The 1,153,433-nt window shown below is 43.9% G+C and overlaps 6 protein-coding genes, 2 long non-coding RNA genes and 1 pseudogene across 15 annotated transcripts; 6 read left to right on the forward strand and 3 right to left on the reverse strand.

The window, feature by feature from the left end:
- Positions 1–1,322: 1,322 nt before the first annotated feature.
- ARHGEF5 (Rho guanine nucleotide exchange factor 5) lies at positions 1,323–53,808 on the forward strand. Of its 6 annotated transcripts, none has more exons than XM_075901550.2 (17): positions 12,989–13,493; positions 23,244–23,348; positions 23,488–23,604; positions 27,496–31,660; positions 36,442–36,493; positions 36,883–36,947; positions 37,290–37,552; positions 38,844–39,004; positions 40,122–40,274; positions 43,474–43,603; positions 45,155–45,229; positions 48,600–48,689; positions 49,159–49,313; positions 50,050–50,211; positions 50,918–50,988; positions 51,431–51,535; positions 51,900–53,808. In XM_075901550.2, exons 3-17 carry the CDS (start codon positions 23,563–23,565, stop codon positions 52,052–52,054), a joined length of 5,844 nt encoding a protein of 1,947 aa, XP_075757665.2. In that variant the 5' UTR covers positions 12,989–13,493; positions 23,244–23,348; positions 23,488–23,562; the 3' UTR covers positions 52,055–53,808. The 6 variants fall into 6 exon arrangements, with proteins under 6 accessions (XP_089627554.1, XP_014431536.3, XP_075757665.2 ...); XM_075901546.2 differs by lacking the exon at positions 12,989–13,493 and adding an exon at positions 22,076–22,208; XM_014576050.4 differs by lacking the exons at positions 12,989–13,493; positions 23,488–23,604 and adding an exon at positions 1,796–1,829.
- A 4,116-nt stretch (positions 53,809–57,924) lies between these two features.
- On the forward strand, positions 57,925–73,669 carry NOBOX (NOBOX oogenesis homeobox). Its single transcript, XM_075901595.2, has 9 exons — positions 57,925–58,236; positions 59,818–60,654; positions 61,164–61,270; positions 62,074–62,192; positions 63,438–63,571; positions 68,058–68,328; positions 68,716–69,062; positions 71,840–72,193; positions 73,360–73,669. The coding sequence occupies exons 1-9, from the start codon at positions 58,203–58,205 to the stop codon at positions 73,383–73,385; spliced, it is 2,229 nt and encodes a 742-aa protein (XP_075757710.2). The 5' UTR covers positions 57,925–58,202; the 3' UTR covers positions 73,386–73,669.
- A 41,578-nt stretch (positions 73,670–115,247) lies between these two features.
- On the reverse strand, positions 115,248–157,919 carry CD9 (CD9 molecule). Its single transcript, NM_001286914.1, is given in 8 exon segments — positions 115,248–115,631; positions 117,276–117,359; positions 120,822–120,911; positions 122,358–122,450; positions 124,280–124,354; positions 127,303–127,400; positions 132,383–132,485; positions 157,721–157,919. Coding segments are annotated over 8 exon segments (675 nt in total). The 5' UTR covers positions 157,787–157,919; the 3' UTR covers positions 115,248–115,565.
- On the forward strand, positions 156,657–172,493 carry LOC142818901 (uncharacterized). 2 transcript variants are annotated; one of them, XR_012896596.2, is made up of 3 exons: positions 156,657–157,155; positions 168,624–168,799; positions 170,152–172,493. It is a non-coding gene; the product is annotated as an uncharacterized LOC142818901 (long non-coding RNA). The 2 variants fall into 2 exon arrangements; XR_012896595.2 differs by lacking the exon at positions 156,657–157,155 and adding an exon at positions 168,041–168,374 and having other exon boundaries at positions 170,152–172,492.
- A 46,406-nt stretch (positions 172,494–218,899) lies between these two features.
- Positions 218,900–467,443, forward strand: VWF (von Willebrand factor). The gene is made up of 52 exons (XM_006128153.5): positions 218,900–219,054; positions 222,208–222,262; positions 223,727–223,900; positions 229,824–229,926; positions 230,023–230,231; positions 245,652–245,776; positions 260,752–260,968; positions 265,062–265,184; positions 270,948–271,059; positions 272,783–272,829; positions 274,238–274,374; positions 277,856–277,994; positions 280,287–280,387; positions 285,128–285,323; positions 287,548–287,763; positions 293,150–293,390; positions 295,011–295,105; positions 296,790–296,950; positions 309,162–309,265; positions 323,753–323,891; positions 329,550–329,684; positions 334,628–334,774; positions 335,470–335,610; positions 338,271–338,390; positions 340,186–340,342; positions 341,634–341,792; positions 343,798–343,933; positions 349,941–351,298; positions 353,488–353,607; positions 354,788–354,937; positions 369,357–369,500; positions 370,422–370,586; positions 375,995–376,038; positions 384,916–385,093; positions 391,637–391,857; positions 393,641–393,833; positions 399,285–399,623; positions 411,924–412,129; positions 420,386–420,488; positions 420,593–420,667; positions 421,215–421,319; positions 422,987–423,192; positions 426,079–426,228; positions 433,321–433,431; positions 439,794–439,977; positions 440,918–440,958; positions 445,019–445,135; positions 451,220–451,318; positions 452,520–452,648; positions 456,084–456,123; positions 461,242–461,345; positions 465,781–467,443. The coding sequence occupies exons 2-52, from the start codon at positions 222,208–222,210 to the stop codon at positions 465,964–465,966; spliced, it is 8,457 nt and encodes a 2,818-aa protein (XP_006128215.3). The 5' UTR covers positions 218,900–219,054; the 3' UTR covers positions 465,967–467,443.
- Positions 467,444–477,577: 10,134 nt separating this feature from the next.
- ANO2 (anoctamin 2) lies at positions 477,578–769,935 on the forward strand. The gene is made up of 26 exons (XM_006128152.4): positions 477,578–477,700; positions 493,790–493,898; positions 495,869–496,050; positions 502,172–502,570; positions 549,454–549,552; positions 564,620–564,771; positions 567,079–567,133; positions 568,669–568,720; positions 578,174–578,229; positions 578,486–578,527; positions 589,187–589,251; positions 605,676–605,810; positions 611,288–611,448; positions 620,138–620,220; positions 636,221–636,304; positions 718,651–718,725; positions 721,359–721,560; positions 726,446–726,557; positions 727,994–728,051; positions 732,969–733,069; positions 744,270–744,418; positions 754,425–754,577; positions 754,685–754,737; positions 757,173–757,354; positions 766,041–766,146; positions 767,271–769,935. Exons 1-26 carry the CDS (start codon positions 477,578–477,580, stop codon positions 767,550–767,552), a joined length of 3,270 nt encoding a protein of 1,089 aa, XP_006128214.3. The 3' UTR covers positions 767,553–769,935.
- Positions 661,488–668,076, reverse strand: LOC149525635 (uncharacterized). The gene is made up of 2 exons (XR_016347411.1): positions 666,843–668,076; positions 661,488–663,997 (listed from the first exon to the last, which is right to left on the reverse strand). It is a non-coding gene; the product is annotated as an uncharacterized LOC149525635 (long non-coding RNA).
- Positions 769,936–830,012: 60,077 nt separating the features above from the next.
- NTF3 (neurotrophin 3) lies at positions 830,013–899,633 on the reverse strand. Of its 2 annotated transcripts, XM_025187275.3 has the most exons (3): positions 898,980–899,633; positions 898,360–898,511; positions 830,013–835,756 (listed from the first exon to the last, which is right to left on the reverse strand). In XM_025187275.3, the coding sequence occupies exon 3, from the start codon at positions 835,733–835,735 to the stop codon at positions 834,971–834,973; it is 765 nt and encodes a 254-aa protein (XP_025043060.1). In that variant the 5' UTR covers positions 835,736–835,756; positions 898,360–898,511; positions 898,980–899,633; the 3' UTR covers positions 830,013–834,970. The 2 variants fall into 2 exon arrangements, with proteins under 2 accessions (XP_025043060.1, XP_006128211.1); XM_006128149.4 differs by lacking the exon at positions 898,360–898,511 and having other exon boundaries at positions 830,014–835,756; positions 898,980–899,629.
- A 204,485-nt stretch (positions 899,634–1,104,118) lies between these two features.
- Positions 1,104,119–1,104,237, forward strand: LOC142826618 (5S ribosomal RNA; annotated as a pseudogene).
- The last annotated feature ends 49,196 nt before the right edge of the window (positions 1,104,238–1,153,433 follow it).

Raw genomic sequence — 1,153,433 nt, forward strand, 5'->3', positions numbered from 1 at the left:
CCAGCCAGTAAGGGACACATCTGTTGTTATTTGCTTCGACGTTTGTGGGCGGTGAAAGGGAATGCCCGCTGTAAGATTGGTCGGCTTGGTCCACCATTGCAGGGATTGTTGTACATGTGGTGGTATCACCACCACCTTGTGAACGCTGTCCCTCACTGGAGTATATACTGTAGCCAGCCAGTGTTGGAGGCAGCGAAAATGTAACCTTGCATTTTGAACAACAGTTGTTGAGGCAGCCATGTGTCCCAGTAGTTGTAACGACACTCTGACGGGAATCATCGGGGCATGTGTCAGCTACGCAAATTGCATATCTTATTCTGAAACATTTTGAAATATACCGCTATTCCTAAATGTCCCTTAACCTTCATGGAACGAGGGTTATAAGGATATCAGAATAGTGAGCCCATTATTTTGAAATCTGTTTTGAAATAATGGGCTGGTTCAAAAGATTTGGAATAACTATTTTGGGATACCTCTGGTATCCCGAAATAGTGCCACAGCCTAGACGTACCCTTACTGAAGCAATTTGACAGAATCAACACTAACTCGTTTAGTATTTCAGTGGGACTGAGTCTGCATTTTTCAATAAAAAAAAGTTTTGGTCAAAATATTTCACTCAAAATATTCACAAAATATTTCTAGCTGCAACCTGCCTAGAAGAAAGGGATCTAGCATTGGCATTTCCTCCACATCACACCCCAATGCACAGGGATATGGGGAAGGGTTCATGAGAAGATTACTCAGGACATTTAACTGACTCATGTTTATATGTGCCTCTGTGAGTGTGCTTGCTGTGGACTAGGAGTTTCAGAGGAACCGAAGACAGTTAGAGTTCCAAATCTCACTGAATCTCTATGGGTTTCAGGTGCCTAATGCCTTTCGACCCCACTGAAAACCCTAGGGATAGTCATTAAGTCCCCGCAGTTCCTTTGCAGAAGTGGGGCCCTGCTGCTTATTCATTTTATTTCTGTCACCTTGCAGCGTTGCCAACTCTCACAAAATGTGGTGTTTTCTCTTCAGGTCCAGCTGTTGTACGCAAGACTTGGCATAAGACTATGTGCTTTTGTATAAAAATAAAATTGCTAGCCCTCGTGTTTGTTGAGAAATGATGGAAAACATGACTTGAGTGAGCCTGTATGGCTCAGAAGCCAGAAAGCACAAATAAACCTCCTCCCTATATTTCTTTATTTAAAACAAAAAAAAAAAAACCCTCCTGATTTTTAAGACATTATTTTTTAGGGCCTGATTGTTGAATGGTTGTGGCTGGCAATATTAGATCCAATTACAATTTTAAGGTGAAACAAAAAGAAAAGCAAACCAGTTGTGATTCACCTTTACATTTCTAGAGGGCACTGGCCCAAACACTGGCATTGCCTCCGGAAAAAAATCCCAGATTCAGATATTTTAGTTTTTTAAAAGCATGGTGTATTTTTAATGGGCAAATTATCTAATGTTGTAATGTTCCTTCCGTCTCTCCTTTCTTCCCATCTCCCTGTATTAATTATTCTTTCACTTTTCCTTGTGCTCAGCTTTCTCTCTCTCTTTTCTCTTAACTTGGTCTGTGATTATGCATTCTGCATTTCCTTACTAGACTCTGCTCTGCAAAGGCCAATCAGCCTATAGCTCTCCTCGCTTCCTGTCTCTCCCAGCTAGAGTAGGTGTGCCCTACTCACCTGAAAAGTTAAACACAAATGAAATACCTTCAGCCTCGGGGAAGAGAGAAAATCTTAAACCTGATTCCAACTGCAGGAGCGACAGCAGGAACAGCTACCGGAGCTGGGCTCAGAGCAAAACACTGGCCCAAAAATCAAGGATGTGACACCCAGCAGGTAAGAGAACCAGATTCTGTCTCTCTTAGTAGTACTATGTTTGTGTGGGGAGGGGGAGAACTTTGCTTTATTGCCACATTCCAGGAGGAACAGGGAAGGGAGAGACATGAGGCCTTATATAGGAATTCCAGCTGAGCCATGTCAGAAGATTTAATCAAGAATGTAATGGTGGCTGACAGGCAATTTCACCAAAGAAGCCAGGGGAGAGGGAGGAAATCCGCCCACCATTTTAGGATATAGAGTGGAATCTCCAGGGAGTATTCCCTTCTAAGGGAAAATAACCAGGGGCCTGGTAATTAGGTGTATTTCCCTTCCTCACGCACAGTCATCAGGGAGCTACATTTAATTCTTAATGGGGATTTCTCTCTGCAGAGTCTGAATTTAGTCTTCACTGGAAACAGACCCCTTGGGGAGGTTGCACCCTGGGAGTTCTGGGGTCTGTCTTTGACAGATCTGCATCCTTAGGAATAGTAACAAGGGGGCTTGGTTCAAACCCTGAGGGGTGGAGCCCTGTGGGCAAAATAATCAGGGATTCTGTTCAGTGGTTAGAGTGCCCCTAACCAGAGGAAACAGGAAGCCTGGGTTTACTTTGTCCAAAGGGCAAATCTCCTTCTGTCCTCCCCCTTTCCTCCACCCCTCTCTCTCATCTTCCTGACAGTAACTAGAGCCTGAGGCCCACACCTACTCCTGGTTTCAATTCCCTCCCCAGAATTTAAAAGTGTTCTCCGAGGTGGGTAACCATGGTGCCTGCTCTCAGCCAGAGGAGGCCACTGAGGACAGTGACTGGGTGCTCTGGACTATCTGAACTCTGGACACTTTATTGTTTTCCTGCTCAGGTTATCTGCTGAGTCTTATGACTTTTATGGCACATTGGAGAAAGAAAGGAGTTTGCTGGAGTCAGGAGAGTGAGGTGCAGGGTGCCTAAATACTATTCTTCTCCTCTTGCTCTCCCAATAGTTTGGAAATCCCAGCCTCCAGTGCTTACCCCAGCAACCATGATGGTGATGAACAGAGGCAGTCATGAAAACCTACCTAAAAGCCTCAACACCCATATTTCTCATTGCACTGTCCCCAGCTCCCCCTAACAGCCACACTTCCTGTTGTGCTCGTGTCACAGATCCAGAGGTTGCTTGGGAGCTTGATTATATCTGGGAAAGAGGCTGCTGTGGATCCCCTAGAGAGCAGTGTCAGAAGGAAAGATTTAGAAGGAAAGATTTGTTGAGATGAACTGGTTGTGAGGAGGAGGCATTTGTGATTGTTCCAGGGGTTATACGTGAGATGCACATAGTCAGAGGAGGAGGCAGCCATGTGCAATTTCCTAAGGCTGGATTGGGTTAGAGAGGTTTCTGTGATGTGGTTTTTAACCATATTTTGGAGCTAGAGAGTGTCAGGAGAGATGGATCTTAAGACTTGTTAATTGGATAATCTATTAGGGTATGTCTACAACAGCAGTGTTATTGCAGAATAACTAGCATTTTTCTGAAATAACATAGTCCGCATCTATAATATAAGCAGTTATTTCGACATAATAGGACTTCTTACTCTGACTCCTGTAACCTTCATTGTATGAGGAGTAAGGGAAATTGAAGGAAGAGTGCTCTTTCTCAGACTTCCTGCGGTGTAGACAGCTCCAAAAGCAGAAATAAGCTATTTCAATTTAAGCTACGAATTAACATAGCTCTAGTTGTGTTGCTTATTTCGGCTTTAGCTCTGCCATGTAGACGTGCCTTTGGAGATGAAGTGGATGATGAGAAGATTTTTGACCCCATTCCTGGAGGGTGTATGCGAGCTGGACTGGTTCTGGGGAAACTATATGGCTATGTCTAGACTACAGAGTTTTCCGGAAAAACTCCATTGCATCCAGGGAATGCATCTGCTCTTCCAACATTTCTTGTGGAAGAGCAGATGTGCTCTTTCGGAAGTCCCGTTTTCCTCATTTCACAGTGAAGAAGGGCTCTTCCGAAAGAGGAGCCTTTTCCGAAATTTGGCCTAGTGTAGACGGGCCAAATTTCAGATAAGCCTTTCCTGAAAAAACAATCAGAAAAGGGTATGTAAATTGTGGAGCACAATTTGCGTACCTTTTTCTGAAAAAAAAACAAACCCACCGTCTAGACGTAGCCTATGCGTGAGCCATACTCCACTCAGAGAATTGGAACCAAGTAACATTTCAGGGAGGGCACACGTCACCCAGTCCATGAAGCTGAATATACATTTCAGGAGAAAAATACTCCTCATCCTTATGGATGGACAAGTCCTATTTTCTTAGATCCAGTCCATTACTTTGCTAATGTGGGATTGTCCCCTACAATGCATGTTAGTAGTCCACACAACAGTCTATTCATGTGTTCACTATCCCAAGCAATGGAGCTTCTGAACTTTCTTTGGGAAGCTATTTCAAAGCTTAATCAATCTTAATGACAGAAAGTTATTCCTGATATTCAGGCCTTTCCTAATTGCATCCCATTATTCTGAGTCACAGCCTCTTGCACTGCCCTAATAATTTCTCTCCTTCCTTAGGGTTCACTCTTTTCAAAGGCTTGAGGTGAATTCACATGGCAAAAAGTTTTCTACAAATCTGAAAATAAATAAAAACAAACTTTCTCCATTTGTGTTCATGCCCCTTTTGTGGTCCCCTTCCATGGTTATCCTAGTAAAGCTTGTTTTAAGAAATATTGTACAATATTTGCAAAAAGTAATTTTTGCAACCAGACACCTCATTCCAAGCGTTAGACCCTCTCATCAGGGAATGATGGAGTGCTGTCTCCCTGCACCAGGAGGTGAAGCCTTTCTTATGCAGCACAAAATTAATATATTCTGAGTTTCTGAGGCCAGAATGGTCCTCTAGTGTGACACCCTGTATTTCAATGAATCTCACCTAATCATTTAGATACCAAGCTCAACATTTCTGTTTGAACTTTCTGTTAGAAAGAACATCCAATCATGACTTAAAGACTTCAAATTGTGGGAAATGTAGCACATCCACAGATACATTGTTTGAATGGTTGATTACCCTTACTGTCACACATTTATGCCTTATTTATAGCTTGAATTTGTTTAGCTTCGGCTTCCAGCCATTGGATCTTGTTATGTTTTTTCTGCTGGGTTAAAGAGCCATCCACTATCAGAATTACACAGGCCATTTTTGCTATGATGCTGCATTGAAAACTCCTAGCTCTTGTCCTTTGTCCAATACATTGTCCATTATCATTCCCCAAATGTCATGACTTCTTACACTGTAGTAAATTAGAGCAGCCTCGAGTGATGCTGTAGTTTACAACTGGGGAGTGGACCCAAAATATGTAGTTGGGGCACAAATGTGTGTGGAAGTCACTTTGTCCCTCAATTTCCATTCTGAGGATGGGCAGAACATGGTTGGGAGGTAGCAGGATCTGAAAAATGGGTTTCTGGTCCCAGTATTCAGGGTTAGGAGGGTGTTGTTTAATGTCAGAGGAGGGAGCTCTGAAGTTGGGAGGAGGGATTGTGATATATGAGACTGACACTTACCATGCCAAGGTTTCTGGGTAACAACTGTTCTGCTCTGTGGATGCAGGGCTCTTGCTTGTTTCATGGATTGAGTTGTGTGGGTGCAGTTCTGGAATAACTTGTCTGAACTCGTCTTTTCCACTCACAGGAGCGTCTGGCTCTTCTGCTTGTGTGGCTGAATTAGTTCAGTGGTTTTCAAACATTTTTGGTGACCTCTTTTACACAGCAAGCTTCTGAGGTTGAGCCCTATTATCAATTTAAAAGGAGGATTAATTTAACTGATCGGGGGGTTGTTGCTGTCAGCCTCATGGAGCTGAGAGATAATGACCCCCATATCACCATGGGAGGATCTTCTAAATTAGTCTGTCAGTAAAGCACTTCTCCCTCCCCACCTAATTCACCAGTTGAGATTTAAATATTTGTATGCCAATACAACTCTAGGGGAATACTACAGGGGAGGAAGCAGCTGGATTGGCTTGGGGCCGCAGTGTCCATGACATCAGCGTTGGAGGATGCTTCTTTGCTCAGCCAGAACATGGGAGAATTAGCCTCAGCCAGGATGTATCCAGCACTGGAGCAGGTCAGGAGAAGAGGCCTTTGGAGTAGAGTTAGGGAACTGGAGAGGAATCATTTCCCAGGAAGAAGGGCAGCAGCCCCATTCCAGAAAGTTTAAGCTTGATGGGAATGTGTCATGGGAGGAGAGATTAGAGTCTGGCCACCAAAAGGCAGATGGGACCTGGTCCAAGTCAAAAAAGGAAATGTTCTGCCCATGTCTCCGAGGGCCCGGCTCACAGCTGTCTCCTGGCAGGGGTGCTAATTCTAAGACTCAAACATGCTAAGATAAAATAACATGAACTTCACAGGATGACCCAGGATGCAGGACCTGAGTCAAGGCATCTTGGATGTTGCTGTTGTTCATGGCTGCCACAAGATGGCAGGATAACCCTAACTCCAATAGCCACATTTACGTTTTCCATCAATAAGCAAATCAAATGTGCTCAAATCTGTAGCACCCTGGGCATGTACAAAAACATTCCATGTGCAGGTATCTGTAGATAACTGTGGATTTGCAGGGGTTGACACAGGGGGTGGGGCTTAGGCTTTGAGGTACCCCGCCCCCAACACCGCAGGCAGGTGGCAGGGCTGCCATGGTCCCTTTGTGGAGCTCCATGCTGGTCTGGCTGGGAGAGTGGGGTGGTGACCCGTGGAGCTGCCTGGTGGCTCCTCAGCCCCCAGCACAGGGCAGGTGGAGATGTGCCATGGTTCCCCACAGCTGCCTGCCCAGCTCTTAGCATGGCCAAACTGCAGCTCCAAGCTGCCCCCTTCCCCTGCCAGAGCTAGGTTGGGAAGAGTCGCACTGGCAGCTGTGGGGAGTCTGGGTCCCTCCCCCTGCCCTGGGCAGGAGGGCTGGGGGTGAGGGGATACTGAGTAGGGGGCTCAGGGAAGTACCGGGGCTGGTGGAGAGTAGGGATATAAGCGACTAATCAACTAGTCGACTAGTCATTCTCCCCGCTCTTGCTGCCTCTATCAGAAAGAGGCAGCAAGTGGGGGGGGGAGAGCAGGGCTGCAGCAGTGGCATTGCACCTTTGAAATCTACAAGAGCCCCAGTTCAAAGATTGAAATGCCAGGTGGAGGCCAGGCCAGCAGGGAGTCCCCCTCTGACTCCAGGCTCCATGCAGGCGCTTCCACTTTGAAGTGGACAAGAGACCTGAGCAGATACAAAAGTTTTATTCACATCCGTGCTGCTGTCTGCAAAAATGGTCCGTGCATATCTGCACCCACGTCTGTGGATGTGGCTATGCACAGAGATAAAGCAGAGATCCACGGATTTGCAGGGCTTTACAAATCTGCTTTGTTGATATAAAACTCAGATGTTTAGATACATATCAATATTGTAAAAGGGAGAAAACATTTAAAAGACACATCAAAATAATTTGAAAAACAGGAAAACACCAAGGCTCTGTCTACACTGCACCCCTTTTATGGAAAAGGGATGCAGATTAGACAAGTCAGAATTGCAAATGAAGCATGGGATTTAAATATCCCCCGCTTCATTTGTATAAACATGGCTGCCGCTTTTTTCCGGCTCGGGGCTTTGCCGGAGAAAAGCGCCAGTCTAGACCGGATCTTTCGGAAAATAAAGCCTTTTCCAAAAGATCCCTTATTCCTCTTAAAATCGGGAATAAGGGATCTTTCAGAAAAGGCTTTATTTTCCGAAAGATCCCGTCTAGACTGGCACTTTTCTCCGGCAAAGCCCCGAGCCGGAAAAAAGCAGCAGCCGTGTTTATACAAATGAAGTGGGGGATATTTAAATCCCCTGCTTCATTTGCAATTCCGACTTGTCTAATCTGCATCCCTTTTCCAGAAAAGGGGTGCAGTGTAGACACAGCCCAAGTGTGTAAGTGTGTGTGTGTGTGTGTGTGTGTGTGTGTATAATGCCTAGTAAAATTCAAGCCCACTATATACATAGATATTGCCATGCATACTTTGTTTTATTCACCTGCTTCTTTCTAGCTGAAACTATATTGTAAGCCCTTTGTGGAAGGCCCAGCCCTTTGCTCTATGTTTGCATGATGCCTAGGACAAAGAGGTTCTAACCCTGAGGGTACTAGTGGTATATAAATAATTAGTAATAATAAGTCTGTCCCTGTCCACTCCCACCATTCAGCCCCACTTCCCCTGTGCACATTCTATGTGAGGCCTATCTGTGCTTACCTGTTAGACAATGGAAGGAAAGGGAAAAATGAGGTGGCAGTTTTCAGATAGGAAACTACTGGAAGAAGGAGGGAGTGTGAGGATTCAGCTACAGGCTAAGAAAGGTAGGGGAAGAGGTGAAATGTGTTAGGAACATATATACTAGGGTTTGGGAAAAAAAAGAGGTCCCCCTTTTTTTGGAAGACAGGGGGACAGTAGTAGAAACCAATGCTTCCTCTAAGGTTTCCCATCTATGTGCACAATAAATGTTGTTATGTGCACCAAGGCATGTGTGGATGTGCACCAGCGAGCTGACTCTCTCTTGGGCTGCCACCCAAGCACTCAGCTTACAGGGAACACTGGTGGAGACTGCAGCAAAGCACAGATCCATTGGGAGTGTAGCTCATGCTTCAATTCAGGGCAAGGAGGTTCTGGGAAAAGGAATGGCTCAGAGGGCAGGTAGTCTAACCCTCCTAATGAGCCCCAGAGAGCTTCCTCAAGGCACAGGTGGTTCAGAGATGCCGTTTCATCCCGAAGCCATCCAGGACCAGGGGGGCAAGCTGAGGAGGAAGCTAGAAATGCTGAGTACAATCTGTGGAAGTCTGAGTCAACACTGCATTCAGCATCCTTGCCATTGGGTCCTCTCCAGGCACCTTGACATTAGCCAGTCTAGTCCCTCTATATGCCTAGACCAGGGTTTCCCAACCCATGGGTTGGGACCCAAATATGGGTCGCCATTACAATTCAAAAGGATCACCAAGTGTCTCCCCAGGTAGCTCTGCCCACCATTTTTGAATTGCCTTGGGTCACCAAGTGTTCCTGAATTGTCAAAATGGGTCTCCATCTGGAAGAGGTTGAGAACTGGTGGCCTAGAGGATTACCCTGTGGGATTTAAAACAGGACTATGTAGCACTTTAAAGACTAACCAGATGGTTTATTAGGTGATGAGCTTTCGTGGGCCAGACCCACTTCCTCAGATCAAATAGTGGAAGAAAATTGGCACAACCATATATACCAAAGGATACAATTTAAAAAAAATGAACACATGTGAAAAGGACAAATCAAATTTCAGAACAGAAGGGAGATGGGGGGGGGGGAGGTAAACGTCTGTGAGCTAATGATATTAGAGGTGATAATTGGGGAAGCTATCTTTGTAATGGGTAAGATAATTAATGTCTTTGTTTAAACTTAGGCATAAAGTGTCGAATTTAAGTATGAATGACAGTTCAGAGGATTTTCTTTCAAGTGTGGTCTGAAAAGATCTTTGAAGCAGGATGCAGGTAATCAAGTCATTGTTTCAGCTACACCAGACTAACACGGCTACGTTTCTATCCTGTGGGATTTAGACATTCTTAGAGATCCCCGTTTGATTCACCTTCTCCTTCCTTCTCCGCACAGCAAGCAGTGCTACTTCTTTCTACTTTTGTCCTCTACAGCTGCAAGGAATCAAGGACAAGAAATCTGGATACACTCTGGGACCATGAAATTGGCTTATCCAGGAACAACAAGCTAGACAAGCCAATTTCATCAGCATGACGTGTGCAGTACTCAGTCACAAGGGTGGGCCAGGGCCCGAAAAGGCAACCGTAGACCGTGATCATGTGAGTTGCCTGCTGGATATTTTCAGAATTAGTGAAAAATAGTTGTAGTCTGTTGAGCTCCATGCAAAACATCATGCACCTCTATGGTACTGCTCTGTACGCAATAAAAATGAGGCTGAGGCATGACGATAAGCACCAAACGTAAACAACAAGCAACAGAGTCCAGATTTGTGTGTGGCAGATTACGCAAAATGGGGAAAGTGGCTAGCACAAACGGCTGTGGACATGCATGCAGTACAAGCAGGCATTTGACAGAAGCATGTCATGCCCAGCACAACTAGCAAGCAATACAAAAGCAAATAATATTCCTAAGAATGCAACGGGGAGGAGGCAGGGAGCAAGTTCCCTGGTTTCCTTGAAACATTAAAGAGACATGAAACTGAAATGAATGAACAGAAAACAAATTGAAAACGGGCAGGATCCGACTACCGAACTATTGCAGCAAGTCCATGCAAAAAGACTCGTGGCCATTCAGTGCGAAAATCAAAAGCCAGGCATCTTATGGTGAGAGAAACACTACCGTGGCAAAGCATATTTGTTCAAACCTGCATATTGCAGGGTAATAATCATGAAGTTTCCACCAGGGTTTAAAAAATGGGTGTCTAAAGTGAAGCTCCTAAATCCATTCCTCAGCACCTAAATGAGTATGGCCTGACTGAACAATTGCAGTGTTGCCATAGCTTGTGATTTTCTCACCAGCCTCACAATATCTGGTATTCTTAAAGCCTCGCTTCCTACAGCTGAGTGTTATATGAGGATTCTCCGCCTTCTTTAAAAATATCTAGCTTTCATGGTTGCAGAGAAAAGCATGAATGTGGACAATCTAATGGTACCTAAAAGCTTCAAAGCAGAAAACCTAGAAAAAGAGCCCCTGATTTCATTTTCTAAAACCTCATGAATTTAAGATCATTTCATGCTTTTTTCCCCCTTTGGGCACTGACTTGTGTTTTTTGAACATGTGGGGCTGGCAATACTGCAATTGCATTTGAAAGCCATTTATTTAGGTGCCTCACAATGGACTTAGGAGCCTAACTTCAGGCATCCATTTTTTAAAAACTTGGTTTCAATAGGAGTCATTAAAAGAGGTAGATAACTTGTGTACAGAAGTGGTTGCAGAAGAGAATCAGTTAGGTGTTCAATGAGCTGGAATGGTATAAGCCTGAACATTACAACACACCGGCTTTTGACCTTTTTTTCATTTTCAGCCCCCTAAAAATTTTGAAAGGTGGTATAGCTCCATTTAGAAATCTTAAACATAGTCTGTGAACCTTCCAGAGACTGCAGACCACAGGCTGAAAACTACTGTTCTGTGGTATTGAAAATCTTTCACAGACTCCTTAGACATAGTCTGTGGAATCCTTCCCCCCCCCCCATCACCCCATCATCCAGAGACCACAGATTAAAACCACAGCTGTGATACATCAGAGCTATGTTCGGCACAGTGACCCACCAAAATACAACTGCCATGTAAAATCTTCTTAGCCCTGAGAAATAAAATAGCAGAGGAATGTGACTGTTTTGTTAAATAGTAGATTACTGATAAGTGCTCACTTTGAGCAACTAGGTTAATAGTTATGATACTGTGATTCAGTCGAAGATGGTATGGATTGATATAGTGTTTAATTTTTATAAAATCTTTATATGGCACCATACCTCTTACATAGTCGTTTACAAACACACATATGACAAATCTCTTATCTTACAGAGTCTGCAATATAAATAAGGCAAAACACACACCCACACACCAGGGTGTAGGACAGGAGCTCAAGAGAAGGAATAATTGATGAGGAGATGGGATTGATTGAAGGGTTTTGCCTACACTTATGATATTACACAACATTTATATAGTGCTTAATATGTTTGGAGCCCTGCCCACACACTTATGAATTAATCTTCACAAGACCCCATTTGAAAAGTGGGTAAATATTATCCCCAGTTTACAGAAGGCTTTCAGATAAAAAGTTGAAGTGATTTAGCTGAGGCCATAGAGGAAGTCAGTAGCAGAGCCACAATTAGAACTCAGAACCTCCAAACTTCTATCCTTATGCATGTTCCTCCCGAACACGCCATCTTGAAGACTTTCTTTGATTACAACTATTGGTGGTCAGCCACTGCGGTAGCTCCATCGTCATTCAACCCCCCAGAAAGCTCCCCATGTACCAAGTAAGGGATAATGTCAATGACTTTTTCCTCAACTTTGAGAGGGCCTGCCAGGGGTACAGCATTCCTCCAGATCAGTACATGAGAGAGTTAAGATCCCACCGCTGCCACCATGTCATGGCTCCTTCCCCACTCTGACACAATAAATGCAGAAGTGGGGGCCACCAACTATACCCCAAAGCCTTATCTACCAGGCTTTGGTATAAAATTTCCCCCAAAATCTTAAAAACCTAGATTTTGGGAATAAAACTTCCGCTGGCACCACCCAAATATTAATAACGAGATTAGGAGAAAGATCATTTGGGAAATCTCACCCCTATTATAAAAATCAGGACACACAGTAACCAATGCCAGATTAATAAAAAGAAAGGAGAAAACTTTTACTATTACAACAATATTCCTGTTGCAAGCATAAAGATCAGATGGAAAGGTAACAAAATATACTCATGGAGGAATTACACCATGGGCTAGAACTTAGTTATAAAGAAAAGCCAAAACATCTTTTAAACAGTGCCAGATCTCAGATCCCATACCCAACCCTTAAGACAATAAAGCCTAACGAAACTACCTAAACTTTACCCTACTTACAGAAAGTGAAGAATTGTTTTTTGGAGAGAGAGACATGCTTATCCTTCCCTGTAGCTGCAGAGGACTCACTCAGAGAGACAAAAGGAGAAAGGAAAAAAACCCAAATTCCTTTGTCCCAGTTTGAAAGTCCCACCTACATTCCTACTGGTCACTCTACCTGGCTAGGTGTAGTTAACTCCTTAATCCCCAGGCTGCTGGCTAACCCTCATAATCATGTATCAGAGGGGTAGCCGTGTTAGTCTGAATCTGCAAAAGCGACGAGGAGTCCTATGGCACCTTATAGACTAACTGAAGTGTAGGAGCATAAGCTTTCATGGGCAAAGACCCACTTCGTCAGATGCATGTGTCATAATCATGACAACACTACTGATTGTTTTTACACATGGTGAGCACCTTTCCAGGAAGTGTGGATCTGTCAAGACACGTTGACCAATTTGTTAAACAAACCAAAAGAGTAGGTCTTGTGCCCTCTTTGCTTGTTTTCCCCATGTTCACGTGTTTAGGCTGAATTCCTATTAGCATACTTTGCCTGCATGAAAATAGAATAACACTATTCCTTTAAAACCGCATGAATGAGGCGTCATCTCCGTGGTTGTAGCTCTGTGCGATTATGCAATGACATCTTTCCAGTGCCTGGCCATCCATGGGGTCTTGCTTGTTTCACAACTTTCCTTTGTTCATTTATGTTGGTTGCTTTTTTTATTTGTCATTTTCACTGCTCACTGCTGGATTCTGGAGCACCATGAGGAGCTGCGTGACCGTTCCTTCCTGAGTGTTCTCAATGGAGGATTTTTGTGAAGGACACTAAAGAGGAAGGCTCAAGAGATCTCAGCTCAAATTCTGACTCTGTCACCGACTGCCTGTGTGATCCAGGACAAGTGAGGCGACTTCTCTGCCTCAGTTCCCCACCTGTGAAATGGGATAATTTTTCCACACTTGGTCTGTTTCATCTAATGAGGCTGTAAGCGTTTCAGGGCGGACACTGCCTCTGACTATGTGTTAGTTCAGCATTTCACACAATTGAGGCTCTGATCTCAGTTGCGTACCACTGTAATACTGCTACTAATAATGTCAGGTGCAAAATGTGGACACTATCTCTGGAGTTGGAGAATCATTCTAATGGGCCTACGGTATATGGGTAAGTTCTGTAATGCTTAATTCAGATTCATTTTTGATCTTATTCAGCTCTAACATAGCCAACTGCATGCTCAGGTTTGGGTCTAGATTTGCTGACCTTGGTGCTCAATTAGCAGACTCCTGCTAGCCCAAGGATTAAGCCTCCTACTTGGCAGCAGAAGTAAAATAAGCACAGGACCCTGGGGAGAAGCCCAGCACACTCCCTACTGACTGCCAATGTATTCTCTCTAGAGATCTTTAACTCTTTTGGCTCGGCTTTAGGTTCACAGCTGGCTTTAGAACTCTGGTTCACAGCTTTAGAACTTTAGGTTGACAGCTGGCTTTAACCTCACTTTGTCTCCTCCCTATCTGTTGTGATGCAGGGCTAGATTTAGGAGAGGGTGATTCAGGGGACACTGGGCCCAGGATATTGTTTTTGTTGTTTTGCAAAAAAAAGGCAAAATACAATGTTTGCAGTAAAATGTTTCAAGTATTCCATAAATCAATTCATTTTTCACTAACCACCTAGAATGTGCTGGACCTTTGCAGAATCTCGTGGAACCTTCCAGACTTTCTGAGAATTACATTTTTGTTGAGCTTCCTAGAAAGTTGTCAGCCATGCCCTCAGGGGTATATAGGTTGAACCTCTCTCAACTGTGACTCCCTGGTCTGGCAACATCCGTGGTCCAGCAGGCTGCAGTGTTGCTGCAGTGAGGCCAGTGGCTGGGAATCCTGCCGCAGGAGTCTAGTTGAGCCGATGGTGGGGGGGCCGGAATGCCAGCGGATCTGGTGGAGCGGTGGTCTGCTATGGTAGAGCCAGGAGCCCCGGCAGTGGGGCCAATGCTGCTCTGGCAGGGCAGACAGGGTCAGGAACTCCAGTGGCTGAGCAGCAGTCTTCCCCCCAGGGGAGTGGGTGGGAGTCTCAGCGGTGGCTGGTGAGGCTGGTATTACCATGGCAGGGCCAGGAGAATGGGTGGGGGAGGGGTGGCAGTGGCTTGCCACAGCAAAGTTGAGTGCCCCAGCAGCAAGACTGTGGGCAGCCGTGGCCAGGCAGCAGGGCTGGTTGCATGTGAGGGGCCCACTGGGAAGCCAGCCCAGGAGTGGAGCTTGGTTGGGGGGCTGGAGGTAGGAGGGCAGAAATGACCAAGCTATGATGGATGTGATATAAAGGCCAATCAGTTCCGTTCATGAATGTTTTGAATGCGAGCTTCAGGACTGTTGGGGCCAGGGCTAGGACACTGGCGCTGATATGAAGGAAGGAACTGTGGCCCACAAGCAAGGATCCTTGCCCTGAACCTGAGAGCTTTCCTCATGCCTTGTCGCTGCCATTCCCTCAGCCTGGTTGTGCCACATGCTGCACCACCATCTTCAGCTTCTATATGTCTCCGTGGAGTTCTACAAAGGATATCCACCCTCCTTGCAGCATCGCCTCTCAGATGACAGCTCCTCCAGGGCAATGATAGAAATCTCCCCATGAAGTTGCTAAGTGACCCTCTCTGGGAGGCCATATTGACAGCGTAAGATCAGCGAGGTACCAAGTGACTCAGGTTTACAGTGCGCAGATAGAATCAGCGAAGCTGAGGCCGGATTCCCACCCAAGGTGCAAAGGTTGGCCAACCAGATCACTGACTTCAAACTTCTGGTCTCAGTTGTGGTTTGGCCTGATGCCCTGCTCCAAGTAAATATTGTCGGCAAGGCACGACAAACTCAGTTGATGGACATCACAATCATTACCACTTTGATGAGTGTGTTGATTTCACTATGATTTACAGAGACTATAGATTTGAAAATGCCCTCATTGCTGCTAAAGAAATGATGGAAAACTTAGAGTTGAGCCTGTCTACTGGAAAACGTATTCATTGGAAGAAGGGACAGTTTGTTACCAGGGCAAACATGAGGTGCTTGGTGACCCTGCTCAAGTGTCCATCAGGGAAAGGTATGTACAAATGAAGCTCCACGAAAAGGCCTGGGGGATTTTATGTGGCTACAGTAAGTTGCCAGCAGCCAGGAAAATACTCCATAACAAATTGCATGAACCGTCACTGGACACATGGGGAATGTTTGGACGTCGTGATAGCCCTGTATGTTGAATTGGACAACATCTGTCACATTTTGCAACATGAGAAGCACTCTTCATTCCAAGTTCTCTGATTCATTCATGAGGCAGACTTGCTGGACACTTTTCCTTATGTGGGGAGAGCTTGGAGGATTCTGTTCACACTGCCGGTCACAGTTGTGAGGGTGAATTTTTCAAAGCCGAAGCTCACTAAAACATATCTTCACCAAAGGATGGCTGATGAAAGGCTCACATTGCTTTTGCTATTTTATTGCTTGAAAGTGCCCTGGGTCTGTCTTTGAATCTGTATGATTCAGTGCTTCAGTTTGTGAGGGGAAAGGCAAGAAAAGTGACCTTTTGAATGAAAGGGCCTGCGAGAACATTCGACGGCTGTCACCTGCTGGAATTCTATTTCATAATAGCCCACCCACAGTTCAGTTTCTTGATGTTTGTACATTTCAGTTATTCTTAAAATTAATAAGTTTCTATAAGCTTAGAAAAAAATTATTTGCTTATATCTGATATGCATAAATAGAGAATTACTGATCCTAGTCTGCAAATTTATCATCTAGAGAGAGGGATAAATCATGCAATGCAAATTGTGTGTCAAATTCATACAATGAGCTAGAAATGCAATAAAAATAAGGTTTTCAGAAGTTTAATAAATGGAGCTGAAGATGCTCATTGAGCTGTGGCACCATTTGGTCTAGGACCAGCTCTGACTGTGAGGGAGGGGCTTTGCTCATTCTTTCTTTCATCTGGTCCCTGCCTCCCTTATAACTGTGAGAAGCGGACTCCTGTCCTCTCCTCGTCGCCTGGCTCCTACAAAAGATGGGCTGATTTTCTATCAGGAGGTGGGGTCTGTCTTCTCTCCTCTACACTACATAAGAGGGAGAATCTTCCTCTCTCCCCTTAGTGCTGCAAGAAAGAGGCTCTTCTCTATTTCTCCCTGCCCAATTTCTGTGATAGCCTCTCTCTCTCTCTGCTTTTTCCTCATTCGCTGCCTCTACACTGTGGAGGGAACCACCCCTGGCCCTAGCCTCTCTTCCCTCTCCCTCTCCCCGCCCACATAGGATAGTGGAATCTTTCCACTTTCTTCCTTCTTCTTCGGCCCCCTCCCTTATTTTGACCCTGGACCAAGTCTCCCTCTCTTTCCAAACTACTCAAAAATATACCAGTCTCAGTCCTCTGCTGCTGCAGCCTTTAACGCTTTGAGCTCAGTAAAGCAGTCCAGAGTCTGCCATGTCTCACTGATTTTTGCAGAGGAATTTGATGGGGGTTGACAGTAGTTGCTGCAGGAGCTGGATGTTCCAGGGTAGCTGACTGAATACATGGGGAAGTGGTTTTGCAGTTTCCTTGCTCTGTACATTGCTCCAGGCAGTGGCAGTGAAAATGAATCAAGGCTGGTAAATTTCACTCTGTTGGTGCTTGTAGTCTAAGGAAAGTTTGCAAGCCTGGCATGTGCTGTTGTTCACTCCTGGCAGCCGATCTGTTGAATCCTTTAAAGTCTCCTGCATCTTGTGTTGAAATTTATTTATAGACGATGTTGTAAGGCAGGCAAAGGAAACTATCTGCCACAAGCTCCAGTGTGAGTCATGATGACTGTTCAGAGACTTTAGCTGCCCCACACCCTGACTTCCAGCCAGCACAGTGAAGCAGTGAGCACCAGAGAGTTTAGGCCGATTGACCCTGCTTCTTCATTCTTTTCCTCCTTTGGGCACAGGAATGGGGAGGAGGGCACAGAGGTGGTTTTAAGCATGAGCTCCCATATTTTTGGCCAATCCCCTGGCATAAATTACAGCAGCCTCAAAGCTGCTTTATCTTATGCTCTGACTGCAAGAACCGTTCTGAGCCCTCTGTCAGCCAAACACAGCCAAAGCACAGAGCATTTTACCATGACATTCCTTCCCCCAACTCGCCTCCTATGTTGAGGGCTAAGAAGAGGGATGATATAGATCCATTTCATTGGCTCTGTGACTGTCCACTGAGAACCCCTTTTCTCTGCCTGGTTTATGGGGACATTACACCACTGGAAGCGGGGAAAGAGGCTGTAAGCCAATCAAAATTTGGGGCCTGTGTCTGTAAAGGTTGGCAAAGATAATATGGACTTTTTGAACAGCCGGTATCTCAAGGAGACAGTCCGGTTTCAAATCTGTTCACTCAGAGCTCCCCTACAATTAGCGAGTTAATCCATATTATAGGATATGTCCCTAGAAGGAGGATTCTTGGGTTTTCATTGGCTCTGGTTCCATCCTTTGATAATCGCAGAGTCCATGTGATACTCTTCTTCGTAAAAGACTGGCAGGGTTTATAGGCAGAAGAAACATTCTGTGAATAGCTCAACTCCTTTCAAAGTGGCTGATAATCGAACTATCAAGCTTCATATTTTCCAGCTGATCAAGACACTTAAAACATTAATTGATTAAGAGATCATAAGGAGTGGTGTTTCAATGACTATAACATATAATTAATGCTTCAGTTTTGTTGGTTCATTCCTTCCTGCTTTCTAGTTTGCATTTGCTTCATAGTCTGAAATGTTCCCTGTCACATCCAGAGAGACACATGGGAACTGGAGGGATTCATATGCAGAATTTACATACCAGTATGTTTACTTAGGCACCAGTGTCAAATTGAAATCTAATAATATACAGACCTGATCTTTGGACGTGCTGAGTGCCTTCTACGTGTATTGACGGCAATGGGACTTAAGGTTGCTGATCATCTTTGCAGGATTGGGCCAGAAGCAGATGGACCCAACAGGATGTCAGCAAGTATTTCATTTGAGCATGATGGATCAGATTGCTGAGGAGCATTGTTAGAATTGACTGTGATCACAAAATTAGTGTCTGCCAGCAATTGGTTACTAATATGTGCAGCACAGTGGGCCAAATTGAAATGATTTTGAGTTATAATGATTTAATTGTGTAATGTGGGCAAGAGACAAACAATTTAAAACTGCACAGGAGAGCTAGCCAGACAGTTACAGAATGGGAACAGAGAATGGAATGGTTGGTACAACCCTTTCTCAGCCAGCCTTCAAGAAATGCTTTTTAGAGAAGGAATCCTCTTTTCATAGAAAAGGGCTTGAATGTACAACGAGCTGATGGGCTAATAGCAGCACATTTGCTGCTGAAATGCACAATTAAAATACAGTTGCTTTCTGCAGTTAGAAAATATTTAAATATTGGCAAGTACTCACTGCCCAAATAAAGAAACCAAGAGGAAACCCCCACAGAAAACCAACATTACATACCTAAAGCCACAGAAATTATATTGGGACTGAACAGAAAGACACTAAAGCAGAAATATAGAAAAGACTACTGCTACTCCAAATGTAATTCCAGTATTACTGAAGAGTATCCCTGATGAAGAAAATCGATGCAAAATACACAACTCCAGCTACATGAATTGCATAGTTGGAGTCAACATACTATGCATCAATTTTCTGGGGCAGCTCCACAGCGGGAGGTCGATGGGAGAAACTCTTTTGCTGACTTCCCTTACTCCTTGCAGTCAATGAGGGAGGGGGACACCTCAGTGTTCGATTTAGAGGGTCTTTACTAGACCTGCTAAATCGAACCCTGGAAAATCAATCATTGGAGTGTCCATCCTCCAGTAAATGGAGACTGTGGCCTTGTCATGATTTTATTAGATGCCTCAGGCTATTTTCAGCTTTTCTTAAAGCCCCACTTCCTGGAGTCATATATCTGAGAGACTCGCAGCTTGCATTTAAGAAGTATACTTCCAGGCCTCCTGGTGGGGATGATTAGCTTGAAAGCATGAACCCTGAGGACTCAAAACACAGAAGGCAAAGAAAAAGAACATCCCCAAATTAAAACAAAAGAAAACATAATCTTTAAGCCAATCCCATGACTGGGAGGGGGAGGGGAACTAACTCATGTTTTTTAACACTTGGGGTTGGCAACACAAATCAGCATTACCAACTCTTTGCATTTTATCACAAGTCTCATGCTATTTGCTGTTTCTTTGAAAGCCCCAGACTCAAGCAAGGTGATTGCATGAGATGGTCAGCTTTTTTTTTTTTTTTTTTTTTAAAGTTGTGAGCTCTCTTAGTTGCAAGAGAAAAGCCTGAAATTTGTGAACTTTAAAAACTCAAAAACAAGAGGGCAAATAAACAGAATCATGTATTTAATATTTTTAAAGTTGTATTATTGTGGGGGTCTATCTCCTGATTTTTTGAACTCCTTGGGGTCGGCAGTACTGTTATCCCATGCCTTGCACAATTGACCCAATATTGAGGACAATTAAGCTGTGAGGAAAGAGGACAATCTTTATTCAGCTAACCATTAGCTGAGATATTGTTGACTATTGTTTGCCTTTATCTACACTTGCAGCTTAACTGTGCTCAGTACCACTGCAGCTGAAGTGATTGTTGACTTCTACACTTAGTAACAGGTCAGTGGTTCCATGCAGATGAAGCCAATGTTTAAAGTGTTTTTACTTTATTGGGGCAGTTTAATGGAATTTGTATCTATCACAATCCATAGTTGCTTTAGGTATAATCTATGCTTTATATTTACAAAACTAGACCCTTGCTATTCCACACTCCATTAACCTGCACAATTCTGTTTTTTGCTATGGCCCCTGCCTACCTTAGTGCCTTAGTGACAGAGATGCAACTGTGTTAGTCTGGTCTAGCTAAAACAAAAGACAGGACTATGCAGCACTTTAAAGATTAACAAGATGGTTTATTAGGTGATGGCCCATGAAAGTTCATCACCTAATAAACCATCTTGTTAGTCTTTAAGTGCTGCATAGTCCTGTCTTTTATTTCTACCTTAGTGCCAGTGTATCAGGATAGAAAATAGTTCTGCCACCAGGTGGAGAGACTTTCCCCCTTTATATGCTGACACCATGCCGTGGTTTGAGAGTGGAACTCAAAGGGGGCATATCAGGAGCATGAAGAAGAGGTGGGGAATGCCCATTACATACATCACTATGTGGTTTCTCATCTGTCACGGAACAACTTATAGGCAGCCCCTGGAAAAAAGAACTGGATCAGGTACAGCCGCTCCTGGCTAGGAGCTGCACTGGCAACTGACACAACCCAGGAAGGATGCAAAGTTGATTTAAAGGTCCTTTCATCCCCACCGTCCCAGAACTACATTGTCTTTGCTGTGTCTCCAGGAAGTGTAACATGTGGTCTTTACCCACTGCTCAGCAAAGATTCAATAGCAGATGCTGTAGTGGTGTCTCATTGTACCAAAATGTCATTTTTACAAAAATGCTACAGTACAAGCATGCAGTAGTAGCATCAGTTAAACAAAACCAAACTGGCCAGCTCCAGGAACAAAGTATAACTGTTGCTCTTTCAAATGAGTGAATCAGGGAATCTTTTAAAAAGGTCAGTACATCATATTGTGTCTGCTGTCCATTAGTGCAAATTAGTGAGGTGCTGCTGTAAGCTGAGCATCTTGGAATAATCTGTGCTTGCCTGCTATGGAAAGCCTGTCCTTTTCAATCAATCTACAGTAGCAAATAGGTCCACTTCCCTTTTCTGGGTGTTCCTTTCTAGGGGAGCAGATAATATCAGTTCCACAAGTCTACTGATTTTCCCAAACACGCATACACGCACTTATGGTTTTTGGGACAGTGCCAAATTTCCAGGCCGCTAAAGTAGAAAAGCCAGTAATATTAATAGCAAGTGTAGCTGGCCGTATGTTCTATTTCTGACCTGATGGGATGTTCAGTGTTTTATGTAAATATGCCAGAAGGACACAGATTTCTGGAAGAACTGCTTTGATTTCCAAATGCAAGACAGACACTCACCCCAAAGCAACCACTCTAGCAGGAATGTCTGTACACAGCCTAGTGAGATAAATGCGACTGATGACAGCACGTTCTGTCACAGAGCAGGTCCAGGGAGCAGGGTCATGGCTAGAAAAACTCCTGTCATCAGTTGCTCCCTTCCCTTTAGTGCTTCTAAAGATTGGTGGAAGGGCAGCCACCCATTCTCTTGGGAGAGCCGGATAGAGCAAAGTTAGCCAGCTTGACATAGGGAGGAGCAAGGGGGCAAATTGCGTAGCTTATTTCAATCTTGTTTCGAAATAAGGCGCTATTCTGAAATGTCCCTTATCCCTCATGCAATGAGGTTTACAGGGACATCAGAACAGTGAGCCAATTATATTTTGATATAACGGGCTTGCTCTTGTGATGCGGAATAGCTATTTTGAGATACCTCCTGTATCCCGAAATTGCTTCGCAGTGTAGAAGTAGCCTGGGAGAACAGGAGAGAAAATCAGGGCATGGGGGAAAGAAATGGTTGGTTGTAGAAGTTGAAAGGAAGACCCTGAGCCAGAAGGCCTGACTCCTCTAGAAGCACTCTGCCCTTAGCAAGAGGTAAATATGACAGGCTCAGAGATTCATTTTCTTACCAGAAGCAGACAAGTTACAAACAGTGGGCACAGCTCTTAGAGGGCCATTAAAACTAGCAGAGCTGCTTTAGAACCACTGGCACTAGTGAGCTGTGAAGGTGCTCATCCGTCTGTCTATCCCTCATGCTCCTCAGGACTCTGGGTGCTGCTAAGTGTCTGAGAGGAGCTGGAAACAGAGAATGGAATGTGCAGCAGTAAACACAAGGCCACACCCTGTACTAATGGACTCCTGGAACTGGCCTTAGTTTGAGAAGGGGGAGGGACTGGAGAGCAAATGGAGAGCGAGGTAGGTTCAAAAGCGAATAGGAGGGAGGTTTTTATGTCTTAGGTAGCTGCCCCCACAGCAAAGGAAGAGCAAGTAAACCAGCCATCTCTAGCCACAGTCTGTGTTAGCTCAGCTCCGATACGGAGACATTTTAAGGGTGGAGCAGGGCTCTCTCAGCCAGGTGGTGTGTTTCAACAGCCCGCGTGTGTGCGTGTGCAAGCTCGGCTCTGCCTCAGCACAGCTGCCAGGGCCCCGGGCAGGGAACTGGAACAGACAGGCAGCACTAGGTGTTCCATACACCGTGCTAATGTGTGTCTGTATTTGGAGGGAACGAATCTGAGAGCCTTTTGAATCCAGGTAAAGAGGGCAGAGAAAGCTAGAGCTTTTCTAATTTAAGGAGAGTGAGCATCTCAGGGATTGTCTATACCTGGGAATCATTCCTGAGTAACTGCACGAGAGACTCTTTTGCCAGAGTGCCCTGTTCCTGTTTTGTTAAAGGGCTCATCCATTGTTGAAAGTTGTTGCAGGTTAACTTGGGTTTCTTGGAGGTAAATTGCTGTGCATCCACACATAAGTTTGTTTTTAATAATCTACCTCTGCATTAATAAACCCACTTTGAAAGCAAGTTTACTGACATCCAGGGTGAGTTCTCCCCATAACCAAAGCAGGGGTGTGACAGATTTGGCAGACAAGCAGGGACAGATATGGCAGTTTCCTGCTACATCCTTGGGAGGCCTTACCGATTGTATATTACATTGTATATATAATTGAGGGTCAAGGGTAGTACGTAATTCCGTGGTGGGGGTGACCCACACCTCCTCCAGGAACTAATGAGAGAGGGACAGGCAAAGGGGGATTTGTGTATGTGTGGGGGGGGGGGGAGGGGAGGAGTGATTAGGAAAATTCTGTCAGTTGTAATACCTCCAGAGAGGTGCCATCTCACGAGACGCTCATGTAGTAGTTCCAGCTGAATTCTGCAGAGACTGATAGACAAAGAAAAGACTTTTGACTTAATAGTGGGAACTTACACTGATTTAGGGTTTCTTTCCAATCCAGCGAAGGGATGGGACCTTCTCTCCAAGGGTAACCCTAATCCTTCCTGGGAAGGGTCGAAAGGACTTTGGCCAGCTGAGACCACCTAAGACGGATTGGTGATTTCAGGTAAGCTTTTAGCATGTGCATAAGACCTTCTAATGATGTTTATGTTTTCTCGGTAATGCTTTCACCTTAATAAGAAATGTACTTGCTTATAAATTACTACACAGCCCTTTATAATTGCTGGCAATTATGCTGTTCATAGTCTCCAAAGAGAAAGCAAAGGGTGGATTCCAGAGTATTCCAGCAGTCTGATTAGCTGGGAATAACAAGGCACAGAATGGTGCCGCCCGGAAAAATCCTGATCAAGACGGAGAGAGATGTGAGTCTCTACCCATGTTCTATGCTTCTGCATAATCCTACGTAGCATAATCCTTTGCCCTCTGTGGAGAGAAGTGTGCCCAGGCCCAAGTGAGCAGAATGCCCAGGCCTACAAGTGGGTGTCAGAAAAAACTAAGGGGGGGATGCTCCTGGGACCAGAGCAGGGTGACAGATTTTCCTTAAAATGTATGGGGGGAATGACACCCCCCTTGACTAAGCCAAAAACCAGATTTGAGGAAGGTAATCTGACCCTTCGCACTTGTTTTTTTTGGGGGGAGGAGCAACCTCAGCCCATATTCCTGCCTCTTGGGACAGATGAAAGGTCCACAGCTCCCCACACAGCTCTTAGCTCCATTTCCAGCCTGGAACGTTCACTCCCAAGAAGCCAAGCAGAAAATATTAATCCAGACAGCCAGGATGTCTGAGCCACTCAGCCCAAAGGCAGAGACAGTGCAGATGCCACAACGCCGGGCAGGGATCCTCTTCCCTTCAGTAGTCTGTGGGGGATTTAAACACCTTTGTTCCTGGTGCTATCTGGGCACTACCAGGGAGCTGACATCCTCTGCAGGCCCCTGGGCAAGGTGGGTATGCCAGCTCTGTACTCCTAAAAGGGGTGGGGCTGAAGGCCAGCTCTCAGTGGTATCTGGAGCACATCACACCAGCCCCCAGGCAGCCCTCGGTGCTGCCCAGAGTGCAGTGCCCTTACCCCCAGCTCTTAGCACTGTCCAGGGTGTGTGGGGCAGCACTCTGGCAGTGATTTAAAGGTCCCAGGACTCTGGCTGCTGCTACTTCAGTCAGTGGTAGCGGCCGGAGTCTCAGGCCTCTAAGCCCCACACCCTCACCCCCGTCAGTGGGCCCGGGTACCATCATGTTTAGTTACCAACTCTCCACTCCTCTTTGAGCCAACACACTTCCCCTTGTGAGTGTGGGAAAGCCCTGACTGTATGGGAAGACAGAGGGATTTCCTTTGGCATCCCTACCACTCCCACCCCTTTGAAATTACCTTTTATTCTGTTCTGACCATTCCCTTTCCACAGTCACTCCGGTCTCACTTGCGCACACCAGTAATTCCAGTGATGGCCTTGCTACAGATGTCCAACATGAGTCTCGCTCTCCCTGCGCATCATTAGTCCTCCTGCTCTCTCCCTCTTTACACAGAGGGGGCCCAGTCCTGAACTCCCCCACGCACCCTTCCTTCTGGCACAATGAGTTCAGTTTTCTGATCTCGGATGCTAAAGAGTTTGGCAATATGCAGGGAGGGAGGGGTCATATATGTGCTTATCTGGTCTGGGGTCAGGGAGGAGGAAATCCCAGCTCCTTTCTGCTAGTAAGGTGAATTTTTCGGTGTTAGCTGCTAACTCCAGAGACAGACTTGGACACGTAGGTGAAGTAGGCTTTTACCTGAAGGGATATGGGGAGATTTTTGTAGCCAAGACTAGGAGGACTGCTCACTGGCTTTCTGGACAGTTTGACACCTGGGAGGCAGGTTGGGAAGGAGGGTGGTACAGGTTTGTTTGGGGAGGGACCTGAAAGGACTGAGATGGTTGGGCATTGCAGAGGGGAGCGTACTGTGGCTTCAGGGCTAAAATACAGGCTGTGGCACAATATCCAATACACCACGATGCATGCAACTGTTTGAAAGCATGTCCCTCTCCCATTGCTTTCAGTAAGGAAGAGGCTAGAATATTAGAGAAAACGTTCCAAGGGTAGCAGGCACATGGGAAACTGCTGAGGCTAGGAAGAGAAACCATCTTAGGGAGGGTAGGACCAGGACATGGCCCAGACAGGTAAAGGCAGCCAGGCCTGTATGCAGAGGGGGTGTGGGTGTGAAAGGTGTGAATGCAGCCCCCCATGGTCCCTCAAGGAAGCATGAAGAGTTTCTGTAAGGGCAGTGGGTCCATGCTTGGGCTCACTCCCCTTTATGCCCCCGCAGCATGGAGCCCCCACTGGCACTCCAGCCTCATGCTCCCTCCCCCCCTGCAAGGTTGGAGCCCCAGTGCTGGCTTCCCGCTTGGTGGGGGTGGGGTGAAAGCCCCAAGCCTTGCTGTGCAATTCAGCTTGCAGGGAAGAAGCACTTCCCCTTTCCCTCCTCCCTTGGCTGGGAGAACAGCAGCACACAAGTGCACTGCCTGGCAGCTTTTCCCACTGCTGCCATTGGTTGGAATCTGGCCAATGGGACCAGAGGAGGCCATGCCTGGGAATGGCATGGGATGTGAAGGCAAGTCAGGGCCCCCTCGCTCCTCATGTCTAGACTCCGCACTCTCAGCCTCCTCACATATTCCCTTCCCCCACTGAGACCTTGCACCCTCCTCCCCCAGGCCAGACACTTTACCTCAAGCCTGCTCCTGCCCCCTGGCCAGACACCTACCCCCAGCCCACTCCTGCATCCTCCCTCTGGCCCGACACCCTACCCCCAGTCTGCTCCTGTATCCTTTCTTGCTCTTACCCCCTCCCCCTGGTCAGACACCCTACTCTCAGCCTGCTCCTGCACTCCGTGCCCCACCCAGATTCTGTACCCCCAGTCCTCTCACTGGCAGCCCTGCCCCACACACTGAACCCCTCATTTTTGTCCCAACCCAAGAGCCTGGGGGATCCATAAAATCCACTAACCCTGGAACCCCAGAAGAGTAAATCTGGCCTATAGGAAGCCCTGAAACTCAGTCCTCCCTGTCCCTGTCCCTCCCCCAGTGAGGCTGGAGTGTCTCAGTTGGGGGCCATATCAGAGAAAGGGGGGGGGGTTGGGAGGGTGGTTGGTTTTTTTTGCTTCTCACTTGTGACCTGACCCAAAAAAGGTTCACCACCCCTGCCATAAATAAAGAAAACATGGGATTCTTTTGTGTTGGACAAATTAATATTTTACTTTATTTAAAATGAAGTTTGATAAACTAACATAAGAAAGTTAAAGTGCTTAATCTATTTAATAATTTATATTAACATTTCCTGTCTTACTAGTTAAATTAAACTGTTCTCTCTAGCTGCAGCACTAGCAAAATGGTTCGGGTGTAATTATGTGATCAACGGTGAGTTTCCATTAGCAACTGGTGGACCACAGAAAGGTTTTCAGTGAGCCAGGTGGGCCACAGGCCAAAAAGTTTGAGCGCCACTGTGTCAGGGGGATGGGAGAGTGCTGTGTTGCGGGGAATGGGTGAGCTGGTGGCAGCATGGTAGGGCTGGGGGGAATGGCGCCCCAAACCCAAGAGGAGCGGTCTGGGCCCAGTGCCGCTGGCTGGAAGCCCCACCCGCACTCACCTGGCATTAATCTTGCCGAGCAGGTAGAGCAGCAGTAGGCAGAGGCGGCTGAGGGAGCAGGGGGCCAGCGTGGCTGCGCTGCCTGCCATGATCCCAGAAGGTATTTCTATAAACCCTTTATGACTGTATAAATGTTTAGTGTGTTATAACAAAATCGTTTACCAGTCACTGTTTCCACTTGGGTATTTCATTAACTTCTCTTATGCACATTCATTGTATGACTATTTTGAACTCCTTTATCTTTCAAAAAATTGTGGTCCACATTAACAACCTATCCTCCCCCTCTCAAAATTCCTGTGTACGGGCATGGGCAGTAGACTAAATTCTTTCTTGTTTATCACGCATGAACCCCCTACTGAGGTCAGAAAGCTTCTCTGGTATAAGTGAGGCTGAATTAGACCCACTGTTTTTGACCAGCACTGTCCAGAATGTATGCCACCCAGTATGACACCAATTTGGTTTGTTACTTGAATCACATTACAAACTTGATTTGTCATCTACCATCACCCCGCACACTGTTGTTTCCTGACTCCCTCCCGCTCATTTTCATTCCCCCTCCCCAAACACATGAGCTTCTATCCTCCAATCAGATCATCATTTCCAACCTAGCCATAATATAAAATATGTGTGTTCTCATTTACAGGATGTCTCACTGATGGAATCTGAAGAAGCCAATGGAGTCGACCCCATTCCCCCAGCAACCAGCAGCCTTAGTAAGGGAAACCCTGACCTTTTACCAGCCAAAAGGGGACATCATGCCACCAGTGAATCTGTAGTGATGAGCACGGGGCTGCCTGGTTCTGCAGCAGGAGTACAGCTCTCCCTTGCCCAGGACCTTCTGAGGCATCTCTCTGTTGGGGAATCAGCAGAGATGTGTGGCAGATCTTCTAACCCTGTTCCAGCAGGCCCGGAACAAGAGGAGAAAGATTTAAGGCACCCAAGAAGATTCTCAGAGTGGGAGAAAGATCCTGCAGAGACACCTGTGCAAACAGAGACTTGGGATCGCTCCTCAAACTCTGATCAGGGAAGGTTAGCTCATCCTGAAAGCAGTCAGTATTCTTCCTCTCCCAACACAGACCCACAGGCACCAGACTCTGATGACAAAAACCTGCAGGTACAGTCTCCAGCCCTTCATATCATGTTTCCTCAGGATCAGAAACAATGCCTACCATGTCATGCTGCTGTCTCCCACATACAGCATGAGGAAACCTCAACAACAGACACTGTTCCCAGCCAGCGGGAACCAGGCATTAAACACTTCCTGGTGTGTAAACAAGTTTCAGAGGTTTATTGCAAGACTGAGACTTTGCACGATGACAGCGTTGGGGATTCCCCTTTGCAGGGGGTGGATGTAGCAAATGGGACCATCAGAGAGTTCCCGCCAAGGACTGAAGCAGTGGCAGGGGCTGACAAGGAGACAACTCCTAGGATGGATGCAGCAGGCAGGACGGATCCCATGCCTTCTGGAGATGGCGATGAAAAAGCAGGAGGCTTAGAGGGAGGAGGAGAGGATACAGACTCTCCTTCTTCACATCAGCCACCCTGTCCCTTATTGGATGACGGCCAAGGAAGTTCACAGCTGACCGGAAGAGATGTGAATGGAAAGATAGCCCCGCCATCCCACGAGAGAGGGAACAATGCCTTGGCCACCGACCAGAAAAAAGAGGTGGTTGCTGAACAAAGTCTGTCTGGTTTCATAAATCTCCATCTGGAGGAGGAGGAGAAAGAAGCAGACAATGGAAGAGCAGAAGGCAGCACTGAACCTCCAAGTGAGTCCGTGTTCCACATACAGAACGCTGCGAAAAATACAGAGGAGGAGGAAGAGCAGCACGAGCAGCTAGAAAGCAGGGAGGAGCCAGAAGAGGAGGAGCAGGCGGAACAAAAGCTGCTAGAGCTGGAACAGGAAGAGCCAGAATGGGAGAAGCTGCAGAAGAAAGTGAAATCAGTGCAGGAGGAGCCTGTAGGCAAGAGAGAGAATCCAAAAGAAAACAGGTGGGACCAGCTGGAACAAGAGCCGGGGAGAGAAGAGGTGGAGCTGGGGGCTCCACCAGCACTCAATCCGGCACCAGTTCTCTCCCAGGAAAACTGGCACCTCCATGATGTGGGGGAGAGCAGCTTCTCGGCTGAGGGAACAGGACCAGTCTCTCTGCCTCAGGAATCATCTTCCAAAGATCAGCACCCTGGCGAGGATATTCTGTCTGACAGAGGGTTGGAGACCTGCACAGGAGGAGTAAGTTTAAGAGCTCAGACACCTGCTGTGGCAACGTCTGAAAGTCAGACCCCAGTGGATCGGAGTCCCGGGATATCCTCCCTCCCTTGCCACGTGTCTGAGCATCGGGGGGAGACAGGGATTTCTAGCCCTTCCAGCTCCATAACGGGCAATGGCCAAGATAGTGGAGAAACCAGTCAGGATGACACAGGCAGTAGCGGTGAGGATAGCCATAGCGATGGAGATGGAAGCAGAGTTCAGAGCTTTGATGGAGGAGGAGCCATCTCTCCATTTTGCACGGAAGTAACCTCATCTGGTGCAGGGAGCTCAGACTCTTCTAGGACTCTGGACCCTTTTTCTGGTGCCAGGAACTTAGAATCTCTTGGTCACACTGATCCTCATCCTGTTGCAGAAAACTCAGCGTTTCCCGGTCATTACGATTCCACTCCAGCCTCACCATCAGAACTCAACTCGGCAGCCGCTGCAGCGGGCCCATCTCAAGAAGATGCTGTTGAAGGATCCCAAGTGAGCCCTGGGGGATGTACCGACTTGGACAAAGAACAGAGCTCTGTACAGGACATGTCCAGCCAGACTTCTTATCTGCAGGAGGCAACTTCTGGCGAAGGTTCCTTGGGGTCTACCAGCAAAGAAGGCGACCAGGATTCCCATGGGCTGCTTACACCTAGGAAGAGCCTTAATGAAGAGCCTAGTGCCCAGCCTTTCACCTCCCAGGCTTTCAGAAGTCCTTTTCCCAGGGAGAGCTTGTCCAAGGACAGAAATGAAGTAGAATCTACTCTTGCAGCTACAATGCACTTGGAGCCATCCCAAACACCAGACGTGGCTCCCACTCCCCCGAATTACCTGGAGAAACTCCAGAGGCCCCAAAAGCCCCGAATGAGAAGTTCTGTTTCTCAGGGAACAGAAATAGAAGCAAACGTGGCTCATGCAGCACAACAAAACCCGTTACTTGACCAGTCACATTTGAGCTTAGAAGTGGAAGCGCCAGGTACAGGGAGCGCCCATAATGCCGGACCTCAGCTCCCAGAAGAAAGTGAAGCCCTTGCCCTGGAGCAGCATGCACAGCCTTCTCTTCCTGAGCCTGAATCCAGCTCGCCCCTAGCCCCTGTGCTTGGCACTGAGATGCTCAATCACCCTGTGAGCCCAGCGCCCGGCACGGCCCTAGCCCCTGTGCCTGACGCCAACCAGCTCACCCAACCTACAGCTCTTGTACCCAGTTTGCCCCTGGCTCCCATGGCTGATGCTGACCAGCTCAATCTCCCTTCACCTTCTGTGCCCAGCTCGCCCCTGGCTTCTGTGTCTGATGCCGACCAGCTCATGCACCCTCCAGCTCCTGCGCCCAGCTCGTCTCTAGCCCCTGTCTCTGACACTGACCAGCTCATCCACCCTCCAGCTCCTGCGCCCAGCTCACCCCTGGCGCCTGTGCCTGACACCGACCAGCTCACCCACCCTCCGGCTCCTGCGCCCAGCTCTCCCCTGGTGCCTGTGCCTGACACCGACCAGCTCGCCCACCCTTCGGCTCCTGTGCCCAGCTCGCCCCTGGCACCTGTACCTGACACCGACCAGCTCGCCCACCCTCCGTCTCCTGTGCCGAATGCTGACTGTCTTCTCCAGTCTCTTTCCCTTGTGCCTGAGTCCAATCAGCCTGCAACCCCTGTATCTGATACTGACCAGCCTCTGCCTCCTTTGTCCAACGCCAACCCATCTCGAGAGTGTGTACTGGACTCTGGTCAGGTTCTGGCCACTGCTCCCACTCCCGGCTGCCCGGCTCAGGCTCCAGCCTGTGTGCACATTCTGCTCCCTGCCCCTGCTGTTGAAGATGGAGAAGAGAATCCCCTCCTAATGCAGATGACCCAAGAGGAAATGTCTGCTGTCCAGTGGGACCCTGTCATCTCGCTTACCCCAGATGTGGTAGACACCAGTGACTCAGGGGTCACTTCATTGGCCAAGAGCTCAGATTCTTCCATTTTGGACAATGAGGCACCTATAGGCCACAATGACTGCAACCCTGAAGTAACGGGTCAGTACTTGGCTACACACAGTAGAAAGTCTACACCTGATAGCTCCTGTCCCTCCCTGGGAGGGTGGGGAACATCCACAGACTCTCAGGGTAGAGATTCAACACAGCCACCCCCAGTATTAGCTTTCTCCAACCCAATCCACTTCCTGCAGGTCAGCCCTCCCTCACCACCAGCCATCAGAACACTGTTCCGACAGGAGGCTGTCTTCGAGGAAATGCAATGGGACCAGGCACAGGCAAGCCCCACCAGCGTGGATGTGAGGAACACAGTAACCCCTGCAATGGTGACAGAGACAGCAGAGGGCCCTACTATATACAAGCAAAGGATGAAAGGGCAGGAAGAACCACCTTACCTTGCGGCCCAGGTGAAAGAGGTGGTGGCCAGACATGCTCCCTTGGAGAAGTCATCAAGCTGTCCAGATAAAGTCATCAGGGTGGGCATGAAAGAGCAGGGACTCGGTTCAGGGAGTCAGGAAAACGTGATCAAACGCCGAGCAAAAAGCAAAGACTGGCACCGACAGGGCCTGAAGAAGACATCAGTGCTGTCAAGCAGCTTACAAGGTGAGACCCCTCTATTCCTTCTGGTGTGCCAGATACCAAATCTGAGCCTAAAACAAATGATGGAGGACTGGGAGAATTAAAACAGCTGTAGCCAGAGATCCCCTTCCAAAACTACCCACACATGGCTTTGCCAAAGCCTCTCTACCCTGCCCTGCAGCCTCCTTGCTATTCCTTTCCTGGGCTCTGCTAACACCCTCAGTCCCTTTGGAAATCACTAAAATTAAATCACCCCTTATCACTAAAATTGAGCTGAATTATTGGAGTTTCCATAGATAAAATATAATGTGAAGCAAAGCTATTTGTGTGCTTTGGACTACTCTACCCAGCAGCACACCCAGCTCCTATTTCATTAAATTAATTCCGCCTCAATTACCCGCCCAGCATCTCTTCTCACCACCATCCCAGCCGGCTCCTCCAGCTTCCCTTCTCTCCTGCCTTGCCTGCCCAGTGAACCCCTCCCTCACGTGTATGCCTACACAGCATTTTGGAACAAGCTTCCTAGTGCCAGTTAAACTGAAGCTCAGGCTCTGAAGTTTAAGGAAAAAAGGTGGGCTCTGGAGCTAGGTTCCCTGCAAGCTGCGTGCCCTTGTGGGCACACAGCCCTTCTCTGAGCCCTGCACAGAGGTTCAGAACTCCCTGTGCAGGCAGGGAGCTCAACTGATTGGCTAAGAAAAAGGGGGACGGGACACTCACCCTCTCAGAGCAGCAGCTGCTGCCTGCTATAAATGGAGAAGCTGGCTCCCGCTTTACTCCAGGGGTGGGAAAAAGATGATCTGAAGGCTGGATCTGGGCGCAAGGGCCTCAGCCAGCTCCCTGACTGCCCTGCATCTGCTTGGCACTCCGGAAACCCAGGTGCAGGGCCATGTCTTTGTTTCTGAATGCTGAGCAGGGCTGGCCTTACCATGAGGCAAACTGAGGCGGCTGCCTCAGGTGCCAGACTGTGGGGGGGGGGGGGGAGAGAAGAAGGGGGTGGTGCCACTAAGATCCAGAGTGTAGAAAATTGTGTCTGCTGCTGGTGCACATGTATTCTCTCTGCTCTAGATGCACAGAGATGGTGGAGTGCTGTGCTGGAGGAAGGAGGGCACAAGAGACATAACAGGCAGGCTGGAGAAAAGAGCATGGGGGCGTCATTTGAGCTCCCCGCCTCAGGTGCCAAAATGTTGTGGGCCGGCCCTGATGCTGAGAGCCTGGACGGAGGGGAGACAGGCTTCTCATGCTGTCCCTGCCCCCAGTAGCTCCCCTTGGCTGGTTTTGACCAATAGCAGCTGTCTGTTTGCAGGACAGGCAGCATGTGAAGTGCTCCTCCTCCAGCATCCCCTGGGCTTGCAGCATTCAGATCAGAGAAGTAAACATGGCCCCTGCAGCATGTACAGGGCCTGGAAGGCAGGGACCCTGGCTAAGGAACCTGCTGGGCTGCTGACTGGGAGCCAGGTAAGGTCTCCCAGCCAGAGCCTATCTCTGGCACCCCAGCCCCTCCCTTCCTCCCCCAATCCTTTGCCTCCTTTCTGCCCTCCTACCCCATGTAACCCAAACCTTCTGCACCCCTGCTCTAGCCCCTATGCACTTTCCCAGACACTGCCTCCCCTCCTACACCCTTCCTCAGATCACAACTACCCCTCAGACCTTGCACCCCAATCTGCTATCCCTGGTTACAGCCCAAAACCCTGCACTCCCCCCTGCCCCAGGACACAACCCTCTCCCAGACCCTGCATCATGTCCTCTCCCCAGTCTATTGACCCAGGTCACAATCCCCTATTGCACCCAAACTCCCTCCCAGATCCCACACCCCAATCCCTTACCCCAAGCTCCCTTCTGCACCCAACCTCCATCCCAGGGTATGTCTACAATACCCTCCTAGTTCAAACTAGGAGGGTAATGTAGGCATACCGCACTTGCAAATGAAGCCCAGGATTGTGCAAATGAAGCCACGAGGAGTAATGGTAGTTCGGACTAGGAAGCCTAGTCCGAACTACCTAGTTCGTGCCGCGTGTAGCCGCGTGGTACGGGGTTCGAACGAGCAGGGATTTAAAAATGGCGGTACCCAGTTTATGCAAATGAAGCCCAGGAAATTCAAATCCTGGGCTTCATTTGCAAGTGCGGTATGCCTACATTACCCCACTAGTTCGAACTAGCGGGGTAGTGTAGACATACCCCCAGACCCCTGCACCTCTGCCATTAATATAATGGAAGAGTGCGGCCCTTGACCACTTACCAAATTCTTGGAGTGGTCCCCATTAAAAGTTATTGCCCATCCCTGTGTTAATGACTTAAGATGAGAAAGAGAAAGATTCTTTTAACATAATTGTTTTGAGGGTTGCAGATATCTAAAACTCTAATCTTAATTATTTTTAAAAATCCTGTGTTACTAATTAATATGTGGTAAACTAATTTCCATAAAGGACAGATCTTTGCTATCTGGCAGGTTCTGGCTCTTATGAGTCAGAAGCAGCAAGTACCAGGTGTGATGCTAGCATTTTTGTAGAATGAAACCTTATTTGCAAAATCTTTGAAACATGCATCTGTCTGTTAGAAAGGATGATGATATATGTATTCCAAAGTAGCCGTGTCAGTCTGTAACTAAAAAAATTAAACAATTTAACAAAGAAATATAAATAGTATCATGGGCTTTCGTGGGCACAACCCACTTCTTCAGCCACAGGTAGTGTTAATTTTCTTTTTATTTGATTTCATATTAAATAAACATAAGCACAGCTCTTTGTTAATTATCCCTTGTTCAAATATATTTTCTTCCACACCTATGGACTATTTACAGCATATTTATATCTACAGTTTTTGTTTGTACTGATGGGTGCACATCCATACACTACCTCAATATTGGTGTTGCACAAGAAATTTCAACACACCCAAAAGAAAATTCAACCTGCCCAAGGACGGAAAATCTTAGCGGGAACACTGCTTTGGAGCCCAAGCTGCAATTATAAAGCTCTGTCTACACCAGGGGTGGGCAAAACATTTTTAAGTAGGCCAGCCACCCCAGAAGGGGCGGGGCCTAAACGGGAAAGGATGGGGCCTAAATGGGAAGGGGCGGGGCTACCCCAGACCATGATTGGGCTGGGGGTGGGGGAGCCTCTTTGCCCCCCCTTCCCACTAGGCACCCATGCCTTGGAAGAGGCTTGGCATGCTCCCCCACCCCCAGGCCAATCAGGATCTGGGGGCAGGGAAGCGCGGGAAGCCTCATCCCGGCCTGCGAGGAGCTTGTGGCACTTTGAAATGCCACAGCTCTTGCAGGGCCAGGCAAGAGTGAAGGAAGCTTCACACAGCTCCCCGCCCCCAAGCCCTGATTGACCTGGGGGTGGGAGAAGCCTCCTCCACTTTCTCCCCTTCCCCCCACCCTGTGAGCAGCGCTTCAAAACGCCACGTGCTTCTGGCAGGTCGGGCGGAGGCTTCATGCGCTTCCCCGCCCCCAGAACCTAATTGGCGGATCCAGCCCATGGAAGCCCTTTTTCCTACCCCTGGTCTACACAGCTATTTTTAGAGCACTAGCAGGGGCACTGTTAGCCTAAATCTGCCAGAGGGTTGCCAGGCAACTGGTTTTTTTTTTTTAACAAAAAGCCCAGTCGAAAAGGGATCTTGGCAGCTCCAGTCAGCACAACTGATCAGGCTGTTAAAAGTCTGGTCAGTGGCACAGAGGGGCTATGGCAGGCTCCTTGCCTGTTTTGGCTTCACGTATCTCAGAAACGGCCGGCAGATCCAATTCTCAGGTGGGGAGGCACTAGGCAACTCAACACGCTACCTGTCCCAAGCACCAGGTCTGCAGTCCCATTAGCCGGAAACCACAACCAAGGGGAGCTGCAGAGGCATTGCCTGTGGGTGAGAGCAGCCCCTGGAGCTGCCTAGTGCCCCTGCCAAGGAGTCACACTTGTTGGCTGTTTCTGGGGTACAGTGTGAAGCCAAGCTAACACCTCTGCATCGCTGACTGGGAGCTGCCAGAGATAAGCCTCCACCTGAACCCTGAGCCCAACCCCCACACCCTAGTTCTGAGACCTCCCAAACCTGGAGTCCTTTCCTGCACCCAAAACCCCTCATCCCTGCCCCCATCCCAGAGCCTGCACTCTCTCCCACAACCAAGCCCCAAGCCTGAGCCCCCCAAACCCATAGTCCTTTCCCATACCCCACATCCCCAGCCCCACTCGCCCAGGTCAGAGCCATCACCTCCTACCCCCCTCACCCGCTGCCCCAGCCTAGTGACAGTGAGTGAGGATGTGGGAGAGCAAGCCACCATGGGAGGGGAGGATGTAGTGAGAAGGGGGCAGGGAAGTTGTTTAGAGTTTTGGGGCCAGAACATCTTCAAGGAAAGGCTCAGATTTTCAGAAGTGACCAGTGACTTTGAGTCTCTCGGGTGGTGGGCGCCCACCTTGAGTCACTTTAAAGGGTCATCACTTCTATAAAATGCTGAGTCACCCACCACCTGAAAAATCAGGCAATCTCCCTGCATGTCAAATTGGGCACTCAAGTCATTGTCCTATCCTCTACCTATTTGGTGGATTAGAAATATATGTGTATGAAAGATAAGAACTGTTGTCTAAATGAGGGGTGTGAAGTGTTAAGTAAATGCCAAGCTGCAGCAGAAAAAAAAAAACCTACCAAAAAATCCCCTTAGGAGTGCACTGGTCCCAGTTCCAGAGTACTGCCTCTATATGCACAGGGTTTGGGATATGGTACCCTCACACTGAATCATGTCCTTAAAGGTAGCTACTTGGAATCTCTCTCACCTCCTGTCTCATTGGCAGCAAGCGGGATAACCTCTCTTGTCCTTTCAGAGGAGAGAACATTCAAGGACCAGCCAGTTAGCCCAGACACGGTTATATTCCGGTGAGTCTCCCATTTGCTTCTAATCCCTTCCACTTGAGATAAAGACACTCAAAACTTTCCAGTGATTCCTTAGAGACCCAAGAAACAGACTGAGAAAAGTGTTCTGAGAAAATGACATTTTATCTAAGCTTCATCCCAGGCTGCCCATGCAACAGGATCCCCTTCCTTGAGGGGCAAAGGGGGATTCATGACCCTTTACTTCTGATTTTTCATCCCTCTGACAATGGCCCTTTGTAGTAGAATAAGGAATGCAGACTCTGAATATGATGGAGAAAGAAATCACAGCTGTTCCAGATTAATTACCGAGCTCTGGATATGCTACATCCAGAGCAGCATTTTTTATTTTCCTTTATCCCCTTTCATCCCACACCTTCTCCCCTTCCACACAGGGAGAAGAAATCTGCAGCCAGCCTGGAGAACTTCAAGCGCCGACACTCCAAACTGATCAACTCCTGTAAGTACCTCCCACCTAAGTACTCTAGACAACCCCAGCCATTTCCTTTCCCCCATGGAGAGCTGAGAAGAAGGGATCTGCAGCCCCTTGAGAAAGTGAGGTTAAGCGGGAATGTCAGTGAGAGCAGAGAGCGAGGGCAATGCAGCCATCACCATTGTTAGAGATGTGCAGTGCTGTACTGGTGATGGGTGCCTTATAAACACCACAGACTGCAATGTGCCCATTTGTCTCAGACTGACAGTAATGGAGACAGTAATGGAGCCCTCTCCCCACACGGAGAACTCAGTAGGAAGGGGAGCCGCTGCTTTAGAAAGAGCATGAATTGTAGGCCTCTCTCCACAGCAAGGTTACTGTATCAGGAATACAGCGACGTGGCTCTGAACAAGGCAATCCAGAGCCAGAAGAGAGCTGACTCCTTGGCAGAGGACTTAGAACTGAGCTCTCCAAGCTCTCCGAGGTTAAGAAGGAAAGTGCAATCTCCACAGAACTCTTACCTGCAGCGTCTTTCGGTCTCGTCCAATGCATCCCTCTGGCAGGAGATCCCCATGATCAGAGGAAGCAGGATGCTGCTGAACATGTCCCGAGATGATCAGAAACTGCAGGAGGTAATGGATGGGTGCTATAGGCACACGGCTGGGGATTGGCTGGGTGGGACAGCTTAGACGGATGGACAAATCAGAAATGCATGATACTGAGATGCAGATGGGTGAATAGGAAGAGAAATGATCAGCAACGTGAATGTGTATCTAGGTTAAAAGGAAGCTTGGTACCTGTGGCTATGAGCTAACTACACCCCGCAGAGTACGGAAAAGGTGTACAAGGGTAAGGAGCAGGGTGATGGAACCCAGCAGTACATTATACAGGCAGTCCCCGGGTTACATGGATCCGACTTACATCGGATCCCTACTTACAAACGGGGTGAGGCAACCCCGCACTAGCTGCTTCCCCCCAGCAGACCAGGGAGCTGCGAAGCTAGCGTCCCATCCCCCCCAGCAGACCAGGGAGACGCGGAGCGGCTTTTCTCAGCAGACACCTCAGCTTGAGAATAAAGGACTGATGGAAGTGAGGTGTTGGAGAATAAAACTGAGCTCTGGAGATATGTTTGGCTAGAGTTTCCCCTACAATATGTACCAGTTCCAACTTACATACAAATTCAACTTAAGAACAAACCTACAGTCCCTATCTTGTACGTAACCCAGGGACTGCCTGTACAAAGACACATTTTGGAGGCATTAAGAAGCCTTATGAGCAAGGTACACTAGGACGAAGCGTTAGGGACATCAGCATGGAGGAGATCCCCTGGGTCCTGAAGTCCAGTCTTCTGTTATTGAAACAGACCAGGCATGGAAGAAGCGGGAGATTACTCTAGTCAAGACTATAACTGCTGTGGGGAAAATAATACCGGGATCAAAAGTTGGCCATTGAGAACAAGAGAGGCTGTGCAGGAACTGGAGGACACTGGGCAGGCAGATTCAGAGAAGTGGTATAGGAAGGAGAAGGGAAATCAGGAGAAACAAAGGTAGCAGGGGGATAAGAGAATCCAGGGAAGTAGGAGAAAATTAGGATGTGGAGGGAATTTGAGGATCTTGAAAGGGGATTAAGAGGTATAGCCAAGGAGATCAGACAACTCACGAGTAAGGCCACTCTCGAGGTCTTTCCATCCCAGGAAATATATAGATGAAGAAAGAACAGGCTGATGTCCCCAGCTGTTTCTGCCAGCCTCCCTCCCACCAGGCCTCCCTCCATTAGTGCAGTATGCATCTCTTTATACTGCCTGGTTAGAGAGAGCTTTTCTGGCACTGGACTCTTTATTGTCCTTCAGTAGCACCTCGTTTACATCCCTCATAGACATGCCTGCTATGCTGAGACTGTGTCCCTCCTTTTTCTCCTCTACAGGCCAAGTTTGAGTTGATTATGTCAGAGGCTTCATACTTGCGCAGTTTAAACGTGGCGGTGGATCACTTTCAGTGCTCATCAGAACTCCAGGTGCTCCTCACCAATCAGGAGCACAAGTGGCTTTTCTCTCGCCTGCAAGAAGTGCGTGATGTCAGTGCCTGGTGAGTCCTGGTCCTTCACTTCAGAGACCTCCAGCATCTGTGAAGTGCAGAGACAGCCCCGGGATGGAAAACAAAAATCGGACCAGTCAATAGACCTCTCACCCCTACTCTATGTGTCCATTCAGTCCTGGGGAACACCATTTCCTCAGAGGGACAGCTACCTTTCCTGGAACAAATCTCAGTCCTCCTCTGGGTGAGAGAGTAATTAAGAGACTTGTTCATTTAGTGTGGTACATGTAGAAGTTGTGTTGCATTTGTACACACAGATGACAGCAGGACACCGCCACCAACCAGAACACAGGCCCCACCTAAGCTGAACCGAAATAAACAAGAATGATCAGGAAGGAGACTTAAGCCCAAATCTAGCACCAAGCAGACATAACCCACTTTAAGAAAACTAGAGTCATATCTGGCAGATCCCAACCTGGCTCAATCCAGCAACAGCCATAAGCCTGAACCAGACCAGTGCCACCACATGCCAGACATTTTGATGTCCCTTTTATTATTTCAGAGCCTTTATTTTTCTCCTGTAAGGTTTGGCTGAAGTTATTGGTTCTTAGCCACTTTTTACATGTCTACTACAAAGCTGAGTTGTGTTTGTTTTAAACTCTCAGATCCTTACGACTGGGCCTTCAGCAACGGTAATCTAGATTTTATAAGAGCTGAAATCCCTTCTGCCTTAATTAGGGTGTATTTTGTAATTCCCCAGCTCTCTTTCACTCTAGAAAACAAACCCCCACCACCCAGATCTCTTCTGTCACCCAAAAGTGGAGAGAAACCTTGTGGTTAGTGTATGGGCCTTGTGCATAGCACAGCAAGGGAAGGAAAAGGGTGGCTGATAGAGACAAAAGGACCTTCTTGCTTTTCTTGTGCTCTCCCAGTCTGTCTGTACCCATCTACCGTCTCTTGTCTTATCCTCAAGAGTCTTAGCTTCTTGAGGTAGGGGCCATCTTTTTGTTCTATGTTAGTGGAAGGCCTAGCACGGTGGGATCCTGGCCTATGACTCTGGTAACTAAGGGCTATAGTAATACAAGTAACAAACACCACCATCACCGATCACTGCACATCACTAATGGAGTTTCTCTCTCTTTTCATGGTGACGTATGGGGCACTACAGCTTCCTCTTCGACTTGGAGGAGAAATTTGAGGAGAACATGTTCAACTTCAATGTGTGCGATGTGGCTCTGAGGCACGCTCCAGAATTCCGCCGGGTGTATCTTCCATATGTGACAAATCAGACCTACCAGGAGCAGATTTTCCAGAGGCTCATGTAAGAACGTTGTTTTGTTCCTGTCCCTCCTTGCTGCCCCTCATAGGTGCCCTTTATCAAGCAGGGAGAGCTGAGCAGTTGTAGGTTGCTCCCAGGTGGTCATGCACTGTCTACTGGGGGAGGGAGGACACAACAGTTGTCAAAGTCTTCAGTGTTACAGAAATAATCCTTTGCAGGAAGATGAATCAGCATCTGATTCTGCTAAGGTTGCTCCCAGGTGGTCATGCACTGTCTACTGGGGGAGGGAGGACACAACAGTTGTCAAAGTCTTCAGTGTTACAGAAATAATCCTTTGCAGGAAGATGAATCAGCATCTGATTCTGCTAAGTATCAGAGCCCCTTGCGGGACAAAGCAGAAACACCAACGTTACCACTGTGGAAGCAACCTACCCATTGAGGGGGGAATTGGAATGTGGCTATTCCCCCATCAGGAAAAGCCTCCCCATTCCAAAGGGCTCCATCTCACCAGGGGACTGCTTCTCTTGCCCAGCAAAAGAGGCAGTGAACAGGGAAGTGGCAAAGTGTGCAGACGATACATTATTCAAGATAGTGAAGTCCAAAGTTGACTGTGAAGCGTTACCCAGGATGTCACAAACTGGGAGACTGGACAACAAAATGGCAGATGCGACGAGGAGTCCTGTGGCACCTTATAGATTAACAGATTTATTGGAGCATAAGCTTAAGACCCACTTCGTCAGATGCATGTAGTGGAAATTCCAGAAGCAGGTATAAAAATACAGGCATAAGAAAAGAGTACCAATCAAGAGTAAGGCTAGAGATAACGAGGTCAATTCAGTCAGGGAGCATGAGGCCCACTTCTAGCAGCCGATCTGGAGGTGTGAACCCCAAGAGAGGAGAAACTGCTTTTGTATTTGGCTAGCCATTCACAGTCTTTGTTTAATCCTAAAGTGATGGTGTCAAATTTGCAGATGAACTGTAGTTCAGCAATTTCTCTTTGAAGATTTTTTGTTGAGAATGGCTACCTTTAAATCCGCTACTGTGTGTCCAGGGAGACTGAAGTGTTCTACAGGTTTTTGCATATTACCATTCCTGATCTCTGATTTGTGTCCATTTATTCTTTTACGTAGGGACTGTCCTGTTTGGCCGATGTATATAGCAGAGGGGCATTGCTGGCACATGATAGCGTATATTACTTTGGTAGATGTGCAGGTGAATGAACCCGTGATGGTGTGGCTGATCTGATTAAGTCCTATGATGGTGTCGCTGGTGTAGATACATGAGCAGGGTTGGCACCAAGGTTTGTTGGTTTCTGAGTTAGAGTTACTGTGGTGTGGTGTATAGTTGCTGGTGAGAATTTGCTTCAGGTTGGCGGGTTGTCTGTGCGCAAGGACTGGCCTGCCTCCCAAAACCTGTGAAAGTGAGGGATCATTGTCCAGGATGGGTTGTAGATCACTGATGATGCGTTGGAGAGGTTTTAGCTGATGACTGTAGGTGATGGCTAGTGGTTTATTTGTTGGGCTTGTCTTGCAGTAGGAGGCTTCTCGGTACACGTCTGACTCTGTTAATCTGTTTCCTGACTTCTTCGGGCAGGTATTGTAGTTTCAAGAATGCTTGGTGAAGAAAGCTTATGCTCCAATAAATCTGTTAGTCTGTAAGGTGCCATAGGACTCCTTGTCGCTTTTGCAGATTCAGACTAATACGGCCACCCCTCTGATACTTAAAATGGCAGATGACATTCAACATTGATAAGTGCAAAGTAATTCACAATAGAAAATATTATCCCAATGACACATGTATAATGGTGGGGTCTAAATTAGCTGCTACCACTCAAGAAAGATCTTGGAGTCACCATTGATAGTTCTCTGCAAACTTCAGCTCTGTGACCAGCAGCAGTCACAAAGGCTAACAATGTTGGGAACTATTAAGAAAGGAATAGAACATGAAACAATCTCATAAAACTACTGTATAAATATACTAGAAGATCTACCCGGCATTGCTTGGGTCTTTAATTCAATTCATTTTTTTTGTTTTTTCTTCATTTAAATCATTGCTCTGGGATGGATATGAGGGTTCGGTATGCAGGCTGCCCTCGGGAGAGAGGACTACTTCAGTCCTCTTTCACTGTAGCAATTTGGGGCCAGGTGAGAAGCACCTCTCCATGGCCACTGTAGATCCAGTGATCACAACCAGGAGAAGAGTGCACATCTCCAAGCTGGGGCAGGTCCAGGTTCGTCTGCCCCCATGATCCCCAGCTAGGGTGAGAAATGCAGCAAACTGTGGAACTCATTGCCATGGGATGCTATGATGGCCAAAAGTATAACTGGATTAAAAAAAGTAGTAGGTACATTTGCAGAGGATAGGTCCATAAGTGACTATTAGCCAAGATGGTCAGAAATGTGGCTATGGGGCAACCCATAGCCTCTCACCACCGGAAGCCAGGAGGCAAAGACAGTATGGGTCACTCCCTCATACTCTCTTCTATGCATTCCCCCCGGCACCTCTTGTTCTGGCCATTGTCAGAATTAGAATACTGGGCCTGTTGGACAACTGGTCTGACTCAGCATGACCATTCATCTCGGGAAGGAACTAGATCCATGTGGCACCACTGATGCTGAGTATCTAATCTCCCCTGTGGCGTGCCCTCCCAGGCCCCACACCTGCTCCACACCTACCCCCAAGGTTCCACCCACACCTTTCTTCCCATCCTTGCTCTGCTCCCATGCCACCCAGTTCTGCCCCCTCCCAGAGCAAGTGGTGTCTTCATTTCTCCCCCCTCCTCCCACAGCACCTCCTGATATAACAAAACATCTGATCTGTGGAAGTACAGGTAGCCAGAGGGAGGCACACAGATGGTCAGGGTCTACCGGTGGGAAGGAGGTGCTGGGGGAGGGGGAGGTTCTGGTAGGGAGCTGCTAGTGGGAGCACCCACCATTTTTTCTGGGTGGATGCACCAATCCAGGAGCACTCACGGTGTCAATACCTATGGCTTTCTCACTGCCACCCTGCTGAGAGGTCAGTTCCCAAAGGGCCAGCCTGCACACTGCCTCTTCCCCAGCAGAAGGGTTCAGATCGTTTCTCCTGCAGGGAAGGAGCTGCTTCCAAGGTACAAGCAGCTGGCTCTGCTACTTGATCAAGTCAGTCTCTGATCCTGCCTCTCCCCTTGTGGAAGGCGCCACTGCTCTGCTATTCTGTGCAACTCCTAGACATCCCTCTCTCTCTCTCTCTCTCTCGCTGGCAGGAATGGAAATACACGGTTCCAGCAAGTCCTGGAGAGACTGGAGAGTGACCCAGTGTGCCAGCGCCTCTCCCTCAAATCCTTCCTTATCCTCCCCTTCCAACGCATCACCCGACTCAAACTCCTCCTACAGGTAACAGCGCTGTGGCCACAGAACAATCCAGCTACAAGGTTAGCTCCTCCCCCACTGCACAAACACAGGTCACTGCCCAGGAAACCTGTCCAGGGGCAGATAGGGAAAGAAAAAAGAGCTGAGGGGAACAGGGGGGGAAGTTTGCCTGTTCAATGGCCTGCCTAGCATGGCTGTGATCATTTTTGACAGTTGCTCTGACACCAAAGCAGGCTATATTAGAAATGTTAGACCCTTCCCATCTAGAGTTTAGGAGTTCTTCATGCTCAGCCAAAGTTTTAAAAATACCTTTAGCTGCACTCAGAAGCAAACAGGAGCCAGTATACCATACAGAGTCCCAGTGTGGTGTTCAGCATGCCTACTCGTGGACAGACAAAAGACATCTTGGACAAATAAGAACCATATTTTTGTACCTAGGAAGTTTTGTGCCATGACTAGAGTTAATTTCCCCCTACAGAAGTTATTGTGTGTGATCAGAGCCAGTCTTAGGGGGTGAGCTGGGTGGTCGCTTGGGGCTGCCATTTTCAAGGGGCTGTCAGCAGAGCTGGTTTTTTTTTTTTGCTCAACAAATTTTCCCCAGCGGATTTTTGTTTGTCAAATTTTTGTCCAGTATTTTTTTAAAACCATCTGGCAATCACCTGGGGCCACCAATTGGTTAGGACTGGTCCTGCTTGTGATAGATAAGTCTAGTACTACACCTGCAAAGATGGGAGTAGCACATGTAACAGGAAGGGACCCCAGTTGTCAGCGTGCAGGATCGAATATGGGACCTCTGAAACTAAAAGTATGAGCCTCTACCACATGAGCTGAAAGCGGCATGGCTCTTAGCTTACTAAGGCTGCAGTGCAGACTCACCAATCTCTCTTTCAAAACTAAGAGCGGCCCTGTGGCACCATAGGCTATGTCTAGACTGCAGGCTTCTTTCGAAAGAGCCTCTTTCAAAAGATCGCGTCTAGACTGCAGGCGGATCTTTCGAAAGAGCAATCCGCTTTTTCGAAAGAGAGCACCCAGCGAGTCTGGATGCTCTCTTTCGAGGAAGCCCTATTTACATTGAAGAACGCCTTCTTTCGAAAGAGGAACTTTCGAAAGAAGGCGTTCTTCCTCGTGAAACGAGGTTTACCGCCATCGAAAGAAAAGCCGCGTTCTTTCGAAATTATTTCGAAAGAACGCGGCTTGAGTCTGGACGCAGGGGAAGTTTTTTCGGGAAAAGGCTACTTTTCCCGAAAAAACCCCTGAGTCTGGACACAGCCATAGAGACTAACCAAAGTATATAGAATCATGAGCTTTGGTGGGCAAAACCCACTTCATCAGATGCCTCTCTGTCTCTCTAAGTGGTCTCAGTGTCACTAGATAGGACAGAACACCACGCCCAGGAGGTGGGTGGGTTACACATTCAGATTCCTGTGTTCATTGGTTCTCCTGGCCCCCTGCCCATTGCTCATCCTGTTGTTTCCTTGTCCCTGCCTCCCCCATATCTACACGCCCTTTTCTTTTGTCCTTGGGGTCAATTCTCTTGGCCTCTGTTCTGAGACCCTGCTTGTGCTTGTTCTGCAGAACATATTGAAGAGGACCCCTCCTGAGTCTGATGAAGAAGTGCAGGCCACACAGGCTTATGATGCACTTGAGAAGGTAAGGGGCACTAGCCCACTCTCCACTAGCAGTGCCATAGCCAACACAGCTGTAGGTAGTGAACCCAATGGCTGCAGGGATTCCCAGCAGCATGGAACTTCTATCAGGGACAGACTGAAATGCTCACATGATCTTACTGCTCATCTGTACCACATGCTCCTCAGGGGTAAGCAGGGAGCCCAAGGGCAAGAACTAGCCAGAGACTGAGGCTAGCACAGTCCCTGCTGAAGTAATTTAAGCAAGGGGCTGCTGGACATGAATGATGACAGATAAGTTTCTTTAGTTTTTGTTCTGGGCTCTCTCTCCTATGTGCTGATTGGCTGTTCACTCCCTTTGTCTTTCATTTATCCCAGTGGATTTAAACAGAAACCTACATCGCAGTAACTGCACCTGTGGTCTAGCAAGGGCACCCTCTCTCGGGAGGAGAACCCAAAGCTCTCTCCCTCCTGACCAGAGTTTTCCCAGGATGCACAGGGCCCTGCCTGCACCAAAGTCTGACTTGCAGGAGAACATCTCAGTAGGCCTGATGCGAAAGCATTAGTTGTTAAATTCATGGGGGAGCTTTTTCTGAACTATAAGTTTCTCTTTTTGCAGCTTGTAGCTTTGATATCTCTGTTCCAAGAATAGGTAATCACCAGACAATGGGTTTCTTCCTATGGCACAGCTTCAAAGGGCTGGGTCCAGAGATGGGAATTTGCATTCACCTCCTCCCAAATACTTCCTAAGAAACCCTTTCAACTTTGCTTGTCCCAAAGGCTTTCTTGTCTGGCATATTGTCTAAAGCTTGGAAGCTTATAATGCTGGTCACATCTCCCCCCTAGAAAAGTTGCACACAATTCTACGACAAAAATGTAATGAATTCCAAAGATACTTCATTCAAAATAAGGGCTTTTCAAGGCTACTGCAGGAAACTCCTATATCTGTCTCATAGACACCCCAAAAATCATGGCATTAATGTACCACTCACACAATCAATCTGTATGTGGTTTCTCTTTTCCCGACCTTTTTTCTGTTTAGACTGAAGCTTCTGTGGGCAGGGCTGTCTGGTAATTCCTGTTCACACCATGCCTGGCACAAAAGGGTTCTGCTCCTGGTTGGTCACTATAGTAATAAACATGATAAACAGGGCAATAATTTGTGTTGGAGGGATCATGATGCCACCCTTGTCACTGCAGGTATTTGCCCCCCTGCCCCTCCTCAACTACTCAGATCAGTTTTGGTGCATGGCTTGCTATACAATCCCTCCCCTTCCCAAGTCTCATAGAAGTGAGTCTCCCACAGCACAGCATCTAGAGTACAGGAATTTGGGACAGCTGGGTGTGGGGAAGAACATCACGCTCTGGTGGTCACCAGTTGGTCAATTGTGATGGACTGGTCAATCCTGGAGAGCCTCCCAGTCGGTCATGAACTCTGGGGGTGGAGCAGGACTGCTGCTAAGGCAGGCTGCTGGCCGACTCTGGTGACATGCTGCTGGCCCATTCCCAGAAGCAGCCAGCATGGCCCTGAGGCCCCACAACTCCTTGTATGTGGAGGGGAGGTAGGGGACAGGAGACTCTGCACGCTGCTCCTGCCTGCAAGCACTGCCTCCTGCAGCTGCCATGGGCCGGGAACTGTGGCCCAAGGGATGGTGCCAGCAGAGAGGGACAGCACATGAAGCCACGTGCCCTCTGCCTCCCACTCCCCCAAGACCAAGGGGCCTGTTGGCCTCTTCTGGGAGCAGCATGGGGCCAAGGCAGACAGAGCTGGCCTTAGTCTCACTGTGCTGTCAACTGGGAGCCACCTGCAGTAAGTGCCACTCATTGGGAGGCCACACTCCAACCACAGCCCCCTCCCACAGCCAGCACCCTATATGCCCCTGTACCCCAAGCACCAGCCCTAAGCACTCCCCCAGAGCCAGCACCCCATACCCCCTCCTATAACCCACGCCCCTACCCCAGGTTCAGGCCAGAGCCCCCTACCACACTGCAAACCCCTCAGACCCAGCCCAGAGCCCTCACCCCCTGCCAAATCCCAACCCCCTGCCCCAGCCCAGTGAAAGTGAGAGTGTGTGGGGGACAGTGAGCAATGCGGGGGAGGGGGAGGTGTAGTGAATGGGGCAAGGCTTTGGGGAAGAGGTGGGGTAGATCTTGCTTGGGATGCTGTTAAAATTCAGAAAGTGATCGTCAGCACAAGAAGGTTGGAGACCACCGTCACACACCCTGGAGCAAAGTGGGTCGTAGATTGTACTTGAGCTAGTCTTGCCAGTTGGCATGTTGCTCCCTTCTGTAAATCCACATTGCTACGCACTGTTAGCGGCTGCTGGGTTTCAATCCCATTAGACATCTCTATACTGCTGAAGAGCATCTTCCTGAAGTGGGGAGAGGGACCACAATTTAGTGGAGGAGGAGCCAAGTCGGAACCATGGGGGTTGGTGGTTATGTATTATCTCATAACATTTCAGTTTTCTGTATGCCTGACATGTTGCCTGTAGGAAGTATTGCTCCCAGCTAATCAGTGACTTGACCAGACTTCCAAGAAATAATAGTATTTTGAAGCATTCACTACTTCCCACAGATCCCGGTATTATCCTAGCACCAAAGAGCCCTTCATGACAGGTGCTGTACAAAGACAGGGCTGACAGCTTGAAACATGTATGGTGCTAGAACTAAATATAAGCAGGAGACAAGAGATTGGAGTACAAAGAAACACTAGTGGTTCACATGATAGCCTGTGATCTTTATATGCCGGCAGCCTACCCCTTGTTGATTTTTTTTGTAGGCATCGCTAACAAAGGTGGGATTTGAACATGGATAGTGGGCAGACTAAACATTTGCAAAACTCAAGTCTGAAGGTGTTTGTTCGAAAATGTAACTAGTAGCCAACAGAGGCTGGTAGCCAGAGGCAGAAGCTGACCCTTTGAGACCGAATGATGGGTAGTAGCATGATGGAGGCTCAGGTGGAGAAAGGCCGTGAAAGGCTTTTCATGTAGAATACAAGTAGCTTAGGTCTGACATGACACAGAAGGGAGTGCCAGTGCAGCCAGGCAGAGCAAGGGGTGTCGTGGTCAAAACAACAGGCTAGGAGAGTGCTCCTTGCAGCAATATTTTTAACAGCTACAAACAGGACAGGCCTAGATTTGTCAAAACCAAACACAAGGAGGTTGCACTAATGGAGACATGAGGGGCAACACACCTTGCTCAGAGCAAAACTCTGTCAGGGACAATACCTTCCTCCTCCCTCCTCCCCCCCAGGGAGGAAAAGTTGTTTGGCTGAGAAAGCACAGCATCCGCACTTGGGAAAATAAGCTTCTGGGAGAAAGAGTTCTGAATTTTGTGCCACCTACATCTATTGTATCCACTCCCAACAACCTCTCTCTTCTTCCTCTCTGCAGCTCATAAAGGATTGCAATGAGAATGTCCAGCGCATGAAGAGCACTGAGGAGTTGATCTACTTAAGACAAAAGATTGATTTTGAGTGCAAGGTGAGAACTGACCCACTCTGATTTTTATTTTAGTTTTCCCTACTACCCTGGCCCCGCGCCACTCACCCATCACTACGCCCTCTGTCCACCCTCTCCACATGGATGACCTAATATAGATCACTCAGAAAACAGAGCTGCAGTGCAAGGTGAGACACTTGCCCCCTTGCTCAGTAACCTGACCCACTATCGTACATCTACTCAGCACCTCACTCCTGTACAAAGAAGGGAATGAAAGCTGATCTTGGGGTTTACTCCACTGAATTACGCCAGGGACAAGAAGAGGCAGGGGAAACATTTCCCTTGCCCTGGAGCTGGAAGAAGCAGACTCAGGTCATGACTTGCCACCAAAAAGGAGGGGAGATGAGAGCAATCTCATCTTATGTTTTCATCAGGGTTCCAGGTAAACTCCAGCTCCGATGCAGCAACTCCAGTGGCTTTTCTGATCATGGCGTTCTTCCCTCTCCTACAGATATTCCCACTGGTCTCACAATCAAGGCGGCTGGTGAAGTGTGGTGAGCTGATGGCACTGGATTTCAGCAGTTTAAGCGCCAAGTGGAAACTCAGCACCCGCCCCATCTACCTGCACCTCTTCAATGACCGCCTGCTCCTGTCCCGGCCCAGGGAGTGAGTCCCTCAGACTTCACCTCTCACAGATCTCCTTACTTTTGAATCCAGAAAGGGGTGGGAATGTTGGTGATACAGCATCTCTTCCCCATCACACAACAACCTTTATTGGGTAGATTACTCAATTGAGCAATCTTATATTACATGAAGAGCCTGCAAACTTTATTATGCAGTGCCTTCACTTCCAAACTCTTAATTACCACATTCTTATGTCATTCTACATATCTTGCTTCCCCTACTTCACAGCACAATTTAATTCAGTTTAGTTTTATTAAAGGCTACAGCATTTCTCCCCCAACCTGTTTTTGCTTAAGGACTTTATGGAGACCTGAGAGCCAATGGGAATATGGCATGACAAGAAGCTGAAACCAGAATAATTGAGGAAAAGCGATTCTTTGGTTCTGACTTTTTGTATTAGTTGTAAAATATATTTAACCAGATTCTGATGAAAACTTGGAAGGAAAAATTGCCTGAAAGATTGAAATACTCCTGCCCCATCCCTAGAGGGCTAAGAAAAATCCTGTTCCAATTCTCTGGTCATCCAAAGAGACCTCTAGCAAAAAAACCAGGGAAGATGAGACTTAACATATTTAAGGTAGAAACCCCTCCCCATGCCTGTTAAGTCTTCTTGACCTATCAAGGCAGCAAGAAAAGGCCCAAACCCAATGCTTTAACCTGAGTAAGTCACTTTTAAAGCTAACACAGTTTCTCTAATTCTCCCTCTCTTCCCCTTTAGGAATGGGCGCTTTGTTGTGTTTGATCATGCTGCATTTTCAGATGTGCGTGGGGAGAAGTGTGAGATGAAGCTGCATGGGACAAACAAAAACATTTTCCGCCTTTTTCTACTTAAGAACAACCAGGGGAAAAGAGTGGAATTCCTCTTCCGCACAGAGACACAGTAAGAGCCAGACATTATTCCCACTGACTCCTGACCCCACTTATAGACATGGTTGCAGTTGCCAAAACTCTCATCTAGGGATGTTAGAGGGATTAAATGGTTAGCTGATAATCATTAGCTCAATGGTTAACCTTCGCGGTTAAACTCTATGTCACCGCTGGGTGCCTGTGAGTCTAGAAGCCACTGGGGGCATTTAACCATGTAACTGACTGAAATCTAATCGGTTACACAGTTCGTGGGTTTTTTAATTTCTACATCTCTACCCTGTACCTCTCTCAGCTGCCTTGATTCCAAACACGCCCCGCTGCTTCTGTGATTCAGAAGACACTATTATAATGAAGTTGCACATCTCCCACCCCATTTTCCAACTATCTTACTCCCTGTCATCTTGACCGCCTTAATTCCATTCTCTGATCCATCTTTCTCCATCCTGTCCTGTACCCAATAACTCTTTCCCCACCCTCTTCTCAGTTACCCTATCAAACTAGCCAGGCAGATATCTCAAGCTCCTAACACCATGCCTGGGCTATTCACCCACAATATGTGGGAAATTTTGTTTTTCAACCCACTTCCCTTCCCTCCTCCACTTTGCCTCAGAGTCTCACTAACCCTTCTGTTTTCCTCAAGAGGTGGTGGCAGACACTTTTCTCCAATCCCTGGCTGCTCCACTCCTCTCTCCCAGCATCTGTATTTTGATGTTTTCTAGCAGTGAGAAGCTGCGGTGGATCTCCGCTCTTGCGCCACCACAAGGAGAACCAGATCTCTTGGAAAGCCCTGGTGAGACTGCTTAGGCATTGTAGGGATGGGTGGGAGGACTTGCCTTGGGGGCAGAGTTATGAACCAGTAAGGAGGGAGATACTAAGGTAACATGGCCCTTGGTAACAAGTGACTCCCAAGAGGAGCATTCATCCTCCCCTTCACTTATTTTACAATCATCAAACTTGACACTCTTACCCCCCTTCCACACCCCCCCCCCCCGTGATCTCCCAACGATGCCTTCAGTCTGTACCTTTCCCATCCCCTCCACAGCCTTACCCCTAACAGGAGCACACTTCCACCTCCCCACTTTTCAGGTACTAGGCTGCACCCTAATTATGTCTCCTTCGCCCCTCAGGTGTTGTGCCTGCCCCTCTCTTTCTTCCTCCCTGGGAGAGAACATGATACCTCATACTTGGCAATCCCTCTCCCACCTCACACTCTGCACCCTTCTCTCACTTAGACTCACCTCAGGTTCAGTGCATACGGACATACAAAGCTCGGGAGAATGATGAACTGGCCCTGGAGAAAGCAGATATCATCATGGTCATGCAGAACAGCAATGATGGTGAGTGGAATCAGTGGTGATCTTCCTGGGTGGGAGGAAGAGGTGAGAACTGAGCTGTATTAGGGTATCTTTTTGATGACAGGTTCATCAGGCTATATTACGGATGGAAGGGGGCTCTCTTCTCAGAGAGTATCTTGCCCTTGCATATGAGACTGGGATGAGAGACTCCCTTGCCTGCATTTTATCTGGAGTCTCACTAAACAAATAGACTATGTGGCCTCTGGGCTGCAAGGGGCTCTTCTTTTGGCTGGTGTTTCGTTCCTTCTTTTTCAGTTGGGATGGGGCTTTTTGGGGGGCTGGGATGAAAAGGAGAAATCTCAGTCAGTTTGTCCTATGCATTCTGTGTTTGCCTTCACCGCTGCAGGATGGATGGAAGGAGTGAAACTCTCAGATGGAGAGAGAGGTTGGTTTCCCTCTGAGCATGTGGAACTGATCTCCAGCAAACATGCACGCCAGATGAACCTAAAGGAGGAACAGCGTGTGAAGAATGCCAAACAGCAGGTCTTCTGCAAGAAATAGGACTCCACCGTGTTCCCTATAAGCTGTGTGCTTGGGTGGCCACCCAGGAGAGATTCAGATGCCAACCATTTGATTAGAAGAGCATCCACAGCTGGCAGCATGTATTTCTACTGGTGGTGCACAACCACCCATGCCTTGGTGCACATAACAAAATGTATTCTACACATGGATGGAAAAAATTAGAGGGAACATTGCTCTCCACTTCCTGTTGCACCCTGTACAATCTCTTTGGCACGGAGAAACCTGATTAAGAAACCTTCTTTCTACCGCATACTGGAAAAAACAACTCTGCAGAAATAAAAAGAAATGAGCACTTAGTACTGTCAGACAAAGTGCTGCTACTAAAGAAAGCAGGAACTCAGCAAGGAGTAAATATGTTTACTTCTACTGCCTCTGTAGTCATGGTGAGACCAAGGAAGAAAAAGAAGCTGCATATACTGCTTGCTTTGTAATAGTAGGGAGGGAACATAAATAGAGCAGAGGATTGAGAGTCAGGAGTGTTGGCAATCTCTTTGCCTGACTTTGTCACTGACAAGATGTGTGACTTTGGGCAAGTCACGTCAGAACTCTGCCTCAGTTTCCCCATCTGTAAAACGGGGATAATACTTATCTACCTCACGGAATGTTGTGAGGCTAAATTCACTTGCATTTGTAAAGCGCTTTGAGTTCTTGAGAAGGAAGGCACTAAAGATGTACAAAGCACACTGTAGTTAAGGTTGAGAAGAGCTTTCCATTACAAACTCTTCTTAGGGTTCTTTAAGTGGTCTTAATTTCCACATATTTCCATTTAGGATTATATATAATGGGCCAAATTTTCTGTCTATGTTATTGGGTACAATTCCATTGACTTCACAACCTTTCTGCATTTTTATACCAGCTGAGTTTATCCCAGAATCTCAGCACAACAACTGATTTTAGTTAGTATGAGAAAAATCCATTTGAGTTATGTGAGCACGAGCAAAGACATGTTTCCCTCTAAAATGTTTTTCAGATTTTTTTGGCAAAAGTTTTAAAAATGATCAGTGATTTTTAGGAGGTCAACCTGAGATACTTTGAAGGAGCCTGATATTCAGGAAGTTCTGTTCTCCTGCCTTTGGAAAACACAATCAATCATTAGTCACTTTTGTGTCACCATCATTAGTCACTTTTGAAGGTCTTAACCAAGGTTTTGTCTTACAGGTTGGCACAGGCCCCATACTTACATTTAAATGTTTAACACAGGAAAATGGAACCACACTGCATATACCTAATCTATTATAGCAGACATGATGCAACATTTTGCACAATTATAAATCATGAAGAAATCCATAGATTTTTTGGGGGGCAAAACATGTAACTGCAGATAGCTGAGGTTCCATTTCTGTGCTAAGTCATCAGGTGTTAAGTGTTTTATGTGCAGAATCTGTCCACTCGAGAAAATTGCTTCAACTGTAAAATACTTTTCCTTCTGTGTTAAAGGAAGGTTTTTGTCTGTAATTATGCTAAGACAATATCTAGGTTGAAAATTTAAACACACCCAAGTATGAAAGCAACACATTTAGCCTTCTTGCTTCTAATGTATTTGAAGAATTATTGACCCTTGTATCTCTGGATCTTTGTAATACATTTTTTGCCCTTTCGATTTACCATTTATATTGTATCTGGCCTAGTTTGTTCCAGCCTATTTATACCAGTCATTTGAGCTGGACTTACACTTAAAAAGTAAGTTTTTTTGACCTAATAAACTTATGCACTTCTCCAGTTAGGATATATAAGTGTACCTGTTCCGTTTCATCTAGTTTATCTATTCATAGAACCACAAGCTCTGATGCCTGTAATAGCTTCCAACATTTGAACATAACTCTCACCGCAAAAGACTAATTTTTCATATATGACTACCCTCAAGATTTCAGCTGGGAAAGACTTAGCTGTCTTCTCTGCATTGACAACTTTAATTATTTCTACAGCAGCCATGGCACAGAACATTACATGGTGAAGTTAAGACTGTCCCTGCAGTCTTCATATGAAATGCATCATCTGTCACCAATCATCCGTACACCTGGTGAGCTGGAAGCAGTGCCATTCTTACCCATATGCAGAATACTCAGCTGCATAGGGCACTTGAAAATCTGGGACACCACTGGGTTCACCCACCTACCTCTTTCTATCCCTGTTCTGTGGCTCTGCTTCCTCTAGAAGCTAATTAACTTGAGTGAAAAAACCTGCCAGAGCTATTAGCAGAACATTGAACCTATGAAAGAGCCCTTCAAGTGGTAATGAAACCATGTAACAGGCATTTTGCCAATCCCAGGTATATACTGTCAGCTTCTGAATTTACTGTATTAGTCTACAGCCCAGGGTCTCCAACTCAATTTACCTTAGGGCCAGTGCCAGTCCTCAGATCCTCCTAGCAGGCCAGCAGACACCCCATTCTGGCAGCGGTCTCTATGTTCCTCCCTTCTCTTCCTGTGTGCCCCACCTGCCCATCTCCTAGACCCAGCTGCTGCCCCCACGTGATTTAACCTCCTTTCCCCAGGAGCTCTCACTGCCACTGCAGCAGGGCTAGAGTAGCTTCTGGCTGCTAGCTTTGCACCCATTGCTGGCATGTTCCTCTGGCCCGGGGCGGCGTGTTCAGATGTAATGCAACAAACAGAACCTGGAACCTCTGGAGCTTAATGCACGAGCCTCTATGGCAGGCTGTCAAGCAGACTCATTGTTCTCTCTGGAAGTGATCTCAGGCGACTAGATGGGACAATACATCACACCCGGAAGATGTGTGGGTTACAGCGAGTAGGGATGTGAAGGACTAGTCAACCATCCAATATGCAAATGCTTATCAGATGGTCAACAGGATAGTCGACTAGTCGCTTCCCCCTCCTTGCTGCCTCTATCAGAAAGCAGCAGCACCACATGGTGCTTGGGACGCATTTCAAAGCAGCAATGCCGTGTAGAACCTGGGGTCAGTGGGGGAGTCCCCAGCTGATCCCCAACTCCACGGGGCACTGCCACTTTGAAATGCTGTGAGGAGCCTGACCTGGGCTCCTCATGGTGTTTCAAAGCAGCAGCACAACATGGATCCCAGAGTCTCCAGCTGACCCCGGGCTCCATGAGGCGCTTTCACCTTTGAAGTGTTAACAGCCCTAAAGCCATTGCTACACTTCAAAGGCGGAGGTGCCCTATCAACTAATGGAATAGTCAATTACAATTTAACATCTCTAACACCGAGCCATCCCATCCAGAGGATGGCTTGAGACAGCCACCCTGGGCCTTGCACTTTGGTTGGAGTGGTTGCCGTGGGGTCTCTCCCATTCTATGGATGGGACAGTCTAACATACTCAGGTTAGCCTGCAGAACCCTAGGTGGGCTGGGGCCAGCAGCAAGGGTTGGGCCCCCAACACTCACCACAGCAGCAGGAGCCATGGTGAAGCAGAGCAACCAGGCTGGTCTGAGAGATGGCAGATGAGCAGAGCAGAGGTTGCTGAGTCGCTCTGCTTCCTCACAGCTTCTGCAGCCACAGTGAGTGCATGGTTGGGGCAGTGACCCCTGCTGCTGCTCTACACCAGGCTCCCCAGCAATCTCAAAATCTGCATGCCTCAGGAGACCGGGCTTGAGGGAAGGTGTTTAATGGGGAGAGGTGGGATGGGGGTGGGCTTGTGGGAAGTGTACAGACACATATACCCCCAAGACTCATGTTCCGGTAGCTGCCCACAGACTACATTGTGGAACTGCTCAGGCCATACATGGCCCGCAGGCTGTGAGTTTGAGACCTCTGGTCTACAGAAGCTTAGTTTCAAATACGCTTTAAAAATATTTTGTTAATGTGTTGCTGAAGATTATAGAAATCACATCTCTAAAAAATTGTCCCCCAGGCTGCCATTGAACATAGGGGGCACCCCTTTAGTAGTACTAAATAGGGCTGCATAAATCCTAAGGACAGCCCTTCCTAGGAGGATGACCTATTGAGAGAGGATATCTACCATACTGATACTGAAAGACAAGGTGGTTATGATGTCCTACTAGCCATGCAAAAGACTGGCCCACAGACTGTACAGTGCCTCCTTAGAGGAGAATGAAAACTGATCCTAGGTCCACTTTTAACAGCTGAAATTTAATACTTGGAAAGAAGGTAAAGGTAACAACTCCAGATTGGAGGAAGTGACAGACTAAGAAAGGTAATCCTCAGCCACCCTCCTAAACTCCCATCATAGTCCAAATACAAGATTCCAAGCTTCATGCATACGTGGTACAAATGAAAACTGGTACAAACTCATGGTTCTCATGAGTTCATCTTCCTAAATCACCCTTATGGAGTGCACAATCTTTGAACGGTGATAAGTCTCTGGGGGTAACCGTGTTAATCTTTTACTCCTCATTATCTTCAAAAACAAAGACTAACAGATTTGCGTGGGTATTAGCTTTTGTGGTAAAATCCACTTTGCCTACATCTGATAAAGTGGGTTTTACCAGGAAAGCTTATGCCCAAATAAATGTTAGTCTTTCCTAGTTATAATCTTTGCATTACTCAAGTGAATAAGCCTGCATGAGAACTCTCATGTCAGAGAGGCAGTCTCAGATTCAGTGATGCAGTAAGGACACCACAGGTCTGTTTCTGAAGGGGGAACTTTGTAATAACATTGAGATTAGACCCATTATCCATCTAGAACACAACCTTAACAGTGATTAGTACTAGATACTTCAGAGGAAGTTACAAGAAATCCTGCAACAGGAAACTATCAAACAATCTTTCTATAGGGACAGTTCATGTATTACCTGTCGCAGGTAAACTGGCACAAACCTCTAAGCATAAGATTTACCCTATCTAAAAATAAATCTTAAAAAAATCACTATTGAAACCGATGTTCTCATTAACTATATAAATTGATTTTTTTTTTTGTTGGTAACCTGCTAAATTCTTAGTCTCAATTCTATTGTGGCATTGAGTTCTATAGGCTTACTGTGCACTGGATTAATACAGATAAAGAGTATTTCCTTTTATCTATACGTCCTTCCAATTGGACAAATGTTCCCTTGTTTTCCCTTGTTATTTTAGGAGAGACCGAGCACTTGTGTTTTTTGTTCCATTTCTACACCAATTGGTTTTATACATCTAAAATCAGCTGCAGAGTATTACAGCTTCTTTCCTAGCCATCTCTCAATGCACGAAAAAAAATAATCTGTAGAAAGTGGGACTGATAAGGCTTGCTGTATCATTCAGCCCAGTCTTTGTAACAGAAGCAATATCAGGGCCTCATCCAAAAGCAATGACGGACAGCAATAATTTGCTTCACCACTAAGGTTGCAATGAATGACCTGAACAGAAAGTGCAGGGTCACTGCCAGCGACTTCCCTATCATACAGAGACAGGAGCCCCAAAATACCACTGGGACAGATGGGCAAATAGGATCTATGAGAAGGCCCCAGCCCACTCTGTCTTTCCATTTCATTAGCAGAAATCAGAGACCTCTCTCACCAATGAGCCTACATCACCCCCCTCCCTCATCTAGTTGCTCAACTACATCATCTAGTTGCTCATCCATTTCTTTAAGTGCCAAGGGTGGGAAAGGCTCTAGACTTCCAGCAGCGTACAAGGCATCACAGATCTTTCCTCACCTTGCTGAGGACAAGCTCCTAGGTCTACAGATTGACACAGAGGTGCATTTTCATTGCTCCCCTCCTAGCCCCACCACCTCACTGCACCTTCAACCACCCAGTTCACCATCCCACCCAGCACACTGGGTTAGCCTGGCTAACTTGCCATGCCAATGGATTTCTCAGTCTCTCCCACCCTTCCCCTTTTCCTGGCCCCAAGCACTCTAGGCAGGTGCCAGAGGGCCCTGCTCTGTGCAGGGAAGACCAGCCATAGATGAGGTGAAGGGGTCACCGAAATTGCTGCGCCCCTGCGGGAAAGGCGTAAATCCAGCCTCCTCAGGGGCCAGGGAGGCAGCTCTCCCCTTGGCCCCCCACCTTGCCCCTTGCCTGGGGAGGCCTTTGAGGACCCGCTGCCTCGCTCCCTCAGCTTCTGGGCGGGTCCCAGCGGCCGCAGGTGAGTGTGATGAGCCTCCCAGCGCGGCGGCCCGAGGGGTTCACGCCCGCTGCTGCTGGACGCTAACACGGCGCCCCGCCACACGCCCGCGGGCTGGCTGGCGCCGAGGCGAAGCCCGCCCGGAGGATGGCGGGGGAGCAGCGCCAGCCCCAGGGCTCGGGTAAGCGCCGGGCGTCAAGGTGGAGCCGCGCGGGGCGCCGGGCTTAATGACTCCGGGGGAGGCGCCCGGCAATGGGCCTAATGAGCGCAGCCCCCGCGGGCTCTAACTAGCCCAGAACCTGCCCCGCTCCCAGCCCAGGCGGTAGCCAGTGCCCAGCGGGCCTGGAGCAAGCCCCGCTGCAGGGCAGCTCCCCAAGGGGCGGGTCAGGGCTGCTGGGAGGGGGCGAGTAATTGCTCATTAGCTTTCCTGCTCCTCAGCCATTGCCACGGCCCCAATAGCCCTGCCGGTCCCACTAGGCAGCACCCCCTTCGGCTCTGGCCTCCTCAGCTCAGCCCCAGGGGCAGGGAGGTGGGAAGGAGGTGCCAGCATTAGCACAGCCTGGCTCCCCCAAATGGTTGCTGTAAAGGACCACAGGAGTGCAGAACACTGTGGTGGTGGCGGCTTCCACCAGTGTTTCTCAGCCAGTGGTACCAGTACCCTCAGGGGTACTCCAGAGAAATCTGGGGGGTACGTCAACACAACTGACATTGGGAGAAAACTGAATTTTTGTTTTAAGTTTTACAGCACTTTATTATTTTTGTACTTTTTACACCCAAAAATTTCATCGCTCACCTGCCTACGATTAAGTTGTTTAAACAAATACGTTGCAATGGTAGAAAAAAATGGTGTGTCTGAAAACTGTAGGTACTGGGGGTACTCAGAATATTTTTTAAAAAGGGGTACTTTATTTTTAAAAGGTTGAGAAACACTGGCTTACAATCTCAGGGACAGTTGAGCGCTCTGGGACGTCCCCAGGAGCTTTGCCATTGACCTCTGTGGGTACAGGGCCTGGTCCTAGCTGGTTACTAGTAATGCCACTAAACTAAAGCTCAGCTCCACCAAGGCATTTAGGTTCCCAGCCTCCAGAGCTGTGTCCCTTATTATGACTGTATGAAACAGAAACACGCTACTGTTCTCTTGGATTTCTAAAGAGTCTGTTTTGCCACTCTCCATAAGCTTGTTGCCCCTTTGCTTTCCTTCTTTCTTTCTCAGGTTGGTCCCTACAGCCCTTATTCTGGCTGTTTACTAGTCCTAAACTCTGTGGTCAGGTTATTCAGAGGTGGTGCATGTATGTGGAGAAGGGCCAAAGGGTTACGTGCTCCTCCCAAGTGCCAGCCAGCATCCCACCCAGCAAGGCTGGCAGCTGAGGCTGGAAGCCAGCAGGCAACCGCACGTGGGGCTGGGAAAGGAAGCCCTGGAGATTAGGAGCTGTGCCCTGACCAGGATCCCACTTAACTGATCATTTAAGATTTTGAGCTCCCTTACTACTATCAGGGTCCATCTTTCTCACAAACCTTCCATTGTCAGTTAGCGCCCATATTGTCAATATGTCCCTGAAGTATATGTTTCCAGGCCCTTATAAAGAGCTGGTGATTGATTATCCTTCTCGTGATACACCTGAAAGTGAGATCCCCGCAGAGGGAAGAGCTTTCTCCCTGAAACATCTTCCCTCTTCCCATGAGCTTTCCTACCCAGGGACTGCCTACTCTTCAACTGGAACAGGTAATGGGAGTAGCATTACTGTGTGCATTTGCTTCCTAGTATGTGAGGAGGAACAAGAACAAGGAGGGGAAGAGTCCCCACTGAGCACTGAACACTTCATTACGGATATGGTGCATGGCCCAGGGAACACCTTGCTATCAACTTTCCACACCGTGATTATAAAAGATGAGTCGGGGAGTATCCTGGAAACAGAAGACAGCGCTGATCCCTTAAAAGAAGAAGAGGGAGATGGAAATTATTGCATGGTGCAAGTGGCAGGGTCACCCACCCTGCACCCACCAGCCCTAGACTGCCAGCCTGGGACCGTCCTGGAAACCAGGGATGGCACTGATCCTGTAGAGGAGGAAGATGGAGGTGGAAACCACTGCTTGGTGCATGTATCTGGGTCACCCACACTGCACCCACCAGCCCTGGACTGCCAACTCAACTATACCACAATGTGTGGGCCACTGCCAGCTTTCTTTGGCAACATGAACTCTGTGTCCCAAGTCCCAGCAACTGAGTTTACCCAGGAGATCCCGGATCAGACACAGGAACGAGTTGAGGGGTATTACCCTGACAGCACAGAAAAAGAGGTCAAGAAACAAAAAATCCGTGGCAGCAGTGGTATGTGCTCCCCAAAGACATCCAGTGTTGCCCCAGGGGATTTTTACAGCCTGGCTCAGCTCCAGGATATGAATCTGAATCTTGGCCATGCAACCCGCAGATCAGCCAGGTGTGCAGCAGCCAGCATTGCAGGTCGGCAGTCCTACAGGGTTTCATTGCAGGAAACTGGAGGTGGTCAGGGTGTGTCCAAGGAGAAAAAAATGCCACCAGAGAATCCAGAAGAACCTCTGCTGCCTGTAAGGAAAAAAACACGCACCTTCTATAGTGCAGGTAAGAATTCAAAGATACTGCGACCACTGGCAGATAATGCCGTCCCCATCCTACCCAGCTGGGGAAACAGTAGCTCACAGAGACACTTCCCCTGAGGCCTTTCCCCAGGGGCGGTGGCGGGGAGCATGCAGCCCCACGCGTGGGGGCAGCAGGTAAGTGCCTCAACCCCACCCCATCATGCCCAGTTCCTGCAGTGCCCTTCTTGTCCCAGCAAAATCTTTAATCTGGCATACCTTTGGAAACAGGACATGCTGGATTAAAGAGGTTCAGGTGTATCATGAGCAATGTAATTTGTTCTCATGCAGAAGATCTACGTTTAATGGGGTAATATATTTCTGTTTTGAAGATGTCGTTTTTATACCATTTTAAAAAAACTGTGAGTATTTTGAAAATCAAGTTTTCTCTCTTCCCCCTCCCCCTCCCCTGCCTCGGTTTCTTTCTTGCACTCTCTCCTACTGTCTGCATCATTCCTTCTCTTCTTCGCTCTTTCAACAACACCTCAATTCCAGAGCAGCTAGAGGAATTGGAGAGGATGTTCCAGGAAGACCATTACCCTGACAATGAAAAGAGGCGGGAGATTGCTGCTACTGTTGGTGTAACGCCACAGCGCATCATGGTGAGTGTCTTGTAGTTTTAGGCACCCATCAGAAGAGCAAGAGAAAATGTGCAATAGAGCCTGGAGGTATGTTGAGAGAGGAGAGAAATTCAGTCAGAAAAGAAGGGAGACTGTAGCTGCCAGTGATGTAAGGGGCAGGAAAATAACTCACAGGGAGAGATGGTAATGAAAGAAAATGGCAAGGGAGCCCGTGTTGATTTCACCCTCTCTTTTCCTGCTCCTTAATGCGTGCTCAGGTATTGCGAGTGGGAAGGGATGCAGATGACAGTAGGTCCCTAGCTCAGTCTCCTTGTCTTGGGCTGCTTGAAGAAGAATGGGGGTAAATGGATCCAGGGGGCTGATCTTCCTGCTGACATGTCCCCCTCTCCTGAGGGCGTTCAGGCAGGACAGGAGGTTGGGGAGGCTTTCTATAGATTTGTCTCTTCCTTTCTTCTCACTCGTCCTCAGGCCAGCCGATGGGGGAGGGGCTTTAAATTCCCATTGGAGCACCACAAGCAGCGCTGAGGGGGGAGGTGTGCCGAAGGATGGATGCTCTCAGCCCCACCCCTTTTGAGAGCACGGGGCCAGTCCTCCCCACATTGCCCAGGAGCCCACCAAGGCTGTTGGCTCCACTGCTCTCATTTGCCCCCTGGATGGGCCAGCCGGATGCTTGCAATGGCATCGGGTGCAGGGGAGGTGCTGATTTCTGTTTCCCAGGGTAGACTGTGGGCATGATCTCTCTTCATCTCTGTCTGTGTCCCAAAGGGCTTAGGAGGCAGGGATGCAGAGGGTCTCCTCACCAAGTGTTTCTCTCCCTTTATCAGGTCTGGTTTCAGAATCGCAGAGCAAAGTGGCGAAAAATGGAGAAACTGGCAGTGAAAGGGAACAAGAAATGCCCAGCATCATCAACTCTGTCAGTTCCTTCGGGAGCAAGCACTTGTGGGTAGGGACCTACCCCCCTCTTTTCTCTTTGTTACTAAATTCCTACCCTCTCCAGTGCCCCATTTAATTGGAACCAAGATCCATGTGGGTAGCTGTAGCTTCTGCATCATGCCAGCTGGCAGTGCTGTCCATTGGGAAGTGCAGGGTCTGGGACAACCCTACCCTTTGTTCCAGGCCCTGCCTCTGCCTTGCTCCACTCCACCTCTTCCCCAACTCTATACCTAATCTGCTTCTCCCTACCCCTACTTCGCCCTTTGCATCCCTTCCCCCAAACTCCCTCCCCCAAGCGATGCGGCCCAGGGAATTACCAGAGGAGGGGGGAAGCTGGCACCAGCAGCAAGAATGGTGCTTGCCCCTGCACTCACCACAGTGGTGGGAAAGGGAGCATCCAAGCCCCAGTCCTCTGGGCCGGCTTGAGCACAACTCCCCAGTGCATTGCTTAGGGGAGTGGCCCAGGTTGTGCAGAGTGGGAAGCAGAGCAGCCTACCTTGGAGATGGCAGCTCAGAGCAGGCTGCCAGGTTGCTCTACTCTCCATGGCTCTTGCCATCAGGGTGAGTGCAGAGGTGGGCCTGGCCCCTGCTGCTGATACCAGGCTCCAAGTAATCCCCCAGGCCACCCTCATGCAGGGCTGGGGCAGCCACCCCAAACCTCCCTATTGACAGGATGGCTCTTCCAGCTGGTGAGAGACTTGGGACCCCTCTCTCATATCAAAAGCTGACTTGAATTGGAAGTGGAGTTTAATGCATAATGCTACCCTGAGGTTGTGGTTTATTAGCCTGTATTTCCAAGGAGAGTGTTGGAATCTCCATTGCTTACAATAGGGAGGGGATGAGATCAAAGAGAGATTTAGTAGATTTTTTCCCCATCATTAACGCCTGTGAGCATGTTGGCCTAGGCCCCTCATGTACTTTATTCTCCTCATAATTTAAGTGCTGTTGGGTCCATGGGGAATATATGGACTCTCTCACCCACTCCTCTTTTCCTTGCAGAAAATGAGACTCATTGGAGAAGTAGAAGTTGGAGTCTTTAGAAGGAAGGGTTTATGTGCAGGAGTGAAATGGGTGTATGGAAAGACTTTCCAGGTAGAAGAGGCTCCTCCAAACAAGAGGGTGGAAGGGAACATCTTTCAGAGGTAGAGACAGGTAGAAGGAGAGTTTAAAAAGTGGGTATTTCCGCATCAGGGTTTGTCTTGCTGTGCCCTCTCTCCTTTTTTTTTCTGCTCATATCTTTTACTTCTTTCTCCAGGCCATCTCTCCTGCCTATGCCTCCTTTGCCTGACATCATTCATGAGCAGTCTGCCATGCTCAACATGGATGCCACCGTGGGAAACTATCCTAACATGCTCAGTGGGCATCCTGCATCATTCGTCTCCTCATCAGGTGAAAGCCATTCATGGTTGTATCTCAGTAAGAGTTTGCATTTCTGTGTGGAATTGCTTGGTGGGTTTTTTGCTGCCTCCAGGATTTTGAATGCAGCTTAAGGAAAGTCACAAAGGAAACTGTGAAATGGATTGAAAAATACACCCCTGCACATGCCCTCTGTGTAGTGTGGCTTCTCAGCATTGTAACTGGGGTCACAGTCTGCTAAAGTTATTACTATTCCTTACCCGGGTCTGACCTCTATAGGACCAGAAATGAGCAGCCTCACTTCCTTTAATCCCAGTTTTCTCGAGGTGAGATACTGGCAGCGGTAGTGGTGTTTCCCTGAATGACCATGTCAGGTTGGTGCTAATTGTTCATGCTACTGTGGAAGATATACACACCACCTGTAGGTGTAAACTATAGGATAGAGATAGGGATAGGGCCACCGCCTTGCCATTGTCCTACCCCATCCGTACCCCCTGTAGAGTTACTACTATTACTGTTGGCTTCAGACTTCACTGGGTCACTGTGCACTGACAGCCTAAGGACCAGGATTATGCTTGGGCCAGAGGGACAGAAATAGATGAGACTGAAGATCTTTATTTAAAATCAATGAGGAGTCCTGTGGCACCTTGAAGGCTAACAAATTTATTTGGGCATATGCTTTCCTAGACTGCAGCCCACTTCATCAGATGCATTAAATGGAAAATTTGGTTTGGCAGGGATACCCTCACATGCAAAGATGGGAGTGTTACATTACTATGTGGAGGACCAGTGCTCCACATGTGAGTGTACCCCTTCCAAACCAAATTTTCCATTTAATGCATCAGACGAAGTGGGCTGCAGTCCATGAAAACTTATGCCCAAATACATTTATTAGCAGGGGCGGCCCATCCATATAGGCGAACTAGGCGGTCACCTATGGCGCCAGGTTAATTGGGGTGCCATGGGGCATCAAATGGTGGCTCAATATCCTTGAGGAGTTTGGAGGTGGGGGCGCCAATTGCATGGTTTGCCTAGGGTGCCAGTTGCTGGCAGCTAGTCTAGAGCTGCTCCTGTTGGTTAGCCTTTAAGGTGCCACAGGACTCCTCATTGTGTTTGCTGAAACAGAGTAACATGGCTACCCCTCTGGTTCTCTGAAGAAGTGGCTCTGCCCCACGAAAGTTCATCACCTAATAAACCATCTTGTTAGTCTTTAAAGTGCTACATGACTGCTTTTTTTGTTTTACCTCTAGTTGTTATTTAACTTCTGTTGCAATATCATTGGAAGTCAGTAGGGTGTGATCTTGGACAAGCTTTCTACCTGAGATGCTGCTAGTCTTGGGAGAATCATAGAAAGCAAGAGAAAAGACTTGGAAGATTTTATATTTCATGTCTTAGGAGCCAGTACATCTCATGGAATCAGGATTTGTCTTTATGGCACATTTCTCAGTACCGGAGGCCTCCGACTTGTGAAGCGATCCATTCCTGGGGAAGTGTAGCAAGCTGGGGGCGTTGTAACACGAGCCCTCATCTATGATGGGAACTGTGCACCATCGTAAATGCAGGCCAAGGACGTACGTTGGGGGTTTCTGGCCCCTCTTACACATATGGTTGTAAGTGTGTGGAGTCAGAACTCGGGGTTGCATGTCAGGGGCCTCCTGTATTTACTTCAGATGATATTTTCTCCACTTCTTTAGGGAGAGTAAACCATACTAATAAATCTGATTTGTAGCAAGTGGTTTTCTGATATTTAGCCTAAATTGCCTTTTCATTAATTTCATATGCTTAGTTATAACCCTTTGTACCATTCTAACTGTTTATTCCACACCAAAATATTTTTGATTCATAAATACTCAATAAAAATGTATTTATAAGTTTACTCAGTTTTTGTAATCAAATATATAAGCTAAAAATAAAGTACTAAAATTAAATATATTGCAAATAGTATACTATAGTATTTGACGTCTGTCACTTAGATATGTCTGTGAGATGTAGTCCAGAAGTTAGGACTGTTTATGAGTAGATTCTACAAGCTTTATAACTGAAGTGTCTTTAAATCTATTAGTTGATTCCAATATTTGCACCTTTTGTTGCAGCTATACCAACATTGTCAAGGTATTTGAATAAACCATTGCTTCCCAGAATGATGCTGTACCATAACTGATGAGTCCTGCACTTGGTGAAATAAGCTCAAAGTGCTGGATGTTGCAAAAGTGGCCATTTACTGAAAGAAAACAAGCAAACAAAATATTCTGGAAGACCTGTAATTGTCTATGGATGAGCTCCAGGATCCATAGCGGTTCACAACATATTTCCAGTGGAGGAAACCTCTGCTCTAGTGTCTGAGTTGAGCCCAACCATTTCCCTTTCCACCTTCCATCCAACTATAGCAAGTTATCTAGCCTTCCTGAGTGCTTTTCCTCTCAGAAACCTGTATACCTGGACTGCACCCTTCCTTGACTATAGATTTCCCTCAAAGTGCAATACTCATAAAGAAACTTAAAATATATAAGGGCCTACCCAAATTCTTCATGTGCTGTTTGTGGCAAAAGAAAAGAGGAATTCCTGCCCATTCACTCTTTAGTGTTCTATTCTCAGGGATCCTAAAATCAAAGAATAAATACAGTAGAGTTCTACTTCCCTGCCCAAAACTGCATGCTCTGGAATTTGCTGTCTACCATCAGCATTGCATCCTCTGCGTGTACATTGAGCTCTCATCAAATTTGACTTTCACAGATACCTGTGCAAACCCAGTGACTTCAGTGGCATCTGCACACATCATGATTGGAATTGGATGTACATAGTGAAACAGACTCCAGTGTCCTCTCTCTTAGCTGTGTTAGTTCTGCAGGCCTCAGAGGAGCAAACAGCAGAGAAAAGTATTTTTGTCCACTAATGACAGCAAATATGAGCCTTAAAGCACCCAGGAAACCGATCTATTCAGTAAGAAGATGCCATTTTTCACAATGTCTTTTTCCAGGAAAGAACCACACTTTGACTGTACAGTGTTTTTAAATAAAGCGTCAACAGGGCTGAATCTTTGGTGAATGAGAATTAGAAAACTAAGTGGAAAGAAAAATAAATCATCTGTTTTTTACATCAGCTTTCTTCTCGAAGAAGACAACCTACCAACAAAATTGAAACAAGTTAAAGCTGTGGAGCCTCTTCTTGGCATCATTAGAAGATATAAAGAAAATGTTGGAAGAGATCAATAGAATAGGATGGAATCCAGAATAATGGGACTGAATGAAATGAGTGGCAAAGCCAATTAATTACAAGGGCAAAAGTGATTCTAAAGAATAGGCTCAGTGAAAGCAACACAGAGAAAGTAAAACAAACAAAAAAAATTCTTTCAGCAAGTGGTAAATTCCAGCAAAAGTAATCTAAACAACTAACTACCAACTTATGCCATTAGAGAATGCAATATGAACATATAATATTTGCCTCTCTGATACAGAGGATGGGTTGTATGCATGTATAATAGTGTACCTCATTATTGTCCTTGTGTGAGCAAAACAGGTACTTGGTTGTACAAGTAACAGATTATCGATATGTGTGTAAATACCTGTCTGTGGCAATTCTACAAGCAAATTAGGCATAGGCAATCGCAACATCCAGTTTTGCAATGGTCCTGGGCTTCTGGTAGTTTGAATATCAGGCCTTTGTTGTGATGGCCACCACAAAAAGAGAAGAAAAGTTCTAAAATGCACATTTGCCTACACCATTTAATTGGTTCCAGAACACAAAGATTTCATTTCTGATACTAAAGAGAGACTTTCCAAGTCTACAATGAGAGAGAACTGGCTGGGTCTGGAAAATTCTATAGGCACTATCAGAGATATTCTTAGGGCTCAGTCCTGAAACCCAAAGAGACAGCTCAGTGAAGGATTAAAGAACAGCAAGAAAACTGGTCGACATGGTGGGTTTTTAAGTTCTATAGTCCCCTCAGGGCAAGTAAGACTGTGTAAAGAGTTCTGCACTGCTCCAAAACTGGGCTATGTTAAAAGGCATAACTGAGCCCTAAGAATAAGAATTAATGTGTATTCTTGCAGCGGTGGAATGAAATGAAAAGCTGGAACTACAGAGAAAGTGGTAGAAATAACATTTATGTTTGGAGCCTTTTCCAAGCTGGCATTCTGGAATCTGTTTCCGATAGCACTGATAAGCAGCATGTTGGCCTGGACAAGGTTGCCAATAATGCTTAGAGAAAGAATTTCTGTCCCAGAAAACTCTTGTGTTTAGCATCACGCATTTTGTGTAAGTGAATGCTTAGTGCTAAGCCAGTGCTTAGCTCAGCCCCAAGAGCTAAACTGAACTATAAGGCAATAGTGCTTTTGTTTATTATCTCTGCCTTTCTACTGTCTGGCCTTTTTTCACTCCCACCATATTGTCCATCCCATGGGACTCCACACCTCTGGCTGGTGAGCCTGGCTCACTGCCCTACTTCTCACTGCTCTTCCACACTCCCTGCTTTCTCCATTTGGCCTGTTTATGACACAATCTCTTGCTTTTTTATTTACAGTCTCTTCGGTAACTGGAGCGGTGACGTGTTGTGAGGCAGGTCAGACAAAGGCACTATCCCAGGGCAGCTTTGGTCCCAACAGAATGGAGTGCTTCCCCGCAATGCCCAGCCCTCCGCCCATTCGCAGGACCAGCCTCCCTCTCAATATGACCTTCAACCCAAACAATCACATTGTTCCATTGATGCTGGACACTCCTAACAGTGAATGCAGCCCCTCCAGTCAGGACAGCATCTCCAGGGAAGTCCTCGCTTACAGCTTCCAGAGTCAAGGGTATGGGCAATGAGATGTTCTTCAAGAGAGAGATGGGGAAAGCAAACTTTAGAGGGGTTGGTCTGGGAAACCAAGAGCACTGGAGACTGCTAGAGGACAGAAATCTAGGAGTGGGGTGTTCATACTACGAGTAAGGGAAAGAGCATTCAGTTCTGTTGCAAGGTGGGGAAACTTGAGTATTAAAGATGCCACCCCATTGCCTCAACTTCACATCTGCTGACATGTCTTCCTCTGCTCTTGCTCTGTGCTTAGGAGTTGGGGAGGCAGAGTAGGTATCAGCTGGGAGTTGGGAGCCAGGGAGGATTTAACAGTTATTTTCAGCATATGTTGCTTTAATGGCTCTTTCCCTCCCAACCTGTGAACTGTTTCTTTCATTGCACTCCACAGTGTCAACTCTCCAACCTCCTGCAATTACCCTGAACAGCTGGAGCCCACTGCCAACCTAGAGACCCCATACTATCACTACAGTAACCAGCCTGGAACCTACCAGCTGCCCCAGTATCCCCAGCAGCACCAGCTCTCCCAGTTCCACCACCTTCCAGTTCCCCTGGCCAGCAATGTGCTGCCTAATGTCCGCCTCACACCTACCACTCCCAATGAATCCAATTCAGCTTTCTTCACCGTGGCTGGCAATAGTGGGGTTGTGACCTGTGGTGCAGCAGGTGCCTCACGAGGGTATTTACAGCACCACATAGGGGGACAGATCCTGTTACAGCAGCCTGCTGGGAGCTCAGGTGAGTACCCCCAAATCTTTTGGGATCCTATTCACTTCAGCCTCTCTGGGGCTACTGGATGATTTAATGAAGGCCAAAATGTGCAGCAATTCAACCAATAATCATCAAACCCCCTTACTCTGCCTTTCACTTTTTGGAATTCTCGGAATGACCCCAAATATTGTGAATTCATGGGACATGTATCTTGGAGTATAATGTATCTTGAAGAAAATACACTATTTGAAATAGATAGGGATAGATTAGTGCCACCGTGACATATAGTCAGGGTAGACTCATCAAGGAAAACAAGCTCCTAATCCTTTTGGGCCCCTTCTGAAGCCATCTTAAGAGTGTTTATGTCATTTAGGACATGGGGAATCAGGTGCTTAGAGGCAATTCTGTCTGGTGGTTAGTGCATGGAAAAAGGTTTGATCAGAGATATTCCCTTAGGGCTGTCACCTGGTGTGCTGATCTTGCCACTGACCCCCCCCCCCCCCCACCTGCACTCTGGGCTCCCCATCATCCTGTCTTGCTGTGCCAGAAGCTCTGGTCTCTCCAGCTAAAGCACACAGTTGGGGTAATAGCCCCGCCTTCTTCCTCCCCAAGCAAAGTAACACAGATGCTGAACCAGTTCAGCTCAGCTAGGCTCAGTTATAGGGCCTTGACAGCATCCAGGAACACAATTTTCAAAAAGGACCAAAATCCCAAAAAGTGTTTTTATTAAGTGTAAAAAGTAGGATTTAAGTGAATGCAAATGAAAAAACCAGACAGATGAGTTACTGAGTCAAAATAAACAAAACATGCCATTAAGACTAAAACACTAAGAAACTTGTTACATGTAAGTTCTCACCTTAAAAGTAGTTCAAATCATCTCTTTCACAAGTAGGCAGCCTCCTAGCTTGGGCCTAATCCTTCTGCCTGTTCCCACTGAGATGTTTCCAGCAGGCCTCTTGAGTGAGGAAGTCAGGGTCTCCTGGTATCTGGCCACTCCCTCTATTGTTTTGGTTTCCCATCTTTATACCCCCTTTGCCCAAGGCAGTTATTCTTTGTGCTCAGTTCAAACTTTTCTCATCTTGAGTGGAAAAATACAAGAATTTTATTTTTACCACTTAACTCACTGAAGGCACGGGAGGAACAGACTCTTGGACGAGAGTGCCATTTTTACATAGCGCTCTTCACATTTTAATCATTCTGCCCCTGAGTTTTGCCTCCTATCTAGTCTAGGTTGTATACACTTACTATGCTGCAAACTGGAGATGTAAGTGACTAGTCGACTATCGGATAAGCAAAAGCTTATTTGATAGTTGACTAGTCCCTCATCTAGTCACATCCCTCCCCCACCCTTGATGTTTCTATCAGAGGCAGCAAGAAGGGGAGCAGAAGCCAGTGCTGGGGTGAGTCAGCTTAAAAGCCAGTTCCCCCCAGCACCCTCTTGGAGAGGGGAAGAGGGGAGTAGCGGAGACCAGGCACAAGCTGGGAAGCAGCTGATTTCTGGCTCGAGCCCAGTTCCAAATGCTACAGCTCTGCTTTTAAAATGTGTTAAGAGCCTACTGGCTCTTAATACATTTAAAAATCAGAAGTGCATCGGGGGGGGATCCAGCCTGAACTGAGCCAGCTGATTCCTAGCTTGCGCTGGGTCCCCACTGCTGCACTTTAGCCTTTTAAATGTATTAAGAGTCGTCCGGCTAAAGCACAGCAGGGAGTACCTGGTGCAAGCCAGGAATCGGCTGGCTCAGTTTGTGCTGGGTCCCCCCCCCCACTATGTACCAACCTTTTAAATGTATTAAAAGCTGGTAGGCTCTTAATACATTTAAAAGGTAAAGCTGCAGCGGGGTTAGCTCCTGGACTCAGGAACTAACCCTGCTTCTTGTAGGGTAAATTGAGGCAGCCCATGGTATTTTGCTGAGAACTGACAAACTCAAATCTGAAAGTATCAGGCCAAGCCTGAGAAGCGTACAGTACAGCAGTTACTGTGACCCTGGTTCCCCTGGCAACCACATTCCAAAAGGGCCTCACTTTGATAAGGCCGGTACCAAACAACCGCGCGGGATTGTTTTTCATTGTCTTCTTTGTTCCTAGAAAATAAGCTTGAATCCCAAAGATCATGCCAAGGCAATACCACCCCCGCAGGAGACGCATTATATTTCCAGCCGACAAAATGACTATCAACATGCCTTTGTTTATGTTGGCTTATTTAGCTTGTTAGGAATAACTACCTATATTAGTGATAACATGTTAAATTGGTAATGGGCGGAGATGCTGTGTAACTGTCGTAGACCATTGGCTTATATGCATATCTCGCTTTCGCTGCTAGACCTATCAAATCACTTCTCCTCCATCCATCTACTACCTATATAATCTAATGCATGTTTTGGTTAAGTTAGTGCTCTCCGGACTAACCCCCTGATCCGCACTCCACCAGCGCTGTATGTTCAATAAATCCTCTGCTTGTTTTCACCAGCACCCAGTGTGTCCAAGAATTATTCCCAACACTTCTCAACTAGTCAATGGAAAATACATTGACTAGTCGATTAGTTAATTAATCTATATTTAACATCTCTATTGCAAACCACAAAGTCAGCCTTTCTTTTATTGCAATACATTGCTATACATTTCTGTAATGGAATATTGTCTTGCATTGGACACATCTTACTTGGCTCCCAGAAATATGCATTTTTAGTTTTGGCTCTCTGACAAGGCAGGTACATCCCTTTGAAATCCTCTGACTAGGGATGCTATCTAAATAAAGTGTATTATCTCGCTTTCGTTATCTCTTCCAACTTCTCTGTTTTTTCCAGCGGGTATTGCGGCCTACCAGGCTGTCCCCTGGAATGAATTCTACATGCAGGGACCTCCTTTCTCCAATCAACTTTGCTCTCGAATGCAGTTTTCCAGCACTGCAACAGGGCGTTACTCTACAGAGCAGGTTCCCTACACTCAGAACCCTGGTATGCAGCCCACTCCATGTTTTCTTCAGCTACCCAGAGGGGGAACATCAGGATCGATGGTGTTTACTGAAAACCAAAGAGCAATGCCAGCATCAGACCAGACTTCCTATCAGAACCACCAACCACAGTTGGCAGCAGCTGAAAGAGAGGACCCAGAGAACAGCAGCAGCAGCAGCATTGTCAAGGAGGAGGAAAATGCTACTGGTAATTGAAAGGTCTCGTAGGCTTTGTGGTGGGGAAGAGGGGATGAGGAAGGCGTTTCTAAAATGGGCAGAGCCCCCTGGATAGACATCTGTGACCAGAGCTGTAAGGTAGTTGGGAAGGGTGGCCGCTCCTGGGCTGCACAGGGAAATTACACCAGTTGTGGAATCTGTGATTGTTCCTGTGGTTCGGAATATAGGGCAGATACTCCCAGGGGATCTCCTGGATGGAAAGTGATGTGAATTTGGTGCAGGGTATTTAAAGATGAGTCCTGTGTTTCCATGGGCACACCTTCTTGGTATTCTCCTGACTTGGGTTCTGACTGGGGAAGCTTTGTACAGGTGGTGAAAAAAGAGAATCAGAGTGTGTGTGTGTGTGTGTGTGTGTGTGTGTGTGTGTGTGTGTGTGTGTGTGTGTGTGTGTGAGCATGAGTGAGAGAGAGAGAGTGGGAGTGCAAGAATGTGTGTGTGTGTGTGTGTGTGTGTGTGAAGGAGTGCGTAAGAGAGAGAGTGTGAGCATGAGAGAGAGCATGCGTGAGCGAGAGTGTGAGTTGGTGAGAGTGAGTGTGAGTTGGTGAGAGTGAGTGTCAGTGAGAGAATGAGAGAGTGAGAGCGGGTGTGAGTGAGTGAGAGAGACGGTGTGTGTGTGTGTGTGTGTGAGAGAGAGCATGTGAGAGTGAGTGTGAGAGTGAGAATGGTCTGATCTCTGGAGTTGATATGTGAATGCACCTGGGTGATGATGGTGCAGAGGAAGGCAAGTCTGAGAGACTGCCAGAGTGAATCCTCTATATGACATCGATCATACTGGGCTTCTCTGGGCAGCCACCCTTGGCTTATTATTTTGAAGTTACTTTACACAAATAGCTCTACCTCTCCTGTGGGGAGAGCTGGTTAAAAGAACAAGTTTGCAAAACTATTATTTTCTAAATTTTATGTTTTAAAAGTATTTAAATAAAAAAAAAAGGACTGACTTGTAATTGGCCAAAAATCTAGGGAAAATGTCATCAAATATGTTCTTGGGTCAGCTGTTTGGTTTTTCAGAGGCATTCATGTCTAATATTGAAATGTCAAAATTTTGAAATTGTAAAAAGTTTGGACCAAGTCTGACTCAAGATGACTTTTCCATAGGGTGTCCTGCGATTGATCTTTCCTTTGTGTTTCTTCTTTCAGATGACAAAGAGGAGAATACGAGTTGACTCTGCACTTTGAAAGAAACAAAGAGGAAAGGATGTTGTTATTATTACTGTTGTTATTATTATTAAACACTGCACTAGGAAGGAAACAGAGAAAAGAAGGATTAATATTATTTGCAATGGAAATACTTTTTTGTTTCTTTTAAGGTTTTTTGTTGTTGCCATGATTGCTCTCCTGCTGAGTAAAGAAGCAGTGAAGTCTCAATCAATAAAAGTTTCTGATCTGTGCTTTTTGCAAATCTCCTGACTTCTGAATTTTATGAAGAAAGACGATCTTCATTAGTCTAAAGAAGGCAACAAGGACTCAGTGGAAAGGTGTGGCTGGATACCAAGATCCACTGATTACAGCTATGGTGCAGAAAGGAGAGTCCTTTGACTGGAGTTTGTATAGGATGACCAAGGGAAAATGGGACATTTTGTGGATCTAGCTCTCCCCCTCCATGTGCAGTGGCCCGAGACACTTGCTGACCCTCTTTCCCCCAGACTGTGAGGCTGGGGTCACTGCTTATTCAAGCCTCCTCTGTTCCCTCCCCTTCCCACCCCCACATATGAGGCTAGGGCTGGCATCACTGCTCACTTAAGCTCTGCTTGCTCCACACCAGAGCCATGCCTTCATCCCCTTCATGGGGCTGGCATTGCTGTTCACCTCCTACATATGACTTTTGACAAATGTGGACATTTGTCCCATTTATTCTTGCTAACTGATCAAGTTGAAAAGAGCAACAAATGCCCACTTTTGCTAAAAGTCCAGATGGACAGAATAGTGTTTAAAAAAGGGACTGTCCCAATCAAAACAGGATAAATGCTCACCCTATATTTGGACTGATGGACAGTGTTATAGCCAGAAAGTCAAACAGAACCAACAGAAAATCCTGTCCATCCTGCCTGCCTCTAAAGAAAGTTAATGATTTTATATGTTGTGCTTTGTTTATTATACATTATTATGGTATTTCAGAGGCCCTGCACACATATCTTCTCCCTTAGACATTCCTAGTGAAAATGTCATTTAAGCAGTTAGACATGGAAGACTTAATAAGCGATGTTTCTCACTAAGTTTTGTTGTTAAATTATGCAGAACAGCAACCGTGGCACAGAAGCCAGCAAACAGAGCTGTAAACGGGAGTTTGAGTGGGAGTTCTGTTGGAGGAGAAGTTTGTATTTGGTTTTGCATTTGCATTGTTTGTATGTGTAGAGGCTTGTAGGGGCAGTGTGCTGGGAGAGAAGCTGAGTCCTGATTAGGGGCGGGGCCTCACTGATTAGGGGTCCTATAAAGGTAGCCTTCCAGTCAGGCAGTGGCATAGACACTAGCAGTGGCACAGGAGCCAGCAAACAGAGCTGTAAACAGGGGAGTTTGAGGGGGAGTTTGGATTGTGGGATTCATTTAGGGTTTGTTTTTGCCGTTGGGGGGGGGTGTTTTTGTTTGTTTTTCTGTTTGCCGGACTAACAGGATTTAGGTGAGAAGGCTGATTAACACAGAGATAGCAGTGGCCATGACCCAAGCAGTGGAGGACACAATGAGACTGAGTGGATGTGGCATCTGTGGTATGTACATGATTCTAGAGGGGGTACCTGAAAGGAGTTTTGTTTGCATAAAGTGCTGCCTAATAGAACTGATGGAAGAAAAGATCCGAGGATTGGAGATGCAGGTGGAAACTCTGGTTGAGTTTAGAAGGGGGTTCGAGCAGATGATGGAGCAAAGGCATGAGGTGGCTGAAGGAGAAAGCTTAGACATGCAGACTGAAGCAGGATCAAAGGCCTCTGAGGGGGGACTGCTGGGTGAAGAAAATGGACAGTGGAAGCATGTGACTATGAGAACCAGGCAGAGGAAAAGATGGGCCAGTGAAGGAGAAATAGAGCTCAAGAACAGGTATGCGGAGTTGGAGAAGGGATACAGCAGGTGGCCACTGAAGGTGGAAAGGCAAGGAAGAAGAGAAGAGTGGCTAGTCCCATACATAAAGGGGAAGAGTCGATGGAGACAACACCAATAATGAGCACCAGGAGGATAGAGGATGGGTTGAAGAAGATTACAAGGGAAGATAGGAATGGAAAGGACTTGCAGCCAGAGGAAACAAGGGATAGACCAGAGAATCGCACTGTCACCAGGAAAAGGCAGGTCTATGTGATTCGGGATTCCTTATTGAGAAGAATAGACAGGCCTGTAACGAGAGCTGATCCAGAGAATAGAAGGGTGTGCTGTTTGCCAGGTGCCAAGATATGGGATGTGGAACTAAGGTTGAAAAGGATCCTAAAGGGAGCAGGAAAGAATCCATTGATCATCCTTCATGTAGGAACAAACGATAGGGTTGGATAGTTGCTGGAACAAATCAAGGGAGACTATGCCAAGTTGGGGAGGACGCTTAAGGAAATCGAGGCTCGGGTGATCTTTAGTGGGATTCTGCCTGTTCCTAGAGAAGGGCAACAAAGGTGTGATAGGATTATGATGCTCAATAGATGGCTCAGGCAGTGGTGCTATAAGGAGGGCTTTGGGATATATGGCCACTGGGAGGCATTCACGGTCAGAGGACTGTTCTTTCGGGATGGACTTCACCTAAGTAGGGAAGGAAACAGACTTCTTGGATAGAGGCTGGCACAACTGATTAAGAGAGCTTTAAACTAGGAATTTGGGGGAGATATTTGGGAGATGTCCAGGTAAACTCTACGCTGGATTTTAGCATTGAGAGGGAGGAAAACGAAGTAAGAAAGGAAATAGCCGGGGGTAGGAGAATGGACATAAGAAGGAAGGGCAGAGTGGATACTAGTCTAATAGGTCATATTGGAGGTACAATGTCCATGCCAAATGGGGTAAAGAATGTGAGTGAGGCAAAACAGCAAAAATTAAGATGTTTGTACACCAATGCGAGGAGCCTAGGTAACAAAATGGAGGAACTAGAGGTACTGGTCCAGGGAGTGAAACCACATATTATAGGAATAACAGAAACATGGTGGAATACTAGGCATGACTGGAGTACAGGTATTGAAGGGTATGTGCTGTTTAGGAAAGACAGAAATAAAGGTAAAAGTGGTGGAGTAGCATTGTATATCAATGATGAGGTAGATTGCAAAGAATTAAAAAGTGAAGGAATAGAGAATACAAGAGTCTATCTGGGCAAAAATCACATTGGGGAAGAAAACTATTAGATCCTCCCCTGGGATAATGCTTGGGGTGTGCTATAGACCACCAGGATCTAATTTGGATACGGATAGAGACCTCTTTAATGTTTTTAAATACTAATGGAAACTGTGTAATCATGGGAGACTTCAACTTCCCGGATATAGACTGGAGAACAAATACTGGTAATAATAATAGAGCTCAGATTTTCCTAGATGTGATAGCTGATGAATTCCTTCATCAAGTAGTTGTTGAACCATCAAGGGGGGAAGCCATTTTAGATTTGGTTTTGGTGAGTAGTGAGGACCTCATAGAAGAAATGGTTGTAGGGGACAACCTTGGCTCAAGCGATCATGAGCTAATTCAGTTCAAACTAAATGGAAGGATAAACAAAAATAAATCTGAGACTAGGGTTTTTGATTTCAAAAGGGCTAATTTTAATAAATTAAGGAAATTAGTTAGGGAAGTGGATTGGACTAAAGAATTTATGGATCTAAAAGTGGGGGAGGCCTGGGATTATTTTAAGTTAAAGTTGCAGAAGCTATCAGAAGCCTGTATCCCAAGAAAGAGGAAACAATGTATAGGTAGGTGTTTTAGAACAAGTTGGATGAGCAAGCATCTCAGGGAGGTGATTAAGAAAAAGCAGAAAGCATATAAGGAGTGGAAGATGGGAGGGATCAGCAAAGAAAGCTACCTTATTGAGGTTTGAGCATATAGGGACAAAGTGAGAGAGGCTAAAAGTCATGTAGAGTTGGACCTTGCAAAGGGAATTAAAACCAACAGTAAAAGGTTTTATAGCCATATAAATAGGAAAAAAACAAAAAAAGAGGAAGTGGGACCGCTAATCACTGAGGATGGAATGGAGGTTAAGGATAATCTAGGCATGGCCAAATATCTAAACAAATACTTTGCTTCAGTCTTTAATGAGGCTAATGAACAGCTTAGGGATAATGGCGACATAACAAATGGGAATAAGGATATGTTGGTAGATATCACCAAATCCAAGGTAGAAGCCAAACTCGAACATCTTAATGGGAGTAAATCGGGGAGCCTCAAATAATCTTCATCCAAGAATAGTAAAGGAACGGGCACATGAAATTGCAAGTCCATTAGCAAAAATTTTTAATGAATCTCTAAACTCGGGTTGTACCATTTGACTGGAGAATTGCTAATATAGTTCCTATTTTTAAGAAAGGGGGAAAAAAGTTACCCAGGTAACTACAGGCCTGTTAGTTTGACATCTATAGTATGCAAGGTCTTGGAAAAAATTTTGAAGGACAAAGTAGTTAGGGACATTGAGGTTAATAGCAATTGGGACAAATTACAACATGGTTTTACAAAAGGTACATCGTGCCAAACCAACCTGATCTCCTTCTTTGAGAAAGTAACAGATTTTTTAGATAAAGGAAATGCAGTGGATCTAATCTACCTCGATTTCAGTAAGGCATTTGATATAATACCACATAGGGAATTATTGGTTAAATTGGAAAAGATGGGGATCAATATGAAAATTGAGAGGTGGATAAGGAACTGGCTAAAGAGGAGACTACAGTGAGTCATACTGAAAGGTGAACTGTCAGGCTGGAGAGAGGTTACTAGCAGAGTTTCTCAGGGATCAGTTCTGGGACCATTATTATTTAATCTTTTTATTACTGACCTCGGCACTAAAAGTGGGAGTGTGCTAATAAAGTTTGCGGATGACACAAAGTTGGGAGGTATTGCCAATTCAGAAAAAGATCGGGATATCATACAGGAAGATCTGGATGATCTTGTAAATTGGAGTAATAGTAATAGGATGAAATGTAATAGTGAGAAGTGTAAGGTTATGCATTTAGGGATTAATAACAAGAATTTTAGTTATAAGCTGGGGACACATCAATTGGAAGTAACGGAAGAGGAGAAGGAACTCGGAGTCCTGGTTGATCACAGAATGACTATGAGCCGCCATTGTGACATGACTGTGAAAAAGGCTAATATGGTCTTGGGATGCATTAGGCGAGGTATTTCCAGTAGGGATAAGAAGGTGTTAGTGCCGTTATACAAGGCATTGGTGAGACCTCATTTGGAATACTGTGTGCAGTTTTGATTTCCCATGTTTAAGAAGGATGAATTCAAACTGGAACAGGTACAAAGAAGGGCCACTAGGATGATCCGAGGAATGGAAAACCTGTCTTATGAAAGGAGACGTAAGGAACTTGGCTTGTTTACTTTAACCAAAAGAAGGCTGAGGGGAGATATGATTGCTCTCTTTAAATATATTAGAGGGAGAAATGCCAGGGAAGGAGAGGAATTATTTAAGTTCAATACCAATGTGGACACAAGAACAAATTAATTTAAGCTGGCTATTAGGAAGTTTAGACTCAAAATTAGGCTAAGGTTTCTAACCATCAGAGGAGTGAAGTTCTGGAACAGCCTTCCAAGGTAAGTAGTGTGGGCAAAAGACCTATCTGGCTTCAAGATTAAGCTAGATGGGTTTATGAAGGGGATGGTTTGATGAGATAATATGATCTTGGCAATTAATTGACCTTTCACTATCAGGGTAAATAGGCCAATGGTGGGAAGATAGAAGTTACTATAGAGAACTTTTTTCTGGGTGTCTGGTTGGTGAGTCTTGCCCACATGCTCAGGGTTCAGCTGATCGCCATATTTGGGGTCGGGAAGGAATTTTCCTCCAGGGTAGATTGGCAGAGGCCCTGGAGGTTTTTCGCCTTCCTCTGTAGCTTGGGGCATGGGTGACTTGCAGGAGGCTTCTTTGGGGTCTTTGAACCATCATTTCAAGGACTTCAATATCTGAGATATAGGTAAGAGGATTTTTCTAGCAGTGGGTGGGTGAGATTCTGTGGCCTGCATTGTGCAGGGGGTCAGACTAGATGACCGTAATAGTCCCTTCTGACCTTAAAGTCTATGAGTATGAGAACAGTTTCTAAAACAGAAAAGTATGTCTGGTCAAAATTTTGACCAAAATTTAGAATCCTCAGAATGATTTGGATTAAAGTATTTTTTGTTCCAACCCTAAATTAGCAAAATTTCACTTGGTTTGGCATTTTCAGATTTTTTTGCCACATAGCTAATCACAAATGTGATTTTCATACATCAGTTTGCAGAGGGCTCAATTCATCCTGAGTGCAGCTCCACTCATTTTCTTGGAGTTAAACCAAGGGTAAGCTAGGTCTAGGCTACTTCACTGAGATCTTGAAATCCCATCCCTTTCCACTGTAATTCCACTTATCTCCCTTCTCCAAGATTTGTTCTAAGACTTTGCTAACAGCATAGCACTGAGGTCATTTTCAAAGAAAAGGGTTTACCAGTCTCTATCTATTTAATAGAAAATGTTGTGGGTTTAAATTCCTTGTGTTCTGCTTACAGACTTTCATCTAGGATACAGAAAGTCAAGCTGAATGTTCAAATCTCTGTAAGTCTTAAAAGGATAGGGCCATAGTGAGAATCCTTTATCTTACTGAAGGCCTATGTTTCCTCAGCCAGAAGTTATCAGGCATAGACAGGAATTGGACTACATCTGTTGTTTGACATAATCTGTACTAAACATATTAAATATAAAGTATTAATAAGCAACTTTCCAAATGAGTCATGAGCTGTTTGCAAATGAGACATGGAGCAAAGTGGAAAAGTTTTCATTTATAAATCAGGAGCAATTTTTTCCTCTAACAAAGTGATTCAGCCTGTGAAAAGCCAAATTTTGGAGTTACTTATTTGTTCAGCACTCATGCACTATTGTAAATGAGACCAGAAGTTGATACAGTATGTACATCCATTCCCCACCAGAAAAAAATAAATACAGAATTTTTTTTTATCAAATTGCCCATAGTAAATGTTCAGTTACATATTTCACTTACATAGTCCTTAGTCTTAACATATATTTTAATAATTCAATCTCTAAAATTGTGCTTTTAAACCAAAAGTCCGAATATGCTTCCATAACATACCATAGAACACTTAAACTCAGTGAGGATGGATAAGTTCAGAACATCATAAAATGGAACATCTTAAAATTACAGTGAGTACAGAGTATAAGTCGTGATACAGTGTACTGTGTCACTTTCTTCTTGTTCTGCAAACTGCCAAGCAATTTCCAGTGCATTAGAATGAGATGGCATGGCGACTTGTTCTTAATCAGTATCACTTTTCTTATGTGATTATTTTTTGCTGTTAGGGGAAAATGGTTCATATAACTAGTTATTCATAATATTGGTGTTCATAAAAACCAAGGTTCTACTGTCTGTCATTAATCTTTGTGCATGTCCAGAAGCTTCGCTAGCACGTGCACATTATTCCCTCCATACGCATCATACTTCATATGGCTTCATCATACAATCAACAGAGCAGCTAAAAGTCTGAATTAACACTTCTGGCTTAGTTAAGAAGAAAAGTCTCCTTTTCCAGGATTCTTTAAGTTTCTGGTAAAGTGAATAGCATTATGAACAATCAACATCTACCTTGCATAATAATTAAATAACCCATGGTCCTTAGAGGCAGGGCCACATTTGCTGCATCTCTGAGTACACAGACAGCATGGGAAAGTCAGCAGTTGCTGGATGGTAAATATTGATTTTTCTTCATTTTGTCCATTGAATGTTTAGGCTAATCTGGGGTGGCAGGGTTAAGCACTGTTGTTAAAAAAAATAAATACAACAAAATAGTGCAGTAAGAAAATCCATAATATGTCACTATTAAAAAAAATAACCTCCATAGATGAATGTTGACCACCATATACATCAATGTTGAATGTTCTCATCTGTGAAACATCACTTAATGATGAATGTCTCTTAAGAGTCATTTATAAACTTATAGAGTTCACTCTGTGGACGTGGCCTTGCACTGGATGAGAATAATAAGAATCCTGATTCACCATTTAATCCCTAGATGTGATACAACATGGACTGTGGGACTTCTGAGCCTTCCAAACACATCATCTAAGAGTGCTTCTCACACCATGAGGCTGCTGTCAAGCTACAAACCTCTGATAGGACTTATACAGACATACTAAGCTGGACATGCACCAGCCTCTGCAATTTAAGCTGAGATTTCTTGAGCAGGTCTACCAAACACGCTGTTAGATAAAATATAAAATGGATATATTAACTACAGAAAGGTACATTTTAAAGACTTTCGAAGTAATATCACATAAGGTATACTTCAAGGTGATTTAGGGTGCTACTTTGAGTTACAGTCTCACACATCACCCTTAGTTTCCTGCAAGAATATTAGTCACTGACTAATCCTAAAGTCCTCTTTAGGTTTAGACAATGTAACTTCCAAGTGATGCTAAAAATTGTAATGTTACCCACATGTGTGCTTGCAAAGTTCTGTGTACCTTTCAATATTGTCAGTTTTTGGAACACATAGCTTGGAACCAGGAACCTAAACAAGCTGCCAGCAACTGGCGCCCGAGGCGAAAAGCGCGATCGGCGCCCCCGCCTCCAAACCCCTCAACGGCCATTTAATTTGGCGCCCTAGGCGACCACCTAGTTCGCGCCTATGGACAGGCCGCCACTGCTTGGAACACATAACTGTACCTCAGAAAAAATACACTGTTTTAAATAAATGGCTAAAGGATATCCAAATGTCACAACAATATATAGAAAGGGTAGACACATTAAGGCTCCTAATCCTGTTGGACCTTTTCTGAAGTCAATTTAAAAGTATTTGTGTAGTTTGGGACATGGGGAATTAGGTGCTTAGAGGCACAGCTGTCTGGTGCTTAGTATATGGGAAAAGAAGTCAGGACTGTTTTTTCCCCTGGCTCTGATACTGAGTTTATTTATGACCATGGTAAAATTACTTCAAGTAACTGTTCTCCAAAATGTAACTATAAAAATTGCATCTCTGGGCTCCACATTTAGTTTGTCCCAGTGATTTCTGGATCAAATGTGATCAGTTCTCAAGTAAAACAAGATGTTTCTTTTTCAAACTGGCAGCCTTGCAAACTCTGCCTGAGATCTGAGGACTAGGTTGGGTTCTTAGCATTCCATAATAAAAGTTCTTCCGGCCAAATGCTGCCCTTGGTCACATACATAAGCACAGTCCTGTTGTCTTCAGTGGGTTTGCACAGTTGTTAACAATGGGAGCCTAGGCCCTGAGAGTGAAAATATTTACTCCCATGTTTAACTTGAAACAAGTGACCAGACATTCATGGGCACCTACTATTCTTTGCACAGTTTCCTCCACCCCTCCGTCCCCGCCCCGTCTCTCCAAGCTCTCTAGAGTAGGGTCTGTCCTTTGTTGCAACATGCTGGTGGCTTACATCCTGGACAGTTTCCTCAGTGACAGGCTATGACAGGATTTACCAACCCCCTCCCCACTGGGCCAACAAGAGCTAACCAGGCCTATATGGCCCAGAGAGCCCCACCCCCATAGCCCTGCTGGGCATGCGCCAACTGCGGACCAGTATAAAAGCCAGCAGAGCAGCTTAGTCAGGGCTGGCTGCTGCAGGGGAAGGAGCTGCTGTAGTTGCCAGAATGCTCAAGCAGGAGCAGCAGGTGGCTGCCACAGCAGAGACTGGCTGGGGAAGAGTCCATCTTGGAGGATGAAGGTGGGGAAGATGCTGGTAATCCTGGACAGGGTAGGAAGTATCCCAGGATGGGGAATTAGAATCCCTGAGTACTCAGTAAGTTTTGGGTGGACTCCCTGCTGAACTAATGGTGTGACATGTCTGCCACTGACAGGGCCCAGGGCTGGGACCTGGTGGAGAGGGAAGGCCTGGGTCCACCTACCCACTCCATTAGCCTCCAAGGGGGACATCACACCTGGACTGTTTTGCCCTGCTGACAGAGGCAGTTACTGGCCTGGAGATGGTAACAATTATGGAGTGGAACAGCCCAGACAGGGCCTAAAAGGTACTGTGCCCCATCGTGTGTGTGTGTGTGTGTGTGTGTGTGTGTGTGTGTGTGTGCGCCTTGCTATGCACCCTAGGATGTAGGCATTACACCATTTTCTCCTGAGTTGGTGTTGCCTTCAGCTGCAGTGCACGAGCTGGTCTTAACTTCTAGACTCCTGCTCCTTCCCCACTGCAGAGCAATCAAAATACTCTCCCAGTCCTTCGAAGTAGAATTCCTGGGGCTTTCCCTTCCCCTGAAGTTGCAGGAGCATATTTCTTCTTGCTGTGGCTAAACACCTCACTAGCCTGAGCCACCCAGAAAACAACATTCTCAATAAGTGTGTCAACGAGGCTATCCCCCTCCATGCTCACCTTTCATACCCTTTCCAAACCATTGATTTCTCTGCCTTTTGGCAGAAGGTACAAGATTCCTGAAACCTACAGGCTGAACCTCTTTCTTCCAGGACACTCTGGTCCGGCAACATCCCTGGTCAGGCAGATGTTACTAGGCCAGGGAGCCCTAGCTGGGAGTGGAGTTGGTCTGGTCGGTGGCTGCCTGCAGGACTAGTACCCTGAGGGCAGGGAGCCACTGGAGTTGCTGCACACATGGTTGGGGAACCCCGGGAGCAGCTGCTACCTGGCATGCAAGTCTGGGAATCCCAGGAGCAGCTGCCACCCTGTGCAGGGCTTGGGGCAAGGAGCAGAGCCCCATGAGCAGGCTGGGGGCAGCAGAGCCAGACAGGTGGGCCAGAGGAGATCAGGCCTCTGGATTCTTTCTGAGCATGCTGGGGGCAGAGAGAGCCCGGATGCTTGACTTTCTCTGGTCTGGCAGATTCCCATGTTTGAGACCACTCTGGTCCTGAGGATGCCAGACCAGGAAGGTTCAACCTGTATTAACAGGAGCTGTGCCCTTTCTTCTAGCAATATGTCACCTTTTTGAATTGCACTCTGCTTAACCACAGAAATTTCTGCACCTGTATCCTCCCATCCTAAAGTATTCCTTGCTGTTGATCCTGACAGTCTTCATGTCCTCCAAATCTGGTTCTGCAGAGACTAACCCCACAAACAATTTATGATAACTGTCAGGTATCCACAAGGTTCCTGTTTGAGGACAGCAGCATTTACATGGGTTATTTGTTGCCTGCTTCCTTCCAACACCAGGCATTTATTCCTCAGGCAATCTGTGAGGTGAGTGCTGGCACCCTTTGACCTCTTCTGTTTTCAGGAGCGATTTGGGCTGAGGTTTTGAGAAGGTGAGTGCCCCAGGCCCAGCCACCCTTCATTAACCCCGGGGTAAAACGGGAAGCCTGCTTCCCACCTGGTTGAAACCCCTCCTTCTGTGGCTTGTTCTTCATAGATGCCTGGCTCTGTTTGAAGGCATCAGCTAGACCTGCCATCTCAACCCATTGTCATTTGTTGTCCTATAGAAATTGTTTCACATCACCTTGATACATGCTGAGGAAATGCTCCTGAGACACAAGGTCAAATATTTCTTCAAAGCTTGCACCCTCTCTTCCGATCTCCCATTTTCCCATCAGCTCTTTCATCCTGTCTATGCATTCCCCATGCTAGCATCCCTTGTAAGAGCCTACATTTTGCACTATGCTTCAGGGATAATCTGAAATAATTCAGATAATTTCTTTGAATTTAGAGTAATTCACAGCATCTGGAATTGACACTTCACTGAGTATATGCTGAGCTTTACTGGTCAACTTTGCAGCCAAAGTGAAGGTTTTCTTGTTCTTGGGAAACTCATGAACCACACTCAGCCTTGCAAAAGAAGTAAAATATTTTGTAACGTTGCCTGCGTCTCAGTTGTTCCTACTTGTGGATTTTTGCAGAGGTGGGAATTGGTGGGATGAGGGGGCTCTGGTTCTACTTTTCTAACAAGTCTAGTAGTTTGGTGTCTCCCCTTCCTTTCCTGCCCTTCCATGGCTTGTTTCTGGCCCTCAGCCCCATTGGCTTTCAATTCTGGGGCTTGTTGATGTGCTCCCCATCAGCTTACTTCTGAGCTCCTATTTCCAACTTCTTTAGCTCCAAGATTCACTGATGTTCTTTCTCCTTTTCTTACAGTCAACCAGAGCACCCTCTTTCACCTCAAACTGTTCAACTCAGCCCCACCCAATAGCCTGCACCACCAGCTAGAGCCTTCACAAGTCTTCCCCCCAATCCTCTGCTCCAGCCCTGAGCCCCTCATCTCCAACCCTGCCCCAGAGCCTGCAGACCCAGCAGGAGCTGTCGCATCCTTAGTTCCCAACTTCCTGTCCCAGCTCCGAACCCTTCATCTCTGGCCACACCCCAGAATCCTCACCTCCAGACAAAAGCCCTCACCCCTTGCACCTGAACCCTCTGCCCCCAATCTGAACTTTCTCCCACACTCGGGCTATGTCTAAACTGCAGGCTTCTTTCGGGAGAAGCTTTTCTGGAAGAGATCTTCTGAAAAAACTTCTTCTGAAAGAGCGTCCACACTGCCAAAGCGCATCGAAAAAGCAATCTGCTTTTTCAAAAGATAGCGTCCATGCTGAATGGACGCTATCTTGCATTTAAACTGTGATTACTATGGACAGAGTGGCTACCAGGGAGCCTGTGCTTTTTCCTCTTTCCTTGTCTTGCGAAAACTCCCTCTTCCCGTCCACACGCCCTTTTCCAAAAGAGCTCTTTCACAAAAAGGATTCTTCCTTGTAGAAAGAGGTTTACCAATGTCAGAAAATCCTCTCTGTTCTTTTAATTTTTTTTTCTTTCGAAAGAATGTGATTGCAGTATGGATGTAAGTGAAGGTTTTTTCGGAAAAACAGCCTTTTCCAAAAAAACTCTGCAGTGTAGCCATACCCTCAGAACCCCTTGGCCCCACCCCTGCCACATGCATTTTGTCACATGCACTAATATCGAAGGGGCTATATCCCATAGCACCTATATTGGTGCACATAATACAACTAATTCTTCTCAGAGGTAGGAAATATTAGAAGGAACACTGCTTCCTTCCACCACCAGAATTCAATGGAAAGAGAATGCCTTGTCAGCTCCTCTGAGGAGTCACAGGCTCCTTTTAGATATATTTATTCCCTTGTCCCCATTCTCTTCTTTGTCCCAAAAGATGAGGTAATGTCAATGTCACGTCACTTCATGACATCAACACACATGGTGATGCTGGGAAGAGACTCCTCCCATTTTGATCTGTTTGCACCCCTGCAGGAAGAAGAGTGCAGAGGGGCAGGTAGGAAAAGATAGGGAGGAGATGATGTAGGAGGGACAGAAGAACGGAATGGGTGTGGGGTGAGACAGGCATGAAAAGGTCCAGTCTATGACCCTGTTTTTGCCATAACTAAAATCCTGACTTTGGGAGCATATTCATCTCCACTGATCACAGCTTGTTAATAGCGATACTTAGCTCTTATTGGGTGCTTTGCACAGGTAAGCCCTTTGCAGTGAAGGTCACTAGGATGTTACAGATGGAAAAGCTGAAGTATAGAAGTGACTTGCAGAGCTGAGAAGAGAACTAGTTCACCATTCTAGCCACTAGGCTACACTGTCACCCCACTGCATATGATTGAAGTACAAAGCTTTCTCTTTTATTGCTTATTAGAAGATTTATCCAGCATTGCTCGGACCCTTAACTCAACTTTTGTTTTTTCATGTAAATCATTGCTCTGGGGTAGTGTTGGAGGTGAGGGGTTCAATATGCAGGCTACCCCGGGGGGGGGGGGGGGGGGAAGAGGACTGCCCCAGCCCTCTCACTTCAGAAGCTTGGGGCCTGGTCAGAAGCGCCTCTCCGTGGCTGCTGCAGCTTTAGTGGGCACAGCCAGCTGGGGCAGATACAGATTCATCTGCCCACTGTGCTCCCCAGTCCCAGTGAGGAATGCAGCAAACTGTGCACTTTCCCTTGCTCCCTGAGGAAGAGGAACAGGCAGCAATGTTTCTGTTGGAATCGAGGGGGGCGTGGAGCTCCCAGGGGCTGGGACAGCCCTGGGTGCAGGTGCTCCCCGCCAGCCTGTTTTATCTCCTTAGTAATTGTCTAAGCAATTCTGTTCCAGGCATAGCCTGTTTTTCTGGCACAACCAAACTCTCACCTTGCTTTTTCTTATGGTAAGAGGAAGCTGCCTAGCAAATTTGGTCGACCTAGCTCTTATCATTTAAGAGGCGTTCTTGGACAGACTCATTTGTCCAGAGCAAATTTCCATAGGGAACACGGGCTAGCCAAACAAGTGGCCTCTCTGAGCTGCAGCCAGATCCCCTTGGCAGAGCTGCCAGGAAGGATTTTTGCTCTGGAGTGCAGTGAAAGCTGACTTTCTGCAGCTGCAGTAGCCACACCTCTTCCCCAGAACCGAGTTGGCACATCTTGCTGCCACAAAGAATTGCTTGCTTCTCCGTTGTTGACACTGTGTGGCGCTTGCTCTGTTTGAGGACAACAAAGCCAGAGAGCTGAAAATATTTCCCATAGCTTCTGGTCTCTGACGAAAGCCGGTGTTTGTTCTCACTGAGTTTTCACATTTTGAAAGGCACCTTCCTGTTTTGTAACATTCCCCGGCCACAGAAGTGTACAGACCCTTTGAGCCCTCTGAGTAAATGGAAGATCCAGTCCTGTGACTGGGCTCTGGCGCAAGGCTATTCAATGCATCTGTAGGCATGTTCTCTAGGATGATTCATTCCGTTGATGATTTATAAAGAAAAAGCCCTTTGTACACAGACGGCTGAACCACAGCCAACTTAGTCATCAAGCAAAAACCTGACTACTTTTTCACCAGGCTCCACGCCCTTGTGAGTTCTTTAGGCATTTTGTTTGTTTGAAGCCTCTTTTGAGTGATTAACAGCAGTTATAACAGAGGCAGGTGACACAAAATAATAGGTGGAATATTTTCTGCTGTGTCCATCTAGGGAAACCTGTATCCAGGATTTTTGGCATAGCCAATTTAAAATGTGGTTTTGCTCTAAAAAGAGGACATCACAGAGGCTCTATGTTTACAGACAGTCATTTCCATAGCAAATATGTTTAGTTTACAAGGAAAATACTACGTCTCTTCTCATTGCCTGAGAATAGTGTGTGGGAGTAATGAGTCACCCTCGATTCTTTGGTCATTGTGACCAGTAATAAAGGTTCCGTCCAGTGACGCCTCTGCAGCCCCCTGTTACTTGTTTGGTTTTGCACAGGTTGAGAAATCATTCTGGTGATGGTAGACAAAGAACAGAAAGCAGCTTCCTCTCTTAGGGTGCGTCTACACAGCACCCTAGAACTGAAATTGCATATCTTATTTCGACTTTATTTCAAAATCAGGGGTTCTGTGTAGATGTGCCAAGCTTAAAAATGCTATTTTGAAATAAACACCCTATTTCAAGACATTCCTTAACCCTTGTGGAATGAGAGTGACAGGAATGCCAAAATAACAAGCTGTCCGTTATTTCAAAAAATATTTTGAAATAATGGGCATGCTAAGATGTGGACTAGCTATTTTGGGATACCTCCGGTATCCCAAAATAGCTGTGCAGTGTAGACATACCTTAAGCTGGAAGGGTGAACAGGATTTGCTCAGTCAGCCTTAATTCAGCCCCTTTACGTGTATACATTGCAATACTCTTGTTACATGATCACATACTTCCCCCTCCACACACACACACAGGACCCTTCCCTCATTTAGCTGGCCAATACTTGTTAATTCTTCTCCTGGGCTACGTCTACACTGGCACCTTTTTCCGGAAATGCTTAAAACGGAATACTATTCCGTTTTCAGCTTTTCTGGAAAAGTAGCATCTACATTGGCCGCGGAGTTTCCGTGATAACGATGCGCTTTTCCGGAAAAGCGTGTCTACATTGGCGGCGTGCTTTTCCGGAAAAGCAAAAAGCCCGGAACCATTTTGAAAAGGGCAAAGGCCACCAGACCTTTCCGGGGGCGGGGCCGGAGCTCCGTCCAGACGCGTGGTTAAAGGGGTCTCGCCGGGCAGCCGTTAGTCTCCTGCTCCCGTGCCTTGGGGCCTCTGGCAGGGACTGACACCCTTCGCAGGGTCTGTGGGGGCCCTCTGACTTTTGGGGACACCACCCTTTGGCCCCCAACTGCTTTTGCCTGCGTTTTTTTTTTCTGCCCTGCTCTGTCTGCCATGGAGCCATGGGTGGCCATGTGCCTGGTCGGGCCCCTCTTGGGGCTCTTCAGGTGGCTGCAGCTCGTGCTGCAGGCCGGTGCCATGCTGTTCATAGACCAGGAGGCAGAGATCGCCTTGGCCTCCCTCACCAGGGGGGCCCTGGCAACCCTGTCGCATCAGCACCCCACCGTATACCGGCCACTCTGGAGTTTGGACATCAGCACCGACTGGTGGGACTGGGTGGTCCTCGGAAAATGGGACAACCACCAGTGGATCCGGAATTTTTGGATGAGGAAGCAGACCTTCTTGATGCTGTGCACCTGGCTCACCCCCGCGCTGCAGAGAACCGCCACCTGGCTGCGGGCACCCATCCCCGTCAACAAGAGGGTTGCCATCGCGCTGTGGAAGCTGGCCACACCGGACAGCTACCGCTCGGTGGCACACCAGTTCGGGGTGGGAAGATCCACAGTTGGAGTGATCGTCATCCAGGTAAATCCCAGGGGGAGTGGGATGGGGGGAGGGTGCTCCACTCCAGGTCCAGGGACAGCCAAGACTCCCGGCTGGGTCGCCCAGGGGTTTGGGTCGCCCCTCCCGATGGGGGGAGGGGCCTGTGGCGAGGGGGGCCCTGGTGTGTGTGTGTGTGTGTGTGTGTGTGTGTGTGTGGACAGAGGGAATCAAGGGGGGGGACCCAAGGGAGCGCACACTCACCCCTGGCTGTATGTAATGTGTTTCTCTGCACCCTTCTGCAGGTTGTCCACACCATCAATGACGTCCTGCTGCCGAGAATCATCCGCCTGCGCGATGTCGATGAGACCATGGACGGCTTCGCTGCCCTCGGGTTCCCCAACTGCGGGGGAGTCCTGGACGCCACCCACATCGCCATCCGGGCCCCGGAGCATCGAGCAGCCCACTTTATGAACAGAAAGGGGTACTGCTCCATCGTCCTGCAGGCCCTCGTGGATCACCGGGGCCGCTTCCTGGACATCTACGGCAGCTGGTCCGGCCGGGCACACGACGCCCGCATCCTCCGGAACTCAGGACTGTTTCAGAGGTTGGAGGCAGGCACCTACTTCCCCTGGCGGGACTTGACTGTCGGGGATGTGCCGATGCCCATCTGCATCGTCGGGGACGCGGCCTACCCCCTGATGCCCTGGCTCATGCGGCCCTACACGGGGCAGCCGGACCAGAACCGGGCCCGGTTCAACGACCGCCTCAACCGGGCCTGAAACCCAGTGGAGCTGGCGTTTGGATGCTTAAAAGCCCGCTTCTGTTGTTTGCTCACCCGTCTCGACATGGGTGAGCAGAATGCAACGGAGGTGCTGGCCGCGTGCTGCGTGCTCCACAATATTGTGGAGCGCAGTGGGGAGGCCTTCCTCTCTGCATGGGTGGCAGCTGAGGTACAGACCTTGGACCAGCCCGCCACAGCTGCCATCCGCCTGGCGCGGCAGGAGGCGGTGCGCATTAGAGAGGCCCTGGTGGACATGTTTGCCCAAGCCCTGTAGCAGGGTCGCTTGGGTCACCCCAGAGTACTCCGCCCCAGCTCCTACCCTTCCCCACCTCCTCCCCTTACCTCTTTCCCCCCCCCCCCCATAGTATAGTAAAGCGTCGGGTCACAGCACATCGGCCGTCATCGAGTCTGTTCGTCGGATGCATCGGGCGTCATTAGGCTAGGGTTTAGGCCACCATCACTGTCCTGAGGAACAGCCAACAGGATTTGGGACTTGTGCGGAAGGCTCACATCAGTGACATCTTTGATAGATCTCCTGGCTCTTCCTCTCCTGAGGCCCGGAAGGACCAAAGGATCGAGCTGGCCAGCAACATCACCAATCGTCCTCCCTGTGCCTAGAATGTTTAATTATCTGTTGTGTGCATCGTGTAACCATTCTTGCTAGTTTGTTATCTATGTAAATATAGTTTGTGGTTTACATTTTAGTGAAAAGTGTCAGCATTTATTTCTGCGCCACAAACCACTGACCACTTACGAAGGGCCCTCCCAGAGATAGAGTACAGATTTCGTTCTCCACAGTTTGCCACCATGTTACATTTAAGTGGCTACTTGGCATCTCACATCATTTCGTACACTACCTAGAGTTACACAATACCCAACACAGGAATGAACAGCAAAATAGAGAACTGTTTATTTACAAGGGGGGGGGAGACCTTCAACTGGGACAGGAGGGGGGGGCAGTTACTGGGACGGGCGGCCCCTGCGAGCGCTCCTCCGGGGGCCAGCCTGCCCACGCTGGGGAGACCGCATTGGGGCAGGCTGCACGCGAAGGTGGCCAGGGGCAGGGGCAGGGGCAGGAGCTGGGATAGGAGGAGGGGTGGGAACAGGGGCAGGAGCTGGGATGGGAGGGGGCATGAGCTGTGCTACGGGAGGGATGGCGGGGGCCTGGGCTCCGCCCATGCCATAGTGAATCGCATGCACAACATGTGCCGTCAGCGTGTCCATTGTGGTGCGCATCCCTCTGCATTCATCCAGGAAGGCAGCCCAGGCGTCCTGCCGCCACTGCAGGTCCCCCTGCACCCGCTCCTCGATGGAGGCCTGGATTGCCTCCACAGCGTTGACGTGGCGCCGAAGCAGCTGGTCCCTCTGCCGGAGCCTGTGCCTCCGGGGTTGGCCTGCTGGGGATGCCGCTGCTGCCACAGTGGAGGGTCTGGTGCTGGGTCCCGCTCCAGGGAACAGAAGAAAGGGTGGGTCAGTCAGGCAGGCCGTCCACTGTCCCCACACCACATGCCCTCCACCCCTGAGCCCTGGTGACCCCACAGTTGTGTGGCTTGGGCCCACTCGGTTCCCCTCCTGCCTGCCCCTGGAGTAGGGTCCTCCCTCCAGGGTATTGTAAGCACCGGTCTGTATCCTGGCTCCGTGCAGGGCAGGAGGGTGCTTGTGCAGCGTTCACCTGTGGAACTCCCTGCCGGTGGAGACTGTGAAAAGCTTTGGGTTAATCACTGGTGTTTGACAGTGAGCGAGATGCATCCCCACGCAGTCCCTGGGAGCACATCTGGCAGAGGCGGTCTGGGCTCTCAGATCCCCTCGCGTGGGATATCTCCTGGACGGAACCAGAAGAGTGACTGGGTGGGGGGATGTCCCATCCTTGCAGCACAACTCAGGGGCCCTTCTCCCTCCCATGATCCCTCCCGCAAGCCCGGTAGCCCAGGAACATGTGTGGCCCCAGTGGGGACTTCCCTTGGGGAACCAGCCAAGGCACCGGGAGCAGGCAAGGGGCTCGGTGGGGGCCACGTTCACAGGACCGTGATGCTGCGGTGTACCCAATAGAAGCTGGCTGTGCCTCACAGCGAGGCATGGGACAGTGTGCCGTTCTCTGTGCTGCACCCTTGCCGGAGCTGCGGGCTCTGGGCTGAGTCCCTGGGGCCCTGGCCGGTTCCAGCCGTCATCCACCCTTCCCCCTGGTCCCGCCGAATGTGTGTGAGCAGCAGGGTCCCAGGCGTGGCCTGCAGCTGCCTGCCGTGGCCACGTGCTGCTCGGTCACCAGGCTGCACGTGGTTGCACCTGCTGCTTACTGTCTCATGCTACGCAGCGTGCAGCTCACGTGGCCTGAGTGACATGCTCTCCCCCTCCCCCCTCCGGGCACCTGGCTCCCCACCCTCTGCCCCCCACCCTTTGGGAGTGCAAACTGCGCAGACTCACCAATGGGTTCCTCCCCGGCCTCGGAGGAGTTGCTGGAGGGGGCCTGCTGGGAGGCAATGGTGGCCTCCTCGCCAGATGCGCTGCCACTCTCTTCTCCCTCCTCCGGCTCGGTGGGACGGTTGATGGGTGGGCGCTGGCAGGTGTCCACAGGGACCGGAGGGGCTTGAGGAGCGGGCTCGCCCAGAAAGGAGTGGAGCTCCTCAAAGTACGGGCAGGCGTTGGGTCCTGTCCCCCTGCCTCAGTGGCCCTGACGTACCCCAGCTGCAACTCCTTCACTTTTGAGCGGACCTGCTCACAATTGCGGCTGGGGTGTCCCTGGTGGGCCAGGTTCTGTGCAAGCCGGGTGTACAGGTGTCAGCCGACGGTCAGGGCAGTGAGTCCCTTATGACCGGCTGAAGTTCTTTTAAATTGTGCTTGGTTCTGTTACAGCAACTGAAGGAGTCAGGTTAAAGCTTAAACAGTTACTATTTTATTGTTACAGGGTAAACTTAGTTGTTAAATGCTACTACTGTGTTACAGATAACACAGCCACTACAAAGGACAGGACAGAAATTACACTAATAAGTCACTTACAGGTACCATGAAACCCTTTTGGTTCTCTGAGCTCTTATTAAATGCATGCAAAATAGACACATAGCAGGTATATATTCTCACCCCTGCGTTCCAGACTTGGCGTGGCCAGCGTCTTTCTCTCAATCCCTCGGGAAGAAGTAGGGCGAGGTTGGGCATCCCACAGACCTCGGGAGACAATCAATACCTGCCAGCAGGTATAGATGATTGGAGCTCAAATGGGGTGGGCTGCTGAACCTCTTTTATACCCCTTGGGTCATGTAGGCTTCTTCCTGGTCTCAAGCGGCCAATTAGGAAAAATGGCTTAGAATGCCAAGTTTCCCACGAAGGGTGCAAAGCATAATTTACACCTGGGAAAATGCAGACAATGGGCACCTCTGGTATGTGATGGGCGAAGATTCCTCTCCTGGGACAGTGCAGGCGTGCCAATTACTGGTACTAGCCATCAGGGCGACGGGAGGCCCTGAGTCGTCAGCTAGCCCATTTACTGTCTGGTTTCTGTTTATGGTAGAGTCAGGGACAGGCAGCACACCTGCGTTCCCAGGGCATCAAAGGCTGACTGCCTTTCTCTTGCTCTCTGGGGGGGGGGGGAACAAGATGGGGTTCGTGGAAAAACAAGATGGGGTTTGTGTCTGGCAACAACAGGTCGGCGTTGCGGCGCCGGGAATGGAGGTCGTGGAGACCCTCCTCCTCCTTCCATAACTCCAGGAGGGTCTCCAGCTCCCTGGGGGTCCAGGATGGGGCCCGCCTTTTGCGGCCCCTGGGGGCCTCCTCCACTGGGGGTCCAGGGGGCTCTCCGGCTGGAGCTGCCATGGTGCGGTGAGATGACCTGTTGGGCAGCACAGCAGGTGGCAGAGCTGACCCAGGCAGGCTCCTGGCACGTGTGCCCAGCAGCCTGAGAGCTCTTTAACAGCTCGGGCTTACCAGGAAGTCCGCGGCTCCTACGGGGTCTCCCGGCGTCCAAACCGCTTTTTCCGTTTTTTCTGCTTTTCCGGAAAAGCTGTCTACACTGGCCCTTTTCTGGAACAGTGTTCCGGAATAAGGATTTATGCCCGAGCGGGAGCAGAACAGTGTTTCCGGAATAGCAGCTGATTTTGTACAGTAGAGTGTCGTTGCTTTTCCAGAAATTCAAGGGACCAGTGTAGACATCTCGCAGCTTATTCCGGAAAAGCGGCTGCTTTTCTGGAATAAGTGGCCCAGTGTAGACACAGTCATGTAGTGTTTAGCATATGCCCTTATTTACTGCACACAATCCAATTCCTGTTCTGAATACACAAGCATTAATTTCTTTGTGGATGTTTGTACAATGCTCATTGGTCATTATGGTACCTGGAAGGGGCCTTGAACTGGAAGGGACCTTGAAAGGTCATAGAGTCCAGTTCCCTGCCTTCACAGCAGGGATGGTACTTGCTCCTGCTGCGAAGGCAGGGGACTGGACTCGATGACCTTTCAAGGTCCCTTCCAGTTCTATAAGAGGTATATAACATGGAGATATACCTATTACTTCACAAACATTCATGAATTTCTTCACAAAGCCCCTATATGATTAGGTGCCATTATCTCTGACCCCTCAGGAGGATTTTTATACAACCCCCTTTCAGGCAAATTGATAGGCTCACTAGGTAAAGGTTCAGAGGTCCTATTTCCCTTTCCAGCTCTCTTTTGATCATAGCAAAACTGCTTAGACCCGCACAACTGTTTAGTCATACACACACACACACACACACACACCTTAACAAATCTGTTAGTTACAGATAACACCAAAGTAACATTCCCACTTGTTTTGGGACTGGGTTATGACATTAACCTGATTGACAATGATATGACATTCTGTTTAAACAAAATAGTTCTAAATGGGGCTTCCAGCAGGATACAGTTTCTGCTGTTCTTCCCTTTCTCTTTTGATTTGGTGCTTAAGTCTGGCAATCCTCTCCACAGCTTGCTTGGCTTCTTCTGCAGCTGGTCTGACTCTCCACAGCAGCCAGCAGTTCCATACACTTTTCTGTCCTTATAGTTTAGGCTTTCCCTGCATAAAACCTTCAGCCAGGGGTGGGGAACCTAAGTCCTGATGCAGTCCCCAGCTTGCCTGGATCTGGCCCCCAAAACTCAGGGTTCCATCCCCCCAGCATTGGGGAGCCTGTGCTGTCACTCCAATGCTCCCGGCCCCCGCTCTACCACGTGACTGGTATAAATTTTCAACTTATTCATAAATGATCTGGAGAAAGGGGTAAGCAGTGAGGTGGTAAAGTTTGTGGATGATACCAAACTGTTTAGGATAGTCAGACAGAAGCAGACTGTGAGGGACTCCAAAAATAATAACTTACTGCCTCTGTATAAAACTATGGTACACCCACATCTTGAATACTGTGTACAGATGTGGTCTCCTCACCTCAAAAAAGATATTTTGGCCTTGGAAAGGGTTCAGAAAAGGGCAACTAAAATGATTAGGGGTTTGGAACGGATCCCATATGAGGAGAGGTTAAAGCAACTGGGACTTTTCAGTTTAGAAAAGAGGAGACTAAGGGGGGGATATGATAGAGGTATATAAAATCATGAGTGGTGTGGAGAGGGCGGATAAAGAAAAGTTAGTTATTAGTTCCCATAATAGAAGAACTAGAGGACACCAAGTGAAATTAATGGGTAGCAGGTTTAAAACTAATAAAAGAAAGTTCTTCTTCACACAGCGTATAGTCAACCTGTGGAATTCCTTGCCAGAGGAGGCTGTGAAGACTAGGACTATAACAGAGTTTAAAGAGAAGCTAGCTAATTTCATGGAGGTTAGGTCCATAAAAAGCTATTAGCCAGGGGATAGAAGTGGTGTCCCTGGCCTCTGTTTGTCAGAGGCTGGAGAAGGATGGCAGGAGACAAATCGCTTGATCGTTGTCTTCGGTCCACCCTCTCTGGGGCACCTGGTGCTGGCCACTGTCGGCAGACAGGCTACTGGGCTAGATGGACCTTTGGTCTGACCCAGTTCAGATGTTCTTATGTTCTTATAACTTGTATTGCTTCTAATTTCTAACAAGACAGGTTTGCACTTCAAAGTTCTATCTTGATTAGCATTAATACTAATTCTCACTTGCATACTTTCCTCACGTGCCTTTACAGGTTGAATCTGGATCATGTTGCCTGGAATTGTTTAATCCTTTCTTGCCTTAAATCCTACTTGGCATAAGATTTGTTGTGACCACCGTCATCTAGTTGCATCAATGTTTTTATGGCCATATGATAATCAGTAATCTCACACTCTATCTTCTTGGGCCTGATCTCAAATGAACATCAAGTATGAATGGTCATGAAGCAGGGTCAGAATCACATAAGAACATCCCCTGTCATCCAGGCCCAGCACCGAGCAGGGACACATCCACCACTTCCCCCTATCCGTAGAGCTAATTGCCTTCTGTGATGAGATAATCATATTGGTCAGGCATGGCTTGCCCTTGGTGGATCCATGTTGACTGTTCCTGATCATTTTTCTCTCCTCCAAATGTTTCAAAACAGATTCCTTGAGGATCCCCTCCATGATTTTTCCAGAAATTGGTGAGGCCCACCAGTCAATAGTTTCCTGGATTCTCCTTCTTTCCCTTTTTAAAGATGGGCACTACATTTACCTTTTTCCAATCGTCCAAAACCTCCCTCGATTGCCAGGAGTTTTCAAAGATATTGGCCACTGGCTCTGCAATCACAGTAGTCAATTCTCCCAGCACCCTTGGATACATTAGATCTGTCCCCATGGACTGTACCTGTCCAGCTTCTCTAACTAGTCCTTAACTTGTTCTTTCTCCAGTGAGGGCTGCTCACCTACTCTGCTTTCTATGGTGCCCTAGACTCCCACTCTGCCCTGCTCCTTCTTTGCTCCTAGCCACTCTCCCAGTGGATCTCCTGCTTCTACAGGTTGTACCTCTCTGCTCTGGCAACATCTGTGGTCCCACAGATGGGGCTCTGGTGGCGCAGCACAGGGCTGGCCTTAGGGAAACTGGCTCCCTGGGCAAACTTGTGTTTTGGTGCCCCGACCCCTTGTGGGTAGAGCACCACCATCCTGTGCCCCCTTCATCTCAGCCCCTGCACTTTCCTCCCACCTGTGCCCCTAACCCCAGCCCTGTGCTTCTACCATGTTCTGCCACACTGCCCCCTACCTACACTCCCTTTACCTAGCAATACCTTTGGCTATGGCGCCCTGGGCTTAGGCCCAGTTTGCCCTGCCCTAAGGCTGGCCCTGGTGCAGATGCAACCCCACAGCAGGGGTCTCTAGCAGCCTAGTGGGCAGCCCCGGGCTAAGGGTGTGGTGGCATGGCTGGAGCCCAAGTGCTGAGGGGTCCATCCACAGCTGGCAGAACAGAAGCAGAGCCAGAGGGGAGCTGGGAAGCAGGTGGCAGGGGACCTCCCCAGGTCCAGAAAATTCCCTTGATCAGGACTGGTCAGGTTCTGGGGGTGCTGGATCATAGATGCCCAACCTGTATTACCTCTGCACTTATCCACTTCATATCCTGGCTCCTCTCCCTCCACTAGTTCTTGCCTTCATTTGCTTCCTCTTCCAGCCCCTGTCCCTCCCTTGTCTGCTTCAGTTTCTGAGGTCTGACATTAAAACAGCCAGAAGTAGCAGTTGCAACAAAAATCATGCTCTGCTTCTGCTGAGCCTTCTGCACAAGGAATCTTGGAAGAATCTAGCTGCCAAATTTGAACATGTCTCTACTGAGAATGTACAAGGTTTTTCAAAGGGAGGCTCACAACTTGGCCAGCCCCCCTCCCCCAACCTCCTGTGCCAAAACATGGAGGTGCTAGAGCTGCTCTGTGAAGCAGCTAAAATAAGGTTTTTTTTAACATAAGGGCAACACCATGTTTTCCTCCATCTCATTCTTAATGTCTGACGCATTTTATTTCCTCTGAAACTTTAAAACAAATAAACAGGCCAAGGCAGACACCCAGCATAGACAATTCCTGCCCAGACACTTAAACCATGACAAAGTTATAAGGAACTGAAAATGGAGTCTAGTACTGCATAATACTGGACAACCCTATTCATAGCTGTCCTTAACTATGCTGACTATAATATTGTCACATTGCTCTGCAATATATGTCCATTGTAAAACCAGTTCCCTTGCAGGAAAGATTTTTAAACATGGCTTAATGCAATAGTATTCTCCTTTGAGCCAAATGATGCATTGATTAGAAGTTCTGTGAAGGGCACTCAATAAAAAGACTAAAAATGTGATAGCAACAGCTGGTTTGCTCTTATCAGTCAAAACCTTGTGGATGAATGTATGTGGGTGTGAAGAACAGGAAATCCCTGAATAGGGCAAAAGCCAAACAGCTCACCACCAGGGGACAGGAAGGGTGGAGGGCCAGATATGAGAGTATGGGAAAGGGAAACCCATGCTCAAGAAGGGCTGGGGAGTGGAACCAATGCCAGCAGCAGAAGCCTTTTTAAACTGTGACATGAAACGAAGGACAGATTTGACCTGTCCTTGGCGCAGGGAGGTGCTGAATCGTTGTAGCAGGATCAGGTGTCTGTAGATGGCAATGTTGATGGAGGAGATAGAGACCTGGATGCCAGCAGCTAGTGTTGAGATCTTGGAGTCCAAAGAAGTGGCACATTATTTTCTGTTATATAATTTCCCCCTCTACTTCCACCCTCTGTCTGTCATCAATTTTATTCTCTTATCAGTGGCCAGATCTCCCCATACTGCTGGAAAGTATTTCTGAACTGATGCTGCATCCTTTATGATTAAGGCTACCAGTTTAGTCAGAGGTTAGAAGTCATGGACTCCGTGACTTCCAGCCTCCTTCATGACTTCAGTCTGTAGTGATTGGGAGCTGCAGGATCCTCTGCTGCTTGTGGGCCTCTGAAACCACCATGGGCACCCCCCATCTCCCAGCCACCAGAAGTGTTGGGGGAACTCCTGAGCTCCTGCCCACTGCAGCCCCTGGAGCTGCAAGTGGCGGGGGGTACCCTGAAGCTTTCAGCTGTTACAGGTGGCAGGGGTACCCCACAGCTCCTAGCCACTGTGGGTACCACAGACCCCTGTTTTGTCAGATATTTTGAGTCAGACAGGTCATGGCTTCCATGAATTTTTATTTTTTGCCTGCAACTTACTAAAAAATCCATGACAAAATCATTGTTTTGTCTAGGGCTGGTTTTGTTCAACATCTTTATTATTGACCTGGATGAGGGAATGGATGCACTCTCAGCAAGTTTGTGGATGACACTAAATTAGGGGGAGAAGTAGACACATTGGAGGGTAGGGATAGGGTTCAGAGTGACCTCGACAAATTGGAGGATTGGGCCCAAAGAAATATGATGCGATTCAACAAGGACAAGTGCAGAGTCCTGCACTTGGGACAGAATAATCCCAAACATTGTTACAGGCTGGGGACCTGGGGATTACAGTGGATGAGAAGCTGGATATGAGTCAACAGTGTGCCCTTGTAGCCAAGAAGGCTAATGGCATATTGGCATCCATTAAGAGGAGCATTGCCAGCAGCTCTAGAGAAGTGATTTTTCCTCTTTGTTCAGCTCTGGTGAGGCCACATCTGGAGTATTCAGGGCCGGCCTTAGCCATTCAGGCACCCCGGGCTCTGGGAGCACCGCCCTGCCTGGGGTGCCTGGCACACGTGTGGCCCCGCGCAGAGCATGCACAGTGCCACTACCACCTGGCCTGGCAGCCCCGCTCAGCACCCCTTACAATGGGGCACCCCAGGCAGTAGCCTGCCTTACCCGTACCTTGGGCCGGCTCTGGGAGTACTGAGTCCAGTTCTGGGCCCCTCACTACAGAAAGGATGTGGACGCATTGGAGAGGGTCCAGTGGAGGGCGACCAAAATGATTAGGGGGCTGGAGCATATGACTTATGAGGAGAGGCTGAGGGAGTTGGGTCTGTTTGGTCTGCAGAAGAGAAGAGTGAGGGGGGATTTGATAGCAGCCTTCAACTTCCTGAAGGGAGGTTCCAAAGAGGATGGAGAGAGGGTACTCATCAAAAACAAACCATAAAAGAAGGGAACAAGCTGTCTGTGGAATGGGGAGTAGCGCAGGGAAGAGGAGTGGATTTTTGTTTCCAGGGCCATGCTCACACCTGGAGTGCCTTGCCAGGATCACTACTCTAACATAGGACACTTGCAAAATGCTTTAGTGTGGGTGCAGCTGAACTGGGAAAGCTGTGCTTTGCTGGCATGGGTTATTCCACCACACCCCTGAGCAAAGCAAGCTGTACTAGGAAAAGAACAGTTCTGCCAATATAACTGAGGCTCCACTAGGAGCTTCTGATGGCACTTACCTCACACTGCTTCACACACCTACCCAACAGGGCTATGCTGGCCAATGTCTCTAGGGTAGACCTGGCTGCCATTTAAATGATTTGCATCTGTAAGAAATGCTTGTTTTCCCAGTGTTCAGTTGCTCCAGCCTTCTGCTTGGGAAAGATTGAAGATGAGGCAGTGGGGAGGGGGAGAGGGGAGCTGTGTTAATCTACCTCTGCACTCCCTGTGCTGTGGAGAAACACTGGAGCGCTTCCCAGTCCCTGGTGTAAACTAGAGGAGCCTATTTCCCCCAGGAGGCAGAGAACCACTTTAGGGCAGTGCACTCTGGCTATGCCTGCTTCCTGCTGCCTTATGTTGGGAGCTGAGAGCAGGGTCAGAGCTCAGATGCCAGCTCTATGCCAGTCGGAGGTCTCCTGATTAACTGCTATGTAGAGTGAAGGGTCCCTGTTGGACTTGTGGTAGCAGGACTTGTGTATGGTGAGGGGAGGGGGTTGCTGGGTGTGAGGGGGAGCAGTTAGTTGATGGATGGGGGGGAGGGGGAACGCAACATTACCTTACTATAATGTTTGGTTTGGGAAAAAGCTAGAAGCTCTGAAGCAGCATTTTATACGAACTGGTGCAATTTGACTTGAAGTGGGTCTTCCAGTGACAACAGAGGCTGGAATTGCCTAAGTCTGGAAGTGTTGGCAACACTGCGAAGTTGTCTCTCACATACTGTGAATGGCGGGGGCATGAGAGGAGCTCAACAATCAAAAGGCAGATCAGAAAACACTCTAATGTTTTTTAAAGTCTAATGATTTTACAGCCAGACTCCAGACTTTGGGGGTCTGGCTCAAGTTGTGAACTTCTGGGGTGGGCAGTCTGGGAATTCCTTCCAGCCCTCATAGCTTCTTCAACTCAGTGTAAATAGAAAGGGACCCCAAGAGGAACTGACGCTCTGAGCTGGTAATTAATTTAAGCAGAGCCAGAACGTTACATTTTTGTGTTCAGCTGCTGGCACGACAAGCAGTGTGTGGGTTTTCACTCTGATGGTGCAGGGGCAGGGCCCTCTCCCCTCACATGTATGACTAGCCCCACCAAAGCATGCATGTGACCTCGGCGAATGGGATTTGGCTAACAGTTATTTTTAGCATTCAAGGCCCATGTGCTCGGTTGGCTTCTTTTCACCAGTTGTTTATTTTTATGCTTCTAAACAATTCCCAGCTGTATATGGAAGGAGTCGCCAAGAACGACAACTTCTGTACTTGCCTGGGCTAGATACACTGCTGGGAGGCGGGTGGGAGTTCTTCGTGCACCACAAAGAAGGCTGAATCTCAAGGCCAGCCCACAACACTTTGGCTCCTGAGGCAGGGAGCTAAAATGATGCCCCCATGCCCTCTCACTTGGGCCAAAACTTTGAAAGGTCTCAATTCTGCCTTCTTCCTGTTCTACTCCTCTCATGGGACCGCAGAGAGAATACATGTGCACCAGCAACAGACAATTTTCTATAGTCTGGGTCCTAGTGGTGCCCCCCCCCCCATCCCCACCCCACAGTCTGGCACTGGAGGCAGCTGTCTCAGTTCGCCTCATGGTAAGGCCAGCCCTGCTGAATCTTGTGGCACATAAGTAATTAAAACAATAGCACACTTTAATCCTGCTAATCCAATGGGAATAGTGGAGTGGTGAGCCAGCAAGCACAATCCATGCGTCTCACAGGGGCACAGTCTTTTAAGGCTGGGGTGACCAGGAGTTAGTCTCCACACACAACATGTGATGGGAAGAACTCAGCTGACCAAGCATCATGTGACCTCCAGCATCCAGTGCTTAATCTGTGCCAGGGCTTGCCAGGACTGAGCCCGAGCAACTATAGACTTGGCAGTTCCTAGCCCCAGCACCTGTGGGCCTGCTGCATCCAGAGGAGCTGACAGCCTCAATGAGCTGCCGGTCAAGGTGATGGTGGGGGTGCGGCTCTGCACTCCCACAATAGGAGGGACCTTGCAGGGGAAGGGGTGGAGCCTGGGGCAGCTGGCCCTTAGTGCCAGCTAGACGGCATTGCAGCCTCCAGCCCTCAATGCTAGCTGGAGCTTGCCATCCAGGGCTTTAGAGAGCAGCATGTGCTGCTCCAGGGGGCAATGAAAAGGGCCTGGGGCTCCAGGTGCCACCACACTAGTGACTGCTCCATAGGACCTTGCAGAAGGAGTAGGGAGATGGCTGTGAAGAGCTGTCTAGGCCAGGGAAAGTCTTGAGCCAAAACAACCATCTTGTGGAGTTTTGTATTTTCTTGAGTAAAGTCTGAAGTAGATAATGGTAGCAGGTTTGTATGATTTTTGTATGTCCAAGTCCCCCCTGCCCCCATCAGCACCTGCGGAAGGCTCTGGGAGAGTTTGGGCGTGGGAGGAGCTTTGTGGCACAGGCTCTGGGATGGAGTTTGGGTTCTGGGGGCAGACTCTGGAGTGGATTTAGATATGGAAACCCTCCTTCACCCAGGGGCCAGAGGGACATGCTAGCAGCTGTGCCCGGAGTGAGAGTAAGCAGGAAGATGCTCTAGCCCTGCTGTGCTGTTGGTGTACATCCTCCATACTTTGCCCCCCCCCCCCACCCAGCACTGACAGTGCAGCAGGGGGTCCAGGCCCTTTTAAATCTCCTAGGAGCAGCAGGTGGGGCTGGATGCACTGGGGAGGTATGCAAGGGTGGCAGGCAGAACTGGAGGAGAGACCTGGCCTTGAACTTTGGAGTCAGGTCTAGGTTTGCCAGACTGTTTCAACAAAAATACCGGACACACTTGCCATTACGTCACAATCTACATTACATCTTATTTAGAAAATACCGAACATTTATATTTTCTCAGTTATATTTTCTCAATTTGTTTCCCAAACAGAAAGTTCAAATACTGGATTGTCTGGTTCAAAACTGGACACCTGGCAACCCTAGCAGATCCCCACGCCCAGAATGTTCTTGGTGCCTGGGCATCATAGCTCCATAGAACTTGACATCCCTGAAAGCAAACTGGGAAATACTGCAAAGAGATCTCACCAAAGTGTGTGACTGGGCAACAAAATGGCAGCTGAAATTCAATGCTAATAAATGCAAGGTAATGCACTTTGGAAAACATAATCCCAACTATACCTATAAAATGATGAGGGCTAAATTACTTCCTCAAGAGAGATCTTGGGATCATTGTGGCTTGTTCTCTGAAAACATTCACTCAATATGCTGTGGCAGTCAGTAAAGCTTACAATGTTAATCCTTCTGAAATCATTCAGAAAAGAATAATTCATCAGACAGAAAATATCAGATTGTCCCTATATAAATCCATGGTACTCCCACATCTTGGATACTGCATGCAGATGTTGTCATCCCAATATGTGTGCACAATTGTTGGAAAACTCTTCCCTAGCAGTATCTGTCAGCTTGGCAGTAGCGCCCCCATGATGATGCCTTTAGGCGTCACATCTATATCCCTGCTGAGCCGACTCCCGCTTCAGTTCCTGCTTGCTGGAACAGACTGACAGAGGGGCAGGAGTAGGGCTGGAGTGGACATGAGCAACACATCTCAAAGAACAACCATTACAAAGGTAAATACGGTAATCTTTCTCCTTCGAATGATTGGTCATGTGCATTCCAATATGTGACTTCTGAGTAGTTTGTATGGAGGAGGGGTTGGACCAGCTCTGGGACTGCTGGGGGAGGGTGTAATGAGTCATGAAGGCATTTTTTGTGGACTATGTAACTGCCCTGCAGATGTCCTGAATTGGGACTTGTACCAGAAAGGTCACCGATGAAGCTTGGGCCTGAGTGGAATGTGCTGTGATAGGTGGAGAGGGCATCTTGGCCAAGTGATAGTACAGCTTGATGCATGGATGACTGGTGACGTAATCAGGAGCTGGTTCACATGGTCTGCAAGGGAGATGAAGAGCTGCATTGGTGCAATGGTTTAGAGTGCTTGATGTAAAAGGCAAGGGCATCCAGGGAGTGTTGTTCTCTTTTAGTTCATGGATTAACCCCCTTGCAGAGGCTGCACTTTGTCTTGCTGATGGCTTCTCCAAGGCACTACAGGCAGACAGCATGCGGGTCACCTCTGGGCCTACACTTCCCACACTTAGCACATTGTTTAAAGCCCTGCGGCCAGTGCATGGTCCCCAGGGCTCCAGTAAACAAGCAGAGGGAGAAACTCCCACAGAAGAACTAACTAGCTAAATGAACCAGCAAGAACTCTATCCACACTACAAAGAACTATGGAAACGACACACTGGGGAGTAATTACTTGCAAAGCAGGAAATCAGAAACTCCAACAACCATCAGTGGCAGAAACAGAAGCAGGAGTCAGATTTGCAGGGGTTTATATGTGAGGTGTCACCACAGGGGGCGCTACAGCCCACCGGACAGGTACTGCTAGGGAAACATCTTCCAATAGTCATGTGCATGGTACATATGCACACACATTGGAATGCAAATGAGCAATCGCTCAAAGTGTTATTTACACCTCATAACACAAGAAGTGGGTGTCACCAAATGAAATCAATAGGCAGCAGTTTTAAGCCACAAAGAAACTTTTCTTCACACAATACCCAGTCATCCTGCAGAATTCTTTGCTAGAGGATGATTTGAAGGCCAAGACTATAACAGGATTAAAAAAAGAGCGAGAACCATTGATGGACCTCCATGGTTATTAGTCAGGATAGGCAGGGACAGTGTCCCTAGCCTTTTGTCAAAAGGAAATGGGCAACGGAGGATGGCCTGCTTGATGATTGCCTGTTCTGTTCATTCCCTCTAGTGCATCTGGCATAGGCCACTGGGCTAGATGGGCATTTGGTCTGATTATGTGGCCTTTCTTATGATGTGTTCCCTTCCCAGCAGGTGGAAAGTGAGAGCTTTGTCTTTTGTTAATTTAAGCTGTTTTGCATCTTTTATTTGTTAATAAAACCAACGCTGAGGAAAGGGATGTGGAACTGAGCTTGGGCATTTAGAATTTATATTGACTAACCGGGCTGCTGAGGCTGCTCTCCCACTTGCTCTCCTGGGGTTTGATTTAAGAAAAGGAATGAAAAGCATTGTTCGTTCAGCTCAGTCTGTGAGCAAAATACTTGCACATTTGTCCACTGCTAGTGTGAAGCAGAGAGGAAGATCTGTAAGGGTACGTCTACACTGCAGCGGTATTTCGAAATGAGCTATTTTGGAATAATAACTCCCAGAATAGCTATTTCAAAATAGCGTGTCCACATTACAAATGCCCATCGAAATAGTGCGTCCACACCGGGTGCATCTGCTCAATGTAAGCTATGCAAATTGAGCTACGTCAATTGAGTAGCTTATTTCAAAATAGCTTATTTTGAGTTTGGGTGCGGTCTACACAGCACTTATTTCGAAATAGAGCCCTCTTCCTCTGACTTCCCTTACTCCTCGTACAATGAGGGTTACAGGAGTTGGAGTAAAGTCCTCCAGCTTGACAGTATTTTGACATTATTTCAAAATAACTGCCTGCTGTGTAGATGCTGACTAAGTTATTTTGAAATAATGTTGCAGTGTAGATATAACCACCGATAGGAGCCTGAATCTCATTTAAAGGCCTGTGGAAGCACTTTGGGCAGAGCATCAGGACAGCCACTTCCTGGAGCTGCTGTCTGAGGCTCGTGCTTAAAGGGGCTCCCCTCCGCAGTCATGTCTCAAGCTCTTTACCTTTGCCTACTTTCTCGAGGGACGGCAAACTCATCTCACTGCCTGCTTGAGGACACCACAGCACTTCTGCCATGGAGCTGGACTGCTGATAGCACTTGATGGCTCTTAGACCTCATGCTGCACTCCTGGTGCAGTTATTACAGGCTGCCCATGGGGCATTGCAGGACCAGGATGCGCAGTTCACTCTGGAGCACCTTCTCACCTTTCTCCACGTGCTGCTCATGCAGCATAGCCCCTCCCATCCCCTCCTGCATACTGTGCACTGCTGCTTCTGGCACCAGAACACCAGTTCTGACTGGTGGGACCGGACTGTCATGGAGCGGTGGGACGACTGGCTGTGGCTCCAGAACTTCTGTATGCAGAAGGACACCTTCCTGGAGCTGTGTGAGTGACTTGTCCCTGCCCTCTGGCAACGGGAAACCCACATGTGACCCACCATCCCCCTCCAGAACTGGGTCACCATGGCTCTTTGGAAGCTCTCCATGCTGGACAGCTACTGCTCAGTCAGGAACCAGTTCAGTGAGGGGAGATAAACCGTCGGGGCCGTGCTCATGCAGGTATGGCTCTTGTGCTATTATCCCAGGAGGGTGATGAAGCACTGGAATGGGGTTCCCTAGCAAAGCGGGGGGAAATCTCCAACCTTAGAGGTTTTGCGGTCCTGCCTTCACAAAGGCCTGCCGGGAATGGGTTAAGTTGGGGTTGTTCCTGCTTTGGGAAGGGGGTTGGGCTCAAATTTCCAATGGCTCTGGCAAACCTGTGATTCTCTGTTTCTATCCTTCTACAGGATATGAGGGCCATGTTGCCTAATCTAGGATTACATTTTAATTTCTAATGACCACCTTTATGGTTGACAGGCTCTTTGTCCCAGGATCAGGCCCAGTATTCAATTATTCTACAGTTGGGAACCCTGATGTACATAGTTGCAACACTCACACTATAGAAACTCTTGTATATTTACACATATAGTTTATTAATACAATTAGCACAGTCACAAACATCCCAATTTCATAAGACAGGGAGTGTACATCCCTCTTTCTATACCATAGACTTACATCATTCCTTCTAAAACAGTGGTCCCCAATGAGGTGCCCGTGGGCACCATGGCGCCTGTTGGGGCTTTTATGTACACCCGCCTAGTGACCAGGGTCGGCCCGAGCCATTCTTGCACCCTGGGCGCGCGGTGCATGTGCAGTGCTGCCCCTGACCGGCCCGGCAGCCCCAAAAGGTTGGGGACCATCATTCTAGAACAATCTTAGGTTTGAGCCCATCATCTGTATCGTTACCTTCAACTTCCCCATTATCACCAGGGGCCATCACTCTGGCTCTTCCAAGGACTACATCTTCTTTCTCTCGCCCCTAGGCTGGGGTCCTACTATTATAATATGTGATGCTGACGCTGAGATGTTTGAATATTCAGTAGGGGATGTTTCTAATGATGAAGTGTCCTTTTCCTATAGGTCAATGTATCATTGCACTCAACTTATTATCATATACATCAGTTTGTTACCATGGGCCTTTGTGGTCATTTATCAAATCCTGCGTCCTGATTACTCAGCCTGAACCAGTTATTTTGGGACTTTTTATATAATAATGCAGCTGCTGAGTCTGAGGGTATTTTCCCTACCATCCTATATGGGGGACAGGTCCCAGACCCATGTTTCCCTTTTCAGTCCATAAGCTATGATCTGTGTCTAGGTGAGATCAGTGTCTTAACCACAGAAATCTGCTAACCGTAGCTTATGTTGATCTTGCAAATGGGCAAGATTTAGCAGATTTCTTGCATTAAAGCTCTTAACTAAATCTACCCATTAATATGTTAATGAACTAATCTAAATCAACACAACCATATTATTAGCATGATAAGCACGCAACTTGACAGGCTACAGCCATCAACACCATCCTGCAGAGTTGTCATCCTGGGTGACGGGGACCCCATCGTCACTGCCTTTGCCACCAGAGGCTTCCCCAGCTACAGGGGGGCCACTGACAACACCCACATCCCCATCTGGGCCCCTGACTGCTGGGCCTCCAACTACATCAACTGGAAGAGGTACTTTTCAATAGTCCTGCAGGCCTTCAGGGACCACCAAGGCCGGTTCACTAACATCAGCATCGGATGGCTGGGGAAAGTGCATGATACCTGCATAGTCGAGAACTCCAGATGCTTCCAGAGAGTGCACGCTGGCACACTTTTCCCCGACCGCGTCATCAGAGTCGGGGATGTGCATTGTGGGAGATGCAGGCTACCCTTCGCTCCCTAGCTCATGAAGCCCTACACTGGACGCCAGGACCCAATGAAAGAGTGGTTCAACACCAGGCTCAGCAGGGCCCGCATCATTGTGGAGGGTGCCTTTGACTGTTTGAAGGGCGAATTTTGATGTCACCTGCCTGGATCTCAGCGAGTGGCCAGTTCCCCACATGGTGTCAGCCTGCTGTGGCCCGCACAACCTGTGCAAGAACAAGGGGGAGACATTCCTCCCAGGATGGGGGGCATAGGTTGAGCAAATTGGCCAGGGTCTTTGAGCATCAGTAGGCTGTGCACATCCAGGAGGCCCTGATGGAGAGTTTCAGACAAGGACACCTGTGACACACTCTCCTGGGCCTCCCCCCAAGGGGCTTCTCCAGTGCCCCTCTATGCTTTTCCTCCCCCACCCCTGCCTTCCTTTCCCACCTTCACCTCCCTTCCCCTGCAGATCAAATAAAAAAAGACTATTTGTTTGAACCAATAAACTCTCTGATTTTTATATGGAGAATGTAGAACTGGGGAGGGACTAGTGAAACAACTTGGAAGGAGGAAGGAAGGAGGAGGGTGGAAGAGAGGCTCAGGGATGGGGATGGAGCTGGTCCCACTGCCTCATGTGTGGTGCCCTCAGTGGCCATGGGGGGAGGCTAGGGGGAGAAGCCAGAGGGGCAGAGCCAAGAGCAGGGAGTGGGAGTAAGGTGGGGGAGGGAAGGGGAGAGGCTGCTGGATCACTCAGTGGCCATCACCAGGCAGTTGACGATGGTGGTGTATGCTGTGACCATGCTCCAAGCCTTCTGTGACAGCTCCAGCCAGATGGTGCGGCGCAGCTCCAGGTTGGAGTCCAACCATTGCTCCTGCTGCTCCAGAGAGCGCTGCAGATCAAGCAGGCAGGCAATGTGTTGCTTCTCTAGGTATTCCCGGGGTTGCTGGTGCCTGTGGGTCTTGCAGGTTCAGGAGGGTGGTGTAAGAGGCGGTGGACGTGCCTCAGTCACAAACTAGTCCAGCTGGGAAGAACAGTGAGAAGGACGGTCATCCCAGGGGACAGGGTGCCTGAAGCCCAGCCCTAGTGCGTGCGCTGACACAGAAAGGTCTTGGGTCAGATGAGGGTGATGTGCTTCAAGCAAGGCCATCTGTGGCCTAGACAGCAGTTCTGCAGGGCATGGATGTCCCCTGGGAGCTTGGCTGCCCCCACATCCCGGGGACAAGCTGGCATGGGAAGGTGCTGTCTAGGTTGGGAGCCTGCAGGTGAAAGGTGGGGTGACAGGGCAGCTTGGCTTCCCTCTGGGCCATGCACACACTGGGTCTTTTCCGACATGGAAAAGACTTCTATTCCTGCCGGCTGGAGGTGGTGAGGGTGTTGGGGGAGAAGTGTGAGAGCAAGAGAAGCTGCTTGCTGGGGAGGGTGCTACTGGGGTCTCCTCCGCTTCCTCCCTCCCAGCAGGCTCCCCTGGCAGGGGGTCAGTATCCTCCGCCTCACCATGCGTGCCTGGGAGCAGATGCTACCCCAGGTGTGTGGGCACAAGCCTGTGCCATGTGCGGGCGGCACTGCTGTGTGTGTCCATGACCTCATCCTCCTTAGTGATGGCTGTGGTCCCACACAGGGGATTAAGTGGTAATTTATACCCTTTTGGGCTCCTGCACAGCCATGGGGAAGCATGTCACCTTCTGTTGAACAGAAGTGAACGTAAGAGAAATATGGTGTGTGATCTCAGGACATTCCTGATCTTCTCTGAAGCCTGAAGCTTCTGCGGGCTTCTCTTCCCTATTCGGTGAATCCAACACTGCAGCGATTGATCCACCAGCAGTCAATTTATCACACCTGATTAGATGCAATAATCTGAGTGCTTTCCCGTCGACTCTGGTACTCCTACTTCACTAGGACCGGAGGAGTAGCTGGAGTCAACAGGAGCGCAGCCCCCTCTGGCCTTACTGCACTGAAATCACCGTGTAAGTACATTGAGTTCAGTGACGCTGTTCATGGAGCTGACATTAGATAGGTGAGACTGGCCGGGGGTGAAGAGTGCAGCGTAGACTAGGGGGGCTGTATCTCAGGACACATTGCCTGTACAATGACAATAAATGCACTACCCTGCCTCCCAAGGCTGCTGAAGTAAATACATTGAAGCTTGGGAGGTGCTCAGACACTATGATAAGGATGTGAAGGGCTCTATAGACTAAGTACCTGACCTATGGTGTCTTCATTAGAAATATTAAAAACATCTTATGGTCTTGAATTTAAATGCCATTTTTATTTCACAAAACATGGCACTGAGAAGATTAGATAGGAGACACTTGAAAAGTATTGAATACTTGGAAGAGGAGGTGCTTAAAAACAAACTCATAGGCTTTGACCCAAGTGCACTATGGAAGTGCGAAGGTGGTTGGAGAAACATTGACATACTTGACTTTTCAGTCAGATCATGAGCTTGGATTTTCTTCCATTGTGTAATGATTTTATAATCTTAAATTCATTCACATGTCCCTGCAATACACCAAAATCTTAAACACTTCTGCCATACTTCATGTTCACAGATTAGCAAGAGCTGTTTCTGCACTACAACACCACAGCAGGGCTGTGACAACTGGATTTACTGGAAATGTATGATAAAACCAGTGTTAAGAAAAATGCATAAAAGGTCACTACTTAGTCTGAATTTCTATTGAACATCACACAAGCATTTGGCAAAGTGAAACATTCAGACTCTGTGAATAGCTGCCTTGTGGATTCATTTTCTACAAGACCAGAATGTAGAAGTCTACATCCCACAGTGGAAAATCTTACTCATCTATTATCTCTGCTAATGAAGCCTGCAAACATGTAGATGCTACAGCTTTATTTAAAAGTGACTTCTGCTAGTACTTGAAATCCTGAATGCTGCCAGGTTGAACTAGGTCATTTTCATACAGCTGCTGACAAGCAGAAACAGAGATGTGGATTCATATAGGATCATAGTAATTATACAGTAACCCTCAGGCACAAGCCACCTTCTAAACATAGAAACCCAGGAAATTTAGCTCTGGACTGTACTGAGTTAATGTTCATACTTGTCTGTTTCCTAGTTTTAATAGTTGTTTTTCTGAGAACAGTTTTTGTGGAAAAACTTGCCAGCTTGCTACACTGGCCACTTGAATTTGCGCAAGAACATGGATGATCTAATGTAAGATTGTCATTGTTCTTGCACAAATACTATGATGCTCCTGCTCAGGGATAAGCCCTCTTGTGCAAATGTATTTGCACAAGAGGGCCAGTGTAGACAGGGGAGGACTATTTTGCGCAAAAAAGCCCCGATGGCAAAAATGGCGATTGGGGCTTTCTTGCGCAAAACTGCATCTAGATTGGCACAGATGCTTTTCCACAAAAAGTGCTTTTGCGCAAAAGCATCTGTGCCAATCTAGATGCTCTTTTCCGCAAATGCTTTTAGCGGAAAAACTTTTCAGTTGAAGGCATTTGCGGAAAGTCATGCTAGTCTAGCCATTGGGTTTTCCCCTCAGGGAGTCTCCCATGCACAGAGGGAGCTGAGCCTAGCCCTGCTTGCTTTGAAGCCCTTTCTGTCTGTGGAACTGTGATATTAGCATTATCCTGAATGATGTATGCACAACTTGCCTTGTTGATTTTGAACTAAAGCTAGGAACCCTTAAAAAACTGCATGTTAAGCATGCACAGCACAGGACTTTAAATACATACTGGCATACCGTTCTCTATATGAAATGTAGGTATTAACAGTCAATAGATGCAAATTCAACTAAACTTTAAGAGGAGCAGGGCAGGGCAGCAATTCAGCCCTTACCAAGAAAAATATGCACTCTCTGGGGTCTTTGCATGGCAAGATAAACATTACTTAGTCTTGCAATAACCACCCTAATGTTGCCTGTCCACACTTGAGCAGAGAACAAAATAGTGAACACATTATTTATGTTGCAGTAATACCTAAAGACCCCAATTGAGATCAGGACCCCATTGTGCTAAGCACTAGATTCACCTAGTGAGACTCTCTGCTTCATAGCTTGCAGTGTGAGAAGTGTGTGTGGAGTAAACTGAGGCACAGCAATGTGCTCAAGATCACACTGCAGGTCTCTGGCAAAGTAGAAATTAGAGTGCAAGTCTTCTGATTCAATGGAATGCTCTAGGTTGGCAAGGAGGTGGCAAGACACACCTCCAGCACATGGTTCATCAGAGTTAGCCACTGGCAGGCTGCAAGACTGTTTGTTTACCTGAGCATCTACAGGCAGAGTGCCACAATTCCCAGTGGCTGCAGTTCACCATTCCTAGCCAATGGGAACAGCAGGAAGTGGTGACCCGGCCACTTTCTACAGTTCCTATTGGCTAGGAAGGGCAAACTGCAGATGCTGTGAGCAGCCATGCCTTCAGCTGCTCAGGTAAACAAACAGTCTCAGAGCTTGTGGCATGCCAGAGACTCAGCACCCCCTGCTCTAGCCAAAAATTTTTTTTTTTTTTTAAAATACAGAACCCCTGCTACTCACTCCTCACACCTTAACACAATATTCAGAATAACTGCAAAAGGGGCTGGTATCACAAACTAAAGGTTCCATGGCAGCATTAGCGTTTCTCCTTTGCACAGCTGCCGTGTTGTTTTTGGTTTCTGTATACTTCAATTACAGTGGCTGCTGGAAGCAGCCACTGTAATTAAGACTGAAAAATAGTTTCTATTATAACTTTGTTTTCGGATGGGAACATGAAATTTGACACACAATAGCCCCAACATCTCTGGGGAAAGAACACATGACGTTAAATCATTGAGGAAAATCTGAACATGCTCAGTGACATTACTACGTGTTCCTTCCATAAAGCCAGGCTTAAAGGCTGCTGCTCTGAGGTAACTTCCTTCCTACAAACTATCCAGGCTGTAAAGTGTCTGAGGGTGTGTCTACACTGCCAGCATTATTTCGGAACAATTGACATTATTCCGAAATAACGTGGTGTGCATCTACACAGCAAGCCTATATTTAAAAATGGAGAGCTGGAGGACTTCTTACTCCAATTCATGGTAACCCTCTTTTCTTGCTCCTTGTGAAATGTTGAAGGAAGAATGCTCTTCCTTTGACTTCCAGCTCTGTTGACAGCACCTAAAGTCGAGTTAAGCTATTTTGACTTCAACTAAGTAATCAGCACAGCTGAAGATGCGTAGCTTAATTTGACTTTAGACCTGCTGTGTAGATGTACCCTGACTGACACAGCTGAATCCTTTCCTGATGCCCTTAAAATACTAGTGGTTTTCAAGCTGTCTGCATCTGAGAGATTCTTTATAAAAAAGTTGATGAATTTTCACTTCATACAGCTTAATTCAATGCTTTGCATGGTAACAAGTCTCATGCGACTAGCTATGCTTGTTTTTGCAGATAGACTAATATGGGTACCCCTCTGAAACAAGGGTTTCAAAAGAATTTATGCAATGTTAATTTGAGAAACAATAGTGTAATTAAAGGCTGTGCTTTACATACATATGCACAAAAAGAGGAGTTTAAGTCTGAACATTCTACCTTGACTTGTCATTTCCTAGCTTAAAAAGCTTGATTTTCCCCAGTGCAGATTTTTTTTTAAATGAAGCACTGCATGGATATTGTAGCAAAGTTGACAATAATACGGGGGAGCCAGCTTTTTAGTTAAATATTTCGCTTTTAAGCTACGATCCCCACTACAGTTGCTAACCCCTCTGGATTGTCTTGGGCTCCAGGAATTAAAGTTTAATCTTTTTTTAATTAAAAATTGTCATGTGATGAAGCCTCCAGAAAAAGGTGCAACCAAAATGGACAACCCTATAAACACTGCTTTAAGGTACTACCTTCTCACATTTCACAGAAGAATGTAGTTAAACTCAGCCATTGTATCATTTTAGTGAGAGAGAGAGAATGAATTACAAGTGAATACAGTAATAGTTGCTACCAATTGAATAACATTCATTTTGTGATCAATACCAGCTGCTTTTTGTTTGCTCATTATTGAGTTTGTTAGCTCACTGTTAACATGTGAAGTAAAGAGGAAAAAACATGCCCAGAGCTGTATGTCGAACAACTTTGTGCTTTTATCTTGCTATGGTAAAATGAAGCACTCTCACTTGCCTCCCTCTGGGCTAAGCAGCAGAAAAAGACTGGACGCTCTTTTGGGCAGGGGACTATCTTTTGTTTGTGTTTTGTAGAGCACCAACACTTCGAAGGCTCTGCCCTTTAATTGACGCACTGTAATATAAACAGTACTAGGTTACACCCAGAGGATGTCCTCGAGACACTTTAGCATAAAAACGAGGCACCTTTCAGCACTGCAATAACAATAGCTAATAGATCTGAATGCTTCCCACTGCCAGCCATTCTCCCCCCACTCACCATGTCACCCTCATCAGACATAGGCAGAGGGATGGAGTGCAGGGTCAGTCTCCAAGACTAGAGTCCTTTCTGTACACAGGCGGCTGACAACATGGTGTAATGGCAGAAAAGTGTGTGTGGGCAGAATGAAGAATCGAATCACTCCACATTTAAGGTCTTAATCTTTATTAAGTATCAAACTGTCTCCAACATAAATTACATCCTGATTATGATAAGTTTCAAGAAACAGATGGCCACTTAAGGACAAATTGTTTTATGTACAATATCTTTGACTTTAGTCTAAAATATAGTATCTTTTATCATTGGATTTATTTTAAACTTTGTAAACATAAAAAGCAGTAAGTAAAACATCAATACCAAATAAAGCATTAAAAAGGTAACAAATATATAATTTTAGAATGCGTTAAGAATGCTAACATTAGTGACAGCCATTTCTAGAATGCAGAGATCTTCTTTGTTAAATCCCTTAGACCATTTCTCGGTTTCTGCGGACAGCACAGCAGAGTATCATACTGAAGATCATGCCAAAGATCTGGAAGAGGAAAGCAGACTCATTTCGCATATTATAAGTTTTTGGGAGCTTTGAAGCACCAGAAAGCCAAAGTGCAGGTGCTCTTGTTTTCCCTAGCCCATGAGCCAAATTACTTCCATAGGGCATGTTCGTTTTTGTAGCTATTTAAACAAGACACCCCCCATTATAAAAGTCACCACCATGACCTCTCTGATCTTAAAGACAAGGGAGGCAAAGAACACTCCTCAGAGAGGAACAGATAGACTGAGGTGCCCTCTGTTAAAATTAAGGTCCTCACCCCATTCTTGGGCAGCAGTGTGTGAAGCAGGTTGTGCAGGTCCACCAACAGGAATTTCGGGCCCCAGGACAAAACACATTCTTCCACTCCCCCATCTCCCTCCCTTGGAGGGAGCCACAAGCCACCCCCACCCCAACGGAGCATGATGCCTCAGAGGACCCTCTGATCAGTCACTGTCCATATCCCACCCGCCTGAAGGTGCCCCTCTCATCCTCCTTCCCCTAACTTCTCCCCCCATTCAGCTTAGCCCCCCCTTTTTCCCAGCTGTCCCTACCTACCCCTATCTGCACCCTTTTGCTCTTTTGCATTCCTAGCCCAGTTCCTCTGTCCCCCTTGACACTTGCTCCCACTTCCTCTTCCCCGCCAGGCTTCCACTGCTCCCCTGTTCCCAGCCCAGCTCTCTCTGCCCCGCTCCCTCTGTCCCACTCCCTCCACCCTGCTGCTCTGTGGACCCGGATGGGGCCTCAAAACTCCAGGGAGGTCCTGCCACCACTCAGCTGACTTGAGCGGGACTTATAAAGCAGCAGAGAGCTCCACTCTCTCTGCCTTACTGCTCTGCAGATCTGAACTCTGGGGCTCCCCACAGCTACTGCTACAGCAGCACTATTTAAAAGGCATGGGTCAGAGTTGCCCCCCCTTCATTCCACTGGGCCCCTGGGCTGTTGTCCCCTGCATCCTCCTCTTCCAGCCTGGGTGGGCCTGAGGTTGTGTATGGAAGTGCTGTTGTTCCACCAGTTTCAATAAAACCCTGCATACGGTCTCCAAAGAGTGATAAAGAACAGTTGTTCTTCGAACAGCTTAGCCTCGTTCTCTGCCTGGCACAGATTTACAAGTGCCTGAGCATGATGCTGGCAGGGAGAGAGGCAAGATACTCCAACTTCACACTAATTTTATTTTATATTTTTAAGTAATTTTCTTAGCTCAGGTTTCGGGATGTAACTGGTTGGGTATGTGAACAGCTGGCAAGAAAGGGAACAAACTAGTCTCACTTTTCTCTGGGGTGAGGTGGGAGAGGAAAAAGATGCAGTTTGACTAGAATACAAATATCAGTTTTCAGGGCAAATATAAACGGGAAATTTTTGCTCTTGGATCACAATTCTAGAGAGTCTTTAGAATGAAAGCCGAAAGTACCAAAGCACAGTTGTAAATACCATTTGCTCAGATGGCTGACTACACCGTTTAAATCAATACAAAGCACACTGTGTTGTCCTGAAGTCATAGAGGCAGGATTGTTCTTGATGGCATTTGTGTGTGGGGAAGCATGAGAGGATTGGCTAATGATCATATCACATCTTACATGGAAAAGGCCAATTGCAATCCCCCCCCCCCCTCAGATGCCATTGACCTAAAGGATCCCAGGAACTTACCATTACCACAGCAATGCCAATACCAACTGCTCCAATAACATTCAATTTAGAATTAAAGACATCCTCAATGGCTGCAGGGCATGACTGGAAAAAAAAAAGGGGGGATGGGGTGGGAGAGCAGATAAGCTTATATTTGAAACGGTATTTTAAGATAGGCAGTTTGGGCTTACAAGATTCTGTGGCACTATGAACAGCACTACACCCTGACCTGATCAGACAGCAAATGTTAAGCCTGATCCAATTACAATACACGCAAACATTTATCTCCTGAAAGTGGCCTGCCAAGAACGGGAAAGGGAAGATGGGTTGCCTTTAAAAACAGATGCACAATCCTCTCCACCCCCACTTCTTTTGTATACTAGAACTTTCAGGTTTTTTCTATGAGGTGGGAGAGCCTTATCTGGGGTAGGCTTTTCCCATGCTAGAATTTCCAGTCACTACCCTCAGTCAATGGAATGTGTATACATTACCAGCAGCTACTAAAGTTTTAGCTTCCACTTTTCCTAACCCTGTTTAGAGCAGGCCTCTATAGCATGGTGGTTAAAACTATAGCGGCTGACCTTTGCTAGCACCTGAACTGTTCCATTTTAAAACGCTAATATTTTGTGTACATATAACTGCCACCAGGCAGACTGGAACTTAGGGCCTCTGGAGCTTAGAGTAGGAGGAACTATAGCTTAATCTGTAAAGCCAGCTGGTTTTATAGCTCAAGCTTATACCTTTCAGGTATAAGCTTGAGCTCCTACACTAAGCTCCAGAGGCCCAGGTTCAAGTCTGCCTCGTGGCAATTACAAGTAGGGGCTCATCCAGGATCTTAGGTGGTGGGGGTTACCTCTCATGGCAACTGGAGAATCAGTGAAACCAACATTGCAAATGACAAAGCCAAGCAACTGTGGTCTTATCTGTATTCAGTGTTGCACCAAACTAAATGTTAAACTAATTAAACCAATGCAAAGCCTTATGTGGAGTCTCTCGAATAAGCTAAAGCTGTTTAGTTTCCAAATTTAGGATTGAAAGCTCATTTCCCACAGTGATTGGTCCTGTTTTAGGCCAAAAGTTATGCTGAATTAAGGATGCAGTAGTGCGAGTTTCTGTAATCACTTAAACAAAACCAAAAAAACCCCACAAACAATAGCCACTCCACCTGCCCCCCACAAGAAGCTTTTCCAAGACATCCAATCGACTGCCATTAGCTTAGCTCCGACTTTTGACCTGTTTGGCACCAGTGACCCTACCAGGAGATGTGGTCCCACCAGCATAGCTCTCATTTTATAGGGAAGTCTTACCCTTCAAATTAAACATCGGCTATTTACCAAAATAGGGAAAGTTAGTCTTACAATATGATACTGAAAGTTGGAGACATAAGACCCTACCATTTAAACTCCCAAGTTTTCATAAAAGCTATCTTGGACAACTCCTCAATATCATATGGGCATAAAAAAAATTCACACATTAAATAACTCTAGTAGAGGACAGGAAACAACCAAATGGAAATGAGTAGGACATACATTTAGGTAACACCCGCACATCATAAAACAGGCATTAGTCTGAAACTCTCAGGAAAAAAAAAAGGGATGAGGTGGGCCCTGGATAAAATGGAAATGCACCACAGACCGTTACCAGAATTACAGAGGAAGAAGCTAAAACTTCAACAGAAGACTGGAAAAGATGAAGTTAGTGGTGCATGGAATACAGATGCATAAAGGGGGTGGGGGTGGGGAAGGAGAAAAAAAGAGGCCTGATATTTCAACTTCCTTAAAAACTGGAGAATGTTGCACTCAGATATAATTCATACACAAAAATAATTGTACTATTAGAAGAAGCGACATCAGAGCATGCAATTGCTCAGTCAGTGGAATGCTTATAAGATTTTAAATTCTCTAGTGAGGTCTAAACACTGAGGCGTAAAGAGGAAAAGTTACTTGCTTCTTATTTACAAACACTCTTGCTAATACATCCCAGAATGATGTTTCGAAGTACTCCTGTCCCATTTTGTATATGTTAACTGACTATTCCTTCTCAAGTACTTTGTGTTTGTCCTTTTAGAATTTCATCCTATTTACCTCAGACCATTTCTGCAACTTGCCCAGACCATTTTGAGTGATGACCCCATCCCTGAAAGTACTTGCAAGCCCTCCCAGTTTGGTACGGTCCACAAACTTTTAAGCGCATTCTTTATGCCATGATCTAAATTGTTGAAGACACTATTGAACAGAACCAGACCCAGAACTGATCCCTGCAGAATCCCACTTGTTACACCCTTCCAGCATGACTGCTAAGTAGGGATGTAAAATCCCATTCAATGAGTCAACTGGTTAAACATTTAAATTTTAACCAATTAACTGATTACATGGGGGCTGCTCCAGCCTGGCTGCTTCCAATGGGCTAGAGCAGACTGCTGCCTGCAGTTGCTCCCTGGGTACGAGGTAACTGTTAACGTCTCATGAAGCACCGATAACTACTCTCTGGGAACAGTTATCCAACCAATTATGCACCCACTTTATAGTAGGTCCATCTAGGTTGCATTTCCCTAGCTTGTTAAGGAGAAGTCTCCCTGAAGTCTAGATATACCACTAGCTCGATCAGGGAGGATGAAGACTTCCTCGATATCCTGTCAGAGAAAGCCATCAGTTTGGCTTGACATGATTTGCTCTTGATAGATCCCATACTGACTATTTTAGTCACCTTATCTTCTAGGTGTTTGCAAACCGATTCCTTAAATTATTTGCTCTGTCATCTTTCCTGGTACAGAAGTTAAGCTGACTAGTCTATAATTCCCTGGATTGTCCTTATTTATCTTTTTATAGATGGGCACTATATTTGCCATTTTCTAGTCTTCTGGAATCTCTCCTGTCCACCAGGACTTTTCAAACATAATAGCTAAAGGCTCAGATCTCCCTCGGTCAACTCCCTGAGTTTTCCAGTATGTATTTCATCAGGCCCCAGTGACTTTAAGACATTTAACTAGTTTAAGTAATTTTTATCTTGTTCTTTTCCTATTTTAAACTTCTGAGCCTATCCCATTTTCACTGGAATTCACTGTTAGGCAGCTGATAGCCAGCAACCTTCTTGTTGAAAACCAAAACAAAGAAGTCATTAGGAAAAAGCTTCCTAGTTGTCAGGGTGGGAAACCACTGGAATAAACAGCCTAAGGAAGTTGTGTAACCTTCATCACTGGAGATTTAAGAGATGGGTAAACACTGGCTACAGATGAAGCTGGTACTTGTTCTGCTAGGAGTGCAGGGGACAGGACTTGGTGACTTTTTGAGGTTCCTTCCAGTCCTATGATTCTATGCTTTGCCATTACCAGACTAGTTGAGCCTCCCTACAGTTAGCAGAGATGCAGAGTCACTTGTATTTATCTGGATACTTGTATGTATAAAAAGTAAGATAACCTGGGGGACGGGAGAAGAAGGGAGTTGTTAGGGAAGGGGATTATTTGGCTCATAGTTCATTATTCACATGCGTACTTCTAGTCTGTTCCCTGTCAAATGTAGGTGTAATGGCAGGGAGACACTATATGCAATGAGTTCAGTCTTCAGTTACCTTAGTTGTAAAAGTCTCAATTATGTCCTTTTTGGGGCAAGTATCCAGGAATGGCTGTTCAAGAATTCCTGTGAGACCACAACAGTTTAGCTACAAGAGAAAAATAATAAAAAAAATCTTTAAGACCTTTGAGATTTTAGATTATCTAAAACAAACACAGGTTACTCAAATAGAAGCGTTTCAAATATTTAAAGTACATCAATAATTTTGACTATGCCACTAAATGCTTTATATTAACATAATATCTTTGTTAGCCTTACATTAAGAGAATTTGAACAAGTCAGGAAGTAAAGAGTTTTTTAACACTAAAAATTACTGAATTCACATGTACCACCAAAACCCTGATCAAAACCATTGTATAAGTGACAGCATTGCTACAGGAACCTTAAATTCTAATGTTCTGTTTACATTTTTAAAATTTTTTAAAAGAGCTTGTTCAATAATTTGGTTGGCTTGTGTAGTTCCACATTAGTGCAAAAATGGCACCAAACTGTTTACACATCCTGTTCCATAGCACTATGGATATGCATCTAATGTAACAGAGTCATTGCATTGTACCCAACAATGATATGCATCTTAAGTCAGCAAAAATTGCAAAATTGGGCTCAAAGATAATCCTGTAATCTAAAACATGATTTATGTTTTTTTCTTCCCAGTCTTAGCCGTGAAACTTCCTCTGAGAATCAGTGCCAAATTTTTAGATTAAAGATGTCTGAACAGTTTGTTAAAAAAAAAAAAAAAAGTAAGTTTCTCAAATGGTAATGAGAAACCCATTAATTTGGGCCAAGACCAAGTATATGAGGCATCCTTAATTCCTGACCCAAAGGAAAAAGTTTTCAGATGTTCACCAAAAAATGTAGGGATCGTGAGGGCATGTTTACACCAGGCAATTATTTCAAAGTAGTTCTTACGGGAGTTATTTCTTCAAAATAAGTTATTTTGAAATAGTGTGTCCACACTACAGCGAAGCCTTGTAATTAGTCTGAGGCAGGCTCCCTTAATGTGGACACACTACCTTGACTTAAAAGCCCCAGGAAGAACTGGGGAGTAAATACTCTGAATGACTCTGGGGAGTATTTATTTCAAAATAGCAGCTGTGGAGTGTCCACATTAACACTATTATTTCAAAATAAGTGTTATTCCTTGAGGAAAGCAGGTGTTATAATATCGAAATAACCAGCCCTTTATTTCAAAATAATGGTCTAGGTAGTGTGGACGCTCCGCTCGTTATTTCAAAGTAACTCCTTAGTGTAGACCAGGGCTTAGAGTTAAAAATCTTTTTAACCTTCACTATACAGTCTTTGCTACCAGGTACACCATGATTAGGAGACTACCCACACAATGCAGTTTTTTTTTTTTTTTAAACTTGGTTTCTTTTCAAAGTCTGCCATTTCTCTGTAGACCAAACTTGCTGAAACTGAAGGTTAGACATCATAAATAACATGGGATATTTCACTTCATTCTTAATGTATTGTCTGGCTTTTAAAAATAGACACTGTATGCATTTAAAAGAAATAAGTGTGATTGTACACTTACCGCATGTTGAAATGCTCTCAAGGTTTCTCTAGCTGCTGGCTGGCTCCTCTTATCATAGGTTTCTTTGTAAAATTTCTTGACTTCGTCAATAATCTATCAAAATACAGCAAAGCTATAATCCTGTTTTAATTTATGGTATTTATTTTTTGTCCTGAAGAAGTTTTCTATACTTAAATCTGCTATTTTACAGTTTAAATGTTCCATCCCATGAAGAAGTAATCACCCTCCTAAAAACTCAGTCTTATGCACCTCTAAAACTATGCATGAACCTTAGAAAAGCAAGGAGATAACTAAAGGAGGAATTGAGAGGATAGGTATAGCAAGATAAGAGTTACAACAGTGAAAGATTGTTATGGATACATCATGCAGTTCTTCAGGTTCTGTTTTTTCTCCAATACTTGACTAAGTAAGAAGATACCCGCTTTAGAGTGTACCTCTAAATCTTGAGGGAATTTGAGGGGGCTGAAAACATGCCTCCATAGATACTTACATATTTAGGCCCATATCATGCAAGCACGTATGTGCCTGCTTACCTTTGTGCATTTGAGTACTCCTATTGAAGTTAATAGACCTACTTACAGGCCTAAAGGACATGGCTACACAACCTGTTGCAGCTAGCCTTTGAGCATGGATCAACAGACTTGGGCAAGCAGGGTTCACACCAGTGGGCTAAAAATAGCTGAGTATATGTTGCATCTTAGGTTGGATTTTGGGCTCTGAAGCTTAGTTAGATGGATGGACATCAAATCCTGAGCCACAACTTAAAAGCACTGATGACCCAGCTACTTTTAGGGTATGTCTAGATTACATGCCTCTGCCGACAGAGGCATGTAAAATAGGCTACCTGACATAGTCAATGAAGTCGGGATTTAAATATCCCCGGCTTCATTAAAATAAAAATGGCCACGATGCTGCATTGGCTCAGTTGATCATTGGCACAGCCATTTTTATTTTAATGAAGCCGGGGATATTTAAATATGTCAGCAGAGGCATGTAATCTAGACATACCCTTAGAGTGCCACTGCTCTGTTGACCCAGGCTGGGAGACTTGCTCCTTTATAGAAAAAGGCTGAGAAACACTGATCTAAAGTACCCCTTTAAAAAAAAAAAAAGTCTAAGTATAGTAGAGTCCCAATTATCCTACCTAAATGGGACCGACAGGTGGTCAGATTACCGAAAATGTCAGATAATAGGGAGTGCAGGGAAGAAGGGATAGCTGCCAGCGCCGCTTGCTCCCCATCCCTGCAGCTCCCAGGCACAGGGACATTCTCCCGGCCCACAGCCGGGAGCTGCAGGGAGGGAAGGGGCCAGGCAGGGATAGGGACCAAGCCGCGTCGGGAGGAGGCTCCAACCCGTGGGAGGCTGCTGGAGCCTCTTCAGCCAGGGAGGCTGCATGCGGCATAGCAATCCAGGGCGGCTGGCCTTGAGGGCCACATACTTGCTCTGCGCTCGGCTGACAATGGTCCCTCAGCTATGTCAGAGAAAGCAGAATGTCGGATTACCAAAGGTCGGATAACCTGGACTCTACTGTACCCCCAGTACCTACAGTTTTCAGACACAATTTTTTTTCTACCATTGCAACACATTTGTTTAAACAACTTAAGCATAGCCTGGCAGGTGATGAAATTTTTGGTGTAAAAAGTACAAAACTAAAGCATTGTAAAATTTGAAGAAAAAAAAAAAATCAGTTCTCTCCAAATTTCAGTTGTGTTGATGTACCCGCCAGACTTTTCTCGAGTACTCCTAAGGGTACTTGCACCACTGGTTAAGCAACAATGCTTTAGATGTATCTTAAAGTGTTCGCAGGATTGGGACTAAAGTCAATTGCTGTTCAAGGATTCATTCTAGTAAAACAGAACCTTGCTAATTTGGCCCAATGCGTGGAAGTTCAGTGCCAAAAGCTTGTAAAATTCAAAACCTACCGTGTCTTTATTTGCAAATCCCCAGATGGCAACAGCTACTTCAATGGCAAAAATTACAAGAAGGAAGACAAAGAACTGGAAGAGAAGAGAGATTTGAAATAATTAAGTCAAGGTTGTTTATTGTAACTATTTTTCAATTACCAGGTTTTTTTTTTTTCAAATTAGTTGATTCAAAATCCTAAATATCCTCTCTAAAATACAATTACTATCATATCAAATCATGTGATATTTTAATGCATGAATTGTGAAGATTTTCTGGAATAAAGTAAATGTCATGGAAGAAAGGAGGAAATAAAACTATACTTTGTTCCTAATGGTTTTTATTTTGGGGTGTGGTATTACTTTAAAGCCACTTCCAAGACCTTTACTTCAGTGGTGGATTTAAGTGGTGCTGGAGACACGTTTTCCCTTTAATTTGGCTCTGCAGTATGAATGGAAAAGTAGTAAGGATGATGGCAGAGAAAGATTTTATAGGCAACACATTTGTATGCTGAATGAGAGAAGCCAGTTTTGGTCACTCCGGGTATGTCTACACTACACAGTTAATTCGAACTAACAGATGTTAGTTCGAATTAACTTTGATAGGCGCTACACTAGCAAACCGCTAGTTCAAACTTAATTCGAACTAGCGGAGCGCTTAATTCGAACTAGGTAAACCTCATTCTACAAGGACTAGCGCCTAGTTCGAATTAAGTAGTTCGAATTAAGGGCTGTGTAGCCACTTAATTCGAACTAGAGGGAGGCTAGCCCTCCCCAGCTTGCCCTGGTGGCCACTCTGGGCACCATCAGGGAAACTCTTCTGCCCCCCTCCCGGCCCCGGGAGCCGTTAAAGGGGCACGGGCTGGCTACGGTGCCCGTGCCAGGTGCAAGCCTGGCAGAACCTGGCACAGCTCGACCCTGCACCTGGCACAGCTCGAGCCAGCCACCCGCTGCCACCCAGCCCTCCGCCTCTTCCCGGGACCAGGCTGGCGGCTCCCGGGAGCCTGCCCAGGTCCGCAAGAGGCGGGTGCCCGCCTGGTCTAGTGCGGACATCATGGACCTCATCCACGACCTCCTCACTAGGCACAGGAAAGTGGCCGTCTAGGGCAGGTTTGCATGAAAATCAAGGTGGTCCAGTGAGACCCCCGACCCTGAGCTTACAATGGGTCAGACCAAAGGTCCATCTAGCCCAGTAGCCTGTCTGCCGACAGCGGCCAACACTAGGTACCCTGAAGGGGATGGACCGAAGACAATGACCAAGCCATTTGTCTCGTGCCATCCATCTCCAGTCTTCCACTCCATGGACCCAACCTCCAGGCTGATGGAAGAATTCTCCCACTGATTTAGCTACTGCCACTCAGGGAGGTGGATTAACTACAGCAATATGAGAAGCACTTCCATAGCTGTAGAAACTATAATTAATGGCTCAGAGGTCGAGCCCCAAGTGGGTGTACCACTCTACTATACACACAGCCTAAAGCTATATTCTCCAATAGTGTGTGTGTGTGTGGGGGGGGGGGAAACGGACACCCTGATGCACACAGCTATTCTGACATCATCCTCAAGTAGATGGAGCTATGTCAACAGAGCTGCAGCGAGGGTAGCCCCCTCCCCATCACGGGCAGTCCGGCTCCTCCTACATTTAAAGTGTAGAGCCGCAGTGGGTCAGTGGGTGTAGCCCTAGACACAGCGCAAGCCAGGACAGGGCACCTTCCCTTATCGACTAATCGTGTAGTCAATACAAATTGTATCGACTACACGATTAGCCAATGACCTGCCTGTTAACATCCTTAGTCACTACCACTCTCAGACCCATCATCTCTGATAATTTTAGGCAATAAAAGTTGCACTTTGGGACGTTACAGGACCTTAAGAAGTCAGGAGCTATATACTGCATTTCACATAAAAGGAAGTCTGGGTGTTCAACTACTAGGGAGAATCAAATTGCTGCTAGCATTTAAAAGCATTAAAGACAGGAGCAGAGGGAGGAATTACAATGTCCAAGAGCTAACACGTATCACTTGACTCTTCTGAAAATGAATTTCTTCCTTGACACAACAAACAATGAGCTGTTCTTTCCTCCAGATGCAACTGCATATCAATACAGACTGCCATTCATCTTGTGATGATGGACAGAAGACTTTATGCCCAGATATTTAATTATGAGGCAGAGATGCTTGGAGGATGTACTGCTTTTGTATATAGAAGAGTAATGTTTGCCCATAACTCACTCTCAAAGAGTGAGACATACCCCCAACTGGTAACTCTAAGGGTACGTCTACACTGCACAGTTATTTCAGGATACCAGAGGTATCCCGAAATAGCTACCCTGCATCTTCACAAACCACCCATTATTTCAAAATATTTTTCGAAATAATGGGTGTGGTATTTCAGCATCCCAGTAAACCTTGTTCCACGAGGGATAAGGGATAGCTCGAAATAGCCAATTTCGAAATTTAATTAAAATAAGATACAAAATTTGTGCTATGCAAATTGAGTATCTAATTTTGCGTTTAGGGTGCTGTGTAGACGTACCCTAACAGTCCTTCTACTGGTTCTTAGGGTTGAGGCCTGTGCTTTTGAAGATGAAAAGCCAACATTCTAATCCCATGTACACAATTTACATAATCGCCTGTTGTCTGCATCACATGCACTGCATAATAGTGCAGTTGTTAACATGGTGTATCTGGTCTGAATTCACACATCCCTCATCCAGTCTTTTACCCTTTGAACGTTGTGGCACATGTCAATATTTCATTCTGCTAGGACGAAGCACACTATGATTGATGGGGAAGAGAGTGAAAGTTGACTTAAAATGCTGGTGATTTACATTATTATGGTACACACATCTATATTAAAAAAAAAGTGAAGTAAAGCTCCAAAACAAGTGATAGCCAGAGCGAAACTGAGCTAGAATCTGCTGCCCACTGTTCTTATTGCATGCCTGACATTCTCACCCTCTCCTTATTAAAATGCTTGAAGGTCCCATTTGGGTTAGGCTGGGATGTGTAGGATCAAATATTACAGTAAACAAAAACACTTACCAGGCCGAGCATGCACTGCGACTCTTGCACTGCACCACAACATCCCAAGAAACCAACTAACATCATGAGTGCGCCAGCTCCAATTAGAATGTAAACCCCTGGGGGGGTAAAGAGAAAACAAAGCTGGTCAAGTACCCACCAATAAGAGATTGTAAAATTGCAAGTTAGTTTTTAATAGATTCCTCAGGGCAATAGCATTCGTAAGTGGGTTTGCCTTGGAATTGGTTTAACTTACTATGGCTGAAATTTTCAGGCAGTGCAGGGGGTTTATTCTTTAGAGTGGATATTTCTAAACTTGCAGCAAAAGGGTAGTAAGGAAGCAAATGTTTCTCTTCAAAGAAGCAATGAGATGGAGAACTCGTTTTCATAAATCATTAAGGCCAGAGTTTGTTTAGGCTTGGTAACAGTAAATGTAAAAAGAGACTGATGTCAGTAAATATGATTTCAGAACGCACGCACCTCTCGCAATAATGGCAAAATATCCACTGGTAACAGCTGGTGTGAATACAGCCTCTATGCCAGGGGTCTCCAACCTTTTTAAGCATGAGATCACCTTTTGACTTGAAGTGCAATCCAAGATCTACCTCAAATATAAATAACCTTGCCCTGACTCCTTCCTGCCCCTTCTCTGAGGCCCCACCCCTGCTCACTCCATCCTCCCTCTCTTGCCCATCCTCACTCACTTTCATTAGGCTAGAGCAGAGGGTTGGGGCGCAGGTTCTGGTCTTGGATTAAGGAATCTGGGGTATGAGAGGGGCTCTGAGCTGCTCTTGGGACAGGCTGTTGAGATGCCAAAGGGAGTTGTAGGTGCAGGCTCTGAGAGGGCGTTTGGATGCAGAGATGCTTGGGGCTACGGCAGGGGCCTAGGGTGTAGGAGGGGGTTCATGGACTGGGGTAGGAGTTTGGCATGTGGGCTCCAGCTGGGCCCTGCTTACCTCGGGTGGCTCCTGGGTGGTGGTGCAGTGGGGCTAAGGCAGGCTCACCCCTATCCTGGCCCTGGAGCACTCCCTAAAGCAGCCAGCCAACTCCATCCCAAGTCCTGTTGTGCACCCTCTCTGCTTCCCTCTGCTGCCCTGCACAGAAAGCAGGAGGCTCCCAGGGAGAGGGACAGCTCCAAGGCAAAGGGCCAGAGATGAACAGCAGTGTGGGGACGGGCAGCTGAAGTGCTAGCACTTGATAGTCATGGGGCCAAACCAGTCAGGATCACCTGTCAGAGGCTCCAAGATCTACCAGCAAATCCCAACCTACTGGTTAGTGACCACTGCCTATGCCCTCATGCACACACTCTGCCTGCAGAGACTGGTTGTCACTGGCCATGGAGCACCATCACAGGAGTGAGCAAGAGGGACTATGGCAGTGAAGCTGCAGAGGGCTTCCTGCCTGGTTACCAGGCCCACACCACACTGCTCCCTGCAAGTACAAAATGTGGAGAAGGCCGGCATGCTGATGGGGTGGGGGAGAGCAAAATGTTCCAACAAGAGCTGTAAGAGGAAGCCGCCCTGCTGTGGTAGCTTCCTTCATGACAAGACTCACTAGCATCCTCCTTGAAGCTGTGGCTCCTGGCCACACAGGATGCCCCTTGAAGCTCCAACCTAACCTCCCCCACAACTGTAAAAGTAACACACTGTGGTCAAGAATGCAAAGCCAAAAATCAACCAAAAAAAAACCTACCCAAACTAGTTCTGCCAAGCCTATTAGGCAAGATATCATAGGGGTGCAAATTGTCTCGTCCCAGGTCTGGGTCTCCAAACCCAGACAGGGAGAAGTTGGAATTTATGCCAGAACTAAATCCTGCAAATTGTTCTTTGTAAAACCACAGGGTGTGCTCCACTTGTTCTGATTGAAGGCAGATGAGGATGGCAATTTACCTTCAGCTGAGGGTTTACTGCATGGGTTCCCAAACTGGGGGGGGGGGGGGGGGAAGTGAGGTGATCCAGCCTCCCATCAATGTCCCCCAAAGAAAAAGCCCGGTCCATCTGTCCACTTGGGTGTCTGCCGGACCACACGCAACTCAGACTGGCTGGGGCAGACTTCAAAATGGCCACCTTAAAAGGGAGCAATGCCTGCTCTGCTCTCAAAAGGGCAATCTTTTTTTGTTTTTTCTCAACAAGTTTTGCTGCTATTTTGGAGGCGGGGGGAGGGGAACATGAGGGTTTCTCAAAAATCAAAAAGGGGGCCTGATGCTGAAAAGTTTGGGAACCACTGGTTTACTGGCTCCACAAGAATGTGGGTGGAAGGAAAAAGGAGCCATAGCTGTCTGGTATAGAGCTTAAGAGTTGTTTTTCCTTTTTTATATGAACGATTGCCTTCTGAAATCCTCTAGACACATGAGCAGAACAACAACAACGACAATTTAACTAGCTGAATTGGCATTCTTTCCAACCACAGCAAATTCAGCCTCCTCTGCCTTTTAAAGAGAAGAGAAAAAAAGTTTCAGACACCCACGCACAATGAGAATCAGGTGACTGAGTAAACCAAGTATGATGCTGTCTGACTTAGGAAATGGCTACTTGAAAGGAAGGAGATTATCCCTGTTCCAGAGTAGGGGACCCTCCAGTAAAGACTTCTTACTCCCAGGACCTGATATACTGATCATTTTCAGGTAGTACTGTGTAAGTACTGTAGTTGATGAACAACAGCATACTTGCCATTAATAAGGGGTAGAGACAGCTAGGGAAATCTATGCCTTATACATATACAAAAGTTTATATAAAAGATATAAAAAATTGTGCGCTATGAGGGGGGGGGGGGCATATTTCAGACCTAGAAATGGAGATGGCATCCCAAAACAAATGAAATATTTAGAGTTGGTTTGAAAACAGGTACTGTAAACACTGATAGAGCCAAGCCATAACTTCTTCAAAACAATCCCTGGGATATGTTAAAAACAACAAAACAAAACAAAAACCCCACATATCTGGATTTCAAAATTGGTGGTGATGGAGAGTCCATCATGACCCTTGGTAAATTATTCAAAGGTTGATTACCCTCATTGTGAAACAATTACACCTTATTTCCAGTCTGAATTGCCGAGCTTGTATTTCCAGCATTGGATCATGTTATATGTCTGCTGCACCATGTCGGGCTCCACGCAATATTTCAAAGCGGCAGTATCTCATGCAGTCCAGGGTAATCGAGAAGTCCCCAGCTGCATGCAAAATTTCAAAGCGGCACTGCCTCTTCTCCCCGCCAACCCTTGCTGCCTCTAATAGAGGCAGCAAGGGGGGTGGGAAGCAACTAGCTAACTACCCTGTCGACTAGTTGTTCACATCCCTATCCCTGGTAGGTACATATAGGTTGTAAATCAAGCCATCCCTTACCCTTCTTTTTGATAAGCTATACAGATTAAGCTCTTTTGAGTCTTGCTCTACAAGCAAGGATAAGATAATGTCATGGAAGCATCAGATTCCATGACTTCCAGGAACCTCCACAATTTTGTGTGTATTGACTCCCATAAAGGGGCCCCAGATTGCTAAGTTCCCATGGGATGGCAAATGCTGGCTTCCCTTTCCCTCCCACCAGGCTTAAGCTCTTATCTCCTCTCCTGCCCACCATCACCTCGTTCAGTCATCCTGTCAACTTCCTTCCTCTGTTTTTAGCAAGAGTCACAGACAGGTCACAGGTGTCTATGAATTTTTTTTTAAATTGCTTATGACTTGCTTGTGACTTACTAAAAATAAGGGACCATAACTAGAAGGCATGTTTTCTAATCCTTTAATCATTCCTATGATTCTTCTCTGAATCTGCCCTAATTTACAAACATTGTTTTGGTGGGCACCTGAATTGGATGCAGTATTTTAGCAGCAGTCAGAGCAGTGTCAACTACAGAGGTAAAATAATCTCTTTATTCCTACATGAGCTTCCCCTTTCTATGCATTTTGTGGGCTGGATCTGGCTCCCAGCTTAATTTGATCTAACCTGTGGCAAGTCTCCATGCCATGGGCCAGCAGCCCTGAGCCTTAGCACCACCCTGGAACAGGCAAGTGTTGGGGGGTAGGGGTGGTGCGCGATTTGCTTGTGTTGTCTCTCAATGGCTTTTTGTGGGAGTCAGTGGCACCTGACACAGAACAGGTGTGGAGAACCTTTTTACGAAGTATATGTGAGGGATGTAAAAATCCCAATTAATCAGTTAACCTATTAAATGTTAGGTGAGCCTAACGTTTAACTGGTTAACCGATTAAGTGGAATCCTGAGCTGGGGAACACTCCAGGCTGGCTGAAGCAGTCCCAATGTGCGGGGCCCACGCTGCCAGCCACTGCATGGGAACTGGAGCTTGCTGGCAAGGCCAACTCCCAGCCCCCTCCCACGCTGGAGCAGTCCTCCTGGCAATCGGTTACCTATTCACATTCCCAGTACGCACTTACATTTAGTGGTATTAAAACCCACGTATTTTGTTTGCCCCCAAACAATCCAAAAGGTTAACATTGCAACTGACAGATAAGAAGTCTCAGAACAGTTCAGAAGGACTGAATACTTTAACCAGCTCTAGTTCTTGTCCCCATCCCCTTTGTGAATCCACAGTTAACAGAAATGTGAGTAGAGGAATTGGGGATTTTTCCTACTAGCAGCAGCAAAATGGTCCTTCAGCTCCCTTCAAACCAGTTTGTAACAACAGGATGCAATGAATCTGTGAGCTTATGAACAAGTACGTCAGGTTCTATGAAGGCTGCCTCATGTAAATGTGTGCCAAGGCTATCAAACATATTATTGCTACAGTGAGGCCCAATATGCATGCTCCTTGCTGAGACTTTCTGGTTCTGGAGCATCTTCTGTGCCTAATCACTAAGGACAAACAAAGAGGCAAAACTGATCTATTAGGGCTCCTCTTCTATCGGATATTTTAGATCTCCATCACATGCTGTGTACATGTAGGAATCCCCTCAGTACAAAGCACATAGCTAGGTGGTTCCCTGAAAAAAGTGTGTTTATTCCATATTCACCATATTTACATGAATATATCTTAAAATCTCAAACAAATGAATATTGCACGTTGGCAAGTCTTTGTGAAAGTTAAGGAAGAGAGAACCTTCTAGGTACAAAGAGAATTTATAGCACTCAAATATTTTACTTCACCACTTACCAGTATAGAAGTTTGAATTGTTGGATTCCATGTCAAAGATACTTTTTGTCTGTGTATCAAACCGAAGCCATAGTCCAATGGCGAGGACTGCAGTTCCTGCAAGCTATACAGAGTAAAAAGAGAAATGTTCAGAAATAAATAAGCATTATGCTGTTACAAATGTAGGTGTGGATGATAATTTTACATGTTTTAGAAACAATGAGTACCTTAGAGACTAACAAACTTGTATCTCTCAAACTTTTGTGACCAAAACCCACTTCCTCAGGTAAGCCCATCTGAGGAAGTGGGTTTTGTTAGTCTCTAAGATGCTACAGGACTACTTGTTTTTAAAATTACAGACTAACACAGCTACCCCTCATTTAATTTCCAAAACTAACTTATTTTCACTTTGACAAATTTACATTCCAAGTCAGTCCTGCATTAGTCTCCAGTTTTGTACATATTTAGTAGGACATTTCACAACTTTTACCACATCGTAATTTACAGATCAAGCTGAATGTCCTTCTTGTTTCATACTGAAGACATGTTATGTATTGGACTGTGTCAACTTGCTGTTCTGTATATTTCCACTTATCCCTGAACCCCACACAGTTTTACAGAGGAACTATTGTAATCAGGTTGAATACTGCAGCGTACCGAATAAAGACGACCTTGTAATGTGTTTAAGACAATGCTATGTAGACAGTTTCTTGGCTTCCTATATGAAGGCCCACTAGAATAGTGGTCACCAACCAGCAGATCGGGATTTACGGGTAGAGCTTGGAACCTTTGACAGGTGATCCTAACTGCTTCTTGGCAAAACCTATCAAGTGCTAGCAATTCATCTGTCCCTCCCAGCACTGTCATGTTGCTCCTGCCCTCTGCCTTGGAAGTGCCCCTCGCCCCCCTGGAGCTTCCAGCTTGCTGTGCAGTGCACAGGAGGAGGAGGAGGTGGTGCTGATGTCAGGGAGCCCTTTCCCTCACTCTGCCCCATCTCTACAGTGCAGATGTGGGGCAGGGATGAAAAGAGTTTGCTGGCTGCTTTTGGGAGTGGTGCAAGCCCAGAGCAAGGGTGAGCCTGTCTTAGCCCCACTGCACCCCACCCAGAAGCCAACTGGTAAGTGGTGCCCAGCAAGAGCCTGCATTCCAAACCCCAGCCCCAGTCCTGAACCCCTCCTGCACCTTAATCCCCTGCCCTAGCCCTGAGTCCCACCCACAGCTGGATTAAGGAGTGGGCTAGCTGGGCAGCTGCACAGGGCACCAACCTACGGGGGACTCCCGGCGGGCTGCAGCAGCCGCCTGGGGCAGGGGCCATGTTAAGCCCTGCAGCACCGGCCAACAGCGCCCTTCCCCCCGTTGCCGCAAGGCCCTGCACAGCCAGGCGCAGCCCTGCCCAGGCTGCGCGCCATCGGCGGTGGCCGGGCTGACTGGGCACTGCATGCACCATGCGTCCACCCATGTGCCCTGGGGGCGGGCCCACACATGTGCTGTGCGCCCGGAGATGGGGCCCTGCGCCCGGGGTGCTAAAATGGCTCGGGCCGGCCCTGGTCCCACCTGCACCCAAACTCCCTCCCAGAGCCTGCACCCTGAACCCCCTCCTGCATAGGGTTCCCTGCCCCAGGCTCAGCACAGAACCACACTCCAACTCCTTTAGCCCAAGATCAGGGTCTGTATCCTCCTCTCCCACACCCTAACCCTCTACCCCCTGCCTGATAAAAGTGAGTGAGGATGGGGGAGGGAGGATGGAGTGAGCAGGGCCTCGGAGAAGGAGCAGGAAGGAGATGGGGCAAGGATGTTTGGGTTTGAGGTAGATTCTGGATTGCACTTAAATTCGGAAAGTTATCTTATGCTTAAAAAGGTTTGGAAACCAGTTCACTAGAAATTTCACTAAACTAAGGGAATAGCCAGATTAACGCCTGGTAATATTCACTGTTTGTGCACTGTGGTTAAACAACAACAACAAAAATAATCCACTCTTCATATGTCTGCTGCACTCATCAATCCAAGTCTTCCCACCATACAATAGAAGCTAAGCAAAGGGGATATATGGGCACATTGGAGAAGGGTAGAAAATACAAAAAGCAGTAACAGGAACATTGATGTATCCTAATCTGAAGTTCTGCACCCAAAAGTGGACCAAAAATGGTGATCTGCAAACAAAAACAAGTTTGTGGTACCCAAGGATCCAGCCAGCCTGGCTATTCACAGATTAAGATCTGGAACAGTCATTTTGTCTCCAAAACAAGGGATTAGAAAGTAGATTTAAGAGAATTAGGGGCTATCTACACAAACACGGTTTGCAGCAAGCTGGCACGTGACACTAATTGTCTGTCTAGACCCTTTTGCCATGCCCTGAAAGTTCAGTACCAGGTTATACCTCCAAGAAGCCAGCACTCTCTGATCCAGCAATGTCTGTCGTCTGGCAGGATCGCAGATGCTCCTGGACCAGAGAGCCTGGGAGCCTGAGGGCAGGAGGGCCAGCCAGGGCCTGGGCAACAAGTTCAGTAGCTGGCTGGGAACAGAGCTCTGCAGCAGCCCCACAGCTATCCGCTGGAGCAGGCAGCTGGGGCCAGAGTCTGTGTTGCCTAAGGAGCTGGCAGTAGCTGGGCAAGCAGTCCAGCCAGTCTGGGGTGAGGGAGAGCGAGGCAGCAGGCGATGGGCTTAGGGGCAGCATAGATGAAAACAGACAACAGGCTGGACCTCGTTTGGTCCAACAAATTCTCTCATTCGGGATTGGTCAGGTCCCGAGGGTGCTAGATCAGGGGGGACGGGTCCATCCTTGGTGTGTTTTCACCTATGCTGCTTTGAAATTGGAACAGATCAGTGCACACTAGGAAACTCAGCAGCAGCAGGGTCCACAAGGACACCAAGAGCATGCGAGGTTAACGCAGAATAGATTTACACCCCAGCTTGCCACATACTAAATGCTTGGGTAGCCAGCCCATTCGCTATTGCCTAACACAGAGGTGGGAAACTGTTTTTGGGTTGGGGGCCCTGGACTCACAGAAAAATCAGTTGGGGGCCGCACACAAGAGAGAAGCAAAAAAGAAAAAACAAACCCTCACTGACGTGGCCTCTCAACTGAGAAGGAGGAAGAAACTCCTCACATTTCCTTTGCACACCAGAGCCTAGGAGGACCAAGGCTAATAGATTTTGTGTGCTTCCATCCCACAGTGAGACAACAGTGGTCTCCCCAGAGCTGTGGGGGTGGAGTCCCAAGCCTCGGGCGGCTGGATCCAGGCACCGGGGGCCGGATGGCTCTCCACCATGGCCTTAAAGTTTCCTAGGGAAAGCAAGCAATGGGAAGTATAACCAGTTAGCCTTGAACACACCCAAGGAGCCCAGTCAGTCACTTACCCTCCTAACATTGTTCATTTTCTGTGGGGTGTGTCTGTTACAAAACAGGCACTGTTATAAGAAAGTTGGCAAGTCAGGTTAGTAGGAGCTGAGATTTTTCATTCTCGAAAACCAGTGATTTCAAGGACAGCCAAAGTAATGCCAGGAAACGCTCAGTGGGAAGGGAGAGATGTAAAGTTAACAGCAACAGAACAGAGTGCTGACGAAGAGAAGTTTGGAGCAGTTGACAAACTAGCAACAGTTAGGCCTAAGGTTTGAGAAGTGCCAGGGAAGGGTTAAGCTAGCTGAAACACATGAGCCAAGAGAGAACAGATCCTTTCCAGAACAGAGTGGCATTCACAGACTTCTGTACCCAAGAGAGACTGTTACAAAGGCTCAAATTCTTGTCCCCTCTGCAGACAGTTGAGACAACCCGCCCCCACTGATCTCCATAGCTGTGCATGATTCCCTCTAATCACATCATACCCTATTCTCCTGGACCCCAGTGAAGTCCTGCACTGAACACATGCACAGAGAGAGGGAGCAAAAGACCTCTCTTCTTCCTGTGTATTACAATATAGGCATTTCTTGGAGTCAAAGGAAACTTTTTCCAATTTCCTCTTCCCTGGTCTCTCCTCCCAAAATGATGGAAGTGTATGGAGTTCCTTGAAGGAACCCTACATGGGGAGAGTTAGGAAGTCACTAACAGGGGTCAATGTTTGGCTTTTATTTCTAATAGTTTAGAGATTATTTGCAATTTAAAATAGTCTCATCTTAGTAGAGACTGTCCTTAAATGAGGGTTTAAAATACTTTAGGAGGCAGGAAAAGGGGGCATTGAAAAATGACCCAGCCAAAGACTGGAATAACCTGATCAGAGAAAACCACCCATACCTTTAAAGCAAGCATCTGAATAGACCAGCGGTTCCCGACCTTTTCCAGATGGGGACCCATTTTGATAATTCAGGAAGACTTGGTGACCCAGGGCAATTAAAAAAAAAAAAGTGTGAATGGCTTCTTAAGAGCCACCTGAGGAGACACTTGGCAACCCTTTTAAAGTGTTTGGCGACCCATATTTGGGTCCCCACCCAGAGGTTGGGAAACCCTTGAATAGGCTAATCAAAGAAGAGCCTAAAGGTTTAGCTGGAATGCACCATTACACATTAGTTTGTTCTCTGACCAGGACCAGTCACAACCAGACTCCCAATCCAACCAAAGATACATTAAGAAGTCTTGACACCTCAGAGTTAAAGTGCAAAGAGACAATCTTCTTCAGTTTGTACCTCATCTGAATAAGGGTAAGGCCTGGTCTACACCTAAAGAGATTTACTGGTAGAACTATGTTAACGCAGGGTGCAATTTTACCCCCCACTAATATAATTGCCAGAAAAACCCTACTGCAGATGCAATTGTAACAGCAAAAGGTGCTTTATACCAGCACAGTTTATTCTGCGTTGCTGATTGGCAATTAGCTGTACTAGTATAACTGCATTCCACAAGGGATGGGGGAGGAGGAGAGTTTGTGGTATAGTTAAAGCAGTGGAAAATTTTAAGTGCGAGTAGAGGTCAATATGATTTGACTATGTTGACGTTCATAGGGTTATAAAAGAAAGGATGTCCAGTAGATAATGCTATTCTACTCCAGCACGTGCAGGCAGCAAGAGTCATAATTAAAGGACTTTTAGCAAGAGTCATGATCTCTTCCAGGCTCAGGAAATTTTCTTCTTACTTTTTTTGCCCACCATATCCTAAATGGGCATAGGGTTGCCAGATGTCCAGTTTTGAACCAGACAGTCCAGTATTTGAGCTCTCTGTTCAGGAAACAAATGGAGAAAATATAAATGTCTGGTATTTTCTAAATAAGATGTAATGTAGATTGTGATGTAATGTCAAGTATGTCCGGTATTTTTGTTGAAACCATCTGGCAACCCTAAATGGGCAAAGAAGCAACGTGGAGTTTTCAAGGAGTGACTCTCATCCATCAGCAAGCATTCAGGACTACTCACTCATTTCCGCATATACAGGGTTCTTATTAAGGTTGATTTTAAAATGGCTCGTGTATTAATAGAAGTTCCAAACCTGTTACAGACCCAGCTAATGTGAATTGTAGAGTTATAACCTTGCCAGTGGACGGTGTTCTAGAGTTACAAAATACGACTAGGAGTGATTATGGTGGGTAACTACTCCACACTGGCTGGAAGGGGTTAAAGCAGGCTGGAGGGAGCAGCCCTGTATGTAAGGAGCTGCCCAGCAGACAGAGTCAGTTGGGTCCTGACCAGAGAAGGGGCAGAACCTGGTTTTCACAGAAGTGCCTTTGGGAGACCAGTACTGGGCACGCTTGGGGGTGAGAAAAAGACAGTCTCTAGCTTGATCCCTACCAAGCTGCAAGCCTTGCTACAAAGAGCAAAGGGTCACAGGGGAAGTGGCCCAGGGAGCTACAAGCAGTAAAGGAGAGTAGAGGAGGGCAGGACAAAGCTACTACCAGAAGATCCTCTGCTTCCCTCTTGCATCAGAGTGGAAGTCACCTCAGGGGCAAGTCACAGTGTGTAAGGGGCTAGCCTTTGGGGCTACAGTTGGTCACAGTGGCAGGTGAAACTGAGTACTGGTGATACCCTCTTGGGAAGAGGGTGTGGCCCATACAGACTGTGGCTTGACCCTGAGACAGAGGGGCTAGGCTTAGCGGCAACAATTGGCCACAGTGGCAGCAGAGAGTCAAGATTGCTGATAAACCCCCAGAAGGGGGCAAGAGATCATTGAATGGGCACCGCCAGAGGGCAGTGTCCTGAAGAGGATGCTGGTGTTGGGGGTCCAGAGTCTAAGTGTAAACAGAGCAGAGCGATGGGAGAAACACCAGCCAGGAGGAGGCGGCCAGCTGACAAAAGAACTACATTCCCTGGAGCTACCAGCAGGTGGTGTCATAGTGGAGTCAACCAGGTAACAGTGATCTACTGACTAGCGAAGTTAAATATTGGTTAATTGAATAGTCGATTAACCTCATGAATTCTTATTGGTTAGTCGACTATTCTATAGTTCCCAGAGGTGGGGCTGGCAGCCAGTGCACCCTAGCCCCACTCCCAGGGAGCCCCCTGCCATGCTGCACTGCTGCCGCTCTACCAGAGGGAGCAGCACGGGGTGCCAGGCAGGAAAGGATTCACGAAGGGGGCTAGTTTAAAAAACAACCCCCCTTGCAGATCAACTGCCTGCCACCCCACACTGCAGCAACCCCTGTCAGGGGGTGGGGTCTGAGCTCCTGGACCTAGCTGCCTGCCCACCTGGCTCCTAATACACTTTAAATGCAGAGATACAGTGGTGGGTAGGTCCCAGACCCAGTACAAGCCAGGACTGAGCCATGCGGCTGGCCAGCCTGCTAAAAATATCCGGGGAGGGGGAGAGAGATTGATTGTGTGTGGTCTATATCATTAACCTATACATTTTGCTTATCGGTTAATCAACTACACTATTACATACCTACTACTGACCAGTTGGACTGTAACCAATTAATAAACAATTAATGTTGTAATAAATGGTTCTGTGTTAGTGTACCCTTAATATAATCTTTGAGCAGATTAAAGTTGTTGACCTACAACACCCCAGCTCTTCAATGCAATGGCATCTATCTGCTTGGTTCCCAAGGCTAAATATTGCTGTTTGGTTTTCAGGAACCCTCAAGCCTTTTGTGACTAAAATGACTGAAGGCACAGACTGAACATTCAACAGCCTTCCATTAGAGATGGGCTCTTACCATCGAGTTGCCAACTTTCTGACTGCTGAAAAACTCAACACTCTGCTCCTACCACTCCCCATTCCTCAGGGCCCCACCCTACCCTATAGTCCTGCCCCAGCTCACCCCATCTCCCCTTACCTCCATCACTTCCTCTCCCCCCACATTTTCCACTAGGCTGAGGCAGGGGGCTGGAGTGAGGGCTTCGGCTGGATACAAGGGAGCTAAGATACTGGAGAGGGCACCAAGGAGTTTGGCATGTGGGAGAGGGCTCTGGCTCTGGCTGGGGATGCAGGCTCCAGGCTGAGGCCAAGGATGAGTGGTTTAGAGAGCAGGAATGGGTGCCAGCCTGGGGTAGGAGGCTGGGTTGAGTGAGAGGGTGTGGGCTCTGGGCAGCACTTACCTCAAACATGTCCCAGGAAGAAAGAGGCAGCCAATCTCACTGGTTCCTAGGTACCGGGTTGGCCAGGGAGTGCTATATGCTGCCTCCATCCGCAGGTGCCAACCCTGCAGCTCCCATTAGCCGTGGTTCCCAGTCAATGGGCTCTGCAGAGTTGGCATTCAGGGCGGTGCCTATGTCCTGGGCAGGGGCAGCATGTGGAGTCAAAAAGACAAGCCAGCTGCTTCCAGGAGCCGTGACTGGCCTTTTAGTGGCAGAGTCACCAGGGTCCCTTTTTTGACAAGGCATTCCAGTCCAAAACTGGACACCTGGCATCCGTACTTACCAGTATTTTTCTAATTCCAATCCAAGACAAGGAGACAATTTGGCCTTATCTTTCAAACTAGAGCAGAGCAGAAGAGTCTGTCTCCATTTTTAGCTTTGTGTCAGAAAGGGAAGCTAGACAATAGTTTTGGTCTATAAAAAGAGTTGACTGCTACAAAATCCAAGGCCAATTTAAAAAACAAACAAAGTTTGGTTTTTTGTAACCACGTTCTTCTCAAACCAAAAGGATGCTATTGACTTTTGTCTGGCTACCACAATGCTGTAAAACTCCACCTTAAAGAAAAATCAGTGATAATTTAAGCTACTTTATGGAGTGGCATGTTTTCTGCCTTGGAGTAACTATAAAAATGGCATGACAGAGCTCTAAGCTTACTTACTACCTTTCAGTGACTACATATCAGAAGACGCTCAATTTATAAGTAAAATGGATCATCAGTAATAAAAATGCAACATTTAGAACATACTTGATGATCACCAAGAATCTAAGCTCTCTCACACAGACGTTATAGGACAAAAATAAAAAGGAGATTTTGAGAGGTGTTTTGTTGCTGTCAGAAGGTTAAGCAGATATATCTGAAGGCGGCAGATATTATATTTTGTGTCCTTTTTTGACCATAATTTCCTGTTTTTACTTTGCAACACAAGATTACTAAACATGAACAATAAGCTTATAATTTAAGCTCGTCGATATGCACAAGAAAACAACATGTAGAGTTATTCAGTTGATAATCCTAGTTTGACCGCTCAGTTCCATCATTTCCTCAACAATGCAATTGTTCAAATTGACTGGTTGAATCCAGAGATGATAAAGAAATGCAAAGTGAACATATATTTATAAAAGTGATTGTTGAAATAAAGATCGTAAGCTGAAAGCCATTGTACTGGCAGAACCTGGACAGATCTTATTATGTGAACAGGCCTATCACAGACACTGTTTCAGGTCTACACAAAAATGGAAGTTAAAAACGGATATCCAACCTGATGGATGAAAGAATTCCAATTTCTAAAGAGGACTCTAGTAATGGCAGGAACTTAACTTTAAGACTTCTCTTCTTTGCCATTTATATTAAGGCTTCTAAGCATCCTATTGCTTTCTCCAAAGTCATCCCTTATCATATTTCACTTCTTAGAACAGCAGCTTCATCCTACAGAACTCACATCACTCCTCTATCCAAACAAATTAGCTATGGTTTGTTTCCAGGCATGTTTCTCTTACTACATCAGATCTTCCTATTAATTCCTGCATGGGCTTCTAGTCATATTCTGTATCAAGTGCAAACTCGCCTTTGTGGCTTTGTATACTGCGCCCAGTATACAGGCAGTCCCCGAGTTACGCGGATCCGACTTATGTCGGATCCACAGTTACGAACGGGGATTTCTCGCCCCGGAGGACTGGAGCGGCGGGACGCCTGGTCCCGCCGCCCGCCTCCTCCGGGGCGAGAAAAGCTGCTCCCCGTCTCCCTGGTCTGCTGGGGGAGCCAGCAGACCAGGGAGACGGGGAGCAAAGCGGCGGAGGACCCGGGGCCGGACCCGCGGCCGCTTCCAGATCAGCTGGAAGCGCTGCGGGTCCGGCCGGGTCCTCAGCGGCTTTGCTCAGCGTCTCCCTGGTCTGCTGGGGGGGGGGGGGGATGCAGCTAGTGCCCCCCCAGCAGACCAGGGAGACGTGGAGCAAAGCCGGGGGCCTGTGGTAGAGCAGGTGGGGCACTGCCGGTTGGTCCCGCAGCACCGCTCCTTGGCGCTACTGGACCAACCCAGCAGCACCCCAGCTGCTCTGCCCTAGGCGTCCAAGTCAGCTGTTGCTGAAACTGACCAGCGGCTGACTACAGGAAGCCCGAGACAGAGTTGCTCTGCCCTGGGCTTCCTGGAATCAGCTGCTGATCAGTTTCAGCAGCAGCTGACTTGGGGACGCCTGGGGTTCTTAAGTTGAATCTGTATGTAAGTGGAACTGGCATCCAGATTCAGCCGCTGTTGAAACTGATCAGTTTCAGCAGCGGCTGATGCCAGTTCCGACTTACATACGGATTCAACTTAAGAACAAACCTACAGTCCCTATCTTGTACGTAACCCGGGGACTGCCTGCATTCCGAAATGTCCCTAAATCCTTGTAGAACGAGGTTTACTGGGACATTAGGCTATAGTGAGCCCATTATTCTGAAAGATATTTCGAAATAACAGGCTTGTTCAAAGACAAGGAATAGCTATTTCAGGATACCGAAGGCATCCCGAAATAGCGCCACAGTGTAGATGTAACCAGAGTGGGGTGTTCAGCACTTTCTGAAAATCAAGGTCTTTTGAGGTGTTTCATGTTAGGTATCCAAAATCACTTGTTCATGAAAAAACACTAATCACTTGTGAACATTTTGACAGATTTCACTGATTTGTAGATGTTCAGTTCCAAAGGGACCATTAGATTATTTAATCTGACTTCAGAATATCACAGGCCATGGAATTTCACCTCATTACCCCTGTACTAAACCTAATGATTTGTGTTTGACTGAACCATATCTTCCCCAAAAGCATTCTCTCTGGTTTCTCCACCCAAGTGCCCCTTTATGCTAATTCTGGTAATTTTCTGAACAGTGAATGAACTATAGAATAATTTGGGGATGTGGCCAGGTTTCTGTAGGGAAATTGATGGATAGCAAGGGAGGGGAAGATTTGTGTTAGTTTTCAGATGGGAAAGAATGATACTTCAGCTTCTCTTTATTATTACCAGAAATGATTTAAAAGGGGGCATCAAATGAGGGCTTTAGCCATTGTGCATCACAAAAGACTTATGGTTCTGTGTGAAGACAGTACTCCTCAAGAAGGGAGTTGTAATATCAACAACAGAGTTTGTTCCTTGCTTTAGTCTCTGATTATCAATTGTTGAGGTATAGTTGCTATCTGGGACCTGGGCAGTAATGCTGGGTCAAGATTTTCCATGCATATTGTATAACCATCTCTGTTCTAGGACTGGTGTAAATTCAACAAATTACACGTACAATATAACCATTAGAAAACACTGTCTCCTGTGTGCAATAAGCACAGCGGAGAAGTATTCTGAATTAGAACAATAAAGAGAGGCAGAGACCATCTAGCAGCCAAATTATGTTTCATCTTAATCAGTTGTGGTAAAGTAGAAATTAGTTAAGTGGGAAATCAAATCAAATCAAAGATGTTTTAGCGGGAATTATTGCATAGGCTTTCAGCATAAATAACTGAAAACTATTGCATTCTCTACTGAATAGCCTCTATTGTCTTCATTAAAAACTCACTTAAAAAGCAATGTTCCCTTTAATAATTTCCATTCATGTGTAGATTTTTTCCATTCTTGCGTGGAATAAATTTTTATGTGCATCAAGGCATGTGTGAATGTACATCACCAGTAGAAACAAAAAACCTATCAGGTGGGAGGCATCTGAATCTCTTCTGAGAGTCCCCACAAGTGCACAGCTTATAGGGAACTCTGTTTATAGGTAACAATTTACATTATGAAATAACAGACTTTGGTTTGAGAAAATATAAGGCATGAGAACATAAAACCCTCTGTTATACACTCCCTTTTCAGTTTCTCAGTTTTCAGCCTCTGTAAGAACAAAGTTTGCAGGGAAAAGTTGTTAGGATATTTAATTACATCTTGAGCAATCCTCTTCACTGTTTTAAGTTCCAGCTCAAATAAAGACATGTACAGGCAGTCCCCGAGTTACACGGATCCGACTTAAGTCGGATCCGCAGTTACAAACGGGGTTTGCTGCCCGTCTCCCTGGTCTGCTGGAGACCAGCAGACCAGGGAGACGGGAAGCAAAGCCTCTGAGGACGCCGGCAGCGGGACAGCCGCGGCGCGTCTGGGCTGTCCGCTGCCCGCGTGCTCTGCGGCTTTGCTCCACATCTCCCCAGACCAGGGAGACGGGGAGCAAAGCTGGGGAGCACGCGGGCAGCGGACAGCCCAGACGCGCTGCGGCTGTCCCGCTGCCGGTGTGCTCCGTGGCTTTGCTCCCTGTCTCCCTGGTCTGCTGGTCTCCAGCAGACCAGGGAGACGGGGAGCAAAGCCTTGGGGGACCCGGGCGGCGGGACCGCGATGCGTCTCGGTCCCCCGCCCGCTTCTCCCTGGTCTGCTGGGGGGGGAGGGAGGACGGCACAGCTAGTACGCCCTCCCCCCGCCCCAGCAGACCAGGCTTTTCTCCGGACGCCTGTGGTAGAGAGCTGGGGCGCTGCCGGTTGGTCCCGCAGCGCCGCTCCTAGCGCTACTGGACCAACCCGGCAGCACCCCAGCTGCTCTGCCCCAGGCGTCCCCAAGTCAGCCGCTGCTGAAACTGACCAGCGCTGACTACAGGAAGCCCGAGGCAGAGCTGCTCTGCCCCGGGCTTCCTAGAATCAGCTGCTGATCAGTTTCAGCAGCAGCTGACTTGGGGACGCCTGGGGTTCTTAAGTTGAATCTGTATGTAAGTCGGAACTGGTGTCCAGATTCAGCCTGTTGAAACTGATCAGAGGCTGATTCCAGGAAGCTCGGGGCAGAGCAACTCTGCCTTGGGCTTCTTGTAGTCAGCCGCTGGTCAGTTTCAGCAGTGGCTGAATCTGGACACCAGTTCCGACTTACATACAGATTCAACTTAAGAACAAAACTACAGTCCCTATCTTGTACGTAACCCGGGGACTGCCTGTATCTATTCTTGTCTCCTACTATGGCTCACATCGTGCCCTTTCTTCTCTCAACTGCATGGATCATTACTCTCTCAGCTCCCACTTCCTTCCTGTACTTGTGACCCATGAAACCTCAGTTTTTGCAGTCCCTTCCCTCTTTGAGCTCACCTCTTTCTGTTGGTTATGGGGGGGGGGGGGTAGCCAAATTAGTCTGTGTTTGATCAAAACCATTTGATGTGTTTTAAGATTCTCTCTTTCTGTTAGTGTTCCAATGCTGAATTCAGCTTTACTATTAAAAGATTCTGTTCCCACAAACTCATTTCTTTGTGTATGAGCGTGTGTGTGTAAAATTTAAACAGACCAGCTACTATCCACGTAAAAGTTATCGTAGTATTTAATGTTCTGACTTGAGTCCAATTAAATAATCTGCTTCCTTCCTTCTACTCTGCCCAGCCATCCCAGATTGTAAACTTGTTTGGGCCGGAGTTCCAGACTGGTCTTATTTTTTCTGTTGAAAGCCAGGCACACCTATAATGTGGGAGACGGGGATGTGGCAGAACAGAATGTTCTGGATAACCAATCTTGAGGAAGATAAGGTAGGAATGGGGAGAAGAAATTAGCTCTATGACAGAGCTGGATGTTCAATGAAAGTTATAAAAACGGAGATTGTACACAACCTATTTTTACCTCTTCTTGAAAACACTTTGTATTTGAAACTTTGCTAGTGGTTTGCAAGGAAAGTGTTAATTCAACAAGGAGATATCAGGGCACACATCTGATTTTTTTAGCATCATGTCTCACCACTTGAGCTATCTAGACTAGAAATTCCAAGTTTTATTCACTATCTTATGCAAGAACATACTACAATACTCTGTTAGAAGTTCAGGCAATCAGTTTTGGAGTTAATCACTCATGAAGTCTGAGCCTCTTGGATCACCAGGTCTTTTCTGAACTTAAATACTTCACTACTCTTGAGAAGGGCACGACCTCCACAGGCACAGGTTGTAAGGGTGAGGTAGGTACAAAAAACCCCATACATTCAGGGGAGCCTGTGAGCTGTTGGATAGAGAGAACTCCTGTTCCAGAAACTCAAAAACATAAAAGTAAGGCCTCAGTTTGTAGATGTTGCATAGAGGGGCTTAAGTACAGAAACAACAAGGAATCCAGGAGCACCTAGAGACTAACGTTTATTAAAGCATAAGTTTTCATGGGTTAAAACCCACTTCATCAGATGAATTAGAGTGGAAGTTACAGAAGCAGAGGTATATAAGGAAGAAATTGCTCCTGTAAATGAGGCTTAATCAATTCTGGGTGGAAGTGGCTCATTCACAGCTTTGGTGTGGAGATGTGAATATCCAGAGGGGATATTACCTTTGTAACGTGTTAACTAGTTGAAACAAAACTAGTCTTTTGTTTTAGCTAGACCAGACTAACACGGCTACATCTCTATTATTTAACTAGTTGAGATCCTTATTTAAATCCTAAATTGATAGTGAATTTGCAGGTGAATTGCAGTTCAGCTGTCTCACTTTGTAATCAGTTTTTGAACTTAGTTCCTTCCTTAGAGCTGGCTAGGTATGCATAATGTACCTGTGAGCCTTCTGTATTTGCTGCTACAGAACCAAGCTCCATGCTGACTATTACAGACCTCTCAACTACCTCAGTCGCATACACCTGCATAAGCTCTCTAAACAAAAGAGCTTACCAACTCTGAAGAAACCTATTTAATTAATTTTAAAGTCATGACTTCTGTTTAAAAGCTTGAAATCTGCTCACAAAATGGATAGGTTAAATTTCATGAGAGGGATTTAAAAAAAAAAAAAAAAAATCTACCTTTTTTTCCCCCCCACTCCATCATCAACAAGAGTTGTTTTATGATATTACACATTATGAATGCAAGGGCAGAAGTGGATTTTACTTCCCAGTTTGCAAAATAAGATACAAAATGATTTAGTTCTTCCACAACTATGGAACTCTTGTCTTTTTTGAAGAGATTGGAACAGCTTCTGAAAAAAAAAACCACTCATCTGAGGCTATGTTTACACCAAGAATCTAACAGTGTAGTTGATTAACTGATAAGCAAAAGCTTATAGGTTAATGCTATAAACTACACACATTCCCTTCCCCCAGTCCCAACCAGTAAATTTTTAGCAGGCTGGCCAGCAGCCTGACTTAGTTCTGGCTCATACCAGGTGCAAGCCTACTCCTGCTGTGACTGCATTTAAAGTGTATTAGGAGCTGGGTGGGCAGGCAGCCTGGCTCAGTTCTGGTTTGCACTGGGTCCAAGAGCTCAGATGCAGCCCCCACTGCAGACAGGGGCTGCTGCCACTCTGCACTGCTGCCTCTTTATCAGAGGCAGCAGCACAGGGCAACAAACAGGTCGTCTGCAAAAGGAGCTGGTTTTTTAATTGGCTCCCCTCACCGACTAGCTCCCTCCAGGCACCCTGTACGGCTGCTGGCCCTGCCTCCAGGGACTATAGAATAGTCAACTAATCAATAAGAATACATGATGTTACTCGACTATTCAATTAACTGATATTTAACATCCCTAGTTTACACCACAGATCCTATCCCAGTGTAACTATGTCAGCAAAGCTATAGTCTCTACATAACCTACATAATCTTCATAAATAGAAGGGGCTCTCTGTCAATGTAGGAACACCACTTCCCTGAATAACATTAGTTAGGTTGACAGAAGCTCTCTTCTACCAACACAAGTGTGTCTATGTAGGAAGGGCTTGTTGGCATAAGTAAGTTAGTCCCGGGTGCTGTTACTTCACACCCCTCACTAATATAGTGTGCCCATATTACTCCAAGTGTAGAACAAGCCTTGTGCACAAACCTCCATCTAGAGATTGAAAGCTCCATTTTTCCAGAGCAAGGGCAGTCAACAGGCAAACCAGCAGCCAAATCCAAAACCACCAGATGCTTACCAGATGGTTCTGAAGGGACCACAAAAATCTTTTTACTTATGTTCTCTGGAGTCTGGACTTTGACCAAAAAGTTTGGAATTTGACCAAAAAAAATATATATATATTTTGACTACCCCGGTTTCAGAGGGAAATAGCTGTCATGTAGGCAATGGAAATGAAGTGGTCCTTCACTTCACCTTTCCGTGCCTCAGTTTCCTATCCCATCCTTTGTCTGTGGCATCTATTTAGACTGTGGCATCTTCAGAGCAGGGATGGTCCCTTATGAAGCATGTAGAAGTGTGAACATACCATACCACCCATGATGGATAGGAATAGTGCTGGCCAGCACCTAGGTTGTGTCCAGACTCAGGGGTTTTTTCAAAAAAAGTAGCCTTTTTTCGAAAATACTTCCCCTGCGTCCAGACTCAAGCCGCATTCTTTCGAAATTAATTCGAAAGAACGCGGCTTTTCTTTCGATGGTGGTAAACCTCAATTTACGAGGAAGAACGCCTTCTTTCGAAAGTTCCTCTTTCGAAAGAAGGCTTTCTTCAATGTAAATAGGGCGTCTTCGAAAGAGAGCATCCAGACTCACTGGATGCTTTCTTTCGAAAAAGCAAGCTGCTTTTTCGAAATTTCTCCGTGCAGTCTAGACGCTCTCTTTCGAAAGAGGCTCTTTTGAAAGATGCTTTCGAAAGAGCCTCTTTCGAAAGAAGCCTGCAGTCTAGACATAGCCCTAGTGATTAAGAGGTTAAACTCAAGTAGCCAGCAAGGGTGTTGGCCAGGGCGCTGGGGAACCAGTTGAGACAGATGGTTGACATTTTAAATTGGATCTAGATACTTTGCCTGCTTTCTTTGTGTGGGAGAGTTAAACCAGGAGTTGAGAGAGACAATGATTTAAACTCAGGGAGGAGTACCATGCCTCCAAGGAACTCGGGGCATGGAAGTGGACTGAATAAAGAGAGGATCATAAGTAAGGTAAAGGGGAAAAAGAGTATTTTCTTTATTTGGTGGTTAGGTTTAAACAGTTCTGTGAACCTATGCCTCCCTTCCCCATTTACCATCTAAGCATTGTTCCCAGAGATTTTTTAATAAAAAAATTGACCAACCCTTGTGTAGAATAAGCCAGGATAATAACTCCTTCCCACCTTCAAACAAGAAAACTACCAAACCTTTACCTCAAACTTTTGACTAGTAAGGAAACCACAATCACTGCCCCCACCTGAGGGCCAAGACCAGCTGTGATTTTACAGAGCATGTAGAAAGATTCTTTGAGAATATTAGGAGCAATTTAGGGATGTGTCTGGTTTTGAACAGATGAAAACTGCCGGTACAGTATCAAAAACACACACCCACTGAGAAGAAAATCAAATAAGGTTTTGAATGGACTGAGGTTGAACCTTAGTAAATGTTTTTGTCAAGCTGTTGGAAATACCCTCATAGATGCATAATGCATATCTGGCAGTTATAAAAGAGGCAGCAACTGTTTACTACAAACATGTTTGCCCCTACTTTGCTTTGAAAATGCATGGGTTGGAAAACAGATATTTTCTCTCTCTCATTAAGGAAGTTCTAGTTTCAAAAGTGTTCTTGCCAACGTTAATGCAATGCCTACAGAACAGCATTTATTGCAATTAAGCGGCATAACATTACACAGAATTCCTGACCCATAGGCAAGACTAGTGGCCATTTTATTCAGAAATCAGTTTACTGACTTTATTTGAAATTTAAATAAATGTAAAGTTAAACCTGCTAGAAATCTGAATATAGATAACTTCATATTGGGCTTCTCGGGACAATATAGTGCAATTGTGCTCCTAACCTTACATGTAAGTACAGGCAGTCCCCGGGTTACGTACAAGATAGGGACTGTAGGTTTGTTCTTAAGTTGAATCTGTATGTAAGTCAGAACTGGCGTCCAGATTCAGCCGCTGCTGAAACTGACCAGTGGCTGACTACAGGAAGCCTGGTGCAGAGCAACTGTGCCTCGGGCTTCCTGTAGTCAGCGCTAGTCAGTTTCAGCAATGGCTGACTTGGAGACGCCTGGGGCAGAGCAGCTGGGGTGCTGCCGGGTTGGTCTAGTAGTGCCCAGAGCGGCGCTGCGGGACCAACCGACAGCGCCCCAGCTGCTCTGCCCCAGGGTCCACAACAAAAGCCTGGTCTGCTGGGGGGGGGGGGGGGGCACACTAGCCGCCTCCCGCCCCCCCCCCCCCCAGCAGACCAGGGACACAGGGAGCAAAGCCACAGCGGCGGGGTGCCTCACCTCTGAGGCTTTGCTCTGGCACGGGACCCGCCGCCGCTGCGGCTTTGCTCCCGGTGCCCCTGGTCTGCTGGAGACGGTCCCCAGCAGACCAGGGGCACCGGGAGCAGCTTTTCTTGCCCCGGAGGTCAAGGTGGCGGATCGCTGCCTGCGAGCTCTGGGGAGAGAAAGCCCCGTTCGTAAGTGCGGATCTGACGCAAGTCTGATCCGCGTAAGTCGGGGACTGCCTGTACTCTGTAAATTAACATTTCATATGGACACAAATAGTATTTTGATTCAGATTATGCTAACTTAACTACATTCACCATTACACAAAGCGGAGAGGAAATGCTTGGGTTTGTATGTTTTTGCTGAATGTCTCTGTTCTGTGAGGAATCATTTTCCCCAACTTGTTCGAGTGGCTTAAAGTAATCTGTTCTTCATTTGTCAGTACACTGTAAAAAAGCTGACAGTTTTTCATACAATCATAAAAATTATGACTTCTCAAGGTCCCCTCCAGTCCTACAAGTCCAGCCCTCTGCACTGTGGTACTACAACAAACAGACTGACTAAGTGCTCTGTCATGTAGGGGATCAGAGATGCCCCGAAAAAAGAAGGCAGCTTTCAAATTCAATCTTACTAATAGCCAGGGCTCAACAAATTCACTTAACTACTCGCCCGTGGCAAGTAGATTTCAGCTGGTCGCCCCATTCACTGGCAGTTTGCGCATTCACAGTGTGGGTCTCACGCACGCGCAGTATGGGGCTAGCGAGTGGTTTTCACCGTGATTGCTGAGCCCTGCTAATAGCTATAGTTTTACTGGACTCATGGTCCATGTAAACAAGGGAGAATTTGTGAGGGATACATACAAAACAGTTTCAAAAAATTTAAGATAAAATGGAGTTATTTTAATTCAGATCAGGTTGGTGCTTTGTAAAATTAATTTGAGCACGTGCTATTGCAACTTAGATTAAAAATTAGTTATACATGTTCTTTTCAAGTGCTACTACTAGGAAGGTACTGTTGCAAATTTAGCATAGTCTCTCAAGTTATTTATAGCATCCGTTACCTCTTAATTCTCTCCTTCACTCACGTCACTTCTTTACTTCTAACTTCTTTCCTCTCTCACCCACTCCAGCTGTTCTGCTCCCAGTTCTCTTGGGTATGATGTGGGAGCCAGGGAGCACAGCAGCTGGAGCCACCAGGTCCTTCCAATACCAGTGCTGGGCCATTCCCAGTTCCATTCCAATTGACCCATCACTAAGTCCAGATACAGAATTTCAAGACAAAACTTTGGCTCCGTAAGCCAATTACTTTTTAGGAGAGCACTCTTAAGCAGCAGTGAAATAAATTTAAAATTTCTTACAGCTACTGTCCTATTGCAACTCATGTCCCTGCTAGCTCTTTAATTAGCTCCCTGTTGGCTTTTCCCTCAGCTCGGAAGGTTCTTGCCGGAGTTGCGTACCAGAGTGCACCTGCTTACTTTCACTTCTGCTCTTTGAGGATAAGTCTACACTACAGAGTTTTTGCGGAAAAACTCATGAAGCGTCCACACCTCAAGCACATTTTTGCACCAAACAAACAAACATTGAAAGAGCAGAGGGATTTTTGCGCAATAGGTATTCCTCTATGAGGAATAAGTCCTTTTAGCGCAAGAGCTCTTGCGCAAAAAGGTGTGTGGACGGGGAAGAGGGGTTTTTTTGAGCAAAAAGAGGCAACTGAAAAAAGGACAGGTGCCCTGGTGGCCATTCTGTAAATAGCAGTCAGAGTTTCCTTTCAGGAGAGCGTCCATGCAGTCTGGACGCTCTCTTGCACAAAAGCAAATCACTTTTTGGATGCGCTTTTGCAGTGTGGACATGCTCTTTCACAAGACGTTTTTGTGGAAGATCTCTTCTGCAAAAAGCTTCTTGTGCAAGAAGCCTGTAGTGTAGACATAGCTAGCGTGAGTAAGTCATGCATTTTATTACAATAATGCAGAACAAAAGAAATCTGTAAGGCCTTATATGATTCACACTTGCACTAGTTCAACTAAGGGTACTGTTTAAAACCAATTTACAAGCCTAATGTAAATACCATTAAAATGGCAGTAAAGGAGTGAGCTTCTCATGGGTAATTCCTTCATATGGAGAAAAATGAGAGTATGATTAAACCACCACCCTATTTATATCTTTAAGACTGACTATCAAACTTTTAAGGGTTCCCCACCCAAAGAGGGAAAGTGCTAGAATGAAACTACACCTTATAATTAGATGAATAAGCTAACTAAATGGTAGTCATCCATTTACTGCTGCTGCACACTGTATGGAAGTTTTCAGAGAACTGTCCACGATAACTCCAAGATCTCTTTCCTGATTTGTCATAGCCAAATTAGCCCCCATCATACTGTACGTATAGTTGGGGTTATTTTTCCCGATGTGCATTACTTTACACTTATCCACATTAAATTTCATTTGCCATTTTGTTGCCCAATCACTCAGTTTGGTGAGATCATCTTGGAGTCCCTCACAGTCTGTTCTGTCTTGACTATCCTAAACAGTTTGGTATCATCTGCAAACTTTACTACCTCACTGCTTACGCCTTTCTCCGGATCATTTATAAATAAGTTGAAAAGGATTGGTCCCAGGACTGACCCTTGGGGTACACCACTAGTTACCCTTCTCCAATCTGAAAATTTACCATTTATTCCTACCCTTTGTTTCCTGTCTTTTAACCAATTCTCAATCCAAGAAAGGACCTTCCCTCTTATCCCATGGCCATGTAATTTACACAAGAGCCTTTGGTGAGGGACCTTGTCAAAGGCTTTCTGAAAATCCAAGTACACTATATCTACTGGATCCCCCTTGTCCGCATGTTAAGGTAAACTTCTTAAAAAGCTTTTCTTCAATAGTCCTGAACCTGAGCCACAATATGCCTATACACCTGTGTTTAAAACAGTTTGAAGGCAAGGGCAATGGGGTTCCATTCCAAGGCAGACCAAATGAAATTGTCACACAATTCAAGACTCATTAGATACTTTTCTGCCACTGTAAATAAACCTTTCATTCACTTTTTCTAGCATGCACCAACACAAACCCCACCCAAAAGCATGGTCTTGTAGTGACCCCTTTTTTAAGCTAAGGATTGTTAGTATGTGTATAGGCATGAGCTGCTCCTGATTAACTGTTTCTTGTTAACTCCATGTGTGAAGGCTCTTTGGACTTGTCTACAGATCAGCTGTGGCAGATTAAGCTATTCTACAATAGCTTCCAGTCTGGATACTCTTATTCAACACTATGGCTAATTCTACACTGGCGGCTTCTTGTGCAAAAACAGCTATTCTTGTGCAAAAACTTGCCTGTTGTCTACGCTGCAAGCGTGTTCTTGCGCAAGTAAATTTACAGGAAAGCGTCAGAAAACAGGGCTTATTCCGGAAGAGTTATTCCTCTCCCCACGAGAAATAAGCCCTCTTGTGCAAGAGGGCAGTGTAGACAGGCAACTTGAATTTCTTGCACAAATGGCCATCAGAGCTTTCTTGCGCAAGAGAGAGTCGACACTGCCATAGATGCTCTTGCGCAAAAGCACATGGCATCGTAGACGCGCTTTTGTGGAAGACTTTTTGTACAAGAACTCTTCCGCAAAACAGTTCTTGAGCAAGAAGTTGCCAGTGTAGAGGTAGCCTAACTTTAGGTCTATACTGCAACACTATTTTGAAATAATGAGTGCTATTCTGAAATAGTACACTGCAGGTAGTTATTTTGAAAATGTCAAAATATCGTCAAGCTGGAGGACTTCTTACTCTGACTCCTGTAACCCTCACTGTAGGAGGAGTAAGGGAAGTCAGAGGAGGAGTGCTCTATTTCGAAATAAGTGCTGTGTAGATTCTCCCAATTTCGAAATAAGCTATCTTGAAATAAGATATTCAATTGACGTAGCTCAATTTGAGAAACTTATTTCGAGTTAAGACCTGCTATGTAGACGCACACTCAATGGCTTTAGACAGTTTAGCTTAATCCACTTTAGAACTGACCTAAACAGGAACGAAGATGTTCTTATTCTGGAACAAGAAACGTTCCACACAAGCACTTACAAATGTACAGCATCGTAGCTGTTCCTGAGTAACTCCTGAGCATAGACAAGCCCTGAAACAGGCACCTTGGGAAACAAAACTGTTAATGTCACTTTATTCCCAGTCCAAAATGTACCTGTCCATAATCAAGAGAAACTGCAGAAAAAGGAAGTATTAAGAGATAGACATTTTAGTTTAATTATTGATAAAAATCAGTTGGTCTTCAAGACCCCCTGGCTACTGCTCATCACTCCTACAAGTGGCAGCATGGCTACACAGGAACAAGAATTTCTCTCTCAAGTCCTCAGTTTAGAAACAGTGCTTGTCTGCATGGTGTCCAGCTAAATTCCAACTCCAGCACACACCTCCCAAAATCTAGAAGTTGGACCAGCTACAAATGCAGGTCCATTCTCTAGATTTAAATTCTGTTGTAATACCAATCAGTTTAAGAATGAGACTCTCAGCCTCTTAGAGTTTTGAGACAGAAGAGCGTCCTATATTTTATTTGCCTTGAGGGTCAAAACAATCTTATTTTATCCCAGGACATGTTTATGAAAATATGGATTCTCTCACTAGTTATTTGTATCACAATAGCACCTGGAGGCCCTGTTCTGGATTCAGATCCCCATTGTCCACTGCACACACACAGTAAGAGACTGTCGCTATGTCTGGACTGCAGTGTTTTTCCAGGATACCGGCGGCATCCTGAAAAAACTCTGCTATATCAAGGAAACACATCAGCTTTTTTCCAAAAAAAGTGGGCACATTCTTTCAGCATCTCTGTATTCCTCATTTTATGAGGAATAAGGGATTTTCCGAAAGGAGGTTTTTCTGACATTTGGCCCCATGTAGATGGACCAAATGTCGGAAAAGCCTCTTCTGAACCCCCTCCCCCCCAGAAAACACCCGGCAGTGTAGACATAGCCTGTGTCTGCCTCACGGTACGTCTAAACCACAACAATTTTTTTGAAAGATATGCAAATTGTGGGAATTTGCATATCTTCTTCTGATCGCATTTTCGAAAGAACTTCTTTTGAAAATGAAAGTAGTCTGGATGCAGTTTTTTTTCCAGAATAAAAACCGCTCTCTTTAAAAAAAAAAAAAAAAAAGGAGGTTTATGTGTTTTCAAAAGGTTTAAAAAAAAATTGCATTCCAGACTTTCATTTTCGAAAGAGCCTCTTTCAAAAATGCGATTGGAAGAAGATATGCAAATTCCCACAGAAATTGCATATCCTCTTTCGAAAAATCTTTGTAGCCTTAGAGGTACTAAGGAAAAAAGACTGTTTTGTTGCCTCCTGTTAGCTACCTATAACTTTCCATTGAAAGCTAAGCAGTGTGTAGCTTTTACATGTGTTTGCAGGTCAAAATAAGCACATGCAATTGTGTTTTCCGTGCCAATACTATATTTACTCACATAATTCTATTTTCCTATTTTCACTATCACTAGTAGTTTGCATATAGCATTAATAATCAAAAAGGTATTATGTGGATTTTTGAGGGGAACTTTTTGATGAGGGCAGAGAAAAAAAGAGCAAGTCTGAAAGCTGATGTTTTTTTAATAGATTTTCTTTCTTTTTTGAAAAAAATACATAAAGTTGTACCCAGACCTGACTGACTTTGAGCCACATCTGACCTGATTTCCTAGAGCTTTACAATGATCCTGCAACGGGGTCTACTGTCTTCCCTTTGACTTTAGCACAAACATGACTACAACAAATACAGATTTGTATTTAGCAGTGTAAACAGCCAAAGTACTGATATTCTCTCACCGATTAAATAGAAGCTATAAGTAAAAGGAAAATTTGAGAAGTCACTGCTTCAGAATGACAAATGCAGTTCCTTGAGATATTGGCTTGTAGCTGAGCCCTTCACAATGCTCCCTAACTTTCTTTTCCGTTGCCTTGCTCCAAAGGGATAAAATTCTCTGTACTTCCTGGGTAGATGGCACTCTGAAAATGCACCAAAGTGTCCCAAAGAGAGCCACCAACTTCAGGTGAAGGTTCCACCAGCAAGATGCACAGGTTAGAAGTTTAAACTCAAGGGGGGGAGGGGGAGAGAGGAGGGCAGAACTGTCCTAACTATGTGTTTATCTGTTACCATAAGAGCTTACATATATCACTGGTTTCCCTTCCCCCATGTTAACATGCAGGCTGCTAGGTATGTTTCCATTACAGTTTTGTAGAACTATGGGTAGAAACTACAGTGACATTCAGTTTTAAAAAATGAACTGAGGACATGCGGTGGGATGAAGTCTGAAAGCAGTAAAATTCACAAACAACAAAAGTGATAAGAAAAAATAGGCTACAGGTAAGTTTGCAAAGCACAACTGTTGCCGAAAAAAAAAGCCAGCTTTGAGCTGCACGCAGAACTTTTGCCACAGGATTACGCATGCAATGCATTTAACCCAAAGTACTTTTCCAAAGTAAATCAATGCTTCTTTAGTACTTTCTTCAGCAGATACTAAAAAGTGACTCTCTAAAAGTATACAACAAGCAGTCTGATAGCCTGGTAGCACGTTAAAGACTAACAAAACTTGTAGATGATGTTTTGTTAGTCTTTAAAGTGCTATCAGACTGCTTGTTGTTTTTTACCCCATGAAGCTTTAAAAATATACAGTTAAGAAAGGTAAAAAAACTTGGCCGAACATTACAAATCACTTTCCACTTGTAATCATATCTACTAACCGATGGAAAACGAGTCCCCAAAGGAAATGTGACATCAATAGTCTGTACTAGAGGAAGGAATCTTAAAACCCACCGCATGGGTTAACGTGTCTTGCTTTTTTATTACGATGATCGTTTGCTAGCATTGACTTAACATTCAAGTTCTACAAGATAATTTAGTTTCTGGGAGTTTGGTTGCCTCCCCCACTCAGTCGCTCCAGCAATTAGCCAAATTAGGACATGTAGAAACGTCAGTGGCCTTTTTTCAAAGCCAAACTCGGGGAAACGGAGCTGAAGGGCAAGTCCAGGGCGGTGAAACCGTACTTGACATGCCCCCAGGCTGAGGTGCGTTAGCCGGCCGCCGGAGTCTTTTCTGTTCACACGCTGGTCCTGCGAGCAGCTGGCAGCCTCCAGCAGAAACATACCGGGCGTCCCCATAGCACCCCCCAGCAGCCCCACCCTGGATCATGGCGCGGCGCTTGGGGGCGGAGCGGAGCCAGGCACGCGGCTGAGACGACGGAGAGATCCCCTTGAAGGTCCAACAAGTTCTCCCTACGGGACACAACTCGCCCCCCTCCCCCAAGTCCCAGGCGCTCGGTTCCCTGTGCGGACTCCCCCCGGGGCCCGTGCGCTTGCACCCCGCTGGGTTGGGGGGGCGGTGGGGCAGCGCAGCAGGGCCCCCACCTGGGCAGGGCGGGGAGGAGCCGCCCGCGGGCAGGGCCAAGCGGCGACTCTCAGAGCCAGCCCCGCTGCGGCACAGGCAGGTCTCCCCCGCGCGCCCCTTCCTCGGGGCGGCGCCTGCCTCGCCCGGGCGTAGCCTGGAAGCGCCGCCAGCCACCCCCTGCTGCCCGCGGGGCAGAGCCCGGCCCGGCCCGCGCCGCAAGCTCCTGCGCGCGCCTGGGGAGCAGGGGGGAGGCCGCCGGGACCCACAGCTTTGGGGGGGGGGCAGGCCACGTGCTCGGGGAGCGGGGCCCGGCTCCAGGGGAGCGAGCCGCGCTCCCGCCCCGCACTTCTTCCCTCCCACGCCGCACCTGGCCGGGCTCCTCCCGGGGTGGGGCCGCGGCGGGAGAAAACGGGGGGATCGGGGCGCGGAGCTCTTACCCAGAAAACGAAGTTGAAGCCGAAGAGCAGGTACTTGATGCACTTGGTGCCGCCCTTCACTGCCATTCTGCGCGAGGGTCGGGGCGCTGAGCAGCTGCCGTGAGCGGACGAGACGCAGAGGATACTTTGAAAAGTGCCACTCCTTAAATCCGGGTTTCCGTTGAGCTGATCCCAACCCGGCCCTCTTCACCGCTCCTCTGCCTGCCCTGCCCCTCTTCCCTCCTTCTAGCCCTGCCTCTCAATACCTGCCCTGCCCGCTAGCCAGTCACGGCTCTCCTCCCACTGCCCTGCCTCTCTCCCCACCCTCCTCTTTCCCCTCCTCTCTGCTCTTCCCTCTGCTTCTCTGCCCACTCGTCTTCTAAACTGCTGCCAGATACTTCTGCTTCTACACCCTCCTCTGCCCGGAGCTTTTAGCATCTCCTTTTCCTCAAGCCCTTCCCTCCAGCAGCCTCTAGGCCTGCCTTTACTATGGATTACACATTATGCCTAGTGATAGAAATGTAGCCGTGTTAGTCTGGTGTAGCTGAAACAAAATATAGTCCTGTACATTATGCCTAGGTGTGTATACTCTGGGCCAACCCCCACTTGATACACATGGATCAAACAACTAACCTGCCCCACCCCCACCCCACACACATGCCTCTGATTTTCATGCTGAAGGGGAATAGTGTCAATACTTTAACAACAGCAGTTAATCCAGAAACAAGCCAGCATCTGAGTGGGTGCTGTCCCTGTAACACTTGATCTCTTCTAGGATTGAGAGGGCACCCTGGGAAATGTTAAAGTTAGGGGAATCCAGCTAAAGATGTAAGAGTGTAGTTGATTAACCGATAAGCAAAAGCTTGTCGGTTAATGCTATAGACTACATGCTTTCCCCTCATCTTTGCCAGTACATATTTGTTGTTGTTCAAGTTTTATCTACTCACTGTCTCTCTTTTTCTTCCTCCCTTCCCCTTTTCCCCTGACCCTTCCCTTATTTATCCTTGGATCTGGACTCATTATACTCCGGTCATCTGAAGAAGTGGGTTTTGCCCATGAAAGCTCATGATACCATCTATATGTTTTGTTAGTCTTTAAAGTGCTACTAGACAATTTGTTGTTTTTTTAGTAAATTTTTTAGCAGGCAGGCCTGTAGCACAGCTCAGTCCTGGCTCACACCAGGTCAGGAACTTACCCCTGCTGCAGCTCTGCATTTAAAGTGTATTAGGAGCTAGGCTGGTAGTTAGCCCAACTCAGTTCTGTCTGCAACCCCTGCCCCTGCCCGGACAGGTGCTGCTGCCACCCCATGCTGCTGCCTCTGTATCAGAGGCACCAATGCAGGATGGCAGGCAGATGGTTCTTGAGGGGAGCTGGTTTTTAAACAGGCTCCCCTCACGGACCAGTTCCTGCCTGGCACTCTGTGCTGCTTTGTCTATATCAGATGCAGCAACACAGAGTGGCAGGGGGCTGCTCGGGAGTGGGGCCAGAGCACACTGGCTATCAGTCCCACCCTGGGGACTGTAGAATAGTCCAGTAACCAATAAGAATATATGAGGTTAATCGACTATTCAATTAACCGATATTTAACATTCCTAAAGTCAGCTAGCATAGAAGTATAAAACCTGTGATTCTTTGAGTGCTTGCTCATGTCCATTCAGCAAAAGTGTATGTGCCTGCCACATGCACCAGTGCCTGAAGTTTTTCTCTAAGCAATACCCATCAGGGTCAGTACCCCCTGGAGTGATGTACATATGCCACACTACGTTGGACACTCCCTGGCCCCTCGCTCCTCAGTTCCTTCTTGCCAGATCTCCAGCAGAGGGGAGGAGGGTGGGAGGTTGAATGGACATGAGCAACACATCTCCAAGAACACTAGTTACAGAAAAAGGTAACTGTCTTCTTCTTCTTCGAGTGCTTGCTCATGTTCATTCAACATAGGTGTGTGCCTGCCATGTGCAAAGGTGCTGGAAGATTTTCCCTAAGCCATACTTATAGGAGCTGGGGTCCCCACTGCCCCCTGGAGTGGCGCACACACGTCATTCTAGATAGGGTGCCCCTGTTCCTCTTTTACTACCAGTGAAGGTGCTTGGAACAGCATGCCCCAGCTTTGGCTCTGGCAAGCACTCCCTTTGTATTCAAGTTCCCCATTAACGAACTGTGAAGTGCCTGTGAACAGTTAATCTGTAAATTCTGTGAAAGACTCTGCCTGGGGGACTGGGCCCTGGGCAGGGTGGTGTTATGAGGTAGTCACCAAAATTGCGAAGGCGCTCTGGCAGACACTCTCCTCCAGTCCTCCAGTAGCCAAGAGGGCAGAGTGGAAGTACTTTGTCCCAGCAGGGGGCCACAACTACCTTTATACCCACCCCCCACACAACTCCCTCGTGGTGGAGTCCATGAACCACTGGGGGCAACAGGGCCAGCCAATGCCCACCCCCAAGAATAAAGACTCCAAATGACTGGGCTTGTTTGGTAGAAAGGCATATTTCTTGGCCAGCTTCCAGCTGAGGGTGGCAAACCACCAGCCCCTGTCTACACGCTACGGCGTGAACACCTGGGGGGTGCTAGCAAAGTTTGAGGCCTCTTTGCCCGAAGCATTTTGCAAGGAGTTGAGGAAGGTTCCTCAGTGGCGCTGGCAGCCTCTACAAACAGTGTCTGATGCTGCAGACTCAGCAGCTCACTACATGGCTTCAGCTATCTGCATGAGGCGAGCTGCTTGGCTTCTCCAGTCAGGTCTGTTCCAGAGGTGCAGAACTCCTTTCAAGACATGCCATTTGACACAGGGGCCCTGTTCACAGAACAAACGGACACAGGGTTGCATGGGCTTAACAACTCCTATACTACCTTGAAAAGCTTGGGCCCTCTACATCCCCAGGTCTCAGAAGAAGCAGTTCAAACTGCAGGCCCCAACAAAAGACCCTGTACTCTTGCCTGGAGAGGGCCAATTCACGCCCTAAGCTCCAAAACGTAAACAAGGCCGCCACCCCCCATCTGGCCACTGTTGATTAGCCAGATGAAGTCCCAGGGCAACACCGCTTCTTTTGAGGGTGTGCTCGAGGACGACATACAGGACGCCTGGGATCCTGCCTGACTGTTTTCTGCCAGGCTACGTCCCTTCCTTTTGGCATGGAGGAAAATTATGTCAGATTGTTGGGTCCTGACCCGTCCAATGTGGCTACACCCTCCAGCTATCCTCTATGCTGCCTTCCTGCCCTCCGCTCTGGTCCCTCTTCAGGGGCCTCCTCTCTCAAGCAACTCCTTGAACAGGAGCTGTCCCAGTTGAGCCTGGTAGGAGTGGTAGAGAGAGTACCACCAGAATTTGAGAACAAGGGTTTGTCTCACTCCTTCCTTATTCCCAAGGCGAAGAGGGGCTTAAGGCCTATACTGCACCTGCGAGGCCTCAGCAAGTATTTGGCCCACTTCAAGTTCTGTATGGTCTCCCTGGCCACTGTTGTTCCCGAATTAGATCCTGGGGACTGGTATGCTGCCCTCAACCTCAAAGATGCATACTTCCCCATCGCCATCTTCAAAGGCCACAGGCACTTCCTGAGATTTGTAGTTGCAAGGACACACTTCCAATTTGCAGGCCTGCCCTTTGGACTGTCTATGGCCTTGAGGGTCTTTAACGAAGGCATGTCAGTGATGGCGGAATACTGGAGGCGTCTGGGCATCCAGGTGTACCCTTACCTGGACAATTGGCTCATCAAAGGGTTGTCCCAATAGAAGATTCAGAGAGACGTTTGCCTCCTCTTGGACACGTGCCATCAGCACAGCCTCCTTATAGACGAAAAGAAATCCCTTTTGGTGCCTACCCAGAGGATAGAGTTCCTAGGAGTGGTCCTGGACTCCACTACGGCCAGAGCATCGCTTCCCCAGGAGAGATTTGAGGTCCTTTCCACCCTCATTCGTCAGCTCACGCTCACCCCATTACTACAGTGCGAGTATGTTTGCAGATCCTGGGCCATATGGCAGTGTGCATACATGTAGTGCCCCTGGCCAGACTCAGGACTCTGAAATCACCCTCTGCTTTAACAAACTAGCCTTCCCTTCCCCCAGCTGGGGATAGACCATTGACCCCTTTAGCATCGCATCAGAGAACTGAGGTCAGCGTTAACCAACAATTCTTTCTGAAACCCACTGAACAACTGTGCAGTGCTGCTTTTACACAGCTCCACCCAAGAGGTGGCTGCATCTCAGCACTGAGCAGGGGATCCCTGTCCCACACCAGGGCCAGCTGCTTCTCTGCACCAGGTGAGAGATGCCTGTATAACCAGCCTTAGTGTCAATGCTACACAGTCCCTGGCTGTCTCATAGCCTGTGAAGCATCCCTAAGGGTCCTGCTGTGGTGGGATGCTGGGAGCCATCTTTAGCAAGGTAAATGAACTGGACAGTCATGGGAGTGGGGAGACCAGGTTTGCATTGAGCCAGGTGGTCCCCAGACCATAAAATTTGAGAACCACTGTGCTAGAGGATGAGTGCTGCCTTGGTTGCAGCTCCATGGGAGAGGAAAACATGGAAAACACACAAGTCCCTATCCAGGATATCTGTAGGGCAGCAACATGTTCATCAGTACATATGTTCATGTCTCATTATGCCATCAATTAGCAGGCGAAGGTGGATGCCATGTTTGGCAAGGCTGTATTGCATTTATATAAATCCTCCCCACCTCCACAGACACTGCATATAATCACCTATGCAGGGACGCCATTTCAGATTTTGGTGGGGGGCGGTGACCTGTGCATGCCGTGATTGGGGGCAGAGAGTGAGAGCATGGGAGGCAGACTGAGGACAGCAGCTTTAGCAATGTTACTGAGCATGCTCAATACAAGCCAAGCACCACATGTCGGCTACGTCTACACTGGCATGATTTTCCTCAAATGCTTTTAACGGAAAAGTTTTCCGTTAAAAGCATTTTCGGAAAAGCGCGTCTAGATTGGCAGGACGCTTTTCCGCAAAAGCACTTTTTGTGGAAAAGCATCCGTGGCCAATCTAGACGCGCTTTTCCGCAAAAAAAGCCCCAATCGCCATTTTTGCGATCGGGGCTTTTTTGCGGAAAACAAATCTCTGCTGTCTACACTGGCCCTTTTGCACAAAAGTTTTTCGGAAAAAGACTTTTGCCCGAACGGGGGCAGCATAGTATTTCCACAAAAGCACTGACAATCTTACATGAGCTCGTCAGTGCTTTTGCGGAAATTCAAGCGGCCAGTGTAGATAGCTGGCAAGTTTTTCCGCAAAAGCAGATGATTTTGCGGAAAAACTTGCCAGTCTAGACACAGCCGTCGGGAACCAGTTCCTCCCCCTACACACACACACACACACATCATTTGGGGGATACTAAGGTCTTGGAAAACTCCTTTTTTTTGGGGGGGGGGAGGCAGATTACTTAGCTGGCGGGAGCATAGTATCTAAATAAAAGAAAGAAAATTAAATAATTATTAGACCCACTCAGCTCTAACACTAACATATTCTGACACCTGTGGCATGTCACTTAAGGCAGCGGTTCTCAAACTTTTTGGGCTCTGGAGCCCTTTACATGCGTAAAAATTTATGCGGAGCCCCAGCGGTCCACTGATTGTATGTGTTGTACCTATCGATGTTTCCAGTTTGTCAACCTTGCGGAGCCCCTGGAGATGTCTTGTGGAGCCTCTGGGGCTCTGCGGAGCACAGTTTGAGAAACATTGACTTAAGGGACACTAGTCAGCCTTTAAATGTTAATGTCTATTCTTACTTTGTTACTAACTCTGGGGGAAGAGAGAGACCCTATCAGGACTCCTGGGTTCTCTCTCAACTCTGGAAGGGGAGTAGAGTCTAGTGCATTAAAGCAAGGGGGCAGATACATTTCACATCTATATAAGAACATTAGAACGGCCATACTGGGTCAGACCAAAGATCTTTCAATCCCAGTGTCCTGTCTTCCAACAGTGGCCAATACCAGGTGCTTCAGAAGGAATAAACAGAAGAGGCAAGCATCATGATCCATCCCCTGTTACCCATTCCCAGCTTCTGGCAAACTATCCCTGCCCATTCTGGCTAGTAATCATTGATGGACCTATCCTTCTTGAACTTATTTTGTTCTTATTGGAACCTTGGTATGATTTGCGCCTTTCTACCATCTTATGACAAAGAATTCCACAAGTTGACTGTGCAAAAAATTGTTTTGTTTGGTTTACATTTGCTGCCTATACATTTAATTGGGTCAGCTTCTTGTGTTATGTTAGTGAAGGAATGAATAACATTTCCTATTCTATTTTTCATGATCACCTAATGATCCTTCAGTTATCTTAATAACCAGCCTTTTGTTATTCTTAATCACCCTGCCCCTTCCTCTTTTCCATAACAAAGTCCCTGCCCCAAATGCAAAGCTGCAAGCAGCCCGAACTGTTGCATTTAAGAACTACCTTTGGAGTCAGGGCATGGACTTTAAGTAGACCTCACGCATGAAATTCACAGTCCTCCCCCTCCCCCCCAATCCTCATAAATGGTGCCCCTGCATCTGTGTTGAATAGACATGAGCAAGCACTCGAAGAAGAAAAGACAGCTACCTGTTTCTGTAACTGGTGTTCTTGGAGATGTGTTGCTCATGTCTGTTCAACTTCCCACCCTTCTCCCCTCTGTTGCATAAATTGCAAGGTTTCGTCCCCTTGGAGGCTAGTCTGATTTACCCCAAGAAGAGAGTCACACTTTCAGGCTGGGTCCAACTCAAGTTTATTGGTTGCAACCAAGGTACGGCTAAGGAACTCAATGTTCAAAGCAGAGCCGACCCCCAACATCTCATAGGCAGGGGTTTTTATAGGGTTCACATCTTTCCTGGTTTAGGTGCCTTAACATGATAGGTTACTTCGTCTTTGACATTTAGCATTCCTATAGGTCAGGTTAATTTTCCAAATGAGGTTAAATACAGTGCCTACTTGCTGACTTTGCAGTTACAGCTGTGTTACATTCATTCACTTTTGCTGAACAATGGGCGAGCCATACTTCCCTTTTTCCTTTCCTGCTTGAGCCGGTCACAAGTTTAAAGGATGTGGAATCTATCCATATCTCTACTTAACAGAAGACTGGTTTCACTTCCCCTCGTCTCCTTATTATAAGTTATTACCTGTGACAGGCCTTGACCTTTGTCATGTCTTACTCCTATACAAATAGCAAATATATCTAAGCATTAGCAATGTATGTATATTGTACGTGCCCCTCATAGGGGAATCAATGGCTCCGGGGGATTTGACTTCCCTTTTACACATCACCTCCGCTGGAGTTCTGGCAGGAAGGAACTGAGGAGGGAGGGGCTGGGGTACCCTATATAGCGCGACATGCGTGCGCCACTCCAGGAGGCACTGGGGACCCCTATGGGTACTGCTTAGGGAAAAACTTCTGGCACCGGTACATGTGGCAGGTGTACACACCTATGTTGAATGGACATGAACAACACATCTTGAAGAAGAAGAAGACAGGTAGCTGTCTTTTGTTCTGTTATGCGGTTGCTGCTCTCCTTTCCTATTTTATCTTTGACTCGATTTTTCTATTAAATAAACCTTTTGATTTTTATCCCAAACATATCTGTGGTGTGTAAACTGTGTGGAATATGCGTGCCCAAGTGCACAGGTAATCGGAGGCAGGTTTCACTCTTCCTGGGTGTTGACCCAGAGGAGAAAAGTGTAATGTCTGGTAGTTAAAAGCTTGGGGAGATGGATTTGGAGACTCAGGCCCAGAGATGGTTGTTAAGGTCACTCTGCAAAGAGTAACTAGGTTTCTCAATGTCAGGCTTGAGACTTTTATGCTTGATAGCTGGTTACTGGTGTCATAGTTCTGAACCACAGTAACATAGAATTAAAAACAGTAAAAGCAGCAATAACTTTTCAGTAACTGAACAACACTAACATATCTTACTACTCATCCCAGGGAAGAATGATATACAGACTGAAAGCAAAGATGAGGTGGCTCTGTGCCATTCACCATTTGCTGCAGGGGCATATCTAGGGCAAGTCCTCTTCTGCTCACTTCTCCCTTTCCAGGGAAAATAGAATCTTGCAGCTTGTTTGCACTTGTCAGTTATTTCAGATGATGTTTTTGTTCACTAATTAATAGTCTGAAAATGGTGTTTGCACGGCTTTGTTTCTGCCGTGTTTAGCTACTTGCCTTTGGAATCATTGCATCCACACAAGCATGCAACTTTTGGGGCAAAAGTCCCATGGTGCAATGTTCTGCCACTAGGCACATGCATTCTTGGATTTTTCTTGCACATTATGGAATCAGAATTGGAAGCCACTGAAATTCAAGAAAGGGGAGGGTCAAACTAAAAAATTCTGTAATTCCTTTCCTGTCATCCCATTATTCAGCTGGTGTTTGCAAACTAGTATCAAGTATAGACGAACTCTCAGATTAGTAAAATTAGAAGGATTTTTTCTTCTTATTGACATAAAAAAGACCTCTCAGACTTTGACACCATGTCAACCAGAGCAGTATATACTGCCTTTACTGCAGAGCTCTAAAAGGTCAACAAGAAAGGGGAAAGAAACCCAAAAAACCTAACCAAACCCCACAATCTAGTTCATTGCTCTCAGTTCCATCAAGCCTTCTCGAGAAACAAGTAGTGCTCATGATGCAACACAAAATCCAAAGAAAGTATGATAGCACTAACTGGGAAGTATAAATAAAATATCACAATGAATTATATTTTCATAAATCCTGGAAGTGGAGGGTTACTCTGGCACAGCAGTTCTCAATCAGGTATCCAAGACCCTGTGGGGGGGGGAGGTCATAGCAAGTTTTAGTGGGGTCTACCAAGCAGAGCTACCAGGCAGTACGCAACAACGCGAGTGGGGGCAGGGCCGGGGTGGAGGGAATCCCTAGGGCTGGACTCACTCGTGCTTCGCCAGGACCGTGTGCGGGACAGGCAGCACCCCGGGATCTGTGTGTGCCCTGGTCAGTCCCGCTCCTTCCCCCCGCCTCCCCGGCTAGCCCTGCTCCCTCCGACCCCTTCCCGGCCAGCTCCGCTTCCCGTCGGCTGGTCCCGCCCCGCGCCCCGATCTCCCCCAGCCAGCCCCGCTACCCCCGAGAAGTCCTGCTTCCCACTGGCCAGTTTTTCCCCTCCCGCTCCTCCCGCTCTGCCCAACCCCCTCCCAGCCAGACCTGCTTCCCACCAGCTGGTCTCCCCCCATCTTCCCTGGCCAGCCCCGCTGCCCCCGACCATCCCCTCTCCCCCTGCCAGCCCTGCTTCCCATGAGCTGGTTTCCCCCCCCACACACACACATCCTTCCAGCCAGCCCCACTCCCCTCCCGGACAGTGCTGCCCCCCACCAATCTGACATCAAGTGTGTCCAGTATTTTTTTTGAGGCCACCTGGTAACCCTACTGGCATTAAACACATTGGCTACGTCTAGACTGGCATGATTTTCCGCAAATGCTTTTAACAGAAAAGTTTTCTGTTAAAAGCATTTTCGGAACAGAGCGTCTAGATTGGCACGGACGCTTTTCTGCAAAAGCACTTTTTGCGGAAAAGTGTCCGTGGCCAATCTAGACGCGCTTTTGCACAAAAAAGCCCCAATTGCCATTTTTGCGATCGGGGCTTTTTTGTGGAAAACAAATCTGAGCTGTCTACACTGGCCCTTTTGCGCAAAAGTTTTGCGCAAAAGGGACTTTTGCCCGAACAGGAGCAGCATAGTATTTCCGCAAAAAGCACTGATTTCTTACAGTAGGAAGTCAGTGCTTTTGCGGAAATTTAAGCGGCCAGTGTAGACAGCTGGCAAGTTTTTCCGGAAAAGCTGCTGATTTTCTGGAAAAACTGGCCAGTCTAGACACAGCCATTGGGGTTTAAGGCAGAAAGCCAAAATGCTGCACACCTCAGGGCTGAAGCCTGAGAAATTGGTTTAGGGTCCTGGACAGTTTTACTGCTTGCTCTCCCCTAGTATCAGTCCTGGCTTTCATATGCAGAAAGCCAATTGCTGGAGTACAGGTGGGCCGTGGAGTGTCTGGTTGTATAAGAAGCAATCCCATTCCAGACACATTCCATTTTCCTGGCACAATCAAACCCTTTCTTTGCTTTAAGTTATAAGAGGAAGCTGAAACCAGCATTGGAGGTCCTAGCTCTTACAGTTTAAGAGAAGTCTTTGCTCAAACAGACAAACTGTTTAAAAATATATCGTACATTTCATCCTGCTAACATAATTTGCTATAGAAAGGGTTCTCAATTGTGCTTATGTCTTAGCTTAAATCAGTAATTTACTAACAAACTAAATAAGAGTTAAACCAGTAAGTGCATCTGCTTTAGGGGTCTGCAACAGTTTAACTGGGTTGATTTTAAATATGCCTATTTGAATTGGTGTCCTCTTTTATAATGGACAAGATCAGTTATTGCAAATGGTAAAAAACACACAGAGGCCCATATCCTCTGCTGGTGTAAATTTGCCCTTGCCAAAAGACAATTTATACCAGTGGAGGATCTAGGATTGGGAATCACAAAACAAAATCAAGTGTAGCCCAAGGTCTAGTGTGTTTCAGCAGCAGCCCTGGGAACGACAAGTTGTGGACTACAAACTGCGGCATGTTGGGAGAACTTCCTGGTTCCTGCCAGGATGTGCCCTCTGCCCCCAGCAGGGTCTCAGCAAGGAGAAGCAGCACACCGGCTGCATGCTGAGAGAAGGGGCTGCTGAACTGTTTTCCTCTTCTATGTTTTTTTTTACAGGTAGGACCAGAAAGGGCTATAGGGCACCCCGAGAGGAGTTTAAGTGACACAAAGGGAGAACCTGGACTTGGTTACGTGGGGTTTAGTTACTGTGGGAGTTGGAACATGTGTTCCAGGGGGGCTGTGTTGCGTGCTGTAAGCTCTGCCCCCAGCAGGGTCTCAGCAAGGACTGTGCTAGAAGCAGCACACAGGCTGCATGCTGAGAGAAGGGGCTGCTGAACTGTTTTCCTCTTCTATGTTTTTTTACAGAATAAAGCCTGTTCCTGGTGATTTGTTGGAGTGGGTCTGGTCTGAGGTGCACTCACACATACACAACGCAGAGCACACCAAGCAGCCTCAGGCCTAGCCTCCTCCCCCCCCAATGGTGTAAGAAGTCACAAGCTTCCCCTATCACACTGGGCTAGCCAACAGGAGGGGTTACACAAGTAAGGACTCTTTACAATAAGTGATGTGGTAATTTAAAGGATGGTAAAACTGAATAGTTTTCAGAACTGTCCAGGGGCAGGCTTACCAATGTTGAAAACAACATGACTGAAATGGCGAGATCTCCTATAGTCAGTTTCCAAATATGAAAAAGAAAGAGATTCTCCCATTAGAAAGCAAGAAAGAAAAATGCATAGCACTGGGAGAAATGAAGGAGTTGGCAGAAATGATCCTCAGAATAGACAGAAATGAACAATGATAATAAATTAACACATGGGGAAGACCTCCAGTACTGGAGCACCTGTGATCTTGAGTGTGGAGTGTAGGGTTGTAAATCAGAAGACCTGCTTTTTGTTGTTGATTCTGTGGCTAGGTTTGTTTGTGTGTGTGTGTATGTTTTGGGCAAGCCACTTGTCATGATCACGAGGGATGGCCAGCAGCCTGGGGACCAAGAGGTTAACTGCGTCCCTGTACCTAGCCAGGTAGCATTCAGCCGATAGAAATGCAGATAGGGATTTCAAACAGACAAAGGAATTTGAGGGTTTTCCCTCCTTTGTCTCTGAGCCAGTTTTTTGCTCTCTGGGTACTGAGGGGGACAGAGGACATGTCTCTCTCCAAGAAAAGACTCTTCACCATCTGTAAGTAGGGCAAAGTCTAGATAAATCCATTAGGTTTTATTGTTTTCTGCTTTGGGAATTTGGATCTGAGATCTGTGTTATTAGGAATGTTTTTCCCCCCTTCTGTAACTAAGTCCTGAGCCCATGGGAATCCCCCATGAGTTTATTAATTTGTGACTCTTACCATCCAGTCACCTTGATTATGCTTGCAATGGTAGTATTGTTTTGGTAATAAAAGTTTTCTTTTTTATTAACCGGGCATTGGTTCAGTTCTGTGTCCTGGAAAATCTGTCAGTGGGATCTGCATGCCTCTGACTAGAGGGCAGCTACCACAGACTGCAATTGGTATTTTCTCTTTTCTTTTTCAAGCTCTTTGGGAAAAGAGCTTGGGGTACCCTGGGGTTGGTTTCAAGTGTCCCCCTCTGTTGGTGGATTTAAAAGCACTTGATGGTGGTAGTGGATTTTATCCCCAGAATCTAGGTTTTTAAGATTTGGGGGGGAAGTTTTATACCAAAGCCTGAAAAGATAAGGTTTTGGGGTTGCTTTTGTGGGCCCCCACTTCTGCATTCATCCTGACAGAGTGGGGAATCAGCCTTGACATGTGTGGAGTATAGGGTTGTAAATCAGAAGACCTGCCTTTTGTTGTTGATTCTGTGGCTAGGTTTTTGAGCGTGTGTGTGTGTTTCAGGCAAGCCACTTAACCCCTCTGTACTGTAACAATATGTTTTTTTCTGTAGCCATGTTGGAAGGCCTGTACTAGGCCTGAACCCAAAGCCTTCTTCTGTAGCCAGACTGAAGAGCAGCAGCCATTAGCTGTAAGGCCTGGAGTCACATACATTCCATCTAAATTGTATTAAAAAGTGTCACACCAAGCTGTGAGGAGAGGACTTTTCCCTGATAGCTCCTCCACTGTCACCAGATAAAGAAACAGATCTCAAGATGGGTAAAGAAAACTTAAGTAACACCATTCTGTCTGGCAAGAAACTGCTTATCAATAAAGAATGTTGTGGAATCCTCATTCTATGATCATTGTCATTACACTTTCCAATTGTTTAATTGTGTGATCTCTGTCTGGTTTGTAACTGTTTCTCTCTGCTGTATAATTAATTTTGCTAGGTGTAAATCAATTAAGGTGGTGGGGTATGATTGGTTAGGTAATTTTGTAATGATTGGTTAGTAAAATTATACTAAAATAATGGGTTAAGGTATAGCTAAGCAGGACTCATGTTTTATTATATAAACTGGGGTTCAAGATGGAGACCAGGAAGAAGATCAGAAATAAGAGAAGCAGAAGGAAAGAAGAAAAGGCTGGAAGAAGACCAGGAACACCAAGAGAAAGGGGAAGACCTGGAAAAGAAGAACTCACCTGCAAGATACAGCCTAAGACCAGAGACACTGATATTGCCTGGCCAACAGGGGAAGTCTGCCTGCACCCGGATTGGTGAGCATAACACTGTGTGCTTAGCATGTGTATTCTGCTTGTTTGGGAATTGTCAATAAATAGAGGATAAGAATATTACTGTGTGAGGCTCTTTCAAGTGGCTAAAGATCCTGCAAAACCCGCAAGAAGATGTGCTCTGAGTCCTACAAATTGGGTAAGGGTGGGTGTGTAAATTAACAGGGTTGCACCTTGAGCCCTAGGAACTGGGTAAAGGTGTGTTTCCCTACAGTGTAGAAGGGATAGAGAAATTTGTGCGGGTAACAGTTCCTCTATTTCCCCATGTTGCCAATGTGGTTTTACCTTTTGAAGGTGCTTTCAGAACCACAGATGACAAACACTATACAAGAGCTAACTATTATTACAGTAAAGCCTCAGTATTAATTGGGACAAAACGTGTGTATTTTGAAATGCCAATAAATATCTAGACTATGAGATCCAACCTGCAAAGACTACTAATGACTCACATTTCCCTTTTGTACCTCTCTTCTATATGCACTCCCACACAGAAACACTCACCACTCATACATACTTCTTTTCCAGCACCTATTTTTCTTAAAAATCTCATCCTTCTTATGTACGCCGCCCAAAGCAGATGATATTTTGTATATCTTTGATAGTTGAGGGAGGATATTAATTGCAAGGAATATGAACTCCTGGATGTACCAATCAGCTTGAAGTTCAGGTTGGAGAGGAGAGACAATGGAATTTTCCAGTGACATGGCTTTAGGTTATGTCTGTGGTTAAACCACTACAGCTGCAGCACTGTATCTGAACTGCTGTATTATGGGCACTCATGACAGAAACAGGAGGGGCTCTGCCATTGCTGTAGTTAATTCATGTCTCTGAGAGGCAGCAGTTAGAACATAAGAATGGCCACACTGGGTCAGACCAACGGTCCATCAGCCCAGTATCCTGTCTGCTGACAGTGGCCAATGCCAGATGCCCAAGAGAGAGGGATCGCAACAGCTAATCCTCATGTGATCCCTCCCCTTCACCTACCTCCAGAGAAACAGAGGCTACGAACACCATTCCTACCCATCTTGGCTAATAGCCATTGATGGACCTAACCTACATGAATCTATCTAACTAAGTGTCGCCAACCAGTAGATCAGAATCTTCCGTTAGATATCGGAGCCTTTGACAGGTGATCCTGACTGGCCTGGCTGGGAAGCTAAGAAGCGCTGGCACTTCAGTTGCCCATCCATCCACTGCCCTGCTGCTCCTGCCCTCTGCCTTGGAGCTGCCCCCCTGGGAGCCTCCTGCTTGCTGTGCAGGTATGGGAGGGAGAAGGGGGTGCTGATAACAGGGTGTCCTTCCTACCCCAAATCCTGTATTCTATCTCCACACAAGGAATGTTAAATTGTGGTTAACTGACTAGTCGAGTAGTCGATGGAATTTCCATCGACTACTCAACTAGTCAATAGGCCCTTCCACATTCCCCTTTGGAAATGTACAAGAGCCCCCCCGCTGGGGCTCATTCAAAGGAGGAATGTGGAACTCCACGTACAGCCTGGGCCCAGGGTGAAGACCCGATGACTTTGGGCTGCGTTTGGATGCCTGCTTTTAAATATACGTGAGTCCCAAGCGGGGGCTTTTGTGCATTTCAAAGCCATGGAGCCCGGGGTCAGCAGGGGACTCAGGGTATGTCTACACTACAAAGTTAATTCGAACTAACAGGCGTTAGTTCGAATTAACTTTGATAGGCGCTACACATGCAAACCGCTAGTTCAAACTTAATTCGAACTAGCGGAGCGCTTAATTCGAACTAGGTAAACCTCATTCTACGAGGACTAACGCCTAGTTCAAATTAAGGGCTGTGTAGCCACTTAATCCGAACTAGTGGGAGGCTAGCCCTCCCCAGCTTTCCCTGGTTGCCACTCTGGGCACCACCAGGGAAACTCTTCTGCCCCCCTCCCGGCCCCGGAGCCCTTAAAGGGGCATGGTCTGGCTACGGTGCCTGTGCCAGGTGCAAGCCTGCCAGCACCCAGCCAGCAGACCCTGCAACTGGCACGACACGAGCCAGCCACCCACTGCCACCCAGCCCTCCGCTTCTTCCCAGGACCAGGCTGGTGGCTCCCAGGAGCCTGCCCAGGGCCGCAAGAGGCAGGCGCCGCCTGGTCTAGTGCGGACATCGTGGACCTCATCCACGACCTCCGCACTAGGCACAAGAAAGTGGCCGTCTAGGGCAGGATAGCTGCCAACCTGGCCACCCAGGAGCAGGTTTGAATGAAAATCAAGGTGGTCCAGTGAGACCCCCGACCCTGTGCCCTGAGCTTAGAACGGCCGTCCTGGGTCAGACCAAAGGTCCATCTAGCCCAGTAGCTTGTCTGCTGACAGTGGCCAACACCAGCTATCCCGGAGAGGACGGACCGAAGACAATGACCATGCCATTTGTCTCGTGCCATCCATCTCCAGCCTTCCACAAACAGAGGCCAGGGACACCATTTCTACCCCTGGCTAATACCACTCCATGGACCCAAGCTCCATGAATTTATCTAACTTCTCTTTAAACTCTGTTCTAGTTCTAGCCTTCACAGCCTCCTGCAGCAAGGAGTTCCACAGGTTGACTCTTTGCTTTGTGAAGAAGAACTTTCTGTTGTTAGTTTGAAGCCTGCTACCCATTAATTTCATTTGGTGTCCTCTACTTCTATTATGGGAACTCATGCTTTTATAGACCTCTATCATATCCCCCCCCCCCCAGTCTCCTCTTTTCTAAGCTGAAAAGTCCCAGTCTCTTTAGCCTCTCTTCATGTGGGACCTGTTCCAAACCACCTGTTCCAAACCTGTTGCCCTCCCCTCTCCCACCCTCTCTCTTCCCCTCTCCCACCTCCTTTTCCCAGTCTCCCCGAGTTTTGTTCAGTAAAGAGAGTTTCTATTTTTGAACACACGTGTCCTTTATTTTGTACATCAGGAAGGGGGGCTAGGGAGGGGTAAGTGGAAGGAGGTGAGGGAGGAATGGGGTATGAGCCCCCAATGGGGAGGACTGGGGTGGCTTTGCGGGCTCCTCAGGGTGGAAGCTCTCCTGCAGCCCCCTGATTTACCCCCCCCCCCCGGATGGCAGCCTGCGGCAAGTGCAGCCGGGCTGATGGCCGAGTGCTGTGATGTGCCAAGTGTGGGCATTCGGGGCACTCCAAGCCAGGACTGCTTTGCTGTCCCTCATCGAATTAGACAAGCGAGCAGGGAACCCCTGAGAACTGTCTGTCTGGGGTGGGGGTCGGGTCCCTTTAAGCACAGCCCTCGGCTAGCCTGAGGCAGCAGCTCCACACTCTAATTCCAATCTGATGCCCTGCCGGCACTGCTTCCGGCCATCCTTAACCTCGGTTCAGGGTCCACTCAATGTAGACATGCTAGTTCGAATTAGCAAAATGCTAATTTGAACTAGTTTTTAGGTCTAGATGCACTAGTTCGAATTAGCTTAGTTTGAATTAACTAGTTCGAATTAGTGCTGTAGTGTAGACATACCCTCAGAGTCCCCCGCTAACCCTGGGCTCCATGCTGCGCTGGATGCCACGTGGAACCCGGCGTCAGTTCTGAGGAAATGCTGCATGGAGCATGGGATCAGCTGGGGAGTCCCCAGCTGACCCTGGGCTCCACGGCTGCCCCTTTGAAGGCAGAGGTGGTGCTTCAAAGGGGCAGCTGCTGCATATCTGATCCCTGGCTCAGATGAGCAGTGCTGCCGCTTTGAAATACCCCTTCTCCTCCCCCTTTGCTGCCTCTATCTCATAGGCAGTGGTCCCCAACGCGGTGCCCATGGGCACCATGGTGTCCGCCGGGGCATTTATGTGCGCACGTCGAGTCGGGGTCACTATGGCTACATCTAGACTGCAAGCCTCTTTCAAAAAAGAGCGTCTAGACTGCAAGCAGTACTTTCGAAAAAGCAAGCCGCTTTTTCGAAAGAGAGCACTCAGGCAGTCTGGATGCTCTTTCGAAAAAGCCCTGTTTGCATTCAAGAACGCCTTTTTTCGAAAGAGCACTTTAGAAAAAAGGCGTTCTTCCTCGTGAAATGAGGTTTACCGCCGTCGAAAAAAAAGCCGCGTTCTTTCGATTTAATTTTGAAAGAACGCAGCTGTAGTCTAGACGCAGGTGAAGTTTTTTCGAAAAAAGGCTACATTTTTCTAAAAAACCCCGCAGTCTAGACACAGTCTATGTGGGATGGCCGGGGGAGGACAGGCCGCACAGGCTGCGGGGCCGAACTCGCGCCGTGACGGGGCGTGGAGAAGCGCTGGCGGTGGAAGAACCTGCCGGGGGAGTGCAGCGGGGAAGCTGCGGGAGCAGGGCGGCCGGTCCAGAGCGGCGAAATGGCCGCAGTGAGGGGTCTGGCACAGGAGCACTTGGCACAGGGCTGGCTGGCTGGGCGATGCAGCAGGATGACATCACCCACCGGTGCGGCGCCTGCCACACAGAAAGGTTGGGGACCACTGTCATAGAGGCAGCTGAGGGGGCAGGGATCAACTAGTCGACAGACTTTCCAATAAGCAAATGCTTAACATATAGTCTACTAGTTGACTAGTTCTTATCATCCCTTCTCCACATTGAGAGAAGGAAGGGAGGTTGGCAATGCATATCTGTCACGCGCACAGTGCGTGTGTCTGTCATTCTCACAAACACACACTGTCCTTCACTCTCATCTTCCAACCCAACACATATGTGGGGGGATTATTGTTACTTGTTTTACTGCTTGCAAAGTGTGTTACTTCGGGGTTTTGACTGGTCTGTGTATTTCATCATTTTCATTTCTCTCACACATATTTAAATCTTTGAGTAGTGAGTTCTAAACCTGTCATGTCTGGAGTCATTATCCCTATCATAGGCATGTGCAGCACATTTCATTAGGGTGTGCACCCAAAGAATTTTTTTTAAATGTACTTTGACCCCCCATTAGCCACACCCCTACCCTCTGTTAACCACGCCCCTGACCCCCATTGGCCACACCCCCTGACTCCTATTGGCCATACCTTTGGAGGTAACACTCTGGGGGCAAGATGGGCACATAATCAGAAGTAAAAGGTGTCATGTGACCCCCCCTCTAAGGACTTTTCCCACCATCCTCCTACCAACAGGGATTAATTTCGCCCCCACCAAGCCCCCTCATGCAACTATCCTGCATTAACCCAATGTGTGTGACATTAGCTTGGGGGCGGAGAGGCTAGAGGAAGTGTTCCCTCTAAGAGTTTCCTCCCATGAGCAGAATGAATTTTGTATTGTGCACCAGTATTCAGTTCATGCTTGTTTGGATGTGCCACTGTGGCACCCAAGTTATTCATAAATATCTCATAAACCTTTACCTTTTTCCTCTGCTGCCATGTCTCCTTCCCTCCATCAGCTCCCCTGGTGCCTGCTGCCCCCCCAACCCCTCACCCTCCTCTGCTGTCCTGACTCCTGCCCTTCTCACTGCCCTGAGAAGGGGTGGAGCAGGGGCAGGACCTCAAAGAAGGGACAGGAAGGAAGTGGAATGAGGATATTTGAACCCTGTTAAAGTCCTAGCCTTCACCACATCCTCTAGCAAGGAAGTTGACTGTGGGCTGAGTGGGAAAAAAAAACCCTTCCTTTTGTTTGTTTTAAACCTGCTGCCTATTATTTCTATTTGGTGAACCCTAGTTCTTACATTGTGGGAATAAGTAAATAACATTTCCTTATTCACTTTTTCTATAAGTCATGATTTTGTAGGTGTCTGTCAAATCCCCCATCAGTTTCCTCTTTTCTAAGCTGAAAAGTCCAAGTCTTTTTAATCTCTCTTCATATGAGAACTGTTCCAAACCCCTAATCGTTGCCCTTTTCTGAACCTCTTCCAATGCCAATATATCTTTTTTGAGATGAGGTGACCACATCCATACGCAGTATTCAAGTTAGGTAGATGGAAGGGATGTGGCCTGCTTAGCTACATCACTCAGGGCAGGGTGTGAACTTTTCAACATCTGAGGGATGTGCTGGGTCACCCTAATTTTTTAGTGTAGTGTTGGCCTTAGACTTGGTGATGTTGAGCCCAATTCTCTCTCTGAATCTCCCATTGAAGTCAGTGGGTATTGTACCTTTTGGATTCAGGGCAGCATTGGGCCAGTTGGGACAACTCTGCTTTAAGTTGCCTCAGGTTAAATCTGGAGTAACTCCACTGACTCACTGATTTGGATCAAATGCTGGTTGAGAAATCTGATTAATTGCTTCACTTCTAAGTATTGCCAATGAACAGTGGGACTGTGTGCTCACAGTCCTTCGTGTACCATTCTCTGCTCCGATAATTAGTACCAAATTGCATTTGGGAGGCACTTGGTACAGGAAGAAGCTCTGTCTTGCCTCGTGATGTAATTCACAAGAAACTGACAGAATGTGTCCTGTTTCAGAGATGGCTTCTTTAGGCTTATTATTGGAAAACAACAACAACATAGTTTAGGAAATACATTCATGGTCAAAACTAAATTTCTCAAGGACTTAAAATAATACTGGTAACTTGACAGATTCTTTGGTCAACAGCCAACTTCTTGAACATTGAGGATCAGGAGAAGCTCTTTGAGATTCAGCACTGTGCTGTGATTTAGTCACACAATTTTGTTTCTTGTTGATCTTTCTAAACTCAATCTAAACTGGTCCAAATGAATATTTCAGGGTGAGACAATTCATAAGCTCTTATGTGATGATTATATACATTTGAAAGAGAGATTGGTCAGCTTTTTTTATTATTTTCCTTCCCAGAATCACAGTTATGATTCTATCATAGTGTCTTCAAGGAGAGTTGCTAGGGAGAAAGAATGACTTACTATAAGGAACTTCCACAGAGAAATCTTGATAGTCAGGAATTTACCAAAACCAACTCCATAATCCTCTACACTTGAAGACTTGCTAGTTTTCATGGGTGATAGTCTGATTATTTTGTCCTATGTCACTTTTACACTAAACAAATTGATAATATTCCCATAGGGGTCAATGTTGCATAAGACCAGTGCTTCTGCTTTGCATGGTGAGGTTTTGGTCACATAAACCAGTTGATTTCCTCCTCAAGATTGTGCAGAAGGCTTTTTTTTCCTGGTCATTATAGTGAAAGAGAACAAGGGCCTATTTATAACCCTTGTATATCTATGGGATGTCATAATTTTAGTTAAGAAGAAGTCATAGTACCATGGCTGGCAGCAGACTTGCCAGTGGCAGGGCATGTGGGAGGGGGTTGGCCAAGGGCTAGCCTTCCCCAGCCATCCCTCAGTGCCACCAGAACCACACCTTGTAGGGCTTTAGTGGTGATTTAAAGGGTGTGGGGCTCTGGCCACTGCTGCTACCACACTAGTGGCAGTGGTGTCTGGGAGCCCTGGACCCTTTTAAATCACTGGGCCCCAAAAGCAACTACCCCTTTAGTGTACCCCTGGTGGTAGCCCTGCACTGGACCTAAAATTTAGGTAATATAAAATTGTTTGTCATGGGAAATTAGAAGAAAGGTTAACTAGTTACCTTTATTTTACAATAAACCTTTTTTTAAATCTGTGATTGAGGCCTTATTTAAATTATGATGAATTTACTGGCATAACTATTGCAGAATAAACTATTCCACAATAGCTATTGCAGAATAGCTCTCCATGTGGACACTCAATTGTGGAATAAATGGGACTTTATTTCAGAATAATTACCCTACTTTTTGGCTACATCTACACGGCAGCACTATTTTGGGATACCTCCGGTATTTGTGACCACTTTTGATTTTCACAATCCTTTCTCATGATTTGAGATTGAACCAGTCAATACATTATTTCAGAGCAGCTGCATCTCTTTCTTCCCCAAGCATTTAAAAATGCAAATAGCCAGGGCTTGACAAGCGGTGGCGATCCTTGCTTACCAGCCGTGCAGTTTGGCACACTGCGCATGCGCAGACCGCGCTACGCATGCGCTAATCATGCTGCGGCGCCGTGCCGGGCTAAAATCTACTCGCCACGGGTGATTAGATTGCCCTAATTGTTGAGCCATGCAAATAGCAATAATCAAAATCCCCCTTTCTTTACTTTCTCAATTTGTAGGAGAAATAGCTTGATTTGTTTTGTGAAAAGAGAGCTGGATTCACAGTGTAAGTGTGAAGCAGAGAAACAAGAAGCAATGGACAGATACTGTTGACCTACTCCTGAGAACAGGAGTAAAGGAGTCACAATGGCTGTGTCTAGACTGCACCCCTTTTGCGAAAAAGGGATGCAGATTAGACACATTGCAATTGCAAATGAAGCGGGGATTTAAATCTTCCCCTCTTCATTTGCATGACCATGGCTGCCGCTTTTTTCAAGCTCGGGGCTTTGCCAGCAAAAAGCGCCAGTCTAGATGGGATCTTTCGGAAAATAAAGCCTTTTCTGAAAGATCCCTTATTCCTCTTAAAATCAGGAATAAGGGATCTTTCGGAAAAGGCTTTATTTTCCGAAAGATCCCCGTCTAGACTGGCCCTTTTTGCTGGCAAAGCCTCGTGCCGGAAAAAACCGGCAGCCATGTTTATGCAAATGAAGCGGGGAAGATTTAAATCCCTGCTTCGTTTGCAATTGCGATGTGTCTAATCTGCATCCCTTTTCTGCAAAAGGGGTGCAGTCTAGACACAGCCAATATGTATAGCCGAGTCACATCAAGATTAAATTTGACCCATAATGCCAAATTTCTGTCAGTGAAGGATTTCACAGGACTCTAGCTGCTATGGTCAGATCCAGTATTGCAGCAAGATTTTCATGGTGCTTGTGAATGCATTGCAGTGTGCTCTGCATGCCTTTTAACAGAGCTTGGTCTTCTGTTTCCAGTAAGAACATTTTTGCATAATATTCTTGCAGAGTCATTGTTTTCTGGCCTTCCTTGTTCAAGCAGTTGTCACAGCCTACCAAAGGATTTTTTCTTCTTTTTTTCTGTGTATTCCTCTTCTTTTTGTGGTCATTACACAGCTCATATCATACAGCTGCTCTGAGCTTGTTTCTTTTATAACCCACTGGAAATACTGCAACAAGGTGCACCCACAGGGGCTTGCTACAATTTGATGCTTCTTTCTCTTGTGATATAAAAAACAAACAAAAAAAGGATTCTCAAAACCCCTAAACCAGGATGTCTATGTTCATTTCAATTTTTACTGGCTAACATTATTTGTAAGGAATTGGTGATTTTGACTTCCATATCTCTTGGTTTAATTTTTCCCATAGAGAACAATGAACAGGTAATAACACCATTTAAGCTCTCTCAAGCTGTTTCACACTGGGAAGCCAATTGTTGCTCATTATTTTTATTTTGGGGGAATTACATTAAGCTACAAACAAATACTGAATCCAAAAGGGTTATAATCTTCTGTTTTTTTGAACAGATTAAATATTACCTTCTGGGCATGCAAACAAAATAAAATATGCAGATTCAGTTTTTAGTTCTCAAAAAATATGGCCCATTCTCAGTAGGGATGTAAAATCCCATTAAAATCCCATTAAACATTATGTTTGACAGTTTAACCAAATGGAGGAGGTGCGGGCAGGTTGGAATGGCCCCCTTGCCACAGCCCAATCCTGTCCACGGCAGGCTGAGTGTGTTGCAGGCAGAGGCTGCTCCAGATGCCTCCAGGGTGCCCGGGCCTGCTGTGGACTTTGAAGTAGGAATAAGAGATCCTCCGGAATAGGGCTTTATTCCGGAGGATTGGGCCAGTCTAGACGATTTTTTCCGGCTTATCTACAAGCTGGAAAAAAGCGGCAGACATCTTTATTTAAATCCCGCGGGGGATATTTAAATCCCCCGCGGATTTCCCTATTCTGAAGTTTAAAATTAGCATGCCCCTTTCGGAAAAGGGGCCAGTGTAGACGTAGCCTCTGTGTGTATGACCAGATGAAACAGGTGGCTGAAATAGACAAATGTGTGTTGGGGAAGTAATGGAGGAGGAAGATTGAATGAGCACAATAGAATCTTCCCATTGACTTCAGTGGACTTAGGCTCAGGTGCAGTAGCATTCTCAGTTTACCACCCGCCTCACTAAGGGTATGTCTAGACTACATCCCTTTATCAGCAGGAGGCATAAGGGATCTGTCGGAAAAGGCTTTCTTTCTCAACAGAACCCCCTCTAGACTGGTGATAGAAATGTAGCCGTGTTAGTCTGGGGTAGCTGAAGCAAAATGCAGGACAATGTAGCACTTTAAAGACTAACAAGATGGTTTATTAGATGATGAGCTTTCGTGGGCCAGACCCACTTCCTCAGATCAAATAGTGGAAGAAAATAGTCACAACCATATATACCAAAGGATACAGTTAAAAAAAATGAACACATACGAAAAGGACAAATCACATTTCAGAACAGGAGGGGGATGCGGAGGGGGGGGGGGGAGGAAGGAAGGAAGGTAAGTGTCTGTGAATTGATATTAGAGGTGGGGAGAGTGGGATGTTTGTGAGTTAATGGTATTAGAGGTGATAATTGGGGAAGCTATCTTGATAATGGGTAAGATAGTTCAAGTGTTTGTTCATTCCTTTTTGGAGAGTGTCGAATTTTAACATGAATGACAGTTCAGAGGATTCAAGTGCAGATGTAAAAGGTCTTTGCAGCAGAATGCAGGTGGTTAAGTCATTGAGAGAGTGTCCTTCTGGTTAAAATGGCAAGAAACTGTTTTTTCTTTGTGATCTTGTCTGATATCTGTTTTGTGGGCATTAATCCTTTGGCGAAGTGTCTCAGATGTTTGTCCAATGTACATAGCAGACGGACACTTTCGGCACATGATAGCATAGATTATATTTCTGGATGCGCAGGAATATGTGTTCTTGATCTTATAACTCACTTGGTTAGGTCCAATAATGGTATCAGCAGAATGAATATGTGGACAAAGCTGGCAACGGGGTTTGTTGCAAGGGAAGGGAGCAGGGTTGGTATTAGTGTGGTATGTCCTGTGGTTGTTGGTAAGAACTGCTGCTTTTTGCTGACAAAGTGCTGAGTCGGCAAAACGCAGCAGCCATTTTTATGCAAATTAGGCTTGGGATATTTAAATCCCTGCCTCATTTGCAATGTCGACCTGCTTAATCTGCATCCCTCTGCCGACAGAGGGCTACAGTCTAGACATACCCTAGGAGTCTAAGTGCCTCATGGCACTGCAGCTACTCTGTATCCACAGAGCACAAGAGGATTCCAGCTAGACAGCTTTGAAGGAACTGATGCTTTAGGGCTGTATGAAGGCCACCGCAGTGAAGTGGGGTAGTACACATGCATAAGCAGGCAGAGTTGTTGACTCGAGTCCTACAACTTGAATTCGAGTCCGACTTAAGTCGCCTAGGTGACTCGACTTGAGACTCAGCTCGGGTTCATTGTTTGTGACTTGAGACTCAACTTGAAACTTGCAAATTTTGTTAAATGGACTTGCTGAACAAATTGTCCGAAATTGCCAAGTTAAATTCTCTGCCACTTCTCTTTCCCCTAACGCCTGGCGTCGGCCCCGGAGGAGGGACGCGACGGCTTCCCTGCACCACAGGAGGGGTGAGTCGGCCTCCGAGGAGGAGCGCGCGGGAGGGGGGGGAGTTGGCCCCGGGGGAGGAGGTGTGCGGGGGAAGTTAGTCAGTCCCGGGAGAGGCACATGCCGGCTATCCTCGGGGGATGAAGGGAATCCTGGGAGGAGGTGGGTGCAGGGGACTCTCTCCCGCCACTCTCCTCTCCCCACTCCTCTGTCCCCAGCCACAAAACTCTATCCCCAGCCCCCCTACTAGTAGTTCGCAAGTACGGCAAGTATGATTTATGTTAATAAATGAAAACAGATAGTGGTTATTGTTATTTATCGATATTGATGGTTTGTACAAAAGTGACTTGACATTTTTTAAATTAAGCCTTGAGACTCGACTTGGGACTTGACTCAAAAGTGACTTTAGGGACTCGAGACTCGACTTGAGACTTGAACTGTAGTGACTTGAGACTCGACTTGGACTTGACAATGGCGACTTGAAGGCAACACTGTAAGCAGGGCCTGAAGGAATTCTCCCAGGCCAGGTAGCTGGGACAGGGAGACACTTCAGGAGCAAACTTTATTTACATGAGCTAGTCTGCCTAGGTATTCAGCAGATACTGATGTTGCTCAAAGTGGTCACCTGTGGCTGGTGTTGGATTACAAATCATTGTAGTGCTGAATGGAGGAGGTGTGAAATGTTATCAACCTCATCTTCATTATGAACTGTACTTCACAATCCCCCTCACACTCAGCTGAAAAGACCTTGTTAAGCCAGGGACTTGAATGCCAGAACCCTATGAAAGTAAGGGGGGAGGGAGGGAGAGACAAGGCCTTTTCCATAACTAATGTCATGTGATTCCCTCCTTTCATTAGAAGTTTCTGTTCTACACTAATCACACGCTGTGTTTGGGAGTGGGGAAGTATTACCTCTCAGGGTATGTCTACACTAGCCACCTTAGTTTGAACTAGGGTGGCTAATGTAGTCATTCGAACTTACAAATGAAGCCCGGGATTAGAATATCCTGGGCTTAATTTGCATGTTCCCGGGCGCCGCCATTTTTAAATGCCCTGTAGTTTGAACTACTTGCCCACGGCTACACGTGGCACGGGCTAGGTAGTTTGAATTAGGGGCTTTAGTTTGAACTACCTAGCCTGTGCTGCATGGAGCCGCGGGCAGGGAGTCCGAACTACCGGGCATTTAAAAATGGCAGCGCCCGGGAACATGCAAATAAAGCCCGGGATATTTTAGTGTGGACATACCCTCAGAGATACCCAGAGGTGGGGTGACATTTTCCCAGGTCACCAGGTGGAGGCTAGAGCCAGTTCTGTGTTGTGTTGAAAAGGACTCCTAGGCTATGTCTAGACTGCAAGCCTCTTTCGAAAGAGAGCGTCTAGACTGCACGTTGAACTTTCGAAAAAGCGGCTTGCTTTTTCGAAAGAAAGCATCCAGTGAGTCTGGATGCTCTCTTTTGAAGAAGCCCTATTTACATTGAAGAACGCCTTCTTTCGAAAGAGGAACTTTCGAAAGAAGGCGTTCTTCCTCGTGAATTGAGGTTTACCACCATCGAAAGAAAAGCCGCGTTCTTTCGATTTAATTTCGAAAGAACGCGGCTTGAGTCTGGACGCAGGGGAAGTTTTTTCGGAAAAAGGCTACTTTTCCCGAAAAAACCCCTAAGTCTGGACACAGCCCAAGATATTGAACCTGTCCAAGCCAGGAGACTTGGACTTTCTGTAAGGGAGACTCTCCCTATCACATTAAACCTTGGTCTGGTTTAACCTTTTCAAACATACAGCTAAATAAACTCCATTAAGAGCCTTTGTTATGCTAAGTGCTCACTAGAGCTGAAAACATTTCTGGTGGGACAGCATTTCTGCACAGCCTACTTCACTAAGAGCTGACAGTCACAAGAGACTGACTTGCAGAGATTACAGCAGAGAGGCAGGCAGTCATTAGATAGGAATAACAGCAGCAGGGCAGCCAGCCAGAACAAGTGCCTCCCTGGTGGGGAGGTGAACTCAGAGAGATGAACCTCTGAACCCGTGGTCCTCACTGACCAAGGACAATCATAATGATGGAGAAGGTGAAGGAACAGAGAGAGGCAAAGTAAAGGAATTTTTGGAACTCAAAAACATGAGGCAGAAGACATTGCTCCATACACCTTTGGGTGGGCATCCTGCTCACAGTTCAATCATTATGAATCCTGCTTGAGGCCTTTTCCATAATGAATGTCATGAGATTCCCTCCTTTAATTAAAAGTTTCTGTTTTACACTAATCACATGCTGTGTTTGGAAGCAGGGAAGTATTACCTCTCAGAGATACCCAGAGATGGGGGTGATGTTTTCCCAGGTCACAGCTGGAGGCTAGAGCCAGTTCTATGTGGTGTTGAAAAGGATTTCTAGATATTGAACCTGGCCCTATTTGTTGTTGACTTCAATGGGCAGAAGTGTTACACATGTCTTTCATGGCTGCACTAAATATGCTGGGTAGGGAATAAAGCCAATGATAGGCTTAATGAGAAACCATTACATTTGAGTGGGATGGTATTTGAGGATGACCATTGCTCTGTCACATGCTCTCCTCGGGTGTCATTGGTACTCTCATTGGCATGAGTGTCATGTAGTCTGTAACTAAAAAAACTTAAAAAACAATGGCCCTGTAGCACCTAGAGACTACCAAAAATATATAAATTGTATCATGAGCATTCGTGTCATCTGAAGAAGTGGGCTGTGCCCACGAACGTTCATGATACAATTTATATATTTTTGGTAGTCTCTAGGTCAGTGGTCCCCAACGTGGTGCCTACGAGCGCCATGGCACCCGCCGGGCCATTTTTATGAGCCCGCCGAGTGATCGGGCCGGCCCTGCCCCAGGATGCGTGGCGCATAGGCGCTGCTGGCTCCTGGGCGTGCAGCGTATGGGCGTCCCTGCCCCTGGGCACAAGGCACAGGAGCGGCACCGGCCCCAGGCATGCAGCGCATGGGCACTGCCGGCTCCTGGACGCGCGGCACAGGAGTGGTGCCGGCCCCGGGCATGTAGCGCATGGGCTGTTCTGGCCCCGGGCACGTGGCATATGGGTGGCCCTGCCCCTGGGCGCACGGCACTGGAGTGGCCCCGGGCACGTGGCGTATGGGCAGCTCCACCCTTCGGCGTGTGGCACAGGACCGGAGCTGGCCCCGGGAGTGTGGCGCCGGCACCGGGCACGCGGCGTTGGGTGGTCCCACCCCCGGGCACGTGCGCGGCCCCACCCCTGGGTGCCCCGCGCGTGAGTGGCCCTGCCTCCGGGTGCCCAGCAGCCCCGAAAGGTTGGGGACCACTGCTCTAGATGCTACAGCGCCATTGGCAGCATGTACTTTCACATGTACCTTATGCAGAAGGCATAAGGAATCTGTCGAAAAAAGGCTTTCTTTCTCGACAGATCCCCCTCTAGACTGCTGCTTTTTGCCGACAAAGTGCTGAGTATGCAAAACACGGTGGCCATTTTTATGCAAATTAGGCATGGGATATTTAAATCCCTGCCTCGTTTGCAATGTCGACCTGCCTAATCTGCATGCCTCTGCCGACAGAGGGATGCAGTCTAGACATACCCTGGGGGGTGATTAAGGAAAATCACCCCCCTGGAAGCTTCATGTATATTGATTCAAACTGGGTTTCAAGAGACTAGGAAAACACTGAAAGGGCTTTTGGATTAAAAGGGCTACGTTTAAATTGACGCAATTCTATCTGATCTAGTAAATGGCCAGGACCCTTTGTCTAGACAATGTAAGGCAATGACCTGGGCAGCCTTCAGACTTTCAGTCAGGAGGGTGAGCATGAGAGTTGCAAGTCTCCACCCAGGAGAGATGATGGTTGGATACAATAAGTGGGTGCCTGTAAGGGACCACAGAGGGAAATACAGATTCTTTTAGCAGGAAGCTGTGAGGGAAACCAAACTGATCATACCGGGTACGTCTAGACTACAAGCCTCTTTCAAAAGAGGCTTTTTCAAAAGAGCTCTTTCGAAAGAGCCTCTTTTGAAAGAGATCGTCTAGACAGGCACAAGAGTTTTGAAAAAGCGATCCGCTTATTTGAAAGAGAGCATGCAGGCAATCTGGACACTCTCTTTCAAAAAAGCCGTTTGTGTTCAAGAATGCCTTTTTTCGAAAGAGCTCTTTCAAAAAAAGGCATTCTTCCTGGTAAAAGTACGTTTAATGATTTTGAAAAAAACACCACTTTCTTTGGATTTAATTTCAAAAGAACGCGATGACAGTCTAGATGCAGGTGAAGTTTTTTAAAAAAAAAAAAAACTTTTGTGGGGTAGACCCATTTCTTCAGATCATATTCTGAAAGCAGATTGGCATGACCTTTATATAACAGAGGGATACAACGAAAAAAATAAAAAAATTATAAACCAACAAATCAGCTACGTAGAACAGAAGATGGGGACGCGGGAGGGGAGTGACAAGGAAGGAGGAAATTGCTTACTGTAAGAGTCAATTAAGTGGCTGTCTTTGTAATGTGTAAGATAATCATAGAATCACAGAATACTAGGAATGGAAGGGACCTCAGAGGTCATCGAGTCCAGTCCCCTGCCCTCATGGCAGGACCAAATGCTGTCTAGACCATCCCTGATAGACATTTATCTAACCTACTCTTAAATATCTCCACAGATGGAGATTCCACAACCTCCCTGAGCAATTTATTCCAGTGTCTGACTACCCTGACAGTTAGGAACTTTTTCCTAATGTCCAACCTAAACCTCCCTTGCTGCAGTTTAAGCCCATTGCTTCTTGTTCTATCCCCAGAGGCCAAGATGAACAAGTTTTTTCCCTCCTCCTTATGACACCCTTTTAGATACCTGAAAACTGCTATCATGTCCCCCCTCAATCTTCTCTTTTCTAAACTAAACAAACCCAATTCCTTTAGCCTTCCCTCATAGATCATGTTCTCTAGACCTTTAATCATTCTCGTTGCTCTTCTCTGGACCCTCTCCAATTTCTCCACATCTTTCTTGAAATGCGGTGCCCAGAACTGAACACAATACTCCAATTGAGGCCTAACCAGTGCAGAATAGAGCGGAAGAATGAATTCTCATGTCTTGCTCACAACACACCTGTTAATGCATCCCAGAATCATGTTTGCTTTTTTTGCAACAGTGTCACACTGTTGACTCATATTCAGCTTGTGGTCCACTATGACCCCTAGATCCCTTTCTGCCATACTCCTTCCCAGACAGTTGCTTCCCATTCTGTATGTATGAAACTGATTGTTCCTTCCTAAGTGGAGCACTTTGCATTTGTCTTTATTAAACTTCACCCTATTTACCTCAGACCATTTCTCCAATTTGTCCAGGTCATTTTGAATTATGGCCCTATCCTCCAGATTAGTCGCAACCCCTCCCAGCTTAGTATCATCTGCAAACTTAATAAGCGTACTTTCTATACCAATATCTAAATCGTTGATGAAGATATTGAACAGAGGCGGTCCCAGAACAGACCCCTGCGGAACCCCACTTGTTATACCTTTCCAGCAGGATTGTGAACCATTAATAACTACTCTCTGAGTACGGTTATCCAGCCAGTTATGTACCCACCTTATAGTATCCCCATCTAAGTTGTATTTACCTAGTTTATTGATAAGAATATCATGTGAGACCATATCAATCGCCTTACTAAAGTCTAAGTATACCACATCCACCACTTCTCCCTTATCCACAAGTCTCGTTATCCTATTAAAGAAAGCTATCAGATTGGTTTGACACGATTTGTTCTTTACAAATCCATGCTGGCTGTTCCCTATCACCTTGCCACGTTCCAAATGTTTACAGATGATTTCTTTAATTACTTGCTCCATTATCTTCCCTGGCACAGAAGTTAAACTAACTGGTCTGTAGTTTCCTGGGTTGTTCTTATTTCCCTTTTTATAGATGGGCACTATATTTTCCCTTTTCCAGTTCTCTGGAATCTCTCCTATCTCCCATGATTTTCCAAAGATGATAGCTAGAGGCTCAGATACCTCCTCTATCAGCTCCTTGAGTATTCTAGGATGCATTTCATCAGGCCCTGGTGACTTGCAGGCATCTAACTTTTCTAGATGATTTTTAACTTGTTCTTTTTTTATTTTACCTTCTAAACTACCTCCTTCCCACAAGCATTCACTATGTTAGGCATTCCTACAGACTTATTGGTGAAGACCGAAACAAAGAAGTCATTGAGCATCTCTGCCATTTCCACGTTTCCTGTTACTGTTTCTCCCTCCTCATTGACCAGTGGGCCTACCCTCTCCTTGGTCTTCCTCTTGCTTCTAATGTATTTATAAAAAGTCGTCTTGTTTCCCTTTATTCCCGTAGCTAGTTTGAGCTCATTCTGTGCCTTTGCCTTTCTAATCTTGCCCCTGCATTCCTGTGCTGTTTGCCTATATTCATCCTTTGTAATTTGTCCTACTTTCCATTTTTTATATGACTCCTTTTTTATTTTTAGATCATGCAAGATCTCGTGGTTAAGCCAATGTGTTCTTTTGCCATATTTTCTATCTTTCCGACATATCGAAATAGCTTGCTTTTGGGCCCTTAACAATGTCCCTTTGAAAAACTGCCAACTCTCCTCAGTTGTTTTTCTCCTCAGTCTTGATTCCCATGAGACCTTACCTATCAGCTCTCTGAGCTTTCCAAAATCCACCTTCCTGAAATCCATTGTCTCTATTTTGCTGTTCTCCCTTCTACCCTTCCTTAGAATTGTGAACTCTATGATTTCATGATCACTTTCACCCAAGCTGCCTTCCACTTTCAAATTCTCAACCAGTTCCTCCCTATTTGTTAGGATCAAATCTAGAACAGCTTCCTCTCTGGTAGCTTTTTCAACCTTCTGAAATAAAAAGTTGTCTCCAATGCAGTCCAAGAACTTATTGGATAGTCTGTGCCCCTCAGTATTATTTTCCCAACATATATCTGGATAGTTGAAGTCCCCCATCACCACCAAATCTTGGGCTTTGGATGATTTTGTTAGTTGTTTAAAAAAAGCCTCATCCACTTCTACCATCTCGGTAGGTGGCCTGTAGTAGACTGCTAGCATGACATCACCTTTGTTTTTGATCCCTTTTAGCCTAACCCAGAGACTCTCAACACTTCCGTCTCCTATGTCCATCTCCACCTCACTCCAAGTGTGTTCATTTTTAATGTACAAGGCAATACCTCCTCCCTTTTTTCCCTGTCTATCCTTCCTGAGCAAGCTGTACCCTTCTATACAAACATTCCAATCATGTGTATTATCCCACCAAGTTTCTGTGATGCCAACAATGTCATAATTGTACTTATTTATTAGCACTTCCAGTTCTTCCTGCATATTTCCCATACTCCTTGCATTTGTATATAGGCATCTAAGATCCTGATTTGACCTTGCCTCCCAGTTTTGCCCTGACCCTCCTTTCTCTCTGCCATTGTAGCCCACGCTCCCTCCCATTTTTGATCCCTCTCCCAGGTCTCCATGTTCTCCACTTACCTGTGGGCTTTGCTCACCTGTCCCCGTTGAACCTAGTTTAAAGCCCTCCTCACTAGATTCATCTTGTTTAAGGCCCATTCGCAATGTGTTGAATTTTAACATAAATAAAAGTTCTGAGGTCTCCCTCTGTAATCTGGTCTTAAAGTCTCTTTGTTGTAAAACGCATGTTGTCAGGTCTTTAAGGGAATGGCCAATTTGATTGAAATACTGGCTGACAGGTTTGTTTGTGTGGAGATTTCTGAAGTCTGATCTGTGAGCATTGATTCTCTGGCTAAGTGACCTACCAGTTTGTCCAATATACATCGCAGAGGGGCATTGCTGGCACATGATGGCATATATCACATTGCTGGACGTACAGGAATATGTGCGAGATCTAGGGTGGAGGTTGGGTGAAGAATTGCGCACACGGTAAGGGAATGGGGTACAGTAGATGGTGTGAGGGCTGAGAGGGTGTTTGGATGAAGGAGGGGGTTGTGACCTGGGTCAGGGGACTGGGGTGCAGGGTCAAGAATGGAGTATGGGTGCAAGAGAGGATTCTGACCTGGGAGAAGGGGAAAAGGGGGTGCAGACTACAGAGGGTTTGGATGGTGACCTGGGGCAGGGATTAGGGTGCAGGGTCTGGGAGGTTGTTTGGGTGCAGGTGAGGATTCTGGGTCTGGAGGAAGGATGTAGAAGGGCTACAGGATCTGGGAGGGAGTTGTGACCTGGGGCAAAGGGTTTGGATGGTGACCTGGGGGAGGGAGTTGGGATGCTGGAGGGGCAGGGATGCAGGAGGGGCAAGCTCTGGCTGGGAGGCAGAGATACCTAAGTATCTCCTGGCCAGCAGCCCTTCAGCACCCCCCAAGGCAGGCTGGACTCCCTGCCTGCTGCAGCCCCAGATCACTTGAAATTACAGACTGTTCCCTGCATGTGACTCTCAGTTCCGGGAAAGGGAAAGAGGCTTGCATTGCCCCCAGTCCCCAGGCCAATCTCTCAGCTCCTATTGGCTGGTTATTTCCAGCCAATAGAAGTTGAGGATTGGGCTGGTGTCAGGGAGATCACTCAAAGCCTCCTTCTGTCTGCAGAGCAAACAGCTGCACAGACTGAGCTTTAAACCTGCATGCCTGAGGCTATGTCTACACTGCAGAGTTTTTCCGGGATACCCAGAAGTATCCCGAAAAAGTTCTGCTGCATCCAAAGAACACTTCTGCTTTTTTGAAACAGTTTCAGAAAAAGTGGATGCGTTCTTTCGGCATCCCTGTATTCCTCATTTTATGAGAAATAAGGGATGTTCTGAAAGAGGAGGGTTTTCCAACATTTGGCCCCATGTAGACGGGCCAAATGTCAGAAAAGCTCTTCCGAAAAAAAGCGGAAAAAGATATACAAATTGCAGTTTGCGATTTGCGTATCTTTTTCCAAAAGCCCCTTTCCTCCCTTCCCCCGCAGTGTAGACATAGCCTGAGAATCCCGGCAGAGTAGTCCGTGGGCCAGATCCGGGCCCCGGGCCATATTTTGCCCAGCCCAGTGCTACGGGAAGGCAGCTGCACCTTTCAGAACAGCACATGGTTTTAGGAGAGTGGTGGATTCAAAAGCTATAGAAGGCTGGAGGGAGTTCAGCACACCAACAAAATATGATTTTCAAAGCTCTTTTAGGCCTGCCTAACTGCTTTTCATCTAAAGAAAGTAGACATGGGACAGCATCACCATTAGCCAGCAATTTGTATTGTAATTTGCTTTAGTGCAAACACTAATGGCTCCATTTTACACCTACTCAGCATAGTTGTAAATTGCTACAGAAAAAGCAGGGCTGACAAAGGGAAGGAGCACGGAGCAAGTTGCAGCCACTTTAAAAAGTTTGAAAAGCTTAAAAAGGGTAAAGGTTTAAAGTTTAAAATGCTAAAATACAAGTTAAAATCAGCGACTGAATAAGTGGTGTTCTTATAGACTTTAAGGTCAGAAGGGACCATTATGATCATCTAGTCTGACCTCTTGCACAGTGCAGGCCACAGAATCTCACCCACCCCGGCTCCAAAGCGTTCCCTGCTGCTGCGGTGGCTGTAAGTTTCCCCATGTTGTTCTGTACCCAGCCCGGCAAAGGCAGTGAAGGGGGGGGAGGCGGGATCCTCTGCCATTTCTGTAAAAAAAAACCAAAACCCTATATAACCCACGCACGACGATAGCCCGCGGAGTGGGTGTGGGGTTTGTAAAAACGAATATAACCCGCGGGTTATATTTGCTAAATTACGGTAATATTCCATTCGCCTTCCTGGCTACAAGGGCACACTGTTGACTCATATCCAGCTTCTCATCCACTGTAACCCCCAGGTCCTTTTCTGCCAAACTGCTACTTAGCCAGTCAGACCCCAGCCTGTAACAGTGCTTGGGATTCTTCCATCCTAAGTGCAGGATTCTGTACTTGTCCTTGTTGAACCTCATCAGATTTCTTTTGGCCCAAACCTCTAATCTGTCTAGGTCACTCTGGACCCTATCCCTGTCCTCCAATGTATCTACCTCTCCCCCTAGCTTAGTGTCATCCGCAGACTTGCTGAGGGTGCATCCATCCCCTCATCCACGTCATTAATAAAGATGTTGAACAAAACCGGCCCTAGAACTGATCCTTGAGGCACTCCACTTGAAACCGACCGCCAACCTAACATTGAGTCGTTGATCACTACAGTTGGGCCTGACAATCTAGCCAGTTTTCTATCCACCTTACAGTTCATTTATCCAATCCATACTTCCTTAACTTGCTGGCCAGAATATTGTGGGAAACCGTATTAAAAGTTTTGCTAAAGTCAAGATATATCACATCCACTGACTTCCCCATTTTGACAGAGTCAGTTACCTCATCATAGAAGCTAATTAGATTGGTCAGGCACAACTTGCCCTTCATGAATCCATACTGACTATTCCTGATCACTTTCCCCTCTTCAGTATGGATTCCTTGAGGATTTTTTCCAGGGACTGAGGTAAGTTGACTGGTCTGTAGTTCCCTGGATTGTCCTTCTTTCCTTTTTTAAAGATGGGCACTACATTTGCCTTTTTCCAATCATCTGGGATCTCTCCCGATCTCCACGAGTTTTCAAAGATACAGGCAGTCCCCGGGTTACATGGATCCGACTTACATCGGATCCCTACTTACAAATGGGATGAGGCATCCCCGCACTAGCTGCTTCCCCCCAGCAGACCAGGGAGACGCGAAGCTAGCGTTCCCCTCCCCCAGCAGACCAGGGAGACGCAGAGCGGCTTTTCTCAGCAGACACCTCAGCTTGAGAATAAAGGACTGAGGGAAGTGAGGTGTGGGAGAATAAAACTGAGCTCTGGAGAAATGTTTGGCTAGAGTTTCCCCTACAATATGTACCAGTTCCGACTTACATACAAATTCAACTTAAGAACAAACCTACAATCCCTATCTTGTACGTAACCCGGGGACTGCCTGTAATGGCCAAAGGCTCTGAAATTACATTTGCCAACTTCCTTAGTACCTTCGGATGCATTAAATGCCTTTTATAAATAGTTCTTAATCTATTCTTTCTCCACCAATGGCTGTCCACCTCCTTCCCATACTGCATTGCCTAGTGCATTTGTCTGCGAGCTGACCTTGTCTGTGAAGACAGAGGCAAAGAAAGCATTGAGTACTTCAGCTTTTCCTACATCATCTGTCACTAGGTTACCTCCCTCATTCAGTAAGGGCCCCACACCCTCTCTGATCACCCTCTTATTGCTAACATGCCTGTAGAAACCTTTCTTGTTCCTCTTCACATCCCTCACTAGCTTTAATTCTAGTTGCCTTCCTGATTACTCCTCTGCATACTCAAGCAATATATTTATACTCATCTGTCCATGTTTCCACTTCTTATAAGCTTCCTTTTTGTGTTTAATCCAAGGATTTCACTGTTTAGCCAATCTGGTTGCCTACCATATTTGCTTTTCTTGCTGTGCATCTGGATGGTTTCTTCCTATGCCTTTAATAAGGCTTATTTAAAATACTGCCAGCTCTCCTGGACTCCTTTCCCCTTCATGTAAGTATCCCAAGGAATCCTGCCCATCAGTTCTCTGCGGGAGTCCAAGGCTGCTTTTCTAAAGTCCAAGGTGTGTATTTTGCTACTCTCCTTTCTTCCTTTGGTCAGGATCCTGAAATCTACCATCTCATGATCACTGCTTCCCAGGTTGTCACCCACCTCTACTTCCCCTACTAGTTCCTTCTTGTTTGTGAGCAGCAGGTCAAGCTGTGCATAGCCCTTGGACAGTTCCTTCAGCACTTGTACCAGGAAGTTATCCCCAACATTTTCCAAAAACTTCCTTGATTGTATGTGTACTGCTCTATTGGTCTTCCAACAGATGTCACAGTGATTGAAGTCCCCCATGAGAACCAGGGGCTGCGATCTGGAAGCTGCTCTTAGTTGTCTGAAGAAAGCCTCATCTACCTCATCCACCTTGTGGTCTATAGCAGACATCAAGCACAACGTCACCCCTGTTGCATCTGCCTCCAAACTTAACCATAGACTCTCAACAGGCTTTTCTCCCTCTATACACTGGTGCTCTGAGCACTCATACTGCTCTCTTACATACAGTGCAACTCCTCCTCTTTTTTTCCCCCACCTGTTCTTCCTAAACAGTTTATACCCTTCCATGACAGTGCTCCAGTCATGCGAGTCATCCTACCAAGTCTCCGTTATTCCAATCAAATCATAGTTCGTTGACTGGGCCATGACTACTCTGTTACATTCCTACTCTGAAGTAGCGCCCTTGGTTACAGTGCTGCCTTTTCCTGTTAAAGAAAATCTGCTTGAATTGGTCAGGCCACTAGGCTGATTCTTTTCTATTATATCCTTTAGTTAGTATGATAAGTTTTAGACTTTAATACATATTGGAAGCTTCCATCTATCTGTGCCTAAGGCTGCCAGGTGTCCGGTTTTGAACCGGACAGTCTGGTATTTGAGCTTTCTGTTTGGGAAATACAGTAAACTTCAGATAATCCGGCACCTTTAGGACCCAGGGGGTGCCGGATTATCAGATATGCCAGACTATCAGAAAGGGGGGCTATGAGGGGTCTGGGTGGCATCCACCCCACCCCAGACCCCTCATAGCCCCTCCTTCTGATAGTCCGGCTCTACCCCAGGCGTCCCTGATTCAGCCGCTGCTGGTCAGTTTCAGTAGCGGCTGAATCAGGGACGCCTGCAGCAGAGCAGCTGGAGTGCTGCTGGGTTGGTCTGGTAGCGCCGACCCTTGGCGCTGTGAGACCCAACCTGACAGCACCCCAGCTGCTCTTGGGGATGCCTGGGGCAGAGCAGCTGGGGTGCTGCCGCATTGGTCCTGCAGTGCTGAGGAGCGGCGCTGCAGGGACCAATGCGGCAGCACCCCAGCTGCTCTGTCCCAGGTGTCCTCAAGTAAGCCATTGCTGATACTGATCAGCAGCTGACTCCAGGAAGCCCGAGCCAGAGCTGCTCTGCCCCGGGCTTCCTGGAGTCAGCCGCTGGTCAGTTTCAACAGCAGCTGAATCGGGATGCCTGGGACAGAGCAGTTGGGGCGCTGCTGGGTTGGTCCCCGCAGCGCCGAGGTGCAGCGTGGCGGGGACCAACCCGGCAGCACTCCAGTCACTCTGTCCCAGGTTTACCCAAGTCAGCTGCTGCTGAAACTGATCAGGGGCTGATTCCAGGAAGCATGGGGCAGAGCAGCTCTGCCTCGGGCTTCCTGGAGTCAGCCGCTGGTCAGTTTCAGCAGCCGCTGAATCGGGGACAGCTAGGGTGCTGCCGGTTTGGTCCCGCAGCCCCGAGGGGCAGCGCTATGGGACCTACCCGGCAGCACTCCAGCTGCTCTGCCCCTGGTTTCCCCAATTCAGCTGCTGGTCAGTTTTAGCAGCGGCTGAATCAGGGAAGCTGGGGGCAGAGCAGCTCCAGTGGTCCGGCTGCCCGGAGCACTTCCGGGTTCCTGATGGTGCCAGACCATCAGGAATGCTGGACCATCGGAGTTTTACTGTAAATTGAGAAAATATAAATGTCTGGTATTTTCTAAGTAAGATATAATGTAGATTGTGATGTAATGTCAAGTGTGTCCGGTATTTTTGTTGAAACCATCTGGCAACCCTTTCTGTGCCTGAGACTATCAGTTGCTAGCCTCTGTTTCTTTGCAGGATTCCTGTATTCTTTTTCAAAGGCCTGGACTGTGGAGATTGCATGTCCCTTGCTCCAACTGCAGGTTTGGCTCTTCTGATTTGGATCCTCACACATGTCTAAGGCTTTGTGTACACCAAAAGCTATAATACTGCTCTACTATACTGGTACAGTGCAAGGAGCACAGCAGCTATAATAAGAGATCTGCCCCTTGCAAGGGCTATGAGATCTGGAGCCAATCAGCCCTACTCTCAGGTGGAGGGCTTTTAGTAACAGGTGTTTGTGTTTGGTAGAAGGGAAAGGTCAGAATCCTCTGGGAAGGGGGTCTGGTGATTGCCTGATGAACACCTGATTCCTATAAAGGCCAAATGAGTTGTTTCCTGTGAGAGGGAAGTATTTTCAACCAGATTGTCTTAAGGATTTAGGAAGAGATACTGGGAGTAGGAAAACTTTGGTAAATGGTAGTAGCTGTTGGATTTATGGGGAGTGTTTTTATTTTGGGGTTTGATACTCTTTGTGGTGCAACCAGAAAATGATGCCTTAAGGAAAAAGGCCTGAACAGACTCTGGCCATGAGGTTTAGCTTCACCTGGATGGGGGATGCAGGCTAGTAGCCTCCTGCTCCTGCCCATGCTGATGCCAGTATATCTGTGTAAAGGTGCTTAAACCAGTATAACTTATTTCTGTGACATTGGAGACAGAAGACATAAAAATATAAGCTACCCTTATCGGGTACAACTGTGCTAGTATGAGGGATTGTTACCCAATTTTTAACTCCTAATTTTGAAAAAGCTATCCAGCTGAAACAGGTTCTCCAGGTGTTGAGTAGGCCTCAACCTGCACTACTCATGTGGTATTTAATTTGGTCCTTTACTGCGCAGGATGCTATAGACTTGCAATTGTTCCAGAGGCTGTTTCCCTTCTTTCTGCAGATCTCTGAAGCTCTTATCAAAACAAGAAGTGGTGTGGATTTAGTCTTGGATTTCATGTAAATGGAAGTGATGTAGGCTTCTTTTACTATAGGAGCCTCTGACTTTTACTTGGAGGATCCTTTGTGCTGCACTCTAGCCCCTGAGACTACAACTTCCATGAGCCCTTGGGGGAGGTGGAAAGAGGAGGGAAACTGTTGGGCTACGTCTACACTGGCCCCTTTTCCGGAAGGGGCATGTAAATTTCACTAGTCGTCGTAGGGAAATCCGCGGGGGATTTAAATATCCCCCGCGGCATTTAAATAAAAATGTCCGCCGCTTTTTTCCGGCTTTTAAAAAAGCCGGAAAAGAGCGTCTAGACTGGCCCCGATCCTCCGGAAAAAGTGCCCTTTTCCGGAGGCTCTTATTCTTACTTCAAAGAATAAGAAGGTCAAAGTAAGAATAAGAGCCTCCGGAAAAGGGCACTTTTTCCGGAGGATCGGGGCCAGTCTAGACGCTCTTTTCCGGCTTTTTTAAAAGCCGGAAAAAAGCGGCGGACATTTTTATTTAAATGCCGCGGGGGATATTTAAATCCCCCGCGGATTTCCCTACGACGACTAGTGAAATTTACATGCCCCTTCCGGAAAAGGGGCCAGTGTAGACGTAGCCTTGCTCTCTTCCAGGTAGTGCAGGGAGAGAGCTGGGGGGCTTGCTCACAAGTGTCTGAGACTGAGTGTCTGGGACTCTGAGATCCAGAGGAGTGCATGCTCTCTGTTGGGATAAATGATGGCAGTGTAAATGCCAGTTAGACAAGTTTCCTTTATTTCTGTGCCCTTTGTTAATTGATTTTATTCATTTTTAGTCTGTTCAATCCTGTTTGAGTTAAAGGTGTGTGAATTCTAATTTAATCAATTAGATGTCTATCAGTTATAATTGTGTTGGAGTTAGATCCAGACTATTACTGGAATAAGTGTATTCATGGAGTCTCCCAAGGAACACCATTAAGTGTGTACAGGGGCCAGCCAGGTGCTGGCACAGTAATTCTTTATTCCTTTAGAAGCAAGGGACTTCAGCAAGGGGGTGGGTAGGAGATCCCCATCTATTCAACATCACCACTGGGCTACTCAGCGTCTCCTTTAATGTTAAAATCATCAGGTGCCCAAGCACACAGGTGAGCATGGCCTGCTCCCTAGTAACCCCGGGAGAAAAGAGGGGGTTACAGTGAAAGTTGCACGTAGGTAAGATGTTACTTACAGGTTGTGTGGTTGGATGGGGTGACATTTCAGAAGGCCTAAAGTTAAAGCTGCTCACTGGTGCCTTGTGCCCTTCCTGACTGAAGGAGAGAGCTAACTGTACATCTCTGAAAGCAAAATTCAAATACTTTCCATTCCCCCAAGACATCCTTAATCCTGCGTGGGTCTGAATGACGCCCTACGTGGTCAATGACACTCAGCACTCCATGCTATGTGAGACCTGTAGAACACATTCTGACATCTTGGAAACAAAACTTGGATTTAGGACAGCTGTTACAAATGAGAGATGCCTTCACCCTAATACTCAATCTACCTTACACAAGCCACCAAAAGCTTGCAGAATCTTAACCCTGTGTGCCCTGAGGATTCTTATGGAGATGTGACCTTCATTTACCCCCCATGAAGCCTTGGTGGCCTCTGTCCTGTATCTCCAAATACCTATGGCCAGAAGTCAACTTTATCCACCTTCACTGAGCCAAACCATAGAATTCATTGTTGAAATAAGGCACACTTTACCCTTCATGGCACTGTGCACATCCCCTCAAATCAGAGTGTGGCTACACAGACATTCAATATTTGGGGCTGGTCTATGGCTCAGGTTGCGGGGCTGTAAAACTGTGTTGGAGCTTGGGCTGGTGCCTGGTCTCTGGGGCTCTGCCCAGTTGCATGGTATCAGAGCCAAGCTCCAGGCGGAGCCTGGATGTTTACACCACAGTTTTATAGCCTTGTGAGTTTGATAGGGGCTAGCCACAGGTGTTTAATTGCAGTGTAGACATGCCCCTTGGGACAGCTCTGCTAACTTGCTTCAGCGAATCCCTCCACCTTGCCATACAACTGAATGCCATGGAGGCAGCTGGAGTCCATGCAGGTAAATGCTGAAATATAAACACAAAAAATAGAACGTTCTCATAGTCCTTCATCTTATCAGCCTCTGAGCTAGTCATATATCTTTAAATGAAATAATGGGCCCTTTGGACCTTAGTCTGAACTCCTGTGTAACACAGGCCAGCACCAGAATTTTGCCCCCTTACTCCTTTATTGGGCCTAATAATATGTTTTTTTCTAAACACATCTTCCAGAAAGACATCCAGTCTAGAGCTGAAAACTTCAAGAGGCAAAGAATCCACCAATTCCCCATGAAACTTAACAACCTGGAATAGTTCAAAAGTTATTGCTAGCTGAAGGGGGGCAGCATTAAGATTGTATTATGAGGGTGGTAAGTACCTTTACTTAGTATTCCTGGACTTCAGAGACTCCAATTTAGCTATTCCCTGTGTTTTGAAAGCTGGGTAATGTTAACTCTGAATTAATTATGTTTCGGGACATTTGATTTTCTTCTTTTTTTAAATAACTTTTTGGCACTCAGCTCTCCCTTTCAGTTCCCTGGCTCTTTGGCAGTGGTTAGCCTAGCCATAGAAGGTAATAGCTGAATGTTCATCCATTCATTGCATCATCTCACATTCCATTTCTTTGCTTGCCCAGGAGTGTGCAGTTCTTCCTCTCCTCCATGCAAAGGTGGGCTTGGGTGTGGAGGGGTGTAGGTTTGAGAGGTTCTTACGGGACATTGCTGAAGTTCCCCAGTATCCCCTGCTACAGTACCCTATCTGAGGTAAATGGCTTTTTGGTTGTGCCCTCAAACTAACACATCAATTTAGTTTTTATGTAATAATCACAATTTTCAAAGTATAGTTCTCCCATACTCCCACTTGAACTGCTTAGACATGCCAGAATCTGCTGCAGCAATACGCCTCTTCTCTGATCTACATGCTGTTTTTGTACCCACTGAACTATCTGAGTTAGGATTGATTTTTAAAAAAGACAACGGACAAAATAGTTAATCACTACAGTCTGTAGTGTGGAGCTGGTTAGTAATTTACTGAATTTAGGGGAATAAACTGTATGCATCCTTCTACCAATACAGCTGCAGCTGTGTTGTAGGCTGTAATTATACTGTTTTAAAAACAGAGCAAATAGGGCTTGCATGTGCTACAGCAATACTGTTAGCTGTTTTGAGTCAAGATTTCAATCCAAGTTTGGGTCCATGTAGGGCTTCCTGTTTGGATTAGAAACTGGTTGTGATCAGAAATTCTTTCGATGCAAAGAATTATGAAGAAAATACCAAGTCCCGGGTCTCTGAAAGCAAAAGGAATCAAATAACAGGAAACAGCTTCTTTTGCTCAAAGTGACAATAGCGCAGTTTTTATCCAGTATTGATGCTCCCAAAACCTCTCCCCAGGTTTTTTTTTTTTAGGGTAGTTTACTGTTTTCTCTGCTTCTCCTTTCCAGCTCTCTGGCTTGTCAGTTTTGCTGTGTTCTGCCTTCGTCCTCCTTCCCCACATGCATAATCAACCCAAAACAACATTCAGCCTTCATAAGACCTGGTCTATACTAGAAAATAGGTTGGTTTATAATTATGTCATTCGGTATTGATCAGGGATGTTAAAAAACACCCTGAGCAGCTTTATGACACTCTGCAGACAACATTAGATGATGGAGGAGCTCCCTCGGGGAGGTTGAGTGCCCATGCTGATGGAAATCTCCCACTGTCAGTGTAAGCAGTGTCTACAGTCAAGGGCTGCAGTGATGAAGCTGCAGCATTTTAAGTGTAGACAAGTCCTAAGCTCTGCAATATTTACTTATGAGATATGACTGTGATCTGCTCGATCACACTTTCACAGATGAGTCTGACATTCAAAAACACAAGCACCTTCTCTTTCTTTTTGCCATCTCTCTTTTTAAACAAAGATTCTTATTAATGTGACAGATCAAAAACTTACACACAAAAATCAGGTAATTTACAGCAAAATGTTTCATAGCAGTGTTAACATTTAACATGGTCATATTTCAGCTATGTTTTGGGTCATGCATTTGGTGGCAAAGTTACACTATCAAAGCTCAGAAGAATAAAACCTGAAATTAGACAAACTTCAGCACTTTTCTTGTTGTTCATCAAAGAACTCTAGAACCAAGGATTTTTTTTTCATTTTCTTCCAAAGTGTATGGTTTCACCAAAATAAAAAATTGCTAAAGGAGTCTTTTTTGACTAGTTATTTATAACCACCTTTGAGCAAAGACCGAGCATGAAAAAATCTCCAGACTAAAAAGTACTTGTATTGGTACAAGCAAGAAAAGATGGGGAATTACAATGCAATTTGTTTTGCAGTCAACTTTAGTGGATGTAACCTTTGGACACTATAAAACTGCTTGTATGTAGTGTGGTTAACATATGCTGTGAGAGCCTTATCTTCTAGGGTACATCTATACAGCAGAAAACCTCCTAACATAGAGGAAGGAAGACTTAGTGCCTGGGTTAACTGATGTGGGCTCTCCAAAGGATTCAAAATAGTACTGCAGATGTTACCAGCTCTGACACCCTCCCCTCCATCACTGAGGGTACGTTTACACTGCAAGCTTATTTCAGAAAAAGCTATTCCTGGAGATATCATCCAGAATAGTTTATTTCGAAATAGAGGGCCCACACTACAAAACTAGGTCGAGGCTTAGAGCCCCAGGAGGAATAACTTAGAATGGCTTGGTGAGGAGTTATTTTGATATAGCAGAAGTGGAACGTCCACACGCACCCTCTTCTGAAAGAGCTTTTTCAGAAGAGGCGTTACTCCTTGTGAGGCCTATCAATGTCGGAAAAAGTACCCTGTTATTTCAATTTTCTTTTGAAATAATGCAATTGCTGTGTGGACACTAGTATTGTTTTTCCAGAATAATGGCCTTTATTCCAGAATAATGGTGCAGTGTAGACGCACCTGAGTTTCAGAGTCCAGGCTCCTGCCCTAGTAGGGAAAACCTGCACTGCTCTCTTTAGAGCCATACTGTGAGCCTGAGTTAGTTCACACCTGGACTCACTGCTTTGGGTGAGTGGGTGGATTGGTTTGTTTTTGCTGTGTAGATGTACCCTAAATGTCCTGTTTTTTAAGGCATTTATATGTTCAGATTAGGTGTTAAATTAGTTTAGAGTGAGACCATGAATTTCAAAACTGACTAATGAGTTGTTGCCTAAGCTTTTGGGTGTCCAATTTGAGATACCTTAAAGGGGCCTGATTAGAGGACCAATGGTCAGAACTTTCTGAAAACTAGCTCCTTTAAGATATCTCAAGTTGGGGACCCAAAATTGCTAGTCATCTTTGAAAATTCTGTCAATAAGCAAAGAAAAAGAACCCTAAAATTATCTGTAGAATCTCATAACTCTAGTCTCATGATTTCAAGTTCTGTTTTGCAGCTGAGTCTGCTGCCGCATTTATTTAAGATATTGTAGAAAAAGGAAAAAATGCTTGTGAACATTTGATGACAGCATAATGGTGCTGATTGTTCTCTGTGATCAGCAAACATTTCTGGGACTTAATTGTCTCCCACAATAAGTAACATGCTCTGTCTTGTACTAGGATAAACTAGCATTTCAGAATAAGAAACATGTGATTCTGCTGGGAAGCCTGTTTGTTTATAAAGCATGCTGGGTGGGAAATAAGCAGCACAGGGAGGTTGTGTTTCAATGGGATTCTTCTCGCTCAAAAGCAGTACCTCTATCGAAACAAGGCACTAAGGTGAAATCCCCACTCCAGTGTTGTCAATGCCAAAACTCCTAGTGACTTCAATGGAAACTGAATTTCACACTTGGTGCACATTTCTGCTTGTGGAGATCTCCAAGATCCTCCTTCATCCACTATAAACAGAAGTCCTTATACTTTGTACATCCTAGAAGTGCTGTATGCTAGGTTTGCTCCTGTATGGAAAGCTGTACTCTAAGGCTGTGTCTAGACTGGCCAGTTTTTCCGGAAAATCAGCCGCTTTTCTGGAAAAACTTGCCAGCTGTCTACACTGGCCGCTTGAATTTCCACAAAAGCACTGACTTCCTACTGTAAGAAATCAGTGCTTTTTGCGGAAATACTATGCTGCTCCTGTTCGGGCAAAAGTCCCTTTTGCGGGGCCAGTGTAGACAGCTGAGATTTGTGTTCTGCAAAAAAAGCCCCAATCGCGAAAATGGCGATCAGGGCTTTTTTATGCAAAAGTGCATCTAGATTGGCCATGGACACTTTTCAGCAAAAAGTGCTTTTGCGGAAAAGCTTCTGTGCCAATCTAGATGCTCTGTTCCGAAAATGCTTTTAACGGAAAACTTTTCCGTTAAAAGCATTTCCGGAAAATCATGCCAGTCTAGATGTAGCCTAAGGGTATATCTACACTAGCCACCCTAGTTCGAACTAGGGTGGCTAATGTAGTCATTCGAACTTGCAAATGAAGCCCGGGATTAAAATATCCCAGGCTTTATTTGCATGTTTCCGGGCGCCACCATTTTTAAATGCCTGGTAATTCGAACTCCCTGCCCGCGGCTACATGCGGCACGGGCTAGGTAGTTTGAATTAAAGCTCCTAATTCGAACTACTGTTAGTCCTCATTGCAAATATGTCACTAAAAAACCACGGTACACCCACACCTTGAACATTGTGTGCAGTTCTATTCATCCCATTTCAAAAAAGCTATATCGGAATTGGAACAATGGTACAGCATTGTTGTACAATGAACAAAGGTACAAGATTGGGGTGGCAACAAAAATGATTGAGGGTGTGGAATATCAGGAGAGGTTTAAAAGACTAGGACTGTGGCTACAATAGAGAGTTTCCAGCAGGGTAGCTGTAATCCAAATGGAAAAAGCTCTCTTATTGACTTAATTAATCCACCAGCAACCAGCGGCACTTGCTATGCTGAAGGAAGTTCTCCTACTGACATAGTGTTGTCCACCCTGGAGCTTGTCAGTGTAACTTTTGTCACTCAGGGTGTATGTGTGTGGGAATTGGAGTTGGCTTATTTACAGCTCTAAGTGACATAAAATATACCAACATAAATGGTAAATAGACCTAGCCTGGAACTGTTTAGTTTGGGGAAAAACAGCTAAGAGGGGATATGATAGAGGCCAATAAAAGCATAAGTGGTGTGGAAAAACGGGAAGTTCATGCAACACAAGAACCAGGGGTCACTGTCATGGGTTGGGTTACAGAGATCCCCTTGAGACTTTCACTGGCTCAGTGGTGTGGTATGATCAGTCTATCTGCCCTCTTTGGTGCCCTAACACCCTGTTCTGCTGGGCTAGAAGCTCTGGACTTTTCCAGAAAAGGCACAGATTTGGAATAACAGCCCTGCAGCAGCGTAAGACACTGAGAACAGCTCGTCTCTGGGAGGGCTCAGTTACAGGGACTTGATGTCATCCTGGAGCACAGCCCCAATGGGACATACACCCCAAATAAACCTGTCTTACTCTATATGAATGTTTTACCAGAGAAAGCTCGTAAGTTCACTTTCTTGACCAATTCAAGAGATGTGCAGCTGTTGTCCGTCTTCCCCACCCCAGGTCCCTAAGTAACAAATATTTACAATGGGTTTAATAATAAGCAAAAGTGGCTTTATGTTGGGGGGGGGGGGAAGAGAATGTATACACAACCTTAGTGTTACTAACTAAGTCACTTGTGAGATGGTCACTTCCAAAATGAATTAAGCCATTAATCAGAAGTTTAACAAAACTAAACCCAATCACCACCAAACAACACAGCCATGCTTTCTTTTCAAACTTTCATATGTTAAAAAGTAATGACCAGATTAACCTCAGACTTCCTGGGAACAGTCCTGTCTGCCAACAGACCACACACATAACATCAGGCAGAAGAAGGCTTTTTTTAATGAGAGGGTCAGAATTGGGCATCAATAAGGCTGTTTTAAACCTTTTAATATTGAGTCAATGCATTGGCTTCAAAATTATTTGCTTTTCTAACTGCTGTTCCCACACATGTTCTGCTTAGTGCTCACCCCAAGTGTGTGTCTGGCACTACTTTATCATAAGCAGATCTTGCACTGAATAGCTTTTTATTTGAAGAAACTGCTATGATCGTTTCATCTGACTTCTTGCATAATGTAAGCCATACAATTTCAGATTGATTGAAATGACCTTGTTAAAGATCCATAATTTTAAAAAAGGGAAAACTCCTAGTGGTGTCTCCTGCTTTCTCTTCTGATGCTTCCTATCTTCCAGCCATTCCCTAATGCTAGTGCCTTGCTGTGCTTGTAGTCCTCTGCCCATCCATGATGCTGATGGCCGTGTTCTAGTCATTCTTATTTATTGCTGCTGCTTCTGTCTTTTGTATGTTCTATGTCCTGTGATTACATATGAGACTGACTGTGTCCTATGTAGCTGTATCCTAGCAACTGTGAAGTGCAAAGATTGGTAACTAAAACTAACCTCATACCATCAGACCCCTTCTAAGTGCCTGATCTAATGTCCTTGGAAGTCAGTGGCCTTTGGATTGACTCCTGATTACACAAATGGGACCTTGGTATGTTTTATTTGATGGCCATTCAAATAAATCTCAGTTTTCCTGGCCTCTCCGCCTGCTTTGCGGTTACTGTTGCTATCCCCATTCCTTTCTCCGAGTTCATGTTTTACACAGGTTCATTCCTATGAGTTTATCCAAGTATTCCTAAATATCATCTGAAAACCAGCACTAACCTCCCTGCTGGGACTTACTTGTTACACTGGTTTTGTGTGGCCCCTCTGTACAGCGTGAACTTCACCCCATGCAAGGACTTTTAGGCTCCAGGCCTATGCATAAACATTTTCCAGCCATAAACAAGCTCCTCCATCCTCACCCTTAGCAACAGTCACATTCTGAGCATCATCTCTCTCTCTCTATCCAACTGGGCTGGATGCGAAGTACCATTCTGCCATAGTTGAGAGTGGCATGGAACCATGCCAGAGCCTGAATTAGTTAACCTTCCCGCTATGCCACAAGGCCCATCTCTGTGCAAATATGTACAAGAGACAACACTCAGATCTACCTCAAATGTGTTGCCAACCTCTTCCATTTTCACCCATAACAAGTTTACATTCAGCAAGGCTTTGTCAAAACTATAGGAACAGCCAGGGGTGCTAGGATGGCTCCCCAGTATGCCCACCTCTTCATGATCCACCTTGAGGCAGAATTTCTAAACAAATTCACCAAAATGTCAATGATATCCATGAGACACATCAATGATGATTTTCAGCCTCAAGACTGATAACTTAAACTCCCTCAGTTCTGCACCACAACTTCAAAAACCTCCTCCTATCCATCAAACTTTCTCTAGAACACTCACACTTGAACATCCTCTTCCTGGACACCACAATTAGCTTCAACACTGGAGCTTTACAGCTAAATACACACAAGAAACTCTTAAGTCATTGTATCTACCTTCACAGATCCAATAACCACAACAAACATACCAAGAAATATGTTATTGGACAGTCCAGCACTCAGATACCACAGATTAGTCTGAGGAAAAAGTCCAGCTTATTCGCTTTGGTGCAGTTAAAATCACCTCATTGAACAAGGATATCCCACCAGAACAGTAGAACACCTCATGGAATGGACCACCAAAATACCCAAAGAGAACCTGCTTCAAGAAGGGATCTCTCCCCCCACACCTCTAACTGCACACCCCTGGTTGTCACTTATCACCTCACTCTGGAACCCAGGGGCAATTCGTATAGTGGTAAAAAAACAACACATGGTCTGGTAGCACTTTACCATCTACATGTTTTGTTAGTCTATAAAGTGCTACCAGATCATGTGTTGTTTTTTTCTGTAAGACTAACTTGGCTACCCCATGAAGCTTCGTATAGTGGTAGTGAGAGCTATTGTACTCTCCCTGTGCTGGAACCCATCTGGGGTATTGTCAAACAGTCACAACCCATACTCAGTACTGGCTGTGTCTAGACTGGCCAGTTTTTCTGGAAAATCAGCCGCTTTCCTGGAAAAACTTGCCAGCTGTCTACACTGGCCGCTTGAATTTCCGCAAAAGCACTGACTTCCTACTGTGAGAAATCAGTGCTTCTTGCGGAAATACTATTCTGCTCCCGTTCGGGCAAAAGTCCCTTTTGCGCAAAGCTTTTGTGCAAAAGGGCCAGTGTAGACAGCTCAGATTTGTTTTCCGCAAAAAAGCCTCGATTGCAAAAACGGCGATCGGGGCCTTTTTTTTGCAGAAAAGCACGTCTAGATTGGCACGGACGCTTTTCCGCAAAAAGTGCTTTTGCGGAAAAGTGTCTGTGCCAATCTAGATGCTCTGTTCCAAAAATGCTTTTAATGGAAAACTTTTCCGTTAAAATCAATTCCGGAAAATCATGCCAGTCTAGATGCAGCCAGTGGGGACATCCTGAAAGAAATCTTTCCCAAATACCCTCTTTTGCTCTTTGTAAAATGCCTCTAGCCTCATAAAGATCATCATCAGAAGTAAGCTCCCCATAAATGAGACCACCACAAAGCAGCATGTTGAGGGACGTGCTTCCCCCTTGACGGTACAAGGGTCTCTGGTGCCTAGTGCAAGACCCCCTTTCTTTGGGGCAAACACAATCTGCAGGCTGATTTCTGACCTAGTTCACAGGTAAGCTGCTCCCAAGGTCTTGGGAGCTGGATTGGAGTGGGGTGGGGAAGGAGGGAGACCTGGGCCCTCCCACTCCACCAGGTCTCAGCCCCAGGCCCTGTAGACAGCGGTGAATTCCACTGCCTGCTCAGCAGGGATTCCTACCGATACATGCCGGGCCCCTGGAGAACAATCCTCCGCCCTGGGCTACTTCCTACCACGTCGAGAGTCCTGCTTCATTCCCGTCTTACAGCTTAGCAGGCCTGTTCCAGTCCGATGGCCTCCTGGTCTGGCGCTGTCATGGGGGCAGTGGCTGAAGCAGCTGAGGCTGCTGAGTCGGCAGCTGGGACAGCTGCTCAGGAGCTCCTACCTCGTGTAAGGGGACTGTTAGCCCCTTACTATAACTCAGTGGGAGTTTTTGGTTGGCCAGCTCCCAGTACCAAAAGGGGAAGGGTCCATGAGAAATTGGGGCCCTGAGACTGACAGACCCCAGGGACAATGGAAAGAGGCCAACACTCCAGCTCAGCGTGATTGACAGGTTGGACAGGCCAATGAGGAAATGAGGAGGCCAGGTCCCGTCCTCTATGTGAGTTGGGATTTTCTGGGTCTCTCTGAGAAAAGGAGAGAGAGCTGAGAAGAGCAGTAAGGGGTCCAAGCTGTGCTGAGGGGCAGACTTGCAGTGTCAGAGCCAGACACACAGCCCAAGGAGCGCAGACCCTGTGGTGAGGAGCAGACCTGCAGTGACCAGAGAGCCAAAAGGGTCAGAGGAGCAACACAAGGAGCTGGAGGCTGGCAAAACAGCACAGTCTGCAGCTGGGTGTGGTGAGCAGCTGGGACAGCGAAGTGTGGGGAGAGGCTCTGGGCAGGGAGACACCACCAGCCAAGAGGCCCTGCAGGCCAGACTTGGAGAGGGATTGTAACTCCAGTTTGGAGAAGGGTCCTGCCACCTAGAGCCTGAAGTCGTGTGGTCACTGCCAGAGCAAGCGTGTCCAACCTGCAGCCCCCCCTGCAGCACAGCCAGGGCCTGAGAGAGAGCCCTGGGACCTATAAGGAACAGACTGTGAACTGTCCTTACACTCTGCAAACTGCTGTTTGTGATGTCCCCATGCTACAGAGCAGGACTGTGTGTTCTCATTTAACCTTTCTCATTTTTTCCTTATTCTTTTCTTTTTAATCAGTTGCTATTTAATAAATTGTATTCACTTTGAACTGTATGTAATGATCAGTGGGTCAAGGAAGCATCTAGTGTGAAGAGAGCACCCCAGAGCGGAGACACCCTAGCCACTACCCTAAATGACTACAAGGTCGGGGATTAAGCTCCAGAAAACCTGGGCCCAGCCTTGTTGGGATTTTGAGGACTCTGCTACTCAGGAGAGTGGAAGGGGAGCCCTCAGGGTCAGGGAGGCCTTTAGGTAAAAAAAGTGGTAGCGGGGACTCAGATTCTTTCACTGGTCCATTTCACTGGGGTAGTATAGAAGCCAGAAAAGTTCCCCACAATAGCGGAACCATTTCCCCACTTACACTGAGCTCCTTCCCTTCTGATGCCCTCCCTCGAGTGGCTGGCTCCCTGGGCTTTTATCCCTGGTCTCTCTTTTGAGCATGCCCAGCAGGGCTACAGGGGTGGAGTCTGCTCAGCCAGTTGGGCTAGGGAAACTCCCTGTGGTTCAGTACAGGGTAGCCTTTCCCTGTCACACAGCACGAGACCCTGCTAGAACAATGGATGCAGAACCTGCAGATGTTTCTCCACTGCTACAATAGTCAAACCCCTTTTCCTCTCCCCCTGCAAAACACACCTTTCAAGATCCATGAACCCTACAGATGTCTATTACAATGTGCTGCACTTCCTCCAATGCACTACATGCCCCAATAACAATGGTGTGGGTGAAATTAGACAATCGCTAAATAATAAAAGAACGCCCCCCCCCCCCACCCTATTGCCTGTGGGTGAGAATTTTTCACACAGTGGTCATTCTGTGTCTGACCTATCTGTCCTCATTAGGTTACGGCTCCCCGTAGCTGTCTGTGGCATAGGTCGCACCAACTGAGCGGTGGGTGGGAAGCTTATCTCCATCTCTTCCTCCTGCTGCCCCAATGAGGTTATAGCTGTCCTGGTCCTCTTCTCTGGCCCCTTGCTGCCCCACTCTGGTCATTACACAGTTTAATTTTCCCTGATAGCAGCCCCTTCCCTTTCCATGGATATGTCTACACAGCAGTGTTATTTTGGAATAACTGACGGGAGTGGATTGCGGCTGGCTGCGGCAGCTGGCGCCCTAGGCAGAAGGTGCGATCGGCACCCCCACCTGCTCAGCAGTGAATTGCCATGATGTAATCATGGGGCGCCCCAGCGCCCTGTGACATCATCAGGCGCCCAGACCGGCGGCACCCTAGGCAACTGCCTAGTCTGCCTAGGCTCACAGGCCACCCCTGGTAACTGATATTATTTTGGAATAACAAAGTGTGTGTCTATGCAGCAAGCCATTGTTTTGAAATAATGTTGAGCTGGAGGACTTCTTACTCTGACTCCTGTAACCCTCATTTCACAAGGGCTGTGTCTAGACTGGCAAGTTTTTCCACAAAAGCAGCTGCTTTTGCGGAGAAACTTGCCGGCTGTCTACACTGGCCACTTGAATTTCCGCAAGAACACTGACGATCTCATGTAAGATTGTCAGTGTTCTTGCGGAAATGCTATGCTGCTTCCCGTTCAGGCAAAAGCCCTCTTGCGCAAATGCTTTTGCCCAAGAGGACCAGTATAGACAACGCGGTAGTTTGCGCAAAAAAGCCCCCATCGCGAAAATGGAGATCGGGGCTTTCTTGCGCAAAACCGTGTCTAGACTGGCACGGACGCTTTTCCGCAAAAAGGGCTTTTGTGGAAAAGCGTCCGTGCCAATCTAGACGCTCTTTTCCGCAAATGCTTTTAACAGAAAAACTTTTCCGTTAAAAGCATTTGCGGAAAATCATGCCAGTCTAGACATAGCCAAGGAGTAAGGGAAGTTGGAGAAAGAGTGTTCTTCTTTTGACTTCCTGCTGTGTAGACAGCGCCAAAAGCTGAATGAAGCTATTTGGACTTTGGCTACGCAATTGACCTAGCTGAAGTTGTGTATCTTAATTCAAGTTTTGCCCTGTTTTGTCGATGTTTCCCATGTTACAATCAATCGCAGTCCAGGCACATTCTGTTGTCTTGCTACAACCAAACCCTGACCTTGCTTTAAGTTATAAGAGGAAGCCGCACACCAAATTTGGTGGTCTTAGCTCCTACTGTTTAGGAGGAGTTCTTGAACAAATGGATGGACAGACTTGCTCACAAACTCTCTCAAACATATAGTAGATTACAACAATCTGTAATCCACTAACAATCACACCCCCCTCCCCTCCACAGCTACATTCTCCCGCTCCCCCCCCGTGACTGGATGGGTAAAAATGGGTAAAAATATGTCAAAGGAGTTTTCAACTACTTAGCTAAAGAATATGTTTCATCTTGTGTTTAGCGGTGATGCTCCAAAATCGGGTCTACATTACAGATGTGTAACAGTATAACTACCATTCAGCTGTGTGTGATACATCCTCACTTGAGTGACACAGTTATATGAAGCTAACCCTCTGTGTAGACAGTACTATGTTGATTGGTGAATTTCTTAATCCACCATCTCCCAGAGAGTTGGATTAAGTACGGTGAAGCTCTCTTGTTGCTGTAGGAGGTGTCTTCACTAAAACGCTGCAATGCTGGGCAGCTGCAGCCCTACGTGGAAAAATAAGCCCATTTTATGTTTCCCAGACTTGAAGAAGAGCTCTGCATAAGGTCCAGGGTGTGTCTCTCCTCTCATCAGAAGCTGGTATTACCTCACCCACTTTGTCATACTGGATTTATAGCTCATTACAACAAAGAGTAACCCACCAGTCCCTCCCCTCACCTACCTTTTTCTTTTGTCTGGTAACTACAGAGGTATTAATTGTCCACTTCACTAAAACCACTTTAATAATCACTTTTTAAGAAATTCAAAATAAAAAATAACTTCATAAAAATAACCCTATTTTTCAAAAATACAATCATTTAAATAAAGCATGCACATTTTCTCCTTTTATTTATAAAAAGCATAATTGAGTTAATGACCCAAGCAACACTGGGTAAATGCACTATTGACAGAAAGATGGACGGAGGAACTCTCTAAAATATATAATGGATCTTATTCTCACAGCAATTTTCCCAACTAAATTTTTTTTTTGGATCAACTACAGTTGGGGTATGTCTACACTACCCTCCTAGTTCGAACTAGGAGGGTAATGTATGCATACCGCACTTGCTAATGAAGCCCGGGATTTGAATTTCCCGGGCTTCATTAGCATAAGCGGGGAGCCGCCATTTTTAAATCCCCGCTGCTTCGAACCCCGTGTAGCGCGGCTACACGGGGCTCGAACTAGGTAGTTCGGACTAGGGTGCCTATGAAACGAGGTGTACCGGTAGTTCGGAATAGGCACCCTAGTCCGAACTACCTAGTTCGAGCCCCGTGTAGCCGCGCTACACGGGGTTCGAAGCAGCGGGGATTTAAAAATGGCGGCTCCCCGCTTATGCTAATGAAGCCCGGGAAATTCAAATCCCGGGCTTCATTAGCAAGTGCGGTATGCATACATTACCCCGCTAGTTCGAACTAGCGGGGTAGTGTAGACATACCCTGGGTTAATAACATGGTGAGAAATTCTGGTTAGTTAATAACTTAGGGTATGTCTACACTACCACCCTAGTTCGAACTAGGGTGGTAATGTAGGCAACCGGAGTTGCAAATGAAGCCCGGGATTTGAATTTCCCGGGCTTCATTTGCATAAAGCCGGGTGCCGCCATTTTTAAATGTCCGCTAGTGCGGACTCTGTGCCGTGCGGCTACACGCGGCACGGACTAGGTAGTTCGGACTAGGCTTCCTAGTTTCACAAGGAGTAACGGTAGTTCGGACTAGGAAGCCTAGTCCGAACTACCTAGTCTGTGCCGCGTGTAGCCGCGCGGCATGGAGTCTGCACTAGTGGACATTTAAAAATGGCGGCGCCCGGCTTTATGCAAATGAAGCCCGGGAAATTCAAATCCCGGGCTTCATTTGCAACTCCGGTTGCCTACATTACCACCCTCATTCGAACTAGGGTGGTAGTGTAGACATACCCTTAGATTGGTTAATAATTAAAACACTGTGTGATTTAATCATGTGTTGCAAAGAGCTGCAGGAGACACATTAAGGAGTCACTTGCGACTCATGAGCCTCTGTATGAATATCCTTTGCTGAGAGCTAATTTAGCAGCTATAGGATTACTACCATGCTCAGTGATGTGATGTATTTTTATGCTGGGGTGGGACCTTTTTGACTTTGTGGGCCACTGACCAACAGAAAAATCAGTAAGGGAGCATAAGAACAGCTATACTGGGTCAGACCAAAGGTCCATCTAGCCCAGTATCCTGTCTTCTGACAGTGGCCAATGCCAGATGCCCCAGAGGGAGGGAAAAAAACAGGTAATCATCATGTGATCTCTCTCTTGACATCCATTTTCAGACAAACAGAGGCTAGGGTCACCATTCCTACCCATCCTGGCTAATAGCCATTGATGGACCTAACCTCCATGAATGTATCTAGTTCTTTTTTGAACTCTGTTACAGTCCTTGTCTTTACAACCTCCTCTGGCAAGGAGTTCCACAGGTTGATTGTGCGCTGAGTGAAGGAAAAATTTCCTTTTGTTTGTTTTAAACCTGCTGCATATTAATTTCATTTGGTGACCCCTAGATCTTATTATGGGAACAAGTACATGACTTTTATTTATTCACTTTTTCCACACTGGTCATGATTTTTATAGGCCTTTATCATATGTACCATGGTTTTAAATAGAGGCAATAAGATGTTCTGTGTCCCTTTTTAAATGATTCCTAACATTCTGTTTTCTTTTTCGACCTCCGCTGCACACTGAATAAATGTTTTCAGAGAACTCTCCACAATGACTCCAAGTTCTCTCTTGAGTAGTTGTAGCTAAATTAGTCCCCATCATATTGTATGTATAGTTGGGATTAGTTTTCCCAATGTGCATTACTTTACATTTATCAACATTAAATTTCATTTGTCATTTTGTTGCCCAAACACTTAGTTTTGTGAGATCCTTTTGAAGCTCTTTCCACCCCGTCACTTACTACACAAGTGAGAAGCAAAAACAAACAAACAAAACCACCCTCACTGACTTGGCCTAACATGAAAAGAAGAAAAACAAACAAACAAATAAAACCCCACCGCACAGATGTGGCCCTCAACAGAGAAAAAGAAGAAGAAAAAAGAGAAAGAAACACTCACCTCACTTCCTTGGTGCTCCTTTAGGGCCTCCCTCCAGGGCAGTATTAACTTTTCTGGGGGCCTGGGACTAGTAGATTTTGTGGGACCTCCCTAGGCTCTGGGGTGGGGCCAAAATGAGGAATTAAGTGTTCAGGAGTGGGCTGACAAGGAGTAGACTGAAACTGGGGGTGCAGGAGTGGGGTGAGGGAGTGGGTGTGGTCTGGCATAGAAGTAGGGCGCAGGAACAGGCTGGGGGTGGGTCTGTGTGGGAGGCTGTGCAGGAGAGGGCTGGAAGTGTGGAGTTTAGGTGAAAGGTAGGGTGCAGGAGCAGGAGTTGGGGTGGGAGTTCAGGGTTTGGATCTTGGGTTGCAGGAACAGGGGGAGGTGGGGTATGTGTAGGAGGCAGGGTGCAGGATTGGGTTGAGGGTACACAGTCTGGTGGGTGGTAGAGTGTAGGAGAGGAGCTGGGCAGGAGTGGGCGATTATCTGGTGCAGTTCTTGGCGTGAGGGGGGGCAAAGGTGGCTTTGCCTCATGCTGTGCTTGCAGGAATTGCCCCCACCGCTCCTTTTGGCAATAATTCCCAGCCAATGGGAGCAGCAGGTGTGGAAACCATGTACAAGTGCAGGGACAGAGCTTCCCTGTGCTGCCATTTGGCTGAGCACAGAGCCACTTGTTCCTCTGCCACTACCAAACTGAGCCCACAGGCTGGATGTGGCTTGTGACTTGCCTAGTCCAGCTTGCAAGGCTCACAGCTCCTCCAGGTGGCTGGACTGCCAGCAATGAGTCACTCTGCGGTGGCAGGGGGAGCCCTGGAACACGTGGGACAGGTTCGGCCCATGGGCCATAGGTTCCCCCTCCATGTTTTATGTGGTCCAGGCTTGTAGATACTATGCTATTGTCTAATATGTGTTTACCTTGCTGTTCTCTTTCAGACACAGATTTCAGAGGGGTAGCCATGTTAGTCTGTTTCCACAAAAACAATGAGGAGTCCTGAGGCACCTTAAAGACTAACACACTGATTGTCAACTACATGACGTAGAAACTTCAGTTTGGCAGAGATACATGCAAAGATGATAGGTGAATTATATTACTATGGTGAGGACCAGTGCTTAATGAGGTCAATTCAATCAGGGTGGATGTGGCCTACTGCCAGCAGTTGATGAGAAGGTGAGTACCAAAAGAAAATGTCAAGTTTGCATATGCCTTCCAGCTCTGCAGTTTCATGCTGAAGTCTGAAGTGTATATTTCAGCTCTTACTTCTTTCCATGTCCTACCTCTTCTTGAATATCCCTAGTTGGCTTATGTCACCCCTGAAGTATTAACATACATTTATTAAAGATGAATTTCATTTAAATTTAAGTTTTGTCTATGTGGCCAGTTATATATCTCTATACAAGTATAGCTCTGTACACTCTTATTCCAAAAATAAGAATGGCTTTTCAATTTAGCTTATACCCTTTCCCAAATGTCATAAGCTACGGGGGTGGAGAGAGAGGCACTTTTACACTGAAATAAGTGCTCCCGTAGAAGAGGTTGTCCCAATGTTATTACGTCAAGTTTAAATTCACATCTAGGATTACACTGGATAAAAAACTTTTCTGTGTAGATAAGGACTTCATTATTCTCTGGCCCCCATCTCTCCTTTTAACTTCTCTAGATTCCTTTGTGTGGTGTTTTCTGCCTTCACAGGTGTTCCAGTGACCCCCTAATTTAGTTTAATCATTAGTATGCTATTACTCTGCCTCCACTACCAGATCATTAACAAAGGTTAAATAACATCAGCCCCAATGCCAATTGCTGTGGAAACCCACTGTTACATATCTCCCCAGGGAACATTATCTTTTCCATTACTCTTTTTTTATAACCCTTAAGATAATATTCAATTCACATATCAGGGCTTGTTTTCAAGCCAATTGTGCTACATTTTTAAAACAAAATTTCATAGAAAATTCTATTAAGGACTTGGTCCAAAGTGCATTCAAGTCACTGAGAGAGTTCATTGACTTCATGAGCTATGGTTCAGGCCCTAATGGCTTTTAAAATCCATCTATATTACATCTACCTACTGCATTCTCTTCATCCAAAAAGCTCAGTTGTGTCTGATAATTCATTCTGATAATTCTGAAGAAGTGGCTTGTGCCCATGAAAGCTCATGATACCATCTACTTGTTTTGTCTTTAAGTCTTTAAGGTGATACTAGACTATTTGTTGATAATTCATTGTCACTTTTATCTCTCATCTCATACGTATATGGTAGACGTGTAGGTATAAAATTCTTCAGTGAAAGTTCTTTGCTTGTGTTTATGCCTGGAACATTCCTGGAACAATGGTGGCAATTGTTAATTATTTTAATGTTTTAATATACTTTCAACTTATTAGGACTAGTGTCATGTTTGATTAATTTGATTGAAAGCACTGAGAGGACTAAGGGCATCTGCAGCAAAGTAATGTTTATTGGCTGAAAGTCTTTCTTTCTCAAAACTAATCCAATTATCACAGAAACTGGCTATGAAATGGATTTCTAGGCACTCTACGCATCATCCCAGATTTGTTCCCATTGTAAAAAATGAGTGTAGTTCCTGTCATGCTAACACTTATAAACAAACCTCAGGTCTAGGCAAACATCACCATGCTTCATGTTGAAACAAAAATAACAGTCAATATATGTACTCTTTAATTATCACTTCCTTTCTTATGGGAAAATTGGGTCAGATGCAAAACAAAGGAAGTGTGTCCCTTGTATCATGGCTCAGTTAGCTTTTTTTTCTTTCTTTCTTTTTTCTGATGTCTCTCCTTAACGTATCTAGTGCATCTAACATGTTTCTATCTATCTAGCACACCTTATCTAATCCTTAAAAGTTAGGCACTACAAAATGTTCCACTGGCCTTGACTAAGGCTGTGATTTGGCACAATCAGCTGCAGGATTTGCACGAAACTCCTGGCCACAGTGCCTTTTTGTGCATTTCACAAAGGGAAGAGGATAAATGAAACAATTATCTACTATTTGGTTCCTTTGTGGAAAGGTGTATGTGTGCTAAGAAATTATCTGAAAGAAAGCATGTCTTTGGGTATTGAAGGATACACCTTCCTGGGAGTGAACAGAAGGTGTTGACAACCATTCACAATTATGGATTTCATTGAAGATTGAAGTTCTGGGGGAAGCTGCCATGAGTCACTAAGGGGTTGTTAGCATCTCTCCAGGATCTTGCCTAAATCAACACGTCCAACAATTGTGGCAGGTATGCACACAATTACATGTAGAGCCACAAATAAAAGTGTTGTTGAGAAAAGTGAAGGTAGATAATGTGTTTCACTGGAATCTGTCTAACTCCCTAAAGCAGCGGTTCCCAACCTTTTTCAGATGGGGACCCATTTTGACAATTGAGGAAGACTTGGTGACCCAAGGCAATTCAAAAATGGGGGGAGGAGAGGGGCAGAGTCACCTGGGGAGACACTTGGCGACCCTTTTGAAATGTAATGGCGACCCATATTTGGGTCCCGACCCATAGGTTGGGAAACCCTTCCATAAAGCAATGCTATGTTTCCCAAACATAAGAGACAGTGGAAATGAACAAGTAAGGTATCCAGTCCATTCCTCAGTGCTGTATAGCCCTCGACCACTTACTGCTTTGGCAAAAGAACTGTTACAATTACAAGCTATTACTTTAAATTTGTACGGGGTTTTCTGGTTCTGCTTGCAGTCTAGTGAACTCTTCAAGGAAGTGCACGACCTACGTTTGAACCAATCATTCTACAAAGAACTAGCTTAGAACAAAGCGGGTTGGATTTTGTCTCTGCTCTGGAATGCTAGAATTATGAGCTCTGTGAAATAAAGCCATGTTATTCTGCAACCTTTCAGATAGGTTCACAGCATACAATGAAGACAGAATATGTATTTTTTCCTATCCCCTCCACCTTCCCCACATCACTCCCCCAACCTTAACTTCCCCCTTCTACGCTGCATTAAATGTCAAGCTTCTGGTCCTTAACTTTCCAGCTGGCCATACTTTAGACCCTTTGGGTGAAATGCTGTCCCCGCTGTAGTCAGCAGCAAAACTAATTAGTGCCAGATTTTCACTTGTTGTACTCATCAGCTTTTTTTTTTTTTTTTTTTTGTGCTGGTGATGCAGCTGCTATTTATTCTCCTGTAAAAGAGAATCAACACGTAAGGCCCTTGGTAATGGAGCAAATTCTTCTCTTTTTACATGAGCCCAACTTCCACTGACTGGAGTTACATTGATCTATCTCCCATTGGGCTGTGTCTAGACCGCTGTTCTTTTGCTTGAAATGACCCTTAAAATTAGTTGGTATAGCTTTAGGCTGTATTAACTTCTCCGTGGATTCTGTCTCTTCCTGAGGACAGAGAAAAATTTCCTGGACAGAGGAAGGGTCTTTCCAATGGGGCTGCAATGGAGCAATAGCAGTCTCAATAGATCCCACATAGGAAAGTAGCTTGGGGCACTAAGGAACTGAATTGTAGTGGGAGTACAGAACCTCCACACAATATGGCCTTGTCTTGCCATACATTCTCTGCAATAAAATAAAATGGGTATCACTAATAACAAACTAATTAGAGAAATTAAAATAATAAAAGTAATCATATGGTGTGGCTTACTCTTTAAGCTGATCACATTTGAGAGGAAGAAAGAAATTTGCCTTGATGCAAATGTGAAGAAACTATGATCCCTTTGTTTTCTTTGTACAGTACCATGATATTTCTAAGAACTATGAGCAGAAACTGCAGCCATGCAGATAATTAAGGTTAAGTAAGTGAGTGCAAAAAAGTTTACATGCTCAGTGGAAGTAATTTGGGCTACAGGAGTATATGATTGGTGCTTTTTGTTTGAGGAAAAGAACACTAAATTGCATAACTAGCTCTGTGAATTATTTTTCCCACCTTGCTTTAAAGGTATCATATTGTCCTTTCAGGGTGGCAGAAAAGTACTAGATAGGATCTGTTATGGTATGGGAATGATCTATTATGGTATGGGAAATCCGATATTCCTCTGTGTCAGTAATACTCTTTCAGGTAGTTATGTTATATTACTTGTCTGGACAGTGAGGTTTCACACTCACAAATGCAAAACCCATTTCAAAGACTTATCTGTTATGTAAGTATTTAATACAATTTCCTCTCATTGTTTCTTTTTGGCAATTAAGGCAACTGATTTACATGATAGCAGTTTAGCACTATTGTGTTGAGAATCAGAGGGAAGCAAGGTTCTCCCGTTGTCTTTCCTCTTAATTGAGCAAGAGTTCCTGGCTTATATAAAAACAAAAAATTTCAGTCACAATCCATTTCAGCCCAGTCTTCTGAAGGAGAAAGAAGCCATGGCTTCCTAGGCTAAAGCTGACCATCTGAAAAGCTGATTTTGTTTGAACTTCTGCAAAGAAAAAGGTATTTATTTCTTATGAAACAGATTATAAAATTGCTCTCTTTCGAAAAAGCACAGTTTGCATTACATAGCGCCTTTTTTCGAAAGAGCACTTTCGATAAAAGGCGTTATTCCTCGTGAAATGAGGAGTACCAACGTCGAAAGAAAAGTCGCGTTCTTTCAATTTAATTTCGAAAGAACACGGCTGTAGTCTAGACGCAGGAGAAGTTTTTTCGAAAAAAGGCTACTTTTTTCGAAAAAACCCTGCAGTCTAGACACAGCCCAATGGGAGATAGATCAATGTAACTCCAGTCAGTGGAAGTTGGGCTCATGTAAAAAGAGAAGAATTTGCTCCATTACCAAGGGCCTTACGTGTTGATTCTCTTTTACAGAAATTTGGGTGTGATCTGATGGAGTTAATATATTGGCTATGAGTGTTTCTAAGGGAGAGCTGGCTAGAAAATGGAAATTCCTTCCTAAGGAAAAAAAGGGCTTTAAATGACTTTTTCCAGCCTAATTTGGGAGAAAAAGTTAAGAGCGCAGTTTTTAATTTCAGGGCAGGATTACCAGAAACATTCCATTGTGAATAGAATTTTTCAGCTTGATGGCTGCCACCTTGGAAGGCTCTTTTTAAGTTCACTTTCTCTTAGAAGAGGCAAAGGGTGAAAAACAAAGCAAATGGTAAAACTCCCATTGACTTTGGTGAAGTCAGGATTTCACCTCAGATCTATGCCTTGTGTACACTTATCTCAATGGGCGGTCAGACATCTTTGTGTTGTAAAGGGGTGCAAACATGTTCAGGGTTGGAAACATTTGCCTGCATAGATTAGCGTGGACCTTTATAGACAGGCAGTCCCCAGGTTACATGGATCCGACTTACATCGAATCCCTACTTACAAACGGGGTGAGGCAACCCTGCACTAGCTGCTTCCCCCCAGCAGACCAGGGAGACGCGGAGTGGCTTTTCTCAGCAGACACCTCAGCTTGAGAATAAAGGACTGAGGGAAGTGAGGTGTGGGAGAATAAAACTGAGCTCTGGAGAAATGTTTGGCTAGAGTTTCTCCTACAATATGTACCAGTTCCGACTTACATACAAATTCAACTTAAGAACAAACCTACAGTCCCTATCCTGTACGTAACCCGGGGACTGCCTGTATATCACTCTTCCCTGAGGCAATATCATTTATAGGCCCACCTTGTCTTTCTAATGTCCAGACCCATATACTTACATCACTGAAATTCTTCCCCAGAAACATTAGGGAAAATATAAATCCTTAGGTAGCGTCTGTAGATCCTAGCTGGGTATTACAGTTGAGTGAGCTAATTTTATTTTTGCTGGACTGTCAAATAGTTGGTAATTGAAACTTAGTATTGAAGAGTTTTAATTTTTGTAATAATTTGGTAACAATTGTAGCGTGAGGTGTATACAGCCCAAGGTAGACACCAAGTAAATTAGAATCATACAGCCATCCCATTGATCCTGTGCTGATAGCTCATGTTACTTACTGAAAATGGAAAACACCATTATGCTTTTCTTTTAAAGTATGGATTTGTAGGGTAATGTTATTGGATTATCATGAAAGACCATTACAATTCCATTTTCCAGTATGAAGCAGAACCTGAAGCACAAGCTAAATGTGAGTCAACAGTGTGACACTGTTGCAAAAAAAAAAAAAAAAAAAAAAAAAAGCAAAATATGATTCTGGGATGCATTAACAGGAGTGTTGTGAGCAAGACATGAGAAGTCATTCTTCCACTCTACTCTGCGCTGATTATGCCTCAGTTGGAGTATTGTGTCCAGATCTGGGCACCACATTTCAAGAAAGATGTGGGAACATTGGAGAGAGTCCAGAGAAAGCAACAACAACAAAAAAGATTAAAATATAACCTATGAGGGAACGTAAGAACATAAGAACGGCTGTACTGGGTCAGACAAAAGGTCCATCTAGCCCAGTAGCCTGTCTGCCGACAGTGGCCAGCACCAGGTCCCCCAGAGGGGGTGGATCGAAGACAACGATCAAGAGATTTGTCTCCTGCCTTCCTTCTCCAGCCTCTGACAAACAGAGGCCAGGGACACCATTTCTATCCCCTGGCTAATAGCTTTTTATGGACCTAACCTCCAGGAAATTAGCTAGCTTCTCTTTAAACTCTGTTATACTCCTAGCCTTCACAGCCTCCTCTGGCAAGGAGTTCCACAGGTTGACTATACGCTGTGTGAAGAAGAACTTTCTTTTATTAGTTTTAAAACTGCTACCCATTAATTTCAATTGGTGTCCTCTAGTTCTTCTATTATGGGAACTAATAAATAACTTTTCTTTATTCACCCTCTCCATACCACTTATGATTTTATATACCTCTATCATATCCCCCCTCAGTCTCCTCTTTTCTAAACTGAAAAGTCCCAGTCGCTTTAACCTCTCTTCTTATGGGACCTGTTCCAAACCCCTAATCATTTTAGTTGCCCTTTTCTGAACCCTTTCCAAGGCCAAAATATCTTTTTTGAGGTGAGGAGACCAGATCTGTACACAGTATTCAAGATGTGGGCGTACCATAGTTTTATACAGGGGCAGTAAGATATTCTGTGTTTTATTTTCTATTCCTTTCTTAATAATTCCTAACATCCTATTTGCCTTTTTGACCGCTGCTGCACACTGTGTGGAAGTTTTCAGAGAACTATCCACGATAACTCCAAGATCTCTTTCCTGATTTTTCATGGAACGAGGTGTACCGGTAGCTCAAATTAGAGAGCCTAATTCGAACTACCTACTCTGTGCTGCATGTAGCCACGGGCACGGAGTCCGCATTAATGGGGATTTAAAAATGGCGGCACCCGGCAAGATGCAAATGAAGCCCGGGATATTTAAATCCCGGGCTTCATTTGCAACTTCGAATGCCTACATTGGCCACCCTAGTTCCAACTAGGGTGGCAGTATAGACATACCCTCAGGGATGATCTAGACGGTGCTTGGTCCTGCTGTGAGGGCAGGTGACTGGACTTGATGACCTTTCGAGGTCCCTCCCAGTTCTAGTGTTCTATGATTCTAATACAAAGAAATTCATGAGGACAAAAAAACAAACTCTTGTTAAGAATCAAAATGAGCGCCCCCTCCCCCAAATAGTTCTCAGTATGTTAAATATTGACAATGAATGTTCTAACATCTCTTTTATTATAACAGATGATCTCCTTCACAGTCCTGCTAATAGAGTTAGCACTGCCCATTGTAATAACAGGTAGGAATGCATGTAGTTTCTAATACTTAAGCAAATGGAACTTTTTATTCCTTTTACAATAATTTCTTTATTCCTTATATAATTCTGCCAAACTTACTATGGCAACAATACCATCAGTGTCCAAAGACATGAAGAGAGCTGTTACTTATTGCCTGTGCTCTGCACCAAATGTGCTGCGGGCAAAATCCTTCCCTCTCACTGACTCCCATTTAAATCAGTGGGCTGACATGGACTATGAGTAATGCCCTGGTGAGTTGAATGGGACTCTGCAGGTATGGAAGTTTGCCAGCATGAAACTCATTTTCTGAAGTAGTTAGAAGCATTTGAAATAGAAATAAGGAGAAAAAGAAGTTCTGATTTAGATATCCATTCACTTACTGGGTTGTGCCACAAAAGCTCAGGATACCATCTACATTTTTGTTAGTCTCTAAGGTGCTGCATGACCATTAATTAAGGGTGTTTTTTTTATTAGAGACTCTCACCATTAACTAATATATATAGATTGGCATATCAAGATTATGTTCTGTGTAAAAATTAGAGTCAACATTTTGAAACTTAGGTATTTGAATAGATGTTTCAATTGTTCAGCACCTCCTTAAAATCATGCTACTTAGGCCTGGATCCTGCAAGTTACAATTAAAAGGTGGACCCTCGAATCCTCGAATCAGTGGAGGATCATCCTATGTAGTAACTTGCAGGATAGGAGCCTGATTTATATGCTTAAAATGTGGAGTTATGTCATTACCTTTAAGCACCAAAGTTAGAAAATTTTGACCTAGCGTAATAGGTGTTAACGAGTGAAATGTTTCAGGAAAGCAAATACAAAAGGGACATGCATAGAGCCAAAGTAAATTCATATTTAAATTGGAACAGATATTCCAGGAAATGTATTTGCATAACTTGGCCAGCTGTGTGCTTATCTGCACAATTTGGTCCAACTGAGTCACATGGTATGTAACCGAGGTCAGGGATTGGCTGAAAATGTGTATAATGCTGCCATTTCCAGCACTTATGTTTTCAGTGGGTATTTGATTATTTTCATTCTAATCAGGTTCCAGTAAGTACTTTAAAAATTATATTTATTACAGTGGCATATCTGAGGTCATTAGTCAAATCCCAGAATTTCATTCAGAAAAATGTCCGTCTGCCCTGTTGAATAATATGCTCAGACAATTTCTGTAAAATATAGGCCAGATATTCAGCCCTAATGTAAATTGACCTTGGAGTGGATCTTTTGTTCTGCTGGTAAAAAATGGGACAGTTCCATTGTAGCCACTCAAGTAGCTCCACAGATTTCCCCATGCTGAACTGTTGGGACAGTGAATTTTAAGACTGCATGGAACTCAACTGAAGTTGGCTGATTTATACCAGCTGAGAACTTGACCCATAGACCGTCACATGAAGCTCCCAGGTGATAAAACAATTGCTTGATTTTTACATATCAAATTGTGCTTTGATATCCAGGATCATCAGATTTGTTGCTGGCAGAGGGACAAACAGAGGAGCCATCTCTTCCCCGCTGCAGTCTTTTTGGAGATGATCACATCAAAACATTTGATGAGTCTTTCTATGACTTTGCTGGGGACTGCAGTTACCTCCTGGCTGGGGACTGTCACAAGCGTTCCTTCACGCTAATAGGTGAGTTGGAGTAGGATGTCAGAGAGCAGCAAATATGGAACATTATTGGGACTTCAGTATCCCCCTCTATTAGTTCTTCCACATGGGGGGAAGAACACTAGTAAAGTTTCCAATGCTGCCTTTTGCCAGAGAGGAAGGACAGCTAAACCAATGAGTCTTGGCGGCTCTACGGACCTATCTACAAAGACCTCCTGTTTCTCCAAAGTGGCTTTTAATGGTTCTTGTCTTGATAAATTACTGTAGAACAGAGATTTCCTCATTCGCTCTTGTGTAATGAGGAAAAGTGGGCAGTATTTTAAGTGTTGCCAGGATAGAGAAGATTTTCAAAGCAGACTAAGGGTATGTCTACAGCACTAATTTGAACTAACAATTCAAATTAGTTAATTCGAACTAGTGCATCTAGTCCTAAAAACTAGTTCAAATTAGCATTTTGCTAATTTGAACTAGCATGTCCACATTGAGTGGACCCTGAACCGAAGTTAAGGCTGGCCGGAAGCAGTGCTGGCAGGACATCAGGTTAGGACTTAGAGTGTGGAGCTGCTGCCTCAGGCTAGCCGAGGGCTGTGCTTAAAGGGACCTGACCCCCACCCCGGACAGACAGTTCTCAGGGTTCCCCGCTTGCTTGTCTGCCTCGATGAGGGACAGCAAAGCAGTCCTGGCTTGGAGTGCCCCGAATGCCCACACTCGGCACATCACAGCACTCGGCCATCAGCCCGGCTGCACTTGCCTCAGGCTGCCATCCGGGGAGGTCAATCGGGGGGCTGCAGGAGATCTTCCACCCCGAGGAGCCCGCAAAGCCACCCCAGTCCTCCTCATCGGGGGCCCGTACCCCATTCCTCCCTCACCTCCTTCCACTTACCCCTTTCTAGCCCCCCTTCCTGATGTAAAAAATATACATCATGTGTGTTCAAAAATAGAAACTCTCTTTATTTAACAAAACTGGGTGGGGGGGGGAGGGAATTAACCTCTGGGGAGACTGGGAAAAGGAGGTGGGAGAGGGGAAGAGAGAAGGTGGGAGAGGGGAGGGGAAAACCTGGGAGGAGGGAGCTGGAAGGGGGAAGCCAGGGGAAGAAGGAGGAGGGGAAGTATCAAACTATGGTACACCATATCTTCAGTACTGTGTACAGATGTGATCTCCTCACCCCAGAAAAGATATTTTGGCCTTGGAAAGGGTTCAGAAAAGGGCAACTAAAATGATTAGGGGTTTGGAAGAGGTCCCATATGAAGAGAGGCTAAAGAGACGGGGACTGTTCAGCTTAGAAAAGAGAAGACTGAGGAGGGATATGATAGAGGTCTATAAAAGCATGAGTGGTGTAGAGAGAGTGCATAAAGAAAAGTTCTTCATTAGTTTCCATAATATAAGGACTAGAGGACACCAAATGAAATTAATGGGTAGCAGGCTTCAAACTAATAATAGAAAGTTCTTCTTCACAAAGCAAATAGTCAACCTGTGGAACTCCTTGCCACAGGAGGCTGTGAAGGCTAGAACTATAACAGAGTTTAAAGAGAAGTTAGATAAAGTCATGGAGGTTGGGTCCATGGAGTGGTATTAGCCAGGGGATAGAAATGGTGTCCCTGGCCTCTGTTTGTGGAAGGCTGGAGAGGGATGGCATGAGACAAATGGCTTGGTCATTGTCTTCGGTCCATCCTCTTCAGGGTACTTAGTGTGGGCCGCTGTCGGCAGACAGGCTACTGGGCTAGATGGACCTTTGGTCTGACCCAGTACAGCCATTCTTATGTTCTAAGCTCAGGGCTCAGGGTCGGGGGGGCTCACTGGACTACCTTGATTTTCATGCAAACCTGCTCCTGGGTTCGCATGTGGCCTTTGGTGGCCAGGCTGGCAGCTATCCTGCCCTAGACGGCCACTTTCCTGTGCCTAGTGCGGAGGTCGTGGACTTTGGAGGCCTCCCCCCAAACCTGGATGAGGTCCACGATCTCTGCACTAGACCAGACGGGCGCCCGCCTCTTGTGGCCCCGGGCAGGCTCCTGGGAGCTGCCATCCTGGTCCCGGGAAGAGGCGGAGGGCTGGGTGGCAGTGGGTGGCTGGCTCGTGCCGTGCCAGGTGCAGGGTCTGCTGGCTGGGTGCTGGCAGGCTTGCACCTGGCATGGGCACCGTAGCCAGCCCGTGCCCCTTTGAGGGCTCTGGAGCTGGGAGGGGGGCAGATGAGTTTCCCTGGTGGTGCCCAGAGTGGCCACCAGGGCAAGCTGGGAAGGGCTAGCCTCCCACTAGTTCGAATTAAGTGGCTACACAGCCCTTAATTCGAACTACTTAATTCGAACTAGGCTTAGTCCTCGTAGAATGAGGTTTACCTAGTTCGAATTAAGTTCAAACTAGCGGTTTGCCTGTGTAGCGCCTTTGAAAGTTAATTCGAACTAACGGCTGTTAGTTCGAATTAACTTTGTAGTGTAGACATGCCCTAAGGGATTTAGCCACATGACTCCCATAAAAATTCATGCAGATTGAATGCTAAATCCTTTGATAGTCTATCTACTCAGCACAGAAGCCTGTGAGGCACAAGTATATTTAAGGTCAGCCTTTGTTCCAGGAAACCTAGGGTTTGTCTTCCCTTAAGTTGAAGGTACAGGTTGTACCTCTCTTAAGCAGGCCTCTCTGGTCCAGCAACATCCATGGTCTGGCAGGACCACAGATGTTCCTGGACCATAGAGTCCAGGTATAGGGAGGTCTGGCCATGGAGCAGGAGTGCAGTGGGGTGGGGGGGGGGAAGGCGGTGGCTCAGCCAGGAGCTCTGTATGTGTGTGTGGTGGGGGGGCGGGGGGAAGGGCGCAGCTGGGCAGTAGCAGGGGGCTTGCAGCAGCTGCACAGCTCTCGTCCCGGTGCCAGTCAGGAAGCTCCAGCCCTGGCTGCATAGCTCCAGTCCCAGTAGTGGACAGGCAGCTCTAGCTCTGTCCACACTGCTCCAGTTCCTGCCATGCAGCTGCAGCCCTGGTGGTAGACAGGGAGCTCTGGCCCTTGCCATGCAACTTCAGCCCCAGCAGCAGCAAAGCCAGCAGGAGCTGGAGAGTTCCAGCCCAGGGAGCAACCAGGCAGCAATGGGGTGGGCTGGAGCCCTAGCAGCAGATGCAGTGGGGAGGGGAGAGCAGCGGTTTAGCACAGGTCAGGAGAAGAGCCTCGGGTCCGGCAAAACCCTTTGTTTGGGACCAGTCAGGTCCTGAGGGTGCCAGACCAGGGAGGTCCAACCTGTATAGCTTCCAGTTAGAGGAAATGTTAGACATTAGCATTAATTCAGATTGAGCTAGTGTGCTAAAAATAGTAGAGTAGCTGAGGCAGGATGAGCTAGCTGCCCTGTATAAGATCCCATGTGAAACCATAAGAATCTACTTGGCTACTAGTCCCTTTCACTGCGATAGCAACATACAAATTTCATTCAACAGGTAATTAGACTGTGGAACTCACTGGCACAGGATAACATTGAAGCCAAGAATTCACTGAGATTCAAAGAAGGAATGGATGTTTATGTGGATGAAAAGAATGTCCGGCTAAGGTTCAGGCAGTCATTTAAATACCCTGTGCTTCAGGGTTTAAACCAATCTAACTATTAGGGCAGGGGTGAGGAAACTGAGGCCCGGGGGCTGGATGTGACCCCCTCGGCTTGCCTGGATCCGGCCCCCGAGGCTCAGGAACCCCCCAGCATTGGGAAGGGGCTGAAGCATACGAAATCTATTAGCCTGCACCCCACCCCCACCCCCACCCCTAGGGTGTGGTGTGCGAGGCAAGTGTCTTTTTCCTTCTCAGTCAGGGGCCACATCAACTTCTCACTTTTCTTTTGTGCAAATATTCTGCATTATTCACTTAAAATTAAAGTTTCCCATAAATAGCCTTGCCAATGTGACCCACTGCAGAAAGTGACCGCAAAAAGGATGTGAAAAGAGTCAAAGCAAAATGGGTTAAAAATTCAGTTAGCTACACAGGCAGTTTTTCAGGCATAACTCATCAGTACAGCCTCAACACTGTACAGATTAATCACGTGTTTAACTTTCCACATGGAGAGTAGTCTTAAGGTCTATCTATACTATCGTTAAAAAGCTGTGATTGGCCAGTGCAGGGCTGTTTCATTTCAGTGTAGGCTTCTGGACTTGGACTACATCCCAGGATCTGGGACTCTCCCACCTCAGAGGGTCTTAAGGGCACGTCTACACTACAGAACAAAACGAAACAAACCCCCTTGGTAACAAGTCTTAAAGGACGTGTCAGGTGGTTCAGGTTTGCACTCCATGGCTAACATTAGTAGTGTAGTCCGGGCTCTGGAACCTTCCTCCTAACCAGATCTCAGAACCCAGGCTTTGGTGTGAGCCTGAATGTCAACGCTGCTGTTTTTAGCCTTGTAGGGCACGCCTGAATCAGCTAACCTGCGCTCTGAGACTCCCTCCTGCATCTGCTAGTTTTTTCTTAACTCTGCTGAGTAATGCTTTGTCTCCTCTACAGGGAGTGTAAACTCTTCATTGTTTGTATTACTGTACTGCTCACCAGTCCCAGCAGGGTTCCCTCTATGCACAGCTTCACAGGGGATTAATCAGCCCTGTCCACTCAGAGGCTCAGTGCTCAGGTGCATGGAGGTGACTGGGCGGGGCTGATTAATCACCTGTGAAGCTGTGCTGCCCCACAGCTTAGAGGGAACACTGGTCCCCAGTCATGGACCAAAGTACCCTCGTATAATAATAATAATATGGCCTCTGTCCACTGAGCTTTTAATCTAAGCATACAACAATAGATAGATACAGGCACATGTTGGAGCGCAAGGAAACAGTGAGATAGTGTTTGTCAGTAAGACAGGCAATGATCACAAAACCCCGGCAGGTACCAAGTTTATTGTCGGCATCATGGCAAAGGAGAATTTTCAGGAGGGATTTGAAAGTGGTTGAGGTTGGTAGCTGTGCAAATGTTTCTGACCCCCCACATACGAGTGGCAAAATAGGAGAAAGCACAAAGACGTGTGTTCGACAGTTTAACGAGTGATGGAGGCTGGAATGATGGGCCAATTGGAGATGAACATCAACAGCTTGGCAGTGAATGAGAGATGAGAAGTAGGGTGTGGATTGACCTTTGGGTGTCTTGATAGTGAAGACAGTTAACTTTATGCTCGAAACAAAGAAATGGGGAATCTAGTTGAGGGATTGAAGGTAATGGATTGACTATGGTCAAAATGATGGCTTAGGACTATGTTTTTCAACCTTTTTCCATTTGTGGATCCTAAACAATGTTGTTTATCGGAACCAGACCCCTTTGGAAATCTTAGGTAGCATCTGCAGACCCTGAAGGGTCCACATACCACAGGTTGCAAATCACTGAGCTAAGAAAATGATCTTTGCAGCAGCATTCTGAATGGGGTATGGTGGAGCAAGATTGCATTTGTCATGGGCCAAGGATGGGATGTATTAGTAATCAGGATACAAGATGATGAGAGCTTGGATGAAAGTTTAGCTTGTGGATTGATAGGAACGAATGGCCATATCTTAGAGATGCTATATCTGTGTAATTTAGAAGCGTCTTGGATGCGAGGACCTAAAGAAGAGAGGTCTGAGCTGAAGATAACACAGTGGCTATGATGCTGAGAGATAGGCAGGCAGGCAGGCCGGTGGAGTTATCCACAGGGCTTGAGAAATGTAGTAAAGAGGTGGCTTGGTGGTGGTGGTGGTGAGTTATTTTTTAGCCATTTTGAGCTTGGGTTTGGGACTCTCTTCTCCTCTGTGTTTATATTGTGTCTGGCACAATGGAACCCTGATCTCAGAGGGTATACCAGCACTGCTAGCCTACAAATAATGAACAATAATTATTATTTGGGGTTCACGTTTGTATAAATCAAGGCAATGCTCTCTAAATCTGAATGCATTTGAAAAGAACAACAATCAAGCAGAAGAAGCTCAATTTAATAAAAAGAAAAACAAATCTCTTGTGTCTTTGCAGGTGACTACCAGAATGGAAGAAGAAACAGCTTCTCTGTGTATCTGGGAGAATATTTTGATATTCACTTGGCTTTAGATGGAACTGTGACCCAGGGGGACAAAAGGTAGGCAGTGCAAAAGTGAATGAGGTGAGCTAGAAAGTGTGGTTTTCGTGTTGTTTTTGGCATCACATCCTGAGCAATTTTTATTTTTCTTAACAGGGTTTCCATACCCTTTGCCTCCCAGGGGATATTTGTAGAGACCCAGGCAGGTTATTATAAGATATCCAGTGAGGACCATGGCTTTATGGTGAAGATTGACAGCAGTGGGAATATTCAAATACTGTTTGCAGACAAGCACTATAATAAAACGTGTGGCCTTTGTGGCAACTTCAATAAGTTTGCCGAAGATGACTTCACAACACAGGAAGGTGAGGTTCAAAATATTAACTATATATTTTTTTAATGTACATTCCAGTAGCATTTTTCTTGAGGTCTGATTCCACAACAGAACCTGAATCTCAGTGATTTAGCAATGAGTTTTCTTCACAAAACCTTGTCATGGTATCACATTCTGATATGACAGCAAAATATGTGACTGCATTCTTTAGTCTCCCCCTTCCCTTAATGTTTATCCCCGAGGAAACCCGAGGGCCTTAGGGATCCTGTTTTTACCAACTTTCATTCTAGAAGTTTCCACACATGAGGTAATTGGGATTAGGAATGACGTTTAAATAACGTTTAAATAATGTTAAATAGAAATGACAAAACGTGTGTCATGATGAAACATCTCTATAACAGAATGAACATTCAGTGATCCTTTGGGGTCTTCTAAGGTAAGTAGCATGCTTCCCTCAGGGGGCATGTTCTCCACACCAAGGCCTGGTCTTTTGGCCCATACATAAATGTGTTTTAAGTATGGAATAGGAACTCCTGGGTTAATGCTGACAGCTTCTCTTTGTGGGCTTAAAAGCAAATAATGCTACATAGAACAGCTGGCTCTGACACACAACTGCCTTGCCAAAGACATCTCCCTCAATCTGCAGAGGCCTGTTTGTGATTCTGAGGTTATGTGGAGTGTGTCTGTGTGTGCAGAGAGCAGGAATAATATTACTTTGGCTCCTCTCCATCCTATATATATTTATACATACTAGCCTTTTGTGGTTAAGCCTACAAGTGTAAGGATGGACTTAGTTTGACTCTGAAAGGCAATCCCTGTGTAACTGCCACCAGATAGATTTGAACCTGGGAGCTCAGTGTAGGAGTCTCTACAGCAGTGCTTCTTAAACTTTTTAAGACCAAGGAAAAAAACCAAACAATAATTTTTTTTATTATGAGGAACACCAAAGATTTTTGGTTGAGCAAAAAAAAAGGTTTGGGGGGTGGGAAGAAGGCAGTGGCGGATTTAGGGCAGGGCGAGCGGGGTGGCTTCCCCGGGCCCTGCGCTTCCCGAGGTCCCACGCATGTGCCGTGGCACATGCACCGTGTCAAAGGGTGGCCCCCGCGAAATTTCGCTGCCCGGGGCCCCGCAGTGCTGCCCTGGACCCCGCGGCACTCTCATCTGCCCCTGGAAGAAGGGTCAGGGGAAAGTTATCGAGGAAAGAAAAAGGTCAGGGGGGCCATTTTGATTTCTGTTTTTCTCCACGGCACACCTCCGACTGCCTCAGAACACAGTTTAAGAAACACTGCTCTGCAGCTTGAGATATGAAGCCAGCTGGCACTCAGCCTAGGCTGAAAAGCTTCCTTGCTCTTATCGTAAGTGGTCTAAGTGCAAACACATGGGACAGTGACCCACACTAGGTGTGTGGGTTACATACTTCCCCTAGCTGAGGAATCACATCCCAACCTTCAGAGACCCAATTGAAATCCTGGATAAGCTTCCTGTAATCACCACCAGATGGATTTGAACCTGGGATCTTGGGGTAGGAGCCACTACAGCTAGAGCTATGAAGCCAGCTGGCTCTCAGCCTAAGCTGTAGAGCTCCCTTGTTCTTATTGCTTGCTGTACCTGATCTAAGTGCCAACACATGGGACAGTTAACCACACTTGCTTCAGAGAAACCTACTTCGCTTTCACTCTGAGCCATTTACTCTGTGGAGGAAGAAGGAGTTGCCATTGAATGAAGAGTTTTATAAAATGGAGAGAATGCTGAACTAAATAGCAGAGAAGAACTTGGTACATGTCTAGTAAAGATACCATAAGGCTGGCTTGGAGAATAGGGGACATGGTTTCAGTGAATGAAAACCCTAAGTGGGTTGTGCCAAAAATGTCTGCTCCTGTCTTATTCAATGGAAATAGTCAGTGAAAAGCCCAACACACAGAATTCCAATCTAGACCACAGTTTGTGGATGTTAGGGTCTAGAGTCAGGCCCTTTTCTAGTGATAATAAACAGAGGTGGAAGAAGTAAGAGCACAATCAGTAGGTTCCATTTCAGGATAGGCAGCCATGTTCTCATTTACCTTGATTTAGAGTAATGGGACAAGCTCCATGAATTAGCAACCCTAAAATATCCAAGGTCATCTTCTACCACTGCTGCTTCCATGATCTGTAGATTGAGAGGGTGCATCTACACTGCACCGTAGGTCGAAATAAGCTACACAATTTGAGCTACGCAAAGTGTGTAACTTATTTCGATGTTATTTCAAAATAGCTTGTTTTGTAATTTGGCACTCTCTACATATGGAATGAGGTTCACAGGGATGTTGGAATAGTGAGCCCATTATTTTTCAAAATAACAGGCTTGCTGTTAAGACATGGGGTAGCTATTTCGGGATACCTCAGGTATCTTGAAATAGTGCTTCATTGTATACATAGCCAGAGTGTCTGAAAATTTATCTTCCTGCTAAAAACAGCAAGACTTAGGCTAGGTCTACACTGCAAAGAAAAGTTGGAAAAAGATACGCAAATTGTGAACCTAAATTTACATATCTTTTTCCACTTTTCTTCCGAAACAGGCTTTTCCGACATTTGGCCCATTTACACAGCACCAAATTTTGGAAAAAATTCCTCTTTCAGCACATCCCTTCTTCCTCACAGAATGAGGATTACAGGGGTGGCAAAATAATGCGTCCACTTCTTTGGAAATTGTTCCGAAAAAGTGGACGTGGTCCTTGGATTCAGCAGAGGTTTTCCAGGATACTGGGGGTATCCCGGAAAAGCTCTGTAGTCTAGACATAGCCTTACAGAAATACTGACTCAGCAAGGTGGTCTGACAATAATAAAAATATATTAAAATATATATTTAATAAAAATATATTAAAAATAAAAAGAGATGCAAGAATACAAAGGGTGGAGGAGTAATTTCCGGTACCCTTCAATAGACTGCTGCTGGAGTCTCCCTTGCTGTGTCCCTGTTACACCATGAAGCCTCTAATTCTGCAGCAGGCTGCTCAAGGGCCTTCCTGTCGAAGACAGCTTGCAGTACAGTGGGATAAGTTAGCAGCTCTACCTGCCTTTTTAACATGAGCCAAGAGATCTTTCATGTAAGCTGCTCCAGAAAGCATCAGAATGGACACTACTAAAATAAGAAATATCATCTGTCTGTTCCCATCTTCATAATTTTACTTGCTGTCTCTTAGCCATATTAGAAGTGTGTAAGAATCATCCCCAACTCAGCTCTCAGTAAGACAGTGACACGGAGATCAGGATGGCCACTTTATATGGCTTGATCTTGCAGTCGAAATTCTTATTGGGTTCAGTGCCTCTGTTGTTTACTGTTAAGCTTTTGCCTATGTACTGGCTGTTGGACAGGGACCAATCCCATTGATTGCCATCTATAGGAATAATTATGGTTTGGATGTTTGTTGATGATTGAAGCAAGATCCCTTGAGTTTTTTAACTAAAATAATAGAAACAGAGAAAAGGATGTTGCACAAAGGTGTAAAAAGGCTGTCCGGTTCTGAAAGACACTGAACTCTGACTTCAGAGAAAGTAGCAGTTTAGGGTTGGGTCCAGAGGAAGAGAAATGGACAACTGGTACTAGTGAACACAGGCCAGTTCTTACAGTGCAGCCAGAGAGTACCCAGAAGAAACAAAGGTGCCATTTCTACCACTTCTATCCTGGCCTGTCTAGTCCCTGATCTGGACCCCTGCTGCAATTTCTTTTGGCTGTTGAGGACCCTGCAGGCTATTTTACCAGCTGGAGATCACTAAGGTGCTGGAGGGATGCCCTCAATCATGGTAAATGAGGAGAAAAAAATATGAATGGAGGAAAAAGGAATGTTCAGTTTAGTAAACAGTATATATTAAGAATTTATCTTTTCCCTTGTCTCTCTGTACTGTGACTCCTTCCTTTGGTTCTGTATGAAAGAACAGTCAGGCAAAATAACCATACTGGGATTCCTGGTGCCCTTCAAATCTACAACTTTCACTCTGCAATGAACTTTGAGGTATAGGTAGTGTAGCAAACCCATGGCATCCCAAAGTGCCACTATGCTGTACACTGTGGCTACCTGGCATTTCACAGAATTATAGATGTGCAGGACTGGAAGATTCTCTGAGAGGTCTTCTAATCCAGCGGGTCTTCTGAAAGTGGTAAAATCTGGAATGGGTGAGAGCCACTGCTCTTATCCAGTCCCCTGTAGTAATGGCAGGACTAAGTATTATCTAGACCACACATTGGCAACCTTCGGTGCATGCAAGGTGATTTTCACTTGCACGTGAGCCTCCCCCCCCCCACCGCTGATCTGGCATGCGGAGAACATTAGCCCTCTACCTCCCTCCCTCCTGTCGCCTCCCTCCCCCGAAGAACATAGGCGCTCTGGGCACTTTCCTGAGGCAGTGTGCAGTTTACAGAGTCCAGATCATTTTTCGAGTCCTGGTGAACCCACTGTGGCTGCCCCACCACTGCACACAACATGGCTCCCTCCCTCCCCCAGTGGGATTGCACCCTGGTCTGGCTGTGCTGTCACTTCCTCCATCTCCAGGCAGCGGCTGCCACTGCTGGGGGTGGCATGGCAGCTGGGTCTGAGGTAAAACCTGGTGGAGCTGATCCCAGACCTCAGCGCCTTGGAGCTGCCACTTCAGCCCCGGGAGGGGCCATTGCAACGCAGGGCACACTTGGGCTTGGCAGGTGTGCTCCATGCACTGCTGCTCTCTCCCCCCTCCAGCTTGTTGGGGGAGCAGCAGCACGTGAAGCCACCCACTCTGCTGCTCTCTGCCGTGAGCTGAGTCTGGCGGGGAAGGTCAGGGCTTTCTTCACCTCCCACCGGATGGCCTCTGAGTGGGAAGCCAGAGCTGGGACGGCTGTGTGGGCTCATTACACAGTATGTGTGTGTGTGTGGGGGGGGGGGGGGTTAGCTCCCTTCCACTCCCCATGCCGCTGGGGGAATGGCAGCACAGTGACGTGTGAGGCTTTTCCCACTGCCAGGGGGTGCAAAGTCAGGTATGTGTCCCCCCCCATGCACAGACCCCCACATCCCAATCATCCTCACTCCCTCCCTCCCCTGCCAAGACCCTATACCCCCAGCTTGTTCTTATACCTTCCCTAGTTCCTGTCCCCTGCCTCCTGGCCACACACTGCATCCCCCCTTGCTCCTTCTCCCTCCAGCTTGCCAGACACCCCACTCCAAGCCTGCTTCTGTATCCCAGCTCCCTCCCAGACCCTGTATTCCCATCACTATCCCACTTACTGGTAGGCCTGTCTTGCACACTGGATCCTTCATTTTTGTCCCTACCCCAGAACCTAAGAGGGTCCTAATCTTCCCTTTAAAAACCTCTAGTATGACATTTCATAATTTCCCTAAGCAATTTAGTCCAGTGCTTTACTATCTTGACAGTTGGGAAATTTTTCTGAATGTCCAACCTAAATTGTCCATGCTGCGATTTAAACCCTTTATTTCTTGAACTATCCCCAAAGATCGAGCACATTTTTCCTCCCTTGTTCTTGTAGCAACCTTTTATGTCTGTGGAAAAAATGGGGTTGTTTAGTCTAGAGAAGCTGAAGAGGGACATGATAACAGTTTTCAATCTTCCCTCATGGGTTATAAACCTGAATGATTTTTGTTGCTCTCCTTTGGACTTTCTCCAGTTTGTCTACCTCTTTCCTGAAGAGTCTTGCCCAGAACTGGACACAAAATTCCAGTGTGGAGTAAAATGGGGGAATTACTTCTCATGTCTTGCTAACAACACTTCTGCTAACATCCCAAAGTGATGTTTGCTTTTTTTTTTGGCAATTGTGCTACACTGTTGACTCATAGGATATGTCTAAACTAGCCCCCTAGTTCGAACTAGGGAGGCTAATGTAGGCGTTTGAACTTGCAAATGAAGCCTGGGATTTAAATATCCTGGGCTTTATTTGCATGTTCCCGTCTGGTCGTCATTTTTAAATGCCACTCGTGGAATGAGGAGTAACAGTTAATTCGAACTAAGGAGTTAGTTCTAATTACCGTTTAACTGCCGCATGTAGCCACGGGCAGTTAGTTCGGACTAAGCGGGATTTTAAAATGGTGACGCCTGGGAACATGCAAATGAAGCCCGGGATATTTAAATCCCAGGCTTCATTTGCAACTCCGGTTACCCTCATTTGCCTACCTAGCTCGAACTAACGAGCTAGTGTAGACATACCCATATTTAGCTTGTGATCCTCTATTACCCCCAGATCTCTTTCTGCAGTACTTCTTCCTCAGCAATCATTTCCCATTTTGCATGCATGCAATTGATTGTCCCACTTGTACTAAGAGGAGTACTTTGGATTTCCCCTTACTGAATGTCACCCTGTTAATCTAGTTTATCTAGTTTGTCCACTTTCAGTTTGGCATCATCCACAGACTTTGTAAATGTGCTCTCTTAGCCATTATCTAAATCACTGATAAGGATGTTGAACAGAACATCTGTTCTGTGGGACTCCACTTGATATTCCCTTCTAGCTTCACTGTAAACCACTGATGATTAATCTCTGGGGATGGTTTTCCAATCAGTATTGCAGCCATCTTCTACAGGTTGGACCTCCCTAGTCTGGCACCCTTGAGACCTGACCAGTCCCAAATGAGGGAATTTGCTGGATCAGGGGAGGTCCCCTGCCACCGGTCTCCCAGGACACTGCCTCTCCCTCTGGCTGGCTCTGCTCTGGCTCCATTGCCACTGGGTTCCAGCCCTGCTGCTACAGGGTTTGGGCTCTGGCACATTGCTGTCAGCTGGCTGAAGTGACAAGGACTGGGCTCTGTGGCTGCCCTGCTTCTGTCTTGCCTGGGGATTCCTGGAGACTAGGCTCTGAGGCTGCACCACTACTGCTATGCCTGGCCCGAGCTTCCCAGAATGGTGTTCTGCAGCTGCCTGGCTGCTGCACTGGGATGGGGCTCTGCAGGAACAGGGCTCGCTGGGTCCTGCTGCTGCCCTGCCTGTTGCTGGACCAGTGAGTCCTGGATTTAAGAAGTTCAACCTGTAGTAGCTCCAGCTAGGTGGTATTTCCCTAGTTTTTTTTAATGAGAAGGTCATACAAGACATTATCAAAAGCCTTAGTAAATTAAAGATATCACATCTTTCACTTCCCCCTATTCACAAGACTTGTCACACTGGCAACAGCAAGGACAGACTCATGTTACTGAAACTAAAGGAGGAACTCCAACTGTTGGCAGCAGTAGAGGGTCCATTCTGCACAGGTACCCAGTTCTGATTATATTCACTAAAGAGCAGGGGTGCATTGATACTTACAGTAAGTTAGCTCCTGTTATGGAGCCATTTTCAAATTCGGCCATGGTTTGCAAATGAAATGTAATATGTTCGTCTCTTTCTGGCCACTTTCTAAAATCTGCTAGTTTCTTTGCTCAGAGAAGGCCCAGGTCATCAGTCTGCAGCCGGAAACCTCTTTCCCCCAGCACAGCCATCTGTTGAGGTCCTTACACTGGTCCCTCTAGCTACAGCAGCTGTACACCTGACAAGTACCAGTGAATTTTTATCCTCACAACAGTGCTGTGAGATAGGGAAGCACTGTCCCCATTTTGTAGATAGGGAACTGAGGCACAGGGAAGTTGAACTGATTTATGCAAGATCATGCAGAAATTCTGAGGTAGAACAGGCAATTTGATTATGTCTCTCCTCAGATCTAGGCTAGAGCTTGAACGATGGGGCAATCATGCAGTGATACTTGGTGGATGCTGTAGGAGAGGACTAAGCGTTGCCATTTGCAGTGCTGTGTGAAAAAGCTTATTCTACTTCATCCAAGCCAAGCCTATTAGCCCCTCTCTTTCAAGAGGGTGACTTTGTACAGAAGTATTTATCTGACATGAACTCTTGTTCCTGGCACTGAATATGGACAGCAATAGGAAACATGCATCTGGGAATCACTCCCCAGATAATGAACGCATTAGTAATAAAACACCACATTCGGCTACTTTTTGGACAAGGGCCTATTATTTGGAGTCTGCTCCAATCTGGAGTCTGAAAATTGACAGGCCACACTCTGCAGCCCTTAAGCTCCCAAGATATGGGCTGTCTCATGCCATTGCCTCATAAGTATAAGGTGAATTAGAAAGTTACAGCAATGGTGAATGACAGCTAATGCTTCAAGCAGTGTTGAGAGGTTAACAATATTGTTTTATCAGATGTTCAGATGCAGCAGGGATACATTTGAACAATAACACAACTTTGTTTTTACAAAGGATTTCAAAGTTCATTCCAAACTTCAGTGAAGCAAATCTCCATGAAGTCCCTGTGAGGCATCGAGTCATTTTACAGATGAACCACGGAGAGGTTAAGTGACAGGCCCAAGATCACACAGGAAGTCTGTAGCACAGCCAGAAACAGAGCTGAGCTCTCCTGTACCTTATTAATACCCTCCTACCTGTTGAATTTATATGCAAGGGAAATGAAAGGAAAACCTGCTTAAATTTTCAGAACTGATTCGTGATTTTGGGTCCCCACCTTTAAATATTCTAAAGGGGCCTGACACGCATATAGCAGTTAGCCCCTACCCTCTAAAATGAGGGGTTGTGCAACTAGAACTCAAAAAGCCTTTCTTGCATACAACATGGCAATTTCTTTTTCCCATAGCAGACAGAAACATGAGGTCAGCAGCAGCTTAGCAATAAATACGCAGACAGTTAAGCTGAACATTGATAGCAAGAGTTCTAAGGTCATAAAATGTTCTGTTGATGTTTGCACTTGGAGCAAGAGCACTAGTTCCAGGTGGAAGTTGCTAAGTCACCCAGATTGTTTGGGTTGATTTTCAGAGGTTCCAGGAAACAGGTGTGTTCTGACCCTCTCCTTGCGATATAACAAGTAAATCTTGGCACATCTAATAAGCAGCTTCGACAATAGCCCTGAAAGAGACCCTGGGTTCTATTTTCTGACACGCGGACCATAATTTATACAGCATCCATGCTTACACACACACACACACACAGAGGGTGGGAATTTTTAAGTCACTCAGTGTTGGTTTAACTATTTCCATTGAAGTCAATGGAAGTGTTACCATTTTCTTTAATGAGCCTTGGGGTAGCTGTGTTAGTCTGTAACTTTAAAAAAGATGAGTAGTCTTGTGGCGCCTTAAAGACTAACAAAAATATTTATAGTACCTTGAGCTTTCAAGGGCAAAACCCACTTCCTCAGGCGAGCCACATGTGCCAGGTTCCTCAGTGCTCCTTACTCCTTCAATGTGAGGTGAGTTAGACCCCCACTGAGTGCTAGAAAATCCCACTTGTATCGTACAAAGGGCACTGGATGTGGGATTTTGATGCACTGTTAACTGAAAATTGTTCTCCCAGTGTCTTGGCAGTTTTTCTGAATGGCCAAGTGTCTGCCAAAGGCAATGAGATTGCATTAGAACAGGGAAGAGTGGCTTGAAAAACCTTTAAGTATTAGAGAATGTTCCAGGAATTGATGAAACTTCAGTACTGGCTGAAATCCGATTTGCAGTACCTCATTAAATGTATGAAAACTACTTGGTTCCACCAAGATATCTTTTAAAAGAAGAACTAAACGATAGGCTGCCAAACTGAAAAGAATTCTGTACAAATGAGCAGATAATGGTGTCCTACAGATAGGTTAAGAGTAGGAAACTATCCCTAAAGGTCCAGATAATCATCTTATCTATGTGCACAAGAAATTCCATGTTTTCTTTCGCTTCCTTGCTCTCCTTTAATTTTATATTTTATTTCCACTTCCCCCAGCAGTGTCCCCTCTCCTATACTCTCTTCACCCCCAAAGAGAGTGTAGTAGAATAACAGTGAGTTTTAGGTGGCTAACATGGCAATCTTAGGGCACGTTTACACTGCACAAGCTGCCTGGTATTTCGAAGTATTTTTCAAAATAACGGGTATGCCATTTTGGCATCCCAGTAATCCTCGTTTCATGAGGGTAAGGAATGCCTTGAAATAGCCCATTTTTTCAAAATTTGGCACTGTGTAGATGCACCAAATGTCAAAATAAGCTATTTTGAAATAGATTCAAAATAAGATATGCAATCTATGTAGTGCAAATTAAGTATCTTATTTCCAGTTTAGGGTGCTGTGTAGATGCACCCTTAGATTGCCGTGCTTATCTTAGGATGGAGCATTCTGTACATAGCAGGGATAGTTCTGTCACTCCATTTTTTGTATTCCTTACAAAGTATGTGAAGTATCTGAGAATCATCTAGCTCATGGATATTGATGCAAAGGGGAGGATGGTTTGTCATTACCTATCACCTCCAATGTACCAGATTGGCCATACAATGAGCTTACCTCACACACACCTCTGTTGGTGCTCAATGGGAGCTGGATGACCTTTTGTACCTTTTGAAAATCTCTGTTGTTTTTTCCAAAGGAAATTTTTGAACATAAAAATGGGACTGGCCCAGTTTCAAATATTTTAGAAGATAAAACAGATACAAGCATCCATGTGAGTGTTGGAAGTTAATGGATGAGCCACGCCAGGGCAAAGAAGAGCCTTGTGTAAGGGCTATTTTGACAGCTACTCATGTTTCATTACTTTGAGCTAGATTAGCCTGTTATTGCATCCAGTACCTTGATCTGGGTCACACCTGAGGCAAACAGTCTGGGTTGCCCAATTGCCTTGCACCTGCTGTTGTCATAGCTGTGCAAATTGCCATAGAATATAAATAGCATACTATAGAAGGCAGTGGAGAATCTGACTCCTCTGCTGTTCTTTCCTTCTCACATCCATTACCTTTTTCCTACTGGAAAACTAACTCAGTTTCAAATGTTTAGATACCTGCTTTACATGTTCAGGCATCTGTCAGGGTTGGTTGGTATACTTAATCCTGCCTCAGGGTAAGGGGGCTGGACTAGATGACCTCTCAATGTCCCCCACAGTCCTACATTTCTGTAATTCTCCCTCACTAATCATCCATAGCCTCTGATTTGGTGAGCGGTGTTTTGCAAGCTGTTTTACCTGGACAGGCTCCCAACCTTCACTTGATGCAAAGAGGAGCAGCCGTTCACCTGCCTGGAGCCTCCTTGGTGGGATTCTGTGTGGATGCAGCAGTTTGTCCATGCTGTCCGGACTCTTCTCTGTAGTGTCTCTGTTCAGTCTTCCATCAGCTTCCTCCTTAAGACCTGTTTCCATCATGAGTCCCAAGAGGATTATGAGCTATTAGTGCGAGGCAACTTGTTTATGAGTTCTGTGTTCCTTGTTGCTTTTATTCCTTTCCCCCTTTTGTCCAGCATATGCAACTTGTCTACACACACTGTGCGCTTTGGGGCCAGGCCTGCACCTTTGTATTGGTAAATTACATCATACTGGCTGGTGCTGCCAGCTACCCTTGCACATTGCTGTGCTGCTACAAGACAGACAAAAATACCTGTTTCTCTAAATGAGGATGGCTGAAAGGGTTTGAAATGGAGGGTTGGATTTTGTTAAGCCAGACTCCCCCCCCCAGATGGCTGTGATGCCAATTAGGTAGGGACTGTCTGGAGAGCTCAATTGGCTATGCACAGCTCTAGCCTTCACAGTGACTGCTTGAGATTAGCGCTGATGAGGAAAAGATTGTATGACATTTGAGTGAGAGAAATTTATGGCTGCTGCTTGAATTAATTTTCCTTTGTGTCTGTTCACGGCCTCTTAACTGGTTATTCTGTATTGTTTATAATGAAATCATGCATGTCTTGCACTTAACATCTGGACACCAGAGTTGCATGTATTCTCCATGTCTTGTTACACCTTTTAACATGCTGTGCTAAAGAAGCATGTTAATGACTAGGGGATGGTTCTGATCCCAGCTGTGACTCTCCCAAGTTTATGCTTGAGCTCATGGTGCCTTTGATTCCCTTCCAAGTCTTTGTCTATGTATACAATAAACTTTTCAAGGGCAAGGAGTGCATTTCACAATGGGTCTGTCTATACTGTAATTACACATCCATAGCCAGCCAACTTGGGCTCACAGGCACGGGCTCTGGCTTCCTCCAGGCCTCAGTGGTGCTTATCTATAACCCCTAGGGTTGCCAGGTGTCCGGTTTTTGCCCAGTAATTGCGTCTTCTGTCTGGCAAAAAAAAAAAAAAACCAACAAAAAAACCAGAAAATTTTCTGTTTTTCTTGGACAGAAGGCCGGCGGGGACATTTTCCACCTACTGGCGGGAGTGGGGAGTGCGACTTTTTTTTTTTTTTTTTTTGCTCAACCAATTTTTTTCCCTGCCATGTTTAGGATTTTTTGTGAACGTATCTGGCAACCCTAATAATCCTCATTGCTCTGACTCTGACCCTGCCTCCACTTGCCCCCTTTCTCCAAGTCCCCACCCACCTCTTCCTGTCCCTGCTCCACTCCTAACCTACCTCTTCCTGCCCAGTTCCACTGCTCTTGAGTGTGCTCTGTCCCTCTTCTTGTGGCAGGCAGGAGACTCTGGGAAGGAGGAGTTGATCTGCAGAACTGCAAATGGGCATGAGGCACTGAGGGGAGGAGGGAGCTGACTGCTGGTGAGTGCTAAGCACTCATTAATATTTTACATGGATGCTCCAGCCCTGAAGCACCCATGGAGCTAGTGCCTGTGCTTGTGGGGCTAGGGCTCTTTCATTGCTATGTAGGCTTCAGGGATTGGGCTGGAGACTGAGTTGTGGGACCCTCCCATCTTGCAGGGTCCTAAAGCCAAGGATCTAGCCTGAACCCAAGTATCTGCACTGCAATTAAACAGCCCCTTAGCCCAAGCTAGGTGTGTTTAATTGCGTTGTAGACATGCCCTCAGTGTTTTGGAGTTGGGACCTCAGTCTCAGTTGGGACTCTAGATGCTCCTGGGAATATGTAATTAATAATCAGCATAAGCAAAATATTTGGAACTTGTGGGGACTGTTTGAATAATATTTAATGAGCAGCTGAAAGCAAAGTCTTTTCTCTAATATCACCTGCGTGTGTGTGTGTGTGCGCATGTGAAAATGTACAGTAGTGTGGTTCAAGGTTGGGTTGATCTGTTGACTTTTTTCCTTGCTCTTTTCCCATTCGTCACGTAAAATCAGAACATTTATTTATTTGTTTGTTTGTTTGTTTGTTTAGTGTTTGTATCTGTGCTTCAAAGAATGTACAGACCTCCATTTGGGTTGACAGTTGGATCTTGTGGGAAGGGGAGATTAGAGTCATAGAGTTTGAAGCCAGAAGAGACCACCAGATCTCCTAGTCTGACTTTATGCACATCACAGGTCATCAAAGCCCATCCAGATACCACTGTACGGAGCCCAACATCCTGGTTTAGACCAAAGTCCTTAGGAGACCAGACATCTGTGTGCCACAGGCAGAGAATGCGTGGGACTGATGTACCCTGAGGGCCCTGCAATGGCAGGAAGCTGATTGGTTGGGATGATCCCATATGATCCTAGCAAGTGCCCTGCATGCTGCCCTGCAAGCAAACCTGCTGACAAAGTCCAAAAAACCTCACTGTCTATGCAACTTTGATCTGGTGAAAAATTCCTTCCTGACCCCCAAAAGGGTGATAATTTATATCCTGAACACGTGGGTGAGACTCAGCAGCCATGCTGCTGAGAGAGAAAATTTCCTGGTGAGGGGAGGAAATGTCCTTCCTCACCCCTGAATGTTCCTGGCCAGAGCATGAGACTTAGGCATGTAAGACATAGGACTGAAATGCATCCCCAATGAACTCATTCCCATCCTCATGGACAGCTCTGTCCCATCAAAGCTAATTCACTTTGCGCCCACTGTTCCAAACCCTCACTCCTCTGAGACTAGAAAACTTCTAATTTTCAGCCTGATTGATTCATGACCAGCTTATATCCATTTGCTTTTTTATTAACGTTTTTGTTGGATTTGAACAGCTCTTCTCCCTTCCTGGTGTATACCTACTCTGACATATTTACAGAGAGCAATCCCCTTTCCTCTCAGCCTTCGCTGCTTGCCATTCCCAGTGGGGATACTGGACATATGTTGCTTAATGTGACTCAGCAGTGCGCTGGTCCCCAAAACACAGAGAAGCATGTATTTGCCCAGTACAGAATAGGAAAGTGACTTCCCGAGACACCCCTCCTGCCAGTCCACTAGTAAGTGTTGCTGGGCACAAACATTCAAAATGTGTGAAAGGCCTGAAGAATCATTGCATTAAAAATCATGAGACATTAAATAATAATTGTTGGGATCACATTTTCAAGCTTGTTTTCTTCACTCATGTGGTTTTTAACCTGACTTAAAGAAATGATTGAAGTTCTCACAGCTTTACCTGACCCTAAGGCTACGGCTACATTGTGCATTCTTGCGCAAGAAGATATGGAAATGAGTCATCACCATGCCTTATTTGCATATCTAATGAGTCACCATTTTGCACAAGGGGCTTTTGAGCAAGAAGGAGCAGTCTACACTGCTCCTTCTCGTGCAAAAAAACCCCCCTTGCACAAGAGCCATTAAGCGGCAGAACAGCTTCTGCACAAGAGGGGGTTTTTGTGCAAGAAGGAGCAATGTAGACTGCTCCTTCTTGTGCAAAAGCCCCTTGCACGAAAATGGTGGCTCATTAGATATCACCGCGCCTCATTTGCATATCTTCTTGTGCAAGAATGTGCAATGTAGACGTAGCCTAAGAGTTGGACCTTAAGAAAACATCAAACATCACAACAGTAGTCAAGAGCTGGCAACACTATCTGGAGAGAAAGATGGGTTCCCCTCATGTCTGGAAGATGGAGAAGCAAAGAATGATGAAGGCATGAAATAAATCCCTTCTTCAACAAGAGGGAATGGAAAGCGAGGGGATGTAGCTTCCTCTTCCTAGTAACTAGCTGGATCTAACTCCCCACAGCCCTGTGCAATCATGCTAATGCAAAGTGGGTGTCACATTCTGTCAAATCAAAACAATAATGTTTTCACACAGGCGGACTTACCTGCTCATGATACCACATAGCAGTGAGAATCAGGTCCAATAAATGCAGTAACCCTTCTAAGGGCAACGACCCAAAAGAATTATAGGATGTGAAAGCTTAAAAAAAAAAGTTGCAGATGGGGAAAAATTGAGCTGCTGTCAGGAATGTTTCAATCTCAGAAGAGTGGACGGTGATTTAATTATTTTGTTTCAATCTCTGTTTTTTTATTATTTGTATTAAAAAACAACAACCCAGAAAAAACACCCCAGCGCACTTAGGCACCAAGCAGAGTTTATCTGACCAGCAAATAACATTCTAGAATGTAGTTAAATAATTAATCTCTTCCTGTAGAACAATGATGGGAACTGCAGCCATTAGCACTTATCTGCCTTGTCTGTTTGTTAGATGGGGAGGCGATTCTAATCCAGAAGGACTCCATGCTGGATTCAGCCCTGGTTGCTCTGGGTAGTTTTCCGTAAACAATAGGTTACTTGGAAAGGGAATGCTTTAACATCATAGATTTGATCAAAAACACAGTTCATGAGCATCTCAAATTCACAAAGTCTGTGCTGTTCTTGTGTTACTCAAGCCCCTAAACACCCATCTCCTCCCCTTTTTCATGATTCCCAGGGACCCTGGTCAAAAACAGCTATGATTTTGCTAATTCCTGGGCATTGCACAGTGAAGATAAGCGATGTAAAAGAGTCCCTGCTCCAAGCAACACCTGCAATATTTCATCCGAATTTGCTGACAAGGTGAGTGCTATACCAATGTACAGTGTGCTCCCATTGAAGCTGGTAATAGTTTTATTCCAGGGGACCCTCTTGGTTAGGTCACAAATTCTGCAAAGTCTGGATTATCTTCATCTCCCATTAACTTCAAGGGTGGTTTCAGGTGCTTAGCTCCATATGTGATTGCCCTAATAGCCACTCTTTATGTGGATGGAGCTACATACTCGCTCAGGCTTTTGTCTAAGGGCTTGGCTATGCTACAAAGGATTAGTTACCCCATCTTCCCAACAGCTGGTTGCTGTGTTGGTGGGAGATGCTCTTCTGATGCCATGTGAATATGGGGAGGATTGAGGGTGGTAAAGCTATATCACCCCGGCGTGATGTACTTTTACTGAAGTAAGTGTATAGTGTAGACCTGGCTTAAGAAGAATATTTCAATGGTCAGGGGCTTACCCAGAGATTTACTCTCCCACAATTTTTACTTCATGTCTCTGGGTATATGTACGCAGCAAATAGCCACCTACAGCTGTCCCAGGCAGCCACCTTAAGCTCTCAGGGCTTGGGATGCAGGGCTGTTTCATGTCTGTATAGACTTCTGGGCTCAGGCAGGAGCAAAGGCTTTAGGACCCTGTGAGGTGGGAGGGCCCTAGACCTTGCATTCTAGCCAAAGCCAGGATGTCTATGCTGCAGATCAAACAGTCCCAGCCTTGTAGGGTTGCCAGGTGTCTGGTTTTCACCCGGACAGTTTGGTATTCGGATCTCCTGTCTGGTTAAAAAACATCAGAAAATACCTGACATGTGAAACATCTGGTATTTCCTGTTTGCCTCGGATGGAAGCCCGGTGGGGACAATTTTCCCCTGCCGCATCACGCGAGGGCAGGGGAGGGAGGACCGTGGGGCCATTTAAAGGCGCAGTGCCCCACCCTTTTTTTTTTTGCTTAACAACTTTGGTCTCCCCCCTTTTATTTTCTCAACAGAATTTTTTCCCAGTGTTTTTTTGGGGGAAGGGGGATGTCGGTATTTTTTGTTAAACCATCTGGAAACCCTACAGCCTTGCAAGCCCAAATTGGCTGATGTGGGCCATCTGGGGGTGTCTAGTTGCTGCATAGCACTACCCTCTGTGGCTTAGTTCCTCCCTGTAAAATGGGAGTCATAGCACTTTGCTACTTCACAGCAGGATAGATTCACTAAAAATAATGAAGCGCTCAGATACTGTGGAGATGATGGGACATAACTTAGGTTGTATAAAGTTTTACAAAACCAATGGAAATATTTGTGTAGTTTTTTTAAATACCAATGGGGGCAGTTTCCTTTCTAGAAAAGACCCCCTGGAGCTACTAGTAGCTCAGTCATTGCAGGAGCATTGGGTTAGTGCTCCTGAGGCTAAAACAGATTAGAAATACACATGCAAATTCCTACTCTGACTTTTTTTTTTAAAGCTGTGGGAGATGCAAAATGCAAACAGCAATAACTCTAGCCACTAAAGGAAGGGTTTTCAATAAATGACAGTCCAAGAGCCTCTAATGGCCTGCACAGCCGCTCTGGACAGTCGGCCAGTCAAGTGGTGCTGGCTTTCCTCTTTTTCCAAGCTGCTAGACTTTGTTAAAAGAAGCTAAAACTAAAGCTGGATGATTTTCAGACCAATAATGTATTCAGCAAAAATGCTCTCTTGATCAAGGTGAAACAATTCACGAATAGGACACACATTTGTCAAAAAATACAATGGTTCCAGCCAAGATATATTTTGTAGGACAGGTGTGCAGAGGAGACCTCCCTGAACAGTTGTTAGCCCAGGGATTAGGGAGATCACCTGGGATGTGGCCTGAGTTTAAATCTCTGGGGAGTTTATTTTGGCTTCTTAGTAGGTGGGAATCTTTCTTACCTATGGAACTAAAGCTCTAAGGGTATGTCTACACTACCCCCCCTGTCAGGGGTTCTGTCTGGGGTCCACACCCCACTGTGCCTCAGTGCCCCCTGACTGTCCTCATCTAGCCCCTTGCAGGGCAAGTTACAGTCTGTATGGGATGCTCATCATAGGCATTTGGGATTATCTCCACGACCCGCTTACCTACACCAGGCTGTGATCTGCCTCCAAGCCCGGGCCTTGCCTCCGTCCCCTAGTCAGGGTAGCCATAGCTGGCCTTCTCCCAGCCCTTGCTGGCTATCCCCAGCAGGTCTCCCTCCTGGGAGCTCCTGCTTCCACCACATTCAGCCCCTCACTGGCCTCTCTCTCCTCCCCCTTGAGCAACTTGGGCTTCTCTATATATACGTGCCAGCTGTGCTCATACTCGCCCTAATGGGTTCAGCTGGCTTCTACCAGCCACTCGTGCAGTCCTGGATCTTTGCCAGCTGGGCTCTCTCTAGTCCTAACTAGCTCCCGCTGGTCTCCTTTCTGCTAGCCCTGGCTCCCGGCCGGAGTCCTGGTGTTAAAGGGCCAGTGCAGGGCTGGCGCCCTGTCACATCCCCTAATTCAAACTAGGGGGGGTAATGTAGTCATACGGAGTTTCAAATGAAGCCCGGGATTTGAATTTCCCGGGCTTCATTTGCATGAAGCCGGCCGGCGCCATTTTTAAATGCCGGCTAGGTCGGACCCCGTGCCGCGCGGCTACACGCGGCACGGACTAGCTAGTTCGGATTAGGCTTCTATTCCGAACTAGCTGTACGCCTCATGGAATGAGCACTCACTCACAGATGCTCTCACGTCAATATGGACTGCACCCCTGCGTATGCACTCCCCCATTTCCCCTCTTTAACAGAGGCCCAATAAAGACACTGAGCAGCAAAGTAAAACTCATTGCCATGGCCCCCAGCTTGCCTCACCACCCTTGGTCCCCCATCCTGCACAGGATGGCGCAATACCACCTAATCACGCTCCCATGCAATCCAAACATCTTATACCAACCAGAAACCATGTCTCTTCACCTTCAATTCCAGAGATTTCACCTCAAGATGTTGTACCTCACTGGTTCATGGGCACAGAACTTCAGTGCTCCAAACAGGTGGATACATCTTATTATAAAGCAGAGCTCCTTCAAAAAAAAATCAACATATATATTAACAAAGGGAACCCGTTTCACCCACTGGGTGACCTCGCCTAATATACACAGCAATATGCTCCACTCCCACCTAGTTAGAATACTTACTACATCTTAGACGACACCATAGTCTTTGCACATCCCATAACCAAACAACTTCTAAAAGGTCTAAAGTCTGTATACCCAAACATTGTGAACCTACACAACCATGGGATCCACACATGCCATTAACAGTGAGATGGCGGCGCTCATGCCTAGTGACCTTTTAGTACTTTTTTTGTTTGACAAACTCTCTATGTGGCTACACTCAAAATTCTTACTAAAGGTGCTCTCCACTTTGCACCTCAACCAGACGATACTCTTACCGTTATTTTTATTTATTTACTTATTTGCTTGTTTCTTTTCAAAAACCTCATGTTAATGCCTTTGAAGATCAGATGCACACACTAGATGTCAGAAGGACACTTTCCCTCTATATCAATTCAGCCATCTTTTCAGGTTGTCTTCGCAAATTTCCATCTCCATTGCAGATCACAGCAACCAAAATAGCATAACGTCACAACGATGGTCACATTTGATTTCTGGCTGCATTTCTACATGCCTACTAGATTAGCAAAAGCTGTGATACAAAGGGCTTACTTACCTGATCCGAAGTCCCTACCTCCATACAATGTGCTGCTTTGTAGCCAGCCTAATGTGGAGCACCCCCAGAGACACCTCTCGAAGAAGAAGAGCTTACTCGCCTTCCAGTAACTGATATTCTTCGAGATGAGCGTCCCTCGGGGTGCTCCAATACTGTCCCTTCCTCCTCTCTACTTCGGAAAATCTTAATATCAAGACATCAGACATCCTCACCGGCTTCCAGATAGAGAAGGAACTGTAGGGAAGGGGAGCCACGCATGCATGATGGCACCAGGGAGGCCCGCACGTGCTGTGCACCGCACATGCGCGGCCCCAGAGCACTGCTAGGAAAAACTCCATCGAGAGGCACTGGGACGCTCAACACCTAATGTGGAACACCCCTAGGGACGCTCATCTCGAAGAACATCAGTTATTGGAAGGTGAGTAACCTCCTCTTTCATGGGCATAATCCACTTCTTAAGATGACTGGGGTGTTGGAAGTCCAGATCTATGAATAAATAAGGGAAGGAAGAAGGTGGGGGGAGAAAGAAAAAAAATGGAAGGGGGGAAGAAAAAAAGACAGGGAGTAGATAAGTTTCAGAGGGATAGCAGAGTGAGTCTGTAACAGGAAAAACTTAAAAAACAACAATTAGTCTAGTTGTTATTGTTTTTTAAGTTTTTCCTGTTACAGACTAATTTGGCTACCCCTCTGAAGCTTTAGAATTTACAGCTGCTTATATATAAATCACATTAAATATTGTAGCTTTGCAAGATAACATTTGCTTTACTGGCCAGTGAAATGAACTCTCCCATTCTGTGAATTCCCAAGCCCACAGCATTTAACAAACATTGGCTTAATTTATTCAGAGCTATGAATAAACGTTGTACTATTAATAGATGTCCTGCTAAAGTGAGGGCTTGATGAAGAATTCTGATCCTTTCAATCAAGAAACAGATTCCTTTGTTTGCTAGCTTCAGCTTCAGGAATGCAAATCTCCCCCGTCTCTCAGCCCCTTTGGATCTGAGGCAGTCAGCTGGCAACAGAGGAAAACAATAGCTTTGGTTCATTTTATTGCTCTCCCCCCATCTACATCTGGAGTTCTTCTTGTCCTTTCTTCCCCCACAAGTTGCTGTTCCAAACCACGTGTCTGTAGAGATGCCTCACAATTTAATTTAACAAACTCTTTGAAAGTTGAGCAACGTTATGGGCCTGATCCAGAGGCGAAACTGTAGCTCTTGCATTGACTTCAATAAGGGCTTGGCGCTAAGTATGACAAAAAGTGGAGCCCTGAAAACAGGTTTGAAAAAAAAAGTTGCCTAGCGACAGATTACTCATGACAAGATGAAGAGTCTGACCCGGAATCTGTTTGGCTCGAGGGCTAGAAAGAGAAGCTGGGGAGGAGAGTTCCTTCTGCTTTCCATATCTCTCCTGCTCTGGCTAGCAAGGGGAGCACTGCCCCCACAGGAGAAGCTGAAACGAGAGGGCCTAACCTTTCCTGCCAGTGTGTGAAACAGCAACTGTCATAGGGTTGCCAGGTGTCCGGTATTCACCCGGACAGTCCAGTATTTGCGGGCTCTGGTAAAAAAAACCAGGAAATACCAGACATGTGAATTGTCCAATATTTCCTGTTTCCCTGGGACGGAAGCCTGGAGGGGACAGTTTTCCCCTGCCGCATTGGGCGGGAGAGTGAGGAGCGTGGCAGAGGCATAGTGAAGGGGGGGCAGGAAGGGTCACTTGCCGGGTGCCATGCTAGGGGAGCACTGGGCTGGGGTAGGAGCGGAGCACACGCTACTCTGGCCCACATGACCAGCAGAGACCCGGGAGCTGGCCACATGATGCCTCCCTCTACACCAGCTGTGGCCAACCCGCGGCACTTGCCCCCCAAAAGTGCGGCTTGTGAAGCCGCTCCTGCGCCTCCCCACAACCTCCCCCTGGCGGCTACCCCCGGCTTCCCTGTTCTTACGGGATGGAGCTGCGGGGTTTTAAAAATGGCATCCATCTTAAAGGGGGAGCCTCCTTTAAAATATATATATATTTTTTTGCTTAACAACTTTGGTCTCCCCCCTTTTTTTACCTTGACAGAATTTTTTCCCGTTGTTGTTTGTTTGGAGGGGAGGCGAAGTTCAGTATTTTTTGCTAAACCATCTGGCAACCCTAGCAACTGATGTCGGGAGAAGACACCCCTCTGCCTCCTCTCCTCCAAATGAAGGTCGGTCCTATTGCTAGCTATCCCTTGCCTCTCCAGAGAGACAATCCTGTCCCCTCTCCATCTCCTTGCACATATACCTGCTCTGTAGATTTTTGCATAAAATCTCTGTCTTGACATGACTTTAAATTGGGTAATTTCCTGCATCTTGCAGTGTTTCATGGAAGATTTTCCCACAAATCCCTATCTTGACCTGTCTTGTACATCTGGATGGGTTCTCCAGATGCAGAAAATACGTTCACCATACTGCTAGAAAAGCTAGATGGGAAGCACCAGCAGTATGCTCGCTCTACCTGCGCACGCTTTTGCTTGGATAGATACAGCCCTGCTGGGGACTTGAACTCCCTTCAGATATATGGATTCCCTGGTGTCCATTCTCTTCCCTGTGCTGCAGGACAAGAGGAGGCAACACTGCATCATGTCATAAAACCCAGACCTCTGATGACTGCTTCTAAAACTGGCTCTCTGCCCAGCTTCTCTTCATCTGCTTTTATCACTATATGGGGGAAAGGGATGATCTCAGTCACCTAGAAAATGAAGTACCATTTCAGTGTGATGATGACCTATCAGCTGACTCTAGGGTTGGATAAGTAAATGAGATCACAGGCTGAGGTTAATTCAGACACTTTCTTATGATTAAATTCATTTCCAAGCAATTGTTAAGGCAGAAGAAAACATAATGTCTCCCCTCTGATATTGTTTGGTGTGCAAGAAAAGTTTGTCTTGTAACTGTGCTCAATGATCTTGCTTGCTCCTACACTGCTTACAGTTTGCAGTATGTGTGCATTTGACTAACTGTTCTTAATTATGATCTGTGACCATGTTAATGGCTTGGAGCACACAGATCCTTCCTAAACCGGATTTTAGCCTGGTTACAGGAATCACCAGTTGCAGTTCACTCTTATCACCTCAAGGTGTGTAGTAAATTGAATCAAAGAACCACATTTACCCGTGCCATCTGAGTCAGTAATATTTACAGTTTAGCTATGAGAGCTGAGCAAAAATTGTAATTTCTGTCCTGCCAAAAATTTAAACATTTTCTGTCAAATTCATTTAAAGAGAAAATTCTCAACCTGCACTCACAGACTCTCACAAGAGAAAATTATTTTGATTTATGTTTGTTGCATATGCTCTGCACTGTATTGTCCCAGATTTTTGACAGTTCCTGCCTCTTAAAAAGCTAGACCTATGTGAGACCAGACAATTTTGGGAAAACCCAGAGTGGGCATTTACAAAGGTGTCTTTTTTAAAACAATTTTTGATTAAGAGCTCACTGCTTCTGGGAGCTGAAGAAAGCATGGGGACTTAGGAAGGATGAAATGAAGAGGGAATGATGGGTTGGCAGATTGGGTAAGGAGATCATCCCATAGGTGGTGGGCATAAGGCGAGGTCATGGGAAAAGGAATTGGAGGGACACTGAGGATGACATGGCTGGAAGGGGGGGGTGGAATGTTGGAGGAGACAAGGTCTGGGAGAGTCTGATCTTTGGAAATGAGGCTCGGGAGCTTTTACAATAACTAGATTTTGGCACCACTATTCTGTGTTTGTACCGTGCCTAGTAGGGATGTTAAATATCCCTTAATTGAATAGTTGAGTAACCTCGATTAGTTGACTATTCTATAGTCCCCGGGGACGGGGCTGGCAGCCACTGTATCAGAGGCAGCAGTGCAGAGTGTCAGGTGGGAGCTGGTCTATGTGGGGAGCCAGTTTAAAAAATAGCTCCCCTTGAGGGCTGGATGCCTGTTGCCCTGTGCTGCTGCCTCTGCTATAGAGGCACCAGTATGGGGTGGCAGCAGCTCCTGTCTAAGGCAGGTCTGAGCTCCTGGACCTGGCATGAGCTGGAATAGAGCCAGGCTACCTGCCTGCCTCCTAATACACTTTAAATGCAGAGCTGCAGCAGGAGTAGGTTCTGGACCCAGTGCAAGCCAGAACTGAGCTGAGCTGCTGGCCAGCCTGCTAAAAAATATGTGTGGTCTACAGCATTAACCTATAAGCTTTTGCTTATCGGTTAATCGGTTAATTGAGTATACTATTACATGCCTAGTGCCTACCACAATAGGGCTCTATTCTTATATGGTCATTTGCCACTGCTGTACTAAACATCATCATCACAGTTACCTTATGCCTGGCTCACAATGGTCCCTAATCCTATCATATTGCTTTTTTTTTTTTAAAGGAGCTATTACACTTGACATAAAATTCAGCCCTAATGTAACACAGTAAGAAGTTACATCCCCTTTTGCACCAGTGTTCAGTTTGGGTCCTTTATCTTAAGAGTTGTCTTGTGTTTCCCTTGATATAATTATAAGTGATTAGACCTGTGTTTACAGACAAAACCAGACTGTTTTAAAATGGAATGCCCCAACACAGCTGTATTTGTAAAACAGATGGATCAAAGAACAGTTTTTACAACAATACTCTTGCAGGGGAATATCTCTGCTTTTTAGAGTGGTCAAAGGTTGTTTTACATTCTTTAATGTGAGCCTCACTTTTAAGATTTTACCTTCCTTTAGAAATAGTACACCAAGGATATCTTGCATGATGGCTTTGTCTATTGTTAGAGTATTATAGTTATACATAAAGTCTTAGTAACCAGACATAAAAGTGACATTTTAGGGCCCAAATTTTTCCCATTGAAATCAGTGATGATTTTCCATTGACTTCAAGGGAACCACAGCCAATGCACAAGGCTGAGTATTCTCTGCACACAGCAAAGAGAGCCAATGTTGCAGGCTCCTTGTTTAGGTCCTGGAAGGCAAGTAGAGAGGGGTGGAGCTTGTGGGCCTGGGTTTTCCTCTCATTTACAGTGGTATAAAGTAAGACTAACTTCGGTGAAGTCATTGAGTTATACCAGTGTAAGAGACAGCCAGAGCCACTGTCACATACAAGTGTCTATAGTTTGTGGGAGAAGGCTTGGCTGAGTGTGGCAAGTTGTATATGATTTATAGTATACCCAAATGTGTACAAGGTACCTAGCATAACACAGAAAGACAGGTTTCTGCTTCAGAAAGCTTACAAGCAGCCAGACCTCCTTAACATTTTTTTATTTGATAGAAAATAGGGTTGCTAACCCTCCAGGATTGGTTGGGAGTCTCCCAGAATCAGCATCAATCTCCAGATGAGTACTGAAAGCAAGCCATACAAATAACAGGGGGAACTGATTAATGCCAGAATTTTCAAGTGAATTGATTTGGGTCTCCAAAGTGATTGGAGTTCTGGGTGCCCAGAACCTTTGAAAAACAGAGGAAGTTGTGTGTCTTGGCACTTCTGAAAATGAGGCCTTTGGCATCTCACACTGAGCACCCAGAATCAGTGGCCACCTTTTAAAATATATCTGAAACTAATTAAGGATAGCATGGAAAACAATGAGACTGATTATCTGTGGTGTGCTGTGAAATGTACAAAACAAATACACTGTGTTTTTTTTTTAATTTAACAATGACCCGTTAAACATCTACAGCGCTTAAGCTCCAATATTCTACAGCACAACCTTGTACAAGGCCATCATAGAAATGTAACTTGGTTAATTTTGGGATCCAAATTTAAACATAACCCCAACTACACATCTAAAATGATGGCATAATCTCAAGTGTATATATAAATATACATGCAAATAAAATGATGGGGTCTAAATTATCTGTTAAGATCTCAAGAAAGATGTATCAGAGTCATTGTGGATATTTCTCTGAAAACATGTATTCAGTGTGTAGCGGCAGTCAAAAAAGTGAACAGAATATTGGGAATCATTAAGAAAGGGATAGGGAATAAGACAGAAAATACCATATTGCCTCTATATAAATCCATGATGCGCCCATATCTTGGATACTGTGTGCAGACGTGGTCATCCCATCTAACAAAAATTTAGTGGAACTGGAAAAGGCCTTCTCCCCCCCTCCCCCCCAAAAAAGATTAGAGGTATGGAATGAGGAGCTATTAATAAGACTGAGACTTTCCAGTTTGGAAGAGAGATGGATATGATAGAAATCTATAAAATCACGACTGGTGTGGATATAGTAAACAAGGAAGTGTTATTTACTCCTTTTCCTAACACAAGAACTAGGTGTCACGAAATACGCACTAGGTTTAAAACAAACAAAAGTAAATATTTTTTTACACATTATGCACATTTTGTGAAATTCCCTGCCAGAGAATGTTGTGAAGGGCAAGACTTTAACAGGTTCACAAAAGAACTAGATAAATCCATGAAGGATAGGTCCATCAATGGCTATTAGCTAGGCTGGGCTGCAGTGTTCCCTGTAAATTGAGCCCTTGGGTGGCCACCCAACAGAGATACAGATGCCACCCAGCTGATTAGCACAGTGCCCACAGCAGGCAATAACTATTGCTACTGGTGGTGCACATCCACACATGCTTTAGTGTACATAACAAAATGTATTCCGTCCAGAGATGGAAAAAATTAGAGGGAACATTGATGGGTAGGGATAGTGTCTGTTTGCCAGAAGCTGCAAAATGGGCAACAGGGGATGAGTCACTTGATAATTATTTGTTCTGTTCATTCCCTTGATGGCACTTGGTATTGGCCACCGTCTGATTACTGAGCTAGATGGACCTTTGGTCTGACCCAATATGCCTATTCGTATGTTCAAACTTCTGTAGCCTTGAGGGTTGTTTAGAATCCAAATAGGGTTCTTTTCTACATTTTGTAGCCAGCTGAACATTACCCCACTAACCGAATCTTTCTGAAACTGGAAGGAGGGCATTTAAAATCCAGGTCAAAATGTGATGGCTTGATCCCATCTCCAATCATAAGTAATTTATCAACAAATTAAATCAGCGGCCTTTTAAATTTCTCATGGAACAATACTATCACCTCTTTCCACTGACCTACATCCAAAGAGAAAATAATGTGTATGTTATTAAGCTGAGGGTTAAATAACAGAGTAGTGAAATGACCAGTGTGTCCTACTGCCGGAAGATGTCAGTGGAAATAATCTGAAATGTCATTTTAGCAAAATATGCTATTTTGTGTTGCTGAAATGTTTTGTGTGGACAGATCAGCTTCCTTTAAACTTTTGTCAGGGAGGCTGAAAAGAGAGCAAAGAGATTCCCTATGGCTGGGTGACTGGGACACTGGGAACTGAAGCAAGTCTGAACTCTGCCTGATCGAACATGGAGAATAGTAATAGAGGTGTACTCTATTCTCTATACATGGAGAATAGTAATAAATATGCCAATATTCTTCCACAATTTGATCTGAGGAAGTAGGGCTGGCCCATGAAAGCTCATCACCTAATAAACCATCTTGTTAGTCTTTAAAGTGCTGCATAGTCCTGTTGCATGGTTTGGGAGGAAAAACTCCACTCTGAGTCAGGCAGAGCAGGGACTGGACCCTAGCTCTTGGATGCACACAGATTTTTGGGAAAACACTGGAAAGGTTTTGTTTTTGTTCCAGCGTGGAAACAAATTTTGAAATCTTACAAGTTACGGCTGTTCAGAATTGTTGCTATCTGTCAGGACTGAACACCCTCTGCTGAGTTTGAGGATTAGCCATGCCCAGCCTCTAGGCAGACTAATGAACTCAGCTGCATTGCATAGACCTGCCTGACTGGCTGAGGGGAGACAGCTGGCCTGCTTTTCAGCCAGCAGCAGCAGCTCACAGGGGGAGGGGATTAAAAATCCATGTGAAAATGTTATGGCTTGAGCTTCTTATGAGTTTCAGTCTAGCAGTTGTTGCTCATTCTTGCTCCTATCCCTATCTTGCTTCCTTACTCCAGAGCTGATACTTGGCCTCTACGCTGTTAGTTCTAATTACTGCCCTTTACTGAATGGAATTAGAACTGCATCAGCTGCAACTGCATCTTAGTCTGAATAATGTCCCTCCTGATAGAGAAAAGACAGTACTTGCTGATAGTAAGCAGGACACAGACATGGTCATTCCCTGGTGCTCTCGATTTGTGCATCACATTGTCACCATCTCTGCCCTGCAAGCTTCTCCACGATGGTACGTGTCTCCATGTGCAAAGAGCAGCCTGAAGGCCCTCTGGTGTGACACCTAACTGATATTCTTTTTTAGTTCCAAGAGTAGAAGGCAGGGCCTTTGGAGCTGGAGAATTTATTTTCATATCTTGCTATCATAGTGAATATCTGAGAGGCCAGGGTGTGCCACATAGCTACAAGGGAGTGCTCCCAAGTGACCAAAGATTAGCTACAAACTCACAGTGATTCAGAAAATGGAGCTTTTGAGAATAATTTGCCCCCACATCTGTATTGCTTTTTGGCTGGATGCTGCAAATTCCGTACATATAAATAATTGTTAAATTTTCAGATTTAAACATCAATAATCAACAACAGTGATGCACTGGCAAGATGCATCAGAAGATGGAAAACATCAGTTATAATGTATTAAAGTCCTTGGAACATTTTGAGCATTGAGTTTAAATTAATCTCTCTCACACCACCAGCAGCTAAACATTTAAATAGGTCAGACTCAGATTAAGTATTTATTTATTGCTTCCTTGCATAGATTCATATTTTACTTGTGTATATATAATTAGTTAACCCACAGCCATTATGTCAATCATTGTTATTGAAATTGAAGGGTCGGAGTAATTCCCATGACTTCTCTGACATTTACTTATCTCCTAATCCTGCAGTGAAAATACAGGCTCTAGAAATATTAGAATTGGGCAATACAGTATTAGATGATCCTTCTGCTTCTGGAATCTACAGATATCTATATAATTATGTTAATAAAAGTACAGTCTCCCCCACCCTACCCTAGGAATGAGGTCTGACTTGTCAGGTTATAATTAGGGATGTTAAAATTCATTTATTCAAGTAAACGTGTAACTGCTGAAAAACTGCAGTGGTTACTGCAGTGGGGTGGGGGTGGGGGAATGACAGGCAGCTCCCTGGGAGCCAGTGTATGCCAGGAGCTGGCTATTAAGCTGACCCCTAGGGATGTTTCACTGCATGAAATCTTAGCTGTTACATGACTATCGTATAGCCCCAGGGGCAGGGCCAGCAGCCAGTGCTCTGCCAGCTCCACTCCCAGGAGGCCCGCTGCTGCCTCACTGTCAGAGGCGGCACGCAGGATGTTAAGGGGAGCTGGTCTGTGAGGGGAGCCAGTTTAAAAATCAGCCCCCTTGAGGACCAGCTGCCTACCACCCCATGCTGCTGCCTCTGATACAGCCAACACATTGAATCAGAGGCGCTGCTGTCTCTGATACAGAGGGAGCAGTGTGGGCTGGCAGCAGCCCTTGTGTGTGGGGGTGGGGAGGAGAGTTCTGAACTGCCTGTGGACAGAGGCCGCTGTTCACAGCAGGCCCAGGCTCACCATGGACAGAGGCAGCTCCATGGAATGCAGTGCATCCTCTGTAAGCAGGGAGCTCAGACTGTCCAAGGGCAGAGGCTACTTTGTGCAGCCTCCCCTGCCCTCCCTATGGGGAGGGACAGGCAGCACCGTGGAGGAGGTGCTACGGGGAACCAGCTTTTAAGCTGGCTGCCTCAAGCATCGGGTCCTGCCCCTTCCCACCACTGCTGTAGGAGGCAGCAGCAGGGGGGCAGGTGGGTCCACAGAGCTGGCAAATGAGGGAAACCTGCTTGAAAGCCACCTCCCTGCACATATCAGTTCCAGCCTACCCTGTCAGAGGCAGCAGTCCAAGCCTTGGGGGAATGGAGGGGGGGGAGGGGAAATGGATCCGGTGCTTGTGGGGAACTAGCTTTTAAGCCATCTCCTCATGGGCACTGGCTCCAGTTCCTTCCCTGCTGCCTTTGATACAGTGGCAACAAGAGGGGGAAATGTGTGTTGTCGACGGGATTAACCAATAAGTCGTCTACATGATGACATCTCTACTGGCCACCGTGAATACTGGGAGCCTGCATGTAACTATGAAGGTTAACTGATGAGTCCACATCACTGATGTACACAGTTACGCGTTCATATTCCTAATTATACTACAGATGCCATAATAGTCTGAATTCTGATAAACTCAAAGGTTTCATTAAAATAATAAGAATTAACCATTTTTTTCCATTGACTAAGTACAGCCATTGCAATAAGTGAATGTGTTCTTGTCCTGTAAATATGGCTGGGTTATTGCTTTTGGAATGTTGATTTTTGCATTTGCATCTTTGAGTCTTGAGCTTAGAACACTGAATTGTATAGCACATTTGGTTAGTTAAATCTTCTCATTGACTTTGATGGAGGTTATATCAGGCTGTTTGGATCCAGTCCAGTAAGAGAGAGAGAGATAGGCACATGCCTAACTTTAAGTTTGGGGATAATGCCATTGAAGTCAATGGAACTATGTTTATTTGCCCCAGCTGTGGTCCTGGCCCTTACTTTTTTTAAAGGAAAAACTGTTTAAGATCTCTCAACCTTTCTTAAATCTTGTTAACATTTTTACAAGTTGGTGTCCAGTTAGCAACTTCATAGTTTCATTTGTGCTGCACACCTCGACCATGGGATCTTCCTGGTAATAGTAGGGAATTCTAGGCAGCCTCCTCCTTCAGCCATATCCCTGCCACTTGAGCTCAAGGTGAATCATTCTTAGAAGTACTGCATATTGAATACACTTCTGAGCAGGTCTAATTCTATACCATAAGGCACAGAGATATGTAGAGTGACTCTGAACCAGTATTTCCCTACATTTTCAGGTTGGCAGTCCTATATTTGAAGTATAAATCTTTTGTAACCCCCTTACTTTTACTATAAAAGTAAACACAAAATATTTCCATTACAACAATAAGCATATATCACTTATTTGTGTGTGTTTACATATCAGTCTTTTCTGTTCTCTGCCTGGGACAGGTAAGTGTTCAGTTTCCTGAGGGATGTAATAATTTGATATAATTCTGGTCATTGGGCTTGGTGAGGAGAGGGCTGGGTGGTGTTTATTGACCTGTGATGTACATTAAGTAAGACTACATGATCTTGTGATCCCTTCTGACCTATAATCTATGACACCATCACTCCAATACTTGACTTTGAAGGGTAAGAATGTGTGTGGAGTGGAGGAGTATTTGCTTTAGAGTATATTACAATTTTCAAAGCATCATGGTTTCCCAGATGGCTTTGTGTACAGATCATGACTCCCTGGTTGAAGAACACTGATCTAAGCATTTTGTAACAACATTTTGATTTTTTTTCTGCTCACTTGTTTTAATTATGCAGGATGTCATGGAAAGGTGCCAGCTGCTAAGGACGTCTTCCGTATTCTCCAGGTGCCACCATCGAGTTGATCCAGAGCCATTCATTGGTCTCTGTGAAGAAGACATGTGCACTTGTGCTCAGGACATGCACTGCCACTGCCCAACTTTCCTAGAGTATGCCAGGAGCTGCGCTCAGCAAGGAGTGATTGTGGATGGCTGGCCCAAAGACAGCTTGTGTAGTAAGTCTCTGTGGTAATGATTCCAAAGCTTCCCCTTCAGGATATTACTGCTTAACCTGCAGGTCTGTACGTTGTAGTCCAGAGGGGCTGTCAGAAAAAGTTTTCAATCCGGTGCTGGTTTATCAAGTGAGATTATTTTGTTTGCTCATTCTTTACTAGCTTGAATCTATTCTACAGGAGCTTCTATCCATGATGTCCAGTAGCAGTAGAGTGCTGCCAGCCATTAGCTTTGGGATGAGTTGGCTTGATTTCCAACTCTGGGTCTAGCCTGTTTTGACCAAGGAAGCACACTTTTATTAGGGACAGATGATAACACCCAGCAGGTCAAAGAAGCGGCTAAAAGTCGGTGAGTGCAGAGAGCGGAGGGAAACGATGAGAACTTGCTGTATTCCAGAACATCTCTTTCAGTTGCCAGTGGGGAGAGTTTGGTTAATAAACGAGGCAGAATTACTTCCTTGGGATGTGAGCCTTTTTTGCCCTGCATGTTGCTCACTTGTTATCACTAATACAAGGATGTGCACAATGATGCCACTCTGATCTGGTTATGCATTACATTCACACAACACTCTCCTTGCACTGGCAGAAATAACTACACAAGGCATGGGGAACAGTAAATCAAGTCCCTCGTTTGCCCTGGGGAAGGGCCAGAACCTTGTTCCATCCTGATCAGCAGCATTTGTTTTCTCCTATAGACCAAGGGAGCTCCTTTGTTTACGTTGAGGTGGAGGAGATAAGTGACAGTTTAGGTCACTGCACCTGTACCCCCATCTATGGTCTGGCAAGGACATCCACTCTAGTGTTTTACTACTTAGTTGTCACCTCAGTTGGGTGGAGACTGCCATCTTTCTCCCTTCTGACGTAGGTATTTCCAGGCTGAACAGCTTTCTGATTAGACTGTGAGTCCACTAGCAGTCTGTTTCCTTGCTTGCTCCTCAGAGATTAGTAACAGTGTAGCTGGCCACCGTTATGATTTACCAATCAGTTCTTATGCAAGCATATTTTATTCTTGTGGTAAAAGCAGTGCTGGGAAAACATATTCAAACTAATATGCTAATCAGCTTACTACTCCAACAGGGGCTGTGGCTGGTGATTAGTCTTTCAGAACTCACCAAATTGTCTCTTTTTGGTCACAAGTTCGTAACATCCTCAGCTCAGAACTAGCGCATTCATGAAAAATTTTAGCCTATCCTTTCTATGATTCGGGGGTCTTTGATCAGGAGTTTCCAGGAGCAGCTAATTAGTAGACAATGTGTTATTCTCAAGGCACAGCTTCAAAAGGATGGACTAGGAGATGAGTCATTTACAATCTGTTTACACTAAGTATTTCCAATGAACTTCGCTTCCTCTTGTTCCAAAAAGCCTTTTGAAGTTTCTAGTCCTTTCCAGTCATTGCATTCCTCAGTCTCCCAATAACACATTAATTTTTTTGCATTTTTAGTACCATGGACCTCAAAGGCATTAAACGTAACTCGGTAAATTTTATCTTAATTCCACACTGTCTAGGATTAGTCAACTGTCTAAAAAAGTTTAGATTTATTTTTCTTCTGCTAATGAGGGCCCTATTGATGCCTTCTAGAGAGATGAGGCCTGTCCCGCGTATAGTCCCCATGGAAAGAGACCACTCTGTGCCCTAATCCTAATGCAGGACAATGTAGCACTTTAAAGACTAACAAGATGGTTTATTAGATGATGAGCTTTCGTGGGCCAGGCCCACTTCCTCAGATCAAATAGTGGAAGAAAGTAGTCACAACCATATGTACCAAAGGATACAATTAAAAAAAATGAACAAATATGAAAAGGACAAATCACATTGCAGAACAGGAGGGGGATGCGGGGGGGGGGGGGGAGGAAGGAAGGTAAGTGTCTGTGAATTGATGATATTAGAGGTAGGGAGAGTGGGATGTTTGTGAGTTAATGGTATTAGAGGTGATAATTGGGGAAACTATCTTGATAATGGGTGAGATAGTTCAAATGTTTGTTGAGTCCTTTTTGGAAAGTGTCGAATTTTAACATGAATGACAGTTCAGAGGATTCCCTTTCAAGTGCAGATGTAAAAGGTCTTTGTAGCAGAATGCAGGTGGTTAAGTCATTGAGAGAGTGTCCTTTCTGGTTAAAGTGGCAAGAAACTGTTTTTTCTTTGTGATCTTGTCTGATATCTGTTTTGTGGGCATTAATCCTTTGGCGAAGTGTCTGAGATGTTTGTCCAATGTACATAGCAGACGGACACTTTCGGCACATGATAGCATAGATTATATTTCTGGATGCGCAGGAATATGTGTTCTTGATCTTATAACTCACTTGGTTAGGTCCAATAATGGTATCAGCAGAATGAATATGTGGACAAAGCTGGCAACGGGGTTTGTTGCAAGGGAAGGTACCAGGGTTGGTATTAGTGTGGTATGTCCTGTGGTGGTTGGTAAGAATCATCTTGAGGTTAGGTGGTTGTCTATAGGAGACTATGGGTCTGTCTCCCAGAGCCTCTTTGAGTATGGTATCCTGTTCCAATATAGGTTGTAGTTTATTGATAATGTGTTGGACAGGTTTAAGTTGGGGGTTGTAGGTGATGACAAGTGGTGTTCTATTGTTGGTTTTCTTGGGTCTGTCTTGAAGTAGATGGTTTCTAGGTATTCGTCTGGCTCTTTCAATTTGCTTTTTTATTTCTCTGGGTGGGTAGTTGAGGTTTATAAATGCTTGGTAGAGATCCTGAAGCTTCTGGTCTCTGTCAGTGGGATTAGAGCAGATGCGGTTGTATCGAAGGGCTTGGCTATAGACGATGGATCGTGTGGTGTGTTCTGGATGGGAGCTGGAAGCATGTAGGTAACTGTATGAGTCGGTGGGTTTTCTGTAGAGAGTGGTGTCTAATTTTCCATTGTTGATTTGTACGGTGGTGTCCAGGAAGTGGATCTCTCGTGTAGAATGGTCCAGGCTGAGGTTGATGGTGGGGTGTAGGTTGTTGAAATCTCTGTGGAATATCTCCAGTGTTTCTTGGCCATGCGTCCAGATCATAAAGATGTCATCGATGTACCGTAGGTAGAGGAGGGGTAAAAGGGGACGGGAGTTGAGGAAACCTTGTTCTAGGTCAGCCATAAAGATGTTAGCAAGTGGGTCTGGCCCACGAAAGCTCATCATCTAATAAACCATCTTGTTAGTCTTTAAAGTGCTACATTGTCCTGCATTTTGCTTCAGCTACCCCAGACTAACACGGCTACATCTCTATCACTAATCCTAATGTGAGGACATTGCTTTTTTTTGTGTTTATTTTTACTGAATATTGTGCCCCACAAAGAAACTCTGCTTGCATGGTGTAGTGTTGTCAGTGCAAACCAATGTAGTTATCACATGGCCATTTAATACAAGCATTATGGGGAAAATTGCCTGTGTCATGATGCGTATGTCCCACGAGTAAAGTCACTGGGAAGCAGAATTAACAGGAAATTTGATGATAGTTGATAAGAGAAGCCCTGGAGATGTGTGCATTCATGAACACATTCACACTGAGGCTGGGGCAGCTCCTAGCGGTATTCTGGGATTTCGAGGTCCCTCACCTGATTCACTTCTCTCTAGCAATACAAGGCATCAGTGCAACACAGTGAGTGAGCTGGGTACTGCAAGTCTTTTGGAGGAATATAACCTATTTGTGTGTGGCAAGCAGCTAAATAACATGGCAGGACTTTCCTCAGTGATGGATCACACATGGAGTCCACTCAGAATTGTCGTCACGTAATTTGCTTTCTTTCGGTGTATGATATAGGTTCTGTGAAAAAACACAGGTTTTTTTTCGTGTGCCTTAAACATGTATGTAGAACAAAGTGACAAGGTTGGTGAGGGAATATCTTTTACTGGACCATCTTCTGTTGGTGATATATACACGATTTCACTAGGGTCGTGTTCTTGTATAAATCAAAGTGGAAGATTCAACTGTCACATTAAGCAACAAAATTAACATCCATTAAATATTTTGTTCCCGAAAATGAAATAATTGATCAGAGTGGATCTGACCTCTTCTCTGACCCTGGTCGTTCATTTTATAGTAATTAAAGAGATTAACAGTTATTAAGGGATATATATTTCTAATTTTATTTAATTGTTTCAGGGCCGAGATGTCCAGTTGGCATGGAGTATATGGAGTGTGTGTCTCCTTGTGTCAAAACCTGCCAGAGTCTGAATATCAATGAAGTGTGTCAAGGACAATGTGCTGATGGCTGCAGCTGCCCTGGTAATTTATTTACTGATTTATTTACACAGAGGAACATTTGGCAGTGATGTTACCTATTTTATGAGAAGAAGAGAGCCAGTGTCTGTCTTCAAATGTTCCTGAAACCAGAAGCGCTTCTCTTTGTGCATGCCCTTAGAACAGGTCAGTTTCTATACTGCCTGTATGCTTCTCTATGAAAGGACTTCTATTTAAGTTCAGCTAAAAAAAATAAAGGCCTTTGTGAACAGGTCCTTCTTCCAGGCCTGGAGCTGTACCATGTGATGCCTAAAAATCTACAAAATGCTTCTCTATTCCTTTGGGTTAGAGCAATCCAACTCTCAGAAGAAGATATGGAGAAAATTAATCCTGAGGGGGTTCATTAAAGCAAAAAGGGGAAATATTTGACATTTCAGACTAGTGGATGCTTAGTGGTTTGCATATATGGGGTTAATTCTTCTTCCTGCCTTTTTCACACAAATTATTTACTTGACTTCAATGGGGCTACTTGCATGACTATATTGATCAGAACTTGGTCTATGTGGTTTTTCTGCCTTCCTCTAATATGCCCACCACTGACATCTGAAGAAATCTTTATCTCTGGCTGCAAAGACCACATTTCTCCCTCCTCTTGCTTCTCCCAGTGGGAATAGACTTGAGGTTCACGTTTAGAGTGTAGACTTCACTGTGGTGTTTAAAGACACATGTGTAACACTCTGCAGTAATTTACTCAATACCTCATGCAACTGGGTGAGCTTTAACATGTGGAAAATGTGCCTTTAGTTTCATGGGATGGTAGTGGCCACAATGCTAAAATTAGAGGGTGCCATCACCGTTCCATTTTAAATTGCTCTTTGCAGCTATTTTATACCTCAAATTGTTTCTGTTAGGATAAAGTTTTTTGACAGTACACAGCATGCCTAGAAAGATACCTATTGGAGGTGGCAGGGAATCTCTATGAACCAGTTAATTAACAGGCAAACTCCTATAGGCTGTGTTATACAGGAGGTGAGACTAGATCAGGCCTGGGCAAACTACGGCCCTCCAACCCATCAGATCTGTCCCGCAGGCTCCTCTGTTTGCCCTGCAGCCCATGGCTGCTGGGATTCCTTCTGGTTTCAAAACTTGGAGGGGAGGAGGAAAGTTTCAGGAGCCGCTCCACCCCCAGCATGATTCCATTGGCTGGTTTCTGGCCAATGGGCCAAAATAAAAGGCAGCCAGGAAGAACCATGCCCCCTCTCCTCGGCTCAGTTATTCAATGAAGCACATGGCCAGGCAAGCAGGCAGGCTGGCTGGCTGGGAAACGTTTTAAGTTCTGCAAGTCGTAGCTCTGCAGGCAGGCTGGCTGGTTTGTCTGCTGGCTGGTAAGTCTCCTGGCCATAGTCCGCCTCTAGCACCCCATCCCTGCCCCAATCCTCCGCCACCTCCTGCTCAACAAACCCAAACTCACTGTCCCCCTCTTACAACTATACCCCCTCCCAGATCTGGCACCCCAATCTCCTGCCTCAGATCACAATCCCCTTCTATCGTAGGTCACATCCTAAACTCCGGCACTCCAGTCCCCTGCCCTAGGTCACAACCACCTCCTTTACCCAAACTCCCTCCCAGACTTCAGTCTCCCTCCTGCACTCCAATCTTTTATCCCAAGCTCCCCTCTGCACTCAACCTTCATCCCAGACCCCACATCTCCATTAATATCATGGAAGAGTGAGGCTCTTGACCACTTTCCAAATTTTTGGAATGGCTCCCTCTCAAAAATTAATGCCCACCCCTGGACTAGATGATCACAATGCCCCTTGGGATCTTAAAATTTATGAATCTCTGAATCCCTGCTACTCAACCTCACACTTTCCTTCCTCACCCTGGACAAGCTTTGTGTCTGGAAATAGAATCCTAGGGCTGGAAGAGACCTCAGGAGTTCATAGAGTCCAACCATCTGCCCAAAGCAGAACCAACCCGAACTAAACCATCCCATCCAGGGCTTTGTCAAGCCGGGACTTAAAAACCTCTAGGGAGGGAGATTCCACAACCTCCCTAGAGAACCTATACCAATGCTTCACAAACCTCAGTATAGTTCCTTTTTGTAAGGCATGCCGTCACCATGTTAGCCTTTCAGATCTACACACTTTCCTCTGGTCCGATAGCTAGTATTTATCCCTTTTGCCGGTACTCGGGATGGGCGCTGCTCAGCACTCTCTTCCTGCAGCCGCAATGCTTCTGAACTTTTCATCTTGTCTACCAAGCGGCTTGTACAATTCCAAAGACAACTGTGTAAGGAACTCAGATGATGGCGGGCTGCACGGGTTATTAGAGCATTCTTGGGACCTGATCTACATTATGGTATTAGATTGATGCAAAGTGGTTTATGTCCACCCAACTCAGTAAGCAGCTAACTAAAATGTCACCCCCACCCACGTCACCTGCTCAGTGTTCCCACTTAAGAACTGCACCTCTGCGAGAGGCATAGAGTTAGGTCAATGCATTTTCAGTGTAGACACTGTTGCTTATATCTACTGTTGCTTTGCCTCTAATTATAAACACTAAGGCTGCGTCTACACTGGCGCATTCTCACACAAAAACTCTTTTGCGGAAGAGTTCTTCTGCAAAAACTCTTCCAGAAGAGAGCGTCTACACTGGCATTTGCTTTTGCACAAGAGATGTGCTTTTGTGCAAGAGCATCCATGCCAGTGTAGACGGTCTCTTGTGCAAGAAAGCTCTGATGGCCATTTTAAACATAGGGCTTTCTTGCACAAGAAATTCATGTTGCTTGTCTACACTGGCCTCTTCTGGAAGAGCTCTTGCGCAAAAGGGCTTCTTCCTGAGTGGGAGTGTCAGAGTTCTCACGCAAGGAGCCCTGATTTTATACATTAGAATATCAGTTTACTTGCGCAAGAACGTGCCAGTGTAGACACAGCCTAAAGTTATGTCTATACTGTGGGTGTTTTGCAGAAGAGGAAATGCAAATGGAGTGCTTATTTGCATATCGTGTGCTCTCATTTGCGTATCTTCTTCCGATCCTTTTTTCAGAAGGGGTTGTTGGGATAAAAAGCCCTGTGTAGACGGGCCATTTGTCAGAAAAAAACCCTTTTGTGCAAGAGCCTGTAAACCTCCTTTTTTGAGGAACAAGGGCTCTTGCGCAAAGAGTTTTTCCCCAACAAATCTCCCCATCTACACAGAGCTTTTTATCGCAAAAACGTCTTCCACAAAAAGGATCAGAAGAAGATATGCAAATGAGAGAGTGAGATATGCAAATGAGCACTCCATTTTCATTTCTTCCTCCACAAAACACCCGCACTGTAGACATAGCCTAAGTGGGCTGGCCTGGCTAATGCTGGGATGGGTTCTTCAAAAGCAGAGGCTGGGTTAGGCTAGTCCTTAGAACAACAGGTACTGCTGAGTCTGTCCTCTGCCCTGCCCTGCCTCACAAAAACTGGCCTATACCTGCATCATGGTGTTAACACCACAGTGAACTGGAATACAACAATAAATCCACTTTGGAGCTGGCTGATTTCCTCTTGCTCCCATCCCCTCGCAACACAGATAGGGTAGGGAGGAACCAAGAGAGTGGCATCTGAGCTGTGAAGTACTGCTGCTATGCTGCTTCACAGCTGGTTGTTTCAAATGCAGTAGAACCTCAGCTGCGAACATCTCAGCAATGGCTGTTGTTTGTACCTCTGGCACGTTTAACTGAACCAAAATGTATGGTGGTTCTTTAAAAAGTTTTCAAGTGAACATGGATTTCATAGGCACTCACGCTGCGGGTGCTCAGCACTCCCTGGCAGCCAAGCTCCCCTTCTGAGCCTTCCCCTCAGGGCCTCTTGTCTGCTGGCATCTCCATGGACTAACTCCTTCCCATCCCTCCCAGTGCTGCCTGCCTGCCACCAGACAGCTGTTTTGTGGCATTTGGGATGTTCAGGAAGAGAAAGGGCACACAGCGTGCTTGGGAGCAGTGGTGAAGAAGGGGGTGAAATGACGGTGAGGTGGGGGGGCTTTGGGGAAAGATTGGAGGTTGGGGTGGGGCCATAGATGGAGGAGGGCATCAAGACCCTCCTGGCTAGAGAGGAAAGTGGTCACCTATGATTGACTTAATATAGCCTTGAAAATGTGCTGTCCTGAGGAAAAATGCTGCTTTTAACCATTTAAATTTAAAAGAAACAAGTACAGAAACAGTTTCTACTTTGTCAAACATCCTAAATGTTTCCCTTTTTTATTAGTAGCTTATGTTTAACACACCAGGGTACTGTTTTGGGGGAGCAACATTTTTTTTGCCTTAGCTGCTTGATTGCGTAATTTTGGTTCTAAAGGAGGTGTGTGATTAACTGATCAGTCCCTAACTCTGGTGTTTTCTGAGGTTACACTGTAGCTTCTCTGGTGAGGAGACAGGGGAGAGGAGAGTGCAGAGGAATGGAACTGTAAGAGGGGAAAGGGAAGGGTGCTGGAGAGTGAGAATGGCAAAGTGTGTGGCAGGGAGAGAAAAAGAAGAAAGACTTCAAAATACGGGTTCGTTTCAGTGCAGCGTTGGTGATGGGGAATTTTACGTGAGTTTCCTACTATGACGTATCCAAGAAGGATCCGACAAAGTGTGCGGCTAGGGAATCTGCTCAAGATGGAACTTGAGAGGATTTTACCAGTGTTTTTCTTTCCTGCTCCAGCCTAGCCTAGCCTCTGCTCCAAGAGAAAAAGGAGCCAGTTCAAATTGGGCACCTCATAGTTGTTTTAATATTTAAAGAATAGTTGTTTTTGCCAGGAAAAGACAGACGTTCCATTTTCTCTTGGGAAAGCCCAGCTGCTTTTAAATGTACAGGTCGCCGTTTAATTTCTCACTGGGATGGACTTCTTGGAAACAAATGGAGGGATGGGATGTGTCGTCTAGTTGTGAGCATAGGACTCTGGAAGCCAGAAATCCTTTGCTCCATTCCTGGCTTTTCATTGTGTAACCTGTCTGTTCCTCAGTTTATCCATCCATAGCATGGGCATAATAATCCTTTAAAGGGCTCTAGGGGGCCATAACCCTTTCATTCCTGATTTGCTGTGTGAGTGACAGGGGGAAGGAGTTGACTCTGGTTCTGTTCCTCTCACAGGCCAGCATGTTGCACTCAGCTTCCTTCTACAGCTTGTTAGCTGAGACAACTGCATTTCCCATCTTGGCCAGCCAGCAAAACTGCAGGCTCTCACTGTTTTCCTGCTGTTCACCAGCTTGCTCCTCCACCCCCTAGCCCACTCATCTTTCCCCAGCTGTTACTATGTCCTCTCCCCTGGCTATGGTCTCCCTACTCGCCTCTCTGCCCCCATTGAAATCCTGGTAAAGACTTGGGACACTGGTCCAGGGTCTACCACCCAATGGTGACAGCACATATGGGGCCATGGCTTGTTATGTTTAGATTACAGCTTCCAAGCTAGCCCTGATCATAAACATTCCAGTGCAGGTTTGGGCCTGGATTTTTTCTCTCTTCCTCTTCTCCCACACGCTAGCATTGGAGGTGGCTCAACATAGATTTCTGGCTTGAGCTCACCCTCCCTCCCACCCCATCCTGGGATCGATTGTGCAGCATGGCTTAAAAAGGATGTCTACAGGGCTTCCAGAAATGCATAATTCAGCACATTTGCAGGTATAAGCCGTAACTGAATGAAACTCATTATCACTTCGTATAAGGTTCTTTGGACAGTCCCAGCCCTTTTCACTTAGCTCTGTGAGTGACCTTGAATGGCAATGCACATGAAATTTTGTCAAGAGTGGATCTAATATGTGTGTTTCTTTTGATTTTTGCCATTGCCTGAACTATCCAGTGGGGAAGCTACTTGATGGTGATAGCTGCGTTGACCACTCCGAGTGTTCCTGCGTACATTCTGGCATGCGCTATCCTCCTGGTTCCTCCATCTCCCAGGACTGCAACTCATGGTAAATACAATGATGAGGTATTGATGTGAGCCAGGCTGCTGTAGATAAGAACTGCTCTTCAGTTTTGTGCACTTCCCCCACTTTTTCTTTCTTTTAATTGGCAAATGTCCAATCTCAGATTTGGAAGTGCCAGCCTCTTCTCAGAAGCGAGCTAATCATAAAAACTAACTCAACTCTATTTCCATAGCGGTATTCAAGCTAATAGAACTATGTAAGGGATATAGTCTTTCATGCAGTAGAAAAATATTTGTTTCCTGAATAACACAAGCTTGCAAACTAAACTCCCAGTTCCAGCTAGTTTTGGAGAGCAGAGTTTTGTTTTGACTTACATTTGTTTAACTTCCCTTGAATCTAGTTCAAAATATCCTTTGAGAAGAGCCAGTTCAGACAAATTCATGCCGCCCAGAACAAAGCCATTATATTGCCCCTCCCCAGTTTGGTAGCCCTAGACAACCTTCTTCTTTCATATCTACTCTGAACACCATCCTGTGAGGGACTTGAGTTACCCAAGTAGGGGGGAGAGAATGAGCAATGTATCCTGAGGGTGTGTGTGTGTGTGTGTGTGTGTGTGTGTGTAGGTGAAGGTGTAGTTAGGAGAACAATGCTCAGATGTTTCCAGTCAGACAGCAGAAGAGGGAACCTAATATGTGACCCAGCCAGAGCCATAATGCAATAATTCAGGACACTTTTTGTACATATCACTGCTACCCATAAGAAGTAAATCATCCTCCATTCCATATGTCAGTGGTGCATGAGCAATGACCATCAGGTTATCACTTCATCCTCTCACTAGTGGGATGGAGTCCCATGAAGTTAGGGCCTTCTGTAGCTCTAGCTTGGACAGCATTGTCCAAATCACCCTGCCCTGGAGAGACTAGTCCAGTAAAATAGACTTCATCCTTGGTAAATATTTCCTGCTATTCAGCCTAAATATGCCCTTGCTGAATATTGTATCATGGAACCTCTCACTTATATCACTCTACATAATTCAACTCGTGCCAGAGGGAGTACAAGGGATGGGCTAAGTGATAAAATAAGAACCAACCAACCCCCTCTCCATGCTCTTTTTAGAAGTTGTGAAGCTTGCAGGCATTGTGCCACATAGTCCCAAGCACATTAGCAACAGCCACTGGTGTGCCTTGACTAACCCAATCCAGACGGCCATCCACACGCCTGGTGGAAAGAAATATTATTGCTCTCTTCTGCTCACACACAAGAAAGGTTTTTTATAGTTAAAAAAAGCAAGTGCAAGGGTTTCAGTGAACATCCTACCCCAACCTTGAGGCCTTCAGGAGAACATATGTGACAGCTAAAATATGCAGATGGCTTGGGGAAAAAAGAGAAAGAGTTCTATACTTTTATAACCATGCTGATTTGTAGATTTCAAGGCCAGAATGGACCATTTGGATGATCTCCTCTTGACCTTCTGTACACAGGCCATAGAACTTCCTCATAATGATTCATAGAACTTGTCTTTTAGGGAAAACAAACAAACAATATTACAGTTTGCTACTGCATGATTTACAAGGGGTTAGTTAGATGGAGTATGTGTGGAAGATGCATATGCTAAAAAGCAGTATTGAGTGGAGGTGTCAGGGATGTGGGGGGAAATGATTGGTTTAATTTTTCTGAAGCGGGAGCTTAGCTTTCAACTGTTTTGGGACATGCTACAGTAAGAGATGTGAAATCATGCACTCTGACTTTTTAACAATACTTTTCCTAGCATTTGTCGACGTGGCATCTGGATCTGCAGCAACGAGGAGTGCCCAGGTATACTGACTCTTGTGCTCCGCAAAAGTATGTGAACTTTGCCTAGATCAGTCCCACGCATGGATGAGTACAGCGAGAGAATCATAGAATACTAGAACTGGAAGGGACCTCAAGAGATTATCAAGTCCAGTCTCCTGAGAATCTGTGTCCTTGTTTCGAGCTCTAGCTGCAAGTCAAGATCATGTTTCAGGAGTTCAGGATCCATAAGATAATTCAGACTGTGCAGTTTTGCTTTTGTGTGGCTATGTAAACTCCTGTTTAGGGAGGAAAGCATGAGTTCCCTTTCCATTGCTTTTCTTGTCATGTTGTAGGAGAGCTATAGTTTCAGAGTATTAGCACTCAGGAAGGCGCCGTGTTTGTCATAAATATTATGCCAGTCAAAATCTGTTCTTGGTTGCAGCCTTTTTGTTTTTATTGAGATTATAGGGGTGAATTGGTATGTGTGGAGCAAAGGCCTGCAGCTAGAATGGAGTTTAAAATTCTGCTACTGCAGAGCACGGAATAGAATCCAGCTCTGTCTTTGAGGTGAATTGGCTTTGCAGGATGAACAGGAATCTCCCTTCAGCAACTCAAATATAACTCATTGGTCAACTAATGGAGGACAGGCTGAGGAGTAGACATGTATAGCTAATGTGTACATGGCCACTTGTATAAAAATGTACATTCAGGCCATATATATTCTGAAGATGTGCCTTTTCTCCCACTCATTATATGTGGCTTGTCATTTTAGGCTCAGCACCTGCCATTTGTTCTGGCCTGCAGAGAGAAATTCTGATCTTGGTACATCATGTTCACTGGGATTGCCCTGCCACCCATTTCACTTTCTTTACATAGATGTTATAAATGTTTTGGAAGGTCTCTCTGTGCTTGGGAGTTTGGCAAAAATATCCCCCTTCCTCTCCCTCCTCTGTCAGGCCTGCTCCCCTTGCCTTCATTGGGGCTACATGAGGTTTGGGGGCTTGGCCCCATGAAATAACTTGCTTAGATATAAGAGCTTTGGTGCAGGGAACACGTCTTTCCTAACAGGCTTTTGCACTGGTGTAAGTAAGATAATTAGGTAAATTGGTACAACTTGGTGTGTGTGAACAAGGCCATACTAGTGGTTGCGTAACCACACTGAAGTCCCTGGTTCCGCTTGTACCCCACTTAAAGTCCTAGTAAAGAGTCATTTAGAAGGCTTGGGCTGGTTTCCTGTGTAAGGCTGAGCTTCAGCCTGTGTGAGGAAATCTTGAACTATGGTCTTCCTAGCTTTGGCTGGAGCCCTCACTTCCAGTGGGATGAACCATGCTGCCACTACTATCCAGCCTTTTAGAAGCAGTGAGTTTGGCACACCTGTTCAGTGCTGTATGCCTCTGAAAAAGCAGGAATTTGCTCAGTGATCTGACTGTCTTCCCTTGGTATTTTTCAGGAGAATGTTTGGTCACGGGCCAATCTCATTTCAAAAGTTTTGACAACAAGTATTTCACCTTCAGTGGGATCTGCCAATACTTATTTGCCAAAGACTGTGAGGAGAACTCTTTTTCCATCATCATAGAGACAGTCCAGGTAACAGTGCCCTTCCTGTAGCTATGTGTTGAAGGAGTGGATGAATAGAGCTTTCTATAAACATAAGGCATTTTCCTATGAAAATTAGCTAGAATCTTTTTTCTGAATTAACATGTTTTGCTGCCTCTCCTTTAACCCCAGTCTGTAGATTCAATTTCACAGTGAGACTGAATTGTCTCTCTGGAGTTTTGCCAAGTTAGTATATTAATATGAGAGATGAGAGGGCGTGCCCCAACACTCTGAGCTGTTTCAACTGCTTGCTCCATGTTTGCCCTGGGCATGTGCTTCCTCAGAATCTGAGAGACATAGAATGGTATTGTCACCCTAATAGTCTGGAGTTCGGTCTCACGCGGTCATATTGGCTAATAAGTTACATTGCTCCCTAGTTCCTCAGCCCCTTTCAATTTCTTCACTCTGCCACCTGCTGCAGAGAGAATGGCAAGGCCTCAGTTTCAGGGCAGGAAATGGAGATAGGCAAAGAGAAATGGAAAGGGTATGTGGCAGCCTGTGAGGGTTTATGGTCCTGGAGTAGGCTTGTAGAGACTGCAGCCCAGCCATTAGGGCACCTGAAGCCCATCTGGAGTCAGCCTGGAGAGTGGACTGATTGGAGCACCTGCCACCAGTTAAGGCTATGGGTACACAATACAAACCTTCCCTCAGGCATGGCAGAGAGGAGGAGAAAAGGAACAGAGCAGAGCGCCCACACCTGAGGCAGCCAGCAACAGGGCGTGTTCCAAGGCTTCAGGGAGGAGGTACCCAGGAAGGGTTGGGGAAGTAGCCCAGGGAGGGGGCCACTATTCAGTGGGGCAAGGGCCATGCCTCACAGCCCACTTGGGGCTATTGGCCTCCCCCTAGGGCCCTGGACTGGAACCTGGAGCAAGTGGGTGGGACCGGGTTCCCCCCCAACTTCTTCCTCCTGTCTGGTGGGCTGCCAGTAAGAAAAGGAAAGACCTTGTGGGCTAACGGAGGGGCGGACCTCCAGAAACCCTGGACTGACCGATGATGAAAAGGGCACGCTCGTGCCTTCTTGGCAGTGGTCGGGACACCAGTGGTAGGGACCTGTGAGGTGCATGCAAAGGCCTGCCAGGAAGCGTGGGACCCAGGAGTCTTAGCCCAGACTTGCCACAGGTGCCAGGGCATATTGGAACAGGGAATGGCCACCCTGGAAGGATGCCAGCAGAGTGCTGTAAGGGAGTTTTGCAGAAGGCGCAGTAAAAAGGGGATGGGAGTTGGTGAGAGAATTGAGGGAGTGGGACACAGGACAGGGAAAGCCCAGGAACTTGCTGAGGGAGGTGAGACTATACAATTGAGGGATGGCAGAGAAGAGGAGAGGGAGAGGGAGAGAAAGGACCACAGCACTGGGCATGAGGAGGATTTGAAAGCAGAGAGGACGGCACCAGGGCGGAAGGAGGGAGGCAGCAAAAGCAGCCTGAAGAGCACAGTGGCAGAGATGAGAAGGGAATACTTTTCCACAGCAGCAGCAGCAGCAGCAGATTAGAGATCAAGAGGTCCCTTAGAGAAAGTAGCTCACTTGTTTTAGGCCCATCCCCATCCACCACATTTGTGCAGAGCTGTGTTCGTAGAACTGGCATAACTGGTTTCCGCTGACACTGTTCTTTCTAAACTGATGAGGGAAGTCTGAAGCCTGTGAATCACTGTCTCCTGCCTGCAGAGTGTTCTGCCTGAAGCTTCGTAACTAATAACCGCAGCATTTGAAATGGTGACAGTGAGAGCTACATGCTTCTACTTCCCCATCTGAACGAGCCTGTGACGTGTCTCATCATCACTTCAGACAGAACAGTCAGGAGGAGAGGTGCTATTGCCACACAGTGTAGCCTGCTCCCACGGTTCCTGCTATAGCTCCTTTTCCAGTTCCCTGAGAAGAGATGGTGCCCTAGAGTTCCTAGATATGAAGCTTGATCTCTGGTTTGTGTATTAATTACTCCGAGTGCTTAAAAATTCCCAGTTATCCTTCTGTGGTTTTGACTGTCCTGTCCCAAGATCAGCCCCGTTGCTATTCAAATTATTGTTCAGTGTGAAATTACTACAGAGTTGCAACACTTACACTGGAGGAACCCACCAGTATTTGTAACAGTTTTATTAATGAGTTCTGCGAAGTTACAAATACTTTATCCCAGCACGGTAGTTAGAGAGAATACAGAATGTACGTCTGAACATCCGTATATTCACACCTTTCTTGTAGAACCATCTGAAATGTTAGCCATTGGCTTCCTATCACTCATCACCCCTTCTGTATCATCATCAGTGGCCATCATCCTGGCTCCTCCCAAGGGCTGCATGTTTCTCACCTCCTGTCCCAAGGCTGGTATTCACCTTTTATAATATGTTACATTGACATCCCTAAGCCTCATGCACATTTCCTAGGGCTTTTTCCCCTCTTCCCCATTTGTATTTCCTCATCCTTCTAATGTTTGGGTGTCAAGGGCTAGAGGTTAGTGTAATAATGATCCCATCTCATTATCTTATATGTCAATTTGTTGCGATAACACTCTTGTGTCCTATCCTAACATAGCCAAAAGCTGGTGTTAGCTCATATTTCTGCAGCTGCATGGTTTCCCTATTTACAAACTTCCCCCTGTAAACACACCGTTCTCAGTTCTTCAAAACATAGGAGTGTCAGTTGGGCCATTTATCTTTGCCAAAGTTCATAGGCCTCGTGCCTTATACTAACTGCTGTAGCCAGTATCTTACAGGCTACAGGTTAGGGATGTGAAATTTAGATTAATTAACTAATCAAAATTAACTACAGTACTCAAATTTAGATTAATTAACTAAATCAAATTAACTAACTAGCCGGGCTTTTGCTACAGTTCAAAAGTGAAAGCCCCTCAGGGAGTGCACAGCCAGCGGGGGACTGACCTTGCACTCCCTGCAGCGCCTGAGCCTTTGAAATAGACAAGAGCTCCAGTAGGACTCTTGTACATTTCAAAAGGAAGCCCTGCAGGGAGCATGGGGCCAGTGGGGGAGTGGCCCTGTGTTCCCCACTGGGGCTCTGTTACATTTCAAAAGCAGAATAGCAGCAGAAGCGGTGTGAGTGGAGATCGCTACAGTCCCTGCTTGCGTCATTTCCCACTGTGCCTCTACCTCCCCTTTGTCTAGCGGAGACGGTGCTGGTGGGAACCGGCTTTTAAGTTGGCTCCCCCCAGCATTGACTCCTGTTTCTCTGTCAGTTGCTCCTCTCTGATAGAGAAAGCCAGGGGCTGGGGGAGTGACTAGTCACATCACTAGTCAACTATCCAATAAGCTTATGCTTATCAGATAGTCGACTAGTCACTTACATCCCTAGTACAGGTCTGTAGATTCGCTGGATTACTACTAAGTAAAGTAAATACTAAAGCTAGTTCTAATGACTACAGATGTGACAATAACCATACGGGTTTCTGGCTCAGCATGCTGGAGGAGCTGAGCCACTGATAAGGTGAAATCCTAACGGTCACAGGAAATGTTGGTTTCTTTTTAGTGTGCAGATGATCCCGATGCAGTATGCACCCGCTCAGCCTCTGTCCGACTCCAGGACATGGAAAACAGCACCATCAAAATGAAGCACGGGGGCGGCATCTCGTTGAATGGCCAGGACATACAGATTCCTTTGACACAAGGTGTGTTTGTGGCATGGGACGATTCAGGCCATGCACTGAAGTTGTGTCTTTGCTGCACACTGAGCCCAGGCTCTACTTTGAGCCAACTCCCTCTTCCCCCTGCCTTCTAGCTGTACAGAATCAGTCTGATTCCGGTCAGCATGCACTCAGGACCTGATCCAAGGATGCTACTAGGTGGTGGGTCAGAGCCACTGGGACTCTGATCCATGCTCTGTCATTTTTAGTGTGGATGCCATTCAAGCTGTAGCTCCAAGTCAGAAGGTATGTTTAGCATAGGATAGGTGGGTCTCCACAGCTTTAGGAATGACATCCAGCAATTCTAAACTCAGGTTTATAATGCAGCATAGACACTCTAGCAAGGGTTTGGAAACACTGAATTCAGCAAAACTGGGGTCCACAGATGCAGGCAAAACCTATGTTTACAATACCACAGAAAGTCAACATAAGGTACATAATTCCAGCTACATAAAGAATGTACAGTAAAACTCCAGTTGTCCGGCATCCAGTGGTCCAGCACTCCTGATAGTAAGGCACCAACTGGAATCCGGAAGTGCTCCGGCCAGCGGGACAATTGGAGCTGCTCTTCCCCTGGCTTCCCCAAGTCCGCCGCTGGTCACTTGTTCTGCCCCCAGCTTTCCCAAGTCTGCTGCTGCTGAAACTGACCAGCGACGGACTTGGGGAAGCGGGGTACAGAGCAGCTGGGGTGCTGCCGGGTTGGTCCTGCAGCACCGCCCCTCACCTGAGTGGTGCTGCGGGACCACCCGGCAGCACCCCAGCTGCTCTGCCCCCAGCTTCCTCAAGTCAGCCGCTTAAATCAATGTACACTATGTCGAGTTACAGTGGAGTCTATGCCATGAGGGGTTTTCACGGAGAAACTCTCCCTTTGACTTACCTTACTATTCTCATCTGGGGTAGAATAATGGAATCGACTGGAGACGGTGATCTGTGGTTGATTTGGAGGGTCTTCATGAGACCCACTAAATCAACTGCTGGTGGCTCAATCTCAGAGCATCGATCTCTGCTGTAGTGTAGATGTAGCCTTATTGTGCAGTATAGACATACCTGAAGCTGTATCCCTTCTCAATTTTCTCAGGCAGGCTTTAGCCTAGCTTGAAGAATGTTTTCTATTCCTAACTCTGAGTCACGTTTATAGAGTTATCACATTTTTATTGCATTGCATTATGCCAGGTTCTTTTGCATGTGTGTCCCGAGCCCCATGTAATGTAAATTGACCCTTCTCTATTGATATTGGTGGAGCTATACTTTGTTGTTGACTATTGGGGGACCTGTAGCCCATTTTGTTCAAAATTAATGTGCTGCGGTGCCAGTCCCATTGGCCTGTATGGATGGAACGGGTGATGTTCTACACCCTGCCCATCTCTGCACCTTCCAGACAGCTTAGAACAGTGGTTCCCAAACATTTCCAGATGGGGACTTATTTTGACAATTCAAGAAGACTTGGTTACCCAAGGCAATTAAAAAACGGGGAGAGGAGAGAGGGTAGAGCCACCTGGGGAGACACTTGGCGACCATTTTGAAATGTAATGGCGACCCATATTTGGGTCCTGACCCATAGGTTGGGAAACCCTGGCTTAGAACCAATAGGCGTTTGTGCTACACTAGCATTGTCTTTGTGCCCCCATTTGAATTTGGCTCGTCTGGGTCAACAAAATCCCTGGCTACGTCTACACTGGCCCCTTTTCCGGAAGGGGCATGTAAATTTCACTAGTCGTCGTAGGGAAATCCGCGGGGGATTTAAATATCCCCCGCGGCATTTAAATAAAAATGTCCGCCGCTTTTTTCCGGCTTTTAAAAAAGCCGGAAAAGAGCGTCTAGACTGGCCCCGATCCTCCGGAAAAAGCGCCCTTTTCCGGAGGGTCTTATTCCTTTAAAGTAGGAATAAGACCCTCCGGAAAAGGGCGCTTTTTCCGGAGGATCGGGGCCAGTCTAGACGCTCTTTTCCGGCTTTTTTAAAAGCCGGAAAAAAGCGGCGGACATTTTTATTTAAATGCCGCGGGGGATATTTAAATCCCCGGCGGATTTCCCTACGACGACTGCTGAAATTTACATGCCCCTTCCGGAAAAGGGGCCAGTGTAGACGTAGCCCCTGTGTCTACATGAGGAGTGTGCATAAGGGCCACTACATTTGTTCAAAGAAAATAGTGTAGGCAAATCTGAAGTGTATCTGCTTAGATCCATCCCATGGGCTGATGGCTGATGAGGCCATTGTCTCCACCTTGCTGATAATAGAATACATCCTTCTTGTCTGAAACCTGTCCAATGTGTTTTTAGGTGCCATCCATATCCAGCGCATTATGTTGTCTTCAGTTCGCCTCACCTATGGGGAAGATTTACAGATTGACTGGGATGGTCGTGGTAAACTGCTGGTGAAGGTAGTTTTCTCTCCTCCAAACGTACACAAAGACTTTCTTGTCTGATGTGAGAAATTGCTTTGTGGTGCATGCTAGAAATTCCATTTTCTCTCTCTGCCCTCAGAGCAATATACTGATCCTTTTGTTTCCCAGAAACAAACATTTGCACCACAGCAACTGCTTGATTTTTTTTCTTTTCTTTTCTATGCACTAACAGTAGCCATTAACCATGAATAGCTTTGCTTTCTGTGGAGCAGACCTTCTGTGGGCCAGATTTTGGATTCTATTTACTCTTGTCCATCTCCAATGAGGTCAATAGGATTGCACAAGTGAAAATGAGGTGAATTTGGCCCATACGATACATTCATATGTTCAAGGGAAAAAAATCAATTTAATTGCACAGGATATGCAGCATATTGCTCCTACTGAGAATAATATTTATGGACATTCTGGATCAACATAAACATCGGGCACTTGGTTGTCAATAATTGCTTTTTTCCATCCAACAAAAAATAAGGCTAATCAGTAAGCATATCTATAGTAGCCCAGTGTCTGTGAGTCTGTAACGCTGCCACCTGGCCGTATACATCAGCGCCCCACCCCCCTTCCCTCTGCCTCCGTGGTGGCTCGGCCAAGCACTGCGCCGAGGAGCGCGGAATCCAAACGGCCGCTTGCCGCCGCTTCCTCCACTGCTGCGGCCCAGCTAAGTGGTGCAGCGCTTGGCCGAGCCGCCACAGAAGGAGGGGAAGGGGGCGGGGCACTGACGTACACGGCCACAGGAGAGGAAGGGGGGGCAGGACGGTGACGTACACGGCCCCACCTCTTGGCTGTGTATGTCACCACCCTGCCCCCCTCCCTCGTGGCGGCCTGGATGAGCAGACTGCACTCAGCCGAGCGCCACAGCGGGAGGGGAAGGGGAAGGAGGGTGGGGAGGGACCGAGGGGAAGGGAGAGGCAGGAGGAGGAAGAGGAGGAGAAGAGAAAGAAAGAGATGGAGAGAGAGGCAGAAGGTGAGCAAGGCAGGAGGCGGAGGAGAGCTGAGAGAGAGAGGGGGAGTCAGTAGGAGGAGAGAAAGAGAGAGATGGAGCCAGAGACCAGAGGCTCAGAGGAGAAGACCAAGGTGGAGGAGAGACCTGAAAATCCTGTCTTATGACGGGCTAATTGGCTAGTCTTATAATAAACCCTGTTGTTTTCCCAATAAATACTAAGGATGTTAAATATCGGGTAATTGACTAATCGAATAGTCAATGCATTTTTGCATCGACTATTCGACTGGTCGATAGGGCACCTCTGCCTTTGAAGTGTAGCAACCGTCCTAGGGCTGTTGCTACACTTCAGAGGCAAAAGTGTTGAAACCCGGGGTCAGCTGGGGACTCCCCCACGGTCCCTGGGCTTCACGCAGCGCTGCCACTTTTAAATGCCGTGAGGAGCCTGACTCTGGGCAATGTGTAGCACTGCTGCTTTGAAGTACCCCTCTTTTCTCTCCCCCCTTGCTGCCTCTATTAGTTAGAGGCAGCAAGGGCAGGGGGGAAGCGACTAATTGACTCTCCTGCAGACTGTCCGATAAGCATTTCCTTATCAGATAGTTGATTAGTCCTTCATACCCCCAGCTTTTATTGTTTGCACTAGATTGAATTTCTCGGCATTCAGTTTCATAAGCCCAATGGTAAAGTTTCTCTATCCTGGGAAGTTGTGACTTGGAAAAACAATTGTGGGGTATTGTGGTGAATATTCAGTGAACATGAGCTCCCATCATAATGCTAAAGCTAAAAAGGATTCATGTGATCCCTGAATACATGAGCCGGGACAAGGAGATTATATTACCTCTGTATTGGAAGCTGGTTTGATGACTATTAGAATAGCGCAAAGAAAGATATATCAAGATGGTGGGAATTGAAGCTAGATAAATTCAGATGTCAAATAAGCTGCATAGTTTTATAGCGAGAGTAATTAGTTATTGGAACAACTCACCCCGGGCTGTGGTGGATTCTCCCTCACTAGACATTACAAAATCAAGAATGGTTGTTTTTTTCTGAAAGATATGCTCTAGTTCAAACAAGAACTATCTCAGGGAAGTTTATAATCTGTTTTATACTGTAAATCAGACTAGATGATCACAGTCGTCCCTTCTGGCTTGATCATCTGTTATTGTAGGCAAAGTGAATATTTGGGCAGCATATTTTGCTTAATCTGAGGTAGAGCCTTGCATGGGACTGGTCTTTAATCCAGCTCCTACCCAATCCTGCCATGCAAGGCAGCCATCATGCAAGACTCCTGGGATTCCAGTCCTGCTGCAGGACTTCACACTTCTCCCCTCTATGGGGCTCTAATTCTAAGGGCCACTGTCTCCTGGTGAGTTAGATAGGGAGGGAGCCCAGGGCACCCCATCACAATACCCTGTATGCACATGCAGAAGGATGTTCTCATGTAACTGCTATATCTCAAGGGCTGCAGGGAAGAGGGCGAGGGGAGGGTAGACAGTGCTGATCACAGCTCTTTGATCCTTGGGGAATATGATGCAGTAGAATGGGGATTCGGATGTTCTCCTGCATGTTGTCCTTCGGCTGCCTGCTGGACAGTGTAGAGGAGACATACTGACTGCAGCCTCTAATTGTGTTCCCCCTGTGGTGGCATACACCTGATTGCACAGCCTTTCTTTGCATCGATAAGCACTTACTCATGTCAGTATGTCCGTTGTCCACAGGAATAATTGTGTGAGTAAGCGCTCACCAGAGTAAAAGCTGCATAACTGAACCCTTTATTTGCTCTTTCATACCATGAGTTTGGGGATTTATTCTCCTGCTCTGGCTATATTCTTTTCCCTTGCCTTCCACTCAAACCTACCCAATATGGTTCTCAGAGCCACCATAAAGCCCATATAAAAATTAGCACATAATAGCATTTGCTGTCCACACATTCTGGATAGATGTTGCATAATAGCACAGAAAGTGAGTTTAACATGTTAGTTCAAGGTAAAGGTTAGAGCTTGAGCAACTGAAAAAAAAAACCCCACACTGCAACAGGAAGAGAAGCTCCAGAAAGGTTTGAGAATGTGGATGCAGCAATTGGTGTTTTGCTCTAGATGTCCAGTACCAAAACACCTGGGAGTTGTTTTAAGCTTGAGCATAATTCAGTTTAATCCACTGGCACCTCTCAGGATGTCTGGCTTTTCTCTGCATCTGTGGTCTCTTTTGTCAGGTCTCAGATCCTTGTATCCTGACCATCATCTTGCCCATCTGTTAAAGTCAGATTTTCTACTTCAACGCTTTTCCTATAGCATCAATAACACTTGTTAATGACTGTCTTTGCTGTTTCTCCCATTGTCCTTTTTATTATGTTCTGCTAGGAATTCCTTCCCATTTATGTACTTGTCATTATTGTTGCCTTTGGAGCATTAATTATTGCCAAACATGTCTGACAATTGGGGGAAGTGATCCACTCCCATGGACTTGTGCAAACACTTCTGGTAAGTTACAGTGTTTGGATTTGCCTGCTGCATTCGTCAAGAAGAGACACCCCTCTGGTGACCTTTGAAAGGCCTGCAGTTTCCAAAACATTTATAGAACTTCAGATGAAGGTGAGTCACTCTGTGTTTGAAGAATGACAGTGTCCCTAATTGTAGAAATTTTAGAAATTCACTTTCCTTGGGACTTTCTGACAGCTTCATTTTTCCCTCCATACTCCTCAGCTGCTGCTACAATTGGTGAGGCTAGGACCAGCTTACTTTTGGTGCCCTACGCCAATGATCTCTTATTAGCCAGAGGAATAATTGTGAAAGATATTTCACTTTTCAGCCTGCCTCTGTATCACTGTTAATTCCTTCCAAGGTGGGGTACAAGGGACAGCAGTCTGGTCCATGCATACAGAGAGCTACTAGTTGTTGGGGCAGCTCCCAAGCATTTTTTGTAATATGAATTTAGAGACCACATTCTTACGAATGTTGATGAGCATTGGAAATTCCTATTGAAATGCATGGGAGTTACTGGTACTTGGTCCCCAGGTCAAATTTGTCCTTACTACTTCTCTATTCAGATGTTCTTTAAATACATAACTTTTTTTTGTCTACATTGAGGGTCATGTTTAATCTCTTGCAACCCATTAGTCTTTGTGTGGGTGTAAATCAGGGCAGAATTCCTAGAAGGAAGCCAGGTAGAAAGGGGAAGGCTGTACACCAGCAGTTCTATAGGGAAGGAGAATAGCTTTAAAGCTAGTACTGTTTTCCTTATTTTAATGAAGTTCCTTGTTTAGCATGAGAAGAAAGCAGCTCTTTGTATTTGTTATCAGTGTCACAAGGTAACACTAACAAATAAAAATCACTGGACTAGCTTCCAGTATTATTTCTATGCCTAGGTCCTCCCACCATTTTTTGTAATAGTACAGTCGTTCTCTATTTAAAAAGAGTTTTCCTCTCCACTGTTGTGTCATAAAGACCAACACGGACAGGGAATATAATTTACTCCAGGAAAACAGTGAAAGTGACCAGACATTAAGTGCTGTAAAAATGCACCAAGTAAATACACTCAAGAAAAAAACCAGAACTTTTTTCTCTGTTTATGTGAAAATAATTCATCTGTTTTTTAAAAACAAGCCAGTGCTTGTATATTTTTAGTACTTGTAAAAACTGTTCAGCCAGAAGTCTGAATTTTTAGATTGATGGTTCCCCTTTAATATATATTTGAGGAATTATATCGTCGAATAAAAATACTGCCATGAAACCGTGTGCTAATATTGAAGAATAACCATTCTTACCTTTGTCTGTAAGCTCTCCCCAGTCTACACTGACAAAATCTGTGGTCTGTGTGGAAACTACAATGGCAACGAAGGGGACGACTTTCTGACACCTTCTGGCCTTGTGGAAGCCCTTGTGGAAGATTTTGGAAACGCCTGGAAGCTCAGTGGAGATTGCCAAGACTTGTTAAAACAAGACAGTGACCCCTGTAGTCTCAACCCTCGCTTAGGTACTGAAACCTGCCTGCCACATAACATATAGTGCTGTGAAAGAACATGTGATCTCCCATCCCATAAAAGTGCAACTGTTTGCAACTGGGAACAGGATCATTCTTACTTCTGTAAAATAAGTCAAACATCTTTCATTCCATGCATTGAATGAAGCACGGGTCCTGCAGAAAAGATACTAGGTGATCACATAATTAAAAACTATATCATAATGTGTACACAAAAGGTGGCTGAATTTAGGTTACATGGGGCACCTGACTTCTGGCATTTCCTAACTTCTGAGTGCTTGACTCTGTAACCTTAATGCAAGTTGGACCTCCCTGGTCTGGCACTTTCAGGACTTGACTGGTCCAGATGAGGAATTTTTGCCAGACCAGGGGATGTCATGTCTGGCTCCCCTGCTACCAGTTCCTCCAGCCCTGGACCAGCTGTGGGCCTCCTGGCTGGCTTTCCCTTGCTGCCAGCCTCACTACCCTGCCAGTCCCTCCACCTCTTTCCTTGCTAGACCAGGGAACCTAGCTCCCTGTGTGCCGGGCTCCTGGCCCCGTCAGACAGCTCCACTTGGTTGTACCTAGCAGCCCAGCTGTGGGGAGCCCCGCTGACAGCCCTCTACCAGGACCCTCTGGTCCTGGAACATCTGTGGTCCTGCCAGATGACCAATGGTGCCAGACCAGGGAGTCCTGGATTACAGAGGTTCAAACATGTCTTTTTTTAATGCAGTTTTTAATTTAGTTTTTTAATTTAAACAAACTGAAAAAAAGCACACGAGACCCTAGAGATTCCATCATATGGAAACATTGACTCCAAACGTGGGTCAAAAGGAGGGTTTGGACCATTTGACCTTAGCACAGACTTGAGCTAATGGCAATGTTATCTGTGTAAGTAGCAGGCTATTATGCCCTCTGTGGATCAGTCACTAGAGGGGGATGCAAGGCACCTTGCAAGAGGGTTTCACAGCTGTTTGCTGACAGAAGGGAATACAGAGACACAGGGCTCCTGGGTTCAATTCAAGCTTCTGATGACACATGTGCGCCTGTAATTGTAGACCTTTCTGCCCCATGCCCTTAGCCTGCCTCTGCCCCTCTCTGTTCCTCTTTGCCGCAGCTTCTGACCTCTCCCTCTCTGTTCCTGTTCGTTCCTGCCCCTCAGGATGCTTCTTTCCTCCTATCCACTCCCTCACATCTGATGCCTCTGCCTGCTTCTCTTCCCTCCCCTTCTGTGCCTGTACACCCTGCTTCCCCACTGACTCCTCCCACGCATCCTTTCTCCCACCTCTGCATTCCCATGTGGCAGGTAGCTGCTGCCTCCATATTGCCTGGAGAGGGGTTGAGAACAAAGGTGAGAGTCTTTTGGAGCTCACCTCTGGTGCCCCTGGTGTCCAGAAAGACTAATTGTAGGAGAAGTCAAGTTCAGCCCCTGCAACCCCAGGACAGAGCAAGCTCAGTTGCTCTGTGGAGATGGCGCGCACACATGGAGCAGTCCCACACAGGAGGTGAGAGGTGAAGACACCTCAAAACATTCAGCCTGAGCAGTTTCAGACTGGGAAATTTATAAGCTGCTAAAAATGAGCCTGATGATAGGAAGTGCCAGGCAGCCTGAGCTACAATCAGTGCCATCAGTTTTGCCAGTGAGAGCAGAACAGAACAGAAAATCAAGGTCTTCCACTGTTTGTTTTGCTAATTAAAGGCTGCTGTTATTGAATGGGAAATAATCCAGCACTACAGGCGGAGGATCACATTTTGCTCTTCAGGTCTCTTATCCTATTAAGAAAAGCAAAAGGAAAATCGTTCAGTTAGGCTTGGTCTGCATTAGCAATTTATGTTGGTATGACTGCAGTGCTCGGGGTGGGGAAAATGGACATCCCCGAGTGGTGTCATTATTCTGACCTAGCGGCACAACGGTGATGGAAAGGCTTCTTGCATCAATGAAGGTACCACCTCTTGGGGAGGCAGATTACCTGCCCCAATGGGAGAAGCCCTCCTGTCGTTGTAGGTAGTATCTTCACTGAAGCACGACAGTGGCGCAGCTGCCTCCCTTTCAGTGTATAGAAACCTTTGCTTTGATTACAGCTGCTCCCCGAGTTACGAACAAGTTACGGACCAACACTTTACAACCACTTTGGTCGTAAGTGCGGTTGGTTGTAAATGGAGGTGGTCATAACTCGGGGAGTAGCTGTACTCTGCTTTTTGCGTGTAAAGTGTCCAGATAACATTTTTCTCATTTTAGCCAAGTATGCGGAAGAATCCTGTTCAATTCTAATGTCGTCCATGTTTGAACCTTGCCACCATGAAGTTAGCCCTTCTCCGTACCTGAAGAACTGCCGCTATGACGTGTGCTCCTGTTCTGATGGCAAAGATTGCCTGTGTGCTGCTGTTTCTACCTATGCCACTGCCTGCGTTAGGAGAGGCGTTCTGATCCAGTGGCGGGAGCCAGACTTCTGCTGTAAGTGAATGCTGCAAAGAACTGTTTTCTTGCATTGACTCGATGGTGTCCTGTGACAAGATCAGCCATTTCTGATTTCTGCAAGGTGCTGAGTATCTGCTCCAGGACATGCGGCTCATGCTCAGTTGTCTTTCACCCCATTAGGAGTAGAGGAGGCTCAGTTTTTTGCAGAAGGTGCTCAGCAACAGGCAAAAATAGCTCCCCTTGAGCAACCCTCAGCTGGCTTGGTTCAAACCACTCCTCCACTAACTTTGGCTGCCTGTCTGAAAATGTTCCCAATACCTTGGGCTGGCAGCCTCTCAAAGTATCTCATGAAGTTAATGGCAACAGGTACTTTGTATGTTAACACTTCCCCGCTGGGACCCATCCAGGGAGGCACTGACCTTCTCAATTCCTGTTGCCTTCAAAATAGTAGTTGTGAGTATTACTCACAGTATCAGACCTCTGGTCCTAGCAGAAACCTAGCAAGCTGGTTAGTTCAGTTCCCAAGGAAAGGTCCAAGTCAGTTCTTATTACATGGCATCGTTTTTCCAAGATGTGAGCACTATGTTGCTGTTTAGACTCCTTTGTCTCCGCTGTTAATGAGTTTTAACCTGACTCTGAGGCTGACACACCCTATAGCAAGATAGTAATGGATGACAAGATACTCCCTTGAACGTGCTGTGGCCCCATTGTGCTACACACTGGACAGATACAAAGGGTGGGATTTTTAGAAGCATTTAAAGGAGTGAAGCTATTTCCACACTTACAGCGATTTAGGGGCTTCATATAGACACTTACTGCAGTGATGGGAGGGGTTGTTCTTTCGCTGTAGTAAATTCACCTCCCACGTAGCGATTAGCTGGATCAACTGGAAGAATTCTCCAGATGACTTATTGCCGTCTTCCCAGGGACATGGGTTGGTTTAACTATGCTGCGTAGGGTGCCTGAGCGAAGTAGCTGGGTTGTTCTAATTTTCTAATGCACACCAGTTCTTAAATGCCTATGTTCCAGTAAAAGCCAGTGGGACCTGAGTGCTATCTTCTTTTCAGGATTGCTTGAAAACTCCACCCATGATAAATGGCAGCCCCTGTCCCAATTTAAAAGCTAAGCAGAACAGGAGATTGAAACGTATAAGTAGCCCCTGGGGGGTAGGTGGGTGACTAGAGGGGGATGATGGCATAACAAAAAATAATAGGATACTTATGCACAGACCAGCAGTGCATGGGAAGAATGTGGCAGGAGGCTGGAATAGAAAAAAAATCCCTTTTTTATCATCTCATTATTAGGCAGAGGTGGTTGGAAAAATTCAATTGAAATGAAATTTTGATGCAAAACAGAAATAATTTTCTTCATCAATGTCTGCCAAAGACTTTTCTCCTGTTTCCAAGCAGCTCTACTCTTAAGGAAAGTAGAAAAGCAGGGATTTTAGGGGAAAGCACATATGCTTGGCTGTACTCCCAACAGTATTCCTTCCCAAACAGTAGCTGGGTGGGGCATTTGAAAAACCAAGTGACTACAGAAGCTAGAGAGTGGGGAGAGGTCACTGGAGTTCCAACTGAGGCAATCCGTCCTAGGCCAGTCATGCCAGTTGTTGGAGGCTGGGTTACACTTGCTGGGGGAGAGCAAGACTGGAGAACAAGACTGGATTATGTTAAATTGCTGTACGGTTTCATAATATTGACTTGATTTATGTAAATGTTCAGAGAGTGGAACATTAATTCAATAAAAAACCTTTTAAAAAAATGCACAAGTCTGGAGGCTGAAAGTGAGAGCAGCGGTAATGCAACTTCGTTTTTGCTGTAATTGAACAAGTCAATTTTCACAATTAATCTTTAATAGTGTAGCACTGCTTCCTCCTCTCTGTACATTACGGAGCACTTTGTGCCTGCACCAAGAGCAGATTTCTCTGACTGCAGATCCATCAGGCCCCATTAAATAATCTTCTCTCCTGTCACATGAAGGAGAACAATTCTCCTTTTAATGGGCTTGAGACTTGAATATGCTATTGGCATAATTTGTGCTGATGGACTGATGATCTCTCTGGCTGAGATTCAGATTCACAGGCAAATGATTTAACAGAAGCAGTTTGCTTTATCTGAAGTTCGTCAGTGGCAGATAGGTTGTGGCCTCTTTGTGCTATACACTGTACAGATATATAGGGTGGGGAAGTGTCTAAAGAGATTAGGCCGGGGTGGGCAATAATTCTTAAAATTATTTTAGGGGCAGAGCCTCGGGCGGAAGGGGTGGGCTCAGGAGACTTCCTGTGTCCCCCCCCGTCTGGCCTGAGGTGGGGGAGTGCTAGAAGACTCACCCCTCCCTGCCTGCCCCTAGAGAGAAATGCCACGGGAGAAGACCTCACGTGCTCCTCCTGCCCCCAGACCAATCAGGGCCTGAGGACAGGGGAGCGCGGGAAGTCTCCTCTCTCCTGCAAGAGCGCACGGTGACTAGAGACACACTGATTGTTTTAAAACAGCTGGCTTTTTGCTCTAGCTGCTGCGTGCCCCTAGCAGGGCGGGGACAGGACATGAGAGACTTTGCGCGTTTGCTTCCCCCAGGCCCTGATTAGCCTGGAGGTGAGGCACGTGCAAAGCTTTTCCCCTGCCAAGGACGCATGGCACCCAGTATGTCTATACTACCACCCTAGTTCAAACTAGGGTGGTAATGTAGTCAACCGGAGTTGCAAATGAAGCTCAGGATTTGAATTTCCTGGGCTTCATTTGCATGTTGCCGGGCACCGCCATTTTTAAATGTCCGCTAGTTCGGACTCCGTGCCCCGTGGCTACATGCGGCATGAACTAGGTAGTTCGGACTAGGCTTCCTATTGTGAACTACCGTTACTTCTCGTTCCACAAGGAGTAACAGTAGTTCCACGAGGAGTAATGGTAGTTCGGAATAGGAAGCCTAGTCCGAACTACCTAGTTTGTGCCGCGTGTAGCCGCGGGGCACGGAGTCCGAACTAGCGGACATTTAAAAATGGCGGCGCCCGGCAACATGCAAATGAAGCCCGGGAAATTCAAATCCCGGGCTTCATTTGCAACTCCAGTTGACTACATTAACCACCCTAGTTCGAACTAGGGTGGTAGTGTAGACATACCGCTAGAGATAAATGTGGCTGTTTTAAAACAGCTGGCATGTCTCCCTTGCAGGGGCAAGGAGACTTCACGTGCTCCCCCGCCCCCAGGCCTTGATTGACTTGGGGTGGGGGAGCGGCAGGACAGTTACGGGTTGGATCCACTGGTTTGGTGGGCCAAATTTGGCCCGTGGAAGGCCCTTTGCCCACCCCTGGGGTAGTCCATGTTGACAGGTCTGGGAAAGCTACTCTGGGTGTCCCCACTAAATGCAAGATGGGGCAGATTGTTGAACATAAGCAGTTAGCATGTATTCTATAGGAATATTCTGCGGTCCGCTAGAAATAAGAACTAACTAAACAATCCGTCCCCCCTTGCAATTGACTGGGGGCTTGGGAGTACCTTTCCAGACCTGAAGAAGAGCTCTGTGTGGCTCAAAAGCTTGTCTCTCTCCTCAGCAGAAGCTGATCCAATGGAAGGTATTATCCCACCCACTGTGTTTCTCTAAACTGTTCAGTGCGTGCACTCACCCGATTGCTTGCGCCTCATACCCTGAGTGTATGTCTACACTACCCCGCTAGTTCGAACTAGCGGGGTAATGTATGCATACCGAACTTGCTAATGAAGCCCAGGATTTGAATTTCCCGGGCTTCATTAGCATAAAGCCGGCGCCATTTTTAAAAGCCGGCTAGTGCGAACCCCGTGCCGCACGGCTACACGCGGCACGGGCTAGATAGTTCGAACTAGCTAGCCATTCCGAACTATCTGTACACTTCGTTCCACGTGTAGCCACGCGGCACGGGGTTCGCACTAGCCGGCTTTTAAAAATGGCGGCGCCGGCTTTATGCTAATGAAGCCCGGGAAATTCAAATCCCGGGCTTCATTAGCAAGTTCGGTATGCATACATTACCCCCCTAGTTCGAACTAGCGGGGTAGTGTAGACATACCCTAACATACTCTTTATTGTCTGGGGCAGTCGAATAGCTGCTCCCTCATAGATCCTTCATGTGTGAATTGGAAACACCGTGCTGTTCGCTGCAGCCAGAGGCCCATGGGACTGGTACGAAAGAAAGAGTCTTTCATTTTGTTGCATTTGCTCTCCAGTAGGTGCCCATTGCTCTTGAGCTTTGATGAACCCCTGCAGTTCTATTGTGAAAGGAAGGATGGTGTGTAGAGCACTAGCCTAGGAGATGTTGGTTCTAGCCCCTGCTCCCCTATAGATTACCTGTGTGACCTTGGACAAGTCACATATATGGGTATGTCTACAGTTACACCCTCTTTCGAGGATTTAGTTGAGATAGAACTCAAGATCTGCTCTGCAGCTGCTGTCCCTGCTCCATTGAGTGTCCTACTTTGCCTGCTGCTTCCATCAGAAGCCCATTACCACTCGGAATGCTTCTGGCAATCCTACCTAACAATCCAGCCTTTGAGCAGGAATGACATGACCCTGAGAGCAGCCTGCTCCCTGTCTTGTGGAAACAAGAGGACTGACATGGCTGCAGGGACACTGCATGTACATTTGTTATCACTGCTGCCACCTCGTGCTGGATGCAGGTACAAACCAACATTGCTATTTGCAGAAGCAGACCAGGATATTAGAAAGCAGAACCCCACAGTTAGGTGCTGAAGGTCATAGACCACTGAAAAAGTAGCCTGACTATAAAAAGTGTGGACTAGTAGATACTCAATACTTTTTGAATCCAAAGCCATTTGCATATGTATTTAGGAACCTAACCTTAGGTGCCAATTTGTGGCAAATTTGACCCTAAACTATATTGTTAATGGAAACTAAGTAAAAAGGAAAGGCACAGATACAACAATGGTTTTTGTAAATCCATAGCTCCCTTTTAGATCCAAGTAACAGTAGGAACTGGAGGCAGTTTGCATTACGCTTTCCTCCTGTTTGGAGGAATTTTTTGTAACATTTGTTATGGCTTTTGCTTAATGTGGTACCATGTGCACATTGTGGTCCCATTGACTTCAGTGGGGCTCTCTGTAGGGGTTATGCCAGCAGGTCCTGATGTGCCACTGATGGGTCTCCAGGTGTTTTTTTTTTTTAATCTCCATGTTATGATATAAAGAGTTAGTAAAACCACATGTGAATCAGAAAAGACTACCCTGCAATTAGGTCCCAAAATAGGCTGCTATTCATTTAGATCTGGGTCCAAAGTCAGCAGAAGCCAGTGGAAGACTGACTTTCCATTGATTTCAATAGGCTTTGGATCAGCCCCATAAAACATACTGGTTAATGTGAAATTGTTCCCCACTGATTACATGAATTTTACTGGACAGTGGGTCTTTCCACTGTGGTTTCACTGATGTGTCTTATTTAACAGCAATGACTTGTCCGGAAGGCCAAATTTATCAACAGTGTGGAACTCCATGCAACCAGACCTGCCGGGCTCTATCCTACCCAGATGTAGGCTGCAATGAATTCTGCATGGAAGGCTGCTATTGTCCACATGGGCAATATATTGATGAGCATGGAGATTGTGTACCAAAGTCCCAGTGCTCTTGCTACTATGATGGTGAGATCTTCCAACCAGATGATGTCTTTTCAGATCACTACACCATGTGGTAAGTGCAGTAGATGCAACTGATTCCAGTTGTTTCTTTACCCACCTTTTAAAGAAGTTTTTAAAAAGCCTCATCAGATAACTAGGCCAAGCCACTGGTGTAAATTGGCATAGCCGTACTGAAATCAAAGGAGTTGTGCCAATTTAAACTAGTCGAGGGTTTGCCTATAAGTAATCTAAATCTAGGTGTCTTGGCATATTTTGCATCAGGAAGTAGAATATTCAGTCACATTGTGCAATGAGTTTAGTGACTTTAAATGCTTTTTCATGGGTAATAATACATTTTTGAAAACCTAATTATCTCTATAAAACAGCAACTGCTAAGTTGCATTTATAATTATTAAAGAGCAGCTAGGAATTTAATTGATGAACTGCTCCTGACAAAGCCAATTTCTGGAACAATATCCTCTCATTTTCCCCTTAACCAGAGAGGTCACATTGAGAGCAGTAAGAAGTTACTTCTCCTCCTCCACATTGCAGCAAATGGAGCTGCGTCACCAGTTTTATACCAGGGTAGCTCCATTCATTTCACTTGTGTTACATCAGTACAACACTGGAATAACGGGGGATGAATAATGATGTGTACTTAAAGGCAAGGGTTTGTGACTGGAGGGTGAGGGGGTGGCTTTGACCCTTCCCAGACTACTGCACTGTTTTCAGGAGTCTGAGTTTTCACGTTTACCCCAGGTTTCACTTCAGTTCACGAAAACGTGCTTACAAAATGTGCTGAGATTCTCATTTTTACCATGTAATTATAAAATAAATTGGAATATAACTGTTGTACTTACATGTCAGTGTATAATATATAGAGCAGAATAAACAAGTCACCGTATGAAAATTTAGTTTGTACTGACTTCTCTAGGGCTTTTTAAATGTATCTTGTTGTACAATTAGGCAAATATCTAAGGGCACATCTACACAGCACAGTTATTTCGAAATAACTGATGTTCTTTCGAAATAATGAGAACATTTACACAGCATTTCCATTATATTGAAATAAAATTGAAATAACAGATGGCTTATTCCGACTTCTGTAAACCCCATTCCATGAAGAATAACGCCTCTTCCGAAATAGATGATTCAAAATAACTGTAGTGTGGACGCTCCGCTGCTGCTATTTCAAATTAGCTCCTCCCCAGGGCCATTCAAACTAATTATTCCCTAGTGTCTCCTGGGGCTTTAAACCGAGGTAGCACATCCACATTGGTGAAGCCTGCTTCTGACTAATTTTGGGGCTTCCTGTAGTGTAGATGTGCTTTTTAGAAATAAGCTGTTTCGGGGTATTTCTTCTGGAATAGCTTATTTTGAAATAAGTGTGAAGTGTAGACGTACCCTAAATGAGATGATATACCTACTGGAAGACCTTTGCATAACCCCAGGGTATTTATACTCCTGTTCAATGGAAACGCTGCTTTAAGGGTATACAGTAGGCTTGGGACAGTGTGTGTACAAATTGCTAGTTACAGCCTTGCTACCTTTACATGTTTCATGATGATAATAACAACACAAAAAGTTGCCTTCAACAGTGATGGGACTTTTTTTGTAGATGCTCTAAAAATCATAAAGCAAGTAGAAGTTAAATGCCAGTTCGTTAAATAGAGTCACTGTTCATCTTTCATAGCTATTGTGAAAATGGCGTCATGAGCTGTACTACAAACAGAGTCCCTGGCGCCTTGCTACCAGATGTTTTCTTTGACAATCCGCCACCTGCCAGAAGTCAGTATGCTTTAAAAATTATATTTGTTCTTGTTCTTTTCTACAGTATCTTGTTGCACAGGGTGAGGGGAGGGAGGCCATAGTGATGTGTGGGTGAGTGAAGTGTGTCCATACAACCAGGGCCTTCCATAGAATGGAGTTGGGAGCATTCACATCTTCAGGAGAATCTGGCATCATAGTGGAATGCTGAGCACCACTCCTGATTGGTTCCTAAAGCTTTTACAGCTACCTGCAAAGTTTCCCTTTAGCAAAGGGGATTAAAAGTGATGATCATTTAGGGGTGTTTTTAGCCCCTCCCCCAGCAATGTTCCCCTCTAACATTTTCTATCCAGGTGTGGAATAAAGTTTGTTATATGCACCAAGGCATGTATGGATAGGGTTGCCAGGTGTCTGGTATTGAACTGGACAGCCCAATATTTGTGCCTTCCGTCCGGTAAAAAAATTAAGAAAATACCGGACACCTAAAATGTCTGGTATTTTCTATTTGTCCTGAGGCCCGGCTCGAGCGCCCGACAGAAGGCAGCTTGGGACATACTGGGATATAGGGAGGGGGGAATGGCCCGGGTGGGACTCTGGTGGAGATCTAAAGGGCCTGGGGCTCAGCTGAGAGCCCTAGGCCCTTTTAAATCACCGGCCCTGGGAGCAGCTGCTTTTCTTCTCTCCTCCCCCGCCCCATGTTGGTGGCCCTGGATGGGAGGCACTGCGGTGGCAGGCAGAGAGCTGTGTAGGGTGTGTAACCTAAGGTTCTGGCATGTCCTTGCTCATCTGAGGAGAGCCGTAGAGCATCCAGTGCTAGTCATGCCCATGCTACAGGAGCGTGTGCAGCATGCTGCCATAATGGAGAGCACCCTCTTGTCATGCCCATGGATGTGCCAAGCTAGCAGGGAGGCAGTCATACTGGTATAAAATTGATGAACTGATATACCTTATTTCCCTTCCTTCAGGGACACCACTTACACTGATACAAGCACCTTTCTCTCAGTCTAACTCTGCACAGCTAAGAGGGTTTGCTGTTTTAACTATTCCAGCATAGCTAAAGCAGTACAGCTTTTGTGTGTTGTCCCATTGACTTTCAGTGGGGTTTTTAGAAATATCATCATCTAGCCCAGGGGTGGGCAAGATATGGCCCACGGGCCGCAACCAGCCCACCAAGCCATTTGATCTGGCCTGTAGCCTGCCCTGTTGCTCCCCCACCCCCAGGCCAATCAAGACCTAAGGGTGGGGGAGTGCACAAAGTCATTCGCTGTTCAAAGTGGCTGGCAGCTCCCTCCCCCCACCAGGACACGTGGTGCCTAGAGGGAGCCACCAGCCATTTTGAACAAAGAATGACTTTGCGTGCTCCCCCGCCAGCAGGTCCCGATTGGCCTACGGATGGGGGAGCACGTGAAGTCTCCTCCCTCGCCATGAGCGCGTGGCACCTCGAAGGAACCACCCTTTCTTCCTGAGGTCCTGTCCCTTTGGGGAGGGGCGGGAAAGTCAGCCTGCAACCATGAACCAACGTTTGTGAAGTCGCCCACCCGTGATCTAGCCACTCAGTTATGGGAAACTGGGTCTGGAACCTGAATTCTGCTTTAGTCCTTTCACAGAGCGAATCTTCTGATCACAGCGCTGACAGCTTCCGAGGAACAGGGCTCTCCTTTTGAAATGTTCCTAATCACAGTTGTTTTCATTTTCTTTCTTCAAGTCAAAAGAAGCTTGACGTGTAGGGCACCCATGGACAAAGTTGTCTGTCCTCCGAACGACCCGAGAGCAGAAGGGACAGAGTGTGCCAAGACCTGCCAGAACTATGACTTAGAATGTTTTAGCCATGGCTGCACATCTGGATGCCGCTGTCCCAAAGGCATGGTAAGCAAAATGCGTATTGCCACATAAGAGAGGCAACTAAAAGCGGATCATTCTGATTTTCTTGCTTTCGCTCTTGCCCAGCCACAGCTCCGCTGCAGTTCAAAACCAGGCAGTTGCTTGCAGTGGCTCCTGGTAACTTAACCATTGTGTGCTCACAGTCACATTATGATGCCCGAAGGGCAAGTGTATTGGGGAGGGAAAACTCACAGAGAGCCCCCTACCTAGCACCCTTCATAGAAAGCAGCCAGAATGACTATGCACTAAGACAGTGACTGTGGGGCTCTAGCTGGCTACCTGCAGGGAGGATTTTTTTCCCCCAGTGCCCAGTTACCCAGATGACTTTTGCATTGGAGATTGGCCAAGCTGGAGATGGGGACACCAGACAGGGTGGACCAGTATTCTGAGGCAGCAGAGGTGCCTACTTAGAGTTCTCACCCCCACTCTATCCCATCTGGCCTCCTCTGACCCCATTCCACCCCTTCCCTGAGTGTCCTTGGTCCGCCCGCTCTCCCCAGTGCCTTCTGTATGCTGCTAAATGGGGGATCTGAGGGAAACGGGAGGTGCTGATGGGTGCATAAGATCAAAATTATTTTCCAAAGGGGCTCTAGCCCTGTGAGCTACCTGTGGAGCCAGTGCTGCGAAGCGATGCAGAGAATCCTCCTGCTTAGGGTACATTTATGCTTGGCTACAGCTTGAATAGACACACTTGTGCGAGCTCTCTTTGCGCCTGCTAAAAACTGAAAGTAACCGTGGCAGCATGAGCTGCAGAAAGGCCTTGTCATCTCAGGAACATACCCATCCGAGACCCTAGGTGTGAGCTTGGGGCAGCTAGCCTGCCCACCCATCCCACAGCTTGTGCTGCTGTGGCTACATTCTATTTTGACCACTTGAGACAATGAGAACTAGTGTGAATGTGTCTGCTCGAGCTGGGGTTCACACCCCCAGCTCCAAGTGGAGACCTCCCCTTTGAGTCCTGCCTAATGTGCTTTGCTCAAATGCTCAAGGTCCAACTTACCTCTAGTCAGGTTGGAATTTTCCCTTAGGTCACATTGGCAGGTGTTCCAACTTTCTCTGCAGCATGGGTCATGGAGTGCTGGCTTGCACCGTCTAGGTCAGGGATGGGGAATCGAAGGCCCAGGGACTGGATGCGGCCCACGGCTTGTCTCAGTCTGGCCTCCGAAGCTCAGGGCTTCACACACCCCAGCATTGGAGCTCCAGCCCCGCATCTCATTCCCCATGGGGCTGGAACACACAAAATCTACTAGCCCGGGCCATCTGAGGCTCTGGTGTGGGAGTGGAATGTGGAGTGTCCTCAGTTGGGGGTGGGTGGTGGTGGTGGTGGTTGTTGTTGTTTTTTACTTCTCACTTTTGTGTAGTCCTGACCCCAAAAAAGTTTTCCACTCCTGTATCCACCTAATCAACTCCCTGCCATTGCAGGGGCCTTAGGAGTTGGTGGTGTCACCTCGGTCTTTCCCCCTCTCTGATTGTGTGACTCTCCCAACACAGAACAACTTTGTCTCCCCAGCAATAGTATGTTTTAGTCTAAATTACATCATCTGGCTTAGCGCAGGAGTGTCTGGGTGAAATTCTTTGTGATCATGGGTGATGGATGAAACTCTGCCTTGGGGAGGCTATCCCCCAGCTAACCCTGCCCCTTCCCCCCGAGGCCTTGCCCCTTCCATCCCTGTCATAGCCCAGCTCACACTGAGGCTGTTGGCTCCTTCCCCACATCCCTAACCCCCCACATTGTGGCTGCTGTTCCCTATCGCAAGCTAGTGCTGCAGCTTCCCTCTGCCCCCGAGTGCCAAGGGACCAGGTGGTATAGCCCCAGGATCCCTGGTCCCAACTGCAGGGTTACTGGGCAGCATGGTCCCAGCTCCACCAGCACTAGAGTGGGGGGGGGGGGACAGTTGGGCCTCATGGCCCCAGCCTTCCTGGTCTGGAGCATAGGGAAGCTGAGCAGCAGCAGGAGAGCCGGCCACTTGCAGAGCCAGAAGCAGGACGGGCCTGAGAGCAGAGTGTGGGTGGGCCACACCCTATTTTTGGGCAGGCTCAGACTTCCCATGCCTCTGACACCCACCCCCTATGTCAGAGATATGCCGGAGGCCAGACTAGATGGCCTAATGGTCTTTTCTGGCCTTAATCCTTAGGGAATCTATCCGAGTGCTGCTGCTGTCATTTTCAGAGCAGGGGGTAGTCGTGCTGCACAGCCCGTCCGTGCTTGCCCGCTCAGATGAGGAGATGTGGTTAAGGTCTCACTCACCCATGAAGCTGCTAGTGCACACAGGCCAATGGGGTGGGTTATGGGTGGAACTCATGGTACACATTTTATAGAGGTGCTGTAGGCAATACTTCTGAGCCTACTCCCCCTCGTAAAACCAACTGAATAGTGAAAACATCTATCTGTGTATAACCTATATTACGTATGTTGGAAAAAATGTGTTGAACAAATTATTTTCATTACAACAATGCTCTCAAACTAGGGGCTTTGTTTTGTGATGTCTTGATTTAACTTTCCTGAAAGCTCAGGGACTGGTTAGAACTGCATTTAGAGCAGTTTGGGCCTTTGAGACATTTGCTTTTAGTTAATAAAGGAAAGCATGTGCACTAATAGATGTTAAAGTTAAGGTTTTATAAAATGAGTGATTATATTGAGGGTGCGTCTACACAGCAGAGCTTAACTCGAAATAAGCTATGCAAATTGAGCTACGTTAATAACTTATTTTGAAATAGGGAGCATCTACACAGCACTTATTCGACATAGAGCACTTTTCCTCCAACTTCCCTTATTCCTCCTACAATGGGGGTTACAGGAGTTGGAGTAAGAAGTCCTCCAGCGTCACAGTATTTCGACATTATTTCAAAATAACTGTATGCTGTGTGAACGCGGCCCAAGTCATTTTGGAATAGCGCTAGTTATTTCGAAATAGCGTTGCAGTGTAGACATACCCATAGACTCATAAATTGGTGTATATGCAACTAAATAAACAGTTTGATGAGTACCCATTAGTTCCCACCAATTTCAGTAGGAGCTGAGAGGTACTGAGAACTTTGGGAAAAGGAGGGCACTGATTTAGTTTCCTAAATATGCATTTAGAAGCCCAGCATTAGGCAACCATTTTTAAAAATGTTGGTCACTACTTCTACCATGTCTCCTAATGCTAACTTCATGTCACTAGAAATTCTGTCAAGCCCCCAACGTTAGTACACACATAAGTAAAAAGACACTCTTCCTCTGGGCACCTAGTGCATCTCTTTCCTATTCTAAAGCTTCAGGTTTTAGCAGAGTTAGTCTGTAACAGGAAAAACTTAAAAAACAACAAATAGTCTGGTAGCACTTTAAAGACTAACAAAATATGTAGATGGGATCATGAGCTTTCCTGGGCACAGCCCACTTCTTCAGATGACCAGTTCTGGACATCTAACACTCTAATCATCTGAAGAAGTGGGCTGTGCCCACGAAAGCTCATGATACCATCTACATGTTCTGTTAGTCTTTAAAGTGCTACCACACTATTTGTTGTTTTTTAAATATTCTAAAGTGCACAGAGTTTAGCCAGTAATATTGCATTCTAGAGCGGATAAGAAAGTGGTTTCCCCTCCCCCTCACAGAAAAGTTTGGGTTTTAGTGAAAAGTTAAAGCCCACCATGTTTTGGCCACAATCCAACATAGTTTGATTCTGGAGGATATTAGTACTTCCCGAGAATTGTAGCACAGGTCCCTCGTGCTTCCATTCTCCCCTCTAGGCTGGCTTCCCTGGTAAACCGCATCTTCCATGATGCATGACAGCCCCCTTCTTAGTGTGACGAAGTGGTGCTCTTTGTATTTCGGTTTGTGATCAAACTATTTTGTGTTTTGCTTGAAAACAGAAACTGTTTCAATTTGGGGCATTTGATTATTCAATGAAAAATTGTAATTTTTCCACAGAAAGACACTTTCTGCACCAAAAAAATAAAAACATAAAAAATAAAAAAAATGGACAAACCTGCTTTTCCATTGAAAAACCTTGACAGTGGAAAGTCTCTTACCAGTCCTTGGAAGTTCACTTTATTCATGAGTTTTGAATTCTGTCTAAAACAGTGGCTGACTTCATCTGGAGCAGCCATGTAGATTTATAGGGACCTGTGGTGCCTTTTCTCTTGTAGGTGAGTGTAGTTCTTTTGTCTGTCAGTATTTCTTCCAATGTCATACTAGAACAAACTAGATGGCTTATTACTTCATAATTTCCAGGATCACATTCTCTTTTTTAGCAGATTGATCTCATATTGGCGGATGGTCAGACATTTATATGGCAGATTCTGTTCCAAAATAGAAATGTTTTGTGATGACAGCAACTGAGACTGTGAGCAGCAGCTAGGATGAGGAAATCTCCTTGTACTTCCAGCTGCAGTCTTTTGTGTCAGCAATGAGCAATGCTAGCAATAGGCTCGTTCCAAGTGCACTCTTCTATAGCCATACAAAACTCTGATTGGGAGATGGCACAGCAAAGCTTTCGTGAACCAGCTACTCATCTACTGGAATAATTCATTTTCTTCTTTATTAAACCTGTGTTAGGACTTTTTCAGATTTTAAATGCTGAAAATATTCCATTAATTTTCCTGGTTCGGAGGGGGAGAGAGGGGGGATCTTCTAGCATAGAATATAGTAATGTTAGCAAGTGACCCTCCCACAGATTTACAGTTTGAGTTCCTGCCAAAGTTTATCAGAATTACTGTGATCTGCTTGGTCTGCTCAATGGATTTGAGATTTGGGTTTGCTTCCAGGAATTGGTGATGGTTCAGAGTAGAGCTATTTATATGATGAAAAGGGAGAAATAATCATTCAATGGGGAAAAATGCCAACATTTGAAACTGAGACCTTATCTACATTTAAAATTAGTACACTTTAGTGTAGGTATGACATACACCAACAGGAAGGGTTTCCCCATTGGCATATGTGATACACATCCTGGAGTAGCTAGGTTGCCAGCTTAGCACTGTCTACACTGACTTGGATTTGGGTTTTCATGCCCTGCTCAACATAGTTCAGTCAACCTATTTTTCTAGCACAGACTAGACCAATATTATTCACAGTGGCTTTATTTAATCAGTGCTACTAAAATAGCTTATTTTTTCAGAACTGGTTGGAGTAATCGTTCAGACAATTACTGCATAAACCTTGGTCTGCACTTGACAGTTATACTGCCACAGCTATGCTGGTTTGGGGTATGAAAAAAAATCTCATACCCAAAAGACACGTCTATGAGGATATCAGTCCCAGAATAGACACAGCTGCATCAATGGGAAAGTGCTTCCGTTGATGTAGCCAATATTTTGGCAGGCCGTGTTTCTGCACCAATGGAAATATCCCCTTCCCTATGCTATGGGGCTATGCTGGTGTAGACTGTGTAGTGTAGACTGACTCTAAGACTCCTACCAGAAGAAGCAGGGTTTGGAGTTTGATGCAAAGTGTCCCCATTGAAGTTGGTGGGATGATTTCCCTGAGTTTAACCTTTGAAGGATTATTTTAAGACAATCCTTTGAAACTTGATAAAAGGAGCTGTCCCTATTTTACCCACTAGATGGCAGTACAGTTCAATCTACTGGTAAAACAATCTGCCAGTAGCTGCTTGCTATCTTGCTCACTTCCATTCTGGCAGGTAAGAAGACCAAGACCCTACATTTTGGAAATGATCCTCAGAATAAGTTAACATCAGAAGACATATTTATTTCATTATAGCCTTTGCCACAGAGAGTATCAGGGCTCAGATTTTTTTTTTCCTTGCTGGGAACCTGGGTATAGAAAATGGAAAGGTCTGAGTTTCACTAGCACAGGGAAACCCTTGAAATGCATTGTGTGGGAAGTGTTCACCTGGTGCTAATGAGCAGCAAGACAAAATACCACAAATGTTCTATCAAAAGAGCCTCAGGGAAGATTCATTCCTGATTCTGCGTTTGGCTACCAACTTAGCTTTGTGCTCACTTCAGCCTTCACCACAGGTGACAGGATTTTAGTATTGCTCAGGTATGCCATGTAATTTTATTGGATGCCAGTTTCTTCCCTCCAGAGTGTTCCTAAAGATATGGAAATTGGGATGCAAAATAAGTAATGTGATGAGTTTGGTATTTTCCAGATTAGCAATAAGCATAACTGAGCAAATGCAACAAAAAAGTATTATGAATAGTTTTTTTTGCAAATTAAGCTTGCCAATTCAATTAAGTGGATCCAAGACCCTTTTAATTCTCAAACCTTCAGGGGAATAATTTGTTTTTTGTAGGAATATCTGTCGGAAGCCAAAATATTTTTAATACTAGAGTAAATAAATAATTGCACAAGAAGCTGAAGTACACTTGTAGACATTATGAAAAGGTCTTTTTATTATTTGTTCAATAGATTAATCAGAAAATTACAAGCACTTGAAGATAATTAATGTATGGAAGAGCAAATCCTCTAGCTTTTAAAAAACTAAAGCATTCAATCAAGAAACACAAACAATGCCATCTGGTTATGTGACCAGAGACTCAGCACAGAGAACAAATGCTTACTGCAACACTTGATGATATACACAATGTTGCCCTTAGCGTGGACAAAGATGTACTTAAAAATGTGTTAACTGGGTTTACCACAATCCACAGAGCATCCATAGGTTCTAATATGAATTGCTACTTGAACAGCTGTGAATAACATGTTTAAATAATAAAAGAGGCAGTATGAGCAAGTATTCATTGCATAAACTGGAACTGTTTTCAATTTTCAGATAGGAAAAAATATCTCCTTGGAAAATACGGTTTCATTTAAGTTGAAATTTTCCAGGTGGAACTGTTGATTGAAACATTTTAATTTTTTTCTAATTGCAAAATTCAAATCAAACAAAATAATTTTGAGCTGATAATAAAAAAATATTTTTCTCCATAACTTAAAAATATTAAAATTTTGGGAAATAAGAACGTGAGTTTCATTTGTGCACTTTCCTCCTATATTTTGATTTTCTATTTTGCATTTCCAGATTTTGGATTTCTTACATTTCCTTTTGTTTTTTATGTTCCCCTTTCCCTCTCATTGGAATGGGGGGGGGGGGGAATAACCCCACTTTAAATACAGGAAAAGTGGGTTTTGCCCACGAAAGCTCATGATACTATCTACATGTTTTGTTAGTCTCTAAGGTTCCACTAGACTATTTATTGTTTTTTAAGTTTTTCCAGTTACAGACTAACCCGGTTAACCCCTGAAGCTTTTAAATACATATGTACATTTTTCTACCTTGAAATCATTGGAAAACAGTAGGTACATGTGCAAAATCGTGAGGAAAAAAACTGCTCTTTTTTAATTTCTTAAGGCTTTGCCAACTGTTTCCAGGTAGAAAAATATGTTTTTTTTAAAAGTGAAAATAAGGGTTTCCCCATTCTAGTGGAAAAAAGAGATTATATAAAAAGGGAGGGACCAAAGGTTGGATGGGGGACAAAAATCTAGAAGCCCAAAATAGAAAATCTTTTCTTTTTTCAAAAAGTGAAGTGATATGACATTTGAAATTTACAGCTTAAAATTATCATTTTCTTTCACATATGGCAATGAAAATCCACTATTAATTTGAGAGAGCTTTTGAGTAAGCGAGACTGGGTCTGTCCATTTGTTGAACATCTCCTAAACAGTAAGAGCTAGGATCACTAAATTTGGTATATAGCTTCCTCTTATCACAACTTAAAGCAAGGGTTTAGTTGTGTATGAGGGACTGATTTTTCCACCCTTCATGCATATGGTGATGAATAAAAACCGTATGGAAAAGAAAGACAGTATCACAAGCAGGTGAATGGGATTGGCTGGGGGCACCCCCCTTCCTGGCCTGCCCCTCCCCTGAGCCACTACCCACAGGTGACTTTAGGGAGGGTGTGTGTGTGGGGGGGGGCTGCAGGTCCCCCCATTAATACAGGAACATTGCTGGTGGTTCCCCTTCATCAGAGAGGGAGGAGAAATTTGCACATTTTGCTCCATTCCTCAATCTGGCTGGGGAGTGCAGGGGCAAATGAACCTGGACCTGCCCCATTCGGGGTCATGCACCCCTCCCTCCATTGTGCCCACTGGCACTGTAGTGGCCATAGAGAGGTGCTTCTCACCTGGCCCCAAGCTGCTGTGGTGAGAGAGGGTTGGGGTTGTCCTCTCTCCCTGGGGCAGCCTGCATACTGAATCCTTCATCCCTCAGCCCAGCCCAGAACAATGATTTACATGAAGAAAACAAAAATGAACTGAATTAAGGACCAGAGCAATGTCAGGTAAATCTTCTAGTTCCTAAATATTTCATTTAGAAAACCCCCAGAGAAAATCTGGCATTTCCACTGGAAAATTTGGAAAGGAGAAGTGAGTTTTTTTAAGGGAATGATTTGATTTTTCCAACCAGATCTGTCATAAATTGCTCACTGCAGGTTTGTCTAGTTCTAACTGACTAACTGCAGCACAGAAGTCTCCAAGTATTAGTGAGAGGACTGCCTTCCTGTGCATATTTACTCTAGGAAAGTGCAGTATCTTAGAAAATGGGCTCATTAATATGACAAAAGCGACGAGGAGTCCTATGGCACCTTATAGACTAACTGAAGTGTAGGAGCATAAGCTTTCGTGGGCAAAGACCCACTTCGTCAGATGCATGTAGTGGAAATTTCCAGAGGCAGGAATAAATATGCAGGCCAGGATCAGGCTGCAGATGACGAGGTGGATCCAATCAAGGAGGATGAGGCCCACTTCTAGCAGCTGATCTGGAGGTGTAAATTCCAAGAGAGCAGAAGCTGCGTTTGTAGTTAGCTAGCCATTCACAGTCTTTGTTTAATCCAGAGTTGATTGTGTCAAACTTAAAGATGAACTGTAGCTCAGCAGTTTCTCTTTGAAGTCTGGTCCTGAAGTTTTTTTGCTGCAGGATGGCTACTTTTAGATCTGCAATTGTGTGTCCGGGAAGATTGAAGTGTTCCCCTATAGGTTTTTGTATGTTGCCATTCCTAATATTAGATTTGTGTCCATTGATTCTTTTACGTAGGGACTGTCCTGTTTGGCCGATGTATATAGCAGTGGGGCATTGTTGGCACATGATGGCATATATTACGTTGGTGGATGTGCAGGAGAATGTACCAGTGACAGTATGGCTGATCTGGTTAGGTCCTGTGATGGTGTTGCCTCTGGAAATTTCCACTACATGCATCTGACGAAGTGGGTCTTTGCCCACGAAAGCTTATGCTCCTACACTTCAGTTAGTCTATAAGGTGCCACAGGACTCCTCGTCGCTTTTGCAGATTCAGACTAATACGGCTACCCCTCTGATGCTGAGCTACAGTTCATCTTCAATTTTGACACAATCAACTCAGGATTAAACAAAGACTGTGAATGGCTTGCTAACTGCAAAAGCAGCTTCTCCTCTCTTGGAATTCACGCCTCCAGATCAGCTACTAGAAGTGGGGCTCATCCTCCTTGATTGGATCCACCTCGTCATCTCCAGCCTGATTCTGGCCTGCATATTTATACCTGCCTCTGGAAATTTCCACTACATGCATCTGACGAAATGGGTCTTTGCCCACGAAAGCTTATGCTCCTACACTTCAGTTAGTCTATAAGGTGCCACAGGACTCCTCACCACTTTTGCAGATTCAGACTAACACGGCTACCCCTCTGATAATATGAGATAAACATGATTTAGCATTTAGTATAAACAAAAACAGGTGGAGTTTAAAAACGTAAGAATGGTTCAGTTGGGTCAGACCAAAGGTCCATCTAGCCCAGAATCTTGCCTTCTGATAGTGGCCAATGCCAGGTGCCTCAGAGGGAATGAACAGAACAGGTAATCATCACCTCATCCCTCCCTTATTACTCATTCTTCTCTTCTAGAGACCCTATCTCAGTTAATAGCCGTGGATGGACTTATCCTCTATAAACTTATCTAATTCTTATCTAGTTCTATCATGGTTAACATATTTTTAAACTTGACTGTGTCCATCCTCAGAGCAAAGTTGTGCTTAGAGTCGTGTTAATTAAAACGTGAGTTGATGTGTTCCAACAGGATGCAATTTCCCAGTGTACATAAGGCCTTTGAAGACACTTTTCTTCATTTCCACTTAAGTGCAAGGGCTTATGGCGAGATGGAACAAGAGAATGTGAGGCTCAATGGGTTGAGGAAAGTGCAGAACAGAACACAGTGAAAACAATTCTGAAGTGGCGGATAAACATGTTAAAGCCTAAAATGATCTTGTTTTTAAAAATGCCTTAAGAAATCTTGTACCAAGAATAGGACCTATAAGCAATGATAGGGCCAAATGGTGGATGTTTCTTGCAGATTCCCAAACAGCTGGAACCTTCATCAGCTAGTCAGCCATATAAATCCTACGAGTGCTCGTCCTTAGGGTGTGAGACGGTGTGAACAGCAGCTATTCTCGTTACAGTCCTCTGACTTTTCTTGTGGCTACTTCCCCACGCAACCACGCCCACCCTGCCTTAAGCTGAGAGACTGTTAGTTTTTCTGTGCTAAACTGGAGAAGAAAACTACTGGAGGCAGGACTTCCATGGGAAATTACACTATTTACAGACAGAGGAGGTGACAGGGTAATATGTAGTATTTTTTTTCGGGATGTTACAGATCTGTGACCCATGTTGGTGGGGCATTGGGCTGCTAGATTCAGTATAGGACATAAATATAGAGCTTCTGAACATATGGTTTTGGGTGGAAATTATCAGTATTCCTGAATCCCTAATTCCCTGTTTACAGTTCCAGCTGGATAAGGAACTGTTCACTCCCTGCCTTTAATAGCTATACTCCATGGCTGTGTCTACACTGGCATGAATTTCCGGAAATGCTTAAAACGGAATACTATTCCGTTTTCAGTTTTTCTGGAAAAGGAGCGTCTACATTGGCTGGCTGCTTTTCCGGAAAAGTCCTTTTTCTGGAAAAGCATCTGTGGCCAATGTAGACGCGCTTTTCTGGAAAAGAGCCCCGATCGCCATTTTCGCGATCAGGGCTTTTTTCCGGAAAAGACTACTGGGCTGTCTACACTGGCCCTTTTCCAGAACAGTGTTCCGGAATAAGGACTTATGCCCGAGCGGGAGCAGAATAGTTTTTCCGGAATAGCGGCTGATTTTGTACAGTAGAGCATCGTTGCTTTTCCGGAAATTCAAGGGCCATTGTAGACAGCTCGCAGCTTATTCCGGAAAAGCGGCTGATTTTCCAGAATAAGTGGCCCAGTGTAGACACAGCCAGTTCTCTGTGGACTTCTGATGGTTCAGGGACCACATTTTTAGAACCTGTGTTTAGTACTGAATACATGGGATACTTTTAAGAACATGCAGAGAAAAGTAACAGAAATAGCTGAAGGGTCTGGAAAGACTGGTTCCTCAAGAAAGTGATTAAAAGAACAAGTCTGAGCAAATGTGCATGTATTCGAAGAGGGAGAAACTTAGTATTGTAAAAAGTGGAGGGGCTATAAATACAAATAATGTGTTGACCTTAAGACAGCAAAAAAGTAGGCTGAATATGAAGACATATTCCCCAACCATAAAATGTATTGTCTGTGGAATTCCCTCTCGGGGAAATCCTTCAGCAATTTCAGCAGCTGTCTAGTCCTTTCCATGTTCTCCAGAGTAGAGACAAGGCTGCATTTCATGGATCTATGGCTCTGTCCAGGAGAGTCTTGGCTCTTGGCAGGGCACCATCCTAATCCATTTGCTTTATCACTGCTACCGGTGGCCTGAGCCATGCTCTTTGCTTGTGGTCACAGACGCTTTTCTTCTGGGGGTTCCTTTTCAGTATGTGTCCTTTGATTGATAATCAGCTTTAACTCTCCTTCTGGCTTCTTCCTGGTGCAATCATCTGACTCTAGCTTGTCATGCTTAGGATACCTGCCTACTGCTTGTGAATAGCTCTCTGCAGGCTTTCCCTCTGTTCCTCATGGTAGCCACATTTTTCCCCTTTATGCGCCTTTACCCCATCCTAGGTGTAGTCTTTTTCTCATTAGTAAATTCTTTCACAGCCTATTTGATTTTACTCCCCTTGTTTCCCTCAGCAATTTCAGCAGCTGTCTAGTCCTTTCCACCTTCTCCAAAGTAAATACAAGGCTGCGTTTCATGCATCTGTGGCTCTGTCCAAATGAACCCTGGCTTTTTTGCTATTGCACCTGCATTTGCTCATGAGTGCAGGTAATTTGCACTATCACATATTCAGGGGCCAAACTGCTGATAAAATGTGTGTCTGTGGTTTTTGATTTTTAGGTACGACATAAAAACAAATGCATTGCCCCTAAGAGGTGTCCATGTTTCCACAATGGAAGAGAATACGCTCAAGGAGAGGCCATGAAAAAGGACTGTAATACTTGGTGAGACATTTACATTGTATTTCAAAGCTGCGAGAATGAGGATTCTTAACATGATGCCCTCTCTTCTTGAGGGAAGTGGGGATGGGAAAGAGGATGCATTACAGCATTGGGCTAATAGTGCTGACAAGTGCTAGGTGTGATCTTGACCAACACTGCATGATTACACCTGCGTAGGTCCAGAGTATGATTATTTATAGATTCATGGCTATGGGGGGCAGAATGGCCTATAGAATGGAGTACTGGACTGGGACTTGGAGAAGCTGTTATCCAAAAACACAAGAATGGCCATACTGGTTCAGAGCAAAGGTCCATTTGGCTTCTGTTGGAAGACAGGATACTGGGCTAATGCCAGGTGCCCCAGGGAAAATGAATAGAGCAAGTAATCATCAACTGATCCCTCCCCTATGATCCATCCGGAAAACAAAAGTTAGGGACCCTATCCTGGTTAATAGCCACTGACAGACCCATTCTCCATGAATTTACTTAGTGCTTTTTTGAACTCTGTTATAGTTTTGGAATGTCCTTTCTTTTGGATTATTGTTCCTGTCTGCACCAGCTAATGGACAGCTGTATGATAAATTAAGAACAGGCCGTATATACATAAGAACATGAGGTTCTATTCTTTGCTTTGCCACTGGCCAGCTGGGTGACCTTGGGCAAGTCATCTTACCTCTTTGTTCCTCAGTTTCCCCATCTGTAAAATGCAGATAATGATACTTAACCATCATTTGTAGAATACCATGAGATCTACTGGTGAAAAATGTTGCATAAGAGATAAATGCTATGGTTTATTATCATTACAGTTACATATGTTTTAAGACTGTAAGGGACCATCATGATTATCTGTTCTGGCCTCATGTATAATACAAGCTATAGATAGATAGTCTCACCTATTATGCCTTGCAGTCATCTCCTTAAGCTTTCTCTGTAAGAACTATTCTATATCTATATAAAAATTGTTCATGTTCTATACATAAGATGTGCTTTTTGTCATATACAACTCCTGCAGACAGATAATGTGCCGTTTAGTACAATACACTATCTACTCCTCCTTTCACCTAACACGCAGGAGCTCAGTGTCATCATTCCTGGACTAAATGTCCCTTGTTCATCCAGAGGAGCCAACAGGATTGTCAGGCCCCTTGGCAATGTGGGGGTGTTGCCTAGCTTTGTGCTTCCAGAAGGGATGGGGCTGGGGCAGCCAGCTCCCAGTGCTGCCTGCAGGATAGCTGCCCTCCCACGCTGGGCCTCACAGCAAGCCAGAATGCATGGCGTGGGGTTCTGGAGTGGACAGTGTGGCGTGCCGGCAGCAATTGTAAGCACCTTAGCAGTAGCAGTGGTGGTGGCTGGGAGACCTGGCCCCTTTAGAATCACCGGGCCCTGGAACAACTGCCCCCCTCTGCCAGTTTCCCCCCATCAGTGGGCTTGTGTTCCCCTCAAGCCAATAGGCCATATAGGATTAGGCTTTGCTGTTACCACCATTTAATGGAGTTACTCCATTAGCTCAAGCTTGCTCTTGCCTGTATCCCAACTCACCTACCATAGGAGGCTTGATTTCCAAAAGGGGTGAAGTCCTGGCTGTCGTGGCTAACAGGGAGCTTCTGGCTGCACAGCACTGTTGAAAATCACCAGGCTCACTGAAATGCCTTAGCATAAGGGAATGTGGATTGGATAAATGGACGGTAAGATGGATAGAAAGATGGATAGAAGGCCGGACCCAGCGGGTAGTGATCAATGGCTCGATGTCAGGATGGCGGTTGGTTTCTAGGGGAGTGCCCCAAGGTTCGGTTCTAGGACCGGTTTTGTTCAATATCTTTATTAATGATCTGGATTAATTTTGCACCCTCAGCAAGTTTGCGGATGACACTAAGCTGGGGGGAGAGGTAGATATGCTCAAGGGCAGAGATAGGGTCCATAGTGACTTAGACAAATTGGAGGATTGGGCCACAAGAAATCTGATGAGGTTCAACAAGGACAAGTGTAGAGTTCTGCACTTGGGACGGAAGAATCCCAAGCATAGTTACAAGCTGGGGACCAACCAGTTAAGTAGTAGTTCTGCAGAAAAGGACCTGGGGGTTACAGTGGATGAGAAGCTGGATATGAGTCAACAGTGTGCCCTTGTAGCCAAGAAGGCTAATGGCATATTAGGTTGCATTAAGAGGAGCATTGCCAGCAGATCCAGAGATGTCATTATTCCCCTTTATTCAGCACTGGTGAGGCCACATCTGGAGTATTGTGTCCAGTTCTGGGCCCCCCACTACAAAAAGGATGTGGACGCATTGAAGAGGGTCCAGGGGAGGGCAACCAAAATGATTAGGGGGCTGGAGCATATGACCTATGAGGAGAGGTTGAGGGAGTTGGGTCTGTTTAGTCTGGAGAAGTGAAGAGTGAGGGGGGATTTGATAGCAGCCTTCAACTTCCTGAAGGGAGGTTCCAAAGAGGATGGAGAGAGGCTGTTCTCAGTAGTGACAGATGGCAGAACAAGGAGCAATGGTCTCAAGTTACAGTGGGAAAGGTCCAGGTTGGATATTAGGAAAAACTATTTCACTAGGAGGGTAGTGAAGCACTGGAATGGGTTACCTAGGGAAGTAGTGGAATCTCCATCCCTAGAGGTGTTTAAGTCCCGGCTTGACAAAGCCCTGGCTGGGTTGATTTAGATGGGATTGGTCCTGCCTAGAGCAGGGGGCTGGACTTGATGACCTTCTGATGTCTCTTCCAGTTCTATGATAAGGGGATGGTTTGAGAACATGATCTTGGTGACTAATTGACCATTTATTATCAGTGGGAAATAGGTCAAGGCTAATGAGTCTTGCCCACATGCTCAGGGTTTAGCTGATCGCCATATTTGGGGTCGGGAAGGAATTTTCCTCCAGGGTAGATTGGAAGAGACCCTGGAGGTTTTTCGCCTTCCTCTGTAGCATGGGGCGCACATCACAGCTGGAGGATTCTCTTCATCTTGGGGCCTTCAAAGTATTTGAAGGCTTCAATATCTGAGACATAGGTGAGAGAATTATTCTAAGAGGGGTGGGTGAGATTCTGTGGCCTGCACTGTGCAGGAGGTCAGACTAGATGATCATAATGGTCCCTTCTGACCTTAAAGTCTATGAGTCTATGAGCCTCACTTTAGGCTTCTACTGTTGAAAATCCTGGTGTTGGAGTGAGCAGTGCATACCTGGTATTGTAGCAGCAATAGGCTGGGGACAGTTTGTATCAATTTGCTGTTACTGAGGATCCGTAGCTCGGTGTGCCTTAGCTCTAATAGTACAAGGAAAAAAAAGCAGGTGGCACCTTTTAGTGACTAACAGATTTATTTGGGCATACGCTTGTGCCACAGGACTCCTTGCTGTTTGTACAGATACAGGCTAACACGGCTACCCCCTCAGACTTAGTACAAGGGGAGCTACAACTATGGCTGGCCCATCCTAAAGTGGGAAATGACAGTAGCGTGGTCAGTGGTGTCAAGGGTCTAGTCTGCCTGTCCTCTGTCATTTAGGCAGGCTGGGTGTAAACTAATGCATTTCAGTTTCAGCCCATACAACTTTAACCTACTGCACCCTCTGCTATTTTAGTGGCAGGCCTCGTCTACACATAAACATGCACCAGAAAGAGACATCAGATTTAATTCACACCTGTTAATCAATGTGAGAACATATTTATTTTGAAATACAAGGATATTATTTTAATTTTCAGTTGGTAAATTGAAGAAGGACATTTTAATTCCTAAATAATTATATCCTCAAAGGCTAGGTATATACTATACCCTTTTTTCGGAAAAAGCTACGCAAATTGCGCTCCACAGTTGACTGGGCCAAATGGCAGAAAAGCCTCCTCTTTCGGAGGAGCCCTTATTCCTCATAGAACAAGGTATACAGGGCTCCCCAAAAAAGCATGTTTACTCTTCCTCAAAATAAAGCAGAAGAACAAACGCATTCCCTGGACATGGCAGAGTTTTTCCGGGATACCTGAGGTATCCCGGAAAAACCCACCAGTCTGGACGTACCCAAACTGACTCATGCTGGAATAACAAATGCTGTGACTTAATAGCCAATGTTGTGACTTTTCAGCAAATTTGTGTGGAGACTTCCCAGTAGAATCCTCACCAAACTCTCAGGGCTCTTTAATGCTAACACACCTACAGGATTCCTTTCCTTTGCCTGTTCTGGATCTTGGTTTAATAAGCAGCTGCAATTTTATAATAACCAGGGATCCTAGTTCCTGTGATTAAAAACAAAACAAAAACAAAACAAAATTTTCTGATTAAAATAGCATAAAAATCAGTATTTTTCCATGATTAAAATAAAATGTTGAGCAGCAGTTTCCCTAGTCACTAAATATATAAATATTGATATAATACAATTTACAAATTTAAGCAAGTTTTGAGGCCCACAAGTGTCATCAGTTCTAACAAAATAATGTTCAGAAAGTAATCCAGTCACAGTGCAGTATCTTTACTGTTGTTGATGTCTCTGCTGTTTCAGCTTCATGTTTTTGTTTCTTTTCATTCAGTTTATATTTAGTGCTTTTGATGTGTTTTGCGATTGTGTGCCTTCGAATATAGCCTACAACCTTGCAGCATACCATAGAGAACAGCATGTTACTATCAACGAGAAATTTGTCCTTTCTGAACTCGGTGGCATGGTCTTTTGGAGCAATTTTTAATGTTTTTGGCATCTTTTCTTAACGTTAATTATTCATGTCTGGAGGCTGAAGTGAAACTTGAAATGAATTAAAACACGAACCTTTATACGCAATTGAATAATCTCTTTATTCCAGAAGCAGTTTATTGTAGTATGGCTAGCTATGTAAATTTTAAAGTGCATTAAAAATTCAACTGCAAGAGTGGGAGGTTGTGTGCATTAAGTGACACTGGTATTTTCAGAAAAGTTTAGTTAATAGTTAATCTGATTTTATTTTTTCTTAAACGCAAAAAACTAAAGATTCTCTTTAACAACACACATTCTGTGTCTGTCTGTGACAAATGGATTTCTTGGATTCCTGGTAATAAAGTTAAAAAGCTGGGCATTAGCTCACAAGCCCATGTACACTGTAATTTTTGTGTTCCCTGACACAATTAACAAATAGATCCATACTGCAGTGGAAAGAAGACCAACGCAAGCTAAGTCATAATACTTTCAAAAGCAACTAAGTGAGCAAGGAGCCTGGCCCATTTACTTTCAGTGAGACTTGGCTTTTAAGTGCCTAATCATATTTCAAAATAAGAATTAGGCTCAAGTTGTGTAGGCACTTTTGTAAATTTTACACAAGACTGTTTACTGCCCAACTTTGTAGCAGCTTTTCTGATTCAGTTTCAAGTATGTTGGATAACATCAGCTCCCCAACAAAGATTTTTCTTGTAGGGGCTTTTAAACCACAGTGATTAAACACTGTTGTTTCTATAACAGGCATGGTCTTACATTCCTAATGGATGCAAGTTAGATTTGAACCCAGTCTCTTGTAGCCTCTATGTGTGTTATTTGTATGAAAATATGGACCGTTTCATAGTGATTCCAATATTGTAGATTTGGAACATTATGCTTGGAATGCGAAGGTGAAGGAGGGAGGTTTTTTTTTTTAAAGAGTAAAACCTGCTTTTATGCTTCTGTTCATAGTAATCTGAGTTGATTTAGGAGGTCAACTATATTGAGGCAGTAATTCCGCTATGCAAGAGGACAGCATTGTGGATTTTGTGCTGTTTTGAAAATCTATTGTCAGAATTCTACTGCCTGAGTTTTGCCAGAATACAGTGCATATGGTGACTTCCATAGTAATTTAATTTATGTTCAGTCATTTTTGAATTTTGTAATCATTTTTACAATATGCCACATTGGTCCATTCTTGCAATATTCTTTTTTGCTTCAGATGTGGTATTTGCAAAATTGTAGTGATGAAAACGATCCTCAAATGTACACCCACCCACACACATACTTCTTTGCTAAAGTGAAGAAAGGTGGGAAATGCGACATGGGCAGTTTTTTCCACTAGAGTGAAACTTTTCATGTTTGCATCTCATTTCATTATTATTTTTTAGGTAAAATTGGAAAGCAAGCTCTAATTTTATGAAACAGAGTTTGAACAATATACTGGGCTTGTAAAGTTGCTTGACAACTCTCAGCAGACATCAAGTTAAGCATCAGTTAGGAATCAATATGAAAAATTACTATCACTCCGAGACCATCCAAGAATAGATAGTCTGCATTTTGGAAGTGAAATCCACTTTTCATTTGTTTTCACTTTTTATACTGCTATTGAAGGAGTTCTCAGTCTCAGTTGTTCTTAGCCAGATGTAGACATCTGCAAACACAATATATGAGCCAGAGGTGTCAGGTTTGGCATTTACATTCATCTTGACAAATGGGAGACCCTAGTTCATGAGCAATAGAATGGCTCTAACCCTAAGTCAGTGGCAGACACTTTGTTATGTTATGTGCTGGAAAATCAGTACTGTGCTTGAGCTTGGGGCAAAATCTGGATTAATCTGTTTGAAGCATGAGACAGTAGAACCATACTTGTCTGATCTTCAGAGAGGTAGCTGAGTTAGTCTGTAACAGGAAAAACATAACAACAAATAGTCTTGCAGCACTTTAAAGACTAAGAAAACATGAAGATGGTATCATGAGCTTTCGTGGGCACAACCCACTTCTTCAGATCAATGGAGTTATTAAATTCCAGTTTTGAAATAAATACGGGGGTGAGGGAGAGAAGGAAAAAAAGGGAAAGAAATAGTCAATTAGAATCTCCATGCTACATGAAGCTGATAGAGAAGTTGCAAATTGGTCTTAAGTACCCATTGTTTGATTTGTCATTAGCAGGGCTCGATAAACCGCCGCAAAATCCACTCGCCAGCCCCACACTGCGCATGCGCCAGACCCGCATGGAGAATGCACGTGCCGCCGGTGAACAGGGCGACCGGCTGAAGTCATACACTGATTTGTCAAGCCCTGGTCATTAGGATGTGGAATGTAGTGGGCCATCCAGCCAATGTGTTTATTCATACCTTTGTGATAGGAATGAAACCTGCAAATGAAGATAAGTTCCAAGGCTTCCTTGTGTATTTGGCTTGTGGAATTGGTCTGACACAACACGGTGACTTTGAGATCCATTAGTGAGTGCCCAGACAAGTTAAAATCTTTCCCAACAGGTTTGTGTGTGTTGCCTTTTTGGCTATCTGATTTGTGTCCATTAATTCTTTCCCGTAGAGACTGTCCAATTTGGCCAATATCCATGGCAATGGGGCATTGCTGGCATTTGATGACATAGATCACATTAGTGGATGTGTAGTTAAATGAGCCTCTGATGTGTTTTAATTACTGGCCACAAATCAGATATCTGAAAAGGTAACACACAGAAATTTGTTACAATGGGTACTTAGAGAAGTTGGAAATTGTTCTTATCAGCTTCATGTAGCATGGAGACTCTAATTGACTATTTCTTTCCCTTTTTTCCCTTCTCTCCCTCCCCCCATCCCCTGTTTATTTGGGTAGTCTGGATGCTCCGTGGTCGACATCAAAGGCATTTGTCGACCTCCCAGCTATGCCTCCTGGGATGAGGTTTACCTGGGAGGTCGACAAATGCTTTTGATGTCGACTGCGGAGTGTCCAGACTACCGCGCTGAGCCGACAAACAGCTGATCGGCTCAGCGCAGCAGCCATTTAAATTTAAATGAAGCGGTGATCATTTAAATTGCCGCTTCATTTTCCTATGCCGGGTAGCCTAATCTACATGCCTCTGTCGTCAGTATGTGTGGGCTGTGCTAGGTCAGGGAATCTGAAGCTCAACTATCTCCTAGTTTGGTTTGCCCATCATGTTGGGCAAGACAGCCCTGGTCAGTTTCAATGACATCCCTCAGAGTATTGTTCTGTGAGACTATGAGGTAACGTCTCAAATTGCTGGGTCAGATAAAATACCATTAAAAACGAAATTCATTTAAGAATAGAGACTTTTTTGGACAGGGATGGTATTATACTTAAGTAATACAATCTGAACAAAAACCATTGGCAGACTGAATTACAGGCCTGGTTTCTTGGTCCACAAACTTGGTCACTAGAGTAAACAGAGTAAACATATGTCCTCTGGCATCAGTTTGATATTAAATCTACTACTATTTTGGCTTGCTATGAGGAAAAAGGGACACTATCGCAAATAAGAGAAGGCCAGTCACATTACGCTTCATATTTAACATATAATGGTCTTGGGAGGATAATAAAAAGTGTTTTTGTAAAAGGATATGCTGAGCGGAGCAGGATGTCCACAATCAAACATGAATAGCATTATGAAATATTCCAGTATCCCCTCCAGCTATCATCTTGTAATCAGGAAGTTCAGGAAAACACATATTCCTACATGCAGCCTATAAGGGAAGCCATTTTGATGCACTGCTTTAAAGGTAATGAGTGAGATTCTTACTCCTACACTGGTCACTTTGCAATAGGTAAAAGGGCCCAGCTGGTGCAAAGTGGCCCTAACAGCCCTGTATCCACCTGACACAGATGGCTACAAAATGTTCTCCAGAGAATTTGCTTGCTGCCCACAATACAGGGAGCATGCCAGAGGTGGGGCTGCAGACAGAGCACTACAGAGATGTAAGGCAGTACTCTGGTGCCTAGGGCAAGCTTGGGAGTCTGTTGTAACTAAGGTCCCCAGGGGTATCTCAGTTACACTGCGAGCCCTTGGAAAAGCGTGGGATGGGGAGAATGCAAAGCATGGGAGGTGCTGCATTGGGTTTTGGCCCATGTCTGTTTATTTTCTTACGGAATCCTGTAGTGGCTTCTCAGATTCATTGGTTCGTGTACCACCTCCGGAAAAAAATTGTTCTGAAGTAGATGGATGGATCATCAAGCGCACATGCCAGTGGGGTGCACACACCACAGACTGGAGAATACTGCATTATTCTGGGAGAATAGGGCCCAGTGGTGAAAGACTTTGCTCAAGTATCAGAAGGGTAGCTGTATTAGTCTGAATCTGCATAAACTACGAGAAGTCCTGTGGCACCTTATAGACTAACAGATTTATTAAGTGGGTCTTTGTCCACGAAAGCTTATGGTCCAATAAATCTGTTAGTCTATAAGGTGCCACAGGACTCCTCTATTTGCTCAGTCACTCCTCTCCGGCCTGGGACTGTTGGAATGATGCAGCAATATAACTAGGCTGCATTGGGTCTGAAAAAGCCATGCAGGGAAGTAAGGCTTGCTCTTAGCCCCTCTCTTGTGGTGAAGTTCAGACATAATGAGGATAGCAGAGGTCAAACATAGGCCACAGAGAGATCTAGAGGAGTCCATTGTTAGGCCGGGATTTCTCATCCCAAGTAAGTCACAAGTGAATTGATACCTGGAAGAATAACATCACCTTCTTTTCACTTGGCTGGATATCCCTCACTAGATGTGGGCAAATAATCTGCAGCAAAGAATTTTACTTGAAACATTCCAATTTGTTTCCTTGCTCTGAGGATATCCAGGTGCAGATGATGATTTTTGCAAATGTACCTGTTAGACTTGACTAGACAAACGATTTGCTCAGATTTTCTTGTTTTGCTTTTTAAACTCTGCATTGATCTGAAACAGACCAGTGAGGCTATTGCACAGACAGTATTTAAAATCTAAACTCTGTGGGCTGGTTGAGCTTGGTCACTGAAAGGGGGTGGTTTCATTTGTTGACTGGAAGATTGTAACTCTTCAGGTCAGGCAGAGCCCTTGAAAAAACCATGGGCATTCTGTATCTCTTTGGGTATGTCTACACTACAGAGTTTTGTAAAAAAAAACCCGCCCATTTTTCCGACAAAACTTGAGGAACGTCCACACTGCAATTGCGTTCTTCCACAAAAAAATGGAAAGAACAGAGGGGTTTTTCTGGCATTGGTAATCCTTTATCTATGAGGAAGACGGGGAAGAGGGAGTTCTTTCAGAAGAAGAGGAAAGAAGAAAAAGCACAGGTGCCTGGTGGCCACTCCATCAATAGCAATCACAGCTTACACGCGAGAGAGTGTCCATTCAGTCTTGACGCTACCTGTCGAAAAAGCAGATTGCATTTTCGATGCACTTTTGTAGTATGGACGGTCTCTTTTGGAAGAAGTTTTTTTCAGAAGATCTATTCTGAAAAAAGCTTCTTCTGAAAGAAGCCTGGAGTCTAGATGTAGCCTTTGAGAGAGGGAATCATTTAGCAGGGGTGGGGAACCTCTTTAGAGCTGGTGGCTGCTGACCCACAGAAAAATAAAAAAGCCCTCACTGACGTGGCCCCTGACTGAGGAGAAAGACACTCCGCACATTCTCTTTGCGCACCAGAGCCTCGAGACCCAGACTCAGGGGCCAGATCCAGGCAAGCTGGAGGCCTTAGGTTCCCCACTCTTGATTTAGGGCCTACACCACCAGTGAAATGGGGAAGGTCTCATTAACCTCAGTTGGCTCTGGACTGGGCCCATAGGGAGGGAGAAGATAATAGCATTATAGACTTGGAGAAAATGTAAAACTTTCCCTCTTCTTGGCAATACAAACCTTACCCAAGTCATCATTCCTAGGCAAATTAGGCGACTGTAAGATTTATTGGCTGGTTAAGTGTTTAAATTTCATTTTCTGTCAGCACACTCATACAAAGTTATTGCATGTGTAATGTTCCACCTGTTTTGGAGCCTGTTGGGTCAAATGAGCGTGGGAGTAGTGCAGGCTGCCTGCTCAGAAGCAGCATCATGGTTGTTTAGGAGGTTGGTTTGTTTTGAAACAAGGGGAGCCCGAAGCAGCTGCCTGTGGGGGTGTGACAGTCTGGAGAATGCCAAAGTTTCCAGGGCAGTTGAAGCGGGGTGATCTCAAGCCAGGTATTAGATACTTCTGTACCAGCTATGCCTGGGTGGTTGGCACAGCTAAGGCTGGGGGAGGCAGGCCCCCAGCTCCACCTACAGCCTCGCCCACTCTGTGGAGGCCCCATCTCCATCATGGAGTGGGGAGAAGGCTGAGCAGTGTGTCGAGCTCGCCTGCCCCCCACCCACAGGGAGGGGAAGAGAGGGTAGGAAGTGAGCACACGTATCCTAGCACAGGGAAGGGAGGAGGCTGCTGGCCAGAGCCTCCCCAGACCATGGGGGAGGGAGGAGGCCCTTTGGCTCCAGCCTCCTCAGCCCTGGAGCACAGGGAGGGCAGGTGCTGGGGGCAGCAACACTCTGCCTCCAGAACACCTACAGCAGGCATTGTGGGGGTGGAGTGTGCGCGGGACTGTGCCTGGCAGTTTGTGTCTGAGAATATAATACAGTTTAACATGATGTTATACCTGGGACAGTTTTTTGAGTGCAGAAGACCAAGCAGCAATGTCCCCCTGGTGACGCTGCTGTGAGCAGACCAAACAGTGCAGGGTTGAAATGCCTGGAGGGAGACTGACCAGCACCGGGAGAGCAAATAAAAACCTATGGTTGTGATGTAAGAGGAAAAGTTAAAGGAAGAACACAACAGTTAAACAAAAGGGGGAAAAAACTAATGAGTCTCTGAAGCAATCTAGGAAATTGTTAGAAAAACATTGTTAGAAAACTGAGGAAAGTAATGCAAGAAAGAAATGGGAAGGAAATAAGCTGTAGTAAAACATAAACTGTAATGAAAGAGAACAACTATAAGAAATAAGGAGAAAGTATTTAGTAAAAGTAAGAAAATGGTAAGGATTATAAAACAAAATATTCAGATATCAATTTAAAGTATATAAGGCGAAGAAATTGTCAGTGAAATTGTCAGTGAAAATTGTTCAATCAAGAAGCGGACACAGTAAGGAATACAGGCAGTCCCCGGGTTACGAACAAGATAGGGACTGTAGGTTTGTACTTAAGTTGAATCTGTATGTAAGTCGGAACTGGCGTCCAGATTCAGCTGCTGCTGAAACTGACCAGCGGCTGACTACAGAAAGCCCGAGGCAGAGTTGCTCTGCCCCGGGCTTCCTGGAATCAGCCTCTGATCAGTTTCAACAGGCTGAATCTGGACGCCAGTTCCGACTTACATACAGATTCAACTTAAGAACCCCAGGTGTCCCCAAATCAGCTGCTGCTGAAACTGATCAGCGGCTGATTCCAGGAAGCCCGGGGCAGAGCAACTCTGCCTCGGCTTCCTGTAGTCAGCGCTGGTCAGTTTCAGCAGCGGCTGAATCAGGACGCCTGGGGCAGAGCAGCTGGGGTGCTGCCGGGTTGGTCCAGTAGCGCCCAGAGTGGCGCTGTGGGCCCAACCGGCAGCGCCCCAGCTGATCTACCACAGGCGTCCGGAGAAAAGCCTGGTCTGCTGGGGGGGGAGGGGCGTACTGGTCTGGGGAGACATGGAGCAAAGCTGCGGAGCACGCGGGCAGCGGACAGCCCAGACGCGCCGCGGCTGTCCTGCTGCCGGCGTCCTCAGAGGCTTTGCTTCCCGTCTCCCTGGTCTGCTGGGCTCCAGCAGACCAGGGAGACGGGCAGCAAACCCCGTTCGTAACTGCGGATCCGACTTAAGTTGGATCCGTGTAACTCGGGGACTGCCTGGACATGTCTTTATTTGAGCTGGAACTTAAAACAGTGAAGAGGATTGCTCAAGATGTAAGTAAATATCCTAACAACTTTTCTCTGCAAACTTTGTTCTTACAGAGGCTGAAAACTGAGAAACTGAAAAGGGAGTGTATAACAGAGGGTTTTATGTTCTCATGCCTTATATTTTCTCAAACCAAAGTCTGTTATTTCATAATGTAAATTGTTACCTATAAACAGAGTTCCCTATAAGCTGTGCACTTGTGGGGACTCTCAGAAGAGATTCAGATGCCTCCCACCTGATTAGCAGAGAGTCCACAGATAGGTTTTTTGTTTCTACTGGTGATGTACATTCACACATGCGTTGATGCACATAAAAATTTATTCCATGCGAGAATGGAAAAAATCTACACATGAATGGAAAATATTAGAGGGAACATTGCTTTTTAAGTGAGTTTTTAATGAAGACAATAGAGGCTATTCAGTAGAGAATGCAATAGTTTTCAGTTATTTATGCTGAAAGCCTATGCAATAATTCCCGCTAAAACATCTTTGATTTTATTTTATTTCCCACTTAACTAATTTCTACTTTACCACAACTAATTAAGATGAAACATAATTTGGCTGCTAGATGGTCTCTGCCTCTCTTTATTGTTCTAATTCAGAATACTTCTCCGCTGTGCTTATTGCACACAGGAGACAGTGTTTTCTAATGGTTATATTGTACGTGTAATTTGTTGAATTTACACCAGTCCTAGAACAGAGATGGTTATACAATATGCATGGAAAATCTTGACCCAGCATTACTGCCCAGGTCCCAGATAGCAACTATACCTCAACAATTGATAATCAAAGACTAAAGCAAGGAACAAACTCTGCTGTTGATATTACAACTCCCTTCTTGAGGAGTACTGTCTTCACACAGAACCATAAGTCTTTTGTGATGCACAATGGCTAGAGCCCTCATTTGATACCAGAAATGACTTAAAGGGGGGCAATAATAAAGAGAAGCTAAAGTATCATTCTTTCCCCTCTGAAAACTAACACAAATCTTCCCCTCCCTTGCTATCCATCAATTTCTCTACAGAAACCTGGCCACATCCCCAAATTATTCTATAGTTCATTCACTGTTCAGAAAATTACCAGAATTAGCATAAAGGGGCACTTGGGTGGAGAAACCAGAGAGAATGTTTTTGGGGAAGATATGCTTCAGTCAAACACAAATCATTAGGTTTAGTACAGGGGTAATGAGGTGAAATTCCATGGCCTGTGATATTCTGAAGTCAGATTAAATAATCTAATGGTCCCTTTGGAACTGAACATCTACGAATCAGTGAAATCTGTCAAAATGTTCACAAGTGATTAGTGTTTTTTCATGAACAAGTGATTTTGGATACCTAACATGAAACACCTCAAAAGACCTTGATTTTCAGAAAGTGCTGAACACCCCACTCTTATCACATCTACACTGTGGCGCTATTTCGGGATGCCTTCAGTATCCTGAAATAGCTATTCCTTGTCTTTGAACAAGCCTGTTATTTCGAAATATCTTTCAGAATAATGGGCTCACTATAGCCTAATGTCCCAGTAAACCTCGTTCTACAAGGATTTAGGGACATTTCGGAATAGTGGTTTATTTTGGAATTTGGTTCTCTGTAGGCAGCGCCAAACTACAAAATAAGCTATTTCAGAATACACTCGAAATAAGCAATGCAGTTTGAAACTCTCTGAAATATTAGCCTCTGTAAGGTGCCTCCAGAAGTTGGGCATCCTAAATCTTTGGTTACTTGTGAAAATCTTGTCCAATATAGGCCAATTCTGGATAAGAGGGCCGAGAATTCGTAAATAGACTGCAATGAACACTCTGTCGCTCTGCTTGTTGATACTTCTCTTCCCATTTTTATTTGTCTTTTGTCTCTCCAAGTTTCATACTTTTTGGGGCAAGGATGTCATCTTTGCAAATAGTGTCTGGCATGCATTTGGCACTATATAAATAATAAAAAATAGTAATTCCCAGTCCTCTGTTCTCTCTCTTGCAGTGTGTGTCGTGAGCGAAAGTGGGACTGCACTGATAATGTATGTGATGCCACCTGCTCAGTTATCGGTACAGCTCACTACGTGACATTTGATGGACTGAAATATATGTTCCCAGGTGACTGTCAATATGTGTTGGTTCAGGTAAGAAATAAGGCTATTCGTTGTTAGAATTACATGTCAGGTTAAAAAAGAACTTTAAGTTTGTAACTTATTTCTTCGTCTAAACAAAGAAAAGAAAACAATCTAATATTTAGATGCATTGCTGTAAAGAACATCCCTCATTGCTAGGTCAGATCTATAACAGCAGGGCCAGCTCTAGATTTTTTGCTGCCCCAACAAAGTTTTTTTTGGCTCCCCCTCTTTTTTTTGTCCAGGGAGGGACTTGGGGACATGGGCACTGCGAACACCAGAGTTCCCCTTCCGTAGACAAAGGGAGAGGGAGAATCACCTGGGTCCCAGGCAGGGGTGAGGTTGTCAGGACACAGCACAAGGGGGCTCAATTCCTGGGAAGGTACGTGTGTGTGGCGGGGGGGGAGAGGAGGGTACAGGGCTCAGAGAATAGGGGGAGGGGGGATTGTTTAGAGAGCCAGACATGGGGATCCAGGTAGGACGGGGGAGAAGAGGAGACAGAGTCCCAGCAGGCAGGGGCAGATGAGAGTTTTGCAGGGCCCAGGGCAGCACAATTTCTCTGGGTTCCCCTTTGGAGAAAAAAATAGAAAAATGGCATCAAATGCACAAATTGAAGGCTATTTTCATATTAAATGTGAATTGGGTAAATTTGATAGAAACTTAATTTAGTTGGATAATTTTTATTCTAATTATATTGTAATTCATTTTTAAACAAAAGTCTGCACTAATAAAAAGGGGAGAGATGTCCAAATGTTGAGCAAAAAAAGTGCCCTCCCTCCAAAAAAATAATCATGGCACCTTTAAATCTCACACTCCTCATCCCCATTCATGGCAGGGCAAAGAACGTCCCAAGTGGCTTTCCAGCTGAGAAAAATTGAAAATACCAGACATTTTACTGGTCTGGTATTTTCTGGGATTTTTTTACCTGACAGAAGCCACAAATACTGGACTGTTAGGGCCAATACCAGACACCTGGCAACCCTAGTCGTAACTCGAGCCTGCATTTACAATAGGCCGAGGATGTAAGTCGGGGGATTTTGGCCCCTTCCCCACTTCGGAAAAAGGTCATAATGGTGGGGGGGAGGGGCAGGAGGAGGGAGGGTTGTAAAGCAGGCGGTTATAAAGCAGGCGGCCTCCTGTATTTGTGGCAGGGGTGGGAAACCTCTCTTGGTTAAGGGACACTGACCCTACAGAAAAATCAGCTGGGGACCACACAAGCGGGCTGGGGACCAGCAGGCCTGGAGCGGATCTGGCCAGTGGTTTGGACTGTGCCCCAGGGCAGGGGGTTGAGGTGTAGGATCTGGGAGGAGGGTTATGTGGGTGAAGATATTAGAGTGGGAGTGGCTCGGGGTCTGGATACTTACCTAGAAGCGCTGCTCACCTGTTTCTCCCACAGGAGCTGCCTGGCCATGTGCTCGGGGATTAAAAAGCCTGAGGGGAGTGGTGATTGGTGGGTTCCCACAGCTGCCATTGTCCTGGTCCAGCCAATGGGCTTGTGCGGGGGGGCGGAAACGGCCATGAGGGACCCTCCCCTGCCGGCTCGCAGCTCCTGCACCACAACGGGCCCCACCGCGCTGTTCTGTTCTGCGTGGGGGCGGGGCTGCTGCTGCCTCGCAGCTGGACCCAACCAGCGCAGGGTTCGCTCCGGCCGCTGCAGCACCTGCACGGGTTGCCTGTTGCAGTGTGGGCAGGGCTCGAGCTTCTAAAGCGCCACGGCGGGCTCCCTTGCAGGCCCCAGGCTGCAGACCCTGCTCTAAGCAGGGCGGATGAGAGGTTTAAAACACGAGCACTGGTGCGGGGCCTATTAAGGTGCGGGGCCTGGAGTAGCCGCCCCGCTCGCCCTGCCCTATATCTGCCGCTGGCAGCAGGGTTGCAGTGGGCCAGGAGGTGGGGTTGCTGGGCAAAGGCCGAGCCGAGGAGGAGAAGAGAGGGGGGCAGTAGTGGGGGGGGGGTCACAGGATAGTGGGCAGGGGCACACAAGCTGGGGGGGGGGGGAGGGACAGCCAGTCAAGGAGGGTTCACAGGCAGGGGAGTTGCGGGGGAGAGAACACAGGCGGGGGGGGCGGGAGTGGGGGAGTTTCAGGAAGGGCTCACGGGAGGAGGGATTGCTGGCCAGAGGGGGGGGGACACACTCTCGAAGGTGAAAAAGAGTCCTCCGGGCTCAGCCTCATCAGCTGCCCCCCAGGAAGTACCCGGGGCTGCCCACGCAAAGCTCCCAGCACTCCGGGGCCAGGCACAAGCTCCGAGCAGCCAGGCATGGGGCTCCCCACTCGTGGGATGGGTCCCCGCCGCGGCAGAGCTCCAACCCCTGCCGAGCCCCTGAACTCGAGTTCAGTGAGCCGGCAGCCAGGCAGCCACCATGGCCACGGCCTGCCCCGCCAGGCTCAGCGTCACCAGCTGCAGCCGCCCTGCACCGGGGCCAGGTGCCCTGTCCTCCCAGTGCCCTGCCATGCCCTGCCCTCCTAGCGCCCTGCCGCACTGTGCCATGTCGCGCCCTCCCAGCACCGCATCCCGGGGCCAGGCACAGGCTCCGAGCAGCCAGGTGAGGGGTTCCCAGCTCAGAGCGGCTTCCGCGGGGCTTCCCGCCACCCTGCTCCTCCTGCTGGCCAAAATGCCGCCCCTGCCAATGTGCCGCCCCAAGCATCTGCTTGGTTTGCTGGTGCCTGGAGCCGGCCCTGTATAACAGACAAGCACAGCATTAAGCAGTGGAATTGGAACATTCCTGGGAAGTTTCAAGGCTTATATTCAGACTGCATCTATTCTGATTAAATGGGTGAGATGGCTTGGAAAAAATAGGAGCACTGACATCTTCATACCTACTAGTGAATAACCACTACCCATTTCAAGAAAGCTTCTCTTTCCCAAAGTCCCTTCTTTCATACCTTACTCTTCTTTTTTGATGTGCCATAAAATGAATTGCAGGATCTCTGTAAGACTGGTACCCTTTCAGGGCCAGTAGTTAGAATCATAGGACTGGAAGGGACCTTGAGAGGTCATCGAGTCCAGCCCCCCACCCTCAAGGCAGGACCAAGCTCCGTCTACACCATCCCTGACAGATGTCTATCTAACCTGTTCTTAAATATCTCCAGAGAGGGAGATTCCACCACCTCCCTTGGCAATTTATTCCAATATTTGACCACCCTGACAGTTAGGATTTTTTTCCTAATGTCCAATCTAAACCTCCCTTGCTGCACTTTAAGCCCATTACTCCTTGTCCTGTCCTCAGAAACCAAGAGGAACAAATTTTCTCCTTCCTTCTTGTGACACCCTTTTAGATATTTGAAAACCGCTATCATGTCCCTCCTTAATCTTCTTTTTTCCAAACTATACAAGCCTAGTTCATGAAGCCTGGCTTCATAGGTCATGTTCTCTAGACCTTTAATGATTCTTGTCGCTCTTCTCTGTACCCTTTCCAATTTCTCCACATCTTTCTTGAAATGTGGCACCCAGAACTGGACACAGTACTCCAGCTGAGGCCTAACTAGTGCAGAGTAGAGCGGCAGAATGACTTCACGAGTTTTGCTTACAACACACCTGTTGATACAACCTAGAATCATATTTGCTTTTTTTGCAACAGCATCACACTGTTGACTCATATTCAACTTGTGGTCCACTATGACCCCTAGATCCCTTTCCGCCATGTTCCTTCCTAGACAGTCGCTTCCCATCTTGTATGTATGGAACTGATTGTTCCTTCCTAAGTGGAGCACTTTGCATTTCTCTTTATTAAACCTCATCCTGTTTACCTCTGACCATTTTTCTAACTTGCTAAGGTCATTTTGAATTATGTCCCTATCCTCCAAAGAAGTTGCAACCCCACCCAGTTTGGTATCATCTGCAAACTTAATAAGCGTACTCTCTATCCCAATATCTACATCATTGTTGAAGATATTGAACAGTACGGGTCCCAAAACAGACCCTTGCGGAACTCCACTTGTTATCCCTTTCCAGCAGGATTTAACACCGTTAACAACAACTCTCTGACTACGGTTATCCAGCCAATTATGCACCCACCTTATCGTGGCCCTATCTAAGTTATATTTGCCTAGTTTATCAATAAGAATATCATGCGAGACCGTATCAAATGCCTTACTAAAGTCTAGGTATATGACATCCACCGCTTCTCCCTTATCCACAAGGCTCGTTATCCTATCAAAGAAAGCTATCAGATTAGTTTGGCATGACTTGTTCTTCACAAAACCATGCTGGCTATTCCCTATCACTTTATTACCTTCCAAGTGTTTGCATATGATTTCCTTAATTACCTGCTCCATTATCTTCCCTGGGACAGATGTTAAACTGACCGGTCTGTAGTTTCCTGGGTTGTTCTTATTCCCCTTTTTATAGATAGGCACAATATTTGCCCTTTTCCAGTCTTCTGGAATCTCCTCTGTCTTCCATGATTTTTCAAAGATCATAGCTAAAGGCTCAGATACCTCCTCTATCAGCTCCTTGAGTTGTCTTCATCCCTTGTGGGGATCATAGACATTCACTAGAATCGATCTCATTGCGAACAAATTAAATTCTAGAAACACTTTCAAGTCACCGGCTTATATCAGGCTGATCAGAAACAACTTATTTTCTGGCGTGTGTGTGTGTGTGTGTATGCATGCATGTGTGTGTGTATAGACATACACTAAAATTTCTCATGGCTTTCACAGATCAGAGATTTAGATATTTAAGGCTCCTCCCATTTGATGCCAGTATTCCCTGCAGTTGCAAGGAGTAAGGGAAGCCGATGGGAGCATTGCTCCCATCGGCATCCCACTGTGAAGATGGTGCCAAGCTCAACTTTCGGTATGTCGACTCCAGCTACATTATTTATGTAGCTAGAGTTGTGTACCTTAGGCTGGCCTTCTGGGTCTAGCATAGTCCTGGCATAAGAAACCTGAAGATTTCAGCTACACCTGGAAATAACTGGGTTTAAAAATGTGCCTGCAAAACCTGAGGGCAATGTATAAAAGTCTGTCCCAATATTAAATAGAGCCATTCTTAATAGATACTTTGTATTTCCATAGTATCATCCCTCCTATCATCTCAAATGGTTTACAGATATTAATGAACTAAGCCATGCACTTTCTGGCGAAAAAAGTTGGTGCTGTTATGCAGATTGGGCAGGTGTAGAGATGAAGATAAGGAAGGTCTTGTTCAAGATCACAGAGCAAATCTGTGGCAAATCCAAAAATTAGGACCCCGGTTATCAGTGTCCAGGTATTATGTCTGAAACAAACTAGACCATGTCTTGTATAGTCACAGAAGATACAATTTACGCCATAACCCATATCTGGCTTCATTTTATTTCTTGATATGAATTGTGACATCTTGTTTTCACTTTTGTACTTAAAACTGATAAACATCCGTTATGTATCCCTGAGCTATCACAGTTAAAAGTTGCAGCACAAACCCTTATACTTTAAGAGCTCTTTACAAAGTATCCGTGTAAACGTAGCACATGGGCCGAGTGCACCTTTGCCCCTCCCTGCACAAATAGCAATAATCAGAGCAAAATGTACGGGGAGCAGAGAAACTAGCATGCTTACACATTTCTGAGGAGCCCTACACTATGTGAAACTATCCAACTTTTCAGACTTGCGTTTTCCCCCGTGTTTTTAGATACGTTTCAAATGTCTCTGTTGTTAATGATCCATTACATATGCTTCCCTTTAATAGGATTACTGTGCGGATGAGTCTGGAACCTTTCGGGTTCTCGTTTCAAATGAGGGATGTGGCTTCACTGGAGAAAAGTGCACTAAAAGGATCACCATTCTGTTTGACAATGGAGAGATAGAGCTGTTCAACGGAAATGTATGTCCTCTGCTTCTCTTCCTTCTTCCTTTACAAAAGTCTTTCCAGTATTCTAGGATGGGTTGTAACATGGGAGATGAGCCTTCTACTGTGCTTTGATATTTGAAGGGCCATGTGATAAAATGAACAGGCCAGCGACCCAGTATGGGGAAATGTAAACTCTACATTGGATAATTATGATAGTTTGGGAATATCTGATACAATTCCACATTGGGGAATTGCATTGCTGTAATTGATCTCTACAAGTCCTGACTTGCAGGTGATAGCACATATTAACCACATTTTAGGTGGGATTCTATAAGTAGCCATTGTGGGCAAAATTCCCTCTAACTTTTTCCATCTGTGTGTGGATTTTTTCCATCTGTGTGCAGAATTTTTTTTATGTGCACCAAGGCAGGTGTGAATGTGCACCACCAATAAGAAAAAACACAAGCTGTGGGAAATTTTCTAATCAGCTGGGCAACATTTGAATCTCTTCTGAGTGGCCACACAAGTGCACTGCTTATAGGGACCACTAATAGTGGGCCATTTAACTAAAGGCATTACTGTTGCCTTTCAGTCCTTTCTCAGTATGTTAGATGGAGCAATGCTGCTGTTGCTTCTTTTGAGTCCTTCACTGGAAAATGCTCTATGCACCCTGTGCATGCATCATGGATTCTTCGTTTGAAGTTCCCTAGTCTTAAGCATAGCTATTGCAAAACAAAACAAAGAACCTGTTCCTTGCTTTGTAAAACTGGGGTTTAATTTAATCATATGAAGAATCAGGCAATGTTGTAGGAGCTGATGCAAATGTCAGTTTCTTTTCCCTGCCAAAAACAAATTTCGGATGGAAAATCCAGATGACTGGATGCCTCTTCCTCCCCCTTCCCTACACACTGTCCAAAAATGACCAGGAACCGTTCCCACCTTCCAACCTACTCCATGACAGGAAATAACCTTTCCAGAGCGTAGGGTTCAGCTATTTGCCTTGGGCGTTGTAACAACCAGGAATGTCTCTGTGTTCATACATTACAGATCTCCAGTGAATTAAAGAGTTTCAATTACCCAGACTTCTGAAGTACTGTATGTTGTCCTGGAATCCAGAGCAGAGCTTTGCAGAAATGTTCAGACAAACATGAAACCACACAAAATGTTCCTTGTTTGGGGTTTGACACACAAAATTGAACCAGCTTTTAACTTGGTATAAACCAGCTAACCGTTATGTTCCAGATTATTGGGGAGTGGTACTGAATGCATAAACCATGACATTTCTTGATCATGTCTGTTGTACGGTGCATTCAGACACAAGGATCGCCTGTGGGAGTGGAATATAAGACATTTCAGATCCCAAAACAATCCTGTTACTGAGTGCAACAAAAAGAAAAACCTCCCTCAACGTGTGCAAAATAATAGGCTGTTCCTGACACTGAGGTCAGTCAGTTGGAATGGAATTTGCAAGTGGGCATAGCAATGACAATGAGTACCAGATTAAAAACAAAATCTAGCTTTCATTTAGACTCCTAATGGTTGCTGTTTCATGCTTGTGAACAACAGGAGGGTGCTGGGTTCTTTTGAAAATTTGCTCCTGAAGTTATTCCATCTGTATTGCAGGTTACTCACACAACACTGAATAAACTCTCTCAGCCTCAGCTGGACAGGACATGTTTTTTCCTGTCCATAAAATTTTTTGAGATATCAAAGTGTTTTTCCTGTCATGAATCAAAAAGAAAAATATACATCAGGCAAACTTTTGAAAAACAAAATCCTCCCAAAAATTCTGTTTGAGTCAATTGAAATGTTTTGTTTTAATGTTGACAATTTTATATAAATTTGCTTAGTTTTTAAAATAAAAATCCTAGAATCTTTACATTTAGAAAACACTAAACATTTTATTTCAGCAATTTTAAAACTTTTTTTCTTTAAATGTTTTCAAGTAGAAAAATTTGTTGAAACTGACTTTGTTGTGTAAAAAGCTTGCTTTTTGACACACTGGCATTTTCCAACTAAAAAAGCTTCACTAGAAAATTCCTGATACCACTCTAGTCTCAGTGATCTTTCTTAGAATACACAGCACCTGGAGTAAGCCCTTAGCAGGGCTTTCTGCAGACAGTAACAAGCAAAAGAGAGAGTGAGCAAAAATAAGCCATGTTTCAGATCTTTAGAAGGACCCCTTGCTAGAATTACTTCAGTAGGGGGAATGGTGATGTGGGAAGTGGGGAAACTATTTTTCTTTTTACATTAAAATACTTCCACAATGTGTCAAATGTTTGAAAATGTTGTTTTGGAATCAGCTATTAGTTTTAAGTGCCCCCAAAACTATACAAGGGTATGTCTACACTAGCTCATTAATTCGAGCTAGGTAGGCAAATCAGGCAACCGGAGTTGCAAATGAAACCCGGGATTTAAATATCCTGGGCTTTATTTGCATGTTCCTGTCTGGCCGCCATTTTTAAATCCCTGGGCTTCATTTGCAACTCCAGTTGCCTGATTTGCCTACCTACCTCGAATTAACGAGCTATTGTAGACATACCCTAACGTGCTTGGGGTGGGGGCGTGGACAATCTCAAGAGGCATTAAAATGCTGCATGAGATCATTTATATCCCTGTTCTGAAACAACTATGATTTGCCACTTTTCAGGGTCAGAAGTTTATTACTTCTCGGTTTGGGCCAGGAGCCTCCATAAACATAATAAATCTGTGATTTGAGTTAATCTTCCAACTCTGCTTTGACCAGTTCTGGTCCTTGTCTAAATGTTGAGAAACAAAGACTGATTTAGTGATTATGCAGAAGAGAAAATATTGAAATGTGAGCTGGAGGGAAAAAAAACCTCCAGTACGTGGACTAGTGAGAGAGATGGGGGAATCTCCATTTTCTAAAACTGAAAAAATAAATAAATTAGCAGAGTCAGGTTGAAATTGTAGTGGGCTGGTAAAGAGAAAACAGAAGTAGAACAAACACTAGGCAGATTCCGAGTGAAAGGATTCCTTTCAGAGCAGTTCTGTCTCCCTTCTACTTCACTTCAATCTGTGTATTCATCTAAATATTGGTCTAAACATCAGTGAGCAGGGATAGGGCCAATCTTGCACAATGTTTATAAGAATCCTATATAATAAAAGTAGCAACATCTCAATTATGTGTAGATACCTACTTTATATAGCATGCCATCTATTTGAGTGTAAATAGGGGGTATAACTCAGAAGTCTTGAGGTTCAATACAGCTGATGTCATGCACTAAAAATGGCTTCCATTGTACAGCCTGTTACCTTAAGCTGTTAATAATGATGAGTGCTCCTTATAAGGTAGTGCTAAGAGCTTTCAACTTCTCATTAAATCAGTGAGAACCACACATACTTGGGACCTCTCAGGAATTTCTTAGCAGACAGGGCTGGTAGTGAGTTCCTTTCAATCTCCTACTCTAAACCCTATCTCAGTAAGATGTCCTGTGTATTTTTCCTCAGGCGATGCTGCTAATGAATTTTTTAGTCAGCGGTCTGGTTGGAAAAACACAAATTGGCCAATCCTCTTTTTAAAAAGAGCCAGTTCCAGCAGCCTGAGGTGCTCTGCGGAACCATTAGACTATCTTCAAGACTCGAAATTCTATGTGTAATATTATCCTACCCTTAATGCCTAACTGCCATGGCAGCTGGGGAGTTTGGATCTGTTGGACGTGGGCAGTGAGGCAGTAGTAGAAGGAGGATTCCTGCACAACTGAGTGGATTGGAAGCTGCTCTATCAAAGACAGAGGGGGAGAAATCCTAATTTCTCAAAGGCTATCCCCACTGCAGAGCTCTTGGGGTACATCTAGACTACATCGCTCCATCGATGGAGCCATGTAAAGTAGTTTATTTGGCATAGTCAAAGAAGCGGGGATTTAAATAATCCTTGCTTCATTACAATAAAAATGGCCACTGCGCTGTGCCGATGATCAGCTGATCCGGCACAGTGCGGCAGTCTAGATGCGGCGCGGTTGACAAAGGAAGCCTTTGTCGACCTCTCTAGTAAACCTCGTTTCACGAGAATTCACTCTTCTCCCCTAATTCACCATTTTGAGTTGGCACCTTACCAGTATTTAAACAAATAGTCATTTCATACCTTCATCACGACATGTGGCTAATAATTATATTAGGGTTCCCATTGAAAAAGAAACATTTTCAAATTTGTCTTTCACTTTATTAGTAGCTGGAGGCTGTGAAATTGTAGCAAAACCTGGACAGAAAGAGGTCCCAAGCCTAGAAAACTGGCAGGAGAGGGCAGGGGGAAGTATAGGTGTTGGAAAAGTTATTTGATAAAAAAGAAATCCAAAGACTTCCTGTTGCTGGGGCTACCCTTTTATATGGCAGCAGAAGCAAATTCTTCCCCGCTTTGAATCAGAACCTGCCCCTTGAGTCCAGTGGTTAATATGGAAGGAATTTTGTGCACTTTGCTATTTATTTTTGTTTCTGCTATTGCAGAAATCCTGGATCTGATGATTGTTATGGTTTCTAAAAAAGGAAACTGATACTGATTTCTGTCAGTTACTTATTAATTGACCACTCATTGACTTAACTGAATTTACCTAGTCATCCTTTTCTTAGCAAATCCATCTCCAGTGCTATTTCCGTTTAAGAATGATTCCTTTGGGGGCTCTGGAAACACTACTTCTGATAACTTGTAATCAGCGTGAAACAAATGTGTTTCCATCACAGTTCCCTGTACCATTCCAAGTTGTTTTGTTAAAACAATAATTCATCCACAGAAAGGTTTCTGTGTGGGACATATTAGTTTGTGCTCAACACTATATGCTATCAATATAGACATTCCTGTAGGATGCGCTCCCCAGCAACAATAGGCTCTCAACTAATCATACTGCAGTAATTCTCAAAAGTGCCCTTCGTTAGTGGGTACATGTACCACGGAGGGAAGCTGCCTGTTAAATATGTGGTCTTGGAGCTGCCATTGAGCACACTGTGGTTTTCATGTTTAGGTGGACATCAAGAAGCCCCTTAGAGAGGAAACCAATTTTGAAGTCCTGAAGTCTGGGCGCTATTATATTCTCTTACTGGGCAAAGGAATCTCTGTAACGTGGGATCTGGCCATGGGGGTGTCTGTTATCTTGAAAGAACATTTCAGCGTAAGTACCTTTGATTTAGTTCTCATTCTCTCTAGGAAAGTGCTCATCATGTTCCCGAATGAATATACCTGGACAGATCCTTCTGGGGGTGCAAGGAAGGAATTTAGTACTTCTTACACTGACACATTATTAGATTCATGTGAAACATTAGGCTCTCTCTCATAAAACCCAAAAGGTCTTTCTTCTAATATGCTACGGATGGTTATTTTTCTCCAGTGGTTCAACACTAAGGGCTCAGTTCTGGTTCTCAATAGGTTGAGCCATGTTGGGAATGGAGAGGGAGGAGGAGCATTTAGGCATCATGCCCTCAATGAGTTAAATGAAAGGGACAGTTTATTTGGGGAACTGAAGGGATTGCATTGCTGAACAGGCTTTGCTGATGCTCTCCACAGGACAGTGACCTTCATGACAACAGAAGTGAGCCCATAGCTAAATCCATGTCTCACCCAGACACACTCCCTGTAGAGACGGTCTGAACAGGCAGAGGTAGCCAGTGTCCCTTTCCTGCTCTCTAGATTGCTGGGAGGCAGATCAGTCCTGTTGGTATGGTGGGAATGCAGGCTAAAGGCCCTTGCTAATAGTAGTGTACCTGCCAGAGCATAATTTAGTCTTGCATCTATAGAGCCTGCGAATAAAAGGCCCCATGTCAGTCTAAAGGTGGAATATTTATATGTTTGTGTTTCTTTTCATGAAAGGATCAAGTGTGTGGTCTGTGTGGGAATTTTGATGGAATCCAAAACAATGATTTGACCAGCAGCAATAAGCATCTTGAAGTGGATCCAGTTGACTTTGGGAATTCCTGGAAAGTCGATCCACATTGTGCTGATGTCAGAAAGGTGACTGTGAAAACTGTTTACTAATGGTTACTAGGCCAACTAGGGATTGCTGAATGGCTTTGGAGGAAAACTAACTAACCCCTCTCCCAGAATTCACACCAAACTGAAGTATTTTCTGAGATCTGATAAAGGTTCAGTTAACATTTTTGTTTTTCAAGACCTCTGTGCTACTTGCATTTGGACAAATGTTTAAACAGAACAGCCTCTATCACATGATTCAGCTGACAACATGCCAGCCCAGATGCAGGAGCTCCAGCTATAACCGGAAATCACATCTGAGAGCCCGATTTCTCAGAATTTCTAGCTACATTTCCAGAAAGGAGGAGTTCAGATTAAACATCCCGTTTCCCATTATCCAAACCTTTATAATGTGTCCATTATGAGCATTTGCTAGTCCCTGGAGTTTTTCCAAACTGCATATTCAACCCTGGATTCCTGTGATCCTTGCAAGGTGTTTGGGTTTTTTTGTAAGATGAAGATAGATTTAACCAGCAGGATGTATTTGGGTAGCACAAGTTAAGAAGATTCCTAGTAACTCAAGTACATGGGGGCATGAGATTCGGAGACAGAGAAACAATACCAGGGGATTGTTTTAGGAAACTTATAATGATCAAAAGATCATGGTAAAATGAGAACTATGATAGAAAAGGGAGAGAAGGCAGAGGCATAAGCTCTGAATAGGTCATGGCAGCAATTTGCAAATTCTTAGTAAGTCATGGGCCTACTATTCCCATCAAAGCCAGTGGGAGTTTCAACATTGTCTAAAATTGGAGCAGGATTGGACTCCCGATAGGATCCTCAGGTAACACATGACTTAAAGTTGGCTGTGCTAAAAATAAGCATCTTTTTCCTTCGCTTCTCTTGGTTTCCTTAGGAAAGGCATCCCATTTGTATATATTGCTAAGTGATGCACCTAGTCAAGGTAAGCAGCATGTGTGACACTGTCCCTGGAGCATAGGCACCATCATAGTATATAGATGGGTTCCCAAGCACACAAAAATAGGCCCCCTTTAAAGTCTGCCAAATTCAAAGTTACCCATATCCTAACTTTCTTCTCACGAAATAGTTGTGCAGCCCATCCCACCCGCATTCCCTAGAAGCTGCCTTTCTCCTCAATCCCTGCTACCCATTGGTAGCTTCACCATTTCTCTTCTTTCCCCCTTTAGGCCTGCCTTATTGCTGCTCTCTTCCTTCTTCCCTGTTGTTTACCCTCCAACCAGGGATGTCAGTAGGTGGGTTTTTCTTCTGGGGCTGGTGACACTGGATGGTCTCTCTCTGCTCCCTTGTTTCAAAGTAGGCACTTTTCTTTCCAGTAAAGGTAGGTATTAGCACCCTTTCCTGTCCCATGTCACTCCTCTTTCTTCCAGGCTAGCTAGACGACCCAAGCATTGTGGCAACACAGGTTTGAGTGTGAACCACACAAGCCTGCCTGGACTCTGGATAATTAGTTACTCAAGGAACTAGCCCAGGCTGAAGCCCACGCTGGTGTGACTTTGCTGCTACTGGTACCCGGGTTAGCTAGATTAAAGCTAGCTTAGGTCAGGGCCAGCCCAAACCCTTTTGGCGCCCTGGGCCTGGGCGTGTGGTGCCACCCCCGGGCGCACGGCGCATGCGCAGGCCCACCTGTGGGGCATGGGCTCGTCCCCCCAAGGAGCATGGGCACAGCACATGCGTGCGCCGGCCATGGCCACTGGTGCACAGCCCAGGGCCTGCCCCCGGGTCACACAGTGCATGCGCTGCCCAGCCTGGCCTGGTGTGCGCTGCTGGCGCACGCGCCGGGCTGTGCAAGGCCCCGCGGCCATGGGGGAAAGGGCACTGCTCGCCAGCGCTGCAGGGCCAGCACTGCGGGAGCCGGGCACGCGGTGCCTAATGGCAGCTGTAAGAGACGCCGTGCACCCCTTACAGCTGCCATCAGGCACCCCTCATTGGTTGGTGCCCCAGGCAGCTGCCCGGCTCGCCCATGCCTCCGTCCAGCCCTGGCTCAGGTGTACCTGTGCAAAAGCCATCACACTCCATGACTGCAGTGGAAACATCTGTAGCTCTGCCCTCTATCCTTAATCTTCCTTTTTTCTTCCTCCAACTGTTCACGAGCTAATCGGGAGTCTCACAATGGGTCTCTTCCTACTGCAGCATTGGTGGTTTCTGTTGTCATCTGGAACCCCAAGTTGGTAAATTGAAAAGTTTAACAAATGAAAAGAACTAAACATACTGTGTAGATTTTGCATATTTTTATGTTTCTGTATTTTAAATATATAATATGGAAGCAAATTTCAAAAGAAAATTTTGTTCCAACCTGAAAAGAACAAAACATTTCATTTAGAAATGTCAGGATACATTTCGGTTGGACTTTGTTGGATTTTTTTTTTAAAGTGAACCATTTGGCAAAATTGGAAAATATTTTGCTTTCGTGAAATCTGCATTTGTCACTGACAGTTTTCACCCAGCTCTACTGATGAGGTGATTTGGCGTAGGCTAGCCTCTGCCATTGCCACATGGTTTTCCCTCCGTTGGATCAATTGGCTCTTCATCCAATAAGCAAATAGTTTATGAAAAATATGTAGTGGAAAGAGGCAGCCATATATACGCAGTTAAGTGAAAATTCTGATGTTCCAAGGCCAGGGCTAACATGAGCATCTCTGCTTGTGTCTTGTAACATTAAGATCCCACAGGGGCAGACTGTGGCTACTTCATTGTGCAATGACAACTTAGAGAAGCAAGTGATGGTGGAAACTTCATGCAACATATTGACCAGTGAACTCTTCAAAGAATGCAAAAAACTGGTAAGTCTTTTGTCATTCCCTTCCAGTCTTCTGTTCCTACATAGTCTATACAGAAAGGGCTTACAGTTGTGGGACCTACCAATCTGCCATTGCTTGAGACAGCATCTTGGATACTAATGTGAGAGAGGTGATGCTGGCAGTGACTTCACACTGGAATGCGCTGAGATTGTTTGTCTCTTCTAGTATCCCATTGCTGAAACTGACCGGCACTATGAGGAAGGTGCAAGAGACACCCTTGGTGGACAGTTACTGACTAATAGGCCCACAAAAGAAACGTCATCTTAACCCTCAGGCAGTTAGTGGTTGACATCTATCCTGTAGTATGTAGACTTACACCTTAAAACAAAAAACAATGCCCTCCCCACAAACAACAAAACCCAGATTTAATTAAACTGTGGGTGTTCTCTTTATCTCTATCACTGTTTATTTTTTCTTGAAACTTACTGAGCTCTCTGCCTTATTGATTATACTGTGGCAATGAGTTAATTGTGCACTATGAAAAAAAAGTCTTTCCTTTTATCAGTTATGTATCCTTCGCCTTGGTTTCATTAGATGTCCTCTCATTCTTTTATTATATGAAAGAATAAACAGGAGCATCCCATTTACTATGTCTACTATTCATTATATTCTCATATGGTAAACTGCTCTTATTTATCTCCTTTCTACGTTAAACAGTTCAGAAGACTTTCCTGGGTCTTTGAATTCTGTCTTTTCCTATTAGATCTTTTTTGAGGCACAGTGAAGAAAACAGCACCCCATTTTCCAGGGGATGGCATACCACTTATCTGTGTAATGGCCTGATAATATTTTCACTAGTATTCCATTTAATCAAATTAATACAATCTGTTAATTTGAATCTAAATTTAAATTTGCCTCCCCATTTGTCCGTTAACATGATGAATGGGTAAATCCCTTGGACCTGACCCAAATCCCATTGAAATCAATGTGAGTCTTTCTGTTAACTTCACTGGACATTTGTTTTCTTTGTTCCATGTAATAACTAGAAGTATACAAAAAATGGTGGTCAGGGAATCACATTTTTTCAGTCCCTTCTATTATTGTGATATTTAGTCTGATAAGCAATAGGAGCTGCTAAACTTCCTAGGCTGGAAAGGAAGAGTCCTCATAAAGGTCACTCATGAAGAGTGCGGGTCATTTGCCAGGCTTATCTGGTATATCTCACTTAATCCTTTCCCTGCCATTGCAGCAGCCTTTGACACTAGTGCACGTTGGTGCCTGCAATTCTGTGCCTGCAGCACATATGAGTTTAGTCTCCTGAGGGCTGTCTTTTTGGTTGTTGGGTTTTATGTGTGAGTGCTGGGTGGTGGTGGTGGTCTGTCAGGTACTACAGGTCAGACTAGATTAACAGCTTCTGGTCTTAAACTGGGTCATTTTTAGCAATTAGAACTTTTGTTTTTCTTTAAAGGGCCTGATTCTCATTTATACTTAGGGTCCTTGAAAATTCTGTGAGAGTGACTATTTCACACCTACATTGGGGCCTCATTACATTGCTATAGGAACATGAAAGGGCCTTAGTATGTATAAGAAGCAGGTCCAGAAGATGTAAATATGTTTCTATATTTCTCACCAGTTAATGATTCCTAGAAACTGTAGTTTGCTTGAAGTGTTGCTCAGGTGTTATGACCTTGGGTGTGACATTAGTGGAATAGCCTTCTGCGACTTTGGTGTAAATCAGATGTGGTGCCAAATGTACAAGCAAAGGATGTCATGGGCAAATCTGTCTAGAGGCAGGAGAGTCATGAAATGAGCTCATACTGTGTAACTCTTCCTGTAGGTGAATCCCGAGCCATATATGGATATCTGCATGTATGATACTTGTACCTGCGAATCCATTGGGGATTGTGCTTGCTTCTGTGATGCTATTGCAGCCTATGCCCATATCTGTGCAGAAAAAGGTGTGGTTGTTCACTGGAGATCATCTACTCTGTGTCGTAAGTACCAGATGGCGGAATGCAACCCGGGGTAATGGCTTGCCAGGAAAACCAAAGACTTGCTAGTTTGTAATCAGCGGATGGCTCAGCTAGATCACATTTTCATTAAACCCAGTCCTGCTCTTAATGATGTAAGTAGGAGTCCTGCTGTTAATGTTCATGGGAATAGGACTTGGCAAAAGTCCCCAGTCATGGGAACACAGGTTGATGGTTCCTCAAGGTAAACCTTTGTCTGCTACATTTTCATGCATGCCCCAGATCAGTGGTTCCTAACCTTTTTTATACTGCGAACCAGCAAACCCATTTGCAGACTTTTGGCGGACTGGTAACATTTTATTTGCATGTTTGCACATTCATTATGCAAATAATGAACATACAAATATGCAAATGGAATGTTACCGGTCCACCTAGCCTCAACCCAGCCCCTTGCTCCCCAACACCTAAAACCCTTTGTCCCCCCAACCCTATGCCCTGTGCCTTTTGACCCTTTAACCTCTGACTCTCACTGCCCAGGCCAACACCAAGAGGTTGGTGACCCCTTCTTGCCCCATGACCACACCACACCCCACCCCTGCATTCTCCAGAACAAGACTGCCCTCTCTAGGGTCCGTGGCCGTTACTGCCACGTGGGCAGGGGGAGTGACCATTGGAAGCATATCCCCTCACTCCTCAAGCATGTCTCATGCCCCCACGGATAGAGATGGTGGGGCACATGGAGCTGCAGCTGGGCCAACAACTTACCTAGTTGGAAGGAGGAAGGAGGGAGGGAGGCACCTCCTGCTTCTCCTCCTTCTTCTCCTGCTGCCACCTCAGCCCCAGCACCACTGCCAGGCAAAATCAGCCACAATGGCTGCTGGAGCTGAGCAGCTACAAATAACCAGCATCAGCTCTGGCAGCCACTGCGGCTCGGCAGCCAGCAGTTTGCAGACTGGCACCAGTTCACTGACAGGCAGTTGGGATCTGCTGCCCCAGATCACACCTTGAAAAAAGATAGTGCTTGCTCCTTTTATAAGGAAAACACAGTAGACATGGACATACAAATCTGAAATGAGAAATGGAAATGTTTGCTCAATTGAAAGTGAAAGTTTATTCTTAGCAATTATTTTTAGCAGCAGCCAGTGATCACAGCATAGGTTTGGGTGTATAAAAAGAATAAAGTGTGGCCAGCCACTGATGTGCCCAAAATACACACTTCTCAGTTAAATATGTGGCCCCAAGCCCTCTGCCTAGGATCCAAGAGGAGTTGTGAATGCAATCTGAGATAACCTTTTAACTGGTTCTTATTGCATAGCACAAAGTTGCGAGGACCTGAATAAGCGTGAATTGGAGTATCAGTGTGAATGGAGATACAACAGCTGTGGACCTGCCTGCCCTATATCATGCCAGCACTTTGAACCTGTGGCGTGCCCTCTGCAATGTGTAGAAGGATGCCATGTGCACTGTCCTGAAGGTAAACCACTCTCTTTTTTTACGCAGTTGATTGACATTTCCTGCCCAGTTCTAATCGCTTACTGCCGTGGCAGGGTCAGGCTAGATGATGACAGGAGAGTAATCGAAAGCAGGTATGTTAGTCCCAGAAAACAGGTCTCCTTTCCCTGGGTAAGGTCAAAAGAGCTAATAGAGAACAATCAGGAACTTGGCAGAATCCGCTTAGGCAGACAAGTTAATTGAGGCCCCTGAAATGTATCAGGAACTTTCTAGAACCATTTAAGACAGTTTGATCAGGACATCTGGCACCAATTAAGAGATGGCTAGTACTGGTTAAAAAGACTCCCTGTCTGCTAGCTCACTGTGTGCAAGGAGCTGGGGAGAGAAGTTGCTGTAGAAGGTCCGTGAGGTACAGACGCTATCCGGTATCAAGAGGAAGAGCCTGCAGTAAGGAAGGCTCTGGGGAGAGCTATTGGGAAGCGGCCCAGGGAACTGAAGTTGGCACACTGCTGACAATGGGGACATTACAGGCAGCTGCTATCACAGGGTCTGTGAGTAGAAGGCAGGCCCAGGTTCCTCCCTCCAGCCCCAATTCCCTATTCACCATAGGAGAGTTAATCCAGACAGTGGGACACACCATAGGAGAAGTATGAATTTGGGAAAAAATATATTTCCCATCCCCAAAACACTTGGAGGGGCAGAAGAGACTCTGGGGTTTGGTCTCCTCTCTTTCCCCCATGCTGGATAATGATGAAGGTGGGTAAATAAACGACAAGCGTGTGCCCCATATCTCTAGATTGGTGGCTCTGGGAGAAGTGAGAGCTGAACCCACTGGGTATATCGTTATGTAGTGTGGTGTTTTGCACTTAAATATTAGGGCAGGTCCACCCTACTGCTTGAGTCAATCTAAGCTGTATCACTCAGGGCTGTGAAAAAGACTTTCCTGGACAATGCAAGTTACAGCGACCTAAGCACTGTCAATGTTGCGCTATGTCCTGGCAACACAGCTTCCTCCTCTCCTGGGCTGTGTCCAGACTCCATGCCTCCGTCGACGGAGGCATGTAGATTAGCCAGATCGGAAGAGGGAAATGAAGCCGCGATTAAAATAATCGCGGCTTCATTTAAATTTAAATGGCTGCCCCGATCTGCCGATCAGCTGTTTGTCGGCAGATCGGGAGAGTCTGGACGCGATGCCCCGACAAAGAAGCCTTTCTTCATCGACACAGGTAAGCCTCGTGAAACCAGGTTTACCTGTGTCGATGAAGAAAGGCTTCTTTGTCGGGGCATCGCGTCCAGACTCTCCCGATCTGCCGACAAACAGCTGATCGGCAGATCGGGGCAGCCATTTAAATTTAAATGAAGCCGCGATTATTTTAATCGCGGCTTCATTTCCCTCTTCCGATCTGGCTAATCTACATGCCTCTGTCGACGGAGGCATGGAGTCTGGACACAGCCCTGGAGATGGAGAAGTAATGCTGATGGGAGAGTGCTCGCCTGTTGGCAGACAGCATCTTCACCAGCCACACTATCGCACTGGAACTGAATTGGTTGAGCTGCACTGATGTAGTGCTTCTAACGTAGACCTGCCCTTAGATGCCCTAGTCGTACCTAAGATGAATAGTCACAGCAGGGAGAAAATGACAAATCAGCCTGCAAGGAGGCAGTAAAAATGCCCAAAGGGATCAAGAAAAATCAGTCACATGGATGCAAAAGGGTAAATGCCATTTTCTTCTGGTGTACCTGGTTTTCCATCTAAGAATACATTCACTCTGTATGTAGCATGTCCCACTGCATATAATATGCTCCAGTGTTAGTATTTTGAATATATCAATAAAAATACTATAGACTAAAATAAAGATTTACTCTGTTTCAAATTAACAGCTAGATTAATAACAAGAGCATGTTCTGAACCTTTGAGCCAAATGCCAATACCATTGATTGTCACATTTTTAAAGCCGCTAAATACAGCAATCTGCTTAACATCTGCTTAGCGACTTATGAAAACCTGCTGTTTTGTTCTAAAACAGGGAAAATACTTGATGAACTATCCCAGTCATGTGTTAGTCCAGAAGACTGTCCTGTTTGTATATTAGAAAGTGCCAGGATCCCCCATGGAAAGAAGGTTGTTTTGAACAAAGATGATCATGAACATTGTCGGTCTTGGTAAGATACGGATTTTTATTCAACATGAGTGTCTTTCATGGGGGAAGTGCATACTTTAGAAATGAAGTGCATAATGTGGATCCAGTTATAATATACAATTATATGATGCCTTTTTTCAAGCACAATAGAAACAGAAATTTTCAACAACACTAAGGGTATTAGGCACCCAGATTTTATTGAAATTTGATGGGAATGAGGTGTCTAACTTCATGAAGCTGCTTTGATAACCCTACCTGTTCTCCAGAAGTGATCATGTTGTTACTAGAGAATAAGATCTATTTAGCATGAGAATAAGATCTATTTATCAGAATATGGACCTACATCGATATGAGGGCAGGGGACTGGACTCAATGACCTCTTGAGGTCCCTTCCAGTCCTAGTATTCTATGATTCTATGATACTTTAAAATCCTATATAGAGTTAAGCATCTGACTCTGTGAACTGTCTAGAACTCCAAGACTATTAGGAGTTGGAAGCTTCTGCTGTGTAACTGGAAAAGTAATTTCCCCAAGATTTACAGAAGATATTCTAGGGTCCAATCCTGTAAGTATTTACATCCCGGGATTATGGAGTCCAGTGGTTTTCAAACATTTTATTCTCATGACCCAGTTGAAAATTTTGTTTTATATTTACAATCCAACATAATTCTATCTTTTGACTAGAATTCAGGCTAAGGATGTTAAATATCGATTAATTTACTAGTCGAGTAATCGATGGAACTTCCCACTGGAAGTCCTGCTGACTCCAAGCTCCCAGGGGCCCTTGTGCATTTCAGAGCAGAAGTGTCTGCTGACCCTGGGCTCCATGTGGCACTGCCGCTTTGAAATGCCATGTGCCGAGTCCGGGATCAGCTCAGGAGTCCCCAGCTGATCCTGGGTTCTGTGGAAATGCTGTGCAGAGCCTGGGATCAGCTTGGAACTCCCCAGATGACTCCAGGTTCTGTAGAAATGCTGCACAGAGCCTGAGGTCAGCCAGGGAGTCCCCAGCTGCCCCGTCCCCCCAGTACTGCCTCTTTGATACCCTCTCTCCCCCATCTTTGCTGCCTCTATCTGATAGAGGCAGCAATTGGGGTGGGGGAACCGACTAGTCCTTAACATCCTTAGTGCGGGCTCTGGGGTGAGGCTGGGGATGATGAGTTTGGGGTGCAGGAGGAGACTCCTACTTGGGATTCTGGGTTGGAGCAGGGGATTGGGGTATGGGGTTGGGACACGGGCTTATCTCCAGTGGCTCCCAGTCAGCAGGCATGCCTGTCCTGGCATTATGGACCATGCTGCACCCTGGGAGTAGAAGGTCCATCTCTCAGGCAGAGGCACTCAAGCAGCTCCGTGCTCTGCTCCTACCCACAAGTACCCCCCAGAACTGGTGCTTAGCGCAGGGACAGCACACGGAGCCGCATGCCTCCCTCTCCTGCCTAGGAGCCAGACCTGCTGCTGGCTGCTTCCGGGGTGCAGTGTGGTCGGTGGTGCCAGGACAGGCAGGAAGCCAGCCTTAGCCGTAGCACCCCTTAGCACCCTGCTGGTCACCTAGTTACTCAACATCAAGGTGACCCAGTGCCTGATATTCCATGTCCCAGGAGTCGGTCATGACCTGTAGTTTTAATACCACTGATGAAGTCAATGGAACGTGCATGGTAGTGTAACCACTAAACAGAATCAAGGCCTTAAATTGCTTTGCCCAAAGAACTCATTATTTATGTGTCCTGTACACTAGGAAAGTGTGTAATAATGTTGGCATTCTTCAGATACCCATCCTTGGATAGATACCTCCATTAGTCAGGCGTAATGTTGCAAATGTATCTTGTTTCCCTCCTGTAATTTGCTCACATTTCCTAGGAATGGATGTAAATCTGCAAAAACGATGGGCTCAGACTAAAACACTAGATCCAAACATCCTGACCATTTTGGAAGTTCAAACTTTGAATCTCTGGCCTGTCTCTGATAGTAACTAATTCTGTATTTTACAAGCCCCATGGAATTAGCTCTGTTATGTTGATTAATTAAGTAATGTACTTTCTTTTAACAGTAAAGTTTGCAAGCCCCGAATTCCATCAAAAGGTCAAAAATGCATTTACGTAAACCAGTCCCCTGATCTTCACAATACTTAATAATAATTTATCTTTAATGCTGATACACTGACCACCACTCACATAAGGTTTTAGAACATTATGTAAACGTACCTCACTAGGGAAACATCTTTGCACGTAGCTGTCACCTAATTTAGATGCCTACACCATCTGTACAAACAATAGAAAACATTGTACAAAACTGAATTTTATAGCAAATATCCAAAGGAAATTGGAATCCCATTCACAAAATATTACATTAGGATTAAAATAATAAATCATATGTTACAATATGCTAAATGCCAAAGGGAGTTGTGTATTCTTCAATTAAGAAGCTAAAAGCAACGTGAAAGAACACAGCTTTGGGAGAGCTGGAATTTGGATGTCGCATTTAAAGGTCTGTTTTGCTCTGAAAAATGGTGTCTTCATTCTGCATTGACTGTTCCTCATAGTGCTTTAGTTAATGAAGCAAATAAGTGTTTACTGCCCATCATTCTGGTTAGCACTGCAAAGCTGGCATGGCTCAGAGAGAAGAGGTTGCAAGCCATCCTTTTACACACATCTTTGACAGAATTGTTTACTAAGTTCCAATAAAAAACCAACGAATAGTCTAGCAGCACCTTAAAGACTAAGAAAACATGTAGAAGGCACTGTGAGCTTTCGTGGGTACAACAGTTATGCTTGTGCGGCCATGTGAAAGACAGGAAAGTTTCACAAGAACCATTTTGGGACAGGAAAACATGGCCCAAAGAAGCTGCAGATGATGATTGAGAAGGAAAAAATTCAGCTTGTCTCTCACATCCCAGGTTGGAGTTTGCAGCTTTGGACAGCTTATAAAGTATGCATTTTCTGCTGACATAATTAAGAGAATCTCAAGGTTTAATTTTTAGAGCAGATTTTCAGATTGAGAGAGTATGTATCAGATCCTGATCTCAGTCACTCTGCTGTAAATCCTGAGCAACTCCACTGAAGTTATGTTTTGTCATTGGTCTCACAGGGTATGTCTACACTGCATTCCTCTTTCGAGAGAGGAATGCAAATGCAGACGAATGAAATTGCAAATGAAGCGTGGATTTGAATTTCCCGTGCTTCATTTGCATAATTGCGTCCGGGCGCTATTTCAAAATACTCTATTTCAAAGAAAGAAACTCTATCTAGACACGGTTATTTCAAAAGAAAACCCTTCTTTTGAAATTACCCTTACTCCATATAAAATGAGGTTTAAAGGTAATTTCAAAAGAAAGGTTTTCTTTCAAAATAACTGGGTCTAGACAGCATTTCTTTTTTCGAAATACAGTATTTTGAAATAGCGCCTGGATGCAATTATGCAAATGAAGCACAGGAAATTCAAATCCGCGCTTCATTTGCAATTTCGCTCAGCTGTATTTGCATTCCTCTCTCAAAAGAGGAATGCAGTGTAGACATACAAACAGTATACTGTACACAGTTCTCATTGCCTGGAGTTGTGAGTTAGAAGAGTGTTGTTTCGCTCTTTTAGCAGTGAGGACAAAATGCCAGCAATGTCTCTGTAGTTCTGTCTTACGTACTGTGGTAATGGGAGCTCTAGAATAACCTGAGAGAAAGAGAGATTACAGAGATATTTGAATCTAAAAAATGCTTGATTTGAGGTGCTGGTCTGTTATAAGGTTTGGCAAACCTTTAATTTTTTGCCAGACTGTTCTGTGCATTGCTACTGTGAATTATTGAAGTGGCTTTGGAGCACCTATTCAGTTGCGCCGTTCATAGGGAAGATTATTGAACATATCAGCTCAAATATATCCATTGTCTTATCAAAATCGGGGGAAAGAATTTTGAAAATACCATTACAGTGTTACTGTATCTGAAATTACAGCATTAATCAATCTGAAACCAAACCAATAACCTCAGCTGCCCAGATTCTTCAGAAAATCTTGAATTTTCTCCATCTTTTCTAGGGGTTCTTAGATTTCTGGAGGAACAAAGACCATTTCACACATTTTCCCTCTACCCCGTGTCTGATATTGTCTTGTAAACATGTACAAATGCATTGTGTGTTATTCCACTACCCTGTGCGTGGACTCAGGAGTGCACCTTACTCTATCAGGCAGAGAGAAGAGCACAGAACAGATGCGATTGGCAGTGTAGGGGCTGCTGAAGACATGCTAAGAGAGCAAAAGTCATCTCCTGCAAGGTTGTAGAGAGAGCAGGGGAGCAGTAGATGGGAAAACTTATGGGGATGTGAGAGAGGTGAAGAGAAAGGAGTAAGAGAGAAATTGTGTGTAGGGGGTGGAGAAAGAAGGCCTAAAGAAATGGGGGTGGAAATGGGCATGTTACAGTGGAGATGAACAGAGGGAAACATTTGGAAGGAAAGAGAAATAAAGAAAGAATAAAAGTAAGGAAGGAGAGGACAGCCCCTATATTTTTTTGAGAGAGAGAGAACGGAAGAGAAAAGGGACAGAGAGAAAGAGCAAGGAAAAGAGCTGGAAGAATTTCAGTTTACGGGAAAGGGGGAAATAAGGTAAAAAAAATGAGCAAAACACACATGGCCAAAACTAAACTCAAGATATTAAGAAAAAGGCGAGAGAAATAAGAGGAATAATAAGATGGTCTAAAACACAAAAGGGGGGGCAGAGGGATCCAGTTGAATTCAATCAGTTTCATAGTGGCAAAAGGACATTATGGGTATTTCTAGACTACATGCCTCTGGTGACAGAGGCATGTAGATTAGGCTACCCGGCATAGGGAAATGAAGCGGCGATTTAAATAATCACTGCTTCATTTAAATTTAAGTGGCTGCCGCGCTGTGCCAATCAGCTGTTTGTTGGCTCAGCATGCTAGTCTGGACGCTCCGCAGTTGACATCAAAGTCATTTGTCAACCTCCCCGGTATGCCTTGTGGGATGAGGCTTACCGGGGAGGTCGACAAATGCCTTTGATGTCGACCACGGAGTGTCCAGACTAGTGTGCTGACAAACAACTGATCGGCTCAGCGTGGCAGCCATTTAAATTTAAATGAAGTGGTGATTATTTAAATCGCCGCTTCATTTCCCTATGCCGGGTAGCCTAATCTACATGCCTCTGTTGCCAGAGACATGTAGTCTAGATGTACCCCAGGATTGGATGTTTTTCTATGTATGGAATTTCAATTTAAGATTTCAGGATTAAACAAACCCATGGCACGAGGTGCACTGCAGAAGGGCTTAGTGTTCACTCTTGGGGGCGGGTGGAGAAAAAAGTGCTCTTAATTCATGATGGATAACTTGAACAAACTAACTTGAGGTATAATCCTCATTAAGGCAAGCCAATATGTATTTTTCACATGAGTTAGCAGGTCAACTTTCCCTCAAGTTTCCCTTGTTTCCCTCAAAGTCCTTAACTCAACATGCCAAATTACTTGCTGCCTTGTCTTTATTAGGATTTTACCTCTAGTCAGGTCATTAAAGATAAATAACTCAACTTAGGAATAAACATTTTTTTCCTAGTGAAGACATAACCGTAGGGTGCAAACCAAATCTACTAGTTATGTTTACCATCTTTAATGCCAAGGTTACTTTGTGTCATGTGTCAAAGAATGTTCAGCTAAAAACAACTCGAGAAGATGTTTATCTAATAAACATAGTACTTTTTACATGCTTCCTGCATACCGTACATTAATGTATTTCCATTAACAATGACTCCATTATCATGTGACCAAGGATTGCTGGAGGAATAAGGAGATTTGTGCATAATTTGGTAGGTAACACCACTGGTGGCAGATGTTTTTTCCCAGTGAAGCAACAATCATAGCGCACTGATCATGGTAGGATATGGAACTTGATAGTCCATTGATGTAGTCTAGCATGACAAATTATATGTTTGTACTAAATTGTTTGTATGCTCATTTCTATGTAAGATATAACACTTAAACCTGGGGTGATGTATTGTTATGAAAGTTCATTTTATCTCTAGCTTTTGGTGGTTCTTGCAGTTACTGTGAAGGAAAGAACTTAACATGTAGTGCCTGTGTGTCAGAAATGAGTACACAAACTCCACTTGCTACAGAGGAACCAGATCTAGACGTGGGGACACGTGTTTACTCCTGCAGCAAAATGATGGACCTGGCCTTCCTGATGGATGGTTCCAACAAGCTCTCAGAAAAGGACTTTGAAATATTAAAAGCTTTCATTATTAGCATGATGGAAAACCTCCACATCTCCCAAAAGAAAATCCGTGTGTCAGTTCTGGAATACTGCACTGGGTCCAACATCTATCTTGGGCTCAAAGATATTAAAACACAATCTCAGATGAAGAAAATTGTCCGAAACATAAAATACACTGGTGGAGAAGTTGCCTCTGCCACTGAAGTGCTTAAATATGTTGTATTCCATGTGTTTGGAAAAGCCCCAAGGACGAATGCTGCCAGAATAGCTCTGTTGCTGACAGCCAGCAAATCTCCAGGAAAAATTCAGAGCATCCTCCCTCTTCTGAAACGGAAGAAAGTCACTGTAATACCAGTAGGAATTGGACCATTTATTAGTATGGAGCAAATCAAGCTAATTGAAAGGGCATGGCCAGAAAACAAGGCCTTCATAATGAACAACGTGCAGGAGTTAATGGAAAATGGGGAAGAAATAATCAATTACCTGTGTGATCTTGTACCTGAAGAATTAACAACTACCACCCAAAAACCTATCACAACCCCACCCAGGACAGCTAAAGTGATAACACCCTATCAAGACAGGACGAAGTTCACGGGTTTAACAACACTGCCGCCACTTCAAAGAAAAGTAATTGATATAGCTTTTGTTGTTGAAGGGTCTGAAAAAGTAGGACAGGAGAATTTTAATATAATCAAGGAGTTCATTGAAAAAGTTATCAGAGAAATGGACATTGGAGAAGAAGCCATTCATATTACTATTATACAGTACTCCTACACGGTCACTGTTGAGTACTCCTTCACTGAAACTCAGTCAAAGCAAGACATTATTGAGAAGGTCAGGAAGATACAGTACCAAGGAGGGAATGCCACCAACACTGGAAATGCCCTCAGCTATGTGTCTGAACACACATTTACCACAGACAATGGGGGCAGGAGACAAGTGCCACACTTAGTCTACATGGTAACTGCAAACCCTGCCACTGATGTCATCTCACGTGTTGAGAGTGACATAAATGTGATCCCTATAGCTATTACCCCCAACGCAAACCTTCAAGAGCTCGAGAAGATCAGTGAACGGCACATCCCAGTAATCATAGAGGGTTATAATGAACTTATTCAAGAAGCGCCTGACTTAGTGTTGAAAACCTGCTGCTCAGAGAAATCCACAGTGGCCCCAGTCATTAGAGGTAACTTTGGATATATTTATATGTATTTTCTTTTTTTCTTTCTCATCAGGATTTCTCTTTAGTCAGGGAAGGATTCTGTTTTGCATGTTGCTTTCCATTCAATTTGTGATCCTCTATAATTGTCAAATCCTATTCAGCAGTACCACCATTTAGTAAGTTGTTCTCCATTTTTAGTTGTGTATTTGATTTTTTCCCTTACTAAGTAAGTAAGGTCCTTTATCCTTGTCTTTATTCAGTATCATCTTGTTGAGTTCAGACCAATGATCCAGTTGGCAAGGTCAATTCAGAATTGTAATTCTGTCCTTCAAAGTTCTTGCCACCCCACCTTGTTTGGTTTCATCCGCAAATTATGGAAGCACACTCTCCATTCTCTTATCCAGGTCATATTACATAACACTGGACTTCGGACTGACTTAGGACTGACCTCTATAGGACTGGATATGCCCTCCCAATATGACAGTGAACAGTTGTTGAATATGGTCTATCAACCAGTTGTGTAGTCATGTTATAGTAAATTCATCTCTAGACCACATTTCCACAGTTTGCTTGTGAGAATGTCATGTGGGACTGTCAAAAGCCTTACTAAAATCAAGATATATCACATCTACTGCTTCTTCCCTATCCACTGAGTCAGTAATTCTGTCAGGAAGGAAATCAGGTGGATTTGGCATGATTTGTTCTTGATAGATCCATTCTGGTTATTTCTTTAACCCTAACGGTACTGGAAATGCCTACAAATTGATTATTAGTAATTTGTTCTAGTATCTTTCCATGTATCAAAGTTAGGCTGACAGGTCTATAATTCCTCAGGTTCTTTTTATTTCCCTTTTAAAGATAGATACTATGTTTGTCCTTCTGTAGTCCTGTGGAATCTCATCTCTCCTCCATGAGTTCTCAAAGATAGTTGATAATAGTTCTGAGACTGTTTCAATTAATACCTCAAGTAACCTGGGAGGAATGTCAACAGGCTCTGCCAACATGAATATATCTACTTATCTAAACATTGTTTAACATATTTCTTCTCCTTTGTTTGTTAATATGGTGTATCTAGTCACTGTTAACCTGTTTAGTGAAAACTGAAGCAAAGTAGGCATTAAACGTTTAAGCCTTCTTAATGTCACTAGTTATTAGCTCTCCTTTCCCACCAAGTATAGGATATACACTTTCCTTCATTCTTCTCTTTCACTTAATGTATTTAAAGAACCTCTTCTGATTACCTTTTAACACCCTTGCTAATTGTAATTCAGCTTGATCCTTAGGGTGCATCTACACAGCATCCTAAACTTGAAATAAGATACTCAATTAGCGCTACACAGATTGTGTGTCTTATCTCAAATCAATTTCAAAATAGCTTATTTTGAAGTTTGGCCCATTTACACAGTGCCAAATTTCAAAATAATGCCCTATTTTGAAACTTTTGTGAATCATGGAAATGTAGGGCTGGAAGAGGCTTGAAGAGATCATCTACTTCATCCCCTCACTGAGGCAGGATGAAATTTACCTACCCTCATAGGTGATCTGTGGTTAAAATTCCCCAGTAATAGGGATTCCACAGTCTCCCTATGTAACTTGGTTCCAGTCCTTAACAATTCTTAAGAGTTAAAGGTTTTTTCTAGTATCTAACTTTAATATACTGTGCAGGAAACTAAACCTATTTCTGCTTCTCCTACCCTTAGTGATGTTGAGAACAATTGATCACAGTTCTCTTTACAACAATCTTTTACATATTTGAAGCCTGTTATTTGTCCCCCCTTAGCCTTTTCTTTTCTAGACAAAATATGCCCATTTTTTTTCAACCCTTCTTCATATGTCTGATATTTTAAGGCTCTTATTATTTTTGTTGCTGTCCTCTGGACTGTGTCTAGTTTGTTCACATCTCTTCTGAAGGTTTAATTCTCAAAAATGGACATATAATGTCAGCTGAGGCTTCAAAGTAAAGCAAAATTTCAAAGTTTGTTGGGTTCAGGAATGATCATGAGAAAAGCTCTGGTATTAAAATACAGCTCTCATATTAAACATACAGCCGCAGAAGTTCTGACATAGACGAAGTTACTGCTTCTATCAGCAGAACACTGCCCTGCTGTTTTCCCATATTCCAGTTGCCTACTGCCCTTTCCCTTTTGTTTTCCTTTCCTTATTCAGCAGATGTTTGGTATCTTGAATAAGAAGCCTTTTTATATTCTTTTCAGAACTTTGCGGCAGACCAATGGATATCATGTTTCTTCTGGATGGAAGTTCTAATGTTGGAACATCAGACTTTGAGGAAATGAAAAGTTTTGTAAAAGCATTTATTGCAAGATCTAACATCAGTAAGTAAACAAGCCTTTACTCTAACACTTAGTTTTCTTTTATCCTCGTGTTGTTCATGCAAGGGCCATGACAGTTTTGACCCTGATACTTCACATATATGCCCTACTAGGAAAGTGTTTAATCTTAAAATTCCATATGGGAGAGATCCCCTGAATTTCACTCAATTCCCATTCTATTGATAGCATCAGAGGAACATACCTGTTGTCAGTTGAAATGTAGTCTGTTTCCTAGGTCAAGAGACAGAATCCAAAATACTTGGGTCTAGTGTTGGTGGGTCAGAATCCTATCCATCCTGGGTGATGGTGTCCCAAGGGAGGGAGGGGGAGGGACGATAATATCTTGTTTCAAGAGAGACCATGAAATCTGAAACTACAACAGAGAGGCCGCCCTTGGCCCTGATGGAAGAGCACCTAGTTGTCTGATTGTTCAGAATTTCCTATTTAAACCCAAAAGAGACATAGAAAGTTTTCTACACAATGGAGCTCTTCCTGGCTGCTGCATTGGACCCTGCCTTGTCTGACTTCTGAAGCTGTCTTCTTTGCCATGCTTCTGGATTCCTGCTTTCCTGGCCTGTTTCTGCTCCCTGCCTTCTTTCTGATCCTTGACCAAGATCTCCAGCTCTGGCTTGAGCCCTTGGCCTAACTCCTGACTCTGACTTCAAAAACTGGATGTGGCCACTTATGTCCCAATACCAACAGTAAGATTCCACTCCATGCTTAGATGCCTGGATCTGTTGCTTCAGAAAAAGTCTTCTTTTGGTATGAACATCTTGGCTTAATACCACCAGTCTCTCTAACCTCCCAATGAAGCATGGCAAAGGAGAGAATGGGATCCAAACTACAACCCCCATAAAGCAATGTGCTGTTAGGGAAATGCAGTTCAAAAAAATGTTGAACTGATTCAAACAAAACATTCCAGGTTTGTTCAGCAAAACAAAATATTCCTATGTGGGTCAACTTATTTCATTTAAATTTTTCTGAATGAAAAAATTGACATTTTTAGCAAAACTGAGAATTTTTTCTTGTTGAAAATATTGTGGAAACTGCATTTTCTTTGAGAAGATCCTTCTGATGGAAAATTCCCAACCAGCTCTACTTCTTAGAAAATGTGACTCAGATTATTTTTAAATTGTTGAGATGCCGGACTATCTTATTTATATAATTTGTCTTCTGTCTTCAGTTTCAGGCAATACCTTGACTCATGTGTCAGTTCTCCAATATGGAAGGTCACACACCTTAGAAATTTCATGGAACATGCCACAAGACAGTGAAAATCTTCTAAATAGGGTGAACTTAATTCAGCAAAGAGGACAAGGTCCCAGCAAACTAGGTAAGTAAATCTCTGTGTATGAGTACATAATTTTAAATGTGGGTTGGTCCTAAACATTGTCTTGGACATTAGTGATACAAGATGGGTGAGGTAATATCTGTAACTGGACCAACTTCTGACCTGAAGAAGAGCTCTGTGTAAGCTCAAAAGCTTGTGTCTCACCAATGGAAGTTGGTCCAATAAAAGATATTACCTCACCCAGCTTGTCTTTCTACTATCCTGGGACTGACACAGCTACAACAACATTGCATACTATCTTGGACAGCTGGTTCTGTGCTAGTGCGGTGCACTAGGAATACATTCTTTCATAATTCATTCAAGTTATATGTTGATTTATCGGCAAAGAGTTTTAGATTACTCTAAAACATGTTTGTCTGAGTTGCTAAGGTCAGAGTGTACCACACTTTACATCCAAAAGGAGAAGACTATTTTCTTTACTCCTTTGACTGGTTTTCAATATTCATGTGTTATGTATCTCTCTGGCAAGTCATCATCAATTCATCAGCTTAAGTCACTTTCACAAAACTGTACCCCAGAAACAAATCTCTGTTAGTCCTAATATTCCTGGGTAACCCAAATTCCTCTGTGATCCTGGGAAGACTGCATGTAATCTTTCCAGTTGTAGGTTCAACAAAAGCAAATTACATTGCAATGCATCAGGTCTTTTACCAAATACTCTGAGAATTTCATTCTTCTGGACTGGAACCACATTTTGTCTGGCAGCCATCTCGCATCAGGGTCCTATAAGAGCAGAGAAGTGTACAGATTTTAGGGTCTTTGGCCTACTTCTTCCTGTAAAGAGTTATTGCTATGGAAAAGTGAGAAATAAAACCTGACCTCCGTAGTTCGCAGGAGGATTGGCTATGATTGCTTTCTCAGCCTGGAGAAATAAAAATACCAGATGGCTGATGAGACTTCTACAAGCTCTTTGTGGGAGAAATTGTTACATTCAGATAGATACGTTTCATGAAGTCTCCTATGTAACCTGTAGTAAACTACAGAGGCTAGCGGGATAAGCAGCAAAAACATGGCTCTGTGCTGGTGAGAGGAAATGGAGAAGGAGATGGATTACACAGTTGCCAGTGATTTGTTTATTTCTCACTGGAAAGGTACATACCACAACGAGGGAGGTGGTCTGAGACCCTGAATGGAATAGAAGTAGCTCCTCCCAAGCAAGCAAAATCAGTTACTGTGGTCTTGATCCTGCATTCCAGAACATGTAATAGGCATTCCTAAGTCAGACGGGTGGATCAGATGGCCCAATGCTCCTAAAAATGCATGAGCACTCAACTGTTTCCAGAAACCTGAACACTGGCAGACTTGCAGACTGTCTAAAAGATTTGGGGGCTCCAATTTGGGTGTTAAAATCTATAAGGTGGCTTTGAGAAATGTCACCCTTCATTCATCCTGGGCATGGTCAGGAGTTTAACACATCAGCCAGCATTGTCACTCCAGTGCAAGTATTGCTCTTTCTCATTTGTATAGTCTCTCCCATCACTCAAAATGGGATCCTGTGCAATCAGTATGCTGGCCTGTTACAATATGTGGGGCTATTCATGAGAGGGACAGCTGCCAGCTTAATCCCTATGGTAGCATGCTCTTTGTTTAGGATCATGCATGGTCCCAGGTAGCTTGTTTGCAGATGCTCAGGATGGGAGCTACAGGCATGATTGCATTTTACACACAGCTAGCTGTACCAAAGCATCAAAGCTGGGGTATGTCTAAGGTTGACAGGGCCACACTTGCCGAGGTCCCAGCATATTTGAAGCAAGGGTTCCAAAACCTCATACGGTGGATGCAGTTTTATTCAAAGGGGGCAGCTTTGCCACATCCTCTCTTTACATTCACAGTAGTATTTCCTCTTCTCAGAATGTGTGGGGAGAATAAGAGTGTGTGTGGGGTAAGAGGAGATGGCACAGGGGGGTCAGAACCAGGAGGGAAGGACAGAGATTGGAATTGGAGGTCAGGAGTAGAAAGGTAAGAGGAGACAGGCAGGAACAATGGCAGGAGCCAAGGATAAGCAACAGAAGAAAGGTGTATGGAGGAGAAAACCAAGAAGAGTTGGAATGGAATATAAAAGCAGTAGGGGAACTGGGGCTATGTCTAGACTGTAGGCTTCTTTCGGAAGGAACTTTTCTGGAAGAGATCTTCTGAAAAAATTTCTCCCGAAAGAGAGCGTCCACACTGCCAAAGCGCATTGAAACAGTCATCTGCTTTTTCGTCTAGACTACATCCCTTTTTTGAGAAAGGGATGTAAATTAGGCATGTCGATATTGCAAATCAAGCCAGGATTTGAATTTCCCGTGCTTCAGTTGCCTAATGGTGTCTGCTGGGTTTTTTTTTGAAACGGGGCTTTTCGGAAAAAAATGGCAGTTTAATAAAACCCTTTTTCAAAAGATCCTGTAAACCTTATTTTTTGAGAAGGGTTTTATTTTTGAAAGATCTACATCTAAACTGATGGGTTTTTTTCAAAAAAGCCCCGTTTTGAAAAAAAGCGGTGGCTGCCATTATGCAAAAGAAGCACGGGAACTTCAAATCCTGGCTTGATTTGCAATATCGACATGCCTAATTTACATCCCTTTCTCGAAAAAGGGATGTAGTCTACATGTACGCATAGTATCCACACTGAATGGACGCTATCTCACATTTAATCTGTGATTACTATGGACAGAGTGGTCACCAGGGCACCTCTGCTTTTTCCTCTTTCAAAAGAACTCCCTCTTCCCCATCCACACACAGCTTTTTCTGAAAGAGTTTTTTTGCAAAAAGGTTTCTTCCTTGTAGAAAGGTTTACCAATGTCAGAAAAACCCCTCTGTTCTTTTGATTTTTTTTCTTTGAAACAACGTGATTACAGTGTGGAAGTAATTGAAGTTTCTTTTGAAAAACTGCCATTTTTCCGACAAAACTCTGTGGTATATACATACATACCCTGGGATAAGAGTTGGGGGCATAGCAGCAAGGATGGAGGGATATGAGCAGAAGAGAACAGGGTGCTGCTAGAATCATAGAATACTAGGACTGGAAGGGACCTTGAGAGGTCATCGAGTCCAGTCCCCTGCCCTCATGGCAGAACCAAATACTGTCTAGACCATCCCTGATAGACATTTATCTAACTTACTCTTAAATATCTCTACAGATGGAGATTCCAAAACCTCCCTGGGCAATTTATTCCAGTGTTTGACCACCCTGACAGTTAGGAACTTTTTCCTAATGTCCAACCTAAACCTCCCTTGCTGCAGTTTAAGCCCATTGCTTCTTGTTCTATCCCCAGACGCTAAGATGAACAAGTTTTCTCCGTCTTCCTTATGACACCCTTTTAGATATCCCAACTCTGCTGCTGATCCCTTTTTGGGGCTTGATATAGTTCTATGCAATGTAATTTTTGTTTCCATTTTTATGTTTTTAAAAAGTAAGAAATTCCATCCAGAAACACTACATTGAAATAACATTATGGTTGTAAAATCAAGGACTCAAAAATAAGGAGGTGGCAGAATCAATGCTGCCTGTACAAATTTAATTCACTCCTCTTGGGCATATTCAGTATGTGATCGTCTTTACTTACCTGAACACACACTAGATTTTTCACAGGCCTTCTGCTTCATTCAGTGAATGGGATTGTGTTTCTCTGGGGGTGAATCAGGACTGTGTAATAAAGGAGGTTGTTGTCTGTAGCAGCTCTGCCTTGTTTACTTTAGCATCTGGAGAGATGGGTTGTGACTGAGGCAGGGGAGGGGGCTGCAAGAGGTGTAAGGCGTGATTGAGTGGGGATTGTGTTCGCTCTGTTTGTTTAGTTATGCTGCATGTGATTCCTACTATCCTGTACTGTGCTGTTGTAACCCTGTGTGTATGCCTCAGTTTCCCTGGGTACTGCACTGGAGCCCAGCTGGGATGGGAATGTTGGGTATGGCTCTCCCTGAGGGGAGGCTGGCCCCAGGCTGCCCCATCTTAGCACGTTCACAACCATAGCTCAAGCTGTCCTGTAATCTGAGCCTGGGCAGGTGGGAGCAACCAGGTGACACCATGCTTGGGAATCTGAACAAAGGAGGGGGGAGCTTTCTCAAGGCTGGGGGACGAGTTGCTGGGTGTGTGAGCTCTCTGGGCTCATGGAGGATACAGGGTGGGAACCCAGAGCACTGGGACCCCTTCTTTCCAAGTTGGATTGTACTGTCTGCTTCTGGTTCCTGTGTTGACAAGAAGTCTGTGCTATGCAGTATCCCTGTCAGTGAATAAACCTTCTGTTCTACTTGGTGTCTAAGAGTCATGTCTGGCTGCAGATGGGGGTGCAGGGCCTGGTGACTCCCCCACACTCTGTGACACAAGGATACTCTCATGGCACAGGCAGTGGAATGCTGCCCTGGAGAAATGGATTTTATCCTTCCTCTGCCACAGGCTTTCTTCGTGATGCTGGGCAAATCATTTAAAGCCAAACTTTTCCAAGATGATCCCAGTTGTGAGTTCCTCATTTTCTGTGTGCCTGACTTCAAGCCTTGGGGTCTGATTTGCACATGGGTTGGGCAGCTGTAAATTGAGCAATGCTTAGAATGTATATATATCTAATGCTAATGTAACCACCACCGGGCAGGTTTGAACTTGGGACCTCTGGAGCTGAGTATAGATGCCTCTACCCTTTATACTACCTATAGGAGTGTAGGGGTGTGGGTTACACTAAGTAGTCTGAAAAATCAGGTCCTAGGAACCCCCCCCAAATTAGTGGAAACCTTTGACATTAGTCTCTTCACACCTTAGCTCCCTATTTGTAAAGCAGGGATGATAATGCCTCCTCTCTCCACAGTGGTTTGGTGAAGATAAATTAGTATTTGTGAAGTACTCACAGGTATTACAGTGATGATGGCATAGAAATGCCCATGAAGAAATGACCAATTCTGTGTCCAGAGCAGGGTTTGAACAGTGTCTAATAAATGAGGCTTCAGGCTGCACATTTAACAATAAGGAGAAAACAAAAAAACTGAATTCCTGGTGAGCACTGTCCATCCTGTGCACTAAATGACGCAAGACTTCCAGTGGAAAAATAACCATATAATTAAATAATGTATCATAATGCATACAAAAGGGCCAAATGACAGTTGCATAGGTAGCCTTACGTGTGTGTGTGTGTGTGTGTGTGTATGTGTGTGTGTGTGTGTGTAAAACATTCTTATTCCATACTTGTCAAGGGCTGTGTGTGTGTGTGTGTGTGTGTGTGTGTGTGTGTGTGTGTGTGTGTGTGTGTGAAAAAAATACTTATTCCATACTTGTCAAGGGCTTTGTTCCAGGGCTTGCAGAGTGGAGTCCTAGCATCTCTAAGCCTGGCAGTTCAGAGTCCTGGCATCTCTGAGATTGCTGCCTCAGTTTTGATTGTGAAAACATTGCTTGAGATGGGGTGCCTCTTTCACTACAATGTATTGAAAGAGCGTTGAACATGCTCTGGCATAATTAAGGCTACATAAACAGTTTTCTGTAGAAGCCCTCTAATTCCTCAGAAGGTGCAACTTGAAATTCACTTATTCTAGCAGCTTTCCGGGCCTGGATAAGATTCATTGCCTGTTTGGACTCTGAAATATTTATAGGTGATCAAGCCATAGACAGTCTTGTAAGTTTACCTTAAGACTAAGAGTTGTCAGTTTAGATTTTTCACTTTTATATAACTTAGGTGACCAACTTGAATCTGGAGCAAGATATTCTGACCCTTTAACATGTTTTACAATCACATTTTAATCCTAGGCCTGCCTTGCTCAGAAATTCCTACAGGAATAGTAACAGGCTGGGGTCCACAGTTGATTTTAGTGGCAGTCAGAGCTGTCCAGATTAAGTATCAGAAGCTCTTCAAAGCACCCCTCTGACCTTGTCTACACTGAGCAGGGTTTGCTGGTAGAGCTATCCCAGCAAACCCCTCCTTTTGGAGAGACGGTTATTTTGTTCAGAGAAATGGTATAGATGTGTCTCAGTACAATGACTTTTTTGTATGTATGAGTTGCTCAAGTTTACATGATAGGAAATAAATGATCTTGGCTAGTAATTGGACTCTTTAAGGGTTTGTCTAAAAACAAAAGTTGCATCCTTTGGACTAAAATTTCTTTTAAAATAGTTTCAGTTGGGTGGCTATTTGGACTAAAAGATGTAGAGAGTCTAGTAGGGAATGCTCTTACCTTTGACTCTGGGAATCTGGGGTCAGTTTTCTGCTCCACAATAGATTTCCTGTGTGTGACCTAGAGAAAATCCCTTAATCTGTTGTGCCTTGGGTTTCCATTTGGATAACAGCACTTTCCTAGCTTGCTGGGATGGTTTGAGAATAAACTTGTTTAATGTTTTAAAGTGTACAGATACTATGGTAATAGGATCTATCTATCTTACAGCTGGCTGATATCACCTTGACTTCAACTGGTGATGGAATGTCTACACATGAGTTATTTCAAAATAGCTAGAAAATTGAAAGTGGATTGAACTAAACAAGAGAAAGGTCACTCCTAAATTGTGATTATGCTACAGCAGCACATCTGTAGCATGGCAGATGTGCTGTCATAGTGTAAGTTGCTTCCTACATTGATGGAAATATATATATGTTTGGTCAGTGTAGTTAATCCATCTCTCCCAAAGGAGGTAGCTAGGTTATTGGAAAGATCCTTTCACTGATCTAACTATGTCTGCACCAGGGGTTGGACAACCTAATTATACTGTTCAGATAAGTGGCATAACTAGGTTGACCTAAGTTTTAGGTGTAAATGAGGCCTTGTTTTTCAATAAGTGTGTCTTGGCATGGTAATTAAGACCTCTGCAAAAGTTTACTTCCTTGGTTAAAACCAGTGTGGAAGTGAACACACTTCAGAAAATGATTCATAAGATTTTTGCAGAAACCTCTGCCTATTTGGATTCACCTATCTCTCAACTCTACAATACCCCAATATATTTTTACATTTTATCTCTCACTTCAGATGAAATTAAATAAAAGGATGTTTAATCAATGTTTGCTTTTTCCATGGCTCTCTCAAAACACCAGTAATGGCCTGCGTATTGAATTGTTTTTTTCCCCTCAACTGGCTTATTCTAGGTTGAAGATTTCTACATGGCTCTCTATGCTGAAAGAGGGAGGTGTAGCACCATTGCAGGAGCCTTTGGAAGTATTGGCCAAGTTTCAAACAAACAAAGTGCCTAAAGTTAGGAGCTCAGGCTCTTAATTTAGGTGCCTATACTAAAGTTTGTCCCTGGCTGATGTAAGTGCCCCATTACAGCAATGCAATAAAATCACCTCCCTGAGTGGTGTAAGGCCATAGTTGACTTAATGAAGTTGTTACAGTACAAATGTTGGACACTTCCTAATCTGTGTCAACCCTAATAGTCCTCTAGCAGCTGTCTCATAAAGGTCTATTCCCTGCAACTGTGTCCAGAGTGGTCACAGTTTTAAACTCCTCTGCCCATGGGTCACAAAGATCAAGAGCCAGTCCCTCTTTAAGCTTCCCCATGTGTTTTTGAAATGACTTTTCCCACCTTGTTGAGCACAGCTAGCAGCACACCCTTGTGATACACAGCTGTCCACCTGCCTGTTGTGGCTCCATCCATTCCTACCAGGAGTAAGCAGGAAGTGTCAGCTCTCCTGGGCCTGTGAGGAGAAGAAACTGTCCAAACACAGCTATGGACCAGTCATCAAAAGGTGACCATCTTTCAACAGATTGCGCGAGGGCAGCAGGCAAAGGGGTATGATGTGAATCAAAGGCAGTGCTGCATGAAAGCAAAGGAATTTCACCGTGGATTTCATGAGACCAGGGCACTCCAGAGTAGGTCTGGTGCTGTGCTGCAGACATGGTGCTTGTGCAAAGAACAGCATGCCATGTTGGTGGAGACCCAGCCAACATTCCACAGACAACTGTGGATACTTTGGAGGAGCATGAGGCCTTAACCTCTACTCTGAACAGAGAGAAGGAGGGTGTGCAGAGAAGATACATTTGGGAGACTCCAGTAGTGCCATGAGCCAGGACTTTTCTGAGACTGTCGGAGTGTAGCCCGTCTCACAGGTGAGCACAGACATGTCTGCTAAAGGAGAATGAAACTTGAGTATGCATGGGCATGCATTTTTCCTTACAATGCACACATTTAAAATGGTGTTTGGCCAGTCCCCATGCTAAGAAGACAGATATATCATCTTTTTCATATTTTACTCATACAGGCAGAGTTGATATCATCCTTTAATTCCTCTATCAGGTTGGGAACGTGGAGTCTGCTGAAAGATCGCAAAGGAACTTTCACGGAGATACTTTGCAACAGTTCCAAAGGTTCCTAGGGATGGCATTTTTCCACACCACTCTGCAACAACTTCAGTATACAGGCCCAGACGACTTCAGGACTCTGGTAGCTGCTATATTCTCTGTATCTTCATGACTATTCAAAATGAGATACCAGCTAAAATCATCATAGCCTGAGGAAAATAGTATCAATATTCGGTGCTATTGACTTTCAGTGTACCCAGGGAATGGAGTGAAATTCAATAGCCTCAGGTAACAAAAAATCCTTCCTCCACCTGCCACTCTTGGGCCATAGCCAATATTGCTGTGGCTGGAGAGTGGTGTGGTGCAGAAGTGTTTCCAAGCTTGTAGTGTCAATGACGTTTCTTACTGAAAGCGTTCATGGGGAAAAAAGGAAGGGATTTTTGAAGCTTGCCTATCCTGTTCTGTGGTGACTGTAAATCCAGTGGTTGTCTGCTTTACCAGCAGCTCCTATTGTTGCAACTGTGAGGGGCACTTCCTGCACACTCACAGAACACCTGATCCTGATGAGGAGAAAGAAGAGGACTAGAGAGGACATCTTTTCCAACTTCCTGCAAACCACTGTTGTGTCAGACCCATGACTGAAGGGCTTGGAGGGCGATATGGCAGCATGGAAAGAGAAAGAAAAGCTGGAAAAAAGGCCCAAGACCGCCAGTGGAACAAAGAGGAGTTGTACCTGCATATAATGGGGCTTCCCAGTAAGCAAATCCAAATGATTAAGATTCTGGTTGGCCTATAAGTCAAAGAATCTTGGTCTCTACCTATGCAGTCACCGGAGAACTCTTGCTGATCCCTAGATTCCCCAATATACCACATGGTTTCAGAAGCAAAATCCTTACCTCTGCCACTTCATACCAGGGACAGGAAGGAAAACCCCAACTTCTCATGCACTGACCAGTAAGAACCGAGACTGGTGTAGGCATACCCACAATTGGGACTACAGTTTGTACAAGTAAATGGTCATAAATATTTATGTCCTTTCTATTTTTGCTTTTTTTACCCTATTAATTTGTTCAATTGGTATAATATTACCTGTTGGCGTTTGTACATTGATTCTCTGACCTGTTTTTTTTCTTGTCAAAGTTCTATTTGTGGAGAATCAAGTTATCTTTATTAATTTACAACAAACACTACAGAATGAGCAATGTAAGCAAAGCAAACAGTCCAATGTAAGCTTTACAGAATTGATAGCTTCACGAAAATACCCGGCTATATTTATGTATGACCAGCAAGCTCTAACCACTTAGCAACCCCCACAGTTCCAGGGTCAGACAACACCCCTGCACAGAACACTACCAGGGCTCATCATAAAAGTACTGTTTTAAAGCCTCCTTCAACCACCTAGCTCCATGTTGGGCTCTTGAATTAGCCCTTGTTCAAAGCAGCCAGCCAGTCCACCACTGCCTTAGTGGCTACTTTCCCCCTTTGCCTCTAGTATTATGCAGGACACAACAGGCAGCTCTAACCATTGGGATATTTTTCTCATGAGAACCAATCTAGAATCCTATCCAGGATCCTTTCAATCTACAAGAAAGCGCATTCTGGACCTGCTAAATCGATAGCTGAATCTTGCTTGGATGCTGTTGTGGTGGCCAGTGTATGGCTTCAAGAGCCAGGGGAGCAATGGGTACAGCTGGATCTGCTAGAATCACTATTGCCTTTTCAGTATCACCAATAGTTCACTGGTTGGGAAAGAATATCCTGTGTTCCTAAAGAAGCTAATGTCACAAACCCTTCCCTGAGCAACCCCTACTAATCTGCGTGAAGCACTCCTAGTCATCCTCCAGTGCTTGTGGAGCCATAAAAAATTAGCTCCTTCTTTTGATGTATTCTAAGATAAGGTGGGTTAGTACCCAAATGAAGATATGTATGCTATCATCCCTTGCAAATCAGGAACTCTGCAAATCCATCCACTGTATCTTGGACATTGGCAAGTCCTGCACAGCAAGGCTATGTCTATACAGCTTCCCTCTTCCACAAAGGCCAATGCAAATGAAGCGTGAATTAGCATATTGCCATGCTTCATTTGCATAATTAATTAGGAGCTGTTTTTGTCAAAGAGGTTTTTTGCGCAAGAGCCGTTCTTCCTGAAAATGAGGCTACTTGACTGTGGTGCATCACATTTTATGTTAACACAGGCACTGCTGGTGAGCACGTGGAATGGTCATGCAAGCAGCCAAGCACAAGTGCCCCCAAACGATATACAAAGTGTGTAACTTTTGTTGACCACAGTTTGTAGATTAGGCTTGGCCTGAACATAGACATGTGCATGCACTGGTCAAAGCAAGACAACTTGTATGTCAACTTGACTTCGTAGGCCTAAGTGGGCTCATTTTTAAAGGTGCTTGAGTACCCACTAGCTTCCATTGACTTCAATGAAAAGCATCTGGGAGCTAATCCAAAATTAGATCTCACAGTTCAAAAGTTAGAACTGCTGATTTAGGTATCCATATGTTTAAAAGTTGGCCATAATGCCTGCAGAGACCAGAAGTGGGCATAATATCTTCAGAGGCAGTAGAGAAGCATGCTGTAACACCTGTAGTGCAGGGGTATTATATGCTTGCCCCATCACATGCCATAGTCCTCTCTGGCAATTGCATATTGTGTAAATGTTACATGATGTTTTTTCTCTGCAATATGTAATGAAACCACTTAGCACCAAAGACTTCCCCATCTATTTTTCATAGGCTGTGTATTTGGTATCAAAAATACATACAACTATTGAAGTCATTTTTCTTTCAAATCCTATTTGTTGCCATGTCTTTTTGATATTTATACCTGCGTATAGGGTTGCCAGATGGTTTCAACAAAAATACCGGACACACTTGACATGACATCACAATCTACATTACATCTTATTTAGAAAATACCGGACATTTATATTTTCTCAATTTGTTTCCCTAACAGAAAGCTCAAGTACTGGACTGTTCGGTTCAAAATCGGACACCAGGCAACCCTATCTAAGTAGGAAACAAGAACCATTTGAAATAATAAATTATATATTTATTTACAGGCATAGGATCATTACAATAATGGTCAGCTTGTGGGAGCATGTTGACTACTAATCTGGGCCTAAGGAACATGCAAATAGAATGCTGGGTTTTTTTTGTTTGCTTTATTTATCCCCAGAGAAGAAAAACAAGGATGAGTGAAACCCCTTGAGTATGAACAAAACTCCCATTGACTATGGTAGACCTAGAATTATACCCCATGTTGTTGTTAATAAATAATATATGTTTGGTCGTTCCCATATTTCTTCTAAAGAAAAACATGTCTTGGATTTCCCAATGTTGGCTAGTGAAGATGATTCCTATTCATCTGAGTGTTCTCTGTTGTGCTGATGACAGACTAAGCCTTGATTTACCACAGTACTTTATATCTGTTGTTTTAATATGAACATTCAAAATGTCCTTCAAGGATCTGAAAATGCCAAGCTGTTGCTCCTTTTTAATCCACAGTAAGAAAAATGTTCAAAAATACTGGCTGCTGTATTAATGGTTGGTGTCAAAACTGGTACTATACAAGAGATCTGCCTCTGACCTTTCACTCTCTGGGGCTATGTCTACACTCTGCCATTTCTAGAGAGCACGTCTGCCCTTCTGCTTTTTTTTTGCGGAAGAGCAGACGCACTCTTTTGGAAGCCCTGTCTTCCTCGTCCCGCCAGGAAGAAGTGCTCTTCCAAAAGAGGAGGCTTTTCTGAAATTTGGCCAGGTGTAGATAGGCCAAATTTCAGAAAAGTCTCTGAGTGCAATTTGTGTACCTTTTTCCAATAGATCATTGTAGTGTAGACATAGCCTGGACTTTGTGATTAGTATTTCTCACTTACATCTAAGACACCTGGTTCCTTCCTCTAGAGCTAGTCCAAAAAAGGATGGAAGGAATATCCACAGAAATTTTGGTAAACTGAAAAACATTTTTATTGTGTTCTATCTTGTCTGTTCTTTGTTTCCATTAAAATAAATCTGTGAAAAACTTGATTTCCGTATGTAAAACAAAGAAAACAGAAAGCAAAAAATCTTCCACAGAACAATCAAGAAGTTGGTGGAGTCTCCCTCCCCTTGTTTATTGTTGTAATATGCCTGAAAAGTGGCTTGCCTTGAGCATGAGAAAAGGAGTGTTTATCACAGAAAGGTCATAAGTGAATCTTTGGGGATATTAAGCACCACAGAGGATTTCAGAGGATTGAAACAGAAATGTTCATGTTAATCCTGACCTTTCATTTTGTAATATTCATTATTTATAAATAATTTTCCATATTCTGCATTTAACATCCTCCCAGCCTACCTATGGTGGTTACTAAAAAGCAAAAGGAGACATTGGCAAAGATTGTTGTTGAGATGATACTTCATATATATGCAGGGCACTGTCTAATACTCGGGGACTGGCCAATTTTCATCGGTCAGAAGATTGCTAGAGAAAGTAGCTGTTCTTGGAGGAAGGAGGTTTCTGATTACTAGAGGGTATGGCCACTTTGGACCTCCTGACTGCAGTAAATGTGACTGGACTTGCCTACACTCTCTGGTGGGTCCGAGCTCTTCTGGCAGGCCAGGTACCAATGTGGAGAGGCAGTGTTCATTGGATGGTCATGCCTCAGTGTTGAGGAAATGGCATCTTACTGCATAAGAGGGTGAGTAGCTGAGAGAAAGGGGGCAGGCAAGGAATAAATTGTTTAGGGAGTAGAGGATCTTGACGAATAAGGTGAATGAAAAAGGAGAAGGCCCTCCACGTGCATACATGAAGACTGATACTTCTTAGGGTCAGAAGCTTCCTGAAAGCATGATTTCTTATTCTGTAGCTTTGTAGAGCTTTTGCCTACTGCTTCTAGGCTATGAACAATTAATATGCTGAGTGGGCTTCCTAGGGAATATCTTTGCTTTCAGTATTTTAAGAAAAGGAACACTTTCTCTGCTGCTAATGAAACAATTGTGGGCAGCTTGATGTGGAGGCCATTAAATCAAAAGGTGTAAGAGCTGTTCCAGTGTTCTCTTGGTGGATTATATGTGACCAGGCTTCTCATGGTTTAAGAATGTGTTTGTTATTCAAAATTATTCAGTGAATGCTCATATAAAAATATCTTCTGCCTTGGAGATTACTCGTAATCTAGTTCCTGCAACTGTCGTTTCATGTATTGATTATTCTTAATCCATTGTTCACCTTGTATAAGTGTTATATAAGTCACACATTATCATCTCTGATCTCCTGCACTGGTGAGTCCCAAATAGTGTGACCAGACATCCTGATATTAAGGGCTTTGCCTTATATAAGCAACTCAAAAATCAAAGCATCTTGATTTTTCACACTTACTATCTGTTCATTCTACTCCCAAATCCAGAAGAGCTTTCCAGAAAGCTGGATATGATCATTTCCAAAGTGCAAACACATAATTTAGTACAAGTATTTGTAATACTGTCTCTTAGTGAAGTCATTGTGAATAAAAATTGGCTTGAGTGAATGTTCATAGATCTTGAATAAGAGAGACAGTGAATTTGTGACTTTCATTTGAGCAGAAGTCCATAAATCCTCTTTTTGTGCTATTTGTTTGGCTATAGTTCAGATTAATCTGAAATATCCAGATTTCAGAGAAATTGTTGATAGAAATCAGGCAAAGTATACTTCCTTGCAGTTATAGCAAAAGTTAGCCAAATCAGGAACATGAGATCTTTCCTGGGAATTGTTCAGGTAACAAAAACAGTACAGTCCCTGGTGATTATCGCGTTTGTGTATATAGTTGTCCACTAGGTGTCACTGTTTCTCCGCAGAAAGGAAAAGTAGGTGGGTTATAAAAGACATGCTTCTCTTGGGTACTTACTCTTTCCTTTTTTCTTCTAAACCTCTGGTATGGTAATACTACCAGAGAAACATGCTCCTTAGAACAAAAGACATGGCTTTACACCAGTGGTTAAACCAGGGGCAAAGCAATAAAACACCCATTATTTCAGACTGAGAAGCTAAGATAGACCTTCAATATAGGGAATTAGTAGTACAGCATCAATGGGATATTAAAGCTGACAGAGACTTTATAGAATGGTAAAAAAGAGAGCCATTAACATGCTTTGGAAAAGAGCATTTTCCCTATCCAGCATTCACTACTGAGGCTTTAATTTTACAGCTTTTTTGAAAGTGATGTATTGCTTCTTTCAAATATCTTTTCATTTACTTCTAGGGGAAGCAGTAGATTTTGCAGTTCGGCAGGCTATGTCTGAAGCCCATGGAGGAAGACCTAATGCATCAAAGATAGCAGTGATCATTGTAGCAGAGAAATCAGACGATCCAGTGGATACGGCTGCATATTCTGCAAGCATGCACAGTAAATTTTATCACTTTGCCACTATTTTTACTGATTTGCTTAATTTTTTAAATAATAAGCTAGGGTGGAGACAGAGTGAAGAAATCTAAACATTAGCATGATGATCTGAGTCCACTGATTCTGTGTAGATGTTTACTAGTTGATAGAAATGAATGTCTTAACAGACCTCCCTCGCCCTCCAGATCCAGATGCCTCCAACCTTTGGGGACCATCAAGTACAGACCTGTTATTTGAAAGCTTAGCAAACATGGGCCTCACTTCATTTACAGCTTTTCTCTCCCTCAGTGCCATTGTGGATTCAACTGGATTATAGTGATGAGATTTAAATGTCATAAATTTAGATTCCTTTATACTGAGACAGTTCTTGTAAGATTCATAAACAGAGTAAGACTCAATAAGTCAAATTTTGCCATGACTTATACACCCTGTAAACGTATCAGTATATGTTCAATGGTGCTTTATAAATTCTGTGACAATAAGCATTTCCCCTCTTTGAGTTTCCTCACTTGTGAAATGGAAATAACAATGGAAAATTATTTTGTAATCTGCTGATGTAAAACATAATCTAAACACTCAGTGTTATTGTTTTTAATTACACGAGTTTAAACAAAAGAAAACAGCACATCCAATTTTCAAAGCTTTACGTTTTTTTAACTTAATTTCTGATTGTCTCCAGCTTCTTCATGTTGACCTTGCAATGATGGTTGTAATTATAAATCTCATCATAATTATTGCATTGATTTAAAACATAGTAATACATGTACTGAATTGCTTGCAGACTATAGGAAGGGAATAATATGAATATTACTTGAAAACTAATTGTTAGAATCATTTCTTAATGGTACTCAAAGGTGCAAATCGAAACAAAGGAGGCTCCTTTCTTGTGTGTTATACTTTTAAAACCTGCTTTCCATTTCCTAGAGGTATCATTGCTCCCAATTGGAGTTGGTGATAGATATGATGAAGAGCAACTGAAGAGTTTAACTGGGCGATCTGCTACTGACAGGATCATTAAGCTAAGAACATTTGAAGACCTTCCCATCATGGTCACATTGGATGATGCATTTATCAACAAATTGTGCATGGGTAAGTTTCATATAGTTTTATAACTTGAACCACAAAAACAAGCACCAGAAAGAATTCTATACTTTGTACAATATACATATTTTTTTTACTCCTTTCCTTACCTTACTCTTTTGTTAATTTCAAACAAAAGCCAATTAATTTTCTCATTTCCACATGTCAACCAATGATACCCTAGATGGTACTTAATTGCTCTTCTACTTGAGTTCTCATCTGCACAGCCAGAGGCACTTAGTATGGTGTCTAACTCCAAATGTTTGCAATACAGTACTAATTACTATTCTACTTTGTCAGTGTTCAGAAAGCATTTTTAACTTTAGCACTGTCTCTTTGTCAATACACAGGGGCTACGTTTACACTGGCCCCTTTTCCGGAAGGGGCATGTTAATTTCAGCGATCGTAATAGGGAAATCCGCGGGGGATTTAAATATCCCCCGCGGCATTTAAATAAAAATGTCTGCCGCTTTTTTCCGGCTTTTAGAAAAGCCGGAAAAGAGCGTCTACACTGGCCCCGATCCTCCGGAAAAAGCGCCCTTTTCCGGAGGATCTTATTCCTACTTCAAAGTAAGATCCTCCGGAAAAGGGCGCTTTTTCCGGAGGATCGGGGCCAGTGTAGACGCTCTTTTCCGGCTTTTCTAAAAGCTGGAAAAAAGCGGCGGACATTTTTATTTAAATGCCGCGGGGGATATTTAAATCCCCCGCGGATTTCCCTATTACGATCGCTGAAATTAACATGCCCCTTCCGGAAAAGGGGCCAGTGTAGACGTAGCCAGGGTGATCAGTACTTGGTTAAAAGGCCATGAAGGCACGTCATAGCTGTAGTAATTGGCATTGATGACTCTCCATGAGATATTACTTCCTTAATGAAAAAAAATAGCCTAATCATGGTGTTAAAGGCCAGTTTGTTAGTGGGATGCCAGGTTTAGGGTGAGATGTAAAAACCAAAGGTCTGACCACTTGGGGCCATTGAAGACCGTTTTTCGTTCTTAGCTGTGATCTAATGATCAAATCTGACTTACACATTCCGCCTGATTAAATTCCCCTGTATTTTCAAGTCTTGATTTCATTCATGTCACTTTGTATCTTCAACTCCGGTTGCACCTCACCATCACAGATGGTGCTATGTTAAAGATCTTCTGTGTTATTGTCCTAGAAATGGCAATATGAAGACCTTATATATTGGTGGCCACTCTTGAAAACTCTCCAAATTCAGTAGACAAGATTACCTCAATACTTGTACTATTCCCTATGGGTAAAATCCTGGCCCCATCAAAGTCAATGGGAGTTTTGACATTTACTTCACTGAGACCAGGATACTACCATGTGCATTTTCAGTACAGGAAAATTTCATATTATGCCGAGGTAACATGGGTGACTTTGGGCAAGTTACTAACCCTTCCTCCAGCTCCATTTGCCCTTTTTAAAATGGCAAAAATGACACTGACCTCCTGTAAAGAGTGCTGCAAGAATCATAGATGAAATGCACCATGTAAAGCTAGGTAGAAGTACTATTATAAGACAAAATTGTCATACTAAGGGCATCCTGTGCGTGGGGGTGTATGTGCACATCATATGCATGTGTGTACACTGGGGAAGTTAAGTAGCGGTTGATTAGCGAATCGAGTTGTCGATGGAATTTCCATCAACTACTCGATAGTCGATAATGGGGGGTACTCACTTCCCCCTCTGCGGCTCTGCAGTTTAAATGTGGTAGCAGCCCGGCATGCAGGCAGCCTGGTTCTTACAACATTTAAATTGCATAGCTGCAGTGGGGTTAGCTCCCAGGGATGGTGTGAGCCAGGACTAAGCAGTCCCAGCTCACACCAGTTCTGGGACCATTGCAGCTCTGCCTCCCCTGCCCCGCCCCCCCTCCGCACTGCGGAGACAGTGCAGGTGGAACTGACTTTTAAGCTGGCTCCCCCCAGCACCAACTCCTACTTTCCCCCCACCTTGCTGCCTCTGGCAACTCAACTATCTGATAAAACTAAGCTTATCAGATAGTCGACTACTCGAGTAGTTGCTTACATCTCTAGTATACACATCCTCTTTGCATTTTTAACCATTTGATTGCTTTAAAATTGTTTTAATTAGAACAGTTAGGTCTGTATTAATGTTCCTCTAAACAGATAATAGCACATTTTAGAGGAAAGTAGATTTCAGCAGATGTCCTACACAATGTCCTAAGCAGACCAGACAACAAAGCAGCTGGCTTTCCTTAGGGCTTGTGTATACTATGGGAATTATAGAGGCATAGTTATAACAACACCACCATATAGACCAGACTACATTGTCACAAGGGATTTTTCCATCCCTGTAGGAACTCTACTTCACTATCTAGGCGGATGGAAGCATTTTTTCATTGACCTTGCAGCTCCTACGCCAGGTATTAGGTCAGTATATGTAGGGAACTCAGGAGTGTGGATTTTTCACACTCTTTGAGTGCCATAGCTATGTTGACTTATGTTTTAAGTGTAGTCTAGGCCTTAGTTTCAGAGAATTAAACAGGCTTCTTTAATGACTGTCTCCCTATGAACAGGAGCAGGTAGCTACCTGGTCTGATATCTCTCACTATGTGGAGCCTCTGCCTCTAGCAAGAGGACATGGCAGGGATCATTGATGCAGCTAGCCATGTTCATATACTAATGTTACAAAGATCAGAACTTCTGCACCTATGGCTTCTATGCAGAAATCGAATTCCACATACCTGTGGGGCCTAATTATACTGCCCTAACACACCTAGAATAATGCCATGTTGAGTCAGTAGTCCCACTGATGTCAATGAAAGGACTGCCTTTGTGGGGACTCAATAAGAGGAGGCAGAACCATGCCTTTTAAGAATGAAGATTCAATAACATACATTTTTCTGTGTAGGTTTGTGTGCTGAGGATTATCTGTCCACAAAGATTTCAGATAATTAAAAATGAGCAATAAACCAAATAAGGACTATGTCCAGGAACAAAACCAGAAAAAATTTCTCTGTAAATCATAGTTCATTTAATAGAATCATAGAATCATAGAGCTGGAGGAGACCTCAGGAGGTCATCAAGTCCAGCCCCCAGCCCAAGGCAGGACCAATCCCATTTAAATCAACCCAGCCAGGGCTTTGTCAAGATGGGACTTAAAAACCTCTAGGGAAGGCGATTCCACCATCTCCCTAGGTAACCCATTCCAGTGCTTCACCACCCTCCTAGTGAAATAGTGTTTCCTAATATCCAACCTAGACCTTTCCCACTGTAACTTGAGACCATTGCTCCTTGTTCTGCCATCCGTCACTACTGTGAACAACCTCTCTGCATTCTCTTTGGAACCTCCCTTCAGGAAGTTGAAGGATGCTATCAAATCCCCCCTTATTCTTCTCTTCTGTAGATGAAACAAACCCAAATCCCTCAGTCTCTCCTCATGGGTCCTGCTCTCCAGCCCCCTAATCATTTTGGTCGCCCTCCACTGGACCCTCTCCAATGTGTCCACATCCTTTCTATAGTGGGGGGCCCAGAACTGGACACAATACTCCAGATGCGGCCTCACCAGAGCTGAATAAAGGGGAATAATCACTTTTATAGATCTGCTGGCAATGCTCCTCCTAATGCAACCTAATATGACAATAGCGCAGAGCCAGCCCAACGCACAGGCCAACCGGGCGACCACCCGGGGCACCCCATTGTAGAGGGCACCACGTGGGGCTGTTGGGCCAGGCGGGGGCGGCAATGCGCATGCTTCACGCACCTGGAGCAGGGCCGCGCATGCGTCTCACTCCCGGGGGCAGCGCCACACTCCCGGAGCCCAGAGTGCACAAATGGCTCGGGCCAGCCCTATATTAGCCTTCTTGGCTACAAGGGCACACTGTTGACTCATATTCAGCTTCTCATCCACTGTAATCCCCAGGTCCTTTTCTGCAGAACTGCTACTTAGCCAATCGGTCCCCAGCCTGTAACAATGCTTGGGATTCTTCTGTCCCAAGTGTAGGACTTGACACTTGTCCTTGTTGAACCTCATCAGATTTCTTCTGGTCCAATCCTCTAATCTGTTTAGGTCACTCTGGACCCTATCCCTACCCTCTAGCCTATCTACCTCTCCCCCAGCTTAGTGTCATCGGCAAACTTGCTGAGGGTGCAATCCATCCACTCATCCAGGTCATTCATAAAAATGTTGAACAAAACCGTTCCTAGAACAGAACTTTGGGGCACTCCACTAGAAATCGACCTTTAACCTGACATCGAGCCATTGATCACTACCCGATGGGCCTGACAGTCTAGCCAGCTTTCTATCCATCTTACTGTCCATTTATCCAATCCATACTCCCTTAACTTGCTGGCAAGAATATTGTGGGGGACCGTATCAAAAGCCTTGCTAAAGTCAAGGTATATCACATCCACTGACTTCCCCACATCCACAGAGCCAGTTACCTCATCATAGAAGCTAATCAGATTGATCAGGCATGACTTGCCCTTTGTGAATCCATGTTGACTATTCCTGATCACTTTCCCCTCTTCCAAGTGCCTCAAAATGGGTTCCTTGAGAATCCTCTCCATGATTTTTCCGGGGACTGATGTTAGGCTGACTGGTCTGTAGTTCCCTGGAGTGTCCTCCTTCACTTTTTAAAAGATAGGCACAGCATTTGCCTTTTTCCAAGAATCAGGGATCTCTCCCAATTTCCATGAGTTTTCAAAGATAATGCCCAAAGGCTCAGCAATGACATTTTCCAGCTCCCTCAGTACCCTTGGATGTATTAAATCTGGACCCATGGATTTGTGTATGTCTAGCTTTTCTAAATAGTTCCTAACTTGTTCTTTCCTCACCAAGGGCTGTCCACGTCCTCCCCCTACTGTGTTGTCTAGTGCATTAATCTGGGAGCTGACCTTGTCCGTGAAGATAGAGGCAAAGAAAGCATTGAGTACTTCAGCTTTTCCCACATAATCTGTCACTAGGTTACCTCCCTCATCCAATAAGGGCCCCACACTCTCTCTGATCACCCTCTTATTGCTAACATGCCTGTAGAAACCTTTCTTGTTATCCTTCACATCCCTTGCTAGCTGCAATTCCAATTGTGCTTTCGTCTTCCTGATAACTCCCCTGCATTCTCAAGCAATATATTTATACTCCTCCCTAGTCATCTGTCCAAGTTTCCTCTTCTTATAAGCTTCCTTTTTGTGTCTGGGCAATAGTTTACAGCTATTGCCCTTAAGTCAGTCACCATATAAGACCATATTGTTGTTGTTTGTTGATTTGTATTGTACCATAAGTACACCCATCATAGACCAGGCCCCAGTTGTGCTAGGTCCTGCATAAACATTTACCAGTTTTTCCCTTGCTGAATAGTTCCTCCCTGCGTGAGAAGTTTCTTTGAAATGAATGGGATAGCCGATTTCTTTGAAATGATAGATAAGCCAAATATATGTCTTTTCCTCTTTCAGAGCCCATCAAAGAATGTATAGATGAGGATGGAAATAAAAAGCAAGTAAGTGTGGGGTTTTTTTGTATCCTCCATTTTGCCTTCAAGTAAAATATTGTAGAGCATCTGCACTGGAACGTGAATGTTGGTGTATGTGTTCTGCCACAGAAAGGCTGGAACACTATTCTTCTTCAATAAAGACCACGGAGAATGCAAATGCTAGCTTACTAAATAGAAAATGGGAGTGTATAGCACAATTCTGCCTGATGGCACTTGATCCTGTAGCGTGCTGAGCACTCTTGGAGGAGGTGCATGCAGAGCCAAAGCACTAGCATTTTGGGTTCGTCTTCACTGACAAAAAAAGTGTGTCTTTAATTTACTGTGAAAATGTAAAGGAGATGAGGCAATTTAGTTTTGTCATTTTACACTAGGTGAGGTCAACCCCAGATGGGGGAGCATAGCAGTGACTGTACCCTATACTGTAAACACTACTGTCTACATGGAAACTCATGTGTATTTGTTATTTTGCTGTTAAGAGGGACTTTGTAAAACAAAGTCAGCAAACCCTAAGTATTTGTGTGGAGAGGTTTCTGATAAGCCATGTGTTCTCTGGTAGGGGCCAAGCTGGTCTATTTTAGTAAATTAGGTCGGCATAACTACATTGCTCAGGTGTGGGGAAAAATTCGTGCCCCAGAGTGCCATAGTTAAGCCAACATTAGTCTCTTCATAGAGAGCATTAGGTTTCTTCCACTTACTTTGATAATACAGGTTGAACCTCCTAAATCCGGGACTATCTGGTCTGGTAACATTTGTGGTCCGGCAGCACCATGGATGTTGCTAGACCAGAGAGTCCTAGAGGCCAGTAGTGGGAGCCAGCTGGGAGAATGGGGGGCTGGGGAGTTTCATCTGGGCCAACAGTGGCTAGGCTGGAGAACCCCGATAACAGCAGGTCCAGGTGGGGACTCCTCAGCTGCAGTGGGGCCAGCCCAGCGGCCCTAGCTGGGGAACCTCAGGACCACCCTCCCCAGCAGCAGGGCCGGACTAGGGGTCCTGGTCAGGAAATCCCAGGAAACCTCTGGTGGCAGCGTTGGCAGGGCAGGGAGCACTAGCTTTGGGAGCCCCAGGGAGAGGAGCCAACAGTGGGGTAACTAGCAGAGGAACATTGACCTCTCCTGGTCTGGCAAACTCCCTGGTCCCGGACCACCTAGGTCCCAAGGGTGGGCCTGGGAAATCCAACCTGTACCTCTCAGAGAGGTGAGTTACCTACACTGATGGGAGAACTGTTCATGACTGCATAGGTGGTGTCTATACTGAAGCATTATGCTAGTGCAGCTATGCCACCATAGTGTTTTAAGAGTAGACAAACCCCAACTGTAGACTGCATCCTGGGGTGCACCTTGACCAGCTAATGTATTGAAACTATAATTGCCTGATCTATGCTAGTTAATACATTAAAATACACCTGTTTTTCCTAGTGTACCTTAGAGCAGTGATTCCCAACCAGTGGTTCGCGGACTATTGCCAGTCTGTGAACCCCTGGCTGCCAGGCTGCGGCAACTGCCAGAGCTGGAGCTGTCTGTTCATCGTGGCTCAGCTTCGGCAACCATGGTGGCAGGAGGAGGCAGAGCAGGAGGCACCTCCCTTGCTTCTCCCCCCTCCCACCCTGGTAAGACGGTGGCCCGGCCAGGGCTCTGCACTCCTCACCCCCCACCTATACCCTATGGCAAGAAGATGTTGGCATAGGCTGCAGAGGTGAGAAGTTAAAGGGTCAAAGGATGTTAGGCACTAGAGAGCAAGGGGCTGGGTTGGGGCTAAGTGGACAGGCAACATTTTATTTGCATATGCATTATTTACACAATGAATATGCAAATAAAATGTTACTGGTCCACCAAAAGTTTGTGAATGGGTTTGCCCATCTGCGGTATAAAAAATGTTGGGAACCACTGCCTTAGCGGCCGTAGAGATTCAGGATGTAGCCAGAGCATAAATACTTTTCGACTCTGTCTAGACTCAGGAGAAGGTGTGGTTTTTTTTTTTAAAGCAATGCTGCCTCACAATCTGGAGTCCTAGAAGCCAACATAACAAATGGTTAAAATGCATCTAGAGGAGGAGCCATGTGGACATGTGGATCCAGTAGATATAGTGTACTTAGATTTCCAGAAAGCCTTTGACAAGGTCCCTCACCAAAGGCTCTTACGTAAATTAAGTTGTCATGGGATAATAGGGAAGATCCTTGCATGGACTGAGAACTAGTTAAAAGACAGGAAACAAAGGATAGGAATAAATGGTAAATTTTCAGAATGGAGAGGGGTAACTAGTGGTGTCCCCCAAGGGTCAGTCCTAGGACCAATCCTATTCAATTTATTCATAAATGATCTGGAGAAAGGGGGTAAACAGTGATGTGGCAAAGTTTGCAGATGATACTAAACTGCTCAAGGTAGTTGAGACCAAAGCAGACTGTGAAGAACTTCAAAAAGATCTCACCAAACTAAGTGACTGGGCAACAAAATGGCAAATGAAATTTAATGTGGATAAATGTAAAGTAATGCACATTGGGAAAAATAATCCCAACTATACATATAATATAATGGGGGCTAATTTAGCTACAAATAATCAGGAAAGAGATCTTGGAATCATCATGGATAGTTCTCTGAAGACGTTCATGCAATGTGCAAAGGCTGTCAAAAAAGCAAACAGAATGTTAGGAATCATTAAAATAGGGATAGAAACTAAGACGGAGAATATCTTTTTGCCCTTATATAAATCCATGGTACGCCCACATCTTGAATACTGCGTACAGATGTGGTCTCCTCATCTCATAAAAGATATACTGGCATTAGAAAGGGTTCAGAAAAGGGCAACTAAAATGATTAGGGGTTTGGAACGGATCCCATATGAGGAGAGATTAAAGAGACTGGGACTTTTCAGCTTGGAATAAAATCATGAGTGGTGTGGAGAAAGTGAATAAGGAAAAGTTATTTACTTGTTTCCATAATATAAGAACTTAGAGGCCACCAAATGAAATTAATGGGCAGCAGGTTTAAAACAAATATAAGGAAGTTCTTCTTATACAGCGCATAGTCAATCTGTGGAACTCCTTGCCTGAGGAGACTGTGAAGGCTAGGACTATAACAGGGTTTAAAAGAGAACTAAATGAATTCATGGAGGTTAAGTCCATAATTGGCTATTCGCCAGTATGGGTAAGGAATGGTGTCCCTAGCCTCTGTTTGTCAGAGGGTGGAGATGGATGGCAGGAGAGAGATCGCTTGATCATTACCTGTTCAAGTCATTCCCTCTGGGACACCTGGCATTGGCCACTGTCGGCAGACAGGGTAGTGGGCTGGATGGACCTTTGGTCTGACTGAGTATGGCCGTTCTTATGTAAGGGTACGTCTAGGCTACAGGCTTTTGTCGACAGAGGCTCTGTCAACAAAGAGCATCTAGACTACAACCAATTCTGTCGACAAAGCAAGCCGCTTTTTCGACAGAGAGTCTAGATGCTCTCTTTTGAAAAAGCACAGTGTAGATGCGATAGCGCCTTTTGTCGACAGAACTCTGTCGACAAAAGGCGTTATTCCTCATAGAATGAGGTTTACCACTGTCGATAAAACTTACTGTCGACAGAACTTGGTGGTAGTGTAGACGCAGATATAGTTTTGTCGACAAAAGTCCACTTTTGTTGACAAAACCCTGTAGTCTAGACACACCCTAAGTGGGGTTAACTGTCTCAAAGTAAAAATAATCATTATTATTCCTAGTCCAAACAAAGCCTAAATGTAAACCAGTTAATAATATAAATGATGAGCAGAGTTTTCAGAAGGGCAGCTTCCAATTCGTCCAATTGTAATTTGCACATGCTTTTTTCATATCCATATTTGAAACCTCCACATGTGTAACTCTAGCTATCCAGCCACAGATACAAATCATGCAGTTAGAAGCTCAAACAGACCTGCCAATGGGGAAAGGAGGGCTCAAGGGGCAATAGTACAAGGGCCAGTCATTTCAAAGTGTCCTAAGCCTCCTGGCTGCTGCTGCAATAGTGGTGGCGGGCGAAAGCTCTGGGCCCCTTTGAAATGCCACAGAAGTGCTCTTTGCCTCTCCGTGGCTACGTTTAGACTGGCCCCTTCTCCGGAAGAGGCATGCAAAGCAGGCAAGTCAGAATAGGGAAATCCACGGGGGATTTAAATATCCCCCGCGGGATTTAAATAAACTTGCAAGTAGGAATAAGAGATCCTCCGGAAAAGGGCTTTATTCTGGAGGATCGCGCCAGTCTAGACGCTCTTTTCTGGCTTTTCCCCAAGCCGGAAACAAAACGGCGGCCATGTTTATTTAAATCCTGCTTTGCATGCCTCTTCCGGAGAAGGGGCCAGTCTAGACGTAGCCCATGTGTCTCTGAGGGCTGGAAGGGAGGACCCAGCGCTGCACTTGGAGCGATGCTGAGGGACGACTGCTCTTGGCTCCGTATCTTCCACCAAAAGCTCCGCCCCTTCCAGGGGCAAGGAGCTGGGCCTGCAGTGAATGTTGACCCCTCTGCACTCAAATACCCAGATTTTCACCTATAATTCATTTTGCTGGTGAAAAATCGCAGGCAAAATTTACGGGTTCCTTGTGCCTTGCAAGAAGAAATGCCAGATCGCAGCCTATCCCTGCATTGGACTGATGGTCTTTTCAAAGGCTCTTTTATTATTCCTACTGCCAGCCAGTTATATGAACCAACCACTGCCTCAGAAATAGGTCCATGAATGTTTGTCACAAAGCTGTTCCAGTCACTAAAGGGTTAGCAGGGAGGCTGCCTCCTCAGCAGTGGTTGATTGGTGGCCAGGCAACAGCTAGGGAAATACAAAGGCTGCAGGCCAGAAGGGAGGGAGAGCTGTCAGAGAGGCTAAGGAACCACAGAGAGTAGGGTTCTTACCAGTGCTCTGGTGGGAAGCTATCCAGGTAACTGGGCCTCCAGAAGAAGCGAATCAGAGTGTAAGGATTTAGTTCCAAATTCTTCATACGGGATTCCTGGATTGGAACCCAGAGGAGCGGCTGGGCCTGGGAACCCCTACCAACCTCAGCAGGGGGAGCAAAGGGATATGAACCCCAAGAGCCCTGAGACTGTTGACTCATCACTGAGGTTATCCACCTTCTGGTTCAAGGGGCTTTAGCATATGGGATGGGGGAGAGACTATTAATATTTTCTGGCTGGAGTCATAATGAAGCTGTCACAGACCTGGGAGCAAATGGTGATTAGCTAAACCAAGGAGAAACTGAGACAGAGTTGCCACTGATCAGCAGTGTGGGGCATCAGAGACTGAAGATACACCCCACCCCGAGAGTCCAGATAAAACACTGTCATAGAATCATAGCAGAGAACTCAGGAGGTCATCAAGTCCAGCCCCCTGCCCAAGGCAGGACCAATCCCAACTAAGTCAACCCAGCCAGGGCTTTGTCAAGCCGAGACTGTCCCACCTAGTGAGCTTCTCAATGCCTTGTGATATGTATTGGGCCTAGAGTTATTGCTCCACCACGAATCTACAGCACCATATCCTCCTCCTTTTCCTCCTCCCATCCCTCATCTTTTATCTCAATGGCTCGAAAATAACAAAAGCTGCATATTGAGCAGTCCCATTTATAGCTCAGCGTGGCCCTCTTGCACCACTTATCCATGCCTTAACAGGATCAAGCCCTTGTCAAGGTCACTTTCTAAATTTGGATAGGTTGGAACCTTATGCCTGATCTACAAGGTGATGAGTAGCTTGATGCAGGAGGTATGCGGACATGATGGGAGATTTGGGCACTTAGCACTAGGGATGTGAAGGACCAGTTGATTAATCAACTATCCAATAAGCAAATGCTTATCGGCTAGTCAACAAGCTTGTCGACTAGTCACTTCTCCCCCCCTTTTGCTGTGTCTATCAGAAAGAAGCAGCAAGGAGGGAGGGGGAAGGAGGGGTACTCCAAACCTCCCCAGGCACACCACGTGGAGCCTGGGGTCAGAGCCTGTGGTCCATGCAGCTCTGCCACTTTGAAACACATCCGTGGGAGCCCGGCATCAGTCTCCTCCCGGTGTTTCAAAAAATGAGGAGTAACGTTAGTTCAAACCAAGGGGTTTGGTTCAAACTAACGCATCCCGGCGTGCACTTCCTGGTTCAAATCAGCTGTGATTCGAACTAGCACGCTGGTGAGATCATGGTAATGAAGCATGGGGTATTTAAATCCCTGCTTCATTGACTATTTTGAATGCCTGCATTTGCATCCCTAGTTTGAACTAGGTTGCAAGTGTAGACATACCCTTAGGTATGTGTCTGCACAGCAAGTTATTTCGGAATAATCACTGTTATTCTGAAATAACTATGCAAGCATCTACACAGCAATTCCATTATTTTGAAATAATTTTGAAATAACAGACGGCTTATTCCAACTTCCGTAAACCTCATTCTATGAAGAATAATGCTTATTCTGAAATAGCTGTTTCGAAATAAGGCATGTGTAGACGCTCCGCTTCTGCTTTTTCGAAATAGCCCCTCACCAGGGCCATTCTAAATTATTCCGCCTGGGGCGCTAAATCGATATAGCATGTCTACGTTAGGGAAGCCTGCCTCGGAATAATTTTGAGGCTTCTCTGCAATGTAGACGTGCTACTTTGAAATAAGCTATTTCAGAATAACTATTCCAGAATAGTTTATTCTGAAATTACTGTACAATGTAGACATAGCCTAAGGTGCCACAGAACTACTTGTGTTTTTTTTAAGTTGTTTTTAAAGTTACAGGATAACATGGCTACCCTTCTGTATGGTAAGCGGTAGGCAATCACGTCGAACGAATATAATTTTACCAGCAGAACTTTTCTAGTGTAGACTAGCCCTTGGTGATAAAATTCTAAAATATGATAAAAAACTGTTTGTTCATGAGTTCAGTGGAGGTACTGGATCTTCTCAGTTGAAGGTCCTCAGCTACAGAATGAGTGTATAAATCTAACAAAATAGATATGGAGCTCCTTCTGAGAGGAAGTTTTCCTGTGTTGGCCTCTGGCATTCTGGGACTCACATCTGTTTCAGATGACTTATTCTTGACCATTTTGGAGCCTCTGCTGCTGGTGTGTATATTTTGTGGTGTGCACGCACATGTTTTCTATCCAATTTTTTCTCTCCAATATTTCCACATCATTTGGGAAGTAGCCTCAGTTTGTTGCTTTGAGGGTCACTGGGTTTCCCACTGTGCAAGATCTCTTGGCTGTGTCTGGACAGTTCTTTTAATTGAATTTTTAATGTGTTGTGCTTTGGTTTTATTGTACAGCTCTTAGATGCTTTGTGATAGGTTTCCTGTAAATGGGTTAAATAAAAATTATGAATACCAAAAGGCCTTTTTGCCAGATGTGCACAGCTGTCTATGTACCCTTCCAGTTGCTTTACTTCCAGTGGGTTGAGAGAGAGCAGAGAGTATAATTAAAAAACATTTCATATCATTACTACCTAAATATTTTTTCCATATTTAAAACTCCTCACATTACTTTTATTTATTTTATAGCTTCCCCTAGGCTCTCAAACCTGAAAAAATCTTAGACAACATTAGAGAGGTTCTCTATAATGAAATCTTTTCAAAGTCCTAAGACCTACAAAGCATGCCTGGGGAAATGCACTCATATTTAATATGTAGTCCCAATATTTATGACTGCAAATCTGGCAGTTCTCTTTTAAAACTAATGGTATCCCATAGCTCAGAACTGAGAAAAATACTTTTAAAGCATTATTCCTGGTTTGCACACAAGTGCCAAGAACAGACTATGAATTATGCAGTGTCTAACCCAGATATTTTGTCACCTTGCTATTCACTCTCATGAAGACTTGGAGATGAGCTGAAATGGAGGAACCTTAAGGTAGCCCAATCTAGATAGTCACTATCCTTTCTTCATCTTGCTCTATATGCTTGTGAATCTGGGGTGTTATCATCCAGTTCTTAGAACTACTGTCTCTATTCCTTCCAGGACTGACACTGAAGGTTTGTGTCAGGGCTGGTATAGCTATTTGGGTCTCAAGATATTAGAGAGACAAGGTGTGTGTGAGAACTTTTATTGGAAGCTGGTCCAATAAAATATATTATCTCACCCACTGCAGGACTGATCAGATAAAGGTGTTGGTTTTGCACTATGGGGATGATATTCCTGGGAATTTAAAACTCTTTCCTGCTAGCTGCTGAAAGCTCTGGCATTGAGCTGAGCAGGACTACTCATGTGCATAAGGGATTTGCCAGATTGGGGTTAGAGTGCTCAGTGGAGGATTGAACTCAAGAGACTAGGAGTCTTGGAACCTTAAAATTTCAACTCTCCTGCAGAAAGAGAGTATCTTTTTAATTTTAATTTTACATTAACACAGTGGTTATCTAATAACATTCCCCCCTGCAGGACAGCAAATCCCCTTCAGGGTGGGTGGAATTTTTAAGGGTTCAGAATTGTAGGTAAAATAACCCAGCTATTCCAAGCCTTCACAAGGGGGCTTTTGTTTTACTAGCTTGAAACAGCTCTCATTAATTCCTGCTGTGCTATGAGCATCTGTGTTCAGAATACTTTCCAAAACAAAGACACTGGTATTTAAAGAAAAGCAATGGGAAATTTTTTGACTGTGTTGTCCATGTATGTTGCAGGGCTGCTATGCTAACAATAGAAAGGACCAAATAGTTCATTCTCTTCCAGAAAAGCATCTCCATTCTAGACTGTTATCTTTTGCATGGAATTTCACAGTCTATTTCTTGCAATGTTTCTAACATTAACTTTCCCATGCCCATGAACTCCCTGTTACGTTGCATACTATTATTTAATTATCCAAGGCTATTTTGAACAGCACTCCTGGCAGTGTCACTTTACTTGCTAGATTTAGGTTCTGGAACACTGTCTGGTTGTTGTTTGCATTTTCTTCTCTTGGCTCAAATCCTATTTTAATATCAGTATGTCTTCTTGCATAGCCTGGTGACCAATGGACATTACTGGACCAGTGTCACATTATGACATGCTTGCCAGGTGGCTACACAGTTCTGGACAGTCATCAAATTAATTGTGAGAAGATGTCAAAACCTACGTGTCACAATAATCTTCCTGCTGTTAAAACTGAGGAAACCTGTGGCTGCCGCTGGACATGTCCATGTGAGTAACTTATTCTGCATATACATGATTTTTTCCCCCATGATAAACATATAATCGTGCACGTACAACCATCAAACACACACATATATTAACACAAAAATTATGTCAAAATAATATTGTCAAGTTTACAAAATCAAGTGCTCGAAAGTTAGGAATTACCAGAATTAAGGATGCCTGGACAACCTTAATTCAGCCCTATTGTGTGTATGTATTATAGTGCATTCTTTAATAACATGATACAATGTTATTTTTTCTTCACGACCTTCCTGGCTCATCATCTAATCTGTTCCTCTCCTTAACCCTGATCTCTGTTCATCTCCCTACACCTATCGTTGTTCCCCAGTTCCAGTCTCCCTCTGTGGTATTTTTGTTCCAGTCTCTTTGTCCAGCCAATCTCTATTCTCCACTGACAACCCATCTCTTCGTCAAATCTATCTTTCCTTCTCCTGTTCTTCTATTTGTCTGCAGTCCAAGTCTCCTTGCTAGCTAATGTCCCTCTACCCCAAGCTCCCACTCTGTTTCCCTCTTCCCCCATGACCACTTCACGCTTCCACTCCCAGGGTCTGGCTACACTAGCCACCCTAGTTCGAACTAGGGTGGCTAATGTAGTCATTCGAACTTGCAAATGAAGCCCGGGATTAAAATATCCTGGGCTTCATTTGCATGTTCCTGGGCGCTGCCATTTTTAAATGCCTGGTAGCTCGAACTACCTGCCCGTGGCTACATGCGGCACGGGCTAGGTAGTTCGAATTAACACTCTTAATTCGAACTACCATTATTCCTCCTGCAATGAGGAGTAACAGTAGTTCGAACAAAGAGTGTTAATTCGGACTACCTGGCCCATGCTGTGTGTAGCGCGGGCAGGTAGTTCGAGCTACCGGGCATTTAAAAATGGCGGCGCCCGGGAACATGCAAATGAAGCCCGGGATATTTTAATCCCGGGCTTCATTTGCAAGTTCGAATGACTACATTAGCCACCCTAATTCGAACTAGGGTGGCTAGTGTAGCCATACACCCAGTCTCTTCCCATCAGGCTCTCTCCATGATCTCTCCTCAGGTCTCACTCTTTCCACTTCTGAATTTGAATCAACCAACTTCCTCCTCCACGTTGCCTGGTCCCAGCAAGGGAGAGGGGAGATGTCAGGTGTCATTTTAAGCACAGAAGAAATAGCTGCCCTGATCTCACTTCAGGTGCTTGGTCCTGGCCTGGTCTGGCCTATAGGAGCCAGAGCTGAAATTTCATGGAAAGTCCTGCTCAGCCTGTATCTGGAGCATGCCCAGCATGGATAACACTTTGAGAATTTAGCTTCTAAAATCAGGGCTAGGGAACCTTTTTGGGGTCAGAATCTGCAGAAAAAAAAGAAGAAAGACACTCCAACATTCCCCTTGCACACCAGAGCATAGAGCAGCCCAGGACTAGTGTTCTCTAGCCCCACAGTGAGATGGGAGGTGCTGGAGTGCCATCATGGGCTCCCCATTGCTGAAAGGGAGGGGGACACTGAGTTTCAGAGACCAGATCCAGGGAAGCTGGGGATCTTAGCTTCTATGGGGCACGTACAAAATGATTTTTCAGAGGTTTATAAATTGGCCAAATTTGGGCAGATTTTTGCAGGGATGGCAAAAGGCTAATCCCTGAAACAGTGGCCACCTTCCAAGGAGTGGGGACTGTAGAGTGTCTTAAAGAATAAGTCACCAGCTCTAGGCAAAATATGTTTTTCCCTAGCCTTATGCTTGTAAATGGCTGAACCTGTTTGGCAGAAACGTCCCAAAAAATTTAGCCAGAGGCAGAAAGCAAATATGGAAAATTGCAGCCCAAATGCTTCAAGTTTGGGAAAATTATAAGCAACTGAAACTGAGTTTTATAACAGGAAGTATCAGGCAACCTTAATAATATATAGTGCTACAAGTCAGGACTATCATGCACACAGAGAGAGATCCACCTCAATAAATTAATCATTTAACATTTAAAGCAACAAATGTATTCCCACATATTATTTGCAATACTTTTCTAGTTCCAGTATGATTGTCTCCAGACACAGGACAAAGTGTGCCATTTAGATATACCTATGTGGTCTAAGGATGGCAACGACTGATGTGTGCAGCTGTGAATAGCATATCCTTAAAGAAGACCATGTGGTCACAGATCTTTCCTTTATGAATGCGTGCAGAGTGGACCAAGTGTCACAGGGTGACTAGGCACTTCAGTGGGAGATGGGGCCAGCCACACCATGTCCCAGATAATTAGCATCTTCTCAACCTGAGGGGGTGGGACCAAGGTGATAGATTAATAGACACCTGTTCTTTTATAGAAGGGCTGAGCAGGAAGAGTCTGGGGTGTGGAGCCATAAGCAGCAGGTAGGCGCCTGTGGAATGCCCTCAGGCAGGGTCTGGAGAAGGTTGGGTACTTCAAAGGAACCTGCTTAAGGCCCCAGTGATTTGTATGAGTGGCAGGAAGATTCTCAAGGGTACCCCAGAAAGAGGATGGGAAGGACCCAGTTGTTTATAGCATAGGTATAACTGACCCCAGCACCCCTTAAAAGGGCCAATCATCCAATGACTCCATGCCACCCCAGAAATAAATGGGGTCAAACAGATACATAGGCACCAATCCTGCCAGCAGTTACGGGCATGAGCAGTGGGACTGCTTGCTTGCTTAAAGCTGAGAAAGGGCATGCTGGCAGGATGGGGGCTATAGTGCAGGACTGTCTGCTGGAAAAATAACATTTTACCAGAGGGAGGCCCAGACTGGTTTCCAATTTCCAACCTTTTCTGAACAGGAGAGGAGGGAATCTGGAAAAATAAGCTGAATCTGAACAAACTCTAGGACATTTAGTCTATTCTCTGGCTAACCCCAACCTTCTGGGTTGGGTTCTGAGCCCAGGCAGATGTAGGGAAAAATACTGTTTGCTCTTGAGTTTGAGTGTGTGAACAGGAACAATTGATATTGTGTGAGCTGTGCCTTGGCTCAGGCAGAGTGCAAGTCCTCCCACACAGACACACAGAGATGAGGGACCCAGCAGTGGTCCTGGAGTTGCCGGCTGCTGAAAAGAGAGCCTGTGGGAAATGACCCTCCCTTCCACCCACACAGAGTAGGGGGAGAAGATGGTCTGCTGCTTTTTGACTTCATAATTTTCTGTGTGAGCATAGTAGTTAATGCAGGGCTTGCCCTGTGAAGAATATTGCTATAATGGTACTGTACTTCTTAGAGGTGTATGGAGGGAGAGGGAGAATAGTTTTCATGAGGCAGGAACATAGGAAAAAATGATGGCCCTTTGATAAAGTGAAATCGCCAAGAGCCAAACCCTCCAGCCTAATTCAAAGGCTATGGGAAAGGTCTGGAATACAGTAGAACTGGTACAGATTTGCTGCAGGAGGGAGAGGTCTATGTGCTGAGACCATGCAGGTGGTCATTCTACCCCTACACAACATGGAGCACAGTTCCACAGCAGCCTATGGAGAGGAGTCAAGTTACAGCAGGGATGGGTCCAGAATAAGTCCTCTGGATCCACAACAGCTTGGTTTCACAGACCAAGCCTCACCAATCCACCACAGGGAAGATACAATGGTCATATACTGCGGCTAGTATAATTAAGCTCTGCAAAGGAAAAATAACTGGTTGATATGCTTATTTTAATTACAAGTGCCTAGAGCCAAGGTTAGGCACTTTCATGCTCTGTAACTACTGTACAAACATATGGATTGGAAATGCATGCATTGGGCTGCATTTATAAAGTGTACTGTTAGATGCCTGTTTAGACAAAATTCCTAGTAGCCCCAAAGATTTGAGCCTACAAGTAACATTTTCAAAAGTGCCTAAATTATTTAATAGTGTTTTAATCCCATTTTCAAAAGGGATTTAGGTATTTTGAAGTCTACATTCCATTGGCTTTCAATTCCAAAGTGACTAAATCCCTTCTTGGACTTAATATACCTGCATCACTGAGGTGCTTTTGAAAATGTAATCCCAAACCACTTTTAATAATAAAGTTCCATGACTTCCCAGTTGTAATGTATATTCTCATGTGGGGAACAAAATGTCCACCGAGGAACTGCCATATTCAAAGAGAAAAGTTCCTTAGGGGACTTGCAGGTTCTTCACATTTTTCAGGACCTTTTTATTATCAGATACAGAAAATTTTCACACCAAGAATTTGCCTGCTTACTGTTCTTTCAAAGCATATTAAATTATCTAGCCATTTTAAATCCAAGATTTTCTTTCTAATGTAAATACTCCCTAACTGTAAAATTATTGCATAACTTTTAGCTGAATCATTTTATTTATTTCCAAAGAAGAAACAATTACTCATATAATTTTTATTTCAATAGCATGATATTTCCTATTTAGATGTAAGTGAACAGCAAATACAAGGCCATTAGTTTTGGCATTCAAAACTAGTATCTTTAAGGGATCTTTTAAGGGATTAAATTTAAAATTACCACTTGTACCATTAGTCACTTGGCACAGAAAAGCCTATAGTTGTCTTAAGGTTATTGCCCTTCAGAATTAGATAAAGTGTTTTAGTTCTGTATAAATTAAACACACCATGATGGCTCAGAAATTCACTCAATATCCTGAGGTGATATGAGTTTGTAAGGCAGAGGAGAGTGCTAACCTTTCACATTTACCAAAACCTATATGTGTTTGAATGGCTACTATGGTTCAGCTAAACTAGTGCAAGTCCAAAAAGTCAATTGGCCAGTGAGAGCCTGATCCTGCACATGCTGAAGTCAATGGCAAAACTCACATTGACCTGAATGTGAGCATCCCCAAGTCCTGAGTCAAGTACTTGGAGCCATTTCTTTCCTTCTAAGGCCATGTCTGTACTACAGAGCCTTAGTGGATATAACTATGCTGGCTAAGACCACTAGCAGAAACGCCGCTTAAGCTGTCAGAGGAGTTGTTTTGATGCATAGCTACATAACTTCCCCAGACTACATTAGCTAAGCCCATAGAAGACAGCTTTTATCAGCATAGCTCTGTCTATATGGGGGGTGGTGATAAGTCTTGCCATTGTAGCCATGTTGGCTGAGGGTAGGCTGGTATTTTTTCCCTCACTCCTTGCTGTTTTAATGTGGGCCAGGTTGAACCTCTGTAGTTCAGCACACACTGTTCCGGCAATACCTGTGGTCTGATATGATTTGAGTTAGTGAGGTGTCCACTTAACATGGATGTAGTCAAGTTTCCCACAGTCCCATAAAGTTTGTTTACAGCCACCAGTCCTGGGCTCTCAATGTTCTATGCTGCTACGTAGCTCTAATTTATCCCTGTGTCTTCTAAGAGCCCAATAAGCAGTGAAAGTGTTGGTAATGCTGTGAGACAATATTGACATCTCATGGTTTGGCATTGGTCAGGTCCTGTTGGTGCTGGACTAGAGAGGTTCAGCTTGTAGTGCTTTAGAAACTTTATTTGCTTAAAATTGAGATTAGAAGTTTGCTGAAGAAGTGGGTTGTGCCCACGAAAGCTCATGATACCCTCTACATGTTTTGTTGGTCTCTTAGGTGTTGCAGAACTATTCATGTTATTTTAATTTTTTTTTCAGTTACAGACTAACATGGCTACCCCCTGAGACTTCCTTAGTACTTGTCAGCTCATCATCCTGCTAGTTCTCCCATCTTCCAGGAAAAAATAAAAAAATTAAAACAAATAACAAAAATACCCTTTTCATGCCTTTTTTCATACATCATAAAAGGAGAAAAGGACATAGACTCAATTATTTTCTCCTTTGGAGCTCATCTTTAATAGAAACTCAAACTCTCTAGGAAACATCTTGAATATACAAGATCTGCCCCAATCTTATTTTGTAATAATGGGGCAATTAGAAAAACTTCATTTAATCACGAGACAATGATAGGTTTTCTTTCTCCTCTGGGATTGGATGAAATATTGAACTTAAACTTTTTTTATCAATTAACTTTATACTTTTCAGTGGGTTCTTCACACAGATGTCTGTGTATTCAAGCTCAGACTCAAGAGAATAGAGATAATGACAATGACAAAGATATTCCTGTAGCCATTCCTGTAGCCAATCCTGTGGTAAATTATCCAAAGGCTTATTAACTGAGAAAGAGAAATAAGAGTTATTTAAAGGTTAAAATGAGTAGACATATACACGCAAGGAAGTTGCAATCTAAATCCTAAAAGTGACAAAGTTGTAGTGATTGATTAATTCAAAATGTCTTTCAGCATGGACCTAGGGGTAGCCCCTAGAGATCTCTGATTTTGTTTAGTGTCTCTGGCCCTATGAGAGCTGCAAAGTTATAAAGCAAACCTTACCTCATTTCCTTATAGCACAGAATACCGACATTACAAATAAGATTAATGTGTGTAGCAATTTACAAATATTCTATACAGTGTGAACATTAAATACATTCTTCTAAGACTCGCACCTATCCTGAGCATCACTAACACATAAGTGAACTGGTCTGGTCTCCAGCTATTGGTTTGTCCGTTCTTAGCTAATGTCTGCAGCCTGGGAAGGAGCTAGCACCCGGACTGCTGGCATCACAGAGATAATCATCTTTCCTTTCTCTTCACTTTTGCAGGCATGTGCATGGGCAGTTCAACTCAACATATTGTCACCTTTGACGGGCTGCATTTTAAATTGACTGGGAATTGCTCCTATACATTGTTTCAAGACAAAGAACATGACATTGAAGTGATTCTCCACAACGGGGCATGCAGCTCAATACCAAAACTAAACTGTATGAACTCCATAGAAGTGAAGCACCATGGCACATCAATACAGCTCACGAGTGACATGACAGTAAGCCATGCACAATGAGATAGCTGTACATTTCTCTGATCAAAAAACAACTATGAGAAGGGAGATATGCTCTCCTTTTTTAGTACTTATATTACAGGGCATTTTTTCTGTTTACAGTATTTTATTTCTTATGCTCCTAAAATCTTTATCAGTATTGATTGATTCCAGAGTAAAGTCTCTAGCCATATGATGTGCTAAATTTGCACCTTTGCTCCATCTCCTTTGTACTACTCTGGCAATGCAAAGACAATGAAATCAGGCACTCCTTTTCTGCATTGGCATTCTGAGAACAGGCAGGCGGGCATGGCCAGACTGTATTGCACTCTGGTTCTTTTTAATGAGAGAATAGTCCCTTGTGGGTTATTGTCAACTGGCGCCTGTTAGAGCAGCCCAAGAGCTGATCTAACCTGTTCAAGGACATCAAAGAGAGAGAATCACGGAGCCATAACTGGCTTTCTGACCTCTCATGCAACAGCTGCAATGAGTGGATCTCAGCCCTAGCAGATAATCTGTCCCAGTGTGTCTAACATTTACTTGGCAGACAAATAGGTGTTAATTTAATAGTCATGGAAGTTGCTGTTCAAATGTTTAATGCAAAGCTAGGCAACTCAGACATACAAAAATTGACTAATTACAAGGTAGAGCTAATTTTAAGACCTTTCCCATATTTACATAGAAACATCCTATATGAACTACAGAAAAGTTACAGAAAGCTTCAGTGTCTGCTCCAAGTCAGATGCAGTTCTGCATGTTACCTCCGACCACACACAAAACAGTATCTGCAACACACTGTGAGTATGTCTACACTAGCCCCTTAGTTTGAACTAGGGAGGCTAATGTAGGCATTTGAACTTGCAAATGAAGCCCGGGATTTAAATATCCTGGGCTTTATTTGCATGTTCCCGTCCGGTCGCCATTTTTAAATGCCACTAGTCTGGACTAACTGCCCGCAGCTACATGCGGCAGTTAAACGGTAATTCGAACTAAGTCCTTAGTTCAAATTACCAGTTACTCCTCCTGGAATGAGGTGTAACCGGTAATTCGAACTAAGGACTTACTTTGAATTACCATTTAACTGCCACGTGTAGCCGCGGGCAGTTAGTCCGGACTAGTGGCATTTAAAAATGGCGACCGGATGGGAGCATGCAAATAAAGCCCAGGATATTTAAATCCCGGGCTTCATTTGCAAGTTCAAATGCCTACATTAGACTCCCTAGTTTGAACTAGGGGGCTACTGTAGACACACCCTATGTGCCTTGTAGTCCTGTATTGCCTTTGAGTTCTTTCATGGTTGTCCATAGTTTCTTGTCCACCAATGATTTTTTGTTGCCATACTGTATTTCTTGCTCAATAAACAGAGGAGGGCTTTTCATTCCAAATTCAAGGCTAATGACAATGAAATTAGGATATTTGGGTCTAACCAGACAAAGTGCTATATGGTACTCAACTACCAACAACAGCCATTAAACACCTTATGTGACTGAACCTGTAGCCTGTTAATATATGTGATGCTCCAAATGGGACAGTGTTTACTAAATACATTCAAGCACCAAAAAGGAGCACATAATCCATTTTATGCATTTCTTCCTTCAAAGCAGAGACTCCACATGCAACTTGGTCTAGTCTTTATATTGTTTTTATTCTCTTGACTTGTATAAATTCAGTTGGATCTTCAGTCCCTTATGAAGTTAAAGTGTGCTGAAGGTTTATAGAATCTAGAGATTCCCAATTTATTTTAGTTGGTAGGCAAAACTGATTGGGTCTTCTCACCTTCTTGAAACAGGTTGCTGTTAATGGAAAAATGACTACTGTTCCCTATAGTGATGATTACTTTGAAGTATCCATCTATGGATCAATAATGCATGAGATCAGGTTCTCCCAGCTTGAATATACCTTCACGTTCACACCAAGAAACAATGAATTTACTCTTCAGCTTAATCCAAGGAGTTTTTCTTCAAAAACATATGGCCTTTGTGGTAAGTTTGAAAAGGACCTTGTTCATCAGCCTTTTTTGAGGCTGTAATTATTATTGAGGTTTCTTGCAACTGAACAGAATCAAGAAGTATGTTTGTTCCCCCCTCCCATGCACTACAAGCACTGCTGTGTGAGGTGATCCATAGAATCCCAGATATCGAACCCCAGAAAAACCAGCAGGGCTTCGTGTAGGTATAGGTATGGCATAGATTCCATTTGTGTAACCAAAAAAAAAAAAAGGGTCCTGTAGCACCTTAGACACTAACCAAAAATATATAGAGATAGTATCATGAACTTTTGTGGGCACAACCCACTTCTTCAGCTGACAGATATGGAGCAGAAGGCACAGAGGTTGAATTATAAAGCAGAAAAAGAGGGGAGAGAGTGGGGAAGAAAAAAACCCTGCAAATTAAAGTGTCTGTGCTAAGTGAGGCTAATAGAGTAGGCTGAAAGTCAGGGCTGGCAAAATATGGCCTGGGGGCTGGATCCATCCTGCCAAGCCACCGGATCAGGCCCATGGACCACCCTGCCAGGACCCTCAGGCACGCAGCTGCTGTGGTTTAAAGTGCAGTCCCTGTGACTCTCTGCTCTGCAGGGAGGCTTTGTGATCTCCCTTCCTCCAGCTCAATCTTCAGCTCCTACAGGCTGGAAACAACCAGCCAATAGGAGCTGAGAGATTGGCCTGGGGGACAAGGGCAGCACAAGTCTCTTTCCCTTCCCAGAGCTGAAAGCCACGTGGAGGGAGCAGCTTGCAGTTTAAAGTGATCGGGGGCTGCAGCAGGCAGGGAGTCCAGCCTGCCTTGGAGGTGCTGCAGGGCTGCTGGCTTAAGTAAGCACCTCCCAGTCAGAGCCTGCCTCTGGCACCCCTCCTGCACCCCAACTCCCTCCCCCAGGTCACCATCCAAACCCTCTGCACCTCCTTGCCTCAGGTCACAACTACCTCCCAGGCCCTTGTACCCCCTCTTTCACCCTTCCCCCAGGCCAGAATCCTCTCCTGCACCCAAACACTCTCCCACACCTTGTACCCCAGTCCCCTGCCCCAGGTCACAATCCCCTCCTTCACCCAAACTGCTTCTCAACCCTCACACTATCTCCTGCACCCCAGTCCCTTACCCCGTGCTCCCTTCTGTATCCAGCCTCCACCCTAGACCCAGCACCTCCTCTACAGAAAAGTATGGCCCTTGACTTCTTTCTTGGAGTGACCTGCAACCAAAAATTATTACCTATTCCTGCTGTAAGTGCCCAATACTTAGCTTTTGATCTCATTTTGGTGTTGAATATTGTGGCCCATCCAGTTCATATCTTTGTTCAATCTGTGCGAGATAGTATCAAATTTGCATATGAAGGCCAGTTCTGCAGAAACTGTCTCTAGCTGATTCCTGAAATTTCTTTGTAAGAGAAAAACCACCTTTAAATCCACTAACAAGTACCCAGGCAAGTTAGAATGTTCCCCTACAGGTTTCTGTGTATTACCATATTGAATATCTGATCTGTGTCTATTAATCCTTTGTTGTAGGGACTGTCCAGTTTGGCCAATATCCATGGCACTTGATGGCATGTATCAATGGTGCGCAACCCATGAGTCGTGACTAGAGTTGCCAGGTGACCGGTATTGACCCGGACAGTCTGGTAAAAAAATTCAGAAAATACTGGACACCTAAATGTCTGGAATTTTCTGATTTTTTTCCTGGCTAGCAGGTGAAAATACCGGGTCCTTACCTAGTTCAGCAGGGGAGCTGTCTGGCCAGAAGCAGGAAGAAAAGATGGTAGACGGCTGCTGGCAGCCGGTTAGGACCAAAAAGCTTCAAAAGCATTTCTTAAAGGGGCCACCCTGTTTTTTTTTCCAAAATAATTAATTGATTAATTAATTAATTATCATTATTATTATTTTTCTTTAACAACTCTCAGGGGGGGTTGCAGATGTCTTCCTGGAGGGTTGCCATAGCAGTGGGCATAAGCTCTGGCTGCCTGGATCTAAGCGCTGCGCTGTTCAAATGATCTTGGGCATTGCGACACAAGTACAATAAAATATGGGTGTCGTGGTTGAAAAAACGTTGTGCACCACTGGCATGGATCACGTTAGTGTCTAAGATGCTACAGGACCATTGTTCCACTTTGATCTCTCTGTGTATCTTTACACAGCAAAAAACTCTCTGTGGCTGCTGTTTTAAGGGCCTGGGTCTACTTGTGGAGCTTGAGCTGTGGGGGCTGTCAAGGGTAATGTAATCATTCCCAGTTGAACTCTGTCTCTGAAATGTACTCCCCCAGCTGGATTTCAGAGCCTGGACTCCAGCCTGAAAGTGAACATCTAGGCTACATCTAGACTGCAGTGCTTTTCCAAGATACCGTCAGAACGCGCTCTTTTGCCATACCTGTAAACCTGGTTTTACGAGAAAGAAGGGATGTGTCAACAGTGCGCTTTTTCCTGAAATTTGGTGCCGTGTAGACACGCCAAATTTCAGAAAAGCCTCTTTCAACAGTAAAGCAGAAAAAGATACACAATTTGTGTACCGCAAATTGCGTTCCTTTTTCTGATTGATCTTTGCAGTGTAGACCTAGCCCATGACTGCTATTTTTAACCCTGATCTTGAGCACTACAACCCCAACTCACTTCACCTAAGCTCTGAGTCTATGTAGACATGGCATACACATAGATATCTGAGTGGAATAGCTTGCAGGATTGGATCTACCTAAGGAATGCTATTGCTAAATCTAGGGGAAAAACAGTGCTAGATGAGGCTTAAAGCAATCATCTTGTACCAGGATAGTTTATGACAATGATATTCTTAACTTATTTGCTTACTTCTTTGCTCCCATAAAAATGCTTGCATATGTCTGGAAAATTTCCTTTAGGCTTGAAACTTTCCTTGCTTGATCTTAGCCTAGGGGTGAAATTCTTTGTGAAGTTTAAAGAAAATCCTGCCATCTCTTTTTGAGTTATGGAAGACTGAAAAGAATCATACTTTTTCAGGGTTTTAAGATGGCTTTCTCCCCTCACCAATAAATCAGAAAATGTTGGAAAGGAGCCATTTAACTTGGTACATAAATGGTTCTGAGCTAAGGGGCAGGGTTTTTGTTCAGTTTGTGGAGGGAACATTCCATTACAAAGTAATATATAATTGGGTCATCACCTCTGTGCTCAAAATTTAACTGTGACATTCTTGAAAAATTCAAAAGAAAAATTCTAAATCTTTGCAGAAAAATAAAGCAATGCAAACTTAAACACAGGCAAATACAAATAGCTGTCTGGGATGCAACAAATGCTACTAGAAGTCTTATCTGTGTATGGCTAGCACCTGCCACATTTTAATTAGCAATGTATAATAATAATAATAATAATAATAAAAATATATAATCATAATTCAGCAGTATCCTTGATGAAATTGTTAACAGAATTTTAACTTCTAACCCAAACATGAAGGGAATTAGCAATTTGCATGAGTGCAAACACAGGATCTGGTAGCCACTGAAGTTATCACTGACACATGGCAGCTAAACTACTGCATGATTTTTCACTTTGTCCCAGTTGCATCTTTTCTGACAGTTGTTTTGTACAAGCCAGTCCTTTTTCCAGCACAGTACTTTAAATGCTACCTGCAAAGATGTAATAGCTTGCCCCCGCCTCCATTTTTATGATGTATAAAGAAGACCTGAAAGGTGTAGGGGGAAAGTGTGTATGTATTAGGGATGTTAAAATTAGGTTAATTAGTTGATAGGGGAAGGCAGCTGGCTCAGTCCCAGCTTGCTCTGAGACCAAACTCCACTGCAGCTCTGCAATTTAAAAGGCAGAAGGAGCTGATGGGCAGGCAGCCCAACTCCTATTGCTTTTTAAATAGCAGAGCCACTCCGGGGTTTGGTCCCCGGGTGAGCTGGGACTGAGCTGGGCTGCCTGCCCAGCCAGCAGCAGCCCCTGTCCGCGGGGGCTCCTAGCAGAGAGTTGGCACCCCCCATGGACAGGAGCTACTGCCGGAGAAGTCTCTGCTCATGGTGAGCCTGAGCCCACCGTGGGAAGAGGCTGCTTCATGGCAGCCTCCCCTGCCGCCCCCCCCCCCCCCCCGATGCTGCTGCCTTTGACAGAGGCAGCAGCAGCAGTGGAGGCAGGCGGCACTGCAGAAATGGTGAAACAGAGGCAGCAAAGTGGGGGGAATGCACACTGTTGACTCGACTATCCGATAAGCCCAGGCTTATCAGGTAATTGACTACTCGCTTATGTCCCTAGTATCTATATGTGTGTGTGTTTGGGTTATTTCTATTTTCTTTTTACCTTGGGGTATGTCTAGGCTACATACCTCTGCCGACAGAGGCATGTAAATTAGACTACCCGACATAGTCAATGAACTGGGATTTAAATATCCTCGGCTTCATTAAAATAAAAATGGCCGCCGTGCTGTGCTAGCTCAGCTGATCGTCAGCACAGCATGCAAGTCAAGACGCAGATCGGTCGACAGGTAATGCCTTTGTCAACCGCTCCTGTAAACCTTGTTTCACGAGGCATAAGGGAGGGGTCGACAAAGGCTTCCCATGTCGACCGATCTATGTCTAGATTGCCGCGCTGTGCCGGATCAGCTGATTGTCGGCACAGTGCGGCGGCCATTTTTATTTTAATGAAGCGGGGATTATTTAAATCCCCGCTTCATTGACTATGTCAGGTAAACTACTTTACATGGCTCTATCGACGGAGCCATGTAGTCTAGACACACGCTTAGGCAACGTCTACATTGGCATGATCTTGCGCAAATATTCTTTAACACAAGAGTTCTTGCATTAAAGTATTTGCACAAGAGAGCATCTACACTGGCATGTGCCTTTGCACAAGAGATGTGCTTTTGCGCAAGAGCATCCGTGCCAGTGTAGACGCTCACTTGCGCAAGAAAGCTCCGATGGCCATTTTAGCTATTGGGCTTTCTTGCGCAAAAAATTCATGTTGCCTGTCTACACTGGCCTCTTGCGCAAGAACAGTTGTGCAAAAGGGCTTATTCCTGAGTGGGAGCATCATAGTTCTTGCGCAAGAAGCACTGATTTCACACATTAGAACGTCAGTGTTCTTGCGCATGAACTCCCCGCCAGTGTAGACAGGCAGCATGTTTTTGCACAAAAGCGGCTGCTTTGGCACAAGATCGCACCAATGTAGACACAGCCTTGGTGATGGGATAGATATACTCTCATGCTCAGCTTTCACTCTCTTGTGATGCCATAATCTCACCGGTTCTCCAGACAGCCATTCAATGCCAAATAACAAGAGCAGGATTTCTAACCTAATAAACAAGTAAACACCATAAGATTTTTAGACTTATATCAATTATAAAGAGGCAATAAGGGCCATAACCCATTCTTCATCCCCTTGCAGCTCAACTCTTGAACCCCGAGCGAGGAGCTCTGTGTGCCTTGTTTTTGTTTGCTCCAATTTGTTTAATTGCTGAAGGTTTCTAAACTTTTTTTCCTCACTCACCTAGGGGTTTGTGACCAAAACAATGACAACGACTTCATGTTAAGTGATGGCTCTGTCACATCTGACAGTAGCACATTTATTCAAGAATGGACTGTAAAAGAATCAGGCAAGATTTGTGAAATCAAGAAAGACAGATGTACAGAACGTACCACGGCCAAGTGCAATGTTTTGCTCTCACAGGAGTTTGAACAGTGCCACAAAATAATTTCTCCAAACGTGTTGTATTCTGCATGTGAAGAAAACAGCTGCTCCGAAGATGAAATCTGTGAATTCATAGCTTCATATGCTCATGTTTGCAGAACAAATGGGATCTGCGTCGTTTGGAGATCACCAGAGTTTTGTGGTAATGGTTTCACTATTCACTAAAATTGATGCAAAAACAAATGCAATGAGTTGCTCAGTATAGCTACTTCCCTCGTCTCCAATTTGTCTGCATCGTGTGAATGTTCTAATCCTATGTCACATGTCAGAAGTCCAGGTTTGAATTTCTAGTGTAAGTAATGTTACATATTAGATAATTATTTTAATGTGCATCGTTATCCATTGAACAGCTGTTTATGGAAAAAGGTGCATCAGTAAAATACATGCTCCTGTTAATTGCGCTGAATGGAAGCTAGCAGACAGGGACAGCTGAAGATACACAGGGTCTCGGAAGACCATGCAGAAGGGAAATATTACTGTATGATAGTGTTCAAGTGTGCAGACCCTACCAGGTCTTCCATACCAAATATGAATCTGACTGCTTGTCTGTATTGGGAATCTGCCCTGGATATCAGGAAAAACTTTCATTAGGAGGGTGGTGAAGCACTGGAATGGGTTACCCAGGGAGGTGGTGGAATCTCCATCCCTAGAGGTTTTTCAGTCTCAGCTTGACAAAGCCTGGCTGGGTTGATTTAGTTGGGATTGGTCCTGTCTTGGGCAGGGGGCTGGACTTGATGACCTCCTAAGGTCTCTTCCAGCCCTAGGATTCTATGATTTCAGTAATTGATGGCAGCTGAAGATGTACCTGCATCAATGCAGTTCTTTATGGAAGATAAGGAAAGTTACAATTTGCACCAATGGTACATACTAGGGATGTTAAAATGTGTTTATTTAGGTTCAGCGGTTACACATTTACATGTGGGTGCAGGGGAAGGTGGCTCCCCATGAGCCAGCCTTTCCCCTTCCTGTGTCAGAGGCAACAGCATGGGAGGGCAGGTAGTTCCACAGGAGCCGGTGTTTGCGGGAAGTTGGCTTAAAAGCTGGCTCCCCAGCTCCCACCTGCCCACCTCCTTGCTGTTGCCTCTGATACAGAGGCAGCAGTGCGGGGGGGGGGGGGGGAGGGGGTCAGGGAAAGGAAACAGTGTCCCTGTGTGTAACTATGGCTCATCAGTTAACCATTTATATGTTTACACTTTCACATACCTAGTATGTACCCCTGCTTCCTATTAGGAAGATTTCATATCTTCATATCAAAGAAATCGTAGCTTTCCTTGAATGTCCTTGCATTCTGTGCTGGTATAGCTACATTGGTGTCTGACCATCAATTAGTGGTACGAGAGCAAGTTCCCTGTGTAGATTAAAGCTATGGCTCTCAATATGTGAGAAAGCAGGCTGATTGTAGCCTGAGAGAGAAAAGTTCACAAACAGCCCTTTATCTTGATTTTTTTCTTCCCGCTACTTACAGGTTGAGAACCAATTCCCTAAGGCAGCGATGGGCAGTCTAGGCTAGTGAGTGGGTGGCACGAATGGCCCTCCTTTATCTCAGTGAGCTGCAAGATTGTCATAACCTAGATGGCTTACCGGTGATTTTGCTAATTCCACTTGCTTAGCTAGAGTTTGTGTGGTGTGCCGATAGAACCGTAGCAGCACTTTGGATGAAGAGGGAGTGCACAGATTTCATGGTTAATGCTGCATGCATACACCTCACTTTACATGCCCTTGCTTTATGTGTATGTCACTTTAGTAATACCAGTAGAAAGAAAATGATGTGGATGGAAACCGGAACAATCTGGCAAATCTGGATGTGAGCAATAGTAAACAAAATGTCTTGTGGGTCACACATAGAACCATGGGCTGTAGGTTGCCCACCACTGCCCTAAGGACATAATGTAACAAAAATGCTGTCTATCCAGGATCCACATTGCATGGCATTACAAGAGGCATAACAGTGATGGTTTCATTTCAAGTTTCAGGCCCAAATTGAGTGGATCATCAGAAAAAAGAAGAGGAAAGTAATTTGGCCTGATCCTTGAGTTTGGAGAACATTATTGTTAGATAAATCTTTTAAGAAACAACACACACCAAACATTCCACATAGCATATAATCCTAGAAAGTGGAGAGAGCACATTGCCTGCCATTGCTTAGATTTAGGACTTCAACCAGACTTTCTGAATCCCAACATCCTAGGTGGAATGTCAAAGATGCATCTTAATAACCTCCCTGCATTCCTCAAATTTGCATTCCTCAAATTCCCAGCTTATGATGCGCTGCAGCAAAGACCCTAAGGCCTCCCCACTTGAACTACTAGTTACATAAAATGATCATTGGTGTCTAACAATGGCATCATCTTCTTTTTTCTTTTAAAGCAGGTGCATGTGTATAGCTGCCAAAAATACAGTGGTTGTTTACTGCGACATTGTGCAGAATACATTAATGATAGACAGCATAGCTTAATCATTATAACATTACAAACCTATAAACAATGGCATTGCGCTAGATACGATTTTTTTTTCAGTGAATCCAGGCTATTTATACAAGGCTAAAATGAGCAACCAGCCCATGTTGGGCAGTGCAGAATGGTGACATTTCAGCACAATTGTTCGCTGAGCTCCCAGCTGGGCAGAGGTGATTATACATGCTGCAGCATTCCTTAGATGGTGTAGCATGCTCTCCATTTCGTGCCAACCTAGCACCAACGATCAGTTCAGTAGAGGCAGAGTCATGCTCTAACTTCCTTCTCTCTCTTCCTGTCCTCTTTAGGGTAGCTGGTATGGGGGCACTGGTAGGACACAGTTCTTAAGTTGATGGGAATGCATGGACTAGAAATATAGCTGACCCTGCTGTAGATATGCAAGGATTCCTTGTGCACTTAGTTCCCACATTTAGCACACCTACACCTAAGCAGTCCATCATCTAGCCCACAGTAAGCTGTGCTAGCGGTATAACTTCAGGGCACAGAGCATGTGTACCTTTTAATGTGCTTATTCACTTTGTTATATATTTGCTGAAGAGGGCTACAGCATTAGCAGAAGGTTTAATTAAAAAAGCATGGAGACTGTCATCATTGGATGGAAGAGAAGCTTTGTCATCTCAAAATCTGACTGCTTACACAGCTATGTGCCTGTGAGCATTCATGCTGTAAATGAGCAATAGTGGAGTAAGTGTATCTTACACAGTATCAGTGGCTTAACTTGGAAAGGTTAGTTATCTTTGAACAGAATCTGTCTCTAAGTGGCAGAGTTGTGTCTTTTTAAAAGCAGTAAAAACTTTAGGCTGGCTAGTTATTTCCAGAGATGGACTTCAAGTGCTGCAGATCTGAATGTCTGTGAGCTCTGCGAATGTTTAACTCGAGATTGTATATTCTGGATCCATCTCCCATTGGATACAGTCATGGAAAAGGATTGTGACACTATGAGCTTTGGAAGTGTGAACTGGGTCCTTTCCCCAGCTTCATCTCTAGTTCCCTCCACCTGCCGTGAAACCAACACTGTCATTGCGGCCTTTTGGGAGAGCTTCCCCACCCTCTGCCTGAGTCCTCCATTTTCGCCTACCTTGAACTCTTTCGGGTTATAAGCAGGCTCCTTCCCTAGCTTCTCACACAGGAATTTTCTAGTATGAAAGTTGTTCTCATGACATTTGTACAGTTTTGGTTGCAGTCCAGATCTATATTGTATTTTGGACTAAAAACCCCAAATCCTTTGGCTGCCTTTGGATCAGAACAGACAGCTCTCTGTCACCCCATTTCTTGTTATCCACCCTGTGTATATGTTAATGATATCTAAAGGCACTTACCATGGTGTGTATTAAATTCTTGTTTCTAAGTGCAAGCCTGTCTACTCTTCTCCAGTTCTCAGAGATGGAATGTAATCTGTAATGCAGCAATGGAGAAATAAAAAAAACACAAAACCCTAATGGTCCAGTTTGGCAGCCATTAAAGAATGAAAAAGGGACTGTATCAGCACTGCATAGCAAGGTTTCTGGCAGTGGTTTTAGGGAGATGGTAGCTGTGAGCAATTTAATTTTGGAAGCACTGCACTATTATTAGATTGTCTTGCACATATCCCAGTAATAAATAGCTCACAAGTAGGGATATGTTGAAAGAAAGTAAAATTAAATTTTCTTGTTGAAAAATGGGGTTTTCTCAAAATCAAATTTTCCAGAGGAAGAGGGGGTTTTGGCAGAATATTCTTTCAGAAAAATTGAATTGAAATATTTTGATTTTGATCAGCATTAATTTCTGCATTCACCTGAGCCTCTAGGAATTATAATTCCATATTCTGTATATACCTGTTTTATTTTATGGGCCCTCTGCAGCTGGACTGTCTCCTATGGTGAATCATGATCACTCCATGGGGTTGAGCCACCGTGGTGTGATTGGATTCTCAGGATACATCTACACTGCATACTTATTTCAAAATAAGCTATTCTGGAAGAAATACTCCAAAATAGCTTATTTTGAAATATCACATCTACACTACAGGGAAGCCTCAAAATTAGTCCAAGGCCGGCTTTCCTAATGTGGACATGTTACCTCGATTTAGAGCCCCAGAAGGCACTGGGGAGTATTTACTTTGAATGGCCCTGGGGAGGAGCTATTTCGAAATAGCAACAGTGGAGCGTCCACACTACTTCTATTTTGAAATAGCTGTTTCAGAAGAGGCGTTATTCTTCATGGAATAAGGCTTACAGAAATCAGAATAAGCCTTCTGTTATTTCAAATTTATTTCAAAGTCATGGAATTGCTGTGTAGATGCTCACATTGTTATTTCGAAATAAAAGTGCTCTGTAGATGTACCGCTACAGAAAAGGGTCCGCAGTGTATCATGTGAGACTTCCCATTGGGGTAAACAGGGACATGAGGAGCCTAGAATTACAATCCCCAGGAAACACTGAGGTGGCTCAGGAGGATGCAGAGGCAACTGTCAACTGGACCTGAAACAGAATGTTTCGTTTCAGCTGAAGGCTTTTCAAGATTTCTCAATCAACTTTTTTGTTTGTTCCATAGAATGTTTTGATGTTTCTACATTTCAAGTTAGGATGAAAACAAATATCAAAATAGCAGAGTTTCCTGCAAGATGGAAATCAGATTTATTTTTCTTTTAAAATCAGCTCTGTTTTCAAGTACAACAACGGAGATTATAAATGCCCTCATTCTGTATCAAGTGTCTCCACTTTGAATCCTTGCATGGTATGTCATGTGCACGACAGTACCACAGTCTGTTCATCTATTATCTACCAGTCTCTGTATCTACCCTGCTTATCACTGTAGTATCTCAGCATGTAACAGAAAGGCTGGTCCCTGCAACATCCATGGGTGTTTCTGATTTTTTCTCCTGCATTCCCTTGATGAAGCTGGGGATCTGTTTTTGTTGTCATTGTTGTTGTTCCTTCTCCTGCCACTTGTGCTTTCATTCCTTTCCTTGTTTTCATTTGGCTCTACCACTATGGTAGATGTTATTAATTATTATTTTTGTATGACTTGTATTAATGTGGTGCCTCAGAGCTGTAGTCACAGACCACCACCCAATTGTGCTAGGCAATATGCATTCACAGAACAAAGAGGTGGTCCTGGAGAGAACACCTATTTATTTTATGACATCAGTGCTAGTTGTGATTTTTCATTGCAATTTAATTCAGCGGTTGCAAGTGGGAGAAGCTGACGAGCATTTGGGATCTCTGGGGCACACGGCAGTGACTCACGGTTCTGTTTGGCATGACCTTCCCCACCCATCTCTTACATTTTCCTTCTTGGGAAGAGACAAATGTGTGGCCTGAACCCCTGACCTTTGTAGTCTTTGGGGGCTGGCAGCTCCTCAGCTGATCCGGTGCTCTTCTTGACTCACAGGAGAAGGATGGTCTTGTGGATAGAATGTTGGACTGCTCAGAGCACGGCTCAGTTCATTGCAAAGTGGATGGGCTGTCTTATTCTTGGTCTCCTGAACCCTCCCCTGAACCATGTGTCTTCTCTCTTCACTGTGATCTGGTTGTTTGATCCTGTGGTCTTCCTCTAACTATTGAGATAAACCATTGTTCTGTGGTCCTTTTCTGAGTGTCAGAGTCATGGGCTTTCTTCACTTTGGTCCAAAGCTGCACCAGGATTCATGTGGCTAGGTCACTGCATGCTGACACACAGGCTCCTCTGGAGGCAACTGTTCTGCTGTTGCAAACACTGGAGACAGAGCCATCCAATCCATAGGATGGTTTGGGGGTAATTGCTCGGGGCCCCGCAAGGCAAGGGACCAGTGGGGGACCCGGCGCTGACAAAAGAAATTGTGCCCACTCCCGCACTCACCAGCAGCAGTGGGCAGAGGAGTGAACTGGCCCCAGCACACTCTGCTCCTCCAGCTTCCAGCCGTGTCACTCGGGAGATGGGCTTGGGGGAAGGGGTGGGACACCCACCACACTCACTGGTGGTGGGAAGCAGAACAGTGCAGCTGGGAGCTGGTGGAATGGAGGAGGCTGGGACCCCACCCTTTCCTCCAATCCCCTTGCCCTGAGTGAAGTGGCCCAGGGGATCAGCAGGGGGCCTGCTGCTGGCTGCAGGCATCGGATCCACCCTTGCATTCACCAATAGTGGAGGGGAAAGCAGAGCGACTTGGCCCCAGCCCACTCTGCTCTGCCAGTTCCCAGCCATGCTCCTCTGCTTCTCACTGCCCTTGGTGAGTGTGGGGGATGGTTTCATGTGTGTCCCCAAACTGCCTTCCACAGTGACATGGCTGGGAGATGGTGCAGCAGAGTGGGCTGGTGCTGGGTTGCTCCACTTCCTGCCACCAGCAGTGAGTGCGAGGCAGGCCTGGCCCCTGCTGCCAGTGCTAGTCCCCCAGTAGCCCGAGGAATGTGTTTGGGGCAAAGGGTGGAATGGGTACGGGGGGCGGGGGAGCAAGGGCAGGAAGAGGTAATGTAGGGTCTAGGGCTGAGTGAAGAGGTTGTCCTGGGGCCCCTGCACCTCCCCAGGGACGACCATGACCGCAGATCGGTGAACCAAGAGAAACTGCAAAGCTGCAAGCAGGGTGGGACTGTGGATGTTGAGCAGAGACATTTGAAGGTTGGTCACTCTCAGTCAAGGGCTAGAACACAGGTCAGTGACCTTTGTGGCTACAACTTTGCACTGTATTAATCATGTCAGAAGATTAAAACTACCTACTCTGCTCTCTCACTTGGAGTGTGATGGCTGCCTCCATGCAGCACTGGTAGAGAAGTCTGAATGCATACTGTGTTCAAGGGGAAAACCTGAGGTGTTGAGCATGAGGTATAAGGCTGAAATGAAGACAAGGCCTATGACTCGAGAGACCAGATTTCAGTTCCTGGCTCGGTGGTCTCTTGTGTGATCTTGGAAAGTCTGCGAATCTATCCTGTGCCTCATTTCCCTGTCTGTAAAATATGGCTACCGCTCCTTTACCTCACAGGGTTGCTCTGTGGACAGACTCCATTACTGATTGTGAAGCACTCTGATGGTACGTCTACACTAGCTCGTTAGTTTGAGCTAGGTAGGGTAATGAGGGCAAGCGGAGTTGCAAATGAAGCCCGGGATTTAAATATCCTGGGCTTCATTTGCATATTCCCGGGCGCTGCCATTTTTTAATCCTCCTTAGTCCGAACTCCATGCCCGCGGCTACACACGGCACGGAGTAGGTAGTTTGAATTAAAGATCCTAGGTCTTTGGAGGAGGGGCAGGAGTCCTCAGTCTGCCTTTATCTGGCTGTAGTCCATTGGTTTCCATATGGAATGGGAAGTACTTCCAAATTTAGATCTATGGGATTATTTTACTACAGAAATGATCTGAGGTCCTTGCGTCCCTATTTGGTCTGCCAGGGCAGATGTTTTCCCTTAGATCCTGCTGTCATTTCAGACCTGTCCACTGAGTTTCATTCAAGGGGGAATGTCTTGATTCCTTTCCAAATTCCTGGATATTTTTTAAGACTCAAACTTGCTCTGGGTAATACTTTGACATGACTAGTGTTAAACCCTTCCTTAACAGCTGCCTTATACCCTTCAGGTTTGCAGCAAGCCAAGACCAGTTTGAGGAAGGAATTAAAGCAATTCCATTGATGTTGGAGGAAGTTTAATATGACACCTGTTTTTATTCTTGTTTGCCTGATGCCCTAGGCAGTGCAAGCTTTGTTTCTTCTTTGTTGTTCAGGGTTAGTTTGGAGCTTAGTCATTGTGTGAGTGGGAGATGGAGCAGCTAGAGAGATGAGGCTTGAACCATGCATAAAAGCTAGGAGAGCTTTGTCTTTGTAGGTTTATAAGAGCAAGTTAGATAGTCATTTTACAGGGATGGCTGGATAATACTTAATCCCATTTTGAGTGCATTGATTGACTAGACTAGACGATCTTGCGAGGTCCCTTCCAGTCTTACTATTCTAAGATTCTATCTTTGTTCCAGAGGACCTTTGTGGATAAAGCAAAACACGACATAGAATATCAATGTTAACTTTTACTGGGGACTTGAAAATTTCTTATTTGCTGGAGTCAGGAACATAGTCCCAGGGGCTCCTCTCTCTTTCAGATGCACACTATTTCCCAGTGTCAGTAACTCGACTTATACAAAGCAAAACTAACCAGCTGCAATATTTGTCATCACTTAAATCTGCCAGTGAGACCCTTCAAAATTTGTTACATATTACATAAGTTTACTGGAAATTATCCTGACTATTCTTTTCCCTCTTGGAAGGGGGAAGCTGCCTTTCTAACACGGCCTCTGCAAACTGGGTCTACAATATCAGTGAATAGATTGCAAGGAAAAATTATGACCGCATGAGAGAAGCTGGGACTCACATTAATTATCACATGAAATGGTGAAGGCAAATCTGGCAGAAGAACTAGTTTTCTAACTACTTGTTTTTTGACCCCTGCTGTTCACTTTATTTACAGAGTTTAAAATAATTATTTCCCTCTTTAAGACATATAATTATTCAGCATTGGAAATTTGTAGTTACAGAGATACCCAGTTGTTCAGATGGATTTTTTCAAATGCTAGATTGAGAAGCATGTATGTGAGTAGTCGTTAATGCAACACTCATAGGTACAATATCACCAGCAAAACTTTTTATAGCAGAGTCTGCAATTTCTCAATCTTTGGGGGAGCAGGCAGGACAGAGGCTGGGACAGGTTAGAGATGGTTGTCATGGGCTCCTAGAATCTGGATATAATTGTACCACTGAAGTAAAGGAATTTGGGAGTGATTTTCCTGCTTTTGATGGAGTAGCCCCCTTCCCTTTATGCTGCCAACTCAAAAATTTGATATTGGACTGTTCAGTCTAGCACACAAAGGTATAACAAGATCCAAAGGTTGGAAGTTGAAGATAGACAAGTTCAGACATAAGGCATAAATGTTTAGCAGTGAGAGTAATTAACTATTGGAACAACTCACCAAAGGTTATAGTGGATTCTCCATCACTGACAACTATTAAATCAAGATTGGATGTTTTTTTTAAAAAAAAAGATACGCTGTAGTTCAAAAGCAATTACTTGGAGGAAGTTCTGTGGCCTGTGTAATACAGAAGGTCAGACTAGATGAATTACAGTCATCCCTTCTGGCCTTAGAATCTATTAATCTATTTTCTCCGTCACCTTGACCTGTGGACACTTCCAGCAAAAGCATTTCATAATTAGTTGGTTCACTTCTTTTGCCAAATGGTGCTGTCTCCTTTTCTGGTTATGGGGAAAAGGTTTTAAATGGGGAAAGGGGAAGATATAGTTTTCTTAAACCCTTGCCCCTCCTCTCTGCATCACACATAACTGAACACCAAATTTCTTATACACTAAGAGGCAAAGTGTTTGTGGGAGCTTCTTGGAAGCAAATCAGTGAGCCGAAGATTTAGTTTGCTTAATGAATAGAGAGGAGCTGCCTGAACCTAGCTGCCTTCTCTAATGCCAGCCAAAGAGGAAAATGGATGAAAGAGAAGTGCTATAGTATGAAAGGGTATGTCTAGACTGCAAGGCTATTTCGAAATAGCTACCTCTGGTATCCCAAAATAGCTACCCCGCATCCAAGGAATGCATCTGCTATTTTCGAAATAATGGATGTGCTATTTCGGCATCCCTATAAACCTCATTCCACAAAGAATAGGGGATATCTTGAAAAAGTGCTTTATTTTAATATTTGACGCCGTGTAGATGCGCCAAATTTTGAAATAGCCAATGTCAAAATAAAATCAAAATAAAATATGCAATTTGTATAGCTCAAATTGCGTATCTTTTTTTAAATTTTAGAGTGCAGTCTAGATGTACCCTCTGTGAAGTGTGCAAGAGAATTCACTATTGCTATTGAATGTTCATGAAAGGTGCTCAGACACTGTGGGCAGCAGCCTAAAACCGTAAGATAGAGGCATATAGATTTGTGCCTAGAATCTGGAAAAGTGCAGTAGAGTCATTAAGGATGACAAGGAGCCAGGGCCTTAATTTTACGTCTCATTTGAAAGTTGGCACCTTCAGCCACATGAACTCCTCAACATAAGTCTTGTTCATTGGATCAGAGAAGATGGACTTTAGTTCTGAAACCTTCCTAATGAATAGGGCTGGAATCCAAATGCCAGTTTTGGAGTTCCAAAAGGCACTGTCATTGGCTTTTCTTTAACTCTTAGGGAACATTGCCTTGTACCAAATCACCAAAATCATTTCCTAAAAAGCCTGTCTCTTTCTTGGTTATCTTCTGATCTCACTGTGTAAATGCTGCTACTTTAATCAATGTAACCATGGTCCCAAATTCTCCCATCTCTTACACTCTTGGAAATAAATGGGCCAGATGTTCCACTGGTGTAAATAAGCACCTCCCTACTAAAGTCAATTGAATTATTTCATTTTACACCAACTGAGAATCTGGCCCAATAATTCTGTGTGGAGTACAAGTCGGGACAGAAGTCAGCACAGCATTTGTTTGATGTAGATTGTAAGGCCATATAGACCCATTAATAGATTCAAAAGACTGGACAGGGCCTCAGGAGGTTGTCTAGTCCATCCTTGTGCTTAGGTAGAACCATGTAAACTTAGACAGTGGTCTCCAAGCTTGTCATGCTCAAAATGACTTTTTGAATGTAAGGGCAGCCCAGGATCTACCCTGCCCCTTTCCTGAAGCTCCACCCCACTCACTCCATCCTGCCCTTCCATCACTCATTCTCCCCGCACCCTCACTCACTTTCACTGGACTGTGGTAGGGTGTGGGCTCTGGGTTCAGAAAAGGGCTTTGCAGGGTGGGAAGGGGCTCCAGGCTGAGCCTGGGGCAGGGGGTTAGAATGGAGGAAGGCTGAGGGGTGCAAGCTCTGGGAGGGGGTTTGGATGCAGAGGAAGCACTGGGTTTGGGTTAATTATTGGGGTGCAGGAGGGGTTGCAGACTGCTGGTTCCTAGAGAAGGGTCAGTGCTGGGCAGGGGTTTGAGGTACAGGAGGGGATGGGGGTATTAGTTTTGGGAGGGAGCCCCGGGCTGGGGTTCAGAGTGCAGGGGGAGGTATAGGGTGCTAGCTCTGTTGGGAGGCTGGGAGTTGGGGTGCAGCCTCCCATCAGGTGACATTTACAGTGGGCAGCTCCTACTTGGTGGCACAGTGAGGCTGAGACAGGCTTCACGTCTGCCCTGGTCCCACTCTGCACGTAGGAGGGGCCAACGTGCCCATGTGGCCCCTGAGGGAGGGAAGTGAAGCATACGTGGCTCTGTATGTTGCCCCTCGCTGCTGGCCCTGCCCCCTAAGCTCCCATTGGCAACAATTTCCTCTTCCTGGCCAATGGAAGCTGTGGGGGCAGTGCTTGCAGGGAGGAACAGGGCGCCAAGACTTCTGACTGCCATGCTGGATGCTGCCCGGAACAGCATGGGGTTGGGGCAGGCATGGAGCAAGTCTGCCTGCTGCACTACCAGAGGTCACGATCAACAGGATTGACCAGTTGATTGAGCTTAGCCAGTCGGTGACCATTGACCTAGATCATCCATGATGTATGATTCCATGCCTTCCCTTGGTAAACTGTTCCAACATTTAACACTCTTGGGAGTTAGAAAGTCTTTCACCATCTCTAACCTAAATCTCTTTTGCTGCAGATTGAGTCAATTACTTCTTGGCCTAACTTTGGTACATGTGGAGAACAGTTGATCCCATCTTCTTTATAACAGCCCTTAACGTATTTGAAGACTGTTATTAAATCCACTCAGTCTTTGTTTCTTGAAAGTAAACACACCCACCCTTTTAAACCCTTTATAAACCCTTTTGTTACTCTCCTCCTGGACTCTCTCCCATGATCATTTAGTGTGGCCTGTGGAAAAATGGTGCCTGTGTCCAGTCTGTGTCAGAGATCAGCATTCTCTGTTTGAAATTTTGAAAAATGTGGACTGCAGTGGAGGCTGGAATCAATGTATCCTTAAAGACAATCAAGTTGAAAAGGTGTAAGAGACAGATGTGAAATCATTGCCTTGAGTTTCACCTCTCCACTGAAATGTCCTCTTATGTCTTTTTACAGCTCTGGAATGCCCCAGCTCTTACACATACGAGCACTGTCAAACAAACTGCACAAAGCACTGTGAGAATGGCACCAGCATCAGTGACTGCAAAGATTTTCCCATAGAAGGCTGCTTCTGTCCACCTGGAAAGGTGACTTTAAATAGTGAGTGTGTTGATGAGGAAGTCTGCACACAGTGCATCGCTGAAGATGGAACACGCTATCAGGTAGCTGTCCAGTGACTGCTTATCCACAGAGTTGTGAGAGAGAGAGAGAGAGAGAGAGAGAGAGAGAGAGAGAGTGTGTGTGTGTGTGTGTGTGTGTGTGTGTGTGTGTTGGCAAATGAATCTATATCTGATAAGTCTGGCTTATTTTTCCCTTCAGACATTTTTTTTCAGTCTGCTTCCTCATGGCTGGCCGGCTGTCTGCCCTGTGCAGCTCCCCCACTGTGAAATTGGCTAGGCTCAAAATAAAATTCACAGCTGGAGCTGTTGAGACCAGGAAAGCATGACAAATTTGTGTGGAGGAATCGGGGGGGGGGGGGAAGGAGGGGGGAATGGCATAAACTGCTATTTATTAAGAGATCAAATTTTATCCAAACAGCCTTTTACCAGCAAAAATCAGTTTAAACATAAAACTAGGCTTCCTGGGGTCCTTATGCTGTGAGTATATCACAAGTGCATGGCAAGGCACTAGGAAGATTTCTAAGGGCTAGTTTACACTTACAATGTTGTAGCAGCGCCCACACTTAGTGAAGATAATACTCACACCAATAGACGAGCTTCTCCTGTTGGTGTAGGTACTCTACCTCCTCGAGAGGTGATAGCTATGCCGACAGAAAAGCCCTCCCACCAGCATAACTCTGTCTACACCAGAGGACAGGTCATTCTAACTGCATTGTTCAGTATCCCCATCCCTGACACTGACATAACTTGGTAGTGTGAACCAATCCTGAAACTTTCTCAGCCATTAGGAAAAGTGTAATTTGATCTAATTTCAGGCTGTAATATTCCCTTCCACTCAAAAATAGCCAGAAAAGGGATGTTTCCTTTAATACATCCAAGGGTTCTGTTCCACTGAAAATCTACTTTCTTCAGCTACAGGTGGAAAGGGACCTGTAGCAGGCATGGTATAATCTAAAAACTATGTAAACTGGAAATCCTTGGTAACAGCGACCAGCAGCTTTTTGTCTGGCACATGGAGTGCCTTCCCCTCTATGCTCTCTCTTCCCTTCTTGCCAGTAGTTACATAAGGAGCCATTTTGGTACCATCTTCTATAGGGTGGCTGAGTGCTGCATCACCCTGGGAGAGGGGCAGAATCCATGAAGGAGAAGTGAATGCTGCACAGTTAGCACATGACATATTGCTGTACTTGATATGATGTAGGGATGTAATAATACCATTTTTTAAACAGTTAACCAATAAACATGAGCTAATCGGTTACTGTAACGGTTACACTCTGACTGCCACCTCATACGGCTGGCTCTGTATTGGGGCCCACAGCCCAGGGCAGCAACTGGCTTCCTAGGACTGGGGCTGGGAGCCAGGAGCAGGCCCAGGAGCCATGACACACCAGGAGCTGGCTTAAAACCAGTTCCCAGCACAAACCAGCTCCCAGGGAGCCAGCTGCCACCCTGTGCTGCTGCCTCTGTATCAGAGGCATCAGTGCAGAGTGGCAGCCAGCTCCCTGGGAGCGGAGTGCAGGCAGGAGCCAGTTCATGCCGGAAAACAGCTTCTAGTGCACTGGCTCCCAGGGAAATGGCTGCCACTCCACACTTGGCTCTGCAGTATAAGCTTTATATTGCAGTCTTCAGTGTGTAACCACTAAGATATTCAGAGGTTGCACGGTTACCTAATTAACAGCTGTTTAACATCCCTACTATGAGCTGTGCTGTCCTATGGTTATGCCACCTATATAGCAACTGCTCCCAAGCTCTACCTTTCTTCCCTAAGTGCTCCCTGGCTCACAGGGGGATGTGTAAACTTGTTCCTAATACCTGTAGAGTGTGCGTGCACCTGTGGGGAAGGAGGTAGGATACTGCCACACTCCACTGCTGCTCTCTCTAATGCAGCCCAGTTCCATTATGCCTCACTGAAGAAGGCAGAAGCTTGTTTCTTTCCATCCTGGATCTGGTACTGGAACATATGGCTTTATAGTGACGGGCAAGATTGAAGAAGGTCCTGAGTCCATGTTCAGTTCTGATAATTGTAAGCGTTGAGGTGTCACATCTGAATTTTATCTAAGTCAGTCAAACTTCTTAGATCTGCTGTTCTGCCATGGGACTATAATGAGGACAGGTTTTCTTGCAGTGCATGTCTGTTTCTGATTTGAATTCATTTTGAGGGCAAACAGACACACTCGTTTACCTGTTGTACAGTATGTGTGTGTTGGATGCATTTCCTGTTTTTCAGACAGAAGCACAGAATTTGTTTTAATGGATATGCACTGATAAAAAAAAATCAGACTATTTCAGCAGTAATGCAAGTTTTAGGTCTTTACAGTTGATTAAAACAAAAGGAAGGCCAGACCATCTGTGCCTAAAACTTCTGGAAGGGGAACTGCTCTGTTTAAACAGAACACTGGTTACATGAATTATCATAATGACAACATCAAAAACTATAGAGTAAATTCTCAGCTGTTATAGCTGATTTAGTAGTGATGAAAAATGCTTTTTATTATTAATAATAAAAATAACTATTTATTAAAATAGTTATTACACAAACCACATTGTCAATGTAATATTGAGATTAGTTGCCAGTCCGGTACAGAAATTCTGCTGATCTTAGGTTATATTAAGAGTTATGCTAGCCTGCTTAATGTAGTACAAGAACTTTGCTTGCAACAAGGTTCTCTTATATCTTAATATGGTTTATGCATTAGTGCCACCTGCTGGTATTATGTAAGTATATCTGTAAGAATATGGAATAATCCATTCATTCCAGCAATGACAGTTCTTATAGGTTTCATAGTTACATATAAAGAATTTGTCAAAACACTAATTTAAGGTACATAGAACCCACAGGATGATTTGAAATTATTTAGACAACAGGGCAGAGGGCAAGCTCAAAACCAGTAGCCAGATTTTTTCAGAGGGTGCGCTGGGCACCTGCATCTCTTATTAACTGCACTTAGAGTCATGGTTGTTTAGTATCTCAGAAATTTGTTTTTGATCAATCTATGTTTTAAATAGTGAAGTTGAACTTTTCTGACCATTTAACAGACAAGCTGCTTCACACAACAGCTGTGTAACACTGGTGACCTAATAATGACGGAGCAGCATATATTGTGAATCTGTCTGAAGAGAGGAAGCTGTCTAATGAACATGTTGTCGTGCACAGTGCGGTGGTATTATCCTAGCCCTTTTTGCTTTAGTTCTAGATTGTGCACAGCTCCTACTGATCTCAAGGACTCCAATGCTGTCACCACAGTATTTCTGTAAGGGGTATGCAGGCCACATCTTTGCTTACCAGAAATTCGAATTAAGCTATGCAATTCCAGCTACATTAACTGCATAGCTGGAGTCGATGTACAGGTTGCACCTCCCTCGTCCGGCACCCTTGGGGCCTAACCAGACTTGAATGAGGAGATTTGCCGGACTAGGGGAGGTCCCCCCCAGCATGGCTCATGCTGTCCTGCTGCCCCCAGCTAAGGCTCCAGCCTAAGCCTGCTGCTGCCTGCCCGGCCATGGCTGCCGCTGGGGTCAGAGCTCCGCGGCCAAGGATAGAGCTCTGCGGCTGGGGCTGGAGCTTCGCTGCCCCCGCTACCATCCGGCAGCAGGGGCCAGACCTCCCTGCTGCACTGCCCGCCTCTCCGCGCCCTGCCCCCTGGCTGAGTCTCCCTTCCCCGCCACTCATGCCCTGTGGCCTGACCTCCCTATACCTGGGCTCTGTAGTCCAGGGACATCCATAGTCCGGAAGTTGCCAGACCAGAGAGTACCGGTTCAGGGAGGTACATCTTGTAACTTAATTTGATCTTTTGTGCTGTCTACACATTTTCTCCCATTGGCTTCCCTTAATTCTCATGAATCAAGAAGTACCAGCATCGACAGTGAGACCCTCTGCATTCAATGTAGAGGGTCTTTACTAGACCTGATAAATCAAACACCAGAAGATCAACCACCACAGTGTCAATCTTCTTGCTATTATAGACATGGCTTAGGACACAAGCATGTCCTATAAACCCATGCCTAGGTCCCTGGCTCCTCAGTCACATATTGTTGTCAGAATTTGTTTTCATCTACTATATAATTTGAGAGAGTTTCTGTCCAAGAACTGCTCCTAAATGGTAAGAGCTTTGATCACCAAATGTGGTACACTGCTTTCTCTTATCGTAACTTAAAGTAAGGTAGAGATTTGGCTGTGCCAGGAAAACGGGATGTGCCTGGAATGATGGGATTGCTTCTCATAAAACTATACAGAAAAGAGACAGAATCACCAGGCAGGTGAAAGGGGCTCGTTGGGCGTGTGACTCCTGCCCCCATCTGGGAGTGTCCCAGCCCTAGCCTCCCACCACAGAGGTGCCATTTAGGTAGTGTGTATGTATGGGGGCGGGGAGCTGAAGTCTTCCTGTTTACTTCTGGAACATTGCTGGTTGTCCCCCTTTGTCAGGGAGCAAGGGGAAAGTGCACAGTTTGCTCCATTCCTCAATCTGGTGGGGGAGCACGGGGAGCAGATGACCCTGGACCTGCCCCAGTAGGGTGATATGCCCCACTCCCCCAGCTGTGCCCGCTAGAGCTGCACTAGTCCTGGAGCTTCTCACCTGGCTTCAAGGTTCTGCAGTGAGAGGGGGCTGGGGCAGTCCTTTCTCCCTGGGGCAGCTTGAATGCTGAACCTCTCACCCTCAGCCCCGCCCCAGAGCAATGAGTTAAATGAAGCATGGACATTTTCATTTTATTTTCCAAAAAGCAAAAATTAATTAAGGGCCTGAGTAATGCCAGATATATCTTCTAGTTTACAATAAATGTTTCTAGCTCTTGTGAAGAAAACTTAAGTGTAACAGATTCAGTGATATCTGCCTATGTCTGCAGAGAGCCTGAAACAATAGCCTTAAACAATACAAGCTGTCACATGCATCTCAAAGGGAGTATTGACTCCGAAAACTTCTTCTCTGGGTAGCTCTGCCAACACCATCCCAAAAGTGGGCTCTTGTTACCGACACCCAACATGGCTCTGCTATTGCAGTGTACTTCAGGGCCGCCATAACATAGAGGGTCCTCTGGTCAGTTCATTGGAGGCTGATGAGTCCTCCCTTCCCTGGGAGAAACCCCAGCACACCTGAAGACAGAGGGTAGTAAGACTCTGTCTATCCAAGGAAGAACAGTGGAAGGTTTCCGTCACCAGATCACTGAACAGCTCTTATATAAGTGCTGTCATTACTTTTCCAAGCAAGGGTAGGACCACAGTAAAGGAGTGGAACCATACTGCAGTCCAAGCCTTCATGAAGTCCACATGTGAGGTGTGTCTAACAACTGAGATGGCTTTAACCCAGCTCTTGATTATAGAGAAATTCTTACTCATATGTCGAGGGAAAGCCTGTCATAACACTGAGGATGAAAGTATTTGTGATCATCTCATTGTGGCTTGAAATGTACAAGCACATGATTTTGAAAGCACTGCCAGTATATTGCTCAACCATTTAATAGAATATGATTAGAGTTCTGTGCAGGTGGATTTAAGAGAACGTCATGTGATCGCTTGCATCATTTCAACACCAGCAAACAGTGAAAAACTAATCACGTTCTATTAAATGGTTGAACAATATACTGGCAGTGCTTTCAAATCCCTGGGCTAAAGCTGTTTACTGGCAACTTTCCTATGTGAAATTCCCTCCCCTGAAACAGGTTCCCCACAGATCACTAGCCTAATTTCCTAAGTTTTATAGGTGGCTAGATCTTTCTCAGTTTGCTTCACTGCGCTGCTTCTTTTGTTGTAGTCCCACCATTAACCTCCTCAGATAATGCTGCCTAAAAGACCTTTTTCAGCAGATAGTACATACTGCATCTGCAGGGCTAAGTGGTGGTCAGCTTAGATATCAGCCTCCTTCTTGCATTAATGAGGATCCCTGCATGCTTTTATCAAGAAAGTCCTTACAAGCTTTTCTTTGGGCAGTATTCTCTCCTCCATGATACTACTGATAGAGGAGGTATCTGAGCCTCTAGCTATCATCTTTGGAAAATCATGGGAGACAGGAGAGATTCCAGAGGACTGAAAAAGGGCAAATATAGTGCCCATCTATGAAAAGGGAAATAAGAACAACCCAAGAAACTACAGACCAGTTAGTTTAACTTCTGTGCCAGGGAAGATAATGGAGCAAGTAATTAAGGAAATCATCTGTAAACACTTGGAAAGTGGCAAGGTGATAGGGAACAGCCAGCATGGATTTGTAAAGAACAAATCGTGCCAAACCAATCTGATAGCTTTATTTAATAGGATAACGAGTCTTGTGGATAAGGGAGAAGCGGTGGATGTGGTATACCTAGACTTTAGTAAGGTGTTTGATACGGTCTCGCATGATATTCTTATCAATAAACTAGGTAAATACAACTTAGATGGGGCTACTGTAAGGTAGGTGCATAATTGGCTGGATAACCGTACTCAGAGAGTAGTTATTAATGGTTCACAATCCTGCTGGAAAAGTATAACAAGTGGGGTTCCGCAGGGGTCTGTTTTGGGACCGGCTCTCTTCAATATCTTCATCAACGATTTAGATATTGGTATAGAAAGTACGCTTATTAAGTTTGCAGATGATACCAAGTTGGGAGGGGTTGCGACTAATCTGGAGGATAGAGTAATAATTCAAAATGACCTGGACAAATTGGAGAAATGGTCTGAGGTAAATAGGATGAAGTTTAATAAAGACAAATGCAAAGTGCTCCACTTAAGAAGGAACAATCAGTTTCATACATACAGAATGGGAAGCGACGGTCTGGGAAGGAGTATGGCAGAAAGGGATCTAGGGGTTATAGTGGACCACAAGCTGAATATGAGACAGCAGTGTGATGCTGTTGCAAAGAAAGCAAACATGATTCTGGGATGCATTAACAGGTATGTTGAGAGTAAGACATGAGAAGTCTTCCACTCTATTCTGCGCTGGTTAGGCCTCAATTGGAGTATTGTGTTCAATTCTGGGCACCGCATTTCAAGAAAGATGTGGAGAAATTGGAGAGGGTCCAGAGAAGAGCAACGAGAATGATTAAAGGTCTAGAGAACATGACCTATGAGGGAAGGCTGAAGGAATTAAGTTTGTTTAATATAGAAAAGAGAAGATTGAGGGGGGACATGATAGCAGTTTTCAGGTATCTAAAAGGGTGTCATAAGGAAGAGGGAGAAAACTTGTTCATCTTGGCCTCTGAGGATAGAACAAGAAGCAATGGGCTTAAACTGCAGCAAGGGAAGTTTAGGTTGGACATTAGGAAAAAGTTCCCAAATGTCAGGGTAGTCAAACACTGGAATAAATTGCTCAGGGAGGTTGTGGAATCTCCATCTGTAGAGATATTTAAGAGTAGGTTAGATAAATGTCTATCAGGGATGGTCTAGACAGTATTTGGTCCTGCCATGAAGGCAGGGGACTGGACTCGATGAGCTCTCGAGGTCCCTTCCAGTCCTAGTATTCTGTGATTCTATGATTCTGCTTCATAGGCTCTCGTTCAAAGCAGGATTTGATTATGCAAATTCATTTTAATTATCCACAAAGCATCTTTCTGCCACCTGAGTCCTGGCTGGAATATCAAATGTAAACATTTTTTTACTTGTTCATAGACCCAAGGACCAGCATGTCTATTTTCCAACTTTTTCCTCTTGCTAATGATAGTTAGCAAAGAGGGACAATCACACACGTTATTATCAATTTCTCTGTGCATTTATTAACTTAAGGAATATCTCAAAGCCATAACAGGGTTTGATTTGGTATTGATTTAGCATCTATCCAGAATCCAGTACAGTGGGAATTCCAATGTGGTATTCTGAAACTTTCTCAGCTTCAATTAGGTTTTTGTGTCTTTATTTTTGATATGCTTAAGTATTAATAATCTGAACAGGCTGCTACTTCTATATACTTCCAATACATCATTGTTTCTCTTATTACTTAGTACATCCAATTTTAGGCCTGGATCGTACACTAGAAGATCAACCACCGGAGGGTTGATCTTCTCTGTAGTGTAGACAAGCCCTTAGTGTGTAGTACCAACATTGTGCTATATTATTTATAACAGCTTGCAGTTATATTCAGAAAGTCTGAACATTATATTTTTCTAAAACAATGGTCATTTCTCACCATATTTATGCATTCTTTGCCTCTTTTGCTGAATCTAAGAATAGCCCTATTTCTAAATTGTGTGGTTCTCTAAATCCGTAGTTATCAGAAGAAGCAAGACAATCCCATAGGTACACTTTGTTTTTCCAGATTAGTTCATTATCCCCCCAGCAGTTTGCATACCAATGATCACAGGGTTTTCTTTCTCTTACAACCTGTTATTTTCATGCAGCACATGGACAGATGGATTCCTTCCAACGAGCCCTGCAAGATCTGCATGTGTCTTGAGAATAGGATAATAAATTGCACTTCCCGACCTTGCCCTACTGCCAAACGTAAACTGTTTTACATTCTAAATACATATATATATTTTAAAATTCCACTTTGCTTATTTTATATAAGTATGGTTTACAATTGTGATTTCCTCCCCTCATTCTAGCTGCAGTTTGTGGTCCCTGTGAAGTTTCCAGACTACATCGAGATCCTGATCAGTGTTGTCCCGAGTATGAATGCGGTAGGTTGTGGATAATGTGGAGAGCTATAGTCGATATTGATGCCCAGTTCTTGTGTTTCTGTTTGTTTTTGTTTATTAGCTGCTTTTCAAACTTACAATTGGCATTTTCATTTAGATCAAATACTGATTAAGAGAGTATTTTTCAAAGTCCCTGAGGACCATATTTACCTCTATGTGGGAAAAACCCACAAGGGAACAAAAAGCTTCATGATTTTTATGATTTAGTGTATAGTGTATGCAGAGGAAGACACGGGGCAATTTGTCTCAATGACTTTTTTCACTTGCTTTGTTTATCTAATTGGCACATATATTAATCTAATCTACATTTACATACCAAACACATTAGAGCTTTTCAATACACCTAAAACAAGGATTGTTCCCTAAACGATTTTTAAGATTGGATTGTATACTTCTGAACTGTGCACTGATGCTTACTCTCTATTAGCAGAGAAGCGATCAAGTACATAGAAATCTTAAAATGAGGTTGCTTTCTTGATGACTGACTAGCTAAGTACCAGCTGAGGCACTGTCCCATTTTTTGTCTTAGTATGTGATTTAGTTACCTGTGATATGCCTCCTGTACCTATTTGTGAAGACGGTCTTCAGCCTGTACTGACAAACCTTGGAGAATGCAGACCAACTTATACTTGTGGTAAAGTGTGTTTTAAACATTAAACAGTATTTGAACAATGGGTGTGAACAAACATACACTACAAGAGTCTGGCTCTCTGGAAAACCATCGATTTGGATCCAGTAGGACCAGTAATGATCTTGCAAATGGAAACATTCTATTTCTTTCTTTCCAAGACTGGACCGGGAACTGTAGAACAGAGCAATGTTAAGAGTTGCAAGGGCTCTGATCAAGAGCTTACTAACTTAGGGTACGTCTACACTACAGCGCTAATTTGAACTAACTTAGTTCGAATTAGTTAATTCGAACTAAGCTAATTCGAACTAACGCGTCTAGAACTAAAAACTAGTTTGAATTAGCGTTTTGCTAATTCGAACTAGCATGTCCACATTAAGTGGACCCAGAACCGGGCTTAAGGATGGCTTCCTTAAGGATGGCTTCCTTAAGGAAGCAGTACCGGCAGGGCATCAGATGAGAACTTAGAGCGTGGAGCTGCTGTCTCAGGCTAGCCGAGGGCTGTGCTTAAAGGGACCTGACCCCCGCCCCGGACAGACAGTTCTCAGGGGTGCCCCACTTGCAAAGCAGTCCTGGCTTGGAGTGCCCTGAGTACCCACACTGGGCACATCACACCACTCGGCCATCAGCCCGGCTGCACTTGCCACAGGCTGCCATCTGGGGAGAGGGGGCAATTGGGGGGCTGCAGGAGAGCTTCCACACCCAGAAGCCTGCAGAGCCAGCCCAGTCCTCCCCACTGGGGGCTCGTACCCCATTCCTCCCTCATCTCCTTCCACTTACCCTTCCCTAGCCCCTCTTCTTGATGTACAAAATAAAGGACAATTGTGTTCAAAAATGGAATCTGTCTTTATTGAACAAAACTGGGGGAGACTGGGAAAAGGAGGTAGGAGAGGGGAAGAGAGAGGCTGGGAGAGGGGAGGGCAACTACAATGATCAGGGGTTGGGAACAGGTCCCATATGAAGAGAGGCTAAAGAGACTGGGACTTTTCAGCTTAGAAAAGAGGAGACGGAGGGGGGACAGGATAGAGGTCTCTAAAAGCAGGAGTTGGGTGGAGAGGGTGCATACAGAAAAGTTCTTCATTAGTTCCCATAAAGAAGGACTAGAGGACACCAAAGGAAAGGAATGGGTAGCAGGCTTCAGACTAGTAACAGAAAGTTGTTCTTCACAAAGCAAAGAGTCAACCTGTGAAACTCCTTGCTGCAGGATGCTGTGAAGGCTAGAACTAGAACAGAGTTTAAAGAGAAGTTAGATCAAGTCATGGAGGTTGGGTCCATGGAGTATTAGCCAGGGGGTAGGAGGGTGTCCCTGCCCAAGGTTTGTGGAAGGCTGGAGAGGGATGGCATAAGACAAATGGCTTGGTCACTTCTTCGGTCCATCCCCTCCAGGATCCCTAGGGTTGGCCGCTAGTTCGAACTAACTTTGTAGTGTAGACATATCCTCACTTACAAATACTTTTTACTATGTAATAAGTAAGGGGAGGTTTATGTGAAGGATAAAAAAGATTGGCTTGAAGATGTATTATGATCTGCTAGATGAGACTTCTATGCTAGAGTGACTTACTGAAATCCATCCCTAGAGGATCTCATTGCCATATCGGGGTCTTGTTTGTAAGGGGCTTGTGGTTTCTATTATATGATTGTTTGCTCAGTATGATATCTAATTTATTTGATAGCTTGCAAGCAAGAGGGATGCAAGCTTGATCACATTCCTTCCTGCCCTCCGCATCGAGAACTGACTGTTAAGAAGACCAAGTGCTGTGATGAATACGAGTGCACATGCAGCTGTACCAATTCTACAGTGAGCTGTCCAGCTGGATATTTATCTACATCTGTCACCAATGACTGTGGCTGCACAACTACAACCTGCATTCCAGACAAGGTGAGGGGAATGAATGGTCACTCGTACAGATGAAAATATCTTTCCTACAAAGTGTTTACAGTAACTCTGTGGTGTTAAGCGTGAAAATACATCTAAACATGTAGCCACGCTGCAGTCATTCTGGCAGCATGAATTTCAGAGATCATGCCTAAGTTTTTTACAGTAGAGGCTCGATTATCCGACCTAAACGGAACCGATAGGTGGTCGGATTAACGAAAATGTCGGATAATACGGAAACGGGTCTGAAATCAGGTTTATTAATAATTATTCTACAGTACAACTAACATAATAGAGTACAGAACATTTAGTATGCGGTATGGCAAAATGCAAAAGTTATTGTTTAAAAAAATTAGTGATTGAAGTTTGTTTCCCAGCTTTGTTTCTCTTCCTTGCGGTGAAGTCGCGCCAGCATCTCAATAACATAACAACACTAGCAATTGCTTCCCCTTGTAGTTCAACGTAAGCCAGTGCCACCTCGAAAGCCTTGACCCCTTTGCTATGACTCATTCTCTCCGTTTTGTCTTTGTCATCATCTTCATTGTCATCCTGATTCATCAGAGCTATTACATCATGGTCAGTCAGTTCTTGTTGCTCGTCTTTCTCCATCCATTCCTGTATATCGTCATCATTCACTTTCTCACAGCCTGGAATATGTTGTAACAAAGGTGGCAGGTTATCACAATTTTCTTGCTCCATTTCTTGTATATTTTTGTCTTCCGAAAGTAACTTTCTCCATCATCTTGCCAGAGTTTGGGGTTCAATCTCTTCCCATGATTGTGTGATCCAATAAATAACATCTTTTAGGTTCACTGTCCTTAGCTTATCTAGCATACCATTTCCATCGTCTGTCGCCTCAATGAGCGTAGTTAAAAGCTTACGATGATATTTTTTCTTTAATGCTTCAAGCACACCCTGGTCCATAGGCTGACACAATGAGGTGATATTAGGAGGAAGAAAAATTACTCTAATGTCCCCACTGCTGTTATTCCTCATGATGATGAGATGGCGCATTATCAATGACAAGAATTGCTTTCCTCGGTGGGTTTAGCAATTTCAAAAATTGTTCTACTGAAGGAACAAATTCATTGAAAAACCAGCCTCGGAAAATTTCTGAATCCATCCATGCATTCCTCTCATTCTTATACGAAACTGGTAGAGCAGTAGGTGCTAGGTTTTTGAAAGCTCGTGGTTTTTTCACCTTTCCAATAAATGTGAGTCTTAGTTTATGGTTACCAGTAGCGTTACTACAGGCTAGAATCGTCACTCTTTCTTTACTTCATTTATACCCAGGAGCTGAAGCTTCAGCCCGGGAAGCTAGAGTTTTTGAAGGCAGCATTTTATAGTTTAAGCCTGTCTCATCACAGTTATGTATCTGCTCACCTGATAATCCTTCATTGTTAATGAGACAATGAAATTTTGCTTTAAATTTCAGAAATCCTTCCAGATTTGCCAATAATTTTTCGCCACATATACTGAGCTGCCTTAACCCATATTGTTTTTTCCAGCAATCAAGACAGCTTACACTAGCCATGAAATCAGGTTCCCCTTCATTAAATTCCTTTTGGAAAATCAGAGTTTTCTCTTGCAGGAGCGGGCCTGTGATAGGCATGCCCTTATCCCTTTGCTGTGTGATCCATAAGAACAAAGCTTCACTCACTTTTTCATATTCACATTTCTTCATCGTTTTTCTGCCCTTCAGTCCTCCATTTGAGGCTTGATCAGAGCACCACTTTTCTAACTCACTTCTTTTCATCTTTCAGTCACTAACTGTAACTTGCCCCACATTGAGTTTGGAAGCAATTTTTTGCATGGACTCACCTTTATCTAGTCTGTTTAAGGCTTCAAGTTTTTGTTCAATGGAAAGAACCACTTTTTTTCTCTTTTCACTTGCCATGTTCCTCAAACAATAAAATTATATTACAGTAAGGGGAAAATGCAATTGGAAAAATAAAACAATCACAGCACAAACACAAATCACTAGCGCAGAGGAATAAACGAAGCTACGCCCATGGCGGTATGTGATGCATGGGCGCGTAAATAGCACGTCGAATGGCTATGTCAGATAAATCAGAATGTCGGATAAGTGAAAGTTGGATAATCAGGACTCTACTGTACTTTGCTTTTGTATTAGCAAAAGATCATGGGTTATGTATAGATGTTCCATTTCAGAATTTCACTTTTTAAAGGTTTCTTTTTGTTGTTATTCAAATATACATGACAGTTTACTTGCCATATTAAATTGAAATACGTTAGATCTAAATGATTAGAGGAGCAGCATTTTGACCATGCCTGATGGTGATGGATTTCACGATAGACCTTTACATGAGCTGTTATTGCTTAAACATTTAGCGGGTCAAATTAATCCATGAAATAGTGGCATTGAATGTGTCTCTAAATATTTTTAATTGGTATAAACTATTTGCTTAATGGATAAAGCACTAGTTGAAACTCAGAAGATCTGGGTTTTATTCCTTGCTTTTCAAAAGCCCTGATGAGTGACCAGGGCGCACACATCATTGCTCCGTGCCTCAATTTCCCCACCTATATAATGGAGATAATGACACCATGATTTCTTTGTAAAATATTTTGAGATTTACAGATGAAAAGTGCTGTATTTGCTCTATCAGAACTTCGGTATCTGAATTCTGGACTAAATTCTCTTGGTTATCATGAGCCAAACCCTGGCTAACTTCACTGAATTCAGTCAAGAGGCTTAGGGTTTCAGAAATTCTTTTATTTTTTGTAATAAACTAGCCACAGCTTTTCAAGACTAGAGGTATTTTGGCTGAATCCAATACTTTCTGTAAGAGTGGCAGAAGGTCTGGTAAATCTCAGCCTTTCCGAATAGATGGCATGTGTTCATTGTGGCATTCACTACACTGACAGGTTTGTGTCCATCGCAATGTCGTTTACCCCATTGGGAAATCCTGGGAAGAAGGCTGCTCAGAATGCACCTGCACGAACATGGAAGATGCTGTCACAGGACTTCGCATTACAGAATGTCTAGACAAAGCGTGCCACACGGTCTGCCCTCAGGTGAGTAACACTTACAGCCAGGCCTCACAACAAGACTGTGGGGCATAGCGTGGCAACGAAGGATCTGAGCAAGAGGGAAGCCAAAACAAAACCAAAAAAACCCCACCCTTATCAAATAAGTACTTACTCTTCAATAAGGTCTCCAAGAAGGAACAGTTATATATAACAGCACTCAGGTTGTGTCTAGACTACACAGTTCTTCCGGAAAAAGCTTTTTCTGCTTCTTTTTTCAGAAGAGGCTTTTCCAACATTTGGCCCGTCTACACTGGGCCAAATGTCAGAAAAAAACCCTTTTTCGGAACATCCTTTCTTTCTCGTAAAATAAGGTTTACAGGGACGCTGAAAAAGTGCATCTGCTCTTCAGAAATTTTTTTTGGAAGAGCAGATGCATTCCCTGAACACAGCAGAGTTTTTCCGGGATATGGCATCCCAGAAAAGCTCTGTAGTGTAGAGATAGCCTCAGTGTCCTACACTTAATCTGTAAAGTCTCTGGGCCCAGTCAGGCTAGTCCTCTGGACCTGAGAGCGAAACCACTTTCCATAGCAGCCTACTCCCCTCTCTTGCTCAGCTTCCTGTTGCTGTTTTAAATGGCCCATCCCTCCCCTAGGGCATGGTAGGAGTCTCCTTGGTTATGCCAAGGCTGCTTCGTAGCCTCCAGCCCGCCCTTAAAGGAAAAGTACGTTTCATCACAGTGATGTTAATGGGATTCTTGGACTACTGCTTTAAAAGGTGCACATGCTAACAGTGGCGAGACGTGGAAATAAACAATGGGCTAGTGTAGTGATGCATCATCTTGGGAACTGAGCCTGAGAAGTGCTGAGTGCAGTTCCCCCTGACTTCACTGTAGGTGCTCAGTCCAGCTCAGGAGTAGCTCACTAGGAGGTACCAGTGGAATCAACAGTAACATTCTATTTTAATTTCAGTGGGAGGAAAAGTTGTTGCTGAAATTCACATCAGTTACCAGTAGATGCTCATAATACCAAAGGCAAAAATTCAAATGGCTGTCTTAACTTCAGGCATCTTACTGAAGTGAGACATCAGACACCCTTATTGCTTAGCAGCAATGCCGTCTTATGATACGACTTTAGACATGTGCAATAAAATGCCATAAACTACTTCAAGTATTCACTAGTCAGTAGCTCAGCCCTACTGTATAACTGGAGGCGGAATTTGTGGCAGATGCCTTTGTGTGTAGGGCATGAGACACGGAGGCAAATATTATATTTCCTTCTGATCAGAGATATGTTGGATAGACTCTTGTGAGGTGTAAGATTTCTTCATGATGATAAAAGCCTCATCCTGGATTGGACAAGCAGAATGAAGTACACCTATTGGAGACACAGAAAGTTGGTGGGAGAAACCTAAACATGGGACTAGGCATTGTATGGACTAAATGCAGTTTTGTCAAAAGCATGGATTTGGAAACCTTGTTGATATCCTGATCAGCACAAAGATCGTGTACATGATGCTATCATTGTAATAGGCCCTCAGAAAATACAAGCTGGCTGAAGTAGGCCCTGAGTATTCACCAGCCCTATGTGAAAGGAGAACAGGGTTGTCAAAAATTACAGCAAAAGTAAATGTGTAGCCACATTCCCTTCTGGGCCTCTATGGTATTTATACAGCTCCAGTTGTAGCAATATCAAGATGGTCTCTGGTGGGGGAGTGAGTGGGGACAGAAAAAGCTGTGATAGCTAAAAATTGGTGAGAATCCCTGGGTTCCAGTGCATGAGTCTATGGGTAGATGCATGCAGAGTCTGTCCGTCCATATGCTCCACTCAGCTCTCTGTAACAAAGGCTGCTGGGCTAGAAGATGTGTCGTGCTGCCAATGTCCACTCTCCAGGCACTTGGACTCCTTGTGGGTTTTCAGACTTGGCAGAATTAGTTAAGATTGTTCTGAGGCATACTTATGGAATGGTGCCTGAACATGCTCTTGGTTAGCAAGAAATCATAACAAAAATCCCGGGTTTAAAACACTTCCTACCCCCTCTGGGATTGCATCTGACCTGAAAGAGCTTTGCAGGCTGTGCAAAATGGGAAATTATTTTGGCCAGGTCAGTGCAAATCAGTACAGTAATAGGTTTAGAAGAAGTTGCCCTCTCCATTGCAAAGGGTTTGACAACAGTAGCATAGGTCCCGCCACCTCAGACACTTTACTAAGACAACAAGAAAAATGGCAGATTCCCAAAGGAAGCTGCCACAGCACCCTCCATGATAATGTTAATATCATTTTAATAGCTTTTTAGTGAGTACAATGTTCATACTTAGAGTTGATTTGTACACAACCTGCAAATCTGCTGTGCATTAATGATGATATATCAGAGTAATGGTCTACTGATAACACTATGGCTGTGAGCCAAAAACCAAACTGTGTTTTAAGGTCTGTTATTTCAGAAACTGTTAGGGCTAGAAACAAAGTGCGGAAGAGGAGGCTTCTTTGCAGTGGTTTATGAGTCTTGCTTCCACCCTTGATAGTTTGAGACAGAGGAGCCCATCCTGAACTTTGGACCCGAATAGTTTTGTGGGAAAGTCCATAAATAAAGGAAAACTGAAAGATTTTGGTGGTAGTGTATTTTTAACATGACCTCTATTTAAAACCTGCTCCAGTTTGAGGAGGATGGATGGACAGAGTGCAGGTGAGGTAGTGAACGATAAAGGTGATTTCTCACATTGATACCACTTCCACATAGACATACATGCCAGCTAACCCTGGCTTTCTAAATGTACTGGTGTACGCTATATTTGGATCATCATGTGTAAATTTCAAAGACAGTTGAGATTTCAAAAGGAGTTAAAAAGAATTAAGCACCTAAATCATATTGAAATTCAGATGGAGTTGGGCACTTAATTCCTTTTGGCTATAATCCCAACTGTAACAAATGAATAGATCTGAGAGAACAGGACTGCTTTTTAGACCACAGAATTTTGAGTAACTGAAGTCTTCATAATCAAGCATGCAGTACACACAAAATGCGCAAAAACCTATGCTAATGTACATGCAAATTAGAATTTAAACACACAAGTCAGGAAATGCCATCTAGCTTTGCTTTTGATGCATCAAACATCATAAAATGCTCTAAAGCATGTACCTCCCAGGTACCCACAATGCGCTCTCAGATGTGCTCAGAAGGACTCTTTTCCTCAGCCACAAATAGGAGTTACACAGCATGCACACCCATGTGTGGACTACAAATTAGCACCACACGTCTTAGAGAACCTTCAGTTACAGTAAAGTAACCTTCTCTTGCATCTTCCTTACAGCACTTCTGCTAACATGTCACAGAATGGTGTTTGCTGTTTTTTGCAACATTCCTATCTTTTTGGTTCAGATTCATTTTGTCTTCCACTAAAATCCCCAGATCCTTCAGGGCAAGATCAAGTTTGAAACTGACCTTGTTTTTAAAATTCTCCATTTATTTCCTGTGATTTCACTTTTCATGAAAATGCACCTATTTCTAGGCGTTTGTACAGATATATTTAAATATGCAAAATTAAAAATGAAATAACATCCACCCCTAAAAGCTTTCAATTCAGATAAAATCCAACTTGTAAGATATAAATTAATTAGCTTTGCCCTATGTCATGGTCCTTGTTTCTCTCCCTCTCCCACCTCCTCATTCTTTCCAGTGGCAAGGAAATTCTGAGAGAAAATGGGTCATTGCTGTAATTGCAGAATCTGCCACTAAGAGGAGCACTGTCTGCACCTTACCCTTCTGGAGGTTTTTCAACATGATTTCTGTAGAGTACATCAAAATAGCTCTCTGGAGCATAATAATAATAATGCGGTGGGTTACAATTTCAAAGGACTATACTAACACTAATTAATTGGAAGGGAGCACCTGCTTTCATTCTTGCTTCCTGTCAGCATTGGTAAAAGTCAGGAACCTGGGTAAACGATATAAACATATTCAGTTTAAGGGCGATGTGATTATGAAAAGCATTTTGTACATAACTTTCAACGATACACATCTTAATCAGACCCATTTGGCTAAGTGCATGTAAATTGATTATGAAAGATTTTCAGGACTCTTGAGAACTGTGTTAAATTATAACACAAGAGCATTTGGAGAATTCATGCCGAGGCATAGTAAATGATGATTGTAATGGATGCTGACCATGAAATCTATTACTTTAATCTCCAGTATTTCAAACTGACATTTTTCTTTGAAGTAGCAAAGTTTGTCTTCTCCCATATGTTAAGCATGATTGTGAAAGGCTAGCGTTAGATGCTTGAAAGATCAAAGAAAAGATATTTTAAAGGAAGACTGTAGTTTGAGTATTGACTGTGAAATGATTATATTTAGTAACCATGTAAATGACTCGGAAGACTGTTATGAACACTTTGTTTTTATTGCATTAGCTCATTGCACAACAAGGTATTATAAATCTTAATGCTTTGAACACTAGTAAGGGGAGCAAGTACGCCAGTGGTGTAAATCAGTGGAGCTTAATCAATAGAATTGTGTTGATTTACACCAGCTGAGGAGCTGGCCCTGGATATTTCCACTTCATTCAGATAAAGCCGGTTGGATCTGTCTTAGGCTACGTCTAGACTGCAAGCCTCTTTCGAAAAAGCGTGTCTAGACTGCAACCAGTACTTTTGAAAAAGCAAGCCGCTTTTTCGATAGAGAGCACCCAGGCAGTCTGGATGCTCTCTTTTGAAAAAGCGCAGTTTGCATTACATAGTATTTTTTTTCGAAATAGCACTTTCGAAAAAAGGCGTTCTTTCTCATAAAATGAGGTTTTCCACGGTCAAAAAAATAGCCGCGTTCTTTTGATTTACTTTCGAAAGAACGCGGCAACAGTCTAGACGCAAGAGAAGTTTTTTTTTTTTTAAAAAGGCCACTTTTTTCTAAAAAAACCCTGTAGTCTAGACACACCCTCTGTCTCTAGGTGTCTCTTTCAGTCTCTGATTATATCCCTTTAATCTTTGTCAGTCTGTAATGCCACCATCTCACTAGTATTTAAGTACTGGATATTGATGATTTTTTAAGAGAAGTCCCTGTTTTGAAGGATGATCTCCATTCTCTTCCATCCAGTTGCCAGAGGGGAGCTCAAAAACTCTGCACCCTCCTGAGGATGAACTGTGCAGCAGCTCCCAGACCTCATGGAAAGTTAGAATTAAAGAGGATACGTGGCATTATGCCAAGTCCCAGAGTATGTGGATCCCTTTAATAACCTTAAATAGTCAATGAATCGAGTGTAAAGTCCTCTGTCACTCCTGACAGCATGGAATTAACTTGAGTTCCTCCTATGTTTATTGCAAACCCAACTCTAATTCAGCACAGTGTGAATATTCTCTATCCTGTGATTTTATCTGTAAACGGTCACCTTCCCTTGTTGAGACCAACTCTGTCTCAGAGCTTGTCCAGGGGGAGAGAGTTAGTGTAACTAAACCCTGGTAACTTTCCCCACAGCTGCTGCTTATTATTATTTCCAACTCTGCCATGTGCACCTGCTCAAGTGTGAAGGATGATTTGTGTTCATTATTCTTTACCTCCCTATAGACCGTGATTGTCATGTCAGTATGAGAGTACGATAGGCTTCTTATTAGTTTTCAATCCTCCTTTGAAATGTATATAAGACCACAATGGTGGTTTTGGTGGTGGAGGTGGAAAGAAATTAGAGAAGAAAACCAGCACATGAAAACAGGGGAACTCGGAGATTGCTAAGTCAGTGTAGTAAGTAGAGACATGAACAAAAAGTATTAAACAGGGTTGCAGTTCTGCATCACAAATGGTCACAGAATTATGGAGGGCAGAGATCATAAAGATTGTCTAGCCTGTCTAGTGATATAAACTCCTCAGCTCTCTTTTTTGAATTTTTGAGTTAAATACCAGAGCTAGGGAGAAATTTCCTATTGAAAGATTTTTTGTGGCTGTTTTTGGCAAAAAATAGAAATTCTTATGAAAAAAAATTGTGTTTTTATTGTACATTTTTGCTGACAACCAAAAATATTTTTGGTTTCAAAATGAAAATTGTCAATGAAAAGCTGCTAAGAGGAAAATATGACAAACAGTAAAAACTTGTTTTAATTGAAATATTTCATGAGAACATCTGTGTGACTAGAAGATCTATCAGCTTTGCACGCTCATGTACTCCATTCATCACATAAGGGTCACTCCTGCTTCCATGTAGAGAAACTGGGCAGCCTATGAAAAGAGACTAATATTGAAGATGGCAGGACTAACTTTGTCTGGGACAGGAGTAATAGGGTCGATGCTTCCAACATCCATGCAAAGACTTTCTAAAAAGCAGCCATCCACTTTAGAGATATAAAACCAGAGTGAAAGATGGCACTGAACTTATTTAATATTTTAGTCCTCATCTCAAATTCAACTCATCATGTTGTTAGCTCAGTACAGAAAGTAGAATTGCTCTCCACTACATGGGGCTACATGGCTTTCAGACCCAGAAACGGAGAAATAAAGATAATTGCTTTCTTTAAGTTAGCCAGACGCTCCATGTCTTAAACAGTGTGGTGGTTGATTAGTTTATGAAAGAAATTATTTATACAGAAACTAGTGCAATGCAGCTCTGATCCTTATTTGGGGCCTGTCAGTGATCCAGCAACACAATCATAGTAATAATAATAATAAAAAATGATAGAAATCCTGCAAAGTGCTAGGTGAGCACTATTGATTGTCATTGAATTGAAAGGGAAGCTGCCCAACACTTCACAAAGATGCTTGTAACTTCACAGGACCAGGCACTGAGTAAGATTCAAAATGGACTGGACACAGGAATAAAAATAATGTTGGCAATTACGCTATTGAGCAAAATTCAATAGTTTTGGTAAACAGATCAGCAGCTGATAATCAGAAGTCTCTACATATAGTTAATAGTATTGCACATTTATGAGGGTTTTTCATGTTCCTCTGATTTATGTATTTAGGTGGCTTACCATGGACCAGTCCTCAATTCTGCTATAGCGATTGCTGTGTCCTTATAGTTTTGTTTGAACTGCACTGTACAATGCAAAATTGTAAACCTTAACATTGTCACTTGCTACCATATCATCATCAAACTTCTTACTGTCTCTTGTGGCTTTCTAACATAACTACAATCCCCACTTTGTTCTCCTTGTACAGGGTTATGCATATGTCAGCCAGGAAGGGGCGTGTTGTGGAAAATGTCAGAAGACTATGTGTGAAGAGCAGAGTTCATGGTTTCGAGGGGATGTAGATGTTCAGTTGCACGAGGTAAGGTCAAGAGCTACATGCTGTTAACGATGTGGTCAGTCCTCCTTATTAGGAGATGGGACAAAACCGTTTTTCTCTTCTAGAGGAGAACGAAAAGGTACAGGCTGCTTATTGCGTAAGGCACAGGTTGTCATGTCCATGTTTAATTAATTTTTAATAGTAATACCAATTCAAATCCACATTATGAATTTAAATGAAACGGCACAGTGCTCCTGTGGGTGGGTGGGGGGCATAATTATGCCCAACTGAGATACAGAGTGATTACAGCTGCGTGTACAACTATGGAGCTAGGGGTCCAACTTGCCAACACATACTTTCACCAGCTGAGAGAGCACCAGCACAAGTCTAGATAGCAGTGCAGTTGCAGTAGCATGGGTGGAAGGTGTATTCAGCACGGTTATGCTGGGCCTGCACTGCTGCTACCTGTGCTACCATGACTACACAACTCTTTATAGTTGCACTAGCTCACATTGAGCTAGAGGGAGTGTATGTACACAAGCGGCGAATCACACCTCTCCCTTGTTGCATAGACATAACATTGGTGACTTGCTCACAGTCAAGCAGCAAGTCAGTAGGAGAGGCAGGAATCAAATACAGGAGTTTGTATTTTCCAATCCAGTGCTCAAAATACCAAAGTTTCTTAATATTTCTTAATATTTTAGGGTCGGTTAACCTGTGCCAATGATAATGCACTTGGTTTAGATTTATGGATTGTATGAGAAGAAAGATTTAGACTCATAGAATCATAGGGTTGGAAGAAACCTCAAGAGTCCATCTAGTCCAACCCCCTACTGAAAACAAAACCAACTCCAGCTAAATCATCCCAAGCAGGATTTTATCATCTAGTTTAAAATCCTGCATGACACAGATCATAGATCATGATCATGAATTCCTGCATGAAGCCTATAGCTGTTGGAGCTAGCACATATCTCTTAGAAAAGCCTCCTGCATGTTAGTGACATGAAGACAAGATAAACAGGAAGACATTAAGCCTTCCTAAAAAATCATTTATTCAGCTAACTATATGAGTTTCTCTCTTGCCTTAAAAATAGTTTGTTGCTTGGAAGTGAACCATTAGGCTCTGATTTGGTAAAAAAATTAAGCATGTGTTTAAATCTAATTAAAACTGATGAGACTGATGAGATAAATAAAACCCAGGCTCAGAGTTGAGCAACATGTTTTGGACAAATCATTTATTCATGGAAAAACACAGTTTCAGGTTGAGCAAAACTATTTGCAAATTTGCCACACATTAGCACAATAAAACAATGGGGGTTGGTGCTAGAGTTATCAGTGGACTTAGATGTCATTCACAAAAGAGGAGGAGGAATCCCCTTTATAGACCTGTGTCTAGAGCACTCAGCTGGGATGCAGGAGTTCAAGTCTCTGCTCTGCATGACATAGTTGGGGATTTGAACTTTGTATAAATAATTATTCATTGGAACAGGGATTGGAAGCTACTTTCCCCCTCCCAAATAAGTCTCTTGACCACAGAACAGTAGGGCACAAAGATGAGCAAATCCATCATGTTTGCTGGGGTTGTGGATGTCATCCCCAAATTTCCTTTGCTTTTAATAATAGAAAGGCAGTTTAAAGTGCCCCAGAATAAAACAAATCATTTCATTTGGGATCAGAATGATTGTTTTGTTTTACTAAGAAAATTGATGGGGGCGGGGAGAATGAGACAAACCAAAACTTGTAAAATTTTTTTTGGTCAGCCAACTAAAAAAAAAGAATATTTGGACCACTCTTTCTGTGCTTAACCTTAGACATACATTCTAATGAGTTGCTGAATATGGTCCCTTATGTTTCTCTCCTAGGCAATCTAATTTCAAATATTTTGGGCTTTTTTGCCTTTCAAAATGTAAACATTCCTTGTTGCTTCTGAAATTTGACACAACACTGTAAAGTAAAGCACAGAGACTGCACACATGATTCTGTTCCTGAAGTTATAGCCTTTCGTTATAAAACACGCAGCCAGATAGCCTCAACATTCCTGCAGGATGAGCACTGTTGAATAACAACGATCTGCTGTAAAAACACACTCCCTTCTTGCAGATTAAGTAGAATTTAATGGCATCAGAGAGCTGTTAAACTATTAATGTCCGCTGTCCATAAATGTGGGGTGTGGAATGATGTGCATGGAGTTTTTCCTAGCCTTCAAAAGTCAGATCAGTAATACTGAAAAGAAGTGGGGTTTTTTTTTCTTGATAGCGCTCAGTCAATTCTGGCTGTAAATATCTATCTACTCTTTAATATTAACAAATGTTGAAGCACCACCCTCTTTCCTTTGCATATATGTAAGATTAGTACAAAAAGTTGGTAGCAGTATACAAAACACCATGAACACTTATTCATCTGTAGGCCATCAGTTCACTCTGAGGTTAGATGCAACCTAAGATATTGCCATATGAAGTCTGTTTGAACTGAGTAGCTGGTATCAGTGTGCTTCAAGCAGGATGTCTGGTTATTTGCTGGCATGCAGCAGTGCAGGGACTAAATGAGGATGGAGATAGAACTGTGGAAATAACAGATTTTTTTGTTTGCTGATAATTCTGAAAAACTGAAACATAAAATCTGTTTTGAGTTGAACCGAAAACAAATTTTTCTGAAATTTTCAGTGAATCAAAAATCCAGAAAATTTTTTTTTGGGTAGAACACTTTGCAATCTGATGTCAAGTATTTTGTAACCTTTAAAACTTTTTAAAAACATGTAAAATAAAAGCCCATTTTGAACTGAAAAATCAATATGTTTCATTTTGAAAATGTCCAAGCAAAACTCTTTTTGGCAAACAGTGCAGATTTGGCGAGAGCTCTAGATGGAGAGTGACTTCTTTCTCTCGCCATTAAAAAGGGTGGCCCAGAGTTGAAGTGCATTTCTGGGGGGGTAGTACGAAGAAGCCAGGAATGCGGTGGTCACTTGCTATTATTCTGTCTTCTCATAATAACATTTTATTTTCAGCATCCCATTGACTAGAAGTTGTTTGCAACTGTTCCAGAGAGTTCAATAGTAAATTAATAGCTTGAAAATAGAAATAAATAATAAATGAAAAACCCATATCCCATTTAAATGAGCAGCAGCTACCCCATTAATTTGCAAAGGAAGGTAGATAGTGGTTTTCTTTTCCCCTTGACTTATGTATTTCTTCAGCCTAATCATTTTTTTTTTTTTTTTTGCTCTTAACCCTGTGGACCTTGGCAAGCCTCTGCCTGCCCTAGTAGCATTAAATTGCTTAATCCTGTGCAGTGGTTGGGGATCAAAACAGTAAGGAAGGAAAATAGTAAGTTAAATATATTAAAATGCTTGATCGTCCATTCCTCCGCTTCTCCTCAGTTTAAAACAGATTTGCTAAACTGCTTTGGTGGTACAAAGATAGCTATCTAGCAATTATTCAGTGCTAACTTTTAATTGCATTTATTATATTGAAAATCAGCTTCTTTTCTTAATGTTGATGATGATGATTACAATATAAAAGCTCAAAAGCTCCTCCCTCCATTTTTAAACAGAGGGCAATCCTATATTCTAATATCAGCCTCTGCTTTACAAACCAAGCTTTCCAAGAAACATGCTTTTCTCTTCTGATGTACCAACTAGTTTAAACTATAGAATCCATCTATATTGATGTGTATAATTATGTCTCTTTCTACCATGTTTGCCATTTATGCTGAAATAACTCATAACAGAAAAATGGACTGATTTTCCCAGTGAAGGTTGATGATCTTGTTAGTATAAGGCACTGAGGGCCTGGTTGTCATTTACATTAAAGTCCCTTGACAATATGTTAGCGGTGTAAATTGGGAGTAAATTATAAAGGTCCTTTATACTACCAGAGTGGTGTAAAAAGGGCCTTTGAGTAAATGACTATCAGATTAATATTTATCAGCCTTTTAAATTAATATTTCATTTTTAATTTGAACATGTTTTGCAATGAATTTTACCTTTATAGATTTTGCTAGATTTTTCTCAGTTGAAAAGCAACAAATTCAAATAGCTCATGGTCCATAAGCTATAATTATGAGGAATGATTTATTATGTATTTATTTTAATTTGATTTTTTCTTAAGTGTACCACAGCACGTGCCTCATAGTGATAGGGGGGAAATCATTAAAAAAAATCCTTCCAGGTGCTTGGTGCTTCCTCACCTCTCATTAAAAACACTCTCATTCCTAAAGCTAGATCTGTACGTTGCTGAATAAGGGCCAATGTCACTGGGAGTTAATCTCCTGGCATTCTTACAGGATCCAACCTTTTAGATCTTTCCCAAGAAGTCTAAAGAAAGAGTTATTCCCAAAACATGTCCATTCACATGATACATTTCACTGCTCTCAGATGCTAGCCCCCTGCCACTCTCTCCCCCACACACACTGCAGTGGCCCTCATCACTTGGTTAGTATCACTCCTTGGCTTTCCTGGCTTGTGCCTGGCACAGAAGGGAAGTCCATTTCATCGTCAGTTCTCGTCCCAAATTTCTGAAGTGATTCTTGATTATTGTGAATCTTCCTTCACTTTTGGTGCTTCTGCCAGTTCAGGTTACAGTCACAGAGGAAAGTCCCACTCCTATCTGGCACCTTTACTATTATATAGCTATAGTAATATTCAGAATTTGTATGACACTGTCACAGGGCAGACTCATCACCACGGCGCCTCCTGCCAGTAGCACTGGGAATTAGCTCGTATCTGACCACTGGATGCCTCCTTCTAACTAGTGTCTCTCTTGTCAATTCTGGACCTGAGTCCCTCCCAGACCGCACGGTGTCCTTTTCAGGACACGGCCCTCCGGCAGTGCCCACTCCAGTGTCTGTAGGCCCTTTCTGGTGTGTGTGTGTGTGTGTGTGTGTGGTGTTTTATCTGTAGTCCTGTCTCTGCACTCTGGGGACCTCCCCTTCCAAGGAACCCCAGATTTCCCTGTACCCACTTTCCCTCAGTGACCCACTGCTAGTCTCATCTAGACTCTGTCTCAGGGTCAAACTTCAGCCTGTAATGGCCACTCATCATTGGCAAAGGAGTGTGGACCTGCTGCCTCTTTCTAGCCTAGCTGTCTCCCTGCAGCCCTAGTACTCTCAGGCCTTGCCTCGGGCCCTGCAGCCTAGGAGTGAGGCCAGGCCAGGGCTGCCCAGCTCTGCCTGACTTTCCCCAGCCCTGCTCTGTCTCAGGAAGCTGCCAGCTTCCCTGGCAGCCAGGTCCCTCCTGCTACCCAGCTAGAGCAGGAGGGAGCTAACCCTCCCTCCTGAAGCCTTTACTCATCTAGCCCCAGCTGGGTCCTAATTGGTTACTATCTGCCACCACTGTGGGCTTTGCTCTCAGCCCTCTTCCACTGTTGGGTTTTATCCTTAAAGGGCCAGTGTGGGGCAGACACATTAGCTCTTCAAAGCACTGTGTATAAATATACATTATCAACGTTAGATTTCAGGGAGCCCATGATTCCAGTAGACAAATTTGGGATTGCACAGGGCTAGGTCTTTTTTTCTGGGGTATTTTGGTATCCATCCGAAGCGACATGATCTTGAGGATATCACTCAGTCTCACTCAGTGGCGAGTGCCACCACCCGTACTCGCCTGTACTTGGCCCCTTTCTCTATTCACAAATCCTTTCTGGGCAAACCACCTTACAAAAGTTTGTCTCAGTTGGGGTAAGTCTGAATTCCCACAGAATCCCTCCAAAATGGACAGATCTGCCATAGTTACTCTAAAGTCAGAACAGCCACTAAGGGCATACCTTCACTTGCCGTGCCAGAGATCGATGTTCTGGTATTCAATTTAGCGGGTCTAATATAGACCAATAAATCAAACACTGAGGGCAACTCCGGACGGTGCCTGTACTCCTTGCAGTCACAACAAGTAAGGGAAGCCAATGGGAGCATTTGCTCCTGTGGGCCTCCCTCTGTGTGAACGCCACCAAGCTTGGCTGAAGGTAAGCCAATTCTAGCTACGTATTCTACATAGCTGGAGTTGTGTACCATAAGGCAGCTTTCCAGGTCTACTGTAGACCTGGCCTAAGAGTACTTTAAGTTAAATCTCATACTTAATCTTTCAACACATAGTGCTTGGTCCCACCTCTTTATTTTTCATGCAGTTAAATTTCTCCAAAGTCTGTCACTGTCACCCCTAAATTCTATTATCTATTCAACAGTGTATTCCAAAACTTCACAATCCAGATCAGGGGTTTAGGGAAAACTGTGTAACAACAGGAGGGTCGACCTTGCTGAAAATTCTGGATGCTAAAGCACAGGGTATAACTGCTTTGTTCTGGGTTCAACAGCTTAATTAGATTGTTACTTTGATTATTTTTATGGCACCCCACCTTCTCTGTCCAGTGCGCACATGCTACAAACTCTTCCTCATGTTTATCTCCCATGCGTAGGTTGGCACAGAGTGGCGATCCCCCTCCAACCCTTGCATTATCCACAAGTGCATCCGAGTGAACAGTGACGTTTTTGTTCAGAAAAGGAATGTGTCGTGTTCTCACATGGATGCTCCCACCTGTCCATTGGGATATGAGTTGCGCTGTGACCAAATAACAAATTGCTGTCCCTCCTGCCGGTGCGGTAAGGATTCATGGCCTCTAATGATGCCATCAGAGGATTCGGGGTCTGTGGTTCTCTCACTGATTTTGTACCTCTGATTAGGAGCTTACAACTGCACATTTGAACAAATTTAATTTGAGTTGGCATGTCATATTGTGAATACTAAGGGTATCGCCTTCCAAACAACCCTGGCTTTAGTTGAGGAAATTCAAATTTGATTAGCTGCAGTGGCTATGTTATTACTTCCTCCTTCCGGATCATTCTTGTCCTCTCCTTGTCATCTGCTCCTTAAGCTGGTCTAGGAACAAGCTTGCGCAAGGCACCTGGAGGATAGGAGTAGGGGAGAGCAATGAGTGGGGAGGAGAAGTGCTACACTCTGCAGCTTGCAGAGCAGCTCTCTGGTCTGTACATGGGAAGCCCGTAAGGCCATGTCTACACTATGTGGAAGATCGACGTTGCCCCGTCTATCTTCCGGGGTTTGATTTAGCAGGTGTTGTATAAACCCGCTGAACGGAGCTCTCTCAGTGCTGGTACGCCTGCTCCTCATGAGGAGCAAGGGAATCTGGTGGAAATGTTTGCATCCGTCAGCCTTCTACTGTGTTGATGGTGCAGAAATGCAATGTAAGATACATTGAGTCCAGCTATGTAATTTATGTCGACCTTCCCATTTAGTGTAGACCAGGCCTAAGAGGCTTAACTGCTATGTCTTTGGGAAAAAATAGGCAGGTGAGGAAGATTCAGAAGGGGAATTCAGGTTAGCACTGGCAAAATTAGGACATCCCCGCCCCCAGCAGGTATAATGTCTGGTGAGGGCCAGATCTTGTCATCGTCAATGACATCACACTGGGACAGCTCCTGTTGACATCACTGGACATTGTACAAGGCAGGCTCAGGCTTATAATACACAAAACCGATTGCAGTACCATCAGTAATGCTGATAATTATATGCTTTCTTTTCCAGAACCTGTGAAAGGTTGTGTTGTGAATGGCACCATTATTGGGGTAAGATAATATTTTTATGTCAAATGCCTCTATGATATTTAAATATTTTCATGATAATTTGTCATGTATAAACTAGCTACTATGTAGCTACCATTTATAGACTCGTCTTCCTCAAACTGAAACTTTGCAAGTGTGGTCTCTTGGGCCGTGTCCAGACTCAGGGGTTTTTTCGGGAAAAGTAGCCTTTTCCCGAAAAAACTTCCCCTGCGTCCAGACTCAAGCCGCGTTCTTTCGAAATTATTTCGAAAGAACGCGGCTTTTCTTTCGATGGCGGTAAACCTCAATTTACGAGGAAGAACGCCTTCTTTCAAAAGTTCCTCTTTCGAAAGAAGGCGTTCTTCAATGTAAAGAGGCCGTCTTCGAAAGAGAGCATCCAGACTCGCTGGGTGCTCTCTTTCGAAAAAGCGGATTTCTCTTTCGAAAGATCCGCCTGCAGTCTAGACGCGATCTTTCGAAAGAGGCTCTTTCGAAAGATGCTTTCGAAAGAGCCTCTTTCGAAAGAAGCCTGCAGTCTAGACATAGCCTGGGTTACACTCTAGACCAGAGTTCAAAGAAATCCAATTGAATTCCTGGCTGTGCTGTGGATGACCTGTATGATCTTGGGCACTTCTTTGGTTATTGTGGTGGTTGGGGCCACAGTCATAGGAAAAAGATTGCAAGGCATATGCCGATAGATGAGACTTGCTCATCCCAGAGGAAGGAGAAACTTCCCTGGCTTCAGCCAGAGGTTAAAGCAGATGCATACAGGAAGGAAAGCACTCGTCCTAGTATCTGGGCAGAGGAGTGCTTTTCTTTCCTCTCTTTTAGTACCCCTCATTACTTGACCCTATGTCACCCTGAAGACCCTGACAAAATGCCTTTGAGGGAAAATTCCTTCTCCACTTTCTTGCATCTAGTGGCTGGTTTAACCCCATGCATGACAGTGAAAATGATTAGAGACAGTGGTTTTTTTGTAAAGAAAAAAATAAGGTGCCAGTAGTAGGGTTGCCAGATGGTTTAAAAAATACTGGACAAAGATTTGGAGTTAAACATCTGATCTCACGTATACCCAAAGCTATTTGTCCATTGTTTCTTTAAATCCATATTGTGACAGTGCCTCTAGCAACAGAGAATTCCAAATATGCTGATTGCTCTCCCTGTGCATTTAATCTAAACTTTAATCTCTCAATTCGAGGAGTGTCCATACGTTTTCCTCTGGCTGCTTTACAACTTTCTCCAAATTTACAACTTTCTCCAAATCTCTGTGGCCTTTCGAAGTACCTTCTACACACTGCAATAGGAACCCTTTTCAGTCTAATTTTTCATGTAATGAATCTGAACTACAGCCCTGTCATCATAACATTATTTCCTTCTGCCTAAGGGATTTCTTTCCCTACAGAAGGACATCCACAGAATAACACACAGTTTGTCACCACGTTGTGGGATGGGTTTCAAGATGTAATAGTTTTTCTTTCTTTAATTCCTGGTTACCTTCTCTAGAGTATATGCATCCGTATAGGGATTTATAGTGTCCAAATCTGGCTGCAATACTCCATGCAGACCCTAACTCTGGCCTTAGACCATGTGATATAATAATTACACTCTCATGCATTCTCCGCATTCCTTCCTTAATGCAAGTAAACCATTTATTTCCACCTGTATGTTGTTGCTAGCCTGAACCTGAAGTTCCTTGCATAAGGGGCTCATCTTAGTTCTTTGCCCCGCAACATACAGATTTGTCTTACAGTTTGTAGATCCAAATTGTACTACTGTTCTATTTGAGAGTGAGCCTTTTATTTAATAAAACAAGATCTGAATTCTGCAATGTGTGCCAGGGGCTTAGGTGACACTTGAGTGTTGACGAAACTTTGTGCTGGCCTTCTGCAGAGGTGACCGTGTTACCCTGTGTAAGTATTCCCATAATGCGCTCTGTACTTCCCACGTCCCCTCCCAGCATGCAGAATATAAAAGTGGGGATAGATATTCTGAGGTCACTGTTCTATGATTGTTCCAAAATCCTGGTCAGAAATCAAAATGGGGTATCCCCAGGACATCAATACTTCCTGGATTTCAATACTTTATGCTGGGAGTAACCACTGTTTAAATATAGGCTTCATGTTTCATTTTGTATCAAGGGAACATTTCCTCCATTAACTCATTCCGTGAATAGTTCCAAGTTTGGAATCTTTTACTACAGATCTGTTAGATTAGTGTGGCCTTTTGTTTTTCCTTAATCCCTTTCCATTTCTGTCTTATATCTGGTTACCAATATTATACTCAAGTAAGTCTATTGCAATCACCCCACTGTTTTAAATAATACTGCAGGCATTAAATGCAGACTTCCAAGCAGGTGGCTGTATTTACCAAATGGAATTAGTTGTAACACTCATCTGTTTTCCCAGGCTTTTATTGAGTGTCATGTTTGAGAGAGACTAGAGTAGTTTTTAGCTTTATAGGGGGCTATTTTGGTTGCATTACCTAACAGCGTGTTAGCAGATGTTGATGTCTTCCTATAAGTTTGTCCAGAGATTATTTGATAGGTGTATTCTACAAATTCACTCCATTCCCCACAATAAGCTCTGTTTGACAAAAATGTACTGCCAAGGCCTATTTACATGCTGATCTCAGAAGTAATTTATTCCAACTTCAGATGGTTATGTTGCAAACTTTAAATCCTGATAGAAACTTCCCAAAAGTTTGGGGGCATTAGAATCTGGGAGTTGGGTTCCAGCTTGTCTCTCGGGGTATGTCTACACTAGCCACCCTAGTTCGGACTAGGGTGGCTAATGTAGTCATTCGAACTTGCAAATGAAGCCCGGGAATTAAATATCCTGGGCTTCATTTGCATGTTCCCGGGCGCCACCATTTTTAAATGCCCAGTAGTTTGAACTACCTGCCAGGGGCTACACGTGGCACGGGCTAGGTAGTTCAAACTAAAGCTCTTAATTTGAACTACTGTTACTCCTCCTGCAATGAGTAGTTCGAATTAGGAGCTTTAGTTTGAACTACCTAGCCTGTGCCGCGTGTAGCTGCAGGCAGGTAGTTCGAACTACTAGGTATTTAAAAATGACGGTGCCTGGGAACATGCAAATTAAGCCCGGGATATTTAAATCCCGGGCTTCATTTGCAAGTTCGAATGACTACATTAGCCACCCTAGTCCGAACTAGGGTGGCTAGTGTAGACATACCCTAGTAAATTTAATTCCAAATTTTTTTCTCTCCCATTTGCAAAAAAACACTGATTTCAACATAAATTAAACTTTTTCTATTCTTTTCTACTGAAAAAATTTAATTCCTAGTAGGCTGGAGCTCCCATGAGGAATCTACAGTTGAGTATATTATTTCCACTACCACTTGGTGGCGCTTTTCTAAAAAGTGAACTCTTGATGGTTGGCTGCAGAAAAATCAGCTCGTGAAGAATGACTGCTCTGGAAAGCAGCCTCATTCTGTCATGTCTGTGTAATGATACAAACATGATCACTGGGTCTGTGAAAGGGTATGTCTATATTGCAGAGTTTTTTCTGGAAAAACTATACTTACGTTCACACTGCTATTGCATTCTTTCGACAGAAAGTCAAAAGAACTGAGGAGGTTTTCCAACAGCTGTAAACCTCTTTCTACAAGGAAGAAGGCTTTTTCTGAAAAAGCTCTTTTGGAAAAAGGCATGTGTGAACGTGGAAGAGAGTGTTTTTTCAGAAGATGAGGCCTCCAGGACAAAGCACAGGTGCCCTGGTGGCCACTCCATCCAAAGTAATCACAACTTAAATGCGAAATAGTGTTCAATGAATGTGGATGCTATCTTTCGAAAAAGTAGATCGCTTTTTCATTGCGCTTTTGCAGTGTGGATGTTCTTTTTCAAAAGAAGTTTTTCCAGAAGATCTCTTCCAGAAAAGCTTCTTCCGAAAGAAGTCTGCAGTCTAGACATAGTCAAGGTGGGGACACAAGGTTTCTGTTGCTATCCTCTGTCTAGACTGGTATTGCAAGATTTAAGGAGTCCGTTTCAAGCTGAGGTAAAATAGTTTGTTATTTTTAGTTTTAATAGAGGACCACTCATCATTGCAAACTGATTCTTATGTTTCAGGGAGGGAAACGCCTGATGTTGGATCAATGTACAAATTGTCAATGCAGCATCCAGAGGGGACTGTCTCTGAACTATGAATTGATCTGTCGGAAAACCATCTGTGAGCCCTGTCCCAAGGTGAGTGGGATTGCTCTCATCTAGGACTTTCCTGCTTGTGACTCCATGCAGCCGTTAGGTCACCTCACCTAGGTCATGCACCCCTAGCCTCAGTTTCCTAGGCCCACAGTTTCCCTTCTCAAAAATGTTGCCATATTGTCCGGTAGCCTTCTGCAGCACATTGCCATAGCTATCTGTGTCAGAGGTCACATCCTAACTATATTCTAAAGCCCCACTTCAGGAAAACATTTAATTTTCCGTAGAGCTAATATCCACAGGTCTATTACAATGGATACCTCAGCCTTCTTGCAATTTGGGAGCTAAACTAGACTTTTAGCCACTAACAGCAGACAGTGCCCATCCCCTGAAGTTCACTACAGTTTTATGTGCCCCCCTCCACAGCTGGTGGCTCAGCCAGACCTCTCTGCTGCAAAGCTTTTCTGAGGAAAATTCCAAAGTTTATTTCAAATTCCTGCCTAACAATTCAGCTTACTACCAAGTCTGTCTAATTCCCATCTGCTTCCCTCGGCTGCATTTGCCTTTTGGGGAAATTGTCCCCTTAGCTCTGCGTCCCCTTGGAGGCTTTTGGGGCAGCTGATGCCCATTCAGGGAAACAGTTATGCTGAAAAAAAGGTGCAAGCAAAAAAAAAAAAAAAAAAAAAAAAAAAGTCAGTGTCTTCTGTTTTCACTGGGAAGCTTGGCTGGCAGTTCTCTGTCTTCTCTCTCCCCATCCACCCTACTTCCCTGAGTAGGAAGGAAACTAGCAGGATTGCAATAGTCAGTTTCAGGGGCAAGCAGATCCTCCTCCCATCTCCATGATCACAGGATAACAAAAGGTCTGTATGCCAGCTAGAAAAATGCACCTGAATCCTGGTAGGTCACACCAGCAGCCTCCCTCTTGACTGCCAACTGCCTCCTGTCTTTGAGACATAGATGGAAGGACCAGACACAGCATGGACAATACCAATGCCAGAAGGGATAAAACAAATAGGAAAGACCAGGCCTCTTGACCTCTCATTTCTTTCGTTCTAACTGCCTTAGTCTCCATTTTATAAGTCTAGAAGATTCATCAGTATTCACCAGGTCAGATTCAACCTGCTGTCACTACAGAACATAAACACATATCTTTCTCAGTGATCAAGGTCTTGATCTTTCTAGCTGGGGGAGAGGGAATTTTTAATGACTGGCCACCTCACTTTACAAGCCATTTACGGGCAGCCACATATGGGCAGGTATCATGTCGCCCTCCCCTCAGCATGAAATTCTCAGACCAACCAAAAACCAACAAAAACATTAGGTACTGTCATCTGACACACTTTGTCCTTCCTCCTGCGCTCAATAGCAATTCTGATGGGGGTATCACAATTATGGTCATTCTCAATCTGAAATGCCCACTGCCTTTTTCATGGCTTCTCCCTGAGAAATATAGTGGGGGATACATACTTTGGCTTTTGTCCCAGAGATTAGATTTGCAGGCAAATTGGTTCCCAGTTCTCTTAGGCTAGGCCTACACTATAGCTTTTTTTTGGAAAAAGCTACGATGCGCTCTGCGCTTTGCGTAGCTTTTTCCGATTGCTTTTTCTGGAAGATGCTTTTGGGGCCAAATGACGGAAAATCCTCCTCTTTCAGAGGAGCCCTTATTCCTCGTAGAACGAAGTATACAAGGCTCCCCAAAAGAACATGTTTGGTCTTTCTAAAAAAAAAGCAGAAGAGCAAATGTGTTCCCTGGACGCAGCAGAGTGTTTCCGGGATACCTTTCCCGGAAAACCCCTGTCATCTAGATGTACCCTTAGTAGGAAGCTTTTTATGGAAATCTGAGACTATTCAGAAAGTCATTAGAAAAACAGATTTACAATTTTGGTTTCTGCTAGGCATCTCAGAATAGAATGCAGGTTCCATGGCAAAGTCTCTGGAGTAAAACAAAGAACAACACCGCTTGGCATGTGATTGCTAAAACAAGCAAAGGGTGCTGAGACAAGATCAGAAGCTGTCTTCACTTGCCCCACAGCATTCTGAATGACTCCCAACCTCCCTGTCTGGAGTTAGACCCCTGATTGGTGCCACCTTCTTTCAGTTTGGGAGCAAGTGGCTATCTACAACTTTAGTCAAAATGTGGTGAATGGGCATTTATTCAGAGAGGATACTCTATAGGTTGTTCAAGAATCACAAGAACAACCTTGTCCCATTCCCATGCTCAGGCAGCTCATGGAAATGCCAGGACATGACATTTAAATTCAGATCAGAGTGATATAAACCATTCGATATCAAGGGCTATTCTCCAATCTATTTGTAGCCTGATTGAAGCCAGACCTAATACAGCACGGTGACATGTCAGAAAAAGTTCTTAAAGAGCAAGCTTTGTTTTTACATTCCCATTTAACCACTACACGGACAGTTCTTCCATTTTGCATATGGATGTCTCCTTTTCACCCCCAATTCCAGTCATTGCCATTTAATTTTTGTGTATGCGCTTCTGAGGACTTTTCAAGGATTGTGGCAGCAATAATGTTGGCTCTTGAGGAAAAAGTAACTTTTATTTCTATCTGAACAATTTTTCAGATCAGGGCTTTGTAAGAGATATATAATTTTCCTCAGTGTGGATGTCCATAATTAAAGGATGATCTTGTTTTTCATCCTGGAGGCACACTGTTATGAACATCCCATGGTAATGGATCTGTGGACCTTAGTACAAAGAAGAATAGGAAAATATATCTGTGCTTACCTAAAACTTTCCTTTCTTGGGGTACATCTAGACTACAGGCTTTTATCGACAGAAGTTTTGTCGACAGATACTGTCGACAAAGCTTTTGTCGACAAAGAACGTCTAGACTACATCTAGTTCTGTCGACAAAGCAAGCCGCTTTGTCGACATGACAGTGTGTATGCAAAGGACAGTGTAGATGCAATAACGCCTTCTGTTGACAGAACTCTGTCGACAAAAGGCATTATTCCTCATAGAATGAGGCTTACAGCCGTTGACAAAACTGCTGAGTTCTGTTGACGTTATGTCGACAGAATTCAGCAGTAGTGTAGTCGCAGGTATAGTTTTCTCGACAAAAATCCACTTTTGTCGACAAAACCCTGTAGTCTAGACACATCCTTAGAGTAACATAGTTACAGATCCAGTCCACCCTGTAGACAAATGGATCTTCCAGAACAAAAGTAGAAATTGACATTGACTTGGGTTTGTTTCATTACGGGGGATTTCCCGTGCTCTGTAATGGGAGAAATTGTTGTGCTTTTTCCTCAAAGTATAGTTAATATAACCTGTAATTTAGCAAAGTGGAATGGAATTTTCCTCTCTGTAGATGTTATTTCAATAGAAGCCAGTTTCAGCGGGGAGGGGTTGGGCACATCCCCATTGCTAGTACCTACAGGCAGTCCCCGAGTTACGCGGATCCGACTTAGGTCGGATCCGCAGTTACGAACGGGGCCCTTCCTCTCCCTGGTCTCCAGCAGATCAGGGAGAGGAAGCAAAGCGGCGGAACACGCGGCCAGCTGACAGCCCAGATGCGTCTGGGCTGTCAGCTGGCTGCGTGCTCTGCTCTGCTCCCCCTCCCCCTGGTCTGCAGACCAGGGGGAGGGGGAGCAGAGCAGAGCAGAGCAAAGCGGCGGCCGCGTGTCAGCTGGCCGCGTGTTCCGCCGCTTTGCTCTGCTCTGCTCTGCTCCTCCTCCCCCTGGTCTGCAGACCAGGGGGAGGGGGAGCAGAGCGGAGCATGCGGCCAGCTGACAGCCCAGACGCGTCTGGGCTGTCAGCTGGCCGCGTGTTCCGCCGCTCTGCTCTGCTCTGCTCTGCTCTGCTCTGCTCTGCTCTGCTCCCCCTCCCCCTGGTCTGCAGACCAGGGGGAGGGGGAGCAGAGCAGAGCAAAGCCGCGGAGCCCGAGGGCAGCAGGATAGCCACGGCGCGTCTGGGCTGTCCCGCTGCCCCCGTGCTCCACGGCTTTGCTCCGGACGCCTGTGGTACAGCAGCTGGGGCGCTGCCGGTTGGTCCCATAGTGCCGCTCTGGGGCGCCACTGGACCAACCCAGCAGCACCCCAGCTGCTCTGCCCCAGGTGTCCCCAAGTCAGCAGCTGCTGAAAATGACCAGTGGCTGACTACAGGAAGGCCCTGTCCCGGGCTTCCTGGAATCAGCCGCTGATCAGTTTCAGCAGCAGCTGACTTGGGGATGCCTGGGGTTCTTAAGTTGAATCTGTATGTAAGTCAGAACGGGCGTCCAGATTCAGCCACTGTTGAAACTGATCAGTTTCAGCAGCGGCTGAATCTGGACGCCAGTTCCGACTTACATACAGATTCAACTTAAGAACAAACCTACAGTCCCTATCTTGTACGTAACCCGGGGACTGCCTGTATTATGATGTCTCAATGGACATTATTTCTCTATGAAAAGAAATGTTCAGATATGCTCAGGTAAACTCTCTTAGTCCCACTGAAGTCACTGGGTCTCAAGCACATGCCTAGGTGCTTTCCTGAATTGGGACCTTTTGTTTCATTCCAATTCCACACTGAAAGCCATTGACTTAAGGAATAAAATTATACTTTAGAGCAGGGGTGGGGAACCTTGTTTGGGTTGGGGGCCACTGACCCACAGAAAACTCAGTCAGGGGCTACACATGAGTGAGAAGCAACTCCCCTAAAAAAACCAACCCTCCCAAAAAACCCTCACTGACATGACCCCTGACTCAGAAGCAGAAAGACATTCCCCACATTCCCCACATACTCCCGAGCCTAGGGAGGCCCAAGCTACTAGATTTTGTGTCCCTCAGCCCTGTGGTGGGGCGGCGGAGAGGCTGAGGCACCAGTGCGGGCTCCCCAAGGCTGGACGGGAGGAAGGAGTCTTGAGCCTTGGGGACTGGATCCAGGCAAGTGGCCCCCAGGCCTTATGTTCTCCACCCCTCCTTTAGAGTGTACACTCTCAGGAAGGTATCAACCTGTGACCAGCCTTTGAAATTATGTCAATAAATGCAGCTAGCGTGCAGTGCTGCAAATTACAGTTGTCTGTTCATCAGTGTCATTTTATGTTATTTTGTGAACCATTCTAGGTGCATTTTTAAATCAAAATTTTGCGAGCAGACAAACTGAAAGGTTAGCAGTTCACCTGAATAATAATAATAATAAAGAAACCAGTGGGTTTTTTTCTGACCGTTCAATGGTAACTGTAAAAACATAAATGTTTCTATTTAAAAAAGTGTATAAATAAACATATGGATAACATACATATATGTGCTCATCTACAAAGTGTTTGTTGTCCTAAAAATGTTCAGTCTATCATAAGCAGCTGTTGGTTCAGTTTAGCAGCTGGAGAAGTTGTAGTGGGGCACTTTTATTGTCTTCAGACGTTAACTCAATTTCTTTCTAGTTTTCCTCTACCTCTTTCTTGCCCGTAACCTGCCTCCCCTAGCATCCGCTGCTGATTGATCTCTCTCTCCCCTGCTCCTTTCCCATCCTTCCCCTGTCGCCCTACTTGATCTGCCAGTTTTGCCATCCTTTTGATTGTCTTTTCCCACCCCTTTTCCTCTGCTAGTCTCACCATTTCCAGCTTCTCCAGCCCACTCCTCCATTTCTTTCCTTTACATTCTTAGCCCACCTTTCTCTGCTACATACTTCAGTCTTCCCCTCTGGCCTCATCTCTCCTTCTTTTGTACCGTCCACCAATTGCTTGGCCCTTTCTTCCTAGTCTAAGTTTCTCGTGCATCTTTGCAAGGTGTATTGGCTTTAGGGGTAAGTCCTACCTGATGCTGCTTGTCAATTTCATATATGGTACATGCAGTACCTTAGTGAGTTTTGTTCTCCTGTAGTCACTTGTGCTTCATGGCCCTTATTTAGCACCACAATTTTGCGGTTAATGTCAGTGGACCTGTGCATATTATACAAAGTAACATACAGATCGAATCCATGCTGTGTGCAACAAAATAACATCACAAGAGATAATGTCAAGCTTAATAAAGATCATTTTGCTAGAACGTGGCTAGCCAAGATTTTTAGAGATGTTTTGGTGAATGTGCTTTTGTTAATTGCATATTCAAAGCTGACATTCAGTTTCTGATTGAGGGTAGAAGAGTCCAGAGAATCAGAAAAATGCCACAATCAATGTACTTGCATTTTAGGGCTACCGGAGGGAAGAAAGCAGTGGTTCCTGTTGTGGGAGATGTGTGGCAACGTCATGTGGTATCAGGCTGAGAGATGGAAGAATCCTGTATCTGAAGGTCTGTTTTAAGCTTACCCATTTTTGGTGATTACCTGTAAATGCCATCCATGCTCTTTAGTTAGACAGGTATCTGCTGCAGACACAAATATTTTCAAAGAAATTAGAGATGATGTGAGCCCAAAGACCCCGAGTTTTGGGTTAAATCCAAACAAATATGAACAAGACAGAATGAATAAAGGTCAGTACAATATCTAGATCCATCAAAACTTTTCCTGGATTGATGTTTGAATTTAGTTGCACTTTTGGTCATAGCTTAATATTGCATCATCAATCATTTCATTAAGTGATCAGCGGCTATTGGAAATGGACCTTGAGCACCCCCCAAAGCATTAGAAGCTGTGTGCTTGTTAAAAAGCTACCACTGTGTCTTAGGAAAGAGCATGTATGTACCTTTTTTCACTAGTTTGATTAAGTTCTCATTTATGATCTTTTAAGAATCTTCCCATTTTAATGAAGGCCAGGTCTGCACTTATCCGGAGACCATCATTCTGGAGCTCAATCTTCCAGGATTTGATTTAGTGGGTCTGTTAAGGACCCACTAAATCGACTGCTGATAGCATCCCCAGTAAAGCTCCGAACTCCCATGGGGTCATAAGGGAGGCTGACGGTAGAGTTTCTCTCATTGACTTCCCACAGCAGGGACACTGCAGAAATTTGACTTAAGGGACATCAACTCCATCTACTCTAGTCTCATAGCTGGAGTTATGTATCTTAGGTTGACTTTCTCATGTAGTGTAGACTTGGCCTATAGTTAAATATTCATTTATATTTTTTTCCTTAAAAGATAGAACACAAAGCTGCAAACTTAGGGCCAAATCCTCAGGTTTTTTTGCTCACATTTTACTCAGTCCTTACTCAGAAACGCTCCCCTTGAAGTCCTTGGGAATTTTGCCAGAGTGAGGACTTGGCGAGGACATCGGGTTTTGGCACGTAGTAAGGCTTCAGGGTACGTGCTTTCTCACATGTCTACTGAGTACCATGAACATTGATGGCATCGTATCAATAAATGATTAAAACTAGAAGGTGTTATTGACGTACAAGTATATTTAGCAAAGATTTCCATGTTTTGTAATCCTCACTTCTGGGGCATATTAGTTGAATGACAATGAAATAATAATAGTCAGACTTTATAGTTTCCTGAAAACTGTGGCCTTCCAGGTTGTTTTTGTGCTAAGTTAACAGCTTTTAAATCTTTACAGCCGAATGAGACAATTCAAGATGGCTGTGACAGTCATTCTTGTAAAGTAAATGAGAAAAGGGAATTTATCTGGGAAAAGCGAATCACTGGCTGCCCTCCATTCGATTCCAGGAGATGTTTGGCTGAAGGCGTAAGTAATGAAATGGGTCCTATTTGAATGTTTCTGAGTAGACTCTGTCATGTTTATGGGTCTTTATATGGATCCCGTATGTTCATTAGAGATGGATAACCCACACCTCTGCTAAACTGAATCTGAACCCTTTTTAGGTTTAGAGGAGTTTTTTTTTTAAACTTAAATAATAAATGTCACATGCTCCTGCACATCCTGATTTCAGATGGAATCATGATACCATTGGAAAGGCTGATCTTGCAGTATTTCTAGCCCATCGAAAGCCAGGATGTCCTGGGGGCTGGAGGGAGAATGCTGATCTCTCAATGTTTCCAGTCCAGTTTTCAGAGCAAAGAGGTGTGGATAAGCATCTGGTCCTGAGTTTCAGCCATCACTGAAGTGCACATCTGTACGCATGACTTAGAGGCAGATTCTGGCCACACTTGAGAGAGTGTATGGAGCTGGGAGGAGGATGCTGGTAGCTTTCCCCTTTGTATAGGGAGCTGTCTAAAGCCAGGTATTGTCACTCACTAAGGCTATGTCTAGACTGCAGGCTTCTTTCGAAAGAGGCTCTTTCGAAAGATGCTTTCGAAAGAGCCTCTTTCGAAAGATCGCGTCTAGACTGCAGGCGGATCTTTCGAAAGAGAAATCCGCTTTTTCAAAAGAGAGCACCCAGCGAGTCTGGATGCTCTCTTTCGAAGACGGCCTCTTTACATTGAAGAACGCCTTCTTTCGAAAGAGGAGCTTTCGAAGGAAGGCGTTCTTCCTCGTGAAATGAGGTTTACCGCCATCGAAAGAAAAGCCGCGTTCTTTAGAAATAATTTCGAAAGAACGCGGCTTGAGTCTGGACGCAGGGGAAGTTTTTTCGGGAAAAGGCTACTTTTCCCGAAAAAACCCCTGAGTCTGGACACGGCCTAAGTGCAATAACATGGGGAGTGATAGCACTGCTAGATGTATCCCCTGGCACTCAAACCTGCCTGCATTGCTTTATAACTTGAGCCAGCCTTGAGCTGGGAAGTGGAGTGCAAACTGTGGTCTTTTAAAGGATATAGCAGTAATTGCCTGCCTGTGTCTGTTTCTTATAACATGGTGCGTGGGGGGGGGGGGGGGTAACGAGGCCATCGTCAAGTCCACCCATTATAGTGGATTTGCCTCATACATGCACAAAGCGCAATCTGATTCTGAAACTCGTTATTCAGAAAGATTAAAGCTTTTCATAACCTCTGTATTCTTTTTCTGCTGTCACTGCTGCACATTGCTCTATAAACAGAAGAGAGCTATATGTGAAAGATAATGGGATATAACCAGAGCCACAAAAGGGGTGTGTTATCTCCCTCTAAAGGCCTCATTTCCAAATCAAAGTTTGCTTTTTAATGGGCAAGTCCCACTATCAAGCTCTTGTTTTTTAAAATAATTTTTCAAAATGTACCCAGGCCCTAAATACATCCTTATGCAGTTACTGACTCCCAGGGTCAGATGACTCTCTGAAGCAGGATCAGAGATCCAATGATTATAGTGGCAGCCATTTTGAAACAATATATAAATGAAAATATAGTTACATATGCCCCATTTTTAACCTTCAGCATATTTTTAGCAGGAAAAAAGTATTATTCTGGCACACCTGTTCAGCCCTGCAATTGCTTAAACAGGCAGGAGAAATCCAGCTCTTTGAATGTTATACTTTGTCAAAGAGTAGACTCATGGCTGTCATATCTGCTTGTGGTTGCATGTAAGCTGTTCCAGGCCTGCAGTGGTCTGTTTCTTCTTGTGACTCAACAGTCTGGTCTGGTCACATATGGTCCCATCTCTTTCTGGGTCATCTGTATCTTTAGATGCTGGGTTTTCTGCACCTAAGTCTTTTCCAGCTCTTAACTCCAGGACTTCCACACTATCTTTGTCAATGGGCTGGTGGGGGAACCAAGACCTTCCCTCTACTATAGGTTCCAGATTAGGAACCTGTAAGAAACAGCTAATGTCTGCCTATTCATATCTGGTTTTTGTACAGCAATCTGCCTCTAGGCTTTTCCTAGGGTTGCCAGTGTGCCAGGATTCCCCTGGAGTTTCAAGGAATTAAAGCTTAATATTTAATTAAATATTATGTCATGTGACTAAATCTCCAGAAATATGTCCAACCAAAATTGGCAGCCTCTTTAGAGATATATTTTTCTGCAGACCCCAAAAGGAAAATCCCCATAGTCCCAGGGAACAAAGTATATGTGGGGGTGTGTCTAGACTACCTAGTTTTGTCGACAAAAGTGGACTTTTGTCAACGAAACTATACCAGCGTCTACACTACCGCTGAGTTCTGTCGACATAACGTCGACAGAACTCAGCAGTTTTGTCGACGCTGGTATACCTCATTTTACGAGGCATAACACCTTCTGTCGACAGAACTCTGTCGTCAGAAGGTGTTATTGCCTGTAACACTGCGTCCAGACTACGGAGTTCTGTCGACAAAGCAGCTTGCTTTGTCGACAGAACTCAATGTGTCTGGACGCTCTTTGTCGACGGAAGTTTTGTCGACAGTATCTGTCGACAAAACTTCCGTCGACAAAACGCAGTAGTCTAGATGTACCCTGAGAGTCCTGTGCTGGACCAGCCTGCCCCTAGGAATGTTTTGATGTCTGATCATTTGCCAGCCCCAGCTAAGCCTTCTTTCAGGTAGTCCAGAGAGAGCATCTGGCTCCAGCTGAGCCATCTTTCAGTGTTCTAGCACAAGAGGCATTCTCTTTCTTGTTAGCCTCCACTGAGTTGGGCTTTTCCCCTTTTATCTCCTCCATCTTGGGGTGAAATAGGGCCAGGGCCAACTGAGCCCACAGGTTTTCATGAATCCTTTCAGCCTCGTGTGGTAGTTGTGTACCCTGTCAGCATCTAGTATATATCTCAGTATTTTATTTCATAATCTGATTGCCTGCTTATTAGCATGAGTATTCTGTTATGGGCCAAAGTGTGCTCTGACTTACACTGGTGTAAATCATGAATAACTCCCATTTAAGTAAATGTAGTTGCACCTGTGTAAGGGCAGATTCAAATCCTATGTGCTTTATGAATCTTGTGATACTGCAGATCAAAGAGTGTTAGGCAAGGTTTATTTTAAAAGCTTATAATAAATGTAAGCGGAGAATAATGTTTTCAGAAGGTCATGAGAATTATGGCTTCAAAAGGTAAAAACTGGTTTGTACAGCTAATGACATTCAGGTGTTACACAATAATGATGCTTTAAGAGCAATATAGGTTTTGTGTGGAAAAAAACTTTAAAGCTGCCTAATATTCCTAAATTTTAATGAAATCATATGATAGGAAAATTAGCATTTCTGCAAATTTTTATGATATATCTAATGTAGGAACATATTTCATAACTTCTTATTATGGAGAAATTGAATATAAGAGTGAATATTTTGAGATGTGTGTGTAAATATTGTTTATGCCTAAACTGCAGCATGTGTTCTCTCTTAGGGTAAAATTGAAAAAATTGAGAATACCTGTTGTGACACATGTAAGTAACTATATTATAAACGTTTTTCTTTTACAACCACTCAAAATGCAGTTTACTACACAAGATGCCATGTTTTGCATTTATGATATGGGTACAAGGAGAATTCAAAAAATCCAAACATATGTCAACACCGATTCACATATTTTTATGATCGAAATCAGAGTTTGTCTCTCTGTGATTTGTGTGATCATATGGTTCATGATTGTTTCTACAACAGAAGAGTATGCCTAGAAAACATTGGGAAATCCCTCAAATTTCATACATTTTAGCATGAGTAATCAGTCATTCTAAAATTGATTATGAATGTTTATAATTCATTAGTCATTTTTTTCTAATTTATTTAAAAAAATCAGTAAGTTAGCCAGAGAGCAGGAACAGCCCACGTAAACGTAGTGACCAATTACTCACCCTGTTGTTGATTATATGAAGCAAATACAGGCAGTCCCCGAGTTACGTGGATCCGACTTACGTTGGATCCCTACATACGAATGGGGCTTTTCTCGCCGCGGAGGACGCGGGCAGCGGGACCGCCCAGATGTGCCGCGGTCCCGCTGCCCACATCCCCCGTGGCGACAAAAGCTGCTCCGCGTCTCCCTGGTCTGCTGTTATGGGCCCCCCCAGCAGACCAACGAGACGCGGAGCAAAGCCGCGGAGGACGCGGGCGGTGGGACTGCGGCGCGTCTTGGCGATCCTGCCGGCCGCATCTCCCTGGTCTGCTGGGGTGGGGGCGCAGCTAGTGCACTCCCCTCCAGGAGACCAGGCTTTTCTCGCTGACGCCTGGGGTAGAGCAGCTGGGGTGCTGCTGGGTTGGTCCCCGCTGCGCCGAGGTGCGGCGCTGCGGGGACCTACCCAGCAGCGCCCCAGCTGCTCTGTCCCAGGCGTCCAGATTCAGCCGCTGTTGAAACTGATCAGCGGCTGATTCCAGGAAGCCCGGGGCAGAGCAACTCTGCCTCGGGCTTCCTGTAGTCAGCCGCTGGTCAGTTTCAACAGCAGCTGAATTTGGACGCCAGTTCTGACTTACATACAAATTCAACTTAAGAACAAACCTACAGTCCCTATCTTGTACGTAACCCGGAGACTGCCTGTATTTGGCGAATGCTCCATAGGCATAACATTATTTAGTAAAACAATCCAGTGAAAACTGAATGATGAATATGGAAATCATGTTCTGTTTGTGAATGATTTAATAACCATAAAGTGAGATGAATTCATAACAAATGTGTATTTATTTATAATGATTAGTTTGAGTGGGTTTCAAAATAAACAGGTTTGGCCAAACCTGCAAACTGTTAGCCATGTGAGCCTTACATTAGTCATGCCATTAGTTTCAGCCGGGCTACTCCAGAGGGTGGGGTTTGCTTGCAAGAATAAGGGTTGCAGGATTATGCTATTATCCCTACCCTAACCTTTGAATATTTCCGTGAACATAAAGGCTTACTTTTGCAACTTTGCCAATAACTTCATAATTATTCATCAATTTATTTTTGCTGTTAACTAAAATAAAAAGACTCCTTTTTAAGGTCAAAATGTCAGCACCTTGTGTGCCCTCTGTTCTCTCTCTTTTATTTGTTCTGGGCATGTGCTAATAAATAAAAAATGGCAAGCACAGAAGACCATCATTGCACAGCCACAGTAATTGCTGTAACAATACACCAGTTTGGGGAAGTTAACTCCGAGAGCATTTGCTTCCATTGCCTCTCTACATATCAGTGTGTTCCGGGTTTAAGAAATGAAAGTCAGGAAGCTATTGAGATAATAGACCATCATTGAATGGCTCACACAAGTAATTTACTTAAGAGGGCTTTTATATATCAGACTTCAAGCAAAGAATTAATATTGAAAGTTGCCTATTAACCTTTACACATTTCAATGTTCTGTTTAAAAGACTGAGGGAGACTCGTAAGTGGGAAAGGGGGCACCATTTTTTATGAATGTACCAAAATTAGGGTTCCCACATGTCTGGTTTTTGACCAGAACACCCAGCCGAAAGGAGACCTTTGTGGTGCCAGTCGGCACAGCGGACTGGAATGTTGACAATCTGATCGGGGTGCAGTAGGGGCCCAGGACTAACTCAGGCTGACTCTGACATGAGAGCTCATTCATGGAGAGGATTAAAGTAGCAAAAAAATAAAAAGGAAGTGGCCTCACCATTGTGTTTCTCGTCCTCCCCAAAGACACTAATGATGCCAATTTAACAAGAATTGTCCTAGCCATCTGTCGACACACAGTAAGTCCCTATGTCAAAGGGAACTAAAACCAATATATTTTAGAGCCATCTATATGCAGGATAATAGAAAAATCACAAACAAGGAGGCTGACATTTTAAAAACCCACTAGAGGCTTTAGTCACATAGCTCTAATGGAAATTAATTGTGTGGTTCAGTGTTCTGGTTGGCTTAGACCATCTCAGCCTGTAAATTTACAGTCAGGATCAGAGAGAAGAAAAACAACCCTTAGCATTTATAGTAAATGCATCCTATGGATCCTAACCCTTCAATCATCACAGTATATTTACCTTAAATGTCATTTAACACACACTCATCTGCTTTCAAAAGGAGCTCTATCTCTGGTGATCAGATCTCTTTCATGCTACGTAGGCTACTGGCTTAGAGTCAAATGGTAATTTTCCTCAGGTGCACTTTTTCTTTTTACCCCCATGCTTTTAATTAAATATCTCCCATGGTCTTAACAATACGTAGCCTGTTACATATATCCCAGATAATAGAATAATCAATTTCTTGCAGCTGTAAAGGTTGATCTACAGGTCGCATAACCGTTCCATGTCATCCAGCCATTAAAAATAGATGCTGTTCAGTTCAAGGTGCAAATTAGGGTTTTGACTGTGGTGTATAAAGCCTGATACTGGCTGGGGAGTTGCTTATCTAATGCAGCTCTCCTCCCTCTTTGTGTGATGCCAAAGCAATTGAGGTCAGCTCGTGTGCTTGAGTGAATGGTTCCCTGTCTTCTTCACGAGGAAGTAGGTAGCTGAATATTTTCAGGGCTGAGTGCCCTTCCACTCTTGTACTTGCTCCCCAACTGCTCCAATAGTATGTGTTGTTATGGGCCTCAGGAAATAGTGCAGGATTTATCATTTTACTCAAGCAGTTCCCCAACGGCCCTGTGCTCCCCGCAGCGTTTCAAAGTGGCAGTTCTGCGTGGAGCCAAGGGTCAACGGAGGTGTCTCCAGCTGGCCCCAGGCTCCATGCGGCGCTGCTGCTTTGAAGCACCGTGGGGAGCACAGGGCCATTGGGGGACTACAAATTGCATCGACTATTCGATGACTCAATTAATCTAAATTTAACATCCTTAGGGAGTGAGATGATAGGTACATGAGGTGCTCAAGGATGAGATTGTACAGACAGGATGGAAGCCTTTTCTTTCCTCCTCTGGAAGAAGCATAGTTGTGTCACTGCAATTTATCTTTTTTCCATTCTGATCTCAATGCTGTCCACTTCATTAAATTATGTATATGTGGCCTGACCTGTGTGGAGTGGGAATGGCTTATGCAATCCAAAATAAACCAAAGTGATGTGGTTGGAAAGTACATCTCTCAGCTAGGAGCAAAGAGACATTGATGATATAGGGACAGTCTGATGACTACTCGTTTGAAATGGGATTTGGGTCAACTCTTGTGACTGTCCATGTCTGCATTCTGCTTAGACTTCTTTTATCAGACAGTGTTTAAAAATCATTGAAAGTGAGTTGGTGCTACCAGCCTGGGAGCCAGAAATATTTTGCAAGCTTATACAGCTTTTTTTCAGATGACTTGTAAAGTGCTAGAAAAGTAGAAAAACAATCAAGTGGCTGCTTTAGCTGCTGGGAAGACACTGAAATCAAAGGGAAGTTATATATCTTTGATCAATCTGTAGCTGGCCAGCTGATTCCAATGTCAGTGCAGAGAAGGATAATACAGAAAGTAAAAATATTTTCTAATTGCTGAAAAGTCGACTTGAGCTCTGAATAATAGGCTGTCACAGAAGATTCACTTGCTAGCTCGAAAATTAAAGCAAGAGTTCATTTTTGCACCTAGGAATGGTGCTGTATTAACACTGAAAATGAAAAGCAAAACTGCTTCCTGGGTGTAGAAAGGCCATTTCGAATAGAATTAGCTCCTTCATAAATCATTAGGTAGCATGGGAAAATGAATAAAGTGGATTGTCTTATCATATGTAAAACATCTGGATCTATAAAGGGAGCTGTTCTCCAGTCACTACTATACCCTATGGGCTTTGGTAGCCATGGTTCATGGGTCTAGTCAGCAGGTCTACTGCTCTATTGCCTCTTATGTGGATTCCACACGAGGTGGAGAGGTGGGATAGTTAGCGTTTATCCTCTGGTCAGCCAAGAGCCCCAAGGGGAAGTTGCTCAGGGTGGAATCCTGTCCCCATTAAAGTCACTGGCAAACTTCCACTGACTGAAGTCCAGCTTTTGTTCTGAGTCCTGCAATGAAAGGGCAGAATTGAATCCCATTATTTTCATGCTACAAAATCCAACATAGGTCTCAGAGTAAATTTTCATAGGAAATAACTCAATCAGGACAAGTTAAGTTAATGCTGACTAAGGGAAGTGTCACGCCAAAATTAATTTTTGGTGCTCATTTCTTGACACCTCCTGGCATTGTACCTGCTTACACCAAGGCTAACTATTGCAAGTGTTAACTGCAGTAAAGAATGTAATCCCTTTCTGCAGGATATTCCCTGTCTCTCAGACTTGGGAGCCAATCAAGATCAACGACTAATGACCAGTTGTGAAGTAATGGGAAAAGAGTGTATTTTACTGGTTGCAACTTAAAACGCTGCAGTGATGCAACTGCATATTTTTTATTTAACAATAGACCATCAAAATCCAATTGTTTTTACTGTTTGTTTCTGTGTTGGTTTATGCAGGAACTTAGTGCTGTTCAATGGAATCTTAAAGCTGCAATACTGTATATTCACAGTACTGTGTTAATTACCATACGGAAATATACCTACTTCTTTTTCTGTGTCTGGGTCTTGCTAATAGTGAATCACATATGGCCAATGGCATTTTTTGTGCATACTAAGCAGAGTAGTGCCACAATGTTTTGTAAAAATACCTTTACCCTTGGCAAATTCCCTTTCTTTCTTGACTTGGTAGGTATAGAAGTAGAATGCAGACAAGTAAGTTTCAGGCTGACGACTGAGTTTCTGGATATCGATGGCTGTATGGCTGAACATGAAGTATCTATTGTCCAGTGTGAGGTAAGAAACACCTATTATCACTCTGTCCATGCAGAGCTGTGGAAAAGCATGACACACTTTCAAAGGGAGTGATTTGCTACACTTTTGCATAGTAGGAAATCACAATGCTATTTTCCCTCCTTTTGCTGGGTAAAAGTATGGCTGGTTCACCCCTCACTGCTCAAAGTCAAGGTAAATGGCCTTTGCGCAGGGAATCTCAGCAAGGTTGGTTGAAGGGAATTAATTTGCCTCTATTCCACCTGCGGGGCAAGTCACTGGCTCCCCACCTAGCTTCTACTTCACTCAACAGATTAAAACATGGGCTTCTGCCTCTGCACCAGTTATGCAGGAGTTTCAGCTGTGCACATTGATTCCATTTAGTCTAACCTCCCTCCTGGGGGCTGATAAGGAAACCCATTCTGAAATACACAGACACTCCATTGATGTTGCTTCTGGTTCCTGGAGAACCATGTGGGTATTTAATTGCCTTGCGGGGATCTTCTCAACTTGAGTGAATTTCACCCTTAATTTTAAGGGGCCCAGTTTTCAAATCTGTGACCCTAAGGTTAGGCCACAAATCCCCATGTAGTCTCCTAAATCAACACATCAATGCCTAAATAAGTATTTAGGTGCCTCACATTTAAGAACCCAGGTTTAAAAGCTGAGCTCTGTAAGATTTGACATGACTTCAGTATTTGAGCCCACACAGTGTGCTCTTGTGTTACATTATCCCATCAATTTCCAGAATTTGAACAAAAGCATAATGCCACAGAATTCCCCTCCCTACCACTCCACTCATGTAATACAGCTGATACAATATGAAACAGGAGCAGAACATTCCTTCCAGATGTCCCCTTCTATCTGTGATAGATGGCACCGGGAAACAAATTAGAAGCTCAGTTCCCAGACTGGCTGCAACAGAATAACTTCCCATTCTGTTTTTATTGTGGCTGCATTTTTCCTTTAAATCCCACTGGCTTTAGGGGAGGGCAATTTCCTTTAGCACCTGCTCATGGGGATAATTTCTTTGACTATTGTGGTAGCCAAATGGGACATTTTTCTCCTTTCTGCAACCAGCTGGGAAAGGATGAAATTGGGTACAGTGATTTGGGACCATGTGCCCCAGAGTCTTCAAGATCAGTTCTCAAAGCATTAAACCTTTGAGGGCAGAGGGCACTTGACCAGTGCAGAAATGCTGTCCATTACTTGCTTATGTTCCAAATAAGAAAACTGCTGCATTATCTCTATCCAGTAGGTCAGTGACTATTGGAACCTTGTGGCTTTGAAAGTTTCAGGGCAGATTTAAAAACATAAGAACAACAGCCATACTGGGACAGACCTAAGGTCCATCTAGCCCAGTATCCTGTCTGCTGACAGTGACCAATCCCAGATGCCCCAGAGGGAGGGAACACAACAGGCAATCCTCACATGATCCCTTTCCTGTCACCCAGATCCAGACAAACAGAGGCTAGGGACACCATTCCTACCCATCCTGGCTAATACCCATTGATGAACCTAACCTTGATGAATCTATCTAGCTTTTTTTTAACCCTGTTAAAGTCCTACTCTTCACAACATCCTCTGGCAAGGAGTTCCACAGGTTGACCATGCGCGGAGTGAAGAAAAGCTTCCTTTTATTTGTTTTAAACCTTCTGCTTATTAATTTCATTTGGTGACCCGTAGTTCTAATATCGTTGGAATATTCCTGTTGTGCAGATTTGAATTCAGAAATCTGACCATAGTCCATTTTGGGTAAACACATGAGCCCAGAAACAGGGACTTTAGCATTGTGATGGTCAGTGTCATAAAACCTGACTTTTAGGTGGTAAGAAAGTCACAGGGATGAGACTGTGATTCTCACAGCCAGTTTTAAGTGCCCAGTCTGCTATATAATACATGGAGAGAGAGAGGCACCTTAGAACAGGATCCACAAAGCCTGCAAGCTAGGTGGAAAGCTGCCTAAGGTATCCCATGCTGATGCTGATAACAGGTTCATACCAAGTCCCACCCCTCTCTTGGATTTTAGTGCCTAGGCTGCAGGGAGGCGTTTATTTCTGCTTGGCTGCATCTACACTGGCCCCTTCTTCGGAAGAGGCATGCTAATTTCGAACTTGAAAGTAGGAATAAGAGATCCTCCGGAAAAGGGCTTTATTCTGGAGGATCGTGCCAGTCTGGACGCTCTTTTCCAGCTTTTCCCCAAGCCGGAAAAAAAGCGGCGGCCATGTTTATTTAAATCTCGCAGGGGATATTTAAATCCCCTGCGGATTTCCCTATTCCAAAGTTCGAAATTAGCATGCCTCTTCCGAAGAAGGGGCCAGTCTAGACATAGCCCTTATGTTTCACAAACAGGGAACACAGGCATTCTGCCAATTTCTAAGTCATATGCAGGTGTGCTCAAAGGCTGCCTACCAGATCAGTTTGAATTGAGTAACATATTTATGGGCTCCCCTCCTAAAACCTCTTGTTATTGGTAAAGCAGAATCACTATTGCATTTCATCTCAGAAATGCAAGCAAAAGATCCTCATGCACTCATACACATTATATAATAATTTAGGATAGTTCAGGATGCAATATAAATTGTTATCATGCCAAATCTTGAACTCGGTAGCCTTTCCGGAGAGAAAACTGTTGTTTTTTTGATTGCTTGTCAGGATTAAGTAAATCCTAAATGGGAACTACAGGGTTTGGCTTTTTTCCTTCACTATTATGATTATTTGTGTTTGTTGTTTATATATTGTAAATAATAGAAAACCAGAACACGGATCACTAATAATTTAAAAATATTGGTATGATGCAACTTGATCTCTATAACAGGGAAACAAGCAGAGGACTAAAATAAACATAAATCTGACAAGATTTGTTAGAAATCAAAGAGGAGAATTCAGTTTGTGGGGTTTTTCATTATGTTTGTATACCGCTTACTCACTTCTATCTCAAACACTATTATTCAGATGGAATCAAAGAAGTAATTTTCCTCTTTATGCAGCAATGGTAAAACTAAATACTATGTAGAGGTAGTTGGATAATTTATTTTGCCATAAAATTGTGATGAAAATGGAAAATAAAAAATATTTTTAATCAAAAATTCCATTGGATCATTTTGACTTTGTCAGAAAAAAAAAAAAAACAGGATCATTTTTCTTCACTGATAAAAAGTCAAAATTCAGCAACAGAAAATGAAAAATTTTTGGCCAAATATTGCTGAAAACTAAGGCTTGATTTTTCCGTCCCAAAACCAAGAGCCACTGTAGAAAAATGAAACACTTTCCATGCAACTTTTAATTCAGTCCAGCAAGTTTAAAACAGCTGTAATACTGGTAAAGTCTTGAGTTACTCTAATATAAAATATAGAGAAACTGGAAACATGTAGAAAAGGAAGGAACCGAAGAATTAGGAGGGAATGGCACGGGGGAAGCAATGAAGGTAACCAGGGCAGCAAGAGTTATGGATGCTCTAGAAAAAAATGAAGCAGAAGTTGAGATGATTTTGGCTTGTCTTCTACAGGTGACTTTGAAGCCCACAATCTCCTATTATATCAGGCTTAACATAATTCTTTTATGCTTTTATTTTATGTATACAAACTTTACAGACTGTTGTAAAATGGTGCAGAAAATCCCACTACTCTTGTTTATTATAGGTTGAACCTCCTAAACCCAGGAATTTCTGGTCTGGCAACATCCATGGTCCAGCAGTTCCATGGATATTGCTGGACCCTAGAGCCCTGGCTCCTAGTAACATGAGCTGGTCAGGAATCCAGCGGCGAGGAGCCCCCTGATTGGGACTGGCAAACCCTGTCCCCAGGGAGCCCTGTCCGGGCACTGCAGCAGCGGGCCCACCAGCAGCTGGTGAGCCCCATCCCCAGGGAGCCCCAATCAGGCAGGGCAGAAGTGCTGCTGTAAAGTTCTGTCCCCAGAAAGCCCAGCTGGCTAGCGGCAGCATGCTGAGCCCAAGCGCTCTAGCAGCAGGGCTGGAGCCCAGCGGCAGTGGGGCTGGAGTTGAGCCAGCTAGAGGGAAAGGCAGTGTCCTGGAAGGCCATGACCTCCCCATATCCAGCAAATTCCCTCATCCCTGAGAGTGCCAGACCAGGGAAGGTCAACCTCTATTGTTACCTGGGGCTGTTAAACTTACCACAATATTGTATATGATCTAGGGTATTCTCATGTATGAGCTTGTTGTGAGATGTTACTTGTTGCTCGGCATTGCTGCATGTGTGTAAACATATCGAGGGAGCTGTGAAATAATACTTTAGAATGGATACATTTGATTGGTCTTCATTGATTGTTGGTCTCATGCTTCATGTTTTCAGCTAAATGTCAAAGTCCTGGGAAAAAACTTCCATTCGATTCTGTGAGGCTGCTTGGATAAAAGTGGGCAGAATTTGGACCGTACTATTTTAGCGCTACAGATTTCTGACAGGTTGGCAAGAGTCACACTTTGAATCTGTTTCACTTGCAGGGCAAATGCAGAAGCAAAGCCACGTACTCTTTTCAAGTGAATAGACTGGAAGATGAGTGCACCTGTTGTTCGGCGATTCAGACAGTTCCGGTGGAGGTTCGGCTGCGCTGTGCCAATGGCACGATGGTGCAGCGTGAAGTACCATCTGCAGTGCAGTGCGAATGTGCCTCTCGTACATGTACATAGGAAGCCTTTCCAGAAGCTGCTTTCATTTAAACTTCATTTTTAATGGCCAAGGAATTTACCATGCAAATCTCACTTACCGGTAGTTTCTTTAGACTGTTTCCTTCCAAAAGATTCTGACCATTACACTCATTATATCAACATACCACACCATAGAAGTAATGTTTATTTACCAGACTATTTCTAACTCTTTTACTTTGGCTATTAGTATGACCTGTATGTCTCACATGTCCCTCGTTTCAAAGGAAATCACACATTTCATACCAAAGCTACCTCTGTTCCACATCAATTTCCCCTCACTTTTATCACTGAAATTATTTACTTCAAAATAAAAAAAATGAACATGACAATAAGAACCAGAGGTTTCCGGAGTTATTTACATACAAGTAATTAATCCCATGGTATTCCAAGTTTCCTGACCAAATAATTTATTTGTATCCCTCATATTGGGTCTTTGCCACACACTTTGCCCCACTTTTAGACGTCAGCAGCTTGAGAGGTCTGATGGATACCTCAGAGAGAAAGATGATAATGTTCTCTGCAAACTGAAACATAGCTGACTATGACTCAGCCAAGTATCACTTTGCAGTGTGTCTACAAATGAATGCTAAAGAGACTCCTTCACTCTGGTGGAAGGTGCTGACTGACATCCTTGAAGTTCTCTATTCATTCATAGGTTGTGCAAGCATCCCTTATTCCAGAGAGAGACTGATTCTAGCTATGGGATCCTCTCAGGCTGCTCCAGTTCCAAATCAATTTTCATTTATCTTCTACATCTGTCTTCGGCCACCTACCCCTAATCCATCACTTATGTCTCCTGTACAAAAGATAACTACAAAGCATTACTCCATAGCAGTCCTTGTTTCCCTAATCCAAACTGTCTCCCCGCCCCTGTCTTGGGAACCATCCTTAAACCATCATATATATTTTTTTCTACTTGGCTCAACATATATTCCCTGAATGGCGAAGTTCTCCTAGTCCTGTCATCTGTTCATTAATATAGATTGGTTAGCATGTATTATCCACACCACATATGCCTACATTACGTACCAGTAACATTAAGCACAAATATCGTAACAGTGATATAACAAACTTGTTATCCTGTTCACTTATACTGAGTATCCTTGCATTTGCTGAAATAAGAAATGTAAGTGGTTAGGAAACTTGTCAAAAGAAAGATACCATTCAGTCTATGTCTTAGTACAAGGAAGCAAAGTACCGTACCGACCAGTACCTGGACTGTTAGTATTCGGAACAAAGATAAGGAACAAAACAACAAGTTAGGGAAGTGAGACAAACTGATGGGCTGGAGAGGTGTAACTTGTAAAAATGATATAAATAATACCAGCTGCCATATGTAAATTGGGGAGCACACCTTCTGTGTAAGATGAATAAAACATCACTGCACAGCATTCTTCTTAGGAGATGGGTAACATATAGAACATTTTGTCTGTATCATATTAATAAACTTGAAATTGGTTATTTGGCCTCTTCAGTATATTTCATAATGAACCAAAGTGTGATCAAGCATTATACAATATATCAACGGTTCTTTGTAAGTTCTGATGTAATCTTTAACCAAAGGTGTTACTTCCTTTCACAAAGCAGAATCAAGGTGCCCTTTTTAAAACCATTTTTGCAAGCAGGAGACATTTTCAACACCCAAAGTTAAAACCTGACAGACCGTTTCAGTCTCTCAGACCTTCCCTACCTGTTTTGCCATGAATTTTTGAGAGACACCATAATTATCCTAGCAATTGAGCTGAACCTAGCAAACTGACCTGCAACACTAATGCTGTGCTGTCTCAGATGCATGGAAGAGCAAAGATCATTGACCTCATAAACTGAACTGTAGAAAAAAATTTAAACCACAAACAACTTAAGAAAAATATTTCAAAAACCAAACAACATAAAAATGGCAAAACTAAAGTGATCAGGAAATAAATCCACATAAACAGTTTGGTGTTACAGGTTCTAGTAGTCGGAGATGTAATACACAGTTAATGCAGAAGCAGCCATGAATTAAGCTGGTATTTTGTTAACAAGAGAGCTACTGTAGGTGGTGTTTCAGCAAAAGTGTGCTTTAGCCTTTTACTTTAAATAATTTAAAACACTACATTTGAATAGTTTTTACTTTTTTTCTTAAAATACTTTAAACATTCAATATGATCAGTTACAGAAATTATAAACCTCAAAATATAAGAAAATTGATAAAGCGTGTATTAAAAGATTGTTTAGAAAGTGTTTCTTTAAAAAACAAACACGGTAAGGGTGCATGCTTATCTCAACCAAGCTCAACACATTAGAATTTTTACATAATTTTTTGTTTTAAACTAATTTGGAAAACAATTATTTGCCAAGGATACATACATATATATAAAATTTCCTTGGCAAACAAACAATATATATTATTTTAGAAAATAGAGCGTCCACACTGATTGGACACTGAATTGTATTTAAGGCCACCCGGAACCAGTTCAGGCAGGGCATCAGGATGCAGCTACTTCGGGAGCTGCTGCATGAGGCTGAGACTCATGCTTAAAGGGACCCCCTTCCACAGCCATTTCTTAGGTTCTTTACCTTTGTCTACCTCATTGAGGGACAGCAAAACCTTTGCTCTGCTATGGTTGCCCTTGCAGGCACCTCAGCTTGCCAGCCATGGAGCCAGAGCTGCCTCTTGGCACTCAACAGCCCTTATTAGTCGTGCTGAAGTTTCTGAAGCAGTTTCTGCAGGCTGCTCTCCTGGCCCTGCAGGAATGCAATCCCCAGCTGATCAAAGAGACCCTCACCATCTGTCTGAGAGCACAGCTCTTCCAGATGCACCACGCCAGGCACCACTGCTTGTGACAGCTGGACACCAGTTCCGACTGGTGGGAGCGGCTCGTCATGAAGCAGTGGGATGACCAGCAGTGGCTCCAGAATTTCCGCATGCAGGAGATCTTTCTGGAGCTGTGTGCCTGGCTTGCCCCTGCCCTCACATGATGGGACAAACACATGCAACCCGCCATCCCCCTGCAGAAGTGGATTGCCATCGCTGTGTGGAAGCTCACCATGCCGGACAGCTACTGATCCAACAGGAACCAGGTGGCGTGGGGAAGTCAACCGTCAGGGCCTTTGTAATGCAGGTATGGAACTCTCAGGATAGAGTCCCAAGGAGAGGTGTGAAGTACGGGCATGGGGAACCCTAAGGAAAGCAGGGGTGGGAGTAGGGGGAAGCCCCCTTTTCTGGGTGGTTTTTTAGTCCTACCCTCTCACAGCCCTGCTAGGGGATGGGCTACATAGTAGGGTGGCTTCTGGTATGTGTGGGCTTGCGGACATCCAGAGAGCTCTGGCACCCCTTGATTGTTTCCTTCTATAGAGGATGTGGGCCATCAACACTTTCCTGCTGTGCAGGGTCATCCGCCTCAGCGACATGGACCCCATCATTGCAGACTTTGCCACCATGGGTTTCCCCAACTCCAGGGGTGTGTCTAGACTACATGCCTCCTTCGACGGAGGCATGTAGATTAGCCAGATCGGAAGAGGGAAATGAAGCCGCGATTAAAATAATCGCGGCTTCATTTAAATTTAAATGGCTGCCCCGATCTGCCGATCAGCTGTTTGTCGGCAGATCGGGGGAGTCTGGACGCGATGCCCCGACAAAGAAGCCTTTCTTCATCGACACAGGTAAGCCTGGTTTCACGAGGCTTACCTGTGTCGATGAAGAAAGGCTTCTTTGTCGGGGCATCGCGTCCAGACTCCCCCGATCTGCCGACAAACAGCTGATCGGCAGATCGGGGCGGCCATTTAAATTTAAATGAAGCCGCAATTATTTTAATCGCGGCTTCATTTCCCTCTTCCGATCTGGCTAATCTACATGCCTCCGTCGAAGGAGGCATGTAGTCTAGACACACCCCAGGAGGGCGTGGCGGGTATTGACGGTGCCTACATCCCCCTCTGGGCCCCCAACCATCGGGCACCTATGTATATAAACTACAAGGGGTACTTCTTCATGATCTTGCAGACACTGGTCAACCAGCACAGGCAGTTTACTGACATCTTCGTTGGCTGGTTGGGAAAGGTGCACAACACCCCCATTTTCTGCAACTCCAGTGTCTTCCAGAAGCTTGACACCGGTACTTTCTTCTCTGACCACACTATCAGAGTTGGCGGCATGGACATGCCACTGCATTGTGGGGGACGTGGCCTACCTTCTCATGCTGTGGCTCATAAAAGCCTTACACCCTGATGGGACACCTTGACCCCAGCAAGGAACACTTCAATGCCAGGTTCGGCTGGGTCCACGTGGTAGTGAAGGGCACCTTTGGGTGTTGAAAGGCCAGGTTCAGGTGCTTCCTCACCTGGCTGGACATTGGGGAGCGGAACATCCCCCAAGTGGTGGCCAGGTGTTGTGTGCTCTACAATATTTATGAGCAGAAGGGGGAGAAGTTCCTCCCTGGGTGGGGTGTAGAGGCTGGCTGGGTCAGCAGGGCCTTTGAACAGTCGTGCACAGCTGCCATCCAGCAGGTCCATCAGGTGGGAGTGTGCATCCGCGAATCCCTGAGGGAGAATTTCTCCCAAGGACCCCAGTGACACTCTCCCCTGGACCTCCCCACTAGGGGCCTGTGCCTTTCCCCCCTTTGCCTTTCCTCCCTCCCCCATCCCTTCCTACCCTCCCCCATCTCCTGCAGACACAATAAAACTGACATTTTTTTAAAACCCTCTTTTTTTATTTAGGGTTAAAGTAACTGGGGAGGGACTGGGGAAAGAACCTGGGAGAGGACAATGGTGGGGGGGGGGGGGATGGGAACCTTCAAGGGTGGAGAAGGGAAGACGAAAGGGTCAAGACCAGGAGTGGGATTGGCACCTAGCTCGGTTGGTTCCACCGTCTTGTGTGCTGGGATCTTAGTGACTATGGGGACGGCCAGAGGGAGAAGCAGGAGGTGGATCTGGAGCAGGGGCTGGCATCGGAGGAGGGGCAGAACCAGGAGCTGGGGCTGGGGCAGGAGTGGCAGCAGGAGCAGGCTCTGTGCTGGTGAGGAGAGACTGAACAGCCACGCACATGGTGCTGCCCTGCTGAAGCAAACCCCTCCAGATTTCTCACCACAACTCTATGTCTTCCCAGAGCCTTTGGTCCAGTGTCTCATGGAGGGCCCAGAGCAGAGACGTGCTCCCACAGCAGTTCCTCCTGCTGTCTCCTGTGCCTGAGGGTCCCCTGGTGTCAGGCAGCTGCCCCGCATGGTGTCCAGCTGCGGAGAACAGAGACGGTCAGTCATCCCTGGAGACACTATCCCTGAATCCTTGCCCTCATGTGTGATCTGAGAGCCACAGTTCTCAGGTCAGAAGGAAGTGATGTGCTGGGAGCAAGATCATCTGCAGACTGGACAGCAGGCCCTTTCCTACAGAGGCCCAGATGTCCTCAGGGCTGGGGAGCCTCACCACTCCCACATCCTGGGGACAAGCAAGCATGGGAAGTTGCTGGCCATACCAGGATCCTGCAGGCAGGAGGGAGGCCTTGGACCACCTGGGCTTGACTCAGTGCTGTGCACATGCCTTTGTGGTGGTGTCCCCTAGGCAGAAGACCTGTATCGCTGGCCACTGGAGGAGAGGGGGTCAGGGTGTAGGGGGGAGGTGTGTGTGTGAGCGACAGACACTCCTGCAGCTGGTAGTGCTGTCCCTGAGAGCGGGTGCCCATGTGCCGTGTGTGACACTCCTGAGTGTGTGTGTGGGAGTGAGGGGGAGCATGTCCTCAGCCTCCTAGTGGTGGCTTGTGGTGGGAGGGTGTCCCACCTGGGTGTCAGAAGTGTGGCTGGCCTCCCCAAACCCTGTGAGCAGGAGCCCAGGGTTCTCTGGTGCAGCCTCCTGGGGCTGCGTGGCCCAGACTGTTACTGCACGTGCATCCACATGCACGGACTGCAACACGATCCCTAGGCCAAGAAGGCTGAGCAAAGAGCACGGCCCTGCCCCTCAGCGCCTGCCACCTCCATCCTGTCTGTGTCAGGTAACTAAGGTTACTCACTTGATGTTCTTCCCCCAGCCTCGGAGGATACCTGGGACACATCCAGGCTGTGGGGTACCAGCTCCAGGTGATGGTGCTGGCTGTGTGGGGGAGTCCTCCTTCTCCTCCTCTTCCTCCCCACAATTGGCTCAGCCCCCCAGGGGGGCAACAACAGGTATCTCCAGCCCTGAGTCAACCACCAGCAGTGGGAAAGGAACTGCATGCCCCCTCCTCACCCAGGAAGTGATGCAGATCTTGGTAATAGGGGCAGGAGTGGGGTTCTGCCCCAGAGTGGGAGCTGACCTCCCTGGACCTGGCATATGCCAATAAGAGGTCTTTAACTTTCATCCAGACCTGCTCCTGGGTCCGGACATGGCCCTTTGTGACCAGGCTGTCAACCATGCGGCCATAGATTTCAGCATTGCATCATCTCATAAGGAGATCCTGGAGGTTTTCCTCCTTGCACCAAACCTCAATGGGGACAGGATCTCCGCTCCAGACCGGGATGGTGTGTGTGCCTCTTGTGGACCCTGGCAGGCTCCTGGGAGCCATCAGATTGCTCCCTGGGAGTGGGGAAAGGCTCTTGAGGGCCTTGAGGGTTGCTCACGCTGGCCTGATGAGTTGCTGTGGCAACTGTGATGTGGCTGGAGTCTGTGATGACCAGCTTCCTGCCACAAGCCCTTTCCACCATGGCTGCAGCTTTAAGGGCTGCAGGGGAAGAGGAACTATAGAGTCCTGAGGAGTGTGGGTGGAGTGGCCAGCAGGGCACCTCTGGGATTTCCTGGAGGCCCCTTCTTTTGAAAAAACTCCAGCTGTAGCATCCACACACGCCCTCTTCCAAATTAGCTATTTTAAAAGAGACATTATTCCTCGTGGAATGAGGTTTACAGAAGTCAGAATAAGTCCTGTTATTTCAAAATTATTTCAAAACACCTGTGCTGTGTAGACGCACCCCAAGGGTGACTGGGGGTATGTCTACACTACAGCGCTAATTCGAACTAACTTAGTTTGAATTAGTTAATTCGAACTAAGCTAATTCGAACTAACGGATCCAGACTAAAAAACTAGTTCGAATTAGCGTTTTGCTAATTCGAACTAGCATGTCCACATTAAGTGGACCCTGAACCGGGGTTAAGGCTGGCCGGAAGCAGTGCTGGCAGGGCATCAGATGAGGACTTAGAGCATGGAGCTGCTGCCTTAGGCTAGCCGAGGGCTGTGCTTAAAGGGACCCGACCCCCACACCGGACAGACAGTTCTCAGGGGTGCCCCACTTGCAAAGCAGTCCTGGCTTGGAGTGCCCGGACTACCCACACTGGGCACATCACAGCACTCGGCCATCAGACCGGCTGCACTTGCCGCAGGCTGCCATCTGGGGAAACGGGGCAATTGGGGGGCTGCAGGAGAGCTTCCACCCCCAGAAGCCCACAGAGCCAGCCCAGTCCTCCCCATCGGGGGCACGTACCCCATTCTTCCCTCACCTCCTTCCACTTACCCTTCCCTAGCCCCCCTTCCTGATGTACAAAATAAAGATAACGTGTCTTCCAAAATGGAATCTGTCTTTATTGAACAAAACTGGGGGAGACTGGGAAAAGGAGGTGGGAGAGGGGAAGAGAGAGGCTGGGAGAGGGGAGGGCAACTAAAATGATCAGGGGTTGGGAACAGGTCCCATATGAAGAGAGGCTAAAGAGACTGGGACTTTTCAGTTTAGAAAAGAGGAGAGTGAGGGGAGATAGGATAGAGGTCTATAAAAGCATGACTGGGGTGGAGAGGGTGCATCAAGAAAAGTTCTTCATTAGTTCCCATAATAGAAGGACTAGAGGACACCAAAGGAAAGGAATGGGTAGCAGGCTTCAAACTAGTAACAGAAAGTTGTTCTTCACAAAGCAAAGAGTCAACCTGTGGAACTCCTTGCTGCAGGAGGCTGTGAAGGCTAGAACTGGAACAGAGTTTAAAGAGAAGTGAGATCAAGTGAAGGAGGTTGGGCCCATGGAGTGGTATTAGCCAGGGGGTAGGAGTGGTGTCCCTGCCCAAGGTTTGTGGAAGGCTGGAGAGGGATGGCATGAGACAAATGGCTTGGTCACTGTCTTCGGTCCATCCCCTCCAGGATCCCTAGGGTTGGCCGCTGTCAGCAGACAGGCTACTGGGCTAGATGGACCTTTGGTCTTACCCAGGATGGCCATTGTAAGCTCAGGGCTCAGGGTCAGGGGTCTCAGTGGACCACCTTGATTTTCATGCACATCTGCTCCTGGGTGGCCAGGCTGGCAGCTCTCCTGCCCAAGCCGGCCACTTTCCTGTGCCTAGTGCGGAGGTTGTGGACGAGGTCCATGATGTCCGGACTAGCCCACGCGGGTGCCCGCCTCTTGCGGTCCCGGGCAAGCTCCCGGGAGCCGCCAGCCTGGTCCCGGGAAGAGGGGGAGAGCTGGGGGGCATCGGGTGGCTGGTTCGAGCCGTGCCAGGTGCAGGGTCTGCTGGCTGGGTGCTGGCAGGCTTCCACCTGGCACGGGCACCGTAGCCAGCCCGTGTCCCTTTAAGGGGTCTGGGGCCGGGAGGGGGGCAATAGAGTTTCCCTGGTGTTGGCCACAGTGGCCACCAGGGAAACCTGGGGAGAGCTAGCCTCCCACTAGTTCGAATTATGGGGCTACACACCCCTTAATTCGAACTAGCTAGTTCGAACTAGGCTTAATCCTCGTAAAATGAGGTTTTCCTAGTTCGAACTAAGCGCTCCGCTAGTTCGAATTAAGTTCGAACTAGTGGAGCGCTAGTGTAGTGGCTATCAAAGTTAATTCGAACTAACGTTCGTTAGTTCGAATTAAGTTTGTAGTGGAGACATACCCTGGGGGAGAAAGGAGCCTGGGAGGGTTTGGGGGGCAGGAGAAACCCAGCCCCTGTCCTGGGATGAGCTCAGGCAGGAGGGAGGGAGCCTGTTGGGTGGGGTTTAGTTCTCTGCACTGGGCTGCCCCCAGGGAGAAGCCACTGGCCTCCTCCATCCCCTGCCTTGAGTCCCTCACACACCCCTCACATCTCCAGCCTACTGTCCTGAGCCCATCCTTAACTCCCCCTCCTTCACTTTGACTCCTGAACTCCCCACACCTACAGCCTCCTTCCCTGAAGTCCCCCCTCCATCTCCAAGGCCCTTTAGGCTCCATACTGGGCACAGAAAATGTAAAAATGTATTAATTTAGATGTAATATACAGGCTACAGCTGTTACCATAAAACAATCCAAAAGAGGTAAAGATCATTGAACTGGAAACTGATACCTTGTTTTTCATATCAAAGTCCCTTTCTGAACTCTGTGAACATCAATTTAAGTCTCTTATTCGGTCAATCTTTCTTGGTGGGAAAGAAAGGATTAGTTGGTCAATTCAGCATAGGGAATGATAGTCTCGTTCCTTCTTTACACAATGACACAGAAGGGATTTGGGGCTGGCAGGTCTGACACAACCGTTGTTGCTTTGGACTCTGGCTCACCTCCCCAATCAGGGCCATGGTTTAGTTGGTATGGTCAAGTCCTTGTCTTTCACTGGTCCTTCTCAGGCTGGACAGAGCTGGATGGACCATCTACTCTCATCTCACCATGATGGTACCGTGCATTACAGTTGATTTCAGGATCAGGCAAAGAGAGAGTGAAAGCTAGGACAGGAGGAAGATGGTGGGAGGCAGGAAGGAAAACACAACCAGGTGAATATAGAGCAGGATCTCATATATACCAGGTCAGAATCTTTGCTCATGCAACAATGGTGGTCAAGCGTCTCCATTAGAGTCTCAAGGTGTTGTGTTAAGACAACAAATCCTTTTGCTGCAACTGTAGTGAAGGGGATTATGAAAGTTCTCTTCTCCAAAGTCTTTTTTTAAGGGACCTAAACAAGCGAGGGGTGGAATAATATGGCCTCTCATTATTTTATCCAGTTGGGCCTCATTTTTAACATGGTTACTTGATTTCCAGTTCTCTGCTCCTCTTGTTTACCAGTCACCATCTTTGCACTGTCCTTGGGCAGTATCAATAGACCCTTTCTGTTTAAGTTAATTCAGCTTTCCTGTTTTCCTTCTCACATCCTTTCTTTAACAGTTTTATACAACAGTTGAATTTACAATTAGGGTAAATTTGTAGGCTCAATTATCATAACAGGTGACTAGACCAAATCCACTGCCTAGGCCCTATGAGTATTATATGTCTGTGGGAGGGAGGAGAGAGGAGGGAGACTGCATGCTCACATCTCACTGAAGGATTTACAGCTTGGTATATTAGCTTATCAAATATAGAAAAAGATTATATTGTGAGGAAATGCCACTGGAGCTGTTCAAAAAGAGTTTTCTGTTAGAAAATGCTGATTTAATAAAATCTAAACATTTTTTATAGGATTCTATCAAATTTGTCCAAAATTTTGTGGGAAATTATCAGGCTGTTTCAATAAAGTCAAAACATCTCAGTCTGATTACACCTTTGATTTAGATAATAAACATTTGGATAAGACTGAAACAGAATATTTTGTTTTGTGAAAAATTCAGAGCTTTTGACTTTTCATCCTGATTAAGGATTAAGCCAGAAATCTTGGAATTTCTTATGAGACAGAAATTTGGAGTTTTGACACACTCTAACAGCCATTCCCAGGGACAGCAAAACCCTTCAAGGATATCTAAAAACCAGCAAAGGCCGGCGTGATGTTTCTTTCTTGCCAGGGATTAGTTCTTCAGGAAACAGCTGGAGAGGGGGCAGAACGATCAAGAACAGGGGAGGGCGAAAGGGCCTCCATGGGCTGGATCCGGCCTACAAAGTGGGTGGATCCAGTCTGCGGAGGCTCTGCCGCTCCCCTGCCCCCTGCCAATTAGGGCCTGGGGGCAGGAAAGTGCGCACAGCTTCCTACCACCCTGCCAGGAGCACGTGGCACTCTTAAGCACATCACGCTGCTCACAGGGCAGGGGCAGAGTGGAGGAGGCTTCATGTGCTCCCCTGCCCCCAGACCCTAACTGGCCTAGGGACAGGGGAGTGCAGGAAGTCTCCTCCCACACCAGGGGCATGGGCAGCTAGGAGGAATGTGGGGGGGTGGGAGCAAAGGCATTCCCTCAGCCCTAGACCAATCATAGTCTGGGGCTGGGGAACCCGGAAGTATCTTGTCCCTGCTTGATACCCCACCCCTTCCTGTGCAGCCTGGGGCCACTTCAAAAATTTCCAAAGTGGCCCCCACAAAAAATTATTGCCCACCCCGATCAAGAAACTACTCAAGGTTATTCTTGAAGGGCCTCTAGTTAATTATCCTTAGAAGTGGGAGGTAGTTTGGAGACAAAGAATAGGGAGACATGACCAAACCCTCTGTTCTGACTGGCAACACATAACTCTAACCCCTCTGCACAAAGAAGTGGGTGACACTGGTTAACCAAATTGAAACCACAGCCAGGCACTTTGCCTCTCTCTTGGACTCACCTTTCACTTGAAGGAAAATAGCATGTCACCTTCCTTCTTGTCACTGGCTGAGCCATGAGGAGGAGACATTGTTCCTCCGGCCCTGCATGTGCTACGTAGGAGAAGGAATGCTGGCAGACACAGCAGTTTGAAGGTGCCACAGAGCTTCAGCATAAAGTTCTGTTGGGGAGGGGAATCCATTCAGCATGCCCTACTGCGCTAGGCCTTTGATTTGGCGATGATTTCTTTCCACCCACCAGCTCCCACCGTGCTCCGTGTCACCACTGGTGACTGGCTCCCTGTGGTGAATGTGAGAGTCACCAGGAACATCGACTGCACTGTGACAGCAGAAGAACTGATGGTAAGTAACTTCTGGAATAGCAGCCTTCACACCACCACTGGGTAGGGTGCAGTGAAGGAAGGGAAGAGCCCCTGACTGCTGCCCCCTCCTTTACTGGGACTGACCTGCATCTACTTGGGTCATCAAAGTTCTTCCCTACCCTGATCCTTCTTAGAGTGGGCAGCCTGACAGGATTGCAGCATAAGGCTGTATGGCTGCAGACAAGCTTTCCAATTGGATAACTGAGTGAGTCATACAGCAGCTTAAACAGAGCGGGAGGGATATGTAGGGAGAGCCACAATGCAAAGCAGAGGGGACTGTGTCACAGTTTTCTGGAACTCAAGAAGTAGAATGTTGTCGTTAGGAATTTCACTGGGGCACGATGAATTGGGTTCACTTAAATAAACTCAACATATGTCTAGTACATGCATCGCTCAGCATCATTCTTTTCATCAGTCATCATTTCAGTCTCAATTAGCACGAGCAGCCTGGTCACTCTGATTGTCCCACAAGATTCCTATCCTGTCAGAAGAACAGGCTGAGGTATAAATGGTTGGACTACAGATTGGAGCCAAGATTTTCCAAAAGAGTTAGTGGTTACTCAGTGGAAAGTTACTTGTGAGTGTGTATGGAAGGCCACATTCTCAGCGGATGGAGACCCGTGTAGCTCTATTGAAATCTTTGTTGATTTATGCTGTCTGGGAATCTGGCTCATACTATGTGACTTTCCTTACACTGTATTCTGGACTTAACTGTCTGTCTCAGTAGCTTGAACAAAAGTGGAATCATAGTAAGATTGGTGAGTAGTTGCTCTTTTCCTTGTTGATTTATCTGTACCCCTTCGATAGTTTTCAAGGCCTAGGTTATTATTTTTTTACTATCTGTAATAAAATAAAATAGTTCCTGGCAACTGCAGATAAGGTGGAGGCTCTATTGGCCTAGGTGCTGTATGTTCACGTGGGAAAAGACAGTGCTTATCCCAGAGAGGAGATAATTTAACCATACCACCCAGACAAAGGGTAGGGAAGAACTGAGAGAAGTTAACCCCATATTATAGATGGGGAACTAAGGCACAGAGATTAAGAACCAGATTTCCAAAGAGCTCAATTCCCATATATATTTCTGTGTTAGGTATCAAGCTCCTTTGGGAAATCTGTCCATAGGTAATGGCTGGGGCGAAACTCTAGGAAATCCAGCCCGAGTAAGTTGTGTTAGGTCACTCAGAAGGTAAACACACTAAGTTCCAACCCACACAAGACCAAGCTACTTTGTGTCCAAGTTTCATCTGATTTACCCCACTTTTATTCCCCTGCAACTCTACTGATTTCCATAGCCCGTAAGTGAGAGCAGAATCAGGCCCTGGTCAGGTGTCTGCTTACAGTCAATCATGCAAATACAAATATCAGCAGAGTGTTAAGTCAGTTAAAGAACTTTTCTGATTTAATTGTTTAGTTCTACTGCCTGGAACAATATTGACCCTGCGATATCAATGTAACTGAATACAGACTTCAACCTTCTGGGAAAGTGCAGATATTTCTATTTGTTCATCTTCTTTGCAAAGCTTGTTACTTATTTTCAGCAGCATTTTAATGTGCTCCACTGTTGCCTATTCAGAGCTTACCCAACCACTTCAACAGAGACCAGAGGTGGACGGGTGAACTCGCCACATTTGAGAAGATAGATTACAGGAACATTAACTGGATTTGGGGAGGAGTTTTATATAACTCCTTAATAATTAAAAGCATGTAATCTCTCAGTAAACTTTTACAGACTCCTAAGCACCATTCCTCTCCAGCAGGTGAAACACAATCTGGTCTAATGGCATTATTTGTCGCTGCTCTGCATTATCAGCTAACACCAGATCGAGGTACCTATATAATTAGTACCTGTATAATTAGTAGTAGTAGTACCGTAGCTCCTAGGAGCCACAGTCACGGACGAGAATCCCTTTGGCTGGACGCTGGACACAAAAAAAAAGAAAAAAAGTGCTAACCCAACAAATTCAAGCATCTGTCTGCTGCTCGTGGACTCCAATGATACTTGTGTTTGCCCTTTATTTCCTTAACATTCCTCACAGGGTTGCCACCTTTCTAATTGCACAAAATCAAGCACCATTGCCCCACCTCTCCCATGCTCCTTCTCTGGGGCCATGCCCCACCTCTTTTCTGAGGCCTGCCCCCCCTCTCGTTCCATCATGCACTCTCTCATTTTCACTGAGCTGAGGCGGGAAGTTGGGGTGAAGGCTCCAGGGTGAGGCCAGAAAGGCAGGGCTTAGGATAAAGGAGGGGGCTCTGGAATGGGGCAGAGGGTTGGGGTGTGGGCTCTGGGATGGGACAAGGGGTGAGGAGTTCAGAGTGCAACTGGACTTTTAATGGCTTAGGGTATGTCTACACTACAAAGTTAGTTCGAACTAACGTCCGTTAGTTCGAACTAACTTTCATAGGCGCTACACTAGCGCTCCGTTAGTTCGAATTTAATTCAAACTAACGGAGCGCTTAGTTCCACGAGGATTAAGCCTAGTTCGAACTAGCTAGTTCAAATTAAGGGGTGTGTAGCCCCTTAATTCGAACTAGTGGGAGGCTAGCCCTCCCCAGCTTTCCCTGGTGGCCACTCTGGCCAACACCAGGGAAACTCGTCTGCGCCCCTCCCGGCCCCAGACCCCTTAAAGGGGCACGGGCTGGCTACGGTGCCCGTGCCAGGTGCAAGCCTGTCAGCACCCAGCCAGCAGACCCTGCACCTGGCACGGATCGAGCCACCCACCCAATGCCCCCCAACCCTCCCCCTCTTCCCGGGACCAGGCTGGCGGCTCCCGGGAGCTTGCCTGGGACCACAAGAGGCGGGCACCCACCTGGGCTAGTGCGGAGATCGTGGACCTCGTCCACGATCTCCGCACTAGGCACAGGAAAGTGGCCGGCTTGGGCAAGAGAGTTGCCAGCCTGGCCACCCAGGAGCAGGTGTGCAAGAGAATCAAGGTGGTCCACTGAGACCCCCGACCCTGAGCCCTGAGCTTACAATGGCCGTCCTGGGTCAGACCAAAGGTCCATCTAGCCCAGTAGCCTGTCTGCCGACAGCGGCCAACCCTAGGGACCCTGGAGGGGATGGACCGAAGACAGTGACCAAGCCATTTGTCTCGTGCCATCCCTCTCCAGCCTTCCACAAACCTTGGGCAGGGACACTATTCCTACCCCCTGGCTAATAGCACTCCATGGACCCAACCTCCATGACTTGATCTCACGTCCCTTTAAACTCTGTTCTAGTTCTAGCCTTCACAGCCTCCTGCAGCAAGGAGTTCCACAGGTTGACTCTTTGCTTTGTGAAGAAGAACTTTCTGTTACTAGTTTGAAGCCTGCTACCCATTCCTTTCCTTTGGTGTCCTCTAGTCCTTCTTTATGGGAACTAATGAAGAACTTTTCTGTATGCACCCTCTCCACCCAACTCCTGCTTTTAGAGACCTCTATCCTATCCCCCCTAAGTCTCCACTTTTCTAAACTGAAAAGTTCCAGTCTCTTTAGCCTCTCTTCATATGGGACCTGTTCCCAACCCCTGATCATTTTAGTTGCCCTCCCCTCTCCCAGCCTCTCTCTTCCCCTCTCCCACCTCCTTTTCCCAGTCTCCCCCAGTTTTGTTCAATAAAGACAGATTCCATTTTGGAAGACACGTTATCTTTATTTTGTACATCAAGAAGAGGGGCTAGGGAAGGGTAAGTGGAAGGAGGTGAGGGAGGAATGGGGCACGAGCCCCTGATGGGGAGGACTGGGCTGGCTCTGCAGGCTTCTGGGGGTGGAAGCTCTCCTGCAGCCCCCGAATTGCCCCCTCTCCCCAGATGGCAGCCTGCAGCAAGTGCAGCCGGGCTGATGGCTGAGTGCTGTGATGTGCCCAGTGTGGGCACTCAGGGCACTCCAAGCCAGGATTGCTTTGCAAGCGGGGCACCCCTGAGAACTGTCTGTCCGGGGTGGGGGTCGGGACCCTTTAAGCACAGCCCTCGGCTAGCCTGAGACAGCATCTCCACGCTCTAAGTCCTTCTCTGATGCCCTGCCGGCACTGCTTCTGGCCATCCTTAAGCCTGCTTCAGGGTCCACTTAATGTGGACGCGCTAGTTCGAATTAGCAAAACGCTAATTCGAACTAGTTTTTAGTTCTAGATGCATTAGTTCGAATTAGCTTAGTTCAAATTAACTAATTAACTTTAAACTAGGTTTGTCGGGGGCAGGTGAGCAAAGCCCACAGGTAAGTGCTGAATGTGCGGGACTGGGAGATGGGTTGGAAATGGGGGGGACTACGGCCTATAATGGCAAGGAGAAAGGAGGGTCAGGGCACAACAGGGAGGCAAGATCAAATCAGTATCTTAGATGCCTATATACAAATGCGAGAAGTATGGGTAATAAGCAGGAAGAACTGGAATTGCTAACCAATAAATACAACTATGATATCATTGGTATTACAGAAACCTGGTGGGATGGGACGCATGATTGGAATGTTGGTATGGAAGGGTACGGCTTGCTCAGGAAGGACAGACAGGGAAAAAAGGGAGGAGGGGTTGCCTTGTATATTAAAAATGTACACACTTGGACTGAAGTGGAGATGAATGTAGGAGATAGCTGTGTAGAGAGTCTCTGGGTTAAGCTAAAAGGGGTAAAAAACGAGGGTGATATCATGCTAGGAGTCTACTACAGGCCACCTAGCCAGGTGGAAGAGGTGGATGAGGCCTTTTTTAAACAATTAACAAAACTATCCAAAGCCCAAGATTTGGTGGTGATGGGGGACTTCAACTATCCAGACATATGTTGGGAAACTAACACAGCGAGGCACAGGCTATCCAATAAGTTTCTGGACTGCATTGGAGACAACTTTCTGTTTCAGAAGGTTGAAAAAGCTACCAGAGGAGAAGCTGTTCTGGATTTGGTTTTAACAAATAGGGAGGAACTAGTTGAGAACTTGAAAGTGGAAGACAGTATAGGGGACAGTGATCACGAAATAATAGAGTTCATGATCTTAAGGAAAGGTAGAAGGGAGACCAGCACAATTGAGGTAATGGATTTCAGGAAGGCAGATTTTGATAAGCTCAGAGAACTTGTAGGTAAGGTCCCATGGGAAGCAAGACTGAAGGGAAAAACAACTGAGGAGAGTTGGAAGTATTTCAAAGGGACGTTGTTAAGGGCCCAAAAGCAAACAATTCCGCTGTGTAGGAAAGATAGAAAATATGGCAAAAGACCAGCTTGGCTTAACAAGGAGATCTTGCATGATCTCAAAATAAAAAAGGAGTCTCATAAAAAATGGAAATTAGGACAAATAACAAAGGATGAATATAGGCAAGCAACACGGGAATGCAGGGGCAAGATTAGAAAGGCAAAGGCACAAAATGAGATCAAATTAGCTACAGGCATAAAGGGAAACAAGAAGACCTTTTATAAATACATTAAAAGCAAGAGGAAGACCAAGGACAGGGTAGGCCCACTGCTTAGTGAGGAGGGAGAAGCAGTAACAGGAAACTTGGAAATGGCGGAGATGCTCAATGACTTCTTTGTTTCGGTCTTCACCGAGAAGTCTGGAGGTGTGCCTAACGTAGTGAATACAAGCAGAGAGAGGGTAAGTTTAGAAGATAGGATACACAAAGAACAAGTTAAAAATCACTTAGGAAAGTTAGATGTCAGCAAGTCACCAGGTCCTGATGAAATGCATCCCAGGATACTCAAGGAGCTGATAGAGGAGGTATCTGAGCCTTTAGCTATGATCTTTGAAAAATCATGGCAGACAGGGGAGATTCCAGAAGACTGGAAAAGGGCAAATATTGTGCCCATCTATAAAAAGGGGAATAAGAACAACCCAGGAAACTATAGACCGGTCAGTTTAACGTCTGTCCCAGGGAAGATAATGGAGCAGGTAATTAAGGAAATCATATGCAAACACTTGGAAGGTAATAAAGTGATAGGGAATAGCCAGCATGGGTTTGTGAAGAACAAGTCATGCCAAACTAATCTGATAGCTTTCTTTGATAAGATAACGAGCCTTGTGGATAAGGGAGAAGCGGTGGATGTCATATACCTAGACTTTAGTAAGGCATTTGATATGGTCTCGCATGATATTCTTATTGATAAACTAGGCAAATATAACTTAGATAGGGCCACGATAAGGTGGGTGCATAATTGGCTAGATAACCGTAGTCAGAGAGTGGTTGTTAACAGTTCTAAATCCTGCTGGAAAGGGATAACAAGTGGAGTTCCTCAAGGGTCTGTTTTGGGACCCGTACTGTTCAATATCTTCATCAATGATGTAGATATTGGGATAGAGAGTACGCTTATTAAGTTTGCAGATGATACCAAACTGGGTGGGGTTGCGACTTCTTTGGAGGATAGGGACATAATTCAGAATGACCTTAGCAAGTTAGAGAAATGGTCGGAGGTAAACAGGATGAGGTTTAATAGAGAGAAATGCAAAGTGCTCCACTTAGGAAGGAACAATCAGTTCCATACATACAAGATGGGAAGCGACTGTCTAGGAAGGAGCATGGCGGAAAGGGATCTAGGGGTCATAGTGGACCACAAGTTGAATATGAGTCAACAGTGTGATGCTGTTGCAAAAAAAGCAAATATGATTCTAGGTTGTATTAACAGGTGTGTTGTAAGCAAAACTCGTGAAGTCATTCTGCCGCTCTACTCTGCACTAGTTAGGCCTCAGCTGGAGTACTGTGTCCAGTTCTGGGCGCCACATTTCAAGAAAGATGTGGAGAAATTGGAAAGGGTACAGAGAAGAGCGACAAGAATGATTAAAGGTTTAGAGAACATGACCTATGAAGCCAGGCTTCATGAACTGGGCTTGTTTAGTTTGGAAAAAAGAAGATTAAGGGGGGACATGATAGCGGCTTTCAAATATCTAAAAGGGTGTCACAAGGAGGAAGGCGAAAATTTGTTCCTCTTGGTTTCTGAGGACAGGACAAGGAGTAATGGGCTTAAAGTGCAGCAGGGGAGGTTTAGATTGGACATTAGGAAAAAATTCCTAACTGTCAGGGTGGTCAAATATTGGAATAAATTGCCAAGGGAGGTGGTGGAATCTCCCTCTCTGGAGATATTTAAGAACAGGTTAGATAGACATCTGTCAGGGATGGTGTAGACGGAGCTTGATCCTGCCTTGAGGGCAGGGGGCTGGACTCGATGACCTCTCGAGGTCCCTTCCAGTCCTATGATTCTATGATTCTATGATTCTATGAATTAGCCCTGTAGTGTAGACATATCCTTAGTCAGCAGTCCTGGCCAGAGATGCAAGGGTCCCTTTTTGACCAAACCTGTCTGGCTAAAAAGTGGAAACCTGGAAAACCAAATTTCTGGCCCCAGAAAAACGTTCAACTTTTGAACAGTTTAGCAGAATATATTTTACAGCTGTGTCTAGAATTTGCATGGTGTTTTGCTACTGCTGATTTCCACTGACAGGACAACCCGGAAGCATTCAGTCCTTGCATTGGAAATGAGAGATTAAATAAAGCTGATCAAAACAGTGTTTCAATTGTGAAATTTGTTGACAAAGGTGAAAATATCTTTTTCCCCCTTGACCAGCTCCATACAGAATGGGATTGCTTTGCAAACATTAATAGCATAAATATCACAACATACACACGAGGAAAGTTGGGTGTTACTGTCCCCTTTTGATAGATGGGTAGGTTGAGGTGAAGAGAAGTTAATTGACTTGCCCAAGGCCACAAGATAATCTATAACACACTCAGGGTTGAAACCCAGGAGTTCTGATGCTCAGTCATTTGCTTTAACCGTTGGATTGGGCTTTCAGGGTGTGTCTAGACTACATGCCTCCGTCGACGGTTTCACGAGGCTTACCTGTGCCGATCAAGAAAGGCTTCTTTGTCGGCGCGTCGCGTCCAGACTGCCCCGATCTGCCGACAAACAGCTGATCGGCAGAGCGGGGCAGCCATTTAAATTTAAATGAAGCCGCGATTATTTTAATCGCGGCTTCATTTCCCTCTGCTGATCTGGCTAATCTACATGCATCTGTCGACGGAGGCATGTAGTTTAGACGTACCCTCAGTCACATCCCAGTAAATGTTGGTCACTCTATAAAGCAAAGGGAGCAATATCAGGCTGCAAAGATGTTAGGATTGAAAGTTTTATTCTTTTTTATATTTGTATTTTAGGTTTAATAATGTAGTAATGTAAGGTAATATATATAATCATATTTAATATTGTAGTAAGTCAAATCCTTTAGTTAAGTATATATTGCCTATATTTCCTTGTTCTAACGTTTAGTAAGTAAAGAGTCAGGATCTCATATTGTGTTAAATATTGAAGGCCCGGGCCTTCGATGTGACTTTTTTGATTTTGCTTTTGCTTAATATAAAACAGTACTGTTTACTTTTGAAGGATTTTGTGAAAGACTGTTTGTGTGAATGAGATATGGTGTGAAGGTCATCGTTAAAGCCAGATGGTCAAGAGAGAAGGAGGAGAATGCAGGGTGAAGACAAACTGTAAAAGACAGACTGAGAAGAAACATATTGGTATCAGAAAAACCAACAGTGCATACCCATGGTCAGGAATTGATCAGACTGGCAGAAATGATGACTCTAAGGCTGTGTCTAGACTGGCAAGTTTTTCCGGAAAATCAGCCGCTTTTCCGGAAAAACTTGCCAGCTGTCTACACTGGCCGCTTGAATTTCCGGAAAAGCACTGACGATCTCATGTAAGATTGTCAGTGCTTTTCCGGAAATACTATCCCCTTGCTCCTGTTCGGGCAAAAGTCTTTTTCTGAAAGACTTTTGTGCAAAAGGGCCAGTGTACAGTACTGTTTTCTGCAAAAAAGCCCCAATCGCGAAAATGGCGATCGGGGCTTTTTTGCGGAAAAGCGCATCTAGATTGGCCACGGACGCTTTTCCGCAAAAAGTGCTTTTGCAGAAAAGCGTCCTGCCAATCTAGACGTGCTTTTCCGAAAATGCTTTTAACAGAAAACTTTTCCGTTAAAAGCATTTTCGGAAAATCATGCCAGTGTAGACGTAGCCTAAAGGTGAAAGGCGGGCACCCCTAAAAGCAACTGATTAACAATCCAGGACAGGATGAGCCTTCAAGAGATGTTTGGGAACGATTGACATCAACAAGATAACTTTCCGGTCACAGGCTGACAGAGCGGAATCCATTGATTTCAACGGAGAAAAGGATTATAAAAGCAGGGTGCTTTGCTATGGAACTTTGGGTTTGTCTTGCCACCAACTCCAGAAGAGCATCGGCTCGATCTACTGACAAAGGCCCTGCTCTCCCTCTGTGTTCAATCTAGCTTGCCATTAGACTGATACAGAATCTGGACTGGTAACTATAACTATAACAGAATCTGGCAAGACTGTGTGTGTGTGTATGGTGTTTGTGTGCGTGGTTGAAAAGCCGATGCAGCTGTTGTATTCTCAATAAATGCGGCGTACTGCCTTTTCCCCTATAAAAGATCTTGCGTGCTTCGTTTAAGCAGATAAGAAAGAGAGCAGTAACGGTGTAAGAGACAGCATTCTCCGGTCCATCCTGTCTAACCTTCACTACACATGAACCAAGTTGAACAAATTTTGGAATAATTCCTTATGCATCGTTTTTTAGTCTCATTTCCTACAGTCCAGTTGAAGCATATCCTATTTCATGATGTAGAAACTACTAGATGCGGGCTTGGATGAAGGCATCAATCAGACTCCAAACTGGTCACAGAGCAAACTGAGGTGAGCATCATTGTGCATGCAGCTAAGTTCTGTTAAGAATGAACAAAAACCCACCCACCCATACCTGCTAACTTGGAGGTTTCTATGATGCTAATACTTAGTGGGTGGATTCTCTATTGTTCTAACCTTACTCCTACACCTACTCGGGGTAGAAAATATCTTTTGCAAGGGGTGCCAGACTAGCTGGTTATTTAATTCATGCCGTAGAAACTTTCTAGCCAAACCTCATGTTTGCTCCTACAGCTGCTCCTCTTCTCGTTGAAGAAGTGGCAGTGAGAGATTTTAGGCTATACACAGAGGAAGACGTGGCCCTCCAGTGGGAACAATGTCTTTCTCCGGGCTTTTCACTCTGAAATAAAATTCCTCTCACCAGGAAAACTTAAGTCAGCAATGACTTGTCTCCCTGAAACACTGCTTCAGCCTCAGGGTTGAAGGCTAAGCAGCACCCATTGCCTGGCCTGATTATACAGTTGATTACAAGATAATCCCTTGAATATTTCATGCAGGAATGAGCGTGCAGTGTCCGGGCAGTGGAGTAACATGAGCAGCTGAGTTGCAGCTTTAAAAAAAAAAAATCCCTACTTACCTTCCACCAGGTACCACAGCAGAGTCTTGCAGACACAAACTGAACTGTTTGCAGCAGAAAGAGACCAGGAACCTTTAATCCCTGAGCATTGTCTTTTGACACAGAGCTGAGTCTGATCTAAAGCTCAGCTCTTCCGTTTGTGTTTTCTCCTTCCTGGCCTTCTCGTGAGTTTTATGAGTGACTGTGCCTGTTGCTGATCCTTTATGAAAGAGCAGCAAAAGATGCTGAAATTCCAACGAAGAGGCACCCTGGGCTCTCAGGTTGTGGGTGATTGTTTTCCTTCCCGCTGTGCTGGTGATTACTGAAACAGAAGGGCTGGCTAATTAGCTGCAGTGTGTAGTTTGCTTAAAGCAGGCTCAAGCTGGGATGGAAATAGCTCTTAGTACTATCCACAAATTAAGCCAGTTCAGAACCAGGAGCAGATTATACACACTATCAACCCAGCCACAGAGACAGCCTCTTAGTACTGTTGCAACTTCCAGCCAAAGCCCTCACTGCAACATGGAAGCACGAACACACGGTAAGTTTATCCTCTGCTTCTTTGCTAATTGTCCATGAGACAAAGTAATTGAGTGGGAGGGAGGGCAGGGAATATTTTGATTGGACTCAATCTGTTTTCCTTCAGTAGATTTTATTTTTCATGGACCAATAACTGGTAAAAAAAAAAAAAGTCTTCATGGAGTTATAAGCATAGCTTGGTTTTTAATGGCAGAATATAAACGTCAGACTTCAAAAATAAGTCACTGGACGGTGCGTACGACCTTTGTGAGAAAGCAAGTAGTAATACGCTTAAGCAAGTAGAGGTAGTAATATTTTGTGTTGGATTTTTCTCTCTTTTTCAGTGTTTTCCTTACTATAGATATAATTGAGAGAGAGAACATTTAGATTTCTATACAAAACAAGTCTACTCAATGTATAAAACATGCAAAGTTTGAATCCTTCATGTATAAGTTTTGACTCATGTTTATCGTTAATATTGCTGAGCCATTCACTGTTACCTTTATTGCTGTAGTTAAAAATTCAACAGTTGTTTCTAGTATAAGATTTCAGGGGGTTATATCTTTACTCCAAACTTTTAAGATTCCTCTTGATATATGGGAGAGAGAGACTATGCCATCCCCAACTTGCCCCCTCTGCAAAATGATTATTCTTGCAATGTTCTTCATGTTGCAATCCATATTGCAAAGTTGTCCTTAAGATTCTGGGCCTGACGTTGATGCTGCTAACACATTTTAGACCACGGTTACCCGCACTGTTTTTGATAGAAAAATATTGCCAATTTACATCAGGGCACATGAAAATCTGGCTTTGTAGGCAGCTTTGTGGGGGTTGTGATGGAGAGATCAGTTTCAGAAATCACACACTCTGTGTACCTATATGGATGGCTTGGCTCCCTTCTTTCGAAAGGTCCCCGGATCAATGATCTGTTGTGTCACAGAATGTCATTGCTTGAACAGGGATGGTCAGTTTCTAATCCCAGGGATGGGAAGCGCACTGTGCACCTCCCAAATTCTATCCTGGACCTCTGCAGCAGACATAGTGGTGCATGGTGGATGTGCAGTGCACAGCTGAAACTAGACGCTGACTTCGCTCAGTGTGCCTCATTTATGAAACTAGCTTCTGTGTAAATGCAGTAGATGTTCATAACAGGGCATGAATTCTTATAGATTATTCCCAGGAGCCCCTCATACCATTCCCCCATCCAACAAGCTATAAAAACATCAGAGAGATTGAAAATATTTACTGGAGCTCTGCTCTGGCTTAAATTTAGCCAGAGCTGTCAATGCTATGAACCCACTGCAGTGGAAGAAGTCTGATGCACAAGACAGATATCATTCTCTTTTCTCCTGCCCAAGCAAACCGACACTCTCCCCCATGCACATACCCTGTTCATGTGTCTGGCATACCATATGGCCAACATTTAAAGCGGAAAGGACAAAACATGGAAAGTCTTGAATATCAAGTGCAACTGCCTAAATGCTAGTTTTACGGAGACTTTACTGTAACAGCAGTCAAGCACAGTGGGGACTTTCTAGGCCAACAAAACCTGCCAGAAGCAAGCACGCTCTGCGACAGATACTGTCCCACAACTAGAAAATGAACTCTGGTATTTTCCATAAGGCACCCACACATCCGATTCCAAACACCAGCACAACATCAACAGCACACAGCAGTGCTCAATTGACGTCTGCTGGGTCATACTACAGCTATATCACTTGACAGAGTTTGTGTGTCTGTCCATCTGTGAGTCTGTTTGATCAAGAACTCCTTCTAAACGGTAAGAGCGAGGAGCACCAAATGCGGTAGGCAGCTTCCACTCACAATAACTTAAAGCAAGGTCAGGGTTTGGTTGTGCCAGGACAATGGGATGTGCTTGGAATACGATTGTTCCTCATAAAACGTGAAGGGAGGTGTCTGCAAGCAGGCACAGTTATACTGCAGAATGATCACAAGGAGGTGAGATCACTGGTAAGAGAGTGGCTGGCTGGAGGCGAGGCTCTGGATGTTGTCGGACAATGTACATGAGTAAGGTTCCCATGCTACGAGCCTCCCACTAGGCAGCATGACCTCCTCCCCTTACCCTGGCCAGCACTAGGGATCCACCAGTTGGGCATCATGGCCCTGAGCCCTTCCTACCTGCCATCCCCCTGCCCTTACTGCTGCACCTCCAGTCCCTGCCCTGAGCCCATGTGCATGAAGGCTCTAGCTTCCTCAACAGCAATCTTGCTGCTATAGAAAATACTCATGTTCTCTGCTCTCTGTTGCTTCCACATGAGGCACTGCCAGCAAAGAGCCATGCTCCCACTAGGCTGCCCTTCTTAGTGAGCCAAGCTGCAATGCAGCTGGGAATGAGGCACTTGCAGCTCCTGAGTCGCAGGTCTTCGCATATTCTTTCTAGACCAGCACGGACTTATAAGAATCATTAGGGTCTCTTATGCCAATAACGTTTCCATAGTCAGAGACTATTCAGTGTGTTTACAGAAGAGATCATGGACTCATGAACAAACCACCTGTCATTGTGTAGGTGACCTGCCTATTACAAGCCCCTTGAAATTTTATAATCCTAAGAGTGGAGGTCTAAAGTGCGTAATGTGTTAAAATTATATCTGGTAAACAACTCCCCAAAACAGAGTTACAAGAGAAAGAGTTTTGTGTTTAATATACTCCCATGAACATCTCATAAGACTCATCTAGGCTACATTCCTCTGTCAAAAGAGAAATGTAAATGAGCCCAATTGAAAGTGCAAATGAAGTGGAGATTTAAATATCTTGCGCTTCATTTGCATATTTGCGTCCGATTGCTGTTTTGAAAAAGGGTTTTTAGAAAGTGAAAGCACAGTCTACACAGGGTTCTTTTTTTTAAAAAAAGCACCCCTTTTCAAAAGAACCCGTACTCCTGAAAAAATGAGGAGCATGAGTTCTTTCAAAAAAGAGGGTTTTTTTTGAAAGATCCCCATCTAGACTGCAGTTTCACTTTTGAAAAACCCTTTTTCAAAACAGCAATTGGATGTGAATATGCAAATGAAGCACGGGATATTTAAATCTCTGCTTCATTTGCACTTTAGTTTGGGCTCATTTACATTCCTCTTTCAACAGAGGAATATAGGTTAGACGAGCCCATAGGGATCAAAGAAACTAGTGACAGACTAGATCTCTTCCATCATCAAGATCACCTTGATGGGGTCAATTCAGGACAAATCCCTGTAGCACAAATTCTAGTGATTTGCTCAGTGTAGCTTTTCAGCCTTCAAAGAAGAATAAAAAAAACTATAATCCATAGGAAGAATTTAGTATTTATTTCTTTGGAAAGAGAAAGAAGGGCTGGAGCACATGACCTATGAGGAGAGGCTGAGGGATTTGGGCTTGTTTATTCTGCAGAAGAGAAGAGTGAGGGGGGATTTGATAGCAGCCTTCTATTTCCTGAAGGGAGGTTCCAAAGAGGATGGAGAGAGGCTGTTCTCAGTGGTGACAGATGGCAGAACAAGGAGCAATGGTCTCAAGTTACAGTGGTAGAGGTCTAGGTTGGATATTAGGAAAAACTATTTCCCTAGGAGGGTGGTGAAGCACTGGAATGGGTTCCCTAGGGAGGTGGTGGAATCTCCATCCCTAGAGGTTTTTAAGTCTTGGCCTGACAAAGCCCTGGCTGGGATGATTGAGTTGGGATTGGTCCTGCCTTGGGCTGGGGGCTGGACTTGATGACTTCCTGAGGTCTCTTCCAGCTCTATGGTTCTATGGTTCTAATGCTCTCCATTCAGGCCATGGTGTGTCCGTAGAACTACTGTGGGTACTGGCTACTGAAGATTGCAGCCAGAGCCCAGAAATCTACACCACAGTTCAACAGCCCTACAACGTGAGCCTTGTGATCCTGAGTCCATTGGCAAAGGCCAACAACAGGTTTTGGTCTATACTGCACTTTGATTGGACTTGGACATGTAGATCTGTTCCTGGATATGCCATTCTCAAAATCAGGTCTGTAGTTGGAATTTAGGAATCCCTTTCAGACACTGTTTCTAAACATTCCCGCAAGCATGCAACTGAAATGTTCTGCTATGATCATTCCTGCCAGTAAGCTCTTCCTTGAGAACGACTGTAGAATGCAAATGCTAAGGGTTTGATGGCCTAAAGCAGGGCTACTCAACTTTGGAAGTCCCGAGAGCCACAATGATACTCACAGCACATGCCAAGGGCTGCAACTTAAGTGTGGTTTCATGTACAGGCAAATATATATGCAAATGTATGCAAATAGCTTATTTCACACTGATGGGCATGAATACAAAGCACTTCCCACAATACCCCGGTACTCCTGGCACTTCCTCTCTAGGGGCTAGACACACCAACACTCTGTACCTGTCTGTTCCAGCCAGGCCATCTGCTTGCATCTTTCAATGCTTATCCCACCCGGGAGATGCCCTGCCAATGCAGAACATTTTCCCAGGGGAGGCAATGTTCAAAGGATCCCACCCACAGGCTGTGCATTGCACTCCATGTAAAACCAAACTGCACTGGGGGCCGCAAACAAACAGGTCGCAGGCTGCATGCAGCCCACAGGCCATGTGTTGAGTAGCTCTGGCCTCAGGCCCATAGAATGGGACAAGAAGCACCTGGAGAGAGGCCTTGTGGAACCATCGGCAGATGCAATTTAACATCAAACTAATTCATATCAAATCATTTTTGGGGTGTCAGCTGAACACACTGAAATGTTTTGATTAGAGTTGAACCAACTCCAAATTAAATATTTTGTTTAGATTTCCTTAACAGAAAATCAATTTTTTTTCCTGCTCAAAAATCAAAATTTGTTCTGGGAAAATTTTGATTTTGAAGTTGCTGCATTTTCCATTAAAAAAATTGACTGAAAATTCCCAAATGACCTTCACTGCTCCCCATTGTGAGTCCAGGATTCACTATCTGCCTCACAGTGAAAGTGAATTTGGTTTATAGCAATTAAAAATGTTCTGCTGTATCTGACCGAGGCTCAGCTAAAAGACAAAGAATACTCAAGTCTCATATGAATACTCAGAATCTCATATGGTCTTATGAGATGTCCAAGGCTTACAGTGAAAATATTGGAGAAATACCTTTTGCATCCTCTGGGACCGAAACTTCCACTTATTAATTATATTCCTGGAAATTTCCCTCATGGCTTCATTATAGGCTTCATTAAAGGAAGTCAAGTGTGAGTCTTCTTGAGTGCCTAAGGAAAGCTGGAGGGTGAGAAATAAGTTCTGCTGACTTCCATTTGATGCTTGTTCTAACTAAGGGAGATTAATCACTATCTTTTATTTTTAAGCCCTTCCATTTTTGGCATTTTGCTAATTGTTCTTTTTACCTGATAGTTGCAGCCAGATAAAGCCAGCCTTTGGAAAGGACATACAAGAGCGGCCGTGGCAAATTCTCTTTCCATTTCTGTGTTCGTAGAACTAGTACAGGTGCTGGTTAGTCAAGGTTTGAGTAGTAGCTTCTCAGGGTACGTCCACACTGCAGTTAAATACCCACAGCTTGGCCATGCCAGTTGACTTGAGCTTGCAGAGTTCAGGCTGCAAAACTGTTAATTGCAGCGTACACGTTTGGGCTCAGGCTTCAGCCCAATCTTCGGGACCCTCCCACCTTGCAGGGAGCAGGGATAGCTGACTCCACCACCATTCTGTCCCTGCTGAAAGCAGAAGGATCTGCTTTCAGGACAGAGATACAAAGCAAAAGGGGGAGGTGCTCCTGCCATCAGTGATCTCCACAAGGGACAGATGCAAACCATTATGGGACTCTCATATTTTCCAGAGCAGGAAGGTGGTGAAGAGATGGACCACTCTTTTCTCAGAGCTTTGCCACGGGGAAAAGGCACTCCCGAGAGCCATTCCATTGCATTCTCTCCTGAGCTTGGAGATGCCAGGGCAGCTGTCACATGTTCTCATTCCTCTATTGAAGGGAGAGTGCTGTAATACATAGATGCTGCCTAGACTAGGGTACAAGAATGTGCTATAGGTGCCCCGACTCCCTGGCCTTGTGGGAAAAACTCCCTTTGGCTTCTCTGGTGTGGCTTCATGATGGCAGTAGCTCCTCTCATCAGACCCACAGGGGGAGGCTCATGCCCATGATGCTTTGTTGCCCTCTAGTGGTGAGCCATGGAGGTTGATGAACCTTCTACCACCTTGACTAATGTATCTGGGTCTTATTTTAGGTATTAGAGACTCATGCTTTAAAAACCAGAGGTCCCAGGATGAGCTGCTGCTCTCAGTGATACAACCAGGGGGTATTGTGTTATATGTGGTGGCCCATGCAGTGATTTGAGCATAGGGGATCAACTTCTATCTGTGACCACCATTAGAGGGGGCAGTGCATTCTGTGTGTGTTACATAGCCTGGAACCTCCAGGTACCCTTCACCATTACTGTGTTTTTCTATAATGCCAGTGGAGTGTGATTGGCACTGTGCCTTTTCTATCTATAATTAAGTACTCTTTGTGCTACACACTTACAGCTGTGCATGGCCCTACCACACATACACCCATGTATCTAAGGTTGCAGAGGGAAAGTGTCTTATATTGTTGACAAGTCTCAGAGGAGTAGTTGGGTTTGTCAGTGTCTGCAAAAACAACTAAGAGTCCAGTGGCACCTTGAAGACTAAACACATCCGATGAAGTGGTTTTTATCCATGCAAACTTATTTCCAAATAAATCAATTAATCTATAAGGTGCCACAAGACTTCTCCTTGCTATTGTTATATTTTTGTTTGTTTGTTTAATAGTTAGAAACTATGTCAATACAAGAGATGGATCATGACTGTGATCCCAGATTGATAGGCCTTGGCCAGAGTTAATGGCTTGCTTAGAAGGCCCATTCAATGTAAGTTTGGAATTTAACATGCCAGAATCAGGTACGAGGTGTGAGCCTAAAATGTGAAACTTCCGGGAGATCAGCCATTCGTCTTAGATTTCTGCTGCCTTCACCCCCAGTAGATTTTGGTTACATCAAACTGGACCTGAAATCTCAGAGCTTTCAGGTCAGGATAAAAGCTGGAACCATACTAGCAGGGCCAGGGTTGGCTCCAATGATCAGGCATTCAAGTCTTCTGAAATTCAAAATCCAGGTTTTGATATTTCTGATTTCTCTCAACTCTGATCAATACATGGAAAATCCAGAGGAGATGTTGAACAATGAAACAATGACGGAAACACCTTTATGAAATATGTTTGGTTGCAATGCAGCTGTGCTATGCAAAATGCAGAATATTTGTTCAGATGTTCACACACAAATATCTGGCTTTCATTTTGGCTTTTTTATGCTCATCTTCCCATACTCAGGTCCTGTGCAAGTTGGCAGAGAGTTCCTATGATGACCTTCACTGACTTGGTCACTTCCAGACATATCTGCACAGAAAGTTCATGTATAGACCTCTCACAGTTTTGTCTTTGACCCTCAGATATTCCTTTAACGCCTTCACATCCTACCCAAAATGGGAAACAAAGAACAGAATCGATGGGGAGCTCCTCAGCTTACAACAACAAATACCTCACGGTTCCTCAAACCCGGTGCTCTGTGCATTTTGGCAGAATCAATGGGGCTTTTGAGCCATCTGGCTGCATGGAGACTCACAATAAATCTGTAAGTAGGATTATGATCATTGACTTATTCCTTTGATGCTTAAAGGTGGGGTGAGGGAGAGACAGAGAGAGTTAGAGGGACTATTAAATGTGCCTTCTATGTTTTACATACGTGACTGTATTATGAAAAGTAATTACGCAAAAAATGCCACTTCCTTGCTCAGCAAATCTGCTCCCTCTGTCTATTCTGAATGACGGCTACTGACTCTAGCCTCTGTCTTATGTTTGTACTCCTGTTTGCTTGTAGGAGGCAACACAGCTCAGAGAGAGGGAGCTGGATTCTGTTCCCTCTTGTGCACCATCAGCAGAGTTGTTAACCACTTTCAGATCGGTAGCAAACCCATGCATGGTCACAGGCTGCTCAAATCCCCGCACCCCTCCCCCCAGTCAAAGCCTACCTAGACTCTACACTTTCTTCCATGCCTCCACCCCTGCTCTGCCCGCAGCCATGCCTCTACTCTGGCCCTTCCCCCAAAGTCCCCCCCCCCCGCTCCTCCTCCCTCCCTCCATGGAACAGCTCACTACAGCACTCAGAAGGAGCTGGAAGGGAGGGTGAGGAAAGGCTGGTGGGCGTGGGGGCGAGGGGGGAGCTTGGTTGCTGGTGGGTGCTAAGCATCCACTACTGCGTCTGTGTCAGTGAGGGCAGAATCTGAAGACAGTGCAATCTTGAATGCAGAACCTTCATTCGGGGTGGAAAATAGACCTTGACCTGCAGACCCTGGGATAAGTTTGCAGGCCTTGTCATTAGAACACATACCACAATTAGCGTTTCCAACTATCTAATCAAGCAAACCTAAAGACCCTTGCCCCTCCTCCTGCCCCATCTCTTCCCTGAGGCCATTCCCCTTCTCTGAAGCCCCACCCCCAGCCATTCCATCCTTCTCACTCCGTATTTCTCTCTCTCACACCCTTAGTAACTATCACAAGGATGGGGCAAGGGTTTGTGGTGTAGGCTTTAGGCTGGGCTGAGGGGTTCGGAGCTTGGGAAGAGGCTCTGGGCAGAGCCTAGGGCAGGGGTTGGGGTGCAGTAGATGGATGGGGTGCAGGCTCTAGGAGAGAGTTTGAGTGCAGTAGAAGGCACAGGGCAGGGGCAGGGGTTCAGAGCGCTGGATGGGGTGTAGGATGTTGGCTCAAGGAGGGGGCACAGGGCAGTGTGGGTCCAGAAAGGAGGCATGTAGAGTGTGGGCTCCAAGAGGGAGTTTGGGTGCTTTCCACACAGCTCCCATTGGCTGCAGTTCTTGGCCAGTCAGAGCTGCAGACTCAGTGCCAAAGATGGGGGCAGTTCTCAGAGACCCTGTACATCCCACCCCCCAGAGGCTGAAGGGTTGTGCCAGCCATTTCTGGGGGTGGCATGGCATCAGAGCAAGCAGGGAGCCAGCCTTAACCTGGCTGCACCACCAGACTTTTAGCACCCCAAAAATATCCCATATTTGCTTCTGTAGTCTTTGGGAGATTAAACCCAATTCTGGAAAACTCCCAGCGAAAACAGGAGGGTTGGCAGCCCTAACCACCATACTCCGTGATCGATTTACCTTCTAAACTGTATGCCATTGTTCTGCAATCACCCAGAAACATGGAACCAAGGTGCTATTTTTAGAGTCAGTTTTCTAAGCAAAACAGCATGTTGCACCTACAAGACACTGATTTCTTTGGCGAGAGTGAGAACGAATGAAAGTACAGGCAGAATGAGAGAGGCTGTGGGAAGAATATATAATCATTTAAAGTTCATTCTTTTCATAATTAAAAACAATTTTTTTACTAGCAGTTCTAGAGATTAAAACAAAATGAATAAGCAGCTAACAAATTCTTCAGTTGCAAAACCTCCTATGAGAGCAGGAAAGCATTGCAAAATTAGGGCTTCCCCCTGTTCTCATTGTAGTTTATGGGAAATTTGCCACTCACTTTAGGGCCTGGTCCTAATGCACAGATGTGGCAAAATATCTTTGCCGTGTGTGTGTCAGGGAGAGAGAGAGAAAGAGATCTCCAGTCTGCACAGTCCAGCTCTCTGTGAAGGTGCAGCAGCAGCATCCCTTTGATGTTGCTATGGTGACCTCTCAGGTGGCAACTGCTGGGATGAGGCACCTGGGTACCTACAGATGATAAACAGGAAAACACCCTCAGCAACTCCTCTACCAAAACTGTGCTCATTCCTTTTCCTTCTGGGCTCTGTGTGCTTCTCTCATTTCACCACGCACCCACGTATAAAGAAGAGGGGGATAACACTTGAAGATTATCTTCTCTAGAGCCAGCTAATGGATTTCCCTGGATTGCTGCTGGTGCCAATGGCCAGGGAATGGTGACGACTTACCTATGAAGTGTGTTGCATGAAGTTTTCTGGAAGGGAGGCTGGGCATCTGAGATCTGGTGTTTTCATTGTGGCAGGAATGGATCCAGAGAATCTGCAGGGACTGCCTGTGAGTACAGTGTGAAAAGGACTCAGGCTATAGAATGGGAACATGTTATAAAATGTTGTCTCCAAAGTATTTTTAACCTGCATGTGTAAATCTAGTGGTAAAGGGGACATGCAGACCGTGTATGTGTAGCATATGTATAGTGTGCAAAGGGAGAAAAATGAAAGCAATCCAGTCTGTGCATGAAAGGGTTGCATGCAGGGAGACCAAGGAGGTTGATAGCAGATGCGTGTGGAGCTAGGAAGTGAAACTTAGCTATGGGAGAGATGAACATGGGAGGTGTCAGCACGCAATTCATATCCACATGCATAGTTGTTCAGATCAGTAACTATCAGTGTTCACGCACAGTAAAAACCTGGGCAATTCCCATTTAAAAAACATCAACAGTACACTCTTCAGTTCCTTTTCCCATTCTCAAATACCTCCTTTCACAAGCTCCATGTTTTGACCCCAATCCCAAACAAACAATATGTAAACTTAAAGCTGGCCATGTTATTTGCTTAAAAGATAATATATTCCCATCCAAGCTGCCATAGCTTTCATAAACTACTTGTACCTAGTTCTGCATTGGAGTGTAGGTAAACTAGCCATGAAGTTAGATTGCAAAGGGTGGCAGTGAAAGATGGTTTTCTATACAGTTTAGGATAATGTATGTGAATGGGTAATCTATGTTGTGAGTAACAACAAGCAGTTCTATGGCACCTTAGGCTATGTCTACATTAGGGAGTGGTTTTGAAATAAATTATTTCAAAATAATAACTCCCACATAACTATTCTGCAATAAGCTTATTCCTCTTTGCAAGCAGAAGTTATTGTTTCAAAATAACAAGCTCTTTATTTCGAAATAACAGGCTTGATAGTGTGGACAATTGCCTTATGTCATGTCAAAATAAAGGGAGACTGACAAAGACATGGTGAGCTTTCATAGGTAAAATTTACTTCATCAGACGAGTTGGAGTGGAAATTACAGAATCCATAGTATATATAATAGCAAAAGCAACCAATTGTAAGACCAGTGTTAATGATGCTAATTGAGTCAGTTACAAGTTCCACACTATTAACTTGGGCTTGAATAAAGATACTAACTAGTTGACACATTACAAAGGCAATTTTAAAAGCCTTTGATATTTGCATTTACACATCAAAAGCTATGAATGAGACACATCCAGCCTGACTCAATTAGCATCCATTAACACTGGTCCTACAATGGACAGGTAACTGCTTTTGCTATCCTATATACTCTGCATTCTGTAATTTCCACTCCAGTTCATCTGATGAAATGGATTTTACCCATGAAAGCTCATGATTATGATATACTAGCAGATGTACCCAGTGTTGCTCAGATCTGTTATGGAAGTAATCTTTTGGGGGATTTTTGGAAAATAAATGAAAAACATACGCTTTATTTCAATGATTGTATTTTTTAAAAAATGAAGGGAAATGAAGGCTGGAGTGAGGGTTTGGGGGTAAGGAGAGTCTTTGGACAGATGGTTGGGAACTGGGGGGTGCTTAAGGCAAGGGGTGATGGCCTCAAGGCAGGGGGAAGGAAATGGAGGTGCAGAAGTCAAGGAAGGTAGGAGGTAGGACTCATGGTAGTGAGCTCAGGACAGGAGGCTGGGAGATGAGGGGGGATTACTGGGGCCACCCATGGCAGCAGGGTGGCATTGCTCTGGCAGTGGCTCTTCCCAGGGGATCCTGGCAGTGCTTTCTGGCTGGCAATTCCTCCTGAGGGATTGGGGCTATGCTCCCCAGAGGGCGGCTCCTTCTAGGAGGGGGGATCCAGGTCTGCGTGCTTGTCAGGTGGCGGTTGGGGTTCTGCAGGCCAGCCCTGGCCTCCAGCTGCACCCCCCGGCCTGCAGTTTGTTTGGGGAAGAGGGGCAACCCCTGGCCTGCAACTGCTCCAAGGGGGGGGCCTTCCTTTTGGGGCAGTGGCCACCTGGACCTGCAGCCTGTTGTTTGGGGACAATGCTCTGCAGGCTGGCCTTGCCATCCAGTGACCCCTCTACAGCCTCCCTCCAGTGGTTACCTGCACCTTCAGGCTGTCTGGGATGAGGGGAGGCACAGGGGGGATTCCCCCCCTCACACACACATCTTGCAGGCTGGCTGCAGGAGGAGCCAGGCTCTGGGGGTTGCCCCCTCCTCTAGCAGGTTCCAGCTCTGGGGCAGGGAAGCTCCTTACACAGTTTGGAGTCTGGCAAGATAGAGGAGCCTCAGCCCTGCTGGCCACTCTCTTTGTGGTGCAGCTGCTCCCAGGGGCTGCTCTAAGTATCATGCCCCTCCTGTCTGTGCCTCTCCCTTTCACGTCCCTCCAGTCTCTGCCCCCTCCCTTTCCATGTTATGGAAAATAGCCCCATTCCCAGCACTTCCTGTTTTCCAGGCACAACCAGACCCTGACCTGGGTTTAAGTTTGAGTAAGAGGAAGCTGCATACTGCATTTGGCGGTCCTTGCTCTTACAGTTTAGGAGAAATTCCTGAACAAATGGACAAACAGATGCACAGACAGATATGGACACGCTCTAAGGGTGTGTCTAGACTACAGGGTTTTTTCGAAATAAGTGGCCTTTTATGGAAAAAACTATCCCTGCGTCTAGACTGCTGCCGCGTTCTTTTGAAAGTAAATCGAAAGAACATGGCAGTTTTTTCGATCACGGAAAACCTCATTTTACGAGGAAGAACGCCTTTTTTTGAAAGTGCTTTTTCGAAAAAAGGCGCTAAATAATGCAAACTGTGCTTTTTCGGAAGAGAGCATCCAGACTGCCTGGGTGCTATCTTTCAAAAAAGCGACTTGCTTTTTCAAAAGTACTGGTTGTAGTCTAGACTTTTTTTTTGAAAGAGGCTTTTTCAAAAGTATCTTTTGAAAAAGCCTCTTTCGAAAGAGGCTTGCAGTCTAGATGTAGCCTAAATTATATAAGAAGGTTTGTTAGTCTCTACGGTGCCACAGGACTGCTTGTTTTTAAAGTTACTGACTAGCATGGCTACCCCTCTGAGACTATGTTGTGAGTGACGGTTCTACATTTGGGATTATATTTTAATATAGAAATTACAGAATTGGAATCCATGTTGATGTACTATGGCTGTGGTTGGAGCTGAGGCTGCATGGCCTAAGGCAGAGATATGTGAACTCTGGAAAGAAAGTAACTGAGATGGAGAAGGGAAACTGATGTGGCAGACAGTCTGTTGAATGGCTTTGCATTCCCTTTCTTTTAATGGTGCATGTTGGTGGCTCATGCAGGCTACCAATCTTCTCTCAAAATTAATTACAATGTACGTCAATACTGATATGGTTTATAGTCATAGCTGGGCATGGGAGAGCTACTCTTTCTAACATCCACTCCTCAACCTTCTTGTCTCCTATATACCCTCTGCCCAGCCCAGCCCTGCCCAGCCCTGTTTCTCCTCCTGTGCCCCAAAGAGCTGAACTCCATGTCCCAGCTCAGACCTCTGATTGCTGCCCGGCACAAACAGTCCATGTTCCCCAGGAGCACCGTGTCGCTTTACAACATATTCCCAGGCCATAATATATAGACAGAGGATGCTCTGCAGTGCTCAATCCGAGCTCTTGCTCCTATTGCGCCTTGCCCATCTCTACAGTTACTCCTCTTTGTTTACTCAGCTAAGGCTTTCGTGTGCTTGTACAAGAGAGGCCCTGAGCACAGCTCCTTACTTGGGCGTTTTGTTTCTTTCCCTGAGACTTGTCTATTTCTCTTTCAGATAATTAACAATTACCTGGATGGGTCCCAAGGGGAGGCCAGAGGTGGGATATCCCCAGGTGGGATGCATTTTAGGGACAGCAAGAGGAAAGTGGATTACGTCTTAGTCTATCATTACCGGAAGCGCGCTTCTCAGCACCAGCGAGTCGGTGGCTCCCTAGGTCCCTTGCACAGACCTTCCGCCTTGGCTATTGTTTCTAATGGGGAGATGGGGAAAAGCCACTCTCAGCAGCCGCAAAACCAGGGCCTGAATGCATCTCAGCAGCAACGTGTGCAGCCAGTTCCTCAGCTGATCGAGATGAGCCCACTGGATGCCCTAGAGGACGAGAAATGGGAGCAGAGGGAGGAGTATGAGTACAACTTGGTGGAAGCCGGACTGGAGATAGAAAAAGACATTGAGGTAAGAGCACAAGGGGCAGTCCTTCAGCATGGCACTGGACTTCCCATCAGCAAAGAGCTGTCTTGGTTTAGCACTGAAAAGAAGTCTGTGGGGAGAAGAAATCCTGTTTAGTAAGTAGAAAGTAGGACACTGTTAAGTTAAACAACTTGGATTCTGTTAGTTCCCTCCCCCTCTACCCCCAGCAAAAGGCAATACTGAGCAAAAGCCCATTGCAGCACAAAGAGTTATGGCTTAGTGCAGGCAAAGGTTTCAGTTCTATAATGATATACATTAACTATCCATGTTACAGAAACATTGTACTTATTGATGGTGAATATAAGGGACAGCCAAGCTTTACCTCCTGGCTCTCTTCAGATGCAGATTGTAGGCTGGACTATCCTCTCCTCTCACCCTGATTCAAAGCCCCCTGATGTTCATGGACACCCTTTCATTGATTTCAAACCAGCGTGACTCCTCTGCTGTTGCTCTTGCCTAGGGATATGTCTGCCTAATAGCTGAAAGGAATGATTCCCAACCTGCCAGAGTGAGCATGCTCAAAGTAGCAATGTGGCAGGAGCGCATTCCTGCCGGACTCTCTAGGAAGGTACTAGGGCGGCGAACCTACTTGTGGCCTGTTCTGCCAAATGTGTCTACCTGAGCTGGGACTCGCACAACCCAACCTGGTGTAGATTTCCCCTTCAACTAGTGCAAATGAGGAAAATCAAGCCCTGTGTTGTACAGTAATTCCTCATTTAACACTATAGATATGTTTCAGAAAATGATTGTGCTCAGTGAAAATGTGTTATGCAGGGTCAATTTTCCCATTGAAAATAATGGAAAAGGTGGGGGTTGCGTTTCAAGCGGTGGTGTCTGTTGGGACTGGGACATAAGGTTATGGTTGAAAGGGGACTGGGTTACAGCAGGGAGGGGAGGTGTTTGGCTCTGGGAAGGGAAGGGGAGGGGAGGAGGGAGAGGGGAGGGGGACTGGGATGGGAGTATGCCCCTGTGACAGATCTGCTGGGACCCGCACTGCGTCCAGTGGCGGGGGGAGGAGGGTGGCCGGGGAATAGCGCGGTGAGCAGCGAACCCTCCGCTGCTTTGCAGGGAGGCGAGGGAAGCCCTGTGCAGCCGGCAGCAACGAGCCAGCTGGGGAAATCGTGTTATTCCAGGGACGGTCGTGTAATTCAAAAAATGTTCCCTAAAAAAAAATCGTGCTATTGCGAAAATGTGTTAAACGGGCATGTGTTAAATGAGGAATTACTGTACTTTGATTTCTAATTAATGCATTAAAACTGCCCTCTGATCCCTCCTTTTCCATTGTTAGAAATGTCACAGATTCACTAGAGTTTCCAAGCAAACTAACAGAATTTATCTTTTAGCTTCATGCTTTAGTACTAAGGATCCCTGGTTCAAATCCCATTGACCAGCCAGGAAACGGCTTGTTAAATATCTTTCCAAAGATTCACATTCCCAAAATACAGAAAAGGGGCTGACTATGCTTTTTCTAGAATCGTGCTGATTGGTGCTGGTTTATTTGCTGTGTATATTTCAAGTGTTATTGACCAGAAACCTGTATTGAAATTTTACTAAACTAATTACTTGCTATTGAAATGCAGGGGAGCTCAGAATATGGTAATTAAACTGTGTTTTATTTTTTCATAATGAAAATATTTGCTGTCTAAATACTTGTGCATTTAATTGCATTTTTTTCTCCATGAAACTGATCCATCATTAAGTGTTATAAGTAATTTCCATTTTTCTTTATTTTACTGTAATCTTTTAGAAATCTAATGATCTTTTTTCAATAATTGAATGGAATCCAAGCTTTCTTGGTGATGTTACGCCTTCTGTGGGCTGTGTGGATTTCCACTACTCCCTTCTTTTTCTGGATTTCATGGTATGGGCTATGTCTAAACTGCATCCCTCTGTCAGCAGAAGGATGCAGATTAGGCAGGTCGACATTGCAAATGAGGCCGGGATTTAAATATCCCATGCCTCATTTGCATAAAAATGGCCACCGTTTTTGCAGACTCAGCACTTTGTTAGCAAAAACTGCAGTCTAGAGGGGGATCTGTTGAGAAAGAAAGCCTTTTTCAACAGATCTCTCCTTATGCCTCCAGCAAGGAGGTTTACAGGATCAGTCGAAAATGGCTTTCTTTCTCGACAGATCCCCCTCTAGACTGCCACTTTTTGCTGACAAAGTGCTGAGTCGGCAAAATTGGTGTCCATTTTTTATGCAAATTAAGCGCGGGATATTTAAATCCCCGCCTCATTTGCAATGTTGACCTGCCTAATCTGCATCCCTCTGCTGACAGAGGGATGTCGTCTAGACATACCCATGGAGTCTATTCATATTTGATCTGAAAGATTCTTTTGAGTAACTTTCTCATAGCTTCCTTGACTTCCATATTAGACAAGGTGGGTGAGATAATATCTTTTATTGGACCAACATCAGTTAGTGAGAGAGACAAGCTTTCAAGCTTACACAGAACTTTTCTTCAGGTCTGGGAAACTTGGTGTCACTGCTAAATACAAGGTATGAATCAATTGTTTAACATACATAGTTACCATATATTTCAAGCGGTCATTCAAGGTGAAGTGGTCTGCTAACGCTCTTGCCATCATACATCTAGTGTCTCTATTCGCTCCTTGATTTTTAGTGTACAGCAAAGTTACAAATCTAAGCTCCCAGGCTGGTCATTTGGAAGTGTTGCACAGGTTTCTTTGAGGGTGAGGACTGGTAGAGCAGACAGGGTGATCACAGGTGATACGGTGTTTTTTGTCTCTTATCTTTTTCCTATGTCCATTCAGTTGAGAATGTCCTGATTGTCTGGTTTCATCCACACACACTGTTGCTATTGGGACTTCTAGTGCATGGGATAGGGTATACTGCCTGTTGTGGTAGGCATCTGTTAGACTTATGAATTTTGACAGGTGTTCTGATGGCTATTAATCATTGTAACAGGAGAGATATATCTACAAGTTTTGCATCTGTTGTTCTGAAAAGGGTCTGGTGTTGCTTTAAGTTGGTGTTGCTCTGTGGTGGACGTGGTGTGGTTGGGGGTGGTTTGAAGATCAGAAGAGAGGGATCAGGGATGATTTCTTTCAGGATTGTGTCCTCATTGAATATGGGTTGTGGTTGTTTGAGGATACCCTATATGGGCTCCCTTGTGGGGGAGGTAGGTTACAACCAGGGTTGTGTGGTCAGAAGACAGTATTTCCTTAGTGCAGCAGGTTCCCTTGGAGTATCTGGATGGACTGATCCAAGCCCCTAACCTCTCAAAGCTCATCATCAGAAAGAAGCTCCCCACAGACCAGGACATACCAGCTCAAAGTGGCACCAGAACACCAGTATCTAAAAAGAGAAAATGGGTTGACTCAATTAATTATAAGCTTTTCAAACTGATATTGATCCTAGGCAAGATAATGAAGCAGCTGATATGAGACTTGACTCACTAAAGAATTAAAGGATACTATAACCAATGCCAATCGACTTGGGTTTTTTTTGTAATAAATCCTGCCAAACTAACTTGATATTTTTGTAAGATTACAAGTTTGGTTTATAAAGGTAACAATACGAATGTTTTATACTTAACACTTCTGTAAGGCATCTGAAATGGTACCACATGCCATTTTGATTTAAAAAATAAAAAAGATATCAAATTAACACAACACACATTAAACGGATTAAAAATTGACTAACAGGGCTCAAAAGGTAATTGTATACAGAGAATCAGGTGTGTTTTAGTGGGGTCCTCCAGGGATTTCTTTTTGGCCCTAAGATATTTAACATTTTTATTAATGAGCTGGAAGAAAGCATAAAATCATTATTGATAAAGGTTGCAAATGACATAAAATTTGAGAGAGTAGCAAATAATGAAGAGGACATGTCACTGATGCACAGTATTGGAATAATAGAATCACGAAATCATAGAACATTAGAACTAGAAAGGACCTTGAGAGGTCATGGAGTCCAGTCCCCTGCCCTCACTGCAGGACCAACCACTGTCTAGATCATCCCTGACAGGTGGATCATCCCTGACACTGTCTAGATCTAACCTGATCTTAAATATGACCAGTGGATGGAGATTCCACAACCTCCCTAGGCAATTTATTCCAGTGTTTAATCACCCTGATAATTAGGAAGTTTTTCCTAATGTCCAACCTAAACCTCCCTTGCTGCAACTTAAGCCCATTGCTTTTTGTCCTATGCTCAAAAGCCAAGGAGAACAATTTTTCTCCCTCCTCTTTGTAACACCCTTTTAAATACTTGAAAATTGCTATCATGTCCCTTCTCAGTCTTCTCTTTTCCAAACTAAACAAGCTCAGTTTTTTCAGTCTTCCCACATAGCTTGTGTATTGGTTTGAGATCAGGCAAACAGTATGCATTTTAATATAGCTCAGTGTGAATCTATGCATCTAGCAACAAAGAATGAAGGTCATAATTACATGATTGAGGACTCCACCTTGAGAACCAATGACTCCGGGAAAGGGTTTGCAGGTTGTGGTGGATATTCAGCTGAACATGAGTTCCCAGTGCCGTGTTGTGGTGAGCTGGGCTATGTTTGTGCCTTGATTACATAAGCAAGGACATCTTGAATAGGAATAGAGAGGTTATTTTACCCCTGTATTTGATCCTGGCCCAACTGCTGCTGGAACACTGGCTAGTACTGGTGTCGACACTTCAAGAAGAATGTTTATATATAGTGAAGCGGTTGAGAGAGGAGCTATGCTAATGAGTAAAAAATTAGAAAACATGCCTTCTAATGATAGACTTAAAGAGCTCAAACAGGCTCAGCCTTTGGGCAAGGTGAGCGAGGCCTTTGCCTTGAGCCCCGTGCATTCAGGGCCTCATGGCCCCGTGCTGGCAAGCCCCTGGCCCAACCCACCCGACTACTCATTCATTGCACTGACTGGGAGCCGTGTGGCCATGTGTCTCAGTCATGCTGCCTTGGGCTCCACAAACTCTTTGGCGAGGCCTGAGCTCAAATTATTCAGCTTAGCAAAATGAAGGATAAGGGGTCCAGCAGAGGAAGGTCTGACACAATCCAATGGCTGAAAGCTGAAACTAGATAAATTCAAACGGGAAATAATGAACGTTTTTAACAGTGAGAGCAATTAACCATGGAAACAACTTACCAAGAGTCATGGTGAATTCTTTTTAACTAAGAATGTTCAATGCAAGACTGAGTGTTTTTCTGATCGATCTGCTTTAGCAATTGTTTTGAGGAAGTGTTTTACCAGAGGTCAGACTACATCATTGCTGTGGTCCTTCATAGAGTCCAAATCTGTGAAGAGTCTTGAATAGTATCAGTGTCCTATGGCAGTGGCTCTCAATCTTTCCAGACTATTGTACCGCTTTCAGGAGTCTGATTTGTCTTGTGTGCTCCAAGTTTCATTTGACTTAAAAACTACCGGCCTACAAAATCAGACATACAAATATAAATGTAGCACAACACACTCATTGAAAAATTGCTTCCTTTCTAATAATCATATAATTATAAAATAAATCAATTGGCATATAAATACTCTGCTTATATTTCAGTGTAAATTATACTGAGCAGTACAAATAAGTCAAGGTATGCAATTTTAGTTTGTATTGACTTTGCTAGGACTTTTTTTCAGTAGTCTGTTGTAAAACTAGGCATAAACCTAGATGAATTGATGTACCCAGTGGAAGCCTTCTGAGTACCCCCATTGATGTACGATACACCTACTAAGGCTTGTAGTTCTTAGATCACCTTATGGTTTTTTAATAGCACCTGTTCTGCACATGGGAAACAATATGCACTTTGAACTGAAAAGTAGCTTAACCCTGCTTTGTAATTACTCTGCACATCATTAACCTACATGAACCCATCTCAGTATCTTGAACATCTAACTAGTTGGTCTACTCACCTCACAGCTGAGTAGAGTTCATACAGCCAATGTTTTTGTGAGCTAAATGACTTTAACTGCCAGGAGTTTAACTGCTACACAAAGGGAGAATGTAACATGATTTTAAAATCAAGTTTCCCTTTTTTATTTTCTTTCCACAATTTTCTTCTTCTAGAGGCTGGAATACAAAATGTTTTCTATTTAAGCAAATACCCTCATCTGGAAAAATATATTCTTCTCACGGCATCTTAATATGGCCTCTGTGTTTACTTTGAGTCTAATGATGAATATCTGGATAAGGCAGGTATCTGATAAATTGGCAATTAAAATAAGGAACCAGCATTGAGGCATTAAATTGAATTAGGAATGGTTTTTATAAGAAAGAATCCAGACTATAAATAGCTCCACTTGTAGAAAACAGGCATAACCAGAGTGCCTAGTTCTCTTTTAGGAACTTTCATGTGCTACTTGTCTGCAGTTTGAGGAGGACCGTGAAATCATGCTCATAGGTGAGGGCACATGTTAATAGATGGGTGGAGTGGGTACAACAAGTCACTGAGGAAATGGGAGAAAATCATTTGATGGGAAAATTTGTCACTGTGTGGCGTAGGAGAGAATGGCTTAGGAGATGGAGGATACTTTGGAAGCTCGGAGGAGACTTTCTAAGGGACATTTGATTATTGGAATTCATGGCTATTCCTCCTATTGCCTCTCACTCTAGCTGTGCAGCATCTCGTTTCCTCTTGTAATGCGCAAAGCACCTTCTCAGTGGTGTTGACTTTGGACCCAGCTGTACCCTCTAATTTCTGACTGACCACAGAACACACAATGTGTGAGGCTAAAAGGGATGTCAGATAGCAGTTTTCAGGTATCTAAAAGGGTGTCATAAGGAGGAGGGAGACAACTTGTTCATCTTGGCCTCTGAGGCTAGAACAAGAAGCAATGGGCTTAAACTGCAGCAAGGGAAGTTTAGGTTGGACATTAGGAAAAACTTCCTGTCAGGGTGGTTAAACACTGGAATAAATTGCCCAGGCAGGTTGTGGACTCTCCATAACTAGAGATATGTAAGAGCAGGTTATACAGACATCTATCGGGGGTGATATAGATTGTGCTTTCCATGAGAGCAGGGGACTGGACTTGATCTCTTGAGGTCCCTTCCAGTTCTAGTGTTCTATGGTTCTATGATTCCATATTAACCTAAACACTGTAGATAAAAGGCCCCCTTTCTATCTTTTTCCATCTCCACTCAAGTATAATTTACCTCTCCCCTGCCAGGTAAGGAATGTCTAACCAGTTCCCAAAGACCTTAAGGCAGTGGTTCTTAACCTCTTTGGCATGATTACCCCTTAAGCTTAACCAATAAACCAAAATTACCCCTCCTCCTTTTAAAACTGTCAATAGACAAAAAGAAAATTACAATTAATCATTTGTATTGTATTTTGTTTTCTCATACATGATGTTGAACAAATTTGAACACCTATTGTATTTTAAACTTATTACCCCCTGAAATATGCCAGATTACCCCTTGAGGGGTAATTACCCCCAGGTTAAGAACTAATGCCTTATGTTCTTTCTTCACTCTTTATCAGTATGCTCCTCTCGAGCTTTAAAACCTCCAGCTTTAATATTACCCCCTTATTTTTTCCTCTAAGGGAAACAGTGATGTTTATTAAACGTATAATAAAGATTTCAAAAGGCCAGTGTATAACATGTCACAGCTCTATAAGCTTTCTTACAGTTTGATGTGATGGTAGAATAGAAGAGCATTTTTCTGAATGACTACTCTGTTTGGTGTTATGAAGGGAGATGGCCTTACAGCGGTGTAGATTTGTGTATTAATAGGTAGAACTAGTAAGTTTACATTTTTCACTATTGTGTGGCAGCTAACCCAGGCCCAGGTCCTATAAGTACTTCATCACTTACTTAATGTTAAGTAGATGAATAATCTTCCCCTCTCTCCTTCAAAAGTAATGTGCAGTTAAAAGCACAATAAAATCCTGTTTCCAAGTGGTCTGTGCCAGAATGCTCTTTGGCAGGTCACTGTGAGCTCTAGAAGAAGATCAGCAGGTTACATGACCTCTTATGGCTAACATGCAGGATTACAAGCACCACCAGACAAGAAAAAAAGAGAAAAGAAAAGAAAAAAGCACAGCTATTTAATAGCATGCTGGAGGAGCACTGCAGTAGCAAATTCAGAAAGACCTGCCTCTAGTTAATAAGCCTCCTCCCCTTCCTTTCCAGTATTATGAATTTGTGGTGATGATCCAGGAAGGAACTTGTACTTCACCTAACACTGAACACAAGTAGTTAACTTAAACTACAATTACATTGTTTCCTTAATGACCACAAATACAAGGTGGTACATTATTCAACCATTGCTATGTAGGACAGTTAAGTAGGAATAGAAGGGGAAGGCATTCGAGATGCATGTTGGCATTGTCAAACAGCATTTAGCAGATGAAGATACCTTTTAAAGCAGTGGTGGGCAACCTGCGGCCCGAGGACCACAGGCGGCCCATCAGGATTCTGGGTGTGGCCAGAAAGACACTTCATTTACCATTGCCCACCTACAAGGTAGCCAGATTCCACTCCCTATTTGCAAATCTAGGAACTCTGTGAGACAGACTTGCAGACGGCATAGCATCTCCTGCACGCCTTGGAGTGAGAAGGCAATAATGGCCAATCCAACTTCCCTGCTTATTATTCAGAGTACAGGGGTGGCTTCTTTGTCAGTTCTCCCCTCCCCTCCTCTTTTGTTGGGAGCTTCTCTCCTCAATAACTCAGAAAGCTGGAGCAGGAACAGTTATTTTCTTGGAGTCACATCTGGCTCCTGCGATATTTGTTAGTAGCATCTTCCCCAAGGTTCAGAGCCACTTCACTTTTTAAATTCCAGCTGGCAAATCACATTTTAAAAACCATTTTCCCCGCCAAAGTGTGTGGACTGGACTATTATTTGATGAGAGGAGGTGGGTCTGCATAATAATCTCTACTGTGATCAGCACCTTGAAGAGGCTGGCAAGCCTCTGTTCTGTTGTGCCAGCACATCTGTACATTGGGTTTTGGTGATGGGAACTCTTTACTAGTCGCTGGACATGCCAGTCTTTAAGAAATTGATTGAAAAAGAATTATTTTTTCACTGGAAATTTTCCAAAATGTTCCTTTGAGGGGGTAACATTTTTTGCTAGTGTAACAGGTTGAGACTCACCGCTGCGACGCCTCCTGCTGGTCACACTGAGAATTAGCTCTGTCCTAAGCAGGGTGCCCGCTTCAGGCTGGTGTCTCACCTGTTGTCGCTCCATACTCGCTCCACGCTCTGTTCTGGACTCAAAATCATGGCTCCACGATCACAGTGTCCTCTTTGGGACACTGCTTTCTGGCAGTGCCCGATACCTCCAGAAAGGAGCAAAAGAGAGAGTGTATCAGCAATCTGCAGATTTGTGCCTCCCATCCTGGCCAACGGCAGTCTCAGTCTAGCCCCTTACCTCATAAAGGCCTCTCCTCATTCTGGCTAGGTGCAGTGCATGGAGAAGGGGTGCCTTGGGCCAGGGAACCTCTGGTGGCAACCTTGTCCTGCCCTTCTCCTCTCCCCCTCTACTCCCTCCCTTTTCCTGGGCCATGTCTTCCCTATGGCCCCAGAACCTCAAGGCCCGCAGCCTGGCAAGTGTCAGGCTGGAGCCTCCCTTTCTGTAGCTCTCCCAAGTCTGCCCAGCACTGCTTTCTCTAAGGTGCTCCCCTGGGAACCAGACCTGCAGCTTCCATGGTCAGGCCCCAAGGGCTCACTGCTCTTCTGGGCAGCTCCTTATAACCAGAATTGCCTCAGCAAGCAGTCTTCTCATTGGCTCCTTCTAAGACCTTTCCTGATTGGTCAGGACTCTGTGCAGGCTCCCTCCAGCTTGTTTTAACTCCTTTTGGTGAGAGTGGAGCAGTCACCCTACAACAGCTAGGAAATATTTTCACTGGCTTAAAACATTTTTTTTTCACTTTTTGAAGATTACTTTTCAATTTTTTAAAACAGGTTTAGTTTCCACAAGCTGAATTCATCCCCCGCCCCAGCTATTTTTATTGAGAATCCAGACAACTTTTCTTCTGAAGTGATGATTTTGGTCAGATTGCAATATGAGAATTTTAACTAGCTCCATTTAAAAGTATATAGCTATTTTTAGACTTGCATACAGTAGTGAAGAGCTAGAATAGTTATCCTTCTCCTTACAATTTATGAAGCTGGATTGTAAAAGTTGCCAAGAAAGGCACTTTAATCTCATAGGAAATATGAAGCGCTCTGCAAGTACTGCACGATTACTACTATATTTGATATAAAATGTGAACCGATTTAAGTTACAGGAATATAAAATGTGACATGTTACACTGGTTTCTAAGGCTACATCTAAACTGCACAATTATTTTGGAATAAGCTATTCCAGAACAGTTATTCAGAAATAGCTTATTTCAAAATAGCACATACACATTAGGGAAGCCTGCCTCAGACTAATTTTGAAGCTTCCCTGCAGTGTAGATGTGCTATCTCAATTTAGAGCCCCAGGAGGAATAACTTAGAATGACCCTGGTGAGGGGCTATTTCAAAATAGCAGAAGTGGAGTGTCTATACACACTTTATTTCAAAATAGCTATTTCTGAATAGGTGTTATTCCTTGGAGAATGAGGTTTACAGAAGTCGGAATAAGCCGTCTGTTATTTCAAAATTATTTCAAAATAACGGAATTGCTGTATAGACACTTGCATAGTTATTTCGGAATAACGGCCATTATTCCAAAATAACTTTGCTGTGTAGACACACCCTAAGCCACTAAGGAAGCTAATTTTGGACCTGATTCTGCTGTGTCGGCTAATGTTGTTATCTTACCCAAAACAAAGCAAGTACCATCTGTAGCTTTTGGGGCAGGTACTATAGCTGTCTCTGGGTTAGTGCAGCACTCAGAACAAAGGGGTACAGTGCTGCTTGGGGTCTCTTACTGTTCCCACAATATAAAAGTTTGATTCTTACTTTCCAATGCATCTAGTTGCAGAACTATTCATTATCTAAACACATTCTGCCTTTGTATGTCACTTGTGTGGGACAAGATATAGGACCTGGCTATATTAAAACTAAATTTGTACCAATGGAGAAGGACTTTCTGAAGTGGATAGGAGTTGATGGGGAAAATAGCAACAGGATGGCTAACTACTTAGGGGAAAATTCCATTGTTTTAGGAAGGATTTTGAGATGAGTCATACCACAGCTTTCTTTTCATGGAACTTGGCATGGAACTACATCTGATTGGTCACTAGAATCTTGAACTCCATTCACAAGCCAAGGTTGAAATCTCAGCCCTATTGAAGTCAGTGGTAACTTTACCACTGAGTTCCAAGGGGTCAAGATTTCTCCCCCGTAAAGTAACTTTGAACCTTTGAATCTTGAGCTCACTGGTTGGCCTGGATGGCTCCAGGGCATAGTAAAGGAATAAAAAACGTACAATGCTCTAGATAGGCCTGGAAGGATTCGATTTTAAAACTTCAATATAACCGCATACAAAATAATGTCAGAAAATTTCATTTTTAATAATCAAAATTTATAGATAGGTAAAATAAGCAAAATGCATCAAGAACTTGTTAGAATTTGATGCAAGGCTATTTACTGTGAATATTTTTACGTGATGTTCAAAATTAGTGTTTTACCAGTTTCTCTACTATCCTTAAATAATTATTGCCTGGCTCTCCAATAATTTTGAAAATTGATACTGTCAAATTATTAAAAAAATTAAAATTGAATTAGGTTAAACCTAACTATACATTACTATTATTATTTTATTACATGATTATCCATATAACCATATAGAGTGTCTGCCCCAAAAAGGATACAGTCTAAATATTAGGTTCACCTAAAAACTAGGTCACCAGCTTTGGACATAGTCCACATTAGCACTGACCTGACATTGTTACTGCTCCATGGCTGTTTAGCTGTTGTGAAATGAGTAAGTGTTTAGTGGACAAATTGTTTTTTCCTATGCTGTCACTAACATTTGGGAAGAATTCCCCATAACAATCTGCAAAGTCAACTCATTATCCTTCTTCAAATCTCTCCATAAAACTCTCCTTTGATGTATTAAAAACTTGACAGCCATAAGACTGCCGGTGTGGTGAGGCTACTGCCAGTCTTGCTGACCAATTCTGTCTCGTCCTTATACTGTAACATCTTTTGGACTGAATGTGTCTTTTTGTTTTGTCTTTGTACAGCACCAAACACTTTGACACCCCTTCTGGTTATTTGACAGGATGCTACCTCAATATGAAAAAATAATATTTTGGTTGTTAATAATAGCAAATTAGCCAAGTTGATAACCAGTGTTTTCAGAACTACAAATTTCAAAGTTTCAATCCTGTTGATTCTTACTAATAATTGTGGTGTGATTAGAATAGGTTCTATCTCTCTCTAATATGGTCTCTGTGTGTGTCTGTTAAATAAATCAGGGCAAATTTTCTGACGTAAGTGTTGTGCACAGCCTTTATCATTGTGAATCAAAAGTATTGCAGAAGGATTTGGAAACAATTGAGGCATAAACTAAGAAACTGGCTTGTGAATATCAATAAAAATAATTAGCATTTATACAGGTGTTGTGAAGTAAATATTTTGCTCATTTTACAGAAGGGAAACTGAGAAAGAAAGGGTTAGGGGTAAATGTCCCGATTTCAGGCAACTGGAGTAGTAGATGGGTATCCAAGAATCTCTTAAATGATATGGCATAAATTATATGTCCAAATGGGTCACATAGCAAGTCTGTAGCAGAGCTGGACATAGATCCTGTGTTGCTAACTCTCAGGTCTTTTCTACACTTACTGGGAGATTGGTGCTGCAGGGATCAATTTCCCAGGGTCAGTTCAGTGGGTCCAGTAAACACCTGCAAAATCAGAGCTGGGCAATAAAACAGTGGCAGTTCAGCAGAGTTAGCCCCTGGTGGCCTGCTTCTGCTATATTTACCTACACTTTGCAGGTACAGGAGATCGCAGCTCCCATTGGCCAGGAATGGTGATCCACAGTCAGTAGTCGCTGCAATTTCCCTGTACCTGCAGAGGCACAGGTATATACAGTGTTGTGGGGTCCACCCGGGACTAACCATGGTGGACCAGATCTGGCCCGCAGGCTGGTATTTGCCTACCTCTGTGGCTGGACTCGATGACCTCCTGAGGTCTCTTCCAGCTTATGATTCTATGATTCTGTGACTCTATGAAATTATCTGGTGATCATGCACAATCAACTCTGGTTCTCCACATGAATGGGGAGAATCAATGGGAAAGTTTCTCCCCTCAACCATCCCATAGTGGAGAAACTGTAGTAATTAGAACTAAGGGACATCAAGTCCAGCTACACTATTCATGCAGCTAGCATTGTGTGCCTTAATTCAACATTGCCCCTTGGTGTAGACCTGGCCTCATTCTGTGCACTAATCAAAGATCATCTGAATAGGCATCTATATGTGTCCTATTATTTGCCTCGCATTCTGTGTCCTTAGGATTAGTCAGCTTCCAGTGGCATTTGTGCCTGATCTCCTTCCCAAAAAAACAAATTACTGGCTCAAGTCTCTATTGACAGAATCATCCATAGAAATTAACATTTCTGACTTTTGTGAATGGTCCGCTTGACTAAGTCATATTTCCTCTGGGGAGCACTTTAATGTAAAATGACGTAGTGAAATAACAGAAGTGAGGTTTAAAGAAGAGCCAAAGGAATGATAACATGAAAGACGACAAGCCTCAATAAGGAAAAGGATGTGGGGCGAAAAAAAGATGGAAACAAAATTCCATCAGCTCAGTTTCTGGCAGTAATTATTTTAAAAGGCACACTGATATATAAATAGAACAGAGCTTATTATAGCTTTCTACAGAGGGCTGTGACTCCACACCTGAAATATTGGAAGCAAAGCATTGAAGAAAATGACTGATGGTTATAAAACTGTGTGGATAGGTTATTGATTAGATACTATTGATCATCACTCATATCCCATCTTATCTATAACTCCAAGAAGTATACTCCTCTCTTTACCACTTCAAAAGAAAAAAAAGGAAAGGTATTTAGAAGAAAAATCATTAAAATACATATGCTAGCAAGAAAAATGGATCTAGCGCTCACTCCCAGCTCCATTTCATCATGAAAGTTTATGTCATGCATACTAGTGTAGTAAATGCATGTATAACAATCAACAGCCCTGGATTTAATTTTCTCATCACCACTTCTGAAAGTGAACTGTCATTGCTATCTCTAGAAACAGGTATATGCAATAATTTTGTGGTACACCTCTTCCCACTGTGCCATACATTTGTGGTACAAAATGTATGTGTATGAAGGATTTGTTCAGTCCTTCATTCACATACATTTTAAAGGGGTGGGGATTGTAAAATCATAATCTACTCAGAATTCAAATAATCTGGAGTAATGCAAGGTCCCCGCAGGCTAACTTGGGGCTAAAGTCCAATTTTCTAACATGGCAAACCAGCTCCACTAAAGTCTCAGTATGAATATGCAAAACTGATGTGCTTGGCTGAGCCAGTGGTAAAAATGAAGCTATTTCCACAATACCTAATTTTAGAAAATACACAGAGACCTAGAGTTGACCCATTTAACAACTATAACATCCCCTCATGGAGCCCAACAGAGAGAGCTTTGCTCTTGTTTGTTTGTTACATACTTGTACAAAGGCATGGGCGGGGGGGGGGGGGGGGGGGGAAAGTAACAAACACCTGTGTGGCTTGTTCGTAAATCAGTCCCTGAAAACAGTTTTTAATTATCAGTGGTTTTGTTTGCAGCAGAAATTAATCTATAAATTAAATCCACAGGGACTGTCAGAAGAGCAGTGCTAACAGCTCCTCTGGGATGGCCAAGTGCACAGGTGACACTGAAGTAACTAGAAAGCTTGTAAAGGAGTCTAGAAGGCTTCAGAGGAAATAATGTCCCAGCAGAAAGTTTGGATAAGGACAATATTATTAATATTCAGTGTGTTTTTCCAAAAATAAGTGTAAAAACTGGGCTAGATGAGAGGTTTTCAACTTGGTGGGAGGTGTGGGATCGTTCACGGGATTCTGAGATCCCCAAATAGCTAAATGGTGTGTCTTGGGTAGATGGGTATGGAAAAGGTAAAGGGGAGCAGGGGTAGGGAAAAAGTGTCATAGTATGGAAAATAACTGGAGATCCATTGGGATAGGTGATTCCTCTCCCACCAACATAGCTACTGCTGCTGCCCAGGATCCATTCTCCAATCGTGCCTGAATCTGGCTGGATAGACAGGCCTTTTGGGGACAGAAGTCATTCACTATTCCAGCAAAATGGAGGAGCAAAGGTGACTAGAAATGCTTACAACTACCCTATCTGTCCATTGCGTCATGGAAATGCAGTTGAAAATAAAGCATCAGCCAACTTTGGAAAGATACGTGCTTTCCTTTCCTGGTCATATTTTGGCTGCTAATATAGCGGGCTGCAGAAACAGCTCAAAAGATTCAGGACATCAGTATCAGGTGGAAAGCATTAGCCCATGTTTCTTCTCTGTCACATACAGCTCACAAAGTGGAACACAATGTAGCCAAACCTTACAGAAGCAACTGTGGGTGTCCTGAGCTGCAGATCCTTCTTGAGAAGGTAGAAACCAGTGTGTAGGGGGTGTAAACATAATTAATAAACCAGATTGAGAGAGAGCCCAATACAAATGAAAGAAAATAGAAGACGAGAAGGATAAAACACTGGGATAGAAAAAGGATGTCAATGTGCCAGTTAAATGGAGTGAGGGGATATCTGTCCGCTAGTCAACCTCAAGGGCAGGGAGAAAGTGCTAGTAAAGAAGAAAAGATTGGGAACCACTGCAGCAGCTAGACCGGATACCAAGCTAGACATGGTATCCAGGCACTCCAGAGGGAGTTGCATCCATCGTGAAGAAAAGTGGGAGGAATGCCTTGAAGAAAGATTCATATTGAGTACCTAAATGAGGTTGGTGTGTGCAGACCCCTGGAAAAGAGGAAGGAGAGTGGTTCTAGAGAGAGTTAAGACAAATATAAGCCATGCTAGTGGAACATTTTTTGGTCTTATTGGTAGCTTACTTTGTGGTCCAATCCTTCTCCCATCAAAGTCAGTACAAGTTTTGATGTTGACTACAAAGGGAGTGGGGTCAGGTCCTTTCTGCTGAATGAAGAACAAGGCTACAGGGAAGAAATGATTCCCTATCAGATGTGTAATTAGAGCTCTTCATCATCTTTTGTAGTTTTAATGCTACAAATATCAATGAAACACTGCTAAGGGTTCAAATTTGACCTATGTTAAAACTGCAAAGTGCTAATGGCAAAACTGTCTTTTAAAGAAAAATGTATTGCTGCAACAGGAAGAAGAAAAATAGCCATTTGATTGTGAGGGTTTTTGTTCCGGATCTTATAGGAACACGTGTTTTTGAGTTCACCCTACTAGCTTTGCATCAGTTAATAAACACACATTATTCCCAGAAGAAAGCTCACATCATTTAATGATGCAGTTGCACAAACAACGTTCGTGCCAAGGTGCTTTACAAGGCAACCGTGTCAGTTTGGAGGAGGAGAAAAACTGAGGACAAAAATGTGCTTGCCAAGTGGAGAATGCAACCCCACTACAAACTGCTTCTCCACTCTTTGCAGAGCGAGGGCTTGGTTCAGAAAGGATGTTGTGCAAGCAAAGGGGGGTCAGAAGATGTACAAGAAGGATTAAAATACTAGAACCCATGCTCTGCATCAGGGGTGGGCAATAATTTTTGATGGGTTGGGGGCACTCCAAGGTTTTGGAAAGTGGACAAGGGCTGCACTCTTCCATGATATTAATGGAGATGCGGGGTCTAAGATGGAGGTTGGGTGCAGAAGAGAGCTTGGGCTAACGGACTTGGGGTGTTGCAGGGAGACTGGAGTCTGGGAGGGAGTTGGGATGAAGCAGGCACTTGTGACCTAGGGCAGGGGACTGGAGTGCAGGGGTTTGGGATGTGACCTAGGGAAGGAGGGGATTGTGATCTGGGGCAGGAGATTCGGGTGCCAGATCTGGAAGGCAGCATGGGTGTAAGAGGGAAAGAGAGGGTTTGGGTATGCTGCGGGAGGGGGGGAGAGGTAGAGAGTTGGAACAGGAAAGGGATGGGGTGCCAGAGGCAGGCTGTGGCCGAGAGACTTACCTGCCAGCTGCCAAACTAGCCTGCCTACCTGCAGAGCTTAAATTGCTTCCCTGCCTGCCTGCCAGCCTGGCCATGCGCTTCATGAATAACTGAGCCCAGGAAAGGGGGCATGATTCTTCTTAGCTGCCTGTTATTCTAACAAGCAGCTCCCATTGGCCAGTTTCTGGCAGAAACCGGCCAATGGGAATGTGTTGGGGGCGAGGTAGCTCCTAAACCTTCCCCCACCCCTCCAGTTTTAAAACAGAAACGGAGCTCTGCCGCCACGTTTCTGCGCGGGGCTGCGGGATAAGCAGGAGAGCCTGCCTGGGGCTTCCCACGGCCTCTATGGGCCGGATTCAGTGGCTTGGCGGGCCGAATCCGGCCTGTGGGCTGTATTTTGCCCAGACTTGCTCAACAGTGACAGATTAAATGCGCTTTATTTGGCTTAGAAAAGGGGTGCATTACAGTCCAAGTGCCTACCTGGGGAACAAATACTCAGCAGTGGCCCCTTCAGTCAGGAAAAAAGCTATAACAAGATCCCGTGGCTGCAAACTGAAGCTAGGCAAGTTCAGACGGGAAATGAGGTGTACTTTTGTAACAGCGATGAAATGAACCATTGGAAAAATTTTCCATGGGCATGGTGGATTCTCCATCACTGATAATTGTTTAATCAAGGTTGGCTGTTTTCCTAAAAGATCTGCTCCAGGAATTATTTTGGGGGCAGTTTGATGGTTTGTGCTATGCAGCAGGTCAGAGCAGGTGATCACAATCGTTCCTTTTGGCCTGGTAAGCTGTGAATTTGGAGAGGTGTTTGTGGATTCTGGGGTGCAATCTGGCCCATGAAGAGTTGTATCATCTGTTACCCTGTAACCTGAGTACCTGTCAATGCATTGGTACTGTATCTCTCTGCCTGGGATGTCCCCTGAGCTGCAAACATGCATTCTGTGTCTATGTATTGGGCTGCCCTAGAACAGTGCTTTGGATTCTGGAGTTGGCCTGCAATACCACAGACTTCCTCTGCTTAACCAGCCTTGGTTAACAGGTGGTACAGTGACTCCACATCAGGGGTGGGCAAATACCGGCCCACAGGCCAGATCCGGTCTGCTGGGGTTAGTCCCTGGCTAGCCCCCACACTTCCATATTTACTGCTCTTCCACAAATACGAGGGATCAATGCTCCCATTAGCCATGGATTGCCATTCCCAGCCAATGAGAAATATGATTGCCTGTACCTGCGGAGGTGCAGGTAAATATAATGGCAGCAGCCCACTAGATGCTAACCCTAGTGAACTGCCACTGTTTTATTGCCTATCCCTGCTCCATACTCTCTTAGGGTATGTCTACACTAAAAAGTTAGTTCGAACTAACGGACGTTAGTTCGAACTAACTTTAATAGGCGCTACACTAGCACTCCGCTAGTTCGAATTTGAATCGAACTAGCGGAGCGCTTAGTTCGAACTAGGTAAACCTCATTTTACGAGGACTAACGCCTAGTTCGAACTAGCTAGTTCGAACTAAGGGCTGTGTAGCCCTTTAGTTCGAACTAGTGGGAGGCTAGCCCTCCCCAGGTTTCCCTGGTGGCCACTCTGGCCAACACCAGGGAAACTCTATGCCCCCCTCCCGGCCCCGGACCCCTTAAAGGGGCACGGGCTGGCTACGGTGCCCGTGCCAGGTGCAAGCCTGCCAGCACCCAGCTAGCAGACCCTGCACCTGGCATGGCACAGAGCCACCCACCCGATGCCCCCCAGCCCACCCCCCCTTGCCGGGACCAGGCTGGCGGCTCCCGGGAGCTTGCCCTGGACCGCAAGAGGCGGGCACCTTCCTGGGCTAGTGCGGACATCGTGGACCTCGTCCACGATCTCCGCACTAGGCACAGGAAAGTGGCCGGCTAGGGCAGGAGAGCTGCCAGCCTGGCCACCCAGGACCAGGTGTGCATGAAAATCAAGGGGGTCCACTGAGACCCCAGACCCTGAGCCCTGAGCTTACAATGGCCGTCCTGGGTCAGACCAAAGGTCCATCTAGCCCAGTAGCCTGTCTTCCGACAGCGGCCAACCCTAGGGACCCTGGAGGGGATGGACCGAAGACAGTGACCAAGCCATTTGTCTCGTGCCATCCCTCTCCAGCCTTCCACAAACTTTGGGCAGGGACACCACTCCTACCCCCTGGCTAAGACTACTCCATGGACCCATCCTCCATCACTTTATCTCACTTCCCTTTAAACTCTGTTCTAGTTGTAGCCTTCACAGCCTCCTGCAGCAAGGAGTTCCACAGGTTAACTAATTGCTTTCTGAAGAACAACTTTCTCTTACTAGTTTGAAGCCTGATACCCATTCCTTTCCTTTGGTGTCCTCTAGTCCTTCTTTATGGGAACTCATGAAGAACTTTTCTGAATGCACCCTCTCCACCCAACCCCTGCTTTTAGAGACCTCTATCCTGTCCCCCCTCCGTCTCCTCTTTTCTAAGCTGAACAGTCCCAGTCTCTGTAGCCTTTCTTCATCTGGGACCTGTTCCCAACCCCTGATCATGTTAGTTGCCCTCCCTTCTCCCAGCCTTTCTCTTCCCCTCTCCCACCTCCTTTTCCCAGTCTCCCCTAGTTTTTTTCAATAAAGACAGAGTCAATGTTGGAAGAAACGTTATCTTTATTTTGTACATCAATAAGAAGGGGGGCTAGGGAAGGGTAAGTGGAAGGAGGTGAAGGAGGAATGGGGTACGAGCCCCCGATGGGGAGGACTGGGCTGGCTCTGCGGGCTTCTGGGGGTGGAAGCTCTCCTGCAGCCCCCCAATTACTCCCTCTCCCCAGATGGCATCCTGCGGCAAGTGCAGCCGGGCTGATGGCCGAGTGGTGTGATGTGCCCAGTGTGGGCACTCAGGGCACTCCAAGCCAGAACTTCTTTGCAAGCGGGGCACCCCTTAGAACTGTGTGTCCGGGGTGGGGGTCGGGACCCTTTAAGCGCAGCCCTCGGCTAGCCTGAGACAGCATCTCTATGCTCTAAATCCTCCTTTTATGCCCTGCCGGCACTGCTTCCGGCCATCCTTAAGCCCTGTTCAGAGTCCACTCAATGTGGACTTGCTAGTTCGAACTAGCAAAATGCTAGTTCGAACTAGTTTTTAGTTCTAGATGCGTTAGTTCGAACTAGCTTAGTTCAAATTAACTAATTCGAACTAAGTTAGTTCGAACTAGCGCTGTAGTGTAGACGTACCCTTAGGGTATGTCTACACTACCCTCCTAATTCGAAATAGGAGGGTAATGTAGTCATACCGCAATTGCAAATGAAGCCCGGGATTTGAATTTCCCGGGCTTCATTTGCATAAAGCCGGCCGGCGCCATTTTTAAATGCCGGCAGTTCGTGGAATGAGGAGTACAGCTAGTTCGGATTAGGAAGCCTAATCCGAACTAGCTACTCCGTGCCGTGTGTAGCCGCGCGGCACGGGGTTCGAACTGCCGGCATTTAAAAATGGCGCCGGACGGCTTTATGCAAATGAAGCCCGGGAAATTCAAATCCCGGGCTTCATTTGCAATTGCGGTATGCCTACATTACCCTCCTATTTCGAATTAGGAGGGTAGTGTAGACATACCCTTACACCCTGAATTTTCTCCAAAACACGTCTTCTGAAATGTTCAGCCCTGCCCTCGATCAATCAGAGGAATGCTAAATTTTGCTGCTCTTTAAAAAGTCAATATGCAACAGTTTGTTACTTGAAATGGCATTACTAAACAGCCCAGTTTCAAACCAGCACTGGATGGTTTGGATTAAAATTAAAACAAGGTTATTTAATTACAAAGGGAAATGTAAGGTGAATGCAAGTATAAGGAGTCAAATCAGAAATGGCTTCCAGAGAAATAAAGAAAAACATTTTCTACTAACTAACATGTAGCAAGATAGGTTTGATCCAAGGTAAAATCCTTACACCCTTGTTTCCATTAAGAGGGCTGACCAAGTTTCTGGGTCAATATCTATCCTTCCAAGTCAAAGGGCTGGTACTTTTGTCACCCTATGTGACAGTCAACTTGGAGTTTCTTGGCCCCTTTCTTTTATAGTCCAAAGAATCTTCAAGATCGCTGGAAACAAACTTTTAACAGGAGAGATCCTCCAGAAGAAGACATTAGGATGGAAACATGTAGTTTCACTTGAAAAAAAGTTTCCAGCTGCTTCTTCCCCTGCTGGAGTTGTCTACTAATATATATATATTTTTAGGTCCCGCTGCCTCTATGCAATTGAGTGAACATTAGCTATGTGATCGTTTTCTCCTCCCCTGCTCTGATGGTGTGAGATTGACCTCTGCTCCTCGTTAGCTTAATGGATCTGGTTGCATGATTTATGTATACACATTCTCATTGTCTTTCAAGTGCTATGAAAATTACTCCCAAGTGGGGAAACCCAATTCCTTTTCTAGGATGAGGTATTTTCTGTTTGGCTGACCAACACATTTTAAGAATTATAATTTGAGATTGTCCATAACTTTGCATTAGTTGCTTGCACCTACATTAGATGATAATGTTAATAACCAATGCACAATACGTATCAAATACATTTCCTAAAACTAAAGAACTGGGGTACATTTGAACAGGCTAAGCCAGCTGCAATTTATTGCCAGATATCTGGGTGCCCCTGTTCTCTGTTCTCTGGTCTTCTGTCATAGGGTACGTCTATACTAATTTTTTTTTGAAAGGAGATATGCAAATTTGGTGATAATTTGCATATTTTCTTCCGATCGCTTTTTTGAAAGCAGGTTTTTTGAAAGTGAAAGTAGTCTGGATGTGATTTTTTTCGGAAATAAGCCCCTTTTTCAAAAAAAAACTGCTCTTCCTAAAAAAAGGAGGTTTATGCGGTTTTTCAAAAAAGAGAATTATTTCCGAAAAAAACGCGTCCAGACTACTTTCACTTTTGGAAAAAAAACTCGCTTTCAAAAAAGCGATCAGAAGAAGATATGCAAATGAGTGCTGAATTTGCATGCCTCCTTTGAAAAAAACTGTAGTCTAGACATATAGGCTACGTCTAGACTGGCATGATTTTCCACAAATACTTTTAACGGAAAACTTTTCCGTTAAAAACATTGGCGGAAAACTTTTCCGTTAAAAACATTTGTGGAAAAGAGCGTCTAGATTGGCATGGATGCTTTTCTGCAAAAGCACTTTTTGCGGAAAAGCGTCCATGCCAATTTAGACGTGCTTTTCTACAAAAAAGCCCCAATAGCCATTTTCGCAATCGGGGCTTTTTTGCGCAAAACTAATCTGAGCTGTCTACACTGGCCCTTTTGCGTAAAAGCTTTGCGCAAAAGGACTTTTGCCCGAACGGGAGCAGCATAGTATTTCTGCAAGAAGCACTGATTTCAAACAGTAGGAAGTCAGTGTTCTTGAGGAAATTCAAGTGGCCAGTGTAGACAGCTGGCAAGTTTTTCTGCAAAAGCAGCTGGTTTTTAGGAAAAACTTGCCAGTCTAGACACAGCCATAGAGTGTGCTTGCTGATCACCCCCCACATCAATATGGGCTAAGATTGTCCAGCACTTTGGCAGATTGTGTGTTAGTTGTAGACGGAGGAAGAGATTTTTGAAGATTCAAAACCAGGGAGAGCTGGGTACCAACTGCTGTATATCTTTGGGGAAATACTCCCCTTCCCTACTTGCCCTTCCCCCAGTGTCTAAAAGAGGTTGGACCTCCCTGGTCCAGTACCCTCCGTACTTGAGTGGTCCAGCATCCTCTGGAACCAGGGAGTTTGCTGGATCAGGAGAGGTCAGGCTCCTCCCTGGGCTGTGGGGGTCGCTGGAGCCTGTGATCACCCTGCTGCTGGCCCCATGCCAAGGCACCGGGGATCAGCCTCCTTTGCCTGGGACTCTTTAGCCTATACAGGCCTCACTGCTGCTGGGGTTCCTAGCCAGAGCCAGGGATTCCTCCTGGCCAGTGCCACCCACACTGCTGCTAGGGTTCCTCGCCAGGGCTGGGGATTCCTCCCAGCCAGTGCTACCCCCTCTGCTGCTGGGGTTCCTTGCCAGGGCTGGGGATTCCTCCTGGCTAGCACTGGGGCTCTCTGAGCTCGGGTTCCCTGTGGCTGGACTCTCCACCCACCACAGGACCAGGCCCTGCCAGCCCAGTTGGGGAACCTCAGCACTCTCAGGATTCCCAGCTGGCTCATGCTCCTTGCCTCCAGGGACCTCTGGTCCAGCAACATCCGTGGTCCTTCCTGAGCATGGATGTTGCCAGACCAGAGAGTCCCAGATTTGGGAGGTTCAACCTGTAGTGGAAGACAAAAGAAAATCTAGAGGAATAGATAAATGGGGGAAATCAAAGGACTTGAGTTACTGGCTCTCCCTACACACTATCTAAGAACGCGATCAAGTTGACTTTGTCTTTTTTGCTCCTAGCTTATTCTGGAGCTGGCTGGAGGCTGTTTTCACTCAAGTTCAAGGACAGATCAGCCTTAAGGTTACTCTGACTTGTGATTAGCTGCCTTTTTCCAAATGTTCCAATCTGGCAGCAAGGAATAATGAGAGTGCAGCTTTTTCACAGCCATGCTTTCTGCTCCGGGTGAAAGTAGTGTAGAGACATTTATGTAAACTCCATGCTAAGTGGGGACTCCCACTACTCTGGCAATCCCTTCATGGGTGGATCTACTGGCCTAGGCTCTTGTTACGAGCAGAGACAGAGAAAAGGGGCCAGCAGACAAGGATGAATCCATCCCTAAGGCTTTGTCTATACTGCAACTTTTTGCAGCAGAATATATGCTAATGAGGGACTCATTAGCATGAGTCGCGATGTCATTAGCATATTTTCTGCCGATTCTTTTTGCGCATGGGTTTTTGCACAAAACGAAGCAGTGTAGTCGCTTCTGTTTTGTGCAAAAAAACACACCCCCTTTTGCGCAAGATCCTTATGCCTCTCCTCGGGTTTTTTGCACAGAACGGAAGTGGCTACACTGCTTCTTTTTGCGCAAAAACCCCATGCGCAAAAAGAATCAGCAGAAAATATGCTAATGATATCATGAGTCATGCTAATGAGTCCCTCATTAGCATATTTTCTGCAGCAAAAAGTTGCAGAGTAGACAAAGCCTAAGTTTTTAGATGAAAAGCATTGAAGTCTTGGGCCCAGTCTGGAAAGCCCTCTGCATGCACAAATTTTGGCATAAGGGTTTATGGGATCAAGCTCCCAATGATAGAGAGAAAAAGAGGAAATGTAGAGCTAAGAAAGATTGCCAAGGGCCTCACACGTGCTACCTGTGGAACTGGATGCCAAGAATTGAAAAAAAAAATGGTCCTAAACCTAGGATCCTTAATCCATATTTAGTTTCCTCTTTCTGAAAGAGTTAGTACTCACTTCTATTACTGGGAGTTGTTGGGAGCTCAGCATTTATGAAAACGAGAGCATTTATTTGGGTGTCTCTGGGTAGGAGCCTAACTTTCAATCTGAAGTGTATCACATTTGCACTATTAAAAAGGCTACTAGCCAGGGGATAGTAATGGTGTCCCTGGCCTCTGTTTGTCAGAGGCTGGAGATGGGTGGCACGAGACAAATTGCTGGATCATTGTCTTAGGTCCACCCTCTCTGGGGCACCTGGGGCTGGCCACTGTCAGCAGACAGGCTACTGGGCTAGATGGACCTTTGGTCTGACCCAGTATGGCCGTTCTTATGTTCCTATGTTCTTATTTTCAATGTGAGATTTTCTGCAGAACAAGTAACAGTATTAGGATTTCAAAGCACACTGTCAGGTTACACAGCCACATGTGTGACATGTTTTGTGACCATATTCTCATTGAAAGTTTTGGTGATTGCAAGTAGCTGACATCAGAAATTCAGCTGTCACCACTACATTCACCAGTCCCCGCTCCGCAACTGGAAACTTCTGGTGAGGGAGGTGGAACAAATGTATGAAAATTAGAATAGTCCTGGAAAGATAATCATTAGTGACAATCCTCTGGTATGGACTGGACCAGATATTCTAATAAAAACTACTGCCTGTCATAATTCTGCATAGCATGATGAGCATTTCAACTTCCATATAGGTTGGAACCTTTGGAGATGGTGCCCACAACTTCAGCTGAGAGTCAAACCAGGATTTGTACACTATACAGGTAGCAAATCTGCTATTGCCTACTTACTTAATAGGGAAAACTTCATTAGATGATCCAAAGAGTAGGTGCAATAAGCATTTTCTCAGCTGAAAGTTACCCTTCCATCCATTACAAGGATTGCTAAATCACACAAAAGGATAAATCATACAAAAACGTATTGCGTGTTTGATTCTGCTGTCCCAAACTAGCAATTATTTCTGCATGAATAGAGCACCTTGGGATAAAATTTTCAGTATAGTAGCCAGGAATCAGGCTGCACAATTCACATCAACGTTAATGGGAGTTGCATGATTAAATCCCCATGCACAACACGGAAAATTTGCCCTTAAGGGGAGAAATCTCATCTTGCTTCACATGCTTGAGAATTCCCTGCACATTGGCAGTGATCCCTCATGTATACCAGTGCTTACTCATGACTGGCCATAAAGCAATTTAGGTAAGAGAATAAAGGCTAGACTCAGAATACAGTTATCTGGAGCAACTCTGCTGGCTTTAGTGGAATTACTCCAGACTTAAACCAACGTAACTGGGTGATTTGACAGTCTGAATCAAAGTGTTTAGAGAAAGTTCCTCAGCCTGGAAGGGTATTTATGTTATTTTTTGTTTGTTTATTTTGTTCTTTTTGGTATTTCTTAAATACTCAAGGTTTATGCTCATCCTGTCATTCAGGAATTTATAATTAATATGCTCCTTTCTTTGTGAGTCCTTTAACCTGAGTAATTAATTTAGAACAGGGATGAGGAACCTTTTTCAGGTTGGGGGCCGCTGACACACAGAAAAATCAGTCGGGGGCTACACACCAATGAGAAGCAAAAACCCCCATAAAAAAACAAACAAACAAACAAACAAAACTCACTCACTGACATAGCCCCTGACTGAGACTCTCCTAGAGGGGTCCCGCTTATTAGATTTTGTGTGAGGGGAGAGTGAGTGGGAGTACCAGCATGGGCTTCCAATTTCTGGGGGGGAGCCCTGACTCTCAGGGGCCAAATCCAGGCAAACCAGGGGCCTGAGGTTCCCCATTCCTGCTTTAGAGTTGTATTGAATCAGCTGGCACTGAGTTGTGCATGATTTTGCAATGATACTGCTAGATGCGCTGTTAAAAAAATAGAACAGATACTGAGAGCGAGACAGACTGAAGATAACCAGGGGATAATGAAACCATAATCAATAAGGAGGATAGGTTCCCCCTCTCACTTTTGAAACCATGTCGATAATGAAGTGGAGGCCTTAGTGATAGTAGCTTAGATGCATTCTATAGTCTGAGCATGTTGAAGCAGTTATGGTGCCTTTTGATAGATTGCGTTCTACCTGAGTGCACCTACAATTCTCTGGAGGCTCATCGTATGCTTACCTGGAGGACAACCCAAATGTCAAGGAGCCCTGTGAATCCACTATTTTACCCTCATCACCGGTGTCTGCCAAGAATGCTCTCCCTCATTGGCTGTGTCTTGTGGGCAGCTGTCCTGTACTGAGCTCGGAGTGATTATTGTCTTACACTGATCCCTATGTCCTATGGCCCTGCAACCCCATAACAGGACTCTGTGACTGAATCTACACCACTCCTCATGGGCCTTCCTGATGTCTTTTCATCCTCCTTGGCTCTTGTGTGCCATGGAACTGCTTAGTGTTGTTGTTGCTTCTTGCCCTATATTTCTGCTCCCCATCTTGCCCTATATTTTGTAGCATTCCTTTTCTGTCATGAGTTTCTGAGTTCGATGTTTTACAGTTACTCTGGTAAGTCTGCATCAGGTGTGGGCATTTATGAGGTCACTAGTTCATGCTCATCCCTTAGACCCAGGAGCACTGCTCGCCTTTCACGGGTCTCTGCATGGTCACTGCTTCACTCTGACTGCCACCGTTTTGAAAGATTGCTTGCCTGTCCCTAGTCTACGTGAGCACATGGCTTCACTAGCACCATGTGCTAGCCTGAAGGGATGGCCAAGTTCTTTGTATGGTTAATGTTGTCTAGTATTGATCTCTGCCAAAGAGCTCAGTGCCATTTATTGCTTCAATCTCATCCTCATATGTGCCCTAATGCTGCTAATCCATCCTGTGTCTCATTCACTGAATGCAGTACCCCAAACCAATTGTCCTCTTACTGCTCACCAATCAAAGGCCTCTTCTACTCACTCCACGTCCAGTATCTCTGCCCATCTGTAACATCGTGAGCCTCAACTTCATGCAAGTCAGATCAGGACCTCTGTGAATTCACTGCCTCCTCTTCCCCATGGTTATATTGCATGATTAGTCCTATGCCATGGGCCACTGGAGAGGTCAGTGCTTCACACGTCTCCTGTAGGACTATTCAACTGCCTTGCACCTATGAGAGTCATTCTGTCTCCGTAAGTACTTACTGGTTACTTTTCATGAGTCCCGGTGACATCCCTGATTGGCCTCACAAAGAATTGGTTAGGAATTTTGTGACCATATTTTTCCTAGAAAAATGCTAATGAATAAAAAACTTAGTGTTTATGAAATTGGTTCAGGTTTTATCCAACTTGAATAAATGTAGAGACAAATTATCTGAATTTATTTAAACATTTAATTTGGGCATTTTTAAATGAAAAGGGCTAATTTTCAAATTTAAAAAACCTTTTTTTAAAGCGTTTTGATTGATCCAAACCATTTCTAGAGGGAGTAGCTTTGTTAGCCTAACTTTAAAGAAATTAGAGACTAATAAATATATTATAAGCTTCATCAGATGAGTTGCATATTTGTGTGGGGGAAGGGGGTTGAGTGACTTTAATAGTTCAATTTTTCCCACTTTAAGATGAGAAAACATTTTGAATTATTGAAAATATTTGAGGGATAAGAAAACCATTTCTTGCCCCTCAGCACATTCTACCCTTGGTTCAACCTTGGTACATATGTATTTGAATCCAATGGAAAAGGTTACCTCTTCTACTAATCAAAAGTGTTATTTTTAATTGAGCTGTTGCACAACTCATGGAATGGCAGTCTGTGCTAGTAATCATCTGTTGACATTTGTGCATGGGTTTCTTCAAAACATTTAATTGGGGTAGAAATTTGTCATGTTAATTTTCACAGGTGGTTGATAGATGTGAAAGAATTTATCAAACACTGTGTGGGTTTTCTTTTGCAAAAGATGAACATTTTGGTGAATTTTTGTTGACATTTTAAAAAATTACCAACCCCATAATTGGTTAAAACACATATTGTAGAAATGTAGTAAACATTTCTTTGGCTGAAACCCCACATTATTTTTGTCAAAAATCCAATTTCAGAAAATGTTAGCGTTTTAGTACTTTTATGTCAGAGGTGATTGTGTTTCTGTGTGTCTTTGAGGAAGTTTAAAGAGCATTTGTTCTTCAATCATTTGTTATAGGATTGGATTTATAAGTAAAATTTTAGGCAGAAGTACTTACTGCAATATATAAACAGTTCAATATTTAAAAGTATATATAGCTATATCTACTATATATTTGAGTTTGTTTGTCCAAGAACTTCTCCCACACAGTAAGAGCTAGGACCACCAAATTTGGTAGGCAGCTTCCTCTTCTCCTAACTGAAAGCAAGGTCAGGGTTTGGTTGTGCCAGGAAAATGGGATGTGTCCGGAATGGGATTGCTTCTCACGAAACCATTCAGAAAAGAGACTGACTCACCAGTCAGGTCAAAGGGGCTGGCAGGGGGTGTGTCCCCCAGGACTGCCCCAACCTCAAGCCCCACAGGCGCTCTTTAGGAAGGGTGGTGGTCTGAAGCTCCATCTCCCATTCTTATGGGAACATTGCTGGCTGTTCCTCTTCATCAGGGAGCAGAGGGGAAAGTGCACAGTTTGCTGCATTCCTCGCTCTGGCTGGGGAGTACAGGGAGCAGATGGACTAGGACCTGCCCCAGCCGGGGGACATGCACCCCTAGCCCAGTTGTGCCCACAAGAGCTGTAACAGCCATGGACAGGCACTTCTCACCTGGACCCAGCTATTGTGGTGAGAGAGCGCTGGGGTAGAGAGAGCAGAAACCCTACCTCAGAGCAATGATTTAAATGAACTATGTACATTTTCATTTTATTTTTGACCAAAACAAATTAATTTAGTTAAGGACCTGAGCAACACTGGATTATCTATCTATCTATCTATCTATCTATCTATCTATCTATCTATCTATCTATCTATCTATCTATCTATCTATCTATCTATCTATCTATCTATCTATCTATCTATCACTTTTAAAAAAACCATTTTGTTTCCTTAAATTTTAAATGCACAGAAATTACATGTCCAGATCAGGGTCTCCATTGCACACATATAAAGTTGAAATAATCCCACTGAAGTTGGTGGTGATCCTGTAGTTTTACAGTGGTGTGAATGAGATCATAATTTGGCTAAACAATTTCATAGTGAAAACTGGGACAGTAAGCTTAACTGATTTTTGCATGACAAATTTGGTTGTAATTATATGGTTATAACAAACTGGGTCCTATGACATACAGATTCACAATTTTTACATAATTATGTAAAGGAAACACTTTTTTTGTATTGCTCCCTCTAGTATGACTAAATATGCTTGCCAATCTATTGCTATATATTTTAAAGTATTGCTTTAGTCTTGAAATGTGCCTGTGTAAAAATAGTGTTGGGGAATTAATGTTAATCATCTGTCAACTCTGCTAAATGGAGAAATAAAAAGATGATCTTTTTTAAACTGAGGGACATGCAAATTTACCCTAAGATCTGAGAATCAAGCTGGGTTCTTTTCCATTTCAGGCTTCAAATATAAAAATCTGACTTTCTAGAGTTAATTAGCAAATTCTGTGAGTGCTGGCAGAGCTAGAATGGAACTCAGTTTCCTTACTCAAAGTCTTATTGACTGTACAGTACCACGAGGAGTAAAAAGTCTTAATAAGAATTAACCACTTTTATAGACATTTTTCAGAGAAGAGCCACGCTCTTTTATAATATTATGTTTATGTATACACTGTGGCAGTTTCTGTTACACAGTACCTGGTGATCACTATTAAAATGTCAGCACTTGTCAACACCTACCACACAGTGACAGCTGAGAGATGGCAACATACCCTGGCTTAGGAGACCAAATCCTGAGGTTATTCAGTCGTTTCTCAAGCAAACTTGTGTTAAAATCAGTGGGAATCTAACAGAGTAAGGAACTCAAGCTTTGGTACAAGAGAAGTTTCCTGAGGAAGGATTTAGTAAAGCCTCATTGACTTTAATGAGCTTTGCATCTGGTCCTTATGGGTAGACTCATTGGTCTCCGGGGGAATACGTATTTGAGTGAGTGCTACTCAACTTTACTAAGGGTTACAGACTCTGACCCTGAGTAAGGAGGGACTTTAGATATGAATTAACCATTCACCACCTCTGAGTAGGTGCCAGCTGTAGCAAAATTTTCTTCTGCTATTATATAGAGGCCTGATCTGCTAATGGGCTACTTTGTGATGTAATTTAGCTAGTTCTGGGCAATAAAGTAACTTTCCTGAGTTTTCAATGTGCACCAGAAAATAAAACTAAATTATTCAATGAGATATTTTCAACGTAATTCACAGTATTCTCCTACCTCTACTCTTGTGTAACAGAAACATGAGAGGATGAAGACAAAAAAGAACATCAAATGTTTGTAATTTTTAAAAAATATTAACAGATCAAAGGTGGTCAAGAAAGTTACCAAACCAGTGTATTTCTTGAGTCTGCTAGTGAAAACAAGCAATGAGATTTTATGAAAATAGCAAAATTAGTATTTCTAATGGGGTACTAAATGGATTTTAAGATAGCAATAAACATACTGTGCACTACCAATGCCCAATGGAATATTTATTATCAAATCTGGTTCCTATTTTCTGTAAATTTCAAATTGTGTGATAACACCGGGGTTGGAAAGAAAAGTCTTGCATTTTTGCTTTGCTATTTCATTTCCCTCACGGCACGGAATACTATGTCATTGTATCAGATTACTATTCAGAGTCTACACAATACACACTATATATCCTTTTGTACAGTTGAAAGTTGGCCAATGACTGGTCCACCTGATCATGGTCTAAATAGAAGTAATTTGATAATTTTTCATATAAATCTTCATGGTTCCATAGCAACCCAAAAGAAATACTTTATTAAAATATGATTTTGTTGAACACATAATATTTCTGTTGGAAAATCTAAAACTTACCAATGTGTCAAACTCTACCATTGCATTATTTTCATAACATTTACTGACAATTCATTTTGAGAATAGTTATAGAAATTGAAGCTCACTATATCACATCATTTCAGTTACAGTTATTTGGCATTTGATTATTTATTCTTTATCTTACAGTCTACGGCTAAGTCTAGACTGGCATGATTTTGCAGAAATACTTTTAACGGAAAAGTTTTTCCATTAAAAGTATTTCCGCAAAAGAGCGTCTAGATTGGCAAGGATGCTTTAGCGCAAAAAGTGCTTTTGCACAAAAGCATCTGTGCCAATCTAGATGCGCTTTTGCGCAAGAAAGATCCGATGGCCATTTTAACCATCAGGCTTTCTTGTGCAAAAAATGAAGGTGCCTGTCTACACCGGTCCTCTTGCGCAAGTATTCTTGTGCAGGGCTGTGTCCAGACTCCATGCCTCCGTCGACGGAGGCATGTAGATTAGCCAGCTCGGAAGAGGGAAATGAAGCCGCGATTAAAATAATCGCGGCTTCATTTAAATTTAAATGGCTGCCCCGATCTGCCGATCAGCTGTTTGTCGGCAGATCGGGAGAGTCTGGACGCGATGCCCCGACAAAGCCTTTCTTCATCGACACTGGTAAGCCTCGTGAAACCAGGTTTACCTGTGTCGATGAAGAAAGGCTTCTTTGTCGGGGCATCGCGTCCAGACTCTCCCGATCTGCCGACAAACAGCTGATCGGCAGATCGGGGCAGCCATTTAAATTTAAATGAAGCCGCGATTATTTTAATCGCGGCTTCATTTCCCTCTTCGGAGCTGGCTAATCTACATGCCTCCGTCAACGGAGGCATGGAGTCTGGACACAGCCCAAGAGGGCTTATCCCTGAGTGGGAGCGTGAAAGTATTTGCGCAAGCACTGATTTTGTACATTACAACGTCAGTGTTCTTACGCAAATTCAAAGCAGACGCTTTTGTGCAAAATCTTGCCAGTCTAGACGCGCCCTCTACCAAGTTTTGGGCAAAAGCAGCAACATGCATGCTGATCAATAATCCTGTCTGAATATCAATAATTGTTTTTAGAGTATAGTGGCTCTAAAACAATAATTCTTATAGACCATGTAATTGCTATAGAGCATATAGTGGCTGTTACAGAGCCAGAGTGGCTGCAATGACTTTATTAGAGTTTCTCCTACATTACATCAATGGAAGTGAGATAAAAATCTGGCCCTTGGTGATTACAATGTGTGCAATAAATATTGCTAGTGCTGGTAAGTGTTGTTATTTAACATTTCTATTCTGTAGTGCAAGGTGCTATACAGACATATAGTAAATGACAGCCCGTCCGCCATTATGCTTACAGCCTATAAGACAAGGCAGAGAAGACAAATAAATGTGTTGGAGAAGAATGGTGGTCCTGAATTTCAAGTGTTAATTTCCCAACAGCTTCTACTGAGAAGCTGGGAGCTCAGCACATCTGGAAGTCTGGCAGGTGCCTAAAAGGGAGTGCTGTCCCAGCCATTGGCTGGTTGCAGTAGCAATCTTTGTAAGAACAGAAGAATGGCCATACTAGGTCAGACTAACAGTCCATCTAGCCCAGTATCCTGTCTGCTGACAGTGGCCAGTGCCAGATGCCCCAGAGAGAGGGAATACAATAGGTAATCCTTACAAGATCCCTCCCCTGTCACCCAGCTCCAGAGAAACAGAGGCTAGGGACAACATTCTTACCCATCCTGGCTGATAGCCACTGATGGACCTTACCTCCATGAATTTGTCTAGGTTTTTTTTAGAACCCTGTTAAAAGTCCTAGTCTTCACAACATCCTCTGGCAAGGAGTTCCACAGGTTGGCTGTGCACTGAGTGAAGAAAAACTTCATTTTGTTTGTTTTAAACCTGCTGCCTATTAATTTCATGTGGTGACCCCTAGTTTTTATATTGTGGGAATAAGTAAATAACTTTTCCTTATTCATTTTTTCCACACCAGTCATGATTTTATAGACCTCTATCATATCACCCCTTAGTCTCCTCTTTTCTAAGCTGAAAAGTCCAAGTCTTTTTAATCTCTCTCCATATGCGACCTGTTCCAAACCCCTCATTATTTTTGTTGCCCTTTTCTGAACTTTTTCCAATGCCAAGATATTTTTTTGAGATGAGGCGATCACATCTGTGTGCAGTATTCAAGATGTGGGCGTACCATGGTTTTATATAGAGGCAATAAGATATTTTCTGTCTTATTCTCTATCCATTTTTTAATGATTCCTAACAGTCTATTTGCTTTTTTGGGGGAGGAGGGTGGGGGGGGGGGGGACACTGCTGCTGCACATTGAATGGATGTTTTCAGAGAACTATCCACAATGACTCCAAGATCTCTCTCTTGAGTAGTTGTAGCCAAATTAGTCCTCCTCATATTGTATGTATAGTTGGGATTATTTTTTCCAATGTGCATTACTTTACATTTATCAACATTAAATTTCATTTGCCATTTTATTGCCCAATCACTGAGTTTGGTGAGATCTTTTTAAAGCTCTTCACAGTTTGCTTTGGTCTTAACTATCTTGAAGAGTTTGGTATCACCTGCAAATTTTGCCACCTCACTGCTTACCTCTTTCTCTAGATCATTTATAAATAGTTTGAATATGATTGGTCCCAGGACAGACCCTTGGGAGACCCCACTAGTTACCTCTCTCCACTACTGGAAAACTTACCATTTATTCCTACCCTTTGTTTCCTGTCTTTTAACCAGTTATCAATCCACAAAAGGACCTTCCCTCTTATCCCATGACAACTTATGCTCTCCTGTGGGCAGGGATTGGTTCCAACAGGTGTCCCCTGAGGAAAAAGATGGACCAAAAGAAACAGGGAGACTACTATTGTCATAGGATACGTCTAGACTACCGCGTTTTGTCGACGGAAGTTTTGTCGACAGATACTGTCGACAAAACTTCCGTCGACAAAGAGCGTCCAGACACATTGAGTTCTGTCGACAAAGCAAGCTGCTTTGTCGACAGAACTCTGTAGTCTGGACACAATGTTACAGGCAATAACACCTTCTGTTGACAGAGTTCTGTCGACAGAAGGTGTTATGCCTCGTAAAATGAGGTATACCAGTGTCGACAAAACTGCTGAGTTCTGTCGACGTTATGTCGACAGAACTCAGCAGTAGTGTAGACGCTGGTATAGTTTTGTTGACAAAAGTCCACTTTTGTCGACAAAACTAGGTAGTCTAGACACACCCAATGACTAAAAAATGATGCAACCGATGCATTCCCATTGTGCAACACAGAGATCTAGGAAGCACCGAAACTCAAGCTATCCCTAGGGTAATGTGACTTTGCTCATGGTCCTACATCTGTAGTCTTATGCATTTAATTTCTCAATCACAAATGCATCAATGAAGATTCAGGACAGGGTAAAGATACATTTTCCTCTATATAGTTGTCTGGTTCAAAACTATGCTGATGGAAAACAAAAATGAAATAAAGGGGAAAATGAAACATTTTGAAATGACTGAAATGATGTGTTTTTGGTGACTTAAACTGAAAAATATAGATTTTTTTCAGGTTTGAGGACATTTTTGAGGTTTTTGTCTCAATTGGAAGATGGGGTGGGGTGGAGTGGTTCTCTTGAAAATACTTGTAGAATGGGAAAACAGTTTCCTATCTCGCTCATAGACTTTAAGGTTAGAAGGAACTATCTTGATAATCTAGTCTTGCTTCCTGCACATTGCAAGCCACAGAACCACAACCACTCACTCCTGTCATAGACTCATAATCTCTGGCTGAGTTACCAAAGGCCTCAAATCATGATTTAAAACTGTTGCAGAGAATCTGTCATTTACACTATTTTAGTTTAAACCTACAAGTGACCCAGGACCCCTGGGCTGTGTCCAGACTCAGGGTTTTTTTCAAAAAAAGTAGCCTTTTTTCGAAAAAACTTCCCCTGCGTCCAGACTCAAGCCACATTCTTTCGAAATTAATTCGAAAGAACGCGGCTTTTCTTTCGATGGCGGTAAACCTCATTTCACGAGGAAGAACGCCTTCTTTCGAAAGTTCCTCTTTCGAAAGAAGGCGTTCTTCAATGTAAATAGGGCTTCTTCAAAAGAGAGCATCCAGACTCACTGGATGCTTTCTTTCGAAAAAGCAAGCCGCTTTTTCGAAATTTCTCCGTGCAGTCTAGACGCTCTCTTTCGAAAGAGCCTCTTTCGAAAGAAGCCTGCAGTCTAGACATAGCCCTGCTGCAGAAAACTCCCAGGGTCACGGCCATTCTAACCTGGAAAAATCCTTCTCGACATCATTAGGTCCCTCTCTCCTCCGACTCCTGGTTTTGATCACCAGCTCCATCTTCTCTACTCCATTAGCTGTTTGGTAGAACAGTATAGCAGAGAGTAACTATTATGGTACCACACAGAGAGAGAAGTGATTTCTCATGGAATCAGCATGGCAAATGTACAGGCTTCAGTCAAACCTGTGAGGTGCTTTTGTTGTTAAGTATTTGGTCACGTCCTGACTATTTCACTGGCTATTCAACCTCAAAAATAGAAAACTTTTGATGTCCTACTTAAATCATATTTTTGTAAGTAATTCCCTGAAGCTTCTTAATGAATTTTATTGTTGTTCTCTTGCCAATGGCTCTGCTGGGATCATCATTCATAGACCTGAACTCAATATTCTAGGTGTGAGGACTGATGTTCATCTGTTGTAAATCAAAACAGCGTCATTAACTGCAGTCGAGCTGTGATGATTTGCAGCAGCAGAGAATTTGGTCCCTAGTCTTTCCAGGACCACATATATAAGACATTAATTTCACTGCTCCCTTTTAAGCCTGTAAAAATAGTCTCCAGACCATTTGAACTGCCATCATGTAAGACTGCAATTAATGCCCAGTCTGGAATCCTAGATCTCAGTAAGCTTGATTGTTTTGGGTACAGTCCTATAAAATGCCAGTGTCTATGTGTGTTAGGCACTTCTGGCATCACAAAAATTCCCTACCTCCCATCCTTTGCCTTGGGTTGGAGATCCTTCTGACTACCTTCAGGGAGGCAGGAGTTCACTCCAGCTCTAATCAATTAGCAAACAATCAATGAGCAAATAAATAGCCCTCTTTCCTCCCCCCGCCCGCCCCCCCGCAGCATTAGCTCCTCAGGGACCAATCAGGGGCCACGTTCCCTGTGAGTTCTGGCTCGTGTGAGGTGCAGGCTCACAATGGCCATGCAGAAGGTGGCTCTCTGGGCCCATGCCTCAGATCAGATCCTGAGACTGCTATGCTCTAGAGGCAAGCTATAGCCAACCAGGCTTTGGACAGTTGAGCCTCATAGTTGAGTTCAATCTACTGGTTAGAGCTGGGTTTATGGTGGGCAGAGCCCAGGAGCAGGCCCAGGACAGAATCCAGAGTCAATACTTCAGGGATAGAGCCTCCCATCCAGGTTTCACCTGGATAAGTCTGGCAGGACCTCAAAGGGAGAGGTGGAGCCATAGGGGGAAGAGGCAGAGCTGGGGCAGGGCCTCAAAAGTACATCCATTGGAAATTTGGCAACCAGAGGCTAGAGCAGAGACTGGAAACACAGCTAGAACTAGAGCAAGGACAGCTGTAACCATGGTACAAACTGAGTAGCTCTTGATCAGCGGTGGGAAGCCAGAGTTACATGCAAGATTACTAAGCCAGTAGCCAATCAGGAATTTTGGATTTTCCATTCCAAGGTAATACAGCTAGGCTCATTGGCTGCCCACCAGCAAAGCTAGTCAAGTAGCAAGCCAGCAGCTGGTCTTAGCTGGTCTGGTCCCTGACACAAATCCAGCCTTCCCAGAGTTACTGCTAATTTGTGGAATGCGGGTTCCACTCAAGCATCACCTAATCATGTTGTACCCATCAAGATGGGAAACCTTAGATCATACCAAAATATCTATGTACAATGGTTGTCGTGAATACTTTTGACTGGAGAATAGATTGATTATGGTTCAAATAATTTTTTTCATCATGAAATTGAATGATAAGATTTTTGTATTGATATCTCAGACACAATTTTGAATGATAAAAGTATGCTTTTTAAAATGGGCCATTTTGTTGTTTACCAGTTTGAGTTATTTTTTCATTATTTTCATTTTTCCATCTTATGCACTTGTATGGTGAGTCCCCTGGGATATTGGCTCAGTCATTATTTCATTAATCCACTGCCTGGTAATATGGTTATCTGGTCTAAAGATTGACTTCCGTGCTGTTGCTGCTTCATCTGGGAAATTGTTTTCAGTAGTAAATCTCTCTGAAAATTAGCATGCCTCAGTCCCTCACGTGAAATTACATTTTACCCTTTTTAATGTCAACTGGTTGGACACAAGAACTTTGTTGATTTTATTATTGATAATTAAGTTTGATATGATGTATTTTACAGAAACTTGGCTTGCATTGCTAACTGATTTGGCACTAAGTGCAGCCAGGCCAGCTGACTACAAGTTTTTCCATCCACCCTGCCAAAATACAAGAGGTGGCAGGATAGACACACTTTCTCCTCCCTTCCTTTGCTAGGAAGTCTGATTTGGGTGGGTTTTTCTTCTTTTAGGTTCTTATGATGATTTTTATTATTAAGCATTTTTTTTATGTCTATCTTTCTGAACATTTGTTGGTTGTAAGAGATTTTGATCTTAGTGTGACACCAGCGAAAGCTATCTCTGAGCAGTTGATTCCAAATGAGAATTTAGGTGCTTATATTTAGACACACATTTCTGAAAATCTTGTCCCTGCTTTGTTAAATAAGCGGCCTTTTGAAATTGTAATGATTAATAGCTATAGATAAGCACCCACCAAAAAGCAAGAAAAGTATTAATTTGGCTAAATATTTAATTTCTGGACAACAGTAGTCTGCAAGTTGGAAGGAAGATTCAACTGAAATAATTAAATTAAATAGCCCACATTAGCACTTCAGGGTGCGTCTACACAGCAAGGTTTAACTCAAAATAAGCTACGCAAATTCAACTATGTCAATTGTGTAGATTATTTCCAAATAGCTTATTTTGAAATTGGGAGCATTTACACAGCACTTATTTTGAAATAGAGCTCTCTTCCTCCGACTTCTCTTACTCCTCATGCAATGAGGTCACAGGAGTCGGAGTAAGAAGTCCTCCAGCTTGACAGTATTTCAACATTATTTTGAAATAGCTGCCTGTTGTATAGATGTGGACTAAGTTATTTCAAAATAACATTAGTTATTCTGAAATAATGTTACTGTGTAGATGCACCCGCAATAGAATAAACAAAGCCCTTCAGTAGAATAAATAGTCAATAGAATAAATAAATAAGAGAATCCACAAGTATCCCTTTTATGTCTGCGGGTATCTGCATCTGTGGATGCAGATGCTGATATGGATTCAAATTTTGTATCTAGAACCCTGAACATTTGTAGATATCTGCAGGTATCTGCATCCACATATGTCGACATGGATAATCACAGCTCATTTTTGCAGATGCAGATGTGGATAACAATGTTGTATCCATACAGGGCTCTAAGTAGAAGACTGTACTCACTATATACAGTACCTTTTCCATCTGGCCCTTTCACTAAAGTAGGATTAACAGCAGGGGTAAATTGCAACTCCCTTGACTTCAGTGGACCTGTGCTGATTTTTATTAACTGGGGACCTTTGTCTTGCAAGACTTGTTTTGCTAAATTATCACTGTGTATCCTTTTTTTGTGCGGGGGATTGAGGATTGAAATCCAGAATGAACATTCAGCTCCAATTACGTGTTTTTTTTTGAGAGAATCAGGAATCTATTTCCTTATAAAATCAATCAAGTTAACTCTAATTCACCTATGCATAAGTACTTCAATAAATATTATAGAAATACTAAGTCCTGTCTCTTCTCTAAGGGCGGTAGACTCAGTAGTCCAATGTCCAGCATTTGTACTACTTGTACTTGGATTTACAACACCTCATGTGTTCATTCTGCAATGCATCATTGTATTTTATCATTTTTTTGATGCGGGATACCAGATGTTTAGACTTCTTCTATCATCTTCCTCTCACAGCCACTTTATGCTCAACACTACCTTCTCAGTGTAACCTCTTCTCTGATATTTTACTTTGCACTACAGGTGTATTGGATGAATTTGGCAGGAATAGTAGCTATGCCATGCACTTAAAAGGAATGTGCAGAGTCAGCTGTTTCATTCAAGCCTCGATTGCAATAAGTCTTTTCTGAGACTCTTGGCTGAAATTTTCATCCCAGGTTTTTCTGTTGCTGCTAACGTGCCAGTTTTTAACCAGTGATGCTCCGAGATGGGAATGGGAGAATAAAGTAACCAGGGCATCAAGATGTTCCCTGTGGGCAGACAGTGGGGAGTGAGAAATGGATCATAAGCTTGTGTAAGTTGTCACTCCATTGAAGTCTAGATCCGAGATGTGCGTGTCACATGCCTTTTGTGCTCCAAAGCTGAGCAATTAAAACAAAACATAATGCTTATCTAAAATGGATGGAGACTAGCTCTAACTTCATTAAATGCATTCGTACTCTGCAGCTGTACATCAGCCCTCTTTAAGATGCCTTACTGGAGGACAAGATTGATTGTAGTTGACTAGGATTGAGACTATTTTTGAGGAATTGGTGGGTACTGATTATTATTGTTGTTGTTATTAAATGTATTTTTGCATTACAGTAGCAGCTACTTGTGGGGCCACTATGGAAGGCACTATGCAAACACAGAAGAGAGAGAGTCCCCAATGAGGTCTAAATAATACAAGTAGCCTATGGATTTTGGATATGAATCCACATATTCCTAACTCTGTGAAAAGGAATGACAAGAAGAGGTCGCTCCTTCGCTGGAGGTTTTCAAAAGGCGGGTGGACAGCCATGTCCCTTGACAAAACAATTCTGCATCTTGGCAGGGGAGTAGACTAGATGACCCTTGCAGCCTCTTCTAGCCCTATGGATTCTATGAAACTTCTTAGTCCAGAGGAGAAGGGTCATGCTGGCATTATGGAGGGAAAACAGGAGAGAGCCTGCTGAGCAGAAGGGGACTGCAGAAAGGAGCATGGAATAACAAATACAATTGTAGCACTTCACAATTTTCAAGATATTTGTCCTCCCCTCCTCCCCCCATGAGGTAGGGCAATGCTATTATCCCCATGTCCCCATAGTATAGGTGGGAACTGAGCCAAAGAGGAACAAAGTAGCTTGCCCAAGATCACATAGGAAGTCTGTGGCAAAGCAGAGGATTAGATCCAGATATCCTAAGTCCCAGGTTAGTGCCCTATCCACTGTGCCATTCTTTCTACCTCTGATACCATCACTTTTGGTGACCAAGATATGTGGTAAATTATTTTTGTATTTTTTATCAATAGAAGGGTTGTTAAAATGCTAACACCTGGTACAGATGTAGAGTCTCACAATACAGATGTCCCAGTGTTGTGTCATTTTTAATCCCTGTCTGAATCTGCCTGCTAAAATAGGGTGGTGATGATCATGTCGAAACCCTGAGTTTTTGGTACAATAATTAACGATTGGACACGACTAGTTACCAGAGGTTAGTTAATACCTTTTACACCTGCTGGTGAGTAGGGCAGCAACAAAGGTTCTCCATTAGTTACCAGAGGAGTAGCAAGTATTTATATTAATTTATTTGCAGTATCACAGCATACACATCCTCACTTCAGTTTCAGTTTTCCAGGATTGGAGTCCTGTAACTAGAATTTAACTTGAGCAAGGGCATTTGCAAACACGACTGGCACATATGGTGTCTGAGTGACTCATTGTGGATGGCAAGATGATGGGTTTTGCTGAACTGTGGAGAACTTGTACACTGGATCCTTTAACTGTTAGTGTCTGTAGCTTCTATCATATATGTCATCTGATATTGGTCAATCAAAAAGTGTGAAACATTTGCGAACTTTTCTCCACTAATTACCATGCGTGTTTGGTATATACTGATATTTTGTATTGATTTTAAATATGGTTTCCACAAAAAGACTGGAGGTATAAATGCCCAGTTGTGAAACCCTTAGTCTCTCAAAGTAGCACTTTAGTTCATATTTGCAATGTAACGGGTTACTCACTGTAACTTATGCTATGTTTACACTATGAGCTAGAGGTGTGATTTCCTAGCCCGTGTAGACACACTCATGCTAGCACTCCCCAAGCTAGCATGCCATGCTAATAGTAGTAATGTAGCTGCAGTGGCCTGCGTTGAATTGGTGGCAACATGGGAATGCACTTTGAACACAAACCAGACTGTAGCACTGGGGTAGTGCCACCACTGCTGCCTACCACACCCATATGGCTATGCTGCTGTTTTAACACGCTCGACAAGTGCTAGTATAAATAAAACTCTGTGAGCTGGGAATCGCACCTCCAGCTCTAAGTGCAGACAGAGCTTAACATTGTGAGATTCCGGTTCTAAATGTGCAAATGATACGGCTGGGTTTGGTAAGGAGGGAGCATCCATGTGTCAGGCCTTATTCTGAGTAGTGCATTTTCATACAACAGAACTCAGTTATTCCAATGAGCAGAAGACAGACAGGCATTGCCCTGAAGCTGATGGATAACATGGAAGATAGATAGTATCTGAGTAGTTTCTGCTTAGTTTTCTTCTCCTCCTCAGTCGTGGTTGTTTTCTTCTGATGACTTACAGAGTGGAGTTCTATTTCTTTGAGCAACCATGTGAAAATGCCAGTATACCTAAAGGCTACGTCTAGACTGGCATGATTTTTCGCAAATGCTTTTAACGGAAAAGTTTTCCATTAAAAGCATTTGCAGAAAAGAGCATCTAGATTGGCACGGATGCTTTTCTGCAAAAGCACTTTTTGTGGAAAAGCATCCGTGCCAATCTAGACACGCTTTTGCGTAGAAAAGCCCCGATCACCATTTTCGCTATCGGGGCTTTTTTGCGCAAAACAAATCTGAGCTGTCTACACTGGCCCTTTTGCACAAAAGGACTTTTGCCCGAATGGGAGCAGCGTAGTATTTCTGCAAGAAGCACTGATTTCTTACCACTAGGACCCAGAGTGTAGAAAATTGTGTCTGCTGCTTGTGCATATCTAGGTAGCAGAGCAATATCATGAGAGAGTAGAACAGGAAGAAGGCAGAATTCAGACCTTTCAAAGTTTTGGCCCAAGCAAGAGAAAATGGGGCTCCCCGCCTCAGGTGCCAAAATGCCGGCCCTACATAATAATGTAATTCAAAGGGAAGTAGTATAAATAAGTGGTTAAGAAAGACACATATTACACAGTTCATACTGGCTAGAGAAATGAAGCAATTGGTACACTTCGTATAGCAAAACAGTCAACAATGACCTAACAAAAATGTCTTCCACTCCATGGAAAATGAAAATATTTCAGTGGAAAATTTCAGTTTTTGTCAAAAATAAAAAATGCCAAACTCAAAAATCTTTCAATTTTCAGTTAAATGAACATATTTTCAAGAAAAGCAGACACCTTCAATGAACTGTAGTTGAAAAGTTTAAAAAATTGAACTTTTAAAGCCAATTGTAATAATAACTTTGCAATGGATTTTAAATCAGCATCCAGTGTACATGATTGAAGGTTATCTTTTACTATACTTTATTTTACAATGTAATACTGACAGATGGGACAAGACACTGGAGAAATGTTAACTATATTAATTAAACCTCTGAAATATAATTGCATAAATTATAACAAAAGAAAATTACAGCATTCATTATAATCCAGCTAACGGGCTGCAGAGTCCTGTTTCAAATAATCAAGAAAAGTCAATAGAATGAAAGAAATATTTGAATTTTTTTTTTTTGTTAATGTGCTGATTGAAAAGTAACATTCAAATTTTGTTCCACTTAACTTTAATGCTGACTTCCCTTAGTGAAATGGAAAAGATTGCAAAAATATAGTTGAAAATAAAAAGAATTTGAGTCAATTGACACAGATTTTTTTGCTTTTCTGATATTTTTTGTCAAATTTATATTCCACATCACAACATTCTTTGAGTTTCAAAAGTGGAAGTTTTTTCAATAGATTAATTTTGAATATTTCAGAACTAATCCTTTGAAACTTCTACTCTTGAAACCTAATCAAAGAACTTAGTGGTATGGAATATGCATTTGACTAATAATGGTTAGCATAGCAACAAATCTGTTTGTCGACTACATAACGATATTCAAAGACATTTGAGATAAAATCAGATTGTGCAAGGCTATAGACAGAAGACTATTCAGTGCCAAGAAATCAAATCCTGTGGGACATCAGCTGTAACCATAAAAGGACTTGCCCAAGAACTTCTCTATTAAATAGTGTATGAATTGTCAGACAAAAATAACCCTAGCCAGCACAGAGCAGAGATGGTAAAGTGCAGATGAGAGTCAAATATTTTCAATAAACAATGGTGATTGAGAGTTTTAAAAGCAGGAAACACAGAGTACCTCATAGTAGCAAATATAAACTCGTACTCAGAAATGCATGTACTGTGAACGTCTCTGAAGATTAATCACATCATACTCCGCAGTACAGTGCAGTGTAGGATTCCAGTAGCCAGTTCTAAATCTACACTGAAAATTCAGAAAACACATTCTAATTTGTGATAATGTCTGCAGGAGAAGAACCTGCTCAGGAATGATTCAGTTAAACAGAACTTCACCAATGTGACTCTAACTCAAACATAATAATAGCAGCAAAAGGACAGAGGGAAGAATGACTAAATGGAAAAGCTTCAAAAATTGTGCAGATGTAAGCCTCACTGAAAGAAGATTAGCTAGGATAGCATTTTATTTTAGCAGTTCAGTGGAAGGCTAGGTGATGTGTCCACTGAGAGAATGCTCATAAGAGATTGATTTCATGGTCCGTTTCATTCCTATTCCTTTTGTACGAGAACACTGGTGAGAATGCACTAATTGTACATGCCCTGGGATTCTTCCTCTTAGGTTAGGAAAATGTAGGAAGATGTGGGACATTGTAATCCCAGACCAAATATGCAGCACTCTTTTATGTTGTAATTTTTTGTTTACCCTCCAACAAGAATCACCTGTTCCTGTTTTCTCCTCTTTATTGAATTTGTATTAGGTCTTTATTAAAATGATCTCAATTTTCTATTGTGGGGGCCTTTTTATCTGTGATTCCTTAGCATCTGATATCACTTCATGCATTGTACTACTTTCCAACATATGTCTGCTCTAATACAAAAAGGTCATATCCTTCATCTGGTCTTTCCTCTTGGTCTATCTGTGACTGATTTTCTTTCCAATCTATGCAGTCATAGGAGCCTGAATTGGAAAAGACCTATTAGATCACAAAGCTCTTCTTCTTGCCAATGCAGGATAGAGTCCCCAGATAGAGGACATAGGAGATATTAAACTAACGCCTTGCTCTATTTTAGCCAAAAGACTAAGAGAAGGCCTCCTGATCGTTACTGATTGACATTTAAACTCTCATCTGTTGTTAATTTTTCAACAAATTATTATCCAGAACATCTGCTTATGCCCAGCAAAATTTTACTTCCTACTCTTAAAGCTGACTTCCCCTGTGGACTGGTGAGAAATGTTACTAAAACCAGGCGTTTTACGATTCACTCTAGTATAATGTTGTTCCATTGCAGAAATGCAAACTGAAACCAATGTTTGAATCTTCATGGTTGCTTCAGAGCTGAGGGCCCTGAGAGCAAAATGTTGGCATAAAGAATGGAAAGGCTTTGGGGCTTCCCTTTGTGTTTGTTTGGAAATATTCTATAATGTTCAACAGACATTTGCGGTGGTCTACAAGAGCCCCTTTACATTCATATCCTATTCAAATGGTGGAAATGTAGTTCTGCAAACTTCTGAAACCAATATGTTTCAACTTGATTATAGACACTTTATTTTGTCTGAATTGTATCCTAAAATTACTTACAATGCCAAACAGTGCAGTTACCAGGTTAAAATAAGTAAATACATACCGGCCAGAGGGAGAGAATATTTTTGAAATAAAGGCAAATATAAAGGTGCTCCAAAAGACTTTCAGACCGAGAAGAAATATTTATTAAGCCTGGCCAATTTTTAAAAAATTGTTTTTCAAGGGAAAATTGAGTTTTTGACTCAGTGAACTTTTTTTCTGAAATCTCTCTGCTTTTCACATTTTTTTTGACTTTTCATTGGAGATAATCCCACTAAAATGATTTGGGTTTTGACTGAAAACCTTCGGTTTCTTGACAGTCAATTTTTCCATGCAGCGCTTCTCAACCACATGCCATCAAGCTCCAAAGTGCCCTACACATGCATTTCATAATGGCCATGTCTACACTGCTTTTTTTTTTTTTTCAGAAAAAGATACGCAAATTGTGAACCAGGGCCAAATGTGGAAAAACCTCCTCTTTCGGTAGATCCCTTATGCCTCATAAAATGAGAAATACAGGCATGCCGAAAGAATGTGCCCGCTTTTTTGGAAACTGTTCCCTTTGTGTTCCCTTTTGGAAACTGTTCCAAAAAAGCATACGCGTTCCCTGGACGTGGCAATCTACACATATCCAACTCTGCAGTCTAGACATAGCCAACATGTGGTGTAACTCGTTCAGTGCACTAAATGCCTCTACTAAAATTTCATGGGTAAGATCAGATAATCACTACACTCTCAAATGAATTCACATGGAAAAATGTTGACAGATAAAAGCAATATATCATTTGTGGGTGAAAATAGTCACTCCATATCGGACCTCTCAGTTCTTATCCTCAAAGGAAACCTCCACAACACCTTCAAAAGACAAACCTGGGAGCTTAAATCTGTAACTTTGCTAAACACGAAAAATCATGGTCTTAATCAAGAACTGGATTTATGACTTATTACAACAATCTGTAACCCACTAAACTCCCCCCCCCCCCACTCCCATTTTCCCTTATAACTGCAGAAGTATTAATGGAATGTTTCACCTTAAGGGTCACTTAGAGTATGTGTCAACTACTTACGCTAAACAAACAGTCTGTTCTGCTGAACTGAAGAACTCTAACTCGAAAGCAGAAGCTGATCTCATAAAAGATAATATCTCACCCACCTGGTCTCACAGGGGGAAAAACCCATAATTTTCTGACCACTTCTCTTATTTATGTCGAACCTTCATTGTTATGAGATAATATTTATGGGTGGAAATGATTCTGGTTGCAATTTGCCCACGAGTTGGCGGAGAGTGGGTAAAAGTTTATACATATTCATGAAAAGAGCAGAGCTTTCCTCTTGCAGCTACACCATCTGTAAGAAGGAAGGGGAAGTGGAGAAAGGCTGTAACCAGCCACCTGCTTATCAAAGGTTAGGGGTAGGATTTTCAAAATAGATCCACCTTGGCTGATATGTGATTCCATTAGAGTTGATGGGAATCTTATTGACTTCAGTGGGAGAAGAATTCTCACAATAATGTTCTGTACCATTTTTAAAACTTATGAGCCACCAGGTTCTTCCTAATCTTCTTTATAGTCTCCTGACTACAGAGCTATCATATAGTAATAAATGTTAGTTACTTACTGCAAATACATCACTTTTACGACTAGCAATGGCATACGTTAAGAAATGATACCCTGCTATTGTGTTAAGAAAATAAGAGGTGCTTCTGGTAGGGCGATGCGTTATGCCGGCACTCACATTCCGACAATAATGTGGTAGCTGCTGTACAGTAATGGTAATTTTATATTGTAATTCGCTGCTTCTACTTTGTGCAATGAATGAGGGGGTTTTAGAATATTTGAAGGCCTTGTTGCTGTACTTTCCTGTTGAAAGATATAATTTTCACTTTTTTCTGTTTCAGAATAAAACCCAAGGATTGAGCTTTGTGCGGATACACGCACCCTGGAATGTGCTTAGTCGAGAAGCAGAAATTCTGAAAATAAAAATGCCCACTAAAAAGGTAAGAACCATTTCATATCTGTTAGGCAAACAAAAACATTAAGGGTCTGATTCTCCTCTCAAACCAATATAAATCAGAAGTAACATCACTGAGGCCAATGGAGTTACAAAGATTTAAAATCATTAAGAGGAGATCGGGCTTTTTATTTTTTAAATCAATGAATTATTTTAGTGCTACTTAATATTCACAGTTGGACTAAATGTGTGATTTTCCTTGAATTTGAATTGGAAGGGGTACCAAATTTCCTGAGAATCCTTTGAAAATCCCAACCATAAGTATTAAAAGAACTCTCATTTAATGTACATGCTTTTATCTCTGGTCAAGTTGTTTTTTCAAGCAGCTTTATCAGGCTCCAGAAGTAATATTGTACATCTTGTTTATCACTAATTCTTTTCATTATTACTAGGAATTATTTATGGTTTGGCAGTTCTAAAGGGCTCCAATAGGATCTAATTATGCTGGGTTCTGTGCAAATACAGAAAACAGGAAATATCTGCACTGATGGGGTGACAGTCAAAGAAGAAAGGGTGAGATTTTTGAAGTGGTATTGTAGCCGTGTTGGTGTTAGTATATTAGAGAGTCAAGATAGGTGAGATAATACTTTTATTGGACGAGCTTCTGTTGCTTAGAGCCAGGAGCGCCGTTTCAGATTCTGGTAGGGGGGTAAGGGGAGCCCCACCTGGGCATGCCATGATGGGTGGGGGGGAGGGGAGAGTGAGAGCATGGGGAGGCAGACTGAGTACAGCAGCTTCAGCAGTGTTACTGAACATGCTCAGTAGAAGTCAAGAACCAAATGGGGAGTGGGAGGGAAGAATCAATTCCTTCCTCCCTCCCTCCTGCCCCATATCAATTCTGCCCCATATCAATTCTATCTACTGAGGCACTGGAAAACTCTGCTTTTTTTGGCAGGCAACTTAGCAGTTAGCAGGAGCATTGTATCTAATTTATATATAAAAGAAAGAAAATTAAATAAATATTAGAGCCACTCAAGCGCTAACACTAACATAGTCTGACATCTTGTGGCAAGTCACTTAAGGGACACTAGTTAGTCTTAACATTTTAATGTCTATTCTTACTTTGTTACTAAGTCTGTGGAGAGAGACCCTGTCAAGACTCTTGGGATCTATCTCAGCTCTGGAAGAGGAGGGGGGTCTAGTGGGTAACAGCAAAGGGGCATATAGATTTCAGCTCTATATAAGAAAATCAGAATAGCCAACCTGGGTCAGGCCAAAGTTCCTTCAAGCTCAGTACCCTGTCTTCTGACAGCGGCCAATGCCACGTGCATCAGGAGGAATAAACAAGCATCAAATGATCCATCCCCTGTTGCCCATTCCCAGTTTTTGGCAAGCCATTGACGGACTTAGCCTTCTTAAACTTATTTTGTTCTTATTGGAATCCTGTTATAGTTTGGGCTTTTCCACCATCTCCTGGCAAAGAGTTCTACAAGTTGACTGTGAAAAAATATTTTATTTTGTTTGTTTTACAACTGCTGCCTATATATTTAATTGGGTGAGCTTCTTGTGTTGTTAGTGAAGGAATGAATTACATGTCCTTATTCTATTTTTCCACACTGTTCATGATTTTCTAGACCTCTAACATATGCCCACCCTTTAGTCATTTCTTTTCCAAGATGAAAAGTCCCAGTCTTGTTAATCTCTCCTCCTATGGAAGCTGTTCCTTACTCCCTAACCATTTCTGTTGCCCTCTCTGTACCTTTCCAAATCCAATAGATCTTTTTTTAGATGGGGTGACCAGATCTGCAAACAGTGTTCAAGATCTGGGCATACAATGAGGCAGGAGGGTGGGTGCAGGAGGGGATGAGGGCTCTGACTGTGTGTACAGGTTCTGAGGTGGGGGTAGGAATGAGGCATTTGGGGTACAGAAGGAGGCTCCAGTCTGAGGCCATGGGGTTTGTAATACAGGAGGGTCTCAGAACAGGAGGTTGGGGAGTGCGGGGTCTGGGTGGGAGTTAGAGTGCTGGAACGGGCTCAGGGCTGGGGTTCAAGGTTGGGGCGTGAGGTCTAGAATGAAGCAGTGACTTTGGTTATAGGAGAGGGCTCTGGGATAGGGCAGGGGGTGGGGTCTTGAAGGGAATTAGAATACAGAAAGAGGCTCAGGGATGGGGTGGGAGGCTCAGGGATGGGGTGGGGGTCGCTTACCTGGGGCGGCTACTCTTTGGGGGAAGGGTGAAGCAGGTGGCTCAGCATGGCCTGCGCTGCCCTACACTCACCTGCAGGCACCACCCCTGCAGCTCCCATTGGTGAGGGCAGCTTGGGGATGGAGCTTCTCCAGCCCAGCCCAGCCCAGCCCAGGGGAGGAGGATTGGCAGCACATGGAGATGCCTTCCTCCCCTCCCCCACCACCAGGCAGGGCCAGATAACACTCAGGAGGCTGCCTTCAGCCCAGAGTCCCAGGCTAAGGTGGCCTCTCAAAAAGATCTGGACCTTTGGATGCCCAGAGGTCTTGTTTGCAGGGCACCCCTTAGCTTGTGGCCCTAGGCAGCAGCCCCTACAGCCCCTTTCTTAATTAGGCCCTGGCAGAGAGAGACAAGCTTTCAAGCCTACACAAGCTCTTCTTCAGGTCTGGGAAAAATGTTCAGTGTATGATAGTTAAATACAAAGTGGAACAACTTGATTAGCTTTTTCATCAACAGAAGTTAATCCAAGACAAGATAATACCTCACCCACCTTGTGTCTCAGATTTTTCTAGGCATTTTGATGCCTAAAGACCTTTGCAAATCTGTCCGAAAAGCCTAATTTAGAGACATATTGAAAAGCATCCTGAGCCTTGGGCGCTGGATCCAGGCAAGCTGGGCCTTAGGTCCCTCACCCCTGCTCTAAAGCCTTAGTCAAGACAAAGCAATCTTACTTCAGCACACACTAAAATGATTATGTCAAGCTGAGCAATGAGCCTATATCTCATATAGGCTACGTTTAGACTGGAATGATTTTCCACAAATGCTTTTAACGGAAACGTTTTCCATTAAAAGCGTTTGCGGAAAAGAGCGTCTAGATTGGCACGGATGCTGTTCCGCAAAAGCACTTTTTGCAGAAAAGCGTCCGTGGCAATCTAGATACAGTTTTGCGCAAGAAAGCCCCGATCGCCATTTTCGCGATCGGGGCTTTTTTGCGCAAAACAATACCGCGTTGTCTACACTGGCCCTCTTGTGCAAAAGCTTTTGTGCAAGAGGGCTTTTGCCCGAATGGGAGCAGCATAGTATTTCCGCAAAAACACTGACAATCTTACATGAGATCATCAGTGTTCTTGCGGAAATTCAAGTGGCCAGTGTAGACAGCTGGCAAGTTTTTCTGCAAAAGCAAACTTGACAGTCCAGACGCAGCCATAGGGTATGTCTACACAGCAAAGTTATCATATATATAGTAGCCCAATGTCTGTGACTCTGTAACGCTGAAACGCTGGCTGTTCCCTCTGGGCGGTACTGTTGCCTCTCATCGTGGTGCTCGGCTGACTTCTGCGCCGCTCAGCCAGGCCACCGCATGGGAGCAGCCGTTTGGGATCCGCGCGTCCCATGCAGCACAGGGTGAGCGGCGCAGAAGTCAGTCGAGCGCCACGGTGAGAGGAGAAGGGGGGCAGGGCGCTGACGTACACGGCCTGGGGGCGGGGCCCGGAGCCTCCGTCATGTCCTTACTGTACTGACATCTGGTCCAACCAGCCCGGGAGAGTTCGCAACCTGGAGCGGGCCCGGGAGGGAGGTGCGGGCTGGAGAAGCACAAGCAGCTGCACAGCCAGCTGGAGAGAAGCGGCGCTTTTAAGGGGAAAGTGCCACTTCTCTCTAGCCTCCTGCTCCATGGCTGCCCCCTGCTCAGTCCTCCAATTGGCACCTGTGAGTGGGGTCTGGGCACTGAGCCTGGCTGGGGGGGAGGGCGGGAGAATGAGGGGGAGGGGGAAGGGAAAGGGGGGGACAACTGGGAGGCTGTAGGATCAGTGCTGGGGTGAAGGGAAATGGTGCAGGGGGGCAGCTGCAGCTCATAGGCAGCCACTCAGCTGGGCTGCCGCATGGGAGCAAGCGACGCAAACAGCTGTTTGGGCTCCGCGCTCCCCATGCAGGAGGAGGAGGAGAAGAGAAAGAGAGAATGATAGGCAGGAGGACGAGGAGAAGAAAGAGTGAGAGGCAGGAGGGGGAGAAGAGAAAGAGAGATGGAGAGAGAGGCAGGAGACAGAGGAGAGCCGAGGGGGGGGGGAGGCCGTAGGAGGAGCGGGGAGAGAGAGACGGAGTGAGAGACCGGAGGCTCAGGAGAGAAGACCGAGATAGAAAGGGAATAGGACGTGGAGGAGAGACCTGAAAATCCCATCTTATGACGGGCTAATTGGCTAGTTTCAAAATAACTTTACTAGTGTCTACATAGCCAAACCGCTATTTTGAAATTAATTCAAAATAGCGGAGCACTTATTTCAAATTTGGTAAACCTCATTCAAGGAGGAATAACGCCAAATTCAAAATAGCTATTTGAAAATAAGTGCTGTGTAGACACTTATATCGAAATAGGGGGCTTCCAGCCCATCCCAGGGAGCTCTGGTGGCCACTCCAGCCTCAACCAAGAACACTCCTCTCCCCTCCCTGGAGCCCTTAAAGGGATAGACTCTGGCCACAGTGCCTGTGCCAGCTCCAAGCCTGCCAGTCCAGAGCCAGCAGTCACTGCCCCTGACCCAGTGACCCCAAAACATGAGCCAGTAAGCCACTGGCAGCCAGCCCTCCACCACTCCTCAGGAGCAGTCTGCCAGCTCCCAGGAGCCTGCCAGGGCCCAGAGAAGGCGGGAGCCTTCCTAGTCCAGGGTGGGGATCATGGACCTTATTCAAGTTTGGGGGGGATGCCCCCAACGTCCATGATCTCCGCACTAGACAGAGAAACGCAGCTGTCTATGGCAGGATAGCTGCCAGCCTGGCCATCAAAGGCCAGATGCGAACCCAGGAGCAGGTTTGCATGAAAATCAAGTTGGTCCGGCGAGATCCCCAACCCTGAGCCCTGAGCTTCCCCTCCCCCTTCTTACCTTTGCTTCCTCCTTCCAGCTCCCTCCTCCCAGGTTTCCCCCTCCCCTCTCCCACCCTCTCTTCTACTCTCTCCTGCCTCCTTTCCCCAGTCTCACCAGAGTTTCATTCCCCTCCCCCCAGTTTTGTTAAATAAAGAGAGTTTGTGTTCATGAAAATACATGTATTTTATTTGACATCAGAAAGGGGGGCTGAGGGAGGGGTAAGTGGAAGACGTGAGGGAGGAATGAAGCACAAGCCCCCAGTGGGGCAGACCAGGGAGGCTCTTAGTGCTCCTCAGGGTGGAAGCTCTCCTGCAGGGCTTCCTGGATAGTGACAGCCCCCCGATGGACTCCCGGATGGCAGCCTGCAGCAAGTGCAGCCAGGCTCACAGCAACGCATCCATGAGAAGCACCAGGGTGCCCAGGGGCAGCTGTGGCTCCATGTTGCAGAGTGTTGTGGTGTCCCAAGTGAGGGCAATCAGAGCACACAGAGACAAAATGCTTTGCTGTCCCTCATTGAGGTAGGCAAGCAAGCAGGGAAAGCTGAGAACCGTCTGTCCGAGGGGCATGGGGTGGGGGAGGGAGGTCCCTTTAAGCACAGGCCTCAGATATCCTCAGGCAGCAGCCTCACAAAGTAACTCCTGACCTGATGCCCTGCCGCACCTGGTTCCGGCTGGACTTAAATGTGATTCAGCGTACACTCAGTGTCGACGTGCTATTTCAAAATAGCAAAACGCTATTTCAAAATGCATTTTGTGTGTAGCTGCATTATTTCAAAATAACGCTGTGGTGTAGACATACCCATAGCTAAAACTGAGCTACCAGCATTAACTGTGTCTCCTATCACTGAGGGTATGTCTACGCTACCCTCCTATTTCGAAATAGGAGGGTAATGTAGGCATACCGCAATTGCAAATGAAGCCCGAGATTTGAATTTCCCGGGCTTCATTTGCATAAGCCGGGCGCCGCCATTTTTAAATCCCGGCTGGTTCGAACCCCGTGCCGCGCGGCTACACGCAACACGAACTAGGTAGTTTGAACTAGGCTTCCTAGTTCGAACTACCGTTACTCCTCGTGGAATGAGGAGTAACGGTAGTTCGAACTAGGAAGCCTAGTTCGAACTACCTAGTTCGTGCCACGTATAGCCGCGCGGCACGGGGTTCGAACCAGCCGGGATTTAAAAATGGCGGCGCCCGGCTTATGCAAATGAAGCCCGGGAAATTCAAATCCCGGGCTTCATTTGCAATTGCGATATGCCTACATTACCCCGCTACTTCGAACTAGCGGGGTAGTGTAGACATACCGAGACTGACATACAAAGAAAACCGAGTTTGGTGAAGAATTGAGAAAGCATTAATAGTTATGTGTATTGTAGCTTATGCTTTTAAAAGTGAGGCTATACATGGGGAGTAGAAAAAAGAAAAGAAGGTGTAGAGTTTGTCACCTGTCTAGCCATGATCAGGCAGCTTGGTTTCATAGGCATTGTGGTAGAGATTACTTTTAAGGAGAGGTTTGAAGGAGGTTAAGTTGGTAGCTGTTGTGATTTTATCAGGAATTTTCCCAATGCATAAGGTCCATTGTGGAAGAAAGGCAGTGTTAAGGGAGAAGCTGACTGGTGAGTGTGAAGGGATGGGAATGCAAGCAAAGATTTTGCTGTTGCTGACACCAGCGACATCAGTGACACCAGATTTGCTTTGGTATAATAAAAACAATGGCATATTTTATTCTTTTCTGTACTGGCTTTTACACAGAAGATTCAGAACTTTTATGCATCAGTCTGCAGGATGTTGACATTGAAGAGGAAATCCCTGAATTTGTGATCCTGGTGTCATTTAAATAGTGTAACTACTGCAATCAGTGGAGTTGCTCCTGGCTTAATTTAGTGATTCTAGTCAGCAACTGTTGTATGGTTTTGATATTAGCAGAATCACAGGAGAGGGAACAATTATTTTTTCAGCCAGCATCAGTTTCTCTGTTCTTTGAATCTCAGAATATTTCTTCGTTTTCAGTAGCTGTTGCCATCTATAGAATCAGAATTAGCTCTGTTATTCAATGAGGGAGTTGTTAAGCTTGGTCAGAGGGTAAAAAGAGCTGGGAATTATGATAGTAAAATTTTATTTCTGTTGCTTGTCTAGAGTTGCTCATGCAATTTGAGTGACCTCTGGGTGAGTTTGGAACCAAACTAAAAATAAAAGAGCAGGTAGGAAGAAAATGGTCTGTTAGTATTTGGCAAAAATTAGGGTTCACTTCACTGAGTAAAATCCTTCAAAATAATAAAAGCTTTATTATGAAGGATGGACATTCAGTAAAGTTGGCATTCAGTAATGTTCAGACAACAACATTAAAGCAGAAGTCACTTTCTTTGTAATAACTTATTGTTTGCTGGTTTCTGTGTGTGTGTGTGTGTGTGTTTGCATATGTGTGTGTATGCACATGTGTACCCGTTACTTCCTATTCAAAACAATGGTTTTTTCTCCCTTACAAACCATAGAACAGAAAGTCTGTGTGATATTTAGTGCTGGTTGCCCATGTTGAACCTGGAGAACAATTCCCTGAACTTGTGATCATGTTGTCATCTACACGGGTTATGCGTACCCATATGTGTACCCATTACAAAGATAGCTTCCCCACTTCTCACCCCTGATTAGCCATTCATTGACTCATAAATAGCTATTCCCTCTCTCCCTCCCTTTCCCTCACCCCACCTTCTGTACTAAATCTGATTTGTCAATTTAATAATGTGTTTGCTTTTTTAATTGTATTCCTTTGGTATATATGGTCATGCCAATTCTCTTCCAGAATATGATCTGAGGAAGTGGGTCTGGCCCACAAAAGCTCATCACCTATTAAACCATCTTGTTAGTCTTTAAAGTGCTACGTAGTTTTTCCTTTTGTTATATTTCCCACAGACGTTAATAGAAGCTGTGTGCTCAGAATGAATTGGACGCTGGCATTTAATAGTAAGCCTTAAGCAGGGGGGCAAGGCAGAGCTGCACTTCCCCAAGAAAGACATAGGGGGAATTGTGCCTCGGAGAGGCACCCTTTCTCCAGTTCCATTCATCTATGCATAGGGGTGTGGAATTAGTACCAGCCAACAGGCTGGCATGGAATGCTCTTTTGAAACACCAGCCCTGTTCCTTTTTCAGCATCTTGCTGTTCTGCTGAAAGAGACAAAAGAATGGATCCTTTACTCCTGCCAGAGACCACAGGCATGTTCAATAATACATAACGCTTAATGTAATTCATTCTTGATCCACTTTACATCCTCTGTGCATTACCAGAGAAGTATAAAGGTGAATCTGACTCTAAATCTTTATTCATAGCCAGAAGTATAGTATATTGTTACTAGTACAAACAAAATGACCTTAGCAAGTTAGAGAAAGGGTCAGAGGTAAACAGGATGAAGTTTAATAAAGAGAAATGCAAAGTGCTCCACTTAGGAAGGAACAATCAGTTCCATACATACAAGATGGGAAGCGACTGTCTAGGAAGGAGCATGGTGGAAAGGGATCTAGGGGTCATAGTGGACCACAAGTTGAATATGAGTCAACAGTGTGATGCTGTTGCAAAAAAAGCAAATATGATTCTAGGTTGTATCAACAGGTGTGTTGTAAGCAAAACTCGTGAAGTCATTCTGCCGCTCTACTCTGCACTAGTTAGGCCTCAGCTGGAGTACTGTGTCCAGTTCTGGGCACCACATTTCAAGAAAGATGTGGAGAAATTGGAAAGGGTACAGAGAAGAGCGACAAGAATGATTAAAGGTCTAGAGAACATGACCTATGAAGCCAGGCTTCATGAACTGGGCTTGTTTAGTTTGGAAAAAAGAAGATTAAGGGGGGACATGATAGCGGTTTTCAAATATCTAAAAGGGTGTCACAAGGAGGAAGGAGAAAATTTATTCCTCTTGGTTTCTGAGGACAGGACAAGGAGTAATGGGCTTAAAGTGCAGCAAGGGAGGTTCCTAACTGTCAGGGTGGTCAAATATTGGAATGAATTGCCAAGGGAGGTGGTGGAATCTCCCTCTCTGGAGATATTTAAGAACAGGTTAGATAGACATCTGTCAGGGATGGTGTAGACGGAGCTTGGTCCTGCCTTGAGGGCGGGGGGCTGGACTCGATGACCTCTCGAGGTCCCTTCCAGTCCTATGATTCTATGATTCTATGAAAATTGACCACAGACATAATTTCTTATTATAATACTAAGGGGGAGAGCCTCTTGTTCCAAGCAACAGGATATAGTGAATCATTCAGATCTGTATGTACATTTTCAAACTACAGTGGAGTCCGGATTATCCGACTCCTGGTAATCCGACACTCGGCTTTATCCAACCCTGCAGCTCCTAGGGACAACAGCCCCGCTTGCTGCCCCGTCGTTCTCTTGGAGCAGCTGCTGCCCCTCCTGCACGGGACAACGGGGCAGCAAGTGGGGCCGTTCTCCCACCCCGTGCCCTGGAGCCGCTGATGTGGCTCCTGCCGGGGCTGCTTCTTCCCCGGCAGCAGCAGCAGCAGCAGCAGCAGCAGCAGCAGCAGCAGCAGCAGCAGCTGTCCCTGTGCTCTCTAGGAGCAGCTGATAGGGCTTCTGCCAGGGCCACGTCTTACCCGGCGGCAGCATTCCCTATCATCTGACATATTCGGTAATCCAACCATGTGTCGGTCCCATTTACATCAGATGATAGGGACTCTACTGTAAATTTAAATGTTAATCACTAGAGCAAATAATTTGATAAAACTAGTTTCCGTACATATACCTATAGGGCTAGAGGATCAAAAGGGCATTTGAACTGCAGACATGAACCAGAAACTTCTGGGGAGAAGTATTCCAGTTTGCACCCATTCATTCTATGAATGCAAAAAAGGGCCAAATTTATGCAGGATTAAAAAGTGTTCACCGCCGGGGAGATTGGTTCTCAGCTTTCCTAAAAAGGCACCCCCTACTATTTAAAAATGGAACGCCGTGTTTCATAAATTGTAAATGATACATTTTTAAATGTAAGATTGTGTGAGAGGGTATCTACAAATTATTGACAAGATGATTTTACAGCCCCTCTGTTACGTAGACAGGAAATCTCAGTTAAAGAAAATGCACAGACTGTTAAGTTTCTGAGAGTGTAACCACAACTGACTGGAAAATATTTGTGGAAATAGGGTTTTTTTTTCTGAAAATCTAACTCCCCAACAGTTTTGGTTTAGGTACCCCAAACTGAAAATATCTTGACCAAAAGCAGCTCTTTATTTTAGGTTTTTGGACACAAATACATTTTTATTTTAGGAAATCAGATACTTGCTGTGAAATTGTTCACCTAGTCAAAAATTCAATTTCCATTAAAAATAAAGTTGGCAATGTTTTGGCCAGTTCTAAATGTGACATGTTGATCTGGGGGAAAAATAAACAAAACCTTTTGAATGTTCAGCCTTAAAATATTTTCCAGCATAAGCCATTTATTTCAGAAAATTTTCTCTTTGAGAAAATCTGAACATGTATATACTTCTGCTTCTGACGAAACATTTGTTTTTAATGGAAAAACAGCTGAATATGAATAGACCGCATTTTGATCTGTAAAGCATTTATAGATGCACACTTTATAACTGTTTCCTAATAGGGTGGAAAAAATGTAAAATATGTAGGTTATATTTAATATTAACTCTTTGTCAGCTTAAATAAAGTGACTATAATTTTTAGGTGCCCAACTTTAAACATTTTAAAAGGGCTTGATTTTCAGAAGGCAGGTGAAAAGCACTTTAAAAAAATTAGGCACCTTTAAATTGCCTCAGGTTCAACACTCAAAGTCATTAGATATGTTTTAAAATCTTGATCAGGATTCTAGCTAACTTTATTAATAGATGAGTATTCAGCTCAGTGCTTTGCATTTGATGTGTAACCAAATTGGATGTAAATAGAGCCCTACTCAGGGGTTCATGCCTCAGCTGAAAGAGGTCCGTTTAATTTACAGCAGCAAGTTTACCACTGTATTCCACACCTTCTTGTTGCCGGCCCAGATAAATGAAGATCCACCTACCATTACTTGGCAACCAATGTTGACAGAAGCTGGTTCCATAGCATTTTTAGCATGCCGTGCCAGCTCAAGCAAAACAAGACAGCAGCAGCAAAACCCAGTTGTAAACCTTACTCATCATTATTTGTCTGCATGACCAGTAAATGGAGATGCAGATCCACGTGCTTGCAAAAGAACCAGAAGTACGCCAAGCTGCAAAGAAGGCAAACAATGTTAAATCAACAGGCCTTGCCTCACATTTCTTAGTACTAATGCATTTATTATTCACCGTTCATTCCAGTATGTGTTTGATCTTTAGTTGCACACCTACCAGTAAATGTCTCTTAGGCTGGCTGTGGGCCTATGAATGATCAGGATCTTTCCTTGCCACAATACAGATACATTCATGGAATAGTGTCCAAAAATCACTGTTTACCAGAGTTTTATCTTGAATGTTAACTTTGACAACAATAAAACATAACTCTCCTTCCCCACAGCCTAAGCTCCCTCCTGAGCGAGGCTTTTCTGGCCTATAGACCATCCTATATTTAACTCCTCCTGCAGGTGTGCTTACTTTTTTCTTAAAACTATGCAAATTGTCCTGTGTTTCCTGTCTCCCCTACATCAGTCATGGGTCATACATGTGTCAAAGCCCCACACAGTGCTGGCACATGTCACCTCTCTGCCCCTCAGTTAAGCTTTGCAGTGGTGATGGTGGAGGTGGAGGGAAGGTAGAGAAGCCATTTCCAGCTTGTTCATGCCCCAAACCTGTAAGCTCTACAGCAGCTCCCTGGGCAAGGGCTGAGCACTCTCTTCACCTGCCTGCCAAGCTCTGGGTCCTGCCCCCAGGCAGCATGGGGCTGCTCCACCCTCTAGGCACGCTTGTCTGTTGAGACACCTCACTGACCAAGTCACTGAAGTCCCTACAGCCAGGTTCCCTGGGCCATCGTGCACAGTGCATACTCAGTGCACAATGAAGGGTGCTAGCTGGATAAAGGCTGGTGGCTGCTCCCTGAGGCTGGCCTCAAGCAGTGGGAGCTGTGCTGGCTAGCCAGTGGCTGCTGTCTGGGGCAGACCAGGGTGGCGGGGGTCGCACAGGCCAGTCAGTGGATGTTCCCCAGGCCTGAAATGCTTGCTGGCCCCCTGTGATCATTGTGAGGTATAACTGTCCCCCATACTTGCTGGTTCCTTGTGGTTATTCCAGAGTATAACTGTTCCTGCTATCAGAGCCCTCCGTTTCCATTTGATGACAAACAATCACATTCCAGGCACCACTCATTGTCCTGGCGCAAGCAAACCGTCACCTTGCTCTAAGTTAGGATAAGAGGAAGCTTCCTACCACATTTGGTGGCGCTAGCTCTTACCCTTTAGGAGGAGTTCTTGAATGGACCCAGACGGACACATAAACAGACTCTCATTTAGCATGTAGAAGGCCCAAATCCAAGTCCCTACTCCAGTGGCTATCTAATTATTTATACCAAGTAGAACAACTTCAATTAGAGACATTGAGAGAGACTCAATCAAGGATATGCCATAGCTCTGTGATTAATGTATGCTACTGTGGCAGGTGTGAATCTCTATTCACATCCCTTCTCTACATGGGGCAGAGGAGGGGAAGAGAACCTGGGGCACATCCCAGGTGAGTGCTTTAACCATTAGGTGCATAGCTACAGTAAAACGTAACTGTAGATATGCATTATGTTAGATCAACTTTCAATGACTATATTAATTACTGTGGTGGTTCGTGTCCACACTACAGTCCTCCTGTCGGTGGTGTATATCCTTGTCAGGACTGACTTCCACTGACTGAATAGGGGCAGTTTAGGAGACTGGGAACCTGGGTTCTCAGCTCAACATTGGAAGCTTCTGGGAAGCCGGGAACAATGTTCCCTCTAAGCTGAGCACTTGGGCAGCTGCCCAGCAGAGATTCAAATGCCAGCCAGCTAATTAGCAGAATGCCCACAGCTGACAGCATGTGTTTCTGCACCACTGTAAACACTCTAGTGTAACAAGGTGTGGAGAGATGGATAGGGAGAGATTCCTTGTGACGCTTTTGTCCCTCCCTGTTACAGTTCAGTGACTTTTTGAAATGCATTTGCATGAGGGTTACCTTTACATAAAGTTCATTCCCACTCTGTGGATGAAGAAAAGAAGTCTGGTGGTGAAAGAGACTCCATGTTTGCTAAGATGCAGATGTGTTTGTTCCTGTTCTGCTTCTTTGCCAAAGAATGGCCTGGTGCTTGCCCATCAATTCTGATGACATCTGACTAGATGCATCAGCTTGTCCTTTGTCTTTGAGAAACAGGTGTGCCCACTCTCCAGACTTGTCTGGTAAACGCACTTCAGTAATTATTTCAGTTCATGTTCCTAATTATGCCTATAACGTTGCTACATACATTTCACAATGACATGATGGACCAGCAAACTATTCATTTTCAAATGACACCTTACATGGCATATTTTGTACAAAGATTATTAGTGGCGTGTAGGAACTGAATACAGCAGTGTAGCCAATTACAGTCACTAACTGAAGGAAATGGAAATTGGTCAGATAACGATGATCAGCCGAATTCAAATTAGAGTAAAATGGTGTATTGCCAGGGGAAGGATCTGGGACACATCCCGTAGTCATGTAAATGATGGGTTAAATCAGTCAGAAAAGCAATCTATGAGAGTGCAGATGGTAAAGCAGCATAACTTACATTGCCTGCTTTATGTTAGGTCTGGGCTACACTACAGAATGAGGTCAATGCAAGGCAACTTCTGTTGACAGAACTATGGAAGTGTCTACACTTAAATTTTGCTTTCAGCAATATAAGTGTTCTGTTATGCCAACTTAAAAACTCCATCTTCATGAGCAGCATAGAGTCAAGATAACACAGTGTCAGTGTAAACACTGTATTGTTTACGTCAACTGTGGTTTTCAGAAGCTAGCCTGCAATGCCCCATGCTGATTACAATTGATATAAACCAGTGGTCACCAACGTTTTGGGGCTGCCGGGCGCCTGGGGGCGGGGCCGCTCACGTGCTGCGTGTACTGGGGCGGGGCCGCTCACAGACCACATGACTGGGGGCGGGGCCAAGCATGCGCCACACGCCCGAGGTCGGCACTGGCATGTGCTGCGATCCCGGGCAGGGGCTGCCCAGGTTCCGTGCGGCGCCCCTGGGGCCAAGGCCAGCGCCAGGGCCAGCAAGGGCACGCGTGGTGCCCCCGGGGGTGGGGCCAAGGCCAGCACTAGGGCCAGCAAGGGCACGCGCGGTGCACCCGGGGGCAGGGGGCAGGGTCGGCATCGGCACGCGCTCCGGGGCCGGGGCCAGCCATGCGCCCGGGGCTGGCACCTGCTGCATGCCCGGGGGCGGGGCCAGCCCAGATTGCTCCGCGGGCGCACGTAAAGGGCCCAGCGGGCACCATGGCGCCCGCGGGCTCCAGGTTGGGTACCACGGATATAAACATTCTTTGAGAGGATATGAGCCGCCTTGCATAAACAATGTGATTATTCTGGATGCTGCATGCCTACGTAAGTTTGGTCAATTTTATTTTGTAGTGTAGACATAGCCTTATGTTTTCCCATTAGCTCCTTTTGTTGCTACCCCTTTGACCTTTATGTCCACTAGACATATAACTTGGGCTTATTTTGCACATGCGTTAATGACAAATTGATGCAAGTTGCACATTTTTACTATGGTTACACTCATTTAGCCCCTTTTTCTGATGGGGTTACATTTCATGTGTAATTTATTCTACAGATTATTACTGCTGAATTTGACCCTGTAAGCTTATGTTATTCTTCTGGTGAGTGGCTGATAGGAGGTTATTGCCTAAACTCACCTCCTGAGGCATTTGCGAAATACTTTGCATAACTAAATTATTTGGTGCTTAGCAACTGGACCAGAAATATGGCTGATGTAATCTAAAGAGTAAGGGACAAAGTCTGATCTCTCTTACATTGTAGACTATTTACAGAGACTTCACTGATTTTAACTCCATTTTTAAACCATTTTAAATGGGACCAGATATCCAGCTCACTTGTGTATTCCTTAAATGCACGAGTCATTTGATAACATACATGGGTTTTACTCCTTCAGATGTATGAAATAAAAGAAGAAGGAGGAATTCTCAAGAAGCTTTTTGAAATATGGAACAAAGTTACAGAACCTCTGCAGCCCAAGGTGCCACAACAAAATAACACAAAGATGAAAAGTTTGTCTTATCCGTTTTCCAGAGAGAAAATATATTTGTGAGTATTTTCAAATGTAAACGCTATTGAAATGGACTGTAAGTTTTTGTTTGTGTCCTCCTTCCATTGTAAAACCTAGTACTTCAGTAAGTATCTGAATCAAAATTTAAAAAAAAACCTTTTGTCACATCAGGTATTTTGGTTCCTGATAAGAATTTTGTGGCTTAGGCCCATCTTCACATCTGTGCTGCCCTCTGCTCTTAGATATGCATGTGCATCTACTACTGAAGTAAATGAAAGCTGACTGGCTTTAAGCAGAATTTATCTAAATGTGCCAAATTGAAAGGTGCGTCTGAATCTAAGTCTGGTGACGTATGCCATCTGCCTTCTCTTACCATACGTACTTTACAGTATCTTCAGTCTATCAACTTCCTTCAGCTGACATGCATGGAACCTGATTTTGCTCTTGAGCTAGTGTGAATCATGAATAAGTCCTGTAAAGTTAATGGAGATCCACTGGTGTAAGTGAATGGAAAATCAGAGTCCCTGGGATACTCTCTCTCCCTTACTTTCACTGTGCAACTAACTCAGACACCTTGTCACATCACCTCTTAATTTGGCCTCCTGTGTCAGTTTAATGGAAGGTGAGTTGATGTGAATTATCTGTCAAGAGAACAGAAGAGCAGCACAGCAAAAAAAGCAGCTAACAAGAGGGTGCAAGATGGACCGGCTCCCTCTATCACTAGCACTTTCTTCCAGTTCCTTGGTGCGAAAATAACACGAATGAAGACTACTTAACACATGCATATCTAAGGCAACCTCAGAGTATGTCTAGACTACATCCCTCTTTCGACAGAGGGATGTAAATTAGGCACTTAGAAATTGCAAATGAAGCTGGGATTTGAATTTCCCATGCTTCATATGCATAATTGCGTCATGGCGCTCTGTCAAAAAAGCACTGTGTTGAAATTGAAACCGCAGTCTAGAAGCGGTTCTTTCGAAAATAGATGCCTTTTTTGAAAGATCCTGTAAACCTCAGGTTTCAAAAAAGGCTTCTATTTTCGAAAGAACCGCATCTAGACTGCAGTTTCAATTTCGAAATAGTGCTTTTTTGAAAGAGCGCCATGACACGATTATGCAAATGAAGCACGGGAAATTAAAATCCCGGCTTCATTTGCAATTTCGAAGTGTCTAATTTATATTCCTCTGTCGAAAGAGGGATGTAGTCTAGACACACCCTCAGTTAATATGAATTTAACTTATACTGCTTGCTGTTTTGCAGTGGCTATAAGTCAATAAAGAATTTCACTTAGTAGGTATATCTGCTTCCATTGGATAGGACACTTGTGGGAGTGCTGGGAACAGAAGGAGTCATATTCAGCGATGTAGATGTGTTTTTAACTTGAATTGAAAGTGCCAGATAAATTATGAGTAGGAAAAGGAAAATGCTTTCTTGCTTGGAAAAAGATATAACTAATAAAGAAACATATTTTTCTGGTTAGGTTAGATTTATGATAGTAATTAAAACTTGGCTAATACTATGCAAATAAGAAATTCTTGCCACCTGCCTTCCATCCGGAGTAATACTTGTGGGCCTAATATGCAGTTTAACAGTTCTTATTACCTCATTAATGCTTGATTCCCTGCATTTATGTCTGACAAATAAAGTCATATAAATTTAGTGACCTACAACATCATTTGTTGCCCTTTTCATTAATCCTGAATACATGCTAAGTAAGCCAGAAGGAGTAAACTGGCAAAGTTAATTTCACTGATGAGGATTCATGGGTTTGGTTAATAGTTAGTTATAGAATAATAATTACATAACTGTTGCAGATTGATTGTATGAAAGCAAATGTATTGACTTAGTCATCCTGAAAAGAGTAATGAAACATCTGCAATAAGGCGAGTTGAAATCTGATAGCATTAATTGAGTCAAGGGAATGTTAGAACACTGCGGCTATTTTATAAGGAAAAATGTGAATGTCATTCTATGTAAACAATAAAAACTTTCCTTCAGCTATTTTACATTTGGATAGTGTTTCTGTATTAACTCCTCCAATTATAGCTTTCAGCCTATGTAATCCATAGTCTTCTTAATATACTGAAATCTTTGTAGAGCTCAATAGGATGAGGCAACCTCCTGTCTTAAAAGACCACCTTAGAGTATCAACTAATGCATACAGTTCTGCTTCACCTCCCTCTGCTTTAAGCAGCTGTTTTTTCTCAAGCCTTTACTTGAATGGTCATTTAATACAGGTTTTGTTGCAATGGTTTCAGATGGTTTCTTAAGCAAATTGTTATATAATCCTATTCATTAGTAGCAGTCATGAAAATGTAACTCATTTTGTCTCTCAACATTTTAAGGTACAACATTAAAGACAAAGACACATTTTTTGACAATGGTACCCGCAGTCGAATAGTAAGTAAGCATATGTGGTCTCGTATTGACAGAATCTGCTGTGCTTGATGGTATCTGCTTCCACAGTGAATGCACTTGGCTCTCCTTGCCGACTTCGTCACTATTTGCTTATTGTTTCATAGCAACAGAAAAGTACAATCAGGTGCAACAGATCCAGACAGTTGGTAAACAAGCCATCTGTCTTGTAACTGCTTGGGAAAGAGTCAAATCTTCATATATAAAATGTTTTAATTTTGTCATGCTTCTTAATATATTTATTTAGATATTGTGGTAAATATGTCAGTTGCTGAAAAGAAGACCTCTCACTTAAACTAGTATAAATCTGGAATAATTCCACTTAATTCCTTGAAGGATATGGCCAACAGGTTTCAGGGCCGGAGTCTACAAAGGATTATTTTACTTTAGATCTATTAACTTCAATGGCATTAAACTGAGTTATAGAAATAGAGGATTTGACCACTCTATAGCATTTCTAGGCTCTCTAGATCAGGAACCTTTTTTGGGTTAGAAGGCAACCACCCACAGAAAAATCAGACGGGGGCCACACACAAGTGAGAAGAAAAACAAAACAAAACAAAATCCAAACTAAAGTTGAGATAAAGTTACCCCTGACTGAGAAGAAGAAAGGCACTCCCCACATTCCTCTCGCACACCAGAGCCTAGGGGTCCCGGCTTAGTAGATTTTGTGTGCTCCAGTCACGCAGTGGGATAGCAGGGGTGCTGGAGCACTGGTGTGGGCTCCCCAGTGCTGGGGGGGGAGGAGGCATGAGCCTTGGGGGCGGGATCCAGGCAAGCTGAATGCAACCCCTGGGCCTGAGTTCCTCACCCCTGTTCTAGATGCATAAAATAAGCAAAATTATTACAATACCAAGATGAAAGCAATGGAAAAATGAACAAATATAGATGCAACTCCTGATTATTTCTGGTTCTGGTTCTGCTACTTCCCTACTGGGTGACCCATGGAAAGTCACTTCCCCTCTTTGTAATGCAGTTTCATGGTCTGCCAAAATGGGGATAATGACACCAACCTTCTTTATACAGCACTTTGAGAGCTACTAAAAAAAGTGCTATATGGAAGCTCATTATTAGTATTTAGTTGAGTGGTCTTGCTAAAAGTAATGTGGCTGGTATTGTGAGAAATGGCAAGTAGGATTTAGCCAAATATTAGTTCTTTTTTCAGAAATCCTTGTGACAATATTTGAAAGCATAGGAAAAACTGGAGGCCAGATTCTTAGCTGATGTAAATGGCAAAGATGCAATGAGTGGATTTAAGTATTGCTCATAGATGTAACTTTCTTAGGTTTCTCTACAGCAGTTCAGTTACATTTTATATTTACTTAAAAATTTAAGTGTAATGGTCTTAAACCATATATTTATACATGAGTCAAACACAGGATGATGTAGATATTGCTACAAATAAACTATGGAAAAGCATCTTGTTTTTATGTGTAGTTCTGTGGATTGTGCTGGCACTGTAATTAACATAATCCTAAGAGATAAATTGTTTATTGCATCACTCTTTTTTCTTTCTGTAGGTACGTGAAATTTTAAAGCGTACATCTTGCACAAAAGCCAAAAACAGTATGGGTAAGAGAAAATTAATAATATTGTACGTATGTTGTTTTGAAAGTGACTGTTTTCAAACATTTCTTCAACATTTTATCAAAAATAATCAAAACATTTATCTAACGGCATCTAAAAATATATTAGTGCATTTTCACATGAACTAAAGATGGAAATGAAATATATTTTCTTAACGACAAAATCAGCCCCAGGGATATAGTACTGTACCTTTTTCTGAAGAACAACCTAGAATTAGAAAGTAAATGATCATCTTTTGAACAATTTCTTTTAAAGACTCTTTAGCTGATTAAAAAATATTCAAGCTTTTAAATGAGCTATGTTCATTTACGTTGTGAACATAAATCTATTCACTTGGTGCTAACTGGCAAAAGGTTTACAAGAATATTTAGTAGTTCTTGGTCTGATCTTGAGAATTGTGCTGACAAAAGTCAGAGACACAGGTCTCACTGTAAATGTGTCAAAATGTAAAATAGAAGCTGCCAAAATTCCATATTTAGGACACTAGGTAGGGGATAGCCAAATTTCTCCTGATTTCTTAAAAGTGGGAGCTATTATTAATTGGATTATGCTTCCCACCACTAAAAACCAACTCCAGACTTTCATAGGTTTGGTTGACTATTACAGCTGATTCATACACGTTATTGTATCTCATATCACAAACTTTTGAAAAAAAATCCAAAGCCATGTGTAGTAGTGGGGACAAAATTTTTGATGAGGTTCCTGACTTAATCTACAAAAAAGATACATGCATAAAATGGGATAAACATATTCAGTAAATAGCAATCTTTCCAATGTTATGTTACACAAGGCATCTGAATTAAGCATATCTGAGTTATGCATATCATAAACATATTTTCATAAAGCATATGGAATATTACATAATAGGGTGCATCTACACAGCAGTTATTTTGAAAAAGAGCACTCTTCCTCCAACTTCCCTTTCTCCTCGTACAATGAGGGTTGCAGGAATCAGAGTAAGAAGTCCTCCAGCTTGACAGTATTTTGACATTATTGCAAAATAACTGCATGTTGTGTAGATGCAAACTAAATTATTTTGAAATCATGTTGCTGTGTAGATGTACCCACAGCGGCCAGTTTAGATCTTGACAAAATATTTGAAGTGTGTACTGATACAGTGTGTACTGTGTATTACTGAAAACAGGGGACAGTAATGCAGATCATCCGATTGCTTTGTTGAGTAAAAAACTAACACCCATTGACTGGAAATTTTCTGTCATAGAAAAAAGAATGTTTTGATAGTTTATGAGCAATCACAGAGTTGAGGCCCTACTATTTTTTACATCAAACCGAATATACCAGCTCCAGATTGCTGCACAGGAGCATTCTCTTCAAGAGTGTGACATGGAAAGAGTATGTCGTAGAAGAGAAAATATCCAACATTGGCAGACACAAAGTCCAGGCAAGAAGGTTATGACTTGGAGCCTATGGATCAGCCAGTGGGTAATCCTATTGCATCATTCTAAGGGGGAGGTATAACCCAAGAAGTCATCAGTGTCAACTGAGAAGGGAGATACAAGAATACTCTGATCCTTGTAGGTACATTCTGGTTCAATATCATATGGGGTCTTAAACAAAAGCCAGGCTGATATTGGTCATTTAGTAGCATTGTGAAATTATGTATAGGGATTTTAGGAGTTTTAGGAGTATGGTGAAAATATGTTCCTAAAGTCTATATCAAAGCAGAGTTGACATACCGGTTTTATGCTAGATAAAAGAGTGATTTAGCTATCATATATAAATTAAGCACTGTAAGCCAACACAATGGAAATCCATTTCAGGATGAAGTTGTGAAAAAAAAGATGCAAAATTAACAGGGAAGAAGCAAGATTTAGAGGGGGGGATATGGGGGAGGAGAATCATTATGGGGTGAGGAAAGAGAAGGTGAGTTACTGCTTACATTCATGAAAAATGGGATCTCAGCCACGTGGAGTTGAAATGCTGCAAATAATATTTGGGGCAAGATATATTTATTTAGACAGAGAGTTAGCCTGCTAAGTTTATGATCTAGAAATCATGTTACAAATGTGTCTTATATGTAACCTGTTATTTCCCTTATCTTCTCTCACTTTCTCTTCCATTCTGAATGTTTGATAAAAGAAGTTGTTTTCACTATAATAAAACTTAGAGCTGTTGTTAGGAGTAGATCCTAAGTTGAATCATTAAGCTGGTATGTACACTGTTCCTTTGGGGTCAGTAGATCTGTTATTTCCCTGAGTGGTCTGTAGATCAGATTCTGGAACTACAGGGAATACTCTAAAGGGGAAAGGCTTACACTTAAGTTTAACCTGCATGGCAAAGTAAGCGCTGGCATAATCCAGAGGAGTTTGCTTGGGTGGCTCATAGGGAGATGGTGTCAGGGAACTGACATCCAGTGAAGCACCTGTAAGTCTCCCTTTCATTGGAAGAAGGGGGATAACCTCTCGTCCTAGGTACCCCAAAGACCATTACATCTCTTTGTAGGAGAAATGACTGGACTGTAGTCATAAATGTGTCTAAATTATTCCCCATGCAGCTTCTTTGAACTCCATGGAGTTGTATGATGTGTGGGCAGCAAAAAGCTTTATCCATGGAGTGGGCTACTTTAAATTGAGGCTAGTTTTTAAAATAAATATTTCACACAATAAAGAATAAGCTCTGACTTTCCTTTCATACTGGTTTTACACCAAAGTGACTCTATTAACTACCGTGACGTTAGTCAAGTTACTCATTTTTATAGTCCATGGAAGTGGATTAATCTTAATCACCAAAAGGCATCTGGTGCAGAATAAGAGAACTCAGATGTAGTTATTATAGAATTGCTAATTTAAAATCACACCATAATTTTAGACAACCACAAAGTATCTATTTATTTTATGGACTGGGTAGCACATTGGGTTAGAATAGTGTCTTTTATCTCTGGAGTCCTACGTCCACATTTTATCTTTGGTCACAAGTCATAATGACTCTGATTCATGTATCCCACCTCACAAAATACATGACACAGTTAATCAGTATTCATAGTCTCTGCTCAAGAGAGATCACAGACTACAATGGAAAAAGAGATGCCAGTTGAGATTAGAGTTGAATCAATGGCTGATTTTTCAAATTGGTTACTGAACCACAAAATTGGGATTGACCCTAAATGGATTTTACCCATTTGTCTTGCCAAAATTAAGCTCCTCTATTTGTCTTGCCCCTCCAAAAATTTGGATTAAACAGAGCAATTTGTTTAACCAGGTGAGTTAAACCAGAATTTTTTTTCTGTAGTTTTGTTTTGTTTGGTTCCTGGGTTCTTTTTCTACTTAAAAAATAAATTAGCTAAATTTAAAAACATAATATTATTTGAAATAAAAAGTAAAAACATTTCATTTAGAAAATGGCAGGATGAAATGTTTTCACTTTTGAAACGGATATTTTTTCTAGCTAAAACTAGCCACCCAATTTAACCGGACTTTTCAAATCGTGTTGGTGACCCAAAACTGCATTTTTTCAGTTAATAAACTAGTATGTCCAAAAATTTTCACCCATGTCTAATTAGGATGGAGAATTCTGGTTGGTTTTCCTCCACTTTGGCTGGGTTGAATGAGATGAAGACATAAAGCTGGATGTCAATAGCAGACTGAGGACATTTCAGGACATATCTTGAAAGTCTCCATGCTGTGTTTAACAAGAGGACAGAAAGATGGAACCTTACAGTATCCTATATGAATGTGCTCTCTGTGAGCCATGCAAGAGTACAGGTTGAACCTATGTGGTCTGGGGCTCTCTAGTCCGGCAACTAGAGAGCCCCAGAAGCAGAGGTTGCTAGTGGCCAGTGGGGCCAGGGAGCCTGCAGGGTACCAGAGCTCACTGCTGATGGGGCAGGAAAGCCAGCAGAGGGGCCAGATCTTGCAAGGCAGCAGAGCCTGCAGATGACAGGGCTCTCAGGAGCTCTGCTGCAGACTGATGGAGCTACCACAAGACATGGGGGGCCACCAGGAGCCACAGGGGGGCTGCTGTAGCTTGCTCGGCCAGGAGGCTGGAGAGAGTGAGAAGGCTGGTGCCCCCTTGCTCCAGACCTGCTCTGGTTTGGAAAACTCCCTTGTCCAGACTGGTTAGGCCCTGAATGTGCTGGACCAGGGAGGTGTAACCTATAGCTCTATCCAGCCCCATTTTGGTCCACATACAAATTAATAATCACTCAGCCTCAATGGTATCTCAGGCAGCTGATAGATGTATCAAAATTGTATTGCGTACCTGATCCTTATCCTTTGCCAGTAAAAGACCATCTACCAGTGCAGTCCGCACACCCTTTGTTTTATAGCCAGGTTGGTAACCAGACTGACAAGGGCCAAGGAGCAACCACACATTATGAAAATTGACATAAAAGCTTTTTCAATTATCTTAACTAAGAATGGAAGATGATGAGATACGAGGCAATAACTGCAGATACCTCATGTGATGGCTTCATGGGCAGTGTCGGGGGGCTCGCCCCTGTCTCGGGGTTGCCACCCCCATCCGGGGCCTAACTCGGCCCGTCTGGGCCTAGCCCTCAAAGTACCCTGCCCCTCTCGTAGGGGAAATACGGCCCACCGGCCTAGTCCCAAAGTATAATGCCCCTGTGCTAAGGGAAATACGGCCTCCCAGCCTAGTCCTCAGTTTGCAGGCCCGGAGGCCTAGTCCACAGTTTGCAGTTTGCTACCCTGCTCCCACGTGCCAGGGTCTCAGGCAGCAGGGGTAGGGGGGTCCGGGCCCTCCCTCTCCACCGGACCCCGACCCAGGGCCCTAGTAGTGGCGGGCGGTTCCCACCACTGGCTCGGCGGGGGCTCCTCCCCGCAACGCCCCGAGCCCTCAGGGGCTTCTACAGCTCCCTGCCCTGGGTCGCTTCCTACCCCTTGCTCGCAGCCTGCCGCGGTCCCACCTGTCGGCGTCGGTCGCCGGGCTGTAGTGGTCCTCCCCCTGGCAGCTGCCGAGTTGGCGGAGTCCGGTCCAGCACTCGGGTCGCGGGGGGTCGGTCGGCGGCTCCGGCGTTGGGGCCGAGCCCTGCAGAGGCCCGGCAGCAGCACGCTCAGCTCCCCCGGCGACTCCCTCTCTGTCCAGTGGCCGCTAGCTCCTGCTCGGGTCGTAGTCTGCCCTTTCTGAGCAGGCCAGCAGCCTTTTATACCTTGGCTCCCTTTGGAGCATGCCCAGTAGGGCTGTGTGGGTGGGGCCCTCTCCGCCCCCGGCCCCAGGTGGTTTCCCTGGGCTTGAGTGCGGGGCGGGGCCGCCCCGTCACAGGCAGCATGCATTGAAGAGGTTCTAAACCTAAGAAGCATGGCAATATTGTAGTGTATTGAACACACTGAATGGTCGAACACTGGAATCACTGCAACTTGTGCCAAAGTCCACCTTCAATAAGTTAGCTTTTGTCTTAAAGAGCCACCTTAGGAAGATACCCAAGATTTTTAATAAAACTGTATTAACCTTTTATGAAAAGCTAACTACTAGCAATGACAACGGACACCTTTGGCCTGGTCTACAGTAGGGAATAAGTTTGAATTAAGACATGGAACTTCAGCTATGTCAATTGCGTGGCTTAAGTTGAAGTAACTCAAATTTTGGTGCTGTCCACGCTGCAGGAAGTCAAAGAGCGCATATTCTCCCTTTGACTTCCCTTACTGTCATGGAAGCAGGACCACCAGTGATGATGAGAGCATCTTCTCAATTCAAATTAGCATGTCTTCACTAGACCCACTGATTCAAACCCCGCAAGATTGACTGCGGCTGCTTCAGTCTTATCTGTACTGTAGACATGGCCTTAGAGACTAACAGATTTATTTGGGCATAAGCTTTTGATAAGCCACTTCATCAGATGGTTTTACCCATGAAAGCTTATGCTTAAATAAATCTGTTAGTCTCCAAGGTGTCATAGGACTTCATGTTGCTTTTGTAGATTCAGGCTAACATGGCTACCCCTCTGAGACTTATTAGCAATGAATTTTTGTCAGGGCAGTGACATACCTGCATACTACTTAGACTAATGAGTAGCTGTGTTACCCCTACTCTCTAACCTGGGGTGCCCTTTACAATACTTTGCTTCTACAGTTCTGTTCACAAACAGCCAGCAGCATGCATGTCACTACCAGATATGTCTGGTACTCTGTGTTCCCACTAAGCTTCCCAGCAGGACGGCCACTCAGGAATGATTCAAACATTGCACACTTCATTAGTAGACCCGCACACATCTGGCAGCATTTGTTCATGCACCTCCACCCCAACGATTTTGCAGCCATGTTACTCCTGCCTTTTGCCTTGGAGCAAGCAGCTCCTGGGACCCTCCTATCGGCTGTGCAGCTTAAACATACAGGCTGTGTCTACATTGGCAAGATTTTGCACAAAAGCGTCTGCTTTTGTGAAAAATCTTGCCACCTGTCTACACTGGCCATGAGTATTTGCGCAAGAACACTGACGTAATGTACAAAATCAGTGCTTCTTGTGCAAATACTCTGACACTCCCGCTCAGGGATAAGTCCTCTTGCGTAACTGTTCTTGTGCAAGAGGCCAATGTAGACAGGTAACATCAATTTCTTGTGCAAGAAATCCCGATGGCTAAAATGGCCATCGGAGCTTTCTTGTGCAAGAGAGCGTCTACACTGGCATGGATGCTTTTGCGCAAAAGCACATCTTTTGTGCAAAGGCACATGCCAGTATAGATGCTCTCTTGCGCAAATACTTTTAACGGAAAAACTTTTCCATTAAAAGTATTTGTACAAAATCATGCCAGTGTAGACGCAGCTACAGGGTTAGACAAAACAGTTAAACAGGTTTATGAACCACAAGGAGAGCCATTTTAAGTGAGTGTGATAATGAGGTATAAAAGTCAGAAACGGTTACATGAAAATAAAGTTTAACTGCTACTGGTGCCTAACTTAACTAAGTATACTGGATTCAAGTAAAGTTTTTCACCATATGTTTTCAGCAGCCTTACTGACCAAACCCCCTACATGACATTCTCATCTCCCAAAATTCAATGATGGCTTCCTTTCTTGTTTTAAGTGGTGTGTCTGTCTGTGTGTTTGTCTGTGTGTTGGCGTGTTTGCCCTTAATGTTTGCAGTTTTAGTCCCCCGTTGGGGGGGGGGGGGGGGAAGCATTTCCAGCTGGCTATTAAGAGTCATAAAAATCTCTGTGGAAAGACTTTCCTGCTGCTTTTTTTCCTTGCTTGTTTGAGCTTCATTTGTCTCCCCTTCCTGATTGACAACTGTTTAATCCTGAAATTCAAGTTAAGCGGAACATAAATTCCTTTGTTTAAGACAGACCAAACTCAGTCTGGAACATGTGGTGTTAACACCACAAAACGGACTCTTATAACTTCACAAACAGTGTTGCCACATATTTTATCAGGACTATATCGAGCAGGAAATAATGAGTTTTCAAATGATACCTCACAAGGCATACTTTGTACAAATATCATTACAATAGTGTTCAGGATGTAGGCATGGGTACACTCTGTCACAAGGGCTTTCTGTGGTGGTTTAAGACAGATGAAGACGGAATGGAAGGCTCATTTGCTGCTCGTTATTGCATGCTGTGTCTGAATGGTACGTGGCCCTCATAGACAGGTTTTACCTTTACTTCTGTGTTCCATAGCAATGATTACAGATAATACAAGTTTATTAGAGCTCAGTTTCCACTGATTTGTAGCTATGAACATTGATTTGTAGCTATGAACTTCTCCTAAGGGGCTATCTCCCATGATTGTTGTTTGGAAGCTCAGAAATTCAGTAGCTACCATTTCAACATTAATTGATTCCTGGGTTTAATGATGGTCTCAAGAGCACCATAGATTTAGTGGCTCACTGAGTTCCTTAAACATCCTTATTTTGTTCAGCTTTTTATGGTTCTATTCCTTCTCTCCTGACAGATAAGGCAATAGCAAGAGGGACCCAATAGCAGCATATTATATTATAAATATTGGGCAACAGTATACTAATACACTAAGCGCAACTGGCCCAGTTTACTGTTCAGTTCTACAGTTGTACAAAATCATGTCCTCTGATAGCCCAGCTGGTGCATACTGTAGTTCAATAAAATGTTGAAGGAAATACATTCTTCTAACTTAATATTTTTGCAAGCCTTTTAACATTTAAAAATTAGGTATTCCTTGTAGTGGACTTGCCTGTTCCAAGTTTGGAGATTTAAAAATCATTCAATTTCCCAGTAATATCATTGTTTGGAGGGAGGGTGGGGAGGATTGATGCATTAATAATACTTGATTAATTCAAAAAATGGATAGCAGAATGGGGCTGAAACTTTCCAGAGTGCTTCTCATTTGGCCATTAGAGATTTGACAGCCCCAAAGACTACCTTTTGTAGGCATTTCCTCAGTTACAGAAGAAAAATAAGGCTGTGAACTGGATTAAGTCTTAACCTTACCTGTAGTATCACATAATGATATTTCTGGTAGAGTTGTCACAGAGCCTCTGCTCAAATTAAAGGATGAAGGCCATTAGTGCAAAGACATCAGTGGATTCATATACTTCTACATGTGGTCTAGATGGGGCAGAGAACCATCGGTTATAACTGAGCTCTCACGTACCTGCTCTTTAGAGCTTCTTGCCATTTTTTCCCATCTAATTTCCCACCTGACATCTGTGTGGTCAGTGAAAGTAAACAGATTCTCTGCTGGTGCAATTCATCTGCACAACTATGGATCTGGAGAACACAGGCCAAACTATTTCCTTCTGTGGGCAGAGTTTTAAATCATGACAGCTATCTTTGCATTGTTATGGAAAAGGAAGTTGTGGAAGCCCCTGCATTTGGTACAATTAAACTAGTTCTGACCAAAGGTTAGAAAGATTGTTCTCTTGTGTACATTTACTACAACAGGGAGTCAAATTAGGTGTTCTAATTTGCCGCCTTCATCACTGGATTCTATGAAAGAAAGTTTGCTAATCTTCTATGTTTTAATGGGGCTACCTTCCTTTGTTTGCTAGAGCATTGCAGAAGATGACACCTCGACATTGATTTTTGGGGTGGAGTAAATCTTCGTTCCTCTCATGGCACCATTCTTTTCTTTAGCTACATATTGGTTTAATGTTTGCCATTGGCCTCTACTTTCTTATTTAAAAAGAGACAGAGGTAACTGGCAAGAAAGCAAGCAAGCAAGCAGGGGTGTGTGTGGGGGGGGGGGGGGAGAGACAGGGAATACTCTTTTTGGCCATAGTAACAAACCACCTTACTGGGAGAAAACAGCATGGGGATGAGGCCATTTAAAAATTGCCCCCTACTAACAAAAAGGTTTTTTTCCACTGCTAAATTAAAATTGATTTTCAGGGCATCACTCTAATTTCTGAATTGGGCTCATATTCAACTTTAGATTAGTCATTGGATGATTTTCAGTAATATATCTCAGTTCCTCTCATAGTTGAATAAAAAGTTAATATTTTGTAATAATCTCTTGCTATCTGCATTAATTATTTTGTTTTGTTTCTCTTTAGGTATTACTACATTAATAGCAAACAATGTCTATGAGGCAGCATTTCCTCTTCACGATGTATGTATACACAATTTAAAATGTAAAACATATCATTCTAACAGCAGTATTAAATGCTACTTAGACACTAATAATTATGTCTGTGAGAATACAAAATATCTACTAATATATTTATAGATTATCATAATAATATAAAGTCTTAAATGAAATATATTCTGGCTATAACTGAACAGCAAAACAGCTGAGCAAAAGTATTTTTCTTTTATTACATTGTTTCTGTTTATATAGCACTTATCATTTTCATTTGTTTCTGTAGGGTGAATATGAAGGTCAAAATGATGACATGAATGAAAGAAAGGTAAAATACTTTACATCATAAATACATTTTTGTGTTGTATTTGCATATGCTGAACTAGAACTGCATGAATATTCCAAGGAAGTAGATACAAATGTTCATTTGAATAAAAATGTTTTCAGATTCATTTCATTGGTACCTATGAACCTTTTTATTTATATTTCTTGAACTTTCTTTCACATAGTTGATGGTTTATTTGCAAAAATGTCCACAGAAATTTTGGCAATGTTTGGATGAATTCAGTTCCATGTGGCCATCTTGAAATTCCTTTAAATTCCCTCTTCCTGTTTAACATAGTTCCGGTCAGCCAATCAGGAAGCAAAAATATAGACATGTGACATAGATAATGAATACCACACCACAAACAGATGATGATTATATAGATGAATAATCAAACTGATAGTGTTTAACTTTTGTATAAACTCAGAATAACAAGAAAATTTGTAAAATATAAAATTGGTTTACAGAGAATTTGGATACAATTATTCCCATTTGTGCATTCAAGTCTATCTTCTTCTACACATAAGAAACTGATAACCGTAAGAAACAGAACCTACTCATATTATTGTTTTAAATATAGGTGCTAGCTATTACAATTGAGCTAAACATTGGAATATTAGAATCAGTTAAGTTCCATTTTATATTTGTGTGTGCTCACTCCCTACCCCTCCTTGAATGTTTGTGTCAAAGCAGTTTTTCTAATAAGAAAAGGAATAGGAAATGGGGAGAGACAAAGTACCCTTAATAATAAAAAGCCTAAAATGCAACTAGATTCCTAACACACTGAATACATATTCTTTGTTACTAACACAGAATTTCATAAATATTTTACCTGGTGATTTTTCATACTGTTGTGTGTGACTTCTGATGCACGAAGGAAGAATTGAAAATACCATTCATTTCCCAACCTCCTTAGCAATGTTCCCATAGCATTCAGAAGTTTAGTTACCAACTAATCCACATCATGTGATTATGAATGGATTTGAAAATAAGCTTGAGCACAATTTTTCAGTCTATTATCCCTAGGCCCTCAAGACAGTGGCATGGAAGAGTTGAAAAACTTGATTTTTCTGGGCCACTGTTGGTAATGATAGTAGTCAGCCACTAGGTGGCTCTGTTCTGCATACAGTATTTTATTTAGGGTATGGTCTTTCCTTGGTGAAGAAAGGAGACAAAGTTGGGAGTCAAACCAATGTAGAAACCTGTTTGTTTGTCTTTCTAATTTACAGCTCTCTTGTATAACCACCTCTTGATCTAGTAGATCTGTGTTTCTCTATATCATGATGTTGTCTACACTGCACTTACAGTCACTTCGTCTGGTTAAATGGAGTGTCACTACTATCAGCTCTCAAGGCAGTTGCAGAGTTTACCCTCTTAAAAACTAGACAAATCTTCCAGCTACAGGAAGAATTCTAAAATAGCAGTTAGGCAATGAGGACAAATTGGATAATGTGGCGAAGGGGAAAAGAGGATCTAAAATATAAAGGTCTGCAAAAACAGTCATCCATTAAGTTGTATTTTGTACTGCTTTCTTTTTATCCTGCCTATTAGGTCCTGTTATGAAGTGTTAAGCATTAAAAACATAAAAAAGTTCTTTCCAGAAATACTACATTGATTATTCACATATGGCTCTGCTGTGCAGCCATAGAATCTGCTGTAGTATTTCTATGTATAACATCATCTGTTTTCTATCTGAAGCTAATAGTCTCAGTGTTTAATTTCCTGAAAAGCACTGATCAGGTTTAAAGGAAGGGGGACATTTTTTTGGCTATTTTCTGCTCCTTTTTCTTTTGTCCCCTTTAAGTTATATGCATCTTCTATTTTATTGCCTGTAGAATAACCTCAAATAATGGTGAACTGAGCCTGTCTGGGGTATTTTTCCTCATAAGGAAGTCATAGTAATTAAGATTGATGTAGCAGCTCATAAAGTAAAAAGTTAATCCTAATTAACCCTCTTCAAGATCTTTATGGGGAAAATGCCCCGTGAAACAATGCATTTGTGATTGGCTGTTGAGAACCAGAAAAATTCATTTGGTGCAACACACATTCTGCCTATGACTACTCGTAAGAGCAAAGGAATTTCCCTCTTCCAGTGAGATGCCTGATAAAGAAGAATGCTATGTGTAAAGAAACTACTGCACAGCAGCATTGTAGTTGCTTACCTTAAGGGGAAGGATCAGTGGTCTGATCTTTTTTAAGCCCCTACCCACTATTATCAGTTGCCTCTTCACTGCTAGTACTATGCTTTATGCTAAAAAATGTCACCACCCATTTACAAGGAGTTGCAAAGTCTATGTGGAAATTAAACAGGCAGCCAGCTAACATAACACGCACAGGATAATATATATGGTTGAAATGCATTGTGATCTTCCTATGTAAAGTACCACTGTTAATGGAAGCCATGGAAATATAGGTAAAATGTGATGTTACAAAGCTCTATGGGAACACCAATTATTTTTGTACGGTCATCCAAAAGTATTTCAGATTAAACTGTGTTTTGTGAATTTCAGTTTTAACAATTTTATCTGACTTGGCAGGGACAGTCCTTCAACTTCATAGCCTTTAAGAGCTTCATAATAATCTGAGTTCTTGGCATAATTGTGGTTGAATTGGATCATAGATTTTTATTAGAAATACATCCATTATTTGTTTACATTTTAAATGTATTTATCTGTCACAGCATTTAAGTACCATTTGGATTTGATTTAGGGTTCCTCTGACTCTTTCAGTGGATGTGCTTATAAAGTTGGATAGTTTACAAAATCAATGAACTTTTCAATGAATATTGTGGGATGTTCACCAGGAGTGGATATTAAATTGGGAATGCAAGTTTTCAGGTTGAAAAAATGAATATGGAATCAGTAGTGTAAGATGCTGATGATTTTGAGTACAAACCCACTGAAGCCAATGAGAATTGATAGAGGAGCTGGGGAAATAACTGGTTTATCCATTTTTTGGCAATTTTGAAAATTGGGAAAAATAATTTGGGGTTGGAGGAAAACCATTTTTTTTTAAATATTTGGAAGTTGGAAAAGTCCAAAAAAATGTTCTCTGTCTTATTCTCTATTCTTTTTTAATGCTTCCTAACATTCCACTTGCTTTTTTGCCTGCTGTGGCACACTGTGTGGATGTTTTCAGAGAACTATTCACAATGACTCCAAGATCTCTCTCTTGAGTGGTGGTAATAGCTAATTTAGTCCTCGTCATTTTGTACATATAATTGGAATTCTGCTTCCCAATGTGCAGGGCTCGACAAATTCTGGAAAACCCTACTCGCCAGACAAAAAAGGGACTCGCCACCCTCCCCCCAAAAAAGTGTTTTTTTAATAGTATAAATTCCTAATAAGAATAAGAACAGTAATTACTAATAAGTTATTAATAAATATCACCTAAGTTATTAATAAATATCTTATAGACCTCTACCTTTTCCCTCTGCTGCCATGTCTCCTCCCCTTGCTCCATCATCTCCCCTGGTGCCTGCTGCCCCCCAACCCCTCACCCTCCCCTGCTGTCCTGACTCCTGCCTTTCTCACTGCCCTCAGCTTTCCTGAGACCTGCCCCCCTCTACCAGCCCTTCTCTCCCTCCTGTGCCCACTCCTCCAGTAGCCCCACTTTGATCATGTGAGCTACCCCTCCTCATCCCCTCTCCTAACACCTCCCTCTACACACCTGCCCTGCCTCTCTCCTCTGGTGCTGGTCCCTCCCCTGCAGGTGTCTGCCCTTCTGCTTTACCCCCTGCATCCTCCTGGTGCCTCCCCCTTCCCTCACTGCCCCTGCCCCCGTTGCTCTCTTTTTCCTTGATGCCCACCCTCTCACCACCCTCTGCCCCCCATAACCCTGTGCCCTCACACACGACTTGCTCCATCCCCGCCTTCCTCATGCCCACCCCTTCTTTCAAGCCTTCTCCCAGCACCTCCCCCTTCCCTCTCTAGCCCCCAGTGCCCTTACTGTCTCCTCTCCCAGCATCACCCTGTCTCCCCTACCATTGACACCTCTCTTCCTGCCCTTTACCTCATTGTCTGCACTTTGCCCCCTGGCATTTGTCTCTCCTTCACCTCTGTCCCTGGGTGCCTTCCCCTTTCTTCTTCTCCTCCTGACCTCTTCCCCTCCCCTCCCCTCAGCATAAGCCCTTTCCCCATATTTTTCCCCTTCCCTCCCCACAGTCCAGTCCAACCCAGCCCAGCTCCTTCCCCTCCCCCAGGGCCAGGTCTAGGTCTTTTGCTGCCCCAAGCAAAACATTTTTGGCCGCCTCCCCCCCTTTTTCTTGTCTTTTACACGTTTGCATTTTGCAATTTTTTTTGTTTTGTTTTCATTTTTGTCCCGGCATTTTAGCCCTATAAATAACTTATAGCATTTTCATTTGTTTTTTTCCATAAAGGCAAAGGTGCTTCAAGTGAACTCCACCTTTCACTCGCTGCTGGATCACAGCAGCCTTTTCCCTGCCCTGTCCAGCTCCTCCCTATGGACAAGCACCCCATCACTCCTGACCCACAGGGGAAACGGTGCAGGGACAGCACAGAGCCAGAGGGGTGCAGGGAACAGTGTGGGGGAGTACAGGGGTGGTGCAGGGAATGGGAGGCACAGAGTCAGAGGGACGCAAAGTGCGGGGTGCGATGGAGGCATGGGGAATGGGACGCGGGGAACAGGAGGGGCAGAGGGATTGGGGTCTAGGGGCAGTGCATGGAATGGGCAGCACAGAGCTGGGGGGAAGAGATCGGAGGGGAGCAGGGTGCAAGGGTGGTGCAGAGCCAGACAGTCGCAGGGAAGAGGGAAAGCAGGGGATCCGAGGTACAGGGGAGCAGGGGCGGTGTGGGGAATGGGAGGCACGGAGACATAGGGGCGCGGGGTGGGTGCAGCGAGCCGGGTGGTCAGCCGGGAGTGGTCTCTCACCGGCGAAGATGTTGGGGCCACGGCAGGACTGGAGCCGGCGGGCTGCGCTGCAGCCAGCTCCCAGGGCCACACAGCCAGAGCCGAGCTGCCACGGACTTTTAAAATCAGTGGGGCCATGTCCCGCCACCGTCCTGGCATCTGCTGGTGTCCCGCCCTCTGGCTCGTGCCCTGCCTCCTTGCGCCGGAGCTGCACACAGGCAGCCCGGCGCTGAGAATCACTGCGCTTCCCCCTTCCCAGCTGTGCTCCACTCCTCCGCTCGGCCGGCGGATTGGATGATGCCGCGCCGCCCATAGTGCAGGCTTTGGCCAGCTCCACCCCTGCACTTGCCAGCTGATAAAATCTACTCACCACAGGCGAGTGGGCGAGTGCATTTGTTGAGCCCTGCCAATATGCATTACTTTACATTTATCAACACTAAAATTCATTTGCCATTTTGTTGCTCAGTCACCTAGTTTTCTGAGATCCTTTTGAAACTCTTCATACTCTGCTTTGGTCTTCACTGTCTTGAACATCTGAAAATTTTGCCACCTCACTGTTTACCCTTTTCTCCAGATCATGTTGAGTAGGATTGGTCCCAGCACAGACTAGGGATATTAGATATATTGTAATTGAATAGTCATGTAATTGCATGAAATCTTAGCAGTTACACAGCTACTCGATAGTCCCATGAGGCAGGGCCGGTAGCCAGTACGCTCCTGGCCCCACTCCTTCTGATACAGAGGCAGCAGCGTGGGGTAGCAGCACCCTCTGTCAACGAGGGCCTGAGCTCGCTGCAGACAGAGGCTGTTTCCGGGAAGGGGGGGGGGGGGAAGAGTAGGGGAGGGTCAAAGCTCCTCATGGACAGAGGCTGCTCCGTCTCTCATGGAGCAACCTCTGTCTGCAGCAAGTCTGGGCCGGCCTTAGGCAGAGGCTGGTTTGGCAGCAGCCCCTGTCTGCAGGGGAAGGGAGGAGAAAGGAGGAGGAAGGAGTGCAAGCTCCCCATGGACAGAAGCTGCTCCAGCCTTGTCCACAGGGAGCTCGGATTCCCCGTGAACAGGGGCTGCTGCCGCGAACCAGCCTCAGTCCATGGGGAGCCCAGGCATCTTGGGGAAGGAGGGCATGCCACACTGCAGAGCTGGTTCTGAGGTGGGGGACTGGCTTTTAAGCCAACTCCCCCCAGCAGTGGCTCCTGCCTGCCCCCCCTTCACTGCCTCTGTAAGAGAGGCCAACAAGCCAGCATGTGTGGAGAGCCAAAAGCCAGCTCCCCAGGCGTATCTGCTCCAGCCTGCCCCCTGATCCTCCACACTGCTGCCTCTGAGGCAGCAATGGGGGGGAGGGTGGATGTGTGTAGTCAATATAATTAATAAGTCAAGGCGTATTGGTTATTTGTGCAGTGCACTACACATTGATATCCCTAGTATTGATCCCTGCGGGTCACCGCGAGTTTCATCTCTCCATTTTGAAAAGTGACCATTTATTTATTCCTACCCTTTGTTTCCCCGTAATCAGTTATCAATCCACGAGAAGACTTTCTCACTTATCCCAGGACAACTGCTTAAGAGCCTGTAGTGAGGAACCTTGCCAAAGGCTTTCTGGAAATCTAAATATACTATATCTACTGAATCCCCCTTGTCCACATGCTTGTTGATGCCTTCAAAGAACTTAGTAGATTATTAAGGCATGATTTCCCTTTACAGAAACCATGTTGACTCTTCCCTCAACAAATTATATTCATCTCTGTGTCTGACAATTCTGTTCTTTACTATAATTTCAACTAATTTGCCCAGAACTTATGTTAGGCTTACTGGTCTGTAATTGCCAGGATCATTTCTAAAGCCCTTTTTAAAGATTGGCACCCCTTTAGCTATCTTCCAGTCATTTGAAACAAGATGATTTAAAGCAGGGGTTGGGAACCTAAGACCTGGATGCGACCCCCAGTTTGCCTGGATCCAGCCCCAAGGCTCAGGGCTCCCTCTAGCATTGGGGAGCCCATTCTGGTGCTCCAACACCTCCCTCCCACCATTCCCATGCCTGGCTGAAGCACACAAAATTTATTAACTTGGGCCCTCCAAGGTTCTGATGTGCAAGGGAAATGTGGAGAGTGTTTTTCTCCTTCTCAGTCAGGGGCCACTTCAGGGTGAGGGTTCCCCTCCTTGCTTCTTACTTATGTACAGCCCCCAACTGATTTTTCTTTGGGTCAGTAGCTCCTGACCCAAAAAAGGTTCCTCACCCCTAATTTAAAGGATAGGTTACAAACCATAGCTAATTGTTCCACAATTTCACATTTGAGTTCTTTCGGAACTCTTGGGTGAATGCCATCTGGTGACTTGTTTCTGCTTAGTTTATCAATTCGCCCCTTGGACCACTCTACTTAGATTCATGTAAGATTTTTACTTCATTTGATTGCACATTTTCTTTCACATATAGTGCCACTCCCCCCCAGAACGACCTGTTCTATCCTTCTGATATATTCTGTATCCTGGTATGACTGTGTCCCATTGCTTAGCCTCATTCCACCAGTTTTCTGTGATGCCTGTTATATCAATATCCTCATTCATTACAAGACACTTTAGTTCACCCATCTTATTATTTAGACTTCTAGCGTTTGCATATAAACACTTAAAAAGCTTGTCACTATTTAGCTGTCTGCCAATGCCTGATACAATTGAATGGGACTCTTTTTCATTTGACTGTTTCTGATCTGATCTTATGATCTTCCATCCTCTTCTGTTTATTAGGACATAGAGAATCTCTATTTATAGATCCTCTATTAAGGGATGTGTCTGTCTGATCCATGTGGTTTTCCGTACCTGACAGCGTTCCCCCCCCCAGCCCTTAAAAGCTGCTCTACAATCTTTTTGATTTTAAGTGCCAGCAATCTGATTCCATTTTGGTTTAGGTGGAGCCCATCATTCCTGTATAGGCTCCCCCTTTCCCAAAAGTTTGCCCAGTTCCTAATAAATCTAACCAGGGATGGCCTGAGGCAGGCTGCCGGCAGCTGGCGCCCCAAGCGGAATGTGCAATTGCCACCCCCGCCTCCACAGCCCTCAATGGCATGACGTCATAATTGGGCACCCTGTTTAACACAGCGCCCTAGGCAACGGCCGAGTCGGCCTATACACATGGGCTGCCCCTGAATCTAACCCCCTTCTCTCTACACCATCGTCTCATCCATGCTTTGAGACTGAAGTTCTGCCTGCTTACCTGGCCTGGCACGTGGAACTGGAAGCATTTTGGAGAACACTACCATAGAGGTCCTGGATTTCAATCTCTTTTCTATCATTCTAAATTTGGCTTTCAAGACATCTCTCCTACCCTTCCCTATGTCATCGGTGCCTGCGTGTACCACGACTACCACCTTCTCCCCAGCACTACATATAAATCTATGTAGATGTCTTGAGAGATCTGCAACCTTGGTACCAGGCAGGCAAATCACCATATGGTTCTCCCTATCATCACAAACCCAGCTGTTTATGTTTTTAATGATCGAATCCTTCATTACTAACACCTGTCTTTTCCTAATGACTGGAGTTCTCTCTCCCAGAGAGGTATCCAAAGTGTGAGAGGGTACACAACATCCTCTGGAAGGAGGGTCTCACCCATAGGATCATTTCCCTCTGCTCCAGTTGGATGCTCCCCTTTCCTGAGCCTTTCACCATCTTCAACAGCTGATTCACGGTATTCTAGCTCTGGAAAAAAGAGAGAGGAGTGGGGGCAAAGCATGTATCAGTGGATTCATGAGGCTCCAAAAGCACTGGGGGGGAGGGGCAGATAAGGAGGAGTAGGAAGTGTGGAGCTCCAGTTTCCCAGTGCAAGATAGGCATGTGGGGAAATGGGACAGACAGGGGGTCCGCAGGTCTCAGGTGGAGCTCCAATGGGTTGCATGTGGCCCACAGGCCATAGGTTGAACTCCACTGTTCTAGCATGTGGCCTCAACAGACAAGTATATGTCATCTGGATCCTCCAGGGTCTGAGGAGAATGTTGCCTCTCTCTTAGGGTACGTCTACACTAGCCCCCTAGATCGATCGAGGGAGGCTAATGAAGGCAACCAGAATTGCAAATCAAGCCCGGGACTTAAATATCCTGCGCTTGATTTGCATGTTTCCTACCGGTCGCCATTTTAGAAATTGACTAGCCCGAAGTAACTGCCCGCGTCTACGCGCGGCAGTGAAACAGGTTTCCAATTTAAAGCCCCTAATTCAAATTAGGTGGTAAACCTCATTGCAGGAGGAATACCACCTAATTCGAATTAGGGCTTTAAATCAGAAGCCCGTTTCACTGCCGTGTGTAGATGCGGGCAGTTATTTCGGGCTAGTGAATTTCTAAAATGGCGACCAGCTGGGAACATGCAAATCAAGCGCGGGATATTTAAGTCCCGGGCTTGATTTGCAATTCTGGTCGCCCTCATTAGCCTCTCTAGATCGATCTAGGGGGCTAGTGTAGACATACCCTTAGTTTCCCTCCAGACTCTTCTGAGCAAAATAAGAAAGATCCTCCCAGATAACAGCAATTACCACACCTGAGCCAACAGGTAACTCCTCAGTTTCAAGGACTCTTCACCCCCAAATTCAAATTGGTGCAGGTATTAGGAGTCGGACACATCCTTTATACCACACACTTGTCTTGGTGCTGCATCAATCACTTGCTGCGGTCCTCTCTCCAACAGCCTCATTGTTTGGAACCTATAAAACTGCTTACCTTCAATGGAAGCCTTCTGTGACAGTTACTAAGCAGAGTCAGTAACTGCAACATCCTTCTTCTAGACACATCCGTACTCTTCTAAGAGGGGCTGCCATGAAGAAGGATCAGTTAAAATCCCATGTCTCCTTCCCACCGCTTCTTTCTCTTTGGACTTAAAAAAACAAATCCAACAGTTTAAGCATCACTATAACATTCTCCATATAGTTTTTTTCCCCCTAAAGAAATAGGTAGGATGATATTTTCTAAAGCACTCAAGATGGGTTTAATTCTACTCATATTGAACTGTGGGAGGTAGGGTGGTTAATACAATTTTTTTTCACTCGGAGCAGGTATAGATAAATGCTGAGTGCTTTTAAAAGACCCATTGATAACAATTAGTAAATTGGGGCCCAATCCAATGTACTTGGCCTCTGATGGAGTTATCCTCTATTTTAAAATTTGTGATGATTTCTTTATTCCAGTTTTTAGTTACTTTATGTGACCCTGGATATGTGAACCACTGAATTAAAATAATTGGGTAGCACCTTGAGATTCTTCTCTGTAGTCTGAAATCCAGGAACACAAAGGGTATGTCTAGACTACAGGCTTTTGTCGACAGAAGTTTTGTTGACAGATACTGTCGACAAAGCTTCTGTCGACAAAGAGCGTCTAGACTACATTCAATTCTGTCGACAAAGCAAGCTGCTTTGTCGACAAAACCCTGTAGTCTAGACACAACCCTAGATGCAGTAACACCTTCTGTCGACAAAACTCTGTCGACAAAAGGCGTTATGCCTCGTAAAATGAGGCTTACCAGCGTCGACAAAACTGCTGAGTTCTGTCGACGTTATGTCGACAGAACTCAGCGGTAGTGTAGAGGCAGGTATAGTTTTGTCGACAAAAGTCCACTTTTGTCAACAAAACTCTGTAGTCTAGACACACCCCAAGTGATAATGGCATCCTGATGCAAAATTTCATAGCACATAAATTGGAGCTGCATAATATTGATCAGAAAGGTACAAAGGTCCATGTTCACACTTAAAAAAATGATGTTTGTAATTTGATTGTGAACAGTTGTTTTAAGTTAATTTTCTGTCTTTCTTTATTCTAGTTGCTGTATCAAGAATGGGCAAGATACGGAGTATTTTACAAGTATCAGCCTATTGACCTCATAAGGTAATAGATGTGACAAAAACAGTGTGAGAGCAGAATCTCAACTAGTGTAAATTGGTGTAGTTCCATAAATGGTCACCAGCTGAGGATTCTGGTTTTTTGCTATTGTGAGGAATGGTAATAAATCATCTTCATGCTTGGTATCCTTTTCTATTTGCTCTAATAATAATGTATAACAAGCAGAATACAGCAACTCATCATTACACCTCTTGGTTTGCAATATATCTAGTCCTGGGCAAATACAATACTTCAAAAAAGTGTTTGCACAATTTCATTCAAAAAAGTATTTGCACATTATGTGAGTGAACTTTTGTTTATAAAAACGTTCACTGAAAGTGATATTTTGTTGAATAATCAGCAGACTGTGTTTATATGAAGTTTTACCCAGAATTTTTGTCTGGTAGTAGTGAAATTAACCATTAAGTATTGGAACAATTTACCAAAATAGATTGATTCTTCATTGTTAACAACTTTTAATTCAAGATTTGAAGTTTTTTGAAAAGATCAGCTCTAGGAATTATTTGGGGATAATTGTGTGGCCTGTGTTGGAAAGAAAGACAGAATAGATTATTAGAATGGTTCCTACTGACTGTAGAATCTATGAATCTATGAAATTACCATAATTTTCCTTCTCCTGGTTTATGTTAAGTTTCTGTCATCCAGTCAGGGAGCAGAAACTGTGATTTGAACTGATCTAAATATTCCAAATCTTGAAATTTCAATGAAATTTTGAATTTAAAAAATGCTTTGAGGAAAATTCTTTAAATTACAAAATACTTCCCTTTATTGGACCAGTTTTTTCATGAAACAGGTGACTAGTCACACCACTTGAAATACAGAAGTAAGAGAAAGTTGCACCCATGACCTGTAGGCGTGAAGTGTTTTCTTATAAAATGATTGTCCAATAAAAAAATGAATAGGTTAAACCCAGTCGTGGATACATTTTGAACAAGAAAATGGGTTAGTAATTTGTGAAGTAAATTTTTCACTATGAATAAGTTAATCCATCTCCAGGAGTGGGTTAGACTGTTTCACCCTTCTCAATATGAGCAAGTGCTTACTCAGGTAATCCCATTGAAGCTTACTTGAGTAATTGCTTCTCAGAAGGAGTTTGGCTGTAATTAATTTCATTCATATTAATGATCCCATCTGTATGTAAAGCACATTTATTATTTTACCCTGAAGTTAAAATACTGTATATGACTATACTGTATTATGGAGAAGATATTTCAGATGTATGAATTATAGTTAGGTTTGCCATTATTACTGAAAGTCAGTGGGTGTTCGATAACCTACTTCTACTTGAGCCTTTGAAATTCTCCCTTTCCAACCATTTTTAGCCTCCAAAACTTCGTGTGAGATTTGCATACATACATTCTGCCTAATATCAAGCCAGGCTCCAGTATTATATAGGTAAGCCATCATGGCACAAAACATGATGACAACTGCCAGCATGATCTGAAGTATGGTAGTCCAGGTTTAAAAAAATAAATGTGAGCTGGTCATGGGAAAGTTAAATCTATACCAGAATTAGAGCTAATGAGGATTCTTTGCAGTTCTCTGGTTTATACTGCATCTTAATTTGGAACTTGGTGTTGTCAGTACTCATGGTGGTCTTTAACAACACTGCTGTGATTTCATAGAAATGCTGCAGTTTTAAACTTTGGGAACAAAATAAGAAGTTTTAGACATGTGCAATTGATTCTTTGTTCTCATGAGAAGATACTCTTAAATGTTATCTTCCATACTTTTGTTAAGTGTGCATTTCACTGTTCATTATGACTAAAATAAATGTAGATTTTATGTTTCAGGTGATGTATAAGTTACAACATACGCATACTGGACAAATTCTCCCCCCGTCCCCATTCCCGAAGTGTATTTTGTGTGTGTGTGTGTGTGTGTGTGTGTGTGTGTGTGTGTGTGCATTTAACCTTTACTAGAGAGAGATATTTGTACAACAATCACACTATGCAGATCTGTTTATTCCCAGTGGAAGAAGTAGCAATTCTTAGTGGAAATAAAATAATCCAGTTTTTCGTGTGTGGATTTGTTACATTTTGCAGGCAGACAGCTACTTATACCTCAGGTTGAGAAATAGGGTGGTTTCATTGAGTTGTGATTTGTATTCATTATGGCTTTTTGGCTTCAACTTGATTAGATTTCCAGGTTCAAAACTTGCTTTATGTTTGTGCTAATACCATATAGTTTAACACTCTTCCTCAAAAAATGAGGTTTACGTGGCTTTTCAACAAAGGGGGGGAGGAGGTTCGCCGAAAAAGTCGCATCTAAGCTACTTTCACTTTTGAAAGTGAGATCGGAAGAAGATATGCAAATATCCTCTTTTGACACTTTAACGTAGTCTAGATGAGCCCATATCCAATCTTTGTTTGGTGGTGACAATTATATTAATTTTGTAATACACACACACACACACACACACACACACACACACACACACACACACAGAGCCTGTTTTGACTTATTTGAACCTGCAATGTGTATATTTTTGGTGATTATATTAAAAAATGTTGATGGGGAAAAACATAAAATACAATGTTAATTAAACAATGTTAATTAAATGCAGGCAAAGGCTAGAATGGCAATTGCCACAATGCATATCTTTTCACTATTTACTTTCAGTTCCATTAATAAGAGCATTCCAGATGCCTATGCTAGGAGACAGTTAACTCTTCAACTGCTGGATTAATATAATATGCAATGAACATGAAACACCTCCATCCTCCACTTAACTCTCTCTTAGCTCTTGGAATGTTTCCAGTTTCTGAGTCAGGCATAAATGTAGTGGGAACCAGTGCTAGAAACTGCATTTTTGCTACACTCATTCTTGGCACCGGCAAGGTCCATTTTGAGGTCAAATGTCCTGGGAGATAGCTAATTGTATATCCAGTCACTGAACTTGGCTTCTGTAGAACATTTTCATTTTCTGAAAAGAAAAGAAAAAAAAAGACCATTGAAACATGGTCTTACAGGTCTATTCACTTCTATACAGGCAGTCCCCGGGTTACGTACAAGATAGGGACTGTAGGTTTGTTCTTAAGTTGAATCTGTATGTAAGTCGGAACTGGCGTCAGCCCTGCTGAAACTGATCAGTTTCAACCGCGGCTGAATCTGGATGCCAGTTCTGACTTACATACAGATTCAACTTAAGAAACCCAGGCGTCCCCAAGTCAGCTGCTGCTGAAACTGATCAGCGGCTGATTCCAGGAAGCCTGGGCAGAGCAACTCTGCCTCGGGCTTCCTGTAGTCAGCGCTGGTCAGTTTCAGCAGCGGCTGACTTGGGGACGCCTGGGGCAGAGCAGCTGGGGTACTGCTGGGTTGCTCCAGTAGCGCGGCTCCTCAGCGCTACTGGAGCAACCCAGCAGCACCCCAGCTGCTCTGCCCCAGGCATGCTGAAACTGACCAGCAGCGGCTGAAGCAGGACGCCTGGGGCAGAGCAGCTGGGGTGCTGCTGGGTTGATCCGGAGCAGCGCTGCGGGACCAACCCGGCAGCCCCCAGCTGCTCTACCCCAGGGGTAGGCAAGAAAAGCCTGGTCTGCTGGGGGAGGGCACTAGCTGTACCCCCCCAGCAGACCAGGGAGATGGGGGTGGCAGGACCGCCCAAGTCTTCCACGGCTTTGCTCCGTCTCCCTAGTCTGCTGACCTGGGAGACGCAGAGCAAAGCCGCAGAGCACGCGGGCAGCGGGACAGTCCAGGCGCGCCGCGGCTGTCGCACTGCTGGCGTGCTCCGAGGCTTTGCTCCCCATCTCCCTGGTCTGCTGCTCAGACCAGGGAGACGGGGAGCAAAGCCGCGGAGCACGCCCACAGTGGGACAGCCCAAGCGCGCTTGGGGGCGTGCTCCAAGGCTTTGCTCCCTGTCTCCCTGCAGACCAGGGAGACGGAGAGCAAAGCCGCGGAGCATGCCCACAGCGGGACAGCCCGGGCGCGCTTGACCTGTCCCCCTGTGGGCGTGCTCCATGGCTTTGCTCCTGTCCCCCTGGTCTGCAAAGCCGCTGGACCCCCCCAGCAGACCAGGGGGACAGAAGCAAAGCCGCCCAGGCGGCAGGGATCCCTCCGCCTGGGCGGCTTTGCTCCCGGGCAAACGAGCAAAGCCGCCCAGGCGGCGGCTTTGCTCGGGTGTCCCTGGACTGCTGGGGGGGTCCAGCGGCTTTGCTGGACCCCCCCCCCCCCCAGCAGACCAGGGAGACCAGGAGAAGCTTTTCTCGCCCCGGAGGACACGGGTGGCGACTCGCTGCCCATGAACTCTGGGGCGAGAAAAGCCCTGTTCGTAAGTGCGGATCCGACATAAGTCGGATCCGCATAAGTCGGGGACTGCCTGTATTACATTCAGTGAAAGGATTCATTCACGTTGGGCCTTGTGCACACCTTTTGGGGATAGTGAAAATTAAGCTTATTGAAAATCAGTGAACAGAGGGGTTCAGTGAACAAGAACAGGGTAGCTGTTACATATTTCTGATATGCAACAGAGATGTTTCCATGAAGAGGCTTTAAGGGATTGCACAATACAGATGTATCTAAAATTGAATATGCAAAATGTGAGCAACAACTCCTCTCTGGGGTACTTGTATACATATAATGGACATTCTAAACACAAATCCTAATTGCATTGAATCCTAGCTCTAGGATTCAAGCACTTTACAGACCTCATTTCCTTATTCAGAGATCAGAGCAAAATGTTCACATTTGAGTGCCTACATTAGGCATAGAATTCATATTTTGTCTTTCGTATATGTTGTATTCTTTTTAATTAAAGATGAAAATTTGTGTTTTGAGGAAGGAAACTGTGAGAAATTGGCTATTAAGAGCCATTCTAATCTGTTGATATGCCTAAGACTATATCTTCACTTAGAAAAAAAGTGAATTTTAATACATTTTTGCTGGCCTAGAAAAAGTTTTTCCTAGTCAAAGTCATAGGACTCTGTTATTCAATAATATGGGAGAAAGGAGTGGAGAGAAGGGTTAATCATATCTGGTTAACTGAGAGCAATATTTTATGACTGGAATATCAATTTTCAAATAATTAGAATACGCTAAAGTAAATAATGTATAAAATAATATACAGGTACTCACAAATCCAGTAGTGATACTGCACTGCAGAATGGTTGGTTTCTTGAAGCACTTAGGTGTATACAGGTAAAATATTCTATACAGTAGGTATTCTTATGACATTACATTACAGACCCAGTGCAAAGCATACCCCCAGATCACTAATAATATGCTTAATACTGAAAGTGTACTGAATATAATTTAATCTTCCTTTGATTCTGAAGGCACTTTGGGATCTTACAGTACCTCAAGTCATTTTCAACATCAAGTATGGTATATGTAGAATATGTAGGATGTTGGGCTGATTCTGTAATGATCCTATGATATGCCCTGGAAGCTGCTTTTTTGAATAAATCCCTGATATCAGCTTGCTTACTTGGCTTCTCCCCCTTTTGCATATAAGTAGAGTGCAAAATTTTCAATTGCATATAGCAGTCCTGGTTACTAGATTGAAGATTTGTATTGGAAGATATCAGAAATGCCAATTAACTGAGATTTCTGGTTGAGTGCTAGACAACAGAACAGAGCTTTTGCTGTAATCAGGCAAAATTTACAAATAGTTCCACAACTGCTGAAATGGCAATAAGTAAATAAGCTATTCATCTGCTGTATTTAGGATTCTCAAGCTGTCTGTCTACTTGAAAACTCTCTCTGCCACAAAGTAAAAACTTTTTTCCCTCCCAAGCCTCTCTCAGGGCATGTCTAGAGAGTACCCTCAGCTTCCGAAAGAAGATATGCAAATTTGGCATGAATGTGCATATCTTCTTCTGATCCCTTTTTCAGAAGTTTTTTTTTTTTTAAAGAAAGCAATCTAGGTGTTTTTCACATAACCCCCCCTCCTTTATCGAAAGAACCCTTATTCCTCAAAAAATGAGGTTTACAGAGTTCTTTCGAAAAAAGGGGGTGTTGCGCGAAAACCCCTGTCTAGACTGCTTCCCCCCCCCAAAAAAAAAACTCTTCCAAAAAGTGATCAGAAGAAGATATGCAAATTTGTGCCAAATTTGCATATCTTCTTTTGGAAGCATAGGGTAGTCTAGATGTGTCCTTAGAGATCACTTCTCCAGAAATCCAAATTCATGTTTAGTTGTGCTGACTTCCCAAGTGTCACTAGAGGAATTACTTAAAAAACAACCAATAGTCTGGTAACACTTTAGACTAACAAAACATGTAGATGGTATCATGAGCTTTCGTGAGTTGGATATCCAACACTCCGGTCATCTGAAGAAGTGGGCTGTGCCCACAAAAGCTCATGATACCATCTACATGTTTTGTTAGTCTTTAAAGTGCTACCAGATTATTTGTTGTTTTTTAAGTTTTTCCTGTTACAGACTTACACAGCTACCCCTCTGAAACTAGAGGAATTGTGTGTAGGTAGATAGCCTATGCAAATGAAGCTTTCTATGGGAGTAATTCCTTTTTATCCCCCTCACTCCCACCACTTTTTTCACAGTTCAGAACTCTTCTCCTCCAGGGCATCTAGCCATACGCTAATTTTTGCAATGATTTGATTCTCAGAGGAATTTGCACAGGGTGTGTAAATCCATGCAGCATTTGGTCTCATGTATTCACCAGGACACAGGCAGTTGGTTCTGGAGTGTGATAAAACAGCATATTTCCAGAGCTCTACCTGTAGGAAGTGGTTGGTTGTTTTACTCTTGCAGAAATTTAATGTTATTTATTGGGGTTCATCCTGCAGGTCACATGGAATTTGAAAGGAATTGGTCTATGTCTCAGTGGTGAGAGAAAAGCAGATCTCTGCTTGCTGATAGGTGTTTTTCTTCTGAAGAAGGGTGCCCATAGTACCATCAACAGTTTGTACTTCTTAGGGGTGATTATTTCAAAAGCAACCAAACTCAGATCCTCAGAAGGGTTTAGGTACCTAGCTCCCATTGATTTCAATGGGAGTTCGGTCCCTAAATATTTTTGTGACTCTGAGTCTAAGGCCAAGTTTACACTAGGAAACTATTTCAAAATTACTACATTTGACTTAAGAACTCCCGATTTAACAAATTCAAACTAGCATGTCCGCACTACGGTGAAGCCTCAAAATTAGTCCAAGGCAGGCTCCATTAATGTGGACACACTACCTTGGATTTAGAGCCCCAGAAAGCAATGGGGAGTAATTAGTACGAATTACTCTGGGGAATAGTTAGTTCAAATGAGCAGTATTGGAGTGTCCACACTACTGTTATTTTGAAATTACTATTTCAGTATTAGCGTTCCTCCTGATGAAAAGCAGGAGTAGAGAGTTCAAATTCCACAGCCTGTTATTTTGAATTATCAGGCTTGATACCACTTATAAATTTGAACGTGGAAGGGGGTTATTTCAAAATAAGGTCCTAGCGTAGACCAGGGCCAAGTGACCTGTGTTTTTGAAAATCCCATTCTTAGCCTCTATGACCATGTGTCTTTGGGAAAAACGTTGGAGGCACAGAAACTGCAAGGGAGTGAGGAGTCAGATTTGAGAGGTGGCTATCAGCTATGGAGGAGTTTTACTAGTATCAAACAATCCTTACAGTGCATTCCAAAAAGGCATTATCAACGTGGGAGCAAAACAGATTTGTTACACAGAATTGTGTAATATGGGGAAGAGCTTTCAGATTCCCAGAAATTTCTTGGGATCTTCTAACTGCAAAGTTAAAACAATTATTGTCTATGGTAAACCTCATAGACCTATACCTCTTCCCCTTTTTCCTTCCACAGCAACTTTCTGAGTGTTACTGCAATTACAGGGCGGCTACCTACTTGTGTTGGCCTCTACCCTGGCTTGCCCTTCTTTGGAATGTGAATAGTGCAGTGTGCATTCAGCATACACAGACTAAGATGCTAATGCATAGTGTACTCCGACATAACATACCCTATACTCTCTTATAAGAGCAGGTCTGGATTTGGCCTGTAGAGTTTGCCTTCAAATCTATAATAGGAAACTGGTATTGCTTTGATGAGTAAGTACATTTGGTTGTCATGTGTTACTTTCATCCCAGAATTGTGGCAACTGAAGAAAAAGCTAGGATTGGGGTAGCTTTGATAAGCTGTCATGTAGTTCACTTAAAACCCATGAGATTTCTTTTAAAAAAAAGCCAAACAATCAAAAAAGAAAGTCTGATAACTTTAGGTTCTTTTCCTTTGCCTTCTGGTTTTTGAGCTTTCATGGTGCACTCATTAGGTCACATTATTGACCTTTTCTCTGAAACCACAAGGACAACAAAATTGCTTATTTTTTAAATGAAAACTAGTACCCCCATCTTTTCACAGGATTCTAGGAACTGGGACGTAAAGAAAACCCCATGTATTATGATATTTGGCAACAATGGCTTTGAGTAGCTCTATCATTCTAGACATTAATATTTCCTGTCTCTAAACTTTTTTATTCTTCTTATTCGGGGAATGACAAATCCCTATGTTAGCCACTAGATGGTATCTTGTTTGGCAATGAAGATTTGTACAACAAATGCTGCTTACAGTGTCATATGAAAGAACCTGATAACATCGAGCTAACATAGCACTTGCAGTGAGATTTACAATATGAAGAGGATAAATACTGAATCTGAAATGACTCAGGAAATTCAAGACAAAGTGAAGATTTTTTTTAATGTAATGAAAAGAGAAATCAGCACATGGATTTCATATGTGATCCGGGACGTGTGTGTGTGTTTAGCCGATATAAATGATAGTGTAAGGCTGGATATAAGTGGCATCAGCAAAGAGACATAAGTGGCAAAGTAGTACCGCTTTCACAGATCTGATTTAGTGCGTGTGCAAATCCCAGGTACATTCCACACCAATGAAGCAGAAAGCAATGTGTGCTAGGAAAAGCGACTAATAGGAAGTGCAAGAGCAAGAAACTAGACAGCATGTCCTCTCCCGATCAAAAGGAAAAGCTTATTTGCTATAAAATACTAAAAAGAAAGAAAAATAAGGCTGTATTATAAGTGATTCTACCACTGAGTGTAAGAGAAAAAGGAAACTCATCATGATCTAAATTAATTTCTTATACTCCTTATGCAGGACTTTCTTTGCTGAGGAAATGAGAATTACTACAACCAAAAGCTGAATCACTTTCTCCCTCCCCAGGCAACCTTTATGGCTCAGTGGGTAAAGAATCTCTCCCAACCTGGCTGTTGGTTTGAGATTTGATTACAAACAAAGTCTTAGCTGTGGGTCCTGCCTGACCTCCAGTTGAGGAAGAGTAGGAAGGACGAACTAGTGAAAATTCTAGATGGTAGGTGCCAGGCACTGCACTGAATATGGATGTTAAATATCGGTTAATCGAATAGTTGAGTAACCTCATGAATTCTTATTGGGCAGTCAACTATTCTGTACTCCCCGGGGCAGGCCAAGTGCCAGTGCACAGTGGCCTCACTTCCAAGGAGATCCCTGCCACTCTGCGTTGCTGCCTCTGGTACAGACGGAGTGGTCCACGAGGGAAGCCAGTTTAAAAACCAGCTCCCTTCATGGACCAGCTGCCTATTGCCCCATGCTGCTGCCTCTGATAGGGTATGTCTACACTACCCCCCTAGTTCGAACTAGGGGGGTAATGTATGCATACCGAACTTGCTAATGAAGCCCGGGATTTGAATTTCCCGGGCTTCATTAGCATAAAGCCGGTGCCGCCATTTTTAAAAGCCGGCTAGTGAGCGCGGCACGGGGTTCGCACTAGCCGGCTTTTAAAAATGGCGGTGCCGGCTTTATGCTAATGAAGCCCGGGAAATTCAAATCCCGGGCTTCATTAGCAAGTTCGGTATGCATACATTACCCCCCTAGTTTGAACGAGGGGGGTAGTGTAGACATACCCATAGAGACAGCAGTGCGGGGTGGCAGCAGTCCCTCTCTACATTGGCTCTGAGCTCCCAGACTCTGCGCAAGCCAGAACTGAGCTGGGCTGCCTGCCTGCCTGGCTGCTAATACACTTAAAATAAAGAGCAGCAGTAGGGGTAGGTCCTGGACCTGTCACAAGTCAGTACTGAGGCAGGCTGCTGGCCAGCCTGCTAAAAAATGTACTGGCAAGTGTGGGGGGAGGGAAATGCATGTAGTCTATAGCATTAACCTATAAGCTTCTGTTACATCCCTAGCTCTGAGTAACTTGACTGAGCCGTCAGAAGCCAGTGATGGGGCAGACATTACTTGACTACTAGTAACAGGAAAATATATGGATAGAAATAAAGGATGGATCTTTCATGACTGCATAGCCGGGGAGGTGTGCAGAGCTTCTGTGAGCTAACAGCTTCATGAACCAATTTGCAAATTGATAGTCAAACATGACTGGGGATTTGATGCTATCAAAATATCAAAGTGTGAGTATCATTGTTATTTTGTGTGGCCACTTTATCATCTCCTTATCATGACATGCTGCATTCATTTTGTGTCTAGTAGCTAGTTGTCTTTTTACCATTGTAACCTATTCAATTCACAGACATCAATGGACTTTTTTTCACAATGTTCCTGTGAAGTAGTGAAGGATTATTATCCTCAGAACTGTAAAGCTGCCCTTGTTCTACCAACACTCCATGTCTTTGATGAGTTAACTGGAGTGGATTGCTACTGTTCTTTCTGGAGCTAGAAGAACTGGGTTCAGTTCCTGACTCTGTCATGATGACTTGCTGTGCTTTGTCCAGCAAATCATTTCTCCATTTCCTGGTATGTTAACTAGATACTCTGTCTCACAGGAGCATGGTGAGGAATATTTCATCCATGTTGGGCAAGCACTTTGCAGCTGACATTTCTTCACAGTATTTCAAGAATACTATCATGAGAACATGCCACATGTTGTAATAGCAGAATACTGGAAATAAGCTCCATATCCAATGTGCACAATTCTGCTCTCATTTACACTGCTGTAAATCTGAAATAACTCCATCAAAATTGATGCCATTTGCCCAAGGTTTTTCGTATAGAAAGAATTTGTCTTTTGAGTGGTCAGTTTATCCTTTTCTCACTATGCACATATTATCACCACACTATTAAAATGGACGACTTTTGAGGCCCCAAATGGAACATGGGTCTTGTACTAGCCTATCTGCACAAGGGAGACTTTTGTTCATTAGGTATGTGTATGACTGGGAAGGCGAACATTGCAATTATGAAAGACAGAGATGTGAAACAACAGATGAGTCTGACTGGGACATAGGAATGAAAAAAAAACTTTAATAGTTTTCCCAACTAGGTGACTCAGTTGCAACAGTGTCTTTTCTTGGTCTTTTTAACTTTGCTCATAAAAGGCTATGAAATTCTTTCCAAAACATGTCACACATCACTATATTTTATTCACATTCCAGGTAGCCCTCTTTTGGTTTTCCACAGTTAGCCTTCTTCATCTTCATCTTAATAAAATATTGCCTATTTATAAGTTGCACAACTTTCCAAAAAGGATTGGCACCAACATGCATCTTTGGTATTTAATTTCTAATTTATTCTTTGTCTTGTCGCCAAACTTATGATAGACAGAATAGCATCACAAACGTCTGGTTCAAATATATTGCAATCTAGTGGGAACCGAATAAACATTTTGAATGCAGCCTTCATGATATTTTGTAGTAAATTTGCCATGACAGTGCATACACTTCCTGCTGTTTCTTCTCTTGCTTTGTTTACTTTGTGCTTGATCTTGGGAGGTGCTGAAAATCTGCACCTTCTGTTCATCTTCTGTAGGGAGTGTTGATGCATTGTCCATCTCAGGAACAGATGTTCAGGACTCACTTCTTCATTAGAATCATGACTCTTGCATGAGAGGTCAGTAGTTGGTCAGTGGCCATTCAGCCAGCATTTGAAACTGCTTCCTAAGTGCAAGGCACAGTGTCTCAGCTCAAGGCAACACAGGACACAGCACGGAGTGTGCTAAATGCTTCTTTCTTCAAGTGCATGCTGAGTTCCTCAGTCAAGTCAGCTATGCTGATGGGAGCAGATGTACTAGCTGCAAGTACATATATGAGCAAGATACTCCTTACTAATGATCATAGCTTTTGTGGGTATAAAGCACACCTCCCAGCAGGAAGTGTGCTTGCCTCTCAAGTACTCTTTTGCATGATATATCGGGATCATGATCTATTTCTTTCAAACTCTCCTTGCACTCCCAAACAACCTGTGTCCATTTATAGCAAATGGCAGGATTTGGCACTTCTTCCAATATGATCTATTTGTAAGTTGCACAACTTAACCAAAAAGCATTGTGACCCGCATGCCTCTCTGGTATTTAATTACTAATTATTCTTTGTCTTGTTACCAAACCCATAACAGACAGAATTGCATCACAGTCTGGGGGTTTTTGGACATATAAACCAGGTGTAAATTCTGCCAAGATAGAGATGTGACATAGCAAAATTCAGTCTGTTTCTCCTGTTGCTCCACCATAGAGTAAATGGAGGGCACTTCTGTTACAGTCAATGAAGTAACACTTTTTACACCAGTGTGAGAAAAGAGTCCACACCCTCTGTATTTACATGAGGACACTTGTAAATACCCCTGCCCAACACACACATCCTATAACCACTTTCTAGCAGACAGTTTGCAGGCCAGTACTCATCCTTACATTTAGGAACTATGCTTTTCTGTATAATCTGCAATGTTATCTTAGTGAGTATAGTTACAAGTGCTTACACTTTAGAAAGAATTTAGTATGCTAAGTTAAACATTTAGTATGCAGGGGTGGGGAACTTCAGGCCTTGTCTGGATCCAGCCCCCAAGGCTCATGGCTCCCCAGCCCATGCCTACTGCAGCACTGGAACACACAAAATTTACTAGCTTCGGCTCCACTGGTGTGCAAAGGAAATGTGAGGAGTTACTTTCTCCTTCTCAGTCAGGGGTTACATCAGTGAGGGTTGGGTGGTTGGGTTTTTTTTTCTTCTCATTTGTGTGTGGCCCTGACTGATTTTTCTGTGGGTCAGCAGCCCTCAGCCCAAAACAGGTTCCCCACCCCTGCCTTAGAGATAGATCGATAGATCGATCGATCAGTAGATGGATAGTATCATGAGCTTTCGTGCGCAAAACCTACGGTCTCAGATGAGCAGAATGGAGAGAATTCGTTTTTTTTTAAACGTTGATGTATTTTTGAATGAAGTCAGGCATTTATAAGTTTCTGATAATTTATCTTGGTATTTGTATTGTGGTGGTGCCTGGGAGCCCTTGTCATAATTTAAAACTCTGTTGTGCTCGGTAGGTGCTGAACAAACAGAGAACAAAAGACAGTCACTGCCACAAAAGATGTATAATGTTAGCATAAGACAAGAGACAACAGGTGCATACAGGTAGGGGCACAAAGAAGCAATGAGGCAATATTGGTCAGCACGACAAGCAGTAGTCTCCACATAGCAGCAGCAGCCTACATGTTGTTCAGGCGTTTGAAGGAGGAGGAGGTAGCTCTGTGGACGTTTATGGAGAGATCCTCCCAAGTGTGAGGGGCAGCATGGGAGAAAGCAAAGAGGTGCTGAAAATTGTAACAAGTGGATGATGAAGGTTGGAATCATGGGCTGATCAGAGGCAGGGTTAGACCAGTGATTGATCTAGTTTAGTATCTCTCCTCAAGGAGTGGTTACCTCCTAAATGGTTCAAAGTGTGTGTGGGGCGGGGAGGTGTTTTCTCCCATTCCTGAAGCATGAAGTGTGATAACACCTCTTGACTGGATGGCCCTGGGAAAATGTGAGTTTCTCAATTGGACTGTATTATGCTTAAGGCCTAGATTGCAACTGGGAGTTTTGGGGACATGAAAGTAGTCTTGCCCTATTTGTACCCCTCACTCCCTGGGGGGGGGGGGGGCTATAGTAGCTACACTCAGCTGAGGCCAGGGATTGTATAGTGCAAATGTCAATCGCCACCTCAGTGAACCTGGATAGGACGCAGGATCACACCTCTATCTTCCTTGGCACTGTCTGGCAGGGTTGGTTGGCTGCTGACTGAGTGTGCCTTTGGGCTCTGGGGTCATGCCCTCTGTTAGTGCTCAGTCCTGTGAGGATCTTGGGGGTTGATCTGACCAACACCCACTGAAGGCAAGGAGAGTCTAGCTTGATGGCAGTGGGTGTTTGATGAGGCCACCTGTGCACCCGTAACTCTATATTTTCAGTGAGGGTTCATGGCACTCAGTCTGGGAGGCTACATCTACACTACAAGGTTTTTGCGCATTACCGGCAGAGCATCCACATGTTTTTACACAAGAAAATTGACAGAACAGAGGGCTTTTGCCAGTAGAGTTATTCCTCTTCCCATGAGAAATAACTCCTTTTTGTGCTACAGTTCTGTGCAATGAGGAGTAACGGTAGTTCAAACTAGGAAGCCTAGTTCGAACTACCTAGTTCGTGCCCCGTGTAGCCCCGCTTATGCAAATGAAGCCCGGGAAATTCAAATCCCGGGTTTCATTTGCAATTGCGGTATGCCAACATTACCCTCCTATTTCGAATTAGGAGGGTAGTGTAGACATACCCCCTGAGACATGGTCTCCACATTAATTCACCCCAATCCTCCATGTTTCCTCAGCAGTCCCACTGCATTTGTCCCTGCTATTGCCTTCCCTTCCAGAGTCATGATCACTATAAAAATACCGTGATACAGAACAGCTTCTTCAAAGCAATGTATTGTTTAGTCATCCAGAGGAACGTGATGGTCAGAGAGAAAAGGGTTAAAACAACAAAGGGGTTCATGCACGGCGGCCTTATCTAACGCTTAGCATTTCTTTCAAGACTTAGGCTATGTTTACACTAGCACTTTTGTTGGTCAAGGGTGTGAAAAAACCACACACCCCCAACTAGCATTAGTCTCACCAACAGAAGTGCCAGCGTGGACAGTGCTATGTTGGCAGTGGAGACTTTCCCATAGATATAACTGTGACTCGTAGGGGGTGGTTTAATTAGGCCAGAGAGAGCTCTCTCCCATTGGGATAGAGCATAGATACAAGAAGTAAGGGTGCAGGGGATCCTGCAGGAACCCTGCATTTTGCTTCCCGTGCCTGTGACCTAGCTGCCAGCTCACACCTGGGTCTCAGTGACCAGCCCCTATGCCTCTGGATGTGGACCCTGTGGCTTGCAGTGGTGCCCCTAGGCCTAGCAATTGGGACTCCAGGTGGCAGCAGAGCCCCCAGCAGCCGAGACCCTGGGACCAACAGTGGATCCTGTGGGGTTGGCTGACTGGACCCCCAGAGGCAAGTAAGTAGTTTTTGTTTTCCATTCCTAATTTTCTTATTTCCTTATGCTGTGACATCATTATCACTCAAACATGTTTTCAGTTATCATATTCCCTTCTGAAGTGTCTAGTCTAGGCTAGACCTGTTATCCATGTGTTGTGTTAGTGCGTCTTTATTGGTTGTATTTTACGATGCTTTTATGATTATAGATACCAATCCTAAATACTCAGCCCTGTTGTCATTGATTTCAAATCTATTTGTGCCATTAACTTCAATGGAAGCACTAAGTTATCAATGCTCGGGTGTGCTCAGAAGTCCAAGATCTTGCATTTGATCTTGTTTAGACAACTGTAATCCAAGAACAACTTGAATAAACCAGTGGAATTACATCAGGATAAAACTCATCTAATGTAAATGAGATCAGAAGCAGTGCAAAAATATGCTTGGGCTAAGGCTTTATAGAGAGCACTTGTTACCTTTCTTGTGTTAGACATGGTCTCCTTATGCTACCTGTTAATGTTACATTTGCTTTGTTTGAACCACCACTTTTAGAGCTTGTGTTTAATTAATGTAGTGTGCAATATCTTTCCCAGAACCCTCTTCGCTCTATTGTTTTATGTTCAACTCTCATATTTTATTCTTTGGCTTGTGAGATATTTCTCAGAATTATGGGGTTTTTTAAAATCTTCTTTAAATATCATCATATTGCCTCCCCATACCACCTCCCCTAATTTCATGATTCATGAGGAAGTCGGGATGAATACTCATACGTATTTATCATTACCTACAATTAACTGTTCATACTTTTGCATGCCCATTGCAAGGGCATGGTTAGTGCATCAGAGATATTTGTCCCACCCAAGCCCATAATGCTGAGTGTGCCCCATAATCCTGCTTTCATGCTAAAATTCATTAGTCTGAAAAAAAACTGTCTGATGTGTCAGCCGATTCACATAAGGCGTACTCCTATGCCCCTTACACATTCAAGACCTTGGGGCTGCTGAGATAAGGAATGACTATTAGTGTTGATGAGCACTGCAGAAGTGGGCACTTAATTGAATCTGATGCTAAGGCCATGAATGAAATCCTGGCCCAGTTGAGGTCTAAGGCAAAACTTCCATTGACTTCAAGAGGGCCATGATTTCATCACACCTGTCTTATAATATCTAATGATCAATTCCAGAGATTTTAGAAATGCATCTATAAAAGACACTGAAAATGACATGCTTGAAATATGTTTCTTTCTTTTCTTTTCCAGAAAGTATTTTGGAGAAAAAATAGGACTGTATTTTGCGTGGTTGGGTTTATATACAGAATTCCTTATTCCGTCTTCTGTAGTTGGGATTATAGTGTTTCTTTATGGATGTATAACCATGGAAGATGACATTCCTAGGTAAGCTTGTCTGTGAACAGTATTTTGTTACTCAGTACTTATAACATTTTGTTATTGGACTTAATCCTCAGTACGTGCATTACTTTTAATATGTTTGAAGAGCATTTGTATTTTATTAACAAACAAATCTGTATAATACAGCTGTTTTTATTTCACAAGGATCCTACACATATGAAATAATGTTGTTCAGACCAAATACATTCCTTTCTGTGTTTACAAGTATGTAATAAACTTACGGAGCGTATTTATTTCAATAGCTGCACCATTGAAGATCCAAATAAACATATGGTCATATTCCCCTGTGTTTCATTCTAAAGTCACACTTATGCAATATGTGTGCATTTGCATCTGTGTAATATTTTAATGAAATGCAATAGAATATGTTCATTTGGATCTTTAATGGTGTGGTCATTCAAATAATGACACAATAAATGTATTGCATTCTTATAAAATATGAGAATAAACATATTGATCAGAAAAATATTATTTCAGTGTTCTTTCTTGATGTGGGATCGCAGGGAAATAATAGCAGCTGTGTTAGTATAGGTTTCCAGATATAACAAGCATATATTTAAAGTTCTACAACATGGTATATTTCAAACAATGATGCCTTTGAAATACACGGTGCTGTTCGAATGAAAAATAAGCTCTGTTTACATAAATGATTTGAAAATTTAAAATTAGAGCTGGTCAAAATGTTTAAAATGAAAAGTTTCCCCAATTGCAATAATATTTTTCAATGTCAAAAAATTCTGTTTTCCATGAGAAACTTTTTTTCTTGCAGCTATTTTATCTGTCATTTTTTCATACACTGACAATTTTTCAATTAATTAAAAAAAAGACTTTCAATAAAAAAGAACAGTGGAAAAATTGGGAAATTTCAAATAAATGAAAAAGTATTCATTTCAAACCTGCTGCTAGTTCATTTTTTTATTAGCCCCATTTAAATGTACACCAGAATTGGTAAACAGAGACATTAGTATAATGACAGTTCAATCATATTGTGTGTTTTTATAAATATGAGCAAACTCCTGCTTCCCTTATTTCTAATGTTAGGTTGTAGTGCATGGCACATTGAAGTGAATGGAAGGGAAATATTTCCTTTTTTAGTCCATTGTAAGTTGAGTTACAGGTAGGTCAATCAAAATTTAGCAGGTTGCCGTTTTCTACATTTGGAGATTGCAGTATTCTCTAATTCCTGGTTACCCAAATAGTTACTTGTTTGTTTTTGTTTTCTGTTGATGTGGCTATAAATAAAGAAATGTTTTAGTCAATCTACCACACTAACATAAATGCCCACTTCTAAATGAAAAAAAATGGAAAAGTATGAATATTTTGGTAATTTGTTACTTACTTTTTAAGCATGACCGTGGTAAGTCATGATGTTGGATTCTAATATTGCCTTTGTGTCTGCACAGATATTCCCTAAGTATATGGAATTAACCTTATTCTTGGCTTCTACACATAAAATATAAACTCTTTTTTTTGAATGGGACAAACCTTTCATGCTTCAGGGAAAAAGGCAGCCTCTAAATTATGGTTAGGATGGAACTTTACTGGTAGATTGTTCCATAACTAACCACTGTAGGGATTCTTGCAGTTTCCTCTGAAGCATAAAGTAGCCATGATCAGGGATAGGATGCTGTATAGGAGAGACCTTAGCTCTGATCCAGTATGGTAATTTCTATTTTTGTTAAATTAAATTGGCAAGTTTTAACACCACGATCACAGTGCAGCAAAACAGATCAAGATAATTCTCAAGGACTGGCAAATGATGATTGATAACATTTCTGATGTAGATTGTTTTTAACCTGATTTAAATGAATTTTTAATCTACATCAGCTGTGCCCATCTCAAATAAATCTTATGTGAACATTAAAACTGCAGAGGGACTTATGGCAAAGATACATCTGCTCCACCCTCAACAGCCTTGTCAAATACCATGTTATTTTAACTATGTCATAGCTGGAAATAGAGCACATAATTAAAATGAATTAATTTCCAGAGGGATAGTTTTGACTGTTGGAAGGAATAAATCATTTTCCATCACTAACTTCTATGGTACTAGAAAATCACCCCAGATGTTTGTCAAAAAGGAAACAATCACACACCAGAACAGTGTGAATTTAACCATAGTATCAGTGAATCAGGCTTGTAAGCTCTTCTGTTAGGCCATGATTCTGCAATTTGATCTATGCTTGAGCTACCTGAGCACGTGACCACTGACCTGAATGGGGCTCCATCTACTATATATTTGAGAGAGTTTGTTTGTCTGTTTGATCAAGAACTCCTCCTAAATGGCAAGAGTTAGCACCACCAAATTCGGTTTACAGCTTCCTCTTATCATAACTTAAAGGCATGGTTTAGTCGTGCCAGGAAAAGGGGATGTACCTGAAATGGGATTGCTTCTCAGAAAACCACACAGAAATGAGAATGAATCACCAAAGCAAGTACAGTCCTTAAAAATGACATAACTGAACGTACATTGAGAGAGACTGAACCAAGATGAGCCAGAAAAATAGGAGAAACCTGGAATAGAATTGCTTTTCAACAGACTTCACAGAAAAGTGGTAAAAGAGAAATTTGGAGCAATGCTCTGTTTTGGCACATCTAAATTAATTCTTATGGAAGGTTTGAAAACAAGAAGAAAATGTTATTGGAAACCAAATTGACTATATCTCTTTTTTGTTAAAAACATAATGAATGATAATAGTTTATAGTGATGAAGAAAAATACACTTGATGGAATTCCCATCTTTAAAAAAATTACTAAAAAAATTCAGTGGAAAATTCATCAATCCCTTTTTTTAAGAAATCTGAATTACAAATTAACTTCATGAATATAATACTGTATTTTTGAAAAATGTGAGCAGCTTAATAGAGCATGTACGGTATATTTTCCTTTTATTTAAAAAAAATCTTAATTTACTTATGGACCTGGGCAACACTGGGTAAATCTGCTAGTGTGAGCTTAAAGGTCTTGCATATAGATTTGACAGCACGAATGTGGGGGATTTTACGGTAACATCAGTGGGCTTTGGCGTAGTGCCTGAAGGAAAACAGTAGCGGTTAGTTAAAGACTAGACTATAGATAGTTGGATAAACACATGAGAATAATGCACATTAAAAATCTTTTAAATAGACATTTAAAAAACTTTAGAAAATGTTTGTATTAGTTTATAAACATGCCAGTCAGAATTACAGTATTTTTGTAACTCTGTTTCTGGTGTCTCATGGGAAGAATGGATGCTTGCTTGAACTATATCAGATGATCTCAGAGAGTAGTGATGTTAGTCTGTAACTTTAAAAAGAACGAGTAGTCCTGTGGCACCTTAGGCTATCTCTACACTACTAGGTTATTTCAAAATAATAACTCCCAAAATAACTATTTCAAAATAAGCTTATTTTTCTTCACAAGCAGAGTTATTATTTCGAAATAACAAGACGCTCTCCTTGTTATTGTGGAATAAGGGAAATTATTTCAAAATAACTTCCCAGTGTAGACATGCCCTTAGGGTACATCTAGACAGTGGGGCTATTTCGGAATACTGGAGGTATACCCACGAAATCTTATGATACTATATATATGTTAGTCTTTAGGGGAACGTCTACACAGTTGCAAATTTCTAAATAATGTGCTATTTTGACACATTCTTTAACCCTTGTGGAACAAGGGCTACAGGGAGGCCGAAATAGTGTGCTCGTTATTTTGAAAAATATTTTAAAATAATGGGTACATTTAAAAGATGTGGGGTAGCTATTTCAGGATCCTGGATATAGCCCCACTGTCTAAATGTGCCCTAAGGTGCCACAGGACTACTCGTTTATATTGTATGATGTAATGTGAGGCACAGGGTTGACTGTTCAGCATTTGAATGCATGAGTCAGGAGACAGAGCTTTACATTTGTGGTGGTAAAGTAGTTTTCATCATATTTTGGAAATTTTGATTGGGATTCTTTCCCCCTGAAAAAATAAAGAATTGAGTCAAATTGTGGCCAGAGAGCATCACATGCACATTTGGAGAGATGAAATGAGTTGGCTAACATTCTCAAAACTGATTGGGTAGTGTGGTTAGGTGCTGTAATTTTTGGATACCCAACTTGAGATACCTCCAAGGGTCCTGATTTTTTGTAAGTGCTGAGCACCCACCTTTTTGATAATCAGCCACTATTAAAGTGTCTCAAGTCAGGCACCCCAAAATGGAGTACCCCAAATAAGTAGTAACATCAAGAAATTTGGCCAAAATTGTGTAGCAGAAGATGCTAAAGACAAGCATTGTGCCAAAAGCTCACCTTGGGAAAACAGTAATAGACATGTAGCAGTGTTAGTTTAGTCTAGCTGAAACAAAAAACAGGACTATGTAGCACTTTAAAGACTAACAAGATGGCTTATTAGGTGATGAGCTTTCGTGGGCCAGACCCACTTCCTCAGATCAAATTGTGAAAGAAAATAGGCATGACCATATACACCAAAGGGATACAATCAAAAAAAGTGAACACATATAAAAAGGACAAATCAAATTTCAGAACAGAGGGGGGACTGGGGGGGGGGAGGTAAATGTCTGTGAGCTAATGATTGTACATAGCAGTCAACTGATCAGCTCCATCTGTGAAATGGAATAAGTAACATGCACTTTATAGGGTGTTATGCAGATTTGTGGAGCCATATTTCCTCTCATTTACACAGGGCCAAACATTCAGCATAATACTGGCCTAGATTCACACACAGATGAATGTGGCATTTAGCACGTGTTCTTGTTTGAGATGTTAGTCCCTGTCAGAGACATGTGTTTGTTAAGGATAAGCCAGAATTTGGCCCATGGAGTTTATCTTTCTGCAACTTTAAACCTCTTTTTTCATGCATTCAAAAGCTGACTTGCACCTCCTGCGTGTCAAAGAGGATTTCAATCTTCCCTCTGATTTCTTTTAATTATATTTAATACACATATAGAATTATAGAACACTAGAACTGGAAGGAACCGTGAAAGGTCATTAAGTCCAGTCCCCTGCCCTCATGGCAGGACCAAGCTCCGTCTAGATCATCCTTGGTAGATGCCTATCCAACCTGCTCCAGTTTTGGAGATTCCACAGCCTTCCTAGGCAATTTATTCCAGTGTTTAACCACCCTGACAGTTAGGAAGTTTTTTCTAATGTCCAACCTAAACTTCTCTTGCGGCAATTTAAGCCCATTGCTTCTTGTCCTATCCTCACAGGTCAAAAAGAACAATTTTAACCCTCCTCCTTGTGAGTTTATTTTATATTTAGTATACTTAATGAGCTATTCTTCTGCAATAAAATCCAGCAATCAGAATGATTTATTATCTTGCGTTGATTTTCCTTAAGCATGTGCTTAAGCCTCCCAGTGCCTAACAGCATGTAGTCGCTGTCCATGCTCTACTTTGACCTACAGTATAAAGTACGAAGGAGCCTTCTCTTAACTGGAAACACGTTGTGACATCTCTCATTTGTTATTTATAGTAAAGAAATGTGTGATCTGCAAAAAGCCTTCACCATGTGCCCTCTTTGTGACAAGGCGTGTGACTACTGGAACCTCAGCACTGCATGTGCTACCGCACGTGCCAGCCACTTATTTGACAACCCGGCAACAGTCTTCTTCTCCATTTTCATGGCTCTCTGGGGTGAGTGTGGTTTTGAACATTAGCAATGTTATTACATCTTTGGACTCATAACAGAACCAAAAGCTGTGATGGCACAGTCGTCGAGCAATAACATTGTATTGCGCTTAGGGGTTTAAATGTACTTCATATGCGTTATACGGCTAGCAGGCCCAAAAGGATAATATGTGCTGGCTTTTGCTGAGGACTGCAGTTAGCTATGTTGCCCAGAATTTCCTCCCCTTCCTGGCCTCTATTAGGATTGTGGTGAGAGGAATGTAAGCCTCTAGGGTCTGAATTCCCAAGGTGTTTAAAGCGATAGGGCCCGAACAGAGTCGGGTCATCGCCCCAATCTTGGGGGCTCTAGCTGTGCTCTCAGTGTGCAGGTGTTCTTTCTGGCAACTCCTTCCGAATGCTGGAACTTGCTGTCCAGCCACCTAGCCCCTCAGGGCACACTGCTGACCCTTCAGACTATCCAGGATTTAAACACACCCCTCTCATAGTATTCCACCCCAAAAGTGTGAAGCTTCTGGTTTATCATTGAACTCTCTCAGGGATCCTCTGCCCATTGTGTTCCTGCCCCGCAGCAGCCTTCCTCATCTTAATCTGCTGCAAACTCTCTCTCTGTCCCTGTCCTCTGCCCCTAAGTTCCTTTATGCACACTTGCTGGGGCCATCTGCTTCTCTTGTTCTGCCTTTTGGTAATTTGCCATAACCCCTCACCCCTCTTCACTGCAGACCTGGGGAGGAAGTGTCTTCTCCCAGGTGGAATAAACCTATTGCCCCAAAGGGGTTTACTTTGAATAGATGATCATTGTGTGCTGCTCATTTGCTGGTGACTGTCCCAGCAGAGACATAACCCAGCCACAACGCAGCTCAGGTGGGATCCGCAACCATAGGCTTGCCAAGAAACAGTGTGCATGGTAAGGTGTCATAAAACTGAGATGTGTTAGAGACAGAATGCCCATTTCATCACACTGGCCAAGGACTGGAGCTAGCTGCACTACCAGGGATTCCCTCTGACTGTGGCTGCCTCTGTGATTCCTGGGACAAGGGCATGGTGTGTATAAAAATTGGAAGAGGGAGCCATATACGTACCTATAAATCATACAGCCCAGGAGTTCCTCTTCTGTGCCCTCAGCCCAGGCCTGCCGATGGGGGTGGGAAGGGGCAATTATCCAGGGATCTAGATGATTTAAAAGGGCCCAGGGGCCCCTGGTGCTGCCACTGGCAGTGCAGCAGAGCTAAGGTGAGCTCCCTGCCCATCCTTGCTTCACACTACTCCTGGAAGCAGCCGACACAGTCTCTGCTGCCTCTGGAGTGGAGTGGGAGTCTCCATGCACTGCCGCTGCCCCAAGCACTGACTCTGCAGCTCCATTGGCTGGGAGCTGTGACCAATAGGAGTTACAAAGGTAGTACCTGTGGGCAGTGGCACATGGAGATCCCCTGCCCCCTCCCACCTAGGAGCCGCATAAAGTAAGTGCCACTGCACTCCAACTCCCTCCCAGAGTAACGAACCAAGCATCATGAGGCTCACAACATTGCACAAGTTGGCAACATGGTTAACCACAGCCAATAATCTCTCTAGAAATGAATGATGTTGAGTGTTACAAAAACAGTGGTGTCCTGGTTTATCTGCTGCTATGGACTATATAATGCACAGGCTTGTGAATTTGCTACCTGAATCTATCATAGTTTCAGCATGGACATCTAGGTTGCAATGTGTCCAAACCACAGAAGAATGAATGCTCTCAGCACTGGCAACTTGACAGAACAGATATGCACAATCACTGCTTGAATATGCCAGAAGATTATGGCAATAGGCTGGGAGGAAAGAATTGGATGAGAAACATGGAATAAAATAAACTTAACACGCTGGAGTTGTATTCCCAGTCCTATGTACTTTGATCTGTTACATCAAGTGATTTCCTGCACGGTTGCACGGGGTGACACTGTCCATGGAGATGAACATAAGGAACATCCTTATGGAATACCCTCTGATGCACCAGGGTATAATCCAGACTAATGAGCAGTTATTACCCCTAATTTGTAACCTGGCATGCCCTTGACAATGCTTTGTGCTATAGTCTGCAGCCTAGACTGCTCCCAAACTGCAATGCCAGCTATGCTTCTGTGGGTGAGGTAACTAGCCAGCTACACCTTGGCTATTACCAACCTTGGTTATGCTACCAGGTGGCACCATCACAGCACCAGTTCCAGATTTCTCCCCCTCCTCCCCAAGCAATGAATAGCCTGTTCCACTCCTGGACAGTGCAAATACATTGAGTCCATAATTCCTTTAAGCGGGTAATGCACAGATAACACGGAGTCATATGGACACTTCAAGTTGATCACACTGGATTAGGTAACACAATAAAACAAGTTTGTTTACTAAATAAAGATAGATTTTGAGTTAGTATAAATAATGAGGCATAAAAATCAGAAGCAGTGACAAGAAAAATAAAAATAAATTGTTTTCTGGTAACTATTTTTGTCGCAAAGCAATTTTTTCACCCTATGCTCCAGCAGATTACTGACCTAACTCTTAGGTCAAGACTCTTCCATCACAGTCCAATGACTGCTTCCTTTGTCTCTTCAGGTGCAGTGAATGGGATGGGCAGGGAGAGAGAGAAGGGTGCCTTTGAGTCTTCAGCTACGTTTAGACTGCATAGTTTTTCTGGGATGCCAGAGGTACCTCGGAAAAGCAATGCTGCATCCAAGGAATGTGTCCACTTTTCAAAAAAATTTTTTGAAAAAGCGGACATGCTCTTTCGCCATCCCTGTAAACCTTGTTCTATGAGGCAAAAGGGATATGTTGAAAGAGCAGGTTTTTCCAAAATGTGGAGCTGTGTAGACGCACCAAATTTCAAAAAAGCCTCTTTTGAAAGAAAATCGGAAAAAGATATGCAATTTGCGTACCACGAATTGTGTCTCTTTTTCCGATTTAACTCTGCAGTCTAGACATAGCTTTGTCCCTACCTTATATTGTCTTAATTCCCAGCTGAGAAATAGGAGACTGCAGAATTAATTCGGAAAAAGAGACACAATTTGCAGTAGACGTAACCAAAGAGTCTCCTAGTGTGGAAGGGTTTTCTCTGCTGTTTCCTTCACCAGTCTGAACATTCTTTGTCTTTCTTATCCTGCTTGATGACTCTGTTTACTGTGTCAATGCAAATTAAACAGAGCACATGTTCCTTTAAGAGAAACCAGTTTCCCAACTTCTGTTTGTTCATGACTATGGGGTTTGAAACATGTGTTAACAATACTTTACAAAGAAAACTTGTAACTTCACTGAGGCTGTGTCTACATTGGCAAGATTTTGCGCAAAAGCAACCACTTTTGCGCAAAAACTTGCTGCCTGTCTACACTGGCCGTGAGTTCTTGCACAAGAACACTGACATTCTAATGTAAGAAATCAGTGCTTCTTGCGCAAGAATTATGACGCTCCTGCTCAGGAATAAGCCCTCTTGTGCAAGTGTTCTTGCGCAAGAGGCCAGTGTAGTCAGGCAACATGAATTTCTTGTGCAAGAAAGTCTGATGGTTAAAATGGCCATTGGAGTTTTCTTGCGCAAGAGAGCATCTACACTGGCACGGATGCTTTTGCGCAAAAGCACATCTCTTGCGCAAAAGCACATGCCAGTGTAGACGCTCTCTTGTGCAAATACTCTAACTCAAAAACTCTTGGGCTGCATCTAGACTGGCAAGTTTTTCCGCAAAAGCAGCTGCTTTTGCAGAAAAACTTGCCAGCTGTCTACTCTGGCCGCTTGAATTTGCGCAAGAACACAGACGATCTGATGTAAGAGTGTCAGTGTTCTTCCGCAAATACTATGATGCTCCTGTTCGGGAAAAAGCCCTCTTGCGCAAATGGCGAAAATGGCGATCAGGGCTTTCTTGCGCAAAACCGTGTCTAGATTGGCACGGATGCTTTTCCGCAAAAAGTGCTTTTACAGAAAAGCGTCCGTGCCAATCTAGACGCTCTTTTCTGCAAATGCTTTTAATGGAAAAACTTTTCCGTTAAAAGCATTTGTGGAAAATCATGCCAGTCTCGATGTAGCCTTGCGTTAAGGAATATTTGTGCAAAATCTTGCCAATATAGATGTAGCCATACAGTATTGCTGCATGCCTTTAACCAGGACAGTACTGGTCATCAAATTATCAGTTTCCAAATGATACCTTAAAAGGCATACTTTGCACAAAGATTATTTTACTAGTGTGTAAGAGTGTGAACACAACAATCTATTCTACCTCCAAATTTATCATTAAAATTCCACTTTGTGCTAATTGTTGGCTTTTAATTTTGGTCCTGCAGTGACAATGTATGAATGACATACTGTCTCAGATAGAATACAAGTATGTTCCTAAGAGATTTCTTGCTTGAAAAAGAAAATCCTTACATCTATGCAAATGATCATTTCCAGTGCAATTGAATTCATAGTAATTTCCCTGTAGCATCAACAATATGATTTATGAAGTATACTATTGACATATCCCATGTCTGCATTTTCAGAAATGAGATGAAATTACTAAAGTTTGTAGTGAAATAGAAAACAACAAGCAGTTCTTTATGTACTGGTTTAAAAAAGACACTAAAGGACAATAAAATCTTTTCTGAGCCATATCCTGTCATTAAAATAAAGTTTCCCACAGACTGGAAAATTCTTTGTGCTGAAACTATGATAACTGAGCTTGTCAGTGCAAGAAAATACTCCCATCATGTACCAGCGTCTGCAAAGTAAAACCAAGTATCCCATGTTAACCCTGCTCCACTTGCATACAGAGCATTATATTACACTGTTATTGCTGCCCAGCTAATAGAGAGGACATTCTTACTATCTAGCATTCAGTTTGCTGACTAACAGATCTTCTGTTCTTTGCATACCTGAATCCAGCTTCTCTTACAGTGTCTTGAATAAACATTGGTTGGGTCACTTTTTTGTAAGATGTAGTGATGGAGAAGCTGTCATGCATTATTATTCACCACTAGTATGCTTAAAAAAGGGAACAATATGGTATTTATGCCCTGCCGAGCTGGTTTCATTTCATGGTGAGTGCTGTGCATTAGAATTCTCCTTTCATCCTTCTCACTTCTTGGGAAAGACGGAGAGATTTATTACAGTTGCTATCAGGAAAGGAAGCATGCTCCCATTACTTCTTGTTGGGACACTTCATTAAATATCTTCATGAGCTCAATGACTCTATTTTCAAAGCCCCATATTCATTGAGAATTGTAACTCAAAAAAAGAGAATCACACCTGGCTCATTGCGCTTATAGCTGTTAATGTTCAGAGATGTCAAATTTCCACTTACAGTTAAGGAATTTCAGGGTACGTCTAGACTGCAGAGCTTTTCCGGGATACCTCTGCTGCATCCAAGGAATGCGTCTGCTTTTTTCTGAAAAAAATTTTGGTAAAGCAGATGCGTTTTTTCAGCATCTCTGTAAACCTCATTCTATGAGGAAGAAAGGATGTTCCGAAAGAGGCTTTTTTCTGACATTTGGCCCAGTGTAGACAGGCCAAATGTCAGAAAAGCCTCTTTCAGAAGAAAAATGTATCTTTTTCTGACTTTTCTTTGTAGTCTAGACACAGCCTCAAAGGAACAAGGAGAGCTGAGCTCAGAGCTGAGCTAGTTTACAGCTGGTGTAAAACTGTGTAGCTTCAGCAATTTAAATGATGTGGATTTGCACCATTGGTTTATGTAGCCCAACCAGTTAAAGTTGGGTAAGTGCTGTCATTTTCATCCCCTTGAGCTAAACAGGGAAGAAAGGCACAAATCCATCTACAAAACCATCAAGTGGTTTTCTTTATAGTTATTCCAGGAAGTCCTTGAACCCCGCATAATGTGTTAGAGGGTTTTTTTATATTTATTTGCACTGAGGTCTCAAAACGGGATGAGTAAAAATAACAATTATCTGAAGATATGGGCTTAGCTTTCAGTAATAGGTTGAAAATATTTTCTGCTGTCTGCCAGTTCTGCCAGAGCATCCTGCAGTGACTTTTAGATTCTTGTAATGTGAGAGGACTTGTGCAGAGAAGATGGTGTGTACTGTGCCCGACAGGTCCCATTTAACACCCAAGTACGTTGGATACAAGATTCATTTCAAAATCTGGCCATTCATTATGGTGCCTAAATGAGAGATTGTATATTTTGAGAAATCTGGCCTTAATTGTGGGTGTTGTGCACTTGAAATTTTTTTCTCTGAGTTCTTGAAAATCTGGCTCCAGAACTTGATTTTTACTCTGGTCTTATGACCGTTCCATCTGTGAGATGTACACTTTTTATATTTGTTTGTCTAGAGTGCAACTCCCAATATCAGAATTTGTTAACAGGCTGAATAATTTTGTCTGCAGGCTGAATTATCTTTTCAGCAATAGAGTTCAGTGAAGGGAAACAGCTGTGAAGAAAAGTTTTCTTCCCTCCTCTCTATATTTCACAAGGTCTGTCAGAGAGCACATTTTGAGTTAGCAACTGCTTTGAATAGTCCCATACTTGGGTTGGAAGCAATGAGATCTCAAACCATCTCTGATGTCCTATTGACTGCATAGCCCTTTAAGTTACCCATAACAGAAAGGCTGGATGAGGCCCAGTGTAAAGTCAAATAAAAAAATGAATCCGATCATCTGTATTCAGTCAGCTCATCTCTGTAGTCTGCAGTTATGTGGTTCGGCATGGGCAGCAGACCTCTTCCAAACTGTACCTTGCTCTGGCACCCATGTCAAAGTCAAAAGAATCAGGATCTAATTCTCCACTGATTTGCACCTTGTACAGTTTTACACCTCTGATAAGTGACTGCAAAGTGGCAGAGGTGACATGTAAATGTGGCACAACGGAAAGGTTCTGTGTGTGTTGTGTGGCGGGAGGTCTTGACTGTCCCAAGTGATGCCTCTGCCTACATCCCCTGAAACCTGATATGTATGTAGACAACACACATTATCAACTACCTCCTCCTCCTCTTCCTCTTCTCTGCCCTGTGGCTGCTAAGCCCCTCAGAGCTTTGGGGCATCCCTCCCTGCCTGAGCTACCCTCAATCAATTTAGCAAGTGTTCAAGACAAAACCAAGAAAAAGTGCAACACAGTTGGGATGCACGCTTCCGGGTGGCCCCGATGGTGGGATGGTGCTTGGATCTGGATTGTCTCCGTTCTCAAGAAGTTGGAGAATTATCAGTCACATTTGTTAGATGGGGGAATATGATACCCCCAAATCACCTTCACCTCGCCAGGCACTTTGGAGGGAGCAGCAAGGTTTGCCCTCCTGCCCCTTTTCCAAACTCCCCTCTCCCACTTCAGTCTGTTCCTCCCACTCACCACTGGGACTCTTGGGACTCCATGGAGCTGCTGGGCACCAAGGCTCAGTTCCTGTTCCCAGTCTCGGAGATGCCCCACTGAGTCACCTCAGCAGACCTGCAAAGCAGGCTGGGAGAAGTGCTGGGACTCTGGCAGCACGGAAGAAGCAGCAATCCCATGTAACAGGGGTAGGCGTTCAGCCTGCACCCAGACCCCCTGCTGCTTTCCCCCTTCCCACTCTGCACAGCTACAGAGTGAGTACGGCTGCCAGGGAGCCACTTCCTCCTCACTGGTGGACATCTTGGTGAGAGGTGGCATGAAAAATTGGGGTAGGAGGAAGAGCTCATGACCTCGCTTGCCCCCTCCCCTGCTTTGCCTTTGCATAGTGGGAGTAAAGTATTATTCTGATTTAATAATTTTTGGACACTCACTTTGCATAGGTGGAAAGGATGACAGAACATAGAATCCAGTGGAGAATGAATTGGGATACCTACTCTTTCTGAACTTATACATCCGTAGGTCAAAAATAACATGAAACCAGGCTGTCAAGAGGAAGGAACAATTATGGGAAGAAGGGCAGAAGAGTAAAAAGCAACACAGCATGTGCTGTCTACTGTCAAAGAAAGGGGAAAGAAAAGCAGGAGATAGAATTTGTCTTCTACCACTTATGGGAAAATCACTCTGAATATGTCTCCACTGCAGCTAAGCCCCCACAGTTGGTCTGTGCCAAACTGAGTGGGGCTTACAGGGCTTGGGCTATAGAGCGATCAAATTCTGGGGTAGATGTTGGGCCTGAATTCTAGGGGCTCGTCTAGACTACATCCCTGTTTTGAAAGAGGGATGTAAATGAGCCCGATCGAAAGTGCAAATGAAATGTGGATTTAAATAAAGTGAAACCGTAGTCTAGACGCGGTTCTTTTGAGAAAAAAAACAACCTTTTTCAAAAGATCCCATATTCCTGAAAAAATGAGGAGTACGGGATCTTTCGAAAAAGGGAGGTTTTTCTTGAAAGAACCGTATCTAGACTGAGGCTTCACTTTGGAAATACCCTTTTTTGAAACAGCGATCAGATGCGAATATGCAAATGAAGCATAGGGTATCAAAATCTGTACTTCATTTGCACTTTCAAAAGAGGGATGTAGTCTAGATGAGCCCTAGGAGCCTGAACAACTACACTGCAGTTTAATGGCCCCATTAGTGCACATCAACTGCCATGGACCAGCAGTGGGAGGAGGTGTTTAATTGCAGTGTATTCAGACCCTCTAACACCTCACTTGGCTGGCTTACATGGATCAAAAATCCTAATCTAGTACATAATAATATATAATAATAAAATAATAATGATTATAATTAATAATAATAGTAGTAGTAATAATTAGTAAATAAATTGAGTTTATATTTTAACATATGTGTTTTGTTGTTGTTACCTTAAGCTACCATGTTTCTTGAACACTGGAAACGTTTACAGATGAGACTAGGTTACTTCTGGGATCTCACTGGCTTGGAGGATGAAGAAGTAAGTTTCCTTTCCATGTATTTAACATTTTAAACCTGAAAATGTACAGTAATAATTAGGAAGGAGGTTTCTTATTATATATATAATTCATAGGGGCACAATTCAAGTTCTCTTTTTTAAAATGATTGTAACTGATTTTATTTTGAGTGTCAAGATATCTTTAGAGAAATGATTGCACATTTATTACTGTCTTCCGTGTTCAGGCTCACTTTTAATAATTAATGTAGAAGATTATATCGTAACATGAATGGCAGTTCATTCTTAATTTTAAATTTCCATCTTCATTTATATAGGGTTCAGTAGTAGAGTGATGACAGATCTCTCCTTTTAGAATATTCCATTCAATTTCTGCTTTATAATGGATAACATAAATGCTGAGTGCAGAGGATTGTAACATATCACAGTAGCATACCTAATCTCTACATCTTGATCTGGGCTGCCTGATTGAAACCAGGGATGGAAAATCCTAAGCTGAAAGTACTGAGAGGTTAGACTGGTTGACACTTGCTGTTGCAGAAGTAAGACACGTATCCACCACAGCCCTGAATTTGTTTTCCACGACAAATACTGTATGTGAAGAGTAGCACTGGTTGGAATTTTGTTTTCCTTTCATGGTGAATATTTATGTACATGTTCATTCTTGTGCAGGTTTTCAATGGACCTTTCATGGGTCAGGCACTCACTGTTATGGGCACCTCCTGCTGGTCACTGAGTATATGTCGACACAGCAGTGTTATTTTGGAATAACAGACATTATTCCGAAATAACAAGTCTGTGTCTACACTACAAGCAGTTATTTTGACATTATGTCAAAATAATGTTGAGCTGGAGGACTTCTTACTCTGACTCCTGTAACCTTGCTTGTATGAGGAGTAAGGGAAGTGAAAAGAAGTGTGCTCTTTCTCAGACTTCCTACTGTGTAGACAGCACCAAATGCTGAAATGAGCTATTTTGATTTCAGCTACGCAGTTGACATAGCTGAAGTTGCATAGTTTATTTCGGCTTTCACCCTGCTGTGTAGATGTGCCCTCAGAGAATTAGCATTTCAGCCCTGGAGCTCCCGCTTTCTGCTAGTGTCTCGCCTGCTGTTACCTGTTAATGTCTCCACCACTTCATGGTAGGACCCAGAGCAAGTGTCTTCCTCTCCAGAGAATCCCCAGTCCACTATGTTCACTTTGCCTCAGTGACCTGCTGCCAGGCATCATGTAGCCCTTTACTTCAGGGGCAAACTGCAGTCTGAAATTGCCACTCAACATTGGCAAGGGGGAATGGACTTGCTGTCTTCTACTGCCCTGGCTACCTCCCTGCAGTCCTAGTAGCTTCAGGCCCTGCAACTTGGGAGTGAAGTCAGCAGAGCTACGCAACTCTTCTTTATAAATAAAATTATTCGTCTACCTACTTCTATTAAGATTTTGGAGATCAAAGTGTGCTAGCATGTAACAGTGAGAGCCACTACTTCATGAATAGGCACTCCAGGCTCACATGACTGTCAGCTGCTGGACTTGGGCATAAGTTTCCTTATAAGCTTTGGGACCTGCTGAATGACAGATGGAAAAGATGTAACCAAGTATGATAGAAATGGAGATCACGCTGTTCAAAATTATAGAGTAGCTGCACACATGTAGTTCCCTGGCATTTGTCATTCAGGCTTCATTCACTCCAGTCAGTTACTTAATGTGTGAAGCAAGTTGAAGATGTTATACAATTTCTAAGTATTTTCAGATAAAAGGATAAGGGAAGACATTGGCTAAAATCCAGCCTTGGTGAACTGCTTGTTTTAGGATTTAAAAATCCAGTTACACGATTTGTGTTTTGCTTTATCTGCAAAAGGTCATTGCACTCTGCAGGGATTGTCAGTGAACTAAGCCATGAATTGTGGATTGTGGCTGGGTTTAGTGGAAAACAAGCCATTTCAGTAAAAGAGTTGTATGAACAGGCTGCTTTTGAAGATCATTTTCTGTCTCTGAATTTGGATGTTTCTGGGAGTCAGGCTCCTTCAAATGAGGAGAAGTGCCAGCCAGAAAGCCTCTGATAGTTATTGCAAGTCTTTGTACCCCAGTTTTTTTTTAGTTTCCCCCCTCATCCTGATCCTAAATCTAGGCTACCTTGACTTATTGCCCATCATACCTGAGATTGGGGATATCAAACTCTGGGGGAAGGAGCTGGAAATAGGAAAGACAAAGAAAATGGTAATGGAAAAATTGCCAAAGCCGCAAACACTGTCCATACAACGAGTAATGAAGCAATCAGAGGAAGGTTAAGTAGTCTGGTCCAAACCTTCTCCCGATCAACAAAATACCCATGTCCCACCGCTGGACACTCTCTAATGTCAGCTACCGTAACCAAACTGGCCCCGGTGGCTTTGCTTGTGTCTTTTTTGGGAACGCTGTTGAAGCTGCCCAGGGTCAGTTTTGCTGGGCCCCCAGCTGAGTCAGAAGCAGATGTAGACTGGAGGCGGGTCTGACTAGCATGGAAACATGGAAACATAGGCATAGTTAGAGCAGGAGCAAGGACAAATGGAGCAGAAACAGGAACCAACTGGAGCAAAAGCAGGAGCAAGGGTAGGCTGTTAGCAATTCCCCTATCTAGGCAGCGGTGTTGAATAGAAGGGAGAGGCTGCTTCCTTTAGGAGCCTATATACCTGATTTGGGTGACTTGGCTGGGGCCTGCCCTGTGAATTAGCTACTCCTTGACTGAATGGTATGGGGCCTATCCCCAGTCCAGTGAGTTATTACCTTTGATGACTTGTCACACTCTCTGGCTCAGGGCTGACTCATCAAGCTTAAGCAGGCTCAGGTTTAAGGGTAACTCAGGTTTAGGCCGGTTCAGAAGTATTTCACCCAGGAAACTCAACTGAAGCGTGTTGTCCATATGGCAAGTAAAGCTTGAATTAGAATGATCCTGTGCTAACGTTTGTGACCAACTAAGACACCATCCTTGTCCACTTAGTCATTAGCAGTTCTGAATGCAGGTTGGACAGTAACTGTATAATTTAAATTGGGATTCAAACAAAGCAGAAGAGTGCTCTGGTGTAGTGGCAGCTGAAATGATAATTCTGTATAGAAACAATAGAAACCAGAGCTTCTGAGGGGTCAGGCAGATTTAGCATCCTTGCACTAATGGATATCTGACACTTCACCAAGCAGTGTATGGATAGCAACTGAACTCGCTAGCAGATGCTTAATGGATACTTGGGGAGTGTGTTGCTTGGATGGGAACACAGAATGAAGGACAGTTACTGAAGACTGTGTTGGGATGTTAGATACCAAAGGCTTATGTTTCAAGGCAGACAATTCCATGGAGAGCTTCAAAGTTTCTGTGCCACAGTTGCTGTGAATCCAGCTGGAAGCACTTCCATCTATAGGGTCATTTTGCAAGGTGCAGGTTCTGGGGGATTCTGAATATCCGGAACTAGAACGCGTGGGACTTATGGACTTACATGACTTTGATTTGCTCATGGGCCTATCCTAATAAACATATGTTGAATTCAAAATACATTTTTTCAGCCTCTTGATGGTCACAGGTATCCAGAAAGAGTGCAGATTAAAAAAAAGTCACGCAAAGTGTTTTGAAGGAACATGTTTGAAGACCGAACAATTGGTTGGCAATACACATTGAGTGTGGGACAATGCTGATATTCAGTATATTGGTAATGAAGCAAAACTTTTTGCATAGTGGAGAGGTGGCTGATGCATAGTGGGTAGCCCAGTACTCTTATTTTATATGGCAGGAGGCTATTTTGTGTCAGCTCATTGAAGAACTATGCACTGGTGAGTGGGAGGAGATAATGTGACTTCTGCTAGAATCTCAGATAATCTAGAAGAAATGACTTTGTCTGGAACACTCCATGTGCTCTTTAGGCAACCATGCCAATATAAAGTGAGACGGAAAGTACAGCTTTGTGTATTGTGCCAGGTACATATCCTCAGATCAAAGACCTTTCATGCTTAAGCTGTGATATTTACCAGTCGGGTGTACAACTGGCTGGGGGAGAATTAGTTTTCTGCTTGTTAGAGCACAAGACTGAGAGCAAGGACAGCACATCTCTACTCTTTGCTCTGCTACAGACTTGAGTAAGCAAGCCACTTAATTTCCCTGAATCTCAGTTTCTTCGGCTGTGAAATGGTGATAATGCCATAATCTTACAGGCTTAACTCATGACTTGCAAAGCACCGTGAAGTCAATAAGTGGAAAGAGTTATGCAGAACTTTAAGTGGAAATGTTTTGTGGCCTGTAATGTAACAAATCCTTTCACTTGTCTCAAATGCAAAATGCTTCACAGGTCTCAGTCTCGGTTACAGACATCTTCTCTTACCGTTCTTTTGTCTGCTATTGGCATTTTCCATGAACATGCAGAAGATGGCACAGTTTCTGTTGGACCTTTAGACATCAGTTTTATGAAGGAGTTTGTTACATGTCACCTCTGCTCTTAAAACAGACCATGATGTCCCACTAGACAAAAGTGGTCCTTAAGTATGCTGATGAAGCTCTTACAGAATTAGAGGGTACAGGAATTATGGAAAACCAAGACTTAGATCAGGTCAAGCCTGAGGTGGCAGCAGAGGAGGATGCAAGATTAGGGGGTAAACTGAGATGGAATGGGAACATGGAGAAGTCAGAGATTGTGGTGTTTTAAGAAAGAGCCAGGAAAAAGAAGTCTAAACAAGCCAGTTTTAATGTATCTTGAGTATCTGTTATGAAATGAGGCAGGCAGGGTAATAACCATAAAAGCCTTGACAGTTGAGAGATACGGAATGAGGTTTACACTGAAGTGTGTGTTTTTGTTCTGCCTCACTGGGGCTTTGATTTTCTGTGAAATAATGTTTCTTTAGACACACTGGGCTAGATTAATCTGTGGTGCACCCTCTATGACTTCACTAGAGTTACACCAGAGAAAAAGGTCATCTTTTTTTAAGTATCTTGGCAATAAAAGTCTGAGAAAGAAATCTCTGCAAGGCCTGAATGTTGAGCTGCAGCTGGCAACTGCACAAATTTATCAATGATTTGTACTGTCTGTACACCCAAAGTCTACAAACATAATAGATAATATTGGGCACTGGATGAAAATTGTTGATAATTGACTTGAAAAAATAGAAACTTGAAAAAGCAAGTACAAATCTTGCAAATAATAAATAAATACAGCATGACCACATTTGATATTTAGGCACCAAGCTCCCACTGAACTGTAAGGGTTTATATACCTTTCAAAATCAGGCCCTAAACTCATATATAACTCTGAAAGGTGTCCTTAATATTCATAGGATTGCCAGGTGTCTGGTATTGAATTGGACAGTACGGTATTTTCATCTCCTGTATGGTAAAAAAATCAGAAAATACCGGACACCTAAAATGTCCGGTATTTTCTGATTTTTTTCCTGGCCAGAAGGCGAAAATCCCGAGTGCTTACCGGGTTCCACAGGAGAGCTGTCCAGCCCTGCGCAGGGAGGCAAGATGGCAGGCAGCCACTGGCAGTCTGTTAAGGCCAAAAAGCCTCAAAAGCAAAGCATTTCTTAAAGGGCCCATGCCATGGGTGGGGGTTTTTTTGTTTGTTTGTTTTTTTCAGAAACCATCTGCATCCCAAAATTTTCAGCTTCCTACAGGCTTGTCAAACAGTTTTCAATTTTGTTATGTAATAGCCAATAAAGCAAATGAGAGGACAGTGCTAGAGCAGCACAATTGAAAGCTAGAGATAAATTTTTCTTAAACCCCACAATCAGAGAAATTCATTTAACATGGTGGAAACACAAAGAATGCCTTAGCCTAGTAAATCAGAGAGTTATGTTTCATCTTCCAAAATAACTTCAGCACTGTCTATTTAATTGAAGCTGTCTTTAATGCAACAGAATTCCTTCCAAAAAGAAGGTGGATTTTGCCATGCCAGAGAACAAGTAAAACGAATATACATTGGTCAGTTGCTTCTGTATTTTCTGTATTTGTGAGTAGGTAGCGAAAGGCCTCTTTCTAAAGATTCTTGGAATTAAGGCTATCATCTTACACGAATCTTTGAAAATTTTCACCTAGGGATATGTGCTTCTTTTTTTGTTGTTTTGGGAATGAGACAGACCTTACTATGCAAATAATCCCAGTTAAGGTGATTTTCAACATGACTGGAAACATTATTTTTTTTAAAACCAGACGTTTAGAAGCAACAGTAGAATTCTGCAGAATTGGGTGAATTCATAGCAAATTTCCAAACTACATGTCCAAAATGAAGAATCCTGATTTTTGTTCAAACAATATGTTTTTTTCCTTGTCTAAGTCAGGTTGATTCCTCACAGAGGTAAATCTATTTGACTACCTGTGTTGAAAACAATACTTTTACTCACAATTCAAAGTTAAGACCCTATCCTCTCCTTTATGTCAAACTAGCTGGACTTACCCGGCATTGCCCGGGAAACCGGAGGAACAAAATTTAGAAAAACAGAATCTGGTCCTCACAGCCTCCAGCCATACTGCAGCTACTAGTGCCTGACATCTGGCCATCATGGTAGACCCCCATACTTTTCTACTGCTGCATAAAGCAAAATCTCGGACTCAAAAAAGAGGCATTGCAATGTTGAGAATCAGAGCTATCTGACTTGGCAAACTTAGATACAAAAGTCACAATAGAAACTGTCTCTGTTTTCTTCCCATGTCATGAGTCTTGGAGCCATTAAAAGCACAGTGGAAGGGAGAGCCCCCAAATCACCATGGCTTGTTTCCCCAGCATTGCTGGAAGCATATGGAGGCCCCTCTTCAATAGTGCAATGTTTTGCTTCCTATCAGATGGTATTTTTGCTAATTATGCTTGTAGAAGCTAATGGTTTTTTGGCAGTGAAGTAGGGAGATAGGCATGCTGGGTCTGCAAATTCTCATCCAAGAGCTGAGTATAGGGATGCCTTAATTAATGGGACTGGCCCTACTGAATCTGAGAGACTTCAGGGTGACACCTCAAACTCTTCTCCCATCTTTTTTGATGAAACTATGAATCAGCTACCTGAGCCTGCTGGTACCTCTATAGTCCCTCCTCCAGCACCGCCCCCTTAACCAGCTGCCCCTCCCATGGACTGCATCTCTCCCCCCCAGGATCACCCAGTATCAAATCCAGGACCAGTGCCCAGATTTGAGGGATCCCTCCCCCCCACCTTGGATTAATTTCTCACCTACCCAGCATCATCCAGTGCTGCCCCTTGGGCCAGTGCCCCTCAAAGGAGACCCCACCCCTGCCATGGTCTTCATTTCTCACTCACTCCCTGCAGGATTGTCCAGCCCCCATGTCCTTCATCCCCCTACAATCCTAACCTCCCCCCACTGGCTCCCAATGGTCCAGCCCACCCCCCAATGATCCAGCCCCCCAATCCTGTCCTACCCCTACTCACCCCCAATGGTCCAGCCCCCCCAGACCAGTCCACTCCCCATTCATTCACTCCTCCCCTCCCCTCTCTCACCTCTGGATCCCCGATGTGCCTCCTTCCTGACATTTTTTTCAAAGTGGCAGCTGAGCGGTAACACCAGCCCCACCCCCTCTGCCTAGAGTGAGCCTCGGCAGCAACCCGCCCACCCATTGGTCAGCTGGCGGGCCCCGAGCCAATTGCAGTATTGAAAAGGGGCCTCTATATGCTTCCAAAAATGGTGGGGAAGCCACTTCTCCCCACACTGCCAAGCTCCGTACAGCCCCAGGGAGAGGCGTCGGTCTCTCATCACTTCCCTCCTACAGTTCCTTAAAACCTTCTCCTGGAGGAAAGGTTATCCCATGCAAAGTCTGGTTGTGGTAGGTCTTATAGTGTCCAAGTTGTTAGAGCACAAACATACAAACATTCTCCTTTATATAATAGGTAAAGTTCCTTGCCTTTCCTTGGCACTGCTTATGTAAACTTTCTATACCACTTCCTGGGAGATTCTCCTCATCTTGCCCTTTGCTAGCTTGTTTAGGATATTTTTCCTTCTGAGAAGTCTTCAGCTTCTGCACTCAAAATGGAGTCTGATTAGCAAGTCCACAACTAATGCAGGTCAGAACTGATTTGGCTGATGAATAACAAGCAGGCTTCATGGATGCTTGAAGACTCAGAAATAAGTGCTCTGCTCACAGATTTTTGCTCTCTGTTTTTTTAGGAAAACTTAACTCAATCTTTTCTGATCTAGTTTTTACAGGATGAACTAAAACAACAACAAATGGTCTGCAATTTCTCTCATGGCGTCACTGCTTCTACAGTTGCTCTCTCCCAATGACTCTCTGTGTTTTGAATTATGTTTTCTGGATGGATTAGCTTACATTTTCCTCCTGCTGACTTTCTTTTTTGTTATTTTCTGCCCTTGTTTCTAAGTTCTTTAGGTTCCCTTTTATTATTTTTCGATCTTCCTGGGTGTTCACAATTCCTCCCAATAGATCATCTGTGAAACATCTGCACATTTAATTATCTTGCGGTTAACCCCTTCCTGCAGCTTATTAATACTTATTTAATGAATCTGAAGCCAGCCTTGATTCTTGCTGTATCCCGTCTAGACAAGTTGCTCCAACTGACTATTTTGTCCTTTAACATTACGTTTAATCACACTGTGTTTAAATTAAGGAGGACGTGATTTTATTAGGGCAGTTGGGAGAGGAAATGTGAAAAACACTTTTACCATTCAGGGCTTAGGCAAAACTATTTTGCTAGTTGCTGCTTCTAAATTGAATTTAAAGGCACACTTCACGCACATTTTCACTTGTAGAATAGAGAAACCAAGGCATATATCTCATTTATTAGTCAGGAAAGATATATGGTTGCACATTTTTCCATGTCACATTAGTTTCTGGGGATGCTGGTCTGCAGAGTAGTAAGGAGGCTTCTGGTGACAGAGGTGCTAGAAGTAAGAGTACTGAGGGTGCCACTGCACCTACTGGCTTGAAGGGATTTCCATCATATACAGGATTTACAGTTCAGTTCAGTGGCTCTCAGCACCCCTCTTATGCAAATTGTTCCAGCACTGTTGTCTGATGCAGCAGTAATTCCTAACTCCACACTAGCTGTTTCACCTGCAACAACCATCTAATTTGCTCCCCTCTCCTTTTCTTTATTACTTTTCCATCATGAGTGTTTCTTGGCTTGTCCATGGGTGAGTTGCCCAAAGTTCTCAGATCAGTTTGCTCTCCTTTTGCTATTCTTGTCTCTTTGAGGTGCTGCTATTCAAGATGAGTATGTAAGTGCAAGTGGAGATCAAACAGGCTCTGTGTATACGTGTCTGAAGCACTTAAATAATCTCTGTCTCACCAAAAGCCTCATGAGTATTTATTCTTATGTCTCCTGGGATCTGGAGGAAGAGGTTCATTTCCCCTCACTTCCATTGGTAAAATAAATAAACTTTGACACCAGAAGCTACCCGACTGAGGTGAATGGGAGGAGTCCACATCTCCCAGAGTTATTGTTTCAAGCTCTGTCTGCAGTGAATTCATCACAGCATTGCTATGCCCACGGTTCATGTTTGAAGAGTTTTCTTCGCAGCTGCAACCTTTTTTCATGTAAAATGTGATATGTGAGTGGCGGAGCTGTGAATTGAGTGCAAGTGCCACTCTTTGAGCCCTATCCATTGGTCCACAGTCCAAAAACCAGCCACAAGGAAACTGGACAGTGCATATAAGTTAAGAATGATTTTTCTTAATGGGCCAGATTCTGCCCTCTCTCCTCCTGATGGGCCTGATTCTCCTTTATATTCAGACACAAAGGGTATGTCTACACTACCACCCTAATTCGAACTAGGGTGGTAATGTAGGCATACCGCACTTGCAAATGAAGCCCGGGATTTGAATTTCCCGGGCTTCATTTGCATAAGCCGGCCGGCGCCATTTTTAAATGCCAGCTTGTTCGAACCCCGTGCCACGCGGCTACACGCGGCACGGGCTAGATAGTTCGAACTAGCAAGCCATTCCGAACTATCTGTACGCCTCATGGAACATACCCAAAAGGGTCTTAAAATTGGCCTAATTTGCATTCACACTTGCTTTATGATCCCTTTTTACTGCCAGAATGGTATATATTTCTCTACAATTTCTCCCATTAAAACCTATAGGAATATTCCTGCCTTAATATACTCTTCAACAAGAGGAAGGATATTCAAGGAAGGATTCTACAGCTCTGCCACTAATACTTTCTGATGTTATTTAAGTCAATGGCAGCCAGTGTTGACTGCCCTAGTTTTGTCTATAAAAATGAAACAAGATATTTTTATACTTGTGCTGTTGGTTTTGTGGGGGGCCCAAAACACTTTATTCTTGCAGTTTCACATGGGGCTTTTAGTTTAGCTGCTTGGCTTTATATATCAATGACACTGTACTCGTTCTCACATGCACATGGAATTACATGAGTAAGACCAGACTATGGTAAATTCATGCCAATAAAAACTTTATTCCACACTCCTCCTCAGTAGAATATGTGATGATGTGGTGTAGGATAATGATTCATTAATGGGAATTTGGGATGACCTTACTTTATTTGCAGGTATCTCTGTGTGTGTGTATCTGTCCATCTTCAAGGTAGAATACATTGTAGCAATACATTTGACAAATTAAATTAGTATTGCTTTTTGTGACTGGTCCATTAATAGAGGCCATTGTAATAAGATGGTTGGGGGTGTGTGGCCTAAACTTCAAAGTGTCACATTTCTAGTCTCTTTTCCCAAAAAGGGAGATGTAAAGGGATCTGCCCTTGGCCCGGCTCCTGCCTGCCTCAGGGCCTAGCTCTCAATTGGGATATAATGGGGGAGGGGCTAGGCACATGCTCTCCAATGGGGACCATGTGGGAAGCAATACCAGCTGAGTCCACCACACAGATGATCCACATTTGCTGCCCTGGCCATTTCTTACTTGTACTGTTTTTTCGACTGCTTTCAACATCTATTCAGCAATAAGCCCGGGTACCTTAAAATCATGCACAATCATAGAACTTGAAAGGGCAGAAAAATATAATGTCATGAATATCTGAAACTTCGAAAAAACCCTGTAATTAGCCTTTCTTCAGATGATGTCCCATTGTGATGGGGTATCTGCATTTCACTGGCCCTTTAAGTGTTAAAACCCAGCCCTGGGAGAGAGTGGTGGAGCCAGCAGATAAGGCAGAAGAGCCAATTGGGGCCCAGCTGGGGCTGTATGAATGAGGGTTCTTGGAGGGGTGGAGACAGACCCACTCTTGATCCAGCTATGAATCAGGAGGGTCCTAACTGCTAGGGAAGCTAGAGTAGGGCTGGGGAAAGGCAAGCAGAGCTGCGGAAGCTCTGGCCAGGCACGCTCCCAGGCTGCAGGGCCTGAAGCAAGGTCTGGGGGATACCGGAGCTGTCGGGAGGCGGCAAGGGCAGTAGAAGGCAGTGGGTCCACACCCCTTACCAATGATGAGTGGCCATTTCAGACTGCAGTTTGCCCCTTAGGCAGGGGTCAGATGGCAACTGGCAGTGGGTCACTGAGGCAAGGTGGGCATAGGGGATTGGAGGTTCCCTGAGAAGGAGGACCCCAAACTGTGGGGGCACTGCGGCAGGGCAGTATGCTGAGGGGAGGATGCCAAGGTTGGGGAGGGATGTGAGTTCTAACGCAAGGTGGTGGAGTCATTAACAGGTAACAGCAGACGAGACACCGACAAGGGGATGCTCCAGCACTGAAGAGCTAATTCCCCAGTGACCAGCAAGAGGCGCTGTGACAGTGAGTCATGCTGTGTGACACCCATATAAAAAATCCAGTGTCTTCTGATTTACCAGGACTAAAAAAAAAATGCCCTATTACCATGAGATGGGGATTCCTAGCTCCGCAGAAGTGCCAAGTCCCCTTTTCACAACCTCTGGCTAGCAAGATAGGTATTTCGATATTTGTAACAAACGATTAATGTATCAGTCATTACGATTGCCCTGCTCATTGGGGGGATTACTGCAAGGGTAGGAAAGTGGCTGTTAAACACGTTAGCCTGTCTGTATAAGTGGTAACTTTAATTACAGTAGAAATAATTTGAAACTGAATATTCCAGACTATAGCTCTCAGGACTCCTGTGGCTGGTTCATTTCGAAACTTGAGATTCCAACTGCTAACATGTGACTATCAACACGGGCTGGATTTGAATTAATGGCCAAGAGGAAAAAGGCTCTGTAGCTTTATCACTTGCCCAAGTATTTCAGTCCACTGTGGTGATAGCACTTCTGAACAGCATGTTTTATTTTGCCTCATGGGATGCCCTTGTCAGAATCTTCTAATTTAAGGCCATGTTTTAAAAAATCAGCCAATCAGCTTACATCCCCAAATAAGTGTGGGTGCAGTGTTGTGGGAGCAGACAGTGTCATGTATGCATCTTACTGCTTGAATTGTAAACAAAGTAAAAATGCAATACTTTGAACCTGCAAATAAAATATGGGTACAGAATGAGATGTCTAGTTGAGAGCCCTTTAAAAATATCCTATACTATGTATATGCGCCCTGTATTTTGTTTTAACTTTCACTTTAGATTAGTGTTTGCTTTGGAAGGAGTTCGATAGGGTAGTTCCTTCCCGTTCCCACAGTGGCTTCTATTTTCTACCCTTCCATTTATGCTGTTAGTAATGTGTAGCATGAGGTTGTTATTCAAGTTGATTTTTTGTTTCTTCTTCAAATCAGATATAATTGTAAAAGAACTTTGGACTAGAAAGCCGGTAGGCCTTATTCTCGTGGTCCCTTTATATCATCCTGGCAGTTGTAGAAGTCCCTTAGAATTAATTGACATTCCACTGACAAATAAGCCATAACAAAAATTGAGAATCTTGCCCCAAACTTTTATTTTCACATCATCATTCCAAGAAATATAGGTGTTTGAGGCGCATCCTTCATTTGCAATAATGAAATTTCTCACAGTGCAGAGCAGCTGGGTTTTAATTCCCATTGTTCCAAGTTTCCATCTTCATTTGGGCGGCAGCTGGGTCTTCAGTGTTACCATTTGTGGAACTGCATCCCTCCAGGTGTCTGTCACACTCCCTGTCTGCTTGTATTCAAGGCCTTGGTGTGAGGCCTTTCAATTCATGCCTAGCATTTCCTTGACCGTTTTAACCTTCCTTCCTTATTGACCCCATGGAATTAGAGATTTGTCTTTCTCATTTTTATTTGATGCTATCATTGGCGCGGTGTTCTGGAGCTGTTTTAATTTATTTATTTCTGTTTGGGATCCCAGATGTGTTCATGATGGGTGCTTTATACAATTTTTTAATAAATCTCTTCCCAAAGCAAGGAGACATTCAAGAACAGTTCTGTTCCCTCTATAGTCCCTTCTCTTATTAGGGCAATTATCTGTGTGCCTTTTGATTTGTACAGAGGTTATTTCTTATTCTCATCTGTAGAGTGTAGTGGACAGCTCTTTATTTTATCTATGGGGCAAACCTTAGAGCCCTTTCTCAGGGAAAATTCCCACTGACGTCAATGAGGTTTTGCCTGAATAAGGACTCTAGGATTTGGCTCTTTGTTTTCAGGATGGGAATTCTCATTTTCCACTCTGAGCATTCATTTGGCCTCACAGTACCTTGGCTCACATGGTTTTCAATAAGTGTCTGGCAGCTGTACTGGCCTACCTCCAGCATCATGGGATTCATATTTATCCCTACATGGACATTTGGCGTTCCTCAAGTCATCAAAACTATTTCTAGCTTATTGTCCTACCTCTAAAAGTCTTCCCATTTTCACACAAAGAACTTGATTCTGAATCATGCTAGTTTTACAATGGTGTAACTCCGCTGACTTTAGTGCTGTTATTTCTGATTTACAGCAGTGTAAATGTCAGAATTAGACTAAAATCTCTAAATACTTAATATGCATCATTTAGTGTGAAGTACTTGTAAGTACACATGCACACACATGTGCTCATGCTTGTCTGTGTGTGCGCGCATGCGCGCGCGCGCACACACACACACACACACACACACACATATCGGAAGTGATAAGGGACAAGGAAGCTTTGCAAGATTACTATAAAGATATATTAGATTCTAACCCAGGTATGGAAGTGTGGAATGAGATACAGAAGCACTGAAAAGTTAAACAAGAACTACCAATATTTTAATAGGGGGGAAAAAAGAACATAAAGTACAGTACCACAAACTATTGTTGGGGCTCTGGAACTCAATCTTAACTTTAGCTTTTGTTTCTGGTGCCCACCCAGATCAGTAAGGGGTTCTGTCATTGCCTTTCTTATAACCTTGGGGAGCCTTAATGTTATGCTGCTAGGGCTCAGATACTTGATATCTATAGCCTGTGCACCAGCACAAAGTCTTAACCTGGCTTCCACCAGCCTTGTTGTTCCTTGCAGAGTGATTCTAACAACCCTTCCTGTCCTGAGTCTTCCCAAATCCGAACTTCTTAAGTATCAGAAACTCAGTCTTTTCCCTTCTGGTTTATCAACCCCCTAAATATCAGTTCATTTTTGCATACACCCTTCTTGCAGTTGGCACAACAGAGATCTGCTTTGGGTAAAAGAGACAAATGGTTTATTTAATTTAAAAAAAACCTCACAGCTTGAAAGATGAAACTATAGAGAAGAGCAAAAATATACAAGTTAAACTGCAAATAAATATAAAGACATAACCTTTGCCTTTCCAGTTTTATAAAAGATAAAATCACTTTTCTAATACAAGTCATCTATTGCCTGTGTACAGTTTACCATTATACATCCATGTATACGTAAGTCTGACGGTATGGGTTTGGTGGGGGAGATCCAGTATTTCATGGACAATTTAATGCCAACAGACTTTTCCTCATTTTCTGGATGCCTTTCAATTCAAGCCCCTCCTATTTAAAAAGGGTTTGCAAGTTGTTTGCTTCATTCACTGTTGATATTCCGAGTGAAGAAATCTTGTCTCGCTGTCTTTTCATTAACTTTTCCTGGATCGTACCATGTATTCTTACCAGTTTGTGTAACCACTTGGCCCAGACAATATTTCCCACTGTCCGGGGGTGAGGTGGAACTGAAATTTTTTAACACAGTTCTCTATGTGCCCGAATACATATATTCGTCATGGCAACATATATACCTCCCTCGTAATTAAGTTAAGAAATGTTATACACTTCCATAAAAAACTTTACTCGACCTATTTTTATAGCACAGTAATGCTGTATACAATCAGTTAATACAACTGATTAAAACCTGTTATCTCTCTGGGGTGTATGATCAAGTAGATTTTGTGACCAGGCTGGTAACTTTCTATAACAATTTAACCAGGTTTACTGGCATTGCTAAGGCACTGTGCCCCCTAAAATGGGCCTCAGTGGATTGGACATACACATTTTCAGAGGATTGTGGAAAATGCACCCTGCACTTTTTAGTAGTAAGTCTTGGTATTTTTAAAGTGCTGGGCACCTTGTCTTTAGCACAGAAGAAAGCGTTTAGCCTGACATTGCCCTATGCAGGAACAATGTCTCTATCACCCATCACTCAGACCCTCCACTTTTGCAAACACTGGAATGTGTTCTGGTGGTAAAAGCCAGTCCTTAGCTCTAAAGTATATTTTAAAAGTATCTAAAGAGTCCAACCAACTCTAAGCGTTTTTGATCTGCACTCCACAAAATAGTTGAACATTTTTCCTGTGAATCAAATCCCACCCTTGCCAGCCACAAAAGATTGTGGAATTATTTAGAGGCCATTTTGTGGGTGAAGCGATAAATATGCTTGAGAGCTACTTGTTTAAATTATGCTATTTCAAATTTTTGTTTTCTTGCTGACCTACATTATAGTGTGAATTACTCAACATGTACTGAATGTTGCTTTTTTTTATAGTACCCATCTTTATGGAGAATGTTTTTAATATGTTCTTTATCCCTTTTCACTATCAAAAATGCACCCAGGAACACGTAAATGTTTGACTAACATTTCCATTTAGATAAATCTATGAGTGTTTGATCTCCATTCTTTGTGGCTGTGTACTAATCATGTTTTATGGCTGAACAATGGAGGAGGAGCTATGTCTCAATGTATTTGTGATGTTTTTATATTCTGTAAATAACAGCTTTCAAAACGTTTTACCACAGTCGTGATTTTGTTTTGACTTGTTTCAGGAGCATCCCAGACCAGAATATGAAACCAAAGTGCTACAGAAAAAACAAAAAAATGAAACTAATGAAAAGGATGACTTAGATGAGGTAGGACATATGGATTTACTTCTGTGTTTCATTTGCATTTTGTTTATATTTTATTAACATTTTTGTGTCTGTCTCAATTTTGCTCTGCTGGTCAGTTTGCAGAATAATCTCTTCTGTGCTGTTTGCCTCTTTTTCAATCTCACGTTTTTTCAGTCTCACGGGGTATTTCTGATGACTTAGTCCTGTGCATCCCTGCACCACTGCAGCATGATTTTAGGTCCCTCACTCAGCTAATGCTGCGTGAGGCATGCCACCTAAGAGTGGAGAACATGTAGTGCGGGGTCTACTAAGGATGGTGGTGACGGATTGTGATCAGTGATGGAATCAATGATCTGCTGTTTCCTCTTTGAAACTGCTTCAGAAAGTAAAGTTTCCTACATTTGGGCACTCCCACAGCATATGTAGGACCATACTATTTTACCCTTTCAGTATTTGTCTGCTGAACTCATTCCTCACCATGCTTAATTTGATATTTTAACAGCAAGTGTAATAAAAGGAGGGGCAAGAGGACAATGTTTTCATTTTTTTCTTTTTGAAATTTAAAAAATCAAGACATTTCACCAGAGAATCAAAATTTTTTCCTATTTTTAAAAATTGAAATAAAAAAACACCAACCAGTTCTACGTTCTGGATAATCCCCAAATTGGATTATTGTGATGAAATCTTTTTGGATGATACTTGAATAACACCCAGAAACTTCAACTATCCTGAAAAAGGCCCACTGAATTACAGTGGCATAGGTTCAGGCATCTAGGGCAGTAATCAGAGGCTCAGCTCCTTAGCAGTCTGACTTGGAGCACAACTCAGACTGGTTCCCACTTGTTTCCAGGAACAATCCAAGATATTGCCTGTCTGCTACAAAGTCTTGGGTGTCATCGTCACTGCAACCCTTAGCTGGAGTCAGTACACTTGAGTTCCTGCACTCCAGCTAGCACACGTTAAGTGAGAGCAACCGCAAAACAAGACTGAGTTACACAGGCTACGTCTAGATTGCAAGCCTCTTTCGAAAGATACTTTTGAAAAAGACTCTTTTGAAAAAGAGTGTCTAGACTACAACCAGTCTGGATGCTCTCTTTCGAAAAAGCACAGTTTGCATTACATAGCGCCTTTTTTTGAAAGAACACTTTTGAAAAAAGGCGTTCTTCCTCATAAAATGAGGTTTTCTGCAGTCAAAAAAACTGCCGCGTTCTTTCAATTTACTTTCAAAAGAATTCAGCAGAAGTCTAGACGCAGGGGGAGTTTTTTTGAAAAAAGGCCACTTTTTTCGAAAAAACCCTGTAGTCTAGACACACCCACAGATTGATTTACATAGTAGCACCGAATTATTGGATTAACTGCTGCTGAGTTGGTGTAACTCCAGTTGTTTCATCACCACTGCAGCTTCAGCATCACTTGAGTTTCAGCCCAGCGCTGTGCTACCCTAGCTAGCTTGAGCTTAAAGTACCAGGTAAGCAGAGCTGAATCCCATCCACACACTAAAATGTCTAGATTAGGGGTAACACTCAAATTATAACTTGAACTAACTGGACTGTGAAAACACACCCCGTGTTATATCTACTCTGCAGTTGGGAATATTTTCCCCCAGTATAGTTAGACCTGGTCTACCATAAGGAGTCATTTTGAAATAACAAACAGAGCGTTCACATTACCAAGCCCGTTATTTCAAAATAAGGGGCTGATTATTTCAATAAATAACTCCTGCTTTCCATGCGGAATAACGCTTATTTTGAAATAGTTATTTTGAAATAGCGGTAGTGTGGATGCTCCACTTTTGCTAATTCGAAATAACCGCTCCCCAGAGTCATTCAAAATAATTACTTCCCAGTGCTTCCTAGGACTCTAAGTCTAGGTAGCACAGACACATTAAGGGAGTCTGCCTCGGACTAATTTTGAGACTTCCCTGGAGTGTGGGCATGCTACTTTGAAATAGTTATTTTTTGAGTTATTTCAAAATAATTTCCTAGTGTAGACATGCCCCTAGATAGACACACAAGATTAGCTCTGCTCACCTTAGCATGCTAAAAGTAGCAGTCTAGCTGGAATAGAATGGGTAGAGGCTCAAGCTAGCCACCTGAGTACAAACTCTCCCAGACCTCCTGGGTATATAATCGGGTAATCAGCCTGAGCCATCACCCCCAGCTATTCTGCTACTTTCAATATGCTTGCTGAAGCAGAGTGAGCACCTGTCTGCCTAGCGATGCTGGGAAGTGTGCTCTCAACAGCAGCTACCGTTAGACTGCCTCCTTTTCCATATGTTACCCAGTTGGTTGAGATCAATTTGGACACTCAGACCATTAGGTATCATTTGTGTGCCTAGGGCTGGAAATAAGGAATTCTCAGTGGGTGGCTTTGAGTGCGGAAATGCTCAGATAATCAGCTGGGTACCCAGGTAGTTTGTATATCTTTGATTGTTTTTGTGTTTATGAGGGGATGGTTTGGGAGATTTTGGTTTGGCTGGGTACCTATTTCATTTGTGTTGGGTAACATTGGTTGGTTGACAGTCTGAGTCACTGGTCTTACTGTAAATGCATCAAAATGTCTGCTTCAGAACTGAAAGCAAGTACACATTCCCATTCCCCTCTTGTAAAAAGTCTGAGGTCTATTTCCCAGGCATTCAGAAATCCCTGAAGACTCCCTGAATTAGTCTCGGCTAAATGTAGTTTATTCTGTGTGTGATACATGTGACAACTAAATCAAGGTATTTGGAAATGTGTCCAATCTTGAGATTGAAGGAGCCTATTACCCTATTTATATGCTGAAAAGAAACAGTGCCTGAACTGGAGATTACTCCAGAACTCAGGCTTGGCCAAAACAGTTAGATGTTGCAGCATATAAAGGAAGTTAACTACTTCCTTTCTCCTGCAGATCATAACTGAGTTCTTTTAGTGTAGCCAACGAGTCAGCCAGCCAGAGAAAATTAACTGCCATCTCATGGGCCTTATCCAACAACAACTGAAGTCAGTGGAATGATTCCTAATGACTTTAATGGGTGTTGGATCTGGCCCAATGTGACCAGGGAGTTTTGCCAGACAGGAGCTCAGACACAGAGGATGGGGAGCTTTTCCATTAGACACTGAGCAGTTTTCTAGGCATCCCTAGTGAGGGATTAAATCCTATAATAGGTGAATAAAGGAACTGGTGTGCATCTCTTGTTTAAGTAAAAATCAGGAATAAGTGAGTGATAATGCACAAATTACATTTTTGTTGTGGCTAGGATGAGCAAAGTAGTTAGCCGATTGAAATGGGAAAAGGATCGTCCCCAGTATTAAAGGTTAGAAATAAAACCATCATAAAAGAAAATAAAATTGAATCACATAATAGATGGGAGTATGAGAAGCTACTTAAAGAGCCAGCAGCACACAATTCATTGGCATTCATTGCCAGGTCAATTTGTATCTTAGGTCTCCCACCAAAGACAATGCTAGTAGCCAATCCTGTAATAAATTAGCTAAAGGTTTATTCAGTCAGAAAAGGAAATGAGAGTTTCTTTACAGGTTAAAATGAACAGGCATGAATACAGAAATGAGTTTCGGTCTGATTCAAAACCTGAACAGAGCTGTAGTAATTGATCAGGTCAAATTGTCTTTCGGGGCTCACGCCTGCCAAGTAGCATGGGCACTTTTTACTTACGCGTAGGAATCTTTGCCCCTCAGAGTCAAGCTATCAAGAACAAGATTCAGTTTCTCTTTGTCAGGGATTTTAATCCCTGTCATTTCAGATACCAGCATTGATGAATTCATCCATAGATCTCCCTTCCCTAATAGGAGTTAGGAATGCAGTCAACAGGGCCTCTCTCCTTTCATGCTGCACAATATTTTATTTGCCTTCATTGGGTCATATTGACCTTGATGCTTCTTCTCCCATTAGGTGAGTTACACAATTTCAGAGGTTTGCAATGCAAACATTCACTATAACTGCATACCATGAGCTATAGCGTTTATAAGCAAGATCAATACAGGCAGCATCCTACTAGCATTTTATAAAGTCTAAACACATTCTTATTCACTTCACAGCTAATATTTACAGTAAAACTCCAATTGTCCAACATCCAGTGGTCCAGCACTACCTATAGTCTGGCACCAAGTGGAACCCAGAAGTGCTCCAGCCAGCCAGACAATTGGAGCTGCTCCGCGCTGATTCCCCAAGTTCACTGCTGCTGCTGCTGCCGCTGCTGAAACTGACGAGTGACAGACTTGGGAAGCTGCGGGCAGAGCATCTGGGGTGCTGCCGGATTGGTCCCGCAGCACCGCCCCTCACCCCCATGCTCAGCACCTGGCAGCACCCCAGCTGCTCTGCTCCACGCCGCTTCCCCAAGCCCGCTGCTGCTGCAGCTGAAACTGATGAGCAGCAGACTTGGGGAAGCTGCAGAGCAGAGCAGCTGGTGTGCTGCCAGGTGCCGGGCAGAGGGGTGAGGGGCAGCGCTGCAGGACCAACTGGGCAGCACCCTAGCTGCTCCGCCCGCCACTTCCCCAAGACTGCCACTCGTCAGTTTCAACAGCGGCGGACTTGGGGAAGCCGTGGGGCAGAGCAGCTGGGGTGCTGCCAGGTTGGTCCCGCAGCAGCGCCCCTCACCTGAGTGGTGCTGCAGGAACAACCTGGCAGTACCCCAGCTTCTCTGCCCCGCCGCTTCCCCAAGTCCACCACTGCCGCTTGCAGCCCCAGCTGGACTGTCGCCGGCGGCTGCACAGGGCTTCCCCCGCCTCCCTGCAAAACGGCGGAGGGTTCATCCCACGACGTGCCGTTCCCCACGGACCCCCCCCCCCGACCTGTCACAGCCCCCCTGCTGGAGTACCTCCTGATACTCTGGCATATCCGATAATCTTGTACCCCCTGGGTCCCAAAGGTGCCGGATTATCGGAAGTCTACTGTACTTTGGTAATGCTAGCACGCAGGTAAGAATTTGTAAAAATATTCAGTGAGGTTGTGGCCTTGGCATGAACTGACACATGGTTTGCCAGCATTACAGCCACCTTGAGTGATCAGCCCCTAAATGTGTAAACATCCACACATGCATACATAGATAAATGTCCTGTCACCCCTCCTGTCATTATATGACACCAGATGCTTACAGACTCTAGTCACAACAAATCCTAATTATTTTTAGGTTTCATAATATGATAAAAAGGCAGATCTATGTTTGATCATACAATTTCTTCCTCAGATATAAAGAGTATGTCTACACAGCACCCTTACCTTAAAATAAGGCACTATTCCGAAACGTCCCTTAACCCTCATGCAATTTGGTTTACAGGGACATTAGAACTGCGAGCCCGTTATATTTCAAAATAACGGGCTTGCTCTTAAGATGCGGAATAGCTATTTTGGGATACTGGAAGTGTAGACATAGCCTAAGAGAACATCTGCACCAGATCTTGTAGGCATAGGTGTTATGTTAATGTGTGGTTCTGTTTTTTGTTGTTGTTGTTGTTCTGGCTATGGCATGCTCAGGGTGCAATCCAAACAAATGAGTAGCAGTGTTTCTCTACTTATGTTCCTGGGGAAGGTTGTTTAATACATGTGCTCATCCTGAAGCTTTAACCCCGTGCCTGCTATCTACCTGCAAATTCTTGTGCCCACGGACTACTTGGAAAGTTCCAAACCTTTGAGCTATTTACAGACAGCTAAAATTTTAATTAATTACCTTGCCACAGTGGCATGGTAATTAAATAAAATGTTAACTCTCTGCTCACGTCTCTTCTCAACAAACACCAGATTACTGTGGTTTGAAGTGCAAGTTGTACTTTTTAGAACTGAAAATATCACAATAGACCAATATAGAAGGGAGATCTCCAGTTCCTTAACGGTCCTTTCAGTTTGTGCACTTAGCTTTGGAAAGTCCTGAGAAACTGGACTTTAGAATAATGGTTTTTGAAATGATTATTTTACATATTTTTTATGTTTGAAAATGCATATTCTCTCTCCTTCAGTTGACCTTGTACTCTTTGTGAAGGTCCTTGTACACTAGCTCAGCAACTTTAGCATGATAGTTGATGTCAAGGTTTCTGAGATGTCTCTGGCTCAGTACCTCAAGCTTGGGCAAGGAGCTGGAGCACAAGACTTTGTCAAATTGCTAGTGTAGCCCTTTTGGTTTTCTGGACTTGCGCCAAGGACGAAGCCTCTAGGGGTGTGTCTACACAGCACCCTTACCTCGAAATAAGCTACCCAATTTGCGCTATGCAAATTGCATAGTTTATTTCAAGGTAAGTTCAAAATAGCTTATTTCAAAATTTAGCACTGTCTATTTAGAAATAAAGCAACATTCTGACAAGTCCCTTAATTCTTGTGGATTGAGGTTACAGGGTCACCAGAATAGCATGCCCGTTATTTTAAAATATATTTCGAAATAACAGACACGTTTAAAGATGCGGAATTGCTATTTTGAGATACTTCCGGTATCCTGAAATAGCCCCGCTGTCTATACGTAGCCTACGAGATTATAGGATCAGCACTTGTAGCTTCCTGCTTTGTTCTGAATGTCCCATGGCACATCTAGAATGATATTCAAATGACAAGGCACAGGTTGTAAAGTGATTAGATGGTCTGATGTCAAGACATGCCTCTGTGATATCCTTGGTTAGCAACTCCGGATTGCTGTTCTTATATTAAGAAACCAACCTCTGGCATCAATGCTCAGCATCTCTAGCCTAATTATCAGATGTGAAGCCACAGGGGTCTCTGAAGATTTTGGCTCAGTAGCTGTGACTTACTGGGATAGAGCTTATTTCCACCCTTGATTTAGAGCTTATTTAAAAGCATTCATCTCCAAGGTAGTCACCTATTTCCCGCATATTTCCTGTGCCGGTGATGCTTTTAAAATACTGAGTTTTTACATGTAAATGTCTATATGTGATGCAATTCCTGCTTGCCTTACTCCTGCAAGTAGGCCCACCAACATTCCTGGGGCTAGTTGTGTGACTAATATGGGCAAGATTTAGTCATGTGATTGCATTGTCTTAAAGAAGAAAATCGACCCAGGTTTCCTTACCACCTTCGTGAATCATAACTTTCAAATGCCTGGTAATAGAGCCTCTTTCCCAGGATGGTGCTTTCGGTTATTTCTCCAACATTGGAGTGTATCCAATGTTGTTTGAGTGGAGAATAAAGGTACATTTTCTAAGTTTTAGCTGTATGTTAGCTGAGAAGGGAGCAATAAATTCACGAGTGTAAATTCAATGAGAATAAGAGTAGACAGAAGCTGAATTAAGATTACACTTTATGGCCCAAATTCAGTCCCTAAATAAGCAGAAGTGACTTTACTGATTCCACTAGGAGTCCATCTCCTTTAAAAGAAGGTTCAACATGCTTCTTCAAATGGTCGGATGTGAAAGTCATTAACCCTAATTTGAGTTGGAAATACTCGATGCTGTTAGGATCAGACCTTTAACTAGTAAACATGTGAGTCACTATGCCCTAACACCAAATTCTAAATCAGCCTTATTAAAGTGAGCTATGTAAATTAAAGTTTTGCAGATGTAATGTATTACTTGCCTAATGGGGATTATGTTATAGAAAATCGCTTTCATGAAAACACTTGTAACAGTATTTAATCTACTCTGATGAACAAAGAACAAGATATAAGTCTACCACATACTGCATGAGTCAGGCTGTTTTATTATATTTAATAAATATTTCATCAGGTGTATTGAAACTAGGAAAGAATCTGAGGGTAGATATCCCTTTATAAAAGATCAGTGTGAAATTTACTATTACCACAATACCCTAAGGTCTTAGTCCTTCCAAAGAGAACTCATTTAAAGTTAAAGAAGTTAAAACATTTACACTAAATGCCTTAGGTTAAGCAGCGAACAAACAGTCATTAGAAATAATTACATGCACTTAAAAAGATAATGGTAAGCACCAAAGGACTGATTTTGGAAACTCTTATGTGAACAGTCCCATTGTAGTTAATGGAAATATTTGTATCCGTAAGGACTTGTTATGGAAGTAAAGGTTCACAATGTCAATCTTGATGTAGTTCTAAGGTAAGTAACTAAAAAGGTTTACTACTGGCTAGGTTGAAAAGGTAGATGAAGTTTATGTGTGTGCAATCCTGCATATGTATCTTCTAATATAGTAATGTGGGGAAAGCAGTTTTTGGTACAGTAAAACAGCTGATCATTTCTTTGCTATTCTTCAGATAATACTTTTTTGAAGTTCTTGTTAGGGAATTTTCTCCTCAGCGTTGTGGTTAGAATTTTTTAATCAAGGAAAATTCTCAGATTACAAATTGTTGAAAGATGCTTCCAACATATCAGTGATAAGCTTGTCTCTCTATTCATACAATGTTAAGATTATGAATTTAAATGCAGAAAAGTCAGGAAATGAAAAAAAAATAGGCTCTGATCTGTAAACACACCGATGGACTAACTCCAACTCCCACTGGAATCTGCAAAAAGCCTCCCATTTATTTCAGAGGGAGAAGGATTAGCTTCTGACTCCTTTTCACATTCTTTTCAATGTGTTCAGATGATCTGGCAAATAAAAAACGTATATGATTGTGCATCATATCTTGCCTATTTGGAAGGAAAACAAATAGCTGATCTCCCATATGTCTTAAGGAAAACTTTATTTATAGTCAAAAAGACGCTTTGCCTTGGTTTATCTATTTAAATAAAGTCCTGGGAATAATAAAATTTGGCATTCCCTTTTGCTTTTAACTCATTATATCAAACATGAAAGTGGAATAATGAATTACTGAAACAAATAAAATTGTTAATTTCATTGTTAATTTAAGTGAAACATTATTGTAAATAAAGGTTTGACATACATAGTCATAATACAGCATATGTTAGCATGTCATGGTAAACAATATGTCATCAGTGCCTTTTAGGCATTATAAAAAGATCAGCGCAGAAGACCTTAGTCTGTTTCACTTCAGCCCTGACATAAGGAAAACTCCCATCAAAGCTTGTTTCAGCACTGAGGAAAAAAACCTGAGCCTTCAGGGTTTGGATCCATTAAATTTTATTAGGAGGTTCTAATTATGATGAATTAAATAAAAATTACTTTAAATCCTTTTGCTACCTATCTACAACTGGGATAATCCAGGATAGATAATTGGTTATAAATATTTGTTTGAATAATTGGAGTTGAAAAAGTGTTCTCACACACACCCAGCTACATCTACACTGGCGCATTCTCACGCAAAAACTCTTTTGCGGAAGAGTTCTTCTGTAAAAACTCTTCCAGAAGAGAGCGTCTACACTGGCATGTGCTTTTGTGCAAGAAAGCTCTGATGGCAATTTTAACCATAGGGCTTTCTTGCGCAAGAAATTAATGTTGCCTGTCTACACTAGCCTCTTCTGGAAGAGCTCTTGCGCAAAAGGGCTTCTTCCTGAGCAGGAGCATCAGAGTTCTCCTGCAAGAACCCCTGATTTTATACATTAGAACGTCAGTTTACTTGCGCAAGAACACACGGCCAGTGAGACAGGCAGCAAGTTTTTGTGCAAGAGCAGCTGCTTTTGCATGAGATCTCACCAGTGTAGACACAGCCACAGAGTTGCCTTGCCATTAATAGTAAGGAAACAATTTGCTAGGATTGAGTGGCCCTAACTGGTGACTTAATTAGAAAAGTCAGTTTTGTCCCAATATTTCTTTTAATTGGGTAAACTCTTCTAAGTCTTTTTTATTCTGTAATCTCATCATTAACTTCCTTTTACCAGCATTTGAGTTAGAGTAAAGGTGGACAATAAAACAGTGGCAGTTCACCAGAGTTAGCCCCTGATGGACCACCACCACTATATTTACGTTCATGACCACAGATACCAGCGATTGCAGCTCCCATTGGCCACAGATTGCCATTTCCAGCTAACGAGAAAGGCAGGAAGTGACGCAAACCAGGACATCACTTCCCTCAGCTCCCATTGGCCGGGAATGGTGATCTGCAACCAGTGGGAGCTGTGATCATTGGTACCTGTGGCTGTGCAGGTAAATATGGGGGGGGGGGGCACCAGAAATTGACCCTGGCAGACCAGATCTGGCCCGTAGACTAGTATTTGCCTACCCCTAAGTTAGAGGCCTATATTAAATCTGTCCTTTCTCTCCTCTTTTCTCTAGGCCCTTGCACCATTAGCAAAACAATTTTTAAAACAAATATATTGAAAAAATGAAAGGAGTAAACATGAATGAATATATGAGACTGTGTATGCTGTGAACAATTCTTAATCCTTAGGAGCCCTTCCTCCTTGTTCCCATTGCTGCAGTTGTTAATTGATTCATTAATTGGATCAAATCACCTATAAAGAATAGCCCTTACATCAATTTTACTCCAGGGTAAACAAAATAAGATTTTATATGTCCAAAACATTTTCTCTTTCAAATATGTATGTGTAAATAGCTTATGTGTAAATAGTCACAACCCTCTCATTATTTTTATGAACTTTGAATGTACCATAAAGTAACTAACAAGGTAAGACAGTATAGATTAAAAATATATACATTTTGGTCCTTCTGTTTCTTAAAAATCTTAGCAGCCATGTTAGTCTGTACCTCTAAAAAGAACTTTTAAAAATGAGTACTTCTGTGGCACCTTATATATTTTTGTTAATCTCTGAGGTGCCACAGGACTATTCATTTTTAATTGTTGTTTTTGAATGTCATCCTGTTTATTTCAGTCCATTTCAGCAGTTTGACCAGATCATTTTGAATTGTAATCTTATCCCCCTAAGCACTTGCAAGCCCTCCAACCGTGGTCTGCATTTTTATAAGTGCTCTTTCTATGCCATTATACAAATCATTGATGAAGATATTTAACAGAAATGGACCCAGATGGGATCCCTAAGGGACTCCACTTGATGTGCCCTTTCAGCTTGATGGGAACAGTTTTCAAACCAGTTATGAACTCACCATATATTGTAGCTCCATCTAGGTTGTATTTCCCTAGTTTGTTTATGAGAAGATCATGAATGACACTATCAAAAGCCTTACACAAGCTTTACTCCATCTTTCTAGGTACTTAAATTAAGCTGACAAGATTCTCCTTATTCTGCCTTTTATAGACAGGCACTATATTAATTCTTTTCCAGTCCTATGGAATGTCTTCTGTCTTCCATGACTTTTTACATATAATTGCTAATAGATCACTCAGCTGCTTGAGTATTCTAGGATGTATTTCATCAGGCCCTGGTGACTTGCAGACATCTAACATGTCCAAGTAATTCTTAACCTGTTCTTTCCCTATTTTAGCCTCTGATCCTTTTTGGTGAAAACTAAACAAAAAAGACCTTCAGCACTTCTGCCATTTTCACATTTTCTCTTAGGCTATGTCTATACTGGCGGCTTCTTGCATAAGAACATCTTGCTCAAAGGTTCTTGCGCAAGAAGTCTTACGCAAGAAAATGTCCACGCTGCCATGTGCGCGCTGTGCTTTTGCGCAAGAGCTCCTGTGGCAGTGTGGACGCTCTCTTGTGCAAGGAAGCTCTGATGGCCATTTTAGCCATAGGGCTTTCTTGCACAAGAAATCCCTGCCGAGTGTCCACACTGCCCTCTTGCGCAAGAGCTCCTGCACAAGAGGGCTTACACCTGTTAAAATAGAGCATAGCTCTTGTGCAAGGAGACCTCTTACCATGCTATACTGTAAATTTCCTTGCGCAAGAGTGGATGGGCAGTGTGGACGCTCTGCAGATTCTTGCGCAAGAACAGCCGTACTTGCGCAAGAAGCTGCCAGTGTAGATACAGCCTTATTGTTTCCCTCATTGACTAATGGACATACCCTGTCCATGCTCTTCCTCTTGCATCAAATGTATTTGTATTTCCTTCTTAATTATTTTTCTGAGATGAGTTCTAAGCCTCTTACTGACAACTGAAAGACAAGTGTATATATCTTTGGTATTCAACTGAATGGAAAGACTCACTTATACAGGCTTCATTTTTCACTCTCAGAAGTCAGTGGAATTTTTGCCAGTAAGTAATAAAATATTAGGCCTATGTCTGCAGTGTATGCAGATGACTTACTATTATATTGTACACAAGCCAGAGATTATAATAACAGGTTAGAGAATTATAGTGAAGACATAGCCTTGAAAGTAAATCTCCAGAAATCTGTGGTGTTTCCACTTTTATGGAGATACTTAAATATATGACAAGTTAAATAGTATTTTCCTTTTGCAGTATGCTGGTGGCAGATGCTTGCATCTTGGAGTGCATGTTCTACCTTCTGTTGATCATATTTATAGGGCAAACTTCATACTATTAATCTACAGAATCAAAACAGAAGCCCACATTTGGAATAAAATTGACCAAAATTGGCTATAGAGGCTGCATTCAGTCATAGGCAACGTCTAGACTGGCATGATCTTCCGCAAATGCTTTTAACGGAAAAGTTTTTCCGTTAAAAGCATTTGTGGAAAAGAGCGTCTAGATTGGCACGGATGCTTTTCCGCAAAAGCACTTTTTGCAGAAAAGCGTCTGTGCCAATCTAGACATGGTTTTGCGCAAGAAAGCCCTGATCGCCATTTTCGCGATTGGGGCTTTTTTGCGCAAAACAATAACGCGTTGTCTACACTGGCCCTCTTGCGCAAAAGCATTTGTGCAAGAGGGCTTTTGCCCGAACGGGAGCAGCATAGCATTTCTGCAAGAACATTGACAATCTTACATGAGATCGTCAGTGTTCTTGCGGAAATTCAAGTGGCCAGTGTAGACAGCTGTGTGCATTTTCAAAGAAATAAACTGCATTTGTGTTAAAATCTTTTGGGAATTTAATCCCCCTAGATTAAAATTCCATACACATTAAACTTAAAGAGCTAGAAAAGTAATTGTGACTTCCTCAGCTTTCACAGTACCATGTTTACATATTGAAAGTACTTGCTTTTTAGTCTACTAATATTCCTAGCCAACTGCAGAAGGGGATAGAGGTTATGCTATTTGAGACCTGTTGTATTAATTTAGATAGGCTAAATGAGCCATAGCTGTTAACATAAACCAGTCACCATCTGATGTTGAAGAGTGTTTAAACAAGGTTCATGCTTTGGTGTACAGAGACCTTAGCGTGTCCAGTACTGTGACAAACACACCATCAAACATCTTTTTAACCTTTTTATTAAAGATCTAGAAAAGAAGAAAAAACAGATAAAGAATGTGATATGCAAGGCTTTTATTTTAACAATATCACCTGTTCTGTTTCCCTTAGTTAGAGCTGTTGTAAAGTCTCTAAAATTATGTTCAATATGCAGGGCTCGCCTATGGCGAGTAGATTACACCCTGGAAGAGCCGATGCGGAGTGATCTGCGCATGCGCAGAGCGCAGAACCGCGCGGCTGGTGAGCAGGGCTCGCCACCGCTTGCTGAGCCCTGTCAATATGGGTATGTCTACACTACAGTGTTATTTCAAAATAGCTTATTTTGAAATAATGTATCTAGACACAAAATGCATTTCAAAATAGCATGTCCACACTGATAGGATGCTAAATCGCATTTAAGGCCGGTCGCAACCGGTTCTGGCAGGGCATCAGGTCAGGAGTTACACTGTGTGGACTCTTGTATAAAAGGCCACCCAGAAGCAGTTCAGCCAGGGCTTCAGGTCACAAGTTGCTTTCGAGTGCTGGCGCTGGAGCCTAACAGAGATGTGTGCTTAAAGGAACCCCCTGGACATCCGTTTCTCTCCTTCTGCTGTGTGCTTGCCTACCTCCTTGAGGGACAGCAAAGTTCTTGTAGTGCATGCTGTGGTTGCCCTGCTTTTTCTGATGCCACAGCTTTTTCCTTTGTGCCATGGAGCCAGAGCTGCCCCTGGGCATGGAATGGTCCCACATGGCCATGCTAAAGTTTCTACAGCACTTTGTGCCAGTTGCCTTCCTGGTCCAGACTGAGCTTGACCCTGAGCTCATTCTGGGGACCCTCTCCCTGGGTGCAGGAGCTACACCCTTGCAACCACAACCCACTCAGGAGAGTCATTTCTGGAAGCTGGGCACAAGTTCTGACTGGTGGGACTGGCTGGTAATGGAGCAGTGGGACGACCAGCAGTGGTTCCAAAACTTCCGCATGTGGAAGGCCACCTTTTTGGAGCTGTGTGCCTGGCTCGCCCCAGCCCTCCACCTGAGGCCCACCATCCCCCTGGAGAAACAGGTCACCATTGCCATATGGAAGCTCGCCACCTTAGACAGCTACCAGTCAGTGGGTAATCAGTTCGGCAGGGGAAGTCTACCATCGGTGCCCTCCTCATGGTGGTAAGGCATTCTCGGACTGCAGTCCCTGCAGTGGGGGAGTGGGGAATCCTGGAAAAGGGGGACCTTTGGGAAAGCAGAGTGGAGGAAGAGGGGGTGGCAATGGAGTGGGGAGGAGCCCTGTCCCTGAGGGGGTTGTTGATTGGTCCAATAGTAATCTTATGGATGTGTACAAAGAAAACCATTGTGTCTATGGAAGGTGCTCCAACGGATGGTGAGTCAAATGCCCAGGTGTGTTCAAGTTACACTGTTCCACACTTTATACCTTCCGGTGTTGAAATGCTTTGATATTCTAAAAGTACTGATGATGCAGAATGGACATATCACCTGATCCATTCTCATTGCAAGATGCACAACTTTGACAAAGCTGCAACTGCAAACACCAAAGTGGTTTTTGAACGTTGGAAGTGAGACTTTTTTTATCCAATTGCAGTTTGTCACCCTGCCAGCTATCACCGTTTCATTGTTGGAATGGTCACACATTTATTGTGAGACTCATATTTCATGGTGGTCTGAAAGCCCCAATTCCTGGAGACATAAAATCTCAGCTTTTACTTAAAAAAATGTTTTTAGCCCTCGTTGCTTCTCAGCCTCTTGGCTAAGAGCAAGCATAGTTTCTAGCCCTCATAGTAAAAGAGAAAAGTTTGAAAAGATGAACTTAGTATTTATTGAAAGCCAGTAAAATGAACTAATTTTTAAAAAATAAACCACCTCATGATTTGTAAGCCAAACTCACAATGTTTTGAGGCCTGACTTATTAATTTTGAATGCTTGAGTTTGACAAGACTGAGCTATATGTATAGGGTGCTGAGGAATGGACCTTATGTCATGCAGGGCTTATCAAACTTGGCCAGAGTATGAGGGGACGGATCTTCTACAACTGATTGAGGTTTGGGGAGCCCCCCCTAATCCTCACTTTTCATTTCAGATTTTTCAGTGGGTGAGTCATAATATGTGTGGCAAGTCTGGGCTAAGGCCCCTGGGTACGGCGCTTCCTGGTGGGTGTCTGCGTGCACCTCAGAGGCTCGTGGGGTCCCTACCACTGCTGAGAAAGCAAGTGTACCCTGCTCCAAGAGCCTTTTCCTCACTGGCCAGTCTGGGGTTTTGGAGGTCAGTCCCTCCAGCAGTTCACAGGATTCCCCTTTCCCCTTAGTGGCAGCCCACCAGCCAGGAGGAGGGTTGTGAGGGAGACCCAGTCCCACCCACTTGCTTTGGTTTCCAGCCCAGGGCCCTATAGGGGGTAGCCTCAAGTGGGCTGTGAGGCATGGCCCTTGCCCCACTGAATAGCAGCCCCTCCCTGGTCAACTTCCCCAACCCTTCCTGAGTACCTCCTCCCTGAAGCCTTGGAACACGCCCTGTTGCGGGGTGGGTTGGTCTGGTCCTCTTCTGCTTCTCCCTGCCATGCCTGAGGGAAGGTTTGTATTGTGTACCCGTAGCCTTAACTGGTGGCAGGTGCTCCAATCAGTCCACCCTCCAGGCTGATTCCAGACGGGCTTCAGGTGCCCTGATGGCTGGGCTGTAGTCTCTGCAAGCCTGCTCTGGGAACATAAACCCACACACCCAGCTCCCTGTATAAGTGCCTTCCAGCAGGCTTCTGCAGCCCCCTGCTCTCGGCCTGCCACATATGATAAACTCTAAAGATTCAGGGGCTAATCCTGCTGCCTTTTAAAAGTAAAGGGAACCAGTGAAAAAATTGGCATATCAAGGGATCTAGCCATATTTATACTAACATTAAAATTGCTTGAAAATTATTTATTTTTATATGAAGAACAGGCTTTTCAGGAAAATAGCTGAACATTCTTGATCCCAAAATTTAACATGTTGATCATGTTCTAGGGAGTTGACATGCACACACAGGTGTTTCATGCCCCTATTCTCCTTCAAGAGCTGACCTTTCTTGTTGGGCTACATCTCCCATGACACACCTCAGCCTGGTCCACCATTTTCCTGAGCTACTACAGCACATGAAGGAAAATGTATTTCAGATGGGCACTGGGTAGTTGTGATAGACAGTTGCTTCCTCAAATGAGGGAAGAGGAAGAGCTGCCCTCTACTTTTAAGGAAGAGGGTGAGTTGTGTCAGATCCCCATTTCTTTAAGGTAATTCATCCTTTATGCCTCCTCCCCCCCCCTTTTGTCCCCTCACTACTGGTTGTACCTCCTTAAACTGGGACTCTGGTCTGGTAATATCCCTGGTCTGGCACGACCATAGATATTCCTCCACTAGAGGAGGGGGGCCTGGATGTGTGGGGAGCCCCATGGCCGGGTTATCCAGCCAGGGCCAACAGTACAAGTTGCTGGAGGCAGTAGAGGGCTGGAAGCAGAGTTGGCAATGGGTTGGGGGGCCGGTGGCAGAGGACTTCCTCATATCCAGCAAATTCCCTTGTTCAGGACTGTTCGGGTGCCAGAGCAGGGAGGTCCAACCTGTACTGTGAGGTGGATCAGTGAGGAGTCATATATCATTATTTCAGTATGGGCTGTCTTTCCAGGAACGTTTGCTCCAGAAAAGTTCAGCTATGTCTGCTCTATATAGATGTCTCGATCCTTCTTTTATGCATCAATACAGATTCACTTATCTTCTCAGCTTTCCCAACACCCACCTACCTTGTTAATCTCTCTAGTTTTCCACCTTGTGCAGTGGTGGAAAATGTGACATAGTTACTCCATCACCATGAGTTCCTTCAGGTGTCCCTTCCCTCGGTACTTTCAAACACTGAAGCTTTGTAGGTAAGGAGGGATCGAGTGGGGATTTGCCAAGATGGCATTCTGGTGCTGCCATGGGGAGCATAGAAACACAGGACATCTCATATAAGGCCTTGATGTCTCTATAAATGCACTGTAACATAAAGATCTTGAAATGTGTGCAGGTTTGCAGAGCCACATCCATGCACTGTTCTTTGGCTTCCAAACAATTCTCACCAGTGGAAATGATGTCGCAAGAATCCTGCTGTGTCACAGCTGCTGTTATTAATTGGGGTTGCCTCATGGCTTTTTACATGGGGGGGGGGGGGAGTCAATGATTTGGCTCCTTTCTTTTGTGAGGTGTGTTGTGTTGCCCAGGGTGGAGCTGCTTTGCTATTCTCATACCTGTAATTGTCTGGTGGGTTTTCTGTTAATTAAAATAAAGCCTTTTCCCCCCCCAAAGCATGTTATGCTGCTATCCATGGAATTTCTTGCCAATGTGGCACTATAGCCATGTCTTTTCTCTGTATCGCACAAAAAATCCAGAGGAAATTCAGAGGGAGAATCTGGAATTAGCAAAACTGTCCCAGGAGCAAAACTGAATGGCTTTTTGCAAACAGGTGGCATGAGAGATAACAAAAACTAATTGCTATTTTTGGTTAACTTCCAGCATGGCTAGGATTGAAAAGTTGATCTAATGGACATACAAGCCTCATTTAAAAATTACATTTGGATTTTTAAAAATAACAAAATTGTATTAAGTGGGTCTGAATACTCTGAGTGGGCTTAAAGCAGGAAGATGGAATGTTACCAAACTGGGCAATTAAGGCACTGAACTGAAACAATTAAAGACAGAGAAGTAAAGGGTTTGAAGGGAGAACTAGGCAACACAGTATGAGAAGGAGGCAAGCAGCCCTCAGTGGAGAAAGAACAGACTAAGAACTATTTAGAGAAATTAGCCATACACAAATCCATGGGGCCAGATTTAATGCACCCGAGGGTGCTGAGGGAATTGACAGATGTCATTGTAGAGCCCTGTCCATTATCTTTGAAAACTCTTGGCGATCAGGGGAGGTCCCAGATGACTGGAAAAAGGCAAATGCAGTGCCCATCTTTTAAAAAGGGACAAAGGACAATCCAGGGAACTACAGACCAGTCAGCCTTACCTCAGTTCCCAGAAAAATTATGGAGGGGATTCTCAAGGAATTCATTTTGAAGCACTTGGAAGAGGGGAAAGTGATCAGGAATAGTCAACATGGATTCACCAATGGCAAGTCATGCCTGACCAAACTGATTAGCTTCTATAATGAGGTAACTGGCTCTGTGGACATGGAGAAGTCAGTGGATGTGATATACTTTGACTTTAGCAAAACTTTTGATACAGTCTCCCACATAATTCTTGACAGCAAGTTAAGGAAGTATGGATTGGATAAATGGACTACAAGGTGGATAGAAAGCTGGCTGGATTGCTGGGCCCAATGGGTTGTGATCCACAGCTTGATGTCTGGTTGGTGGTTGGTTTCAAGTGGAGTGCCCCAAGGATCAGTTCTAGGGCTGCTTTTGCTCAACATCTATATGAATGACCTAGATGAGTGGATGGATTGCACCCTCAGCAAGTTTGCGGATGACACTAAGCTAAGGAGAGAGGTAGATACATTGGAGGGTAGGGATGGGTCCAGAATGACCTAAACAAATTGGAGGATTGAGCCAAAAGAAATCTGATGAGGTTCAACAAAGACTAGGGCAGAGTCCTGCACTTGGGACAGAAGAATCCCAAGCATTGCTACAGGATGGGGACTGACTGGCTAAGCAGCTGTTCTACAGAAAAGGACCTGGGGATTACAGAGGATGAGAAGTTGGATATGAATCAACAGGGTGCCCTTGTAGCCAAGAAGGCTAATAGTGTATTAGGGTGATTTAGGAGGAGCATTGCCAACAGATCTAGAGAAGTGATTATTTCCCTTTATTCAGCACCAGTGAGGCCATAATCTGGAGTATTACATCCAGTTCTGGCCCCCATCCTCACACTACAGAAAGGATGTGGATGCACTGGAGAGGGTCCAGCGGAGGGCAACAAAAATGATTAGGAGGCTGCAGCACATGACCTACAAGGAGAAGCTGAGGGATTTGGGCTTATTCAGACTGCAGAAGAGAAGAGTGAGGGGGGATTTGATAGCAGCCTTTAACTACCTGAAGGGAGGTTCCAAAGAGGATGGAGAGAGGCTGTTCACAGTAGTGACAGATGTCAGAACGAGGAGCAATGGACTCATGTTGCAGTGGGGGAGGTCTAGGTTGGATATTAGGAAAAACTATTTCCCTAGGAGGGTGGTGAAGCACTGGAATGGGTTACCTAGGGAGGTGGTGGAATCTCCATCCCTAGAGGTTTTTAAGTCCCATCTTGACAAAACCCTGGCTGAGATGATTTAGTTGGGGTTGGTCCTGCTTTGGGCAGAGAGCTAGACTTGATTACCTCTTCAGGTCTCTTCCATCCCAAAGATTCTATGATTTTAATTAAAATAATGAAATCCTTGGCACAGAAAACTAATAGTTATAGAAAGTTTTAAGAACTCCATTAGTATCAATTTAGGAAGCCAACAGAAGGCCAGCAACAGTATTGTTGGAACTGTGTAAAGTTACAGTTGTATAAATACTATTAAGAATGAATAAAACAGCTGTAAACTGTACATATTTTGTGCCTCTAGAGAGCAGTGTTGCATTCCCCCACCCCATCTCCATTCATCAGCCAGCTTCTCACAAAGAAAAACAGCGAAATGTTGGCTAGTCAGATTTTTATACCAGCAAGAATGTATCATTGACAGGTTTTTCTATAGTGCAATTATCTTATAGCAGCAGAACCAGATAGTTATTGTCCTAGGTCTAGTTTACCTGAAGAATTGTTTTATGTTCCATATATTTGTTATTTTAAAGAGTACAGATTTGTCTAGTTTTTTAGAACGTTGACTTTTTGTGTTCTTACTGGATAGGAAATGTGCCTTATTTGTGTGAGTTGTTCAAGTATCTTTCTTTGTAAACGTACTTCTAAATACGCCTACATGTCCTTTTTGGACTTAAGGGTAAATAGCCATTTGGTCTGTGACTAACATGCAGATCTTAAACTCCACAGTAAGTAGTGGAGCATTTTTGTAAACTTCATGGTAAGAACTCCTGCAGAGATTATGATGTCTGCATGGCTTTTTATTTTGATTTTAAAGAAATGCTACAATATTATACATAAGGATATCAAATTATAAATGGGCAACAAGCAAACAAAAACAGTAAGAAAGTTCTGCACCCCCACTCCAAAGCTCTTCCTTGGCAAACTCATGCACTTCCCATTAGCTCATTCACCATTTTCTTTAGAAAAAAATTCTTCTCATAGAATAGGAAATTCTTGATTTTGTAATTAATCATAGGGAGAGCTGGTATTACTGGCTATAGTTCAGGTTGCCCAATGCTTTCTGACATAACATCCTGTTTCCAGTTGCTTATAATTTCCCAACTTAGATCTTAGACTGTTAGATTAGAAATTTTCTATGCTGGGTATCTGTCTTAATTCTGGCATTTACTAATGTTTCAGTTCTTGACTCTGCCATCATTCTTTTAGCATTTTCTGGATCTAATCGTCAAAATAAGATGCGTATATAAAGGAATATCTGCAATGTTAACACCCAAACACAGATTCTAGTTTCTGCCACAGTACTTAAATGCCATTCTAGCTGCATAAAGTTGATGCAGTAGACCAAGAGAGAATTTCTCTGCCACAGACTCAGCATTGAGCAAATGCAAGCAGCCCCGTACTTCCTATCCTTATATTCCCTGATGTGGGGGATGTACTGGGGGTAAGACTGGGTTAGGATGTACTTGTAGTGTGCCTTGTTATGGCAGCTGTGGGTAGGCTGTTAGAGTTGCTCTACATTATGCTGGCAGCTGTTGGACTCACCTCTTCCTGAGTTGTGCCTTCTGGGCAATGTTTGAATTGACACAGCACATAATGTTGCAATTTTGCCCTCAGAGGATCATGTCCTCCAAATGTAATCTGTTTTACAATGCATTCTAGTCTCATGTAGCAATGAAAAATAAAGCAGCAGATACAGCTCCAAAACAGCAGGCAGTCTAAGAGTCAAAACTATTTCCATAACAATGTTAATTCTTGACCAAAATGTTCCTTTAGTGATATGTAGTCAAATGGCTGGGGAAATTACTTCCTTGACCCCCACATTGCTAGGACAACTCATTGTCCAATAGGCCACATTTGAACACAAGTGTATAGACCAAAATTTCCCTTTTCGATTTTAAATGGGGAGTGCTGAATTTTAGACTCTCTACCACAGTTTAATATAATCTTTAATATTTGAATCTTTGTTTCTCATGAGAGCTAACATTTAGCACTCATCTCTATCTCTCCCTGATAGGCTGAAATGCAGAGGTAGGATGAAATAATCAAAGCAATATTGCCTCATGTTTTCAAACATTTTTTTATCACTGAAAATTTGAAGTGACAATGTCAGTGTAATAACTAATCAGAATAGTGGTACTTTCTGTCAATTTAGGAATAAACGGTGTAATTACAGTCTGTTTTTTGTCAGGAATGATGCACAGTTGTGACGTCCTAGAACAACAGGAAAGGAATTATGTCTCAGTTAGTACTCCAGGTGGCACAAAGGTGTTGCCCTAAGAAAAGGGGATTGTGATTTTCAATCAGCAAACAGCAAAAGCAATCCATTTTAAAATGCATTTTATTATCACGCAGCAACAAAAAGTAAGGGTTCAGAAAAGGGCAACAAAAATGATTTGGGGTTTGGAACGGGTGCCATATGAAGAAAGATTAAAAAGATTTGGACTTTTCAGCTTAGAAAAGAGGAAACTAAGGGAGGATATGATAGAGGTCTATAAAATCATGACTGATGTGGAAAAAAGTGAATAAGGAAAAGTTATTTAAGTACTATAAGAACTAGGGATCACCAATGAAATTAATAGGCAGCAAGTTTAAAACAAAAAAAGGAAGTTTTTCATCACTCAGCACACAGTCAACCTGTGGAACTCCTTGTCAAAGGATATGGTGAAGGCTAGGATTTTAACAGGGTTTAAAAAAGAGCTAGATATTCATAGAGGTTAGGTCCATCAATAGCTATTAGCTAGGATGGGTAGGAATAGCCTCTTTTTCTCTGGAGGTGGGTGACAAGGGAGGGATCATGTGAGGATTACCTGTTGTATTCCCTCCTTCCAGGGCATCTGGTATTGGCCACTGTCAGCAGATAGGATACTAGGCTGGATGGGCCGTTGGTCTGACCCAGTATGGCCTTTCCTACATTCTTATATTCTAAACTAGCTGCCATTGTTGAACACTCCAGTTGCTTCTAGCTGTAAGCACCTATCAGATGGAGAATATTGGCAAGACAAGCCACCATCTCCCAGAAATCACTTCAAGGCAAGAGGTTTTGGGAAGAAGATGCATTCATTTAGATGAAGTGTATGGGTGCTGGGTGTTAACAAAACAGTCACTGTCCAATATTAAATAATGTTAAACAAGATCCAGCGTTAGTTATGCAGAGACCTCAGCCTGCTTTGTGCCATGGCAAACACACCATACAACATCATTTTAACCTTTTATTAAAGAGCCAGAAAAGAAGGAAACACAGTTATAGCAAGCCAAGTTTAGGACTCAGCTAGAGCTGGTAGAGGTGGTGATATCACTTGTATCCCTCTCTCTGGCCTGAGCTGGTCAAGACATTCCTCAGAATCTAGATGATGAAGCCCTTGGGTCCACAAGATGGTGAAGTGGCAGCTATGAGAGTGATGTTTGCTCCAATAGCTAATTTTTCTCCCGAAGGCCTTGGGTCCACAAGATGGTGAAGTGGCAGCTATGAGAGTGATGTTTGCTTCAATAGCTAATTTTTCTCCCGAAGTCTCTTTAAGGACTCAGAAAGGGAATGTGGGTAGCATACCTCATCCCTTACAGCCTAGTTTTCAACACACCAATGTTCATGCATTGATTTCTGGTTCCGCACTTTTCTTGTAGACCAGGCATGATCGTAACACATTCCCTGAATTATATCAGTAGGTCTTTTTGTTTGGTCTAATTCAGTCTTTTTGTCTTCCTTTCATACCTGTTCCCATCAGCATTTGTTGTTATCGCCTGTTATAACATTTTATGAACTCTCATGTACTTTTTACTGTTGCTCTCACAAATAAGGTGCATTTGCAGGCCAAGTTATCGCAACAGAAGAAACCTAGCCAGATGTTTTCTCTGAAGTAATAGTATGGGGATATATGTAAATCCTGTCTCTTCCTGAAGAGGGAGGATAAACTGGAAAACTGAGGGATGAGATCAACCGATGACTGTACCTTCCCCAGGAATATGGCTGTCAGTGAGGGAAAGGGAATCACAGACTGGGGAAATAAAACCCTTTGAGGTTAAACTTGGACAAAGAATCCTGGCAATGCTTTCCACAAAATGTGGGGAGTTTCAAGTTTGTAACGGGCAAGTTTCTTCTGGTTTCAAGTTTTGTTCCTGAGATTTTGCAGAGAAAAAGTCACACGTCAAATAGTATGTATTTGGACTACATTTTAAATAGTCCTTAAACATGGCTCAGTGCAATCATTTAACAGTATGTATCCAAATTCACTGGGTATCATGCACTATTCAGGCTGAAAAAGAATTGTAACCAGAGGATGTCAAAGTATGTCACTCAAGACCTAGCCAAGTGTTTTGGCCACAGGGCTGCACAAGGGAGAAACCAGTCTTTGAGTCACCAGTACACACTGATTATTGGTGGATTTCAGGCATGATGTGGAAGGAGTGGTATGGGACATTAAGAAGGATAAAACTAGCTTGCTATTTCACAGCTTATGGTTAATCAGACACTGAGTTACAATCAGAGAAGACCATTGCTCACTGCTCTGCAAGCCTGAGGAATAACATCCTGGAATTGTAGCTGTCAGGAAAATAGAGGATAAAATGGATTCAGTTCATTTTAATTTTATATATGGCTAGACTTACCAAAAGGCTTAGCAGCTAGGAGATCCCACTGAGAAGAGCCGAGCTGATGGGAGCTGAGCTCTTTTGAAAATAGCATCTTTCATACAAAGCATTTCTGAAGCATTCAGAGGGAGGAACTGAAACAGGAAATTTGCATCCTTGAGATCCAGTTTTTAATTGGTAGAATTTGGAGCATGCTCACTGTTTAACATACTTTGGCCTCGACTGTGTTTTTACCAGTTGTTACTGTATATTAAGGGATATGGATGTGCACCACATCATTGACAGTTCCCAGAGGCATTGGACAGGGATGGGCAGAATGACTCTGAGGGTGGTGGGGAATTGTATGTAGGAGTGGCAACTCTTCCACTCTGCAAAGAGAATGTAATGTATGGACCCCATAAAGGCAGTTGCATTGTGTCCATGCAGGGACTGTTTAGGGTTTTGTTGTGCTGATGGAACCAACACCAATCAGGGACCAAAGGACTGAGTTTGCGGCTGCTCCCTATGCAGGAATGTAAGTGTGGGGGTGGGCTCTTTGTACCATCTCTCTGCCTTGTGCCCTCAGGAAAGAGAAGAGAGAATCTTTTCCGGAAAGATATTCATATTAGGGAGCTCTGTGGGGATTCTAACTGAGTTGGCTGCAGGGGAAGAAAGCAGCAAACTCTGCATGCTCCCATCTTCTCCTGCTGTTTCAAGACTCTGGCCCATATTTAAAATAAAAAGTTGTAATTTGCAGCACCTCATTTTTTGGGTATCCACGATAGCTATAATTTGGCATAGCCAAAACTAGCAACTGCATTTAAAAAATGTAGCCTAGGGTATATGTTCACCTAGCTGCAGAAGCTCTCAGGAGTTGGAGCTGCTAAGTATGGAATTATACAATAAAATAAAAAGTCAGTTGATGGCACGTAGAGGCATAAAAGCATAGCTAAAGGCTGGGAGAGAATTCTCCCAGGGTGAGAACATCACATGGGTAGTATGAATGACGCTATGCTATTCCCCCGTGAAGGCAGGCTGTGGAGAGAGGGGTGTGCCAGAGGCGGGCCTACATGCTTGTGGGGGCATGGAAATAGTCAGTGCTGGTTAAAATTCTTAATTTCCATCCCATGGAAAGTCCAAGACTGTGAAATTTGGTTTCATCTTGAATCAAGACAGTCAAAATCTGCAGGGTTTTTTTCCAAAAATGAAATGTGCTGAAAATGTATTATTTTGACTTGATTAGAATGAAATGAAACATTGTGATAATGTCAATGAAATCAATTTTTCTTGTAAAATGTTAGTTGAAACATTAGAGTGTTGGGGACCCAAACCCGGACGGCCTCTGTTCATTGTCTGACCACAAAGAGACAGGCAACACCAGCAAGATCCAATCACAAGCTCTTTATTGAATGGTGCACACAACAATAGAGAGCGGCCCGTCTCCCAAGAGAACCAGCCACGATTTCATTAACAGGTAGGCTTATATAGACAGTTCCATCGCGTCATAGACTATTTGCCCAAGCAACCCACCCTCCTTTATCGGTTAGAAACTTTTAGTATCCATGCACACCTGGCCAACTATACATCATGGCCTTAAGCAATTCATAATGCATCAGCAATTTCTTATCAGCCCAAAAGACAGGTACTGGGCAGCAAGGAGACAGTTTGTTATGGCCAAAGGAGAACATAAACAGGGAGTTTGGAACAAACAGGGGGAGAGCAGAAACAGGGAGTCTCCTTATCAGTTCTCAAAACAAACTGTTCCTCATCACAGCAGGTACAAAAATGCAGCTTCTTACTTATCTCATTTTGCAACTTGAGCAAGCGTGTAGGGTGCATCTCTGCTTGAACCTATCTCCAGTTCTGTCCAGGGACTACCCAGAAACCTTTGTTACATCTGCTTTAGCATAACTGCACTAAGCCTAATTTTCTAGGGCCTAACAGTCCCCCCTTTGTCCCTAGAGTACCGTGAAGGGACTCTTGGGACACATTGTAACAATTTACTGCTTGGTGGAGCACGCCTTAGTGCCTATCCAACATCCACAACGAATTAGGACATAGAGAACTGCCAAGCCACAAATAATAATGACAGCGCTACGAATTAAGTTATGGAGCCAACCACCAACATTTGGAAACCAGCTAAATAGGTCGCTCCACCAGGAATCCCCTTTCTTTCCTCCATGGTCTTTTGCTACTTGCATAAGATGGTGCACTCTGTCCTAAGTGGCATTATAAACATCAGGAATATACACACAACACTCTTGTCCATTAAGGCACATGTTCCTCCTTGAGAGGCTAACAGAATATCTAGTGCTAAGTGATTCTGGAGAACCATCTGCCGGATCTTTCTCTGCTCGATAGCCAGATGAGTTAAAGCATCAGCAGTGGTATTAGCCATTATTTCCAAAATTCCTTGAAGCCTCATTACTCCTTCTCCTATTCGATAAAAGGCCCCTCCACAAGCATTGGGAAATGCCGCACAAACACCTGTCCAATCATTCACAGCCCACCAAGTAAGAGGGCGAGATTCTTTAGCATCTGTCTCAGCGTACCTCATATTCCTAATCTTTCCAATGGGGAGATGAGGGCGGTAAACAACAGGTGGCTCCAACCAGGCCAACTAGCAGGATCCACTCCATGAAGGAGGAAGGGTCAAATATGCTTTGTTACCGCACACTCAGTACACTCTAAATAAGGGTTGGTTCCACGGACTCCATCCTACCGGTCCGATGGGTAGGGTTGTACCATTCGGATAAGAGCATAAACAGAGAGACTTGTTGCTAGGTCCAGGAGAGCGCTGAGTACAATTTAGAGAGGAGCAGTTATAATGGGTGTGTGTGAAGGAAGGTACGCAGGACGATATATTTACTTTCATCCACCTAGGGATCAGAAAGTCAGCTGTACCATTGATAATTTGGTATTTATCTTCAGTTAGAGTATAAGCAGACCCGACATGGGAAATGTCAAGTGCACTGACTGATTCCAACAAGCATACCAGAATCAGTAGATGACCTTTTTAATAGGCACCAATGTCTGGGTTTTTCCATACATTCAGGAATCCTCTATTTTTAATCTCAGTCTTTTCCCAAGTAATGTTTAGATTTCCTGAGGAATCCTTCCAAGATGGGGTCCATGTCATGTTCATTGCACAAAGGGAAATGGGAACCATAAGCAGACTTCTTTGACTATCTACTGGGACTAGGGAACACACCCAACATGACGTATTATGTAATTCTGGCATTCGAGCTTTCAGCTCATGTGCAAGATGAACAAAGGTGTTAGAGCTGTTAGTTTCTACAGCCTTTACATCCCATACCACCAAAAGAGAAAGATAACAAATAATAAAAGTAAAAACATAAGAACCTAGGCCAGAAAACGAGGCTTTCCTTCCAGGAAAGGACACCACCAAGCTAAGGTTTCCTCAGTCGAAGTCGAAGCTTCAGGTCGCCCAAAGGGGTAGCAGTCTATTTGCCCTGGGTACAGATGTCGTCTGCTTCTTGTTCACCCGGTTCGCGGTGGGGTGAACGTGCATGGCTCCTTTGAAGTCTGACGTCGTCTGCTTCTGGGCCTGGATTGCCAGTAGCAGGCCTACTCTGATCCCCGTCTACTTCTGGACCTGGGTTTCTGGTACCAGGGCTGCAGTGCTCTTTGTTGGGGCCAACTTGTGTAGGCACTGGAACCGGTTAGTGGTGGGAGGCGTGAATCCAGGTGGGCAATTCCTCACACTTTACATCAGTATGGGTGGTCAGAAGGAGTTGGTAGGGACCCTTTCACCTGGGTTCCAGGGCAGTCTTCCACTGTTGAACCTTCACGCAAACCTAATCTTCTGGTTGTAGTTTATGGCACGGCACAGTCAGGACCTCCTGGAAGGCGTCCTTAACCTGAGAATGATAAGACTGTACACACCTCATAAGTTCCTGACAATACTTGACTATGCTTTCTTTAATAAGTGTTGCATCAGCCAGGTCAATTTTTTGGCTGCTTAACAATTTCATAGGTCGGCCACATGCAATTTCATGTGGACTGGGTCCAGTTTTCCGATTAGGAGTCACTCTCATGCTCATTAGGGCAATCGGGAGTGCTTCTACCCATGTTAAGCCAGAGTTCTTACATATTTTTGCAAGTTTGTTCTTTAAAATCCCGTTTCATTTCTCTCCTGCTCCTGCGCTCTCCAGGTGTCGTGCGCAGTGCAGTGCTTGTCTGATAGAGTAGTACTTTGCCAGTTTTTGTTAAACAATTTGTCCAGTAAAGTGGGTACCTTTATCACTGGAAATCACAAAATGTATTCCCTATAATGGGATGTAATGATTTAGAAGTTTCTTTGCCACTGTGATGGCATCAGCTTTCCTGCAGGGAATAAGCTTTTACCCATCTTAAAAACAAGCAAACAATAACCAACACAAATTCAAAAGATTGACATTTAGGCAATTGAATAAAGTCCATTTGTAAATTCAGCCATGGTCCCAAAGGTGGAGGTCTGGTTGCCGGAACTGTCTTTACAGGTTTACCCACATTGTGGGCTTGGCAGACAGGACAAGCTAGGCCATAATCTTTGGCTGCCTGGGAGAATTTGGGAGCAAACCAATTTTGTTTTACCTTTGCCAATGTGCGACAATCTAGAACATGGGTTGAGTGTCCCTCCCATAAGGTTGGGGAGGGGCTTTTAGAATGTGGGCGGGCTTTGCCCGCCCACCTTCCCATGATTTCAAATAGGCAATGTGCGACAATCTATGGAGCACGGAGGCAAGGTGAGGTAGCAAGACCACTGGGGCAATAATGTGGCCATCGGAGCTGCACCAGTAGTGGTCTGGGTGCAAGGTGCACCCTGCCAGTCTCCACTCCTGCTTTCCCGATTCTGGGGCTTGGTCTTGCAGGAGGGCCAGTTCTGAAAGAGATGGCAAAGGAGCTGGTGATCATAGGAGAGAAGGGAAAAAACAGCAGGTAGAGGAGCAGATTCCTCTACATTCCAGACAGTACAAACTGCATAGTCTGATACTAAAACTCCACTAGAATTATAAAAGCAAAAACCATCTGGGTAAAGCACAAAGTTAAAATTATTTAAGGGATTTAAATTATTCTTTCATTAAAACAACAATATTGTACACACAACAATGTTTGAAATACATATATCACAATTAGGACACACAAGACAAATTTGGATCGAACACAGAACACAAACTTATTATGTCATGACACAGAACCATGTTTTTTTTTCTTCAGTTACTTTTCAGCTAATATTAGTGCTTTTTGATAATCTGAAAGACAAAGAAAACATTTCTACCCACATTGGGGTTGTGCATTATATTTTAGAATACTTTTTCTTTACCAATGTTCTTTGCTAATTTTTTATTAGCCTGCTGTTACCTAATGGTATGCTATTGTTTTGCACACTAGCTTCAGAGGGTTTGAGTAAATTACTTCATTGTTCAGTTATTAAGTTAAAGATGACATGCCTTAGTTTCCTTCTTGTACTGCAGACCAGGCTTTTTTTTTTCTCTAATGTGTGAAGCTTCAAATAATTTACTGCCACAGAAACTTTTTCTTAGAACAAGACCCTTGCTAGTTAATATTTCAGCAAGCGAAAAGGTTTTCTTTTCCTGAAAAGAATTATATACAATGTTACAGGCTTACTTATGGGGGACATGCTCCCCCTTTCCAGAACAGACAGGCAGTTTGCAGACACACACAACCTTGGATCTGAAAGCAAGCCAAAAGTGCTATCAACTCAGCTTTGAACAGAAAAACAGTGAAGTTTCTGGGCTTGGATTTCTTTAAAACAATAATTAGTTTTCTTGGAAGACACATTTAACCCTTAGGGTGCAGGTTTTACAAATTTACAATGTATAGATTTTATTCTTTTATGCAGTTAACCAATTAAGTTTCAGTAGAATTCCTTATTTCTCTTTAATAAATTTAACAAAGTGTCTGTAGCCAAATGTTTAAACTTTATTGTTTCTTTGCCTAGATAATTAAAAGAGGCTGCAAGAAACAAGGAGTCATTTTTAAAGCAGGTTTCCCTTCATATATAACAATAATCGCTTAATTCCTTCTTTCTCTCTCTTCTCCTCTTTCTTATTGTACACCCGTGTCGCAATGCTAACCACTTTAGGTAAACTTTTCCCTTGCATCCCGTCCGAATTTGGATCTCAGTTAGGCTCAGCGGTGGGCATACCTCTCCAAGCTTGATTCTGGTGATATGCTACAGCCTTTTCTTTAACCTTTTGATGCTCATTTTCTGTGAGGAGGGTATTTAACAATTGGTTTACATTAGCCCAGGTTGGCAGATGGATAGAGAAAATGGTACGGAATTTTTTTTTTTTTTTTTAACCACCTTTGGGGCACAGGGTGGGGGAAGTTTAACAGATTTTTTTTACACACACAGCCTGCAGAGCCCTTTCAAATTCCTTTGGTTTGTAATTATACCATACAAATAAATATTCCATTTGTCCGGGTCTAAGATTAACCAGTATGTCCCTCAGGGCATTCATTCTTTCTATGGAAAACGTCCCGCAGTCTGGCCAATCATTATCCGGGGACAAGTTAGCAGTAAGTGAAGGCCATTGTGTTTGACACAAATCCTTCATTTTGGATTTTGCTTGACCGGCCGTTCCAGAAATGTCCTTCCAATCCCTTAGGATCAGGGTCAACGGGGTGTCCTCCGGGCACTTACTGCCGCCCTGTCCCATCTTTACCAGCCAAAGGATCCTTAACCCAATTTCTCAATACCGAGCGCTCGCTTACCTCTCCAGGGACTTGAACCCTGAACACTCCAGGGACTTTAACCCCGAGGACCTGAATCCTACACAATGGGTAGGTGACGTTGCTGGATTTCTGCAGGCCTCAGCTGGTTCACAGGAAACACCTTATCACCAGAGCAGGGATCAGGCCACCTGGCAAGGCTCCTCAAAACAGGAGGATGCGCGTTGCGTTGCTTCCGAGTCCGATCCTCTGCACCGGAGAGTCAGACGGGTCCCATCTGGGGTGCCAAATTTGTCGGGGACTCGAACCCGGACGGCCTCTGTTCGTTGTCTGACCGCAAAGAGACAGGCAACACCAGCAAGATCCAATCACAAGCTCTTTATTGAATGGTGCACACAACAATAGAGAGCGGCCCGTCTCCAAAGAGAACCAGCCACGATTTCATTAACAGGTAGGCTTATATAGACAGTTCCGTCGCGTCATAGACTATTTGCCCAAGCAGCCAACCCCCCCCCTTTATCGGTTAGAAACTTTTAGTATCCATGCACACCTGGCCAACTATACATCATGGCCTTAAGCAATTCATAATGCATCCGCAATTTCTTATCAGCCCAAAAGACAGGTAGTGGGCAGCAAGGAGACAGTTTGTTATGGCCAAAGGAGAACATAAACAGGGAGTTTGGAACAAACAGGCGGAGAGCAGAAACAGGGAGTCTCCTTATCAGTTCTCAAAACAAACTGTTCCTCATCACAGCAGGTACAAAAATGCAGCTTCTTACTTATCTTATTTTGCAACTTGAGCAAGCGTGTAGGGTGCATCTCTGCTTGAACCTATCTCCAGTTCTGTCCAGGGACTACCCAGAAACCTTTGTTACATCTGCTTTAGCATAACTGCACTAAGCCTAATTTTCTAGGGCCTAACAAGAGGAAAATACTCCCAACAGAAAACAGTTGGCCAGTTCTGGTTATAGCATGTGGCAATGCAGCTAAGGGAAGGTTGCCATAAATTACAACAGTGAATGCCCTCTGTTGCAACGTAGAATCTGGGAGGATTAAAAGGTGGTTTGAAAGCCACCTTTGCCACCTACTTCTGCCTGGGCTGTGCTTCTCAGGCCATGTCTAGACTTCAGGCTCCTTTTGGAAGAAGTTTTTGTGGACGAGAGCATACACACTGCAAAAGCGCAGTGGAAAAGTGATTTACTTTTTTGAAAGATAGTATCCACATTGATTGGACACTATCTCACATTTAAGTTGTGATTACTATGGATGGAGTGGCCATCAGGGCACCTGTGCTTTTTCCTGGAGGCCGCGTGGTCAAAAAAAAAAAAAAAACCCTCTTCCCCGTCCACATACACCTTTTTCCGAAAGAGCTCTTTTGGAGAAAGGCTTCTTTCTCATACAAAGAGGTTTACCGCTGTCGGAACCGCGCCCTCCAACCCACATTCTTTTGACTTGCTGTCGAAAGAATGCAATTGCAGTGTTGGATGTAAGTGTAGTTTTTAAAATTTCTGCAATGTAGACATACTCATATCCTCTGTTTAATAGTCACTGGTGCTACAAAACTGGGTAAGTCAACTGAGCTGCATTTGGATAAGGGCTCCTTTAACATAAATGATTAAATTTAAAGCATAGTTATTTGTGCTCATTTGTCTGATGTTCCTGAAAGAAAAAAATGTTTTTGTTTCTGTGTTTCTTTTTAAGTGGGTAGCTAAAGTTACCTCTAGGTGTCTTAATCATCCCTTCCAGCAACGGTACTTAATGTTGCCTTTGCTCTGTTTATGCTCAGAGCCAAGTACTAAAATGCCTTCTAATGAATCACTATTAATGAGTTGTGTCTTAAGAAGTCGTTTGAAGTTATGCATCACCACTATAACTACACAGGGAACGTGCCTTGAGGAAAGTAAAGCCAGAAAAACTGTACATTTCACAATTTGTTTCCCTCCAAACATTAAAACTGAAGGGTGTTGGGTAGAAGAAACCTAGCTAGCCCTGTTCCTGGATGGCTGAGTTACTGAGGAGCTCCACAGTGAAATGGGATGTTCTGGATTTTTGCAGAGCTTTCCAGCTGCTACAAACATGTTGGCTTTTCAGCAAATGAGTAAGAAGAGACAAATGAGACCCATGAAAAGCTTTAGGGGTGGGGGAAGTTGTTGTTTTTTGCTTAGCAAGGTTGTTGTAAAGAGAAAATAGTAGGAAGGACCACCCAGAAACCTGCTTCTTCATAATGGCGTGGCCTGGCATCTTACCACCTCCTCTATCCTCCTTTCCTTGGGCTGCAGCTGCATAGATAAAATAATCATGAGGTACAGTATTTTAGAATTGCATTTAAAACCATCCATGCATTCCTACTCTCCCTGGTGTTCCTCTGAAGTATTTTGCAATCGAAGCAGTGGGAAGATCAGGAAGTTGGGATGCTAGATGGCACCATTAGGGGGCTCCCTTTATTACAAGATGACTTGTAGAATGGAAAGATTGGACACCTCTGGGTTCTGGGTTCAGAACAATCTTCCTCTGATTTCTGCTTAGTTGTATTAGGACAGCAGGCAGCACCAAAAGCCAAATACAAATCAGTAAGACCTAAATTGTAGTTCCACCTTACTCTGTGAGCTTTGCCATTCTGTATGTACTGGAATTTTTTACATTTAGTTCTTAAACTGGATATAAGGTGCTAATCTTGATAGTGTAACACAGTAAGACATTTTCTGAGAAAGGAGTTGGCTGTGCCCTATATTTGTGTGAGCCATAGGATGAGGCCAGGCCTCAGCAAACAGTGAAATTCAGCCCTGTGCAGAGGCCAGCCCACAGCTCAAGTGCCAATTGATTCTTAATGAGCCTTACATGAGATTCAGGTAGTGCACTGGCCTCCCAATCTTCCTTTGTGCAGAGAAGTATGCACCCAAAATGGGCAGACCTTTCCAGTTACATTCACAGGAAGAGAAGAGATGTTTAACTCAGGAGAACAGTAATGACACCACTCCAGGCTTTCTCCATCACCCAATGATTTACCCCAGAGACACATCAGAATTACCTTATGTGTCTTGGGAGAGTCAAAACTAGTGGTGAGGAAGTACATAGCAATTCCAATTATTTAGCTATAGAATATAGAGTAACTATCAACAGTGATAATAAGCACCCAAGAATATTCAAATTGTCAGCGAATAAATGTTTTTTTCCCCCTTACTTTTGATTCTTGTCTGACTGCTGGCATTCTTGGTGACTCAAGGATCTGCTGAGCACTTTCAATGCTTGTGTTTTTGTAAAAAAATTGTTTTAAAACCACCATATCTTCAACTGTAAGTCCATGAGTGCATTTCTAAAACTTACAGTATGTGATGCTAAGGCTTACAGCAAATCCTTTAATGCAAGAATATTCTATCATTCACCATTTTTCACTCAAAATGTTGGATTTTTGTGACTATTAAGGAGATAATTAAAGGATGGATGAATAAATAAAATAGTTCATGTGTAATGATGGTATACCCATCCCTAATTATTTGGATATATCTATTAATTACATCAATGAATATTAACTTTCCTAAACTGGTCTTTCAGCCTATCTACTTACTCAGCAGGGCCATCAGTAGCTAGGAAAAGATTCATCAGGACATAAGAACAGCCATACCAATGGTCCATCTAACCCAATATTCTGTCTGCTGACAGTGGCCAATACTAGATGCCCAGAGGAAGGGAACACAACAGGTAATCCTCATGTGATCCCTCCCCTGTCACCTATTCATTAACCACAGGAAAGAATTAAGATGTATCAGGCCGTGTCTCAAGTGAACTATTTTGGAACTATTGAAGAGTCTCCTGTGGAGAGAAGAGTATAAGTGATTGGAATTTAGGGACTGATTTCCACTGTGATGTACCTTGTGTTTTCATTTACACCTGTGCCCAGAGGGTACACTCTTGAAAGTGTTGTGACGCTTGCTTGCTCTGACTTTACAGGGAGTATGTACATGATAAGCACTGGAGAATCCGGCACTGTAAGCAGAGAAATGACTTACCAGGATTTTGAAGGGATTGTGTAGACATTAGAACATGTTTTTGGACAGGATGATCTAATTTGAAACAAGTACATCTGGAGAAATATCAGAGAGATGCTCAAAAGAAAGTTGTTTTCAGTGGATGCAGGGAGGAATGAGGAAATATTAAGTAAGTCTTAGCCAGAAGAAGGGTGCAATGGGAAGGGATCATGTACAGTTTCAGGTATTCCTTGAATGCAGAGGTACAGTGTTATGAAGAGTGTTTTGTGTAGCCATTCAAATAAGGTTTTATCAGGAAATATTGCTGAGCCCTGTTAAGGTCACCTCAACCAAGACTGAGTTCTCAGAAACTCAGTCATCTGACATGCTTCCAGAATGCATTCCAGCCAGGCCCTTAGGGTAGGGGATAGGTTCAGTGTGTGAACAGTGGGATTGTGACAGGATTAAGGAATCTTTTCTTGTAAGGGTTGGACTCAGAAGAAGCAGGAAGGGTGCACTTTGGGACTTTTATGCAGAGAGAATAGAATTATATTGAGAGACAAAGTGTGATACATCAATAATATTAACCACATGAGGCTGTGTGACCCAAAGAGTGAGAGAATCTCAAATTCAAAATAACAGTGCATGTCTGCTTGCTTCAGGAGAACAGAGGAAAGCTGAAAACAACAATAATGTTTTGTGAAAAACAGTTAGGAAATACTTTGTGTATTTTTCCACCTCTCAGAGGTCTGGACTTCATGGCTTCTCAAGGTCCCTTCCAACCTTATATTTCTATGATTCATAGAAAACTATGGTTTTCATATAGAAAATTTGATGTCAGTCAGAAATATCCCATTCACCACCTGAGGGGAGTACCATTCCAGCAGAAGCTACTGGAAATGAACTCAGGCCTGCTCTTGGGGACTGGAACATCACAAGATTGCTTAATTGCCCTGTTGCAAATTGAGAGTGCAATTAGTATTATCTTTTCATTATTTAAAGACCAATAGCTTGTAGATTTAATTGCACCATTTTCATTTCTTATGTCACTACTTCATACTGACAGACAGCGAGACATCCAATAAGTTTTATGGGGGTATGGAAGCAAATGTTTTATAGTGAAAGTAAAAAGCTCTTATGGAATGGAGGCATATCCCTTTAATGGGTTGTATATCATCAAGATTTAGCTAAATTAGATCAAGGGCATGATTCTGCAATCCCCCTGCATCCAGAACTCCCACTGAAGGCAATGGGAGCTCCAGAAATAGAACAGGAAATCCACATCTGAAGGCTTTAGCAGGGTTGGGCCTTAGCTTCAAGGGGTACAGAGATCTTATAAACTTCCTGACCAGAATATGGAAGTACATGACATTTGCTTTTTAATTGGAATCATAGGTAAATAGGTGTAAACATTCTGAATACATTTAGAAAACATACATATAGGAGATACATATAAGGGAACTGTTACGCTTACACGGAAAGACCTCAGTGGAATTGAATTTATTTGGATGGTGTAATATGTGTTCTTAAAAATCTCCAGCTTTAATTTCCAAGGTTAAATATTATCTTATAAAATGGACACACAAAAACTGATTCCGGTGTTAGGTATTATTGGATTATTAACACATGATATTCATTCATACAGGGTGCATCTACACAGCACAGTTATTTCAAAATAACAATGCAAGTGTCTACACAGCAATTCTGCTATTTTGAAATAATTTCAAACTAATGGACAGCTTATTTTGAAATCTGTAAACCGCATTCCACAAGGAATAATGCTTATTCCCAAATAGCTATTTTGGAATAGCAGTCGTGTGGATGCTCCACTGCTCCTATTTCGAAATAGCCCTTCCTAAGAGCCATTCAAATTAATTACTCCCCATTGCCTCCTGGGGCTCTAAATCGTGGTAGTGCATCCACATTAGGGAAGCCTGCCTCGGACTAATTATGGGGCTTCCCTGCAGTGGAGACATTGGTAGCTTATTTTGAAATAAGTGTGCTGTGCTTACCCACAGTGTTTATGTGGCATTATCACTGATATATATTATACATAACTGAAGACTACCAAAGCATTGCTTAGGCTACATCTAGACTGCAGGCTTCTTTCGGAAGAAGCTTTTCTGGAAGAGATCTTCTGAAAAAACTTCTTCCGAAAGAGAGCATCCACATTGCCAAAGCACATCGAAAAAACAATCTGCTTTTTCAAAAGATAGCACCCACACTGAATGGATGCTATCTTGTGTTTAAACTCTGATTACTGTGGACAGAGTGGCCATAAGGGCACCTGTGCTTTTTCCTCTTTCCTCTGCTTCTGAAAGAATTACCTCTTCCCCATCCACACATGCCTTTTTCCAAAAGAGCTCTTTCCGGATTACCAATACTGGAAAAAACCCTCTGTTCTTTTGATTTTCTTTCAAAAGAACGCGATTGCAGTAAGTAAAGATTTTTTTCGGAAAAACAACCATTTTCCTGAAAAAACTCTGGAGTGCACACCCTTAGGCTGTGTCTAGACTACATGCCTCTGTCGTCAGAGGCATGTAGATTAGACACATAGGCAAAGGCAAATGAAGCCGCGATTTAAATGATCGCGGCTTCATTTACATTTACATGGCTGCCGCGCTGAGCCGACAAACAGCTGATCAGCTGTTTGTCCGCTCAGCATGCTAGTCTGGACGCTCCCCTGCCTACATCAAAGCCCTTTGTCGGCAGCCCCGTTATTCCTCGTGGGATGAGGTTTACCGGGGCTGCCGACAAAGGGCTTTGATGTCGGCAGGGGAGCGTCCAGACTAGCGCGCTGAGCGGACAAACAGCTGATCAGCTGTTTGTCGGCTCAGCACGGAAGCCATGTAAATTTAAATGAAGCCGCGATCATTTAAATCGCGGCTTCATTTGCCTTTGCCAAAAAAACAAATCTACATGGCTCCGTCGACAGAGACATGTAGTTTAGACATGCCCCTAGTGTGCTGCTTCTCCAACATGACTCATTTGTCCATCTGGAGCCTGAGTCAAAGTCTACTGAAGTCAGTGGGTTTCTATACACTGCAATGAGCTTTGGATCCGACTCTTATTTAGAGCTGGTGATGCTGATTATAAAACTGATTGTTTTCCTGATTCTCATCCGGCAGTAAAAACACCTAGTTAAGAATTCTCTATAATAAATAGTTGCACAACTCAGTTCTGATTCTGAAATGCCCATGACATGCTTAATCTTTTCTACCATGAGCAGCCTCAATGGGATTTCAATGGGACTACTCATGGCAGTAAAGTTAATGCGTGTAAATTGATCTATAAATTAGATCAAGAAATGAGAGAGCCTAAACATACCTGATTGAGACAATTTAGTTTTAAAGAGAAAAACAAACAAAATCAATAATCATATGATGAGTATTGTTCTTGAAGATGGGGATTTTTGTGATGTTGTAGTGGGGTCTGTGTAACAGAAAAAGGAATAGTACACCTAACAAGTATATTATAATCTATGACTTGTAAAATATTATAAGAAAAGGGGAATTGGTAATGAAGTTCACTGGAACTGGAGGGAATAATTGCTTTATTATTGGGTGGGGCGGGAGGGCGATGTACGAGGGGATAAATTAGTGGACCAGTACTCAGGAGAGCAAGTTTCTATTCCTGACTCTGCTGTATGGCCTTGACCAAGTCATCCATTGCTTTGTGACTTGTTTTTCCCAACTGTAAAATGGGGAAAGCACTTTGAGATCTATGGAAGAAAAGTGCCACATAAGAACTATCTAATTATTTATCTCAGGGACAACAGTCTACTTCACAGTTCTATACAGTGCTTTATTCAATGTAGACAGGATGTGTGATCTCTAGTAAAAAAGCCAAGTAATACCTATTGTTAGAATGAGGCTTTTTTTGCCATATGTAATCTGAAAGTTCCTTTGGCTGATTCCATAACAGGAAAGGTTAGTTGATGTCAGTGTATACTGTTGATTAAATGGCAATTTAATTCATGCACTAATTTAGTGAAGATCCAAAACCTTAAAACAGTCTAGGTTTTCACTATATTGTCAGGTAGAATAATAAACATATTTATTTTAATAATTTTGCCAATAGTAGGTATTAAAAGAGAAACAAAAACAAAGTGCCAAAATGAGTGATGAAAAAGTAAATCTTACACAGATGAGGTTGTCCATTAGAAATCTGTGGAGCTGCACACATGAGTAAAATTACTTATGTGTGTAAATATTATGGGATTATGGCCTTAGAATGTTTGGAATTCTTATTAATGCACATGTGCTCTTTTGTGGATTTCCAGCTCTTGGGCAATTGCCTAATGCATTTTCCTTTTGATCTGACCATAAAAAAGCTATTTCTCAATGATCTGCCAGTAAACTAGCTCTGTACATTTTTATGCTGCAGCAGCCAGCGTGCTGACTTCAAGTGTTGACAGTACATCTCCAGTTAGCAGACCATCATTTGCAAATATTGGGCTAAATACTTCAGTCTTTACTCAGAGCAAACTCCCACTTCTGTCTGCAGGTATACAGATGAGTAGGGCTAACTTGGGGGTGCAAGGTTGCCTGCTATGAAATAGACAGTTCCATATGTGAAGCTCCTTGGACACTCATGGAGTTTCTTTAAATCAAAGGGCAGCAGCTTGTGTAGCTGCAACTGCAGAGTTGGTATGACGCAGCTTTGTGATGCAGCTCACAGAACATTTCTTTTTTTCGGCTAGATGGCTTGTAGGCCAGAAAAGCTTATCTGGAAATAGTAATTTTCTTTGTGGCTTGGAAATGACTAGGGAAACCTAAATGGCTGTAAAACTGTTGACAGTATTTAGACCCCACCACACATAATGTGGTTGCTATTGAAAGGATGCCACTTGTGCACATTTACCACATAAGTGCTAGCTGAGGTACCACATTCGCTTCCCTTTCAAAGAATGGAGTAAAAATGTTTGTTCACCAACCACACTTCTATGCTTCAGTGGGCAGGTCCAACCTTCCAAACTGCAGCTCAAGAACCCCCTATGGAGCTGTGATCTGCTGTGTGGAATGTGTGTGCACCATGTGAATGGTCTCTCTGGGGCTGTGTCCAGACTCAGGGGTTTTTTCAAAAAAAGTAGCCTTTTTTCGAAAAAACTTCACCTGCGTCTAGACTGCAGCCGCGTTCTTTCGAAATTAAATCGAAAGAATGCGGCTTTTCTTTCGACGGTGGTAAACCTAATTCCACGAGGAAGAACGCCTTCTTTCAAAAGTGCTCTTTCGAAAGAAGGCGTTCTTGAAAGCAAACAGGCTTTTTAGAAAGAGAGCATCCAGACTCACTGGGTGCTTTCTTTCGAAAAAGCGGCTTTCTTTTTTGAAAGAACTCGTGCAGTCTAGACGCTCTCTTTCGAAAGAGGCTTGCAGTCTAGACATAGCCTGGATCTCAAACGCCACATAGCAAAACCAAGTGATCCATTATCTTTAACTGTGGGCCAATCTCTCTCCCTCTCCTTCCTCATCCCTCATTTTGTTTTCTTTTCTCTGTAGCTCTCACTGACTCTATGCTTCCTCCGAGGCTTCTTCCTCTGCGGTGTCTCTGTTTGCTCTGTCCCTCTTCTCTCCCCACTTTCAGTTGTTTTTTTTATCACCTGAGAAATTAGATCTTAAAAGCCCCAATCTGGCAAACACTCATGCAAATGCCCAACTCAATACCTGGAAGGAGTCCCATTGATTTAACAGGAATAAAGTTAAGGATGTGGGTTTTTTTGCAGGATTGGAGGCAAAATTACCTCTTGAATACATTTTTTTAAATAACCCATAATTCACTGTGAAGCTACTAGCTACTTCTCTATTGTTTCGGGGGGGGAGGGGGAAGTATAGTGCAACATATTGTTTTTTCTATATACAGTATTAGAAACTTAAACCATGGGTTGAAGTTGCAATGTCTATTCAGATCACTTATATTTGTCATGGGGCATGTTTCATATAGAAATTAATATTTTTCCTTTTGAAAGATTATCTAACAATGTCAGAGTAGAGTTGGTTAAAAAAATTGACAGAATGTTTATCCATTGGAAAACGTTGTGTTTTCACTAAACTAAACTTTCTAAGGAATGAAGTGATTCTGACAACATTTTCTTTAGAAAAAATCATAAGGGGGGAAAAAGTGTTTTATTAAGGCTGAAATGTTCCTTATGAGAATAGAACATTTATATTTGTCATATAAAAGTGACTTTTCATTTTGAAATTGATTTTAGATTATAAAACATGTTATAGTATACACATTTAAAAGTCATTTTAATTGTATCGGAATAGAACATTTTGATTGTCAAAAAAGATTTATCTAGAGAAAAGTAATTTAGTTAGAAATTTCTGAATGTTTTGGTTTTCTTTCAGTTTGGAACTAAATCAGATTTGTCAGATTTCATCTGAAAAATAAATTGCAAGTTTATTCTAGCTTCTCAGGAACTTTCTTCAAGTGCTTCCTTCCCCGACTAGGCAGCCTAAATAAATACAATAAATAAACACAGAAAAATCATAATTAATGATTTCCTTCCTGTTGACAGGGTGTGCCAATACAATTACCATGCCTATTTATCATCAGTTAGATGCAGTCACGTTTAGATTTCTCCTTTTCCGAATTCTCTTATAATCTCTGTTCCCTTCAGAAACCCCTTTGAAAATGTATCTGATCCATTAGCATTCACCTGCAAGTCATCCATCTCTCAAATGATGTCTGAAGAAAATAAAGCAAAATACTGAAGATTTACAATAGGGAATTGTGCCCATCTGTTGGTTATAGTGAGGGTCCTGCACATAGGTAATACAGCTATGAAATGGGGGCACCTATTTAAAGTTAAACTAAAGGAATGAGGCTGAGGGAAATGATTGTAATACAGTGGATGATATCAGCACTGCCATCCTTCTGTCAACTATCTCTGTGGAAGGTAGCAGTTGTTTACCATATCCTATATATTGCTTGCTATGACGGTGCCCTGTCTCTGTTAGCTCCTTAAATATCACGGCTGGACCAATGTTTCAGTGTGGCGACACTGCCTTTTGTTAGTATTTCTCATCTGTGTATTGTTGATTGAGAAATGAAATTTCTAATCCATTTAGTTTCTGTGCCCCCAGGGGAAACTTAGTGGGGAAGAATCTTCAAAGCTTACATAATGTTGACTTTATTATTTTTAATGGTTCAATAGCTAATCCTCAATAACTGTGACAAAAGACGATGGATTCTGAATACAGCTTAAAGGTGAACTGCAAAGTAACAGAAAAAGTGTTCTTTTTTTCCTTATGAGGCATATAAAAGATGGCATCAAACTTTTAAAAAGTATCAGCAACTACTTTTTTTCTGCTTGTTTTTTCCACATAGAAATATCAGATCCCAATTTTTGTTTTCTTTTTGCTAGAGACACTAGGCAAGGCCCGTGGAGGAAATGCACAGAGATGCTACATGAGCCTGTAACATGAGCTTGTAACTCCCTGCACCCCTCACCCTGAGAAGGGAAGTAATAGAGACGTAACCGTATTAGTCTAGTCTAGCTGAAACAAAAAAAGGACTATATAGCACTTTAAAGACTAACGAGATGGTTTATTAGGAGATGAGCTTTTGTGGGCCAGACCCACTTCCTCAGATCAAATTGTGGAAGAAAATAGGCATGACCATTATGGAGGCAGGAAAAGGGAACAAGGGAATTTGTGTGCAGCCATCTTGGTCTTGTTAACAAGAGAGCAAGAGTCAGGCTAAGTCTGTGGCCTGACAATGCAAGATCTGTACTTAGACGCTGCCTTTGCCTTTCACCTCCATACAGAGATAAGGATAGAATGCTGACTCTGGCAGGGATCTCGAGAGAAGGAGCATCTGGGTGAAACTAAAATAACTGTTAGCCATTGGTATTTGTAATGGGAAGGAGACTAATTGTAATTGTTATTATATCTAATGGACAGTATATAAACTCTTCGAAGTATTCGAAGATCTGCCTCAGGGGGGAGGGGAGGGGGACTTCCCCCCCTGTCCGAACCAGTTTTTCCCTTGCTGCAGCTCATAATAAAACTGCCTCTGGCTACTTGTTGCTTACAAATGCAGAGTGAGGGCAATGTTTTCTTCCACACCATATATACCAAAGGAATACAATAAAAAAAAAGTGAACAGGATACTACACTCCGAGAGGCCCTGGGAGACAGATCCATAGTCTCCTACAGACAATCACCTAACCTCAAGATGATTCTTACCAACAACCACAGGACATCCCACACTAATACCAACCCTGGAACTTTTCCTTGCACAAACCTCGTTGCCAGCTTTGTCCACATATTTACTCTGCTGACACCATTATTGGACCTAACCAATTCAATTATAAGATCAAGAACACATATTCCTCCTCATCCAGAAATATAATTTATGTCATCATGTGCTGACAGTGTCCATCTGCTATGTACATTGGACAAACGTCTCAGACACTTAGCCAAAGAATCAATGCACACAAAACGGATATCAAACAGTATCACAAAGAAAAAACATTTTCTTGCCATTTCAACCAGAAAGGGCATTTTCTCAACGACTTGATTACCTGCATACTTCTTCAAAGACATTTTAACACCAGACTTGGAAGAGAAACCTCTGAACTGTCATTCATGCTTAAATGTGACACTTTACCCCTGGGTCTTAACAAAGACACTAATTATTTTACCCATTACAAAGATAGCTTCCCCAATTATCACCTCTAATATCATTAGCTCACAGACATTTACCTTCTCCCCCTCCATCCCCACTCTGTTCTGAAATTTGATTTGTCCTTTTTATATGTGTTCACTTTCTCTTTCTTTCTTTCTTTCTTTCTTTCTTTCTTTCTTTCTTTCTTTCTTTCTTTCTTTCTTTCTTTCTTTCCCTTTGGTATATATGGTCATGCCTATTTTCTTCCACAATTTGATCTGAGGAAGTGAGTCTGGCCCACGAAAGCTCATCACCTAATAAACCATCTTGTTAGTCTTTAAAGTGCTATATAGTCCTTTTTTTTGTTTCACCTGAGAAGGGAGGATTTATTGTTTGAGCCTTACACAAACTAAGACCTAGCATTCACTCCCTAGTCAGCAGGGAGAGCTGCACCTCATTTGCACCATTCCTTGGTATCATGATGAGGGCATTCACAATTTGCCAAGTCCTGCAGAGAGGATAATGAGGATCTGGTATCATGGAATCACCTGTGAATCTGCAATGCCCCAGGGAGGTTTCAGGAGGGACTATGCCCCTGGAAAGGTGACTCTCCTCTTCTTCATGGGTAGGTCTGGCCTCTAGTTGTTTGAGGTGCCATTAAAGTTTCCTTTAACCAAGTCTCTAACCAGGAAAAGGTGGGGGAAGAATGTAGCAGTCATGTTCTCCAAAGCACCACTCATCTGAGACAGAAACCAAAAGGAGAGAGAGAACCCCACCCCACATTCTACTGAGCCAAGCTCTTGCTCAGTGGGACTTGGTTGCCCTGGACTGTGCTAGGCTTGGCTCATTCTTGGTGGTCCAGGTTTCTGCCGGGACGCTGAGTCACTGATTATGCAGTTGCTCTTTCTGCTGGCTTCCAAGGTTGCTGTGACTACACCATCCATTGTCAGTAAGGTAGACAGACAGAATTTTTAGAGCTATATTGCCCAGAAACTGGCACTGACCAGTGAAAAGAAATTAGTCCCTTTGCTCTCCTCATGGATGTGGAAGGTGGTAGCAAGGGGACCAGCAGATAGTAAGTGGTGCCCCTGGGCTTATAAAACATGGCTTTTAATCCATTTGTTTGTTAGTATGTGGCTATGATTGGTTGTTGGTGATGACAGTAGAATAAAGTAAATCGTTAGAGAGTTCTAAGCACCAAGAACTAGATTCCCAGCTGGTAAGGATGCTAATGAAAGTGATGGGGTTTGATATGTTTCTGCTTCCAAGCATGAAAGCAATGTAGATGAAGTGTTCTGAGTTCACTGTGGTTGAGAGCAGAAGGACATAGGAAGGCCATAGAGGTAGGAATTGCAATGCTCACATTGACTAGTGAGGATGGCAGGAATAAGGATTTCAGCAGATGCAAGTACAAGGCTGGCTTATGACACGTGGTAACAATAGAGTAACAAAGAAGGAAGTGATACGGCAAGAAAGTAAGTCTGAGATCAGGTGTGACTTCAAGATTTCCATCCGTAGAAGCAACATGTTTCTCTCATGCAATACTAGCATCAGTATATTAAGGTGAGTATCAGTGCCTTAATGGGCTGAGAAATAAAGAGCAAAATGGGAGTAATTTTACACTGGGCTAATTTTCCAGTTACTTTGTATACTAATGTGAAGTTTTGCCTGAGTGTTAAACAGAAGTGGCTCTTGCTCTGCTGAAATCCATGGTTGTTTTGCTGTTGACTTCAGTGTGAACACTTGAATTAGAAACTAAGGATCTAGTTCTGCCACCCTTATATTGAGTCATCTCTTACATTATAACAAATCCTATTGAGTTCAGGGGAAACATTCCCAGATTTAGGCATAACTCATCCTTGATAAGGGAGGCAGAACTTGGACCTAAGAAAGTGAAATCTATTGCAAACAGAAACATGGAAGAAAAATTTCCTTGTGCCAGATACTAACTTTATATCAGGTCACGTATTAACCTGAGGCTCCCTCACACACAATATGTCTTTTACCAGAGAAATGGCTGCCATTAATCGAGCAGACATATATTTTTCATGAATAATTGAATGGGAGATGGAAAGGTCAGAAATCTTGTCCAATCTCCTTACATAAGGCTTGTGGGAAGAGTACCCTTTGCTTATTTGCTGTACCTTCTGCAAATAGAAGAAAACATTCCTTTTCTGAAGCACTCCTGTTAGTCTGCTAGTGTGTTATAACCAGCTCTTCCTGTTGGTGTGGAAATATGCATCAGATAAATGACTGAGCAGAGCCACTTACTAGGTTCACTGCCTTGTTTTCAGCAAGAGAAGATGCAAACAGAATCACTTGCAAAGCTGTGTCTACACTGGTGCGTTCTTGCGCGAAAATGGCCACTCTTGCGCAAAAACATGCCACCTGTCTACACTGGCCACGCATTCTTGTGCAAGTAAACTGACGTTGTACTCTAGAAAATCAGGGCTTCTTGTGCAAAAACTCTGACGCTTCCTCTCAGGAAGAAGCCCTCTTGCGCAAGAGTTCTTTCAGAAGAGGCCAGTGTAGACAGGCAACATGAATTTCTTGCACAAGAAGCCCCTATGGTTAAAATGGCCATCAGAGCTTTCTTGTGAAAGAGAGCGTCTACACTGCCATGGATGCTCTTGCACAAAAGCACATCTCTTGTGCAAAAGCACATGGTAGTGTAGACACTCTCTTGTGGAAGAGATTTTGCACAAGAACGCTTCCCCAAAAGAGTTCTTGCACAAGAAGCTGCCAGTGTAGACGAAGCCTTAGGGTATACAGCAAAGTCATTTTGGGATACCAGGGGATCCTGAAATAGTTACCCCTCGTCTTTTGAATGCGTCTGCCATTTCAAAATATAGCAGATGCCCTATTTCACCATCCTTGTAAACCTCATTCTATGAGGAGTAAGGGATGGCTTGAAATAGCGATTTATTTCATCATTTGGCACTCTGTAGACAGCACCAAATGACAAAATAAGCTATTTCAAAACAGACTCTAAATAAGGCGTAGTGCAAATTCCGTATCTTATTTTGAGTTTTGGGTGCTGGGTAGACGCACCCTTAGTGTACTTAGATATAACATCCATAATTAGAAAAACTGAGTAGAAAAACATTCTGCAGATCCATTGTTGGAATGTTTTTGCACTCAGTGTGGGTATGACAAAATATGATGTAAAAATTCTAGTCATCAGAGGTAAACAGCATTGAGATACTATTTTATATGTACATGTAGCATAAGGAAGGATTTGCACTTTTCAGTTTGCCAGCTTGGTACTTCACAAGTCATTAGGATGAGAAATACCAGAAAGAGTAGGCATAATCTACCTGGCAACTTCCAGTACTTAGTGAGAAAAATCATTCCATTACTTAGCGTGCCTTCATTATAGCTAAAAACACTCAAGCTTCAGAAGTTGGGTGTGTTGCTTTTTACAATGTAGAAATAAATTTATAGAGGTAAGATTTGTTATTTCCCCACCCCACTTGTAACATAAAATACAGTTTGAATGAAATTCCATATGTATTGCTAGAACTCAGGACTGTATCCTGTTCTTGGATGGCGCACCCTGTTCAATATGTAAAGATGGAAAAAATACATATTATGACAAAGGCTTGATGGCTGCCAAAGGGTGGTGGAATGCAGAAAAGTTAGCCCTAAAATTATAAAGGCCATTTTTTTAAACAAGCTGAGAAGGGGCTGCCTCAGGTCACTTAGACAAGGGTTCTTGGGTTTCTTTGGTGGCCTCACTGACACACCTTCCCAAAATATTTAATTAACTTTAGGGAAAACAAACAAATAAACCCATGTACACAGTCAGATTATTGTAATTTTGGGGGTTTTATTTTTTCAGACTCAGTAATAAAAATAATGCTGTGTTAAAGGACCCTTAGTAGCTGTGATATTATGAGTCAGACAAGAATCACTTTTAACAGCCTCCTTTGTAGATAGTACCACTGCTGTGAAAAAAGAGGTAAGTGCATGTTTGTTGATATCACTTTTCTCAACAAGTCCCAGGACAAATTAAGTCCTGGAGAGGGGACATAAAAGGGAGAGACCGGGGGCCAGGGGAAATGGTGGGATGGTGGGGCTGAGGAAGTCAGCAGGGAGCCTGAGGTGATGTAGTGTATGAATGTGGGGTCAGGAAGGCAGAAGAGTCAAGAAGCAATGGGGGATGGAACCAGAGCCAGGTGAGGCAGAAGGAGCCAGGGATAGTGGGGGATGGTGGTGAGCCAAAGCCAGGCATTGGCAACATCCTCTGTTGCTAGGCCAGAGGATGGTACTTGCAGCCAGAGTCCGGAGCAGGAGGTGTGTGTGGCCAGGGCTTGCAATCAGAGCAATGCTTACAATATTTAATATGAAATTAATAAAAATAAAATTAACACTACCCTTGAAGTACATGTAGTATCATCCTTACTAACAGCTGAAGCTAGTAAACACACCAAAATGTATATTATCTACACATAGCCAGCTTTAAGATGCTAAACAAACCTGTGAGCCAACTAGAAATAGTCATGCTCTCCTCGCAAATACTCATACAATCTTTACTGAAACTGGAATGTGAAGTAAAAGGCTGCCTGCACACCCAGCTCCTGCTACATTTAAACTGTAGAGCCACAGTGGGGATAGCTCCTGGAGCAGTGCAAGCTGGGGCAGTGCATGTTCCCTTATTGACTAATCGTGTCATTGATACAAATTGTATCGATGACATGATTCGTCAATTCCCCACCTCTTAACATCCTTAGTCAGCACCCAAAGTCTCATGGTTGGAGCCTGCAGCCATGCTGCTGTCGGCCCTGGCCCGCCCCCCACTGCCAGCTGGCCAGAACCTAGCACTAGAGCCTGCCTCCACTCACTCAGGGATGAGAGCCTGATGCTCTGTGATTGGAGGCCAGGACTATGAGGCTGGCAGCAGTGATCAGCATGCAGAGCCGAGAGGCTGTGCGCCAAGCTCCTGAAGTCTTGTTGCTGGTGCCCACTGCCCATCTACCCCAAGACTAAAATCCAGAGCTCCCAGAGCCCCTCTCCAAACATGGATTGAGAACTCACTTGGTTCCTGTAGTGAGGTGCCCCACCTGTCTCCAGATACAGTTCAGTGACACATCTAGAAGCAACACAAAAGGAGGGCTGGTGTCAATGCTTTATTCCCCCCTTCTGTCTCACCCATCACCACCCAAGAGACTGTCATGGTTGCCTGCATCTATGGTGGAAGAATTTGAGAAACTCTGAGGTGGGTACACCTGAATCCAGTTAAGGGCTGCTTGAGAGCTGGTGGGAGGGATGAGAGGCAGAGATAAGCTTCTGCGAGACAAGCGAAAGCAAGGAGATACAGGCTTCTCCAGCATGAGAGGTTGCTCTCCTCCCCAGAGTCAACCAAAACTGAGTGTCTGTTTCCGGAAGAACTGTCACCCCAGGGCCAACAATGAGGCATTCTCCCCCAGAGAGGGGGAGAGAGATGCATCTCCCTCTGTTTTTGTTGGTAAATTTCCTTTTGTTTGGTGGAAGAGCATTCCTTAGGCCTGCTCCAAGTTCTACCTTGAACATATGAACACGTAAGCACAGAGGGGGAAGACTGTCATTGTCCAGAGTAGGACTGATTTATCCCTTCCACTGCCAGAGGAGCAAGTGCTAAGATTGGTGAGACGGAGGAGGTGCCTTGGCACACTGTGTTCGACACATGTTAGAGGTCTGGCTGTAGTAAAATATTAAAAATAAAAAAGGAGAAACTTACAGTTATGGCTGACACTGTCCTTTTAACACTCACTGCTGTGAACATCACTCTATTCTTGCAGGATGGGAATCTGACTCCACCCTGTGTTTGCAAAAGGAAAAGAGTTCATAAGATTGATCACCACAAAATGCCATTTTTTAAGAAGGTGCCTGGGCTTAGGAATTATGGGGTCCAAAGTGGGATCAGGCCATAAGATGCTATTTTCATGGTGTTTTTTGTTGGAGAAGGAAATGTAGCCCACAAACTGCAGAGCGGGCATGGGAAGGTTGGATGCCAAGTCGCCATTGGCTTCGCTAGACCTTAAGGCAGTTGCTTCCATTTTAACAGATTTATGTGCATAGTATTTCCAAATTCATACTTTAGAGAACTAGTATTTTACACATATTTAGCTCCATAGATTGCAGACGAGAGCACGTGAAGGAGAGATGTGCAAGGTTGAAACCTTTCCCTTTCAATCAGATTGTGTCCCATTTGGTATTCTTTAAGGAACAGATGTGCTAAATAGTTGTATCGGCCTTAGAACAGCTTTCTGAGGCTGGCAGTATCCCAGTGGAGTAATACTCGTAAGGAGAATTTGCTCAACCTTCTATTGGATAGATTACTCCATCTGTTTTAGATATATTGTGCAATTCGGAGGGCAGAAGATTGCATGTAAACTTTTATTTGTTTTTAAAGTATATTTTCCAATTAAATACAACATTTAATTATGTGCATCATCTCTGCTTTGTTCTGGTGTTAGAGTGCAGTAAGTAAAAATATCTGAGCATTTGTACTCTACTACTCATTGGACTATAGTCATCCTTCCTACTTAACTATCCCTTAGCCCAGTTCCATGACAACAAAGCACTGGGACCTCATGTTAAATAACTGTCCTGTTTGGTCACAATGTTTAAATGTCACAGTGATGGATTTAAGTATAGTTAATCAGACATACAACGATTAAGCTTCGGTAATCACATCACACACAATATAATGAAAATGAAGCCATTAACAATACTGACCGTTTCTTTTTAACAGAGGATATTACACCCTATTAAAACATGGCTCCAGTAAAGAAATATTGTATGCAACCATACTGTTATAGGTTTGAAAAGGGTTCATATGATGGGGTGTATCTGCCCCGCACTGAGGAGCAGGGGCTTGCTGTGGCCCAGCTGGCTGAGAAGGCCCTACCCTTACAGTCCTGGGCATGCTTGAGAGAGATGCCGGGTATAAAAGCCCAGGGAGCCACTCAGTCAGGGCTGATGGCCAGAGGGGAAGGAGCTCAGGCCGGAGCTCCTGAACATCGCCTGCAGGAGCTGCTGCTGCCACAGCCACTGCAAGAGCAGTAACCCCAGCAGCAACAGCCTGAGCCTCAGCAACTGCAGCCCCAGCGACAGCCTTGGCCAGGGAGACTGTCCGGGAAGGCCCGTCTCGCCGAGCAACACCCCGAGAGCGGAGTAGCGCACCGTAACAGTAGGAAGTGGCCCGGGGTGGAGGATTGTTCTTCGGGAGCTCAGCGTGCTTCATCAGGAATCCCCACTGAGCAGGCAGTGAAAGCCTCCACTGCCAACAGGGCCCTGGGCTGGGACCTGATGGAATGGGAGGAGGGCCTAGGTCCCTCTCTCTCCCTGCCCCACAACAGCTCAGCTCCCAAGCATTCCGGGAGGCTTCCCTTTGGACTAGGCCTCTAGGCCATAGTGACCCTGAGAGGAGAGTGTGTTTGGGACTAGGCCTGCAGGGACGTAGTTTCCCTGAGAGAGGAAACTGTACTGAGGACTAGGCCTGTGAGGCCATATTTACCCTGGGTAGAGGGACATTTGAGAGGAACTGGGCCTACAATCTGCAATTCCCCTGTGAAAAAGAGGGCACTGAGCCCAACTTTGGGGCATCTGGACTGTCAAGGGGTCACGCCCCTCTACAGTTCATATTATTGACTTATTTGTACTGCACTGGGATTTTTGTGGCTGGGATTGGTTGCTGGCAGAGAGCCATGGTCACCAACCCGCCGATCGCGATCTACTGGTTGATCGGGAGGGCTCAACCAGTTGATAGTGAGGCATTCGGGGCTCCCTCAATTCCCCCCACCCTCAAGAAGCCCCATTACCTACCTCCATCCACAATGGAGGTAGTGCTGGCTTTTTGCTGAGTGTATGGAAGTCTGGCAGCTGCGCGCCACTTCCAGGGTTTCCGGAAGTGCACTACCTGCTCCCCTCCTCCAGGTCTGTTGCGCACCGGGGACTTGCTGCTCAGGGGGTGGAGGTAGAAGTCCCAAGGGAAGGCATGCATCACAGCTTCCCTCCTCTGTGGGGGAGGAGGGAGGACTCCCAGTGGGAGGTGCGCGCTGAGGCTTCCCTCCTCTGGGGGGGAGGGGAAGAGGGGTTAGGAGTCCACAGAGGAGGCACACACCGGTGCTTCCCTCCTCTGTGGGGGAACAGGGAGGAGTCCCAGGAGGAGGTGCTTGCAGGAGCCTCTTCGGGGGTGGGGGGAGAGCGGGAAGGCACGTGCTGAGGATTCCCTGTCCTCTGCCCCAGCCAACACTCTACCCCCTGTTCCCACTGGCACTCTGCCCCCACTGGCACCCTGTTCCCTTCCCCCATTGGCACACTGTCTCCTGCCCCAGCACCCACTAGCAACCTTCCCCAATACCATGTTCTCTGCTCCCACTACCACAGTTGGGGCCACATTAGTGAGGTTGGGGAGAGGGGATTGGAGGAGTTATTTTTTTGCATCTCACTTGTGTGGCCCCAACTGACTTTTCTGTGGGTCAGTGACCCCTGACTCAAAACAGGTTCCCTGTCCTTCTCAGAAATAAAGACAATGCAGAAACTTTTTGTGTTTGACATAGTATTTTATTTAAAAATGAAGCCTGGCCAACAAACCCCCAAATTGGGGCCAAGCCGCATCATAACACTCCTATACTCCCCCTTCCCCCAGACCCTAGATCTGAGCCTATCATACACTGGAACCCCCTGCCCTGAGCCCCTCGTATACCCCAACCCAAATTCCTGCACCCTCACATCCACAAGCCTGTGACTTGCTTAGTACCCCAACCCTACATCTGACCCCAACACTGCCCATCCTGGAGCCCACTCCATGAGCCAGCATCCCCTTCTCCACCTCCTCCTGAGTCCAGATTTCCTCCCAGAGCTTGCACCTCTCACCCCTTCCCATCCCCAAATCCCTCATTCCCACCCCAAAGCCTACATATCCTGTCTCAACTCGGCAAGGGTATGGCTAGACTGAAGGAGTTTTTCAGGATTCCTGAAATATCCCAGAAAAATACTTCTGCATCCAGGGATGTGTTTGTTTTTCCACTTTTTTTAGCGGAAGAGCAAACATGCTCTTTTGGTAACCCCTATATTCCTCTTTCCACGAGGAATAAGAGGGCTTCCAAAAGAAGGGATTTTTCTGACATTTGGTCCAGTCTAGACAGGCCAAATGTTGGAAAAACCTCTTCCTACAGAAGAATTGGGGAAAAAAAGCAGCAGTATAAGGGTTGGGGATAGCAAGTGATGGAGAGGAGGAGAATAGAGAGGGTGGGGCTTCAGGGAAGGGTTGGGGCTTCAAGGAAGGGGCGGTGCAGTAGATCTTGGCTTGTTCTGTCATTTAAAAAGTGATCTTGGGTGTAAAAAGTTTGGAAACCACTGGCATAGAGAGTACACTTATTGAGTTTGCAGATGATACCAAGCTGGGAGGGGTTGCAAGTGCTTTGAAGGATAGGGTCATAATTCAAAATGATCTGGACATACTGGAGAGATGGTCTCAAGTAAATAGGATGAAATTTAAGAAGGACAAATGCAAAGTACTCCATGTAGGAAGGAACAATCCGTGTCACACATACAGAATGGGAAGCGACTGTCTAGGAAGGAGTACTGCAGAATAGTATCTAGGGGTCATAGTGGACCACAAGCTGAATATGAGTCAACAATGTGACACTGTTGCAAAAAAAGCAAACATGATTCTGGGATTCATTAACAGGAGTGTTTTGAGCAAAAAACTCACATCACTGGAGATATTTAAGAGCGGGTTGGATAGACAACTATCAGGGATGATCTAGACCAGTGTTTCTTAAACTTTTTGAGACCATGGAACACCAAACAATAATATTTTGTATGTGGAACACCTATGAAAATTTTCTTCAGACAAAAAAAGTTAAAAACAGAATGCAGCACACCTACAAGTTGTTCACGGAACACCAATGTTCTGCAGAACATAGTTTAAGAAACACTAACTAAAGATTGTCCTGATATGGCAGTGACAAATATTTTAATGTGTTATATCTATCTCCAGGAGATTGTCCTGACTGAAAGATTTCCTGATTAAGCACATCTCAGATTCTGGAGTGTATTGTATGCTATATCATTAGTAACTTACACACTGATTCTACTGCCTCTCTAAGAATTGCACATTCAGGCCTGTTGAGAGTAGATGAGTGAAAGGCAGCAAATAGTAGCTTCTCATCACTAGTATACTGTGCACTCATTGTATTATATGATTCCCCACTCTGTGATTGTTATGAGTATCTTCCCGTCATCATAGGGACTCTTGCATTGCTCCTCTCTGCCCCTACCACTGTTTTCAAAGTGGGGGGCAAATGTTCTTCCTTTTCATGCACAACCAACAGAACAGAACTTCATGTGACAGCAACAAGTTTTGCCTGCATCACATGCCATGTGTGAAAAAAATATTATATGTATGCCCAAAAGCAACAAAGAATCTATTTGTCCCCTCCATACAGAATAAGGTAGCTATTGAGAAATAGCAAAATGACAAATTATGCTGTAGTTGTAGTCATAATATTTGCAATGTCAGTGTTATTTTAAAATACTTAAGCAAAGTCAGATGAACTTTCCCACCATATGATTGTTTATAGGTCACAGCAAGTGAAAGCACATAGCTGAAGCAAATTGCTGCTTATGATAAGTTGAAATAATAGCAATTTACTCCAAGTCCGGATACATATAAAAACTAAATGAATGTTATTAAACTGTCCTCTTTGGCATGCAATTGTATCGCAAAATGCCCAAAGACTTTCTTTTAAAGTTGTTTTACATATTCTACTTAAAATGTTAAAATTAAAACAAGAGAAATGTTAGACTCAGAATAATAGGCCCTTGCAGTAACAATGGTGACGAGGTTTTGACAATACCCTACGGCAAAATGGAACTAATACAAAGACGACAAAACACTACATGTCCCACGTATTTCACTTCAGGAAAATAAGTTTAACGAATAATTTGTGTTTCTGGTGTGCTTTAGACAATGATTAAAATAGCCAAAGTGAACATACTCAGAACAATTTGCTCTATATTTGGGGCACAGTGTTGCCCTCAGGTCCACTGAAAAGTGGCATAATCCTTTTTCTCATCATTCTTGACCCATGAGAGGTCCCATATTAGTGTACTGAACTGAAAACTTTAGTTCTTGGATCCTAAAAACTTTAGCTAACTTCTGCTGCTCTAGTATAGGTATGTCAGCTGGAGGGAAGAGAATGGAGCGTGAGTCTTCTCTAGCTCTTAAGGCTGTGGTGTGTAAGGCACTCAGGATATTGCTGTCCACACGCTTGGCACACAGAAGATCTTGATCTGAACTTCCTTAAAATTTAAGAGTGCTTAGATCCATATCTTTAGGTTCATTGCCACTGACTGAATATATTAGGCTCAAAAAATGTAGAAAGGAAAAAGCCCTCCCTTAGGTGCCCCTGAAATACAGAAAGGACAGGTCACCATATAAATCCCCACAGCTCCTCTAATAATGCCTAAAGATATCCATTCTTCCCATGACTTCAATATTGAATTTAAAGTGTACGTCAACAACAGGGGTGGGCAATAATTTTTGACCATGGGCTACTTCAGAAATTTTTGAAGTGGCCTTAGGCCACTGGAAAGGGTGGGGCCTCAAGAAGAAGGGCCAGGGCCAGGACATTTCCATACTTCCCTACCCACAGACCCTGATTGGCCTGGTGGCAGGGGAAATGTGCGAAGTCTCTCACTTCCTGTCCTCCTGCATGCAGTGCTTAGTCAACCGCCAGGGTTGACTCTAAGTGCTGAATGCTCCCCTGTCACTGGGCCCTGATTGACCTGGGGGCGGGGGAGCAACAGGGCCTCTGCGGGCCAGATGAACCCATTTGATGGGCCAGATCCAGCCCATGGAGGCCCTTTTGCCCACCTCTGATCTACACTGCATGGCCCATGTTAGGGTTTTGAACCTGCAGAGCAAGGCTGTAAGACATCCCAGTGCTAAGACACCACTAGTTGTGAAGTGGTCCCAGGCCACTGGAAGGGTCAGGACCTCAACCAGAAGGTGTGGGGCCAGGACATTTCCATGTTTCCCCATCCACATACCTTGATTCACCTAGGAGCAGGGGGTACACACAAAGTCTCCTCCCACCCTGCCTCCATTCTGCAAGGTGTGTGTGGTGATTAGAAGTGCCATGCCTCTTGCAAGGCAGGAGGAGACTTCGCACACTCTCCCCCACCTATCCCCATGCCAATTAGGGCTTGGGAGTGGGGGGAGTGCACAAAGTCTCCTCCCACCCTGTCTGGAGCGCTTGGTGCTTCTAAGCGCCACGCACTCTTTGCAGGGCAGGAGACTTCGCACACTTGCTCCTCGCCCCCAGAACCTGATTGGCCTGGAGGCAGCGGGGGGGAGCATGCAAAGTCTCTTGTTCTCTGTCCTCCAGTGTGTGGCGCTGTGTAGTCAACTGCCAGGGTTGAGTCTAAGCGTTGTGCACTCCCCCATCCCTGGGCCCTGATTTGGTCTGGGGCCGGGGGAGTGGCAGGGCCTCTGCAGGCCAGATGAACCCACTTGGTGGGCTGGATCCAGCCCATGGAGCCCTTTTGCCGACCTCTGATCTACACTGTACGACCCATGTTAGGGTTTTGAACCTACAAAGCAAGGTTGTGAGACATCCCAGTGCTAAGTCACCACAAGATGTGGTACAAATGGTGCATTGTTAAAATCCTATTATGTGAAATGAACAGTGGGTAATGATGTCATTGCTAGTGAACCTGCAATAACACTGTGATGAATGCATATTCTGAGTCATTCAATTGTTATCTGCCACGGATATTCCATGAGCTCTTAGATATGTCTCCAGTGTTCTCAACTCTTGTGGTTTTATTTAAAAACACGTGATAATTGGTATTTTTATAAAAGCCCTGACTCCCGGAGTCATTTAATTATGTGAGACTTTCAGCTTCCATTTACTTATTTTTCAAAGTTAAGTTTCTAGCCCTTATGTTTGTGAAGAAAAGTTGGAAAATGTGACCACTTACAGGCTCAAAAACCAGGAGGCAAATAAAATAATCCAAAGTATAAATCATGATTTGTGTGTCAATCTCATAATATTTTAGGGACCTGGTTCATGACTTTTGAACATCCGAGGCTGCAAAATTGCATTTCTTTGAGCCTCCTGGCTGACCTTATTCACTGTGTCTTCTAAACCCAGGCTAAGCCCATTTGAGTAGCATGTATCCTAGCTGACAGTGGAGTAACTAGAACTCCTAAAACATGGCCACCTCTTATATCACTTGCACTCACTGGATTTTACGTAGGCACTTATATCCTGGGCCCACTTCATGTAAGACCTACTTTTACCCATCATGCTCACTGCTCATGCAGCTGAGCTCTTTGCACAGCTTTGCCTGTTGCTGATCTATCTCTGCACAGCTGCTGAGACAATTCTGCAAGATCATTCTTGACCTTTAGCTCTCCACACTTCCCACTGCAGAATTCAGCAGCGGCAGTAGACTCAAGTGTAACAATTAGGTAGATCAATGGCCAACTATCGGGTTATTGAGAGAGGAAAATAACGATTCTCTCTTTTCTGTTAACATTTTGCTGACTTTATACCATTTCCTGTGTCAAGCATGAACTAGTGGGTGCATTTCTTTATTAATGCACGAATTATCCAACTCTTTTGCCCCAGACAAAGTATGATATCATAGTTCACAGTGTTCTTTCCATAAGGCTGAAAAATGTATAAATTATAGTAAGGTGCATGAGATCTTCAACAGAGGTTCTTTGGTGGGTTAATTGTTACTTTAGGCTATGCATTATGCTAGCTATAAAATTGTAGAAAAATTAAATAGAAGCTTTCAAGTGAATAGTTTTAGACTATGGTTGTCTATATAAAAGCCAGATTGTGCATAGTTGCTCTGGCAAGGGTTGAATGCCACCACACCCACTGAAGTCATTGGCAAGCTACCATTAGCTTTTATAGTGCAGGATAAGGCCCAAGGTGTGCAAGAGGGTGAAAGTAATAACTGAGACAATCGCTCTCCATTGAATGCAGGGGCTGCTCCTCCTAGAACACAAACCATCCCAAAGGAGGTAGGGAGAGACAGACACAGATTCATAGATTCCAGGAACAGAAGGGACCTTTCTGATCATCTAATCTGAAACACAGACCATAGAATTGCCTCAGAATATTTCCTAGAGCAGATCTTCTATTAAAAATCTAATCTTGATTTGAAAATCGTCAGTGATGGAGAATCCATCAGGACCCTATGTAAGTTGTTCCAATGGCTAATTACTTTTGCAGTTAAAATGTTTCATCTTCTTCTCAGTCTGAATTTATATGATCTTAAATTCAAGCCATTTTGTCATACCATTCTCCGCTAGGTTGGAGAGCCATTATTACATTTCCCTTGTAGGTATTCAAAGATGCTTGAGCAAGTCACCTTAACCATCTCCTGGTAAGCTAAATAAATAGAGCTCAATCAGTATGTAACCCAGAGGCACTAGGCCACTAGGGAGAATGAAGTTTGCTCTGCACCCTTAGCTAAGGGGCAGTTGGTTATTAGCTCATGTGGGAGAGGTTCATGCCTTCAGCCCATAAGGTTACCAGGTTCAATCTCACCTGCTGATGACCAATGTCCGTCGGCTTCACAAGTAGAAGATGTTATTCTAATTCTTTAATCATTCTCTTGAGGTATGGCTACACTGCCACCCTAGTTTGAACTAGGATGGCTAATGTAGGCATTTGAACTTGCAAATGAAGCCCGGGATTTAAATATCCCGGGCTTTATTTGCATCTTCCTGTCCGAGAGCCATTTTTAAATGCCCGGTAGCTCAAGCTACACGCGGCACGGGTTAGGTAGTTCGAATTAACACTCTTAATTCGAACTACCATTACTCCTCCTGCAATGAGAAGTAACAGTAGTTTGAATTAAGAGTGTTAGTTCGAACTACCTAGCCTGTGCCGTGTGTAGCTGCAGTCAGGTAGTTCGAGCTACCGGGCATTTAAAAATGGCAGTGCTCGGAAACATGCAAATAAAGCCTGGAATATTTAAATCCCGGGCTTCATTTGCAAGTTCGAATGACTACATTAGCCACCCTAGTTCGAACTAGGGTGACTAGTGTAGCCAAACCCTTGGTTCTTCTCTGAACCCTCTCCAGTTAAGCTACATCCTTCTTGAATTGTGGACACCAGACCCGGACATAATATGCCATCAGCACTTGCACCAATGACAAATACAGAAGAAAACTAGCTTCTTTGCTCCTACTTAATATTCCTCTGTTTAGTCAACCAAGAATTGCATCAGCACATTTGTCCACAGTGTTGTGCTGAGGTCTCATGATCAGCTGATTATCCATCATGACCCCCAAATCTTTTCCAGAATCTCTGCTTCCCAGGATAGAGTCCCCCATTGCATATGTATGGTCCACTCTTTTTGTATCTAGATGTACACATTTACATTTAACCACGCTAAAACATATTGTTTGCTTCTATCAGTTTACCAATTTTTGTGTGTCCTCTGCAAACTTTATCAAAGATGATTTTATGTTTTCTTCCAGGTCATTGATAAAAATGTTTAATTAGCATTGGGTCAAGAAATGATCTCTAAGGCATCCCATGAGAAACACCTGTATTGGATGATGATTCTCTGTTTACAGTCACATTTTGAGATCTATCAGTTACTTGGCACGTTTTAAAGGATTAAAAGCTATATTCATATTATATCTTGTTTGTTTTCTAATCCCAATGTCAAGTGGTACCAAGTCAGAAGCCTTACAGAAGTTTAAGTACATCAACACTTTTACCTTTATCAACCAAATTTGTAATCTCATAAAAAAGATACCAGATTTAGTTTGACTATTTTCCATAAACCCATTTTGCTTGGCATTCATTGTATTACCCTCCTTTAATTCTTTATTAATCAAGTCCTGCATAACCACTCCAGAATCATGATTTCATCTCTTTTCGGCCCAGCCCATGGATCTGGAACTGGGCATTATGACGTAGCATGTTGTGCTCCTGAAACTGAAGAATCCCCCCTAAGCTCTCCTACAGGGCTGTGCCAATATCTCACAATGCAATTCTCTGGTGTCTGCAGACTGTTCATGGCCATGGTATCTAAATCCAGGCAAGCTATTGAATGTTCATGATTTTTTGGATCAAATGAAAACTTATATTTTTATTATAACATGTTATAAAAACCAAGCCTCTTATTTAAGCAGTTGAAACCACAGATTCCCCACTTCCCACAAAACCATGTCATGACTAGGCACACAATTATAATGATTAATTAACTCTGTATTCCTATGCACAAAGAAGAAATGCAGCAGTAATAGATTCTTTAGCAATGCCCTTTACTGGGACATGGAGTTTTAACTGCACAGAAAACACGAAACTCAGAGTTAAGGATTACTAATATTATGATACTCTTTTACTCTGCCCTTACACATCTTTTGAAAAAAAGTTTTTAAAAAAATATTCAATACAGTAGAAACAACTTTTTATATACTGTTCCTCCCTTAAAAACATATGAAGATAAATTTGTCCTAGCCGCCTTTCCTGCTGGACATTTTGCTTTTTGTGAGAGATACATTTATTATCAAACACTCCTGCCATTTTGTTGGCAAGTTCTTGACCACCTTTTATCCTTTCTTCCTCTCATCCTTTGCCTTGTCTGTTTAGCTTATATGCAAGGAAAGGAGAAGCTAGGAACGAGCCACATTTCGTGTCACTGTCCTCTGCTGTCCTGCCCCAAATCCAGCTTGAAGCTGGAGTCATAGCTTTTAAGATCAGCAGATCATGCAGTCTGACTTCTTGTATAACAACAGACATGCACCACCACACACTAAATCGAGCAACCAAAGTATTAAAATCCAATGGAGACTAAACTATGTGCCACAGACGGAGAAGGGATGCAGATGCAATGCCTGAAACTTCTTCAGTGATAGGGAATCGATGATGTTAAACATATTCAAGATGACGTTAGTGAGTGTTAGTACAGCTCAGTGCTGTCTTATTTCTCCTAGCCAGCTGCATGTCTTGGATGAATAAGGCTGGCAATGGGGCACTGGAATGAGATACTGATAGGAGCAAAATCTCTGTTTTACTGAGAGTGATGGTTGCTTTAGAAAACCAAACTGGGAGACTAAACCAAGAGAAGCACTTCTTCCTAGAGCACAGTACTTTCCAAAACTGCCAGGCGCAGGCAGGAGAAAGCACACCTGCTGCGCTGCCAGGTAGGAGGATACAGCATGGTCCCACTTGAGGTGCGGTTAGCATTGTGTGTCGTGTGGAAGAGTGGCTAAGCTGCAGTCTTGATTCTTCCCCATTCCCTTTGAGGTAGCTACTGGCCTACCCACTGCATGGAGGCTGTAATGTCTGGAGAACACAGAGTCTGCAATTGTGCTACCTTCCGTGCAAGGGGCATGAATTGGGAGAAAGCATCTTGTGCCTTCTGTTCCAACAAGCACCCATTCCTTGGCTGGGCACAATCTGGTCTTTCACACTTGCATGGTAATCTGAAAATGTAAAGGACTGTGTAAGGGTGTGTCTAGACTACTGAGTTTTGTCGACAAAAGTGGACTTTTGTCGACAAAGCTATACCAGCGTCTACACTACCGCTGAGTTCTGTCGACATAACGTCAACAGAACTCAGCAGTTTTGTCGACGCTGGTATACCTCATTTTACGAGGCATAACACCTTCTGTCGACAGAGTTCTGTCGACAGAAGGTGTTATTGCCTGTAGGGTTGCGTCTAGACTACAGGGTTCTGTCGACAAAGCAGCTTGCTTTGTCGACAGAACTCAATGTGTCTGGACGCTCTTTGTCGACAGAAGTTTTGTCGACAGATACTGTCGACAGAACTTCTGTCGACAAAACCCGGTAGTCTAGACGTACCCTAAGAGAGGAGTGTTGTTATAAAGGAGTTCATTATGAAACAAATCTCGCTCAGGTATGCAGCTTCCACCACAATCTTAGAACTGCCTGGGAATTTTCTAACTAAACATATTTTAATTAGAAAATGATGATTCATTCAAACTGAAAATCCATGTTGGGTCAGTCTCAATAAATCTCTCAATGCACATTTTTGTGTAAGGGTTGAAATGTGGCTATTGTGACATTTCCTGACCAAAAGTTTCACTTTCAAGTTTAAAATAACCTTTCTTTATAATAGAATCATAGAACACTAGACCTGGAAGGGACCTTGACAGATCATCGAGTCCAGTCCCCTGCCCTCACAGCAGGACCCAGTACTGTCTAGACCATCCCTGACAGGTGTCTATCTAACCTGCTCTTAAATATCTCCAGTGATGGAGATTCCACAACCTCCTTGGACTTTTTAGTTAATTTTAAAATACAAAATCAAATAAATAAAATAAAAGGTTGGAATGGAAATGAAATATTTTTAAATTACCAGAACGGCAGATTTAAATTGACATAATTAAGGGCTTGGCGTGGGTTTGTTTATTTGTTTGTTTGGCTTTTTTTTATTATTATTATTGTCTCATGAACATTTTTGAGGTTTTAACTTTTTGTCTCAATTAAGGATGGGAACAAAATTAAAAAACTCCTGCAGACTAACAGAACAGTTTGTTACTCAGATGTACTATGGGTACTGTGGTGATATGCACATTATAGTGCCCATGATGTCCTTCCTTCTCCTTTAGTGCCATCTCACAACAAACTCTTGGTTCCCTTATTTAATTACGGCTGTAGTCCAGGGGGCCTTAGTAGCCCATCTGCTCCATTACTCTGCTCCTACTGTTCCAAACATTCTATACAGGGGACTCAAAGTGGTGGTTTTCCAATTACCATTGTTATTATTATTAAGTAGTATTATGTCTATGGTAAGAGTGAGGAAGCTGGTCAGTAAGGAATCAGAGTATTATACTAGGCAGAGTAAAAACAAATAATATAAATACAATCCTTGTTCCAGAGAGATCACAATCAGAAATGTAGACAAAGCACCACAAGTGAATAAACAGACAAATGGGTTGAGAAAAGGAGCAAGAACAAGCTGATAGTAAAAAAAAAGTGTTTGCTTAAACAGTTATTAAAGTGGTCCCAGTAGTCTCCAGTGGTCATCAGCCCAACCAATGACAATGACAAAGGTAGGTTTTAAGAAGGGATTGCAAGTTTCAATGGGGACTTCTTCTCAAGCGTAATGGAACAGGGTTAGAAAAGGTATGAAAGTGTTTGTAGGAAAAGTGGGCAAGCAGGCAATCAAGGGCAGCATTGTAGGCAAAGGGGAAGGGCAGAGGTTGATGTCACAATGAGAAATTAGATTTGATCAGGAGGGAGGCTTTATACAACAGAGGGCAAGAAGCTTGTATTTGACATAATGGAGAGGGTGGAACCAGGGAGGGATACTAAGAAAAAACGGAGGTGATTGGATGAGGTCTTACAGACCTTCTGTATGAGGCTGGCTGCCCACAAGTCACAAAAGTCTTCAGTTAGCAGCAGGGCAGAGGATATGATTGCCACCTGTATCCTCCTCCAATGAGAGCAGCAGAAGTAGAGAAGTGCTTCCTCTAATATTCAGGGACAGATACTTCATAGTCCCTAAAGTAATAGAACTACGGCATTCAGGATAATGGCAGAGTTTCCTTCTGTAGTTGCTAGAGAACATCCTACCCACACTGCCCATAATAGTCATCATGGATTCAGGGCCAGCAACCCTGAAGGGCTTGTTTGGAATCGAGAGCTTCTAGGTGGTATCTCTGAGGATAGAGGCACTTCATCAAAAGAGAAAAGAACAGGAATGGGAAGTGGCCATCAGTATCTAAATTAAGTATTTCAAGTCCCATGTTTAGAAGGTATACCAAGAACATGGAACATGAAACGTTGTAGCGGGAAGGTCCATGGAGAAGGGACATGAGTTTTCTGAACTCTGTCCTTCATGTGAACCTGCAGAAGTTGAATCCCTTCCAAAACCAGATCTTAGAGTTTAGTTGGCCAATCATATATAAGCCATGCCCTGCAGGGTTAGCACAGTTCTAGTTTTCACCTTCTTCAAAATACAGAACAAATAGTTCATTTTCTTGAGCAAACAAGCAAACTGTTTTCTGTTGGGCTGTTTCTCACACTCTTTGATGAAGATCATCTGCGGCGAGTGAAATATTAGAAATATAAATCCCAGCAGAAAAAAAGACATCTTTTCTTAATAGCTCTGCACATTTAGTTAAATTACTTAAAAGATTCCAGATGCCTAATCTGCTGCTAATTTGTTCATCCTTAGTTGGATGCAAATTAAGTTTTATTAGTACTAGGAACGGCTCCATGTTTGCATTCACATAAATACTCATTTGTCGAGATTTGTTTGAACAAAACGAGGGATGGTTTCAGAAGACACCAATTAAAGGTTTGGAAGCCATTATTTTTTATCTGAATAGATCCGATAATAACATAATTGAAATTTTTGGTAGGTTTAACCTTACTGCTGCATTTGTTGGGGGCATAATTGGATTATTATACACAACATATCTTGTTTGCAGTCTGGCTGTTGTTATTCTGTTATGCACTGGCTTCCGAGATAGCAGGGTCTTCACTTTGATGTTTTCTGGAATAATTCCTACATCTCTTTTGTTCATTCCTCCTACTATATATATATTGTATATTGAATATATGCTTGTATTGGGGCACTATCAGGCACCATCTTGCCATTCACAGCCCATCTCCTCTCACTGAGGGTGTGTCTAGACTACATGGCTCCATCGACGGAGCCATGTAGATGAGTTTACTAGACATAGCAAATGCAGTGGCAATTTAAATAATCGCCGCTTCATTTACATCAAAATGGCCACCGCGCTGTGCCAACGATCAGCTGATCCGGCACAGTGGGCAGTCTAGATGTTCCACGGTCGACAAAAGAAGTATTTGTCAACCATTCCGGTAAACCTCGTTTCACGAGGCATACCAGAGCTGTCGACAAATGCTTCCTTTGTCAACCGTGGAGCATCTAGACTGCTCGCTGTGCCGGATCAGCTGATCATCGGCACAACGTGGCGGCCATTTTGATGTAAATGAAGCGGCGATTATTTAAATCACTGCATTATTTTGCTATGTCTAGTAAACTCATTTACATGGCTCTGTCGATGGAGCCATGAAGTCTAGACACACCTTGACAGTATGTGCAGATGATAACTTTCTTCATTTCTCATGTAGGCTGTGTCAGCTGTCCCATACAATATAAAGTACATACATTCCATGTGCCTACTTTCATTACAGATTCAGTCATTAGGATTTGATGTCTTTAGGTCTTTTGTTTTCAAACTGATTTTATTTCTGTCTCTCTTGAAATTTTCCATTTTTTCAACAAAAAATGAAAAGCCTGCATTTAAAAACTATTTTTCATTTCAATAAAGCAAAATACTTCCCTGTAAAATTCAGGAATTCATTTCTTTCAAAAATGTTCACAGAAAATACATCCCATTTTCCTGACAGCTCTTTTTGCAAGTAGCTTTAGCTGCTAAAAACCATCATTTTTGTGGTCTGATAAATCTCACTGGTTTTTGCAAATACAATGAGAGGTATGGCTTGCACAAAAGAAAACCCAGACTATCTAAACTTAGATGATCTTGGAAAGGGATAAGCATTAGAGAACAATAACCCAGCAGTTGCAATTTGTATACTAAGCTGTGGTATGCACCTTAAAATAATTTTAAAAAACCCAACCCTGAACGCCCCTCTGCTATCTTACTATCCACAAGCTACATTTTCAGATTACTTGAAAAGACTAGACATTTCTTCCCAGTTTAATGTTTCTACATGGATCTCAGTAAAGCATAGGTTTTGCTGCACAGCTGGTATACTGAACAACTAGTGCTTGTTAGTAGTAAAATGTGTTGGCGTCTGTGAGAAAAGATAAGTATATTCACTACGTGTCATTTATGTAGCATTTATGTAGTGAAAGAGGATACAAAAGGCTCATTGTTACATATAAAATTTGTGTAGGCTTAAATGGGGCATAAGAAAGGCAGGTTATCTTTGGGTTAGGTTTTGTTACAAGTCAGTCATTGTAGAAAACACATTAGGAAAGCTCTGTTTTGTGCTAGTTATTACTGAACACACTTTAAATGCCAAATAGCATGAAAGAAAGAGCCTGAATAAAAATCAACCAAACGATCCACCTGTCAGCCTATTGACATTTTTTTCCATGCTGTTTTTACGATATAAAAGTAATTGCTGACAGGTCATTAATTTCAATAGGGTGTTTGTAATGCAGCAGTCAGACCCTCATTAGAATGTAGTTAATCAAACTAAGTAAGTTTTCTGTGAGCAGGAGAATTGTTGATGTTGAAATGATCCTGCATACATGGCAATAATCCTCCTAGCCATATATATACGTGAACATACCTGCCCCTAGGACTGCTGAAAGGCAATCTTACTTAGCATTGATCCCTGCAGTACATTATTAGATTCCATCATTTTACAACCTGACACCTTGATTGCTATCACACCATGGGGTGAAAAAAGCATTTATCCCAGTGTAAGAGACTTCTGTCTACTCTGTTCATGTAACTCTGCCTAGGGCTTGCCTCTGGATTTTTGGGAGAGTCAAGTGGCATATTTTGTTGCCACTCCACTAAAATGAAGTGTCTCAGTTTATACTATTTGGAAAGAATAGGATCTGTGCTAGGTGGGTTGGCAGAATTGAAAAAAAAAAAGTTTTAAAGAGTACATGCTGCAAATAAATAGGGATGTGTATTGGCAATTAGCTCCTTCCAGGGTTTCATTTGCATTCTGTATAATTGTAGCACATATACAGCCCTTTACTAATTCACATAAAACCCCTATGTGTTAGGTGCTAAATTCCCTTTTTAGAAACTATGAGGATGTTGGGATTAGAAGGTATGTGTGCCCTTGCTCAGATTAGAGGTTGGTCCACTACATCAGAGTTTCTCATGATCACAGGTCATACTAGCTCAGCTGCAAACTGTTATTTGGGAGCAAGCTTGTGACTGTCTACTGTAGCATAATTGGGACTCCTTTGCTTCCTCCATTTTCTCCATCTCACTCCTCTCCTCCGCCACCCACCATGAAATGATCTGAGAGCTTCTGCCCCTCTCCATTCACTGTAATTTCATGATCTCAAATACCAGCCCTGGGAGTGCTTTGATTAACTGACAAGCTTAGGTATAAAGAACTGATAAATCTCCAACACCAGAAACTAGTTCTCCTTTCAAAGCTAACTTTGCAAGGGGGGGGGGGAACCCTAGAAATTAATTTTTTTAGAAATATAAAAATTTATTTTAGCTCTGACATTTCTAAGTCCTTAAATCAGACAGGTCTAGGAACCACAGGGTTCTCAAGTCTATAAACGTCTTGAAAGAGACAGACGAATACCTAGAAACCATCTACTTCAAGACAGACCCAAGAAAACCAACAATAGAACACCACTTGTCATCACCTACAACCCCCAACTTAAACCTGTCCAACACATTATCAATAAACTACAGCCTATACTGGAACAGGATACCATACTCCAAGAGGCTCTGGGAGACAGACCCATAGTCTCCTATAGACAACCACCTAACCTCAAGATGATTCTTACCAACAACCACGGGACATACCACACTAATACCAACCCTGCTACCTTCCCTTGCAACAAACCCCATTGCCATCTTTGTCCACATATTCATTCTGCTGATACCATTATTGGACCTAACCAAGTGAGTTATAAGATCAAGAACACATATTCCTGTGCATCCAGAAATATAATCTATGCTATCATGTGCCGAAAGTGTCCGTCTGCTATGTACATTGGACAAACATCTCAGACACTTCGCCAAAGGATTAATGCCCACAAAACAGATATCAGACAAGATCACAAAGAAAAAACAGTTTCTTGCCATTTTAACCAGAAAGGACACTCTCTCAATGACTTAACCACCTGCATTCTGCTACAAAGACCTTTTACATCTGCACTTGAAAGGGAATCCTCTGAACTGTCATTCATGTTAAAATTCGACACTCTCCAAAAAGGAATGAACAAACACTCAAGCTATCTTACCCATTACCAAGATAGCTTCCCCAATTATCACCTCTAATACCATTAACTCACAAACATCCCACTCTCCCCACCTCTAATATCATCAATTCACAGACACTTACCTTCCTTCCTTCCTCCCCCCCCCCCCGCATCCCCCTCCTGTTCTGAAATGTGATTTGTCCTTTTCATATGTGTTCATTTTTTTTAATTGTATCCTTTGGTATATATGGTTGTGACTATTTTCTTCCACTATTTGATCTGAGGAAGTGGGTCTGGCCCACGAAAGCTCATCATCTAATAAACCATCTTGTTAGTCTTTAAAGTGCTACATTGTCCTGCATTTTGAATGGCACTGTGATCTTTCCCTAATCATCCTTCCAGTTCTATGTTCTTTCCTTTTTACTGCCATCCCTTTCCCATTTTGCATTGGCATTGGCTTTCCCTTCCTATTTTGTGTTCTCTCTTTGCAATGTAGTTTCCCTTGCACCCACCCCAGTTTTGTGCTTAGTTTCTTGTCTCTCTTGCTCCTCTGCTTTTGTTTCCCATCTTCCTTCTCTGTTTTATTTCATGTGCTAGCAGTAAGATGGTATATATTACTCTCAGTAAAATAATGAGAAGTCCTGTGGCAACTTAGAGACTCATCTGAAGAAGTGGGTTTTATACACAAAAGCTCATGATAATATATATATATATATATATATATATATATATATATATATATATATATATATATATGCTTGTTTCAAGTCTATTTTGAAATAGCTTATTTCATCATTTGACACTGTCCACACAGCGCCTATTTTCAAAATACAGCATTATTTCAAGCCATCCCTTGCTTCTCATTCAATGAGGTTTACAGGGATGGTGAACTAGCGCGTCTGCTATATTTCAAAATATAGCGGACGCATTCAAAAGACGTGGGGTAGCTATTTCAGGGTACCTCTAGTATCTTGAAATAATTTTGCTGTGTAAACATACCCTAAAGTGCCACAGGACTACTACTCATTGTTTTTAAAGTTACAGACAAACATGGCTACCTCTCTGAGACTTACCAATAAAATAGGTCATGCTCAAGTAAGATTCTAGTAAATTTCGCTTTCCACTGCTAAAGAACAATCAGGTAGAATGGCACAATACAAGAATGTATGACAGAATTGTGAACAAAAAAAATCCCTTTTAAATGTCCTGCTTCTGGAACAACGTTAAGAGATGTAAGTTGTATTGTTTTTACTCCTTGAGTCATTCTTCCAGTGCCTGCATTTACCAATTATCCCCCTTTAGCCTCCTGTATATATCACACTTTAAAGAGCAGAATTTTGTCCCCACAGAATATGTCCTCTAGTGAAATATTAATGTTGATATTTGAAACATAAACGGTAAACATAACTCAAATGTTCAAAAAGTAAAATGTTCTGACATGAAATGCTGTGATTGCTTGATTCTTTGCTTGCTTGCACCTTTGTGTAGTCATTTAGACATGTAAACTAAGTATAAAACACTATGAGATCAAAATGGTAGTTCCTAAATCTATTCCTAAATGTAAACTACTAAAGGCTAAGCATGAAATATGGGTTCCATTGAAGTCCATGAGAGTTTTGCTATTGATTTGAATGGGGCCAGGATTTATCCTTGATCCTTCAGGCTGTTCTAATATATGTCAGAATACCCCAGCAGTGGGCCAGTCCTGCTTTAGCCATAGCCTTCGACTAAACACATCTTGACCGGACAATAGAACCTGACCCACTCTACTGTGGTTGGTATAAAATCTTTAATTCTGTATTCCCACCACATTAAGATCCTATTGGAGAATAATACATGCAATTTAGGTAGGTAACAGATAATTAGATGTTGCTAAGAGACTTCAGCTTAAGAACTATAATTTGAGCATTACAAATTGCAACATAAATTTGCCAACTGGCTTAGTTCCACTGGGCCAAAGTTGCTTATATTAAAGTGTATAATAGTGCCGGAATGGGTGAAATTACCGATAATTTTTTGCAAAACTATTATCTGTCTAGGATGAGGACAATTAAAGGATTTGACAGTTAAATTAAAGTAGCTAGGGTTGAAATCCTTGAGAGAGGCTCTGCGTGTAGTTGGGCATCTGTCAACTTCCTGAAGGGCACCAGTAGGAGAGACAATCCTATGCTTAAAATAATTTCAGAGAGAAACTGTTTAAAAACACACGGTCAGTACAGCTTTAGGATAGTGATGATGATCCCAATTAATTAAAGCCCAGTTTTGCTCTGAAAAGTTACTCCATAAATCATGTTAGATTTATTGTCTCAACAATTTTCCTATCAGATGTTTATAAGTGACGGTATGGGACCAAATTCACTCGTATGTTACTGTTGCTTTATGCTGCCTTGAGCATGCAAAAATAGTTGCCATCCCAGGTTAGCCAAGTTTATGGTTGTTTTGTGTTGCCAGAGCAATGCAAAGCAGGGAGAGTATTTCTGGCACCTTGTTTTTCTAACTGCCAGTACCAGCCCTTACAAACTCAGCCTGGAATTTGAAAATCAGTCTGCTCTGTGTCTGTATCATTCACCTTCTAAGGCATGATAGAGCAAGTATTTAAGTATGTGAGTAGTCCTATTAATCATAAATATACCAAAAATGGAACTCTGCCTCCCATCTGCATAGTAGTATTCATTACTACAATATGCTGAAAATATTTAGGTAAGGTGGATTAAAGAATTTTGTATGCTACTTCATTGTGTTATTTGAGAATGTCCATGTCCCACATTGAAAAGAATCAAATTTATAATATTAAAGGCCTGATTCTCAGTTACATGAAGGTCTTTGTGACAGGGTAGTCTGTCTCCTGAAGAATAGCAGGATATAGGGGGTATCTCATCCCCACCATGTAGTGTGCTCCTTTAAGATTTTGAGAGAATTTAGGAATACAAAGACGTAGGGAATAAGAGAACTTGGTAGAGAGGAATTTGTCCCAGTAATTAGTAGTGCTTAGGGGGAACCTGTTATTGATTCTTCCAGGGCTTGCAACTAGAAGCCTGGAAGAGTGGGTGGGACAAGGCTATCCTCTTTCCTAGCCAACGGGGACTAGCAGTCAGCAGGAGAAGACCTGCCTGCTAACCTCACTTAGCCTGAGGGTGAAGTAACTAAGTAAGGGAAGAGGCAGTTAGAAGAGAAGCTGACTGAGGTCCTACCTTTGGAGTAAATTACAACTCAATTCACAGGAGGAGAGCTGTGGACTCTTGATTTAAGGAGAAAGTTAATAATAGCCTGTTTTACCCAACTCCGGGAGGGAGTGGGGAGTGGGTTTCACTTGAGGAGAAAGTGTCTGGAGTGCAGCCTAGCCCCAGGGTGGGGGCTAGCACCTCTAGAGGAGGGGGAGGGAACCTCTGGCCCACAGGCTGCATGCACTTCATCAGGGTTAACTGCCGACAGGCTGCAACATGGTTTGTTTATTGAGTCCGCAGGCTCAGAGCCCTGCAGCTCCCAGTTAGTTTGTGGTTCAACATTCCCGGCCAATGGGAGCAGTGGGGAGTGGTTCCCCACTCCTGCTCTAGAGTGTGGTAAAAGGAAATGTGCACAAACTCTTATATGACCCAAAGTGGGCATGAAATCCAGAGACAAAAGAAATGGTTTGCACTCTGTAAAGACCTTCCATCGTCTGGAAAACTCTCTGGTTCAGAACTGGTCAGATCCTGAGGGTGCCAGACTAGAGAGGTTCAACCTGTAGTGATAACAAAGTGCAGCTCCTATGCAAAGCTTTTCATCCCAAAGCACTTTACAAGATGGTAAGATCATTGCTTCCGTGTTCAGTGTTTTTCTGTTCAAGAATAGATGGGTTTTTTGTTGTGCAATATGTTCAGCATGAATAGTCTCTGTGGTGACTGCAAAACACATGTTCAAGCATTTATACATATTCACTTAAATCCTAATGGGCCTGATGTTGATAGGAGCTGAGCAGCCTTGAACTTCATTGACTTAAATAGGAGCTGCAGGTTCTCAACCCCAGATTGACAAAGATGCAGCTAGGTATCTATCAGTTTTAACACAATAGCCACGAGGGTCTGGCCCCTCATCTAGTCAGGTGTCTTGGAAAACCCCACTAGGTACCTAAACACCTTTATAAACCTGGCCCTTAGCCCATCCTAGGGCAGGATCTTCATGATTTATTAATCATCTTCAAAGAACATTGATAAACCTAATGCATATTTATGACTGCAGATGTAACCCCATTGTTTCCTTAACTAGTGGGTTACTGGTAATATTCTGAACAGCTTCTGATCTATATAAATAATTCATACAATCCATCCATTGAACTATTGTCAGAATGAAAACAAAGCTGTAAGCTTGCACCCAATCCATATGCAACTCTCAAGAAACTGATTTCGTGTTGTATTATGAAGACCAAACACGTTAGTGCATAAACAGCATAAGTGTAAAGCAAGTGTACATGTAATCGATGCTTAATAAGACTAAGATTTGCTTAGTGCCCCAGACACATGATCGTAAAAGTGCATACATAAGCCAAACTAAAGCAAGAGTTAAATGTGACAGAAGTAAGAAACTTTGTCATTTCCATAATAATTAAATTGAGTTGGACCAACTACATTTATCTTTGAAAGGTGAAGTATATGAACAGAAGCAGTGAAACCCTTTGACATTAATAACTAAGTGCAGAGTTGTTTGCCATACTTGCCTAAAACTACTTAAAACAGAGTTTGTCTGGCCATATACAGCAATAACATGACTGTGGGGGAATAATAATGGGATTCGAAGCCCTTGTGCATCCAGTGCTACATTGTCCTGTGTTTTGCTTCAGCTACCCCAGACTAACACGGCTACATTTCTATCACTATTGTGCATCCAGGGGATCTTTACCATTGGCGGCCAGACTGCTCTTGTGACATCCCAAAAAGTCTAAACAAACCCAACAACAGTCTCAGTTTTCCATGATGCAGCTTACTCCAGTGTCAAGCAATGGTGGAGAGTAGCTCTGCTCAGCACCTTACTAAAATGGGGTGGGTGTGACCATCTTGCGTAGTGAGGCACAGCACTATGAAGTGTGCATGGATAGACTAGCCAGGAGCATGTCTACGATGCAGTACAAGATATATGGAATGGCTAGGGTTCACCTCAGATTCAGCTCACTCAGACTCACAGGGCTTGAGCTACAGGGCTGAAAACTGTAGTTTAGAAATTCAGGCTCAGGCTGGAGCAGGTACTCTGAAACTCCACGAAAGTGGTAGGGTCTCAGAGTCCAGCTCCAGCCTGAATGTCTAAATTCAGCTTCTTACACTGCATCCCCCGTTTCTTGAGGCAAGTCAGTTGACCCAACCAAGACTCGGTGCCAGGGTGGTTTTCTTGCAATATAGACATCCCCAGATTGGCCCTGCATTGGTGTGCTATGTTGCCTTTCTGTTGCTGAAATACTAGCAATCAGCATTGGTATTCATCAATGTGTGGCTACCCTGCATGCATGTGACATGCATCCTTTCCCTAAGAAAACTGGAGAGGTTTCAAAGAGCCAGCTATTATGGTTTAGAGAGAAGAACATGCTTTCTAATGAAAGGCTCAAGCAGCTCAATCTATTTTGCTTATTGAAGAGAATGTTAAAAGGTGATTTGATTAATCTGTAAGAACTTTCATGGGGAACAGCAATTTGATAACAGAGGGCTCTTCAGTCCAGCATTCTGAGCCAGTGGCTGGAAGTTGAAGCTAGAAAAATGTGGTCTAGACATAAGGTGTGACCGTTAAATAGTATGATAGTTTGCTCACTAGACCAACTTACCAAGAGCTATGGTAGATTCTCCATATTGAAGACTTTAAAATTAAGATTTGGTGTTTTTCTAAAAGCTATTTTCTAGTGCAACCAGAACTCCTGGACTTGAAGAAGGAATTTATTCAGGGAAGTCCTATGGCATATATTGTGCAGAAGGACAAAGTAGATGATCACAGCGGTCTCTCGGGTCTTAAAAATTTACTCTGTATTAGTGTCACAGGAGTTCTGTGTGTATGTTCATTTTTCATTGTTTGTTTTTATTACTATTGCATATAATTAGTAAGGTGTCTCTTCTGGCAACGTTTTAGAACTGTTTTTAGCAAGAATTTCTGTACCCTTACTGGAACTTTACCTCGACTGTGGACAACAGAACCACTCATTCAGTGCATCAGACAGAGCTATCCATAGGCAATGTAGAGGTTAACCAATATGACCAGTAGTTTGAGTATGGGACAGCTGGTTGGTTCCAACTTAAACCATTTCAAAATTTCAGCATAAGTAAAATGGTTTGGACAGAGGAGTCTGCAAATCATTGCAAACCGCATTAGGAGAGGTTCCTGCAGCTAGTTATGATTGGGCATATTTAGAGAGAACAAAAGCTTTAATCATAAGATTTTCAATTCCACACCTCCCATCCATGTTCTCGCTGGTTTAGTTTCAGTGTGTAAACCCTTTTCCATTGAGGTTATTTAACAGAAAAAGGCACAGGCCCTGCTCTGCCCAAAGGAACAGGACTAACAAGGCCCTAAATTGTGCTTCTGCTGCAATGGCCAGAACTGCTGGGATGTAGGTTGGTCTTAGCCAGGCCTCCTCCAGCCTCCAAACAGCTCCTACTATGCACCTTTCCTGGAACACCACCTTTATCACCACCTATGTCCTGGTTGGCGGTATGGGGTTGCCTTTTCCCAACTGGCTGGCATTCAAGGAATACAGGGAGCATAATAGTTTTTGTCTTTTAGATACAGGAAGAGGACACTATTTGTAACCAGCAGTCTTATTTTCAGATACTTATTTTGAAATCAAACATAACTTCTGCAGAATTTAAGATACATTTCTACTCTGAGTAGTTATAATAAGAAAATGGTATTTCCCTGCTCAGAACACTATCTTCTGGGTGCATTCAAAGCAGAACATATTGACTGGCAACAGAAATATGATTTTACTACTTTCTGCTTGTATCAGACTGGCAGGAACAAGGGGAGCCGAGAGAGAGAGCTGGACTCTCTTCCTTCCCGTGCAATATTTGCTAAGTTTCAGTCAAGCATTGTATCACTGTGCACATCCACTAAAGACAGTGGAAGTCCACAGATGCATCGGCATGAAGAATCTGAACTGTGGATTCTTAGTTATAAGTGAAAATGTGCAAGAGAGAAAGTATGTTGTTGTATCCAAGTGCAAGCTGAATTTGTGGAGGTGTTCTTTTGTGGATAAATAGAAACAAATAATATAATGAAATACTTGTGAGCTGAGCACTATCTAAAACACAGGCAGGGTAGAATGCACCACAGGTCTTGGAGGACACAGGCTTCTGTATAGTATACATCCTGACATGCACAGTTCCCTACCCCCACAGTTCCTTACCCTGAAAGCCAGACTACGTAACCAGGCTACCGTCTGTGCTTTGCTTACTCTTCAAAGATTATGAAGAATGTTATTGCCAGCAGTTATAAGGTACCACACAACGTTTTCTAAGCAAGCACACTTATTCTTGAGGGCTGTGTCCAGACTCGGTTTTTTTCGAAAAAACTTCACCTGCGTCTAGACTGCAGCCGCATTCTTTCGAAATTAAATCGAAAGAACGCGGCTTTTCTTTCGACGGCGGTAAACCTAATTTCACAAGGAAGAACGCCTTTTTTCGAAAGTGCTCTTTTGAAAAAAGGCGTTCTTGAATGCAAACAGGGGTTTTTCGAAAGAGAGCATCCAGACTGCGTGGGTGCTCTCTTTCAAAAAAGTGGCTTGCTTTTTCAAAAGTTCCGCTTGCAGTCTAGACGCTCTTTTTCAAAAGAGGCTTTTTCGAAAGTATCTTTCGAAAAAGCCTCTTTCGAAAGAGGCTTGCAGTCTAGACATAGCCGAGGTGAAAGCATGTGAGAGAAAGCATATTAAAAAATTAAAAAATCAAACCCACATGTGAAGTTTACCAGAGGTCCTCTTAACTCCATTTTTGGGCTCAGGGCAATGTGAGTCCATCCAACCCTTACCGTTTGCTATAAGAGAAAGAAGGCCCTGAGTCAGTTTAACCTCAGGCTATTTATCCAGAAAGTCTATTCTTTGTCAGTTAGTCCCTGGAGAATCCAGTTTAAAACCAATATACACAAGCCTTTGCAAGTACCTCTCAGATTCAAACCTAAGTAAATTTTCCTATTCACCCCACTTTCCCGCACTGCTTTTGGTTTCTGGAGAGTTGTGGTAATCCTCCCCAGTGGAATTACATACACTTAATATAGTAATTATTATACACTTAATACAGTAAGAACTCCAGGCACTTAATACAGTAAGAACTCCAAAAAATAGTTTCGGAAATTGCCATGTCTATCACTTTGGTGCTTTACAATACAATCTTTTAATGGCTAGATGGCACTATTGCCAGAGAATAAAATTAGGAATCGTATAAAATACCAACTGAACTCACAGATTTTGCTCAAAGAAGACAATAACTTGCAAGTGCTGAAACAAGTATGAACATTCAATCTATCACAATCTATCAATAGAATTTGTGGTCCCAATTTTCTTTAATGGATTGCACCATGTAAGCTGATTCCTTTGTTTAATAATTCGGTAGTATCTTTGCAAAATACGTCTGTGCTTCTCATGGGTGCAAATGTGAGCCCAAAGCTCCCTTTCACTGCATGCTATAAAGAGGAACAAAATTGTGGTAAATCCATGCAATGCAGAAGGGAGGCGGCAGACAGAGGAGAAAGATGCTTAGATGGTGCCCTGACCCCACTTTGCATTGTACATGAGGAACTGAAGCAATGAAGACACGATTGTGGAGTGTTGGGGAACATACTATCGGAGTTATGCTGGCTGAAGTATTGCTGCTGCCCAGAGAAGCAGTAACTTCTCCAAGTGGTGAATGATTCCCATGGCTTGGGGTCACATGGAGAGGCATCCAGTGGCATAATGGCAATTATGCAAGTCATGGAGTTGGTGCAGGAGAGCAGTGAGAGGCACAGAATCTGTGTCCTTACTCTGGCTAAGGTTTCTGGGTATTACTGCCTAATCTTGCAAAAGCGGCGAGGAGTCCTGTGGCACCTTATAGACTAACCAAAGTGTTGGAGCATAAGCTTTCATGGGCAAAGACCCACTTCATCAGATGTAGGTCTTTGCCCATGAAAGCTTATGCTCCAACACTTTGGTTGGGCTAGAAGGTGCCACAGGACTCCTTGCTGCTTTTGCAGATTCAGAGTAACATGGCTACCCCTCTGATGCCTAATCTTGCAGATTCTTGACCTTCCTTCACTCTACAAGCCACATGTTGAGCAACCAGGAACCCCAACTCAAAGAGAAGAGTATGAGATGGATTCTAACAGTAAGAGACAATAGCATTTTTTTTAAAACATTTTAGTAAGCTCCTCCATCTTTAGTGTAGGATGGGGATGATAACCTAGAAAGCATGAGAGTCTAGAGAGGAAAAAGATTAGTGTAAGTCAAGGTTAGCTTTAAATACTTTAAGCAATCTGGGCTTCCCTTGGAAGTCTGTTTTACAGCTATAGGGCATGTCTACCCTAGGAAACTACTCTGAAATTACTAAAATCGACATCATAACTCCCAAAATAACAAAATCGAAATAGTACCTCCCCCCTATGGGGGAGCATCAAAATTGTTCCGAATTATTTCATAATAGCACATCCACACTGATTGGAGCTGCCTTGGACCTAGAGCCTCCAGAAGCACTCTGGGGAGGGCACCAGAAGGGCAGGCACTGACTGCGGCTGCTTGGTCAGGTAAGCTAAGACATGTGCTTACCAGGGCTCCTCTCTACAGCCGCGTCTCACATGCCACTCCTCCGCTGCCTCTCCGTGACACAAATGGATGCAGTGTGCTCCAGTTGCCCTTGCAGATGCCACAGCACTCAAAGCATGGTGCTGGAGCTGCTGCAGAGCAGACGTAAGCTCACGGGTCTTGTGCTGCGCTTCATGGTGCAGTTCATCCACACCACCCACATGCTGTTCCAGCAGGATGAGGACCAACCCAAACTGCAGACCTTCATCACCCAGGTCCTGGGACTCCTGCTGCTGCAAATGCCCCTCAGTCCCCTGGACACCATGGATCACCGCTTCTGGCTATGGAAGACCAGTTGGGATTGGTGGGACCACATCATCCTGTAGCAATGGGATGACCAGCAGTGGCTCCAGAACCTCTGCATGTAGCAGGTCACCTTCCTGGAGCTTTGTGAGTGGCTCGCCCTTGCCATCAGGTGACAGGATACCTGCATGGGACATGCCATCCCTGTGCAGAAGTGGATCATCATCGCCCTATGGAAGATCACCATGTCAGACAGCTACCACTCCATCAGGAATCAGTTTGGTGTGGGGAAATCTACAGTTGGGGGCATGCTCCTGTAAGTAGCCCAGGCCATCAACCACATGCTGCTACAGAGGATTGTCACTCTGGGGAACATGGACAGCATTGTGGATGGCTTTTCCATCCTGGGCTTCCCCAAATGTGTGTTGGGGATGGGAGGGAATAAATGGCACTCACATCCCCATTCTGGCCCCTGACCACCGTAACTCACACTACATCAACAGGACCTCAGCAAGCACAACATCCCCTTCATGGTGGTGGCCTTTTGTGTGCGCCACAGCCTCTGTGAGAGCAAGGGGGAGACTTTCCTGCCAGTGTGGGGGGCAGAAGCTAAACAGCTGGCAAAGGCATATAAGCAGTTGGACACCAGTGCCATTCAGCAAGCACATCTAGGGCCTGTGCTCATCAGAGAGGCCTTCAGGGAGGGTTTCGTGCTAGGTCAGCTGTGAGACTCCCCAGGTTCTCTCCACAAGGTGCTCCTGCATTTCCTCTGTGTGTCTTTGCTCCCCCACCTCTCCTTTCCCCTGCCTTCCCTTTCCACCTTGCCCCTCCCCTGAAGAGCAATAATAAAGTCTTCTTTATTCAAAAAACAAGACTGTTTCACTGGGAGATGCACAATAGGGGCGGGACTAGGGAAAGAACTTGGAATGGGGAAGGGGGAAGTGGGGAGCTCAGGGATGGAGCTGGGACTGGGGCCTGCCTTGGGTATCTCAGGAAGCTTTGGCTGCCCAAGAGGTCCCACCACCCTGTTTTCTGGGGCCCCAGTGGCCTCTGGGGGACTAGGAGGGGAAGCCATGAGGCACAGGGGAGGTGGCTGGTGGCCTGCTCCATGCTTGAGGCCTTGCACTCTATCATCAAGATGAGGGAGGAGCACATGACCTCATGCTGGCTCAACAGCTGGTCCCAGGGGGCCTTCCACTGCTCCTGGTCAGCAGCCTGCTCCTGGCATTCCTCCAGAAGTTCCCGGATGAGGGACTGGAGGCAGGCTATCTGCTCCCTCATTAGGTCCTCCCAGGTTTTTTTCTTTCTGTGGACCCTGCGGAGTCATGCAGATGGCATAGGAGGTGGGGGATGCACCATGCTCACAGCTCGTCCAGTTGTGAAGAAAAGTTACAAGGACAGTCATCCCAGGAGACACTGTATGAACCCAAGCCCTAATCTCTGAGCTGACACCAAAGGTATCAGTTCAGATGATGGAAATGTGCTTTGAGCAAGGCCATATGTTGCCTAGACAGCAGGCACATTCCTGCAGGGGCATGGATGTCCCAGAGGAGTACTGCAACAACCATGGCTTGGGGACAAGCAGGTATGGGAAGGTGCTGGCCAGGCCAGGAGCATACGAGTGGGAGGGGGGACGAGACAGGTCGGCTTCCTTCTGTGTCCCACACATGCTGGGTCTGGCACTGGTGGCATCTATCTCTGCTTGCTGGAGGGATGTGTGTGTTGGGAGAATTGTGTGTGAGTGGCAGAGGCCGCTTGCTGGAGAGAGTGCTACTGTGGTCCACCCCTCTTCCACCCTCTGGCAGGTTCCCCTGCTCAGGATCAGTCTGCTCCACATTTCCCGCTTGCCAGATGCTGCCTGAATGTGGGTATGAGCCCATGCTGTGTGCAGCATTTCTGTATGATTCCATGCCCCCAGCCCTCTTAGTGGTGGCTTGTCATGAGAAGGTGTCCCACCCTGGAGTAAGGCAGGCCTGTGCAGGAACCTTGTGAGAAGGAGCGAGGGGTTCCTGTGTAAGAGCGTCATGGAGCTGAGTGCTCCGGACTGGCACTCTGTGTGCACTCACATGCACAGGCTTTTGTGCAGCCCCCAGGCTGAGTAGGCCAAGTGAGGAGCATGCAGACCCTCACAGCCTGCTCCAGACCTGGTTGAGGGTCCAGGTGTGGCCTTTGTCAGTAAGGCTGGAGCCCATCGAACTGTAGACGTCTGTATTATGCTTTCTGGTGAGGAGTTCCTGGAGGATGGTCTCCTCCCGCCAGATATCAATGAAGTCCAGGATCTCTGCACGTGTCCAGGTCAGAGCTCTCCTGCATTCTTGGCCAGTGGCAGCTGAGGGGGCTGCGGGAATGCTGGCAGCTGGGAAGGGGCACTCAGAGGTAGCGGTGGAGCCTGCCATGGCTTCTGGGATATTGCTGTGTGGCATGGGGCTGGCAAAGGTCTGCATGTGCCAAAAGCCCTTCTCCCACAGCCTGCTGCTGTAACCTCTGCAGGAGAAGGGGAGCAGTGGAGCTGGCAGGAGTAGCCAGAACAGCCAGAAGTGCAGCCGTGAGAGGCCTCTGGAGGCCAATTATTTCGAATTAGCAGCACTGGAACATCCTTACTTACGCTATTTTGAAATAGCCATTTTAAAATAAGCGTTATTCCCTGAGAAAAGCAGGAGTAGAGATTTCAAAATAACCAGCCCTTATTGCTTGTTATTTCGAAATAAGGGCAGGAGGGGGTATTTTGAAATAACTCCCTAGTGTAGGCCAGGGCTAAAAGATCTCACTGTCAAAACATTTTTCTTGATTCTTCAACTAAAGTTTTCCCTTTTCTAATTTCATCCCTTTAATCCTATTCCCTCATACTATTTTAGATTCCCTCTTTTATTTGTGTTTACACCCTTCCAATGTTTGTAGAGCTTATCCTATCCTTGTCCTTTAAACATCATTTAGACAAGACATCCATATCTGACTATTTTAATGTTTCCTCATAAATCAGCCCTCCAGCTCCCTAATTGTATTTGTTTTATTTCTCTGAACTCCTTCCAGTTTGGCACTATCTTATTGCTAATGTGAGGCGCAGACCTGAACAAAATGTTCCAGGTGTAGTCAGATGAGGAATGTATAGAGATGGACTGTTTTTCCCCTGTTCGGTGAGATGATATCGCTGGGGTGCAACCGAGATTTCATTTGGATTGCTCCTGCTGATAGCCAAGATTTTTAGAACTGCTAATGCCTCTAAATCCCTATTTCAGCACCTCAATGGCCTGTTTTTTTTAAACGTACTAACGTACTGAGCAGCCAACAATTCTCACTGCAGTCCCTGTGAGCTGCTGGGATGTACCCCTATTTATTTATAAAAGCTCTCCTTATTCCTCTTAATTCTTTTGGCTAGCTTTAGCTCATTCTTCTGTTTTGCTTCCTTAATATTTTGCCCCTAGTGAAATAGTTTGACATGGTGTCCTTCATGCCTTTTCAAAGTGTAGTAGCTTTTATATCCTGTATAACTGCTGGGTGGTAAATGCCAAAAACAAAATTAAATGCTTCCCCAGAAACACTTTTTATAGTTGCCTTCTGGCTAAAAGTTGGATTCAGGTATTCATGTTCTCCATTCTTTGGGGTTGCTTCTCTTTGGGTTTGCTATAGTGCTGCCCTTTCAGCACAATCATGAATACCCTTAATTTGAGTTCTTGAGCAGTGAAGAGGTATATGCATGTATACTCTCCTACAGCAGTGTTAGAAGCACTCATGGGACATTTCTCACCAGGGTTGGGGACAGGATGGGGTCTCTTCCCATTCTTGCACCCAAACAAGCAACCCCAGAAAAGTGATGGTTACACACCAATTTCATAGTACAGCAAATTCCATGCTTTCCTTACCATTTCAGGAGGCATTATGCCTTGAAGGAGCATAATGCTGCCAAGTTTTGTCTAGTCAGGAAAGCATTTTCCTCAGAGTAGCAGTGCCTCAAAAAAAAAGGGGGGGGGGGCTTTATTTGAGTCTATACACTCAGTTGCTGATCTCATTTACCTCCATGTAAATCTCCATAAAAGCACTTGACTTTGATCGAGTCTCTCTTGATTTACACCAGTATAAAAAGGCCAGAATCTGGGCCCATTGTGTAGCACAGATGTTAAGACTAATGAGAACAGCAGCTGATTTGGATTCACAGTTAATTCAATTGCATATTTTTGCTTTCACTTAACCACTGTGATCTTAGTTTTTAATAACCATTTTTGGGGGATGGAAATTACATGTAAATCAATTTATAAAATTCTTTTTGTATGAAAACATTTTTCTTTTCATTTTAAGAGCAGGCAACTGGGTTTATTTGAGGGCAATAATTCTCCATTATTTTTCACTGGTAAGTATCAGGTGGACAGAGTTACCTTTTGCACCCAGACGAAAAGTCATCTGAGCCCTCTATAAATAGGGCTTGCCTTCATTATTTCTCTGATCTTTGAACCAGATGCCATGAGAGAGTCTGGGATGCCTAGAATACAGCAAGGGGTGAATGTCTGACCCCCAAGTCAAAATTCCCATCAACTTCAACGGAGGCAGAATTTCACCTAAATTGTTTAATCTTCCAACTGGGACTAATGGGCCAAATCCTCAGCAAATCTCTGTTGACGTCAGTGGAGCAAAGAGATTTACTCTAGCTCAGATTCTGGAACCATATTAAGAGAATATAGCAACACAGGATGTAAACAAATGTGTCATAAATAGAAAGTAGAAGATGCTTCTGAATACTTTACAATGTGATTATGAATAGTCAGATGGTTATTTTAACTCTGAGAGGGCTGAGTTGTATAACAGACATGTTGGATGAGGGAAACCTTACAGTATACATCTGAAATAACTGGTAACAAACATTTCTATCTTCTTATTTCTTACCTAAAACATCACTTATCTGCGTTCTTTCAAAGAGAGAGATTGGAAGAGGTTGTTGTGGATTTTTTTCTTACTGAAAGTACTTTCCTCTCATTAAAAATGGTTTAGGGTTCGCTTTAATCCTTTCTATTAATATTTTGAAATTCAGGAGACACTGGTTGAATTTTTTTTCTAATTTAATGAAATTTCAAATTTAGAAATTCAAGGGTGATTAAAAAAAACAACCCCAAAACTCAGAGAGTCTCTTTTCCCGTCCTATTATTCTTCTATTTATTTTAGAGATGGCTGAAAATTTTCCAATTTCAAAATTATGTTGAAATTTTCAAATTCAAAAATACAAATGGGGGAAGAGGGGAAATCAGTTATAACTTTACTTAAACTTTTTCCCTTTGTTTTTTTTTCCCCACTTCTAAAATTCACCTTTGTACAGTTCTCTGATACTTGTCTTCACCTTTGTGTTTTGCATCAGGATGAAAAAGAGAAGCTAACATGGAGAGATCGTATGCCTGGCTATTTAGTGAATGTTGCATCCATTTTATTTATGGTAATTTTATTTGTATTTTCTTTCACATTCATCTGGATTGTAAAACTCTGTGAACAACATCCTCCCAAAAGATGAATTAATACACTCACAGATAGAAAAGACTTTTCCTATTTTATACTTAAGAACTTTCCTATAGACAACAAAATATATAGACTGGTGTTGAGCTGCAAAGTTTGATACAATCGTATTAGGAAAGTTTGGCCAATAGCCGTGCCAATATTTTGTCAATGACATGATAGGTTGAGAACCATGGATGGTCTGTCTAACTACATATAAACTGAACTCACATAACTTGATCCTCAGCTGGTGTAAATCAGCAATGAAAATATGCCAGTTTACACCACAGAATTTTACTCCAAAAATTAATGTAAAATACTATCTTGGCCATAATATATTAATTGACTTGAATGGTGTAAATATTACAAAAATTTCTCAAGGATTATTCATTCAGAAGTTTAAACTGGGCATACTTCTGTAACAGTCACAGTAATTTTGTGTTCACTTTCACATTGTGGGTGTATGTGGGTAGCATCTGTAATTTTCAATGGTTAAGGACTTAGTGGGTATAGTAGGCCATATTTTTTTTTAGACAGAACTGACTGATTTCAGTGGGGACTTCTGCTCAAAGAGTGATGACACAATATGTTCTGTTTTGCACAAGTAACTAAAAAGCAACTGTGTTTTAACCTGTTAGGCTCTTCACTTGTGTCCACTTGTGGGATCATATAAATGTCGACATGTGCTAGTTTTAATTCAGGAATTAATCAAGCCAAAAAGAGAAATTTCAGCTTAAAGCAAAAAAAGATGAGTGAAAAGGTATAAAAAAATTAGAACTGATTGACTCTCAAGTGTAACTACATCATTACTATCAATGCTGTAATACTTAGCGTGTCCACAGAATAAGACCCTTTCTTAATAGAGTGTCTTCTTTAAGATGAGTGCTTAAACATACACTTACAGGGCTAAAATTAAGCATGCTCTTAAAGTTAAGATTGTGATTGTTTTCTTGAATCAGGCCTAAATACTGTTTCCCACGCTTTGTATAATATCCTAGACAGAATTATCAAGGTAAAATGCAAAGCACCAGATCCTCAGTGGTTGCAAACCAGCAAAGCTTCATTGTTGTAACTGGCGCTGTCCAAGAGAGCGTTTTCTAGAATATTGTGGCTCTCATTTAGAATGAATATCTGCCAGATAGCAATAGGGTTCCCAATTTTCTAATCACACAAAACCAAACATCCTTGTTTTGTCTCTTTTCTGAGGCCACGCCTCATGCTCACTACACCCCTCCCCCCCATCCATTGCCCTCACCTTCACTCATTTGCTCATTTTCACTGAGCTGAGGCTGAGACAGGGAGATGGGGTGGCAGACCACTTTTTCAGGTCAGCCTTATTTCTACCAGGAGATAAAGATGTCATCTTCCTGGCTTCAGCCCCACAGAGTAATGGGAGATGGTGGCCACTTTAAATAAGAGAAACTTTATGAGCTGGTACCTCCTATCATGTTTTCATGCAATGAGAAAAAATCATACCAAAGTTGCTGGAGTACCTCACCTCCAGTACCCTCTATATTTTACACAAGGTCCCCAGTAAGCATAGACTCAGATTCAAGGTCTCTGGATTAATCTTCAAAGCCTTTCATGGAACTGGCTGAAGTTACTTCAGAGAATTCTACTTGCTTCACAATTAAGACCTCTGTCAATGGTGTTTCTTCCTCAGGTGCTATGAAACTATACCATCCTTATAGGTGAGGCTTGTGACAGTAGGGGCTATGTCTACACTACAGAGCAAAGTTGTAAAAAGATACTCAAATTGCAAACTGAAATTTGCGTATCTTTTTCTGCTTTTTTTCTGAAAGAGGCTTTTCCGAAATTTGGCCTGTCTACACAGGGCCAAATTTAAGGGAAAAAAATCCTCTTTTGAAACATCCCTTATTCCTCTCACCAAGAGGAATACAGGGATGCCGAAAACACTTCCGCTTTTTCAGAAACTGTTCTGAAAAAGTGGACGTGTTCCTTAGATGCAGCAGAGCTTTTCTGGGATCCCTCGGTATCTGGGATAAGCTCTGCAGTCTAGACATAGCCTAGGAGACCATTCTGCCTCAGCCTTTGCAAACTCGTTGCCTGATGAGATACAAATGCTCCCAGACCGGACCACCTCTAGAAAAAAGCACAAAAGCTCACTCCATTGATTTAGCTTTCAACCCAATATACTAAAAATATCTAAGACACAAAGTGGCAGAGAAAAGGGAGAGAGTAAAGGAGTAGTAGGAAAAAGAGAGAGTGAAGAAAAAAATAATTTACTAAAAGGTTAAAAACACAAAAACCTCCAACTGCCTCTGGAGAAAGGGAACAGAAACATTAGATCAGCTGGCCAACTGTGATTTGGATTTTTGGCTCTTAGTACTCGGGAAGTGCATCAGTGGGTTCCTGAATTTAATTACAAACTATGTGGAAAAAGTATTTCCTTTTATAGGATTTGAATTTCCCATCACTTAGTTTCATAGTACATCCTCTTGTTCTTGTGCTGCTCTAGTTTCTAGTCACTTAACACAATTTTGGGCTATAATTAAATATTTATTTTAAAACTTTAGTCAGATATGTGCACTGATATCTCTGTACATTTCTTTGCAGATTGCACTGACCTTTTCAACTGTTTTTGGTGTGATTGTGTACCGAATTACTACCGCAGCCGCCTTGTCCATCAGCAGTAATGAGTCAACCAGGTCAAATGCCCGTGTGACTGTGACTGCAACTGCTGTCATCATTAACCTGATTGTGATCCTTATATTAGATGAGATTTATGGAATTGTTGCCAAATGGCTGACCGAAATGGGTAAAGCTATTCTATCCCTAATGACAATTTTGCATGTATTTCTAATAGAGTATGTGGGAAAGTTCTAAAAGGAAGATTTCCCATAAAGGAGTTCCGTAAAAGAGGAAACATTCTGGCTCAGAGGGTAAAAATGTGCCCAAATGATTTAGGGTCCTATTTCCAATTTTTCAAAAATTATTTCAGGCCAGATTTTTAAGGACATTGGGGAGTCTAAGTCTCATTGAAAATCAGCTGGACTTGGGCCTTGCCTGCATTAGAAAATACACGGATAGAGCTATACCAGTAAAATTATACTGACAAACCCTCCTAAGGGAGAGTTTCTGTACTGGTAGCATGTATGCCATTTCCCCAAACCAAAATAAACCATCCTGGCGAAAGGACTCCATACCTCAGTTTCCTCTCTTACGAAATTTGAATAATGGGTCAGATCCTCAAATGGTGAATGTCAAAGTAGCCCCATGAAACTCAAGGATCTCAGGGGAAACTGCCCTGGCCCTAAGACCAGCAGAGCTCTCTGCTCCTGCTGCCACTGCCTCAGGACTTGAGGTGTCATCTGCTGCCCCCAGGAGCAGGACTCTTTTGCTCTAACAAACCCCGGGCTATAATGAATAATGTCTTGGATTCCCAGGGGTTCATTATATAAACTGCATCATTTATATAAATGCATCATTATAAATTGCATCATTATTTGCACTTCTAATAGCATCCTTGCCCAACAGAGGTCCAGTTGTAAGTGATGAGATACAGCAGCGTGTTTTTTACTGCTAGGGCCAGCCCAACTGTTTAAATTTGACTCCAATGAATACAGGCAGTCCCCGGGTTACGTACAAGATAGGGACTGTAGGTTTGATCTTAAGTTGAATCTGTATGTAAGTCGGAACTGGCGTCCAGATTCAGACACTGCTGAAACTGACCGCCTGTTCTGACTTACATACAGAATCAACTTAAGAACCCCAGGCGTCCCCAAGTCAGCTGCTGCTGAAACTGATCAGCAGCTGATTCCAGGAAGCCCGGGGCAGAGCAACTCTGCCTGGGGCTTCCTGTAGTCAGCGCTGGTCAGTTTCAGCAGAAGCTGACTTGGGGACGCCTGGGGCAGAGCAGCTGGGGTGCTGCCCGTTGGTCCAGTAGTGCCCAGAGCGGGCGCTGCCGGACCAATCGGCAGCGCCCCAGCTGCTCTGCCCCAGAGTCCAAAACAAAAGCCGGGACCCCCCCGCGGCTGCGGCTTCAGTCGGGGAGCCTGTGGTCTGCTGGGGACCGTCCCCAGCAGACCACAGGCACCCAGACTGAAGCGGCAGCAGCGGCGGTGTCCCGCGCCTCTGAGGCTTTGCTCTGGCAAAGCCTCAGAGGCGCGGGACCCCCCCGCGGCTGCGGCTTCAGTCCGGGAGCCTGTGGTCTGCTGGGGACCATCCCCAGCAGACCACAGGCACCCAGACTGAAGCGGCAGCAGTGGCGGTTCCCTGCGCCTCTGAGGCTTTGCTCTGGCAAAGCCTCAGAAGGGCGGGAACCCGCCCGGTGCCCCTGGTCTGCTGGAGACGGTCTCCAGCAGACCAGGGGCACCGGAGCAGCTTACGAACGGGGCTTTCTCGCCCCGACTTCCGGGGCGAGAAAGCCCCGTTTGTAAGTGCGGATCCGACATAAGTCGGATCCGCGTAAGTCGGGGACTGCCTGTATTTAAAATCAAGAGAGACCAGTTATACATTTAACATAATGCCACCCTATTCTATTGTCTCTCTGTAAAAATGCAGCCTTGACACAAGTGGGCACACTTCCATGAAGTTCAGTGGAAATGTGCGCCATTGATGTCAGTTGTGCATTTATTATTCAGGGCAGTATGGGAAACAAAGATGGAAAATGTTGTCATTTTAGCAGCTTTCGCATCAGATATCCCTCTGTTCCCCCGACCTTCAAATCACCTTTAGGCCCAGCCTTGCTACTGTTAGTCAGACAGCACTCCTGGTGAAGTAACTGGGTGTTTTACCTGAGCAGGGACCCACTATGGCCCTCTTTGCACAATTTCTAGTGCCACAAATTACATCATAGTTCGTTCTGATGTCTGTCTCCACTGGTAGGCTCAGATGCCAGCTGTAATTAAAAATGTTTAAAAAATTACAATTCATTCATGCGTGATAAATGCTTCTTACCTTGTGAACTTTCAGATTGCTGAGCTGAGCAAAATGGGTGCAATTTTCTCCTCACACAGCAATTCATAGACGTGTCTGGCATCATGCAGCATTTTTCCACATTAAAGGGTAAATTTGCCTGCCCTGGTGTAGGAGCAGTGGAGAGTGCATAGATACCCTTGCCATCCTTAAGCTTATTTGGGCTGTAGTTCAGGAATAGACCTGAGCACACGAGTAATTTTGAGCAAATGAGTAAGTCCATGGAAATCAGTGAGATTAGGCTCATGCTTAGTTATGCATGTGCTTAAATATTTGGCTGAATGAGTACTTAGGGGAGGAGGCAGCAATAACAATCCACAGGTGCTGTGCAGGGCTACAAGGTCTACTTTGCAGCGATTGGGGCCTCAGCAGGGGAATATCTCTGCAATGCAAAGGAAGGAGATTGACTCCCCCATAGAACCAGCAGGCAGGGCCAGCTCGAGCCATTCATGAGCCCTGGGCAGCAGGCACGCAACACATGCGCGGCTCTGCCCCTGGGAGCACGGCGCATGTGCAGCCCCGCCCCCCAGAGCATGGCGCACCTTACACCGCGCCTGATTGCAGCTCTAAGGGGCACCGCGTGCCCGAGGCCGGAGGCCACACGGTGCCTGATGGCAGCTCTAAGGGGCACCGTGCAGCCCCCATCCCCGGGCGTGCAGCACCCCTAACAGCTGCCATCAGGCGCCCCCCATAGGTTGGCGTCCCGGGCAGCTGCCCAGCTAGCGCCCCCCCTTAATCTGGCCTTGCCAGCAGGAGTGCAGATTGCACCTCTTCCAAAGGGTCATGTTTCCTGATTCTGAGCGAATTTCCCTATTCCCAGCACTCAAGTGGCACTGGAACTAATTCAGATCTCCTGTGTGCTGGTGTAAATTGGGGTAACTCCCCAAGAGTTGTGGGGAAACAACAGCATAAAACAGTGGTAAAGAAAGATCAAAATCACCTCAGTTCTTGTATTACACAGGCACATTCCCTCCCTCAGCACACTTTCTTGGCTCATGCTCTATGTAGCTCTACCCGCAAGGAGCATAATTCAGCTCTAGGGTTTTGGTGGTTTGTATTGAGTACACAGTTGGATACTATAAGTTATATAAACCATATTTTAAAATGTCCTTCTTTTATTCATTCATTGATTCTCTTCCAGTTCTGGTTGTGTGTATTCTTGCCTAGAAAACCTTATGAAGGCCTTGTCTCTTCTTCCTGGGGGATCGACACTGCAGAGAGGTCTAATAAGGTCTAATAAGGACCTTCTATATTGACTGCTGATTGCACTTCCTTCGACTCCAGTACTCCACTGGGTTGCGAGAAGTAAGGGAAGTCGACAGGATTGTTTCTCCCATTTACCTTTTACAGTGGGGATGCCACAGAAATTCTTAAGTTGACTTTCTGTGATAGAGAAGACCTGGCCGGAGAGAGTGGGAGGCGCACATTGCCCTCCTGGAACAGAGCTCATCTTTGTCAGAGTCAGGAGCTCTCTTCCGACATGGAATTTCCTAGCCCCTCCAAAGAGCCATAGGGTTATTCCTTCCACTGGTCCCCATGCAAACCCATCCTGCATAGGGTTCTATCTGGGCTGTGCAGTGCTAGGCGAACTGACCCCAAATGCATATTTTAATGGATTATTTCCATACAATCAGTCAGTTCATGTGAGTGAATAATCTGAGAGCCAGCACTTCAAGAGCTCAGCTTGCTGATGCTAAAATCTTACAAAAACCTGGCCACAAGTGTCACAGTACTGGGTGTTTTTAATAATCTGGTTCTTATTTAGGCAATTTAACCAGCGCTAAGCTCTTATATATAAAAAAAAAAACTGTCCCCAGCCAGTAGGCTGCACAATTTCAGCAATGCTTTCAGAGGCTTCTTTAAACTGATGCATTGAGTCGCCCTTCTTATTTCACATTTTTAGTCAATTACAGGGACAACCAGGATGAAATAACAATAACAATCTGTTCTGTGCCTGATAAAACATGCAGGTGCTTAAATACTTTGTTGTTTCAGGGCCTTAAATGTGTATGCCTCAGTTTCTACATCTATCAAATGGGGATAGCAATGCTTTTCCACTTCAGAGGGTGTTGTGAAACTAAAATTCATTAAGATTGATTTCACATTAAATAATTCTCCAGAGCTGGAAAGGGGGATTTACTGTAAATTCGAAGCAGGCCTAGAAGTGAAAGAAAGCGGGTGCACCCACGTGCACAGCTCTGGTAAGAGCTGGCTGAGCTGAAGCAAAAGCCAGCAGGGAGCTATGTAAAGAGCTGGCAGGGATCTGGGTTGCAATAGGACAGCTCCTGTAAGAAATTTTAAGTTACTTTCACTGCTGATCAGGCCCTAACTAATTTATCTTTCCAACACCATTAATATTAAGTAGGTAGCTGCTGCATGTTAAATGATGTGGGTCATAGGAATAGAGAGAGATTAAGGCAGATCCTCAACTCTGCAAACCAGCATCTGATTCATTTTTAGAGCTAGTAGGTGCCTCTACATGTCTCATTGCCAAATACACTTTAAATAAAAGAATAGCTAGAAATCTGCAGGAATAAGAAGGGAAAAAAAAGATGCTGTACGTTTTCCTAGTGTCACTCAGTGCAGAATAAAAATTGATAAAACCATATTAACTCTAATAATATGGTTTTTGGTTTTGTATGACTCTACTGAAAAATGATTACATATTTATCTATTGATTTTGTGGGATTTTATGTTCTATTATGTTTTATTTATTTATTTTGCAGAAGTACCAAAAACGGAGAAGACCTTTGAAGAGAGGTTAATTTTGAAGGCTTTCCTACTGAAGTTTGTGAACTCTTATGCACCAATTTTTTATGTTGCCTTTTTTAAAGGAAGGTAGGATGGATTTACATTGTTTATTTATTATTAATGGTCACATGTTGCAGGCTGCTGATCACAATAAGGCCATTGAAGGGTCTGAAGTGTCCATATTAGTACCCAAAATGGCAGATTAGCTCTAGAAGGAGTGAATCAGATTGGTCTGGAGCAATTGCTCTGGGATGAGAGGACATTTGGTGGACTCCTGATAAGTTTTGCTCCTAATAGTTGTAGTTTTCTATCCAGGATCCACTACCTTTCAGAACCTGATGGCCCATAAGGTAGCAGATCACAGAATCATAGAATACTAGTCTGAAAGGGACTTTGAGAGGTCACCAAGTCCAGGACCAAGCACCAGATCATCCCTGACAGGTGTTTGCCTAACCTGCTCTTAAAATCTCCCATAATGGAGATTCCACAACCTCCCTAAGCAATTTATTCTAGTGCTTAGCCATCCTGACAGTTTTTCCTAATGTCGAACCTAAACTTCCCTTGCTGCAAAGTAAGCCCATTGCTTCTTGTTCTGTCAGCAGAGGTTAAGGAGAATAATTTTTCTCTCTCCTCCTTGTAACACCTTTTAGGTACCTGAAAGCTGTTATCACGTCTCCGCTCAGTCTTCTCTTTTCCAGACTAATCTTTTATTTCCCAGAATCTTAGAGTGATTATTTGTTTTAAAAAAAGTTTCAAATATGTATTTCTGAATTCTAATTAGATTTCTATCATTTGTGTGCTCCTTTTATGTTTTACAAGCTGTTAATGTATATGTTAAGCTCTTTTGGGCATGGAGCATCTTTTTGTTCTATGTTTTGTACTTTGCCTTCGTCAATGACTAAGGCTTCTAGACACTACGGTAATGCGTACAATAAATAACATATTCTGAACTAATGCCGGGGTTCTCATCAATTAAACATATTTGTCTGAAAATATTTTATTTGCAATTTTTAAAGTATTATCTCAGATGGTGCCAAAAGACAAGGGAGAAAAATATTTTCTTGTCTTAAAAACATTATTTGCCAGTTTATTTATTTTCAATATGTATATACAGAATAGATCAGGTCCTGAAACTCCTAACGTGTAAATAAGTTTGCTCATTAGCACTACTTCCATGTATGAAGTTATTCATGTGTAACAGTTTATAGGATGAGAGCCTCAGTCAATTTTCTTATTTGTTTGTGAGGGTTTTAACCAGGGAAGAGGGTTTTTTTTATAAATATGAAAAGATAATTTTAAAACTGCAAAAATTGCAATAGAGATTCAGAGACAGGAGTAATATTTGAAATTCGGTTTAAAAAAAATTATCTGAAGCTGACAATGCTTTTAAAAATATATCATGTTAAAATGGTTAATTTGAAATGTAGTTTAAAATTGGTTGCTGTATATAAGCACTCATTCTGTTAAGGATAATTTTAATGCATTATTTCTTTTCACCATTTCATATATTTTATTTCTTTCAGGTTTGTTGGCCGACCTGGCAGTTATGTATATGTGTTTGATGGTTACCGAATGGAAGAGGCAAGTACAGATGGAATTCAAACAGCAAACATAGTTTAATAAGAGATATGGATGAGAGTGCTTTTCTAAGGAGTCTAGCTGACATCTGAAAAGAAATCTACCACATTTATTTCACCAAAATCCTATGCCTTCCAAGAAGAGAAAAGAAAAATTCAAAACTCAATCCCAATAATCTGTTTTAGATACTTACATGGCCTCCACCATCATAGTAACTGAGTGCCTCATAATACTTTGATCTAGTTATTTTTATAACATCTGAAGAAGGACTGTGCTATTCTCTCCATTTCACACATGGGAAATTGAGACACAGAGATGAAGGCACAGGCACTGACCTTTAGTTTTCATTGTGGATGCTGCACCCTCACTCAGCAAATACTTTAAAGACACAGAGTAGTCCCAGAGTACAATATAGTTTTTCAGAGTGCCTTACATGTTTTTAAGTGTTTCTTTTTTATTGGTTAAATTCAAATATAGTGAAACCTTTGTTATCTCGCACTCTGTTAATCAGAAAACTTTGTTAACCGGCATTGCCCCCAGCCATAATACTGTGTCATCTTCAGGTGCACAGGCCTGGCTTGATTACCATGATTGGTTTAACCATTTTTTATTTAAGAAGTACTAATCTTCTTTACCTCAAAATAGTAATGTGAGATCAACTGCCTCACACTACAAAACTACCAATATTAAAAACTTGAGTTTTACTATTATTGTCCATTGGTTTTTCCTAGATCGATGGGACCCTCAGATAAAACAGAATTTTTAGATATCTGGAACGCCCTAATCCACAAGCGTGCCGGATAACACAGGTTTTACTGTATATGATTAGCAATCGAATTGGCATGACTGAGGGATTTGGTGTTCTGAAATGTCTTGATTCTGTGGTAGGGTGGGTTCAGATAAATGTAAGGCAAAGACAGTGCTGGGACAGAGCTTCCCCATGTCACGCGGCTATGTGGTTCTAGGCCAGTGTGGGGGAATGGCAGGGTATGGAGTACTACTCCCTTGCCATACTGCCATGCAGAGTGCAGGGGCTTTAATGACTGCAACCCAAGCCCCGGTACTTTTGGTAGCCCAGAGGTCTTTTTGCAAAGCTCCCCTTAGCCCAGGACTTGAGCTGAAGCCCCAAAAGCCCTTGTAGTGATCCAGCCCAGGTACCAGACGTTCCCCACCCTGAACAAAAGCATGTGTGCTTATGTAGCGAGGAACATTACAGTATATATTTGTGAAGCAGTATATTGGAAATGGATCCTTTGAATAGAAAATGGTATTTTATAATTTCTTAAGTGTTCCATATTTTGAGCTTTCCATATATTTGTGAAAGTTTTAGGGGACAAAGTTAAGGCTGGATTTTTATTGTAAATTGGTGAATATGAAAGACTGTATGGAAGAGGAAAATAGCTAGGTCTTTTAATTATTAATTTCAAAGATTTTTAATGTTTGGGAATCTCAATGCGTGGATGAGACGACGGTTTAGAGAGTGGGGGTTTAGATTTATTATGAACTGGGGAAACTTTTGGGAAAGAGGGAGCCTATACGGGAGGGATGGACTCCACCTAAACCAAAATGGAACCAGATCTCTGGCACTTAACATTAAAAGGTTGTAGAGCAGTTTTTAAACTAAGGACTGGGAGAAAGCCAACGGGTGCGGAGGAGCACATGGATCAGACAGAGACATCTCTTAGGGGAGGGTCTATTGATAGAGTCTCTGTGTTCTAGTAAGGAGGAAAGGATGAAAAATAAGAAAGTGTGGGTAAGATCAGATGAGACACAATCAAATGAAAAAGAGTCTAACACATCTGGAAATAGCAGAAAATTAAATAGTGACAAATTTTTAAGGGCTTATACACAAACTCTGAAGTCTAAATGATAAGATGGGTAAATTACAGCACCTCATATTAAAAGAGGATATTGATATACAGTAGACTTCCGATAATCTGGCACCTTTGGGACCTTTGGGAGGTACTCCAGTGGGGGGACTGTGATGGGTCTGCTGGACCCGCACTGTGTCCGGGGATGGGCAAGGGGTGAACCCTCTGCCGTTTTGCAGGAAGGCGGGGGAAGCCCTGCGCCGCCACCGAGAGTTTCTGGGAGGGGAGAGGAGCGGGCTCCTCACCCCCCAGACTGCAGTAGTTATCCCCGAGCAGGGGCGTGAGGGGCGGCGCTGAAGGACCAACCCGGCAGCATCCCAGCTGCTCTGCTCTGCAGCTTCCCCAAGTCTGCCGCTCATCAGTTTCAGCAGCGGCAGTGGCGGACTTGGGGAAGCAGTGCAGAACAGAGCAGCTGGGGTGCTGCCAGGCGCTGAGCAGGGAGGTGAGGGGTGGCGCTACAGGACCAACCGGGCAGCACCCCAGCTGCTCTGCTCCGTGCTGCTTCCCCAAGTCTGCCACTCGACTGTTTCAGCAGCGGCAGCAGAAGACTTGGGGAAGCAGTGTGGAGCAGAGCAGCTGGGGTGCTGCCCGGTTGGTCCTGTAGCGCCACCCCTCACCCCCCTGCTCGGCGCCCAGCAGCACCCCAGCTGCTCTGCTCCGCAGCTTCCCAAAGTCCGCTGCTGGCCAGTTGCAGCAGCAGCAGCAGTGGACTTAGGGAAGCGGCACGAAGCAGCTCCAATTGTCCAGCTGGCCGAAGCACTTCCGGGTTCCAGTTGGTGCCGGACCATCAGGAGTGCCGGACCACTGGATGCCGGACTATTGTAGTTTTACTGTAATAGGCATCGCAGAAACTTGGTGGAATGAGGACAATCAATGAGACATAGTCATACCGGGGTACAAAATATATCAGAAGGACAGAATAGTTCATGTTGGTGGGGGAATGGCACTATACGTGAAAGAAAATGCAGAATCAAATGAAGTAAAAAACTTAAATGAACCAAAATGTTCCATATTATCTCTATGGGTAGTAATTCCATGATCTAATAATAATATAGCAGTAGGTATATATTATGAACCAGCTGACCACGATAGTGATAGTGACTAAGAAATGCTAAGGGAGATTAAAGAGTCTATCAAAATAAAAAACTCAGTAATAGTGGGGGATTTCAACTATCCCCATATTGACTGGGTACACCTCACCTCAGGTCGGGATACAGAGATAAAATGTCTTGATACCTTAAATGACTGCTTCTTGGAGCAGCTGGTTCTGGAACCCACAAGGGAAGAGGCAATTCTTGATTTAGTCCTAATTGAAGTACAGGATCTGGTCCAAGAGGTAAATATAACTGGACCTCTTTGAAACAGAGACCATAATGTAATAAAATTTAACATCTCTGTGGTGGGAAAAACATTCAGCAACCCAACACTGTGGGCACTGAATTTCAGAAAGGGGAACTACACAAAAATGAGGAGGTTAGTTAAACAGACATTAAAATGTACAATGACAAAAGTAAAATCCCTGTGAGCTGCATGGAAGCTTTTCACAGACACAGTAAGAGAGGCCCAAATTCACGGCTGAGAATGTTAGGGAGATTCCCAAACCTGGGCCATTCTTTTTAGGTGATAAATCTGAGGAATTATCCTAAGTTGAGGCGTCATTATAGGAGATTTTGGAACAAATTGATAAACTTAACAGCAACAAGTCACTGGGACCAGATGGCATTCACCCAAAAGTCCTGAAAGAACTCACATATGAAATTGTGGAACTATTAACTGTGGTTTGTAACCTATCCTTTAAATCAGCTTCTGTTCCTAATGTTTGGAAGATAGCTAATGTGACACCAATATTTTAAAAGGGCTCTAAAGATGATCCTGGCAATTGCAGACTAGTAAGTCTGAAGTCAGTACCGGGCAAATTAGTTGAAACTATAGTAAAGAATAAAATTGTCAGACACATAGATGAACAGAATTTGTTGGGGGAAGTCAACACGGTTTTTTCTGTAAAGGGAAATCATGTCTTATTAATCTCCTAGATGTCTTTGAGGGGGGGTCAACAAACTTGTGGACAAGAGGGATCCAGTCGATATAGTGTACTTAGATTTCCAGAAAGTCTTTCACAAGGTCCCTCACCAAAGGCTCTTAGGTCAATTAAGTTGTCATGGGATAAGAGGGAAGCTGCAGGGCAGCACAGCTGCACAGGTGATTAATCATCCCCATCCAGTCAGTCAGTTCCTTGCACGGGGTCCTGCGCTTCTGACTGGGCGGGGCTGATTAATCACCTGTGAAGCTGTGCTTCCCCACAGCTTAGAGGGACACTGGTCACCAAATGAAATGAATAAGTAGCAGATTTAAAACAAAGAAAAATAAAATTTCCTTCATATAGGGCACAGTCAACCTGTCTACTTGCCAGAGGATGTTGTGAAGACCAGTACTTAAACAGGGTAAAAAAAAGAACTAGATAAATTCATGGAGTTTATGTCTACCAGTGGCTATTCACCAGGATGGATAGGAATGGAGTCCCTAGCCTCTGTTTTTCAGAGGCTGGAAATGGATGACAGGAGAGGGTTCATTTGATGATTTCCTGTTCTACTCACTCCCTCTGGGGCATCTGGTATTGGCCACTGATGGCAGACAGGATACTGGGCTGGATGAACCTTTGGTCTGACCCAGTATGGCCGCTCTTATGTTCTGACATACAATGAATATAAATTATTGCTTACTATATCTTTTGGATTCTAATTAAACTTCACTGAAAAACATTTTGCAAATTTTGCTTCACAACTTTAAAACTCCTTTTCTAGTTCCCTGCCCTTTTCTAGTTCCCACAGAAAAAAATCCTGGTAAAATTCTGTTCCGGGGTTAGAAATCCGACATGTGGAACTTGAGAGATTGGTTTCCTTGGAACTGACAAAGTTAGGTGGGGAAATTCAAAATCAGTCTTATAATGAATGCAAAGTTAATTTCAAGATTAATTTTAAAGGAGCAGTCACTGGTTCCTCCTGCCTTTGTCCTAATTCACTAACAGTTTGTGCTTTCCTTTCCATTACAGTGTGCTCCCGGAGGCTGTTTGATGGAACTTTGTATTCAGCTGAGCATCATTATGCTTGGAAAGCAACTTATTCAGAATAATCTGTTTGAAATTGGAATCCCGTATGTATTTCAAGCGTTTCTGTTACCATGCACTTTATTCCCACAAGGTGTAAATTAAAGCCTTGATCCTTCTTCTACTAAATAGGAGTTTTGCCATTGACTTTAATGAGCCCTAATTGAATATACTTAAGATGATGATAAATTATGCTTCTGGTTGTGGTGAAATGATCTGGCTGTATTTTACCTTAAATAATTGGTGATATCTGCAGTGAATGGAGTAAAGAAAATGTCTGAATATATTGAAGAATTGATATAAATTAACTTTAAAAACCCATGGAAAGTAGGAAAACTATGACAGATCTCTTGGGAGGTTTCAGAGATGCTTCCAGAGTAGCTGCATTGAATACAAATGGGTATGAAATGGGGGTGAGGGACGCAATGGCTATAAGCTCTTAAAATGGGTTATTTTATCTATAATATTTCATGGTTTTACTTATGAAACCCACACATATTTAATGTGCCCTTCACTGTGTGATTTTGTAGCTAGATTGGGAGAAGATATTGACATTCTATTTAGCAGCTGTTTTACTGCAGTGAGCTTATACATGGCAATGAGTTTTTCATCGTGTTTTGCATTTGGCAAGAACTCTGGTTTAAGGTATCTTCAGTGGCAGGTGGGTGGGTCTGCAATCAAGAGTCCTGCACTGAGAATGTCTTATTGCTGACTCCTGTGAGTTCTATCCTGGCTTCTTTCGACCTCATTGTTCCTGCTGGTGACAACATTCTCTTAGGTGTGTAGAGACACTGTGGCTACGTCTACTTTGGCAAGATTTTGAACAAATACTCTTTAACGCAAGAGTTTTTACGTTAGAGTATTTGCACAAGAGAGCGTCTACACTGGCATGTGCTTTTGCGCAAAAGATGTGCTTTTGCGGAAAAGCATCCGTGCCAGTGTAGATGCTCTCTTGCACAAGAAACCTCCAAAGGCCATTTTAACCATCGGGCTTTCTTGCACAAGAAATTCATGTTGCCTGTCTACACTGGCCTCTTGTGCAAGAACACTTGCACATGAGGGCTTATTCCTGAGCAGGAGCATCATAGTTCTTGCACAAGAAGCACTGATTTCTTACATTAGAACGTCAGTGTTCTTGCGCAACAATTCTCGGCCAGTGTAGACAGGCAGCTAGTTTTTGCGCAAAAGCAAGCGCTTTTGCACAAAATCTTGCTAATGTAGACACAGCCTGCATGTTTTGGAAGTGTAGGCGCTGAAGAGCCCACCACAGTGTCTGACCTGCTCCACTGAACTCAATAGGAGGAGGTGGTTGTTCTGGTGGCGGTTGTTTTCCATTGATATAGATGGGTTCTGCATCAGATCCTTTCCGAGGCTTCTGAAGAAGACGACTAGAACCTTGATGCAGGATGCACAACAGGACATCATTGAAATACATTTGAAAATTGGACCCTTTTCCTCCTTTGTCCTGGAAAGAATTTTTGACTGCTGAAGCAGAAGTGAAAAACTATGGACATGGATGACGCATGTCTTTGTCCTTCGCAAGTCACAGTTTGCTGGAGAGGCCTGTTTTCTATCCAAGTCTCCTGGGGTGCGTCTACACAGCAGGGCTTTACTTGAACTACGCTACACAAATTGAGCTACATCAATTGTGTAGCTTATTCCAAAATAGCTTATTTCAAACTTGGGGGCATCTACACAGCACTTATTTCGAAATAGAGCACTCTTCCTCCAACTTCCCTTGCTGCTCCTAGACTGAGGATTACAGGAGTCGGAGTAAGAAGTCCTCCAGCTTGACAGTATTTTGACATTATTTCAAAATAACTGCCTGCTGTGTGGACGTGGATCAAGTTATTTCAAAATAATGTTGCTGTGTAGATATACCCATGGGCTTCAAAGTAGGAATAAGAGCCTCCGGAAAAGGGCACTTTTTCCGGAGGATCGGGGCCAGTCTAGATGCTCTTTTCTGGCTTTTTTAAAAGCCGGAAAAAAGCGGCGGACATTTTTATTTAAATGCCGCGGGGGATATTTAAATCCCCCGCGGATTTCCCTACGACGACTAGTGAAATTTACATGCCCCTTCCGGAAAAGGGGCCAGTGTAGACGTAGCCATGGAGTTTATAGCATATCTTGAAGGAAAAGGGGGTAAATTGCTCCAAAAGACTTTGTACATGTTGGAGGCTTAATGCTTTGTCTGTGTGAGCCTGATGTGTGGTTTTTTTTTTTTTTTTTCATTTCCCTCTTCCAAAAGCTTACTGCTACTGGGTTTGTTTAAGCAGGGGATGGCTATGATATTATAATTACTACATTTATTATCTTTGATTCATGGAAGTGGAGAGTGATCCAGTCAAAATACAGAGTTACTCTCAGAAAATTACGCAATCCACTGAATGCAGTGCTCAGTGCAAGAATGTGACAGCCTCGTTCCACTTGTTTCTTCTTCCTCGCCAACAATCTGCAGTGAACTCAGTTTAAAAATGAAATATGTCTTAAATCAAAACAAGCTTGCTTTACTTCTCCTCTTTCCAGAGGAACACCGCTATTCCCTTGTTATATTGATGCTGATCATCCTTGTCTGTCTCTGTTCATAGATTATATGAAGTTGCATCCTTTCCCAGTCTCACCCTGATCTCTCTGTGGAATCTTTCTGCCCCTCCAGCCCAACTCAGCTGGCTCCCTTAAACCCTAATACTCTCTCCCCTCATAGATTTTTCATTAGAACTGGCCAGGACATATTGTCCCCCCTGCAAAAGTGACAAGATAAAAAAAATTAGTCCCAAATTGAGACTATAGTTTTTTAAACCATTTTTGAAAAAAAAAAACCATCAGAATCAATACAATTTTGTGGAATATTTTGGCCTTTGTCGAAACAGCATTTTCTAATCAAAGATTAAATAAATTAATATTTTCTGATCAGCTGCACAATTCATGGGTACTCTCTTCCCTCCTACCCATCTTCCTTTCTAGATCATCCCTTCTCCCTCAGAAGGTCATCTGTTTCCCCGACTTCTCTTCCTCCCTTATTGCCCATTGCCTCATTTCTCTTCTCCTCCTGCATTAGAATTGTTCTGTAGTGACCAATCCTACAGAGGCAGAGAGCTAGAATAAATAGTCTAAAAGGTCTCTTTCCATCTCTCACTCCAAGGACTCCTGTCTCCTGCTCTGTGCCTGTCTTGAGGAAAAGATCCCAAGAAAATAGTACCTCTCCCACAGGCTATTAGCACTCCACTTGGACAGTATAGCCACTGAGTTCCCTCTGGCATTGAATACAACAGAAAAAAGTTTTCTACGCATATTATAAACCATTCTCTAGGCTTCTAAAATGGGGACATAATTTTCTATTATATTCTGTGCAATGATTTATAACACATATAGAAAGAGTTTGATTTCATATTGAATTTTGTATGGTTTTAGAGTTATTTATATATAACTTGATTAGTTTCATTGATATTAAAGCCCGTAGGGTTTTTCCAAAGGACAGTGTAGCATACAGATGACATTCGTTCAGAGCCATATCTTTCTACATAAAAGTTGTCAATGGTCAAAAGTACTTGGCTGACATCTTATCCACACTTAGTGCCAGTTGGAGAATTTAGAAGTTAGGTTTCACATGTCAGCTCTGCTTTGTACAGCGTCATTAGAATAAATTCTAACCTTTTCCAAATGCTTCTCTGGAGAAACTGCTCCTTGGCTGTGATAGATGTGACTGTCTGGTATTCTATATCTTCCTGTGATTTGTTTTTCCATTTCTGCATCCAAGAATATCAAAATGGCTAGATGAGTCTCATGGCCTTGCAATTATGGCATGCTTGGCTTTTTGGAATTGCAGCAAAGTGCTTTGAGTGGCTGGAATTCACAAGTTTAACAGATGCAGCTATGCCACAATTCACTCAGATGTGTCACATCCCATAATTCTCTTCTCATGCCACAGAAATTGGCCCTACAATGCTGAAGGGTTTGAGAATCCCGAGTTCTTTTAAAGCTCCCTTTCACCAAATTTTATATTCGCCATCCTCACTGCAAAATTTCATGTGGTTATTTTATGAATCTCCATCGCTGACCTTGTGGTAAACATGGTCGTACTGAAGTCAACAGCAAAACTCCCAGGGTATGTCTACACAGCAGCGTTATTTCAGAATAATTGACGTTATTTCAAAATAATAAAGAGCGTGTCTGCACTGCAAGTTATAATTTTGAAATAATGTTGAGCTGGAGGACTTCTTACTCTGACTCCTGTAACCCTCATTTGACAAAGAATAAGGGAAGTCAAAGGAAGAGTGTTCTTCCTTCGACTTCCTGCGGTGTAGGCAGCGCCAAGAGTGCATTAAACTATTTCAACATCAGCTACACAATTGATGTAGCTGAAGTTGTGTAGCTTAATTTGACTTTTGCCCTGCTGTGTAGACGTACCCTCAGCAAGGGCAAGGATTTCACCCTTAATATCCACTTTCCACTGGTTCTGTCAAAATGCATTTAAATATATTGAATGGGGAAAAAAACAGGGCAATAAAATGTATTTTAAGACACCCAATGGCTATTATCCTTTGTGGTGCATTTTGGTTGCCAATAAATAATATTTAATGCAGAAATTCATCTGCTGTTTATAATGGGATGAATGCCAAAAAATAACAAACACAATCAAAACTCCCATGGTCTTCAGTGGGAGTTCTGAGTGCACAAGGGAGGCTGGATTAGACTCTAACTCTGTGACATGGCCTCAGAGATTCCAAGTCATTCCCCATCTCCCTCCCTCCGATTCTCTCCATATGGGGGAGTGAGTGGATCACAGGAAACTGACTGTGTAATCTACAGGCCTCTGTGCTCCTCCCCCAAAGCAACAAACACAATTACACACAAGGGCACAGAAACATTTAGTCCCTACGTTCTCCCACCAGACACAAAGTCCTCAAAATACCTGCCTCAATAGCCTTTCCTCTGTCCATCACTCTAGATGGGGTACAGCAGCAGTTGCTAGGAGGAGCCTTCACAGTCTCCTGATACTAGTAATCCCTCACCTCAGAAATAGGACTCTGGGTTTTCCCCTCTTCTTTCTGGTGTGGTGATTCATTTCTGGTCTGCATATTGGCTGTCTCCACTTGCCTTTTTCCACAGTTCTCCAGCAGCTGCACTACTACCTCCATTGATGGCAGCAGTGGTAGACAGGGCCCTGGTGTTTTAGCATCTTCGTGTTGGTGAGTGCATCTCTAAAATGGCACAGCAGTGAAGACACTGGCGGCAGTTCTGCAGTAGCTCTCCCACGGATGGGGCTGCACTGGTTATTGTGCAATTGAAGACAAAGGCTAGTGAAGGCAAGACCTTTATCCTGCCACTCTCCCACCTCTGTAGCCTTTCAGCTGCCCATTGTGGCTCCCTCCTCTGCCCTTTCTACCTCCTCTCACTTTACTCATTTCCTGTCTTAATCCAAAAATTCTTTTCTCACCCCCCCCTCAAACAGTTACTGCGCATCTGCCCCCTAAAATAGAATAATAGAAGATTAGGGTTGGCAGAGGCCTCAGGAGATCATCTAGTCCAAGCCCCTGCTCAAATACCAGACCCACTGCCTCCAAAGTTATTGTGCTCTCGAAATAAAACAAGGATATAATCTTTTTAAAGAGAGACTTGCTACAGACATGCTGTGTTCCTGCTACCACTCTCATCATTTTACTGTATGCCTTTATCTCTTTGCCCCAATCTTCTATCTTCATAGCCTGTGAGCTCTTTGGAGCCCTGACTGAATGCCCTCAAGTTCCATTTGGGGTGCTGGTCTTTTAGAGCCAAGCCTGGTGGAACAGGGCCTGTGCATTTTCTCCTCCTCTGTGCTGCCACAGCAGTTCAGTCCTGACCAGCACTGGACAACTGCACCACTACAGCTATCTCCTCTACATCTAGTCTTCCTCCCTAAACAGATCTGCCTCTGATCATCAGCTCATCTTCTTTTGTAGGATCATGGAGCTTCCCTGGCTGTGCCACTTAGGCATAAAGCAGTCTAAATTCTTTCTAGCCAGGCCATAATCTGGCTCACAGTACACAGAAGATAAACTAGATCAGATGAACATTCCCTACTTCTCTATTGCTTTTGGCTTGATTTTAAAATATTGATATTTTAGATCATTATAAAAAATGTCACACATGCAAAGCAAAAGGGCTTATTCAGTTTTAACAGTGCAATCATCTGTGCAGCTATGGAGTTCTGCAAAACTCATTTTTATTGCTCTGCTGTGGTACAGCTGGAGAATAGCCCTTGCAATGTCTAGTCAGTGAAAATCCCTGTCTTCTGTTCCTTTAATTTCCTGACACATTTCTGGTTGCTCTGTAATTTCACAAACTTGGGTACGACACAAATGTACATTTTTTTGTGAAAATCTTGACGGTAGAATCCATCTGGGTTTTTTTTTCTTTTTAGTTCGTTAGTTGATCATTAAAAAATATAAATAAAAACAATCCTTGGGGGTTGAGTTAAACATTGCTCAAGCCCCCAAGCTTCATGCTTGATATAAGGCTAGTTCATAATAAGAAATAGTCAAAATGGTAAATTTAAAGAACATGAGAGGTAATTAAACTAAGTGACTGAGTACTGGAGTTAGTGCATTTACAGTAAACGTTACAAAAATCAACTATCATTTTACTTACAAAGTTCCCAGTGGAGCTACGAAAATGCATTAAATGCCATGGCATAACTCTCTAGTGCTGTAGCTAGAGGATTAGATCACACACATATAAATTCCACATGTAAACACACCCAAGCTTAATCTCAACAGCCTCACGCCACTGTTGAAAGAACAATGGGAGTGCCGCCTCTTGTATAGCACTTTTCATATGCAGTACTTAAAAGCATTTTACAAAGGAGGTCAGCATCATTATTCCCATTTTGCAAATGGGGAAACTGAGGCACACAGTAGTGACATTCACATGAAACCACAAAATCATGTGCATCATGCGTGAGTGCAGCTTGACAGCTAGAAGTTGAATCCTATGTATACATGGACTATAACACTCATTGATCAGCATTAAGGCTCCACATATCCCTCTCATAGGAGCACACCTACGTTGTCATCCTAATCTACTGTATGCTCTCCATATATACCATGCATGGAATCTGCTGTTTTGGAATAGCAATTTATTTCAAAAGAAGTGCTGTGTAGACAGTGGCACATTTCATAGAATCATAGAACACAAGAACTGGAAGGGACCTTGAGAGGTCATCGAGTTCCGTCCCCTGCTCTCATGGAAGGAAATAAGCTATTCCAAAATTGACCTGAAATAAGCTATGCAATTTATGTAGCTCAAATTGCAAAGCTTATTTTCCGCTATGGGTGCAGTGTAGATGCACCCTAAGGGTACGTTTACACTACAACACTATTTCAAAATAACTCGCATTATTTTGAAATAACTTAGTCCACGTCCACACAGCAGGCAGTTATTTCGAAATAATGTCAAAGTACTGTCAAGCTGTACTCTCACTCCTGTAACCCTCTTGTACGAGGAGTAAGGGAAGTCGGAGGAAGAGGGCTCTATTTCAAAATAAGTGCTCTGTAGATGCTCCCAATTTTGAAATAAGCTATTTCAAAATAAGCTACGGAATTAATGTAGCTTAATTTGCTTAGCTGATTTTGAGCTAAGCCCTCCTGGGTAGACGCACCCTAACAGAAGCAATCTCCTGCTCTGTCTACACAGTCTCAGAGAAATTCAGTTAAAAATCCCACTGCAGTTTATTTACACTTGTTCTTCCCACAGAATTATTATTATATTATCCATAGGCCATATTATTTACAGCTTCAGTTTCTCCTCAGTTCTCTGCTGAGGAGAGAAGAGGGACGAGATCTCTCTCCCCAGAGATCCTTCCTGGTTCTGATTCTGCTAACCTACCTGTCTTCCCTCTTATGGTGCCTTTTTTCTTGTGTAAATGGGCCAGTTTGTCATTCCTCCTACCACCCATTCTACTCCACTAATTAGATCTCTATTAGGTCCGCCCTAAGGGAATTAATTGGTGTTTAAGTGAGCAAAGTGCTGACTCGGCTGTTGGTTCCCAGTGCTCTGTCACAAGGAGTCAGAAAGTTCTGGGGCTAATCAAGGACTGGAAAAAATTATTTTCCATGTCTGGTTAAGAAATAGTTAGAATCTCACAAGAATAGTAAATGTCTCAAGACTTCTACTACTGAGATAGCAAAGATTTTTCAGAATCAGTTATTCTGCTTTACGAAGCTGAAATCTCACAAGAGCAGTGCATGAGATTGCAGTACCAGCCCCATTTTTTTTTTCATTTCTATCTTCAAAGATGCATCTGAGGGCAGATTTAGGGCCTTTAACACTATTATGAGGAAGGTTTAAATTACAAGTGTGCACAGTTGTGCCCCATGTGCTCTCTCACACACATATACAAACACAGAGTTCCCTTTGACATACTTCTTCTAGGATTTATGTAAATCTCTACCCTTTGGCCATCTCATTGCTTCGTGTGTTCCAGGAAACTCTCCACAAAAAGATAATTTGAAAAAAATTGATCTGTTTTTCATGAACCCATGATAAACCATTCCTGGATTCATATGATCAGCTGTATAATTCCACAGATTCTGGTCATTTAAAAATAAATAATAGCTTTATATCCAGTTCCAAGATAGATCTTTCACTCTCCCCATCCATTCACTTGTCTTCAAAATAGGGTTGTGAAATGCTTAACCAGTAAACATAACTGGCCCTTGCTGGTGAACTCTGCCAGCTGTGTTAGGCTGTAGCAGCCTCAGCCACAGAGGGACCAACGCACTGGGACTCCATAGCAATGGCAGGACCTCATTACCATAGCTACGGCGGGGACATGAGGTAGACCAGGCAGCCGGCCCTCAGTTAACCGGTTAAGCACTACTGTAGTATTTAACCAGTTAATTGTTTTAACATCCCTCGCTTGCTACTACTTTGAACATCACTTACCCGTTTCTGTCTATTGCTTGTTGTTGGATGGTATTTTTCCTTTCGTCCTATACATGATTGACAAAGGATTGGGGCGTGTGTGAAGCAGATTGACAAAGTTTATTAAGTGAATGTTTGACAGCAAGTTTGAATCACAAGTTTAACACTTACGGAGTGAATAGGGAATTTTTGGGTTGGGGAGAGGGTGGGCACAAAATTTGCATAATTTACATCTTGTACCCAGTGGGAGTGATCCACACATGCAGTGGACCTGCATCACTCTGAATACACAAATTGCGCCGCATACATGGCTTGAGAAGTACATATACAAATTCTGGTGGATGACGGGGGGAGGGGGAATTACAGCAGGTGGTTTTTCAGATACAAACAGAACATAAGGAGTATGTCCCACATTGCCCCGGATTCAGGTAAGTGGTTGTTTATAGTAACAGAGGCTATATTTACTCATGAGGACGCCTTCCCTTGGGAGTAGGCATACCATTGGTAATAATACAGACTATATTATTAGGGTAAGTGCGCGCCCCCCAGTGTGGCCTATACTTATGTCCCCAGTTATTTTTGAGGGTAGTAAATATATTATTGCTCGGGTGATGAAGAGTGTGCTTTCCCCAGCTCTGACCCTCACCAGGATATCTGTAGTGCCCTCCGTAGTAGAGCCCACGTCCGCCAGGGAAGTAAAGCGGGTGGTTCCCTGGGCCATATCCCACACAGGCTAAATAAATCACCTAGGGCTAAATTCTGTTTGACTTAGTCATTCAGGGTATGTCTACACGACATGGCTCCGTTGACGGAGCCATGTAGATGAGCTTTGTAGACATAGCAAAATGAAGTGGTGATTTAAATAATCGCCACTTCATTTACATCAAAATGGCTGTCGTGCTGTGCCGATCAGCTGTTTGTTGGCACAGTGCAGTAGTCTGGATGCTCCGCGGTTGACATCAAAAGCCTTTGTCGACCGCCCCAGTAAATCTAATCCCACGAGGCATAACGGAATGGTCGATAAAGGCTTTTGATGATGATCGTGGAGCATCCAGACTACCGCGCTGTGCCGACAAACAGCTGATCGGCACAGCGCAGCAGCCATTTTGATGTAAATGAAGTGGCGATTATTTAAATCACCACTTCATTTTGCTATGTCTACAAAGCTCATCTACATGGCTCCATTGACAGAGCCATGTAGTGTAGACATACCCACACTGTGTTGCAACTGGATCCCTTCAACTGCGTCTCTCCATGACCTCTGAGCTCAGCTCAGATATAACAGAAAACCAAGGCCATCCAGAATCTTCAGGATCAAAGTTGTTTTATAAAGTTAAGAGATCATTAGGTTTATAATTTATTTATATTCCCAACCATTGTAATTGGCATGTTCCTAATTGTTTTTATTATTCACTGTACGTGGTTGTAGCTGTAGAGCATGGAATTTCTGCTTGCGGTCCCTAAGCAATGTTCAAGCCATGTGACATTTGTGTGGGCTTATTTGTTACTGGGAGTATCTCGTTGTGGGCACATGACACCAGTGTTCTGGGATCTTCACTGATTGGCTGTTGGTTACCAGCCTGATTTTAAGTTGTTAGTATTAACCTTCAGTGCCTCATGTGGCTGGGGACCTACGAGCCCCAGATACCATCTCCTTCCCCAAACCACAGTTGCAGTAAACAGAAGTGTTCCCACTAGACTTCCTTTGGGTTTGAAAGAGAGGCAATGTCTGGTTAAAGGGGATTACAGGGTTAGGCGTTTACTTCACTCCTGTCCCTTCTTTGCTCAAAAATAGTCCCAGTCTTTTGATCTTCAGGTAATGTTGCATGGCTCATCTCTGTTCCCAGGTTTTGTAGTGTGTGTGTGTGTATGGGGGGGGAGAGGGAGATCGGCACTGCAAAAAGTGGCCAGAAGGTGAAAATCCGTGGCTGGAGAGGGTGCCCCCCTTTTTAACAGGGCGAGAGGGTACATCTATGTTTATTTGTGCATTTTAATGTTTGACAAATGTGCCCGGAGCCTTGGATACCTGCCTCTGTCTACATCTAAATAAATATTAGAGAATAATGGGCCTGACTCTGCTCTGTTCAATTAGTTTTAGGCTAATGGCAATGCTGTTAACACAGAAATATAGGCATTGCCACACTGGATCAGACAGTCCCACCATCTGTCTCATTCAGTATCCTGTCTTTGACTGGCCACCAACAGATGCTTCTGAGAAAGATTCAAGAAACTCTGCAGCAGTCAAACATGGGATAATCTAATATAACTTTGGTGTGACACAGCAGAGTCTGGCTGAATTCCTGTAAAAAGAAAAGAGTTGATTTAATTAGCCCTTTCATTTCTCAGGAAGTTAAAAAAGCTGATGAGGAAGCTGAAGGATGACAGGACTGAGGAAAAGGAAAGTGACTCCAACCATTCAAAGCTCCCTCAGCAGTGGGATCTCGACTACATTTTGGAACCTTTCACTGGACTGACTCCAGAGTACATGGAAATGAGTAAGATCTGAGTTTGTGAGGGTCTGTTATCTTAAAATCTTCTCTCCCCTCCCCTTCGTTTTCAGTGAATTTTAAAAGCAACCATAATTCACCAGAGCACCAGGGTAGTAGAAGTGCCACGTTAGGCTGAGAAAACATATTTTAAGTACTGTCTTGGCTTCATGAAATGGGTTCAGAGTGGATTACACCACCACCAGAATGCCACTGGGGAAGTGCAATATTAATTATGAGGCCTCCAAAATATGATTATTTGTATTGCAGTCATTTCTTAAGACCCCAGCTGAGATCACAGTGCTATTGCACATGGAATAGGACACACACATAGTAGGAGAGAACTCCTGCCCTGAATAGTTCATCCTATATATAAACAAGACAGATTGTAGGAAGAAAGAAGAATTATTATTCCCATTTCACAGAGAATAAAACTGAGGCACACAGCGATTCAATGACTTGCCCAAGGTTATATAGGACAGCTGCAGCAGAACCAGGAATTGATCCCAGGTTTTAGGTTAGTGGTTTAAACAATCATATCCTACTTGTCAAGCAGTGTGTACAACCACAGTGAAGAAGAGAGGGGGTGGTCATGTATTCCTCTTCCCACATTCTTTGGAGTGACTGATGCCATTGCTTGTGCTTAAATTCCTAAAGTGCTGGCACTCAGCCATATGCATCGTGGGTCTGATTCTTCTCTTGCACCAGCGTATAATGGGAGTAATTCTACTGGATTCAATGAAGTTCAGGCCCTATATTCCTAACAGCTTTATGCAATGCATAAATGTGGTACATTCCAACTTCCATTGACTGATGAGTTAATGTCTCCATATGGCTAAACAATTCTATCATCCAGAGTGTTAGTTCAGTTAGGCCAATACTGTTATTGTGACTTCAGCTACTGTTATTGCACCAATACCACTGGCCTTCAGACATTTGGAGGTTAAGAACCAAGCCCCCAGTAGCCTCCTCCTCTCAACAGAAAATAAGTTTGTAAATAGTAAGTACTTATAAGAATTGAGCATTGTCTGTGGTGACAGCATTCATGGTTGTGTTAGAGGTGGTAAGCAATGCTTTGTGCTAAGTTTTCAGTTGGGCTACACAGCTGTAATAGAGAACAGAATCTGGCCCATGTGGCAGATGGACAGTGCAGTTTGCACAACAGAACAAAAGGTGTTCTATCTGCCAGAATTGTACAGGGAATGCTCTGTCAGCAGGAAGCTTGTTTCCTGTACCTACTTAGCTCTTAAAAACCTTAAAAAACCATAAATAATCTAACAGCACCTTAAAGATTAACAAAACATGTAAATGGTATCATGAGCTTTCATGGGCACAACCCAACTTCTTCAGATGAACGGAGTTATTATACGTCCAGTTTCTAAACAAATAGGCGATGGGGGGGGGGGGGGGAGAGAAGGAAAAAGAAGGGGTAAAAAAGGGAAAGAAATAGTCAATTTGGCTGTGTCTAGACTGGCATGATTTTGCGCAAAAGCCTGTTTACACTGGCTGCGAGTATTTGCGCAAGAACACAGACTTTGTAATGTACAAAATCAGTGGTTCTTGTGCAAATACTCTGATGGTCCCGCTCAGGGATATGCCCTCTTGCGTAAGTTTCTGTGTGTTGCCTTTTCAGATATCTGATTTGTGTCCATTAATTCTTTACCATATAGAGTGTCCAGTTTGGCCAATATACTTAGCTCTTACTTAGCCTCCTTGGACTCTTTTCACCTCTCCTTCCCAAAAGCAGAGAGAATAGCATCAATTCTAGCAAGAAAGGACAAGAGGGATGAATTTGACCTAGAAGGTGCATCTGATACAGAATTCCAAAGCAAAGCCTATAAAGGCTCCTTTCCCATTCTAAATATGCATGTAGTAAAAACTCTGACGAGCATCTCTATGACTCAGCAGAACACATGAGGGCAGAGGTGCAAATAATCACCAAATGATTCCATGATGCGGTCCTGGGATACAATCCGACTGCATATATCCGCAGGGACATGAGATTACAAAGAAGCAACATGCAGGGATTCCAGGGAATAAGTTAAAAGCCACAGTGTTCACAATAGATACAAAACAAAATTGCTGTCTACCCCAAAGCACTACCGACTGCAGCATCAAAAGAGTATCCCAGAAGGACCAAGCACAGCACAAGCTTCAGGGCAGGAAAGCATTCAGAAAAGAACCAGCACTCGTCACACAAGCAGCAGGTTATCTGAAATCAGACATCTGTTTATATATTGCATATGACACCCGTTGTAAATTATAGACAATTCACTACACCAAAAACACCTAAATAAATGAATTTTATGGTGAAAAGTGTGTCAGACCAAACAGACATATTTTATGTAAATATTTTAATGTTTGTAATGACAGGTGCCTTGTATCATTCTCAAGCCTAGTTTGTTGCTAGATCTTTTGACCCTGCAGTAGTACGAAAGGGACTTGATGGTGTCTTCCCCACCTGTTTCAAAAACTGCTCTTGCTCACCCGGGGAGCTGGCTATATGATGCAATCATCATTATTTTAACCCCTACCTCCATCATTTTCAAATGCTCATAACTGAGGGTACGTCTAAACTACATGCCTCCGTTGACGGAGGCATGTAAAAAATTGGTGTATTCAAAAAAGGAAAATGAAGCCGCGATTAAAATAATCGCCACTTCATTTAAATTTACATGGCTGCAGCGCTGAGCCGACAAACATCTGATCAGCTGTTTGTCCGCTCAGCGCGCTAGTCTGGATGCTCCCCTGCCGACATCAAAGCCCTTTGTCGGCAGCCCCGGTAAACCTCATCCCACGAGGAATAACGGGGCTGCCGACAAAGGGCCTTGGGGAGCGTCCAGACTAGTGCGCTGAGCGGACAAACAGCTGATCAGCTGTTTGTCGGCTCAGCACGGCAGCCATGTAAATTTAAATGAAGCAGCGATTATTTAAATTGCCGCTTCATTTCCCTTTGCCTACAACCCTCATCTACATGGCTCCGTTGATGGAGCCATGTAGTCTAGACACAGCCTTATTGAAAAAGTCTCCTGAAATGTGCCATGCTTTTGCTTTAGCTCAGAGGTGAATTTTGTTTTGAAACTTGGAGCAAACTCCTGTCAGTGATATTTGACTTATACAAAAGTGAAAAAAATATGGCCTTTCCCCCTTGTAAATATTTTCAAATGTTTTTATGCTCAGACATAACTAAAAAATGTCTGATGTTAACCAAGACATTTTGGATGTTTAGCTATTCCTCTCCCAGGTCCTTTGTTTTTAGTCATTATCAGCAAATAGAATAGAAAATAACCGTTGAAATACTTGTTCTTGTACATCCGTGGTAGTGGAGCTTTCTCATGTTGGGAGGTACAGTGCAGCGGGGAGGTGCAATATCAGTTGCAGCACTAGAGACCTGGTTGCAGCTTTAAGCTTCTGATGAGATACCAGAATTCCTGTCAGGATTCTCTACATGTGATCTCCACCACTGTACTGCAGGGTACAGTACACACTGCATCATGTCAATCAGGTAATGCTGGCTCTAACAGTTGGGGCCATGGGATTGGGTGTCTCTCCTTCCTTACGCTAAAGCAGTGACTGTGCTCCCCACCACAATTATGGCTGGCTCTATAACAGACGTGTGTTGATGGAGAAGGCTTGTTTGACTCTCTGCTCCCTGTTGCACCTCCACACAGGGCCAACAATGACTCTTTCGCCCTAGTCATACAAGCAGGGACTGTTGGAGCATCATTTCCTTCACTGGAATTTCATGTGGGTGAAAGGGCCTACCTGCACGGAAAAACATGAAGTCTTGGGACCTAAGTTGTCTATTCATAAACAGAGTCATCATCAGGCTTACAGCATGCACTTAAGATGGGTCTCCTCTGTTTAAAGAATAATAATGTAGAAAGCCTCATTGTGCAATCATTCACGGATAATTGGACGGATACCATGTTTCAAGAGACAATAATCTGTATCCCAGGTGGTTGAAGTACTATTCCAAATATTTGTTTCCAGCAAGAGAACTGGATTATGTGGTGAGGAGAATGGCTCATTGTCTCTGTTATTATGCCAGTTCCACAGCAAGCTATGCCATGTCTGTGGGATACAAGACAAATGTGAAACAAATGAAACCTAAGCTGCTCCTCCCCAGCCTGCCTGTTGCTCTGAGTCCATATCACTAAATTCAGCTGTCAGATTCACTGCTGAGTGACTCAGACCACCCACATGGACAGGAAGCACTTTGAGCAGCTCAGCACTGAACCTGTCAGTTGAGATTGTTCTGAAGGGCATCAAGCGGCAATGGAGAGGCCAGGAGCAAATAGATGTAGCATATTTACTCTTTTTTTTCTAAATTGGGCTCAAGAACATGGCTTGGGAAGGGAGAGGGTGTGGAAATCCAAGGGAAGAGGGCGAGTTTTATCCGCTTTAATTTTTTAAAAATGTGATTGCAGTTGGTATGGGATCTCTGGGAAAAGAAGAAGGTTCCTGGTTGTTGTTACAAAGCCAGATCCTGAAGTCCTTACCCAGTTTCCTTTCTGTCCTTACTCAGGCAAAGTATTGCTGGAGTCAATTGGTGTTTGCCTGAATTGGGGGGAGGGAAGTAAAAGCTGAATAAGAACCTCCAGTTTTGGTTCTGTGGTCATGGCTGGTACTCAGAACACATCTAAATACTGGGGGACAGTCCCCAAAAAAGGACCGAGGGCCAATTGTGTGAAAATATTTTAGGTATTTTTGTCCCTGTTATCCAAGTGTCTACTGGTATGAGATAGGGCAATGCTATTTATCCACATGTTATGGATGGGGAACAGAGGTATAGGAAAAAAAAGTGACTTACCCAAAGTCACACAGGAAGTCTGGGAGAGAGCAGAGATTTGAACCCAGGTCTTCCAAAGGCTAGACTAGGGCCTTAGCCACTAGTTTCCTGCCTTTCTAGGCCCTTTTAGAGTTTCCTCTCCACACTTCCATCAGGAGAGATTTGAGGGAGTTGAGGAGTCTGCCTACCTCCATACACAGCTCCTGTTCCTATCCTATGGACGCAGAGCAATCTTTGTCAGAGATTGTGTGTCTGACACATTTGGAGTGGGGTGAAATTAGGGTGTTTTTTCCAGAATAAAGAAGGGGTTAGGCAGGGGGTTGTAGGGTTTTCGGAGTTTGGTTTTTTTTACATGACTGTTTGAATTGATTATTTCAATGCTATTGGGATTTTATAATATTACTAATTATGTGATAGGGTGTCTTGGCTATCTATCGTCTTTGTTATTAAAACCTAATTAAACTGATAAAGTATGGAAGCATTGCGCATCTGCAGTCTTCTATGTCCCCTGCCACGTTGCCTTTGCTCCTTAGGCTCCAGCCTGGGCATTTTGGCCTCATTCAGCAAGTTCTGATGTCTGGGAGTAATGCCATGGAAATCAGTGGGACTATTCACATGTTTAAGTGTTGTGTGATGGGGCCACAGTCTTACTTAGCACCTTTCAAGAGTCTCTTCATAGCATGATCCCCTTGGAGCCCCGTTTCCATGGATTCCCCATTTGGTAGCTACTTCTGCCCTAATCCTGGTAAGAGATTCTCCAGCTTTGTCTGGAGACTCTTCCATCATTCATTTGCACTGGGTGTCAGGGAATGGTGACAGACAATGGATCTTATCGCCTTTGCTTGGAAATCAAAGGAGAGCCTAGCCATTGATTTTGCAGGAGTACACCCTTCACTTAGACTTTAGCAAACCTGTCCACTAATTGCTACCTAATCCCTTGACTCTAAGGATTTGTCTGCACTCCAGTTGGGAGGTGCGATTGCAGAATATGTAGACATACTGGGCTGGCACAGCTTCACTGCTACTGTTGTTCAAGTTAGCTTTGATTGAGTCCTCTTCAATCTAGCTGGCTTAGGTACTGGACACAGTGAAGCCATGGGCTAAGCTAGCCCTGCAAGTACTGTAATTCCTCAGCTTCTGGGAGGACTTGTACTGCCTATGCTACCTGAATCTGTCCTTGCCAAATGAAAGCTACCTCAGGTTGAGGTCCCACTGGTGCACAGCCTATTTTTGTCAGGGGTGAAATCGAGATCAACATTCCAGCTATTGGCCAGCCTTGGATTTGATCCAACATCCGCATCCTGTATTGTGAGTGGTGCCCCTTAATCAGACCTGCAGATCATTTCTCAATGAAACGTCTGTTTAGAAACCATAACGACAGATCGTGTAGATGAAAATCAGTGATAGCATTATCTCAGATTTCCCACCTCCATCCCAGTTGCCTATTTCACTACCACCTACATTTTAAATTCCAGTTCGTGCAAATCTCAGGTCCTTACTCATGGCCAGAGAATGTCCAAAGAATGTGTATGTGCGCAGGAAGACCTCAGTTCACAAATCTCTCCCCAACTATGTAGAGAGGCGGAGTTAGCTGTATCCGTTGTAATTATACAGAGATCTGTACACACATCCAGGGATTTCTGAACAGGGGAAGGTGTGGAAAGGCTAGAACAATGGAACTATGCATTCTGGAGGGTTGGAAGAATTTCCCTGTAAGCAGGAAAACACATCAAAAAGAATCTGTCTGAGGCACCAACAAAAGACACAACACCAACAAGGGCCCCACATTTTTCTATAATCTCTATATTGAGCTTGGATTTTAAAGTGTCATCTTTGCATGTTGTGTGTAGGCATGTTGTATACATTACACGGAGAAGTGAACTGTGCGTTCCCCTTAGAGTTTTCTGCCAAGCTTGTGGTTATATATTTCAAAGCTTCCGTTTCTCTCGAGTATGTAGAATGTCCCTCTGAATGGGTTTGTTCCTACCACCCTTGCTCATTTTTAGTAATACTTCGTGAGAAATTCCTCTGAAATCAAGTGGGCTATTTGAAGATTGTGAATAAGGCTGGCAAACTCAGGAACCTTAGGTATACTTAGGTAGGATGGGTAGTACTCATGGACATACTCACATTGAATTGGATGGGGCTAGTTGTGTTAGTGCTACTAAATGTGCCTAAAAAATCAGAACTGAATACTCAGTGAATTTAGACTCTTTTTACATTCTCAAATCAGTGGGCACAGACTTTAAGCTTTATTTGTTATTCATCAGTACTCCCCAGATAGTTTAAACAAATACATTTCAGTGCCGGAATCATGCAAAAACTATTTTGTTTTGACTGAATCATGGAATGTTTTGCTTTTCATTATGTGTGACCTATCATCTGAGGCTAAGTCTATTCCACCCCGTATTTTGGATTACGGGGGCATGAATAATAGTGCACCGCAACGGGTTGTGGTGTAACTCTCTTCTAACAGGACTACATGAATGCAATCTAGGAACCTTTAAGCAAAGTGTCCACATGGGGGAGTTACAGCACAGCACTTTGCTGAGCACTGCTATTCACACCCCCATAACTGGACCTCCAGGGCAGCATAGACAAATGTTTAAGTCACATGGTGGTGTTTTGCTACCCGTTTGGATCACTGAAACTTTTATTTTTTAAAAAAAGGAAAGAAAATACAGAGATTTCAACATGACCTCACAACTAATTCTGGTGTGGATCTTTGAAAGAAGACAGTTTGCAAGATGTTTGACAAGTATCAGAGGGATAGCTGTGTTAATCTGTATCTGCAAAAGAAACAAGGAGTCCTGCGGTACCTAAAACAGATCTATTTGCGCAAAAAACCCACTTCTTTATTTCATGGGCAAAATCCCGCTTCTTCGTATGCGTCTAACAAAGTGCATTTTTGCCCACGAAAAACGTATCTGTTAGTCTTTAAGGTGCCACAGGACTCCTCGTTGTTTTTGAAGATGTTTGTGTACCTTGAACATTCTTTTATGAACTTAAAATCATTCATGCAGATGTCCCCAGGAAGTGAATAAAAATGGTTGCAAATAATATCACAGCAAATGTTTGTGGCTTATAATCAGCCAAATCACTGCAAATACTTTTGTACTGATTCTACTCAGCTCTAGCCCTGCTAACTTCCTTTCAGACCGAATAAGGCACATTTTGATGTGATATATTTTTCTAAACATTTTAAAGATTTTTGAGATACTTCTCTAACATCTGCTTGTATTTCCTCACTTCCTTTTCCTGATTTGAACATAAAATAGTCAGGAAACTATAAGTTAGTGGGTAAGAGATTCTTGTATGTTAGGATGATATAACCTTTATTTCCAAAGCATACCATTGAAAATAGCAAACCAAGGCCACAATTACCATAGGGATAATTCTTTGTTGTGCGAATATATTGTCATTGTGAGGGGAGGTGGGGGAATAGGTACATAAAAATAAGCTGATTAAAAAAAATCCTGGGAAAAGCTGTTTTATCAGTTGGCTGTGAGCTTTGATGACAGTGCCTAAGGAAATTATTCTAAGGAAAGCAGTTGACTATGCTAGAATTGGTTTTCTTTTTCCATTTGTCTTTCTCCTCCAAAAGTGCAAAGGACATCTGCCGCAACAGAAAGCAAGCTTGGACAGGGCCTTATATTCTGCTTTCAAAAAAGCCACAATGCATTTCACTGCAGTGCACTCAAATCCTATTTGCAGCACTATGTATATAAGCTGAGAGCATAAATTCATTAGTTTAATGTTGTGGCTATCCCCTTTGCAGCTGTGCAATGTCCCTTTCAGCCAGTCTCTCTTTATGCCACCCTGTGCTGCTTTCCTGGAGAAATAGGAGCTCATCTTTATCATAAAATAATGTGCAGTGTCACATTTTATGAAGAAAGGGCTAGTCTGATGTGGTGACAGCACATTCATATCCTGATGGCTTCACTGGGAGAAAAATTTGTTTAGGGTTTCTTGGCAGCTGGCCAGCACCTAGGGCACAAGGAGGTCAATGTTGCTCAGTTGCTGGCTCAGCACCTCTCAGGATGGGGTCCAAAACAGGATCCTGTAAGCTCACTGTCCTCAATTGCTTCTGAAGGCAATGGCAATTAAGGACACTCAGCACTTTGCAACACTGGGCCCAGTGTGCACTGTTCCTGGTCTTCAAACATTGGGGGACTTGGGAAAAAATGCATTTATTCCACTGAATTCCACTTTGCAGGGAGAAGATCTGGAAATTGGTGCCCAAGTTGTTGGCAAAATAAAGCTGCTTACATATGTCCCGATCATCCCTGCCCCGTGGAAATTCCAAGATTTTAAGCTCTTGAGTTATGGTTGAGTTGTATTATGGCAGTGCCTAGGACACCAATCATAGAGCAGGCCCCTAATACTAGGTGCTGCCTCTTGTACAGTACTAGGTACTGTACAAGAGGCAATGTCCCATCCAGGGAAAAGAGTATTGCTGCCAGTGGAAGAAATCAGGATTGTGACTCTGAATGGCACACATATTCCTGCAGAAAACTCCAAGCTTCTGTGCTTAGGGCAGCATCAGCCCCTCCATGTTATGTGCCATCAGGAGTTGTGCGGCTGTTGGTTCCTTACGTGTGCAAGTGCTTTTCTTCTGCCCCATCTGCTTCTCTCTCCCAAAGAAGTTGCTGAGACAGGATTGCAACGTTTTATGATGCAATGAACAGCATCGGCTTCTACGGGGAATTGCATCACAGTTCCCCAGGGTATGGAGGGGAGATGGTGACACAGAGAGTGGCCATGCATTAGTTTGTACTAATGTGTACAGTGGGCAGTTTCCAAAGGAGTCTTGGGAAAAGGGGACGTTGCCTCATATATTTCCCCTCGCTACTTATATGCATTGCTTCTTCTTTATAAACAAACAGTGGGAAGGATAACATGTCATTCAAGATTATTTGTACTTAAAAGGAAAATAGCATGGATGCTACTTTTCCTTTATTAAACTAATATTTATTCTGGCCCATGTATGCACATTGGAGACCAGGTGCAATATTAGAACCATGATAAAACACGGTGACAAAACCCTTCTTTCTTTCATACCTCACCTTATTTGTTGTACTCGTTAACAACAGGACAGAACTGTTTGAGGTGGAATTCTGTATTTCCTGTACCACACAGCCCTCAGCAGCTGATTTCCTGTAGATGTATATCGAATACACTGGTACAGAGTGTCTTTAACAAAAACATGTCTCTCTCATCTAGTTATTCAGTTTGGCTTTGTCACGCTCTTTGTGGCCTCATTCCCTCTGGCTCCGGTGTTTGCCCTCCTCAACAACATCATAGAAGTTCGTCTGGATGCAAAAAAGTTTGTTACTGAGCTAAGGAGGCCAGACACAGTGAGAGAAAAAGATATCGGTACGTAGTGAAGAATCATTGCAATGATGGTAACACCTGGCATTCATCTTGAAAGAAGAAATTAAGATTAATCCTGTAACAAAGCTTTGTTGTTAATTCTCTTACAGGGATTTGGTTTAACATTTTGAGTGGTATTGGAAAGTTTTCCGTTATCATTAATGTAAGTATTTGATTATGACTTTGATCTTATTTTGTTCCTTACGTCTAATTTAAGTTTTAAATTTAATTTTTTTCTTAAATTGCCATAAAATACAATGAAAAAGCATGTTGCCCAGTTTGCTACTCCTTGGCTTATAAACATCATTTAAAGTTACATGAAATCAAAATTACATGAGACATGTACATTCACTCATCTCTGGTTCGGAATCATGTTATATGGGACATGGAGATTAATTTATATAGAAATCACACATTACTGGGTCAGATCCTGAAATTATTAGTCAGGCAAAATTCCAAGCACACCAATAGAGGACTAATTCTCATTTATGATTTATGGTGAAAAATGTGGTATGAGAACTGGGTATTATAATGCTTACGCACATTTACATCATTCTCTGGCAGCTTAAATATAGATTTGGATTAAGTCAATGTGAATGTAATTGACTTGAGCAGTATAAAAGAGGCTGGGGCTTGTCTCAATTAAGAAGTTTTATCAGTTATACAGCTTTAGCTGTATAGCTATACATGGATAGTTAGTTATACCAACACAACCTCTTATGTAGACACTCTGATTCCAGTATAAGAGTGGCATTTTGGATGTACCTTAAACCACTTCCCAAACAACATATGTTAGACTGAAAAAGGTCACCCATATTGGAATAAATGTGTTTGCCTGTGGGATGGTATGTTAATTATAATTATACTGTTTTAATTCACGTCTTAGGTTATACTGTAGTCCTTTCCCATGTAGACAAGGCTTAAATGAGAATCAGGCCCATAGGGTTTAATCATCATAAGAAGCAGTACTTTCCCCTGTGGATCTCAAAGCACATTAAAATGGAAAATGAATATCATCACAGATGAGGAAACTAGTATGCAAAAAATATATGATTTGCCTAACATCAGAGTATCCTGGTGGCGGAACCAGAGGCAAAATGCAGGTCTCCCACTGCCAGTGCTGAACCATGCTGCCTTCCTCCGTTTTACCTGAGTTCCCTTTGCAGGATCAGACCCTGTAGTTGTTTACACTTTCAGAAATACACACCTGGAGAATACAAACAACTAGGGTACGTCTAGACTACATGGCTCTGTCGTCTGAGCCATGTAAAATAGTTTATTCAGCATAGTCAAAAAAGCGGGGATTTAAATAATGGTAAGCCACCGGAGCAGTCGACAAAGGCTTCTTTTGTCGACCGCGCCACGGCTAGACTGCTGCGCTGTGCTGGATGAGCTGATCGTTGGCACAGCGTGGTGGCCATTTTTATTTTAATGAAGCGGGGATTATTTAAATCCCTGCTTCTTTGACTATGCTGAATAAACTATTTTACATGGCTCCATTGACAGAGCCATGTAGTCTAGACCTACCCTAGTTGTTTGTATTCTCCAGGTGTGCTAATTAAAATGACAGCTGTGCTGCTCTTCTGTTGTCAACATCTGAAAAGTGAAAATGTGCATACTTGAATTTAAAAATTATTTTAAAAGGTCCTGATTCTATCACCTTTACTAATGCTGAGTATCACATTTTCAGTGGGATAACCCACCGAGTAGGGTGGCAGAACGTGGCACTAAGTTAACCTCTACTTATTCATTCTAGATACTTCTTGGGCTAATTCTATTCTCACATTGGTGTGACACCAGAGTAAAATCATAGAGCGACTCCAGAGTTAGAATGGAGAAAAGGAACAAAGAATTCATCCTTTATGGGTCCGATCTTAGTTGGTATAAATTGGCAGAGCACCAGTGAAATTAATGGAGCTACATGATTTTATACCAGCTGTGTATCTGGCTGTTATATAGACTGTGATCCTGCTCCTGTACTCTTTGTAATCAGTGAGATCAGGATAAAAATCAGTATATATGAGGCAGTTGTTATATTTACTCTTTGCTCTTAAAAATGTCCCACCTGACTAGCTATAATCTTTCCCTGGAGACAGAGATGACACATAACTATTGAAAGTGGAGGAGGGGGGTATAGTTTTAAACTCACTAGAGAGAGAGAGAGAAGGATAAACCTTGGCAGAAATCTGACAGGGCACATATCTGGCAGGGCACGTGACACCATGTGCCCTCTCTTGAGCTCCCCAAGTTGCCTCTGCTTGGAGAGATAGCAGGGAGGGATGACTGGTGTCTGTGGGGGGTGGGTGCAGGGAGGGCCACCCAGAGGGGCAGGGAGAGGACATCAGGAGGCACCCCATTTAGCAATTAATATTTTGACAGAGACACAGGAGGAAATGCACCTCCTGAGTGCCACTACAGGTCACCTATAGCTGTAGTCTAAAAACACTTTCTCTTCACTATGTCTGGTAAGTGCACTCTCACTTGTGAGATTACAAACATTAGTCTATATCTATTTGAACATGAAAGTTATAACCAGTATTTCATTTACATCCCAAGCATAACATCTGTAGATTCACTGGATTATTTTTTGTCTCCCAGGCTTTTGTAATCTCTGTCACATCTGATTTCATTCCACGCCTTGTGTACCAATATGCATACAGTCCAAATGGAACCATGCATGGCTTCATCAATCACACCCTCTCATACTTCAATGTTAGTCACCTCAAGGCTGGAACTCAGCCAGAATATTCACAGTTTGAACAAGAGGTGATATTCTGCAGGTAAAGTAGCTCTAATGGCACTTTGTCTAGGGAAAGTAAATTGTTTCGGACACGTGTTAGATAAAATTGTTTCCTGAGTTAGACCTGAGAAGATTTTCCTTTTTCTTTTAAATTATTGTCTTTTTAGTTGATTCAGATGTTTATTAGAATACTAGCCGATTAGCCCGTCATAAGACAGGATTTTCAGGTCTCTCCTCCACATCGGTCTTCTCTCCTGAGCCTCCAGTCTCTCGCTCCGTGTCTCTTTCTCTCTCTCTCCTCCTTCTACTGTCTCCCCTTCTCTCTCTCAGCTCTCCTCCGCCTTCTGCCTATCTCTCTGTCTCTTTCTTTCTCTTCTCCCCCTCCTGCCTCTCACTCTCTCGCTGCTCTCCTCTGTCTCCATCGGGGATGTACGCTCGTCCAGGCCCTGCCCCCTGGCCGTGTACATCACCGCCCCGTCCCCCTTCGCCTCCCGCCATGGTGCTCAGCTGACTTCTGCACCGCTCAGCCAGGCTTTTGTAGGGGAGCAAGCAGAGCAAGCGGCCGTTTGGGCTCCCCTGCGGTGGTCCGGCTGGGCGGTGCAGAAGTCTGCCGAGCGCCATGGCAGGAGGTGAAGGGGAACGTGAAGGGGGGCAGGGCGGTGACATACATGGTCAGGCCCTGCCCCCTGGCTGTGTACGTCACCGCCCCGCCCCCTTCCCCTCCCGCCATGGCACTCAGCTGACTTCTGAACCGCTCAGCTGGGCTGCCGCGGGGGAGCAAGTAGCGCAAGTGGCCATTTGGGCCCTGCGCTCCCCATGCAGCATGGAGGTGCTGCATGGGGACTACGGTGCCCAAACAGCCACTTGCGCTGCTTGCTCCCCCGCGGCAGCCCAGCTGAGCGGTGCAGAAATCAGCCAAGCGCCAAGCTGGGAGGCAAAGAACGTGACTCAGGCAACAGCACCACCCAGAGGGAACAGCCAACATTTCAGGCGTTACAGACTTAGACACTGAGCTACTATATATATGATGTAGGTGCAAAATCCAATGCTGCCTCCATGCATAAGATGACCAGCTTCATCCAAGAGCTTCAGGGGGTAGCCGAGTTAGTCTGTTACAGAAAAAAAACAACAAATGGTCTGGTAGCACTCTATAGACTAACAAAACATGTTGATGGGATCATGAGCTTTCGTGGGCACAGCCCACTTCTCACAGCCAGAACCAATACCTGGCATCTGCATGTGGAGTTTCTTAGCAAGCCCCTTAGCCCAAGGTGTGGCTCACCTTTTCAGGGTGTTGATCCCACTGTTTTTCTGAGGTTGTTCTTACTACACACAGGTGCTTAATTGCTCCTTCTGTTGAACACAAAGAATGCTTTAGCACACCCGTTGGCTTTAATGAAGTGTGTAATTGTTTTTGGAATAATACCTCTGGTCATTATCATCATCAACAACTAATGGGCTCAACGCCCGTTGGTGTCTGACGCCTCCCTTCCATCTTTCCCTGTCCAGTGCAGAGTGGCTTAGTTTCTGTAGACTATCTCCGCACAAATATACCCATTCTCTATGGGGTCAGCCTCTTCTATTTGGACCATTCATTATGCCGAATACCAGGGTCTTAACTTTTCGCTCGTCGTTCTTCTGCAGATATGCCCGAATAGCTGTAACTTCCACTGTATAAACTTCTGCAGTAGGTTCTCATTTGGCTGTATCTTCCTATATAATTCCTCATTGGTGACCTTCTGCATCCATCCTAGTCTCACGATCTTTCTATAACAACTCCTCTCAAGCGCCAATATCCTTCTCTTCAAATCTTTCATTATCACCCATGTCTCACATCCATACAACATGCTGCTAAATACACACGTTTTCAAGACGCTCAGCTTCATTCCTAAGCTTATTGCTTTACTTTTCCAGATTTTATCCATCGCCTTCAAACTCACTCTGGTTCCCCTTTGCATGCCTAAGAGGATGTCCTTTTATAGACCACACAAAGTCTTTGGAGCATGAGGAGGAACAGACTTCCTCATTGCTGGTGGACTTTGCCCCCTCCTGGTTAAACCAGTTCTGTGGGCTCAGAAGGGAACCAAGCCAGAGTCAGCAGAGCTAGTAGTTCTGGCAATGTTCTTTAGTATTTCCTTGAATGGAGGTGAATAAGAGACCGCCTTAGCCATATCCTTCCTCCACCTCACTCATCCCAGACAAGCCCCTAGTGAGAAGCACTTAAACTATTCACACTGAAAATGGTACCTCAGTAATCAGACCTGTTTGCAACACAGGGCTCTCCACATTTCCCACTGCCCCTTTCAACATAAGTCACTATATCTGAAGGGATTTTCTGCTTGTTATTTCCAACCATGGCTGAAATGGGGACTGAGACACCAAAACTAGACATCAGATTGTGAAGGCTGATTCTGTTCTGCTTTGGATCAGTCTCTCCACAGATTTCAGTGAAGTTACATCGGATGTACATTGTCATCAAGGGAGATCTGAATCTAGCCAAATCCCCAATGTGGTGCTGCCAAAGCCTGTGGGTATGGCACTGTATTGGCTATTTTAAATAAATAAATCTAATCATATTTAAAATATGAATGGCTGAACATTGCTAGAATCATACTTTAATTGTTTTATATCCATAAATCCCTAGATTACCTTGAACACTGAGATGCTGGCATGTAATACTATGAGTCAGGATAGAAATCATGCTTTATTTCCTGGTTAGAAATCCTCCTTTTCCAACACTGGTTACGTAATTTTGTCATAGATAAATACCTTGTATTAGCTGCAGTGAGCTATATTTCACTTTACTTACTATAGGCAGTTTCTAGACAATATTGTAAATACATCTATTATTATAGTTATTGAAAGCATTTTGTATTGTGGCCACTGATCTATTTAACTATTCCTGTTTCCCTTGGGGCCTGACCAGTCCTGGACAAGGGAGTTTGCCGGACAGGGGGAGGTGGAGGAGTGCCAGACTCTCTTCTGAGTGCCTTTCCTCAGCCACCTGGCACCACACCTCCTGACCCCCTAGCTTCAGCAGCCCCGCTGACCCCTGACTGCTCTGTTGGCCCTGCGAGCTCTGCCAGACCCACAAACTCCAGCAGCCCTGCTGGTGCTTGTGGTCCCCACAACCCTGCTGGCACTCGCAACCCCATTGCTCTTTCTACTGTCTCACAGACATGAAGGCCAAAGGCCTTGGCTCTGGTGCCCTGCAGGCTCCAGTGCTCCTCCGGCCCTGCCAGCTGGTTTTGCTCTGAGCCGCTGGCAATCTCCGCACTGGGGCCCTCTAGTTCAGCAACATCCATGGTCCTACCAAATCACGGATGTTGATGAACCAGAAAGTCCTGAACCACAGAGGTTCAACCTGTATAAAAATTGGATCTTGTTATGACAGAAAAGTCTAATAACTAGCTTTCTGTAGAGTCAAGAGGAATGTACCACGTGTAAAATAGAGGTTTTTTCCCAAGAAGAGAAATCCAAATTGTCATTGTTTAGTGTGGGCTGTGTGTGTACAGTTATGTCCCACTGTTGCTACCTGTCTTATGGCAATATTCTTTACTCACACAAGTGATCCCATTGATTTTACAGAATAAGAATTGTTCAAATGAGTAAATTCCACAAGTCAGGAAGTCAGACTAGATGATCATGATGGTGCCTTTTGGCCTTGATGTCTGTGAGGCTATGTCTACACAGCAGCATTATTTTGGAATAATGTCAGTTATTCTGAAATAATGTAGTACACGTCTGTACAGCAAGCCTGTTGTTTTGAAATAAATTTGAAATAACAGGCTTTTTACTCTGGCTCCTGTAACCCTCATTGTGTGAGGAGTGAAGGAAGTCAGGGGAAGAGTGCTCTATTTTGAAATCACTGCTTTGTAGACCACGCCAAAAGTTGAAATAAGCTCTTTTGACTTAAGCTACGCAATTAGTGTAGCTCAGGTCATGTCATTTATTTCAAGTTTAGCCCTGCTATGTAGACATGCCCTGAGACAGTAGAAAGAGTAAAAACCTGCAGATGGCTAATAAGAATGTTGTAGGAAGTACTGATGTGGCACCTCTGATCAGCAAGTCTGTCGATGGGGTTTCTGCTCAGTGTTATCTTCTATTCACCTATTCATCTGTGGCAAGTAAGATTTAATTTCCTTAAAGCCATATTCCCGCGTTTCTCAAACTGTGGGTCCTGCCCCCTGGGGGGGGGGGGGTCGTGAGCAACTTAGAGGGGGGTCACAGTATCACAAAGTTTGAGAACCCCTGACATACTCTGATCCTCCTTTTGCCAAATTGCTCTCCTCTTTATGCCTCCTCTCCATTCCACTAGGTTGCTAGCAGTTAATTCTCTACTGCAATACAGAGCTATTACATGCTTTTAGATTTTCCTCCAAAGTGTTTGTGATGCATTCCTTTCTTCCATCCCCCAATCGTCTTTGTGGCTATACGTTATTTTAGGTAATCATCTTTGTGACATGGCCACCCCCGTCAATAGAGCCTCGGTTGTCCTACTTTTGACTCCATTTACTTGAACCTGCTCACACAGGCTTCATTGTCCTTGTCCTTGAAGAGACTAAGTACATGGGCAGCAATGATGAAATGCACTGCATTGGTTTACATGGCCCTGATAGGGCTAGAAAACAAGGAGGAGAACAGAACCACAGCAGATGTAAATCTGGTTCATTGTCTGGAACTGACTATCAATCACATTCAAATTCTTCCCTGTGAGCAGAATGTGTCTCCTGTATTGAAAACAAGAAACACAAGTTAAAAGTCTGACTCTGTACCAGACTAATCTGATGCTGGTTCAGTGAGAAACAAATAAGAACATTTCTCTTCCTTTAGTTATCAGGAAAACTCTATGGGAAGATATCCACAAATGTACTGCTATTTCTGAATATCACCCATCTTTGTGAAATCCAAGTCACAGCTTTGGCTAGTACATTAACTCTGATAAAGCATAGAATATCTAACTGCAAACCCAGGAGACATGCTATAAACACTGTGCCTTTACTAGAAAAGAAATCCATTTTTCTTTTTCTGGCAAATATGTTGGGAACGGGCTGACCTCCCTTATTCTTAGATTTCTGTGACCTCTGGAAATCGATGTGGTTACAATAAGATTGAAATGTGCTCCTTACGGGCATCACCAGAGATTAAGGTATCTTAAAAATAACCATAACAAGTTAGACATTTCTCCAGCTGAACATCCAAAATACATTCTCTGAATATTTTGAGTAGCAATTTATGCCGTGCCATGAACTCTTTGGCACGACTTCCAAATAAACATTGCTGTGAGGCTAATCTCTTGCATATCATTAGCTGTAATGATTTTTCAGAGCCAAAGGACAGTTGTGTAGCTAAAGGCAAATTAAAAGCAGACCATGTTAAGTTATATGACATTTTATTGGCCTAGTTCTTTTAATTGTATGTTATAATGGAGTACCTGAAAGCATGTGCATGCTCAGAAGAGAAACCAGGCAGATGCAAATCTTAATAGGGAGATTTCCTTAGCATAAACCTGCTTCTTTTTGCACTGTACCTGTGAAGCATTATTTTAACAAGCTATTTCCCTAGTGACCAGGATTAATTGATCTGTTTAATTTATTTTTTCCAATTATCCCCATATTCACCAGCTTTATGAACCATAGCTTCAGAACACTGAGGAGGACCATCACTATTTAACAACTCTTCGCTCATTGCTTCTTTATTTTTTTCTGATCAAAGATCAATTTAAAATAAAAAGAGAATACCTCAACCCAGGGAATTATTTCAAAATTACTTATTTCAAAATAACAACTCCTGAAATAATAATTCCAGAAATAATCATTCCGATAAATGTCCACACTATGGGGAAGCCTTAAAATTAGTCTAAGGCAGGCTCCATTACTGTAGATGTGCTACCTCGATTTAGAGCCCCAGGAAGCACTGGGGAGTAATTAGTCTGAATGACTCTGGGGAGTAGTTATTTTGAAATAGCAGCACTGGAGTGTCCACACTACTGCTATTTCTAAATAGCTATTTTGGAATTAACGTTATTCCTCGTGGGAAACAGGAGTTATTATTTTGAAATAACCAGCCCCTTAGTTCAAAATAACGGGCTTGGTAGTGTGAACGCTCCACTTGTTATTTCAAAATGTAGTGTAGACTAGGGCTAAGCCACTTCTTGTCAGGATGGAATAAATTGGCCAGGACATTGTGAAGTCTCCCTTAATGGAATTTTTAAAAGCATGTTAGGGTATGTCTACACTAGCCCCCTAGTTCGAACTAGGGAGGCTAATGTAGGCATTCGAAGTTGCAAATCAAGCCTGGGATTTAAATATCCGGCGCATGATTTGCATCTTCCCAGCCGGTCACCATTTTTGAAAGTTACAAGTCTGGACTAATTGCCCACGTCTACACATGGCAGAGACCCGGTATTTCGAATTAAAGCCCTAAATCGAACTACCTGTTATTCCTCCTGCAAGGAGGCTCTGGGGAGGAATAACTTAGGGTATGTCTACATTAGCCACCCTAGTTTGGACTAGGATGGCTAATGTAGTCATTCGAACTTGCAAATGAAGCCCGGGATTTAAAGATCCCGGGCTTCATTTGCATGTTCCGGGCACCACCATTTTTACATGCCCGGTAGTTCGAACTACCTGCCTGCGGCTACACGCAGCACAGGCTAGGGAGTTCGAATTAAAGCTCCAAATTCAAACTACCGTTACTCCTCCTGTAATGTCACCATTCCATTTCAAAGGGGTCACCAAGTGTCTCCCCATGTGGCTCTGTCCTCCCTCCTCCCCCTGTTTTTGAATTACCCTGGGTCACCAAGTCTTCCTGAATTGTCAAAATGGGTCCCCATCTGGAAAAGGTTGGGAACCGCTCATGTAGATACTTGCATTGTTATTTTAAAATAACGCTAGTTATCTCGAAATAATGGTGCCATGTAGACACACCCTGTTATATTTGTATAAAGCCCTTTTTTATTCCCATAAGCACTTTGTCTAAATTGATTCAGCTTCCCTTTTTGTGCTAATATTATTCCATTCCAGTCTTAACCAATCCTTTCTATCTGTGTCTACTTTCCTCAGGCTTCCCTGTTTCCCATACACATTCCATTTTGCCTTCTCACCTTTTCTAGCTATCTGTTGTAAAGCCCCATTGCCCACTGTTTGGTCCTTTCTTTTTTCTTTTGCAGTGGACTGTCTTGCTGTCATTGCTAATCTGGGGTCCCTGGACCACCGGAGATCTGCAGAGCCTATGCCAATCATCTGCAGAATTAAATATTTTGAGAACCAAGTGGAAGGGGATTTAGTATGTTGAGATGAGTTCCTGAGGCTACATCTACACTAGAGTTTTTTTGTTCAAAACTAGCCGTTTTTGCGCAAAAACTTGCAGAGCGTCCACACCTCAGGCATGTTTTTGTGCAAGAAAATTTACAGTAGAATGGCAGAACGGCTTTTTGCCTATAAAATGTCCTCAAGATCTGAAAGCATTCAATGCTCACAAGGTTATGGGGCTATACTGTGTCAGTGATTTTTGGTGTCTAGTTTTATATGCAAAGCTCTTCCATGCCCCAATGGAGGCTTTTCCACAGTCCAATGAATCTTACTCTCAGGAAGTGTTTCCTGATTGTCAGACCAGATTTTGTCTTTCTTACTTTCATCCCCTGCTCCTTAGCAATACACTGTGTACCTCACTAGGCAATCCATTTCAGTCTGGGAGTATTTATATCCTTCAGTAGCTTATAGATGGTTATAATGTCCAACCTGGGTTGTTATATACCATCACTGGGCAATACAGAGTCAGTGCTTTAATATTTTCTGGAAAGCCAGTCTCTGCAGACCCCTGATCATTTTGGCTTTCTGATTTGTGTTCTATTTGTCAATAGTCTTTTTTCATCCTGATGTCCCCACAGCCCAATGCAGTATTCCCGGTGTGGTTTTAGCTGAGTTGTTTACAGGTGAACCTATTACCTCCCAGCTCCATCATGTCTTTGCTTATGCAGCTGCAAATCACACTGTCCTTTTCAGCTTCCCTCTCATGTTGCCAATGTGTATTAACTTGCTGCTCTCAGTTAGCCTTAGGCTCTTCCCGCTGTATCTGCTTTCAAACGTTTCCCTCCAAGAGTTGTGTCTTATAATATCTTCAACTCTTTTGTTTTATTTATACTATTTTGCATGTTTCCAAAATGATTCTCGTTTCCTGCCTTCATTTCTTACCACTCTTTGTCTGCTGTCTCTATTTTTATGTTTGCAAAATATTCCATTTTAGTATCACCTGCAAGTTTTGTTAGCATCTTGTTGACTTCTAAAACTTTAATGACAGTGGTAAATAAAATGGGTTTCAACAACAGTCTTCTCACAAGCACACTAATTGCTTTCTTTGTTCTCACTACACTGCAGTATATCTTTATTCATTGTTTATTTGCAGCACATCAGACCCTCTGCACTGAGGTGAGTTTAACACTAGAACAGCTGTATATTTTATTTTCCAAAAGGAAATCCAACCACACTAGAAGATTTTTACCATTAGGGCCACATTTGGATATTGGTTATCTCTATGGAAAAGCAGAGTAACCCTGCTGGATTTGAAACAGAGCCAACAGTGATTAAGAGCAGATCCTGAAATTGTTACTAATATTGTGAGATGAAATATCTATTGCTGTGAGGGGATTCAGTTGTCTACCTTTTGTTGCTGGAAAGTTGTGATACCTGGAAATTGTGTGCTAACCAACCTAACTTCACTGACAGGTTCAAGGATTACAGAGAACCACCGTGGTCCCCAGATCAGTATGAATTTTCTAAGCAGTACTGGTCAGTCTTATCTGCTCGTTTGGCATTTGTTGTTATATTTCAGGTAAGTCTGTTGTGTTTACCATATTACAGTTTTGGTCACAGGAGCATCTGTGATAATCTAATGCAGGGCTACTCAACTTTGAAAGCCTCGAGGGCCACAATGATACTCATAGCATATGCTGACGGCTGCAATTTAAATGTGGTTGCGTATATATGCAAATCTATATGCAAATATCTGCAAATAGCTTCTTTCACACTGACAGGCATGAATACAAAGACTGAGGCAAGATTACACAACATGCAGGCCCCATTTAAGTCAGTTCTGCTGATATTAATGAAATGCAATATTTACCCTATTTCTACCCATGTGACAGCACTTTTAATGGGTAATGACAGTCCAGGAATTTAACTACTAAAATGCATATCAACAGAAGACCATTATATTGACTAATTTTTTTGTTTTGGCTCCCACCTGCGGGCTGTGTGTTGAGTCCCGCATAAACCCAAACCGCACCATGGACTCTATGTCGAGTAGCCCTGAGCTAATGTATGTTATGCTGCCTGCATTCATCTTGCCTGCACACTCTAGGCCCTGTCACCCCTAGAACCTGTACGCATGTGCGTCCATACCATTTGAGATTCAGTGTTCTGGTCTGCGCACAGAGCTAATGTCCACCTCACCAAAAACCTTCTTGTTAGCGGACAAGCTGAGGAGGGAATGAGCACGGACATATAGTGGACTTAGGGGTGGCCTTTTCATGTCATGAAGGAAGCCCATTGGCGGAACAAGGTGTAGAGGATACTAGTATTGTTAGAGCTGATGCAATACTTGCTGCTGAGATAGAAAACGCTGGTTTCTACCAGCTAAGTTGTGGAGTGCTCAATACATGTATGTGAAATAAAAGGGCCACTTGGGCTCTGATTGAGTAAAATACTTCAGAATGTGTGTGCTTTTGATTTCTCGAATTGAGACATTTTCCTGAATAGTAGCCTTATTTAGGTGCCTAATTTTAGTCATATGAAAATGTCAGAGAGAGTTTAAACACAACATGTTAGAATGCTAATATGGCTCTGGGTTGATGGGACATTTCTAACTATCCTGCAACTGCGGTCTGATTCAATTAGAGCATTACAGACCCTTCCAGCCTAGCAAGCAGTGTGGTTCTTTTGCTCTTTATTTTGCAGAACCTGGTCATGTTTCTCAGCGCGCTGGTTGACTGGTTGATTCCTGACATTCCTAAGGACATCAGCGAACAAATCAAAAAGGAGAAGAGTGTGCTTGTTGATTTCTTCCTGAAGGAAGAGAACGAGAAGCTGAAACTGATCGAAAGCTTTCTCTTCCGTGACAAGGACAGAAACAAAAGCGAAACAAAGGGCCGGAGAACCCGAGCGGCAAGCTTCTGCCAGTTTAGCCGGAGTCAGCGAGGCAGCTTTACATCCGTTAGCTCACAACACACAGAAGTATGACTTCTTAGGGGAAGGAAATGTACTATGAGACATGCACGATACTTGTGTACTTGCTGTGTGATGTGATCCTGAAACTGGAGTAAGGGAGGGAGAGACTGAGAGGCAGGTAGTGCAGAGGAGGCAGACTGTCACTTCTCAAGAAACTTCAAGTGCAAGTTTCTCCTTAACATTTTATGCGCTATCTGTACTGCAGCACTTTGAGCATTATTCAATGCAAATTAAAGAGCCAGGCTATAGCTGTGGCTGGCTCTTGCACAGAAGCATGGGAGATGGGGAGGGCAGAATAAAACACCTAGAACAATGGGCTTCTGGTCTATGCCTGGACCTCGTTGGTGGTGTAGCAATGCTAATAATAAGTATCCTTCCCCACTTTTGCATTCTTGGTGCCAAGACCAGCCACGATCCCAGTCTCTGCATTCTCCTGAGTGCAAGGACCGCTACCTGCCAGCACGCTCCTAGAGTAATATGTACTCCAAATGAGCATGGGCAGTACACCCTACCACCCTTTTTTTTAGCAGAGCTGGCCAGTCACAGAGGGGGCTGAACATTGGATCCTCTCAAAGGGTGTCTCAATAAGCACATGCCCTCTGCATACCTGGAGGTTTTAGGAATAATTGAACCTTTTGGATGCACAGTGCCTCATGGTGCTCTTACTGGAGTGGGGCTCTCCCATAGCAAGGCTATGGTTACAGGAACAAAATTGCAGGAAGAGGGGGGGGAAATCAGATTACTGAGCACTTTGGCATACAGTTGTTTGCTTAGCAGGAGCCTGACTAATGAGCAGAGGCAGATCGCATCATGAGCATCTGAAGACGTAAAGATGATAGAACTAGCAAAGCGCATCACAGTTGTTCTGAGCATAGCAGTCTGGGTCTTATTCACAACTCACTGAAACCAGTACCTCAGCTGGGACTTCCTCTCCAACTTGTATCGGTCGGAAGTAACACAGTTGATCTCAACAGTGGTGTAATGCTGGTGGAAGTGAAAGTAGAGGCAAGCATATGACGATATCTTCATGTACGTTGCTCTGGAAATAACAAAAAGTTGCTGTTGCACATTTATTGTATATCAAGATTTTGCTATGCATAACTGTATTCTACTGACAGAGGAAAACAGATTCACTAATTAGGTTTTTATCTAAATGCACCTAATGAATAATTTTATTCTGGTATGGATTAAAAATAAAACTTTCTTAAAAAAATGCCTTTTAATAGAGCTTCTGAATCCATCTCAACTTAAAGCTTGCATAGAGGAATCTCTCCTAGCTGTGTACAGCTGCACAGAATGCTTTGACAACAAAGAAAGATGCTACTTTTTCAGATGCAGCAACTTAGAAATTTCTGTGCTCTGCTTGGATTTTTTGTTGAAATCTCCCAGGAAATTTCAAATATAGTCCTGGAGCCTTTGAATTTCACCTGTTCATCAGAAAGAAAAATTGCTTTTTAAAATGACTCGTCGTAATATGATATTCACTCAGCCTGGCAGGTATGCAGTTTAAGATTGAAGGAATTTGCAATATTATAGCATCTGACCTTGTCTTTGATGTTTTGTGAGGTAACTAAAAAGAAAATGATACCTGAAAATCTCTTCACACTATGTTGTGATTATAAACTACTGGCTATGGCTATCTGGTGTTTTCAGTTACTGAGATAAGCAGGCATATGTGGAAGGAAGTGATCATTTTGACTTAAAATAAGCTACCCTCATCAACATAAGATTTGAGCACCTTACAGTCTTTAACACATTTATTGTCACAACACTTATGTGGAGCAAGTGCTGTTATCCAGATTTTATATGTGGGAACTGAGGCACAGAGAAACTTGCCCAGTGTCATGCAGGAAATCTGTAACGTTGGGACTTGAAGCTCCGTCCCCTCAGCATAACCTCCTGTACCATCATTCTTCACTGATTAATATTAAATTGCTTCATTTTCCAGAGATGTAGAATTCCAGAGATGTAAAATTACCATCTTTGCACTTTGAGGTATTCTGGTAGTTGCTTTGTGAGTTTGGAGTATTTTCCACCTGGGCTTTACATCTGTGGCTGCTTTAAATGCAATTAATTTTTACCACATTGTTAGGTCTATGTTAAGAAGAAATTGGAGGGGCTAAAGTTCCTCATTTAGGGTGCATCTAAACAGCAGGGCTTAACTCGAAATAAGCTGCGTAACTTGAGCTATGTCAATTGCGTAGCTTATTTCGAAATTGGGAGCATCTACACAGTACTTATTTCAAAACACAGCACTCTTCCTCCTCATACAATGAGGGTTACAGGAATCAGAGTAAGAAGTCCTCCAGCTTGACAGTATTTTGACATTATTTCACTGGCTGCGGTGTAGATGCGGACTAAGTTATTTTGAAATAATTCTGGTTATTTCAAAATAATGTTGCTGTGTAGATGTACCCTTGGATATTTGATAGTGTGTATGCAGAAAAGAGTTTAGAAGGTGATTGATAAGTCATGTGACACCAGTGCTGCTAATCAATAGCTGGATTTAACCTACTAAACTGACTAATATCTCTGTTATTTTGTAAAAAAATTATTAGAGGCTTGATCTGCCGGACAGTGCTCCATGCTGCCTGAAGAAACTGTGAAGAAGGGAATCTAGTTTTATAGTAAATAAACGTGCTCTGCAGAATATACCATAAATTCAAGATCTGCCCTTAAAAGAACACTCTGTTACAGTTCTGAAGTAATTAAAGTTTAACAGTTAAAATTAGGTAATGACTTTAAGTACAAGCCTTCTTTTCAAAGGCTTATAATTTATGGAGGAAAAAATCTTGTTCTCAGCACAGAAGTAATCCTTTTTAACTAAAAGTTTGAGCAAAATATCATCATCAATAACTGAGCTACTGGCGTGTAAGAATATAGGCCAAGATTTTCTAGTAGTGACTAGTGAATCTGAATGCCTTCATTTTTCAGTGCCCAAAGCAGTTAACACTTTATTGGAATCTAGTTTTCATATCTGCGGTATGTTGGCTTAAATTACTAGTCCCTTTTCAAAGTGGTGGTGAGGGCATGCACTTTTTGGCCCACTCAAAAATTGGTGGAACAATTCCTTCACAATGCTACTTATAATTAGCCATGGTTGTTACATAGCATTTGAAAAAGTCTCGAGTAATTGAAACAGGTAGTCTTGGTTTGTCTTTTAACCTTCCTATATAAAGGAGCTATATGGGCACACAGATATACATTTACCTTTTCAAAGTTCTCCTGAGACTTACACAGCTCCCTCAGACAATACTAAGGAAGAATTAAAATAGCAATCACGGCTATAAATCAGACATTCTGATTGGAGCTACCAAGATATCACTACCAGGCTGATCAACTCATCTGGCTTTATCTGTGATATAGTTTGTATTTTTATCTTGAACCTGAAAGTTTCATTCATTAGGTATCCTTCAGGTTTGGTACTTAACTTTGGGGTAGCCCCTAAGGATCAAACACATGATTGCATTTCCCATAATAACCTCTGGCTTTTCCTGAGACTGCTTAGGAAAGTTTCCCATCCACTCCTGTAATTGTAGATCACTGGTTTGTTCTTTATTCATTCCCAGTTTCTAACTTATCTCTTTCCCACAAAGCAAGACTTTATCTAATTCCTTTTTATCAGCATGATACTTGTAAGTCGACCCATAAAGTGCCTCCTTACCATAACTCATGTCTCTGAAGTACAGAATGACTCTGTTTCAAGAAGTGCGCATGGAAAGCTGCCTCTGGGGAAGAAAAGACAAGAATGCGTGTAGAACCAGAAACAAGTAATAAAACCTGCATACTATTGTCACTCCTTGCTATTGCAATGAAAATGATACAAATCTGTCTGCAAAAAAAGGAAAAAATCAAGCAGAGACTTCTAAAGAAAGCCTAACGTAAAAAAAATAAAATAAACTTCAGTGGGAACAAATAGGTAAGCCTAAGTAATCATAGGATTCTGTATAGCTGTGGTTGAATATTTATTTCAGAATGTGGTAATCCAGCTGATCGATCCAAACCTAAATTAAATCTGATGCACCTTTTGTTAACACAATGTTAATATACACAGTTGAAGACTACAAAGAGCTAAAAGAAGTAATGCTTGCAAAAGTAAACTTTCTATCAGCAGCAATAACTCGGTTCACAGCTTGTATATTTTATGCTGTACATTTTGCTATGATTATAGTAATATGGGAAATGACATATTTCACAAAAAAACGAAAATAGGACATATATGCTGTGCCCTGTGTTTATCATAGCTTATGTTTATCAAGCTTTATCAAGCTATATTTAGCAAGATTAGAAAGGTAAAGGCACAAAATAAGATCAATCTAGCTAGAGGTAACAAGAAAACATTCTACAAATATATTAGAAGTAAGAGGAAGACCAAGGACAGGTTAGGCCCATTGCTCAATGAAGAGGGAAAAACAATAACAGAAAACGTGGAAATGGCAGACGTGCTTAATGACTTCTTTGTTTCAGTTTTTACCAGTAAGACTGATGATGACTGGATGCCTAACATAATGAATTCTAATGGAAATGGGGTAGGCTTAGAAGTTAAAATAGGAAAAGAATAAGTTGAAAATTACTTAAAGAAGTTAGATGTCTTCAAGTCACAGTGCCTGGTTAAATGCATCCTAGAATACTCAAGGAGCTGATAGAGGAGGTATCTGAGCCATTAGGTATCATCTTTGAAAAGTCTTGGAAGTCAGTAGAGATTCCAGAAGACAGGAAAAGGGCAAATATAGGGCCCAACAATAAAAAGGGAAATAAAAACAACCCAGAAAACTACAGACTAGTCAGTTTAACTTCTATGCCAAGGAAGATAATGGAGCAAATAATAAAGGAATTCATCTGCAAACATCTGGAACATAATAAGGTGATAGGTAAACACCCAGTATGGACTTGTAAAGAACAGGTCATATCAAACCAATCTGATAGCTTTCTTTGATAGGATAATAAGTCTTGTGGATAATGGAGAAGCAGTGGACGTGGCATACCTTGACTTTAGTAAGGCATTTGAAAGGCATTACCTTCTTATCAAAAAACTAAAGAAATACAACCTAGCTGGGGCTGTTATAAGGTTGGTACATAACTGGCTGGATAACCATTCTCAGAGAGTAGTTATTAATGGTTCATGGTCATGCTGGAGGACATAACAAATGGGGCTCCACAGGGGTCTGTTTTGGGGCCAGTTCTGTTCGGTATCTTCATCAACAATTTAGATCACGGGTGGGCAAAAGGGCCTCCATGGGCCAGATCCAGCCCACCAAGCAGGTTGATCCAGCCACGCCCCCTCCACCAAGCCAATTAGGGCAAACCTGATTCTGGAATGCATTAACAGGAGTGTTGTGAACACGACATTAGAAGTCATTCTTCCGCTCTAGTCTGCACTGATTAGGCCCCAATAGGAGTACTGTGTCCAGTTCTGGGCACCACATTTCAAGAAGGATGTGGAGAAATTGGAGAAGGTCCAGAGAAGAGCAACAAAAATTATTAAAGGTTTAGAAATCATGAGTTATGTGGGAAGACTGAAAGAACTGGGCTTATTTAGTTTAGAAAAGAGACTGAGAGGGGACATGATAGCAGTTTTCAGATGCCTAAAAGGGTGTCACAAGAAGGAGGGAGAGAAATTGTTCTCCTTAACCTCTGATGATAGGACAAGAAGCAATGAGCTTACATTGCAGCAAGGGAGGTTTAAGCTGGACATTAGGAAAAACTTCCCGTCAAGGTGGTTAAGCACTGGAATAAATTGCCTAGGTAGGTTGTAGAATCTCCATCATAGGAGATATTTAAGAACAGATTAGACAGACATTTATCAGGGATGATGTAGACGCTGCTTGGACCTACTGTGGGGTACAGGAATGGACTTGATGATCTCTGGAGGTCTCAACTAGTTCTAGTATTCTATGATTCTATGAAGCTATCCTTGTCTTAGGAGAATCCTTGGGTAACATAGCTGTTCCCTTACCATCAATTACCTCTGTGGTCCATGAAAGCATAAAACCAGGTGAAGGGGGACATATCCAGATCTTTCCTACTCTCTGGTAATCTCCAGTTACTATGATTTCTCATTGGGACCATTAAGAGCATTTAGAACAGCCATCAGGAATTAACTAGGAAACTAAACCAGTCCAGGATCAGAGAAGAAGCTGTCTTTGTTTTTGCACCCTGCTCCTGAGTTGTGGTGTGAATTCCTTATAACTTAGTTGCAGAATCCTCAGGATCTGAGGGTATGTCTACACTGCAGCACTAATTCGAACTAATTTAGTTCAAATTAGTTAATTCAAACTAAGCTAATTCGAATTAGCGCATCTAGACCGAAAAACTAGTTCGAATTAGTGTTTTGCTAATTCGAACTAGCATGTCCACACTGAGTGGACCCTGAACCGAGGTTAAGGCTAGCCGGAAGCAGTGCCAGCTGGGCATCAGATTAGAACTTAGAGCGTGGAGCTGCTGTCTCAGGCTAGCCGAGGGCTGTGCTTAAAGGGACCCGACCCCCACCCCGGACAGACAGTTCTCAGGGGTTCCCCACTTGCAAAGCAGTCCTGGCTTGGAGTGCCCTGAGTTCCCACACGCGGAACATCACAGCACTCGGCCATCAGCCCGGCTGCACTTGCCGCAGGCTGCCATCCGGGAAGGGGTCAATCGAGGGGCTTCAGGAGTGCTTCCACCCCGAGGAGACCGCAGAGCCACCCCAGTCCTCCCCATCGGGGGCTCGTACCCAATTCCTCCCTCACCTCCTTCCACTTACCCCTCCCTAGACCCCCTTCCTGATGTACAAAATAAAGGACACCTGTGTTCAAAAATAGAAACTCTCTTTATTGAACAAAACTTGGAGAGACTGGGAAAAGGAGGTGGGAGAGGGGAAGAGAGAGGGTGGGAGAGGGGAGGGCAACTACAATATCAGGGGTTTGGAACAGGTCCCATATGAAGAGAGGCTAAAGAGACTGGGAATTCTCAGCTTAGAAAAGAGGAGACTGAGGGGGGATATGATAGAGGTCTATAAAAGCATGAGTGGTGTGGAGAGGGCGCATACAGAAAAGTTCTTCATTAGTTCCCATTATAGAAGGACTATAGGACACCAAATGAAATGAATGGGTAGCAGGCTTGAAACTAGTAACATAAAGTTCTTCTTCACAAAGCAAATAGTCAACCTGTGGAACTCCTTGCTACAGGAGGCTGTGAAGGCTAGAACTATAATAGAGTTTAAAGAGACGTGAGAGGAAGTCATGGAGGTTGGGTCCATGGAGTGCTATTAGCCAGGGAGTAGGAATAGTGTCACTGGCCTCTGTTTGTGGAAGGCTGGAGATGGATGGCACGAGACAAATCACTTGGTCATTGTCTTCGGTCCATCCCCTCCAGTGTACCTAGTGTTGGCCGCTGTCAGCAGACAGGCTACTGGGCTAGATGAACCTTTGGTCTGACCAAGTACGGCCATTCTAAGCTCAGGGCTCAGGGTCGGGGGTCTCAGTGGACCACCTTGATTTTCATGCAAACCTGCTCCTGGATGGCCAGGCTGGCAGCTATCCTGCCCTAGACAGCCACTTTCCTGTGCCTAGTGTGGAGGTCGTGGATGAGGTCCACGATGTCTGCACTAGACCAGGCGGGCGCCCGCCTCTTGCGGACCTGGGCAGGCTCCCGGGAGCCACCAGCCTGGTCCCGGGAGGAGGCGGAGGGCTGGGTGGCAGTGGGTGGCTGGCTCGAGCCGTGCCAGGTTCAGGGTCTGCTGGGTGGGTGCTGGCAGGCTTGCACCTGGCACGGACACCGTAGCCAGCCCGTGCCCCTTAAGGGCTCCGGGGCCTGGAGGGGGGCAGACGAGTTTCCCTGGTGGTGCCCAGAGTGGCCACCAGGGAAAGCTGGGGAGGGCTAGCCTCCCACTAGTTCGAATTAAGTGGCTACACAGCCCTTAATTTGAACAGCTTAATTCGAACTAGGCGCTAATCCTCGTGGAATGAGGTTTACCTAGTTCGAATTAAGCGCACCGCTAGTTCGAATTAAGTTCAAACTAGCAGTTTGTATGTATAGACGCTATCGAAGTTAATTCGAACTAACGGCTGTTAGTTTGAATTATCTCTGTAGTGTAGACATACCCTGAGTGTGTAGATGTTCCCTCATCAAGAGGAAAATAATGATTCTTTCATCTTTGCCATACCTCTCGGGTAAAGGTCCATTAGATGTTCAGCCTCTCCGCCAGCAGAGAAGCAGGTGACAATTTAAGTAGGTATGAGTAGCCTTTCCAGTGTTTGTGGAAAATGTAGCTGTATAGATGTATTCTTGCACACTTTGACCTGGCATAACATGTGCAGTCAATGAAATGTAGTCAAAGCGTATAAGGGAACCACGTGGCAGGATGTTTGTTAAAATACTACTTGGAAAAGTCCAACTCAACATGCATAATACTTACCCACTATTAGCAATCAACTCTTCTGAGTACAACAATGTAACATCTGTCACTCTTATGCAGTCTCACCCTTTCATAGGCACAGATGGGCTCTGTATTCCCAGACTGGTTCTGCCCTTCTTTTGTGTATAAAATTACAGACCAGTTGTGTTTGTGCTCTGTCTTTATACATAGATGTTACCAAACTATACAATGCGTAACGCTTTCCATTTATCAATTGCTATGACATTGTGGGATGCCTGAAGAGTGTAGAGGTTAGCAAGGCAGGTGAGACTGGGCAAACTGGTACAATTGCCACATCTCTAGCATGAAGTGTAGTCAGTGGCATTGGGGCGCATGTATCTGTTCAATTCTTGCTTGGTGTTAGGCCTTGGTAGGTGGTTTGGTTAAATTATCCCTCACCAGCTTGGCCTTCAGGCTTGCTCAGAAAATATCTTCTCCCAATCATATAAGAACATAAGAATGTAAGAAGGGCCATACTGGGTCAGACCAAAGGTCCATTTATCCCAGTATCCTGTCTGCCGATCGTGGCCAATGCCAGGTGCCTCAGAGGGAATGAACAGAACAAGTAATGATCAAGTGATCCAACCCCTGTCACCCATTCCCATCCTCTGACAGACAGAGGCTAGAGACACCATTCCTATCCACTCTGGATAATAGCAATTGATGGACCTATCCTTGATGCATTTAGCTCTTTTTTTGAATCCTGTTAAAGTCCTGATCTTCATAGCCTCCTCAGGCAAGTAATCTGTGAAGACCAGGACTTTAGCAGGATTCAAAAAAAGGGTTAGATAAATTCATGGAAAAAGGTCCATCAATGGCTACCTTTGTGCTTTAGATTCTTTTTCTCCTCACTCTGGTTTCTAGCATTTTTGGAGGAATGCCATCCTTTAGTTGTTTGCTGGTCAGATTTCTAACCTATCTATATCCGTTTGCATTACTGTATTTCTCTGTTTTATCTAGTGTTTGCAGCTCCTCCCCATTTAACATCATCTGTGTATTTAATAAAGAATAGGTTTTATGCTCTCTTCCGTATCGATGGAGATGTCACATATAACCAGACAGTTCAAGTCCCAGTGACTATCCCATTAAACAATGTAATTCAGTATATTGAAGAGACAAGGTGGGTGAGGTAATAGCTTTTAATGGACCAACTTCTGTTTGATGAGTGAGATTTGCTTTACAAGTCACACAGAGCTCTTCTTCAGGTCTGGGAAAGGAATACCCAGCATCACAGCAAAATGCAAGGTGAGACAGATTGTTTAGCATGAATAATTTGCACATATTTTAAGGGCCCATGGAAGGCAGAGCAGCCTGTTAACACCTCTGGAATCAAAAGAGAAAGAGAGGGAGGTAAGTTGCACATAAATCCAGTGTCTCTGATCAGTCTGTAATTTTTGATGTCTAACAAAGTAATGAATTTAAGTTTCCAGGCTCAGCTTTCAAAAGTGTTGTGCAGATTTTCTTTGAGGATGAGGACTGGCACATCAGGTCATCACTCTGAGAGAAGTGCTCACCTACAGGTGATAGGGTGTTTTTGTATCTTATCATTTTACTGTTTGAGTTCATTTGAGAGGATAGTGATTGTCTGGTTCCATCCATGTCATTGCTATTGGGCCATGTGGTGCACAGAATGAGGTACTCCACGTGTTGTGATAGGCATGTGGATCTTGAAAGGTGGGTTCTGGGGGGAATCATTGTAGCAGTGGAGATATGTTTGCAGATTTGGCATCTGTTGTTCTGGCAGGGTCTGGTGCCTCTTTTCATTGGTGTGTCTTTGTGGAGAGCTTGCTTCTGAGGATGTTGCTTGGAGAGAGGTTGGGGCTTGTTTCAGGACCAGAAGTGGGAGTTCAGGAAGAATTTCTTTCTGGATGGGGTCCCCATTGACTATTTGTCTGATGATATCTCATATGGGTTCTGGTGTCCTTTGACTGCAGAAGTAATAACAACCACTCTACCTTGAACAGTCCCTTCCAATATGTGCTAACTACTTGGGCTAAACAATCTGTCCCACCTTTCATTATGCTGGGACTTCCTTTCCTAGACCTGAAGAAGAGCCCTGAATGGCTTGAAATCTTGTGTCTTTCAACAACAGAAACTGGTCTTTAAAAGATGTTATCTCGCGCACCTTATGTTTCTAATGTCCTGGAACTGATCCAGCTACAACTACACTGCATGCAACAAACAAAAGTAACAGTCAGTGTGGGATTTGTTAAGAACAGAGGGTGTCAAACCAGCCTAATAGCTTTCTTTGATAGAGTAACAAGACTTTTGGAGAGGGGAAAGTGTTAGATAACAGTATATCTTGACTTTAGCAAGGTTTTTGATACTATTTCACATGACTTTCTCATAAACCAACTACAGAAACACAACTTAGATGGAGCTACTACAAGATGGGTTCATAACTGGTTGGAAAACCATTTCCACAGAGTAATTATCAGTGGTTCACAGTCAACATGGCAGGGCATAATGAGTGGGGTTCTGCAGGGATTAGTTCTGGGTCTGGTGTTCAATACCTTCATCACTGATTTAGATAATGGGATAAAGAGTACACTTATGAAATTTAGGGATGATACCAAGCTGGGAGTCTAGAAAATATGAACCATGAGGGAAGACTGAAAATATGGGTTTGTTAAATTTGGAGAAGAGAAGACTGAGGTGGAACAGAACAGCTTTTAAGTACATGAAAGTTGGTTACAAAGAAGGGAGAGAAATAACATTCTCTTAAACCTCTGATAGGACAAGAAGCAATGGGCTTAAATTGCATAAGGGAGGTTAATGCTGAACATTAGGAATATCTTTTAAACTGTCAGGATGGTTTACCACTAGAATAAATTGTCTAGGAAGGTTGTGGAATCTCCATCACTGAAGTCTTTTAAGAACAGGTTAGACAGACACCTATCAGGGATTGTCTAGGTCAATGGTTCTCAAACTGCAGTGCTTGGCTTGAGCTCAGCCCCCCTTTCTTCCCTCCCTCCCTCTCCCCACACAGCAGGGAGTCCATCCTAGCATTCACTGCTTCCCACGGGAGCTGGGTGGAGGGGAAGAAAGCTTTTAGCCTCCCCACCAGACCCAGCTTGTGGGGAAGAAGTGGAGCCAGAAGCAGCTCCACACAGTGCTGCTTTCTATCCCCTGGCTGGGGGAACAGCAGCGTAGATGCACTTCCTGGAGGCATCCAGCCAGTGGGATCAGTGGTAGGCTATACCTGTGACACAGTGCCTGGGAGCAGTGTGGGGTGCGAAGGTAGGTAAGTGCCCTCTTCCCCTCATTCCCAAATCCTGCGCTCCATACCCCTCACTCACCTTCTCCACTGAGTCGCTGCACCCTCAGCCTGCTCCCGCACCCTCCCCCCCAGACCTTCCTGCACCCTTTCCCTGGCCAGACACCCTAATCTCAGCCTGGTTCTGCACTCCATCTCCCACCCAGATCCTGCACCCCATCCTTATCCCACTCACTGGCAGTCCTATCCCGCACACTGAGCCCCTCATTTTTGTCCTCATCCCAGGGCACAGGGTTGTCCATAAAATCCACTAACCCCAGAACACCAGAAGAGTAAATCTTGCCTATGGGAAACCCTGAACCTCAGTCCTTCTTCCCCCTCCCCTGTACATCTGGAGCCCCAGAATAGTGAATTGTCTCAGTTGGGGACAACATCTATGAGGGTTGGGGTATTTTTGAAGGGGTTGTTTTGTTTCTCACTAGTGTGGTCTCCAGCTGTTTTTTTCTGGAGGTGAGTAGCCTCTGACTCAGAAAAGGTTTCCCACCCCTGGTATAAATAAAGACAACATTGAAACCTTTTGTGTTGGACATAAATTAATATTTTATTTAAAATGAAGTTTGATAAGCTAACATGAGAAAGCTAAAGTGCTTAATCTGTTTAATAATTTAAATTAATATTTCCTTTCTTACTGGTTAAATTAAACCATTCTCCCTACTTGCAGCACTAGCAAAATGGCTCAGGCATAATTATATAATTAACATCAAGTTTCCATTTGCAACTGGTGGCCTGCACAAAGGTTTGCATTAAGCCAGGTGGGCCACAGGTCAAAAAGTTTGAGAACCACTGGTCTAGGTGAAATTTAGTCCTGCCATGAGTGCAGGAGACTGCACTAGATTAATTCTCAAAGTCCCTTCCAGACCTATGATACTATTTATAATTATTCTTTAGTGAAGGTCCTTTGATTTGTGTTCAGTTTATTTTGCAGTGCAGCTATTCAAGCTCACTTTTTCAAGAGTTTATGAAACATTGTAAGAAGCAATTTTCTTTTCAGATCTATTGCCTTTATTGCATTATCTTCAGCCATTGAGGGTTCAGTCCTACAAATGCTGTCTTATTGAGTGTAATGCTTACTACCATGGGCCAACATTAGTTTTAATGGTAATATGGCCACTTGGGATAAGACACTCCCCTCCCCCACTGCCAATCTACTAAGGGCCTTTTCCAAAGCATATTGAAGTCCATGGGCATTTTTCCATTGCATTCAGTGGGTTTTGGATTCCAACCTTAGGGTGTAAAATCCTCAGTACTACTTCCAAACAAGTCTGAACACAGATTCCAGCAGTGTCTAGTTCATGTAGTGCAAGCTACATATGAACCAGACTTGTAAAACTAAATTGGTTCCTTATTAAGAGAATTATTTACAGAACTGTTGCAACTGCATCCAGTATCCAAGCTGGACTCTCAGAGATTTACTACTGGTGCCTCTTCTAGACTCTTCCTTTCAGCAACCTGTGTTCCTTATTCCGATCCTTTCAGGTTACTATGTGTCAACAGGTGTTTCATACTTCCTAATATAAACAAGAATCTGTAATTCTTCCCTTTTATTCTTTGAAATTTTATTGTATTTCTTACATTTGCTTACTGATTTTAAAAAAATACCATACAACAACCAAGTAATACAGAGAAACAAACATTGTCATCACAGAAAGACAGAATAAAAAATGAATCTGATATAGCAATACTGAGTAAATATTCAAATAAACAACCAGAATGAAAAGTCCATGCTGTATTTTCATAAGTACAGACCCTTAAAAAAATAATTTGGCATTCCAAATGAATTCAAACAGGTTGGACATATTGATTTAGTTATCTTAACTGTGCTGAGAGGTTATCCCTGCAGATCACAAAGTAACAAATAAATAAGAACAAAAAGACCAAACACAACAAAGCCTTCTACAGAAAGGTGACAGACATTTTAAATGTCCATTTGAAGCAAACGCATTCATAACCATGTTCCCTATTCAACTCTTTTGATGTAACTCTGTTGACAACTGTGGAATGACACCAAGGTGGGATGTGACCCACTCTGTGCTTCCATGCATTCAGACTGGACAAGATTTTCAAACACAATTTATGATATTGGTAGTGTCTATTTTTAGATACTCAACTTGAGATAATTCATGCTCAGCACATTCTGGAAACCAAGCCCCTTTAAAGTGCCTAGGGAGGGACACACAAAATACTTCTGGAAATCTTGACCAATCAATTTATTTATGGAATTAAGAGAGGTCACTTGTTTCTTATTGTTTTAATAAGCAGCTTTTTTACACTGTCATATTCACCAGTCATTTTCCTCACTTCCATCCTCAGGCTGGAGAGATTTTGTTGTGTCAGCCATCCATTCAGAAAAACTAGATCAACCCCATATCTGAACCACAAAAGGTTAATGCCTCCAGGAAAGACAACAGTCCATGTATGTGGTCATCTGTACTGCTCTTAAAACTCTTTGGCTAAGTCTACATTGCACTCTCTTGCGCAAGAACATATGCAAATGAGGCACGGCGATGCATATTGCTGTGCCTCATTTGCATATGTTCTTGCATAAGAGAGCGCAATGTAGATGTAGCTTTTTAGTTTTTAAGTTCCTTTAAAACTGTAGCTGGAAGCCATCCCAGCCAGGGGACTAGAGAAGTTTATTAGCAGAAATTCCTGAGTGATGCAGTGAGAGCAAATACATGACATTTTAGAGAAAATGTTGCATTTATTCTGGGAAAGTTCCTTGCTTAGTGTTAGAAAGATACTTTTTGTGATTTCCAACCTTGTCGTGTCACAGTCTACAACCTCTATTTTTATGGAGCTCAATCGTTGTAGTGTCTAGGGGCTACAAACGTTTTGCTAACTTAAGAAATCATGTCTAAATTTCTTTATATCAGATGTTGGACGAGATTCTCAGCTGTGTAAATTGGTATGGCTCCATTGACTTTAATGGCCCATAAGCCATCAGTTGTTAATTTAATGTAAGGTATGCCTAAGAAGTGTTATCTATGCTCCACAAAGCTGATTTGGGACTTCAAATATAGCAATGCTAATGGCTTACTTTCTGCTCACAGGAAAAAGTCACAGCCTTGTCTGGATGTGACTTACACAGCAAGGCCAGGTCTTCCATGGATTCTTATCTAGCATAATATAGAGCTGACAAACTTTAAGGACAGAATGCAGCTGATGGCCAAAAGACATCCAGATACTTACTATAGAAACATAATATTCAAATAAAATTAATCAGCGTTATTACTGCAAATACTTCAGACTCAACCTGTAAAAACTTCCAAATAGTTTTCACCTAGACCCCCAGCACCTAAAAAGTGAGACACTAACCTAGGAGTTATTTTCTCTGTGATGATCTATTCCTTGGCGTGAATTATACCTCCCATAACAGCCAAGCATGCTCTTCTGGTAGCAGGCCCTTTATATCAGGAAGAGACAAGCAACTGTTGCCTTGAAGTAAACATTTTGCCTCTCATTGATGTAAGTTACAGTTTCCTCTGTTACACTTGGCTAAGCATTTTTAGCTCTTGATATATTTTTTCCTGTTTCTGAGATGGCTCATATGCCTAGTTAAAATTTGAATTTGGGGCCTATACACAAATTATCTGTATTTGAATCCATAACATTTCATATTATTTATAACCCTTAGCTTTTCTATCAATTAACTGTCCCCAAGCACTGTACAAACATCAATTAATGGCAGGAGAGAGAACTTGAATATTTTCATTCTAATACAGGCAATCCCCGAGCTACGTGGATCCGACTTATGTCGGATCCGCAGTTACGAACGGGGCCCTCCCTCTCCCTGGTCTCCAGCAGACCAGGGAGAGGAAGCAAAGTGGCGGAACACGCGGGCAGCGGACAGTCCAGACGCGTCTGGGCTGTCCGCTGACTGCGTGCTCCGCGGCTTTGCTCTGCTTTGCTCCCTGTCCCCCTGGTCTGCAGAACCAGCGGCAGAACCCTGCAGACCAGGGGGACAGGGAGCAAAGCAGAGCAAAGCCGCGGAGCCTGGGGTTCTTAAGTTGAATCTGTATGTAAGTCAGAACTGGCGTCCAGATTCAGCCGCTGTTGAAACTGATCAGTTTCAGCAGCGGCTGAATCTGGACGCCAGTTCCGACTTACATACAGATTCAACTTAAGAGCAAACCTACAGTCCCTATCTTGTACGTAACCCGGGGACTGCCTGTATTTCTAATTTCTACTCTTTTCAGAAATAATGGGGTACACTAGTAACACTTCAGAAACTTGGAAAGTCAGTTAGAATGTGATTCTAGAAGAAAGTGTAGCTCCAGAAATGAGTTCTCAGTGTCATATGTCTTGATTAGGTTTAAAAAAAGAGGCTTAGTTTACCCTGTATGTGCATCATATAAAACTAAAATGAAATTAATCCTTTAGAACAAATGAAGAGGTTTTTTTTATCAATAAACACATAAAATCCACTAAATTGCATTTATTAGAATGCCTTTTTAGACCAAGCAAGACAAAATGGGGAGATTATAAGTTTAATTGGACCAACTGCTATTGGTGAAAGAGGCACTCAGTTTTTCTTCCAGTTCCAGTGAGAGGTGCTAGAGAGCAGAAAACTCAAACATTCCCTATCATATATATAGCAGCCCAGTGTCTGTGCGTCTGTAACGCTGACGCTGATGCTGACGTACACGGCTATGCCTCCTGGCCGTGTATGTAAGCACCCCGCCCCCCTTTCCCTCCCTCCCTGGCGGTTTGGCCGAGCATCGCGCCACGCCGCTCAGCTGGGTCCCGGCAGGGGAGCAAGTGGTGGCAAGCGGCCCGCGTGAGGAGCGCGGACCCCAAAGGGCCGCTTACCGCTGCTTGCTCCCCTACCGGGGCCCAGCGGGAGCACCGCTAAGCTGGGAGCAGCTTAGCGTGCCATGGAGGGGGAGGGAGGGGAAGGGGGGCGGGGCGAGGTGCCATGCAGGGAGGGGAAGGGGGCAGGGATGGCCGGAAGGGGGGTGGGAAGCAGAGCTGGGGGCAGGATTGGGGGCTGTAGGGGAGGATGGGGGGGCCCGGAGGAAGGGGGGAGGGAAGCAGCGCTGGCAGGGGTGGGTGTCTTGGGGGGGAAGTGGGGCTGGCCTGCAGGAAGAGGGGGTAGGAAGCAGAGCTGGGGAGGAATCAGGGGCTGTGGGGCTGGACGGGAGGAGGGGGGGCAGGAAACAGACCTGGCGGGGGGGGGGGGATGCAGCCATGGACCGCTTGCCACTGCTTGCTCCCCTGCCGGGGCCCAGCTGAGCACCGCTCAGGTGGGCCTGGTGGGACAGGAAGGGGGGTGGGGCGGTAATGTACACGGCCAGGGAGCGGGGCCATGTATGTCCCCGCCCCCCCTTCCTCCTCCCGCCGTGGTGCTGAGTGGTGCGTCCCTCAGCCGGGCCACTGTAGGGGGGTGCAGTGACGTAGACAGCCCCGCCTCCTGGCCGTGTACGTCACTGCCCCGCCCCTCCTCACCCGCGGCAGCCCGGCTGAGTGCGCAACACTCAGACAAGCCGCCACGGAGGGAGGGGAAGGGGGCAGGGCAGTGACGTACACAGCCAGGGGGCGGGGCCGTGTACGTCACTGCCCCCCTTCCCCTCCCGCTGTGGCACTCAGCTGAGTGCTGCGCCCCTCAACCAGGCTGTCAGGGGAGCCAGCAACACAAGGGGCTGTTTGGGCTCCCCCAGGGTGGAAGGGGAAGAGAGGGCGGTGATGTACACGGCCCTGGCCCCAGCCGTATACATCACCACCCCTTCCCACCTCCCTCATGGCAGCCTGGCTGAGCGGGCAGCACTCATCCAAGCACCACGGCGGGGGGGAAGAGGAAGAGGAAGGGGGACAGCGAGAGACAGAGGGGAGAGAGAGGCAGGAGGGGGAGAAGAGAAAGAAGGAGACGGAGAGAGAGGGAGGAGGTGAAGGAGAGCTGAGAGAGGGGGGAGGCAGTAGGAAGAGAGAGAGAGACAGAGCAAGACCTCAGGAGAGAAGACCTGAAAATCCCATTTTATGATGGGCTAATTGGCTAGTCATATATATAATAGTCCAGTGTCTGTGAATCTGTAACACTGAAATGCTGGCTGTTCCCTCTGGATGGCGCTGTTGCCTGAAATGTTGGTTGTACCCTCTGGGCAGCCCATGCTGCATGAGAAGTGTGGGGCCCAAAGGGCCTCTTGCTCCCACTCAGTGGCCTGGCTGAGCGGCGCAGAAGTCAGGCAAGCGCCACCGCGGGAGGGGAAGGAGGGCGGGGCAGTGACGTACATGGCCAGGGGGTGGGGCCTGGCCAAGTACGTCACCGCCCCACCCCCCATCACCTCTTGCCGTGGTGTTTGGCTGACTTCTGCACCGCTCAACTGGGCTGCCATGGAGGAGCCCAAACGGCCGCTTTCTCCTCCGTGGCGGCCCAGCTAAACGGCGCAGAAGTCAACCGAGCACCACAGCAGGAGGTGAAGGGGGGCAGGGCTGTGATGTGCAGCGTGACAGCAGTTCCAGGCCCCGCCCCCTGGCCGTGAACGTCACCACCCTGCCCCCCTTTGCCTCCCACCGTGAGAGCAAGTGGCGCAAGCGACCGTTTGGGCTCTGTGCTCCTCATGCAGCATGGGGAGTGAGGAGCCCAAATGGCTGTTTGGGCTCCACGGTCCCCCCAAGTGAGAGGCAAGAGGGGGAGGAGAAGATAAAGAGAGAGACAGAGAGAGAGACAGGAGGCAGAGGAGAGCTGAGAGAGCGGGGGGGGGGAGACAGTAAGAGGAGGAGAGAGAGACTGAGCGAGAGACCGGAGGCTCAGGAGAGAAGACCGACGTGGAGGAGTGACCTGAAAATCCCGTCTTATGACGGGCTAATTGGCTTGTTACGAAATGTTCTGAAATGAGACTGACGCATTGTGTATCCCAGAGGAACGGCTACCCCACTGCAAACATGCAGAAATCATGTGCTCCAAACATTTTTTTGTGCAAAAAATATATCCTGCCCAAGAAGTGTTTCAATTCCGTTTCTTCCACCACAGACTGCTGCGGCACCAGAAGAACCAGCAACTTAAATACAGACAGCTGTTCCTGTACCACAGTGGCCTCTGGTGGTCAAAAGATGGAACTGTTTCATGCCTCAGGCAGAATGTATTTTTTGTTGGGGAACACAATTCTGTGCATGTGCAGTGGTGCACAGTTCACCCAGAAGTAGAAATTCATCACAGCATCCTGTTTCTTTCATTTCAAAATGAAAATTGTTTCACTTTTTTATTTTGTTTTGTGTCGTCCTGTCCAAACCCCTCTCCCTCTTCGGCCCCTCTACTTCCCCCCAGGCTGGAAAAGGGAGGTGTCTGAAAATACCAAAAACCAAATTGAAAAATTTCTCTAGAAAACCAAGAGAAAAGCTTTGATTTGATTCATTTCACCGAACCATTTTAGCTTCAAAGACACATTATTTTTCCCAGACAAGTGCTCATTTCCTTTGCAAAGACATTCTTCATTGAAAACATTTTAAACAGGCAGGAGAATCCAAAGTGGGCATAGTTAGTGGAAATGGTGAATAACTGGCCAAAGTAGCTAGCACTACTGGGAGAAGAAAAATTCTCCAGTTTGGGGAGGGGTTCTCCTATCCACTTTCTTTCTTCCTGTGACGGGGCAGCCCAACCCCGCACTGGCCAAGGCGAAAGCAAACTGTCCTGATGGGCTGGGAAGTCCCCGCCCCCACAGCAGTGATGGGCATGCTCCAACTGCAGGCCAGGTATAAAGGCCAGGGGAAACAGCCCAGTTGGGGCAGACCTCCGGAGGGGAAGGAGCTCCTGCCCGAGCATTGGAGCAGCTGCAACCACCGCCTTGTAGTCAAGAAGGAGAATGGAATTTTAGGGTGCATTAGGAGGAGCATTGTCAGCAGATCTAGAGAAGTGATTATTCCCCTTTATTTGGCTCTGGGGAGGCCACATCTGGAGTACGGCATCCAGTTCTGCCTCCACCCAACCCCCCACTACAGAAAGGATGTGGATGCATTGGAGAGGGTCCGGCGGAAGGCAACCAAAATGATTAGGGAGCTGGACCACATGACCTGTGAGGAGAGGCTGAGGTATTTGGACTTATTTAATCTGCAGAAGGGAAGAGTGAGGGGGGATTTGATTGCAGCCTTCAACTTCCTGAAGGGAGGTTCCAAAGAGGATGGAGAGAGGTTGTTCTCAGTGGTGACAGAAGACAGAACAAGGAGCAATGGTCTCAAGTTACAGCGGGGGAGGTCTAGGTTGGATATTAGGAAAAACTATTTCACTAGGCAGGTGGTGAAGCACTGGAATGGGTTACCTAGGGAGGTGGTGGAATCCCCATCCCTAGAGGTTTTTAAGTCTCATCTTGACAAAGTTCTGGCTGGGATGATTTAGTTGGGATTGGTCCTGCCTTGGGCAGGGGGCTGTAATCAATGGCCTCCTGAGGTGTCTTCCAGCCCTAGGATTCTATGAGTCTGTGAAAGTTTTTCTATTTCAGCTTTTCTAACAAGACTGATATTCACCAAGGGATTCCTCCAATCTAAATAGAAATATAATTATCCCTTCTAAGCTGGTCCTGAGGAAATGTATTAGTCAGAGTCTTGCTCTCCGTGCCATCTAAATGGTCTAACAGATTCTAAATCCCTTATTATGCTGCTAACAAGGTTTGCCTAAAGCCTAACAGAGTTCATTCCAGTGGCTTAAAACATGTATATGCTGAAGGCAACCTTTGTTTTCTCTTCTTATTATAGTGGATTAAAATACCAGAAACCCCTTTTTAATGAACACCTGCTCTCCTCTTGGGCCCAAGATCCATTCTCCTTTATAATAGTGAAAATCAGGAGGAGATCACTTGTGTAAAAAAGTAGTATAGGCGAGATAAGAATTTAGCTCAACAAATCTGCTAGAAAATTCATGTTCTGCTTTCTGTACTGCAGCTGATTCACACTCTATTCCTGATCCTGCTCTTGGTTTCATCTACGTACATAAGTGGAATGGATCATCTGAAATCAAGAGCTAGTCCATATTTGCATCAATATCAGTCAGAATCAGACCTTTATATGAAATAAAACATGTCAGTGTGCAAAATCTCTGCACATCAAATAACAAAATATGCCAAATGCAGAATAGACCATATTCCAATGCTGTGCTTTGGGTAATGCAACTTGAATAACTGCAATTTAAATAAGATACTTCATACCTTCTGGATACTGTTCATCTCTAATGAATAAAGGCCACTCTTGATTGTCATTGAACTTCTTAATGTGCTTTCCAGCAGATATGTTTGAGAGAGAGCAGAGCCAGATTAAGACATGCCGAGGCCTTAAACTATGTTAAATTTAAGAGTAACAATACCGTAACAATACCAAAAGTGTATATTATTCTACCAGAAAGGACAATGAAAATAGAAATAATTAAGTTTTATATTTGATATATACCAGTACATAGGCGAGGATGCTATTAGAAACTAGTATTTTTTTTTTTATTTAGAAGTCCCCCATAATCTGAGGCCTTCAGATTTACCTTAGTTAGTTTGTGTGTAAATCCAGCACTGAGAAAGCGACAGAGACAGAAAGCCCTGATTTAAAAAAAGTATGTTAAGCAGGAGTGAAGGTTAAGTGTATTTATCAATAGTAGCATAAAGGTAAATAAGCATCACAGAAAAGTGATAATTTTCTTTGAGTCAAACATATCAAACCCAGAAAATTCAGAGTTAAAATTTATGTTAAAAAAATCCAAACATGCAATGAAAAATCCACATTTAAAAACCACACTAAATGTTACTATCATGCTGTCTGACGTGGTTCACAACTGTGAGTATCTGCCTCAAGGAAGATTGTCAGAAGACACCAACAGACTCCAGTTGGTTCTGGGGGGAGCACACGCTATGCTCCCATGAAGGAGTTGCAGGAGATGCGCTTCAGACTACTTTCCCCAGTATTCTTAGAACCTGTATGCCTGTCTTATGCCTCAACAAGTAGAAATCTTTTGGAATTGAATGTGGCAGTCCCCTCCGTCCCCTCCAGCACATGTATATGCATTTCATCTATTGTGCAGAAGTGCCATTGCTAATATGGTTAATAGTTTTTTAACTACACAGTATAAGTCAGGTCCGTAGCCCAGTGTAAGCCCTAGTGACTTCATATTTCTAATGACTTCAATGGAGCTATACTGGTTCACAGCAGCTGAGGATTTGGCCTTCCATCACAGATCCTTGGTTTAGATTTAATCTTCCAAGCCATTCCTACTTTCACTCTTTCTCCCCCTCCCCCGCACTTCCTGAAAAAAAAATCCTGGGGAGAATTGTGAAGATCTGTTTGTTTCTTTTTTCGTTTGGAAGGGTCTCCGAACATGCGATGTTATGTATGTCATGTCTCGTAACTCTTATGCATATATGCATAATTTATGGAGAGACTGAAAGTGCTTAACCTTTTTTCCTATAGCTAGGTTGCATGGAGTCTTACTTGGATGTTGACATTGCACCAGATATTCAACTGGTAAAAGTCGTCATTGTCATTACTCCACTGATTTCATTGGTGCTATGCTGGTATAAATAAACCCAGAATTTTTTGGTGAGCATGAGCTGAATTACATACCGTAATTATTCTATCTTTTAGTATTTTTGAGCTTTTCATACTCCTCTAAGTTCACTATTTCTCTCTCCAGTTCTGAATGCTCATTGATAATGGGAATACTTTAAGTTCTTGTACTCTTTTGTATGTGTGTGTTTGTTCTTTTTGTGTCTGAAAATTTTTTGGGGGAGCATTACATACATAGCATGTTACACTATTGAGGCTGCATCCAAGATTTTATTTTTTTGCTCTTAGAAAGTACAGGGTAGTGGATATTCTGCTTTGCAATGTTCAACTCTGTTTTGCAAGAGTTCTTTATTTTGGCCATCTTTCCTATTCTGAGAGAGTTAAATCCCTAGCTGTGAAAAGAACCAGCTCCATCATGTGTTACTACTGACATTCAGCGTTGGTTATCCTAACTTTCATCTCTTCATCTTTAAAATACTGCCATCTGTTGTCTCCAGACAGTTCAGGATTCTATTTGTGCAAAATTTTCTTCCAGCCCATATGGAGAAAATATCTATTTTCAATTATCATCATATTTTGTTAAAATATACTACCGTGAAGAGAAAAAATAGGCATCTCTTACTTCTAAATGTTTGTGACGAGGATGATAATTTATCACAAAGTATAATTTCAAGATTTTGAACATGTGATCATACCATATGTCTCAGCTATCACAAAAGCTGCCAATTTTGTAATAATGTAAATATGTTTTAACGTTCAAATATAGCGATTGATATATAGATTTCATTGGTACTAGCAATGCTGTAGGTAATATTGATATAGTCATTCCCTTGAAAACCCCTCTAGCCAAGCCATTTCTTAAAATTGTTCATTTGGGGATGAAATTTCTCCAACCTGGTCTCAAGCCCAAAATCATTTTTTGGGGAAAGTTTGTATAAAATTCAATCTGCTACTTTTGAGTTGTGTGAATATGAAATAAATCACATGCTGTCTATTACCATTTTGTCTCTGTGCTAGCAAAACACTCTTGGTTTTAGAGTCTTCCACTTGTCATGGATGAAATTTTCACAGAAGAATGTGATCTTTTCATTAACTTGGCTGTGGTTTCATATTTCTCTACCTGTAAAGGCCCAAATGAGGGACACAATGTAAAATACAGGCCCAAAATGAGAGGGACAAAAATTACTGACACAGAAGTATTAAAATACATTGGGATTGATTCTTTGAACTTTGAAAATTTGGAATCCTTAATTATTATGTCTGATGTAAATAATTTTAATGTTACAAGTGATGAGACACCAAACTTGTGTGGAATGGAGTAACTTTGAGCAATATCCCTCAAAATGAGTAATATCTGTTATCCCTCAGTTGCAGAATTTTTCTATGACTTTGTCTTCTTTAGAGCAGTATGCACATATGGCCACCCATGTACCAAACTACTGCTCAAACTCACTTGGATTTTTCCTCACTCTGATTATAATCTTGCACCCTCTTTTCAGTCCCTCATGATTAAACCCAGTCTGTGGGCTATGAATAGTGACTCAAGAGAGAAACAAGGAAAAAAGGTGGATGGACTGTTCACCATAGACTTGCAGTGGTAAAAAAATGGAAAAATGGAGAATCTATTTGGGAAGACTAAAGCAAAATACCCAGTAAGAGTGCATCTACATTGCACTCTTAGCTCAAAATAAGCTATGCAATTTGAGTTACTCAAATTATGTAGCTTATTTTGAGTATATTTTGAAATAGCTTATTCTGAAATGTCCTTAATGCTTGTGGAATAAGGTTTACAGGGTTGTTGGAATAGCGTGCCCATTATATTTTGAAATAACGGGCTTACTTAAAAGACATGGAATAGCTATTTTGGGATGCTGGAAGTATCCCAAAATGGCACTGCAGTGTAGACCTAGCCTTAAAGTCCATATTTGGGCACCTAATTATATGAAATGAAAAGTCCTAGGAGTTCTAGTCCTGGAATATGCTTCATGCCAGTGGGATGGGAGGTTGCTTTGTTGAGGGAAGGGTGCCAGGTTTTTTTTGTTTTATGTCCTCCATTTTGTTTTCCTTTTTAAGGTGGCAGCCAGTCCTGGTCACCATCTCCTGTCAGAAAAGAGCAGGAAAAAGAGGAAAGGCATGAAAGGAAGAAAGGTGGGAAAAATGGGTCACATGACCCTAATCTGCCCAGTAACCAGAGCGTTCTTAAGGAGGGTCCACCCTCCCCTCAAGGGCTCTCTGTGTGCATGTCATCAGCACAACCCAGCAGTGCTAGGGCAATAGCTAGCAGGCTATTTGGCTTTGTAGGCCATCTGGGCAGCCCTTTGTGGTGCAGCAATCCAGTTTCACAGCTGTAATGACTGCTAGCTCAGGGTTTATTTGTTTTAGTTAGGAGTCTGCAGCAGGGCCAGTCAAACACATTTGCATATGAACCATCTTGTCCTCTGGTCCGCATGCTGCATGCAGGGCATGTAAGTATGGAAGAAAGACCAAAAGCAAGAAGACTGTCCACTTACCTGGGTCTCTGCAACTCCGTCTTGTCTCAGCTTGTTCCTTTCTTCAGCCTGAAGACATTCACCTACCTCTTTCCTCCGGACATCGAGACAGTGGTAGGACTGTTTTAACCATTCCTATTTTGGCTTCTGGCCTCGTGCCAGATTTCATTTGTGACAACCAGATTTTATGTTTTCTTTCTAAGTTTAGTTTTTTTGTTACATAAAAGAGTTGTTGTTTCAGCCATTTCTCTTTGACTTGATTAATGCACGATGATAGAAATGTAGATGCAGGTATAGAACCTGTGTTGCAATAAGCAGGATTCAGTCTGGTACAACAGCTTGATCATAGTGACCTCTTCTGGTCTTTCAGTCTATGACTCTCCCAGAACCAGACACCTATGAAGCTGTCTGAAGGGAAAATATCATCAAGGCTTCACGTAGACCAATACAGCCTGTATTGTCAGAGGTGGTGAGCTCCTGTAACTAGTGAACACTCTGACAGACATAGCCTCAGTTTCCTGCAATATCTGTGGGAGATCTTACTGCATTAGGTTTTAGTGTCATTGTTGGTCGGGGACTGTATATTAGTCTATGAAGAAGGTGATCACACCTCTTTCAGTAGTTAGTAAAAGTGGGAAGTGATTAGGCAAATTCACTCAACTGGTAACATATCCATAGAGGTAGCAGAGTCCAGAAAGGCAGCATATTCTGGTTCCAATTGGATTTCCCAGTGACTGGCAGACAAGAAAAGGACTTTTCTATAAATTAACTCAGTTAAATTGTTTTGGCACCTTCTTTCTGATCCAGCAAAAGGAAAGCAGGAGTTCTCCTCTTTCCTGGGCAGGTTTGGAAGGACTTTGGCATACAGAAGTCCATAAAACTGGTTGTGGAGCTCTTACCCTGTGATACCAGAACTCTATTGCTTTTAATCTGTTTTCTCTATAATGCTTTCACTTTAAGAATAAATAGACTTGTGTGGTGTAGCCTAGTGGGCCAGCTTACCTCTATTATATTCACTGCTTTGTATAATATTCTGCTTTATTATATTCAGAAGCAATGCAAGGAACCTAGGGTATGTCTACACTACCCCCCTAGTTCGAACTAGGGGGGTAATGTATGCATACCGAACTTGCTAATGAAGCCCGGGATTTGAATTTCCCGGGCTTCATTAGCATAAAGCCGGCTCCGCCATTTTTAAAAGCCGGCTTGTTCGAACCCCGTGCCGCGCGGCTACACGCGGCACGGGCTAGATAGTTCGAACTATGTAGCCATTCCGCTCTATCTGTACGCCATCTGCATGTTTTGTTAGTCTATAAAGTGCTACCAGATCATTCGGGTTTTTTTAGTTTATCCTGTACAGACTAACTCGGCTACCCCCTGAAGCTTCTAAACCCTAAAATGGTTATTCTTCCAAGTTGGAGATTTTAATTAGTGCTCAGGCCTTTGTGCATGAAGTACCTGATAGACCCTCACAATGGACCCTCTCAAAAGCTCTGATGTCCTCAAGAGCTCCAGTGCTGCTCTTTAGTGACATGTCATGGCTCCTTCTCCACTCTGGCATAATAAATGCAGAAGTGGGGGCTCACAAAAGTACCCCAAAACCTTATCTACCAGGCTTTGGTATAAAACCTCCCCCCTCCCCCCAAATCTTAACAACCTAGATTTTGGGGATAAAATCCCACTGCCACCACCCAAGTTCCGATGAGAAAATCAGGGGAGAGATCACTTGGGAAATCTCACCCCTAAAGTAAAAACCAGGACACAAAAATTAACCAATACCAGGTTAATAAAAGAAAAGAGAAAGAACTTTTATTATCACCACAATATTCCTGTTGCAAGCATCATGACTAGATGAAAAAGTCACAAAGTAATACTCATGCTGGGGCCAGGAGTTTAGTTACAAAAGAGAGCAAAAAGCATTTTTAAATGCACAGACATCAGATCCCAATTCTCAAACCATAAAACAATAAAACCTAATAGATTTATCTAAGCTTTACCCTACTTACAGAAGAGTGAAGAGTCTATTCTTGGAGGGAGACATTCTGTCTGTCCCCCTCAGTAGATGGAGAAAAACTGCCCAGGAGAAAGGAGGGAGAAACCAAACATTCCTTTGTCCTAGTTTGAAATTCCTACCTACATTCCTATTGGCTGAATCTACCTGACTTAGGTAAGGTTAACCCCTTAGTTCCCAAGCTGCTGGCTAACCCTCATGATCATGACATGATGTTATATAGTTTTATCTTCCAAGCTCTTGCAAAGCACTAGGACATGGCCAGGAGACATAGTAAAGGTACGTCTACACTAGCCCCCTAGATCGATCAAGGGAGGCTAATGAGGGTGACCGAAATTGCAAATTAAGCCTGGGATTTAAATATCCTGCGCTTGATTTGCATGTACTCAGCTGGTCGCCATTTAGAAATTGACTAGCCCGAAGTAACTGCTCGCATCTACACGTGGCAGTGAAACGGGATTCTGATTTAAAGCCCCTAAATCGAATTAGCTGGTAAACCTCATTGCAGGAGGAATACCAGCTAATTCGAGTTAGGGCTTTAAATTGGAATCCTGTTTCACTGCCGCATGTAGATGCGGGCAGTTACTTCGGGCTAGTCAATTTCTAAATGACGACCGGCCGGGAACATGCAAATCAAGCACGGGATATTTAAATCCCAGGCTTGATTTGCAATTTCGTTCGCTCTCATTAGCCTCCCTAGATCGATCTAGGGGGCTAGTGTAGATGTACCCTAAGCTCCACACCACCTTCAGTTGTTTATAATGTAGTTAGTTTACTACTTGCCTTCTTTTCATTGTTTTCCCACAGGGCTACTAATAAAAGCTGTGTTGCCCCTGGTGCTGTTCCCATTACATGTATAAATTATGCATTGTCTTTGTCTTTTCTCACTTCTCATCCCTTTATTACGTTAAGCCCTTTCACAGCAACTTCATGTGACTGCTGTCATGAGCATGTCATGTACCAGCCCCTTACTTGTGTTGCTTGTATTCCGCTGTTAGTCTCAGTATCACTGCAAATTTTAAAAAAACACAAACCCTTCTCAAGGACTGCTTTCTTTGGTGGCCTTGATTTGTTGCGATGAAAGAAGCGCTTGTAGTCAAGGCCTTAGTATAGGAGTTCGGAATTCTGGGTTCTATTTCTGGTTCTGTCACTGGACCAAATTAGAGGCCTTGGGCAAGTCAATTAACTCCAGTTTCATGATCTTTAAACAGGGACCGATAATACCTCTCTACCTCACAAGTATGAGGAGACTCTGTGACGTAGTGGGGGTACCTTGCTAGGGCTGTGGCAACCTCTGCTGTCTGTAGCAAGACCCAGCAGGGAAAGGGGGAGTCATTATGCAAAGGTGGCTCCAAACTGGTCTGACCAGCCACCCCGCATGGGGAGAAACGAAGGTGGATGCTGCCCTGGCTGGGGGGTAGGGCTGGAGGAGAGGTGGTTAGTTCCTGTCTGGAAAGCAGGGGAGAAGGAGCTGGTGAGGGGGCTGGGACTCCCCCTTCTCAAAGGGGGCACTGAGGCCTCTTAGCCCCAGTTCCTGTAACCAGATTACATCTGTGCTGTGCTATATCCTGGAGAAGCAATAAACTACCTCCATTCTACTGGATGGGGGAGTCTGTTCGTGCCATTTGGGGGTGCAGGAGACGGGGGACCCCAACGCGCCGTCACAGACTCCAAAAATCATTAACAAAGTTTCACCCAGTTCGCAACGAAATTATCAGTTGTCAACACCCCATTGAGATTGATAGGTATGAATTTGTCCTTCAATTAATATAACTGTATAATGTAACCTCCTCCATCCCCCCACACATACACTTAAGACAAAATGAATGTGTGAACCCACTCGTGTGTGTGCGTGTGTATGAAGAAAGATGAGATCAAAGATTTAAAAACACAAACAGGGATGGCAAATGTAGAAAAACAAGAAAACCAAACAGTGTCCTGTGACACAGTGTGATTGTGGAAAAAGCCAGAGATTTTTAGGTATGTTGCGTAAAGAAGTTTGAGGCTGTGAGAAACAGCTCCTTTTGTTCTTGGTTCATCCTTCATTCAGACTATTGTACATTCTTTGTAAATAAACAAGATTGCATCAAAGAACACTTCAAACTCTATCAATTTCCACCTTGAAATACCCAAAGCTTGCCTAACTACATGGAGGGCAGCAATATTTATACAATGCTTTCTGAACTTTGGATAAAAGATTCAGTAGAGCATGCCAAGCAAAAGTTACACTGTTTAAATAAGTTGTAGCTCAGCATTTGGTATCGCAGCAGGGTTTGAAAAGTCCACTGGAGTGCACTGCCTCTGAGATGGATATTGCAGCTCTAACAAATTGTTTTCAGTAGTCTTGAGATATGTCTGTACTTGAAGTTTCAGTAATATCTTAACAATCAGGAATAGAACTCCACAGGGCTGGGTCTAGCACAAACACAAATGAAGAGGAGATCTCTGCCCTGCAAAGATTAAAAATGTATCTAATACAGGCCTAACAAAATTCACTTTCCTGATACCATTGGCTGCATTCAGTACACCAATCCTTAGCACCATTGAATTGCCTTGAAAAATTATCCTTCCATTTAATCTTAGTGTGGAGCAGCAAGCAATCTTGGGCAGGTATCTGAATGAATATATAAATGGTAGGACTACAAGATGATGGGCACAGACTACATATTCAGGGGAAATTGTCAAGTTAAATATTTGCAAGTTTTGCTTGGAAGAAGCTCCCCAGCCCCACATAAGAGGCAACAAGGGAACTGTAATTAATTCGTAGTATGAGGCTGGCCATTAGGATGAACATCTCTTTAGTGTAAGCTGTGCACATGTGATCTAGAAAGCTGTGACAGGCCTTAAACACAGAATCCTTTGATGCCGTTATCACATACATGTTTCAGAGGAGATGACTGCATTTTACAGACCTTTCTCCACTGATGTCTCAAGTCACAAAGATAAAATGTTCAGGATGGGGACATTTGGGAAGGAGTCTGCTTCTACAATGCCGTCCACAAGGAGCCAGAGTCCCATGGCTTTCAACAGGCTTTGCATCAGTCTCCAGATCAGCTGATACATCTACAAACACATGCCGCTTGACCAAGCTGCATGTGTGCCTTTGTGGAATAACTGTGTGGTCTTATTATTGTTACCCTTGTCATTCCTTTGCCCATCATGTCCCCGCACCTTTCCCTCCTCATTTTGTTCTGTTTGGAATTAGTCTGTAAGCCTTTCGGGAGTGCGACCATGTCATCTTCTCTGTACAGTGTGGCGCCTAGCATGCTACTGGGTGCTGTTACGGTAATAACAGTCAGATGAAGGAGAATGCCCTCCCTCATGTCATTGCTCCTGATGATTTCTGTGATTGCTACTCTGTGAGCGAGAGTGCATTTAATCATGTAATTGATAGAAAACCATCTGGTTTGCATATCCTGAAGGAACTGGAGTGGAAGTTTTTTATACTCCTCTGCATTCCATGCAGGGATCTCGCAAGCTTTTGTGAGAGTGATTGAAGTGGGGGCAAAACTCCCTCCTTGCCTCCACTAAGGAGAAGTCATACAGAATGAGACTGGCATGAAACTACAATGGTTCTGTAGCAACTACATTGCTAACTTGTTATTAAAGAAAACCAGAATTGGACAAAGAGGCCATACAGTTTGATGGATAAGTGAGAAAATCTAGGCTTTATTCTTGGCTTGGTCATTGACCCGATACAGAGAGCTGGCTGGAAATTTTGAGCTGAAATGTTTTAAATTGGAAAATGCTGATTTGTCCAAACATAATCTTTGTGCAGAAATATCTCCGTTTTGACAAAAATGTTGTTGGGAAGGATTCTCAGGTCCAGGATGGAATTGTGGGTTAAAATGGAAGACGGAGAGAGAGAGGGAGGGAGACAGATATATACTCATGCCACTCCCCTCTAGCCCAATGGTTGCAGGACACTCAGGTTCAAGTCTCTGCTCTGTGTGCTTTGGAGAAGAAGCCCAGGTGGGTACTACCTTTTCATTTCTGAAGCAAACCAAAAACAACAGTTGAACGCTCACTCTTGGAATTCTTGTTTTCCAGGCAGTTCACATCTCCTCTCTAGGCCTCTTTTCCTCTCTCACACATTGTCTGTCTTAACTGTAAGTTCTTTAAAACGGGGACCCTCTTACCATATGTCTGCACAGTACGTAGCCCAATAAGGCCCTGATCTTGGCTGGGACCTCTGGAGGCTGCTGCAATACAATTAAACATAAGAGTGGTTGATGGTACAAATTATTTCTAAAGTAAGTATGAAGGAGAGGATGAGAAATGCAAAGGAGAAGGGAGAGCCAAGTTTAGACAGGGTAGGTTATAAATTAAAGCAGATATCCATATTATATTAGTAAAAGTTATACCAGTATCAAAGGATCTCTCAAAATGCCATTCCATCCCATCTTTCCACAAACAGTTCAGCTGTTAATCTAAGACAGGCAGTAAGTTGTTCCATTTCTCTTAATTCTTTTATTTTGGTCAACCACATTTCTATAGATGGTATTTGTTTTTGCAGCCATAGTGATGAAATAAGTACATTGGCTGCAGTCACACAAATTCCAAGCTGGTATTGGTTAAGTTTCAGTCAATCAGGACATTGCTCTGACACCGTAATAATAATTGTTGGATTTGTGAGCATACAACTCCTGCAAGAGTTTTCTGAGAAGGACTCTACAGAAATACCTCTACATGTCTAGAATGATGTTATTTTAGTAGCTTTTTAAAATTTGTCCTAGAGGGGGGTCTACCACTGGAGTATTATTATTTATTACATTTTATAGGTTGCCCTGCAAAACCAGTTAAAGGCTGGATTGGATGTCTGTTATTTGTTGTAAGACTTTTCGGTAACAGCTGTCTCACTGGGAGAGTTGTAGGGTGATATTTATGTTCATATAGAGGGTCTAAGGCCCTGATCCTGTAATTGACAATGCTTGGGTGAAGTCAAGGAGGCTGTGCACAAGGGCACCTGCGTACACTCAGTTGCAACACTGAAGACCTCTAGAGGCATTAGTAGCCTGGACCCAGATTCCCCTGACGTATCTTATCACCCATTGAAATATGTGGAAGTTAGGAGTTTAAATATCTTTGAGGATCTGGATTTGGAAAAGATTTGGAAGTATCAGTGAGTAATTGCCAAGTGGCCAGAAAACATCTGTATTTTTTAGAACCGTCATCTAAGACCAGTTGCCTCTCTTTCCAGACACAGCTCCTAATCCCATTTATGACCCCATGACTGACAGGCATCTGCATTCCAGACAAAGTACCCAAGCGTTCTCAATTACAGGAAGCATGTGGAAAGTTGCAGCAGGTTATTTGCTCATTAGCTTCCCCCACAATGACTGTCAGAGAGCACCGTATGTTGGTAAACTCTTCTGCTGATGATCATTTGTCTGTCATGATGTGATTAGCCATCATTCATGAGGAAAAGCTAATGCCTCGTGGGAACTCTAAGGTTGGAGTTCAGCTTGACTTCTAAGAGCAGTGCTAATTCTCAATGGATGTCATGTGTGTGTCAATGGACCTGTTTGTGTTTTTATCCTTCTAAAACCCTTCTTACATTGTAGGCTCTTTTAGTTACTGGGCATTTCATAGCTTCACTGAGTCACCTAAACAGTTGCAGGAATATATAGTTTTTTGAAGTTACTTCATTGAAAAAGAGGAAAACAAGTGGGAGAAGGGTCATTTGATTTCAATCCCTATTCTCAAGAGTCACATGATGAAAATATTTAGCTCACATATAGACTTTTTCATCAGGGAATCTCAAAGTGTTTTACAAAGGAGGTTAGTATCATTATCCCCATTTTACAGATGGAGACACTGAGGAATAAAGAGGGCAAGGACCTGACCAGGATTACTTAAAAGACTGATAACAAAGCCAGAACTAGCACCCAAGTCTCCTTAGGCCTACTTCAGTACTTTAGATTGCCTTTGTTAAGGTTCAAAGATGGCTGTACAAATGGTGAACAGAAAAGTTTTCAGCACTTATATATGGCCCAATGCTGCTGCCACTGAAATCAAGGGAAATGTTTATGCTTCTGACTTTAATGAGAACAGGATCGTGTCCTGGAGTTGTGTTGTTTTCCTAGTGATTGTTAAGGGCTAGCTTGTGCCCTGGTCCTGTATGTCTGGACAGAGGCGTATGGATGGACGAAGATCTACTGTGTCACTGCAAAGGACCTACACAGATCTTGACCCAAGTAGAAAAGCAGTTTCTGTGTATCTAATAATTCCCCTTCTTCTAAGGGATAGGGAGCCCCCGCCTTCCCCCCCCCCCCCCAGCCATGGGCTAGCTAGATGCAAAGGGAGAGGTGTATACTACATTTATAAAGATCTGATGCAGCACACTCCTTCCTTCCCTTCTACTGCATGAAAGAGAAAGCTGACGAGAAATTCTACCTTGGAGGAGCATCTCTAAAGCATGATTCCTTCCCAATTCTCTTCCAAAGGCTCTACTGAGAATATAGCTAAGCCTGAATACTCCATTTAGCTCTAACAGATATTTGGTTAGAATTTATTTATTTATTTTAAAGAATTAACTAAAAATTTCTTAAAGGGAAATAAATGATAACAGATCACACTCAGACCTGGATGAAACCTCATTGACTTCTGTGGCTTTATGCTTGTTTATACCAGGGCTGAGTTTGGGCCAATCTGAGGATTAATTTATTGTTGCCTTTTGTATTGATGAATGATAAACCAATAAATCGTGAAATCATAAAATGCACAGTGTCTGGAAATTTATTATATTGGGGTGTGTATTCTGTCACAGCTACAGCCTGTTGAAAAATAATGCTCAGGTTTGTATTTGGCTGAATCATTCCGCATCTTCAATTACTTTTCCATTGGAAGCTGAGGTAGACAGAAACAACTCTGTAGCCAGAGTATAGTTAGCAGAAATGCACAATACTTAATGCTGAATGGTCCCTCTGCAGGTGCACGAAAAGAAAAAATACCAGCTTTGAGACTTACTGTGCAATTCGGAGGGCAGGCCCCATGTAGAATGCTTTTAGGGCATGTTTACACTTCAGTAAAAGACCCACTGCAAAGGTTCTCAGATACCTGGTCAACTGAGCTGTGCTAGAGTCATGGGGCTAAATAGCAGTGTAGACATGTGGGCGCAGGCTACTTATGCCTGTACTCTGAGACCCAAAGCGGTGGGAGGAACTTAGACTCTGGATTCCAGTTTGAGTCCAAATGTCAGTGCCACTATTTTTAACTCCATAGAGCAAGTCTGAAGGCAGTTAAATGGGATTTTGAGACTAGCTGCTTGTGGGGGTTTTTTTGTATTTGTTTTTTGTTTTGGTTACTGCAGTTTAGACATGCCCTACAAGTGCTGTTCTGCCTCCTTTGGTCCCCATGAATAGTAATTTACTTCTCAAATAGCTCCCCTATTTCTGTGGAGCTTTTTGTGTGGTAAAGTGATCATAGAATACTAGTACTGGAGGGGACCTCGAGAGGTCATTGAGTCCAGTTCCCTGCCCTCATGGTAGGACCCAGTACTGTCTAGACCATCTAACCTACTCTTAAATATCTCCAGAGATGGAGATTCCACAACCTCCATAGGCAATTTATTCCAGTGTTTAACCACCCTGACAGTTAGGAACATTTTCCTAATGTCCAACCTAAACCTCCCTTGCTTCAGTTTAAGCCCATTGCTTCTTGTTCTATTCTCAGAGGCCAGGAAGAAAAAAATTTCTCCCTCCTCCTTGTGACACCCTTTTAGATACCTGAAAACTGCTATCATGTCCCCTCTCAATCTTCTCTTTTCCAAACTAAACAAGCCCAGTTCTTTCATTCTTCCTTCATAGGTCATGTTCTCTAGACCTTTAATCATTCTTGTTGCTCTTCTCTGGACCTTCTCCAATTTCTCCATATCTTTCTTGAAATGTGGTGCCCAGAACTGGACACAAGACTCCAACTGAGGCCTAATCAGCGCAGAGTAGAGCAGAAGAATGATTTCTTGTGTCTTGCTCACAACACACCTGTTAATGCATCCTAGAATCATGTTTGCTTTTTTTTTTTTGTAACAGTGTCACACTGTTGACACATATTTAGCTTGTGGTCCACTATGACCCTTAGATCTCTTCCTGCTGTACTCCTTCCTAGACAGTCGCTTCCCATTCTGTATGTGTGAAATGGATTGTTCTGTCCTGAGTGGAGCACTTTGCATTTGTCTTTATTAAACTTCATCCTGTTTACCTCAGACCATTTCTCCAATTTGTCCAGATCATTTTGAATTATGACCTTATCCTCTAAAGCAGTTGCAACCCCTCCCAGTTTGGTATCTTCTGATGCTCACTGTGATTAAACGCGATGAAGAGTCCTGTGGCACCTTATAGACTAACTGAAGTGGAGCATAAGCTTTCGTGGGCAAAGACCCACTTCGTCAGATGCTTATGCTCCTATACTTCAGTTAGTCTATAAGGTGCCACAGGACTCCTCATCGCTTTTGCAGATTCAGACTAACACGGCTACCCCTCTGATACTTGACACTGTGATTAAAGGTGCTGGAATGTGGCCTATTGATAACAAACTAAAGGCAACTTTGTGATGCAGGTTGAAACTCTCTAGCCTGGCACCTTCTGGTCCAGCAACATCCATGTTCCGGCATGATTTTAGTTAGTGGATATCCACTTATCATGGGTGTGGCCAAGTTTCCCACAGTCCCATAAAGTTTGTTTACAGCCCCCAGTCCTGACTCTCAATGTTCTGTGCTGTTATTTAGCTCTAATTTACCCCTAAATGTCTTCTAAGAGCCCAGTAAGCAGCGGAAGTGTTGGGAATGCTGCTAGACAATATTGACCTCCAGTGGTTTGGCAAATTCTCTGGTTTGGCACCAGTCAGGTCCCAAGGGAAACCTGAACTTTCTTTCTTGTGTGAAGTAGAATACCTTACTTCACACGTAATCTTATTGACTTCAGTTGGACTACTTTTGGAGTTTATGTCTCTCTGTCTGAGAGAGGGAATCCCAGGTGAGTTTTATGTTATTTGTTGAAGGGTCTTACCTGGCAAACCCTAATTCAAATGGGGTTTCACCTGAAACTAGTGGCAGGTACTCCTCAGTATGAGTAGCAGAATCAGGTCCATTAGCAGTCCTTAAGCGGCTAATTTCTTGGAGCCAGAATCTACGCTTTGATGTTGAACAAATGCTATAAACCCCTCCTAACTTCAAGAAGTGAACATACTTATGTGAACAAGCAGAATCTGGCTCTACAGCAGATTGTTCCCCAGTTTGCACCATTTGACATGTTGATATGTTTCTAATTTGCCTAGTTAGTGAACTTCTTGAAGCAACAATTGAAACAACAACAAAAGCTCTCCTACGCCTTGACTTCAGAAAGCATCCCAATTCAGGAAAACACGTTAGCACATGCTTAAAATTAAGCCCATGCTTGTGTCCCATTGAAACGAGTGCTTAAGAGTTTAATTAATATTGATGGAGTCAAGCATGTGCTGCAGTGCTTTTCTGATTCAGGGCCCTAACATGGGAGCTGCTAATTGTAAGATTAAATCTGCTCATGATTATTCAATACTGCAGCACAGTTGGAGGTAAACAGCACTGTTCCCAAAACAAAAACACTACATAGGATTAGTCCTAGTGCCTAGAGAGTTTAACTATTTGCAGAAAAGCCAAGGAGTGGGACGGTTGCTCCCACAGAGGGGGAGGACAATCATTTGTCAGTCCCCTGGGAACTGGGAGGGTGACCTTTTCCTCTCACAGAGGAGGGACACAGCCGATCCCACAACAGCGAACTGAAGAGAGAGTAAATGTAAATAACAGCAAACTTTTTTTCTGGCACCCAATCATCTAAAAGACTCTGGGCACCTTGACAAAAAATAACTTGAACAATCTTTTCAGACTGGGCAGCATGTCCTCAAATAAACCCTAAAGCCATCGTGGAGCTGAGCAAAAGAGGAAACCAACAAATCCCAGCCGTTCTCCCCCACATGCAATGAACAACCACACACACACACAAATCATAAAAGAAACAAAAACATGTTAAGCTTTGCCCTTAAGGGGTTACCACAGCTGGACTCTGGCGTCTGTACAACAGGCTTGAATCCGAGAGTTGTAGGCCTTCAGAGATGGAGCTAATGTTTCATGTACAAGTTGATGGGGGGTGGAGAGGAGAGGGGTTAACCTAAAAAAGTCTTACATTATTATCATAATAATATGTTATCATCATGTCAACTTATTAAAAACATGCGGAAGCCTGTTAGACTGGAAGTCAAGAAATTTGGGCTGTATTCCCGGCTCTGATCTGATGTATATGATTGGATAAGTCACATCACCTCTTCGTGATTTTTTCCTTTCTCCACTCTTAGCTTTTCTTGGCTGTATAAGCTGTAGCTCTCACTATATGTTTGTACAATGCCTACTGCAGTGTGGCTTAGTTGGGGACTCCAGGTTTCATTGTACCACATATAAAAATAAATATTGATTACTATTTTAGCCAATAACAGTGCCAAGTCTTTCCTATGGTTTGTGGAGTGATATTCAGTCATCTTGGACAACTGCCAGGTACTCTTGAAAACATTAGCAAATTAAGAACATTTAATTAATTTTAGCTTGAATGATTCTGAGAATTGTACCAAGTACCAAGAAGTGCAGGATTCATTCACTATTTGTTGCTCTGTATTTTCCTATTATTCAGTCTTTCATCCAATCAGAAAGAAGAACAATGCTATACAACTTTGCTGATCAATCACACACTGTGAGTAGTAAGTAGCAAAAAGGAACAGTTTAGGAACAATAAATTCACCAAGTTTCAGATAAGGGAGGCATTAAAAGAAAATCAGGATGGAATAGAGAATGTTGTGTTAATCTTACAGGAGTATGTCCACACAGACCTGGATTCAGTTGTGATTCAGGCGGGAGCTAGGACTTGGAAGCCTGTTTGCATTAGACATTACACTCAAACTGGGCCACCCATATCACAGGAAGATAAACTTTACCTTGCACATAGTACCACTGAATGTAGTAAAGCTACGCTCTGAGTACTGGTGGCAGAATCTGGCCCCAAACCTTTAGGGAGATGAAGTAACTTCTGGCCTCTCAACCTGAACACTTCAGTATTTCAAGTAAGTTTATGTATGCAGTGGAAAAAAAGCATAATCTGTAACTAATGCTGTTTACTAAATAATCTAAATAGGGCTGTTCTCTATTTCCAAATAAGGATAGTTTAAGAAAGAAGGAATGCTAAAAGCCCTGCAGAGATTCCCCTATCACATCTGAACTTCAGCAAGTAGAAGAGAAGTCTAATTGAATTACTTTCTGCTTTCTTTACTTGAGGTTTGATCCAAGACCTACTGAAGGCAACTGAAGTCTTTACATTGATTTCAATAATCTTCGGATAAGACCCAAAGACCCAAGCTGTGCATAGCCTGTCAGTTGCTTTAGGTCCTTCTTCTGACCTCTAACAGAGTGTACACAGGATAAGTAGATGTCCACTAAAAGCTTTGACAGAAGACTTTCTCCTTGAAAGTACAGTGCACAGAGATACTTATGATCACTGTTATTTTTGGAATGGCTTGGCAGTAGAGTGAACATTAAGAAATAGCTGAAAACTGTTTCTTAATGCTGAATAAATAAATCTCACTACAGTGATGTTACAGTTTAATGGAAATGACTCCCTTGTAACATATGCCAAAGCAGTATTATGACTTAGAAATGAAGGCATCCAAAAAACAATACTTACACATTATTTACATCTTGATTGCCGTACCAATCCCCAGGGGTGGTAAACCAGAGCGGTGGTAGTAGGGACGTGCAAAGTGAGAACAAATCTGTGTGTATGTGCCAAGAGAAGTCAGCAAATAGATCCATCTTAATCAAAGACCTTGATCCTGGAAACACTTTTGCATTAACTTACTTTCAGTGTGTAGTGTTAAGTACATGCAGTGTTGAGGTGCCCTTGATTCAGGAAGGAAACATGCCAAATAAAGGGCCTTGGGTAAAATCAGGACATTTGGGCAGTTAGATGAAGGTGCTGAAAGCTGGCAACAGGAGGGTGAGTAGGGCTCATTGGAAAATAAAAATTCCATATAGGAAGAAAACCGAGGTTTAGAAATATGCTGCTGTTTCACATCAGAACAAAAATGAAGACTTACAAAAAAAAATTATGAGGGAGATCCATGCTGGTGGTTAGGCAATGAGAAGCAGGAGATCCAGATTCAATCCCTGCTTTGAATCACAGTCATTCTCTCTGTGGACAAGTAAATATTCATACAAAACAGGCTAGAGCCTGCTGGTTAGCACACTGGCCTAGGATATGGGACACTGAGAATCAAGCCTCTGTTTCAAATCAGATAGACAAAGCTTGAACCTAGGTTTCTCTTCACACCAGCTAAACACCCTACCCACCTCATAAGTGTGAGGTATCTCTCTTGCTCTCTCTAGTCACATACCCCAGGCATGATGTGGGAAACCTTCCTGAAAAAGTCTTGTGGTAACCAAAACATTTTACCAGATTTCAATGGATTGGTATTTTCCTATGAAAAATTCCTGGCATCTAAAACTCTCTTGCACTTAGCTGCCAAAGGAAATCCAGACACAAACGGGATTTGACATAATTACTCCTGTCACTGTTACTTGGCAAACCTGGAATGAAACAGCAAAGTGGATGTCAGTTTTTCTTTGCTGTCATAAGCCGATGCATCCCTTGGGAGCTTTAATTTCTGTGGAGGCATTGCCCTGTAAAACATGGGTTTAAAATGGCAATATCTGGGAACTCAAATATTTGCCCTTGAAGAGAGGTTATTTCCTTTGGAATGCAGGAGGTTATTTCTTAACCCTTCCTCTTATTCCTCCTCCCATGAGGCACAGGATATAGGAAGGAGTTAGGACAATGTCCCAACAGGCCCCTGTGCAGCGTGAGTGCAAAGGGTGCGGACTCACCCCCATGGTCACCCAAGTAAGTGAGAGGGGGCTCTGTGACCACCTTCCAGGTGGTCTGCAGCTCGAGCCTACTGCCCCTGCATCCCCCCACAGTGGGAGCCCACGCTGGTACTCCAGCCTCGCCCTCCGTCCTCCCTCACATGCTGGTTGGGCACCAGCTCTGGCTTCCCATTGGACAGGAGGAGGGAGGGAAAGCCCTGAGCCTCACTGTGTGATCCGGCTCATGCGGAAGAAGTGCTTCCCCTCCTCTCCCTAGGCTGGGGAACAGCAGCACGTAGTCGTGCTACCTGAAGGATTTCCCTGCAGTCCCATTGGCCAGAATCCGGCCTATGGGAGCAGCACAGGGCCCAAAGACAATAAGTGCCCTCACTCCCTCATTCTCAGACCCTACACCCCCAAACCCTTCACACACACATCACCTGCCGAGATCCCACACCCCCAGCCTGCTCCTGTATCCTCCCCCCAGCCAGACACCCTGCCCTCAGCCCGCTCCTGCATCCTCCCTTATTCCTGAATTCTCTCGCCTGGTCAGACACCCTACCTCCAGCTCACTCCTGTATGCACGCTTTCTCCTGCACTCATCCTATGGGAAGCCCTGAACCTCTGTCCTCCCTGTTTCTCCCCAGTCCACAGTGAGGCTGGAGCATCAGAAGAGTGAAATGTCTCATTTGGGGGCCACATCAGTGAGGGATGAGGGTTTTTGAAGGGTTTTTTTTGTTTCACTTGTGTGGTCCCCATCTGGTTTTTCTGTCAGTGGTTCCTGACCCAAAAAAGTTTCCCCACCCCTGCCATTAATAAAGAAAACATTGAAACCTTTTGTGTTGGACATACATTAATATTTTACTTTATTTAAAATGAAGTTTGATAAATTAATGAGAAAAAATATTCAGATGAGTAGCCATGTTAGTCTGTGACTGAAAAATCTGGAAAAAAACCCCTTTAAAAACAGCAAATAGTCCTGAAGCATCTTAGATACAAACAAAAAATGTAGATGGTATCATGAGATTTTCTGGGCACAACCCATCTGAAAAAGTGGATTGTGCCCACGATATCTCATGATACCATTTACATTTTTTGTTAGTCTCTAAGATGCTGCAGGATTATTAACATGAGAAAGTTAAAGCACTTAGTCTGTTTAATATTTTGTAGTAACATTTCCTTTCTTACTGGTTAAATTAAACTATTCTCCCTAGCTGTAGAACTAGCAAAATGGCTCTGATCTGAGAAGGTAATTTCTATAAATCCTTTATTATGGTATACATGCTTAGTGTGTTATAACAAAATTGTTTACCAATCACTGTTTACACTCAGATATTTCATTAACTTCTCTTATGCACACTCATTGTATGACTATTTTGAACTCCTTTATCTTTCAAAAAATCGTAGTCCACGTTAACAACCTCCCACCACCCCCTCATGTGGGCCTGCCTATAGAGAAGTTTCAATCCCTGCTCCCAATAAACCATCCCTGAGATGCAGTCAGTGGAAAAATTCTTCATGGTGGACGTCGATTCTAAGTCCATGAATTCAGGGATTTGAAGTCTGCCATACAAATGTAAGAGAAGGATTTTGCTTTCGGTTGTCTGTATCTTGGCATAGCTCTCATCAGATCCCTTGACCTCTATGGGAGCTTAATCCATGACCTTCTGCCATGCGGCAGGCAGCCTGCAGTTTCTTTTCCACAGAGCTTTCTCTTATTAGGTTTGTTAGAACAAGTGTCTGTCGGAGTAGACATTGCTTATCTAACTGATTGCATTCAGAATGGCTTCATGCTTCACAGAGCTTTACAAATGCCTTTTAGAGAATTTAAGCAAAAGACAGCTACCAGAGGATAAGCTCTTTCTGAAGACATTTGGCTCTTGGAGCTAATTTATTTGCCAAAGAAAACTATGCGTTCCAGTTCTGTGAGAACCACTGGCAACATTTCTCCTCCTGCTGCTGCATGATCTATTCTCTGGAGCTAGTACCTATTGTTTTTGCAAGATGAGAAATCACTTTGTGATTCCTTCTAACCCTATCACTTTTTACTTGTATTGCCAATATAGCAGTTTGCTGCTGGCATCACACTGTATATTAGTTTTTAGCAATTAGGTCTTTGTGGTATCACATTTACCTGTAGAAACAAAATCAGAATAATAATAATTTAAAAACATTGGATAATCATGCAGTTGATAAGACTGAATTAGTATAGAACACTGCTTGACTTATCAATACCTAGGGCATGACAGAAAATTGACAGGCCAGAGGTTGGTAAAAGCCTATGACATATTTTATATAGGACGTGAGAGTGTTCAGTGCAGCAGGGAAAGAGCGTTCCTCAGACTATTCGCCAAAACCCTGGCACAGAGACAGTTAAGGCACTGGTTGTGTAAATTACTTAGGCACATTCTTAACTCTCACCATATATCCCTTAATCCATCTGTGTTCAGCAAAACACTCATTTGGCTTTTGCAGTTCAGTCCATACCTTCATAGCAAAGCATGGAGTAAAGCAGGGGTTTTCAAACTTTTTTCTCACGACCCAGTTGAAGAAAATTATTGATGCCTGCAACCCAGCATAATTTGACTGGAGTGTGGGCTCTGGAGTGGGGCTGAGGATCAGAGCTTTGGAGTGCAGGAGGGGGCTCTGGCTTTGGGCTGGGGTAGGAAGGGCTTACCTCAAGCGGCTGCCAGTCAGCGGCACAGCGTGCAGGCTAAGGCAGCTTCCTGCCTCTCCTGGCGCTGTGGACCATGCTGCCCACAGAAGCTGCCTACAGTAGGTTCCCAGCTAATGAGAGTGCAGAGCTTGTGCTTGGGGTAGGAGCAGTGTGCAGAGTACTGGGAGCTCCCTTCTCACTCCCCCACCCCACACATTGCCATCCCCGCAAACCTAGAAGATTGGCCTGCTGTCAGCTTCCTGTAGGGCACAACACAGTCTTAGGGCTGGCCTTACCATGCGGCTAACTGAGGCGGCCGCCTCAGGTGCCAGACTATGGGGGAGGGGCACCACTAGGACCCAGAGTGTAGAAAATTGTGTCTGCTGCTGGTGCACATGTATTCTCTCTGCAGTACCACGAGAGGAGTAGAACAGGAAGAAGGCAGAAATGAGACCTTGCAAAGTTTTGGCCCAAGCGAGGGGTTATGGGGGCGTCATTTAAGCTCCCCGCCTCAGGTGCCAAAATGTGGGCCAGCCCTGTACAGTCTACAGTGCCAGGACAGGCAAATAGCCTGCCTTAGCACTCTGGCTGATCACCTGATCCCCCTGCAGCAACGAGACCCAGTGCCTGACATTCCACGACCCAGTACTGGGTCTCGACTAGTAGTTGGAAACCACTAGATTAAAGAGATTTGAGCCTTGCAAGAATCTTATTCTATCTTCATAACTGGGAATACACACACACGTACAGATACTTCTTTGTGAAGGTAATGAGGACCAAACTCTAAAGCTTCCCACCGCTAATAAACCTTTGATGACCCACTTTTTGTAAGACTGATGTCTTTATAACATTGTTCAACATTTCTCAGTCCTATGTATCTGCTACCTCACCCACAGACATTAATAACATGTACAGATATGCCTTCTATTCCTGGACAGTGACATTTCCCACCCCTACATCAGGGCATAACAAAGAAATCCTTTGTGCTGATTTCCCTGAATTTCCTAATATTAAAAGGCTTAGGATGATGCATCTGACCCCATTAATTGAATCCAGAATACAATGAGTCTTAGCACATTCATATTATTTGCATGGTACGTTATTAAGAGCGAGTCATTATGGGGGAAATTCAGCACTCCGCTATTAAATGCTCAACCCCATTGAAATGAGTGGTGCGTTGTGATTGTTTAGAGCAGCAGTTAGCCCCTTGAGCCATTCTCATTTCGCATCAGTGTGTCCCCAAGGACCGCATAGCCATGACTTGTGACTGACACCGGGGCATGTGAGAGCAGAATCAAGCCCACAACAGTCATTACAAACTCCAATTTTAGGTTCAATCTGGCAGCATTTCATGCCATGTTATTGACATGTCATCAATTATACCAACGACACACTATAAAAACGCAAGGAGCCACACTGTGACACAAAATGCAAAGCGGAAACGCCTCGGAATTGTTGAGGACTGAGCCTAAGGAGACTGAATTTCAGCTCACCTACACTGCCACAAATGTGAAGTAATTCCCTTGAAGTCAGTGGAGTTACTCCAGATTTAGACTGGTGTAACTAAGATTAGAATCGGTGCCTTATTACTTGTGGACATTTCAAATAATAATGAAGGATCGCCTTATTTCCTGAAAGATAATTGTAGCAACTGAGCCATGCAAAGCAATCCCTCTGGTACTAAGAATATGAAAAGAAAGACACAGGCTCTCATGCCTGGATGCAGTCAGAGGCTTGTGTGTTTTCTGCCATTCCAGGTTACTGACTGTATACTGTTTTATTTTGGGGAAAGATTTTAATAATTTTTTCACACAATGAAATATCATCAGTAGACAATATGCTTCCGTAATACCCAGCTTTGCTGGTTTGACAAAGAGAAGGGTATTTCTCCCAGTGGGCTAGGGGAAGGTGAAGACTACAGAATAAACGGAGTGGGTAGAGAGAAATCAGTGGTGATAAGGAAGGAACCAAAATCTCATCAACACCTTTGTCTTCTAAAAACTAAGGCACTTCAAGAGCAGAATCTAGTAGAGCATTTTCAAAAGACATATGGCAGTGAGGTGCTGAACTCTTGATGAATGTCAATGAGAGTCTGGCGTCTCACTGTCATTTGTGCTTTTGAAAATCTTCCACAACCCCAATAATATAATAAATTCTTCATACTACTCTTGCTATCATACACAGAACTCAACACCTTTTACAAAGAAGTATGTCTCGTTGCCCTCGTTATAAAGATGGGGAAACTGAGGCTCTTTAGCTTACTCAAGGTCACATAGTAAGTCGAGGGCAGGGTTACGAAGAAAGCTTTGATTCCCTGATTCCTATGCCCTATCCATGGTTACATTCAGATTCCCCAGTGTGGAAATTGACATAGTATGAGGTGTGTTTCTGTGACCAATTTATGCAGGAAAAACAATGGCTAGCTGCAAAACAGCAATTGCAGTGGCTTTGCTTTGATCAATCCTGTACCCCTGGGATTGTACTGAGTGTTCTCATGGGGTAATACCAGGAGCAAGTGGCAGAGAGACACCCACAGTTAAAGAAATGGAAACATTCGAATGAAGTTTTAAATATTTACAAATATGTCAACCAATGAGAAGTTGCTATAACAGCGGTTTGAGGTTTTAAGTGGGCTGTTTTAATTATGATTTTTTTCTTTGTGTTTTTGAATATCTGTATTGTATTGGTAGAGTCGAGTGAGCTTAATGAGTCGGCATTAGGTGAAGTTACCGTGATCATTGCAGATTCACATTGTGATATTGCAGTACTAGGCATGATGCCAGAGCATCATCTTCCGTGGTCTTTTCATAAGGCTCCAATCATGCAGACATCTGTGCTTGGTTTTATGCACAAGAGTAATTGGGATCAATCAGATGCTTAAAGTTAAAGCACCAACGTTTGCAGGATCAGAGCCTGACTCTCCCTTGTGATTTTCCCTCTGACATACACTGTTTTCCCATCATGCCTTTGTAAGTCTGGCCATTTAAATTTGGCAAAGCCAAATAGCTCTAGCTGGAGAGTGGCCATTTTACCACTGCTTGTTGAATTTTCTGACTTCCAACTGGTAAGTACCTGCTATGACTTGCCACAGATTGCTCTTTCTTATTGCTGATTCTCATGCATGCGACTTAGGAAAGTTCATCCAAAAGTAGTGTCTGTCTTTTCTTTTGTGTCCGATCAGGGTAAAAATCCTGTCACACATCATTTCCTAGGATTAAAATATTTTCATAGCCTTGCAAAATTGCCTCTTTTCTTTAGCCAGTAATGAAAAGTGGGGCCTGTTCCAGTCTGTAGCACTTTGCCAAATCATGTTGCTTAAAAATCTTCCTTGGTGTCCCTCTCCTGCAATAGCTTGCAATACTTTCTGTTTTCTCTTTCTGAAGACAGACCCTTATTTTATTTCTGTCGCTGATATATTCTTACAACAGGTGCAAGACAAGCCCCTGCATAAGTAAATTGAATCTCTTTCTGACTGTTTCAAATTATTCCTGGATTAAATAAAGCAGTAGTAACAGCTGAAGGTGATCAAAGATTGGGATGTCTTTCTAAAAGATGTGTTACTACTCAAACAGAAGTTAAGGGCTTGATGCAGGAATTACTGGGTGAGGGCCTATAAGCTATATTATGCAGGAGGTTAGACTAGGTGATCACAGATATTCCTGCTAGCTTTAAAATCTGCTAAATTGCTTGAGGGGAGAACAGGATGTATATACACACAAATGTAACAGCCAAACTGTAGCATTATGCCAATAAACAGATGATTTAGCTGAAGTAAAATCTTAAATAAGTAAACAAAAGAAAAAAGGCAGAAGATTGAAAACTTAATTTCCATCATACAAATGTAAAAGTTTAAAAATTGAATTCAAGCATAAAAGATAACCTGGTAGCTCCTATGCTCTCTACAAGATGGCTGACCATATAGCAAGTGTGAAAAATTGGGGTGCTTTTTATCTGGGAGGGATGGTGTAGTTGTGTATATAAGACAAAGCCCCTCATACTAAGACATCTGGTCACCTTAGTCCCACTGTGCTTCATGTCACTTCTAGGCTCTGCTGGTGAAGCTGCAGGATCTGGTAAGTTTGTAAAATGAACAGCTATGGGTGTCTTCTCTTCCCCCCCCCCCCCCCTCCACCTGCCACATAATAGCACTTTATGTTCCATGGCTGCTGCTGCAGTAGTTGGGGGGAGTGCTGGGCTGGCAGAAGGAAGATTGCAGAGAGGCAGGCAGCACTGGTGACATCTCTCCTGGCTTGGTAAAGAATGCAGCCTATAGAACAGTGCAACAGAGGCCAGGAACTGTTAATAGTGCCTGTGGCAGCAAAGTGATATTAGCCTCGTGCCCCCACCCTCTGTTTCTCTACGGTTTTTTCAGTGCAGTCCTGTGCTCACTCTCTGTCTCAGGCAGACGTGCAAACAGAGATGAACAATAACTCCCTTCTTATCACATGCAGTAAGTCAAACTTTAGGATGACAGCAATTTTCCCCATTGCCTCATTTGTACTTTCAACCCAAGAATACCCGGAACAAATACTGTATAATTGACATGAATCACAGCATGTTGCCCAGGCATTGGGTGCATTACATTCACAGCCATAAGCCATAGGGCAAAATTCTGCTTTCATGTCCATCACTGCAAGTGACTAGAGTTGCATGGGGGGAATTTAGAGTAGAACTTGGATGTAGCTGGATCGGCGGGTTGCCAACAGGTGCAGAATTTGATGGTGGGGTGGTCTGTTGGTTTTTATTCAAATTGCCTTGGTTTCAGGAGATGCTTTCTTTCACCTCCATAGATTCCTTAGTACTATGCCCTTCACTATCAATGTTGTGGGAAGCTTTTTTATGGGCTTGTGGCCTCATATCTTGCATTCGTGGGCGCTAAAAAGCTTCATCTGGTACAGAAGAGATGTCTTTGCTTCTAGTTCCATCAAAATGTGTTTGTGTGCTGCTGTTTGGCTTACGTTATGGGATCAACATCAATATGTGCGAGATCCTTTTGAAATGTCTGCAATATTTCATTTTCACTTTGAAGACTGTTGCACTTGTATGGAGAGTGGAATTGTTTTGCCATCTTGGCAGAATGTGGTTAACTTTCTCCACATAAAGCAAGCCCTCACAAGTATCCTGGCTTGCTGACCGTGGGAGCCGATTTTTGATAAAGCAGACAGTATCTTTCCAGTCAGCCACCTTTCACTGGCAGCTGAAGAAGACTGACTCCTTCCTCCTTTTCTCTTCTCCAGCTGTTAGTTTATAGTTTATGGGTTAATGCACTGATGTATTATTTTAACCTGCAAAATGTCTTTTTCATTATAGTTTTCCCTTTTGATCTACATGTGTGGCCTTTGGCTTGTTGGCCTCCATCATTCCTCAAGGTTGGTCCATCTGCTTGCTAGCTTATCCGGTTTGCTGGCTAGCCAAGAAGTGGTTGATTGTGTCATGGCCAGCTTATCATCTTTCTTTTAAAGTGCCTGACTGTACTTAGGCAAGTGTGATTCAATCCGGGGAAAGAGAAAGGTGAAGCACCTTGCATGACCTCCTGACCAAGGTCTGAATTAATTGCATTCCGGTCTCCTTATTTGTATGCCTTTCCTCACGATTGCTATTTCCTTTCTATGTTGGCTGTCTGCCTGCCAGGCTGTCTTTCTAGGTTTCTGGTCTGTAGTAACATCTTTTACTTTGCTTTCACGTACATTCCTTAGCTGAAAATGACTGGGAACACCTCTTCACTGAGATTGTCCAGCCTAAGAGGGATGATCTACTGGCATCTCACTATTTTGTTTCACCTAACTGGAATTTCTAGCTATTACATAATTGGGCCAAGCCCTTCAGCCCACACAAGGACCAGGGAAGGCCCTGAATACAGCAAAACTGGCGAGACTGCTAAGCTGAGCATTGTGGGGATGCAGTGTGGGGAATCCAAACAGCTTGCAACTCGTGTCAATGTGGTATTGTACTTTTCTCAACCTTAGTGTGTACAGGCAGTCCCCGACTTACACGGATCTGACTTTGCAAAGCTGCGGGGGGGCTCGGGCAGCGAGGCAGCCCAGGAGCGCCTGGACTGCTCCGCTGCCGGCTTCCCCGCGGCTTTGCAAAGCCGAGGGAGGGGCTCGGGCAGCGGGGCACCCCAGGCGCGCCTGGACTGCTCCGCTGGCTTTCCCGCGGCTTTGCAAAGCCGAGGCGGGGGCTCGGGCAGCGGGGCACCCCAGGCGCGCCTGGGCTGCTCCGCTGCCGGCTTCCCCGAGGCTTTGCAAAGCCGCGGGGGAAGCCGGCAGCAGGACAGCCCAGACGCCCCGCGGCTGTCCCGCAGCCGGCATCCTCAGAGGCTTTGCTCCCGGTCTCACTGGTCTGCTGATCTCCAGCAGACCAGGGAGACTGGGAGCAAAGCCGCGGAGGACCCAGGCGGCGGGACTGCGGTGCGTCTCGGTCCGCCGCCCATGTCTTCCTGGTCTGCTGGGGTGGGGGTGGTGGGCGCAGCTAGTACGCCCCTCCCCCCAGCAGACTAGGCTTTTGTCCGGACGCCTGTGGCAGAGCATCTGGGGTGCTGCTCTGCCCCAGGCGTCCTGATTTAGCCACTGCTGAAACTGACCAGCGCTGACTACAGGAAGCCGGAGGCAGAGTTGCTCTGCCCCGGGCTTCCTGCAATCAGCTGCTGATCAGTTTCAGCAGCAGCTGACTTGGGGACGCTTGGGGTTCTTAAGTTGATTCTGTATGTAAGTCAGAACTGGCGGTCAGTTTCAGCAGCGGCTGAATCTGGACGCCAGTTCCGACTTACATACAGATTCAACTTAAGAACAAACCTTAACCTACAGTCCCTATCTTGTACGTAACCTGGGGACTGCCTGTATAAGTCAAAATTGGTGAGGGGCTAGTCAGATATGGATCTACTCGAAATGAAAATATTTTGAAATTAGCGGCGAACTGAAACATCCAAAAACATTCATTTTGTATTTCCCAAAACATTTTGGTCATCCCCAAAATGAAACATCTGATTTAGATTTTGAGCTTTGAAAAACGGTTTTGAATAATTTTTTTCTAAAAAAAACAGAGAAATTCTAAAATGAAATGTTGTTCCAGACCAAAAAGTCAAAAGGTTTAGAAATACTGAAACACTGTTTCAACATTTCAGATTTCCCCCCAATGAAATAAATGTTATGAAATTGACTTGAGTTAATGAATGTTTTCAGTTGACCCAAGTCTGTGTTCTTCAATGGAGAAAAAGAGTTTTAATGAAAAACTGCCCCATTCTCATAGTGTTTTATGTGGCCAAAGTTATATAAAGGATTGCTAATTGAGCAGAGAGATACTTGACCCAGCTCATGGTCCTGACAAAGCTATAAGTAGCATTGTTAGACAAGATAGAGAATATGGCAGTTTTGTCTTTCCTCCAACCTCCTCAATAAATGGGACTCTGTTGTCATGTAAAGTGAAAGATGAAAAGGGCTAGAGAAATTGTCATTTGATAGAATAGCTTGGAGATGGTATAATGAAAGCCTTATGCCTCTGGCAGGCTCAGGTTTCATTCCAGTGGTGGAATTGTGACTAGAGGTTTAGAATTAAGCAAATTGAGAGAGATCTTCAGTGGGAACGTGGAATATTGTTTATCTCTCTTCTCGTTTTCTTTTCTTTTGATTAACAATGCTTGTCAATCAGTGCCATAAAAGTAGCAATTCTTCAGCTTCCATTGGCTGGCTATCCCCACTTCAGTGGAATAGTAGTGATTTCTGGCCAGGTTTCTAAGAGCACAGCTCCCATTTAAGCATCAGTTGCTTGCTTATGGGAAATAGGCAGCATCTGGTGGCATCAAAAGTAGCTCGCTGCTATGCGAGGCAACATTAACATATGAGTGTCTACCCTTGTGTGTCCTCTCTGGTATGCACTAATAAAACCCTTCTCGCTGCTGTAAACATGTGTACCTCTCTGTCCTGACTCCTGCCATGTACCTCAACATGACATGGGTGGACAAGTGCGATGGGTATGGGGAAGAAAAAGAATGCTATAAAAATGGTATCATCCTGCCATAGTGTATCAGCATGTGGATCATGTAATGGCAATTGTATGTGTGTGTTCTTTCCTTCTAACATGGGTTGGGCTCCATTTAAAAAAAGGTAGTTTCATCTACCCTGACAGGTCAGGTGACATTATTAGCATTTAAGTAAAAAATTCAGGCAAAAGCAAAACAGGAGGCTGAGATGAAGAAATAGCACAATCTCTTTGCTATCACCAGCCCAAAGCCCATAGAAAGTGGCAGGGCAGGCAAGTGTTTGTCTCCAGCACCTTGCTTATGAGATTTGGAAGGGTCTTCAGACTCCCATGAGTCTATTGTTGTAGTCTTTCCTGAACAAGTGTGGAAGTTAGAGAAGGAACAGAAGTATTAGATCATCCCCCCCCACCCCACCCTGCACCCCAGTGCTAGTGTACTGAGGTTCTCTACTGTGAATTCTCTGTTCTGCGGGGAGAAGAACTCTCATGCAAGATCAGTAGGCAGCACCAAAATACCATGCAAATAAGAGAAAAAAATCTACTGTTTTACCGCTTTTAGGGCTCAGTAACAGAGCTCCAGTGAGAGAAGCAACAACCACCAGGTTAATCAGGAGCAAAGTATTGTGGGTATGGGGCACACCTGGCCAAAAGGGGGGGGGGGTGGAAGTCAGTATAGCTCCTGTGTGTTGAACTGACTACCGGCAAAAAAGGCACAGATTGCCTTTAATGTAGAGAGAGCAGCACACCGCAGCGTGTCTCTGAGACATCCTATGCAGCAAATGGGTGGGAAACCTGCAGCTTGCAGGACTGAATGTGGTCAGAGTTAGCCACTGGCTGCACTGATTAGCTGCTGGCGGGCTGCCAGATGGTTTGTTTACCTGAGCATCTGCAGACATGGAGCTCTGCAGCTCCCAGTGGCCATGGTTCACCGTTCCGGTCAATGGGAGCTGTGGGCCTCCGTGCCTGCGAACACTCAGGTAAACAAACCATCTGGCAGCCCGCCAGCAGCTAACCCAGACAAAGTGCTTGCAGCCAGTGCACCGGAGGTTCCCAACCCCTGCCTCACAACATGGAGGGAAAATCAGAGAGGATGCAGCTTTTATTCAGTAGTCTCTTTTGGAGACTGGAGGTGAGGAGCTAGCCAAGGATTCCCAGTGCAGTGGGAACTGTCAGCATTCTATTTATGTCCACTTTAAATTTCTTTTGTGTTCCTGGAGGAACACAAAAGGGATTGAGGACTGCTGCGCCACTGGCTGTAGTTACTTTCATGGAGCAGGGAGCACAGACTGCAGGAGGGAAAAGTTTTTGGAAGAAGCACCACAAAGTCAGTCTGAATGCACATGGCTAGAACAAGAAAACTCTAGTTGTAGACATTCTGTAAACCGTAACGTTAATACTGTGTCACTTTAGTTGAACAAGACTAGAGCATTTGTCTTGTTGTTGCGTAAGATGCAACATATGAAATACTGACCCTATATTTCTCCCACAATGCCTCCGGGGGGATGTAGCTTTTACACTTTCTATGAGATGGAAAAGAATGTACTGCCCTCTGTGGCAGGCTCCTTGTCCCCCTACCTTGCCTATGCGCCTGTGAAGGTGCCCCCAAAAGCTGGCCCAGAATGTGAGCAGAGAATGGGAATATATTGCATATACCCGGGGTTTAAAGACAGGCATGAGACAGGGGGAGGAGGAGGTACTCTGTTTCTCTTTTCCATGTTCTTTTCACAGACCCTGCTCCTTGGTTGGTGCAGTGGCAGCTCACCTTTCTCCTTCAGTCTGCATTGTTCATGGCATGCGAGAGCAGGTGATCTTGACTCTGTTAAGCTGTAACCCTCCAAATGTTTAAAAAAGGTCATAGGTAAAATTTTTCAAAGTACCTGAGTGACTTAAGTTCCTAGGCCCTATTTTCAAAAATGTCTTGGGGCTTTGTGCACTGGCCCATAGTCAAAATCTTTCTCTCTGCAGCCCAATGAATACTTTACTATATTTATACAGTTTGGAACAACTTCAGCTGCAGACACTGACTGAGAGACCCACTCCAGCATACCCTACCGTCCAGTGAATAGGGCAGGTATGGGCAATAAAACAGTGGTGGTTCACCAGGGTTAGCCCCTGCTGGCTTGCCACCACTTTATGTACCTGCACCTCTGCAGGTATGGGTGCTTGAAACTCCCATTGGCCACAGATTGCCGTTCCTGGCTAATGGCAGCTGTCGTCAGTAGCACTGACTGGGACACCGGTTTCTTGCAGCTCCCATTGGCAGGAGCAGCAATCCATGGCCAATGGGAGCTGTAAGCACCCATACCTGTGGAAATGCAGATAAATACAGGGGTAGCAGCTCACCAAGGCTGACCACAGTGAGCCTCATCCTGCCCGTGGGCTGGTTATTGTAGGGCATTCTTCAAGGTAGGAAATCTAAGTTCAAGTTCCTGCTTTAAATCAGGAAGAGTGGGGATTTGCAAACAGATCTCCTACATTTTAAGTGACTGCCCCTACGCACTGGGCTACTGGCTATTTGGGAACACACACGTACTCTCCCAGATCTGCCTGAACCTCAGCTGTCATGTATGAGTTAGGTGTCACTGAGCCCACCTATTGGACCCCTTAGGCATTTAATCTAAGTCTCATTGACTTTTAAGTCACTTTTGAAAATAGGACTAAGGCCAGGTCTGCCTGTCAGCATAGCTGTGTTGGTCATGGGTGTGAAGAGGTGTGCCTCCGAACACAGCTGTAGCTGGGAAAACTAGCATAGGCACAGTTATACTGGCAAATCTCACTTGTGCTGCTACCAGTGGAACTTGTTTCACTCATGAGTGGTGATTATACTATATTGGTACAAAGTACAGCTTTACCAGCATAGAGGAGTCCACTTGGACATTCCAGTACACCAGGCATTCTATGCTGGTAAAGTGCACCTCATGTAAACATAACCTTATTTTGCTCAGGTGAGGCTAGAATAACTTGTAGTGACAAAGGTATGGTTTTGCTGAGGTGAACTACATCCACACTAGCAACACTTGACTAATATTGTATAGTACTACAGAACATTGGCAAAGCTCTTCTAAGGTAGCTTGGGCCTCAGGCACCTAAATCTCTTAGGCACTTTGGGACCTTTTTCTCTGTGACTCTGCAGTATCCAATGAGTACCTTCCTGACCTCTTGTGTCAACACAGTTCCAATTACCGCTACCTCTGCTTAAGTCTTCCTCCATTTCCCAGAGCAGCTGGCATTGCTCACATCTGAGTCTATTTGAATGACTTTTTCCAAGTAAGATAGTGTGAAGTTCTAATGCTGACTGCACTCCAGACATTGCTTTCTCTGCTAATTTTGTACTTTGATTTAAAAATAAAAGATTGTTTTTATCTGGTTTATTATTTTCTTTGTTATAAATCCAGGTTGGTTATTGACCATGATTCAATTATCATCCAAAACCACAATCCAGGGCCCACTGGGAATTTAATGGAGCTCTTTCATTGACTTTCATGGGGTTTGGAGAGCAGTTCTTAATAGTTTACAGATTATTTGTTCCATTATTTTCTCTAGAAACCAAAATGAAACTTACTAGATGGCAGCTATTGCTCTCCCCAGGCCTCTCCCTTTTAAATGCATCATTATCATTTCCAGTAACAAAATCCCTAAGGAATCCAATTCTGTGGCCCTGGTCTAGCAATGCACTTGTGCATGTGCTTAACTTTAAACACATGCGTAATCCTCCTACCAAGTTCAAGAGGAGTGCTCACATACTTAAAGTTGAACATGTGCTCAAGTGTTTTGCTGGATCAGGGCCTATACTTGTCATCAAGAAAGCAAAGATGTTTGAATGAGTTAAATTTACTTAAATGTAACCAGTACCATGGGACTAGCTCTCGGCTAAGCCCTGACTGTGTTTCTGAAGAAGAGATCTATAAACCACTCCCACAGCCAGATGGACAGAGTGGGAATACAGGTTTATGGTGTGGAATTTGTTAGGAGTGGTGTTGTCCTGATCACATGCAGAGAGCCACTGAACATGTTATGCATGAGAACCTCCTGTGACAGTAGAACTTCAGCTAAAGCAATTGTTCTTCCCTTTCATAGCAAGAGAACTGGTTTTACAAGATGATAAGCAGGGAGGGTGAACCCCTGTGAGTAAAAATAAGAACCAGTGCAAACATCAACTCTAAGCTGCATTTGGTAAGTTTTAAAACTGGTCAGAGTAAGTCTTCCTCAGCCCCTGTACACTTACCTTTCCTGAATTCCATGTTTGAGGCATCTGCCTGTGCTGGCTGTTGTATTCATCTCTTGAGCTCTCATTCTTCCATAGCAGAGCCTGCGCCACTACTGCAGATCAGATAGTTGCTGGAGGTATTAAAATGTTTAGTGACTGTTTAATGCGGGAGGGAAGGCAAGTACTTTACAATTTGCCTAAGGACAGCAAATACTTTGGAGAGTGTGAAGAATTTAAATTGAAGTGAGGAAGGAAGGGGAGGAGGGAAAAGAAAGAGGCCCTGGAAGGGTTTTTTTAAGCGTCTAAGGACAGAATTGTGCCTTGACTTGCAAATCAATCCATCTCAAGAAGGGTAACTCGGGGTAGTTTTAGGCCCTTTATTTTGGGACAAAAAACTTGCACTAAATGAATTTTTGAACTGATTGTGATTTTTCATAATGGGAAATAACATATAATTACAGTGCTGTAGCCATGCCAGTCCCAGGATATTAGACAATTAACGTGGATGAAATAATATCTTTTATTGCATCTATTTTTGTTGGTGGGTGAGACAAGCATGAAGAAGGGCTTTATATGAGTTCAAGAGCTGCCTTTATCCAAACAAAAGTTGGTCTCATGAAAGATATTACGTAGCAAATAGTTTACAGCTTGTCTCTCAAATAGAATTTCAGTACAGTCTTAAATTACTACTATTCCGATGCTAACTACAGTAAGGCTATGTCTACACTGAGCTGGTTTTGTGCAAGAAATATACAAATGCGGCTACATGTGGAATATTGCCAAGACTCATTTGCATAATTGAGTGGCCGTTTTTTGCACAAGAGGCTTTTGAGCAAAAACCCCCTCTTGCGCAACAGCCATTTTTCTGGGAAAAAAGAGTGGTAACCCGACTCTTGCACAAGAGGTGTAGACAACTCCTTTTTGTGCAAAAGCCTCTTGCACAAAAAGTGGCTGCTCATTTATTATGCAAATGAGGCTTGGCAATATGCCATACTTAGCCTCATTTGCATATTTCTTAGGCAAAACCAGTGCAGTGTAGACATAGCTTAAGGGCTTGTCTATGTCTGGAATTTGAGATTAATTAGTTAAAGATGTTCAGTTGAAGCCATCTCAGGGTGGGTGCTCCCATTGAGAAGTTAATTGGCTACAGTTTGCTGAGGAGTATGCTACTCCTGAACTAAGTTCACTTTTGAATGAGACCATCCACCTGTGCTAATGTGCTTAAGCTACACAGCTTTAGTTAATACTAGAACTGCTAGTTGCTGAGCTCCTTTGAAAAACTGGCATGATTTTTTTTTTTTAGTCCTTAAGACAAACCTAGTCCCAATGAATGCCAAGTCAATGGGAGTTTTGACTGAGCAAGGAACTGAGCCTTTAATTACCATGTAAGATAGCACCATTTTAGAAAACTGAGCTACCCATGTGCAATCCTGCTGCTTTAAAATATCACCTGCCTTCCTTATGAATTCCACTGAGTTGCTCTAAGATTGCCATTCCCTGCCTGCAGACAGGATGACATTGAAGACTGCTCCAGGCAGGATTGTAAGTGCCCTCTAAACTGTGTCAAATTATAATATAGTAAGGCCACATTTGTCATATAACTATACAGGCAGCAGCTGATTTGGACCTGAAAAATCCTGCTCGCAGAACATGTGAGCCTGATCAAATAGTTTTAGCCAGTAGTTTTTAACTTATGATTCTGAATTTTTTACACTTGTGCACATTCAAACAGCCATTAGTTCAAATTAACTTTTAATAGTGTCTACACATACAAACCGCTAGTTCAAACATAATTCGAACTAGCGGAGCGCTTAATTCGAACTAGGTAAACCTCATTCTACGAGGACTAATGCCTAGTTCGAATTAAGTAGTTCGAATTAAGGGCTGTGTAGCCACTTAATTCGAACTAGTAGGAAGCTAGCCCTCCCCAGCTTGCCCCTCCCAGCCCCGGAGCCCTTAAAGGGGCACGCTCGGGCTACGGTGGTTGTGCCAGCTGCAAGTCTGCCAGCACCCAGCCATCAGACCCTGCACCTGGCATGGCATGAGCCAGCCATCCGCTGCCACCCAGCCCTCCACCTCTTTCCAGGACCAGGCTGGCAGCTGTCAGGAGCCTGCTCGGGGCCACAAGAGGCGGGCACCTGTCTGGTCTTGTGCAGAGATCGTGGACCTCATCGAGGTTTGGGGGGAGGCCTCCAATGTCCACGATCTCCGCACTAGGCACAGGAATGCGGCCGTTTATGGAAGGATAGCTGTCAGCCTGGCCACCAAAGGCCACATGGAACCCAGGAGCAGGTTTGCATGAAAATCAAGTTGGTCCAGTGAGACCTCTGACCCTGAGCTTAGAACGTAAGAATGGCCGTACTGGGTCAGAGCAAAGGTCCATCTAGCCCAGTAGCCTGTCTGCCGACAGGGGCCAGCACCAGGTACCCCGGAGGGGATGGATCGAAGACAATAACCAAGCGATTTGTCTCGTGCCATCCATCTCCAGCCTTCCACAAACAGAGGCCAGGGACACCGTTCCTATCCCCTGGCTAATAGCACTCCATGGACCCAGCTTCCATGAATTTATCTAACTTCTCTTTAAACTCTGTTATAGTTCTAGCCTTTACAGCCTCCTGTGGCAAGGAGTTCCACAGGTTGACTATGTGCTGTGTGAAGAAGAACTTTCGCTTATTAGTTTTAAACCTGCTGTCCATTAATTTCATTTGGTGTCCTCTAGTCCTTCTATTATGGGAACTAATGAAGAACTTTTCTTGATGTACCCTCTCCACCCCACTCATGCTTTTATAGACCTCTAACATATCCCCCCTCAGTCTCCTCTTTTCTAAGCTGAAAAGTCCCAGTCTCTTTAGCCTCTCTTCATATGAGACCTGTTCCAAACCCCTAATCATTGTAGTTACCCTTTTCTGAACCCTTTCCAAGGCCAAAATATCTTTTTTGAGGTGAGGAGACCACATCTGTACACAATACTGAAAATATGGCGTACCATAGTTTTATACTTCCCCTCCTCCTTTTTCCCCTTGCTTCTCCCTTCCAGCTCCCTCCTCCCAGGTTTCCCCCTCCCCTCTTCCACCCTCTCTCTTCCCCTCTCCCACCTCCTTTTCCCAGTCTCCCCAGAGGTTAATCCCCCCCCCCTCCCCCAGTTTTGTTAAATATTTTTGAACACACGTGTCCTTTATTTTTTACATCAGGAAGGGGGGCTAGGGAGGGGTAAGTGGAAGGAGGTGAGGGAGGAATGGGGTACGAGCCTCCGATGGGGAGGACTGGGGTAGCTCTGTGGGCTCTTCGGGGTGGAAGCTCTCCTGCAGGGTCTCCTGGATCCTGACAGCCCCCCTATTGACGCCCCCCAGATGGCAGCCTGCGGCAAGTGCAGCTGGGCTGATGGCCGAGTGATGTGCCGAGTGTGGGCACTCAGGGCATTCCAAGCCAGGACTGCTTTGCTGTCCCTCATTGAGTTAGACAAGCAAGCAGAGACCCCTGAGAACTATCTGTCCGGGGTGGGGGTCGGGTCCCTTTAAGCACAGCCCTCGGCTAGCCTGAGACAGCAGCCCCACACTCTAAGTCCTAACCTGATGCCCTGCCAGCACTGGTTCCGGCCAGCCTTATCTTCAGTTCAGGGTCCACTCAATGTGGACGTGCTAGTTCGAATTAGCAAAATGCAAAATTAGGTCTAGATGCACTAATTCGAATTAGCTTAGATCGAATTAACTAATTCGAATTAAGTTAGTTTGAATTAGTGCTGTAGTGTAGACATACCCCGTTTCTTATTTTTGTCCCCTTCGCCCCTCCCCCCCCCCAAAAAATACTGGCAATTGAAACATTCTCTACATGTCTGTAGCTCAAATCAGCTCACCCTCTAGGTTCTAGACATACAACAGGTATAACTGAAGTGTTAACATGAGAAGGCTGAGCAACATCTGCTCTTGCCATCAGTTTACTTTAACTGCCTCTTTCTTTCTGATTCACACCTTAGTTTCCTGTTTCACTACTCAAATCATTACAATATGGACTTAATAAGCATTTAACTCCATGTACAAAATGAGGGGTAACTATGCCATTGATCACATGGACCTTTTTCCTCACAGAATCTGTGGGTGAAGGGCAGAGGGCAGGAAAATCCTGTGCGGTTTCCCCTTGTTGAGCTTTCTTTCTTATTCTATGAGAGGATTGCCTCAAATAATATTAGTTTCTCAGCATATCCCTGGTTGGTTGCTGGGAGGGACGTGTATGCTGTGCAATTGTCCCTTTCTAGCTCAATCTTTGGCTACAGGGTGATTCCAATCTTTGCAAAATGCTTCCATATCATCTAGAGAGGGAGGGATTATGCTATGGATGTTGGTGAGCCCCTCGCCCCTTTCACACATCCAGGGGGGTACATCGCCCCTTTCACACATCCAGGGGGGTACATATGTGGGAATTCCCCTTCTCTCACCCCCCCTCCTGCCCAGTGTGTCCCCAATGAGGTTCTAGGCCATAGAAAGTCAATACATTAGGCAGAAAGATGCAACAAAATGTTTCAGCGGTTGTATGAAGAAACATGGATCAGTGAATAAACCCAATGAAAGAAAATTTACTATTTATTTTCCATATCACTGATATCCTACAGAGCCTAATATCCCTCTACAGAGCTCTGAACATTTAAGATGGGAGCACCTGCATTTTCTGTTGATTTCAATAGGAAGTGTGTGAGCTCAGCATGTCTTGGGGGTCCAGGTCCTCCCCTCTTCATGAGAGGGAACTCTGGAGGAGAATCTCTCCACAAAGGCTCCTTCTTAGGGTGCATCTACACAGCAGGGCTAAAGCCGAAATAAGTTACTCAACTTGAGCTACGTCAGTTGCGTAGCTGAAGTCAAAATAGCTTAACTCGGCTATAGACGCTGTTGACACAGCAGGAAGTTGAAGGAAGATCACTGACTTCCTTTACTTCCCTGACTTCCCTTACTCCTGGTGAAATGATGGTTACAGGAGTCAGAGTAAGACGTCCTCGAGCTCAACATTGTTTTGAAACAAAGGCTTGCTGTGTAGACGTTGTTTCGGAATAATGTCAGTTATTCCTAAATAGCGCTGCTGTGTAGACATAGCTTTAGAGAGCCATCCCATTTATTGGAAATCCCACTTCTCCCTTCATGAAGAAAGCCCCAGTGGCTGACACCAGTGCTGGTGGATCTCCAGGAATCAATGTGAGGTCATAGGTATACAGACTTTGTGCCTTGAGACAGGTACTAGGATTCTGCCCCCCCTCTCCCCCCCCCCCCCCCCCCGCCCGCCTCCCATGGATTATGCAGAAAGAAAATGCCACTCCAGTCTGTTTTCTTTTTTCTTCTTCTTTTTTGGCATAATTTCCAAGGAGAAGGGTATGATTTCCACACCCATTGCTTTCCTTGCCTCCTACGCCCTCCAGCCAGTTAACTGCTACCTCCTCTCTGGGGACAGGCTCTGAATTGCATAGAGAGGCCACTGTAGTGCTCTCCAGTAGACAAAGCAATGGAAGTGTTTTGAGCTCCCTTTCTACAGAGAAAGAGGGAAATCCTCTCCTATAGGTTTCATTCAGTATGCCAAGCAAAACGATCTAAGGGGGCTCACTCTGGCTCATATACTGGAGCTAATGCATATGAACCAATGGCAGTGCATGCTAGATCAAACTTCCAGCTTTTCAGTTTACCAGGGTTTACATTTAGTAAATTTGAGCTATACAAAGATGCAAAAGCATAATTCACCTGAAAGCTGGGCTGTTTCTCATATGAATCTGAATTAAGACATTTGGTAATAACTTGACAAAAGCTGCCACTTAATATTTTAAAGTGTATTTAATCTCTGAACCTAGGAAGCAGATTGCATCACTTTTCACACATCTGGGTTTAACTAACTACTATACAGAGGCGGGAATTTGTAACTTTTACATTTCCACACTAGTTTAGAATCATACTGCTACATTTTTCATAGCGATTACACACCGCAAACATCTACAAGCAGTAAGTGGAGGTGCTTACTATACAAAATACCGTGTTTAAAAAAAACCAATTTTATATTAAAATATAGATCTTAGATCTTTCTCAGACACTGAGAACATAAATAGGAACCAATAGAAGTTATTTACACTACTAGACACAGTACTTTACTGCATATTTCTATTTACAATTTTCTTCTTTTTGTGAATTGCTGCTTGATATATATGTGCACTGGCCAATTCAAATTATATTTAAAAGGGACAGGTTTGATAGTACTGATGTCAAAACCTTGGTTTATTGTAGGCGATGGATAATGCTTCCAACTTAGGTTCACTAGTATGCATTTAATTTAGATTTTGTGAATTATGGGCCAAATTCTGCGCTCGCATCTCTTCAAGCCGAGTGCCGACAATTGGGTTGCATGAAGATTTTAACCAAAGCTACATAAGTTCAGAAAATTATTATTAATTCCTAATCATCATATTGTAATTGTGTGCATTAATATTTATACTATAATGGTTAATTTTCATTTTGAATTTTTCAGGATTTCAAATAATTTAGTGGTATTTAATGAACCCTTCAAATACGGGAATGAGTATACTACATTGATGTAATGAACAGGTATTTTCTGAATGACATCTCTCATTACCTTTCTCAAAACAAAACCTCAGTCCCTTTCTCCAACCTACACTCTTCCCCTGTTCAGACTCTACTCCCTTCCCTTTTCACCTCCATGCTGATGGAAGAAAACTCAGACCTACCACGTTTCTAAGCTACCACGATCCTTTCCAAATAATACCAATGTTTTCCATCCAAAGAGCTTAATGTAGTTTGCAAGTAATGGAGAAAGCCTCTGAGCTCCCCAGGTGAGGTAGGTAAGTATCATTATAATTATTCCCTGTTTTACAGATTGGGAAGCAGAGGCACTGATGATGAGGTACAAATTTTGAGATGTGCATTTTCTCTCTCTTCACTTTCATTTGGAGAGGTGGAACTCAGGCCCTGGCTATAACACCCACCAATTAGAGGATACTTTATAAAATAGTGAGTGAAATGACTTATCTAAGGTGCCACAGTGACTCTTGGAAGCATCAGCAGCTGATTCCAGATCTTGATTCCACGTCCCACTTCTGTGGCTTTTCCATCTCTTCTTTCGTTCTGTTTAAATACCCTGAACTGCCTCAGCCTCTGGTGCCTTTTTGCTGACAAGAGCTACAGATTGGCTGTCTGCTCAGTTCCTGGGAACTTCCCACTAGCCTCAGCCAAAAGCCTGAATGACTCTGAATATCAGCCTTTAGACAGAGCACTCAGGGCGAGATCTATGTCTACAGACAGACACAGTGCAAGACAAGGTGTCTTGTTTGGATAGATATAGTGATGGTCTAGGGCTCACTGTTGTCCTATCTTTTCATTCTGGAGCCACTGTACACACAGCCAATTCCTAGATGACAGTTAAAACAGCCTGAGTATGCTTTGACTTGTTCAGACAGCTGTGATAGGGTCAAAGGGCCAAAATGGCAGCCAGCATTCCACTGTTCAGCATGGGGAGTCCAACTCCAAGCCTTTCATCCAGCCACGTGCTCTGCATTGACAGCAGCAGGAAGGTGGGAGCAGAGGTGCTTGTGTGTTAGCTTGACGCCACTGGCGGATTCTCTTTGCACCAGGGTGATGCTCTTGTGGTGGCCAGAATCAAGTAGTGATGTGATTCAAAATGGCCACGCCTATTGGAGGATCTTGCCCTTGAGGTAATTTGGAACCTTCGGGTATGTCTACACTACCACCCTAGTTCAAACTAGGGTGGTTAATGGAGTCATTTGAAGTTGCAAATGAAGCCCGGGATTTAAATATCCCGGGCTTCATTTGCATCTTGCCGGGCGCCGCCATTTTTAAATCCCCGTTAGTGCGGACTCCGTGCCTGCGGCTACACACGGCACAGAGTAGGTAGTTCAAATTAGGCTTTCTAATTCGAACTACCGTTACTCCTTGTGGAACGAGGTGTACCGATAGTTCGGATTAGAACGCCTAATTCGAACTACTTACTTCGTGCCGCGTGTAGCCGCGGGCACGGAGTCCGCACTAACGGGGATTTAAAAATGGTGGCGCCCGGCAAGATGCAAATGAAGCCCGGGATATTTAAATCCCGAGCTTCATTTGCAACTTCGAATGACTACATTAACCACCCTAGTTCGAACTAGGGTAGTATTGTAGACATAGGTTTCATGCTTTACATGGAAGGGTTTCTCAACAAACAGTTTATCAGTGATAGCAAAGCAACTTAAAGATTGCGAAATTTTTAATTTGCTAATCTGACTATATCCAGAGAACCTCTGTGGCCAAAAAAAAAAAGGTAACATTTATGTAAATAATTTAACAGAGAATTTCTTTGCAGAACTAGGAAATCTGGTCAAAACAAGTCGTTGCGCCTACAGCAGTAGCGTATCACGGATTCCCCTAAGAAAGGTTTTGTTAGTTCTGGTGCTGGTTGACTTTTTTTTTGTGTGCATCACATCTGTGCTTGCTTCATCATTTTGCCATCTGCTGTAACCAAATACAGGCAAAGCATTTCAGAAAACAACCCCTCCATACGTAAAAACCAGCTCTTACCCAGCACACTTCTCTTCACTTCTCACAAGCTGCAGGGCCTGTTCTCTCCCTGCCACATGCATGATGAATTACATACACGTCCTGAATGTGGGGAACACAGAATCCCATTGATTTTTTGCCACAATGTTTCTATTAAAATGAAATGGATGGTTGTACATTTCAATTTGCTATGAAAATGCATTTGCTGACAGGTCAGAAAAGCAAGTTCATTATCGTTAAATCTTCAGTTTTGGAACTCCAAATCAAACTTTTCTTGTTGTGTATTTTCTGAAGATACACAACATATATTTGAGTGAGAAACTCAGATTGCTAAAGCACTGAACAGAATATTAAGAGAGTGGTTTTGAGAGCACACACAGTACAGCCCAGTTGAAGTTTCTTCCTGGTCTAGCAGCACAAATCTCTAGGTAGCAGTAAACTGGCTACACAGACTTCATTCCTGAACACATGTTCAAAGGTGATAAAATAAATGCAGATGGTTTCCCAAAACCTCAGCGGAGCGCTTTTTTTTAAAAAACAATTTCCAAATGGATTGTAAAAAAATACACGAAAAATTTGGAGAAAACACAGTTTGACACAGATAGTTAGGCAAACCGAGAGTATTGGCCAATCATTTTTGCAACACCATCATGTATTTATAATGTAAAATATTGGGGAAACAACATTGACAGTTATCTCTGCTGTCCAATGGGGGAAGAGTTTGAAAGATCCAAATGTACCGATTACCGTTGGGCTTATTATTTCATTAAACAATTGATACAAAGAAGATGGCTAGAGAACTTTGGACTCCCTCTAACCACCACTGAAGTCAACATGACACAACTCTCCCTGACTACAATGAGCACAAGATCAGACCCTACACATTCAGCACAGGCTTTGTATGTATGTTTATGTGCTGTGAAATACACACAGGAAATTTTACACACAGGATTTATAAATACACGTATAATTACACTGAAGCGCTGTTAAGATGTGTAGTGTCCTTCACTCAGGGCCCAATCCAGTCCCATTGAAATCAGTGGGAATTCTTCCATTGACATTAATAGGACTTGGATCAAAGCCTAATGGTAACACTTCTTTTTAATGTTGTACTAAGGGATAGAATGACGCAGTCAATCTAATAATGTTATGCACCATGTTTCTTGGTTATATAATACATTTCAGATCATCAGCAGTGTACTACATTTTCTGTGCAACTTTCCTCTTCCACTTGTAAAATATTCCATACATTGATGATGAAGTTAGAGTCCTAGTACCAGTTCTTATGATGTGATTTACATTAGAAAATAGGAAATTATTTTCTCCAGGGTTAAGATTCCTGATTTGCAAAGAGCTGAAGTAAAGGTTGTAGACCCAGATTCTGATATTAATTACTCAGGAGTAAAATCTGACTTCAGTAAAATTACTGAGTCTTTATTGACTGCAGTGAAATTATTGTGGACATTTGTATGACAGCGAGCAGACTCTATTGCTTTACTGGCAAAAGACACCACAAAGAAAACAGAAATCACCATGTGCCTAACAACTTCAACTCGTCTGATAAAGTGAGCTTTATCCACGAAAGCTTGTCATAGAATATATTTGTTAGTCTCTAAGGCTAACATCTACACTGGACAGTTATTTCAGAATAAGCTATTCTGGAATAGTTATTCTGAAAGGCTGCGTCTAGACTGGCATGATTTTGCGGAAATACTTTTAACAGAAAAGTTTTTCCCTTAAAAGTATTTCTGCAAAAGAGAGTCTAGATTGGCATGGATGCTTTTGCGCAAAAAGTGCTTTTGTACAAAAGCATCCATGCCCAGTATAGACGCGCTTTTGCGCAAGAAAGCTCCGATGGCCATTTTAGCCATCGGGCTTTCTTGCACAAAAAATTAAGGTGCCTGTCTACACTGGCCCTCTTGCGCAAGTATTCTTGTGCAAGAGGGCTTATCCCTGAGCGGGAGCGTCAAAGTATTTGCACAAGAAGCACTGATTTTGTACACGTTAATCTACTTTGCAGTAGGCTGCTGCATTGATATGGTCCCTGCTACTGTGGACTAAAAGTTCTATAGTTTGCCCTCACTTTGAAATGGGAGTAGATCAAAGTGCAGAGGGGAACTTTTAGTTTGCAGGCAGCAGGGCCTAAACAGATGTTTAATGCTTGCAGGCTAGTGGACTGTAGATTTTTATCCCAGCTTGTACATTGACTGTTTATATAGACAAGCAATGATTTTCCCACCATATAAACCATATCCTAGGCATTAATGGATCATCATGGTACAGAACCTCTGGAATTAGTATTGCTTGGGGTGGGAGGCGGGGGGAGAAGGGGGAGATTAAGTTAGGGTTTAATCCTGCAAAGTGCTGAATGCCTCCTGTTGAGGGTACTGAGCAACTTGACTGGGGACCTGGGATTTTTTTGCATCTCATAAGATCAGGGGTTTAGTGGGAGGTATGCTATCAGGCTCTGTGTACAATCATCCTCATATAGACCTGCCTAGGTGTTCCACTTCAGGCTTGTGGTTATCCCAGTCCTTGGTCTCAGGAGTGATCTGGCCCCATTCTGCAGTGCTTTTAATGATGTCACACTCGCCATAGGGGATAAGGGAGACCACCCAATTCATTTCCCTTGTGACTTGCTGAAGATTTAAATCTGGCTCTCCAGTGGTGAAAAGGTATAAATACAAAGCCACCAGGGCAGCTACTGTTTTGGTGCCATAGCTCTTTATTTTTAAATTTATGCACGTTGAATGCAAAGACGAAAGTGATCACAGAGCAACATGAAGGTGGCCTGTTCCACCTGTGAGGACTATCAAATTTAGGGGCAGTTTTTGTCTCCCCAGTTTTGTCATTCTTAAGATCCAATCAGATATAGCTAATATAGGAAGCTTAATCTTGCTCCCATTGATGTCAGTGACTAAATTTCCATATGATTTAATGGAGCAAGGTCTGGCCCATGGTATAATGTGGTTTATTTACACTGATTTCATGGAGTGTCTCCATTTTACAATGGCTGCAGTTTTTGCTCAGTGCCATATATATGTCACTTCCACATAATAATGCAAAGAATAAAATATGTTTTGTGCACAGAATTTAGAAATGTCTGTGCAAGGTGTTTAGCAGTATTTCTTTCTTTTTGGGGGGAGGAGGGGGTAAATGTTAACTCATCTGTATAATACTGCAGTTTCACTTCAGCTATTGGCTACTTGAGAACCTGATTTTTAATCACATGCCATACAGAAAACAGTAAGTCTCCAGTGATCCTCCATAAAATTCCAGGTTTGTTGAGCATTTCTGCAGATGTCTTTCTCCATGAAAAATCAACAATGGATGCTGACCAGAACTACAGCTTTGAATGAAAGAATGGTTTTGACACCCACCCCAAAACTGTATTCTTCTTTGCTAGAACTCTAAATCCAGGATTCTGTTAGTATTAAGATACCAATGATTTTGTTTCTAATTTAATAATCCCAGGCACAAAGAAACAATGTAATGGTGTAGCAGAGTTAATAGATGACTGGAAAGGAGGAACCTGATCACAATAAATAGTATAGTTTAAAGTAATCATCTTTTATATATTATATTAATGATCCACTTAGATTGCTTCTTGGCATTGGTAAGGTTCTATTAGAAATGTTTTAGATTTTTTCCTTTTACTTCTAAAAAGAATTGGCAGCGTTAAAAACCAGTTACAAAGCAAATGTGCTTCAAAAACCTAAAGTAAAATTGCTGGGTTATTAGCAGCAGTTCTGGAACGCTAACAGAGGAAAAGCATCAGTAATTCTAGTGGCAAAACTGGCATGACATACAGAAAATGTATTTTACAGCTAGTCAATGGCTGGAATGTTAATGTTAGCTGTAGGCCACATTGTTTTTCTTTCAGTGATGAGGAATTAACACTTTTAATTAAACATGAAATATATGTGATTTGCAGTGTTGTTGTAGCTGTGTTGGTCCCAGGATATTAGAGAGACAGGGTGGGTGAGGTAATATCTTTTATTGGAGCAACTTCTTAGTGAAGAGAAAACGCTTTTGACGTACATGGAGTTCTACTTCAGGTCTGGGCCTGAAGAGGAGTTCTGTGTAGCTCAAAAGCTTTTTTTTTTTTTTCAATAACAGAAGCTGCTCCGATAAAAGATGCTACCTCATCCACTTTGTCTCATGAAAATATGTAGCAGGGGATAGAAATGTGTACACAACTCTTGACATTTATCTGATTTTTAACAAGTTTACTAAATGACAGTCACTGGCTTGACAATACTGAATGAAAAATACTGATGTTACACAGATTTTACAGTAAGATTATGGTATGCTGCTGATAAGCAGAGTCACAAACATATTCTAATAAAACTGCAGCTGCCCACAGCTGAGGCACATGCCTTTTTACTCATATTTATTGAGAGAGAAAGCTTATATACTGTAGGTTTGCTGAAGTTTAATAAATAAGGTCAACTTATAATATATAAAACCATATAAACATTTATATGCTACATGCATATCATATAATTTAAAGTAATAATTTATATAGCAAAGAAATGCAGACTTATGTTCTTCCTATTTTTCTTGACAATGCACACACACAGGATGTGTCTATTCTTATCCATCTCCAGCCTACCAGTTTATTGTTTTCTGAAGTCAGTGCTCTTACATAGGTTTGGGATGTTTTGCACTGGGAGTTCCAGTGTTTATCATCAATGCCACGGCAGCCATTTTTTACTGGTTTGGCTTCTTTACACCTCGTTTCATAAAAATATTGTTTGACAGGAGAGTTGCCTGTTTTAATTTCTCCTAGTACAGTGACCTGGTGTCCTCTAATGTCGATAGCAGATGATTTGTCCGTGACCCATAAACTTTCACTGTCACATACAGAATATTCCCCTCGGTGGCTCTTATGTTCTGCGTACCTTTTCCTTCTGGAGGTTCTGTTCACCATTACAGAATTCCCAATATAATCATCCATAAGATACAAAGGTGGAGGTTCCAATGGGGTGTTGTCACTCAAAAGGACGCGGGGAGAATTGTAGCGTTTCTGTTGCCTTAAAAGTTCTGTATCCATTGAGATAACGGGCTGGAAGTCTGATTTCACATTTTCAATGTCCTGCTGAGCCTCTGCTTTCTGCATTGTGTTTTGATAGTTTTCCTTAATATCTACCATCTGCTTGGAGAGCTTGTTTTTCAAAATGTCTGCCTGAATGAGTTTAATGATGAGAGAATTTATTGAATCTTCTGGCAAACTCCTTTGATCCATGTTGGTAGATTGGATGCCACGAAGATAAGCAAGAAATATCATATAAAACAAGATGGACATCACCTTGTTCACCTGTAAGATCTGAAAAGAAACACAGAGTTAACTTAGAGCCAGTGAAATAAGAATTGCTGGATGCAGTAGGATAGTCCTGATTTTTTTTTTAACATATTCTACCAATGTTAGACTGTGTAGATCATATTAGATGATGTGTTTACTTGGAAAACCTTGTAACATATAAAAATTACCTTTCATGAAATAATATGTGTGACCCTTTATTATTATTAGTTCCAGCTACATTTCATTCATTCTTTAGGCAGCTTGATTTTATTTTTTAGTCTTTATGGGGAGAGTAAGGCTGATATGAGAATAAAGCATATCTACACTGCCCCACAGTTAGGATGGTGAGGGCAGTGTGCACCAAAGTGCTGTACTATAACTCTCTTCCATGCCTGCATGGGCGTCACAGGTGTGAATCAAAAGATTTATAGTTGGCACTTATGCGGTCTTCTTCAAACAAGGCCGCATTGCTTCACGCCTTCAGCTTCCAAACAGAGGAGCTTCCAAACACTGCTGTTCATATCCTCCATAGCCTACACTGTGGGGCAGGGTAGAGCATTGATACTCAATCTTGTGGGGGTTTTTTGTTTTGTTTGTTTGTTTTTTTTAATTTGCAGACTCCCTATGTGTTTCAAATGTAGCTGCAGACCTCTTTGGAAAATTTGAATGGCGATGGGGACCCTTTAGGAAATTCATTCTCTCTCTCTCTGTACAGGCAGTCCCGGGGTTACGTTCAAGATAGGGACTGTAGGTTTGTTCTTAAGTTGAATCTGTATGTAAGTCGGAACTGGCGTCCAGATTCAGCTGCTGCTGAAACTGACCAGTGGCTGACTACAGGAAGCCCGAGGCAGAGTTGCTCTGCCCCGGGCTTCCTGGAATCAGCTGCTGATCAGTTTCAACAGGCTGAATCTGGATGCCAGTTCTGACTTACATACAGATTCAACTTAAGAACCCCAGGAATCCCCAAGTCAGCTGCTGCTGAAACTGATCAGAGGCTGATTCTAGGGCCAAACTCCTTGGGCCAGTCCCAGCAAAGGGACTGCACAATCTGGGATGGGATTTCCAGCAACCTGGGGGCAGGTAAGCTATCCATTACCAGCTTCCAAGCCCTTCCCCTTCCTGCCATTGCACTACCCTCTCCCCTTCATGGCACCCCAACCCTGAGCTTTGGGAATCTCTGCAGAGAGGGGTTAGCACCATGTGACAGGTAAGCAAAAAACATGGAGACCTGGAAGACAAGTCATAAAGTAGGTGGAGCATGGTCTGTAATAGCACAGATAAAAGGGGAGAGAAGACTGAACTTGAGCAAGGGCAAAATCAAATCAGTATCTTGGGGGTATGTCTACACTCCAGTGCTAATTTGAACTAACTTAGTTCGAATTAGTTAATTCGAACTAAGCTAATTCGAACGAACGGATCCAGACTAAAAAACTAGTTCGAATTAGTGTTTTGCTAATTCAAACTAGCATGTCCATATTAAGTGGACCCTGAACTGGGGTTAAGGATGGCCGGAAGCAGTGCCAGCAGGGCATCAGAGGAGGACTTAGAGTGTGGAGATGCTGTCTCAGGCTAGCCGAGGGCTGTGCTTAAAGGGTCCTGACCCCCACCCCAGACAGACAGTTCTCAGGGGTGCCCCGCTTGCAAACCAGTCCTGGCTTGGAGTGCCCGGAGTACCCACACTGGGCACATCACACCACTCGGCCATCAGCCCAGCTGCACTTGCCGCAGGCTGCCATCTGGGGAGAGGGGGCAATTGGGGGGCTGCAGGAGAGCTTCCACCTCCAGAAGCCCGCAGAGCCAGCCCAGTCCTCCCCATCGGGGGCTCGTGCCCCATTCCTCCCTCACCTCCTTCCACTTACCCTTCCCTAGCCCCCCTTCCTGATGTACAAAATAAAGATAACGTGTCTTCCAAAATGGAATCTGTCTTTATTGAACAAAACTGGGGGAGACTGGGAAAAGGAGGTGGGAGAGGGGAAGAGAGAGGCTGGGAGAGGGGAGGGCAATTAAAATGATCAGGGGTTTGGAAGAGGTCCCATATGAAGAGAGGCTAAAGAGACTGGGACTTTTCAGCTTAGAAAAGAGGAGACAGAGGGGGGACATGATAGAGGTCTCTAAAAGCAGGAGTTGGGTGGAGAGGGTGCATACAGAAAAGTTCTTCAGTAGTTCCCATAAACAAGGACTAGAGGACACCAAAGGAAAGGAATGGGTAGCAGGCTTCAAAGTAGTAACAGAAAGTTGTTCTTCACAAAGCAAAGAGTCAACCTGTGGAACTCCTTGCTGCAGGAGGCTGTGAAGGCTAGAACTAGAACAGAACTCTACAACCATCATAAATGCTAGGTTCCCATTGCTTTAAATCTTACATAAGAATGACCATACTTGGTCAGACCACAGGTTCATCTAGCCCAGTATCCTGTCTGCTGACAGTGGCCAATGCCAGATGCCCCAGAGGGAGGGAACATAACAGGTAATGCTCACGTATTCTTTCTCCTGTTATCCATGTCTAGACAAACAGAGGCTAGGGACACCATTCCTACCTATTCTGGCTAATAGCCATTGATGAACCTAACCTCCATGAATCTATCTAGCTTTTTTTTTTGAACCCTGTTAAAGTTCTAGTCTTCAACATCCTCTGGCAAGGAGTTCCATAGTTTGAGTGTGCTCTGTAACTTTAGAAGTCCAATTTTGCTGAAAATTAATATTCTAATAATATTCAGTGTTTATATAAATAATTCAAAGCAATCAATAATGACAGTATTTTCTAGTAATTACCCAGAACACTGCAGTGTTTGCAGGCAGTATTTCTAAGTTTGTTGTACCTACAATTACCTTAGAAAGCACTTTCTTCTATCCATTACCTTACACTTGCAATGCATACCAAATATTACTTGTGACAAGATAAGTGAGGTCATAAATTGTATTGGGCCAACTTCTGTTGGTGGAAGGGACAAGCTTTGCAGCTTCACTGAGCTCTTCTTGGGTCTAGGGGATTTAACCAGAGGCTACGTCTAGACTGGCATGATTTTCTGCAAATGCTTTTAATGGAAAAGTTTTTCCGCCAAAGTATTTGCGGAAAAGAGCGTCTAGATTGGCACGGACGCTTTTGCGCAAAAGCACTTTTTGCGGAACAGCGTTCATGCCAATCTAGACGCGGTTTTGCGCAAGAAAGCCCCGATCGCCATTTTCGCCATCGGGGCTTTTTTGCGCAAAACAGTTTTTAGCTGTCTACACTGGCCCTCTTGTGCAAATACATTTCCGCAAGAGGGCTTTTTCCCGAATGGGAGCAGCATAGTATTTGCGCAAGTACACTGACAATCTTACATGAGATCGTTAGTGCTCTTGCGCAAATTCAAGCTGCCAGTGTAGACAGCTGGCAAGTTTTTCTGCAAAAGCAGCTGCTTTTGCGGAAAAACTTGCCAGTCTAGACGCAGCCAGAGTGTCTAAACTAAATACAAGTTCTATAGTGTCAGTATCACATTGTTTGAACTGAGTGATTGTTTTATTTTGAATTAACTTTATAACTGTACAAATGAGTGTCACTGGCAAATTTTGAAACAGTGTTTAAGTGGGAAAACACCCAGCAAGAACCACTTGCTGGGGTAGGGAACCCTTTTTGGATCAGGGACCACTAACCCACAGAAAAATCATTTGGGGTTCGCACACAAATGGACAGGCCTGGCCAAAGGGTTTGCGGGGCTCAAAGCAGGATGCAGGGAGCGAGGCCCCAGGTGGATAGTGAATACTCAGTAGTGCGGGGCCCCAAAAGTGCAAGGCCCAAGACATTTGCTTTGCTCACTTTGTCCTAGGGCCGGGCCTACAAGTGGGAAAAAAACCAAACCAAGTCTCACTGATGTGGCCCCTGACTGAGAAGGAGAAAGACACTTCTCACATTCCCCTCCCACACCAGAGCCTGGAGGGGAGGGGAGCTAGCCTAGTAGTTTTTGTGTGCTGAGCACTGCGGTGGGACATCAGCAGAAGGGGGCTAGAGCACCAGCAAGGGCTCCCCAATGCTCGGGGTGAGGGGGGCGGCGCTGACCCTTGAGAACTGGACCCAGGCAAGCCAGGGTCACGTCTAACCCACAGGCTTGAGATTCCCCACCCCTGCACCAACCAAAATCTCAGAATGGTTATAATGAAACTTGTATATAGAACTCATTCAGCAATACTGAATTTCCTACTTTGTACTTGGGAACTGCAGCAAAATGAGAGTTGCCTTCTGTGAATGTGCGATCAGTCCTTTTATGGACAAGAAATGTGTTTTCGCCATTCTTATGTTTGTTCCAGTATGAGCTCACCTAGACCTAGACTTTGTGTTGCTTACAGCAAAGTTATGATATCTGTGTGTGTGTCTGTGTCTGTGTGTGTGTGTAATAAAAGTCAGTGTCTCAAAATTCTTATTGCTCTTCAAATAAAATTACTTTCAGTGTAGATGGATCTCAGAACACAAATAATATACTGTATAAAAGACCAATGCACGTAGCATATGGTCTTGCTAAGCAAATCATTTGAACAGCCAATGTTTTATAACTTGTTGCTCAGCAGGTTTAACACAGCACTCAGGGGCACTACCACTGTCCTACCAGTATAAAGGTCAGCACAATGGTCACTGAAGCTAACACTATCCTCCGTTCAAATGATCCAAATGGAACTCATGCCAATATATAGTTGCATGCAATAACTTGGCTATCAGATTTCAAAAGCGAAGTGGCTGCTAATCAAATATATGTCTTGCACGGAGTTGATAGCGTGGGAAGTGTGAAGGCGGATGCTCTGCGTAAGCTGTGCAGAGATGGAGAGCATGTGGAAAGTCAAGGATCAGGACCTCATGAGGAACTTTAGCAGAAAATCCGACTCATGACTTGTAAGGCTACACATCAGATCCAGCACTCAGAGCATACTTGATACAGTGTCACAGGCAGGAGATTTTGGCATGTGAAAAGCAGTTTGATTTATATCCTAGAGGTTCACATCTACACTTGTAGCAATGTGTAGCATATAGCCATCACGTGCCCTGCTAACATGGGAGTAAAAGGCTGTGTAGACAGTTACGCACAGCTTAGGTAGGTAGGATAGAGTTCCCTTCCACCTGCCTGACCCCAGGCTGTATACCCTAATTGCTCTTTACGTGCCCAAGCAATACCTCCAACATCTATACTGCTATTTTTAGCTGAATTTCCTCACTGCCACTCCTTTCCCCCACAGTCAGACCTGAAGTGACAAATATAGATTCAGATCATAGGCTGCCTTTCAAAAAATGAGATTTATAGGATCTTTCAAAATGGGGCATTTCTGTCGAACGATCCCTGTCTTGACTGTGGATTTTGTTCGAAAAGTCGCCATTATGTAAATGAAGCACGGGAAATTCAAATCCTGGCTTCATTTACAATTTCAATATGTCTAATTTACATCCCTTTATCGAAAAAGGGGTGTTCTGTAGTTTAGATGTACCCATAGGATTTTATACTGCTGCCCAGTACCACAGTGTCCAAGGACCTTCCATGTCAAATCAATAACCAAATCCTTTGAGGAGTTTCTAAGATAGGATTGCCAACCCTCCAGGATTGTCCTCATGTGATGAAAACTCCATGAATATGTCAAGCCACAATTAGCAACCCTATTCTAAACACTTCTGCCTTCTCAGGGGTTGATTTTTTTAAAACATTATATTAATTTAATCTGATCATTCTGTCACAAAACATTGCAGTTTAAGGGCAAATGTTCTCTAGTGCCGTGGTTTTCAAATTTTAGCCTCCCAAGGACCCCAATTTCATTTAAAACTGGACCCTTGTCCCTTCACTGAGGTTCCATCCCCAGGGTAGGGGACAGGGATGAGGAGTTTGGGGTAAAAATGGGGGCTTTGAGCTGGGTCAGAGGATTGGAGTGTGTGTGTGGGGGGGTGCAGACTCCAGGAGGGTGTTTGGTTATGGGATGGGACTCTGGCGTGAGGCAGGAGATAATTGTATGGGGGAGGAAGAGTGAGGACTCCAGCTAAAAATGCAGACTCTGAGATGAGGGACTAGAGGTTTGGGTTACAAGAGGAGATTTGGGGTGCTGGAAGCATTTACTGTGGCTCCGGAAAGTGGCTACCGGGGCCCTGTGCCCTGTGTACAGAGAGGCATGCATACTGGCAGGCTCTGCCCCTGCAGCTCCCATTGTTCACAGTTCCCAACCAATGGGAAGTGCAGAGCCAGCATTCCGGCAAGGGCAGTGTCTGGAGACTCCCTGGCTCCTGGTGGTCACTTCCAGGAGTAGTGTGGAACCAGGGCAGAAGAGTTTGCCTTAACCTCAGGCTCCAGGAGGCACTGAGAGGAAGCGGGAGAGTAGTCAATCAGCAAGGCTACAGACTCCTCGGAGTCTATGGAGCACAGTTTGAGAAACGCTGCTCTGGTGTGTTTTGTAAAAATAACAAAATCTTAGTAGCGTGAGATCCCACGTCAATGTGTGCTACTAAATCTTTACTGAGGGTATGTCTACAAAGCAAAGTTATTTCAAAATAACAGCCCTTACTTCGAAATAACTTTCCTAGCATGTACACAGCCAAACTGCTATTTTGAAATAAATTCGAAATAGCGGAGTGCTTATTTCGAATTTGGTAAACCTCATTCTACAAGGAATAATGCCAAAATCAAAATAGCTATTTCAAAATAAGTACTGTGTAGACACTTATTTCGTAATGGGGGCTTCCAGCCTTTCCAGGGTGCCTTGGTAGCCACTCCAGCTTCAACCAAGAACACTTCTCTCCCTCCCCCCCCCCCCTTGCTCCCAGATCCCTTAAAAGGGATGACTCTGGCCACAGTGCCTGTGCCAGCTCCAAGCCTGCCAGTCCAGAGCCAGCAGTCACTGCCCATGACCTAGTGGCCCCAAAACATAAGCCAGCAAGCCACTGGCAGCCAGCCCTCCACTACTCCCCAGGAGCAGTCTGCCAGCTCCCAGGAGCCTGCCAGGGTCCAGAGAAGGCAGGTGCCTTCGTGGTCCATAGTGGAGATCATGGACCTTATTCGGGTTTGGGGAGGTGCCCCCAACATCCATGATCTCTGTACTAGATGATGGAATGCAGCTGTCTATGGCAGGATAGCCCACCAAAGGCCACATGTGAACCCAGAAGCAGGTTTTCATGACAATCAAATTGGTCGGGTGAGACCCCCAGCCCTGAGCTTCCCCTCCCCCCTTCTTTCCCTTACTTCCCCCTTCCAGCTCCCTCCTCCCAAGTTTCCCCCTCCCCTCTCCCACCCTCTCTTCTCCCCTCTCCCACCTCCTTTCTCCAGTCTCACTAGAGTTTTGTCCATCCCCCCCCCCCCCCCGTTAGTTAAATAAAGAGAGTTTGTGTTCATGAAAATACATGTATTTTATTTGACATCAGGAAGGGGGTGGGAGGTTAGGGAGGGGTAAGTGGAAGGACATGAGGGAGGAATGAGGCACAAGCACCCAGTGGGGCAGACCAGGGAGGCTCTTAGTGCTCCTTAGGGTAGAAGCTCTCCCACAGGGCTTCCTGGAAACTGACAGTCCCTCGCTGTCAGCCTCCCAGATGGCAGCCTGCAGCAAGTGCAGCCAGGCTCACAGCAGCGCATCCACAAGAAGCACCAGAGTGCCCAGGGGCAGCTCTAGCTCCATGTTCAGAGTGCTGTGATCCTGAGTGAGGGCAACCAGAGCACAGAGACAAAATGCTTTGCTGTCCCTCATCGAGGTAGACAAGCAAGCAGGGAAAGCTGAAAACTGGCTGTCCAGGGAGGTCTCTTTAAGCACAGACCTCAGATAGTCTCAGGCAGCAGCCCCACACAGAAAGTCCTGACCTGGTGCCCTGCTGGAACTGGTTCCAGCCAGCCTTAAATGCGCTTCAGAGTCCACTCAGTGTGGACATGCTATGTCGAAATAGCAAAATGCTATTTTGAAATGCATTTTGTGTGTAGACACGTTATTTTGAAATATCTTATTTCAAAATAAATAGTTATTTCAAAATAACACTGTAGTGTAGACATATCCTGAGAGAACTCCAATAGAAATAAGGTTTTTCACAAGTAACTTGTGATTTCAGGTGCCCAGTGTCACTACTGATTTTCCTCAGGGTCCTCAGCACTTTCTGAAAATCAGGTCTCTGTAAGAAAAGTTTGGTTTTCAAAATTATCTGCGGATGAAAAATGTTTGACTTAAAGCTCAAGTAGGCGTCTCACTCAGGAGGCAGGTTGTTTCCTATTCAAAACCACACAGAGCAACACTTTTTAAAATTAGCGATGGGGTATTCTTCTACTTCCCTCCTTCATGGGCTGTGGGTATAATAGGCCAGGGGAGCCTTTAGCGCAGCCACTGTCTCCAGATGCCTGGACCATGGTTGCCTGACTTTTATGTTCTGCCTCTTTGCCTCCTGGCTCTGCCCCTTCCCCAAGGTCCCCAGCACTGCTCGTCTACCTAGTACTATGCTCCTCTTTTCAGGGGGGCCCTGCCACTCACTGCATCCCTTGCCACTTCCACCCCTCCAGGGTTGCCAACCCACAGAAATTTAGTTGAAAGACAAAATGGAAAAAAATTACGGACAGACAAATTTTTTTATGGACATAATTTTTATGCTATCTTAAGACGACATAAATGGCCAAAAGTGAAAAGTAATTGTTGTCATTCATACATCCCAAGAACAATATGCTATTTAACTCACTTTCATTTAGTTAGTCATGATCCGGGAAGATTTCCATTTTGTGATCGTACATCTGAACACTGACAACTAAAACATCCAATTTCCACTGCTCCGTAGTAAAATGGCTGAAGCAGCACAGAAGAAATTTAATTGCTATAGAATAATTGCTGTTTTTTGAAATTTTATTGCACTTTTACAAAATTTACGGACACCTACATTTTTTTTTACGGACATGTCCAATTTCAGCTAATTTTTTACAGACTGCCTGTAAATTTACTGACGGTTAGCAACCCTGAACCCCTCCCTGTGAGTCTGCTCCTGCCCATCACTCATCATATCTCTCCTTACCCCCCAGTGGGTGGAAAAGGTGGGACAAGGAGCTAGCCTCCTCCAGATGAAGCTGCCATCTGCTTTGATAACTGCTCTGTGGGGTCACTCTGATTTGTTGATTATATCTTGTCAAAGGGTCACTCAAGCCTTTTCTAAAGCTTCACTCAATGTAAACTGTTACCACATAGTGATAATTTTGTGTTAATAAAAATTGGAGTAAACTGATTTCAGAATGGTTACAAATGACATGCATAACTTCAGTTGTCATTTCATTTCAGACACAGTTGGCTCTAACAACATGCACAGCTGTATATGAAGGTGATCTTTAAGTAGGGCATCTTCATACAGATAAAAATGTGAGCACCTCACACCTGACCATTGCCAACAGCAGCAGGCTCAAGATTAATTCCTCATATGTTTGGCTCATCTTGTGGTACACAGGTTGCTTTTTTGCACCCAAAGGCAGTTCTATTTGGTTTTGACCCTCCATCTTCAACGATTCATTGAACTCATGAGGAATTCAGGGCACTTTGGACCTTCCTATAGGCACCCAGTGCTCCCCAGTTTCCTTTAACAGTTCCTATGAGATCCTTGCTATCAATATTCAGTGCATTATAAACCATGCTAGTTGTATCCCCAGCTTTATCTTCAAATTAAAAAACTGGAACACTTCCATCAACTAACAGATCCTTTCCAACACACACACATATTTTCTTCTGTTATTTTCATGGCTTGATACTTAAGCTTGTCTGTCGGTGTCTTGAAGACACCTGTCACATGGGTCTCCATTACTCGGGGGGGCTGATAGTCTTGCCGGACCCCTGACAAAGTGTGTGTGTGGGGTAGACCGAGTTCCATGTTCCCAGAAGAAGCAGGGCAGGGGCAGCCAGATCTCAGCACCATCTGGACAGCAGTGAGCCCGCTCCACCCCCAACTCTGAGAGCCACCCAGAGCATACCATGTGGCACTCCGGCAGCCATTTAAAGGGACTGGGGCTCTGGGCGTTGGTATTGCCACAATAGCATTTTGCTTGGCTCTGGGGCAATTGTCTCCCATTGTCCACCCCCTTGACAGTAGGCCTGCCGTTAACTGACTTTGTTGTGTTGACTGTGTTAGATTTAAGGACTTGGAGGCAGGATTCTGGGGTTTTATTTAGCTGTAACTGATGTATTGGGTGAGCGTGGGCAAATCTTGAGCTCCATGCCTTTGTTTCCAAATCTACAAAATGAGGAATAGTGTGAGGCTTAAGTAGCATTTGTAAATTTCTTTGAAATCTTTGAACAAAAGATGCTATAAATACAAGGTATTTTAACTGATGTTTTTAATTATGACATGCTGATTACTAAAAGTAGGAAAGAGTCACTTTTGAGTCCTTCTGCCCTGGCTTCCTTTTTCATTTCATCCCTCAGAGGAAGGGTTCATGCTAAGCCTGGCGAGTGAAAATTGGTTTGGGAAATATGCACAATAGCTATTTAGTATCAATCTAGAAAGAGGGTGGGGATGTCTGGAGGGGAACGATACAGACATCTGTAATGTAAGTGGGCTCCCAGAAGATGAATATACACAAATGTGTCCCTGTTCAGTATTTAGGAACATCTTGCTACCCATTCTTCAATGGCATTATAGCACTGTTAAGACATATATTTACATAAGTATTCAGAGTGGAAATGTTTGTGCAATCATTTTCTGCCTACATTGGTATATGGTTCTCATCCTATTAATATCTTTCTACCACCCTCTACATTGTTAGGTTCTGCCATGCAATATTCCTGCGAGAAAAATGTTGTTATCCTCATTTTATGAAGGTTAGAACTGAGGATTAAAGGAATTAAATGATTTGCCCAAAATCTTACAGGAAGTCTGGAATGGAGCTGGCGGCTGAAGCTACATTTCCCAAATACTAGTCTACTCTCTTAACTTCAAAAAGAGTACATTTAAAATCTGTTTGAGAGCTTGGGACCCACATGGGTGCAGTGATTCACATGTTAAATTGTCTAGAGACAGTCTGCCATATACTGAAGAAACAGAAACAATGTCATTTGCCTTAATTTACAACTTACCTAGCAGAAATAGTTAATTAAGCAAAGCAAATACATCTTAAAGAAATAGTTGTGGCAAATAGTCCAGAAGCTGAAATATTTCCTTACAGATAGTTCACTGCATAATTCTGAGTTGCATCAAACTCTATAAACATCTGGGAGTCAGATCATAGAAATATACACTCAACCAGACACACTGCACTACCACACAGGAGTCACCTATGGTAAGCAGTGTCCAGCTGGAGCCTGTATCCTGAATCCCTGTCTCAGTCATGTACCCCTCCTGAACCCGAAGCCCCTTCTCTAGCCCTGAGCCCCCTGGGCCCCAATTCCCTTACAGAGCCTATACCCTGAACCCCCTCCTGCGCCCAAACCCTCTGCCCCTGCCTGATGAAAGGAAGGAAGGATGCGGGAGGACGAAAGGATGGAGTGAGCAGGGGTGGGACCTTGAAGAAGGGTCACAAAGGAGGTGGGACAAGGGTATTTGGGTTTGAGGTAGAACATGGTGTCACGTTACCGAATTTGAGGGAAGCAGCCAGATCACTGCTGCACCCATAGGTGGGGGTGTTGGCCCCAAAAATGGTATAAAAGGGGACCATGGGGGGTGTTGAATAGAAGCTTACTGTCTGCTAATCCTATGTACACTAGTCATGTGATTGTATAATGTCTGTGTGTGAAGTTATAAGCATGTACTTTGTATGGCTACTGAATATTTCTCTGCATGTGGTTGAGCATTGGGCAGAGCCCTGCCTATGGACATGTTAATTAGCGAGGCTATGTGGGACAATAGCACTCAATGGGCCAAGGACACACCTCGGGAATGAGGCCTGACACCTAAGGGCTACCAGCAGGGAACACAGGGATAGGCCACTGGCCAGGTGACCTGCTGCAACCAAGAAGAGACGAGGAAGGATGTATGAAGATGCCATGTGGCTGACTCAATCTTGTACTCAGCTCAGCACTTCATCCCAGAGGCAGCAGTGCAAGGATCGAAGAGCTGGAAAGAACTGTGGACCCATCCTAACCTAGGATGTGCAGCAAGGACCTTTAAGCCAGCAGTTATAACATCTCTGCTAGAGCCTGCATTGAGAACTGGGAGATTCGATGCATGTAATGTATGATACCTTAGCAACCTTATTCTCATGCTTTTCTTTCTGGTAGCAATAAACCTTTAGATGGTAGATTCTAAAGGATTGGCTCAGCGTGATTTGTGGGTAAGGTCCAGAGGGTAAATTGACCAGGGACCTGTGGCTTGTTTCTTGGAACCAGACAGAACTTGTTCGGGGTAGGTGGGATTGGGTTCTAAGACCCCTGTGTATGAGGCCCAGGGCCATCTGGGGCACGGATATTGCTGGGGTGTCGGAGGGGTTTTGCTCGTGAGGCTTCAGGCAGGCAGCTGAAGCACTCTGTGGGACTGGTTTGTGGCCTGTTTGGGAAGGTCTCTAGTCTGGGGGCTGTAAGGAGCTCCGGATTTGAGCAATTCGCTCTGAGCGGATGCCCTCAGCTGTGCCCAGATCTGACCTGGTCCATCACACCTGGATTGCACTTAAATTCAAAAAGTGATCTCATACTTTAAAAGGTTGGAGACAACTGAATTAGACCATCCCTAATACATGTCTATTTAACCTGCTCTTAAATATCTTTAGTGATGGAGATTCCACAACCTCCCTATGCAATTTATTGCAGTGTTTCACCTCCCTGACAGTTATGAAGTTTTTCCTAATGTCCAACTTAAGCCTTCCTTGCTGAAATGTAAGCTCATTGCTTCTTGTCCTATCATCAGAGGTTAAGGAGAATAATTTTTCTCCCTCCTCCTTGTAACACAGTTTTAAGTACTTGAAAGCTGCTATCAGGTCCTCTAGCAGTCTCCTTTCTTCCAAACTAAAGAAACTCAAATCTTTTAGTTTTCCCTCATAGCTCATGTTTTCTAGACCTTTCATCATTTTTGTTGCTCTTCTCTGGACCTTCTCCAATTTCTCCATATCTTTACTGAAATGTGCCCAGAACTGCACACAGTACTCCAATTGAGGCTTAATCTGCACTGTCAAGCAGAATTACTTCTTGTGTCTTGCTCACAACACTCCTGTTAATGCATCACAGAATTAAACACCACACTGTTGACGCATACTTAGCTTGTGGTCCACTATGACCCCTAGGTCCCCTTCTGCTGTATTCCTTCCTAGACCGTCACTTTCCTTTCTGTGTGTATGAAATTGATTGTTCCTTCCTAAGTAGAGTACTTTGCATTTGTCCTTTATTAAACTTCATCTTATTTACCTCAGACCATTTCTCCAGTTTGTCTGGATCATTTTGAATGATCCTCCAAACACTTGCAACCCCTTCCAGCTTGGTATTATCTGCAGACTTAATAAGAGTAATCTCTATGCCAATATCTAAGGGTATGTCTACACTACAAAGTTAATTCGAATTAACAGCCATTAGTTCGAATTAACTTTAATAGCAGCTACACATACAAACCGCTAGTTCGAATTTAAATCAAACTAGCGGAGCGCTTAATTCGAACTAGGTAAACCTCATTCTATGAGGACTAACGCCTAGTTCGAATTAACTAGTTCGAATTAAGGGCTTTGTAGCCATTTAATTCGAACTAGTTGGAGGCTAGCCCTTCCCAGGTTGCCCTGGTGGCCACTCTGGGCCAAACCAGGGAAACTCTTCTGCCTTCCTCCCAGGCCTGGAGCCATTAAAGGGGCACGGTCTGGCTACAGTGCTTGTGCCAGTTGCAAGACTGCCAGCACCCAGCCAGCAGACCCTGCACCCGGCACAGCATGAGCCAGCCACCCGCTGCCACCCAGCTCTCCACCTCTTCCCAGGACCAGGCTGACGGCTCCCAGGAGCCTGCCTGGGGCCACAAGAGGCGGGCGCCCGCCTGGTCTAGTGTAGAGATCGTGGATTTCATCAAGGTTTGGGGGGAGGCCTCCAATGTCCACAATCTCCGCACTAGGCACAGGAATGCGGCCGTCTAGGGCAGGATAGCTGCCAGCCTGGCCACCAAAGGCCTCATGCGAACCCAGGAGCAGGTTTGCATGAAAATCAAGTTGGTCCAGTGAGACCCCCGACCCTGAAACCTGAGCTTTCAACATAAGAACATAAGAATGGCAGTACTGAGTCAGACCAAAGGTCCATCTAGCCCAGTAGCCTGTCTGCCAACAGCGGCCAACACCAGGTACCTCGGAGGGGATGGATCGAAGACAATGACCAAGCGATTTGTCTCATGCTATCCATCTCCAGCCTTCCACAAACAGAGGCCAGGGACACCATTCCTACCCCTTGGCTAATAGCACTCCATGGACCCAACCTCCATGAATTTATCTAACTTCTCTTTAAACTCTGTTATAGTTCTAGCCTTCACAGCCTCCTGTGGCAAGGAGTTCCACAGGTTGACTATGTGCTGTATGAAGAACTTTCGCTTATTAGTTTTAAACCTGCTGCCCATTAATTTCATTTGGTGTCCTCTAGTCCTTCTATTATGGGAACTAATGAAGAACTTTTCTTTATTCACCCTCTCCACACCACTCATGATTTTATATATCTCTATCATATCCCCCCTCAGTCTCCTCTTTTCTAAGCTGAAAAGTCCCAGTCTCTTTAGCCTCTCTTCATATGGGACCTGTTCCTAACCCCTAATCATTTTAGTTGCCCTTTTCTGAACCCTCTCCAAGGCCAAAATATCTTTTTTGAGATGAGGAGACCACATCTGTACACAGTACTGAAGATATGGCGTACCATAGTTTGATACTTCCCCTCCTCCTTCTTCCCCTGGCTTCCCCCTTCCAGCTCCCTCCTCCCAGGTTTCCCCCTCCCCTCTCCCACCCTCTCTCTTCCCCTCTCCCACCTCCTTTTCCCAGTCTCCCCAGAGGTTAATCCCCCCCCCAGTTTTGTTAAATAAAGAGAATTTCTATTTTTGAACACACGTGTCCTTTATTTTGTACATCAGGAAGGGGGGCTAGGGAGGGGTAAGTGGAAGGAGGTGAGGGAGGAATGGGGCACGATCCCCTGATGGGGAGGACTGGGGTGGCTCTGCGAGCTCCTCGGGGTGGAAGCTCTCCTGCAGGGCCTTCTGGATCCTGATAACCCTCCGATTGACACACACACACCCCCAGATGGCAGCCTGCGGCAAGTGCAGTTGGGCTGATGGCCGAGTGCTGTGATATGCGGAGTGCAGGCACTCAGAGCACTCCAAGACAGGACTGCTTTGCTGTCCCTCATCGAGTTAGACAAGCAAGCAGGGAACCCTGAGAACTGTCTATCTGGGGTGGGGGTCAGGTCCCTTTAAGCACAGCCCTTGGCTAGCCTGAGGCAGCAGCTCCACACTCTAAGTCCTAATCTGATGCCCTGCCGGCACTGCTTCTGGCCAGCCTTAACTTCGGTTCAGGGTCCACTCAATGTGGACATGCTAGTTCGAATTAGCAAAATGCTCATTCAAATTTGTTTTTAGGTCTAGATGCGCTAATTCAAATTAGCTTATTTCGAATTAACTAATTCGAATTAAGTTAGTTCGAATTACTGCTGTAGTGTAGACATACCCTAAATTGTTGATGAAGATATTGAACAGAACCAGTCCCAAAACTGATCCCTGCAGAACACCACTTCCATTTCCTTCCAGCATGACTGTGAAGAATTGATAACTACTCTCTCAGATCAGTTCTTCAACCATAGAATGATTATTTAACCAGAAACCTTAGGAGATCTTCTAGTCCAACCCCCGGCTTAAATTAGGACACAAACCATCTAATGAAATAGTTTTCCTAATATCCAACCTAGAACTATTCCACTGCATCTTGAGACCATTGTTCCTTATTCTCTCATCTGCCACCATTGAGAACCGCCTTTTTCTATCCTCTTTGGATCTCTGCTGCAGGTAGTTGAAAGATGCTATTGAATCCTCCCTCATTCTGCTCTTCTACATACTAAATATGTACAGTTCCCTCAGCTTCTCCTGGTAAGTCTTGTGCCCCAGCTCCTTAATCATTTTCATTTTCCACTGCTGGACTTTCTCTGATTTGTCCACTTCCTTTCTGTAGTGGGGCCCCCAAAACTGGATGCAATACTCCAGATGTGGCCTCACCAGTGCCAAATAGAGGGGGATAATTAATTCCATCGATCTGTTGGCAATGCTCCTAGTAATGCTGCCCATTGTGCCATTAGCTTTCTTTGCAACAAGAACACACTGTTGATTCATATCTACTGTAATGCAGCTGGTCCTCAGCCTGCAGCAGTCCTTGGTATCCTTCCATTTAGTGTAGGACTCTGCATTTGTCCTTGTTGAACCTCATCAGTATTTTTTATGGTCCAATCACCTAATTTGTCTGAGTCACTCTAAAACTAACCTCCATCATATTTGTCTCCCCCCCCCCCATCTTAGTGTCACCCATAAACCTACTAAGGGTGTAATCCATCCCCTCATCCAGATCATTAATGAAGATGTTGAACAAAACCAGCCCCAGCACTGACCTCTGGGGCACTCTGCTTTATACTGGCTGCCAAATAGACATCAAGCTGTTGATCATTTCCCATTCGAGCTTGATGATCTAGCCAACTTTCTATCCACCTTAAAGCCCATTCTTCCAATTCATACTACTTTAACTTGCTGGCAAGAATACTGTGGGAGACCATATAAAAAACTTTGCTAAAGTTAGGGTATACCATGTCCACTGCACCCCCGTATTCACAAATCCATCATCATCATCATAGAAAACAATGAGCTTGGTCAGGTAAGACTTGACCTTGGTGAATCCATGTTGACTATTCCTGACCATCTTCACCCTCCTCCAAGTGCTTTACAATGGATTCCTTGTGGAACTGCTTTGTGATTTCCTCCTCCCTCCCCTCCGCCCCGGGACTGAAGTGAGACTGAGTGGTCTGTAGTTTCCAAGATTCTCCTCCTTCCCTCTTTTAGAGATGGGCAACATATTTGCCCCTTTCTTCCCAATTGTCCAGAACCTCCCAGATAGCCAGGAGTTTTCAAAGATAATGTCCAATGGTTCTTTGCATCCAGCCCCATGGATTTCTGCATGTCCAGCTTTTTAAAATAGACCTTAATGTGTTCTTCTATTACTTAAGTCTGCTCACTTTGGCTATGTCTAGACTGCAGAGTTAAATCAGAAAAAGATACACAATTTTTTCTGGTGTTCTTTCGAAAGACACTTTTCCAAAATTTGGCATGTCAGAAAAACCTGCTCTTTAGATGCTTCCTTTATGCCTCGTAGAATGAAGTTTACATGGATGGTGAAAGAGCGCATCTGCTTTTCTGAAAATGTTTTTGGAAAAGCGGATGCGTTCCTTGGACACAGCACTGTTTTTCCGGGATACCAAAGGTATCCCAGAAAAGCAATGCAGTCTAGATGTAGCCTTCCTCTCCACACTGTGCTGTAGAATCTGGGAGCTGACCTTGTCTGTGAACACCAAGGCAAAATACAGGCAGTCCCCGAGTTACGCGGATCTGACTTACATCGGATCTGCAGATACGAATGGGGATTTTCTCGCCCCGGACGACAGGAGCGGAGGGATGTCCGGTCCCGCCACCTGCGTCCTCCGGGGCGAGAAAAGCTGCTCTGTGTCTCCCTGGTCTGCTGGGGGGGGGGGGGATAGGAGCCAGATCAGCGCCGCTGTCCCGCCCGGGTCCTCCGCGGCTTTGCTCAGCGTCTCCCTGGTCTGCAGACCAGGGAGATGCTGAGCAAAGCGGAGGAGGACCCGGGCGGGACCGCGGCGCTGATCTGGAAGTGCCATGGTCCCATCCGGGTCCTCCGCCGCTTTGCTCAGTGTCTCCCTGGTCTGCTGGGGGGGGGGGACGCAGCTAGTGCGCCCCCCCCCCCCAGCAGACCAAGGAGACATGGAGCAAAGCCCCCGGGCCTGTGGTAGAGCAGGTGGGGTGCTGCCGGTTGGTCCTGCAGCACCACTCCTTGGTGCTACTGGACCAACCCAGCAGCACCCCAGCTGCTCTGCCCCAGGCGTCCCCAAGTCAGCCGCTGCTGAAACTGACCAGCGGCTGACTACAGGAAGCCCCTGCCCCGGGCTTCCTGGAATCAGCCGCTGATCAGTTTCAGCAGCAGCTGACTTGGGGATGCCTGAGGTTCTTAAGTTGAATCTGTCTGTAAGTCGGAAGTGGCGTCCAGATTCAGCCGCTGTTGAAACTGATCAGTTTCAGCAGCGGCTGAATCTGGACGCCAGTTCCGACTTACAGACAGATTCAACTTAAGAACAAACCTACAGTCCCTGTCTTGTACGTAACCCGGGGACTGCCTGTATGTCAATTTTTCCCCACAATCTGTTACTAGGTTGCTTCTAGGGGATATGTCTACACTAGCCCCCTAGTTTGAACTAGGGAGGCTAATGTAGGCATTCGACGTTTCAAATGAAACCCGGGATTTAAATATCCCAGGCTTTATTTGCATCTTCCCGTCCGGGCGCCATTTTTAAATCCTCCTAGTCTGAACTAACTGCCCGCAGCTACACGCAGCAGTCAAACGTTAACTCGAACTAAGTCCTTAGTTCGAGTTAACTGTTACACCTCGTGGTGACATTTAAAAATGGCACTCGGACGGGAAGATGCAAATAACGCCTGGGATATTTAAATCCCGGGCTTCATTTGCAATTTCGAATGCCTACATTAGCCTCCCTAGTTTGCAATAGGGGGCTAGTGTAGACATATCCTAGGGATGTAAAGTCGCATTTAATTGGTTAATCAGTTATACATAATGTTTTCTGTGTTAAGCCAAGCTGGTCTTCTACCATATTTGCTATTCTTTCTAAACATTGGGATGATTTGTCCCTGTGCCTCAATAACAATAATAATTAAAATACAGCGATTTCTCTTGGCCAGCTAGCTCTCCAGATCCTGAGGTGGTGTAAATCATTATATCTCTGTTGCCTGCAGGGGACCCATTTATAGAGAAAGTGACCTATAGATTCCTTCCCCTGCCCCCCCAGAGGGCAATTTTCAAATGGAAAAATGGTCAAATGCAGCACCTTGTTCATTGCAAATGCTTCATGCAGGTCTAGTGTGAGGCCTAGTTTGATGTAACCTTTCCATTAATGATCTTTAGTAGCAGAAAGGCCAAAGAGAAAATTAATTACACTTGCATCTGAATTGGGAAGGGGATACAAATGCCAATGAGCAAAAAGAAATACGGTATCTGTTGGGAACCAGAGGAAGTTAGAAAAATTGGCAGAAAATAACAAAGTGGAATGAGTCATACTGGAAATTGCTAACTAGTGCAAAGGTGAAAAATATTCCTAAAAAAAGATGTTCACTAGGGCTGTGTCCAGACTCAGGGGTTTTTTCGGGAAAAGTAGCCTTTTTCCGAAAAAACTTCACCTGCATCTAGACTGCAGCCGCGTTCTTTCGAAATTAAATCAAAAGAACACAGCTTTTCTTTCGACGGCGGTAAACCTCATTTCACGAGGAAGAACGCCTTCTTTCGAAAGTGCTTCTTTCGAAAGAAGGCGTTCTTGAATGTAAATAGGGCTTCTTCAAAAGAGAGCATCCAGACTCACTGGGTGCTTTCTTTCGAAAAAGCGGCTTGCTCTTTCGAAAGTTCCGTGTGCAGTCTAGACGCTCTCTTTCGAAAGAGGCTCTTTCGAAAGTATCTTTCGAAAGAGCCTCTTTCGAAAGAGGCTTGCAGTCTAGACATAGCTTAGGAGAAAGAAACTTAGGGTGCGTCTACACAGCAGGGCTTAACTGGAAATAAGCTCCGCAATTTGAGCTATGTCTATTGCATAGCTTGTTTTGAAATTTGGAGCAACTACACAGCACATATTTCGAAATAGAGCACTCTTCCTCCGACTTCCCTTACACCTTATACAATGAGGGTTACAGGATTTGGAGTAAGAAGTTTTCCAGCTTGACAGTATTTTGACATTATTTCAAAATAACTGCCTTCTATGTAGATATGGACTAAGTTATTTCAAAATAACACTAGTTATTTCAAAATAATGTTGCTGTGTAGCTGTAACCTTAGAAAACATCAGTGCCTAATCAAACCTAAAGTGGTATAAAGCATTGATGAGACACAATATTTAATAAATCTAAGTAAATACTGAACAGAAACATAGATGGGAAATAATGGCAAAAAAATCTAATGTTTGTTTGAGCTGTTAATGCAGAAGCATCCTATTACAGAGCAAAGAGGTTTCAAACTTTTGTCATTTGTGGACTCCTAAACAATTTCTAATACAGATGGTTACCCCTTTGGAAATCTTAGACATAAAGAGTCTGCAGACCCGCCCCCCCCCCCCCCCCCCCGAGAAAGATGAAGGAAGACCAACAAAAATAAATTTAAGGCATGAGGGACTGGTGTTAGAGGAAAAGTCAAGGAGTAAATCTGTATAAAGCTGTGTGGTGACAAAGAGGACATGATAACCCAGTGTAAACCACCAGGGAGAGAGAGAATTTTTGTTTAGAGGGAGTAATCAGGGGAAACTAAGGAAAGGAAAGTTAATCTGATTATCAAGAATAAGAATTTTTTGAATTCTACAACATGTTCATAACAAGAACAAAGCCACACAAAAGTGGTTTCATGTCTTGTTACAGTCTTGAAACTCCATCTAAGTTGATTGACAGTTTTGTAAAACTAAACTTTTCATGTACACCTGGATCTGGTCTAGCTCAACTACTGGTTTTGCATCAAAATCAGGCCAGAGTGGCAGTTCCTATGGGTTTCCACTGAAATTTGCTTTGAAGGCTTAATCATTTCATCATTAAGATTGAGACCAAATTCCATGTGAAGTTTTCTTCTGCACATGCCTCATTATTTACTGCACACAATCCAATCCTCTTGAAATTTCACAGACATTATATTTATTTCAGAGCAGAATTCCTCAAAGTTCAAGGTCCAAAGCCCAAGGAATGGGAAAAGGCATTTGCGTGAAATGGTTTGGTTGTATTTGTTTTTAAATGCTGTCCTCTCTGTAACAATTTTCCTAATTATTTTTGATTTTCCAAAATGAGAAATGGCATTAGTTACAGACTATATTTGTTCAATTTATTGTTCCATCTGATACTGGTGACTTTAGTTCTTAGGACAGTGGGAGAAGGGGAAATGATGGAAAAAGGCAGGTGTGGATACATGAACAACTAGGGAGCTGATATTCTGCTACCGTGATGATAATCGGAATCTTAAAGCTGATCAAAAGTTTATGCACAAAAATGTTTCTTTTGGAAAATGTGTCTTCATCAACACGGAAAGTTTCTGTTGGAAGTTATTGATGGATTTTTATGATGATTTTAGATTTACCACTGAGAGTTCAAAATTACACACTTTTTTTTCAAATTGACATTTCAAATTTGTTTTTATTTGAATGTGACTTAAAATGTAGATTTTTGGATTGGTTTTGTGAAATGGAAAAGTAAAGTTTTTTTTTTTTTTTAATAATCTTTGGTTTCTCTCTCCTCTCTCACCTCCCCTTGAGATTTTTCTCCTTTCCTCACAACAAAAATGGGAGAAGGAAGGACTGTAAAAATAAATTGCGAGTGAATGTGTGTGCGAGAGACAGAGAGAAAGAGAGAAATAGTTTTCATGTTTTATTGTTTTACAGTCGGTATAATTAATTTTTATTTCAAAATTATTTTAGTAATATATGGGCCAGGACTCGTGTATATGCTGTACAATCAGAATAAAATGATAATTCTGGCCCTCAAAAGCTTAGAAACTAAGGCTATGTCTAGACTGCAGAGTGTTTCCGGGATACCAGATACTCTGCCACATCCAAGGAACGAGTCTGCTTTTCCAAAAAAAATTTCAGAAAAGCAGACGTGTTTTTTCGGTATCCCTGTAAACCTCGTTTTATGAGGAAAAAGGGATGTTCTGAAAAAGGTTCCCCCCCCCCCCGACATTTGGCCTAGTGTAGATGGGCCAAATGTCAGACAAGCCTCTTCCAAAACAAGAATCGGAAAAAGGTATGCAAATTGTGTAGTCCAGACATTGTGTATGAGACATTTGGGTATTGACAGACTGGGAGAAAACAAGGAAACAATAACACATGTTGTTTAGAATTGAAGTGAAACAAAATTCCTTGCAGAAAACTCTGATTTTTTTTTCTCAAATTTTGAAAGGGGATTTTCCCACACAGTTTTCGGCTGCGAGAAAAGCAAGGGGATTTTCTGGCAGCTCGGATGTAATTTTTGAAGAACATAATGCTTTATTTTACTAATGATACTCAACATTAGGGGACACTTGTATGCTTTACTCTTCAACTTATTGGGCTAATACATGTCTTTTGGGTACAACCTGTGGCAGGGAGCTGCATTGCCACTGGAGAGTTTCTCCTTGTGCCTAGAGTGAACTCTCATTATATGCTGTTAGAAGTGGTCCCCGAGGAGGGAGGAAACCAGAGGAATGGTGTTTGGAGTGGTGAGATGGGATCCAGGCCAGACCCCATAGAGGGCAGGGAGGGATCGCCACCCAGTCCCACTCTGCCCCCGACCCTGACATGTCCCCAGCTCCCAGGTGCAGGTCTGCTTCCAGACCAAGACCTGGCTGCTACTTACATTCCCTGTCCCAGCTTTGCCCACAGCTCCATTCCTTGGCCCTAGAACCACCCCCCAAATGTGGTCCAAGTCTCAGTTCCCTTACTCCTGTCAGTGTGCTGCCTCTGCCCATGTTGGGGAACCACAGCCCCACTCACAGGGCAGACATGGACAGGGGGTGAGGAGTACGACTGTGAGAAGTTTGGAGACCATTGCATTTAGGCAGTGTATTGATACTCCCTCAACTGTACCAGCACTCCTCCAGTGACTGATGCTCCTTTATCCACCTGGGGTGATAGTCACTCAGGGGAGAGAATTAAGGCAGTTGTCTTTGTGCTTCACTGAGCACTGGGATTGCAACCGTGATGGGTCATAGCACAAAATACATGGTGGGGGAGCTACATTTAATTTAAATCAAACTGCACCTGTGTTTGCTTTGCTAGGTCCCACAGCTACTGGTTTCTTTAGAGCCATACAGCCCTCAGAAATATGCAGGTGGCTACTTTGTGAATCAAAAAGAGAGAACTCTCTTTTCTTTGTTCTCAAAAGGTACACATGATTCCAAACAGAAAGGTCTTGTTTGGCATACAGATCCAATATATATAGATACAAAAATAACCAAGGCTGGAGCTCTTTTTACAGCAGTGGAGGCCTGGTTCAAACACCATAAAAGTCCACTGTTGAGACTTGCCATTGAATTCAGTGCATTTTGGGAAAGGCTTGTATACAGAAAGGACAAAGGAGACTGGTTACAAGGAATCTCAGTTAACCGCAGATTCTCCTGTGCACTTGCACAAGTGAATAGCATTGAATCAGGGCCATAAAGAGAAACATCATAAAGCCAACCAGTGTGCTCCAGTAAATAATTCAACTCTTCAGGGAGAAAAAGTGCACAAATGTAGTAGCTTTTTTGAAATCAAGAAATCTTAGGAGGTTTAAATAATGACTTCTCCAGCACTTACCAAAAATAAACCGGAGCCTTGCAAAAGGCATTGGTATATGGCCATATGTGATAAAGTAGGTACAAATGCTTTAATAGCTATAAGATTGGACATTGCCTGTTGTTTCCACTAGCAGAAAAGCCCAGCTTCCACAAGAAAAGGTTTGCTGGCATAGTTGTGCCACCAAATGTTCCTAGCGAGGAGACAGCTTATACCAGCTAAAGCCCTAGTAGAGACACAGTTATACCACTGGAGAGCCTATGGCAATTCCACAGATGGGATAAGCTATAGCAGCAAAACACTTTTAGCCAGTATAATTGTGTCTTTTGCTGCTATAAAAATGTGGTTAAAAAAAATCACACCCTTAGCCCATGTTACTAGCAGAAGTGCAGCTTGTGCAAAATATATGCAAAGTGCAAAATATGTGCAGCTTGTTGTGAGCGTGAAGGCTGTTCAGATTGCTTTGGCTACTCTCCATTTTTTTGTTGCTTTAAAGTGGAACTTTACCTTTGAATTCCAAAGTAATATATGTACTTTTGCATAACATTTCCAGTATAAAATTATGTTAGGTGTTCTGTTAAGTTCAAAGGGACTAGTCATGTGCTTTCAGTTAATCACATGCTTAAGTGCTTTTCTGGATTGGGTCCACAGCGGTCAGCATCATGCAGAAACACACCTGTGCCCATGAGCTCAAAGCATGATCTCTTTGTCCTTATTATACAAATGCAGTTGCTGCTAGGTATAGTATTAAGCCAAAACCTACACCAAACACCACCTTGCTTTTGCAAATCTCACACATCGAACTCATCATCCTTTTACCTATGTCTTAATACAGATGCCATCTTGATGCCAATTGATATTGTCTTCTTTCTCATTGCTAAAAGTCTTTGAAGGCATTTGTTCAGAGTGTGTAATATCTTAACGTATGATGCATGCTGCCAGACATATGATAGCCAGACATAAAATGAAAATGATCACAACTGGCTGTGGGTCTGCATGGCAGCCGAATTAGATGCACTACAAATGGTTAAATAAGAACTTATCTCCCCTTCTGCAATCAGTTCACTAGCAACCCTTTTTTAGCTACTGTGCAACAAAGCAATGCTACTTATGAAGCTCACTACCTCAGATGAGTGTGGGGAGGAAGATGTAGGGAACTGGAACTGAATCTGCCTGACAGCTGATCACCACAATGGTTGCAACACTGGCTAGAGGATTATATGGGCATTGGCAGAGAGGTTCATTTTCTTATGAATCATCAGGTGTCCACCACTGCTGAAGGCAGGGCCAGCCTTAGGGAAAATGGTGCCCTGGGTGAACTTGTGTTTTGATGGCTCTGACATTTGTAGGTATAGTACTGCCCATTTCTCCTGCTCCTCCCCCCTCCCCTATCCTGTGCTTTCTTTACCACTAGATCCTGCATTGTGTCCCCTTGGCCTCTAACTTCTGCACAGTTCCCAACCCCAGCCCTGTGCTTCCAGCATGTCCTGACATGCTGCCCCCCTGCCCAGTACTCTCTACCTTCTTTGCCCAGCAACATCCGTGCCCAGTTGCCCCTCACTTTTTGGCATGGGCCCAATTTGCCCTGGCCTAATAGTGGGTCTGGCTGAAGGCAGAGCTGGACACACACAATTTGAGAAGGACACTAGTGACAGATTGGATACCACTGTAGGATCAGGTTCATAGGCTGATGTACTATGGAAAATATTCCATCCCAATATTTGACAAAGCTCTTTCATGTTATAATGACAACTCCTGTGTAAAATGTGCTGTTTGTTTTATTTTACCACATTTTGCATGAAACTGAACGAGCCATATTTCCCAGTTAGGGTATGTGTACACTAGCCCCCTAGTTCGAACTAGGGAGGCTAACGAGGGCAACTGAAATTGCAAATGAAGCCCGGGATTTAAATAGCCCGCACTTCATTAGCATGTCCCCGGGCGGTCGCCATTTTGGAAATTGACTACCCCAGAAGAACAAATGCTTCAATCGGTGTTTGAATTATTATTTGCAACTTTCTTCCATTTTTATCTTGGTCCCTAAAGGACGAAGAGTTGGGGGAAAGACATGAGGGGAAAAGGGTCTAAAAATACATCACAAGGTAATTGATGGGTCAATCATATTTGACTATCTCAGATGTCTTCTGCAAAAGAGAGTGACTTGGCAACAGCCTGTGATAGTGGAAGATCAATGTAATTGAGGGGTAATGCACTTCATTTGCTTTCTTCAGACATTAGCAATACAAATTCAGGAGATGTTTTGTTAGAGATTAGACTTCAATGTGCTCTGTAGAAACCCCTAATTAGAATTAACAAAGCGTGGTTGTCCAGCAGGAACTGGGAGTGAAGTATGCTCATTATGGACTGCAGAATTACTCTACAATGTGGCCTGAGCGAAGGTCCCACACAGCTGCATCACTCCAGGAGAAGCCCACAAAAGAAATCTGTGATTCAAATTCACAGTTTCCCCACTGCTCTACCTTAGTTGTGGTGAAAGTGTAAGTGACTTCATCTCTTTTCAGGGAGCAACTTACTCTCCCCTGCCCCCAGTCAGCTGTTCTTGCCAGCGCTTAAGGGAAATGGGGTGAAGTTAGGGCTCCTCTCAGTCCCCATCTCTGTACCAACCCTCCACACCCACTTGCTCCTAGTGTACAGAGACATTAAAAAGAGGAAGTTTTTCTTCACTCAGCGCACAGTCAACCTGTGGAACTCCTTGCCAGAGGATGTGGTGGAGGCTAGGACTTTTACAAGGTTCAAAAAAGAGCTAGATAGATTCATGGAGATTAGGTCCATCAATGGCTATTAGCCAGGATGGGTAGGAATGGTGTCCCTTGCTTCTGTTTGTCTGGAAATGGGTGACAGGGGAGGGATCATGTGAGGATTACCTGTTGTGTTCCCTCCCTCTGGGGCATCTGGCATTGGCCACAGTTGGCAGACAGAACACTGGTCTGGATGGACTGTTGGTCTGACCCAGTATGTCCCTTTTATGTTCTTATGACATATCTGACCGAGCTTGTAATGAAGCTGCATCAGAATGGACATTGGATGCTTGAGTGTCCTGAATGGGGAATGGCGGAGGGGCTAGCCCTAGAGTGACCAGACAGTAAGTGTGAAAAATTAGAATGGGTTCAGACCTGCCAGTGGGGTGGGAGTGGGTTCAATGGAGGCAACTTCACAGGGGCCCAGCAGTTGTGGTGACTGGGATCTCCGGGCCCCTTAGAAGTTCCACAGACACAGCATTAAGGGCTGACTGCTCTCAGCCCTTCCCAAGGCCCCTCCCACACCTTTCCCCCAAGGCTGCAGTGGCTGTTGGCCCTGCAGGACAGGCTAGGAGCCTATATAAGACAAAGCTCCAAATATCAGGACAAAGTTGGGATGTCTTGTCACCTTAGCTAGACCATGCAATTACCTGTACTCTTTTACTTTTACTGCTATTGATATCTGAAAGAGCTTGCGTATATGGATGTGGGCTGCAGTCACACCTCTTGCATGCAGTATAGTCATCATCTTAGGACAGGGGTGTCCAAACTTTTTTCAAAGAGGGCCAGATCTGAAGAAGTGAACATGCGTGAGGGCCGTCCCCGCACTCTCAGCCCCAAGGCGGAGGGCCCGCAGGGTCGGAGGCGGGCGGAGAGCACAGGGCACGCCGGCCTCACGGCGGCCCGGGGGCAGGGCGAACCCGCAGCCAAGTAGGGGAGCGGGGCTGCGGACGTGCCCTACAGGGCAGGCTCTAGGACCGCGGAGGCCATGGGCGGCGGCGGCAGCGGCAGCACGGCCGGAAGCGGTGCGCTGGGCACGCCAGTTCAAAAGAGCGCCGGGGAGCCAGGAGAGGGGAGGAAGCGGGGGCCGTATTAAATCGGAACATGGGCCGCAATTGGCCCGCGGGCCGGACTTTGGACATGCCTGTCTTAGGACATTGAGCGAGCTGCCCTGATCTCCCCACTGCAGCTAAAATCAGAGTGTGAACAGGCTAGGCTAGGGACTAACAAAGGGCACGGAGGGATTTATTATTTCTCTTCTTTCACTGAATAAGGGCTGTGACATTGTAGCTTTCTGAAGACATATAAGGTGGATTTTAACACAGCAAATGTATAATCCATGTAGAAGGAGAATAAAGGGCCATGTTAAAAACATTTCCACCAATGATAGAAATCTGGGACACTCTTCACTGAAACCTCTGATCAGCATCTTCCTAACCTGAGAATAATCCATTCTTAGACAATATGGAAGGGGAGCCCAAGGTAAAAACAGAGCAAAGCAATCATATCCTTAGGAACTTTTGAGAGGCATACAGATGGGGAAATTCTTTAGAGGAGGTGAGAGGCCATTTAACATCCTGGAATAATTGGATGCAAAGGGGATAATAAGTTTTCAGGCTTATTTGATGACGGGAAGCTTAAGCAGTTTACTGAGATGCAGCAGGAGAGCATGGCTTCCGTTGAGGGGAAGACAGCTTTTTCCAGTGGCTCTAACTGAAGGGAAGAATGTACACATTTGGAAAAGAGCTCACATGCCCTTGTGGAAAACTGTTACAAAGCTAAGATTCAAAAGCACTCCACACCTCAAGAATTTAATGTATTCTCCTATACCAGGGCTACTCAACTGTGGAAGCCCTGGGGGCCACAATAATACTCAAAAGCACGTGCCGAGGGCCGCTGCTTAAGTGTGGCTGCATATACATGCAAATATATAAGTAAATATATGCAAATAGCTTCTGTCACATTGACAGGCATGAACACAAAGATTAAGGTAAGACTACACAACACGCAGGCCCCATTTAAGTCAGTTCTGCTGATATTAATACAATGCAATATTTACCTGATTTCCACTCATATGACAGCACTTTTAATGAGCAATGCCAGTCCAGGAATGTAACTACCAAAACACATATTAACAGAAGACCGTTATAGTGACTTGCTGTTGCAAAGCATGTTCCCAGTGGAGGCCATGTTCAAAGGATCCCACCCGCGGGCAACGTGTTGAGCTCTGCGTAAACCCAAACCGCACTGTGGGCTGCGTGTTGAGTAGCCCTGTCCTACACCATATGATTAATTACCCCCTTGCCTCCCTACATAGTTACAGCACATATGGACACAGGGTTTTAATTTTGAATGTAGATTGGACCAAGACCTAGGTGAGTGAAGGGAAGAGAAAGAACATGACAACCCAAAATGGATGCCATTGATAAATGTTCTCTAAACTCCACCAGACCACAGTGCATAGGGAGAGGTTTCATTTACATGGGATGCACTGTGCTGAATATACATAGACAACATAAGGAATTTTAGAAATACATTTTGTAACTACAGAAAATATGTCAGAATTTTTCCTCCCATTTATACTGTGCACTAATAACTCTGGGTCATTGCTAGCAGGGATTGAACCTGTGACTTTTGGATCTTAATGCACATGTATCTGCTGCCTGATGTAAAACACCTCCCTCTCTTAGCCACCACTGTAGCAGGTTCATCAACCTCTAGGAGTCCAAGCCACCACCAAAGGGGACAATGTGGCATGTCAAGAGGACATAGGTTACATACAACCCTTGAAATCAAAGATGTTGCACCAAATTTTGCTTTGTCAGACATGAATCAAGTGACTTTATATTTACTTATAATTGAAATTATAAGGTGCCTGAGCTAGTCTGATCTCTGTTGGACTACTGTTTAATGTGCTTGTGAGATATTCTGAGGAATCCCAAAAGGTGACGGGTCAAGTATTCATGCATATGATCACTATGACTGTTTTTTAAAGTCTTTCAAGTTATTTTCAATTTGATATATTCTGCTCTCAATTACAATTGTGTAGACTCAGCATACTCTAATGACTTGAGTGATGTTATTCCTGATTTCCTCTGGTGCAACTGGGAACAGATTGTGACTGTACTGGTATCTTGAATCTGAGAGGATGGAAGGAGTGAAATGTGTAGAAGTTACTGGGCAGAGTGGTCATGAAACCATAATCTCTTCTTTCCTGGTTTGAGGTGTTCTGCATGTGAACCTGAACTAAGACCTTCGATCCCAACACTTCTTTCCTTTCCCCCAAACTTTGGATCTGAACCTTGAAGCCTTCACGGGTATTAAACCAAATGATTTTTAGTCACCTAGCAGGAAGAAAGAATTAATGAGAAGATTAATTCATTTCTATTATGTTTATGAATACAATCCAATAAAAGAAAGAAGAAGGCAGAGTTCTGTCATCTTGGACTCCAATTCAGACAACACTTGGCTCTATGTAATATGTTAACAATCTGTGTTGTTCTCAAATTTGGCTCATCAGCCACAAGCAGACTAATCAGGTACCTGATTAGATCTCTCATGCTACCCCTTGATCCAGTAGATGGATGGTTGCCTGTGAAATGAGAGCTCATGAGCAAAACTTCTATACCTGGTTTTCAAAATAGATTCTTCACCTATTGAAAAAAGAAGATAGATGTGCTGTCTGAGAACTCTTAGAAGCAGAAGGGAACTTCAAGCTCAAGGTTTTTTTGTTTTTCTTCCCACTTTCTAGCAATTGACTCACAAACAGGTTCTCCAATTGAGATTATTTTGGAAGGGGGTCCAACGTTCGGGCTAGAGCAACGGTTCTCAACAAGGGGTATGAATACTCTTGGGGATACACAGAGATCTTCTAGGAGGTACATCAACTCATTTAGATATTTGCTTAATTTTACAACAGACTTCCTCAAAAGCACAAGCCAAATTAATACGAACTAAAATGTCATGCAGACAACAACTTCTTTATACAGCTCTGTACACTGACATGTAAGTACAATATTATATTCCAATTGATTTTATAATTATGAAGTAAAAATGAGAAAGGAGGCAATTTTTCAGTAAGTGTGCTGAGACATGTTGGAATTTTTATGTCTGATTTTGTAAGCAAGTCATTTTTAAGTGAGATGAAATATGGGGGTACGTATGAAAAATCAGGCTCCTGACAGGGGCACAGTAATCAGACAAGGTTGAGACCCACTGGGTTAAGGAATAATTGAGATGGGATTAAGGTTTTGATTAGATGTACCAAAATTTCTCAAACAACTCTTATGAAATTTCACCTCTCAAATGATTGCTTATCTTATGCATTACTGCATACTCTTCCCCATACAGAAAAGAAAATACATAAAAGTGGATATGAAAGTTAGGCCCTTTCCCATTTTCAATGCAATTTAGAAGCAAAATGATAGAGGTAGTTTAGGATCTTGGTATTTGGAACTGAATACTCCAGGAGTTAGAAGGGGTTTGCATAGAGGTTGTGGTTTTGGTCCATTTTTCCTTTTCTCATTTTACTCCTTACTTTAGCTTCATCGGTCTCTTTAAATTCAATAGCACATCCATCTATATCCTCAGTATTGCAGAAGCCTCATCCTGAGCCAAAGTATGCAAATAACTGATTTTTTTGATTTGCTGGAAATTCCAATAAATGGTGCGGGGGCCGGAGGAAGGGTGTCAACACAAAACACATTTTAAAAATTTTGTAGTGAACCAGAAACTTGAAAAAATTATTTTCAGTTGAGGAAAGAGTTTCATTTAATCTGAAATAAAACATTTAGGTTTGTTGTAGGTTTGTTTGTTTGTTTGTTTGTTTCATGAAATTGAAGTAAATTTTAAAATATGTCCTTTAGAAAATGTTGAAACTAAATATTTTGATTGTTTTCTGATTTTGATTTAAGCAGTTTGGTTTCTGAGGAGAGGCAGCCAATTTTTTGCCTTCTCTGAGGAGAGGCAGCCAATTTTTTCACCATGCTTTTAATCCTATGGGCCTTAGGCAAACAAATTTAAAGATATTAACTGATTTGTCCCTTACAAAGCCAATTACAAAAGCTAATTATCCTATGTATTTTTGTTAATCGCTAAGGGTATGTCTACACTACCCTCCTAATTCGAACTAGGAGGGTAATGTAGGCATACCGCACTTGCAAATGAAGCCCGGGATTTGAATTTCCAGGGCTTCATTTGCATGAAGCCGGCCGGCGCCATTTTTAAATGCCGGCAGTTCGAACCCCGTGCCGTGCGGCTACACGCGGCACGGAGTAGCCAGTTCGGATTAGGCTTCCTAATCCGAACTAGCTGTACTCCTCATTCCACAAGGAGTACAGCTAGTTCGGATTAGGAAGCCTAATCCCAACTGGCTACTCCATGCCGCGTGTAGCTGCGTGGCACGGGGTTCGAACTGCCGGCATTTAAAAATGGCGCCGGCCGGCTTCATGCAAATGAAGCCCTGGAAATTCAAATCCCGGGCTTCATTTGCAAGTGCGGTATGCCTACATTACCCTCCTAGTTCGAATTAGGAGGGTAGTGTAGACATACCCTAAGGTGCCACAGGACTACTCACTGTTTTTAAAGTTACAAACTAACACGGCTACCCCTCTGAGACTTCTTGTCAGTGGGAGAGTTAATTGAGTAACATGTAGTTGGATAGAATTTCCAGCATTGTTATAAACTGTCCCATGCCATGTCCTGATGACAACTCTGCCGTTATCCTACTGTGCATGCATCAAGCCCTGAATGCTTCTTTATATAAGGTGATGTTGTCACAAGTGTGCAAGAGAGCTAGGCCTCCACCCCCTCTATCTTTTCTCTCATTAAACTTGCAGCACAATCAACTGGAAGAATGGAATGGTAAAGAACTCCAGAATTTGGCCCTATGTGTTAGAATTGTTTTAAAACAAAATTTGAAAGTTCTTGAAATGTTGCTTTTCATTGTACTGCAAAAGAGAAAAAATAGGGTCATGCAAACGAAAAGGCAAAGTCCAAAAGGGTGTGTGTGGGGGGGAGGGGAGAGACGTATCCCATTGCCAATCTAGAGAAGGACAAAAAAAATCCATGATCAGAACAAAATTGCCCTCAGCTCCCCTTCCTGCATGCCACCCAGAAAGGGGTTGGCTACTCTCTAGCAAAAAAACTAACATCCCTTTGAAGCCTGAAATTTTCGTATGTACTTCCTCGTCCATTTCTCTCTTGAAAACATTAGTTCTCCTTGCTTCACTTAGTCTTCTGGGTAATGTATTCCATATGTTGAAACTTTGCATGAAATAGTTTAGACTAAACCCTCTTTTTTTATCCCCATGTCCTAATTTTAAGGTCTTACCACTGTGAAGGACTAATCTGGATCAGTTTGATCAGACTATCCCATTTTATAAATGACATTTTTAACTTACCACAAATTCTCCTCTTTTCCATGACAAAAATCCCAACCAAGTCTTTCTTTATAAGATTGGCTATTATAAACTTCTTTAAAAGTTCTACAGCTAATTGAACAGTGCTCTCTGACTTAGCTCATTATGATACTATTTGCTTTCATTCAAGTGCATTTTTAGGGTAATGCAACACAGAAGCCTATTGTTGTTGGGGCTTTTTTCCCCTCAATTGCTTCACTTTGGGGTAGATGCCAAAGGAGGGGGGGGGGGGTCACTTAACAGCAGCTTTCAAAACATTTTTTCTCTCCTTTGTATACAGCATAACTTTTCTCTGGGGCAGTTATTTCTTTTGGTTCTCTACTTTGGAAGAAATTACACTGAACATCTGTAAATCAACAGCGTAATTGTTATTGCTCCTTCTTGTGCTCACATGTGACATATAAGTTATTCACTGGAAAACTGCTCAGGCTGTTAGGAGCAATACCACTGTCTAATGCGAAAACAAAGGAGTCCTGTGATACCTTGAAAACTAATAAATTATTTGGCCATAACCTTTAAATTTGTTAGCCTTTAGGGTACCACAGGACTTCTCATTGTTTTTGTTGAAACAGACTAACAAGACTACCCCTCTCAAACTGTCTATTTCTTTATTCTCACCATGGATCCCTGATATTCTCTGCCTCTCATATTTTTCTCAGTTATACCAGTGCAGACAGTGAGGCAACGCCAGAGAGATCCATGGAATTAAAATCCAGTGTGAGTGAGAGAAGCATTAATCCCTCGGTGTGTGCACCTCCTGTGTAGTGCCAAACTACCAGTGCTGTATTTACAGAGATTTTTTTCCCCCTCTTATCTAGCTGGTTTACTTGTGGCTTCATTTTACCAATGCCTAGTTTGCACTGGCCAAGCTACAGGTGAAAGATTAAACCATTACAATCCATTTTAAACTGATATAAGAATCCTCATTAAAAGTTGCACTCGTTTAGCACCTACCTAAAGTATGTGTCTGGTACCCACTACCATAGTATCTGAAAGCCTCACAGTCTGTAACATTTTTCCCCTTGCAACACTCCTGTGAGGCAGGGCACTGCTGCACTGATATTATTCCTCTTTGTACAGATGAGGAGTTGAGGCACAGGAGGACTAAGTGACTTGCCCAAAGCCCCAAGTCTGTAGCAGAGCAGGGACTTGAAATAAACAGATTTACGTTAAATTGATGGGGTTTCTAAGTGTAGAGATGCTACGAATATCATAGCTAAAGTTCAAAATATCTGTATGCTGTCTATAGAGTAAAAAAAATTGAAAAGACGGGCCATGCACAGGCAAGATGCTCGGGGACCAGAGATGAGACAGGATCCTTCTATCTTATGCTTCATTGCCAGTACAGTAGCCTCAGGGATTTGGTACTCCACATAGGAGGGTTTACATCCAGATAAGCACCATTTACATGCCTCAAACTAGCCTTCACATGCCTCACCAACCATCCCATATGCTGCTGTGGAAGAATCTCCTATTTGCCCAGCACGGCAGTGAAAATAACTTCCTACATTTGGAATCGCAGCCACAGAATGCCCCACTTCATGAATGAGTGAGAGAAATTTCTTCCACCACCTCCCCAGAGGAACTCCCAAGTAACACACATGCTACCGCCAGAGATGTGCATGGGGGATACAGATTTTTCTTTGAACTAGTTTACAGAGAGGGAAGGACAGCTGCTACTCAGTCTGCCTGCTGAAGCAGTGTATATATATTTACTGTTCTGAATTTTTTCCTGCCACCAAAATGCTATGGTAATAATGTAAGGAATGTATGGGTCCTGAGGCAATGTGATCAAGGGCATACAGAAGGAGCTAGGCTGGTAGCGATAGGAGTTTGTGTGCTCTATTTTTGATTGTCCCTTGTTATCCCAAAGAACCTGCCCTCAGATATTCTGTGGTATCTGGGAATAGCATTCGCCTTAGATTCCTGAGTCTGGATTGGATATCTGGCTTGTATAGAGAAGGGATCAAACAGCAACATCTTAGATTTTGCACTATAAAATCAAAGCTTTGGTTTAGCCATTCATCTCCAGTTGAAACTATGTAACATCTAGTGTAATTAGTGGGGCCGGCCACCACCATGAGTCCTGGGGCAAGGCATGTGTGTGGGGTGGCTCTTTGCCCCTGGAAGGGGTGAGGTTTTGGTTGGAAGAGGCATGGCCAAGGGCAGTCAGTCCTTAGCAACATCCAGACCGTGGCACGCCTCCCCCAGCCCTCAGAGCCGTGTGGAGCAGTGCTCCAGCAGCAATTCAAAGGGGCCCAGGCCTCCAGCCACCACTGCTGCTGCTGTAGCAGTAGCAGCAGCCAGGCGCTCAATTGCCCCCTTTGCCACCCCCCGACGGTGGGTCTGAGTATAATAACTTATAGCAAGGCTTGCCAAAATGGCTTCTGCCTCAGTCTTACTCCAATCAAGTACACTTGTTTGTCTCCACAGTGATTCTCATGGAAAGGGCTGGGTTTGAGGGGAACAGGGTTGACAAACTCTCTTCCTCACCTCCCTGAAAGAGAGAGCTTTTCTGTGTAGGAGTCAGCTGTCTCAGGGGCTGGTCTAAGACAAGTGCAAAGCTGCCATGTTCAATATAAGCATACAGCAATGATGTACAATGAAAACAAAACCAGCAAAAATAACCACCCGACAAAACATTCCAGCGTACACACAATTCTCCCTGTGGGGAAAGGAAGAACAAACTATGCGTGACAGATGTTAGTCACACCACTTAATGCACAACTGGAAGGTGCTCAGTTACTATGGTGATGAAGATTGTATTGCAGGGGTGGGGAACCTAAGGCCCTAGGGCTGGATGTGGCCCCTGGCTTGCCTAGATCCGGTCCCTGTGGCTTAAGGGGCCGCCCCTCCTGCCCTTAGCATTGGGGAGTCTGCACTGTGAATCATACCTATTTTATGTCTTTGTTGCCGATTAATAGTGAGTCAAAACATTCATTTCTATGTGGAGAACACACAATTCTTATAGAATACATGTATGCACTGTTTTCACTGGTACAGTATGGCTATGTCTAGACTACATCCCTTTTTCGTAAAAGGGATGTAAATTAGACATATCGCAATTGCTAATGAAGAGGGGATTTAAATCTCCCCCGCTTCATTAGCATAAAAATGGCTGCCGCGTTTTTTCGGCATGGAACTTTGCCGGAGAAAAGCGCCAGTCTAGATGCTGATCTTTCGGAAAATAAAGCCTTTTCCCTTATCCCTTATTTCAAGAGGGATAAGGGATCTTTCGGAAAAGACTTTATTTTCCAAAAGATCAGCATCTAGACTGGCGCTTTTCTCCGGCAAAGCTCCGTGCTGAAAAAAAGCGGCAGCCATTTTTATGCTAATGAAGCACGGGAGATTTAAATCCCTGCTTCATTAACAATTGCGATACATCTAATTTACATCCCTTTTCTGAAAAAGGGATGTAGTCTAGATGTAGCCTGTGTGTATAGTAAGGGGTTTGTGTTGGTGCAATTATCTCGGGGTAGCTACAGAAGGAGCCAATATCCCAGTATGGACAAGGCCTTGGGTTACAGAGAGCTTAAAACAATTACTCAGAGGTGTGGTGACAGTTTAAATGCCACTCTAAGTAACTATCTCATTGCTGATCTCATGGATCACATAATAGTCTGTCTGTTCACACAAGTGGCACTAATTTAACTAAAGCAGTTTAGAAACAGATTTAACTAATTGGTGCAAACTCCTTGTTGGACATGTTTATTTCTGCCTTTACTTTAAATAAATAAGGAATCAAGCTAAACTGAAATTTGTCCCTCTTCATCCAAAATAAGTCTCCATGTACACTTGCATGAACAAATGAATCTATTAAGTCACTATTTTTGTTATTTAGGGGAAAGCTTATGTATAATTCAGCCTTGAATAGGGGGATTGCTTCATAGACCACTGCTTGCATGGCACATCATTCATAGACTACATCCTTCCTTTCTGATGAAAAATGACCCCCCCCCCCAGTTCCCCTTTTTACCCCCCTTTCCCTCCTCCCTCTTCCCTAGATTCTTTTTTCACTTTGAACATGAGAAAAGGGAGAAAAACTGAAATATTTGGGAAAGGAAAATGAAAATAATACTTGTTTTGGGATGGGTTTTTTGGTTGAAAAACTGGACAAATTTGATAGAAACACAATTTCCAAAAAAAAGACCATTTTTCATCTAAATATGTTTCAAACAAAATCCTTGACCATACCTAATATTAAGGGACTATAATAGTAGACGAACCAAATAATGAGAGGCAGGCAGGAAAAGTCAAGGGAGAGAAAATGTCAGGTTTTAAGATGCGATACCCCCCTGCTCCCCTTTTACATCAGGGCTACTCAACACGCAGCTTGTGGGTGGGATCCTTTGAACGTGGCCTCCACTGGAACAAGCTCCATAACGGTGACACGTCTCCCAGGTGGGATGAGCATTGAAAGAGGCAAGCAAACAGGCTGGCTGGAACAGACGGTTACAGGGTGTCAGTGTTTCTAGCCCCCAGGGAGGAGATTCTGGGAGCATCAGGGCATTGTGGGAAGTGCTGGCTGCTTAGCTTTGTGGGCAGAGCCTGAGAGGTGCTGACTGGCTCACACTGACCATGTTTGGGTCCAGCGCCATGGCCGGGCAGCCCTGCCTCCATCCCGTATGGAGTGTCGGGATGTCAGCCCTACTGAGAATACAGGACGGGGCTCCTGGGCGGGAAGAGCTGCCAGTGCTCTGGGCTTCATCCTTGCAGTGGAGGGCAGGAGGGGCAGAGGAGTCACTGACGTTTGCGGCTCCAGCCCCTCAGTTGGGTTGCGGGAAGAGCCACTGGTGCTCCTGGCTCCAGCAGCTGAAACTCAGAGCACTGGCGGCTCTCCTCCCCTCCCCACCCTGCATGTTGAGGGACTGAACTTCATCTCTACAGTGGGGCAGGGAGCTGCTAGCACTCTGAACTTCAGCCGCTGGAGCCCGGAGCACTGGTGGCTTCTCCCCCAACCCCACTGTAGGGGTGGAGCCCTGAGCACCAGCAGCAACTCCCTCCCCCACTGTGGAACTGAAGCCCTGAGTACTCCCCCCCCCCCCGCCCACACACACACTTAGAGATAAAGCTCGGAGTGCTGGTATCCTCCCTCCACCCCCATTGGGCATGGGGAAGTATGCCCCATGACAAGAGTCAAGCTCAAAGAAAGTAAGAACTGAAGAAAAACAGTTTTAATTGAAGATACAAGTATCAAAAGACTCCGGTGCACACAGACAGCAAAAAGGGAAGCGACATTCCATAAATGCATCATACTCCAGGTTGAACCTCTAAAAATGGGGACTCTCTGGTCTGGCAGCATCTGTTGTTGGGCGGGACCATGGATGTTCCTGGGCCAGGAGTTGGGTGGCAGCAGGGCCGGTGGCTGGGAGGCCAGCAAAGGCTGGTAGCCAGCAGGACAAGGAGCCTGGCCAGGACTGGGAGGAGAAGGGGGGAAGCGGCAACTGAGTCTGGGAGTGGAGCCAGGCAGGAGGGCCAGAAATGACCTCCCCTTGTCCAACAAACTCCTTCGTTTGGGACCAGTCATGCTCCAAACATGCTGGATCATGGAGTTCCAACCTGTAGTCATCCATACATAGCTTAGACCTGAGCAATCAAGGGCATTTAAATAAAATGGATGCAGTCAGAACCACCAGTAACTTCTTCGTTATAAACAAACTAAAGATAATTTTCTTGTCAGAAACACTTGGTTTCAATAACATAATCATATGAACTGCACCGACTTCTCATTTTTTAATTTAGTATCATTGCAACCCTTTCAAAAATCAGCAGCTATCAAGAAAGTCTTGGCCAGAAACAACGTAGCGGTATCAGTTTCTAGTTGCAAATTCAATTTTTCACAATAATATATTTTCTTCTTGTACTGCCCATGCTCTAACTGGAATACCATTATTTCATTCCCTTTGAAGACCCTGCACAATATTGTTTCCAAATTTAACACATAACTTGGTCTTTGTATCATACCAATATAAAAGTTAATAATATGAGATGGAATGGATTTGGCTGCTTGATCTTTTGGAGGGTTAGAAGGAATATAAGCACTAGTTTCTGGAGCCTTTTATGATCTTCAATGTTAAATATATGTTTTTTCTGAAAAGTAGATTATAGCAATGTAGACAAAATGTTACAGAGCTCCTCCCCTTGCATATCCTCTCTTGGCTCTAACACAAGTTGCATCTTTTAAAAAATATTTCTCCGTCTCCAGTTTAGAGCATAGCCATGCACAATATGTGAATATTACAACTTAAGAGCCTCACAACTTCTCTGTGTGCTGAGAAACCTTCAGTTTTCTCATCATTCTGGGCTGCATAATCGATATTAGAGTGTAAAATCCTTCAGTTTTATTGCCTTTTTTGTGGTATATTGCCTTCAGTGGAGTTGTGCTTTCTTTGACTTCACAAACCCAGCAACTATGAATGTGAATTTCTCCTCATGAGTCTTATAGCAGTAAGGATTTTTATTTAATGAAGCGACTCCAGCCTCAACTAAATAATGGTGATGATGACAGAAAAGAAGCAATTAAAAAGTCAGCATTTGCCAACCATAACCACAGAGCTCTCCTCTTCTGAACAGGGGAGAAACCATGCTAATCTCACAGACCACTGTATAATTATTCTTGGCAAATGCCAGCTTTTAAAGGGGGCAGCAACTTTTAGCTATGTCCCTAAAACGTTGAGTGTCTGTTGTATCATAAATAGACATAGCGTAATCAGGAGAAACTATATGCTGAAATTTAAGTGAAACTTGCATGGGTTTTAAAAGATGATAAATGTGAAGGGAAAAGGTAGCATTTATTCATCACGTAGGTATCTGAGGGAAAAAATGCTTCTGAGTTATCTTTTTTCAGAGTCTCATGGGAGGCCCATCGTTACAGCTGTACCATCTATTATACACATACAATAAGCAGAGACCCCAAACCAATGCCATTATGCAAACACCCACCTTTAAATCACAGTTCAGAAGTAGAGCTTGTATTGGCTAGTCTGTCAGTTCCAATAAGTTCAATAGGCTCTGAGCTGAAATGCAGCAGAGCCATTAATCAACTCCCCTGTAAAAAGTTCCAGGAGTTTTAAAATATATAGCACAGATATGAATGGTGGGATTTTTCCTGTAAACACTCTGTCCCAGAAATACTGCATACCTCAGCAAGAGCCTTAACGACACTATCCTGCATAGCATATACCGCCTCATAACTTCCATCAACTTCCCCTCCACTGTGGGGTCTTCCTTAGTTTCTCTAGTAATCCAGCTCAAGTCAAGAGACATGCAGCATTGATACCCTGTCTGTCCCTAGGAGCATCATCAGTCTAGTAGGAAATCTGCAGTAGGGACAGGAAATACCAGCAGCCAAAGCTGTCAAGGGTCTTATACCTGAGGTTCCTGGCAATAGTTCAGCATTGGCCAGAGGCCTGGTAACCCTCCACCCCAATACAAATACCAAATTGCTTCCATGGGGACCAAAAAGTCAACTACTTGGAATATCCACAGTAATGTTCAGGCTGGTACAAATAGGTCTGAAAAAGCTGTAAGAACTCAGTTTCTCAGAAAAGTTCCTGAGAACAGAAGCAATCCAAGAGTGTGTCAGGGCTTCTGCTGAAATTACCCTAGCCCCATGCATTAGCTGTTAAAACCATTCTGGGGCTTTACACTCAATAGTGTGCCTAAGTATAAAATCCTTGGTCTTGCTCGAGTACTGGAATTCAATCTTCTCTTGTATGGAAAGTATAGAAACGTTTAAAACTTGAAAGGCCCAGATGAGTTGGACACTCAGATGAGTTTCCAGAGCAGAAAGTACTGGAACAAAAATTTGGCAAGTGGATATAGATACTGAGCCACCCCCAAAAGGGATTAGAGGAAAGAGGTTGCCTTGGCTGTGCTCCTGGAGACAGGGCAGCTAGGCCAACCCCAGACTAGTTAAAAAGACTGTGAAATATAGTTGAAGACATGGGCCTATTGATTGAACACCGAGTATTATGAGGGAGAGTGAGGATCTGGAAATTCTTGCAACAAGCAAATCTGCCCAGTCTGATCGATGTAGCAGGCAAGGAACGACTCCCAGGGTTCAACTGCTGCTCACGAGAGCTGCTTACATGAGCAAGATGATGAGGACTGGATATCCCTCATATTGAAAGACCTGCAGACCTACCCAGGAAACCAATCTCCAGTTGCATTTAGCTCAAAAGGCCCAACTCATAGCCCACTGAAGTCAATGCAAGTCTTTCCATTGATTTCATCGGATTTGGATTCAGGTTTTCAGAGTTTATAATGGAAACTATGAGAACAGCTTTTCAGTATTGTTTTAGAATCTTCTGTGTGATAAGTTTTCTATTTGATTCTGTGGAAAAAGACCCCAAAACCAAAACTCTGATTTTACATTTGCTTCTCCAGTTAAAGTCCAGTCCTGCTGGGTGCCTGATCTGTGATTGAAATCAATGGGCCTAATGCAGCAAAGTGATGAACATATTAAACATCTGCTGGCACCCTTGGGAGCTGAGGCAGCTCGCAGGACTGTGGGATCTTTGTAATATGGTGCTCAGGAAAGTTATTTACTTTGAAATATACTGAAATAATTTATTTTGTCCTATAGTAGCTGCTATTGTGATGATAAAACGTGTTGATCTTGCTGATTCCTGGCTTAAAAGGAGCATCCTGCTGGCTTTAGTGACTTGATTTTTCATTTGACTTTTTTTTTTAAATGAGAGCGTGTCTCAGTAATTTACAACCCACTTAAGATACTGGTTTAGCTTAATTATATGAGAACATTGTTTAATTTTTCATTTTTTAGTGGTGATGCAGCCTCCATTGCTTCATATCCAACTTTCAAGACTCTCCACATTAGTCTTTGGTTTCTGATTTAAAGCTATTAATCAAACTCTAAGCACACTGGTTTTGTGTGTTGAATATTCTCTTTTTGTTTGTTCCTGTCAATATCCAGCATGTTTATTTTGCATCATTCAAACAATATTTTGGTTATTTGTCTCTGGATATAAGAGTGGATTTGTATAAGACCCCAAGAAAAGGCCACTGTGTATCTTTGATTACTGAGGAATACATATATGAGAAACTGGTACAAAACCCATAATAGTGATAGCTGTTAACATAGCCAGGAGGAATAAGCACAGCAGATATATTTTACTCCAGAGGCCTTCTGCTGGCTTTTTGCACAGAAGTGCTGATATGAGGCTTCAAGGCCACTTGTATTTCTACCTGGTTCTCCGTACAAGGGTACATTTTGCCTGGTTTTGCTATTTGGGAAGTTGGATACCACTACTGACCTGGTCCTGCTTCCTTTGAAATCAATTAAAACAGTTTCATTGACTTCAGTAGGATCAATCCTTTGTGGTGAGGTCTTTGGGCAACTCATTTTAACTCTGTGCCTCCCTTGTCCTTGCCTGTCAAATGTGAATCTTGACCCTTCCCTGTCCCTCAGTGACTGGGACAAGGAAAATGCCATATAAGAGCCAGGTGTCTTACCTCTTCTGTAGCAGAGAACAACCTGAATGACATGCCTAAGTCAATACATGAAGGACTTCAATGTCATCTTTACTCTCATGAATGTCCCAAATGCACTTTTCTACTTTCTGAAGAAATTCTAGAGCCCAGCCCAGCCAGCTCTCAATATACCTGAACCAAGTTCTGCCCATGAGTGTAGCTGGTTTTATTCTTCTGTTTCTAAGGCTCTCTTTTACCAAGACAGCAATAAGAGTGGGCTGAGAGAACCTCATGCTTGGCTTCAAGGTTATCCATCTCAATGCAGGAGACAGAATAGGAAAAATGACAGACTTTGCCAGGCACTGGTCCGCTATTACTGGCAGTGTACTGGAGGGATGCCCCGACAGGCTGCAACAAGGAGGTTCTATCAAAATGGTCTTTAATTGATTATTCCACCTTTATAATTATTTGACAGTGTATCCGTAGGTTAGCAGAGCACTTTACAGTGCCTGCTCTGTAGCTCTTACAACTTAGGCTTTATGTACATAAGGAAATTCTTAATATGAAACCCACAGAGCAAGTTTGTGAGCCTCTTATGTAATCCCAATCTGAAAAAGGGGAGCGAGGAAGGGGTTTCTGATGTGACTATGAATTTGCAGGATCAGGCCAGTAGATAAAACAACCTGAAAGAATGTTTTAAAAATTGCATGTCATTGTCTATCTGTAAATGTGATGGTTGTTCCAATAGGTTAAGGATAGAAAATTGGATATTCAGAATGTTGCCATAAATGAAGCAAACATTCTGTGTTGTACGACATGGAAATATAGTAAATAAACCTGACGTTGCAGTGATAAATTGCAGTTCTCTCAGAGCAATGAATGAAAGGAGGCTGTGAAATAAATACAGAGATAAATAGCTAACATGCCTGAAATAAATTAAACCTCAACAGACTTAAATGACTGGATGACTTGCGTTATTGAAACTGAAAATAAGAATTAAGGGCTGTTTCTACCCCTCGTCCTGGTTCATATGTGGCACCTCAATATAATATATAGACCACCAACGAATAGTAACAGTGCACAGGAGAATTCTCCTTAGTGCTGGAGCAGCATGGGAGTGATACAAGTGTCTACACATTGCCCCCTTGCAGGTCCAGTGTCATGGGCAGGCCTGGGATGGCTCAGAGGGGATTTGCTCAGAGTACTGAATGACAAAGTGATTCTGGGCTCCAGTGCAGTCTGTAGGCAGCTAGGAGATTCTGTCACAAGTTGGAACTGCAGTTATAGCTGGGGCTCATTTCTTACCCAAAAAAGGCTTGAATTCAGGTGGCATAAAGGTGATTTAAAATCCCCACTGCCCCACATCTCTCTGTACTGTTTCCTGGAGAATCTTCCCAATGGACCTTCACCTGCAGTTTGGGAATTCAAATTCAGTCCAGTTTGATAGCTATGGAAAAAAGTTACCATTGAGGTGCTGTTTGGTGAGTTGGTGATCTAAGTGCCTTTCCTAAAGGGAAAGTTACAAACATCATATCCAGACCTTTACTAATTTTGTCCCTCATAGGTGATTTCCAGAAAGGGGAAAAAAAGTGCCATGGAGAAGCTTTGGAGAATTAGTAAGTGCTGAATTCTGCTCTTAACTCCTAGAAATTGTTCCTCCTATTCAGAGCTTGATGCATAAGAACATAAGAGTGGCCATACTGGGTCAGACAAAAGGTCCATTTAACCAAGTATCCTGTCTTCCAACAGTAGCCAATGCCAGCTGCCCCAGAGGGAATGAACAGAGTAGGCAATCATCAAGTGATCCCTCCCCTATTGCCCATTCCTAGTTTCCGACAGAGGCCAGGGACACAATTCCTGTCCATCCTGGCTTATAGTCGTTGATGGACCTAACCTCCGTGAATGTATCTAGTTCTTTCTTGAATCCTGTTAAAGTCCTGGTCTTCACAACCTCTTCTGGCAAGGAGTTCCACAGGTTGGCTGTGTGTTGTGTGATGAAATACTTCATTTTGTTTGTTTTAAACCTGCTACCTATTAATTTCAGATTAGATATGTAAAAAATCGTGCTAAAAATCCTAGAGGTTACAATGTTACCTGTTGCAGGCTTTGTTTTGCTACTGGTCACAGAGTTACAGACTGTGCCCAGGCGCTGGGAAGGCAGGGGAAGCTTTGCTGTGGAACACGGGTGCCAGCCCATTCCTGGGGAACCTGACACTGCTAAGACTGCAGCAAAGCTTCCCTGGGAAGCTAGTGTGTAACCGTAACGGAAACAGATAAGCTGATACTTATTGGTTAATCATTTAAACAGTACTACTGTTATACTCCTAGTGCAGATGTGGTTGCCTCATCTCAAAAAAGATGATCAGGTTTTGGGAAAAGTTCAGAAAAGAGCAACAAAATGATTAGGGGTTTGAAACAGCTGCCATATGAGGAGAGATTAATAAAACTTGGACTTTTCAGCTTAGAAAAGAGGAGACTGGGGGGGGGATGTTGTCACATGAGGTCTATAAAATCAAGACTGGTGTGGAAAAAGTGAATAAGGAAAAGTTATTTACTTATTCTCACAAAATAAGAAATAGGGGGTCACCAATGCAGTATTCAGGATGTGGGCATACCATGAATTTATACAGAGAAAATAAGATGTTGTCTGTCTTAGGGTGTGTCTAAACTATACCCCTCTGCCGACAGAGGGATGTAGATCAGGCACATCGCTATTGCAAATGAAGCGAGGACTTAAGTATCCTGCACTTCATTTGAATAAAAATGGCCGCCGCTTTTTGCTGACGCGGCACTTTGCCAGCAAAAAGCGGTAGTCTAGACGGGGATTGGTCAACAAGGAAAGCCTTTTCCGACCAATCCTGTAAACCTTGTTGCACGAGGCATAAGGGATCAGACGGAAAAGGCTTTCCTTGTTGACTGATCCCAGTCTAGACTACCACTTTTTCCCGGCAAAGTGCCGCGTCAGCAAAAAGTGGCGGCCATTTTTATTCAAATGAAGCGTGGGATATTTAAATCCCCGTTTAATTTGCAATAGCAATGTGCCTAATCTACATCCCTCTGTCGGCAGAGGGGTGTAGTTTAGACACATCCTTATTCTCTGTCCCTTTTTTAATGATTCCTAACACTGTTTGCTTTTTTGACTGCTGCTGCACACTGAGTGGATGTTTTCAGAGAACTAATGACTCCAAGATCCCTCTCTTGAGTGGTTATAGCTAAATTAATCCCCATCGTATTAAATGTATAGTTGGGATTATTTTTTCCAATGTGCATTACTTTACATTTTTCAACATTAAATTTCATTTGCCATTTTGTTGCTCAAACACTTAGTTTTGTGAGATCTTTTTGAAGCTCTTTACAGTCTGCTTTCATCTTAGCTATCTTGAGCAGTTTGGTATCATCTGTGAATTTTGCCACCTCACTTTTTACCCTATTCTCCAGGTCATGTATAGATAGGTCACATAGGATTGGTCCCAGTGAGGATCCCTAGGGCACACCACTAGTTGCCTCTCTCCATTCTGAAAATTTACTGTTTATTCCTACCCTTTGTTCCCTGTCTTTTAACCAGTTATCAGTCCATGAGAGGATCTTTCCTCTTATCCCATGACAACTTACTTTAGTTAGAGCCTTTAGTGAGGGACTTCGTCAAAGGCTTTCTGAAAATCTAAGTACAATATATGCATACTGATGGGGGACAGGATACAGGAAACCTAAACTGTTGTTCCCAGGTTGGACATAAAAAAAAGCAGATTTGTCAGCCAAACTTAGAAAGCCCTAAATATGTCTATCATACATAAATAATCATCCAGGTTTGGAAAAGAAATCAAAATATATAACAAGTAATCCTGTGGCCCCTTAGAGACTAACAAATATATATATTATCATGAGTTTTCAAGGGTAAAACCCACTTCATCCGGTGATGAGCTTGTCATGATACCACATGTATTTTTGTTAGTCTCTAAAGGTACGTGTACACTGCAGGCTAAAGTCAAGTTAAGCTACGCTAATTTGCATAGCTGAAGTCAAAGTACCTTAACTAGTCTTTTGGTGCTGTCTACACAGCAGGAAATCGAAGGAAGAACACTCTTCCTTCAACTTCCCTTACTCCTCATGAAAAGAGGGTTACAGAAGTCGGAATAAGAAGCCCATTATTTTGAAATCATATTGAAATAACAGGCTTGCTGTTTAGATGTGCACTTTGTTATTTCAAAATAATATGAGTTATTTTGAAGTAAGCGTGCAGTGTAGACATAGCCTAAGGGACTACAAGGCTACTCATTGTTTTTAAAGTTACAGACTAATATGACTGCACTCTGAAAAGATATAACATCACTCTTCAAAGTCTGCATAAATAATTGCATGTGCTGTCACGTGAATATTATTTCATTAATGTTTTCTGTCTGTTTAGGGCCTTTTATTCATAGGGATCCTGAAGTACTTTGCAATAAGTACACAAAAAGCACCATGTATAAGTAGCCATCTTTGCACTGAAGAACAGCAACCAACATGTACACTGCACAGAAAGAGGAGGGCGGGGGAGGGGGAGAGAAAATACTGGCCAAGAAAAACCTCACTCAACCTTATTAAAATCACTATACAATCTTTAATGTTCACACAGAGTAGACAGGAACACAATTACACTGTAACTGCAAAAAGAAGATGAGACATAATTCAAGAATAATAGAAAATGAAAATAGCCTGGAAGGAAAGGCAAAATGTGCATGAATGTATACCAAATTTTAAACAAAATTATGTCTCAGGTAGCAATTTTGATACTAAAGCAGTTCATCATTACAGAAAACTATTTATCCTCTCCTAAGAACCTAGCACATAGCAGGTGTTGGAAATGGAAATGCAATTTCCCAGCTAGGCAAGCATCCAATATTTATGAGCCAAGCCTATGAAAACAACTGAAACTAAGCCTACTGCCTTTAGGGACAGAATAATTTAAAGGCAAATGAAAGCTCTTCACCACTGGAAGAAGAGGAGGAGCTATCCACCTTGCAATATCTGATTATATTCCTAAAATATGCCTGAATTCGTTGTACACCAATGGAATATCATGTAGGATAGTAACACAAAACCATGAATATCTTCATGCCTACAATGCTATATAACTACTTAGAAAATTAAAGTCAAATGACACATGGAAGTGCAAAATGAGAGCTTAATTGAAACAATTTAGAAAAATTGTGAGTAGTGCTGAATGCATACAACTGAATGTACTTTGTGTGTACTCTGTGGACAAGCAGTAGCACAGTTTATTGAGGGAAGACAGCCTGCTAAGCTTCAGCAGTGCCTGTAAATGCTTTGTGTACTTCCTAGGTATGGAGTGTTTGGACATAGATTAAATTTAGATTAAGTTCAGATTTATATTTGGATTTGACAGTGCTGCAACCTTTCTGCCACAGTTCTACCATCTTGGGTTGCAATCTCCTTTGAGCTACTGCCTGTTGTTGAGAGATTTCAGGCCTTCCCGCTTTTATATCCAAGCCACAACCAAAATCTTTGGGTTGGAATTGGCCTCTTGAGTCTCTTCAGCCCCTGCTGAAATTTGAAGCGGTTTAAACCCATACAGAGGGATCTGTGCCTGTCAACACTCCTAACTCAGCAGGCAACTCCAAATTTGTTTGAGGATTTCCTGTTTCCCACTGATAAGGCTCCTCTCTCCCTTTGGTAGGCCACCTACATCAAAGATCATGGAAAACAAGCTTCTTTTCATGGGTGTTTGCACAATTTGGACAGTGCTGGTGTTAGCACAGCACGGATTTAATGGCATTAGGGAATCACCAACAGAGCATTATGATTAAGATAGCTGAACAAATAATTCATGAAAGGAACATAATCAATGAGTTTCATTTCTTTGTTCCTTCTAGGTTAAAGTGACCCCTGTGCAGAGGGCCAGCAAAAAGCTTTTGCATCACTTAATCTCTGTAATTTTGAGTGCTTAAGGTGAACTTAAATGTTATGTAAGCCTACCACTGGTCCTTTGCACATGGCTGAATTTCATCTTTGTAAATTGTCCATGAGCACTTTGTGATTTTTCTCAAATGTATTTGTTATTCAAATGTCTACACTGTACACACCTTATGATGCCCTGTAGAGCATGAATGCCCACCTATCTTGAGTAAAACGAACAGTATAGATGATGAGGCATGGCTTAGATGAACAAAGACACTCTTGAACCCTTAGGCTATATGTCCTAAATGGTTCTTTTCAGGCCAAGAAAGCTCTGCAAATAAAACTCTGGGGTAGAGTTCATTCCTGGACACTTCATTGTTTTCAAAGTTCTAACTGTATAGATTGGTTTTAATTAAGTACATTGGTCAGGTGTGATGTGTCTGTCCCCTAATTTGATGAAGTGTAACTTTAAAAATATAAACAAAAACCGAGATTCCACTGCAAATACCGACTTTTACAAAATCAAAATTAGCTTTCAGTGCTTATACTCCAATATTACTAGTATGCAAACAGGCTAGGACTACTGCTCCAAACAAATACATGAATTAAAAAAATCTCCATTGAATATGGATCACTCAAGATATTTTATGTGCTTGCAAAAGACCCCTCAAAAGGGGTCATAATTGGGCACTTAAATACAACAAAACAATTTTGCTGGAAAACTGTATGCAGTAATTGTTTAGCTCTAAGAAGGAGCTATGTATGACTGAATCTTCTTGTTACATCTAACTAAAAGATAAATTATCTCCTGTTGGAGTCCACATCCATTTACAAGGTATTATGATTTCTTAAATCTCCCTTTTAGGTAAACAGAGTCATACAACATGGTTTGGCAGCTGATGCCATATACCAACCTACCCTACTAGCTAATGCCTACCTCCACACACAAAATAGCGTGCCTGGATCTGCTCACAAATCTACACTCAGTTTACATATTCTACTTCCTATAGTCACGTGACAGATGTTTTCATTGCCGAGAGGATAGGGATTTCAAAGCCCTAACCTTTGTGACTGTGGAAAAGAGCATAAGTTTCTTGTACCTTGCGCCTCCATGTTTACAAGGTTCACTCTCCGCTGCTTCACAAAGCTTAGGAATTGTTACAGTCCTGACTTGCAGAGCCATTACTCTTTAGCTACAGATTCCAGTTCTGAAAAAATCCTGCTTGAATCTCTTTTGTGAGCTGTTGCATTTAGCACAGGGAGTGGGAAGGTATGAATACCTGTCCCTATCATCCTCTAGGGGACTCAGAACAACTTAGGGATTGGGTTTTTTTCCCTGCTGCACTAACAAGGAAGTGAGCCATTTAGCCATCTTTTAGTAGCAAGACCCAGAGGAAGTTCAGGTTCATCAGATTGCCCTATTGAGTTCAGTGTGATTGCACAAGTGTTAAATGATAACACTGTTTGACTTTGGGTTCCCTACATTTACATTCTTGGTCTATGGCTCTACGCCATAATGGAGTGTCTTATTCTATATCAGAAACTCTAACAACTAGCAAGAAATGGAAACTGGACACCAAATCAGTCATGTGCATGTAATGGAAATATTAGATACACTAACCCAGAGCCATTGTTATAACTATAATTGGCCAAATAAATATTATAAGTATTCTGGAGAGGGAGAAAACACACCCTCACCTCCTCCAAACCCAATCATCACCTCCACCACCTGATTGATTTCCATTTGCTCCAAACAAATACATGACTAGAAAAAGGTCCCCAGGAACATGGATCACGCAAGACATTTTATATGAAAAAGAGTTTTCTCCAGAGAATTTCTGGCGTTGAGTATATTGGGATTTTTGACTAGTAATATCATTATAGTTTTAGCATTATAGTCTCCCTCCTACCCCACGTAGACATTCTTATTCTTATAAAAATACTTTTTTTCAATACAGTTTATACCACTGCCCAAGTGATATAAGATTAACAGAAAAAGGCACTCTTTCGCCAGAATAAGAGTGTCTGCCTGGGGGTTATACTTATATAACTACATTGATTTAAATTCAAACATTAGGATATACTAAAAAAAAAATCTAGATTAGGGAAGAGTAAGCATGGGGAAGATATGAAAAAAGGATTTGACAGAAATCTGTCACAATCTTAACTGTGGAATCACTGTTCTGATTTTGTAACAGCTAAACTGAACAACTTCATGATATGGATGGATTTCTCTAGAATGAAATGCTGGGGAGATCAGTGGTGTCTACAACTTCATTATCTGGCAAAGAAAGTAAACAGTATGTTTAATTCAATTCACAGATGGCACTAGATTCAGTTGTTCCCATCCTAGCTGAATGGTAGGTAGTGAACATTCCTGCTTTTAAATCAGGCAACAAGTGAAGGCATGAGCTCTAAAATTCCATTTGCCCTTGCGCTGAATGCTACTGAAGAATAAGGAGGTCCTACATTTTAAATAAAGAGGGTGAGTCGCTGCTGGAATGTGCTTCTGACAGATGTTTTGTGTTTAGGAGGAGGGTTATAATCTAGCTTTTTAAAATGTGCTTTTTCAATTTTAGGAAATTCCAGTTTGATTAACAGTTAAGTATTTTATGGGGGGTGGGAGGGGAGAGAAATTGAAGCAGGGCATGCTCTTTCATCTCCATCTCAGGAAGTACTTGCTTGCTTCAGAATCTTTTCTTCCTCCCCACTGTTGGATGATGGCACAGGGTAGCTGGTCCCAGAGAGTAGGAAAGTCTAGTGCCTCAGTTTCAGAGCAGGTGGGCCCAACTTAGCCAAGAGGCCGGGGATATAAAGACCTGGGGATATAAAGGCCTGTCAAAGGGCAGGTAGAAAGGGAATAACTGGCTTTGCCTAGGGATAGATACCACAGAGGAACTGAGCTAATTCTGGTGAAGTCTCCCTGGAATAAGGAGGGCAGAGCCCTGGGGCCTGTTCCAGAAAGGGAACAGAACTGGCTGAATGAAAACTGTCTGCAAGAAGGGAGCTGACTGGAACTGAGAAGTTGCAACAACCAGGGTTACCAGAGGCCCTCTTGGAGGGAAAACTGTGACGTGACTAAGGGTGAGCTCTGATATATGCTTATATTTAGAGAAATAAACCTGTTTAAAGATTGATCATGGCAATGTTTGTTAATGAGTTGATTACGGGCACTTGGATTGGCCTCTGATTCAAGGGGTGAATGAGATGGAGCTGGGGTATTAGTGAAGACGGGAAGAGAGGCAGAATACCACAGAGTGACCATCAGTCACAGTGAGGGAGGGGGTTGCTCAGGTGGCAGCTACAGTATCACGGCTGGCAATACTAACATAGGGACACATTTGGTAAAATGGTCCTGCACAGCTCCCACTGCCACTAGCACCTGTGGAGCTACACTAAGCCAAAACAGCATTTTCAGTGTGTTCTTTGTCACCTGGCATCATTCAGCAGTTAGGATCACACTTCTCCCCTGCCCTTTTTTTAAAGTTTTAGAAACCTGGGACACAGTTACTGTGTTGTAACTGGGATCCATAACAGTCATAAATGCAGTATAAAAAGTCCTAAAGAAAGGATGCTGCTTGAAATGGAAAACTGTAAGGTCTAAATGATTTGAGTTTACCTTCTCTATGTAGCCTAAGAAAGTTACTATGTAATATACTGTATAATTTTCAAAACCTGGTAGTGCAACTGAATATTTACAGTGATTTTTTTCCAGTATTAACATAGCCCTGCTCCACTTGAAATCAAAGAAAATTGTACCACTACCTTTAGAGTTAAGACAAGGCAGAACACATTTGACAATTCCCCTCTTAGCATATCATTTCTACATTACAGAATTTCCTTCTATTATCTTTATAAAAAACCATATTAAAATATCTAAGGAATTTATTTTTAAAAGGCTCATTGAGCTTTGAAGTGATTTTTCTCCAGAGTCATTCCTGAGGAAGACTAAAATGAAATATGATAGTATCCCTAGTTATTGGTCTTAATCTGGGAGGCAAAATGGCTGGTTTTATATTCTAGGATTTCCCAAAGACAATCCAGATGGTGACCCACCGGATGAAAGTAACAGTCCGTCATACAGATGGACACACTTACAAAACCAGCAAACGATTAAAAAAAATAAAAATAAAAAGCAAGCTTGTATCACTCTGAAAGAGTAAATTAGATAGGAATGTACTATGTGGTTTGGGGGCATATAATTGTACGTAGATCTTAGCAGAATTTTCAGATGAAATTTGGCAGTTTCATATTTGAATAAACATTCATACATTCACAGTTAAATGTATGTATGACATTTATTCATCAAATTGCATCATTTGTGTTAAGCGCATGCTTTAAAGGCGCAAGGTTTGATTCTGATCTCACTCTGATCTTACTAAGGAGTAACACCATTGAAGTCAGAAGGGTTACACTAGTCCAAGTGAGATTAGAATGAAGCCCAATGAAGTTAGTTATCTCCTAACTTAGGCCATAATATATTCCTATGATGAAAGAAGATAAAAGGGATCCTTACCCTTTAGACTTTGGTGCCTATACTCCTGAAATGCTGTTTTCAATTCTAGAAGTCTACCTACATTACCAAAAAGTAGTAGCTACTCTAGACAGAATGAAAAGAACAATAGATAAGTAGAGATTAAAATAACTAAATCTATACAGAGGGGTTGTACATATATTTAAACGACTTTAGCAAAAGGCTATGAATGGTCCTTGCATGGGGTGGAAAGAGAGAGGATACCATGAATTTTTACTTCTCTACAAATCCTGCTCAAGGATCAAGTACACTTTGAGGAGCATAGAGACCTCCTGCCTCAATGGGGGGAGGAGAGAAGCAGGCTGATGTACCCTAAATAAAATGCAATGTATGAACTGCTTGTAACCGCAGGGAGTAGCAATGAGCTCCATGTGAAACTCCATATGCAGTTTCACACAGCCATTTACACAAGGAAATGCCTTGAAAGCACAGTCTGACCTTGTCTAGTCTAGTCTTGAGCCTGGTCTACATCTGAAAATTAGATTGGCCTAGTTATGTTGCTCAGGGCTGGGGGCGGGAGGGGTGGAGTAATATATGTAAATCAACCTAATCCCTGATGTAGACACAGACAGATCAATACAAGTATTTTGTTTACTTTGCTACCAGCTCTCTGGGAAGTGGATTAACTATACTGACTGAAAAAACCAAACCCATGGGTAGTATCTACACCACAGTGGCACAGCTGCAACACCGTACTTGGGTCACCGTAGTATAGCCACACTCTTGGCAAGATCTACTAGATCTGACTGTGAAACATATTCCAAGACATTATCAGGCAAATCCAAAGTCGTCTTCATCATTAGGAGACACAGCAAAGCCTTCCTCTTGAAAAAGACTTTTCTGATAGAAGGATGATACCTCTGATACTGACACATCTTTCCCAAAAACCTCTGCCATCCTCCCACCCTCTTAAAAATGTTAATAATTCAATCAATCCACAAAACAAATTTAATTGATCCCTAAAACACTAGCCAAACAGAGGTTTTGTCCCCAAAAGAGAAAAGTTTGGAGTCTCCATGAAGTCTACTGTGGACTCAGCTACTTTTATTGACTTTACATAGAAGATACAAATTCACCACAGGAATAGTCATATAATGCTCTGACATATTTAAGTGGATAAGAGACTGTAGAATAGTTTGTAGATTGATGGGTATCCCCTTCCTTATTGCTTGATCCTCTCCACTTCCTCCCCTCCACATCTGAACTCCTTCTGCTCCTGGGATAGGAACTGCAGCCCCTGATGCAAAGCTTGCTTGACCACAAGACAAAGGTTGGAGGCAGCCCCAGCCGAACAAAAGTTGCCATGGGCAGATGACCTGATACCTTTCCCCTCACACATACCTGCAGTAACTAGACTTTTGGTGTCTGGTCAGTACATCTGTCTGGACCCTCTACAGGTCCCATAGTGGCCAGTCTTTCAGGTAGAAAACTGGACATCTGGCAACCTTATACATCACACCCTGCATGATCAGAGGCAGTCAGGACCCCTTTCTGGAATGCACAGTCCTAACACCATATTGCTCTTCTACTTCCTCCACACGCCTCCCTTTTCCCATCACAACTCAAAGTCCTTTGATCAGGCAAAGGCAGGACTTCTTTGAAATGCTGCTGCAGATGGCCCAAAGAATTCTGGGATATGTTCAGGAGCTAAAGGCATAACTGAACAAAATCGGGAACTGAATGCAACCCATTCATTGGCAGAACCATTAACAGATATACTGTCTCAGTGGATGAGATTTTTAAAAGCATTAGTTTAACTCCTCTCACTGATGACAACAGTAGTAAAACTTCCACTGACTTCAGTGGGAGCAGAGTTAGGCCAATGATGAGTGTTTTTGAAAATTCCATCCTATATTTGCTGAAACCTAAGACCATCAGGTTCCCAAATTTGGTAGAATCCTCCTTCTTTTATGTAATGCTACTTTTTTTATTTTATACAAGTTTTTATGATGCAGTCCCTGGAGGATCTGTATGGACCTCATAAATCTTAGCAACTCTGAAACTCTCATATGCTTAACTACATTAAGAAGTTTCATTTTTCATACTCTTAACAAATCAAAATATTTATTTTCTTACTTCTTTGAAAATAAGTTTTCTTCTCTATAACAATGGGAGAACTCTAAGTATGACCAATAAATATTATTAAGCAAAAGAGAATCCTGAGTAACACATGCATTTTTTAATGACCTGGAAGAGTAATTGTAATTCATTATTTTTTGTACATTATTGTTCCATTTCAGTTTTCTGGAGCTTCGAGATGAAAACTGTTAATTTCCCAAGGACTATGCTTCACTGCTACTCTTTCAGATAGCTATTTTAAGAGTGTTTTTTTTCTCTTATGTAATCTCTACTACAGTGGTTGAAGTGTTGCTTCCCAGTATCTTGATAAATTTATACAGGCTATTTTCCCTTTTGAAACAGAATATATAAATTGATCCCAATAATTCCTTATACTGCTCAGTATAAGTTAGCTAGTTAGAAGTGTCGCAGCAGACATAGGTGTTCAGAAGTGACTGGAATGAATGCATAGTGCAGGGGTTTCTTGAATGTTTTCAGGAAGGGAATGCTATGCATAGGTGACAGCATGGAAATGCCCAGGAAAACTTGAGAGAAACTTGTGAGAGGAGATGACAAATAGCAAGATGAAGCTTGCATGAGTGGCAAAGTTATTCAGAGCTTTGAAAGCAATAAGAAGTTTGACCTTGATGCAGTGGAGAAATTCAAAGAATACCAATGTCACCAAATGAAGACATTTTTTTGTGGCAGTGCTCATATGGACTAGAGAGGCAAGGAAAGTGTCAGGAGACCCAAAGAAGGGGAAATGAAAGTGATAAAATACATTTTTTCCCCAATTACACACAGTCACCTGCCCTCGATCCTTACTGTTCAAACACAGGTGTATTATCTATCCTCCAAAATGCACATGGATTGAAAAATGGATGAAAGATAGTAAACCAAGAGCAATGATAAACAGTGTTTATCAAGGTAAGAAAGGTGTCTGGTGGGGTACCGCATGGGTTAGACCTGTTTTTGTTTTATAATGTCTGTAAATGATTTGGAAGAAGTATAGTGAATAACACATAGTTCAATGTACAGATCATACTAAGCTGAGATGTGTGGCAAACACCATGAGACAGGGAAATAATACAATGGAGCCTACAGAGATTAGAAAACACAAGATTCAGAATGGAAATATCCAAGTACATACATCTGGGGAAAATTAATGTGAAGCACAAGGATAAAATGTGAGGGAGAAAGCTAGAAAGCAGTAATGCTGAAAGAGACCTAGGCATGAAATGGAACAGTAAATTAGATATGAATTTCCAGTGTGATGTGGGAATATTAAAAAAAATAAAATGTGTTTAATAGTGACCTACAAAAGCAACATGTCATGGAACAAAGAATTGAAAAGTCCATTTCTGGCATTCATGGAATACCGCCCTTTATTTTGGGCACCTCAGTGCCAGAAAGATGGGGATAAATTGGAGGGACTTCAGAGAAGAGTAACAAGAATGATTTAAAAGTTGGAAGGAATGACTTGTAAGGAAACATTAAATATTTACTGTATAACATAGCCAAACAATGACTAAGTGGAAACAGCTAAGGGAGATAACTGGGCACAAGTATTTGAAAATTGTAAACACCAGTAAGGGACAGGAGGTGTTTATCATTAAGGAAAGTTTAATTAGAAGGACAAGCAAATGTAAACTGAATCAGAAAATTCCATACACTAAGTTTTAGGTTGTGGAATTGACTCTGAATTGCAGTGCTGGAAAGTAATTTAAAACATGACTGTACAAGAGTACTTGAGAATACAGTGCTATATCGTCAAAAGGAGATCCAGAAGGTCAACTTAGTATGTCTTTTCTGTAATCACAGGTACAAGCTCCTAATAAACCTACCCTGCACAACTATATGCTGGACATCTATAATGCAATAAGGCCATTTTTACGTCCAGGCCCATATGCACGGGGGGAGGAAGGGGTATGCCTAGGGTGCAAAAGCACCTCCCATGGTCCTCCAAGTAAGCATGCTCCAGCTGGCCAGGGGAAGGCAGGAGCAGTGCGCTGCCTGAGCCTCCCTCCCCCATGCTCTGGCTGGACGGGGGAAGGCTGGGGCCGATTTCCTGGCTTACTTGGGAGAGATGGGGGGGTGTTCACACCCTTGTGGTTGACATTTACAATAAAAGCATCCCCCCCACAGAAATTCCTGCATATGGGCCTGACTTCTCTATATAAACACACAACCATTCCTTCATAACCACACTCTTTGCAAGTTAAGCGCCACATAGGGTGAGATTTACATTAGTTTAGAAGGAGTTACTGGGCAGTGCTGCCTGCTTCTTAGGGCTCCAGTATCCTCCAGTTAGCTCTTGTATGCAGTGTGTTCCACAGGATGAAACAAAACAAACAGGCATGCACTTAGATTTTTCCAAAATATGTCTGAAGCATTTCTTCTGCCCTTCTTCTTTGGGTGCATCTTTCTTGGCTCAGCAGGCTATAAAGTATTATTTGATTTTTAATTTTCATCAGGCCTATTAGTGATATGGCCTGTGTGTCTCATTTTTAAGCTGCCAAGGTTATCAAAGACATCAGTGTCTGGTGATCCTGCAGTATATCCTAAAAAGAGCACTTTGGGAGCATTGATTTAATATAGCCAATAGATTTATGAGCCATTGTTATGAGGCCCATATTTCATAGCTGCAAAAACAGGAGAATAAAAATCCGATCTTGGTTTGGAGCTGAATCTTTATGCATTCCAAATCCTGCCTATCAACAGATCAAAGGCCTTGTGAATGACTATCATCCATGAGGTAAATGACTACAATCTGTACCAGAGGATTCTATCTTTGGGCTTACGTATACATGAAGTTATTCTGGAATAGTAATTGTTTAAATGCACACCCTGCATTAATCCAAATTTACTTAGTGTAGACAAGCCCTTCTGAGTAAGTCTATGATAGGATTGGGTTCTTTGTTTGTTTGCTTTTTTTCTGTTCTAATTTGAGTTAATTGCCAATTATCTTGAGTTAACTATGAGCTTTGGGAATGCTAATGTAGACACTCCACAAAACCTGTGGTTTAACCTAGGGCTCTGCCTAGGAACAAATATTAGTGGATTGTCCAACATAAGTTACAAGTACAAAATCTCTAATTTAGACAAACTTACTAAAGGAACTTACTGTTCAAAGGATGTGAATGACCAACTGAGCACTGGCATATTATTGCTGTCTTAAGGCAATGGTTAGACCAAAGCACTTAACTACAGCACAGAAATTGTTTATAGTGCTTTGAAGATTGCCTTGTTCTGGAAGCCCATGAGATGAACTGCCATCTCTTTCTAGAACCCTGAGATGGGATTGATCGGTTGTATCCACAAGACATCACCTTATAGCAGACAACTATATATACCCACATCCATCTGTACATATCAACATTGATGTGTGACTCCACCGGGCACAACCTCCAGTCCCATGCTATAGAGCAGACTGGGAAACACAAGGGGAATCGTGGGGGAAGAAGGGTACAAGGACTCCCTTTGGGACATCACATGCTCCAAAAGAACTCAAAGGAGTAGGGAGGAGGCAGCACACTGGCCCCATCCTGTACTGCAGTGACCCACATAGCAGGTTAGTTACATCAATGGAAGTAGGTTGTGCTACATGAATGGATAGTGCCACCTTCATAGTCTTTCCCCAGGCACAATCTTTCTTTGGGGCTTCTCACTGGGCATACAGCTCCATGCGAGAGGCAGCATACACAAGGCTGTGTATCACACAATCTAGCTTTAATACATTCCTTTCAATACACAACTAATTCTCAACCCCTCATCTAACCCTATCACACAACTCTTCACACAGTAACCGTACTCACCCCCCCCCCCCCCACATACACACACCTACCTAATCCCACATCCTGCACTACCACACACCACAGTCCTTGTAATCCACATATGCCTGTTGCCACCAGCAACTATTCCAGCAACTTGTCTCTCCTCTCACCTTGACAGACAGGAAAACACAACCCCTACTCCTCATAGACACAGATGTCCTCATAGACAAGACTTTCTTCCACCCTTTGCAAATATAGATTTCAATAGCTTTGTTGTCATGGCTGTGTATGAAGTTTGCCAAAGTTTATACTTATCCCCGTGCTCTTGCCCTTAAACTCCCACACCTTCCTGTATGCCCCTGAAACTTGAACACCATTTGAACCCCTGGAACCAATATGCTTTCTGGTAGACTTATGGATATGTTTGCTGCCGTTTGTTTTTTAAATTATGGAATATAGAGTAGGAGCTTTGATATAAGTAAGGGTAATATTGTGGGATTGTTTGGACTAAGTTATGGGCTCAGCACGCTTGTAGTCATTCTTATTTCATCTGGCAATGAGTTCCATAGTCTTGGCACAGCTCCTGGGGAGTGTTTGTCTCCTGTGGTCATGAGTCTCCCTCTATTGGCCAAGTGCTTCCTTGTTCCACTGGGATGTAACAATCATGAGCGCTTGTGATCACACACAGAACAAGATGGTCTGTCAGGTAGCTAGGCCCAGGTCCAAGCATGGATTTGAAAAGCCAAGAAAAAGTCCTGATTTGGACTCTCTGTTCAATGGGCAATCAGTGTAGACAGTGCTGAATCATGACGATTTTTCCTGGCATGCTTTGCTGCTGCCCAGGTGGGCTTGCTGAACCCTGAAGTGACTAGGATTTTTGCGGAGCCTAGGGATTCCTGGTGATAGCAAGCCAAATCTGTATGACTTCAGTACTAGCTAAGATCGTGGCCCACAGAAGTGCAGTATTCAAGCTGCGGTGTTCTGTTGAAGCAGTAGCCCATCTTTGCCTGATCATAGCAGACTCAATTTTCAAATCAGCTGCAGATGGAAGTGAGCAGCATTTTTCCCTGTGGTTATATCTGGGTATCCTGTAGGGCAGTGCCTGAGAGGACTCTAAGGCTGTGCAGCAATTTAACCCTCTGAGAACACATGCTATCAATGGATAGGATTGTTATGGGGAAAAAAACGTCCGCAGCATTTCCTTCTTGCCTTTAGCATCGCCTCGGTCTTCAACTTCAGCCAGATGTTCTTCATTCAGATACACTGAGGTGATGCTCTTCACCTTTGCAATTTACCTCTTTTATCTTCCCTCACTTCCCTGCTCTACATATATACTTTCCCACTGCTATTCCTATCCAGAAGCTCATAATACATTCCACCCTCTCTCCACTTGCATACCAGCCCAGATGGCAGGATAGCCATTTCTTCTTACTCCCTCTCTTTCTAAGCCCAAGCAAATACCTAGACTGCTCCTCAGACCCCTGATTCAACACAACCTCACCCCACATTCAGACTTGTTGCAACCCCATCACATGTTACTCTCCCAATAGCCTCTTCAACACACATCTTACCATACACATACAGCATTGAACACACACTCTTAACTCTTTCCCAGACACAAACCCCTCAGTGACCACACTTACACATGGTTCAGCTACCCCTACCTGTCCCCAAATTCTCTGTCCCAACAGCCACCAGCATAGATTTCCCTCTAAAACTTCCTTTTCAATAACCTAAACGCTCCCATCTGCACAATCCCCAGGTGCTCACCCACCCCAAATCACTCCACAAACAGTATCTACATCTTCCAATCCTCATCAACTGTGTCCACTTGCAAAAGAATATATCTACCCTTCCCATACCTACCCCTACCCCACACACCCAATACTTGCTGACTTGCATGCATATGTAAGCTCCCCCACCCTTACACAACTTCCTCTATGCCTACAGCCATACTCCTACACTACAGCCTACAGCCTACTGCTATACTCCTCCGTATAGCCAGCCCTCCCACTGCCTCTGCTTCCTACACCTGACAGCAGCCCACCTCCATAGGGCCTATACATAAGTATAGCCCATTTCTCTACTAACATGCTGCCATTCCCTATCCCTCACATCTCTTTCCCTCACCCACCCTTTCTCACACCACACCCACATCTTATACCTCAACCCCCCTTCATACAATCTCGCTCCTTTTACCCAGTCCTGAATTCATACTGACTTCCCCCAATACATACAACTTTAAAGCCATCCCTTTCATCACACTTTGCTCCCATATACCTGACATTCCCCCATACCACATACTTTTCCCCCGCATATGTTCCTTACCTCTCCCCTCTCCACACATGCATCTTTTTCCTCTTCTGTCCAAGCCCCTTATGCATCTAATACCCACATTTCACTCCTTGCACACCCAGGACTTTCTACTGCGCTTTGCTTTCCCTCCTCCCTCAACGTTTCTCATTTCCACACCCCATCTCTCCTCTCAAACTATGCCTTGGCTTTGTGCACCTCACTTGCCCTTCACATGAATCCCACACATCCCCTCACCTACAGCTGCTTTACATCCCTCCGCCTCCTGTCCTATATACACATTCCTCATCCACACTTCATCTTTATCCTCTCTTCACATTTCATCTCGCCCACATAATCCCCATTAGCTCACACCCCTTTTATTCCCACTTACACCTATTACCCCATCCCTACACCTCCCCCACCACCACACACTAAAACTTCTCCTGGCTTCACCAGCCTCCGGACCTCCCTCCCCACACACCTCTTTAGTTCCCTTCCTCTTCCCCCATCATTCACACCATTTCCACGCCACTCTAACTCAACTCCCTGAGGTGCTTTCTCCTTTCACAGGGTCTCCCTCTTCCATACATAGACACCTTCCCCACAGATGTGGGCTCCTGCCTGACAGTACCCTATGCCCTCACTTACCCCACTTACCCCAGGCAGGCCTTAGCTACCTATCCTCCCCAAACATACAGCCTGGTGCCTTTCTTCTCCTCCATCCACAGGTACTGTAGCAGAGGCATGAGACCTCCCATCTCTCCTCCCACTCTCCTATGTCAAATGTACAGATCATAACAACTTCACACTCCCAAACCCTGCCCCCAGCCCTCATCCTTTCTCCTCTCACTCCCATGTGCTTACTTCCCTTTAAGGTCTCCCTAACATGCCCCTGACTTCCATCCACCCATATTCACAGCCAAACCCACCTTGCATCCCTCATCTGTCATCTGCACCAGCCACACAGCCCTTCCTCTCCTGGCACATCTCTTTCACCCCTTTACACACACACACACACACACACACACACACACACACACACACACCCTCCCTTTCACCCCTTTACACACACACACACACACACACACACACACACACTTACCCCCTCCCTTTCACCCCTTTACACACACATCACTTAACCCCTCCCCCCAGCAGCCCCTCCATCCCTAACTCAGCATTAGCAGCCTACCAGGCCACGCACCCCAACCCTAGCCCCGCTGATACACCCACCCGCTGCGTCCTTACACACCCCTCCGCACGTTCCCAGCCAGCCTGCTTCCCTCCTCCTCGCATTCCCAGCGCCCCTACTCCTGACACGTGTGTATTCGGGCCCAGCCTGCGTCCCCCGGGCAGCCGGCCTCGCTCCTCACGCGCTCGCTTCGCCGCTGCCTTTGTGCCACACACGCGCGTGGGGGCTGGGCGCAGGTCGCGTTGCCACCTTTCCCAGCCTGTCCCCGTCCATCCTCTGACCCGCAGACGGAGCAGGCGCGGCTGACGCGGGGGTGGGGGGAAGCAGGGGCCTGCTGGCAGGGCCTTTCGGCAGGCGCAGCGGAGGGCGCGCTTCGCACCCCACTCGCGCGCCTCACGGGAGCCTGGCTGCGGAGCGGGCTTTGCCCGTGCGCTCGGGGAAACTGGCAGCCCGCGCCAACCGAGCGGAGCCCGGCTCGCCCATCCCTGCCTCTTCGCGCCGCAACCCACCGGCGCCGCAACCCACCGCTTTCGCAACACAGGAGCCACCGCATGTCCTCAGCTTTCTCTAGGCAGCGTGTACACTGGGCGAGAGACAACGCGCCTGCTTGTTTTCATGATCAGTGACGAGAGAACTGACCGGAAAAATCATTTCCATCAGAAAAATCATTCAGGGGCACCCCCCTTCCACTAACCATTGACTGAGAACAGTTGAGTGCCCCCCCCCCCCGGAACCCCTCGTTAGTAAGTGCCTTCCTAACACTTCGGTTCAGCTTCCCATTTCCCTCCGCGCGCCCGCCTGCTACGTTCCTAGAAGGCCCTTCTCAGTGTCAGGATAGGATCCGTGCATTACCCCACGCCAAACGAAAGCATCAGCTCACTCGGCCCCAGATGTGCAGATAATCCTTTGATCTCCAGTCGAGTCCCTTCCAGAAACTGTAGCGGTGAGGTCTGAAGGGACTGGAAGTAGCGTAGCTGGAAAGGTCAGCCGTAGGCTCGCAGGGTCTGGCGCAAGAAGAAGCGCCAGGGAAGTTAGTTACCTGAGGGAGGCGACAGGCATGGTCTGGAAACTGTGAATTCTCACTTTGCCTGTCATGGGCTCTAACTTTCCCTCCGGGAAAGTGTGCTGGAGCGGATTCTTGCCTCCCCTGCACAGGGTTTGCAGCTCTTTTGTTAGATATGACCGAAAGGGCCGCGTTCCCTCTGAAAACACCCCCCCGAGTCTACTTTGCTTTTGCTGCTTGACTCGGATTCCTTTCGCACCTCACATTTCCCCCCTGCCTGGGATCTCCGCTGCCGAACAACGAGACAGGAGTCTTCAGACTAAAGCCAGGTCTGCGGGCGAGCGCACTGCCCCAGGTTCTGGAGATTGGGGCAGATCTACTGCTTTCAACAAGCCCCCCGTTGTGTTAAAGAACCCCTCTTTCCCTCCCCCCTTCACCAGCCTGCAGGTAAATGTCATATTTCCCTTACCGTGGCAGGAGTAACCATGGCATCCGTGTGAATGTTTCCAGGAAAGTCGACATGAAGAGAGAGGTTGATGTAAATATGTTCATTCAAAGTCCCCAAGTTGGTTTGCTTGGGCTGTGCAGAGTTGCTCTATGGGAGAGGAGCCTTAAACTCTGAGTCCCGTGAACATAATCTGCTCGATTATAACAAACCAGCTCAGCCAGATGGCTCTGTGCTCTGCGGATTAACCCCTTTATTGCCACACTCTGCCTTCCCTACCTACCCTGACGCAGCCTGGCTGGGAAAGCGAGCGAATGGGGCCCTTTCTGTTTTGCGAACGAACGTGCCCCCATAAAGGTATTTTCCCCCCCGGTGTGTTTTGAAGAAACACAATTTAAAAGCTCCGTTGATCATTTTATCCCCCTCCTGACAGGATCGCCTCCTATTACTAAGAACAGTGTCAGCAGCAGGGAACATTTGACAGAATTCCTTTGTTAAATCATAAACATCTCTTTCTAAATACGATTCTCAGAGGAGAAGCATTTTATAGCCCAAATGTCTGTGTGTTAGCACTGCAATGGTCCACCCTCTCTCCAGCGCGCACACACCCTGGTCAAACTGTCTACATATGTTACTATTCTTACCCACGGTCACAAGTCATGAAAGGGCACACAAAACAGGTGAAAAAGAAAAGCAGGAGGAAGTGCATTCTCATAAGCCCTTCTCCCCCCCCCCTTTTATATTTAACTCTAAATGTGGTTGGATAGCATTTTTGTCAGCCACGTCCCGCCCCCCCCCCCCCAGTTGGAAGCAACATTCGTTTGTAAGAAGAGAAGGGGGGGGATTCGTGACCAGATACTCCGCTCGTTTGGGTTTGTAGATTAGTCCATTAAGAAAAGGACCGGGGTGCCAAACCATGGAAAGTGCATCAGCCGATCATCTGGGACTGGTTTCCAAACTTTTTTTTTAAAGCGTGATCGGCTCACAACGATCGCTGATAATTTTAGCTGCGTGCCTCTAATACTCCCCTCTCTAAATTTACAGGCTTATGTCATCTCGCTTTTCTGTTTGATTCAAGTGCAATTGAGCAAGTCCTAACCAACACGAAGGGGGCACATACAGCGGTTTGTACGGCGCACGCACACCCTCTTCGGGGGCGGGAGGAGACATTTCCTCAGTTCAACGCGGTGTTCTCTATTATTTCCTTATTTAACCAAACTGGGTTCCTCCTTGTTTTGGATAGTGTGATCTCACCTCTCGTGCCCTCAGAGCATCTCTCTAACCCCCTTTTGAACAGCTGGAGGTTAGTCACGCACATTGAAGTGTTTTATTACGATCGTCAGGAAAATTACACCAGTGGGAACCTCTGTACTAGACACATTGTACCTGCCTTATCATCCTCACTGCCTGAGTTGATTGTCACATCTGAATGCCCAGGCTCAGAAGAAAACGTGCAATCTTCCACCGATGCCTCCTAAGAATGTTCTTCTAAAACGTGCTGCTCTGACAATCCATAGGTATCTTAAAGGCTGAGCAACTTTAAAGCGTTTTCTTCTTCACATTTGGCCTGTCTGCAGAGCTTCCATCAAGACTTTTTAAAAAAGAAAAGAAACTTTATAACGAAAAGGGGAGTCAGCTGTAAATTCTCTTCCCCCTCACACAGTGCAGTCAGACCTGCGTGCCTTTTTAATCTCCGGAAGAGCCAGCAATAGAAATCCTATCTTTCCTGTGGCAGGCAAAGGGTTAAGTTTCTGAAGACAGCCCAGAGCCGGGAACTTCGCTATTCCAGCCAGTCCAGCAAAAAGAAGGGGGAAACAAGTAGACTACAAGTAAATGATTCTGCATAGAGGGGCTGGCTACCTCTGATGGGAGGTAAACCAACCAGAACCAAGCATTGTGCACAACTTGAGGGGTTTTGCTCCGTACTTGTGTCTGCGTGCCATCAACACGCCTTGTAATTTGAGATGTGACACCTTAATCTTGCCAAATATGTGTGCTCTTTAAAAACCATTGTAGACAGACTATTTATTTTCTGAGTTAGAGAAAACAAAGATATGTTAATTACTTTCAGTTCCCCAAACATTCCCTTCAAGAATTCAAAAACAGCCCCTGAAATATTTTTTCTGTTCACTTCTACACTTGTTTATCTTCATTCTCCATTTTCACTATACTCTTTAGAGCTACAAGTGGCTCTTCTATAGTTGCTATGTAAAATTATTTTTACTACAGTCAGAGTAGAATGGTTTACTCATGAAAATGATTGATTCGTTTTAAAGGCAACCATCATGTCAGAGCACTGACATTATACTATTTTATTAAATAGACTCTCAGTTCAGTTCTTAACATAAAAATGAGGTTACACTGAAGACTTATACATATTACTCTGGACATGCAATAGAAAGTAATTATGATATTTTGTGGTTTAACCTGTGTTGATCACTAAAACATTCATCTGATCATTTTAGGCCTTGGTAAGCCTTCAAACACAGACACTTAAAATATATGTATCTCTAGCTATTTACCTTGTGTATTACACAGTAAAACAGTATCAATGTTATGATATTCATGTACATATGAGATGCACTTTAGTAAATACAAGGATAGATAGAGTTAATCTTTCAGTAGGTTTACCTATATCTTGGGTGACAAAAGGGTGGAATTAGGGTTTGCCCATTAATTGTTAGCTTTTGCAATAGCGCCACTTTGTGGTTGAAAAACAGAATAGAAATGAAAAGATGTGGAAAGATCTGTCTTTGTATGTATGCTACATGCATTTCAGCAAGTTTGTGGTGTTTCCATGGTGGCATTGATACACACTGACAAAAACAAGCTGCAATGGAAATGTATTACAATACATTTAATGAACCATTTTATTAAAAGAGTTTTGATCCAAGAATAAATGAGAGAACAAAGAAATGGTATCTCCATATTTTTCACGCAGCTTTAATTTATTATTTTCTTTTACTAATCAACTAGTTTAAGTAAAAAATTACATTCAGGAGATTTCTTTCTTTCAAACAGCCTCATTACTTTGTGCTAGTTTTGAAAATATCTGAAGCAAGCAAGAGAGTAAAGGCTTTTTGTGGCATGAAAATGAGATTGGTTCTTTGAGATTTTTTTTTCAACTAGGAAAAATGGTGGCAGTAAGAAATTGGATTAGATTGTTTAAAATAAATACTAGATTTACTTTCAGCTACTGTAAGCTTATTGATGTGTTCACCGTCCACTCATACATAGGCTGAATATATAAGACACACGATGTGTCTACACTGAATTTTCGGCATTTGTCCCACCATTGCTTTAGCAGCATCCAGACTAGATTAAGAGGTTCTGAAAAACCTCACCTATGATATGTACAATAGATCAGATTCAGCACTACATACCAGATTTTTTAAAACAAAAACAGGTTAAGTGCTCACTCTGGTAAGAGTGGGGCTAAGCTGACACAATGCTAAAAAACACCCATGCCTTGAACTACTCTGAAAGAATACATCTATACAGCGTCATGTAGCTCGAAATAAGCTATGCAATTCGAGCTACGCAAATTGCATAGCTTATTTTGAGAAAGTCTATTTCAAAATTTAGCGCTGTGTAGATTCCGACAAGTCCCTTAATCCTTGTGGAATAAAGTTTACCGGGACATTGGAATAGCAAGCCCATTATTTTGAATAAATTTTGAAATAACGGGCATGTTGCTAAGCCATAGAAAATGCTATTTCAGCATACCAGACGTATCCCAAAATAGTGCCGTTGTCTAGACGTACCCATAGTGTATTTTGACCATATAGTCCAAACCATTCTTTCTCAGAACAACTCCTTAAATCAATGCATAGCTGGTTTTGTGGGGTCAGCCCTTAGCAAGTGCAAGTAAGGATGGGAACCTTTTACCCTTTAACTTAACAGAACTAATTATAAGGGTGAGGATTTCCAAGATCAAATTCTAAATTTGCTATTCATTTTAAAAGTAAAAATAATGGGTCACTCTGTGTCATGGCTTTCCTAATCAAACTTCCCTTCCTGTTAGTGAGGAGTTCTGCTTTAACAAAGGAAAAAAATGTAAGTGTCATGCATTACAGTTACACAGACAGTAGTTTTCATCCAAAGCTCTTAAATGCTTTACAAACTCCTGTTAAGCTTCACAACCATATGTAAAAATATGGGGGGTTGTTCCCTAGTGCTAACATGCAATCATCAGTCAAATGAGACTCAGCAGATCTTAAAAGTATTACGAAATATTACATGTCAGTCTAGAATAGTATAATATTTTGAGACCAAGTGACATTTTTGTTTGTGTGGACAAGTTCTTTAAGCTGCACATCTGAAGCTAAGAAACAGCTCAGTCAGAGAGAGACAATTGCAGAACCTCGGACTATGTCTACACAGCAGCATTATTTCAGAATAACTGATGTTATTCCTAAATAACAAGTAGCACGCCTACACAACAAGCTTTTATTTTGAAATAATGTCTAGCTGGAGGACTTCTTATTCTGACTCCTGTAACCCTCATTTCACAAGGAGTAACGGAAGTCAAAGGAAGAGTGTTCTTCCTTGGATTTCCTGCTGTGTGGACAGTGCCAAAAGCCAACATACACTATTTCAACTTAAGCTAAGCAGTTGACGTAGCTGAAGTTGGTCGCTTATTCCGACTTTAGACCTGCTGTGTAGACATATCCTCGTTGTTTATTGCTGTTATGATCAGTTTTGGAAAGTAATTGTCCCACAAGTAGTAGATATTGGAGTAATGCTTATATCTGCCCATGAGTGACTTTATTCAATCAGCTAAACAGAACCTGGAAGGTTATCAGTAATAATGCTACCTGTAGACTTCCTTATTTTCTGTTATAACATTATTGGAAGAAAACTATCTAATTAAAAGGGCAAGAAGAATTTAGGCAGGCAGAAGTATCTGTGTAATTTGGAATTTATACTTGTTTAATGATCCAAAATAATCTAGAACACTCAGAATCTGATATTCCCTGCATCTTGCCTAAAAGATAGTACTTCCAGTAGCACAATATTCCCTAACACTGAGGCCTTGGCTTTAATGAATTTCAAAGGATTCCTCATTGAAATTCAACTGAAAATTTTGCTGAAATATGTATGACTTGATTTGCACAACTATAGTTGGGGATTGGATCAGCGCTGACTACATGCTACCTACCGATAAGCTACCTTTGGTAGTCCTGTGTACTGAAACACTAACACCACTTTCTGCTGTAAGTAGTTGGTCATTGGTGGTTTTACATACAGTGGCTGATCTGGCCCAGACCTGTTTAGATTATGAGATCTAATGGGATCCCACTATTTATGGTGGGAAAAGATAAGAGAATGAAATACAAATAATGGAATTTTAAGTTTAAGAACCTAAAAATAAGAAGCCAAAAAACTTTGCTAATGTGGCTTACATTGCATGAACAGTACATGCCTTTTTTTAAAAGGCATAAACAATCATCAACATGATTAGTCCACTTACATAATGTGCGAAATTTAATGTTGCTCCCAATTCAGGGAACTCTGTTATGATTTCCTGATATCGGTGTGTTTACATCTTCAGCTTTAATATTTAATTCATGTGGTGGTTGAGTTTGTAGGGGCACAGGAGAGAGAGAATAAAAATACATAATAAAACAGTATCACCAAAAACTGTGGCATTTAAATAGTTTTTGCAAGAAGCAGACAAGTAGGGGTAAAAGTGGAAATGCAGTTGGGAAATGGGAATTTTTCATAATCCATTCACTTTTGCACTGAATTATGTATGTTAGAGCAGACTGAATCTTGATCCTGAATATAGTCAATGCAGAATGTGTTTAATACATGGAGTCAGTCATTTGAAGTCAATGGCTATTGAATAACATACTTTGTAGTAAGTGTCAGAGGGGTAACCGTGTTAGTCTGAATCTGCAAGAGCGGCGAGGAGCACTTCGGTTAGTCTATACGGTGCCACAGGACCCCTTGCCGCATACACTTTGTAGTAAATGCTTGTAGGATCCAGTCCTTTAATTTTAATTGCATAGTTACACATTTTGCTGCTCTGCTGGCAGATTACTTGCTTTAGTTTCTGAATTCTACAAAAGCTTTCATGTGAAATTGTACCTGCCGGGAGAGAGACAGCATGCACAGTGCATGCAGTATGAATTTCAGAACTGAAAGATCTGCCACAACTACTGCATATACACAGACATATAATTTAAAATTATTATGGGCCAAATTCTACTCCCAGTGAAATAGTGGTCCCACGATTTGGCCCTATAATTTAAAAATTTCAAATTTAGCCATTATGCTAGACCTAGCCATAGATACTGATTCTACAAGTCCACCCAAATGCAAAACATACTGATTTCAAAAGGATGTCCATGGATAGAGGGTGTGCAGGAACTCTGCCCATAGCTGAAGATTAAGAATTTATTCATTTTTCAAGATATGATAGCAAAGGCCCTGATTCAGCAGGTACTGACCCATGAGCCCAACTTTATCACATAAAGTCAATGGGTTTGATCAAGTGCTTAAATTTAAGCACATGTCTAAGTACCTTGCCTTATTGGGGCTAAAAAATGGGAACCAATTAAATTGACAAGGTTTGTTTTGTTTTCCCCCAATTACTTCACGAAAAAACAGCTAAACCAATTTTCCCTCAAAATCCACCTCCGACACCCCCTCCCCCCAATTTCTTTGGATGGAGACCAAGCATATAAAACTTCAACTCAAACGGAAGCTTGTCAAAGAAAATTAGAAGAAATATGAAAGGACTCTTCTCAATCTGAATGATAATATTTTCTGCCATGGTTGCTAAAAAGTGATTGAAATTGCAAAGATTTATGGCTTAATTCTGATTTTTATGTGAAAAAGGAGACTACTAGAAAAAAGCCAGTATATTCTTCTTACTTATCCTCAAATGCCGATTGTGCTTGGTGCTGTACAAGATGAACTTCCTGCTAACTCAAAGTTTATAATCTCACTGTAACCCTGAACAATGGCCCTCTTTGTCCATGCTGATTACTGCTCTGTTAGTTGGTTGTGGCAGATCTTTGCTAAATATGGTCACTGTTTCAGCCACACTTATGACCACGTGAAGGCTTCTACTCACATGTTTTGTTGTCTGTCATGTGCCTCATTCCAGTCCTGCAGTCTAGCCATTTCTTTATCAAGCATAACAAGGACCAGAATAGTAACTGAGGTTAGTATCCTGTGAGGAAAGGAGAGGGAGAAACTATGTGATGTGTGGAGTGTTAGAGTGTTTATTACAACAAAACAGAGATGGTCTTATGTTGCTCACAAGTGGCAAAGCCTAATGCATGAGTCATATACATTTTCCCAAACAAATAACAATAGAGAACTTAATGGGGCCCCTCACACAGTCAAGCTGTAGGGTTATTATGCACATGTCAAGCTTTGTCTGACATTTGTCCATCTTAGAATTCCTCTACTTTTTTTCTCCTTCTCAAGTAGGACATTGGTTTATTTTACAAACAATGCCATGGGTTTGGAAATCGAGACCTGTATTATAAAGACAGGAATAAGTCCAGCAGTCCTTACTCATGTGAATTCCCATTGACATCAGTGGAAATAGCCATGTGAATATGAGTCAAAGGAGTGTGTCTTTAGTTTATATAACAGCATGAAATAAGGGACTATAGATGGTTTACCTGATAACACTTGTGCTTACTAGAAGACCCCTCATAGGAGTGCCCTGCCAGATTTTCCGGTTAGAACTGAAATATCTTGTAACATACAGTCTTCTTTTCAGTGCTTGCCCACACACTGACTTTTAGGTACATCACAGCGTAAGATAGGCTGTGCTTGGGCGGGGGAGGGAAACATGCAACATGCCTTTCCCTGCACAGAGAGAAAATGCTACATGCCATTGCTGCTACCATTCCTTCTCAAGTTTTCAGGACAATTTTCATGCTTCTTCCAACGTGTCTTCCTAAGGATGGTGTTCTGACTCAGCTAAAATGAACATCAAATGAATTCTTATTGTGTTATCCTTGGACTATTTTTCTCAAATAAAGTGATTTTTGCCTCTCCTCTCAATTACATCTGGTTTTCCACAAGAGTAACTCCATTAACTTCAGTGGAGTTACACTGTTCTAAAACTGAGGTAAGTGAACATTATTTTTTTTCTTTGTTACAGATGAAAAAAATGTGACTACGTACAATGCATTTGTGGAAACTGGGAGGTGAGAGGAAAAGTAAGGAGGGTGGCACAAATTCCACCAAAGGAAGGTACAAATCCATGTGAATGCTGGGATTTGCAAAAAGTTATGCTACAGATTTAGGTCAGTATAACATTGCTCAAGGGTGTGAAAAATCTTAATCCTCCCCCCAAACAACACTGTTTTACCCACACTATGTTGACAGGAGGGCTTTTCTTTTTCACATAACTACTGCTTCTCAAGGAGGTGGATTGCCTATGCCAATGGGAGAAGATCTCCTCTTGGCATAGGTAGCAGCTTCACTGAGCATTACACCAGCGCATTTGCTTTGGTAGGAGGTTCATTTGTTTCAGCATGAATATGGAAGATATTGTGCTCCGAGTCTCTTTCTGTATGCGCATAATTCTCCCAAACGTTCCTACATTTATGGCTCACTTTCATCTTGCAGAACTCATTAACTGAATACGCCTGCATGACCTACAGTAACTCATTCCTAAAAGGCTGCAGTGCCCCATGGCAGCCACCTTTCAATGTGCAGGTTGAAGCTAGTATCTCAGACTCCAAGAGATTTTCACCTGTGGTGCTATGCGTGTGTGGGGCCATATGTACCGGTTAGGATCAAGACCTTAATACATCACACACCCTTATAAGGGCCAGATTGTCCCTAGGTCTTAGATGGGAGAGCACAGTACTTTCAGTGGATGAAGGGTGGGACATCAGAAGCTTTCAAGAAGGAACAGGTTAGGGGCAGTTAACACCTGTCAGAGATGTAAAATCCTGTTTAATTGGCTAATTAGTTAAACATCTTATTTAACCAGTTAACTGATTAAAGGGGGATAAGCAGGGAGGGCCATGGCTGAGATGCCAGAGCAGCCCTCTGCTTACAGCAGGCCCAGGCTCCCCAGAGGCAGGGGCTGCTTCAGTCCAGCTGGAGCAGCCCCTGTCCATGCCCCCCCCCCCCCCACCCCAGGACTGAAGCAGCTCCTTACCTACGGCATGCGGAGAGTTGAACCAGCCCTCACCAGTTAACCTTAACTGGTAAGCCACACCTGTTAACTGGTTAAACATTCACATCACTAGTCCTTGCATTTAGAGAAACACCAATTACTCCCTTCATGCTTATTAGCAGTACAAGCGATCCCAAAGGGAAGAGGGAGGAACTGGGCTTTACATGACTATCCTGTGTGTCCAGAATCCACATGTGACATGAAAACATGAGAGTTTGCATCTGTATTACCAAGTTAGTGTTAAGCACCTAGTGATGGGGTTTTCCATACAACTTCAGGATTTGAGTAGTTGCTTTTGATTTTATCATAATCCAGTAGAACTGGTTTAAAAAAATACCATTATTTTTTCTATGGTAAATTTAGGAAAAAAAACTCTTCAATTTTTTAAACAATTGCCAGTGTAAAGGGGCTTGTTTTTTGTTTACAAAACAGAAAATTTTTTGTTTTGCAGACTTGTCTTCATTTTAAAATGTGTGTTTAAAAAAAACCTTTTGGTTTAAAAAATACCAACATTGTTCAGATTCTGGTAAAAATGCTCAGTGTCTGTTTCCCCCTAACCCGTGGAAAATATAATCAAATGAAGTTTGCCATCAAAAATTCACTTTAGGCTAGCACCATTTATGTCATAATTACTTTGATGAAAATATACATCTTGATACTATTTTTCACAGCCTTTCTTTTTCCATGGTGATAACAGCAAATGAATTGTGAAGAACAGGAGGTGCATTTTGCTCTTGGTCCATCTAGACTTATGATACCCCCACTGAAATTGCTGGAGGGAGGGTCTGATTCTCCACTGCTTTGTAGCATGTGCTAGTACTAGTGCACAGAGTCTGTAAAACACCACCACATTGGAGGAGGAGCATTGTACATTCACTTTGCACTAGTGAAAATGACTAAACATGGAGCAAGACAATGGAGACTAGACCTTGGGTAGTTAGCCTTTGATTTCAGTAGGAGAGATTAGACTCCCCTGAACTAAACTATGGTTTCTTCTAATTTATACTAGTATAAATGAGAGCAGAGAATGGTACTGGCACTTCTCTTGATGCATATGGCTTTTACACCATAGATCTAAAGGACATGGTCTAGGAATTATTTCTGAGAAGTGCGCTGGCCTGTGGTAGACAGGCCATTATACTGGATGTCCACAACATAGGGTTGCCCATTTTGGTTGGCCATGTTCCTGGCGATATCATCCCATGACATAATCTTTAATTCCTGGAGACTCCAGGACAATTCTGGAAGATTGGCAATCCTATAACAAAGTTCCTTTCTGCCCTTGGAATCTAGGCATTGCAAAAGTTAAGGGTAGCCCTATCATAGGAGATCCAGGGAGCAGTTACTCTCAGATAAACGTATGGAGAAACTGTTCCAACTTTGTTTTCCTGATGCAAAGAACCAAATTGATGATTTTTCCACAGCTCTTTGTTGTCTGCTGATGTCATACACCAGGCAGGCAAGACTAACGTTCAGTATTAGGGTCCAGAATAACAGTAGTGATGGGAGAGCTTCACTTCAGTTCCTGTGGAGGTAAACATCGTAGCCTCACACTGAAGAGAGAGAGTGGCAGTTCTGCTGAGAAATGCCACTGCTCTTGGTTCTGATTATCACTGAAAAGATTCACAAAGTAAATAAGCCTTTCCCTTCAATTAGCTCTAGTTATGAAAACCTCTCAAGTATGTGTCTCTTGTGTGTGGCAATTGAGGCTTTTACTCCAGCTTGTTCGTTGCAAGATCAGAAATATCATCTCTTATCAGATTAACAGGCACTTCAGAAACTTATTCCTCTTTCCATGGTTGGCTGCTAAGGGCCTGGTTCTCAGTCATAGGAAAGCCATTGTACACCACTCTGGCAGAGTGGAGGGGCATAAAATGAATGCAAACATTATTTTACCACTTTAAAGCTTCTCTTCTCTGGCAGAGTGGTGTAGGGTGGTTTTAAGGTTGCAGTTCTCAAACTTGAGGGGGGGGGGAGAGCATAAGAAGGCAAAGTGGAAAGCAGCAGTTGTTAGCCAAGCACCCAGCTTTGAAGGCAACACTGCCAGCAGCTGCAGTGCAAAAGTAAAAGTGTTGTGGTCAAGCATTGTCACCCTTACTTCTTCACTGCTGCTGGCAGTGGCACTGCCTTTACGTCTGACTGCTTGGAGAGCTACATATAATACACTCTGTTTAAATCAATACCTTCCTGTTTTTAATGTTTAGTGAGTTGCATGTTAATTTAAACAAAATTGGAATTATTGATGTGTGAAAAGGAGGCATGTAAACTACCAGAGAAGGAAAGCATGATCAAATAAGTCTAAGAACCACTGCTGTAGGGTAAACGAGAATTCAGGCTAAAAGTAGAGATGTTTGGGGATCTTCTATTGACATGTGATTGTTTAGGGTTTTCAGCCAGAAAATCCTGCTTTTTGCTAGAAAAAAAATCAGTTCTCCATTGGGAAATCAAAATGAAATATATTATTTGGGGTTTGATTGACATGAACTGAAATATTCTAGTTTGCAATGCCAACCCAATTTTCAAAAAGAAAAGGAGGAGGTCAATCTGCTATTAATCTGTGTTTGTCTGAACTGCAGCATTGTCTCTACAAAATTGTAATGCAAATGTCTCAGGCCAACTTTCTCCTCACTAGGAGTCCATCTCTCAGGATACAATGGCATCTCCAGCCCCATTGAACCTTAATGTCACATTGTGGAAGTCTTGTGATCAAGATGCATCCTGGGAGATGCAGTCTACTGGGAATCTCAACTCAACTCATAGAGAAGAATGGGAGCATGAGGAACCTAAACTACTCTCCAATGAGTGCAGGAGAAGCTCATCTAGGTACAGATTAATGTACTAAATCAATGTGAAGTATTTTAATTTTCTTAAATTAAATTAAGGAAAATCAGAGCAATTTCATTGTTATGCAATATGCCAAATGACATTTCCAAATCTATTTAATATTCCATGTTATGAAAGAAAATGATACTGACGTTTTCCTGGTTCAAATTTCAAATTATTGGCATTTCTTGTGGGACAGAAATTCTGATCCCACCCTCCCCTGCAATCAGCTCTCTCCAACACGGTCTTTAGAGCACTGAAAATGTTCTTTCTTAACTCTTGCTTTCTCGTTATATGCAAGACAGCATATATACGCATTTTGCGACATCTACAAAAATCCGTTAAAGGAAATGGAATTACTACCAGATTTGAGCAGAGAACATACATTGCTGAAATAAGAAATTGAACTAGTTTCTGATACACTTGCTCAGATATAGTCACTTTTTAATTTACAATTTATTCTTTCACTTTAGTTTTCCTCCCTATATTTAGATCTCTTTATCCAATTAGTATAATATGCTATTAAAATACATTTAATTTCCATTTATGTAGTTTGCATTATAGTCACAAGATATTTGTTAAAATGTCTGTATTTCTTAATCTAATCTACCTATGCATTTATACTACACTTCAGCCCTTCTACTTTGGAGAATTAGGCACTTTCAGAATCCCACTGGGAAGGCTAGCATAGATCAAGGAAATGAATTCAGGTACCCAAAATCCCAGACTAGTATTCAGACCGCTGGGCCATTCTTCCCCTCCTGTGGAAAAGTGGTGAAATTAAGTAGCTTTGAAGCCTAGAACACAGAATCCCAGCAGTAGTAGTGCAAACTTCCCACCTCTACCAGTATGTGTCATGGCTTATCATTGTCTTCTTTTAAGGGGCAGAATTCAACTGAATAACAAGATGGGAAGAGTTGATGAAAGACAAGAAGAAGTGGGAGAGGAGAAAAAAAATAGTGAAAGGTGTCAGAATAGTTTCCACTGTCAGCAAACCCACACCAAAGCTTTGAAAACTTTCTCGTCTCTGTATAGCATGTGAGAATTTCACTAATAGAGGCAGATTTAATCTGGCTGCTGTGCAAATGACAATGAATGAATGCATGTAGGGCCTTGAATCTGGCAGGCGTCCTGTTCATTGACTGCTGCTTGAATTTAATTACCTCTTTCATTTATGGGTTTGATCTGAAAGCAAATTACCCTGTTGTTGGTGGCATGTGAAATGGAAATTGGAGCTCAGTGGTTTATGTAATCAGTGCTCAAACTTTTCTGCTCTATATCCATTTATTTTAAACAAATCATGATCTAATCCTTTGGAGTGATAGCATCTTTCGCTCCTCTTCTGGCCTGATACAAGTGTAACTCTAGAGTAACTCCATTCTAGTCAATGGATTTGCACTGGTGAAAGAGCATTGCTAGTGAGATCACAATATAGTGCTTACCTCTAGTAAAAGAGCTTAGCATCATACAGGATCAGGTCCCATGCTAGTAAAACCTGAACAAGGAATGAAATGATTAGCATATAAAACCAAACCTCTTCCTGGGGCAAAACCAGATTTCATTTTTGCTATATCAATGCAACATAATTCCACTGAAGTATAATTCAGAGCATATCTTGGGCTCAGTTGTGATATTTATATCACAGTCCTCACTAGGGGCAGTTCAGAAATGCACAGCACCAGCAGGAAACTGAGGCGGAGAGGCAGAATCTCTCTGGGACTGCTACTTGTGCATGAGGGGTGATGAGCAACCTGCTGCATTCATTGACATGGAGCAGACTGTCCACCTCCTAATGCTTAGACACAAGCTGATGCCTAGGTGCTGGAACTAAGGGTGCTGGGGGTGCTGCCACAGGCCCCAGCTCAAAGTAAATGTGTTACATACAGGTTTTCATAGATGACTTGAGAGGTGCACTGCTCCCCCATGCGCCTGTCAAAATCTTAATTGATTAATGGGATGCCTCCTCATGTCCCCCTTCCTGTTCCTCTAGGTGGCCCTCCCTGCGCCCCCTCCTTCCACAGGCACCTATGCAGGTTTTACATTTTTGGGGCTCTCAGCACCTCTATTGTTAAAAAATTGTTCCAGCTCCCTTGGGCTAATGTGAGTACTGGGAAGACCTCATCTGTTTTCAGTGCCCTATGCCCTGTGAGACAACAGGACCAAGCAACCCTGGTAGTCCTCAGAGGGCAAGAACTACTATTGTGAGAGGGAGGCATCTGTGTGCATGAGTGAATAATTTATTTGAATTTAGCCAGGTTTTCTGGTCACAAATTGTTAATTAGGGACTTGGCTGCTTTTTTCATGTTTATTGTTCAAGCAAAATCATGCACAGAGTATGTTCCATGAATTATCACTGGATTGCTCATGAGCAGTTCATTCTCCATCTTCAGGTTTCAAGAGCTGAGCTGTGTTGAGGCAAGCTGATCCTGGATACATTGGGCAGGGGACATTATTTCTGCTCCTCAGCTGAATGAGCAGAACCTTTAGAATTTGATTGTGCAAATACTTGTATTTATGATTTCAAAACCTGCTTTCTGTGATTGTTCTCACCGGTTAACTTGACATTTGCTGTTCCCGTCAACAGTAAACTCACCTGTTTAGAATTTTGTGGAAAATAAAAGGTTTTTTTCTCTCTCTCTTGAACGCTTGTTCTTGAGAATCTTGTTGAAGTACTTTTCTTTGTAGCCTGGTGGTATTTCCTTCAATACAGGTAACACAAGTATTTATGTACACTGTATCTAGGAGTAGCGTGGGCTGTGACTTGGGCAAGCTGCTTGCTCAGAGGGGCAGCTTTGCACTTAGATGCTCAGCCCAAGCTGTTGTCCATGCTACCCAGTTATTTGGCTATTTTCCAGAGCGCCAGCTCTTACAGAGCTAGAGTGAGTCTACCCACACTGTTGAGAATTCTTCCAGAGGCAGAGTAAAACTCCCCAAAATTAAATGAACCCAGTTGTCTCCGATCTTTCCTGACTGGGTTTAAAGGGAGAGCACAGATTAAATGCACTGAGCCAAATCCTCATTCAGTTCAATGTGGTGATTTACAACATATTCCTTTAGCATCGGGGTGGGGAACCTTTATTGGGTCAGGGGCTGCTGACCCACAGAAAAATCTGTCAGGGCCGCACACAAGTGAGAAGGACCCCTCCCCCCCAAAAAAAACCCCTCACTGACATAGACCTCAAATGAGCAGAAAGACACTCCCCACATTCCCCTCACACACCAGAGTCTAGGAGGGCCCAGGCTAATGGATTTTCTGTGCTCCAGCCCCACAGGGTGGGGAGGAAGCCGCAGGGGGGCTGGAGTGCTAACAGGCTCTCCAATGCTGGGGACAGGCTCTGAGTCTTGGAGGCCGAACCCAGGCAAGCTGGGGGCCTGAGGTTTCCCAGCCCTGATTTAGCATGCTTCTTCTTAAAGCAAACAAATGGATTACAAAAACCTACAAAGCTCAGATTTTAAAAACACACTGAAGAGCCAAGGAGTAGCTGTAGTTTCACTAGAGAAGATGTGTGCATTTATAAAATAAATGTTTAAAGAAAAAGATATGGATGCATTTAGAAAAAACATGGTTGTCTTGATTACAGAGCTTCAAATATAACAGCCTCAACACCCCATCAACATAGATTTTCTGAAAACTTTCAAGAGAGGCTGAAGAAGACTGAATTATGCAAGTGTGGGTATGTATATGTTTATATACACACACACACTGTATATATACAAACTGACTTTTATATTTGTATATATTGTGTGTACATGTATGTGCCTTTAAATTATATACATATTAAATTATACATAATTTAAAGGCACATACATGTACACACAATATATACACATATAAAAGTCAGTTTGTGCTGGAAATGTGCATTCCAGTGCAGAATTTGGTCCTCCATATGCTCTCTTCTGAAATATTAAAAAAAAATCCTATGAAGATACTGTATTTATAACCACAGCAAACCTTTCCCATCTTAAAAGTCCTGTGTGTGTTTTGCAAACCCTCTTGGTTGTGTTGTTTAGAAAGGGAAACACCATTTAATCCATAACAATTAAGCTTTGTTTATATAGCTATCACAACTTTATATTGCACAACTCTTTTCTTCCCTAATTCTTTTTTTAAGCATGTCAGTAATAAGTGACAGTAATCCTTTGATCTGTTCTGAAACAGTACCCAAGCATGGGGATATGCAGCATTGTGCTATTGAGCATCTAATTTTTCAGATTGTGTAAAACTGAGGTGTTAGCAGTTTATAGAATAATAAAACCATGTTACTTTCCACAGAAGAATTCGTTACAGTGTTCTGAATAAATTCTACTTGCCTAAATTCTTCTGAATTAAGGTATTTGTAAGTCTCTGTCCTCGGATGCTGAGTATTGTCAGCCTGCACTCTTTTAAAGCTACTATGCTGAGCTCAGAGATGGCTGTATTTCATTGAGGGATGATCTGTTCCCTGTGAGTATGCTGCAGGTCTTGAACCTACTGTGTGTTCTGGTTTGAATCAAAAGTTTATTAGATCATTATAGTGGCTTTGCCACACCACTATAGTTAGATTGCAACACGACTTGAGTTTAAAAGCTGACCTTTCTAAGTCCTCTAAAATCAACATATTTGATGGGTTTCTTTGAAATCTGAGTGCCTCAGGAAGGTGCAAGATGGGGTTAGTAACCCAAATTTGGAGTTAGCGTCATATATGACTCCTTCCCCCGCCCCCTCCAAACGACATTTAAAATGTTTTTTAATGTTTGTTTGGTTTTGTTTGGCCTAGAGCTAGTGATCAACTTATTGATGTGATGTGGATCAAAAAGATCTCAAGTGTTTTTTTCTTTAACCCATAGTAATAGAATTTGTTGAGTAGTATGTTGAGTTTTAACTAAGGTGTTGCATAGTATCCACTAACTCTCTGCGGGATTCAAACTGAGAACAGAATTACAAAAACAAAGGTTTTTTTCACATTCTCGTTATGTGTCTGTTTTAAAGCTTGACTCTTGTAAGTTCTCTAGAAGCTGAGCAGTTAATAAAAGTGCTTTGAAATTTGGTGAGCCAGTGCCACATAGGATGCTTGCTATGGGGGGAAGGATAGCTTAGTGGCCTGCACAGTGGCCTGTTAAACTGACAGGTATGAGCTCAAGCCTTGAGGGGGCCAGTCAGGGAGCTGGGGCAAATTCATTAGAGATGGTGCTGGGTCCTGCCCTGAGGACAGGGGACTGGACTTGATGATCTCTCAAGGTCCCTCTCTGTTCTACAAGATAGGTACAAAGACATTAATTATCTTACCCATTACAAAGATAGCTTCCCCAATTATCATCTCTAATATCATTAGCTCACAGACATTTACCTTCCCCCCGTTTACCATCCCCCTTCTGTTCTGAAATTTGATTTGTCCTTTTCACATGTGTTCATTTTTTTAATTGTATCCTTTGGTATATATGGTTGTGACAATTTTCTTCCACTATTTGATCTGAGGAAGTGGGTCTGGCCCACGAAAGCTCATCTCCTAATAAACCATCTTGTTAGTCTTTAAAGTGCTACATAGTCCTGTTTTTTGTTTCAGCTACACCAGACTAACACGGCTACATTTCTATCTGCATACCTCCATGTTAGTGATCCAAATTTGGAGTCATTTGACTGAAGTCTTCATTAGTTACTTGTAGGTACTGCCCCAAAGTGGTTTCCTTCTATTGCTTTCATAAGTTAGGCATGACACTCTCTAACTCTACAAGTGCAGCTGAACACTGTACCTCACTCTTGGGCACCCCAAGCCCTGCCAGTGTACCCTGTCACCTTGCACTCCTGAACTCTCTGGGGGAAATGAGAAACATATGCTTCCTGGGTTGGGGAGTAATTGGGGGACAGGCAGAGGTGGGCTGATGGAGGCTATAGGGGAGAGGATGCTAAATGGGGAAAAGTGAGGGAGGCTTAGGGAGAGAGGAAGGAGTACAGTAGGAAGGGGGCCTGAGGAGAACAGAGACAACTGTCACTCTCACATTCTCTCCTCCCATGTGTGATCAGATTTGAATTACTCTTGCCTCTCTAAGGTGGCCAAAGGCCCTCACCACCATAATATGACCTGGGATATGGTGTCCTTGTCCACCACTGGGTGTCTGAGCCCCTCTTGTTGTCCCCCAGATCCTCACACATGTCCATCTATGGTAGTTGTCACACTCTCACATGAACCAAGTTTGAGAGGCTTGCACTTTTGGGAGGGTCTGAGGCCCCCCAGATTCCAGCTCACATGGGGGACAGGAAGGGGAAGTCCTACCCCTTTGTGTGGAGCACTGAGAACAGACTTACTTTATGCATGTCACGGACTCTAAAGCACTTTAAACTGTACAGGACATGTGGTGTTTCTGGGCAATTGACTATGTGTGATTGTGTGTGTGTGTGTGCGTGCCAGTGTGAGCAGGTACCATGTGCACCTCAATGCATTGCTTGAAAAGAATAGCGGGATGTGGCATGGACAACTTTTTTTTGTTCTCCTTTCGATGTATTCCTATGGGAGAATCTGTTATAAAAGGAGGCAAAGAATGTATACGTTTCAACAGTTGTTTAAAGGGTTGTTTGTTAATGGGATGCATTGGGGCATTGCTGAAAGAGGTCAGAGTTAAAGTTGCATGGGTAGTTTGAACTGTGCATTTCCTGGTTTTCAGACATTTATTTTTCTCAGTTTAGTGTTCTGCAAAAAGGTCAACATACCACCAAGCAGCCTTGACTCTCTTTTTTTATTTAGGGTTGTTGGGGTTTTTTTTGTCTTTAAATAATCACCAGAGTTTGGGATGGAAGGGTGGATTGGACAAGAAATCTGTTTTGCTTTGCCTCTGTCATGGGTAAACAAGGGTTGTGTTAATTTAGGTTTTACAAAAACCTCTTCAGTTACCTTGTTTTTACAGAACCAAGACAGAGGATGGTTCAGATCTTAGTTCAATTCTTTTTTAACTCTGAAATATCATCTTTATAGAAGATTAGTAAGGTTGAGTAAAGATTAAGATTGTTAAAGTTTTCATTTCTCTCTAGTTAATGATCTGGATTGCTACATCAGGCATGACCATCACCCTCCCCCAAATTATGAGATTGTTTTAAATATATTTTTGTTCTTTTTATTAACATTCTAATTGACTCTTGAAGGCTCACATCTTCAATTTTCCATGGTCATTAAAGTTAGAAACATACCGTTTTAAAAAAAAAGGTGAGATTCTTATGTAATCATGTGCAGCTGGGTCTTTTAAAAACCTAGCAACTATGATTAAACTCACAATAAAGCTATGATTCAGCAACACTGATCGTGGTAGTTTAAAAGCCCAAAACTAGGTATAGCGGGTGTGATGCAATTAGCTATGAAACTATGATTTTGCTTTTTGAACTTTGCCTCTTTTACATTTCTCAGCTGTTAATCATTTTGTGAGGCAGAGTTGATGCAACCTCCCTCAGATCAGAGATCCACACCCTGTGTTCTCTGCTGGAGGCTTTATATTTGTTCTTATTTGATTCAAATTGAAAATAATTCAGATTATGAGCATTTGGCTGCCCTATGGAGGAAAAAATAAACTAGGGCTTTTTACATTTATTTTGGTTTAGTAGTTGAATTATATTATTGCATACAGAGAATATTTGTTGATGTTATAAGAAAAATATGTATATTCAAATGAAACAGTTCAAACACAGCCCAGATTTAGATCTCAATGTATTCATCATGCCATGCAAATCAGATTTAATCTGCTGTTGGTCAGATCATAAATCAATGGGAGTTTTGCCAGAGTAAAGATTTCAGTGTAATTTGAAGTTAAATCTGTATATCACTCTTATTAAGGGCCAGACTTTCAACTAGACCCTAGCATGGCCTACATTTCTATTCCCATGAATTACCTGGCTCTTCCAAAACACTTCTCAATGGTAGCTCTCAATGCACTTGATCTTGATGCATTTATCCTCACAGCACGTTTTTGTGAGGGAAGTATTTTTACCCTGTTTTACAGATGGGGAACTGAGTCAAGAGCAGCTCAGTGACATAGGAAGTCTGAGACAGTGCAAGGTTGTGGTAAAAACCAGGACTCTATGTCTACACTGCAGGCTTTTGTGGAAAGAGAGTGTGCTAATGAAGCACTCATTAGCATTTGTCGCACTTTCATTTTCATAGTCTCTGCTGATGCTTTTTGCGCAAGAGGTTTTTGCGCAAAAACAAACAGTACAGTCGGGTCCGTTTTGCACAAAAAAACCCTTTTGCGCTAGATCCTGTATACCTCCTTTTTTGAGGCATAAGGATCTTGCGCAAAAGGGTTTTTTGCGCAAAATGGATGAGTCTACACTGCTTGTTTTTGCACAAAAACCATCGGCAGAGGGACAAATGCTAATGAGTGCTCCATTAGCATACTCTGTGCCACCAAAAGCCTGCAGTGTAGATATGGCCTAAGAGGGTTAAAAAAAAACCTAGATAAATTCATGGAGGTTAGGCCCATCAGTGCTTATTAGCTAGGATGGGTCGGAATGGTGTCCCTAGCTTCTGTTTGTCAGAGATTTAGAATGGATGTCAAAGGATGGATCATTCCCTATGGGGCACCTCGTACCGTTGGTCTGACCCAGTATGGCCATTCTTACTTTCCAGGAATTGAAATAGGGTCTCCATCCTCTTAGGCTAGCCACACAGTCATTTGTCAATATCATTTGCAACTGCATTATGGTTGTCTGAATGCTAACTACCTGATTTGTGGGCATAAGGAATAACTTAGAGCCAAATCTTACAAATATTTATTAACCTAAGTAATTTTATTCATGATAAATCCTACTGAACTAGTTTTGTTATACAGTACTTGGGAAAATGGTTGTTTTCAGTGAAACTGCTCTAATGAGTAAAGTTGCTTGCATAGATAAGTATTTGCAGAACAGGACATTTGCTCTTGGACATCTGTGTGATCTCACTTACACCACAAAATTTGTGGGTGAAAAGTTATGTCTACAGTTTGCATGCCTAAAAATGGAAGCCAGCTTATGAAAAATGGGCATGAAAATTCCCCAGTTACGTTCAATTGCCTTTTTGCTGTTTGACAAAGTAGAACGTGAGAATTTCACATTTTATATTACACTATGCAAGATTTTTTTTTCACAGCATTTTTTCACAAGGCTGAGAAATGGGAGACAAGAATGAAGGGTAAAGCTGATATTTCATTGCCTCAGAAGGAGCTAACTGCCAGTGTAAGGATGATATGCTTAATGTGAGCCTTGCAAGGCATTCTTTACACTTAAGAAACTTTGGCACACATTTCTGAAAGACTCAAACTAACATTGTGACTTGGAAATACCACAGTCCATTGCACTTCAAGAGGGTGTGTAAATTGACACATTGGCTCCCTTCCAGGAATACTACTGCATATTAGTAAGAAGGAAAGGCTTTCCTTTCTAAGAAGTCATAAATTAGTAATTCAAGACAAAGCCAAAACTGAAGGCAAAGTAAAACAGTACCATTTTCCATTCCACTGGCTTGTTTCTTTATGTTACAGGCAAATAGTGGGACAGGTTCTGCTTAGGACACTCTGAGACTCTCCCCTAAGGACCCATCTTCGTGGCTATGCTGGTCTGTCCCAGAGGAGGTTTTCTTTTGCAAGTTATCGCAGACTGAGCTTCTTATGCCATTTTGATGCCCGGGGTTCCCTCCATTTGGGCCAGTCATGGCCAAACGTGATGTTCAGTGAGCTGCAGTATGTTTTTCTGTGTTCAGCTCTAGGGAATCTCTTAACCCCTCCCATTAGTCACTGCCATGACATGAGATGATATCAGGGACCCAGCAGTATTAAGGCCTTAGCATAAGTTACTGAAGTATGATTTGCTTTGTCCCTTGTGGCAAGGCGAAAATACCATTGAGACTTGTCAGCCCCTAGCCAAGTAATTTCCCTGACTTAAAAACCCATGCCTAGAGTCTAATGGGAAGATAGAGCATATGCAGAAGAAACATTGTCCCTCCCAGCTGTCTCAAGTCATGATCTGTGGGTGACAGCCCATTCCCCTCCCTCCCCCAAGTAACAGGGTAGAAAAGTATGAGCCATCATGAATTAAGACACATCATTTAGGCTGTCTAGGGGCTATCAGTAGAGGTGAATTAAGAGAGGAAAGTCTATGCTAAACATTAGGAAAAGCTAGTTACAGTGGGTGAGAGCTATTTAGACTCGGGGGGTATGTCTACACTACAGCACTACACTAAGCTAGTTCGAACTAACGCGTCTAGAACTAAAAACTAGTTCGAACTAGCGTTTTGCTAGTTCGAACTAGCAAGTCCACATTGAGTGGACTCTGAACAGGGCTTAAGGATGGCCGGAAGCAGTGCCGGCAGGGCATAAAAGGAGGACTTAGAGCATGGAGATGCTGTCTCAGGCTAGCCGAGGGCTGCGCTTAAAGGGTCCCGACCCCCACCCCGGACACACAGTTCTAAGGGGTGCCCCGCTTGCAAAGAAGTTCTGGCTTGGAGTGCCCTGAGTGCCCACACTGGGCACATCACACCACTCGGCCATCAGCCCGGCTGCACTTGCCGCAGGCTGCCATCTGGGGAGAGGGAGTAATTGGGGGGCTGCAGGAGAGCTTCCACCCCCAGAAGCCCGCAGAGCCAGCCCAGTCCTCCCCATCGGGGGCTCGTACCCCATTCCTCCCTCACCTCCTTCCACTTACCCTTCCTTAGCCCCCCTTCTTATTGATGTACAAAATAAAGATAACGTTTCTTCCAACATTGACTCTGTCTTTATTGAAAAAAAACTGGGGGAGACTGGGAAAAGGAGGTGGGAGAGGGGAAGAGAAAGGCTGGGAGAGGGGAGGGCAACTAACATGATCAGGGGTTGGGAACAGGTCCCATATGAAGAGAGGCTACAGAGACTGGGACTTCTCAGCTTAGAAAAGAGGAGACGGAGGGGGGACAGGATAGAGGGCTCTAAAAGCAGGAGTTGGGTGGAGAGGGTGCATACAGAAAAGCTCTTCATTAGTTCCCATAAAGAAGGACTAGAGGACACCAAAGGAAAGGAATGGGTAGCAGGCTTCAAACTAGTAAGAGAAAGTTGTTCTTCTTCCCAAAGCAAATAGTTAACCTGTGGAACTCCTTGCTGCAGGAGGCTGTGAAGGCTACAACTAGAACAGAGTTTAAAGGGAAGTGAGATCAAGTCATGGAGGTTGGGTCCATGGAGTCCTATTAGCCAGAGGGTAGGAGTGGTGTCCCTGCCCAAAGTTTGTGGAAGGCTGGAGAGGGATGGCACGAGACAAATGGCTTGGTCACTGTCTTCGGTCCATCCCCTCCAGGGTCCCTAGGGTTGGCCGCTGTTGGCAGACAGGCTACTGGGCTAGATGGACCTTTGGTCTGACCCAGTACGGCCATTGTAAGCTCAGGGCTCAGGGTCGGGGGTCTCAGTGGACCCCCTTGATTTTCATGCACACCTGGTCCTGGGTGGCCAGGCTGGCAGCTCTCCTGCCTTAGACGGCCACTTTCCTGTGCCTAGTGAGGAGATCGTGGACGAGGTCCACGATGTCCGCACTAGCCCAGGAAGGTGCCCGCCTCTTGCGGTCCAGGGCAAGCTCCCGGGAGCTGCCAGCCTGGTCCCGGCAAGAGAGGGTGGGCTGGGGGGCATCGGGTGGGTGGCTCTGTGCCGTGCCAGGTGCAGGGTCTGCTAGCTGGGTGCTGGCAGGCTTGCACCTGGCACGGGCACCGTAGCCAGCCCGTGCCCCTTTAAGGGGTCCGGGGCCGGGAGGGGGGCATAGAGTTTCCCTGGTGTTGGCCAGAGTGGCCACCAGGGAAACCTGGGGAGGGCTAGCCTCTCACTAGTTCGAACTAAAGGGCTACACAGCCCTTAGTTCGAACTAGCTAGTTCGAACTAGGCGTTAGTCCTCGTAAAATGAGGTTTACCTAGTTCGAACTAAGCGCTCCGCTAGTTCGATTCAAATTCGAACTAGCGGAGCGCTAGTGTAGCGCCTATTAAAGTTAGTTCGAACTAACGTCCGTTAGTTCGAACTAACTTTGTAGTGTAGACATACCCTGGGGTAGTCTCGGGAAATGGTGAAAACTCTGTTACTTAGAACATTTAAAAATTAAACTGAGCAAAGCAATAGTAAATGCTTTAGGCTATAAGGAGTGATCTTGCACAAGAAAGGTGCTCTTAAGGGTTCCAGCATGTGTTCAGAGAATCACAGAATCAGATAAATTGTTTGCACACCATTTTTGATGAGGGTATTCCTGACTTGTATGAATAGTCTCAGGCAGGCCCACTGATGTGGGGAAGGTGGGAAGAAAATGGAGGAGTTGCCCCAGGTCCTGCTGCCACCACTGTGTGAAATCACCACCAGCATCATGCTGCATCACATGGTCCATGCAGCTCTGATGACTGGAGGGGGCGGGAAAGGGGAATACCACACTCTGGGTGTTGTGGAGGGATGGCTGCTCCCAACCCTTCTGCCTGAGGTCTCGTCTCTTCCAGGTGAGGGGAGCCAGGCTCTCCACACCTTGCCCAGAGGCCCGCAGAAGCTGTCAGCTTCCCTGGTCTCAGGGATATCAACATGACTACTCATATGGAAGGGTTTGCAGGACTTGGCACATAATATCTGGTTCTGTGCAGTCTAAGTATATAGTACCTGACTTCTTAGGAAACCTGCACAGAGAAAGGCTGTCTAATGAGTTGGTTGGAAGGGAGTTGTAATCTGCCCTGTGTTTTCTAGTTGTTATCTGTATCCTGGCCCTCTCCCTAGAGAGCACAGAGAGCATCAATGCAGGGAAACTTTCAGAGAAGCATTTGATGTACCAAAAGATGGGCAAACCTCCACCAGTTCAGAGAAGGTTTCAAACAAAACGCTTTTCCTCATGTTACATGGGGGCTGTGTCTACATTGGCATCCCTTTCCGGAAAAGGGACGCTAATGAGACACTTCGGAATTGCAAATCCGCGGGGGATTTAAATATCCCCCGCGGCATTTGCATTTACATGGCTGCCGCTTTTTTCTGGCTCAGGGTTTTTGCCGGAGAAAAGCGCCAGTGTAGACGTGATTTTCTGGAAAATAAGCCCTTTTCCGGAAGATCCCTTATTCCTCCTTTCAAGTTACTGAAGTATGATTTGCTTTCAAGTTATCAGTTTTTAATGCTCTCAAATGTTATCAGTCAAAGGTTCCTATTTGCCTGTAACGTAAAGAAATGAGCCAAAGGAATGGAAAATGGTACTGGTTTACTTCGCCTCCAGTTTTGTCTTTGTCTTGAATTACTAATTTATGACTTCTTAGAAAGGAAAGCCTTTCCTTCTTCCTCATATGCAGTAGTATTCCTGGAAGGGAGCCAATCCTCAAATGTTATCAGGTCCCTCCACAAATTTCTCTTCTACAGACTAAACATGCTTAGCGTTTTCAACCTCTCCTCATAGGTCATGTTTTCCAAGCCTCTTATCATTTTTGTTAATCTCCTGTCAACTCATTCTAATTTCTTTATATCTTTCCTGACGTGTGGTGTACGTAACTGGATGGGGTCCCAATTGGAGTACTGTATCAGGCCAAAGACAGTGGAACAATTGCCTCCCTTGACTTACCTATCCCATGCCTGTTAATATGCCCCAGCATGATATTAGCCTTTTTTAGCAACTGTATCACATTAACTCTCTTCACTCTGTGATTCATTATAATAGCAGATACTTTTCAGTAGTAACACTGACTACCCAATTATTCCTCATTTGCATGGTTGTATATTTGATGTTTACTTCCTAAGTGTAGTGTTTTGTACTTTGTCTTCATTGAATGTCAGCTTACTGATATCAGATCAATTCTCCAGTTTCTCAGATCATTCTGAATTCTAATTCTCAATAGTAAGACCCAGAATCAATACTGGCAAGACTACAATTGATATTATTGGAACTCCACTGTGTTTTATTAGCAATTTAATCATCTCAATTGAGGCCTACAGATATGTCCACCCAATTTCACCATGAACACTAATAACTACTTTTTTAATAAAGGTTTCTAATCACAACTGGTTGGCATGCCCATCTTGTAAGCTGTGCATTCTCTTTAGAGTTATTTCATCCAGACTGTATTTCCCTAATTTGCTTATGAGATTGTAATATGGGACTGTGTTAAAGACTTAATAAAGTTCCAGAATTACTACTTCTCCTTTTCTCCATCCACTAGGCTGGTTTTCCTGTAAAACTGTCTTCCTTTATTAGACTCACAGGGCTTGTTTATGGTCTCAGTCAACCCAGTGTAATTCTGATGTAGCGTTATTGATATTAGAGGAGGAGCTCTGGATTTACACTGCTGTAGCTGGGATCAGAATTGGACACGCAGAATCCATTGTGTTTGGAAGGACTGCTAGCTGGCTTTTATTCCAAGCTCTGGCATATCTCTAACACAGGCGTATCTCATGGGATTATAGTATTAATAAAAGAACAAAGTCAGTAACTACAAAGCACCTTTACCAAGGCACTTGAGGTATTATATCTCTATATATTTTAGGAAATGTGCATCTATCTGTCTATCCATCTATTTGTTCACTAAATGGTAAGAGCTAGGGCCACCAAATTCGGTATACAGCTTCCTTTTATGATGATTTAAAGCAAGGAAGGGTTGGGTGTGCCAAGATAATGGAATGTACTTGGAAGAGGATTGCTTCTCATAAAACGAAACAAAAAAGAGAGAGAATCACTAGGCAGGTGAGAAGGGCTGGCTGGGAGCATGTCCCCCACCCCCACCTCCACACCCCTGCTTCTCGGGTGTGCACTAGCCCTGGGATTCTCACCCCCAGGTGCTCTTTAAGGAGGGCTGAAGTGCACAGTTTGCTGCATTCCTCACTCTGGAGCATAGGAGGCAGACAAACCTGGAGTTGCCCCAGCTGGGGGACATTCACCTCGCCCCTGGATGTGCCCTGTGGAGCTGCAGCAGCCATGAAGAGACGCTTCTCACATGGCCCCAAGTTACTGTAGTGAGAGAGGGCTGAGGAATAGTCTTCTCGCCCCCAGAAGTCTGCATACTGAACCTCTCGTCCCCACCTCAGACAATGACTAAATGAAGCATATACCTTTTCATTTTATTTTCAACCCCCTGCCCATCCCTGAAAAACAATTTGAGTAGGATCCAAGCAACTCCAGGTAGTATAATAAGAATAAACTTCACTGTATTTAAAATGACTTTATAACACACTCTTAACGGGACAAAGGGAAATCAGGGGAATCCAAAATAAGGATGGCTGAAGACTAGCCTAGCTGCAGGATGCTAGAATCCTGGTACCAATAACAGGACTGGTGCCTTCTGTCAGTGGGTTGGTATTTTGCAGGCATGTTTAGTTATGGCAGGCAGAATCAATCTGTCTTACGCTGATCCCTATACCTTGAAATCTATACCTTGTTTTAGAACTACACACCATAGTGATAGCTCCTTAAATGCTTCAGCTTGCCCATCACCACATCGGCCACCTGCTTCTCCTGCATCCTGCAGCAAATGCTTGCCATACCATTTAGTGTATGCTTCGTGGTACATTCTTCTCCCGCATACCTACAAAGAGCAGCTTCAACCCTTATCTGAGACATGTTAACCCTGAAGGAGGGCTCTTCTTTTGATTTCTTTTCTTAATACTACTTGGTTTGCTAATTGTCCCAGGGGATAATCAATCTTCTTCCCTAGGTGTTCAATTAGCCTGAGTATCAGAAGCACATATTTCCACTCCCTCCCCCCACCTCCCATAGACATATTTCAGGAAGCAATATATTGTACCCTACATTTACATCTCTGGCTTCCAGCCCATATTGAAACCTATATCCCCATTAGTGATACAGATACAAATGATTAAACAAATCTTAAAATTGGGGAGAAGGGGCAGAATATAATGAAATGCTTGGTAAACACTGCAGAACTTTAATGAATCCTTCTGCCAATGTCCCCTCCCCCTAAGTGATAGAGGAAGAGGTTTGTGGAGCATCTTCTGCACTAAATGGTCATATTGTGCCATTTGATGCACAGGTGAAGTACCCCTTGGCTTGAGTGAATGCTGTACATACGCAACATAGGCATTTTTGGTGCATGTTATCACTGTGCACTCTGAGGACATGTTGTGTGCTTTGATGTTCATTATCAGCTTGCCAGTAACAGCAAATTCTTTTAGGGCTGGACAAACTCCACTTTGGCAGAGAGAAAGAGAGATCAGTGCATAGAAAGCTTATCTCCCTTGTTAACCTCTCCCTCCAGAGTGCTATTTAAAGGAACGTCTCTGTATTCGACAAAATGGCATAAAATCTCCTTCATGTCACCACTACTCTTCATATATAATGGGAGCAGAGTATGTGTAGAATACTTGATTGCTAAGGATGCAGTTTATCACTCAACATGCCTTTCTTCCTATATGAGTAAAATGAGTAATAGCAAAACCATCTGGTTATACTGCAATAATAGTCACCTTTTGGCACTGCATGTTGTCAGCTGATTAAAGAGATAATGATTTTATATACAAGAAGGCTCTTCTCCTGTCCAGGCTGCTACAAAGTTAGGCAGCCCTAATTTCTTCAGATGTAAAAAGTACAGGCCATTCCCGTAGTAAATTATAGGTAAGGTTAGAAAAACACTATAGATCTGTAATTTCATTCTATGTATAGCATGTACAAGGCAGGTCTAGTGTTGTTCTGTGCAATGCAATAAAATTAGCTGAGGCTATGAGTGACATCTTGCTTAGGTCACCCAGAAACGCGAGCCTTTGCTCTGCCTGAACAAGAGAGCTTTGGTGTTGCTAAGCAGTGTGCCAGCTCCACATAGCAGAAAACTCTTTGTTGTGACTCGCTGGTCATCATCGGTGAACAACCAGTTTCCCAGAGATGACTTTCCACGTTGTCCAGGCCTTCTCTTTGGATACTCACAGAAGTTGTCGAGTTTGCTGCTTCCAAAGAGTTGGAACACACACCTACCTACTGGTTTAACTGAAGATCTGTACTTCAGTGTAATACACAACACAGAGATGGTTTTGTAATAAAACTAGAATAAGTTTATTACAAAAAAAAAGAATTAAGAGATTTCAAGTAAGAGTGAAAGAGACAGGAAAGGTTACAAACAAAATATGCTTTCTAGTGAGTATAAATGTCAGCAGGTTACCATCTTTGAGTAAGCACTATCAGAAACATCAACCCACCCTTGGCTGAGGGATCCACCATTTTCATATTTCAAGAGCTCTGGCCTCCTCTTCGCTGCCCTCCCTCCCCCCAGTCCTATGGTGGATAGCAAAATGGCTTTTTGCTTTTGTTTCTCTATCTCTGTTATAAGAGGCAGGAAAGCTTCCTGCTGGTGTAGTTCCATCCACCATCATGATTAAATGGCCATCTCCTCTTTGCCTGCCTGATGGCCTTGTTTACCTTACCTTACATGTCAATGTACTTTTCATTATCTTCAGTCTCACCTGCTTAATTTAGTGTGGGGACACAGTCAAAGTAACTTTCCTTTGTCTAGGGTGGGCTAGGCTTCGGCACTGCCTGCCAAACACATTTTAGTAATATATTTCCAGAACACATTTGTACACTTCAAGGAGGATAGATCCATCCAGGGCTATTTTCCAGGAAGGGCAGGGATGTCAAACCATGTTTGGATATGTCCCTAGCTTCTATTTACCAGAAGCTGGGAGAGGGAAATGGGATTGATCATAGAATCCCAGGGCTGGAAGAGACCTCAGGAGATCAACAAGTCCAGCCCCCTGCCCAACGTAGGGCCAATCACAACTAAATCAACCCAGCCAGGCAGGGGTGGACTGGCGCGGCGGGACACCGGGAATTTCCCAGTGGGCTGTCCTCCAAAGGGCCGGCTGAATTGCCAGCTGGAGGCTGCTGGAGGAGGGGGATTGTGACAGGGTGCCGCAGCCCTGCACTTTAAATTCCCCGGCACCATGCGCCAGCCATGTACGAAGCATAGTGGGGCTGAGGGAGCGCATGCGCAGTGTGCTTAAACGCCGTGCAACAGGTGAGAGGGGAAAAGCCTGGGCGTGGCGTCACGGCCCAGGACTTTAAAAGCACTCAGCCCAGAGTTGCACCGTGCAGCCCAGCACATGGTCTTGAGCCCTGCAAGCAGCTGGGGTCCAATCACAGACTCCAGTCCCGCAAACTGGAAGGCAGAAGGTAGGTGGGGGAGGGGGGAAATAGGAGGAAGGGGTGGGAGAGGAAAGGGCTTGTGCTGAGGGGAAGGGGACAGGTCAGGAGAAGAAAGAGGAAGGCACCAAGGGGCAGGGTGCAGGAGAGATAAATGCCAGGGGGCCAAGTGCAGACAATGAGGAAAAGGACAGGAGGTGTCAGTGGGAGGGGACACAGGGTGATGCTGGGAGAGGAGAGGGGAAGGGCATTGGGGGCTGGAGGGGGAGGTGCTGGGAGAAGGCTTGAAAGAAGGGGTAGGCATGAGGAAGGCGGGGATGGAGCAAATCATGTGTGAGGGCACAGGGGTATGAGAGAAATAGGGGCAGAGGGTAGTGAGGGGCAAGGCCGGCTTTAGGAAGTGCGGGGCCCAATTCGAACCATTTTGGTGGGGCCCCCCACCTCCCACTCAGGATTTTTTGTTGAGCAAAAAAAAAAAAAATCCACACAATAAACCACAACCACACACAAATATCACATCAGGAGTAGATCTGATCAAAATGTATATCAATATAGTTGAACATTTAAAAAAAAATGCCATCCTTTATTAAGCAAAATTTTACACAAAATTAAATCAGTTGCCTTAAGTGCAGGTCAAATATTTTCAATTGCAAACTATCCAATCTTTTCAATAAAGTTTGATTTTTAAAAAGTTACCAGAGAGCGTTGCAGTTTTCTGTTACATTGATTTACTTTTTAAATAGCAAGAATGGAGTCTTTGTTAAGAAAGTGTCAGTTCTGTGGTCAAATTCCAGTCCTTAGTGATCTCAGCACCAATGATTTCACTAGGTGATATGGTACCTCACCACCACTGCCTCCTTTGCACTGCCCTTCAACACACTGCCTGCAGGTTGAGTCCAAGGTCAGTCTACACAAGGTTTTATCAATGATTTTTGCTCAAGCGATCACTGAGACAAGACACGGACTCTCAATTGATTCTAGTCAGCTCTGCCTTTGAACACTGAGGCTGTGTCTACATTGGCATCCCTTTTCCGGAAATGCTACTTGAGTAGGAATAAGAGATCCTCCGGAAAAAGGCTTATTTTCCAGAGAATCATGTCTAGATTGGCGCTTTTCTCTGGCTTATCCCCAAGCCGGAAAAAAGCGGCAGCCATGTAAATGCAAATGCAAATGCCGCGGGGGGTATTTAAATCCCCCGCGGAATTTGCAATTGCGATGTGTCTCATTAGCATCCCTTTTCCGGAAAGGGATGCCAATGTAGACACAGCCTGAATGTAAAGTGACAGATATAATTGAGTCAAGTATCAGAGGGGTAGCCGTGTTAGTCTGAATCTGCAAAAGCGGCGAGGAGTCCTGTGGCACCTTATAGACTAACTGAAGTACTGGAGCATAAGCTTTCGTGGGCAAAGACCCACTTTGTCAGATGCAGATATAATTCAGCACTCCCAAATAGACTCTACACCACCAGAAATAAAACCTGTTTCCATCTTCTGTGACTTTCAGTTAGATGTGACTCACTACGACTCTGCAGTTAGTGTCCGTGGCACCGGCTTCTGAGTGGTGTCTCAATGCTGCCACATTCACCTCCAAAGAGGGGGCTTCCCAAAGCAGGCCCTTGCTGCAGACCCCCAAGGCATTCACAGGTCCAGTCTCCTTTCAATGGGCCCACTTCCCAGGACTCATTGATCTTGGATCTGGCTTCCATCCCCTCTCCAACCTTTGCAACTGCCCAGAGGTGCTCACCGTCCACCTTATCCATTCCCACCTCATTCACCCCACAGGGACAGTCTCTGCCTCACTTGTCCTAGGGACTATTCTACCAAGACGTAATACAAAGTTTCCATGTAAAAGGACTCAGTACAAAGCTAACAACTTCAATGAGAGAATGATCAATACTGAGACGTGTCTACATCTGCAGCAGGGAGACACCTCTGCCTGCCTCCACCCCTCTCCCCCAGAGTCTACAGCCCCATTGCAAAGCAGGGGAGTGGAAGGAAAGAGGCTGAGGCCCATCAACGGGACTGAAGCAGTCATGAGCAAGTCATGCCTGGGAGCCATGAGGACAAAGGGGCAGGGGCAGTGAGGGAAGGGGGAGGCACCAGAAGGGTGCAGGGCTAAGGGAAGGTGCAGGTGCCAGGGGATTTTGGGGGTGAAGCAGAAGGGCAGACACCTGCAGGGGGGGGGGGACCAGCACCAGAGGAGAGAGGCAGGGCAGGTGTGTAGAGGGAAGTGTTAGAAGAGGGGATGAAGAGGGGTAGCTCACATGATCAGAGCGGGGCTACTGGAGGAGTGGGCACAGGGGGGAGAGAAGGGCTGGTGGAGAGGGGCAGGTCTCAGGAGGGCTGAGGGCAGTGAGAAGGGCAGGAGTCAGGACAGCAGAGGAGGGTGAGGGGTTGGGGGGCAGCAGGCACCAGAGAAGCTGATGGATCAAAGGGAAGAGACATGGCAGCAGAGGGAAAAGGTAGAGGTTTATAAGATATTTATTAATAACTTGGGTGCCACAGTGGCACATCCAAACAAGCCACATGAACTCAGTACTGGTGCATATCACAAAATTCATTTTGTTCATGTGAGGAAACTCTTAGAGGGAACACTTCCCCCAGCCTTTCCGCTCCCGAGTTAATGTCACATACATTGGGTTAATGCAATTGCAGGATAGTTTCATAAGGGGGGTTTGATGGGGGCCAAACTAATCCCTATTGGTAGAAGAATGGTGGGAAAAGTCCTTAGAGGAGTCACATGACACCTTTTACTTCTGGTCATGTGTCCATCTTGCCCCGAGAGTGTTACCTCCAGAGGCCTGGCTAATTGGATTCGGGGGGTGTGGTTAATGGGAGTCAGGGGTGTGGCTAATGGGGTCAAAGAGTAGATTTTTAAAAAATTCTTTGATGTGAAAAAATGGGCCATTCTAAACCCATTTCCTGGGCCTATTTTGATTGCCAGTCTGCCTCTGCAGCCAGGGCTTTGTCAAGCCGAGACTTAAAAACCACTAGGGATGGAGATTCCACCCCTTCTCTAGGTAACCCATTCCAGTGCTTTACCACCCTCCTAGTGAAATAGTTTTTCCTAATATCCAACCTAGACCTCCCCTACTGTAACTTGAGCCCATTGCTCCTCGTTCTGCCATCCGTCACTACTGAGAACAGCCTCTCTCCATCCTCTTTGGAACCTCCCTGCAGGAAGTTGAAGGCTGCTATCAAATCCCCCCTCACTCTTCTCTTCTGCAAACTAAACAAACCCAAATCTCTCAGCCTCTCCTCATAGATCATATGCTCCAGCCCCCTAATCTTTATGGTTGCCCTCCGCTGGACCCTCTCCAATGCATCCACATCCTTTCTATAATGGGGGCCCAGAACTAGGCACAATACTCCAGGTGTGGCCTCACCAGAGCTGAATAAAGGGGAATAATCACTTCTGTAGATTTGCTGGCAATGCTCCTCCTAAAGCACTCTAATATGCCATTAGCCTTCTTGGCTACAAGGGCACACTGTTGATTTTTATCCAGCTTCTCATCCACTGTAATGTCCTATTCTGCAGAACTGCTACTTAACCAGTTGGTCCCCAGCCTGTAACAATGCTTGGGATTCTTCCATCCCAAGTGCAGGACTCTACACTTGTCCTTGTTGAACCTCATCAGATTTCTTTTGGTCCAATCCTATAATCTGATCACTTGATGATTAACTGTTCTGCTCATTCCCTCTGAAGCACCTAGCATTGGCCACTGTTGCAAGACCTTCTAGGCTAGATGGACCTTTGCTCTGACCCAATATGGCTGTTGTGTTGTTATCACTCAGATATACATCACACACTGGCTACGTCTACACTGGCCCCTTTTCCGGAAGGGGCATGTAAATTTCACCAGTCGTCGTAGGGAAATCCGCGGGGGATTTAAATATCCCCCGCGGCATTTAAATAAAAATGTCCGCCGCTTTTTTCCGGCTTTTAAAAAAGAGCGTCTACACTGGCCCCGATCCTCCGGAAAAAGCGCCCTTTTCCGGAGGCTCTTATTCTTACTTCAAAGAATAAGAGCCTCCGGAAAAGGGCGCTTTTTCCGGAGGATCGGGGCCAGTGTAGACGCTCTTTTTCGGCTTTTTTAAAAGCCGGAAAAAAGCGGCGCACATTTTTATTTAAATGCCGCGGGGGATATTTAAATCCCCCGCGGATTTCCCTACGACGACTGGTGAAATTTACATGCCCCTTCCGGAAAAGGGGCCAGTGTAGACGTAGCCACTATGAATGACCAGTGTTACTGCATATGGTGCTTTATAGGATATCTTTTAGGTACAGATTATGATAACAGTGAGTTGGAGCAAAGAGTGTCAGTACTGATGTGAATTATGACCCTTTAATATTTGGCGTTGTGTACTTCCTGAGTTATTCTATCCAAGCTGCTAATAATCTCAAGCAGGAACTAAGTCATACACATATTTTGTGGTTGTTCTTTTTGGTGAGTGAACCTCATAACCAGCTTACAAATGAGCATGTGGTTTTGTGTAACGCTACTTCAACCCTTTGGTCTGAAATAGCCAAAATAAAAGTCTGAGAATATTATCCAATATCAGATGATTTCAGTTTACACTAGTCACTACTTTTATGCCCCAGTTGGTGTTGGAGTTGATACTTTGGTTTATAGAAAATGAGGCATGCCATTCAGCCAGCAATGAGTATCATCCTTCAGAAGGCCTTTCAGTTGCAGAGTGCATAGTATTTAAGAATTCCAAAATTATCACACCGCTGCACACAAGCCTTGGTGTATAGCTGCTACATGTTGCAACTGGATCTTGGAGGTTAATCAACATACTGTATCTTCATGGATTCTGCACCAGTTGTGGTGACCTGAGCCTCTGCAGAGATGTGTCCATTCCAAATGGAACTGCATCATTTAATACTGGTAACAATAGGATCCATGAAGGGGATGATGGTGTAGATATCAGTGAGGAAATATGTGCTGTAAACAGTATGGTCCATTCAGTGGCTAGAATGGTATTTCAAGAACAATCTGCAGATGGTACATCAAGTGGGAAAGTAATGTCTTGTACTTTCCCTGGGCAATCAGTCTCTTATTCTATGTGCAGGATTTGATAAACCTAGAATATGTCCAGAACCAACTTGCCATGAAAAAGTACTTGAGAAAATAAACACTTGTAATTGACAGATGAACACTGCAAGAGCAGTCCTGGTGTCTTTTAAGACTGATATCTCATGAAGTCCTACAATACAAACGGATGTTGATATTGTTCTCATTTGGGTGATTCAATCTTGGACTGCCTTCAACCAGTCTTGCAATGAAGAAAAAAGCAGTTATACAGCAGTGGCATGCACTTATTGTGGATGCCAGATCAGCGACATTACAGCTCTCCATTCAGCTATATTCAGCATAGTGCTGAAATGAGAGCAGCTCTAGGATAGCAGCATGCTGTTCAGATCATGGACCGGTGGCTGTGTGCTGTTTCTCATTAAGTGAACTTACTACCAACGCGGTTTACACACCCCATGCTGTTTGCATGTGCTGGGAAATTTAGGAAAACGAGGAGTTGCTAGACCGTATTAGACTCATTCTTCAGTGTCATGGCCATATAGTTTGACTCCCTGCACATTATGGGCCATGGCAATAAATTAGACCTGATCATGTGATCCAGCAGCCAGACAACTGGGAAAGGATTCTCTATAGTATCTCATCAGAGTCCTTCCTATCTAGTGTCCCTTCTTGTTCATTCTGATGTGCTTTGTGGTTTATATTGTGGGTCAGATGCTTGCTGGTAAGCAATTCTGCTGCGTTCTGTGTGGCTTGAGCCCCAGAGTGCACTGAAACCTTATTCATGTGTTAAATGGGGTAAGCCGGGAGAAGGCAATCATGCATTTCCAGCATTTGTTTGGCACATGTTGGCAGACATGCAAAAGATGTTTGAGTCTGAAAACATCTGAGTCTTTCCAGCATATCACCAAAGAGCTTGATTATGTGGAAATTCAGCATATGCTGCGACAGCTATAGGAATTTCAGACATAGGGTTATACCCATCCTCCTATGTTTTAAGCTCAAGTTTAAGCTTAATTTTCAACATTTGAAGTTCTTCAGATACTATGCAGATACTACTTTTAAATATCCATGCAAAGTGAGAGGGTGATTGGAAATGACACCTGCCTACACAGCAAACCTGCTTCCATACTGTTTTACTACAAACAGGCCAGATATGCAATGTGGATACCACTATACATTCCTGAAATGGGAAATCTTCCTGATGCAGTGCCTTTTCCTCTAGGATATATGCTGTGCATCAAACTCCTGGTCATTTCAATGGAATTTGATGTGACGTGGTGTGATGGGACACCCATGCCCCACACAGATTCCATGGGGATTAACTCCATTTTATAGGCCATGAAAGCCACGCCCCTTCAGCCCTGCTGGGAATGCTTCAGTTAGAAAGGGGACAGGGTAGGTAGTAGCCCAAGGGGACTAGTGGTTGAGCTGGATTGCCTCTGTGTGTTTGTCAGATCCCAGCTGACTCAGTAGCAAGAATATTCACCACTGCCAGGGACCCCCTAACCTGACTGTAGCTCACTCCCCTGACTCTGCCCACTAGGCTTTACAACCCTGTGAGGGAGCCTTATTGACTATGGCCATTGAGCCACACAGCTGTCAGGGAGGGGACTGCTATATTGACTTTGGCTTCCAGGCCACACTACTTGGAGACTAAGGATAAGGCAGACTTAGCTATGGAGCTATAACAAGTCCAAAGAGGATGGGACACACTTGCCCTGTGAAACATAGAAACAAAGAAAACAATACTTCAAGACTGAAGGTGGCAATGGGATTCGAGGACTGATGAAGAAGCCAGCCTTTGACAGGTAAACCCTCTCAAAACATGTCCTGAATGAATATGCAAAAGCTGTGAGAGAAAGAAGTAGCCTAACAAGATGTAGTGATATCAAAGTTCACAGACAGGTCCCTGCCTGGGCACGGAAGAGCTATGAAGAGCATGTTACAGATCTTACCAACCATGTTGCCAATAATATGGCAAAGCCTTTTGACCTTGACTTACATGCAGAAGTGCCTATCAACATGCATGCTGGACTGCATGTAACATCAACATACAAGAATCTCTACTGAGAATGGCAGCTGTTGGTGAAGAACAAATGGAGAGACTTGAGAGAGGTGCACTTGATTCTGATGGGACAACAACACATCATGATATCTGGCATCAAAACGTTTGCTGAAATGGCCAAGACCAAATTTAAGCTGGCCAAGGGAGGAAGAATCACTTCAGCAATCAGTCCAGAACTATCCTTAAGCAGGAGGTATAGATGTTTGTCACCTAGTAGAACCTGTGTCTATGCCATTCTTCTGTGCTGATGGAAGAACACTAGCTGGAATCTTAAGCTGAAAGAATCAATGAGCTAAAAGCAGGCAACAAAGAACCCACAGTGTACATCAGAGAGATCACGGCTCACACATTCAGTGAATTGGTGGCTGAATATTAGAGGCAGATCCATGGGCAGTGGGTGAATCCACAGCTTGGGGAGGCAAGTCCCGCCAGCCCCACCCTTTCTGAGTCTACCAGAGCTCAGGCCCCTTTACTGTGGCAGCTGCTATCCCCTGCCCAGCTCCCAATGTAGCCACTGGCCTTTTCCCAGGATAGCAAAGCCCCATCCCCCCCATCCCCAGAGTTCTGGAGAGTCAACAAATGCCACAGCTCCAGCTCCCCTGGCCCAGGAGCACCAGAGAGGAGAGTGGGATGGTGCAGCCTCCTTCCCCACCCCAAGCCGCTAGCCCCAGCACTCTTTAGCCAGAATGACCCCAGCACCAGGAGGACAGGTGGTGCAGCATGGCATCTAGCCTCTGGCACCAGAACAGCAGGCTTGGAGGAGGGGACCTGGGAGAACTCCAGTGGAGCATTAGGTAGAGCCAGGTGAAGCAGTTTGAGAAGGCAATGCCTCCCCCTGCCTATGATACCTGCCAACCACATTGCATTCCATGCTCCTTTCTGGGAACGTTCCTGCCCACCCCAAGTCAATCCCATCTTGGTGGTGCACAATGATCTTACCATGACTGGGGATTTGGCCCTTTAAAAATAAAGGGGTCTTGATTTCACTTCCGTTTTTTCAGTTGCAATTCTGGGCCTTCATTTTTATTTCCACATAAAAGTTTGTGTATGGGAGAGAGATAAATGGTAATCAAGCACTCTAAACTGTCAGCCATGTTTTTTTCATGACAAAACCACTTGGAAAACTTGAGTGCCAAATTTAGTGGTCCTAGTTCTTACAGTTTAGGAGTTCTTCAACAGAAAGACTCGCAGACAGCCAAAGATGCACATTTCTAAAATATATAGTAGGATCGTACGTACACAAATGTATGTACGTGCACACACATGTATGCATATAAAGGCATATAGACATTCAAATGTATGTACATAACCTAGCACTAGTTGTCAGAAATTATTTAAATTACACATTACTGCCATTATATTTATTTGTTTCTTTTAAGAGATTTTGGCCTAGGTGTTAAAATGTACAGTATAACTGTTCCAGATATTTGTCTTATCAATGTTTTATAATGAGTTGCCACAGCAATGCATGTTTTTCTTCCAAATGTTTTGGGTATATCCCACATAATGGTGAACGTAATCTGGGGTATCGCTGTTAACAGTGAATTTATCTACTGAAGAAGCAATTTCCTGTATCACAACTTTATCTTGCAATAAAAATATATTCACTGTCCATCTACACTGTGATGACTTTAGATGCTCTAATAAAATTTTTATGATGACAGATACATGATCAGAAAAGGAAATTTATCCAATAGCACATTTGATATATGGTTAACGGAAGCTTTGGTAAAATAAAATTAAATCAATACAAGAATGTTTTTCTTCTGGGTGAATAAAAAGTATAGCCTCTCAGACTCTGATTAATCAACTTATGAGCATCCCTGAAGTCTGGCTTTGATGTTCCTATGCTTGATGGCAGAGGCTGAGACATGGATTCTGCCTATGAAACAATATGTGTTATTTAAATAATTTCTGACAAATAGTGCTAGTTTAGGTACATCCCTATGTATGCCTATATATCCCTATATTCATGCACATGTGTGTGGGTCTGTATACACATACATTTGTGTATGTTCAGTCTTACCATATATTTTATAAATATGTCTCTGTCCACAAGTCCATTTGTTCATGAAGTCTTCCCAAATGGCAAGAGCTAGGACCACCAAATTTGGTAGGCAGCTTCCTCTTGTCATAATGTAAAGCAAGGTCAGGGTTTGGTTGTGCCAAGACAATGGGATGTGCCTGGAATTTGATTGCGTCTCATAAAATGGAAAGGAAGGGATCTGGTAGAAAGGAATTATACTCTAGACTGACCACAGCGTGGCAATGAGTGGCCAGAGATATAACCCCATTGGGCTAGCAGGGGGCAGGAGTGGAGAAGGAGATAGCTATTTCTATTCTATATTTCATATTTCTATTCTATATTTCAGAGAGTTTCTCTGTGTGTCTGTTTCCCAGCCAGAGGACATGCACCCCTCCCCACCTATGCCTGCTGCAGCTACAGCAGCCATGGAGAAGTGCTTCTCTCCTGGCCCCAAGCTGTTGCAGTGAAAGAGGGCTAGGGATGTCCTCTCTCTCCAGGGCAGCCTGTACTCTGAACCTCTCATCCCCCACCACATCCCAGAGCAATGATTTAAATGAAGAAAAACAAAACTTACTTGGGTTAAGAACTTAAGCGACACTGGCTAAATCTTTTATTACTTTATACAATGATGATTTGAATTTGGAGAAATACCTTTCGGGAATTCATTAGCTCATTTTTTCAGTGAAACATAATTCCAAAAGCTGATCAGGTCGAAAGCTCCCCACATTTTGAATTTTTGACAATTTTTTCATCAAATTTTACTGTCAATTTTGGATTTTGTAACAGCTTGTTTCAGTGTGTTACTTTTAGTAAAAGTTCCGTGTCGATGAATAGATGTTAACAGCATTATATCAGGGATATCAGTGTTTACTGATAGTTATGGGGAAAAGAGATGTCTGAATGCTCTATTTCAAAGTAACTGACAATACCATTTCATAAACTTTTGGATTGGGCCTCAATCCAGGAAAGCACTCAAGTATATGTATAACTTTAAGCACCCGAATAATTTCCTTGAAGGCACATGCGCAACGTTAGAAGCATATTTCACTATTTGCTGGATCAAAGTCTTAAGGAAATTTTTAGGAGGAATTGAAGAAGTGTTATCTTTATCTGTGGTTACCTTGAGACATGGTGGCTACGTCTACACTGGCCACAATTTCCGGAAAAGCCATGCAAATCAGGTAAGTCAGGATAGGGAAATCCGCGGGGGATTTAAATATCCCCCGCGGATTTAAATAAACATGTCCGCCGCTTTTTTTCCGGCTTGGGGAAAAGCCGGAAAAAAAGCGTCTAGACTGGCGCGATCCTCTGGAATAAAGCCCTTTTCCAGAGGATCTCTTATTCCTACTTCTTATTCCCCCGTGGATTTCCCTATCCTGACTTACCTGATTTGCATGGCTTTTCCGGAAATTGTGGCCAGTGTAGACGTAGCTGGCCTGTCTTCATGTTATGCGATCTGCCTAGTGATAGATCAGAGGTAGTCAACAAATTTTACTTTTTGGATTTAACCACACTGATTTTTGCATGAAGCATATGCCGCTTTCTAATCAAGAAGGAGGGGAAAAATTAACATTATTGATGTCTGGCAGACTATATCATTCCATTGTATGATGAGTGTTTTCAGGGCAGAGAGCCAGCAGTAGCAATAAAACGATCAGGAAAATCTGATGGTAAAAATCTCTGTGCTCACAAAGCAGATGTTGGTGTAGGCACTGTAGTTCACCTGACTAAACTCTCTCTCTCTCTCTCATTGTGGTGAAGTACAAACCAGCTGCTGCAGTAGTGACTTTCCCCATGCCTTTGCATGCTGATTAAGCAGGCCTTTATTGTGTGTCTCAGGATTACATCTGGAAGGTGAAAGGCATTACTCCTGAAGTGAACCCAGAGCAGTTTCCCTGTACTTGGAAGAGTTTCCCTGATCAACTCCTTTGCGAGTGTTTATTATCCAGGGCAGGGCATTCATATCAACAAGAAAAATAGAAAAGACACTGTACTGGTCTAGAGGTAGAAAAATATGGAAGCTCAGACAATGCCACTGGTTAGCTTAATTCTTTGCTTTCCTGAAAATGGATGTAAATATTCAATTAAATTGATTTTGTGAAATTCAGAGCCAAAGTCCAATCCTGTTTGGGATTTCTGTAGCTTCTCTGAGGGGATGAATACCTCCTCGAATTTCGCCAACATCTCCCCTTCTCCCTCAATCACATACAGTCTTGCAATTTAGTCAGCTGGAAATGTGAATTGCATCTGAAACATTAATTTATATTTATATTGTTTATATGAAATGACTACTCTGCCTAAATATCCAGTAGACAGAGTTGTGCTTGCTGCCCATGTGATCAATTCTGTCTGACATTGGGTTATAAGTCATATAATTAATGCCAGTACCCTGTCTTCTGACAGTGGCTATTGCAGGTGCTCCAGAAAGAAGGAACAGTACAGGGAACCATCTAGTGATCCATCCCCTTGTTGTCCACTCCCAGCTTCCAGTACACAGAGGGAAAAGACACTTAAAGCATGGTGTTGGATCCCTTCCCATCGCATTGAGCTACAACCTATCCCCCATGAACTTAATCTAGTTCTTTTTGAATACTCTTATGGCCTTAGCTTTCACAAAATCCTCTATCAAGGAGTTCCACAGGTTGACTGTGCGCTGAATGAAGAAAAACTTCCTTTTGCTTGTTTTAAACTCTCTGCCTATTAATTTCATTGTGTGACCCCTGGTTCCTGTGTTTAGTGAAGGGGCAAATAACAATTCCTTCTTCATTTTTCTCCACACCAGTCAACATTTCATAGGCCTCTATCATATCCCCACTTTGACATCTCTTTTGCAAGCTGACAAGTCCCAGTCTTTGTAATCTCTCTTCACATGTAATTTGTTCTATATTCCTAATCATTTTTGTTCCCCTTTTATATAGCTTTTCCAATTCCAATATATCTTTTTGAGATGGGGTGACCAGAACGGCACACAGTATTCAAGATTTGGACATATCATAGATGTATATAGTAAAAATGGAGGAGCTTGATTTGCTAGACTGGTCAGCCAAGCTAATAGTGACAACCTATATGAAAAAAGGTGAAAAACACCATGCCTCTAGACTGCATCAAAAGGCAGAAAGCCTTATAAACCAGTCACTATCAAAGCAAATTTTAGAAATGTATGACAGGCCAATCCTCACCTACAGACAACCCCCTAACTTGACACAAATTCTTTCCAGCAACCATGCAGTGCTCGCCCATCAAACTCATCCCAGAACCCTCTGCTGCAATCAACTCCGCTGCCAGCTCCATCCACATCTATACAAGTGATATCATCACAAGGCCTAATCACATAAGCCACCACTTCAGAGGCTCATATAACTGCATACATACCAATGTGATCTATGCCCTCAAGTGCCAGCAATGCTCCTCTGCAATATATATTGGCCAAACTGGACAGTCTCTACAACAAAGGAGTAATGGACACAAATCAGATATTCGAAAAGGCAATACACAGAAGTCTGTTGGGGAACGTTTCAACTTGCCCAGGCACTCACTAATGGATTTCAAAGTGACTATATTATTACAAAGCAATTTTAAAAAACAGCTCGAGAGAGAAGCTGCAGAACTTGGTTTCATTTACAAGTTTGGCACCTGGAATTGAAGTCTGAATTAAGACCTGAACTGGATGGATTGCTGCATTCCACCCCCTAATGACCATCTTCAAAAAATGTGCATATATGGCCAACGAATTCACCAAGTCAAATAGGCATGAAGTATTAAGTCACTGTGTATGTTATCTTGATGTCATTGGTAGACCAGTAGATGTATTCTAGATGTTCAGGCATATCAGTTACATCTTTGACATCCTAGAAGAATTGAGTACTTGTAAACTGAACCCCAAACAGATGGCTGCTTGTGCATTGGATAGTACTACAAAATTATCTGAGACACATAGCAGAGTACAAACTTTACTCAGAGAAAATTGTAACCCTAATCTCTCCAATGCAGGCTGGAGAGGCCATTTACTCCAGTTTGTGCTAGTAATATAATGGCTTTGTTATACTCTTCCCCCCACCCCACAGCAAATCCAAAAGGACTGAATGTCTTGAAAACAAATAGACTGGGCCTAAAGTTCATATTAGTCCAAACTAGGAAAACTTGCTGGCTTTCTCATGAGCAATTGTTGGTTATTGTCTTAAAATTATTGCAATCGTTATTATTGGTTTTGGGGAGTATCTACCAAGATAGGACAAATCTAAGTAATGAGGCTGGTGGACCTTTTGTTACTAACTTCAGAGGAGGCTAACATCATTCTATGTCTTGTAAGTCTATTGTTGAAACCATTTGGGTCATTAAACTATGTCATCCAGACATCTGCTGCAATAGCAGTAGATTGTTGTCCAGCAATATAATTTAGCCTTGGATCAATCTGAGATATCTATTGAAAACTTACTGAAAGAAGCAAAGACTTCAGTCCAGAAGCTAACTATTGTAGATACTTGTATTATCTTGAAGTGAAGAGGACAAGAAGTACTTGTTAAGCTAGCAGAAGTAAAGAGGCTTGACTCTTAGAAATCTACAATAGCAATTTCTGGATTCAACACAACGTAGCTTGTACAGATGCCTATCATGTAAAATACCTGCTGTAGAGTTAACTGAGACACTACCAGCAATAAGGGTGCTATGTGATCAGGACAGAATAGAGAATTCTGAACACATTGGGGAATATCATCCAACCGATGAATGAACATTCAGCCTCAACTTCTTCTTTATGGCTCAATCTTAGTTCTGTGTTTCCTGGGATGAAAGAAATCCAGATTCATCTCTTGCTACTCAACAGTTACAGCTGAACATTCTTTTTCTTCATTGAATATAAATTTGTATTCTGAAAGTTCTCTTCTGCCTGATCATAAACATATTATGAAGGACTAGAAGAAATGGCCACATAAGACGACACCAAAGAGTTGTGTGAAATTACAAGTAAACAAGAAGAGTGTAGATGTAATACTTCATATAAGGCTTGAGTAGCTACCTTTAATTTCATGTTTTACAACATGAGTTGAATAAAATAAAACGTTATGAATTTTTTTTTTTAGGTTTTATTGTGGTGCTACCTTCGGCCTTACGATATCAACCCTTATTGCCCCCTCCTCTCCAAATGTCAACTCCTGGGGAAAACACTGCTTCTGTCTCCTGCATATTATAATTTAGACACAACATGGGTGAGGTATTGTTTTTATTAGACCAATTTCAGTTGGTGAAAAAGACAGACGTCTTCAGGTCTGGGACCTGTATTCAGGCTTTGTCCACATTACACAGCTTTTATTGACATAACCATGTCACTTAAATTCAGGCAGTGTAAACACTGTCAGCACTTTTGTTGACGAAATACTTTCACCCCTTATAAGCAGGGTTGCCATCGTCAACAGGAGAGTGCTACAAAACCTTAATGTCACAGCTAAATATAAGACGGAACAGATTGCTTAGCACAAGTGATTAGTGCATAGTTTGAGGGATCATTCAAGATGATATTGGCTGTTAAGACCCCTGCAATCATAAGGTGTAAGGTGCTAGTTGGTTACAAATGGATGGTAAGAAGCCCTGAATCCAGTGTATTTATTAAGACCATGACTTTCAAATGTATGCTCTAAGGCTCATCTTTTGAAGGTGTTATGCAGGTTTCCTTTCCAGATGAGGAATGAGCTGTCCGATATTGAATAACTGTTTTGTGGAAAGTGTACTGCCATATTGAATGTTTCCTTCAAGGACTTTCAAATGTTGCATGGACAAATTTTCAAAAGGTTCTACTGGATCTTGGGGGCCCTTTGTTTGACACACTGGGACTGAATTTCAAAGGTGCCTGAACATTCTTTACTTGATCTAGTGAAAATATTTTCATCTTTTTTTAGTTTTGGTTTGATAAATAAACAATCCCTATCCCCCCCCTCTCAGCATTGAACATTTTAAAGTTTTTGACAACCAAAAACAAAGAACAGTTGATTGTCAACTACAAATACACAAACTAAATCTGGGTGGCTACATCTACACTGGCCCCTTCTCCGGAAGGGGCATGCTAATTTCCAACTTCAGAATAGGGAAATCCGCGGGGGATTTAAATATCCCCCGCGGGATTTAAATAAACATGGCCGCCGCTTTTTTTCCGGCTTTGGGAAAAGCTGGAAAAAAGCGTCTAGACTGGCACGATCCTCCGGAATAAAGCCCTTTTCCAGAGGATCTCTTATTCCTACTTCAAAGTAGGAAGTAGGAATAAGAGATCCTCCGGAAAAGGGCTTTATTCCGGAGGATCGTGCCAGTCTAGACGCTTTTTTCCGGCTTTTCCCCAAGCTGGAAAAAAAGCGGCGGCCATGTTTATTTAAATCCCGCGGGGGATATTTAAATCCCCCGCGGATTTCCCTATTCTGAAGTTGGAAATTAGCATGCCCCTTCCGCAGAAGGGGCCAGTGTAGATGTAACCGGTATGTCTACACTACAAAGTTAATTCGAACTAACGGACGTTAGTTCGAATTAACTTTCATAGGCGCTACACTAGCGCTCTGCTAGTTCTAACTTAATTCGAACTAGCGGAGCGCTTAGTTCGAACTAGGTAAACCTCATTCTACGAGGACTAAGTCTAGTTCAAACTTACTAGTTCGAATTAAGGGGTGTGTAGCCCCTCCCCAGCTTTCCCTGGTGGCCACTCTGGCCAACACCAGGGAAACTCTGTTGCCCCCCTCCCGGCCCCGAACTCCTTAAAAGGGCACAGGCTGGCTACAATGCCTGTGCCAGGTGCAAGTCTGCCAGCACCCAGCTAGCAGACCCTGCACCTGGCATGGCTCGAGCGAGCCACCCGATGCCCCCCAGCCCTCCCCCTCTTCCCGGAACCAGGCTGGCAGCTCCCGGGAGCTTGCCTGGGACCGCAAGAGGCAGGCACCCGCCTGGTCTAGTGCGGACATCGTGGACCTCGTCCACGACCTCCGCACTAGGCACAGGAAAGTGGCCGTCTAGGGCAGGAGAGCTGCCAGCCTGGCCACCCAGGAGCAGGTGTGCATGAAAATCAAGGTGGTTCACTGACACCCCCGACCCTGAGCCCTGAGCTTACAATGGCCGTACTGGGTCAGACCAAAGGTCCATCTAGCCCAGTAGCCTGTCTGCCGACAGCAGCCAACCCTAGGGGCCCTGGAGGGGATGGACCGAAGACAGTGACCAAGCCATTTGTCTCGTGCCATCCCTCTCCAGCCTTCCACAAACTTTGGGCAGGGACACCACTCCTACCCCCTGGCTAATACCACTCCATGGACCCAACCTCCATCACTTTATTTCACTTCTCTTAAAACTCTGTTCTAGTTCTAGCCTTCACAGCCTCCTACAGCAAGGAGTTCCACAGGTTGACTCTTTGCTTTGTGAAGAACAACTTTCTGTTACTAGTTTGAAGCCTGCTACCCATTTCTTTCCTTTGGTGTCCTCTAGTCCTTCTATTATGGGAACTAATGAAGAACTTTTCTTGATGTACCCTCTCCACCCCACTCATGCTTTTAGAGACCTCTATCCTATCCCCGCTCAGTCTCCTCTTTTCTAAACTGAAAAGTCCCAGTCTCTTTAGCCTCTCTTCATATGAGACCTCTTCCAAACCTCTGATCATTTTAGTTGCCCTCCCCTCTCCCACCCTCTCTCTTCCCCTCTCCCACCTCCTTTTCCCAGTCTCCCCGAGTTTTGTTCAATAAAGAGAGATTCTATTTTTGACCACACGTTTTCTTTATTTTGTACATCAGGAAAGGGGGCTAGGGAAGGGTAAGTGGAAGGAGGTGAGGGAGGAATGGGGTACGAGCCCCCAATGGGGAGGACTGGGCTGGCTCTGCGGGCTTCTGGGGGTGGAAGCTCTCCTGCAGCCCCCCAATTGCCCCCTCTCCCCAGATGGCAGCCTGCGGCAAGTGCAGCCGGGCTGATGGCCGAGTGGTGTGATGTGCCCAGTGTGGGCACTCAGGGCACTCCAAGACAGGACTGCTTTGCAAGCGGGGCACCCCTGAGAACTGTCTGTCCGGGGTGGGGGTCGGGTCCCTTTAAGCACAGCCCTCGGCTAGCCTGAGGCAGCAGCTCCACGCTCTAAGTCCTCCTCTGATGCTCTGCCGGCACTGCTTCCGGCCATCCTTAACCCCAGTTCAGGGTCCACTTAATGTGGACATGCTAGTTCGAATTAGCAAAAAGCTAATTCGAACTAGTTTTTTCGTCTGGATCCGTTAGTTCGAATTAGCTTAGTTCGAATTAACTAATTCAAACTAAGTTAGTTCGAATTAGCGCTGTAGTGTAGACATACCCCCAGAGAGCTACTTTTGGCTGCATATTTACAAGAGTCTGTGATGGTGGCTTCTTTGTAGTGGCATGAAATATTGTTCATGCATGCACTTGTACTAAAGAGTTACTACAAACCACAAGTGGGTAAAGCTGGCTGAGAAATTTTTTCTTTTTTTTCTTGTAGAAAATAATTAATCAATTCAGAGTGATGCAAAGAGGGAGAAAACCAACAGCAAATCAGAAAGGTATTTGACTTGCACCCACTTTGTGCTAGCGTTGATGGCTACATATGGTGAAGGGCAATAGAAAATTAGGCCCCCACTGTTGTGGAGTGGGCACTGTTGAATACTTTTTTAAAGGAGCAATATTTGCATGATCTGGCCTTTCAGTGTATCTAGCTCTGATGCTTGCTCAGAGAAACACTGTATTTAAAGAAGCTGCACAATCCGAGTTTCCAAAAGCTCTAAGAAATAAGTACTAAAAATCTGTGTGGCTTTTCCCTCACAGAATCACTTTCTTTGTGGAGTGAGGTAGGCAGCAGAGAACAGTGAGCTGAAGAGAAGGGATGGTTTCTTGTTTCTTTTGTTTGCCTGTGGCTACAAATTCCTACATTTAAGCTCATTATTGTTTGTAAAATGGTTTGACTTCCTCAGATGAAAAGGCATGGTATAAATACTGGGTATTAGATAATTATTGTTATTATGCTGTATTATTTTGCAAGCCCGTGGCTTATTGTAGACCTCCTACAATCTGTTACTTCACTCTACATACTTTGAGTATCAGCACAAAATCAAATCTCTACAAAATAACACCGACCTCTCCCACAGCACCTAGATGATTTCTATTACAAAACAGGCACAGGAGAGATTATGGTTCCTCAGGCTGAAAGCAAAAACCCACCTGCAAACCCACACCATGTTTGTTGGAGGCAGCTATTAGTGAATTGGCATATCTCCATTGATGTTACTCAGTGTATGTCTACATTGCCACCCTAATTCGAACTAGGGTGGCTAATGTAGGCATTCAAACTTGCAAATGAAGCCCGGGATTTAAATATCCCAGGCTTCATTTGCATGTTCCCAGGTGGGAGCCATTTTTAAATGCCTGTAGTTCGAACTACCTGCCCGCGGCTACACGCAGCACGGACTAGGTAGTTCGAATTAAAGCTCCCAATTCTAACTACAGTTAAACCTCCTTGCAGGAGGAATAACAGTAGTTCGAATTAGGAGTTTTAATTCGAACTACCTAGTCTGTGCCGCATGTTCGAACTACGGGCATTTAAAAACGGCACTCGCCCGGGAACATGCAAACGAAGCCCGGGATATTTAAAGCCCGGGCTTCATTTGCAAGTTCAAATGCCTACATTAGCCACCCTAGTCCAAACTAGGGTGGCAGTGTAGACATACCCTCAGAGTGATAAGCAATAACAGATAGCAATCAGCATTGAAAGATCCAGGCTGCAAGGGCTAGAGTCACAGGCGTTTAGGCATCAGGATGTTAAACTTTTAGAGTGTTACCAAAAAAAAAAAAAAAGGGAAAAAAACACGCTGGGATTCACAGTGAAAGCTGCTAGCTGCCTATACAATATTTGGACAGACATAGTTACCACAATGGGATTCTCAAAAGCCTGAGCTGGTTCCCACCTTCTCCGTACACGGGGCAAGGCCGGGGGCCGCGCTCAGACCCCGGAGGCCGAACCCGGAACCAGCCAGGTTCCGCCACGTGCCTCGTGCGGGCTTCAAAACCCCGGGCTGTGACGTCACGTCCTCCCCGCCCACGTGCAGCGGCGAGGAGGAGCCGCGCGCGGCAGGGACTTCTGGGGCCGAGGGGGACGCTCCAGGCAGAGCCGGAGAGAAACCCGGCCCCACACAGCGCTGGAGCAGGGCCCGGCTCTTCACGCGCCAGCACTTCCGGGTGCAGGGGCGTGGGGCCCGGTTCGACTGAATGGGTCAAATCGGCCTAAGGGCGGCAGCCAGAAGGCGCGCTGGGGCCCGGCATTTTTTGCCCGCGGACCATAGTTTGGGAAAGGCTGTACTAGGCTGTGGGCTATTCTGTTTGGAGGTGGTACGCGCGCCTCGTTCTTCTATCCTTACTGGTGGACATGTTCCACTGGATTAAATAATTAGAGTAATTCATCCAGTGAGAGTGGGGAAGCATGGTGCTAAGAGCTCTCAACCATTATGTGGAAGATCCAGTCTCTCTGTGCCAAAGTGTCTTTACTCACTTAACCAAAGTGGAACCGCTTACACAGGGAGATTGTGGGATTCCTCTCATGATGGTTACCTCCCTCCCAAAACATGGCAGCTTCCACTTCATATCCCTTCTCCCTCTCAGGTGGAAGGAGGACTTGAACTGGGTCCCACCTGAGTTCCCTAATCACTGGACAAAGTTATGAAGGAGGTCATCTTCCCCCGTGTTTTGTGTGAGCTCATGTGTGGGGTCCAATCCAGGAAGCAATCTCTGAGCACACCTACTGGATCAGGCCTCACAGGCAAGTTAGGCAGAGGTACACCTGTTTCCCTTTGGTTCGTGCATCACAGGATAATGCATCCAGATTCAGTCAGGGTAGGTATACAGGCACTGAGGTAACATTTACTCCAAAACCAGGTACCAAGCAAATTTTAGATGTTTGCAAGGTTTGGAGAGAATGAAAGGAGGTTATATAATCCTAGTGGAGCTTAATTTTGGGATTTAGGCACCTAAAGTGGCATTTAGGCACCTGAATTCCTTTAGAACTGTAGCTCTAATTTTGTATAATGTTGGTTTTACTTAATTCTTTTACCAGTGTTTGCTGGCTATCACAGTTGTATTCATAAAACATAATCTGTCAATCACAAGACGTACAAATAAAGCTAAAGATACATGTTTTAAAAGGATGGCCAGATCCTCAGCTGATGTAACTTAGCATAACTCTGTGGAACCCAATGAGGTTATGCCAATTTACATTAGATGAGTTTATCATTGTGATTTTTTTAAAAAAAAAACTACTTAAGTAGTCAAGAGTAGTAACTGTTACAGGACCACTTGGGAATAGTGACCATAATATAATAACATTTAGCATTCCTGTGGTGGGAAGAACACCTCAGCAGTCCAGCACCCTGGCATTTAATTTCAAAAAGGGGAATTACACAAAAATGAGGAAGTTAGTTAAACAGAAATTAAAAGGCACAATGACTAGAGCCAAAGCCCTGCAAGCTGCATGGAAACTTTTTAAAGACATCATAATAGAAGCCCAACTTAAATGTATACCCCAAATTAAAAAACATAGCAAGAGACCTAAAAAAGAGTCACCATGGCTTAACCACCATGCAAAAGAAGCAGTGAGGGACAAAAAGGTATCTTTTAAGAAGTGGAAGTCCAATCCTAGTGAGATAAATAGAAAGGAACATAAACACTGTCAAATCAAGTGTAAAAATGTAAGAAGAAAAGCAAAAAAAAGATTTTGAGGAACAGCTAGCCAAAAACTCAAAAAGAAATAACAAAATGTTTTTTAAGTACATTAGAAGCAGGAAGCCTGCTAAAAAACCTGTGGGTCCCCTAGATGATGGAGCTATAAAAGAAGCAATCAAGGATGATAAAGCCATTGTGGATAAACTAAATGATATCTTTGCTTCAGTCTTCACGGCTGAGGACGTTAGGAAGATTCCAAAATTTGCACCGTCCTTTGTGGGTGATGAATCTGAGGAACTGTCCCGGATTGAAGTGTCATTAGAGGAGGTTTTGGGACAAATAGAAAAACTTAATGTTAACAAATCTCCGGGACCGGATGGCATTCATCCAAGGGTTCTAAAAGAACTCAAATGGGAAATTGCTGAACTATTATCTGTGGTTTGTAACCTATTCTTTAAATCGGCTTCTGTACCTAATGACTGGAAGGTAGTCAATGTGACACCAATATTTTAAAAGGGCTCTAGAGGTGATCCTGGCAATTACAGACCAGTAAGTCTAACTTCAGTACTGGGCAAATTAGTCATAACAATAGGAAAGAATAAAATTGTGAGGCATGTAGAAGAACATAATTTGTTGGACAAAAGTCAACATGGTTTCTATAAAGGGAAATCCTGTCTTACTAATCTATTAGAGTTCTTTGAAGGGGTTAACAAACATGCAGACAAGGGGGATCCAGTAGATATAGTATACTTAGATTTTCAGAAAGCCTTTGACAAGGTCCCTCACCAAAGGCTCTTGTGTAAATTACATGGCCATGGGATAAGAGGGAAGGTCCTTTCTTGGATTGAGAACTGGTTAAAAGACAGAAAACAAAGGGTAGGAATAAATGGTAAATTTTCAGAATGGAGAGCGGTAACTAGTGGTGTCCCCCAAGGGTCAGTCCTGGAACCAATCCTTTTCAACTTATTCATAAATGATCTGGAGAAAAAGGGGTAAGCAGTGAGGTGGTAAAGTTTGCGGATGATACCAAACTGTTTAGGATAGTCAAGACAGAAGCAGACTGTGAGGGACTCCAAAAAGATCTCACCAAACTTAGTGATTGGGCAACAAAATGGCAAATGAAATTTAATGTGGATAAGTGTAAAGTAATGCACATCGGGAAAAATAACCCCAACTATACGTACAGTATGATGGGGGCTGATTTGGCTATGACAAATCAGGAGAGAGATCTTGGAGTTATCGTGGACAGTTCTCTGAAAACTTCCACACAGTGTGCAGCAGCAGTCAAAAAGGCAAATAGGATGCTAGGAATTATTAAGAAAGGGATAGAAAATAAGACCCAGAATATCTTACTGCCCCTGTATAAAACTATGGTACGCCCACATCTTGAATACTGTGTACAGATGTGGTCTCCTCACCTCAAAAAAGATATTTTGGCCTTGGTAAGGGTTCAGAAAAGGTCAACTAAAATGATTAGGGGTTTGGAATGGGTCCCATATGAGGAGAGGTTAAAGCGACTGGGACTTTTCAGTTTAGAAAAGAGGAGACTGAGGGAGGATATGTTAGAGGTATATAAAATCATGAGTGGTGTGGAGAGGGCGGATAAAGAAAAGTTATTTATTAGTTCCCATAACAGAAGAACTAGAGGACACCAAATGAAATTAATGGGTAGCAGGTTTAAAACTAATAAAAGAAAGTTCTTCTTCACACAGCGTGTAGTCAACCTGTGGAACTCCTTGCCAGAGGAGGCTGTGAAGACTAGGACTATAACAGAGTTTAAAGAGAAACTAGATAATTTCATGAAGGTTAGGTCCTTAAAAGGATATTAGCCAGGGGATAGAAATGGTGTCCCTGGCCTCTGTTTGTCAGAGGCTGGAGAGAGATGGCAGGAGAAAAATCGCTTGATCATTGTCTTCAGTCCACCCTCTCTGGGGCACCTGGTGTTGGCCTCTGTCGGCAGACAGGCTACTGGGCTAGATGGACCTTTGGTCTGACCCAGTACGGCCGTTCTTATGTTCTTAAAAGTAAAATTATCAAATGAACAAAGTGAACAGTGTTAATTATTACATCAAAATGTATGTGTATCAGTGATTGCTGTGGCAAATAAATTGTTGCCTCACACGATATTTGTCTTTATTTAGGAGTCCCGGAATGTTTTCCTACTGAGGTATTATATGTTTATGACTGATACTTAGCCTACTATTGCCACCATAGTTATAGTCAGTTACTTCGTCACTGGATCAATCTAGAATAAGTCAATTTGATCCATAAACCAGTGTTCCCTCTAATTTTTTTCCATCCCTGTGTGGAATAAATTTTGCTATATGCACTACGACATATGTGGATGTGCATCACCAGTAGAAACACATGCTGCCAACTGTAGCCATTGTGGGCTCTCTGCTAATCAGCTAGGCAGCATTTGTATCTTTCCTGGGTGGCTGCCCAAGCATACAGCTCATAGGAAACACTGCCACAGACTGTATTCTCTTTTAAGTCAAATTATGTAGCTTTTTCTTATAATGGACAAAATTCAGGAGAAGCCTGAAGCAAAACCCGAGCCATATTTGAATAATGAATTAATCAAAAAATCCACAACCCCTACATTGTTTTTGCAATATTTAATAATTAAACTTTCCAGAAACCATACTCTGGCCTGGCATTAAGTGAAAAATTCCCTGCTTAAAGGCAGAAAATAGAGAGAAAAATTGCTTTGAGTTGTATATATCAAAAAAGGGTTTAGAATATTATGATAGTTACAATGGACCTATGGCTGTGGGGCTTTAATACATGCAATAATAAAATGTGCACATCTGACAAAAATGAGACACATTAGTTCCAAACAAGTGATTAAGTGTTGTCATATTAGGAGTAGTCTCTTTGAAGCCTGAGAGATTTTTCCACAAATAAGTTTGAATACCAGTAAAAAATGGGTGGATCTCACCATCGGGCTAATCCAACATTCATGTAAATCAGTTGTTTAAATGGGCTCTGGAATAGACTCTATGTTCTGTTCTGAAGTACTACACCACAGAAATTCCACAAAAGATACAGTATGCTGCTGGGAGAGTGGACATCTCTCTGGTTATAGTGCAAATATTCTGCAGTCTCATCAACAAGAATATTGCAGTGTGGCCTTCTGGAGGATATGTAAGGAAAACTCTTCTCTGCTCGCTCTGAGGTGGGTTTCTAAGTAAACCCGTAACTGTTAGTTTTTGTCCCAGAAGGCAAATAATGATGATTGGAGCACAAAATCTTGCAGTTTGTTTTGGCAGTAATTTCCTTCAAACCTTCTCTTTGGTTTGTCAGTACTGTTCCTCCATTGCTTTGAATAATAGCTCAAGCCCAATAGTCAGTTTTCTAAACCCGAGGAAAACAATCTAGCAAGTGACTATACAATGTCAGTTCATACATTTAAGGCCAAATTCAGAGATGAGTCAAAGGCAATATAAGCTGAAGTATTTCCTCCTTATTAGCATGTGTTAATACCAAAGTAGCCATCCTTAGACTTCAAAATGTATAGTCTATACCACTTGCCTATTCAGTCTTAACTGAGTCTGCTGAGTCTATTGGTACCTGAATCTGAGAGGGTTTTTGTTCTGTGTAGGTACAGCACCAGCCACAGTGAGAACCTGATCCACAGTTTGGGTTCATAGATGCCATGGTAATAATAATAATGTGTAAAGATTCTAAGCTGTGTATTTAGGGCCAGAGGAGAGAAGAATAACCAGAAAAGCAACCGACAGGAAGGTGTAAAAATCTATGCATCAGGGGTTGTCAATTATGTTTTGTCACAGTCCATGTTTCTTAGTCAAAGTATAGTCAAGGTCCAGACACTAGAGAAAATAATTAAAACACACAACAATGCTAGTAAATAAATAAAAAAAAATCAGGATCTATTCAAAGGCACCTAGAGGCCTGGATTGGCCTGTGGTCTTCCTGTTGATTACCCCTGCTGTATATTATTGTGGTCCTCCCATCTTACACATTCTACCAGCTTTTTCAATCTTCTTAGCCTAATGTTGGGCAACCTGTAGTCTGTGGACTGCATACAGCTCATCAGGGTAATCTGATTGCAGGCCATGAGATATTTTGCTGATGTTGACCTCCTACAGCTCCCAGTGGCCATGGCTCTCTGATGCTGTCCAACGAGAGCAGTGGGAAATGGTGGCCAGTGTGTCCCTGTACAGTTTTCTCTCTAATTTTTTAAAAAACAATGAGGAGTCCTGTGGCACCTTAGAGACTAACAATAAATATATAGTATCATGAGCTTCCTTGGGTAAAACCCACTTCATCAGGTGAATAGCTCATCTGAGGAAGTGGGTTTTTCCCACAACAGCTCATGATACTACATACATTTGATTGTCTCTAAGGTGCCACAGGACTACTCCTTGTTTTTGAAGTTACAGACTAACATGGCTATCCCTTTGAGACTAATTTTTTAAGTCCATGTGTGGAATGAATTTTGTTATATGCACTAATATGAAGAGGATGTAGGACATGGACAATATGTGGTGGGAGTGTGGCTGGCAGCTTCAGAGTGCCCAGGATAGGCTTAAGGACAGCTGGTTGTTAAATGTGCACCCATTTGCAAATAAACAAAAAAATGCACATGCTATCTCTACAAAACTCTGATCCTATACCTACTAAAGTTAGTGGAAATTTTGCCATTGACTGATCAATGCATGACTGTTATCTAGAAACATAAACTCTCAGTCTTAGGGAAATTTTCTGCTGTATATGCACCATATGCAATTCTGTGTTAATTTCCAAGCTATTTCTTTTCAAGTTACTGAAGAATCTCAATGAGGACTAGAGACATCTCCAGGTGCAAGTTTCAAATTTCAGCCACTTTGAGTTACTGAAGTGAAAAAAGTATGGAAATACTATATGCATTTATGGCAGAAGGAAAAGTTTATTTTTCACATGCACACAAAATGGGTTGAAGGAATTCAGCTCAAGCTTCAGACGGACACTTAGCAAGAAAAGTTTCATCCTAGAATATAATATTTTTCAGAAAGATATGAGTCAGTGAAAACAGGAGTTGTAAATAGTTGCACCTATTATGCAAACTACGAATTTGGTAAACCTCATTCCATGAGGAATAACGCCAAATTCAAAATAGCTATTTCAAAATAAGTGCTGTGTAGACACTTATATCGAAATAGAGGGCCTCCAGCCTTCCAAGGGTTCCCTGGTGGCCACTCCAGCCTCAACCAAGTACACTTCTCTCCCTCCCCCTCTCCCCGGAGCCCTTAAAGGTGTAGTCTCTGGTCACAGTGCCTGTGCCAGCTCCAAGCCTGCCAGCCCAGAGCCAGCAGTCACTGACCCTGACCTAGTGACCCCAAAACATGAGCCAACAAGCCACTGGCAGGCAACCCTCCACCGCTCCCCAGGAGCAGTCTGCCAGCTCCCAGGAGCTTCCTGGTTCAGGGTGGAGATCATGGGCCTTATTCAGGTTTGGGGGAATGCCCCCAACGTCCATGATCTCCGCACTAGATGGAGGAACGTGGCCATCTATGGCAGGACATCTATGGCTGCCAGCCTGGCCACCAAAGGCCACATGCGAACCCAGGAGCAGGTTTGCATGAAAATCAAGTTGGTCCGGCGAGACCCCCAACCCTGATCCCTGAGCTTCCCCTCCCCCTTCTTCCCCTTGCTTCCCCCTTCCAGCTCCCTCCTCCCAGGTATCCCCCTCCCCTCTCCCACCCACTCTTCTCCCCTCTCCCGCCTCCTTTCCCCAGTCTCACCCCAATTTTGTTAAATAAAGAGAGTTTGTGTTCATGAAAATATATGTATTTTATCTGACATCAGGAAGGGGGGTTAGGGAGGCGTAAGTGGAAGGACGTGAGGGAGGAATGAGGCAGAAGCCCCCAGTGGGGCAGACCAGGGAGGCTTTTAGTGCTCCTCAGGGTGGAAGCTCTCCCGCAGGGCCTCCTGGATACTGACAACCCCCCGATGGACCTCCTGGATGGCAGCCTGCAGCAAGTGCAGCCAGGCTCGCAGCAACGCATCCACAAGAAGCACCAGAGTGCCCAGGGGCAGCTCAGGCTCCATGTTGCAGAGTGCTGTGGTGTCATTTGCACTGATATAAAGTCAGAAGATCTGATGAGGCTTGTTCAAGGTGGAGAAATCACAAAGGTATAAAATTGGTATAAGTATGGGGAGAATCAGGTCAATAGTCTGCAGATTTTTCATTAGGCTAATGATTATTTGTTAATTATTATTTATATTATGGTTATGTACATTATTGGCAGGACTGAAAACTCATTGAAGTCCCCATCATTTACATTAAATCAGTTCAGATTTTCTTGGATATGTACCTGGAGGCTAGAGAGGAGGAATGTAGCAAGGACTGCAACTAGTTGAAGGCTCTGAGAATGTGTAAGTGAAAGTAGGCCAACACCTGTTTTAAAGGTATTTGCAGCTCTGTGGTGTGTACACCAACTTTAATACCTCTCCCCACCCCCAGCACACATCATTCAGTTTATGACTGGAGTTGTGGGAATTTACCTGAGGCTAGTGTAACAGAGTCTAGTGAAGATGACTGAATAATATTCCCCCAAAACAAAATTTAAACTTTTGATCTTATTTTAGGTGTTGTGGAAAAATGTATAAATGTTTTTTTTTTTCATTTACATTGGAAATATTTGGATTTTGGTTGGAAAACACCTTTCCTTTTATTTTTTCAGTCTTATGGACCAAAATATATCCATTGCTGAAAACAGCAACATCAAAATTCATTTAGGGTTTCTTTTTGATGAAAATCGGAAAGTTTTAGTTGTCAATGGATTTTTTTTACATTTTTGTGAGGATTTAAGAAATCATTTAGCAAACTACTTACTTTGTTGTGCTTTCATGAACCATTCATAAATATTCCCCAATCCTGATGTCATCAACATTTTAATAAATATTTTTATTGAAATATTTTTTAGTAAATATTCACCAAATAATTCTCACCAAATACGTTAAGCCTGATTGTGCAATATTAGGACTCATAGAGTGCTGAGCACCATTGAAATATCTTGCCTTATGTGATCAAAATTTGACTTTACATTTACAGGACTGCAGATTAATCCACCAGCAGTTTCATTCAATCAAAATTCTCTTTCTTTCTGATAGTTTCCCAATTCCCTCTTTCTATGAATTCATCTGATGGCTCTATCTTACTGGGATTTCCTTATTCTTCAGATCTCCTGAATGATCCCCTCATCCAAAACCTGCTGAAATCTGCAGACTTCAATGAGCTTTGGATTTGACCCTGAGTTGGCAGCTAGAACGCATGGGAGAGAGGGGGAAAGAGAAGAGTTGAATTGTCATAATAAACGGGATGAATAGGAAGCCCCATAAAGCTATTCAGTTTAGATAACAGTAATAGATATACTGCTCTTGATAGTATAGATGATGATCAGATACAGAGAAGGCCAAGGACACAGCTAACAACCATAATCACTTTAGCTAAGATGGGAAAGATGAAGTAGAAAAATGAGAGCTGTGCATTTGGTTAAATGGACATAGATAATACATATTATCCATCGTCAGAGTAATAATTTTTTTCATAAAGAATGTTGTACCACTGCAAGTTCTGCCTTTCCTTCCCCTTTGTTCCAAGAGTGAGATTGTTAATGCTTTGAGTATTTCTCAGCTTTTGTTTGAGGTGTTCTGCCTCCTAAATATAGAGGTAACTTCTATTTTCAAAGTACTGCTAAGAAGACCTTTCTCTGTAACCAAGGAGAGCTGGTGGAAATCTGCTCAATGCCTTGGCCATGAACCATGGGTTGCAAGCTTGGATATGCTGGATTTATAAGTGTAGCTACTCTGGAAGCCTCTGTCTGGCAGCCTACTGATGCTTGCTTAGTTGAGACCCACAAAGCCCAACCCCCTATTTCAAGCTCTGCATTTGTAGTCAGATTGATGGAGTCTGAGAGCAGCTGATTGCTCTGTTGCCCTTACTTAAACAAGAAGCAGGACTAGAAAGCTTCTGGAGTGTGGGGTTACAGACCTATTATATCTGCACTGTCTAGGAGAGGGCTGGACACTACAAAGTACACATGGGAGCAGGGGGAATCTAGAACTGGGAGGATACTGGGGTCACCCTGCCAGTAATAATCAAGGAAGCCAGATTGTGCCTGGGGTTTGCCTGACAGGCTACTGGGGTGACAGCTGCTGGACCAGATTTGTGGCTAACCACAGACTCTTGTGCTATGATTTGCCTGCTCTTTGTGAGGAGCCAAGGTTAGGAGCTATATTAGCAAAGCATTGTGAAGCACTGCAAGTTGCAGGGGAAGTAGTGACATAGCCCCTTACTGGTCTGGATTGCACCATGGATTGTCATAGTATATATGTTCCAAAAAAGTGAAGAAATCAAGAAGGAGAATCCCTCATTTGCCATTTTAATTTGTTCCAGTGGATAATCTACCTCACTGTTAAAAACACAACTGTAAACCTTATTCCTAACTTCGAAAGTCTAATGTTCCAGAAATCAGAAGTGACAAAATTAAAGGAGAGACTAAAGAATTTCCAGATAAAATCAGAAGTGCTTGGAATTTCTTGAGAGAACATTTTGTGAAATGCCAATATTGCTGATTCACATGATCCAAGCTGATATTTTCAAAAGTGGTTTTGGTACCTTAATTTTGGGACCTTTCCTTGAAACACCTAGATTAGATCTTGGCCCACAATACTGCTCTGGTGGCACAAAGGGGCTATACACCTAACCGGGTCTCTGAGCGTTTCCCAAGCATGGAAAAATCACAGCTCTTCTTCAGGTCTGGCAATGGAAGAAGAACTGATCAGCTCGAAAACTTGTTTCTCTCCAACAGAAGTTGGTTCAATAAAAGATGTTACCTCACCAACTTTGTCTCTCAAATTGTCACAGAAATCATTATTCCATGTGTGGGAGAGGAGAAGAGGATGGATAAATACATTATTTAGTTAGTCAAAACGTTTTGAATTTCAGCTGTTTTAATTTGAAAGGGAGGTGTTTTGTTATTTTAATTAACATTTTTAGTTTTAGTGCCAGCTATAGAATTGGTAAAATATTTCAAATTGTGAAATTTCAGAAAAAGGGGTGGGGTTAAGTATTGCAAATGTTGCTCTAGCTCCTGTCCTCTGTTAAGACATGCTAATGTATTTTTAAATCCTCCTATATGGTGTGTTGAACTTAATATTGAGTAGAATATGGTCTTTCTCTGTGTTAGCTGTTGGTTGATATATAATTTCTCTTGTCCTGTGCTCTGGATACATTTCTTTCTATATTCCATAATCAGCCTCCCTTCTCATATACTCTACTTTGTAGTATAGGCGTCAGTCTCCAAGGCTGTACAAGGGAGATTGTGAGAGAGTGGTGTTTAGTTCTTCACATGACTGTAGAGTGTGGTGGTTGAAGTTGGTGAAGTAAAATTAAAGGAGAAAGTGCTTCAAGAAGGTGGGAGAGTGAAAACATGGTGCTCAGCACAAGTCCTGAGGAACTGAGCAGCTGGTTCTGAGAATAAGGATTTTATGAGACTCCTTCGGACATGGGTCTGTGTCAACAGCTTATCCTCCTGGCTGCTCTCATTCCCAGATAAGTCTAAGTGCAGCTTTTGAGTAACCATTATTCCTGTATGGCAGCACAAGTGACTACAAATAATGAATGTGGCCTTGATACACATCATCCTCATCCATCTATCACAAGGCCACACCCTCTTTCCACTCCCTTAAAATGAAATATCACTTCCACCAATTTACGATAACTCACTCTTGTCTGTCACTGAGAGATACCCCCATTGCTACACACACTTATCTGCGCTGTACTGAAGCCCTTCCTTCATCAACCTGCAGGATCAAGCCCATAATGAGATACATGCGTACAAGTGGTACAAGACTCTATCTCTTGGCTGGTGAGTTTACAGTTTAGTGATATTACTATTTGTATAAATAACTTCAGGGCAAGCACTATCTTCATTTTGTCTCCTATACTAAGCCAATACTTTGTCAGCATCTATTCAATAATAATAGTTTAATAATAAGTGTCAACAGAAAATCCTTTTTTGCAAATTTCTCCTCTGCTCCAGTTATGCGTAATGAATCCTCACTTAGTGCAGTCTGTGGTTTATATTACAATGGAAATGTACTACAGTAAGACAGAAGTCATTTTACAGACAGACTTGCTAATGACTCGTAGCACATGGGTTTTAAGGCATCTTGTGAAACAGTGATTGAAATAATAATTAATGCGACTGGTAACACTGAGAAGCAGAACACACAAAATACTTCAGCAACAGGCTTTTATTCAAATACACAAGCCAGATTCAGAATTTTTCCTGAAGTTTCTAGCTGCTGGTTTCATGGTTCTTGTTTCCTTTTAACAGGCCCTATTCCTGAAAGAGGCAGTAATATATTACAGCAGTAGTCTTAAAGCTAAAAAATTCTTCCCTGATAAATGAAAGACACTTTCTCAAATTCATAAGTAAATGTTTTGTGCTGCTTTGGAACACTAAATATAATTAGACATCTGGAGAGAAAAATATAATGCAATATAGTATGTCTTTAAGTGCTTAAGCACTTCAATGTGTAACATTTTTCATAGTAAAAAATTATATGGTAAAGGACATAGAAAATGGCTTCTATTAAGCTTGTAATTTTCTGTATGTGGCAAGCTTTGCTCTTGTAGAACTTATAAAATCTAAAAGTGCACATCCTGTAAATTAGCCATCATTATATAATAGTACCTACAGGCCTCAACCGATATTAAATATTGTACAAACACAAAGAGACAGTCCTGGCCCCAAATTGCTATACTTTAAATAAACAATGAAGAAAAAGGTATGTAACTAGAGCTGGTAGAAAACAATATGATGGTTCATTTTTACATCTTAAAATGCAGTTTTGTTGAAATTAAAATGCTTCATAGGAACATACTGATTTTTATATTTTTTATATCAGAAAGGGAAAAAAAAACCATTTTTGTTTCAGTAATGTCAAAATATTTTGTTTTGACTTTATCATTCTATTCTATTCTATTCTAGTCCCATTTTAATGTTACCAAGTAAAATATTTTTACTTTATGGAAACTAAAATTGTTGAGATTATCAGAATGAAATGATTTGATATTTTGGAAACAAATTTTGTCAGAATGCATGTGCATTAAATTGGATGTTATTATTTTGTTTTTCCAGTTTGGAACAAAGCCAAATTTGAAAATATCCTGCAGAGAGGATATTCCACCATACGCCTAGTTCTAAATATAACGCACAAGGAGAAGTTTGGAAACTGAGACCACACAAAGATCAAGTGACTTTCTGAAGGTAACAGAAGATTCAGGAAGTCTGTGGGAGAGCCAACAATTAAACACATATCTCTTCTATGCCCGGACCATGGCTTAACCACAATATCATTCTCCCCCTAAACACAGCAATAATCACGTTTGGAATAGCCTTTAGCTTTCTTGCTTTGAAGCAGGGAAATGGTAACAAAAATGAGTGAATGTAATTTGAAGATATTCTATTTAATCCTGATAGTGAATTTAAAGTTCTGTTAGTCATGTTAACCAAGGCTCAAAGGTAACATTTGCACTCCTGCATTAAGTGTTTAACTATTTGATCTGGTTGGGAATGGTTTTTATTTTCCCCTTTGACAAAATTTCAACGAAAACAGAAATTTTAAAACTGAAAACAGAAAATTTTAATTTTCAGTTGCCATATACTAAAAAGTAGTTTTTGGTTTTGTTTATTTTTTTCATAAAAATGTTCAAATAACCGAAAAGCCATTTGCTCACAAAACAGAGGAAAACAAATCAAAAAGTGTCAATGGAAAATTTTGCCTAGCACTAGTAACTATATCTGTGAGGGCCTGATCCCTGGAGTTGGTAGTACCAGCTGGGAATTATTTGCATGAACTCCAGCTGTGTTCAGTTGTTACATGCAGCTGGTCTGAATGAACCTTACTTCCTCACTCCCTTCTCAGTACTGTGTACCTGGGGCATGCTGTGAGCAAGTCTGTTCTCAGTTCCTAACTCAGCAAGGCAATTCTTCCCCAATGCCAGCATACACATGGTAGAGGAGATTGTGGGTCTCATAGGCCCAACCTGTCTCTATTCCCCCTCACTCCGTCTGTCACCCATTCCCCCCCCAACTCCTTTTCCCCCACTTCTTTTAATCCCCATTTCCCCCTCTTATCTACCACCTGTCCACATTTATCACCCTGCCTCTAATCCTTTTCTCTTCCCCTTCCCACAACCCTAATACCACTCATCACCCACTCCTCTGTCCCCTAATGTTCCTGCACTCTCCATACTCCCATCACTGGTCCCTGACACACCCCACACTGCTTTAACTGCTTTGATAAACGTAACAGTAACAAGTCACTGGGACCAGATGGCATTTACCCAAGAGTTCTGAAAGATCTCACATATGAAATTGCAGAACTATTAACTGTGGTTTGTAACCTAATCTTTAAATCAGCATCTGTGCCTAATGACTAGAAGATGGCCAATGTGATGCCAATATTTAAAAAGAGCTCTAGAGGTGATCCCGGCAATTACAGACCAGTAAGTCTAACATCACTACTGGGAAAATTAGTTGAAACTATAGTACAGAATAAAATTGTCAGACACATAGATGAACAGAATTTATTGGGGGAAGTCAACATGGTTTCTGTAAAGGGAAATCATGCCTTACTAATCTGCTAGAGTTCTCTGAGGGCATCAACAAATATTTGGACAAGGGGGATCGAGTGGATATAATGTACTTAGATTTCCAGAAACCCTTTGACAAGGTCCCTCATCAAAGGCTCTTCAGTAAAGTAAGTTGTCATGGGATAAGAGGGAAGGTCCTTTCATGAATTAATAATTGGTTAAAAGACAGAAGACAAAGGGTAGGAATAAACAATAAGTTTTCAGAGTGGAGAGAGGTAATTAGTGTCTGTTCTGGGACCAATCCTATTCAATTTATCTATAAATGATCTAGAGAAAGGAGTAAACAGTGAGGTGGCAAAATTTGCAGATGGTACTAAACTGCTCAAGATAGTTAAGACGAAATCAGACTGTGAAGAGCTTCAAAAAGATCTCACCAAACTAAGTGATTGAGCAACAAATGGCAAATTAAATGTAACGTCGATAAATGTAAAGTAATGCACACTGGAAAAAATAAACCCAACTATACATAAAATATGATGGGGACTAATTTAGCTACAACTACTCAAGACAGAGATCTTGGAGTCATTGTGGATAGTTCTCTGAAAACATCCACTCAGTGTGCAGTGGCAGACAAAAAAGCAAATAGAATGTTAGGAATCAGTTAAAAAGGGATAGAGAACAAAATAGAGAATATCTTATTACCCTATAAAAAAAACCATGGTACACTCACATCTTGACTACTGCATACAGATGTGATCACCTCATCTCAAAAAAGATATATTGGCATTGGAAAAGGTTCAAAGAAAAGGACAACAAAAATGATTCGGGATTTGGAACCAGTCCCATATGAAGAGAGATTAAAAAGACTTGGATTTTTCAGTTTAGAAAAGAGGAGACTAAGGGGTTGGGGGGGATATGATAGCGGTCTATAAAATCATGACTGGTGTGGAAAAAATGAATAAGGAAAAGTTATTTACTTATTCCCATAATATAAGAACTAGGTGGGTGACAGGGGAGGGATCACGTGAGGATTACCTGTTGTTTTCCCTCCCTCTGGGGCACCTGGCATTGGCCACTGTTAGCAGACAGAATACTGGGCTAGTTGGACCTTTGGTCTGACCCAGTTTGGCTGTTCTTATGTTCTAACCCCATATTCACCAAAAATGTATGAGACTCTAAAAATAAAGTGTTCATAACATCGAAAGGAGACTGTGTATCAGGAAACTTAGTTGAGTTGTTTAGGAAACATGGTTATATTACCCTGTTATTCATCTTCCCTCTACAGGTTGGGCCTCCCTGGTATGGCACCCTCGGGAACCTGACCAGTCCTGAATGAGGGAATTTACTGGACCAGGGCAGGTCAATTCTGGCTCTTCTGCTGCTGGTCTCAGGGCTCTTCCAGGGGCTACCAGCTTCCTGGCTAGGTTCCACTCCTGATTCCCAGCCCCAGCTACCAGGTTCCCCTCACAGCTGCTGACCCCGCTCCCAGACCTTGCCATTGGGTTCTGCTTCCAGCAACTGGCCTCCCAGCCCTGGCCAGGCTCCCAGCCCTGGCCAGGCTCCCAGCCCTGGCCAGATGTCCAACCACCAGCCCCTGTGCTGCAAGACTCCCACTTGGCCTCCATTCCCAGCTGCCCGAGCTCTCTGGTCCAGCAACATCCATGGTCCAGTAGGATGTTGCTGGACCAGAGAGACCCTAGACAGAGGCTTTCAACTTGCAGTAAAGATAATCAGGGCTGGTACGCTGCTATCCTGGAAAGGTAGCAACATGTCCAGCAATTATTCTCTCTTATCTATAGAGCTGTGTAATCTTTTTATTCTTCAGAAAATAGTTAGAGTCTTGTACATTAGCTGTGCAAGTTAGCAAAGCACATTTCCCAGTAGTAAACCAAAACAAACACACACAAAATCATTTGCAGAGGTAGAGAGTAGCAACCTGCTGACAAATCATTCTCCGATTTCTGCCAAGGGTAGATTTGAGATTTAGGGTGCAAAGATCTAGCTCAGGTTCAATATCTGCCACATGTCCCCCCTGAACCATCCAGTTACCATGACAAGGGGCTAGCTGGAAACACTCCTGTCTAGGCTTGCTGCACATGTGCATTTCAGTCTCTTTGGTGTGAGTGTTTAGGACATATTATTCTAGAGAGCCAAATCTCGCATTATTAATGTTTTCAGTATCGTCCATTGCCCTTGTGGGGAAGCGTCATGTGCTAGCTGAGGTAAATGTCAGGTGTTTGAGATAGCTGAGCAATGATCACAGCCATAATGTGAGCCTGAGGTGTCTACAGAGTGTTTTAGAAAGTTGTTGATTTTGTAAAATATTGGTGTTGGAGGGGAAGGCTAATATCTCAGGAATCTCTTCTTTAAATGACCCCGTGTTTGGATCAAAAACTGTACCTCACACCTCCATGAACTGCAGCACATTTCAAGACAATCTGATCAAGCATGCCAATTTTAGAGCTTAGGAAAGTTGCTTTTAAACAGAAAGAACTTCTTGATTTAACTATAGCCAAGCTGGCCCTTCACTGTAATGCTGCTTGTGTAATGGGGTCAATTTAACTGGTAACTTGAGGTATGAGTTGCTTCCAAGGCCTTTGTGGGAAGGAATTTGATGCTGGGTTTCTCGTTACAGTGGGAAGAGAATGGCATCATTAGGTGCTGGGATCTTTGGTATTCACCATGAAAGTAAAGAGTGAAAGAAAATGATGCAAAAGAGTGTTTGGACCTGATTCTTCTCCCACTTACAGCAGCGTAAACCAGGGTTACTCTACTGAAAGTAATTGGAGTGACATCAGTATCAAACTGGTGGAACTGAGAAGAGAATAAGGTTTACATGTCTCAGTATTCTAAACTAGAAACAAAAATAACATTTTACATTAGATCAACTTTCAAAGCAATTTGGACACTTAACAGGCTGAAAGGGATTACATTGCCCACTGTATACCCAAATTAACTGTCTGGTTAAACTCAGTTCATGGCTGCTTTGCATTTCCAAAGGAATGTAAAACAGCTGGAAAGTAATGGTGAATTTGGTCAACTCTATTTATTTGGCTTTAATAGACCTAAACTGAAATAATGTAAAGGTGCTGATCTCAGCTATGCCAGTTTTACACCAGTCCAATCCATTGATTTAAATAAAGTTAGACAGATGTAAAATTGGCATGCATGACTTCAATAGAGGTACTCCTGACTTACACACATACTGGTAAGGTCAGAGTCACACAGGAAATCCTCTGGCTTAAACCTTTAGGGACTGATTCTCCTCTTTGTGACACCAATTTCATGCTATCATAACTCCACTGGAGTCAGTAGGGCCAGGACAGCTGTACTGCATGAAGGCACTTAGACAGCATGGAAAATCAGACCTGTACTTTAGTACTGACTATGATAAGATTATTTTTATTGTATTACTAAAGACAATCTTTGGGAATAGTGATTTCCCACCTCTACAGAAATAACAATTTGTTGCAGATGGAAAGTTTGCAAAGGTGACTCTGTAGTAGGTGATTGGGATCCAGTTAATTATTTGAAGGCTGTTTGAGTGGGTAAATTGGGGCATGGGATATAAAACAGATGATAAGGAATAGAGACTGGCATCTTTAGGGGGCCTGAAATAAAAAAGAGTGGTATTTCCCCTGTGTGTGCTGGCACCTGTTTTCCTGTAGCAGCTCTTCTCCTCCTGATGGAAGCCTGCTCTGGATGCAAGACTTTTTTTTTTGGCTCCCAGCACAGCGTTTTTGCTCTTAAAGGGGCCGCGACTGCATTTTGGCCCCCAGTGGGTCTTTTTTTTTTTTTTTCAACAATTTTTCCAGGGTTTTTTTTCCCAACAAGTTTGAGCCTGGAGTACTGGCACCTTTTTTTCTACAAAAAAGCTCTCTCTCCCTCCCTGTCTCTCTCTCTTTCCCTCTCTCCCTGTGTATATATAGAGAGTGTATATGATGTGTGTATATGTATATGTGTGTGTGTATATAACTGATGAATATCAAGAAATATTAATTATTTTCCTTGTGAAGGAGAAATTGTGATACAGCTGTAAAAATATGAGGTCAGCACTAAATTCAGCCAGGTTATAGTAAATCAAAAATGTCAAAATAAAAATTAATGAGTGCCAAACAGTCACCAAAAAAAGGAACACAATATATATGTGGCTAGATGGTGCTTTCTAAGGCAAGGAGAAAAGTGAATTTCTTTGAGAACAGAGACAATGAACAACCCAAATATAAAGATTCGCCTATGATTTAATCTGAATAAAGGATGTAAACAGAGCAATCCCTAGAGTATGGCGAATCGGAATGACTGCTCTGGCCCTGCACTTTGCGGGCCTCACAAGGCAGTGTGATTGGCCAGCACATTTGATCCTGTAAGTGACAGGTCGATTCCATAAGTCAGGGATTCTTAACTTCCAACCTCTGCCCCATATCTTCCTAAGGATGACCCCGGATGTAAGGAAGAGGTCAATTTAGGTAGGGAAGAAGATTTGCTGCAAATAAACTGATTATGATCAAAGGTTAAAAAAAGTAGGCAACAGATTGAGGGTCAGCATGAGAGAGAAAAAAATGATTAATTTGGTTGTAAGTAATATTTTGTATGTTGAAGCATTTAAAAGAAAGGGAAAATAAGGACTAAGGATAGGGTGGAATTAAAAGAATTTCAAAGGCATGAAAAGATTTTTTTCCCATTCTTTCTTCTACTCCTCTGCTATGTGTGCCCAATAAGTCCTGATTCTGGAAACACATACTACTGGGAATACTGTTTACTACTGTATGTAGACCAATTTGAATCATCAGTAGAACTACTTATAGTCATAAATATAATAGAGATGATGAATTCATGATGATGGCCTTGAACTATAATATCACAAAGACTTATTTTGCTGCTTAAAACTTTACATGTATGAATAGCCCCTTAATTTCCTTGTGATAGCCTGCATTTATAAAGTGAAGCACATGTATAAATCTTGACAGAATTGTGCTCATAAACTATAATCTGTTCCAGGTAGGAACCTGTTTGTAACTAGAGGGCCAATCTTGTTCCACTTCATTCATTGATTTCAGGGGAAACAGAAGCAAGATATGTCTATAGGCTTCTTAATTCACTTTTGAATTCTGAATATATAATAATATAATACATTTAAGGGTATAAAAGATTATGTGTAATAATGATCCATTTTTCTTAAGAGACTATTTAAATCCACATACAAAAGTAGCTGGTTAAGCATTTTTATTGAATTTGCAGCTGTGAATTTATTTCCTGCAGTGCACGAGTCAGATCTCATAACTGCAAACATAAATAAGTAAATAAATTTTTATTCCACTGATGTGAAGTACAGGGAGAAATGTAGCTACATACTGATAATATCTAAGTTTGATGTCATGTTTTTTCATTGGAAGAGCTTAGTCATTTATAAGGAAAGGCACTGTTATTGTTCCCATTTTACAGGTGGGAAAACCGAGGTTTGGAAATGGGACAAGTCTTCCCCAATATCATTCAGTGGACCATTGTCACAGCAAGCTCTCCTGAATCCCAGTCTAATGCTCTAATCACTAAAAAACACTGCCTGGAAATCCCTAGTTTGTTTACATGAAGCAGACACTGTTTTGCCTTTATGCAGATGTGCATTAAGTAGAGGGGAGGGAGGAAGAAATCAATCTCGCTTCCTACCACAAGCTTGGTAAGGATCCAGCAGCACTACAACTCCTACTCTTTCAAGATTGAAGAGATGGCTGTGCTCCTGTTCCATTAGATGCACATGCCCCGAAAAGAGAGTGGGAAAGGGGCTGGTCAACGCTCTGATACCCTATGCATGTGTCAGCAAAGTTCAGCTGCATTGTAGGAAGGAGATCTCTATGCGTACAGGTGCTCAGGTCTGATTGTGTCATCTGAGGCAATGAGTTGACTCTTGTTGTAAGCTGAGCACAGTTGAGCCCATAGTAAATACTATAGGCTTTGCATACACAGAATCATAGAGCTGGAAGAGATCTTAGAAGGCCATCAAGTCCAGCCCCCTGCCCAAAGCAGGACCAATCCCAACTAAATCAATCCAGGCAGGGCTTTGTCAAGCCGAGACTTAAACACCTCCAGGGATGGAGACTCCACTACTTCCCTAGGTAACCCATTCCAGTGCTTCACCACCCTCCTAGGGAAATAGTTTTTCCTAATATCCAGCCTGGACCTCTCCCACCACAGCTTAAGACCCTTGTTCCTTGTTCTGCCATCCGTCACTACTGAGAACAGCCTTTCTCCAGCTTCTTTGGAACCTCCCTTCAGGAAGTTGAAGGCTGCTATCAAATTCCCCCTCACTCTTCTCTTCTGCAGACTAAATAGACTCAACTTCCTCAGCCTCTCCTCATAGGTCATGTGCTCCAGCCCCCTAATCATTTTCGTTGCGCTCTGCTGGACCCTCTCCAATGCATCCACATCATTCCCGTAATTGGGGGCCCAGAACTGGACACAATACTCCAGATGTGGCCTCACCAGAGCCGAGTAAAGAGGAATAATGACATCTCTGGATCAACTGGCAATGCTCCTCTTAATGCAACCTAATATGCCATTAGCCTTCTTGGCTACAAGGGCACACTGTTGACTCATGTCCAGCTTCTCATCCACTGTAACCCCCAGGTCCTCTTCTACAGAACTGCTACTTAGCCAATTGGTCCCCAGCCTGTAACAATGCTTGGGATTCTTCCATCCCAAGTGCAGGACTCTACACTTGTCCTTGTTGAACCTCATCAGATTTCTTGTGGCCCAATCCTCCAATTTGACTAAGTCACTCTGGACTCTATCCCTGGCCTCCAGTGTATCTACCTCTCCCCCTAGCTTAGTGTCATCCGCAAACTTGCTTAGGGTGCATCCATCCCCTCATCCACGTCATTAATAAAGCTGTTGAACAAAACCAGTCCCAGAACCGAAACTTGCAGCACTCTGCTAGAAACCGACCACCATTCTGACATCGAGCCATTGATCACTACCCGCTGGGCCTGACCTTCCAGTCAGCTTTCTATCCATCTCCACACAGATGACCTCAATTTGTAATTTTCTTCCTACCTCTTCCTACCCTTATACTCGGGCTGCTGCACTATGCAGGAATGTGGATTCCATGTAGGCCAGTTCTCACTTCATTGATGCTTGTTGAATGCAATTTTATAAATAAAGGCATAATTCAAATCTCATTGAAATCTATGGAAACACTCCCAGCTCCAGGACCTAGCTGAACTGAAAGCCATGAAACAGTTCCCAATGCAGCGTCTCAAATAAAGTTGAACTTAAAACCATCTTGGCTGCTTCTTAATCACTGTTGAGCATTTTCAGCTGGCCTGCAGTAGGAAAGGGAGAGACTTCCTTTTGGGTGTCAACCTCTGGAAGGACTTTAATGGCTAGACTTCAAAGAAAAACCTCTGATTTCATCCCCTGACCAGTTACTTAGGTTCAGTTATGCTCATAAGGGTGGCTTGAAGGACAGAATTTGGTTGTGTATAAGGTAGGAAACATTCCCATTCATCTAAAACGGGGATTAATTTTAACCCTAATTTTTGCAATTAAATAGCAATCATTTGTTACCAATGTACTATAAGGGCTTTGTACAGCAGTTGTTCCATGACCTTTCTTTGCCTCCTCCCTCGTTTCAACTTTTCATAGGTATATGTGCCCTAATATATATTCCAGTCCTCCCACCCCCAACCCCACCCCCAGCATGGCAGGATACAATATAATTGCATTTAACAATGTATTTGCTGACACACACACAGATTTTTCCAAATTTTTCTGAAATAAACTTCCAGTCTGCATTCCAGAATCATTCTTCAGCTAACGTGATCAAATCATGCACTTGTATATACCTGTCACATCCGGACATTCCTAGCTATAGGGTTGAAAGCTTTAACTGACCATTATTTTAATAGTATGGAAAATGGAGAGAACTGCTGCTATCTTTAACAATTACGGGTGAGTCATATTTATGATGTGGGGAGCTAAATTCTCCAGATGGCGGTTCTAGTTAGTAGGAGCTAGTGAGGCTTTTATAAACATTAGTACAGAAGCAGTGAAAGCAGCTTAGTTAAATATTTAGTTAAAATATTTAGGTAAAAATATTTTGAATGATTCCTCTCCAGCAATATCTGGCACAGAGTAGGGCCAAGTAGAATAAAAAATAAAAGTAATCTCCTTTTTAATCTACCCCTATAGTTTTTCCACACCATACCTCCACTCCTGAGATTTCATGGGTTTCTGTTAGTCTTCAGTTATGTAGCCCCCATTCTTACTATTTCTAGACAGTGATGTACAGAATTAATTGATACATTTCCTCTCTGTCAGGCTTTCGTACATCTACCCAAACTGTCCTCAATGGTGTTTGAGTTGTTCACATCACTTCTGGATTCTAGCTGTCATCCCAGAAGTCCATTTATTTTGGAGATGAACTCTAACTGTAAATCTCCATTACTGAAATTGTTCATCTGACTTAATACTAGTACACTGCCTAACAAATGCCCAAAGTTGGGCATTAAAGGAGATTTTCATATGGAGTCAGACAAAACAGATCCAGTAGGATCAGAGCGAAAAAGCACCAAATGTCATCTCATCCATTAATATATTTGCATGTGTTTAGAGAGAATTCACTGTCATTTGAATTCCACTGTTTGAGAATTCACTGTCATTTGAGTTTCCACTGTTCGTAAGACCGACTTGTGCAATTTCAGGATCAGTGCCAGATTTATTTATTTTTTCCTAACAAGACCAGATGCAGAAATTCTGATTACTGACATCTTATGTTGTTGTTGTTGTCATTTTTTCAGCCAGCCTAACATGTTTGTAAGTTAGCTTTGGCAGTTTCAATCATAGGCTACTAATCATTCAAAATACTGGATGCTAATTGGTGATCAGTACTAAATTTTTATGTTCTTAGAAAAATTGTCAAAGTAAATATTATATTGTCTTGCCAAGGATGACCTTTAATTAAAGCATCTATGAAAGTTCCATTCTAGTCTATATAGGTTCTTATATCACCCTCTTCACCATAGTATCAGAAATTTTCCAATGATACATAAAGTGACATGAATAACGTCTGTCGTCTGAGGTATTTTCCATGGGAAAACAATTATGTAGGCAGTGGGATATTTAGTTATGGTAGATTTTTGTTTGCGCGATTTTTTTTTTGTTACTGTATGTGTGTTAGAGAAGGCACATCACAGAAATATGACTTGCACTGGGAATGAGAAATGGTCAGGTTTGTAATGGTCTATGGGAGTTCATTTTGCTGTTTTGAACTGGCTTCCAAGAAAGCTGTCTTGGTAAAAATTAAATTGGATCTGATGAGCACATCTGTTGGGGGCAGTCTTCATCCTCATGCTTCTTAGGTGATCTTTCAGGTACCTGGAACCAGGCAATTAAGTTCCTTGCTTTGCTACAGACTTTGTGCATCATAGTGGGCAAGTCCTTTAACTTTTCATGTCTGTTTCTTCATTTGTAAAATTGAGATAATTGAATTTGCCTACTATCCTTTGGTTTGTGAGGCTTAGTCCATTAACATGGGAAAAGGACTTTGAGCTCTTTTTTGCGGAAAATCAGTCTGTAGTATATTTTAAAATTGAAGGATATTAAAACTGAAAGACTTTAAAAATCAACTTTACTTGTAATCATTTCTACTCGTTGAAAGGCCTTTGTATTTCTCTTAGCTTGGACAATAAAAATAGATGAGTCACACTCACATTCCCTTTCTTGCAGAACTGGTCACAAATGTGAATAATTTTTTATGATCTGTTTTGTGAAAGATTCATTTTTTAAATGAAAACATTGGTTGTTAGGAATTTTCTGGCTGGCTCTATCTTTCCTTTTTATTTTGCTTTCTGGTTCTGATCTGTTCATAAATGTGGTAATAAATGAGTGTAACTTTAAGAGAAATACTTTGGTTGCGGTTCTCAGTTTTAATTTGTTATCACTTACATTTCCATTCTTCATTTCTTGGACATTTTTTTCTTTTTGTTTTCTGTTTTTATAAACCTAAATTCTTGACCAAATTGTACCTGATAATGCCCTTTTGAGATACCTTTATTGGTAATTATTGTAAACTTATTTTATTGATTTATATCTTATACTTCAGTACATTCCGGAAAGTCTTTTGCTTCATCATCTTTGTTCACTATGTTCTCTTAAAGACTGAAGATTTAAGTAGAGAGAGGTAAGGGCCGCTATTACCCCATAACTCTGAAATTCATTTAATTTTAGAGATTTTTACATGATACTAAATGTATATCTCTCTGGCATTATTGAACATTGTAGAAGAGATATATATTTGTTCACTATAACAAATCTGAAAGTAACCCCTATTAAGCCTGCTAAACACAGACTGAACTCTAGTAATACTAATTTCCTCTGTCTTTAACTCCTATATGGACTAATATAATCTGTAGCAAGGACATAGAGGACCAAAGTCTACCATGGGTTATCCTTTGTGCCCTACTTTGACTTCAGTGTTTTCCAAGTTCTATACAGCATATAAATCAATGCCACTCTTGGGCCAGGTTCTCCATAAAGCAAACCCTAAGCAATAAAAAAAAATAGACTACTGAAAATTTTAGAATCTCCTTTTAAAAATACCTAGCAGGTGAGCGAGAGCCAAACGAATAGATCAAGCATTTATTGTAGGGTCTTTTCTTCAGTCAGTTTGTTTGTACTGGAACAAACAAATTGAAAGTTGTACTAGTGAGAAAAACACTAGTACTGTAATAATCTGGAGTCCTACCCTCAACAGTGATCACTGTGTGCATCCTGCATCCAAAGTATTTGGTTAGTGACTGGGAGATTTGGAAGACGGGGATTTGCATATGTCAGTAGTAGGGTCTCTAGTGACTATAGCCTGATGAAAACCAATTTATTGTGGGCATTTTGGTGATGTCTAAATAAAATGAACACATTGACAACATTTACAGCCCTTCTCTTGTAAATATTTAGCTGACTAAAGTTTTGTTGAACGGAAGTTAGTGGAAATCAAATCTTGCAGTAGAGGTTTGTTGACTTTCAAAACAAAGCTCTGACCTGATTAAACTGAATCTCATTACTGAGGCACGGGAATGTAAGTGATTTGTAAAGATTAGGTCATAGTGTCAGACAACGGAAACAGTACCATTTGACATATGTGGCTGTATGAAAATTAAATAGTCAAACAGAGCAAACAATCATAAGTAATTCATAGACAGGTGAGTGAGTGAGTGAGCATTTCAAAAAGCTTATTGGCACAAATTTGTCAAACAAATGGTGCGTAGTGAGCGCATACACAAATGAATACAGATCTGTTTCTTTATGGACAAAGGGACTGGGCACAATTTTTCTCTTAAAACAGTTTATGAGGATGTGATGCTGGCAGACTTTCCAAGTGCCAGCCGAAGCCCCCGGGCAGCATTGAACATTGAGAAAGGCATAGTTGGAAATAAGTGTAGCTCATGGTGTTAACATTACCTCAGAAGATATTAGAGTTATGAGAATGTATTTGTTTAGACTTTTTGACATACTTGTAGGATGCTGCATGTATTTATTTTACTTATAATATCTTGATTGTATATTAAAGGTAATATTGAAGTATTTTTCTGCAACTATAAGGCTATGTCTACACTGCCCTCTCTTGTGCAAAAAATATGCAAATGAGGCGAAGCGTGGACTATCACCACACCTCATTTGCATAATTAATTAGGCTCCATTTTTGCGCAAGAGGCTTTTGCACAAAAAGGAGCCGTCTACACAGCTTCTTTTTGCACAAAACCCCCCTCTTGCACAAGAGCCATTCTTCCTGAAAAAAACGGAAGAACTGCTCTTGTGCAAGAGGGGCATTTTGGGCAAAAAGGAACAGTGTAGACAGCTTTTTTTTGCAAAAGCCTGTTGTGCAAAAATGGAGCCTCATGAATTAAGCAAATGAGGCATGGTGCTGTTCCACACTTTGCCTCATTTGCATATTTTTTTGCACACGAGAGGGCAGTGTAGACGTAGCCAAAAAGTGTTTGCTAAAACTATATAACTCACAGTCAGGGAAGAAGCGTTACTGAGTGTGAAATACTAGTTTAGCACATGAGGTGTCATTTTCTCCCGCAACTAAAGGCGGCCTATTGACACGAGATTAGCCCATTGTGGAACAGCTGTGGCCAAGAAGACTATGCTGATTGCTTCCCCTGCAACCCTGAAAAGGATAACAGCACAAGCCCTAATACCATCACAGTTTGCATGCTGGGGATAGACATAATTCCCACCAAAGAGGAATCATCATTATGCTGTTTGGAATTCAGTGTCTGCAATATTTCCAAGCATAAACAAAGGATCCCCAAGTTACTTGGCTTGGATTAGCCCTAAAGGACAAAGCAATCACTACTGCATATTGAAACCTAAGATTGTCTTTGTATGTTTACTGTTTAACTTTGTAAATAACTCTTCTTTTATTTCCTTTTTTTAGTCAGTGAATCTTCAGTTAGTTTGTTATAGGACTGGCTACAGGCATTGAGATGTGAGGTACAATTAACCTGGATCCTTTGGGACTGGAAATAACCAGAATATGATGATTTTTGATGTAAAGGACCACCTATCACAAAGGCAGGCTTGCCTAAGTGACAAGATAGACTCATGTACTCAAGGGGACTTTCTGTGATTCCATGTTAAGACTGTTTCAGTGCTTGATAAGTTCACGTCTGTGACTTGGTTGGTGAAATCTAAGTATAGAACTCACAAATCAGTTTGGGGACATGCCTTGTTTCTTGACAATCTGTCCTTAGTTTGGCAGACAGTTGTACAGAGGGAAAATAGAAGTGTTTATAGCAAGCATGTATTTTTCTTGAAAGTTATTTTTGTCAGAAAACTGGATAAACCTCACATTGAATCATCTTTTTGTCAGAAAATGAATAATGTTTCAGTTTTGGCTGAAAACTGAAATATTTTCCATTTTTTCAATCAAAACGTTTTCAGTTTTCAATAGTTTCTGGTCAAAAATCTGTTTCAAAATGAAAAGTGAAAGCTTTTCTCTGAAAAATGTCATGAAAACATTTTTAAAATTTTTAATTTACATTTTCCGCAGGGAAAACAATCATTGTATTGTGACCAGGTTTATTGGATAATTTCTAAAGAAAAGAACCAGCTGAAACTACTAACTGCTTTAAGCATTTTTTCACCTATTTAAACTCATTGTTTGTAACACATTATTTCAACAGAAACTTTCCCACCCTTGATATGACAAGCATGAGCAAGTTTCTTTAATTAAAGGCCTTTTTAAACCTACATTCCATGTTTTTGTTGAAGTTCTAAACTTTATAAAATGCCCCACTGCCAATGAGCAATAGGTCATCTTTACATAACAACTGCTTTTGAAATAAATAGGTAGTAATGAGTCATGGGAGGTCAGTGTTGCTATATTTGTCTTTAGGAAACAAATGCATTTTTGAGTTACACAAGCACAGATGAAATAAAAACAATAGGATTATTTGTGCTTCTCTGAATTCAAAGTGACTAAAACAAGGTGGTTTCAATTTTATAAATGAAATCCTCTCAGACATATCTCATGTGACAAGTTTCGCCATGACAGGGATTTCCCACATACTCCTTACATGTTTCATGCCCTAAAATTGATGATGATTATGACCGTATTAATTGTGTTTGTGCTTGAGTGTAAATGTGATGGATAGGAGGAGTGCTGGTCAGCACCCAATGACTAAGGGGTTAAACTCAGTTAGCTAGCAAGGGTGTTGACAGGGAGCCAGAAGAACCAATGGGAATATGGTGCTGAAATGTGAATTGTATAAGATATCTTGCCTGCTTTCTTTGTGGGGGAAGTTAAACCAGGAGTTGAGAGATATAGAATGATTTAAGCCCATGAAAGACTACCATGTCACCAAGGAATTCAGGGCATGGAAGTGGACTGAACCAGGAAGGATCATGAGTAAATAAAGGGGAAACATGTGTATCTAGTCATGATCATGGTATTTTTCTTTATTTTTGTGGTTTGGTTTGAACTGCTCTGGATGAATATATGCCTCCCCTCCCACATTCACAATCTAAGGGTATGTCTACACTACAGAGTTAATTAAAAATAAAAGCCCTTATTTCAAATTAACTGTAATAGCTATCTACACATACAAACCACTATTTTGAAATTAATTGGAAATAGCGGCGCGCTTATTTCGAATTAGGTAGACCTCAGTCTATGAGGAATAACGCCTAATTCGAAATAGCTAATTCGAAATAAGTGCTGTATAGACACTTACTTCGAATTAGCTGGCCTCCAGCCCTTCCCAGGGAGCCCTGGTGGCCACTCTGGGCACAACCAGGAAAACTCGTCTGCTCTCCCCACCCCAGCCCCGCAGCCCTTAAAGGGGCAGACTCTGTCCACAGTGCCTGTGCCAGTTGCCAGCCTGCTAGCACCCAGCCAGCAGACTGTGCACCTGGCACAGGATGAGCCAGCCACCCGCTGCCACCCAGCTCTCCCCAGGACCAAGCTGGTGGCTCCCAGGAGCCTGCCAGAGGCCGCAAAAGGCAGATGCCTTCCTGGTCAAGTGTGGAGATTGTGGGCCTCATTGAGATTTGGGGGGAGGCCTCCAATGCCCACAATCTCCACACTAGGTGCAGGAATGCAGCCATCTACAGCCGCATGGCTGCCAGCCTGGCCACCAGAGGCCACATGCGGACCCAAGAGCAGGTGCTCAGCAAAATTAAAGAGCTGCGGCAGGCCTATATCAGGGCCTCCCAACCAGGGGCTGACCTAGAGGCCTGCCCTCACTTTGAAGCCCTGGACCACATCCTGGGGGGTCAGATGGTCCGTGCCCCCCTGGTCATCGTTGACTCCAGGGCAGAGGGCCCTGCCCCCAACACAGGGAAAGAGGAGGAGGAGGAGGACAACGGCAGCCAGGAGCCTTCAGGGAGCCTGCCCTGCATCCAGGAACCCCGAGCCATCCCGGAGAGCCTGACAGCAGCCTCATCAGAGGCCGGGGAGGCCTCCACATGTGAGTGACATCACGGTCCCCTTATGCAGGGCAGGGAGAGGGGGAGCCCAGGGACCTTACCCTGAGTAGAGACACTGCACACTGCCCTCCCTCAAGATGCCCCCTCTACACAGAGGCAGGGCACAGCTCCCTTCCCCCCCACCACACTATAGGCAGCACAGAGGCTGGGGTGCAGTCCTGGGCCAGCTCACACTCCTGGGGATAGCAGGTGCGGACACCTGCTGTCCTCGCCTTGCAGAGGGGGGCTGGGTTTCACCCACTGTGTCCCCAAGGAGAACTGACCACTTCTCTTGTTTCACCACAGCCGCAACACCTGTGAGTGCAGGATGTCCCACCCCGCCTGGACCCTCCACCCGCACCTGGGCCAGCAGGCGCACCTGCTACCAAGAGGAGTTCCAGAGGCAGCAGCTGCAGATGCAGGGATGGCAGGTCCACCGCCAGGAGCAGTGGGTGCAAGAGGACCTTCAGCTGTGGCAAGAGAGCCTGAGGGAGCTCTGCAAGCAGGACTGTGCCCTCCGCGAGCACGTCCAGGCCCTGGTGGACTGATTGCTGCCTCCTGCTGCTCCAGCCCCTGTGGCCGCCCCAACGATCGCTCCTCCTCCCACCTCTGCTCCCCCTCCCGCTTCTTACGCACTCTCCGTCCCTCCTGCCCCACTCTCCACACCCACTCCCCCCCGACGCCCTCGCACCCGCAGTGCTGTGAGATGGGGGAGCCAGCAAGACCCCCAACCCTGAGCTTTCCCTCCCACATCCTCTCCTTGCCTCCCCCTTCCAGCTCCCTCCTCCCAGGTTTCCCCCCTCTCCTCTCCCGACCTCATTCCTACCCTCCCCGCACCCCAGTTATGTGAAATAAAGCCTTTTTTTGTGGCAACACAGGTGTTTTCATTGTAGATAAGGAAGGGGAAAGGGGGTAGGGGTGGAATGTAAGGCCCCAGGCCCCAGTGGGGCACGCCGGGGGGACTTCAGTCCTTGTCCACCTGGAAGCTCTCCCGCAGGGCTTCCCGGATGCGGCCAGCCCCCTGAAGGGCCTCCCGGCTGGCAGCCATGCAGGTCTGTGCATACTGGCCGGCCAGGTGGTCAGCCTCTGCCATACAGGCTGGCAGGAAAGCCTCCCCCTTCTTCTCACACAAATTGTGGAGCACACAGCATGCTGCTACCATGTGCGGAATATTGTGCTGGGAGAGGTCGAGGCCAGTGAGGAGGCACCTAAACCGTGCTTTCAGTCACCCGAATGCCCCCTCAACCACGATGAGGGCCCTGCCGAGCCTGGCATTGAAGGCCTGCTGGGAGAGGCTGAGGTATCCCGTGTAGGGCTTCATCAGCCAGGGCTGTAGGGGGTAGGCCGCATCCCCCACCAGGCACACTGGCATGTCCACATCCCCAACCCTGATGTGGCGGTCAGGGAAGAAAGTCCTGGCATGCAGCCTCTGGCACACGGAGGAGTTGCGGTACACTCACGCATCGTGTGCCTTGCCGGACCAGTCCACATTGATGTCCGTGAAATGGCCTCGGTGGTAAGACACAGCCTGCAGGATCACTGAGAAGTACCCCTTCCTGTTGATGAAGAGGGAGGCCTGGTGGTCCGGGACAAAGATGGGGATGTGCGTCCAGTCAATTGCCTCCCCGCAGTTGGGGAAGCCGAGGGCGCCGAACCCCTGGATGACCGCGTCCAGGTCGGTGAGGTGGATGACTCTGCGGAGCAGCACCCTGTTGATGGCCTTGACCACCTGCAGAGAGACACACAAAACCAGGCTCACTGGGGTGCCCAGGTGCCTGGGAGTGTTCGTTCCCCGCCACTGCCCCGCGTCCCACTCCCAGGAGCAACCCCCGCTGCAATCCTGGCCACCGCAGGCGGTCTGTAGCATGTCCGGGATGGACCGACCCCTCCCGGGGAGGGCACTTACACCACCTCCCCCCCATTTTCCCTGGGGCAGCCCACATCCTCCTTGCAGCCCCCTGTCCTGGCTCAGAGTACCTGCATGAGCACTGCTCCGACGGTGGATCTCCCCACGCTGAACTGGTTCCTGATGGATCGGTAGCTATCCGGAGTGGAGAGCTTCCAGAGGGCGATGGCCACCCGCTTGTGGAGGGGAATGGCGGGCAGAGCAGGGGTGAGCCACTTGCAGAGCTCCAGGAAGGTGTCCTTCTTCATCCTGAAGTTCTGGGTCCACTGTTGGCCTCCCCAGCTCTCCAGGACAATGGTCCCACCAGTTGCTGCTGGTGTCCAGATGCCAGATGCGGTGGGGCACGCTGTCATCCGGGCGCCGCTCCTTCAGGGCCCCCGGGGGGGGGGGGACAGGGGGATGGCCAGGAGGCTGGCCTGCAGCAGAAGGTGCCAGGCAGCTCCAGAAATTGATGCCAGGCTTGCAGCAACATGGTCAGCATGAGCACCAGAGTGCCCAGGGGAGGCTCTGGCTCCATGGTGCTGATTGCAGCGGTGTCCCAAAGGAGAGCAACTGAAGCAGGTGGAGAGGAAAATGCTTTGCTGTCCCTCGGCGAGGTTGGCAAGCAAGCGGGAAAGCTGAGAACCAGCTGTCCAGGGGGGTCCCTTTAAGCACGAGCATCAGACAGCAGCCACACAAAGCAACTACTGACCTGATACCCTGCTGGAACCAGTTTCAGCTGCCCTTAAATGTGATCCAGCATCCAATCAGTGTGGATGCACTATTTCGAAATAGCAAAACGCTATTTTGAATTAGTTTTGTGTATAGATGCGTTATTTTGAATTAGCTTAATTGGAATTAACTATTTCGAATTAAGTTCATTCGAAATAGTGCTGTAGTGTAGACATACCCTAAGAGTTGTTCCCAGAGATTTTCTCTGTGATTTTCAATTTGTTTTACTTAGTTGCTCTGTAACAGCTAGCAATCAAGTGTGCTTTATCAAGTATATCTTTTGTTAATAAAAATCACTTTTTTAAGGTGATGATTTGATTCTTGTGTCCTGGAAAGTACAGAAGGTCTGTCTCTGCGTGTATATGCATGCCTCAGATTAAGAGGTCAGCTACCAGAGACTGCAGCTTGTTTTTCTCTTTGTTTTTTCAAGTTCTCTTGTGGCAGAGGAGGTTGGGGTCCCCCTGGGGAAAGAAGTCCAAGTGCTTTTTTCCTGTGTTCAGAAAAAAAAAGAGGTTTGTTTCGCTTGGTGGTGGCAGCTTCTTTGTTTCTTTCTCAGAGCCAGTGTACCTGTGACTCTGTGGGTTTGTTGGTTGGTTTGTTTGTTTGTAAGCAGAGCCTAGAAGCCAAGGTATTTAAGGTCTTTGTGGGCCCCCACCTTCTGCAGTCGGAGTGCCAGAGTGGGGATCAGCCTTTACAGTAACAGCACCGAAGTGCTTAAATAAAGCAACAATATAGTGTTCTTATATAACAACAGATTTGAACGTTTCAGAGATTGTAAGGAGTTAGAAACCAAAGGCTCGGATATTCAAAAAAAAAAAAAAAAAAAAAAAAACTAGGCCCCAAACTGCCTTTGCGTATCTGGTCCTCAGAGTTCCCTGTTGGAAGGTATCAAGAAAATTGGGCTGAGGAGACAGATATTTCAGAGAACAAGGGGACAAATCTTGGCACACTCTAGGGGCCTTTTGTACTGCTTTGGCAGAGCAAAGGCACCTTAAAAGCTGCCTTAAATGGCCAGTGGACTGTTCCCTCCCACCTACACTAGGCCCACTTGAGGCAATCCCAGCATAGGGGATATGATGGTGGTATGTCAGGCACTTGTTTAGAGTATGACTCTTCTGTAACATAACAACTGTAAGGACCCGTTCTCTCCTCCTTTCCCCTCCCAATGGCCTCCACTGTACAGAATGGAGCTCTGAGGTAGCTGACAATCCAAGTCTTGAGGGAGAGAAAGAGACATCAGCAAATTGCACACAGGAGAATCCAATGCCAACATGACTATAATGGAATAAATCAGAGGACTTACACCAATGCATATGAACAGAAGTACTAGCAAAGAAGCTAGGGACAGCCTAAAAGTAAAGATAATAAGTAAAGGCAGTTTCCACACTGAAGCTGGTTTTAAATTCCCAGCATGAGATGTTACTTCACCTTTGGTTTTATCATCCCCATTGAGACTCAGTCTCTCAAATCTGTGAGTGTCCCACTGACTTGGTGGGACTCTTCTTTTCTTAGACTGGCAGTTTATTGTGAGCATTCAACTTATATCCAGCCTCATCTCATTGCAGATACAGGAGTGAGTAATGGAACAAAGAATTACTGTATATTTAACACTATAAAAATTGAGGTGGTGAGTAATGTGTCACAAAGTTCTTTTGCAAACCCATTATAAACACTATAATCAATTTTATGGTTTTTTTATGCATCCACATGTGTAATATGGCTCTGTAAATTTGTACCTAATTAGATACTTAAAGATAGAATTATGTTAGCAATGCACATGACTGGAGTAGTGAGATAAAAGCATACTTCCAAGAGAAAAGGAAGGGAATCATAAGTACAATATATGAAATTATTAAAGTCTGTTAACCATAAAAATACTGGCCAGTTGTAGATGGATGTTACATGAAAATTGTATGATGTGAGGCATTGGAGAAGGGTGTATATCAATTTGTAGGAAGCCCAAGGAGGGGCAGAGTTTTGTCTTAGTGCCTGCTATCAATTGAGACTCATTCCCAACCCAGCCAACCACTCTCAGCCAAAGACCACATGAAAACTAGTCTTCGTTATGTGCAGTTACTGGTAAAAGACAGCCCACATGTCACCACAGTTGCTGTTGTAAGAAAGAGCTGCCAGGAAATAAACCCATCTAGGGGTTCTGCTGTGAAGTATTAGGGAGAAAGAAGTATGATAGACTGAGAGAAAAAAAGTGGCAGTAGGAGGGGTGAAAGATATAATAATGCTCTGAAGTATCTTAGACAAACTTTGTTAAATTATGTTGAGTGTAATTAAATTGAAATATTTTAGGAATTCATTGTATTAAAATGCAAATGTGTATGTTCTGTTGAGGAGCTGCATGTAATTCCATGGGGCAGGGTGACCACAGTCCTCTCGGGACTGAGAACTGTAGTGTTGGGTTAGCCAAATTCACTCAGACACACCCAAACTCATGTCTACACTAGGAAACTATTTTAAAATTACTAAGTTCGACTTAAGATAAGAACTCCCAATTTAACAAATTCAAATTAGAGCGTCCTCACTGTGTGGAAGCATTGAAATTAGTCCAAGACAGGCTCCATTAATGTGGATGTGCTACCTTGGACTTAGAGCCCCAGGAAGAACTCTGGGCCTGCCGGAGGTAAGTAAGTTCTAATTAGCAGCACTGGTATTATGAGATTACTATTTTAAAATTAGCATTACTCCAGTAAAAAGCAGGAGTACAGAATTTAAAATTCCGTGCCCATTATTTCAAAATTGCTGGCTTGGTAGTGTGGACATACCACTTATAAATTCAAACTGGGGGGGAGTTATTTAGGAGTAAGGTCCTAGTGTACATCAGGACCAAGAGGGCTACCACCATTTGGGGAGAAGCATATATTGGTTCTAAGTGGATTCTCCAGGAACCAACAATGAACAGACTTGTAGCTAAAGAGCCTGAATTAAAATGGACTCAGGCCTTTCCTTCTGCTTCAACAAATGGACAGGACTTCTGCTCCAAGAGTGGAGACTAATTCTGCCATCTAAGACTGTTTCTCAGTTGTTGATGAATTTATAACCAGAGAGAAAACCCCTACTTAGTGTTTGAAGGACCATCACCAACCAACACCTTGGCTGGAGTTGGGATGTTTCCTGGTAAGCTAATTAGCAAATATGTAGGTTCTTTTATTCTTGTAAATATATTTTCTCTCTAATGCTTGTACCTTAAGGGTAAATGTGCTTGTTTACACAGAACCTACGTGGTAACTTATCTATGGTAATTACATGTTATACCCTCTTTATGAAGAGAAATGAAGCAGGCTGGCCTAGACAGACTGTCTATTGGTGGGGAACTTACAGTGTAGGCAGGGAACTTTTCTGCCTAGAAATACTCCACTCAGAAGGAAGAAAGATGGCAAGAGCGGCAACAGCTGAAGAGCTAGGAACCTAGATTGGAGGGGGAAGGGACGGGAACAGGGTGACACTAGTAATGAGTTGAGCTAAAGACATGAGCCCAAAGCTGTGTTGAGTCCTAATTCACTTGTCTGTTAAATGTTACATTTATTGCCTGAATTTGTCTGTAACCAGCTGAATGCTATTTACATAGCATGTGTATCCTGTTTGATGTTTTGTAGCATAACTAAATTAGCCAGTGTTGAAAAAGCCTTTTTCATGTCTGTATCCTGTGCTCAAATAATCTTAAATCAAAGGATATATTGGAATTTCTAGATGAAGCTTTATGCAATGCATGAAAGTGATTGAAATGCTAATGTTATTGTTTGAATCTATCTGAAATATGTTGATTTACATGGTAAATGGCAAATTTTTTGGCCTGAGGGCTACATTGGAGTTCTGAAATTGAATGGAGAGCTGGATAGTGAAGGCTAGGAGAGGCTTTGCCTCCCCAAACAGCCAGGTGTGGCCCATCCCCTACTTCCCTATCCAATTTCCCCTGATACCCACCCAAGGTCATGCCACCCACAGCACTTAGGATGCTTACAGCTGTGCCACCTGGAAACTCATCAGTGAAAATCATAGTGAGCTGAGGCTATGGAGAATGGAGCAGAAGGAAAGGGGCACAGGGTTGGCCTCCCCAGGTGGGAGCAGGGGGATAGGGCAGACAGAAGGGTCTTGTTTGGTGTATATAGCCCATGGGGCATAGTTTGCCACCATCATTAAAAATGATCATAGATATCTAAATGTCTGTTACTTTGAGAATGGCTTCATTAAACAGTGAGGGTCACAGATAGGCTGCATTTGCTATTTGTCAAAACCCACATGGTGAAGATGCCTGTCAGTTTGCTAGCCTGTTTTGGCATAAAAGGAAAGCTTTGGGAATGATCCTTACTTCTGATACATCTAAAAACCGACAGAGGGTTCTAAATCAGAGGTCCATCAAAAGCCAATTTTAGGATGTCTTTAGAGAATTTATGAAAAGATGCTGTGAAACTGACAGATTGCTATGCCTCTGCTTTTATTTTGAAAATAGAAACTCTAATTCACCTGTAAAATATGTTATCTTCTTTAACCTTCCTATAGCTCTTACTACTTTTTCCTAATTTAGTAAACTAAAAATAAAGGTTTATTAAGGACTAACTACAGTACTGTCATTCCATGTTTATCTGTTCTATTCATTCCTTCTGAAACACCTAATACCATTATCGGAAGACAGGATACTGGCCCTTTGGTCTGACTCAGTGTGGCTGTTCTTATATTCTTATGTATTTTTATGTCTTTAGTGAGGTCTGTAATATATTTTGATCTGGAGTAAATGACTGGCCCTTTGGGGCTGGAAGTAACTTTAATGTGGTGAATTTTCAGTTTAAAAACAAGTCTGGATGGTAGAAATGGGGCTGGAGATTCTAAGGGGACTGTTGGGGCTTCATGATCTGAGGAAATGGGTCTGGCCCACGAAAGCTCATCACCTAGTAAACCATCTTGTTAGTCTTTAAAGTGCTACATAGTCTGATCTTGCTAAAACAAAAGGAAAAACTAACATGGCTACCTCTCTACTACCACTGTGGTTTCATGGTAAAACTAATGTAGCGATCCAGAAGTACAATTTGTTTAGTGAAATCTAATGATAGAATATACAATGAGTCTGGGTGACTGCCCTGGTTTCTGACAATCTGACCCAAGTTTGGCACTCAGAGCTGTGAACTTCTCCAGGTACCCTGATATCACCTGAGAGAGGAGGCAGCCACAGAACCTGGAATTTAGAATGGTGAATAAAATTACAGGTGCAGGTGACTTGAACTGTAACAGAATGGACGTGGGAGCAGGTATAATGCGACATTGATGGATTTCTCCAGGCAAAGTATGGATGAAATTAGTGGCTTTTTGAGGAAAAATGTGAGATTAATGGATTTGGAGTGTGTGCAGATGAAGTGAAAGGACTGATGGATTTGGATGGGAAAAAAAGAATTTTTTTTACCAAGAGAAGGTTGCATCTATCATCAACTGAGGCAGAAAATGTGGGAAGGAGGCCTTAATGTTATGAACGTTAAAGCCAGCTGTTGAAATGGCATGTGGGCTTATGAGGGCGAGGAGGAGGGAGTCTATACAGTCAAGGTAACCTTGAAAAAGTAGAGGTGGAAAACATTAATCAATATATACAAAATAGAAAGAAGATGTTTTTATTCTTTTATTTCCCCACTATTTTCTCTCATCCTTTTACTAAGGGTGACTTTCTTGGAGTAAAAACAGACACTGCAAGCCTCCTTCCCCCATCAAAAGTTTTTTTTTTTTTTTTTAAAGCAAAGGTAGAGGAAATTTAAATTAACACATTTCATTCTAATGATCATGAGCCACACTAGGGTGCAGATTTGTAGGCTATTTTTTCATTCTTAGATAAGTGAATGCACATTTGTATCCTTGACTTCAGAATGGACTGGTGGCATGTGTTAGTTGCATTTAATGAGAGATGATTTTTTAAAAAGAATAATTTTCACAAAAAAATTCACAAGAATTTTCTCAAAAAAGTCTTCCTTTTTATTTTTATTTTTGAAACTTGAAGAATTGCGAAAAAAAGAAAATAATCACAATTGTCAAAATTTTCCTTATTTTTCCCAAATTTTAGAAAATTTTCCAATGTAAATTTTCTGAAATTTGACAATCCCTTGACTAGATGTAATTTTAATGCATTTCTTATGGTGGAATTTTACTGTGTTAGCAATGAAACTTAAATAGTAGAAATAATAAAAAGCCTTCACGTTACTTTAAGGCAAGTGATAATAGCAGATATTAGTAGTGCTAGCTGTGATTAAGGCTGAAATTTCAAATTTCATTTTGCCTTTTGTGTCATTTGCTTATGTGATCCTTCTTCAAAGCCCTTCTATGTAAACAGGAGTTATTTCATTGACTTTGATATCTGGATCCTGCTCAAATATACTAAAACAAATTTCCTTTTAGTCTTACATTTTCCACATTTTGTCTCCTTCCCAAAAAGTGAAGTATGATACAGGGCCAGAAAGGGTTAAGCAACATGCAGGACAGTTGACACAGACTCAAACTTCAGAGACATACTAGTAGATTACAATTGTGTTTTTTGTGGGTTTGCATATATGCTGTTAGAGACTGACAGTGTAACCTAACAGTTCTTGTCTGTCACTGTATTCTGTTGATTCAGAGACGAAAAGGTGTTGACATTTAGATATGCTATGAACATTGTAATATCATTCTTATTTTTCTCTGAAGTTTGTAGTAAGCTACCAATAAATGGCTGAAGATGGGTAATTACCTTATGTTAATTCATTTAGCTAATTACTGGGGGAAATTAGGAAATAGGAGCTTTCTTAAAAGGCGCCATTTTTCAGCCAAAAAACACCTGTTGTCATGAGGCTGACAACAGCCTGCCAGAAATCTATAAAAACTCTTGGTCTTTGATTCTTTCAGCTCAGATCTGGGTTAAGTTTCATCAAAGGAAGTCTGATTCACAAGACCAAAGTCTCCAGTTCCATTCTGGACCATCCTGATGTTGGACCTTGAACTATAACCTAACAAATTGATTCTGGAAAGGACTCTTTGCAATTCTAAAGCTCACCATCTTTACTGTGAAAGCAACCTAAGCATTCTATTCATATCTGTATGTATAATTCTTTCTTTCTTTCTTTGCTCTTTTAATACATTTTACTTTTGTATATTACATTGGTAGATGTGCAGGTGAATGAACCAGTGATGATGTGGCTGATCTGGTTAGGTCCTGTGATGGTGTTGCTGGTGTAGATATGTGGGCAGAGTTGGCACCGAGGTTTGTTGTATGGATCGGTTCCTGAGTTAGACTTACTGTTGTGAGGTGTATAATTGCTGGTGAGAATCGCTTTTGCAGATCCAGACTAACACAGCTACCCCTCCCATATTTCTGAGGATGTTTTCTCACCTATCTTGAAATGTGTCTACCAATGATCTGTTGGACCGTTCCATATTCTAATGATGCCAACTGTACATAAGAATACAATCCTATGTACTGATTATCCCCTCTTTTACACCATTGTCACTCCATGGTTTTCAGTGAAATTACCCCTAATTTATATGCATGTAAATGAGAGGAGAATCAGGCCTCTAATGCCTAGCATGAATTTTTCTTCAATAATTTTTGTCCCATTATTCCTAGTAATCCCTCTGTTTACCTTTCTGAGCAACTCCTCCTTGACCTTGATTGAAGATGTTTCGATGGATCACATTTGTCACGTTACTGAGTTTGAGGGAAGCAGCCAGATCACTGCTGCACCCATAGGTGGGGGTTTTGGCCCCAAAAATGGTATAAAAGGGAGCCATGTGGGGTGCTGAATAGAAGCTTACTGTCTGCTAATCCTATGTACGCTAGTCATGTGATTGTATGATGTCTGTGTGTGTAGTTAGGAATCTGTAATTTGTGTGGATACTGAATATTTCTCTGCATGTGGTTGAGCATTGGGCAGAGCCCAGCCTATGGACATGCTAATTAGCGAGGCCCTGTGGGACAATGGCACTCAATGGGCCAAGGACACACCTAAAGAATGAGGGCTGACAACTGAGGGCTGCCAGCAGGGAACACAGGGATAGGCTGCTGGCCAGGTGACCTGCTGCAGCCAAGAAGAGACCAGAAAGGAGGTTTAAAGGGTCCATGTGGTCGACTCCATCTTGGTACTCAGCTCAGCACTTCATCCCAGAGGCAGCAGTGCAGGGATTGAAGAGCCAGGAAGAACTGTGGAACCATCCTGATCCTAGGATGCGCAATAAGGACTTTTAAGCCAGCAGCTGTAACATTTCTACTGGAGCCTGCATCGAGAACTGGGAGATTCAATGCATGTAATGTACTATCCTTTAACAACCTTACTCTCATGCTTTTCTTTATTGTAGTAATAAACTTTTAGTTGTTAGATGCTAAAGGATTGGCCCAGCGTGATTTGTGGGTAAGATCCAGAGGGTAAATTGACCAGTGATCAGTGGCTGGTTTCTTGGAACCGGACAGAACTTGTTCGGGGTAGGTGGGATTGGGTTCTAAGACCCCCCACTAGTGTATGAGGCCTGGGGCCATCTGAGGCACGGATATCGCTGGGGTGTCAGAGGGGTTTTGCTCATGAGGCTTCAGACAGGCTGCTGAAGCGCTCTGTGGGACTGGTTTGTGGCCTGTTTGGAGAGGTCACCAGTCTGGGGGCTGTAAGGAGCCCCGAAGTTGAGCAATTTCCCCTGAGTGGACGCACTCAGCTGTGTCCAGACTCGTCCCGGTCCGTCACAGTGGCGTAGTCGGCAGGATCCGCAGATCTTGGTCAATTGAGGTTTCGATCAAGACCCCACGCTGTCTAAATTTGATTTTTGGTGTTGAGAGTTGGGTTGGTTAAAGACCACTGCAATGAGCCAGCAACTATATGAGAATCTGGACAAAAGGGCTCTGAGACTTTTTTGTGCTGGGAGAGTGGCATTATGTTTAGAGAAAGAGCCTCTAAACCAGAACTGGAATGTATGTTAGAAGCCAAAGATATGGCTGAAAGGGATCGGAAGCTAGCAGAAAAAAATTGCTGGACTAAAGCAGGAGATAGAGTGAGAGCGGGCAAGATATGCAGAGGAGATGGCAGAACATGCAAAGAGAATGGCAGAGTTGGACAGACAAATCAATCAAGGCCAGGAAAAAGCTGCCGGATTTGAACTTGCATGTAAATGAGAGGAGAATCAGGCCTCTAATGCCTAGCATGAATTTTTCTTCAATAATTTTTGTCCCATTATTCCTAGTAATCCCTCTGTTTACCTTTCTGAGCAACTCCTCCCTGACCTTGATTGAAGATGTTTCATTGGATCATATCACCTTGTCATCTGTTTTTATCTCATTCTACACATATTGCATCTGTCAATATCTGTTTGTGCTGTTTGCTCTGTTTTCCAATTAATTTGTTAATACGGTGGCTTTTCTTTGCATAATATCAGTTTATCAGTTGCTTTTACATTGCCTGCCATACTGAGATATCATGGAAGGCACTCAGGCACAGATCCCCAATAATATTTAGGTCTTAATTCCCACTGAAATCAATGGGATTTCAATAGGCATTAGACACCTAAATATCTATGAGCATCTGGGCCTCAGATAGTAAGGTGAGACAGTATTTGTTGTCATGAGACATTGTTGCATTATTACACCAGTGACCTAACAATTGTCACATTTTTTGCAGGCACCGTGTCAAAAAATAGGAAGGAAAATAAAATAGAAGACTGAGTGATTTCCAAAGTGTGCAATGATGTGTAAAGAGGGAGCATTCCCACCATCATTTCTACTCATGGCACAAAAAATTATAAATAGGGAAAGGAGCAGTCTTTAAAAGTCCAATTTACATGGAAGGTAGCCTGATTTGAAAAGTTTACCCATTATTCCTTCAAATCTAAAAACTAGAGTGGGTCAAAAATTTTCTGTCCAAACTTTTTTCCATGGAAAATTGGAGTTTTGATGCAAAACTCTTTTCCCCAGAAAATGTCTATTTTGTGTGTCAATTTTTTAAAGTTTTTTGGACAGAAATCCTGCAACGTGAAAAAATTGGGATGAAAACCAAAGAGGATTTTGCTATCTTCATGCAAAAGAATCATTATGGGGGCTGAATTTTTTTTCATTTTTTCTTCTAATTGCTGATATATTATAAGATGCATTTCCTCAGGCCCCCATGACTTGAAGGTATCTAACTTTTTAAAGCAATGTTTAACTTATTCTTTCCCTATTTTACCTTCTGAAGATACACCATTTTCACTGACATTCACTATGTAAGACATCCAATCACACCCCCCCCCATAATTTTTTGGTGAAAAATGATAAAAAAGAGACAATAAGCACATTAAGTCATTCCCACATTTTCTGTTATTTTTTCTCCCTCTTTGAGGAATTGGCCTACCCTATCCTTAATCTTCCTGTTATTTCTAATGTACTTACAGAATGTGTTCTCTTTACCCTTTGTGTTTCTAGATAGTTTGACCTTTTTTTGTGCCTTTGACCTTTCTAATTTTGCCCCTACCTACTTGTGTTATTTGTTTATGTCCATCCTTTGTAATATGACCTAGTTTCCACTTTTTGTAGGACTCCTTTTTGATTTTTAGATAATTCAAGATCTCCTGGTTAAACCAGAGTGGTCTCTTGCTATATTTCCTATCTTTTCTTTGAAGTGGAATAATGTATTCTTATGCTCCTCACAATAATTGTCTTCAATTGTTTTTCCTCTTAGACTTGATTCCCATGGGACCTTAGCTACCAGTTCCCCAAGTTTACTAACGTCTGCCTTCTTGAAATCCATTATCTTTATTTTGCTGCTGTCCCTCCTACCATTTTCTAGAATCTTTATGCATAGCTAGACTATGCTAGACTTTCGAAAGAGGATATGCAAATTCCACGGGAATTTGCATATCTTCTTTCGAGCTCACTTTTGAAAGCGGCACTTTCAAAAGTGAAAGTAATTAAGACGTGGTTTTGTAGGCAAACCCGCTCATTTGTCGACAAACGGCGTAAACCTCATTTTTTAAGGAAAAGTGGAATTTGCATATCCTCTTTTGAAAGTGTAGCGTAGTCTAGATATGCCTATGAAGTCTACCATTTCATGATCATTTTCATCCAAGCTTCCTTTCGCTTTCAAATTTTCAACCAGTTGCATTCTATTTGTCAAAAATCAAATCTAGAACAGCCTCTCCTATAGTAGCTTTCTCCAGTTCCTGAAATACATTCCAAGAACTTGTTGGATAATCTGTGCCCTGTTGTGTTATTTTCCCAACAGATATCTGGGTCGTGTTATTTTCCCAACAGATATCTGGGTCGTTGAAGTCCCCCATCATTAACAAGTTCTGTGAGTTCTATGCTTTGCATGATTTTATTAGTTGCTTATAAAAAGGTTCATCCACTTCTTCTCAGTTAGGAGGTCTGTAGTCAATCCCATTCATGCCATCATCCTTGTTTTTTACCCCTTTTATACTTGCCTAGAAACGTTTAATAAGTCTATCTCCTATGTCCATCTCAAACTCAGTCCAAGCGTATATATTTTTTATATATAAAGCAACACCTAGTCCCTTTTTCCTCTCTGCCCATCATTCCTCTGTGCCCTTCTATACCAATATTTCAGCCACACATATTACCCCATCAAGTCTCTATGATGCTGACTGACTATAGAATACTAGGACTGGATGGGGCCTCGAGAGATCATCGAGTCCAGCCCCCCGCCCTCAAGGCAGGACCTAGCTCCACCTACACCATCCCTGACAGACGTCTATCTAACCTGTTCTTAAATATCTCCAGAGATGGAGATTCTACAACCTCCCTGGGCAATTTATTCCAGTGTTTGACACCCTGACAATTAGGAACTTTATCCTAATGTCCAACCTAAACCTCCCTTGCTGCAGTTTAAGCCCGTTGCTGCTTGTTCTATCCCCAGAGGCCAAGATGAACAAGTTTTCTCCCTCCTCCTTATGACACCCTTTTAGATATCTGAAAACTGCTATCATGTCCCCCCTCAATCTTCTCTATTCTAAACTAAACAAACCTAATTCCTTCAGTCTTCCCTCATAGGTCATGTTCTCTAGACCTTTAATAATTCTCGTTGCTCTTCTCTGGACCCTCTCCAATTTCTCAACATCTTTCTTGAAATGTGGTGCCCAGAACTGGACACAATACTCCAACTGAGGCCTAACCAGCGCAGAGGAGAGTGGAAGAATGACTTCTCGTGTCTTGCTCATAACACATCTGTTAATGTCATATTAAAATTCTTTTATTGTCATTAAAAGTTCTTCATGCTTATTCCCCATATTTCTTGCATGACTTAGACATCTAAGATACTGATTTGATTTCATCCCTCAGTTCTGTCTCTTATCCCTGCTCTTACAGTCCATGATCTCCCCCTTCAATTTCTGACCCTTCTTGCAGGTCTCCATGTTTTTTATTTAAATGTGGGCTTTGGCCATCTGCCCCCTTTGAACCTAATTTAAATCCCTCCTCACTAGGTTAGCCAGTCTGTGTCCAAATACACTCTTCCCTTTCCTTGATAGGTGGTTCCATTTATGCTGCAATATCATTCCTTGGTCAAAGAAGCTGAAGCTATCCTAGCAACACCATTGTCACTGCCTTCAGGATGCATCTATCTTTGCCTGAGCCATTACGCTTGACAGGAAGGATTAAAGAGAATATCACCGGTGCACTGACCTCCTTCACCCTTACTTACTTACCTTCTAGCGACTTCTGATCTGCTGAGCGTCACATGTGGCAGTGTCATTGTGCTCACATGGATGAGTAGCATAGGGTAGTACTCAGAGGGCTGGATGAGCCTCAACAATCAGTCCACAGTGCCTTGGATACAGGTCCCTGGCAAGCAGCATTTTTTCCCGTGATGCCATGTCAGGGAGACAGAATGGTGCCTCCACCCCCCTCGAAAGAGAGTCTCCAACCACAACTACCCTTCATTTCCTCCCAGGACTGGTGACTGCAGACCTCTTAGCATTGGGGTACATGGCTTCTCCTCTACCTTTGGAGATCATAGAACCATAGAAAATTAGGGCTGGAAGAGATCTCAGAAGGTCATGTAGTCCAGCCCCCTGCTCAAAGCAGGAGCATCCTCAACTAAATCATCCCATTCAGGGCTTTGTCAAGCATAGCCTTAAAAACCAATAAAGGTGGAGGTTCTACTCCCTCCCTAGGTAACCCATTCCAGTGCTTCCCCACCCTCTTAGTGAAATAGTTTTTCCTAATATCCAATTTAGACGTCCCCCACTGCAACTTAAGACCATTGCTCTTTGTTCTATCATCTGCCACCATTGTGAGTAGCCTAGCTCCATCCCTTTTTTTCAGGTAAATGAAGGCTCCTATCAAATTCCCACTGCCATTCTTTTCTACAGACTAAATAAACCCAGTTCCTACAGCCTCTCTTCAGAAGTCATGTGACCGAACCCCCTAATCATTTTCATGGCCCTCCATTGGACTCTCTCTAATTTGTTCACATCCTTTCTGTAGCAGGGCACCCAAAACTGGGCACAGTACTCCAGTTGTGGCCTCGCCAATGGTGAATGGAGGGAAACGATCACTTCTTTTGATCCGCTGGCAATGCTCTTACTAATTCATCCCAGCACACTGGGATTCCTCATTGCTTGTTACTAGGGCAGTGTAACCGTTCTTCATCACCACAATGGGTAGTTTGGGAGTAAGGGCAGAGCACTGCCTGCTGCCAGAAGAAACAAGCTGCCGATGTTCTCCCTGTGACAGTCCTCTCCTCCTCATCCTGTGGTGGTGTGACAGCAGTGCTCTGTAGCTGGATTGCTTCTTCAGCCTTGTCTGTCCCCACATGATTACTCTTGAGAAATTCCTCATTAGCACAGCTGCTCCTCAGCCTAGCCAACCTCCTCCTGTAGCTTTACCATCAACAGGGACCTTTCACATTGGATGCCCCCCCCCCATCCCCGGCCTGGTTTTCTGCGTTTGGGAAATGCAGGCCACAGACTGCAAATCCACCATGATGTGGGTAGAGGGACTCATGGTCAGGTGGTCTATCTGAATACAGGCGCAGGTGGAGGCGCCAGAAGTAGCACAGAAACAGGCAATATGGCCCTTTCTAGCCACATTATATTAAGACTCCCCCTCAACCTGCCCTGTTTCCAGTTCCCTGGTCATTTAGCTTTTCAGGCCTTCTCTGCTACACAGCTCTACCTCTCATTAATCACACATGCGACAGGCTGATCACAAGGCTGATTGAGACTGGTCAAAGATGATGCAGGCTCAAACAAACCCCAATCACACAATCCTGACTGACTCAGTAATTCAAATAACTTGAAAGCGAGTGGTGACTGTTTTTTAAAAATCCCTTGACACTTTTTTTTTTAAGCTTAGATGTCTTTGTGCATACAAGCATTTTAAAAAATGGATAGGGTCCTGTTATCAATGGTCATACCTTGTGCAGTTATTTGTACACAATAAGTGGTAAAAGACCACCATTGTGACCTGGTAACACTGAACACACACTGTGCCCAGCTACAAAGGATCACCCAAGATGCAAGACTGTGGAGAATCAAGGCTTTCCACTTCCAAACCTCACTTGTGGCTAATCCATACTGAGAAATATTCAGTGTGAGATATATTTTTTTAAATTGAGCATTGTTTATTGACATACCAGGAGCACATACATTTTTACTATGTTTTAAAGTGGCTTTGTAAAATTTGTAAAATTTAATACCATCTTACTCCAGAGACCCAGCGGGTATTCAGAGTTATACCTGTTGAACTATTGTCAGGTAAGACAAGACAAGCTGCAGTCTATTCTGGTTGGCAAACTATTGTTTTTATTAATATCCAATTTGCTGCCACGAATGTCCAATTTGCTGCCTTTTAATTTCATAGTCTGTTCCCATGCTCATGTCTTCTCTCTACATTGAACAGACCCGGTATTTCAGTTTCTCATACACATGACTATAATAATTGAATTATGGTATTAAAGAAGATTCTCTTGATTTATAAGGAAGGAGAGAGAGCTGCTGGATCTACTGCCCTGGGAAGCCAAGAGCCTGGAAGATCTTGATTTACCCTCTGGTCCCTTAGTTGTAGCTCGTACTAGAAATGCAGGAACTGATTTACTGAATAAGACTCAAGGTCCTGAGCAGTTTCCAAGTTCTAGACCCGTGTCTTTGGTCTGGAAGGGGCTGTGCATTCTTTAGAGAAAGGTATAAGTATTCTGCTGGGGGCAGCTGGGGGAAAATCTACCCTTCACACTGGGTCACTAACAGTGAGGGATTGGTTTAAGTCTTGAAGGATGAGCTTTAAACATGCAGGGTTGAAGCATGCTGTCTGCTTTGGTGAAGGACCCGAGGGTGAGATGTACTGGGGAAATTAACTATCGGAAATAGCCATGCATTGGTAGGTGGTTCAGATGAATGACACAATAGGCCTTTTTTATCTCTAATCTGATGTATCATTAACCAAAAGCTATTATCCACTTTGGAAACTATGAGCTAAACTGTTGGCTGGTGCCAACCAATCATGACACTGCTACGTTGTCTTGGTGTTTTGGTTAACTTTGAAAGTAGATTGCATTGCCACTCTATGAAAAAAGTAAACTAAAAATATTGTAAACATTCCACAGCGAGTTATTAACTCTCTCCATGGATCTATATTGTAATTTATTTTTATAAATTAATAGCAGGCCTATTATGTCTGTTCCATAAGACACTGAGAATTTCTGTTATTACCAATTACTGTAGAAATCACTTAGAAATAAATCCTTATCCAATCTTTCAAAACTAATGCAAAATACCATTATATAATGTAGTTCCACTCGCTATATCTATCCACTATTAAATTTATACTCCTAGTTTTGCTGGATATTATACTATAGATCTGAAAAAGAGTAAATGAAAGGATGTGGTATTTTTATTTAACTACAGCAGTCACATAAAAACAGTTGTTTCCATCTGTATGTGACTGTTTATATCATGGGTATGTGGGAGGAAATGAAATCCCTTTGGTTTTTGGCAACGCTGAAATATGAGGATGTGTCAACAAGTCAGTGTGAGCCCAAGTCACCAAGGCATACGTGGGAAGATCTCATTGAAGTCTAGCTGGTGTTGAGGTCAGCGGAGTTGTCTCTTTATACGCTATTCATGCATTTGTCCATAAATGTCTACGCCAATTGTAAACTTAATTTCTGTGTCAAGTCCTGCTTCTTTTGGGGGGTAATAATAACATTGCAGTACTAACCAAGTGTCCTACCAATCTGCACATAATTAATTCCCTGATCTTTCTCTATCGAGTGGCTAGATCAGGCTGGAGAATGCGCAGCTGGCATATGAAACTAGTATGATTTGAGGCTCACCAATGTAAGATATATACTAATTGAGAGGTACTCCAATGTTAATCTCATGATTACGGAGTTCAAAAGCTATACTGGCAAATATTGCTTTGTGTTTTTAAATAAAATAAAATGAGAGACACGTTGTCTGGTTTGCTAGCAAATGAAATGCTAACTCCAACAGGTAAAAACATGATAGCAGTCTCAGTTATGTGGATACTTTCTCAGCAGTATTTATTATTTTTATTAGCCAAAATACCATTACTTTTATTTCACTCTGCATGCAAGGTTTATTTACACCTTGTATATTCAGTTATATAGCATTTGTAATTAATGTCATAATCACAGGGTTCACATCTGAAATGCTGCTTATCACATTTCATGATTAGATGGCTTATTTTTAGTAGCACTAAAAAAAGGTGTCTTGTTCAGGCCATGTGGAATAGAGCTCTCCACACCTCACATACATGATATAATGCAGTTCTAGCCTCTGAATAGGGCTCCTAGGAGTACCATGACCAAAACAATAATGTTGTAGGGCACACCAGATCCCAACAGTGGTAGAATCCATTCATTTCTTGGTTCTTTTGTGGCTCACCTTAGGATTAATGGGCCCTGGGTTCTTTGTGTGCTTTCTCTTCTTTCCTCTAAGAGCAGCTGTCTCCTCCTGCTGTTGGAAGAAAGGTCCTTACAGTCATCTTCTTCTCCCTCCCTCCCAAAAAACAAAGCCTGTCAAGATTCGGTGCACAGGGTTGTCCCAGTCATATGCAAGCTCTCTTGGGCTTGTGGCTGGCTGTCATAACATGTCAGTCAGTTGTCTAGATTGGTAACTCCCCCTCCTTTTCCCTGACACTGGACAGTCTCAGTCTTTGGATTTAAGATTAGGAAGTTCTTTGGGGCCATCTCCTTTCAGGAGCCTCTGAACTGACACCCAAGTCAGTGCTGATAATTCAAAGTCAAATATTTGCTTTTTTTGTGGTCAGTGGGATGGCAACTGTAAGAGCTCCTTCTCACAGGTCTCCAACATGGCAGGAGATGCAGGGAGTTATTACAATTACTAGAATAATTATACTAAGAAATAAATATATTAGGTGAATTCTCAGACCTGCATTCTGGAGCAAATCCTCAGTTGGTGTAAAACAGTGTAATCCATTGATTTCAATAAAGCTGATCCAGTGCTCATGGAAATCACTGTGAATCTTTGCATTGATTTCAAAGGCCATTGAGGGCATGTCTACCCAGCAGGGCTACCCTTGAATTCAGCTATGCAACTTGAACTATGTCAGTTATGTAGCTGAAGTCAAAATAGCTTAATTCAGCTTTTGGTGCTGTTTACACCGTAGGAACTCTTCCTTCAATTTTCCTGCTCCTTGTGAAATGCGAGTTACAGGAATCAGAGTAAGATGTTTTCCAGCTTGACATTATTTTGAAATAAGGTCTGTAGTACAGACAAGCACTATGTTATTTTGGAAAAACATTAGTTACTTTGAAATAATGCTGCTGTGTAGATGTACCTTGAGAGAGCCTGATTAGCCCAGGGTTGTACCACTCATGCCAAGCCTCCCCACTCAGAACTGCACTCATCAATTGTATGGCATGATTCTTCTTTGGGTTTTTGCCCATGTGAAAACCATGCTTGTTGCTCATGCCCTTCCCGCAGGTGAGAGCAATATCTTTTCACCAGCAATGTCTGCTAGGATTCATCAGCACCCTGAGGTTCTCACATCACCAATGCAAGGACATACAGGGTAGGGCAGGCCTTCTCATCTACCTCTAACCGCCCATGGCAGCAAGATGGAGCATGATAGCATGCACTCCAGAGCGCCTTCTCTTGAATCCATTTGCAAATATTAGTATGTTTTACTCTAGCTAGCGTACCACAGGGACAATCTTCTGCCCTTTATTTGTTTTCTTAAAAACAGAAATGCCTTTTATTTCTTCAGACTACTATTCAGTGCTTAGATACCCTCCACCTAATGGCCAAACCTACAGTCTCTGATTTCAAGTTATGTCTATCATGTAATGGCCTCGTTCCATTAATCAAGAGTCACAGTTGGTGAGCCTTCCTTTGAAAGCCACATTCTTGACTGTCTCTCCACATGCCAGCCTTTTCCCAACAAACTGTCTGGTCTACAGGTAACCATGCTCCATACTTAATATTTCCAGAGCCCTTTTACTATTTATACTGGACAAAGCACACTCTTTGTTTGGGGGAAAGGCTGTGGAAGGTTAGGTTGATCTCTTCCCAGATATTAATCAAACAGATCACTCAGTATATTACAATATATTACCAATTATCCAATAAGCCTCTTCTTTCAGGCATAACAGCCCTCTCACTTAAAGGCCAGACAACCTCTTCTGCATGCCTAATCAATATTCCTATATCAGGAATCTTCAGGGCAGTCACCTGGAGCTCAGCCCATAATTTTACCAACTACAGAATCCTGGATTTGGCCACTAGATCAGATGCCAAAGTCAGGAGAGAAATTCTGCAATCCTTATTTAGCAAGCTGTAGCTAGGCCTGCTCAGACCCTCATCCTATTAATTGAGGAATTGCTAGCTAGTCACCACAAGTGAGACCCACATGGACAAAATTATCATATAATAACTGTTTTTTCCAGATGTTTTGTCCCTATGAATTCCATAACCCACTTTCATTCCCCACTCCTCCAACTCTGCTGGAATTATGAATTAGTGAAGGAACTGAAAGGCAATCAATGCTGCTGTGCCCTATATAATCTCCGGTGAGGGGCATGAGAGCCTGCATGCCAATGGCATGGCCCCAATATAGGCTCCTGCTCAAAATATTTCTGTGCCAGATGTGTACGCACAGCAGGAGTGAGATCCACATAGATTAAACACCTCAGAGTATACCACAAGTTCTATAAACTAAGTAACTCTTGCCTTTCCCTTCTGTCACCATCTCCCCTTAGCACATTCTGGGTCAATACTGTCTGAATGCAGGCGTACCCTCAACTTTTCCTTCCTCGTGTAAGCACTTTCTATATAATCACCATATTTCTCCTCAATATTCCCTTTTACAGACTTAGCATGACAGCTCTTGTACTTATCCTTTTTAGACAAGGAGTTCGGAAAACAAATTAAAAATACAATCTCTATAGGAGGTCTAAAGGAAGAGTAATCTTGTCACCCTCCCACATCACAAGTTCTTTTCATCTTCCAATTTCATGCCTCCTGAGATCTCTCTGTTGCTCGGCTTTTGTGAGGAACCCTGAGCCAAGGCCCATTTCTTTGGCCACATTTTCTTTGCTTTGTTATACTTCAGAGTTTGGCTGTTCATTTTAATGATTTATTCTCTTTCTTTCTACAGTTCTAATGTCTTCTATGGGACAATTCATATGAGGAGTAGGCTCTTTCCTCACAAAATAGGCTGCTAACCCTAGCTATGCTATAAATTAATAAAACAAATATTTGAAGCTATATTTTCAAGGAGTATATGAATAAAGTTTTGCTAGTACAAATATGTTTAGTTGCCTAATTTATGCTGTTCAGCATTTTATGATTTTCATTTTTTATGTCTCAAATGAGACATAGCTTTTATGTGTTCTAGTCCAGGATGGCGATGAATTTCTGTTGCTGCCTTTTTATGCCGCTTTATTAGCAGTAGAAGTAAAATTCACGAAAAAGGTTTCATAATCAAGCAATCCCTCGGTAACTTGATGCACAGGCAAGGAAGAGCAGACTTAAATCCAAGTAAATTTCAGTAACTCATGCTATATACAAAATATAGTTTATACAAAGGAAACTAGAATCATTGAAATCCTTTTAGCTAAATAGGAGGCAGAATTAATTAAAAGCAAAATCAATGAGATAATTCTCCTTTTACATACATGTGTGACTCCACCCCGCCCTCCAATTCCTGGAGCAGCTAGCATTCTTCTTGGCCAACTGTGTAAGAGGCAGCAGTCTGTAAGTTATTCGACTATAGCAGAGTTTAAAGAGAAGCTAGATAATTTCATGGAGGTTAGGTCCATAAAAGGCTATTAGCCAGGGGATAGAAATGGTGTCCCTGGCCTCTGTTTGTCAGAGGCTGGAGAAGAATGGCAGGAGACAAATCGCTTGATCATTGTCTTCAGTCCACCCTCTCTGGGGCACCTGGTGCTGGCCACTGTCGGCAGACAGGCTACGGGGCTAGATGGACCTTTGCTCTGACCCAGTACAGCCGTTCTTATGTTCTTATGTAGCAGTAACAGCCCCCGTGGGATTATTTCACCAGCTATGATTGGAGCACGGTGCACTCTACTCGTGCCCCTCAGTCCCCCATATCCTTCAAGCCCCATAATGTAGATGGCAGTAGGGGTTGGGGCTTGGTGGGGGGATGGGAAAGGAGGACTAGAGCTGGGTATGCTGACTTCACACCATCTGTGGATTCCCTTACACAAACAGAATCCTAACTACCCAGTTAGGTTCGGGTTAAGGCCTCTTTCTGCCATAACAAAGGCAAGAGGCTCCAAATCACACTGCCAGTGATTGTGGAGGAAAGATGTGTCTGTTCACAAATCCATGCCGAGGTCAGAAAGCATATTCTGTGGGCTGAGGAGCCTTAATGGACAGTACTCTTGCCAACAGTTCTCTCTTTCTTGTAGGCAGAGATTTCCCACTTAAGCACTTCCACTTGTGACACAAGGAGGGTGGTGATCTCTCTGAGAACTTGATTTCCATTCAAAAAGTGTTTAAAGGGACAAAGACAACGCCCTAAGGAGCAGTTCTGCTCCCAAAAGTGATTGTAAATATTTCATTATGCAGTCCTCTGTTTATTATCTTCCAAACTGCGGTCTGTAACCTACAGCTTTAAATCAGCCTCTGTAGCAAATTACTGGAGGATAACTAATATGAAGCCAATTATTTTAAAAAAAGGCTCCAAAGGTTCTCCTGGCAATTAATGACTGTCACGTTATTGGATTTTAAAGTGAGTAGACAGCTCACTGCTGCACCCATGGCGGGGGAGGGGGCGATGTTTGCCCCAAATTTGGTACAAAGTGGGCCATGTGAGGTGTCAAATGGAAGTTTATGATCTATTGAGTCTATGTATGCTACTCATGTACTTGTATGATGTTTGTATGTGGAGTTATGAATATGGGCTCTGTGCTGGTACTGTGAATGTTCTCTGTCTGAGACAGAGCAATGGTCTGGATTGCCTGTTGTAAAGAAGGAATGTTCAGCAAATGACTATGCTAACTAGCATGGCTCCAGGGCCAATGACTCTGAGTGGCCAATACACACCTGAGGAATGTGTCTGGAAACCTGCAAACCAGAAAGGGCATAATGGCTCCTGGCATGTGAAACACAGACAGGTCACTTGACTATGTGACCCGCTCCAGGTTGGGAGACCTCAGGAATGAATATAAAATGCCATGAGGTGGTCTTCATATTGTCTTTAATCTTGCTACTGATCCCAGATGCAGCCTTGCTAAGGACAGGGAGCCGGGAAGGATTGCTGACCCATCCTGAAATAGGATGTACACCAGAGACTTTTAAGCTAGCAGTTTGTACCATCTCTGCTAAGAGCCGACATCAAGAACTCGGTGATTGATGTGTGTAATATATTCTCCTTAACAACCTTAATCTCAACCTTTTCTTTCTTTTATTAATAAACCTTTGGATTTTAGATGCTCAAGGATTGCTCAGCGTGCTCTTGTGAGTAAGATCCAAAGTGTAAACTGACTGGGAACTGTAGCTGTTTCTTTGGGACCAGGAAAATCTGTTTGGGATTGGTGAAATTGGGTTATATAATCCCTCACCTCTGTGTTAGGCCCAGGGCTGATTGTGGCACAGGGGGAGAGCTGGGGTGTCTGAGGGGTTTTGCTTGTGAGGCTTCCTGCTAGCTGGATTGGCAGCTGAAGCACTTGGTGTGACTGCTTTGTGGCCTATTTGGGAAAGGTCTCCAGTTGAGGGCTGTAGGTAGCCCTAGTTTTGAACAATTCTCCCTAAGCAGACACCCTCAGCAGTGCCCAGACCCGGCCCGGTCTGTCACAGTGGCCCAACAGCAGTAATACATAAATTGGTTGAAACCCTGGTAAAGAACAAAATTACCAGACCCATAGATGAACATAATCTATGGGGAAGAATTAACATAGCTTTTGTAAAGGGAAATTATTCATTATCAATCTATCAGAATTCTTTGAGGGGGTCAGAAGACGTGGACAAGTGGGATCCAGTGGATATAATATACTTAGACTTTCAGAAAAACTGACAAGGGCCCTCACCAAAGGCTGTTAAGAAAACTAAGGAGTCATGGGGTAAAAGGGAAGGTTTTGTCATGGATCAGTAACTGGTTTAAAGACAGGAACCAAACGGTAGAAATGAACGGTCAGTTTTAAGAATGGAGAGGTGGAAATAGCAGTCTCCCAGGAATTTGTTCTGGGATCAGTGCTCTTCACTGAACTAAAAAAGGGAGAGAATAACGAGTGACAAAATAGTTAGGTCCAAAGCAGACTGTGAAGAGTTACAAAGAGATGCCATGAAACTGGATGACTAGACAGCAAAATGCACTTGAAATTCAGGGCTGAAACATGCAAAGTAGTGTACATTGGGAAGCCTAATCCTAACTATACACACAAAATGGTGGGGTCTAAGTTAGCTGTTACCACTCAAGAAGGAGCTCTTGGAGTCATTGTCTATAGTTTTCTGAGAACATATGCTCAATGTGCAGTGGCAATCCAAAATGATAACAGACTATTAGGAACTATTAACAAAAGGGAAAGATAATAAAACAAAATATGAAAATCCATTATATGCTCAAACCTGAAATAAGATATGCCATTCTGGTTCCCCCATCTCAGAAAAGGTATATGAGAAACAGAAAAAGGAACAGAGGAGGGAAAACATAAATATTAAAAGTATGGAATGGTTTCCACATGAGGTGAGAGCAAAACACCAGGGGCTCGTCTACACTGGCCCCTTTTCCGGAAGGGGCATGTTAATTTCAGCTATCGTAGTAGGGAAATCCGCGGGGGATTTAAATATCCCCCGCGGCATTTAAATAAAAATGTCCGCCGCTTTTTTCCGGCTTTTAGAAAAGCCGGAAAAGAGCGTCTACACTGGCCCCGATCCTCCGGAAAAAGCGCCCTTTTCCGGAGGCTCTTATTCCTACTTCAAAGGAATACTTTGAAGTAGGAATAAGAGCCTCCGGAAAAGGGCGCTTTTTCCGGAGGATCGGGGCCAGTGTAGACGCTCTTTTCCGGCTTTTCTAAAAGCCGGAAAAAAGCGGCGGACATTTTTATTTAAATGCCGCGGGGGATATTTAAATCCCCCGCGGATTTCCCTACTACGATAGCTGAAATTAACATGCCCCTTCCGGAAAAGGGGCCAGTGTAGACGTAGCCCAGGACTATTCAACTTGGAAAAGAGATGAATAAGGGGGGATATGACAGAGGTTTTTAAAATCATGAATGGAACAGAGACAAACAAATGACACAAGAACTCGGCGCCAGCTAATGAAATTTAGGGTTTGTTTTCACTTACTCCAAGATCAACTCTCTGGAGATCAATCTCTCAGGATTCAATTTAGTGGGTCAAGTATCAGCCTGTTAAATCAACTGCTGAATTGGCTTCTTCCTTGATGCCAGTACTCCACCGGCTCACGAAGAGTAAGGGAAGTTGACAGGAGAGTTTCTCCTGTCAATCTCCCACAGGGGGGAGGCTGCAAAAATTCAACCTAAGGTATGCTGACTGCTATACTATTTTTGTAGCTGGAGTTGCAAATATTAGGTTGACTTTCTCCCATAGGCTACGGCTACTCTGTAGCCTTCTTCTGGAAAAGCTTATGCAAATGAAGCACAGCGTGGAATATCGCCATGCTTCATTTGCATAATTAATTAGTAGCCGCTTTTGCGCAAGAGGCTTTTGCGCAAAAAGGAGCTGTGTAGATGGCTCCTTTTTTCGCAAACACCCCCTTTTGCTCAAGAGCCGTTCTTCCTGAAAAAAATGAGGAAGAACAGCTCTTGCGCAAGAGGGGTTTTTTTGCACAAAAAGGAGCTGTAGCCTTAGGCTGTTTCTAGACTGGCAAGTTTTTCCACAAAATCATCTGCTTTTGTGGATAAACTTGCCAGCTGTCTACACTGGCCGCTTGAATTTCCGCAAAAGCACTGATGATCTCACGTAAGATTGTCAGTGCTTTTGCGGAAATACTATTCTGCTCCCGTTCGGGCAAAAGTCTTTTTCCGAAAAACTTTTGCGCAAAAGGACCAGTGTAGATAGCAGAGATTTGTTTTCCGCAAAAAAGCCCCGATCGCGAAAATGGCGATCAGGGCTTTTTTGCAGAAAAGCGTCTGTGGCCAATCTAGACGCGCTTTTCCGAAAATGCTTTTAACAGAAAACTTTTCCATTAAAAGCATTTCTGGAAAATCATGCCAGTGTAGACGTAGTCTTAGTGTAGACCTGGCCTAAGAAGCAACAGGATTGAAACAAAGGAAAATACTACACACAGGACAGTCAACCCATGGAATTTGATTCCAAGTTATGCTGCAAAGGTCAAAACTATAACTTGATTTTTTTAAAAATCATTCCGAATAAATCCACCAGTGACTATTAGCCTGGATGGTCAGGGATTGAGCCACATGGTCATAGTGTCCGTAGGCCTCTGAGTGAATGCCAGAGAGTGGATGGATCACTCAATGTACCGTTCATTCCCTTTGAAGAATCTTGCAGTGTTCCACTGTCAGCAGACAAGATGTTGGGCCAGATGGACTATTGCTCTGACTCTGTGGTCCTCTTATATTCAATGCTTTTAAAATCAACTGCTACATTTATAAAAAGTTACAGTGGGAGGAGTCTAGGTTGGATATTAGGAAAAACTATTTCACTAGGAGGGTGGGGAAGCACTGGGATGGATTCCCTAGGGAAGTGGTGGAATCTGCATCGCTAGAGATTTTGACAAAATCGGTTTGACAAAGCCCTGACTGGGATGATTTAGTTGGGATTGGTCCTGCCTTGGGCAGGGGTTGGACTTGATGACCTCATGAGGTCTCTTCCAGCTCTATGATTCTAACAAAAAAATGGGGGGTCTGTAACTGTCAGCACTGACAGTGAAAACCTAGTCCCACTGAAATTAATAGAGGGTGAACTTCACCACTAATATTTTGGGAAGGAGTTTAGTACATTCAACACATTTTAAATCAGAAACCACTTTGATTGGCTTACTAGAAAGGAAAGACTAGAAAGACAGCTGTTGCTGGCTGATTAAAATGTCCCAGAGAAACTATATTTAGGCTGGGCCAGGTTCTGCTGCCTATACATATAAATAGAGGTGCAGTAGAGTTCTGCCATTACCTGGAACGCAGTGTTTTTCAGACAAGTTGCTATGAGGTGTTTTTGAAGCAGGGTGTTTTGAGTCTTCTTACTCCCCACCTCCCTCTTCTCTCTGCCATGGTGTTTAGCCACAAGGCAGCCAGAGAGGAGAATGGGAAGATTCTCTTTGGTAGGAAGTTTCCAGGTCAGTGGCCTTTAGTCAGTGAAAGTTTGGAATCCATCTTTCCTTGGTTCCATGTTGCTGTGGCTAGTCAGCAGTTGCTGACAGGGAGTTGGATTCTGATCTCACATTGGCAGCTGATTTATTTGAAAAAAAATTATTTGGTTTCTTCAGGAACCATCTGGTTCTACAACAACTGCCTAAATAACTACATGACCCAATTTTGTTACCTTCATCCTTCCTCCCCTCCTTTAGTTTGCGGTATTCATTTGTGACATCTTATCTGAAATTAGATTATAAACTCTTTTGGGCAGGGACAGTCTCCGACTTAATGGTCATACAGAATTTAGTTCAAAGAGCCTTGATCCTGACTGGGGCCCCTAGGCAGTACTGCAATAATAATTGTAATATTTTTATTGTCACGAAGCGCATTGTTGCATGTTTTTAACCATAACTGTGTACAGATGGGTTTCCTTTATAAGAGTGCTTATGAACGTGTTCTTTGGATTCTGTTAGGCTAGTGTGTACACTGTTGTATTGGTATAATTATTTCAGTAAGGGGTTATGATTTTTAATGAAAATAGTTAAATCAATATAATACCTACTGTGGATGCATTGATGCCAGTATAAAGGTACCTCATGCCACATTGTCTAAATCTATAGGAATAAGCTATACCGACGTAAGTGTGTTCATACAGATATAAGTGGGTCCATGTGAGGGGTTGTACTCCTTTGGGACTATTTGTTTCAAAGCAATTTAGTTACAGTGGTACAGAAATTATTTGTAGACAAGCCCTTAGAGATGAGCTCATGCTGCAAAATTCAAATACAGATCTGTATCAGGGACATTTAGATCCAAGATTTTGTTTTAGCCTTTTATGAGAATAGTATTTGTTTGCAAAATTTGGATCTGGGATTGGAATACAGACTTATTAAAATGCTTTGCACTGTTTGGAGCTAAAGTGTTGGTGCAGGCCTGTTTCTAGTATTCATAAGTGGATTTTTTTCATCTTTGGGTCAGTTTCAGGTAGTGTTTCTAGGTCAAATGATCTCAAAAGGGGAAAAGATATTTAAAAGCACAAAGCTTCATCTATCTTCACAGCAAACTTCTCCAAAAGGATCATCTTACAGTAGAACCATAAACAAGGTTCACTCGTCAATGACCATAATTTAGGGAAACACTTTCAACGTAGTAATCAGGGTCTGAATGTCACATTTTCAACAAAACCCCAAATCAGGTGCATTCTATGAACGTTTAGGAGAACTGTATTTGGTGCTGCAAATGTTTCAGATTTAGAACAGTCTGCTAGGTAAAATTAATCAGGTATCCTGCCAAATGCTGATTTAGTTGACTGATTGCTAGGACTGAGCGTGTGAGCAGCAATAAAGGCTTTTCAGTACCAGGGTCAAAGTAAAACCGATGACAAGCCCATCCAGTTCTCCATGGCAAGGTTCCAAAAATAAACAGAATGGTGAAGAAAAATGCTGTGCTCTTTATGTGACACTGATGTGGCAGTAAAGTAAGGTTTTGTATAAGGAAGAAATGTTGAAAATGCCATATTTGGAATCCAACAGCCCATTTGGACAAAATCTTAAATTTCAGTAAAAGAAAGTCCATTCTCATCTTACATTTGTATTTGGCCTTGTATCCCTAAGGAGTCCAAAGAGCCTTACAGAAAGAAGAAGCCGATATATAAAAAACATTGGATAAACTTTGCAGTTAACCATTTTTGACAGGTGTAACTTTACAATGGATTATATGCAGACATTTTTATGAATGTCTTTTTTTGCTTCTAATTGTTTGGTGAACACTGTGAGTCTGTCTGCACATAGATAGACTCTAGCTCAGGGGTGGGCAAGACAGCTTCCATAGGCTGGATCCAGCCAGACAAGCTGATTGATTCAGCCCGTGGTCATTCCACTCCCCCACCCCAGGCCAACTGAGACCTGGGAGCATGTGACATCTCCTACCCCTGCCAGGGGTGCACAGCACCAGAAGGAACCACCAGTTGTTCAAAATGGCTGGTAGTTCCCTCTAGGCACCACCTTCCCATGGCAGGCAGGGTGCAAGAGACTTTGTGTGCTCACCCACTCTCAGGTTGGTGCTGGAGGAGGCAGGGGGAAGCACAAAGTCTCCTCCTACTGCCAGGAGTGTTCGGCACCTAGAGGGAACTGCTAGTGTAACCACCACCAGCTGGATTTGAACCTGTGACTTTTGGAGCTTAGTGTAGGAGCCTCTACTATTTGAGCTAAATGCCAACTGCCTCTCAGCCCATGCTGTCTTTTATTCTTATCTGTTGCTGTAAGTGGTCTAGTGCCACTGCATGGGACAGTGAACTAACTATACCAGGTATGAGGGTTACATACTTCCCCTTAGCTGAGGGGGTACATCCCAAGCTTCAGAGGCCCAGCTGAGATCCCAGTCGAGCCCTGACTTGTGACTGCAGGTAGATTTAAACCTAGGACCTCAGTATAGGAGCCTTTATAGCTTGAGCTATAAAGCCAGTTGCCTGTGAGACTAGGCTGTAGAGCTCCCTTGTTCTTACCGTGTACTCTAAGTGTCACTCCATGGGACAGTGAACCACACAGTGATCAAAACAGCAGGTGGTTCTCTCTAAGCACCGTGTACCTCCAAGCCAATTAAGGTCTATAGGCGGGGGAGCATGAAAAGTCTCTTGGCCCCGCCCCTTCCACCCGAGGCCCTACCCCGGAATCATGACCACTTCCAAAATTTGTGAAGTGCCCCCCCTCTTCAAAAATGATTGCCCAACCCTGCTCTGCAAATGATTTGGATAGATCATGTTTTTGCATGTTTTTGCATGTTTGCTGTTTATTTTTTGCAGTGTGGTGAGTAGTTTGCTAAATAATGTGGTATTCTTTCTGCTCCCAGACTGGATGACTAAAAAGTTTACAATTCAGAGGAGAGAGATGAAATAAATGTCAAGAAAAAGATATGGACAATTATTGTGTGAACATTCACCTGATATATATTTGCACAAGTATTTGTGAGATTTCTTTTCTTTCCACAAACATTCTTTTGAGACCATTAATCACTCATAGTAATGTTCATGGAAAATTAATTAAAAGGGCCCAGCAGTATTTGCCCAGCTGTAAATACAAACTATACATTGGATTCAGCAGTGACAACTGAAATGCATCTGCCCCTGAGCAGCTGTTTTAATAGTACATAAAATGACTACTCCAACAGTTGAGAAGAGGAAACAAAGAAAATATCCTACTGCAGGGATAATATGGGAAGGCAGACTGTAATTAACTTCGCTGAAGCCTTAAAATTCCCTTGCCACTCCCCAGTGTTATAGAAACAGCCATGATCTATTTAATGATCACAAGCAGTGAGCAAAGCTCCTTTTTTGTCTGAAAAAGTATCGCCTCCTAATAGCACAGAGCTTCTTAGTGCCATGCATACACAGAATGACCCTGGGAAGAGCATTATCTAATCTACTGCAGTGATAGAGTAGTGAGTGGCCAAATGAATGGCTCTCCTTCAGCTCAGTGGACCTCAAGATTGTCATGAGTCATGACCAAGACAGTCTCCCAGGATAGGGTAGTTTTACTGACTGCCCTTGTGTACCTAGAATTTGAGGTGTGTCTCAATTGAACCGTAGCAGCGCTTTGGATACAGAGGGAACACACGGCTCTCACAATTTTGTGTGCAATCGGCATGCACCTCACTTCGCGTACTCTTGCTTTATGTGTGTGTCACTTTTGTAATACTGGTAGGAAAAAAACTTATGTGGACAAAAACCAGCAGGATCTAGCAACACTTTGTGTGGGCAACAGTAAACAAAATGTCTAGTGGGCCACACATAGAGCCCCAAAAGATCACATGTGGCCCTGAGGCTGCAGGTTGCCTGCCACTGATCGACTGAGATGCCACCATCGTTTTGTGGGTATTCCTTTTGTGTTGCTGCTTAGCTTGTGACAGCTAATAGAATTGCAGCCCATTGTGATATCTTGCAAGGGGGAACGTATTGCTTTAGAAAGAGGTCTGCTCTCTGTCTCTTGAATCTTTCTTCCCAGTGCCATTAGCTTAAGTTATTTCATGCTTCTCTGCAATGTTCCCTTCTTTCTGCAAATAACTGGTATCACCTAGCTGACATAAGTATTGCCTGGTAGAAGAAACAGAAGTAACTAAATATGGTTGGTGAGCACAGGTAAAGATTCTAGTGTCTGAGGGACGAAAATGTTTGCTCTTTGAAATGTTCATTAGCTACTAGAAATCCTTCTTCTAATGTTTTTACATCTCTCTTGCGACATTTCACCTGCAGCTTTTGATCTGCTCCAGCCTGAAAAATGTGCTAGTTTCATGAGAGCAGTTGTATCGATTTCAAAAGCTGGGAAAGCTTCCAGGATTTTGCATTATGGAAACCTTTGAAATGAAGCAATAAATCCCTCCAAATGTTTCTGTGCTACAGTCTAATTGCTCTGTATATGTAACAGCAAATCATCCAGGACCACAAAAAGTGCTGATCAAACTTGGTTGGGAGCTCAGTTGCTTAGATTTTCTGTAGATCCTCAGCACTGTATGTTTATCTCATTTGCTGCACCTTCATATGCTGTGTTGCCAGAGCTAAAAGAGCTCTTGTTGGATATCAAGTGGAGTTAAAGAAACGATATCAGTGGAGTTCTACAAGAGTTAATTTGGACTATTGTTTTAAAATGCTGCTGGCATAGGAACAGTGACCATTTGGGAAATATGTCTATATCCAATTTTAAATTTATTTGGGTTAATGAACACAGTTTGTACTTGCACTGTGAATTTATTCATTCAGTAGCAGGAAACCAGAACATAGCAAAATACTAGGTCAGGAAAGGTGTGATGGGGCATCAAGAATTATCAACATTGAATAACTCTACTCTGGGATTGGGGTTGGGAAATACAAGCAGAACCATTAACTGCTAAAGACCCTCTGTGCCTAGCAGCCCACAGGGTGGGGGTGGAAGCGGAAAATAGAAATTCCCAGTGAAAGAAGAGATGCTGGAAGAGGCGCCAAATGGCTTTATAAATGACATGCATTCTAACAAGGGAAGCCAGACCATCTCCATAATGAGCATCTCAGTAGGAGGAGGGGAAGGACTGAAGAGGCTTTGCTTTCCCCTGAAAAACACTGACCAAATCTGAGGACTCTCAGGACTGGAGAGGACTCTGAAAGATGGAATTATGTTTGGGTTTTTTTTGTTCTCCATAGATGTATCGTTCTCTTTATGGGAGGTGTGTGTGTAAGAAATTCCCTTGATAGACTAAGCTGTCACGTGATTTCTTAAGGGTATAACTTTGAAACCAGAATTTAACTAGTCAGGTGCACTCTGGAGGGAATGGGTCTAAGCATGGGGGGCTATGACACTGATTCCAGGATCTAAGGGGCTGGACAGTGGGGTTCCACTATCCAAGAAAGGTGTCAGAAAGGGGTATGCACCAGGAAATGTGCCTCAGAGCTCAGAATAGCAATCAATCAGTACCCAGTTCCAGGGAGTTCAGCAGGCCAGAGCATCCAATGTTTGAATCCCGTCACGTTCAGAGAGTGGGACTGGACAAGGTTATGACCAGAATATACTTCAGATTTTATTTTGGATATGTCTTGTTGTTGTGACAGATATTATAATCCTAGGCAACCTCTTTGGGGACCATTGTATAAAATGTCAGAATGTTTTCAGTGTGATTGTGTTCTACCTCGTGGTGGAAGGCTACCCCAGCTCCTCCATGAACTCCAAAACGTGGTGGGGATCATTACTCCAGGGCAAGGATGGCCCTAGACTAGCTGCCAGCAACTAGTGCCCTAGGCGAACCATGCAATCGGCCCCCCACCTCCAAAGTTCTCAATGATATTGCGCCACCATTTGGCATCTCATTTAACTTGGCACCCTAGGCGACCGCCTACTTTGACTATATGGATGGGCCGCCCCTGCTCCAGGGACTGGAAACAACTCCAGAGAATCATCACAACTTATGCAGACACTTTTTGTGGTTCAAAGTGGGTTTTCCAGACACTCTAAGGCTACGTCTAGACTGGCATGATTTTCCGGAAATGCTTTTAACAGAAACATTTTCCGTTAAAAGCATTTTCGGAAAAGCGCGTCTAGATTGGCACAGACGCTTTTCCGCAAAAAAAGCCCCGATCACCATTTTCGCGATCAGGGCTTTTTTGCGGAAAACAAATTTGAGCTGTCTACACTGGCCCTTCTGCGCAAAAGTTTTGCGCAAACGGACTTTTGCCTGAACAGGAGCAGCATAGTATTTCCGCAAGAAGCACTGATTTCTTACAGTAGGAAGTCAGTGCTTTTGCGGAAATTCAAGCGGCCAGTGTAGACAGCTGGCAAGTTTTTGCCTAAGCGCTTAATTTGAACTAGGTAAACCTCATTCTACGAGGACTAACGCCTAGTTCGAATTAAGTAGTTCGAATTAAGGGCTGTGTAGCCACTTAATTTGAACTAGTGGGAGGCTAGCCCTCCCCAGCTTTCCCTGGTGGCCACTCTGGGCCAAGCCAGGGAAACTCTTCTGCCCCCCTCCCGGCCCCAGAGCCCTTAAAGGGCCACGGTCTGGCTACGGTGCCCGTGCCAGGTGCAAGCCTGCCAGCACCCAGCCAGCAGACCCTGCACCTGGCAAGGCATGAGCCAGCCACCCACTGCCACCCAGCCCTCTGCCTCTTCCCAGGACTAGGCTGACAGCTCCCAGGAGCCTGTCCATGGCTGCAAGAGGCGGGCGCCCGCCTGGTCCAGTGCAAAGATCGTGGACTTCATCCAGGTTTGGGGGGGAGGCCTCCAACATCCTCAATCTCCACACTAGGCACAGGAAAGTGGCCGTCTAGGGCAGGATAGCTGCCAGCCTGGCCACCAAAGGACACATGCAAACCCAGGAGCAGGTTTGCATGAAAATCAAGTTGGTCCAGTGAGACCCCCGACCCTGAGCCCTGAGCTTAGAACATAAGAACATAGGAACGGCCGTACTGGGTCTGACCAAAGGTCCATCTAGCCCAGTAGCCTGTCTGCCGACAGCGGCCAGCACCAGCTACCCCGGAGAAGATGGACCGAAGACAATGGCCAAGTGATTTGTCTCGTGCCATCCATCTCCAGCCTTCCACAAACAGAGGCCAGGGACACCGTTCCTAACCCCTGGCTAATAGCACTCCATGGACCCAACCTCCATGACTTTATCTCACTTCTCTTTAAACTCTGTTATAGTTCTAGCCTTCACAGCCTTCTGTGGCAAGGAGTTCCACAGGTTGACTATTTGCTTTGTGAAGAAGAACTTTCTTTTATTTATTTGAAGCCTGCTACCCATTCATTTCATTTGGTGTCCTCTAGTCCATATATTATGGGAACTAATGAAGAACTTTTCTGTATGCACCCTCTCCACACCACTCATGCTTTTATAGACCTCTCTCATATCCCCCCTCAGTCTCCTCTTTTCTAAGCTGAAAAGTCCCAGTCTCTTTAGCCTCTCTTCATATGAGACCTGTTCCAAACCCCTAATCATTGTAGTTGCCCTTTTCTGAATCCTTTCCAAGGCCAAAACATCTTTTTTGAGGTGAGAAGACTACGTCTGTACACTGTACTAAAGATATGGCGTATCATAGCTTTATACTTCCCCTCCTCCTTCTTCCCCTGGCTTCCCGCATCCAGCTTGCTCCTCCCAGGTTTCCCCCTCCCCTCTCCCACCCTCTCTCTTCCCCTCTCCCACCTCCTTTTCCCAGTCTCCCCAGAGGTTAATCCCCGCCCCCCTCCCAGTTTTGTTAAATAAAGAGAGTTTCTATTTTTGAACACACATGTCCTTTATTTTTTACATCAGGAAGGGGGGCTAGCGAGGGTAAATGGAAGGAGGTGAGGGAGGAATGGGGCACGAGCCCCCGATGGGGAGGACTGGGGTGGCTCTGTGGGCTCCTCAGGGTGGAAGCTCTCCTGCAGAGCCTCCTGGATCCTGACAGCCCCCCGATTGACACCCCCCCTGGATGGCAGCCTGCGGCAAGTGCAGCCGGGCTGATGGCTGAGTGCTGAGATGTGCCAAGTGCGGGCACTCAGGGCATTCCAAGACAGGACTGCTTTGCTGTCCCTCAACGAGGTAGACAAGCAAGTGGGGAACCCTGAGAACTGTCTGTCTGGGGTGGGGGTCGGGTCCCTTTAAGCACAGCCCTTGGCTAGCCTGAGGCAGCAGCTCCATGCTCTAAGTCCCAACCTGATGCCCTGCTGGCACTGGTTCCGGCCATCCTTAACTTCGGTTCAGGGTCCACTCAATGTGGACATGCTTGTTTGAATTAGCAAAACGCTCATTCAAATTAGTTTTTAGGTCTAGATGCACTAGTTCGAATTAGCTTAGTTCGAATTAACTAATTCGAATTAAGTTAGTTCGAATTAGTGCTGTAGTGTAGACATACCTTAAGAAAGGTCTTTGGATATAAAAAACTGAGCTTGAACTCACTCAGCGCCTTTTTTCTCTCCAGCAACAGACGTGACCGACTGACCAAAGGGAATCCTGATTCTTGCAGGAGCGATGGAGCGTCCCATAGGGAAGATAGATGGTTCCTGGTATGTTTATTAGTAAGTGCATAGCAACTTCCATTGTTTTTATGCATTCCCTTTTTTTCCATTGAAACAGATGTCTTTTGCTGAGAGAAAACTGTGTAAGACCTTGTAATGGCTGGTGCTGCAATGTTCATAGCCCTTGGAGACAGAGATGTCCTGAGGAGGGTGTGGAGCCTGAGGCAACTCCCCTCCCAGTGCCCCAGGTGTGGGTCCTGGGGAAACTCCCCACCACATGTCCCACTCTGCCCTGTGCCTTCCCTAAGCTCCATCTCATCTCCACTCCCTCTCCCCTTCTCCAAGCGATGAGGCCTAAGGATTACAGGGAGCCCAACTGGTGGCAGCAGGGGTCACCTTTTCTTCCCCTCTCATCATATGAGTGGCTGGAGCCAAAGTGGCCTGGCAGCCTGCTTTGCCCTGCCATGCTGCCCTCTCCCAGCCCGCTGCCCCCTGCTTCTCCATGGTGGCAGGGAGTGAAGCCAAGTGCAATAAACCAGGAGTGTGGGGCAGAGCAGGCAGCCTGGGCAATCTGTCTCCTCCTGCCCACAGGGTGAGTGCTGGTGGGGGGATGAGGGTGACCACTGCTGTTGCCCTGTGCCAGATCCCTCCCATCCATAGTATGGGTTGAGGCTACTACAGGGTCCCAAAAAGTGTGGGCCTGGGAAGGCTGCCCTCATTCATGCTATGGACAGGAGGGTTCTGCTTGGAGACAAAGCAAATCACAGGCACTGGCACTGGCTTTTAGGCAGACTGGTTTGCTGGCGACATCACAGTGTAAGGTGGAGTTGTACAGCCTTCAAAACCCGCCTACCAGAGACAGCAGGAGTCTCAGGATCCGACTGGGCACTTCTGACAAGGACCATGGATGGGGAGAGGGACAGAGGTGGGGACCTGAAACAGTCTTCTCATGACAAGGACACACAATTGCCTGGAATCAGTTATGATGAGTAACTATCAAGTAGAATGCCATAGAAATGAGCAAATCAAATAGTATTTCTCCTGACTAAACAGAGTTGACTGGGGGGGCACTGAGTGCTTTCTGGGGGGAGGACACTTACTGGCACTCAGCAACTCAGTCTTTAGTTAGGCCTGGAAGAGCTGCCCTACCCCACACTTCCTGCCAAAAGACTGGGTGGAGGTGACAATGCTGGTAGGCAGACTCCCTTCTCTCAGTGATTTTTAGGCCATTTCACAATCCCCAGCAGTTGCCACTGCTGTCACCACATGGCACTCTGAATACCAGGGCTCCTACTTCCAAGTTTGTGCTCCTGGCAGCCAGACTCTTTTCTCCCTCACACATCCAGTGCATGTTCCCAGCGAGGGGAAAAGGTCACGGTAAAATTTTCTATTTACACATACACTCCTCAGCTTCCAGCTAGCACACCACCAGCGGGAGCAACGTCTGCACCTGATAGGTCCCTGTGTCAGACACCCATGATTGCCAAGATAGGGAAGGGCACTGCAAGCAATCTCCAACATACTCATCCCAGTTCTGCCACTAATGACCTGTGAGACCCACTTTGGCAGCCTTCCCATTGGGTAGTTACTCCATGGCGGGTGGGGACATAGTTTGTGAGGTTTCCTTAGTTCATGTTTGTGTAGAGCACAGAGGCCCTCTTTTGGTGTGGGGAGCTGCGATTTGTTTCAGTTGGGATGAATTAAACCTCTAGCATTCAGATCTGAAAAATGCAAATTATTTTATTTGAAGTCCAACTACAAAATATGCTTGCACCCCCTTCCTGTGATCTGATCCATTTTACTGAGGGTGCTTATCATCCTGACATCTAAGCTGCTATGATGATGAATGATGAAAAAGGAAAGGATAATTTCCATTTTGGGGCTGAATTAGTCATTTAGACTGGATTTTTCATAGCAGCCTAGAGGAGTTAGGCACTCAGTACACATTCCAAATCCCCTTAGGCCTCTTTCAAAATCCCAGATTGAATAGATGAAAGAATTTTTTGTGAATGAAGTTTATGTGATTTTTTTCTAGCAAAGAGTAGAACTTAGGAAGATCTTAATGAAAAGACAGTAATAATCGATGGAAACCACTCCACCCAAGAAAAATATAAGAATATAAGAACAGCCATACTGAGTCAGACCAACGGTCCATCTAGCCCTGTATCCTGTCTGTCGACAATGGCCAATGCCAAGTGCCCCAGTGGGAGTGAACAGAACAGGGAATCTTCAAGCAATCCCTCTCCCATCACCCATTTCCAGCGCCTGACAGAGGCTAAGAACACCATTCCTAGTCATCCTAGCTAATAGCCATTGATGGATCTAACCTCCATGGATTTATCTAGCTCTTTCTTGAACCCTGTTAAAGTCCTGGTCTTCACAACCTTCTCTGGCAAGGTGTTCCACAAGTTGACTCTGCGATACATGAAGAAAATCTTCATATTGTTTGTTTTAAAGCTGCTACCTATTAATTTTATTTGATGACCCCTAGTTTTTATGTTATGGGAACAAGTCCCAGTCTTTTTAATCTCTCTTCATATGGGACCTGTTCCAAACCCCTAGTCATTTTTGTTGCCCTTTTCTGTATCTTTTCCAGTACCAACTTATCTTTTTTGAGAAGAGGCAACCACATCTGTACGCAATATTCTAGATGTGGGCGTACCATGGTTTTATATAGAGGAAATAAGATATTCTCTTTTTTATTCTCTATCCCTTTTTTAATAATTCCTAACATTGTTTGCTTTTTTGAATGCTGCTACACATTGAATGGATGTTTTCAGAGAACTATCCACAATGACTCCAAGATCTCTGTATTGAGTAGTTGTAGCTAAATTAATTTTTTTTCCAACATGCATTACTTTGCATTTATCAAATTAAATTTCATTTCCCATTTTGTTGCTCAATCACTTAGTTTGGTGAGAACTTTTTGAAGCTCTTCACAGTTGGCTTTGGTCTTAACTATATTGAGCAGTTTAGTATCATCTGTAGATTTTGCCACCTCACTGTTTACCCCTTTCTCTAGATCATTTGTAAATAGGTCAAATAGGATTGGTCCCAGTACGGACCCTTGGGGAACACCACTAGTAACCTGTCTCCACTCGGAAAACTTACCATTTATTCCTACCCTTTGTTCCCTCTCTTTTAAACAATTATCAATCCATGAGAGGACCATCCCTCTTATCCTATGACAACTTACTTTACTTAAGAGCCTTTGATGCGGAACCTTGTAAAAGGCTTTCTGGAAATCTAAGTATATTATATCCACTGTATCCCCCTTGTCTACATGTTTGTTGACCCCCCTCAAAGAACTCTAGGAGATTAGTAAGGCATGATTTCCCTTTACAGAAACCATGTTGACTTTCCCCCAACAAATTATGTTCATCTATGTGTCTGACAATTTCATTCTGTACTATAGTTTAACTAATTTGCCCGGTACTGACATTAGACTTACTGGTCTGTAATTGCCGAGATCACCTCTAGAGCCCTTTTTAAATATTGGTGGCACATTTGTTATCTTCCAGTCATTAGGTACAGAAGCTGCCTTAAAGGTTAGGTTACAAACCACAGTTAATAGTTCTGCAATTTCACATATGAGTTCTTTGAGAACTCTTGGGTGAATGCCATCTGGTCCCATTGACTTGTTAGTTAAATGTATCAATTTATTCCAATAACCCCTCTAATGACACCTCAATCTGGGACCATACCTCAGATTTGTCACCTAAAAGGAATGGCTCAGGTTTGGGACTCTCACTAACATCCTCAGCAGTAAAGATCGAAGCAAAGAATACACTTAGTTTCTCCACAATGACCTTATCATCTTTGAGTGCTCCTTTGGCATCTCAATTGTCCAAGGGCCTGATTGGTCGTTTAGCAGGTTACCTACTTCTGATGTACTGAAAAAACTTTTTGCTATTACTTTTTGAGTGTTTGTCTACCTGTTCTTCACACTCCTTTTTGGCTTTTCTTACTGGACAGAGTTTATGTTCCTTTCTATTTTCCTCACTAGGATTTAACTTACAATTTTAAATGATGCCTTTTCATCTGTATCTGCTTCTTTTACTTGGTTGTTAAGCCACGGTGGCACTTTTTTGGTTCCCTTACTGTGTTTTTTAAATTTGGGATATACATTTAATTTGGGCCTCTCTTATTGTGTCTGTGAAAAGCTTCCATGCAGCTCACAGGGATTTTACTTTTGTCACTGTACATTTTAATGTCTGTTTAACTAACCTCCTCATTTTTGTGTAGCTCCCCTTTATGAAATTCCATGCCACAGTGTTGGGCTGCTGAGGTGTTTTTCTCTCCACAGGGATGTTAAATTTTATTACATTATAGTCACAATTTCCAAGCGGTCCAGTTATATTTACCTCTTGGCCCAGACCTTGCACTCCACATAGGACTAAATCAAGAATTGCCTCTCCTCTTGTGGGTTCCAGAACCAGCTGTTCCAAGAAGCAGTCATTTAACATACTAAGTAATTTTATCTCTGCATCCTGTCCTGAGGTGACATGTACCTAGTCAATATGAGGATATTTGAAATCCCGCACTATTGAGTTTTTTATTTTGATAGCCTCTCTATTCTCCCTTAGGATTTCATAGTCACCATCACCGTCCCGGTCAGGTGGTCGATAATATATCCCTACTGCTATATTCTTATTGTTAGAGCATGGAATTACTATCCATAGAGATTCTGTGGAACATTTAGGCTCATTTAAGATTTTTACTTCATTTGATTCTACATTTTCTTTCACGTACAGTGCCACTCCCCCACCAGCATGACCTGTTCTATCCTTCCGATATATTTTGTACCCTGGTTTGACTGTGTCCCATTGATTATCCTCACTCCACCAGGTTTCTGTGATGCCTGTTATATCAATATCCTCCTTTAACATGAGGCACTCTAGTTCACCCATTTTATTATATCAAAGGTAGAATCACAAGAACTATTTTTGTCATCTATGTTATTTCATGTTTATGTACAAGAAATAGTAAATCCAACCATTTATATAAAAAGCTTTGTCTAGACTAGAAATTGAAATTGTGTCGTCGGAAAGTGTTTGCTAACTCTTAGAACTAAAACATTCTAATACTCTAGTGTTGAATGAGACAGTATATTCTTTGAAAACATGCTAGCTGTTTGAATTGAAGCCTAAAGGGGAACTAGCCTGGATCAACTGACTTCATGCAATAAGATAAAATTCAACTCTGAAATAAACAGTGAAAAACAAAATGGGGAAACTATTACGTGACCAGGAAGGAGAGTGAGGGATACCCCAGGATGGCAATACACTATAAATGACACATGAGTTCACAATGTGAGAAAAGTTCACAATTACAGTTCAGTTTCTCAAGTTGGTCAGAAAGCCAGTATCACCTGAAGTTAGCGAAGAAAATATCAAGGCTGGACATTAGTAAAGTGGTCATAACAATCAGACTAAATGGGCCCTGGAATTGGTTCCCAAAGGATGCCACACAGGGTGTGTCAAGACTACAGGTTTTGTTGACAAAAGTGGACTTTTGTCAACAAAACTATACCTGTGTCCTCACTGCCTTTGAGCTATGTCGACATAATGTTGACAAAACTCAGCAGTTTTGTCGACGTATGTAAACCTCATTCTACTAGGAATAACGCCTTTTGTTGACAGAGTTCTGTCGATAGAAGGCATTATTGCATCTACACTGTCCTTTGCGTCCACACTGTTATGTCGACAAAGCGGCTTGCTTTGTTGACAGAACTGGATGTAGTCTAACGCTCTTTGTCGACAGAAGCTTTGTCAACAGTATCTGTTGACAAAACTTCTGTTGACAAAACCCTGTAGTCTAGATGTACCCACAGTGTCTGCATCAGTTCAAAACCAGGTCTGATAAAACATTAGGAGGATTATGGGATGAGTTGTTCAGTTGCCTTGCAAAATGGAAGGAGGCAGCCTGCCTGAGCCAAATGTATTTTTCCGGCCTATCTTTGATGGCCTTTTCAGGTGGTGATCCTGTAGTATGTGATTGTGTGAATGGAGATTAAATCAGACTTCAGTCCATGTCTTGCAAAAACAATTCAGTGGGCATCAGTACATCATAGTTAACAGATGACACAAAAGATTTGAGTACAATAGTACACGGTTATAAATTCTATGCAGGTTTTACTAGAGGTAATTAAATAGTGTGATGTGTGATTAAAATTCATAGAATCATATAAATTGCAGATAGAAAAGACCTATTAGGTCATCTTGTCCATCCTCTTCCTTTTGCCAAGTGCTTTGTCCAGTGCTTTGTGGCCGATTTGAAATACTCTCCCATTCCCAAGTGCTTTTAAGAGGCCTATATTTGATTTATGTGGTGTTGGGTATTATACTTTCAGCTCTAGCAATGGACAATTTGCCTCATTCAGACAGTTGTGTAATCAATTTCATTTACCAATTACAGCTGTTCGTTAACGCGCAGACACCGGGTCACTCAGGAAAGCAGAAAGTTAATGAGATCGAGGATGGGATCGTGGGGGTCTCCTGACTACCTTGTTTTCCCATGACAGACTAGTAAATCTTTACCTGGCAGGATGACCCTGAAATAGGAAGCAGATTAAGGGTACTCAATGGATTCTTATTGCTTCAGGCAGGTTAAAATAGTCTTCATTTTTATGGAGAGGATGTCACACACACAGAACATATCCCACACTGTCTGGGAGAATGGAGTGGACCTTGTTACAGTAGAACCTATTGCAAGATGCTGAGCACTCATGGGGATGTGTTCAGCACCTAAAGTTCATGGGCACGGAGGGTGCTCAGCACCATGCAAGCTCAGGCATCAGAGTCTAATAAATCTCTGCTAACGAAGGTGATTGCCTCCAGGCTGACACAGAAGGGACTAAAGAGGAGAGGATATTGGTCCCTCAGGACTGCCAGAAAATGCTTTTGTTGTTTCCAGCACATATCCATCTTTAAACTGCCCTCCTGTGCTGGGCTCCAAATCTTGCATGGCCAGGCCTAGGCCCTGGTCAGCTCTCTCATGGGTTTTCAGAGAGCCTAAACCCGATGCACGTTCTCTCCATTCCCACCCCCTGGTTGCTAATGCACAGACCTTTGAATGATTTATCCTGCAACCCAAAATCACCTTGACAGTTAATACTGATTTTTATTTTTAAAATTTTCCCAATTTATCAGTTTTAATAATTTTTCACAGTAACAAAGGAGTGCTGCATGGGGCATGACAGCAGGACTGTTGAGGTGGAAGGGGGCTGTAACACTGAATCCTTGTGGGCACAAGATGCAGGGGCAGAGCAGAGACCACCAGACCAGGAGGAAAATAAACTCTCACTCCCACGGAAATGATTCCACTGTTGGATGGCTCCTGCCTAGGGACATTCCCCTAGCTCCCAGGTCATGACTTGGGGTGTTAGAGTGTTTCCTGAACTGCGAATAGAGCCAGTGACACTAGGACCCTAAGAGGGCTGGATCCAAGGGATGCTGCTCCTGGGTGGTTATTTTTTCATTGATTTGTCAGGTGATATTGATGTTTACCCATGGCTAACAATTTACATTTAATTCTGCCAAGATTACTTATAATCACTTCCTAAAACTTGAGAGTTGGGAAATAACATTTCCTAGCACACTTATAAAGGGCCCAACATAATAAACACATCTTCTGTATCCACATTGCCTATTCACATTTCTTTTCTAGTTCCAAGTTCTCACTGGGATGAGAAACTGTAATCTCTCCAAAGGCTTTGCTAAATAAATCCACATTTCAAAAAATGCCTAACACTAGATGCCATCCATTGTGTAAATAAAACACTATGAATAATAGTTCCAAAGAAGTTTGTCCAAAATGTTGATTCTTATAATCCTGAGCTTTTATTTGTCTTTGTTTTACTTTTTTTAAAATAAGGCCAACAAAAACTAAGCAAATTAAACAAAAGTTTAATAAAGCATTTTAGTTTAATATATAGTGTTTTGATCTTATTAAATCACTTGTGCCTAGGCATAGCCATAAGTGTTCGTGGCCAAAACACACTTCCTCAGATGAGCGGGAGTGGAAAAAACAGGAAGCCAGAATTTATAACAGAAACGGAAGGGGGGAAATGTACCTGCTGATTGTAGCAGCAGTGCTAATGAGGCTAATTGAGTGGGCCAGAAAGTGTACCATGCTTAGCTTTTGATGTAAATGAGGTGTTAAATGCAGAGAAAATTGGCTTTATAAAACAGCATCCAGTTAATGTCTTTATTCGAGCCCAGGGAAACAGTGTCAAATTTGCAGATGAATGTCAATTCCTCACTCTCTCTCTGTAATTGAATTGCGAAATTCCATTGTAGAAGAATGGCTACTTTTAAATCCATTAATGAGTGTCCAAGCAGGTTAAAATGTTCCCATGCGGGTTTATGTGTTGCTGTTTCTGATGTCTGACTTGCATCCATTTATCTTTTGTCATAGAGACTGTCCAGTTTGGCAGAGGGGCATTACTGGCCCTGCAAGGAGTCTGCGGCACTACAAGGTGCTATTTTCTCCTCGCGGGGCGGGAGGAGGCTTCCTGAGATCCCCCACCCCCAGGCCCTGATTTCCTAGGTGTGGGGGAACATGCCAAGCATCTTACAGGGCATGGGTGTCTAGTGGGAAGGGGTAGCCTCACTCCTTCCCGTTTAGGCTCCATCCCTTCCGGGGTGGCCCAGGGCTACTTCAAAAATTTTTGTAGTGGCCCCCGAGCAAAAATTATTGCCCACCCCTGCTCTATGGGAATGTCATTGCCTGCTGTTGCCAGAGCCAGTAGAACATTACTTCCACCCAAAGCCAGCAAGAAAGGGGAGAAATCATCACTCAGAGGTTTGTCTTGGAGTCATATTTCTTCTTGAGGCCTCTCTTGGAGTGGTGCAACTGATTAGCCTTTTCTCAAAACTGTACGTAAACTCTCAGTGCAGCTTACTGGAAGCTCAGCATCTCTGGGAGGTCACTTTGGCCTGGGTACCTAACTTTATTTGAAAAAGTTTGAAAAAACTGGGCTTCATTCACTGAAATGTAAAGAAAGGGAAACTACATTCATTTTGTTAAACTAAATATCCAAACAAACCTCCTAAAATATCCAAGCCAGCCACTAAGCTGAGGCTGGCTAGACTTCAGGCATTAAATAAACATGTGTTTGTGCCAAATCTCCTTTCATGTTGGAAAAGGAATACAATAAAAGAATGTTACTTAAAATGTACTGAAGATCCAAAATCAACAGAGAGATGGATGGTTTCCAAAACTGCACTCTCTTCCTTCTAACAAGAATCTATTGATTGGCAAGTGATGAATGTACAGGTGATCATTTTTAATCAATATACCTGACTAAGACTCTCAGCTTCATGTAACATGATACACTCTAATTCACTATTTCCCCTCTTTTTTCTACCCCACCTCCACCCCCTATATATTTTGGAGCTGGACTTTTAATACTCCATTCATTTGAAGAAGAGGGTGGTACCCACAAAAGTTCATACCACCATCTGCATGATTAATTAGTCTCTAAGGTGCTGCTAGACTAGGGATGGGCAATAATTCTTGAAGGGAGGTCACTTCATGAATTTCAAATCTGGTCATGGGCCACCCCAGAAGTGGCAGAGCCTCAGGTGGAAGGGTGAGGGGCCAGGAGACATTGCATTCTCCTCCAACCACAGACCCTGATTGGCCATTCTTATGTCATACTGGGTTAGACCAAAGGTCCATCTAGCCCAATATCCTGTCTGCCGACAGTGGCCAATACCAGATGCCCCAAAGAGAGTGAACACAACAGGTAATCATCACACAATCCCTCTCCTGCCATCCTTTTCCAGACAGAGGCTAGGGACACCATTCCTACCCATCCTGGCTAATAGCCATTGATGGACTTAACCTCCAGGAATTTATCTAGCTCTTTTCTAAACCCTGTTAAAGTCCTAGTCTTCACAACATCCTCTGGCAAGGAGTTCCACAAGTTAATCGTGTACTGTGTTAATAAAAGCTTTCTTTTGTTTTCCCTGGAGGTGGAGGAGTACATGAAGTCTTTGGTCCCCACCCTACCAAGAGTGTGCATTGCCTGGAGAGAACTGCCAGCTGTTCTCTTTAGGCAATGTGACCCGAGACAGCTGGCGGTTCCCTCCAGGTGCTGCACACCCCTGGCAATGGAAGGAGACTTTGTGCACTACCCCCACCCCCAGACCAGTCAGAACCTGAGGCAGGAGAGCACATGAAGACTTTGTCTCCCAGCCCCACACTGCCAGGGGTGTGGGATGCTAGAGAAAACTGCTAGCTGTTTTGAACAGCTGGCAGTTCCCTCTGGTGCTATGTGCCCCTGGTGGGGAGAAGGAAACTTTGCGCGCGCTTCCCCGGCCCCAGCTCTCGATTGGCATATGGGTGGGGAGCAGCAGAGTGGCTGCAGACCAGATCAAAGGGCTTAGTGGGATGGATCCAGCCTGCAGAGGTACTCACCCCTGGAGTACATGGTCTGGGAGAGGGTGGTAACCTGGGGCAGGAGTGCAGGATGGGGTTCAGGGATTTGGGCTGTGTATAGGAATGGCAGGTAGGGGTGCAGGGTCTGGGAGGGGTTTGTGACCTGTGGAGGGACATAGGAGGGGATGCAGTGTCTGGGAAGATGTATGGGGGCTGGAGCAGGGGTGTAGAAGGTTTGGGTTGCATAGGATAGGGGCAGGAGGGGGGCAGAGGCTTGGGAGAGGGAGAGGCTGTGGTGCCAAAGGCAGGCTCTGGCTGGGAGACCTTACTTGGGTGGCTCCCAGCCAGCAGCCCAGAAGGTTCCTTAACCAGAGTTCCTGCCTTCCATGCCCCTATACATGCTCATAGCAGCTATAGGGGACTTGTGAACCCAGAGGATACAGGAGGAAGGACACTTCACGAGCAGCTTGTCCTGCAAACAGGCAGCTTCTATTGGCCAGAAACTGGCCAATGGGAGCTACTAGGGGTGGGAACAGTGTAAGAAGCCTCTTCTCCCTCCTCTGCATTCACAGAAGCACTTGGCCCCAGAGCGGACGGCTTTCCTGTGTGCCTAGCAGGGGTGGGTCAAGCATGGAGCCAGCTGAGGCTCTCGCAAGCCAGATCTGGTGGCTGGGTGGGCCAGATCTGGCCTGCAGATCATATTTTGCCCAGCCCTGCTTTAGATTCAGGGTCAAATTTTGTTTCTAGTGACATCCATGGATTGGTTGGCTTTTATGCATTTAAGAACAGAATGTGTCCTCCAGTCTGCATAGGTATTATTCTTGTGGAATGATGTTTGCGACCTGCTTGGTTACAAGCTGTCAAATATTTAAACAGGCTGACGCTATACAACTGTGCTATCTGAGCCCTTGTATTGACTAGAAAAAGTTGAGTGTAGGTCAAGCTCAGATAACATGAATGCAAGTCTAGACTACAAGTTGACGTGCTATAATTGAGCTAAGATGTTACTCACCATCTGTGAGCATCGGAAAAAAGTGTCTGAGTTTAGTTCTGATGAGGCTAGCTCAGGTTAGCAAGGCCCAGTTCAAACTCAGTCACTTTTTCTTGCTAAAAGAAGACCTGACAGTCAATTAGGAAATGGATGGTCATTATTATTCTAAAAGAATATACCACAAAAGGGTGCAGAAATTATTTGAAAGATGGCAGAGTGTAGCACTAACGTTACAGCCACTGTCAATGATTTTTATGCCCAGCCTGTAAACATGTGTATTCATGTTTAACATGACATTGGTATCAGTACAGTACAGTTACCCATGTGTGTAAGGCACTCACCTCACCCATTGGCATAGCGCTACAACACGAGAGAACTTACAGTGATGCAACTGCATCCATATAGCTGTGCTGTTGTAAGCTTACTAGCATAGACATGGCCTAAATGTTTGCAGAAGCTATGTGTTCCAGTGATTAGGAAAGGTGAATCAGTGATTAGGACACTAGCCTTAGAAATCGGAGGTCTAGGTTTAATTTCTGGCTCTATCTTTCATTTCTTCTGTAATCTTAGGTAATACTTTCTTTGATTCAGTCCCCCAAGTGTAAAATGGCAATAACTGGACTTTCCTGCCTCACAGGGGTGTTGTGAGGAAAAAAACCAATGAACGACTGTGAGAAGCCCAGCATGGTGACGAGGTAGCTCACTTTGACGTCTTCAGTAGAGATTAATAAATATTTCTCATCAAACAATTTATTCAACATATTTGGCCTCCTCTTCTGTTTACAAATTGTCTGTAAGCCACTAGCCGTTTATTTGAATTAGTCATGGTTATTCATCTTTAATCGATGGGTGTGGAGCTATGTGCTTCCATCTCCAGTCATCATTATAATAATACACCCTTCAGAATATGTTCTCATAGTAAATCAGTCTTGCAGAGTTAGATTTAATTGATGAGGATAAGAGAGAAAAGATTAATCCAAGCATGGTGTGTATTTGACTTTCCAAAGTGCTAAAATGTCTGACTCCATTTCCTATTGTCCTTTCCTTAAGGAATTAGATTTGTTTTGATCAGCAGAAGTATTCTCAAATTTCTGTCTAGAATTCTGCAGTGCTGACTAGCAGGTATCTTGATCAGAAACAGATATTTTACCTCTCCCTGAATTTCTGTTTTTTTCCCAAAACATGCAATTGCTCAAGAAAAACTAAGTTCACATCATAATGAATATAAAACCGAAACACTGTTACTAAGTGCTATTTCCTCCCAACTGTCTTGAATTCCTTTAGTGGGAAGTAAACAGACATTTCTCATGATGACTACCATATTTTTTAAACACTTTTATGAGGTTACGGATATCCGCCAGCATTCTAACTCTGCAGGGCAGTGCAAGCCAAAAATGTCTATGGGTCCAGTTTCGCACAGTGTTGAGTGACTACAAGTGACATTGATTTCTACAGGAGCGGAGGGCAATCTGTATCTTGTAGGTAGCAGTCTTTCCACTCTGCAGAATCAGGCCCTGTATTGCTTTAGTTAGTTGGGTAACCACTAACTCCCTTCTACCGTCTGATTGGAAATGGGAATAGCTTAGTTCAGTGGTGTTTCACTTTTTAGAAAGATTTGGATAAACGAGTCTGAGGTTTCCAGGATTATATTCCGGTCATTTGTGCCAGTGTTAGTAGCTTGTTTGTGTAACTTCTTAGAGATATATTGTCTTGTCGCAAGTATGTGTTCTGTACAGTGTCAAGAGGCCATTGTCTTTTTACTCTAAGAATGCTTTAATCAGTTTTCCATATTTAAATGATTAGACCAGAGTAAATGGGATTTGAGAGGATCCATTGTCAGAGCACAGTCAAAGCATGCAAGGCTTATACACACACACACGTGTCTCAGATTTTCCTTTAAGCCATCTTGCATACAAGCAAAACATGAGGAAAAGGGAATTCCTGGAAGAAGAATTGCTGACATTTAAAAAAATGTACCTTTGTGCATAGCAAGCAGGGAAATTCATTCACGTGGCTTTACCACCATTACCCAGTTATCTGAGTGAATACATTATGTTAAAAAAAATCAGCAATGCTTTTTCTAGGAAAGTGGTCTCATTGTTAAGACACTGCAGCATAGGGCATGATACTGGGTCCTGCAATGAGAGCAGGGGATTGGACTTGATGACCTCTCAAGGTCCCTTCCTATCCTAGTATTCTATAAAATTACTTGGCTGCCTGGATAAAATCTCTTACTGAAGTTACTTAAGGAAAGATTCACAAAACTATTTAAGTACCAATTGGCCATTTCAGGCATCCAAGTTCAAAATTCAGTTCCTTAGCTCTCCACTTCACCTGCATAATCTTTTAGACACCTAAGTTCCCTAGATGCCTAATTTTCCACCTAAAGTCTATGAGCTCTAAAATCTATGAGCCTAAAAATCTGCCAGTAGACACGTGTGCAGCACATAAATCTTGACATCTGGGGCATAGCTCACATGTCAACTCTGGTGGGATCCTCAAACTAGGTGTTCCCTCTCCCTCAAGTTTATTTGCAGGGCCCAATTTGGTAGGTATTTCCAGAGATCACCTGAGTGAGCAGGCCATATGCAGAGCACAACTAGAGAAGGAGAAGGTGGTAATGGTAATAATAATAATGTAGCCTTTGGTAATAATTCATTGGACAAAAGAAAGCAGGAGGATAGCGCTATCACTCAGTGGTTAGGGCACTCAGCTAGGAGGAGAGTCTCAAATCCTGGTCCATTCACTATTTAATTGGTTATACAAAGTGAAGGGGTTTGAACAGGTGAAACTGAGGAAACATCCCTTTGATAAGTAGTTAGGGTACCCTCACGAACAATGGGAGACAGGGATTCAAATTCCTCCTGCACATCAGAGCGTGGATTTGAACCTGAGTCTCCCACATGCTTGGTGAATGCTGTAATCCCATGCTAACAAACATGTGGGGGTAGCACCTCCTATATCTCAATTTTTTGTCAGAAATGCCTTAAGCACATAGCTCCAGGTTCCCAGCAAGCTGTGAAGACATTGTTAGAATTAAGGAGTACACACTACTATTGAATGCAGTATTACGATTTTGCTAGCAATAGCATTTGGTGTCACGAGGGAAAACAAGATGTAGTAGTGAAGACAGAATTAAGGAGATCAAGATTATATAAGGAAGAATGTGGAGAAGCAGAGTAAAAAATAAGAGTGAATATCTAAGCCTATGGAAAAAGATAGTTGTGAAGTAGGTAGCAATCAAAATCAGCCTAGAGGAAGGGGTCATATACTGGCTCTCTTGGCAAGTTTCAGTGTTGGACGGTATGGTTTATATTGAGGGTTGTATCATTTTTGTTTTTTCTCAGGTCCGTAGGAGTTCTTATTTTGTTATATGCTGTAATATGTATAATTAACTATTGCATATTAAGAACAGTGTTCATATATAAAGAAGATTGTTGAAGATTGTGGTGGGGGGATCTATAGTAAGCTCAAGGTTGCCTAAAGGAACCCTGGATTTTTTACACTCTTGAGCAACATAGTTATTTATGTTGAACCTCTCTAGTCCGGCACTCTCTAGTCCAGCACTCTCTAGTCCGACAACTTCCGTGATCCGGCATGATTTTATTTAGCTAGATGCCCATGGGTGTGGCCCTGTTTCTCATGGTCCCATGAAGTTTGTTTACAGACACCAATCCTGGCTCACAGTGTTCTGTACTGTTATTTAGTTCTAATTGCCCCTAAATGTCTTCTAAATGGAAGCACTGGAAGTGTTGGGAATGCTGCTAGACAATATTGACCCTCCATTGTTCGGCAAATTCTCTGGTTTGGCACCAGTCAGGTCCCAAGGGGTGCTAGGTGAAAGAGGTTCAACCTGTACTGATATTAGCCCTCATGGTAGGGAGCACTATATTGGCGGGAAAGCTTCTCCTGCCAACATAGCTGCTGCCTCTCAGAGAAGTGAAGTAACTAAGCCAAAGGGAAAGCTCTCTGCCATTGGCTTAAAGTATCTTCAGTAAAACACTACAACCCCTTCTCTCCTATTTATTTTGGGTCTACATGTCCTAAACTCAAAACTCTGGTTACCTCAAGAAATGGGCTGTGCCCACAAAAGGTCATGATACCATCTACATGTTTTGTTAGTCTGTACAGAACAAAAACAACAAATGGTCTGGTAGCACTTTAAGGTGTGTCTAGACTACAGGGTTTTGTCGACAAAACTCTACCTGAGTCTACACTACCGCTGCGTTCTGTTGACAGTAAGTTGACAGAATGCGGCAGTTTTGTCGACGGCAGTAAACCTCATTCGATGAGGAATAACGCCTTTTTTCAATAGTACTCTGTTGAAAAAAGGTGCTATTGCATGCAAACTGTGCTTTTTCGAAAGAAAGCATCTAAACTCTTTTGAAAAAGCAGCTTGCTTTGTCGACAGTACTGGTTGTAGTCTAGACGCTCTTTTTCGACAGAGGCTTTGTCGACAGTATCTGTCAACAAAGTCTCTGTCGAAAAAGATGTGCAGTCTAGACATACCCATACACACTAATTCAGCTCCCCCCTGAAGCTTCTGAACATTTGTAGTGTAGATTTGCCATAAAGCAATTTTATACTGCTCTAGCAGGGTAAAAGTATTTGTATAAATGCATCCTTTATGCAACTCTGGTGGTATAAAGAAGACTAAGTGGCCTTAATGAAATTGAGAACTATACCCAAAGAGTATAGTTGGGAGAGACACTGTGTGGAAGAGAACTTGGAAGCTACCACCAAGGATGAGGGATCAACACAAAGAGAAACATGTTTCTCTCTCACAGGGATTGCATGTTTCAGATAGTTTCCTTTTGATTGCAAGAGGCTTAGTATGGTGTTCTATGTGGTTGTGTAATGTTTCATATCTCTACTCTGAGCACACATAGCTTTCTCCTGAAGTGCAAATGGCTTCTGGAAATCCATCCTTCAAAGTTGTGGTGAGACTCTGGATGTATCTGAAGTCTTCTTTGCAGAGGTTTCCAGGCTCCAGACCAGTTTTCAAGTTCTGAGTAACAAATTTCTTAGCCTTGATGCAATTAGAAAAATAATTTGAGATTGTGACAAAGTGAAATAATTCCTTGTTCCTGTCTTAAGTATTCTGTGTAAAATTGAAGCAAATCTCATAGGAGGTTTGAAAACAGCCACTTACCAGGAAAAGTTGTTTTTGTCGGGAAATGGCAAACTTATGCTTGTAGAAAATGAATGGAAATGTACACTTTTACCCTGGGGCTAGAATTTCACCCTTTTAATGGAGAACAGTTTCGTGCACTGGTGAGGCCTGGATCAAATTTGATAATACTCACGGAAAGATGTGTTTCTGCATACAAATGCTCACAAAACAAAATTTGGTCATTTAAGGATCAGTCATGTATGATGCTGAGACCTCTTTCTGGGATCCAGCAAAACACTTGAGCATATGTGCAACTGTAAGCGCATACTTAGTAGGACTGGCTGCAAAACAAGAATTCCATTTTGCAAAAAAAAAAATCTTCAGGATTTTGAGACTAGTTTTCATTTGGACTCAGGAACTTTCCTGAAAGGAGTAGAGGAGCCATGTTCAAAATCCTGCTACACTTGAAAGGACTTTTTTAATAGGGGCAAAACTATTTATTTATTTATTTTTATCTAGAGTCATTTTCAGAAGTCTGAACTGTTGTGGCTGAAATTTCAAAAACCAGCACTAAACCAAACGACCAAAAACACCCCAGTCATCCACATAAAACACCAGAGTCAAAATTGGTCTTAGATTCACCGTAACTGAAAATTTTTAAACTACATGGTTAAAATTTGTCAAAGTCATAAGCAACTGAAAGCAGGGACCTAAAATCCAAGTGTTGAACAATCTGAAATAAGAGGCAATGCGACCAGTCTATAATGCTCCATGTGACAAGATAGCTTGTGCCTCCACTACGTAACACAAGTTAATAGATTTAAAAAATCTATTTAATCATCATTGAGAGGGAGAAAATGTTTAAATTGTAAGGAAAAACAACTATGAACACAAGAGATTTCAAACCTCAAAATACTTGGAAGTTCAAAAGCCTTAAATTCCGATTTGTTCATCCCTCCCTCCTAAAACAATATTTTGCATATTATTATTGATAAAGATGTATTTGCCCCTTATCACATAATACTATTCCATTCAAGACTCTTTCAGGACTTTTTGAAGTTCATTTTTGTCTCACATGATGGTATTTTGGTTACTTCCATTGATAAGAAGCAAATTTTGACAATGTATAATTTAAAATATCTGTTTATTTCCATCCTTTGTTTTTGATTACCAATCTTTTTCATGAAGGTTCTCATTCACTTATTTTAATTTTAACATACTCTTCTCATAGCTATCTTTTTTTCCCTCTGTGTGCACATGTTGGGGGGTGCTTTTATATCAATTTTCATATGTTCTCATTTCTTCTCATGCTTTTCTTCTTTTATATGTTCAGTTGTCTTTAGAGAGCGTTTTTTTCCTCCTGGCATGTGGTGTGGTGTTTTTTAGTTTGGTTTGGTTTCGTTTTTTTTAAAATAACAATTTTGATTGGGTAGTATAGTCTAATAGTGCAATTTTTCTCAAAATGTTTTTATTTAATTTTTTATTTGGAAATCCAAATATTTTCAAGTTTGAAAGTAATTTACTTTGAAGATGGAGAAAATATGATGAATTCAGCAGAAATTTCTAAAAAATAAAAAATAACGATTTTTAATAAACTAAATTTCAACCAATCCAATTTTGCAAACTTAGATAATTACACTTAAAGTTATTCAATCCAACCTTTGGAAGAATCATGAACGTGTTGTTATTTCCTTGAGGTCTCTTAAGGTCTGATGCAGTCCTTACCATGTCTGCAGGCACAATCTGGAACTGATTTTGTCTGACAATTCACCATGGTTCCGTGATGTGGGGTGCATAGAAGAAGGCACATCTGTTTTGGTATGTTTATGGATGAATTTCTACAGAATAAAAATAGTTCTTTACACTTTTGTAGCTTCTTTCCATGTATGGATCTGAACATTTTGCAGATTATAAGAACCTTCCAGCACATCTCTGAAGGCTATGCATTAATATTATCCCTATTTATGGATGACTGAAATTGTGACAGATTAGGATCCCAATTCAGGAAAGCATCCTTAAACACATGTATAAACCTTCTGTTAGGTGCCACTTGCAGCAGCAAGGACTAGATGCAATGTGTCTTGGGGGGCTTTTTCTAAAATAAACAAATATGTGTCTTGAGTCCCCACCCAAAGCCTCTCTCCTATTTTTAGTTCTGGAAAATTAAACTAATATATTGTTGTTCATCTCTGCTTCATAAGCACTCAGCATTAGAACTCAGCAATTAATTAATTTTTCACTGCAGCAGAACCAAAGCTCCCCACCCCCTTCAGCCCCTCAAGAAACCCTGAACAGAAACTGTTTTTTTTTCCCCCCGAGTTTTTTCTCATGAAAGTGAGAGCCAAAAGCTGGGACTGACAAGAAAAAATATCATGGTCCAAATTTTTTTAATATCTCTTTCAATCAACATTTAAGTTCAAAAATATCACTCTGTAATGAAATATCAAAGAAAGAAAGAAAGAAAGAAAGAAAGAAAGAAAGAAAGAAAGAAAGAAAGAAAGAAAGAAAGAAAGAAAGATCTCTTTGGCTATGTCTAGACTACGAAGTTTTTCCAGGATACCAGAGATATCCTGGAAAAACTTAGTCGCATCCAGGGATCGCGTCTGCTCTTCCAACATTTTTTGCAGAATAGCAGATTCACTCTCTCAGAAGCCCTGTCTTCTTCTCCATGAGGAAGAAGGGCTCTTCTGAAAGAGGATTTTTTTCCAAAATGGGCCAAATTTTGGAAAAGCCTCTTTGAGAAAGAGCACTCTTCTTCCGACTTCCCTTACTCCTCCTGCAATGTGGGTTACAGGAGTCAGAGTAAGAAGTCCTCCAGCTTGACAATATTTCAAAATTATTTCAAAATAACTGGCTGCTAGTTATTTCGAAATTATGTTGCTGTGTAGATGTACCACAGTGTGTTATAGTAGAGGTCAAAATAGAAATTTAAGGAGAAAGAATGTATAATTAATGAGGATAAGCTAGAGGATATGGGATGCGGAAAAGGAGTGAAAAAGATCAAATAAAACAAGTGGGTGATGAATCTGGAGCTGCTCTGTAATAACTGAGGATACTGTATATTGCCCTGGTTATTAGGATGTTTATTAGAGCAAGGGGTTGGACCCAATGACCTCCTGAGGTCTCTTCCAGCCCTAGCACTCTATGATTCTATGACTATATTAGTTTAGTTTTAAAAGACTCTGTAAGGAAAAGAAGCAGGAAGGAGGCTTCAAGAGAAGCCCCTCTAAGCAAACACCTGATGGTTGTTATGGAAAGTGCTCTGAGAAATCTGGCGTGTATGCCACTTGAACTGGATCTTGCCAAGCAGAGCCAAAACCTGGGACTGACAAGAACAAAGGAACTCTGACTGCATAAAAAGAGACTCTCCAGGGGAGAGAAAAACAGGACTATGTAGCACTTTAAAGACTAACACATGCTACATAGTCCTGTTAGTCTTGTTAGTCTTTAAAATGCTACATAGTCCTGTTTTTTGTTTCAGCTAGACTAGACTAACACGGCTACATCTCTTATTACTATTCCAGGGGAGAGGAAGTTGCTGCGGAGCTGTTCAGGATCCCGCAATCCGCTAGGGTATCTGAAGAAACTAGGCCTGCCTAGGCTGCCCACAGGGGATGGGATACATTTTTGAGTATATTAGACATGCATATAGGCCGTTTTTTTGGTTTAAAATATCTTTCTCTAAGTATTTAATTCCTGTGCCATGGTAAATAAACAATACTTTGGTTTAAGGCGGCCATGTGGTAACACTATTCATCACTTGGTCATAGGCTTCTGAAGGGAAGAACCACAGGTACCAGAACTCAGTCAGAACTGCCAGAAACCACAATTGATACAGAGCAGACTGTCGCCCAGGGCCTTGTCTCAGAATTGAATGATGCCTGGGGATGTTTAGAGTAGGGTTGCCAAGCATGCCATTTCTTACTGGAGCACTCGTTTAGAAAAGGATCCTGGTAGTTCTGGTGAGCCTGTGAGTACAAAGGCAGTATGCAGAGACTCCATGTGCCTACGGTGCTACAGGGACCTGACAGCCACTTCCTAGAAGCTGCAGTAAGTGCCATCAAGACCTGGAATCCCCAAGCCTCTCCCACATCCCGCACCCATGCCTCAGCCTGGATTCTCCCCCCCCCCCCCCAGTGCCACATGCCATGATCTTGCCCCAGCACAGAGCCCCCTTCTGAATCCCAAACTCCTCTACCCTGGTCCCACCCAGGGCACACGTCTCCAGCCAGAGGGCTCAGCCCCTACCACACTCCAACCCTCCGCCCCAGACTGGTGAAAGTGAGTGAGAATGGAGGAGAGCAGGCTATGGGGGGCGGGGGGAGGGGAGGAATGGAGCAAGCAGAGGATGGGGCATGTGAGAAGGGGCAGGGTCTTGGGGCAGGAGGAGGCAGGAATGTTTGGATTTGTGGGATTAGAAAGTTAGCAACCCTATCATAGAGAGATCAGAAAGGCAACAGAAATGCAGCTGGCCCTATAAAAATGACAAAGTTCTATACAGTTAAAAACAAGAATTTGGGAAATTTTGCCATACCAAATTGTAAATATCTATGCAAGGATTAAGGGCTTGAACCAATCAAGTTAAAGTGAGTTTCACAATTGATTTCAGTGGGATCAAGATCAACTTCTACTCGCATGAAATGGATAGAAAAAGGAAAAACAGAGAAATCAGAGACATAATCCTGCAACATTTGACTCTTGCCTGCAAGGTGCTGAGTTCTCTCAACACCCATTAGCTTACACGGCAGAGGTTGATGTTCAGCCACACTCAAGGATATGGTCTTTGATTAGTAAATAATATGGACCTGATCAAAATCCATAGATGTCAATGGAAAGACACCCTGTTGAGATTTCGTTAGATCTTAAATCAAGCCCTCAGTGTTAAAGAAGAAAGAGGTGAGTCAGGAGCTGAGGGGGTAAATGGAACTGCTTTATTGCCCTTGCACATTTAACTTGGCCATTCAATGCAATGTCTGAGTGGCAACAATTTGGCACCAATTTATCTATTTTAGTACGGTAAGTCACACGTCTTTATTACTTTCCCTAAAACCTTATTTAGCATATTAACTCCCATATAATGAATATTAACAGGCAGGTGATGAATATTATTATCGCTGCCCTTAATTACTGTTTACAAAATTTATAATTAAATCAACACTTTTCTACACTACAAACTTTCCAAATCAATAGGTTACAGAAATTACAAGAGATGTAACCCTGAAAATATCTTATACAGAGCCAGTGAGGGTAAGTAAAAGACAGAACAAAGAAGAGCAACTGCATACATATCTATTTTTTACAGAAATAAAGGGAAAGAGCATGTTTATACATCAGGAAAGATAATACCTGTTTTGGCTGGACTACAGAAACAAAGGGAAAAAAACATGTTCAAGGGTAATGCATACTGTGGCTGAACTTCTTAACTACCAGTGGCTATGTCTACATTGGCACCCCTTTCTGGAAAAGGAATGCTAATGAGATACTTCGGAATTGCAAATGCCGTGGGGGATTTAAATATCCCTCGCTGCATTTGCATGAACATGGCTGCCGCTTTTTTCCGGCTCGGGGTTTTGCCGGAGAAAAGCGCCAGTCTAGACGGGATCTTGCGGAAAATAAGCCCTTTTCCGGAAGATCCCCTATTCCTACTTTCAAGTAGGATGCTAATGAAAGTAGAAATAAGGGATCTTCCGGAAAAGGGCTTATTTTCCGCAAGATCCCGTCTAGACTGGTGCTTTTCTCCGGCCAAACCCCGAGCCGGAAAAAAGCGGCAGCCATGTTCATGCAAATGCCGCGGGGGATATTTAAATCCCCCGTGGCATTTGCAATTCCGAAGTGTCTCATTAGCATCCCTTTTCCGGAAAGGGGTGCCAATGTAGACACAGCCCCAGTGTATAGCCATCCCAAACCCCTATTAATTTTTACATATCCCAACACTCAGTGCCTCACTTTAGAGAAGCCCAAGAAATAGAGATGTACAAAATCCATTTTTGGTTTAACCGCTGCAGACTAAGGTTAACTGAACCAGGTATTAAGTTTTCATTAAGGGTGTGTCTAAACTATCTAGTTTTGTCGACAAAAGTGGACTTTTGTCGACAAAACTATACCAGCGTCTACACTACCGCTGAGTTCTGTCGACATAACGTCGACAGAACCAGCAGTTGAACTCTGTCGACAGAAGGTGTTATTGCCTGTAACACTGCGTCCAGACTACGGAGTTCTGTCGACAAAGCAGCTTGCTTTGTCGACAGAACTCAATGTGTCTGGACGCTCTTTGTCGACGGAAGTTTTGTCGACAGTATCTGTCGACAAAACTTCCGTCGACAAAACGCGGTAGTCTAGACGTACCCTAAGAGTTGTTCCTAATGAAAGAGAAAAGTATCAGGAGATGGGAAGCAGGGAGCAGGCAGAGTTGAGAGCCTAGAAGAACTGGAATGTACAGCAGCTGGAGGAGAAGGAACAACCTAATAAGATTTGGGAATTCAGTCAACAAGAGTGTAAGCCCCAGTGCCAGAAGACAGGGATGGAACCCTCTCTGCCCTTGAGAGGGGAAAGAGGAAAAAAACAGGTCTGGCCAACTTCATTTGTATGAATTTTGTTGCTTGCCCATAATTTGAACTAGTGAGTTTTGTTGCATTAGTAAGGTTTTTTTTTTCATTTTGTATAGATGACAGAGTATATTTTTATTGTACTCACAAAATGGCATAGAAAATATGCAGGTATAGATCACCCTGAATTTACACATAGTGGACTCTCGTTTGGTAATGAAATTCAAGCTCAACTGGGGAGGGAGAATGGTGGTGGGGGCGGGGGGGTGGAGGGTCTGTAAAGTGGATTATCTAAAAGGATCAGGAAGCTTGTCCAAGGTGCTATTTTGTCACAAGTTCCTTACTTGAAGATTGTGCGGAGTGATTCTGCAGTGCTGATCTCATAGTGACGTCTGACTGAACCAGCTGTGGTGATAAGCTGACTTCCCAGTGCCCAAGCATTAAGGTGACACACAACTGGCTTCCAAACTACCAGGCATACAGAGCTGTCATTGCAGCACTGAACCGCAGGCTGCGCATTGGAATGGAACATGGTGAAAAGGTGCTCTCCAAACTGGGGCAGCCCTGTGGACAAGAGCCATCTGTTGGTTACCACTCATGAGTGGGGTTTTTAGGTGGTGTGGTTTGTGATAGGACCAAGCATTCTGGACTCTCGTAAGTCAGATAATTATCAATAGAAACTGCAATGTTTATCAGATTCCTGATGCGTTGGTTTTGCTTGTTCATTTTCTTGTATATGTATAAGTACAGGGCTTTATTTCTTTTTCTTGTTTTTCCTCTTTTTCCCACAAACAAAATAACTTATGGTACCATGTTCCCAACTGACTCCGATGGCTTGTGGGGGGAAGAGGAGGAGCACACACGACATTGACAAGGGAGGCTTTATTTTAATTTCTCCAAAGCCAAAAATAGGAGACTAGATCTGAGTGGGGGCTGACTGAGCCATAGCTCTATTTATTTCAGAAAAGGTGCTTTCTCCATATGAACCTCTGCCCATGTGTTAGCCATTGGCTTCAGGAGCTACAGGTTTCGCAGCATTGCAGGCCACATTTATTTTGAGACCTGAATATGAGCTAGATGCCTGTCCTTGGCTAGACGAAGAAGCAAGGAAAGTTGTCTAAAAGGAATGTTAACGATACTTTTCCAGCCCTTGCAAAAGGTTTGGTTCAGGTTCACTTAAAGATTTCGGTGAAAGTTCACGAGACAGAGTTCTCATTGTATTTGAACCATGTTTGCCCATCCCTAGCAGATGTGAAAGCACAAATCCCTCTCCTCAAATTTCTCTCATTAACATTGTTTAAACAAAAGAAACTTTCATCATGTAGTGGCTGCCTTGATGAGACTTAAGCCAGTTTTGAACATGGGGTAATTTTCATGTTCAGTAATCTGTTATGATAACTTGAGCAGCACACACCCTACTCATATATTGAATGCATCATGTCATTTTGTTTTCCTGACAGCCCTACAAACTCAGCCCTGAATCTGAGAATCAAGCTTGGTTCTTTTTCTTTGCATACATGGCAAACCAGTAATAAAGGTTTTTCAGGCCAAAACCTCTTACCAATGACACCCAATCAAAGCTAAACATTCGTAGGTGCGGGCATTCCAAGGCCGAAGAGGCCATTCTGATAATATCGCCTAATCCCCCAGTATAACATAAACCATTGAACTTCCCCCAAATAAATCCTAAATGCATCCAGTTTAGATTTTAAAAACTGGCAATAATGGAGAATCCTGGGTAAAATATTCCAATGGCTAATTAGTCCCAGCATTGCAAATGCACATATTTCTAATTTGAATTTGTTCAGCTTCAGCCTCCAGCCTCCGGATCATGTTACACTTTTCTCTGCTTGACTGAAGTCCCCATTAGTAAATATTTGTGCCTACACAGATATTTATAGAAGGTAATAAAAACACACCTACACCTCCTCTTTGGTAAACTAGACTGAGTACATCAGCATAAGACATGCTTTCTAATCTTTTACTCCTCATCATGGTTTCTCTCTGACCCATGTCAATTTATTAACATCCCTCTTAAATCCCCAACTGGACACAATATACTAACAATGGTCACATTGGTGCCAAATAGAGAGGTAAAATTACTCCTACTTAAGATTCCCATGGTTATGCATCCCATCATCTCTTTTGGCCATAGTGTCATACTGAGAGTCATAATTAACTGCAGCTAATTATCCACCATGCCTTTCTCAATTACACTTGTAATCTCATTTAAAAAGTTGTTAGTTTGACAAGCGATGTTTTCATAAACCCATACTGATTGGCATGACCCTTCTTCAATATGTTATTATTTGACCCCTGTGTCAGCCATTTAATTATCTTGCCCAGGATCTCCAGATCATCCTGCTTACCCTTTAAAAATGGCACAACATTAGGGCTACATCTAGACTGGCATGATTTTCTGCAATTGCTTTTAACGGAAAACTTTTCCGTTAAAAGCATTTGTGGAAAAGAGCATCTAGATTGGCACAGAAGCTTTTCCGCAAAAGCACTTTTCACTATTGGGGCTTTGTTGCGTCAAACAAATCTGAGCTGTCTACACAGGCCATTTTGTGCAAAAGCTTTTGTGCAAAAGGACTTTTGCCCGAACGGGAGCAGCATAGTATTTCCGCAAGAAGCACTGATTTCTTACATGAGATCGTCAGTGTTCTTGTGGAAATTCAAGCGACCAGTGTAGACTGCTGGCAAGTTTTTCCATAAAAGCAGCTGCTTTTGCGGAAAAACTTGCCAGTCTAGACACAGCCTAGCTGTCTTCCTGGGAATTAGCTCACCAGCTCAGTGGATGCCTCCCTCTAGCTGGTGTCTCCCCGTGTTCTCGCTCTTCCCTTTGAACCCGACCTGTGTCACTCTTTGACCGTGGTGTCCTCTTCAGGACACTGCCTTCTGGCAGTGCCCTTTCCAGTGTCTGACCCCCCTTCCAGGTAGGGGTGTTGTTTACTCAACTGCGCACTCCAGGGTCCTCCCCTCCCAAGGGGCACCCAGTTCTTCTCACAGGGAATACCCAGTTCCCCTGCACTCACCTTGCCTCAGTAACCCACTGTTAGTCTCCATCTAGCCCCTGCCTCCAGAGCAAACTGCAGTCTTTAATGGCCTCTCATCACTGGCAAAGGGGTGTGGACCTACTGCCCTTGCCTTCCATGCCTAGGGTTGCCAGATACTTTCAGAAACAATCCCAAATAACATGGCGGGGAAAAAATTAGTTGAGCAAAAATGTCCCCGCCGGCCTTCCAGTATTTTCTGTTTTGTTTTGACCGGACAGAAGACACAATTGCTGGACTGTCCAGGTGAAAAATACACACCTGGCAACCCTAACCCCATGCAGGGAAGAGGTGTGGGGGGGCTTCCCTTCCCTCCTCCTCTTGCAAGGAATTCCTCCTGCCTCCCCCCCCCCCCCAGCCTTTCCCTCAGATCCCACATTCCTCCTTAACTGTTAAGGAGGCATTGAGGCCAGTGTAGGGCTAGCTAGGGCTACAAGACACTGCTCCTTGCTGCAGCCAGCCTATTGCAGGGAAGGAGTTCTGGGGCTTGCCCAGATGTGGCCACCCCTTCCTCCCTAAATGCACCCCATGCAGGGAAGGGGTGGGGGTGATTCTCTTCTTTCCCACTCCTGCAAGGTATTCCCCCCACCCCACCTTCCCTCCAGTCCTGCATGCCTCCTTAACTGGTAAGGCTCCAGTCTGCCAGAAGCTAGCCAGACTATTCAGGTAAGGTGTGCGGGGGGGGGGGGGGGGGGGTGAGAGAAAGGAGGTGCTGGCCCTGCTGTCGCTTTCCCTTCCTTCCAAAATGTGCCCCATGCAGGCAAGGGGCTCAGGGCTTCCCTTCCCTCCCACTCTGGGAATGGATCCCCTCCTCTCCCACGCACCTGCTCACAGCAAAAGGAGTTTTGTTGGCAATCGCTGCAGCCACCTGAGCCCGGGAAGGAGCTGCTGCCTCTTTCACTGCCACCTGGCTGAAATGCCAAAGGGCTACAGCACATGGAGCTTCTCCCTCCCACCAGATCTCTGGTGGGCACCTCTCCCATGTGCAGCAGAGGATCCAGACATATCTGGCCATGCAGCAGGGGAGGCCGGGGGAAGTTTTTAAAGTGGCCTCAAGGACACCCCGACCCCCAGACATGGTAGAGGAAGATTGTCCCCACTGGCCTTCCGTCCGAGAAAAACAGAAAATACCAGACACTTTGCATGTCCACTATTTTTTTTTTAAACCAGACAGAAGACGCAATTACCAAACTGTCTGGGCAAAAACCAGACACCTGGCAACCATAACCATGGCTGCCCCTCACAGCCCTGGTAGCTTCAGGCCCTGCAGCCTGGGAGCTTGCTTGGCCAGAGCCTCCCCAGCCCTGCTCTACCTCTGGGAAGCTACTGCTTCCCAGGTAGTCAGGTCCCACCTGCTCTCTAGCCAGAACAAGAATGAGCTTTCTCCTCTCCTTCAAGGAGCCCTTCTTCATATAGCCCCCAGCTGGGCCCTCATTAGCCAGAACTGCCTCAGCTGGGGCTTCACTCTTAGCCCCTCACTCAGGCTGGGTTTTGCCCTTGAAGGCCCAGTGCAGGGCAAGCACCCTGTCACAGCTGGTTAAAAAAAAAAAATCCACTGAAACTACTTTTGTACTAAAAGTTGTGTTATAGACCAGTGTTTCTCAGCCAGTGGTACAAGTACCCTTAGGGATACTTGAGAGAAATCTGGGGTATACATCAATACAACTGAAATTTGGAGAAAACTGAATTTTTGTTTTAAGTTTTACAGTGCTTTATTATTTTTGTGCTTTTTACACCCAAAATTTCATTGCCCGCCCAGCTATGATTAAGTAATTTAAACAAATGTGTTGCAATGGTAGAAAAAAAATGTGTCTGAAAACTGTAGATATTGGGGGTACTTATAATTTTTTAAAGGGAGTTCTTTATAAAAAAAAAAAGGTTGAGAAACGCTGTTATAGACCAAAGGCATATGTTCCCTGAAAGATGTGTTTTCCTTGAAATTTGATTTTCTTTTTAATTGCTGTTCTCAGTGTTTCACTGAAAATCTTTTCATTTTCAGTTGCCACAAGTAAAAAATTTTAGTTATCATTTTTTTGAAGAAGAAAATTTCTGTGGAAAAATATTCAGTTTTATGAAGAGCTTCTTTTAGGGGAAGGGATTGAATTCAGCTCCTTCTGTTTGACCCCATTCAAAAGAGCATCCTTTTCATTTCAGCACTTTGCACACATGCATAACTTTCAGTGCTATTTTGAACACGGATGGATTTAAGGTACAGTCTTAAATTCTTTCTCCAGTCAGGATTTCTGATATATTTTGTTCTCTGCAAGACTAATAGAATAAAAAGCAATAATCACTCAATCACTAAAATCAGCAAATATAATTCTTATTGCATATAAGGAACTGATCGTAAGGTGCCATTTTTACATGATCAGTCCGAGCAGAACCACATTATATAGCGAGCTAAATCTACTGTACCAGACCAATTATCTCTGCTATATACCAGGGATGAATTTCACCCTTTGTATTTTTTCCCAACAAATTAACATTTTTGAGTTCATTCTAGAAAAGATGTGCAAACTAGTAAATTGCTTTTAAAAACATGACAATAAGATGATTCATACATGACCCAAGGAAGAAAATAGTTAAGTGGCGTCTGTAGTTTATTCTAAGCAGGGAAGCGCAATGGATGTACATAAACATTGAACAGATCTATTGTTGATTGTGCCTTCCAGTTACCGAGAAAATGTGGCATTACTAGATTTACTTGCAAATGACACTTGTTAGACTGACAAAGGCAGACTACATCTATACTAGGAGCAAGAGGTGTGATTCCCTTGCTCATCATGTACATATATATATTTGGTCTAGCTTTCATCAAGCTAGCGCAAGTATAAGTAACAGTGTAGCAGTGGTAGTCTGGGGAGTGACAGAAGAGGCATGGTTGAGCTAAACTGAGTACAAACCTGCTTGGAATCAATAAGTATGCTGTCAGCTCAACCTAGCCATGGCTTCACTGATGCTACTCATGCTACTGTGGCTGGCTGCACGCCTGTTTATACTCATGCCAGCTCAGTGAGTGCTAAGAGTAGATGTACAGGAGCAAGGGAATCACGCCCCTAGCCCAGGGCCGGCCCACAACATTTTGGCTCCTGAGGCAGGAAGCTCAAATGATGCCCCCATGCTCCCTTTTCTCCTGCCTTCCTCTTATGTCTCTTGTGCCCTCCTTCCTCCAGCACAGCACTCCACCATCTCTGTGCATCTAGAGCAGAGAGAATACATGTGCACCAGCAGCAGACACCATTTTCTACACTCGGGGTCCTAGTGGTGCCCCCCCTCCCCACAGTCTGGCATCTGAGGCAGTTCACCTCATGGTAAGGCCAGCCCTGCCCAAGCCTGTAATGTAGACTAGCCTAATTTACAACAGCATAAAAACTAATGGATCGGTGAGGATTTTGACTGATACAAAGGATACCACAATATACTTCAGCGCTCCAGTTCAGGAAAACATGTGTCTAATACAACAAACACTATGGCTATGTCTACACTGGCGTGATCTTGCGCCAGAAATATGCAAATGAGGCTAAGTGTGGAATATTGCCGAGCCTCATTTGCATATCTAATGAGCCACCATTTTTGCCACTGTGCTGATTATTTTCAGGAATAAGGGCATTGTGCAAGAGGGTTTTTCTTGTGCAAGAAGGGGCAGTGTAGACGCTCCTTCTGGAGCAAGAGCCTCTTCCGCAAAAATTGCCGCTCATTAGATATGCAAATGAGGCTCGGCGATATTCCATGAGGCTTAGCCTCATTTGCATATTTCTGGTGCAAGATCATACCAGTGTAGACATAGCCTATATGTGTGTGTGTGTGTGTGTGTGTGTATATATACACAGATATAGTCAGACCAAAGCAAAATCCCCAAGCACAGTTACATGTGCTTCTTACAGACAAGATTATTTATGACCATTGCAGGATGTTGTATCCTCACTTTGCTGCTCATGTTTTTCACATAAGGTGTTAAAGTGCCTTGCTCTAAAGTGGTTAACAGTGACAGGGTGACTCCGCTGCCACCTGGCTCCATTGTGTGCTGCTGTTTCCCAGTTGCTGAGGTCAACCTGAAACGTTTTCATGTTTGAATTCAGTGTGGTTTTACTGGTCGCCATGAGAACAGACGTGTTGCTCTACATGACTATCAAATACAGCCTACGGTATTCTCGAATCGGGCATGTCAGTGAGCTCTCCCAGATCAATAGAGCTGAACTTTCATAGGCATGCTTCCAATGCCACTCCTCAGATTAAAGATTTTGATACTGGCAATCTTGTCCAACCATTTGACCCAAACCAGTGTCTATAGAACTGATTAAAGTTGCAAATGTGATAGCAATATGTTGTCTATCTTTCACAAATGAAGTGCTGTAAATACCACTGCCTAACAGACATTTAGCTGAGTGCTTATTTTGACTCCCCTATCATTCCATAGATGGGATGTTAACTGGGAAGCATGCAGCTAACTGGTTAACAGCCCTTGTTGGTGAACTCTGGCAGAGGCCAGCCATGCTGGGCCAGAGTAGCCCTAGCCACAGAGAGGCCAGCGGCAGGTCCTTTGTGAACTGCAGCCACTGTGGGACTGACAGTGAGTCCTATGTTAACTGGCTAAGCAAAAGGGCCTCCGCGGGCTGGATTCAGCCCACCAAGCTGTGCGAAGTTTCCTCTGCCCTCTCTCACACCCTGTAGGGAGCGCATGGCACTTCAAAGTACTTCACACAGCTCCCCTGTCTCCAGGCCAATCAGGACTTGGGGACAGGAGAGTGTGTGACATCTGCTCCCGCCCTGCAAGCAGCACGTAGCACTTTGAAGTGCCACATGCTCCTCACAGGGCGAGGGTAGAGTGGGAGAAGGCTTCGCGCACTCCCCCCGCCCTCAGGCCAATCAGAGCCTGGGGGAAGGAGAGTGTGTGAAGCCTCTTCCGTCCTGCCAGGGACATGGGTGTGTAGTGGGAAGGGGGCCAAAGGGGCTCCCTGAAGCCCAGAAGCATTCTGGCCCCGCTCCTTCTGGATTAGTCCTAACCTCATCCGGATAAGGCCCTGCCTAATTTTGAAGTGGCCCCCGGCCAAAAATTATTGCCCACTTCTGGGCTAAGCACTAGCATTGAACCAGTTCATCGTTTTAACATCCCTATTCCATAGGTGATGTGACAGCATTCTGAAGGCAGAGTTTGCCTTGGCTATGCAATGATTCATCTTATGCTCCGTTGCCACATTCTGTGACCGCACCCTCCCTAGGTGGCAGAACCTCTCTGTGAACTTGAAAAGAGAGTTGCTGCTCACAGGCTTGATTCAAGAATCCCCCAATGTAGCCTGGTATCAGAGGGATAGCCATGTTAGCTTGAATCTGCAAAAGCGGTGGGGAGTCCTGTGGCATCTTATACACTAACTGAAGTGTTGGAGCATAAGCTTTCGTGGGCAAAGACCCCATCTGACGAAGTGGGTCTTTTCCCACGAAAGCTTATGTTCCAATACTTCAGTTAGTCAATAAGGTGCCACAGGACTCCTCGCCGCCAATGTAGCCTGGTACACTATTGTAGGTTTTTTTTATTAGGCTGATTGTGAAACTAAAACAATTGATTACATGAACAAATTGACTAATTATCAACAGAATTTCATAATCGAGTGAGCAACCAGTGCATGTTTATCAGCACTGGTTGCTCCTTAAGGAATAAATCTGCCATCAGCATATGAGCCTGGAAGCCTTACAGATTGAATAATTTGCCATTGGTGCAGAACTGGATAAATAGTTCTCTGACAGTGTGATGCAATAAATACATATGCAATGCCAGTAAAATAAAGGAAGAGTGTGGGAGCCAGAACACTGCCTTGTTCAATGCCATTAGCGACCAAAAGAAGTCTTATATCTCACCAGTTTCAACCATTCTATCATCAGCTCTTCATAGAAGGGTCAAATGACAGAAATAAATAAGCCGCTGTTTTGTTTCAGACCAATTCCACAAGACAAATACAAAGAGAAGGATTGGAGCTTAACTTCATTCACAAGTTTAATTCTTATGCCTATGGTTTGAATCCAGATATTCCATGGTTCGCACATTATCAACCAACCAAACAATGAAGGTGCTAATGGTTCTTGATGTCTGTATAGAATCTGGTGTTGGTCATCTTCCTTTCCAAGTGCTAGCTAATGGTTCTTATCAGCCTCTTGTAACTACTCAGTCTTTAAGATGATACTAGACTGTTGTTTTTTGAGTTTTTCCTGTTACAAACTCATTCTGCTATCTCTCTGAAGCTTATCTACTCACTCGGTTTTTTTTCTTCCTCCCCTTCAATTTTTTTTTTTGCCTTCTCCCCCTACCTCCCTCTTTCCCTTATTTATCCTTGGATCTGGACTTCCAACTCTCCGGTCATCTGAAGAAGTGGGTTGTACCCATGAAAGCTCATGATACCATCTACATGTTTTGTTAGTCTTGAAAGTCTACCAGACTATGTGTTGTTTTTTAAAGTTTTTCCAGTTACAGACTAACTCAGCTACCCCTCTGAAGAAATAAATATGACAGGGCATCCAAAGATGAACAGAAGTTTTCAGAATCTCTCATCCTTAGGGTTGCCAGATGGTTTAACAAAAAAAGGGGGCTGGCCGGGGCTGAAATACAGTCGCAGCCCCTTTAATTCCCAACCCGCTCCATCCTCCCCGGCTCCGGCCAGTCCAAGCTGCACCATGTGTCCCAACCACCCAAATTGGATGGAAGGTGCAAATACTGAGCTGTCCAGTTCAATACTGGACACCTGGCAAACCTACTCATCCTATACAAAAGTTGAGCCGAGTTGGAAGACACCACATAAGAACTCCATTTCACTCCACCACTTTTCCTGAAGCTGAAGGGCTGCAAAGATCTTATATGTAATGCCCCATCCAGACTGAAATCCATATTTATACCCAAGGAGGATGGTGTTCACAATATGGGTGTTCGTGTTATGTCTAATCAATATGACCACTGCGAGAATTTTCCCAGCAAGAGGAAGTAGAGAAATGCTACAGCAATTATCAATTTGCTTTATTGCCCTTATGAATCTAGGGAGAGACAATGTTGGCACCTTTGATTTAATACTGCGGCACTGACTCTTGCTCCCAGATAATATGAAAGAGCCATGCAGTGCAGTACATAGCAGCCCTTGCAGTGTGGTAGCCAGTGCGCTTTTAGATGTCATCCTTCCAGGTGCTTTTCTGTCTGACATCTGCTTGTTCTTATGTTATATGGTCTCCTAGGATGTGTCTACATAGCAAAGTAGAATGGAATAATGGCCGTTATTCTGAAATAACTATGTGAGTGTCTACACAGCAATTCCGTTATTTTGAAATAACTTTGAAATAACAGACTACTTATTCTGAATAACGCCTATTCCAAAATAGCTATTTCGAAATAAGGTGTGTGTAGACACTTCACTGCTTCTATTTTAAATAGCCCCTTCTCCTAGCACATGGCATTGTCCCTGTGATTCCCCCGCCTTTCCAGATTTTCTTCCGGAAGGGCAATTGCAGGCCCCTGTAGGTTGTAATTGGTTGCAGGGGTGTCTGAAGTTGTATCATGTCTTGCACTATTTTTAAGCATCTGTGGCATTTTCTAGGGGCAGGCGTACCACCTGCTGAGCCACCGTGCACTGTGGGTACTCCCATCTTTTGGCAAATGTCTTTGCTTATAATGAAGCCACTCTCCATATCTGGAGGATGTTCTACTATCTACACATGTATGTGCTCAGTGGCAGACAATATTGTCCTGGGAAGGTGACCTAGAACTTATTCAGGACAAAGCTTTATTTGCCTAAGTCAGGCATGTCCAAAGTCCGGCCCGTGGGCCAATTGCGGCCCGTGTTCCGGTTTAATACGGCCCCACAGGTAATTTGGCAATATCTATCTTTTAAGGCCCCCAACAAATCCATATGTATTGAGATGAATACATTGTAAAATCTCAGTTAATGTCAGTTGGTCTAAATCAGTTATAAATATATTTGGACACAACATGTATACTTGGTGTTATGTTCCTGTTCATATTTTTTTAAATTAAAAGTTGACAGACAACCTTTATTATCAATAATATATAATGTACTTTACAATGTTCCTGACATATATTTTAGCTTCCTGGATTTTTTTTTCATCTGGCCTTCAGATATGAAAGGCAGAGTGATTTAACACCTGTTTAGATTTGTCATCCATGTGACGAAATGAAAAGTATGCCGTTTGCAATAAACTTTGCATAAAATAGTTAATTTGCATTTAATTTTAATGGTTCAAAGAATGTCAGGCAAAATGGTCGGCCCTCACGCACGTTCACTTCATCAAATCTGGCCCTCTTTGAAAAAAGTTTGGACTCCCCTGGCCTAAGTCTTGCCCACTTCATGAGATTTAAACTCATGTTTAAATTATGAAGTGTTTAAGTGCTGTTTTATTTTGGGGATTTCCTGATGTCAAGCCCAGGAGCCCCTATTCTTGTAAGGTTCTACTCAGCCACAACTAAAGTCAGTGGCAATTGGGACACTCGGACTCCTAGCACCCTTCTCTCCCTGAAGTTGGGACTTGATCTAAGCGCTTCCCTGACTTTATGCTACCAGCAGTTCATCCGGGCTAAATGACCATGAAGCATAAGAAAGATGTAGCCAAATCCTGGTACAACTCCTTTATTTCAGTGGAATTACACCAGGGATGGCTTTGGCCCATGAAGTGCAGAAGTGCCAGCACACAATACTTTAGATGGCTTAACAAGTGATCAGAACAGACCAACACACTATACTATGTGGGCTTGATTGATTTTCCTTTCCCTTATGCTGGTTTAAATCAGGAGCATCTTCTCCAAGGTCTAGGAAGTTACATCAATAGGTGTAACATCAGCTTAAGAAGAAAATTAGGAAATCTATTATTAAACACATGAAAATATCATGACAGTTTGGTTGTTATAGTTCTTAATAAGCACACATTATTTTAACATGATAATTGCCCAGTGGTGGGCCATACTGAAAATCACTCTTCCTGACATACTGTATATAGCCTGGTTTTTATTACTAAATGAGGCCAAGAAGGAACTCATTTATCAGGGTTTTGGTTTGAGTTTTTCAGAAAAAAATTGATGCAATTATATTTATATTAGTTCCTGAGTATAGTCATTTTCCATTCATGCTCTCTCAGCCAAATTCTGCTTTCAGTATCAATACTGTTCAACCAGATTCTATTCTCAGTTACAGTGGTATAAATTTGGAGTGCTACAGTGTTACACTACTGTGGCAAAGCACAGGATCTGGCTCTATGTGAATCTAGACCTCTTCCTAGTCCATGAAATACAACAAAAGTGGGTATGCTGGAATGGTATTCGTCTTCTTAGCTGCCTCAATTCAGCAAAGCGCTTAAGCCTTTTTTAATGTTGAAGTTATCTGAATTTAAAATGTACTTCAAGTTCAGCATGTGCTTAAGTACTTTGCTACTTAATCAGGGCCTATTTGAATAAAACAAGACACAATGTGCATGCTAAGGCCTGGTAGCAAGTAGGCTGTTACAAAGGCATGTCTGGCAAAAAAAAAAAAAAAAAAAAAAAAGCCTCAATCATTAGCAGACTTACTAAGGGGATTGGTCACAGTTAATGGACGCTTTTAAACTACAGCTTTGTGATAGTAATTGGGCAGGCAGCAGTCATCATTGTGTTGGCGATAATGGAAGAGTTTGTTAAGATTCAGTTTATGGGCAACTTTCTATTAGAAGCCTTCAGTCATAATGAATTCTTTTTAGCATTTATCATAATAGCGCTAATTAGGATACATTTTGTGGGCATTAATGTGGTATTTTCCAGATATTTGGCTGTAATTTAGCATTAGTCAGGCATGAGTTAATGGACACCAAAGCCTTTTTCACTAAAAACCTTCCTTGTTTGGTATATTCCATTGCTACTATATCTTTTAATATTCATTTTCGTGACACTAATTATGGAGTATTGATTTAGATATGGTATATTACCCTAGGGATTCCATTTTAATTCAGCATTAGTGTACCATTAAAATGTAAAATACAGGGGTTAGCATTTTAAGTGGAAAGTCTCTCTCAAACATTTTCAGCTGTAAAATTTTTCTCTGCACTCAAAGAATCACTCCAGACCATGTTCTTGGTATTCGTAAAAGCTATGGGGATATGAGACAAATTGTTTCAGTGTCTTAATGTCATTCATGTTATGTGTTACATTATCAGAGCAAAAGATGGGAGTACAAAGACAACAGGTTAGAGTGATGAGGGACTAACCCTTTTCCTGCGAAAGGCATTAGCAGTTTTGGCATTAAATGCCAGCGGGAGCAGAACTGACTTCAAAGTAACTGTGGCAATTCTATTCCAAAATGCAGGGAGAAGGGTGGGGTTCCACACAAAGTAGAAATTGTTGTGGGATGGCACTGTTTCTGTGCTCCCCAGCCACAACATGGCTCCCAAGTGTAGAATCACTTGAACTCTTTGTACCTTCTGCTATGTCTAACCTACATCCCTCTTTCGAAAGAGGGATGTAAATTAGGCAGATCGAAAGTGCAAATGTAGCGGGGATTTAAATATCCTATGCTTCATTTGCACAATCACGTCACAGCTTTCTTTCAAAAAAAGGTATTTCGAAAGTGAAACTGCTGTCTAGACATGGTTCTTTAGGAAAAAAAAACCTTTTTCGAAAGATCCTTTATTCCTTAAATACCCTTTTTCAAAAGAATGCTGTGATGCAATTATGCAAATGAAGCACTGGATATTTAAATCCCCGCTTCATTTGCACTTTCAATCTACCTAATTGACATCCCTCTTTTGAAAGAGGGATGTAGTATAGACATGCCCGCTAATGCCCCCCACCATCACCACTTGTGTATATTCTGTACTTTGGCAGCCCATGGCCCTGGCTTTGATACGTGTACCATATGACTAGATTGCATTGTTCTAAAGAATTCTGGCTCTGACTCTGCAAAGTTATTGTTGATATTTATAGGCATCCAACATACATAATTTTCAGGATACATATTTTTTGCCAGATAGCTTATTATTTGTTCATCAAAATCCATTGAAATCAATGGAAATACAACATATCAACTGCAATGGGCTTTGGATCAGGCACTATATTATCTGATAGTCCACTTAATTTAATTACAATTGGCCACAGTTTATGTTCTCCTCCTGTTGCTTGAGCTGGATCTCCATTTTCTAAAAAGAAAAATACAACATAATTTAATTTCTGTCTTTAGAAGATGCAGAACACATTTATTCACAAAGCAAGACAGTCTTTTGTTCCATGATGAATTCAGAGGGTGAATTAGGGGCAGAAATAGTCATTTACAATGAGTACCATCCATCTAGCAGTTACATTATGGAATGGTCTTCTTTCGCTATATTCCACATTCAGGGCATATAGCCATTAAGAGGTTTCCTAGACTAAATCTCATAAAAACCTCATGTTCTTTAATTAAGTGCAAATATTATATTAGAAAATTGTAAAACAATGAGACTCTCAAAGCTTCATTTATGAATAACAACTTTAAGTGAAAAATTTCATATATGATCGCCTAAAGATAGGCTCTGACATATATGTTAGGCACTTAGGCTTCAATTAACATTAAGCACATCCATAGGTTCTTTGCTGCATTAAGGCCTTAAACAAAAGAGGCCTGGTTTTCAGAGGTAATGAGCATCCTTAGCTCCCAATGAAGATGCAGCTACTCAGGTCCTTTAAACATTGTCACTTTTTCTTATGTGCTAACACCTAAATTTAGACACGGAGGGTACGTCTACACAGCTTCATCCCAAAACAGCATTCTGCGCTGTCAGCACAAGAAGCCCATTATTTTGAAATACATTCGAAATCATGGGCGTCTTATTCTGTCTTTCTGTAAACCTTGTTGCACAAGGATTAAGGAAGATGCCGGAATAGCGCTCTATTTCAAAATAAGCTAATGCCGCCGTGTAGACACACCCATAATGTTAGGCACCCAAACGTTAACATTTTGGCCCTGTCCAATGTGGCTGAGTTAACATTCATGGTAGAAGTTTTCTTCTGTTCTTCCTAATGTGTGTGTATGGTAATAATAAATGTAACATTACAATAACAGAGTTTTTATATTTAACATACCCTTTTCTTATTTTTAAAGGGTAAAAAGGAATAGAAAGAGGTGCTTGTGTTTGTGCCAGTGCTCAGACAATGGTGCTTCATATTCAGCAAATAGGCACCCAAGTAATGTTTTTCAGCATCCATCCACAGATGCTCCCAGAGCCCTCATTCACTGTGTTCTCTCTCCCACCAATCAGATTACACAAACGTACAAAGTCTGATTTAATTCTTGTACAATGATGATAACCCAGGGGTATTCCTACTGGAAATCACTGGAGTGAGGCTGGTGAAAGTGCAGAATCCGACCCATGGAGATGGTTATAACCTGGCCCAAGACCCCTCTGACCTATCACTGATGGGTTGTAAAAATAGACACAATAAGTTCCCAAATACTTTTAAATGAACAGGGTCCAGGTAGACTCTTGTCACTGTTCCTCGCTCTGGATCCCTAGGGCTCATTTCCAAGCTCCAATCTCTTTTCTTGGATCAGGCACTACATTATCCTTGGGACTTGGGAATTCACAGTCTAGCCCCTTTAGACGATGAAAACAATGCCTCAGCCTTCCCAAGGCTCCCCAGGTTGCTCATGCTCTGTCAAGAGTCCCACCTAGGCTGTGGTTATTTGGCACTGGAAAAAAATACCATGGGAAAAAATAGTGGGTGCTCAGGGTCTACTGGCAGCCCCATGGAACAGTACCCTCTCCTTCTGAGCCCTTCTGTCCACTGGCAGCCTGCCAAGCAGCTCATGCCTTGCCATCTCAGCATGTCCGGCCTGCTGCACATCAGCTGTTCAGTGGCATGCTGGACGCAGTGAGGAGAGGGGGAGGAGTGAAGAGGCAGGGATGGGGCCTTCCAGTGAAGAGATGGTATGGGGCAGGACACAGAGCAGAGTCGGGGGACAAGCACTCCCCCAGGATGTAAGCAAGTTAGCACCAGTCCTGGGGGGAGGGGGGCAATATGTTAAGAAAGCAGGAAACACAGAGTTAATCAAACAACATTTTAACTGCGGTCACCTACTAAAAGCGTTAGACGTACAGAACTTTCAAAAATAACAGAAGACCTAAGACACACTCAACTTGTCTGATTTCACCCTGTTTGTGTGTCAGAATTAGTAGCATTTGGGGAAGGGCAGAGTCCCTCCAGCCCCATCGTACCTTCAAGGCTTTCTGTACTGTGGTAATGGAAACTCACTGCTCAGAGCCATACCCTTCTTAAGGGCAGAGTTTGGCTCTCTCTGCCATATGCTTTGTCGGAAAGCTCCATTCTCCTCCCCAGTCATGTGCCGCTGCAGAAAACCCATAGTTCAGTGAAGGTAGCACATGTATGCAGTTACAGTTACACATCCTTAGGTAGTAATATTAGTTTAATTATAGTCCTAAAACTGCTGTGGCCATACATGGACTGATTGGGCATTTAATAAGCTAGACAATTAGGTGACTCGCCAGAGTAACACATTTTTTAACAGCTTACATGCAGCACGTCCAAACAACTACTTGGCAAACCCATACATTCTTATAACTGAAGCCTGTCAATATAGCTCCTGGAATACGGAAAGAGAGGAAAGCTGGAGGGCAGAGTGATAGTGTTGGAGAAGAGAAGAGAAGAGAGGAAGGAATTATGAGCCATGAGGTCAAGAGAGCTCTTAATAATGTAAAGCTGAGAACAGATTTCAACTGTAAATATAGCTCTGCACTCTACTACAGGCTCTATTAAAGCTTTTGAGGCCAGATCTTGAGTGCTCTTGCTCCATATCTCCAGGGGTGGGGTTGGCCACTGGAGACCTGCAGCTATAGAAGGTGGATCTGACTGCTAAGAAGAGGCAGAACTGCTGCAGCTGTCAAACATCATCCACTCGCTAGGGGCAGAGCAGTGACTCTACCTCCCTACCCACATCCCCCTTCTGATTGTTTGTTCTCTGTTAGTCCGGGATTGTGGGCAAGGGATGGTATAGGTTTCTCCCTGGTGACCCAGCAAGTTTGTGGGTCAGGGAAGCTAGTGTGATCTTCCCTACCTGAGAGGTAGCTAGGGAACCTGACTGGCACAGCCCAGCCCACAGAGATATTCCATTTGTCTGAGCCAAAATGCTCTTTTCAGCAAGGGAGGCCAAGGCATAGTGAGCTGACGATCCAGGTTCCAAGTCAGTGTGCAGGGAAGTCAGAGATCCCACTGATGACCAATTACTGCACCCCCCTTCCACAGCATGGGTTGAAGAAGTAGCATACAGCAGAGAGTGGGTGAGGAGAAAGAAGAGCAAGCTCTATGAAAAGCTGCTGTGAGAGGCATGTGGCATTCATTTGCATGATTTACATACTTCCTAAAATAATGTGCATGACCTACTTGCACCTCCAGCTCCCTCGTGCACTGGGTGATTGGTCTTATGACATGCTAGTCTGGTAGACCACCTGCTTTATAAGAACTGCACAGTCCTACAGCCACGTGTCAGGCCAGAGAATGTCTGGACATTTTAATCACAGAATATCCATAAAAATACGGAACATGGAGAGTATTTCATCATATTTTGTTAGAAATAAATGATCCCCATTGCTCATGGATTTTTTTTCAGATCCCCATTGCTCATGGATTTTTTCTCTGTTTCAAAAAAACAAGCATACAATTCTGTGAAAAGTACCACTGTGATCTTTTGCCCGTGTCATAATGGAGAGCCCAATAACTTCTAGTCATTGGTACAAAAACTGGCTAAATGACACTCTCTGTGAGTATATTCTTCTCTAAATAAGGCTATTATTTCAATCTGGACAGACTATTGTTCTTCCTTTGCTGTCATCCACTGTTGCTCGATGTTGCTATGCTTTGTGAAACAGCTGCCATGCTTATATCTATAAAGTCTGTGAGGTCCTTTGATGGTGATCTCAATGGAAATGTCAACAGATCGTCCGCATAAATAGTTCCCATAGCTTATAGAAAAATAACCAAGCCAGATCACGTCAATGATTCCTTTATCTTATCTCCTCTCTTGTCTCCAGTGTCAGCAGAAGTTTAGTGAAATCTCACACTGGACAATTAGACAATAACCTGCTCATATGAGATCTGTCTTCCTAACCCCAGACAATTAAGCTCACAAAGGTACTTAAGCTCCTAACTTCATTAATGTCAATGAGCATTAAGTACCTATATGTTTAGGAGCGGGGCCTTAGGAAATATAAGCTGGTTACACTGATTTATGTGATGGGCTGATCTTTTTAGATGTTGCCTTCAATTTTTCCAGGTACAAATAATGGAAAGCATGGATTAGAGAATTTAGATTTCTAACAAGAAGATCTGTGACCAAACTAGATCCAGCAATTAGGGAGGTAACTCTTGTCCTTTGCATCCCAGTTAATTCTAGGACCAATTTTTTATGACCACAGAAATGGACACCTGGGTTGAGGCTTTTTCTTTTTTTTTCCAAATCAGACTCCTTGTGGGCACATGCGTGTAATTTCATGTACGCATTGTGTCATATGCTAAGAATGTATGATTACATATGCATACAATGAAGTCAAGAAGCATTCTTTAAATGCTTATTACCACAAGAATGTTGGTGAAATCTTGGCTTTTTATGCTTACATGATGAGCAGCTAAATGTTTCTATTGCTGCGGCATTACATTTCAGCACTACACTGTACATGTTATTCAGCCTTTAGCATTTCTATTTGGAGGCTAAGCTGCAGATAAGAGATTTCCTTGAGAGAGCAAAACATCTTAAGCAGCATGTTTCTAGGTGTTATGGTTCAACCATAATAGATCATCTGAATCCGGTAATCCTAGTACAAAACCGCTGCTGAATAAGTGCCTGACACACAGTGATTTTTACAAAAGAGCTGGGATTTCTTTTAGCTAGAGTTGAATGGGTACATAGTCCTGTATTCTAGTAAGAACTGAAATCCATGCAGGTACTTGGCTGCCAGATTTAGACTTTCTTTATTACTATTCTAGATTTAGTCTTTGTTTCGCTGCCTCAGCACATGCGAGCAAGGTGCTGATTTCCTTGAGGTCTACTATTGTGTAAATGGTTTAACAACAAAGGTCTTGTACAACATTTGTTTCTGATGACGTTCCAAGTGAACCATGTCTGTTGCTTTATTATGTTTTCTAAATATCTCAATCACGGTATGGTTAAGGCTGCGGAAGCAGTTCCACATGGCATCTGAGAACAGAGCAGCACATACTGTTCTGCTCGACAACATCTGGAAGCTCAGTGTTACATTACAGTGGGGGAAATAGTTAAAATGTATTTATTCTAGGCCTATTGGCAGCATAACAATAGCATGCCAAGTGGGACTGGAGTTTGCCTCTCTAGGACATGACCAGTAGTACCTGCGTGAGTTGAGTATTGCTGGCTCCGACTGCATCCATTCATGACTGGAGATGCACAGTACTGCCGAATGACTGTAGTCAAAGCAAGGGAAAGAACCAAAAGGATCAGAAAATACTGATGAAATAGCCTTGCAGGTTGTTACCCTCCCACTTGCCAAGAGCACATAATTCTGTCAACAAAGGTGTAACAAAGGTGTTAGAGCATTCGTCAGCCTCATTGCTCCTGTGACTGGCAATAGAAAAATGGTAGGGAGATTGTTAGTGAGAGAGAAAGATCTTGGAATGTGTGAGCCAGCCAATTTTGTGCCCAGTTTGCTAAATTACATGAGTGTGCAGGGGGCACACCACATACATAAGGGAGCTGGCTGGGGGAAGGCCCAGGAAGTATATTCATTGTCTCCTGCTAGCCCTGCAGAGCACAGAGTAGAAAAGTCCTGTAATATAACCTACCCATCTGCCCCACCTGCCGTCCCAATCCTGAAGTGGAAATCCTCCTGTAGTAGGAGCATGTAGTAGGAATCCCGCATGCAGCTTTGACCAGGAATGGTGCATTTCCAGAGGAGCTGAGTGGCCAAAGGGTGAAATCAGTGTCCCCTTCTTTCTCCATCTACCCCGTTAAACCAACCAAGAGTCACCCTATCCACGTGCATGTGTGTTGTATCTTTAGCCACTGACCCTTCATATGTCTGTTTGTGTGGCTTGATTCCTAGGATGAGCTGTAGGAGGAGAAATCCCTGCAGCCCCTCAGCTCATGGTAGGATTCATTCAGGTCTTAAATTTGGCAATGTCTAGTGTGGGATTAGTGCAATTAGTCACTGGATACCACTGAGGCCATGAGGTGAGCAGGACTCAGAAGGAGCTTAGACATTTATACAGAGAACAAGAACAGCTAGATTTTTATTTGTAAGAAGAAAAATATAAATCAGGGAGTGTCTCTTTCTCTGTGTTTTTAGAGCATCCCATACAACACAACTGCAATCCTCACAGGGCCCGTTGAGCACAACTATGGTCAATGTTTACTAATGAGCTGAGGGTTTGTTCCACAAATGTTACTCCACCAACCTAAAAAGCTCCATGGCTCCAGCCACCAAATACCTTCCTGTAACACACCTGGAGTCTGTCTGCAAGAGTCTCATGTGAGACTGCTGCAAATGATGCCTGCTTGCGGGATATAGTTCTTGCTAGAGACTCTGCTGTGATCAAAAGCTTTCACATGGGTCACCAAAAAGCCACTGGATAGAGGATAATGACCTACCAATTACCCCAGATTAGGATCAGTTGCAACTGAATTGTTCAGATATCTAAAGCCAGGATGTTTTTTTTTCTGTTTTCCTTTTTGCTACTCAAAAGCGCCACTACTGTACATAAGTAGCTCAGAGTGTGACATTGAACTCTGAATCAGAAAAAAAAAATGTTTCTTTTGTTTATGGCCTATGATTTGCCTTCACAAGTGGGAAGGAATTGATCAGGTTATGAAAGCTACAGCTTTGGCACTGAGACCAGGGACTTGGTCCAAATCACACCTGAGTACTTTTATGGAGACCTGTTTTATCCCTGTATTTTATGGGCTCTCTCCTTCCTGAACTGAACTAAGACTCTGCTGAAACTGCGAGGTCCAGTCAAGAGTGTTTCTAGAGACCCTCGATGTTGTGCCTCATTGAGCAACCTGTGTGGTTCTTGTTCAACGACGTGAGGCTCATGCTGCCAGGACACTTGAAGGTGTAGGTAGCCTGAAAACCTTGGTTTAGAGAGGGTCCACAAAGTAATCTGAGTTATAATGTAGAGTAAAGTAATCCCTCTTTAAAAGGCAGTGGCTTGCTCCCACACTGAAACCAGGCTTGCCAAGTTTTTTGCCTAGAGAGACTTTTTATAGCCAGCTTTTAAACCCTTGAAAACTGGGAGTTCCTATGGAAACACTGACACAGCCACAACTGGGGCTGCGCAAATGAGGCTGCAATGACGCCACCAGGTCCCTTTGAGGAAAAAGCGTCGGGGGGAGGAATGCCCTCACCTGGAACTCAGGTGTTAGAGGGGGCATTCAGCAGGCCTCCCACACTCCATATGCTGGCTCTCAGGAATCTCAAAAACATTCTGTGCACACTGGCTCTGTGGTTGTGCTTTTTTACCTGGGCAAGCACGCCACAAAGCCCAGACCTGACTCCACTCACAACCACAAGCTCCTACCTTAAGCAGCCAATATTGGAGAACCAAATGCACTTTCCTGCTAGAGCATAAAGTCCAAATGTTACAGCCTAAACTGTGCCCTGGGAAATTTGCTCGTTCCACCAGCAGATGAACAAACTCCTTTGGCAGGAGCGTGATGACATTGCACACTTCTGAAGGAGAGTGGAACTGCAAAACAGAGCCAGAGTCCAAACTATCCTTTAGCCTTATACTAACAAGTCAGGCATTTAATATTCAGCTACAGCATACCAACCGGCCTCTTGTTCACTCATGTTGACAGCCAAGCACTTTACCATGCCAATATACACCATGTGCTGAAAGAGGAAAGAACTCACCTAGGCTGTGTCCAGACTCAGGGGTTTTTTCGAAAAAAGTAGCCTTTTTTCGAAAAAAATTCCCCTGCGTCTAGACTACAGCCGCGTTCTTTCGAAATTAAATCGAAAGAACGCGGCTTTTCTTTCGATGGCGGTAAACCTCATTTCACGAGGAAGAACGCCTTCTTTCGAAAGTTCCTCTTTCGACAGAAGGCGTTCTTTAATGTAAATAGGGCTTCTTCGAAAGAGAGCATCCAGACTCACTGGATGCTTTCTTTCGAAACAGCAAGCCGCTTTTTCGAAAGTTCAACATGCAGTCTAGACGCTCTCTTTCGAAAGAGGCTTGCAGTCTAGACATAGCCCAAATGAGTATGCCAGTATATGTTCTACATAACCACTATTACAATGTCTAGGTGTGGTGCTATAGTGCTATTTAGTGTGGGATTAGTGCTGTTAGCAACAATATGGTGCTGAGGCCAAAGAGCTTAACAGAACTCATACAGGGATTGGATATTTAGATAGAGAATGGCATCTAGTTATGTTAGTAAGAACTGGAAAAAAAGCACACTCAAGAGTTACAGAAAGAAATATTAAACACCATATTTTAGGGTCTACTCTAACCTTTAGGTGTGGGAGTTAAGGAATCTCTTTGGATATCATTGCTTTCTTTAGGGTTTCTTGCATCTTCTCTCAAAGAATCTGGTGCTGCCTCTTGTCAGAGATAGGATATAGAACCTGGGGAGGACAACAGAATAGTCAGGCCCCTGGGCAAGGGGGTAGGGTGAGGTGTCTCTCTGTGTTCCTGGAAGAGGCGGGGTCTCAGACAGAAGGGGCGGGGCTCAGCCAGCTTTCAGTGCCTTCTTCTCTCTCCAAGCCAACCCTCAGCACTGCCCTGATACATTACAGGGACTGCAGCAGCAGTGACAGCAGCCGGGAGCCCCAGACCCTTTTGAATTGCCAGGGCCCAGAACAGTTACCTCCTTTGACCTCCTATCATTGGGTCTGACAGGACCATCGGGAGTGCTGATCTGATATGGTATGGCAACTCATATACCTTCCAAATGTCTATACCACCATACCATGCAGGAGACGCTCTCTTACCTACTAGCAGGGCAGGTGACAGACTTTGCTTGGCCCTGGTCAAGGTCGGAGGGGCTTAGCTCTGGGCTCCCCAGAAGGAGTGGAGTTCCCCGGAAGGGGTGGAGCCTAGAGAATAGCTTCCTTCAACCAACCCTCAGAATGATCCAGATTGTGCTGTGCAGGGCTTCCGCAGCAATTTAAAATGTAAAAAAATTATATTCCCATCTATTTATTAAACATACGATTCTCACCAACAGGGTAACATTTTCCTTTCATCTGCACCCTTTCCTCATCTCCAGCCACCACCTACTTTCAAATTAAGTCAGGGAAAAAAGTGATAATGTATTTTTTAAATGAGGGAAATAATATATCCCAGGCTTCCAAAAGTGATGAGTAAGCATCTTAGTTGGTTACTTGAAACTAAAAGGATCACCATGAAATAATTAACAAGGTTGATGATTAAGGACCCAATTTCTTATTGGAAAAATCCTAGCTCTCAAATCCGTAAATATAAACTTCAGAACACGGCCGGCTCTAGGTTTTTTTACTGCCCCAAGCAAAATATTTTTGGCCTCCCCTCCCCCAGCCATAAAAAAAAACACCAGGAAAAAATAAAACAGCATTGCTTCCCCTTGGTCTTTTGGCCGGCAGCCATGCATAACCAGGTAAGCATAGGGCTGAGGTCGGGGGGGGGGGGTGCCGGGTGTTGGGAGTTGGGGTGGGGGACCAGGCGCTGAGTGTTTGTAGGGTTGCCAGGTGCCTCACATTTTTGCCTCCTGGCCGGGGAAAAAAATCAGAAAATACCGGACATCTCAGGTGGCCGGTATGCTCTGAATTTTTTTACCAGACAGGAGCCGAAAATGCTGGACTGTCTGGGTGAATACCGGATACCTGGCAACCCTAAATACCGGACACCTGGCAACCATAGGTGGGAAGGGGGCGTCCTACCTGGGATTTCCACACGATGTAGGTGGAGGGGTGGGTGGCTGATGGCCAGGTCCAGGCTGCAGGTTTGGTGGAGTGGAGCTTCCGCTTGGAGTGGAGAGGCTCTTGGAGGAGGTAGCGGCCGCTGGGGAGGAGCAGGACTCAGGAGACAGGGCCGGCCAGCAGGCTCCAGGAGCATATGGTGCTAGTGCTGGCTGCGCAGCTGCGGCATCTCCCATGGCCCTTTAAAATCAGCGGCGTGGGGCTGGGCATTGCTGTGGGCGGCGCTGGCTGCTTAGCGACTGCCAGGGAGAGGAGGAGCAGGAGAGGAGACAGAGGTGGCCAGCAGGCTTTGGGTGCGCATTGGTGCCAGCTGGCTGCGCAGCCATGGCGTTTCCTGGCCCACGGCCCTTTAAAATCGGCGGGGCGGGGCTACGCACTGCCAGAGGCGGCACCAGCTGCTTACCTGAAATGCCGCCCCTGGCAAAGTGCTGCCCCAAGCACCTGCCTGATTTGCTCATGCCTAGAGCCGGCCCTGCATCAGAACAGATACCATTTCAGTATGGATGACGTATGTCTGGTGTACACTAAAATGTTATATTGACACAGCTATGTCTCGGGGAGGAGGAAGGGTGGGGGGAAATCCAGTAATCTGAGCAACATAGTTAAGGCAATTTAATCCTCTCAGATGACAATGCTAGGAAAATGGGAGAGTTCTTCTTATCAACCTAATTACTGGTAGTTGTCACCGTGCTTTTGTGGGTCATAGCTGAGAATGTCAGATTCAGGACAAACTGCTGAGAAATTGAATGGACTCACCCTAAACTGATGGTTTCCTAGCTTATATTATACCTAGTCAGGAACAAAAGTAAACTTCTCTTCCACCACACTGGTCAACAAGAAGTCAAAATTGCAGTCTGCATATACAAACCTTTTAACCTTACCAGGTCTGCGTATGAGTAAACAAGAAGCATTATGCTTGCTGTGTTTTTGGACTAAGATGATGTGTAACCAGGCACTCAAAACAAAATGCATATTTTGGGTTTTATTTTTTGGATGCTGGGGACAGGAAAGAATTGTGCTATAGCACAACCTCATAATGAACAACATCATCATGTCATAATTATTGAAAGTGGCAATGCATTTGGAAAACATTAAGGCATCTGCGAGTTGCTGCCCAGAATTGTTTTTTTCCAGAGAATGGACTGAATTTATAAATACTGTGATTTCTAGAAAACAGTTAAATTAGGCTGATGAGTGTGCTTGAATTAGTGGCTTGGAGCAGCATGCAACAGTGAGTTTTAACCTATGGGATAAATTCTACCCCCATTTCCATCTGTTCAACCTCTTTGAATTTAGCCCTTTAACTTTAGCATTTCTTTTTTTGCTCCCATAAACTAGCCCATTAAGCAAAGCAGTTACATATTAATCAATGGTTCACACTCGGGTAGGATTCCTACCTAGCTATAGATGCATCTGATTTATTTTACACCAACAAGACTGATGAGTACCAGCAGGTTCAGAAGCTTCAGAGAGGTAGCAGAGTTAGTCTGTAACTGGAAAAACTTAAAAAACAAGGAATAGTCTAGCAGCACCTTAAAGACCAATAAAACATGTAGATGGTATCATGAGCTTTTGTGGGCACAACCCACTTCTTCCGATGATTAGAATATTAAAAGTCCAGAGCCAAGAATAAATAAGGAAAGGCGGGAGGAGAGGGAGAGAAGGGGGAGAAGAAAAAAAAGGGAAAAATATTGAATTAGGTTTTTCAAGTTACAAGAGTCTGATAAGATCAATTTGCACCTCTATAAGTACCCATTGGATGGTTGGTTGGTTAAGTCATTAGGATGCGGAAGGTAGTGTGAAAGCCAGCTGATGATGGCTTTATTCATTCCTCTCTGATAAGACTCAAACTTGTAAATGAAGTAAAGTTCCAACCCTTCTCTGTGTACTTGGTTTGTGGAATTGGCCTGAAACAACACCTTGCGCACAATATGCCAATGTCTTTATGGCTGACCTTGAACAACTCTTGCTTTTGCCACCTAGCACCTTTACTCTACTTACGCTACATTGATGACATCTTCATCATATTGACCTATGGGAAAGAGACCCTTGAAGAATTTCACAGGGATTTCAGTAACTTCCACCCCACCATCAACCTCAGATAGAATCAGTCCACACGAGAAATCCACTTTCTTGACACTACAGTACAATTACATGATGAACACATTTCCATCTGCTTATACCAGAAACCTATGGACCATTACACTTGCCTTCATGCCTCTAGTTGAAGAAGTGGGTTGTGCCAATGAAAGCTGATGTACTATCTACATTTTTGTCAATCTCTAAAGTGCTGCAAGACTATTTGTTGTTTTTCTAGTTACCACATGTTAATTAAGTTGAGTTAAGACCACACATTTTTTTCCTAGTGTGGAAACAATCACTCATTGCATTTAAATTGTAGTACTCACACCAGGTATTGCATTGATTCCCCTGGTTTTGATCAAGACTATAGGCCTGATTCACATTTACATAAGGCGTCTTTACACTACTCTGGCAATGTAAAGTGAGCTGTCGGTGGGTAATTATGACATTTGAACTCACTTTCATGGTTGTTTACACTACCAGCATGATGTGAAGGGGTCTTTATGTTAATGTGGCACAGGCCTGTGATGTTTTAGGTAAAAAAAACACAAGCATGCCACTCTGCATTCTGCATTGTTAGAGTAGTTCTCTTAAACTTTTATTTATAATTCCCATGAATTATTTAAAAAAAAATCGATTGCACGTTTTGCTATTGTAACTATAATCTTGGATTTAGCCATTTAAATCTGCACATGCTCTATATTTTAGGTGGGTACAGCCCAGATGATATGTGCAAACAAAACAAAAAAAAACCCCAAACCTTATGGTTTTCCCTTTGATATTTACATACCCTCTGCTTCTTGTTTCCTGCCCCCTTCCATTTTTTTCCTTTCCCCTTCTCCCTTCTCCCCTATTTATTTTGGGTCTGGAATTCCTAAACTCAAAACTCCAGTCATCTGAAGAAGTGGGTTGTGCCCACGAAAGCTCATGATACCATATACATGTTTTGTTAGTCTATAAAATGCTACCAGACTATTTGTTGTTTTTTAAGTTTATCCTTACAGCACGAGGGATTTTTTTACAGGTTTCAATTGTGCAGATGGAGTAACAGGGGCCAAAGATGTCATTCTGACAGGACACCAACTAAAAGGCAAAAAAGACTGCTGGCTACTCCTATAAGCTGAGTCTGGGTCTGATTTGAAGCTCACTGAAGTAAGTGGGAAAACTTCAAATGCTCTCAATGGGATTTAGCAGGTCAAATTTCATTCTTCTTTCTCACCTTTCTATCCAAGTTTGCACTCCCTCTCTCTTTTTTTACTACTTATTCTCCCAATTCCTGAATGAAGTTTCAAAATAGGCTCAAATTCTGGTCGTAGGGTCAATTTTAGGTTCCACTGAAGTCAACATGAGTTTTGATTTTAGTGTCAGTGGGACAAACAACACCCGGCTTTCCCATATTATGCTAGATCATGCTCTACTTAATGTTGAGTAGAAATTTCTTCCTCTCCCCCAACTCATGGTAATTTCATGCTCTAAAATACAACGTTTTCTTTAAGTTACTTTGAAAGCCTCAGTGGTAGACAGTGGCAGTGAGTTACATTAGTTTAAACCACTGGGGCGGTTTAAAGCTCTTTTATCCGTTTTAATTGCATTTTAGCTTTATTTAACTTTGATTTTGTTTTGCCTGTCACAGTTGTTTAGTTCAGTGATCTAATTCTTCCCACACGAAACCTATCCAGTGGCTATCTCAACTTGCCAGGCTGTGAAGTGGAGGCTATAGAGCCAATCTGCAATCCTTCTTGTGGTGCCTCAGAGTATGGTGTTTGTCCTCACACAGGAGCCACACAGTCAAAAAACTTACCAGCCCCACCACCCCAGACTCTCAACCCTACTCAGGACTAATGCATAGGGAAACCTTGCACAGCAGAACTTCATGGTAGACAGTTAGTGCAACCCTGCCAACTCCAAGGCTATATCTAGACTGCCCCCTCTTGTGCAAGAGAATATGCAAATGAGGCAAAGTGGTGAATATCGCTGCACCTCATTTGCATACTTAATGAGCCGCCATTTTGTGCAAGGGGCTTTTGTGCAAAAATGAGCCATCTACACGGCTCCTTTTTCTGCAAAAGCCCCCTCTTCCTCAAGAGCCATTCTGCCGCTTTTTTCAGGAACAGTGGCTCTTGCACAAGAGGGGGGTTTTGAGCAAAAAGGAGCTGTGGAGACAGCTCCTTTTTGTGCAAAAGCCCCTTGCACAAAAATTGTAGCTCATTAAGTGCGCAAATGAGGCATGACGATATTCAAAAATCATGAGATCGACTTTAAAGAGTTGGTATTCTTTTTATTTTCCTTCTGCTTTTGACCTTTTAGGGTGCACTGAGCTCACATTTTCAAGCTTTCACCACAGCCATGAGAGCTACACACTTACTGTTTCTTTCAGAATGAAGGCAGAAATCATCACACATTCATTTGACTCCATGAAAAAGTCACAGCCTGACTTCCCCCACTCTACTGAATCAGCTCCCTCCATGCCTTCAGTGAAAGAAGAGTTTAGTTCTTTACTTCCGCTGTGATCCAAACTCCCTTTGACTATGAAATAATGATGTTTCTAGTTCACTCGGGCCTTGACCTCTCTGGGAGCCCTGTCTGAAGCTAGGCCATCTGCCCTTCCACTGACTGGTGACAAAAGCCCCTAACAATCAACATGGCCATGTTATTTGATAGCCATTAAATGTATGCCAGATTAGCCCAGTAAATACTGCTAAGGCTTCTTGATGTAGTTGCAATAAAACACGGAACTGTGGCAAATCTGGAATTTAACTTTGGCATTTTTGTGTTAACACTCAGGTGCCATCTAAAGGCATTGGCTCCCTTGCATCATGATGCAGAAAAGTGTCTGGAATCTGGGGTAATGGGTAGACAGACACTGCTTGTGCAGGGCTTGGCTTTTATGAGCTCCGACGCCCAGCAGACATTGCTTAAGAAAGACCAGTTATTCACTGCTATCAGGGATATCAGGCAACTGAAAGAAAGTATCAGTGTGTCCATAGCTTCTTAAGAGATCAAGAATAATATATCCTTATTACTAAACACAGGCCATGTCTCCTCCTTTTCCAAAAAAAAAAAAAAAAAGAAGATGCATAAAGGAGGATATTAGCTGCTGATTTAAGATAAAGACTATTTTTCACTTTACTGCCCCCTGCTGGCTCCAAAGGCAAATCCTGGGAGAGGGAAAGTGGCCCATTAAAACCTTCATCGGCAGAAACAAATGATTGCTCAGGCTTTGTCTACACTCAAAACATTAGAGCTCTGTACTGTTCACATTAAACAAATTCTCTACTGTTCACTCTCCGTAAGCAGATGGACTAGGCTTTCTGCCCTGTTTGCTTTCCACTCAAGAGTTCTGGAGAATTTATTCTTCAATTATGAGTGTTTGTGAATGTTAAGTGATTTTCCACAGAGCTGGGAAATCTTTCCCTCTTTATCCCATTCACGGAGCAGCTGAGCACTTTCTCAAGCTGGGTCCTTCAGTGACAGGGAGTTAGAACCCCCGCTCCCTTGAAAAAGCAAACTCAAGCCACACAATGTGCAACCAGATTCCAATCATAGAGACGCTACTCCCTCTGGTGGCTTGACTATTGCAGTCATTACTTCTGGCAGTGCTGATCTGCCACTAACAGGCTGTGTCTACATTGGCTAGATTTTGCGCAAAATCGGCTGCTTTTGCGCAAAATCTTTCCACCTGTCTACATTGGCTGCGAGTACTTGCGCAAGAACAATGACATTATAATGTAGGAAATCAGTGCTTCTTGTGCAAATACTCTGACGCTCCTGCTCAGGGATAAGCCCTCTTGCGCAACTGTTCTTGCGCAAGAGGCCAGTGTAGACAGGCAACGTTAATTTCTTGCGCAAGAAAGCCCGATAGCTAAAATGGCCATGAGAGCTTTCTTGCGCAAAGGCACATGCCAGTGTAGATGCGCAAAGGCACATGCCAGTGTAGATGCTCTCTTGCGCAAATACTTTAAAGCAAAAACTCTTACGTTAAAAGTATTTGCGCAAAATCATGCCAGTGTATATGTAGCCACATTGTTTTGCTTCAGATGTGTGCATTACAAGCTAAAGGGGCTCTTGGAAGGTAGACACAAAGTTGAGTTAACTCCTTGTTCTCCAGAGACCAGGCAGTGTCCACATCACAGGTTATTTTGCAACAAACTACCTGCAGATTAGTCAATGAAGTATTATTGTTGGCCTCAGATATCTCCAGGTGCCTCAGAACGGAAAGGGTAGTGCCTGTTCACACAAACTACCAACATCGAGACTAGAAATAATTTCCTCTGAGGGGTGTCTCAGACTTGCATAGAGATTCTCATTTAATACCAAGACTTTGGCACAATGTAAACCAGGAGTAATTTGAAGCCAAGCCACATTTCATTCTCCTTTTTACTCTTTTATGTTGACATACTCTCAGTTATTAACACACAATTATGTTTAACCTTATAGCATAATGCAGCCAAACAGGCGACACCTTTCATGCTTCAGTTTCACTGGAATGTATTCAGCAGAGGTGAATTTTTTTGGGGGTGAAACAAAAGTTCCTCAATTCAGATATTATTAAAATAATACAGCTAACATTTGTACTTTGAATAGGAGACACTTATTATTTGACATTTGGGATTAGTTTTCTTCTAGCTTTAAACAATTTTTAAAAAGCACATTCTTTTTTGGTTTAACAAGAGAGTTACTTCTCTGAAGACTAAAAAGGGCCTGTGTGTGTTTAGTGTGAGTCTGTGAATAGATAACTAGAATAAGGCTACAAAAAGACACATGAGTTTTCTTTGGAAAGTCTGATATTTGGGATTTACCAAGTTATTTGCCTAGAGGAAGGATCACATTCCTGTGGCATGTGCTTTCTTGAATCCCTTGTAATGCAGTTTTCTGCCTTAAGGAAGAAACAGGAAAAAAATGTCAATAGTAATTGACAGTAGTAAGAGGTCTTGAATGGATTCTGCACAGTGATGTTGGCATGCATATTGCTTTCTAAGTTCAGATAGCACTAGATCAGTGTTTTCTTTAGTAGACTGAAAAACACATGTTTTATGGTATGATTTACAATACCTATAAAACTTATTAATTTGCAGTAGCATTCTCTGTCTCCTGTCACATGTTCAGATCTGGGCTTGCCTCATTTTAAGAAATTCTCAGAGCAGCAGGTGTTGGGGTGGTTTTTTTAAATGTCAGTGCTTCTATTTAATTTAATTGCTTAGCAATAAAATGTTTTCTTCAGCACCTTTTAATTAATTTGAGGTTTCTGGCTAAACTCTTCCTTCCCCCATTTCAGGGCTCCCATTCAGAAAGAGATTTATCAAAGGGTTATTGCTGGCTTTGTTATGTCTTCTGCTTAAAACTCAATAAACAATAAATAAATGTTTGGCCTGGGCAACATTCAATTATTTCATCCTATAAATTTGGAATCACATGTCCCTGTTAGAGACCAAAGTCATTCAGTCAATCCTCCCACCACAGCCCTTCCACCACAGTCATTAGCTATTCCACAATCACCAGAGTTAATTTTCACATATTATTAAAAGCAACTGATAATTTACAGATTATTCCTTAATTTGTAGAAGAGCAGTGTTAGGATGGGTGTGTAGTGTTCCTTGCTAGAATCCAATTCCCTTGTCAGGAACCAGATCAACAGATGTGTGTGATGAAATAAATGTATGTATAGTTTTAAAAAATTAGGAAAGGTTTAATGACTTGGATAGGAGCAGGGGGTTGTGGAATTTCTGTTCTCTCCTGGATTGAATGTCAGACATTTTCCTTTGGGTGTCAGTTTGCTGGGATGTTGATGTCACATCATAGTTAAGAGTTCCTTTAACTATAACCCTAACCCAAACCAACCTCTTTTTACTATCTTGTGGGATAAGATTAGTCAGCCATGGCTGTGGTTAGGGCTAGGTTGTCTGGGAGCAAGAGAACTGGTGGAGAGCTCTGTATTTCTGTCTGCTGCTAGCAGACTGACGCAAGAATCCCTTATATTCATCACCACTGTGTTCCGTATTTTCTCTACAACGAAAGACATCATACAGTCATAAAAGATAGTTTGCAGCACTAGTTTGTACAGAGCAAGGTTTTAACACCATGAATTCTGAGAAAGTTCTTTCAGTTTCTCTGTATTTTAATAGTACTGTAGAATTTATTAGGGATTAATAGTATTCTATAGCAATGTAATAGATGTATATAGAAACTATTCTATAACACATAGAATAAAACAGGTAAAGTCCATTCTATGGTATTTTTTACCATCTACAGCAGAGGTTGAATTCTTTGCCAATGCTACCACAATATCCATACAAATGTTGTGATTTTAGTATATATTCTACAGGACTCTGTCATAAAGAGAAATTACAACTCCAGGAGGATTCGGTGTCATGGTTTTTGGCTCTGGATATTCCAGAAATGAAATAAAGGGCTCTGCATTAGAGCTTTTCATTGAGATTCCAGTTTGAAAAATGGAATGGAATGTTTACCAAAACACAAGCAAAAATATAATCACCAAAATGTCTCAATTCTTTTATGTTTGGAACTTCTCAACCACCTTAAGAGTCTGTCACGAAACAGGATGGCCATCCAAGACAGCAACCTATTTTTTCCATCAAAATTTAAAATGTGAGTTACAAAATATCACCCAGATCTAGACAGTCCTGCCTGTGGTGGTGATGGCATCTGCTATATGGAGCATCGTATAGTTACTGTGCTCACATTGTATTATGGTAGCAATAAAATATGTAACAATGATACTTCAGCTTTTTCTCCCATAGAGGGATAGTCTTCTTCTGAGGCCCAAATTTTAGTAGGACCTCTGTGATAAGCCTTCTGTTATCTGAGATTTACTAATAAAAATTAAATTTCCTTATAGTAATGAATCAAACTGAATATTATCTTATTCTAATGTTTCTTGTTTGCATTCTGAGGAGGAAAGGGGTAGACAGAAATGAATACAGGTGCTCCAATGATTTTGAGGAATGAGAAGGAAAATTAATAGATGTTGGTGAAGGCAAGGAGCAGGTATGGAGGTCCTGAGAAAGGCAGACAAGTTTGCAGGGGAAAGGAGATAGTTACAGGTAATGATGGAGAGAAAGAGGTGTAAGGCTGTGACAGGGGGAGGGGTGCAGTGGGAAGAAAAGAGGCAAGGAGAAGAGAATGGAATAGTGTGGATAACAGGGCAGACTGAAGCGATGTCTAGACTACAATGATTGATTGGAAAAAGATACGCAAATTCCACTCCACAATTTGCATACCTTTTTCTGATCTTTTTTTGGAAGAGGCTTTCCCGAAATGTGGCCCATCTACACTGGGTCAAATTTCGAAAAAAACCTCCTCTTTTGGAAGAGCCCTTCTTCCCCGTGGGAGGAGGAAGGCAGAGCTTTTGAAAAAGTGTATCTGCTCTTCCGCAAAAAAAAGTAGAAGAGAAGATGCTTTCCCTGGATGTGGCAGAGTTTTTCCAGGATACCTCTGGTATCCCAGAAAAACCCTGCAGTGTAGACATAGCCTGAGATGTTGTGGAAGGAAGGACCAGTGGGAAAGGCATTTGCGTTTTCATTTGGAGGCTCCCTGATAAATTGGCTTTGGAATTATAACAATTGTAAGCCAAAAACAATCTCACAATCCTGAGCAAACTAATTGAGAATCTTCTTCAAGCCTAAACAGTAGAATATGAAACAGAATAGGCCGCAGAATTGAAATACCTATTGAAAATCTACCTCTTTCTTGCCAAAGCAATGTGTATTGGTCTTCCCAAATTCCAGTGGTAGTTTCTCTTCAGCAGATGGAAACAAGTCAGAAAACTATGATCCTACTTTCAATGAAGGGAACAGGAGTAATAACATGCCCAAAGGTAATGCAAAGCTTTCAGGAGGCCTAACCGCCTTTAATACTTTTATTATGCAAAAAGAGCTTAGTGTGCTTGCAATGGTTTAGAGCTAATACCTGCTCACCCACTTAAATAAATGCTATCAACAGATGGGCTACTCTTTTGCTGTTTCTGCCTTGGATGAATTCAGGAGGCACTCATCTCAGCAGCTGGTTTATTCTAGAGGATATAAATCACATTATCTGCTGGAGTGGAGTAGATGCCCAAAGTCTCTGAGAAGCAGAATGAGCACATAGTGCTCCCAGGTTCAGGAGGTGGGGAGGGTGTCTAGTTTGCAGCAGGTCTGTTTATTGACCTGAAAAGAGTCACCACATCCACTTTGTTAGACCTTCTCATGGGCACCTGAGGAGAAGATGATCTGGACTGAAATTAAGCCCCTGATAAAACACATAGAAACACAAAGCTTCTGTCGACAAAGAGTGTCTAAACTACATCCAGTTCTGTCGACAAAGCAAGCCTCTTTGTCAACATGACAGTGTAGACGCAAAGGACAGTGTAGATGCAATAACGCCTTCTGTCGACAGAACTCTGTCAACAAAAGGTGTTATTCCCTGTAGAATTAAGTTTACAGCCGTCGACAAAACTGCTGAGTTCTGTCGATGTTAAGTCGACAGAACTCAGAGACAGTGTAGACGCAGGTATAGTTTTGTCGACAAAATTCCACTTTTGTCGACAAAACCCTGTAGTCTAGACACACCCTAAATCTTCCTCTATGTTTTATATAATAACAAGTGCTCTATTAACACTCAACAAATAATAAATATGATAACAATATTTTCTGACAGACTAAACTGACTATCATCTACACCATGCTTGACCTTGTATGAGTGCGTTGGCCAAGAAGTTCTAGTGCTGGCTTTTCCTCTACATTGTTCAGAGAAGCACAGTGGATACCACACCTTCAGCATCAAGCATACCACAGCCGCTGTCCACCATGGAGTTCCAAGACACACTCTTCAGGCACAGTGCCACTGGATGTCCTTCTGAGGCAGTGCACCTCCTCATCACCAGTCACACAAGGCGGCTCCTGAAAGGCTGTTGCTACAGAGCTCTTACATGTTCTGAGTTTTAGGTGTGAGGTGATGGCCCGCATGGCTCTATTTGCACAAATGAGCAAGCACCATGTGAATGTTCATAGGAAATTATTCTCCTGCTTTGGGAGAGCTGTTGAAAAGGACAAATCCCAAAGGTCTCTGTTTGTTTCTAATCAACAAGATTTGCACTGTAACAAGAAACATAAGACGCCCTGCTGCCAACGGGCATGAATCATACTCAGAAGAGCACTCTTAGTGTTTTCAGAAGAGCTATTAAGAAAATAAATAGAACAATGTTAACCTTACTAGACTGTGTTAATATTTGACAATAGAGCAACCGTTACAAATTACTTTTAAAACTATTCCATAGAAACCTTCTGTAACAAATTGGATCACCATAAGCCGGGGGAACTTCTCAACTACAACGTCTAGAGAAACCTGTCAAAAGGAAGAAAGTGTCCTGTCTGCAAGTATCCGATGTGTTCCTCAGGTCCCTCCCTCGTCCATTTCTGGGTACCACAACTATCTCATCTCTGTCAATTAACTGTCAGCAGTGCTAGCAAGAGTACAGGATATAGATAGCATAGGAAGCAGAACTCCATTCCCTGTACTGTAAGCAAGGAAAATCTGCTCGGTGGGGAGTCAGGCTCATGTTTAGTTAGCCTCAGCATGGATCTCCTATTACAGGAGAAAGGGAAACACTTCAGGGCAATCTGTATTTATCAGCTGCCATCAAGGCTGGTACTAGAGCTAGGTAAACCTGGGGCAGTTCAAATTATTCAGAACTTCTTAATTGGCTTTTTCACTTCACTAAACTGGATCAGGTTCCTTAACTTAAATTCTTGTCATTCAAACCAATTCCACATGCCTTCCCAACTTCCTGAGGTTCATTCCATTAAAAAAAAAACAATCAAATATGTTTTGATTTCAGAGTAAGAGACAGAAGAGATGAGCCTCAATGCTTCCCTGGAACACAGCTGTCTGCCTATCATTGCAAAAAAGTGGTTATTCTACTGGAAATATTTCCTCTCATTATTTGGAAAGCAGAAGGTGGGGTTGTTTACTTTAGAAAGGTGACAAATGATGAGCAATAGGATAAAAATCTATGTAGAAGGCAAATCAGGAGTTTCTGCCCTCCCTGTGCATGGAGAAGACCAAAGGCCCATTCAATGGAACTAAACCTAACCACATTGAGAAAAGGAAATATTTATTCACACAGTTCATAATTCTACCATGGAACTTGCCAAGGACAAGATCTTAACACAGCATTCCTCAAGGTGGGCTGGAGGCCGGTGTTGGAAAGTCCCTGTTGGGCCCGTGCCACTTTGTTTACCTTAGCCCCTGAGTCTCACAGCTCCCATTGGCTCTGATTTGCTGTTTCCAGCCAAAGGGAGCTGCGGGAAGTGGCAGCCCAGGTCTCGCCAAATCCCGCGGTTTCCCTTGGCTGGAAACAGTGAACTGGAGCCAATGGAAGATGTGAGGCTCCGTGGCTGAGGAGTCCCACAGCCCACTTTGAGAAATACCACCTTAACAAGATTAAAAAAGGATTTGGACCTTTCTACAAACTCAAGACTACCCAGTTATCAGAATTAATGATACCAAAATATCTGGGAGGAGTGCTAAGATCTACTACTTCATTCAACAGTGTGAAAAATCCACACCCCCTGAGCAATATAGTTTTCCATCCTAAACCCCTTTGTAGACAATACTATCTAAGCAGGAGAGCTTCTCCCATCAACATAGCTATGGCCTCTTAGGCCAGGTTTATACCGATGGAGAAAATCGATGTAAGGTACACAACTCCAGCTTTGTGAATTTTGTAGCTGGAGTGAACATACTATGCTAGAGTTTTTTGTGGTGGTCCGTCAGTGGGAGGCCAATGGGAGAAACTCTTGTCAACTTCCCTTACTCATGACTGAGGGGAGTCACCAGATCCACTAAACTGAATGCTGGAATATTGACCTCCAGATCCGGAGCTAGTATGAATCAATGTTGCTCCATTGATGCCAGCTCAGGAGCTGCCAGAATCTTCAGTATTGTCCTTCTCTATTAATTCCTCTCCAGGCAGCTGCTTACACTCCCTGGGTGTGTCTAGACTACAGGGTTTTGTCAACAAAAGTGGACTTTTGTCGACAAAACTATACCTGCATCTACACTACCACTGAGTTCTGTCGATGGCGGTAAACCTCATTCTACAAGGAATAACACCTTTTGTCGACAGAGTTCTGTCAAAAGAAGGCGTTATTGCATCTACACTGTCCTTTGCGTCTACACTGTCATGTTGACAAAGCGGCTTGCTTTGTCAACAGAACTGGATGCAGTCTAGATGCTCTTTGTCGAAAAGCAAGCCGCTTTGTCGACATGACAGTGTAGACTCAAAGGACAGTGTAGATGCAATAACGCCTTCTGTCGTCAGAACTCTGTCGACAAATGCGTTATTTCTTGTCGACAGTTGACAGTATCTGTCGATAAAGCCTCTGTCGACAAAAGCCTGTAGTCTAGACGTACCCCCTATGTTATAAGTTTCAGGAGTAGGACCTCCACTGATGCTAATTAGTGCCATGCCATTGACTGCTACAAAGCTATGGCAGTGTACGCTATCTGACTATCAAGTGCTTTGAAAAATCTGACAACTTTTTTATTCTTTTCTATATAGATTCTTATCCTGCACTCATTGCCATCGTGTCTGAGCACCTTCCAGGGGTGTATCACCATGCTGAGCCTCAGTTTGCCCTGCCGTAAAGGGAGGGTAACAGCACTGCCCTCCTTTGTAAAGCACTTCACATTTACTGATGAACAGGGCTATTGCAGGGCTAAGTGTTATTATTCATTCATTAAGCAGCATGACAAACCTCGGCTGTGACAAACCTCGGCTGTTCCTCTCCCCAGAGGGATGAGTGTGGGCAGTGGAGTGTTTAGGTCTTGACTTGAAAGGTTTGTCTTTGGTGTTAATAGACAAGTAATTTGGAACGTATCATCCAAAAGTCACAGGATTCTGCCTAAATGCCTGCGAAGGTTGTAGCCACCAACTTGTTTCCCCCATCTCATCTGTCTCTGGAGGCATTTAAAGGGAGTGGGATAGCTTAATGGTTTGAGCATTGTGAGTTCAATCCTTGAGGGGGCCATTTAGGGATCTAGGGCAAATCTGTCGAACTATACTCAATAACTCCTCAAGGTCCCTTCCAGCTCTATGAAACAGGTATATCTCCATTTTTTATTATCATTAAAGGAGTTGGAAGGGACTGGGAAAGGTAGTTATAAGGAGGACTAATTACTTGAAGCAGGGTATTACTTTAAGATACTTCTGTGGTATTTTCAAATTAGATCCAGCCCACCTAAGGCCTACGATGGTACCCCCCTTAGAGTTTCTATACACTAAACTCAGTCAGTCACCAGTTTGAAATGATTGGTTCCTGGGAACAGAACTAAGGGCTGAGAAGAAGGTAGTCCTCCGTCTTCCAGTGATGGTGCTCTGGGACTGAGCATTACGGATTTTGCTGCAGATGGCAGGGCTCCAACCCCTGAAAGTTTAACTGTTTCTTTAAAAATATAGTTTGGGACATGTGGGGAAATATAAAGAGAATTCCCCTGCCTTGTTATATTGTAGCCATTGAGGGTTCGGGACAAGGAAGACAGGGAAGGACTCACAACAGGCTTTTTTACAGAAATCGCTCTGTTAAATCATTTCCATCAGTACAATTGCCAAGCTCCACTCCCTTCTAGTAAGATAATTAGAATGATTCACTAAGTCAAAAGCTCTCGAGTTGCCAATAATCGTTTCATTTCATGGACTTTTCTAATCCAGTGTGAAATATCAACTTCAAGCTCAGTTCTGGCTTTTGTGAGCATGAGGCATGCTGGGAGAACAAGGAGGCCCCTTGTCTGGGCTGTAGAGTATGGAGCTGTTCGATCTTTGAAAGGGCATGATGCCTGCAGAGGGCTGTGCAGTATAGGAGAAGGGCACTGCTGGCTGCATCTGTACAACTGCTGTAGCCTCTCCTCCCCTAGCATATCCATCATGTAACCCAAGGTTCTTGTTCCACCAAGTCAGTCAACCCTGTGCCCCATTCACCCCCAGAGCTGGAAGAAAATAATGCCTAGCCTGGGCATGGGTGGGTTTCTGAATGGGGAGGACTACCAACTTCTTCATCTTTCTGGAGGATCCTGGAAACATTTTACTTTCTAGTGCACCTGGTACAGGAAGGGGCAACATTTAACTTTTAATGCAGAGCACAAAGAAGGAGAAATGAACTCACCCTTGATGTAAATATTCTGCTGTGTGCAGTGGAAATACGGTCCTCTTTTGCCTCCAAACTTTCATCTCCTCTGGGCAGGATCCAACTGACTCCCGTTGATTTTGTATCTTTTGAAAGGGTTGCTGTTGTTCTCCCTTTTTTCTCTTTACCTCCCAGGCCTCATTTTAATTTCAGCATCTCCAGTTCCCTCATTTTGAGAGCTAGTCAAAGGTTCACCAGTGGAGACATATTGTGCTGCCACTAAAACCTCCCTGCATCAGACTTCAGAGAACTCCAGCCACAGTTCTAAAAGCATGGGCCAGATTAATAGCTATTGGCTATTCAACCTCTGCCTTGTGGGAATAGGAATATCTGACAAGATTAGGCTGTTTACCCTGCTGCTGGTATTGGGACTCTAGAAGGAATCTAACAATGGTCTGGATGGGATCAAGCTTCACATTCTGGTCTCAATTGCATATAAACCACTGCAAGCTGTTTTTAATCCCTTGTACACAACACATCTCTATGCACAGATAGTGTCTTAGAAATACACTGTCTGCTGAAACTCTTTGTTCAAGCTCTTTTCTACCCACCACACACAACATAAATTAAACATTGGGATCCTAATAGAGAAAAGAAGCTGAACTTCAGCTTTCAAACGTTCTTGCAGCTTGTGAGTAATGCACATCTTGGGGCCTTGATAAAGTAACATACAAGATGGAAAAGTACTTTCAGGTGCTCATATTTATTCTAAAAATAGTTTCTGCTTAAACTTTATTTTTAGTGATAATTTATTACTTGCTGAGTTGGTGATTGTTTTAAAGATTTTGATGTCAAGAGTTAGCAAATCATTCTGGAAGAGGCAAATGAGAAAAACAGAGAGAGAGAGAGCCTGGTGATTACTGGGTTGGAGGAATTTGCATAAGGTTATTTCTTATTTATCATTGTAAGGATCCCTCTAATGTTTCATGGATAGTAATGATACACTCAACCCAAAAGAATGTATTCATTTTCTAGCATTAACAGGGTGTCAGGAAATTTACAAACAGGCAGGAAGACAAAGAGGGAAAAATCAAAAGCCCATAAGACCCATTTTCAGAAGTGTCCTAAGGTACTAGGAATCTAAGTTATTCAATTAATTGTAGGTACCTACATGTCTTTTGAAAATGTGATTTAGCTATTTTTGAAAAAAATTACCCAACTTCCCTACCCTTAAGAATTTCTAATCTAGTTAGGTAATGTGCAAATTAAAAATATAGAAAAGAAGGGATGCAATCAGAAAATTAAAGGGACTTAGACCTAATAAAAACAAAACAGCCTTGTGGAGAAAACTGTGCACATTGTTTCACAATTTGTTCACCACTTTATGAAAGTTGAAGTTTCTTTTACTTTTGGGGAAAAAAGCTTTGTTCCGCTCTAGAGCTTTGTAGATGGTTGAAATATGGCAGGGAAATCATAAAAAATGTCAATAAAACTTCTTCTCCATTCCCATTTAAAAAAATTAAAAATGGAAAGTCTCGTTGAATATAATATTCCAAAAATGTTGATCAGTTGTTAGGGAGCAGACAGTGAAGTTTAGGACAGGTGTTGTTAGTTGGACAATTTTTGTTAAGATTAAAAAAAAACCTGTTGGCTTCATCCTACACTCTTTTTTATGCTTCTCATGGAGGGCTAGAAGGTCTTTGGACCAATGAAAGAAGAATTCAAAGGTTCCTATGTTCTAAAGTCAGTGAGACCACGCTGGTCACATACACTGAGCTCCTGTGTATCACAAATCATAGAACTTCCCTGTCCTGTTTGAACTGGAGCACATGTTTTAGGACAGAAGTACTCAATCTTTCTCTTTCTGAGACTGGTACCCCTCCCTCCCCCAACATGTTATAAAAACACCACAACCCGCCATTGCCACAACAACAATTTTCCTGCATATAAAAGCCAGGGCTGGTGTTAGCAGGGACCAAGCGGGGCAATTCCCTGGGGCCACATGCCACAGGGGGTACTGCAAAGCTAAGTTGCTCAGGCTTTGGCTTCAACCCCATATGGAAGGGCTCAGCATCTGGGGTGTCAGCCCAACATGCAGGGCTGGCACTGAGTCTAACAGTGGCCCTGCTTGGCAAACCCCATGAAACCCCATGAAGCCCTGAACCCCTGGTTGAGAACTGCTGTTTTAGGGAAGACACACTATCTTGATTTAAAAGGTGTCAGCAATGGAGACTCTCCCACAATCCTTGGTAAGTTGTTCCAGTGGCTAATTCCTCTCATTGTTAAAATGTAAAGTGTAATTTTTACACTCAATTTCCAGTCTGAATTTGCCTAGTTTCAGCTTCCAATTAGTGGATCCAGAATAGACATTGTAGACATACAAAAGGAAGCAGAGACCTCTGTGGGGGAATGCCTCATTGCTTTGGTTCCTGACTCCTCATTTGGAATGTTGGGACAGGGTTGGCAAGTGGAGAAAAAAGAATGGAAATGTAATTGGCTCTGACTTATACAGTGATTTATTAACTTAGGTCGGAGACAGAATATTTTAAATCCTTGGTTTAAATAGCCTTGCCAAAAGGCTTCACAATGGCAGCCTGATGCAAATATATTTTCAGAGGGAGGTTGTGGAGAGAAATATTGTGCAGGAAGAAGTTTTTTTGAGCTCATCTTATGGCCCAACCAAACTAAGCCTGCTATATTTACACTATATAGGCTACATCTAGACTGCAAGCTTCTTTCAGAAGAAGCTTTTTCTGGAAGAGATCTTCTGGAAAAGCTTATTTCAAAAGAGAGCGTCCACACAGCAAAAGCGAATCGAAAAAGCAATCTGCTTTTTCGAAAGATAGCGCCACATTGATTGGATGCTATCTCACAGTTAAGTTGTGATTAGTATGGGTGGAGTGGCCATCAGGGCACCTGTGTTATTTCCTGTAGGCCTCTTCTTTTGAAAGAACTCCCTCTTTTATGTCCACACACACCTTTTTCAGAAAAAGGCTTCTTCCTCGTAGAAAGAGGTTTACCGCTGTCAGAAAAACCCTTCCATTCTTTTGGCTTTCTGTCAAAAGAATGCAACTGCAGTGTGGACATAAATATAGTTTTTCCGGAAAAATGCTACAGTGTAGCTGAGAGAGCTGAGTCAAGCAGTGTGAAGGCATTTTCATCCTGTTATCTATCTTCTGTAATGCATTTTAAGTCTAGCGATACTATAAGTGAAGTGAAGGAGAGGCAGTTTAGGAGAGGCTGAATGAAGGAAACATGAACAAAAGCAGGAGCAGCGTGTTCTTGAGTGACTCTGTTACATCATGTCTCTGGTTATATAATGGTTCACAAAGTGATTATATATTACAGGAAAAGGCCAACAAACGGGTTGACATTCTCATGCCACCATTTTTTTCTTTTTATTATTTCTGGATAAAATGGGATAGGGGCTCCCTGGGAAACATGAATGGCTCTGAGATACTGATAGAGCTCTACAGTGTAGTGCAGATTGACATAAAAGGGTATAAATAGGCTGGAAGACAAGAACCCACTTTAAAACACGTGCTAAAAAGAAAAACTAGACAGTTCACTGCTCAGGAAATGGGTTGAAGGTTATCAGGAGAAATAAAAGTCACCCTACTGCACAACTGCAAGCCACTAGGATGTATTCACACAGGCACTGAATTCAAAAGGAAAGAGGTGATGCTCTTACTTGTACAAGGTAGCACTTAGACCCTATCTGGAATACAGCATGCAGGCCTGGTTGCCATTCCAAAGGAAAGATATTAGTGCTTCAAAAAAGGAGATACTGTTACCATATAAGCTCCTTGTTAGACCTCATCCGGACACTGCATGCAATACTGATGCCAATCTCTCAGGAAGGTTATTATTGCCTTGCAAAGGGAGATACAATTACTCTATAAGGAACTTGTTAGACTTACAATGGTTGTGGAGTGGTCACATGCTTACCAGAAGGATGTTACTGCCTGGGAAGTGTACTGTTGCTGTTCTTGCATAAGATCTTGTATTGCTCTCCTTCCACTCTGCACCATCCCATGGGAGGAAAAATACTGCCACCTTGTAGATGTTGCCGTTGTTTCTAACTGTGATACATCTTATTAAAAGCTCATCTGGAACAGAGTGTACAGTGCTGGACCCTGACTTACAGGGTTTCATGTGCCTTGACCAAAAACTCTGCAAGACTTTAGACTGGGGTCCCATGCGGATTCTGTGACACAGCATGGAATGGAGGCCTGGTGTCCTAAGCTAGCTACAGGCATATCATTCCTTTCCTGTGCCTTGCCCCACGCTCTTTAAAAAAAAGACTGACAGCTCTGGAAATAAAGGGTGTATGCCACGCCACTTAACCCATCTCCTGCCAATATCTGGCAAACTTTTCTTTCTTTCTCAAGAACCTCCTGGTGGGGTATAGAAGCAACTATTTCTATTAATTTTGTTATCAAGTTCACTAAGGTAACTGAAGCTCCTAGTTTAGTGATTTTATTATCCAAAGCAAACTAGATAGAGCATACCATTCATGAACTGTAACCAGCACTACAGGAGGGGAGACTTGTAAGCAGGAAGGTTGCTGCTAGCTATTCTATTTTCAGTAGACAATCGAAGCAAAAAAGGGAGTGTCCTAGCTTTTGCTTGAATAATTTTTAAATGAGCAAGCTGCTGAGCAGTTGAGCAGAGAGTCTCCTCCTGTGTCAGGTATTAGTATTCTGTATATTTCAGTGTGGTTCAAAATAGATTGGGGAAGAGGCCAAGGAGCACCTGTTTCCTCCTCAAAAGTGGGAAGTTCTTTTGTCCCCCTCCCCAGGGAGAAGGGAAGCCGGGAAACCTGAAGTATCAGTTGGCATCTTTGAGGCTCCTGCTGGTGCCTCCAAAGCAGCTGGCACTTTGAGAGTGAGTGCGACATCTCTCAGGTGGGCTGTGCTTCAGGGGGAACGTGTCTACATAAGTATAGTTTTTCTGGAAAAAACACTACAGTGTGGACATACCCTAAAAGAGAGCTGAGTCAAGCAGTGTGAAAGTATTTTCATCCTGTTATTTTCTGTAATGTATTTTAAGTGAAGTGAAGGAAAGGCAGTTGGATACTTTAGTATCTTAGGACATGACCCAAAAGCTCTTAAGTATTCAATGAGTCTTCTCACATTCTTAAAGATGGGTACATGTTCAAACACTCTGTTGAACTGCAGCATTAGCAAAGACACCAGGACAACAAAGAAGGCCCAATTCCTGAGAGGTAAAGGGCCTTATCCAAAGCTCCTCAAAGTCATTTTGAGACCACATTGACTCGGATGGGCATTGAATCAGGTTCTAAGCTGGAAAGAAAAAAATTGCAACAGCAGAGTATTAAAACAATCTAGGATTGTTTGAGATCACTGATTAGGGTTGCTAACTCTGAGAGCTGGCAACCCTATCACTAGAATGAATTGGGGGACATAAAAACTACAAATGAATTATGTTAAAGACAAATCTCTTAAAATAAGCTCCTTCTTGACCCTCCTGCCAAAACCTGATTTGAGTCTCATCTTCCCAGCTGTACATGTGTTACTGAAACTCAGCCTTTACCTCATTTTACTTCATTATAATGTTAACTGGTGTCAACATTTGAACTTGATTGCTGAGGTTCTCTCACTCCCCTTTAAAATGCCTTTACCTATCATTTTTTATTCTGCACAAATAGTCCCTGAGTGATTTGGGATCTTAAAGAGTTCTTTTTATTTATCACAGCACCCTTTGAGCAATATGTGTTACAGGTAAGGTTGAAATCAAGTTTACATTCTAGTTTTTACCAGTTGATGTTTAAGACATTTCTCTAACAAACTGGGGTGTTTTTTTGTTTTTTTGTCTCAGTCCAGTGATTTTTCTTTTTCTTTGAAAAGTTTATGGGAAGATTTTTGAAGCTGTTTTGAATTCTTGAAGCATGAAAAAACTGAAATGTATCCATGTTTTTCAAATAGAAATTTTCTAGTTATATAATTCAAAAGCAGCTGAAGTGAGAAACTTCAAACATGACCCATTTTATAGATCTAATTGAGACTTAAGCATCAAGCCAAGTTGTGAGAAAATGGTTTAATGATTCTTAAACTTCAAAAGTGATTGAAATTGGCATTTTAAAACATCCACAAGACATTTTCTACTCATTTTCAATTAATCTTTAAAAGTTGTCATCTCCATTGTCAAACCTGGAGACTCCTGTAAATTCTGTAAACAAGTATTTACATATCCATCCCAATATCAAGGATATGGAACATCTTGTTGATGAATGAAGCCAGTCTGGTGAGCTCAACAAGCCAAATAGCTTCATATCAAATAACTTCTGCCAGCTGAGCACAGGACACCTGCATGAGAGATAACAAGGCTAGTGTGAAAGTCCCTCAGCAGAGCCTACATCTGGGGAGTCCATAGTACAGAATTAGGACTAAGGAATTTAAAAGCTGTGCTGGAATACTTGGAAGAGCATTTAGGCCCAGATATACAAAGATATATAAGTCCTTAACACCCACTGCAAAAGGAATTAGTACCTAAATATCTTGAGAATGTGGGCCCTAGTTTCTCCAAACCAAATGTCTTCTCTTTCCTTTTTTAGTTTTCAGTGCAGCAATAGTAATCTTAGATGATGGCAAGAATCAGAGGGGTAGCCATGTTAGTCTGAACTGCATAAACAATAAGTCCTGTGTTATCTTATAGACCAGCCGTGGCCAACCCGTGGCTCACGAGCTGCATGTGGCTCTTCCCCCCCCCCCCATTGCTGAGTGCAGCTGTGAAGCAGCCCCAGCGCCCCTGAAAACAATCCCCAGCTCCCTGTGCTCTCTGGGGCAGGGGAGCCATCCAACGTGGCCATTAAAAAAAGATGGTGTTGGCCGACAGGAACCTGATGTGGCCAAAAAGCCTCTAAATGTGTCTCTTAAAGGGGCAGTCCTGGGGCAGTCCTCTTTTTTTTTTTTTTGCCCTACAACTCCCCCCTCCCCCCCCCCCCCGGCTCTTTGCACTATATTCACAACTATTTTGGCTTTTTGCATGTAATAGCAACCCCTGTAATAGACTAATAGATTTATTGTAGTATAAGCTTTTGTGGGCAAAGACCCACTTTGTCAGATGCATATAGTGGAACTTCGAGAATTGATTTGTACTTTTTTCTTTTCATGTGTCTGTATATTTATACCTGCCTCTTGAATTTCCACTACATGCATCTGATGAAGTGGGTCTTTGCCCATGAGAGTTTATGCTACAATAAATCTGTTAGGATATGTCTACACTTGCAACCTTGTTTGAACTAGGGATGCAAATGTAGGCATTCGAAATAGTCAATGAAGCGGGGATTTAAATATCCTGCACTTCATTAGCATGATCTCACCAGCGCGTTACTCCGATCAACAGCTGTTTCGAAAGTGAAAGTGCACGCCGGGACGCGTTACTTCGAACCAAACCCCTTGGTTTGAACTAACGTTGCACCTCATTTTTTGCTCAAAAAAATCCCCGCTTCATTGACTACGTCGAATGCCTACATTTGCATCCCTACTTCGAACGAGGGTGCAAGTGTAGGCATACCTTATGTTTATATGTGCCCCAAGATTTCTCTTAGATGATGGAATTTCCTGACTTTTGAGTCCTTAATATTTTAACTAATTGGTGAGATGTTGATTTAAAAACATCAGTATTGCTGGAGGGGTAATCAAAAAGTCAAAATTTGGAAAACTCTGGACCATCTATAAAGCTTGTCAAGAAACACATTTTTTTGGTGCGGATATATTACAGAATTATGAGACAAAAGACTTTATTGCCCTCAAGCATTTTGAAGGCAAAGATTGAGGAGAGCCCATGCCTCAGCGGGGCTCCCCAAGAATTCCTTCTGGTGCTTTCAACAAGCACATGCTGGCTCAGGAACTATGCTGCCATAGGAGATGATGCAGCCTGTTTCCCTCTCCATATTAGCCAACACAGCTGGTTGGAGCCATAGTGGGGAGTGGACAAAAGAAACAGGTCCTGAACCATTCCACATATTGCTCCCACCTAACCATCTATCACAGAATTTGTTAGAGAACAAACAGGCAATCCAGAGGGAGCAAATGGACCTCTTAGTTGTAGATACTTATTCCCCTTGGACTTCCAACACAACTTTTTGAGTGAGCAATAACTAGGCACCAATTACATGCTTTTATCCATTTTAGAATGTTAAATCACATGTCTATCACCATTTCCCCTAAATCCTTATTTAGTAATATTAATTCCTATACAATGAATATTAACAGGCAGGTGATGAATATTATTATACCCACCCCTAATTACTGTTTACATAATTTCTAATTAAATCAACACTTTCCTACCAACATTTTCCAGAGATTACAAAGGATGTGACCCTGAAAATATTTTTACAGAGCAAATAAGAATAAGCAAGAGACAAAATAAAGAAGAGCAGCTGTGTGCTTATCTATCTTTCTAGGCTGCAAAAACGAAGGGAATAGCATATTTATACATTAGAAAGGATAATACCTACTTTGGCTGGGCCTTTTATCTATCTTTCCAGACTGCAAGAACAAAGGGGAAAAAACATGTTCAAAGGACAATGCCTGCTCTGGCCAGAGCCCTACCTCTAATGTATAGCCATCCCCAGACCCCTATTAATTCTTACATATCCCAACAGAATTAATAGCTAATGGGGTATTATGAGGAGAGAGCATGAGCTGTACTTCCACAGTCATGCTGGTGCCACTCCTCTGGCGTAGTCACATTCCATTAAGTAGCTGAGTTTTCTGGAGCCAGAAGCCTTTGGAAGGAGGAACAGGAGCAAGGGCAGAAGGTTGGGAGCTGCACTTCAGACATTCTTGGTCGTGTCTGAAGGACTATGCTGTTCATTTCATCAGTGAGAGTTTGGCTGGGTGATTATTTTCTTATTTCCTCACAAGTCACACATACATCTTGACTTGCAATTGGCCAGCAGAGGGCTGCCCTGTATAGGGGCCTTTATTTACATGAGGTGGGAGTTGATCATGGAGGGGTTGGGAAAGCTGAGGGGCCATATTTACCTGAGACAGGAGGAAGGGAAGCCTTCAGAGCCAAGCTGTTGTCAGTCATACTGCAGAAGAGAGCTATGAGCCAGTTGCGTGCATGGGATGTGGACAGTGGTGCTGAGGAGACCACTGTAGAGGAAAGTCTAGTGATGTGAGGACCCAGGAGAGAAGCCGGAGTAAACTCTGAACGAGCATTATCCAAACAGTGCGATGTTTCTTCCTCATTAGCTACAAAATACCAAGTTGAGCTTTTAGCTGACATTTCTCCAGTGTTTTTCTTTTCTTGATCTTAGTGTCTCAATATCTCCTCACTTTGCCTCCTGCAAAAGGCTAAAGACTCTGATGTGATGAATTGACAAAAATATTCTGAAAAAACCATATGAGATAACATTTCTGAATTAAATTGCAATTTATTGAATTAGGATTAAAGCCTTTGGAGTTCACATGCACTACTGGGAGAGTGCATTAATCTTGTCTTCCTGGTAAAGTAATCTATGAGGAAGCTCATGGTGTAAGGCAGATGTCCTTTGGAAATAGCTGGAAGTGAAGGAAATGCAAACACACTCCCCACATGTCCCCCAAAGCCTTTTGAATATAGGCCACCGAGAGAGATACACCCTTTGTACACTACCTATGTGCTTCTAAAAACTCCAGAGCAAAGATCTTGCCACTGGATAAAGAGAGAGCTGCCCGTGTGAATATTCTTGTTTGGAGCTGAAGCGCCTGTCAACTTGTAAGCATGCTCCCAAGACTGAGTATTAACACTGCACTTGCCATAGCCCATGTGACAACTAGGATGAACTCTGGCAAGCTCATTAGCATGCAGGTAGGTTCTTCTATTGTTGCCAATAAGTTGTCTCTACAATGTTTTGTATCTTAAGAACAAATTTGGCCTTCTTGAAAAGAACCATGTGGTAACATATCTATAGCAACTACCCTACTCTCCTTCTCTGAGGAGAAAACAAGCTGAGGACCTAGGCCAGCCTGTCTGTGCTGGCAATGACACAGCAAAAGCAGGGAACAGTACAGTCTGAGAATACCTGGTCAGAAAGGAGAGAGACAGGGGTTTCCACCCAAGAAAGGCAACAGCTGGGAATCTGGAACCCTGAGACTGAATGTCCTTGCTGTACCACAGAGGGTAAATACAGGTGCTATTGGCCTGCAGCATGATCCCTGCCATATACAGGCACCGGGCAAAGCTCACTAGCCACCAAACTTCCCCCTGAAGCACAGCCCACCTGAGAGATGTCGCACTTACTCTCAAAGTGCCAGCTGCTTTGGAGGCACCAGCAGGAGCCTCAAAGATGCCAACTGATACTTCAGGTTTCCCAGCTTCCCCTCTCCCTGGGGAGGAGGACAAAAGAACTTCCCACTTCTGAGGGGGAAACAGGTGCTCCTTGGCCTCTTCCCCAATCTATTTTGAACCTCATAGAAATATACAGGATACTAATACCTGACACAGGAGGAGACTCTCTGCTCAACTGCTCAGCACCTTGCTCATTTTAAAAATTATTCAAGAAAAAGCTAGGACACTCCCTATTGTTGCTTCAATTGTCTACTGAAAATAGAATAGCTAGCAGCAACCTTCCTGCTTACAAGTCTCCTCTCCTGTAGTGCTGGTTACAGTTCATGAAAGGCATGCTCTATCTAGCTTGCTTTGGATAATAAATCACTCAACTAGGAGCTTCAGTTACCTTAGTGAGCTTGATAACAAAAAATTAATAGAAATATCTGCTTATCTGCCCCACCAAGACATTCTTGTGAAAGAAAGAAAGAAGTTTGCCAGATGTTGGCAGGAGATGGGTTAAGAGGCACACACCCCTTCTTTTCTGAGCAGTCAGACTTTTTTTTTTTTTTTTTTAAAGAGGGTGGGGCAAGGCACAGGAGACGAAGGATGTGCCTGTAGCTAGGGTGCTAGGTTAGGACACCAGGCCTCCATTCCATGCTGTGTTGTAGAATCCACATGGAACTCCAGTCTGAAGTCTTGCAGAGTTTTTGGGCAAGGCACATGTAACCCTCTATTGACCCCTGGAAATAGCAGATATGGGGGGGGGGGGGGAGGGAGAGGGAAGCAAGGCATGAAGGGAAGTGCATAGCTGTTCCTTTGCTCTATCCCCCCGAGTTGAAAAAATATGAGGAAACATAACAGGGAGTTCCTCTTCCTCCCACAGCCTAGCAGCTTTGCATCTTATGAGTCCATCTCCTCAGGCCTCCTCTGCTGCAGCTCCCAGATGGGAGCCCTAGCCCTACCCTGCTACTAGACCTAACCCTGCTGCTGACATAGTAAGCAACTTCCACTAAAATCCATTGCCTTCTCCCTAGAAATGGGAAAGGTCTGTTGTGGTAGCCATGTGACAAATTGTGCAGCCATGTGATAAATAAGTCTTTTGTCACATAGTTCTGCAATTTATCATGCACTTTTGATCACCTCACCTGCCCTCTGCTCACTAATCCATCTCCCTCGGGGCTGCTTTCAGCATTCCAAACCTCTGAGCAGTGTTACGCAGCTGCCATATTTAAGAAAAAAAATCACGGGCCACAACAAATTATTTTGTTTCCTCCCCAAATATTAAATTTTGCTCCCATGAAAGTTATGAATGGATATTCAGCCATGTGGCAAGGATAGGATATGGGGAGAGAGGATAAGGTTTGCCCTGACAGGGATAGGCACAAGGATATTTTTACTGACAGAACAAGAAGAATCCCAGCAACCCAGTGGACCACTTCCTTCTAGTCCTGGATAAACCCAAGGTAATGGATATTAATATTGTGACATTTTGTGGCTCATTTTGATCCCTCTAGAGTTGACCCCAAACTGTATCTCAGATACAGAAGCAGAATTATAATTAGGGGGAAGAATACAAAAAATAAAAAAAATCTTTCAACCACATTTCTAAAGAAGTCTGTTATAGATACGAGTGGGCAGAATGCATAAGAGATACAAATGTATTGGATGGGGAGATGAGGTATGAAGTTTTTATGGGCAGTTTTTTGTGACAGTCTGATTAACTTACTTGTGGCTATCTGAAACTCATGCTAATAAAGCCCTTTCCTGCTTGTACAGCTATTGAATTACTAGCCTTGAAGCAGAAAATAAACCTTACCCTTCTGTTTTGTGGCATGAAGGCTGCTGTGCACCTTGTTCCTGCCTTTAAGATTTTGCTTGAACAATTCAATTGGGTGGTTGTAGTTTTCAGTAACTGATGATGGCAACAGAGTTGAAGGTCAGAAATGAAACGTGGGCCCTTATGTCACTGTTCAATACTCATATTAATGGCCACAATGGAAGCAATACAGCAGCTCATGTGAATAATGATTTGTAACACCGTCTCCAATCTGGTGCCTAATTTGATCTGAATCACACTGGCCCTTATTTTATAATCTTTATTCGGGCAAAACTGTTTCTCTCCTCAATGGAAAATTGTTTGAATATGGAGTTCTTAAGAGTAATTGGATCTGCTGTCCCTCTGGCTTGTGAGAAAAAAAAGGGGGGAGGGTTGGAAATGGTATCTTTATAGAAAACAAAAAGATCCAAAAACTGAGGAGTGCCAGACAGTGCAAAGGCCAAGAGCAGATAAGCAATGAAATAAGACTTGCAGGTTACTTGCAGGTAAAAGCGGTCATAAGTCAGGAGGTCAGACCATAGCAGCAGCAGCATTAGCTGTCTCATATGAAAGTGAAGACAAGTCCATGCCGAAGGAGAATTTGGATGATTTGGTATGGCTGAGAAGAAAAGAATGTATCAAAGCTACTGTTCTGGTATCAGGCACCACTTAGTTTCCATAGCCTGCAGTGAGCAGTGCCATGTCATATACATGGCCTGTCACAACCTGTGCAGCTCAGGATGATGCCCTAGCAGGTGGGTAGTCCTTAGAAGTGGGTTGTGGATTTGGAGTAGCTGGCTCCAAAGCTACCCTCTTTGCAGCCCCTAGTGCGGTGCTATTCAATACGTGGCCCGTGGACAGTATGCGGCACACGGCCTGTTTGTTTGCGGCCCACGGTTCGGTTTGGGTTTACACGGTGCTCAACATGTGGCCCGCAGGTGGGAGCAAAAACAAAAAAGTAAAGAAGTCAATATAACGGTCTTCTGTTGATATGCGGTTTTAGTAGTTAAATTCCTGGACTTTCATTGCTCATGAAAAGTGCTGTCATATGGATGGAAATCGGGTGAATATTGCATTTTATTAATAACAGCAGAACTGACTTAAATGGAGCCTGCGTGTTGTGTAGTCTTGCTTTAATCTTTCTATTCATATCTGTCAGTGTGAAATAAGCTATGTGCATATATTTTCATATATATTTGCATGTATTTGGAATCACACTTAAGTTGTAGCCCTCGGCATATGCTATGAGTATTTTTTTTTTCTCATAAAAAAAATTATTGTTTGGTGTTCCTCCATCTTAAAAAGTTTAAGAAACACTGCCGTAGGTTGTGCTAACCATTGTCAGGGTTAAGACCTGTAAGGGAGTCAGGGAGCCAGTTCTGGCTTCCTGACAACTTTCCCTCTCACTGGCGGCAGCCAAAGGACTTGGCCCACATTCTTTGCTCATTAATCTTAGGCAGCACTGAATATCAGAATGTTGTTGAGAAAGTCATTTAAGGACAGGTAGGTGGCAAATTCAGAGTTACAAACACTGCCCAGCAGAAGGTATTAATTATGTAAGTGACAGCACATTTGCCATAATTTCCAGGAACATTCTTGCATAGCTGCAGCAGGACAGCAGACAATGTTTCACAGTAACTATGTAAATAATGTATGTCACCACATTAGATGGCTGCAGTCCAGGTGGTTCCTTTCTGCTGCTTATTGTGGCTGGTGCAGGGTGGGGCTGGTTTGCATTTTCAGCCTTTTTCAGCCTTCAGAAGGTATCAGAGGGGTTGCCAGGCCACACATGCTCAACATGGTCTCTCAGCTGCCCAAATAAGATTTTAGATCAGGGGAACAGAGCCACTTAGTGGAAACGTAGGTTTCACTGACGTATTAAAACTGTAATGATATAGATAAAGCCCGACTCTGGGCCTCTGCGAGACAATGTAGTGAGTGCTATGCATGCCTACACTGCTTTCTATCCACAGCGGTTAACAAATATTAATTAAGTCTCTGCTAAAGTATAGTGGACTGAGTTCCTAAAATCTGGAGTTGAACAGCACACAGTAGCACTCCATTGAGTTTATGCTCAGGTCCACAAATGAATGTATGTGCCCTCTATATGGGTGAGGGCGGGTGGTATGTACTTTTCTTTACTGCCTTGATTGGTAAAGGACCAGTGAAATCCCCCATAAATTCAGTTCATAAACAGATGTTTGATCAGTAGAAAAGAACATTGCTGCGCTAGCCATCTTCAGCCAGTTTAGCTCCCCTGCCTCAAGTAATGCAAAACATTCATCTCTGTTTTTTCAACGATATGGGCAGAATATGACCCAGACAAAATCATGTGACACCTGCTCACTTCTCTAGTATCTGGGGAGCCATTTAACACAGTGCAAAGCTTTCGGGTGTATTCTTCCCAGTATGCTATGGGTGTAAATACCATATACTGCTGAGGTAGCTGAATTTGAAACATTTTACTACAATAAGAAAAACAGAAAAGTCCTATGTAGGATAATTGCATGTAGAAGTAAAGATAAAGTGAAATGATTTTACGAGGATAAGAATCGGTAAAATTGCTACTATGTTGTGTTGCTGAGTTTACACTATCAATTAGAGTTTATAAGCTGTCAAAGTAAATATATGCATTAAAAACTAATAAAGCAATATTAAAAGCAATTTTATTACTAATTGTGCCTATTACAATAGCACCAAATAAATGTGCACACTGAGATCTGGACCACAATATGCTAATCACTGGACACATTAATAGCAAAATACAACCTTTGTCTGAAAGAGCTAATTTCTGAAAGAGCTAATGATCACAAGAGTCAAGACTGACAAAAATAGCATTATCATCCCCAGTTTACAGAAAGGGAAATTGAGGAACAGAGAAGTTAACTGAGTTAGACTTAGAATATCGGAGTTCCGTTTCTAAGTGTAGTGTCTTAATTACATTACAGTAATAAACTCTAGTGGACATTTTTAAAAACAATGCAAATATTTTAATACCACTGTATATTTCTATAAAATACTCCTGGGACAATCATATAAAAGACTTTAGATGGCCAATAATTCAACATTGTATTATATGGCTGACTCACCATTTGGCTGGTCATTTGCAAAGTTGATTGTTAATTAAAATGAAACCCGGCTGAACATAAATCATTGCTAATGTTGTCGTTGTATTTTTGCAAATCTACTATATATAGAAAGAGAGTTTGTCTTTTTATGAGCGAGTGACACTGTTTGTCTGTCCCTCTATTTGTTCAAGAATTCCTCCTAAATAGTAAGTGCTAGGACCACCACATTTGGTGTGCAGCTCCCTTTTATTATAACTTAAAGCAAGGTAAGGTTTTAGTTGTACCAGGAAAATAGGATGTTCCTGAAATGAGACTGCTTCTCCTAAAACCATACAGAAAAGAGACAGAACAACTAGGCAGGCAAAAGGGGTTGACTGGGGTACTCTGCTTCCCCCCATTTGGGACCACCCCAGCCCAGAGCCTCCCACCCAGCACTGCCCTTTAGGGACAGTGGGGAAGAGGCTGAAGCTCCCCTCCCTTCCCAGTTCCTGCGGGAACATTTCTGACTGTTCCCCTTAATTAGGGAGGAAGGGGAAGTGCACAATTTGTTCCATTCCTCAATCAGATTGGGAAGCACAGAAGGAAGAAGAACCTGGACCTATCCCAGTCAAGGGACATGCACCCCTACCTCGGCTGTGCCTGTTGAAGTAGCCGCAGCCATGGAGAGGTGCTTCTCACCTGGCCGTAAGCTGATGTGGTGAAAGAGAGCTGGGGTTGTCCTCTTTTCCCAGAGCATCCTGCATACTGAACCCCTCATTCCCAGCCCCACCCCAGAACAATGACTGACATAAAGAAAAACAAATGCAGTTATAGAACCAAAAAAGTGCAACTGTGGCTTAACAACCAAGTAAAAGGAGCAGTGAGAGATAAAAAGGCATTGTTTAAAAAGTGGAAGTTAAATCCTAGTGAGGAAAATAGAAAGGAGCATAAACTGTCAAATTAAATATAATATTATAAGAAGAAAAGCCAAAAAAGGAATGTGAAGATCAGCTATTCAAACATTCAAAAAGTAATAGAAAAAGTGTTTTAAGTACATCAGAAGCAGGAAGCCTGCTAAACAACCAGTGGGGCCCTTGGACAATTGAGATGCCAAAGGAGCACTGAAAGACTCTTTTCAGTGAAACCCTAAGTCATTGCAGAGAAACTAAATGAATTCTTTGCTTCAGTCTTCATGGCTGAGGATGTTAAGGAGTTTCCCAAACCTGAGCCATTCCTTTTAGGTGACAAATCTGAGGAATTGTCCCAGATTGAGGTGTCACTAGAGGATGTTTTGGAAAACTGATAAACTTAACACTAACAAGACACCAGGACCAGATGGCATTCACCCAAAAGTTATGAAAGAACTCAAATGTGAAACAGTGGAACTATTAACTGTGCTCTGTACTTAATGGCTGTGTCTACACTGGCATGAATTTCCGGAACTGTTTAAAAGGGAATACTATTCCGTTTTCAGTTTTTCCGGAAAAGGAGTGTTTACATTCGCCATTTTCGCGATCGGGGCTTTTATCCGGAAAAGACTACTAGGCTGTCTACACTGGCCCTTTTCCGGAACAGTGTTCCGGAATAAGGACTTATGCCCGAGCGGGAGCAGAATAGTTTTTCCGGAATAGCGGCTGATTTTGTACAGTAGAACATCGTTGCTTTTCCGGAAATTCAAGGGCCAGCGTAGACAGCTCGCAGCTTATTCCGGAAAAGCGGCTGATTTTCCGGAATAAGTGGCCCAGTGTAGACACAGCCAATGACTGGAAGATAGCTAATGTGCTGCCAATATTTAAAAAGGGCTCTAGAGGTGATCCTGGCTATTACTGACTGGTAGGTCTAACGTCAGTACCAGGAAAATTAGTTGAAGCTATAGTTAGGAATAGAATTGTCAGACACATAGATGAACATAATTTGTTAGGGAAAAGTCAACATGGTTTCTGTAAAAGGAAATCATGCCTTACTAATCTACTAGATAAGCTTAAAACACAACAAATGGACTGGTAGCACTTTATACACTAACAAAACATGTAGACGGTATCATGAGCTTTTGTGGGCACAGCCCACTTCTTCAGATGACTGAAGAAAGGGGTAAACAGTGGCTATGTCTACACTGCAGGCTTTTGCCGGCAGAGAGTATGCTAATGAGCATTTGTCACTGTTATTTGCATATTCTCTGCCGATGCTTTTTGTGCAAGAGGTTTTTGTGCAAAAACAAGTAATGTCTGTTTTGCGCAAAAAAACCTTTTGCGTAAGATCCTTATGCATCAAAAAAAGACTAAAGCATACTGTAAAGAGCTTCAAAAAGATCTCACTAAACTAAGTGATTGGGCAACAAAATCACAAGTAAAATGTAATGCTGGTAAATGTAAAATACACATTGGAAAAAAATAATCCTAACTATACATATGATATGATGGGGACAAATTTAGCTATTACTACTTGAGAGAGGGAGAGAGATCTTGGAGTCATTGTGGCTAGTTCTCTGAAAACATCCACCCAGTGTTCAACGGCAGTCAAAAAAGCAATTTAAATGTTAGGAATCATTTAAAAAGGGATAGAGAATAAGGCAGAGAACATCTTATTGCCTCTATATAAAACCATGGTATGCCCACATCTTGAATACTGCGTACAAAAAAGTTATTGGCATTGGAAAAGGTTCAGAAAGAACAAGAAAAATTATTAGGGGTTTGGAACAGGTATGGAAGAGTTATGAAGAGCTATTAAAAAAACAAGGACTTTCCAGTTTAGAAAAGAGGAGAGTGAGGCAGGATATGATAGAGGTCTATAAAATCATGACTGATATGGAAAAAGTGAGTAAGGAGAAGTTATTTACTTGTTCATATAATATAGGAACTTGGGCTTATTAAATGAAATGTATAGATAGCAGGTTTAAAACAAACAAAAGGAAGTTTTTCTTCAAACAGTCAACCTGTGGAACTCCTTGCCAGAGGATGTTGTGAAGACCTTAACAGTATTCAAAAACTATTAGATAAATTCATGTACTATCAGTTGCTTTTATCCAGGATGGGTAGAAATGGTGTCCCTACCCTCTGTTTGTCAGTGGCTGGTAATGGATGACAGGAGAGGGAGCATGTGATGATTACCTGTTCTGTTCACTCCCTCTGGGGCACCAGGCATTGGCCGCCGATGGAAGACAGGACACTGGGCTAGATGGACCTTTGCACTACTTTTTATACCAGAATATGCTGAGTGAAAGGTTTAAATAATTATTTTTGTTTTTCATTGGAAAAAAGTCATGAGTAACATGATTAGAGTTCATAAAAAATACTTGCTAATACTAAAATCGAGTCACCTATTCAACTGTCATTTTAGTGTAAAGAATTTTTTTAATGTTACAAATCACAAAATAATTCAAATTAGTTATGGAAAGAGTAATGGAAGCTTTACGACTTTATGATTCAAATTTACTATGTGGTAATTATTCAGTTAAATGAATAATGTTTGAAGTTGAAATCCTACCAATTTAAAACTCTTCTTTTACTTCCCTTTTGTGAGCACATTAATAAAAAAATTCTATTACATATATTTAATCTCTTGAACTTTCCTATAAGTGTACTCTATACAAAATGACTTTGCCCGGTCAACGATGGTCCTCACCTGCTAGTACTTTATAAAGTAATTACATCATGGAACAGGCAAGGGGCACATCTGCTATAATTAAAATTTCAAAACAATTTTGTTATGTGCCCCTGATTCCACACAAATTAGTCAGCTATGCAGCTTCCGTTTACTATGTGCCTTCTCTAGCTGATGATGAATTATTTAGAAAAGATTCAAGAAAGTCCTTTCAGCCATTGTAACATAATTGGAGAATGAAGACATTATAGATGGATTGAAGATGCTGGAGTCTGAGGTGTAGAAGTAGGAAAAGAAACTACTGCATATGTGAAATGTAGTTTAATTAACATGAGTATAGGAATTGGCTATCCTGACTTTTCTAAACAATTAACTATGCAGTTTTAGAACTGAATTAAAGATTCAGTTTGTATTTAAGTTACAGACATTTCCTACAGCACTGGTACAATTTACCCCCGCCCTTGCTAATGAAAGTATCTTCTACAAAGTTTCCTGTAAATTCTCCTGTACATTCTACAAACACAACGATCTTGTACAATATGACAGGATTAAACCACAGTATATTATAGGTTTGAAGTTAAAAATTAAAAGTTTAGGAATTGAGCAGTCCAAACACTTACATTTACCTTTTGGTGAATGCACCCCAAGATTCTGAGGAGTGGGGTTTTGGAAGTAAAATGTAGAGCCATATCTAAATTCATTGGCTAGCTCTTGAATCTATATTGAGTTGGAGCAACACCCCAGATCTAAATACCTTTGAACTCTGTGGTATTAAAAATCTGGATCGGGATCTGAATTTTACAGCTAAGATCAAATCTGTTTTTAATCTTCCTATCATGAGTCCACATGGAAAAAATTATTAACTTAAAAGCTTGAACACTTTAAGGGAAACTTACCTGGCTCCATTACATTTGATTTTAAAAGTTCAATTGACTGAAATTTTCCAGAAGGGAACATACACCTCTTCCAGAATTCCGTCTGTATCTAACCCACTCATTGCCTCTGGCACATGTTGGCTACTTACAAAGGGCTAATTTGTAAGGCAATGTCCATAGCTGGAGGTCATTAAGATAGAACACTACGGCTATGAGTTTAAACATTACATGGTAAGACACTGCAGTTCATTCTGCAGATGGCCACAGAGAAGACAATAACATGGGCCTGCTCCTCCTGACCCTTTATCTGTACTAGCCTCTACCACCCATACCCGTATTAGCCTGTACAACCCTTGTGCTCAGGTGAGCATAAAGAATGTGGACTTTGGTCAGTCCTTTTGCAGGTGCACAACAAAGGATGCTTCTTACATTTTCTCCTTGCTGCACACCTGTGCAGGGGAAAGGTCCAGTCAGCCTTGAATGTTATTTCCATTGGTAATCTCAAATTCATTGCTAACACAATAATTTTAACCATATGAAATGAATAAAAAAAAACTGCTTTGGACTTCTGACAAAATCTAGGTTGTAAAGTTGGTGAAACAGTTCCTGATTTATGTCTTCTAAAACATGAAGAAGAGATAAAGGTTATCATAGCTAAGTTAGATTCACAGCCCTGTTCAGCCACTTCCCCTGGGATACCTCTGCGGTGGTTTCTGCTTCTCTACTTCGATTAATACACCTTTAACTTATGAAAGGAGCTCTTTCTGGCCCTATTAGAATGCCTCAAGTCTAATACTGTAATATGAAAGTAAATTATGGGGAAGAGGTAAATCACAATAACTCATTTAGATTTCAGCCTGGACATATGCATGGGCATGAAACCTCAAGGTTATAACCCTGCTATGAATGTTTCTTTTACTGATTGTCATCTAATTGTCAAAGATATTTTGCATCTGGCATCACCAAAATACTTTGAAAATTAAAAATTAAAGCAATAATCATCAAGCCAACAGAAATTGGCCAAATACAGTTATCTTTTCAATACTGAATTAAATTCACATTTTATATGGACATCTCCATCATGCACTCATTTATCAAAAATAAATGTCTAACAAAGCAACTAAAATTAATTTAATGCCATCCATTTCATAGCTAACTGGCTCATATCCAGAATGCTAAAACGACAACCCAGTGTTACACAGGTGCAAATGTATTCTTTATAGATACTGGCTAATATCCAAAATGGTTACAGTAAGTGGTAGAATAAAAATTAGTAAGAGTGTTCTTGCTCAATCTGTCAGTTCACCTTGCCGTAGTATGTTTGCTCGAAATAAGTCATCATTATAAAGCACATGGATGTAAGAACCCAAGGTATCACACATACATAATGCTGAGAACTCAAACACTGGGCAAAATAAATAGGAATAAAGGGGGCCTAGCATCTTACAAGAGGCAACAAGGACACTGCAGGATTGTCAGCAAAGCAACACAGATTTGATTTATATTAGCAGAATGCAACTCTGTATTGAAGGTCTGGTTTAGTTGGCAATTGGATGCTGTCTTTGGTTAATATTTTCAAATAAGTCACATAATACATGTTTGAATCTACTAAAGTCATGAAATGGATGGCAGCAGGACCTAAATTCAAGACTGGAAAGTAGGGATGTAAAAGATTAACCAGTAATCCCCACCTTTATAAGGTGAGGTTTACCAGTTCAAATTAACTGGTAGGGGCTGCAGCAGCTCTCCGCTTGCCCTAGTCAGGGGGCTGCTGTAGCCCTGCGGGACTCACCGTAGGCAGGGGCTGCTTCCATCATCCACAGCAACCCTGTCTGTGGTGGGCTGGTGCAGGCCCCCTGCTGCAGGTTACTATTGGGATACGTAAAAATTAATAGGGATCTAGAATGACTATATATCAGGGCTGTGTCTGGACTGGACTTTTGCGGAAAAACTTGCCAGCTGTCTACACTGGCTGCTTGAATTTCTGCAAGAACACTGACTTCCTACTGCCTGAAATCAGTGCTTCTTGTGGAAATACTATGCTGCTCCCGTTCGGGCAAAAGTGCTTTTGCGGAAAAGCGTCCGTGCCAATCTAGATGCTCTTTTCCACAAATGCTTTTAACGGAAAACTTTTACGTTAAAAGCATTTCTGGAAAATCATTCCAGTCTAGATGTAGCCCAGGGGTCTAGCCAAAATAGGCATTGCCCTTTAAATGTTTTTCCCCTTTGTTTCTGCAGTGTGGAAAGTTAGCTTAAGAGTCCAGTCAAAGCAGGTTTTATCCTTTCTAATGTATAAACATGCTCTTTCCCTTTGTTCTTGAAGCCTAAAAAGATAGATAGGTATGCAGCTGCCCTTCTTTGTTGTGTCTTTTACTTATCCTCACTGGCTCTGTATAAAATATTTTCAGGTTACATCTCTTGTAATCTCTGTAACCTGCTGATTTTGAAAATTTGTACTGTAGAAAAGTTGATTTAATTAGAAATTCTGTAAATAGCATTTAGGGGTGGGTATAATAATATTCATCGCCTTCCTGTTAATATTCATTGTATGGGAGTTAACAACCTAAATAAGGTTGTAGGGAAAGTAGTCATAGACGTCTGAATTAATATGCTAAAATAGATAAAAGGGTGTAAGTGGTGCCAAATTGTCACCACTAGGAACGCTATGTTGGATGTCCAAAGTAAACATGTGTAGGCAATAAAGCAGTTCCATTTACCTCATCCACTCCTGAGTCTCCTGTTTCTTCTCTAACATTGGGTGTCAGGAACAGGATTTCAGGGGAAAGTCATGCCTGATCATCATGTCTCGATGGACTGTATGGGTAAATCTGACAGGCTCTTTGCTGCAACAACTGTTAGGGATTTTATTAACAAGTTGGTGGGGAAATGGGGTGGGGGAACCTTATGACTGTCCCTTGGGGGAGCATCAAGATTGGTTGGCTATTCAGGGATGGGCAGAATCCTCACTTGCATCCAAACTTTCCCAGAATGAGAAAAAGGTTGTGCTGGTGCAGATTCTGTGTGAGGGTCTGTCTGGCTTGTGGGAGGGAGTCTATTGGCAGTCAGACTGGCTGAAAACTACATGGATGAATGTAATAGTCCCAAAGCTGAAAACCTGTTCCGGAAGGGCCAAGTAGATGTCTTAAAGCAAACTTCTGCCCTCCCCCCCATTCTTCCTGCCCCTCTTTACCCACCCTTACCTCCCCATGCCTCTTCTCCCACTGAGTATGAGGCCCCATTCACACTATAAAGCCCACTTATCCTTTTATGACACAGACCACAGTTGGACTGGCACAAGGGGATCAGAATGCCATGCAGCAGGCTCCAGTTTTGTTGCACTGATCCCTCATTGAGGTGCCTAAAGCAGTTCCATTTAGCCCATTCTGCTCCTGGGTCACCTGCTTCTTCTCTAACAGTTATACACTGTGCTCCCGGGCTGCTCCCAGGGAACTGGCTTCAGAGCCCTCAGCAAAGCCTTCCCAGGAGTCCTTGTTGGCCCCACTCCCAGGAAGACGGCTTCACTGCAGAAGCAAAGCCTCCTCCCCAGGAATGCAGTCGGCAAGGTCTGGCAATCCCACTCCCAGGGAAGCTTCACTATGGCCTCTGCCGTGCAGAATTAAGTTTTATACTGCAGAGCCCACAGCACTAAGATTTTTAGTGGTTACATGGTTACTTTTTTTAATGACTTTTTACATCCCTACTGGAGAGGCCCCCAACATGACCTAGACACCTCTCGGGATCTGTCTCAGTTACAGCAGCTGCCTCCCGGGCCGGCCCTATGAAATCCACAGGTATATGGCTCCATTCTGCACCCCTTATGCAGACATGCAGTGTCTATAACATGCCCTTTTAAAAAAATTCGGAGTGGGCATATGAAATTTAGGCTTCTTTCCAAACATGGGGGAGGAAAAGAAATTCCTTAACACGTCATAAAGTTCTTGAGATCCATACATACTCTTCTAGTGATCGTTCCAAACCACAGCTGAGGAAATTATTCAAACTGATAGCTAATTAAATGAATTTAACATTTTTTCTGGTTATGAATTGTCCATGCCAAGCTCACCATTTTCTCTTTTCTTTTTTCTCAGTGAAAGTGGATGCACCAAATACATAATAGAACTGGCTACAAGACAGAATTTCTATGCCATGGAAAATTTTGAGGTTTCAGAAAAAAATCTCTCTCAGTCTGGGAGAAAAAATAAAAACCTCAGGAGAATCAGAACAGAATTTTTTTGGCTTTCTAGTTGCCAGCCTGAAATGCTTTTGTTCATTTCACTGTCATCCCTCAAGAAGAAAGTAAAATTGACGAGAGTCTTTTAGAGAGACAAGCGGGTTGCAGTCATTTTGATTTTTTCCAGTAGAAAGTGAAAAAGGTTCAGCACAATTTTAATTTTCCTGCAGAAAATCTCAGTTTTGCAAAAAGGGCATTTTCCACCAGAAAAATCCAAAATAGTTCCATTTCATAACTTTGTATGAATAATTCTTGTCTTAGATGATCCACAAATGGTCTACTGAGAGTATCCAATATTCAGAATCCAAGCTCAGTAGGCTGATTGGGATAGACACATTGTCACAGGGAATATTTTTGTTTCCTAGTTGGATGAGCATGAACATTAGAATTATAATTCTAATATAAACACTCTATTTCAAAATCTGCTTTCTGCAAATTATCTCTAATATTTTTTGCTTTCACAAATATTCCTGCCAAACAAGAGTGAACCCAACTGAAACAAATTCCAGCACTGAAAAATTAACTTGAATGATGAAGAGTCAAGCTAAGTTGGACAGAGATTTATTAATCATTACCCGTAACAAGTTTTCTGCAGGAGAAACTATAGTATGCCATCCATTGTCTCAAATGCTGCCTGCAGTGACATCTGTGCAGCCTTGTTTTTTTCAATGACGGAATAATGAATGGAATTTGGTAAAGAATTTACCTGATAATGCCTCAGAATAACCTTATTGCTGTGATAGCTCTGTAGTGGTAAGGTAAGTCACAATTATTTTATTTTATTTTATTGTTCCCCAAGGAAGGAGATCTGACTCTGAATACATACAAGGAGCAGATAAATTAAGTTATTCCCTTCCAGAAGTAGACACACACTCAAGTTATTATTTACTGAAACTACTTGGTTACAGGGTATTGAAACAGAAATGTCCACTGAGAGTTTGGACAGATTTTCCATTATTTGACTAGGATGTATGCTCAGTTTCCTTATCATAACAGAAACACAGACTAAATTTCCATGAGTCACATATGGGACCACCTTGTAAAACTAAGATCTGGATCACAACTAAGCACCTCACAATTGTTCAGTACCAGGATTTTGCTTGATGCCCACTCTAGTTTAAATAATAGGGTTTGATTTTCCTGAATTGAGTGAAATAAAGTGTTTCAGAAGTGAAAAAGTAAGAGATTTAAAAATAGACAAAGATCAAAGAAACAGGAATAGTTTTCCTACATTACGCGAAATATGAAAAAAAGACCCATTGTGAGAGAAGTAGAAAAGGAGACTCCCATGTTTCTCTGGAATGGTGTTAGGAAGATACTTCATCAAAAACATTCAGTACCCTAGGGCAAGAGATGTTTTTGATACGTTGGCTGTATTTGTAAGAGACACAGATTATAGGGAACTGTTCCAGCATGTAGAAGATTTTGAGCTTTAACACTGTAAAAATGATAGCAGTGATCTGGCAGAGCAGAAAGTCTGAGAGATTGAGTTAAATCTGTAAAACTTTTAGGACGTGGGCTATGCAGAAAGCTCACATTATACCTCCACCCACAGCACACTTGCAAAAACAGGTGGCAACAAATTACCCAATACAGGGTTTATATTTTAGTGGGTCTCCACACTGCATATGCCATCTCATAGCTGCTCAATGTGCCATCTCTGCATACCCCCACATGGCAACTTAACATAATACTATCATATCCAGCATGCAGCAATTCACCCTCGCTGAGCTGCACTCAGCTCAGTGGTATATTGACCTGCTATCACTATAACCCTGACATGGCAGTGTAATGGCCCTGCCCTCTTCTCACACAGTACAGGTTGAACCTCTCAAGTCTGGCACTCTCTGGTCCAGCAATATCCATGATCCAGCATGATTTCAGTTAGCTGGATGTCCACTTATCATGGGCGTGACCAAGTTTCCCATGGCCCCATAAAGTTTGTTTACAGCCTCCAGTCCTGGCTCTCAGTGCTCTGTGCTGTTATTTAGCTCTAATTTACCCCTAAATGTCTTCAAGAGCCCAGTAAGCCGGGGACGTGTTGGTCATGCTCCTAGACAATATTAACCTTCCCTGCTTCGGCAAGTTCTCTGGTTCAGCACTAGTCAGGTCCCAAGTGTGCCCGATCTGAGAGGTTCAATCTGTAATGAAACACGCACCCACCTTTCCACATGTGAGAGCTACTTACCATATCAGCTCATGTGCTGAGCATCACAGCAGCTCCTTGTTCACCCATGTCTCCCACTCTCAAGCTCTCTGTACCACTGCCACATACTCCTCCATGCTACATCCCCGAGTGCAGACATCACATACCGGTGGGGTTTATCCTATATATGGAGTGCAACACATGCCACTGTGTACATACACACACACCCCATAGAAATATACTGTGGTGCTACTGCTCTCCATCTCCATGTAGGGGATAGCAAAATGTAGTATTTCAAAATTTACCTATTTCACATAGGAGGTCAGGGAACTTCTCATTTTCCAATGTCAGGTCCGCTAGGCTTCCATCTCAACCATTAGGTTGCTTACCTAGCCCCCTCCGTTGCAACTGTGCAAACTTTGGGATAGATTTTAGCCCTGCTGTCAAATCTGAATAAGGGGCAACATATAGCGGTTTTGCTGCCAGAACAGAGCAGGAACTTGATTAAGTCATGACTTTCTGCTTTACTTTAGAGGAATGCTAACAGATTCACTTTCTCCTTTATATCAGCATTGTTGAGCAGGCTGGCTGGTGTGATATGGAGGATGGGTGGGGACACAGCCAGTGCTCTGATTTTTTTCTCCACTCATGCCTGCTGTCTTTCCTACTCTTGCCTGCTGTCTATCTGAACCTGCACAGTATCCAGTAACTTAAGAAGGCTGTGAATAGGAATAGGGGGCTCTTGTACAATGTGGAAGACTCATTATGATAATATCACAAGAGTAAAAAGGATGAAAGGTGAGCAACTAACTAAGAAGAGGATTTTATGTTTGCTTGTTTAAAATTTGAATAAATGTTTATCACCTATTTACTTAGTTCAATTCACCTTTTGGAGAAATACATTCTCTTTTAAAGATTCTGATGCACCATCCCGCATGAGATGGCACAATTCATATCTCTGGGATGACTAGAAAGTTCTCCAGAAAGAAAGAGAGTGGACCTTATCTGGAATTCCTGATGGTTTAAGCCAGGGGTTCCCAAACTTTTTGACACGGGGACCAGTAAATCCATTCACAAACTTTTGGAAGACCAGTAATGTTCATTTGCATATTCATTAATCAAATTATGAATATTCAAATAAGTTGTTTCTGGTCCTCCCAAATCTCCCAGTGCCAGCTTTAGCAAAGCTTTTGATATGGTCATCCACAATATTCTTGCCAGCAAGTTAAGGAATATGGATTGGATAAATGGGCTGTAAGACAGACAGAAAGCTGGTTTGGGAAACCCTTGTCTAACTTTTTACCTTAATTGGAACCCTTTTTTTTTTTCCAGTTCTGCTTTTTGCAGCCCAAAAATATAAACACATGAAAAACAAACTGAGAAAATACCAGACATATAACATGTCTGGTATTTTCTCAGTAGGTAAGTTGTATTATTACTAGATGTATCAGTTTGTAGTTTCGAACTGCCTGGCTAGTAAATGTGCTCAGGCTGCACGAGTGTGTCTGCCAGCCAGACAGTTCGCAACTACTCGAGGGGGGTGTGTGCGCGGGGCAGGAGGGACAGTAGAATCCCTGTGTCAGACTAACTCGTGCTTTGTGGGGGGGGGGGGAGAGGGGAACGGGGTCGGGTCAGTCCCACTCCCTGCAGGCCGATTCATTCCTCCCCCCTGCTCCCCTTGCTGTGCCTCTGGTCAGCCCCACTTCCCCCAACCCCCTCCCTGGCAGCCAGTTCTCCCCCGCTTCCCCTCCCAAGCTCCCTTGGCCAGCCCCGCTGCCTGCGTCCATACCGGACCGAACGCCCCCGATCTCGTCCGATCTCGGAAGGTAAACCGTCCCGGGCCTGGCTAGTACTTGGATGGGTGACCCCCTGGGAACTCCAGGTGCCGTAGGCAGCCTGCGTCCAGCCCTCCTTCCAGCGGCCACTTCTCCCACCCCGCCCACATCTTCCCCGGCCAGCTCCCTGCCACCAACCTCACACCCTCCGGCAGCCCTGCTTCCGGCAGCCCCCCAATCTCCTCAGCCTGCCCTGATTCCCCCGTCCAGTTCTGCTTCCGGTGGCCAGCTCTCCCCTCCTCCCCACCCCAGAATCCCCTGGCACCTGCACCACCCCTTAGCCCTGCACCCTCCTGGTGCCTCCCTTTGCCCTCTCTCCCTAATACCCCCCTCACCAGTCTCTGCCCCATTCCCCTCCCGCCCCTCTGAGCCCTCACACACGATTTGCTCCATCCTGACCTTGCTCGTGCCCCCTCTTCTTTCAAGCCTCCTCCCAGCACCTCCCCCTCCAGCCCCCAGCGCCCCCCCCCCCCCAGCATCCCCCTGTTCCCCTCATGGTCTGCACTTAGCCCCCAGCCATTTGTCTCTCCCGCACCCCGTCCCTTGCTGCCCCCCCGCCCCCGCCGGTTCCCACCTTCTCTTTCCCCGGGGCGGGGCCGGGGGCCGCGCTCAGGCCCCGGAGGCCGAACCCGGAGCCAGCCAGGCCCCGCCACGTGCCCCGCACGGGTTTCAAAACCCCGGGCCATGACGTCACGTCCTCTCCACCCATGTGCGACGCTGCGCACGCGCGGCAGAGACGGTACCGGGCCGAGGGGGACGCTCTGGGGGCGGGGCGGGGTCTGCTCCAGGCAGAGCCGGGGAGAGACCCGGCCCCACACAGCGCTGGAGCAGGGCCCGGCTCTTTACGCGCCGGCACTTCTGGGTGCAGGGGCGCGGGGCCCGGTTCGACCGAATGGGTCAAAACGGCCTAAGGGCGGCAGCCAGCAGGCGCGCTGGGGCCTGGCATTTTTTGCCCGTGGCCCATAGTTTGGGAAACGCTGGTTTAAGCTGAGCAATAAGCAGAAAGATAAATTAAGAATAGTTCTACTTGACAATAGCCCCAAACAACCCTTTCAGTCCTTTACATTACAAAGCAGCAAAAACAAGAGTTCAAGGCACAAGCCACAGGTTTTCAAAAATACTTTACCACTCCTGTTCAAGATCACATTGTAAAGAGAAGGCACTTTTAAAGCTACATTTAGTAGGACTAGTCATCAAACCTTAACAATTCCCACAAATCTTTAGTTATAATTTAGGTAAATTAACTTGAATACAAGAGTAAAAAAATAAATGTCATTACTACTTTTGCAAGTAACAAAGGAAGACATAAAAAGTGAGATGCTGCTCCCTGCTGGTGAAAGTGTATAAAAGAACTGAATCAGCTGGCATAGAATCATAGAACCCAGAAGGGACCGCAAGGGTCACTGAGTTGTAAGAGTGATCAGTATTAAAAGGAAACGTATAGAATCTTATCCATGAATTAACTTATTCATATTAAACTGAATTAATAGTAATCTCCATATTTGAGGTTGTATAAGGCTTTCATATATGAGAAAATTTCTGTAATAAGGCTGATTTTGATACAGCTCCATCCTACCTCTTCAATTTTCTTTAAAAGAAATAATATTCTTGCTTATATAGGTCCTGCTTACACTTAGACCAGTGGACATGGTAGATTGGATTTCATGTAGGCATCCAATTCTTGCCCCCATTGCAGTGAGCCAGGGGACAAGAAATGGAGTAAGGGATGTGGCGTGATTGGGTAGCTCTGAGAAAGGAGGAAATTTGGCAGGAGGGTATGTTAGAGGGCTGGAGGTCAGGAGTGGGTGGTGATTTTGTGTATGTGTTAGAATGGGAGTTCAAGAGGCTATGAATACCAAAAGGGTGGAGACAGCCTTAGCTATCTTTCACTAATGCACATCTGGGAGTATGTTGCTCCGTTTAGCTTGGGGGCAAGGAGATCCTGCTTTAGCTTTGAATGACAATCAGTGCTGTTTTCCTTAAATAAAGCATTGACAGCACCATCTCCTGTGTATCTTTCCAAATGGCTGGCTGAGATCAGTCCCTGGATGAAGACTAACTGGCTGAACTGCAAACCCGACAAGGCTGAGATGATGTTGGCAGAAAGAGGGAAGCTTTGTTTTGAAGAGCTCATTGCTTCTTCTAAAATCCCTCCTCCCCTTTCCATCAAAACCATCTGACCTCACACTGTTTGATCATTCAATGCTATTAAAGGCTGTTTTGGACTTTAGGGGTATGTCTACACTGCCACCCTAGTTCGAACTAGGGTGGCTAATGTAGGAATTCGAACTTGCAAATGAAGCCCGGGATTTAAATATCCCGGGCTTCATTTGCATGTTCCCGGGTGGGCGCCATTTTGAAATGCCCGTAGTTCAAACTACCTGCCCGCGGCTACACGTGGGATGGACTAGGTTGTTCAAATTAAAGCTCCTTTTCGAACTACCGTTAAACCTCCTTGCAGGAGGAATAACAGTAGTTCGAATTAGAATGGATTACACCTCACCCTATGAGACCATGACCTGACCCCATGTACACACATATTTGTAACCCCCAGATCTGGTTACTGCAATTCCCATATGTAGGAAAGAGGTCCCATGTCCTCAAGCCCCATGCCTTCTGAAAGCTACAGCTAAACCTAAATGCAGCAGTTTGCTTGGTGGGAAACATGGGTTATCAGGAGCTTACTTTCTGCTTCCTTCACTAGTTCCTCACTGAGCAGAGAGTCCAGTTCAAGGTCTCTGTCCTGACTTTCAAAGGCCTGCATGGCACTGGACCTCACTGATTAAGATTGCCTCTTCTTTTTCAGTAACAGCCTCACACAAGAGATTCACTTCACTAAGGGTATGTCTACACTACAGCGTTAGTTTGAAATATCTAATTTCGAAATAGTTATTTCGAAATACCTTATTTTGAAATAATGTGTCTACACACAAATTGCATTTCAAAATAGCTTTTTGCTATTTCGAAATAGAGCGTCCACACTTATTGGATGCTGAATCGCATTTAAGGCCAGCCGGAACTGGTTCCTGGAGAGCATCAGGTCAGAAGTTACCTTGTGGCCAGGGTGGCTAGCAGGGCACCCTGGGAAGGGCTGGAAGCTACCTATTTCAAAATAGGTGTCTGCACAGCACTTATTTTGAAATAGCAATTTCGAAATTGGCGCTATTCCTCGTGGAATTATGTTTATAAATTTCAAAATAAGCCTTCGGTGGATTTCACTGTGGTTTGTCAAGCCCTGGCGATCAGAGCTTTCTTGTGCAAGAGTGTCCATGCAGTGTGGATGCTCTCTTGCACAAAAGCACATCACAAGAGTAATGCACTTTGAGCTATGGACGCGCTTTTGCGCAAGAAGTTTTTGCGCAAGAACTCTTCCGCAAAAGACTTCTTGTGCAAAAACCCTGCAGTGTAGACATAGACGTAGAGATGGAACTTTCACGGGGGCAGGACCATGATGATAGAATCTGTCAGAGGAAACAAGAAAGCTCATAAACCTTCCTCCATTCAGAGCAACCTGTAAACCCCATTTGATTGGCCTTGCTTTCCTTTGGCAACCTCCTCAAACATATCAGCACCTTCACACGTGCGTGCATGCACATCTTTTCGAAATTCCAACCAACAGCTTATAGCTCGAAGTCTCTAAAACAGTGGTCCACTCCATTTTAGTGGTGAGCAACAAAGAAGAAACACAAGCAAATGATCTGTTCCACAGAAATGTGAATGTTCAGATGCATGAGTAGTGTAAGTGAAAAAGACCATGTGAGGAACATCTGTGTCACAAAAAAGCTCAAAGTAACACCAATAAATAAAAAAGTGAGAGCAGTTCAGGCTCAAACGGTGTGCTCATGTAAAGCACAGCCCTAACAACTATGTGGGCAAGAGAGTCCAACAGACCAAGATTAGAGGGAAAAAAACAAAAGAGCCAACCTAAGAAGTGGGGGGATACCAGAAAGAAAGATGTGTTAGTTTTATGGGGTGTGACAGAGGCTGTAGCTTGAATGGAGGATTCTTTGGAGGGAGAGAACTCAGAGGAGATCTCATCTACGAAGAACAAAGAAGCAGCAGCAACAGCTTCAAACTTGTGCCTGATAGCAGACCTAGAAGGTTCTTCTGAGCCTCCACCACACTTACACAAGCTGCTGCTGCTGTATCCCACTGGCCCAGATATGGGGGCAGCTCTGTAGCCAGCATCCTCACAGATTCCAGGAGTAACCCACTCTATAAGGACAAGACCTGAACAAGGTATTGTAGGCTTCCCATGGAAATTGGGGGCTGGGAGCCAGCATGGTGTTGAGAAAGCTGACAAACACCATGGGTCTGACAGCTCTAGGATGGGGCCTATGTCCTCCCCCCTTCCGCCTCCTCCGGCTGCCTCGTCCACCAGAAGCACCATAGGTCACTGATCCAATATGGCTTCCTTGTGTGAACTGGGCACCCCCTTCCCAGTGGTGACAGATAGCTACCACTGTCTGCTCTGCCACGGCTGAGAAATGTTCTCAGGTGTTGGTGAACCTCCTCAATCAGCAAAGGATGCCTTCCTCCTCCTGCTGTCACTCTTTCCCCCTAGGGACTGAGGGTATGTCTACACAGCAAAGTTATTTCAAAATAACAGCAGTTATTTTGAAATAACTTTACCAGCATCTACATAGCCAATTAAATTGAAATAGCGGAGGGCTTATTTCAGAATTGATAAACTTCATTCCACGAGGAATAGCACCAATTTCAAAACTGCTATTTCAAAGTAAGAGTTGTGTAGACGTTTATTTCGAAATAGGGGGCTTCCAGCCCTTCCCAGGGTGCCCTGGTGGCCACTCTGGGCACAACCAAGAAAACTCCTCTCCCTCCCCTACTCTCCGGAGTCCTTAAAGAGGTAGAATCTGGCCACAGTGCCTGTGCCAGCTCCAAGCCTGCCAGCCCAGAGCCAGCAGTCGCTGCACCTGACCCAGTGGCCCCAGCATGAGCCAGGCAGCCAGTGCCAGCCAGCCCTCCACCGCTCCCCAGGACTAGTCTGGCAGCTCCCAGGAGCCTGCCAGGGGCCAGAAAAGGCAGGCGCCTGCCTGGTCCAGTGCAGAGATCAGGGACCTAATTCAGGTTTGGGGGGATGCCTCCAATGTACATGGTCTCTGCACTAAATGGAGGAATGTAACCGTCTACAGGCGGATGCTTGCCAGCCTGGCCACCAAAGGCCACATGTGAACCCAGGAGCAGGTTATCATGAAAATATAGGAGCTGTGGCAGCTCCCAACGAGGGGCAGACTCAGACCCCTGCCCCTATTTTGATGCCGTGGACCACATCCTGGGGGCAGGATGATCCGTGCCCCTCAGGTGGTCATCAACCCTGGGGCAGAGCTTTCTGCCTCCTGCTGTTCCAGCCCCTGCTGCCCACCCTCCCAGCTACCGCTCCTTCTCCCACTCCTTCTCCCCCTCCTGCTTCTTCATCCCCACCCTCCTCACACCCCCAGGGATGCCAAGGCTCCCGCATCCATGGTGCTGGGAGACAGTTGGGCTGGCGAGACTCCAAACCTGAGCCCTGAGTGTCTCCTCCCCCTTCCTCACCTTGCCTTCCCCTGCCAGCTCCCTCCTCCCAGGTTTCCCCCTCCCCTCTACCACCCTACCTACTCCCCTCTCCCACCTTCTTTCCCCAGTCTCATTCCCCACCCAACCACCATTTTGTTCAATAAAGAGGCTTTGTTGTAATGAACACGTGTCTTTTATTGTACAGCAGGAAGGGGAGTAAGGGAGGGATAAGTGGAAGGATGTGAGGGAGGAATGAGGCACAAGCCCCCAGTGGGGCTCACCAGGGAGACTGTTACTGCCTGCAGAACGTGCTGACAGCCTCGTAGCAACACATCTAGGAGAAGCACCAGAGTGCCCAGGAGCGGCTCTGGCTCCATATTGCAGAGTGCTGTGATGTCCTGAGTGAGGGCAACCAGAGCACGCAGAGAAAAAAAATGCTTTGCTGTCCCTCAGCGAGGTAGGCAAGCAAGCAGGGAAACCTTAGAGCTGGTTGTCCGGATTGTGGGGGTCCCTTTAAGCACAGGTCTCAGATAGCCTCAGACAGCAGCCACACAAGGTAACTCCTGACCTGATGCCCTGCCAGAACTGGTTCCGGCCGGCCTTAAATGCAATTCAGTGTCCTATCAGTGTGGACGCACTATTTCAAAAAGCATTTTGTGTCTAGACGCGTTATTTCAAAATAAGCTATTTCGAAATAACTATGTTGAAATAACGCTGTTGTGTAGACATAACCAGAGAGTTAATTTCTATCATTCAGTCCTACTATCTGACGTAACCTGTCCTCCTCTTGTGCTTCCCCTGACAAACTAAATCACTGAAATGGCTTTCCATTCTTGGTCAATACAGGTTAAAACATTTCATTTTGCCAATGTTGAAAGGTTTTATTTGGATATTGACATTTCAGTGTTGCTGAAGTGAAATATTTCAGAATTTCCATTCTGCAGAAAAGTTTGGCTTTTTATTCTTGTTAAAAACATTTTTTTTCTCATTTCTATTTTTTTTTATTCAGAATTTTTCATTGAGTGGAAGTTCGGGTTTCCAGAGAGCCCTTTTTGCAACCTGGCCAGTGGAGATGGGGAAGCCCATTATCAGACTGTTTATCCGACAATCTGTTTTTCCAAAGAGACTTTCAGTTTGACTGGTGTCTTTAATCACTGTGGGTATGTCTACACTACCCTCCTAGTTCGAACTAGGAGGGTAATGTAGGCATACCGCACTTGCAAATGAAGCCCGGGATTTGAATTTCCCGGGCTTCATTTGCATAAGCGGGGAGCCGCCATTTTTAAAGCTCCGCTGGTTCGAACCCCGTGCAGCGCGGCTACACGGGGCTCGAACTAGGTAGTTCGGACTAGGTGGAACGAGGTGTACCGATAGAACTACCTAGTTCGAGCCCCGTGTAGCCGCGCTACACGGGGTTCGAACCAGCGGGGTTTTAAAAATGGCGGCTCCCCGCTTATGCAAATGAAGCCCGGGAAATTCAAATCCCGGGCTTCATTTGCAAGTGCGGTATGCCTACATTACCCTCCTAGTTCGAACTAGCGGGGTAGTGTAGACATACCCCGTTTGCCTTAAGATGGGAATGGGTGATAGGGAATAGATTACTATTCTAGTCACTTCCTCTGGGGCATCTGGCATTGGCCACTATCAGAAGACAGGACACTGCAGTAGATGGGCCTTTGGCCTGACCCAGCATGCCTGATCTTATGGTATTTTCTTGCTTAAAATAGTCAAGACAAGAAAATTAACCTTGACTCCCCTCAAGACCATGGCAATAACTTCATCATAATACAATTCATGTTAGAAATAGCAAAACAGAGTTTAGTCAACAAACATTTTATCCTTCTGCATAGTCCCCACCTGACTAAAACCCAATTCCCATAAAAGCATTTAAACACCCGTGCTTCTCTTTCAGTATTCAAGGATTCCATTGAGTTCAAGGGGCTTAAATTTACATGCCAGTTTAAGTGCTTTGCTGGATCAAACCCTGGCACTTTAGGGTTATCAGTTTTGATCCACTTACAGCCCCACACACATGTTACATGGGACAGAAGAAATCAGATCTGAGAAAGTTTTGGGAAAAAAGAATTTTTAAAAATATATTGTAACAAAGAATCAGTAAAACCACAGGGCCTTGTTTCTATGTACACTGCTCTAAGCATTGAAATGGTTATAAAAATGTAATTTCTGCCTACTTTAAGGCAGAATTAGATTGCTAAAGTGATGTAAACAGGCCTAAAGCTTTATGTGCACTAGGATACCCTCCTAGCAGAGATTTTTTTGTTGGTATAGCTTATACCAGTTCTATGAGCAAAGCCAGCTATACTAGCAAAATAACTGTAACAGTTCAGGGTCTTTCTTGTTCAGCATAGCTATGTCAGAGGGATTTGATTTTGTTTGCTCAATCCTAATAGATATAGCTACCCTGGCAGAACTTTTAAGTGTATACCGGTCATAGTACAAAAGAGAATCTGAACTACAGACTCCTCTACAAGAATGGAGGGGCCATTGCCATTAAAGCCAGTGGTAGAATGCCTGGCCCCACTGACATCAATGGGGACAGATGTTGCCATTTTGGACTAGATTCTGGCTGCTGTTGTTTGGATACAGAAGTAGATAGAAGGCACAAACAAATCACTTCCATCACTCTTTAGCCAGGAGATGGCTCAAGTCCCATTAAGGAGAAAAGTCCCTGCACTTCTTCCTAGTCCTTTTAGAGGCTGTAGGTGCCTGAGAGGTTGTGGGGGAGGAAAGTAAAACATTACTCCCCCAGACTAGTCAGATTATCTCACTGGGCACCCTGCACTGCCAGTTTGCAGTGACTGGAAGCCTCCAGGCTCTCTAGCTGGTTCTTAGGGACTTTGGCTGCCCCTCAACTCCGCTGCAACCTTTCCAGTTAAGTTAGCTTTTAAACTGATAACCTTCCACAACGTTTGGTAGCAGCAATAAAATACAGCAATGCCATTAACATTCCAATGGCCTAGTCTCCTGGAATGGAGTCAGAGCACATCATTCATTGCTGGCAGCTGGTGGGTAAACTGGTTGTTGTGGAGATACTGGATCTTTGTTAGTTTATCCTCCACTCTCCTCAGAAAACAAACACACACACAGAATCCACCACACCCTGGCAATTTGCTGGTGCAAAGCCTCCTACTTGGGCACTGTGAAACCCTAGAGCATTCCCAGCTATTTTTAAGGACAAAAATCCTGCCTTCAAGCCTTCCGTAAGAGCCATGCCTGATGAGTCAGAGGAAGACAACGCCCCTACAGTGCAGTTTGCTGACTGTACATACTCCGGTGTGTGTGTGTGGGGGGGGGGGCATTCCTTCCTTATCTCCAGCAAACATTCTGCTGGCTTCCAGAAACATGAGATTTGATTACCCCATTACAAACCTAATTGGAACCTGACCCCAGAGCTCCATCAACCATAAGCCGAAAATTGATCATAGATCTCACAATACAGCACAGAGATGAGGTGATTTCTGAGACAGCACTGGCCAAACTCTTTAATCACTTTAAACATCAGTGCTTTGAAATACGTCCAGTAAATGGATAGGAAACTACTGTCTCTTTAATTTCCTCAGCAATGTAAGAAAGACTTGACTTAAATGATCGAACTGGCAAAGACAATGTGGATCTATGATGTTTGCTCTCCCCAAATCACCATGTTTGGAACTGCAGATCTTCTGCAGGTGTTTAGATGTGTCCAGCTCTTACTCTAAAAGCTTCATAGGGGGAACCAGGGGAGTCTGTAACTGGAAAAACTAAGAAAACAATGAATAGTCCTGCAGCACCTTAAAGACTAACAAAACATGTTAATTGTATCCTTTGGTATATATGGTTGTGACTATTTTCTTCCATTATTTGATCTGAGGAAGTGGGTCTGGCCCACGAAAGCTCATCATCTAATAAACCATCTTGTTAGTCTTTAAAGTGTCCTGTAAAATAGTCCTGTATTTTGTTTCAAAACATGTTGATGGTATCATGAACTTTTGTGGGCACAGCCCAGTCATCTGAAGAAGTGGGCTGTGCCCACGAAAGCACATGATACCATCTATGTGATTTGTTAGTCTTACTCTAAAGCCATTTTTATGACACTGAAGGTGCTAGCCAAAGCAAAAATCTAAGTGGGAATTGGAGAAAGCAAGAGGATCCGAGCTCACTGGAGCTCTGGAATTTTGATAAACATCTGGGGGTTGCTTGTTGCCTTTTAAAAAGATCTGTAGAACAGATACTTAGGGGTTGAAAAACAGGTTAACTCTTTTATCGGTATTATAAACTTTGTACTGTCTCGGCTACCACATTTTATGACAAGCTGTAGAACTTGCTCAGGCCACATCCGTAGCTGCCTACTCCAGGAAAATATATGTCTTCCCCCTGACTTGACAAACAGAAATGAAGTTTTCAGACCCTACCTCACTTTATCTGGCCCAGATGGGTGAGGCAAGAGCAAAGAGCTCCTGCTGGAAAACAGTGCGTATTTGTGAACCTATTTATATGCAGTACAAGCATGTTACAGGTCTCCTGACATTTAAGGCACCTGTGGACCAGATGCAGTTTCATTTTTAGACAGAACCAAAAAGCTGGGGGCAGTTTTTGCAAGAGAGTGTAAAAGGGCTGAATGCAGATGGACTATTAATATGGTGCTGTGTGTGTTGCAATAATTAAGCTAAAGGTGTTCATTGTAAACTACTATGTCTATAAGCCAGAAATAAAGTTTTTTTTTAAATCTTCCTAAATTAGGCAAACATCTCAGTGTAGAGGTGACTCGATCATTTTGGAAAGTTAATTTGTTTTGATTTTATATACATGCACGCCTACATATTCAAGATAGGTGAAAAAACTTTCAATACATTTTTTATTTGTCATTTTTTTAAAAAATGCATCTTTTAGTGTTCCAAAATGATTTTCAAGGTCAAGTTGACTTTACTAAGAATTTCAGCCTGGATTGGGGGGAAGAAGTGTTAGGGGAGAGAAACGTGGCCATTTCACATTTATTTTTGACCATTTCAAACCATGCCAATTCTTCTTTTTTCTTTTGAAATATTTTGTTAAATTCATTTCAAAGTGTTTTGTTTTCACCTTTTATTTTGAAATAGCATTCCATTTTGAAATTTGATATTTAAAAAAAAACAACAGCAAAAAGAAGGTGAAAAACCATCTGTACTGTGAGTGCAAAATTGAAAAAAAATTAAATTAAGTCAAACATTTCAGCCAAGTTGACAATTATTTTCAAGTGTTTTCACTTGATGAAAATTTTTAGAAAGAAATTATTTTGCTTTAAATTGAACTGGATGTACCTCCCTCCCCCCCACACACATACACCAGAACCAAAATATCTGAAATTTGCTCCACTCTAAAATGTATTAGACAAAAAAAAACTACGTTAAAAGAACATTACCAAGGTTGTAAAGTTAATTTCTCAGAAGTTAGGACATGCCAAATTATAGTAGCCTATGTAACTTTATTTCACACATCCCCTTGTGCATATGCATTATGATTTAGTACAGGTCACATACATTTTTTATGGGGCTCTAGCTTCATTCAGTATGCAGGATAGATGAATCTCAATCAGTGAGCAGCTATTCTATTATTCTAATCAATATTTTGATATCAGCTAACTGCAGTGATGTCCCCAGGTCTTAGTTACTACACACCATTCAAACCCTGCTCTGAAGACAGATGTGTTAATTTCCTTATAAGAAAATCTATGATGCTCATCATAACAGTAGCTGAGGCTTTGTCTATACTACAAGGCTTTATTGGAAGAGGCTTTTCCAAAATTTGGCCTGTCTATACTGGGCCAAATTTCGGGGAAAAAACCCTCTTTTTGAAGAGCCCTGCTTCCTCATGGGAGGAGGAAGACATGGCTTCCAAAAAGAAGTGGAAGAGCAGATGCATTCCCTGGATGCGGCAGAGACTAGACATAGCTTGAGTGAGAAGAGTGGGGTACTAGTATCCCCAGTTCAGAGATGAGAAACTGAGGCACAAAGAGAGTAAGGACAAAATCATCCACAAGTTTTGGGTGCCCTTTTTGAGACCCCTAGGAACGATTGTTCTGAGTCTGGAAGATTCCTGAAAAATTTGAACAGTTAGGGTTAAGCTATAGGCAAGTGAAATCAGGATCTTATCATGGGAAATGTTGGGCACTCTTAATAATTGGCAATATGACCATATACCTGCATGTGTGGGTGTGACATGCACATTAATCTTGAAGTGCTGGAAAACTATTTCAATTTGAGAACAAAATCTGTGAAAAGACAATCCATGAGCTGTCATAATGATCTTAGCAAAAATGAAATAAAGAAGACATGGGATTTTGAAGGAGAAACATGGAGTCTGATTCCTCTACATAGGGGAATGATCCTACACTCATTGAAACAATTGGCAACGTTCCCATTGATTGAGTTGTAGAAGGATCAAAGACTTTGCACTCAAGTCACTCCACTGACTTCAGGTATGTCTGCATTCTGAGATGGAATTTCCAGTTTGGGTAGATGTACATGTGCTAGTTTTGATGACGTTAACATATTAAAATAGCAGTGTTGCCAATGCCATGGTGATGTGGATGGTTGGATGGGCAGGGATGGGCAATCATTTTTGATGGGGAGTGTCGTTAGTCAGGTTTCCGGGTTTGTCCTGATGGGTTCCTGATAGGTCCTCTACTCCGTCAGTGATGATAAACTCTCAGCTGCTGCATGCATGCATTTATTCCCTTGCCTAAGCGCATTAACTAGGAGCAACTAGTTAATACAACAGACTCCCTGAGAGCACCCAGACACCACACATCAGATAAGGATTGAAATCACCCAACCATGTTTATTACCAAATGACATATAGTAATAGTTGTCCGCAAACAGACTGTGCCACTATACCTCATGTAAGCCATGGCCATGTAAGCCATAGCACCTCCCCCCCCCCCCCCCCCACCTCCATGGACAGCTGGTGATCACCCTTTGCAGTGCCCTTTTATAGACAAGTACAAAAAATTACATAATTTCTGATGTACCAAGTTGCCACCTTCTGTTACCTAATTACCACCCCTCACCTCGCTGAAGGCGGGGGGGTCGGGGGGAGGAGGAGGTCTACTTACTATTCTTCATGCTGTCAACTTCGACCTGGTCCTGAACCTAGGTCGGTATGGAAATTAGTTTTTGGGGAGTCTGTTGGTACCAAGATGTGTCTTATTGAGATGTTCTGCTCCTCCGCTCTAGTTCACAGCCTGTACTTGATCCTTGTACCTGGTGCCTCCCTATGTTCTTCCATGTGCAACCTAACTTACACAATCATACAATTATCAATAGAACCTCTTTTCTGGATGCCGTGTTACTGAATCAAAGTCTTGCTCACTAGATTCAAGGACTTATGCTGTTTTTATGTTACAGACCTTGATTCAGGCCTGCAGACTCCATGTTACCAACCCTCTACTTACTACAGGGGGACACTCCAAGAATTGATAAGTGGTGAAGGGCTATACTTGTCCATGATATTAATGGAGGAGGTGTTGGGTCTGGGATGGAAGTTGGGTGCAGAAGGGAGTTTGGAGTAAGGGTGCAGAAGAGGCTGTGAGGTCTGAGAGGGAGCTGTGAAGGAGGCAGTTGTGATCTGGGGCAGGAGACTGGGGTGCAAGAGGGAATACAGGGGTTTGGGTTGTGACGTAATACAGGAGAAGGTTGTGACCTTGGGAAGGAGATCGGGGTCCAGTGTCTGAAAGGGGGTATGGGTGCAGGAGGCACAGAGGGTTTGGGTTATGTGGGGTAGAGGGGCAAGAGTGGGGGGGGGCAAAGGGCTGGTGGGAGGGAGGTACACCAAATTTGTTTCACAGGCTGCAGGGCCCATGTAGTCTGTGAATAGCTATGAGCCAGAAGGGAGGGAGGCTGGGTACTTCACAAGCTGCCTGTGCTTCAGACAGGCAGTTCTCATTGGCCAGAAGCAGGCCAATGGGATTATGCAGGGGGCAGGGCAGTGTGTGAAGCCTCTCCCTCCCCTCACGCTTGCAGATTTTGAAAGACAAAGGGCTTGGCAGCTACTCGTATGAGCAGTATGTGGAGGGGAAGGCGGGGCTGATGGGGGGGGGGGGGAGTGAGGCAGGGAGCCTGCCTAGGGCTGTGTCTACACAGCAGCATTATTTCGGAATAAGTTATTCTGGAAGAGATATTCCACAATAGCTTATTTTGAAATAGCACGTCTACACACAAAATGCATTTTGAAATAGCCTGTCAACACGGCTTGGATGCTGAATCACATTTAAAGCCACCCAGAACCAGTTCAGGCAGGACATCAGGTCAGTAGTTACCTCATGTGGCTGCTGCGTGAGGCTATCTGAGGCTCATGCTTAAAGGGACCCCCTCCCCCAATCAGCCATTTCTCAGGTTTCCCTACTTGCTTGCCTACCTCTCTGAGGGACAGCAAAACATTTTCTCTTCTTGCTCTGGTTGCCCTGCTGCAGGACACCACAGCACTCATTGCTATGGAGCCGGAGCTGCCTCTGGGCAGTCTTCAGCTCATGCAGCTTTTGCTGAAAGTCATGCAACACTTTCTGCAGGCTGCCTCCCAGGTTCTACAGGAATCTAACCCACAGGGCTTCTGGGAGACCCTCCTAAGGTGTATGCGGTGGAGTGGCTACAGGGGCTGGACACCGCCCGCCATGGTCTGGATGCTGTGCCCCACTGGTAGGACCACATTGTTCTGGAGCACTGGGGAGACCAACAATGGCTCCAGAATTTCAGAATGAAGAAGGGCGCCTTCCTCGAGCTCTGTGAGTAGCTCACCCCTGCCCTGAAGTGATGGGACACACCCATGAGGCCTGCCATTTCCCACCAGAAGTGAGTCGCCATCACCCTCTGGAAACTCTCCACACCGGAAACTCTCCACTCAGCGTAGCTTATTCAAGCTACAGGCACAATACTAGCTGGGTGCCAGTTTCACACTGAGTAGCTCTGTACATCCACAGGTAGTCCCATTAAAATCAGCAGGATAAATTGTTAATTACACTGATATTCAGCATGAATATGAATAACAAAAGCAAGCTCTGAGAAAGTGCACTGAAAAAAGTGAGAAAGCCACAACGGAACCTTGGGAGTTTGGAGCCAGCATAAAGCTTTTAAAAAGAAAAACAGTTTAGAACTTCAAAAAGATCTCACCAAACTAAGTGGCTGGGCAACAAAATGGCAAATGAAATTTAATGTGGATAAATGTAAAGTAATGCATATTGGAAAAAGTAACCCCAACTACACATACAATATGATGGGGACTAATTTAGTGACAACTAATCAGGAAAGAGATATTGGAGTCATTGTGGATAATTCTCTGAAGACACCCACACAGTGTGCAGTGGCTGTCAAAAAAGTAAACAGGATGTTAGGAATCATTAAAAAAGGGATAGAGAATAAGGAGAATATCTTATTGATCTGATATAAATCCATGGTACACCCACATCTTGAATACTGCGTACAGATGTGGTCTCCTCATCTCAAAAAATTTATACTGGCATTAGAAAAGGTTCAGAGAAGGGCAACTAAAATGATTAGGGGTTTGGAATGGGTCCCATATGAGGAGAGATTAAAGAGACTGGGATTTTTCAGCTTGGAAAAGAGGAGACTAAGGTGAGATATCACAGAGGTCTATAAAATCATGAGTGATGTGAAGAAAGTGAATAAGGAAAAGTTATTTACTTGTTCCCATAATATAAGAACTAGAGGACACCAAATGAAACTAATGAGCAGCAGGTTTAAAACAAATAAAAGGACATTCTTCTTCACACAGCGCATAGTCAACCTGTGGAACTCCTTGCCTGAGGAGGTTGTGAAGGCTAGGACTATAACACGGTTTAAAAGAGAACTAGATAAATTCATGGAGGTTAAGTCCATAAATGGCTATGAGCCAGTATGGGTAAGGAATGGTGTCCCTAGCCTCTGTTTGTCAGAGGGTGGAGATGGATGGCAGGAGAGAGATCGCTTGATCATTACCTGTTCAATTCAGTCCCTCTGTGACACCTGGCATTGGCCACTGTCGGCAGATAGGATCCTGGGCTGGATGGACCTTTGGTCTGACCCAGTGAGCCATTCTTATGTTCTTATGTTCTAGAAGGTCAGGGGTGGATTTTAATTTAGCCTTCAGGTGACTGTAGGTTCCTATGGGGTTTGGCTTTGGAAAGCCAGACCCAGATTCACAAAGATATTTGCACATCTACCTGCCAGAGTCCTAGAAAGAGAGAACTTAGGATGGAATTCTGGCCCCACTGAAGTCAATGGCAAAACTCCCACTGGTTTCAGTGGTGCCAGGATTTAGTATCTCCTCCCCACAGCTGATCTGTCCATGAAACTGGATTGAATTAGTCATGTGTTTATTCTACTTTCACTCTCCTGATCAGTAACCCTTTTGCAATCCCTTGAGCTACCTAGCCAGCTGTGAACAGCTAGAAAAGGTCTTTTTCTATAGCCACTTACAAATATCTATGCTAAACAGAGTCTATTCTGCCTTGGATGTGTGCAGGATTTCCTACCAATGCAATTGGAGGCTGGACATGAATACTGACAGGAGAAAATACTGCCTAATAACCTCTAGATTTCTATGTTGGCCAATTAACATATTAATTAGAGCTAATTAATCTTATTTTTATTATATATATATATATATATATATATATATATATATATATATATATATATATATATATATATGAATTAAAACCTCTGCAAGATTCACACAAAACTATATATATCCCTTTATTTTAAATTAGTGGAGTTTATGAAAAGGAGCATGAACGTTTGTGCAATCTGCCTGCTGAAGAAGTAACCTCAGTCACAACACACAGTATAGCCTTTCCTAATTATGCCAGGATTGACTTAACTCTCTCAAAGTCTTTGTCCAGCTCTCTTTTGTTACATAAAAATCCCTTAATACTTGGAAAAGTCACCAAAGAAAAACGCTACTTATCTATTCGAGGTAATCACTGTATGAATTTTGGAAGGTGGTTGCTGCCCCAGTTAAGTTAGAAACATTAAAAAAAGAAAAAGAAAATTTTAGCAATCTTGGGGTATGTCTACACTATGGTTTTTTTTTTGAAAAACTGCCATTTTTCCGATAAAAACTTCAATTACATCCATACTGCAATCACGTTCTTCCAAAAGAAAATCGAAAGAACAGAGGGATTTTTCAGACATTAGTAATCCTCTTCCTATGAGGAAGAAGCCTTTTTCTGAAAGAGCTCTTTTAGAAAAATGTATATGTGGATGGGGAAGAGGGAGTTCTTTCGAAAAAGAGGAAAAAGCACAGGTGACCTGGTGGCCACTCCATCCATAGTAATCACAGCTTACATGCGAGATAGCCATTCGGTGTGCAATCTGCTTTTTTGTTGCACTTTGGCAATGTGGAAGCTCTCTTTCAGAAGGGCTACATCGAGACTGGCATGATTTTCCGCAAATGCTTTTAACAGAAAAGTTTTTCCGTTAAAAGCATTTGCGGAAAAGAGCGTCTAGATTGGCACGGACGCTTTTGTGCAAAAGCACTTTTTGCGGAAAAGCGTCCGTGCCAATATAGATGCAGTTTTGCACAAGAAAGCCCTGCTCGCCATTTTCGCCATAGGGCCTTTTTTACGCAAAACAGTTTTTAGCTGTCTACACTGGCCCTCTTGCGCAAAAGCATTTGCGCAAGAGGGCTTTTTCCCGAGCGGGAGCAGCATAGTATTTGTGCAAGAACACTGACAATCTTACATTAGATCGTCAGTGTTCTTGCGCAAATTCAAGCAGCCAGTGTAGACAGCTGGCAAGTTTTTCCACAAAAGCACCTGCTTTTGCGGAAAAACTTGCCAGTCTAGACGCAGCCAATAAGTTTTTCCAGAAGATCTCTTCTAGAAAAGCTTCTTCTGAAAGAAACCTGCAGTCTAGACATAGCCGTGGAGTGACTGTAAAGGTGAATGTAGGCTAGTCAGACCCTTTTGGGCAGTATAATGGGATCTAAAAGTGGGTAAAAATTACAATAGATTTGCACTGCTGGAATTACCTAAAAGGGGCCTTTGTGTGAATGTGACCCAGCCCCGTGTGAACAGCAGTGGTATTTTGTTTATTTCTGATGTGTTTATGTACACATGTTTACACATTATCTACCATACTCTGCAGGTGCCAAAAGCCTGACATGACTTCAAAGAGATTTCGCAAGGAGTCATTCAGATTTCTTGACTCTGATCCAGGGAGAGCTTCAGTGGTTTTCTCTTGTCTGATCCCTTGCCAGGATTCACTAAAATAAAGAATAGCCCTTTGTGGAGGAGCCACTGTACCTATAAAACCAGCACTTCTCCCCTTCTAAGGGCTCTTTACTTTGTTTCCAACAAATACTCTTCACAGCAGTAATAGTGATGTAGCCGAACAGATGGCTTGCCAGGAAACATGGTACCTTTTATTCAGGCTGGTAAGTGGCCATCACCCCCACCAAGATAACATCACTGCACTCATACACCCAACAGACAACCCTCCCTGGTTTCAGGTGTTCATTACACATGGCAGTTCTGCTTCTGCGGTAATGCCTGTTGCACAGCAGTTGAAGGATCAAATCTCATGTCCCAGAAACAGTGGAGCAATATGAAGTTTCTGGTTCCATGTGTCCCCTTCATTGTGGATAGTATCCCCCTTCCTGTCTCAGCATGCAAGCTCCACTGAGCTGTACCAGTGAACAGCTCCAGTGCCTGCCTTTCTGGTTAATTCACACTATTAACGCATTGTCAGGGGGTGCATTCATTCCCTTAATTTGCCGCAGGAGTGGGTAGGAGAATTCCACTGTCTGTAGTCACTCCACCTCTGCTCAGGGCTGATTTAGAAAACTGTCAGACAATTCCTCAACCATTCTCGGTTCTCTCCTCTTCCAGCTGTCACCCTCAGTGCAAGCGCCAATGTCAAACAAGCTCAGAGCATCACCTGATGACACAAGGGAGCTCTGATTAGCTCTCCCAGTTGAACTCAATAGTAGAGAGGCTCAGGCTGGGGTCCAAGTCTTGAGATCCTGCAATTTTCGCTCAACGCTTCCTTGAGCTGGGGTTGGGAGTCTGTCTGAGTAATAACGGGCTAAGGCCCAACAGGGGAGCCAGAGGATCTTTTATCAATAAAAGGAAATGATCATAAGCTTTTAGAGAGCACGCTTCATCCAGATTGACCCTGAAAGTGCTACAAACCTGGCTTATGTGCTGCCTGGAGTTACTATGCCTGCATGAGACAGAGACACGCCCTGATTTTCAAAAGTCCTGTAGCTCCCTTAACTTGAGCTGAAGTTATGGGTGATCTGAAAATGCCTGTGGTGCCCCGGGAAGATGCATTCTTGAACAACAGTTGCTATGCCTTTTTAAAAGGTGGTCTGTGCTGTTGGCCATTGACTGGCTGCTGGTGCACAGTGCTGCACCAGTGCTTTTCTTCCCCTTCCACACCCGCTTTTTTGTTCAGAAAGAACACGTTCTAATTAAGGATTTGAACTGGTTAATGCACTACAAAGACAATTTCCCCTCCTTTGACAGCCACATTTCCACATCAACTGCTGTGAATGAGCCACTTCCCCCCTGACTTGGTTAGCTTCATTTGAGTACCCTCTTTCTTTTGCTCCTCTTATATATACCCTCTGTATACTCCACTCCAATTCTTCTGGTGAAGAGGGTTTTACCCATGAAAGCTTATGCCCTAATAAACCTCTGAGGGTATGTCTATACTAGCCACCCTAGTTCGAACTAGAGTGGTTACTGTAGTCATTCGAACTTGCAAATGAAGCCCGGGATTAAAATATCCCGTGCTTTATTTGCATGTTCCCGGGTGCTGCCATTTTTAAATGCCCAGTAGTTCAAACTCCCTGCCCGCGGCTACACGTGGCACTGGCTAGGTAGTTTGAACTAAAGGCCCTAATTCAGACTACCGTTACTCCTCATTGCAGGGAGTTTGAACTACCGGGCATTTAAAAATGGCGGCGCCCTGGAACATGCAAATAAAGCCTGGGATATTTTAATCCCGGGCTTCATTTGCAAGTTCGAATGACTACATTAGCCACTCTAGTTCGAACTAGGGTGGCTAGCGTAGACATACCCTGAGTCTCTAAGGGTACATCAACACTACAGAGGAAGATCAAAGATGCCACTGTCGATCTTCAGGATTTGAATTAGTGGTCTAGTTAAGACAGCTAATTAGAAGTGAGAGGGGCACTCCGGTTGATGCCGGTAGCCCTGCTTTCATGAGGAGTAATGGAAGTCAAAGGAAGTGTGTTCTCCCTGTGACTTCCTGCAATGTAGACAGCACCAAAAGCAGAGCTAAGTGATTAACAATGCTGAAGTTGCATATCTTAATTTGATTTTTGTCCCGTAGTGTAGACATACCTTAAGGTGCCACAGGACTTCTTATTGTTTTTGCAGATATAGACTGACATACCCCTCTGGGATAATTTATTGTTACCCTTGGTAGATATTTATAATGGTCAATGACTCTCTCCACTAAAAATATATGCTTTATTCCAGTCTGGAATACACTGTTGAGTATGAATATGTAAGCAGGATCTGAATGAATGTTTCCATTACAGCCAGCTGGAATGGGAGAGAAGCCTTGGGTGTGTCTATGTAAATACAGTTTGCTCCTGCTTTGCTTAGATGTGCTGTTCAGCAGATGGAGTGTATTTCACTCATTGTAATCAACTTAATTTGTGACCCAATGTTTGTGTTAAATACAGGGATATCTTAAATATGGTTACCAAAAAGTTTGTAATTTTGTGGGACTACAGAAAAGTAGGACTGTGTTAAATTTCTCCAAATGAAAGGGCTCACAAGTAGCAGAAAGAATCTTGCAAATGCAGAAGCTCCACTTTCTGAGCTCTATAAGAGGTAAGAATTGAGGGAAGTTTATTCTGGTCACAAGGCTGTATAGCGTCCTTGGCCTCCACTGGTTTGACCTGTTACCTCCCCTCCCCGTTCAAAGAACAGAACTAAATAGACCTCATTAGGTACTTCTCTTCTCATGTTAATTGTGTTCTCTTAACTTAATTGCATTGCAATTGTGTTTTTTCTACCCTGCTTGCTAAGAGTTGAAATCAGTTGAGACTGGTGGGCAGACGTCAGAGCCAAGACGGGGATGGCAGCAGATGATGACGGAGGGCTGTGGTGGAGTGATGTGATAAGCAGCACCAGCAGAGTGGTGGTGACATGACGAATAGCAAGCCACACAGCGGTGGCACAAAAAATCGCCAGCAAGGTGGCAAAGAAGAGGCATAAGGAGTGGCCAGCAGGGTGGCAGCAAAGAGATGAGATGAATGGCCAGAAGGACATCGTTAGAGAGCGGTGGGCAGGCAGATGGTGAGTGACCAACCGAGTGAATAAGATGCTTCTTTACCTTCACTCTTTGACTCAGTGGCACTTCCTGATACCCCCAGTCTAAGGCTCTCAACCCTTCATCTGCCCTAGCCTTTGCCCTCACCCGACCCCTTCCTCCAAGCCCCCACCCCTACCCTACCTCTTTCTGCCTCTGCTTTGCCCCACTCTGCCTCTTCCTACCCACTTCTGCAATAGGCCCTGGGAGGCAGGAGCAGGCACTGCTTGAAGGAACTGCCAGTAGATGGGAGGTGAGGGAAGAGTGAAAGAGGCTGAAGATGGATGATGGTGGGGCTGAGCACCCCACTATTTTTTCCCATGGATGCTCCATGGAGTTGGCTTCTATGCCCTGCACTCGTGGTTTGTAAAAACAGGATTAGCTCACTGAAAACAGAAAGAGCAAGGATCCAAGTGGAACAGAATCAGTTCAGGAAAGTTACAATTAAAACACTACTTTTATGTTTAGTATTTTTACAGTCTAATTGTGAGATCAAATGTTTTATTTGTCCATGAAACCCAGTGACAATATGGATCCTCATGTAAAAGAACTGGACAGAACATACTTATGAGAGACAGAAAAAACTGATCAAATATACTCATAGGGTGCGTCTAGACTGGCAAGATTTTGCGCAAAAGCAAATGCTTTTGCGCAAAATCTTGCCACCTGACTTTGTACTGTACAAAATCAGTGGTTCTTGCACAAATACTCCGACGCTCCCGCTCAGGGATAAGCCCTCTTGCACAAGTATTCTTGCGCAAGAGGGCCAGTGTAGAGATCCAACTTAATTTCTTGCGCAAGAAAGCCCGATGGTTAAAATGACCATCGGAGCTTTCTTGCGCAAGAGAGCATCTACACTGGCATGGATGCTTTTGCGCAAAAGCAAATCTTTTGCGCAAAGGCACATGCCAGTATAGATGCTCTCTTGCGCAAATACTTTTAACGAAAAAAAGAGAGTTGCAGAGCTGGCATGGGGGGCATCTGTAGTGTGTGGAGCTTCTGGCTGTCCCTGTGCCTAGAAACCAAAGGGACACGCAGGCCACTTCTGGAACCACATGGACAGGCTGCTGCGACCAGCTGCAACGGCCTCATCAGATGAGCTGACCAGAGCCACCAAGGCGGCTGGGCATTCTGGTCAAAAAGCAGATCTCTTGCAACCCTATCTGCTGACTCTGAGCTACCCCATGGCCACCATGTTCCTTCCACTTGTATCCTCCTAATTGCTAAGCCAATTGTTTCATAAGCATAGCAATCACCACCAAATTGCAATCCCTGGCATAAACTGCTCAATTGGCTTCAATTAAGCCTGCTTTCTTCCCAGTTCTGCAGAATCCTCTGTCACCATGGCAGTACTAGTGGTGCCCTGTCAGAACATCTCCGACAGGGATTAGCCTTTCTAACAACCGCATCACTGTGATGTCTCACATTCAGTGGACTATCACTTTTACTCTCAGATACTGGTCAGCAGCAACACAGCCTCATTACACATACATCTGACAAAGTGGGTCTTTGCCCACGAAATCTTATGCTCCAATAAATCTGTTAGTCTATAAGGTGCCACAGGACTCCTCATCACTTTTGCAGATTCAGACTAACATGGCTACCCCTCTGATACTTGACAGCTTCGTTAGTTATTCCCCGTTTTGAAGTGGTGCATTTGAATTTTCCTTGCAAAGCGAAGTTCTTTGCACTTGGCATTGTTGAATTTCGTCTTGTGGATTTCAGACCAATTCTCCAGTTTGTCAAGGTTGTTTCGAGGACAAGATTAGAACTGCAAAGTGCTAACAAGTTCTCCAAACTTGGTGTCATCTACAAATTTTAGAAGCATACTCTCTCCTCCACATTGTTAATGAAAGTATTGACTTGTACTCAACAGAATAGACCCTTTCAGGATTATACAGTGGACTATTGATAACTCCTCCACAATTACACTCTTTCAATCAGTTATGCATCCACTTTATAGGAATTTCTTCTAGATCACATTCCCCTATTTTGCTTATGACAATGTTATGAGGGTTTGTGTCAAAAACCTTACTAAAATCCAGATTTATTCTATCTACTGCTTTCTTTCTCCTATCCATGAGGCTAATCATTCTCTCACAGAAGGAAATTCAGTTGTTTGATATGACTTGTTCTAACAAATCCATGTTGGCATTTCATATTTAATAAATAAACGTTAAAATCTACATAAATAAATAAAATTAAAACCGTGTGTTTCGTGAGCAGGCTCAAAACAAAAGCTTTGACTAAAATGAATTGAGAGAGTTTCCATTTGTACATCATGGGCAGTCATAAAGCAAAGAATGTTTGAGCTGGTGGTGCTCATCTGTTTCTTTTAACTAAAGACTTCTGCAATAACACATGCTCCTCATATAACTTTGTGACTCAGAAAAAAATAAAAAATAAGCTGCTTCCTTTATTGATGACTGACCTCAGAAAATAGACATGATTTCGTTCTTCAAACTTCTTGAAGAGATTAAGAAATTCTAGAAGAAATTCGCTCCTGTGATTACCTCAATTGATGTCAATGACCTTACATCAAGGATAAGTGTGGCTGATTATATAACACTGACAAAATAAATCTACTGGCTTCCCTTCTGAATAACTTCAAATCGGACATCACATGCTATGGGAATGTAACATAACCAATAATGGCAGTAAACTTCCTATGCATAACCCAGTATTGTTTCTACACTTATTACCATTGATGACAAACTTTTAGACATAATTTCTGAAGAGAAAAGCATATCAAGGAAGTTATTTTAATAAGTACCAGTCAAGTTTATACAAAAAAGAAGAGCAGTTGGAGTATTCAATTCTTGAGTATATGCTAAAAGCACTGCTTTGTTCCCAAGCAAGATTAATAAACTCACATGAAAGATAAAATGGAAGAGCCCATTAGTGAAGAGGACCAGCAAGATAAAAGCCAAAGCAGACTAAACAGCCCTGAATAAAGCCTCATTTTGATTAAACAGCTACAATACGTAATCTGGCCCCAGACAGATTTACCTGAGTGAGCTTGAGAAATGTCAGAATAATAGACCATGATTCAAAAGATAAGCAGGGTTATGCTCAGAGGAGGAGTCTCTTAAAGAACAAGTGCATTGTGAAAACAAGAGTCTCCTTCCATACACCTTTGTATCTGCTTAGTTTGTTCACAAGCGCACCAGGCTCACACATCCTCTGCTGAAGCCAATGCACTTTTGCTGATTTACACCAACCAAGGATCAAACATTTTATTTTTAAACTATATTTTCAGCAAAATAAAACCAGCACGGATGAAAAAGGAAAGCAACCTCAACTAAACTGACAGCTCACTCTTACTGCTGGGTATGACAGAGGGAAACAGAATAAATACCAATGAGATTTCCAGATGTCATATTGATTCTTCAGGGTCACTAGTCAGAAATCACTGAGATGAAAATAGATATGAGGTCACTTGCTACCATAGCATTGTTTTAGGATTATGGTGGGTGCACCGTGAGTCAGCCTTAAATCAAGACAGAAGAGCCCTTCTCATATTAATGAGTGTATAGTCAATCCACTTAGTAGGATATCAAGTGACCCACGTATATAGTTGTGGCTGTTCCCTATGCGGCTGTTCTCCATGTACTTTTGTACCTTTGTTGAGGAATTAGACAAAGCAGGAAAGTATATTCCCCATCCAGTATATATTACCACTTCTCCAACACAGGTTCTTTCTACAGCAGGTAAAGACTCAAGAAATGAAGTGCATGAATCTGATCTTTTAAAAAAATTATAAAGAGCATTGTTACATCTGATGCAAAGCATTCAGAAAGTTAAAAAAAAAAAAGCCAAGAGAAAGAACAGATTAGCCATATACAGATATTATATCTATCACAGTAAAGTTAGAAAGGGTCAGCCATTTAAATGACCAAGTTAAGAAAGTATGGTTCTACTCTGAAAAGGAACTGTGTGTAATGGTACCTTCATATTTAAGATATTCCTTGTGTGCTTTTGTAACCCACACACCTAGTGGGGTTCACTGTCCCATGCAGTGGCACCTAGACTACAGCAACAGCTGAAACCAAGAGACCTCTGCAGCATGAGGTGAGAGGCAGCTAATTTTATCTCAGAAGGTAGATGCTCCTATACTAAGCTCCAGAGGTCCCAGGTTCAAATCTGCCTGGTGGCAGTTACTCATTCAATAATTTTTCATCAATTTCAAAGCCAAAAGAGGCCCAATGTGATCATCTAGTCAGACCTCCTGTGTAACAAAGGCCATAGAACAGTGTTTCTTACATTTTGTAAGACCGGGGAATACCAAACAATATTTTTTTTATGAGGAACATCAAGGATTTTTTGTTGAGCAAAAAAAAGGGGGGGGGGCTGGGAGGAGAAAGTTACTGAGCAAAAAAAAGAGGGGGAGGTCACCTGCCCCTTTAAGAGTGGCTATTTTGAACTCTGTTGTTCTCCGCAGCACACCTCCAACTGCCTCAAAGCACACCGGTGTGCCTCGGAACACAGATTAAGAAACACTGCCATAGAATTTCCCCAAAATAATTTCTAGAGCATGGAAAGAAAATCTTAGGGAAGAAGGCATTCAGGACAGCTGGCAGTTTCTCAAGGCACACTGTCAGATTTTTCTAATGTGAAGAAAAGATAGGAAGAGGCCAATATGGCTCCACCAGGAGCTCCTCATTTATCTGTAAAATCAAAAAGGAATCCCACAAATGTCAATCCATGGACACATTGCTAAGGATGACTACAAAAGAATAGCACAAGCATATAGGAACTAAATCAGAAAGACTAAAGATCAAAATGAGTTAGACCAAACGTTAGACATGAAAGGCAAGAAGAAGTTCTATACCCATGCATGCACAATCACTTTTTCATATCTCTCTTCCACCCTGGATTTTACATGCACGTAAACAAAGATCCTTCCTTCTTTAAATATCTCTCTTTCAACCCCACATAACCCCCATTCTCACTGGAATCTATTGGTCTCTTTTTCTTACTTAGTCATGCACACATATCTCCACCTTCTATGGGTTTCCTCCCAACCTTTACCTTCTCTCCTCCCTTCCTCATATCACACTCTCTCCGAAAATATTCTTCCCGGTTCCCTCTCATGTGACCACAGAAACACATAACCTGGTCCTCCCTCATTGGGGTCCTCCTTGCCCGCCAGCCAGAAACCCTGTTTAATTAGCGCCTTCCAACCCACAGGCCCTTATTCCAGATGTGGTGCAGAGATCTAAAGTGGCAGCAGCCCAGTTGAGCGTGGGTAGGCATCTATTACTGATTCTGCACATCTACCATGTTCCCAGAGAGGAAAGAAGCATGAGGATCTTTGTTACTATTTCACCCACATGCTCTTCCCTTGTGCAGGCTGCATCTGCTGGCAAGCATGAATAAAGGTCAAATCAAGGCTGATATTGCAGGACTAATTTTCCAGGGGGGATGTCTTTGGCCACCCATGCTGACCCCTTCTTGTCCTGATTCCCCACCTGTTCCTCTTGTTTCTTGGTTGCACTCATGGGAATAAGAAAGAGGCAACACAGTGGCAGTATTACTTGTGGCTTGAAGTATGACCTGCTAGGTGGCTGCCTAGTTTATGAAGTACAAAATCTGCCATTGCTTCTCTGACACAGAAAAATATACTGAAGGCCAAGACCTCTCTTCTCGGTTTCCATGGTTACTTGGACATGTCACTGCTTGAGTTCAAGTTTATTCTTCACAGTGGCATGTTAAACAAATATAGTTTATTATTGGCGAGCCACGAGGTTGAACCTTGGAGACCAATAAATTTGGGGAAATCTTTTGATGCAGGAGTTGTAAGAGTTCGCTCATCTGAGAAACAGATCCCTGTTTAAAGTCAAGAGCAATTCATCGGGTGATATTTTTAACACATTGGGCTATTTCGATGTGAATGTTAATCAAGTGGATCCAGGGCAAAGAAGGAAAGCTCTGATTTTCACTTTTGTCTGCTTTAGTACTTACTGGTACTAGATACAATGGAAATGCAGCTGCACTTCTACCAGGGACTTTTTCTGAGAGTTCACTCACCTAAGTCTATTTCTTCTCTGACACCAGTGTGATGTATAGGACATCTGTATAGTAATGTTGCATTGACTTACAACCAGAGTTGTGGAGAGGAGAATTTGGTCCTAGATATGTCACTCCCACATCTGGATTTTCTTTGCAGAGGTGCATGAAAAGGTATGTGGAGGAGAGTATTTAACTTATGGTCAGCACATTATTGTTTACAGGAGCAATCAAGAGTCTTCTTGGAGTAAATCAAAGATACTCAGAATAGACTCATAGACTCATAGACTTTAAGGTCAGAAGGGACCATTATGATCACCTAGTCTGACCCTCTGCACAGTGCAGGCCACAGAATCTCACCCACCCCTCCCAGAATAATCCTCTCACCTATATCTCAGATATTGAAGCCTTCAAATACTTTGAAGACCCCAAGATGCAGAGAATCCTCTAGCTGTGATCTGTACCCCATGCTACAGAGGAAGGCGAAAAACCTCCAGGGCCTCTGCCAGTCTACCCTGGAGGAAAATTCCTTCCCGACCCCAAATATGGCGATCAACTAAACCCTGAGCATGTGGGCAAGACTCATCAGCCAGACACCCAGAAGGTTCTCTAGTAATTCCTATTATCCCTCCATTGACCTATTTCCCACTGATAATGAATGGTCAATTAGTTACCAAGATCATGTTATCTCATCAAACCATCCCCTTCATAAACCCATCGGCTATGTCTAGACTGGCCACAAATTCCAGAAAAGGGATGCAAATCAGGTAAGTCAGCATAGGGAAATCTGCGGGGGATTTAAATATCCCCCGCGGATTTAAATAAACATGTCCGCCGCTCAATTGACTTCAGTAGAGGGATCAGCTAAGGATCTGGTCCCATTGTTTCACATATCAGATTCAACTAAAACATTAGGGTTTGTCTACACAGAAAAGTTATTTTGGAATAGCTATGTGAGAATCTACACAGCAATTCCATTATTTCAAAATAACTGACGGCTTATCCCACTTCTGTTAACAGCATTCTGGGTACGTCTAAACTACATGCCTCTGTTGGCAGAGGCATATAGATTAGACACATAGGCAAAGGCAAATGAAGCCGCGATTTAAATGAGCGTGGCTTCATTTACATTTACATGGCTGCCGCGCTGAGCCGACAAACAGCTGATCAGCTGTTTGTCGGCTCTCGCGCTAGTCTGGACGCTCCCCCTGTCGACATCAAAGCCCTTTGTCGGCAGCCCCGGTAAACCTCATCCCACGAGGAATAACGGGGCTGCCGACAAAGGGCTTTGATGTCGGCAGGGGAGCGTCCAGACTAGCACGCGAGCCGACAAACAGCTGATCAGCTGTTTGTCGGCTCAGCGCAGCAGCCATGTAAATGTAAATGAAGCCGCGATCATTTAAATCGCGGCTTCATTTGCCTTTGCCTTTGCCTCTGCCGACAGAGGCATGTAGTCTAGACGCAGCCTCTATGAAGAATAATGCCTATTTCAAAATAGCTATTTCAAAATAAGGCATGTGTAGACGCTTCACTGCTGCTATTTTGAAATAGCCCCCCACCATGGCCATTCTAAGTTATCCCTCCTGGGGCTCTAAATTGAGATAGCACATCTACATGAGGGAAGTCTGCCTAGGACTAATTTGGAGGCTTCCTTACAGTCTAGATGTCCTATTTCAAAATAAGTTATTTCAGAATAACTATTCTGGAATAGCTTATTCCGAGATAACTGTGCAGTGTAGCCGTAGCCTTAGACCAAGTAAAAATCAAGATGTTTACATATTGTTCAAGTAGGCTGAAAAGGGAAACATTTTTCATAAAATCTTTTTGTTGAAATAATAGGACTGTTTTTTAAAAAGCTATTGTAGTGCCCCCTCTCCACCTGGTTACCTTCTTTAAAGCCAATCTCCTTACAGGTTTTGATGGATAGGTCTGGGTTCTTCTGGATCCCGCCACTCACTCAACTTTATTTTTTTTGATGGATTTATTTGGCGGTGCCTCCACCCCCCTTACTCCGTCCTGGCAGGGTCACCAGGGCAGCTTGGGAGGAAAATTCTAGCCCTGGGTAATCCCCAAGTATTTGCCAGATAGTTGGAGACTCCCAGAAAATAGCACAAACACATACACTATAATAAACACAATTATATTAAACAGGAGACAAATATAACAGAACAGGGTAAAACACTATTTTTAGGGTCACCGGTGCCCAGCAACTGTAAGATCAGTGCCCCGTTGGTACACGTACTTTGTTGCAGCCCTTGATGACTGTTGACCACAAAATCCTTCTCTGCAGGGGTTTAGCAGTGGGGCTGACTAGGTCCAGTACAGCCCAAAGGACTCACACATGGGAGAAGGCAGTACATCCCTCCACACGTTTAATATGCTTCAGGTAATAAAATCCCCAAACAAATTTCCTGCCTAACTAAAAATTGGTGCACTCACACACTCCATGAATGAGCCTCAGGTTGAGAGATGACTCAGTGACTGCAGAGGGGCTGCTCTCTTCTCGCAGGGATCCTCTTCAGCCAGGAATCAGGCTGCTTTGGTCCCAGAATTTCCCCTCACCGCGAAGGGGTGCAGGGCTCAAGGTGCAGGCCACACAACGGCACCAAAATTCAAACTATATCCTCCAAGCCCAGCATTCAGACCCACACAGCAGGCAGCAGCCCTGAACTCGCAGCTAGAGCCCAGCTGACCATGCGGTGACTGGTCTCACCCAGGGAGCTGGAGCCAACTCAGCCTGGCTGGGGATGCCTCCCAGCAAATTCCACAAACTGGGACTCAACAGTGGAGACATAAAACCCAGGTGAGGGATCCTGCCTTCAGGTCCCTAGAGGCTAGTTCCCAGGGGGAACCCTGCATGCAGGCCTGGGGCTTACTAGCTCCCACACAGCCAGTCCTGCCCTTGCCCTGCTGGCTCCAGACTCCCCCCAACAATTGTCTCTCTTTCCCCCTGGGAGGGGCATCTCACTCCCTATGGGCTGCCAGGCAGACTCTGGCCCTGGTAGGGAGGGGGAGTCAAGGCAAACTCAGAGTGCCTCTCCCTGAGCTGCCAGCAGACAAGGCCCCGGGAATCCAAGTAATCTCCTTGGGGGTTACACTATCATAAAAATATATTTGGTAAATTCATCCATGCACCCAGAGGAAATGTTGTATACACATGATCTTCCTCAAAGCCCATATTCAGTAATTGTTATGTTCATGGCTTACAAACAGAGAAATTAGATACATAATATGGCAACATTCTTGTTGGATGGTTGCAATGTAGATATTTTATTTCTTAGAATTTGGAACAACATAAGTAACCCATAAACAGAGAGAGACAAAACAGGTTGCTTCCTAAAAGAGAGGCACAATCCACTCCACCTTACTCTTGGCTGTGGCTGTTCATTGTTTTCTGCTAGGCCCAGATTATATGCTTCCTTACATAGTCCTGGCCTGCAAGCAGGTTCAGGAAAAATCTTGAAAATATAAAGTGTCAGATTAACGTTTTAAGATAGTGTTCAATACATCACAGCGATGAACTCCCTAAGTTCACCTATATCAGCATCAGTCTCAACCACATTCCAATCAGGCAGCACATTGAAAAGCCCTTCCTCTTCCATAAATCTCATTGCTAAATTTGAACTTTAGAAAGGAAACAAATCAGAAGTGGGGGCAACATGGTTTGAACTAGCCACTCCCAGTTTAGGTGGCTTTAGAAGAAACATTTTTGCTGAACTGGTAGAAAACATCATGTAAAAAAAGTTCATATTAAATCATAAAATATAGAGGTAAACACTGCTCTTGTAAGGCCCCAGAATCATTGCCATGATGGCAGCCTGTCTAGATGTAGCTGAGTGAGATTTTATCTAGCTCGCTTGAATATCAGTAGCAGTGAAGTTGGTGCAGCATGGCCTAGCTGCTTGAGTACATACTGAGGGTCCCAGGTGGGCTGGCACAATAAACTCTCACTTACAGCTTCCTGGCAGTGTTAGAATGAAGGAATTACGGCACCTGGGATACATGTTTTAAGTCCCTAAACACCAGCATCCTGCCTCCTTCTCTGGAATGTAACAGAATGTTCCACTGCTATTTTCATTGACCTCATTAGTTTATTTTTATCTTGGCCTTAGATCCCCCTTAATGGCTCCTTTCTTTGACAGTTACCCTTCCTTGTAATAGTCCCATTTCTGCTCCAGCTGCAGGATCCAACTAATTTGGTCCACAAGTGCTGTGTCTTCTTTATTGAGGGCTTGAAGGAAAGCTCCAATGTAACAGAAGAGCCATTCCATCTAATTATAACAAAGTAACTTATTCAGAAGAGTATTGTTACGTATAAAACTCAAAAAGAAATGATGACAATACCTGCGGAAGAGATTATAGTACCTCTCAGGTTTAGAGAGCCTTTGTAATTTGCTACGGATTTTCCTAAGGGACATGTGATTTAGGGAGTCTGAGAATTTGACAGTGGATACTTAATTGTTTCTGTGAACAACTTAGAACAACACTGGGAGGTATGTGCAATAAGTAGACTTGGGAGAAATATTTGTGTCAACTTCCTCCCCCACAAAATAGAGATAAAAAATAATGCCAGCTTTTGAGTTCTCAAAAATTTTGTGAGCTTGGGGGGGGGGGGGGGAGAGTGGGGAGGAGGGGAGGATTTAAATCACAGTTTAATTGAGGCTAGCAGTGGGAAGGAGATATGTTGTTCACAACAGTCCCCCCTATTGTGCCATTTGCCATCGGCCAAAGATTGTGAAAAGTGACTTGTGTTTTACTTTTTTTTTTAAGTATCCATTGAAAGGGCTTGGTTTTACAAAGTGCTGAACACCCACTCTCTGAAAAGCAGGACCTTTAAAAGTGTTTCGAATAGGGTATACAAGTTAAGGCACCCAAAAATCACTAGCTAATCATTCAGTCTCTTAGTCCAATTCTTCTTTACAAGCACAGTCTTTTAAAGTCTCATTGGAGACTATTTCCTTACTTCACTTCCTACTCTGCAGGTCCACAGTTTGTCCCAATAGGAATGATGCTGCTATTCTCTCTTTCTAATGAAAGGCACTATTTTCCCTCTATTTCTAACATGGAAGTCCAGACTACCGATACTTTAAGGCACAGGAAATGCTGCTTAGCATTTGAAGGCATGAGCAAGGTGAGAGATTCTTATAGTGGTTAAGTAAGTTTTTTTCTTTCAAACACTATAGCTGCATCTAGACTGGCAAGTTTTTCCGCAAAAGCAATTGGCCACTTGAATTTCCACAAGAACACTGACGATCTCATGTAAGAAATCAGTGCTTCTTGCGAAAATACTATGCTGCTCCCGTTCAGGCAAAAGTCCTTTTGTGCAAACGCTTATGCGCAAAAGGACCAGTGTAAACAGCTCGGATTTGTTTTGCACATAAAAGCCCCGATCGCTAAAATGGCGATCAGGGCTTTTTTGCGCAAAAGCGCGTCTAGTTTGGCACGGACGCTTTTCCGCAAAAAGTGCTTTTGCGGAAAAGCGTCTGTGCCAATCTAGATGCTCTTTTCCGCAAATGCTTTTAACAGAAAACGTTTCCGTTAAAAGCATTTCCAGAAAGTCATGCCAGTCTAGACGTAGCCTATTATTTGTTAATTTAATATTGGTGAAACTAAACATTAAATATATATCTAAAAATAAAGCAATTTAACAATCTTTAGTATTTCCCATCTTTCTCGTAAACTCAAAGGCTGAGCTGCATTGCTAATTCGTCTGATTACATTTGCTACTGGAACACATCAATCAAACAGCAGCTGTCATTGAGAGAGGCAGGCAGAGAGAGGGGCCAGCATCATTCATTTTGGGGCTAGATTGGGCCTTTTGGGCACAGCTTCATCACCCCAGAGGAAGTATCAGCTACATGTTGCCTCACAGAGGCACAAGACTTCCCAAACTTCCCTGATTACTCTGTGGTGAGCAAAATTTGTGACGCCCCTTTAAGGATACATCATACCTCCCTACACAAAACTAGATAATTTCCTCCCTGTCCCCACCTCTCTCTGGGTATGTCTACACTACAAAGTTAATTTGAACTAACGGACGTTAGTTCGAATTAACTTTGATAGGCGCTACACTAGGGCTCCACTAGTTCGAACTTAATTCGAACTAGCGGAGCGCTTAGTTCGAACTAGGTAAACCTCATTGTACGAGGACTAAGCCTAGTTCAAACTTACTAGTTCGAATTAAAGGGTGTGTAGCCCCTTAATTCGAACTAGTGGGAGGCTAGCCCTCCCCAGCTATCCCTGGTGGCCACTCTGGCCAACACCAGGGAAACTCTATTGCCCCCCTCCCCTTAAAGGGGCACGGGCTGGCTACGATGCCCGTGCTAGGTGCAAGCCTGCCAGCACCCAGCCAGCAGACCCTGCACCTGGCACGGCTCGAGCCAGCCACCCGATGCCCCCCAGCCCTCCACCTCTTCCCGGGACCAGGCTGGCGGCTCCCAGGAGCTTGCCCAGGACCGCAAGAGGCGGGCACCCACCTGGTCTAGTGCAGACGTCGTGGACCTCATCCACGACCTCCGCACTAGGCACAGGAAAGTGGCCGTCTAGGGCAGGAGAGCTGCCAGCCTAGACACCCAGGAGCAGGTGTGCATGAAAATCAAGGTGGTCCACTGAGACCCCCGACCCTGAGCCCTGAGCTTACAATGGCCGTACTGGGTCAGACCAAAGGTCCATCTAGCCCAGTAGCCTGTCTGCCGACAGCGGCCAACCCTAGACACCCTGGAGGGGATGGACCGAAGACAGTAACCAAGCCATTTGTCTCGTGCCATCCCACTCCAGCCTTCCACAAACTTTGGGCAGGGACACCACTCCTACTCTCTGGCTAATACCACTCCATGGACCCAACCTCCATCACTTTATCTCACTTCTCTTTAAACTCTGTTCTAGTTGTAGCATTCACAGCCTCCTGCAGCAAGGAGTTCCACAGGTTGACTCTTTGCTTTGTGAAGAACAACTTTCTGTTACTAGTTTGAAGCCTGCTACCCATTTCTTTTCTTTGGTGTCCTCTAGTCTTTCTATTATGGGAACTAATGAAGAACTTTTCTTGATGCACCCTCTCCACCCCACTCATGCTTTTAGAGACCTCTATCCTATCCCCCCTCCGTCTCCTCTTTTCTAAACTGAAAAGTCCCAGTCTCTTTAGCCTCTCTTCATATGGGACCTCTTCCAAACCTCTGATCATTGTAGTTGCCCTCCCCTCTCCCACCCTCTCTCTTCCCCTCTCCCACCTCCTTTTCCCAGTCTCCATGAGTTTTGTTCAATAAAGAGAGATTCTATTTTTGACCACGCGTTTTCTTTATTTTGTACATCAGGAAGGGGGGCTAGGGAAGGTCAAGTGGAAGGAGATGAGGGAGGAATGGGGTACGAGCCCCCGATGGGGAGGACTGGGCTGGCTTTGCGGGCTTCTGGGGGTGGAAGCTCTCCTGCAGCCCCCCAATTGCCCCCTCTCCCCAGATGGCAGCCTGCGGCAAGTGCAGCCGGTCTGATGGCTGAGTGCTGTGATGTGCCCAGTGTGGGCACTCAGGGCTCTCCAAGCCAGGACTGCTTTGCAAGCAGGGAACCCCTGAGAACTGTCCGGGGTGGGGGTCGGGTCCCTTTAAGCACAGCCCTCGGCTAACCTGAGGCAGCAGCTCCACGCTCTAAGTCCTAATCTGATGCCCTGCCGGCACTGCTTCCGGCCATCCTTAACCCCAGTTCAGGGTCCACTTAATGTGGACATGCTAGTTCGAATTAGCAAAACGCTAATTCAAACTAGTTTTTTAGTCTGGATCCGTTAGTTCGAATTAGCTTAGTTCGAATTAACTAATTCGAACTAAGTTAGTTCGAATGAGTGCTGTAGTGTAGACATACCCTCTTTCTCTTTGTCACCACTTTTGGGCATTGTGCTTAGCCTAAGAGTCTTCACAGCACCAGCCCTGAGCTTCCCTGATGCACACCATGCTACTGGTGCTCCTGACTCCCTCCCTCTGTGAAGAGGCTGATGGAAATCTAGCCCTGTATGATTCATATGTCAGACAGGAAGATAAGCCTAGTCCAGAACTTCCCAGCAAAGTATGTAATTGGGGAGGACAGTGAGGGATAGTACCCAACCCTGCATCAGTAAGAACATTTGGTTTGCTTTGGAAACCTGGAATGAATTGCTTGGCAAACATCTTTTTTTAGAAAGGTAAATTGGAGGCTGACAAAAACATGCCTTGGAGATGTAAGGCCTCTTTTCATCTGCAGAACAGGTAGTGGCAGTACAGGCTTCACACATACAACATGCACCTCCTATCAGTGTATGCCAGTCCAAACACTGAGCCTATCTCCCTGCAGCTGATTGTGTGCTTTCCAGCATAGGCAGATGGACACACATGAGCTCTGCTGCAACCAGCAAACTAGAAATATCAATTGGGCTGGAGCAGCATGGTTGGCAGTTTGGACTACCTGAAAATCTGTGGTCTGTGCGTTTGTACTGCTACATAGCAGCCACACAGAGCACAGCTGAGTTGCAGTGTAGACATACTCTAGGGCTGACAAGGGAGCACCATTTCATTCCCCTTCATTTTGTTTATTGGCGTGCTGAGCGACCTGATGTGGGTGTGTCTCAGGGTGACTAATGATGTTGGGTTGTGCTAAGTAGACTCCTGCTGTGACCTAACAGGTAAATGCTATGTTTCTTAAACTTTGGTCCATATGTCTGTCAGGTTGCCTGCAGTGTACTTTCAATTGGCTAACAGAGCTATTTTGGTCGCAGTGAGTGCTAAACCATTTGTCTGTCATCAGCACTGACACCTGTTTGTTGTAGACCAGAAAAGAATTAGTTGCAGATTTTTTCCCACTGAGAATTCAAGTGCAAGGACTTGAATCTGTTTTTCCAGGTTTGCTAGGAAGGGTAGTTTTGGATAGCGAGGGTTCTGTTTCACTGCCCTGATAAGTTGATTGCAGGCTGTGAGGAATCCACATTATGGCAAGCGTTTGTTTAAAGTACATGCCTTTGATTGGGGGCTGAGACAAGTGGCTAGATGGATATTTTTAAAATTAAATACCCTATAACTCATATTCCTCTTTGCCCTCTCTCTTTCTGTGATGTAAATTAAGCCATGACCCAAGCTACAGACAATATTCAAGCAATACAGAAAATTAGCAAAGAACTCAGGAGGGCAGACCCAAGCTGTAATATGATTTGGAAAGATCAGAGCAGTACCCAGGAGAAGAATTCAGCTCTTGAGGCTTGATCCTCCATGGGGATGAGCACTCTGGCCTTACCCAGAAAAGCAATTAGGGACAGATTTAGGCACCTAACTATATGGCCTTCCCTGATGCATCCAATATCACAGGTGCTCCTGACTCTTTTTATTGCATGCTTGCATTTGTACTGCTGACAAGCTAGCAGATAATCACCCAGCAGGATGCTTTTGAAAATGCCAGTTGGTCCCTAATTACTTCCAACATATAAATAGCTTTAAAAATATGACCCTGAAGAACATGCTTAGAGTTAGGCACAAGCTTAATCCCATCAACTGTAGTGTGATGAGTTGAGCTACACCAGGGGTGTCCAAACTTTTTTCAGAGAGGGCCAGATCTGATGAAGTGAACATGCATGAGGGCCGACCATTTTGCCTGACATTCTTTGAACCATTACAATTAAACGCAAATTAACTATTTTATGCAAAGTTTATTGCAAACGACATACTTTTCATTTCATCACATGGATGACAAATCTAAACAGGTGTTAAATCACTCTGCCTTTCATATCTGAAGGCCAGATGAAAAAAAAAATCCAGGAAGCTGAAATATATATCAAGAACATTATAAAGTACATTACATATTATTGGTAATAAAGGTTGTCTGTCAACTTTTAAGTTAAAAAAATATGAACAGGAACATAACACCAAGTATACATGTTGTGTCCAAATATATTTATAACTGATTTAGACCAACTGACATTAACTGAGATTTTACAATGTATTCATCTCAATACATATGGATTCGTTGGGGGCCATAAAAGATAGATATTGCCAAATTACCTGTGGGGCTGTATTAAAGCAGAACACGGGCCGCAATTGGCCCGCGGGCCGGACTTTGGACATGCCTGAACTACATGAAGAATGTTAGATTGCAGAAGGGTCCAGTTTGGAGTGTATGGGGGAGTCAGGAGTACAGACAGAGGCTACTATGTTACCAAAAAACAGGTCTTTCAGCATGTAACACTGACCTTCCTGCATGCCCGCTAATGGTAACGTTCTTTCCTCTAATACTGCCCTGCCTGCCACATAATTTATTGCTAACAAAGCACTGACAGCACATGCCTAAGTGATTTACTAGATTGAACCAGAGTGCTTACTATTAGGACTGGTATGAAAAATAAGGGGGGAGGGAGGGAATTTTCCCTCATAGAAAGTTTTGATAGAACAGACAAAAAAATCTTATTCAATGCAAGTTTCCACTGAATTTTTTGATCAGAATCTTGAAAAACAAAAATATTTTGGCCAAACACCAAAATACAGTCAGTCAAAATTGAGAGTTGTAATGCCTCATGAAAGTTGTCATTTGCTCCTCATGTCCTTGTTCTCCTCTATGAAACGGGATCCCCAAATCAACATTTCTCACAGTGCCATTAAATAGAGCTCATTTCCATCTTCTCTTCATAAGACTCTGCTAATGCTACAGTAAAAAAAAATGTAAGCAAGTGCTAATTGCCACAATCAAGGTTAGAAACTGACACTTGGAAGGGGAAGTTGAGTGTGCAGAGACCTCTATTAGAGCAGTCTGAATTATTCTGAGATTTAAAATATTGTTGAAACTTTTCCAGCACCCCCCACCCTCCTCAAAAAAACCCCACAGGAATAAAATTCTGTGAAAATGCTTTCCTGTTTTTCTAGCAGCTCTAATTTTCCTCTTAAGAAGGAGTCACAGCCTGATAAAACAGGGTCAATGTCCATATGCAAAAAGTTTAAGATTTTCCTCTCCTCATGTAGTTTCTCATCCATATGAAAGAAAAATAAATTCCCATGACATACTGTTTCATTTTTAATCAAGAAAATAATGTTTCTTGATAGTGTGAATGTTACCGTGAAAAGTGACCGTGAAAATAGTCTGGTAGAGTTCCATACTCCTTGTGTCTTCTCAAGCCATGTCTGTCCTTGGAGTGCTTTATCAGTATAGGAATACTAATGTACTATCCTGGCAAAAAGCTACTATACTGCTACAGTGAAACCACCCGCCATGAATGAAACAGACTACTCTTAATAAAAGCGCAGTTTTGCTGTGTTCCGTCTACACTAGGGTCACCGATGCAGCTATGTTGATCAGGGAATCATACCACTTCATGCCACAGTATGCTGTCAGACATCGATTGTGCAGGTCTGGCTGAAGTTTGCATATCAAATGTGCAAGGATTGGAAAAATAGAATTTGGTTCTCTAAATCAGTGTTTCTCAATGTGGTCCACAAACAGAAAACCGGAGCCAATGGGAGCCACAAAGCTCTCTGGCCATGGAGCCAGTAAGTAAACACACTGGAGGACCCAGTTAGCAGGTTTCTCAAAGTGGTTTTGTGGACCACTTTGAGAAACACTGCTCAACTATATCATTTCTACAAACTCAGGGTACGTCTACACTACAACGTTAATTCGAACTAACTTAGTTCGAATTAGTTAATTCGAACTAAGCTAATTCGAACTAACGGATCTAGACTAAAAAACTAGTTCGAATTAGCGTTTTGCTAATTCGAACTAGCATGTCCACACATAGTGGACCCTGAACTGGGCTTAAGGATGGCCGGAAGCAGTGCCAGCAGGGCATCAGAGGAGGACTTAGAGCGTGGAGATGCTGTCTCAGGCTAGCCCAGGGCTGCGCTTAAAGGGACCCGACCCCCACCCTGGACAGACAGTTCTCAGGGGTGCCCCGCTTGCAAAGCAGTCCTGGCTTGGAGTGCCCGGACTACCCACACTGGGCACATCATACCACTCGGCCATCAGCCCGGATGCACGTGCCGCAGGCTGCCATCTGGGGAGAGGGGGCAATTGGGGGGCTGCAGGAGAGCTTCCACCCCCAGAAGCCCGCAGAGCCAGCCCAGTCCTCCCCATCGGGGGCTTGTACCCCAGTCCTCCCTCACCTCCTTCCACTTACCCTTCCCTAGCCCCTCTTCTTGATGTACAAAATAAAGGACACGTGTGGTCAAAAATAGAATCTCTCTTTATTTAACAAAACTCGGGGAAACTGGGAAAAGGAGGTGGGAGAGGGGAAGAGAGAGGGTGGGAGAGGGGAGGGGGAAAACTGGGAGGAGGGAGCTGAAAGGGGGAAGCAAGGGAAAGGAGGGGGTGGGGAAACTGAAGGATCAGGGGTGGGGGTCTTGCTGGGCCAACCGCCTCCCAGCATGGTGAGGGAGGGGGCCTCGGCGTCCCCGGGGGGATGGGGTGGAGGGTGCGGAGGTTGAGGTGGTGGGTGTGGACATTAAGGAAGAGGTTGTGGGGGTTGAGGAGGGAAAGGTGGGAGGGGGAGCAGGAGTGGGAGGAGGGACAGCAGTTGGGGGGGCAGCAGGTGCAGGACCAGCACGAGGCACCATGCTCTGCAGCAGGAGCTGCAGGTTGGTGCTCAGCCAGCAGCTCGTGGCGGACCTGCAGGTCTTCCCGCATCCAGGCCTGCAGTGTGCGGTGCACGGCTCGCAGGGCCCCCAGGTGCTGGTCCCGGTACTCCTGCTCCGTGCTGGCGGTCCGGAGCAGGCCGCGGGTGCGGGAGCATGTCCCGGGCGGGTTGGTGCGCCCTGCATGAGCAGCTGGTGCAGCTGTAGAGAAAGAAGAGAAGGGGTCAGTTCTCCCTGGGGACGCAGAGGATGATGCCCATCCCCCTCCCCAACTCCGCAACGTGAGGGTGACCATGTCCTGCACCGTCACAGCTGCTGTGCTTGTACAGAGGCCATGGTCAGGATGTCTGGCTCTCCCCGGGACTGGGAGCTGCCCCAAGACCTCACCCATGTCCCTGTGCCATGTATAGTGTGGCCGGGGCGGTGGGGGGAAGGGGAGATGTCCCCTGCCTCCGTGTAGAGGGGCCATGTGAAGGGAAATCATCCTGCTGGGTCCCGCCCCGGGGTTGGGAGCATGTCACGTCTCTTTGCACAAGCATGTGCCTATTGGGCCATGGCCCCTGGGTGTCACGCAGCTGGAGCCACCTGCCCAAGGGTGGCATGGCACGTGCTCGCACATGCACAGGTGTCTGCGTGATCCGTGGAAGGCATGGCCCACGCACGCGGTCTCTGGTCTCCCTCCCGCCTCTCCCCCCACCCTCCGAACTACTTAATTCGAACTACTTACCCGGTACGGTCTCCCTGGACGACCCTGCTGGAACTGCTGGCGGTGGCCCTTCTGGTGCGCCCAGGTCAGGGACCTCTGGTCCTGGCTCGATGTCCCCTGGGCTGGCACGGACCGCCCTGCCCCCCAATAGTTGGTGGAGGGCAGCGAAGTAGGGGCAGGTGGCAGCCCCTGCAGCGCGCCGCCCCTTGTGGCCATGGCGTACCCCTGCCGCAGCTGTTTCACCTTAATGCGCACCTGCTCCTGGGTGCGCCTGTGTCCCCTGCTGGCCATGGCGGCTGCTATGCGGCCATAGACGGCCGCATTCCTCCTCCTAGAGCGGAGATCATGGACGTTGGCGGCCTGCCCCCAAACCTCAATGAGGTCCATGACCTCCGCACTAGACCAGGAGGCCGCGCGCCGTCTACGGCCCCTGGCTGGCCCCTGGGTGCTTGGGGACTGGGCAGGGGACGTCTCACTGCCACTGGCTGCCTGGCTCATCATGCAGCCACTGGCTCAGGGGCAGAGACTGCTGGCAGGGCTGGCTGACTCTAGTGCCGTCTGGCCAGAGTCTACCCCTTTAAGGGCCCGGGGCTGGGGGAGAGGAGAAGAGTTTTCCTGCTTGTGCCCAGAGAGGCCACCAGGGGGAACCTGGGGAGGGCTAGCCTCCCACTAGTTCGAACTAAAGGGCTACACAGCCCTTAGTTCGAACTAGCTAGTTCGAACTAGGCTTAATCCTCGTAAAATGAGGTTTACCTAGTTCGAACTAAGCGCTCCGCTAGTTCGAATTAAGTTCGAACTAACGGAGTGCTAGTGTAGCGCCTAGGAAAGTTAGTTCGAACTAACGTCCATAGTGTAGACATACCCTCACACTCTCAACAGTGAAGATGGATTTTTCCTCACCAGAAACAGGTTAAAATATGTCCAAGTTACAGCCCTCTTGAGAAAGAATTTGCATGATTATTATCACTGTGGGCAAAATCTGATGATAATAATGAGGTTGCACATATCAAGGAGGGCAGAATCTGACCAATAGACTATTTACTGCTCACAATGTTTCATAAAATGGATCTATTGCAGTTCAAGCAACACAAAGATTTTTACATCCACTTTGTAAAACTGCTTGATTTCTGAAGAGACATCCCAAACAAGATTTAGAATATTTATCTTATGAGTGTCATTTCTAACTCAGATACAGTATGCTCCATACTGCATATAGTGCAACAGGCTGGGTTAGCTTTTTGGGAGAAGATTTTATTACGTTATAGTGGAATTTTATATACACACATACATATTTAAACCACTATTCAAGAAGATTCCTTCTTGAGAAATAGTGAAGGAGCATCTACTGAGAATAAAAAGACATCATAATAAGGAGATAGAAAGAAACTGGTTCTGTGGGGTCTGGATGAAACAAAACCTGTGTAAGATAGTTATGGACAGAGTGAATTATTAGCGGTGGGTTTTAAAAGTAAAATGTAAAGTACTAGCACATGGATACCAAATGGTCTCAAACTGATGTGCTTTAAGTTAACAATGCTATGTTAGTTTTCAAGTCTTGCATAATTATGGATTCTACAAGTCTGATTATCCAAAGAGCAGGAGGTAAAATTTCTTTTCTTCTAGCAGTAAACATAATTTGGCAACAACAATCAAAAGGCACTTCCTCCTACACTTCTTGCAATCACATGTTCTCCTGGAGTTGGCCTTGGTAACATTCATGTCAGAGCAGTCTCAATAAATGTTCAGAGAACATATGACAGCTTTTAAAGATGGAATTACATGGGCTGGCAGGAGAGACTAGAACTCAAACATCAAGAGCAAGTCTCAGTCTTACAATGGCTACAACTAGCAGAGGCCAAAGGGATGATCTCTGGAAGAATAGGGGGCAGTTTCTGTACATTTTTTTTAAAGTTGCATTGTGTGTTGGGTGGGATTTTGAAAAATGATCAGAGCTGGCCTCCCTCTGCTTCCATTGAAGTCAATGGGAGTTTTGCCCATATTTAAATAGTAGCTCAATAAGACCAGTGCTGAGTGCTTTTGAAAATCTTACTGTAAAAGAGTCCTACCTCGCTCACCCCAAGAAGGGCTATCGTTGCCCGTATTTATTGCAATTCCGGGATAGTCCCGTAGACCTAGGCACAACCCGCGGAGCAAGCACGCCCGGTTCCCCAGTCCCTCGATTATATTAGAGGACGACTGAGGCTGTCTGTTCCAGCTGGCGGAGTAGGGGGGTTCGGGCCCACCCCCTCTCCGAACCCCGGCCCAGTGCCCTGAAGGCAGGGACTCACGGTCCCTCCCTAGTGGATGGGGGCAGTACCCCGAAACACACCCACTCACAGGCTCCACGACCCCGCCCTGGGCTGCTTCCTACTCCGCCCTTCTCAAGGGCTTGTCCGTCCCGCCTCTCCCGGCCTCACCTCTGCTTCCTCCGGCTCCTCCGCTCTCCGTTTCTCCCCCCCTTTTCCGTGGCACCGGGCCCGGTTTTATATCTCCCGCCGGTCCCCGCCCTCCACGTCATTTCCTCCTTCTCCCCCAGCAACCCCCCTTCGCCCGTGACGTCACCCGCCGGCGTCTCCGTAACGCCTCTTCCCTGGGCCTCACTCAAAGGCGTCCCTTGCTCCCCATCGCTTGCCACCCCGAGCTCCGGTCCGGCAGCGCGGCCCACCGTACCGGCGGCGCGCCGGCTCTCCGCCCCCCAGCGCCCGCCCCGCCATCGCCCCAAGCACCCCGAGTGCGGGGCGGGAGCGCCCCGTCATACTTACCTTTTTATTTATTATAGCATACAGTTTTAGTTTACAGTATAGTCCCAGGGAGAGTTTTAACCCAGAAAGAATAGATAGATTTCCTATTCAGAAAAAGAAAGAGCTCATTCATAGTTTCCAAGAGTCATTCAAGGTATTACAGTTTGGACCTCCCTTATCCAGCACCCTCAGGACCTGACCTGTCCCGAATGAAGGGATTTGCTGGATCAGGGGAGGTGCGAGCATGTGCCCCTTCCCTGCGGCTGGCTCCACTCCAACCCCATTGCTACTGGGCTCCAACCTGCTAGGCCTGGACTTGGGCTCTGGCCTGCTGGGGCTTCCCAGGGATGGAGCCCCACTTCTCCTGCACCCAGCCAGGAATCCCTGGGGATGAGTCTTGCCGACTGCCCTGCTGCTGCAGCTCTCTGCTGGGGTTCCCCTGGGGTACCCCTTGCTAATCCCATTGCTTCCACACTCTTCCAGGGATCCCTGGTGAGGGGGCTTGCCAATCCTGCTGCTGCCCCACCCAGCCAGGGCTCCCCGCGGTCAGAGTTCGCACTCCCGGGCACCAGGGTTCTCTGATCTAGCAACATCCGAGGCCTTGTACCAACTTATCTGTAGGTTTGGCTATCTAAAGATAGGGACCCTCAAGAAAGGAACCACTTCACCCGATACAGACATAAAACACAAGACTGGCAGGAATTCCCCAAGTTAGATTTCAAAACAGTTCCCAACAAGATTCATCATAATTCAGTACACCTCTGGTAGAACCAGAGGGGCCTCTAGTGACTCTAATCAGCTACTTCTTTCCTACCAAAAAGTGAGACTATGGTCTATACTGCAGCTTAAAAAGATTTAGAAATTGCAGCTCTCTGAGGAAGGCAGATCAGTTTGTTTATGACTACAGTATAGTGACAGACCTTCACAGAACTGTACATAACATTTTCTCTTCTGCAAAATTGAATTATGTTAACTCTATCCCATAAAGAGCCAGAGAAAATTCTCCACATACCAGTCAGGAGTCAGTGAACTGCTATTAATTAACAAAGCCAGAAGACACTGGATACAATGCCCAGAAGAACATTGCAACAGGCACCTAAGAAAGCATTGAAGGTGAGGAAACACATTGCTTGAAAGCCAATATAAATATTTAAAAAAATAAAGATGAAGTTGAAGATTCCTCACATAAAAAAACAGATCAGCAGTAAAAATGACTAGAAGGTTGGAAGAACTGATTTCTGAGAAAAGATTAAAAGAGCTAAATATGTATCAGCCAAACAAAGACAAGAAAAAGGTGGGAAAGAACAGACTATGGAAACATGCTGTTAGTATTTGGAGTGATGAAGGGAATTCAGTCGGTTGCACACTTCTCTTTCAACAACTGTTCCAAAGGCCACTTGTAGGGTACGTCTAAACTACATGGCTCCGTTGACGGAGCCATGTAGATTTGTTGTTTTGGCAAAGGCAAATGAAGCCGCGATTTAAATGATCGCGGCTTCATTTACATTTAAATGGCTGCCGCTGAGCTGACAAACAGCTTATCAGCTGTTTGTCGGCTCAGCGCGCTAGTCTGGACGCTCCCCTGCCGACATCAAAGCCCTTTGTCAGCAGCCCCGGTAAACCTCATCCCACAAGGAATAACGGGGCTGCCGACAAAGGGCTTTGATGTCGACAGGGGAGTGTCCAGACTAGCGCGCTGAGCCGACAAACAGCTGATCAGCTGTTTGTCGGCTCAGCGCGGCAGCCATGTAAATTTAAATGAAGCCACGATCATAGAGGGGGAAAGATTCCCATTGACTCTTTTAGGTACTGGTCTGGCTTGTCATCAGTTCAGAACCATTAGGGGGACATTTCTCTGGTACAAGTGCCTGTCATTTTTGGGCGAGACATATAACTAGGGCCCTTACCAATTGGGCTAATTAAAAAAGCGATGGTTTTTTACAGTGAATAGCCCATATCTTGGTTAATTTCTAGTTTTGGTAATTACACCCTGCCTTCTAAGGCCCCTTCAGATTTCAGTTGGATACAGTGTTGTTTCTTCTTGTTCTAGGTGTGTGTGAGGTGTTTTTTCTGTGCTCTTTTGTTAGAGTCCAATTCTGTGGTCCTTACATCAATAAAATTCCTATTAAAATCAATGGGAATGGTGAGAGCACAGCAATTGCAGGACTGGAATTTTGTTTTTTCCTAAAGGTTGCGTCCTAAAGCACTTGGTTCTGAAGTGCTTATCTTTAATAGTAAATACACTGAGGGCTAATCATTGCTAAGAGACAGATTTTCCTGCCTGTACTGATACTGAGTAGTAGTGTGTTTTTAAAGGGACAGTCCCATATTTAAGCTCTCCTGCAGGTGTCCCTTCTTTTTCTTAAAAATTGGCAAATTGTCCCACATTTTCTGTCTCTACCCTGCCATCAGTATTGGTGGGTCTTACCACTGGCTGGATCTTTGCTCACCACTGCCCATCCACCAGTGGTGGATTGTGGGGATCCAGTGGCTGACAATGGGGACGGCTGTGCACGGCTGGTGGTCAAACAAAGGCAGTGTGTGGGGCCAGCCACGCCCCATGCTGGTCAATCGGTGTAGTCCCTGCTCTGGCAGCAGGTCTCCCGCATCCCCTCTTCCATTTCCAGCCAGACCTAGCTGCTTTCTGGGGTGGCTGTCAAGAGTGGGCAGGCAGTGGCTGGTTACATGTCACCACTGCAGTCCACCCATCAGCCCTTTACATGCTCCTCCTCTCCCTGTCCTCCCTCTGCTGCGCCCCTTCATGCCTTTATATCCCCCTTCTAGCTCTGGAAGGTGTGTCCTGCTCCCAGCACTGCAAAGAACTAGCCCCGGTCAGACCATTCAGCTCACCAACAGGATGTCTGGCAGGCTCCTTCCTCCCCACAATGGCTCTGGCTGAGCTGACACCTAAGGAAAGCTCAAGACCTTGAGGTCTGGGAAGCTGGATTGGAGGAGCATGTACCAAAGCCCCACACCGAGCTGGCATGGGGAAGCTTCTCCACCCCTCAGGTAAACTCTGGAGTAGTGGGGAGGAAGTTATTTCCAGGCTGTTTATACCCCAATCCTGCAGGTTCTGCAGCAGCCCCCCAGGCAGAGGCTTAGTACGCTGTTCACATGCTGCTCCTGCCCAAGCAGCACAGGGCTGCTCTGTCCCCTAAGTACTCTTCCCTGCTGAGCCACCTTTGGCCAGGTTGGCTGAAGCCCCTGGAGTCAGGTTCACTGGGTCCTCAGAGCACAAACAAAAAACAGGACTATGTAGTACCTTAGGGTATGTCTACACTACCACCCTAGTTCGAACTAGGGTGGTTAATGTAGGCAACCGGAGTTGCAAATGAAGCCCGGGATTTGAATTTCCCAGGCTTCATTTGCATGTTCCCAGGCACCGCCATTTTTAAATGTCCGCTAGTTCAGACTCCATGCCCGCGGCTACACGCGGCACAAACTAGGTAGTTCGGATTAGGCTTCCTATTCCGAACTACTGGTACACCTCGTTCCACGAGGAGTAACGGTAGTTCGGAATAGGAAGCCTAATCCGAACTACCTATTTCATGCCGCGTGTAGCTGCGGGCATGGAGTCCGAACTAGCGGACATTTAAAAATGGTGGCGCCCGGCAATATGCAAATGAAGCCCAGGAAATTCAAATCCCGGGCTTCATTTGCAACTCCGGTTGCCTACATTAACCACCCCAGTTCGAACTAGGGTGGTAGTGTAGACATACCCTTAAAGACTACCAAGATGGTTTATTAGGCGATGAGCTTTCGGGGGCCAGACCCACTTCCTCAGATCAAATTGTGGAAGAAAATAGGCATGACCATATATACCAAAGGGATACAATCAAAAAAAGTGAACACATATAAAAAGGACAAATCAAATTTCAGAACAGAGGGGGGGTATGGGGGGAGAGGTAAATGTCTGTGAGCTAATGATATTAGAGGTGATAACTGGGGAAGCTATCTTTGTAATGGGTAAGATAATTAGCGTCTTTGTTAAGACCCTGGCATAAAGTGTCAAACTTAAGCATGAATGACAGTTCAGAGGTTTCTCTTTCAAGTCTGGTGTTAAAATGCCTTTGAAGCAGTAATCATACCTGCATACTGCTTCAAAGGCATTTTAACACCAGACTGGGTTTGATCCAATTTCCACTGAAGTCTATAGAAAGGCTCTCATTGACTTCAACGGGCATGGCACTGGGATCTTACGCAGTACTTCCAAGCACACCATCTAGTCAGAGATATTGTGGAAGTGAAAGAAGTGAAAATTTCCATACACACTATAGTGGTTTCCAAACTTTTCGGCATTACGCCCCCTTTTTGATTTTTGAGAAACCCTCATGCTCCTCCCCCCTCCCCAAAAAAATAGCAGCAAAGCTTTTTGAGAGAAAAAAAAAGGAACTGACTGGGGCCGAAAAACAGTCACAACCCCTTTGATTCCCAGGGGACTAGTGTAAAAAAAAGTTGCCGGTACTCCATGGGAAAAGTTGCTGACCAAAAAAAAAAGGTGGACCTTTTAAGAGCAGAGCACGCATTACCTTTCTAAGGCAGTCATTTTGAAGTCTGCCTGTGATGCTCCATCCTTCCCCTGATGCAGCCAGCCTAAGCTGCGCATGTTCTGACGGATGCCCGAGTCAGGAAAGCAGAAAATACCGGACATTTCACATGGTATTTTTTGAATTTTTTTACTGGACGGACTGGGCTCTTTCTTGGGAGAATGATGGGCCAAGGAGAGTGGGAGGGAGGAGAGGCGGGGGAGAAGTTGAGTCACCTCATGCCCCCCCCCTCCTGGAATTTCTTCATGACCCCTCAAGGGGGCACACTCCCCAGTTTGGGAATCTATGCACTACAGTGTTCTCCCACTTGTCAATCACAGTGCCTCAAGGTAAGGCAGAGCCCCCAGCTTTTAAAATGGAGACTCCAGGGTTGCTACTTTTGCCCTGTTTTCACATGCGAGCACAAAGCAATGAAACATATGTGAAGGTCTTTCCCAGCAGCTGTTAAGCATTCTTTTCAGACAGTGCAAGTAATAGCTTATTGAACCACATATTGAATGAAAATGATCTCACGAGGGAGGCAACAGTCAACCATGTAGCCTCTGTGTAGTCTGAGATCTACAACTTCTGATATGTTCAAATACCCTGTGTGGTAATTGCTGTTGACAAGCTTGTCACGGCATCTGCCTGTCTGACTCTTGAAGAGTAGCCCAAGCCATTGAACTGTTTGTTCCCACAGTCCCCTCTCTGCTCTACTTCCTTAAAGAGCTAAGGAATTAAGTATTTTAGTTAAGTACATTTTAGGACTTTCTCATAATGGTGTCTGAAGGCTGCTTACGCCCATTCTACGTTAGATACCATGATGGTGAGCACAATACAAATGCCTAAATAGGTCAGATAAAAGCTTATTCTGTGGGTGAACTGAAGGATTTATCTTTCTCTTATGGTTTTCTCTTCATTTATTTGTTCAAAGAGAAAGTAAAAAAAAATCAATTGAACCATTTTCTGGAAGAAAATGCAGTTTGTCAATTATCAAAACTTCCATGTAAACACAACACGCATACTTATTACTGCTTCCTATCCAGAGTCAAAATAAATCCTTTGAATTTTCTCACTCCATTGAAACTTTGATTTTCATTTCTTTTGTCTGATTTGTATATTACATTGCAATAGTATAATATATGTTGAATTACACGAACATGTTTTAACATTTTCAAAGGAATTTGATATTACTGTACTGAAATGAAAAATTTTGATAGTTCCAAATACATTTTTGGTTTTCATTTCATGGAAAACTTAGAAATTTCAGCTTTGTGTTCTTATTTGAAACTAAAACAAATATAACATGTCAGAATTTCTTACAGAATGGAAATGCCATTATTTTTACCAGAGCTAGTTAGTAAATTAGACTTATAGGGCTATATGGATGTGCCTAGTATGACAGATACATTTAATTCAGTAAGGTCACCTAAGGATATTATAAGTATCTTTGGATCCACTAAATGAAATGGTTTCTGTATTATTGTGGGCTGGGATTGCATATAACCATCTGAATAGGGAAATATGATAAACATGAGAACTGGGGTTTCATAGGACTTTACTGAGCAATTTGTCATATAAGAGTGGACTTTCTGGACAAAAATATTAAGTGAGCTTTCTCGGGAACATCTAGAGAAAGATGAATGTAAACTCTCCCTGCTGAGGCAAAACCCTAAGAAGGGAGCCTCTGACTTCTGGTCATCTCTGAGATGTAGCCAAAATCCATGGTCCAAGCAATCTAAAGGAAAGACTGAATTATTCATGGTTGCTCTGATTCTGAATCTGATAAAGTGATGAACTTGTAACCATAAGGAAACCTAGTTATGTCTTTTGAAATATTGACACATACCAGAGCCAGAAGCTGAAGTTAGGTTGA

The sequence above is a fragment of the Pelodiscus sinensis genome, chromosome 1 (assembly GCF_052426305.1).
Source record: "Pelodiscus sinensis isolate ZL-2025 chromosome 1, ASM5242630v1, whole genome shotgun sequence".
NCBI classification, from domain to species: Eukaryota; Metazoa; Chordata; order Testudines; family Trionychidae; genus Pelodiscus; species Pelodiscus sinensis.

Coding starts and splice junctions, on each gene's coding strand:
- ARHGEF5 (XM_089771428.1), top strand. CDS start 1,692: ATGAAATACCTTCAGCCTCGGGGAAGAGAGAAAATCTTAAACCTGATT. Junction 36,948..37,289: donor CTCCAAACTGATCAACTCCT/GTAAGTACCTCC, acceptor CTCTCTCCACAG/CAAGGTTACTGTATCAGGAA. Junction 51,536..51,899: donor CATGCAGAACAGCAATGATG/GTGAGTGGAATC, acceptor TCACCGCTGCAG/GATGGATGGAAGGAGTGAAA.
- NOBOX (XM_075901595.2), top strand. CDS start 58,203: ATGGCGGGGGAGCAGCGCCAGCCCCAGGGCTCGG. Junction 61,271..62,073: donor TAACGCCACAGCGCATCATG/GTGAGTGTCTTG, acceptor TCCCTTTATCAG/GTCTGGTTTCAGAATCGCAG. Junction 62,193..63,437: donor TCGGGAGCAAGCACTTGTGG/GTAGGGACCTAC, acceptor TTCTTTCTCCAG/GCCATCTCTCCTGCCTATGC.
- VWF (XM_006128153.5), top strand. CDS start 222,208: ATGATCTCCTTCACAGTCCTGCTAATAGAGTTAGCACTGCCCATTGTA. Junction 260,969..265,061: donor GCCCAAAGACAGCTTGTGTA/GTAAGTCTCTGT, acceptor TAATTGTTTCAG/GGCCGAGATGTCCAGTTGGC. Junction 287,764..293,149: donor GCGGGAGCCAGACTTCTGCT/GTAAGTGAATGC, acceptor CTTATTTAACAG/CAATGACTTGTCCGGAAGGC.
- ANO2 (XM_006128152.4), top strand. CDS start 477,578: ATGATTTCTTTCCACCCACCAGCTCCCACCGTGCTCCGTGTCACCACT. Junction 733,070..744,269: donor CTGTTTGAAATTGGAATCCC/GTATGTATTTCA, acceptor TTCATTTCTCAG/GAAGTTAAAAAAGCTGATGA. Junction 766,147..767,270: donor CATTTGTTGTTATATTTCAG/GTAAGTCTGTTG, acceptor TTTATTTTGCAG/AACCTGGTCATGTTTCTCAG.